Source organism: Aotus nancymaae, unplaced genomic scaffold (assembly GCF_030222135.1).
Source record: "Aotus nancymaae isolate 86718 unplaced genomic scaffold, 86718_ANA_hifiasm-v0.15.2.pri h1tg000041l, whole genome shotgun sequence".
NCBI lineage: Eukaryota > Metazoa > Chordata > Mammalia > Primates > Aotidae > Aotus > Aotus nancymaae.
This window is the reverse complement of record NW_026988455.1, coordinates 36,809,000-37,962,432: the sequence shown is the minus strand read 5'-3', so window position 1 is coordinate 37,962,432 and position 1,153,433 is coordinate 36,809,000. Positions and strand designations below refer to the sequence as shown.

Sequence of the window (1,153,433 nt, the reverse complement as noted above, 5' to 3'; positions counted from 1 at the left end):
GCAGAGCTGATGGGAGAACTGGGGAGTTGAGCTGTTACTTTCCTGACCTGAATGACTCTTGAAAGATCTAAAATAGGGGCCTCTCTGGGGTGGGAATTGATTGAAGCAGGGAAAAGAAATAAAAATTCTTACCATTTCATGACTAAGGGACAGAGGATCTCACCTCTGTCTGGCACGTAGCAGACATGCAGTAAATATTTGTTGGATGAACTTGTCTGCCATAACCGAAGAAGGCATCAGTTCACAGGGACTTCAAGTAGCTTCTAATGTGCAGCTTGGCTCCATTTCTGTTGCATTCCTAGCATGACAGAATTACTATTAAGTTGAGATGATTCATTAGTCATTTCCAGAACAGTTTTATTGGGATGACTATTACCATGTATTTAACTTCTCAGATCTTCATAGCATTTTATTGCTGATTATTGTTCCACTAATCCATTCAATGATGATGGAGCTGTATTCGGCTTTAGCAAGGGCCAATCTGTTCAGCTAGCTGGGTGTCCAAGGAGCCCCTACTTAAAATCCCCACGGAAAAACTCGCAGATAGTACAGGACCTTTAATTATGTGGTGCTAACAAAGATCACACAGATTTTCCTTTGATATTTATTAGACGGATATTACAGTGATGAATGATTACCATTGTATAGAAAACGTACTAATGAGGATGCAATTAAAATAGGTTTCAAGGCACCAGCATCCAGGAAATAAAGTTTTTTAGAAAGAAAAGATGGTATCTGGTATCTGGGATTTTTGGGTTTACGTGTGTACCTGTGAAAATCAATTATTTGAACAATGTTCTTTTTGTTTTAGTCTTCTTAAAAGAATGCTATAAACTCTTCTGATCTAAGATGCAATGACATACAGAGAAGGCAGGCAAATATCTATGAAATACAGTTACAAAACAAGTGTTTGGGTTGTTGAAAGTGTTATACCTGCCAGTCTATGAAATTAGAATTTTTGATATATATGATGACTCAGTGTGATGTGTCAGATGCTTTCTAGCAGCAGCAGAAATATTTTCTTGGGAGAAGCAATGAAAGCTTATATGAAACCCTGAATATATATGATACATAAGAGAACTGTTTCAGTTGAATCCAGAACTTGCTTCTCCCACACCCCCACTTTGTAGCTCCTTTGTCCCCACATACCATCCAAGAAGCACATTTTTGGAACTCTTGGGCTCTGTGCAGTTTGTAAACTCTTGCCCTATCAAGTAAATTTTAGAGAAGCATTCTCTAGCGTGAGAGCGGACCCATTTTCCTCCCTGAAAAGACAACTGAGACAACTTCAGTCACCCTCTTGGCCCCTGAACTTTATTTATTCAATAGCAGTGGTAATGGCTGAAATAGCGGCTCAATTTTAAAACATTTCATTTGTTTAATCTTTAGCTTTGATGCTGGGGGATCCGTAGGAAATGTGTTGCTTGTTTTTTTGAAAATCCCAGTAGACAACAGGTGAAAAGTGTAAACATGGGACTCAGGACTTGTAATTAGCCTAATATGCAAGAATAGCAGAAGAGGCACCATATCCATCACCCGGTCCTGAAAACATCTCTGCTAGGTTTAATTTTGTTTTTCTTTTCTATCTTTTCTTTTTCTTTTTTTCTTTTGTGAAAATGATTAATTCCAATGTCTAACAAAGTATTCCATACATAGGAGTTATTCAATAAATAGTTGAGACTTAAGAGTAATTTGTAGAATTTTTAGACTTTTGAGACAGACACTATATACAACTCAATTTTATCTCAATTTAGCAGAGCAGTCATGTTTTGGGAATTTGTATATAAGAAAGCAATGAAGAAGTCTCATGATTCAGGCTGCAGTCTTGCTTTAGAACAAATGAGTTGGGATGACATTAAAGCCCAGAGAGGCTAAATTATTTGCCCAAGTTCCTCTTCTAAAAATGAGGTTCAATTTGATGATCTCGGGCCCTTTCAACTAGAGCATTTCAAAAGCATCCATGATCTATGTTATTGCCAATTGTACCACTGGCTATAATACACATAGGTGAACTCAGCTGGAGAGACCAACCTGTGATTTGTGCTTGCCTACTCCTCAATCTAATCATTAGACTTTCTTTCCAGCCATACCAGCCTAAATTATGTGCTGTAAACTTTTCCTCCTTTTAACAGTCTTGCCCAGTTAAAAAGTGAGGCCAGACACAGTGGTTAAGGCCTGTAATCCCAGCACTTTGGGAGGCTGAGGAGGGAGGATCACTTGAGGTCAGGAGTTCAAGACCAGCCTGCCAACTTGGTGAAACCCTGTTTCTACTAAAAAATCCAAAAATTGGCGGGATGTGGGGGTGGGTGCCTGTAATCCCAGCTACTAAGGAGGCTCAGGCATGAGAATCACTTGAACCCAGGAGGCGAAGGTTGCAGTGAGCTGAGATTGTACCACTGCACTCCAGCCGGGGTGACAGAGGGAGATTCCATCTCAAAAAGGAAAAATAAAAGTGAGATTTTGTTCTCTGGCTCCTGACACACAGTAGATTAGAACATTTATTGTTCTGCTTTTTAGGCTTGGTGATTAGCAATTGTGTTCCTGCTAAACAGCCCGTGGTTTAATTCTGCACATCAGAATGGCTTATTGACTTATTTGAGAGTTAGGAATATATTTTTATGGCATCACTTGTATCTTCAAAAATATGTATTATGATAATAAAACGAATCACATTTGTCACTTTTTAACACCATAATTATCTCTGTAAAGTAGCTAGTTAGAATGTAGTGCTTTCATCCATGGTATCCTATCTTAGCTATAAGTTACTTTCATTTTTAAATCTTCCTGACTCGGAACCTCCTGTAGTGTGTTTGCATTTCTCCCTAATATTACATCTGTTTTCTCTTATTTCATTTCTTTCTGCATAAGTGTACCGTAACTTTGAAAAGGCACCTAAGTCCAATTGCAGACACTTGGTTGAGATGTTGCTGTGAATGACATGAATCTAATTGTGAAGGTTCCCTTTAGGGATTGTATTCAAACTTCAGTGTCAATAAACGTTGCCACAGATGTTTGTTAAAATATTAGTACATATTTTAGGCCTGGTCCCCGGAGTTTCTGACTGAATAATCTGGGATGTGTCACAGTCTCAGAAATCTGCATTTCTATCAACAACCTCAGCTGATTCTGATGCAAGAGAAGATCATACCTCACGATAATGTCATTTAATGGCTCTTTGGGTGAGAATGTGATGCTGTGTGGCCAGGAACCAATACTGCATATTCCTCATATGGCTCAGTTTCCTCCCTTACACTTGGGTGTTCAGTTGTGCTGTTTCTCTTCAGCTAGAAATTATTTTGGCTTTCATAGAAAAGGCATCGCTTCAGAAAAAGCACTCTTCTTTTTCTTAGGTGATTTCTATGTGTGCTAAAACTTGAGAACCACTTCTGGAAGGAAATAACACAATTAGATTCAAACCTTTAAGAAAGTTTTCTAACCAAATACCTGTACTAAAAATATGCCGATTTATTAATTTTCTCCTTCCAACTTTTAAGTTCAAGGGGTACATGTGTATGTTTGTTATATGGGTAAATTCTGTGTCACTGGGGTTTGGTGTACAAATTATTTCATCACCCAGGTAGCGAGCATAGTGCTTGATAGGTAGTATTTCAATCCTTATCTTCCCCCCCATCTCTACCCTCAAGTAGGCCCTAGTCTCTTTGTGTCCAATGTTTAGCTTCCACTTATAAGTGAGAACATGTGGTATTTAGTTTTCTGTTCCTGCAATAATTTGTTTAGGGTGATGGCCTCTGGCTACATTGGACACAACTGCTGCAAAGGACACGATTTCATTCTTTTTTTGGCTGTGTAGAATTTCATGGTGTATATGTATCACAGTTTATCCAGTCCACCGTTGATGAACGTCTGGGTTGATTCCTTGTCTTTGCTGTTGTGAATAGTGCTACAATGAACATGCAAGTGTATGTGTGTCTTTGTGATAGACTATTCCTTTGGGTATATACCCAGTAATGGGATTGCTGGGTCAAATGATAGTTCTCTTTTACGTTCTTTGGAAAATTACCAGACTGTTTTCACAATGGCCGAACTAATTTACTTTCCCACCAACAGTGTATAAGCATTTTTTTTTTCTCAGCAGCCTCATCAGCATTTATTATTTTTTGACTTTTTGATAATAGCCATTCTGACTGGTATGAGATGGTGTCTCATTGTGGTTTTGATTTGCATTTTTACAATGATTAGTGATGTTGGGCATATTTTTATGTTTGTTGGTCACTTGTATGTCTTCTTTTGAGAAGTGTCTGTTCATAACTTTTGCCCATTTTTAAAAGTGTTACTTGTTTTTGTATGTTGATGTAAATTTTTTATCGACATGGATATTAGACCTTTGTTAAATGCATGGTTTGTAAATATTTTCTCCAATTCTGTAGGTTGTCTGTTTGATAGTTTCTGTTGCTGGACAGATGCTCTTTAGTTCAATTAAGTCTCACTTGTGTATTTTTGTTGTTGCAATTTCTTTTGGAGTCTTCATGAAATCTTCGCCATGGCTTATGTCCAGAATGGTAATTTCTATGTTTACCTCTCGAGTTTTTATAGTTTTAGGTTTACAGTTAAGTCATTAGTCCATTTTGAGTTGCTTGTGTATATGGAGAAAGGAAGAGGCCTAGTTTCAGTCTTCTGCATATGAATAACCAGTTATCCCAGCACGATTTATTGAATAGGGAGTTGTTTCCCCATTGCTTGTTATTATTGACTTTGTTGAAGACCAGATGGTTGTAGGTATGTGGCTCTATTTCTGGTTCTCTAATCTGTTCTATTGGTCTATATGTCTTTTTTTTTTTTTTTTTGTACTAGTACTATGCTGTGTTAGTTACTGTAGCCTTGTAGTATGGTTTTAAGTTGAGTAGTGTGATGCCTTCAGCTTTGTTCTTTTTGCTTAGGGTTGCTTTGGTAGTTGTTTCAAATTACTGATTCAATTTCACAACTCATTATTTGTCTGTTTGGGGCTTCAATTTCCTCCTGGTTCAATCTTGGGAGGTTGATATGGTTTAAATTTGTGTCCCTGCCCAAATCTCATGTCAAATTGTAATCCCCAGTGTGGAAGGAGGAACCTGCTAGAAGGTAATTGGATCATGGAAAGGAACTTTGTTTTGGCTGTTTTCATAATAGTGAGGTGTCATGAGATCTGATTGTTTAAAAGTATGTGACACCTCCTGCTCCACACATGGAGAATGCGCCTGCTTCCTCTTTGCCTTTTGCTTCAATTGTAAGTTTCCTGAGGCCTCCCTAGCCATGTTTCCTGTATAGCCTATAAAACTGAGTCAATTAAGACTTTTTTTTTTTTTTTTTTAAATACCCGGTCTGAGGGAGATCTTTATAGCAATGCAAGAATGAACTGATACAGAAAACTGGTACTGGGAATTGGGCATGGCTATAAAGATACCTGAAAACGTGGAAGTGACTTTGGAACTGGGTAATGTGTAGAGGTTGGAACGGTTTGGAGGACTCAGAAGAAGACAGAAAGATAGAAAATTTGGAACTTCCTAGAGACTTATTATTAAATTGCTATGACCAAAATGCTGATAGTAATATAGACAATGAAGTCCAGGCAGAGATGTTCTCAGCAGGAGAGAAGGAATTTATTGGGAACTAAAATAACCATCACTCTTGATGTACCTTTGTAAAGGTACTGGCAGCATTGTGACCCAGCTCTAAGGATCTGTGGAACTTTGAACTTGAGAGAGATGATTTAGTGTATCTGGTGGAAAATATTTCTAAGTAGCCAAGTGTTCAAGATGTGGCCTGGCCACTTCTAGCAGCATATGGTCATGTATGTGAGCAAAGAGATAACCTGAAATTTGAACTACATTTAAAAGGGAAGTAGAACATAAAAGTTTGGAAAATTTGCAGCCTGACCATATGGAAGAAAAGAAAAACACATTTTCTTCTGGGGAAGAATAGAAGTAGGCTGCAGAAATTTGCATAACTAAAGAGGAACTGAATGTTAGTAGCCAAGACAACGGGGAAAATGCTTTGAAGGCATTTCAGAAATATTTGTGGCAGCCCTCCCATCACAGGCCCAGTGGCCTAGGAGGGAAGAATTGCTTCATGGGCTGGGCCCAGGACCCTGCTGTCCCGCACAACCTTGGGATACTGCTCCCTGAATCTTAGCCACTTCAGCTCTAGCCATGACTCAAAGGGCTCCAGATGCATCTCACACCACTGATTCAGAGGGTGTGCTGCTTAGCCTGCAGGTATGTGGAGGGCAAGAGTTGAGGCTTGGGAGCCTCTGCCTAAATTCTAGAGGCTGTATGGATACACCTGGATGTCCAGGTGGAAGTGTGCTGCAGGGGCAGAGCCCTCATGGAGAACTTCTACTAGGGCAGTGTAGAGGTGGAGAAATGCAGAGCTGGAGCCCCTACAGAGTCCCCACTGGGGCACTGTCTAGTAGAGCTGTGAGAGAAGGGCCACTGTCATCCAGACCCTAGAATAGTAGATACACCAATAACTTGCACCATGTGCTTGGAAAACCTGCAGGCACTCAGTGCCAGCTTGTGAAAGCAGCCAAGCGGGCTGCAACCTGCAGAGTCACAGGGGTGGAACTTCTCAAGGCCTTGGGAGCCCACCCTTTGCATCGTTGTGGCCTGGATGTGAGGTGAAATCGGAGGAGATTATTTTGGAGCTTTAAGATTTAATGACTGCCCTGCTAGATATCAGACTTGCATGGGTCCTCTAACCTTTCTGTTTTGGCTGATTTCTTCCTTTTGGAATAGGTGAATTTACTTAATGCCTGTAATCCCACTGTATCTTGGAAGTAATGAACTAGCTTTTATTTCACAGGCTTATAGATGGAAGGGACTTGACTTGTCTCAGATGAGACCTTGGACTGTGGACTTTAGAGTTAATGCTGAAAGGAGTTAAGACTTGGATTGCTCAGAAGGGTTGATTGTATCTTGGAATGTGAGAAGGACATGGGATTTGGGAGTGACTGGGGTGGAATGATATGGCTTGGCTCTGTGTTCCTGCCCACATCACATGTTGAATTATAATCCCCAATGCTCCAGGGAAGGGCCTGGTGGGAGGTGATTGGATCATGGGGATGAACTTTTCCCTTGCTGTTCTTGTCATAGTTGAGTTCTCATGATATCTGGTTGTTTAAAAGTATGTGGTCCACTCAGAGACCTAATTAGAAAGTTGGTAATTATAAAGACGACAGATGGATAAATTTATAATGAAGGGAAGAAATCAGCCTAAAAAGGCAGAGAATACCCAAAATCAGAATGCCTTTCCCTCTACAGGGGCTCACAGTTCCTCATCAGCAATGGAACAAGGCCTGATGGAGAACGAGTGCCTTCCATTAACAGAAGTAGGCTTCAGAAGGTGGATGATAAGAAACTTCTGTGAATTAAAAGAACTTGTTCTAACCCAATGCAAAGAAACTAAGAACTTAGAAAAAAAGTTTGACGAAATGCTAACGAGAATAGACAATTTAGAGAGGAACATAAGTGAATTAATGGAACTGAAGAACACAATAAGAGAACTTTGTGAAATATGTACAGGTTTTAACCGTCGAATTGGTCAAGCAGTGGAAAGGATATCAGAGGTTGAAGACCAACTTAATGAAATGAAATGAGAAGACAAGATTAGAGAAGAAAGAGTAAAAAGGAATGAGCAAAGTCTCCAAGAAATATGGGACTATGTGAAAAGACCTAATCTACGTTTGATAGGTGTACCTGAATGTGACAAAGAGAATAAATCCAAGTTGGAAAATACTCTTCAGGATATTATTGAGGAAAACTCTCCCAACCTAGTAAGGCAGGACAATATTCAACTCCAGGTAATACAGAGAACACCACAAAGATATTCCTCAAGAAGACCAACCCCAAGGCACATAATCGTCAGATTCATTAGGGTTGAAATGAAGGAGAAAATACTAAGGGCAGCCAGAGAGAAAGATCAGGTTACCCACAAAGGGAAACCTATCAGACTTACAGCAATACTCCCATTCTCTCTCCCTTTTTTCCTTCCTTTTTCTTCTCCTTCATTCTTTTTTTTTTCTTTCTTCCTTTCTAAAAAAAAAAGTGATATTCTTTACTCACCATAGGTTAGGAACCCTGTATGGGGACTGTGTAGACAAGGTGTGAGGCCAGTTTTCCCAAGGGGTTTTTTATCAGCTCTTCAAGTTGAGCTTGATTCCTTAAAGGTGAAGCATACCCTTTCAGTCAAAGCGTTGGTAAAACAACCAGTTTATCCAGTTGTGTCCTATTGCAAAAGAAAAGGGATTCTTATTTCACTGATGCAAACTACTATATTGTCATAAATTAAGAATACTTACAGCTAGTTTCCAAATTCTGGAGAAGCTGGGTAGAGAGAGAGAAACATGCTCCAAATTTTGTTCACAGAAGTATACCTTTCTCAATTATTAAAGGCCATAAATAGCTCAAAATAAGTTTTCTTGACTCTGAAAGACAAAACAAAGATCAGCAATGTTCCAAGCAGAAGTCAAAAAGATTATTTCAGTTTTCTATTGTTCAGTCCACTTAACTCTTGTTTTGCTTGATATTTGTAAACATTTTAGCTCTCCATGAGTCCTATACTTTTTTTTATTCCAATGTCACAATCTCCCAAGTTATCAGAAACCTGCATTTGAAAGTGCCTGTCAAATTCCATAGCCGATTATAAACCATCTTTTGAAGATTAAAAAAAAAAGAGAATATATGGGATTAAACTTCAAAATCTTTCAAATATTCATGAGCATAATTTTTCAAATTTATTTTCTATAATGGAACAGATATAACTTCAAATCAAAAAAATAAAATAAAATAAAAATATGTGGAATGTCCCTACCTTTCTTCTCTTCCTCCTGCTTTAGACATGTAGAACATGCATGCTTTCCCTTCACCTTCTGCCGCAATTGTAAGTTTTCTGAGGCCTGCCCAGCCATGCTTCCTGTACAACCTGTAGAATTGAGTCAGTCAAACATGTTTTCTCTATAAATTACCTGGTCTTAGGTAGTTCTTTATAGCGATGTGAAAATGGATAGAATCCAGAAGTTGTATGTTTCCAGGAGTTTATTTACTAAATTTTCTAATTTATGTGCATAGAGGTGTTCATAACAGTGAGGATTTTTGGGTTTCTGTGGGATTGGTGATAATGTCCCTTTTGTCATTTCTGATTTTGTTTACTTGGCTTTTCTGTTTTAATTAGTCTAGCTAGAAGTCTCAATCTCATTTATTCTTACAAGGAACAAATGTTTGGTTTTGTTGATCTTTTGTATGATTTTAGACATCTTAATTTCATTTAGTTTAGCTCTAATTTTGTTTTTCTTCTGCTAGCTTTGGGATCAGTTTGCTACTGTTTTTTATAGATCCTCTAGGTGTGATGTTAGGTTATTAATTTGAGATCTTTCTAACTTTTTCATGTCAACATTTAGCACTATAAACTCTCTTCTTAGAACTGCTTTAGTTGGGTCCCAGAGATTCTGGTATGTTGTATCTGTTTTCATTAGATTCAAAAAATTTCTTGATTTCTGCCTTTATTTCATTGTTTACCCAAAAGCCATTCAGAAGCATATCGTTTAATTTCCATGTAGTTGTATGGTTTTGATAGGTCTTGGGATTGATTTCCATTATTGTGCTGTGGTCCAAGCATATGGTTGGTATAATTTCAGTTTTTCTTGAATTTATTGACAATTGCTTTATGGCAAAACATGGTTGATTTTAGAGTAAATGCCATGTGCAGATGAGCAGGACATATATTCTGTTGGGTGCAGTATTCTATAGATATCTGTTATGTCCATTTGGTCACGTGTTAAGTTTAAGTCCTGAATGTGTTAGTTGTCTGTCTCGATTGCTGTAATAATGTCCATGGGGTGTTGAAGTCTCCTACTATTATTGTGTGGTGATTTACATCTCTTTTTAAGTTTTTAAGAACTTGTTTTATGAATCTGGGTGCTCCAATGTTGGGTGCATATATATATGTAGAAGCATTAATTAACCTTGAAGAATCTGATTATGTGTCTTGAGGTTGCTAAGTATCTTAGTGGTGGCCTCTGTATTTCCTGAATTTGAATGTTGGCCTATCTTGCAAGATTGGAGAAGTGCTGGATAATATCCTGAAATGTGTTTTCCAACTTGGCTTCATTCTCTCAGTCACTGTCAGGTACACCAATCAGACCTAGGTTTGTTTTTTTTCACATAGTCCCACATTTCTTGGAGGCTTTGTTTGTTCCTTTTCATTCTTTTTAATCTAAGCTTCATGCTTTATTTCCTTAAGTTGATCTTCTGTTTCTGATATCCTTTTTTCCTCTTGATCAATTTGGCTATTGATACTTGTGTATTCTTCATGAAGTTCTCATGCTATGTTTTTTCAGCTCCATCGAGGCATTTATATTCTTCTCTAAACTGGTTATTCTAGTTAGCAGTTCCTGTAACCTTTTATCAAGGGTCTTAGCTTTCTTGCATTGGGTTAGAACATGCTCGTTTAGCTCAGGGGAGTTTGTTATTACCCATCTTCTGAAGCCTACTTTTGTCAGTTCATCAAACTCATTCTCTGTCCAGGTTTGTGCCCTTGCCAGAGAAGAGTTGCGATCATTTGGAGGAGAAGAGGCATTCTAGTTTTGGGAATTTTCAGCATTTTTGTGGTAGCTTTTCCTCATCTTCATTGATTTATCTACCTTTGATCTTTGATGATGATGACCTTGGGATGGGGTTTTTGTGTAGGTGTCCTTTTTGTTGAGGTTGATTTTATTGCTTTCTGTTAGTTTCCTTCTATCAGCCAGGCCCTTCTGCAAGTCTGCTGGAGTTTGTTGCAGGGTCCACTCCAGACCCTGTTTACCTGGGTGTTACCAGCAGTGGCTGCAGAACAGTAAAGATTGCTGCCTGCTCTTTCTTCTGAAAGCTTTGACCCTGAGGGGCACCTCCCTGGTGCCAGCCAGAGCTCTCCTGTATGAGGTGTCTGTCAATCCCTGCTGGGAGGTGTCTCCCACTCAGAAGGTATGGGGGTCAGGGACCCACTTGAAGTAGTGTGTCCCTTAACAGAGCTTGAGCACTGTGCTGGGCAATCCACTGCTTTCTTCAGAGCAGGCCAGGCAGGAACACTTAAGTCTGCTGAAGCTGCACCCACAGCTTCTCTTTCTCCTAGGTGCTTTGTCCCAGGGAGATGGGAATTTTGTGTATAAGCCCCGACTGGAACTGCTGCCTTTCTTTTGGAGATTCCTGTCCAGTGAGGAGGAATTTAGAGAGGCAATCTGGCCACAGCTGCCTTGCTGTGCTGCAGTGAGTTCTGTCCAGTCTGAACTTCCTGGCAGCTTCCTTAACACTGAAGAGAAAACTGCCTTCTCAAGCCTCAGTAATGGCACACACCCCTTCCCCCACTAAGCTCCATTGTCCCAGGTGTGCTTCAGACTGCTGTGCTGGCAGCGAGAGTTTCAAGCCAGTGGTTCTTAGCTTGGTGGGCTCCATGGGAGTGGGACCTGCTGAACTGGACCGCTTGGCTCCCTGGCTTCAGCTCCCCTTCCCGGAGAGTGAATTGTTCTGTCTCTCTGGGGTTCCAGGTGCTACTGGGGTATGAAAAAGAACTGCAGCTAGCTCGGTGTCTGCCCAAACAGCCACCTAGTTTTGTGCTTGAAACCCAGGGCCCAGGTAGTATAGGCACACGAGGGAATCTCATGGTCTGCAGGTTGCAAAAACTGGGAAAAGTGTAGTATCTGGGCTGGAAAGCACAGTCCCTCATGGCTTCTCTTGTCTAAAGAAGAGAGTTCCCTGGCCCCTGACACTTCCAGGGGAGGTGATGCCCCACCCTGCTTCTGCTTGCCCTCTGTGTGCTGCACCCACTGTCTAACCAGTCCCAATGAAATGAACCGGGTACCTCAGTTGGAAATGCAGAAATCACCTGCCTTCTGCATTTGTCTCATTGAGAACCGCAGACTGGAACTGTTCCTATTTAGCCGTTTTGCCAGAACCAGTCAGATTTGCTCTTTTGAGGCTATTTTCTAGATTCTATAGGTGTCTTTATTTTCTAATGTTCTTAATTTTTTTCTGAGTGTATTTTGAAATAGCTTATCTTCAAGCTTACTAATTCTTTCTTGTGTTTGATCAATTCTACTACTAAAAGATGATTACATTCTTCAGTATGTCCATTGCATTTTTCCTCTCCAGAATTTGTTTGATTATGTATATTTCAATCTTTGTTAAATTTATCTGATAGAATTCTGAACTCCTTCCTTGTGTTATCTTGAATTTCTTTGAGTTTCCTTAATACAGCTATTTTAAATTCCCTGTCTAGGTCACATAGCTATTTCTCCTGGATTGGTCTCTGGTGCCTTATTTAGTTCGTTTGGTAAGGTCATGTTTTCCTGGAGAGTGTTGATGTTGGTAGATGTTCTTTGGTGTCTGGGCATTGAAAGGTTAGGTATTTAGTGTAGCCTTCACTGCCTGAGCTTGTTTGTAGCTGTCTTTCTTGGGAAGGCTTTCTAGATATTTGAAAGGACTTGGGTGTTGTGATCTAAGATGTATCTACTTTAGGGGGCACCACAAGCCAAGTAATGCTGCAGTTACTGCAGACTTAGAGGTACTGCCTTGATGGTCTTGGACAAGATCTGGGAGAGCTCTCTGTATTACCAGTCAGAGACTCTTGCTCTTTTCCCTTACTTTCTCCCAAACACATAGTCTGTTTCTTTGTTCTAAGTCACCTAAAGCTGGGGGTGGAGTGACACAAACACCCCTGTGGCCACCACCACTATGGCTGCACTGGGCCAGACCTGAAACCAGCACAACACTACGTCTCAGCAAGGCCTGCTTAACCAGTTCCTGCCCCAATGCCTGCTGTAACCAGTCCCTGGATACTGTCTATGTTCACTGAAGGCCCTAGGGTTCTATAATTAGCAGGTGGAAAAAGCAGCCAGGCCCATGTCCTTCCCATTAGAGTGAGGCCCCCCAAGTCCTGGAACTGGGCCCAGAAGGTTTGTTTGGGAGTTGGGGACTAGAGTCAAATGCCTTAGTCTACCTGGTATTCTATTTTACTGTGGCTAAGCTAGCGCTTAAAGTACAAGATGGAGTCCTTCCCACTCTTCCCTTTCCTTTTCAAAGGCAGAGGAGCCCCACCCCGGAGCCACTGTCAACACAGGCCATGGTGAATACCGCTAGATTAACACTGATGTTTTCTTAAGGCCCAAAGTCTCTAAAGTCAGTTTGTCACGAGTGCTGCCTGGCCTGGGACTCACCCTCCAGGGCAGTGGGTTCCGCTCTGGCCCAGGGGAGGTCCACAAATGCTGTCCAAGAGTCATGTCCTGAAATCAGAGATCCCAAGAACCCACTTGGTGCTCTAGTCCGCTGTGGTGGTGGTGGTATCTACGGTACAATGCAAAGTCCTTTGTACCTTTCCTTTTGCTTTTTTCAAGCAGAAGGAGTTTTGCCCCATAGCCACAGCAGCTGGTTATGTGCTGAGTCCCACCTGAAGCCAACAAGTCTCAGAGGCCCTCTATGTAGTACCTGTGTATTACTACTGGTTATTCAAGGTCCAAGGGATCTTTGGTTAGCAGGTGATGAATGCTGGCAGGGCTGGGTCCTTTCCTTGAAGGCAGTAGGTTCCCTTCTGGCCCTGGGTGTGTCTAGAAATGTCATCTGTGAGCTAGGGCCTCGAATGGAGGCCTCATGACTGACTGGTGCCCTATTTTGCTGTGACTGAGCTGGTATCTTAGATGTAAGACAACACCCTCTCTTCTCCTCAAGTGGAAGGAATAGGTCTGTTTTGGAGTTGCACGTTATAGCCTAGGGTTAGGAGATACGATGCGAGCCCTCCCTTGGCTGCCACAGCTGGTGCCTCGGTGTGTGGTGTGCACCCCACCCCCAGGCCACTGTCTCTGGGCCTAGTTCAGCCCTAGGACTCCCCTAAGAATTGCAGTCCTTTTGGCCTAGACTGCTTTTCAAGTTTCCTTGGAGACCGAGTGCTGTAGGCCTCGGTGGCAAGTTTGGAGGCACTCAAGCTCAGACCTCTGGGATTGTTAATTCCTCTCTGGCTAGGGCTGGCTTAAATGCTGCCTCTGTGGGCGGGTGTCAGCTGAGTTTGGTCTGGCTTTCCTTTTTGCTCTAACAGGACAGCAGAGAGTTCAGTGACTCAAAATTGCTGTATTCTCTCTCCCCCAGCACCCGGAGACTCTCTCCATACCGTGCCACCAAAGCAGGGAGTGGGGAAGGGGTTGCAATGGTGATTCAGGATGGTTTTTAGTCTCTTCAGTGCCTCTTTCAGTGGTATGAAGTTAAAGGAGGTATTGTAAATGCTTACTTGATTTTTGGTTTTCATGAAGGTGTTGTTTTTCTTTTTCTGTGTAGATAGTTGTTAACTTGGTGTCCTTGCGAAGGGCATGATTGTTGGTAGATCTTTCTATTCCGCCATCTTGCTCTGTCCTCTCTCTCAACGATTTTCTTACCAGGGGCATTTTATGTTGAAAATAGCCTTAACCCAAATTCTACCAAACCTTTCCATTTTTTTATGAGCAAGGAGACATTAAAATAGTTACACTACCTATTCTTGTAAGCCCAGAAAGGCCCTTATTCTCCGACTTTTGGCATTTCTCTAAGCATTGTGAATGAGAGGCTCACTGTGAGCTGATGTGACACCATTCTGGTGAGTAGATATGAATTTCCTATTTGGGTAAGGTGATAGTCTTCTGCAGAGTGAGAGGGACGCAGGATCAAATACAGCCCTACATTGTCCCAAGATATTATAATACTGGGCTGACTGATTTTATTCTCCTGTTTTAAGAAGGGTTAGTGAGGTCCCAAGTATCTTTCTAACCCATGATATATACTGGGTTTCTTATTTCCATTTGTTTCATTAGAGAAAAATGATTCCTAATATTATTTATGCTAATAAATCCTCTGGTGTTGATTTCAGTAAGCATCTTTGAAGTTCTTACTAAAATCCTTTGGAGGCTGGTATTCCTGATAAGTCAATTTCAATTACTAACTAGATGCCTTTTGATTTCATCAATGACTTGCACTGAGCAATTTTGAAATAAATGACCACACAGCAAGTATTAGTACATGACCATTTCCTTTCTATCTAGTAGGCACTGGCCTCAAAGTTTAGAAGTACCTTATCAATCTGTGTAAAGTCTTGAATTAAAGGTGGGATAGTAGTAGACTGTCAAACTGAGGATGTGTTTTAGATACATTTAAAACCTGAAAGAGTAATACTGGGGAAATCATAATTGTTTTCTGCATCTTTAAGCATACTCCCTCCTACCACGAGGGGGCAGCATTAGCCCCAATTGAGGCCCAGTGTTGACAACTGTAAGCTTAGGATCTCTCCCAGTCATTGGTGTTGCTAAAAAGGATTCAAAAAGCCATTACATTAAACTGAACTTCATCTAAATGGGTAGGTGCAGAGTTGGGCTTGAAGCTACTTAGCAGCAGGGGCAGAAAAGAGCTGATCTGTTCTGAGTAGAAAGAATTGAGAGTAGGTGGGGGCTGAGGAGTGAGTTGGGGCAGGTGCGGAAGAGCCATCAGCCACTCAAGACAGCTATGTCACCTGAGGTGACCAAACAGGTGGAGAATCTCTGGCCTCAGGATAACAGAAAGGACTTGAAAAACAGGGATGTCTGACAAGGATTTTCTGTTTGTGTGTTGCAGAATGGAACGCTTTCTTGCTGAGGGTCTTACGTGTTTTGATGCTTTGGAGTCGCAGAAAATTCAGCAGTCATGAAATTAGTGCCAGAGGTGACTTTGGAAATGTGAATCTCCTAGGAATTTATACAAATACTAGTAAAAGCAGTGGCCCTTCTATAGTATGGGGCCTGGTGATTTGAGAAAATCTTGTTTACATTTTAAGTTGCACAGTGACCCCATTCTCAGGCTAAAACTAGTGATTGATTTAAATAAATATATCTGGAGGAACTATTTGCTTGCCCAGGTGCTGTAGGGAGACAACACATTTCTATTTAAATGTTTGTGTCAATGACTATTCTATTTGAAGCAAATGCACTGTCCAATTCAGAATAGTCCGAGAGGGATGAACTTAGTGCCGTAGTTTTCAGCTTTGTCTACATGCTGGAATCACTTGGAGTTAATTAAAGCTTTTAAGACAAACACACACACACACATACACACACACACACACACACACACACACTCTCTTAACCCAATATTGTTGGTGTCCTCTGTATTTTTTCCAATTCCAGATGGGAATCAAATAAACCTAAGTTTGTTCTTTTTTAAAAATTCTTTTTTTTGAGATGGAGTTTTCCTCTTGTTGCCCAGGCTGGAGTGCAATGGCGTGGTCTTGGCTCACTGCAACTTCCACCCTCCCAGGTTCAAATGATTCTCCTGCCTCAACTTCGAAAGTAGCTGGGATTATAGGCACCCGCCACCATGCCCGGCTAATTTTTGTATTTTTAGAAGAGACAGGGTTTCTCCACGTTGGCCAGGCTGGTCTGACACTCCTGACTTAAGGTGATCTGCCTGCCTTGGGCCCCCAAAGTGCTAGAATTACAGGTGTGAGCCATTGTGCCCAGCCTAAATTTCTTCTTAATACTCCTGTTCTTAAGAGAGGCACAGTTTCTAAAACATCCCATTCTCTTTTTTTAGCTTCCAGATTGGTGTAACAAGGCAATGGGAATTCACTCCACAAATCTCAATACCACAAGAAGTTATCTTATAAGGTCTCCAGGGATGAGATGATCTACATACTTACTCATGTCTGTTACAACAGCACTCTAGCCCAGCATAATCATGTCCATCTCTTGGAATGCATTGTGTGGACTTTAACTTACATGGTTCTGCTCTACCAATGAAGTCAGTCTCTTTAAAAATGTTCACAGAAGCTAATAAAGGATTATAAATAACAAAAGGACGTGGCCTAAGTCAGGTCAAGTCAAGCCATTCTTGCTTTCAGTTCTGGAACAAAAATATTAATGATCATGTCTATCTAATTTTATATAACAAGCAGGCAATCATTCTTCCATCATTTTATTTCTTTAGTTTTTATTTTTAAGATGGAATATTGCTCTGTCACCCAGTCTGGAGTGCAGTGGCATGATCTCAGCTCACTGCAACTTCTGCCTCCTGGGTTCAAGTGATTCTCCTGTCTCCGCCTCCTGAGTAGCTGGGACTACAGGTGAGTGCCACCATGCCTAGCTGAATTTTTTGTGTTTTTAGAGAGACAGGGTTTCACTGTGTTGGCCAGGATGGTCCCAATCTCCTGACCTTGTGATCCACCCACCTCAGCCTCCCAAAGTGCTGGGATTACAGGCAGGAGCCACCATGCTTGGCCTCTTCTGTATTTCTTTGCCCATGCCTAGGGACCATCAGTAACCCTAATGAAACATGATCTTCGTTCTTTTCTGCTTTTGTTCAATGCTGGTTTTTGGCACTTCTAATCAAATGAATAATTCCTGGAATGTTCAGTTTGTTTTATGGCTGTGGCACTCCAGGAAAGCAGGACAGCTCACCTGCCCCACTCCACAGCTGACTCTAGCTGAGAAAGCTCCCGACATCTGTGTCTATAATAAAAAGCCTACAAAAGCAAAATAAATCATGTTTCCACCTCCATTTTTCCTGTCCATTAAAGGCTGATCACTGAAAGTCATGATCTTTGTTCTGAATTGGGTTGCAGCATTTGATCTGATGGCATGAAGTGAGATCAATTATCTGCCACCGTAAAAAGTCAATGGAACATAAATTAGGAAGAGAAAATTTTCTAACTCTGGCCCCAAGCAGTGACTGGTTGGGTGCAAGCCATTCTTTTGGGCAATGAAAAAAAGAAAGCAGCTTTACTTAACAGCAGGATAGACTATACTAGGATTATATTTTGTGCGATTCCTACTTCTCTTTATTGATCTGCAAATAATGAATTGAAGCATGACGATTCTCTCTCCAAAGTTACTCAGGAGTTTACTAAAATGTTAGAAAGTTTCTAACTGTGGCTATAAACGTATGTGAAACCAATGCAGGCAGTGGTGACCGCTGCCTAAAAGCATTTTGCTCATGTAAGATGATCTTGGTCAGCCCAAGACAAGGTCTTATGTAACATCTGTAAGAATGTTTTAAAGTTGTAATTCAGTCTCCCCTCTGTCCTTGTTTTGGCCATCATGCCTTTTCCTGACATGGGCCAAGCTTTTTAAATTTCCAAAATGAACATATACTTTCCTTTTTGATAATAAAATTTATGCAGTTTTTTTTTTTTTTTGAGAAAAAAATCCAAGAAACCCACAAGAGTAAAAGGGGAAAATAAACTTATTCCACCATCACCCAGCAGTTGTTACTGATTATATGTTAGTGCATCTATTTGCAGTCCTTTACTCTTTTTCTTGTGCTGTCACACGCACACGTTTCAAAAGTGGGAAGGTAATACAGATGGCCTCGACTTGTGATGGGTCAACTTATGATTTGTCAGGTTTACCATGGTGTGAAAGCAATATGCGTATAGTAGAAATTGTACTTTCAGTTTTGATCGTTTCCTGGGCTGGTGATATGCCCTGCAGTACGCTCTTACGATGCCAGGTAGTGGCCGTGAACTGCAGCTCCGTCAGCCACAGGCACACTGTCACCAGGGTAACCAACAGGGCAGAATTCGACGTATTACGGGAGATATCCAACACTTTATTATAAAATAGGCTTTGCCTTAGATGATTCTGCCCAACTATGGACTAACATAAGTGTTCTGAACATGTTTAAAAAATGCTAGACTATGCTATGATGTTTGGTAGATGTATTAAATGCATTTTTGACTTATGATATTTTCAACTTATGATGGATTTATCAGGACATAACCCCATATGAAGTCCAGAAGCACCCATATATTCAGGTGAAACATTTGTAGGTTAAGTTGTATACTTCATATTGTATTACACAAGAATGCATGTTATGTCAGGTCCTCCCAGTAATAGCAATACTAGATCCAATTATTTCATTAAGACGATGATCTCTAGATCTCCCCATTGAAATGGTAGCAGGGTTTCCTCTTTTGCAATTAGTAATCTCTGGGGTGATTTGGTTTTCCTCAGACTTTTTATCTGATGGTTTTAGCATCAGTTGATGACATTTGCCTAAGTTAATTATTACATTTGAAATTGTAAAATGGTGATTTTTCTTATTCTGTAATATTTTTACATTTAATAGGCATTCTTTTACTGAAAGTTTTATCTTTTTTTCCTTTGATTTTCAGTTTCACTATGTACTCATACAACTTTTTTTAAAAAGACATTTAAATTTTTTAAACTTTAATTTTTTTGAAATGAAATCTCATTCTGTCGCCCAGGCTGAAGTGCAGTGGGTGATTTGGCTCGCTGCACCCTCTGCCTCCGGGGTTCAAGTGATTCTCCCGCCTCAGCCTCCCAAGTAACTGGAATTACAGGTTTGTGCCACCAGGCCCAGCTCATTTTTGTATTTTAGTAGAGATGGGGTTTTGCCATGATGTCCAGGCTGGTTTCCTGACCTCAAGTGATCTGTCTGCCTTGACTTCCCAAAGTGCTGGGATTATAGGTGTAAACTACCGCGCCCGGCCTGTGAAACTTTTATTATTTAAAACGTTGCAATCACTTGTAGTTACTATTCTTTTTGATGGCCAAGTTGTTCCAAGTGTGGACACTTGAAGTTAATTCAGTAAGCTCCCTGTGTCCTTTCGTTGTGATTCAGTTGGTTTCTGGGCAGGTTTTTTACTTTTTGACACAAGATGTCCCCGGTTGCCTTGTACTTTTCTCTGCCTTAGATGTGGAATCAGCCATTTCTCCGAAGAGACCTAGTTTCTTTTAGTGGGAAGTAGTATTTAGAAACCACGGTCTGGATGGGAGGCTTGTTCATTGCAACCGGTTGTAATGACTGCTGAGTTCTCCCTGTAAGTAGAGGTAGGCAAAATCTCCTAAATTTTATAGGATTTCCAGTTCAAATTTAAAAACTTATATTGGCATATTTTTCTTTTTTTTTTTTTTTTTTTTTTTTTTTACAAAGCATTTACATTTTACTAGGTATTTTTTTTTTTTTTTTTTTTTTTTTTCCTTTTTTTTTTTCTTTTTTTTTTTTTTTTTTTTTAATTGCATTTTAGGTTTTGGGGTACATGTGAAAAACATGCAAGGTTGTTGCATAGGTGCATACGTGGCAGTGTGATTTGCTGCCTTCCCCCCCCTCACCCACATCTGGCATCTCTCCCCATGCTATCCCTCCCCAACTCCCCACCCCCCCCACTGTCCCCCCCACTCCCCCACAACAGACCCCCATGTATAGTGCTCCCCTCCCTGTGTCCATGTGTTCTCCTTGTTCAACACCCACCTATGAGTGAGAACATGTGGTGTTTGATTTTGTGTTCTTGTGTCAGTTTGCTGAGAATGATGGTTTCCAGGTTCATCCATGTCCCTACAAAGGACGCGAACTCCTCGTTTTTAATGGCTGCATAATATTCCATGGTGTATATGTGCCACATTTTTCCTGTCCAGTCTATCATCGATGGGCATTTGGGTTGGTTCCAGGTCTTTGCTATTGTAAACTGTGCTGCTATGAACATTCGTGTGCATGTGTCCTTATAGTAGAACGATTTATAATCCTTTGGATATATGCCCAGTAATGGGATTGCTGGGTCAAATGGAATTTCTATTTCTAGGTCCTTGAGGAATCGCCACACTGTTTTCCACAATGGTTGAACTAATTTACACTCCCACCAACAGTGTAAAAGTGTTCCTATTTCTCCACATCCTCTCCAGCATCTGTTGTCTCCAGATTTTTTAATGATTGCCATTCTAACTGGTGTGAGATGGTATCTCAATGTAGTTTTGATTTGCATTTCTCTAATGGCCAGTGATGATGAGCATTTTTTCATATGCTTGTTGGCCTCATGTATGTCTTCTTTTGTAAAGTATCTGTTCATATCCTTCGCCCACTTTAGAATGGGCTTGTTTGTTTTTTTCTTGTAAATCTTTTTTAGCTCGTTGTAAATTCTGGATATCAGCCCTTTGTCAGATGGGTAGGCTGCAAAAATTTTTTCCCATTCTGTTGGTTGCCGATTCACTCTATTGACTGTTTCTTTTGCTGTGCAGAAGCTGTGGAGTTTGATTAGGTCCCATTTGTCTATTTTGGCTTTTGTTGCCAATGCTTTTGGTGTTTTGGTCATGAAGTCCTTGCCTACGCCTATGTCCTGAATGGTTTTGCCTAGGTTTCCTTCTAGTGATTTTATGGTGTTAGGTCTTATGTTTAAGTCTTTAATCCATCTGGAGTCAATTTTAGTGTAAGGTGTCAGGAAGGGGTCCAGTTTCTGCTTTCTGCATATGGCTAGCCAGTTTTCCCAACACCACTTATTGAACAGAGAATCCTTTCCCCATTGCTTGTTTTTATCAGGTTTGTCAAAGATCGGGTGGTTGTAGATATGTTGTGTTGCCTCCGACGCCTCTGTTCTGTTCCATTGGTCTATATCTCTGTTTTGGTACCAGTACCATGCTGTTTTGATTACTGTAGCCTTGTAGTAGAGTTTGATGTCTGGTAGTGTGATGCCTCCCGCTTTGTTCTTTTTGCTTAGAATTGACTTGGCTATGCGGGCTCTCTTTTGGTTCCATATGAAGTTTAAGGTGGTTTTTTCCAGTTCTGTGAAGAAGGTCATTGGTAGCTTGATGGGGATGGCGTTGAATCTGTAAATTACTTTGGGCAGTATGGCCATTTTCACGATATTAATTCTTCCTAACCATGAACATGGAATATTTCTCCATCTGTTTGTGTCCTCTCTTATTTCGTTGAGTAGTGGTTTGTAGTTCTCCTTGAAGAGGTCCTTTACATTCCTTGTTAGTTGTATTCCTAGGTATTTTATTCTCTTTGTAGCAATTGTGAATGGCAGTTCGTTCTTGATTTGACTCTCTTTAAGTCTGTTATTGGTGTATAGGAATGCTTGTGATTTTTGCACATTGATTTTGTATCCTGAGACTTTGCTGAAGTTGCTTATCAGTTTCAGGAGATTTTGGGCTGAGATGATGGGGTCTTCTAGATATACAATCATGTCGTCTGCAAATAGAGACAATTTGACTTCCTCCTTTCCTAATTGAATACCCTTTATTTCTTTTTCTTGCCTGATTGCTCTGGCTAGAACTTCCAGTACTATATTGAATAGGAGTGGTGAGAGAGGGCATCCTTGTCTAGTGCCAGATTTCAAAGGGAATGCTTCCAGTTTTTGCCCGTTCAGTATGATATTGGCTGTCGGTTTGTCGTAAATAGCTTTTATTATTTTGAGATATGTTCCGTCGATACCTAGTTTATTGAGGGTTTTTAGCATAAAGGGCTGTTGAATTTTGTCGAAGGCCTTCTCTGCATCGATTGAGATAATCATGTGGTTTTTGTCTTTGGTTCTGTTTATGTGGTGAATTACATTTATAGACTTGCGTATATTGAACCAGCCTTGCATCCCTGGGATGAATCCTACTTGATCATGGTGGATAAGCTTTTTGATGTGCTGTTGCAATCGGCTTGCCAGTATTTTATTGAAGATTTTTGCATCTATGTTCATCATGGATATTGGCCTGTAGTTTTCTTTTCTTGTTGAGTCTCTGCCGGGTTTTGGTATTAGGATGATGTTGGTCTCATAAAATGATTTGGGAAGGATTCCCTCTTTTTGGATTATTTGGAATAGTTTCAGTAGGAATGGTATCAGTTCCTCTTTGTATGTCTGGTAGAATTCTGCTGTGAACCCATCTGGACCTGGGCTTTTTTTGGGTGGTAGGCTCTTTATTGCTGCCTCGACTTCAGACCTTGTTATTGGTCTATTCAGGGTTTCAACTTCTTCCTGGTTTAGGCTTGGGAGGAGGCAGCTGTCCAGGAATTTATCCATTTCCTCCAGGTTTTCTAATTTATGTGCATAGAGTTGTTTGTAATAATCTCTGATGATGGTTTGAATTTCTGTGGCATCTGTGGTGATATCCCCTTTGTCATTTTTTATTGCATCTATTTGATTATTCTCTCTTTTCTTTTTTATTAGTCTGGCTAGTGGTCTGTCTATTTTGTTGATCTTTTCAAAAAACCAGCTCCTGGATTTATTGATTTTTTGAAGGGTTTTTCGTGTCTCTATCTCCTTCAATTCTGCTTTGATCTTAGTTATTTCTTGTCTTCTGCTAGGTTTTGAGTTTTTTTGATCTTGCTCCTCTAGCTCTTTCAATTTTGACGATAGAGTGTCAATTTTAGATCTCTCCTTTCTTCTCATGTGGGCACTTATTGCTATATATTTTCCTCTAGAGACTGCTTTAAATGTGTCCCAGAGATTCTGGTATGTGGTGTCTTCATTCTCGTTGGTTTCGAAGAACGTCTTTATTTCTGCCTTCATTTCATTGTTTATCCAGTCAACATTCAGGAGAAAGTTGTTCATTTTCCATGAGGCTGTGCGGTTCTGGGTTGGCTTCTGAATTCTGAGTTCTAACTTGATTGCACTGTGGTCTGAGAGACTGTTTGTTATGGTTTCCGTTCTTTTGCATTTGCTGAGGAGTGATTTACTTCCAATTATGTGGTCAATTTTAGAGTAGGTGTGATGTGGTGCTGAGAAGAATGTATATTCTGTGGATTTGGGGTGGAGAGTTCTGTAAATGTCTATTAGGTTTGCTTGTTCCAGGTCTGAGTTCAAGTCCTGGATATCCTTGTTAATTTTCTGTCTCGTTGATCTGTCTAATATTGACAATGGTGTGTTGAAGTCTCCCACTATTATTGTGTGGGAGTCTAAGTCTCTTTGTAAGTCTTTAAGAACTTGCCTTATGTATCTGGGTGCTCCTGTATTAGGTGCATATATATTTAGGATCGTTAGCTCTTCTTGCTGCATTGATCCTTTTACCATTATGTAATGTCCTTCTTTGTCTCTTTTGATCTTTGTTGCTTTAAAGTCTATTTTATCAGAGATGAGAATTGCAACTCCTGCTTTTTTTTGCTCTCCATTTGCTTGGTAAATCTTCCTCCATCCCTTTATTTTGAGCCTTTGTGTATCCTTGCATGCGAGATGGGTTTCCTGGATACAGCACACTGATGGGTTTTGGCTTTTTATCCAATTTGCCAGTCTGTGTCTTTTGATTGGGGCATTTAGTCCGTTTACATTTAGGGTTAATATTGTTATGTGTGAATTCGATCCTGTCATTTTGGTGCTAGGTGGCTGTTTTGCCCTTTGGTTGATACAGATTCTTCATTGTGTTGATACTCTTTACCTTTTCGTGTGTTTTTGGAGTGGCTGGTACTGGTTGTTCTTTTCTATGTGTAGTGCCTCCTTCAGGAGCTCTTGTAGAGCTGGTCTGGTGGTGATGAACTCTCTGAGTTCTTGCTTGTTCACAAAGGATTTTATTTTTCCTTCACTTATGAAGCTTAGTTTGGCTGGATACGAAATTCTGGGTTGAAAGTTCTTTTCCTTAAGGATGTTGAATATCGGCCCCCACTCTCTTCTGGCCTGTAGGGTTTCTGCTGAGAGATCTGCAGTGAGTCTGATGGGCTTCCCTTTGTGGGTAACCCGACCTTTCTCTCTGGCTGCCCTTAGTATTTTCTCCTTCATTTCAACCCTGGTGAATCTGATGATTATGTGTCTTGGGGTTGCTCTTCTAGAGGAGTATCTTTGTGGTGTTCTCTGTATTTCCTGGACTTGAATCTTGGCCTGCCTTGTTAGGTTGGGGAAGTTTTCCTGGATAATATCCTGAAGAGTATTTTCCAGCTTGGATGCATTCTCTTCGTCACATTCAGGTACACCTATCAAACGTAGATTAGGTCTTTTCACGTAGTCCCATATTTCTTGTTGACTTTGTTCATTCCTTTTTACCCTGTTTTCTCTGATCTTGCCTTCTCGTTTTATTTCATTGAGTTGATCTTCGACCTCTGATATCCTTTCTTCTGCTTGGTCAATTCGGCTGTTGAAACTTGTGCATGCTTCACGAAGTTCTCGTGTTGTGTTTTTCAGCTCCATCAATTCACTCATATTCCTCTCTAAGTTGTCCATTCTTGTTAGCATTTCGTCAAGTCTTTTTTCAAGGTTCTTAGTTTCTTTGCATTGGGTTAGAACATGTTCTTTTAGCTCACGGAAGTTTCTTATTATCCACTTTCTGAAAGCTGTTTCTGTCATTTCATCACACTCATTCTCCATCCAGTCTTGTTCCCTTGCTGGTGGGGAGTTATGATCCCTTGTAGGAGGAGAAGTGTTCTGGTTTTGGGTGTTTTCATCCTTTTTGCGCTGGTTTCTTCCCATCTTTGTGGATTTATCCACCTGTTGACTTTGTAGTTGTTGTCTTTCTGATTTTGGTAATTTTAAGTCTGCTGTGGCAGAACTCATAAACCCCCTGCTCTTCTCCCCAGGTGTTCTGTCCCAGGGAGTTACGGTTCCCCTGTGCGGTTGCTGTTTTCCCTGCCCACAAGGTGGCAGCCTAGTCACACTCAGGTTGCAGAGGCTTCGCTAAGCTGCTGTGGGCTCCACCCAGCTTCCGTGTGAACTTCTGGGTGTAGTTAGAACTGTTTCCGCTATGTTGGCCCGCCCCTGTAGTGACGGAGTCTCTGTAGTGGCGGGTTGCCTTGGTAGATTGCCCTGGGAACAGCAGGGTGCCTATGGAGAACGCCCCTCCTCCACAGAGCTGGACCGTCCCGGTTTCAGTTGTGTTTCAGGTCTTCTTGCTGGGTAAGAGGGGACACCGTCTCATCTGATCTGCCTCCGGAGCCGCTGCGTTGGCTAAAGCCGCGGCTCTGAGATTCGTGGCGCTGGCCTGGCTCCCCGTTTCAGCTCCCCTTGCTGGCTTATAGGGGACTCAGACTCTCTCACTCTGTACAGTGAGCCGTTGGCTCGGGGTGCCGGCCCAGCGGCTGCGCTGTTCAAGCCAGCGGCGCCAGCAGCGCTGGCGACCCGTGTGGCTTCTCTGCGTGTGAATCTCCTGGTCTGTGGGCAGTAAAAATCAGTCTGGAAATACGGCGTCCACTCACCCTCTGTGCTTTCTCTCGGAGCTGCATTCCTGAGTTCCTCCTAAGCGGCCATCTTGGATCTCTCCCCTTTACTCGGCATATTTTTCTTAAATACAGAAAATCTTTGTTTCTAATAAAATTAATGTACAAGTTAGCTTTCTCCTATAGTATGTATAACATCTCTAAAGTACCACATTGCTACCAACAACAGAGTGAAGTTTCCCATCTCCCTAGTTCTTTTCGTTCTTCGAATGCTACAATAAGAATAAACAGTCGGTTTACTGTACTTGAAATAATTCTTTTCTCTGTGTGGTTGATTTCAGACAGGTTCATTTGTTACTGCCTGCTTTTGAGATGTATGGTTTGCTTTTGGCTTGTTGAACTTAACTTTTTGAATAAGTAAAACTTTTACGTGGTGTACCAGTTATTAAATCACCGCCTCTCAGCCTTCCGCACTGGCTGCTTTGCAGTGCTGGGGCTGGGACTCTACAAACCACGTGTCTGTTTTGCCAGCTGGTTCCTTGCTGTGATCCTCCAGATGGAGTACTAGAGGAAGACTGCAGTGTTGGAGGATGAAGAAGGAACTTGCTACTTCCTGTTTTTTTTTTTTTTTTCCTGTGGGGCTTTTTTGTCTGCTGCTTATTCCTGTGTATATCACCCTAGCAATCAATACTTTTTAAAATCCTGGCAATATGAATTCCTTTCTATAGAATCAGTTGAATTCAGTTTGCAGTTTTCAAATACTTGCAGAACCAGCCTGATCATGCCTCCCTCTTCCATTGGCCCTTCCTTCGAGCTTTGAGACCCCACCACCATCTGAGCAGTGGCTTTTCAAAGGTCTGAGTTTCAGTTTAGTAGGGCTCCTCTAAATTTTACTAAAGTTTTTATTTATTTATTTATTTCACTAAAGTTTAATAATCCCATCTTATTATTCTCCCTTCCCTAAAGATGGTAGTTGGTTCCTGAAGTTTCTACCATTCTGATGCCCTCGTGCTCTTTTTTTAACCTTTTCAGTTATCTAGTTAGCAACTGTAAAACTAGTTAACAATTCTTTAAATTCAATTCTTTCTGTTCAAATAACTGATGGGCTTTTACATGGTAACATATAACTAAACCTTAACTTAAACATGGTTCATGCTTAAAAATCATAAGGTTTATTCAGAGGAATCTTCAATCTCAAGCCTTTCTATCCCAATCCCATCTATTCCCTAGAAGTAATCATTGCATTAGTCATTGTATTCTTTCTGTATTTGTTTTGGCTAAACAAGTCAAACAGACACATTTTCTCTCTCTCTCTCTCTCTCTCTCTCTCTCTCTCTGTGTGTGTGTGTGTGTGTGTGTGTGTGTGTGTCTATATATATGTGTGTGTATATATGTATATATCTCTCTCACACACACTTTTTGTTACAAAAGACAGAACAATATAAAGACTGTTTTGTGCCTTTTTTATTCATTAAATACATCTTGAAAATAAGGATATGCATTAATTCTTAGAGCATATACCAATTTTTAGAGATGATATATCATGGTTTAGTTTATAATCTCTGATTTATAGGCATTTGGATATGTTGCTGTGTCAAAGGGTAAATGCATTCATAATAATTATTATTAACCAAGTATTCCTTTACAGAGCTGTATCATTTCCCATTAGATGTAATCTATGAAAGTGCTTGTTTACCTTTAGTTTTGCCAACTGAATGTGCTGTCAGTTTTTTGGATTTTTGCCAATTTGGTAGGTGAGAAATGGCAGCTTAGTATTAATTTGCATTTGTTTTACAGTAGTAAAGTTGAAGCTCTTAATATGTGTCAGGGTCATGTTTATCTTGTTTTTCTATTATATTTTTGGTCCTTTTATTCTTGATTATTGAGTAGATTAGATACCAAGGAGATTAGCTCTTATTTGTAATATATGTGGCAAATATTTTTTTCAGCTTGCAATTTCTCTTGATTTTTGCTTGTAGTGCAAATACTTATGCATTTTCTTATAGTCAAACTTTTAATCATTTCTTTGACTATTTTCATCTTCTGAACTAAAGTCAAAAAGTGCTCTAGTACAACCGTCATTTTAATATTGAAGAATTCTTCATGTTCTATATGGGTTTTTTTCATAGTACTATAGTATTTTATGAAATTAGTAACTTAAATCTCTGAGGATGTCAATTGGGAACTTCAAAAATTCTTTTTTTCTGGATATATCTGTTAATCTGGAATCAATTTTTCTGTTTATTTTTCTTTGTCATCCTCTTTCATGATGTATATTTCTCTTGAAAATCTAGTTAGCTCCACAGCTCTCTCTTAAATATAAAACTATTTTTATATTTAAAATATAAAAATATATTTGGTTGTCAATATAAGGACTTCTCTTTGGGTTGTGTGTTCAGAGACCTGGCTGTTCCACAGTAAGAAGAGCTCCAAGTGTCTGAATGACGAGGCCATACTTAGGTTGTTAACAACTCATCTCTAATAGCTATTCTGAGTAGGAGAAGTTTTTGCCTATAGGTATATGCCACAGTACGTGTTTTAAGATTATAGTTTGTGAGTGGAGAGGCTCCTATAAGAATACACGGGTCTAAGTTACTTCCCTTGTTTTAAGCCTCACTTTTTCCTTTTTAAAAAAATACTTATTTTGAGTTCAAGGATATATGTGCAGGTTTGTTGTATCAGTAAACTTGTGTCATACGAGTTTGTTGTACAGATTATTACCCAGGTATTAAGCCTAGTACCCATTTGTTCTTTTCTCTGATCCTCTCCGTCCTCTTACCCTGCGCCTTGACCCAGTGTGTGGTGTTCTCCTCGATGTGTCCATGTGTTCTCATCATTTAGCTGCCACTTATAAGTGAGAATATGTGGTATTTGGTGTTCTGTTTCTGTGCTGGTTTGCTAAGGATAATGGCCTCTGGCTCCATCCATGGTCCTGCAAAGAACATGATATCATTCTTTTTTATGGCTGCACAGTGTTCCACGGTGTATATGTACCACACTTTCTTTATCCAGCCTATCATTTAGGTTAATTCCATGTCTTTGCTATTGTGAGTAGTGCTGAAATGAACATACACGTACATTTATCTTTATAACAGCGTGATTTATATATTTTTGGGTGTATCCTTAATAATGGGATTGCTGGGTTGAATGGCATTTTTGTTGTTAGGTCTTTGAGGAATTGTCACACTGTCTTCCACAATGGTTGAACTAATTTATACTCCCATCAACAACGTATAAACTTTTCTTTTTCTCTGCAACTTTGCCAGCATCTGCTGTTTTTTGACTTTTGAGTAATAGCCATTCTGACTGGTATGAGATGGTATCTTATTGTGGCTTTGATTTGGATTCCTCTAATCGGCGATATTGAGCTCTTTTTCACATGCTGTTGGTAACATATATATCTTATTTTTAAAAGGTCTGTTCATGTCCTTTGCCCACTTTTTAATGAGGTTGCTTTTTTTCTTGTAAATTTAAGTTTCTCATAGATGCTGGATATTAGACCTTGGTTGGATGTGTAGTTTGCCAACATTTCTTCCCATTCTGTAGGTTGTCTGCTCATGCTGTTGAGGGTTTCCTTTGTTGTGCAGAAGCGCTTTAGTTTTATTAGATCCCATTTGTCAATTTTTGCTTTTGTTGCAATTGCTTTTGGCATTTTTGTCATGAATCTTTTGCCTGTGCCTATGCCCTTAATAGTATTACCTAGGTTGTCTTCCAGGCTTTTTATAGTTTTGGGTTTTACATTTAAATCTCTAATACATCATGAGTTAATTTTTGTATACAGTGTAAGGAAGGGGTCCAATTTCAATGTTCTGTATATGGCTAGCCAGTTATTTCAGCATCATTTATTGAATAGAAAATCCCTTCCCCATTGCTTGTTTTTTTGTTGGGTTTGTTAAACATCATATAGTTGTACACGTGTGGCCCTATTTCTGGGATCTCTATTCTAAGCCATTTGTCTATGTGTCTATTTTTGCATTAGTACCATGCTATTTTGGTTACTATAGCTCTGTAATATAGTTTGAAGTTGAGTAGTGTAATGCCTCCAGCTTTGCTCTTTTTGCTTAGGATTGCCTCGGCCATTTGGGCTCTTTTCTTTAGTTCCATATGAATTAAAAAACTATTTTTTTCTAGTTCTGTGAATAATCTCAATGGTAGTTTAATAGAAATAGCATTGAATCTACAAATTGCTTTGGGCACTATGGCCATTCTTACAGGATTGATTCTTCCTATCCATGAACGTGGAATGTTTTCTCATTTGTTTGTGTTATTTCTGATTTCTTTGAGCAGTGGTTTGTATTCTAATTATAGAAGTCTTTCATCTCCCTTGTTAGCTATGTTCCTAGGTATTTTATTACTTTCTGTGGCAGTTATGAAAGGGATTATGTTCCTGATTTGGCTCTTGGCTTGATTGTTGGTGCATAGGAATGTTAGTGATTTTTGTTCATTGATTTTTATATCCCGACACTTTGTTGAAGTTGCTTATCAGCTTAAGATTTTTGGGCTGAGACTATGAGGATTTCCAGATACAGAATCATGTTGTCTGCAAACAGGAATGGTTTTACTTCCTTTCTATTTGGATGCCCTTTCTTTCTCTTGCCTGATTGCCTTGGCCAGGACTTCCAAACCATGTTGAATAGAGTGATGAGAAAGGACATCCTTGTCTTGTGCTGGTTTTCAAAGGGAATGTTTCCAGCTTTGCCCATTTAGTATGACGATGGCTGTGGGTTTGTTATAGATAGATCTTATTATTTTGGTATATGTTCCTTCAGTACCCAGTTTATTGAGAGTTTTTAACATGAAACGCTGTTGAATTTTATCAAAAGCCTTTTTAATGTCTATTGACATTAAAGAGAAAGGGGGAGGAGGGGAAAGGCAACCAGCCGTCCGGCCTCCGTCAAGGCAGTTGGAGGGGAAAAGTTCTCAGGCGCCGCAGGTCCGAGTCCCTCGCAGCCCCTCCCGAGGCGCAGCCTCCAGACCAGTGGAGCCGGGGCGCAGGGCGGGGGCGGAGGCGCAGGCGCCGGGGCGGGGGATGCCGGGCCGCCGCGCAGCCCCCCGGCCCTGAGAGCCAGGAGAGCGCCGCTCCGGTCGCCCAGCCCGCAGCTCTTGCCGTTTCTCCACCTCGGCCCCGTGGAGCCGGGGCGTCCGGGCGGAGCCCTCGCTCTCCTAGGGAGTGCGCGTCGGGGGAGGCAGAAGCCATGGATCCCGGGCGTGGGGGGAGAAAAGGGAGGATGTGGCATTGTCTTTTTTTTTTTTAACATAGAGGTTGAATTGAACTCCCATATGTTGAAATTGCTCCTCATATTACTGGTTCTACATGGACACAGAAACTAGGCACTTTAGAGGTGCACTTGCATGGCAGGCTGGGCCCCCCTTTTCTATATTTTATTTTCCTTTTTAGTATAGTGGTACTTAAAATCACTGGTTCACTTAATAAAATGTTAAACTCTACTAACGTACAAATAAGCTGAAAAGTTGCATTTTATGTGTATTTTTTGCCATAGCAGGTACTGTATTTCTCATGCTGGATTTCAAAAAAAAAAAAAAAAAAAAAAAAATCAAAAACAAAAAACCTAAAGGGTGGTGTTTTATTGGATTGTGACAGGTTGAGTAATAAGGAATTAAGTCGTCGTCATTTCATTAAAACTGAGAGATGATATAATGCATATATAAGAGTTTTCTGAAGGGTTTTTTTTGGGCTTTTAAACAGCTTATTTTTGTTTTTGTTTAGTTATTTTATTTTATTTTGGAAAGATATGATTTGGAAAGATATGATTGTATTATGTGCAACTCAGTTGCTTACATTATAACTACAAAATATTTTTGGGTTCCTGGAAAAGAAAAAAGACTAATAAATGTGTTTGGCTGCTAAGCAAAAAAAAAAAAAATTTTATTTTATTTTTATTTTATTTTTTTACTTACTGATTTAAAACTTTATTGTTAATTTTTGAAATGGGGAAGAAAAACTTTTGTTGGCAGCCATCAAAAATATTCACAAGACTCAGACCCAAGGTAGAGATCCCTAAACAGATGATTTTTCCCTCAACTTCTCAGGCTGGAACAGATTTTAAACCAAGCTGGAGAAACCACTCCAACACTGGCCACAAACTAATGTCCACATCCTGGCCTTCATCCTGGTTGGAAGCTGGTTCACTTCATCCAGGGGCTTAGTTCGAGGGCATTCATGGCTTCCTCAAGTTTGAGCATCCCTCGCTCCTGGCGCTGGCGGTGCCACTCGGCCATAGACTGGAGCATCCACTGGGCCCGGAGCTTGTATATATAGGAGCCGTAAACCACGACCTCGGTGAAGTCTGCAGACTCCAGAGCCTTCAGCTCGAGCATGGCCTTGCTCACCTGCTCCATGTAAGGGATTAGACATCCGTCCCGGCCGAACATGGCTTCCAGCAGCCCTGTCTGGACCTGGAACACTTCTGGATCTTTCAGGTCTTCGGGAACTTTCATCCACGGCGGGATAGTTCTACGTTCCGGGAGCGTTCCCATCTTATGACCCTCACCAGCAAAACCACGCTCCAGCGCATTTATATATATGTCTTGTGTGCGTGCCCTTAAACTTCCAGTCTTATTTTGTCTCTTGGAGATTGTTGAACGCAACTTGTCTAGGAAGGGGATGGGACTAGATTCTAAAATTTATTTGGGACCATGGGAATGATAGTTGGGAAGAAAACTATTTGCACACGACAGATTTCTAGATACTTTTTGCTGCTAGTTTTATGTAATATTTATTGAACATTTTGACAAATATTTATTTTTGTAAGCCTAAAAGTGATTCTTTGAAAGTTTAAAGAAACTTGACCAAAAGACAGTACAAAAACACTGGCACTTGAATGTTGAATGTCACCGTATGCGTGACATTATATATTTCGGGGTAGTGTGAGCTTTTAATGTTAAGTCATATTAAACTCTTAAGTCAAATTAAGCAGACCCGGCGTTGGCAGTATAGCCATAACTTTCTGATATTAGTAAAAACAAAATTGGCGACTTGAAATTAAATAATGCCAAGGTTTTGATACACTTGTCTTAAGATATTAATGAAACACTTCAAAACACTGATATGAAGTGTCCAGATTCTCAGATGTTTGTTGTGTGAATTTTGTTGTTTTTTTTCAGTGAATGTCTGAAAAAAAACCCATGTGGGTTTTGTCTTTAGTTTTGTTTATGTTATAAATAACATGTATTGATTTGTGTACATTGAAACAACCTTGCATCCCAGGGATAAAGTCTACTTGATTGTCTTGGATTAGCTTTTCAACGTACTGCTGTATTTGGTTTTTAATGTACTGCTGGATTTTGTTGAGGATAATGGCATTGATAGTCATCATGGGTATTGGCCTGAAGTTTTCTTTTCTTTTTTTTAAATCTCTGCCAGGTTTTGGTATCAGGGCGATGCCTTATAGAAAGAGTTGGGGAGGAGTCCCTTCTCCTTTTTTTTTTTTTTTTCCCGAAATAGTTGTAGCATGAATGGTACCAGCTCCTCTTTGTACATCTGGTAGAATTCAGCTGTGAATGTATCTGGTCCTGGGCTTTTTCTGGTTGGTAGGCTATTTATTACTGACTTGATTTCAGAGCTTGTTAATGATCTGTTCAGAGATTCAGTTTCTTCCTGGTTCAGTCTTGGCAGGATACATGTATCTAGGAGTTTAGCCATTTCTTACAGATTTTCTAGTTTATGTGCATAGAGGTGTTCATAATATTCTCTGATGGTGGTTTGTATTTCTGTGGGGTCAGTGGTAATACCCATCTTGTTATTTTTGATGGAGTTTATTTGATTCTTCTCCCGTGTGTCTGTGTGTGTCTGTGTTGATCTTTTGAATAGCTTTTCATGTCTCAGTATCCTTCCGTTTATTTCCGATTTTGGTTATTGTCTTCTGCTAGCTTTCTAAATTTGTTTGCTCTTGGTTCTCTAGTCCTTTTAGTTATGATATTAGGTTGTTAAATTGAGATCTTTCCAACATTTTTTATGGTGGACATTTAGTGCTATGTATTTCTCTCTTAACACTGCCTTTGCTGTGTCCCAGAGATTCTGGTACATTGTGTCTTTGTTCTCACTGGTTCCAAGTAACTTATTTCTGCCTTAATTTCATTATTTACCATTCAATAGGAACAGGCTATTCAGTTTCTATGTAATTGCATGGTTTTGTGTAAATTTTTTATCTTGATTTCTAATTTGACTACACTGTGGTTGAATAGAAGCACAGTATCGTTCTTTTGCATTTGTTGAAGAGTGTTTTACTTCCAGTTATGTGTTTGATTTTAGAATATGTGCCATATGGCAATGAGAAGAATGTATATTCTGTTGTTTTGAGTGGCAAGTACTATAGATCTGTTAGTTCATTTGATCCAGTGCTGAGTTCAGATCTTAAATATCTTTGTTAATTTTCTGTCTTAATGATCAATCTAATGTTGTCAGTGGGGTGTTAGTCTCATCTGATTTTTGGTTCTTGTGATTGTACTTTTTTGTGTAAAGATAATTGTTACAATTTGTTGTTCCTACAGGGGATATGAAAGATGTAGGTTTCTATTCCACATCTTTCTCTGCCTCCATCTCAGGATCAAAATTTGAACAGGACATTAGGCCCTGTCCCTAAAATGCTCACAGCCCAGTAGTGGGTAGAAGCATATATATATAAAAATGGGGTTAGCACTCTAAAAGCTAAACAGAATGTGCTCTGGGATTTCAGAGTAGAGTTAAAAAGAACTCTGAGGAACTGTTCAGGGTTTCCTGGATAGGGGGCTTGAAGGATGAGGAGTTCTGCAGGGGAAACATTCTGGATAAAACAGTAAGATTGGAAAGTATAAAGTAGCATGATAAGGATTCATGGTCTCAGCACAGAACTCTAGGACCATATCAACAAATGAGGCTAGAATTGAACAATCCAGGAACAGAGTTAGTAAGAGCAAATTTAGCCATACATTGACAGCATAATAAGAGTATTATGGGTTCGGACTGAGGGTTGCATTAATTTGCTAGGGATGTCATAATAAAATAGACTGGGTGACTTAAGAAAAATTAATTTTCTCATAGTTACAGAGGTTGAAAGTCCAAGGACAAGTAGTTTGTAGGGTTGGTTTCTTCTGCAGCTTCTCTCCTTGGCTTTTAGATGGCCATCATTTTCCAGTGTCTTCACATGATCTCCCCTCTGTGTGTGTCTGGGTCCTAATATTCCTCCTTTATAAGGACACCAATTATTGAATTAGATCCCACTCTAATGACCTCATCTTAAATTAATTACTTCTTTAAAGAGCCTATCTCCAAATAGTCATGTGCTGCATAATGACTTTCTGGTCAGTGACCAACTACATACACCATGGTGGTGCTGTAAGATAATATGGAGCTAAAAATTCCTATCATCCAGAGATGTCACAGACATCACAGTTCTCACAATATAGCACAATACATTACTCACATGTTTGCGGTGGTGCTCGTTTAAACAATCCTGTGCCACCAGTCATATAAGTCTAGCACATATAGTTACGTAGAATATATAAGACTTGATAATAATCATAAACAACTATGTTACTAGTTTATGAATTTACTATGTTTTCACTGTCATTTTACAGTGCATGCCTTCTGTTTGTAAAAAACAAGTTATCTGTAAAACAGCCTCAGGTAGGTCCTTTAGAGGGTATTCCAGAAGAAGGAATTGTTATCACAGGGGATGACACCTCCATGAGTGCTGTTGCCCCTAAAGACCTTCCAGTGGAACAAGATATGGAGGTGAAAGACAATGATATCCATGACCCTGAGTCAATGGAGGCTTAGGCTAATGTGTGTGTGTTTTTCTTGATTTTTAACAGAAGTTTTTAAAATGTAAAAGAAATTTTAAAATAAAAAATCTTACAGAATAAGGACATAAGGAAAGAATACTTTTGTACAGCTACAAAATGTGTTTGTTTTAAGCTAAACATTATGACAAAAGAGTCAAAGTTAAAATTTAAAAATTTATAAAGTGGCCAGGCATGGTGGCTCATGCCTGGTAATCCCAGCACTTTGGGAGGCCGAGGCGGGCAGATCATGAGTTCAAGAGATCGAGTCCATCCTGGCCAATGTGGTGAAACCCCATCTCTACTAAAATCAAAAATTAGCTGGGCATGGTGGCATATAGCTGTACTCCCAGCTACTCAGGAGGCTGAGGCAGGAGAATTGCTTGAACCTGGGAGGTGGAGGTTGCGGTGAGCCGAGATGGTGCCACTGCACTCCAGCCTGGCGACAGACGTCTCAAAAAAAAAAAAAAATATATAAAGTAAAAAATTTACAGCAAACTGAAAGAATTTTAAATTATGTAGCCTAAGTGTACAGTGTTTATAAAGTCTTCAGTAGTACAGAGTAATGTCCTAGGCCCTCACATTCACTCACTACTCACTCACTCACACGCCCAGAGCAACTTCCAGTCCTGCAAGCTCCATTCATAAGTGCCCTATGCAGGTGTACTATCTAAAAAAATGTTATACTGTATTTTTACTCTACCTTTTCTATGTTTAGATGCACAAATACTCACTATTGTGTTACAATTGCCTGCAGTATTCAGCAAAGTACATGCTGTTCAGATTTATAGTCTAGGAACAGTGGGTTATATACCATATAGCCTGGGTGTGTAGTAGGGTATACCGTCTAGGTTTTTGTAAGTACACTTGGTGATGTTTGCACAATGATGAAATTGCCCTAATGACACATTTTTCAAAACATGTTACTGGTAAGTGACAGTACAATCACATTCTGAGATACATGTTGAAATTCTAACCCCAATAAGTTTGGGGGCAGGGACATAATTTAGCCCAAAATAGGGAGATAGAGAGTGATAATGTATGTATGAATATATACAGGTTTACATGCATTTGAGATGAAGTCAAGTCCACCTGATCTCAATGACATGAAGAGGGAATGGATCCACTGAGCAAAAGAATGGGAAAAGGAGGGACCAAAGTAGTCTGGGCAGAAAGAAAAAAAATAGAAAAGAGCTTAGAGGCAGCGATAGAAAGAAAAGATGACAGAGATTAGGAAGAAAAGTGGAACAAGCGTTCAGAAAAATAGAAAACACTGTACCTTAATAAGATGAATGGACTAATGAACTGTGTTCATCAGGAATATTAGCCTGAAGTTTTCTCTGTGTGTGTGTGTGTGTGTGTGTGTCTGTCTGTCTGTCTGTGTCTGCCAGATTTTGGCATCAGGCTGATGCTGGCTTTTTAAGATGATTTAGGGAGGAATCCCTCCTCCTCGATTTTTTTAGGGAAAAGTTTCTGTAGTATTAGTACCAGTTATTATTTTGAGTTGGAGTCTCACTCTGTCACTCAGGCTGGAGTGCAGTGGTGTGATTTCAGCTCACTGCTGCCTCCACCTCCTGGGTTCAAGTGAGTCTCCTGCCTCAGCCTCCTGAGTAGCTGGGAATACAGGCATCTGGCACCTCATCCAGATAATTTTTTGGGGTATTCTTAGTAGAGATAGTGTTTTACCATATTGGCCAGGCTGGTCTCGAACATCTGACCTCAAGCAATCCATCCACCTTGGCTTCCCAAAGTGCTAGGATTACAGGCATGAGCCACTGTGCCCTACTGATATCAGTTATTTGTATGCTTGGTAGAGTTCAGCTGAGAATTCATCTGGTCCAGGGCTTTTTTGGGTTGGTAGGTTCTTTATTACTGATTAAATTTTAAAAGTTGATGCCTATTCAGGGTTTCAATCTCTTCCTGATTAAATCATGGGATATTGTGTGCTTGCAGAAATTCATCCATTTCCTCTAGATCTTTTTTCTCCCTTCGACTTTTAAGTTCTGGGGTACATGTGCAAGACGAACAAGTGTTACATAGATAAATGTGTGTCATGTTGGTTTGCTGCACATATCAACTCATCATCTAGGTATTAAGGCTAGCATCCATTAGCTATTCTTCCTGATGCTCTCCCTCCCTCCCGACTGCCCATGACAGGCCATAGAGTGTGTTGTTCCCCTTCATGTGTCCATGTGTTCTCGTTGTTCAGCTCCTACTTAAAAGTGAGGACACATGGTGCTTGGTGTTCTGTTCCTGCTACTTTTCTGTGGATAATAGCTTCTAGCTCCATCCATATACCTGCAAAGGATAAGATCTCATTCCTGTTATGGCTGCATAGTATTCCATGGTGTATACGTACCAAATTTATTTATCCATTCTATCATTGATGGGCATTTGGGTTGATTTTGTGTCTTTGCTATTGTGGGTAGTGCTGCAGTGAACATATGCACGCATATGTCTTTGCAACAGAATGATTTGCATTCCTTTGGGTATATACCCCATAATGAGATTGCTAGATCAAATGGTATTTTTGTTTCTACATCTTTAAGGAATCACCACACTATCTTCTACAATGATTGAACTTACTTACACTCCCATGAACAGTGTTCCTTTTTCTCCACAACCTTTCCAGCATCTGTTCTTTCTTTTTAATAATTGCCATTCTGACTGGTGTGAGATGGTATCTCATTGTGGTTCTGGTTTGCATTTCTCTAATGATCAGTGATGTTGAGCTTTTTTTCATATGCTTGATGGCTGCATAATTGTCATCTTTTAAGAAATGTCTGTTCATGTTATTCACCACTTTTTAATGTTTTCTTTTTTCCTTGTAAATTTGTTTAAGTTCCTTGTAGACTCCAGATAATAGACCTTTGTAAGATGGATAGATTGGCAAAATTTTCTCCCATTCAGTAGGTTGTCTGATAACTCAGATTTTTGATGTGCAGCAACTCTCTAGTTTAATTAGACTCCATTTGTCAAATTTTCTTTTGTTGCAATTGCTTTTGGCATTTTCATCATGCAACCTTTGCCCATGCCATGCTCTGAATGATATTGTCTAAATTTTCTTCTATGCTTTTTATAGTTTTGCATTTTACATTTAAATCTTAATCTATCTTGAGTTAATTTTTGTTTATGGTGTAAGGAAGGGTTCTAGCTTCAATGTTCTGTATATGGCTAGCCAGTTCTCCCAGCACCATTTATTAAATAGGGAATCCTTTCCCAATTGCTTGGTTTTTTTGTTTTTTCCTGGTCAGGTTTGTTGAAGATCAGATGGTTGTAGATGTGCAGTCTCATTTCTGAGTTCACTATTCTGATCCATTGGTCTATTTGTCTGTTTTTCTACCCATACCATGCTATTCTGGTTATTGTAGCCTTGTAGTATAGTTTGAAGTCAGGTATCATGATGCCTCCAGCTTTGTTCTTTTTGCTTAGGGTTGTCTTGACTATTCAGGTTCTCTTCTGGTTCCATATGAATTTTAAGATAGTTTTTTCCAATTGTGTGAAGAACGTCAAGGGATGTTTAATGGGAATAGCATTGAATCTATAAATAACTTTGGGCAGTATGGCCATTTTCATGATATTGATTCTTTCCATGAGCATGGAACTTTTTTCCATTTGTTTGTGTCATCTCTGATTTTTTTTTTTTAGCATTGGTTTGTAGTTCTCCTTGAAGAGGTTTTCACTTCCCTTGTTAGCTGTATTTCTAGGTATTTTGTTTTGTTCGTAGAAATTGTGAATGGGAGTTACTCATGATTTGGCACTGGGCTTGACTGTTAATATAGAAATGCTAACAAATTTTGCCATTAATTTTTGTATCCTGAGACTTCGCCAAAGTTTCTTATCAGCTTAAGTTTTTGGGCTGAGAAGTTGGGATTTTGTAGAGATAGGATTATGTCATCTGGAAACAAAGATAATTGACTTCCTCTCTTCCTATTTGAATATGCTTTATTTCTCTCTTGCCTGATTGCCCTGGCCAGAACTTCCAATACTACGTTAAATGGAGTGATGAGAGGATATACTTGTCTTGTGCTGATTTTCAGAGGGAATGCATCCAGCTTTGCTTATTCGGTATGATATTGGCTGTGGGTTTGTCTTATATGGCTTTTACTATTTCAAGGTATGTTCCTTCAGCACCTAGTTAATTGAGAATTTTAATATGAGGGATATCGAATTTTATCAAAGGCCTTTTCTGCAGCTATTGGGATAATCATGTGGATTTTGTCCTTTGTTCTGTTTGTGATGAATTACATTTATTGATTTGCATGTGTTGAACCAACCTTGCATCCTGGGGATGAAGCAACCTTGATTGTGGATAAGCTTTTTGATGTGCTGCTGGATTTGATTTTGGTTTGCCGGTATTTTATTGAGGATTTTTGCATTACTGTTCATCAGGGATATTGAGCTAAAGTTTTTGTTTTATGTTGTATCTCTGCCAAGTTTTGGTATCAGGATGATGCTGGCCACATAGAATGAGTTAGGGAGGAGTCTCTCCTTTTCCATTGTTTGGAATAGTTTTAATAGAAATGGTACCAGCTCTTTGTACTTCTAGTAGAATTCAGCTGTAAATCTGTGCGGTACTGGGCTTTTTTGGTTGGTAGGCTATTTATTACTGTCTCAATTTCAGAACTTGTCATTGGTCTATTCAGGGATTCAATTTATTCCTGGTTCAGTCTTGGTGGGGTGTATGTCTCCAGGACTATATCTATTTCTTCTAAATTTTCTAGTTTATTTGCATAGAGCTCTTTATAGTATTCTCTGATGGTTATTTGTATTTCTGTGGGGTCACTGGTAATATCCTCCTTATCACTTCTGTTTGTGTCTATTTTATTCTCTTTTCTTTGTTAGTCTACCTAGTGGTCTGTTTTATTAATTAAAAAATGGCTCCTAGATTCATTGATTTTAATTCTTATTTATTTTTAATCTTTTGTGTGTGTGTCTCCTTCAGTTCCACTCTGACCTTGATTATTTCTTGTCTTCTGCTACCTTTGGGGTTTGTTTGCTCTTGGTTCTCTAGTTCTCTTAGTTGTGATGTTAGGTTGTTGATTTGAGATATTTCTAGTTTTTTAATGTAGGCATTAAATTTCCCTCTTAACACTGCTTTAACTGTTTCCCAGGAGTTCTGGTTCTCATTAGTTGCAAAGAACTTGTTGATTCTGCCTTAATTTCATTATTTACCCCGGAGTCATTGAGGACCATGTTGTTCAATTTTCATGTAGTTAGGTGGTTTTGATTGAGTTTATTAATCTTGAGCTCTAATTTGATTGTGCTGAGGGTTGAGAGGCTGAGAGGCTGTTACAATTTCAGGTTTATTTTATTTTTTTATTTGCGGAGGAATGTTTTACTTCTGATTATGTGCCATGTGGAGAAGAGAAGAATGTATATTGTTTTGGATAGAGAGTTCTGTAGATAGCCATCAGGTCTGCTTGATCCAGAGATAAGTTCAGGTCCTGAATATCTTAATTTTTTGTCCTGATGATCTGTCTAATATTGTCAGTGGGGTGTTAAAGTCTCCTACTATTATTCTATGGGAGTCCAAGTCTCTTCTTAGGTCTCTAAGAACTTGCTTTATGAATTTGGGTGCTCCTGTATTGGGTGCATGTATATTTAGGATAGTTAACTCCTGTTGAATTGAACTTTTTACCATTATGTAATATCCTTCTTAATCTTTTCTTGATCATTGTTGGTTTACAGTCTGTTTTGTTGGAAACTAGGATGGCAACTCCTGCTTTTCTTTTTGTTTTCTATTTGCTTGTTCAAAATTCTTCCATTCCTTTATTTTGAACCTTTAAGTGTCTTTGCACATGAGATGGGTCTGTTGAAGAGAGAATACTGATAGATTTTGGTTCTTTATCCAGCTTGCCTTCTGTGTCTTTTAATTGGAAATTTAGCTCATTGCATTTAAGGTTAATATTGTTATGTGTGAATTTGATTTTGTCATGATGCTAGTTGTTTATTTCGCAGACTTGTTTATGTGGTTACTTCAAAGTGTCACTGGTCTGTCAGTGTGTTTTTTTAGTGGCTGGTAATGGTTTTTCCTTTCCATGCTTAGTGCTTGCTTCAGGAGCTCTTGCAAGACAGGCCTGATGTTGATAAATTCTCTTAGCACTGGCTTGTCTTTAAACAATCTAATTTCTCCTTGCTTATGAAGCTTAGTTTGGCCTGATAAAGAATTTTCTTTAAGAATGTGAAATACTGGACACTAATTTCTTCTGGCTTATAGAGTTTCTGCTGAGAGGTCTGCTGTTAATCTGATGGGTTTCCCTTTGTAGGCGACTGGGCGTTTCTCTCTGACTGCCCTTAACATTTTTTTTTCATTTAGACCTTGGAGAATCTGACTGTGTCTTGGGGTTGATTTTTCTCATTGAGTGTCTTACTGGGGTTCTCTAGATTTACTGAATTTGAATGTTGGCCTGTCTTGTTAGGTTGGGGAAGTTGTCTTGGATGATACTCTATGTTTTTCAACTTGGTTCCATTCTCCCCATCTTTTTCAGTTACCCCAGTCAGTGGTAGGTTCTGTCTATTTACTTAATCCTATATTTCTCTGAAGTTTTTTTAATTCCTTTTAATTATTTTTTTTTCTCTATTCTTTACTGCCTGTCTTATTTCACAAAGATAGTTTTTAAGCCCTGAGATTCTTTCTTCCAGTTGGTGTATTCTGCTATTGATACTTGTGATTGCACTGTGAAGTTGTTGTGTTTTTTAGCTCCATCAGATCAGTTATGTTCCTTTCTAAAGTGGCTATTCTGATTATCAGCTCCTGTATTGTTTTATTATGATTCTTAGCTTCTTTGCGTTGGGTGTTAGAACTTGCTCCTTTAGCTCAGTGAAGTTTATTACCCGCCTTCTGAAGCCTACTTCTGTCCGTTCAGCCATCTGAGCCTCATCCTAGTTCTGTGTCCTTGCTGGAGGTGTTGTGGGCACTTGGAGGAGAAGAGGCACTCTGGCTTTTTGAGTTTTCAGCAATTTTGCATTCCTTCTTCATCTTTATGGGCTTATCTATCATTGATCTTTGAGGTTGCTGACCTTTGAATGTGGTTTTTGTGGGGTTTCTTTTGTTGATGTTGTTGCTTTCTGTTGGTTTACTTTTGACAGTTAGGCCACTCTTCTGTAGGGCTGCTGTGGTTTGCTGGGGTTCTGCTCCACAGCCTATTCACCTTGGTCTCTCCTGCATCTGGAGGTATTACCAGTGAAGGCTGAGAAACAGCAAAGATGTCAGCCTGGTCCTTACTCTTGGAGCTCTGTCCTAGGGAGGCACTGACCTGATGCCACACAAATGCTCCTGTAGAAGGTGTCTGGACACCTCTGTCGGGAGGTCTCACCCAGTCAGGAGGAATGGGATCAGGATCAGGGACCCGCTTAAAGAACCAGTCTGGCTGCCCCTTGATAGAGCAGGTACCCTGTATTTGAGGAACTACCCACTCCACGCCCCCGTCCACACTGCCTGGTCTCTCCTGAGCCAGCAGGCTGAAAAGGCTAAGTTGGCTGAAACATAGAAAGGGTGGCTGCCCCTCCCTCCAGGGCTCCATCCCAGGGAAAGATCAGAGTTCTGTCCATATAACCCTGCCTGGAATTGCTGAAATTCCTGGAGGGCCCTTCCCAGTCAGGAGGGATGGATTGGAGTTCCACTGAAATAATCAGTCTGGCTACAAACTATCATAGCAGCTATGCTGTGTTGTGAGAAACACCACCTGGTCTGGACCACCTGGACTCCTTGGAGCCAGCAGGCTAGAATGGCCAGCTTTTCCCCTGGGAACTCAGTCTATCTCAGGCAGTCTCCAGCCTGCTGCCACTGGCTGGCTGGAATTCCAAGCCAGTGGGTCTTAACTTGTGAAGTACTGTAGGAGTTGGGCCCACAGAAAGATGCTACTTTGCTACCTGGATTCTCTGTGTCTGCTATGTCTGAGCTCAGATCTGTCTGAGCATTCCCCTAGAATGCTTGAATGGATCTCCCACTTTGCTGGAATTCCCAGGGCTTGGATATGTAAAACTCTTGGGAATCTGTCCTGAGTTTCGACTTCGCCGAGACTCTGCCCAACTCTGTGCTTCAGACACAAGGCCCTGGTGGCATGGGCTCACAAGGGGTTCCTCCTGATCCATAGGTTGCAAAGATCCTTGGAAAAAGCGTGGTTTCCTTGTCAGGGTCACACAATCACTCACCACCTCCCCTTGGCTGGGGGTGGGGCTCCCTTGGCTCTGTGCTGCTTTTCCTTGCTCTCTGGGTTGAATCATCCACCTAGTCTTTCCCAACGCAAGAACCTGGAGACCTCAGTTGAAGGTGCAGAATTCACTTGTCATTTTCATTCCTCTTCATGAGAGCCATGAACTGCAGCCGCTTCTAATTGGTCATCTTGGCTACTCCTTTCCTCTTGATTTGTGTGCATAGAATTATTGATAGTAGCCTGATGATCTTTTGTATTTCTGTGTGAATAATTGTAGTTTCAGCTTGGTCATTTCTAATTGTGGATCTTCTTTTTTGTTAATCTATCCAGAGATCTATCAATTTTACTTGTTCTTTTGAATAACTAACTCTTGGTTTCGTTGATCTTTTGTACGAGTTTTTTTCATCTCAACTTTGTTCAGGTCTTTTATAATTGTAACTATTTCCTCTGTTAGCCTTGGGATTGGTTTGTTTTTTTTTCTAGTTCCTTTAGGTGTAAATTCAGATTGTTGAAGTCTAACTCTTTGATGAAGGCTCTTAGTGCTATAAACTCCTTTTTTTCTTAAACTTCTCAGTTCTGGGGTACATGTGCAGGATGTGCAGGTGTGTTAAATAGGTAAATGTGTGGCATGGTGGTTTGCTTCACAGATCAACCTTTGCGTAGGTATTAAGCCCAGCACCCAGCATCCGTTAGCTATTCTTCCTGATACTCTACCTCCTTCCATCCCCACTGGAAGGCCCTAGTGTGCGTTGTTTTCCCAACCCCCACGTGTTCGTGTGTTGTCATCATTCAACTCCCACATATAAGCAAGAAGATGTAGTTAAACTTTCCTATTAACACTGCTGTAGCTGTATCCCGGAGATTTTGATAAGTGACGTACTTGTTTTCATTAATTTCAAAGAATATTTAGACTTCTGCCTTATTTTTGATATTCACCCAAGAGATACTCAAGAATAAGTTATTTAATTAGTTCCTATGTATTTGTGTAGTTTTAAGAGATCTTCCTGGTACTCATTTCTCTTTTTATTGAACTGTGGTCCAAGAGTGTGCTTGCTATGATTATTATTCTTTTCAGACTTGCTTTATGAGGTAGCGTGTGATCTTGGAATATGTTTCATGTGCAGATGAGAAAAATGTACATTCTGTGGTTGGGTGAAGTGTTCTGGTAGATGTCTTTTAGGTTCAATTGGTTAAGTGTTGAGTATAAGTCCAGAGTTCCTTTGTTTTCTGCCTCAATGATCTAATGCTGTCAGTGGGGTGTTAAAATTTCCCACTATTATTGTGTGTCTAAGTCTTTTTGTAGGTCAAGAAGAACTTGTTTTATGAATCTGGATGCTCTAATGTTGGGTATACATATATTTATAATAGTTTAGTCTCCTTGTTGGATTGTACCATTTATTATGTAACATCCTTCTTTGTCCTCCTTATTAAAAGTTTAAAGTCTGTTTTTTTTTTTTCTTTTTAAATTGTATTTGGGCTCTGGGGTACATGTGCACATCCTGCTTCCTGTAGGATTGTTGCATAGGTACATACATGCCATGGTGGTTTGCTGTCTCCATCCCCCCCGCAACCCCCATCACCTACATCAGGCATTTCTCCCAGTGTTATCCCTCCCCATCCTCCCCTTGCCCCACCCCCCACCATTGTCACTGTCCCTCCCCGCCCCTTCACTCCCCCACCTATCCCTGTGAGTGTTGTTCCCTTCCCTGTGCCAAAGTGTTCTCATTGTTCATCACCCGTCTATGAGTGAGAACATGTGGTGTTTGGTTCTCTGTTCTTGGATCAGTTTGCTGAGAATGATGGTTTCTAGATTCATCTGTGTCTCTACCAAGGACACAAACTCATCATTTTTAATGGCTGCATAGTATTCCATGGTGTATATATGTCACAGTTTTGTCCAGTCTATCATCGATGGGCATTTGGGTTGGTTCCAGGTCTTTACTATCGTAAACTGTACTGCAATGAACACGTGTGTGCATGTGTTTTCATAATAGAACACATGCACATGTATTATTTATAATCCTTTGGGTATATACCCAGTAATGGGATTGCTGGGTCAAATGGAATTTCTATTTCTAGGTCCTTGAGGAATTGCCACACTGTCTTCCATAATGGTTGAACTAATTTATACCCCCACCAACAGTGTAAAAGTGTTCATATTTCTCCACATCCTCTCCAGCATCTGCTGTCTCTAGATTTTTTAATGATCACCATTCTAACTGGCATGAGATGGTATCTCAATGTGGTTTTGGCTTGCATTTCTCTAATGATCAATGATGATGAGCATTTTTTCATATGTTTGTTGGCTGCATATTTGTCTTTTTTTGAAAAATGTTCATATCCTTCACCCACTTTTGAGTGGGTTTGTTTTTTTTTCTTGTAAATCTGCTTTAGTTATTTGTGGATTCTGGATATTAGCCCTTTGTCAGGTGGGTAGATTGCAAAAATTTTTTCCCATTCTGTTGGTTGTCAGTTCACTCTAATGATGGTTTCTTTTGCTGTGCTGAAACTCTTAAGTTTAATTAGATCCCATTTGTCTATTTTGGCTTTTGTTGCCAATGCTTTTGGTGTTTTAGTCATGAAGTCCTTGCCTGTGCCTATGTCCTGAATGATGTTGCCTAGGTTTTCTTCTAGGATTTTTATGGTGTTTTTATGTTTAAATCTTTAATCCATCTGGAGTTAATTTTATTGTAAGATGTAAGGAAGGGGTCTAGTTTCAGCTTTTTGCACATGGCTAGCCAGTTTTCTCAACACCATTTATTAAACAGGGAATCCTTTCCCCATTTCTTGCTTTTGTCAGGTTTGTAAATATTAGATGGTTGTAGATGTGTGGCATTGCTTTCTAGGCCTCTGTTCTGTTCCACTGGTCTTTATGCCTGTTTTGGTACCAGTACCATGCTGTTTTGATTACTGTAGCCTTGTAGTATAATTTGAAGTCAGGTAGCATGATGCCTCCAGCATTTTTTTTTTTTTTTTTTGCTTAGCATTGTCTTGACTATGTGGGCTCTCTTTTGGTTCCATACGAAATTTACAGTGATTTTTTTTTTCCAGTTCTGTGAAGAAGGTCAATGGTAGCTTGATGAGGATAGCATTGAATCTATAAATTACTTTGGGCAGTATGGCCATTTTCACAATATTGATTCTTCCTAACCATGAGCATGGAATGTTTTTCCATCTGTGTACTCTCTTATTTCCTTGAGCAGTAGTTCATAGTTCTCCTTGAAGAGGTCCTTTATATCCTTTGTTAGTTGTATTCCTAGGTATTTTATTCTCTTTGTAGCAATTGTGAATGGCAGTTCATTCTTGATTTGGCTCTCTGTGTGTCTGTTATTGGTGTATAGGAATGCTTGTGGTTTCTGCACATTGATTTTGTATCATCAGACTTTGCTGAAGTTGCTTAAGGAAGTTTTGGGGGTGAGATGATGGGGTCTTCTAAGTACACAATCATGTTGTCTGCAAATAGAGAAAATTTGACTTCCTGTTTTCCTAATTGAATACCCTTTATTTCTTTTTCTTGCCTGATTGCTCTAGCTAGAACTTCCAATGCTATATTGAATAGGAGTGGTGAGAGAGGGCATTCTTGTCTAGTGCCAGTTTTCAAAGGGAATGCTTCCAGTTTTTGCCTGTTGCATGGTATGATACTGGCTGTGGGTTTGTTGTAAATAGCTTTTATGATTTTAAGATATGTTCCATCGATACCTAGTTTATTGAGGGTTTTTAGCATAAAGGGCTGTTGAATTTTGTCAAAGGCCTTCTCTGCATCTATTGAGATAATCATGTGGTTTGTGTCTTTGGTTCTGTTTATGTGATGGATTACATTTATAGATTTGCGTATGTCCAACCAGCCTTGCATCCCTGGGATGAAGCCTTTTTGATCATTGATGGATAAGCTTTTTGATGTACTGTTGTATTCAGTTTGCCAGTATTTTATTGAAGATTTTTGCATTGATGTTCATCATGGATATTGGCCTGAGGTTTTCTTTTGTTGTTTCTCTGCCAGATCTTTGTATCAGGATGATGGTGGTCTCATAAAATGAGTTAGGGAGGATTCTCTTTTTGCATTGTTTGGAATAGTTTCAGAAGGAATGGTACCAGCTCTTGTCTGGTAGAATTTGGCTCTGAACCCATCTGGATCTGCACTTTTTTTGGTCGGTTATTAATTGCTAAGGCTATTAATTGCTGCCTCAACTTCAGTACTTGTTATTGGTCTATTCAGGGTTCCAACTTCTTTCTGGTTTAGTCTTGGGAGGGTGGAAGTGTCCAGAAATTTATCCATTTCTTGCATAGAGTTGTATATGTGCATAGAGTTGTTTGTAGTAATCGCTGATGTAGTTTGTAATTCTGTGGAATTGGTGGTGATATCCTATTAATTGTTTTTTATTCCATCTATTTGATTGTTCTCTCTTTCCTCTTTTACTAGTCTGGCTAATGGTCTATTTTGTTCATCTTTTCAAAGAACCAGCTCTTGGATTGATTTTTTTTTTTTTTTTTTGAAGGGTTTCTTTGTGTCTCTGTCCTTCAGTTCTGCTCTGATCTTAGTTATTTCTTGTCTTCTAGCTTTTGTGTTTTTTGATCTTGCTCCTCTAGCTCTTTCAATTTTGACAATAGGGTATTGATTTTAGATCTTTCCTCACTTCTCATATGGGCATTTATTGCTACAAAATTCCCTCTAGATACTGCTTTAAATGTGTCCCAGAGATTGTTATGTCATGTCTTCATTCCCACTGGTTTCAAAAAACATCTTTATTTCTGCCTTCATTTCATTGTTTATCCAGTCATCATTCTGGAGCAAGTTGTTCAGTTTCCATGTAGTTTGGAGTTTTGAGTGAGTTTTATAATCCTGAGTTCTAATTTGATTGCACTGTGGTCTGAGAGACTGTTTGTTATGATTTCCATTCTTTTGCATTTGCTGAGAAGTGATTTACTTCCTATAATGTGGTCAATTTTGGAGTAAGTGCGATGTGGTGTTGAGAATATACATACAATATATTCTGTGGATTTGGGGTATATATTCTGTGGATTCTGTGGATTGCTTATTCTGTGGATTTGGGGTGGAGAGTTCTGTAGATGTCTATTAGGTCTGCTTGGTTCAGATCTGTGTTTAAGTCCTGGATATCCTTTTGGATTTTCTGTCTTGTTGATCTGTCCAATATTGAGAGTGGAGTGTTAAAGTCTCCCACTATTAGTGTGTGGGAGTCCAAGCTTCTTTGTAGCTCATTAAGAACTTGCTTTATGTATCTGGGTGCTCCCATATACTTGGGTGCGTATACATTTAGGATCGTTAGCTCTTCTTGTTGCATTGATCCCTTTATCATTACGTAATGCCCTTCTCTGTCTCTTTTGATCTTTGTTGGTTTAAAGTCCATTTATCAGAGACTAGGATTGCAACTCCTGCTTTTTTTGCTCTCCATTTGCTTCGTAAATCTTCTTCCATCCCTTTATTTTGAGTCCCTGTGTGTCTTTGCACGTGAGTTGGGTCTCTTGAATATAGCACACAGATGGGTCTTGACTCTTTATCTGGTTTGCCAGTCTGTGTCTTTTGATTGGGACATTTAGGCCAGTTACCTTTAAGGTTAATATGGTTATGTGTGAACTTGATCCTGCCATGTTGTTACTGGTTGTTTTGCCTATTAGTTGATGCAGTTTCTTCATTGCATCATTGGTCTTTACCATTTGGTATGTTTTTGCAGTGGTTGGTACTTGTTGTTCCTTTCCATGTTTAGTGCTTCCTTCAGGAGCTCTTGTAAGGCAGGTCTGGTGGTGATGGTATTTCTCAGTATTTGCTTGTTCATAAAGGATTTTATTTCTCCTTTACTTATGAAGCTTAGTTTGGCTGGATATGAAATTATGGGCTGAAAGTTCTTTTCTTCAAGGATGTTGAATATTGGCCCCCACTTCTGGCTTGTAGTGTTTCTGCTGAGAGATCTGCTGTGAGTCTGATGGGCTTCCCTTTGTGGGTGACCAGACTTTTCTCTCTGGCTGCTCTTTGCATTTTTTCCTTCATTTCAACCCTGGTAAATCTGATGATTATATGCCTTGGGGTTGCTCTTCTTGAGTATCTTTGTGGTGTTCTCTGTATTTCCTGGATTTATATGTTGGCCTGCCTTGTTAGGTTGGGGAAGTTCTCCTGGATAATATCCTGAACAGTGTTTTCCATCTTGGATTCAGTCTCCCCATCACATTCAGGTACACCGATCCAGTGTAAATTAGGTCTTTTCAATAATCCCATGTTTCTTGGAAGCTTTGTTTATTTTCACTCTTTTTCCTCTAGTTTTGCCTTCTCATTTTATTTCATTGAGTAGATCTTTAATCTCTGATATCCTTTCTTCTGCTTGATTGATTTGGCTATTGAAACTTGTGTATGCTTCACAGAGTTCTCATGCTGTGTTTTTCAGCTTCATCAAGTAGTTCATGTTTTTCTCAAAGTTGATTATTCTAGTTAGCATTTCATCTAGGTTTTTAGTTTCTTTGCATTGTGTTAGAACACATTCCTGTAACTCAGAGAAGTTTGTGGTTACCCACCTTCTGAAGCCTGCTTCTGTTAGTTCCTCAAATTCATTCTCCATCCTGTTTTGTTACCTTGCTGGTGAGGAGTTGTGATCTCCTGGAGGAGGAGTGGCATTCTGGTCTTTGGTGTTTTCGTATTTTTTGTGCTTCTTTCTTCCCATCTTGGCGGATTTATCTACCTTTGATCTTTGAAGTTGGTAATTTTAGATTGGGTCTCTGAGTGGACATCCTTTCTGTTGATGCTGAGTGGTTTCTTTTTGTTTTTCAGTTTTTCTTCTAACAGCCGCCTCTGCTGTAGGACTGCTGGAGGTTCACTCCAGACCTTGCTTGCCTGAGAATCACCCACGGGGGCTGTAGAACAGCAAGGATTGCTGCCTGATCTTTCCTCTGGTAGCTTCATCTCAGAATAGTAACTGCCAGGTGTCAGCCAGAGCTCTCCTGTATGAAGCATTGTTTTTTCATTATTCTGGGGTCAGGGAGCCACTTAAGGAGGCAGTCTGTCACTTGTCTGCCTTCAGAGGTGCTGCTGGGCTGCCTCAGACTCAGCCCTGCTGCTGTGTAGGCTTCCTCTGGCTTTTGTTTAAACAGGTGTGATTAGACCTACCTTTGCATGGTTGATGCCCTTCCTCCCACTAAGCTCTATTGTCCCCGGTCAATCTCAAACTGATGTACTGGCTGTGAAACTCTCAAGTGAGAGGGCTTCAGTTTGCTGGTCTTTGTGTAGGTGGGACCTGCCAAGCCTTATCACCTGTCTTCCTGCTTTCAGTTCTCCTTCTTTCTGGGGGGTGGGTAGATCTGTCCCACAGGTGCTGTTGGTGCTAGTCAAAACTTCTGCCCAGTTCTGTGCCAACAACTCGCGGTGCTCGGCTGGCTGCAGTGTCGCTCAGATTTGTGTTGGTAACTCACCGTGCTTTTCAGACCAGCATCGTTCTCCTGGACTGCGGGTTGCAAAGGCCATGGGAGAAGCGCAGTATCTGAACCGGAGTGCTGAGGGGTTCAAGTATGATCCTCAGGCCAGTTGCACTTCTTAGTGTGGCAGCACGCTGCCCTGCCTCAGTTTGCCCTCCTTGGGCTACACCACTGTCCAACTAGTCACATTGAAATGAATCTGGTACCTTGGTTGGAAGTGTAGAGATCACTTGCCTTCTATGTCTCTCACTGGGAACTGTGCTCTGGAGCGGTTTCTATTTGGCCATCCTGGTGGAAGTCAATATGTGAGATTTTGATCCTGTCTTCCTTTCATTAGCTGGTTGTTATGTAGACATGGTTGTGTAGTTGCTTTATAGGGTCTGTGGGCTATGTGCTTAAGTATTGGTGATATCACATGGTATTGTTTTGATTCCATGTTTAGTACTCCCTAAAGGACTTCCTGTAGGGCTGATCTAATTGAAATAAATTTGCTTAGCATTTGCTTCTCTGAGAAGGATTTTGTTTTCCCTTAATTTATGAAGTTTAGTTTGGTGGAATGTAAAATTCTTGTTTGGAGTATCTTTTTTTTAAGGATGGTGAAAATAGGGCCCCCAATCTCAAGTGGTTCATAAGATTTCTGCTGATAGGTCCACTGTAAGCCTGATAGGGGTTTCTCTGTGTGTGACCTGATCTTTTTCTCTAGCTGTCTTTAAGATGTTTTCTTTTGTGTTCATCTTGGTAAAAGTGATAACTAAGTGTCTTGGGGATGGTCATCTTGTATCTAGGCAAAATTCTCAGTATTTCTTGAATTTGAATGTCAACATCTCTAGCAAGATTAGGGAAATTTTTGTGGACTATATCCTCAAATATATTTTCAAAGTTGCTTATTCTGTCTTCTCTGTGAGGGATGCCAATAAGACATAGATTTGGTCTCTTTATATGTATTTCTCAGGTTTTATTCATTTAAAAAATTTTTTATTTTTGTCAGACTGAGTTGATTTGAAGAGCTGATCTTTGAGCTCTGAGATTCTTTCCTCAGCTTGGTCTATTACATTGTTAATATTTCTGATTGTATTATGAAATTCTTATATTCTTTCCTCCCCAACTTGAGTTCAGTGTGGGGCTTTAAAAATGTCTGTTTTTTCTTTTAGCTCTTGAATTGTTTTACTGGATTTCTTGGCTTCCTTTGCTTGGATTTCACTTTCTCCTGGATCTTGATGAGCTTCTTTGCCATCCAGATCTGAATTCCATGTCTGTCATTTAAGTTATTTCATATTGGTTAGGAACAATTGCTGTGGAGCTAGTGGACTCATTTGGAGCTAAGGAGACACTCTGGATTTTTAATTTGCCAGAATTCTTGCATTGGTTATTTCTCATCTGAGAGTGTTGGTGTGTCTTTGACCGGGATGTTAATTGAGTATAGTCAGTTGGCTTCATTTCTGGAAGTTTTAGAGGGCTAACGCTCTGTACAGTCTTTTTTGTTGAATTTTTGCCCTTGGTTTCATAGAAAGAAGAATTAGCAAAGTGTGTGTGTGTGTGTGTGTGTGTGTGTGTGTGTGTGTGTGTGTGGTTGTAGTTTTGGCTGTGATTTAGTAGGTGGTGCATGAGAGCAATGGGTGGTAGAAAGGCTCTTAGTCACACTGCTCCTTTGGGTATCCTCATGTTTGAAGCTGTGCTCTGCAGTACCAGTGGGAGAGAAGTTTTGACCCCCTTATCAGGCCTGCTCCTGGGTCTTGGGGCAGCCACCTCTGATCACTTACACTGTGTCCACGACTTTTAAAAATTGTTGTTGGATGTTTCTTTCCATGGGGCTCCCTTGGGCAGAGATCTAGGAGGGAAGCAGGCCCTACCCTTACTGAGCCAGCCCTGTGGAAAGAGACACACTTAGGTCCCACAGAAGCCAACAAAACTATGTGACCCATCTCTCTCAGTTTTCTGAGTGTACACTCCTCCCCTGCTTGAGTTAGGCACAGATCTTGACTCAGCATTCTGTTTATATTAATTTTTAAAAAATGTAATAGTGATAATAAATTCACAAAATTTACCATCTTAGCCATATCTAAGTATACAGTTTAGGAGTGTTAAGCACATTCAAATTGTCGTGTGACCAATCTCCAGAATTTTTCAAAACTGGGATTCTATACCTATTAGACAGTAACCCCTTATTCTCACTTCCACCCATCTTATGGAAACCACTGTGCTACCTGATACTTCAATGAAGTCAACTACTCTAGATACCTCATATAAGAGGATCATGCAGTATTTGTCTCTTTGTGATTGGCTTATTTCACTTAGCATAATGACCTCAAGATTCATCCATGTTGTAGCATGTGTCAGATTTTCTTTCCCTCGTAAAAATGAATTATTTTCCTGTGTGTGTGTGTGTGTGTGTGTGTGTGTGTGTATACATTGATATCACTCTCTCTGTGTGTGTGTGTGTGTGTGTGTGTGTGTGTGTGTATATATATATATATATATATATATATATATATATATATATATATCACATTTTAGTGTGATGACTAGGAAATCATAGCCAAATTCAATATCGGGAAGCTTTTCCCTAAGTTTTCTTCAAAAAGTTTTATAGTTTTAGGTCTTGAATCCATTTTGAGTTAATTTTTATATATGGTTTGAAGTAAGAGTCCTACTTAATTCCTTTTTATGTAGATAACCAGTTTTCTCAGCATGATCTGGGAAAAGACTGTCCTTCTCCCATTCTGTGGTCTTGACACCTTTGTTGAAGATCATTTGACCATATATGTGAGGGTTTATTTCTAGTCTCTTTTATATCCCATTGATCTATATATATTGGTCTATTCCATATACATGTCTTTTGCCATTACTACACTGTTTTGATTATGGTGACTTTGTAGTAAGTTTTGAAATTAGAAGGTGTGAGATCTCCAACTTTTTCAAGATTGTGTTGGCTGTTTGGGCTCTGAAACTTCATGTGAGTTTCAGGATGAATTTTTCTGTTTCTGCAAAAAAAAAAAAATGCCATTGGGATTTTTATAGGGATTGCAAGAAACATTAAACATGTGGATCATTTTCTGAAGTATTGACCTCTTAACAATGTTAAGTCTTCTAATTCATAAGCATGTCATGTCTTCATTTGTCTCTTCTTTAATTTCTTTAAACAATACTTTGTGGTTCTTAATGTACAAGTCTTTCATCTCTTTGTTTAAATTCATTCCTACATATGCATCCATTTTTATGTTATTGTAAATGGAATTGTTTTCTTGATTTCCTTTTTGGATTATTGATATAAAAACACAATAGGTATATGTGTATCAATTTTGTATTCTGCAACTTCGCTGAATTTATTCTAATGGATTTTTTTTTGGGTAGAATTGTTAGGGCTTTCTACATGTAAGATCATGTTGTCTGTGAAGAGATAAGTTTACTTCTTCCATTCAGATTCAGATGACTCTTATTTCTTTTTCCTGAATAGTTGCTCTAGCTAGAACTTTCAGCACAGTATTAAATAGAAGTGGCCAAAACAGAATTTGTCTTGTTCTCATTCTCAGAAAGCTTTCAGTGTTTCACCATCAAGTATGATATTATCTGTGGGCTTCTCTTATGACCTTTATTATGTTGAGATTGATTTTTTTTGTTTCTTGTGCATTTAATGTTTTTATTATGAAGTTCTGCTAATTCTTTGTTCTTTGGATTGTATTATGTCTACTGACCTAATGTTAGGTTTACTGATTCTTTCTTCTGCCAGTCAAAGCTACTGTTGAGTTTCTTTAGTGAATTTTTCATTTCAGTTACTGTACTTTTTAATGCCAGAATTTCCATTGGTTGGCCTACAAGATAATTTCTACCTCTTTATTCTGTATTTAAAAAGACTTTCTCTCATGGCTTCCTTTTCTCATTCAAGCAAAATTAGTTCCTGGAAGCTATTTATAAAGATAATGTTGACATCTTTCTTAAATTTGATCTGAGCTCTCACTGTGTTTTTGCCTCTTTTTTTCCCTATGTTTGTGTCACTCTTTCCCATTTCCTTGGATATTTTTCTTCTGTTGTTAAAAAGTGGACATTCTAGATAATATCTCATAATTCCATCAATTCTGTGCCCGTGGGCCTTGTTTTTGTTGTTGTTGCTTGTTTGTTTAGTTATCTGTCTAGACTATTTCAGTGAGTTGTTTATCCTCCCAAGTGTGAAGCCTTTGGTTTTGCTCTTCACATGGAGCAGCCTTGGGTGTGTGCACAGTTATCCTGGCCGTGGTACTGTCTGTTTTTCTCATTTGATAGGCCTTTATTTGTTGTCACAGCCAGATTTTAGGCCCCACTCCTTGCCGGCTGACACCTCTATTCTTCTAGACAATTCCCTGGGGCACGAATTGTTCCAAACTATGATCCAATTAAGCTTGAGCAGGGTAGCTTGTCTTTGAGCTTTATTCTGATCCCAGGAGGGGTCTTAGATTTCTCTCACTCTCTCTGGTGAACTAGCTGGCCTATGGTTTGTTGTTGTTAATTAAGAAAACCTATTGTTTTTGAGAGCATTCTAAAGCTTGAACTTCTCTACCCTCTGTTTCAAAAAAAAAAGTTAGTTCATTTGGGGAGAGTTTTAGAGCTCTGTTCTTATGAACTGCCTCTCCCCTTGGGTAAAATCTTTAAGTTACTCTTCTGCAAGCTGGATGGGGAAGTCTCTCTGTTTTGGAACCTGAATTGAGCTTGTATGAGGGTGATTGCAGCCCTAGTTTTCTTTGACTGCTGCACATAGGATCTCTCTGTCCTATGAGTGGGTACCAGTTAGAGGAAGGGATCTCCCCACCTTTCAGATGCCCTCACCAGGAATTTAGCCTCCTCCACTCAATTGGAGGGCATGAGAAATGCTAGGGACCTAAGCTGTGGATAAGAAATTGTATCCCTTAACTGCAGGCTGAGGGGAGAGGGAGCCCTGCAGTCTTAGCCACATCCACCCAGAGTAGAGCTTCTGTCAAGGTGAGTTGAGATTAGGGGAAAGGGAAGAAGTTACCTTGCCTTTTTTTTTTTTTAATGCCCTTGGGACAGTTTTCACAAACTATTGTCTTTCAAATAGCTTTTATTGGTCATTTTTATTTCAATAAACAGTCACTTTATAAGCGTTCTCATGTGACTATCCCAGAAGATCCTTAAAAATTTTTGATCACTTATTTTCTGGCACAATGATATTTCAGGCTCTCCTATCTTTCACTGCCCCAGTCTGGAATGTAGCCAACTTCTCACAGGATCTTCCTTTCCATTCAGAGAACCGCATTTACAAATTAGATATGTATGCCAGCTGTGTTATTTGCTATTCTGTGGTGTCATTGCTTTCAGTCCCTTTCAAGTTGACAGAGCTAGCAGGGAAATATGTATTTATGTATATATATATATTCATTCTGATTCCTTTAATTTCAGTCCAGTGCTACAAGTTCCTTCCTCTTGTTCCTGTGTTCTTATTCCACAGTGAGAAATCTGTGAGTAATATCAATATATTTTTTATTTGCTCTATCTTACAATAAATATGTTAAAAATTGACACCAATACAGCTACCAGTAGTAAACCTTAAGTAAAATTTAAGATTCCTTTTCAGTTGACACTGTTCTTATATTATCCCTTGGAGGATAATATCAGCATACTTGGTTCAAGATATATTTGAGTTAATTTTTAAAAACAATGTAGATGTTATTAATTTGATACACAACTTGTTTAAAGTTAGTTTCAGAATTCTATCCTTTCTAGTTTTAGATTTTGAAGATGTAAAATCTTAACATGATTTAAAGTAAAAATTATACACTCCCTGTTCCCACCCATTTTATATAGGTAACACTGTTATTAGTTTCTGGTTGCTCCTATATTTGTTTCTTTTTGCAAATTTAAAATTATTATAATATTAAATATAGACCCGGCATGGTGGCTCATGCCTGTAATCGTAGCACTTTGGGAGGCAGGGGTGGGAGGATTGCTTGAGGTCAGAAGTTTGAAACCAGCCTGGGCAATATAGTTAGACTTTATTCTTATGGAAAAAAAATTAATATATATATGTTCATATTCTTATTTTTCCTTTTTTTCTTGCACAAAAGTTTGCATACTATAAATGCTCTCTTGAAACTTTTATCTCTTAATAATATGATGTGGAAATGGTAACATTTTATAGAGAGATTTACTTTTTAAAGTGCTGAATTGTTTAAATTGTTCCATGTATAAATATATCATAATTTAATCGGTCAATTTTTTTTTTAAAAAATATGTATTTGTAATAGAGATGGCATCTCGCTATGTTGCTCAGGCTGATTTTGAACTCCTGGTCTCAAACAGTCCTCCTACCTCAGTCTCCCAAAGTGCTGGGATTACAGGCCTGATCCACTGTGCTTGGCCATTCGAAACATTTTCTAACCAATGGACATTTGACTTATTTTTCATACTTGGTACAAATAACACTATTTTAACAATCTTACATCTGATTTCTTCTTTTTTTGAGATGTATTCAGGTTAAATTCCTGAACGTGGGATTTCTGAATCAAAGCTTAAATACATAGCTAGTTTTGTTAGAGATTGCCAAATTCCCTATCATAGGGGAATTTATTAGTTCCCTAGGGCTCTAATAACAAATTACCACAAACTGGGTGGCCTAAAACAACAGATATTTATTCCCTCACTGGAAGCTAGAAGTCTAAGATTAAGGTCTGTAGAGAGTCTAAGGGAGGATCCTTTCTTAACTCTTTCTAGCTTCTAGTGGTTGCTGACAATCTTGGAGTTCTTTAGCTTATAATTGCATAACTCCAATGCTTGCCTCTGTCTTCACATGGTGCTCATCCCTCTGTGTTTGTGTGTGTGTGTGTGTGTGTGTGTGTGCGCGCGTGTGTGTACAAACTGTATATTTCTGAATTTAGTAAGGATACTAGATATTGGATTAGGGCCCACCTTAATCCAGGATGACCTCATCCTAACTTGATTACATTTGTAAAGACCCTATTTCTAAATAAGGTCACATTCATAGATACTAGGGGTTAGGATGGAACATATCTTTTTGTAGGACACAATTCAACCAACTATAATGTGCTACCCTTTTCACTGCATTTGCTACAAAAGAGTGTCTGCTTCCTCATTGTCTTCACAAAAGACAGTGTTGCCAAATCATTGATGCCTTTGCTAACTATATAGGTCCTACACAATAGCTCAGCGTTTCTATTATTATGAGAGATGTTGACTGTCTTTTATATTTTCATGTACCATTTTGTCTCTTTTTATGCCGTAATTAAAAGTGTCATAAAAATTTCAAACCTTGAGAAAAGTAGAGTGCACATTTTAATGAGTGTATATTTCGGACATCTGGCTTAGTTGTCAACATTTTACCAATCTTGTTTTATCCTATCATTCATCTATAAGAACTTTAATATGTAACTAACATCTAGAACTAAAAAAAAGACAACATAATAGCAATACCATCATTATACCTAACAACATTATAAATTATTCCTTAATTTTATCAAATCCCAGTCTGAGCTGAGGTTGTCTAAAAAATCTTTTTAGTATTTCTCTAATGTATTAACTGAAGGGATAGGACAAGATTGTGCCTACTGTCCTTCTTCATTTTAAAATTTGGAGATTTACTCTCCAATTCTTCATAATAAAGGAAGAGAAACCTTGCTATTGTAAGCCTTGAACTACTGCTGCGTAATGATCTCATTACTTACTGGTGAATGCCACAGAGCACTGTTTCCAAGATCTCTTCAGTTTGTCATAGTCTTATTTATTGTGTTACCATTAGGTTGTTATCTATTTCTTTCTTGGAAATAGAGCGACTTGGTTCTGTAATGGGACTTTGTTCTGAAACCATTTTTCAGATGTGACAGTAGACTATAATGTCGCCTTAATTTTGCTGTAGGCTTAATAGGGAGTGAAAAATGTCATTGGTGGTGGTAGGATTACAGGCCATCATTTTTTTCTCATTTGCTATATCCTATTCTTCCAGAATCTTGACTTTACCTTTTCACTGTTCCCCACATATCTGCATTACTGCTACAAGCTATGTGCTATCCTTCCTAGACAGAGTCAGACTTGCAGGGTTCAAAGCTCACTTCTGCCTTTCACCAGCTATGGTATTGGGTACCATTTCCTTATCTGTGAAAGAGAAAACTAGGATATCATGGGGGCGATGGCGGCAAAGGGCGTGGGCAGAGGAGGAGCAGGCCGGGCCAGGTGCTTGCTCTGCCTCGAGTCCAGTCCTGAGCAGGCCTCCCTCAGGCCAGCTTAATGTGTCCGAGCTCAGTGGAGCCTGAGCAAGGAGCGGGTCCATCGTGGAGCTGGAGGGCGGGAGGAACATAACACTGCTGAGATGGTTTCACCCAAATATCACTGGTGTGGAGGCAGAAAATCTACTGTTGACCAGAGGAGTTGATGGCAGTTTCTTGGCAAGGCCTAGCAAAAGTAACCCTGGAGACTCCACCCTTTCCATTAGTGGAAATGGAGCTGTCACCCACATCAAGATTCAGGACACTGGTGATGACTGTGGCCTGTATGGAGGTGAGAAGTTTGCCACTTTGGCTGAGTTGGTCCAGTATTACACATGGAACATCACAGGAAATTAAGAGAAGAATGGAGGTGTTACTGAGCTTAGATATCCTCTGAACTGTGCAGATCCCACCTCTGAAAGGTGGTTTCACAAACACCTTTCTGGAAAGGAAGCAGAGAAAGTATTAACTGAAAAAGAAAAGCATGGTAGCTTTCTTGTTTGAGAGAGCCAGAGCCACACTGAAGATCTTGTTCTCTCTGGAGAGCCATGATGGCAAGTCTGAACTGACCCATGTCATGATTTTGTCAGGAACTGAAGTACATGTTGGTGGAGGAGAATGGTTTGATCTTTGACAGATCTTGTGGAACAATGCTAGAAGAATGCTATGATGGAAACACTGGGTACAGTACTACAACTAAAGCAGCCCCTTGACTCATATAAATGCTGCTGAAATAGAAAGCGGAGTTTGAGAACTAAGCAAATCAGGTGAGACCATGGATAAAGTAAAACAAGGCTTTTGGGAAGAATTTGAGATACTACAATAGGGGTGCAAACTCTCTATAGCCAAAAAGAGGGTCAAAGGCAAGAAAAAAATGAAAATAGATATAAAAACATCCTGCCCTTTGATCATATACCAGGATTGTGTTACACAACAGTGATCCCAGTGAGCCTGTTTGAGATGACATCAATGCAAATATCATCATGCCTGGATTTGAAACCAAGTACAACAATTCAAAGCCCCCAAAAAGTTACTTTGCCACACGAGGCTGCCTGCAAAACACGGAGAACGACTTTTGGTGAATGGTGTTCCAAGAAAACTCCCGAGTGAGTGTCCTGACAACAAAAGTGGAGAGAGGAAAGAGTAAATGTGTCAAATACTGGCCTGACAAGTATGGTTTAAAAGAATATGAAGTCATGTGTGTTAGGAATATCAAAGAAAGCGCCACTAATGACTTTATGCTAAGATAACTTAAAGTTTCAAAGGTTGGACAAGAGAATATGGAGAGAACAGTCTGGCAATATCACTTTTGGACCTGGCTGGACCAGAGTGCCTAGCGACCCTGGGGGAGGCACTGCAGTGCTGGAATTGGCCAGACAGGGACGTTCATTGTGATTGATATTCTTACTGACATCATCAGAGAGAAAGGTGTTGACTGCAATATTGACGTTCTCAAAACCATCCAGATGGTGCAGTCTCAGAGGTCAGGGATGATCCAGACAATTTATCTATTATATTGAAACACTACAATGCAGGACTGAGGAAGAGCAGAAGAGCGAGAGGAAAGGGCAACAATATACCAATATTAAGTGTTCTCTAGCAGACCAGATGAGTGGAGATCAGAGCCCTCTCCCGCCTTGTACTGCAGTGCCACCCTGTGCAGAAATGGGAGAAGGCCATGCTAGAGTCTATGAAAATGTGGGCCTGATGCAGCAGCAGCAAAGTTTCAGATGAGAAAACCTGCCAAAACTTTGGCACAGAAATAGATGTGGACTTTCACCCTCTCCCTCAAAAGACCAAGAACAGATGCAAGAAAGCTTATGTGAAGACAGAATTTGGATTTGGAAGGCTTGCATTGTGGATGACTACCTTTTGATAAGCAAAATTTGAAACCATGTAAAGACCACTGTATTTTAACTCGGCAAAACCTGCTTCCCAATTGCTCATTTCCTCAGATAGGAAGAAATCATCTCTACAATGTAGATATTATATTTTATGGAATTTTGTTTTAAATTGAGGAAGCAGTTAGTGTGCCATCTTCTGCTGATTACGGGGATTCAAATTCTAGTTGTGTTAACATTTATTGTGTTACCATTAGATTGTTATCTATTACTTCCCTGGAAATAGAGCTTGCTTTCTTTTTATAACTTTAACCAGTTTAATTGCTTTCTCATTGTAGGGAATGATAAAAATAAATGATTTTGGAAAATTAAGTAACAACATCTTAGAAAAGTAAAAACAATCTTATTTATTACCATGTATCCAGTAGTGGATAATTCATTTTGATGGTTTCTATTTTTGGCAAAATGAGAATTAAGCCAGGGCCTGAGACTGTCAGAAGCTGACTGCTCTGCCTTTCCATTGTCATTAAAGAGTGATAGAAAAAAAATCATGGATATTTATGAATTAAGATAAAAGGTGTGGCTTTTTCTTTTTTTTTTTTTCCAGCCAATGACCAATTATAGTTTGGCTGTTGACTGAGAAGCTTGTGGTGGGAAAACATTTGCCATATTTTCTTTGCATTTGAGTAATTGTCTTATATTTAGAAAAAAGATATCTATGAATGACCAGTGTTTTGTGTTGTCAAATGTTGCTGACAAACTTACCCCAAAACTTTAATGGCTTAAAACAACCCCACTCCTAAGTGTTCTTCAATCTGAGCTGGGCTCAGCTGGGCTGTTCTGCCAGCCTGCAGGTGGCCACTCATGTTTATCAGGTCGGTGGAGAGACTAGGATGGCTGAGCTTCCCTCTCTGCCTACAATCCTGAATCTCTCCGTCTCCACATAGTCTCTTTCAGTGGCCTGTCTGGCAGGGTGGCTAGACCTCTGACACCCAGCTAAGATCTCCCAATAACACTCACTGGGGAGAGGATAGTTTCTTCAATAAATGGGAAACTGGATATCCATATGCAAAGAATAAAACTAAATCCCAACCTCTTACCCTATACAAAAATCAAGTCAAAATGGTTCAAAGACATAAATGTGAGACTAGAAATTATAACATTAGCAAAAGAAAACACAGGGGAAATGCCTTAGAACGTTTGGGCAAAGATTTTATGAACAAGACCTCAAAAGCACAGGCAACAAAGCACAACTAAACAAATGGGATTATATCAAACTAAAAAAACATTACAGCAAAAGAAACAATCCTTAATGTGAGATGAAAACTCACAGAATGGAAGAAAATATTTGCAAACTACTTAGACAACAGGGGACTAATATCCATAATTGACAAACTCATCAGCAAAAAAATCTGATTTTAAAGAATAGACATTTCTGAAAAGAAGACATACAGCTCACCAACAAATATGTGAAAATGCTTAACATTAGTAATCATTAGAGAAATGCTAATCAAAACCACAAGGTGAAAGCGTCCCCTCACCCCAGTTAGGATGGCTATTATCAAAAAGAAAAATAATACATATTTGTGAAGATGTGAAGAAAGGACTCACAAACTATTGGTGGGAATGTGAACTAGCACAGCCACTGTGGAGAACAGTATGAAGGTTTCTTAAAAACCACAAATAGAACCATCATATGATCTAAAAATACCAATACTGGGCATTTATCCAAAGGAAAAGAAGACAGTATGTTGATCAGACACCTGCACCCCATGTTTATTGCAGCACTATTCACAACAGCCAAGATACGTACTCAACCTGGGTGTCTGACAATAGATGAATGGATAAATGTAATACACACACACCCCTCCATGGAATACAGCCATAAAAAGAATGAAATTCTGTCATTTGTGGCAACATGGATGAAACAGGAGGACATTATATTTAGTGAAATATGTCAGGAACGGAAAATTAAACACCATGTATTCTCACTCAAGTGGAAGCTAAAAAAAAAAGTTGACCTCATAGAAGTAAAAAGTAGAATAGAGGATACCAGAGGCTGGGAAAGGTAGGCAGAAGAGCGCGGTGGGAAGAGATATGTTAAAGGATACAAAACAGCAGCTAGATAGGAGGAGTAAGTTCTAGTATTCTTTTTTTTTTTTTGAGACGGAGTTTCGCTCTCGTTACCCAGGCTGGAGTGCAATGGCGCGATCTCGGCTCACCGCAACCTCCGCCTCCTGGGTTCAGGCAATTCTCCTGCCTCAGCCTCCTGAGTAGCTGGGATTACAGGCACGTGCCACCATGCCCAGCTGATTTTTTTGTATTTTTAATAGAGACGGGGTTTCACCATGTTGACCAGGATGGTCTCGATCTCTTGACCTCGTGATCCACCCGCCTCAGCCTCCCAAAGTGCTGGGATTACAGGCTTGAGCCACCGCGCCCGGCCAAGTTCTAGTATTCTTTACCACTGTAGGATGACAATAGTTAAGTATGTATTACATAGTTTCAAATAGCTAGAAGGAGAATATTGACTGTCTCAACACAAAAAAATGATAAATATTTGATAAATATTTGATGGATATACTAACTACCCAGATTTGATCACAATACATCATATTTATAAAATCACTGTATATCCCATGAATATGTACAATTATTGTCAATTAAAAACAATATTTAAAAAATCTGAAGGTTATTTTTATTTTTGTTAGCTGCTACAGGAGAGAGTCGGGAAAATGCTTTCTCTTTAATAAGACAACATACACAACATGTACAATGGAGGATTGATTACCACAAGGCTCTTAAATTCATTTGCAGAGGGATGAGTTAATTACCACAGTCTTTGGTGAATTCATTTACAGTGAAAAAAAATCAGTTTCCTCTAACAAACATATTCTATAGATTATAGTTTCTTGTAACAAATTCTTCTATAGATTATGCAAGCAAGTAAATTTTCTCATATGTAAATTCCCTGTAATTAATGAAAGCAATTTTCCATACAAAGAAGCTTTGTAATCATCATGGACTTCAAGTTTAAAAATTATATTCCATGGAAAGCAAATAAAAAATAAATGAACAGAGAAAAACATTTATGGTTAACAGTCGAATATGTTGGAGTACTTTGATATACGTTTAAAAAGAACTATAATTCATCATATCAAGAATTAGAGTACAAAGAGACATAGATCATCCTAGTTTTCCAGAAGTGCTTTCTGATTTTTTTATTTCTGTGATCAGAATATAAATTTCTTATAATCCTATCTTTCTTACTGTAAAGAGCAATAGCCCACTCAGTACTGAATTACTAGTCTCTCTTCAAAGATTTTCATCAAATATAATTGTAACTTCTATTTTTATAAATTTGGTCAGTAAAAAAGAACGAAGTCTTAAGTTTCTGTTTTCAGCAATCTATATTCTCAAATCCTAGATAAGACTTTGTGATTGATTGGAAATGTGGATGGTAGGATCTGGTGAGGAAAATAACAGAGTTAAGATGATACTGAGTCTTCTCTCCTGGGATGCTTTATAGATGGGGCTTGGGGCAGGAATAGATAATATTGATTGATGGAGAAGAAAAGAAAATGTTGAATTCAGCTGTGGATAGGTTAAGTTGGAGGTACTTGTGGCATAAACAACAACATAGTAAGTTTTTTTTTTTTCCAAATAAAATTTTGTGGAATATCTCAAAATAGAAATAAGAATGAAGTATCAGAGTTCCTGATTCCTACCTATTCCAGCATAACCTAACCATGTTCTGACTCTTTGGAGTGGTCTTTGAGTTCTTAGAGTTCTATATAACATACTCCAGAAACCTGAATTTAGTCCACTACTCACCTTTCATAGGTGAGGAAATTAAGACGAAAAGTAGCTTGTTAAAGGAGACCTCTCAAATAATTAATGACTGGGTCATGAGCAGAACTCGGGTCTCCTGGCTCAACTGGTCCGTTACTCTGTTTAGAGTGTTTTGTCTACAGTTGGACACATAGTAGGTTGAAGGATGTAATACTTCCAAGTGCTTATGGGCTGATGCCTAATGCCTACTATTTTTCTTTTTTGACTTGATAGTTTAAAACTGGAATACTGAAAGTTTTGGAGATTTAATTCTGATTATATTACTACAAATCAAGTTGTTTTATAAATATATTACAGTAAAAGCATTCTACACGTACTTTGAGCTAGCAGTGATATTCCCAAGCCTCAGGTCACTGTGTATTTGCTATATAGATATTTGTTGCACTGAGCTGCCATTATGACAAAAAAAATCCTTAGGGTTCATTAGAATGAGATATAAATTATGTCTGGTAGGATTGATGACAATAATAAAGTTATAATAATAAATACTGTTTACAAAACTTTTCCACATACATTATCATATTTTCATTCCTTAACAATCCTCGGGGAGAAGTTGTATTTCTCAATTTTATAAACACATCAACTAAGGCTTAGATGACTTTATTTCAAACACTAAAATTCTAGCAGAATTCATTAGATCTGCCAAGTAATAAGATCATATCGATTCAAAGCACCATATTCTAGAGATGAGCACCTGAATAGAAGGGTGTATAGGTACTATAAATCTAAAAGTAGACATTCATCCATTTGTTAATTCATTAAGCATTTATTGAGCACCTTCTGGGTACCAGGCCAAAAATCTGAGCAAACCTAGAAAGCATGCTTAAATAAGAAAAAGGTTGCCATTTTTAAGAATTTGACAGTGTGAATACAGCTAGATTTAAGCAGCTGGAATGATGCAGCTGGAGACAAGGCATATTGTTTGCAATTAGACAGGAGCAGACAAAAAAAAACGCACAAGAATTTTTACAGCCTATGGCATAATGCTGACAACAAGGACAGGAGACTGATTCCTCTGGAAAGTTCTAACGATTATAATGTATGAGTTCCTAGCATATGCCAGCATACGATGATAATATGCAATGTTGAGAATAAGCTATGTTAACAAACTAGACACATTTAGAGTCTTGCTGTTTAAATAAGATGAGAGACCTTATTCTGCCCTCGGGCCCATAGTCTTAGATGTTGCTTTAGCAAGAAGTAGAAACTTGGTAGGGGATGCTTAGCAAAAGTTTCCCTTTCACATGTGAGCAGGAAATAACTGACATTGAGGTAAGAATTTTCTGTCTGTGGTCTTTCTCTTTTCCTGTTCCTGTTCTCTGTCCCCAGCCCAATCCTTGAATAAAGTCTTACACTTTGGGAAGAAAGTAGGGGACATGTAGAATTACATGTGTGGTCTGTTTTTATGTTTCAGAGGATGTAAAATATTTAAATGTTTGTTATTAACTTTTAAATACTAGGTGCTAAATGTACATAAGATTAAAATGTTAATGGAGAGAAGCACAATGTTAAATATAAACCCATACATTGTAAAATTGAAACTAGCATTCTTTCATTTATTTTTTTGAGATGGAGTTTCACTCTTGTTGCCCAGGCTGAAGTGCAATGGCATGATCTTGGCTCACCGCAACCTCTGTCTTCTGGGTTCAAGCTATTCTTCTGTCTCAGCCTCCTGGGTAGCTGGATTACAGATGCCTGCCACTGTGCTGGGCTAAGTTTTGGTATTTTTAGTAGAGATTGGATTTCACCGTGTTGGCCAGGCTGGTCTTGAACTCCTGACCTCAGGTGATTTGCCTGCCTCAACCACCCAAAGTGCTGGGATTACAGGAGTGAGCCACCGTGCCTGGCCAGAAACTAGCATTCTTTTTTTTCTTTAAAAAAAACTTCCATAAGTTATTGGGGGTACAGGTAGCATTTGGTTACATGAGAAAGTTATTTAGTGGTGATTTATGAGATTTTAGTGCACCCATCAACTGAGTAGTATACATTGTACCATATTTGTAGTCTTTTATCCCTCACTCCCCTCTCACTCTTCCTCCCAAGTTCCCAAACTATTGTATCATTCTTATGCCTTTGCCTCCTCATAGCTCAGCTCCCACATATCAGTGGGAACATACAATGTCTGGTTTTCCATTCCTGAATTACTTTACTTAGAATAATAGTCTCCTATTTCATCCAGGTCCCTGCAAATGCTGTTATTTCATTCCTTTTGACAGTTAAGTTGTATTCCATCATACGTACATATATATATGTGTGTGTGTGTGTGTGTGTGTGTACACATATATATACACATATATATGTGTGTGTATATATATACAAATACACACACACACACACACACATATATATATATATCACAGTTTCTTTAGCCGTTGATTAATTGATGGGCATTTGGATTGGTTCCACGATTTGGCAATTGTGAATTGTGCTGCTATAAACATGCAGGTACAAATATCTTTTTGGAGTAATGACTTACTTTCCTCTGGGTAGATATCCTGTAATGAGATTGCCGGATCAAATGGTAGTTCTACTTTTAATTCTTTAAGAAATCTCTACACTGTTTCCATAGTGGCTATACTAGTTTACATTCCCACCAGCAGTGTAGAAGTGTTCCCTGATCACCACATCCACACCAACATCTACTATTTTTTGATTTTTTTTATTGCCATTCTTGCAGGAGTAAGTTGGTATTGCATTGTGGTTTTGATTTGCAGTTCCCTGATCATTAGTGATGTTGAACATTTTTTCATATGCTGTTGGCCGTTTGTATAACCTTTGAGAATTGTATATTCACGCCCTTAGCCCACTTTGTGATGGGATTTTTTTTTCTAACTGATTCATTTGAGTTTGTTGTAGATTCTGGGTATTAGTCCTTTGTCAGGTGTATAGCTTGTGAAGACTTCCTCCCACTCTGTGGGTTGTCTCTTTACTCTGCTGACTGTTCATTTTGCTGTGCAAAGACTCTTAAGTTTAATTAGTTCCCATCTATTTATCTTTCTTTACATCTTGTATCATTTTTTGAATTTCCTTGCATTGGGCTTCACATTCCTCTGGTGCCTCTTTGATTAGCTTAATAACTAACCTCCTGAACTATTTTTCAGGTAAATCAGGGATTTCGTCTTGGTTTGAATCCATTGCTGGTGAACTAGTGTGATTTTTTGAGGGGATGCTAAAGAGCCTTGTTTTGTCCTATTACCAGGGTTGGTTTTCTGGTTCCTTCTCATGTGGGTAGGCTCTGTCAGAGGGAAGGTCTAGGGCTGAAGACTGTTGTTCAGATCCTTTTGTCCCATGGGAGTATTCCCTTGATTTAGTACTTTCCCCTTTTTCCTACAAATGTGGCTTCCTGTGAGCCAAACTGCAGTGATTGTTGTCTCTCTTCCGGGCTTAGCCACCCAGCAAGTCTACCCAGCTCCAGGCTGGTGCTGGGGGTTGTTTGCACGAAGTCCTGTGATATGACTTGTCTTTGGGACTCTCAGCCATGGATACCAGCACCTGTTCTGGTGGAGGTGGAGGTGGAGGTGGTGCAATGAACTCTGTGAGGGTCCTTAACTTTGGTGGTTTAATGCTGTATTTTTGTGCTGGTTGTCCCCCTGCTTGGAGGTGGCACTTTCCAGAGAGCATCAACTGTAGTAGTGTGGAGAGGGACCGGGGATGGGCAGGGCCCTAGAACTCCCAAGATTATATGCCCTTTGACTTCTGTTACCAGGGTTGGTAGGGAAGGATCATCAGGTGGGGGCAGAGTTAGGTGTGTCTGAGCTTAGATTCCTTGGGTGGGTCTTGCTGTGGCCACCATCGGCAATGAGGATGAGATTCCCAGGTCACTGGAGCTGTGTACCTAGGAGGATTATGGTTTTTCTCTGCTGAGTCATGCAGGCTGTCAGGGAAGTCTGGAAAAGCCAGCAGTCACCGGCCTTGCCCAGCTCCCATGCAGACTGAAGGGCGGGTCTCACTCCCACCGTGTCCCCACAACAGCTCCGAGTCTGTTTCCTGGTGGTGGGTGAGTCGGGCTCCAAAACTTGCCGCAGGCAACCTGCTGCCGTGCTGCAAAAGAAAGGGCTTCGTTCTCCCACCGCCTGTGGAGTCTGCACACCAGATTTGTACCCTCCCACAAGTTCTGGCCAGAAGGCTTCTCACCCTGTTCAAATTGTTATAAAGTTCAGCTAGAGATTTTGTTCTCCCTGTGGACTTTTACCCCCTGCTCCTCTGGCTGCCCTCCCGATGGATTCCTGTGGTTCCAGGCAGGAATGCGCTGCTGGGGATCCCAGCGAGCTCCCAGGGCCTTTCGGCTGCTTCCTGTACCCCTGTATTTCACTCAGCTCTCTAAATGGACTCAGCTTCAACTTCTCCCACAAACAGACCTTCATCTTCCCCATTAGGGTGTGTGTTTGGGAGAGGAGGGTCTCCTTTTTCCACTTCCTCAGTTGGGGCACTCACAGTATTTGGGGTGTCTCCCGGGTCCTGCAGGAGCAGTCTGCTTCCTTCAGAGGGTCCTTGGGTCCTCTCAAGATTGCTGGTTTGTCCTTGGAGTTGATCTGGAGCTAAAATTGACGATGTGAGCCTCTGCATGCTGCTGTGTCTGAAGCTGCAATCTAGTCCTGCCTCCCATCCTCCACGATGATCCTGATCCTTCGAAACTTGCATCCTTGATGAATACTCTTTAAAAAATCTTGTACATGAAAAAAAAAATTCTAGATTTGTTAAAAAAAAAAAAAAACATATATATACGATATATATATTTTTTTGAGACGGAGTTTTGCTCTTGTTACCCAGGCTGGAGTGCAATGGCGCGATCGCGGCTCACCGCAACCTCCGCCTCCTGGGTTCAAAAGATTCTCCTGCCTCAGCCTCCTGAGTAGCTGGGATTACAGGCACGTGCCACCATGCCCAGCTAATTTTTTGTATTTTTAGTAGAGACGGGGTTTCACCATGTTGACCAGGATGGTCTCGATCTCTTGACCTCGTGATCCACCCGCCTCGGCCTCCCAAAGTGCTGGGGTTACAGGCGTGAGCCACCGCGCCGGGCCTATGCCATGTATTTTAAACACACACACATTTTATAATTTAAAAGTACATGATTTTTTTTCTGTAAATTTTTGCTTTTCTAAATTGACACATAGTTGTGCATATTTATGGAGTACAGTGTGATATTATACATGTTCATAATGCATAATCAAATCAGAGTATTTAGCATATTTATGACTTCAAACACGTACTGAGAACATTCAAAGTTCACTAGAGAGTGACTATAATTAACAACAATGTAGTCACTCTGCAGTGCTATGGAACAATAGAACTTATTCTCTTTAGCTATTCTTCTGTGTCCATTAACCAATCTTTGGTTATCCGCTCCTTCCTCCTACCCTTCCCTCAGTCCAGTATCTCAGCTGGCTCCATCCATCGCGGGGACAAGGGGCAGAGATTGGAAAAGAGAAAGATGAGAGACAAAAAATCCTGACCTCAACATCACTGTTACTTCTTGGTCACATGTAAAACGGAAACTTGTTACTAAGCATCTTTTACTGTGTTCCTACTTATTGCTACAGCAACATCTGAAATGGGACCAATGGACAGAATTACTATGCCGTTTTATATCAGACATGAGCATCCATGAATTTTGGCATCTGTATGTGGATGCCTGGAACCAATCCTCCAAAAATACTGAGGGATGACTATATACAAATGTTAGTTATGTTTCTGGACTTTCCTCTATATTTAAAAAAAATAGGTAATGTAAGTATCAATGGTAAAAGAAATCAGTAGCCCTAAAAAGTAGATTCTTTCATATAATATTTTTCCAGTGTTTAAGATAACACTTGTACGTATGTTTTAATGATAAAAAGGTAAAAAAAATTTCTTTTTAAAAAAACTTGAAAACCACTTACTCCTCCAATCCTCTAGCATGAAATGATGAACTTAGTTAATGGTCTAAAGTCATAATTTCTTCCAACAAAGACATTTGATTGTAGTATGCCTAATTTTTTTCTTTTTTTTACCTTGCTTAGGAGAATTAGATCTTGGAGCAAAATGACTGCAAAATGTCAACTTAATATTCACAGGTTTTATTCCAGAAAAGAGGAGGCTATAAGGCAACTCATCTTTATTGGGCTATGAACCCCTCCTTTGGGGGCGGGGGAGAGCTTGATGACCCTATGACTGTGTGAGACTAATTAAGCTTTCCTAAAAAGACTTGAGGGAAGAGATTGCTCAGAGCCCTCAAGTCATGGAAAGATTCCAGAAAGTTAGGGGAAAATTAGAGAAAATAACTAAAGGTGGAAACACATGTGGCTAATTGAAGCTAGACATCTGTTTGTGGAAATGCATTTTGTACATAACCTGAACCAAAATATTTTTCAGGGGGTTCCTAGTTTCAACACAGCTTGCACTAACTTAATCCTATCAGCTAACAGTATGATATGTGAAATTTGGTGGGAAGATAGTTGCCATCCTGTGCTTCTCAAACTTTAGAGTACATAAGAATCACCTAGAGGGTGTGCTAAATCATAGATATCACTGCCAGTGTTCCTGATACGGTAGATGTGAGGTGGGGGCAAGTTCCCAGGAAGCCACTCATTGGGATGCTGTAGCAGATGCATTCGTCCTGCTGCTGTTTCAGGTGCTGCAGTTAACAGCACATAGCTGTTAAGTTCTCCAGAAAATTGCCCTTGGCTGACAAGACTGCCTTGGAGGAAATGCCTGGAAGGTTACCAACCTCCCCAGCACCTCTTGCCGTCAGAGATTGGTCAATAGTGTTACTGGAAAGGGATCCCATTGCAGACCCCAAGACAGGGTTCTTGGACCTCACACAAGAAAGAATATGGAGCAAATTCATAAAGTGAAGCAAGTTTATTAGAGAAGTAAAGAAACAAATACATGGCTACTCCATGGGTAGAGCAGAACAGTACAGAGGGCTGATGGTTGGCTATTTCTTGATGATATGCTAAACAAGGGGTGGATCATTCATAAGGAATAGGGTAATTATTCATGAGAAAGGAGCGGGGGCTTTTCTGGAATTTCCCCTTTTTAGCCCATATAGAGAAACTTCCTGATATTGTCATGGCATTTGTAAACTTACAGAAGTGTCGATGTAAGCAGTGGAGGGAGATGGGGCATCCTGAAGATGTGCCCAGGTCCTCAGCCTCTCTTACCCTAGGAATGGCGAAAGGGGCCCTGGAGGCACGGTGAGCTTACTGTTCAAATAAATACCGTGGACCCAAAGAGTTTTGCAGAGAGTGATTTATTAGTCAGAGAGAGAAAAAGAGAGACATCTCCTATGCTGCCTTGGGAGGGGATCAAGGGAGGAATCTGTATAGGGAGGCGGCAGTGGGATTTTAACTGTGGAGTTATTCTCTTCTCATTCATATTCTTGTCCAGTGAGAGGAGTTCTTTCAAACTTCCTCTGGAGTGATTGATCTTTAACTCTGATACCGGATTGCCTGCTTGGTCCACAACAGAGCCCCCTCCTCCCAGAGCTTTTGGTGGGCTTTTTTTTTTCTTCTTTTTTCAATATATATATATTTGATTGCACTTTAGGTTCTGGGGTACATGTGAAGAACATACAGGATTGTTGCATAGGTACATACATGGCAAGGTGGTTTGTTGCCTCCATCCCCATCACCTATACCTGATATTTCTCCCCATGTTAACCATCCCCACCCTCCCTCCCACTGTCCCTCCCCTAGCCCCCACAATGGACCCCAGTGTGTGATGTTCCCCTCCTTGTATTCATGTGTTCTTATTGTTCAACACCCACCTATGAGTGAGAACATGTGGTGTTTGATTTTCTATTCTGTGTCAGTTTGCTGAGAATGATGGTTTCCAGTTTCATCCATGTCCTACGAAGGACTTGAACTTATCATTTTTTATGGCTGCATAGTATTCCATGGTGTATATGTGCTACATTTTCCCTATCCAGTCTATCATCAATGGGCATTGGGGTTGGTTCCAGGTCTTTGCTATTGTAAACAGTGCTGCAATGAACATACATGTGCATGTGTATTTATAATAGAACGATTTATAATCCTTTGGATATATACCCAGTAATGGGATTGCTGGGTCAAATGGAATTTCTATTTCTAGGTCCTTGAGGAATTGCCACCCTGTCTTCCACAGTGGCTGAGCTAATTTACACTCCCACCAACAGCGTAAAAGTGTTCCTAGTTCTCCAGCATCTGTTGTCTCCAGATTATTTAATGATCACCATTTTAACTGGTGTGAGATGGTATCTCATTGTGGCTTTGATTTGCATTTCTCTAATGACCAGTGATGATGAGCATTTTTTCATATGTTTGTCTTCTTTTCATATGTTTGTCTTTTTCATATGTTTGTCTCATATATGTCTTCTTTTGAAAAATGTCTGTTCATTTCCTTTGCCCACATTTGAATGTGTTTGTTTGTTTCTTTCTTGTACATCTGCTTTAGTTATTTGTAGGTTCTGGATATTAGCCCTTTGTCAGATGGGTAGATTGCAAAAATTTTTTCCCATTCTGTTGGTTGCCAGTTCACTCTAATGATTGTTTCTTTTGCTGTGCAGAAGCTCTTAAGTTTAATTAGATCCTATATGTCTATTTTGGCTTTTGTTGCCAATGCTTTTGGTGTTTTAGTCATGACATCCTTGCCTATGCCTGTGTCCTGAAGGGTAATGCCTAGGTTTTCTTCTAGGGTTTTTATGGTGTTAGGTCTTATGTTTAAGTCTTTAATCCATCTGGAGTTAATTTTAGTGTAAGGTGTCAGGAAGGGGTCCAGTTTCTGCTTTCTGCACATGGCTAGCCAGTTTTCCCAACACCATTTATTAAACAGGGAATCCTTTCCCCATTGCTAATTTTTGTCATGTTTGTCAAAGATCAGAGTTGTAGATGTGTGGCATTATCTCCGAGGCCTCTGTTCTGTTCCATTGGTCTATATCTCTGTTTTCTACCAGTATCATGCTGTTTTGATTACTGTAGGCTTGTAGTATAGTTTGAAGTCAGGTAGCATGATGCCTCGCACTTTGTTCTTTTTGCTTAGAATTGACTTGGCTAGGTGGGCTCTCTTTTGGTTCTGTATGAAGTTTAAGGTGTTTTTTTCCAGTTCTGTGAAGCGGGTCATAGGTAGCTTGATGGGGATAACATTGAATCTATAAATTACTTTGGGCAGTATGGCCATTTTCACAATATTGATTCTTCCTAACCATGAGCGTGGAATGTTTTTCCATCTGTTTGTGTCCTCTCTTATTTCATTGAGCAGTAGTTTGTAATTCTCCTTGAAGAGGTCCTTTACATCCTTAGTTGTATTCCTAGATATTTTATTCTCTTTGGAGCAATTGTGAATGGCAATTCGTTCTTGATTTGGCTCTCTTTAAGTCTGTTATTAGTGTATAGGAATGCTTGTGATTTCTGCACATTGATTTTGTATCCTGAGACTGTGCTGAAGTTGCTTATCAGTTTCAGGAGATTTTGGGCTGAGATGATGGGGTCTCCTAAATATACAATCATGTCATGTGCAGATAGAGACAATTTGACTTCCTCCTTTGCCAATCGAACACCCTTTATTTCTATTTCTTGCCTGATTGCTCTGGCCAGAACTTCCAATACTATATTAAATAGGAGTGGTGAGAGGGCATTCTTGTCTAGTGCCAGGTTTCAAAGGGAATGCTTCCAGTTTTTGTCCATTCAGTATGATATTGGCTGTGGGTTTGTTATAAATATCTTTTATTATTTTGAGATACGTTCCTTTGATACCTAGTTTATTGAGGGTTTTTAGGATAAAGGGCTGTTGAATTTTGTCAAAGGCCTCTCTGCATCTGTTGAGATAATCATGTCGTTTTTGTCTTTGTTTCTGTTTATGTGGTGAATTAAGTTTATAGACTTGCATATGTTGAACCAGCCTTGCATCCCTGGGATGAAGCCTACTTGATCGTGGTGGATAAGCTTTTTGATGTGCTGTTGCAGTCAGTTTGCCAGTATTTTATTGAAGATTTTTGCATCTGTGTTCATCATGGATATTGGCCTGAAGTTATTTTCTTGTTGAGTCTCTGCTGGGTTTTGGTATCAGGATGATGTTCGTCTCATAAAATGATTTGGGAGGGATTCCCTCTTTTTGGATTGTTTGGAATAGTTTCAGAAGGAATGGTACCAGTTCCTCTTTGTATGTCTGGTAGAATTCAGCTGTGAACCCATCTGGACCTGGGCTTTTTTTGGTTGCTAGGCTCTTAATTGCTGCCTCAACTTCAGCCCTGGTTATTGGTCTATTCAGGGTTTCGACTTCTTCCTGGTTTAGGCTTGGGAGAGTGCAAGTGTCCATGAATTTATCGATTTCTTCCAGGTTTACTGGTTTATGTGCATAGAGTTGTTTGTAGTAATCTCTGATGGTAGTTTGTATTTCTGTGGAATTGGTGGTGATATCCCCTTAATTGTTTTCCATTGCATCTATTTGATTCTTCTCTCTTTTTTATTAATCTGGCTAGTGGTCTATTTTGTTGATCTTTTCAAAAAACCAGCTCCTGGATTTACTTTTTTGAAGGGTTTTTTGTGTCTCTATCTCCTTCAGTTCTACTCTGATCTTAGTTATTTCTTATTCTTCTGCTAGCTTTTGTGTTTTTTTGATCTTGCTCTTCTAGCTCTTTCAATTTTGATATTAGGGTGCCAATTTTAGATCTTTCCTTGCTTTTCATGTGGGCATTTATTGCTATAAATTTTCCTCTAGACACTCCTTTAAATGTGTCCCAGAGATTCTGGTACATTGTGTCTTCATTCTCGTTGAAGAATATCTTTATTTCTGCCTTCATTTCATTGTTTATCCAGTCAACATTCAAGAGCCAGTTGTTCAGTTTCCATGAACTAACAAACTGAGTTAGTTTCTGAATCTTGAGTTCTAATTTGATTGCACTGTGGTCTGAGAGACTGTTTGTTATGATTTCTGTTCTTTTGCATTTGCTGAGGAGTGATTTACTTCCAATTATGTGGTCAGTTTTAGAGTAGGTGTGATGTGGTGCTGAGAAGAATGTATATTCTGTGGATTTGGGGTGGAGAGTTCTGTAAATGTCTATTAGGTTTGCTTGGTCGAGATCTGAGTTCAAGTCCTGGATATCCTTGTTAATTTTCTGTCTCGTTGATCTGTCTAATATTGACAGTGGAATGTTAAAGTCTCCCACTATTACTGTGTGGGAGTCTAAGTCTCTTTGTATGTCATTAAGAACTTGCTTTATGTATCTGGGTGCTCCTGTATTGGGTGCATATATATTTAGGATCGTTAGCTCTTGCTGTTGCATTGATCCTTTTACCATTATGTGATGTCCTTCTTTGTCTCTTTTGATCTTAGTTGGTTTAAAGTCTATTTTATCAGGGACTAGCATTCCAACTCCTGCTTTTTCTTTGCTCTCCATTTGCTCGGTAGATCTTCCTCCATCCCTTTATTTTGAGCCTTTGTATGTTCTTGCATGTACGATGGGTTTCCTGGATATAGCACACGGATGGGTTTTGACATCCAATTTTCCAGTCTGTGTCTTTTGATTGGGGCATTTAGCCCATTTACATTTAAGGCTAGTATTGTTATGTGTGAATTTGATCCTGCCATTTTGATGCTAGCTGGTTCTTTTGCCCATTAGTTGATGCAATTTCTTCATTGTGTTGATGCTCTTTAGAATTTGGTACCTTTTTGGAGTGGCTGGTACTGGTTGTTCCTATGTTTAGTGCATCTTTCGGGGCTCTTGTTAGGCAGGCCTGGTGGTCATGAAATCTCTGAGCAGTTGCTTGTTCATAAAGGATTTTATTTCTCCTTTGCTTATGATCCTTAGTTTGGCTGGATATGAAAATCTAGGTTGGAAGTTCTTTTCTTTAAGAATATTGAATATTGGCCCCTGCTCTCTTCTGGTTTGTAGGGTTTCTGCTGAGAGATCTACTGTGAGTCTGATGGGCTTCCCTTTGTGGGTAACCCAACCTTTCTCTTTGGCTGCTCTTAACATTTTTTCCTTCATTTCAGTCCTGGTGAATCTGATGATTATGTGCTTTAGGGTTGCTCTTCTTGAAGAATATCTTTGTTGTGGTCTCTGTATTTCCTGGACTTGAATATTGGCCTGCCTTGCTAGGTTGGAGAAGTTCTCCTGGATAATATCCTGAAGTGTTTTCCAGCTTGGATTCATTCTCTCCATCACATTCAGGTACACCTATGAAACATAGATTAGGTCTTTGCACATAATCCCATATTTCTTGGAGGCTTTGTTTATTTCTTTTCACTCTTTTTTCTCTAATCTTGCCTTCTTGTTTTATTTCATTGAGTTGATAGTCAATCTCTGATATCCTTTCTTCTGCTTTGCTGATTTGGCTATTGAAAGTTGTGTATGCTTCATCAAGTTCTCGTGTTGTGTTTTTCAGCTCCATCAATTCATTTATATTCTTTTCTCAGCTGTTTATTCTCATTAGCATTTCATGAAACCTTTTTTCAAGGTTCTTAGATTATTTGCATTGTGTTAGAACATGTTCTTTTAACTAAGAGAAGTTTGTTATTAGCCACTCTGTGAAGCCTGTTTCTGTCATGTCATCAGACTCATTCTCCATCCAGCCTTTTTCCCTTCTTGGTCAGGAGTTGTGATCCCTTGGAGAAGTAGAGGCATTTTGGTTTTGGGTGTTTTCATCCTTTTTGCACTGGTTTCTTCCCATCTTTGTGGATTTACCTACCTGTGGTCTTTGTAGTTGTTGACTTTCAGATCGGGTCTCTGAGTGGACATCCTTTTTGTTGCTGATGAAGTTATTTCTTTCTGTTTTTTAGTTTTCCTTCTAACAGTCAGGCTCCTCTGCTTTAGGACTGCTGGAGGTCGACTCCAGACGCTGTTTGCCTAGGGATCACCTGAAGCAGCTGCAGAACAGTAATGGTTGCTGCCAGTTTCTTCTTCTGTTATCTTTGTCCCAGAAGGATACCTGCCAAGATGTCAGCCTGAACTCTCCTTTTTGAGGGGTATCTCTGGATATATGGGGGTTGGGGAGCTGCTTGAGGAGACAGTCTGTCCCTTATAGGAGCTCAAGTGCTGAGCTGTGAGCGCTGTTGTTCCTTTCAGAGCTGCTGGGCAGGTACATGTAAGTCTGCAGCAGTGGAGCTCATAACTGCCTCTTTTTCCCAGGTGCTCTGTCCTGGGAAGGTAGGGCTTTGTTGATAAGTTCCTGATGTGCTGCTGCCTTTTTTTCAGAGATGCACTGACCAGCAAGGAGGTAGCCTAGTCACAGTCTGCCAGCAGAGGCATTGCTGAGCTGCCATGGGCTCTGCCCAGCTGCTGTGTGAACTTCCTTGTGGTTTTGTTTATAGAGGTATAGTTAGAACTGCCTCAGTAATGGTGGACTGCCTTGGCAGTGGTGGACTGCCACAGTAATGGTGGATGCCCTACCCTCTAAAGAGCTAGACCATCCTGGGTCCAGTTGCTGTGAAACTCTCAATCCAGAGTGTTTCAGATTGCTGGTCTTTGTGGGGGTGGGACCCACTGAGCCAGATCACCTGGCTCCCTGTTTCAGCCCCTGCTTTTTCAGTTGAATGGGTGACCCTGTCTCCCAGGCATGCCAGGTGCCAGTTGATACGGCACCCAGATTTGTGTGAGTTTTTGTGCGGAGACCCACTGCACAGGCTGGAACAGCCATGCTGGAGACTCGTGGCACTTTTCCACCTGGGAATCTTGTGGTCTGTGGGCAGTAAAAATTCATTTGGAAATGTGGTGATCACTGACCCTCTGCATTCTCACTGGGAACTGCACTCCAGAGCTGTTCCTATTAGGCCATCTCAGATTGTCCTTGGTGGGCCTTTTGAACAAAGAAGCTCATCTGGATTTCTCTACCTAGCCCATGCACGGGAAACACAAAGAACTTTACATTCCTGGATGGGAGTGTGGATGGAGGTGTGGCTCTGGGAACCTCTTGCCTTTGAAACCATGCCTCTCGTGGACCCGGGAAGAGAATTTTTTTTCCTTAACACAGTTCCTCAATGGAAGTGTCTTTTAGCATGCTAATGTATTATAATTAATGTATAATGACCTTTGGTCACTTTCATTGCCATCTTCGTCTTGGCTTCTTTCCCACATCCTGTTTTCTCAGCAGGGTCTTTGTGACCTGTATCTTGTGCTGACCTCCTATTTTATCCTGTGACTAAGAGTGCCTAACCTCCTGGGAATGCTGCCCAGTAGATCTCAGCCTTATTTTACCCAGCCCCTATTCAAGATGGAGTCAGTCTGGTTTGAACACCTGTGGCAATAGGAGCATACCAAAGTCTGGCCCAGTACCTACAGTAAGGACGGCTGGGTGGGATTATTACAGGCCAGAGGAGTCCCCCTCCCTGACTAGCCCTTTTCCTCCCACCTCTGAATGAGGCCAAACCTGTTTTCTCTTCTCAATTCTGTTTTCCTCACTCTTCTGTGAGTTTTTATTGAAGAATATATCCTCAGTAAACCTCTGGTGCCTAAATATCTCTGTCTGGTTCTGCTTCTAGGGAACCTTGACCTGAGACAGTAGTTAAATGTAGACTTTGATTTTAGGGGTTGTATTAAAGTTAGCAAGCTTGTGCTTTGGAGCCTTGAAGGTTCATATAAAAGCTCTCCCGTAATAACTGTACTCTGGTTAGTTGTCGCTCACTGAAGAAAATTAAAATACTGTACCCCAAAATATATTTCTTTGATATATATTTTTAAGTGGTTGCTTCTTGGCCAGCAAGCAGAAGTGGCCTTGCAAAGCTGTCTTAAGTGGAGAAATTTTGCATCTGTAGAGAATCTGCATTAATGAAGCATGCTCCCTCTCCTCTCTAATTCCTTTCACCAGATCCAAGAGAGGTTGAGAGTCTGACAACTTTAAAAGAAACTTTTCCAGCTGTTCTCTTTGAGGGAGGCTTCATCTGTACAACAAGGCCACCTTTGCTAGCCAAGCCTCCTCTCCTCTCTCCCGTAACTGGTTCTACCAGAATCTTATCCCCCTTTCTTTTTGTAACCTCAAGATGGTATATGAGATTCTGTATCTCATGTATACACATTAAATAAATTTGTATGCCTTTACTTTTATTAATCAATCTGCCTCATGTCTCATTCTTAGACAATCTTTAGGGGACCAAGAGCGTATGGCCCCCACATCTGTCTGTCATTAAACATTTAACACTTGAAGACCAGGTGTGGTGGCTCACACCTGTAATCCCAGCACTTTGGGAGGCTGAGAGGGGCAGATTACCTGAGGTCAGGAGTTCAAGACCAGCCTGGCCAACAAGGTGAAACCCCGTCTATACTAAAAAATATATATAAAAAGTAGCTGGGCTTGGTGGTATGCACCTGTAGTCCCAGCTACTCAAGAGGTTGAGGCAGGGGAACTTCTTGAACCTGGGAGGTGGAGGTTGCTGGGTTCTGCCTTAAAAACAAAAAAACAAAAAACACACACCAAAAACCTGAAAAGATTTAATACTCGAAAAAGAAAATCTGTGAATTTGACATGCAGGACTGTTTTGTTTAAAACACATTTTGAAGAATTGTAGCTGCTTTTTCCAACTTCTAATATTTTTAGTTCTACATGATTGAAAACAGTAATAAAATACGAAGTCGATCAGGCCAAATTTTGGCCATGGAAAACGGTTAACAAGGTCAACTTTACAAATCTTGAAAGTAAGGAGGGAAGAGATGTGTGCTTGTAATGGAAATGACAAGGTGGACCGAATTTATGGAAAGAGGAGGGGATGCTCAGTTTGCAATGCATTTCTAGTCAGCTCATAATATGTGAGGAGACCAAACTCTCATTAGCCCTAAGATGCTGTTTTGTTATGGCATTGATATGCCTTCCCTTAAGGGCTATAGGTCTCTAGCCATATGTAGGGTGGTGCTAAAAGGACTTTCTTGGCTTCAACTTGAAAAGGGAACTTAGGACCTTTGCCTTCTCACTCAAATCCAGTACCGTTTCTCCACAGATTTGAACTGTCAACAGCTCAACTTTGTGTGGTGAATGAGTGTTGGTGTGATGGTTAATTACATAAGGTTTTTTATTTTGGTTTTGCCCTGTAGCTGATCAAGGGCAAGTTGTATTAACCTTGACAACCTTAGTTTTTCCTGTTAAATGTGGGTGAGTGAGATAATGTTTACAAAACCTGAAACACATTTCTCAGCACATGTTGAGGGCCCATTTTCCTTGATATCTGAGATAGTTGATATCCCATTTCCTCCTTGCTTGTAAAGTAAGTACACTATCAGGGAGCCTTCCCAGTAGGATTGTTTTGATTGTGGGTTCTAGTGTTCTATATGAAACCACCTTTGCAAAAATTACAATAGTGAGAAAATGATGACAGTGAAAGAGATCTGTTCTAGCCAACTCTCATCTTGCCTTTAACCTCCAAACTGCCTTTGGTCATTCCCAAGTGTGGCCCAAGCTAACTTTGAGAGAAATTTAGTTTATAGTTTAAATGATAATAACCCTTCCCCAAAACAAAACTGCCTTTATAAAACTAACGAAAGGCCACCGGTTTAGGATGAGAGGGCCCTGAATTCTGCTAAGACATAGTTGTAGTTAAATGATTACCAGCCATTATTCGGGAGGTCACAAGATTTTCAACTTCCTCTATTCAGTATTGTAGAACCTAAGATTGACCTTTTGAAATGTTGTTTGTTTAGACTTTTGTGTTTCTGACCTACCTGGACCAGTGATTTCTCTGTTGTCTCCATCCAGAAGTGGACTTCGTGCACGAAGACCATTTCCCACCCCTATGATTACATCTCCAACCAATCGGCACCACCCATTTCCTTGCCCCATGCTCATCAAACTATCCTTGAAAAACCCTAGTCTGGGAATTTTCAGAGACATTGATTTGAGTAATAACTTCATTTCCCATGTGGCATGGCGAGTTTCATGTCAATTAAACTCTTTTTTTGCAGTGCCATGGTCTCAGTGAATTAGTTTTGTCTGTGCAGTGGGCAGGAAGAACCCATCAGGCAATTACATGTATTTCTTTATCTCTTTGATCTTTAACAGGGGGCTTGCACATTTGATGCAATGCTGGGGGAGAATCTGGTCACACAGGCCATCAGTGGCCCTGCAATTTTCTGATGAAAGGTGAGAGGGATAAGTGGAAAGTGTGATAAACTCTGAGTGAACAAAATGATGTAGCTGGATTAAAAAAAACAACCAGATTAATATACTTCCTCAGGAACTTGTAAATCAAAACAGCAATAGTTTGCAATTTCAGAGGGAATATAAATCAGTGATTACATTCCACGCTCAGTCATTTCATTCCTAATCTGTACATATTACCACCAAAATTATTTTGAAGAACTCACATTCTTTTGATTTCCTAGGACAGCAATACTTTTGTCTTGTTTTCCTGGCAAAAGATGATACAGCCATACCGGACAGTTTGATTACCTTAGTAAATCAAAGCCTAACAAATTAGGGAGCAGTTCCATCACATACTGTAGCTCACATGGGAGAACACCGTGGAATCAATTGCCATTTTTGAGGTAAAATCAGTGGGAATACAATTACGGACTTCACTTATTGCCAGACACATTTTTCCTTTAGGTACTTAGTCTGAAACACAAAATAACCCAAAAATCCAATCCTCATCTCAGCTTTCTAGCAGAAACATGGAGGGGTCCCAATAGCAGAACAGTAGCAAACCCTTCTGACTCTCTATTAATCTGCGTATTGAATTATAAGAAGCTCTAATGTCAGAGGTGTAAAATAAATCAGAACGAATTAGCACATTCTACTTCAATTAGATTTAAATTCAGTGTTCTGGGTAAGGAAATTCAATACGACAGTATGTGTTCAATTAGGCATGAGGAAGAATACTGAAATGAATTAGATCATTTTCTCGGTCTTAATTTAGCGAAAGGGACAGATACACTTACATCCATAGGAATGTGGGGTATTTCACTTTACTTTTCCCATTGAGTCAACTACCGATCCATTAGTCCATGGCCAGATGGACCACTAAGGGTCCCTCCTCTCTGTCCCTCTCTTTGCTAACTTTATGATATGTCCATATTTTTATTCATCTTTTCTCCTCTTGGTTTTCTGGAACCCAGGGAATGAGAACAAAACTGGTTAAAATTTCAACTATTTTCTGCCCCAGGAGCTACAGCTGTAGTTTAAGTCCAAACATTTAATAAGTACTTTCAGCCTAACAACTCAGTCATTTGGAAAAATACTATGTATAAATTGAAAGAAAAAATAGTTTAAATTTACTTTGAAGAGTAAGCTCCCCACGATCGCTTAGCGATGGGATATGTGTGCCTATTGAGCACTGTGCAAGTTCTCGACTTTGGAATAAGGTTGGGCGTAGCCACTCTCATTTCCATTACATGTTGATTTTTGAGGGTGCTTTTTCATCATCGAACTCTCAAATGCCCAACTTTGCTAAGATGTGACTTCACTGAGCTCTGTCCCAAGGTACTCGGACACAGCAGCAAATTCACAGAGGCACCATTTCCATGAAAGTTTTAAGTTTTTGAGGAAAACAGGACAACTTTTGTTGGACATTATGTGAATGACTGTTTTAATATCACAGTGTTATGATGCGTTAAGTGAAGTCACATCTTAGCAAAGTTGGGCATTTGAGAGTTCGATGATGAAAAAGCACCCTCAAAAATCAACGTGTAATGGAAATGAGAGTGGCTACGCCCAACCTCATTCCAAAGTCGAGAACTTGCGCAGTGCTTGATAGGCACACGTATCCCATCGCTAGGCGATCGTGGTGAGCTTACTCTTCAAAGTAAATCTAAACTATTTGTTCTTTCAATTTATACATAGTATTTTTCCAAATGACTGAGTTGTTAGGTTGAAAGTACTTATTAAATGTTTGGACTTAAACAGAACTGCTGGGTGTTTCTTTTGGCCTTGGGTGAAATTAAAGATTCCTTGAGTTGAGAACTCTGAGTTGGAGGGAAGGTAAGAATTCCTTAGGCTTCAGGTGAAGGATGGAAATACTTTATGTGGTTTCCCGTTTATAAGAAAAATAATGTCTTCTGACTATAATATTAACCAGTGATTGGGGCATAACTTTTATGTTTTCATAATCAGATGCTCTTTTGCTTTCCTCAAAGACCCTCTCTGAGAGAAAGAATGTGACTGTCAGCGGGTGGTAGAGGAAGTGGGGAAAGAAAAGGGGGTCAAATGAGAGGAAAACCCCTATCCTGTCTCACATATAGGTGACTCTGACATGAATGAGGTTCAAAGAAATTATAATGGTTAAGTCAGGGGAGCAAATGTATGAAAATAAATGGTCAGATCTTTTCTTTCCCCTCTCCCTTTTGTAGGTGAACTGGCTGGAGTTTAGAGCACATAAGCTCAGCTATAGTAGTTGAGGATTGGAAGTGCTCTCAGGAAAGTTCTAATATTGATTATTAGAATTGTCTCATTTTAGAGAGGAGGGAGCAGACCTGCAGAAGGAAAGTGGTTTCTGGAAAGTCCCACCAACAGGGTTAGGTCCGAGACTAGAGCCCCCAAGCATATCTTTATGTGCCACAGGGGGCATGGCAGCTGGTGAGGGCAGCAGGCTTTTGATCTGCCTGCCTGGTGTGGCATCGTAGGCAGCTGAACTCTCATATCAAACATCCAGGGGGAGAATGTCCATAATGCCCGGATCTTACCACCAGATTGGTAGTGTCAGGCTTACACTCATCCCTGAGAAAGGTTTCACTCCTTGGCTTCCTCCTCTTCTATCTAGTTTGCTGCATCTAGTTTAGTGCTCTCACTTACCATGCTGCACACCTCTCAAGTGGTGCTAATTATTAATGTGGCCAGGTGTTATTCTAGAACGCCATAACCTGAAAGTGAGGACATTGTTACCAACTGCAGGTTATATATAATTAGCCTCCATTGTTGTTTTCCAGGGCTTTAAGAGGAAGAAGCCTATCAAATTTTAGAAAACCAAAATGTATTCAGGAATCATAGGTGATGGTTTTGCCTTGAATTATATGTGTATATATAAATAAAATTTTATTTGATTAGTTCAGTATCAATCAGATATTCTGTTACTTGTAGCCAAAATGCTAGTCTTTCAATTCCATACTTGAAAGTATCTGTTAGAATAACTTGTAGCAGTAAGTACCGCAATCTCTCTGATCTTGGTTATCTCATCTTTAAAAAAGGAGATGAAAACCCTTAATATATATATATGAATATATATGTTGATGGAGTTTTTCCTCCTATAAAAGGAGACAATGACTATATGAGAGTCACTATTTGAAATTGTCCTCTTTGAGCTCCAAATTCTTCTTCTAATTATATGCTATGAGCATTCTGCATCATCTGCTTGAGCCACATGAAACAGAAAGGCTAGCAGAATTGTGCCAACATTAATTCTACAAACCTGCGGGAGATATGAATTCTCAGGAACACCTGGAAAGCGCTTTACTGGAATGTAAAGAAACATCTATTCCAGAGATTTGATATGTCTGTAACTTCTAAAATAGACACTACAAGCAGGTGAGAAATCTTTTAGAATAAGAGAATGAACTGGCCGGGCGCGGTGGCTCACGCCTATAATCCCAGCACTTTGGGAGGCCGAGATGGGTGGATCACGAGGTCAAGAGATCGAGACCATCCTGGTCAACATGGTGAAACCCCATCTCTACTAAAAATACAAAAATTAGCTGGGCATGGTGGTGCATGCCTGTAGTCCCAGCTACTCGGGAGGCTGAGGCAGGAGAATTGTTTGAACCCAGGAGACGGAGGTTACAGTGAGCCGAGATCACGCCATTGCACTCCAGCCTGGGTAACAAGAGCGAAACTCCGTCTCAAAAAAAAAAAAAAAAAAAAAGAAATTGGTAGCTGTGCTGGGACCTGAGTGTATAACCTGGCAGTCACCTCCTGTTAGAATGAACTAACAAAATACAGAAGATAAAAAAATTTTAATAGAAGAAATGGTGAAGACCAAATGCAGGAAGATCTTGTAGAAAGATGTACAGTTATTTCATAAAATAAGACATCTTAAAGCTATTGTTTGCTAGTTATGAGAATATACAGCATCTTGTACTGGCAGGACAGGGCTTAGAACTACAGTTCTGGGTGTTTGTGCCCGAGTTCTATTGGCTCATAAACACATGTGCAAGAGGATCTCCAGAGCCTTATAAAGTTAGGGCAAGTCATGGGTGACATGGTGCACTGCTATAAACTTTGCTGTTTTTAACTATGAACACAAATTCATAGAATGAACATTTATGACCAGTGTGCATGGGTGGCAAATCTTACCTGTGCATCATTGAAGACAGAGCGCATCTGTCATGTCAACAGCTTCATTTGTTTCTTTAAAGAGGCTTTATTTGGGAAAAAGAGGATCTTACTTGTTTATCTTAGCTGGTCTTCACTGAGTATATGTAGCTTACTCATAAGTCCAAATGCATCACCTCATGATGGCTATATTTCTAAATGATTGCGTACTTACTTTTGACTTCCACGGTTGCCTTTCTGGATGAAATTAGACTATGGAGTGGTGAATGTTTCTCCAGGAACTTTTAAGTTTTGATAATTTTAGGCCATTTACTCTGTCAACTTCAGTCTAAGTGATCTGGACCTGTAGCTCTCTTGTGCCCATGAAACCAATCACAGAGAAGTGGACCCACAGATCCAGCTATTGAACAAATCCTTAAACTACTTAATTCCAGACTTCTTATTTAAATATATGAAATATGATTTGATTAGTTCACTGTCAATCAGATATTCTGTTACTTGTAGCCAAAGGCTCCTCTTTCAATTCCATACTTGAAAGTATCTGTTGGAGTAACTTGTAGCAGTAAGAACCACATCTCTCTGATCTTGTTACCTCTTCTTTAAAAAGGGAGATGAAAACACCTGCTCTGGAGAGTTGCTGAGATAACATATGTGAAGCAAACCTCATATGCTGCTTACAACATAGTAGATGCTCAATAATATTTCCCTTTTACTGGCTTGGTTCTGCTAGAAGTAATACTTGTTCAAATTGTTTAACCATCTATGCATCATTTTGTAACTCTTTGGAATGAGGATAATATTAATATCTTCCATCTTGTTTCTGACTTTCCACATAGACTCTATTATGCTAATGGATTAAGTTTGAAAAATGGTTTTATTACTTTTCCATGTGCTTGTAGACTTAGGACATAGATTAGTAACTAAGTGTTCCATTAATTCTTTCAGGCCCTTAGAACACAATAAAATTAATTATTTACTATAAAGCAATATAGAACTAAATATAAGTGCTATGAAAACATTTTTATAGAATGATGTGGGACCATGGAATCATATTATTCTAGAACATTTAGGGCTAGAAGGGCACATAGAACCACTTAGCCTAGCTTTCCATATACAGATGAGAAAACAAATATGGAGTGGGAGGAAGTAACTTTACCCAAGGTCAAATAGTTAATAGGACTGTATTATCATTCTGCAAAAGAAGACTTTTTTTTTTTTTTTTTCCCTGGGTGAAAAACAAGAACATTCAGGCAATAAAATCTTATAAAACTCTAAAAGCGACTATGGGCTATTTGCTCCTAGAATTTGTATTTAAAGTAATTTATTCTATTTGAATAATGATTAAAGAAAACACAAGATGGTGTTTTGCCATTTCAATTCAGTTAATGAATTAGATACAATTCAATGGGGTAAATACATAAAAAGATTACAGGCATATTTTTGCAAAAAATTTAGCTTTCTGGTTTTCTGTTTAAAACATTTTCATTCTGGGAATATTTTCTCTATTAGAGACATAGAGCACATTTTGCACCAGTAGCAAAATTTTGAATGTTCTGTCATGAAATCAACATTGTTAATAAAATAGAATTACATAAAATAGGATTTGGTTTAAGGCAAATATTTCCTTGATGGTAAAGCTGAGTCAAAGATTTAGACTAGATTGGAATATGGATCTTTCAGCTGACTGTGTCTGAACTCTGCAGTGCTACCATACACCATGCCATATTTAGAATATAAACTTGGAAGTTGCTGGTGATATTCCACATCAGCAACTCTATATGTTGCATTTACCTTTGCCTGGGATTGTGTAAGTGCATATGAAATGAAGATTTCAAGAAAGTTGAGGTGCACATGTCAAGCATGAGCAGGCACATAAGAGCCACATGTTCTTGGAAAGCCCCTGGATTTATAGTAAACAGTAAACGTGTACAATGCTCATTCTTAAATGGAGGTTCTCCAATCAAGTCAGCCAGTCTAAGCACTTTCACAAATAGACCTTCACTGTGATATGGATTAAAAGGGCCTTCCCTATGATATGGATTACAAGGCCCTTCCCTACATAACGTACACACCTCTCTCTCCAAAATTAAATTCATTTGAAAATATTGTCCTTTCCAGTAAGCTCATTACTATATACAGAGGTCCAAGGAACAGCCTCCAAACCTCACATGTGGAATGCCCCCAGAAGCTTGTTCAAGTTTCATGAGCTCATCTGTGGTCTTTTGCTAACAACTCCTCACACCTCCTCCCCCTGCACCCTCTACATACACATAAGTCTTCAGTATTTAAAGAATTTTTAGAGAAGGGAGGTGACGGCAAGCTCTAGCCAAGCCAGATTCCACAGCTGGCCCACACACGTTACTTCACATGTCCAGCAATCAGCTCGGGGAGGTCATGGCCACGTGTTTGCAAAGTATATTTAGACCCCTTATCAAAGAAGTAGACTCTCATCATGGGTCATAAATTCTTCATCATGCATATTAAATGCTATTCACAGAAAAGTGAAGCCCATGGATTTTCAGACTCAGAGGTTTTTATATTTGTTTTAGGGAAAAAAACTCAAAATGATCTCCTCTCTCAAGGCATAAAAAATAATAGAAAATGAAAGAAAACCACTCTGTGTCACTGCCATGTTTTCTGTTGGTGGGAACTTTTTTTAATGACTAGTGTGTTGAGTAACTTTTGAATGTAGTGCTTTTATTTCTGGGAATAAAGAAGCAAGAATGGTCGATGTCACCATAACCTCTTAAGCTGTTATCCCATCTTGCTAGGATTGAACAAAGCAAGATATTTTACCCAATTTAAAGTGGTCAAGATTGACTTTCCATCTCTGTCTTATCTGAGTGAAGAATTTTACAGTTTCAGAATCACATTTACAAGCATTATCTCATTTTATTCACACACCTCCAGGTATTACTGTTTTCCCATCGTACAGATGGCAAAACCAAGGCTTGGGGAGGAGTGTGCTTTCTTGCCCATGGTCTCACATTGAAGAGCAAAAGCTAGGACTATTTTATTTCAGATAAAGAATCAGTCTTTATTCTGAAAAACAGTTTTCCCCATAGGGCTGTTTCTCAGAGGCAATTTCAAAGGAGGATTTTCAATAATAATTTGAGCAATTATTTTATTTGACAATCATGATGTTCGCTGAGGCGATTCTCCGAAAGGAGCCGTCATTCACTTTGACACTCAAGTCCAGGATATTTGCTGCTGAAAGCTCCATCCTTTTTCTGGGACTAATATTTAGATGTCCTAGCCCTTTGTCCAGTGCTCTTCCCTCTACCTCAGTGCCTCAGTGATTTCTGTCTTTGTTCTTGCGGAAAGAATGCTATTAGATGACTCTTACTGGTAGAAGCATCCTATAATGAGGTGACAAAGAAGCTTCAAACGTGTCTTTCCAAAAGAAAGGGAAGAAAAAAATTGACCCCAAAGCTGCATGAGCCAAGCAAAATTCCTAAGTGACTCTAATATGGATTGGACCTATCTATCTCCTATAGAGGGAAGGGTATGGTGGAAGATTACATGACTATACAGTTCTATAATTATTACAGGACATGGTCTAGTAATTAGTGTCCAAGTTAGAGGGCAAAGGACTTTCAGCCCTCAATGAATAAATGAGAGCAGGTAGTTTACATGGTGAGAAGAACATGGGCTTTGAATTCCGGTTTTGTCTTTGAGGTTCTAGGCCACAGTGAGCTAGAGAATGTCAATTAAGCAGATCTCTTCTAAGTTCATGTCATGTTCTGTAAAATGGGAATAAAGACATCTATCCTGCAGATCACTGGGAATATTAAGTGAACCTTTGAATGTGAAGAACTTAGCCAAGTACATGATTTATAGTAATAGTAATACTCTTATTAGCAATAATAAGAACTTGAAAGGCTGTGTGGTGTACTGGAAAGATAATCAGGGTGGTGGGGGAGAGTCAAAGACTTGAACTTGTGTGATAATTCAGCTTTTAAAAGCCAAGGGATTTATTGTCATGGACTCTTGTAATAAACTATGGGAATAGAATGGGACTTCTCTGAGATTCCTTTCAGTTCTAAGCCTTCACTTACTCTACTGCTTGAGTTTGCCTATGATACTGTGCATTAGGATGAATGGAAATCCCAGGTACCCACCTTCCCACCATGTCAGTCCTGGTGCCGTCTAACATGCAACTGATTTAGACTGCATAAAGTCTAATATGCATCTGATTTAGACTCCATGAAGCCACTGAATATACCCTGTATCTTCTTACAAGAATTTAAAAATTCCTTCTACCTCTATTTTTTGTTTATGGATTTAGCAGCAATGTGGGGACATGTGGTTTCTGGGAAAGGATGATTGACAGTTGATAACAGTGACAGTTACCAGGACATGGGGATTTACATAGGTTACTCCTTCTTCACTGTCAATTTGTATGACTAATGGGGGAATTAGAATCAATAGTAATCTCTCAATGCTAAATCTAGCAATCCTTTTACAGCGCTTATCTTTCTTAATAAATCAAAAACATCAAATCCTACCACCACCACCTTTCTTCATAAAAGCAGTTCCTTAACTTGTTTTTGGTGCCCACATTCTTGTCTGTCTTCAAGGAAATTTGCTAAACTTCCAAGGTACAAATCTTCAGGAAAATTTGGTAAACTTCCAACGTACCTTTCTGTGAGGTGGTAGTGGTGGCATCCTTATGTGTGTCTTAGTTGGGGTTCATCAGAAAGAAAACTGGAGATGAGAATTCGGATGACTGTGATTTGAGAAGTACACTCAAAAATCAACCAGTGAATGGCTAGGCAGGAACAAGCCAAGCAAGGGTGTCATCTTAGGCCATGTCTCAGCTTCAGGTGATCCCTGAGGGGATCTCTGCCACCCAGTCTGTCCCCATGCAGAACAAGGGATTGAGCTTTCACATGTCCATACCAGACAGACAGTCATTGGCTATGGGTCACTCTGAGGAGGTGGGTGTGGGGTCATAAACCTCCTAGGCCCTTCCAGCTCTTTGAACATGGGAAAAGCAGCTCCAGTAATCTTGGGTCAGTCCTCTGAAGAGAGTCAAAGGTGCAGGCTGTTTGTAAGTGAGAACTGAGGACATCTGGGAAGGACACCAACAGTATCCAGTGATCTTTTATATCTCCTTTGAACACATTCCTTTGTCCATTTTCTACATTCCCCTGATTATATCAGAATAAAGTTGGAGATTCTGGAATCTTTATCTGTAAATTTGAGCTCTTACTAAAACTTGTAACTCTATATCAAAATTTGACCCAATATCAACATTTTTCCTCTGGCTAAGGATTGCCTTAGTAGGGGGCAGCGGGAGAGCATGTCCTGTGGCTGACTCTGAGTCATCTGCTTGACCAATGCTGCTGTAATGGCTAGCAACCCCTGCTCTCCACTGGGCTATGAGCCACTCCTCACTGTGGGGATGGCTGTGGTAGCAGCCCAGTCTATGGATGCAGGCTGGGCCATGCTGTGCGCAGACCTGCTCTCTGATTAGGACGTTTCCAACTTGCCTCTCTACATCACACAAAGTCTGAAGACTTCATAGAAGGGTTGTGAAAAAAAAAATGGGGCTTTGTAATATATGGCTTTAAAATTGCATTTTTAATACAATTTTTTCCATAGTTAATAAAAAACTTACCTAAGAAGTTAACCATTCATAAGAGCTGTCTTCATAAAAATAGTTCCTTAACTTGCTCTTTGGTGCCCACGTTCTTGTCTGTCTTCAGGGAAATTTGGTAAACTTCCAAGGTACAAATCTCCAGTCTCTTTTTGGAAAACCCTACCTTCTATCCATTGAGGCTTTTCCTCATCTTAACTAGGTTCCATTCTCTTACATCACTGGACTCTTTGTGGGATGCGGTACCTCCCAATGGTGCAATTCCTAAGTCTAGGTTTTCATGTCTGGAACAACACTCACCCTAATAGTGAAAATAAACATTGTGGAAAAAGGCATGATGAGCAGGGTGGTCTAACACACACACACACACACACACATACACTCTCTCTCTCTCTCTCTCTCTCTCTCTCTCTCTTCCACAACCCAAGTTTTAAGATAAAAGTTATTTTTTCAAGTGCTCCGTACTCTGTTAGACCACTTCTTCCCACAATGGCAATAGTAATTTGTGTTTTCATAGAGGACTAGTTCTTTTTGCTTATTCTTAGCTCCTACATTTTGCCTTTGAAATTGTGACCTAATGGTAGAAGCCAACTATCCGTTTAACAAAATTATTTCCTTATCTTCTTGGCCTCATAGTTATTTCCATATTTCTAAGCCTCTCTCACAGTTAAGTTATAGCAATGTGACTGAATTCTGGCCAAAGAAATGTGGGCAAAAATGATCTATACCATTTTTAGGCTTGGTCCCTGGAACTCCTCTATAAAATTTTTCATTCTCTCTCATTTCCTGCCAAATGGGCAATAATACTAGGATGACCTTGGAAGCCAAAATGAAAGCATTTTCATAATCCTGGGTTCCTGAATGACTACATGGAGTTCCCCCTTCTCCTGCCAGAGGCAACTAGACTCAAATGAGTGAAAAAATAAGTTCTATAATGTTAGGCTGCTGAAATTTGATAGGTTTTCTATTCATAGCAGCTAGTATTGCCCTAACACATGCCTTTCCTTGAAGTAAGTAATGGCCCATTTTTGACCACATACTTCTTAATGGTTTGCTTTATTTATTAGACAAACACCTGGCGACTTATAAAGTGTAAGTTCTTCAATGACTATGGCTTCTGGCTGTGCATATAGGGGTCAGGATGCAGCAGGGAGGATAGGTCATACAGCTACATGTTTTCGTGACAAGTATCTCTGAGCACTGGACAGAGTGTAATCTGAACTCGTTATCTACAAGTGTTCTTCTGGTTTGTTTATTTTTATTTTAAACAATTAGATTACCTTTCTAGTTACTCAGACTAATTTCCTTCTTTCCCTATGTTTCCTAATGTAATTAGTGGAAGAGATCTTTTGATTCTATATTTTCAACATTGCTCACATCTATCTCTTATTTTCTTCCCATTTTTACTCTCACTATTATAGATCTGACCCTCATTATTTCTTATCTGTGTTATTACCCTGGCCTCATAAGTCCTCAGTTTCTTCCAAAGTATTCTACATCTTACTGCCAGATTAATCTTTTCAAAGCTTGATTCTGATTATATCATTATTCAAACACCTTCAACAATTCTCCATTAGCAGACAAAAATTTGCATATTACTTTGTGAGATTTTCAGTGTACTCCATGACCTGATTCCAGGCCACATTTTCAGCCTTGTCACTCACTACTCTTCTTTATATAACTTGTACTCCTTCCAGGCACACTGGATTGGTCACTGTTCCTTAAGTATGCATTAGTTCCTAACTGCTTACCTTTTGCTCTCTTTAAATGATTTCTCTCACTGTACAACTTCCTCTATGCCCATTGCTGCCTGTCAAAATGTTGCCTTCCTTCAAGGCTCAGATCAAATACCTCCATGAAATCTGTTCTGATCTCCTCAGCAAGAAGGAATGCCAACAGCACTCTGCATATCCCTTCCTTTTGGCACTTGCGGCATTTTCCTTTGACGTGTAGAGGCAACAAATTCTAGTGCATTTGGTGTCGGCTAACTTAGGGTTGAGTCTGGGCTGAGCCTTTTATTACTTCTGTGTGATTTTAGTGCAAATCATTTTGCCTCCCTTAGCCTCAATTTTCTCTCACATTAAATAAAAATGAACACTTCTTTACACGTTGCACGGTTGTTTTGAATATCAGATGGAAACATATATACATATATAAGGAAACATATAAAAATTATGTATTTTACAACTTTATTTTTGTCTAATCTCCTCAACTGCTTATTAAGTTCTCTGTATTTACAAAGTGTATTTTACTCATTTCTTTGGTGTGTGTCGTCCTTCACAATATTTAGGGATTTGTATATAGCAGGTGCTCAATAAATACTTGTTGAATTACTAAATATTTTAGTATAGTAAATTGCATTGAAAAAAAGTCAAGAGTTATCTTGTTATATCCCCATAAACATTGATCTCTTTAATGCAGTATTTCCCTTTGCCCATTTATTTAAGATTTCTTTTTACACTTCCATTATTAAATCCTAATGATACAAATTCACACTATTTAGTATTTCTCTCTGTGTTTCTAGTCTAATCCTGCAAAAACTTTTATTAATTGTATCTCGAGTTTTCTGATAAACAAAATTATATGCTTGTTTCAGAATTGAAAATGTTCTAGAAATCTCCACATATCACTTTGTAGTACTATCAATTTGGGAATTTAGATCTCTTTATTATTATTTACCTCGTATAAAGCCAACACACACACACACAGAAGAAAAAGGTATTTTGCAAATCAGCTTTCTTATGAAGTGATTCTCCTTCCTTAGGCTCTAAAGGCTCATCTGAGTGTGAGAAACCAGAGGATAAAGATCTAAGGTTTAAATGTGGTATACATATGGTTTATACTTTTTCATACAGCCTGACTTGCCTTTTGGTATTAAGATGATTGCCTAAGTGGATTGTTACTCTTACTTTCTCTCTTCTATTCCGTCTATTCTCCCTTCTATTCCTTTCTCTCTTCTATTCCATTGGTCCAGTGCCCTGCCTCAGACCTATCTAGCAGTTAGGAAAGAAAGCCACAGGGGAAGGGAATGGTGAAAGATACAGATACGTTGAATAGACAACAGTTTACAGCATGTGAATCACAATGAGAAGGTATGACTGAGTATGAAGTGTTCTTCTAGGAAAAAAAGACTATTATCTGTTTCTGTAATTATATCAATACAGAATAAAGTTAAGAGATTCAAGATCCTATGCCTGGCCTGTAGAGAGGACTGAAGGTGTGCTCTTATTTCAGTGGGAAGAAAACTTGTTTGGGTTATTTCAGAGACATTGTAGGATTAAGGAGTGACATAATTCCTTTCTTGGAAGAGTCTGGCTGGATTTTGTGCCATTTTCGGAAAGTGTGGGTGATGCACCAAGAATGACAGACTGCTTGGAAAAAGAACTGTGTGGAAACCTCCTAACCCTCTTGGGTTTATCTGAGGAATATCAAGAGGACCAAAAACCTCTAGGCATTAATGTGTAAGTTAATCCTGATGTTAAAAAGTTGTGTGCCCGGAAAAACGAATAGCAAATTTATTTGATCCCATGGGGAATGTGTACATTTAGATGAAATCTTAGTTGCAAAGACTCTTATGTGGCAAGTTCCATCTTGTCTCAAATTGCAGGAGGGTGTTTCATGGGAAGAAAAGAACGATGCAAATGAAAGGATTATCAGAAGCTGTATTGAATCAAGGAGGCTGTAGGGAGTTGTTCAGATAGAAATGGAGCGTAATTTATTTATGAAACTCGCTTTAATATTGTCATTGCTGTTGCCTCTGAGCACTCTAAGCTCGTGTAAGTTGTGGCTGGAGGATGGGATCTGGTTTATGATTCCGTGTTCTCTCAGGTTTTCATGCTGATGCTGATAGAGAAGGTAGTGGCAGATTGAGTAATTCAATATAAAGGTACAGTCTCAGTCTCTCTCTCTCTCTGGTACACACACACACTCTCTCTCTCTCATTTCTGACTTTCTGGAGAGAACATTCTTCTCCTTTTTAATCCTCTTTCCCAATTCTGCTGGGCTGTCTTTCTTACTCTCCACAGACTTGCTCTTCTTTTACTGCTGTTGCTGGCAGCCAAGTTCATCTAAATAAAAGTAAACACATTTTTGGCAAATGGACAAGTAGTAGATAAGATCAGCCTCCTCTCTTCAAAAGGCCAAACAAAGGTAGGTTGATGAGCTTAGTTCACGATAGGAGTTGAATTCTGGCAAAAAATGATCTTTTCAAAGAAACCCACTCTGTCCCACTGACTGGACCGAGGCTGCGTGCCTGAAGCCCTTGTCTCCTGCAGGGCGGGGTTATGTTACATAATTGTACTTTCTCACTTTCTCACAGCTTCTTACCAGTAACTTTTTAATGACCACACTAGAAATATTGGTCATTGAAGGAACTGATAGAGAATGTTGATGATACCATCCCTGCTGGAAAAATATCTCAATGTGACGCCTTCTGGACTTGTAGGCAGAAGTGTATTTTGAATTCTAAGCAGTTCAAAATAATGACCTGGAAAAGAGGGTGGAATGAGGGCAAGAATGCTAATTTTAACTACTTTTGGCTTTTTGAATAGAACCTCTTTGCGCTCAGTTTACTTCTTCAATCCTTCAAGTCCTGGACCCCAGTGTCTGGTCTGGGAAGGCAGGGCTGCTTGCAAACTTTTCTTAGCCCTGTGACACCTACATGGTTAACTAGAAGCACACATGGGTCCAGTTATTTGAATTAAAAACAGACCTCAATGAAAAGATATCTGCATCGTGTCCCAATACCTCCATGTCCAGCAAGTTATCAGCAGGCTGTGTGGAATGAAAAGGTCTCCAGCAGTCCAGGCTCATCACTGCCTGGTGATTTAATTCAAGAGCCCAGATCATAAATTGGACTTGACGTCAAACAGCAGCCAAGGCTGAGAATCCGCCCGGGTGTGCTGGGCTTGCTGCGGTCTGACAAACCAGCAGGCATGTTGTCACGTCTGGGTCATCTCTTGTCAGGGAACAGTTCCCTGTGGGAGGTCCAGGTTGCGAGCATTGCTATAGTCTAGACAGGAGGTGACAAACATGTTGACCTTTGGGACAAGATTGATCTGTGCATTTTTTGACAGGAGACCTTTCCAGAATAGAGTCTGAGGAGGAAGAGTCTAGAAGTTTCATCATTTGTGTTTGCAGTCAAACCAGTGTATCTGCTCCACCCAGGCGGGAATGCCAGTTTCTCGAGGTTGATATTTTAGAGTTAAGGAGGGATGTTTATTTACTTTATCAGTTTTCCTGAAATGTTTGGACCCCAGGTTGGGGGAGGGAGGCAGGAGGCAGGGAGGGAGGAAGGAAAAAGGGGAAAATAACCGACTTTAATGGTGTATCGACTCTGAAACCAACCCTAGGAAAGTTGGTTTCCCACACACTACTTCATTTTAAACCTCATACAATGTTATGAGGTTTGCATCATCACCCTCATGTTAAAAAGGCAAATTAAAGGCTCAGAACTGATCAGATCCTCCCCAAGGCCACACAGCAAATAGTTGCTAAAACCCAGATTTGAGCCTTGGTTAATTTCAATATTATGCCACAATGCCTTCCCAGGGTGTGTTATTTATGATAGAGTGACAATGACTTTAGCCCCTCCTACCACTGGGGGGCGGGGTTATACAAATGTTAAAATAATTAAAAAAATAGACCTTTGCTTCCCCTTAAATCATGTGACTTAACGTATAATGAAACTTCTCTCCTCACTTTGAAGCTATGGGTGGTAGTCATCTGGTTACCCCAAAAGAAAATAGAGATTGTTTTGTGAAGGAGGTGAAGTAGGAATTGATGTAGACCAATGTATCCTAAAGTATATTCCATGGGACATTAGCCCATGGAATGGCTAAGGGTTGGGAAACTTGGGATAAAATACCAATTTTGTGGAGAGTCATAGGCTTGGATTTGCATTTTGTTGAAATCCAAGTTTCTCAAACTTATGAATCATGCAGTCTTTTTTCCCCCGGAATACTGATTAACATTGCATGGGTCTAAAGTTCTGTGGACCACATTTTGTAAACACTTGTTTGAGGGTTTTTTTTTTTTTTTTTTTTTGAGACAGAGTCTCACTCTGTTGTCTGGGCTGGAGTACAGTGATGTCATCTTAGCTCACTGCAACCTTTGCCTCCTGGGTTCAGGCAATTCTCCTACCTCAGCCTCTCAAGTAGCTGGGATTACAGGTGTGCACCATCACATTGGGTAATTTGTGTATTTTAGTAGAGATAGGTTTTGCCATGTTGTCCAGGCTGGTCTTGAACTCCTGAACTCAAGTGATCCATCCACCTTGGCCTCCCAGAGTGCTGGGATTGGAGGCTTGAGCCACTGTGCTCTACTTTATTTCAATTTTAGTGGTAGTAATGTTTCCCTGGATCTCGGCTCAGAAGCTTTATTAACTTCATTCAAGAAACAAGAGCAGGATCAATTATCCAGGTTTTTAGCTACTTGCTGTGGTCAAGGCTCTGACCTATTCACAAATACAAGGATGATCTCAAACAGCCTGAGCATTACTTAAATCCTGTTTTGAAGATGGTGGAGGTACTTTAAATCTGAAAGAAATATACAAAGCTAGATATATAGTTTTCTAAATTGTATGGCATGTGTTTCCTTATACCCATAAATCCAAAACTTTTACATAGATCATCTTTCAGTAATACATGATTATCAAGCACAAATGTTCTAAATCCAAAGGCTGTGGAACTTTTGCTGAAGAAAAACAACAAAACAAGAACCTAAACCAAAATACTCTTGAGCCATCTGGCAAAGGCAAAATGGGACTTTTCTCTTTTCATCTTTCTTTCCCTTATTCCCTCACCATTCTTTCCTCCATCTTCTTTCTCCCTTCTACATCTTGTCTTCACATCTGACCTCATCTACATCTGTCTTCACCTGAACACTTTGTCACTATGGGAATAGATGTGATAATCATACATGCATAGACAACTCCATATCCAAAAGTCATCGACTATCCTCAAGCTGAACTTCACGTACCTGTGACTGACTGACGTTTTAAAAAGAGAGTCCCATTGAGATTAATCAGGGTTTGGGGTTTACTAAAAATCATCCTGGTTGGAAATGAATTTCAGCCACTATCTCATTGTATGGGCTAGCAAGTAAGATTAGGCCATTCTTCCAGTCATTTGTTTTGGACTTCTTCCTGTGTCTAATAGTGCACTAGAGATGGTTTTCATTTGCTTTTTAAAAATAATTATATAGAAAAAGGTTTCAGAGAGGGGGAGATAGATCAGCATATATGCTACTTTGGTTGCCTCAGGGTATTTATTGCTTTATTTTACAATAATAAGACATTTCACATGGGCTGCCTGTTTAAAGGGGAACAATATGTGGTCCAAGGATTTTCTTTATATTCATTAGGAGGCTAAAATTTTATTTGCCCTGATAAACAGAAAATCCAATATCCCAGACCTTCAATTCAGCACTTAGAAGAGTGACTCCCTCTGAGGAGACTGTGAGACAGCTGGATTCCTCTATTGGGGAAGCTTTATGTGTATGTCATCCAGGCATAACTTGGCATTTCATTAAGCTTGGCTGAAGATTCCAATTTGAAAATGTTCCACAGCCACACCTAGTAGCACACTCTTTAAAATAAAAAAGGAGACAAATTACCTACTTCTTAACTCCTTTACCACTTAGAAAATAACTCATCTACCAGGAAGGGAAAACAAGGTCTTGAAAAAGATTTAGAAGCCTGAAGAGTATAGACCCTTCATCTACAAGGATTTTTCTTTTCAGACCACTTTTTTAAAATTGTACTTTAGATTCTGGGGTACATGTGTAGATCATGCAAGACTGTTGCATAGGTACATTCATGGCAAGGTGGTTTGCTGCCTCCATCCCCCATCACCTATGCCTGACATTTCTCCCCATGTCAACCCTCCCCACCCTCCCACTGTCCTTCCCCTAGCCCCTGCAACGGACTCCAGTGTGTGATGCTCCCCTCTCTGTGTCCACATGTTCTCATTGTTCATCACCCACCTATGAGTGTAGAACATGCGGTGTTTGATTTTCTGTTCTTGTGTCAGTTTGCTGAGAATGATGGTTTCCAGGTTCATCCATGTCCCTACAAAGGACACGAACTCATCATTTTTTATGGCTGCATAGTATTCCATGGTGTATATGTGCCAGATTTTCTTTGTCCAGTCTCTCATTGATGGGCATTTGGGTTGGCTACAGGTCTTTGCTGTTGTAAACAGTGCCACGATGAACATACGTGTGCGTGTGTCTTTATAATAGAATGATTCATACTCCTTTGGCTATATACTCAGTAATGAGATTGCTGGGTCAAATGGAATTTCTATTTCTAGGTCCTTGAGGAAGCACCACACTGTCTTCCACAATGGTTGAACTAATTTACACTCACACCAACTGTGTAAAATTGTTCCTATTTCTCCACATCCTCTCCAGCATCTGTTGTCTCCAGATTTTTTTATCACCATTCTAACTGGCGTGCAGACCACTTTTAAGTTGGTTGCTTGGTTTGCGTTATCAAAGCAGAACCCTATAGTCAAGAGAGAAAAGCTTGGTTCTGCTTCCCCGCTTTTTTTCTTTACAGCAAGTTTTCTTTCTTATGTCATAAGGAGTTTGTTTACACAGGGATCCAAATTACTATTAAAAGACGTAATTAGCACAATGACAAATAAAAGTTAAAAAACGTTTGTCTTCCGTGATAAAACTCAAATAATCCCAGACTTTTCAAGTAGCCAAGGTGTAACATACATATTTCTATTTTTATTGCATCAAAAAGTAGAAAAGAATGATGTCCCCCAGAATGGTTTAATGGATTTTCTAAAATGCTCTTTCTTCAGAGTGAAGCGAATTCAGCTCAAGTTGTTTTCCAAACTGAGGTAGGTGGATGAAATGCTGAAATGTTTCAACAAAATGAAGAAATACCATAAAGATAGTTCTTAAGGACAGAGTGCCTGGGTCCAAACCTGAGCTTTGCCATTTACTAGCTATATAACTTAGAGCAAGTTGCCTAACTTCTTCCAGCTCCGTTTTCTTTTTTGTAAAATGGACCGAATAATAAAAATATCCATCTCATAAAGTTTAGTGAATGTAAGGGGCTTAGAGAATGTGTATATAGCCCATCAGAGAATGGGCTGTTAGTAGATGCTTTCTGTTACTATTTTTACTATGGAATGTCTGATACCTACCAATACGTAGGCCCGTGGTCTCTCTGGTATGTACCATGTATTTTGTGTTCCTGGGTGGATAAACAAGGAGCGGGAATTTCTGACATGTTAACTGACTTATTGAGTCAGTTTTTCAATCCGTATTTAATGCATGGCTGCTATGAGCCTGGAACTGTGCTGGGACTCAAAACCACAATGAGATACGATCTTGCACCAGTCAGAATGGCTTTTGTTAAAAAGTCAAAAAATAACAGATGTTGGCAAACTTTCAGAGAAAAGGAAACACTTATATGCTGTTGGGATGCAAATTAGTTCAGCTCCTGTAGAGAGCAGTTTGGAGATTTCTCAAAGAACTAAAAATAGAACTACCATTCAACCCAGCAATCCCATTACTGAATATATACCCAAAGGAAAATAAATTGTTCTACTGAAAAGGAAAGATCTTTCCTCATGAAGCCTACTGGTAGGACAGTAAATAAACACATAACAAAACAAGTCATTTCACTGATCCTAAAAGTTTTGAAGAAAATAAAACAGAAAAGTGATTGGAGCAGTCTATTGTAGATTAGCTGGTCAGAAAAGGCCTCTTTGGAGAAATGTTATTTAAACCAATGCCTAAATTAGGATACGATGCCATTATAAATAACTGGGGAAGAGGAATAGGGAACACCAATAACAAAGCCTTTGAGGGGAGGAGGCTTTGGAGAAATAGAGTGATAGAAAACAAGTGTGGTTGAGACAGAATGAGCAAGGAGGAGATTGGTTAGCAAAGTCAGAAAGCCAGATCGCAGTCTTAAAAGCTAGGATAAAATTTTGAAAGATTTCATTCTATTGTGGAACTCGTAAAACTATTGTAGGCTTTCACATATACAAATGATTCTGTGGAGCTTCCCTGGAAAAGCTGAATGCTTCTGGTTGTTTTCTGAGCAGTGGAAATAGTTTTACATTGTTCTTCTACTCTTTCTACATATTTTGGATACAGTCAGCCAAATAGAGAGGCTAATAAATAAAATGCTTAATTTGATCAATAAATAAAGTGAAACTTAAGAACATTCCACCTATGACCTTAGCCATATGAGAACCAGGCCTCAGCCTGATGTTTTCAACCCATGCGCAGTTTTGATAAATACTCAAAACATGTCCTACTGAAAATCCTAATATGCCCTTGGATGAGGAGACTGGAAGTTGGTTTGATTTTTTTTTTTTTTTTTAATCCTTGTTAAGAAAAAGAAAAAAAAAATGTCCATACTTCCACCAGCCAAGAGGATTCCATTTAGTTGTTTTCCTTCATAGTTTGTAATATAGAAAAAGGTTTATAAATTTTCTAAATATTACATTGTGTTACAATTTTTTCATACCATATACAACTTCTACCAATCTGATCATCATGATGTAACCCTACCAGCTAACTGACTGAGGATCGTTTAAATACTGCGCTGAGTTTGAAGGACATTATTAGTGTAGTATTTAAACCTGCAGTACTAAACCTGGGAGAGAGACACTATTATCTAGTGTCCTTCATGCATTACTATGCTACCAGAATCAGTCCTATGGAAATAGAACTTTGCAGAAATATAAAGGGGGTCATAGTCTGTACTTAGATGTCAGGAGACCCCTATTGTAGACTCAGCTCTTTCTCTGCCATGTTAAATAACCTGAGCATGTCATTTGGCCTTCTGGCCTCACCCCCTGTGTAACTGTTCACCTGTAGAATGTGAAAACTATATCAGCTCATCAATAAGGTTTCATTCAGGGGCAAGCATTTATTGACAAAACTGGCTTACAACCCAAAAGATGCGGGGTCAGTTCTTGGCAAAACTATTAGGAAGAAATAAAATTGGCACTGTTCCCTCACTTCTGTATTTTTTAGCCACCACTAAAGTCGGGGAATTTTTCTGTAAAAATACAGAAGTCAGGGAATTTTATATATATATATATATATATATATATATATATATATATATATATATAATTGTGTTTTAGGTTTTGGGGTACATGTGAAGAACATGCAAGATTGTTGCATAGGTACATACATGGCCATGTAGTTTGCTGCATTCCTCCCCATCACTTACATCTGACATTTCTCCCTCATGTTATCCCTCCCCAACTACCTATCCCCCACTGTCCCTCCCCTAGTTCCCCCCAACAGACCCCAGAGTGTGATGCTTCCCTCCCTGTGTCCATGTGATCTCATTGTTCAACACTCACCTATGAGTGAGAACATGCAGTGTTTGATTTTCTGTTCTTCTGTCAGTTTGCTGAGAATGATAGTTTCCAGGTTCATCCATGTCCCTGCAAAGGACACAAACTCATGGTTTTTTATGGATGCATAATATTCTGTGGTGTATATGTGCCACATTTTCCCTGTCCAGTCTCTCATCAATGGGCATTTGGGTTGGTTCCAAGTCTTTGCTATTGTAAACAGTGCCACAGTGAACATTTGTATGCATATGTCCTTATAATAGAACGATTTATAACGCTCTGGATATATACACAGTAATGGGATTGCTGGGTCAAATGGAATTTCTATTTCTAGGTCCTTGAGGAATCTCCACACTGTCTTCCACAATGGTTGAACTAATTTACACTCCCCCCAACAGTGTAAAAGTGTTCTTATTTCTCCACATCCTCTCCAGCATCTGCTGTGTCCAGATTTTTTAATGATCACCATTCTAACTGGCGTGAGATGGTATCTCAACGTAGTTTTGATTTGCATTTCTCTAATGACCAGTGATGATCATTTTTTCATATGTTTGTTGACCTCATATATATCTTCTTTTGTAAAGTGTCTGTTCATATCCTTCACCCACTTTTGAATGGGCTTGTTTTTTTCTTGTAAATCTGTTTTAGTTCTTTGTAGATTCTGGATATTAGCCCTTTGTCAGATGGGTAGATTGCAAAATTTTTTTCCCATTCTGTTGATTGCCAGTTCACTCTAATGATTGTTTCTTTTGCTGTGCAGAAGCTCTGGAGTTTAATTAGGTCCCATTTGTCTATTTTGGCTTTTGTTGCCAGTGCTTTTGGTGTGTTAGTCTTGAAGTTCTTGCCTATGCCTATGTCCTGAATGGTTTTGCCTAGGTTTTCTTCTAGAGTTTTCACGGTGTTAGGTCTTATGTTTAAGTCTTTAATCCTTATGGAGTTAATTTCAGTGTAAGGTGTCAGGAAGGGGTCCAGTTTCTGCTTTCTGCACATGGCTCACCAGTTTTCCCAACACCATTTATTAAACAGGGAGTCCTTGCCCCATTGCTTGTTTTTGTCAGGTTTGTCAAAGATCAGATGGTTGTAGATGTGTGGCATTGCCTCAGAGGCCTCTGTTCTGTTCCATTGGTCTATATATCTGTTTTGGTACCAGTACCATGCTGTTTTGATTACACTGTAGCCATGCAGTATAGTTTGAAGTCAGATAGTGTGATGCCTCCCACTTTGTTCTTTTTGCTTAGAATTGACTTGGCTATGTGGGCTCTCTTTTGGTTCCATATGAAGTTTAATGTGTTTTTTTTCCAGTTCTGTGAAGAAGGTCATTGGTAGCCTGATGGGGATAGCATTGAATCTATAAATTACTTTGGGCAGTATGGCCATTTTCACAATATTGATTCTTCCTAACCATGAACATGAAATGTTTCTCCATCTGTTTGTGTCCTCTCATTTCATTAAGCAGTGGTTTGTAGTTCTCCTTGAAGAGGTCCTTTACATCCTTAGTTGTATTCCTAGGTGTTTTATTCTCTTTGTTGAAATTGTGAATGACAGTTTGCTCTTGATTTGGCTCTCTTTAAGTCTGTTATTGGTGTATAGGAATGCTTGTGATTTCTGCACATTGGTTTTGTATCCTGAGACTTTGTTGAAGTTGCTTATCAGTTTCAGGAGATGTTAAGGCACAAAGCTAAAAATTTGGTACTTCTGATGTTATTCAGTGAATGGAAAAATATTCTAGAAGGTAGTGAACTTCCCATGTGCTTAAAAACATTTGGTATAGGTGGTAACCTACTCCATCTCTGTAAAGAAACTTGTCTGGATGCTTTTGTGCTTTGAAAGAATTTCTATATCCATGTGTGTGTCAAAGTTTAAAATGCTCCCTACTTCTAAGTTATGTTTTATAAAACTCAGTAAAAGTTTCCAGTCACATTTCTTTTCCTTTTTTTCCATTTCACATTTCTACCTGCTTCCCCCATTTATCTGTCTTTACTTTAGCAAACAGCTAATGACCATTATGATGAAGGATCAGTTCACTGAGTACCCAGTGATATTGGTAGATGAACAGCATGTACTGTTTGAGGTGAAAGCTGAGGCTAAGGATGTAGAAAGACTGGGTTGAGACTCAGATCAACTAGTCTACACCTCAGTCCACAGAATAAAAATGGATTTGGTAGAAACACAATCTGTGTGCCACAAGTAAACCATTTTCTCTTCTGCCAGTCCATATAGTCTGGAGGAGGTGTCTGCTTCTTCAAGTGCACAGACATGTAAAATACAAGGCTATAAGGACTATAAAGAATCAGGAAAATATGACACCACCAAAGAGTACACAATAAATGTCCAGTAGCTGACTTCAAAGAAATGGAGACAAATTGCATGACAAAGAATTAAAAAATAATTGTTCTAAAGAAGCTTAACGAACCATAAGAGAACACAGATGAATGATCTAACAAAAATTAGGAAAACTATACAAGAACAAAAGAAATTTTAAAAAGAGAAAACATTTTTAAAAACCCTAGAAATTCTGGAGCTAGAAAATGCAGTGGCTGAATTAAACATGTAATAGAGAACTTCAACAGCAGACCACCAAGCAGAAGAAAAAATTGGTGAACTCCAATACAGCTCATTTGAAATTATCCATTTGAAGGATAAAAAGGAAAGGAGTGAAGAAAGTCTGTAGGATTTATGAGACACCATCAAGTGAATGCATATATGCATTATGAAAGAAGAAAGAAAGGGGGAAAGGGCTTACCTACAGAAATGACTCAAAACTTCTAAAATTCTAGGGAGATAGCTCTCCAGTCTCAAAAAACCCATAGGACCCCCATGGAGGTTAAACATTAACAGACCTATATCAAGACACAGTATAATTAAATTGTCAAATATCAAAGACAAAAAAATTTGAAAGTAGCAAGAGAAAAGCTAATAGTCACATACACAGGAATACACATAAGACTGTTGACAGATTGCTCAACAGGGACCTTGCAGACCAGGAGAGAGTAGGATTATATATTCAAAGTACTGGAAACAAAAATAGTATGTCTTTGTAAAGGTATTCTTTTAAAATGAAGGAGAGATAGTCTTTTTGCCAAACAAAAATACTGTATCTTTTGTAAGTATAGTATTTTGCCAAACAAAAGTACTATATCTTTGTAAAAACACTCTTTTAAAATGAACAAAACAAACAGCAAACAAAAGCTGGGGAATTTTGTCAACACTGGACCTGCCTTACAAGAAATGCTTAAGGAAATTCTTCAAATGGAATTCGAAACATGAAATCTCAATGTGAAAGCATTTGAAAGTATATTGTCATAGGCAGAGGCAAATATATAGCCAAATACAGAATAATGTAATACTGTAATCGTGGTGCACAAATAACCCATAATCCTAATATGAAAGTTAAAAAACAAAAGTATTAAGAATAGTTAAAATCATACAAATTTGGCAATAGATTTACAGTAATGAAATGAACTCTGACTTCAAGAACATGAACGGGGGAGAGGAAAGTTACATTCAGTTTTTATATGCAATTGAACTTAAGTTGTTAAATTAAAATGGTTATAGCTACAAGATCTATACAAGCCTCGTAGTAACCACAAATTGATAAGCTATAGCAAGTACACAAAAGATAGGGAGAAATGAGTTAAACCAAACCAATATTAAAAAAAAAAATCAAGGAAGAACAACAAACAAAAAAGAAAGATAGGAGAAAAAGAACAGCAACACAGTCAAAAAACTGTGAACAGAATAACGATAGTAAGTCCTGACCTCTCAATCACTTATGTAAATGGACTAAGGTCCTCAATCAAAAGACCTGTAGTGACTGAATGGATTAAGAAAAGAAAACCAACAAAATGCATTCATATTCTGTCATAGAGACTCACTTTAGCTATAAGGACACAAATCGACTGAAAGTGAAGTGTTGGGAAAAGATATTCCATGCAAATGATAACCAAACCTGCAAATAATAACCAAGGAGAACAGGGGTAGCTATAATTGTATCATACAAAATAGATTTTACGTCAAAAACTGACAGGAGACAAAGGAAGTCATTATATAATAAAAGGTTCAATTCAACATAAAGACAGAGCAATCACAAGTTTCTATGCACCCAATATCAGACCACTAATATAAAATAAATATTGATAGATCTGAAGAGAGAAATTGACAATGGAAACAATAAGAGTAGGAGACTTCAATACCCCACTTTCGATAATAGATAGAGCATCCAGGTAGAAAATTAGTAAGGCAACAGCTGACTTGAACAACACAATAGGCCAAATGGACCTAACAGATGCACGCGCACACACACACACACACACAACTTTCCACCGAATTGTAGTAGAATACACATTTTTTTCAAGTGCACGAAACATTCCCCAGTATAGATCACACGTTAGGGATCCATTGGGTGTCTTGATACATACTTCTCATGAATAAAAATATTTATGAGAATATTTGAATATTCAAATACTCATCTGATTCAGCAATCCTACTTTTGGGTATATATCCAAAGTAATTGAAAGCCGCATCATTAGATCTATGCTCCCATGTTCTGCACTTTTATGTACATTGCAGCATTAGTCATAGCAGCCAAGACATGGAAACAACCTAAGTGTCTGCCAACAGATGAATGGAGGAAGAAAATGTGGCACACACATAACGAATGGTAGAATACAATGGAATGTTACTCAGTGTTATAAGAGAAGGGAATCCTGCCATGTGCAGTAACATGGATGGAGCCGGAGGAAATGCTAAGCAAAATAAGATAGAAAAAGAAATACTGCATGATCTCACTTTTTGTGGAATCTAAAATAGTCAAATTCATAGATGCATAGAGTAGGATGGTGGTTGCCAGAGGCTGGAGAGGGGTTAATGTCAGTTTTAAGGGTACAAAAATGGTAACTATGTAAAAGTGATAGGTATGTTAATTAGCTCCAATGTGGCAGTCATTTCACAGTGTATATGAAAATATCAAGTTGTACATTTTAATTATATACTTTTTATGCACCAAAAATTGTCACAAAGTAAAGAATTCAAAAATGCACAGAAAGCAAAAAAGCAAAAATAAAACAAAGAATAGAGCTGATGGTCTTATCAGTCTTTCTTTATGGGAGGATGACAAGTTACTGAAAGGAAGACTAATTTAATAGAAAATTGTCCCTTTGACATGTGCCGAAGACAGTAACCACCTGCAGCCTGTGGCGTGCAGAAAGGGCGACTGTCTGTGCAGGATGGGACCCAGGAGGACTGTTGGTCTTCTACACGCCAATATGCTGCTGCCTCTGGTTACTTCATCATCTTTGCATGATGGTGAAATGACATTTCTGCGACTGTATTAAAAAGGTAACACTAAGGAAAAGAGCAAGATTACCAGTTTTTAAAAACATTTTCTATTTTATTATCACAAATGTAACTTTTCAGAAAATCTCAAACTCGAATTTATAGAAGGGTAAAGTGGCATGATAGAAAGAACCTTAGACCTTCAATTGGCTCTTCCATTGTGGTGGATCTATAAGTTTGAAGATTATATCTCCCCACAGCATTTGTACTGATCTTGCTTTGGCTAATGCAATATGAGTGGAGTGACATGTGTCATTTCTGGGCAGAAGTTTTAAAAGGCAATTTATGATTCACCCATTCTTGTTTCCCTCAGGTATAACTCTAGGCAGTGGTGCAGCATGGGGGCTGCATCCACCTGAGTCATGAGTAGAAGTATCTAAAATAGTGAAATTCATAGAAGCAGAGAAGAAAACACCCTTTATAATAAGCCTCTGAGATTTTGGGGAGTGTTTGTTATTGTGGCATGACTAGAACATTTTGATGGCTATAGAAACACACTAGCTCTTACAATAGCTGAGAGACAGGGCAAGTCTTTTAATACTTAAAATAGTCATAGTAATTGTAATAGCATTAATCAGCCTTTTCTATGGGGCAGGTGTGTGTTGAGTGCTTTATATACATGACCTCCTTTCTTCCTCATCACCATTTAATGGAATATTATTATCTGTTTTATAAATGAGAAAACTGAGGCAGAGAGTTTGAACAACCTGCTGAGTGTTACATGGCAATAGGGTGACGGAGCTAGAATTTGATCTTGGTCGTGACCGAGTTCAGAATCCAGGATCTTGGGCAGTTTGCTGTGTTGTCTTTCCTTATCATTGCTCTGATTCTCAAACTTCTCATCTATAAAATAAGGCTAGAAATACCACCTCCACATCACTTTTCCTCCTCTTGATGCTGTTTTGAGGAAAGACCTAGATGGAGAAAAGGCTTTCTGTTTTTTCCTCTGCTTCCCAGAATAATGGAGGCAGAATCTAAAAGCAGATCCCAGAAGGTGGGTGGCTGTGGGACACTGAAACCAATAGCAGGTTATCCTTGTTTGACCTTTTTGGGGCGTACATCAAAGCAAGGAATCAGTAGGATCTGATGGACCACCTGTGAGGATGCAGTCAGCCCCAGTGACTCCAGAAAGGCTGCCGTAAGATGAAAGGCCAGGACAGAAGCTGGCGTCGTAGCTCATTTATGACAAGTCCTTGAGGAAGGTGTCATGGTCTCAGTGTGGCTGCGGATAGCTGCGCCTAGACAGACCCAAGAAACTTGTCTCCCGTTTTGGTCTGAATGAAAGCAGGAAGCATATGGGGAAGGTATTCCAGAAAATCCAGCAAGCAGCGGGTCTGATCGGTTCATAAAACAGCAAGTGGATTGGAAAATGTCATAACAAACCACAAACAACCACAGAAATAATTGGGCACAGATTTTACTCAGATTGTTTAGTTATCAGTTGTTCTTTCCGAAACGCTCTGAGAAAGACACCACATTTGGAATTTTCACATCCCTAGGGAGAGACTTGAGAGGTCACTAGTTTTTTCCCTCAGCAACTGTTTGTTTCTTCTATTCTATTAACATCTATTCTCACAAAACTGGCCATTCCCTGGTTTCCTAGTGTAAAATTACTGTGGATATATGCAGTTGGATCTACCATAGTGTAGCTGAATCAGTCCTCTGTAGGAGTATATAATCATTTTATGATTAATAGCACTTACCTTAGACTTTTTAGAAGATGGTATTATTAGATTGGATCTAAAGTTAGCAAAATTTTCGACCTATCTAAATGGTATCAAATGTGAGTCCATTTGTGTGTAGTGGTTGAGGGGAGGGGAGGGAGGTAGAGATGAGAAGATGTAAATATATTATAATATTCCTTGATCTTTTTATGGTGACTTTGATAACAATGTTCTTCCAAGTTAATATTCATTCCAGTTCCTTTGTGGAAGTACCAGAGTCACAAGCCAATGAAAATAAATAGGGAAGGGGAATCAGGATGAAGGAAGCAGTGTGGCAAGAATCTTCAACTTTCTCCAGATAATAATATAGGTGGTGATGGGTTTTTTCCTCCTCCTTTTTCTCCTCTTCTTCACCTTCTTATTTTTTAAAAGTTACATGTACATAATTTACATGGTAAAATTCTGACTTCAGGGGTTTAATGGATGGATACACAGTATCCATGCTATGAAGCAGAAAGTGGACTGACATGAGAGTTGGAAATGAGCTAAGTTCACTTTTGGGTCTTATAGCACCATGGGAGCTTCAGGGTTTCTAATGTCCTGTGTGCAAATCACAGGCCAAAGACTGCATAAGAGAAGGTCACAATGGGATTGATGGATGACAGAGCCAAAGTCTTTGCTCAGATAACACTGTGTAGAAGAGGCTGCTTATTGGGATTAAACTCTTCCAGACACTATGATTGCAACCACAGTTATCAGTTAGGCCTGTCCTGTTCAGGTTCCATCAGATACTACTAATAGGGGCTATTTTAATTCCAGATTTCATGAATTCAGAAGAAAAAATATTTGTTGAGAAAATTCCTATATATAATGCACTAAACAATTAACTTAAGCACTGGTCCATATACAGCTACAACTCCAGAGTAAGTTATTCCTTATTAAGAGTAACCAAGGAGAATTTTTTTTTAGACTGAGTTTTTTGCTCTTGTTGCCCAGGTTGGAGTGCAATGGCGTGATCTCGGCTAACCGCAACCTCCGCCTCCCGGGTTCAAGCGATTCTCTTGCCTCAGCCTCACAAGTAGCTGCAATTACAGGCATGCACCACCATGTCCAGCTAATTTTTTGTATTTTTAGTAGAGATGGGGTTTCTCCATGTTGATCAGGCTGATCTCAAACTCCCGACCTCAGGTGATCCGCCCACCTCTGCCTCCCAAAGTGCTGGGATTACAGGTGTGAGCCACCACGCCCGGCAGAGAAATGTCTCTACACTGCTCTCTCTGCATCCTCCTCTCCATGGAGGTCCTGACTTGCAATAGTGTGTTGATTTGTTTTTTTGGTTTTATGCTAATTCAGATTGGTCCTTGTGATACTAATCACTTCCTTGGTTCAGAACAGCTATTCTCATTCACTGCAGATAATTCTGCCTTTACTTTGATATTTTGATGAGATTTAAAAAGTAAACATTTCATCACATCACATTAACCTTTTATATTTCAACCATAACTCATCACTTTCTGAAATTCTAAATTTATTACACCCTAAATTTCAGCTCCGTCAAAGCGGGGACTTGTTACCTTGTTGTAGCCCCATTACCCAGCACCTGGCACATTGTGTGCACTCAGTAAATATGTGTAGACTAGATAAGTGTATTTGTGTGGATTTAGCTATTTTTTGTTCCTGTTTGATACTGCACGAATCTGTGCAAATCAGGGTTTCTGAGCGTGCAGCATTCTTCTAATTTTGTACTTTCAAATATCTTCTGAAAATGTATTCTTCTCTGTGCCCCTCTGTGGGAGGGCTTTTACATTTCTCTGGTTTTTGGTAGGAGGAAGATAACTTCTGAGTTGAGCACTCATAAATAGGCTTCCTGCTGTTTAGATGTTGTATAAATCCTCTCCTGTACTTCCTGTGCCACATCATTAAATGTCTAGCCTTAGCTACACAGTTGGATTCCTTCACTGACTCTTTGAAGTTGTATGGTTTAGTCCCTGAATTCCTTCTAGACAGAGTAGATTACAGAGCCAGACTGCCTGCTCTGCCACTAACCAATATCTAGGTAAGCTGAGCCAGTTATCAAACTTCATCGTGCCTTGTTTTTTTCATATGTAAACTGGAGATAGTAATAGTAACACTAATTGAAATTGGTTGGGCCAGGCCCTGTTACAAGCATTTTTCATGTAATAGACTTTAATGTTGGTCTTAGTCTGTTTTGTGTTGCTGTAATAGAATACCACAGACCAGCAATTTATAGTGAACAGAAATTTATTGGCTAACAGTTCTGGAGGTTGGGAAGTCCATGATCAAAGTGCTGGTTCTTATGAAGGGCTCCTTATGCATTATAGGATAGTGGAAAGTATCAGTTGGAGGAAAGGCCAACAGAGAGAGAGAGAGAGAAGAAAGAAAGAGTGAACGAGTGCATGCGCAAGAGGAGGTGAACCCACTCCCTCAATAATGGCATTAGTTTATTCTAAGGGTGGAGACCTCATGGCCTAATTGCCTTTTAAAGCTTTGTCTCACCTCTTAACACTGTTAAAATGGCAATTAAATTTCAGCATAACTTTTGGAGTGGACAGACATTGAAGTATAGCAATGTACTAAAACAATCCTATAAGTAGGCACTATTACTATCTTCATTTTATAGCTAAGGAAATTGAAATGCGGAAAGGTTAGCTTCAACCAAGTTCTCATAGATGGCAAGTGATAGACTAGAATTCTAATCTGTGGAGCTAGACTCCAAAGCTAGTGCTTTTAGGCACTACTGCCCTAATGGAGGGATTATGAAGAGTACGAGAGATAATACATATAAAGTGCCTGGCGGAGTGCCTGTACCAGTCAGCATCTATAGATGTCAGTTGTTCATTTTGCTAATAACTAATTTACCTTTGTTGCAAATTCAAAGGAGGAGTTCTGAAGACCACAAACACGTGTTGAAGACTGCAAAGGAACACAGTGAGAGAGGACACAATGGAATAAGGATATTTTAATTGGAAGGTGAATCCTGGGTAGGAAGTAGAAAAAGATCTAAACAAATCTAGTTGTTACATATAAAGAAGCAAGAAGCTTAAGACCTTTGATTAAGGCTAACTTTGAGAATAGTTGATAGAGCAGGGGTGTCCAATCTTCTGGCCATATTGAAAGAATTGTCTTGGGCCACATACAATAATACACTAATATTAGCGATAGTTGATGAGCTAAAAATACTTGCAAAAAAAATTTCATGTTTTAAGAAAGTTTATGAATTTGTGTTGGGCCACATTCAAAGCTGTCCTGAGCTGCATGTGGCCTGCAGGCCGTGGTTTGGACGAGCTTGCTACAGAGGCACTGGGAGTTCTGCATGTAATACCAATGAAGGAAGGAGGAGAGCACATGAAAATAGGGGAATGATACCAGTCACTGATTCAAATATATCAGCTATGGGAAGAGGAGATTTCTGAAATAGAAGTGCCAAGTAGATAGGAATAGTGTCAGGAAGGGGAGTTGGTTCCAATCTCTGAACAGAAAATCCCTATGATTTGTTACCCTCTATGTATTTATTGTATCCTGCAGGGAAGTAAGGTCTTTGAAATTCCAGCAGGAAGAGAATGGAGGTGATTTCTCTAGGGGTAAGTTAAACTACTGGCATTTGGCCCTTTAGTCAAACAGAAAGAAATACATTTAAATAGTAATAGGGCCCTTCCCATTTATTAGGAAAATATTTTTAGGTCATACTATAGCACATTGCTGAGAAGATTGAGAGATCTGGGAGATCTGTCTCTCTCTTTCCCTCTCTCTCAACACACACACAAAACATACAAAATAATTTCAAGACTTGATTTAAGAACATAGAAATCAAGATATCACACCTAATATAAAACACTGCAGAGCTAGAACATTTTTAGGAAGAGTGAGAAAGAAAGTTTTAACAATGTCTAAACACCCAAAAGAAAAACTAAGAAATACGAAGTAAAAGAGAAGTGGTGTTTAGGTTTGAGAAATGAGATGGGAAGGCAACTAAATGCTTTTCTTTGCAATTCCACACTATCACACCACTTCTCAGGAGACTAGAATCTTCCCTGGGGAAACATTTCATCAAAGCGTCAGCTTGTCTAGTTCTTAGAGGAATGTGTGCTATGATATAAAACAAGTAGGTGGTCAGGGTGACCATGACAAAGCTGGGGGTGAGGTACAACCCCCTATCTTTTATTTAGACCCAAGCAGGCAGATGAGATAAGGGCTTCTCCAACATTGATAAGCATGTGAATCACGTGAGGATATTGTTAAAATGTAGATTCTGATTTATTCTGTATGTGTGATGGGGATGGAGGGTGATCTCAGGAGGGACCTGAAATTCTACATTCTAATAAGCAGCCAGGTAATGCAGGAGATGCTGGTCCATGAACCATACTTTGAGCAGCAAGGGTAGACCATATGATAGCATTGGTGACAATTAAGAAAATATGTGCAAATTTGGAGAGAGGCAAGGAGACTTAGGAATGTGTGTGCATGAGAAAGAGAGAAACATAGTTGGTGAACTCCTTTCAGGGCAGCTTTGGGAATTTTAACGAGACAAATAGGAAGGAGGACAGGAAGAGCTGGAACATGATAGCAATCAGAGACTGAGACCGGTGCCCCAAGCTTTAGTGTGTCTATGCGCCCTCCTCGCTGGACACACTTCCAGCATTCTCTGCTCTTTCTCATTTCATGGATGTGTACAGCTCCTTCCGTTTACTTAAAATTTTCTTTCCTTACCTTGACCATTCAGGAAAGACTTCTCTTATCAGCTGATATCTTCATCAAATGTTCCTATAGCATATTTCCTCTTTCTTTTATTGATCTTTTTACACTTATAAATGTTCATCATTTTTTAAGTGCAGGAGTTGGGTCCATTTTATTCTTTCCAGTCTCTTTAGCACCTAACTCAAAATAGAGCCTGGCTAGTCTAGTGGGTGATCAATGGACATTTTAAATGAACAGATGAAATAGTGTGAATGATCACATGCCCTAGATTTTCTGGACCTTGGGCCTTTCAAACCATATGTATCACCAGTTGATTTGAAAAATCTAGCCCCAGAGCCATCAGAAAAAAAAAAATTAACAGGATGAGTTGAGGGGAAAAGGAGAAGGAAGCAGTAAGTTGATACAATTGGTCAAATGTAAGCAAGTTCAAATAAGATAGAAACATGCATTCATCCAAAATATATAAGACAAAACCACCAGATAATCATACGAATAATACCATTTTCTTAAGCACCTGGCATATGATCATAATATATGTGATTTTATCTTAGTGAATTCTCACAAAAATACTGTATTAGGTGGTTTAAAAATGTGCATTTAAAATTTAAGAGTTGGTATTAGGTGGTGGAAACCATGGTCCATAGTGGCTATTGGCCCAGGTCACTTAACATGAAGGAAATTGTAAAGACAGACCAGATTCAGAAGCTGAGTATAAATGCCTTGGACACTTGGCCTTGTGATCTGCCATCCGTGTAGCACCTAATGTCCAAAATTTGCCTTTCACAGCAGCCTGAGAGCCCCATGGGACAGGGGTTCCTGCTTCATTCTTGGCTGTGTCCCCAACACTCGGCATATTTTTTCACATAGCATAATACTTCCTGAAAAGAAATAATTGAATAAATGAATGGTGAGGCCAATTGGAAACTACTGCCCTTTCTATTTATTGCATTATATAGCCTGTAGAATACTAACAAGAAGTTTTGCCAAAAGACTCGCGTTTCCTTGCTGGGCCTCGAGATATGTTTGTAAAAGCTCCTGTTTGAGGTTAGAACAGTGTTTCTTTACCCCCTTTTTTTAAATCATCCCTTCTACTACCACCCAAAGAGCCTTTTGAGATTTGTTTTCCCTAAAAGCCTCTCCCATGAAATTTTAATGCCACAGTTATACTGTAAATCTGTTATGTATTATATATATTTCTGTGTCTTATACATATAAGACTTTTTTTTTGCCTCCTCCCAAGAACCAATTTCACCCCCTTGGGAGTGATGCTGCCCTGTTAAGAATGCATAGGTTCGAAGGATGCACATCATAAGTCAAACTGGGAAAGAGTTAAAATATGTTCTGTGTTCACTTATAGAGATCCAGTGATGCAGCAGACATTGCCAATTTTCTCCTGTATCCATTCTCTTCTTCTTAAGTAACCAGTTGCAGATATTTATCTAAGCACGTTACCATCAAACAAAAGGGCTGTATTTCCTAGCCTCCCTGGATACCTTTCTTTTAGCTGGCTGATCACAAGGACAGTGAGCTGAATAATTACATCTCTTAGCCTTCCTAATAGACTCTGTTTGGCCACCTGACCAAGTCATAGCCAATGAGTTATAAGCAGTGAGAGAGGAATAAATGTCTATATTAAGCTACTGTATTTTGAAAGTCTCTGTTACACACAACTGAACCTAATACCAACAGATACAAATCCTATTTTCATTATATCTTAAATTATTAATTTCTAATTGTATGTAATTAATATGAATTATTAATTTAACCTAAATTATTGTATTAATTATTAATTGTATATAATTATTTTACATTTATCAGACCTCACACTGTAGATTCTTTAGGATTTTTTCCTATGCTCTACTTTTCTATCCACCACCATAATTGTAATGAGTTGCATTAAATGCTTGTATAGAGGTGTAGACAAAAGAGTAATGACACTTTGTATATACAATATTTGCTACAAAGCATGGTAACTATAACAAAAGTCCACTAATTTTGAACTTGTCATAAGTTTTGACTTGAGTTCATAAGTTTAAAATTAAGTTGTTGTATAATTGAATTTTGAGTAAGGGGACTTCTCAATTAGGAAAGGATTATTGAGTACTGGAATAATTATGAGAGAGTTGGAAGAAAGAGAAAACAGAAAAAGATAAAATTCAATAAAATCAGAAATGATGAAAATTATTCTTTAGCATTTAGAGAAGAAAGAAGAAGAAACAAAGCAAGAAAATATTTGGAAATTCACTCTGGGTTGCTATTGATTAGCAGAAAAAATAAGAACCTAAAGGTTAAAGTAACTTTCAGAAGAAAAGTTCAGAAACATAAGCCTTTAAGGAGCGTATGGATTCTAGCCATAGTCGGGCCATTGCTGACTGGGATTAGGCATTTTCCCACTTCCACAGGAAAACCTCTGGAAGACTTGTCATCTGCAAGCTTGGTACAAGGGCCATCAATTATTTAGCTTAAGAATGAAGGGTAACAGGAGACATCTGGAATTGACTTTAAGAGTGTGTGTGTATGTGTGTGTGTGTGTGTGTGTGTGTGTGTGCTGGGAATTTGATTGCAAAGCTTTTTTGACATGATACCCAGTGGAATGATTCACAATGAAATACAAAATTGAGCAATAAAATTGTAGACCCCTTAGAGATTTGAAAAGACATTACAAAACACACAAAAACAAAGGCAGAATTTGATTGTCTTGTGAAGCTGGATCAAGAGAAAACATTTGACAGGATGGAGGGTTTTGTTTAATTTAATATTATATAAACACACAGATTCTCCTCCCAAGTCATGAGTCATGCAAAAAAATATAATACATGTTATATGGAATGTCTGCACGGCAGACATTGTTTGTGTCTAACCAATAGCCATTTTTCTCTACTTTCTTGTTACTAAACCCACATTTTGGTCAGAGAGGTTAAGTCCCTACCCCAGAGATTGAGTCAGCCTTGGTCTATGTCAGTCATGGAGTAACCCTTCTTTTGTGCCAGGTTTTCACTTTCCTGGCCACCTTTGCAGTAGGGGTGGTCATGCGACTCAGTTCTGACCAATGACCTATTATTAGAGGTCTGATAGGAAGATCTGGGAAAGATTTTTCTGCTTCGATAAAAATGCAAACATATGCAAGAGAAAAAATTTGTTCCCTTTGCACGTTTTGCCCTATTTGGGATGCTGACTGGATGTTCATAGCTTAATTTGTGACCTTGACATGACACATAGGAAGATAAAAAGCTGATAGGTGGTGGTAGATGAAGCATAATTATGAAAAAAGCCTCAATTTTTGGGGGGGATGTTTTTTAGCCTGGATTTTTGAAGATACTATTCGGTTGTTAAATCACCCCCATGGTGATCATGGACAAGATGTTACAGGCTTGATGATGCACGAGGAATAGAACACAGAAATAACTAATGAGTTACAAATCTCCTTACATGAGAGTAGGACAGGCCATTTTGTGCTGACGTTGTCCTCTCTGTCAGCTAAGTGGTGCCAAAGGCAGTGAGCATGCAGTTCTGAACTTCCCTGACTTAGTGAATTCCTTGTGTTGACACTGTTACTTGACATTAAATTTGGGCACATTCTTGGAGAGCTAGGGAAGGCATCAGAGAATCACTAAATTGTATCACTAAGATCTAGTACTTTTTTAATTTTTTTGCCAGGTTGGTAGTAAGTGAAGGGGGTAGTAAAGTAAAAGCACTTCAGTTAATTCTGAATTGTTCTCATCAATGTTTGAACGTATCAGTCTTTGGAATCTTGCCTAATTCAGATATCCTGATGGTTTGAGCCTCTGACAGCTGGGTTGTCTGTTACTCGTAGCCAGAAGCATTCCTACTGAATGCCAACACAAATCCAACAAATATTGGGTGGATTGTAAAGGAGAAAAGGGCCATTCGAGGGGGATGGTTAGTGTCTGGGCAGTCTCATCTTATATGCTGATAATGATGTTCAAATAAAAAATTGCACAAATGAGTAAGTTCTGAATAATGTACAGATAGAGGAGAAGATAATGTATAGACACTGAACCCAATGCTAGCCAAGTCCAAGAAATAGAACTGGCAGAAGTTCAATAGCAGCACAAGACAGTTGGAAGACCTGGGTTTAAAAGTTATCTCTGGTACCTGCTAGTTAAGTGGGTATATCACCTCACTGAACTCAAGGCTACTTATTTGTAAAAGTAAAGAATAACAACTTCACAGGATCATTGTGAGATAATTTGAGATGGCTTATGATAAGTTTGTGTTGCTCAGTATACACTAGATTCTGAATGATAAAATGTGGCTAATAAGCTGTTTTCAGATTTGTGATGAATGTAGAAAATTCTTGGAGCTTTTAAAAAAGTCACTTAAACATCTTTGGAGCTGTGTTTTATAGGAAAGAATTGGACTAGATGTTTTCATTTTGTTCTAGATTTACATGTCTATTTCTACATATATAGGAATAAATTAAGTAGAGAAGGAGATTAGAAAAATATGAAGAGAGTGAAAGCCTATACTAGACTGGTCCTTTAAATAGGAAGAAGGCTGTAAGCAAATCCCATCTTTGTGTCCTCCTTTCAGCCCTGCAGAGCAAGGCTGTGCTCCCACCTCCATTTTTTTTTCAAAGAAGAATCACAGAGGGAATTCATAAGGTAATTGGAAGGAAGATGTATTTGTCTGTTCTTGCACCACTATAAAAACAACACAAGACTGGGTAATTTATAAGGAGGTTTAATCGACTCACTGTTCCATAGGCTGTACAGTAAGCATGGCTGGAGAGGCCTCAGGAAACTTACAATCATGGTGAAAGGCAAAGAGAAAGGAGGCACATCCTGCATGTCTGGAGCAGGAGGAAGAGAGAGAGTGAAGGAGGAAGTGCTACACACTTTCAGAAGACCACATCTCATGAGAACTCTGTCACAAAACAGCACTGGGGGATGGTGCTAAACCATTAGAAACTACTCCTATGATCCAGTCACCTCCCACCAGTCCCCTCCTCCAACACTGGGGATTACAATTCAATGTGAGATTTAGGTGGGGACACAGAGGCAAACCGCATCATTCCACCCCCGCCCCTCCCAGATCTCATACCATTTACATTTTCAAGCACAGCCGTGCCTTCCCAGCAGTCCCCCAAGTCATTCCAGCATTAACTCAAAAGTCCAAGTGTCATGTGAGACAAGGCAAGTCCCTTCCACAGATGAGCCTAAGTTAGTTACATCTAAGATATAATGGGCGTGTAGGTATTGGGTAAATACTCCCTTTCCAAAAGGGAGAAATTGGTCAAAACAAAGCTACAGGCTCCATGTAAGTCCCAAACTCCTCAGGGCAGCCACTAAATCTTAAAACTTCTAAATAATCTCCTTTGCTTTCATGTCTTACATTCAGTGCACATCGATGCAAGGGGTGGGTTCCCAAGGTCTTGGAAATCTCCACCCTTATGGTTCTGCAGGGTACAGCCCCTTTGCCTGCAGCTTTTCCAGGTGCATGGTACAAGCTGTTGGTGGATCTATTATTCTGGGGTCGGGAGGATGATGGCCCTCTTCTCACAGCTTCACTAGGCAATGCCCCAGTGAAGAATCTCTACTAATGCCCTCCATTTCTCCTCTGCACTGCCTTAGTATAGATTTTCCATGAGGCTCTATCCCTGCAGCAGACTCCTCCCATCCAAGCTTAGGGGTATCTAGGTGTTTCCATACATCCTCTGAGATCAGGGAGAGGCTCCCAAGCTTCAACTGTTGCCCTCTGTGCACCTGGAGGCTTAACAGCACAGGGATGCCTTGGTGGCTTCTGACTTGCACCATCTGGAGCAGCAGCCTGAGACATGGCTGGGGACCTTTTAGCCATGGGTGGAGCTGAAGTGGCTGGGACTGCAAGGAGCAGTGTCCTCAGGTTGCACAGGGTGGGGCCCTGGGTCTGGCTCAGGAAACCATTGTTCCCTCCTAGGTCCTGTGATGGAAGGGGCATCTGTGAAGGTCTCTGATATGGCTTGGAGGCATTTTCCCCATTGTTTTGGCTATTAACATTCAGTTCCTCTTTACTTAGCTATATTTCTGCAGCCTACTTGAATTCCTCCCCAGAAAATGGATTTTTCTTTTCTACCACATGGCCAGGCTGCAAATTTTTCAAACTTTTATGTTGTGCTTCACTTTTAAATATAAGTTCCAATTTCAGGTCATTTCAGGTTTATGCAGATGAGCATAGGCTTTTAGATGCAGCCAGGCCGCATCTTGAATGCTTTGCTGCTTAGAAATTTCTTCAGTCAGGTACCCGAAATCATCTCTCTTAAGTTCAAAGTTCCCTAGAGCCAGAGGCACTGCGCTGCCAGTCTCTTTGCTAAAGCATAGCAAGAATGACCTTTATTCTAGTTCTCAATAAGTTTGTCTCCATTTGAAACCTTCTCAGCCTGGATTTCACTGTTCATGTTACTATCAATATTTTGGTCATAAGCATTCAACAAGTCTCTAGGAATTTCTAAACTTTCCCTCATCTTCCTGTCTTCTTCTGAGCCCTCCAAACTCTTCCAACCTCTGCCCATCACCCAGTTCCAAAGTCACTTCCACATTTTCATGTATCTTTAGAGCATTGCCCCACTCCCAGTACCAATTTTCTGTATTAGTTTATTCTTGCACTGCTATAAAGGACTACTTGAGACTGGGAATTTATAAAGAAAAGAGACTAAATTGTGCTCACACTTGTGCAGGCTGTACACGCTTCTGCTTTTGGGGAGGCCTCAGGAAACCTGCAATCACGGCAGAAAGTGAAGCAGAAGCAGACACATAGTCACATAGCTGGCAGGAAAGAGGGAAAGTGAAGGGGGAGGTGCTATACACTTTGAAACAACCTGATCTCGAGAGAACTCTATCACGAAACAGCACTAGAGGGATGGTGCTAAACCATTAGAAACCACACCCATGATTCAATCACTGTCCACCAGGCCCCTCCTTCAACACTGAGGATTACAATTCAAAGTGAGATTTGGGTGGGGACACAGAGCCAAACTATACTGGAAGAATTGAGGTAGTGGTTCATACTTTAAGTCTTGTGCTTGGAGATAATAAGGTCTCCTTCACATCTAGTCCATGCATTTATTTATAGACACAGCAGTCTCACCAGCAGACAAAGAGGAACTGAGATGCAATTTGAAATCTCTTCTGGGTCATGATGCTATCAAGTGTTGTGATCCTGTATGTGGCTATTTTGATACCTGTAATATAGATTCCACCAGGTGTAGTGGGAACTAGTAGAAACCTTAGGGAATGAGGTGAGCAAGGTAAACTGCAATGCAAAAACACATCTAGGCAAATTTTTGATGAGTATGTGGTTGGAAGTGTAAGTGAGGAATGGAAAGACAGAGCAATATTATGGCCCTGGAGTGGGGGGCTGTGGGAAATAATGAGAAGTAGGGTTGGGGGGAATTTTATGAATCTTTATGGAGATGAGTGGCTAGTATAAATTATGTGCATGAATAATTTTACTCCAAATTATGAAAACATACATTTTCTTTTTTAAGAATAAAAATGTTTATTAAAAAAACCTTTGTATGAAAGTATTACAGATCAAAAGCTGTATTTGTACGTATGGATTTAAGGTCCAATTATGCATCAAACACTGAATGGGCCCAGCAGGTAAACTGGAGATGCAAACACTTAGATTCTGCCTCTACTAAACAGCTTGATTAATGCAAAAGAGGAGGGAGAGCAGCAACATAGGAAATCTGCCCAGAAACTAATTTGGCAGAGATGTCAAGTTAACAAACTGTTGAAAGTTACAAATCTCCAGAAAGGCACTTCTTTCTCATGATAAAAGTGCTTAAAACCTAAATATGAACTCCATACCTAGCTTATTTTTTCAACAAATGCAAAGAGCTATAGACTATTAATACCAAGTTTCCACACAAAATGGCCCAACAATTTACTCGAAATACCTTACTTATGAACTGAAATAAACTTTATGCCAAAAATTCAAGTCAGCCTTCTCCTGAAGTCTCACCATTGTAATTTTCAGAGATGTCATTTCTATCATAATTTTACATGTAACATTGCCCACAAACATTTGGATCATAATTGTGTAAGCTGGATGCACCATTTAAGCTTAGGGTAGAAGAAATTAGCAGCAACTAAATCTCAACTGTGACAACTTGTATAATAAGTGCAATATATGGAATATTCTCAGGAGAGGCATCTGAAGTAATATGCTCCACTCTGCAACAATTACCTGATTTTTCCACTTAGTCTTAAGACTTTTGTGCCTTGATTCTGGTAAAAATGTCAACTAGTATGAACACTAAATCAAATCCACTGTTTTTGAGTAAACAAGTTCTCTGAAATTTAATAGATCTAGTTAATATTGCTACTGAATTTCTAAAAGCTTGGGTTTAAGGGTGGATTCCAGGGCTATTTCAATACCAACAGAATCATATATGCGTCCATAAAATTGTCATTTAAAAATAATTCAGAAACTAAGCAGTGGGAGAGCACCACTAGGGGTATGGTATGAGGGTTGGTGGGGAACGGAGAAGAAACTGCAGAGAACAAAGTATAACTAGCAAAATACTTTCCGTGATATTACAAAAACACATGCGTCTAGTCAGATTAACTTGATTGGCGTTTCTTATGCAATAGACTGATCACTGAGATTCTTAACTCGGGTTTCAATCAATGACAAAATCAAAAATGTTAACAAGAGAGATTTGAAGAATGGATGGCAGGCTGTGAATTTTGCAGATATTATGCTTGCATTTCAAATTCCTCTTTCAGACTTTCCAAGTAAGCATGCACATTCCCAGGGCCAGGATATTTGGCAAAATACACCAGGATCGTGTATCTCAGTTGCACATCGTCCATCTTGCTGCTGGCAGAAACTGCAGCTGCAGATGCCTCAGCAAGGTGGGCAGTGCCACTAGAGCATCCCTGACCTCTTCAGCATAAGGATTTCTAAGGCAGGAGCTGCAGAACTGGCCTCTGAACGCCCTAGCAGTCTGGGTTTTTGCAGGTTGTTTTGGTGTCAATAGTTTTCTGACAGCATTGATAACAAGCAGAGCCCAGGGAATCCTTATGTATCTTCTTTGGAGAATTACTGCAGATGGTCTCCAACTCTTCCTCTGTCATTTCTTCCACTGGGTGAATTATAGGCAGAAGGGTCATGGATGAGTTGCAGTGATGAATTCTGGGCATGCCATCTTTGTTCACGTAGCCATCCATTGTCTTGCTCTTTCTCACCAACCGTGTCCTTATCCTGTTCCTCTTCTTCCTCGTCCTCCGTGAATAGAGCACCAAGGGACCCGGTAAGAAGAGGAGCTCTCTGATCAGGGTTTTCCTGGAAGCAACACCTGGAAATGTATGCCTTGGGGGTGTCCTTGGTTGTGAGTTGGAGCCTGGAGAGAACGTCTTCTAAGGAACAAGCCCGGGAAGCTTTCTAATGCTGACATGCGTTTTCCAGGCATTGCTATGTTTTGCTTTATATGGAAAGACTTTTTCTCCAAAAAACTCATGCCCCCTTTATCTTCGGAATCGGAACTGGAATTTGTCAGAGAATTCTCTGAGGTTTGGGGAGGGAGGCTGTTTTTTTGTTGGCTGCTTCCCTGGTATTTTCGCGCTGGAAGCTTCATTGCCACCCTGTGAGGTCGAGTGTCTGTACTGGGTGCGGGTCCTACGGCCTTCCCAGACTGACTGGGAAGCCTCATGTTTGCAAAATTATCGGCGGCAACGCCATCACAACTGTCATCAGAGCGTGACTAGGTTTCCATGGCAATCAGTTTCGCATATCTGAAGTTGTCTAAGTTCTTTAATCGGATCCTTTCACGGCACGTGGTGAGCATCCATGCTGGCAGTGTGTGCCCAGTCCGGCTTGGAGTGCGGAGCCATTTTCTTATACTTGACATTTATTTCTCCAAAATAAGTGATGAACACAGAATATTCTCAGCATTGTAGATTCACCATTAACTCTGTATTCTACTTCAACCTCAGACTTGCTCAGTTACCAAGTCCAAACCCCTCTTTGGGTGCACCAGCTGGAATTCCTTACCACGTGGTCCTAGATTAAACCACCACCCTCTGCCCTCTGATTTATGCTGGAAGTCATTGAACTAATCTCCCTGAGCCGGGTCCCCACACCCTTAATATCTGGTTTCATAATACTGTTAATTAGCGCAAGTGTTGCTCTGAATATACCACAAATATTAATTCACTTAATCCTCCAAAAATTTAATAGCTTGGTGAGGTGAGAACTATTATTATTCCCATTCTGCAGTTGAGGACACAGGTTAAGTGACTCACCCAGGGTCACAGAGCGAGAAAGTGGTGGAGCCAGAATTCAGAGAGAGTCTGCTTGGCTCCAAAGCTCATGCCCTTAACCACCATGCTACGTTGGACCTCCTTTTCTGAAATACTCTTTTTCATGACGTTTCTTTTCTGCTTCAAACCTATAATGGCTTGCTTACTTTTAGGGAGAATTGCAGGCTCTGTGGTCTGATGGAAAGCTGTCCATTAAGCGATCCCACCAATCCAGCTTTGCCTTTCATGCTTCTCACTAGGGCCCCTCTCCTAACACCCAACTCATCTCCTCCCACAGATCTTCCCCAATGCTGGAAGCTGTGCCTTCATCACTATTCCCAATTTCTCTTTGCGGGGCTCTGCTGGGACCACCTTGCAGTAATTTTTTTCTCTGAATTCCTGCAAAATTTGAAGTCTATGTTTGCTAATGTAATAATGGATTAAAATGTGCTTTGGGTTTTTTTTTTTTTTGAAAGCTGTTTCAAAGACTATATCTTATTAACTGGCTCTAAAAGTTCTTTAAGGCAAGAGCCAGATATTCTGAATAAATCGAAATTTTTCTTATCTTTAACATGACAAAGAATTCCTAAACCATTTTCTGGTTCTGTAGTTTTGTCATGTTTCTGGCTGTGTTAGAACATGCAGCAAAGTTCTGGGAAGAGATAGATGCTTAATAAATATCAGTAGGTTTGACTCGTCCTGAAATCCTGCTGAAATAAACCAAAGATGAGATTTTCTGCCATTTGATTAAGGATTTTGGAAGCATAGAGTCATTGTAGGTTTTCAGCTCCTATTTCCCATCATGGAGAAATGAAAGATAAATTCATTCAGCAGTCATTTTTATCAGTCACTCAGCATCCCTTTGTAGTTTCAACAGCTTTGTCAACAGCTCAGGGGAGAAGGACTCATTATTCTTTGAGCAGTGAAGGCCTTTATTACATCAGGAAGGTGCATCAGACTTAAGGCAGCCCAATCCCAGGAGGTGACCTGGAAAAATGGGTAGGATTCAGTTGGTGGGCTGACCATGAGGTGAGCCTATTTGATTGGCTGCCTCCAGAATTAGATTATTGGATGAGTAGGAGAGTGGCCAATGGGAAACAAATAAGGAATGTAAGAGAGATGCCATTTTGAGGTAGACCCAGAGGTAGAGGGAGACAGAGAAAGAAAGATTGAGAACAGGGAGGATAGCCTTTCTGAGAGCTACATTTACTGTAGCTTTTATTCTGGGTCTGGTCCTTGCATTTTCTTTGGATATACATACTTCTTATCATTAAATTCATATAATTAGCCATATAATAGGTTATCTGCCAGCACAAACAGCACTTTGCATTAAAGACAAAATCATCTTTCCCTTAGAGATATCTGTTCAGCTTCTTGTATCTTCAATTAATTGTAGTTCAAGGAGAGAAAATTTTATTAGATATTTTCTTTTTCTTTTAAACTTGAGTATTTTAGGATAAGACTTCAAAGAATCTTACAGAAGGAAAAATACCACAACTCATGCATTATAAAGAAAAAAGGATATTTTTTTAAAACAATATCTTATGCAATTAGGAGCAGGTGAACTTAATTACCATATGAATAATTCAGAGAGGCAAATTAACTGTAATAAAAACAATTTTGGTCTATGGTGGACCTTTATATTCTTGCAACTCAAGTTAAATGTGACATGACCCTAGGACAGTTAAGGTTCTGAAATCTGGTTGTTGCATTCAGCAAGTATTTATTGACCACCTTCTGTGTGTCTTTACCCTACATTACCCTAAGTATTTTGGAAATGTAGTGTTCTTACTGCCTTGCTTCTGTTGACCCATTTCCACTGGGGCAGGCATACGAGCCTTCCTTTCAACATGTGCTTTTCCTTCATCCTATTCATCTTCCCTGCAACCCATCCAGTCTCCACACCAGAGGACAGAAGAAAGAAGCATCAAGATGGCAGGAATGTGACTTGTCACTTTCAGGCAGGGTTGAAGCTGCATGACTGTGCTCCAGTGAATTGAATTCAGTAGTATCTATGGTGAGGTTTTTCTTGTAATAGGCCTCATACAAGAGACTTCAAGGAATTCAAAGAAACTAGAACACTACAGTGTTTTCAAATAATATCAAATGGTCTACCCTTCATTGGACCACAGGTCTGCTCACAAACCATTGGAATTCTAAACACAGGACACGTGCTTTAACAATGGCCCAAAGAGCGGCAAGAGGACAAATGAGGAGCAGACATGGAAAAGGATCCCTGAAGGTAAAAAAAATTTCAGGTTGATCTCTGAGTCAAAAGAGCAGACTCTTCAAGTTCAGGGTCAAGTCAGGTAGGAGGATGTACACAAGGGAAAACAGGGTAAGTGTCTGGAGGCAGAGAAGTACAGGCACAAATAAGCAAGTGTGTGATTTGTAAAATTTGAAGATCTTTGGATGGGCAGACACGGCACACTGATACATGATGAGAGGCAGAATGCTTGGTTACTTACAGCTCTAAGTTAGAGGAGGCTGCCACACAGGCCCACGCACAGGGTTGTACTAGGGGACAGGCTAACAGCAAGTAGGAGCTACAAATGGTAGCTTATGTACTGCAAATGGGGTGGGGGTAGTTAGGTTTAAGGGGATTTCTAGAGATTGGCTAATTTGAATAATTAATTACACGGCTCTGGAGCATAGAGGCTGTTCCCAGTTGTTTAGTACCTGGTCCAGGAGTGTGAATGCTCCTTAAATAGGGGGCCTTTGCGGGATTATTCTTTGTGGTCCCATAAAGTAGGAACCTGATAAGAAGAGTGTTTTTTTGTTTGTTTGTTCTTGGTTTTTTGTTGTTGTTGTTGTTGTTGTTGTTGGGGGAGAGGAGGCTTAGCAAACTGCCCTCAAAAAGGAATTGAGAATTTCTAGCCATGACCTTAAAACTGGGTCAAGACAGCCCTTGTGAAATATTACATTTCAGAGTATGTAAGTGTACTGTATTTAGCTTGGGGGTGGATAGGTAGGAATGCATGGGTTAGGGCATTAGGTTATAAAATTAGGTTGAAACCAGATCTTGGGGAGCCCTGGATCTCCTGGTAATAAGTGCTGCACCCACAGTAGTAGAAAAATGCCATCTTTTGAGGAAATAAAGATATCATGGGAGTATATAAATGAAGAGATGTGCTATATTTACCAATAATTTCTCATAACATTTACCTTAATAATGGGTAAATTAGGGATGCAAATATCATATGGGATTCTCTAACCCCAGAGAACATTATTTGATCAATGAAGACAGAAAATGTTAAAGCAATAGTGTAACAAATTGCAGATGTTATGACTACTATATGCTTGTGTTGAGATACAGTTATAAGGAGAGAAATTCTTATCTGAGAGTCTCACAACTTATTTCTGAAAGTGGAAATCATGTTTACCAAATGGAAAAACTGTTCACTTAATTTTGATGGTCCCATTTGAAAATTAGCATGTTAAAGTCCATTGAGTATCTGCATTTCTAGATAAAGTTGTGAAATAATTCTCATAAAGGCAAAAGGAAGTTCTGGAAAATCTGGAAGGTGTGGATTAATGCTAATATTTATTCTAAGAAGATGAAATGCAAATTTTAGTGCAACTAAAGCGTATGTCAAAGGCATAATGATGCACCATCCAAATATCTCCATTCTGGACCAACATATGCTCATTCCCTCAACTGCTGCAGATGACTTATAAGTGAGTCTCTCTCAAGGCCTTGTCCTTGGCCTAAGGGAGCTACCTCAACCAATGTTAGATCCCTGTCCAGAGGCAATTCCCATCCAATGACTGGTTGCTGCTTGTCCCCTCTGCTTCATTTGGGGATATAATGGCCAATATTATGGGTCAAGTTGACTGGGTCACAGGGTGATGAGATGTTGGATTAAGCATTTTCTTTTCTGGGTGTATAAGGGAAGGTGTTTCAGGATAAGAATAGCATTTAAATGTGTAGACCCAGTAAAGTAGATTGTCCTTTCCAATCTGCATGGGCACTAATCCAATCCATTGAGAGCCTGAGCAGAACAAAAAGGTGGAGGAGGGAAGAATTCTCTTTCTCTGTGCCCAACTGCTTTTAACTGGGATGCCAGTCTTCTGCTCTAAGATGAGAACTTACACCATCAGCTCTCTAGGTTCTCAAGCCTTCAGACTAGGACTGTGAAACTGCCTTTGAAAAATTAAATCAGTGAGAAAACAGCGAAAGAGATCTGATCTAACCAACCCCAATCTTGCTTTTTACCTCCAGATTGCCCTAATCATTCTTGGGCTTAGGCCAAGCTGAATTTAGGAGACATGTAGTTTATAGTTTAAATGGTAATAGCCCTTCCCCAAAACTAAACTGCCTTTGTAAAGCTCATAAAAGACCACCAAATTAGGAGGATGTGAAGAGCCTGAATCCTGCTAAGGTGTAGACATAAATAAATGATGATCGACCATTATTCTGGAGGTTGCATGATACACAACTTCCCCAAGTACTCCTGCAGATAATAACATCACTATTGTAGAATCTAAAATTGGCCTTTTGAGATGTCCTTTCAAGGTTTTGCATTTTTGACAATGATGGCTCCACGCAGACCAGCCAACAAGTCTTGTGGCCCCATTCAGAAGAGGACCAATTTCCACTCCCACATTCCCTTGTCCACCAAACTATCCTTGAAAAACTCTAGACTCTGAGTTTTTGGGAAGGTTGATATGAGTAGTAACTCAGTGTCTACCATGTGGCATGGCTGGCCCCATGTCAGTTAAACTCTTTGTTCATTGCAGTGCTATGATCTCAGTCAATTGGTTTACTCTGCTCAATGGGCAGGAAGAACCTATCGGCAGTTACAACTGGGTATTGTAGCATTGGCTCTTCTGAGTTTCCAGCTTGCAGGTGGTAGATTGCAGGATTTCTCAGCCTCCATAGTCACATAAGACAATTCCTGTAATAAAACCAACTAACACTTGCATACACACACACTCACTCTCTCTGTGTGTGTGTCTGTGTGTGTGTCTGTGTGTGTATTTTTTTTTCCTACTTCCAGTGCTCCTGGTGAAATGGTCTAAAACCTCTGTTGATTTCATCCCACCGCCTGCCTCTTTCTGCTTTTCTTCCTGTGCTCAGTCCTGCCTCCTTCACTCTTCTTAGGTCAAAAGTCCCCAAAGCACTCTTCAGTGAACTCTGCACTGTAATCTCCATATTACAGTTTATTTCACAGGGAATTCAACCTGTGGCATTATGTATCAATAGAATGACTAATTTCAGAAAGAATGAATGCCTTCTATAGGACTAAATCTCCTTTTATTCCAAATTGAAAGATGAGTCATAAAAGGCAGAACATATATAAATTTTTCAAAATTTTATCTATCCTTTAAAATAGAAAAGTTCCAATGGTATTTGAATTACTGCAGACCATAGAAAAGGAACAAAAGCTTCCTGACTCTATAATGTTAGCATAGCTTTAATACTAAAAGTTGATCAATATATTATGAAGAAAAGACAAAAACAGTTTCCTATGTGAATATAGTTACAAAAATTCTGTATAGTGTATAGCCACCAATTCTAGCTGCGTAGTAAGAGAACAGTGTAACATGACCTAGTAGACGTTATTCTAAGACCATAAGGATGATTCAATATTAGGAATCTATCAATGTAATTTATTACCTCAACAAATTAAATTTTAAAAGCTGATGATTATATCAATAGATGCCTAAAAGGCATCATAAAATTCAAAAGTTATATCTAATAAAAATTCCAAGTAATTCAGAAATAAAGAATTATTTCTATGTGATAAATTCAATAATAAACATAACTTTAAAAACTATGAAATGCTGGAGCTATTTCCATTAAAATGAGAGCTGATTTCTCATTAAACTTAATGTGTAGTGACACTGACCACACCTTTCAACCCCCACTGGTCTAGGACATCCCCCCAGTGTAGCAAGTACAGAATGAATTTAAACATCCTTGTCTCATTTGATTGTGACTTCCTAGAGGCAGGTATATGCCTTACAAATTTTTGTATCCTTAGTTTCTGACACAATTTCTGGCAGAAAAATTTCTTGAAGATGTGAACAATTTAATATCTAGAAAGTACAAAAGAAAGTACAATGGAGTTTTGTACTTTAGAAGAGCCATTTTTACTTTCTCACAAGAGGATTGTGTCACTTTGATTTACATATGAGATGCTGAGCATAATTTGCAAAGACTGTTTCCAAAAATGCAATGAAAAATTATAACTGCATTGGGGTTCAAAGAGTGGTGAGCCCAAACATTTTCATTTTTAAAATTATGTTGTGTTTTCTTGAGATTTAAAAATCTGTTTCATTTTGATAATTTTTAAGCTTTTTATAATTTTCCTAGGCTTATCCATTATGTTTAGACATTGAGCTGTGAACTGCTTAGAAATACAGTAATGTAAGTTACTTAGCTTAAAATTATACACCTTAGAAACCATGAGATTAAAAAACCAACAAACAGGCTGGGCGGGGTGGCTCGTGCCTGTAATCCCAGCACTTTGGGAGGCCGAGGTGGGTGGATCACCTGAGATCAGGAGTTTGAGACCAGCCTGGCCAACATGATGAAACCCTGTGTCTACTAATAATACAAAAATTCGCCGGGCATGGTGGCAGGTGCCTGTAATCTCAGCTACTCAGGAGGCTGAGGCAGGAGAATCACTTGAACCCAGGAGGTGGAACTTGCAGTAAGCCAAGATCATGCCGCTGCACTCCAACCTGGGTGACAGAGACTCCCTCTCAAAAAACAAAACAGAAACAAACAAATGGCAACTCAAATGACTTGAGAAATACTTCTCTAAAAGGAATTTTAGTTTCATTTTATTCTCACATTCTAAAACTAAAATTTCTTCAAATATGCTTTTCTTTCAAAATTGCTATTTGAATATGAGGATATCCATACATTTAACTTCTCCGGAACCCTGAGTTATTTCACTTGGTACCGATAGGCCCAGTTCCTCTGCCTGCACCTGATGCTACATCATCAGAAGGATCGTCCTGCTTCTTTGCCTTTCTCTCAAGAGGCTATAGATTTATTACCCATATAACACAGAGGGTAGATGTTCTGGATTCCACCCAGGAAGGGTTGCCCACCCATGAGGAAACCCACTTACTTATTTAACAAGTGTTTATGAAGCTCATAAGCTAGGGTGAGTCCAGAGCGAAAGGACATAGACCCCACGTGGGAATTTATAGTCTGGCACTGTTTCCTTGTTCCCTCTCTCTATCCATTTCCTTCTTATACTATGTGTTTCTCAAGGATGTCCTTTGGGGGTAGCAAGGAAACAAAAAGACTTGCTCTTATATCTAACCAATCTGATTACTCTAAGGGGTGATTTAAAGAAGTAAACATTTTCTTCCATTTCTCTCTCTCTTATTATCTACCTACCTACCTACCTACCTGGGTATCGCATCTATTCTATGTGTGTGTATATGTATCTATTATCATTTACCTACCTACCTACCTACTTACCTATCATATCTATTGCATCTATCTCTGTATCTCTCTATCATCTACCTACCTACTTACTACCTATTATATCCCCCCTATCTATTTTTGATCTGGCTAGCCTTTTATTTATATATATGTGTGTGTGTGTGTGTGTGTGTGTGTATATATAGTGTGTGTATATATATTTATATATATATATATAAATATATATACACACAAATATTGCATTTTAGGTTTTGGGGTACATGTGAAGAACATGCAGGATTGTTGCATAGGTACATACATGGCAATGTGGTTTGCTGCCTTCCTCCCCCTCACCCATATCTGGCATTTCTCCCCATGTTATCCCTCCCAACTCCCCACCCCCCGCTGTCCCTCCTCTATTTCCCCCCAACAGACCCCAGTGTGTAGTGCTCCCCTCCCTGTGTCCATGTGTTCCCATTGTTCAACACCTGCCTATGAGTGAGAACATGCGGTGTTTGATTTTCTGTTCTTGTGTCAGTTTGCTGAGAATGATGGCTTCCAGGTTCATCCATGTCCCTACCAAGGACACGAACTCATTGTTTTTTATGGCTGCATAGTACTCCATGGTGTGTATATGCCCCATTTTCCCTGTCCGGTCTATATTTTACAAAGCCATTTGGAAGGCCTTTGGGCTTTCACAGGCCATGGAATTGGCAGCAGGGGAGGGGAGTGGTGGTGGATGGCAGCAATTTCCCTTATGGCTTAAGGGCAAGGGAGGTTTCTAAATGATGCCCAACTTACAGAAAAGAAGGATTGAGAATTGAGACTTGTCTGTGAGATTTGGCCACAGGATGGTGCTACTAATTCTGGAGAGAGCAGTTTAAGAAAGTGATGTGGGCAGAGGAATAAGGCAGTGCCTCCATTCAGAAGTGAGTGAATGAGTTTAATGAAAATTTTTAAGGAAGTTTGGCTTGGAAAGGCTGGAAAGATAGGAAAAGGGAGAGAGAATAGCTGAGGCGGGGAGGCAAGTATAAGCAGGAGGCTTGTTTTATAATGAGAGACCTTTGAGCAAGTTTCAATGTTGGTGAGAAGGAAACTTATCTCAGAGGCTGCCCATTCACCCAGGGTAGTGTAATTATTGTCTCTTGAAATACAGGCAATACCTTCTTATCAAATTTGCCTTCCTGGTTCTTTAATCTATGTTCTTGTTGTTACTTGGATTTCAAGAATACAGTCAAGATATAAAAATCATAGCCCATTGAGAGGTTTAAATTTGAATCTTGTGCTTTAAAGAGGAGTATTAAATTGTGGTGTTTATGAACTGAAACCTAATCTGTGTTATATAGTCCCTCATATTTTCTTCTTGAATGGAGAGAAACATCTCGCTGGCATGTCATCACTCTTCAATAGCTGGAGGTGTCATCAAAAATTGAGATAATTACCCTTAACAGGAATAAATGAATTTTGAGCGCATAGGCTCCCATCTCTTAAGGCAGAGCAAAAGAGGTTAACAAGGCAGGGTGACTCCTGGCTGGAGGAGCACACATAAGTCATTCTTAATTGGAGGTTTCACCTTTGTTCCCCTGAGTAGCTGCCAAAGAACTTCCTACCTGTGACTTGAGATAAATGATTAAGTCAGGGTAATGTTTGCATCTCTAAGATGAACTGCTGGGCTATTCCTTTGAAATCCTAAAAGGGATGGTGGTGATTAAAGATACATTTTTTTACAACCTAGTGAAAAAGAGTTAAGATGTCCTGAAGGAAGAGGCAAGACTCAAGGAAGTTGACACTGACACCTGTGGTTCTAGGAGGCTGTCTTTGCTTTGCTTTTCTTATTAATGCTAGAGGGAGGCTGATTTGGAAGACACATCATAAGGAGAAGTGTAGAGTATGAATCAGAGCATCAGTTCTTTTCTGGAAAGAACAAAGAAAGGGAAGCCTGGCAAGTCATGTGAGTACACTCACTGTCTTCCAGAACAATCTCTTCCACTCCTCAAGGGAAGAGACCAAAGTCCATGCTTTTTTGTGGCTCTGATCTCAGTAGCTGTATGTTGAACATGATCATATGACATCATAGAAACAGCTTTCTGTGGAGAGTCTGGGTCTGAAGTTATTGGTCTAGCCTATTCACATCTCTGCCACTCATCTGTTGAATCTGGGCAAGCCTTGACTGTTCAGAACCTCCTTTTCCTCTGTATCTAAAATGGTAGAAATCACATGACCACTGGGATTTTTGTCCATTCTAGGATTCTGAGCATCTAAAAAGAAGAACAAAGGAATGTGTGTTTATGCATAAAAAAGAAAATAGCTTCTTGTGTATTTTGCTTTGGGAATTATATGTACCATTTGATTATATGGGAAAAGGAAGAATGGGTGTGAATCCCAGACATCGTGGGTTGGCATATTCAGGTAATAATATTCTTATATAAAAATTTGGATAAACACTTATTATACACTTGCTTTCACCCCAAATATTTGGTTTTCAATTTCTTAATCTTCTGGAATGTTGGAAATTACTTTTGGCATTTTCTTCATTCCTGGGGTACAACTTTATGCTATTTGAAACAAAAATAGTTCCAGCCTCAAAATAACACAGTTCCTGCTAATCAACTCAAAGTCTTCCAAGTCACACAGACTATCGGAAGCCAGAACCCATTTTTCTGGACAGGGATTGTATTTGTTCAGTCCATGAGATTAAGATCAAACTTGGATATTACTATACAGGTCCTACTCTTTGGAAAACACACAAAGAATACCCTGATGGCATGAGATGTTTTCTGAATAGCAAACTCTATCAACATTTTTTTTAGGAAGCACATTTTGTTCTGTGAATAAATTAGGTAGGTCATAGGTGTATTTCCATAAACTTATTTTTATCTTTGAATTCTCATGCTTAGCGTGGAGCATGGTACACATTTAGCATTTAAAAATGTTTGTTGAATACATGAATGAATGCATACGTAGATGGCATTTGAAAGAGACTGTGAGATCTATCATCAGAAATTGTCCTAATTAAAATTTAATCATTGCTATCAATTTTGATCTATTATATATATAAAAGGATTGACAGTTAATGAATTTCTGAGTAGATTCTTCTGAATTTTTCTTGAGATACAGCCTTATTAACTTTGAAAGACTTTTAATGGCATCCGTCTTGCTTAAAAAAAACAACAAGAAGAGAACCAGTCGTCTATGGTTCCATCAAGGAATGGCTTCTCAAATGAGGCAGAATGGTAGCTCAGAGCTGTCTGTCCATCAAAACCTTCTTGAGTCCATGATGATTATATTTGAATTGTGGGCACACTTCTATCTGAAGAGGGATCTGGAATAGAAAAGGGTTGATTAAAGAAAGGTATGATCACTTTCGACACTGAGAGGACCCTCACTGAGATGAGTAGGAATGTGCTAACTATTCATTTATTATTCTGGCCCAGGATTAAAACTGTGAGTAGAGACATTCCTATTTCTCTCCTGTGGGCTGCAACTTGACACTATCTAATTCTGATCAACTGTTTTCCTTTTTAGTCAAGACAGTTTTTCCTGGCGGTGTTGCCTGTGGGAAACAAGATCCACTATTCAGGGCTAATGTCGAGGCTTCCTCTTATCATGATGTCTGCTCATGAATCTGGTAATGTGTACACTACTAAAGACTACTAAGGTGGGACCAAATGCCCACATGGGCTCTTTACATCTTGCCAGTTGACATTTGTAGGCTGAAAGATCATTCCATGTTTGTTTGATCCACATGTTTATTAGAGGAGCAAGGTGCGATTTTTTTTTTTTTTCAAGAAAATAATTCTGGAACACCAGGACTGATCAACCAATCCAACATCTTTATTTTATGATGAGACACTGAGGCCTGGAGAGGTAAAGTTACTTGGCCAAGGACATTATGAGGTAGAACTAGAATTCAGGTCTCCCTGATACTTTTGAAATTTATAACAGCTTGTGTTGCCTCATCTTGGAAAATTCCAAACAATTTTCTATACAAGTTCTACTTGTATAGAAAAGTATAGAACCTGGGAAAAGTTCTATAGATGTATTGAGGCTTCACTTGAGGTAGAAAATGGTATTTTGAAGAGCTCCCAATGTGTGACTCTTCCTACTTTAAGATTTCTAATCAGTCATAAGCTTACCGAGCTCAGGACACTTTCTTTTTTAGAATCTGACCCCAGGTCCTAAATGCAACAACTCATCCATATATCACTAGGACAGAAGCAAACCTCCCCACTCCCCACCAGATTCTGAAGCATACAGACTTACAAGTCTGCAAATAAACTTCAGGGCATCAAACCAGTTTGCATCATATTTAATTCTCTACCAGCTGATCATGATCTTGGTGAGAGGTGAAAAGCTTTGACTTCAGAGCAGGCCCTCACATGCTGGGTCTCAAACACTAGGACTGCAGGACTATGGGCTATTAGCATGAACACCGATACTAGGACTGGATGTCTGTGGGCTGTTAGTGTGATTACCCACACTAGGACTGGATGACTGTGGGCTGTTAGTGTGAACACTTGCACTAGGACTGGATGACTGTGGGCTGTTAGTGTGATTACCCACACTAGGACTGGATGACTGTGGGCTGTTAGCGTGAACACCCGCACTAAGACTGGATGACTATGGACTGTTAGTGTGATTACCCACAGTAGGACTGGATGACTGTGGGCTGTTAGCGTGAATACCTGCACTAGGATTGGATGACTGTGGGCTGTTAGCGTGAATACCTGCACTAGGACTGGATGACTGTGCGCTGTTAGTGTGATCACCTGAACTAGGACTGGATGACTGTGGGCTGTTAGTGTGAACACTTGCACTAGGACTGGATGACTGTGGGCTGTTAGTGTGAACACTTGCACTAGGACTGGATGACTGTGGGCTGTTAGTGTGAACACTTGCACTAGGACTGGATGACTGTGGGCTGTTAGCGTGAACACCCGCACTAAGACTGGATGACTGTGGGCTGTTAGTGTGAACACCAGCACTAGGACTGGATGACTGTGGGCTGTTAGTGTGAAAACCAGCACTAGGACTGGATGACTGTGGGCTGTTAGTGTGAACACCAGCACTAGGACTGGATGACTGTGGGCTGTTAGTGTGAACACTTGCACTAGGACTGGATGACTGTGGGCTGTTAGTGTGAACACCCGCACTAAGACTGGATGACTGTGGGCTGTTAGTGTGATCACCTGAACTAGGACTGGATGACTGTGGGCTGTTAGTGTGAACACCAGCACTAGGACTGGATGACTGTGGGTTGTTAGTGTGAACACTTGCACTAGGACTGGATGACTGTGGGCTGTTAGTGTGAACACTTGCACTAGGACTGGATGACTGTGGGCTGTTAGTGTGAACACCAGCACTAGGACTGGAGGACTGTGGGTTGTTAGCATGATCACCAGCAGTAGCCATGCCAGTCTCAGCATTTCCTGTGGGAGCAGGCTTTTGCTTTCCAGCCATACTCTCCCAGCATGGCAGGAGGCACATATTAAAGTGGTGAAGGTGCCCAGAACCTTTGAAGCCATCTTGGGTCCATTGCCAATTATTTCATCTTTTTATACTTCATCTGTACAGTTTCTTCATCTGTATATAGGGATACTATTTGAGTGTAAAAAGTAAGGATATGTGGAATGAGAAACAGGATTGTCAAAAATAGACTTGAGTGATGATCTGAGACTGACTGGTGCAAGTTAGCTGAAACTGAGAGCCATTGCCTTCACCCCAGCTCGGATAAGGTAGCATCTCTGATCCCCAAGTCTTGTAAGACTGATGACTTCCTCTTCCCACTAGTTGGGGCTACGACATCCTATGGGCTGCTGAAGTCTTTAGCACTGGGTAGCTGCGTTTTCCAGCAGTTGCTGTGAATGTTCAGACTTACCAAGCAATGCTTTTGGTGTTTACTCCAAACCTTCAGATTATTAGGTTGTTGTGAAGATGAAGTGCATTGATACATAAAAACACCTGAGGATGATGCTTGGCATTTTTAGCTCTCAAATGGGCATAATCACCCAATTTAAAGGACCCTAATGAGATAACAGACATAAAAGCCCCATGTCAACATAACACATATGTCAACTATAAAGCATGTATATATATATTAGCTATTATGATTATTAGCTATATCTACCCTTTGTTCCATAATGTCTTCTTCATCCAACCTGAGGTATAAAAAGAAATAGCGGTCATATCAGTATTTATTGGAGAATGAAAAGAAATGAGGATATATAACAGTGACGAGTAAGGCAGGAAAACTTAATTTAACTGTTTTTTCCTCCAAGTATGAACACCTTTATTTTTGAAAGGGTCTACAAGAATTGGAAGAAACTTGTGTGAAAGAAACTTGTCTTCCATGTCTTAAAGATGGGGATGCCTTTTTATTCCTGTGCAGTAACTACCAAAAATCACATTTGTGCCTTTCCACAGAAAGTTGTTAAAACCCCAGTTCCTTTTTTCTCACATTTTCAGGTGTATAAATACATCTTTGTGTGCTTCAACACAATCATCTTAATATGATATGAGAAAGATAAACTTCTGTTAAAAATGCCACCAGGTTTCTACTGCCTAGAATAAGAAATGGTATGTCAGTAAGCCCGGAACATGAATCTGATTAGCAACTTACGTGTATTTATGAGGGATTTACCATGAATGTGACAGCAAGGAAAATACTCAACTGGCTGTAATTACTCCATGAAAGACACCTCCAGAAACCTGAGAGCCAGCCTCCATTCTGAGTCCTTCTATAACCCTCCACATCAAGGCTTTTCGTTTCCACTTTCAATATATCTTAAAGACATGCTCCTCTTTCTATTACCTTCACCGCTGTCTTAGCCTAAGTGCCATCATCTCTCACATGAACTACTACAAGAGCCTTCTGCCATCTTTCTACTTTTGCCCCATTCTAATTCTCTACGAAGAAGTCAGAGCAATCTTTTAAAATATAAATTGGATCATGTCTCTTTCCAGCTTCAGTAGCCTTTCGTTGTACTTGGAGTAAAACCCAAACTTATCAACATGGCTATGACAGCTAGGATGAACTCAGAAAATTCTCCCCCTTTGTGTGGGAATATGCAGCTACCCTGGATTTCTAGTTCTTTCTTTAGTTCCTGAGTCGTGTCAGCTGCTCAGAGCGTTTGTACATGCTAATGTTTTTCCACAGTACTACTTCCCCTAACCCCCTTCACCCTCACTCTCTTTCACTCCCCACCCCTTTCAACCCAATGCTTTTTCTGACATGTGCACACACACACACCCCTCCATCTAAATAGACACACACTTCCATCTAAATACATACTTTTATCTAAATACACACACACTTCTATCTAAACATGCACACACAAACATACTCTCAACTAAATACATACCACTCTTATCTAAAAAAACACACACACACCCCAGTTTAAATACACACTTCCATCTAAATACACATACACTTCCATCTAAATACATGCACATGCACACACACACACGCCCCTATCTAAATATACGTATACAGACATACATACTCCCATCTAAATACACACAAACTTGCATATAAATATACATACACACATATTCCCGTCTAATAAGATCCCTTCCTTTATTCTGTCTTAGAGCACTCTGGGCTTTTCACTCACTCCACTTGTATCAGAATATATTAACGCATCCATATTCGTTAGTATATGTCTCGGTCTGTTTGGCTGCTATGACAAAATAACATAGACTGGGTGGCTTATAAACAACAAAAGTTTATTTATTGATTGATCTTGGGGATCTGGGAAACCCAAGATCAAGGCCCTAGCAAATTCTGTGTCTGGTGAGGGCCCATTTCCTTGTTCATAAATGGTGTTTTCTTGCTGTGTCCTCACATGGTAGAAGCAGCAAAGCAGCTTTCTGGGGTCTCTTTTATAAGGGCTCTAATCTCATTCATGAGAGCTCTGCTCCCGTGACCTGATCACTTCCCAAAGACCCCACTTTATAATACTCTTACCTTGGGGGTGAGGGTTTTAACATGAATTTTTGGAGGAAGTAAACTCTCAGACTATGGCAGTGTATTTCTTTAATAGTTTTCTTCTCAATGGATGGTAAATTCCAGGAGGACAGAGACCATGTCTCTTTTGTTCACTAATGAGCACTTAGTATCCAGCACAGTGCCTAGCACATGGTAGGCACTCAAGAAATTTTGCTAAGTGAGTGAATATCTGCACGTTACAAGTTGCAATAGTATGCTCTAAAAACTAAGAAAACTCAGGTATTTTTCATTGAGCTGACAGCCTACTGTGTACAGAGGGAACCATATGGAACCCGTGGAAACCTTAGATGTGAGATCTGTCAGACCTTAAGCAAGTTGCTAAACTTCTCTGAACATATTTTTATCTCTGAAGAGAATAAAGAATTGTAATACACTTTCCTGCCCACAGAAGGATTTTGAGGATCAAATGAGAGAATCATACTAGTGCTTTGGGAGCTTAAAATACTTACACAAATGTGCATTGTTGTTATTACTAAATAAAAAATTATGTCTGAAAGCAGAGTAGGAAAAGAAGAAAAGGCAGCTAGAATAAGAAGGGACAAATGGCTGGTAGCCAAGAGGTCAGTAGTAAATGAGCACAGTGACCTGAAATTTGTTTTCTATCCTTTTAAACTCCAGTATTTGAGGGAAAAAAAAAACCAATCAATCATAAAACATTGATAATATGTATGTTTTTAGGCTGCTTACATCTTTGGGAAATTTCCTAGCAAATGAACCTCACTTGATTGCGAGCAGATGTTATCTATATTTTAAAATTTCTTAGATCTTCATGATGTTGAATATTGCTTCAATGTTCAGTACTTACTTTTGTCTTACATCATTTTCTATCTTCTCCAATTTTTCTTTCTTTTGTAAATTGTATGCTAATTTCCAAACCTGTATGAATTCTTTTCTGATGTTAATGATTCCTTTTCTTAGGCCCATTTAATTCTGAAATTCTCAATTCATCAGGCAATTTAAGCAAAACTTATAAAACAACCATTATAATGTGTCTCGTTGCACTTACTGAGAATGATTGTCACTCAGAGGGTATTAATTAAGCCTTAGCTACAAGGTTTATTAGTGACATCATTTGACTCCTGATTTCACAGTGGATTTTATGTAACGACCACCATGCTTGCTTCCGATCAAGCGTGATGAAGAAACTTAATCTTTGGTTTCCAAGTGAAAAAGAAGTCACAGTGACTATAACACTCTAATTAGCTGTCATTCTCATAATAGATCAAAGAAGTGTCTTCTTTCATTCAATCTGAAGTTTAACTCTTTAAAGGAATTGTGTATTTGGCACATAGAGGTGCTCCGGTGTGCCTACAAATTCACCCATCTGTTTATTCAGTAAGGTACTATTTTAGGTGCTAGGCATTTTACAAAAAACTCCTAGCTGTGTTTTCATTTTCCTATTTATTTGCTCTTTGACTTAGATTTCAGTTTTGTAAAGCTCCTAAAATAGTCTTGGTATGAAGATTTCTGATAATGTAGAGGCTTACTAGGCCATTAAAAATGCTTGATGGCTGATATCCAATGCTGGTTTTGCAAAACCTAGGTTGTCACTAGTCACACAGATACATACACACACACACACATGCACACACTCTTAACCACTCATTTAAGTTCATTTTTATTTCTAAAAATAAGGATGCCACAAAGCACCTTGTTGATATGCTGTGTCAGTCAGGATACTGGTTTGGCTGCTTTGACAGAAACCATAATAACAGTGGTTCAAACCAAATAGGAATTTAGTTCTTTCAGATGTAAAAGTCCAGGTTGGCAGGAAGTTCAGAGGAAGGGTAGATTTGGTTGACAAGGCTATCCAGGCACCCAGGATTCTTTTTGTTTGGTGACTCTACTGTCTCCTAGAGTGCTGCCTTTATTGGTGTGGGCAGAGCCTACCTGTGGCTCAGTCAGGAGGAAGAGGAAAGAAAGTGGGAGACACAACTTCCTTTCAAGAACATAACCTAGCCGGGCGCGGTGGCTCACGCCTATAATCCCAGCACTATGGGAGGCCGAGACGGGTGGATCACGAGATCAAGAGATCGAGACCATCCTGGTCAACATGGTGAAACCCCGTCTCTACTAAAAATACAAAAATTAGCTGGGCATGGTGGCGCACGCCTGTAGTCCCAGCTACTCGGGAGGCTGAGGCAGGAGAATTGCTTGAACCCAGGAGACGGAGGTTGCGGTGAGCCGAGATCGCGCCATTGCACTCCAGCCTGGGTAACAAGAGCGAAACTCCATCTCAAAAAAAAAAAAATAATAACCTGGACGATGCACACGTTTCCTCTTCACACAGCTCATGGTACACAACTATGTATTTGACTACACCAAACCACATGGGGGACTGGGAAAGTTAGTCTTTAGCTGGGTAGCACATGTCCAGAAATCTCAGGAAAAAGAGTAGAATGAATATTGGGTGCAAACTCTTGACCCTTGGGAGATATCCCAACACCCTCCCCTGCCCCACATATACTCTGAATATTCTAAGGCTTTGATTTTGTTTTATAAAAAATAAACTTACATATGAAAAGAGACAAAGAGTTTTAGGACACCCATCGATCCAACATCCAGAATCTACCAATAGTTTATTCTACTTCTTGATGGAGTCCCAAGGAATGACAATTAAAATTATTCAATTCTTTTTAGTCTTAAAAACTAGTAGCATGAAAATTTTTTTTCCTTATTAGACATATGCCTATTGGGAGGGAATGAGCTAAGCAGAAGCAGTCTATTAGTGACAAAATTATGCAGTTTTACTCATTGTAAGGTAACCTCCCAATCATAGCATATCTGGAGTTGGGGCTGAATTTGACAACCTCACTATCTTCACTATCCTTGCAGTCGTTCATTATTTCTCTCTGAAATCAACCCTGGCTTCTGGGGGCTCTTTAAAGTGTTCATTAATTCATTCACTCAGTCAATATTTATCGAAGAGCTGCTAGGAGCAAGACACTGTGCTGGCTGCTAGAGGTGTGGGGATAAAAGATAGGAAAAGTGTACAATACTTGCCCTTAAGGTATTTATGACCAAGAGGAAGAAGAGGTAAGGGATTTACCCATATAATTAACGATGTAATGTGTGATGGATGTTGAAGCTGTGGGATGTGTTGCAATTCAGAAGCAGACTCAATCTTATCTGAGGAGATCTGCTTTAGGTGGGAAATGGCTGGTTAGGATGTGTAGGGGTTTTAAAAAGATAACAGCAATAGCTGGGCACGGTGGCTTATGCCTGTAATTCCAGCACTTTGGGATGCCAAGGCAGGCAGATCACCTGAGGAAGGGAGTCTGAGACCAGCCTGACCAACATGGAGAAACTCTCTCTACTAAAAATACAAAATTAGCCCGGCGTGATGACACATGCCTATAATCCCAGCTACTCAGGAGGCTGAGGCAGGAGAATCGCTTGAACCTGGGAGGCAGAGGTTGGGGTGAGCCGAGGTTGTGCCATTGCACTCCAGCCTGGGCAACAAAAGTGGGAGTGATATCACCCAGACTGTTTCCTAGAATGTGCAAGAAAGGTGGGAAGCACGGTGGCACGGGAGACACAGACGCCAGCTTCCTAAGGCAGCTCTTGAGGATATTAAGTATCTCCAAGCCTGTGCTACCTGTTTATTCCATAGGCTCCACAGCAGGAGTGCCAGCACAGGGGCACATAAGGATAACTCTCACATCCTCATGGGCCCTCTTAATGTCCCTGCAGGCTCCCTTCCTTCCAGAATAACTGGGCTCATTAATTCCTTATATAAATGAAAGGCATTCCAGTATCTGGCTTTCCAAGTTAACTTCCACACATCAACATGCTCCAGTACACTTCTTGAAATATAGAAGGGTCAGTGTGTTGCATTATTGTTCTTTTTGATGTTGTTTAACTTGCAAATGGCAAATGATCCTCTAGAGGAAAGGGGAAATTGTCCTTCCACCACTGTTTGGGCAAGTACTGGGAAATCAACAGACAGATGTGGTTTAGGAAGGTAGATTATCCAAAGGGTCACCTAAAAAGCACTGATCAAAGAAGACTGTTTTTGCAACTTTTTAGGACTCTCAAAAATGAGACTCCCATGAGTTAATTTCTCAGATAGAGGAGAAACACCGAACCTTAGGGTGTCCAACAATCTTAAAAGTTAAATAACAACATCTGAATTTTTGGTGCTGAGCATAGAGGATTCTACATGTGACTCTTGCCTGGAACTGGAGCTGAAACAGAACAGAGGCAAAATCTAAAAATGATATTTAAATGTTAATTTCTCTTCAATATTTCCACTTATAGTAGTTTCTGAACTCACTGAGTTGAAAAGAATGGTTTCAACTTTGTCACAATAGGACAATTTCTGACTGAACTGTGATCATTTCAAATCTGGAAGTGTTTTGATTTTGATTTAAATTTAAATGAGGCACTTTGCAGATGGGAGACTTACAACAATCTTCATCTTCTACCCTGGTAGGAATAGGAATCCAAACAAAGAGACGGAATTGGGGGAACCTACTAAGTAGCTGATTATATTGGTCCTATGTTCTAGTCTCAACAGAGATTAATACTAGTGTAGGTGAGGTGGTTTGGCCTCCCAGGAATAAAGGGCGCACAACAACGCAGGTGGCATGCATATCTTTGCCATTATTTATAAACTTTAAAACTGGATGAAGAAGCTTGGAGAAATTTTGATGCAGTTCTCTTCTCTCTTTGGGAAATATGCATTAAACTATTGAGTGGGAACTGCTAAGTGCTTTTTGATTCTATGGCCCAAAGCCCTGTTTACTTATCACTTATTGGCTCTCTTCTAAGTATCTGAGACTGAATATGTAGATTGTGCGCGGGACAATTTGTTGGGTAATAGAACAGTGAATAGTAAATCAGCACTAATGTCCAGCCTAGACTCTTCTAACGTTTCTACTCTTATTTTGATGAAAACTTTTCTGTTTCCCAGCATATTACTGTGGATTGGAGGAAGAAACCTTCTCCCTCCCTTTTTATTTTGCCAAAATGACTATTAAAATAGACTCAATTTTTAAATTATGTTGACATTCTTTAACCCAACTGAATATCTGGAACTAGGCAGAAAGAAAGGAAGGCGAATCTTAAGTTAAAGCTCACCTTGTTCTGAGTTGACCCCAGATAGGCAAATATCTTGGTATGATAGGATGGGTTTTAGAGCCAGGGAGAATGTTTTATGCTGTTTGTTGATAGGTCAATTGCGAAACACCTATAGGCTGCACTTAACAAGGAGAAAAGCAGCAGTACCTAGGAGACTTAATATGAGCTCCAGTATGCTGCATTTGGATGTCATGGCCCATCCTTTGTCTTGATTTCTTATTGCCAAGCCTTGTGTCTGTGTAAACCTGCCACACAATTGGCTACAGTAATTCAATTTCAGCCTAACTAGATACAACCTCCTTTAACTTCTGCGATTGAAGTATTCAGGTCTGTGGACCCCTAGAGTAGGCAGCTCTTGCTGTGTCCATGGGAAATGCCTTCTGTGAAGCCAGCAGAAGCAGCTTCTGGGAAATAGTTGTGCTTGCTTTTCACAATTGACCTCACACTATCACTTTGGCGGACAGTGCATAGAAACAATACTATGGTATAAAGGGCCCAAATGATAAGTGGTTGAACAAAATAATAAAACAATAAAGGTCTCTTTAAGGGACATAATCTGAGGAGATCCCTTTCAGGTTCTCTTAGACAACCTGGAACTAATGAGCATGTCTATTTGGTAACAGAGATCAGGGCTTGAGAAGATCCTAACCATCATGGGTGAGCCATTCACTCACTTTTTAAGTAGGAGATGGCTGTGTATATGATTATTCTGGCATTTTTTATTGACTAAAGAGCAGTATGAACTGGTTGGACTTTGCTTGGGAGAGAGGAAGCATTACTTGGCTAATACTGCAGAAGACAGTGCCACAGCCCGGCATCTGGGCAGTTCGGCCAGCCAGCTTTGTGGAGACTGTCTCAACATCCATGTCATCGATGTAGCCTCATATCCCTGCAGCTCCTCAACCTCTCTGAGCACCTGCTGCCTCCAGAACGTTGACACCACATTCAGGACCTGCCAGTCCCTGTCTCGTCTTTATCTTTGGTGAACTCTTTTATTTTTCCTCGATATCTTTCCCCTCAAAAGCTCCTTCTCATGCCACCATTACTCCTCCTCAGAGCATTACCTCTGGAGAAAGTTTAGCTTTTTTAGTAAATGAGAAAAACCTTTGAGTTGAGGAAGAAGCATATGCTTCTAACACTGAAAAAGAATTCCCAAGACAATGAGATATGAAAGATTGGCAACCTGCTTAAAATAGGGGGGCACGGGAAATACAAAGAGAACAAACACAAACAGAACATTTCAGAAATGTGTTCTGTCATATCAGTAAATCATTTCAACACAATTCAACAACAGTGTATTTCACACTGTTTATATACTAGCCAAAGAGACTATCATGGTTAAAGGTATATGGACTTGAATGTGCAGACTGTGTTTAAGAACAAGAGATTGTCCAAGGTGGTAAACAGTTAAGACAGTGAATGTGGGTGGGGCAAGGTCTGTGGGAGGAAGGATAAGTAGGGAGTATCCAGAGTTCAGTTATGATGGTGTAAGCTAGGGGTCCCCAACTTATGGGCCATGAACCGGTACCAGCCCATAGCCTGTTAGGAACTGGGCTGCAAAGCAGAAGGTGAGAGGCAGGCGAGCAAGCATTACCACCTGAGCTCTGCCTCCTGTCAGATTAGCAGCAGCATTAGATTCTCATAGGAGTACAAACTCTCTTATGAACTGTGCATGCAAGGGATCTAGGCTGCATGCCCCTTATGAGAATCTAATGCCTGATGATCTGAGATGGAACAGTTTTATCCCCCATCCCCCACCCTCTCCCAGTCCATGGAAAAATTGTGGTCGACAAAACCAGTCCCTGGTGCCAAAAAGGTTAGGGACCACTGGTGTAAGCAACAGATGCTGTGGATTATTTTTAATCAGAGACTTCATATGGTTGTGTCTGTTTTTAAAGGATGATGGTGGTCAGTGTGGAGGATGAATTGAGCAGCAGTGAATCTAGTAGGAGGAGGCTTTGCTTTTTAGGTGGTGATAAATGACTGCTTTCCCACAACAGTCATTTCATTTCCAGGGCCTGGGGCAAAAGTACAAATGCAGACCATCTCCCAACCCCCAAGCTCCCATCCTACCAAGGCTTACCATCTTTTATTCCCATCTGCTGTTTAGGGCACTTACACCTCTGCATCCATATGGCCAAACTCCATCTGTCTGCCCCTTCCCCATCCCACAGAAAGCTACCTCTTGATCACAGTTCAGACCTGGATCGCACTGTCTGCTCTCAGGAGGCTGTTCCCTTGCAGGAGGCTGTGCAGGCTCTGAAGTGCATTCCAGAATTAGCAATCCCAGGGTGCCAGGTACTGAAAGCATGGTCTAGACTTTGGGGCATGGGTTCCAGGTAGGCAAATACCTTGTGGACTCCTTGCTGTTGCCCTGTAGGAAGTCTAGAGTGGGGCCTTCTGAAGCACAGACCTCATGGCAGGGGTCCCAGTTGCCTAGATTTAGGGAGGTACTGTAGAAAAATCCAATTTCTTCTTAGGAAACATTCTTATTTTACCAATGTGTAGAAAAGCCACAGAGAAAAACCACACCATTCCTGAGTATAAAGTAGGCACAAAAAATGATGTCTGTGAGCAAGATCTGGATGCCATCACACTATTCTCTTATTATAAAAAGACAATACGACAGAGATAATAACAAAGACTCCATGCTCTTCTCATATACTAATTTGAGAAAGTTTCCCATCACCTTTTCCCTCATTTAAAAATTGATCTAGGTGTTAGCAGACCAAATTTCTCCTTTTCTGTCTCATGGCTTAAAAAAATTTTTTTTTAAACAAAAAGACCCAGGGTTCTTCCAGAATGCAAACAGACCTCAGTGGACCAATCATAAATGTTCACCATATTCTTGATGCAAGACATTCCCTGCATTGATCCATATCCAGCAGTTCTTATTTTTCTTCATGGAACCATTGTCTACTAAAACGTATATGTGTGTGTGTGTGTGTGTGTGATGTATGGATGAACAAAGAGCAAGGATGAGAGGGTAAAACAAAACAATGCTTTGAAGAAGGGCATATCCTCTTCATTCTCTCCTGTCTTCATTTGTTCAACAGAAATATAGGGCTGAGTCTTAGGGAAGCTGAGTTCTACTGCTAAAACCTATTCATTCCCAGTAACATGACAAGTCACTCAGTGTCACTATAGTTTAGTTTCCCCTTTTGCAAGGTTGGGGTAGCACATGGAATCAAATGAGATGTGAGGCTGGCTTTGAAAAGCAAAGACAGCCAGGACTCTGAGCAATGCCTTTAGGACTTTTTACTATTGCCCTCTATTTTTCTGTAATTCCAGGAGCTGAGTTGGAATGCTGGAATAGGAAAAGGCAGAGAGGGGAAAATAGAATCCTAGATAGTGGAGAATTGTTTATTTTACAAGAGAGATACTTCTGCTGATACTAGGACAGACTTCTGTTTCTAGCCTCATACAGCCGTATCATAAAGCTCTCTCCAATGAGAATATTCTTACAAGGGCTTTGAACTCTTCTAATCTTATCTTTCCCTCAATAAGTCAATTCTTTGTCCAGGTGTTTCTCCATCCTCTGGCTGTATTTCATACCACTTGCTTCTGTGATTATCAACCAAAGTTGGGTTTGTGAACACAATGTTCTCTGTCCTACACAGGCTGCTCTCTAGCCAGCCTCTCAGACTTTCAGTATACAACTCTAGTAAAGCAGATAGGCCCTGTGTTGTCTCCAGGGATTCTGGAGGGGTCAAATCAGCACGCATAAATGAAATTAATCCAAAGCAGTCTTAAGAAAACGAATGATCATTTGGTTTTTGTCTTCTAACTCAGTAGGGACCTCCTATTTTTGGAAGCTAGGAAACTATGCTGCTACTTCTCTTTTATAAGAAACATTAGAATAGAAAGTGGAAAAGCAGCTGAGAATTCAAATTCTGGCTTCATCATTTACTGTTTGCTGTTCAGTTTTTAACCTCTTTGAACCTTAGTTGTCTCATGTATGATAAGTTTAATAACATATATCTTATAAGGTTGTTTTGAAGCTTCAAATCAATGGCATAGATGTATACAAAAGGTCAAGAAGTAGCTTTACAAGAACTCCTGAAAGAGGTGAGGCACTACACATAGAAAGGAACAACCAGTACCAGCCACTCCAAAAACATACCAAATGGTAAAGAGCATCAACACAATGAAGAATCTGCATCAACTAACAGGCAAAACAGCCAGCTAGCATCAAAATGGCAGTATCAAATTCACACAAAACAATATTAACCCTAAATGTAAATGGACTAAATGCCCCTATCAAAAGACACAGACTGGCAAATTGGATAAAAAGCCAAAACCCATTGGTGTGCTGTATCCAGGAAACCCATCTCACGTGCAAGGATACACAAAGGTTCAAAATAAAGGGATGGAGGAAGATTTACCAAGCAAATGGAGAGCAAAAAAAAGCAGGAGTTGCAATTCTCATCTCTGACAAAATAGACTTTAAAGCAACAAAGATCAAAAGAGACAAAGAAGGACATTACATAATGGTAAAAGGATCAATGCAACAAGAAGAGCTAACGATCCTAAATATATACGTACCCAGTACAGGAGCACCCAGATACATAAGGCAAGTTCTTAATGACTTACAAAGAGACTTAGACTCCCACACAATAATAGTGGGAGACTTTAACACCCCATTGTCAATATTAGACAGATCAACGAGACAGAAAATTAACAAGGATATCCAGGACTTGAACTCAGACCTGAAACAAGCAAACCTAATAGACATTTACAGAACTCTCCATCCCAAATCCACAGAATATACATTCTTCTCAGCACCACATCACACCTACTCTAAAATTGACCACATAATTGGAAGTAAATCACTCCTAAGAAAATGCAAAAGAATGGAAATCATAACAAACAGTCTCTCAGACCACAGTGCAATCAAGTTAGAAATCAGAATTCAGAAACTGACTCAGAACTGCACAGCTTTATGGAAACGGAACAACTGGCTCTTGAATGTTGACTGGATAAACAATGAAATGAAGGCAGAAATAAAGATGTTCTTTGAAACCAACGAGAACGAAGACACAACATACCAGAATCTCTGGGACACATTTAAAGCAGTCTCTAGAGGAAAATATATAGCAATATGTGCCCACATGAGAAGAAAGGAGAGATCTAAAATTGACACCCTATTGTCAAAATTGAAAGAGCTAGAGGAGCAAGATCAAAAAAACTCAAAACCTAGCAGAAGACAAGAAATAACTAAGATCAGAGCAGAACTGAAGGAGATAGAGACACAAAAAACCCTTGAAAAAATCAATAAATCCAGGAGCTGGTTATTTGAAAAGATGAACAAAATAGACAGACCACTAGCCAGATTAATAAAGAAAAGAGAGAATAACCAAATAGATGCAATAAAAAACGAGAAAGGGGATATCACCACAGATTCCACAGAAATTCAAACCATCATCAGAGATGATTACAAACAACTCTATGCACATAAACTAGAAAACCTGGAAGAAATGGATAAATTCCTGGACACTTGCCTCCTCCCAAGCCTAAACCAGGAAGAAGTCGAAACCCTGAATAGACCAATAACAAGGTCTGAAGTTGAGGTAGCAATTAAGAGCCTGCCACCCAAAAAAAGCCCAGGTCCAGATGGGTTCACAGCTGAATTCTACCAGCATACAAAGAGGAGCTGGTACCATTCTTTCTGAAACTATTCCAAATAATCCAAAAAGAAGGAATCCTTCCCAAATCATTTTATGAGACCAACATCATCCTGATACAAAAACCTGGCAGAGACTCAACAAGAAAAGAAAACTACAGGCCAATATCCATGATAAACATAGACACAAAAACCTTCCGTAAAATACTGGCAAGCCGATTGCAACAGCACATCAAAAAGCTTATTCACCAAGATCAAGTAGGATTCATCCTGGGGATTCAAGGCTGGTTCAACATACGCAAGTCTATAAATGTAATTCACCACATAAATAGAACCAAAGACAAAAACCACATGATTATCTCAATTGATGCAGAGAAGGCCTTGAAAAAATTCAACAGCCCTTTATGCTAAAAACCCTCAATAAACTAGGTATTGATGGAACGTATCTCAAAATAATAAAAGCTATTTATGACAAACAAACAGCCAATATCATACTGAATGGGCAAAAACTGGAAGCATTCCCTTTGAAATCTGGCACTAGACAAGGATGCCCTCTCTCACCACTCCTATTCAATATAGTACTGGAAGTTCTAGCCAGAGCAATCAGGCAAGAAAAAGAAAAAAAGGGTATTCAAATAGGAAGGAGGAAGTCAAATTGTCTCTATTTGCAGAGGACATGATTATATATCTAGAAGACCCCATCATCTCAGCCCAAAATCTCCTGAAACTGATAAGCAACTTCAGCAAAGTCTCAGGATACAAAATCAATGTGCAAAATTCACAAGCATTCCTATACACCAATAACAGACTGAAAGAGAGCCAAATCAAGAATGAACTGTCATTCACAATTGCTACAAAGAGAATAAAATACCTAGGAATACAACTAACAAGGAATGTAAAGGACCTCTTCAAGGAGACCCTCACACCACTGCTCAACGAAATAAGAGAGGACACAAACAAATGGAGAAACATTGCATGTTCATGGTTAGGAAGAATCAATATCGTAAAAATGGCCACACTGCCCAAAGTAATTTACAGATTCAACGCTATCTCCATCAAGCTACCAATGACCTTCTTCACAGAACTGGAAAAAACCACCTTAAACTTCATATGGAACCAAAAGAGAGCCCGCATAGCCAAGTCAATTCTAAGCCAAAAGAACAAAGCAGGAGGCATCACACTATTGGACATCAAACTATACTGCAAGGCTACAGCAATCAAAACAGCATGGTACTGGTACCAAAACAGAGATATAGACCAATGGAACAGAACAGAGGCCTCGGAGGCAACACAACATATCTACAACCATCCAATCTTTGACAAACCTGATAAAAACAAGCAATGGGGAAAGGATTCCCTGTTTAATAAATGGTGTTAGGAAAACTGGCTAGCCATGTGCAGAAAGCAGAAACTGGACCCCTTCCTGACACCTTACTAAAATTAACTCCAGATGGATTAAAGACTTAAACATAAGACCTAACACCATAAAAACCCTAGAAGAAAATCTAGGCAAAACCATTCAGGACATAGGCGTAGGCAAGGACTTCATGACCAAAACACCAAAAGCATTGGCAACAAAAGCCAAAATAGACAAATGGGACATAATCAAACTCCACAGCTTCTGCACAGTGAAAGAAACAGTCATTAGAGTGAACCGGCAACCAACAGAATGGGAAAAATTTTTGCAATTTACCCATCTGACAAAGGGCTGATACCTAGAATTTACAAAGAACTAAAACAGATTTACAAGAAAAAAACAAAGAAGCCCATTTAAAAGTGGGCAAAGGATATGAACAGACACTTTACAAAAGAAGACATACATGAAGCCAACAAACATATGAAAAAATGCACATCATCACTGGTCATTAGGGAAATGCAAATCAAAACTACATTGAGATACCATCTTATGCCAGTTAGAATGGTGATCATTAAAAAATCTGGAGACAACAGATGCTGGAGAGGGTGTGGAGAAATAGGAACACTTTTACACTGTTGGTGGGACTGTAAATTAGTTCAGCCATTGTGGAAGACAGTGTGGCGATTCCTCAAGGACCTAGAAATAGAAATTCCATTTGACCCAGCAATCCCATTACTGGGTATATAACCAAAGGATTATAAATCGTTCTACTATAAGGACACATGCACATGAATGTTCATTGCAGCACAGTTTACAATAGCAAAGAGCTGGAACCAACCCAAATGCCCATCGATGATAGACTGGACAGGGAAAATGTGGCACATATACACCATGGAATATTATGCAGCCATCAAAAACGATGAGTTTGTGTCCTTTGTAGGGACATGGATGAACCTGGAAACCATCATTCTCAGCAAACTGACACAAGAACAGAAAATCAAACACCACATATTCTCACTCATAGGGGGTTGTTGAACAATGAGAACACACAGCCACAGGGAGGGGAGCATTACACACTGGGGTCTGTTGGGGGGAAATAAGGGAGAGACAGCGGGGGGTGGGGAGGTGGGGAGAGATAGCATAGGGAGAAATGCCAGATATAGGTGAAGGGGAGGAATGCAGCAAATCACACTGCCACACATGTACCTATGCAACAATTTTGTTTGTTCCTCACATGTACCCCCAAACCTAAAATACAATTAAAAAAAAGAAGTAATCTACTGGATACCTAATACATTTCTTTTTTTATCTTCAATTTTCATTTTAAGTTCTGGGGTACATGTGCAGGGTGTGCAGCTTTGTTGTATAGGTAAATGTGTTCCATGGTGGTTTGCTGTACAGAACAACCCATCACCTTGGTATTAAGCCCAGTATCCATTAGCTATTTATCCTGATGCTCTCCCTCCCCCTCCCCCTTTCCCCAACAGGCCCCAGGGTATGCTGTTTCCCTTCCTGTGTCCATGTGTTCTTATCATTTAGCTCCTACTTATAAGTGAGAACATGTGCTGTTTGGTTTTCTGTTCCTGCCTTAGTTTACTGAAGATAATGGCTTCCAGCTCCATCCATGTCCCTTCAAAGAACATAATCTCATTCCTTTTCATGACTGCATAGTATTCCATTATATATGTACCACAATTTCTTTATCCAGTCTATCACTGATGGGCATTTGGGTTGATTCCATGTCTTTGATAGTGTGAATAGTGCCACAATGAACATATACTTGCATGCATCTTTGTAGTAAAATGATATATATTCCTTTGATAATATACCCAGTAATGGGATTGCTGGGTCAAATGGTATTTCTATTTCTTTCATAGCATGTTTCAATATGTAAGTTAATTTTTTAATTCTGTCTTTTCTACTCATTTACACAAAAGCACTCAATTTCCACAAAATTCATGAAGCAAGTAGTAATAATGCACATTGGATAGAGTAACTATTTGCAGGGTCACACTATGTTTGCAAATATCATTCCACGTGATTGCTTGTTATGTGTGTGGAGGTCCTTTAGCTTTTAGTCTAATTTATAGCAGAGTGTTCCACTTCTGATTGAATTTGGATTTTCAAATTTTCTACCCTAGCAAAATAAGTGACAAAGATTCATCTTGCTCGTTCTAAGGAGATTAAATCATCTTTGGCATGCTTATGTTGGCTCTTCTCTGAAAAAGGAGGGAGTGAGTTTCCTTCCCACTTCCCAACACAAATCATCAGGGTGTACCCCAAGGAGGTAGCTGGCAAAAACATAAAATCAGACTGCTTGTGTTTTGCAGCTCATAGATCCTCTAGAGGCAGTTAGGTAGCGCAGCTGGATAGTGGATGGATAGCCCTCTTGAGCACCAAAAGTATGTAGTATGGTTCTTTTCATTTCAGGGATTATTGAGAAAAGCTGCCAGATATTAGGGAAAAAAGAAGTCATGGATCCCAGGGAAGAAACAGAGACAGTGACTCTGTGTCCACCATGGGCTGAAACTCGACCTGCTGTGATGGTGCTGGGAAGTGGGTGTTATCTTCGAAGGGATGGCTGCACAGGGAAAAAGCTAAGCATTCAGGGCTGTGATTCTGGGAACCAAAGAATTGTGGATCAAATGTACTCTTGAGGGAGTAAGATCATTTTTCCATGGAGATCTGGAGTGGACTCTGCAGGGACTTGGATGGGCAGCAAGCCTGGGTGATGATGGACGACCACCACCTCGTGGCCGGGCAAGCAGGGGTAGCTGTACGCAGATCAGACACCAGGGTCTCTCTTCTCCAGATGCAGATGTCACAATCAGCCCAACTCTGTTTTTTGGAGCTCTAAACTCCTAGGTCTTTTAAATGTTTTCAAGAGGGTAACAAGGGGGAGGATACCAGCCATTCTCCTAGTTTGGCAATGAGATCTCAAGACAGATATCTTTAGGGAAAACAAAAGACATGTGATGTTAATTTTGTCTTGAAAGTGGGGAGCGGACCCCAGTTACATAGGTCTGCATTAGCATTGGCTTGATTTTTCCTTTTGCCTGATAGTTCAAGTTACTATTATTTTTTGATCTGTTTCTTTTTGTTTTCTATAAGAAAGACAACAAATTATAGAATGGCCTGCCTGGCAGACAGATTGGATTGAGGAAGCAAGATATATTCTCACTGTCAATTATGGCTTGTCTTTCACCATTGGTGGTCACGGGTTGTGACCTGTGCCCTCAGCTTTTGCTGGGAAATTGCTCTTGTCAACCACATGAGCAGCTGTGTCTTGCTGTTCTCCCTCACATATCTCAATGCCAGTAAATTCAGAGGAAATTCTTTTGTTCTTCATACAGAAACCATATTGCATGGTTAATATACCTTTTTCTATTAGGTTGCAAGTCGCCCTGTCTTATTGGGCACATTTGTGGTGCTATCATTAAATATATTGAGTCGCCTAGGAAAAAAATATCTGAAACACAAATAAGTGGGGTTATTTTATGAATAAATTATTAGGCTATAAATAATATTGGCTGGCAATGGGAGAAAGAAGGCCTTCTCATAAAATATCAATTGCAAGTGTGGCAAGGCAGGGCTAGTCTTTTCTGCTGAGGGGCATAATGAATGACTCTATTTTGCAATTGTTTCTAAAGTGTAAGCATTTTCAAATCAGTGTTGCAGTGTTTGGTCTCAGGAGAGCAGTGAGAATTTCTAAAGATGGACTCGTTTTCCAAGAACAAATTGTTCAAAGAGGAACATTGTGTTCTGCATGTTGGCCAGACTAGTTTTGCCATTTGAGAAGAGCATAGACTTGTTGACTGAAAAAGGTCAGTGATGCTACTCTCACTCGTTATATGACCTTGGTCAAGTCACAGAACTTCTCTGTTTCGTTTTGTTTTGTTTTGTTTTACTCTGTTTGATTTGGACTTGGGGTAGCCCAAGGTCCTTTTCAGAGCTCTACAAAATCTGTTCCATTGACAGAGACAGAAAACATTCTTTTAGGACTTTTGCACTTACCACTTACTTGGGCTTCTGAATTAGAAAAGTTTGGATCCTCTCATCTTCCTCCCCTTTCTAAATGCTTGGTGCTAGCTATAAGGAGCAGTAGACTTACAGGTTCATGTTCTAAGCCTCCTAGAACCTGTTGGCAAAATGGGAAGACAATGTTTGTCCTCCTTAACTCTAGGAGCTGCAACTAAGTAGTTCTGGGGTGGACATCCAGGGAGTGCTCGGTGAGGCCGGGGCAGGGGTTTCGGGATGCATGACAGCCCCACAGGGATTTTAGAGGGGCCATTTTACCTTCTGAGCCTCAAGGAGGACATGGGACAGCCATCCTTGAACAAATAAAGATATTAAAATTTTAATACGTTTAGAACAGAAAAATACAAAATAACCAATTGTCTTTATCTTTTTCCCCTTTTAAGTATCTGACTTTCTTCTTCCTTCCCATGTCATAGCTGGGGGAGATGAAATGAGTCTGGGGGAAGGAGGTCTTCGGCATTTACTAATCTCCCCCATGTTCTGGGTACTAGACTAGACATTTAACCACAAGGTTTGATTTAATTCTTGCAATATCTCTTTGAAGTAGCTCCAGTTATAGTCCCCGCATCGCAGGTGAGTAAACTGAGGCTTGGAGCATTAATGTCACTTGCCCAAATCACACAATTAGTAGGAGGCAGCAGAAGATTGAAACCTTGCCTGTGTCAATCCTTGATTTTGCAATTTACCCCCGGTATTTTTACTTTTCATTGTATTTTTTTCCACGTATTTGGTACTTTTCCCCAGTGACTCTTGTCCCTCACTTACTCTGATCCCCATTTGGTTTGCCCAAAGATCAACATTCCTAAATCTCTCCTTGCCTCTTCCCTTCCCTCCTTGCCAGGCTGGCTGGCCAATCTAAACTCATTTCCATAAAAGGGCTTAGTAACTGACAAGGCCATAGCATTTTACTCTTCTGGCATAAATTCGATCTTTCATAATTTCAGGTTCCTTGGGAGACAGGGTCTGGTAGATGATGCTGAAAAACCATAATATTATTCCAGCTCATTGAGCCCAAAAAAGAGTGCGGGTATTTTCAGTGACACCTTGGGGGAGGTCCCCTTTGGTCAAGAATGGAATGTCTTCCTGCACAGGAGACTATGAGAGGATGTGAAATAAAGGTTTCCTTCTCTCTTTGGTGTGAGTATACATATAAAAAGCCCTTGTGAGCCTGTCAAGGGATATGACCTCTAATAGCGTTTCTTCATTGATTTCACTGTTGTTTCAGGCAAAAATCCATCCACTTGTATTTGGGTAGAACATCTCCATCTCTGTCTATATGAGGCATAGGTTCTAAATGCACCAGTCACCTATATTTACCCCAAGATTAGTCTGTTTCTTGTGTGCTGTGGTAGGGACATGAAAATAGTGCAGATTTCAATTACTTTCTCCTTAGCTAAATAATGTGAATGCAGTCTTTTGAATTCTACACCTCCTCTATAAAAAAAAAAGTAACGAAAAAGAAAAGGTCTTGAAGCATTCTGTCTAAAGAGAGAGCTTTTGGTTGACAGAAAGAGAAAATCTTTGCCACTGAATTTCCTTTGAAGGACATTCTAAATTCACGGGAACATTTCCTGAACAGGGCGACTCCATCTAGCCCTGCAGCATAGGAACGACATCGGTAAGAGCACTATCCTTGCACTGCAGCCTCCTAACTGGTTTCCTGTGATCCAATCTCATCTTCCCGTAATGCAGTGGCCCTCAAACATGAGTGTGCATCAGAATCTCCTGGAGAGCCCGTTCAAACACAGATTGCTGGGCTCTACCCACAGAGTTTCTGAGTCAGGCTGTCTAGGGTGGGGCCCAAGAATGTGCTTTTTTAACAGGTTTTCAGGTGATGCTGCTGCTGGTCTGGGAACCTCCTTTGAAGACCACTGCTCAAATCCATTTTGCATGCTGCATCCACAGTAAACTTTAGATATATAAATCAGATCATACCATTTTGTTACTTAAAACCCTGGGGTATCTTTCCATTGCACTTAAAATGAACTCAAATATTTTATGGTGCCTCCAAAGCCTGGCATGTTTCCTCTGTTTAATTCTTCAAGTTTATCTTCTTCTGCTCCTTCTTCTTGCTCACAAGGCAGGATTTCTCGCCTTCTTTCAGGTTGTCCTTGAGAATGCAGAGCTCAGTGTTTCTCTTTGAGGACTTTAGCTCTGGCTTGCTCCAGTATAGCTAGCTGGCTTCCGTTGCAGCCTTCAGATCACAGGTCTACTGGCCCTGTTGGGAAGTCTTACTGACAATGCCATCTGATGCCGTCCGTCACTCACTGCACTGACTCTCAAGTATCACCTTGTTTCCTCTGTAGCAGTGATCACCATGTGGAATAATTTCTGTTTATTTACTCATTATCTCCCCCTTCCCACTAAAGTATAAGTGCTGAGATGACAAGGTCCTGTCTCTCTTGCTCACAGCTATATGCTCAGTGTTCCTGAGAGGTGTTTGCTACATTGTAGGTGCTGGCTTAGTTTTTGTTGTATGAAGCAGTGAGCTTAAACAAAGGGTCTGACTTACAGTCCCTAAGTAGGCTGTCCTTGGCCCTTGGTCACCTCTACAATACCATTGGAGATAACCTGTCAGTGAGAATAAGTGAATACTTCCCAGTGTTAGAGAAGCCTCAGAACAGAACCAGCCCAGACATGTGAGGCTGGACATGGGATCTTTGAATCCATGGCAATGCTGGCACCCATGAGAAAAGTCTACCAACCCTGAGTGGGAAAGCTGGGAGCAACAGGATGATGTTCTTTGCTATTTTCCCAGGGTTGACTCTATGGCCGTGATGTATCTTTGAGTCCATACGGCTTTTAGGAGGGGTGTGCTGAAAGGTTAGTGACAGTACTCAGCCTTCTTTGATGGCCGTGAATGGAAGATCCCATCCTACTGGCCTACTGTCTTGCTCCTGTCCAAAGAGAGGGCCCATGTTTGTGTTCCTGTCTGTCACCAAACGGGACCCAGGCTGGAGCTTCAGCACCTGACTCCAGGTGAGGGAAATGTAAAAATTCAAATGTATTTAGGGTCTTTTGATTTTTCCTTAACTTTCAATAGATTTTTGTGTACCTGCTTAATTCATTATTTGGCAGCACTTTGAAAATGAAGGTTTTTCAGTGTTCTTGGGTTCCCCCAAAACACCATAAAACAAAAAAGTGATACTGCCACTCAGGGACCCTCAGAAGCCAACAGGATTTCTGTTCCTATTCCTTCTTTTCCAGCAGCACTATTTGATACAGCAGAGTCTGTGGTCGGGGGCAAATAAAGTGACTCTAAAATAGTTGTGTTGGCCAAGCGCGGTGGCTCACGCCTGTAATCCAGCACTTTGGGAGGCCGAGGCAGGTAGATTACTTGAGATCAGCAGTTTGAGACCAGCCTGGCCAACATGGTGAAACCACGTCTCTACTAAAAATACAAAAATTAGCTGGGTGTGGTGACACATCCCTGCAGTCCCAGCTACGTGGGAGGCTGAGATAGGAGAATTGCTTGAACCTGGGAGGTCAAGGTGGTAATAAGCCAAGATCTCACCGCTGTGCTTCAGCCTGGGCAACAGAGTAAGACTCCTTTTCAAGAACAAACAACAACAACAAAAAACAAAACAAAAAAACCAAAAAAGTTAAAAGTTAATACCTCAGTCTTACGCCAGAGAAACTGCTGGAAAACAATCCTATTTCTCAGTACTGGGCACATTTTGGATGAGGGTAGCCCTCTCTGGGCTTGGCCCCGGGAAAACACAAATCTGAACATGGTCTGAATTCTCCAGACTGGAAATAGGGTAGCATCAAGGAGGAGAGAGTGGCTTTGGCCCAGTTTAGATATAGGCCTGTTTCTGGAAGAAAAACACTTTTTCTTTTAGGCAATAGTGCTTTAGGGAAGACATTCTAGTTGTCTATTTGTGAAGTCTAGTTGTTATCTGTGACAGTAACAGCTACACTTAACACAACTCCAGGGGATTGTAATCTACCAAAATGACCCCTCCAGGAAGAGTGTGATGATTAGGTGACAGGGCTTCCAGGTGTGCCTGTAATCCCAGCATAATTATTCATCGCGCCCCTTTCACTCTCTGTGTTTCAAGATGATTATCGTTAAGTATTAACTAATTATTAAAGTGACTGAATCATTATTTTTAATACCCCCTTTCTCTCTCAGAAGTATTTCTGTTTGATTGATAAAGTCTACTGTCAAGCTATTGCAATATGTATTCTACTGTCTCTCAAGGGCTGCTAACCAGACCGTCCCTCGGAAATCTACAACAGTGCTGTTTGATAGAACTTCCTACAATGATTGGAATGCGTGTATCTGTGCTGTCTAATATGGTAGCTACTAGTTACATGTGGCTACTGAGTACTTTGAATATGGTTGGTACCTGCTATTAAAATAATAAATACTTAAAAAGAAATATGGTTAGTGTGACTGAGGAACAGAATTTTATTTAATTTTAATTAATTTCACATTAAATATATATAGCCACAAGTGACTACCACATGGGTCAATAGAGCTCCAGAGTCTCCCTGCTTAAGCCTCCAAGGTCATTTCCATCTTCTCAGAACTTCCTGACTTTCTCTCTAAATCTACCAGCACTACTTCTCTCTCAGAAACATTGGTAGCTCAATGGATCATCTTATTAGTTCCCGAAGACAAGTGTACAGACCCTGTCATCTTAAGGATTTTAATGCTGATCACCATGGGTAAAACAGAGGGCATAGCCCAAACGGCAACCTTGGAGGAGTTACCATGATGGGAGGAGACTGCAAGGGGGCGGTGGGGCCGGGGGGAGATAGGGAGGAGCAGAGACTGAGCAGCCCCTGCAAGATTCTGGCATTGGAAGGTAAACAAAGTGTCTTGCTGCCTATGACCTGGTAGGAATGATGTAACACACTTTTGATGCCATGTTATGATTTAATTAGAAAGGAGAGGAAGGTTTAGTCCACCCTTAAAATATAAAGAACAACCTCAGTCACCATTTTAGTAATTAAGGAACTGGAAATTCAGTTATAGAATAGTTTGGACTTGCACATCTGAATGAGAGGCATGCCTGGCTGCTGCTGACACACAGAAGTCTGAGAGATGGAGGTAGAATGGGAAGCTGTCCTTTTGAGGTTTTCAACTTCCCTCCCAGCTAAGCAAACTATTTCAGTATCTATTTCAGGATTTAAATATTCTAAAAAGTCAAACTAGCAGTCTGGGTATTTATTTTCTTTTTCTTCTATGCAATATGAAGCAATCATGAATGATGAATGATAACATAGGCTTTATTAGAACAAAATCCAAAGAAATTCCAGCCAGACAGGCAACGAAGAATGCACCTCCAAGAAGAATCTGTTGCTGGGTGCTCACATTTCATGACCTCCACCTCTCCTCTCCTCTTATTTGGTAAATTCCTTCTGGGAGAATCAATATTGCTCCCCAGTCCCCCCATGCTCTCAGAAAGTCAGGTAGGCATGAGATGAGTTGTGGGCAAGAGTGTAAGGAGAGCTAGGTATGGGGGTGAGTGGGTGGGTGAAAAAGGGGAACCGAGGGTTTTATTATTTGGGTTTGTCTGGGTTGAGCTGAGGAAGAAGTGCTGGTTGAAATTTGAGAAGCCACATTACCACCATGATAATTCTACATGTGAGAGGGTGGGAGCAGGGGGTACAAAGAAGGTCTATTTTCTCTGGTTTTGGTTACTCTGAGCAAACCAGATTTGCTAAATTGTGGGGGTAGCTGCGTGGGGATAGTGTAATTTGTTACCTTAAATTTTTTTTAATAGTTTGGGTAAAACTACTGAGAGAATTAATAGATGAATGGCTAAACAATATGTAGTCTATCTGTACAATGGAATATTGTTCAGCCTTGAGGAATTCTGACACATGCTACAACATGAATGAATGCTGAGTATATTATGCGAAGTGAACATAACAAAAGGACCAGTTCTGCATGATGTCATTCACGTGACAAAGCTACAGTAGTCAAGTTGATAGAGATAGAATGTAGAATGTGGGTTTCCAGGGACTGGGGGAAGGGGAAATAGAGAGTTACTGTTTAATGGATACAGAGTTTCAGTTTGGGAAGATGAAATGTTCTGGAGGTTGATTGCACAATGTGAATACGCCTGACTACTGAATTGTACACCCAGAAATCATTAAGATAGTAAATTTTATGTTATGCAGTTTTTTATCACAGTAAGAAAAAGTTAAGAGATATGGTATTTCTGAGTTTTTAATTTTTCTTAAATTTTAGTGTATGTATTTAAAGAAGGATTTTTTTTTTAAAGAGTAGCAAAAATTTCCAGTAAGCTGGGTACCATAAACCTTTTTTCTTCCCCTGAAGATCTTGCTATGGAGAAGAGAGAGTTTCTTTTTGTTCTTATTTTTGTGTTTCTTACTCATAAGCCCATACAACTTTGGGGGAAGAAAGAAAACATTTAACGAGCACTTTCTCTGTGCCTGTCCCTTTTACATGTTAACTTGTTTAATATTCATAATAACTGTTTAAACACATAAATAAGTAACACTGAAGGTCAGGAGAGGTTTAATTATTTGCCTAAATCATGCATGTGGTGATGCTAACACAAGCGCTAATACATGTGGAGTAACATCCGTAAAAATACCTGGCATTTATTGAGCACTAACTACGTGCTAGGCGCTTACTATGTGCAAGGGTTTTACTCAGTTAAGAACTAGGCCTGTGTTAGAATCTAACTGCTTGATCTTCTGGCTGCATTCTCCCATTTGTAGGCCATGTGACTGAGACTCAGAGAGGGTCAGTGCCATGCCCAAAGTCACACAGCTACTTAACACCAGAGCTAGGATTGGTGGTCATATAAATGCTGTTTCCAATTCATACTTTGCTATCTTCTGATTTTGATAAAAGAAGTATAAGCCCTATTTAACTGGGAAACACATTTTTAAAAAATTAGAGATAACTATTTATTTATTTATTTATTTATTTTTAAGACGGAGACTTGCACTGTCACCCGGGCTGGAGTGCAATGATGCAATCTGCCTCCCAGGTTCAAGTGATTCTCCCGCCTCAGCCTCCCAAGTAGTTGGGATTACAGGCACCTGCCACCATGCCCAGATGATTTTTTGTATTTTTAGTAGAGACAGGGTTTCACTATGTTGGCCAGGCTGGTCTCGAACTTCTGACCTTGTGATCTGCCTGTCTTGGCTTCCCAAAGTGCTGGGGTTACAGGCGTGAGAGATAGCTTTTTTAAAGGGAATATTTAGCAAACTCTAAACTGGTTTTATGGCTTGTGTTTCCCTTTGGCATGATAGCTACCAATGTCATTTAGATCAAGAATAAAGGGACAGTAAGATCACTTTTCTGGATGTAATTTCAACTCTCAAATGGTGTACTCCATGTAACTTTATGAATAAATAAATACACTGTTCTCAATGTTCTGGGGTGTGGATGAATCAAAAATTATTCTTACTTGTATTACATACTATTTTTTATGGCTACAGTAGACATGTCTGACTAATGGGAAGTACACCACATCACAAGAAAATAATAAAGCTGAGGCATGAAGTCCTTGTCTAGGATGAGCTGGAGATTTTTCTGGGTTCCACATTCTGTCTTGTGATGAATTCTTTTTGGTTTTGAATAAATGCCATCGACTCCTAGACCCAACATCAGCTTGAGCTACGTTGCTTGCTCTGTCTTTGCCTTTCCTTGTCTCTTTCTTGCTCCTCTTAGGTTCGGCATGGTAACAATGTGCTTCGATTTTATGCTGCTTTCCTGGTATCAGAACTAAGCCTCAAAGCCACACCTCAAATTTTTTTTTCTTTTAAATTTCTGGTGGAGTTGAGAAGAATTCAGACTTGGAATCAATACATGACATGTCACAAAAGAACTAGGGAGTTGGTAATGTGACAATAAAATGTTTCTTTACCACCTTGGGTTTAACTTGGTCTAATAATGAAAAGGGGAGCTTGCCGTGAGTAAGCAATTCGCGCCGCTTCCATCTAACCAGTCAACTGGCTTTACGACACAGGTTGTAAGATGAATTAAACCAATGTTATTTATTTGCTTTTCAGCATGAAAAAAAAATAGGTCTGTTTCTAAGGTTGTTATATGCAGCACTGAAGGAAATGCCACCCAGAAATATGATCTTTCCTGTACTGTGAAGCCTACCATCGTCCTTCTTCCAAAGAAAGCAAACATGTGTACACATATATACAAACACACATACACGTACCATATTCTATTAGCTCCCCTTTTTTTTTCCCTAGCACATTGAAGGGAAAATAGAGACAGTAAAATGCTGCCCACACAATTTAGCAGCCTTCACTGTGGGCTTCCATCAGTATTTACTACCGAGGGGCCCTGGGGCTTCTTGCAAGACTATTTTGGCCTCTAGTGAAAAACCTCTGAGTTCTGACTCTGATTTCAACACTATTCAATTTCCTGACTGTGAAAAAGGATTTCCACTAAATTTCCCCTCCATAAACCTAGTATTGTAATAAATAAATGCTTTCTTCTCACCACCTCTTGCCCCTAGGACCTCCTTGTATCTGTGGGGATTCAGTAATACTTGTGAGAGACTTTGTACTTAGGATTATCTCTTGTAAGTGTGAAGTTAAGGTCATTTGGTTTTTCTGCTCCATTTAAGGATTTATTACCTTGGATCAAACCTGAATTTGACCTCTCAGAGGTTGAAGTTTCTGTCCTGCGACATAGTGCCTGAATCAGAAACACTCTACTTCTGTGTTTTGTCAAAAGCCAATCCTGTTACATTTTTCATAGTCAGTTTTGTTATTGTCCATCCTATTTCCATTTTGGTTTCTGTCACCTCTACAACTGACGTATTACCTGAAATGAGACTAGAGATTTGCTGTTCTAATTCTTGGTTGAGTGCTGGCTCCTGGCCCTATATTGATGGTGAAGGCTGAGGATTGAAGAAAAGGCAAATGACTGATCTCTATAAAGTTGTCTTGTGGCAAAAGAACAAATTGTTGTAAATAACAGTAATTCCTTCAAAACATGACATTTGCTTGCCTTGACCTTTATTTCTGAGCTGGCTTTTTCTTTTGAGCAAGGATAAGTCACATTGATGTTTGAGCTTCATAAACTCCAAAGAGTAGTAGAGAAGACATATAGTCGGGACAAGAAGAACCAGATCAAGGCCACTGTCCAGGTTTGAAGACTCTCACATGGGAGTAGGCTCAATGCTAGGGCTACCCAGAGGGTCAAAGTCAGCATTCTCATAGTTTGTGACAATATTCTCTCACTGGTCTCCTTGCTTCAGTCTTTCCCTTGACTTTTGAACAATATAAATGGAATCAGTCATTCTGCTGCTTAAAATCATGCTGTGGCTTCCACAACCTTAGACCAGAACACCAAATTTTTTACTTTTATTTATTTATTTTCTAAACTTTTATTTTAGGTCCAGGGGCACATGTGTAGGTTTGTTACATAGGTAAACTCGTGTCATGGGGGCTTGTTGTACAGATTATTTTGTCACTAGGTATTAAGCCTGGTACCCATTAGTTATTTTTCCTAATCCTCTCCCTCTTCTTACCCTCTGCCTTCCAATAGGCCCTGGTGTGTCTTGTTTCACCCTATGTGTGTTTATGTTTGTTTGTTTTTTAGCACTCACTCATAAGTGAGAACATATGGTATTTAGTTTTCTGTTCCTGCATTCGTTTACTAAGTATAATGGCCTCCAGCTCCATCTATGTTGCTGCAAAGGACATCATCTCGTGCTTTTTTATGGCTGCATAGTATTCCATGGCGTATATGTATTAACATTTTCTTTACCGAATATGCCATTGATGGGCATTTTGGTTGATTCCATGTCTTTGCTATTGTAAATAGTGCTGCAATGAACATACAGATCAGATCACACATGGGCTTGGAGAAAGAGTGCAAGGTTTTATTGAGTAGAAGTAGCTCTAAGCAGATGGGGGAACCAGAAGGAAGATGGTTTTCCCCTGGAGTCAGGCCACTTAGCAATGTGTATTTTCCCATCTATGTGTTTGTGTCTTCATCATTTAGCTCCCACTTACAAGTGAGAACATGTGGTATTTAGTTTTCTTTGCTGCATTAGTTTGCTAAGTATAATGGCCTCCAGCTCCATTGACGTTGCTGCAAAGGACATGATCTGCATAGTATTCCATGGTGTATATGTTTACTTTTTTTTTCACTCAATATGTCATTGATGGGCATTTAGGTTGATTCCATGTCTTTGCTATTGTGAATAGTGCAGTGACTCACCTTCATTTGCAGATTCTTCTCTGACTGCTTCAACCACGCCAGCCAACTACGGTCATTCTGCTTCTTTCTGCCAGTTGATGGCCTGTTCTTCCACCTGTGTGCTCTTTGATGACCAGCCGCTTGTGTCTTCTTCCACTGATGTGTTCCTCTTGATATTCTCTTGCTTGGTTCCCTCCCGCCGATGTGTTCCTCTCGCCATCCAGCAGCTTCTGTCTCTGCCTTGCTAGTGTCGTGGGTTTTTATAGGACCAGGATGGGGGCAAGGTGGGCCAGGGTGGTCTCAGAAAATGCACCATTTGGACGAGAGCGCAGAATTGCCTGTCCTTACCTAGGTCTGTAGGGGTGGAGCCCTAGCCAGGGACCATGCCCTCCTCTACCCAGCACTTCCCTTCCCTTCCCAGCACTCTCATATGATTCGCTATTATGAATAGTGCCGCAGTGGACATAGGTGTGCGTGTGTCTTTATGGTAGAATGATTTATATTCCTTTGGATATATACCCAGTAATAGGATTGAGGGTTGAATGGTAGTTCTGTTTGAAGGTCTTTGAGGAATCATCACACTACTTTTTACAATGATTGAACTAATGTACACTTCCACAAATAGTGGATAAGCGTTTCCTTTTCTCCACAACCTCACCAATATCTGTTATTTTTTGACTTTTAAATAATAGCCATTCTGACTGGTGTGAGATGGTATCTCATTGTAGTTTGGAGTGCATTTCTCTAATAATCAGTGATACTGAACTCTTTTTTCATGTGCTTGTTAGCCACATGTATGTCTTCTTTTTTTGATTTTTTAAAAATTGTACTTTAGGTTCTGGGGTACATGTGCAGATCACGCAGGATTGTTGCTTTGGTACATATATGGCAAGGTGGTTTGCTACCTCCATCCCCCCATCACCTATACTTGGCATTTCTCCCTACATTATCCCTCCCCAGCCCCCCACCCCCCGCTGTCCCTCCCCACTTCCCAACCCCTGCTGTCCCTCCCCTAGCCCTCTCCAACAGACCCCAGTGTATGATGCTCCACTCCCTGTGTCCACATGTTCTCGTTGTTCAACACCTGCCTATGAATGAGAACATGCAGTGTTTGATTTTCTGTTCTTGTGTCAGTTTGTTGAGAATGATGGTTTCTAGATTCATCTATATCCCTACAAAGGGCATAAACTCATCCTTTTTTATGGCTGCATAGTATTACATGGTGTATATGTGCCATATTTTCTTTGTCCAGTCTATCATTGATGGGCATTTGGGTTTGTTCCAGGTCTTTGCTATTGTAAACAGTGCCACGATGAACATATGTGTGCATGTGTCTTTATAATAGAAAGATTTATAGTCCTTTGGGTATGTGCCCACTAATGGGATTGCTGGGTCAAATGGAATTTCTATTTCTAGGTCCTTGAGGAATCCCCACACTGTCTTCCATGATGGCTGAATTAATTTACAGTCCCACCAACAGTGTGCAAGTGTTCCTATTTCTCCACATCCTCTCCAGCATCTGTTGTCTCCAGATTTTTTAATGATCGCCATTCTAACTGGCATGAGGTGGTATCTCAATGTGGTTTTGATTTGCATTTCTCTAGTGACCAGTGGTATGCCTTCTTTTGAAAAGTGTCTGTTCATGTTCTTCCCACCTTTTTTTTTTTTTTTTGTCCGAGTCTTGCTCGGTCACCCAGGCTGGAGTGCAGTGGTACAATCTTGGCTCACTGCAGCCTCTGCCTCCTGGGTTCAAGCAATTCTCCTGCCTCAGGCTCCTTAGTAGCTGGGACTACATGTGTGTGCCACCATGCCTGGCTAATTTTTTGTATTTTTAGTAGAGACGGGGTTTCACCATGTTAGCCAGGATGGTTTCCATCTCCTGACCTTGTGATTCAACCACCTCGGCCTCCAACATGTTGGGATTATGGGTGTAAGCCACCATGTCCCGCCTCTTCCCACTTTTTAATGGGGTTATTTATTTATTTTTCTTGTAAATTTGTTTAAGTTTCTTACAGATGCTGGATATTAGACAGCATCCTTGCCTTGTACTGGTTTCGAAGAGGGGATGTTTCCAACTTTTGTTCATTTAGTATGATGTTGGTTGTGTGTTTGTCATAGATGACTTTTATTATTTTGAGATATGTTCCTTTGATACCTAGTTTGTCTAGAATTTTTAACATGAAGGGATGTTGAATTTTATCAAAAAGCTTTTCTGCATCTATTGAGACAATCGTGGTTTTTGTCTTGCGTTCTGTTTATGTGATGAATCACATTTATTGATTTGCATATTTTGAACCAACTTTGCATCCCAGGGATAAAGTCTACTTGATCATGATGGATAAGCTTTTTGATGGACTGCTGGATTTGATTTTTCAATATTTTGTTGAGGATTTTTGCATTGATGTCCATCTAAGGATACTGGCCTAAAGTTTCCTTTTTTTTGTTGTGTCTCTGCCAGGTTTTAGTATCAGGATGATGCTGGCCTCATAGAATAAGTTGGGGAGGAGTCCTTCCTCGTGAACATTTTGGAATAGTTTCAGCAGGAATGGTAACAGCTCTTCTTTGTACATTTGGAAGAATTCAGCTGTGAATCTGTCCAGTCCTGGGCTTTTTTATTGTTATTGGGCTATTTATTACTGATTCCATTTCAGAGTTTGTTATTGGTATGTTCAGGGAATCAGTTTCTTCCTGGTTCGGTCTTGGGAGGTTGTATATGTCCTGGAATCTATCCATCTCTTCTGCGTTTTCTAGTATGTGTGCATAGAGGTGTTCAGAGTAGTCTCTGATGGTTGTTTGTATTTCTGTGGGGTCACTGGGAACATCCCCTTTGTCATTTCTAATTGTCTTTATTTGGATCTTCCTTCTTTTCTTGTTCATTAGTCTAGATAGTGGACTATCTTACTAATTTTTTCAAAAAACCACATCCTGGATTTCAGAACACAAAATTCTTACCAAGACCTTTTGTTGTCTCGTCCCTGCCTGTTCATGTAACCTGATTTCATCTTCCTCTTGCTCACTACTCTCCAGTCACATTAACTTGCTTTAATTTTCTTGCATTTGCCAAGCTTTTTCTTGCCAGCAGATCTTTGGTTATGTTGTTTTTCTTGCCTGAAAAGCTCTTTGTGCATTTGACTCCTACTGATTCTTCAGGTTTTAGCTTAATGTTACTTTCTTGGAAAGGCCTTTCCTGCTGGTCTATTTCAGAGTACTTTGTTCTTTTCATGGTACTTATTGTAATATATTAATTTGTATTTATGTTTATTGGGGCATAAGATAAATATCTGTTTCAATCACTGGATAGTAAGATTTGTAAAGGTAGGAAACAGATTTGTTTTATGTACTGTTGAGCTTCCAGTAATTGGCAGGTAGATACTTAAATAATGTGTGTGTGTGTGTGTGTGTTTGTCTGTGTGCGTGTGTGGATCCTGGGGTCAAGAACAAGATGAACAGCTCAAACTCAGATCACATACAGCACTGAGCCAAGTAATGAGATAAAACTAAAAATAGGAAATGTGTGTGCTCTAAACATAGAGGAGGAAACCAAATAAAAAATTGGGAAAACTGATAGTGCCAGACGTAGGACCTTAGCAAGGTAGGAGGTGGTAGACACACAGCACCAGCAACAAGGACTCTCCAACACAGCGGGAGTGTCCTGGCTCAGTAAGGAAGATTTTTATAGGAAAGCATTTGGATTTCACTGCAATGATTCAACTTACAAGGCCTTACTGTGGGTCTCCTATAACAGTTACCAGGCCTGACGGGGCCTGATATCCCTTCTGGCCCTACAGACTACCTGGAATGTCTACATTTGATTTCTCACCTGTGGATACTCAGTGTGCACAATCCCTCATCCCAGCCAGAGTGTGCTGTGCAAACACTGCATGAGCATTTCAATATTCACTACACAGTTTGTAATTATGACGGCTCCCTTCTGTTCCCAAGGGCATTTAGATTGGGTGATAGAACATTCTCATCTATTTTAAATGAGTTGTATCGGATTAAAAGATCCTGGGGCTGAAAACCCCACACAAGTAACAAAAAGAAAAAGAAAAATCATTCAAGCTGCTTTTACAAAATGATTTTTTGCTTTGTAAGGGCTATCCACACTTATCAGGGAAGAGAGAGGCAAAAAGGAATGGCCTGGCTTCTTGCTGGGTTGATAAAGCAAAGGCTTTTTGAATAGGATATTGTCGACCATTTTCAAATAATTTTCCTTTCTTGAGCAAAGTTATCTGCTTTAAATGAATGAATTACTACTGTTATTATTGATCAATCTTTTTTCCCCTTCAAGGTTATTCTTCAAATGTTTCTGTAATAAAACAAGACACAGAAACTAAGACAACATCAGCACAGTTTTCGCCTTCCGCTTAGGTACATATTTCAATTTTGTTGAGAAGGAAGTTTTTCTTTTCCTGACATAAAGGTGGCCCAGTAAAGGGCATCCCATATCCCATGGCCCTCACTTTTGCCTGTGTGGACACTTTCTGGTGAAACAGTGTCCACAGTAAATGAAAATAAGCACTAAGTTGTGAATTAGGATTGACTTTCCCAGGAGCAGGTTTTTAAATGGGTGATCCACCATATCAAAACCAGAGGGGAAAGTAATAGCAACTGTTAAATTTGGGCCCTAAGCGAGTGCAAAGCCATAAAGGTTGGAGGCTGGGGAACCGCCAGGATGACCTAGCCAAATTGGATTATCCCATTGGTAGCATAATAGACACCTGAGGAGCCATAGATGCTAACACTGAGGGCTTCACACTGCAGCGCGGCTTTGCAACTCAGCAGGTCAACACTGAAGGCTTTGCACCACAGGCGTCCTGTGAAAACAGGCCTGCAGTGGTAATGGGATAGCTGCATAGTTCAAAAGAAAGGTAACTGTGTTTAAACAGAAGAAGGAAACCTGTCTGAGTGTAATTGTCAATGCACATGGAAGAATATGACAGATGCTCTGCTTCACTGGATACTAAACCAGAAAGGAAGGAAGAGACACAGCGATTACTTCTGGAAATGTACATGTTATTTATTTACTGCGGATTCATCATGATAGTGCATTGTGTGGCTATAGAACGCTTCTTAATGAAAATCCTCATGAGTAGATGGATGCCCTCTTATAATTTAATGCATGGCTCTTCTGTGAATACAGATACAGTAAATGATGTTAGGGATAGAACAAGGAGATTTTATTGATAGCTATATGTCCATATCCAGGTACTTGTAATACCATTTTTCTTTGTCTTTCCCCTTTCCCTCCTTCCCATCCTCCCTCCTCTCTTCTCGGCTGCTACTGAAACCAGCCCAGCATTAGACAACTCCCTGGATTCTTTTTTAAGGATGAAGCAGTCATTTTCAGTCAACAATTCAGCTTATCAGGAGAAAATGACATAGAGTAGGGCGTAAACAAGAAAATAACCAGGGGCCTATTTTGAAGTTCATTATTGAAAAAAAAAGCAGGCAAGTCTTTCTCCTCCCTCTTTCAAAGAGAACTCCCTCACAGGCATCTTCCCTCTCTGCCTGAGAGATAGCCCTTCCCTACTACTTGTCTGCACGCTCCAAAAAGAATTTGGACTGTCTTCTCACCCAAGCACACGCTCTTATATATAAAAAAAAAATCCCCCAGCTATAAAATGACAACTGAGCACACACATGCAGAGCTACCAGGAAATTACAGTTCGCGCCAGCTTGGATGGCCCAGCCTAGACTATTTGCGCTGAGGGTGTATAAACCACTGCTTTGTTGGACTCTCAGAGTGAGAGGAAATTTCTTAACCAAGAGCTCTGCATGGAAAACATTGTTTCTGTAACAGCCTGAGGTCAAACTCTGGGGATAGTTAGCAAGAATTCCACTGGCAGCGTTCAGTTGTCTTGAGGTTATGAAGGGAGAAAGGAATCCCTTTCCCTCTCACCACCTCCAGGATTCAGTGGGGCCTGGATTCTGAAGAACTCTGTCTGCCTCAGCCATTTTTGAAGTGTTCTTAAAAGCAGAGGTATGAATTGCAGCTGAGGTTGTCTTTGTGGTTAAAAAACTCTTTGGCCTGTGGAAGCACTGTCTTTTATCAGAAATACCCACCAGGTTGGAAAAGATGGAGATTGGAGGCTCAGAGGAGCTGCAGGCCTCCAAGATCTTGCTTATGGGCTTAGAAAATGATACAGCATCATGTGTTGTGTTTTGCAGAGGCTGTTATTTTCAAGGAACTCGTCCCACTAGGATATCCTTAGAACAGTTTGAAGTGACATCCTTAGGAGACCATAGTAATAGGCACTATTCAATCACAAAGGAGGCCTAAGCCAACTGTTTTCAAATCTTACTTTTAAAAGTTTAAAGAAACAACTTTCAAGAAGTTTGAGGTTGAGAAAATCCAAATGCAAGGAACTGGGGTTGTGGGAGCCAGGGGCAGGGGGATGGTAGAGCAGTCACTTTGGAGTGAAGGTAAATTGCCACCTGAAACATCTATGACTCAGTAAACTTCTTAATTGTTTTCCCCCCTAAGCTTTCTACCTTCTAACATCCCTTTCTAGGAGATGAATAAATGGTGGAGGGAAAAGGACTACCAGAGGTGTCTGGGACTTCTGCACACGTTGTCTCTGGGGAGGGTTTTAGCACCTGCCTCAGAAGCAATGGAAGATCACGCACTGTTGTTGGCAAATGTAATCCTAGCATTTTGGGAGGCTAAGGTGGGAGGATCGCTTGAGATCAGGAGTTTGAGACCAGTCTGGGCAACACAGCAAGACCTGTCTCTATGAAGAAAAGTAAAAAAAGATTAGCTGGGTGTGGTGGCATGTGCTTGTAGTTCCAGCTACTCAGAAGGCTGAGTGGGAAGATGGCTTGAGCCTAGGATTTTAAATCTGCAGTGAGTGATGATTACAGTACTGTACTGCAGTGGGTGGCAGAGTGAGACCCTGTCTTTGAAATTAAATAAAAATGAAAATAAAATTTAAAAAGTAGATCAATATGAGATGATTAGTCCTCTGAGTGGCAGAAGGCAGGGCCATGCTTACCTTGGAGCTCCTAGGACATTGACTGGCACAACGTGGGTACTCAAATACCTGCTGAATGGAATATGAGAAGAGTGGAGGGGAAAGAGGGAGGGAAGGAGAGAGAGAGTAGAAGAGAGAAGGGGGAGGGCGATCCATCAAGTGTGTACTCTGAAACCTACCTGACTTAATGACTTGATTTGACTGAATTATCACTTTGAGGAATCGAATAAATGGACAGGAACTTAAAAATATTTTCTAACCCTAATTCAACCTCTGTTTACATTTTGGACTTACCTAGTACAAGGACCTTTAAAGTTCAATTTGTGAAAACACCCGGTTTTTGGTATCCACTGTCTTCCTTCATTTATTCTCTGGCTTACAGCCAGCCATGTCCACCTGCAGTGAGCTTCAAATTCGGAGGAAAAGGAGAGTGAATTCTTAGAATGAAGTGACCAGAGGTGCCGGGTCTGAGCTGTACCTTTGGGGGCCTCTATGTAGCCTTCATCTTTCTTATTCTTTCATGCTTGAGTCCTCATTTGGGGTCAAAAAGCAAAGCCTAACCTATTGTAACAACTGACCACGTGTGTAGAGAAGTGATAGATGTCTATCTGACTTCCTCAAAAATAATCAAGAACTGTCCCAAGCTGAGGACATAAGTACATGGGAGGGATGAGATCAAGGATGCGATCAAGTGTGGGAGGATAGTTTAATGCCTTGTGCTATATGGATTTTCATGTGATTAGTACCACCCGGTACTAGTTTTCAAATGCCTTGCAGTACTTAGATTATGGACATCAAGACATTTTCTACTCTTTGACTTTTAGTGATCAGGCTTTTGTAAATTATGCCATGCTCTTAGGTTTGAAATATATATGATCTTGTAGTAAGCTTTAATTGTGCTTCTTTTTTGGAAGGAGAGAGCTAGGGAACTCATTGCATTAGGAATCAATAGTGACTTGACACCTTTTCGGGGTTCCTGTTAGAGGTGGGGCTGCAGAGGGGTAGAGTGTGCATAAAGGTGTGTAGCCGTCTAGGTGTGCCTGCTCCAAATGAGGCTGGTGGGCCTGCAATTTTGTGAAAAGTTTGCTGAGGTTGATGTTCTGAGGGTCAAGAATATTTCTTTCCCAAATACCTCTGATCATCACAGCAGGAGGTAAAACAAGACACCCCAGAATTAACCTGAATTGAAGAGGAAAAAAATCCTTTAAAAAGCAATATTGCAAAGCAGTATGACATTAATCATGCTTCCTGACCTTTGCTACGGTCTAGATCATGCTTCTGACTTTGAAGAGTCTCCAGTTCTGATCATTTGAAGAGAACTTGCCCTTCAAGTCCTCTTGAAGAGGCAATGAGCCATATGACCAAAAAAATAAATAAATAAATAAAATGCCCACCAGAGGTATTACACTGGCTTCAGTTTTTGTTCTCTTTGCTTCAGGCACACTGACCTTTTCTAGGACCTGAAGGTGTCTCGCTATCCCAGCTATATCAAGTGCTTATGCCTCACTTATGCCTCACGTCCTCATTTGCTAATTTCAATGCATTCTGTGGTCACTGAGAAGCCTTTCCTAACTCCCAAGACTGGGCTAAGATACCTGCTCTAAGCCCCACATCATCCTGTGTTCCCTCAGGCCCAGGGATTAACCCGTTGCATTGGCAAGATCTGTCTTCTTGTCTATGTCCCACTAGACAATGGGAAAGTTATATTTGTTATCTGTGCCCCAATGTTCTCATCTGTAAAGTGGGACCTCTAGGTATACCAATCGTGGGATATGTGAGGATTAATTGAGTTAAAGTATGTGAAGCAAGATAGGGTCTCTGGCAAATACTAAATGCTGACAATTGTGAGCTATGATTTTTATACTTGAGGGCAGGACCCATATCTGTCATTTTTATGTCCCTACAGCTTGCCCCGGGGCTGGTACAGAGTCAGCTGCCAAAACTACTTATTAAATACATGGGAGACCCTCAAGAGCTCTGTAAAGACTGAGTCACAGTTTTAGGAACATTAATGCCTTTGGCAAGACTCTTGTGGCTTTGCAAATGTCCAGACTTACTCCAGCTGCCTCTCTGACATGTGGAGGCAACAATGCCTTTGACGTCAGCACAGGTGCAACTGGGTGGCTCCGTGGGAATGACAGAGACTGTCTTCTCTCAGTAGTCAGGAGTATGCTGAACCGCTTACAGGGCACGAAATACTGAAGAGGCAGGAGCTTGGAGAAAGCTGAGAGGTACCTACCCCCATCTACCTACTCAGGATTTTAAGAAACACAGATAAGTACAAGAGACAACATGGTCTTATAATGGGCAAAGGGCTTGCCTTGGAGGTAGACACACTTTGTTTTGCATTCCAGCTCTGTGATGTCAGCAGACGTGGTTTAGTTATTAACCTCTCTCAGCCTTGGTGTCTTCATCTATAAAATGGGAATTGTGGGCTGTGGAATTAGTACGGCTGGAGTTAGAAAGCCAGTTCTGCTATTTACAAAGTTGCGTGACACTGAACCAATTACATAACCTCTTTAAGTCTCAGTTTTACTGATTAATAAAATGTACTTAATAATCATATCTGATAACAAGCTTGTTAGGAGATTAAATAAAATAACACATATAAAAAAGTTAGCTTAGGAGAAGTGTGCAATAGTGAAAGCCCCAACTGTCTGTAGTGGTGCCGTAAATTATTTCTTGAAATATAGCAACTGCACATGATAAAAAGAATTCTGATTTGTTGGGCAGAAGCTTACAAGGATGTCTTCCAAATCACAAACAGCATGCATTCCTCTCAGGAGACAATTTTATTAAAAAGGATGGCAACCCAACTGGAGGCACAGACATCCAATTTGTTTTAACTCTGTAGCATTCGAAATCATTTGTAATATTCCATTTGCCCTGGTTGCTTTTAGCGAGAAGTGTTTTATAACATAGAGAAACACATCAGTGACCATCTCGTCCTTAATGAACCAGGTATTTAGACACAGCATTGTGCAATATGATGACAAGCCATGATGGGATGTTCCTCTTACTACGAAGAGCAATGGAGCAAGCGATGTTAATATTATTGAGACTTTGCCTGGCCCAGCTGAATGCCACTAATATTTCCTTTTAGAGAGCAGTGCCCACGAATGGCTGATGAATCTGATTGCCAGCCCAGCTCGACATTCTTCAGACTACATTTTTGCATGTTTCATGCTTTGGAACCAAACACTCTTAAACTGTTTTGTTTTTAACTGCTGAATTGCATTTCATCTTGAGATCACACTAACGGGGAAAAAAAACCAACAACTTTAGCAAAATTTTCGGTTTAGCTGCTTCACATTCCTCTGCTTTACAGTGAAAGTATCTCTTCATGCTTCTTGGTATCTTGGAGTAGAATATTGTGTATTTAATGGAGCCTTGGGTGACAACGGTGTGGTGCTGTTGAGTAATGTGTTGGCAGATCTTCTGTAGTGAATCCATCAATACAAGCACGTGGCCTAATTTCTAATTACAGTGTTTCCATTAGAAATGTCTTCAGGACATAGTTTTTAAGACAGAAGTAAGAGTAAGGACACATCTGCCTTAGAGCCCTGAGGACAAAGGATGGAATATAAAATGAGCCACACTGTGTTTGTTGGTCCTCATCCTATCATGATATTCTCGTATTTAACTTCTGCTGCTCCAGGCGCAGCCTTTACAAAGTTTCTGAAAAGTGTCCTGTTTCTAAGCCAGTGATGGCCTAGAGGCAAAAAGGAAGTCCAGAACAAAACCACTGTCTGAGAACTCTTTTGTTCAAATACTTCCTTTGCAAACACAATGTGCAAGGCCGCTGCCAGGTCCCATGGATTCACTGTTGGACTCCTGGGCTTTGAGGACCTTAGTGGGGGACACACACACACATACAATTAGAATATGAGGTGAGGTATATCAGAGGAACTAATGAAGCACTTGGAGATGCACAGGACGGAGAGCAAACGTGCCTGGAAAACTGGGGAAGCTGTAATTGAGGACACAGCATTCGGGGTATGCCTCAAACCATGTACCATGCCTCCAAGAGTGTCCAAAAGTGACCAAAACGCTCTTCTCTCAGATAGAAACATGAACAGTAATAATAGCATACTTTTGCAAAATGCATCTGAGCACTTTGATACAAAAGTCTGAGCACTTTGGAGGTTTCTTGGCACTTGCTGTATTGTGCCTTGAGCTAGAGTTGAGTTGCGTTCTTGGATAATTCCTCCCACTGAGTGCAGAGGGCGAGACCTGTGTCTTAGTCATCTTAGTAGATAGTAGGTATATAGGGATACTGATATAGGCATATACTTCATAGGTTTATGAAGTAGACGAGACAAGACAGTTGGTATTACCTCCAATTTATAGCAGAAGCGACCATGTCTGAGGAGCAAGAGTGATGAACCCAAGTTCCCACGGGTAAGCAAGGATAGAGCTGGGACAAGGAAGTAGGTCAGGATCCAGCTTCGAGTTTCCTTCCTGGCTGCTTGGTCAGTACGCTTTCACACGTAGCACCTGTGAGACGACGCAGTCCACATGTATCATCGGCTCTGATTGCTGTGCAACCCCTCCCGAAGTGCTTCAGGTCCTAGTGCAGCATTGGGCCAGCCCAGGGCACAGTCCTGTGCATTTGGGAACCCCTAATGGGGAGAAAGAGTAAGGCAGGAGGAATGTCCCAACAGTTACCCAGGTCCCCTGCACTTTCCTATCTGAGACTCCAAGTGAGGGTGTCATCAGGGACACCTGCCAGCAGCCAGACTCCAGAGTCGGGTGAACATCCTTATCACCAGAGTGCTTTGTCTCTGTGTGGCTTGTTTTATGAGCCTTATTACAACAGCTCTGTGATAGTGGTATGACAGACAGGATTTTCTTAGTGGAGACAAGGATACTGGAGTGCAGAGAGGTTAGACGACTTGCCTACATGACAAATCATAAAACTAGGGCTGCAATTCAGATACACTTTTAGTCCCACTGGCTCTCAGTCTGCTGAGGAATGTGGTGTCTCCTCATCATGGTTCCTAGATTTCTTTTGATAGGAAACAATGCCTTTTACTCTCTAATTGAGCTATGGTTTAAAATGAAGTATTAGTCTGCCTTCAATTCTTGCCAAATCATAAGTCATCTATATTAGGTCTATCCCTGATAGCAATGTTTGATGAGTGGGAAGGGCTGTGGAGGGAATACTGAGATACTAATATTCTTCAGAGATGGGGGGAGGGAGAGAGAGAGGAAAATGCCCTTTCCTGCCAAAATGGGTATATGAAAACAAGAACCGAATACCCAGCACCCTCACCTGTGACCCCAACTGCCCCATGATCCACCTGTTCTCTGTACATCTATTCTACATCAGCTCCTTTTCCTCAGATGTGACACTCCTTCTCCACTTTGAAGCTTGACTCATCATGCTGTTTTGTTCAGCATTTTTGCTTATAAACATGACACCATTTTTCCATGGTCATGTCAAGTTTTTCTTGATGCTCCTGCCTGGATTCATTCTCTTGTTTGATACAAAGTCTGAGCACTTTGGAGGTTTCTTGGCACTTGCTGTATTGTGCCTTGAGCTAGAGTTGAGTTGTGTTCTTGGATAATTCCTCCCACTGAGTGCAGAGGGCGAGACCTGTGTCTTAGTCATCTTAGTAGATAGTAGGTATATAGGGATACTGATATAGGCATATACTTACATCAGGAATATAGCAGGTACATGATCAAAGAACAGGGACCATCTAAGTTTTTGAATATAATTTATGATTCTGCTTAGGATCAGCTCTGCTCCATGGGAGGCCCAGTTATGAGGCCATAAAGGGCACCTGGACCTTAGAGAGGTAGTAAGTGTCTTGAGTGACCTACTTGAACCATGGATAAGGATTGGATGAAGGAGACAACCTCTGGAAAAATGATGCCCTAGTCCAAATAGTTGACCATCTGTCACTCTTCTCCAAATCTGTAGCATACTCCATTGTAGATAGTCCTATCCAACTGCTTAGCTGTAGTGACCTGGTCAGGGCAATGTACTCAAGGGGAGAGACAGGCCATGATGTCCCTCATTCTTGAGTCTGAAGTGCAGCTGCTGAAATGCTGTTTACTCGTGAATGTGTTAGCTTCTTTCCAGCCAATGTGTAGAAATCTCTGACTCACATTAAGAACTTTGCAACATGACCTCAGTATAGTGAAGAAGAAAAGGCAATTGAAGTGTAGGTGTTTCTGGGCACAACAAGGATCCCTGCGTGTCAGCAGCTCATTTAATATGCATAGCGCTTGACAGTTTACAAAACAGTTTTACACATCTTTCTTCATTTGGCCCCTACAATTATTTCCAGAAATCAGTAGAAGAGTAATTTTACTTCCTCTTTACAGATGGGGCTCGGAGCAGAGCCTAGTCTGTGACCACATGCCTAATAATGGGCAGGGCAGATTCTTGAATCCAGAACTTCATGTGCTAAGTCCAGAGGTATTTCTGTTATCCTCAAAACATCTTAGATAACATCCACCCACCCAAATGAAAAGGATAAGGATAGGAGTGTCCAGGAGGTAAAGTAAATACATGAAAGAAGAGTGAAGAGGACAATTAAGTGAAACTATCTGAGAATATGCAAACCAGAGCCAGTGCAGGGAGGAATGTATTGGCTTTATTTTGGCAGGTACCTTTTTTTTTTTTTTTTTGATTTTTTAGAGGAAGAGAATGAGGAACATGCAGGAGGACTAATTTGTTTTCTGCCCTGACATTTCCTCCTTGGCACCAGAACTTATTTCCCAATAGAAGGGCTGGAAATGGCCAGCACTGCTTTCCAGGCTCCCCTGCAGAAAGGCTTGCATGTGTGACTCAAAGCTGGCCAGTGAGACCAGAAGATATGTCTTCTGAGAGCCTTTTGGGACAGGTTTTCCTCCCTGGTGCTGGGTATGCAGCAGTTCAGTGCCTGTGGGATACACCGATACACAGCTTGTCTGAGATGAATGCATGTGTGATCCTGAAGTTCTTTATGTCTGTGTTAGCTTTTCATAGTACATCTGTTGCAAAGAAGAGCCTTTTTGGACATTTGTAAGCCTTTTGTGATGGGAGGGGGTAAGTCTGTAAGTACGTGTGAAAAGGGGCTGCTGTAATGTGAAGCCAACTCAGTCAAACATGGGCTTTATAGTAATAAGGATGGGCAGCTAAAGATCAGGCCTCATGGTAAAGAATTGCCCCCTTTCTTCTACTTGGCCTGTAAATGTGGCTTTTCTGACATGTTTGAGGCCCTGCTCCTTGTCTTGTATTCAGCACCTAATAATGTTGCTGCAAATGTCAGGACGGCAATAAGCTCAGTTGTGTTGTAGCAAGTAGGAGTCTGCTACAAAGTGGGAAGAGTCACTAATAGTTTTGGCAACAAAACATGACAAGGTGCATATTACTAGAGGCAATTACGTGCATCTCAGGGGGATTCAACAGATTCTGAGACTGACTTTAATGACCCGAAAATCCACTTGCCCTTTTCGTTTTCTCTGTTATGTCCAAGTAATGAAAACATTGAGAAAGTTATTGTAACTATAAAATTGTAGCATAGTTTTGTTTTTTTTTTAAACTAAAGTCTGATCTATTCTTTGACTTGGAAAATGGTTCATTATGCTTTGATTCAAAGAGAGAATAAAACTGGGGATAGTGGGAAGGGACCAGCTTACTTTGTCTGTGTCACTTTGTACCAAACTCTTTGGGCACCAGCTCAGGATAGATGAGTTTTAACATTGCTACATCAGAGCAGGGAGACAGTTCCACACTGTTTTCAGAAAGTCTCTAAAGACCAGTGGTCAATTGTAACCTGTATTTATTTATTACCAATTTTTAAAATTTGTTTATATTCATGTGGTATGATGCAATTTTGCTGCATCGATAGATTGCACTGTGGTGAAGTCAGGGTCTTCAGAGCAGCCATCACTGGACAGCACACGTTGTACCCACCAAGCAACCTCCCGTTAGCTACAATCTGATTAGTGTTATTTCTGAGACACTTCGGAAAGACTTTCCTAAACTGGGTGAGAAAACATTCATAAAGTATAAAATGAAATCAACAAACACAGATGTGGGTTACTCATTTTAGTCAAACAACTACTGTGTTATTTGTGCTACTTCTTGGTTGTAGCTCTTGGAGTGGAAGCTATCCCTTATGATGCCTGAAAGTGACAACAACAACAACAAAAAACTCAGCAAATTAGGACTACATCTCAATACTTTAGCTTAATAATAGGTGTCTACGGAAAACACATCAGACATAATTCCCAACAGTGAGATGTTAGTGGAACGCACTTTAAAATCAGAATAAGGTAACCATGTCAGCTCCTACCACTTCTATTCACCACAGGAGATCCTTACCAGTGTAAAGATATAAAAGTAAGATGAAGGATAGGGATTGGATTTCTAAAACCAGAAATGGAGAGTAGTATACACAAAGAGATGCTAATGGCAACACAGTTCAAGAATGTATTTAGTAAATGATGCACAAGATCTGTATGAAGAATGTTGTTTGTATATCAATAAAACTTTATTGAAATTCACTAAGAAGACCTAAATAAATAGAGAAATATGCCATTTCATGTATAGAATACTTCAATATTGTAAACTTGTAACTTCTCCCTAAATTGAATTTTAGATTTCAGGTAACTTTCATTAAAATCTTGACTGATTTTTGAAGAATTTAAAGAGTCAATTCTAACATTTAAATGAAGGAGCAAAGTCTCAAGGAGAACCAAGATTCCGCTCAAGAAGAAAACATTGCAAGGACTTGAACTGCCAGATAACCAGTGGCATTTTCACAAAGAGCTACAAATTAAACTAAATAAGGAGAATAGACAGCGCAGACACAGATCCACATATGGAACTTTATGTGGCAGAGGTGGCATTGTAAATGACTACGAAAGGAGGTCATATTTAATAGATAGTACTGAGAAAGTTAATTATCCATATGGAAAAAAAATGAAACAAGTTCTATTTTCACACTGTAAAGAAAAATCAATTCTAGTTGAATTAATGCATACATATAAAAGGCAAAACTTTTCCAAGAAAGTATGGGATGATTTGCCTTCTTGAGTAAAGAAACATACATTTGAATAAGATGCCGAAAGCACTAACCTAATTTTTAAAAATTAACTATATTAGGAACTTACGTTCAAAGACAACATAAGGTAAATGAAAACACAAGGAGATGGCATTTGCCTGACATATAACAAATAGAATTGATTTCTGAGATATACAAAAAAATCCTACAAACCAATTAAAATGGAGATAACCCAATAGAAGAGAGGGGGGAAAAGACATTTTATTAAAGAGGCATCATGAATGGCAAATGTATATAAGAAACCTTAAGCTCTAGAAGAAAACCTAGGCAATACCATTCAGGACATAGGCATACATGAGGACTTCATGACTAAAACACCAAAAGCAATGGCAACAAAAGCCAAAATAGACAAATGGGATCTAATTAAACTTAGTTTCTTTTGCTGTGCAGACATTTTTATCAATAGAGTGAACGGGCAACCAACAGAATGGAAAAAAAGTCTTGCAATCTACCCATCTGACAAAGGGCTAATATCCAAAATCTACAGAGAATTTAAACAAATTTACAAGAAAAAAACAACCCCATCAAAAAGTGGGCAAAGGATATGAACAGACACTGTTCAAAAGGAGACACTTATGCAGCCAACAAACATATGAAAAACTCCTCATCACTGGTTATTAGAGAAGTGCAAATGAAAAGCACATTGATGCCAGTTAGAATGGAGATCATTCAAAAATCAGAGACAACAGATGCTGGAGAGGACGTGGAGAAATAGGGCTGGTTTTACACTGTTGGTGGGAGTGTAAATTAATTCAACCATTGTGGAAGACAGTGTGGCGATTCCTCAAGGATCTAGAAATAGAAATACCATTTGACCCAGCAATCCCATTACTGGGTATATACCCAAAGGATTAGAAGTCATTCTGTTATAAAGACACATGCACACATATGTTTATTGTGGCACTGTTCACAATAGCAAAGACCTGGAAGCAACCCAAATGCTCATCAATAATAAACTGGATAAAAAAATGTGGCACATATACACCATGGAATACTATGCAACCATAAAAAAGGATGAGTTCATGTCCTTTGCAGGGACATGGATGAAACTGGAAACTATCATTAGCAACAAACTGACACAAGAACAGAAAACCAAACACCGCATGTTCTCACTCATAAGTGGATGTTGAACAATGAGAACATATGGACACAGGGAGGGGAACATCACACACCAGGCCTTGGTGGGTGGGGAGCTAGGGGAGGAATAGCAGGGGGTGGGGGGATTGGGGATGGATAGCATTAGAAGCAGTACCTAATGTAGATGACAGGGCAATGGATGCAGCAAACCACCACCATGGCACATGTATACCTATGTAACAAACCTGCATGATCTGCACATGTACCCCAGAACTTAAATTAAAAAAGAAAAGGTGTTTAACTTCATTTGTAAGCAAGGAAATGCAAATTAAGACTCCTTTTGTAAAGCTCCAAACCAAGCAAGAGTACATGATACATTGCTTATTTATAAATATGTATGCTGAAATGAGAAGGCAAATCAATGGTGAACACTACATTCAGTGCAGTGTTCACCTCTGGAAGGAAAGCTCTAGGGTAGAAGAAGAGGAATCCCACAGGTGGATTAAATGCTAAGAGTAAAGTTCTAGTTTAAGTTTGTTGATAAGTTCATAATGTTCATTTTGTTAATAGATTTTATGATTCATATATTTATTACATTAGTAGACATCATACATACCTTTTTTTAAAGTTGGTGAAAAAAGGAAAAAGAGAAGAGAGAGACTGGATACAACCTTTGCACTGTTTCTTGCATCTCCACTTCTATCTTGAAGAGTGGGACCTTTGAAACCATGGGAAATGTTTTTCTGTGCCGTATTTCTTTCAGGGTGCCAGATAGAAAAGAGTCCCTTCTCCTGGCCCCTGGTAAATCTTTTTTTGCAGGCTCCTGACTCTGGCTTCTGCTCCATAGGTGGTAGAAGTTGACTCACTGTTTCTTGAATAAAGTAAAGAAAAATAAATGAGTTGTTGCAGCAGGGTTATAATTCAGGCACAAAATTGCCCTTATGGTGTATTATACCCAGTACCACATGCAGATGGGTATTTAATAAACGCTTTTTGAGGATGGCGATTAAGAAGAAAAAAATGCTCCTTTGAGAGAAGGTGTTGGCTTATGCTGGAAGTCACGAAACTTATAAATGTTAACCTTTTGGGCACTTGGATAAATACTGAATAAATACATACTTATAAAGCATGGGCTATGAGCTTCCTCGAATTTTTACAGTTGAAATTTCTCCTGGAGGCTAAGCAAGGAGTTTTGTCCTAAAGACTTTGCCTCCTGGAGCTCTTCTGTTCTGGGGATAATGGGAATCCAAGTGATATCTCTGTAGTGCCAACTGCCTCATTCTTTTACCTGAAGGTCCCAGAGTCCAGTGGGGAAGTAGGATGGGGTGAGGAGGTGGGGCGGTCAGCATGGTTTTGCCTTTCCTCGGCTTTAAAGAATTCTTAGCAGAGCAGCAAGGAGAGGGAAGGAGAGTTTTATCCTACATTCCAAAAGAAACTTGAGCCTTCTCAGAATAGCTTGTGGAAGGGAAAGGACTCTCTTGAAATGTATCTCTGTGGCTGAAATCATCAGGGTGATGGGTCTGAATGGTGCTGTGATTTCTCTGCTTAGGGAATGACAAGATCACCTGCCACTTTGCCTTTAGGATCAGAGTTTCTGCCTAGAGGACAGGCTGTCAGAGGATGGAGAAAAAAACTCTCTGATAAAGTAAGTAGGTATTGATTTGAATTCAACAAGTATAAAATCGGGACCCCCAAACCTTTTTAAAGCCAAAACAAAATGAAACTTAAATAATGACTCTGGAGACCATGAAGCAAACCTGAATTGTTTTCTCTAATTTCTCTCTCTCTTCGATTGCTTTTACTATGTGAGAAGTCTGCCCCATGTCCATCTTGCTTCTCTCGGCATTTCGTGGCCTAGTTGGAATCTCACCTCTCTATGTCCCTGAATCCATCTGAGTGATAGCAAAGGTTCTTTCCTTTTGTGACTGTTTATGGCAATTTTTTTTTTTTTGGTCTGAACGGTGTATTTGGCAACAATTCTTGTTCAGCCTTTGGATTTTGATTGTTGCGGAGACCTGTTATTTTATTGCAGGGCATGATACAATAGGCAAAACACGAGCTTTTAAGTCGATCTAATTCAATTTATTTGTGTAGACTCAACTTCCTTCCAAAAAGGAATTACAAAAACATTTTAAAAAGTTGCAATAAAATTAACCACATAGCAGAAATATGTCAATCATAAGGATGAATAGAGCTGAAAACTTGGCACTGAGCCACCTGTCAGCATTATGAAAAGAGAAACATGACAAGCTAGAAAGAGCTCATTACCTAAGAAGGGGAAATACCAGCTCTGAAGAGGAGGTGAGTTCCACCCCCACCATTAAACTCTGAAAAACATTTATAGAATTATTTCTGAATTCAAGTCCCATCTCTACCACTTAACTAGCCTTGGATCCCTATTTGGTTTTTTAAATGGCTCCAAGATTGGGTTTTTGTGAATCTTTAAAGTGGATATAAATACATAACTGGGTGATTGTAAAGATTAAAATAAAATTTGTATATTCATTAAAGTACATGGCACATAATAGCTAATTCTCTACCCACTGATTCATCTACCCAGGTATCAGACATCATTTCTCCTGTTTCATAAATCATTTATTGTTATTTCATTTTCCATGGTTTTGGTACTTTTGTTCCATGAGATTGTAAACTTTTCAAAGGTAGGGACTACATCTTACAATTGTTTATCCTCATTCATTCCAGTAAAGTGCTGGTCATAAAGCTGGAATTCCATCAGCCTTTATTAGTTTGGTTCTTTTCATGAATGTATCTTGGGTCCTCATTTACTTCTCTTCTCTTCTCTGTTAGGCTTCTCTTTCCTCTTAACTTCAATGATGAAGGAAATGTTCTCTTGTCCTGGACTGAGTCCCTGGGCTAACTCCTCTATTATTTTCCGTGTTCTTGCCAGTGAGTGGTGAGTGTTGGCTACCACTCTGCTGTGTACCTCATTGGGTTCCACTGATGCCCAAACAGAAGAAAGAAAAATGGCAAGTGGGTTTGTCTAACCCAAATTCTAGTCAATCAGATCTGCTGCCTGAGAGTGACCTCAACAGGCGTGTGGGAATACACCGCCTGAAAGAAGTTTGAAAACTTTTGAATCCACAGGAGTCCTGGCACTGTTTATTGTGCATAAGGGTGGCCCTCTTTCATCAGGTAAAAAAGTGAAAGCCCCTACTTCTGCTCCCTGGAGTAGCTCTGCATTCAGAGAAGGCACAGGGTACTATGAATATTATGTCAATCCAAATGTGTTGGTATTCCGATCTTCCCACAGAATCAGCTAAGCCTTAATGAGACCCCCTAGGCTCTGTCATTCAATTCCCTTTTGAAAACATGGTATCATAGCCTCCCCCAATTCCTACACACAGATCCCAGAAGAGCTGCCATGGGATTTGCCAGCCGACTGGGGGAAAATAGAGACCCTCCTGAATTCTCCTGTGCTTTCAAAGAAGGCTCAATCCACTCAGTTTTCTATGGTACACTAACTCAGGCCTTCAGAGATGCCCTAAGAGTTGACATCTCCTGTATCATTTAATCCTCATAATGACTCTCCAGGCAGGTACAATCATCCCAATTTTACAGAAAAGAAAACAGGAGCTAGGAAACACCAGTTTCAACACATCATCTTTCTCACTTCAGAGCCTTTGCTTTTTCCAGTGGGCTGGGATGCCTTCTTTCTAAAGTATAAAAACTTGGTGTTTATTAAAAATCATTTAACATTGCAACTCCCACACTTAATTAGCACTCTTTTTTGGGTTTGGATTTTTTTTGTTTGGGGTGCCATATGACAAGTCCAAAGATGTTTTGGAAAGCCAGAAGCTGGAAGCTGATTTAAGGAAGGAATAGTGTATTTAGAAATAGAATAACTTAGAGGTAAAGCTCCAAAGAAAAGTAGCAGAAGGTTTGGACATCGATGCCAGCTGCTGGGACCTACTGACTCATGCATACTCTTTCCTCCAGATGGTCTTCTCAGATTCCTAGGAGATGAGAGTTTATCACACATAGTGCATTTTATCAATAAATCCAAGGTCTTATGTGTACAATGCACATTATATTAATAAAAGGAAAAAGATAAAAGAATGAGAGCCTTTTTTAAAGCTGTAAGCATGTACATTTTTCTTTATCCCTATACTTTGTGGGTCAGGGGTGGGGATTACCATTTGAGTTCATACAGTTTCAAGCTTCGATCTCTGTCTTTTGTTTCTCTTAATTTGTCATGTCTCTTGATAAGCAGCTATATTATCAAGGGAACTTCTTCAAGTATGGATGTGATGATTCTCAGGTTCGAATAAAGCTGAACAGATAATCTGAATTCTTGGTTGGTGTGTTCCACTCTGGAGGTGAACATAGTTCTTTCTAATGTTGCTCAGTGCAAACTAATATGAAGGGGAGAAGTAACATTAAAAATAAACACAATAAGCCAGGGGAAAGTTTAAGCACAAGACTGTGCTGATGAACAAAGAAATGTGAGTTTAAATGGTTCTCATTAGAAAGCAAAAACTCTTAGAAATGTCATAAGTGACATGTATCTTTAATGACATTTGAAAATTTTTTTAGCCATCGGAACAGCTAGAAGTTTAATTGTCATTATTAAATTTTATTACAAATACCTATAATGTAGGGTAACCATGTATTTCAGGGTAGGACCTTTTTGTGGTTCAAATGGATACAAATCAATGTTTTTCTTTGACCCTCTTAGGGTGACATCTGTTGAGTTGGTTCTGTTTACTGGTTTGTTAAGATAGCTTGTTGAACAGGCAAGCCAGCCATTTTAGGGTCCTGCTTCTCCTAACATAGACAGGCCTTGGAAAAATGCACTAAATGATTTTTTTTTTTTCTAGCTTTACCTGGTCATGTAGATAGAACTTTTGTCTTCAGTTGAATCTGGGGGCTAGGGAGTTTGAGGTTCTATATAAAGTCATCCAAATTGGCAGCTCTAACCACATATTATGGACTAATATTACAGTGAGCCAGTATACTCAGGACAAAATGAATCAGGCAGAATTGCTGGAATCTCTACAATTTTTCAGGCATATTCTCACCTTCTCCCAAATTGAAAAACTGTTCATTAAAAAATCCATTATTTATAATTCATCATCTAGAGTATCAGTTTATTTGTCTTATATTCTTACCTATCTAGGGCCATTAAAAACACACACACACACACCCACACACACACACACACACACACACCCTATTCTCAGCCATTACTTGGATTCAACTCATTGTCAAATCTACTACCCTTTTTTCTTTGCTCTCTACCTCTTTGTAAAAAGAAAACACCAAAAACCAGCCTCCAGTCCCTTCCTTCCATGAAATAAGTGGTCTTTAAAAAAGCAAATAAAGCAACGAGGAATGAGAAGACTGGTGTTGATTTTGGAATGAGAGTGTGACAGTGGATTTAGTGCATGTTATTCAACTCTGAGGATGTATTGAAGTCAACCATGTCAATCAGACTGTTTGTGTAGCCGGACCTAATCAGGGAGCAGAGCCTAGTAAAACCACACATAGAAAGCTGTGAAATTCTGCTGCTCTCTTCAGGTATTGTAACTTTTTATACGGTCTTCGTAGGGATGTTGTTCTGTGGGAATGCTTTCAGCATAGCCATCAGATGCTTTTTATGAGGAGACAGTATGAGTTCTAAATTACATATCCGATACACACACGCACATATTTTTCCTGTAGACAGCTGCTCAGATGTTTTCAGATGCATCTAACTTCAGATCTAACTTTCGGCACTGACATCAAGCTTGAACCCAGACTCCCATCACAGTCTGGTGAGTCTGCTGTTCGATTATGGTACCATTCTGATGCAGAATTGGAATCATGGTTGGTGGAGGCCTGATGTTTCAATTTGGGCTGCTCAGATGTTGTCTCTGCACTGCCAAAGTCAGCACACCACTGAGGACTGCATCACACCTGAATCAGGGAGCTTTGAAAGTTTCAGTTGATTTAGTACTACCATATGCATGCACATTTAGAGTAGAACGCCATGGACTATCCTGGGAGCAGGTGATGCTTGGCATGCATGGAGTAGGTGGGACATGTGAACTTTTGAGTTCTTTCTCTGCAGGACTGATTTTTTTCTTAAATCAACAGAATAATTCATTACTGCTGTGATGGTCAACATTTAAGTCTTTATTTTGGACCATGGCTATATATGTAGTCAAAACATACCTATTTAAGTGTTATACCAGTTGTCACAAAACATCCGGTAAGAAATTCTATCAAAACAATGAAATCAAGGCCGGGCACAGTGGCTCACGCCTTAATCCCTGCACTTTGGGAGGCCGAGGTGGGTGGATCATGAGGTCAGGAGTTCAAACCAGACTGGCTAAGATGGTGAAACCCTGTCTCTACTGAAAACACAAAAATTAACTGGGCGTGGTGGCGGGAGCCTGTAATCCCAGCTACTCGAGAGACTGAGGCAGAGAATTGCTTGATCCCAGCAGGCAGAGGTTGCAATGAGCCAAGATTGCACCACTGCACTCCAGCCTGGGTGACAGAGAGAGACTCTGTCTCAAATAAAATAAAATAAAATAAAAAACAAAAGTGAGAGTTGCATATAGTTGACTACCTCCATTGATTCTTTTGTGGCCATATGTACCCTGGCTGGAATTGGCAGACCAGGGATCTCAAACTCATTTACTTAAGGGGTTAAGTATATAAGGAAACGAAGCAAATGAAGACCAACATACTCCCTATCCAAAAGTACATCCCACTCTGGCAATTATGGCTGTATGTAGGAATTTGGGTCTATATGACCAAATCTTCTGATATTCATAGGGTATACCTATGTCCTACATATAATACCTCCTCTACCCATTCATGCAGTATGAGTTCTACTTACCCTGGAAAACTTTGTTCAAATAGTAATTGCTCTGGGAAACATTTCTAAACTCTTGTAGTGAGAATGAACTACTCAGTGCCTACTTAAAACTCACAGCATGCTGTGCAAATCTCCAATATTAATTGTACTTCACTAGTGACATAGTAACTGCATGTTTGGTGATATCTCCCCAGCTCTACAGTGCGAGGGCAGGCCCCATGCAACACTTACAAGGCAGAGCTGGGCCTTCAGCAGGTGCCACGTGGTGCTGAATGGCTGAAGATGACTATAGAAGCAGAATTGGAGTGGAAAGCTCTTAGGTTTTTAGAGTTGATTTGGTGGTTTGGAGCAATAAACAAGAAGGGAGCAGGCCCTGACAAAGTGTGTCATTATCATTCCTTACCGACTTCCTTAATGCTCTTTCTATTTGCATGTGCTACCTACTACGTTCCTTTTCCCAGCTGGTGCTTCAGATCAAATTCCTATTCCCTTACCAAGCTATATCCTATTATATACCATATTAGAAAGAGTTTCTAAGGGCAAGCTATTGTTGTATTAGCCTTTGAACCCTGTGAGTCTAGTACAGTGACTAGACACAGCCCAGTAAATGCTCTTATGAGTGAACAAATGAATGAATGGTGACTACATATATCAGCTTGCTTTCTCCTGGGGCAGCTAGCTGAAAGCAAGCCTAGAAGAGGATGTGATTCTGGGTAGGCAATTAGAAAAATAGGCCACAGATTAGTGGGAGGTGTGGATGATCACTCTACATCAAAATTGTTCACCTCATTATTTCCTTGTAGGCTGGGCTTAACTGGGAGGAGAACCAGACCCCCAAACCAGGACCATTGCTAATACCTTTGTTGACTATTTAATTTTATAATCATATGTTAGTTTTCTAGAATCTCATTCTTTATCATATAAATTGCAAGTCTCTCACCAAGATACCATTCACCTTGTATTGCTCTACTTCACCTATGAGATGGGATCAAAGATACCTTTCACCAAGCCACTTGGAAATTCATTTTGAGGTCTCTGATGTGAAAGGAAATCTCAGCACCAGTTGAAGATTGTGCAGACTATTCAGGCTCTAACTTGATGATCCAGCTGTGATTTTTGCCTCAGAACTAAGTTAATGCAACACAGAACATGTTTTCTCCTGAGGCTAAGCAGCTTGCTTGTGTGTAGCAGACTGTGCTCGGTCCTTAGCGTGAATCATAAACAGATACTTCTTAAGCCACATCACTCCCATTATGAGAAAAATTATTGGATTTTTAGTCTTGGGTGGGGAAGGAAAAAGTAGCCTGCAGTCACAGAGCATAACAAAATGTTGTTGTCAATTTCTGGTCCTTGAGCGAAGGGTTGGCATTACTCACTGCTCCTAAGAGCAATCATTACATTATAATATTGTCCTTTTTGTGCTCTAAAACAGAATCTTATGTGTAACAGAAAGGTGACTTCATGGTCTGATACATTCAATATGTGTGGGTTTTCACAGTTTTTAAGTACTGGCAAGATAAATTTAATTAAAGTATAATAATAAAATGACAATATGGCAGCAGTAATTGTAACACTGGAAATTGAGTTCCATTTTCCGTTGGTTTGCTGTCCATACAAATGCATTTCCATGAGGCTGCTTGTGGGAAATGTGTGTTGACATCTATAGAGCACCCCAAAGCTCTAGTTTTGTTCACCTTTATCAGACACAATCCGTGAACTTGAATTGACATGCTCTTCCACATAGGACAAAACTGGGAAATCAATAATAGTCCTAGCAAGAGAGTAGTCAAGGAATACTTGTGTAATTGAATAGAGCTCCATGTTTGTTCATTGCTTTCAATTTATTCCATCATTTTCTTATCTGAGATCTCCTTTATTTTTAATCCCAGCAGCCTTGTGTGTGGGGTAGAGCAAGGGTCAATGTTTTCTTTTATATGCAGAGGAGTTCGTCCACAAATACACTAAGCAACTTGTCCCAGGTCACTCAGATGCTTACTGACATTGTCAGGAGGAGAGCCCTGGCTGGAATCCAGACTCTTGGCTGGCAATGGATGTTGTTGAAAGTTGCAAGCACAGAAGGAATAGAGTCTTCTAAATAGCACATTTGCATCTGGAGTGGTCCAGGGACATTGCTGCCTGGACACCAAAGGATGGAAACATGACCTAGATGGCTCCCTGATAAAGATCAAAGTTCTATGTTATTTCATGTGGTGATGACTGTGCAAACATATTAGCAATTAAAAGCAGGCTAGTAACCTTAGTTTTCCCGTGAGATCAATTTCCAGGAGACTAAGAATTAGTATCAGTATAAAGAGACAAAGATGGAAGGGCACAGGACTTTTACCCTAGGTCTGCCCTGATGTGAGCCCAGGTTAACTCACCTACCTGGGAACAGCTGAGTGTTCTCACTGAGGCCACATTATTGTATGTTACAGTTCAGTTGGCTTCCCTGTGTTTTTCAAGAGAATCATTGATCACTGCTGAATAAATAAATCGCTGTTGTCCCTATGGCTTTCTGCTGTTAGCTGTGAGAGAAGCAGCTTGGGGCAAATTGCCACCTGCTATACAGAGTATATGCTCTTTTAATTTTTAATTTGTGGTTCATATTTGAAACTGCTCTTTTTTTGATCTATGACTTCTCTCTTGTGATTGGCAATCATGTGTCCTCCATTGCCCTATTTCTCCGGATAGACTCCTATCTCTTTAATGTGCCTCTCAGAGCCTCCCAAAGTGGATTTCATCAATAACATATAGCTTATAGTCAATATAGACCATTCCAATGTGAATTCTAAATCTGGTGAAAATCCATTTCATGTGAGGTAGTAAAAGAGAGATGAAATTCTTTTTATAAATTTATATAAATTTCAACATCAACATAGGTAAAAGACAATAATGGCTTTCTCCCCCAAGTTCCTGGATGAGCTTAGGTATTTTGTTGGTTAGATTCCACCTACTTATCTGAAACCTTTTTTCTGAACTTTTAAGGTTAAGTTTGGAGCTTGCTTTTTACCCCTTGCTCAGCCTACAACCCCCTACATAAATGTTTCTCAAATTTGAGTTTCAGAAATGCTGGAGTATCTAAGGAACATTTTTGTAGGGTTTGAGAATTCTTTAAAATTTTTAAAATTTGGATTTATGTTTTAACAATAGAAAAATTAATGGGTGTAGTGAACATTTATTGGTGATTGTTTGGCACATCTTTTTCATTCTTTCTTAATAAAGGTATCACCAATTTCCTTTGGAAACCACTTTCTTTTTTCAGGTACACAACTTGAATGAGGTTAATCTTATCCATGGTTCCTGGCCTTAGCTCTGATTGTGATCAGTGCATCCCACCTTCTTGGCCTCAGGGATGGGCATGTAATCTGGTCAGAGCCGATGGGGGAGAGTTTGCTTAGGATTCTTTCAGTTATGACCTAGTTTAAGTTAGGTTTGCTTTTATTTGTAAGCAAAAGAAATCCTGACAGGTCCATAGATCATGTGGATGAATTTAGTGCCTGTGTTTGTGTTCGTGTTTGTTTTCAGCATCTTTTGTGCCAAGTAATACTATTTAATTATCTTAAGCTAATAAGAAAATAATAGAGGTCAATGTAATATGTAAATGATGCACACTTTATAAATGAAAGTTTTGTAGTAATCTAATAGAAGTGAGTCATCAAATAGTATCTAATCTTTGAAGCCTGCAGAAGCTGAAAGAACCCATACCATAGTTATGGGTGCCAAGTTCAGACTGCAAATAGTGATTAATTCTTAGCAACATACCACCATCCATCACATTAAATTAAGATTGCTAATTAAAAACTTATTGGCTTGAAGTTTGTTTGTATTTAATTTAAAATTTTTTTAGTTGCTTAAGAACTATAAGCATAAGGACTTTCACAGGTATAGGTTTAAGGCTGTACAGATTTGAATGACATTAAAATAAAATTAACACCAGGAAATCAAGGAGAAATGTGTTTTTTCTTTGCAGGGAATCTGTTCATTTCTTAAGTTTTAGAAGTAGTGCCATCAATGGTAAAAGGTGCATTTATGTTAAAAAATAAAAAAAAAAAAAAAAACAGACTATGGGATTGGATAAACATCCTCCCATCTGGAACATTACTGAATTATACCAAACTATATAAAAATCTACCTCAAAAATTTCAAACCTTAAAAAGGAGCTTCTCTCTACTAAGGAGGACAAAGTATTTTACAAGCATAACTGCTCTCATTTTCAAGTCACCAGTGTGTGAGTTCATTCAACAAATGTGAATATGAGCCTGAGCTCAGCAAGTTCAGTTCCATTGGTTGCAAGTACAGCTCATGTGGCCTCAACCTCTTTTATAAAATTGTTTCTAGAGAAGAGCCAAGTACTGCCAGGGGTCAGTGAGCATGAAGTGAGTTTGTGAAGGGTGGTGGAATATGGGGTGACTACTCCTTTTTCTATAAGACTGCTCTCACCAACAAACCCCAATTGGGTGAATCCCAAGATCTCAATTTGCACTACAATATGTAAATCACAAGTTGTTCCATGAGACAGCTGGGATTTTGTATCACTTGTACTGTGTTATAGAAGGAGCAGCCTTTTTCTAGAAGGAGGCTTTGGGTTTACTGGTTGCAAGAACAAATTCAGGTCCATTTGGGTCAGCTCAACAGATACTCTCCAAGTTCCTATTATGTGCCCAGCACTGTGCTGTATGCTTGGCAGACACAAGGAAAGACTAAAAGGTGATCCTTTCCCTCAAAAAGTTTGTAGGATAGTGAGAATGTAGATTTCAATGCAATGTGGTAATCCAATGACAGGGATAATCAGAGAATTCTATAGAAACACATTTACCCACATCATCTGTCAATTCATAGGAAAAAGGAAAACACGTTATTTTCACTGTCTTACACACACACACGCATGCCCACACACACAGTTGTTTGACTAAAAATTTTGGCTTTAGAACTGGTTGCATTAACATCACCTCAGGTAGATTCAGATACTGAAAAGTGAAAGATGGAGATCCAACTGTGATACCCAATAAATGGAGATGTTGCTGATTTTTTGATTATCATATCTGAAGTTGTTGGCAGTGCCTTTGGCCATTTTATCTCTGCTGTTGGAGAAAATGTATTTGGTGAGACAATTACAGCTTTTATTTTCTCACCTAGGTGAAATGGAAACTACTTTCTTGCCAACGAAGCTGTAGGGCCGTTTTCCCAATGATACCCTGGCAGGTTGAAGCCAGAATTTGTTTTGAGTATTCATCAGAGTCCTGCTTTCCTTGCTCATTAATTCTGGGTAAATTTTAAGTTGTTTCTTCAAGTACTGAAACTCTCAGACTGAAGTATAACAGAAATAACACAGGGAAGGAGGTGGTTGTCTTTGTTGAAACCATTTGGAAGACAGAAGGGCTGGTGTGGAAGTGTGAATTTGCGGTTGTTGATGAATGAACCAGGAGACTGCAGCCTGTGGGCCATTGTAATTCCCCCTAGCTCCCAACATCATAAAGAGAGTGTTGTAGTTTCAGAGCTGAATTTTTCTCTGTTTGCTTGGCTTTGCAATTTGGGCCAATATGTCTGGGCTGTCAAAAACCACATCCTCTTTAAGTCTTTCCATTTTTACCTTTCATTTCCTCACGGGCCAAAGCCCTTTTTGTGCTAATTCTATTGATTCCTTCTTTTTCTTATTTGGAAAATAAAGCACCTTGAAAGTCACTCCATATAATGTGAACAGCCTGTGTCTGAGGAGACTTTTCTGTAAAACTGAGAATTTTGAATGTGTTGCTAGAGAATATTTTTCTTTAAATTTCTTTTTTGGTCTTATCTAATGGCACATTAAAAGTCGGTTGGGTACTAAATTTATCGAGAGGTCCAGAAAAAGTGCAATTCAATCTAATAAAGGTTTAATTATGCTGAGAAATAATGAGGTCTAAAGATTCCAGTGGACTGCTTGCTGGGTTAACTTGCTCCTGTGATAGATTTCTTAGCACTGACATAAGAAAATCATGGGGGACACTCTCTGTGTGTGCATTCGTCTTTTGAGGAAAATGAGACTAGTTGGGGAAGATGTGTTTGTATAAGTATTGCTTAAAGGTGTTTATGAAAAATAGATCTATGTTTGTATAGTCTTTTGAAAGGGGCCTCGAAAATTACACTCTTTAAGAGAATAGTCATAGCAAAGCAGTTAATTCTGGCTTGGCTAAATTATTCATCTCCTCCACCAATTATTGAATACATCGTGGGAAATTTGGAGCAGTGAAGCCTAAGGCAGTCTCTGCCTGCTTTGCTCAATGTTCTCAGTGCAGAGTTTAGAAAATACAGTTGTTAATAGATGTTCCGTAGAAAACAAGGGAGGGAGAGGGTGGTTTAGAGAGGACCTGTGATCAGGTGTTAGGAAAACACTGCTAACTTCTATTCCTCTAGGAAACATGTAGTAACTAGTTAAAGGCTCTATTATGTCTTTCTATAAAATGAAAGTTTACTTTCATTCAGCGTGGAGGTTTTAGTTCTTATAGGATCATGGATATCCTCTTTCTTTCCAGTGAATATCTCATGGATACACAGTCATACATCTCATGGAACACAGTACAAGAACAAAACAGTCATATGGATTGTTGTCATTGTCTAAGATGGTTGGCTGATATATTGTGGTGTCGTATAAATACAACCTCACACAAGGCAATGATTCTCAAAGGGTGATATATTTATAATAAAATGATGTCTTCCAAGATAGTTTCTTTACTGCTATGCTAATGGCTTGACCAAGAGGAGCCCAGTTGTCCTGCCTCAGGGTGGAATGGCAGCCCGGGCTCCATGTCTGTTTGGCTAAAGTACTTCCTGCCTCTGTTTCTTCCCTTTCAGGTTTAAGCACACTCCTGTGTCACACAGACTACGGAAACATCCTCCTTTCTTGCTTATTTGTTCTGCCTCTGCAGAGGACATAATCAGGATATGTAACATGTCCACTCACTGTTCTCTAAGAGCATTCACTGTGGGATCTGGACAACCCTTCCTAATCTCTGACTTTTCTTCATTCTCAGCTTACTTGTAGAATAAGGATCACAAGACATGAGACAGGAAGCTAAAACCCTGTAGAACCCTATAGAGACAAATATATATATTTTTCATATGAACTGTTTGAACTAATATAAGGCATTCTAGAGATAATAATTCCTTTGATCGGTATCCAGGCAAACCCCATTTTATGGTGCTTTGCTTTAAGTGTTTTGCAGCTATTTCATCTTTTACTGATAGCAGGTTTGTGCAACCCTGCATTGAGTGAGTCTATGGGCACCATTTTTCTGACAGCATGTGCTCACTTCATGTCTCTGTCAGCATTTTTTAGCAAAACGTATTTTGAATTTTTAAGTATATTGTTGTTTACACATAATGCTAGTATACACTTAATAGACTACAGCATAGTGTAAACATAATTTTTATATTTTATATGCAATGGGAAGCCGACAAATTGTGTGACTGGTTTTATTCTGGTAGTCTGAAACCAAACTTGCAAATTCTGAGGTATGCCTGTATTCTTTTCTTAGTATTTTCATATGCTTTATCTTATTTGATCCCAGCTCAATTGTTGAGCGACATCCTGATGATAAGACAGATTTGGAAAATGATGAGCACCTGAGACTAGAAGGAATGACTCCCCGGATGAATGCCTTTTCTGTGATGCTAGAGTTTCACAAATGGTATGGATTTTAGGGAGAGCACAGACACGGTAGTAAATGCCATTGAGTCATAAGGTGAGAATGTTAGGGATGTTTCAATTTCTCTCTCCGTTTGTTTTTTATCTGATACAGAGTCTGTCACCAAGGCTGTAATGCAGTGGCACAACCAGCTGAAGTCTTGACCTCCTGAGCTCAAGCAATCTTCTTGCCTCAGCCTCTGTGTGGCTGAGCAGTTTTTTTTTTTTTTTTAACACTTTCATATACGTAAAGGAGAAAGTCTCTGATTCTGGTCTTTAACCTCTCTCTAATATTGGCACATCTCCTCTTTCAACAAATGCAGAGCAGGACACAGATAACAGTGCATTAGTTTCATTTCACAGTTGCCTTCTATTTGTGGTGACATGAAGTTTTCTTTTAATTGAAAAAATTGTATTTATTTTGTTGACCAGATGATATATACAAATGGTACAACATTCAGAAAGTACAAAAAGGTAATATAATATACCTTTACTTGTTAGCAACCCAAATTTTCTACAAAGGTAATTATGATCAATAGTTTCTTATTGGTATTTACAGAGATATATTATATTCATAGTAATATGTATGTATTTGTACATTTTTTTATATGGATTTTAAAAACCTAAGTGGTAGTAAATTAGTCATGATGTTTTGCACTTTGACTTTTTTTCAATTAAATATTTATCTAGGGGTCCTAGATATGGCAAACATTTTTAAGCAGGTTCATGGAAGACTGGTCAAGTGCTTATAACATGCAGTCTCTCTCCTCTTGCCTGTAAATGGACCCAAAAAATGTCACTGAAAGGTTTGCTCCAAAAATAAAACTTGAGTGATTAAGTGAGGTCTAATCATATGCTTCTGCCTCCACATTTTTTCCTTTTGCCCTTTGTGTTGTCTTTCTCCCTGTGCTCTCCTTGAACCGGGGGAAGGAACAGACTCTTACTGCCCAGCAGAGAGGAGCCCTGCAAGGAGGAAATAGTGCTAGTGAAAATTTTCATCCCCTAGTGGTTAGAAGGTGCCTGGAGCATGAATCAAACTAACAAAAGGGGAAAAATGGTTTTTCCTAATGGCTCTCTCTCTGAAAAGCTAAGGTAGATTTAACAAAAAGACGGCGATAGTCTGATTTGCTGAGGTCCGTGAAAACCAGTCCATAAATTGCAGCCATTCAGGAACACTGTTCTGTCCAAGTCATAAGCAGTCAACCTGACACAGCCTTTGGACTCACCAGCTTTTGTCCCACCCTAATAGGCAGGCAGGTTTTTCTTCCTTTGCTAGGTTTTCACCAAAAATATATTTTGGTAGGATATAAACTGTTTAAAAACCAAGCCAGATGCCAATTTTTATGAACTTGAGCACATTCAACCTCAAATAGGTATGTTTTCAGAGGGTCAAAAATATCTGCTGAACTGAGGTCCAGGGGAGTTAAATCTTCATGTGGGGCAGAGGAAAAGCTGCTTGCTTGCCCCAGATGATGCTATGGATCTCAGTGAATCCCCTACAGAGTGCAGGAGGGTTGCCCCAGACCAGTGACAGGTGGTCTAGGACAGACTCCTTCCCACCACTGGGAGGGAGAATCCAACTAACTCAAAGTACGTGTGATTAAGCAAATTGTTATGTATCTCCATAAAAGTTACAAAATGCTCAGCTAATTCCAACAACCTCCTTGAGAACCTTTGTTGAGAGTAATAATAATGCTGGCTGTTAATATTAGCACCTCCATTTTATATAGGTCAGGAAGCTAGGGCTCAGGGAGGTTGAGAAGTTTGACAATGTTCCTAAGGCTAATGGGCAAATCCTAACTCAAACCGGGGTCCTCTGACTCCAAATCAAATCATGAGTTAGTAGCCTCACTCTCACGCAGGTGGGCAATCAGTGCTTCTTAAATCACCTGCCAGCTAGCCCAAACTAACCCTCTCTATCATCTGTTATGATTTAATATTATAATCCCATGGAAAAAATTTAGGTGGGGTGCAATTATATGTCAATCATAATGTAGGTTTTGTTTTAAAAAAAATGAACCTCAAATGGTAGCACATTAGTCCATTGTTCTGCTTACTGCTTTTGCCAATTAAACCCATATCTGGGAAATGGGGTCTGGGTATGGCAAAACTCTTGCAGCTTGTGCAAAAATGACTGAAGGTCATAGAAGTCATATCTGCTGAAACTGTTCAAAAAATGATTCTTAATTTCCTCTGCATTGTAATTGTGAAGGGAAGATCAGAAGCACTGTAAGAAACACTTTGTCCCAAGGAAGTTATAGAACTGTTGAGGGTTTTATCCCACAGTTTGCTGCTCAGATATGGAAGTTGTAAAGAGGTATGCAGAGGTTCATTTGTGTTCAAGCTCTTTGAGCTGAGTCAGCTGTTTCCAGAACAAAGATTATAACGCAGCAAGTTCATGTGCTGGAGCAGAACATTGAAACATGGTAATTATATTCCCCATAGATAATGCTTCTTAAACTGAGGGCATAAAGACCTCTGTAGTGTGAACATTACTAGGGTCAGTTTTTATGTGTCAGGTAACCAATTCCAGCTGTTTCACTGCGTCCTCCTCTGCCAAAGCCTTTCCCCAAAGGTAGCATTGGTTCCAGTTCTACACTTAATACTGCAAAAGATGGCCATCATACAGCTTGTCTGATAGTTTTGTCTGATAGTTTATTTAGAGGCAAATGCACTCCTATCACCAAGTCTCTTTTGCAGTGAGCACAAATTTACCTTGATGATGCACTTTATAGATAAGAACATTTGACCCTTGATACCCAACTCCTTCCCTGACCACGCTTTCCTCAAGGCATCCAACTGCAGCAGAATATAAAGGCATTTGTCCAAAATATTTGAGGCCCACCCAAGGGTCAGCTAAATGTCGTCATGTTCATTTTCTGGAATCAGGATTAAGGGACAGGGTTAAGGGAAAGATTTTTCCTGTTTCAAATCAAGTTTGCTGGAAATGAAGCAATCCTATTTTATGCAAAATACTGTTTTTCTGTCTCTGTGTGACATCATAATCTGGCATGCTCTCATGAGTTTTTGATTGTCATACCTTTGAATGTCCTGTGCCTATTTTATTTGTATTCCAAGATGCAATGTTTCAGAAAGAGGACAAAAAACCACCAATTTGGGCAAGGTTGGGGGGCTTGGCTTTCTTGGTTGTGGGTAGCTAATGCTGGCAAATGTATGCTTATTAAATCCAGGGTACTGTACACCCATCAGTCTGAAATTTAAATTCTTGTAGATGTTTAGGTCACTTTAATAATTCCCTGGAGATGAGAACAAACTTGGAGAAGTGAGTGCTTTAAAACAACCAGCCAACACACCCTGAGAATGTTCACTATGCAAATTGCACCACATTCAGAAAGTAAGGAGGCTTGAAAAGTAATACGAGCCATGGTATCATTGGCTCGTCACCCACCCCAGCATGAGACAAATATGTATTTCATGTGAAGCCTAAAGAGTATGCATGGGTGAATCAGGCAGTCCCCAAATGGTGAATGGTATTCATTATTTCCAGAACACATGATCTTTACCCCTTTTTGGCTTTGTACAAAGTGTTCCCTCTTCTTGAAATTCTTCCCTTCTTACGTCATTTATTGGAATCCTTTGGAAGAATCTTATCTTCCAGTGTTCTTTACCTCATCTTCCATAGTATTACAATATTGAGCTGGACATGTGGCTTTCCAGAACAAACACGACCTTTCGCAGCTTCTCTTGCAGCTAGATGCAACTCCATGACTAAGTTCCGGCCAGTGACATATAAGCAGAAGTGTCAGCTGGCAGCAACTGGAAATCTCTATTGCCATTTTTTGCTCCTTCTCTCCTGCTTTGCTGACCAGCAGGGAGAGACAAGGTGGTTGCAGCTGGAGGAGCTACCCCAGAGCCTACAGGGGAATGGAGAATGGAGTTAGTGCAAGGGGAAGGTAGAAGGAGCCTGAATCCCTGATACTGTGGGACGCCAACTCAGATTTGGATTGCCTGCCCCTTTCTTCATACTATAGAGAAAAGCAAACTTGTAAATTATTTAAGTCACTGTTATATTGGGGTTCCTGTCACTCACATGAACTTAATAGTAACAAATCCACTGTCTCATGCTTTGAAGCTCACTTTAATGCCAGTGTCACGTGCAAGAATAGAGAGCTCTGGGCTCCGGGTTTTCATAATATATGGTGGTCTTTTTGGTCCTTTCTCTCTTCTTTCTGCACAGGCTTCTTGAAGCCCATTCTTCTTCAGGCTCCCTTCTAGTCGGTATACTTACTTTCATAAGTGGGCATCAACATTTTTAAGGAATTTTCTGGAATATCATGTTTTTCCTTTGAAACAGGCATGCAGTGTGGCTGCCCAGAGGCCCCATCTCAAGCTCATTTGACCTTCACATTCTAGAAACTCTGGAGGATGTTGTAAGCTCACATTCTCTAAATCTTCAGGTCCACAACCTCTATCCCATCTGTGATTCCAGGTTCTGTGGCCCCAGGACCCCTGACACACCCCTATGATGCTCCTCAGAGCTGTTTCCTACTCTGTAGTCTCCGGCCCCATGCCAAGGTCTCAGGCACAGCCACCCACCCCCAACCTCTCAATGCCTCTCTGGCTACCTACTACGTTCAGACACTGTCTTGGCATGGGGATCCAGCAACAACCAGTACAAGACAGCCTCTAGACATGTTCCTGGGCTCCACCTTCCAGCCACATTTATATCCCAAAGGCCTTTCCAATGCAAAAATTAACACCTGGCCCCATCCATCAGTCTTGATGCCCTCTATATAGTCAGGTTGGATTTATCAGAGTTGTCACAGTCAATTTTTATTTTTGTTTTGCTGGATTATAAAAATTATACTACTGTAGAAAATGTGGAACTACTGAAACATATAAAGAAGAAAATAACACCTTCTCATAATCTCTCAATGTAGAGGAAAGCATATCTAATATATTTATTTCCTTGTAGCTTCTTTGTGTGTATGTTTGTGTATACTTTATGATGTAATATACTTTCTATGCAGTTCTTGCATCTGTCTAACTACCTACCTACCTATCTATGGCTGCAAAACACTGTATTTTGTGGATATATTAGAATTTACTCAACTAGTTTCTAATTGTTTAATATTTAATTTTTACCCCAATTTTACCTGGTTATAAATAACATTATGATTAACTTTTATGTGTACTTATTTTTTACATTTGGATTATTTCCTTAGGCTTGATTCTTTGAAGGTCAAAGAATTCTAGATTCTTAGGAGGTTTGAATTCTCTTGATACATACTGCTAATTGCTTAACAGAAAGTTGTCTCAATTTCTTATTCTCCTATTAATGTCTCGTTACTCCCTTGCATGCCTAGAGTTTTTATTATTAAAAATCTTTACTCATACGAAACTTAAAAAAAGGTCTCATTTTAAAATTTGCATTTATTTGATTACAATGAAAGTTAAATACGTTTTTGATCATTATTAATTTACATTTCTTCTTTTATGTCTCTTTATGTCCTTGGCCTGTTTATCTGGGATCATCATGTTTTCTTAAAAATTTGAGAAAACTCTATTAAAAAAAAGTATTTTAACCCTTTGCCTGTCATAGTGAACATATTTTTCCCCCAGTTTTCAATTTGCCTTTTAATTTGTGTCATGATATTTGTGATTAATATCCACGCAAATGATAATGAAATCAAGTATAATTTTTATGGCATGTTTTATGAATTTTAACTTTAGAAAATCTCTATCTGCTCAAAGTCTGACTAATCGTAAGAAGACCCCACTTTCCTCCATCTGTTTACAGTGATACTCTCATTAAATTCTATCTATTACGTTATCTCCTAAGGATCCATTTTGGGCTTTTGTTCTGTTTCATTGATTTGTCTATTTTTGGTACCAATATTACTGCCTTCATTATAATAGCTTTACAATTATAATTTTTATTCCATAATTATTGAACATCTACCACATTCAGAAACTGTCTTGACTTAGGGAAACAGCAGTAAAACAGATGGACATAGTCCTGCCTTCATGTTTATGGTTTTTAGTGCATGAAGCAGGAGAATAATTGATATGTACAACCCAACATGAGTGGTGAGATGAGAGCCACACGCTCCTGGGGAACATATGATAAAGGTCCACCCTGGACTCAAAGTGAGTGACATCTAAGTGACACCTAAACAAGTGACATCTGAGTTGAGTCCTGAGGTTCAGGATAGGCAAACAGAAGAGGGAGAAGAATATTGAAGATAGAGAGAGCTGCATGCAGAAAATCCAAGAGTCAATAGAAAACCTGATGCATTTGAGAAATTGAAAAATAATTCTATGTAGCTGGGGCAGAATGTGATTTGTTCTGAACAGGGACCAGAGTAAGAGTCACCCAAACCATGTGAAGGAGTATGTAGTTTACCCAGGGGACCATGGAAAGTTTTGAAAGGGTTTAAGTAAGAAAGTTACTTAACTGATTCATAGTCAAGAAAGGTCTGTCTGGCTGTAGTATGGAAGGTTGGTTAGAGTGGAGGCAAAAATTATGGCAGGGAAATCACTTGTTCTAAAAAACCAGAAGAAAGGAAATGATGCTGCTCTGAGCTAGGGTTGTGGCACCAGAAATAGAGAGAAATGGATGGATTTGAGAAATGTGGAAGACATTTAGGATGTAAACTTGAAAGAAATTGGTGACTGATTAAATTAAATTGGTGACAGAAATTGGTGCTGAATTGGAGAGGGAGGAATCAGAGATGATACCACAGGACAATTGGGTACATGTTGGATTCATTCAGAAGGGAACGCAGGAAAGGTGGGCTCAAGGCTGGAAGATGCTAGGGTCTGAGATGTGTGTGGTACAACCTAAAGCCGTGTGTCCAACAGACAATTGGCTGTGCTGGCTTAGAGGCTGGATGAGAGTGAGATGAACGAGGAATACAGATTTGTGCGTCTTTAGTATTTAAAGGGTGAGTGAAGCTGTAAGAGTGAATGTAACCCAACCTCTCACACAGAGTCTGCAGCATGAACATAGCAGAGGATCTGAGGAACAACAATATTTAAGGCACAAACAGAGGATGGGAAGCTACAAAATTAGACAGAGCAAGCAGCCAGAGGGAGGGCAGGAAAACAAGGGAGTGGTGTCTTTGAAGTGAAAGAAAGATGGATTTTTAGAAAATGGGACTGGCATGTCATTGATGCTCTGAGACATCATGCAAGGTAATGACTGCAAGGTTGTCACCGGTATTAACAAGAAGTATGTTGTTAATGACCTTGAAGAGAACAGTTTTGGTGGCTTAAAGGGGCATAGGACAGAGTGCTGGAAAATAAACAAGAAGTAAGCAAACAGAAATGGGCAATGTTGACAACTCTGAGTTTTGAGTATGAAGGGAAGAACAGAAGAGGATGATGACAGCTGAAAGGAGATGTGAGACCGAGGAAATTCAGACTTTCCATACAGGAATATTTTATGACTCTTCTTTTTTTTACTCAAATATTTTCTAGTTCTTGGGAAAGTATATAGCTGTCTCTGTGGATTTTGCAGATTTCTTGTATAGTTGTTCCTGTTTAACTGGTGCTTTTCTCCTCTTATTTTAAATGTAATCTTTTTTAACCTTATTACTTTATATTTACTATCCAGCTATTGTTAGTAAATGGAAAGCATGCTAATTCCCCATATTTGTGTAATTATCTTGTTTCTATCCACTTCATGAAAATATATTATTATATAATTATTTTGCATAATAATATAATTATATGATGTTATTGTAATAGTTATAATCAATTATCTTGAGTATTCAACATATATAAGTACTGATGTTTTATAGTATAAATGTCATTCCTTCTCATAGTTTTTCAAGGAAGGGACTATGCCTTTCTTGAAAATTAAAGGGTCCTGGGAAATCACACAGACTAATATTTTTATTTCTTAAAATCAAGAACAGAGGTTAAAAGTAGTTAAGCCTGTACAGTCTTATTCATGCCAGGTCCTGTTGCAATACCATAAAGTGGATATACATTTAATTTTCATCAAAAGACATCAGCTTCAGGATGGGGGAGAGAATATTAAAGGTTTATATCACATTAATTATGGTAATAAAATATAACTAATTCAGTGAGGCCTCCAGCAACATCCTCAAAAACTAATTAAATTTCCCTCTTGCTACTTGTGCCAAAATGCACTGTTTGGTGACCTTGACTAGCTCATGCTGCTTCTTCCCCTTCCGCAGGGTAACTGAACTGGGTTTTACGCTATTATCACTCTCTTGTTGCCACTCACCACTGGAGAAAAGTATTCTTGCCCTCCCTGTTGGCACTTAACACCTTTTTCAATGGATTTCTGAAAATAGTCTGGCTCTGTAAAGTTGTAATTCCCACTGCCAATAAATGTGATACAAGTTTTCAGGCAGGGAGTCCCTTTGAAAGACCCACATGCTTTCTGTAAAATTTTACCAATTTTATTAAACCATAATTTACATCTAATAAGGCATCTAAATATATGTACTAGTCAGGGTTCTCCAGAGAGAATATATGCATGTGTTGAGAGAGAGAGAGTGTTATTAGAAGGTATTGGCTCATACAATTATGGAGGCTGAAAAGTTGTACTATCTGCCCTTGACAAGCTGGAGACCCAGGAAAGCCAGTGATGCAGTTTGAAGGTCTGACAGCTGTTGGTATAGATTCCAGTCGAGTCTGAGAGACAGGAATGCAGAGAGTAAGACAAGATTGATGTCTCAGCTCAGTCAGACAAAGAGAGCAAATCCTCCCATCATCTACCCCTTTGTTCTATTCAGACCCTCAGTGGATTGGGTGATGTCCGCCCACATTGTGTGGAGCAAATCACTTAACTCAGCCTTCCCATTTACATGCTAACCTCTTCCAAGAGCACCCTCCCAGACACACCCAGAAAACCTAGCATCTCATGAGCAGTCAAGTTGTCACATAAAATTAACATTCACAGTATAGCTCAATGAATTTTGACAGATGTCTACACCTGCATAACCATCCCAATCAAACCATGGATCATTTCTGTCTCCTTCAAAATTCCTGTGTGTCCCTTTGCTATCAATGTCCCCTTCCCCCTTCTCCACTGTATTTCCAGGAAACCAATGATCTGCTGTCACTGTAGATTAGTTTTGTTCATGCTACAATCTCAGATAAGAAAATCAAACAGTATGTGGTCTTTTGTGCTTGGCTTCTTTACTCAGAATGAGGTTTTAGTTTATTAACATAAAGGAGTCTGTAGTTATCTCCTTGTTATAGCTCAGTAGCTTTCCATTTATGAGTACCGTGATTTGTGTATCCATCCACCTGTTGATTGGTGAACATTGGCTTTTTCCCAGTTTTGGCTAATACAAATAAATATGCTGTGAGTAACCATGTACAAACCATTTCTGGTAGGTAAATCCCAGGAGTGAAATTGCTGGTTCATAAGCCGAGTTTTTGTATTTCTCAGCCCTTTCCTCTTTCAAATTACTCGTGAATTTTTTTTTATTTCTTTATGTAATTATGTCAACTTTCAGTGTCCATGTTCCAAATCAATGTTAGAAAGATACAGGTACAGAATCGTAATAAATTCCTGGGGAGTTGTTACTTTTGTCATTGAATGAAACTTTCATTTTTCTAATAATATTTTTGCCTGAAACTCTATTTTTCTGGGTATTAACATTGCTTCTCTGGTTAGTATTTTAACAGTTTACCAATCCTATCATTTAAAATATTTGTTTAAATTTTCTTAATATATGACCATAATTTTTGAAAGTCAAATTGTGCTGCAAAGTTTGATGAAAGCCTGAAGTACTCTTTCCTACCACTCCCCAACCACAGTCCTTCAGAGCCAACATTTAAAATTATTTTTAGTTTTCTGCTCCATTCATATTTTTAAGTACCACATTTATTCTTTTTCTATTTGGGGTATTATCTATTGATTTCCAAGTATGATAGATAAGACCTATTCATTCAGGCCTGCTCCCTCATCCTCCTGCTATAGACAGACACAATTCCTGGTTAAATCATTATTCAGAGTTTGTATCACAGGAGTATTGAATGCTGTTTACACCGGAGACCTAACAATGTGGTATAATTGCATTTAATTTTTTGTACCATGTTGTTCGTTCTTTTCATTATCAACAACTGCTTCATTTTGCTGTTTTGTAAAAAAAAACTATCACTAATTCTGCCTCAAACTTTTTCACACGGTCGTGTATACTGGATAATTCATTTATTCTGCGTTCTTTCTTTGTGTTGTACTCTGGAATCCTCCATTCCTCTGCATTTCTCAATGACATATTTCTTCCTTCTTCTCAACATTGTATTTAAGCTTCCTGACTCATTTTATGCTACTTAACCCTCCACATTCTGAGAAGGACTTCTTTCTCTCCCGGCCAGCTACTTACACTACCCCAATTTATAATCATTTGGTTAAATTCAAGTTCCTGAAATAAATACAAATTTTCCTTTCCATTTTTTTCTTACATTTTAAACAGCAAATGACAAAAAAGGAAAAGAGAGTAAAAAGGCTGTTGAAGGTTTGTAAGCATGGGAGCAGTGTGTTTCAAACCATCACTGTTGGCCAGGTGCGGTGGCTCATGCCTGTAATCCTAGCACTTTTGGAGGCCGAGGTGGGTGGATCACCTGAAGTCAGGAGTTTGAGACCAGCCTGGCCAATGTGATGAAACCCCATCTCTACTAAAAATACAAAAATTAGCTGGGCCTGGTGGCATGGGCCTGTAATCTCAGCTACTTTGGGAGACTGAGGCATGAGAATCGCTTGAACCTGGGAGGCAGAGGTTGCAGTGAGCTAAGATTGCACCACTGTGCTCCAGCCTGGGCTACAAGCGCGAAGCTCTGTCTCAAAACAAAAACAAACAAAACCTCATCACTGTTGCAGAGTAGAAAATGAGGGGCTAGCGGTGGGGCAGTTATTACCACAGTCCGGTCACAAGATGATGGTGTTTTCTTGGACTAGGGTGGCAGAAATGCGGATGGAGAAAACTGGACATATTCAAAAGATATTAAAGAAGTAGTATGCATAGTGCTTGGTGATTGGATGGTGATGGGTAGAGAAGAAGTAGGAGAGGTCAAGGATGATTCTCAGGATTCTGCCTGGATGGGTGTGGTGCCATTTACTGAGATGGGGAATACTGGAAGTCATGGAGGAGGAGGAAGAGGAGAAAGAGAAAGGACGAAGCATTCATTTCCCGGTGATAGTGATGCGACCTATTGTATATAAGGCATTTTTCACATAAACTTTCTAAATTTGCTTAACTTTTTAAAGCAGTAGATAGTAGACTGGTTCTGGCAAAGTAGATGTACTACCAAGGATCAAAATTCTACTATAATTGATTACTTTGATTAGCTGCTTTTGTTTATTCTCTGGATACCATTTCACATTGAATTTTTTTCTCATGCTCTTTCCAAGTAGAAAAGACAGGCTTGTGTGGCAAGCAGATGATGTTGGAAACTGATTGGAGCTAATTAAAAAACATCAAGATGGAAAACAAAATGTGAAAGGGTGCAGAGCTTGAGTTGAAAAAAAAACACCTTAGAAAAATGCAATAAGCATACTTAATGAACTAACCAATTCCAATAGAAAATTATTGGAAAAATACAGTTTTGAAGAAGATGTTGTGATATGCCACCTCCACAATGCACAGTGCCAAAAATGTTGCCGGAAGGAAAAAAAGTGCAGGCCTATTCAGCAAGGAGAAAAGGAGAGGGTTGTGAAAACGAGGACTGGCAGGGCTCTAAATATCTGAGAGAGTAAGCCAGAATAAATGGTTCTTAGATCTCATGTTCTTCAGGCACATAAACATACAGCATTACATATGTATTCTGAGTTATGGCATGAGTCTTGTACCACAGGAAACAGAGGACCGAGAAAGAGAAGTTAGTTAGCAATGACTGTAGTGGTATGGTTTGTGTCATAATAGAAATAGAAACATGTAACAAAATGAGCCAATTTCCCTGTCGACTTGTTATCATCAAGGAGATTGTAAGACTACATTTTCTTCATTGTGAGTTCTGTGCAAACTAAGTCACACATTTACTAATAAATTCAGTACTGCTTAGTGTCTGATAAATTTGTAAGAAATATGCAATCTTGAAACTTGTCTCTACTAAATTTATGCTTTGCACACACATTTCTTTGCTGTTATTATTCATTTTAGTACTATGTTGTTATTGAAACATATTCCCTTGCCAATCCGTTATACCTTAGTGAAGATAATGGCCTTTTAATGAAAAGAGATAAAGAATAAATCACTATTTTTTTTCTTCCCCAGTGTTAATGCCAAATGGCCTGTTGGCCACGAAAGAAAACCCTAATAAAACTATTCTGATTCATTTCCATCTAACGGGCCTTCTTGGCTGCAGATTCTGTCTGGGTGATACCATCCATATTGTCTTATTTAGTAATATACATTGATATTATTTTTTCAAAGTCTGAGCAAATCCTAAAGTTTCTTTAGGATCCTTGGTTAGGGCTATCAAGGGTTGAGAGTTCTGACTATGCTAAAAAAAAAATCAATGCCTGTATTATAGAGGGAAATCATACAACCGTAATCAGAGTGTACTTCCCTCTCACAAAGTCGTTCTATGACAAAGTAAGAATAAAAATTCTATTATACCAGTCAAACGTACTCTCCACATGAAATTAATAATCATTGATGTTTGGCAAACTGTTCTCAAATATCAGACTTTTAGTGCGATAGAGGCAAAACAATCAGGTTGTGTAAGTAATCTTTCTTTTGTTTTGGTAATATTAACAAATCTGCATGATGAAGGCAGATTGAATTTGCTGAAATTATTTATTGCTTTATGAATTGGCTTTGGTGACATTACTATCTCAAAGAGATGCTGTGTTGGTATGACTGCAGTTTTATCTCATAAAAAAGCAGCATAGAAAAGTAGGAAAATCGTGGTATAAATAGTCGAACACCTGGGTTTCAAATCAGACATTACCGCTTGAAAACTCAATGATACTGACAAGTATCAATTCATCTCATCCTAAAACAGCAACAATAGTAACCCCTGGCTGCTATTTCATATGATCACTGAGAAGATCAAAGAATCCAGTGAGCATGCTTTGTAAATTATATTCAGAAATATGTCTTTTCTTTTAAGTAGAATATTTTATCTGAATTGAAATCACAATGGTGAACTCTGTTATTGAGTTATCCATCAGGTCCATTTGGAAATGAATATTTTGATCTTTTACATTTAGTGTGAATTCAGCTAAGGAGGCTGCTTGAAGGGAGGGAAGCAAAACTAACATTGATTTTTATAGAATGAAGTAAATACTGACAGTTAAGGCAAGCTACAGTTAGATACTACATGTGTTAGTTTTATAATAACAATTTAAATGCTTCCCCATGAGTCGGGAAAATTTATGTGGGACACACCTACTGCTTCAATTTCATATTCCAGATAGACATTCTGGAGTCCATATAAGGAGACACCGAGACTCAAAGCAGACCATCTGCACTCCCTGATTTGTGGTCCTGTTGGTTCCCTTGTGGGGATTTTCAGAAACGCTGAGCAAAGAGGCCATAATTCTGTCAACACCATGCCCCACAGGAGCAGGGTTTAGGACTTGATCCCTGGAAGCTGTGCAGTTAAACTTGCCTTATAACACTGGGATAGAATGTTTGGACTTGATGGGATCTGGATCTGATGTCTTAAAAGCCATTGTCCTGATAGCTGTCGGGAGCCGCAAGCCGCCTAATACCCTAGCTGCTGATGTGGTACTAATGATACTCCTAGGATGTCTCAGATCTCCTGGGAGGGAGTGAGGAAAAGAGCCTTTGCTAGGTCCATGGGCTAAAGCAGACAATGTTCTCAGTTCATTCCTAGTACTTGGGAAATATTAAGCTACGTGAGATTTTGATTTTCCTATTAAGCTCTTATCGTGTAGCTGGGGTGACTGATTGGAAGTGAACTGAAATGCTGATGTGACCTAGTCAGAGGGCTGTGTGCTAGGTCCCATGTCCACCTTCTCCACTGTGCTCTGGGTCCTGGGTGGCTGTCTTGTAAGGACGGCATCAAATTGACCTTCTTGCTCTTTGATCTCTGGTCAGAGGGTTCAGTGGGTGGAAGGAAGAGAGTGAGGCAAAGTGTTTGTTTCCACGACTGTCTCCCTGCAGGGTGGCCCAGAGGAGACAAAGCTCTGTTAGGTGCCCCATCCATGCAGCCTTCTATGTCTCTGGTTCCAATAAACACACCCTCTGCTTACCCCTTCCGGCACATGGAGGTGATGGTGTGGCATTGTCACCGCCCTGGGTTACTGCAGTCTTCTTCACAGTTTCCCTATTCTCTGCTCCTCTATAGGAACTAGTCCCTTTATTAAATTCTCTTCACGTATCCCAATTTGAGTGCCAGCTTCTTCCTGCCAAAACACATCAGGCAAGCTGGATTGCCACTGGCCTGCAAATAGGGTCAAACCTAAACTCCAGGTGCCAAGTAGCTGTTGGGCAGAATGCCATTCAATTACAGTGGCAACAGGGGTCCTCTGCTTCTGTTACTTTCTAGATAAGGATTGGTTTCTCTTAGTTTTGTCTTTAAAATGCTGTAACGGAAATATCTGATTTTGTGAGGAGTGCAAGTTCCTCATTGTAAGGAGATCATGAATCACATTGCTTATTCTAAAAAATCATTTGTTTGATATATCGATTTTGGGTGGGGCAAAAAATGAGGTACTACTTTTACTATTATGAAAAAATAAAATCTCTTTCCTTCTCCTTTCCTTATTTGTACCTTCCTTTCGTTATTAATAATGGAATCACTTGAGGTCAGGAGTTTGAGACCAGCCTGGCCAACATGGCAAAACCCCATTTCTACTAAAATACAAGAATTAGCCAGTGTGGTGGAAGGCACTTGTAATCCCAGCTACATGGAAGGGTGAGGCAGAATTGCTTGGACCAGGGAGGTGGAGGTTGCAGTGAGCCCAGATTGTGCCACTCCAGCCTGGGCTACAGAGTGAGACTCCATCGCAAAAAAAAAAAAAAAAAAAAAAAAAAAAAAAAAAAAGATTGTCTATTGTTCAAACTTAGAGTAAGTATCTTAGTCAGAACACCAGATTTAGAGATTTAGGTCAATACACATGCTTTGAAATAAGAAGGAAAACAAAAATCTTATCATTCTTTAATGTTGCTGTGGTTTGGCTGTGTCTCCACCCAAATCTCATCTTGAATTGTAGCTCCCGTAATTCCCACATGTCATGGGAGGGACCTGGTGGGAGGTAATTCAGTCATGGGGGCAGGTTTTTCCCGTGTTGTTTTTGTGGTAGTGAATAAGTCTCGTGAGACCTGGTGGTTTTATAAAGCAGAGTTCTCCTGCACAAGCTCTCTTGCCTGCTGCCATGTGAGATGTGACTTTGCTTCTCTTTTGCCTTCTGCCATTATTGTGAGGCTTCTCCCACCATGTGGAACTGTGAGTGTATTAACTCCCTTTCCTTTATAAATTACCCAGTATATCTATATAGCAGCATGAGAACAGACTAATACAAATGTTCACCAATATGAAAACATCAAAACATTTAAAATTTATGTGGATGCTCTGCTACCATTCTAGTCAAATGATCTATTTAAGTTGGCTTCTTTGATTTATTTGTGAGATAACATCACATTTTAAAAGTTTCAGTACATACCGTTTTTTTAAACTGTTGGTATTGTGTTCCCCCATATTTGTGGAGGTGTACTAGTCCTGAAGCTTTCATGCCACTCTACTTCTCCAAATACTGTATGTCTGCAGACAGGAAAATAGAGTATATTCAAATTAACTTGTTTGGGGAGCAGCGTGGCACCTTGTGATCATAGTTTAGTGTACATCATGTGGTATTTTCTGTCCCGTCCTTTCCTGCCTCTAGGAACAGCATTTTCCTCTTTTAGGAACTACTCTTGCCCAGATCCAACCATATGGTTTCTCAGGATCCACCCTGGTCTTCCGTGATGCTGTCATACTCTGACCACAAGTAACTGCTCTAGGAGCAGGCACATGGCCAGAGTTCAGCCAATAGGAATCCTTGCCTGGGATTTCTATGAAAGGAAGAGAGGAGGAGTCATTTCCTCTCCAGAGATGGAAACTATTTGTAAAGTCAGCTTCCCTTGGTAGCCGCTTTCCCTCTCATTTGAAGGAAGCCTGTTTTTGGTGGCAGAAACTGAAGTGGTCAGAAATGTGGGTCAGAGGTCAGACTTGTCACAGTCAAGTCCTTGGCTCCAGCTGTTCCAGAAGGCAAGTGCATTTCTGCCTTTATCAAGTTGTGGTTGTTCAGATATCCTTTAATTAGATAAGACATACTCAGGATTGTGCTGACGACTTTCCCATTTGCCTAAGCTAGCTTGATTGTGGTCTCTATTGGTTACGATGGAAAGCATCATGACTAAAGCAAACGGTCATAAATTCAATTGAAATTTGTTCGGCCCTTTCTGGGTAGTTTTGAGCCAAATCCTCCAAGGGAAGCAATGCAATATGAAGCCTTGTCCCTATCCTCTGTGAGTTTATCCTAAAGTAGGAGAGAGAATAATAATGATAATAACAACACTGATGACACAGCCACTATGATTTTTGCACATTCTCTGTGGGCATCTGCTAAGTCTTTTAAATGTATGATTTTATTTAATGCTTATAATAACTGTATTGTGTGACATCACCTTTCACATTTTGAAAATGATGTAATTAAGGCTCTGTAAGCTTGAGTCATACAGTAAGTTAGGGGTAGAGGCATGATTTGAACTCAAGATTGTTGGATGTCTAGATACTTGCTCTTGTTCACTATACCTTACCTTTTATATGTAAGGATAAATATGTTTGACTTAAGGATTAATTCATAGACGGCAGACAGAACATTCATTTGCAGGATCTAGAGTCATTTAATGGAGGGAGTGGCCTTTGAGGGTAGCTATAGGACGTGATGGGGGCAGAAAACACAATCCACGGACCCTCTCTGTGCTTTAAGTATACTCACAACTGGGACTGGGCCAGGATAAAAACAGGAGATGGCATCAATTCAAATCCCTCTTGGGTTGTATCTTACACTTTTCACGTTAGCTCATTGTTCCCATTCAGGCTGGCCTTCCTAATGATTCTCCTAAGTGTAAGGAATTAACCTGCAATTCTAAAGCGTCACAGCTGGAAGAATTTCATTTTGGAAGCACTGAGGCCAAGAAAATTTAGCAGTTTTGATTGAGCAGGCTCAAAAGTTGTTGAGCTTGGAGGGAACATGTGCTTCCTGGACCAATGAGGTTTACATGACCGATAATGGCTTTATTGTGTTGCTATTAGGCAATTTGTGTGTGGAAAGCTTTGCTTTCTCTTTCCAGGCTCTTTGAAAGCAGGGGCTGATGCACCCTTTTGTCTCAGCACAGTGCCCCATCCACCTGAGAGACACACACAGCGGTTTTGATGCACAGCAAGTCTGATCCCTGGAAATACCTTAGAAGTTGTAAAACCAGGGATAATAATGATTTTTGTATACCCTGCTTCTCCCTTTCTAGGGTAGAGCAGACATGGCCATAAGTACCCCCAGCTCCCTCCATGAGTATTTTGGATAAAAGCAGCCTGCTGAGGACATTAGTAACCCTCCTTGGTAGTTTTGTAGCAGTATTACTAGGCCAGTGAGTTTCAAGTGCTTTATAAGGAACTAATATTTATTATTTACAATGTGTCAGACACTGAGTTAGAGACCTTACAGACCACCTCCTTAACTCCCAACACTTCATAGTAACACTGCAAAACTTGAGATTCAGAGAGGTTAAGAATCTCGCTCAAGGTCACACAGCCAGCAGATGGCAGAGTTAAAATTGGAATCTGCTTATATATGGCATAAAGCCAATGATGCCTTCACTTTAAGCTGTCGGTAGGCATTATTACCGTTCTTTGGCTGGAGATACTAAAACCTGGAAGTTAAATAATTTGAAAGGTCACATTGCATCCCAGCAGTAAATATTATCTATATCTAGTCACAGCTGTATGCTTGTGTCAGGGCAGATTCTGAACAGCTCTACATGTCAGGTACTGGTCAGAAATAGAACATGCAGAAGTGAGAAAACACACTGTTTGGAGAAAAAAACAAAGTCAAACTTCTAGAAAAATGCCTGAGAATTTCCATTAAAAGCGATATAAGGAATTATTATTATTTACAGCTGGTTATCACCGAGATCCTTCCAACTGGCCATTTATTTTTGAAGGTGTTAATGTCAGGCTTGAAATATTTCAACACTGGGAAACTTCAGAATAATCAGCTGGACAGATGATCTGTAGGTTTGTTGCACAAATACTCTTTGTGAAACAGACAACATCCTACTAGGACCTGGCAGGAAAGCAGCCTCTATTGCCATATTTTTCTGAAAACAACCTGAGTAGTTTGAGCGGCAAGAATTATATACTGAATGCATCGCCTAGAGATGACGATCCATCCGTTATGACTTGTGGTTTTATTTTACATTATTTGATGACTGTAGTTAAAAGAACTGCATTTTTGCATGCTTTGGGTAAAGTGTCCGAGGCAAGCAATTAATGGTACATCCATTTTAAATCTAATGTTAGAAGGAGAGGTATTCTAGAGAAATACAAAGAAATAAAAAAATTCCCACTAAGAAATAAGTAGGGTGTATCACCTTGGGACTAAAATGCAATTGAAGATTCAGGGAGGATACATTGTAAACATTTGGATATCATGTGGTTAGCCTTGTACTTTCTTCAAAGTTTCTAACTTTAGTAATGTGGAAAAACAATTTATTTGGCTTAAGATTTTCTCTATGTCAAGAAAGTTTCTGTCTTATGCTTAACAACCATGAAATTAATGTCAAATCTTATCACATAATGCTGTGTGTCTCCTGGGTCAAAGCAATGCCTCTAATATTCAGAGCAACATTGATCATCCTTTTCCAAATTGGCTGCCATGGAAGTTTTGTGGGGAACTTCAGTGAGCCTGGGGCTCTTCATACAACCTTTAGTTCTAATAACTAGACCCTGGTAAAGCTGTGTGGACTTAAAAAAACATAAGATCCTAGACTGCTCCTTGGGAAAAATATGTAACAACAGCATGCATTACTTAGGGTTCTTTTCTCTATCAGTCAGAATTGGATAAACAAGCCCCTAAATTTCTGTGGCTTTCTACAGTAAAAAACTGTTTCTTGCTTATGTCATCATCTGTGTCAGGCTGGCTGGCTTCTCTAGGCAGCTTTCTTCAAGCAGTGACTCGGGTATCTGGGTTTCTTCCACTGTATGTCTGTATCATTGAGAATGCTCCAATTCCTGTTTCATGGACGGGACAAAGAGAATGTTTACAATCACGTGGGATGCTTTAAAGGCCAAACCCCGAAGTGGCATATCGTATTTCTACCTATGTTCCAGAGGTTAGAATTTAGTCACATTCACAGCCTAACTGCAAGAGAGCCCCCAAAATGTAAAATGTAGAACATACAAGTGGTAGAAGCATTTTTACATTTCAGTGACTTTATTTTTTGGGGCTTGTGATAGAAGAATGGGGATAGAAGAAATATGAGGGAGCTTTTGGTGAGACTGGTGACAGGTCATTGTAGGAAGAAAGGACATGCTAAACCCAGTAATACTAGAGAAATCAACACTCAAATATAAAAACTTTAAACCACTACTTTGGATAGCAATGCTAAGATTGGCAAGCCAGATTCTAAAAACAAGAAACAAAGCCTTCCATCTTGTCTGGTCAAATAGGTCAAAGTAAGGAATGTTGTGATAGTGTAACTATTACCATTAGGTTTATTTTGAGGGCTTTTGCTCATGGTATATCATTATACATATATATCAACTGATCAATTAGAAACTCTAAGCAAACAAAACTTGGGTAGAGCAAGATTTAGTATCATAGGTAATTGTGTTAGCAATTATTGTCTACACCTGTTGTTCACTATCCAGAATCCATTTTCCCTTTCTTTTTTTTATTGTGGTAAAACCACACACACACACATACACACACACACACCCCCCATGAGATCCACCCTCTTAGCAAAGTTTGAAGTGTACAATACAGCAGTGTCAACTTTATGTATGATGTGTACAGTAGATCTCCAGAACATTTTCATCTTTAATGACTGAAACATTGTACCCACTGAACAGCAACTGCCCATTTCTTCCTCCCTCTAGCCCCTGGCAACCACCATCTTACTTGCTATTTCTATGAGTTTTGACCCTTTTAAATTTCTCATGTAGGTGGAATCAAGCAGTATTTGTCCTTCTGTGGATGAATTATTTCACTTAGCATAATGTTCTGGGACTCATCCATGTTGAAGTATATGCCAAAATTTTCTTTTTAAAGGTTAAATAATATTCCATTATATATATATATATATATATATATATATATATATATATATATATATATATAAATAATCTTCTTAACCTATTCATCTGTCAATAGATATTTAGGTTGTTTTCACCTCTTGAATATTGTGACTAATGAATGAACATGGAGTGTAAATATCTCTTCAACATTTTGTTTTCAGTCCTTTCAGATATTCAGAAATGAGATTGCTGGATCATATGGTAGTTCTATATCAAACTAAAAACTTTGTTCTATGTCAAACTGAAAAGCTGCTGTGCAGCAAAGAAAAAAATTGACAGAATGAAAAGGTAACCTCTGAAAAATATTTGCAATATACCCTACATATAATAAGGGGCTAATACCCCCAAATATAAAGAGCTACTATAACTCAATAGCAAAATAACCAAATAAGCCAATTAAAAAATGGGCAAAGAATTGGAGTAGAAATTTCTCCAAGAAAGACATACAAATGGCTAACAGGTATATGAAAAGATGTTCAATATTACCAGTCATGGAAACCACAGTGAGATGTCTTACATCATATCTATTGGGATGGTCATTATACATCAACCAACCAACCAACAAATCTAGAAAATAATGTGTTGACAAGGATAGGAAGAGATTGGAACACCTGTGCATTGCTGGTGCAATTCTAAATGGTATACTCTCCATGAAAAACAGTATGGATATTCTTCAAACATTTCCCCTTATAATGACAGTACTTTGAATATCCTTTGGAGAAATGTTTCTCTTCCTTTATCAGTGATTCTGTCTATATCATGTTTATTTATTCTACCTTCAACTCTAAAAGTGGGCCATAGTTAGCTTAAACCAATTGTGGACCTCATCAATTTTGCTAGAATGATTGGCTTAGCAAAGCATAACACCTAATTGGATCAATAATAAATTATTGAAAAGACTATATATAATTTTTTTTTTTTTTTAAAGACGGGGTTTTATCGCTTCTCGGCCTTTTGGCTAAGATCAAGTGTAAAGACGGGGTTTCACCATGTTGGTCCGGCTGGTCTTGAACTCCTGACCTCAGGTGATTTGCCTGCCTTGGCCTCCAAAGTGCTTGGATTATAGGCATGAGCCACCACGCCCGGCCATTTTTTTTTTTTTTTTTTTTTTGACAGTCTCGCTCTGTCACCGGGCTGGAGTGCAGTAGCACGATCTCAGCTCACTGCAATCTCTGCTTCCCATGTTCAAGCGATTCTCCTGCCTCAGCCTCTTGAATAGCTGGGACTAAAGGTGCTCACCACCACGCCTAATTTTTTATAAGAATTTTCATAGGACTTACTGAGAGTATCAAATATTCAGATATATTATATATCATGTGTATTAGCCTGTTTTCATGCTGCTGATAAAGACATACCTTAGACTGGGTAGTTTATTTAAAAAAAGAGGTTTAATGGACTCACAGTTCCCCATGGCTGGGGAGGCCTCACAATCATGGTAGAAGAGCAAGGGATGTATTACGTGGCCGCAGGCAAGAGAGAAAACGAGAGCCAAGCGAAAAGGGTTTCCCCTTGTAAGACTGACTACCATGAGAACAGTATGGGGGAACCACCCCCGTGATTCAGTTATCTCCCACTGGGTCTCTCCCACAACATGTGGGAGTTATGGGAGCTATAATTCAAGATGAGATTTGGGTGGGGACACAGCCAAATCATATCATCATGTGATCAAAACACCACGGTAATGGCATGTACTAGACAAATAAATAATTAAAATGGGGTAGAGAGCTTATATATAGATTCTAGTATGTGTGGAAACTGGGTCTATAATAACATCCACTGGGATTGAAAATATACATATTCAGCAACACCAATCTTGGGAATAAAAGCACTAATAGATGTCAGGATATGTGCACAAGTTATTTGGTGCTGCATTGCATGCAGTGGTCAAAAAAATTAGAAACAAACTAAACATCCACCAATAGAAGAATAAATAAAATTTGGTAATTCATACAGGGGATAGTATGCAACCACTAAAAGGAATGAAATCAGTCTTTAACAGTCAACTCAAAGGGATTTTCAGGACGTATAATTAAATAAGAAAAACAGATGCTGGAGAGGATGTGGAGAAATAGGAACACTCTTACACTGTTGGTGAAGTAAATTAGTTCAACCATTGTGGAAGACAGTGTGGCGATTCCTCAAGGACCTAGAAATAGAAATTCCATTTGACCCAGCAATCCTATTACTGGGTATATATCCAAAGGATTATAAATTGTTCTACTATAAAGACACATGCACACAAATGTTCATAGCAGCACAGTTTACAATAGCAAAGACCTGGAACCAACCCAAATGCCCATCGATGATAGACTGGACAGGGAAAATGTGGCACATATACACCATGGAATATTATGCAGCCATCAAGAACGATGAGTTCACATCCTTTGTAGGGACATGGATGAACCTGGAAACCATCATTCTCAGCAAACTGACACAAGAACAGAAAATCAAACACTGCATGTTCTCACTCAAAGGCGGGTGTTGATCAATGAGAACACATGGACACAGGGAGGGGAGCACTACACACTGGGGTCTGTTGGGGGGAAATAGAGGAGGGACAGTCGGGGGTGGGAGGTTGGGGAGGGATAGCATGGGGAGAAATGCCACATATAGGTGAAGGGGAGGAAGGCAGCAAATCACACTGCCACGTGTGCACCTATGCAACAATCTTGCATGTTCTTCACATGTACCCCAAAACCTAAAATGCAATTAAAAAAAAAAAAGAAAAATAAGGGAAGGGAAATACATATAATATCACCCCATTTTCATGAAACAAATGCCACTCATTATTACTATTTTATGTATTTATTTTTCTTTTATATTTGCTTACAATTGAGATCCCAAATTAACATTTAATGAATTTGTGGAGACAGAAATAAATGAAACAATATATAGAGAATAATGATCTTGTTGGTAGAAAACTGGGCAATGTATCTGAGGGGGAAATTAATCAAATAGAAGCATTTCAGGAAATTTTTACTTTTGTTCTATTTGAGATCTTTTAAATCAATGTATGAATATAATCTGTAAAAAAGGAAGAAAAGTTATTGTAATTGTGGGGGAAAATAAAAAGTGATATAGATAGAGACTAATTCATTCTTGTAGAAGCAAGTGAATCATTTTTTGCACTGAGATCAATATATCCCCTTAAACATGACTGTTGGTCCTAAATATGAACCAATCTCAAAAGTAGTTAAAACATGAAATAGGAGCTAACATTTAAAAAATTGGTTGTTTTACATAAGAGTCACATGAACTATTTGGGAACGACATCCTGAGTTGTGCAATGTACAATCTGCACATCCATCTACAGGAGCTCTGGCTATAGGAATCCACATTGATCAGAAGCTTCTAGATGATTTTATGGCAAAACACCTCAAATGGAAATCTGTATCTTCATATTAGAAGAAAAAAAAAAAAAAACTTGAGCAATCTTTTATAGATAAATGAAAGGGAACAAACATATCAACATGAAATTAAATGGTAGGCTAATGAATAAACATATGAATCCCACCTTTATAGGTTTGCTTGGTAAACAGATGGTCTCAGAGCAGCCAAATAGTTCAACCTTTGGCTGGAAGGAAGGGAAGGGTCAGGTGTACACACTTCCACAAAGATATGCTCATGAAATGTGATTAACTGATTCATAGACTGACCCACTCATTTTACAAACTTCAACTAGAAGACTACTGGTAGTAAACAATGTACTGAGCTTTGGGAGGAGAGGGTAAGGATAAATATGACATGATCTCATAGCATAGAAAATGTATATAAAGTTATGAATAAGAATATTACAATTATAATAATTATTGAAACCTAACTAAGCAACTTTTTTCTTTAAGAAAAGGAATTCTAACATTCTGCTGAAAGTCTATAGGATAAATTGAACATATCTCATCTTAATCTTATATACTTGACTAATAATTAAATCAGTTTTATTTTTAGAGTGGGGCTTTATTAGGGTCTATGAATTTGTCAGGTTCTATTACCTCCCAGTAGGTATTCAATGATTTAAATAAATGAATTGACAAGCTTCAGGCCATTTCTAAGAGTACCAACTGCCAAGCCTTAACACATTGCAGCAGGAGTTACAACAAAGGAAAAAGATACTGCGAGGATATCTGTCTCCACTGGAACCTTCTGTCTTTGTGACTCAGAATGAGTTTAGAAGTAGGAAGTTATCTGCTGTTTTTGGTCACAGGCACAGGAGCAAGGAAAGCCTTCTGATCCCTGAGCTTTCTGATCAGTGTTCTATAAGAAGCCAAGGTCAAGATCCTTCTTCAGTTTTATCCATTCTTATTTACTGAAGTACATTCAGTCATTTAAAACATGCACTCTATTTTTATGTTTTTACTTTTGCTTGTTCTTGTTCATCTTTTTTTTTTGTTTTGCCATCTGCATAAGTCAGCTTGGGCTGTCATAACAAAATGCCACAGACCGGATGGCTTCAACAACAGAAATTTCTTTTCTCACAGTTCTCGAGACTGAAAGTCCAAGAGCAAGGTGTGTTTGCAGGGTTGGTTTCTCCTGAGGTTGGTTTCCCTTTTTGAATTGCAGATGCCACCTTTTTGCTGTGTCCTCACATGGCCTTTGCGTCTCTGGTGTCCCTTTATGTAAAGACACCAGTCCTATTGGATTAGGGTTAAATTAGGACCCTTATGACCTTATTTAACCTTAATTACCTCTTAAAGGCTCGGTCTCCCGATGCAGTCACATTTGAGGAGTATAGCTCAGTTGTAGAGAATTTGACAGCAAACACAGTCACATTCTTAGACTTTAAGGGGTAGGACTCTGACATATAAATTTTGGGAGGGTACTTTTCAATCCATTACACCATCTGTCTGTTCCTCTCTCTCTTTCCAGTTCATGTCCTTTTAATTGTTGCTTCTGTTAATCTAAACTATTTGGAGTAGATTTGCAAATTTTCTCAGAGACCAAAATATGTGTGTCTGTTGTCCCTAGTCGAATGCTTCAGATTAATGCTAATGTTGGGAAGGAAAGTTAACTGGAACCGTGGGATAACATATAGGTCCCAGGTTAGAAGGTGTTCAAAAGGTGCCTTTTTGTTTTAACCCTTCCTTGTATTAGAGGAGAGAAAAATTGCTTTTCTCAAAAATAAGCTTTAGGTTCAGGGGTGCACGTGCAGGTTTGTAACATGGTTAAATTGTGTGTTGTGGGGGTTTGGTGTACAGATTATTTCATCACCCAGCTAATAAGCATAGTACTCAATAGGTAGTTTTTCTATCCTCACCCTCCTCCCACCCTCCACCCTCAAGTAGGCCCTGGTGTCTGTTGCACCTTTGTGTCCATGTGTACTCAATATTTAGCTCCCACTTGTAAGTGAGAACATGCAGTATTTGGTTTTTTGTTCCTGTGTTAGTTTGCTTAAGATAATGGCCCCCAACTCCATCCATTTTGCTGCAAAGGATGTAATCTCATTCATTTTTATGGCTGCATAATATTTTACAGTATATATGTGCCACATTTTCTTTATTCGGTCTACTGTTGATGGGGAATTTAGGTTGACTCCATGTCTTTGCCGTTGTGAATAGTGCTGCAGTGAACATACATGTGCATGGGTCTTTATAGACACATGTACATGTAGAATGATTTACATTCTTTTGGGTAATGGGATTCCTAGGTCAAATGATAGTTCTGTTTTAAGTCCTTTGAGAAATCACCAAACTACTTTCCATAGTGGCTGAACTGATTTGCACTCCCACCAGCGGTGTGTAAGTTTTCCCTTCTGTCTGTAACCTTGCCAGCATCTGTTAATTGTTTTGACTTTTTAATAATAGCCATTCTGACTGGTCAGAGATGATATCTCACTGTGGCTTTGATTTGCATTTCTATAATGATTACTGATATTGAGTATGTTTTATATGCTTGTTGGCTACATGTCTTCTTTCAAAAGTTTCTGTTCGTGTCCTTTGCCTGCTTTTTAATGGGATGGTTTTTTGTTCCTTGATTTCTTTATGTTCCTTACAGATTCTGGATATTAGGCCTTTGTCAGATGCATAGTTTGCAAATATTTTCTCCAATTCTTTAGGTTGTCTGTTTACTCTGCTGACAGTTTCTTTTTCAGTGCAGAAGCCAGAAAATTACTTTTTTAAAGAGCTGTTGTAGACTACATGATTTACAAAAATTGCTAACAAAATGCCCAACTCTAAGTTGACTTTTAATAAATATTAATTCCTTTTGCTTTGCTTTCATTAACTTTAAGAGATTGTTATTGAAAGTAGACTTCTGAAAAGAGGTACAGGTACCTAAGAAAAAATTATAATGTCTTCTAAAGCAGAAACAGGCATCATTACTGAACAGTGATGAAGCCAGCACACTTCTAAACACTCTCAGCTTTATCATCAATAAATTGTCCTAACCATTTCTGAGACATAGGATAAAAGGATCTCTTGACGTTACAGACAGCTAGTGTTCATTTCCACCAGGATTATGTGAACCTGTGATGATTCTGTGTGCATTTTTTACACATTTCAAGACTCAAAAAATATTTGCTCAATTATATCTTATTAGACTCATTGACATCTTTATTTTCTTCTTCTGATCTGTAGGTGTTAGTTATATAGCAAGCCAATATTAGTCCATCTTTTTTTTACCTTGTTTCTCCACCATCACCAACAGAAATTCAGAAATATAAAAAACTAGATATGTGCAACTTTGTACCAACAACTTTTTTCCCCTAGAGCCACCCACTTGACTGCCTATAATTCCCTAGAAGTTTCATGGTTTTCAGTGTAAATGAGCTTGTTTATATCTTTCATTTTGTTTGAAACACAGAAATCTGATTATAGCTAGTGGGTTTTGCTAGACTGTAGAAATTACTCTCAGAAGAACTGGAGGGGATGTAGGAAGTTTATCTATTGGCTGAACTTTTTAAGTAGCAGTCCATGGAGGTAATTTACATTAAAGAAAAAGCAGCATGGGGCTGCCTTGGGATTTGCAGGGCTCTTTTGTTAGAAACAAAAATGTCATACATCTGACCAAAATGGATTGAATGGTTCAATGCCAACAGTGTTCTTTTCATCGGTAAACAGTTTGAAAAATCCAGCAAGTGAGAAATGAAACACTGATTTGGTTCAAAATTGAAACATCTCAAATAAATTTAATACTTATGCCAAGTGTCAAAGATTTTTGTGTTCAAATACAGAGCTTTGGGCTAAAGTAACAGGGCAGCATATTTTACTACAAATGTGGTTAGCTGAAATATCTGAGCTTATGAAGTTTGCAATTCAGTGGAAATGGGAGAAGAATATTTGGAATGCAAGAATGTAGATAAAGAACACATGCATTAGGACATGCTTATACCTCTTCAGACAAGTCAAGTTGGGGATCACATAGAGTGAAAGCTGTGTTTCCTGGCGCTTGATACCCATAAAACCCTAGGAATAGCAATGTCTGCTGAGTTCTTGAGACAAAAGGTAAGCATTAGGAAGAAGCATTAACTGGAGCAGAGTGTGCAGTAGGTTAGTAATAGCTAGGTGATGTTTAAAAGCGACTTAAAAAAAACCAATTTCTTTTGTTTGGGGTAACTAGCAGGCCTTATAACTCAGGAGTCTTTTAGACTATGATGATTTATAACAAAAGTTGCTAGCAATTGCCTGACTTAGTTGTCTTTTAATAAATGTTAATTTCCTTCCCTACTTCCCTTCCTCCTTAGAGGTTTATTTAGGTTGGTGCAAAAGTAATCCCGGTTATAAATTTTTTCGCCAACCTCAATAAATTTCAGAGAAGCCAGCAGGGAAGTAACATACATTAACTCATAATCAACTTCAGTTTTGATTAGCAGATCTTTTCTATTTCCCATATATTTTGAATATAAACAGGAATTCATTTATACACACACGTATATATGTGTTTGTTGATGTGTTAATGGTGAATTTTGATAATGTATACTTTTCTTTGAAATAAATTATGACTTTAAAATAATTCTAAAGTTTCTAGGTGCAGGAGCTAAACCATAGGGTTAGCAAAAGAAATTAGAGAATCACTGAGCATCATCATTTTGAAAGGAAACTTAAAGAGTGTCTACTGATCCCTCCTCCAAATTTTTTAGAGGAAGAAATGAGGCCTGATAAGGTGAATTGATTTTCTCTAACTTCTCTATGCCAGTGACCTCAGTGGCAGCAAATCTTTATTGGAAACAATAAAAAGTCATTTGGAGCTAGTTCTGATGGATCTGTCATTGATTAAGTTGGATAGTAATCTTCTTGAAGCAAAACATTTCATGAAGCACACAAAAGAGTTACTAAGACAATCAGAACCTGGCCTTTCTCCCTGCCCCAAACCCCATTTCTCTAAGAGATTTGCAAAATCCTTCAAAATAATAACTGTGTCATTGAATGAAAGTATCCAGATTTCTAGGTTTATTTTGAACGATGACTCTCATTTGGATGTGTGAGTTCCAAGGTGTATGTTTATTTTTGTTTATTTTAATTAGGAACATTATTTCAGTTTCTCTCCTATAAGAGGGTGGACTTAGACCTTTGGCAAAATGCCCCGATCATCGATTTCTGTAACATCACATTTCTGCAACCGAGAACTCATAGATTCAAAGCAAACAATCATAAAATTCATCTTTTGCAAAGCAGAAAAGAAACAAAATATTGTTCTCTTTGATAACTTTAAATTATTTTAATAATCTTATTGAGGGACTCTGGTTTAGAGACCTAAAGGAATCTTCAAATTGCTTGACTTGTTTTTAATAATTAGCTCTGAAAGTTTTCTTAGCATGTACTTTCCTAATTATTTGAACATCAAAACACATTTATATGTAATTCAGAGAATGTATAATACTATACTTGAATTTTATCTGATGCATCAATAACAGTTGTATTTCCACCTATAAAAATCAATGATATGACTCTATCATCGTAAATGTATTTTGTCATTTATTCATCTACGTTTACTATTTCTAACTGAACAGAGATAGCTAACTGCTTACCCAACATTGATTTCCCCTTCTTCCTGGGCAGTGTGCCCAATGGGGGAAAACAACAGCATTTCCTCACATTGACCAGTGAAATACAAGCTGCAAAATGTCTTCAAAAGCTCATGCCCTTTTGCTCCTACCCTTTTCTTTCTGTCAGTTGCCTGGCATGTAGTCGTGATAACTGGAATTTCAGCAGTTATCTTGAAATATGAGGAAAGCTTTAGTATAGGCACCAGTGCCAAGGAGGGTACAACAGAAAGATAAACAGAACTTGGATCCCTGATGATAGCCCCTGGAGTGCCTACTTCCAGATTTCTTTTATATGAGAGAAAAGTAAACCCATATGTTTCTAAGCCGCCATTACCACACACTTTCTGTTCTATGCAATGGAATGTAATCCTTTCTGATTTGCTAACCTTTAGTTCACCAGTGTTTTCTCAGCTCAAGAAAGTCTTTTCAAGATAGAAAATTAACAAGGACATCCAGGACTTGAACTCAGACCTGGAACAAGTAAACTTAATAAACATTTATAGAACTCTCCACTTCAAATACACAAAACATACATTCTTATCAGGACCATATCACACCTATTCCAAAAGTGACTACATAATTGGAAGTAAATCACTGCTCAATAATTGTATAGCATTTCATGGGTTTAAATGAAATATTGGTTGGCTGCTTGTTTGTTATTTTCTTCCCTTATTCCTTCCTGTCTCCATTGTTAAGCACAATTATTGGCATAAAAGAGGTTTTCAATTCCCATTTTTAGACTGCATTCTAGCCTGGGCAATAAAGCAATACTCCCATTCTCTCTCCCTCTTTCTCTTCCTTTTTCTTCCTCTTCTTCATTCTTTTTTTTTCTTTCTCTCTTTCTTCCTTTTTTTTTCTTTTCTTCTTTAAAAAAAAAAAAAGACCTTACCAGTTGTCATCAAGAAACAGATTTTCAGGTTTAGGTGATTTAGTTAAGGTCAACCAGCTAGGGATAAACTTGAGTTGTCATTCCCAGTTAAATAGTGGATACTTTTCCCAACTTTCCTACCCCAGAATTCCTCTTTGATTGCTAACGGTGAGAGATGGAGGGCAGGGGTAAAATTCTTTAGCTTCTCTACCTGGTTAAAAAAAAAAAAAAAAAAAAAAAGTCTTATAGCTACCTATTGCTTGTTGTAAAAATACAACCAGTTCTGCTTGATCCAGAGTAACCTACAGAAAATCTGTTAAGCAATTCCAAGGGGTACAATTTTCTAGAGGACAATGGGAATAGAGTCATCTGATGGAATATAATGTGTCTTAGTATGGGCCTCAAAAATTGTAGCTATCCGTGTTAACAGTTTACATTCACACAAAGAGCATACCCAGAGTGATATAATATTACATTTTGTATGGTAAAATTAAATATAAAAACATCTATTGTGTAATTAAATGCAAAGTAAGATGTACTTCTGTTGTTTTCCTTAATGAGGTCCTCATTAATAAGATGTACTTTTTTAAAAAGGGTAAAAGAAAATAAGGAAACTAATGTTTAGATGAACATACAGGAATAAAAGGAAAAAAGAAAAAACTTAAATGTTCGAGAGAATATAGAATCCGAAAAGAAGACCTATAGTTCTGCCACTTCAGGCTGAATCAAGAAATAGGTTCTACAAACAGCCAATCTGCCTACATTCTGGGAATAAGGAAATTTAAAAGTACTTTATTAAATTGAGGGAAGGAAGTAAGGCAGAACCAAAAGTGATTACAAGCTTGTGAGAAATGGTAGAGAAATATCTAGGCAGGGGTAGGCACAGCTCGGGTCAATGCAGATAAGTTTCTAGAAACCAGAATTTTAGAAAATTTTAATTGTTTTAAAAAACACATGACAGTATGACATAAAATTTAACATTTCAATTATTTTTAAGTGTTCAGAGGTTAACTGTATGTACATTATTGTACAGCAGACGTGTAGAATTATTTCATCTTGCAAAACTGAAACTCTATACCCAATGAAAAACAAAGCCTTATTTCCCCCTTTCCCCAGGCTCTGGCCATCACCATTTTATTTTCTGGTTCTATGAATTTGACTAGATAGGTGAATCACACAATATTTGCCTTTTTATGACTGGCTTATTTCACTTAGCATAATGTTCTCAAAGTTCACCCTGTTTTAGTAAGTGATAAGATATCCTTCTTTTTAAAGGCTGAATGCTATTCCATTGTATGGATAGACCACAATTTGTTTATTCATTTATCCCTCAATGAACATTTGGGTTGTTTCAACCCCTTGGCTAATGTGAATAGTGATGCTATGAATATGGGTGTGCAAATAACTTTCAGATCCTGCTCTTAATTCTTTTGGCTATATCCCCAGAAGTTGGATTGTTGGATCATATAGTTAATTCTGCAGTTCTACTTTTAATTTTTTGAGTAACCTCCATGCTATTATCATAACCACTCAGCTGCACTATTTTATATTTTACATTCACCTGCAAGGTGCAAGGATTTCCTTTTCTCCACATCCTTGCCAACAACTATCTTTTGTCTTTTTGATAATCACCATTCTAACAAGTGTGAGGTGATATCTTTGTGGTTTTGACATGCATTTCTCTGGTGATGAATGATGCTGACTATCTTTTCATGTTTTTTGGCTGTTTATATATCTTATCTGGAGAACTGTCCATTTGATATTTGAGTTCTTTGCCCATTTTTAAATCACGTTGTTTTGTTGTTGTTGTTGAGTTTCAGGATATATTCTGGATATTAATCCCCATCAGATAGGTGATTTTCAAATACTTTCTCCCATTCAGTAAGTTGCCTTTTCACTTTCTTAATTGTTTCCTTTGATGGGCAGAAGTTTTTAAGTTTGATGCAGTCCCGTTTGTCTATTTTTGCTTTTGTTGCCTAGACTATGGGTGTCATATCCAAGAAATCATTGTCAAATCCAATGTAATGAAGCTTTTCCCCTATGTTTACCTTTATAATAGTTTCAGGTCTTGTGTTTAGGTTCTTAATCCATTTTCAGTCAATTTTTATATATAGTGTAAGGTATGGGTTCAATGTATTCTTTTGTATGTAGAAATCCAGTTTTCCCAGATTATTTATTTAAAAAACAGTCCTTTTCCCATTGTGTCATCTTGGTACACTTTTTAAAGATCGTCTGACCGTATACCTGCTGACTTGTTGCTGGGATCTCTAGTCTCTTCCTTGGTCTATGTCTATATGCTAGTGCCATACTATTTTGATTACTGTAGCTTTGTAATAAGTTTTAAAATTAAGAAGTTTGAAGTCTCCAATTTTATTCTTTTTAAAAATTATATTGTCTACTCAGGGTCCCATAAGTTTTTAGGATTTTTTTTTCTCTTTCTGAAAAAAATATGGAAATTTTGATAGATATTGTATTAAATCTGTAGATCATTTTGGGTAATATGGACATTTTAACAATGCTTCTAATCAATGAACATGGGATGTTTTTCCATGTATTTGTATGTTCTTTAATGTTTTTAATCTCCTTGGTTAAATTTGCTGCTAAATATTTTATTATTTTTAATGCTATTATACATGGGATTGTTTTCTCAATTTCTTTTTCAGATTGTTCATTGTTAGTGTATAGAAATGCAACAAATTTTTATATGTTGATTTTGTATCTGGCAACTTTGTTGAATTCATGCATTTGTTTGAATAGTGTGTGTGTGTTTTCTTGAAAATTAAAAACCCAGAATATTTTTAGTTAGTCATAATCTTAAAAGGATATTAGTAGATCATTGCTTTACTTGGGATTACTTGTTCAATTCCATGTTCTTCCAGCTGTATTAATTGAGTGCTTACAATTCTAAATACTAGGAATACAATGGTAACCATAAACATGAAATTCCTCCTCATGTAGCTGACATTCTGATGAATGAAGGAAAGAAAATAAATTAACAAGTAAACAAATACATAATTGTAGATAGTAATGAGTTTTGAAGTAAACACAACTAGGAGCATTAGAAAGAGTGTGACTAAATGAGGCTCTACTTTATATGCTGTGTTCAAAGAAAATCTCTCTGTGTTGTGATATTCAAAATAGCACTAATTGAAGAGTATAAAGTAGCCATTCAGCAGAGCATCATTCTAGGTGAGAGAAGCAGCTAGTGCAGAGGCCCTGGGTTAGAACAAGCTGGGCGTGCTTGAAGAAAGGACAGTATGGATAGATAATCATGAGGGAGGGAGGGGGTTTTAGGAGAAGAAACTGGGGAGGCAGGCAGAGACCAGAGTTTCTAGGTCTTCAAGGAATATCATAAGGTTGGATTTTATTTGCATAAGAAGCCACCAGTGGGTTTTATGTAAAAACAGGATTTATATTTCAAAAAAATTACCCTTGTTACTGTGTGAGACATGGACTATAGTGGGGGGAAGCATGGAAATGAGATAAGTTTGGAGGTTATTATATTAGACCAAATGCAAGACGATGGTGGTTTGGGATAGTTCTGTATCAGTGGAGATGTAGATCCTATTTGAATGTACTCAGTCTGAATAAAATAAAGCTGTATAAAGTTTATCCATGCTGGGTGTGGTTCTTAGGCAATGTTTACTACTGACACAGTGTATGGAAAATATAAGAATATTGAAATAGAATTTAAGGGCTATAGCTTTCAAGGAGACACCAAACCTAGGAATAGTGACCATGGATATGACAAGGAAGACTGAAAGCCTGGCATTTAATGTTTATGAGTAAAAAATCAAATTTTTGTGTTTTCTCATGGGTTTAATCATTGTCATGCCTTGCTTAGAGTTAAGAAGGGTTCTCATTAATTTCTACAGGAACAAAACAGAAAAACAGCACATAATTGAGCTGATTTACACTTAAGGATGTTCTGGAAGAGTAATTTGTTGCAGAGGGATTATTAGACTCACACATCTAGAATATATAATCCGTATCAACCCAGTTGTAAACTTTTGTCTCAGCTGAGCTCTTTCTCTGTTGATTTTGCATCACAAATCCTGTTCCACTTGTCAAATGGAAGTGGATTTGTGCTTTATCTTCTAATCTGAGTTCAAATAAACTGGTGTGCTTAAAGGGAATAACATTGTAAAACTCCTCCAGATGTCAGCAGGCAAAGGAAGGTTCTCTAATCCATTTAGCCACAGTCTCTTCCTGGCATTTCTCAGCCTGTAAAAGGGAAGCTGAGTACTAAAGTAGATTGAGTATTCTTTAGGATTAATGTCATAGGTTCTTCTAAAACAACATTTAGTTCCATTGACCCATCAATCTATGCTTTTTTTGAGTAATCCATTTATTCAGTTCATTGATTTAAGAAACCACAAGCTTCCTAGTTATATCTCCTTCCAAAGATTTTGAAGCTGGTAGCTACCAAGTAAAAGAAGCCAAAATAAGCACAGTTTATGCTCGAAATCCTCAAGTATTTATATTCTGTTCTTTGGGGAGAAACTGGGATGTCAAATGTTTGTTCTCCTTACCTTCTGAATGTAGAGAATGTTGGCAATTTTTTCCCTCTAATACAGTCATGTTTTACAATGATTTTCAATTAGTCAAATTAGACAGGAAACAAAAAAATGAACAATTGTTGAATTCCATGTTTGTGCTATGTATGTTCATATACATCTTTTTAAAAAATTGTTTACCTTTTCACTTTAAAATAATTTCAAACCTAAAGAAAGGTTACAAGAATAGTACAGAGAACTCCCCAAGTACTTTTACCTAAATTCACCTAATGTGCCAGATTTACTTTGTCTTTTTTTCTCTCTTTCACTCACTCTCATGTGATTTATTTTCTATACCATTGGAAAGCAGGTCACATACCTAATAATCTTTTAAGCTTCAATAGTTCTTCAATGAGTTTTTCTTAAAAACAAGGATATTCTTGCTGGGCACAGTGGCTCACACTTGTAATCTCAGCACTTTGGGAGGCTGACGTGGGTAGATCACAAGATCAAGAGTTCAAGACCAGCCTGACCAACATGGTGAAAGCCTGTCTCTACTAAAAATACAAAAATTAGCCAGGCATGATGACACACACCTGCAATCCCAGCTACTTGGGAGGTAGAGGCAGGAGAATCTCTTGAACCTAGGAGGCGGAGGTTGTAGTGAGCTGAAATACACCACTGCACTCCAGCTTGGGCAACAAGATCAAGACTCTGTCTCAAAAAAAAAAACACCCAAAAACCCAACAAACAAACAAACAAGCAAAAAACAAGGATATTCTCTTATATCTCCATAGTGTAGTTATATTCAGGAAATTTGACACTGGTACAATATTTTAATCTAATTTACAGTCCAGATTCCTTTTTTTATAAATTGTCCCAATAATGTCTTTTGTAGCATCTTTATTCTTTCAGCCCAGGATCTATCACTGCACTCAATGGCTGAGTCTCTTTCATCTTCTTTATCAGGAACAATTATTTAGCCCTTGCTTTGTTTTAGCTTTTGTGACTTTGATAAATTTTAAGAATATAGGCCACTTGTTTTGTTTTGATAGAAAAAATATTTTGTAGAATGTTTTTATTGGGGTTTTCTCTCTCTATCTCTCTCTCTCTTTAATTTCCTCATGCCTAGATTTCAAGTCTGTATCCCTAATTAGAATACTACAATAGTTTATATGTCCTTAACAGGGCATCATGTCTGGATGTACATCATATCCATCTGTCCCTCATAAGAGATGCTAATTTTGATCACCGAGCTAAGATAGTTCTTGTTTATTCATTGTAAAATTAACATTTTTTTCCCATTTTTAAATATAACAGGAAATCTCAAAGAAGGCACTTAAGGCAGTGAAAATCATGATTCCAACTCCAACAGATTGGGCACCCACTGATGATTCTTGCCTAAACCAGTTCTAACTCTGATGGTTGCAAATAGTGATTTTTACAACTCACGCTCCCTACATATTTACCAGTTGGAATGCTGTTGAAAGGAAAAGGCCCTCCTTTGCTACTAGGAATATTTATTTATTATCAGTATGAACCCATGAATTCATTCCTTATTTTTGCATCATAAGCCATTACTACTTAATTGTTCTAGATTTGACCGGTGGGGACATCTTCAAGCTAGCTCTGTGGTGGTGGTGGTGTTTTTGAAGCACATTTAAAAAAACTTTTAATTTTAGAATAATTTTACAGAAAAGTTGTGAAGATGACCCAGAGAATTCCTGCATACCCTGCACACATTTACCCCTATTATCGACATGTAACTATGGCCCATTTGTAATAACTAAGGAAACAACACTGGCACGTTACTATTAACTAAATTCCACACTTTATCCAAATTTCACCACTTTTTTCCTAACGTCCTTTTTCTGTTTCAGGATCCCATTCAGAACACCACATTATGTTTAGCTGTCATGACTCCTAGCCTCTTTTGCTCTGTGACAGCTTCTCAGACTTTCCTTGTTTTTGAAAAACTTGACAGTTTTGAAGAGTACTCACCTGTGTCTTTTTGACATGCCCAATTACTTTTTTTTTTAAATTGCTTTCTTTCTTTCTGGCACAAGAAGATGTTTCAGGCTCATTTTGTTATTTCCCTACTTTAGTTCTGCAATTTGCCATTTCTCCAAGAAGGCCTTGGTCCCTTTAAAGGAAGGTGGCATTAGAAACTAATATGTGGGTACCAAAGAGGCTTATTGATACTGAGGTGCCAAGCATCATCGATTCTAGGCTTTTCAGCAAAGAGAATTAGGAGATACAGAGTTGATATAGATTTCTGCAGATACCTACAGCATTAGCCCAGCTCCATAGGACTCTTTCTTTCTGCCTCACTCCCTTTCATCTTGTAGTCTCCTTTTTCTGTAGTGACCCAGCACTTCCAACAGCATCAACACTTAACGATTTGTTCATTTGCTTAATTCCACAATACACATACATTGATTTCAGAATGTTTACACCAACATCACTGCAAAATAACAGACCTACACAAGAGTCCAGGATTTGTTTGCAATGTTCTTTCTTCCCAGACTGAAGGTGTACAGTCATAATCTTCATTTCAATGGGTACTTAATGAGTTCTTTTTTGGCCCTTTCAATGAACTTACGTTATTCATTTGAATTGCAGATAGGTTCATTGGATACTGTTGGCATTCAGTTTTAGGTTTTTTTCTCCCCAACTCTGTGGGTTTAATTAATTAATTAACTAGTTAATTTTTACTTTCTAGAACAGGAACCAACAAACTTTTTTCTATAGATTTCCAGATGGTAAGTATTTTAGTTTGTGGACCACACAGTCTCTACTGCTGCTACTCAACTCTGCAGGTTTAGCAGAAAGCTTATTTACAGAAAACCTTAAACCCGTAAAACCTTACTTACAGAAATAGGCATTTTGTCTCAGATTATTGTTTGCTGATACCCATTCTAGAACACAAAAATGCTTCTCAAAATCTGAACTATTTATATAAGGTATATTCACAGAAATGTAACTTCTTCCTCTGTCTCCTCTACATTATGTCTTACTGCATTTTCCAAAGATGATCACAGCATCTTCCTTCCTCATGCTCTTCTGCAATGCAACTTTGCTATTGCTTCATTAAGAGGCAGAGTCTACGGCTCTACCCTCTAGCATCTAGGTTGGCCCTGTGACTGCTTTGACCAGTAAAGGTGGTGGAAATGATGCTGTATCCACTTTGGTATTCTGTTTCCTGCCACTTAGAATGTACGTTTGGGGAAAAGCCAGCCACAGGTAATAAGCTTAACTTCCTTGAGACCTCCATATAGTGAGGGAGACCGAACTAATGGTATAAAGAGAAAATGCTGCCAGCTCCCAGCTATTCCTGCCATCCACTTTCAGGTGCCAGACATGTGAGTGAAGAAGCCGTCTTGGACACGCCCACTCCAGGAGATGCCACTCAACCCAAGCACACTGCCTGAGTTGAGTTTTCTCAGCCCTCTAGCCATTCAAACCACCTCAGCTGAGGCCTCAGATACTGTGGAACTGTGAAGAGCTGTTGCCCACTATGCTAGACAGAATTTTTAACTCACCAAGCCACACAGTGGTTATATTACTGTACCAGTTTTGGGATGATTTGTCAAACAATAATACATAACCCAGAACACATCCTTTCCTCCATTGTATTAGTTTGCTAGGGCTGCTGCAACAAAGTACAAAAAATTAAGTGGCTTAAACATCAGAATTGTATTTTCTCACAGTTTTGGAGGCTGGATGTCCAAAATCAAGGTGTCTGTAGGGTTGGCTCCTTCTTAGGGCTGTGAGAGAAGGATCTGTTTTAGGCCTTTCTCCTTGGCCATTAGATGGCCATCTTCTCCCTGTCTCTTCTAATCACCTTCCTTCTACATATGTCTCTGTGTTCAAGTTTCCCCTTTTCATGAGGGCACAAGTGTTAATGAATTGGGTCCCTTTGTAATGTCCTCATTTTAAAACTTATTACATCTTTAAAGATCATATCTCCAAATAAAGTCACATTTTGAGGTAGTAAGTGTTAGGATTTCAACATATGAATTTTGACGGAACACAATTTATCTCATAACAACCATTCCTATAGATAGCCAATTTCATTTATTTTTTTATTTAATCTCTGTGTTGCCTTCCTGCAAAAACTAAGCAGATTTGTAATTTTACCCTATTTTCCTTCCTTAAAAATTTTTTCCACTTCGCTTTTTTTAAATCGAACAATATAGCCAAGAAAATACTACATATCAATTTGCAGAGATTTTTCTCATTCTTTTTTTTTTTTGTAGCTACATAGTGTATCAACACGTATGGAAACCATGGTTTGTTCAACCCATCTTTAGGTATTTTGGTATGTTCCAATATTTTGCAGTTACAAATAATGTTGTGATGAATAGCCATGTACATATGTATTTTCATATTGTTTAAAGTGTATCTTCAGAGTAAATTCCAAAAAGCAGAATTGCTGGGTCAAAAGATAAATGTGTATATAGTTTTGTAGATACTGGTAAATTCTCTCCATAGACATTGTGAAAATTTTCACTTCTATCAACAATTAATGTATGAATGTTCATGTTTATCCATAGCCTCTCCAATAGAATACATTGCTAATATGTTTAATTTTTGCCAGTCTCTTAGGTGAGAAGTGGTATCTGAGTATAGTTTGAATTTGAATTTCTCTATTATGAGTAAATTGAATATCTTTTCATATGTTTAAAAAAAAGTCATTTTCTGTATATGTCCTTTATGTTTACACAATTTTAAAATCTATTTCCTCTTAATTTTTATACATTAGGGTTTTTTAATATGTTCCAGTTATTTCCTCTAAATTTGTTATTTTATTTTTGATTTTGCTTGTAGTGAGGGTCATTTTGCCATATATGAAAAAATTATGTAGTTAAATTTGTCATCTTTCATTGCATCTCCATTTAGAGTCATAGAAAGTCTTTTCCTATGCCAAACCCAGGGAGGGATCCATTTATGTTTTCTTCTATTACTTACATTTTTTTTTGTTTTTTAAACATTCAAATTTTTGAACTATTTGGATTCTGTTCTTGCATACAATGTGAGGAATGGATTTGATTTTATCTTTTTCAAATAGCTATCTAATTCTCCCAATACTATTTTTGTTTTTTTAGAGATGAGGTCTCGCTCTATTGTCCAGGCTGGATTGCAGGAATATGATCATAGCTGACTGTAGCTTTGAACTCCTGGGCTCAAGAGATTCTCCTGGCTCAAGAGATGCTCCTGCCTCAGCCTTCCAGGTAGCTATGACAGGTACATACCACCACATCTGGCTAATTAATTTTCTTCTTTTTAATTTTTGTAGAGACAGGATCTCACTTTGTTACCCAGGCTGGTCTCAAACTCCTGGCTTCAAGCAATCCTGTTTTGGCCTTCCAAAGTGCTGGGATTATAGGCATATGCCACTGTGCCCAGCCCCAACACCATTTTTAAAAAGCCCCAGTGTTATGAAATTTCACTTTCATCATACATTAGATTTCCACAAAATGCTAATTCTACTTTAGACTTTCTTTTTTTATTCCATTGGTCTGGTTATCTCTCCGTGTACCATTACACTGTTTTAATTACTATGGATTTGTTACATTTTAATATCTGGTAGGGCTAGACCCCTTTTATATCTCTTTTTCTTCCCAAAATTTTCCCAATGGCATTCTTGCATGTTTATTATTCAACATGAACTTAGTTATCAAGTTATTCAACACTAGAAAAAAGCATTTTGGTATTTTCACTCAGGGAGAACTTATATCTTGATGATGTTGAATTGTCTTAAATAAAACAATGTGAGGAGGAAGTGTTCATAGTTTTCTTTATATAGATTTTGAACATGATTTGTTAAGTTTATTTAGTAAATTGTGCTTCTACTAGTTCTATTTAGATATTATTTGTGTATGTGTATACTATTGGTTTTTCATATTAACTTTATATTTTGCCTTTATTTGAATTAGTTTTACATTAATTATCTAGGGTTTTCCAGGAATATTACCGTGTCACCTGTAAATATAGAGAATATATTTCTTTTCATGGCTCAAATTAATTTTTGTCTAATTGCATTGATTAATACTCTAATATGATGTTCAATAATCATGGAATCAGCATGCATCCTTGCCGTGTCCCTGACCTTGGTGGAAATGCTTCTAGTGTTTCTCTCTTAAGTAATATTCTTGCTTCGGGGCATATATGCCTGTATGTAGTAAATGGATAGGTAGACATAGATATGTGTATGTACGTATTTATGTGTGTGTGTGTGTGTATATATATTTGTAATTATTTCCAGCTTGATTTTAGTACTTTGTCTTTAGGACCTGAGTTTTCCTTCAGTTGATTCTTAGAGCACAACCCTCTCTCTGGCTGCACTATCCATATTTATTGCTGTGGGTTGTTGCTACAAATGACTGCTAGTCAGTGTTTAATATAACTCATCAAAGGTATGAGGGAGAAAAATGACTTAGAACTTTGAGTGCACATCTACAACTATTTACCTTAATGACTGCCTTGGAATTTTCTCTACTTTCTTGTCTTCATTTATTTTGGGTAAAGATTGCCCTCAAGCCTCTCTACATTCATGTTTTTTCCCCTCTAAGCTGATTTAAAGCACTCTAACCTATTTTTGTTTCTTTTTATACCTGATCTTGGCTATCTTTCAGGAATTCCTTCCTCTTTTTCTTTTGTTTTCCTGAATAGTCACAAATTTATCATTTTTCAATACCCTTTTTGCCATTTCATGGGATTTAGGTAAGAGGAAGTGTTTACCTGCCACCTTGATTTAATGTCCTGTTTAAACTTTTCATGTAGGTGTACTAATTTAGTCCTATTTTCCCAGGACTTTTCTGGGTATAGCACTAAAAGTCTTATGTTCCAGAAAACCTTTCAGTTCCTGTCAGATAGAGGAGTTGGTCATCTTATTTCTCTGAAACAGTGGGAAATCTGGTTTATTTTCTGCACAGAGCTGGTTGGTCCAACAGTATCTTCTCCTACATACTTATGAATGGACAATTCAAATAACTAATGTAATAAGAATGGCAAAAATGTTCTGAGTTTTGTTGGTAGAGGAGTAATAAATATTACTAAGAAGATTATAGCTATCCAAGAAAGATACTATTGGTGTGAGGTTCAAAGCAGCTATAATAGAACTCTTGCCATCAGGCCATTAGGGCAGAAGGGTGGCTTCAGTGTCACTTCTCATAAAATACTGAGGAAAAAATGAGATTCATTGCTGTCCCCCCACCTCCTCCCTACCACCACGCCTATCATATCTTCTATTTCAGTAATTGGTTAGTTAACCCTAGGGCCACAGTTTTGCCATGTTATGTATCAGGGCATATATTCCTTTTATCTGGGTCAAAGCAAGGGTCTTAAAACATATTTGCATGCATGAAACCTATGGCACTCAGAAGAATCTCATACAGAGACTCATGTGCATCGTCAGCCTATTAATGCTATGGAAAGGTTTTACTTACGTTAGGCAATGACACTAACTCACATAATTGTGAATCAAGATAGACAGCATCAAGAAGGTTGCCATCAACATGAAAATCAGGAATTAACTCTTTTCTGTCCAGTGTTCATTTTGCCTTACAGAATTAAGTTAGTTATATGGTCTCAATGTATGGCCTGCAGATTTTCTAGACCAATCATGATTCAAATATTTTCTTTCACTATCTACATGACTGACATTAGTCTGCCCCATGTTTTGGGCATGAAAATATGGAGACTGTGACTAACGTAAATGTCAAACTATGACTGATCAATGGTAAAACTGTAAACCACACTGTGTTTGTGGCTATGGCGTTCTGCTTTAGAAACGTGTTCTCCTTCTCAACTCCGATGTCTTTCTTCTCATTTGCTGTCATCCCTCATGTCACAGTCATCCTGTCTCCCTTCCACCCTGACATCTTGTCCGTGAAGCACTGTCTTCTTCGCTAATGAAATGTCAGATGGTAAGACTTAAAAAACCACCTAGGAGTTCTTGCAGGTAATAATGACTTTGAAAAGTAAAAGAAACCAACCAACCAAAGAAACAAACCAAACAAACTTCAGGATTTCTGGATTCCACCAGGAAGGATGGGAGTTGCGTGGTTATAGCCACAGTAGACTCTCCACCAAAGCCTGCTGTGGTGGTTGTACAGCTTGTGGACTGCGATGTAAATTTTGCCCACACAGGGATTTCTAGTGGCTGGACTTTTATCATCAGGTGTATCAATTTGGAAGATGAACTAAGAGTGTGTTTCAGGGAAGTATTTCCAGGCAGGGGAACCCAAAATGTGGTCAAGATGAATGAGTACATCAAATCAGAGGGTAATACCAGGAGAGTTAAGAATTGGCCCAGATAAGGTGCAAACATGGGTTGGAAGGATAGTTCCAAGTTTAGTTTATGAAGAATGTGTATGAAGATGAGGTGTATCTTGAGCGATAATGTAATATAATATTAAAAAAAGCATGCCTACAGCATAATTCTGTGGAGTGATGCAAATCACTCCTGCAATTAGTGAGACAAATACTTCTAGATTAGGGTAACAGCAAAAGTTACAATTTGTTAGCTCTTGTAGTAACATTGGTACTGAAAGTAAAGTGTTCTAATTTTCTTACCAAATGTAAAAGTGATCATTTAAATGACAGGTTATAATCAAAAGTTTTGCAGTGGCTATTGTAATAATAAGTGACAATGGTAACTGTTACATGCTTACAGTAACAGCAAGTTAACAATTAAATTTATGCTTATAGGTCAATCTCTAAAGATAGGAAAAAGTTGACTGGAAGTGAGACTATATCCAAAATGACACTAAGTTGATATACAGGTGAAAAGATAATAGTAGAAATATAGAACTTTCCCTGTGCCAGCACTGTTCCAAGCACTGTATAGAAAAGCCTCACTTAATGTCCCCTGTGCCAGCACTGTTCCAAGCACTGTGTAGTAAGGCCTCACTTAATGTCATCAGTAGGTTCTCAGAGACTGTGACTTTAAGGGAACTTATGTATAGGGAAATCAATTTTACCATAGGCTAATTGATATAAACAGGAGTTAAGCTCATATAGTGTATTTCTGGTCACACATGCATCATCAAATTTCTAAGTAAAGACCCAAAACACTTCTAATCTTAAACATTGAAATAAATGTGAGCTATACACACATTTCAGAAAGATTAATGAAAACAAGTAAGATAATTATTTGGTCAATTATTTTAGTTCAGGGTCTCAGGTAGCCACAACCTATCCCTCAGCTCAGGGCCACAGACAGAAACGACTCTGGATAGGACACACTGACACACAAAATCACACGCACGCAGGGACCATGTCTCCAATGAACCTAACTTGCACACCTTTTGGGATATGGGAGGAAACTGGAATACGTAGAGAGCACCCATGTGGAAATGGGAAGAACACACAGACTCCATGTGAACATGGGAAGGACACGCAGACTCCACATGGACATGGAAAGGACATGCAGACTTCACACAGACATGGAAAGGACACAGACTCCACATGGATATGGGAAGGGCACACTCCACATGCACATGGGAAGGACAGACTCCACACTGACATGGGAAGGACACACAGACTCCATGCGGACATGAGATAGACACACAGACTCCACATGAACATGGGAAGGACACAGACTCCATGCAGACATGAGATGGACACACAGACTCCACATGAACATGGGAAGGACATGCAGATGCCACATGGGCATAGGAAGGACATGCCGACTCCACACAAACATGGGAAGGACATGCAGACTCATCATGGGAAGAAGATGTGGACTCCACGCAGTCATGGGAAGGACATGAGGACTCCACACGGTCATGGGAAGAACATGCTGATTCCACACAGTCATGGGAAGGACATACGGACTCCACACAGTCATGGAAAGGACATACAGACTCCACACAGTCATGGGAAGGACATATGGACTCCACACACTCATGGGAAGGACATGCAGACTCCATGCAGTCATGGGAAGGACACACAGACTCCATGTGGTCATGGGAAGGGCACACACACTCCACACGAACATGGGAAGGACACACACTCCATATGGACAAGGGAAGGACACGCAGACTCCATGTGGACTTGGGAAAGACACACAGACTCCACATGGTCATGGGAAGGACACACACTCCACATGAACATGGGAAGGACACAGACTTCACACGGACATGGGAAGAACATGCAGATTCCACACGGTCATGGGAAGGACACACACTCCACATGGTCATGGGAAGGACACACAGACTCCACATGGACATGGGAAGGACATGCAGACTCCAGGCAGACAGTGGTCCTGACTGCATGAAATTTTTTTTCTCAATTTCAAGGGAATCGATTTTTCTCCCCTCATCAACGTTATAACAAAATGAAGCTAAACAAAATGACATTTGAAGACTTTGCGTGCATACATCAACAGATTTTACTCTTTTATTCAGAGAAAGAGTAAAGATTCAATTCAAAGAATGACAGATAATATAATGAAATTACTTGACAACACAAAGTTATATAACTAAAAAAGGAGAATCTCAGAGCACAGGTAAACTTTGTGACACCAGATGTGTTCAGGAATATTTATGGGGCACCTTCTAAGCAGGGAGTGAGACAGAAAAGCTAATAATTCAATACTACGTGATGAATGTTGTGTCAGGCTGGGTAAGAGGACAGAGCCTGGGGAGTGACTAACTCCATGTGGGCAGAGGAAGAAAAAACCTTGCAGAGAAATTGACATCTGAAAATACAGCGAATAAAAAAGAAGGCTTCTTTAGTTCTTTTGAGCTTTGTATAAACTTCTAAAGAAAATTGAATCATTTGAGGGTAGTCTTTTGAAATAGGACTATGTATGTGAAACCAGTTTCCCCTGAGCCACATGTCCAGATCAAATGATGACTTTCATTGTCTGTGTAAGACATGATGTCCACTTGATATTTAGTGGTCATTGCTATTCAGCTAATCTCACTTTCTTCTTTTTCTTTTTCTTTTCTTTTCTTTTCTTTTTTTTTTTTGAGATACAATCTTGCTCTATCACCAGGGCTGGAGTTCAGTGCTGCGATCATGGCTTACTGCAGCCTCCACCTCCAGGGCTCAACTGATTCTCCTGCCTCAGCCTCCCAAGTAGCTGGGACTATAGGCACACACCACCATACCCAGCTCTTTTTAAAAATTTTTATAGGGACAGGGTCTCACCATGCTGCCCAGGCTGGTCTCGAACTTCTGGGCTCAGGTAATCTGTCCAACTCAGCCTTCTAAACTGCTGGGATTACAGGCGTGAGCCACCATGCCCAGTCCTATTCAACTGATCTCTATGAGCCTGCTGAAATCCATTCCTGCCACAGAAGTCACATTCTTACCAAAGTCACTTCTCTTGGTTCTTAAACTTTATTTGGCAACTGTACTTAGCAAATTACATAATTTGGTTAAATATCTATATTTATGCCAGTTGTACTTATGTAATTAGGAATTGAACATTAAATAAGTCAATGAAATATGAGTCTTAAAAGGTTATTATTCCTTTGAAATATAATTGAATGCTTTGGAAGATTCCATAAAGGCTAGTCACAAATATAAAAATATTCTGTTGAATTATGTGTGGACAATTATAAAAGTTTGGGGAGGGTATTATAAAACTAAAAGGACTCTGAACTTAGGCTGCACTGATATTATATATAAGTGCTCACAAGCATCTTCTTTAAAGTGTCTTGCATCACTTTAAAGAAACCCAAGCCAGAAATCACAGATTATGCATCATGGGTGTGATTTATGCAAGACAGATTTGGAACTCCAATCAGAGTTTCAATGCACAAAGGAAAGAAAGAACGTAGCTCTAAAGCTAATGATTGCCAATGAATGTAGACTTATATACTTTAGGTTCAAAATAAAAAAGTATATAGTATTTATATATTTTAATAATACATCCCATGTTGTGACTTGCTCCTGCAGCCACAGCTACTCGGGAGGCTGAGGTGGGAAGATCACTTGAGCCCAGGAGTTGGGGGCTGCAATGAGCTATGACTGTGCCATTGCACTCCAGCCCAGGTAATAGAGTAAGACCCTGTCTCTAAAAATAAAATAAAACAATATAATTAAATAAAAATAATTTCCAGTTTAAAACTCGCTTTTTCTTAACCAACAACTGGATTTAATTGCATCTGAAAAAAGACCATGTACAGTACCACAAAACTACTTATTTATCCTCTTTAATCACGTGTGACACACTTGAGTGGATCCCAGGCGATACGAGCAACTAGCATGAAAGGGTACGGGCATATTTTTGCTGGTGAGTGAAAACCGATGATTAAGAAACCTGTGGAAAATCAAGCTTCTGTTTCTGTCTTTAATGTATTCAAGTCTTACTCTTTTCAAAACATCAACTTCTTGAAAGTTGCTAGTAATGCACTAGAGTTTACGAGGGTAGGGCTGGCTTCGTGGACATCTGAGCTGTGCAGTTGCACAGGGCTTTGTACTCAGAAGGGCCCTCAACTTGTTTTAAAGCTTTTCTATCACTATCTTGAAATTCTTGTTAACCTTATCTTTGGGTTTTGTGAGTGAAGCCTGCTGGGACTATGGAGCATGCACTTGAGTAGAGGAGATGCCTGTGAGATGTAGTTCTATAATTCCTAGCTATCTCATTTTAACACAGCATCCGCAATGCCTCATGAGTGAGGAATTCAGGTGGACCCACAGTGCATGGGAGTTCAGTGAGCCTAAAAGTGAGTACCAGGTGAATGCATCATACCTACCTATGACCGAGTGAGTGGGGACAAAAGGCCACACTTTGCTTTCTGTTGGAACCAGAACCTGCTTTGAACATAAAAAGAAGTCAATGGCATTCTAAGAAAGGAGCAGCACTAAAGAACCCTGTGAAAGGCAGGATGATGATCTCTCCCTGCCAAAGATGCCTACATCCTAATACCTGGAAACTTGATTATCTCAGGTTATATGGCACAAGAGAATTATAGTTACATCACAGATTTAAAAAGGCTAATCAGCTGGCTTTGAGATGGGGAGATTACCTTGGGTTATCTGACCACAGACAATGTAATCACAAGTGTCCTTAAGGAATGAAAGTAGAAGAGAAAGAACTGGATTGGTGACAGCCAGAGTGGAACTTGGCCTGATCCTGTTGACTTTGAAGATGGGGGAAGGAACCACAAACCATGCAATAAGGGTAGCCTCTAAAAGCTGGAGAATGAAAGGGAATGGATTCTTCCCTGGAGCCTCTAGAAACAATGCAGCTTGCTGACACCTTGTGTTGAGCCCAGAGAAACTCATTTCAGACTTCTGACCTCTAGAACTCTCAGATAATGCGTTTGTGTTATTTTGAGCCAATAAGTTGGGATAATTTGATACAGCAGTCATAGGAAACAAATATAAACCTTATAATATCTTTTTTTTTAATTGTACTTTAGGTTCTGAGGTACGTGTGCAGATCATGAACGATTGTTGCATAGGTACACACATGGCAATGAGGTTTGCTGCCTCCATCCCCCTGTCACCTACATCTGGCGATTCTACCCATGTTATCCCTCCCTGACCTCCCCACACCCCCATCCCTCCCTTGACCCCCCCCAACAGACCTCAGTGTGTGATGCTCTTCTCCTTGTGTCCATGTGTTCTCATTGTTCAACACCCACCTATGATTGAACATGTGGTGTTTGATTTTCTGTTCTTGTGTCAGTTTGTTGAGAATGATGGTTTCCAGATTCATCCATGTCCCTACAAAGGACACAAACTCATCATTTTTTATGGCTGCATAATATTCCATGGTGTATATGTGCCACATTTTCCCTGTCCAGTCTATCATCGATGGGCATTTGGGTTGGTTCTACATCTTTGCTATTGTAAACAGTGCAGTGATGAACATACATGTGGATGTGTCCTTATAGTAGAACGATTTATATTCCTTTGGATATATACCCAGTAATGGGATTGCTGAGTCAAATGGAATTTCTATTTCTAGGTCCTTGAGGAATCACCACACTGTCTTCCACAATGGTTGAACTAATTTACACTCCCACCAACAGTGTAAAAGTGTTCCTATTTCTCCACATCCTCTCCAGCATCTTTTGTCTCCAGATTTTTTAATGATCACCATTCTAACTGGCGTGAGGTGGTATCTCAATGTGGTTTTGATTTGCATTTCTCTAATAATCAGTGATGAGCATTTTTTCATGTTTGTTGGCTTCATATATGTCTTCTTTTGAAAAGTGTCTGTTCATATCCTTCTCCCACTTTTGGATGGGTTTGTTCATTTTTTTCTTGTAAATCTGTTTTAGTTCTTTGTAGATTCTGGATATTAGCCCTATAATACCTTTTCTTACGCTCCCTCCCTGTATTAGCCAATTATTTGTATTGAAAATGATGACACAGAAAATAAAAGAAAGGTAGGACAATCCATAGGTCTTTGCAGTTCTTCCTTCCTCATTCGTAAGCTGAAGTTAGTGTCCACAGAATTCAAGCATATCAAGAAGTAAAATAAAAAGAGTTGCATTACTTTTGTGAAGCATTTCCACTGTTCTGGTGAGAATGGGATACATATGCATGTATGAGCTGTGGAATACAGGTGGTGTAATTTTGGTGATTCTGCATATGAGATAAATGCTCTTATGTTTGTTCTTATGTTTGCATTTAAAGCTAGAATTGCAAAATATAAAGATCAGTGGCGAGATTTGTGCTAAAACTTAAAATTTAATATTTCTTTTCTTAGAACATTAAACAGTGATATGGATTGGCTGTGTCCCACCCCAATCTCATCTTGAATTGTACTCCCATAATTCCCACATGTTGTGGGAGGGACCCAGTGGGAGATAATTTGAATCATGAGGGTGGTTTCCCCTATACTATTCTCGTGGTAGTGAATAAGTCTCATGAGATCTGATGGTTTTATAAGGGGTTTCTGCTTTTGCATCTTCCTCATTTTCTCTTGCTGTCACCATATAAGAAGTGCATTTTGCCTCCCACCATGACTCTGAGGCCTCCCCAGCCATGTGGAACTGTAAGTCCAATTAAACCTCTTTTTCTTCCTAGTCTCAGGTGTGCCTTTATCAGCAGCATGAAAATGGACTAATACTAATAGCAAATTAAACACAGCATAAGAAGTTGAGAGACCACAGAAGAAAGAAAAAGTTTAGTATGTTAGTACCATTAGTAGACCTTTTCTCTTGCTGTTTAAAGAAGGGTCTCCACTTCTTATTTACATGAGGCCCTGCAATTCATGTAGCTGGCTTTGACCTTGACACCAGGAGCAAAGCTCCTCTCAAACTCTCCCTTTGGTAATGGCTTCTCTTTGGAAATCCAAGCAGGCACTCAGCTGAAGCTGAAGCAGCTTCCTTCTTTCCACAAGCCCAAACTCCAGAAATAACCCAAACCTCAACCCAAATCAACACACAGACTAAGACACCACTCTCCTATTAGAAGAAATAAGTACAACGGAGATGAATGAGTCTAACTGATTACAAAAGACAGATATCCCAGACAATTCTCCTGTGAGATTTATGAGAACTTCTGAAACTGGATGGAAACACTTGAGAAAAAATGCTCTTTTCAGGAGGCTTTGGAGGAAATCTTTCTGATTGACAATGAAACACATGTCCCCAGAGATGGAGGTGCTGTCCTGAAGTTCCTAGTAAGTCTCCCAGAAGACCAAGGTAGAGCAGGAAGCAAGCCGCCCACAAAGCTCACCACAGGGACTGCCCCTGATGGATCTGCATGGGCCTCTTGGGTATTGTCTGGGTGTTTCTGGCCTGGGTTCTCCCCTTGCCCCTTGGTAATTCACTCCCTGAGTCTTTCCTTGAGTGACTCATCCAGTCCTTTTTTTCTCCTTCTCAGGCACAGCCCCCAGACCCCTCATTCAGTGGCATTTGGAGCCCCTTGTGGTACGTTTGGGGCCCTTCCCCAGGCTGTGCCGGAGACCCTTCCCATGTCTCTCCTCAGCTGAGACTTTGCTGGACCCCTCACATGGAAACTTCCTGGTGACTCCATCAATCTCCCCTACGTCCTCACCACTCTGGGGCCCTAAACTCAGATGGTTTGATGGTGGATGTCTGTCTTTGGCTGAGATGTCCCTGGCAATTTGCCCTGATGCTGCACCAGTGCCAGAGACTCTAGGATCCTGCAGGCCAGGTCCCTGAAGTGTTGAATGTGCTTCTTTTGAAGGTGATGCTTGGGTTGCATCCTGAGCTCACTGCTGAGAGCAGAATGTCCAGGAAGGAGTCTGGCAGGCTGCCTAGGAGGCAGGGCTGTACTGTGGAGGGTTGGGAGCAGGAGGACTTGAGGAATCCTGAGATTTTTAGACCACAGGGAGGAAACTCCACAAACTTTGCAGCTTCTTTGGCAACAAGCATCGTGTAAGGTGCTCAATTTCAGTCACAGTAATAGATTGTACTTTACCCACTGCCCTAGAGAAGGGTATTCCACAGGCCCTAATTGTGATGGAGAAAGGAGGATGAATGTTGAAACAGGGCATGGGTCTGTAGTACCAGGGACGGATATGGGGGTGGTGACTGGCAGGGCTCCAGCCCAGAGCTGTGGGAAAGGCTCTGGGAAGGAGACTGAGTGAGTGAGTGGGTACAACTTACTCTCTTTAGGCTGGAGGGGGCATGAGCTATCTCACCTGGTTAAGCCAGAGAGGACTGTAGTGGAGAAACGCTACCAGAGAAGTGGACAATCACCCCTGAGTCTCACTGTGCAGGTGGAGGACACCCTGAAAAGCTGGCTCCACACCTGCCGCACAGGGTGCCCCATGGCTGTGGGACGTGGAGGCAGCCAAAGCCTGTGCTGCTGCTCTCGTTGCCTTTGTTGCTTCTGCAGCTTTGGACATCTGTGTTGTCCTGCCTGTCGACAAGTGACTCTCAGGCATTATTTGGTAGCCTGACCTCAGCAGTTTTGGAAATGAGCCCCACTTTATGCATTTTCCTCCAAAATCCAGAAGTCCCCTCTCTTGATAACTTCTCTCCAGGTGCTCCTGGACATCACAGAGGGGGAGTCCAGCAGCTTCCAGATGCCTGCTTGCAGGGCCTCCCAGAGAGAGGCCTCTGGTGAGTGGCTAGACATGAGCTCTTGCAGGAGAATGAGAAGAAGAAGGGGGTGGAACATGTCCTGTGCCAGACACTGACTCCAGAAGACCATGCGAGGGGCAGGCTGGGTGGAGCATGCCTGAGACTGTAGGGAAGAAGGGACCACCCAACTGGGCTCTCTGGAGAGCAGCACTCAGGGCAGGGCACAGTAGGATTGAAATTGAGTACCAGGAATCAGAGTTAAAGTGGAGTCTGCCCAAGAAGGAGAGAGGGTGGTGAGTGCAGATCACAGTCCAGTGAATCAGTGGGATTCATGGGGTGACTCAAAGTAGGTAGGAGATTGATATCCAGACGGAGAAAGCGTCAGGTGGAGAGCTTGGGTCAGGGACCAAGAGAGGTTTGGTTAGGTAATGGAATCCAGTGTCTAAGTGTGCTGTGAAGCTTGAAAGGGAAGGTCAGCTATTTCCCGGTTTATATCATGCACCAATCACAGTTCAAGACACACAACAGACACTTAATAAGGACTTGCTGAAAAACCAGGGAAGAAATGAATCCTTAAACTGATAAAAATGAGCCAGGAATAGTGCCATAAGATACTTTTTTCTTTTTTTCTTTTTCTTTTCTTTTTTTTTTTTCAGGCATAGTCTCACTCTGTCGCCCAGGCTGAAGTACAGTGGTGCAATCTCAGCTGACTGCAACCTCCACCTCCCAGGCTCAAGCAGTTGTCATGCCTCATCCTCTCAAGTAGCTGAGACTGCAGGTGCCTGCTACCACACCTGGCTAATTTTTGTATTTTAGCAGAGATGGGGTTTTGCCATGTTGGCCAGGCTGGTCTTGAACTCCTGGCCCAAGTGATCCTCCCACCTGAGCCTCCCAAAGTGCTGGGATTATAGGTGTGAGCCACTGCGCCCAGCCTTTTCTTTTCTTTTTTATTTATTTTCTTCCTTTCCTTTTTCCCTTCCCTTCCCTTTCCTTTTTCCTTTCCTTTCCTTTCCGTTTTCTTTTTTGAGACAGGGTCTGACTGTGTTGCCCAGGCTGGAGTGCAATGACATGATCACAGCTTACTGCACTCTCAACCACCTGGCCTCAAGAGATCCTCCTACCACCCTCCCGAGTAGTAGGACTGAAGGCACGCACCACCATGCCTGGCACTTTTTAAAACTTTTTATAGAGACAGGGTCTCACCATGTTGCCCAGGCTGTTAAGATACTTTTCCTTAGACCATTACATCACTTGGAAATAAATTCTAGTTCCACACATATAGTTTGTTTTCTGAATAGTGTCATTAAAAATTTTTATAAACACTTTTATTCATCTTGTTCTTATTCCCACCCCATCTTTCATCCATTCAGTTCTGCCCCAGCCTCTGCCACCCAAGCAATAAATTTTTTGTTAGGTTCTTGTGTATTTTCCAGAGTTTTTAATACTTAATTCTTTGCTCCTTCTGTACAAAAGATATCACATTATCTGTATTGTTTTACATGCCTTTCTGACTTGATAATAGATATTAGAAATATTTCTTTTTTAATAGAGAGTGCCCTCATTCTTTTTGCCCAAACTGCATAGTGTTAATGGACATTTGTTGGTTTTTCCCCATCTTTTGTACTGTTTAAGTGATGCCATAATGAATAACTTCATGTATACATTATTTTGCAAGTTTCCTTGTGGAATAAGTCTCCATCAATGACACTGATGACTGAAAGGCTATATGCATTTGTAATTTTTATGGTTATTGCCAAGAAGCCCTTCATGTACCTCGTACCAATTTACATTCATACCAGAAATACGTAAGTACCTAATTCCTCACAGCCTTGCCAACAGAATGTGCCATTAAACTTTGTAGATATTTGTCATTCTGAGGGTAAAAAATGGTATACAGACATCCATAATTGCTCATACACACTGAGATCTCTGTTAAGTGAAATCGCCCAAGATAATGTAGTGTCTTGCTCCAGCAAAAGAAATGATAAGCCTAATTGTTTGAGGCCTACTCTTTGGAGATGGGTAATGAATGACATGATGTATCCAAATCATCTGTAGACCTAAGCATTGTGTCCTACAAATTCAGAAAAAAATAAACCACCTGTCTGGTGGTGAGAACTGCTGGAAAGTAGCAAGTTGTAAATTGCCACAGAAGAACCATCTCTGGTACTCAATTCTGCAACACTGTCCGTTGCTTTCACCATAAACGTCTAATGTGAATCTGTGTCTATCAACACAGCCCTACATTTTCAGATGAGGTTAATCGATGTCATCACAAAAGGCCACACATGAGGAAGGAAAAGCAGTGTAAAAAGTCAAACCAGAGAGGATTGGTGCATTTTCAGACTGTGAGCAGAATTTGCCTCTGTAATTTTATTCAGCAGCTCCCAGATGGAGTATAAAGAGATTTCCGCTTTTGTTTATCTTGTCATAGATCATGCTTTTGGTTAAATTAGCCCTGATAAAACTTTCCTTAACGATTTTGGCCCATCAACACTATTTTGGGTTTACAAACGTGTAGGAAACTGCTGACATTTTATAAATAACTCCATTTAATTATTCTCCACTTCCAACTGTGTCCCATCACTCTAAATAAAGGAGCTTTTGTAATTTGAAATTAAATTAAGCCATTTTCTACAGTAATCCTAGTCCCAAGTTCCCCCCAAAATTCAAGCTCTATTGAAATTATAATAATAATTAACCCAATATCGAGCCATTTCTAAGTATCATGCTCTTAAGTCATATAAAATTGTTAATCCTTACTGCATTTTGTGAGATAGTCATTGTTATCACCTCCATTTTAAGGTAAGAAACTGAGGTTAAATTACTATGCCAATATTTCTTACCTAGACATTTAGAGCCTGGTTTTGAATGCAGATAAGTCTTGTTCCAGAAACTGGAAAGTTAAAAAGTAAAAGAGATAGTATATTGCTTCAGGTCAAGTAACTGCTTGATTTCATTCAAGTTTCATTTAGCTGACTCAGATCTCTTCCCCCAACCCAAAACATTTTGATAATTTTAAAGGCACTAATTTCATCCTACCACTATAAAACATTTTTTATCGCTTTTCTATGTTCTCTTTCAGCCTTTGAACACACACATATTTTATGCTGTTGTAATTGTAGCATCATAGTAACATTTTATATTTTGCTTTTTCAATTAATAGTACATCATAAATGTTTTCCATGCTGTTACACAGTATTCATAATTATTTTTAATGACTTTATAATATTCTATGCAGTTAACCTACCACATTGATTTAAATATTCCCTTATCATTGAATTCACAACTTTATTTAAATTCTGCAGTCATAAGTAATACAGCAGTAAATATATTAATGCTTTTAGCTTTATACCTCAATTTGAATTGCTTCCATAGGATACATTTCTGGAAGTGGGCATAAGACCATCATATATGTCTGTCCCAATTCCTGCTGCAATGGCAGTGAATGAGCATACCATTTTCTGCACAACCTCACTAGCGGTAACAATGAACTATTTTGAAATGGTCCGGTTAATTTAGCAGAACATAATGCTATCTGGGTGTGAATTTATTTAATTGTATTTTGTTACTAAGCTGAAGTATAATTCATTTTGGAAATAAGACATACATAAAACAATAAACAAATGCATCTTCTAGCTTATATCACCCAGGTTATTTTTCTCCCCAACCTAAACACTTAAGCCAGGTCCTGAAAGTACTGCGTTCGATCTGGGAGAAATGAGTAGCCATTACGTTTAGTGAGCTTTGTCTCAGGTTTCTGATTAGGCTCCAAATAGAAAACAGTTTTCTTCACTTTCTGTTGCCATTAGACAGTGATGCATTATGCTCTGACCTGGGTAACCTTGGCCCACTCCCCACTAAAGACTTGGACTGTTTTCTTTGCCAAGATCTCAATGCCCATTGAGCAGCACCCTCTGTTAAAGGGAACTGAAAGGGTAGGAAGTAACATGGCACAAAGGTAAAACTAGAACTCATTACCTTCGACTCAATCTAATAAGAAAAGATACACACGGCTCCAAATTGGCACCAAAGTGAAAATCTACACTTTCCCCCATGAAAAACTATCTACATTGAATTTTTTTTTCTTGTACCATTAAAGGTCAGAATGAAAAATACCTCGCCCTTTAAAATTGTCCCATAAATAGGCTATTTTTTGCTTAGAGTGAGGATTTTTCCATACAGCTCTAATAACCTATTCATCTCCTCCCCTCAGCAAACAGAAACAGCTTAGGCTTTATAAACAAGCCCACTACAAAGAGAATGCCACATGGGGACACCTTGGCACTATAATTCACAAAGACAAAATGCCTTGATACCTACTCCTTAGACTATAGAAATTATTGTATATATCTGATAGCTTTGTCATTTATGCTCAAAACACATATCACGTTATCCAAATTACCTTCTTTATGGGGCATAAATAAACTGCCAAAGGACACCTCTGGACATTGCAGTGCGCATTCAGGGACTACATTACATGAAAGGAAGTGGACAGATGAAACTTCTGTCAATGATCATTTTTCATTTTCACACATCAAATAAAGACATCTCCAGAGCAGTTACTATGGTGTGAAATGTCATTTTCTTGGTAATTAATGAGTAACGTCTGAGATCTAGAAAGAGAGTTCTTGGAAATCTGAATGCTTTGAAAACGCTTGTGTGCCATAAATCACTGCCTCGGATTTTCACAGGGCTTTCACATTTCAAAAGTAATATGTATGCTATGGTTCAGAGTTGATTTTTTTCCTCCCTATATGAATTCTTGTGTTTGTAGATTGTAGTTTTTTAGAATAGAGTTAGCCCAGAATAGCTTTTACAGCAATAAAATGTGATTTTATTGAAGGCCTGCTTTATTGCTACTGAACACAATGCATTTATTATCTACTTTTATTTCTCTGAGCAAAGTCTCTGAGTAATAGCGAAATCTTTGCAAATCTGTGCATTCCAAAAGTTCGATTCAGTGCACTGAGAGTACCATGGATAGCATACTCACATCCATAAAGAATTTTGAACCCTACGACTGCCTAGTTAGGGTAGATAATATTAATTGCTTTTGTAGATTAAGAGGGTATCCCTCAGCCATGCAACAGGGTCAGCCAGAGAGTAAATAGTAGAAGGATTTAAGATTCATAATTCCTTGCCCTTCTTGCTATAGCACTGTGGCTTCACAGGGAATAAGGAGCCCTCTGAGATTACAGACCAAGTCTAGGATACAGGGTTGGAGCTGGTCTGTCCCCACATTTCACGTCACTGCTGCCTTGAAGCAGGTGTGGATCCAGAGCCAATTCTTGGAAACTTCAATCTCTTCCTTTGCAGACAGCCTTCAGTCCTTCTAAATCGTTCTAGTATGTCTTTCACTTACATCTGGATAGCAAGACACAGATAAAGTATGCAAACTAAGTTTATGGGCAAGTTTTAAATACTGTTTTTGCGTAACTGAAGGCAGATGGCCAGATAGCAAATACGATAGTCAGAGAAAATATGTAAGTCCTAGGAAAAGTTTGAAAACAAAAAGGCCAGGAAAGATTTGAATTTTCTCAGGTCTATGCTGGCTTAAGTTCATAGATATGTACAAAAAAACACACTGTTCATTCTGATATTCTACCCATATAACAGAATTTGCCATAATTCAGATTCCTTTTATATTTGAGTAAAAAGATTTATTTGCTAAGTTGCCACATTGACTTATTATAAAAAGACTGTCTGGAAATGAGTTTTCTTTTGCCCTTCCCCACCCTCTCCATTCCTTTAATAGTATCATCATAAAATTTCTATGTATATGGGAGAAGACATTCAGGAAATTTATCAGAGATGTTTTTGTTCATTATTCTTTGCATAAAATAGACCACAAAGGTCATGGAAGAATTGAAATGACAGTACTTTATGATACAGTATCAATGTTCAGTGTGCAATTTCTCACCTGTTTTCATGGATTTCCTTCTTTTCTACACACTGTTGAGTAAAGGGAAGGACGAAGATGTGTCATTAGAGAAAACTTATCACAGCAATTAGCAGTGGTAGGAAAAAATGTCCATGGAGAAAGAAAGTGCCCTAATATTTAACAACTAGCAGCAACTTCTGGCAATATGATACTAATTAAACCTTTAAGGGCCTGTTTCATCCTTTAGTCTTACACAGATTGTCCTGCCCAGGCAAAATGGTAGGTAGTTATACGGATGATATAAAACCTTTCTCTTCTGCCCCTGCTTTCTTCCCTTAGGGAAAAAAAGGAGAGAAGGGTTGATTCTGAACTTTTGCTTTGGGTAAAGATCCATATTGTTTGAGCAACACATACATGCATATATGTCTATGTATGAATTCTCATATGGAAAGAACATGCCTATTATGTCACTGTCACTGTATTAGTTGTAGAATTGATATTCTGTACATTTGTAACAGCCGAACTGAACCTCTGGGTTTCACATGCAGCCTCCCTCACTGATTGCACATACTTTCTTACTAATATGGGAAGAAGGGGGCAGTCGTCATGTGCACTGTCAGAGGTGCATCCTAGGGTTGTAGTTAAAACAATTTTAGTGTTTCTTTCTTTTTTTTTTTTTGGAGACAGAGCCTCTCTGTTGCCCAGGCTGGAGTGCAGTGGTGCCATCTCTGCTCACTGCAACCTCTGCCTCCCTGGTTCAAGAGATTCTCCTACCTCGGCCTCTGGAGTAGCTGAAATTACAGGCATGTGCCACCACACCTGGCTAGTTTTTGTGTTTTTTATAGAGACAGGATTTCACCATGTTGGCCAGGTTGGTCTCGAACTCCTGACTTCAAGTGATCTGCCCACCTCAGCTTCCCAAAGTACTGGAATTACAGGCATAAGCCACCACAGCCAGACAGTTTTTCTTTTTTTCCTCTAGCATGTTGTCCAAAACAACAGCACTGCCTTCAAAGATGGTGATTCTCCTGCAGTGAGACATGATTGCGTCACTGTACTCCAGCCTGGGCGACAGGAGTGAGACCTGTCTTGGAACAAAAAAAAGATGGTGATTATGAAGGTTTGATAAGATACATGAATTTTTTAATGTATGTTGCTTTTTAAAAAATTATTTTGACTAAATATGTATTAATGGAGTTCATAATTCCTTCAATACTTAAGCTTTTAGAGGCTCAACACTGTAACTGGCAGTTCTCGAATATTTTGAGAAGAGAAAAACACCTTTGCTTTTCTTCAACAAAATAAGGAAGAGGGACCCTATCTGCACAGCATGTGAAGATATAATATATACTATATAAATAAAATATCTACTATAATACTAATATATAATATATATAATATTTAGGGAAATGGGTTTCTTCATGTGAGAATATTGTTTCCATTTTCACTGATTTTTAAACTGGTGAAAAAAATGCATATTTAGAACTATCACTTAATATGCCATAAATTACATTACATTGTAGATGACTGGTTGTAATTGTTGAGTAATAATCAAAGCTGACAGAATGCCAGACAGGAGCCTTCTGTCTGAGCCTTCTACTTCCTGGAGCTTATAGGCACTGCAAGAGTCAGCTTAAATGGAGAAAAAACATCATTACTAAGATCAGTGAAGAAGTATCAATGGGACAATGATATATTCAGGGATTTATAATTTGTATCCTTCATGAAAATTTCAGCATCATGGAAATTAACACAGGGTGCATTGCTCTTGAAAAGACAAGACCTTAACCTATGGAAGATGTGGGAAAGCCCCTTTAGCATCTCTTCATGAACACAGAACATAGGTATCTGCCATCATATGATATGGTTGACTTCAAACTCCAAAGTAAATATCCATGATATATTTCCAGTTACTTGAATATTAAGAGGCAACTCTAAATAGTAGGCTCTAATCTTCAATAATTTGTTTTTACTCTGAATAACTCTGAGTGTAGGTTAATCTGGTTTGACCTAGGCTGTTGTCCCTAGTATTAAGTATTTGAGATAGCATTTCATAATTAACTCCTAGCATATCTCCTCTGGTGTGTGTTAGACGATGTGCACAAACCAGAAGCAATGCTCAAATGGGAAACATGGGATTATTTTAGTAACTATGCAAGTATTCAGTGTCCTTTCATTGCAAGGCATTTCTGGCAAGTTGTGCTGCAGCATGTGGCCTGATCCAAGAGACTCAGAATCTACTCTGCCATCCATAGACAAAGACAGACAGTCTTTCAAAGAACAGGATCTTGATGTTTACCTTACAGAGGAAGAGAGCATGTCATCATGGAGCACCTCTCTTTTCTAGGAAGCAGGAATAAAGAGGACAGCAAAAGAGATATTGTCTTTTCCCTTTACACATCTTATACTTTGAGCAAGACACACAGAATGAAAGGTTCATCCACTAATGAGCAGGTTTACTCCTGACTGTGCGAGATATCAGGGTTATAGGGTAGTCTTCCTAATTGCCTCAAGGAAACATTTCTGAGGCCAACTATGGGTCACTGTCACACTACTTTTTTTCTCTGGACTCAGGTTCCTGAAAATGATCTACATCTGTGGTTCTCAGACATGGTCCCCAGGTCAGCAGCATCACCATGATCTGGGAACTGCAAATTTTAGAGCCCAATCCACAGTTACTGAATGGAAACATTGAAGTTGCACTTAGAAAGCTGTGTTTTGGTTTTTTTTTTTTTTTTTTTTTCCCTCTTTCCGACTTTTATATTAGGCCTCAAGGGTACAGGTGCAGGTGTGTTACATGGGTAAATTATATGTTATAGGGTTTTGGTGTACAGATAATTTTGTCAGTCAGGTAATCAGCATAATTCCTGACAGGTAGTTTTTCAATCGTCATACTCCACCCTCAAGTAGGCCCCAGTGTCTATTGTTCCCTTCTTTGTGCCCATGTATACTCAGTGTTTAGCTCTCACTTATAAATGAGAACACACAATATTTGGTTTTCTGTTCCTGCTTCAATTTGCTTAGGATAATGGCCTCCAGCTCCATCCATGTTGCTGCAGAGGACATGATCTCGCTCTTTTTCATGGCTGTGTAGTATGCCATGGTGTATATGTACCACATTGGCTTTATCATGCCCACCAGTGATGGACATCTAGGTAGATTCCATGTCTTAGCTATTACAAATAATGCTTCAATGAATATACACATGCATGTGTCTTTATGGTCGAATGATTTATATTCCTTTGGATATACACCCAACAATGAGATTACTGGGTTGAATGATAGATCTGTTTTAAGTTCTTTGAGAAATCTCCAGACAGCTTTCCACAGTGGCTGAACTGATTTACATTCTTCCCAGCAGTGTATAAGTGTTCTTTTTCCTCCACAACTTCACCAGCATTTGTTATGTTTTAACTTTTTAATTACAGCCATTATGACTGGTAAGAGATAGTATCTCATTGTAGTTTTGATGCGTATTTCCCTAATGATTAGTGATTCTGAAGATTTTTTCACATGCTTCTTGGCCACATGTGCATTGTCTTTTGAGAAGTATCTGTTTATGTCTGTTCCTGTCCTTCGCCTATTTTTCAATGGGGCTGTTTGTTTTTTACTCATTGATTTGTTTGTTTCTTATAGATTCTGGATACCGAGACCTTTGTCAGATACATAGTTTGCAAATATTTTTTCTCATTCTCTGGATTATCTGTTTATTCTATTGATTGTTTCTTTTGCTGTGGAGAAGCTCCTTAGTTTAATTAGGTCCCAATATCTATTTTTGTTTTTATTGCAGTTGGCTCTTGGAGTCTTCATCTTGGAGTCTTTGCCAGGGCCTATGTCCAGAATGGTATTACCTAGGTTTTCTTATAGGGTTTTTATAATTTTAGGTTTACAGTTAAGTCTTTAATCCATCTAGAATTGATTTTTGTATATGGTAAAATGTAGAGGTCCAGTTTCAATCTTTTGCCTATGTCTAGCCCGTTATCACAGCAACATTTATTGAATAGGGACTCCTTTCTTCATTGCTTGTGTTTGTCTTCTTTGTCAAAGATCAAGTGGTCATAAGTGTCCAGTCTTATTTCTGGATTTCCTATTTTTTTCCCATTGGTCTATGTGTCTGGTTTTGTACCAGTACCATGCTGTTTTAGTTATTGTAACCTTGTAGCATCGTTTGAAGTCAAGTAGTGTGATTCCTCCAGCTTCGTTCTTTTTGCTTAGGATTGCCTTCGCTATTCAGGTTTTTTTTGTTGTTGTTGTTCCAAATGAATTTTAGAATGTTTTTTTCTAATTTTGTGAAAAATGTCATTGATAGCTTGATAGGAATAACATTGAATCTGTAAATTGCTTTGGGTAGTATGGCTATTTCAATAATATTAATTCTTCCTATTGATGAGCATGAAATGTTTTTCATTAGGTTGTGTCATCTCTGACTTTTTGAGCTGTGTTTTGTAATTCTCATTATAGAGATATTTCACCTCCCTGGTTACCTGTATTCCTAGGTATTTTATTCTTTCTGTGGTATTTTGAATGGGATTGCATTCGAGATTTGGCTCTCAGCTTGGACATTATTGTTGTACAGAAATGTTACTGATTTTTGTACATTGATTTTATATCCTGAAACTTTGCTTAAGTTTGTTTATCAAACCTAGGAGGCTTTGGGCAGAGATTATGGGGTTTTGTAGGTATAGAATCATATCATCTGCAAAGTGAGATAATTTGACTTCCTCTTTTCCTATTTGGATGCATTTTATTTCTTCATCTTTCTTGCCTGATTGCTCTGGTGAGGACTTCCAATACCACGTTGAATAAGAGTGATAAGAATAGCTCAAGGGGAATGTTTCCAGCTTTTGCCTGTTCGAGTGTGATGTAGGCTGTGGGTTTGTCATAGATGGCTCTTATTACATTGAGGTATTTATCTTCAATGTCTAGTTTGTTGAGGGCAATCTTTGTTTTAATGGGCCTTTCAGATAATTCTGAAGTGCACTAAAATTTGAGGAACAGTGTGCTAGAGAAGTGGTTCTCCAAAGCAGTGGATGGATGGAACTTCTGGAGATCTTGTTTATTTTTCGTTTGTTTGCTTTTTGAGGAAGGCTTTTGCTCTGTTGCCCAGCTGGGGTGCAGTGGCATGATCGTGGTTCTGCAGCCTCAACCTCCCAGGCTCAGGTGATCGTCCCACATCATTCTCTTTAGTATCTGGGACTACAGGTGTGCACTACCATGTCAGGCTAATTTTTGTATTTGTGTGTGTGTGTGTGAGTACAGGGTCCCACTATGATGTGGTGGTCCCACCACCATGTCAGGATAAATTTTTTTTTTTTTTTTTTTTTTGGCAGATACAGGGTCCCAGGCTGGTCTTGAATTCCTGGGTTCAAGTGATACACCTGCCTTGGCTTCCCAAAGTGCTGGGATTACAGACATGAGCCGCCAAGACCAGGAATCTTGTTTAAATGCAAACTCTGAGCCAGTAAATGGGGCTCGAAGCTCTGCATTCTAACATGCTCCCGTGTGATAGAGTGCTGCTGGCCTGGTACCACACTTAGAGTAGCAAGGCTTTGGGTGTTCCTATTGCTCTTGGTATACGTAGTTTGGAGAGTTTCAACCTGTAGTGAATATTGTACTGCTCCTCTTTAGAAAGAAGCTTTAAGTTTCTTTTCTCTTGGTGCCAATTGGAATCACTTCTATTACATTGTCTGTCATATTGTACTGGAATTATCTGTTTACTTGTCTGCATTCCCCTTTGGTTTATCAATGTGTTGAGGGCAGGAAGCATATCTGTTTTGCAGCAACTTTAAGTGCCTGACATACAAAAGCCCTTTGATAATGGGCGATATAGCAAGATTCTGATATCTATAGCTATATCCATATAGCTTGTCAACAAGAGACTTAGTAAAGCTTCTTGCAAGTAACTTCTCTGTTATTTCTGGCAGTCTTCTGAGAGTTGTTTCCTGCCAGTTTATGATGGACTGGTTAAATCCATGAAACTGAAAGCCTTTAAGTATAGCCAAAGTGAGATCAACTTTAGTCTTAAATGGGTATGTGTCTAGTGGAGAGTGGGAGAGAAATAAAGCTGCTTTTGGCCTGGCTCCTGTTGAACTGTGACTAAGAGTTTGTTAACAGCTTTCTTTTTTGAGTTGGAGATTGCCAGTTCCCATAAGAAAACAGGGTTCCAACGTGTAGAGGCCAGTGTTCTATCTTCAAAAGAGGAATCTCATTTTACCCATGATAGAAGCTGGAATTCACTTCTACTTCTGTTCCGAATAATATGGTTAATATGATGAATTATCTCTTTTTTAGCCTGTCTCCCCTTAGTTACTAAATAAAAATGGATATGGATAAAAATGTGGATGTGGATATGATAAAAATGGATATGGATGTGGATAAAAATTTGTACCTAGCCTTGAAAACAACCAGTATCATATTCTAAAGAATGCTGGCTATTGAGGGCCTCTCTCCATTGCACCATCTTTCTTATGTGCCCGAAAGAATTACCTCTAATAGTATGAAGACTGGCAACATTAAAGTAATGGCACTGGGACAAGACTAAAGAGGTCTGGTAATATCCAATTGAAGTGATCTTATCTTCATTCAAAAAAAAAAACTACTTGAGGGATTGGATTATTTGTCTATATAAAAAGCAAGTCCCATATTAAAAGTGGCCAGTCAGTAAGAATTTAGCCGAGAATATAAAGTTAAATGAAGTGGTCTAAACTTACCCATCATGAGTTAAGTGAAAGTTAAAGGCTTGAAAATACATCTTTGCAGATGCAAATTCTATTTATTCCATTTATAGGCTCCAATGGTGCCTGATAAAGATCTCCAAAATTAAGAGCAGTGCCCAAAGTATTATTTACCAAAGACTAAGATAAATGCGCCTTTCTTTCACATACTGCAGAGAACAGCAGGCCATATTGCATTTTCATTAGATGTTTAATTATTATAGTCCTTACAAAACATTTTCTCTGCAACTTCTAAATTCATTTCACTTGGGATCACAGGAGTTAGTCTATCGGAATGATTTTCAGTAAAGTCCAGATTTAAATTAAGACCGTCTGGCTTTCACAGATACAGCAGTAAGTAGGAAATCTCTTGTGCTCTCCAGACCACCAGGACTATAAATTGATTTGAAGCTTTGGCCCTGTAGGTTGTGTTCCCTTTGGGCAGCTGCCCAGAAACAGCAATAAAGAGGGAAATTACCTTGTTTTGTAGTCATTCTCTCTCACAACAAAACATTTCACTTTCAAGTTTATGTTTTACAACAAAAATCTTCCATTAATTGGGAAAAATCATCTGATAAATCTTTATTATAGTTGTCAATGGATATTTTGCTCCTGGGAAAATTATTAATTAGAACATGAACCTGAAAAGCATGTATCTAAAATCACTATTTACCCCCTTTTCCCTGTTTGTAGCCTTAGAGTAGGCAGCTGAGAACTGAAGAGGTAATCTTCCTTCTGGAGTTTCCAAGTAGGATCTGGAGGAAGAAAGACTCTATATTCCTTAAAAAATATATAATAGTTTATGAGCCAAAGAATGAAAACTTTATCTGCTTATAAAACAAAAGAATACTATCCACAGATACTACCTGGTCCTCATGAGGTTGAAGAACAGGGTGATTAAGTTTTATGACTCAAAAGTGATGGATCATGAAAAAAGATTAGTAGACATCTTTTTTTTATTTTTTATTTTTTGAGACGGAGTTTCACTCTTGTTACTCAGGCTGGAGTGCAATGGCGCAATCTCAGCTCACCGCAACCTCTGCCTCCTGGGTTCAAGCAGTTCTCCTACCTCAGCCTCTCAAGTAGCTGGGACTACAGGCACGCGCCACCATGCCCAGCTAGATTAGTAGATACCTTATTCTACCTCTTCTAGAAAAGAATAGAGGCCAGATTGGTAATTACTTGAGGGCCAAATAAACTGATAGCACTCAGTTCTGGAAAACACCATTCATTCATTCTACAAGCCTTGCTGAATAAACAAATGGAGGAATCTCAGACGAATTAACTACCATCTTTAAGCATTTATAATCCATCTTGAAGCAGCCCTTTCTACATGAGCTCACTTTTTCAGAAAACCTATCTAGTCAATATGGAAAAACCAAGAGCTAACAGCTGCTTAAATTTGGAGCAGGCCTTCATGATTTATTCTGATGCAACAAACAATGTAATCTAAATGAGGTATGGGAGGGAGAGAAAGAAGGAAGGAAAGTTTGGCAACTCTGCCTATCCGGAAGCCTCCTCTCAGTGTTAATGTGAGAAAAGGAAAGAGTATTTTTATTTTCATTAAAATGCAACAAGCATCAAAGTCAGAAAATAGATCATCTTTCCTCATGGCTAGAAGCAAACAGAAGCAGATGAGCATGTGCATTCTGCTGGGTGTTGCTGGGGCCTTTTCTGACACAGACCCATCACTTGGCATGTGAGTCCAAGCTTGCAGGGAGGAGGAGAGGAAACCTGCCTGAGGACTGGACTGGCCGCAGTCCAAGCAGGACAGACAAGCACTCTGCTAGTTCTGGAAGATGTTCCATTCATTCATTCTGCAAGTCTGTATCGAATGCCTTCTATGTACCTGGGCATTACCAGCTCTGGGGATCAAAAGGGGAGCGATAGATGTGGCAGTATTGTCAGGTTGCTCACAGCCTGATGGAAGAGTGAGATAAGCAAGCCAGCAGCTGCAATACAATGTTCAAGTATCATATTATAGAGATTTAAGAGCATATTCAGGAAGGGCTTGTCCTTCTGACTCAGGCGTTCAGGAACAGCTTTATAGAGGAGCTGACATCTAGACTGATACTTGAAAAAGGATTCAGCTAGGCGACACCACAGCAGTGTGGAGGTGGGGAAATAGAGAAAGGGGGTGGGGAATACAGGGGAGGCAGGAGATGATGAGACAGAAGAGTTGAAAGCATGTTCAGAGGTCTGGAGGAGAAAGAGAACGTAGCACATTAGGAACCAACACAAGTACAATGTGGCTGAGCACATTCTGGGAGGAAGAGAAATAAGGCTGAAGAAATAAGTTTTTAAAAATAAAATCCTTGTAAATCACACTAAGGAGTTTGAATTACGTCAAGAGTCACAAGGCTCTGTTCTGGGCAGTTTTGGAATTTCCAGATAACTCGGATTCCGTAGATGAGAAACCACATCACACACAGCACCTCCCTAAAAGGGGCTGAAGATATTTGTTTACATTTGTGTTTTTGCCAAATCTATTATCAGTTCCTGGATGGCAAAAAACATTTTTGGAGTAAATGTCCTGGGCTCAGCTTGGAGGTATGTAGTGGCTTCACTGGTGGTCCCCTAAAGGACCTGTAAATGTGACCTTATTATTTTTAAAAGGTTTTTACACATGTAATTTATGCATCTTGAGATGAGATCATTCTGAAATTAGGGTGAATCTTAAATCCAATGATTGTGTTCTTAGAAGAGAGCACATATATACAGAGAATGCCATGTGAAGACAGAGGCAGAGATTGCGGTTTTGTTGTCAAAATCCAAGGAATGCCTAAAGTCACCAGAAGCTGGAGGAGGCAACAAAGCGGTCTCCTCTGGAGCCTTCAGAGGGAGTTACAGCTCTACAAAGACTTTCATTTCAGATTTCTGGCCTGTAACACTGTGAGGGAATATGTTTTTGTTTTTATAGGACACCCAATTGGTGGTCATTTTATTACGATAGCACAGGAAACTCGCAGAGAGTGGAAGCTATAAGAAGTCAAGGAAGATTTCTAGAAGAGAGAATGCCTGAGTGAAGTCTTGCAAACAGAGTTAGACTGAGCCAGCTGAGATGATCAGGACATGGGGATAGGAGGAGGATGGAAAAGAAGTAGGAACGGAAGGGCAAGATGATATGGTGTTCAAGGAAGGGTCTTGAAAATTAAAGGAATGATCTTGAAGATGTACTTGTATTTCATACTACGATGTAATATGAAACATACTTGTATTTAACGTTAGATACTAAAACGTACTTGTTTTTAACTCATAGTTGAGATGATGTGGCCAAAGAGAAAAGGATTCTACACAAAGGTTGTCAGAAAGGAGTTTTGTATAGAAATAAGTGTGGCAAATGATGTATATACTGTCAGAAAACAAAATAACAACAAACTTGAGATCCAGAATTGGACAACACTTATTCTATAAGATAGACCGAATGTTCCCATGAGCTGAACAGAGGGAACAGAATAAAAAGCAGACGGGTCATTTCAAAGTGAATGATTGAAGTAGAGAGGGCTGCCTTGTCTTGCCTGCTAAAACTGGCCTATTTGGGAATTTGCGTATTGTCTGTCTCTCTCCTGATTTCTCAGAAGGCCAGATCAACAACTTAGTTTTTGCTTGGTAGCGCAGAACTTTAGCATGACTCTATTTTGGTTTGGTTTGTTGGGCCTAGGGCAGGAGCTCAGTCCAAACCAATGACGTCCTATAAGTTTTTTTTGGAGATGGAGTCTCGCTTTGTCACCCAGGCTGGAATACAGTGGCACGATCTCGGCTCACTGCAACCTCTGCCTCCTGGGTTCAAAAAATTCTCTGTCTCAGCCTCCCGAGCAGCTGGGATTACAGGCATGTGCCACCACACCCAGCTAATTTTTGTATTTTTAGTAGAGATGGGTTTCACCATCTTGGCCAGGCTGGTCTAACTCCTGACCTCGTGATCCACCCGCCTCGGCCTTCCAAAGTGCTGGGATTACAGGAGTGAGCCACTGAGCCTGGCTCCTGCAAATTGTTTTAAACAATACTATTTGTAGTTTAGGGATCCTAAGTTCAGATAACTATACTGACAACCGGGGGAAATTCTGCACACTCTTTCCCCCGGAGTCTCAAACGTGTGTGTGTGTGTGTGTGTGTGTGTGTAGAATAAGGAGGCCTGCACTTCCCGATCAATGTTTGAGAAACATTGCCCCAGACTATGTTTGAGGGAGGTCAGGAAAGCCCCACCCTCACATGAAACCAAATGGTTCAAGCTCCTTTTTCTGGTGTATTTTAAAAATAATTTTATAATTATATAATTTGTGGGTTTTGGAATTATAAATATTAATACTTTTGTAATGAAAAAACTTCTTTTGTATTTTTTTTTTATTGCATTTTAGGTTTTGGGGTACATGTGAAAAACATGCAAGATTGTTGCATAGGTGCATACGTGGCAGTGTGATTTGCTGCCTTCCTCCCCTTCACCTATATCTGGCATTTCTCCCCATGCTATCTCTCCCCAACTCCCCACCCCCCACTGTCCCCCCACACCCCGCAACAGACTCCAAGGTTATGCTTTGCTTCTAGGAGTTCACCCTTCAGGCTGATTCATCACTGACACCTTAGAAAGTGTGAAAAGCGGATCCTTTCTGTAGAATGGGCTTAAATCAGGACTAGTGTGAAAGGCCATGATACATTCTGAGAAGAGCCAAGGGTCAACCTAAGAGTAATGCTGTGGTGGACAGGTGGTGAGAATGCGGGTTGAGGAACTCCTGGAAGAGACTAACAGCCAGTTCTGGGTTTTGTTTGGCTCTGACCTGCTCTGCATAAGTCCAGGTAGGTTGCCTTGCCTCGGGCTGACTTTTGACAAGGTGCAGTTTGCCTCTAGCTGTTTCTCCTCTGCTCTTTCATTCTTCCTGTCCCTGAACTTCTTTGATTTCTGGCCAAGCAGGCAGCCCCATGAGTGATCTGAGAGCTCCATCTCTACAATCAGGTCCTGAGAGTGTCCTGGTCACCTGGCCTGGCTTTTCTTAGGATACTGCACTTTTTTTTCAGGAAGGGCAGAAGATGAATGACTTTCAAAGAATAACTTTTACAGATAAGTTCTGTTTGACCAAAGCAAATTGCAAGCATGCAATGACTAAGCTGCAGATAATTGAAAACAAGGTTTTATTTAAATAACAACAAACCACCCCCAATCCCCTCCAACAAATCAGTCAGTGCCTGAAACCTACATTTTATGGTGGTGACTTAAATAAAAAATAAATGATATCTAGCACCTTGGGGTGACTTATGTGTCCTTCCAGATCATGGGTCAATTTACTTCACATTGGGACTTTTGCAATCTTAACCAAAAGCAATTTACAGAAGGAATTTCTTCTCTGACAGACATTCAAAGCAATTATAATTTGATCTGTTTCTCTCTCTTTCTCTCTCTCTCTTTCTCTCCCTCTCCCTCTCTCTTTCTCTCTCTCTCTCCCCTCTTAGCTTAGCTTTGTGTTTGTTTGTTTTATAGATTAGGGGCCTGATTTTAAAGTATCAGTAAATCTTTCTCTAAGTAAAGGACAGATTGCTGATCTGTATGCAAATGATATACTTGCCTGCCTTAAAAATTTAGGATTGACTTTGAATTGACCCCATGCTTTATCCCTCAGAGGAGATCTATGAAAGGATATTTATGATACCTGTGGACATTGTGTACGATACCAGTGGGAGTTTCCTTCGACAGTAGATGAATAGCAGAAACATGGGCAGACTACAATGTGGCAGATATATGCAAAAGGCAGGTTGAAACTGATTTACATAGCTGGGTATTACTTTCTGGAGCTCTCTGTGGTTTCTCTCTTGAATACCTAAAAATATGATAAAGTTCTGTAAAAATAAAGAATATAAAAGTGAAAAAAAGCACACATATGATAATATATTAGTTGAGTCCCAAGAAGTTTATAGCACAAATTTTATTTTATTTTTCTAAATATAGCATAGTTTTGAGAACAACTCAAACACTTTTTATAATGACCCTTTTCTTACCTGGGGGCAAGCCACAAAAATCTCATCTATGTTGGAAGTTCATGTGCTTCAAAATACGAACCTCACTGCACGCTGGTTTTCAGCATTAGCCAGGACTTTTTTTTGTTTGTTTTATTTTTTTGAAACTCTTTTCACATTGCCTTAAAAATTAGAATAGACAGAGCAGAACATTGACCTGGGATGAAATATGGATTTTTTTACGCTTCTCTCAAACTCAAATTTTATTAAGGTTATTGAAAATAAGATCACTTCACTTATAATAAATGCCAGAGAAACCCAAAGGATAAAATTGCATGAGATTAGCATACCTATTCTTACCCTACAACAAACATATTTCATTCCAAACCTCAGCAATTTCTTGGACCACACTATTTCAGAGCTACATTTTTTAGTGTTTAGTTTTTATTTCTGCAGTAGCAGGTTAGCTATCTTGTGCTCTCACATGAAAGTGCTGAAATTCTCCAGGTCATCAAGAAAGTGGTTGCAGCGGAGTCTTTGTATCCTCAGGATCACCTGTGAAGTCTTAGCCCTAAACATTTTGCATTCATCAGCTCACAATGCAGCAATCCAACTGCTGGGCCTGAGCATCCCAATAGGATCCTTGAATGATTGGGGAAGTGATAAAAGACAGTATTTTCTTATCTTTGCCCTTTGTCTCCCACTCTGAGACCCCTCTACTTGCCCCCTCTCATGTCCAGGGCCCATGCTCTTGTCTGTTTCCTTTATTTATCATGAAACTGATATCATCTCATTCACTGAGTACCTAGCCGATAGTAGGCACTCAATCAGTGATTGTTATTGAATTAATAAATGAATGAATGAATCACTTACATTCCAGTTTAGAAAGGGCCAATTAGAAAGAAAGATCAGAGAAAGAAAACAAGTCACACTTGGGTCTTCCAACCCCTAGTCTTTTCTTTGTAGGACAAGTGGGAAGAAATGTGGCTAAGAGTAGTTGACATTCATTTTAGAAGGAGGGGAGGAGAACAAGGACAGGTAGCAGGAGAGGAGTAGACATTTCTGGTAGAAATCAAATTATTCCAATGCCCTCCCTTTTGTGTGGCTGGATGTTACTATGAGGGCAAAGCACTATTCATAAGAGAAATGCCTACAGCATGATGACGTGCTCTGTAGGGGGAGGGAAGGAAGCGGAGATGCCTGGTGGAAATAAGTGATAACTTTGTAGTGTCACAGGTGTAGCTGTGCAGACCCCTCAGCTCTGTGGGAGAGAGACTCTGGATTTGACAAGCCTGATGCCTTTCCTGCAAGCTCTGCAGTGCGGGTAACGAATCCCTGAACTACATACATTTCCTTGAGGCATATGCTCACCCTCCTCCTTCCTGGGTGAACTAATCTGGATCTGGAATTGCCCCTTTTTTCTGTCTTTAATCTCCTATTGGTCCTTTTGTGGTTGATAGATGAAAAGCAGTCATTAAGGAGAATGAGGCTGCCTCCAGTATGGGAAAGAAGAGTTGGGGATTCCTCTATGAATGCCGTGCAGAGAAAAGAAATGAAATTCCATCCCATTTCCTTTTAAAGTAGTGATCAAAATACTTTCTGTCTTGTGGGATGCTGTTTCTTTATTGAGAGGGTTAAGAGTTAATAATATGTTCCTTTCTTTTGTGTGCCAGTTACTATACTAGGTAGGCATACCTTGCCTTCATGGAGCTTGTAGTCTAAAGGAGAAGATAAATATTAAGCAAGCAGCTACATAAGTAGATACAAGATTAAAACTGTGATTAATGCTGTTCAAGAAGGGAAAATGTTGCTATGAAATTTTATAGCAGGGGAATCTGATGTAGTTCAAGAGTTTGGAGCAGACTTGCTACAGAGTGATTTGAATTTTATGACATTCTTTTATTAGAAAGCAAGAGATTTTGATCCCTATTAAAGGAATTTCTGGCATTATTATTCAAATGAACAAAAATTATAGGCTCTTACAAGACCTTCTTATCTCTCTCCAAAGTCAGGGGAGCAGCCTTCTACGCTACCTGTGCATGGAGTGGCTGCTGGGACCAGCAGTGCCAAGTTCAACCTGAAAGGTCTGGAGCCCTCTCAATGGGATTCTAGATCTTTTAGCCTCTGAGAAAGAAAAAAGCAACCCTAACATTCAGGAATGATTCTGGGACTTATGGCCAGGCCCCAGTTTGTTAGAAGCAGCCCTGTCCCTCACAGGCAGGCCATGTTATTCTCTTGCTGGACATAAACAATCTCATAGAATACCCACAACAGACAAGATCACTCAGCACATGATACAATGAGAAAACTCAAGATCACTTCAATTTTGTCTAAGCCAGTGACAAAAGATCCCTGTGCAACCCACAAAATACCAAATATCACCCTTTCTTGGCTAATGTGACTGATTCATGGTTCTTAACAATTTGTAACTTTATCTTTTCTCTAGTCTGCCTGTTGTAAAGAATTATTGCTGCTTTTTGACAGCCTTCAATTCCAGGTAGAGTCCCTGCTTTCTTCATCTCTCTCCCAAATCCATCCTCTCTCTCTCTCCCCCCCGCCACCAACCTTTGACAGGGTCTTGCTCTGTCACCCAGCCCAAGAGTGCAGTGGCTCAATTATAGCTCACTACAGTTTCAAACTCCCAGGCTTAAGAGAAACTTCTATTTCATTCTTCTGAGTAATTGGGAAAACAGGTGCACACCACCATCCCTCCCTAATTTTTAAAACTTTTTGTAGAGATGAGGTCTTGCTGTGTTGCCCAATCTGGTCTGAAACTCCTGTCCTTAAGCAATCCTTCCACCGTCAGCCTCCCAAAATGTTGAAATTATAGGTGTGAGCCAACTCATTCGGTTCCATAACTCCTTTTAACACCATTTTATTGATATATCCATACTATGATGTACCTCCGTCACAGGTAAAACCCCTAACTTTTTCAACCACATGTGTGTTCCTAAGGGCCTTGGATTGAAGGGAATTGGCACCTCGCTGCTTCTGAAGTATGATAATCCTGCCTTTAGAGACTTCAGGACTTTGGTCAGTTTTTTTTTTTTTCTTTTTTGCACACAGCTTGTGCATGATATACATATAAGATAGATGACTGATGTAGGATTTCTATATCTGCCTATCTACCTATTTACTGATCAATCAATCAATCTATATTTTATTTTTATTTTTACTTTTTATTTTTTGAGACGGAGTTTCGCTCGTTACCCAGGCTGGAGTGCAATGGCGCGATCTCGGTTCACTGCAACCTCCGCATCCTGGGTTCAGGCAATTCTCCTGCCTCAGCCTCCTGAGTAGCTGGGATTACAGGCACGCACCACCATGCCCAGCTAATTTTTTGTATTTTTAGTAGAGACGGGGTTTCACCATGTTGACCAGGTTGGTCTCGATCTCTTGACCTCGTGATCCACCCACCTCGGCCTCCCAAAGTGCTGGGATTACAGGCGTGAGCCACCGCACCCGGCAATCTATCTTTTAGTACTCTGGTTTGCTGATGAAAGAATACCCAACACAAATACTAAAAGGAGGGAGCTGTTCATTATTTTATTTAATGAAAAAGTTTGGAACTGGCTTAAAGAAAATCTGTATTGAGGACTGAAACAACATAATAGAAACTTGTTTCTCTCCATGTCTCATTCTTTTTAATACCACATTGAAAAAGTTTATCTTTTGTGTTTGTTCTTTTACAAGCCCATCACAGTGGGTCAGGAGAGTGCATTAGTGCATTGCTTTGACTTTCCAAGCCTGGGTCATACAGTCCACCCCCAACCCTTTATTTAGGGATGAGCTTACCAAGACTGCATGGAGCAAGAGTTGGAGAGATGGGAACTGCCAAGCGAAAATTCATTCTGTTATGAATCTTATTAGAGAGGATTTGAATGGCAGTGACTAAATGCTAGTGCAGAGAGGGTTTGGGGAGCTTGACTCTTAGAAGACTTGGGTTCAAGGAGTATCAGAGCCATTCTATGCTTGCTTAGATAGCATTGCTAGGAAGTAGGAGAGTTTTAGAGCTGACATGGGCTTGGAAAGGAAAATATCAGAAAAGTTTAGGGAATTTTTACTGAGGAAGACTGAGGAATCTAAATGAAATATTTCAATGCTTAAAATATAATTATGGGAGGCCAACATTTTTCATTGAGACATGAACACACACACACACACACACACACACACACACAGAAAAACAGGCTTAATGGCAGCAGGAACAAGTAAGCAGTTTTCCTCTGCCTGCACTGCTCTGCTGCTACTCTTCACTGCTTCCCTCCTGGGCATCCTTGGATCCAGCTAAGCAAGGCATCCTCTGGGCAAGCATTACAGAAAAAAAGTGGGACCATATAAAAGAATTCTCCCCTCCCTTAAACTGAGAAGGAGATGAGAGACCAAAGAATGATGCGGACAAGTCCAGCTTGATGAGTAGATGAGTTTATTAGGACACACATATAGGGCATTCCTGGGCAGTAGCAAGTCACCTCTGGAGATCTGCTCTGCCACCTGTATCTAAGATGTTTTTGAACTAATATTCTGGCTCTTTGCCTACTGCATGCAAAAAGATTGTATTTCTTGGTACATTCCCAAATATGCTCTTAGGTGTTTGGGTTCTTGGAGATACTTGCTCTTGGGCTAAGCACTGTGGCCTTGGCTCACCACTTGGCCTTCTGGGTTCAAGCAACAGAAATATACCCTTAAATTTTTGGTGGAGGACCTTTCACTCCACAGCAAGTGTTATGGTTTGCCTCTGTGTCCCCACCCGAGTCTCATGTTGAATTGTAATCCCCAGTGTTGGAGGTGGAGCCTGGTGGATGGTGATTGGATCATGGGGGTGGTTTCTAAGGGTTTAGCACCATCCCCTGAGGGCTGTCGCATAATAGAGGTCTCATGAGATCTGGTTGTTTAAAAGTGTGTGACACCAACTCCCAATCTCTCTCTTCTTCCTGCTCTAGCCTTGTAAGACATGCCTGCTTCCCCTTCACCTTCTGCCATGATTGTAAGTCTCCTGAGGCCTTCCAAGCCATGCTTCCTGGACAGCCTGCAGAATCATGAGCGAATTAACCTCTTTTCTTTTTAAATTACCCACTCTCAGGTATTTATTTATAGCAGTGTGAGAACTAACAAATACAGCTAGTCCTCCATAACCTTAAGCTAGACAGATTTCCCTGCTATAAAATTTTATAACACTATTTCTCTTTCTTTCTTGCATAGCATCAATCAAAGTTGTAATCTTATATTTATTTATGTCATTGCTTGCTTAGTAACTATCTTCTCCGTTAGACTGTAAGTTCCATGAAGACAAGATTTGCCCACCTAGATTAGTATCTGGCACATATAAGATATGCATTCGATATCATTTCAATAAAGAAATGTATAGGCATAAACTTCGTAATGGGGTGCTTTTAAACACTATTTTACATTTCCAAGAAAGATTTTATTGTCTTTCTTTAAATGTAGTGAAAGATGGACAGGTATTCAGCAACATCAAAAGGGAGAGCTGAAGTCTACACCATGGCCTGAGGAGAGAAAGATGCTTCCAGTCCTGTAATCTTGAGAATTGTTATAAAATGATTGTTTGGAATTTCTGTTTTTGGCAATGCCACGATGCCACACGAGACTTGAGCCTAAAGTTTGCATGATTCATTTCAGTCCAGTTGAGGAAGAACCAAATGACTATCATTGACCACCAAAACACACCAATTGCTTCTCACATACACTAATGACTTTTAAGGTTTCTTTATCATGTCCATTTCTAGTGATATGCTTCTTTATAACAAGTAAACTAAGAAATTCATCTATGACAGTTATTTTACAACCATCACTGGGGAAGTATTCATTTTCAAATTTCTATTCTGTGGTGGAATACTGTTTTTTAAATACCATCAAAATAAGTTACTAGTAAAATAAAGTAAATATACAAAAATATAAGCCCAAGTTTTGACTAGATGAAACAAACATCAGTTGGCTGTGTCAAATTGCTCAAAAGTTTCTAATCACTCTCAGTTTTATACTTTTCTTTTTTTTTGTTTTTCATGGCAACCTTACTGGAGATGCAACTTATAATGTTACTATTTGCAATGGCAGAAGAAGTCCCAAGACACTAGTTCAGTTCATACATATTTGTGTGCTTCCAGCAAATTGTTTCTCTCTCTTTCTCACCAAATGAGTCTGTAAAGACAGGAAAGTCAATATCCACAGATAAGCTTACTGTTCATACAGTGCAATTTGAGAAGGTGTCAGGATTATTACAATTTGGGATTTTTCATGACTGTTTAAACATTTTTCTATCATTTAATATGAAATATTCAAAAATTCAATAGAAAACACAGAGGGACCTAAAAAGAGCATAAAATGAGCAATATGTTTTGTATTTGATACATAGAGTATGATGTACTCCATACCTGCTTCAAAAAATAAAAGACACATTTCTTTTAAATCTGGGGCTTTCATTTCCATTACCCTAGAATTTAAGTAAAAAGAAATGGGTTTGACTAAATGCATGATAACATATTACCCTCTTCCAACAAATATCAGATCATAAGAATGGTAGATGTGATGGTATGAAAATAATATTGTTAACTTGTGACCACTGTGACAAGACATTTTATTTCACATCATTTGGTTTTATAGACAAAATATACCAACTGGGATAAAATCAGATTTCCTTTGACGATCTGTGGGACAACTACATTATCATAATTGTGAGGTAAAAAAAAAAAACAAGCACAAAACAGCATCCACGTTATCTAGCACTGGGAGACTGTAAAACTTGATTATTGCAAAGATGGATTGGCATATTAATTAAAAATAAGACTGACATTTGAAGCATATTTCAGATTTCGTGGCAAATTTCATCATTCTAAATATAGTTTCAGATTAATTATGACACATTTGGCGCTAAGCTATTTTAGAATTCAAAACACTTCCATCTTGGAATGGTTGCAGCAAATCAGGGTGTTTGATCAAGCTGCAGAGAAAAGAGACCGGCTTTAATGCTCCAGGTCTCCTCATATTCTGCTTTTAGCTTTTCTGTGCAGGTTAAGTTGGTGGAGTTATACAAGGTGATGGCATTTCAGTGCAAATGAAATTTGACGTTTTGAGTGTAAATAAGAATGGTTTGTCACCTTGCAGTATAAGTCACTCTTCACCAGCAGTTAAAATAAAGTGAAAACCACAGAAATGTGGGTTATTCATTTTCTTGCATACACACCAAGGAATTTTACATTCAGTTATTGCCATGAACATTACTTTATCCTTTTCTTTTTCAATTTATTGCCTCATTACAGGGATTGATAATGATATTTCTTTGGAATGACTATTATACACATACTTTTTCAACTGTAGCTAGGACCTGGAGATGTAACTTTTATCTTTCCTTTAAGGATCTCTTAGGTAGGCACTCTTATTCTTCCTAAGATGTATAAAGATTGAGAAACTTTATTTTTTTTTAACTTTTATTTTTCTAACGGTTTTATTGAAGTAAAGAACAAAGCAGATATAACACAACTTAATTTTATCCCTCTCTTTAAATGAGAGAGAAATGGTGAGGGGAGGAGGTAAGAGCAAACTCAGGAAGAATCATAAAAGTTCTGAGCTGGAAGGAATACTTAATTCCAGGAATGCTAAAATCCTGCCATTGAGACCTTGAAACTCCTTCTTCAGATAAGGACAATGAAGTACAGAAAAGGTAACTTAACTAAGTTTACCTAACTGGCTAGTTACAGAGCTGACCCTACAATATAGATCAAAATGGATGAGTTGGGTGTGTCATTTCACCATCCTCAGCTTCATTTTGTTCCATTGTAAAATCTGACTGTTAGGTTAGAAAATCTCTAAAGGCCCCTTTAGCACTAATATTTCTAGAATTGGAGTGTCAAACGTTATGGTATCCATCCTGGCTCTGTCTCTGTACTGGTCAGGGGGTGGTTGCTTTAACTCCTAAGCCTGTTTTCTCACTATGGGATCCTGACTAATTAATTAATTTAGCCCATATATATTAGTCTATTTTCACACTGCTATAAAGAACTGCTCAATACTGGGTAATTTATAAAGGAAAGAGGTTTAATTGACTCAGTTCATCATGGCTGGGGAGGCCTCAGGAAACTTACAATAATGGTGGAAGGCAAAGGGGAAGCAAGGCACCTTCTTCACAGGGTGGCAGGAATGAGAAGTGTTGAGGGAAGGGAGACGAGCCCCTTGTAAAATCATCAGATCTTGTGAGAACTCACAGCTGCCCCTGTGATCCAATTACCTCTACCTGGTCTTTCCCTTGACACATGGGAATTGTGGGAATTATTGGGATTAAAATTCAAGATGAGATTTGGGTGGGGACACAAAGCCTTACCATATCACCATATTGACTGAGTTTCTTTCTTATGCCAGGCAATGGAAACACAGATGTACAAGGCAGGAATGGTCTCTGCTCTCATGGAGCACAGGCCGTTCATCCATCCATTTATTTAATTATTCAAGAAGTATTTTTTGAGTGCCTCGAATTTGCTAAACAATGTGGTAGGTGCTGGAGATATATCCGAAAATATTCCTGGAGTGTAGGAAGGCAGCTAAAAAGCCAAAAAGTAGGCAGCAAGCAGCAGTCAGTATTATGAATGGAACAAACATGAAAATGACAGCATAATAAGGTAGAAGTTTCGTCCTTAATAAGGCTCTTATAAAAGGCTTCCTTATAAAAGTGACATTTAAGCTGAATCTTAAAGGACAAAAAGAAACTAATAATGTAGAGTAGCAAAAAGAGCCAAATGTACCTGAGTAAGAAAATAAGTGTGGCTGGTTGTAGTGGAATGAGATGACTGTTGGAAAAATACTTAAAAGATAGACATGTAAGGGCCTTAAGGATCTGTTTATTCTGAGTTCAATCAAAAGCAACTGAGGACTTGGTGGTGGTAATGGTGCGGTACAGAGAGTAAATTTTAGTCATGTCAGGTGGTAACTTGATCTGATTAATGTGTAGAACATCTGTTTGCTTGTTTATTGGTGCATGGGTTGGGGTGGCATGAGTGGAAGTAAGACGACCAGTCAATAGCATGTTGCAGTAGTTCCAAGCAGGATTACAATGGAGGTTGGGGAAGTAGGGAGATGCAACTGATTGAGAAAACATTTTGAAGTTAGAACAATCAAAATTTATTAATGAATTGTGTTATGACCTAAAGTATGTCCCTAGTGTTATGGGTTGTATTATATCCTCCAAAAATTCATATGTTGATGTCCTTAACTCCCAGTATTTTAGAATGTGGCTTTATTTGGAGACCAGATCTTTAAAGAGGTAATTAAATTAAAAGGAGGTCATATGATGGGCCCTCATCCAATATAACTGATGTCCTTATATGAAGACGAAATTAGGACACAGACCCTCACAGAAAGAAGACCATGAGAAGACACAGGGAAAAGACAACCATCTGCAAGTCAAGCAGAGAGGCCTCAAATTAAGGCTAAGACTTTGATCTCAAACTTCTACACTCTAGAATTATGAGAAAATAAATATCTGTAGTTTAAGCCACTCAATGTGTTGTGCTTTGATATGACAGCCTGATATGGTTGAGCTGTGTCTCCACCCAAATCTCATCTTGAATTGTAATTCCCATAATCTCCATGTGTCATGGGAGGAATCCTGTGGTAGGTAATTGAATCATGGAGGTAGTTACCCCTGCGCTGCTGTTCTCGTGATAGTGAGTTCTCACGAGATCTGATGGTTTTACAAGGGCCTTTTCTGTCTTTGCTCGGCACTTCTCCTTTCTGCAGCTATGTGAAGAAGGATGTGTTTGCTTCCCCGTCCACCATGATTATAAGTTTCCTGAAGCTTCCCCAGCCATGCTGGACTGCAAGTCAATTAAACCTCTTTCCTTTATAAATTATCCAGTCTCAGATATGTATTTAATAGCAGTGTGAGAACTGACTAATACACAGACAACCCTACTAAACTAATACACATTGTATGTGAAAATATAAGAAAAAGGTAAAACCAAGGGTGACCCCAGTGTTGGGGTATAGGTTTGGGGAGGGGAAGCAGAGTTCCATTTTGAACATGTTGTATTTGAGAAGTTAGTGAAGCAAAAAGGTAGAGCTATCAATTCATCAGTAAGCTGTATGAGTCTAAGGCTCAGGGAAGTGGGCTTAGTTAGAGGAACGTAAACATGGATGTTATGAGAAAAAGCAACAGGAATAGATGAGATCATGAGGGAGAGAAGAAACAATGAAATTTTTTAGGCCCTAAGTCCTAAGGAACTCCAATATTTGGAAGTCATGACGGCAGGTCCCATAAGAAAAACTAACAAGAAATCAAAGAGGGAGAGGGAATAATGAAAATCCTGGTGTAAGAAGTTCAAGAATGAGGAAGGCCTACGGTATTGAAAGTTGCCAAAGGACAATAGAGATGAGTAACAAATATTCAGTGCAATAGGTAACATGGTGTTTGCTGCCATTTTTAAACAACAGAAAACTGAATGAAGTTTTAGAGGAGAAAGACAATCTGGAATGTACTGAGTTGTACAATGGAGATGAGGAAATGGAAATAAAGCTTCTGAAAAGTTGGACTAAGAATGGAGCAGAGAACTGAGAAGGGACTCAAGGAGGGTTTATTTTCTTTTTAAACACAAAAGGTATTATATAATGTTTATATGCTGATAGTGACAGAAGAGGGGAAGGACAGAAATTGATGTTATAGAACATAGAGGAGGAAACTAAGGGAAAGAAAAGTCCTGGAGAAGTTAAGAAAGTTTGGGGTCTGGAGCATAGAGTGGCTTAGCACAGTGCTTAGCATAGAAACTGGCCAGCAAAGCAATTCAGCACACGCCACCCCCAAATCTGCCACTCTGGCATACTGACTATTTTGAATTAAAAGGGCTTAAAATAGCAAGTGCAAGAAGATCACTCTCTTTCCTCCTGTTTCTTAAAAGTATGAGATGAAATTCCCATGTGAAAGACATCCTTTCTATACCAGAAGGAGAGTATCATTCTCGTCTTTAAGGACAAGTAATTGAGGCCTAGGGAAATCTACAAACATGGTTAAACCTACTCTTATCTTCGTGGTCACTTCTTTACCTAATTAACGATCCTAGCTCAAGCCCCTTTGCCTGGTCACATTTTCATAATTTGTGACTCTTGGTCCAGTTCAGCCTGTAAGTGTTTAACTTTGCCTTCAGGTCTTCATTTCCTTATGAAGCCTCGTGCACCACATAAAACTCGTATTAAAGAAATCTGTATGCGTTTCTCCTAATTATATATATTACGTCAAGACTTAAGGTCCAAATAAAAAAATCTCTAAGAGGGTAGAGGTAAAATTTCACCTTCGTTATACCAGTAAGTGTAAGTATTGAAGATTGTAACCACTTAAGGAAGCTTTTTTAAAATCTTTGTATTGGCTTAGCCCGGGAAGAGATGCACTTGGAGAGGAGAATTCTGGTAGTATAGAACAGAGCTGGGTCACCAGCTTTTTCAAGTCCTGTTATCAGTGCCTTCCTGAATGTCAAATAATAAATTTAGGAAAAAAAATCTTAATATTAGAACCAGCCTGAATGAGGTTTATAGAAATATTCAAAAACAGACCTCCTCTACTGGCCCCGTCTCCCCTGCACACACGTGGTGCCACTCAAAATTATCTCTCCTCTGAGTGCAAAGTGGTACAAACTCCTGGAGAAAAAATTGGCAACGTCTAACACAATTTTCATTGCATTTGCCATTTTACAAAGTCTATTATCCTCTAGGAATTTTACTCAGAGATACACTTTGCAACACAAAAAAAACAAAAAATATACATGAGATTCACCACTTTGTTATGTGAATAAACAAAATTTTGGAAACAACATTAATGCCCACTCGTATTTATTCACTAAATGAATAAACTATGATACATTTGCATACTATGTAGTTTATTAAAAGAATGAGGAAGATCTTTAAGAACTAATAAAGAGTGATTTCCAGGATCTATCAATAAGTGGAAAAGGCAAAGGAGAAAAGACTGTATATAATATGCTAAATATGCTTTTTTTTAAACAAAGAAGAATATATATGTATTTATATTTCCTGTTTCTTGCAAGAAGCTTCATAAGTAGTATAAACCAGAAACAAATGAAAATGATAAGGGTGGGTGAGAGAAGGAGTGATGAAGTTGGGAACAAAGTGAGATATTCTTTGAGAGTAAATTTTTATTTAGCTTTGACTTTTATAATTATTTAAATATTTATATATTATTTAAATATCTATAAATAAATAAAGGATTTTAAGAACAAAAAACCTTGGAATTAAATACAGGCAGAAACAGATAAATATAGCTATATATCAAATTGATAACATATTTACATTAAGATAAGAATTGGGTCAAGTTATTTATTTTTATTTTTTAGACTTTTAGGTTCAGGGGTATATTTGCAGGTGGGTTACACAGGTAAACTGCATGATGTGGGGCTTTGGTATACAGATTTTTTTGTCACTCAGGTGATAAGCAGAGTACCCAATAGTAGTTTTTTGATCCTCACCCTCCTCCCACCTTCTACCCTCAAGCAAGCCCTGGTGTCTGTTGTTCCCTTCTTTGTGTCCATGTGTACTTAATATTTAGCTCCCATTTATAAGTGAGAACATGTGGCATTTGGTTTTCTATTCCTGTGTCAGTTTGCTCAGGATAGTAGCCTCCAAGTTCCATCCATCTTCCAATGATCTCATTCCTTTTTGTGACTACATTGTATTAGATGGTGTATATGTACCATATTTTCTTTATCCAGTCCATCGTTGATAGGCATCTAGGTTGATTCCGTGTCTTTGTTACTGTGAATAGTGATGCGATGAACATACATGTGCAGGTGTCTTTATGAGCAAATGATTTCTATTCCTTTGGAATATTCCCAATAATAAGTTTGCTGGGTTGAATGGTAGTTGTGTTTTAAGTTCTTTGAGAAATCTCCAGACTGCCTTTCACAGTGGCTGAACTAAATTACTTTTCCACTAGCAGTATGTGAGTGCAACCTTTTCTCTGCAACCTTGCCAGCATCTGTTGTTATACGTTTTTACTTTTTAGTAATATCCATTCTGACTGGTGTTAGATGGTATCTCATTGCATATTGATTTGCGTTTCTGTAATGATTGGTTATACTGAGGATTTTTTTGTGACATGCTTGTTGGCTATGTGTACGTCTTTTTGAAAAATACCTGTTCTTATCCTTTGCCCTCTTTTTAATGGGACTGTTTGTTTTTTGCTTATTAATTTGTTCAGGTTCCTTATAGATTCTGGATATTAGACCCTTGCTGTATGCATGGCTTGCAAATAGTTTCTCCCATTCTGTAGATTTTCTCTTTACTCCGTTGATAGTTTCTTTCGCTGTGCAGAAGCTCTTTAATTTAATTAGGTCCTGTTTGTCAATTTTTGTTTTTGTTACAATTGCTTTTGGTGTCTTTGTCATGAAGTCTTTGTCAGGGCCTATACCAGAATGGTATTTCCTAGTTTTTTCTAGTGTTTTGGTGGTTTTATGTTTTACAATTAAGTTTTTAGTCCATCTTGAGTTGATTTTTGTACATGGTGAAAGGAAGGAGTCCGGTTTCGATATTCTGCATATAGCTAGCCAGTTATCCCAGCTCCAAAGGGAGCTTTTTCTCCGTTACTTGTTTTTGTCAACTTTGTAAAAAACCAGATAAGTTTTAGGTGTATGACTTTCTATCTGAGTTCTCCAACCTGTTCCATTGCTCTGTGTGTCTGTTTTTGCACCAGAATTTTGCTGTTTTCTTTACTGTAGCCTTGTAGTATAGCTTGAATTTGGGTAATGTGATGGCATTATTTTTGTTCTTTTTGCTTAGAACTGCTTTAGCCATTAGGGCTCATTTTTGGTTCCATATGAATTTTAGAACAGTTTTTTTCTAATTTTGTGAAAAAATGCCATTGGTAGTTTGATAGGAACAACATTGAATCTGTACATTGCTTTGGGTAGTGCGGCCACTTTAATAATATTGATTCTTCCTATCCCTGAGCATAGAATGTTCTTCCATTTGTTTGTGTCATCTCTTACTTCTCTGAGCAGTGTTTTGTAATTCTCATGGTAAAGATCTTTCATTTCCCTGGTTAGCTGTTAATTGTTTATGGCTGTTGTGAATGGAACTTCATTCTTAATTTGCCTCTCAGCTTGGATGTTGTTGGTGTATAGAAACACTACTGATTTTTGTACATTAATTTTATATTCTGAAACATTGCTGAAGTTGCTTATCAGTTTTTGAATGGAGACTCCTGGGTTTTTTAGGTACAGAATTGTGTCATCTCCAAATAGAGATAGTTTGACTTCCTTTTTTCCTATTTGGATGTCTCTTATTTCTTCGTCTTCCCTGATTGCTTGGACTAAGAATTTTAGAACTACTTTGAATAGGAATAGGGAAAATGACGTTTTTGTCTTGTTCCAGTTGTCTAGGGGAATGCTTCCAGCTTTTGTCCATTCAGTATGGTGTTAGCTGTGGGTTTGTCATAAGATGGCTCTTATTATTTCGAAGTATGTTATTTTGAAGTTTGTTGAGGATGTTTAACATAAGGTGATGTTGAATTTTGTAGAAAGCCTTTTTCTATGTCTACTGAAATGATCATGTGGTTTCTGTTTTTAGTTCTGATTATCTAATGAATCACATTTATTGATTTGCACGTGTAGCCAGCCTTGCATCCTAGGGATGAAGCCTGTTTGATAATGGTGGATTAGCTTTTTAATGTGCTGCTGGATTCAATCTACTAGTATTTTGTTGAAGATTTTTATATCTATGTTCATCAGGGATTTGGGCCTAAAGTTTTCTTTTTTGTTATTTTGTCTCTGCCAGGTTTGGATATGAGGATGATGCTTGTCTCATAGAATGAGCTGGAGAAGGAGTTTCTCCTCCCCGATTTTTTGGAATAGTTTCAGTAGGAATTATACCAGCTCTTCTTTATATGTCTGGTAGAATTTGGCTATGAATCTGTCTAGTCCAGGGCATTTCCTTGTTGGTAGGTTTTGAATCACTGATTCAGTTTTGGAACTTTACTTGTTATTGGTCTGTTCAGGGTTTCAATTTCTTCCTAGTTCAATATTGGGAGGTTGTATGCTTTTAGGAATTTATCCATTTCTTATAGGTTTTCTAATTTATGTAGATAGAGGTGTTCATAATAGTTTCTGAGGGTTTTTTTTTCTAGTTCTGTGGAGTCAGTTTTAATGCCCCCCTTGTTATTTCTGATTGTATTTAGTTGGATCTTCTGTCTCTTTTTTTCTTTTAGTCTAGTTACCAGCCTATCAATCTTAATTATTATTTCTTGAATAACCAAGTCTAGTTTCATTTTTCTTTTGTATGGATTTTCATGCCTTAATTTCATTCAGGTCAGTTCTGATTTTGTTTATTTCTTGTCTTCTGTTAGCATTGGAGTTGGTTTGCTTTTGTTTTTCTAGTTCCTTTAGGTGTAACATTATGATTTTAATTTGAGATCTTTCTAACTTTTTGATGTGGGCATTTAGTGCTATAAACTCTCATCTTAATACCACTTTAGCTGTGTCCCAGAGATTCTGGTATCTTATATTTTGGCTTTCATTAGTTTCGAAGAATTTCTTGATTTCTGCTTTAATTTCATCGTTTTTCCAAAAGTCATTCAGGAGAGGCTTGTTTAATTTTCATGTAATTGTAGGGTTTTGAATTATTTTCTTGTTTTGATTTTTTACTTTAATTACACTGTGGTCCAAAAGTGTATTTGGTATGATTTTGTTTTTGTTTTTGCTTTTTTAACTTGCTGAGAATTGTTTTATGACAAATTGTATGGTTGATTTTAGAGCATGTGCCATGTGCAGATGAAAAGAATGTATATTATGTTGTCTTGGGGGAGAGAATTCTGTAGATGTCCATTAGGTCCATTTGGTCAAGTATCCAGTTAAGGTCCTCAATATATTTAATAGTTTTCTGCCTTGTTGATTTGTCTAATACTGTCAGTGGAGTGTTGAAGTCTCCCATTACTATTGTGTGGTTATCCAAGTCTCTTAATAGGTCTCTAAAAACTTATTTTATGAAACTGAGTGCTTCGGTGTTGGGTGCATATTTATTTAGGATAGTTAAGTCTTGTTGAATTAACCCTTTACCCTTATGTAATGCATTTCTTTGTCTTTTTTGATAATTTTTGGCTTAAAGTCTGTTTTGTCTGAGATTAGAATAGCATCCCCACTTTTTTTTGTTTGTTTTCCATTTGCTTGGTAGATTTTTTTCTCCATCCCTTTACTTTGAGCCTACAGGTGTCATTCCATGTGAGATGTGTCTGTTACAGAAACATCAGGGCTTCAGTGTAGGTCCTGCTGCTCACTGCACAGTAAGCCAATCACTAAGACAATGAGTGTTGCCACGGAAGGAGGCTTTCATCAGGTGTTGCAGCTGAGGAGATAGTAGATCAGTCTCAAATCCATCTCTCTGATTAACTAAAATTAGGTGTTTATATGTAATGTAACTACCTGCAGGAAAGCAGGAATTCAGGAATTAAAGATGGGCAAGGAAGAGGAGTTGGTCATCAGGAAGCAGGTCGTTAGTTAGGCATTCATGATGGGTGAGGGGTCTGATGTCTGATTGTCTAGATGTGGCAATCTAGTAAGTTTCAGTTCCTTGATGCTGTCTGAGAGGACTGATGGTTGGTTTCCTGAGAAAGGAACTCAGATAAACAAATGTAACTTCCTCAGGTTTCAAGCCCTGGGAGGTGGGGGATCGCTTTATATGTTCTTTCCAAAGAAACCATAACATCAGTTCTATGGGACAGTTGGGTTGGTTTCAGGTCCCTTGAAGCCAGCATGCCATTGAGTCTTGTTTCTTATCCAACTTGCCACTCTGTGCCTTTTAAGTGGGCATTTAGCCCATTTATTTTCTATATTAGTGTTAATATGAGAAGATTTGATCCTGTCATCATGATGTTAGCTGGTTGTCATACAGACTTGATTGTGTAGTTGCTTCTTAGTGTCAATAGTCTATGTACTTAAATGTGTTTTTGTGGTGGCCAGGAATGATCTTTCTTTTCCATATTTAGCACTCCCTTAAGGACCTCTTGAAAGGCAGGTCTAATGATAATGAATTCCTTTGGCATTTGCTTGTCTGAAAAGATCTTATTTCTTTTTCACCTATGAAACTTAGTTTTGCTAGATAGGGAGTCTTTGATTGGAATTTCTATTCTCTAAGAATGCAAATATAGGCCCTCAATCTCTTCTGGCTTGTAGGGTTTCTGCTGAAAGGTCCACTGTTGGTCTGATGGGGTTCCATTTGTAGATGATCTGCCCCTTCTCTCTAGCTGCCTTTAATATTTTTTCCTTAAGTGTTGACCTTGGAAAATGTGATGACAATATGTCTTGAGGACAGTTATCTCATATAGAATCTCACAGGGGATATCTGCATGTCCTGATTTTGAATGCTGGCCTCTCTAGTGAGGTTGGGGAAATTTTCTTAAGCAATAGACTCAAATATATTTTCCAAGTTGCTTGCTTTCTCAGGGACACCAATGAATCATAGATGTGGTCTCCTGAAATAATTCCATATTTCTTGGGAGTTTTATTTATTTATTTATTTATTTATTTATTTTTATTTTCTTTGTTTTTATCTGACTGATTTGAAGAACCAGTGTTTTGAGCTCTGAGATTCTTTCTACATCTAGTCTGTTGGTAACACTTGTGATTTTATTATGAGATTCTTGTAGTGAGTTTTTCAACTCCATCAGTTTACATTGGTTATTTCTTAAAGTGGCTATTTCATCTTTCATCTCTTTTATTATTTCATTGGATTCCTTAGATTCCTTGGATTGGGTTTTGACCTTCTTCCAAATCTCAATGATTTGTGTTTGCATTGAGAATCTGAATTCTATGCCTGTCATTTCAGCCATTTTAGCCTAGTTAAGAACAATTTCTAGGGAACTAGTGTGGTAGTTTGGAGGAAAGAAGGCATTCTGGCTTTTTGAGGTACCTGTTTTTGTGCTGGTTCTTTGATCTTTGAAGTTGCTGTCCTTTGGTTGGATTTTTTTGCTCTTATAGTCTTTGATGCCATTGGGTATTTATTTGTGGTATAAGGTGGGTTCAGTCAACTGGATTTGTTTCTGGAAGATTTCAGAGGGGTAAGGGTCAGCTCATCACTCCTGGGTTTCTTGCTCTGGACTGGGGGCTTGCACTGGACTACTGGCTTTGCTTTTTGGCTCCTGACGGTTAGAAACCTGCTGCACTGTGGGAACCAAGATGTGCCCAGTCTACTGGCAACAACACTCCAGTGGGGGATGCTGGACACTGGTCTGTGCTTTTGCACTTGTGGTCAAGTGATTTTTGAATAAATACTCTGGCTATGCTTCTACAGGAGATTGTGTAAGGACAAAAAAATGATAAGAAAATCTTAGGCTTTCCTTGATGGTTTTGTCATTGGTAGTGGTACAGAGACTATAAATACGAAATTATCTTTTTATACTGTGAAAAAAAGCAAGCAAATATATTGATATTGCTGGGAAACAGTGTTTTTGTTGTGAAATAAGGTTGATAGAAATATGGAAAAGGGAAAAAAATGAAAAGGAACCTTCTGGTATCATATTGAAATTAATGACATCAAGCCATAGTTTAAAACACACACACACACAAACACACACACACACACACACACACGTGCGCGTGAATCTAGAAGCAATGATATTCTAATAGGAATAAGCATCCTTCTGCCCATTAACATTTCTCCACTAGAGGAACTGGAGATTCTTAGCGAAATGGCAGATTCCAGATTTGTGCAATGAAAAGTATAAGGCAAATTTTGGATATTTTGTGCCAGAATTCAAAGGATTGCTTGTTGATTAACAGAGACGTTTGAAAAGAACAGGGAAGCTAGCTTAAAGGCCACCCCACTGGCAATATTTGGAACAAGTTGAATATCAAAAAGAATAAGGATAGTTATGTTTTATAACATGCTGGATTTTTTAAAAAAGCCAGGACTCAATAGTGATTAAAACATAAATACGTAATTAATGTTTATTAAAGCAAGAGAGACAGGGAAGAAAAAGGGAAAACTCTTTTTTACAGATGAATGCCAGCTAATAAATCTGGAAGGAATGGTAGAATTAGAAAATGACCATTTTACAAATCCCAATGTAAACTAATAAGACAAAGATCCTCAGTGGTTCTTAAACCATTGGAGAAAAGGTTATTGAGAATAAATATTCATGTGTTCTCAAAGTGTTACCCTAAAAATTACTTATCACTTATAATGTATAATTACAAGAGTGAGATTTAGAGATTACCAACTAAGTTGTCAAACTTGGCAACACTAAAAGTGGGACCTATTGGGATGTATGTCCCAATATGTAAATGGGACATACATTTACCCCAACACTAAAAATGGGATGCAATAGAAACTATGCAACACCATTCATGTAATATCCCTGTTAAAAGTGCAGAATCTGAGTCTAATCAAGAGTGAGCAATCAGACATCTCGATAGATATTTTCAAATTTTCCTCCAAAATGGTTACTTCCACTTAAACTTTCAAAATTTTACCTATTCTTTTGCTAGATTGTTTCTGTTAATTCACAGCGATGTGCAGGAGATATTTGTATTTTAATGAATTTATTTGTTCTTAATAGGTGTGTCAATTTGGAGTTTACTCCATTTTAAAAATTTGTCCTTTTTATGTTATTTTTTACATATATAAAACTTCAAAATTTTTAGTCATCGTTATCATTCCTTTACTTTCTGGCTTCTAGGAAAGAAATAATTCCACGTCCTTTATTAATATGAGGACAGTAAAGAGGTGCAATTATTTTTACTAAATTCTATAGCATGCAGATTAGTCTGTCATGTAGTTGGGAACAGCCAATGTTCTATTTGACTCTAAATCTGCACTGGTTCCGTGCACAGTAGTCAATATTTTCTTCTTCCATTTTAATCATGCCTACTCTTTATTATTCACATTTACCCCATACCTACAGTAAATCTCTTCCTCATGTCTGCTTACATGAAAGATATTGAGGAAAAACTAACATGAAATAGACAGTTCTGCTCTCAGTTTACAGAGAAGAGGAGATGAAATGTGCTTGTAAGCATGGTCAATGCCACAAGAAAGACAAGGGAAATGTCACAAGATTTCAGAGAAGAGATTACATCTAGCTGACAAGGTTAGGAAATGTTTTCTGGAAAGAGGTATTTAATTTGGGTCTTTAATTCTAGGTAAGATCTGTATGTACGAAAAATGTGTTAGAGAAACAGTAGGCACAAAGACAGAGAAGGGGAGAGTATGTAAAAGAAACGGCTAGAAGCTCAGTTGGCCTGAGGTGTAGGCTGCACATACGACTACACACATGAGGGCAGGAGCCTTGGACCCTGATCATTCAGCCATCAAAACTTTTAAAAAGAATGTATATGGCCAAGTGTGGTGGCTCACACCTGTAATTCCAGCACTTTGGAAGGCTGAGGTGGGTGGATCACTTGAGATCAGGAGTTCAAGACCAGCCTGGCCAACCTGGTGAAAACCATCTTTACTGAAAATGTAACAGCCAAGTGTAATGGTGCCTGCCTGTAATCCCAGCTACAGGGAGGCTGAGGCACAAGAATGACTTGAACTCAGGAGGCAGAGGCTGCAGTGAGCCAAGATTGCACCATCACTGTATGCCAGCTTGGGTTACACAGCAAGACACTATCTCGAGGGGAAAAAAAAGTGTAATATTGGGTATATTGGGTATTGGGCAGTGTGGAGTTTTTAAGAGTGTAATACCATTCAAATGTTTGTCATTTCTACTTGTGGGTTGTTTTGTTTTGTTTTTAAGAAATCCTTTCCTCTCCATTCCAATAGTGTCCCCTTTGTCCCCAGTTTTCTCAATTTAAAAATACTGGATCAGGAATTCCTGCATTGTCTTGACCTAATGAGCAATTTGGCTATGTCCAAATTGCAGGCTGCCATTTATTACCCTGTTTTACTAACTGTTAGTAGTGAAACTGCCTTAAAACACACTGTTGAGCAGCTCTTAACACTCTGATGTGACACTTGGTCTCCTGGGCTGAAAGGGAAGCAATGACATGGTCCTTCTGCCTCTGGCTTTTGAGGAAGCCTGTGACCCTTGAAAAGGTTTCCAGTTATTTGGAGGGATGTGTAATTCTCTCAAGCTAGAAGACCAGATTTTCCCTTTGCCTGAGCACTGGAAACAAACAATTGGCTAATGTGACAGCCTCCTCACTCATCCTAGAAGTAATTGTATCAATTTGACTTTGCAGCCTGGAGGTGGGGGCTGTGAGAGGGTAATAGGATTTAAACTCCAATTCTTTTTCAGCTGCTGGCTAGGATTAGTGAATGGAGATAAATAGAACCCCTTTGCTATTTTTATAAATTTCAGCTTTGATGTAGACTTAAATTTGAAACATCTGAAATTTCTCCAGAGATGACATATAAAAACTACAGGGGAAAGCTACAGAAATCCTACCTTGGGTTAAAGAATTTGTCTCTGTTTCTCTTCTAGACAGTGTTTGGGGAAATGATCTCCATACAGTTTTATTATTACTGAACACTCTGTACTCCTTCTTGAGCATTTGTCAACAAATTGCTCCAATAAAAGTACTTGTAATAAATCCCATGTGTTCTGTGGGTCCATTGCCTTGTAGGTACAATTCTTCTCAGACATATTGCAGTTTGGTGGTTCAACGACTTTGTAATTTAAACTGTAACTGACAGAAGGAAGGAAACAGACTCATCTTCTGAAAGTAATGACTTAAAGCTACTATTCTGAAGACCGGAGAGCTTCATGGCTCTGTTGCTTCTGTCTTGTTTGTGTGTTCATTAGAGTGTGCTCAAACTGGAGAGGGGATAATTGAGTCTGAGAAGTGTCTCAAATCAGGAACTGTTGAAGCAACTGCGTTTATTTATGTTAGAGAAGAAAAAACAGGAGACACATGCTAAAAGTATTCAAGTAAATGTTATTAAGAGGAGACAGACTTTGATGGTGTTTCCAGTAGGGCTAACCAGTAAGCTTTGGAGGGAAGTTACATGGGGGCAGGTTCGAATGTAATAGAAAAGTGAATTTTCTGTCACTATCCAACAATGGAACAAATTGGCCAATGCTGAAAAATGGGCTGGGTAACTCTCGAGATTATAATTGCTCTCTGACATCACCGGTCAATTTTAAGAGTCAATTCATTCATTAACTCATTCCTGATTCATTCATTCAAATATTAATTACCTTAAGGAATTATTAGGAACCAATGTGGGTAAACACAATAATGAGTGGCAACAGATGTGGCACCAGGACGTGGACTGTGACTCCCTCACAGTCTGGTAGGGAGATAAATAATGACCAAATAATCAAGCAACGAGCACATGATATTAAACGTGGGTAAATGTCACAAAGTGAAGGAATGTGGTCCTATAAGAGCATATGTTGGCCAAGCATAGTGGCTCACACCTGTAAATCCAGCACTTTGGGAGGCTGAGGTGGGCAGATCACGTGAGGTCAGGAGTTCAAGATCAGCCTGGCCAACATGGTGTAACCTTATCTCTACTAAAAATACAAAAAATTAGCCAGGCATGGTGTCGCATGCCTGTAATCACAGCTACTCAGGAGACTGAGGCAGGAGAATTGCTTGAACGCAGGAGGCAGAGGTTGCAGAGAGCTGAGATTGCGCCACTGCACTCCAGCCTGGGCAACAAGAGTGAAACTATGACTAAAAAAAAAAAAAAAAAGGGAAAAAAAAACCCCACAGGTCTAAGGAATCTTCCTAAACCTAGCAGTGGTGTGGTGGGTGTTGTGAAGAGAGCTTTCCTACTGATGCAATGCTGTAGTAGAAAGTTGGAAAATGAGTAAGAGTGAATCTGCTGTGGTGGGAAGAGAAAGGGAAGAAGAGGTTTCCAAGCAGCCTATGAGCAACCCTGTGGAAGGAGAGATTCTGGTGTGAGTTTCCCAGTCTTTCCTTGAAGTAAGAATGACCTTAGGTTCTTGTTAAGTATACCAGTTTTGAGGGCATTCCTCTGAAAGTATCATCCAGTGGGCTTGGAAATGTTATCAAACCATTTGAGTGATTTGATTATTTAATTATCCAATAACTTGAGTGATTCTTATCAACATAAAGCTTTCAAATGGGACACTAGCAGAACTAGAAGAAGGCCACTGTGACTGATGCACAAAGGTTGTGGGTTGTGGGGTGAGAGGCAGGCTGTGGTCAGTGCATTTGTTTCTATCCTGAGAGCATAGTAGGTTTGTGAAATTGCTAAAATTTGAGGGAAACTAAAAATTGAGGGAATTCTTTCTTACCACTTTAATTTTCCCTGTGAATGAAGAAACAAAAATGGTTATCCATATGTAGTAGGAGAGGCTGAGCAGACATCATCACACTTTTGAGGAAAATGGAGAAATGAGAGAGCCAGTTGGCCAGGAAAAACTAGTAGGGACTGATGTGCAGAGTTGAGGGATCACTTAAGGTCAGGGATTATGGATTTATAGAGGTAACAATTTGCTCTGCAGTTGTTTTTCTCCAGCAATTATCAAACTCTTCAGTTTAACTGGCGAGAAAACAGGATGGACCCAGGTTAGATGTGATAAAATACAAAGGCATAAAGAAGTTTGGGGTATGGACAAGATTTTGAAATGAAGGATTATGGCATGTAAGTTGGATAAGGAGGAAAGTCAAGAAAGGAACAGGCTGAAAGATTGCTTAGCCACACAGTGATCTGTGGATCAGAGGTTCTAAGGAGACCAAAGTAGAAATCGCTTAGAGAGATCAGTAGAGAGGCAATGTTGTGGTTGATGGATAAACCACAGCATTGCCTCTCTGTGGTTGATTGGATTTGTTCATTATTTGAAGATCAAGCATTTTTGCATAATATTGATTTCTACAACATTACAGTGTGCAGCTGGGTTTCCTTGGGTAGAGTGGAGGAAAAGTTATTGAAAAAGAGTTAGCCAAATCATCTCTTTAGAGAGAAAATCATCTCATCCCCACTATGATTTAGGAGAATCAAGACTGGAGAAGGGGATTTTGCTTCAATGCATGACCTGTTGTTTTCTTCCACCCTAATAGTCAATGTGAGGGTGGCTGCAGGTCAGGGATATAAGTAAGATGCTGAGACTGGTGTAGGTTATCATAAAGTGCATACAACTTAGGGGTCAGGACAGGAACACATCAGGCTAGGGAGCCACCAGAAGCCAGGAGGGCACAATTACTAGAAAACAAAACACAGCGAATGGCCAGAGTGATGGAGATGGTGAGAAGCTGGAAAAGCTGTATACTGAGAGGAAAGAAAAAGAAAAAATATTGAAAAATGAGAAAGTCATGTAAAACCGGGAACTAGAGTGAAGGCAAGATAGACAGGTGAGCAGATATAGCACACCTGTAGTGATGGAATCACCTTGCTTTGGTTCAACCTAAGCTGTGTTATTTCCTTGTGACCCTGCGGAAAACTGATCTAGAACAAGCCTGGCCTGCACTTGGCAGTCAATGAAAACAGCTAATGGATAGGAAAATGTCTGGCTGAAAGAAATGCTTGAAAACATGTTGTCCTTTGTCATTGAAGATGGCCCTATTATACTTCAGACTCTACACTGGGATTTGCAGCCAAAAAGAAGAATTTATCCCTATTTTCCCTTTCCTGGTAGAAGCTTATTAACCCATAGAATTACTGGAAAATAGAACTGTAATGCTTCATAATCCAGAAATAACATCTCTTCAATGATCTGTCAAGTGAGGGCTGAAAACCAAATAAATATACGTATTCTCTCTTGCACAAAACCACTACATCTGAAGCTAGAAAGCTACAAGCAGTTTAGGATGATTCATCTCAAGAAAAATATAGTGAAACAGCTTAAGAAATACTGCATTTTGACCCAGGCACGAGGGTAACGGTGCTCAAGAAGGCATTGCTGTTGCCTTTTTCTGGCTGTGGCTCACATTATAGGCTGAAGAGTCCCTGGGGCCAACTAGATGGGTTTACGCAGAGATGTATCCCTCTTATTAGACCATGCTTTGATACCTAGGACCCTGGGATTCCCTTTCTAAATGGTCTGACCCTACTTTCAGAGCCTGAGTGGGTGTGTTACCTTCATCTTTGCTCCTAAGGACAAGATGGCCCCAGTGGTAGGTATATCCTAAGCTGAGTGGTGATCAAGAAGTAGCTGTGTGTGGAGGCCGTGGCTGGAACTTGTATACACAACCTGGGTGTCCACATATATATATAAGCATGAAAAGGAAGGGGGGCAGGAAAAGAAGAGAAGATTGTAAAAGACCTCGGGCTAGGAGCTGCAAACCAGCTGTCTGCATTGCCATGGTCTGACTCAACTCTGAGGAGTCAAGGATTCTAAACTCAGATCTGGCCTTTCAGGTTTTATGAAGTTCTATTTGTCAAGGTAGAAGGGTAGAACATGTTTTATTTAGCATCCTATTCACTTGATTGATATCTTTTAAATATTTGGAGATAGAATACGTGATCCTCCATTTGGACTTTTGCCTAGGTCCCAAATACTTGGGACAGGCCTGGGCTTCTGTTCACAAGTTACTCTAACTTTATCTAGTTCTGCATTGTATCAGTGTCTTGTGCCTATTAGTTTATATGTCTATCTTTCCTTTTAGACATTTTGCTCTTTAAATCATGTCCTATTTTTAAATTCCCCAGTCTGTAGCTGGTTGCCTCTTTGTACTTAATAAGCACTCGATAAATATTTGCGGAATCAGAAAAAGACTATGCAGTCATGAAATTTCTCTGACTGAGGCAATGCTCTGATAGGCCCTTTCTCTGTTTCTAAAATCCCAAGGTCTCCTCCTCTTGCTTAGTCCCTATAAACAATATATATATATATTCCCTCCACAAAGCTTACTTCCCTTTTCTGTTACATGTAAATGTGAGAGGTAGAGAAAAATGTATTCCTAACAGGTGGCATCAGAATTCTTTTTAGCAAGAGAGTTGTCTTACTTTACTTGAGAAAGTGTATAGAACCCAGGGCTGGCTGAAGTAAAGACATTACAGGGAAAGGAAGATTAATTTTGCATAAAAGATGAAGCATTTGGCATTCGGGAGGACAATCTGTCAGGAAGGAGGAAGAGAAGAGAAGAGCCAGCCAGATGGAAGACTCAAGATGACATGACCCATCTTTGTGACCACCTCCACCCATCCAAGGAAAGACTGCTAAGTTCCCAAGTCATCTTTAATGTGTTTGTTTTCCCCTGCAAACTGAAGAAGAAAGAAATGCATTCTACATTGGAATTGCATGGTGTAGAACAGAGGCAGCATGTGAGAATCCAGAATCATGGAGATGAAGATTTACTCTGAGAATGAATTGTTAGCTTTCTGGAAAATTTGTAGAACTCTCAGGGAGGGTTTTGAATGTCATGGATTGTGGAAGTGGCAGGAGTTCCAGCCAGTCTTATGTAGATTGTATGGTAGCTAATCCACTTGAGCTTCCCATTCCAGTCCTTCTTTACGCTGTAGTACGAATCCCCACCTCCTTCATGTGCCTTGTGACAGTTGGCTATAAATGCTGCTCTCCCCATCTTCCCAGTGAAAATGGCTCCTAGTTTGCAGGGAGGATTCAAGTGAGGTTTATTTCATCATTTCCTCTCAGTGAACACTTCTTGCTACCTGGATTTATTTTTCATCAGTGAGTGCTTTTTTTTTGAGACAGGTTTTTGCTCTTGCTCTTGTTGCCCAGGCTGGAGTGCAGTGGCTCTATCTCGGCTTACTGCAACCTCTTTCTCCAGGGTTCAAGTAATTCTCCTGCCTCAGCCTCCGAGTAGCCGGGATCACAGGCGTGAGCCACCATACCTGGCTAATTTTTTTGTATTTTTAGTAGAGATAGGGTTTTACCTTGTTGGTAGGCTGGTCTTGGCCTCCTGACTTCAGGTGATTTACCCGCCTCAGCCTCCCAAAGTGCTGGGGTTACAGGTGTGAGCCACCACACTCAGCCAAGTGCTTTTTACTTACAAAACTAATACATTTATAAGAAAATTTTAGTATGAAAATTTATAAAGTCAATTAAAATATACATATAAGAATAAACACAATGCTTGTCACTTTATCACTGTACTTTAGGGTTCTTTGTTCGGAAGCAACAGAAATCTACTCTAGGTAACTTAGAAAAATCATTTATTTGAAAAAATCTCAAGGAATCAGATCTGCATGTAGGGGACACACAGGAATGCCCATTGAGGCACTAATGTATATTTCTTCCCTAAGGAAGAATTGAAGTGAAGGTTGGTCCCATCCTTTGGAAGGGACAAGAATCAGAGCACTTCTGGACTTTGTAATAGCAGGAACCTATGCAATATCCTTAGGGCTCTGACACAGGCATACATCAGTTCTTCCCCTTTTCAAACTCCCAGGGAAATGTCAGCTTTGCTTAGCTCAGGTCATGAGTCTGCCTCTTGGCCAGGGCACCTTCATTAACAAAGGGGAGATCTGGATTCTAGACAAAACACATTTCCATTACCAGAAGCTGAGGGAATGGATTTGGGAAACAAAACTTCAGGTGCTCATTTTAATTTTTCACATGTCACTATGTCCTGGACAGTCATTTACGGCAGCACATACAGATTTAAGCTTCCAAAAAATAAAGTGATTTCTTGGCATGGATGTCAAAACCTTTCCTTTATTTTTTAGTTTGAGTGTTAAGGGACAAATGATAATTGTATATATTTATGGGGTACAGTGTGATGCTTTGAAACATATATGTATCAAGTGTAACATGATCATGTTATGCTAATTAACATATTCATCACTTCAAATATTTATCATTTCTTTGTGATAAAAATATTTAAAATTCTCTCTTTTAGCTAGTTTGAAACATACAATACATGATTATTAACTATGGCCACCTTGCTCTTCAATAAAACACCAGAACGTGTTCTTGTTTCACTGTAACTTCTCCACCCCAGCTTTCTTCCACCTCCCTCCTCCTCAGCCTCTAGTAACCACCATTCTACTCTCTCCTTTTATGAGTTCAACTTTCTTAGATTCCATATATAAGTGAGATCATATGGCATTTGTCTCTCTATGCTTGGCTTATTTCACTTAACATAATGCCCTCTAGGTTCATCCTTTTTCGCAAATGACAGAATTTCCTGTTTTTCTCAAGGCCGAATAGTATTCCATTGGGTACATATACACCACATTTTAAAAATTCATTAATTTGTTGACAGACACTTAAGTTGTTTCCCTGTCTTGGCTATTGTGAGTAATGCTAAAGTGAATGTGGGAATGTGCACATCAAACTGATTTCAGTTCCTCTGGGTATATACCCAGTAATAGGACTGTTGGATCATATGGTAATTCTATGTTTAGTTTCTTAAGGAAAATCATTCTGAACAGGGACTGTTTTCTTGGGCTTTCTTCACATTTGATTAGACTAGGTGGTGTTAAACTACAGGCCTTTTAGTTAGCTCTTTGTTTTCACATGCTTTGCTGACCTCAGAACCTCTATCCCAGCCCACATTGCTTAAATAGCATAGAAAACTAATCCCGTCCTAACATTCTGATTTGGAGCCAACCTCTTGGAATAAAAATAAGTTTGCATCTGAGTGCAGGAACTGTCGGTTTTGAATTCCAGGTAGAGTTGCAGAGAGCTCAATTAGCAAACTTGCAGCGGCTGGCTATTTCCATAATAATAGCTCTTATTTATTAAGCCCCTATCGTCTGCTTGGCACATTGCCTACTTTATCTCCACTCCATATTGCAACCCTAGGAGTGAGGTGCTGCTGGCCATTAGGAACTCAGAAACTGAGGCATAGCAAATGTTAACCACTTGGCCAAGGTCACCGAAAAGCTATACTGGGATTTGAAATCAGGTCCATTTGACCCTAAACCCTGGCTCTTCCCATGCTGCCATGCAGCTGCTCTTAACCTACACTCAGCAGCTCTACCCAAGCCTCTTTCTCCAGCTTCCTCTTGTGTTTGTGTACATATCTACCTCCAGCCATACACTGGAAACTGAAAGTACAGAAGCACAGATTGTTTTTCAGTTATCATCATGTACCCCATCATTGTGCTTTATAGAAAGCAGATATTCTTTTTCTCTCACTGTCTCATATTCACTCTCTGTACACACTCTTGCATGTGCACTCACACATGTACACACACACCTATCTATGGGGATAGTGAGTTGTTTCAGATGATATTAATGGCTGAGTCTTTCCATTTTCTTATAAACAATTTCTAAAGTGAAATATCCAGCAATACCCTTCGTGTAGCAACTGCCTAAATAAAAAGATTGAAAACCTGAATGGCCCCTCTCTACAAAGCACAGGGAACGAAAACTTTGAAATCTCTAGAACAACATCAAATCCTCCCTCAATAATTGACTCAGCTTTGCTCAGACTCAGAGGAAGACAAATGAGGCTGAAAAGTCTTTAAACATAAACACTTATGCGTACAAAGTGGGTTTCAAGAAGCCAGTAATAGTTGACTTCTGGAAATAGTTTGAAATCATTGTTTTGTTTTTTTGTAAGATGTTATAAAGAGAATGAAAATCAGAATTGAGGAAATTTGGGGGGCATAAATCAGACTGAAAATTACTGACAGTAAGAATAAGGGGATCTGGATGTGAGGGGGAAAGAGGGAGACTGAATTATCCAGTTTTTGTCCACTATCCATTAGAATTTGTTGGCAAAGGTAGGCCTTTGATAAATCCTATGGAAATAATTCTATATCATTAATCCAAAGGGCAGTTAGTTTAATTGTCTTTGTTTATCTAATTTTGAGTTCATATGTGTACTTATAAAATATATATTTTTTAAATCCTGCAAGTAAATATATGGTTTCCCTGATTTATTGGAATGAAGATACTTTCTCTTAATTTCTAAAGTATGAGGACTAGCTGGATAATTTCTTCAAATTGCAGATTCCTAGGCTATCCCCAACCCTGCCAAAAATCTAAGTTACTTAGATTGTGGTTTAATCTTGGACTCTACACTTTGAAAATAATCTTAGGTGATTCAGATGCAGGATCCTAAAACTGTACTTTAATAAATGTTGGTTTATGTGATAGTGCTAATAATGTGATTAATGAAATATCAGATACAAAATACCTTTATAACAAATTAATGGCCTAAAATTCATTTTCTGTCTTTATGATTATTAGATGTACTATATTCATGAATATGTAGAAAGGAGCAGAAGTCTCAATGCCATGTGGTTATAGCTATCAGGGAGGAGTGTATGGAACTTAGAACATATGATTTACATTTGAATGGGTATGAAGAACCAATCAGAGTTGGGATGATCAGAGAGCTGTGGCCTACCTCACCTTAAAGGAAGAAAAAGGGGACTCCAGCATGTGTCTGTGTGTATGTGTGTGTCTGTGTGTATATCTTTTTAAATCTCTTTCACATTTCCACTCAATGTCGACATAGTAAAATGACGCTCAGAGTGTTGCTGGAAATATGTCTTCACTGGTAGATACTGTCTGAATCTATTTATCAATAAGTACATCTAGTTATAAGGAGGACATTTTTTGCCTTTGTGAAAGTAGTCACAAATTTATAGTCTAAGGCTGAGAAACAACAGTATCAAATGAACAAAATAAGAGTTCAGAAATGAGATTTCAGGTTTACAAGATAAATAGTCTGTATTAGTCAGTTCTCATACTGCTATAAAGAAATGCCCAAGACTGGGTAATTTTTAGAGAAAAGAGGCTTAATTGGGTAATGACTTTATCATTTCATTCAAATTTTCTCCTACCCCTTAGCTCAGGACTGACACATGTAAAGGAGAACAGCATAGTCTTTATCTTCAATACCTCTTCACCTTGTTCTTCCATTCCTCTTCTTCCTCCTCCCCTTACCCTCTTGTTTTGTTGCTTCTGGCCTCTGGAGGATCAGGATCAGGAAAGAATGAACAAACTGAAAATGGAGAAGACATTTTTACTTAGGTAAGGTTAATGGGAGTTATCTCTTGCCTGTCAACTACTCTCCTTCAGGGCAGGTATTCTAATACTGGCTCTTCCGTGGAGGTCTTTAGTAACCCCTCCTTCCCCAGCAGAAGGAATCTCTACTCTGAGTTAGCAAACTCATGTGACCCTCCACCTTATTTCTGCACCTCTACTCGCACCACAACAGGTACATCAACAGCCTTTTAAGTCTGCAGTTATAGTTCCCTCAGCCTTAAAGGCAAAGAATTCTTAGAGCAAATACGGTGTAACAAATTTCAGACCTTATTTCCCTCTCCAGCAACCACCTGTGTCCTAAAATAAACAATGCTCATCTTTGGTCTGCTAAATCAACACATTTCAGGATGATTCCACTTCTTGCTCTGTCACCATGAGTAGCTTGAAGCAGAAAGCAAACACCTGCAGCTTTACATTGTTATTGTTGTTTGTTGTTTTTGAGGCGCTCTCTTTTGGGTCTCTTGGAACTTTCTACAAAGTAGACTTTCTACTGTCTATGGAAGGTAGGAAAATAAATTATATAGAACTCCATCACTTTCTCTAAGTCCTCTGTCAAACAATCCTCCTCCATGAACTCTTAGTCTTTCTTACATAAGCTGTGGAATGTGATGATTACTGGGCCATTTTTCTACCCTCTGTTAGATCCTTCACAGAAGTATCTAGTAGACTTTTCAGTTTCTTTCAGCTTTTGGGCTCTGAAATTCTGACATAATAGGAAATTTCCATTCAACATGTTTTTATATCTGTAATTTATTTTCTTTCATCTTTGAGATGATGATTTTATGCCTTTTCCTTTGATTTCATACATTTATTTTCTTCCATTCCCTTTCAGCCATTGACTTTGTCCCACATTCTGTTGAAAGAATAAATACCATGATAAGGAATCTAAGTAGGCAAATATAACCACATGCTCTAGTTTCCTTTTCGTTACCGGGAAAAGATGTCCCTTTCAACTGGTGTTTACTGTGGCAAAATGTCTAAACTTATAAAACTGGAAAGACAATTTGCAATATTTGTTTTGAAAGACAAGAATTGGAGCATCAATGCAGGAGAGGATAACTGGGTCATGAAACCTAGTGCTATGGTTTGGATCTGGTTCCTCTGGCCCCACCAACTCTCATGTTGAAATCTGATTCCCAGTGTTGGAGGTGGGGCCTAATGGGAGAGGTTTGGGTTAGTAGGGCAGATCCCTCTTGAGTAGATTAATGCCCTCCCTGGGGAGCAGGTGTGGGGGTGGTGAATGAGTTCTCATTCTTAGTCCCAAGTGAGTTCCCTAGAGAGCTGGTTGTTAAAAAATGCCTGGCACCTTTCCCTTCTCTCTTGCTTTGTCTCACCATGTGATCCCTGCACACACTGGCTGTTCTTCCCCCTTGTCATGAGTAGAAAAAGTCTGAGGTTCTCACCAGATGCAGATACTGGTGCTATGCTTCTTATAAAGCCTGCAGAATTATAAGACAATAAATCTCTTTTTTTAAAAAAATAAATTGTCCAGCCTCAGATGTTCCTTTGCAGCCACACCAACAAATTATACCTGATCACCAAAATTTAGAGGACCCATCAGTTTAAATAAAAAATTTTTAAAATACTCCTCTATTTTTATCAGATGAAATTATGTATAGCTTTATTTGATTTATTTTCATAAACATTAACACAGGCATATGTTTATTGATATCAAGAAGTCCAGAAGGACTTTTATCTGTTGTTATGCTTTGAGAGCAAATAACAGAAGTTCCCAACTCAACTAGTTGGTACAAAAAGGAAAATTTGTTATCTCACATTCAAGACATGTCGAGAATTTAATGTTATTTAGTTGCTAATTCAATGACTTCATCAAAAACTCGGGTTCTTTCTTCATTCTGCCATTCTGTGAATATTGCTTTTTTCCTCAGTCTAGCTTCTTCTTTGTCACAACAGTTATATCTGTCCAGACATCAAGTTTAGACATGTCAATTTTGAGAAAAAGAAGAGTACCAGCCGCCCCTCAATAATCCCTCCTTCACATCTCATTGGCCATCCTCTAATCCAACTGCTGGTTAGAAGTATAGGATTACCCTGATTTAATAGACTAATCAGGATTGGCTCCTTGGTTGGAGATGGGATCACTTTCTCTCAGGAGTAGAAATCTGGATTCTGTTAGCAAGGAAACAGGGGCAAATTTAACTGCTGCAGGCTTTTAACGAATTTCAACAACAGTGTCAGACTTCCTCATTTCCTCCTCCATTCCTACACATCATTCAGAAAATTTATTCCTTCAGCAAATGTTTATTTAGCATTACAGTCAGCCCACTACTGTTCTAGGCACTGGGGCCACCATAGTTAACTTCTTCCATTTTTATTTCTTTTGGGGTTATTCTGATATGTCTAAACTATATGTTTATGGTGAAGCTTCCTCAAATATCAAAATTAGACAATGTCCATTGACTTCCTGCCATGAATCATGGGAACATGAAGATTTAGCTGTTTTATGTCACTACTCATCTCCCCTACCTCTCTCCTATGTATATAATCCATCCATAAAACTTTAAAAAGGATTTTAAAACCTGTTTCTTCTTTAATAAACCACAATCTACTTGTATTAGTCTGTTCTAACACTGCTATGAAGAAATTACCCAAGACTGGGTAATTTATAAAAGAAAAGGTTTAATTAACTCACAGTTCCTTATAGTTGGGGAAGCCTCAGGAAACTTAAAATCATAGCGGAAGGCAAAGGAGAAGCAGGCACCTTGTTTACAGGGGCAGGATGAAGTGAGTACAAGCAGGGGAAATACCAGCTGCCTATAAAACCATCCAATCCTGTAAGAACTCACTATTATAAAAACAGCATGGGGGAAACTGCCCTCATAATCCAGTTACCACTACCTGGTCCTGCCCTTGAAACATGGGGATGATGGGGATTGCAGTTGGAGGTGGGATTTGGGTGGGGACGCAGAGCCAAAGCATATGAATACCCCTACTCTTCGTTCACCATTTAGCATTGTTTGAATGCTTGTTAGCAGTTTGGCAACAGGAACAAGATCTCTTTGTTTTTTTTTCTTCTCAGGAGAGTTCTCCAATGCCATTTTCAGTTGTTTTTAATTTCCACCCCTTTGGTATCTTGGAGGTTGGTGCTTCTCCTTTTCACACTGCTTCTCCCTCAGTCAAGGACATCCAAAAGTTAAAGACTTGACATTCCCTCTCCTTTAGAACTCAGTAGCTGAAGGCAGATGGCAGAAATCTGCAGGAAGCCTTTCACTTTACAGACAGCATCTCTTGGCTCCCAAACTAATAAGGCGAAATCATTATTCTCCTTCCACATATCCCCATTCTCTTTTTATTGCTCAACCTCAATCAGCTATATCTTTCTTTTAATATTGTCAATATTAAGAATATTTACATTTTATACCTTTTTCCTTTGATGTACCCTTGATTTTAAAAGGTGAAAATCAATAAATCATAATATCATATTATGACTATGTAAATATTTGCTGCTGCAGAGTCAAACAGTTCACTCATATTATGTTTTTCTCCATGAATCATATCACTCCAAAGAAATTGTTTCTGTCAGAAATTCAATTGTATTTTCTTTCTCTCTTTTTAAAATAAATCACCAGTTGTCTTTGTCATATTATCAAGTTATTCCAAGCTTTAATAATGCTGTGTAATTCAGAGCTTTCCAACTACTGATGGTATCAGTAGCTGACACCTCAGCATTGGGGTCAGGCAAGCTCAAGGCTCATCAGGGGTATGAAACCTCCTTTATTTAGCTCATTGTGCTAGACAAATATTGCCATTTTAAATTCATGCTGTGGTGTAAGAAAGGCTGTGAGGTGCTAGAAATCTATCCACTTTCTCCCTTTTCTTCCCACAGAGATCTCACAACCTGAGGTTGTGCTCTGTTTCTATTGCAAAGTTGTCATCCTAGGACTTCCCCGCTCTGCTGTCCTGGATTAGATTCATTTTCCTGGATTAGATTCATTTTCCTGGATCCCACATTTTCTTCTTTCTGGGTTTACTCCTTTGTTTTCCTAGGGTGCATCTTCAAATTATGTCCTGAGAAGTGTAGCAGGAGGTAAGAATTATGAGTCCTCCATTTCTCTAAGTTTCTTTATTTGGCCCTTTGCACAGGATTGAGAGATTGGCTGAATATAGTCCTCTCAGTACTTTGACAGCATTGCTTAGTTTTCTACCATTCAGTTGTTGATGAAACATTAGAGCCACTATAATTATGATTATTGGTACATAACTTGAAAGCTTTTAGGATCCTTTGTTTATTCCTCGTCTTTTGAAATTTCATGATCGTATGTTTATGGGGCTATTTTCATCCATTTCACTGGCACTCAAGAACTCCATTTTAGCTTCTTTAGCTGTAGAAAATAGTCTTCTGTTGCTTTGAAATTTTTCTGTTTATTTTCTCTATTCTGTTTTTCTAGAATTTTCATTAGACAGATGTTGGGTCTCCCAGGTAAACCTTTACTGTCATTTTTTTCTTTTCTTTTATATTTATATTTTTCTGACCCTTTATCTCTTTGTTCTATATTCTTAGAAGTTTCCCCGATTTACTTTCCAGGCATGACTATTAAGACTCAACAGCACAGGTCTCCTTACTGTAAAATTAGGGGTGTCTAAGTATCACTGTTCATCCTAAAGCAGAACTTTCTAGTTGGCAAACCTCCTCTATGCACACATAACTTATACTCAGCCCTTTGATTGCCTCACTCTTAAGAGAGAACAGATAACCAAGGATCAACAGGCATCTGTGGAAAACTTGTAGCATGTAATGGCAATAAGCAAACTCAAATTTAATCAAGGTTATTCATCAGGAGAGGTGACTCCAAAGGAAAGAGATAATTCCAAGACCAGAAGACAACAAAAATAAAAACTGTCCTTTGCATGGATAGAGCTGAAGGCCATTATTCTAAGCAAACTAACATAGGAACAGAAAATCAAATGCTGCGTGTTCTCACTTATACATGGTACATATGAACACAAAGAAGGGAATACAGACACCAGGGCCTACCTGAGGGTAGAGGGTGGGAGGAGGGTGAGGACTGAAAAGCTACTTATCAGGTACTATGCTTGTTAGCTGGGTGGCAAAATAATCTGTACACCAAACCCCTGTGACATGCAATTTACCCATATAACAAATGCATATATGTACCCCTGAACCCAAAATAAACGTTTAAAAAATTCTTGAAGAAATATCCTTTTATTCAGTTTTACCTGAATAAAAGTTATAGGATTTCAGTTCATTACATACAATTTTCAATGCAATCCCCCTTTTTTGTGCCACTTTCCAGTCTTAATCCACAGCCTCTTTGGTGCATGTCTGGTTCCTTCCTTTCCTGGATACCATTGGAAACTAGCTGTATCTATTAGTTTCTACTGGGTTTTGTTTCTTAAGAAAGTTTTGAAAACTCTTATCCACTGGTATTGCCCACATCCATTTTCTTCATTATTAGGAAAAAATACCTTTATGTATTTTTTGCCATCATTGTTAGAGATCTTTTAGCAAAGTGCAAGGTCTTAAGTAACAAATTCTGATTTCAACATTTTTGCCATTTTTTCATTTAATTTACCTGTTGGTGACGTACATACTTCCCTAAAGAAAGTGCCTGATTATTCGGAATTATTAATTAAAGCATCATGATACCAAATGTACCACCCTGCTAATAATCCCCAGCTGTGAACTACATCCTAAATTATGAAGTTGATGTAGACCTGATTCTATGCTGCTTGCTCTGTCAATGTTGACAGTTAATATTCCAACTAACATCAAGCATACCAACTCAGACTAACCTGGGTGATGAAAGGCTGCACTCAGCATATATTTTATTACTAGGAAAATTATAAAAGAGAAGACTAATTAAATAATTTTACATAAGAAGAAAATATTCTTATATTGGGATGGTCTCATAGATTCCTGACAATAGGCTATAAGAGGATTAGATCAGTGGCTGTATTTTTTTGTATGCACTTTATAAAACATTTTCAAAACTTATTTTCAAAAAGTATCCCTTTCTGTATTTTATGTATCTAATTTTTTGTCATGAGGGTAAAAAGCTATAAAGGATATTAATATTGACATATACAATTAAATTGCTATATTTTAAAACATATTAAATATAATCTAAATGTCATATGAATTTATAACTATCACCATCCATTAAAAAATACATCAGCAAGCACTATTTAATAGTATATTTTTATTGCATTTCCCACTCTGAATTTTATCCTAGTGTAATATATATTCAGAATGGAAAGTCTTTAATTAATTGCCTTGATTGAGTAATTCATGAAAAAAATATACGAAATGAAACTGAAATTGACGTATCAATACACTTCCTGTAACTGTAGGGCTCTAAGGGTTAAATTTTTCATTAATTTATCATGATGATGATTAGTATCAGATACTCAAAACAACATAAATGTCTATAAATTATAAAAAGTATAAAATATAAAATATAAAAGTTTATTGGAAATAAATCTTTTAAGGAGATAGAGGCATTTTTTGATTAACTCACATTAGTATGAATATTTCTTCTTATTTTAAAAAGGGCTCAGTATCTTTTCTGTTCTAGTTTTTAATTTTTATAGATGTAATCTATGTTGGTTTACCTGTTATGTAAATGAGAATAGTTTTGTTACAATAATGCCATTTATGTTTTAGAACTCCTTTTGAACTATTTGCCAAAAATCGCGATATATTTTGAAAAATAAATTTTAATGATCTAGAATTTGACAACACAATTTTGCTCTTTTTCCATTTTTTAAAACATATGATTAGGAAACTACCTGAAAGGGACATGAATTTGTTACTCAATCTTTTAAGTCATTGACTTTCCTGACACTCACACACCAGCATTTTAAATTCATTTTGTGCCTTGTAGGTTTTTACATCCTGAAGCAGTGCACCAGATTTAGATACAGTGGGACTTGAGCTCTACTTCTGTGAAGTGTAAGAGGGCAACTGTAAAAGAAATGGCTTGACTGTAACATGTTCTCAGTCCAACCAATTTTAGGAAAGAAAATATGTGAAGGCTGAGGATCCAAAGTGATTCCCTTCAAACCATCCTACCCCATGGGAAGACTGTGAACTCCCTAAGGTAACAGCAGTCCAGGACACTGCTGAACTATAGGATTTCTGTTCCTTCCAGCTTTTTATTTTACCACAGAGGCTTCCTTTCTCCTACAAAGGAAACAACAGCTTCAAAACTTTGAAGATGGTCTCAAAGTGATTGGGGAAAAAATATAAATAAACTGCAGAATAGAAAGAGCTCTATGGTTAGGAAGTCCAATAGGTAATAAGGAGAGACAAGACGAAAGAGAACCAAACAAAATCCAATGTTACAACCTGATTAGAAATAGAAACTTGATTTAATCCATGAGAGGGGTCACAAAAAATATAAATGCAGATCTTTTTTTGTACTAAAACAGCTGGCCGTCTTCTTATCTGAATCTTGAAGTCATAGTAAATTATCATTGAGTTGTAGTTTTGGAAGATTTTGAGTAAAGGTAAGCTGACAGATCATGGCTCTAAGATGGTAGCTTTCAATCTTTTAAAACACAGCTAACAGCAAAAATGCGATTTACAGCTATATAAGGGAAACAGGAGTTCCAGTTTTTGAAAAAGGATAATGTTTACTGTCATGCTGGACCCCCTGCTGGCTTTAATAGGGATGGCACCAGGTTCGAGAGGCCAAAGAAGAGACCTGGAGCCAAGAGACAACACCTAGGGTTTATCGAGGGGACTGACGTACAAGGCCTTCCACTGGCTGTGGGCCAGACAGAAGAGCTGTTCTCATTTGTAAGATGCATGCACTCTATGTAGATCAGCTGCAACTGCATTCTCAGATTACGCTTACGTTATGGCTATCAGGTGGGTCTACCATACATTCACACAATGTGGGTATTCTATAATGCTTTGGCTTCCCTCCTCCATTCTTCTTATGTATTAAAAGCAATGCTGGTCAAGAATCACCAATTTATTTCATCACTCATCTAATAAGTAATGATTTACAATCTGAAAAACACAACTGTAAGGGCCTCTGAAAAACAACCATATATTTTTGTATTAAAATTTTATTTAAAAAACACTTGTGAAGAAAATCACACTTACATTCGACTCATCTCTGCTCTGGAGAAATCAAGCCGTTCACACCCCAAGGACATAACCAGGATCCCTTTGTTGGCAGCCCATCCCAATTGTAGGCACAGTGCCCAAGATGAAATAGCCTCTGGCATGCTACAGAATGATAATAAACAGGGGGAAAATATCATCCTAGTAGAGAGAGTGCTCGTAAGCCAGTCTCTTAATTGATGCCAACCTTCTGTTCTGTGATGATAGTGAGTAGGGGTGAAATGGGTGTGGAGGAGGCAGGGGAAGAAGTGAGATTTAAGAGAATGGATGATGTAAGTGGAGACAGAGTTCCTGGAGCTTCTTCACACAAACAATCTTCCCAATAGAGTGCTAGATTATCTACGCGTTCCACACATCTTGAAACTGATAGTTGTCCTTGTTTACCCCCTCTCTCTAAGAAGAGAAATGTGTGGAATTAAACAAGGCATCAACTTCCTAAGAATGTGCTATTGCAATGGGCTCAAGCCAGTGAGGGTAATGAGAGAACAAACACATCATTAGGGTGCAATTCAAGCAATACAAGTAAATGAATGCAATAGAAGAGACCTATGAGAAGACTGCTGAAGACAAGAAATGCTTTTTTTGAAAGAAAGACAATATATAAGCTTCCAATCTACCTACAGGTATAAAGAGATATTTTGAAAGGTCCTTTTTACAGTAAGTTTTTAAAAAGTTAAAGGCAAAACAAAAATCTCTGGGATATATAGTGTCATCACTTCCAAATCAAATTACAAAATAGAAAATTAACAAGATTTATTACTCTGAAATATTCCATGACTGAAAAAATACCCAGTGTGCTAAAACTCTGAACACTTAACAGTCCCTGGATCAGAGAACTTCATGGTAGAATTAAAAATAAAATTAATTTAAAAAATCTGTAAACCCACTGGAGCGCCATTGCAAGTGTCAGTAAATAGAATCCTAAATGGAATCACCTGGAGAAGCTTTTTAGAACATTGGAAACCAAAGTTGAATACAGACCAATTAAACGAGTCTCTAGAAATGGAACCCAGGTATCAGCATTATTCAAAGCTAATGTGTGGCCAGTGTGGTTGAGAACCACTGCTCTAGACTCTTGCCACTCACAGCATGGTCCATGGGCCAGCAGCAACTGTCTCACCTGGGAGATAGTTGTATTATTAGAAATACATAACCTCAAGCCTTCACCCAGACCTGCTGAATCCGTAATTTAACAAAATCCCCAGATGGTTCCTGTGCACATTAAGTTTGAGAATCACTCATTTAGAAGATGGATGCTATTACGTGCCAGCATTCACTCTTCCTTAATATTCAATCATTTCTTGCTTGATGTTGATGTACTGTATTTGCTGCTACTTGGCAGCACCTGCTATGTTGTGCTACGTCTGACTTCTCTAATTGCTCAGAGTTGGTGAACAAATGCTTAAGACCTGAAGGGTCAGTTTCTGTCTTCATCCTAATTATGAATAGCCTTGTCTCTTCCTCACTGGGATCAAAATATTGCCAGGATTCTACCTAGAATCCAGGGTCTTTTGCTGCCAACGAGATTCTAGACAAAATTTGGTATGTTAATCTTGTTTATATATTTTTAGGTTGGGCATCAATGGTAGCCCTAACACTGCTCCCACCTTCTGCCTCTCCTAGTTTTCTCTACCACTAATTCTAATTACATAGAATGAACTCAAAATCTAACAAAGTGGCTGTGGGGGCAGCTGGCCTTCTCACTTATGCTAATTCCCTTTATAAAAAGGTGGCTGGGGTTCTGAATCCATATGTAGAACTGGATGATGATGCTACTCAGTTGGTTCTGCTGCTACTGGTTTTTCCACTTATCTTAATTTCCTATGGCTTTTACATTTCATTTGTCCACAAGGCTACTGAAATGGACAGATAGCCTTTAAAATGACTTCTAGAGCAGAATTCCTCTTGCATTCCACTGCAGATGACCTCTGCAGTAGAAATACATCATTCCCTGGCCTTGGAACTGGGTTTTACAAAGTCACTCCTCTAGTCTTCTTTTCTGCTATATTTCACTGCATGTAACCCATGAAAATGTCTCATGCTCAGCTGAACTCTAACATTATTATAGGGTAGATGGCCAATATAAAGTCATCTCAGGTTCATAAGACTGGTAAGAAAATCTCAGAAGGCCTTTGTGTGTAGAGACAAAAAAGCAAACAATAAAATAAAAATGTAAAAATAGCATTCAGTAAACCAGAAAAAGCTTTTCCATGTTTTTCTGGTGAACACCAACTTATTCCAGGACATACTATTAGATTGCCGTTCTGCAGATGTGCTCTAAGATCCTTGAATAAGTGTATCTCCAGTCACTAGAAGTGGAAGCCCTAAAGGGTCTAAGTTGAGTAGAACTAGATTTACCTGTGTAATCACAGATTGAATTTTGGAAGACATACAACTCTGGCTCACTAAAGAAGAATCAATTTCTGAAAGGGAGATTATGAGATTTTTCCAAAAAAAGAACATAAAGGTTCCTATGGCAATCAAATCATAGGACCAAGATGTGTAGTTGGTTTAGAATCAGGAGCTTTTTAACAGAACAGCTGTAACCCATTTGGGCAGTTGTGCAAAACAGAAAGTTGGCAGACCAGATACTCTTTTCAGACATTAAACACAAGATGCTTGGGGCCAGATCTGGTGATTAAGAAATCAAATGTTTTCTTTTTTCCCTTCCAACCTGTTCTCAGAGTGTGGAAAGTTATGTGGTTTTTCTTCTTTGCCTCTCTGGTTGTGGTTATCAGGCCTGTCTCGTCAGCCAGACAAGATCCAGCCACTGGAGGTCAATTTGATTCAACCCAGTCCAGCCTAATCTAATCCAACTCAGCCTTATCCACCTTTCTTTCAAGGAGACCTATATGAACATAAAGAACTTAAGTGCCTTGGGGGCTGATATACCAGGTTGTCTACAGCTCAGCTCGTAAAGTGTCTTGACTCTGAGGCAAACCCTATGCCTGTTTGCTTCCACTGAGGATGTACAGATCTGATTTCTAGATACTTTACCACATCCTGGATTCTGCGTCATCTATAATTTCCAGATTCTACACATTATTTATTTTTCTAGTCCATCTGGGCATGACTTACTCTTGTACCTGACTCTAATTGACCTAACTACATCCTGAGTGCCTCCCAACTCTCTTCTTTACTCTTTCCCCTGGTCCCTGCCTCTATCTGTCCTTCATTTCAACCTTTCAGGTTTCATTTTCTCCTTCCACAACTTGGCCTGGCAGAAACTGCTTCCTCCGAAAGGGTTTTCTTTCAAGTACACATACAGAAATATGCATGAGCATCTGGTGTGAGCTTTTGTTCATCTTCAGCCTATAGTGAAATACAAAGACAGCTACTCTGAGCAAAATAGAGAAAAAAAATCAAGATTAATGAGAATGAACATCAGAGAAATATCTTCATGTCTAGAAAACATTAAGAGCCTGCCTTGGCCACATGGCAATAGTTGTGTGTCTGGATATCAGCTCTTTCCCCCGGTCTACCTGTAGTAGATCAGACTCCCAAGAAGCCTGGCAGTGGGAAGTGTGGGGCTCTGATGAAAAGTGGTTGCTGCTTCCTGGCTCTCACAAGGAAAGGGGTGGATCCATAATCCACCATAAAGCCACACCATAAAGTGTGCCATCCATAATGGTGTTACTGGTTGTTAAAAATATGAAATACTACCCTATTAATTAATAAACAGCCATTGTCCATCCCTCCCATCCACCCCTGTCTTTGCCTTGGTGCCCTGACTACCTTCATTGGTTCCTCTCCTGCCTCCACCAACTAAAAATTGAACATTCTGATTGGTGGCTCCTGGGCTCAATACCTTGTTAAATATTATGATAATCTCTCCTCAATAATCACTCCTGACTCTCACAGGAATAGCATGCTTCGAGCCATCTAGAAACCAATAAGCAAACAGCCTTTGAAGATCATCTTAGGGAGCACGATGCTCTTACCTCCTCAGTAAAATTATTCAGAGGCTGCTCAGATCCACTCAGCTCCTTTTGTTTGTCATTCCACTTTCCTCATTGACATGATTTTTTGACTGTCTGTCTGATGACCTAATTTTGCTATCCCTCTATCCATATCCATGGAGTAGTCTACAGGGAGCTGTCTCCATTTACTATAGTTTGAATGTTTGCATCTCCCCCAAATTCATATGTTGAAACCTAATTCCCAATGTGATGATATTTGGAGTTGAGGTCTTTTGGAAGATGATTAGGTCCTGATGGTGGAGCCTTCATGAATGGAATTAATGCCCTTGTAAAAGAGACCCCAGAGAGACCCTTGCGCATTCCACCATGTGAGGACCAATGAGAAGGTGCCATCTATGACCCAGGAAGCATGCCTTCACCAGACACTCAACCTGCTGTTGCCTTGCTCTTGGACTTCCCAGCCTCCAGAACTGAGAAATACATTTCTTTTGTTTATAAGCCACCCAGTCTATGCTATTTTGTTATAGCAGCCCAAATGGACTAAGATACCCATTAGATACTACTTTAAACTCCTTTTCTTCATACATTCAGCTTCCTGGACAGGAACATGTTACTTCCAAGTCTAATGATCAGATTCCTCTCAAATGTTCATGCTACACCCCTGTGCAGCCATGTGTGAGATTCCCTGCTGCAACCACCAGAGGCAACCGGGTACCAGTTAAGCCTAGCACCTTCTGCAGTTTCCCTTCCCAACAGCATCATAGCAGGACAGAGAGGGCACTTTGGAATCAGGCAGACCTGGGTTTGAAATTTAGCTTCTCTTTACTACCCAAGTTACTTGATCCAATGACTGAATCTTTATGGAACTATTTTTTTAAAGTCACAAAATGAAGATAGATATTACTTCATAGAGATGATAAGAGGATTAAATGAAATAATGCTGTTGTAGTGATCTACTTACTTTCTTTTTCTATTCAGTATCTGTTAAGGAACTCTTTCTTTCCTATTCTTATTTTACATGATTTGGTAATGGATGTGGTCACGTGACCCGTGAGGCCAGTGTACTCTATGCCTTCTAGCCATAGTGTTGGTCTGATTTGTGCCTATGACCCAATCTAGCCAATCAATATCTTCTCTTGAAATTTGCTAGAATAACCTATAAAGAGGCATTCTCCTTTCATGAGCACATTTTGAATATGCAGTAGGAGAAAAAGAATCATTGTATTTTTTATGATTTGTATCCAATGTTACGAATTTTGAGAAGAATTTTTATAATGGTATTCTGCTACTTGCAATCTGAAGAGTCATCATATGTATATAAATTTCCAACTCTACATATATGTAATTCATGTCAATATATAAATTTAGAGCAGTAAATTAATTTTTGATACATGGTAGCCATATATATCTGTACATCTTTAAAATGGCTTAAGCAGAAGAGAAGTTTGTTGGTTCTTGTGGCCGAGGGCCCAGTTGAGTGTTGAGATGAAGAACTGGCCTTAGAGACTCCTGGAACTCTGAGCACGTCTGTCATCTCTGCTTCCTTGATGCCCATTGGCTTTATGATCTCTACTGCAGATGAGTTGCTAAATGAGGGACAGACGCTTGACCAGAGACTCATCTCAGCTTAGTAACATTAGAGGAAAGAAAATATGTTTTTCTCTGAGCGTCTGTAAAATGTCTCTCAGTGTCTCTGAAGACACATTCACAAAGGGATATTTTCCCAAAGCTTAGGTTTTTCTAAAGCTGGTTTGAGCTTTAGAAAAATATCCCTTTGAATAATTTTCTAAAAGTATCATGCAATGATCAAATCTGACCATTACTGAGCCAGTCTCTGAGACATGTGTATGTGCATGTGTGTGAGTGTGCTGTGCACTGTGACTGATGCATTCACTACAACCATATGGAGAAACAGTAGTTCCCAGAGGAAAGGAGGTAGAATGACCAAAAGAATGTTTGGGATGGGATGCTGGGCAGGCCCAAATAGTATAAGTATCTGCTATTGATCATTTCCATCCTGTTACTATTGTTCATGACTATCTTCATAAAAGATAATGGTATTTGGACTGATTGGCAGTAAAGCTTGACCTGAACTCTCTGGCAACAGCATATGTAGGTAGCATTTCTTTCTTGAAGGGGAAAAAATTTTGTCCCTAACTTATGATGACAAACTCATCCATTAAAAATTATTAGTGCTGGTTGAGGTTGAAGTCTCACGAGAAAAAGAGCATTTTAGAGATGCAGAAATTTCATGTGCCAAGTGCTCCTAGAAACAGTGTCCTTACCTGAAAGACACTCACACCCCATATGGCACAGATGGGTATACTTTGTGGCCACTGAATGAATATGAATTCAATATAATTTTTGAACAAGGACTACAAAGGTAATATCTTTTAATAGTTTATTTTTAATGTGTCTCGTCTTTGGTAATAAGATGCCAAAAGGGATATGTTTGGTTGTGGTTGGTTAATATTACTCCATGTACATTAGAAGACCTATAAAATATCTGTTTCTTCATTTCTGCAGTAATTTTTTTTACTTTATTGTGTAATTGGCTTTAAAAAATAAGACAAAATAAAGTCTCTCAGTATAGCACATGAAAGTTGACATGACAACCAATTTTTCTAGTGCATTTTGGATATAGACATTCAGTAAATGCAGATATATAGTTAGGCAAATTCAGAAAGTCACACAGAATTTCTACTTTATATAAATTAGCAAGTCATTTGGAGTTTTTATGGCTCTTGGTGGTAAACTATATTAAATCACCTTTTGAAGAAATAGATTTTTATTTTCCTAAATTGTATGTATTCAGGCCTTCATCATTTCATATTAACATGTTACTAGCTGATGCCTAGTAGTAAACAAACATTGATATTTCTTACTAAAAAAATTCTGGCCAGGTGCAGCGGCACAAGCCTGTATGTAGTCCCAGCTACTTGGGAGGCTGAAGTGGGAGAATCACTTGAGCCTAGGAGTTCTAGGATGCAGTGAGCTATGATTGTGCCACTGCACTCCAGCCTGGGCAACAGAATGAGACTCCATTGCTTAAAACAAAAAACAATTCTCATTTTTTAAAACTAGAGGGAGAACCTCTAACACTGCCAAATTAAGTTCTGACTTCAGAAATGGAGAGGATAGTGATCATGAGATACCCTTCTCCCCCTTGCCTTTTACTCCACCCTACGGTAGACTTGCCAAATTTAGCAGGTAAAAATATAGGATGTCCAGCTAAATTTGAATTTCAGATAACAACAAATTTCTTAGCATAAGTGTGTCTCATGCAATATTATGCATATTTATGCTAACAATTATTTGTTGTTTATCCTAAATTCAAATTTAACTGGACATTTATTTTTATTTGTTGAATCTAGCAACTCCACTGAAACTCTAAAATTGACTTGTTATACTCTTATTAAATACATTTTTCTGCTAAAATATGCACAAAGAGAAGGATCCCAAACCTATTCATCCTAAAATATAAACCAGTGTTCAGCTCTTAGGGCGCATCTCAGCTTGCTACTGTACTCAGTAGATACACACATATGACTCAAAACCAGCCTTTAAAGGGCGGCGATCTTTCCTGGCAGTGCCTTGAAGTTCCACAGCACATCACACAAATCTTCTGAGAGGATGTCTTCTTTTTATCCTTCCAGAGTCTTTCTTCCCAGTCTTGCTTTCTCCTCTCCACATCTTCTCCTCAAGTTCCTCCTTCCTCTCCCACTGCCGTGGTGTTCAGTTCTCTTATCCTCTCCAGGCCTCTGCCGTTTGCATCATCACACACATTCCAGCATCACCAGCAGACTTGGGAAGGAGAAAGTAAAAGGAGGCAATGCTGTGGATGCAAGTTTATATTGACATGCCCCCAACATTAACCATTATTACAAACAAAATATGTGTAATTATTTTACTAACTCAAAAGTTGAACTAAAGCTAAACTTCTAGTTTTCCTTCCAAAATTTACAATGATCTAAATTTCTTAAAATATACTCCTCTCGGCATTGCAGTTGTGTTTCAGTGTCTGATATAATGACTTCTAACATAAAATATAGAATAAGAAAGCTCTTTGCCTTCTTTTTAGCTTCCAGAGTCATATCAGAAGCCTAGAAATTATTCCATGCAAGCACAAGTTCATATTCTGCCTTCCCTCTGGATAAATGGAGCTTGTCTACAGCAATTTCTTTGCACTTCCTACCCATGTCTTATTATAGCTGCCATTGTCCAGCAGTGTTTTTCACCGCTCATCATCATAACAGCTTATAAGTGTTTGATGGAAGAAAACGGAGCAAACACAAGTCTGTCATTTAGGCAGCCAAATTCATGAGTCCAGGCATCAACGTGTAGTGATACAATGTCCAGAAGCCCATGCCTGCTGATTGTTATCTGTATCAACTGTGGATGGCTCAGCCTGGTCTTAAGTTGCAGGATCAGGTAAACCCTTGGTATAGCAAAACAAACAAGGTGTGAGAGTTATCGTTGAGTTTCTTTGTTAAAATCTTCCCCTAAAGTTTATTTTTTAAAAAGCCTGTAAAGTCCATAGTTGGTGACAATCCAGTGCAGGCTTGACAATAGCTGTTTACGTGTCCACTGGCCCAGAATAAATAACAATTATTTTTGGGTGTGGAGAAAAAAAAATTGTTTACTTTATGTTCCTACCATTGAGACACCCACACCCCAACAACAATCAAGGAAAGGCAGGCTGGAAAAGCACTTTTTGGAATATATAATAATAATAATGGTAATAATTTAATATTAGCAATAATATAGACTGTATTTCAAATTATCAGTCTGGCATGTTTTAAAACAATTATACAGAGACAAATGTGAAAGTGTGATTTTTAGAAATATTGTATTGCTGAAGACTAAACGTTATCCATCTTGAGAATAAAAAGATTATTGAATGTCACTGAAAGCAGAAAGCAAGCTGTCCTGCCTCTTTGTACGCAGCTTCTCATTTTGTAAACAGTGTGGCTCAAACTTCGTAAATGAATTAGGTAGCATCTACACAGTAGAAAAACATCCAGTTGAAAAACAGTTAATTTATCCAAATGATGTTTAAAAACACAGTATAGTGCCAACAAATTAATGGATTCATTTTATTTCATGGACCTGTTCCACATTCCCAATCAACTATTTTCCTGATGATTTATCATGTTTGTCTCTTCCTGTGGCTAAAACTTTATCTTTTTGTCTGGAATGTATCTTTGCATTATGCAAAGATATCTTTTGACTCTGATGATTTTATTTTTCTGATAAATTTTAGAAGATGAATCTGATAGAATACTAAGCCGTACGTGGGCTACGTTGATGAGGCCCTGTGTGTACAAGAAAATGTTACACCAAAAAATTAAAAAACTGGACCCCAAATAAAATACACATATTGATTTCAACTGTGTGAATGTATTATACACATTAGCAAAGAATAAAACTTAGAGGATAATAGTCTATGTTCATTAAGAGAGTGTGTGTGTCTGTGTAAAGTTGGTTTTATAATAATTTTTTAAAAGGATCCCAGAAGAAAAAGTACTAAACACTTGTTTTAAAATGAAGTTTTATACTCTAAAAACATGCATATGTAGCCAACACAATTTATTGCTAGGGGCGGATTAGGGATTTAGTGGTATTATTCTTAAGGAAAAAAAAACAACAGCACAAGATTAATATTTTAAAAGTTTACTTAGAAAGAAAACACTACTGGCCGTCAAGATACCATGTGCCAATTTTCCCCTCTGAACAACTTTTACAGACAACTTATAACCTCCCTAAATTGTAGGTTTATGCGGAAAAGTAAGGGCTTGTTATATAAAAAGGAAGCTGACAAATCTTTAACTGTAACAGTACTAGTTATTGCTACTGTAATTTATGCACAGATACTGATTCTAATTAAGTAATAGCAGAGGTTGCCTTTGAATTTATGAGGCTATAATCAGCTCCCTTGTGCTCAATAAATGCCACAGCTACAGTCTGTGGTGTTAATTTCACACTACAGTGGGAACTAGTGGTTGTTGCCAAATATACTCATAAGTCACAGGCAATTTGGATTATTACCGTAGTGTGTGCTGCATTGAGAAATGAACTAGTTCATAATCACTTTTTAAAGTCATTATTGAGTGTTTGTGTATGATAACTCTTCTGACATTGATGAGGCATAGTGCAGTAGCTTGTCTTTTTCCCAAAAATCGTTTCTAGATAAAATAAATATATCGAATCCTCTGGAAAAATAACAATATAAGAAGCCCCTGCTTCCTCAGCTTTCTCACTATGTCTGATATATGACAGCTGGAAACTTAGAATGTTTTCCTATAAACTACCTCCTGTGTGATGTTCCCTAAAGGGATAGTGCCTGGTATGGGTCATTCCATATGGGAATTTTATGAATTAATGTGATGAGATTTTATAAATGCCATGAGCTTGCTGGCAAAATGGATTCTGTCCTTTTCTAATTTCCTGAAGCCCAGGTGTCAACTAAAGCACTTTCACTGTGAGGCTTAATTCTGGAATTACTTTCCTCAAAATGTCACATACACATAAAGATGGGAAGTAAGCTAAAAACAGTATCTCTTGTTCTTTATTTTACTATCTTCTATTTCAAAGGAGTTACTCTCGGCAGTGGGGTTTTAAGAAATTCCACGTAGGATTGCACAGTACTCCACATCTCGTTCTTAAATCTGCAACACTGGCACGACTCCTTATTGTTAAACAGCAAACGTGTTCCAATGCCATCTGTTGACTATAAGGGGTCTTCTTTGTAACCGAGAGGGCCGATTGCATTAATTCCACGGACAGCATGCTCTGGCTGTTGCTGGGACCACAGATTTCTGTTTCGAGTGTGTTCACATTATTTCCTGAAGAACTCACTAGGCTCCAGTGCAATCAACAACATAATAGAACTGTGTTTTCTTCGTAAGAGGCAAGCACAAAAGGCAGATGGCTCCCTAATGCGATGTTTTAGACCTGCCAAAATCAAGACACCAAGAGAGACTGAAGCTAGTCAAAGAGTCACTGCAACCTTGTATTCTAAATAAAATGCACAAAATATCAGATATTTTCTGTGTTGCTTTCCATTATCGACCAAGAGAGGATTCTTCAAACATCCAAAAGATCCTGCACCCTGGAGTTCAAGCTGATCCTTTGTCTATGGCCTGTACACAGAAAGGTATTTTCAGCGAACTATAACCAATGCCCTGAGGAGGTAATAGATAATCGTTTTAGAAAAACGTGTGTGTGTGTGGCTGTGTGCACGTGCATGTGTGGATGCTTTGATCCCTTTCCTTAACATTCCAGGGGCAGAAATTGTAGTCTCAGAGTGGCATATAATCACAAATTTTCTTAATTTGTAACAGAAAAGGAAAAGTCTTTCTTCTGTTGTTGTGTGGACAAACAACAAAACCTCAGGGCAGCAGCTCTAACAACAAAAAGGCTTTCTGGAAGATTTGCAGGTGTTACACATCCTCCTCCATCAGGGCAAATGTGCCGCCTAGCTTTCTGGAGTAAAGATGGAGGCCTTTACCAATTCTTGCTTAGCAACACACAGTCTATTTGTGGTAGCCATGGGGGTGCACCAAGCAATCTCCTATCTAGAGAGACCCTGCTGAGAGGAGCATTGTTAGCTGACAGCTTCTGCAGCCACATCTCCATATTCACCATGGCATTCACGCCAAGACCTGTTGTCTTTCTTAGAAGCTCTCAGCCAGTACCTGAGCATGCTGGGGACCCTAGGGACCGGCCATTCCTGCCGAACATATGACTCCTATAGTGGACAATCCCTATTCAAGGATTCCTCTTCAGCCTGACCAAGACTTTTACAGGGCAGCAGTGCAGCCTGGGGCTCAGCCTTCTCCTTCTCTCTCTCCTTCTACAAGTGTTAGAGCTACAACCCCACCTAAAGGTTCTCTCTATGCCCGCCATCTTGTCCTTGTTTCATACATGTCTTGAGATATTGCCAAATGTCTACTGGGAGACAAAAATCTCCATTCTATGAGAACCACGGGCATAAGCTAAGAAAGTTTCCCTAGGAAGAGCTAGGTGCTTGCTCCTCAGGCTCCTGTGGCACTTGGTTTCACTAAAGCACTTTTTATGTTTAATTGTCTTTGTTCATCTGTTGGGCTCTCCCACCAGCTTATGAGCTTCTCCATAGGAACTGTGACTTTCACATTCATTGCGTTCCTCCAGTCCCGTTTCGAACCTGTTTTAAAAAGGTGTTTGTTTAAATGTCAAGGAAGAAAGGGGAGAAGGCAGGGAGAGCAAAATGGGGACGGAAGGACAAAAACAAGCAGTTAGGCAGCAAAAGAAGGCAGGAGAGAGTGAATCTATGAACCGTTTTTCCTGGGCTAGCCAAAGTGGCCTGAGTTACGTTCTATATTTGAGCCTGGTCATTCTTAGCTTATTGCCTCCCCTTTTGGCCTTACTGCATGACTCTTTCTATCTACAATATTTGTTTGTTGAAGAATCATTCATTTATTATCCTCCATGTGCTGAAGTCCTCTTTGGTTTTTGGATCTTCTCAGAGCCTCCTCTGCCCACTTTAAGGCCATTTCCAGGCAACCGCTGGCAGCTCCTGGTCCCTCCCAAGTAATTGACATTTTTGGTTGTTTGGGTCAACAACCAAAAAAATCCTGAATAATGCATGGTCCCAAATGGAAAGACAGATAGGAATGCAGTCAATTAACTTGGATGATGTCATAATCCACATGCATGGCAGAAGAGCTAGAATTCCAGGCCCTTCTGTGCTCAGCTCTTCTGAAGATGATTAGCAGTGTTCCAGGGAAATTCGGCCCATTGTGTTGTATATCTCTAACAATACGATAGGCCTGAGAGATTTGGAAAAAGATTCATTAGCTTACTAAAATTATTTAAAACTCATACAGGCCGAGCATAGTGGCTCCTGCCTGTAATCCCAGCACTTTGGAAGGCTGAGGTGTGTGAATCACCTGAGGTCGGGAGTTTCAGACCAGCCTGGCCAATATGGTGGAACCCTTTCTCTACTAAAAATACAAAAATTAGGGGGGCTATGGTGGCACGCACCTGTAGTCCCAGCTACTTGGGAGGCTGAGGCAGGAGAATTGCTTGAATCTGGGAGGTGGAGGTTGGAGTGAGCCAAGATAGTGCCACTGCACTCCAGCCTGGGAAAAAGAGCGAGACGCTCTCTAAATAAATAAATGAATAAACCTCAGACTAACAGGAATGAGAATGATGCTTGTAGGCACAGAAAGAAAAAAAAATACTAGCATCTGTTTTTGGCTCATCTTGCTCTTGAAACCTACAGTCTTCTATATTTCAAAAATGAGTACACGTAGCCAGAGGCAAAGGAACTCTGCCCAGGCATGGGCTAGGTAACACCACAGCCAGCCCCAGAAGTTCTCCTATCCCACACACTAAGTCCTTCTTTCTAATCCTCTTCTTCTAAATCTGTTCTCTTGATAGAAGTTAGCCAACCTTAAAAAAAAAAATTTAACTTCTACAGTTCTTAGTCTTCCGTGTATTTCATAGTCTGCATTAACAGCTAAAAATATCCTTTGTCATCTATCTTTGACATCAAGTAACACTGCCACCATCACCCAATTTGGAGTTTTATGGAATTCTAAATTCGTAAGAGATGAATAAATTATTAAATTCAGTAGTTCCCAAATTTTAGTGAATAAAACATCCATTGAGGGAGCTTGTTAAAAATTCAGATTCTGATAAGGCCCAGGAATTTGCAAAGTTTTGACTGAGTTATAGCTTAAATACAGCAAAATTCACTCACTTGAGGTGTACAGCTTAGCAAGTTTTGATAATTGTATATGGCCATGTAATCTCCATTGCAATCAAGGTATAAAATAGTTGCATCACCGTACAAAGTTTAGTGCCCTTTTGCAATCCATCCCCTTTCCCTCCCCCACTTATAACCCCCAGGCAATCACCTGTTCCATTTCCAGTCCTGTAATTTTGCTGTTTTGAGAATTTCATATAAATGTAATCTGGCAGTATATATATAGCATTTTGTGTTTAACTTTTCTCCCTTAGTATGATGTTTTTGAGATTCATCTGGAAATTTTGCAATTAAAATAGAAACTCTTGACGATTCTGTTCAGAGAGTCTCATAGCTATATTTTGAAAAGCACTCTTCTAGTCCAAACTTTATTGGAAATATTCATAGGTAAGGAAGCTGAGGTTCTGTGAGTTACTTACCTGAAGTGAAATATTACTGAGAAATACTTGGAACGTATGTCCCTGAAGATAATTCTGTGAATCATTTAATTTTCCTTTATCTCTCTATGATGAGAGATTGGATCCTTTAGCAATCATATCCTTAAAACCAATGATATGAGATCTAATGTGTGAATATATTTTGGATTTTCTTCTGGATTACAGAATATTATTGCCAGGGCTTTGCTTAAATTCAGAAAAATTTACTGAGAGACAGTATGATTTAGTAACAAAACAACTCTATGGCCTTTTTGAAAATAGTACATTTGCTTTTGTACATGGTGAAATGTAATGAACGAGACTCCTCAACTTGTGCTTTTTAACTTCACTGATGGAGAACATCTCTTTCTCACCTGCCTATTCCCATGCTTTCCAGTTGGAAACTGGTTGTGCTGTCATTGAGGAGCCAGCATGGTGAGTGTTTTCCCCACCTTTTCTGGATGACGGGTCCCTTTGGGAATCCGATGAAGGCTCTGAAGCCTCTCAGATGGAAGAGCTGGAGGAACATAGGTAGGTCATGTGGCAAATAAACCAGAGGACCCAGGATCAGGGACGCCATAGTCAGGGGAATGTTGGGAAGGTTCATATAGGACCAGTTATAGTTCCAGATAGCACTCCACAAGCATGCATCAAAGCTCTGTAGGGGCATTCCTGCTGACTGAGGCTTTTCATCTCAGGGAGCTCGGGTCCACCCCATCAAATCTAAGCCTAGGTCTAATTTACAGATAAGGAAACTGAATTTATGGGATGACAAAAATCTGCCTGTAGCCAGCTCTTAGTTTAGTGCTGCAGCCTGTATGTAGGTCATGACTTGAACCCTTAACCCTAGCCCACTGAATTTCATCACCTATCCTGTGCTGTCTTCACTCTTTGATCGAAAACTGAATATAAGAGAATGACGTTGGGTAGCACGTCAGCTAGTGACCATTATAGACAGGGAAATGTCTCAAGGTCCTCACTATTTGATCACGTATTCACAGGACCATTTTAAAGGGCTTGTATGTGTCGTAATGACAGTTTATGAGGCCATTTCCCCTTTTTGTTGCTTCTCTAAAAACTAGAAGTGCAACCAATGCCATAAAAATAAAATGAGTTAATCTTCCTACAAAAGTAGTAAAAGAAAGGAGAAATGACCAGTGTATACCATTTAAAATAAGCGGACAATTCTAAAGATAATACTCTGATTTTCATTTACAACTTTCTTGTGCTCATCTTCAGTACTCTAGAGTGGACATTTGTAGTTTATTGATCCCAGACCAGAGCACCCAGTCCTTGTCCTGAAGAGACCTGTTATCTCCTATTACACCCTTTGGGGTTTGAGGCCAGATGGATGTTCTGGAACTGACTTCTGTAATCTTTCTTCAGAGCTCCAGAGAGCTGAAAAAATGTGAATGCCAAGAAAACAAACAGATGGAAGGTGTGAATTACTTGTATAATTAAATTACATATTGATATGCAGATGTGTACAGTGCAACAAAAATTTTAAACTTGGACAAATTTCTAAACAACAGTCAACACATATTTTTTAAGTTGTCAAAATAATCACATTCATCAATAATTATTGGTCTTTTTCTGTTGAATCCCTTTCTCAGTGGCATTAACTATGTCTTTCCCTCTGCTTTGAATTCCTTTTCCTTCTTTATCTGCAAATCTCTCAATCAATCTTCAAGACTTAGCTTCAAGACTCAGCTGCTATGACTTCCTTAGCATGATGTATATAGTATTGGTTTTCCTGTCTGTCTCTCTATGGGATTATGAGGACTCTCCTACTCATCCATGTTGCCCTGCATGCTGTTGATACTCAGCACTGCTAGACGGTAGAATTAGTGAATGTCACCTTCTTGTCACTGGATCTACAAACTCAAGTTCTTGTCACTGGATCTACCGACCTCAAGGTCACTTTCCTACATTCACTGATAATTCTGGCATCGTGCTTCACTTCACTTCCTCATCTCTTACTATCATCCTGAGAGACTTTCATGTGGTTAATATCCAACATCCTTAGTTAAAGTCAGGGATTTTCATGCTGATTCTGCTTTATGAATTCATCCCTATAATTCAAGAATGGCTCCTGTCAATGCACCAACGTGTTTTCTTCCAAAATAGTAAATTCCAATGTGCTGCTCCATAACCTCAATTTTACATCCTTTCAATCTGACCAAACCAGAATTCCAATATGTTAGGACTTCCAGACTATATCTCTGACATTATTGGACTACTGCTGGACATGATTCCTTCTTCACCTTCTTCAGATTTTTATGATGGGTCATTTCATTTCTCACTTGCAACATCATCTCCTTTTACCTTCTATTAATCCTATCCAAGAAATCTCCACTTTAACCCCCCCAATATAATTATATCATTCTTACGTCTGGACCACTTCATTATACTGGAGAAAATAACCTGGTCTTGCAAATTATTGCCAGTATGAATGCATGTAATCTAATGTGCATGAGTGCTGCTCATTTTTAAAATGGGCAGTTGACTTTTGGAGACATCACTATTATTTTCTAGTTAACTTCCTATTTTCAGACACCTCTTACACATCATGTCAGAACCTGGTGGCTTGCCCTCTGTTGTGGGCTCCCAGCTTTGCCCCAGCCCCACTGCAACCATCTGCTGTTAGTTTCACCTGCCATCTTTGCATGGACTCAATAGCTCACCTCCCACCCTGGGGCTTCCCTGGGAAGCTGCTAGGCACTGAGATATTACAAACTGTAGTATGGGGCAGTCAACACTCTCTGGAACAAACCATGAACCAATGGAGATAGGAGCTGCTAGCAAAATGATTTTCTCTTCATTCTCACTCCCTTCCTGGATGGTCCTGTGATATTTCACACAGCCTTCTACAGATGCCAAATAATCAGTTACACTTGATAACAAACCTCTGATGTGACATAATCAGTTATACTTAATAACAAACACAATTATTTCAGTAATGTACCTTCTCATCCTTGTTTTTGGACCACTCTTGGACATGATTCTCTGTTTTGCTTCCTTTTTTTCTCTCTTCTGCTTCTTGGAATTGCAGGAATTCCTGCTCACTCACCCTCAAACACACACAGTAAAGCACTAATTTTCTAGTACTTCATTGTGTGTGCGTAAGGGTGGGTGAGGAGGAATTTTCGGCAATCCAGATTAGGATACTTCCTGTGTTCCACTAACCTTACTGCCAAGAGACAACTTACTTTCTATTTTATAGAGAGAATAGAGGTTACTATGTGTGAAAATATTCAACTTTCTTGTTCTACAGCTGGAAACTTCATTATCTGTTTCTGTGTTTGTCCCCAGTCTCAGAGAGGAGGTATCACTTCCTAGCATTTTGGTTTTTTTGAGACGGAGTCTTGCTCTGTCACCCAGGCTGGAGTACAGAGGTGTGATCTCGGCTCACTGCAAACTCCATCTCCTGGGTTCAAGCGATTCTACTGCCTTAGCCTCCCCAGCAGCTGGGGTTAGAGGCATGTGCCACCACGCCTGGCTAATTTTCGTATTTTTAGTAAAGATGGGTGTTACCATATTGGCCAGGCTGGTCTTGGACTCCTGACCTCAAGTGATCTGCCTGCCTCAGCCTCCCAAATTGCTGGGGTTATAGGTGTAAGCCACCATGCCTGGCCTTTTTACTATGTTTTGAAGGTTATCCTCTCCCTTCCTCAAAAACCCATTTATTATTAGTTCCTCTTTTCTTTGATTTCATTGTCTTTATTATAGATCCTTTCCCATAGGTTATAAATATCCTACATTAAAAAAAGAAAAAACTCCTCTAAAACTGTGACTGTGTTCTTCTAGTCTGACCTTCTCTTTATAACCAAGTTTCTTAAGGGCCATTAGCAGTCTTTCCTCCCACCCCTATTATCATCCTCAGACACACTCTTCACTTCATGTAATGTGGTTTCTGACCGACATCACTGCTTACATTAAGCTGTCCAAGCAAAGGCTGCCAATCATTTCACCATTACCAACTCCAATAGGCAGTTTTCAATATTGATGTCCCTGAGCTTTGTGACACTTTGGAACACCATTTTCTTCCTTAAACTCTTTCTTCCTTTGATTCCAGGATTCTACTCTCTGCTGAATCCCAAACCCAGTTTCTGACTGGTCTTTTTCAAAAGATTCCTTTGCTGTTATCTTTTCCTCTGTCCACCTTTAAAGAAGAGATTTTTGACAGATTTCCATCCCCTACCCTCATTGTCCCTCACTCTACATACTTTTCCTATGGGATTGCATCCACTGCCATGATTCTGACTAATGTCAATATTTTCATGGCTCTCAAATCTCTCTCTAACCTAAACATGTGTCTCAATACAAGGCTTACATGTTCATCGGCTTAAGGGTGTCTTCATCTGGCAAATCAACAAAATATGGCAAAATCTCATGAATGTATTATGTTTCTTCTACCCACAATGCTCTTCTCTGCCATTTTCACCTGTCAAATTCCTTTTCTCCCTTCAGAACTCATTTTCATGTCATGTTAATTATACATTTTCTGATTTCTTGGGTGGAGTTGATCCCTCTGTCTTTTCGGCCCCACTCTGGTGAACTTCTTCTAATAAACTTCCATTGCTAACTTACTTTATGCCAAGCCCCAGAGAAAGAGAGATGAACTCATCCCAGAGTCACTCTCACACCAGCCAAGAAGTCACTTCAGAGGTACAAGTTCCTCTAGTAAAGGAGAGATGCAAGAGATTCTGGTAAGGCCATCACTTTCAAAGTGGATTGTGGACCCTGGGGGAGTCCTAAGACCCTCTTAAGGGGGCTGCAAAAACAAAAGTACTTTCATAATAGTATCAAGACATTATTAATCTTTTCACCGTATTGAAATTTGCGTTGATGATGCAAATGCAATTCTGGATAAAACTTGGCGCCTTATAATCAATCAAGGCAGTGCTACTAAACTAGTAATAGTTAGATTTTTCATTGCCACCCACTCACTATAAAAGAAAATGTCAGCTTTACTTGAGAGTATCCTTGGTGAAGCAGTAAACATTAATTTTAAATCTCAGCCCTTGAGTGTAAGTCTTTCTAGTAGTCTCTGGCAAAATGAGAAGTATACATCAAATAATTTTGCTACATATTAAAGTATGGTGGTTATCTTGAGGAATGGCAAGTTATAACCCAGACCAGCCACATTTTGTGAAATGCCATGTTTGCTTGAATGACTGGTAAGCAAACAATGGTTATTTAGATTTAAATATTTGGCAAATATTTCCTAAGAATGAGTGAGTGAGCCTGTCACTTCAAGGAAAACAACTCACTGTGTTTGTTGCCAATGAAAAAATTCAAGTTTTCAAGTGGAAATTAGCATTTTAGAAACACATCCACCTGTAAGTTTGACAAAGTCCTAATATTTAAGGCCTTTTAAAATGAAATTGATGGTGATGTTAACAATATGATTTTTTTTCTATTATATAATGAAATGTGCCAACATTTGGAAGGTCTGCATAACTCAGTGAACCAATACTTTCCAAATGAACGATGCATGATGTTAGACAACCATGCATAGGTAAGAGATCCTTTCACAGTGGAAGATGGTCCAGTTAAAATTCACTGAAATAGTTTCAGATTTGACATTACAACTAGTCTTTTAAAAAATACAACTTGGCAAGTTTTGATGCAGTATTAAAGAAGAATATCCACAATTGTCTGAAAATTCTATTAAAATTCTACTCCCTTTTCCAAATGCGTATCTGTGAGAGGCCAGATTTTCTTCATATACTTCAACTAAAACAACATATCTACAACAGATTGACTGTAGCAGCAGATATGAGAAACCAGCTGTCTTCTTTTGTGCCAGACATTAAAAAGATTTGCAAAAGTACAAAACAACTCCACTCTTCTCATTAACTTTTTTTGTTTCAGAAAATACAATTTGTTAGAAGATAATTTTCAAAAAGAAAAGTAAAATCATGACTCCCATACAGATGTAAAAATAAACATGGGCTAAAGAACTTTATTCTCCTCATTAATCAATGAGGAATTAGGCAAATATTACAAACAGTTCAAATAAAAAGTTAAACTCAAATTTATATCAAATAAAGGTAGATTCAAATAAATCATAAAGGGGGCAAAGAGGGTTTTCCAATCTAATCTTTATTAGAAAGGACAGAATTTTCATGTCTAATAACCATCTGCAATTTACAGTTATAAAATAGTTCAAAGAAAAGAAAGGCTAGACATTGGTAACCCAGAAGGAATGTCCGCTAAACCATGCATAGTTTCCCATTGAAACAAATTTTTTCAAAAAGTTAATTTTTATTACAAAATGATAGTTATGTTAATAGGAAATGGGTTTGTTACCCATCAATCAGTACTTTTTCACTCTTAATTTCTAATATGGTAAATATAAATAGATATATTCCAGACAAACAAAAACTCTCTGGAAGCCTCCATAATTTTTTAGAATATAAAGGGGGTTCTGTGATCAAAAAGTTTGAGAACCACTGTGGTAAGGAGTCAACAGATTAATTAATCCTCACCCAGCCTGGTCACTGGATGAGAAATTCCTCCATGATCAATTGATCTTGTAGTCTGACGTAACTTCTCCCAGAGAGAACTGGGTGTGTTCCTTTCCCCCAGCCCTCTTCCAGGATACTGCTGCACTGAGTCTATTTGGATCACATGAGGCTAACCAAATCCATCATGCCTTACACCTCTACAAAGGCCATTGGCTAAAATGTATGCTGTTCTGGTCATCTCTTTCAACTCAACTTCTCCCTAATCTCCTTATCCTAATTTATTCCATTGCACTCTTGATCCATGACAAATGGCTTTTTCTCCTTCCTTGACCTCATCATTAAATGTTTCTTTATCTCCTGTCTATGCTAAAGCCTGCTCCTCCCCTGAGTTCTGCTTTCCTGGAAACTTTATTAAGAGGCAGCTGACCAATCTCCACATACTTTAGAGTCAGGGGGTAGAATGGGCACCCCCCTGCTTTCTGTTACTGCTTTTAGACCATTGCCCCACCTGCTTATGCCCCAGACCAAGTTCCTTTGAAGTTCATATCACCCACCTTCTACCCTCATTGTCATCAACTACTTACCCTTCATTTGTTCCAAGCTACCGAAGATTAGGCATCAGTCTTTATAATCTGTTATCATTCTGGATGAAAAACACGTTCCACTTTTGACCTTTTGAACCCTCATGATTTCTACTCCTTTTCTGTGATCCTATAACTTGTCCTCATGGGGAGCTAATTCCCTCCATCCAAACCACACAGTTCCTGGACACAGTTCCATATTCTTCCCCTTCTCTCTGTTATTCTCACCACATCTGCTCTTCTGTCTCTTTGTGATCTCCACTCCCTTATTCTTTCAAGTGTCATCTCCACATCGTCTTCTTTCCCATCATGATCCCGAGGCAACTTTTTGGAGTCACTTTCTTAGTAAAGTCTTCAAGACCTCAGTGTCTTTTTTTCCGTCTCCTCTGCCTGGTGAACTCCTAACTTTATAATTCTCCAAATGATTGCCTTTTCTGCTCCCACTTGCATGGCTCTGAGTGCAACACGTGGAGCTTGACACCATACAAAATCATGTTTTCTAATTTTATGCAGGCTTTAAAGATGCCTTCAATCGTACATTCCTGAGTCAACTCTCCAATGGTTCCCATATCCTTCAACCCTCACCTCTATTCTCTCTTTCTCCTGTGTAACAAGAATGCATCTGCCTCCTCCTTTAGTGGAATGAAGGATGCTATCATGTGAGCTCTCTCAATTTCCTGACACTCCTACCCATAACTACATCCACATGTAACTTTGCTTCCTCCTCTCTGGTCACAGTAGGAGGGTCAGAAAGTGTCCTCTCTAAGGCTGATCCCTATCCCGACAAGAAGGATCAAACAGGAGCTGTGCTATGGGTTGAAGGAGGTAGTCAACCTGCAGTGACCCCACAGGGAAGGGCTCAAGGAATCAATACCTCAGTCTCGCTTATCTTCTGTCTTCCTTTGTCTCTTGCTGATGCTTCCCATTAAGTGAGCCCAGTTGGAAGCCAGAGGGCAAGGGAGCCCATTGATACAATTCCTAACAGTTTCATCTCCCAGGATACAAGGCAGAGAGGAGAAGGTAAGGAGTATATCTAGAAAGCAGAAAGCAGAAAGCAAACATCCAGCACATCCTCCTCCTTTAGAGCTGGGGACTGAAAATGATCTTCCACATTTCCCAAGCTAATGAGATTTGATCCCCAAGGCACAGAGTTCCAACTAATTAATGTGTAGGGGGCAGGAGTAGTGGAGAGGAGTGGACTAGGCCCCTTGTTCTGTGTTCTTCTGTATATCAGGTCCTCTAGCTGGAAAAGAGCTCAGCATTCTCTCAACAATGCCTGTAAAAAAAAAAAAAAAAAAGGAAACACCCTTATACCTTCTCTCTTGCTTTCTGCCCAAACAGCACCTGTTATCAGGCGTTCTCTAGCTTGGTCACATGGCCTTTTTTCCTTAATCGATTCTCAGGCTATAAAGACACTTCTACTCTCCCACGTGAAGCAGTATCCTAGGGGACTTCACCTGTGGCTCAGAAGGCTCAGCTAGCACTTAGGTCGATGATTAGTACTTACCTAAGGGGCTTTTGTGAGAACACCTGCCTCCAGTCGGCTATGGTGGGGAGCTGGACTGAAGGTCTGAGGAGCTCCGAGAGGTAAGATGAAGATGTTTGCTATTTTTTTTCTATGTAGCCAACTTAACTTCTCCTAGCTCTTCGTTGCTCGAGATAACATCTAGCGGCCCCATTTATTGCAGCAAGAGATTGCTTTTGATATTAAACATGTATGCTTCTATTTGTCATAAAAATTATATCCAGTCACTGTGTGTAAGAAATTAAACCAAAAGGTTTTCCAAGCCCTAAGCCTTATTACAAATAAATATGTGCAAGCTAGGTTGACACTGTGTTTTAAACATAGTGTAATATGATGGGGAAGATGAATATCTGCTCTTCTGATTTAGATTTGAGGTTAGATTGGGTACGTTTTTACCAGAGTCGGCCAGTCTGAACTGCAAGCAAATCACCTTTGGTGAGATCAGACTATAATAGAAAATGAAGTCGCCCAACCAAAAAGAGTTGAGCCTTACACAGGACTTCCTTGGTGCTCTTGTTTATATAGGCAGATTACTCACTGTGACGGCTCCTAGGCCACTGCACTGGCTGAGCTTCTGCCTGCTATTTTTGAGCCAACCATTTATCACAACTAGAGCTTTATTAAAAAGTACCCTCCACTCTTCAGAGAACAAATATGAAAATCTGGTTTCTGAAGATATCAGAACCATTTATTTTTGAAGTTGGCAGCCCTGGCTGTGAACACTGCTCTGGGATAGATCTCTTCTGTTGAAAGAGTAGTTATATATTTTTCAGAACAAGCTTTTTTCCTTTCACATGAAACAATGAAATATTAAATATGATCTGAAAAATATTGAAGCATTTTGAAAGGGAAAGAAAAAGAAAATCACATCCCTGATTGGAAACCACTGCAGGAAGCCTCTCTGATAATAGGGAAGAGAAAATTGTTGGGACCGGGGCTCTCTGATCATTCCATCTGTCCCCTGGCTTCCCTGCAGAGCTGGCTGCCCTGCTCTGGGTGACAGCACTAGCTGCTTCCCCTATAAGGGTGACAGGAGCAGATGAAGCATCTTTGGGGTGGCTGTCCAAGTCTGACCAGGACTTTCTTATAGAACACTAGGAAAACTAGTTGAGAAGTGAGAAAATCAGCTGGTTAGTTAGCTGCTTGGGATGAGAGATGGGTTGGAATTAGAAAGACTTGAAATTGCCTATCACCTCTGAAATCCATTTTCTTTTCTCTTCTTGGGTTTTTTTTCTTTTTTTTTGAGACAGGGTCTTACTCTGTCACCCGGGCTCACTGCAGCCTTGACCTCCCAGGCTCAAATCATCCTCTTGCCTCAGCCTCTTGAGTAGCTGGGATTACAGGCACGTGCCACCATGCTGCCCGGCTAATTTTTATAGTTTTTATAGAAGTTGTGTTTTACCATGTTGCCCAGGCTGGTGAAATCCATTTTCACATTAAGGAAAATAGAGGTAATAATGTCTACTATGCACCTGGAGGGACTGGCTATGATCATTGATGTAGAGCACGTGGCTTAGAGCGGGTATTTCTCATAATGACAGCAGCAAACACTTAAGTTGTGCTTGTTATACCAGACACTTTCCCAAGCACTTTGTCTTAACTCATTTAATCCAAAATGACCATGTGACAAAGGCTCGATTTTTATCCCCACTAAAGACAAAGAAACCGAGACACAGCAAGGTCGAGTAACTGCTTTAAAACACACACACTGCTTATAAGAGCGCAATGCAGATGTAGAATTTATACCCAGATAGTTTGGTCCTGGATCTCAATCTCTAGTCCTGTGCGTTTCAAGATGGAACAGTCTGTATGAATTAAAGTTAATTTTCCCTACTCACAGTAACAATTTGGCTTTCTTTCCACAGAAATGAAAAATGGTAAAAAATTAAAAAAAAATTAAAAAAAAAAAAAAAAAAAAAAAAAAAGAAAAATGGTTTGTTATTGTTCTTTTCGCTTAAACATGACCCTGACAAATTTGAGAGTGCATCTCAGGACTCTGAATTTCTCTTTTGCAGTGAATGACCTTCCTTTTCACCGTCTAAACAATGCAACTCCCTTCTGATTGATGATATTTAGTTTAAGTCCATCATGTTCCAGCAGAAACCAGCTGATTTCATTGCCCTGATGAGCAGTGGACAAACAACTAGTTAATATTTCTCATTTTCGTTGGTTTGTCAGGGATTTGTGAAGACATTTTATTTTGTTTTTTTCTTTGTATAACTTTTTGGGTACAAGTGGTTTTTGGTTACATTAATGAATTGTCTATGGTGAAGTCCGAGATTTTAGTGCGCTCGTCACCCAAGTAGCGGCCATTGTACCCAATATATAGTTTTTATCTCTCGCTTTCATCCCACCCTTCATCCTCTGACTCTCCAGTGTCCATTATACCACTCTATATGCTTTTGGGTACCCATAGCTTAGCTCCCACTTATAACTGAGAACATATGGTATTTGGCTTTCCATTTTGAGTTACTCGTGGAGACATTTTAAAGCTAGAGAATCATAGAACATCAAGATGCAATCTAAGATGTCATCAATAAAGTTGGTATCAGTTGCCAAGTAGCAGCTACTGATTGAGGGACAAAAATTGAATTACTGTCACCTTTGTAGGTGGAAACAAAAGGACACCATGTTAAATCAGGATCTTGGCTTGTTCCGATTTATATATTAGTCTTGCTCTGCATAAATTGATGTGTTTTTTAAACATGACTTGACAGTCATCCACAAACATTTATGAGTGATAGAATGAACTGAAGGCTGAATGAAAAATTAATTTTGTAGATAAATTAGAATTTAAATTCCTGAAGAAATTTACTATTTTGTAAAATCACTTTGTGCAATGGGGGCTGCTTCTGTGATGGAATATATTCTGGTTAGCATACCTATTCCTCAATACATTCAAATTTGGTATGTGAGGTTTCTTAAAAAATTACATTTATATCAATCAGCAACAGTGAAATGGCATAATCCTGAGTTTTTGACGGGCACAGGGGTTTGAGAATGATGTTCTTATGGGTGTCACATTTCGTTTTTCCTGTGGTATCTACCTGTGAGTTGTTGGCAATAATCCAACTGTAATCAGACACCATCTGTGATCGCTTTTCTGTTTAACGTCAAAACTTCACTGAATATAAATACCTCCCTTCCTTCCATCACCACCTCTCTCTCTGCTTCCTCCTCCCCAACAGACTTCAGAGTTGCTGTCTAGTCAATTTATTCTTACCCAAGAGGCACACAAGTTACAACATAACGGCATGTTGAGTTTTCCAAGTGCCTGTGTGTAAATTGTACAATCCTATATCAGTAGAGATATGAGTATGACCTAAAGCATAAGAAGCTTAAATTCTTGAACTAGGTCTATCACGAGTTCAGCCTGATAGCAATTTTACGTTTCTTGTTACAGCTGATATTGCAAACATAAGAAAAGCACTAAAACCACACAGGCATAATGGCATTTGAGGGAGTGTGTGGATGATGTCTACCCACATACATTTCGGTTATCAGAGGATTCTGTCTTTATCTATGGTGATGATTTGATACTACATGCTCTCGTAGTGCCATATTTACATAAAGAAAGGAATGAAATGAGATGGGGTTGGGACTTCAGCGGAATGGCTCCAGAGCAGAAGAGATTGGAATCGATCTACTGGACTCGAAACTTATTTTAGCTCTAAGAATATATGCACTTTGCATTCAACCCTTAAAAAGATATGTTTAAATTTTTCTTCATGACAAAGATATTTTCTTTTCTTTAAATGTTTAATCAGCATGAGTTTCCTGTTCAGCTAAGGTATAGCAGAACATCTGTGTAAAGGGAAAACTGTTGCTGGTGTAGAAAGGTGATTCCTTTGCCCTTCTTCTGGCAGGAAGGCAGTCAATATGCAGGTTACTATATTTAGTCATCTTTATTTTGCGAGCACAAGCTGACTTAAATGAGAGAGTTCACTCAAAACATAGAATAAAATAGGAAGAACTGAGAGGATTTGAGGAATCCTTAACTATAAAGGAAGTGTACAGTCTGCAAGGACGTGGGGAGAACCTGCAGAAAAACAGAGGGAGCTGCCGTGACAGGGAAAGGGGTCTCTGAGGGACCCAGGCAGTAGAGAAGTGGCTTGGATTAGTGCACATGAGGAAAAAAGGGCACAAAAACTTGGAAATGACCAGCAGGCACATGGGAAGATGGAAAGATGGTGAAAGCAGCAGTTTGGGAATCATCTTCAATAAAGAGACAGTGATGCATTAATGAGTTATGTTGGGTAATATCCTAAATCATATTTAGCATCTTATTGGTTGTTCTAAAAAGATCAATTTACTTTTGAAAAAAAAATGAAATAATGTACATTTCGGTTCAGGATAGACTGAACACGCACAATCACCTCCCTCCCTCTAGAGGACACATTCAAATGACAAAGTTTTTTAAAGAGTGGAAAGAGAATAGGGAGGAAAGCTACAGTAGATGAGAAACTGCAAGAGACTTCTGGAAGATGAAATGTGGTTGGAGGCATGTAGGCAAATGAAGCGTGGCAAAGCACAGGATGTGCTATGGGGGTCAGGAATGGGGGAGGGCACCCACCTGCCTGGAGGGGTTAAGGGTGTGGAGTCACAGGAATGATAAAAGAGGACTGAGCAGAAGAGGTCAAAAGGGGAGCATGGAATAAAGGGCTGTGCCCAGCAGCCCTGTTTGCTCCCTGACCCAGGGAGATTTTCATGCAGCCTGGCCATTGACTCCAGGATCCTTCTCTAATGATAATCCAGGAAGAGCCATGCCCTTTTTTGAAACTCTTTTTGACCCCTCAGAAGAAGGCATTCCTCTTGCTGGCATTCAACCTACAGCCCACTGTCCACAAAGCTGATCTTTCAAACTGCCCAACCCTCCTACCCAGATCTTGCAGATGGACTCCCCTGGCAAGGAGACGACTACCAAGGAAAAATAAAACTTTCCTGCTGAACAGGGGAGGAAGCAGACACACTCATTACTAATATGAATCACCTAGGGAGGATCAAACACATGAGGAAAACAAATAGTGTGAAAGAAAAGGACCACAGTTATCAGATAAAATAGATATAATTCAGGAAATAGAAGAGGACTTACAAAGAAATCGTTTGGTACCCTCAGTGAGATTCGAGAAGCTATTATATCCATAAAATAGAATCAAATTACTGTGAAATAGGGACACAGAACCAGTGATGTGCCTAAAAATTAAATTAAGTATAATTGCTATAAATGCAGAGGATCTACAAAACATAAAGAAAAATAAGAGAAAAATGAAAGAAATATGAAGCATGGAGGCTTAATTAAAAAATGTTTATCTTCTGACTAAGAAGGGTTCAAGGACAATAGGTCTTAATGAAAAGCAGTGTGTGCTAGGGCTGGCATAATTGCCAAGTACCACAATCGGAATGGCTCAAACAATAGAAATTTATTGTCTCACAGTTCTGGGGGCTGGAAGTCATGGGTCAAGATGGCAGTAGGGTTGGCTTCTTCCGAGGACTCTGAGGGAGAATTTGCTCCACGCCGCTCTCCAGGCTCTGTTGGCTTTCCAGCAATCTTTACTGTTGCTTGGCTTGCAGAAGCATCACCCCATCTCTGCCTTCGTCTTTTGTGGCATTCTTTGTGTTTATGTGTCTGTTTCATGTCAACATTTCCCCCTTTAGTAAGAACACATCTTCTTGGATTAGGACCCACCTTAATAATCCATCTTAACTTGATCATCGGCAAAGATTCTATTTCCAAATAAGGTCACATTTGCAGACGTTGGGGGTTAAAACTTCAACATACTTTTTTGGAGGTGGGTACATTTCAATCCATAACAGGATGGAAATTTCTCTAAAAATTAATAGAAAAAAATCCCAAAGATAAGGATAGGCATAAGGATTTGAAATGAAAAGAGATACTAAGGGGCAAATGAGATGAATGAAAAAGATTCCTGTCTAGAGACATCTTCATGGAATTTAAAAATAAGTTTAAAGCATATTTCTCAAGCTTCTAGAAAGGATAAACTTGTTGACTTCTAAGAATGAGAATCAGACTGTCACAAGACTTCTCGGCAACATCAGTGGATGTTAGAAGACAAGAAAAATTTTCAAAGTACTGAAGGAAAGCATCTTCAAGCTAGAATCCTTTTGCTTTTTTTTTTTTTTTTGAAAAAAAATGAGGTATAACACGTGGGTTAAGGTGTACAAATCTTGATTGTATAGCCCAATGAATATATATCTGTGTCACCGCCAACCTCGTCAAGATATAGACTATTTCCATCATTCCAGAAACTTCCCTAATGCTCCTTTCCAGTCAATACCCATCATTCCCCACAATCCAGGTACTCAAAATTCTGACTTTCATCACCACTGATTTGTTTACTCTTTTTTTGAAACTTAATCATGTAGTATACACTTCTTATGCCTTGATTTCAAAATTTACTGCAATAGTTTTAATGTTTATCTAAGTTGTTAGATGGATCAGTAGTTCATTCTTTTCTATTAATGAGCATTATTCTATTACATTATTATAGCATGATTTGCTTATTCATTTTCCTATTGAAGGATATGGGTGGTTTCTACTTTGAAGCTGTTAAGATAACTATTAAGCAGTCCTCAATAATATTGTTGCACAAGTTTTTGAGAAACACTAATTATATCTTTTGATTATATACCTAGAATTGAAATTGCTCTGTCATAGGTAGGTTTGTATTAAAATGTATGAGAAATTGCTACATGGTATTTCAGTTTCACCCTTTTATCAGCAATGTATTCTGAAGTTTCACATGCTCTACATTTTCTCCAATATCTGGTATTATCAATCTTTTTTTTTAAAAATCTTCTATTTTAGCTTCAGGGGTACATATGAAGGTTTGTTGTATAGATAAAATTGTGTCATGGGGATTTGGTGTACAGATGATTTTATCATCCAGGTACTAAGCATAGTATTCAATAGCTATTTTTTGTGATTTTTTTCCCTCCTCCCACCCTTTACCCTCAAATAGGGACCTCCCAGCTGGGAGGGAGGCCATACCCCCCAGAGCCACAGGGGTAGAGCTGCCCAAGACCATGGGAACCCAGCTCTTGTATCAGCATGACCTGGATGTGAGATCTGGAGTCAAAGGAGATCATTTTGGAACTTTAAAATTCAACTGCCCTGCTAGATTTCAGATTTGCATGGGCACTGTAATCCCTTTGTTTTGGCCAATTTCTCCCATTTGGAATGGCTGTATTTACCCAATACCTGTACCCCCACTGTATCTAGGAAGTAACTAGCTTGCTTTTGATTTTACAGACTCATGGGCAGAAGGGACTTGCTTTGTCTCAAATGAGACTTTGAAATTTGGACTTTGAGGTTAATGCTAAAATGAGTTAAGACTTTGGGGGACTGTTGGGAAGGCATGATTAGTTTTGAAAAGTGAGGACATGAGATTTGGAGGGGCCGGGGAGGAGTAATATGGCTTGGTTATGTCCCCACCCAAATCTCAAATTGTATTTCTCAGAATTCCCACGTGTTGTGGGAGGGACTCGGGGGGAGGTAAGTGAATCGTGGGGGCCAGTCTCTTCCATGCTATTCTCATCATAGTGAATAAGTCTCATGTGATCACGTTATCGTGGGTTTTGGTTGCTTCCTCCTCATTTTGTCTTGCCACCAACATGTAAGAGGTGTCCTTTGACCTCCTGCCATGATTCTGAGGCCTCTCCAGCCATTGGAATTGTAGGTCCTATTAAACCTCTTTTTCCTCCCAGTTTCGGGTATGTCTTTATCAGAAGCAAGAAAACAGACTAATATACTACTGATTTTTGTATGTTAATTTTATATCCTGAAACTCTGTTGAAGTTGTTTGTCAGCTCAAGGAGCTTTTGGACAGAGACTACTGGGTTTTCTAGATATAGAATCATGGTCATTAGCAAACAAGGATAATTTGACTTTCTATCTTCCTATTTATATGCCTTTTATTTTTTTCTCTTGCCTGATTGCTTTGGCCAGGACTTCCAATACTATGTTGAATAGGAGTGGTGAGAGAAGGCATCCTTGGCTTCTGCCAGTTTTCAAGGGATGCTTCCATCTTTTGCTCATTCAGTTGATGTTGACTGTGGGTTTGTCATACCTGGCTCTTCTTATTTTGAAGTATATTTCTTCAATGCCTAGCTTATTGAGGGTTTTTAACATAAGGAATGTTGAATTTTATTGAAAGACTTTTCTGTATCTATTGAGATAATCATGTGGTTTTTGTCCTTAATTCTGTTTATGTGATGAATCACTTTTATTGATTTGTGTATGTTGAACTAACTTTGCATCTCAGAGAAAAAGCTTTATTGATCGTGGTGAATACTTAGGTCTTCTTGTCATGTGTATTTGTGTATTTGTGTGGTCTGTGTATTTGAATATATTTTTGTAGTGGCTGATAATGGTCTTTCCTTTCTATATTTAGTGCTTTCTTCAGGAGCTCTTGTGAGGCATGTCTGATGGTAATGAATTCCCTCAGCATTTGCTTGTTCTTCTTTTTAATTTATGAAGCTTAGTTTGGCTGAATATTAAATTCTTGGTTGGAGAAAGTTTTTCTTTCAGAATGTTGAATATAGGCCCCCAATCTCTTCTGGCTTATAGGGTTTCTGCTGAGAGGTCTGCTGTTCATCTGATAGGCTTCCCTTTGTAGGTGACTTAACTTTTATCTCTAGCTGCTTTTAACATTTTTCTTTCATTTTGATGTTGGAGGGTCTGATGATTATGTGTTCTGGGGATGGTCTTCTTGTGTAATATCTTGCAGAAGTTCTTTGCATCTTATGAATTTGAATCTTGGTCTCTCTAGCAAGGTTCAGGAACTTTTCATTGACCATATTCTGAAATATGTTTTTCAAGTTGTTTGCTTTCTCCCTGTCTCTTTCAGGGATTCCAATGAGTATAGATTTGGCCTCTTTACATAATCCTACATTTCTTAGAGTTTTGTGGATTCCTTTTCATTCTGTTTTTCTTTGTGTTTTTGTGACTGTCTTGTTTCAGAGATTCAGTTTTCAAACTACGAGAGTCTTTTCTTAGCTTGGTCTATTCTGCTGTTAATACTTGGGATTGCATTATGAAATTCTTGTAGTGTGTTTTTCTGCCCTATCAGGTCAGTTTGGTTCTCTTTTATACTGGCTATTTTGTCTGTTAGCTCTGGTATCATTTTATTTGTGATTCTTGGATTCTTTGAAATGGATTTTGCTGTTCTTCTGAATCTTGATGATTTTCATTCCTGTTGATATTCTGAATTTGATATCTGCCATTTCAGCCATCTCAGCCTGGTTAAGAACGCTTGCTGGAGAATAAGTGTAGTCATTTGAAGGAAAGAAGTCCCTCTGGAAGGAAAGAAGACCCTCTGGCCTTTTGAGTTGTCAGAGTTTTGTGCTGGTTCTTTTCTATCTCTGTGTGTGGCTGTTCCTTTAAATGTGGTGTAAATTGAGTACAGTCAGTAGATTCCTTTTCTGGATGTTTTCAGAGGGCCAGAGGTTTGTGGAGGGTTTTTACTAGTATTTCACTTCTTGTCTTTAGTTTCACAGGCAGGTATGTTAGCAAACTATTTTTGGAGTTGCAGTTTTGGGGTATGTTCCAGTAGGTGACTTGGCTTTCCTGTGCTGCCCATCATGGCTCTGGAGTGACCTCAGGGTTTATGTTCCCTCCCCGCCTGGAGGTATCAGAGCAAGGGACCTTAGCAATGGTATTGCCAAGGGTGTTTCACTTGTCTCTTGGAGCTCCATCCCAGAGAGAGAGGCAGAGCTACAGTCAATCAGTGTGATTTGCCCAGGATGGGGGCTGCACTGTGGGCCGAAGCCAGGAGGGGGAGTAAGGGAGAGGCCTGCCTGGTGATGAGCAGGGATGGTGGGTGGGACCTGTGGAAGACAAATTGGCCTTCTCTCCTTAGGGCAACTGCAGCTTTCTGGAAGTATGGATAAGGGACTTGGAGACTTTGTTCCTTCCATGTCCAAGGGCAGCAGGGGCAGTGGTAGAGGGACTTTTGGTTGTCCCTGGGAGCTCCACCTCTGATAAACATGGAGCCACTGCTATTGGGAGTGTTCAACCAGAAGATGCGGCAGCTGCACTGCTGGCCTGAGCTGGGTGCTTCACTTGTTTGGAAGCTGGAGGTTGAGGGTTCACACGGAGAGGCTGGTTTCCTCACTGTATGGTGATGTGGCATGCTGTAAGCTTGGGTGTAGTTCTTGGGCAATTTGTTTCTTCCCCAGACTGAGAGCAGCAGGGGCAGAACCGCTGCTGTGGCGGTGGCAGAGGGGATGTTGGTTGCCTCTGGGAGCCTCTCCCCAGGAATACTCAGCACCACTACCAGTGGGTATGCTCAGTAGTGGGTAGGGCAGCTATTCTGCGGTGAAATAAGAAGATGCCCAGTGAACAGTGGGAGCTGGGGATTCCCAGGGAATAAGAATTGGACTCCTCTCCATATGGTGGCTGTGGTGTGCTGGATGTGCCAGTGTAGCAACTAGGCCCTTTGTTCTTTCCCCAGTCCAAGGGCAGTCAGGGCAGTACTACTGTAGCTGTAATGGCAGAGGGGTTACAGGTTAACTTTGGGATTTCATCCTCAGAGGAATGCAGAGATGCTTCTGATTGAAATGTTCAAGCCAGGGCAGGGTAGTTGTACTGGGTAGGGCATTGGAGGGTAGTCAGGCGGCCTGCCCAGTGAGAAATGAGGACGGGGACCTGCTTGGGGAATAGTCTAGTCACTTTTCTGTGAGGCGGCTGCCCTGTGATCGGGGTCCACACCAGCTCCTGTTTCCTGCAGTCTCCAGAGCCTGGAGGCAGCAAAGGTGACGGTTGCAAAACAGCAAAGATGGCAGCCCACCCCGCCTCTGGGACCTCTGTCCCGGTAAGTTACGTAAGTGCCACCAGTCCAGTCGCCGCCATGGAATGCGGCTGGAGTCCCAGATCTGGAGGTCCTGCCCAGTCAGGAGAAATGTGATCAGGCACCTGCATATAAAGCAGTCTGGCCACTTTTCCATAGGGTGGCTGACTGCTGTGAATCTCCACCAGTCCCTAGTCACCTTGAACTCTCCAGAGGACTAAAGATAGCAACAGCCAAGGCTGTAAAACAACAAAAAGTGGCAGCCTTCCCCTTCCTCTGGGAGCTCCATTCCAGGGAGGCGAGGAGCTGCTCCAGCCCAAGAAGACTGGTTGGGAGCAGGTCGAGTCCCAGGTTGGCAGGTCCTGCTCAATGTGGAGAAATGGGATTAGAGACCTACATAAAAAATAGCCTGGCCACTTTTCTGCACGGTGGCCGCACTGTGCTGTGAGTCTTTGCCAATCCCTGGTCACCTTGTACTTTCCATAGCTTAAACGTGGCAACAGTGATGGCTGCAAAACAGCAAAGATGGCGGCCCATGCCTGCCTTTGGGAGCTCCATCTGGGAAGTTGCAGAGCTGCTGCGGCCTGAGAACACTGGTGGGGTGGCTGGAGTCCCAGGTTAGAACTCTATTGAAGAGAAATGGGATTAGGGACCTGCATACAAAACAGTCTGGCCGCTTTTCCATAGGATGGCTGCACCGTGCTGAGGGGCCACTTTAGTGCCTCCTCACCTAGGGCTCTCCAGTGCCCAAAGGCTGCGAAAGAGCAAAGATGGTGGCCTGTCCTTCCCTCTCAGAGCTCCGTCTCAGGGCTGCTGCCAGCCTGAGAACACTGGCAGTGGGTGTCTGGAGTCCCAGGCCAGTGGGTCTTAACCTGTGAGGTACCATGGAAGTGAGGCCTGTGGACCATGGCTGCTCAGTCCCCTGGATTCAGCCTCTTTCCTGGGGGTATGTGAGAGAGCCTAACCTCCCCTTTTTCCAGAGCTATAGCTGCTATTGCCAGGATGCCTCGGGGTCCAAGGCTCCCAGGACTCTCTGTGTGCCGGTGGCTCTGCCCATATTCTGTGTAGCTCTGCCCAGATTCCATGTAGCTCTGTGTGTCAGTCTGAAGGCATTGGTGGAGTGGGTTCACAGCGGGATCTCCTGATCCCAGGGTTGCAAAGATCTATGGAAGAAGGGTCAATCCCTGTCACTCACTCACCATTTCCCTGCAGAGTGGCGCCTCCCCTGGCTCCATATCACTCCCAGGTTGGCAGTCATCCTGTCTTACTCCTCTCCATTCTGCATGATTTGAGTTGTTTACAAGATGAATCCCAATGTGTGCACCTGGCTGTTTCAGTTGAAGGTATTGTATTCCTTTTTCTTTCTTCTGAGAGACCAGCACACACTAGCTGCTGCTGGTCAGCCACCTTCAATCTTTTCAATGGCCATTTTGATCCGTGTGCAGTGACATGTCATTGTGGGTTGAATTTGCTTTTCCCTGATGAGCACTGAAATCCAGCAACTTCTTAAATACATCTTAGTCATTTGATTATCTTCTTTGTGAAGTTCCTGTTCAAGTATTGGCCCATTTTAAAAAATTCCATTGCTCATTTTTTTCTTATTGATTTTTAGAAGTTCTTTATTTATTCTGGGTTTGGGTCTTTTTTCCATATATATGTATTACAAATATGTTCTCCTAGTCCGTGGCTTGTGTTTTTACTTTTTAATTTAATTTATAATTCTCCACTCAGCCTACCTTTCCAGTGAGTATGAGAGCAAAAATAAAGTGTTTTTAGATGTACATGTCTCAGGGCCTCCTAAGATCCCATCTTAGGAAATCCTATCGGGGATTACCTTGAAGAATACAGGAACAGGGAAATATACATTCAAGGAGAGACATTGCTGGGAGAAAAGCAGGACTCCATGCACTGGACGATATGATTGAGTCTAGGTAAGCTTGAGAAGAAGGTGAGGGTGCATCATTCTTCTATCAACAAGAAAAAAGAAAGCAATTACAGACTTCAGGAAAAACAAAAGGTTATGCAAGAATTTATGGTTTGGATATTATGAAATAAAGTAAAATACATCACAGTTTTTTTCATGTGGTGTCAAAGATAAACACAGCTGGACATTTTTTAAAGTAGTGAAAACAGATTTTATTCAGTAACTAGTAACAGGAGGGGAGCTGAGCTCCATTCTGACCTGTGCAGTGATGACTAGGCATTTTTAAAGGGAGACTGAGAGGGGCTCCAACAGAATCAAGGAAGTGAAAAATTAGACAAAGCAGGAAGAGTGTGGGGGTCATTAGTCCAAGGGAAACCATGTGGATTTGCTAACTGGAACTTTGCAAAGTTAGGCTCCTACCATCTCACAGAGACTGGGAGACAGGTCTTTCTTCAGGTGTCGGCCGGAACAAGCAGCAAGTACTTTTGGCAGCTTTGGGTTTTCTCAGACAGGTGCTTTAAAGGAAGGATAGGGTCATCCTGAGGATGTGGCCTTGAGCTGTTAGAAACTGTGAGTTTTTTTGCTTAACTTTATAGGCCAGGGTTGAAGCCCAGTTAAGAAATGTTTCAGAAGAGCATGGCTAGAGTTTGGCCACAGAGAGAAGCTTTGTTGGTGCCATGATACGATTTCAAACATTTTGCTCATTAGGTACAAGAACAGAGAATTCATTTTACCCTGGTGCTTGGAGTATGAATATTCTCCATTAATTGGCTCAGGGGTCATGCCGTGAGACCTTTAAGAGAAGGAAGTATAATTATAATACATTTCTTGGCTCTGCAGTTAGCAGTATTTACATATATATGATAATGTAAATCTGTTTATGAATTTTTGACTTTCGAATCAAACTAAACAAAGCATGGAAGGCCTATTTATATTTGAAAAAACAGAATGCTAAAGTTAAAAATTCTGATACTGTACAAAATACAAGTACAGCTGTAAAAGAAGAGTAGGGCAGAGTATCTTATATCAACAGAAAGGAGTTAGTTGAGACACTGAATTTGGTTAGAAAATGAATAAAGAGGACCGGGTGTAGTGTCTCACGCCTGTAATCCCAGCACTTTGGGAAGCTGAGGTTAGTGGATCTCGAGGTCAGGAGTTCAAGATCAGCCTGGCCAAGATAGTAAAACCCCATCTCTACTAAAAATACAAAGATTAGCTGGACGCAGTGGCAGGCACCTGTAATCCCACCTACTCAGGAGGCTGAGGCAGGAGAATCGCTTGAACTCGGGCTTCAGAGGTTGCAGTGAGCCGAGATCGTGCTACTGCACTCCAGCCTGGGCGATAGAGTTAAGACTTCATCTCAAAAAACAAAAAACAAAACAAAACAAAAAAAGAAAATAAATGCATAAAGAGAACGTAATGTTAGAATATGAGCTCCATGAGGGCAGGGATTTTGTGCGCGTGTGAGGGATTTCTTTGCTGCTATATCTGGCACCTGGAATAATGCTTAGCATACAATTTGCCTTTAATGCAAATGTGTCGAGTGAAACACAAATTAGAAGTTTCAAAGGGAACAGTTAGAGGAACAAAATATATGCTGCCTCATACTATACATCTTTGTCCACTCCTTCACAAGGCCAGGTGTTGAGTTACTGGCCTTGCTTAATCCCTGAAAGAATTTTTCACATGCTTCTCAGTTCCAGTCTCTGCAGCCCAGTGGCCCTTCTTGTCTTAGGTCCTCACACACAGCCCCGCTCAGTTCAATCATCCAGAATGCAGGCTGCTCAATGAGGCAAATTTGGATGGAAGAAGTCAGTGTCCTACTCCAGCTTTGTGGCAGAACCCCGGAGTTGGGGATGTGCCCAGTGACCCGCATCTGCACCAAGAATAGGGCCCGCCCCATATTCGGGATGAAACATGAACTTTGGAGGCACTAAGGCTGAAAAGGCCTAAGTGATCTAATGAAACAAAAATGAATTGGCACCATTTGAGACTGGTTTCTTTGAATTTCTCAATTTTCTGTCAAGAAATAAGGAAATGCCTAGCAAATCTCAATCTGACCATGCTCACCTTTTTTATCTTAACTTGAGAAAAAGGAGCTTGTTGTATTAATCAATTTGAGACTTTAAGGACTAGAATCACATGGGCAAGCCCTAGAAAGTGTAAGGCAAGAAACAGAATGCTTCAGCAGGAAATCTCTCATTGAGATTTCCCCTCATTTTATAAGAAAAGGAAATAAGGGGCAGAGAGCTTTGAAGACTGTTGAGATCCAGATACAAATGAGGTTTGAATGAATAAATCAGTGTCCACTTAAATCCTAGCCAAGTGACCTTTTTACATGGTGAAGTAATTTCTCGTGTTCTTGCCAAGGATAGATAAGCTACAGTTGGCCAGAGGTAAGTGATTTCTGTTGGCCCACGTACAAAATTGTGATTTTTGCCATCTCCATCTAGAAACCCTTGAAAGATTACTTAAATTTTTAAATAAAGGCTGAGCCTGTGAACATTAGTGAAAATGTATAAAGATTGTAATGAAAATAAGAGAAAAAGTTCTGCTGATAGAAAGCATAATCTCAAGAAAAATAGGAGCAGGAGAAATTCTCACGCTGAAATTTATCTGGTATGGATTTCATGAATGCATCTATACCTTTTAAAAAATACTGTCAATTTGGGAAGTCACATGCTAATACTTTAAAAATATCTGATTGAAACTTGTAAAATAGTCCATTCATCAGATTGTTTAAAAAATTATCCATTTTAGCAACTTCATTTCATTTGTTTATTGAATCTCTTTGAATGGAAAAAAAAAGCCCATAAAAGAAATAAACAAGAAAAGGTTATGTCAGGTATGCTGGTATATATCATAGAGTTCTGGAAGGATTTGCAAGAAAGGTAACAAGGGTATCTTCTAAGAAGGAAAGTAGAATTACTATCAAGAGATGTAGAGAGACTTTTTTAAATTATACTTTGGGCTCTGGGGTACATGTGCACATCCAGCAGGGTTGTTGCATAGGTACACACGTGCCATGGTGGTTTGCTGTCTCCATCTCCCCATCAGCTACATCAAGCATTTCTCCCAGTGTTTCCCTCCCCAGCCTCCCCACCCCCTGCTGCCCCTCCCCTAGCCCCCCACTCCCCAACCCCAGTGTGTGATGTTCCCTTCCCTATGCCCATGTGTGCAGCTTGTTCAACACCTGCCTATGAGTGGGAACATGTGGTGTTTGGTTTTCTGTTCTTGTGTCAGTTTGCTGAGAATGATGGTTTCCAGATTCATCTATGTCTCTATAAAGGACATGAGCCTGTCATTTTTTATGACTGCATAGTATTCCATGGTGTATATGTGCCACATTTTCTTTGTTCAGTCTATCATTGATAGGCATTTGGGTTGGTTCCAGGTCTTTGCTATTGTAAACAGTGCCACAATGAACATATGTGTGCATGTGTCTTTATAATAGAATGATTTATAATCCTTTGGGTATATATACCCAATATTGGGATTACTGGGTCAAATGGTATTTCTATTTCTAAATCCCTGAGGGATCACCACACTGTCTTTCACAATGGTTGAACTAATTTACATTCCCACCAACAGTGTAAAAGTGTTCGTATTTCTCCACATCCTCTCCAGCATTGGTTGTCTCCAGATTTTTTAATGATCGCCATTCTAACTGGCATGAGATGGTATCTCAATGTGGTTTTGATTTGCATTTCTCTAATGACCAGATGAGCATTTTTTCATATTTTTGTTGGTCGCATAAATGTCTTCTTTTGAAAAGTGCCTGTTCATATCCTTTGCCCACTTTTTGATGGGGTTGTGTTTTTTTCTTGTAAATTTGCTTTAGTTCTTTGTAGATTCTGGGTGGTAGCCCTTTGTCAGATGGGTAGATTGCAAAATTTTTTTCTCATTCTGTTGGTTGTCAGTTCACGCTAATGATTGTTTCTTTTGCTGTGCAGAAGCTCTTAAGTTTAATTATATCCCATTTTTCTATTTTGGCTTTTCCTTTCAGTTATCTGACCTTTTGAATTTTGTACCATATACGTGAATTACTAATCCAAAAATTTTAAACATAAAATTTATGTTTGGGGGAGACAGTAAGCTGTCTTGCTGCTGCTAGGGGTATAACATCCTGGAATATCTTGGGGAAAAAAATTCTAGAGTCATTTTGTAGGGCTGGTTTAGAAGGAGAGCCGCGGCCCTGCTAGCACTGAGCTGCTGTTTTTTTTGTTTGTTTGTTTTTATTTACTATACCTGTAACAATATGGATACATGACCACCAGAAGAAAAGACTGCACCTTAATCACTGGCAAAGCATGCCTTGAGAAGCTTTTCTCTGGGCCATGTTTTTCCAATAAAAATTGGCTTCATGCTTCACTATCTTTTTTCCCCCTGCTAAGTCCATACAAATGTCAAAATCGCATTCGCATTTCCAACTATAAAGTTAACATGACCAGCAAAAGGGGAAACTGTCTGCTTCCCAAGCCTTGCCTTTACTATGGATTTTTCAAGCATGAAGCTTTTAATAAGCCCTCTGCATGCAGTATTTCATTTCCTTCAGACGAGACGCTACCTCACGGCCTCCACATACCCTCCCCTTTGCTCACAGCAGCTGCCATGCCATGTGGATCCTGCCCAGGGTGGTGTCCAGCTCTTTAAAGAACCCCACGTTTGAAGAAAAGAGATACAGTAATTAAATTTCTTTAAAGTGGCGTGTGTAGCTGCTTCTCTCTAAAACAACATAGTTAAGTGTTTGTGCACTTTTGGAGCCTAGCTGGGTACCTGAGCAAAGGCCACCAACATGACAGGGACCACAAATATTGGAGGACGCTGATGGAGAGGATTTGGGACTTGGCACTCCTGGGATATCAGATTTTTCTTGTCTCTTTCCTGCTTTCTTTGAATTGGAAGCCCCAAACAACAAATACTATGATTCTTTTCTTCCTGAATCAAATGTGGAATTTAGAGATGACCCGCCAACGCTTTTAGACACCAGTTTTTTATTAAGCATCAGGTGGAGTAGGGTGAGCATTTCCAGAGACAGCTGGCCAAGAAAGGTGGAAAATCAGCATTTTTACAATCTACCGTGAGCTCTGAAAAGGCAAGAGCCTAAATGATACTGCTGGAAATTACAGACCTTACCATGATTACACACTGGGGACATCCGTGTGAGAAGGAGCCTTTCATTTATTCCTCTAGTCACATGTTTCCTCTGCTTGGATCGGCAGGGACTGCCTGCATTACCTCCAGGACCCTTCACATCACAGGCATCATCGGTGTAACACAGGCAAAGGATATCGTTTATCTCTTTTGGAGGGCAACTGGAGGGTGAGAGAAGAATTCGAAAGTCATAGAGCAGTTTGAGAAGGGAGAAGAAAGTGTAGAGATAGCAGTCCTAGGGCCCCTTCACGTGTTTTGGGCCCTTTCCAAAATATCAGTGTTGGCTTCCACTTAGGTGAGGTCTAATTTTGGTTCTTCAACATTAGCAGCAAGGCAGAAAGTTCAGGACATGAAGAGACACCAGAGACTCTAAAGGGTTTCCTACTTCCCTATAATTGTTTAGCCGTCTGCTAATAAGATTCTTTCCTTTGTTACTTTATTGTCCTTTTATTTTTCATCATCTAAGAAGATGTGAAGAAAGAGAGGATTTGGCAACAACCTCACGTCTGCCTCAAAGTTAGGATGACTGAGGACAGGGCTCAGTCATCCTAACTTTGGTTACTCCCCTCTTGGGGCGGGGACTGGGAAGTACGTAGAGGCAGAGATGATTGACTGCTGAGGAAAACATATCGACTGTTTTAAATGTGGTTCCTCTGGGCCTGTCCTCTTTTCTTCAGCTGCATCATTAAACAATAACAAAGACCCAATTTGGGTAGAGAAACTTCTACCAGGAGATTTGCAAGCATCATGCGTTCTGTTTATCCAACAGTGTGAATTCATCTTTCTGAGAGAGGTACCTGCGGAGCTCGGTGTACCTTTAACTTCATTAAAGAGTTAACAGTTAAAATTTGCTAATCCCATTTGTTTTCCCAAAGAGAAAAATATCACAGTTTTGCAGCAAGTACCCCATATTTCATGGAACATAATGTTATTCACTATAAGAAACACTAAGATTACCAAAAAGGAAAAAATGCTGTCAGTTAAATTTATATAATATCCTTCTCTCACTTAAAGTTTTTATTTTCTACTTATTGAAAGAACTATTTTAGACTTGTTTAGGCATAAATTTTTATGATATAGCACTCTTAGCATTTCTAAAAAAGCATAGCAAATTAAATTGGTTAAAGTATTCCTAAAACTTCTCTATATTCAGATACTGTCTCTCTGGAAAACTTTGACTCAAGGCAGTAGATATGATTTTTTTTTCACATAAAACTGTCGTCTACAGCATCATGAGTGCCAGTGATGTTGTATTTTATAAGAAAATGCTCCAACCAACCTTTCCAGGAATTCCATCCAAACCACTGACACCTACCTTTCTACTCTGGATGCACACACACACCATGGCACCCCCATCTTGACTGCTATCTGACCAGCAGGGATTTTTGAGAGATGCTTCCCCATTTCAGAGACGTAAAACATGGAGTGGAGGAATATGGGCCATAGCTTTAACACCTTGCCCTACGGGACTTGGCAATGGTTTCCCATATTACTATGACAGTCTGCGATGGACAGCTACTGATCTTGTACATTATATGTCATGATACCTCAGTCCAATTGTAGGATTCATTTATTCATTTATGCATCCATCTATGTGCCCAGCCATGTAACATCGGGGTCCCCAGATAGTGGTCTAGGCCTGTTAGGAACCAGGCCACACAGCAGGAAGTGAGTGGCAGGTGAGTGAGCGTTACTGCCAGAGCTCTGCCTCCTGTCAGATCAACAGCAGCATCAGATTCTCACAGGAGCATGAACCCTATTGTGAACTGTGCATGGGAGGGATCTAGGTTGCATGCTCCTTACAGAATCTAATGAGGTGGAACAGTTTCATCCTGAAACCATCCCTCCTCCCCATCCATGGAAAAAATGCCTTCCATGAAACTGATCCCTGGTGCCAGAAAGTTTGGAGACCATTGATGTAACACCTGTATTGAAGACCAAATATTCCTCAGGCATAAGGTACTGAGAGTACAAAGATATAGGGTCCTGGCCTTAATGAAATTGCAACCAAATTGAAAAACAGACTTAAACCTAGTAGTGATGAATACATTATGGTGTCATCAGTGAAACAATGGAGATATGTAAAAGGTACTTATTACAAAAAAAGCCACCATGGCACGTGCATACCTAAGTAACAAACCTGCATGATCTGCACATGTACCCCAGAACTTAAAGTATAATAATAACAATAAAAACTAAAAAAAAAAAAAAGCAATAGTTGGAATATGGTAGGATCAATGAAAGAGACATGTAATAGGTACTTTTTACAAAGAAAGTATCTTTGCTTGGGTGGGCTGAACAGAGAGGAGACATAGGCCTGCTGTTGAGGGCAAGGAGATTCCTGGTGGAGGAAAGAGCTTACCTTCTTCAAGAGCAGTCCACGCATATGTCTTAGCTACATTGCACTCAGGTAGAGGGCATTGCCTAGGTAGAAGCACCACTGTCCATCCCTGACTGGGGCTATTGTGCTGTTCACAATGCAGTCAGGCCCTTCACTTTTGTAGACCTCTCAAGATTGGTGAACCATAGCCTTAAACAGGAGGCATGCTCTAACTTCCATGGCAAACCAGGGGAAATCAGAGAGAAAACTGGAAACATGTGGGCCAGAGCCAACAGGGCTAACCCAGGTATGCATTAACCCCAGAAGAAGCTAAGCCACAGGGCACATGGCACTAAACCAGGGCATGAGACCTTATGGCTGACACTCAAGAGATGATGACAGCATTTCCTGGCAGAAACACTGTTATGACTAGCCAGCCGGCAGCATTTGTAGTGAAATCCAGTCAACAACTGCAAGAAAACAGGTCTTTCCCTAGAGCTAGGGGAAGAGTCACACCTCAGTCATAGGGGTTCCACAGATGTTCCTGTCTAGGGAAATTGGAACAGTTTAGGGAATCAGGGTAGAATCTGGTCCTGGGAAAACCCAGATTGTTCAATGTGCCCCCACTAAAATCAGTAGCTTATCCCAGGCACGTAGGCTTCATGTTGCAAGACTAGGGCTCAATCCTGTCCTGTTTGCCACCTCTTTGGGAGGCAGGAGACCTCTAAGAGACTCCCAGAACTGCTCAGGATTGGCCCAGAGAATTTCTCAAACTAAACTTAACACAGGGAGTATCACAGGGAGCAGTGATACTCATATTTTTTAGAGGGAATGGAGATTCCTAGATGATAACTACCTAAGTTTATTCAGCTAGTTAGTGGCGGGGTTTGAACCCACACTTTTAGATTCAAATTACTTAGGAGACACACTGACACCTAATAAGAAGGGAGACTCCTTCTCCCTTGAACTTATCAGCCTTGTCCAAAGGGACAATCGAATTTTTCCCAAGCTACTTTTCTTTTTCCCAGTCAGAGGCATATAGGAAGAAATATCCATGGCTCCAACTGCAACTTTCTTACCAGACTGAGTAATTTTTTTTTCTTTTTTCTTTTCTTTAATTGACGCCCACTTTCACTGGGTTCACTAGTGGATGGGTTCACTGCATTGCTACCAGAGGAGCGTCAGTGACTGGTGTTTGCTCCTGCTTCCGATGGCAGGCACCTCGATCACATTCAATTTCCACATTCTTCCCTGGGGTTTTCTCCCTCCCTCCCTTCCTCTCTCTCTTTCTTTTCTTTCTTTCTTTCTCTCTCCTCCCTCCCTGGAGTGCCGTTGTGATATCTTGGCTCACGGCAACCTCCACCTCCCAGGTTCCAGCAATTCTCCTGTCTTAGTCTCCCAAGTATCTGGGACTACAGTTGCATGCCACCACACCTGACTAATTTTTGTATTTTTAGTGGAGACAGGGTTTCACCATATTGGTCAGGCTGGTCTCAAACTCCTGACCTCAGGTGATCCACCCACCTCGGCCTCCCAAAGTGCTGTGATTACAGCCATGAGCCACTGTACTCAGCCTTCCCTGGGGCTTTCTATTCTCAAGCAGTACGGCTGCCTGAGCACAGATGTTGATCCACCTTATGGAGGCAGGCTGCACCAGGACCTTTCCCCACAGAAGAAAGCCACTGCTCTCTCTGTTGCTCCATTTTATCTCACACAGCACCTGCCTATCAGTTAACAGCCCAAGCCAGTGGGGGTTGGGCAGCCTAGGCAGCTAAAGAGTAAGAATTGGGAAAAACTACATGATATTTAAAAATTTTTCTTTCTTGTTTTCTTGACACTGACCTACTAAATGTATTTTGAATTGGCTTTTCAATGAGGTGAAGGCGAAGCGGTGGATGCTGGTATAGGCTGAAACCTTATTTAATCCTTTTGGCATTAGCCATGTTACAAAGTCTTCGTTAGAACAGTCTTCATTAGTTGCTGTTTTCTAAGATATTTGGCCATAAAACCTTCTGTGTTTGATACCTTCAGCCTACAACTTGGAGGATAGAAGAGGTAAGTAATACAATTCAAGCCCTAAAACCCAAACTCAACCTTAAATCCCTAACAGCACCATCCGTGACCAATAGTAGCTACTCAATTAATAGTAGGTACATTTCAGTAAAGCTTTATTATATAATGAAATTCATGTCCATATGTATCATTACTATGTTTCTTCATCTACAGAGCTCATTAATTTTCACATTTTCTAATTAATTAGTCCAAAGACCTCTTTTAACTCCTAGAAACTAAGATTTGACATTTAGCATTTATTACACTCATTCAGTTTCCACATGAGGCAGTGACATTTCTAAACCATACCATAGGCTATTGTGAGTTATTCTCATTCGCTGGAAGCCAAGATAAACCGTGCATCTTCCGTCTTTTGACAGCGATTGTTTGTTTGGAAAAATGTTTTCTCTGGTAATGTGGCATGAAAATAAAATTACAACAGTCAGAAAGTTTTGCACACTAAAGAGAGGCAGACAGTGCAGAGTTAAAAGCAGGCAATGAGTCACATTGCCGTTTGGAAAACAGTTCCTAAAACGCACTTGTAAAATGCCAACTAAAGAGACATTCAGCTACAAAATAACAGTTTCATCTGATCAGAATTTTTGGCACGATGTGAAATTATTTTCTATGATTAGTGCTTCCTACATTAAAGAACTTTATTTTCATGAGAGCATTTTTGAAAAGAAAGAGAAACAGAAGTATTTTGCCTTGTAGCAGTGTCTTCTTAAGAGTGCCAAAATGTTTCTTTAATTTAAAACAATATCTCAAGTTGAAATTTTCAAGTTAGAAACAAAGATTTCCTCCAGTGATTTGAGGTGTCTTCACAATGCAAAGTTGTTGGACCAAATTTACGTTACCAAAAATATTGAGAATCCTTGCAGTCTACCAAGCAATCACTTTGGCTATTTATCTAGTTGATAATAAATAACTGTTTCGATTCAACTTTGCGTTTTTGACTTGTTTTTCAGTGTTTTAGAAATTTAAAATTATTTCAGGGAAAGGAGCCCCAGGCCTTTGAAATCTCCTCTGAATATATAACTGGTTAATTTACTGTGTGACTTTGGACAAGTCAATTAAATTTGCTAGGCCTTAGTTTCCTCATTTGTAAAATTAAGAGGTTAAACTAGATGGCCTTTAAACTAGTTGGAGATTCGTCTTTGATTTCAATTCTCTTTCCTTTATTGCTTATATTACTTTGGAAAGGAAGGCTGTATTTTATAATATGCCAACCAGATGCAACTGCTGTATCTCCCTTGTACTCAGACATTTATTTCCATTCCTCTTATTTCATTGATTCTTATTTGCAGTAACAACAAAACGTAAACAAAATGCTTCATGTGTATGAAATAATTTGTCTGAGCCTTATTCTCTAACATACTGTGACTTTTAGTAAGGAACCTATGCTTTAGCATTGTGTGAGGACTGGCAAAATGACATTTGCAGTACATTTTGCAGTGGAAAAATAGCTATGTACCATTGAAAAGCCTGTTATTTTTACCAGACAATGCGCCAACAAGAAAACAATACAACTCTTGAGTTCTCAGACTGTTTGGCTGGGTATGCTGATTTGAATGCGTATTACTTGAAATATCATTTGCATGTTTATAGTTACTTCTGAAATGCCTTCTAAACAATATGCCGTTCTCGTTTTGCAAATCGTGGCAGGCAGCCTCTAAGTTTGCCCCATTGAGGCTCACTTCCCCTGTTAAATAGGATTGACCAGTTGGAACCAATAGGAGATTGTGGAATTGCTGGTGTGTGACATCTGAGGCTAGGTACTAAAGGACATGTGACTTCCACCTTGCACTCTCTTAAATTATTCACTTGGGAGAAAGTCAGCCACTGGGCCATAAGGACACTCTGGCAGCTTTATGCAAAGGTACATGTGGTGAGGGAGTGAGGCCTGTTGCCAACAGCCAGTACTGACTTGGCAGTGATTGAGAGAGCTGTCTTGGAATCAAATCTTCCCACCCCAGTCAGTCCCACAGATGACTGTTGTCCCGATTGCCATATTTACAGCAATCTCATGAGAGTCTTTGATTCAGTACCACACAGCTAAACTACCCTGGAATTCCTGAGCCACAGAAATTGTGTGAAATGAATATTTATAATTGTTTTAAGTTGCCACAATTTAGGAATAATTTGTTCTGCAGCAACAGATAAATAATACATAAGCCAAAGAAAATGTAGTGGGTATTCATTTTTTTAGCCAGTAATTCATGTGTAGGGAAGAAAATAATCTTTTTTATTATTCTATAACTCAACTTAATCTCTATTTGAAACTCCATTCTGTCTGATTACAGGGAAAAATAACCTTAATACATTGTAGGATAATTCAGTAACTTCAGATTTTAACTTAGTTAATTTAGAACATTTTTTCTTCACAGTCCCATTTGCCTAGGAGTGGCATCTCCAACTGGAGGCTTACCTGGTGTCACGGTGTCAGGAGTATGTATAGCTGTCTTATTCCTGGCCTTTGTAATAAGTCCACTTAAATATTCATGAAAAGACACAGGTTACCATAGGTGCATTACCAATAAGAAATATAAAGGTAGACTTTTCAATATTCTTTCTAGGTCAATGATTTTTACTATTTTATCAGCTCTAATATTTCATTAAAATCCAGGGGAATTGTAGAGGGCACAGAGCCAACCCATAAAGTCCAAATTAAAATTCTATGGCTTCCTGCAGAGTTAGAAGGCCGGCATTAACTTAAATATGTGAGTTCTTTCAAAAATCTGTTCTCTTACTGTGTGTCATGAGCTATCCGTGAAGTTTTGTCAATACCCCGAAGCTATTCTAGATGGGCAGAAAGTGTAAGAAGCTACCTTAACATGAGTTGATTCTTTAAGTGAATGCTCATTTGGGTAATTACCCTCAATGCCTCAAACTGCCTTCAATATTTTAAAACAAAAAAAAAATTTTTTTACCTGCAACTTCAGTGTTCCTGGAATTGGTATCATTGTTCTCCCTGCAGTCATATACAAATGAATATGTTGGATAAATGACAGAAAAAACATATCAGTGACAGAAATGTGGATGGTTAGCATTCGGACCGGAGTTGCCACACAGTGAATCACATACTTGGAAGGATATAGCACAAGATTCTTGAAAATAACATTAACGATGACAGTTGGTCATGACCAACACTGTAATGTGCCACATCCCTTCGTATGATATACCTCAGAAATAAACAAAATCAACCCATACGTTACATTTCATTTGAAGGCTTTCCTTTTTGTTTCTTAGCCTTTGTTTCAGTTCTAGAATTTAAATGACTTTCATCATGTTCCATGTTCAGTTCTATCTCCAGGTCTAGGCCACTTCTTCAAAGTAACAGCCTAAGACACATTCCTGTGCGCAGCTCTCTTTCTATTTTTATCATGGCAAAAGCAATTCATTTGTTAGCCTCTAAAATTCTTATATATGCTGAAGGGTAAAAATAATATATTGAGAGAATAATAATGAGAGAAATCCTCTCCTTCTGAAGACAGAAAATTCATGGCCCCTTTGTTCTTTTTGTTTTACTTGCTATTTCTTAATTTCAGGGTAAATATTACTTGTAAAAGTAATCTGAGTTCTCAAACCATACTAATGACTGTTTTGCATTACATGCATTTAGATGTGTATTTAGTTTTCTGCAATGCATACTTTTCTGTGTTTTTAAATTATCTTTTGAAGTTGCTTTATCATTTCATATGATTGATTTTGATGCATTTTTTGGTACGTTAAATCAAGTCATAAAGGAATATTGTGACAAATTGCAAAATGTGATGACAGAACAATAATATCAAGTTCTACAATAATGTTTAAATAAAAGAAAAATGATGAAAAAATACTGTTATTATAGGAAGTGTTAAACCAAGACCTTAAAATGAGATTATTCCTATTGCATTTTACATCTAAAATTAGTTAGGGAAACATATAAATTGTGATGTTTGTGTCAAGGTGAAAGGTAAGGACTATTAGGAGAACAGTGGGTGTAATTATTGTAGTAACAAGTGACATGCTGAATTGAGGGAACCATCAATTATCTTGTCCCTTTGAATTTCCACTGCAACATTTGGGACTATGAGTGAAATGTATTCTTGGAGACATACACTATTCTATTTAAAGTCAGGGAATTCTGCTCTGTGAACAAGGACATCCCATTCCCAAAAATAATTTCACTGTGATATTTTAGTGCCTTAGAAATACTATTCTGGTTTGGAAATGCTTTTATTCTCTATTGGCTGTATAGACGTTATTTGGAAACATGTAGACTTACTGTAATGATTGTATCTGTGTTAGACTCTGTAATCAGAGAAGACTGCCCCTTATCTTCCAAACCATAATCTTAAAGTGGTATTTTTTCCAATAGAAAAGCACACTTTGTCAACTCTGTTACTTTCATTATTACATTCAAAAGTGTCTGTTGAATGGCTAGCAAATATCTGTTCCCATACAAGTATTGCAGTCAACTAGCAATACATATTAATTGTAAAACACAGCTTGGCAGGTTGCTCATAACCTTAGTTACTTGCTTCATAAACTTAGATGGAAAAAACCTAAACGAATTATCAAACTAAATTCAGCAGAATTAAAAAATGCTATTATATCACACATGTAACTCAGTTCATCCCAGAAATGCCAAGAGTGATTTAACATTAGAAAAAATTAAATGTAATTCACCACATTAATGAACTAAAAAAGAAAAGTCACATACCAACTAAATAGAAGCAGAATAATCGTTTGATAAAATACAACACGTATTCAGCTTAAAAATACTTAAGCAATCTCTGATAATAGAAGAAGATATTTTTTCTCAACAAAAATTACCTAAAAATAAGCAAACTCATTATTAATAGAGAAATGTTGGATGTACACCCTTTAAAATTAAGACCAAAATAGAATGCTCTATCACTGCGTATATTAAACATTTACCAAAGTCCCTTGTCAGTTTAACAGGAAAAAAAGAAACAAATTAGAGGCATGAAGATCAGGATAAAAGTAATAAAATACTCATTATTTTTAGATTGATGATTTACATTATTTATTAAACAAGAGAATAGAGCAAAATGAGTATATATAATACCAATGTGCAAACATCAATTGCATTTTTAAATGCCAACAAAACTTTGTAATTTAAAAAAAAATGACATTTAATATAGCAATGAAAAAATAAAAGATCCTTGGGAATCTAATAGAAATTGTGCCAAATCTGTTTGGAGAAACTATAAAACTTTGTGGAAAGACATTAAAGAAGACTTAATTTGTGAAATTTATCAGATATACAGATAGAAAGATCTAATATCATAAAGATTTTAATTCTGCTTGATCTGATCTATAGTGTCAATACAATTCCAGTTTAAAAAAATAGAGTTTTTAGACAATTGAAAAGTTATTTTTAGAAGACATATCAAAGAACAAAAAGCCCAGAGTAGGCAATGAAGGAGAGGGATTTACCCCATACGCATCAATACTTATTAGAAAGCTTTATTAATTATGGCAGTGTGGTATTGGGACAGCTTGTATTATAAACAGAAAAGAAAACGCAGAAACATAGAATGTTTATCAATACTTGATACATTATGGAATTACTATTTAACAACATTGCTGAGATAATTAGTTACTGATATGGGAAAAAATAAAATTGTATCCCTACGTTATACCATGTACAAAATCATTTCCAGTTAGATTAAAATCTCATATGTGAAAGGTGAAACTTTAAAGCAGTTAGAAGGAAATATAGGAGAACCCTTTTTTGATTTTAGTATAAGAGAAACAGTTCTTAAACAAAGAAGTTATCTTAGTTTGTTCAGGCTGCCATAACAAAATACCAAGCACTTATAAACAATAAACATTTATTTCTCACAGTTCTAGAGACTGGGAAGTTCACGGTTAAGGCACCAACAGATTGTCTTGTGAGGGCCCACTTTTTGGTTCATAGACAGTCTTTTCGCAGTCCTCACATGATGGTGAAGCAGGTTATTTCCCTTACCCTTTTGTAGGACTCGCCATAGGGGTACCTTGTTTACCCAGCATGCAGCTTTCAACTCCTCATGGGAGGGAGCATGCAAGTGAATGAGGCCGGAACTGGAGTGCATGAATGCTGGAACCAGATGGCTGCTTCAGCACCAGCATGGACAAACTCAGCTCATTCACTCGGACCCCCTGTGTTTATGGAGGTGGGCAGATGCAGAAGCCAGAGCAAGTGCTTTTGGGTGTCAGCAGGAGCGAAACTTCATGCAGGCCCCACAGCAGTGTCTTTGGGGGTGTCCACGACCCCTGAAGCCCCAGAGGGTGTGATACAATGCTCTTTTAGCCCTGCCATCTGTGGACAGCTTAAGTGTCAACAGTTCAATGGACTCTCTGCTTTTTTGCATGAGGTGACTGCCTTCCACCAGCAAAGGGCAAGTTTGACAGCCTTTTGTATCCACATTCATGGCACCTTAGCTCTTGTCTGGTGTCCAGGAGAAATCAGATCACACAAACGAATAGAAGGATGGTAAATGTGGAGGATTTTATTACCAATTTAAGTGGCTCTTAGCAGGATGGGGAGTTGAAAAGGAGATGGAGTGGGAAAGTGGTCTTCTCCTGAAGTCTGGCTGTCTCCAGCGAGATTCTTCTCTGAAGTTATGCTATCAAGCTGTCCCTCTCAAGTCAAGCCACTTCTCTCCAATGTCCAGCCACAGTCTTCAACATGCAACTGCTTCTCCTCTCTCTGCCAGCTGAGTCTGGGGTCTTTATAGGCAAAAAATGCCTGTATATAAGACCAATATACAAACATCAGTTGCATTTTAAACAGGATCAGGGCTGGGTGGGCCCATATGTGGTTTTGGAAAAGGCAACATTTGAGCAGGAAAACAGGGATTGAAGTTCTCACTTTGGGCCACTTTCAGACCTTTTGACTTGAGGGTGGGGCTTTTGTCAGGGACCCACCCTTTTCTGTCTAGAAATTTTCTGCCTCCTGTCCCCATCATTTCCCCTCTCTGAAGAGGCACATCTAACTGCCGTTGGAATATGCACGATGCCTCATCTTAGCTACTGCTCGCTGACAGGGACATGGTTTTGGGGAGAACAGGCAGTCAGATTCCTCCCAGAGGCCTACCTAAGTGTCCTCAGCAAAAAGGAGCTATCATCCAAGCCTCCAGTTGCCTTACTGTTTGGAGTTTGTTGGCATCTAGGCAAGAAGAAACAAATTTTACAAGGTTAAGTATGCATGACTCAAATACGTGTATTATACAACAAGGGGTTAAAAGGAAAGAATCTAGTTCCAAGGATAACAGAAATAAGACGTGAAATATACTAATCGTTCTGAAAACATTACTGTACTCCATGGTATGGAACAGAATGAAGATAAGAACAGCAAGCATAGGCAAGACCATAAAGAGCCTATCCATGGAAGGTTAATTATTAACACTTATCTTTTGTGATTTTTAGCTTGAGGTCCTCAATCTCTTCACATTGGTATTTTGGGTACTCTTCTGGTTTGCTGGAGGTAACTCTGTCAGCTTCCCAGGACTTTACTGAGATACAATGAATTCAAGAATCTATTCCAGTGACCTATTTTTTTTTTTTGAGACGGAGTTTCGCTCGTTACCCAGGCTGGAGTGCAATGGCGAGATCTCGGCTCACCGCAACATCCGCCTCCCGGGTTCAGGCAATTCTCCTGCCTCAGCCTCCTGAGTAGCTGGGATTACAGGCACGCACCACCGTGCCCAGCTAATTTTTTGTATTAGTAGAGACGGGGTTTCACCATGTTGACCAGGATGGTCTCGATCTCTTGACCTCACGATCTACCCGCCTTGGCCTCCCAAAGTCCAGTGACCTATTTTTAAAGACCGAGATGGCCACTTTCAGGAGGTTCTCTAAAGTACTGTCGGGTCCCATGGCCTGTTTCTGCCGCTTCCTCCTGATATCAGGGGCTGCCTGAGTAATAAATTTATTCTTTAGGATTAGTTGTCCCCCATCTGAATCAGGAGATACAGAGGTGTTGCTTTATCAAGGCCTCTCTTAGCCTTTCCAGGAAGGCAGTGGGATTCTCATCAAATCCCTGGTCTATCATGGATAGCTTGGTATAGTTGAGAGCCTTAGTTCTAATCTTGCATAAGCCCTCTATTTTGCATGCCTGAAAATGTTTCCTATTCCATTCTCCCATCTTGTCATTGGGATCCCATTTAGGGTCTGCATCTCCGTCAGTTGGATAGTTTGGCCCCTTCCTTGACACTATATGCGATACACAGCTCATCCCCAAATCTCTCCACCACTTGCAGAGTGGCCTGCTTCTCATTGTTAGGGTTTGATTCAAAAGTAACATAATGTCTTTCTAGAAGAACTCACATACTTGGGCTAAATTCTGGAATGCCTCTATATATCTGTCAGGGTCATTTAAAACTTGCCAAGATACCCACTTAATTTTCCTTAAGTCTTGTAGAGAGAAGGAGATCTGCATCTTCCTGGGACCAAATTCATCAGGCATCTTGGAGGGGCAAGAGTGAGACTGGGGCTTGTCTAGGGTGAGGATTTCTAGGAGGGGCAAGAGAGAGAGAGAGAGAAACTGGATAGGGAATATGAAATGGACCTGGAGAAGCAGGGCTAAAGGGAGCTGGTTCCCCTGTTGGAGGTACCTCTGGGGTTTGTTTTTTCAGTTCTCTGGGATTACCCCCTGCAACCTCCCCTGAGATGGCAAACAGGAAGGCTGCATCAATCCTACACTGTTGGCAGAGGTCTGGGTTACTCTGCAAGGTACGGAAAGCCTGCACATACGGGGCTTCAGACCATTTGCCCTCATGTTTACAGAAAAGGTCCAATGGCAGGATGGTATCAAAATGAATGGTCCCTTCCTGAAGCCAAGCCGGTCCTTTCTGCAGATCATAATTTGGCCGAACCTTTGTGCAAAGAGCTATGAGGCATTTTTCCTCCGGAATCTGAGGGTCAAAGCTGTCCTGGTGATTCAGGATACACTTCAGAGGACTATAGACTGAGGATGGTGAAGATGGTTGCCCATTCTGAAAGAGGGAAGAGAACGTCCCTCATTTCCCTTCTCTCTTTCAGCAAAAACTCTGGGTGTGAGACAGAGAAAACAGGTATGGCTCTTTTCTCTTCCATCTTTTTATCCCTGAGACCCAGAAACCTTAGACAGATGCCACCTATGGGTGCAATTGCAGCCTGCAAACGTGAAGCAGAGAGGGCTTAGAGAATAGGAATTACCCTCACTCACCGATATCTCCGTTCCTCCTACTGTCGGCAACCTTTGGGTGCCCTGGGCCTTATCTATGCCATGGGGCATGGTCTCCTTTCATGAAGTGGGGGCTTAATTGGCAGGAATTAGTCTTGCCTATTTACACTGTGCCTGTTGCCTGGCTTTGGTTCCCTCAGATATGGTTTTCCTTTCTAAGACTTCAACCCGAAGTGTATAATTGAGTTTGGGACAAAAAAGTGTCTCGGGGGTGCATGGATTCATTTAAATTAAGTCCCAGACAGGCCTAGCCAAATTTGCAGTTACTAGCCAGTGGAGTCACACCTCTGCTGCTTTCCTATCACAAGCAGAGGGCTGAGGTAGGAAAAGAACCCTGTTGCATAGAAAAGGACAGACGAAAAAAAAAAAAAGTTGAAGGCAGGGAAGAACCTCTTACTCTATGCAAAGAGATTCCTTCCCCCTTTTTCCTTCCCTGGATTTGGACTAAGCTGGACCCCTCAGCCAGGGGATAAAAGACTCTGTGGGCATGTAGCAGGAGGGAAAGTGTGTGGGAAACGCTGGCCAACTGGCTGTGTGGGGCCCCTGACCCCTGACACTGCCCTGGGGCCCCGGCGGCAGCTGCAGCTCTCTCCCACCCCATGTGGACATTGGCTACAGCACATGCATGCTGTGAACATGCCCAAGTGCCCCAGATGGGACGGGAGGGGAGAGGAGGGGAGCCTCTGTGTGCCACCCATGCCTGCAGGTGTTGGGGCGGGAGTGGAGATGGCACCTCTCAGAACAGATGGCAATCACATTGTCCTGAATTGCATATCTGGTGGCTAGGCCAAATGCTTATTGTACCTAATAACATTTCTGCACTTTTCAGCAATACCCTTATCATTGTAAATGAATAAATAGGAGCCATTTCAAACCATGAAAGAATAAAAGGAAAGATACCATAGAAAAGTCTAGGGGTCTTAGTAGATGCTCTAATTGGCAATCAGGGATGGGGTCCAGTCTGGTGGCTTTCCAACAACAACAAGGAGTAGGCTTAGCCAGATGCCTTCAATTGCTTCAGGACTTTATTCCAGTTCCATATGAAGGCTGTATCTCTGTGAAGGGAATCAGAGTCAACATTCCTTTCACCTGAAAGAAAGAGAGAGATGACAGAGTTGCATCCTGTCCTCAGCAAATGGCATAGCTCAGTGAAGAGACATATCTGGCAGGTCCTCATTTACTCACTCTTTTGATGTGTCCCAGATGGGCCCAAAATGAAGCAGGATATTTCCTTGACCCCTTCATGGGACTTGGGATAGTGGTGCCTTGTTTACCCAACCAACAGCTTTCAGCTCCTCATGGAGGGAGCATAGAAATGAATGAGGCAGGAACTGGAGTGCAGGAACACTAGAACCACCAGCCAGCCACTTTGGGGCCAGCAGGGGTGGATTCCACTCACCTAGACCCACTGTGTTCCACCCCTCACTGGAGGGAGCACACAGGGGAAGGGGTGCAGGAGTGCCAGGGTGAGTGCATTTGGGAACTAGCAGGAGTCAAACCCTGCACAGGCCCCACAGCAGCATCTTACAGGGTGCCTGTGACCACTGAAGCCCCACAGGGAGTGTTACAGTGCTCTTTTAGTTCTGCTGTCCTTAGACCCTTAAGTGTTAACAGCTCCTTGGGCCCTTTGCCTTTTCACATGAGGCAGCTGCTTTCCACCAGTGAGGTCAAAGGGCAAGTATGATGGCCTTTTGAATCCACACTTCTGGAACCTGAGCTCCTGTGGGGCATCCAGGAGAAATGAGGTCACACTAATGAATTAAAAAATGGTAAATGCAGGAGATTTTATTGCCAATGAAAGTGGCTCTCAGCAGGAAGGGGAAGTGAAAAGGGGATGGGATGGGAAGGTAGTCTTCCCTGAAGTTGGCCATCTCCAGCCAGATTATTCTCTGAAGTTACCCTGTCAAGCTGTCCCTCTGAAGTCAAGTCACTTCTCTCTGATATCCAGCCATAGTCTTTGATGTCCAGGTGCTTCCCTTCTTCCTGCTGGCTGAGTGTGGGGTTTTTGTAGGCACAAGACGAGGCAGGTAGGGGTTTTGGGTGGTCTGGGAAAAGGCAACATTTGAGCAGGAAAACAAGGAAGTAAGTTCTCACTTTGGGCTGTGGTTTCAGGCTTTTTGGCTTACGGGTCAAGCTGTCTCCAGGGACCCACCCTTATCTGCCTAGAATTTCTCTGCCTCCTGTCCCTATCAGTGGAAGGGGCAAGTGGTCTCTCTGGGTCTCTTTTATAAGGGTACTAATCTCATCCATCAGGGCTCCACACCCATGAACTGATCACCTACATCACCTTTAAAGTGAGAATTTCAACATACGAATTTTTTGGGGGACGCAAATAGTGAGACTATAGTAGAATCATGAAACATATAAAGAAAAGATTGATAAATTTGCTCATATTAAAATCAAGAACTTTCTGTTCATAAAACATTACAATAAAGATAACAAAAAGTCTAATCAAAGCAGTGGGAAGATGTTTGTAACCAATACAATTAATGTATTAAAAGGTCTACATGTCTTAAAACAGATAAACAATCACATTAAAAAATGGGTAAATCATGTGAGCAGGTATTCCAGGGAAAACGAGAATGGTCAATAAACATGTGAGAAGTTTCCCAGCCTTATTAGTAACCAGAAAAATGAAAACTAAGACCACAATAAAGTGCTATTTTTCATCTACAAAACTGGCAAAACGTAGGAAGTCTGAAATACCAAGCATTGGCAAAAATATGGATAAGCATATACTTTTATGCTGATGGTGGGAATGTAAATTAGTAAGAATGCTGCAAAGCACTTTGACATTATTTTGTAGAGATAAACCTTCTCATGACCTGCAGTCTGGCACCTAGGTAATCTTGAACTTCCCAGCCTCCAGAACTGTGAGAAATTCTTGCATGTGTGCAGCAAGATCTAGATAAGAGAGTCCTCAGGAAGTATAGTTTATAATAAAGGAAATGAAATAACTCGAATGCCTGTCCGTTAGGAGAATGGAATTAAGTCCTATTCACACAATGGAACAAGATGATTGAATCTTAAAAACAAAATGGTGAGTGGAAAAAAGTTCCAGAAAACTGCACATATTATGAATCAAGTTTTATAAATTGCAAAGCAAACAAAACTAAACAACATGTAGTTTAGAGGCATACACTTATAGATACATTTTTGTATAAGGCAGGGGAATGATCAACAAAATTCAAGATAGTGCTCATCTCTGTAATATAAAGAAAGTGCCAGAGAAGAATATTTTTAGAAGCAAACATCCTGGAAAAATTCTGATCTCTAGTGAGGTGAAAAGTTTAGAAGAGTTTATTTTAATACTCTGTTTCCATGTGTCAAATATTCAACAATAGCCAAAACTAAAGGTCACACTTCATGATGAGAAAACATATACAGAATAAAAAAATTCAAATTCTTCTGATTATTTTTAACTTTAAAAATGAAGAAAGTTATTATTCAGTGCTAAAAAGAAATAAGATTTCAAGCCATGAAAAGACATGGAGAAGCCTTAAATGCATATTACTAAGAGAAAGGAGCCAGTCTGAAAAGGCTGCTTCCTGTATGATTCTAACTATGTGACATTATGGAAAAGACAGAACTATGGAGAAAGTAAGAAGATCAGTGGTTACTAGGGATTGCAGGGAAGAAGAGATGAATAGGCAGAGGACAGAGGATTTTTAGGGCAGAAAAACCACTCCGTATGATACCATAATTGTGGATACATGTCGTTGTATGTTTGTTCAAACTCATAGAATGTCCAACACCAAGGTGAATCCTTGGATTCTGAACTTGGAAGATAATAATGGAACTGTGAATTTTGGTTAATAATAATGTGTCAAGGCAGATTCATTGATCGTAACAAATGCATCACTCTGGGAAAGGCTGTTGATGGTAGGAAAGGCTATGCATGGGGAAAGAAGGGATACATGGGAACTCTGTACTTCTGTTCAATTTTACTGTGAACCTAAAACTGCTCTAAAAAAGAAAATCTGGTTTAAAAAAAAGTACGGGGGTGGGGAGTGAAGATTTCTGAAGTAACAAAAGGAAAAAAATATCAAGGTGTCCTTAGACTTCTCACAGTAGAATTTAGTATCAGAGACTGTGCAGAAATAGCCACACGGTTCTCTCAATAAGAAAAATTTGGCCCAGCCAGTTACCATTCAAATTTCAACACAAAAGGCATTATCATATATAAAAAATCTAGAAACATAGCACTCATGAGCCTTTCCTGGTGGGAGGGGGGAATCTAACTGTTGCCAAAATCCAGTCAACTGGAGATTAAGTAAAGAATTTAGATACTGGGAAGTCCTTGTTAGGAACAATGGATCCGTCTTAATATAAAACTAAAATTAACAACTGAGAAGACTGTGGTTACAAAACAGAAGGCAATTGTAATCTCTGACCTGAAAACAAAACAAAACAAAAAACTAAAACAACAACAACAATAAAGCAACAAACAAATAGTAGATGTAAAAGGAGGATAATAGCATTGCGATTCTATTTCATAGCAGGGCATCATATTGTCAACAACTGAACCAGCTAAGTACACACACACAAGCACACACACACACACAAACTCAGTACAGCTTAATGGTCTTCATCTTGCAATTTGTTTTTTAAAAGGCTCTTCTACAAATTAACATCTTGAGAAGTAAAGAAAAATTTTGTAAAAATTAGCAATTCCTTCTTTTTTAGTTTATTTTCTTCTACCAAATCAAAACAAAAAAAAGACTTCTTATTAAAACACTGTAAATAGTGTTATCCCATTTTTGTCAAGTGATTTTTTCTCCCTATCTTTCCGCATGACTTTTATAATTTCTTCTATCTATGTAGATGAATGTTACCCAGTAACACTGATTGTTTCTGGTAGTGATATTTGAAGTGATTTGTTGCTTTATTCATATCTTTTAAAAATTCTTTGACTTATTTATAGTATATGTTTTATTTTAAAATGTAACAACGAAGTAATTACTGAAAAATAATTTATTTTTGTTAAATGGACAAATAAAACATTTGAAGGTTTTTAATGACTGGATTAATTTAGAGCTGTGGTAATGCATAAGATTGCAATATTCTTAAAAGAACTCTCCATTATGTTCACATCCCTCACAACATCATGCACAAAGCAAATGTCAAATAAATGTTTTTTAAATAAAATCCCACATTATTTGCTAGTTTTCTCTTAGATTTGAGAATAGTCTGAGAGAAAAACACCTCTGAGAAATCATCATTTAAGTACTCCTCTACAAAGATGCCTGTTGAAGTTCACTGACTGTATCCTTAAAGCACAACTTTCTCGATTTGTCTCTAGGTGGACATTAAACCCTGGATAATCATCTTTTGAATCTACACTCAACAATTATTTCATTTATTTGTTCTTTAATTTATCAATCAAGTGTCTGTTGAGGACCTATCATACATAAATGTCTTTCCATGTATGCATACAGCAGTGGACAGAAAAACCTCCTGAAAAAGTTTACATTTTTATTTACAAAGGAAATAAACAACATGTACATTTTCAGTTGTCAGTAATGCTATGGAAAGTGACAAGGTAGAGGACATAGGGTGGTTTCAGAAGACCTCTTTAATAAGGTGACATTTGAACAGAACACATGAGTGACCTGAAGGCAGGAAGCATGTGGATCCTTCCAGACAAAAGGTTCCAGTGTATAGTACAAGCGTTGATCACAGATGTTGGCCTGAGCAACGAAATGAATAAAGGTAGCATTTAATGTGATGAAGACAGGTTTCACAGGATGGGTGGAGCAGAGGTGTATGGAAAATTAAGAGTTTAGTATTAGATATGTTTAGCCTGAGATGCCCAGTAGGCAGCCACGCTGAAGGGTTGAGTAAACAGTTGGATAGATGAGTCTGGAAGTCAAAGTATATGTTGAGTAAATAGTTGAATATAAGAGACTGTAGGTCAAAGCACATGTGTATTTACATTTAAAATATATATAAAGCTGAGTAAAGTAACACAGGTTAAAACAATAATGAATATTCTTCCCTACCAAATGGTCTACTGCTTTCAAAATAGAAAATAAATTTCAATAGCAGTTTTCTTTCTAAGCAATTTGCTCTTTCAATGTATGTACAGAAAGAAAAATTTCTGGTTCAAAGCTGTGGTGGGATTGTCCTTCTGTGTGGTCATTTTAAGCAGCAAAGCAGGGGCTTATCAACAAGGCTTTGCAAAATGGAGGTGAGATCCTTTGTCTTATTGAACACTATGCTTGCTGGCCTGGCTGTGCACAGCATTCTGTTGCACCCAGTGTCTTTCAAACATAAAGGCCCTGCGGGTTGAAGAGTCACTGTGTCCTTGGAGCCAGTGCTTTGACAAGCCAGTTTGCTCCTGCAGTGCGTTTTCAGTGGAGCAGAATAACAAAGAGAAAATTCTGCCAAGTAGTGAATGATGGTGGGCTGCAGGGCAAGCTGTGCGGAGGCTCAGGGGCAATTGCACCTAAAGACAGGAATATTCCATTCCCTCTCCCTCTTTGTGTCATATGGCTCAAGAGCCAAGGTTTCAAGTTGATGTTCATGCCAAGCAGTGCCTAAGCAAGACCTCCTCTTTCTCTCTGCCCTCCCACTTCTGATTAATGCTGAGGTTAGGGGATCTATGGATTTCATTAGGCTCCGCATTGTGACCTGTGGCTAAAATTTGGCCCCAATAGCAACTAAAACTTGTAACCTTGTAGAAACTCAAGCAACATGACACAATTCAGAGTATTGACTATTATAACTCTTCCTATCTAGAAAATGAGCACTATTCCTATATGCCTCACAATAAAGCAAGGATATATGTCATACAAAATGTTTATCACAAGGCTGTCTAAATATAGGGATAAATGATAGGCATCACCCATTTGGAAGCAAGAAACTATATGTATGTCCGTTGTGCAGAATTTATAAGTAAAATCCTAATGTAAACTGAGGTTTCCATAACCCCTGCAGATCTCAAAGTTGTCTCAAACTCAACCCCCAGCTCCTCATTCCATGGCCAGAGACAATCCAAAATCGTCCTCCTGTGATTTCAATTGGTCGTAAAATCTTTACATTTTCATGGTTCCCTCTATCCCTGGTACCTGTGTTCACTTTCAGTGTCTCTCTTTTCCCCCACATCAACTCATACTCAAAACTGAAACCTTTCATTAATTTTCACAAAACAGATTTACTTCCACAAAACATATTGTGGGTTTAGTGGCTTTACTAGAGATTTGAAAGGTAGCAGGCGCGTGGCAGGGGAGTCTGGGAGGGGCATTGCACATTGTTCACTATCCAGCTTTGGTAATCTCACTGGTTTTATCCCTGCTCTCCTCCCCCTCTCTCACCCTCAAGGCCAAATGCATTCTTACTTGAGCAGAGTAGTTGCATTATCTTCTTCAAAGTCTGGATACCAATAGCCAACAACCACGCTGTTAGGAACAGCATTAGGTGACCTAATAAAAGTGCTTGAGGAAGGAGTTCACACCCGTTTTTGTCCCTTCTGTTTCTTCTGCCCTGTGAAGACACAGCACTTTTCTCTCTAGAGGGTGCAGCAACAGGGCACTGCCTTTGAAATAGAGAGACTAAACTTCGCCAATCAGTGTCTCAATCTTTTACTTCCCAGCCTCCAGAACTGTGAAAAATAAATTTCCTTTTCTTTTTCTTTTTTTCGGAAATTACCTTGTCTGTGGTATTTTGTTATAGCAGCATAAAGGGACTGAGACAGGGATCTTTCCCTCCTGAAAAATTGCCTAATATAATAAAACTTGTGGGGGTGAAAGGGAGATAGAATTTGCTTGGCAAAATGTGCTGCATACCCAATTCAACTAGAGTTTGTCCATGACTGGGCTAAGTCTTCTCCTCTGCTTTTCACTTATTCTCTTTCTCTGCCACCTAATTATTCAAATCTGCTTGATTATCTCCTGCCTCTCTGAGTTCCAATTACTCCTCTTAATGCAGATACAATTAACACAATACACAAAATATTTTCGTTTCATTAATTCACTATAATTTATTGAACACAGATTGATAAACATTGTGATAACCATTCAATTTTTTTCTGTTTTAGAACCATTTCCTCATACCCCCACCACTTATAAATGTATACTTTTTCTTTGTATTACTTTCATGTTAAATAAAATATGACTGCTTGCTTTATTCTTTTATGAAACAATACAAATTTGTGAAGCATGTAGTGACTGTGACAGGTTAGTGTTTTCTCTCATGTAAACATTGTAAAACTTTGCAATATGTTTATTTTCTAGATCTATTCCTTGATGGAGAGAAATCTCAGATGCTGACATGGCAGGTATGTCAAATGTTAACTTTTTAAATGAATTAATAAATTTATCCTCAAAAGGATAAAAGGTAAATACCCTTCATGCTATTTAGCCCAAATGCTCTGTTCACTATAGATGCGTTAGGTGGATAACACATTATTCTCACCTTCATTATTCTCACACATTATTCTTCACCTTATAGCAGACTGATGTGTTTTCTGCTATAAGAGCATCCTGAAGGCATTTTTAGATGGTTTTGTTGGGTATCATTGCTTCTGTCCTTACGAGCATGCTATTAGCATGCTTTTTTTTTTTATAAGAATGCCTGCTCTGAAACTCTTTGTAAAACTTCTCTGTATTTTTCTAATATACATGTTAGTATGAACTGATTCTGCAGTGCAACCATGCTTTAGGTAATCTTGCTGTCTTATTAATTCCCATGTTACAGGGTACTCACACTACAATTTATACATGATTGAGTTATAGTTGATGTGATTCATGAGCCAGATTTCCTTTTGAGGGCTGATGCACTTACTCTCCCATCTAAGTAGAAATGCTGGCTGCTGAAAGCTTACAGCTGAGTCCTCCTTTAAGCATTGCCCTTCCAAAGGGAGTCACTTCACCTAAGGTTAGCCCGCTAGTCCAGAGGCAGCCCACATCCAGTGATTGGTCTAAGCAAGGCCACAAAGGTCTGAGTACTTGTTTCGATTCAGGACAACTGGAAAGGCCGGTCTCAGCAGCAGGGCTTCCCATGATTGTGGCTCAGGCCACATTTGCAACTACATGGCTTTCCAACTTCTCCTTCTGTTCAATCCTGATTCCCTCACTGTTTACAGGGATTGTTTCTAAGAAGATCCCCAAGTAAATCTCCTACAGGCAAATCTTCCCCTCAGAGTCTTTTCTTGGAAACTAAGCTAAGATGGTTGTCACCATAAATGGTCCTAGGAAAGTGAGGTTTTGAAAGTGGATTGCCTGATGATCTGACTTGTAATAAGGACCACATCACAAGTTGTAGGAGGACTACTGATAGATTTTGGCATGCTGAAACCATGCAATTGTTTCAACTTTCTTCCTTTATGAATGTTTGTTTCTTCAAACCCAAGAGGACATATGTGTTTTATATATATGGCATTAGAATATATATATCAATATATCTCCAATAATGGCGGAGACAGCTCATCATCTTTGCCATATTCTATTGGTTAGAAGCAAGTGAGAGATCTTGGCTACACTTAAGGGGAGGAGATTATATGGGGCATAACAGAGGGGATGGATCATGGGGCCAGCTTAGAATTCTGCCTACCATAGTATTCTTTCTTTTGCACTTAATGTCTAAGTAAAGAAATACTAAATTTTTAAATTATTAGGAATTTAACCATTTGTTATGATATTGCACAATGTCAGTTTTAAACACAAATATGAGAGCATTTAACTCAGATGTGAAAACACCAAATTTACACAATTTGTATTTCATAGCTCTTACATGTATCTGCCTTTTACTCTTACTAAAACATTGGAAATACTGCATAAAACTAACTCAGCTGGATGTTTGTTTTTTTCCACTTGTTAGGCACATATTCAACCAACATTCTCTACTGTCAGCTTACTGATGAGTAAGAAATGACTGAAAAATAAACTATGGTTATCCTATCTTACCCTTTCCCTCTATGCATGTTTTAAGCATTAGTGGTTGTCTAAAACAGGGAAGTAAGCTGGGTAAGAAGGGACATGATTGGGTTTCTTGGTCATTTAACTTCTTAGGACACCATTGCCTTTTTTCTGTATTCATAGCAAGCTCTGGTTCTTTTTTTTTTTTTTTTTTTTAAGGAGTCTTGTTCTGTCCCCAGCCTGGAGTGCAGTGGTGCAATCTTAGCTCACTGCAACCTTGCCTCCCAGGTTCAAGCGATTCTCCTGCCTCAGCCTCTTGAGTAGCTGGGTTTACAGGCACCCACCACTATGCCCAGCTAATATTTCTATTTTTATTAGAGATAGGGTTTCACTGTGTTGGCCAGGCTGGTCTCAAACTCCTGACCTCAAGTGATCTGCAGGCCTCGGCCTCCCAGAGTGCTGGGATTACAAGCATGAGCCAGTGTGCCTGGCCCGAGTTAGCTCCGGTTCTAACAGAAAATGTGGGCTCTATGAATTGTCAACACCCTCATTTACTCAGTCATCAACACGATATGATTAACCTTGTATTTGCTTTGAGTCCCTGTGAACTCCCACATGTCATGGGTCCACTGGAATTTCATAATCATGGGATATCACAATTACTATCACAAAAGGGGAAGCAAGGGACAGCAGACACACATATTGCACATGTGTCCTTTGCACACACATGCTTTCTTGTCTCATTAAAATTTATTTCTGAAGCTGACATGGTTTGGATGTGTGACCCCTCCAAATCTCCTGTCAAAATGTGATCCCCAATGTTGGAGGTGGGGCGTAGTGGCAGATGTGTAGGTCATGGGAGCAGATTCCCCATGAATGGCTTGGGGCCTTGCAGAGTAATGAGTTCTCACTCTTGAGTTCACATGAGACCTCGTTGTTTAAAAATGCATGTCATGGCTGGGCACTGTGGCTCACACCACTGCACTTTGGGAGGCCGAGACAGGTGGATCACCGGAGGTCAGGAGTTTGAGACCAGCCTGGCCAACATGATGAAACCCCATTTCTACTAAAAATATAAAAAATTAGCTGGTTGTGGTGGTGAGCCGAGATTGCACCACTGCACTCCAGCCTGGGCAACAAGAGCCATGATTCACCCTTCACCTTCTGCCATGATTGTAAACTTCCTGAGGCCTCACCAGAAGCTGAGCAGATGCTGATATCATGTTTGTACAACCTGCAGAACTGTGAGTCAAGTGAAACTCTTTTCTTTATAAATTACCCGGATTGTGGTATTCCTTTAGGGCAGTGCAAAATAATCTAACGCAAAAGCACAAGTTCAAAGATAAAAAATTATTAAGAATTTCAAGATGGCAATTACAGTAGAGTATTAAATTTCCTGCAAGGCCTTTCTGAACATGGCTCCTTAGGCGACTACACAAGTTACATGCCCATGAAGCAGACTTTGCATCCTGTCCAAGTCAAGTCTTTAAATTTTTGTAGCCCTGACTGATGTCTAGTTAAACCTTATGAAGTAGCAAACCAGAAACACTCAAGTGAGCCTCTCCCAAATATGTGACCCATAGGAACTGTGAGAAATAATAAATATTTATTATGGTAGAACAGATAACGGATATATGAGCTCAGTAAAGTGCAGACTCATAGATTATAATTCAGAGTCAGGTTGTGGCCCAAGAATATACATTTTTAGCAATAATCCCAACCATCAGGAAAATACAAACCAAACCACAAAGAGTTACCACTTCAGACCCACTAGGCTGGCTAATTGAAAAAGATAATAACAAGTGTTGGTAAGGATGTGGAGGAATTAGAATCCTCACACACTGCTGTGTGTGATACAATAGAACGGCCACATTAAAAACAGTCTGGATGTTCCTTAAAATATTAAACATAGAGTTACCATATGATCTAGGAATTCTATTCCTAAGTATTTACTCAAGAGATTTGAAAACATATCTCCATAAAAAATCTTATACACAGAAGATTGCCAAAAGGAAGCTTCTCCAGAGTGTAGCTACCACCGAGTGAGACAGAACCAGAGTGATATCTGCATCTCCGAGTGAGGTACCGGTTTTGTTTTAAAGGGACTGGTTGAACAGCAGGATTAACCCCCAAAAAAGGTAGTGAAAGCAGTCCAAAGGCATCCAGTCAAGGCAAGGTGGGGCACTGCCCCACCTGGAAAGTATATCAGGCATGGAGCACCGGAGGGGCATTGCCTCCTCGTTCTCTGAATCAGATAGAGCAATTCACTCTGAGACTTCAGCAGCACACAGACCAGGGAAACACTACCTTTCTGAGAACCACCCGGAATCGCAGACCCAGGTGACAGCCCAGGTCAGCAGCCCCGGCCAGACCGGTGCCTCGTTAGCGCAGACCAGGGCAGAAATTTGGACTAATACCAAGAAAGTTTGCGAAAAGAAACTGCCCATCTCACGGAAGGGAGAGTTCAAAGTGGGGACGGTGGGGATACAACCAGACAGGCCCGTCCCTGACAAGATCCAGCAACCGAGTTCCTCTCCCAGGAGACTTTCACAGTTAACACATCCTCCATCCGGGAACAGCGGGCTCAGCAGAGGGAAAGAGCCCACAACTGGGAAGGCAGGGCTAACCCCACCATTACGGAAACCAGGCAAAGAATAAACAGCAGCCCGGCTGAGACCAGAGCAGCCCAGCAGTGCCTCCGAAGGCAGACAATGGACAGATTGTCTCAAGTGGCACACTGACACCTGTGTTTTAAAAAAAAAACAAGCCTCATACAGGAGAAATAACCCCAACTTTAACAGAAAGGCCGTCCACTCAGAGAAGATGGGAAGAAACCAGTGCAAAAAGGATGAAAACATCAAAGTCCAGAATGTCTCTCCTGCCCAGAGAGACCATAATGACTCACCAGCATGGCAACAAAACAGGTCAGAAAACAATTTTGAGGAGCTGACAGAAGCAGGCTTCAGAAGATGGGTGATAACAAACTTCTCTGAGCTAAAAGAACATGTTTTAACCCAATGCAAAGAAACTTATAACCTTGAAAAAAATTAGATAAAATGCTAACTAGAATAACCAGCATAGAGAAGAATATAAACGACTTGATGAAGCGGAAAAACACAGCATGAGAACTTTGTGAAGCGTACACAAGTTTCAGTAGTCGAATTGATCAAGCAGAAGAAAGGATATCAGAGATCGAAGATCAATGCAATTAAATAAAAAGAGAAGGAAAGAAAAGAGAAAAAAGAGTGAAAAGAAATGAACAAAGCCTCCAAGAAATATGGGATTATGTGAAAAGACTAATCTATGCTTCATCGGTGTACCTGAGGAGGACAGGGATAATGAATCCAAGCTGGAAAACATTCTTTGAAATATTATCCAGAACTTCCACAACCTAGCAAAACAGGCCAACATTCAAATACAGGAAATACAAAGAACACCACAGAGATACTTCTCAAGAAGAGCAACCCCAAGGCACATAATCATCAGATTTACCAGGGTTGAGATGAAGGAAAAAATGCTAAGGGCAGCCAGAGAGAAAGTTTGGGTCACCCACAAAGGAAAGCCCATCAGACTCATAGTGGATCTCTCAGCAGAAACCCTACAAACCAGAAGAGAGTGGGGACCAATATTCAACATCTTTAAAGAAAAGAACTTTCAACCGAGAATCTCCTATCCAGCCAAACTAAGCTTCATAAGTGAAGGAGAAATAAAATCCTTTATGGACAAGCAATTACTGAGAGATTTCATTGCCACCAGGCCTGCTCTATAAGAGCTCCTGAAGGAAGCACTAAACACAGAAAAAAAAAAAAATCCAGTACCAGCCACTGCAAAAATGAACCCAATGGTAAAGACCAATGATGCAATGAAGAAATTGTGTCAACCAACAGGCAAAACAAACAACCAGTAACAAAATGGCAGGATCAAATTCACACATAATAATATTAACATTAAATATAAATGGCCTAAATGCCCCAATCAAAAGACACAGACTGACAAACTGGGTAAAAAGTCAAAACCCATCAGTGTGCTATATTCAGGAGACCCATCTCACACACAAAGACACATATGGACTCAAAATAAAGGGATAGAAGAAGATCTTCCAAGCAAATGTAGAGCAAAAAAAAGCAGGGGCTGCAATTTTAGTCTCTGATAAAATCGACTTTAAACCAACAAAGTTCAGAAGAGACAAAGAAGGACACAATGTGACCCCTTCCTTACATCTTATATTAAAATTAACTCCAGATGGATTAAGGACTTAAACATAAGACCTAACACCAAAAAAACCCTAGAAGAAAACATAGGCAAAACCATTCAGGACATAGGCATAGACAAGGACTTCATGACTAAAACACCAAAAGCAATGGCAAGAAAAGCCAAAATAGACAAATGGGACCTAATTAAATGAGCTTCTGTACAGCAAAAGAAACAATCATTAGAGTGAACCAGCAACCAACAGAATGGGAAAAAATGTTTGCAATCTACCCATCTGACAAAGGGCTAATATCCAAAATCTACAAAGAACTGAAACAGATGTACAAGAAAAAAACAAACAAATCCATCCAAAAGTGGGCGAAGGATATGAACAGACACTTTTCAAAAGAAGACATATATGAAGCCAACAAACATATGAAAAAATGCTGGTCATTAGAGAAATGCAAATCAAAACCACATTGAGATACCATCTCATACCAGTTGGAATGGCGATCATTAAAAAATCTGGAGACAACAGATGCTGGAGATGATGTGGAGAAATAGGATCACTTTTACACTGTTGGTGCAAGTGTAAATTAGTTCAACCAATGTGGAAGACAGTGTAGTGATTCCTCAAGGATCTAGAAATAGAAATTCGATTTGACCTAGCAATCCTATTACTGGGTATATATCCAAAGGGCTATAAATTATTCTATTATAAAGACACACGCACACCATGTTCATCACAACACTGTTTACAATAGCAAAGACCCAGAACCAACCCAAATGCCCATCAATGATAGACTGGACAAAGAAAATGTGGCACATATACACCACAGAATACTATGCAGCCATAAAAAACGATGAGTTTGTGTCCTTTGTAGGGAAATGGATGAACCTGGAAACTATCATTGTCAGCAAACGAATACAAGAACAGAAAATCAAATACCGCATGTTCTCACTCAGAGGTGGGTGTTGAACAATGAGAACACTTGGACACAAAGAGGGGAGCATCACACACTGGGGTCTGTTGTGGCTGGGGGGCTATGGGAGGGATAGTGGGAGGGAGGGTGGGGGAGGGATAAATGGGGAGAAATGTCAGGTATAGGTGATCAGGGGATGGTGGCAGCAAACCACCTTGCCGTGAATGTACCTATGCAGCAATCTTGTATGATCTGCACATGTACCTCAGAATCTAAAGTACAGTAAAAACCAAAAACATCTCATACACAAATGTTCATAGTGGCATTACTCATCATAGACCCCAAATTGAAAACAATCCAAATGTCTGTCAATTGATAAATGGATAATACATGTGGTACATGCATACAATGAGCTATTATTCAGTATAAGAAGAAATGCAGTATTGATACATGCTACAACATAGATAAACCTTGAGATCGTTCTGCGAAGTGAAAGAACCCAGTCCCAAAACACCAAATATTTTATGATTGAGTTTACGTAAAATGTCTCCAATAAGTAAGTTCATTGAAAAGAAAGTAGATCAGTAGTTGCCTAGAGCTGAGGGGTTTGGAGGGAAATACAGAGCGGCCCCTAAGGAATAGGGGGATTTCTTTTGAGGATGGTAAAAATATTCTAAAATTGATTGTGTTGATGTTCGCGTAACTGTGAAAATATTAAGTCATTGAACTGTACACTTTAAATGAGTGAAATGTGTGATATGTAAATTATATCTCAATAAGCCTATTATAAAAAATGCCTCATATTATTCTAATATCCACAGTCTAATTGCTATACTTCACAAATGCCACCTAGACTTTTAAAGTTGGTGTTCATTTAAAATAAAAAGCGTTACTGTAGTACTTGTAATAATTTCCTTGTTATGTTCACCACTTACGCCTTTCTAAAGAGAAAACATAACATGAGACAAGTGAGGAAAAACTTGGAGTAGAACAATCTTTAAATTCAATTGAAAATGACTTTTAACTCATCCAATTTTCTTGGCAAAGAACAAAAATAATGACAGTAACAGTAAGGATTGAAAAGAACTCTCAAGAAGAGAACAAGTGTGTCAGAAAGAGAAAGAACATTAGTAGTTCCTTTTCAGAGGCTGTAAAGAGGAGGCTTAATTTCTCCATGAAGTGGCTTTCTTGCTCATTCTTAAGATGCTGCATCTAGGCCTGGACACCACGAGTGTCATTCATTTTGTTTTCTCTCTAAGATTAGCGAGAATCTCTTCTTTTAGCTGGGACAGAATGACAAAAAACAGGATGCATCTGATAACTTGGGTGAAAGCAGTTTTATTCTGACTTGGTGTTTGTTGATGCCTTGCACTCTGTCTTTTCTTTGTAGAGCTTTCAGACACAGTGATTATTTAATTGCTTGAGCTCTATTTATCATAGGTATGGTTTAAGCTCTATGGAAGCTGAAGCTGAACTTGTAGAGAGAAGAGGAAGAGGCTTTCTGCAATGAAGAGCTTTCCTCTTGAGGTTGGCATAATCCTTCCTTTCTTGTACAAAATGGGGAAGGTCAAAAAGTCATCCCATTTCCACCATCTATTCTTTAATCATAAAATCTGAACACTTAAAAAGACTAGTCTTCAAAAATGTGTTGCCTCTATATATACAATGTATAGAAACATTTGACTCTCTCTCTGTCTCTGTCTGTCTGTCTCTCTAGATATAGCTACAGATATAGATGTACGGGAATACCTCATTTTATTGTGCTTCACTTTATTAAACTTTACAGATAATATGGTTTTAACAACTTTGAGTTTTAGGGAAACCCTGCACCGAGTAACTCTATCAGCATCATTTTTCAACAGTATATGCTCACTTCATTTCTCTGTGTTACATTTTGATAATACTCACAATATTTCTAACTTTTTATGATTATTATTGTTATATCTGTTATGGTGATCGGTAAGTAGTGACCTTTGCTATTGTAATTGTTTTGAACCACACCCACTTAAGACGGTGAACTTAACAAATGTGTGTGTCCTGACTGCTTCACTGACTGGCTATTCTCCCATGTCTCTCCTCTTCTTGGGCCTCTCTATTCCCTGAGAGACAACTATAGGTCAGTTATTAACCCTACAATGGCCTACAAGTGAGCAAGTGAAAGAAAGGGTCACATCTCTTATTTTAAATCAAAGGCTAGAATGGATTAAGCTTAGTAAGGAAGGCACGCCTATAGCCAAAATAAATTAAAAGTTAGGCCTTTTTTGCACCAAACAGTTAGCCAAGTTGTGAATGCAAAAAAAAGTTATTGAAGGAAATTAAAAATGCTACTACAGTGAACACACAAATGATAAGAAACCAAAACAGCCTTACTGCTGTTAGGGAGAAAATTTTAATGGTCTGGATAGAAGATTAAACCAGCCACAACATTCCTCTAGGCAAAACCTAATCTAGGGCAATTCCCCAACTCTCTTCAATTCTATTATAAGAAGGTTGATAGGGGTGAGGAAGCTGCAGGAGAAAAGTTGGAAGCCAGAAGTTGGTTGATAAAGTTTAAAGAAAGAAGCTATCTCCTTAACATAAATGTGCTCATTAAAGTACTAATGTATTAATAGAAATTGCTGGAAGTTATCCAGAAGATATGGCTAAGATCACTGATGAATATGGCTGCACTAAACAACAGGTTTTCAATGTATACAAAACAGCTTTTTATTGGAAGATGATGCCATCTGGGGCTTTCATAGCTAGAGAAGAGGTCAGTGTGTGACTTCAAATCTTCAAAGGAGAGGCTGACTCTCTTGTTAGGGGCTAATGCAGCTGACCGCTTTAAGTTGAAGGTAAATGCTCATTTACCATTCCCAATATTCTAGAATCCTTAAGAATTATTCTAAATCTACTCTGCCTGTGATCTATAAATGGCACAACAAAGCCTGGATGGCAGCACATGTTTCTAGCATCGTTTACTGAATATTTTAAGCTCACTTTTGAGACCTACTGACCAGAAAAAAAGACTGCTCTCAAAATACCATTCACTGTCGATGACCTGGTCACTCAAGTGCCCTGATGGAGATGCAGAAGGAGGTTAATGGTGTTCTCATGCCTGCTAACACAACGTCATTCTGCAGTCCCTGGATCAAGGAGTAATTCCTTCTTTCAAGTCTTATTTAAGAAACATATCTGGTGAGGCTATAGCTGCCATAGATTGTGATCCCTCTAGTGGATATGGGCAATGTAAATTTAAAACCTTCTGGAAAGGATTCACTATTCTAGATGCCATTAAGATCATTTGTGATTCATGGAAGGAGATGAAAACAGCAACATTAACAGGAGTTTGGAGGAAGTTGATTCTAACCTTCATAAATGACTTTGAGGGATTAAAGACTTTAGTGGAGAAAGTAACTAAAATTATGGTATAAATCACAAAAGAACTGGAACTACAAATGGGGCCTGAAAATGTGCCTGAATTACTGCAATCTCCTGAGAAAACTCAAACACACTGAGGTGCTTTCTATGGATGAACAAAGAAAGTGGTTTCTTGAGATAGAATCTATTCCTAGTAGACATGCTGTGAAATGCTGAAATTACAACAAAGGATTTAGAATATTATATAAACTTAATTGATAAGACAGTGGCAGGGTGTGAGGAGTTTGACTCCAATTTTGAAAGAGAATTATTGTGGGTAAAATGCTATCAAACAACATTACATGCTATAGAAAAACCTTTCATTAAAGTACAAATCAACTGATGTAGCAAATTTCATTGTTCTTATTTTTAAAACTTTCCACAGCCTCTCCAGTCTTCAGCAAACCACTCTGATCAGTCAACAATCATCAACATAGAGGCAAGACCCTCTACAGCAAAAAGATAATGTCTCACTGGAGGTTTAGACGATTATGAGCACTTTTTAGCAATATTTTTCAATTAATGTGTATACAGTTTTTATAGACATAACACTATTGCACACTTAATAGACTGTATCATGGTATAAACATATTTTTTTATGCACGAGGAAGCCAAAAAAAAAAAAAACTTGCGTGAACTCACTTTATTGTGAGATATTCACATTATTTCAGTGGTCTGGAACTGAACCCATTTTATCTAGGAAGCATGCCTGTATATATGTTTCTCATAAAACTAATAATTTAAGAATGGAATCATTTGTTGGGACTTCAGAAATTCCTTTTTAAATATCCAAGGTGATATTAAAAATGCTACCATTTGAAAAACTGTGAATTAGAGTTGTAAATAGGGAGAAAAGCAGATTCCCATGACAGCACTTGTTATAGGAAAGTTTTATGTTATCAACTTTCTGAGTCATTTAATATAAGCTATTGTATTCATTATCAAAAAATCATTTGAGAAACAAGATCTAGTTTTTAGCCCTGAGCACCCGCCAGGGAGGACTGTGTTCGTTTGTTGGCACTAAGCCCAGACGTACCACAGTACCTGGAATATGGCTGATGTTTAGTAAATATTGGAGCTTTCAAAATTACCTAGAGAGCTTCCCTATTTCACCTTTAGCATCTCCTTCTCTGCTTCCGTACATCCAAAATCTTTATTTTCCAAGTCACTTTAAGTATTGCCTTGTGTGGCCTCATCTGCAGCGTAACCCCTTCAGTGGCAAGGTGTTTTATAATGGGGCTTTACTGTGTTTCACTGAGTGTTGTGTGCTGTGAAATGCATGGTAGCAAGATCATTTTTTAAGGAATGGCTGGAATTTACAAATTTTTCCAACTGTCTTTCCAAAGAGCTCTATTAGGTCAGTTTTATTCAGTAGTAGTGCCATTATTTTGGGAAAAACTTTTGGGTTCTTCCTGGTTCTGCTCCCAGAAACTGACTTTAGAGCTCACTGGAGGGTAGTTGGTGGAGGAAGGGAGTTAATAATGGAGCTACAAACAGTAGCGCCCCGACAATCAGCACAAAAGTCCCAGTAAGTATCCTGTTATTTGGTAGGTTCTGCTAATTTAGCCATGGGCAATGCGGAGGGCTATGGGATGCCATAAAGCCCAAGGTTATGGAACCTTAAACAATCCATTAACTTGAGATGCCCATAAGCCTGAAGGGGAAACTTTCTTCTTAAAAACCTTTTATTTCCCATGAGAATTCTATAAATAGGTTTTTTTCTAGTTGAGAAATATGCAGAAGGCAGTGGAGAGCAGGTTACAGTGAGAGGCCAAGATAGGATTTATCAGCTGTCGCCTTTTCTCTCTGCATCAGTTCATACACGTGACCTTCATGAGCCCTCAACAAATGATGGAGGCCTGGAGAGTGGTCTTTCTTAGAGGACCCCTACATCTATAGAAATGGAAAAAAGCGCCATCATTTTCTTCACTGGAGAATCAAATGGATTGCCTTAAATTTTTAAAAGTCATTTTACTTTTGTTTATTCAGGAAAACACACTACACTTTTGACACTTAATTCCAGAGAAATTCTATTTAAATGAACAGGAGGAAATCAGAGGATTTAATAGAAAAAGATCAGCTTGATTTTAAAAGCGTATTGAAGCAACGAAGCATGCTGCCATCATGAGAAGTTAGACTGCTAGAAGTAAAAAATGGGCTTGTGTTTGCACAGATCTCCATATTGTGCTTTGTACTGACTGTATGATGAGGCTGGCTTCAATGTGTTCTCATTTTTCTTCTCACTCATAAACACTTGATTTCTGGTCCTTCACATAAAGACTAGAAGAATGTATGTAAGCCTGACTGTGGGAGCAATTCTTAGGAAGCAGAACTGGATCATTTAAGATACAAATGAGACCTTAGAGACCAAACTGCCCTGCCTCCCTGAAGTTCAGTCTCCTCATCCATGAAATAAAGGGTCCTGCAGGGTCTTTATGTTCCCTTTCGATTCTAAACCTAAGGATGATAGCAGTGCTATACCTATTAGCCTAACTTCCCCAGTTCACTTTTTAAGTGTCTTCTTTTTATTTATTCATTGGAGTGTATTGTCAAGAACATGGGCTTTGGGGTCAATAAATCTGGGTTTGAATCCCCATTTGGCTCTTTCCTAGCTGTGTGACCACTGACAAGTTAACCTTTCTGAGATTCAAATCGTCTCCCCTGAGAAATGGTGATATGGTACCGGTGATGTGGTGAGGACTGGATGAAATAAGCTATATACTTACTACTGTGACTGTACCACTGTCTGTTTTTAAATAAATAGTAGGATTATTACCATTCACCCCAAATATTGGTTGGATGCTTCAAGCTGGCCCAAGGATTGTAAAGATAAATGTGTCCAATCCCTTTCTAAAGAAGCTCATCGTCTTTTGGGGAGATAAATATATTAACAATTAGCATACTATAGTGTAATTAATACTACAATAACAGCATGTTCCTCACTGATTTTGCCATTCTCCCTTTTCTATATAAATTACATGTGATCCTTTTACCACTGGTCCTAGTGGGTTTTTTTTCACCTATTTCTTTCCCATTTAGTACTATACATGCCAAGGTATTTATTTTTTTCCTAGTTGGGACTACCTAAAATTCTCATTTCTTTACTTTCATTATTCAGATCTCTTATTTGTAATTTTTAGAGCCATCACTAATTCAATTACTGATTTCCGGGAGAGTCATCTGCCCATACAATTCCAGTCGTTCTGAACAGCATCTGAACCTTTCCGTGTGCTGTAGCTAAGCAGTGGCTTTCTTGGCCTCTCAATTGCATCGGGTTTCCATGACAACATGAGTTTGCACTGATAGTTTTAAATTTTGGAGCTCTGAATTCCCAGGCGTTTTTCTCCCCACTTTCTCCATTACTATACTTCATTCCCATATTTTACTGAGTGGTACTTGGTAATTTTCTCTGTATGGCTTTAAATCAAAGTGTTTTAAATATGCAGGTGAGGTTTTTTTTTTTAAATATGAAATTAATTTTATCTAGTATGGGTTATTTAGATCCTTGACAACTGTAGATACCCAGACAGGAGTGGATAATTGAAATTACTCACTCTCAAGCTATGGCAAACCCACATGATCACATTCACATTCAAGGATAATTGGTGGGTGTTCATAAAATATTGAAATAAAGACACACACACATGTTTATTTAAAATTATGACCCATCTTACCACTTATCACATATCTAGGAAGAAACCTCTATTTTCAGTACTTTATGACTTTTCTATAAAATAATTCTTGTGGAATGAAAAACCTGGAGTGTTTCTCAGCTCAAAAACATATTTGTTTTCTTACTCCTTTTCTAAACTGTATTATCAGTTTTTAATTACTTCTTATTCTGGGGAGTTGGAAACCATCTTAGTATAATGGTTTTCCCAGTGCATCCTACATAAATTCTGAGGCATTTTTGCCTTTGGGGTTTTTTTCGCATGTTCTTTGTAAAACTTGTACGTGAAGATATAGTGCAAACTTAAAAATCAAAAGATCAGTTATATCACTTTGGAGGATGAGTGTTGGAAATCGATGACTGAAAAAAAAAAAAGGAAAAAAGCAGTGGGCCTTGGGACATGCACATTGTCAAAAAAAAAAAAAAGCAAGGGACTCAACTCAATTGTTTTGAACAACATACAAAAAAAAAAAGAAAAACAAGTGAAAAACTGTAGTAGAGGAGGCTGAAGAACTACACCAAGAGAGAAAAAGAAGGGAGGGGCGGGTGTGGTGGCTCACGCCTGTAATCCCAGCACTTTGGGAGGCCGAGGCGGGTGGATCACGAGGTCAAGAGATCGAGACCATCCTGGTCAACATGGTGAAGCCCCGTGTCTACTAAAAATACAAAAAATTAGCTGGGCATGGTGGCACGTGCCTGTAATCCCAGCTACTCAGGAGGCTGGGGCAGGAGAATTGCCTGAACCCAGGAGGTGGAGGTTGCGGTGAGCCAAGATCGCGCCATTGCACTCCAGCCTGGGTAACAAGAGGGAAACTCTGTCTCAAAAAAAAAAAAAAAAAAAGAAGGGAAGAGTCAGAAGGAGATTCTCTTAGGCACAGCATCTGCCTTTTGTTGCTTTCATGTCAATTAAGGAATCAGGCTCTCTAGCCTTAGGATATCAGCCACGTGAGACCCTTCCCTCTCATCTGTCCCCATTCCAGGTGTCTACAATATTTCTCCACCTCTCTTCCTCTACAGCCATCATGCCTCTCAAGCTTCTCACCCCCTTACTGCTACATTCCTCCCATTGCCCCTTAGCTTTTTCTAATGTTTCATCCATCTCTCATCTTCCTTTGTAGCACCATTAAATGAGATAGCACTTACAGCCTTAATACAGTGCCTGGAACAGAGTAAGGTGTCAAAAAGTTTGGCTACCATTTTTCACCTCTCTAGTCTGACCTCAAAAACATTTATTTTATCATGTTACCCACATAACTGTGACTCCTCATGAGTTCCTATCTCCCAACATAAATTCTTTGGCTGGATATCTGAGGCCCACTTTTAATTGGCCTCGATGTAAATTTTCAAGATCACCTCTCAGCATTGCTGTCTCTGACCCCACCAGGCTGACAGATGGCTTTTGTTTAGGTCTCATGCATTCCTGCTCCTGTATCTTCAGCTAACAGTTATGTAACACTGGCTAACGTTTATGCTTCATCTGATTCTCCTACCAATACTATGTAATCTATATTATGATTTTCATTTTGCTGATTAAGAAACTAAAGCTTCGGGAGGTTATTTAAAATGGCAACTAGGATATTGGCTTAGCCAGAACTTGACCCACATTTATCCAAGTCCAAAACTCATAATGGTCACCAGGACTTCATTCTTTTCTCTGAGCACCACCAACTGAAAAGTCTCCCTACTCCCAGTCTCACCTTTTCTCATAAGTCTCTTGACTAGTCTCAGAGACCTCAGTCTTTCTCTGTCAATCTTTTGAGGCCACAATCTTCTACCGTCTTGGCATTTTTAAAATGTTGGGTGGTTTGTTGTCCCTATTGTCATCCCCTCAATCCTTTATTTCATTTGTCTATGGCAAACATTTGTGTGTCTTTATTTTAATCATCATAATGTCTGGTTTGGCGCTCTGGGTGTAGAAGTTTACAAGAGGTAAAATGAATGAATAGTATTGGAAGCATTGAGCTTTTAGCTGTATCCATTTTTTTTCTTTGAACATTTGGAAAAGATGTTTCTGCCAAACTCAGTGACTAAATATGAGGATATAAACATTAAGGGGCTAAACCAAATCTTAAATCTTAACCTTGGGAATTCTGGCACAAAACATCTGCCCTGGCTAAATGTACTGCACGTGACCAGACTCCCTGAATTACAGAGCAGTGTGTGACAAAAGAAACTAGAGAAAATGTCTATGGGGTTCTGGCTTCATGTTCCCAAGACTGTTAACAAGGAATTCCTGCTACAAGTAAAAGGACAGATCCAGCATGCAAAAGCATCAACAGTTCTGCAGATCTCTGTTGAGAACTGAGCAGAGGCTGCAGGAATAACTGTGGACTATGACTTAAAAAGCAAACTGCTCGAGCATGGACTTTGTTTTCTACCTGCATGAATTGAAGCTTTCTAAAGTCTTACCTCTGTGTAAATGTCACTATATCTAGGATATGCTAAAAATTATAGCCTGTAAGATAAGAGATTCTATATGGCGTCGGAAACCACTGCATTGTCAGCACCAGAAAGCAAATTCAAACTTGTGGCATGAAATTAATGCATTTTTTACTCATCACTTGTATTAAAGATAATTTAGTGATGTGCAAAATTGAAGAGCTAACTTTCGCATCTGCCACCCAAGCAGGGCTTTCTAGTTTTTGGTTGATTGGATTTGGTCCCACAATATTGCACAGTAGACTGGGAGTGACTTATTGCAAGCTGCTGTTAACGAGGCTCAGTGCTGTTACTATCCTCAAGGGACAGAAGGGATTCTCTCTGGACTTTCAACTGCCAGGCCAGGAGTGACCTTTAAAGAAAAAAGAGATGAAGCCAAGAGGAAGCATTAAATCATGTTGGATCACCCCCCTTTAAGAGTGCAGGTACTGACTTGAGATGATTAACTCCACTGGCTATCAACTTAAGTGGACTCAACCAGATAGAAGAGAATTTGAATGGGACCACTTAAATGGTCAAGAATTCAAGAGCTGCTATATGAATATTAAACAGAACTTGAATGCTTCAGATCCACAGAGTATTACTTTGCTTTCTATTGATGGCGCCTTGGTCCTGTGGAAGACAAAGTAGATGCTTTGGTTAAACTGCATGTGTTCTAGTCCCTGAAAAGTTGGGTTTTATCTTTGTATCACATAATGCTGTGAATGAGAGTAAGAACAGCCATCTTGCTTTGGTAGTTACAAATCAAGAAAAAGCCTTGATTGCATACACCTCATCAGGAGAGAGATTTATTACACCTACGGCTCCTAATCCTCTTAATGCGTCCTGTTCTCTGCTTTTTAATTTTTTTCCTCTTGTAAGCTGACATCAAATCCTTCATGTTATTGGAATGTTTCTTTGTGTGTTGTATTTCTAAGGGATCCATAAGTAGTACGGGAAGGAAAATCAGAATATTAATGCTACTTGTTTTATTTTTACTCACTCATAGTATTCCTTTGGGCTGAGCCTTTGCATTTTGTTCTATTTTCCCCCCTCAAATTCTGAGCTAAATGTCTTAATCTCTTTTGTGCATAAACAGATCTCCAGTGGGAGATTTAACTGCCAACTCGAGAAGGACTAAACATTTAAAGTTTCAGTACCACCTCACAGCTGTCAGTAGTCCTAGTGGATATGTCAAATAGTGATGATTTTTGTAGGTTGCATATTGTTTTTCAGGGCACTGATTTTAGCTGGTAAGACTGAAAACAATCATTTTAATTCACTTGCTTTAAACTATATTATGAAGTTTACACTGCGACCTATTTATGATTGTGGAAGCCTGTGATATACCGCATTTGAGCGCTTAAAATTATCATGCTCGTGGCCTTTTCATCACTGTTGTCATATTTTTATGAGTATTCTCTGAAACTAGTTCTTTCATTATTTATTCTTTATTAAAGAAACATAGCAAGAAGTGAAAATATATTCATCAACATCCATTTTTTATTCAACTTTTCTAGGGGCCTTTTTCTTTCTTATGTGCTTTTGGTTGGTCTTCACTTTAACAACACGACTGAACTGCAACAAAGAGTTTTCCAGGCTGAGAACCCATAACTTAGAGCCTGTACACACCTCCTAGTCAGGGGACAATTCTGGGAGAGATGAATGGTTCAGCAGAAGGACGATTACCACTGAACAAAGGAAACCAGGACCCAAAGAGTTGCTATAATGGTGACATTAGATATTTTTAATGAGCCAAACTGTCCTGGACATATAGATCATCACTGGCGTTTCTTGTTGATGATTTATGACATGGTTACATTGAGTGTCCTTGTGGCCTCATATGCAGCAGATATTATTTTCATTTTCTTTCTTTTTTTTTTTTTTTTTTGGGTTTCATTTTATTCCATGGAGCACAATCAAAGAAAGCCAGAGAGGTTCCTGTTTAATATACCACATTCTATCTGAGCAGGTTCTTTTGGTTGAAGAAGAAGAGAGAAGAGGGACTGTCAAGTTTTACCTGGTAGGACACTAACAAATAACACTAGCACTGAATCATCCTCATCTTTACTGAAATGCTACACTTTACTCCCCAATATAATTTTTTATTTTTCCATATGCTTCTTCTTAACAGAAGAAATCAGAGTAAAACTCGACATTCAAATAATTTTTGATTTCTTTATCTCTTCAATTGAGCCAGATATTTTCAAATATATCGTAATTTCATTAACATTTCAACAGCCCTAGGAAATATGTAGAATCATTAATCTGTTACAGAAACATACACATTCCATATTTAGTAACTGGTAAAATCAGAATTCAAACCAAAGCAGTCAGGATTAAAACTCAAAAGTCATATACTTCTTATTACATGATGTTAAAATCTTGGTGAGTTTCTCTATATAATACACATTATTACTAAAAAGATTTTCAGTATACCAATAATTCATCCTGGGCACACTTCCTTTAAAAATTCCAAGCTAAACTAGATGATATTTTTGCATTCTGGACCTTAGACTCATTCTTTTTTTTAAAATTGAAGGATTATAGTTAAGCACCAGGATAAGAAAGGGCATTTTAGGACAAAAAGGAAGAGACTGTTTATTTTAACTGATGTAGAAACATTTCATGTTCAATTATAAGCCACTACTTAAGCCAAAGGAAAAAAAAATAGTTATTGTTTTGATGCCCTACTGTGATATTATAAAAGAAATCATTAAATCACATGACTCACAAAGAAAATGGCAACCTTTTACCAGATGGATGGTAGTAGCATATAATCAGGATCCCAAGATCAGATTTCCCTTCACTTTGGGGTGAAATTATGGGTCTGACGTTTGTTTTTGGTTTCTTTCTTTTTAAACTTCAAAGATTCTAGTCAGTGGTATAACATCTAGAGATTACGAGTTTCATTTTCATTGACTAAAAGAGAACATTCTAATTTGTTTATTGACTCAGTACTGGCCACTCCTATTAGTGTTATATTTGATACGTTAGCTGGATTTTCTAGGGTTTCAGGTTAGATTTTCCTAGAAACAGATTGGAAGCAAGCATTTGAGAGGAAATAGTTTATTTGGGAAGTCATCCTAGAAAATACCAGTAGGGAAGTGGAAAAGTGAGGCAGGGGGAAATAAAGCCTATACTACATGTGTTTAGGAAGCCAGTTTCTATAGTAAGCAACTGTAGTGGATATTAGTTCCAGAACTGTTTACAATGAGATTAGAAATTGAGATTAGGCATTTATAAATGTTTGTAGCAAGTTGATAGTAGCATGATGTAAAAATAGATTTTTATTGTATTTTACAAAAACTTCGGTCAGAAACAAACTAATCTGGTACCTCAAAACTGATGGATTTTTGCTTTTGTGGCCTGAGTTTTAATGAGATATCCAAAAAAAATTATTGCCAAGGTCACTGTCCAGGAGCTTTTCTCCTGTGTTTTCTCCTGAGAGTTCTATAGGTTTTTGTCATATGTTTAGATATTTTATCCATTTTCAGGGATTTTTGTGTATGGTGTCAGACAACGAAAGGTTCAGTTCCATTTGTTTGCATGTGAAAATACAGTATTCCCAGAATCATTTGTTTTTGTATTTTTTTTTGACAAGGTCTCATTCTGTCACCCATGCTAGAGTGCAGTTGTGTGATCCTAACTCACTGCAACCACAAACTCCTGGGCTCAAGAGATCCTCCTGTCTTAGCCTCCCATGTTGCTGAGACTATAGGCACACACCACCATGCCCAGCTAATCATTTTTAAATTTTTTGTAGAGCTAGACTCTCACTTTATTCTTCAGATTGGTCTCAAACTACTGACTTCAAGCAATCTTCCTGCTTCTACGTCCCTGAGTGCTGAGATTATAGGCATGAGCCACTGTGTTCCTCCCCCAGCACCATCTATTGAAGAGACTATTCGTTGTCAGTTGTGTCTTCTTGGTGCCCTTGTCAAAAATGAGTTGACTATATATGTTTCCATTTATTTCTGGGCTCTCTATTCTGTTCCATTGGTCTATGTGTCTGTTTCTATGCCAGTAGCACACTGTTTTGACTAGCATAACATTGTAATATAATTTAAAATCAAGAAATGTGATGCCTCAAACTTTTTATTTCTCAAAATTATTTTGGCTATTCTGGGTCTTTTATGGCTCCATATCATCAAAAAATTTTTTTCTATTCCTGTGAAGAATGCCATTGGGATTTGATAGGGGTTGTGTTGAATCTGTATATTGCTTTAGGCAGTATGGACATTTTTAACAATATTGACTCTTCCAATCTATGAGCACAAGTTATTTTCCATTTATGTGTGTCTTCTTCAATTTGTTTTACCATTGTTCAGTAGTTTTCATTGTATATCTCTCACCATTTTTATTAAACTCATTCCTAGGTATTTTTTGATATAATTATAAATGGGACTATTTCTTGACTTCTTTTTTGGTTTGGTCAATATGTGTGTATAAAAATGTTACTCATTTGTATGTTGATATTGTATCTTACAACTTTACCAAATTTATTTTTTAGTTCTAATAGTTTTTTGGGGATCTTTGGGGTTTTTAATATATATATAGGATTATGCCATCTCTAGTAAAGATAATTTTACTTTTTTTTTTCTTATTTGAATGCCTTTTATTTGTTTTTCTTGTCTGATTTCTCTTGCTAATACTTCCATTACTATGTTGAATAAAAGTGAGGGTGAACATCCTGTCTAGGACCAGGCCTAGTGAAAAGGCTTTTAGTTTTTTCCAATTGATTATAATGTTAGCTGTGGGTTTTTCATAAATGGTCTTTATCATGCTGAGAAACTTTTCTTTTATATCTAAACTGTTACGAGTTTTAATCAAAAAAGAATGATGATCTTTGTTGAATGTTTTTTCCACATCAATTGAGATGATCGTGGCTTTTGTCATTCATTCTCTTAATGTGATATATTATATTGATTAATTTGACAGTGTTAAACTGGCCTTGCATGCGAGAGATAAATCCCACTTGGTTATGATGTAAAATCTGATTGATATGTTGAGTTTGGTTTACTAATATTTTATTGAGGATATTTGTACCAATATTTATCAGAGAAATTGGCCTGTAGTTTTCTTATGATACCTTTGTTTGGCTTAGGTGTCAAGGTGATGCTGGCTTTATAAATGTGTTTCAAAGTATCCTCTCTAGGTCTATTTTTTGGAAAAGTTGGTAGGATTCAGCTGTGAAGCCATCTGGTGCTGGGCTTCTCTTTGTTGAGTTTTTTCTTGTTCAATCTCTATTTGTTGTTGGCCAGACTGGGAATTTAAAGCAACTATAATTAATATGGTAAGGGCTCCAGTGGATAAAGTAGATAGCATGCTGGAAGAGATAGGCAATGTGAGCAGAGAGATAGATACTTTAACAAAGAATTGAAAAGAAATGCTATAGTTCAAAAACATTGTAACAGAAATGAAGAATGCCTTGGTCTTATTAGTGGACGGGACATGGTGGAGGACAGAATCTCTGAGCTTGCAGTTATCTTGATAGAAACTTCCAAAACTGATAAGCAGAGAGAAAAAAAAGACTTAAAACAACAACAACAACAAGCAGAACAGTATATCTATGGAGTGTGGAACAACAACAAAATGCACCAATCAGAAGAAAATGCCAGAGTGGATCAAAAAACAAGACCCAAATGTATGTTGCCCATAAGGCACATACAAGAAAAAGTAAAAGGTTTAATCCTTTTTTGGTTCCTAAGTGTAATGATTGAGTTTTTTACAATCATGTGTGAAATGCACTTCTCTCAAACCTTGTTGCAATGTTGGCATACTATTATACCAGATTGATGTGGGGAAAAAGTAAGGGATTTGAGAAAGATATACCATGCTAACACTAATAAAAAGAAAGGGACAGTAGCTATATTAATTTGAGGCACAGCAGATTTTATAACAAGTAAAATTATTAGAAATAAAGAGGGATATTGCATAGTAATAAAGAAGTTAACTCTGCAAGATGATATAACAATCCTTAATGAATATACACCCAGCAATAGAACATAAAACTACATGAGTCAAAAACTGATAGAACTTCAAAGAAAAATAAGATTAATTTACTGTTATCTTTAGAGACTTCAACATGTCTCTATTAAAAATGAATTGATCATGCAGGTAAAGTCCTACTAATGTCATAGTTGAATTCAACAACTGGACGTTAATAAACTGGGTATAACTGACATCTATAGACTACTTCATCACACAGCAGCCAGTTGCACATTTTCCTCAAGCTTACATGAAACATTTGCCAAGATAGACCATATTCTGGGCCATAAAACATACTACGACAAATTTTAAATAATAGAAATTATACAAGGTCTGCTCTCAGACCACAACAGAAATAAATTAGAAACCAATTTCTTTTTTTTTCTCTTTCCAGAAAGACAGCTGCAAAATCCCCCAAATACTTGGAGATTAAATAATACATTGATAAATAACATATTAGTCAAAGATGAAATTTTAAGATAAATTTTTTAAAATTTTTGAGCTGAATGAAAATAAAAAAACTTTTTAAAAATTTCTGAGATGCAGTGAAAATAGTACTTAGAGGGAAAGTTATAGTATCAAATATATATACTAGAATAAAGATCTAAAATCAGTACTCTAAGCTTTTACCTTAAGAAACTAGAAAAAAAAAAGCAAATTAAATCCAAAATAAGCATAAAAAAGAATTGCTAAAAATCAGAAAAGAAATTAATGAAATTATAAGTAGAAAATTAATAGAGAAAGCCAGCAAGACCAAAACCTTGTTTATTGAAAAGATCAATAAAATTAATAAGCCTTCATCCAGGCTAAGAAAAAAACAGGATACAGATTAAGAGAAAGAAAAGAAAGACTATCACTCTGGATTCCATGGATATTGAAAGGAGAATAAAAGAATATCATGAGCAACTTTATCTCCACAGATACGATAACCTATTAGATGAAATGCAACAATTCCCTGATAGACATAATCTGCCAAAACTCACACAAAAAGAAATAAATTATCTGAATAGACCTATATTTATTAAAGAAATTAAATCAATAATTAATAATCTTTCAAAACAGAGACCACTGGGTCTAAATGGATTCACTAGTAAATTCTGCCAAACATTTAAAGGAGAAATTATATCAATCTACAATCTTTTTTAGAAGATAGAAGAGGGAATACTTTCTATCCCATTCTATGAGGCTGGCATTGCCCTAATAACAACAAAATAGAAAAAGACATTATAAGAAAACTACACACCAATATCTCTCATGAGCATAATTGCAAAAATCCTCAACAAAATATTATCAAATAGAATCCAAAGATATGTTTTAAAAATTATAAACCACTACCAAGTGGGATTTATTCCAGGTATGTGAGCCTGGTTCAACATTTGAAAATCAGTTAATGTGAGCCATTGTATCAATAGGCTAAAGAAGAAAAAAAAATGTGATCATATCAATAGATGCAGAAAAAGCATTTTTCAAAATCTAACATTTATTACTGATGATTTAAAAAAAACTTAGAAAACTAGGAATAGAGGGGAACTTCCTTAACTTGATTAAAAACACTTATAAAAGAAAACATATAGCTAACATTATACTTAATTATAAGAAACTTCAAGCTTTTCCAGTAAGACCAGCAGCAAAACAAGGATGTCCCCTCTCACCACTCCTTTTTGACATCATACTAGAAGTTCTGGCTGATGCAATAAGACAAGAAAAGGAAATAAAATGTATCCAGATTGGGAAGGAAGAAATAAACCTGTCTCTGTTTATGGATAACATAATTATCTATTTGGAAAATCAAGAATTAATTTAAAACTTTCTTGGAACTAATAAGTGATTATAGAAAGTTTGCAGAATATAAAGTTAATATATAAAAATCAATTGCTTTTCTACATTGCCAGCAATAAAAAAGTGAAAATTGAAATTAAAAGCACAATAATACTTACATTAGCACACCCAAAATGAAATACTTCGATATAAATCTAAGAACGTACGTATAAAATCTACATGAGAAAAAAACTTTTAAAATCTTATGAAAAAGTCCAAAAAGAACTAAATAAATGCAGAAGTATTTCATGTTCATGGATAGGAAGGCTGATATTGTCCAGTTGTCAGTGTTTGCCAACTTGATCTATAGGTTCAATGCAATCTTAACGAAAATCCTAGGACATTAATTTGTACATGTAAACAAACTGTAAAGTTTACATGGAAAGGAAAAAAATCCAGAATAGCCAACACAGCCTCGAAGGAGAAGAGCAGAGTTAGACAACTAATACTGCCTGCCTTCAAGACTCACTATTATATAAAGCTACAACATTCAAGAGAGTGTGGTATTGGCAAAATAAAAGACAAATAGGTCAGTGGAACAGAATAGAGAGCCCAGCAATAGACCCATGTCAATTCATTCAACTGATTTTTGACAAAGAAGCAAAGAAAATATAATGGAGAAAAAAATTCTTTCAGCAAATGGTGCCGTAATAGATAGACATGTGAGAGAAGAAAAGGAAAGAGAGAAGAGAGAAGGGGAGGGGAGGGGGGAGGGGAGAGGAGAGGAAGAATCTAGGCACAGACCTTACACCCTTCACAAAAATTAACTCAATTGGCTCCCAGACCTAAATATAAAATACAAAACTCTAAAACCTTTAGGAGATAACATGGAAGAAAATCTAGATAACCTTGGGGTGGGCAATGGCTTTTTACATATGACACCAAAGGCACTATCTATGAAAGAAACAATTGATAAGCTGAACTTGATAAAAACAAAAAATCCCTGCTCTACAAAAGACACTTTCAAAAAAATGAAAAGAGAAATTATGAACTGGGAAAATATATCTAATAAAGAACTATTATTCAAAATATGCAAAGAACTTTGAAGACTCAACAATAAGAAAACAAGCAACTCGGGCCAGGCGCAGTGGCTCACGCCTGTAATCCCAGCACTTTGGGAGGCCGAGGCGGGTGGATCACGAGGTCAAGAGATCGAGACCATCCTGGTCAACATGGTGAAACCCTGTCTCTACTAAAAATACAAAAAATTACCTGGGCATGGTGGCACGTGCCTGTAATCCCAGCTACTCAGGAGGCTGAGGCAGGAGAATTGCCTGAACCCAGGAGGCGGAGGTTGCGGTGAGCCGAGATCGTACCATTGCACTCCAGCCTGGGTAACAAGAGCGAAACTCTGTCTCAAAAAAAGAAAAAGAAAAAAAAAAAAAGAAAACAACTCAATTAAAAAAAATAGACCAAGGACCTCAACAGATACCTCCCCAAAGAAGATATACAGATGTAAAATAAGCATATGAAAAGATGTTTTTCATCATGACATCACAGAAATGCAAATTAAAACAATGAGATACTACTACACACCTATTAGAATGGCCAAAATCCAGAACACTAACACCATCAAATCCTGATGAGGATGTGAAGAAAGAGGAACAGTCGTTTATTGCTGGTGGGACTGTGAAATGGCACTGCTACTTTGGAGGACAGTTTGACAGTTTATTACAAAACTAAACAAACTCTTGCTACGTGGTGTGGCAATAATGTTTCTTGTTATTTTCCCAAAGCAGCTGAAAACTTATGTCCATAAAAACCTATACAGAGATGTTTATTGTGGCTTTACTTATAATTATTAAAACCTGGACAACTAAGCTATCCTTCAGTAGGTAAATGAATAAATAGACTATGGCACATGTAGACAATAGAATATTATTCAGAGCTAAAAAGAAATGAGCTATCTAGTCATGAAAAAACATGAAAGAAACTTAAATGCACATTATTAAGTGCCAGTCTTAATAAACTTCATATTGTATGATTCTAATTACGTGGCATTCTGGAAAAGGCAAAATTATGGAGAAAATAAAAAGATCAGTGGTTTCCAGGGGTTAGAGTGGAAAGAGGATTATCACTGTAGAAACTTAAAAAATGTTTTAATGAAGAGACTATTAGGAACAACTTGGTGCCAACAAATTTGACGACTTAAAAGAAACAAGAACAAATTTCTTGTAGAATCCAACTTAGAAAATTAACACAAAATGAAACAGAAAATCTGAATAACCTTGCATCAGTTAACTCAATTGAATTCATTATCAAAAAGCTTTTTGAGCAGGAAGTCTCCAGGCCCATATGGTTTTACTTAAAATGTTCAAGGAAAAATATGTATAAAATGTTCAAGGAAAAATAATACCAATCTTACACAAAAATCTTTGAGAAAATAGATGAATATGAAACTTTTCACAACTTATTTTATAAGGCCAGCAGAACTCTAGCACCAAAACCTGACACAGACATTATAAAATAATAATAATAATAATAGACCAATACACACATCCTTTAAATGTAAGCAAATCAATATTTATAATTTATGTAACACATAAAGGGATAACACATCACAACTTGGTAAGATTTATCTAGGATAAGAAAAAATCAATCTACCATAGCAACAAAATAAAAATTAAAAAAATGTTCATTTTAATAGATGCAGAAAAAGCATTCATTAAAATGCAGTATTCATTCTTTATAACTACTCTTACTAAACTAGAAATACTAGAGAATTTTCTAATCTGATAAAGGGCATTTACCAAAAAAACTGTAGCCAATTTGTACTTTAGTTAGAAAAATCTAAATTCTCTCCTAAAACTGGGAACACAGCAAGAATGCTTATTGCAGTAACACCTACATAACATTGTACTGAGGTTTCTAACCATTGCAATAAAGCCATAAGGCATAAGGATCTGAGAAGAGAAGTAAAACTATCTCTATTAGTATATGGTGTGATTGTTCACATAGAAAATCCAAATTAATGTATGAAACAATTACCAAACTAACAAATGAGGACCAATAACCTTAACAAGCTTACAGGTTACAAAGTTAATATTTAGTATTAATATGTGAATTTAGCAAGGTTAGAGGATATAAGGTTAATATGCAGAAATCAACATTTTATATACTAGCAACAAAAACTGGAAAATTAAGTTTAAAAAATTGTTTATTTACAATAGTGTAGAAAACCACAAAATATTTTATAGTAAATTGAAGAAGACATGTAAGACCTTTGCAATGAAAATTAAAAAGCATTGCTGAAAAAATTAAATAAACCAAAATAAATAAGAAGATATACTATGTTCATGGATTGGAAGACTTAATATTGTTAAATGTCAAATTCCCCTACCTGGTCGGTAAATTCATCCCAATCTCAATTAATATTTGTGATGATTAATTTTATTTGCTAGCTTGACTTGGTTAAGAGATACCCTGATAGCTGGTAAAATAGTATTCTGGGTGTCTGTGAAGGTATTTTGGGAAGAGATTAGCATTCAAATCAGTTGACTGAGTAAAGTTCTATCATTACTAATGTGGATGGGCATTGGCCAATCCATTGAGGGCTCAGATAAAACAAAAAGGCAGAGAAAGGAAAAAATTTTTTTCTCTCTTTTTGAGCTATTCTTGCCTGGGACATTGGAGTTCCTGGGACCTTCAGATTCTGCAGCTTACACCAGCCCCTCATCTTCTGCACTCACCATCGCCTGGGTTCTCAGACCTGTGGCCTTGTACGGAATTAAAACACCAACTTTCCTGGTCCTCCAGCTTTCAGGCAGCATATGATGGGACTTCTGAGCCTTCAGAATTATATAAGCCAATTCCTGTAATAAATCTCTTCCTAATATCTACATACATTCTATTGGTTCTGTTTCTCTAGAGAACCCTCATACAATATCTCAATAATTTTTTGAAGATATTGACAAAGATTTCTAAATGTGTATGAAAATCTAAATGATTAGAATTGCCAAAGTCAATTTAAAACTGAAAGAAGTTGGAAGATGTATTAGTCCATTCTCACACTGCTTTAAAGACACACCCAAGACTGGGTCATTTATAAAGGAAATAGGTTTAACTGACTCACAGTTCTGCATGGTTGAGGAGGCCTCAAGAAACTTACAATCATGGCAGAAAGCAAGAGAGAAGCAAAGGCACATCTTACATGGCAGCAGGCAAGACAGAGTGTGTGAGTGAAGGGGGAAGAGCCCCTTATAAAACCCTCATATCTCCTGAGAACTCACTCACTATCATAAGAACAGTGGGGAAAAACTGCCCCCATGATCCAATCACCTTTCACCAGGTCCTGCCCTTAACACATGGGGATTATGGGGATTACAATTTGAGATGAGATTTGGGTAGGGACACAGTGCCAAGTCATATCCTATGATTATATAAACTGACTATAAGATTTCTTATTAAGCTACAGTAATTAAGACAGTATGGTTTTGGCAAAAAGATAAACATACAGATCAATGGAAAAGAATACAGAGTCCAGAAAGTGAGACCATGTTTCATGATGAATTAACTTTTGACAGAGACACCAAGGCAATTTAAGAGGGGAAAAGATAGTCTTTTCAACAAAAGATACTGGAATAATGAGACTATCTATATGGGGAAAATGAACACTGAATCTTGCCTTATCTTATACTTCAAACAGTAATTAAGTTGAAATGGAGCACAGACCTAGAAGTCAGAGATAAAGGAAGAAAACACAAAAGAAAATACTTAAGACTCTGACATAGGCAAATATTTCTTGGCTAGAATAAAAACAACATGAATCATAAGAGAAAAAATTTGAAAAGTTAGACTTTAACAAAATTAAGGACTTTTGTTCTTTGAAAGACATCATAAAGAAAGTGAAACAGCAAGTTAAAAATGTGGAGAAAATATTTGCAATATTAATCTAGACTATGTAAAGAATTCTTGCAATTCATTAAGAATAGGAACAGCCCAATAAAAATATGAACAAAATGTTTAAAGAGACCCTTAATAAAAGAAGATATAAGAATGGCTGATAACCACATGAAAAGATGCCCAACATTGTGAGTCATAAGAGAAATGAAAATCCAAACTGCAATGAGATATCACTACTCACCTATCCATGGAATAAGTAAAATTTAATAAAGGTTGATAATAGGAAGTATGGGTAATGATGAAGACAACTGGAATTCTCATATGCTACTGTTGAGAATGTGAAATAATACAGCCCCTTTGGAAAACAAGCCAGCAGTTTATTAAAAAGTAAAACATGTGCCAGGCACGGTGGCTCATGCCTGTAATCCCAGCCCTTTGGGAGGCCGAGGTGGGTGGATCACGAGGTCAAGAGATCGAGACTATCCCGGCCAACATGGCGAAACCCCGTCTCTACTAAAAATACAAAAAAATTAGCTAGGCATGGTGGCACGCACCTGTAGTCCCAGCTACTCGGGAGGCTGAGGCAGGAGAATTGCTTGAACCTGGGAGGTGGAGGTTGCAGTGAGCCAAGGTCGTGCCACTGCACTCTAACCTGGCGCCTGCTGACGGAATGAGACTCTGTCTCAAAAAAACAAAAAAAAAAAAACAAAAAAAAAAACATGCACTTACCAAACAACCCAACCGTTCCAGTCCTTTTCCTTACAGAAAAGAAAACGTATGTCCACAAAAAGACATGATCACAAAATGCTCGTAAAAGCTTTATTTCTAATTGTCAAAACCAACTTCTGCATCTACTTAAAATATAGAATGCTACAAAGAACAGTTCTTTTCACCTAACAATGAGAAGAGGTTAGATAAAAATCATAACACTTATGGAGCCTATTGGAGAGCTAATGTTGCAAGACAACCAGTACACTGATTTTAAAGGACAAGCTCTTTCACAGAGAGATAAACACATGAACCATTACATTTTTAGCAGAGGATGGGAGAAGGAGGTGGCTTTCATACAAGCAGACTTTATAAACAATCTGCTAAAATTTTGACAAATACTTAAAAGTCATGTGCAGGCTAGAGTGGCAATTAGTAACCTTCCTTTCAGGTTTTTCAAGATAAATGAATGAATTCTTGAGACCTAAAAACTCTCTCATCTGTCCACAAAGTTTTGATCTTCTCACCCTCATCTCCTCACCATTTTCTGTTATTCCTTGTTGTTTGGAAGACTGTAATCAGTTTTCCCCACCCTGGAAGGTACCGTCCTGAGACAGTTGGCACACTGCCAAGCCTCTTTTTAGGTTCCTAATAAAGAAGGCTTTCTCTGTTCTCTTCCCTCCTGGCTACCCCCAAATTTACAAACATATTACAGTGACAGTTTCCTTCAAGACAGATAGTTTTTACTGAGGCATTCAAGATTCCTAGCACTAAAATCCTTAACTTTAATCCTTTGGCTTCCCTCCTTATACCAAAATGGATCATCTGTAATAGACATTTTTACAGTCCAAAGTTGAGATTTTCTTCCTTCAGGATACAGTAAAACCACTTGATAAAAATAAAAAACTGTTTTTAAACAAGCTTGAACAACTTCTCTCAAATTTAGTTTCCTGATTACCTTTCATTCGAAATTCAATTAAAAGTTTATTTTCTTCAAAGACTATTTCCCAAATGATTCAAAGAGCCTTTTTCCATATTTAATTCTATGAATACACCAACATGCAATAGTATTAGTGTTGTCTGCTTTAATTCATAAGTTCCCTGAAGAAAGAAAAAGCTTATGTTTAATTTACATACTCTTTATTTAGGGAAGAGATTTAAAAAAGATGAGGATGGGAGTTGGAGGAGGAGGAGGAGGGAGAGAAAGAAGGGGAGAAGCAATGAGGAAGAAGGAAGAAATGAAAGAAAAGGAAGGAAGGAAAGGAGGAAATGAGATAGAGGGTGAGAAGAAGGAAAGCAGGAAGGGGAGGAGGAGAAGGAGTTGCAGAAAGAGAAGAAGAAGATACTTCCAGAGTGGACAAGGACAGAAATGTTTCAAGCAGTCACTCTGGGCAGTGTTTACAAATGCTCTAGTAGGAAGGAATTAAAATTCCACATAAGAGATATATATTATTTCAGTTTGATTTTCTAAATATTTATGTTGACATCAAGAACTGTTCACCTGACGATCTCCTACACTGCAATACATGTTGTAAAAATACAATTAAGTTCTTTCTGTAGTGTTCATGAATGAGGTTCGATGCTTTGATCATCTGGTGGTGATGATAATTTTATAAAGTCAATGATTCTTCCCAGTGAAGTCCTTGCTCCTTTAATAATGATTGGTGATATGTAAACTCAAAATTGAGTTCTGGTGCCTGGGACCATTCCCTGTAGTGCTGGTGATGTTGGTACTCACTGCTCCCCTTCTCATGGCTTGGGGAATTCGGCTCGTAAGATGTAAAGGAGACGTGCCTGAGCAAGGAGTAGGTGCTGGCCTCAGAATTCACAGCTGAAGGTCAAGAAAGTGATGGCTATTTAGTTTGCTGGAGTATGAGAAATCCTAGACTTGAAGAGATATTAGGCAGATTAGCAAATAGGGGCAAACTCTGATCCTGTGCTCTAAGGTTTCCATGGAAAATTCTGTAGAAATTTTAAGGAAATATCTCCAGGACACTCCAGATGTGAAGCTCTGCTAGAGCCCTTTCTCTGGATGTGTTCTGGAAGGATATGCAATCACATCAGCATCTGGGCGTGGATTTGTGTTTTCACTCTGGATCAGTTTTTACACCGCTCTGTTTGCCATTTAGTCTGCTCTGTAGGTAAGAGTTGGGAGCGCAGAGCTGTGGAAAGCCATATGTGGCCACTATGTCTCATGAGGTGTGGAAAGTTGCCAGGCTTGGTTTAAGTGCTGTTCACAATCCAGAAGGAGAAATGAGGCAGTAGAGTGAGGCCTGCAGAATACCACATGGGCCTCCTGATGTCACCTGAGCAGCCAAGAGCCAACTCAGCCGGTTTGTTTGTCCCTAGCTGTGGTTCTCTCCCTCGTGTAACACGGGAATTGCAGCCCTTGTTCCTTCGTCCATCAGTGTGCAATGAGGAATTAGCAGTTATTAGTTTCTGAAAATGGAGAACAATGTGATAAAATGCCTTGGAAATCTGAATTATTTATTGTTTAATAATTTTGAGAGGTCCTTCAATAAGAATGTATTTAATTGTTTTATTTTAGATATTTTTCCAGACCCTATAAAGTACACATTTATTAAGCATAAATTTATTGTGAAGTATCCTCTAGAGCACAATGTATTCACACGTGGTACTTGAGGTACTGCTTCCTTGTTACTATGCATTTTTAGCTTTGCTTGAGAGAAGTAGAGTTGACTACATACCTAATATTTTGAGCTGATAGAGTGCTTTGAAGAATGTGGAGCTTTCTTGATTTTACATTCTGAATTTAAAAGTTTCTAAATATAAACCTTAATAACACTCCTGGACATCAGCATAAGTAAGATAAAGTGAGTTTTTATTTAGTAACTGAAGCCCCATCGTTTGTGTTTGAGCAGCACTCTGCAGGTGACCTTCTGATATACTATGGTTATTTTTAAATTTACAATGTGACATTAGGTGTAACATTAAAACTGTGATTGCATGACCCTATATATTTTCATACGGTGGAAGCATGAGGAGGAACTCGCTCACTATGAGAGATAGCCAAAGGTGAACATTATTACAGTGTTCCAGCTGTCAGAGGTGTGAGAGAGGTGGTGGGAATTTAAACCTCAGTGACTCCGGCGGCTCATTTAAATTATAAATTAGATGATTGTTAATTCCAGATTTATTTGACTCTAACATCAACATTTCACTATTACACTATCAATGTTTATTTCACCACTGTGTTCAATATTTTCCACCCCAGACACCTTTATTCTTCTCGTCTGGCTTTGTCCATGGAGACTTTTGATTATCTATCCTTTCCTCTCCTCTTCATGTCTAGAGCCTTTATGTTCCCGCTTTAGCCCCCTGGTGGACAGACAACCCAGAAATGACTAGCAGAAGCAGCAGGAAGTAAGGGACGTAGGAGGTGGGCAGTAAATAAAAGTTACCTCTTTTAACTTTAACATGTATTGGGCTAGGAAAGTGATGGTAGGAAGGCTCTAAATGGGGTACCAGGACCTTGTAACTATATTAGTCATTTATGAAATAGGCGTAATTTCTCTCCTTTATGGAAGTGGTTTGTCTTCTGCAAGGTTTTCTTCCAAGCTTTTGTCTTTTCACCTTTCTACAGGCACTTAGGGCTCTCATGCTGGTTTTGGTGGTCCAGCCTGTATTCACTGACAAAACTATGTCCCATCAGAATTATTACCTGTAATGCTAGCTCCCTAACAAACTAATCCTAGCAATGAATATTTACGGTTACTGTGTTAGCCTTTCTCAGAAAAGAAATTTGCATTGCAGGAAGGTGTCTTATTATAGTCACTTTGTTCTTTGTAAAGCAAGTCACTCAGGAGAGACAATGGGAAACCCTCTGGTGACTTAATTGCAGCAAGCAGGCAATGTGCATTCTGCCTACTTTTGTGCACCAGATTGAGAGTGTACAAATCTTCAGTCCATCGTTGCTGCTTTTGCCATCTCCCAAATGACACTATGACCTAATGCAGAGGCTGGAAAGGAAAAGGAAAGATGTGACTTGCTAAAAATGGCATCTTCCGAGTGCTGTTAATAGTAGATGCAGCAGCAGAGGTGATCTGTGAACCAACCCATGAATCCCAAAGTACTGCACAGCATAGGTCTGAAGTCACAGAGCTGATAAGTGCCAGTCTTTGAACTCAAAATTAAACCTGTAGATTTCAAACCAAGCTCTTCCACCTGATACTAGTAGTATATCTAATTCTCTATATTACTGTTTTATTTTCTCTATGAAAAAAAGAAAAGGGGTAAGGGGGAGGGGAAAGAATACCATAAAGAACAAGACTGGGGAAGGTTCCTGAAAAAATGAGAAAGGGGCATAGAAATAGAAGCAAGAACCTGTTGGATATGCAGATTTTTCAACAAACCAGTAACCAGCATTTTTTAAAACGGCAAATCTTGGCAACCAAATTTCACACTAGCAGGTATTTCTTGATTTTCAGTTGTACCAGTCAGAAACAAGATGCCCTCTAATTCCCACCAGTGGCAAAGCTGTGAGCAGTTGAAGACGTCTGTCATCTTGCCTAAGTGTATGGCAGGTAGCAAATATTACCAGCACAGGACAGCTGATCTCCAGGGCTTTCCAAGCACAGCCTTTCTGGTGGAACATTCCCCTTCTGTGCTAAGCTAAAAATAAAACTACCTGACTGCCTTCAAGTGTCCCCATAACCAGCTGCCTGCCATCTATTAATGGAAAAGACTGAGTAAGAAAAATGACTAGTACTTTCTGTGTTTTGATCAAAACGACCTGAATGTAGATTTTAAAGTTCAGCTTGGTATTTCCTATAGAAACTCTACTTCAGACCCTCTCTTCCCCTTTTGTCTTTTCCATATGCTAAATAAAGACTCCAAATATTAATATTCAACTCAAATAGGTCTTCTCCAAGACATATTATAGTCAAACTGTAGAAAGTCAAAGACAAATAGAGAATTATAAAACCATCAAGAGGAAAGCATCAAGCCTATATACGGAAACCCTCATCGGAATAAGAGCAAATTTCTTAGCAGAAACCTTACAGGCCAGGAGAGAATGGGATGATATATTCGAAGTGCTAGAAAAAAAAAGTTCACAGATTCAGTGCAATCTCTATCAAAGTATCAGCAACATTCCTCACAGAAATGGAAAAAAAATCATGAAATTCACATGGAACTACAAAAGCAATACTAAGCAAAAAGAACAAAGCTGGAGGCATAACACTACCTGAATTTAAAAGTTACTACAAAGCTATAGTAACCTAACAGCATGGGTATTCACATAAAAACAGGCTCAAAAGACCAGTGGAGCAGAACAGAGTACCCAGAAATAAATGCACACATTTACAGTCAACTTTGTACATTAAAAAAAGAACACCCTCTTCAATAAATGGTGCTGGGAAACGTGGATATCCATATGCAAAAAAATTAAACCAGACCCCTTTCATCATATACCAAAAAACCCAAAATGGATTAAAGACTTAAATGTAAGACTTGAAACTATCAAATGACTGGAAGAAAACTTAGGGGAAATGCTTCAGGACATTGGTCTAGGCAAATAACTTATGACCAAGACTTTGAAAGCACAGAAAACAAAAACAGTAAGAGAGAGATGGGACTAAATTAAACTAAAAGCCTTTTGCACAGCAAAAGAAACAATCAACAGAGTGAATAGACAATCTGTACAATGGGAGAAAATATTTGAAAACTGTTCATCCTATAAAGGACTAATACTCAGAATGCAATAGAGACTGAACAGGAAAAAAAAAATCCCGTTGAAAAGTGGACAGAGAATCTGAATAGATATTTCTCAACAGAAGATATGCAAATGCTAACAGGTATATGAAGAAAATGCTCAACATCACTAATCATAAGGGAAATGCAAATCACAATGAGGTATCATCTCACCACAGTTAAAATGGCTATTATCAAAAAGGCAAATAATATTAAATGCTGGTGAGCAGTCAGAGAAAAGAGAACTCATACACTCTTGGTGGGAATGTAAATTAGTACAGCCATTATGGAAAACAGTATGGAAGTTTCTCAGAAAACTAAAAACAGAACAATCATACTATCCAGCAATCCCCCTACTGGTTATTTATGCAAAGAAAAGGAAATGAGTATATTAAAGGGATACCTCCACTCACATGTTTATTGCAGTACTATTCACAGTAGCCAAGATATAAAACCAACCTCAGTGTTCATCAGTGGATTCATGGACAAAGGAAATGTGGTATATATACATAATTAAATACTATTCAGCCATAAAAAAATAAATTCTGTTATTTGAAGCAACATGGATGGAACTGGAGGTCATCATGTGTAATGACATAAGCCAGGCATAGAAAGAGAAATATCACATGTTCTCACTCCTATGTGGGAGCTAAAAACATTTATCTCATGAAGGTAGAGAGTAGAATGATAGATACCAGAGACTTAGAAGAATGTGTGGCAGAGGACAGATAGGTGATGAAGAAAGGTTGGTTAGTGGGTACAAACATACAGTTAGATAAAGGGAATATGTTCTAGTGTTCGATAGCACAGCAGGATGACTATGATTAGAAGAATTCATTGTATATTTCAAAATAGCTAGGAGATCTGAAATGTTCCCAACATAAGAAATGAAATGCTTGAGGTGATTGATACCCTAAATACCCTGATTTGATCATTACATATTATATGTGTGTATCAAATTATCACACATAACCCATAAATGTGTACAACTATTACACATCAATAATTAAATAAATAAATAAATACAAATTGGGTCCATGCTCTCAAAGCATCAGCATCATGTGGAAGTTTATTAGAAATGCAAATTATCTGCCCCCACTTTAGATCTGATCGAGACTGCAGTTGAGCGAGATTCCCCAAGTAATTCATATGAATATTAATTCTGGATTTTTGGAAGGACTGTTCTAAGACACCTACGGCCTCGCTCATTTGGCATTTAGCAGACATTTCCACACACAGATCTTAAGCTCCTGAAGGGAGTAAATCTAGGTTCTAGCTGTTTGTATCCGCAGTGCTATGCTCACAGTGGCTGGTGGTTGATTGTCATAGAGTAATTCAACAACCATCCAGCTAGACACTGATTGTCTCCAAGGATATTGAAACAATTGGATCATATTATTTTAAATGTCTCTAGGTGCATCTCCCTACCCAAGTTATGTTGCCTGGAAGTCTCTACAGCAACTAAAATAGTGAGTTTTAATGCTTCAGAGGAAAGGTAAATTCTCTTTTGACTAGAAAATTAGAATATTTCCTAAGTCTACCACAAGGGGATTCACTGAAATTTCTAAATTTCTTTGTGTTCCCATTAGCAGATGGGGCCTGGCTGAATTAATTTTGGAGCCAGATGATACCTTATAAGGTATAGGGTAGAGAAAATTCCAGATTCAATGTAAGGAAAAGGGACATTGCATAATCCTTGATGGATTATGAGAAGACATTGGAAGCAGGGAAACAGATTATGAGACATGTTTGCCTTTACTTCCCCACCCCTGGCCATGGTCCTGGAGCAGATAATTATTTTAGATAAATCAAGGGGAAATTCAACAGAGAAGAGGCTTTGTTTCACTTCCATGTGTGAATGTGGAAGCAGAGAAGACAATACCACTTTGCCCTGCAGGGTCAGGGACCAAATGGAAGGTCCAGCCTTACCTCAAAGGACTTACCACTGCAGAGCTAGGGAAAATTCCACTGGGCAAATAGAGATATGTGATATGAAGGAAATAGATTTTGAGGTAAATGAGCAGTAGCCAGTAAGAGGACAATCCAGGACAGAAGCAAGGTGTAAAAATAATTAGAGATTATAGTCAAGAGCTGATATGTCAGTTCATGATCATCAAAGACCAACATTTTTTTCATCCTACTGCTTCACCACCCACTGCTTTCTTCTATATAACCCAAGATGGCTGCTCCAGCTCCAGCCATTATGTCATGCATTCCAACCAGTAGGAGAAAGAATGAGGGAGGGTAGTGTATATCCACACCTTCTTAAAGAAATAATCTTTCAGGTAATAAACAGTATTCTCAAATGAGGTAAGTGAACAGAATTTAATAAAAGGACTATTGGCAACAGAATGAGAAGTTTAGAGAAAAATAACAAAGGATAGCCAGATACCTAGGAGTGTTACCAGAAAGGGGTCCTGATCCAGACCCCAAGAGAGGATTCTTGGATCTTGCACAAGAAAGAATTCTAAGTGAATTCAAACAGTAAAGTGAAAGCAAGTTTATTAAAAAAGTAAAGAAATAAAAGAATGGCTATTCCATAGGCCAAGCTGCTGGTTACCTGTTTTTATGGCTATTTCTTGATTATAGGCTAAACAAAGGGTGGATTATTGATGAGTTTTCTGGAAAAGGGGTGGGTAATTCACAGAACTAAGGAGTTCCTCCCCTTTTTAGGCCACGTAGGATAATTTCCTGATGTTGCCATGGCATTTGTAAACAGTAATGGCATTGGTGGGAGTGTCTCTTAGCCTGCTGATATAATTATAATTAGCATATAATAAACTGTGAGAACAACCAGAGGTCACTCTAGTCACCATCTTGGTTTTGATAGGTTTTGGCCAGCTTCTTCACTGCAATCTGTTTTATCAGCAAGGTTTTTATGACCTGTATTTTATGCCAACCTCCTATCTCATCTTATGACTAAGAATGCCTAACTTACTGGGAATGTATCCCAGCAGGTCTCAGACTTATTTTACCCAGCACCTATTCAAGATTGAGTTTTTCTGGTTTGAATAACTCTAACAGGACTGTCCACTGACAGAGCCATTACCACCAGTAGGCCTGAAGATACAAAGAAAGGAAGTAGTTATTGTAATCTATAGAGAACTGTATCTTAGGAGAGGGTGATAATTCAGGAGGCTCAGCTTTTAGTGAAGGAATGTACCATACCAACTCACAGCCTGGCACATGGAGAAAAGACATTTTTCCAAATGACTTTAAACTGTTTTGAAAGTAAATCCCTAGGTAGAAACATCCTGGGAATAAAAAGAACTGCAAATATATCATAAATACATTCAATAATCTTATAGTTAGTAATAGCCCAAATTCTCTCCCCTCCTGTATTCATCCATTTTCACACTGCTGATAAAGACAAATCTGAGACTGGATAATATTTAAAGAAAAAAGTTTAATGGACTCAGTTCCACATGGCTGGGGAGGCCTCACGATCATGGTGGAAGGCAAAAGGAATGTCTTACATGGCAGTAGACAAGACAGAACTTGTGCAGAAAAACTCCCCATTATAAAACCATCAGCTCTTGTGAGACTTAACTGACTGTCATGAGAACAGCACAGGAAAGACCCACCCCCATGATTCGGTTACCTCCCACTGAGTCCTTCCCATGACACATGGGAATTGTGAGAGCTACAATTCAAAATGAGATTTGGGTAAAGACACAGCCAAACCGTATCCCCTTCCATCCTTCAGAGTCTCCTCTTGGTGCTTTCCTGGCCAAGGCCAAATGAAAGTTGGAGGTCATGGGAGCCCATTAATGTGTTCCATAAAATTCCGTGTCACAAGGTAGAAAGAATAATGGAGAGGGATGTAGAGTTGATTTGGAGAGGCAACCAGAGTAGACCCAGGATCTTCCCCCTCATTTCCACGTACCACTCAGGCTTACGTGTGGAGTCACATGGCTATTTAGAGAATGTGATCTTCTGTCTAATTGGCTCTATGATTGCTAAACATCAGAGTTCTCATTATCAAGAAAGATGGTCAAAATGGTTCAGAATGGCAATTACCAATCTCTGCAATGTAGGCTGTTTCCTGATACAGAACTCTCATGGTACATTTATCTATCTGTTGTCTTTAAAGAAATTGGCATATTTTAATAGTGACTGTCTACTATTGTCTTACAGTAAAAATCATATGTGCTGCTAGACATTGGTTACTAAACTGTCCTCCCCTTGAATCAAACCCTCTTATTTTTAAGAGAGGGGGAGAACGCATAAGAAACCATTCCCAACTGAGTGGATGATGCTCTTTGGTGTACCTGAAAGAGATCTCCCTCAATCCGTCTCCTGGTCAGCAGAGCTGCTTTTCCAGTGAGCCAGTGAGTTTGATGTTCCTATTGCCATTTATCATTTTTGTTCAGTCAGGGTTCACATGTGGTTCAATGGGTATAGAATGTAGAATTTCTCCCATATATCTTCAATTTTCTGCCCTCCATGCTGACTCACAAGTGTTCCATTTAGTGCTCCTTCTTCTTAGACCATTTAAAGAGAGTCTGGCTCACATCTTTTTCATTTTTCTGCTGATATTCTCCATGCATGTTAAGGTTTGTGACCTGAAAGTGAGGTTAACTTCCTTCTAAAAGTAGGAAGATTCAGCAGGAAGCTTATAGGAAGAAACTTCATGCTTTGTAGGTGGAGATTTTTATTTCTGAACTTTGCCATCTATGAGAAATAGGAACTTGGATATTCAAAGCTCTCCACTTAGGGTCACTGATCTTAGTGCTTGACAACTGTATATCCTGTTGCAATGGAAATTCAGCTACTAAAATAGCTCTCCAATGACCTTCCTTGAGGATTTGATGTAACAAGATCTTAGAAGCATGAGGAATATATTTAGTCATTTAATAAACTATTTTTCTATGTTACTTTAAAAGATACGGTTAGTAGATAGTATGGTTTAACAATTAATATCCTTTCAAATTAAGACTGCCACAAACCACATTATAAATCTTATCTCAAAAGGGTTTAGGCATGCATATAGAAAAAAAGGAAATGAGAAATAGTTGTGGAATAGGGTAGAGTGGCATATTTAATATGCAGGCCAAAAGTTTGGATCGTTGATTAAAAGATGTCTAAAAATTTTTATTCAAATCAGCTTGGTTTGCAACAGAAATAGAAAACTTAAAGGTGAGAACTCATATTTAGCTTTACAGTGTTTGAGGAAGAACAAAGTAAACATCACATACCTCGCTGGTGTATGTCTGATGAGAATTGAGTTACATTTTCACACAATGGCAGATCCACACAACTGAAATTAAACTGCTATACCACATCAAAGTAAATCTACAAAGGTGAAAATAAATTTTTGGTTCGTTCTTATTTTCTCCTGGGAGATTCTATAATAAACCATTATTTTTCCTCCCCCTAGCTGCCTAGTTTTCCTCCCTTTATTTTCATAAATTGATGGGAAAATATCACCAGCATCTAAACTAATTTGGTCTTGTGGTTAGAACTGCACAGAAGATTAAATCGTCAATTAACAAAAGAGTGATTTAAAAGTCATCTCACCCTCTTTCTGTATTCCCTGATGAATCATTTGACAAGACGTCCGCGAAGCAGCTTGGTTTACAAGCCCAGTATTACTGTGCACACAAAAGCAAAAAGCTCAGTGATGATCATTAGCCATAGTATGTCTGTTTTTCCCATAGTGAACGCATCAATTTCTAATGGTTCCTAATTATGTGTGACATGCTGATGTGAGGTTTATAAATGGGAAAGGTGAATTTTACTAACCTCCTTCTAATGCCACACACACAACCAATTATATAGAAATGTATTCAAACAACACTCCTGTTTTTATCAAGAATAGAGAAAAAAGAATAAAAGGAATATTTGGGTTATAAGGTACAATGGAATGGCAAACAATACAATGTCTTAAAATTGTAGAGAAAAGCAAATTGTGAATAAAGCAATGGTCCCCCCCCACAAGCCATCAAAAGAGAGTAGGGAAGATGCAGAAAAGGCTATTTCCAATATCAGGATTTATGGGATTAGAAAAGTAAAATGTCTTAAAAACAAAGTAAACCATAAAATGACACCACGTGTTTACAAATTAAAGAGCAGTATCCTAAGCCAGGTGCAGTGGCTCACACCTAAAATCCTATCACCTTAGGAGACCAAAGCTGGAGGATTGCTTAAGGCCAGGAGTTGGACACCAGCCTAAGCAACACAGTAAAACCCCATCTCCACTCTCCCAAAATACAAAACTTAGCCAGGTATGATGGCATGCACCTGCAGTCCCAGTCACTCGGAAGGCTGAGGTCAAGGATGGCTTGAGCTCGGGAGGTGGAGATTCAAGAGAGGTGAGATTTTGTCACTGTACTCCAGTGTGGGTGATAGAGCCAGACTTTGTCTCAAAAAAATTTATAAAGAGAGAGAGAGAGAGAGGAAGAGGAAAGTATCCTGATCCACTATTTTATGGGACACGTTAAATTTCAAAGAAAGTACCTGGCAATGTCAAATGTGTCTGGGGTGAGTAGATGAGTATTTAGTGTTTGCCAATACACCCAAGTGTTAGCATTTAAACTTAACATCCTCAACTTTATGGTCTCATAAACTCCAACTCAAAGCTTCAAATATGATTAGACATAGGGATGCTGAGTCACACAAATCAAACTCACAAGGAGCTGTTATTTATAAACATCATAACAATTTCATAATTTACAGTGAATAACAGAGCTCTCATGAGGAGTAGATTTTTCTTTTTTACATGGAGAGCCCATTTTCTTCCTATTGAAAAGTCACACAAAAAGGCAAATAAAATTCAAATGTTTGCTTCATGAGTATGAAGTTAACTACGGATTACAAAACTTTCATTTCCCTGGAGAGGGAGAAACCAGTGTATTCATATTCACAACAGGGATTAGTTGCAAAGTGGGTTTTTTTCTTGTCAAGAGACAGTGCTTTTTTTGGACATTGCTTTTGTGACTCTGGGTGTGTGTGTGTGTGTGTGTGTTTGGCTCTCTTTTGTCTATATTTCATTGCTACCCACTTTCTTCTATACCTTTCTGAAGTACGAATTCTTTCCTTAGACAATAACAGCATCCGTCAGATATTATTACCGTTATTGCTGGTATTTGTCTTTTAGGCCATTTTCGTTTCCTTAAAGTACTCTGAAGCACCTTACAGCTTAAAGTGTAGTCTGGGGATCAACAGCATGAGTGTCACCTGGAAGCTTGTCGGAAATGCAGAATGTCAGCCCCACTCCAGATCTACTGAATTGAATTGCTTATTTTGATAAGGTCTTCAGGGATTTGAGTGCACGTTAAAGTTTAGAATGTACTTTTCTACCTCATGTTCTTTACCCTTACCTCTCCTTCCCTCTCTCTTCTAGTTTTGCCTTTACAACTGGGTTAACTCCAATAGGGAATGTAATCTCTGGAATAATCTCTTCTCTACACTGGCCCACTATGTTTTATGTCTTAGGCCTCAAAGGACAATATTCATTTCAAATTTTTAGGGGCAACTTCACTCTTACATCCAGGAAAACAAGCTCTCTGAGGACTGGGCCTGAAATTGAGCCCCACGGCCTCAGTCGTGTACCTGAGACAGGTAGACATAGAGCTAGACATACATTTCCCCTGCTATGTAATACCTGAGGCAATACCCAAGGCATACCTGAGACATAGCTCTGTAATTGAATGAATGAACCTAAATTCCAGCTGAGGTCTCCTGTCTTCAGATTAGTCAGGAGTCCACCAGTTGGACATTACAGAAAGTCAGCTAAAACAGCTTTAACAAAAGGAGAATTATTGATTCTCATAATCAGCAAGGGCTGGAGTTTATGTCATTGATGACACGGGAACCCAGGACATCATGTTGCCATGCTCTCGCTCAGCACCTCTCAGGCCAGCTGTGCTCTCTCCTCCTACAGAGAGTTGTTCCTTCTGAAAATGGTTGCCAGCACTTAGTAATCCGGGTAGCTTGCACTCTGATTTTCTAGTGTCTTGCAATTTGGAACACATATTTTCCTGCTACTTGGAGCACTGGAGATCTGATATATTTCTGATCAAAATTAACTAATTCCATTCCTACTAGAGCCAACCATGGAAAGCTGAGGAAGATCATTACTAAGTGAATTGCTCAGCAGAAGGAGCAGAAGAAAGGGTTAGGCATAGTGGATGAGTCTGGGCTTCATCCCCATTCTGTATTTACATCCAAGGATGAGAAGACTCACCCAGAACTATGCTCATGATTGGTGGTCACTAAGATAGACTTTTCTTTCTCAAGTGTTTGTACTACTTCAGCTTATAGTCCATTCATTATTTAGATTTTTTAAAAAACTTATTAACACATACTATTTGTACATATTCATGGGGTACATAGTGATGTTTCAATATATATAATGTATAGTGATCAGATTAGGGTAATTGGCATATCCATCATCTCAAACTTTTTCATTTCTTTTTATTATCAACATTCAATATCCTCCTCCTACCCAATTGAAACTATATGTTATTGCTAACTCTAGTCACCCTACAGTGCTGTAGAACTCTAGAATTTATTCCTCCTGGCTTTCCAACGTTCACCTTTACAATGGCTGTGATTTTGTATCCTTTCACAGCAACAACCACATAGTTGATCTCATAGAAGTGAAAGTAGAACAAGAGGATACTAGAAGAAGATATCTGTGGAAGTATATATTTTTTTAATCCTGCAAGAGCCAAAATGCATATAGCACATCTGACCCCTCTAAATTGTGTACAATATATTCAAGATTGAAGGCAAATAATTTTTCATAACTTTATTGTAATCATCACATCATGGAACTGGCTGTATTGAGGTTTGTGTGTAGCTCCCACAATATAATTTTTACATATCCATGAAAGCAAGAACAAACCACTTTGGGGGAAAAGCTTGTCAAGTTTAATCTTACTGCATATTAGGAGTGATGTCTCATTCAGGGAATATAAACTTACTTAACAATGCTATTTCTCCATAAAGAAAGCTTCATAAGGAATCACATAATAAAAGCCCGAACTTTGTGAATAAAATTATAATCAATCATCCTTGGGAGAAATTATTTGAACTATTTACTAACAAGAACAAGAATGGAAAATGGATCCCACAGTGACTTAGTTATTTTTTTCTTTTCTTCCCCCAATCAAACGCTTGCTTTGAAAAGCATTTGTCTAAGGTTAGGATGGAAGTTTACACTCTAGGTGTAAACTTGCTTAGGGAAAAACCATTGATTTGGGGGAGTTATATTGCTTAATATGCTGAAATGATGCTGTGCTCAGTTGACTCTGTCATATTATAGAATACAGATTCTTCAAAGTATAACTTAGAGGCAATGCAAATATGTTTTTCATCACAAGGGTCAGTGGTAGATATGGATATCATTTTATCAAGGCAGGTACTGAAGACATGCATGAATTTGAATAGCACTATTAAAAGTGACTGGAACACTCAGCTGTTCAAGCAGTCCTGTTCAAATGAGGCATTTAGAGATGGCCCTGAGGGCCAGATGTCCTACTACAATAACACTGAAGGTTACATGTTGAGTGCTTAAAATAAGCATATCAGTCAGACTAGCAGAAGAAAGCAGATAACACACTCCAGTTGGGTAATTAGAACAGAATTTAATAGTAAATAGGAGTGTGTAGGCTGTTAGAGAACCAAGAGAGAAAGTGCAGTACCTTGAAGCTAACAATAATGGCGTACCTTAACTACTGATAGGTGTAAAAAGATGGGGACCTGAAGACAGAGCTGTGCATGGTGAGGTGAGTGGGGTGCAGAATTTAAGGAGACAGTCCCAGAGTCCCTTCTCGGGCTCTTGCTCCCCTACCCCACCCTGCTGAATGACCACTGCCCCTGGAGGTGTTAATCCTTAGTTCTAGTTTTATTACATCCTAAGACAAAATCTTGAGGGAGGAAGAAGGAAGACTAACAGAGGAAGCTTGTCACTTGTCCTAGAATGCCATCATTATAGGTCAGTCTTTGTTCACTCATTAGAACTTCTGAGAACAGAAATAGGCTGAAGGGACATTGCCCCTGGCCCCATGGCCACAACCCCTGTGGCCACCAAATAGGGAAGTGCCAGGCACTTCATCAGCATCTTACTGTTTTGCCCTCTGACTCTCCTATGCCCATCCCAGCAATTCCAGAAGATCTCTGTCACTTCAGAGACAGATTAAACACACGATTGCATCATGCATTTGGTTATCTACTTTTTTCCAATAGCAAAAATTAAAAAAAAAAAAAAAAAACCTTTTCTTTCAAGCTAATGTCTCTATCAGAATTTATGATATTGACTTTGAAACTCAAAAGCCAAGTATTGTCTCTTCATTTCTCTCTGCTGTAACAGCTCTACCCTGAACTGAGGAATCTGGGAGCAGTTTCGGAGTAGTGGGACATGTCAGCCAAAGAAGCATGGGTTAATGTTTCAAAACATAATCTGATGCCCATATACGTACTGGCAGGCAAAATCATTCATTTCTGGATGTCGTCAGTCTTGCCCCGTGCCCTTGTTTAGTGAAGAGGATGACGGGTTGACCTACTAGATCTATCTACTTCTTCATAGCCTTTTTACCTCCACCCCACCCCAGCGAAGATCCTGCCATGATAGACTGACTCTCAGGCTTTCATAGTGGATAATCTGGATGAAAAGGAGAAAAGAGGAGCCTGAGAGGCACATAAAAGGAAGAGTTGGAGTGGCTGAAGAATGGAGTTGAGGAAAGCAACTACAGCGTGTGATGGCAGTGTTCAGAGCACAGAAAAAGAGAAGGGATTTCAACAAATATTGCTAAAAATAGTAAACCCTTTTATACTGCTCAAGAGATACAGCTAAAGAACTTGAGTTACTTCTAGATTGCTTTTTATTATGTGGATTATGTTGTTTTGACTGCAGCTTCACTCTAGGATTGAACCACATGCATCACATCATGTTAGCTTTCCATGTCTCTGTCTCTGCTTTCTCACTTCTTTCCTCTCCTCCTTCTGACATCTCTTTTTCTTCCTACACTTCTCACCAGGGTACTGCTTTATAAGGTGAGTTTTGTGGACTTATAGACTATTAGAGCTTGGGTATCAGCATATCCACAGGTTTAGACCATGATGATGAAGGAAAGGCATTATCTCATTTATCTGTATTTGGCCTTAAAATTTTGGCTTTGGAGTATTGTATGTCATATATTGTATGGTACATATTACAATCCTAATGAGTGTTGCCAAGTCTTAATTCCACTTTATTCCACCTCATTCTCTCTGCCAAGAACCTACACACTCTAAGGGTTGTCCCTTGTCCTGAACTTGCTTCCAGACCAAGCCCAGTACCGGCCAGCATCATCAGCAGCCCTTCTCCTTTGATTGCAAGCTTGCATTACAATTTACATTAGATTCCTACGACTGCCTTCACAAATGACCAAAAACTGGATGGCTTAAATCATTAGAAATTTTCTTTTTCTCAGTTCTGGAGGCTACAAATCCAAAATCAAGGCTCCAGTAAAGTCCTGCTCCCTCTGAAGGCTTTCGAGAAGCGTTCTCCCTTGCCTCTTCCTAGATTCAGGTAATCACCAACAATCCTTGGTGATCCTTAGCTTGTATAGCTTCAGCACTCCAATTTCTGCCTGTGTCTTGACATGGCCTTTTTTCCCTCTGTGTGTGTTTCCACTGTATCTCTGTGTGTCCTTGTTAAGGACACCAGTAACTGGATTTATAGTCTGCCATAATCCAGTATGACCTCATCTTATCTAGTTGAATCTGCAAGGATGCTATTTCCAAAAAAGGTCACATATCAAGGTTCCAGGTAGACATAAATTTGGGGTACACTATTCAACTCAGTACCCAGTTTAATGTCATGCAGTAAGCACTTCCTTTACCTATAGATTCTACACCAGCCCCGCGCTGCCATCTCTATTGAATCTGTGGTCAGGCACAGACACGGGAGTTAGGTTTGCACGCTGCCTGTCTGGACCCTGCTATTAAAATCCAATATTAGGCATTCAGCTTGCTCTGGTACTTTACCTTTATCTTTCCAGAGAGTCATTCACCTGCAGGCTGTGGGGCCATGTTTTGGCATGCTGTTGAAACCACTTAACTTGTTGCAGTAATGAGGTTAAAACCTCCCAGAGTAGCCAGCTATTCAAACAGGGCACATCAACTCTGAGGCATTATCTGGTTTATCCTTTTAGAAAGCACTTCAGAGAATGTGGCCAGATTTGTTTAACAATGCTTTAAATGTTTCTGTGGTACCAGTAAAGGAAGAGCCAAGTTTCGGGGAGTCAGTTTGAATTACCGTTGTCTTTCTGTGTTTATGCTGCCTTGTGATGCAGATTTATGAAACTAGATTGAACTCTAAAGTAAAGCCAGAAAGAAAAAGCTAGAAAAAAGGCAAAGGAAATTATGTCTTGCTGTATTGGCTCCTGAATGGAAAAGTTCAAATAAATCAAAGTTTTCCAAATTAATTTACAAATCAAAAATAGATCAATGCCTTTAGCATTTGTTTATGTATGTTGATCCATCTCCTGTATCTATGAATGTGGCTGGAAAAGTCTAGCTGTTGCCTTGAGGTTCCTTAAGCACTGAGTATTGTCAGAGCATGGCTTGAGGCCTGTACTGTTAATATTTTGTGTTGATGGCTGTCTTGGCAATTCATAGGGAAGACTCTGGTGCCCAAAATAATCTTGGCTTGATGGCAACTAAAATCAAGCATTAGGGAGCAGTCTCATAAATTTAAGGCAGGGATTGTAAAATATGTCTTTTAGGGGTCAAACAGGTCACAAACAAAAGAGGTGGGTGAGTAAGGACTGTGACCACTGGAGAGCCTGTGGTCATAGTCCTTACCTACCCTTGGCTACTCAGAAAAGCTATTTATTTTCAGTGACTGTCACCCCCTCAGTGACTGTCACCCCATCAGAATGTGACTTTCAGTGCTAGTAGAGCCAGATATTGAAATTATTTTTTTTTTTTAAAAACCAACTTTTATGTGAAATTCATGCATTTTCAGGTGTAGATGACATTGAAATTCTTTAAAAACATAGTCCAGGTAAAATAATAATAGCACTAATCCATAGCTTCTGGCCTCTGCAAGCGTCTACTGATTTACTGTCTCAAAAATAAAGAGAAAATATCCTTTGCTGGAGGGACAAGAACAGCTTTCTATTTTTAACCATATCGTAACAACAGTTTGCCTTGTAGACAGGAGATGGGTTGTACTCACAGCTCTGATAGTAATGAATTCAAAACCCTTGAGCAAGAAGTTATTTTCATTGTTGGGACATCAGTTGCTTTATGTTAGACCAGAGGATCCCTGAGTGTTTCAGAGATATGCTCTATTTATCCTGTGATTCTGTGACTAAGCCCCTTGAAGGCAGCCAGTAAATCTCTTTTCCCACTGTACCTGGCACTCAGTCAGCACTCAGTGAGTACTGTTCAATGTAGAACTAAGTTAGGAAGGGAGTTAAATTACCTCCACTTTCAAGAAGAATCAAGTAACTGAGTCCCAAAAAGGTTAAGTAATATGTCTGAGTCCCTACGATTAATAAAGAAAGACAGGGTCTTTCTTGGTCTTCCTGCTCATAAAATAGTAAAAAGAAAAGCCTGGAACATTGACCATGGAGGAAGATGCAGCAAGTGCAGAGTCCTCCTGCATTATTTTGCTAGAAGTTTTTCAGCTTGGTTCAGTTGCTTGCTACTGATCACTTTTTCCTTAGTTTTTAAAATTATCCAGTTATAATTTACATGGAAGAAAAATCCACCCAATTTTTAGTTTACATTTCTGCAATTCTGAAAACATGGTAATGAAGCCACAACCAAAATGAAGATACAAAGCATACCCATCAAAATTATAGACATCTTAGCTACACTTACGTGCCCTGCAGCTGATGGTCATTTTTCAGATATCTTCCTCTCTCTATTTCATTTTAGCTAGTTTCTACTGTATATCTTTAAATTCACTGCTATTTTCTTCTGCAATATCTAGCATCTGTGAAGTTAATTATTTTAAACTTTAAAGTATTCTGAGCCTTGAGGGGCGTGTGGCTGTGCAGCCTGAGTCACAAGGCATGTAGCTGCAACTTCTGCCTTTTTTCTTCTGTAAATAATTAGGAAGGCCAAATGGTGCCAGAGTTAAGACATCCTGGGATCTTTACTCCACCCCCATCATAGAGTAATAAAGTCATCTTCCTTAGAATGTAGCAATCTGCCATCAAATTGCTATACTCTGTGCTCTGGCCTTAAAAAAAAAAAAAAAAAGAAAGTACTGGCTGAGCACAGTGACTTGCACCTATAATCCCAGCACTGTGGGAGGCTGCAGTGGGCAGATTACTTGAGGCAGGAGTTTGAGGCCAGCCTGGCCAACATGGTGAAATTCCACCTCTACTAAAAACAAACAAAAAATGAGTCAGGCATGGTGGTGTGTGCCTGTAATCTCACTACTTGGGAGGCTGAGGCAGGAGAATCATTTGAACCAGGGAGAAGAGGTTGCAGTGAGCCATGATCATGCCACTGCACTGCAGCCTGGGCAACAGAGAGAGACTCTGTTTCAGGAAAAAAAAAAAAAAGTTATAATTCTGCTAAAATTTGTCTGTCTTAACTAATAAACTGAAGCCCACAGCAGAGACTCACAACAAAGAAAAGGGCAGGGCCAAGGCTACAACCTCCAGAGGACTGAAGATGGGACCGCAGTGGGAGTATTGTGTTGAGCAGCAAGGAATTTGCAAAGAAAGCAAAAGCTGGCCTGAGAAAGCACCTGTGGCTGAGAAGTCAGAATGTTCAGCTTCTGCTGTCTTCCTTGGATAAATGCTTTCCTCACATTGAACATCTTCTGTTAATAGTTCCCTTTTCTTGTTCTTTGCCTCACCAAAAACATTTTAATATTCATTTTAGCCTTGGCAGATGTAAACCTCACATATCTCTCATTGGAATGTATTTGGCATCTGGTTATAATCTGCCTCAGATGGACATTTAATAGGTGTGTGTAGCCTAGGTTTCTTGTCCTGTCCAATACAGTACTATCCTATTCACATGTGGCTTTTTAAGTCGAAAGTTAAATTAATTAGAGTTAAATCAAATTTAAAAATTCAGTTTCTTAGGTTCACTAACACATGTCAAGTGCTCACCAACTACATGTGACTAGTGGCTATTATATTGGAAAATACTTAGATCTGACAGCATCTTCATCTTTGCAGAAAGTTGTGTTGGACAGTGCTGTTCTATGCAGAACAGATCCAAAAACAAATGCAACCAAGAGATCGAGCCTTCTTTATAAATCTCTTCTTTACAGGCCTCTTCTTTACTGCAATTTACGTTTAGAAAATTTATAGAACTTGTTCTTGGACTCTAGTACTGAAAAGCACATGGCTTGTCCTAATATTCTCTGAATCCTGTTGTATCATTTCCAAAAACCTCATATATACATTATCTGATATTCAACCTCAGAGGAAAGTACTCACCTAAGGATGATTACTTCCACTCACTATGAGGGAAATTATATTGAAGAGTTTAATCTAACAACGTAGATGAAACTCTCTGTCTTAATGAATAAACTGAAACCTGTGGCAGAGAATCGTGAGAACCATGAGTTGTCCGAGACATGGTACTACTAAGTGGCTAAGCCACATAACAGTATTGCAAGCGCAAATAAACCAAACTTTTCACTGCAACATGTTTCTCCCTGAAGAGAAACCATTGGTGTTATCACATTAGCAATATTATGGGGGAAAAAAACCATACCTACAAGGCATAAGAATCTTTTCCCTTATATCTCTGTCAGCAATAGAAGGTCTTTTTTTACTTGTTTCCTGCTAAAGATCAATATTTATTGATTCAATTCTCTGACTACTAATAAACTTAAGCATTTTTCTTTAAAAAAATGTTTGCCTCTGCTTATATAATTGAAACGTTAACTTCCCACTCTTGAACAGTGACCTCGTTCATTTGGAGTTTATATTTCCCAGGGGTAATCCTCATGCTTTGTGCTCAAGCTATGAATCAATTTTTCTGAATTTCATTGTTGATGTTTGACACATCTTTTTAATCTCATCCTGTGTGTTTTTTATCTCAGACATTGTGTTTTTCATATCTAGGTGTTCAGCTGGGATCTTTTTCATCTAGTCTAGATCTCTCCTTGACATGCTCATGTATTCCTCTGACTTCTCAAACTTATGGGATACAGTTTTAATAACTGGTTCAATATGCTTGGTACTGATTCTGTCACCTCTGTTATTTCCAGGTAGCTTTGATAAGTTGTTTTTGTTTCTGCTCGTGAATCATACTTTCCTGCTTTTTTGTGTGTCTAATAAATTTTTATTAGATGCCAAATGTTTTGAATTTTACATTGCTAGGTGTTGAATATATATATTTTTAATATCCTTAAACTTTTGGTTTCATCACATGCATAAGCTAGTCAGCAAGTGGTTCTCTCTCTCTCTTCCTCTCTCTCTTTGCCTCTCCTCTCTATCTCTGGATCTCTTTTTTCTGGTACCCTAGACTTTGTGAATTCAGAGTGTCTTGGCCTTGAAAACTCCCATCTCCACTCCTCAACTCAAGGAGAACTCTAGGATTTGCCTGGGTTTTCCCTTGCTGTACTGTGGCCTGAAAACATTCTACAAGCTATAGGCTGGGGCACTTTATTATTTCCACTCTCTCAGAGACCACTGTCTTGCACTGTTTGTTATCTAATGTCTGAAAAACATTTTTAAATATATTTTTCTGTTTATTTAGTTCTTAAGAGTAGAGGGTGGGGTAGGGTGGAGCGGGAGTATAATCAAGTCCTGTTATTCCATGTTGGCATGAAGCAGACCATAGATCAGTTTTTGATTTTACCATTCTCTTGTTCAACCACCCATGAGATGGTTCTTTCAGTGTCTTTTTTTGTCTTTTAATAATGCCCAATTCAAATTTTCTTCCCTGTCACATCTCCAGTGCTTAAATAAATTGGAAATGATAATAACTTTATTATTTTATTTCTAGTCAAAAACCATGGCTAATTCACTTTTTCAGTTGCTCTATGTTGCTTATACATTGTCACATCAGCTACTACTTCTGTTTAGTATGGATTCCTTGCACAAATGCGTAACCTCTCAGGACCTGCAGACTTGTCAGGGTATGGCTGTGTCCTGGAGTCTGACTTTAATTCCTGATACCACCTCTAGTATCTCCATTGCCCCATTCATCTCTTAGGTCTTTATATTGTTCACATTCATTTGTATTCATTCAGAAAGTATTATGGAGCATCCGCTTATCTGGTCAGTAATCTAATATTCATTTATATGTTTATAAAAATGCAGCTCTGAAGGCTTTCATTTTTTGCAATGTTATAGACTACCTGCACTGATAATGTTCTTCTGTTTCTCAAGACTTGAAAATGCAGAATAAAATTATTCTCCAAACACATTTTTTAACCATAGCTGAGCAGCCAATAAAGAAGAAAAAAATTATAGAATAGATATAAAATAGGTATAATTGCTTCAAAATAAGCTAAAGAGGCATCAAGGTCTGTATCCCCAGGGTGCTGGAGGCTGGTTTTCAACAGGCCACATATGAGAGGGGTCAAGAAATGAACCTGGAGCTCAAAGAGACAAGAACAGATTAGAAAACACTGTAGAGAGCCAAGACCCTTAAGGGTGGTACCTCAAGGAGGTGAGCTAGCCACAGCTCCATTCCATACAAGTTTCAGTCTTACTCTTGGCTCTGGGTGTAGCAGGAAAAAAAAAGTCTCCTCTGAGAATTCATTACTACTGCCTTCCATCACCGGATACTGAAACTTGGATTCAAGTTTTGGATCCTCAGGCCAAAAATTTAATTTAAAATATTGCTGATACTTCACAGAAAATATACATGCAAATGACTCTTTAACATATGGCAAAATGATAAACTTTGGTCATAATAAAAGTATACTGAGCTAATACTTTGCAACTACGTAATAAGCAAAAATACCAGAGTGCCTCCTTCTCCACTGCTGTTCTGCTGTAGAGAAACAGACATTCTCGTCTATTGCAGCTGGTATCACAAAATGCTTCCACCTCAGGGGAGGAGAATATCTTGTTCAAAACATATGCACTTACACTCTTTTACATATCAACCCATGCCTAAGAATGTATTCCAAAGATATCTCAGAAAAAAATACAAATTAATGTCAGTACATGCCTAAATATCACGCCTCTATTTGTAATAGCAAAAGACTAGAAACAACCCACATGTACATTAAACATTACATGAATAAATAACTATAATAGACTACTAGTAAATTGACTGAATACACATTAAAAATTCTGCTATATACTGTTTATACTAGAAATATGAAAACTTAAAATGATTGAAAGTAAAACAATAGAAAAAGATACATCAGACAAATACTGACCATAAGAAGGGAGGAAGAAGTCAACACATAAATTTTAGACAAAATAGAATTTGATACCAAAAAATACTATAAGAGATAAAGATCAGAACATGTTAACAAGTAGTTAATTTCACTATGAAGAGATAACATTTCTAACTTCGAATACCCTTAATACCATAGCTTAGAAAAATATAAAGCAAAAGTTAATAGAACTTAAGGAGAAATAGGCAAATCCACTGGCATAGTAGAAGATTTTAAAAACATGCTCAATCATGGCTAAAGCAAAGACAAATCATAAGGATTGTGGCAGTCACAGCTACCTTCAGCCTGGTATCTGGAGCTATTTTCTTTACTTGAAATAAGTACCTGGCTATCCAGAATAAAGACCACATTTCCCAACTTCCCTGATACCCAGGTGTGTTCGGGCGACCAAGTTCTTGGTAAAGGAAATGCAGAATTGATAAGTAACTCTTCTGGATTATCCCTTAAAAGGAAAATGTGGTCTGTCCAGGTTTCTTCTGTCTTCCTTCCTGCTGGCTAGACTAGATATGTGAAAGTAGGCGCTAGAGACGAACCATGAGATGGAGGCATGTGTTGAGGGAAGACCAAAAAATAGGAATGTGGGCCCTGGATACTATAAACTTCTTGGGTTGCTTATGTGGTAGTGGCTATGTAAGAGGGAAGTAAACTCCTGGCTGGCTTATTTTGAGTCTTTGATACAATATCAGTATCATACACATGTAGATTTCGACCCTGGCAGTGGAACTGTAGGAACAGAATCTTGGTGGTATGCCCTGGGAAGGTGCACTGTAGGCTCTGAGAATGCAGATACAGCAGGCTGGAATATGCAGGCCTGCAGCAAATCATCTGGTAAATCTATCTCCTGAGATACTTTGGCAGGTTTTCCACATGCTGACACAGCCCTCCCTCTCAATTCCTTTATCTTTAATAACTTCAAGGTAACTGCCAACAGACTGAAGTAGAATGGGACTGGCAAAACACAGAGATCATTAATAAAACTCCAGCACTGGGAGACTCTGCTTAGATTAGTGCTTTCCAACTCTGTCCACATCATGCCCCTATAGTATACTATGATCTTTGTGTCGCCATAGGCATACATGAATGAGGCTACTAATGGCCAGTGGTGACCAGCCTGCATGCTCCAGCCATCCCAAACAGAGGCTAAGGGAAAAATATCTTGGGTATATTTGTAATCTGTTTGTGGCTAACCAGTATACCCAATGCACTGCTTGAACAGCTCTGTTTGACATAAGATCTTTGGCTGTGGTTACTCTAACATGAAACTGACCAGAAGCAAGCAGTCTAAGATGCCTAAGGGAATTTTGCTAAAAAACCCACATGTCTAGCCTGCAAAAATCTGTGCTTCTTGATTCCTTTAAGGAGTCAAGCCCCAAAGTCTGGATGAGCAGGAATTGCCAGCAATATCATTGCCCTCCCCAAGGAGGAAGCATTTTCTAATAGCCATTTCTATGTGCCCACAGGATGTGTAATAGACAGGAAAGCACCCTCTAATGGCAAAGCCAGAGGGCAAAAGACAGAGGAGTTTCTGCCAGAAACAAAACAATAGTGTCCACAGGAGCTAAGCAAGAACCTTCCTCCACTGCCAGGACAGGAAATCTCCACAAAGCCTGCCCAGCAGTATTAAACTTTTCCTATGGAGGACCGACTACTGGATGTCCCTTGTGTTCCCTTTTCTTGAGGAGTTTCTATTGTCATTATAATATGAAAAGAGTGATGAGAGTGGACATATAAATAGCCTGTATTGACGGGTCCCATAGCTAGACCTAGTGGGGCAAAGAGGGCATCATGCAAAGATTCCACACATCTGCATGGGATTTCAGGGAGGCACTGTGGTCCTCAGAGAGGTAATGTTGGGTTATATGTGATGAAAGGTGTGTATGCATGTGTTTAAATAGGTACAGTAGGTAGCAGCCAAGGATTACTGATGCTTACACTATTTTGGAAGAGAGAGATACTTCTACCTTCTGTAAGTCACAGATCTGTTGCCCTTTGCTATAGTAGCCTAGCCTATATCTTAACCACTAATAGAGATAGAGCCAATTTGAATAATGCAACCAAAAACAATAGAAGACATGCACCAAAATAGTCATAGCAGCTACTCTTAGACTTGCAAAAAAACTGTAAACAATTGAATATTCATCAGAACAGAAGGGATCAATTCATTGTAGTTAATCAAACAGTAGAATACAAAATGAAAGGGGGGAAAAAAAGAAATAAACTACATGAATCCACCATGCCACAAACCTGATATTGAGTGAAAGAAAATCACAAAAAAATACATGCAGGATGATTCTATTTGTGTAAAGTTTTAAATGAGGCAAAACAGAATATTTATGGTTTAGGTATACATTCATATGTGATATAACCATAAAATGGCTAATTTTATGTGTCAACTTGACTGGGGCCATGGAGTGCCTACATAGTTGGTCAAACATTATTCTGGATGTTTCTGTGAGGAATTTTTTATGAAATTAATGTTTAGCACAGTAGACTGAGTAAAGCAGACTGTCCTCCATATAATAAGCGGCCCTCATCCAGTCAACTGAAGGCCTGAGTAGAACAAAAAGGCTGACCTCCCCCTAAACAAGTGAGAATACTTCCCATCTGATGGCTTTAAAACTGGGACAACAGCTTTTTTCTCCTTTTGGACTCCAACTGAAACATCAACTCTTCCTGAGCGTTGAGTCTACCAGCCTTTACACTGTGACCACATCCTCGCTTTCCAGGGTCTCTAGCTTCCTGACTCGCCCTGAAAATACTGGGACTTGTTAGTGTCCATAATTGTGAGTCTGTTCCTTATAATAAATAGTTTTCTATATTTATGTACATCCTACTAATCTGTTACTCTGGACAACCCTAATATAAGCATTTAAAAAAGTAAAGTAGCTGGGCACAGTGGCTCACACCTATAATCCCAGCACTTCGGGTGGCCAAGGCAGGTGGATCACAAGGTCAGGAGATTGAGACCATCCTGGCCAACATGGTGAAACCCCATCTCAACTAAAAATACAAAAATTACCTAGGCATGGTGGAGGGCACCTGTAGTCCCAGTTACTTGGAAGGCTGAACCAAAAGAATCTCTTGAACCTGGGATATGGAGGTTGCAGTGAGCCAAGATTGTGCCACTGCACTGTAGCCTGGCAACAGAGTGAGACGCCATCTCAAAAAAAAAAAAAAAAAAAAAAAAAAAAGTAAAGCAAGAGTGATTAACAAAAAATTTAAAGTAGTGATCATATCTGTTGGGGACAGATGGGAAGATACATTCAGGAAGGGACAGACAAGGAAGGGACTGTAAGGTTCATGGCAATGCTCCATTGCTTCATCTGGGTGGAAGACTTTATGAATGTTTACCTAATTATTGGCCTTGAAAATTACTCTCATTATATATTCTTTTATATGAATGATATATTTCACAACAGTTTTTGTAAAATCAAAAAAGCTGTGACTTTGAAAGTGCTTTGAAAAGAGAGGATAAAGCTTCCATGAGCACCTAGGTAACGGTGGTTGGGGAAAACATCACTGATTATTCATGTCAGGTCTTCTGCATCTGTAACTAATGTTCATGGTGTTCATATTTCGAGCACACAAAGGACTTCCAAATAAATATGACTTTTGTTCTTTCTCATCATGCAGTTCATTAGGGAAAGAAGAGTTTAGTCTTTCCTTGAAATAAGCACTAGTTCAGCAGCTCAGGAAGCTGAGTGGAGCACCACTGTGTGTCCCAGAGCACACATGGAGGTCATATTACACCCACAGAGGCAGGTACTGAAAACATATCCTTCTCTCGATTGGTTCCAGCCTTCTTTGGTTAATTCCACTGGGATCATCTCAGACAAGAAAACATTTAGTCTGTAAAAAAGATAAATGGTGAGAAGAAAGCACATGGGAAATCATTGCACAAGTGTCAAGGGATGTATATGCTGAACTATTCATCACTCATTAATGAAAGAGTTTAAAACTCTAAAATTCTTCATGCTGGTGTGGATTGTGAAGCTGGATGCTCCAGTAGTGATATAGAATCTCTTACAGCTAACTTGGGAGTGTGAGAATACCTGCCCACCATAATGGAATTTGACAGGAAAAGTCTATTTAATGTGAAGAAACAAACCACTAGCCAATCTAGTAATTAAAACAATAAATAAAACAAGAAAAAGGTCATTGTGTATTATGTGGCCATTGGAGGTGGTTATGTGTGTATGTATGGGGTTTGGGGAGTTGATAACACAGCAAAGTAACACTACTAATCATTTATTAGGTGCCTACTATGTACCCAGTAACCATAACTGTGTGCGCTTTAGGCATATTATCTCTTATTTTTACAAATACCCTGTGGTGTAGGCTTTTTATCCCCATTTGACGGAGGCAGGTTCATCATCTCTCTTGGATGTGAGAAACATCCCTGATTTGAGGCAGAAAGTATAGAAATAGCTGCTCACTCCCCCATCTTTGGGTGGAGCTCTAAAGTGCTTCTGATGGGGTGCTGCTTTTACCAACCTGGTTTTAAAAGGTACCTGCTCCTAAGTAACTTATCCAACATCAGCTTCAGCTTTAAGGGTCAAAATTCTCCATTGTTCTTCCCTGTTCCTGGCCTGCATGCTAAGTATTGCCTTTTCCCACATCCTGTCTCCTTTGCATTGGGTCCTGAGGAAGGCTCCTTGGCTGAGTATCCTTTTGTTGTTATGTTAGATGGTTCTTTACCTTCTAGATGGAATTTACTGCTCCTAAAAGATGGATATTTGCTGCTGCCCATCATCTCATTCTATAGCAAATAACTGAGGATAGGCCCAAAGTAAAGTTCAAACTACTTAATATGGCTCTTCTAACAGGAGAGCTTATTTAAGTGTCACTTTATTGTCTAAGTCTACTATAGGAGACTCAAGACAATGAAAAGCTAAACATTTCTTACATTCATCTTGTGGAAAGAAAACGGTGTTACTCTTCTGGATTCCTTGTCCTAGCAATAGTTGGGACAAACAATTCCATTGTGTTTCTTGAATGTCTCTAAAGATACCCTCCAATGCTTTTGTTTGGGAAACAATGGTCTATATAAGACAGGATAGAAATAGACACTTTGAGAAGAGGAATTTGACCCAATCTCAGAGGAAGAACCAATTCTTGGTTACTCTGAAGCTGGGGGTACAGAAGAGTTGTGGGTTTCATGAAAGGCAGGAACCAGGGCATTGCTTATATTCAAGGCCATAGAGGGTGGTGAGACCTTAAATGCATGTGTGTTCTTGAATGCTGAGACCTGAGTGCTATATCTTGGGATCCATGGAAAATGTGCCTGTCTATGTAGTGGTCATCATGGATAGGGTGATGCTGCTGGCCTTCAGATGGGGAGTGGAGGAAGGATAAAGAGCAGGGGAGCAGCTGCTAGGGTAGACAAGACCTCAGAGGTGTGTCCCCAACTTTTCTACAATATAGATACTCCAGAATTCAAGTACAACAAGGAAGAGCAAAGAGTCGCAAAACTGGGACTGAGAATCGATACCTTCAATCCCGCAGAGAGGAACTGAGCTATTTTCATAATTCAGAAATATTAAAAAGTATTATTTATCTTGCATTTCTAAAGTTCTGATGCAAATTTATATCTATTCAGCTTTGCTCTATCCATTTATCAGCTTGTATTTTACCTTACTCTAGTTTGATTTGAATTTGTCAAGCACATCATGGGTTTTCTTAACTCCAGACCCTTGCATTTGTCATTACATCTGTTCGAAAACTTCTGTCTTCTCCCTCCCACCCTCAACACACACACACACACACACACACACACACACACACACACACAATGTCACAATATGCTGTCATCCTTAGATGGTCAAACTTGGGATTGGGAACCTGAGGCCCAAGTGTTGATGGCAAGCCTGCCATTCTGTTTCATTTGTGTGGCTCACTAGGAATTTGTGCCTGCTTACTTTGGTCACTACTAAATACAACATAGATGACTCAACACACAAAATAAAAATTGTGTGTAACCCTGATTTGAAAAGAAACAAAAGTGCTAGCAGAGTTAAAAGGATTTTATGAAGAAATATGGTTCCAATACTGTGAAGACTGTCACTTGCCTTTTATTATAAATCTGATGCACTAGCAAAGGCCTTGAATCATTCAGCTCTGGTTACATATCCATAAAATAGTCCTCTCTAAAGAGCTATTTCAACCTTTTTTTGTATAACACTCATTATAAATTAATTCTCCCTGACAACTAACTAGGAAAATATTTTAATCTAGATAGACAAAACCACACTCTTCTCAGAGGCCACCGTACATTCTGTGTTCTGTTATTAGAAATGATTTTATTAAGGTTCAGGAATGATTTGCGAACTAATGTTGTTTTGATGTTTTTAATGCACACATAGTTGCTGAGTTTTTCTACTGAATTAGTCCCTCCTGGTGCACACTAAATTGGGAGCAATCTCGGGGAATAATAGTGAAATTGAACCTTGTTTCATGTTTTGATTACCTGTATTATTATTACTTTCCCCCCGAAAGACTTTAAAATTAAATTTTTCTTGAGAATAGAATGAGAGCAAATATTATTCTTCTTTGCAGACATACAATTGTAAAAATAACGCAAATGTTTCAAAGAAACCAAAGACAATTCTGCCTGTGGGAGGTTTGTCTTCTTGTCAGATGCCTATAAATTAAGTTTGCTACATTAAAATCAAATAATACATATTTCAGTCAGGGGATATTGGAAGTAAAATTATATCTCTGTGTTCCACGCATGAACATCAGCAAATAATTCAGTGGTTGCTGAGCAGTTGTTTCTTTTGGTAGGGATTTTGCAAGCGTGTTTTGTAGCTTTGCAACTCTCTTGAGTAAAGTGATAAAGATGATGAATGTCTATTTTGAATTAACTCCTGTTACAGTGAAGTGCCAGTTGATCCAAGCTTGTTAGTCATGACAATTCACATGTATCTCATTCTTTTTATAAGAATCTGGGGAATACCTGGTTGAAATGCTACAACTCACAAGAAGTACACCTCCCTGGTGATAAAAGATAGATGGGAATCATTGCCTTGATTTGTGAAATGTCATTGTCAGACTGCACTGGACTGCCAGCAATCACTCAAGTACAAAGTTGCTCCCCAGTCTGTTCTTTCTGTTCTTAACACCAATTCTATCCAAGGCTTTGGACCTTATCAAAAAGGAAAATACATGGATTTTTATATCTTCCTGAATCTATTTCTGAAATAGCTTCAACCCTCATAAATAAAACGTGAATAATATACTTTCCTGGCAATACATTGAATCATAAAATGTTTAAGAGTTAGAAGAGACCTGAAAGGTTATCTTTACCTTACCCTAAGGAAATGGGCCATAGGAGGTGACATAATTTGCTAGTTTGTTGGTGGAAAAGCCTAACTTGAAACATAGCAGAACACATGTATATTAGTCAGTTCAGGCTACTATAATGAATTACCATAGACTGGGTGGCTTAAACAACAAACATTTATTTCTCATAGTTCTGAGGCTGGGAAGTCCAAGATCAAAATCCAGTGTCTGGTGAGGGCCTGCTTCCTATCTGCAGATGGCCATCATCTTGCTGTGTCTTCATAAGGAGAGCAGTGAGAAGGGAAGCAAGCTCTTTCCTGACTCTTCTTATAAGGACACTAATCCCATCATGAAGGCTCTACCCTTCTGATCTCATTAACACCCTATCTCCAAATGCCAACACTTTGGGTATGTTTCAATATATGAATCTGGGTGGCGGGGTGGACAACAAATATTCAGTTCATAACAATATGGTATTGAATAACTGCTTCATCAGTTTTAGCTGAATTTATCTGAATTTAATGTATTATTTTAGTCCATAGCTCAGAATGCAACAGTAGTGCTTTAGAAATGTGTAAGATGGCCTGGAAAGTTATCTCTGATCAAGAGAAAAGAGCTAACATTTGAAAAATTCATTCTATGTGCCAAGTATTATTTGTACACACACACACACTCACACACACACACACACACACAATCTAATCAGGTATATCTTCTCTGTTTCTCTCTCTTTTTTCTCTCTCTCTCTTTACATGAGGAAACCAAGAATGAGGAAGATTAAGTAACCTGGCCAAAAGTACCAAGCTAGTAATAAAAACTAGGATTCCAACTGGAGACAATCTAACTCCAAAGTTTGCTTTCCTTTTTAACCACTACGCTGTGACCAAGTGTTTTTATTGGCCAAGCTAAAGAGTTAAAGTGTCCACAGGATGACTCCAAGAAATACCTGTCATGAAATAAAGATTTATTGAGACTAAGAGAGTTACACTGAAAAATGCGGATAGTAGTCTAATTTTACTTTCAATTCTGGCAACTTGGCAAACTAAGCTAATCCAGAAACTCTTATGGAACAAGTATTTGGAGAGCTGGAAGGATTTATTTTTATTGTAATATCCCTCAGGCACTTAACAGAAAGTTACACATACATACATACATGAGATATAGCTACCAACAAAGATGAGAGATTCCTATATGGAAAACAAACCTTGGGGAAAATTAATTCTCACTCAAAAATTACAAAACATGAAAAATTTCACCATGAGTCAAAGTCATCAGACACAAAAAACCACAGCATTAATACCACCAAGAACTTGGAATATACATAAACACACCTATCTGAAATTATGACAGATACGGACTCCATCAGGAAACAGCAAGAATCTGAAAAAAAGAATGAGTATGTGTGAAGAAAAATCAAACTAGAATTTTTGAAATAAAAAATATAGTGGTTTAAATTAAAACATCAATATACTGACTAATTAGACCAGATTGAAGAGAAAATTGGTGCAATTAAAGAGAGATCTAAGCTATTTTCCAGACAGTAGCTTGGATAAATGAAAAGTTGAAAATGAAAAAAAAAAGATTCTGAGCACCGTGGAGGATGTGATGAGAAGTTCCAATGTTATCTAAGAAGAGTTAAGGAGAGAATAGAGAGAATGATCATTGACAATATTCAATATAATATTTGATATTCAATGAAATTTTCAGAACATATGGATTTTCAAGTGGAAGACATGTAAGTCCCAAATTCTTGAGATAAATAAAAATCTACACTAAGGAATTCTTTGGTTAATTTAGACAGATCCTTTTCTGTGCCAGTATCAAATCAATTAAAAATATTTCATGGCAATAAATTAAAGGCTCAGAAATCCAAGAAAAAGTCACTAGTGAAAAGAATTTTTCAACAAATTCATTTATACTCTACTCAAAATAAGAGCTAATCAGCAGATATTACTTTCATTGCTTCCAAATGTCACTTTCATCATTTTACAGCCTTCTGCTGTTAAGGTTTGTATCTTTTCCTTGTTTTCTATTTCTATCTGTGCAGAACTGAAGGATATCCACCTCTACAATTGCCATCTTAGGATCAACAGACCAAAGGAAGTTTGTTCATGGTAAAGCTTTGTGAATACAATCTAGCCACTGTTTCCCCCAGCAAGCCATGCATGTCCTAGAAAACCTGATAGATTCAGAAGAATGGTCACAGATTGTGTAACTTCTAAATGAATCAGGTAAAAACGAAAGGGAAGAAAACTCAAACCAACAGAAAACACTAAAGAAATCCAAGAAAACACATTATTCAAAAAATACAAGGTAATATGGAAGAAATAAATTTAAATATGCTGTTAATCACAATAAATGTCAATGGGCTACAGTTGCCAGTTCAGAGACAAAGAGTCTCAATTTGCATTAAAACATACTGCTTTATTCTGTTTAGAGAAGACATTCTAAAGACACAAGGTAATCAAAAAAAGAAAAAGAAAAATGCTGGGCAATGTATTCCAGACAAATACTAAGCAAACATTAGCATTAGGGAGAGAAGCTACATGCCTTCAGGTGGACCGTGGCACAAGGGCAAGGACCATGCGGGCAGCAGCTCATATGAACTAAACATCAGAGGTCTCTCCTTAGCTTTTATAAAATATGACTACTTCATACTTCATGTACAGAACAAAAAAGATAAAAAATATCACTGTCTTATTCTTTTTACAACTTATTTTCTCAAATTGGATACTTAGCTCATTAATTTTCAGTCTTCAAACTCTCTGCTTTCACATGTATATATACACACATACATATGTTAATACATGTTATAAATTTTTCTCCAAGTACTGCTATAGCCCGTGAATTTTAATATGTATTATTTTCATTGTCATTTACTTCTAACCATTCTAATTTCCATTAAAGTTTCTTCATTTGAGAAATGAGAATATCCATTTCCAAATATCTGGGTTTGACTGTGTTTTTGCTTTTTTTTTTTTGAGACGGAGTTTCGCTCTTGTTACCCAGGCTGGAGTGCAATGGCGCGATCTCGGCTCACCGCAACCTCCGCCTCCTGGGTTCAGGCAATTCTCCTGCCTCAGCCTCCTGAGTAGCTGGGACTACAGGCATGCGCCACCATGCCCAGCTAATTTTTTGTATTTTTAGTAGAGACGGGGTTTCACCATGTTGACCGGGATGGTCTCGATCTCTTAACCTCGTGATCCACCCACCTCGGCCTCCCAAAGTGTGTTTTCACTTTTAATTATACTTTATATTGAAGTGTAAATTAAATATAGTGACAAAAGAGGCAAAGTTCCTACTTTGTGAAACATATTCCGGTGGAATGAGCGAGATAATATACAGGTTATTAAAAGTAAACAAGATCGTTTCAGATCATGACACAACTATAAAGCTGATAAGCTAGGATGTGTAGTAGGCCTTATATAAAAAAATAGTTTTCCAATGAGAACACATGGACACAGGGAGGCACTGGGGCCTGTCGGGGTGGGGCAATAGGGGAGGGATAGCATTAGGAGAAATATCTAATGTAGATGACAGGGTGATGGATGCAGTCAGCCACCACGGCACGTATATATACCTATGTAACAAACCTGCACATTCTGTACATGTACCCCAGAATTTAAAGTATAATAACAAAAAAGAAGAAAGAGATAATAGTTTTCAAGTAAAGTAGCCTGGGGATATATTGTATACGATACAGCCTCCTCTTAGAGATTCACTGTGTATATTAACACATGAAAGAATGTGAAAAGATGCGCAGTTAAGCAGCCTAGCAATTGTTTTTATGCATTCCAAAATTATTTAACGAGCAGTCTGTTTATAACATTGCACCAGTTGCAATAGAAACTATTGATGCCCTGCTTATATCCTTTCAAAACCCAGAATTCCAGTATGTGCCTACAACTACAAGCGGTTGAGAGCTTTATAGGTGAGAGGAAGGCTGGAAGTGCTAGGGATATAAGGCCCTTGGGAGCAGTTCTTAGGCATTGATGAATGAGAGTTAAATGACGTAACTTTGGGGTAGAAAGCATGTTCTTTAGTATATCCCAGAGTGCCACAGAGGCAACCCTCTTTATAATCCATATTTTCTTGACTTTCTTCCATTTCCTGTCTCATTTCCCTACTCTAACTCCTGAGAATTCAACCCAAAACATCAATTAACAACTTATGATTAAGTGATTTTAGTGTTCTGAAAGAAACAGAGTTTTAGGAATGGAGAACTAAAATGTTGGGCTACCATGGTAGTTTCGTGGTTTACTTTGCTTTTTTACCAGAGATGAGAGAAATTTATTTATATTCAAGGAATAAAGAACTCTAGGCATGTCGGGGAAACATATTTTATCCCAATGGAGAGCTTGTATTCCCTCATTTTACTTTTAGAAAATCTGAAACTTTAAAAAAATATTACTCTTTTTCAGAATACTATATGTACAGAATATTGTATTTCCTAATGAGAGAGCATAGGATATTCACTAACAAGAGAAAACCCTGATGTTATGTGACGATCATATCACGAGTTGTGGTACAGAGGAATGAAACAATACATCTCCATTTCATATTGATATTTTCTTTTTTGTATATGATAGAACCATTGTGATGTGTATATCTACCAAATGCAAGAAGAAAAGGTTTATACATATATAACTTTTCCATTTAACATTTGCGAGTATAAATGACAACGATCTCAGTTTAATAATTCATCATTATCAGAGCAATTGACCAATGTCTCTTTACTGCTAGGCTTACCAACAGTAAATTACAGATGAATAAATGTCCTTTTGTTTCTCTTCTCTCACCCTCCTTGTCCAGAGACATTTTGTCATAAAGTTTCAGTGCAGCTCAGATCTAGCCAAAGGTCATCTTTTTATTAGGTTGGTGCAAATGTAATTGTGGCTTTTTGCCATTGAAAGTATGGCAAAAACTGTGATTACTTTTGCACCAACCTCATAGATCAGTACTCAGTTGCTCTGAATTTTGCTTTTTATTATAACCTATTTTGGCCAGGCGTGGTGGCTCACATCTGTAATTTCAGCACTTTGGAAAGCCAAGGCGAGCAGATCACTTGAGGTCAGGAGTTCGAGACCAGCCTGGCCAGCATGGTGAAACCCCATCTCTACTAAAAATACAAAACTTAGCTGGGCATAGTGGCAGGCACCTGTAATCTGAGCTACTCTAGAGGCTGAGGCAGGACAATTGTTTGAACCTGGGAGGTAGAGGTTGCAGTGAGCCAAGATCGAGCCACTGCACTCCAGCCTGGGCAACAGAGCCAGATTATATCTCAAAAACAAACAAGCAAGCAAGCAAAGCAAAAACAAACCCAAGCATGAAGCTCTGTATCTTTCCTGAACTGCAAACGTCTTCTTTATGGCAGGTCTCGCTTTGTTTTGACCTCCATTCTGTATGGTCGGCGGCACTTAGTTCTTCTTCAATTCTTAAACCACACCTCTACCCTGAACTTGGGTAAGTTGAGTTTCAGCACCACCTCCTCCTGCATGGAAATGTCTGAGTACTGGGTCTTAGCAAACAATACTCCCAGCACACATAGCTGCTCCCAAGTGAATGTTGTCCTCTCCCTGTGCTGTTTCCAGGAGGATGGCCAGATAACCCACGTAGGAGTCCAGCAAGTCCATACCTGAAGTTCTCAGATTTAGCCCATTGACTGTGTAGGGTGGTTGCTTAAGATAAGACATCGCCGGGCGCGGTGGCTCACGCCTGTAATCCCAGCACTTTGGGAGGCCGAGGCTGGTGGATCACGAGGTCAAGAGATTGAGACCATCCTGGTTAACATGGTGAAACCCCGTCTCTACTAAAAATACAAAAAATCAGCTGGACAAGGTGGCACGTGCTTGTAATCCCAGCTACTCAGGAGACTGAGGCAGGAGAATTGCCTGAACCCAGGAGGCAGAGGTTGCCGTGAGCTGAGATCACGCCATTGCACTCCAGCCTGGGTGACAAGAGTGAAACTCCGTCTCAAAAAAAAAAAAAAAAAAAAAAAAAGATAAGACATCATGCTAAGGTTGTTTGGAGGCACAAATTTGGCCCAAATGGGCAGGAGCAGAGGTGGCGTGGGGGACCCAGCTAGAAGGTTTCCATGTGCATGGAGTGGACAGGTTCAGGGTCGTGGTAGGCGGCTTTGGAGTGGTGTAACTAAAGGCAAAGCAAACAAGCAGAGGTGCTGGTTTACTGCTTGGGGGGCAGCAGCTCTTCCACATTCTACCACTAACTTCAAATGACTACTAAAAAGTACTGTTTTCTAAAGAAATTACAACTGGCTGATTTCAATTAAGTCCTGTACTTTGAAACTCCTTTTAAAGGGAGAAATGGGATGTATGGAATGGGAAGACACCCGCTACATTTTGGATGCTACCTCTTGAGGAAGGCAGTCATATGTATTACCGTGTCCCAGCAACTTGGCATTAACATTCAGAAAGTGAAATGTCTAGAAACAAAAGAGCAGGAGGAATGTGTGTGCACGCCTGCATGCATATGCATGTGTCCTTGTGTGTCTGTGCTGGGATTTGTGTGTTTGCATATGTGTGCAGTAAGAGGATAAGCACAGATGTGGCAGTGTGGCACTTCATCCTGGAAAATGTGCCCTCCCTCAGTACAGCAGAAGGAAGGTGACAGAAAGAGGAAGGGTCTTAGCAGCAGTGCATGCTGGGATTGCTACTTTCATACATCCCAGTTCTCATATCAGGTATAGGGGAGAGAAGGGAAGATGGAAGGAAGGGAGGGGACAGTGGACAGAAGTTTCTAATGTGGATCTGCATGTATAGCCTTAACAATTTGGCGGTAATTCCTGGCACACAACAAGGCATAGCAGGGCCTGGATTGTGGGCTCAGGAATCCCTGTAAGTGAACGAAAGGGCACAGCTGAGCATGTGGAAAGATAACTGACTCCTAAGAGTTAATGATTATAGCTGTAACCTCTCTACTAAAAGACCAATAGCATCAGTATTTTATTTTCTTAATTGAGCTTTTATCTGAACATGGCACAGCAAGATTTTAAGCTTTAAAGAAACACAGAGAAAAAAATCTATTTTTCAGGCATATATAGAAGGCTATTATATAGAATGAAGCCAAATGATTGCCACTGATTCTCTTATTAGAATCTTAGGATCCCATAAGTACTGTCTGAATGGGTCTAATCCTCAGTAATACTGTAGGACAATAGTTAAGAGCTTAGATCCTGGAGCTGAACACCTAGGGTCTCAATCCTGTACCCACAATTTATTACTTGTGTTTCTTTAGCAAGTAACTTTACTATTATACCTAAATACCTATATTCATCTGTCTACAAAATGAGAGGATGTGGGGAGGAAAAATAGTATCTACCTCATGGAATTGTTCTGTTTAATGAGTTAATATGCATTAAATGGTTGATTTGAGCCTCTTTAGCAATATTGTAGAATTATTAGACCCTTCTTTCTCAAATTTCCTCCTTAAATAACTTCAAAGTGCTTGATTACACAGCAAACTGAACTAATAAGAAAGAAAATGCTAACTGGTTTTATTTTCTCATTTTTACATTTCCACCTCCAGAAAAAAAGTCATACTTTGTGTTCCTTAAATGTTCCCCAGGGGAAGTATAGTAGATTATGTTATTGTTCTCAATTTTTCAATGCCTCTTCCAATGAGTAGTGTACCTCCCTACCTGTCAGCATCAATATATTTTGGACAGTAAACTGTGAGCAGAAATGATGTATGCAATTCCAAACCAAAATTTGAAGGATCATTTCAAGGTTGTGGTATTGCTCTTTTTCCCTCTGCCATGAGACCAAGCAGGAGCAGCTCTACAAATCTAGGTCTACTAAGAAGGCATGATTGACAGCCATAGCCAATCTACAACTAACATGTAATGGGAAAGAAACACACCTTTGTGTTGTAAGCCCACTGAGAGTTTGAAGTTGTTGTTAGTACAGCAAAATTTGCCTATTTGCCTAAACTGGCAGATATAAGGGAGGATGAAGAAGAGTGTTAGTCATGACAGAGGCAAAAACTGTCTGTCTGGAGGAGGGGGAAATTATCCAATACTGGAAAAGGGTATTTTTTTCAGGGATCCACACCTACTCCTCCTGCCCTGCGATTTCTCTGTCTTGAGTTGAGGACTAACCTGAGAAAAACAATAAGTTTGATACATTTAAGTAGAAAGAAATGTTAGTCATAGGGACTTCTAGCCTCCACAGAGATGCTCTTGGGGACCCATCCTCAAAAGAACAAACCATATTAACTTTTCTAAGTAAGGGTATCAATGACCACTGTGAATCAACAGCTAAAGGTGACTGTGAAGTTCTGGACTGCGTAAGCCTCACTCCAGGACTTCAGCCTAATCCTGATGGAATTGGGATCCCTAAGGAAGGTATGAGATTGAATTTCCCACTACCCTAACAAGATAAGAAATCTGATTTAGAAAAGTGAATTAATATGAAATATCTTGCCTGCGACTGTGGTAGCCATGAGTCCATGCCTGCTGTTTGCTTGCTTCCAGAGACATCACTTCCATTTTAGAAGCTTCTTTGGAAAAAATGATTTTTAAAAATATTAGCAACATATTTTCTACTTTTTAAAAATTGTATTTTATGTTCTGGATACATGTGTAGAATGTGCAGGTTTGTTATATAGGTAAACATGTTGCCACAGTGGTTTGCTGTGCCTATCAACCCATCACCTAGGTATTAAGCCCTGCAAGCATTAGCTATTTATCCTGATGTGTTTCCTACTTTTGAAGCAATAACTGAATTATAGCACAGTCTCTTTGGTGACACTTTTAGCACAGTCTCTTTGGTGACAATTTCCAACATGGCAATTTCCCACTGATGAGTCACTATAATTACTATTTTATTGACAGATATCTATCTTCTCCACTTTCTGTGGAACACGTTGGACTGTTGACCTTTATACAAACAACTTTCCCAGCCCATGGAGCTATTTTTAACTTCTTGACTGGCATTTTAATATCCACCAGTTTCTTTTACTATTGAAATAATCCAAAATTATGTATTCAATGAAAAGCATTTAATTATTTTCTGTGTAAATAAAGATATTCCTGAAAATAGGATGTTAGTAGTAGAGTGGCACAGCAGAGTGACATGGAGGTCGTCAGTGACTTTTGATAAGAGCTGTTTCAGTGGAGCAAAGTGACAGAGTAGGCTGAAAGCTATGTGAATGTGGACTCTCTCTCAAAATGTATTATTATACTGACCCCACCTATTTTCAGACTACAGTTGGCCATGTGTAATGAAACCATGGAAAGCATAACTGAAGACAAGAGGGTCCTACTGTGCATATCAGATGCTCAATGAATATTTCCTGAATTAATTCATGGATAAATGAATGAAGTGTAGCATAGTGCTCTAGCAGTCATGGACCAGAGCTGACGCCCCCTACGCTCACATTTGACTGACCTGGACTATAAAAAAGTCAGCCTGTCCTGTAGGCTCTGGGGTCTTCATCGCTGGATCAAACACTTGCATGACCCTAAAAGTGAAGGTCCCTTAAACTGTGTCCTAGGCACCTAATTGACCTCACCTAGTCCTGGCCTTCCCCACGTGTGATAAAGTCTGATTTTTAACTAAACGTGTAAACAGAGAAGATAATAGAGAAACAACAAAGTGTGTCCTAGTGAACTTTGAATTTTATTTCCTGTAAATTTAGGAACATACTTTTTTTTCATCTTTTCATTGAGTACTGTACCAATCAGAGCAGAAATAGAGAAAAGAATGCACTTTCTTCTGGGGAATGAAGGTGACATCAGAAAGGGAAAATCTGTGATTGCCATATTTTTATTAAAAGTTGTTTGAGTCCACAGTAATAAAAAAGTTATGAAATTGCACAGTAAATTTTGAAAAACATTAGACTATAATTATTTTCTCTACTTGCTACTGTTAAGACTTAGCTATTCAATACAATTCAGTGCTGCTCAGTTCAATTATTAACCCTTTGCTTCTCCAATATGCAAAGGTCATTTAGTTATCTGGGAAACTCTTCCTAGGTTTGAAGAGTTAATATTCAAAGACTAGCTGAGAGGTGGCAAGCTGTAGGCATCATTCACACATTCAGAAATCTTACCTTGAACCTCCAGCTGGGATAAATACTTCCGTATTCAGATCATAGTATTGCTGTCTGCTCAGATTTTTTAACTGAATTCATCAAGAAAAGCCCTCCAAAAGGATGCATCATGTGACTTCGCACTTCTGCCGTATCTAAAATGCGATTGTCTACTTCGTAGTATAAAGATTCCCAAGGAGAAAAGGGAATACCTTCCGTTTTTGTTTGTTCCATTGCTGGTTTGTTTCCTGCTGTTGTAGCAATTGCAGCAGAGACCTGGAACTTCAATAAAGAGAAAGCTTGCTCCTTTACCAAATTAACAGTGCTTCTGATTACTTTAATCTGATGGTTTTATCGTTTTGCTTTTATTTAAGTCACAAATTGAAATTGTCATTTAAAGTACCATAGCATTATAATTAATACTAATTATAATGGTAATAACCTCAGAGCCAGGAGGTAGTGTGGGAGGGAGTACAATAGTCCCTTTTCAGGACACTCATTAAAAGCAACCTGTCACTGTCCTTCCTTGTGGTCGCAGTTCAGATTAATTCAGTACCGGATGGAATGTTTACCTCTCCTATGCAGAGCCCTGAGCTTGTTTTTAGACTGCAGTCCTTCATTCATGCATAACCAGAGCAGCCGCAGAATAAAGCTTCCCATCTGTACTGGCACCACCTTCAACCACACATGGAATATTTCTGTGCTTTGTAAATGGCAAACCAGAGGTGCAGGCCATGAAACAGACCGTGAGCTGTGGTTTTTAAGTGTCTTCATGGAGAGGTCACCACAGAGAAAAATCCAGCAGAAGCAGATGTTTGTAGATGCTTTTTATATCCCAAAGCAGAAAAAGGAGGAGGGCGCTGTGAGATTGCAATTTATATTTGGATTATTTATTTATACGTTAAACACAGACTGGGAAAGTGTTGCTTCTAACTCACACAGTGGGCGGAATGGCCAAACTGATACCAGTGCACCTTCCTGCTCTGCAGGTTCGGCATCCCACTCACCCACTGTCAAGCAAACAGGTTTGCCTTCTGATTTCAGGTTATAGCCATACTCACTCACTGGGTCTCCTAAATAAATGCTAATCTGACCCCTGTGCCTAAAACACAGATCTGCAATAAACTATCTGCATATGGATCTATTCCAACGCTTGGTAATTTCATGACTTTGGACACATGGCTCTGTGACTCTAAATCTCTGTTTTCTTATCTGTGAATTAAGGGTAATGATAGCTCTTATGTTATATGGTTTGTTTCTGGGCCAAATCCATGAAAGGAGTTTAGCTCAGTTTTCAGCACAAAGTAAGTACTTAATAAATACTAGCTATTATTATTATTTCTTACTGGCAGCATAGAATGACTGCTTCCCAGTTAGTTTTCATAAAGAAATAATCTAAAATTCTGGTATGTGCTAAAGATTTCTTGGTCTCTGCCTAGTTTGGGGTCACACAAAAAAAGACCCTGTCTCAAAGATTTAGTTGATCTAGGAGGTGATGTCAGGAAGCATGGTGAGAAAGTGGGGAGGTAAGGCATGAAAGGGAGAGCCAGTTAAGTGTGCATTTACATCACGGTCCTGTGCAGAAGCCAGTTATACCCACTGGTGAAAGCCAATTGTTAATTTTTCAGGACTTTGGCAAGCAAGTTGCTAAATGCAGTCTTTGGTAAAAAATTATATAAACTTTCAATTAGTTAAATTATGTTTTAAAAACGAAGATGATCATCACTTAGAATTATTTTGCTACGATCTGTGTCTTAAGGTCATTGATTTTTCCGGATCCATATGATGGGAACATAACAGTGTGCTTCTGCCCAGCTCCCTCCCACTCTGCGCTCAGTGACAGCACACTGGTAGCTTCAAGTCAGTCATGGTGGAGACTGGCAAACACTGTAACACTGGGGCAAGTTTTGTCAGAGAGCCAGTTGTTCAACATTTACCAGCACCCCACTGGCAATCTAGGGTTACTGCTGTGAACACCTAAGTTCAGTCCAGCAGAGAATTCTCTGAGCAAATGTATGGAAAATGACAGACCTTTACTCCATTGAGGGGTGAGGAAACGGGAGAAATCGCCCCTCATTGATGAAGTTTGTCACAGTGGGAATAACCCAGCCTGCCCCTCCCATGGTTAGAAAACAGCCATAAGTTGAGACCAAGAGAATTCTAGAATGTACTGCAGTGTGTGCTATCTGTAGTTGGAGGGTACAAAATGAGATTCTTTTTAATTAAAAGAGGTTTTGTTCTGAACTGCTCTTAGACTTACGGAAGTTGAAAAACAGTATCGAGAGCTTCTGTACACCCCCGACTCACCTAACATCCTCTGTGAACATAGTACAGTTATGAAAACCTGGAAATTAACATGGGTACATGACTATTAAAGTATGCATCATATTCCAATTTGACCAGTTTTTTCACTAGAGTCTATTTTCCACTCCAGGTTTCTATCCAGTATCTCACATTGTAATTAATTGTTATTTCATCTTAGTTTTCTCTAGTTTGTAAAAGTTTCTCATTCTTCCCTTGTCTTCCATCGTCTTGATGCTTTCGTGTCAAGTATACTAATTTAATCATAAAGATAGCAACTTTATCGTGGAAAAACAAGAAGACACCACTTGTGATGATGAATTTTCTGTGTCAGCTTGACTGGATTATGAGGTGCCAGATATTTGGCCAAGTCTTATTCTGAGTGGGTGAAGGGGATTCTGGATGAGATGAACATTTGAACTGATAGATGAGTGAGGCAGAGTGCTCTCCTCATTGTGGGTGGACCTCACTCAATTAGTTAAAGGCTTGAATAGAACAAAAAGGCTGAGTACGAAGACCTGCCTCTGCCTGACTACATTTGAGCTGGGATATTGATTTTCTCCTGCCTTCAGACTTAAATTGAAACATCAGCTCGTCCTGCCAGTTTTCAGACTAGGACTTATACCATTGGCTCTCCTGGTTCTCGAGCCATCAGACCTTGGATTGCAGCTACATCATTGGCTCTCCTAAGTCTCCAGGTTGCCAATTGCAGACCTTGGAACTTGTCAGCCTCCATCATTGTGAGAGCCAATTTCTTATTTTTTTTTTTCTCCCTCTTCTCCCTAATTTGTTTTCCTGGAGAACACTGACTAATACACCACCCTAACCAAGTGATCAAAGCTAATATCACTAGTCATAAGACATATTGACATGACAACACTCTTGACAGGATGCACTGGGAAGGGGAAACCTCATTGCTTAGGTATTCTCATTCCAATCATGAGAAATATTGGACAGTCTCAATTGGCTTTCTCTTGATGTTCAAATTTCAATGTCAGTGAACCAGAAAACCCTGGTTTCCTTCTGGGATTCTCCAATCCCCACCTCCAACATTCAGGATTTCTTAGCATGGCCCAGGTATCAAGTCTTCTCTCTTTTACTGTCCAAAGGGTACAGGCACTGAGACAAACCCTTCACGGTGAATCTCTAAAATTGTTGCTCTCAAGAAATCCTCATGTGTTAATCTCTCTTATTCTCCCCAGTGTTATACTCAGTCTCAGGAGGCCTAGGCCAGAGTAGGTCTGGGCTCCTCATTCTACAAATGTTATTAGCCAACAATTCCAGTTCAACCTCCTATGAAGCTCTTTCCTTAAAGACATACCCAGAGTGCCAGGGTAAATGGGGCCAGAAGAGATTCAGACACTGTACTCAACAGAGCTTCCTATATCAACATGAGCCCTGTGATTGAGTGCAGCTCATCAGACCAAACCTCCCCTTTCTGGCTAATAAATTTAATCTTAGAACAAGTGGCATGGCTTGTTCTTCCTGACACCTGATATCAATCAAGATGATTCCAGCTCATCAGAAATCTCCTAATATCCTAGTAGCTTGGACTGTTCAGAGAGATATATCCTTGGTATACTCTCCTTCTGCACCTGCCCTCATCATAATACATTTTAAAAGTTCCTTGTAAACATGAATAGCACGTATGCACCAGGATCTTGTCAAGCCAAAAACTCCTGGAAATGCTAGTTTTTAAATAGTGCTTCAGATTAAAAGAAACAAAATTATTGATGACCTAATGAAGAGGATGTAGTTACTCTCATTCTCCATATCCAAACCATAGTACCAGTTTTCAAAATAATAGGTGAGTTTCATAGCATCCTACAAAAGTGAACAAATAGCTTTTCTAAGTATTATGAACCCATGGTTTAAATGTATCGATGTGTTTTGATCTATTGCAACTATCACTTTTTTTTTGAGATGGAGTCTAGCTCTGTCACCCAGGTTGCAGTGCAGTGGCACAATCTCGGCTCACTACAACCTCCACCCCCTGGGTTCAAGCAATTCTCCTGCCTCAGAATCCCTAGTAGCTGGGATTATAGGCATGCACTACCACACCTGGCTAATTTTTGTATTTTAAGTAGAGATGGTTTCCTCATGTTGGCCAGGCTGGTCTCAAACTCTTTACCTCAAGTGATCCACCTGCCTCGGCACAAAGTGCTGGCATCACAGGCATGGGCCACCACACCCAGCTGCAGTTATCACTCTCATTGGTGCTCAGTTGTTGCTTTTGCCAATGGGAGCTTTTTCAGGTTGGATTCTGAATCCTTTTGTCATGACCACAGTAGTCTTTGGTAGAGTCCTTGCTCTCCACTGTGATAAGATGCTCCACGCTCATTTTGGACATTTCCTGTACCAGGCCTGGAATCAGCTTTTTGCTCAAGAAGTTCTCTTTTCTTTTCATGGGAAATAGTATTTTCAACACCGTCATTTGGACTTCAGGAAAGTCCATGGCTACGAAATTAATTCTTTTTTTCTAATCCTTTTCAGTAGACAGAGACAGGATTATTTCTTGGGTTTATACTAATACTATCAATTCAAATTCATAACTGCAGGGATTTTTCTTAACATCTTTCATTTTAAGTTTGCATCTTCTTTCTTTAATACTAAGAATTTGGGTTGTTAAGGTGACAGAGAATAATCAAATTTGAGTATCCTATAATTTGCTTATTTACACATGTAGGACAGTCTCAACATAATACCACTACCAACACCATAATTACTGAAAAGGTAAACATGTGTGTATGTATATGAGTGTGTGTGTATATATATGTATTTGCTTGTGATCTCTTCTGTTCCCCTCTTTTATGTGTGTGTGATTATAGGTATGTGTGTATGTGTATATGTGTATATACATACATGCACACACAGACACACACAATTGCACTGAATCTATAGTTTTCACCTGTTTTAGTGGTATATCTTTATGAAGTTCTTTTATTCTCTATGAGAATGTTCTTTGGCTTCTTATTCTATTTAATAATTTTATAGAGATTTTCCCTTAATAAATTCCTTTGATAGTTTTTACACAAAATAAGTTTTACTGAACTTGTAGAGAAAGGTATGTTTCAAAAGAGCTTCCCTAACTTCACGTTCTAGTGTATCAGTTGCTTTTGTGTTGTGTTTAAAAATATGGAGAATTTCTTTCTGAAATCTCCTGCCTCTCTTCACAATCTTTATCTGGATTTTTTCTTTCCTTTGTTTCTGTTGAACACGTGCTGTTCAATGTGAATTTCATTCCCATCAGTTTTGCCTCAGATGAATCTTTGTTCTGTAGAGATCATTGGGCAGTAAGATTCGAGAGTTCATGGGGTCCAGGTTGCCCAGCCCTCCCAAGCCTTACTGCAGATTTCCCTGATACTGTGGTGCTATACTTTCACTATCACTCTACACTGTAGTTATTATTTCACTTTTCTGTAACCCACATTAGATTATAAACCCTGGATGGAAAGTGCTTGTGTTTGCACATCATCATTGTAAATTTCAGTTTTGGCTGCCAGCCCTTAGAGCGTTCCAAAGAGCCCTATTTCAGATGCGCTATTGCTTCCCTTTACTTCCTCTGCAAAGATGCTCATTCCATGCATGTCTTATGTCAGTCAGCAGTTGTTCTTCACCAGGTAACATTTTCAGGCTCATAGCAATGCTTTGCCACTTTGTTTTATTGTAGATCTGATCACAGATTTTTATATCAGACTCTGTTTTCACAGGGGTATTCAAAGAGATTTAAAAACTATACCACAATAAAGATGCAATTATAGCAGTTTTCAAAAGGTGAACCTTGTCTCTTTAGTTACAGAATAGAATTCCAGTGGCGCCTCTTAAATGTATGGTTTCTAGCCCAAAGATTCAGACACACATCTAAAAATTCTACTTGGTATGCTACAAGCTCCTCAAAATCACCAATATTCTCCTAAAACATGTTTTCTTCTGTGTTGCCTACTCAGGGATTTAAAAATGAAATAAAAATTGACTCAATTACTCAAACTGGAAACTTCAAGATTATCTTTAGAGCCTCCTCTCTTAGTCCAGAATACAATCACTTAGCAAGCCCTGTTGTTTCTATTAAATATATTTAATTCTCTCCATCCTCACTGCTACTATCCAAGTCCTTATTTCACCTGTACTATGAAAAAAGTTTCCTAATAAAAATTCCTGCCTCTAAACAGTCACCCCCTTCCACCCTCTCCTCATTTTGTGGTATACCTCCTTAGGGTGGTGTGTCTCAAACACAAATTGGATCCTATCTCTTTATTGCTTACAGTTCTTAAATATTCAGAATCCTTATGATCTGGCATTGCTTATCTCTTGAAGCTCATTTCATTCCTCTGTCGCATTACAACCTACCATTCAGCTATATTGAATTTCTTTCAGTCCCATGAACGATTCAGCTCTACTTCACTTATAAGATATTGTACAAAGATCTCCTCTGCTTTGAACACTCTCCCCTCTCTCTTTACCTGAAGAAGTTCTGGTCATCTTTGATTCTCAATTTAGATAGAATTTGAAATCTGGTCCCCAGATTGAGTGAATTCACTTCCCATGTCCTCATAGCTTCTTTACTTCCAGTTAATATTTTACTTTACTTTCCTATAACCTTCATTAGATTATAAGCTTTGGGAAAGAAGTGTCTGAGTTTACTTTACCTTCTAAAACAAGCTTCTAGCATGATCCCTAGTAGATAGTGAGCATTCAACAAATATTTGCTGAATAAATATATTGTAGAAAACTGTTATACATAACTCATGACTCTCTTAATCTCACCATTACCAAATAACTATCCAGGTAGTCAACAATAGAGGTGAGTCAAGAGGTGCTGGTTGTGGAAACTGAGTTTCTCAGGGTGGTTCTAGCAGAATTTATAGTTCTGTAACTGTCTTTCTTATTGATTTTTTGGTATGGCTTTTTTGTATTTTTTGTTTTTGTTATTATAATTTTCCTGTATTACACTCAAACTATACTATAAGGCTACAGTAATCAAAACAGCATGATACTGGTACCAAAACAGAGACATAGACCAAGGGAACAGAACAGAGGCCTCAGAAGTAATGCCACACACCTACAACCATCCGATATTTGACAAACCTGTCAAAAACAAGCAATGGGCAAAGTATTCCCTGTTTAATAAATGGTGTTGGGAAAACTGGCTAACCATGTGCAGAAAGCTGAAACTGGACTCATTCCTCACACCTTATACAAAAATTAACTCCAAATGCATTAAGATTTAAACATAAGACCTAACACCATATAATTATAGATTATGGAAAAAATGCTCATTATCACTGGTCATTAGAGAAATGCAAATCAAAACCACATTGAGATACCATCTCACGCCAGTTAGAATGGCTATCATTAAAAAATCTGGAGACAACAGATGCTGGAGAGGATGTGGAGAAATAGGAACACTTTTACACTGTTGGTGGGAGTGTAAATTAGTGCAACCATTGTGGAAGACAGTGTGGCAATTCCTCAAGGATCTAGAAAGAGAAACACCATTTGACCCAGCAATCCCATTACTAAGTATATACCCAAAGAATTATAAATCATTCTGCTATAAAGACACATGCACACATATGTTCATTGCTGCACTGTTTACAATAGCAAAGACTTGGAACCAACCCAAATGCCCATCAAGGATAGACTGGATAAAGAAAATGTGGCACATGTACACCATGGAATACTGTGCAGCCATAAAAAAAGGATGAGTTAATGTCCTTTGCAGGGACATGGATGAATCTGGAAACCATCATTGTCAGCAAACTGACACAAGAACAGAAAACCAAACACCACATGTTCTCACTTGTAAGTGGATATTGAACAATGAGAACACATGGACACAGGGAGGGGAACATCATATACTAGGGTCTGTTGTATGGTGGAGGGCTAGAGGAGCAATAGCAGAGTGTGGGGAGGTTGGGGAAAGATAACATTAGGAGAAATACCTAATGTAGGTGACGGGGGGATGGAGGCAGCAAATCACTATGGCATGTGTATACCTATGCAACAATCCTGCAAGATCTGCACATGTACCCCAGACCTTAAAGTATATATATATATATTAAAAAATCTAAGAGTTTCTTTGAAGAGGAACTTTGTCATGTTTTTTTTTGGGGGGGTGGGGTTTAATTAAATGACACTATTTTTAATTATATGTATTATCACTATAAATATGGGAAATTTTTTGTTCTATTCATTCAAAACAATACTTTTCTCTAGATTTGTTTCTCCAAATGTATTGTAGTTGTGGTTACACTATATTGTTTTCAAAACCACTATTCATAAAAAACATCTTAATGTATACATCAGATTCTATTATTTGACCCGGAATCATGAGCTGAAATAATTCATCTTTTGATTCAGCTTCTCAAACTATTTCCAGGAATATCAAAAAATTTTAACTGCAATTAATATAAGCCTGAGTTTGCAAAGAAAACTCTTCTGCAACATATTACTCTCAGCTGAGATATATACTAAAGGAATAGAATATCCCAAAGTTTCTAATCAAAGAACTTCCTGGCACTTCTTAAGAAATTAGTCACAGACCACACACTTCTCTTTATTACTTATAGAATCTCCGAGAGAGATGTGCAATCTGTAGTGCCTTTACTTGTCTTATAAGATGCTAAAGCAGTAGAAAGGACACTAGACTAGGAGTCACTGAGACATAAAGTCTAGCTCTAGCTAACTCTTACCTACCTCTGAGACCATTCAAAAATTGCTTACTATCTCTAGGCCTCAAGTTCTCATACCACAAAATACTGATTCTGTTTCCTACACTATCTCTTCCATAGGAATGTTGACCAAATCCACTGCAAAAATAAATATATACAACTGTTTTGAAATTTGCACAGCCCTACATGGGCATGGTTAAGATCAGATAAAGTGTACAAATCCATCATTTATATTTGTATGGTTTAATCAATAGCATTGCACTCTTGCTTCTTTTCCAGTTACAATGGTAAACTAATTCTAAATGTTTTTGACTGAAAATTTTAATCAAGCAATGGTAACAACTCATCCTCCATGTGTATTAGTCTGGTTCCTACATTGCTAATGAAGACACACCTGAGACTGGGTAATTTATTATTATTATTATTGTTGTTGTTGTTGTTGTTATTATTGAGATGGAGTCTCACTCTTGTTGCCCAGGCTGGAGTGCAGTGGTGTGATCTCAGCTCACCGTAACCTCTGCCTCCCAGATTGAAGCAATTCTTCTGCCTCAGCCTCCTGAGTAGCTGGGATTACAGGCACTCACCACCTCTCCCAGCTAATTTTTTTTTTACTTTTAGTAGACAGGGTTTCACCGTGTTGGCAAGGCTGATCTTGAACTCTTGACCTCAGGTAATCCACTTTCAGCCTCCCAAGGTGCTGGGATTACAGGCTTGAGCCACCACGCCCGACAGAGACTGGGTAATTTATAAAGGAAATAGGTTTAATTGACTCACAGTTCAGCATGGCTGGGGAGGCCTCAGGGAACTTACAATCACGGCAAAAGGGGAAGCAAACACATCCTTCTTCACATGGTGGCAGGAGAGAGAATGAGAGCTGAGCAAAGGGCGAAGCTCCTTGTAAAACCATCAGATCTCATGAGAACTTACTATCAAAATAATAGAATGTGGAAAACTGCCCCTATGATTTAATTACTTCCCACCAGGCCCCTCCCACCTCATGTGGGGATTATGGGAACAACAATTCAAGATGAGATTTGGATGGAAACACAGCCAAACCATATCATATAGCAAAGCTTCTATTTAGATAAAGCCTCAGTTTTCCTTTCTGAAAGGATTAGCCAAAATGTTTCTTCTGAAAGTAACATTTTGGCTAATCACGAGAATCTGCAGAAAGACTGATACCTTCAAAAGCACTGGGACAGCAAGGGGACAGAGTGGGTGACAACTGGTCAGAAGCAGTCCTGCAAGCAATCAGGATGTTCTGTGCAACTTGGTTTGATCTGTTGTGTTCCCCAAATTCATCAAACAGCATTTATAGTTCTTTGTTTTTTTTTTAAGATGAACCATTTTAGTCTGAAGACAACCTTTAAAAGTACTAAAAACTCCTAAAAGTATTGAATAGTTTGAGTAGTGGTTACAAATATTTTTCATACTTCTCATTAACTGTACCAACACTGGTAAATACAGCCAATCTTCCTGTCTGTTTTTCTCATTACTGTTTCTCAGCTACTTACAAATGAAGACCTGCTATGGAATCACAAAGCTTAACTGGCTCAATGGTTTTCAGTAATATATGAAATATTATATATGTGTAATATAAAATATTTATAATATATAAAGACTCTGCTATAAGTCCCTAAATGACTGTTAGTTCTCATGGAGACAACAGATCATAATGGCAAGAACATAAGATTTGGAGTCAAATAGACAGGATTTCAAACCTTGAATCTGCCATTGCTAACTACAGTGATTACAGGCAAGGATTTTATGCCCATAAGTATCAGTTTTCTCATCTGTAAAACAGGAATACTAATGCCACATTAGCAGTTAGAAGAGATAATTAGGTATAATAATGGTGCAAAGAAGATACTCACAAAAGATTGGTTCACTTCTCCTATCACCGGAACTGATGTTTTATGTCTTTCATTTACCCTCAAGAGTTTTCTATCTGTTGCTGTATGGCAACTTTCATTCAATTTTGCTGACATGCTGACAAGATAGATTTTTTTCATCTTTCACATTTCAAGCTTTTGTTTGGTAAGCCAGCCTGTTGTTCAGCTATGATTGCATTTTCTTTCTGTTTACGGGGAAAAGAAAAGAAATTACCAAACAGGTTTAGGGATCAAAAACAATAATAAAAATGCCTTTGGCATGAGCAAAAAGCAAATATCAATTAATGCAGCCCAGTAGAAGTAAAAGCGTGTGACTGGTGCCAAGTACTCCATCCACTCACTTCATCTACAAGGTTGTGTTTGTTGAGAGTGTGCAGTGTGCGTGACTGTGTGACATGTTCCAGATGTTTTAAATGCTATCATTTTTTTAATGCTATCATTCCTCCATTCTCAACACAATTGCCCCTTAATTTTGCTTAGGATTTCTTTCTTTGTTGGTTATATCCTGTGTTGTTTCCTTGACCTAGACTGCCTTCCTTCTCTCCTTATCCTCCTCCATCTGTCTAAATCCCATTCATCCTCCCAGGTTATGCCTTAAATAATATTCCTCTTTGGAATCTCTCTGCCTGCTTGAAATTCAGTCAGCAGTGCCTTTCTCTGCATGTTTCGGTTTCTGAATTTGTGAAATGGAGATGATAATAGTATCTGTCACATAAGATTGTAGTGAATACCGAATACAACAATGCATATAAATCCCTTAGCCAAGTAAACTGTGTTTTTAAAAATGTATCTATCATATTATTCATATTTTATCATTACCCTTATCATCATCATTGTCTTTATTATTATACTTCTGCACATCTGTAGTATTCTGCTTATGCCTTTATTTGGTATTTGCTTTATTCTGTCAGATGCTAGTGGAAATTACGTGTGTGTTTCCTGTATGACAATATGTATCTCCGGCAACCAAGAGCAAAACTCTTTCCTTACAATTTTGCCAGTGCCTTGTCCAATGCCTGGTGAAGAACAGACACTTATTAGATGTTTACTGAAAAAAAAATGGACAAATCTTTCTGTTTCCATAAATGAAATTTTTAAGTGTCCTTGTCTACGGTTTAAATTTAGCAATTCTTATCATAAAATGTGTCTTGAGTATGCAATGTGATTAAAAGGGGATTTTCTTTGTTGTCTTTTCTTTATTATGTGTTTTTACGGCAAATTAGCTTTTCCTCTTGCAAGGTAGTCCCTGGAGAGCAAGGATTTGAGAAAAAAGTGTGTGATTGTGCAGACTTGGAATAACTGGTGCTCTTTTCCCCCAGGGCCTGACTCTCACTTTGGGAGTTAGCAAGGCAACTTGGGAGACTCACTCAGGCATTGAGATCCCTCAAGAACGGTGCAGTTCAGGTCTGTCAAACTCAGAGCTGTATACTGGGCTGAACGTTCTTTGAAAAAACTGTTAATCTGAATTTATTTTGTTAAAAACTCTTAGTCTTTGGAATGTAAGATATTTTTAAAGAGCCAGTATATAGTTACAGAAATATTTCTTGCACTAAATAGTATTTTTATGCAAATCTGATTTGCAGATTTAGCAAATTAGTTTTAATACATTTAGTAGGGAGGGCCTGGATCACTCTGTGCTAACCAGTTCTCACAAGTCTGAAGCCTGAGTAAGTCAGAAGGATCTGGCTCCAGCTGTAAGGGATATTACTTCTATTCAGGCTGCCAGTGGAAGACTGTCCCCTGGGGTTGGCTGTGGCAGGTGGAGGCTGATCTACCACCTGCATTGAAAGACTCAGCATTCTTATACTTGGGAATCCTTTTTTCTGCAGAAGTTGCTAAGAGCATTTTGAAATTGGATACTATATTGGAGTGTTGAAACATTAATGGGAAAATCATAATCTCAAACTTTCAAGTGTTACGAGAAGTTCAGAACTTCAACTTGCTCTTTGGAACAAATAGTCATTTCTATAAAACCCATTTCTATAGACTTTTGGTGGTGAAAAGGAAAAGGAAAAGAAAGCAAGGAGCCTCAGTAATGTTATTAAATTATCAAATTTATATTCTTTTTGGTGAAGTCTAATCTCTAGATACCACTTCCTTTAGAATTTTTTCCCATAAATGTGGATTATAATTACACTTCACTTGAAATTGCTTTTGAAAGATGTGTGTGTTCTCATTCAAGCACTTACCCACGGATAATTGATGACAGGAATAATTCGGGGACATAAGCATAAAGCTACCAGATGATTTTAATTGCTAACACCCAAAAAGAGCATTTGTTATAGTTGTATCCCTCAGCAATGTTATTCCAAACCAAATTTTCTAGATATTGATGAAAGTGTTGATATTAGATATTTGCGATGTGATACATAATCCCGAAGGGATAATTCTGGAGTAAGGCCAAGGATAACTGCCATGGATAAAAAGTGTCAGTTTTTGTTGTTGTTGTTTTTCTTGTCAGTGAAAACAGTGTCCCAAAAGCCAATCATCTCATAAGAGGGAGGATCTGGGCCACAAAACAGAGACTCAGAAAGCAGCTTTGAAGCAGGCGATTGTGGCCTTGGACACAAGGGAAATGTTCTCTGTCATTTCCGGAGAGGTTGACAAGCTTTCTCCACATGGAAGTAAACTCAGAGCTGGTTCATGAAGCATCCAGGTCCCAAGGAAAGGGGCTTGACCTTTGTGGATATGAGATCAGCCATATCTACCTTCTGAACTTGAGTTCCTGTGAGATGTAATTCTCTCCTGTTATACCAAAGCTTTCAGTAAAGTTTTGCTAAAAGTTTTAGATTGGTTTGGGCAGCACAGTATCTAAATCATTGTGTTCATGCTTAGCACATTAGTAAAGAAGAAAGCAGTTTCCCCCCACCCCACTCCCACTCCTGAACGTCATCTTTTCTGAGATCATTGTTGTGGTTGCTGTTCAAAGAATTGATGTCTTAGAAATCTGTAAGATGATTGGCAGCATAATAAAAAGTGATCCATGGCAGGGAGAGGACAGTGATCTGGAATCAGTCAGCAACAAGGGCACAACCTATTTCCTAACTTGGTAGCAAGACATCTCTACCAAATGGTTAAGAGAGAGATTTGTTCAGCTCAATTTAGTCATCAAATTTATATTACCTTAGGTGTTTTTCTGTCTGACAAACATGAACTCTACCTTATTGCTCTAATGATCAATCAAAACCAGAACTTATTTCTTTCTTATGTGTCATATACTTAATCAACTCTCAATAATTTTTTGATAGACATTTTGCTATGTTTTTGATGTATGCAATAGGATGACATGGTGAATGAAAATCATAATCTCAAACTGAATGGATGAGACTATTATGAGGATCATCCTTATTTTGGAAAATGGTTAAAGCCCACAGATGAGAACAAAGGGGGCTGAGTGCTCTGTGATAATTGCAAAGTCCCTCAAGTTTTAGGATCGAGATGGCAGCCCGCAGGATTTATTGAGAGATGTCATCTTGACATAGTGAGCACTCCCACCACGGCCACAGCTAATGAATGAGTTAATATGTAAAAGGGCTGGGAGGGTAACAAAACTTCTGGGGAAGGCATAGTCTCTCCTTTTTCTTCACATGGGGTATGAGAGAATTCTCAAAACTAGTCCCCCCTCTCCCACCAGCCTTGAAGATGAGAGGAAGGTCCTTCATCATAAATGCTTTTAACGTTTGATAGTTACTTAAAGAATGGAATCCTGGCGTCAAGACTCCATGGTGATGTATCTTCCTAACTATTGAGCGTGGTGGCATCTTCCAGAGCCATGGAAAGACTGCAGGAGGGATGAGGGATGGTGATGTGGACAGAAGATAAGGAAGCAATGCAACTGCTCCCAAAGTCATGTCCTTGAGGAGTATATAAAAGTGGACTGTTTCCTTCCTTCATGGCTTTCAGAATTGGGACCACAGGATTGATGAGCCTGGAGGCTGTAGACTGCTGGGAACCACTGCATGGAAAATAGGGGTACAGTATCAGAGGTCCCTGGTGTAGGTCCTCCAGCTGGACATCAAAGTTCTTAGGCAACTATCTGATCACTGAGAATTAGACCTTAATGACCAGGGCTTATTGAAGAAATTACCAATCCTTGCAGAACTTACAGATAATGAGCTAAATTTGCAGTAATAATTATCAGAAAAAGAACAGCGTCTTGCCATGGCAGGCATGGAAGGAGTTATCTTTTACTTCCTTATTCTCCTTACTACTCAGACACCTAGTACAGCTGGTAAGGCCAGAATTATGTGACCTTCAGTATAATAATGAGAGTATATACCCAGATGAATAAAATCCTTCACCTACAGCAGAAAAAAAAATGTATTTAAAAATCTCGAATGTAAAGTAAGGCTATAAAATTGTGAGGCAGGTGACATAAATGACATGGAAATCAGCATCATTAGTACAGAGTAAGGAACAGCAAACTATAGCTCCCAGGCCAAATCTAGCCCATTATCTGTTTTTCTATGGCCTGTGAGCTAAGGATACTTTCTCTGTTTTGAATGTAAAATTGCAAAATATTAAGAGGTTTTATGTCTGGAGTCATAGCATGAGAATCTCCATGGACCTGTTCCTCAGCAAAACAACTATAACTGGTGAAAATGTTAACACCAAAACCAAACAAAAACAAAAATATTTAAAGCTGCTGGAAATTGTCTTGATGGTGTACACCAAAATGAAGAAATATTTAATCAAAAATATTTACTAAATCTTGGTAAAAATGAGTCAGAGTTTGTGGAATTTGAGCATACACCACCACACGTGTATTTTTAGTAGAGACAGGGTGTCACCATTTTGGCCAGGCTGGTCTCGAACTCCTGACCTCAAGTGATCTGCCTACTATGGCCTCCCAAAGTGCTGGGATTACAGGTGTGAGTCACCATGCCTGGCCACAAAGGCTAAATTCTTGTCAAGTGTGGCAAAGAGGTCAAGGCTCTCTTTTTCCAGATAACCCCTACTCATAGGGGAGAGGATCTATCTGTGCCAGGCATAGTAGACCACTTCACCTACAGGGCAGAGATTTCATGCCACAGTAGACAAGCTGAAAAAGCAGAGACTAACATTACTGCCCAGAGCCCTGTTTATAAAGCAAGAATGTTATTCCTGCTTTCAGCTCTGGAACATAGCTCTGAAGTTTTGTGCAAGGAAAGAGGTAATACAAAAGAACAGAGAACTTTGAGGCTCTCCCCAAAGAAACTGATTTTATTTGAAACAGAGTGTGGGGAAGTTCAAGCCTAAAGGCATTCTAAAAGACAATGGAGACTTTGGTGGTATGCAGTTAAGAGGAAGCTGCTAGCTCTGTGAGAGCATCAAGTAGATCATAGGACTGCTAGTTTACCAGAGAGAACAAATAAACCAACCAACAAACAAAACCCAGCAAGTTCTCCTGCGATTAAAACAAACCCCAAAAACTAGATTCAAAATTTGCCCCTGCAAAGTGCCCTAAGTTTAATTGGACTAGAGTGTGGGGCAATTTATGCCAAGGGCATTGTCAAAAGCAACAGAGCAATTAGGTGGAAATTAGTGAAGCGTAACAGTATAATAATGAGAAGATCCATGAAGATTTAACTATTCGGAACATATATGTACCTGACAATAGAGTCCCAAAATACATGAGGCAAAACCTGACATAATTAAAGTGAGAATCAGACAATTCAAAAATTAATACCAATACTTCACAAATTCTTCCAAAAAATAAAAGAGAGGAATATTTTCCAACTCATTCTTTGCAACCAGTATTATCCTGATACCAAAACCAGACAAAGACATTACAAGAAATGGAAACTACAAACCAATATCCTTGTGAACACAAACACAAAACTCCTCAACAAAACACTAGCAAACCAATATAGCTGTATATGACGTGATTATACACCATGACCAGTGCGATCTATCCCTAAATGCAAGGTTGATTCAACATATGAAAATCAATCAATGTAATTCATCATATTCATAGACAAAGACCACTTTATAATCTAAATAGATGCAGAAAAAGCATCTTCCTCAACCTGATAAAGGGCCACTAATCCACAGCTAACATCATAATTATAATGAAAAAACAAAACTAATGCACATAAGATTAATAACAAGAAAGGGATGTCCCCTGTCACCACTTCCATTGAACTTTGTACTAAAGATTTTAAACAAACCAATTCAATAAGAGAAAGAAATAGAAGTCATCCAGATTGAAAAGTAGTAAGTAAAACTATATTCACAGATATGGTATTGCATATACAAAATCCTAGGAACCCACTCAAAGTATCAGAAGTAATAAACAAGTTCACTAAGATTGCAGGATACAAGATGAATGTACAAAATTAAATGATAACTCTTTTTTTAAGTGTTTTGCTAATTTATTTTTAATTGAGAAGTAAAAATTATATATATTTATGGTGTATAACATGTTTAGATATAGGTATGCATTGTGGAGTGGCTAAATAAAGCTACTTAATGTATGCATTACCTCACATACTTGTCATTTTTTGTATTAAGAATACTTCAAATCTATTCCTTTAGCGATTTTCAAGTATACAATATGTTGGTATTAACTATAGTAACCCTGACATTCAATAGATCTCTTGAATTTATTCCTCTAGTTTAACAGAAATTTTGTGTCATTTGGTCAACATTTCCTCAATTTCCTCACCCCCTTCTGATAATCACCATTTTACTCTGCTCCCATGAGTTCAACTTTCTTACACTCCAAGTATGAGATCATGTGGTATCTGTGGCTGGCTTGTTTCTCTTAGCATAATACCTTTCAGATCCATCCATGTTGCCACAAAAGAAAAAGATTTTCATCTCTTTAAAGGTGGAATGGTACTCCATTTTGTATAAATTTACTACATTTTCTATCTCTGTTCATCCAGTGATGGACACAGATTGATTCCACATCTTAAGTATTTCCACCTATATTTCTATATACTACAGTGAACAACCCAAAAATTAAGTTAATAAAACAATTTCATTTACAAAGCATTAAAAAGAATAAAAACTAAGGAAGAATATTAACCAAAAAAGTCAAAAGTTAAATTCTAAAAACAGCATAATATTGTTGAAAGACATTAAAGAAGACCTAAATAAAAGATATTTCATTTCGTGGACCAGAATATTTAACATTGTTAAGATGACAATACTCCCAAAATTGTTCTATAGATTAAATGCAATCTCTATCAGAATTCTAGCTGGCTTTTTTGCAGAAATTAATAAGTTGCTTCCAAAATGGACATGGAAACAAAGGGACCCATAATAATGAAAACAATCTTAAAACAGGAGAACAAAGTTGAAGGACTCGCACTTCTCAATTTCAAAGCTTACTACATAGTTACACTAGCCTATGCAGTTCTAGCATAAGGATAGATGAACAGATTAATGTAATAAGAGATTCCAGAGATAAGCCCATATATATATAAATGATCAATTGACTTTGACAAGGGTGCCAAATAATTCTATGGGGAAATAACAGTCTTTTTGACAAATGGTACTGGGACAAATATCCATGTGGAAAATAATAAAGTCAGATGCTTATCTCACATCATACACAAAAATTAACTTAATGGATTCTAGATCCAAATGTAAGAACTAAGATTATAAAATGCTTAGAGGAAAAGAGAGGCATCATCTTCATGACCTTGGATTAAGCAATAGTTTCTTAGATAGGACACATAAAACCCAAGTAATAAAAGAAAAAACAGATAAATTGGACTTCATCAAAATTAAAACTTTTGTACTTTAAAGGAAGAAAGGATAACTGAGAAGATAAAATGAGAGAAAAGATTTGCAAATCATATATATAATAAGTGGCTTGCATTAAAAAGTATAAGAAACTCCAACAACTCAAAAATAAAAAAAAATACCCAGTTTAAAATGACAAAAGATCTGGCTAGAAGTTTCTCCAAGGAAGATATTCAGATGGCCAATAATCCCATGAAAACATGCTCAACACCATTAGTCATTAGTAGAATGTAAATCAAAACCAAATGATAATACTTCATATGTGTTAGGATGACTGTAATAAAAAAAGATGAATACTAACAAGTGTTAGCAAGGACTTAGAGAAAGGAGAAACGTCATACACTGCTGGTATGAATGTAAAATGGTACAGCCACTTTGGAAAATAATCTGGTCATTCATCCAAATTTAAACAAAGAATAACTATGGGATCCAGCAATACTATTCCTGGGTATATACCCAAGAGAATTGAGAATGCATACACACACACACACACACACACACACACACACACACAAACTTGTATATTAACGTTAACATCAGCATAGCCAAAAAGTGGAAGCAACTCAAATGCCTATTGATTAATAAATAGGTCAATAAAATGTGGTATATCTATACAATGAATATTACTTGGCAATAAAAAGAAATCAATTACTGACACATGTTATAACACAGAGGAAGCCTGAATACATTATGTCAAGTGAAAGAAGCCAGCTACAAAAGATCACATATTATATGATTCCATTTATGTAAAACATCCAGGATAGGAAAATATGTGGAGACATAAAAGAGGATAGTGGTTGCCTAGGACTAGGGGGCTTGGAATAAAAATTGGGTGTGACTGCTATTAAGTGCAAGGTTTTTTTAGGGGTGATGAAAATGTTTGCAACTCCATACAAACATCACCACAATAAATTTTAGAACAACCACTGCATTTCACACTTTAAATTGGAGAACTGTATAGCATGTAAATTATGTCTGAATAAAGCAATTATTAAAAAAAAAAAAAAAAAAAAAGGCCGGGTGCTGTGGCTCACGCCTGTAATCCCAGCACTTTGGGAGGCCGAGGCGGGTGGATCACGAGGTCAAGAGATCGAGACCATCCTGGTCAACAAGGTGAAACCCCATCTCTACTAAAAATACAAAAAATTAGCTGGGCATGGTGACGCATGCCTGTAATCCCAGCTGCTTAGGAAGCTGAGGCAGGAGCATTGCCTGAACCCAGGAGGCAGAGGTTGTGGTGAGCCGAGATTGCGCCATTGCACTCCAGCCTGGGTAACAAGAGCGAAACTCCATCTCAAAAAAAGACGATTAGCCTTTGGTGAGAACAGTTGCTCCAAGTTTTGAGGGCACTGTTTCTTGCATTGCAAGGTCTAAAATAATTACTACCCACCCCTTTATGGAAAAAGTTTACCCACCCTACTATAGAGTCCCACCTCATATGGGAAAGTAATATGGTTCATGTAAATAGAGAACAGAAGAATGTGTACCATAATATTATTGGGGTCTTAGAGTATTTTAAAGCAAAAAGTGGTAAAGAAACACTTGACAGGTAAAATCATTGGCACAGCTTTTACAGATGATGTTAGACTTCAGATAGATTTCTCAAAATACATATGTAAGAAGAAAAGATTACATTTTACTCTACTTGGTAATTTCTTTATTCCTTAAAGTCATTCTAAATGGGCAAGTCCATGTTTTCCTGAGAATTTGTATGAATTTTAATTTTTTTTTTTTTTTTTGAGACGGAGTTTTGCTCTTGTTACCCAGGCTGGAGTGCAATGGCGCGATCTTGGCTAACTGCAACCTCCGCCTCCTGGGTTCAGGGAATTCTCCTGCCTCAGCCTCCTGAGTAGCTGGGATTACAGGCACGCGCCACCATGCCCAGCTAATTTTTTGTATTTTTAGTAGAGACGGGGTTTCACCATGTTGACCAGGATGGTCTCGATCTCTTGACCTCGTGATCCACCCTCCTCAGCCTCCCAAAGTGCTGGGATTACAGGCTTGAGCCACCGCGCCCAGTCGAATTTTAATTTTTATTCACTGAGATTTGCAGGAGGGTATAGAAGAGAAAGAAGGTCACTAATGAGACGTTTAGATGAAACAATCAGGGTAATTTTTGCTTCAAGGAAGAAAGAGTGTGTTAGAAAGGAACAATGGTTGACCGCCGAGACCGCGTCCACCCCGCGAGCACAGAGCCTCGCCCTTGCCATTCCGTCGCCCGTCCACACCCGCCGCCAGCTCACCATGGATGATGATATTGCTGCACTTGTCGACAACGGCTCCGGCATGTGCAAGGCCGGCTCCGCTGGCGATGATGCTCCCCAGGCTGTCTTCCCCTCCATCATGGGGCGCCCCAGGCACCAGGGCGTGATGGTGGGCATGAGTAAGAAGGACTCCTACGTGGGTGATGAGGCCCAGAGCAAGAGAGGCATCTTGACCCTGAAGTACCCCATCGAGCATGGCATTGTCACCAACTGGGACGACATGGAGAAGATCTGTCACCACACTTTCTACAACAAGCTGTGTGTGGCTCCTGAGGAGCACCCCATGCTGCTCACTGAGGCCCCCCGAACCCCAAGGCCAACCGTGAGAAGATGACCCAGATCATGTTTGAGACTTTCAACACCCCAGCCATGTATGTGGCCATCCAGGCCGTGCTTTCCTTGTACACCTCTGGCCATACCACTGGCATCTTGATGGACTCTGGTGACGGGGTCACCCACACTGTGCCCATCTATGAGGGGTATGCCCTCCCCCACGCCATCCTGTGTCTGGACCTGGCTGGCCGGGACCTGACTGACTACCTCATGAAGATCCTCACCGAGCGCGGCTACAGCTTCACCACCACAGCTGAGCGGGAAATCGTGCGTGACATCAAGGAGAAGCTGTGCTACGTTGCCCTGGACTTCAGGGAGAAGATGGCCACGGCGGCCTCCAGCTCCTCCCTGGAGAACAGCTATGAGCTGCCCGATGGTCAGGTCATCACCATCGGCAATGAGCAGTTCCGCTGCCCTGAGGCGCTCTTCCAGCCTTCTTTCCTAGGCATGGAATCTTGTGGCATCTACGAAACTACCTTTAACTCCATCATGAAATGTGACGTGGACATCTGCAAAGACCTGTATGCCAACACAGTGCTGTCTGGTGGTACCACCATGTACCCTGGCATCGCTGACAGGATGCAGAAGGAGATCACTGCCCTGGCACCCAGCACGATGAAGATCAAGATCATTGCTCCTCCAGAGAGCAAGTACTCCGTGTGGATCGGTGGCTCCATCCTGGCCTCACTGTCCACCTTCCAGCAGATGTGGATCAGCAAGGAGGAGTATGACGAGTCTGGCCCCTCCATCGTCCACCGCAAATGCTTCTAGGTGGACTGTGACTTAGTTGTGTTACACCCTTTCTTGATAAAACCTAACTTGCGCAGAAAACAAGATGAGATTGGCATGGCTTTATTTGTTTTTTTGTTTTGTTTTGTTTTGTTTTGTTTTGGCTTGACTCAGGATTTAAAAACTGGAATGGTGAAGGTGACAGCAGTAAGTTGGAGCGAGCGTCCCCCAAAGTTCTACAATGTGGCCGAGGACTTGATTGTGTGCATTGTTTTTTTTAAGTCATTCCAAATATCATGAGATGCATTGTTACAGGAAGTCCCTTGCCCCCCCAAAAGCCACCCCACTTCTCTCTAAGGAGAATGGCCCAGTCCTCTCCCGAGTCCACACAGGGGAGGTGACAGCATTGCTTTTGTTGTAAATTGTGTAACGAAAAATTTTTAAAATTTCGCCTTAATACTTTTTTTATTTTGTTTTATTTTGAAAGACTTTAGCCTCTGTGGCTACCCCTTTTTTTGTCCCTCAACTTGAGATGTATGAAGGCTTTTGGTCTCCCTGGGAGTGGGTGGAGGCAGCCAGGGCTTACCTGTAACTTGAGACCAGTTGAATAAAGTGCACACCTTAAAAAAAAAAAAGAAAAAGAAAGGAACAATGATTGACCTTGAGTCAAAAGTGAAGTTAACCACCTATCGCCTTTTAGTTTTTATAATATGTCCCATTAATTTGAACATGGCTCTCTGTCTTTTTCAATTACTCTTTGGATATTATCAAGTGAAAATGCTGTTCATTTTTCATAAAGAGGATCAAGCAAGTGTTTTCTGTTTATGTTGTCGTTTTGAGACAGAGTCTCCCTCTGTCACCCAGGCTGGAGTGCAGTGGTGCGATCTCAGCTCAGTACAACGTCCCAGGTTCTAAGTGACTCTCCTGCCTCAGCCTCTGGAGTAGCTGGGATTACAGGCATGCACCACCACACCCGGCTAATTTTGTAATTTTAGTAGAGACAGTGTTTCACCATGTTTGCCAGGCTGGTCTCAAACTCCTGACCTCAGGTGATCCACCCACCCAGCCCAAGCAAGTGTTTTCTTTTGCATAGCTCTAGCTTTGTTACAGGTCTCACTGCATAATGGAGGAGTTGCTGGGGCCATCAGAATTTGTCATCTTCTAATGGTCTCATGACAGTTATATTCCTGGGTTTAGAGCTGGGTCTGGGTGTTTGGGGAAAGGAAAGGGAGAAACTGAGGCCGTTCTCATTCAAGTCCAAATTTGGAAGGTCTCTATGGCCAACATCAAATGCCAAATTATAGGGATGACAACTTATTTGAATCTGTATAAAACCTCAAATTCTTAAAAGTCAAAATGTCTGAAAGAAGAAAAATACAAAGGCATAGTAGTAATTGTATTTTTAAGGTCATGCTCTCAACCAAATGAAGAATTGGAAATAGATTTCAGACTAGATTCATTATAATATCCCTTTTATTTACCTTGAAAAAAATCTGTGATGAATAGAGAGGTGGTAGAAGCATGGAAAGAAGCATTTAAGTTTAAGAAGAAAAGGCACATACAAGGTAAAAGCCCTTCCCAATGCATCTGTGACAAAAGACATCTCTGCAAGTTGGTCTACAAAGTGGCCGTGATAATTCAGAGAAATTATTTAGCACTCGGGAAAACATTGCCACCGAATGATGGAGAGGTCTGGCAGAAAAAAATTGTCAAAAGGCTGGCATCAATCACAGTTAAGTGTGGTGTCTCCACTGATTACATGTACCCTGCAGTGAGCCTGCTAAAACAGATCTCTGATACTACACTGACACGTTAATAGGTGACTGTGAGAATGAGTGACGGGGGGCCTGCCCACATGTGGGACCAGAAGGAGCGAACTGCCATTGCTGAGTGCTTGAATGCAGAGTAATTCTTGGTCATCCAGGAACTAATTTTTTTGAAGCTAAATGTACACAAGGAGAAAGAGAAGATGTCCTGTGGACTGGCTTTTCATGTGAGCTTATCTTCATTATTTGCCAGGGAAACCAAAGGTTTGGAATGGCACAAGGTTTGTCTAAAGTATCCTAAGAATCTGTAAAAACAAAGAACAGAACAAAACAAAACAAAAAACTCCTAGAATTTTTCCAATTCAAGCCCATAGCATGTTTATTATATTTTCTTTATACTTTTAATGAATGTAAGAATGATAGCAGCTACCACATTTTGACAGTCACTTATGTGCTACATACATTATATATTAATTCAAACCTAACACCCACCTTACTAAGTATATATTAATAAGCCCATTGTACAGCTGTGGCAAATGAAGTCCACAGAAATTATGTCATTGGACTGAGGTCACCCAGCCTATAAGTAACAGTCTCTCCCTGGAATTCAGAAGTGCCTGATTCCAATGACAGTTCTCTGCCCACTTTGTCACACTACCTTTTCCCAAAAAAATGCTTACAATATTCTCTACACTGGGTCTCTTAAGAGATTACATAGCCACCAGATAAGCAGTGATGCCTCAGTTTTGAACTCATTGTTTTGAACAATTAAGCTGTGCTTAATTAAGATGTGAAAACTCAAATAATAGTTCTCTTATTTACTACCAACCTCAGTCTCTTTAGAATTCTCTTTGTGAGATTAAACCTAATCAGGCCTGTTCATGCCCTACATTAGGCAGAAAAGCAAGCAAGCAATGGCTCATATACCTATTAATTGTTTATCAGATTTACCATGGTTTAGATCAGTGCTGTCTAACAAAAAAAGAATGCAAGTCACAAGCGTTAGTTATGCAATATCATTTTAATTGTTCTAGAATTTTTTTAAATAAAAAGAAATATGTAGAATGTATTTTAATTACATATTTAATTTAACCAAATATACTCAAAGGTGATTATTTCACCATGTAATCAATATAGAAAGATATTATTCACTTTTTATACTATGTCTTTGAAATCTCATAAGCAGAACATTTCAATTTGTACTGGCTGCATTTCAAGTGGTTAATAGCCACATGTAGCCAATGGCTGCCATTGGACAGCACAGTCTTGATAGTTCTTGGCTTAACTGACCCAACTCCCTATATTCAAACCATACCTCTACTTTATCTAGAGATCCATTTATATATCAACTGATTGATTTATTGATACATTTTCTCAAAGAATTTGAGAAGAACTGGCACTTGTCTAAATATCCTCTGTCTTACCTTATCTGTTCTTAGGCTCTGGTAACCTCAAACTCCTAAAACCCTGACTTTGATGTAAAGTTAGGACCTCTCTGGCTTTAGCTGTCTGCCTACTGCCCTGAAGATTTTGCCTGGCCCTAAGAAAACTGTTAGCTTTCTTTTCACTTAATTAGACTTTTGTTTGTAATATGCACAAATCATAAGTGGGAGGCTCAATGAATGCTCACAAAGTGAGCTTACCTAAGCAACTGGTACCCAGATCAAGAAATCTCACCAACACTCTGAAAACCTTCTTGCACACTTTTCAGTCATTGCCCCCTCCAATGAAACCACCATCCCAGCTTTTAACACTGCAGATTCATTTTGCCTGTTTTAATATTACATAAGGGGACTCTTTTAGGGTTCATTCTTCTTTCAGTTACATTATACATGTGAGATTCATCCATGTTGTATGCACGTTATAATGTTTTCATTCTCATTGTTGTAAAATATCCTATTTTACAAACATCATCTCTTGTTCATCTATTTTACTGTTTATATATATTTGAGTTGTTCTACTTTCTATAAGTCATGCTGCTATTAACATTTTTTAACATGCCTTTTGGTAGGAAAAAAATGCTCACATTTGTGTATGTGCAAAATGGCTGGATCATTGTATATGGTGCCTGTCCTAGGCAGAATAATTGTCCTCCAAACATAGCAAGTCCTAATTTCTAGAACCTGTAAATTTTACCTTATGAAGGAGAAGGATCTTTGCAGATATGACTAAATTAAGGGTTTTTATGTAGAGTCTACTCTTCAGATCCTAAATGCAATCACAGATATCCTTACAAGAGAGAAGCCAGATGGAGACTTTCCATACGCAGAGGAGATGAAAAGGAGATGTCAAGAGGAAGCAGACATTGGCATAATGTGGCCACCAGGCAAAGAATGCCAGCAGCCACCAGAAGCTGAAGGAGGCAAGAGACACTACCCTGGGGCCTCTGGAGAGAGCCTTGGCCCTTCCAACACTAGTTTCAGCCCAGTGGTACTAATTTCAGGCTTTTGGGATTCAGAACTACAAGGGAATACATTTCCACTGTTTTAAACCACCCAGTCTGTGGTAATTTGTTGCACGATACTAATGCAGTATGAAGTACTTTTCCAAATTGACAATTATCTGTTTAAAAGAAAAAAAACTTGGTTATCTAATTGCCAACAATATAAAAATGCAAAATATTGATATAATATATAATATAAACTCTAAAGGGGAAGGTTAAAAAGGAAACAATCTTAGCTGGACATGGTGGTGTGTCCCCAGCTACATGGGAGGCTGAGGCAGAAGGATCACCTGAGCCCACGAGTTCAAGGTTATGGTAAGCTATGATTTTACTCCTGCACTCCAGTCTGGGTGGCAAAGTGAGACTCTGTCTCCAAAAAGAGAAAAAGAGAGAGAGAGAGAAACAATTCATGGAGTAAAATTATTTACCTTGGTAACTATCCTTGACTCATCTCAACTACTGTTTCACAAACTGGCTTTATCTCCAGAGTTAAATGTCATGTTTCCAGAACCTTATTATTTCCTTAAAATTTGGGGGAAGAGAAGCACTAGGTGACTGGTAATTTGCCCCAATACTTTCTATTCTATAACAGACTATCTGTTTTTGAGGGGAAGGTTTTATTAGTTGGTACGAAATATATGAAACATAAGTTTACCATTTTAACCATCTTAAGTACATAGTTTAGTGATATTAAGTATATTTACAAATTTGTGCAATCATCACCACTGTCCATTTCCAGAACTTTGTCATCAACTCAAACAGAAACTCCATACCTCTCCATTTCTGTCTTCCACCAAGCCCTGGTAACCTCTCTTGTACTTTCTGTCTCTCTGAATTTGCTTATTCTGAGTATCTCATGTGAGCAAAATCATACAATATTTGTCATTTGTGTCTGGCTTATGTTACATACCATAATGTTTTAAATCCATGTTGTAGGGTGTATCTAAATTCCCTTCCTTTTAAGGCTGAATAATAATATATGTATATACTGAATGTATTTTTCTATTCATATGTTAATGGCATTTGGGCTGTTTTCTCCTTTTGGCTAGTGTGCATATATGTTGGTGTGCAAGTATCTACTTGAGTCCCTGCTTTCAATTCTTTGGGGTATATACCTAGAAGTAGAATTACTGGGTCATACAGTAATTCTATGTTTAACTTTTTCAGGTACCTCTGTGCTGTTTTCCACAGTGGTAGCACCATTTTGCATTTCCAGGATCAATGCATGAGAATTGCAATTTCTCCACATCCTCACCAACACTTGTAATTTTCTGGTGTTTCGATAATAGCCATCCTAATGGGTGTGAGGTGGTAACTCATTGTGTGATTTGCATTTCCCTAATGATTAGGGATATAGAACATCTTTGCATGTGCTCATTGGCTGTTTGTATATATTCTTTGAAAAATGTCTGTTCAACTCTTTTGCCCATTTTTGTATTAGGTTGAGTGGTCTATCTTTTTTTAAGTGGAAAGTAAGTTAGACTAAACACAATATAAAAATAACCATGTGTAATAATCAAGTATTGTCATTTGCTGTCCTTTTATTTTATATATGAGAAATCTTAAAGGGAGGATTTAAGGAGATGAATGATAAAAGTATAGCACCAAGTGACTCCAAGTGACATGGATAGCAAATATTCACTAAGCCCTTAGAACAGCCTGGCTTTTTCATTCATAACCCGTGGAAGAAAAACAGCAGTTCCTGATGTATCCTCTCCCAACTTCTTAGTAAATATCTAAATTGTTATGAAGATACAAGATGAAGAATGAAGACAGATCTTCTCAACAATTCTATCTACTATGACTGAAACACCACCTAAAGCCAAAACTTGAGATGAATATAAACAAATGATAGGGCTTTCGTTCATAAAACACCTTGGGTTGTATACCCCTTCCTCTGGTTCTGAATTGGTTAAAAAAAAAAAAACAAAAACAAAAACCTAGGCCAATATATATTCATTGCCCTCTTTCTGGTTCTGAAAAGTACTCTTTCCCCATCTTTCCTTCCCAGTGTCCGTGGTCTGATAATAAGACAGATACTAGAAATCTCAGAAAGCAAATGATCAGAAACCAGATAAAAATTAATGGTAATACAAATTTGGGGGATTATTGTAATCTTCTATATCAGCTCAGAGGAAAAGAAAAGAAAGAAACTAGGAATAGAATAAGATAAGAGATACACCTGCAAAACCAGCAGGGGATCTAGAAGTGAGAAACTGTTTTAGGAACTACTGTCAAGCTGTCCTTCAGGTATGATTTGGGAAATTTGCTGGACCAAGGATAATCCAGTCTGGGGACAAACAGTGAACCTGAGTAGGTTGAATGAAAGATAAGTGGGAAAACAAACAAATATGAGGCCTGCTATGGCCTCATATGAATAGTGTTTCCCACAAAGGGACACAATTGAAGTCCTAACCTCCAGTACCTTTAAGTGTGAACTTATTTGGGAATAGGGTGTTGCAAATGTAACTAATTTAAAGTGAGTTTAGACCAGGCCAGGTGTGGTGGCTCATGCCTGTAATCCCAATACTTTGGGAGGCTGAGATGGGCATATCACTTGAGCAAGGATTTCGAGACAAGTCTGGGCAACATGGTGAGACCCCCCCCCCGATCTCTACTAAAAATATACAAAAATTAGGCAAGTGTGGTGGTGTGTACCTGTAGTCTCAGCTACTCAGGAGGCTGAGGTAGGAAGATTACTTTTTGAGCCCAGGAGGCAGAGGCTGCAGTGAACAGAGATCTTACCAAATAAAATAAATAAAGTGAGGTCTTACTAATGTAGGTTGGGTCCTTGATCTGACTGGTATCCTTATAAGAAGACAGAACTTTGGACACAAACACACAGGAGAATGCAGTGTGACAGTAGACACAGAGGGAAGATGATCACAGAGATTGGAGTGATGCAGCCACAATTCCAGGCTCTCTTGAGGCTACCAGAAGCTGGAAGAGACAGGAAGATTCCTCCTCTAGAGGCTTGGTGAGGGGAAGGGGGGATGGCCCCTATCACCACCTTGATTTTGAACTTCGAGCTTCTAGAACTGCGAGAGAGTAATTTCTGCTGTAGTCACCAAGTTGGTTTTGCTTTATCACTGCAGCCCTAAAAAACTAACACAAGGCCTATTAAAAAGTTCTGCCTGAATAAAGGGAAAAAAATCACCATTCAGAAGGCTCAAAAGAAAAACATACTCAAAAAGGAATTTGTTGAAGGGCACACATAAAAATTTCAGTAAACCGTTTAGCATCCTCTATAAAATGTGAGCAAATTTGGATTCTATTATAAGGGGGAAAAAATGACTTGTTAAAAATGAAATGAATTAGATTTAGAAAAATTAAAAAACAATCCAAATTAGAGTACATTAAGTAAAGATGCAAGGGGAATATTGGAACTGTTCGTAATGTCTTTATGATTTTTCTGTAAATCTAAAGCTGTTATAAAATATAAAGTTTATTTTTTAAGAAAAACAGAAGAATAGTCAACACAAAATTCAACATTACATTAACTCCCAGTAAGAAGTATGGAGCATGGGGTTGGTGAGGAGCACACCCTCAAAAGTATTGGTAGTGTTCAGCTCATAAGATGGATATTAAATTAGTATTTGTTTTATTATATTCAATAATGTGTATACTTATTACATTATTTTATGTGATAAATATTATGTAATAAAAACTTTAAAAGAGTGTCAGAATAAAAACACATGATTGAGTAAAGACCAGCTCTCATCCTGTAGAAAGAAAATTTTAGTACTTTCCTGTGAAGAAATGAAAATAAGAAAAAAAGATATGAAACACCTTACTTACAGAAAATGAAGAGCTAGACCGTAGAATGAATGTAATAGTAGGAAAACAATTTTCCTTGTGTTGAGGGAAGAGCTATGTATTGAACAAGCTCACTCCAGGCAAAACTAATTAAGAGACTTATTTCTAAATGCAGACCAGAAAATTTTTTTGAGGTACAGAGATAAAGACAAAATACTGCACTGGCATTCAGGCAGAATAAAAAAAGCCTTTCTAAGAAACAAATGATAATCAATTTACCACAAACTCCTTTTCTGTAACATTAAATTCCAGAAAATAGTAGAACAACACCTGGAGTTCTAGCAGAAATGCTATGACCCAATATTTTATAATAAAAAATATCATTCTTACAAGAAGGCAACAAAAAGACATTCTCAGACATAAAAGAGCCCAGGAAATAGACTACCCACATACTCAACTCAGAAAAAAAATTGACGTCTATATTCCAATCAATTGAGATGAAGCAACACCAAGTGCTTTGAAAATTGGGAAGTTAGAATATTCAAGGTCTGAGTAATATTCATATTTTAAATTTCTAAATAGTATTATAAAGCTGTTAAAGACATGCAAAAACAAAGAAGAATTATTTCAAGAAAAATATGTGTAAAAACAATTTACAACTATTTTCTGGATTTTAAAATGAAAATATAGGATCTGGATATATATGACTATAGATAGAAATATATAGATATTTTCTATATAATTGTCTCTCCATATTAGATATAATCCTTATAATCCTTATATCCTTATAATCCTTATATCCTTATAATCCTATAATCCTTATTATAGGATTATAAGGATTATATCCTATAATCCTTATAATCCTTATAATTCTATTTCTATATGCATAGTATCTATGTAATTATCAAAATAGATATACTCTATAGATTTATAAATTTATATATCTATAGATTTATAAAAATATATATTTATATAGCTTTATATAGAGACATAAATTTATATATAGACAAATTTCTCTATGTATAGATATATAAATTTATGTCTATCTATATCTATATCTAAAAGACTCCTAGTAAGATTCCCTTTAAACATTCCTAATAACCACCATTGGTAAGAATCGTTCTCATCCCTCCTTACTGTTACTGGCAACCTAACCTAAGAGATCATCAGAAATAATCTTATTATGCTCCATTACTGATATCAGTCACTACCAGAAGCCCAAGACACTGAGGTCATCTTTCTTTACTGGGACTCTAATCCTCATATAACCTTGCACATTTCTTACACTGATCTAATCTCCTATTGTTTTTATTTCTTTCTTTTAATATTTATATATTTATGTATTTTAAAAATATTATTGTACTTTAAATTCTAGGATGCATGTGCAGAACGTGAAGGTTTGTAACGTAGGTATACATGTGTCATGGTGGTTTGCTGCATCCATCAATCCATCCTCTACATTAGGTATTTCTCCTAATGCTATCCTTTCCTTTGTCTCCCACCCCCACACAGGCCCCAGTGTGTGAAGTTCCGCTCCCTGTGCCCATGTTTTCATTGTTCAACTCCCACTTATGAGTGAGAACCTGCAGTGTTTGGTTTTCTGTTCCTGTATTAGTTTGCTGAGAATGATGGTTTCCAGCTTCATCTATGTTCCTGCAAAGGACAAGAACTCATTTTGTTTATGGCTCCATAGTATTCCATGGTGTATATGTGCCACATTTTCTTATCCAGTCTAACATTGATGGGCATTTGTGTTGATTCCAAGTCTTTGCTGTTGTGAATAGTGCTGTAAGAAACATACGTGTGCATGTATCTTTATAGTAGAATGATTTATAATCATTGGGGTGTATACCCAGTAATGAGATTGCTGAGTTAAATGGCATTTCTAGTTCTAGATCCATGAGGAATCCCCACACTGTCTTCCATAATGGTTAAACTAATTTATATTCCCACCAACAGTGTAAAAGTGTTCTTATTTCTCCACGTCCTCTCCAGCATCTGTTGTTTCTGGACTTTTTAACGATCACCATTCTAACTGGCATGAGATGGCATCTTATTGTGGTTTTGATTTGCATTTCTCTAATGACCAGTGATGATGAGCTTATTTTCCTATGTTTGTTGGCAGCATAAAAGTCTTTGTTTGAAAATGTCTATTTCATATCCTTCTCCCTTTTTTGATGGGGTGTTTTTTTTCTTGTAAATTTGTTTAAGTTTTAATTCTAGATATTAGCCCTTTGTTGGATGGATAGATTGCAAAAATTTTCTCCCATTCTCTAGGTTGTCTGTTCACTCTGATGATAGTTTCTATTGCTGTACAGAAGATCTTTAGTTTAATTAGATCCCTTTTGTCAATTTTGGCTTTTGTTGCAGTTACCTTTGGTGTTTTAGTAATGAAATGTTTGCCACTGCCTAGCTCCTGAATGCTATTGCCTAGGTTTTCTTCTAGGGTTTTTATGGTTTTAGATCTTGCATTTAAATACTTAATCTATCTTGAGTTAATTTTTGTATCAGGTGTAAGAAAGGGGTTCAGTTTCAGCTTTCTGCATATGGCTAGCCAGTTTTCTCAACACCATTTATTAAATAGGAAATCCTTTCCCCGTTGCTTGTTTTTGCCAGGTTTCTTGAAGATTAGATGGTTGTAGATGTGTGCTGTTATTTCTGAGCCTCTATGCTGTTCCATTGGTCTATATATCTGTTTTGGTACCATTACTATGCTATTTTGATTACTGTAGCCTCCTAATGTAGTTTGAAGTCAGGTAGCGTGATGCCACCTGCTTTGTTCTTTTTGCTTAGGATTCTCTTGGCTATACGGGCTCTTTCTTGTTTTCCATATGAAATTTAAAGTAGTTTTTTCTAACTCTTGAGGAAAGTCAATGGTAGCTTGATGGGAATAGCATTGAATCTATAAATTACTTTGGGCAGTATGGCCATTTTCATGTTATTGATTCTTCCTATCCATGAGCATAGAATATTTTCCCATTTGTTTATGTCCTCTCTTATTTTCTTGAGCAGTGGTTTGTAGTTCTCCTTGAAGAGATCCTTCACCTCCCTTGTAAGTTGTATCCCTAAGTATTTTATTCTCTTTGTAGCAATTGTGAATGGGAATTCACTCATGATTTGGCTCTCTGTCTGCCTGTTATTGGTGTATGGGAATGCTTGTGATTTTTGCACATTGTTTTGTATCCTGAGACTTTGCTAAAGTTGCTTATCAGCTTAAGGAGATTTGGGGCTGAGACAATGGGGTTTTCTAAACAATCATGTCATCTGCAAACAGAGACAATCTGACTTCCTCTCTTCCTATTTGAATACTCTATTTCTTTCTCCTGCCTGATTGCCCTGGCCAGAACTTCCAAAACTATGTTGAATAGGAGTGGTGAGAGAGGGTATCCTTGTCTTGTGCTGGTTTTCAAAGGGAATGCTTCCAACTTTTGCCCATTCAGTATGATATTGGCTATGGGTTTTTCATAAATAGCTCTTATTATTTTGAGATATGTTCCATCAGTACCTAATTTACCGAGAGTTTTTAGCACGAAGGGGTGTTGAATTTTATTGAAGGCCTCTTCTGCATCTATTGAGATAATCATGTGGTTTTGTCATTGGTTCTGTTTATGTGATGGATCACATTTATTGATTTGCATATGTTGAACCAGCCTTGCATCCCAGGGATGAAGCCAACTTGATCGTGGTGGATAAGCTTTTTAATGTGCTGCTGGATTCAGTTTGCCAGTGTTTTATAAATGATTTTCACATTTATCTTCAAAAGAGATATTGGCTTGAAATTTTCTTTTTTAGTTGTATCTCTGCCAGGTTTTGGTATCGGGATGATACTGGCCTCATAAAATTAGTTAGGGAGGAATTCCTCCTTTTCTATTGTTTCAGAAGGAATGGTACCAGCTCCTCTTTGTACCTTTGGTACAATTTGGCTGTGAATCCTTCTGGTCCTGGGCTTTTATTAGTTGGTAGGCTATTAATTACTGCCTCAATTTCAGAACGTGTTATTGGTCTATTCAGAGATTTGACTTCTTCCTGATTTCAATTTGGAGGGTGTATGTGTCTAGGAATTTATCCATTTCTTCTAGATTTTCTTGTTTATTTGCATAGAAGTGTTACGGTATTCTCTGATGGCAGTTTGTATTTCTGTGGGATCAGTGGTGATATCCCCTTTATCATTTTTTATTGTGTCTATTTGATTCTTCTCTCTTTTCTTCTTTATTAGTCTGGCTAGCAGTCTATCTATTTTGTTAATCTTTTCAAAAAACCAGTTCCTGGATTCACTGATTTTTTGAAGGGTTTTTCATGTCTCTATCTCCTTCAGTTCTGCTCTGCTCTTATTTATTTCTTGTCTTCTGCTGGCTTTTGAATTTGTTTGCTCTTGCTTCTCTAGTTCTTTTAATTATGATGTTAGGGTGTTGATTTTAGATCTTTCCCGCCTTTTCTTGTGGGTATTAATTGCTCTAAATTTCCCTCTAGACACTGCTTTAAATGTGTCCCAGATTCTGGAACATTTTGTCTTCGTTCTCATTGGTTTCAAAGAACATCTTTATTTCTGCCTTCATTTCCTTATTTACTCAGTAGTCTTTCAGGAGCAGGTTTTTTAGTTTCCATGTAGTTGTACGGTTTTGAGTGAGTTTCTTAATCCTGAGTTCTAATTTGATTGCACTGTGGTTTGAGAGACTGTTATGATTTCTCTTCTTTTTGCATTTGCTGAGGAGTGTTTTACTTTCAATTATGTGGTCAATTTTAGAATAAGTGCTATGTGGTGCTGAGAAGAATGTATATTCTGTGGATTGTGGGTGGAGAGTTCTATAGATGTCTATTAGGTCTGCTTGGTCCAGAGCTGAGTTCAGGTCCTGAATATCCTTGTTAATTTTCTGTCTAGTTGATCTAATATTGACAGTGGGGTGTTAAACTCTCCCACTATCATTGTGTGGGAGTCTAAGTCTCTTTGTAGGTCATTAGGAACTTGCTTTATATATCTGGGTGCTCCTGTATTGGGTGCATATATATTTAGGATCGTTAGCTCTTCTTATTGCATTTATCCCTTTGCCATTATGTAATGCCCTTCTTTGTCTCTTTTGATCTTTGTTAGTTTAAAGTCAGTTTTATCAGAGACTAGGATTGCAACCCCTGTTTTTTCTTGTCTGCTCTCCATTTACTTGATATATCTTATTCCATCCCTTTATTTTGAGCCTGTGTGTGTCTTTGCACATGAGATGGGTCTCCTGAATATAACACACCGATGGGTCTTGACTCTATCCAATTTGCCAGTCTGTGTCTTTTGATTGAGGCATTCAGCCCATTTACGTTTAAGATTAATATTGTTATGTGTGAATTTGATCCTGCCATTTTGATGCTAGCTGGTTGTTTTGCCTGATAGTTGATGCAGTTTCTTCATAGTGATGATTGTCTTTACAATTTGGCATGTTTTTGCAGTGGCTGGTACCAGTTTTTTTCTTTCCATATTTAGTGCTTCCTTCAGGAGATTTTGTAAGGCAGGCTTGGTAGTGACAAATCCCTCTGCATTTGCTTTTCTGTAAAGGATTTTATTTCTCCTTCACTTATGAAGCTTAGCTTGGCTGGATATGAAATTCTGGGTTGAAAATTCTTTTCTTAAGAATGTTGAATATTGGCCCCACTCTCTTCTGGCTTGTAGAGTTTCTGCAGAGAAATCCACTGTGAGTCTGATGCACTTCCTTTTGTGGGTAACCCAACCTTTCTCTCTGGCTGCCCTTAACATTTTTTCCTTCATTTCAACCTTGGGGAATCTGACAATTATGTGTCTTAGGGTTGCTCTTCTTGAGGAGTATCTTTGTGGGGTTCTCTGTATTTCCTGGATTTGAATGTTGACCTGTCTTGCCAGGTTGGGGAAATTCTCCTAGATAATATCCTGAAGTGTGTCTTCCAACTTTGTTCCATTCTCCCTGTCACTTTCAGGTATACTGATGAAATGTTAGGTTTGGACTTTTTACGTAGTCGCATATTTCTTGGAGGTTTTGTTCATTCCTTTTCATTCTTTTTTCTCTATTTTGTCTTCATGCTTTATTTCATTAAGTTGATCTTCAATCTCTGATATCCTTTCTTCTGTTTGATCGATTTGGCTATTGATACTTGTGTATGCTTCACAAAGTTTTCATGCTATGTTTTCTAGCTCCAAGAGGTCATTTATATTCTTCTCTAAACTGGTTATTCTAGTTAGCAATTCGGCTATCCTTTTATCAGGGTTCTGAGCTTCCTTGCATTGGGTTGGAACATGCTTCTTTAGCTCAGAGGAGTTTGTTGTTACCCACATTCTGAAGTCTACTTCTGTCAACTCACCAAACTCATTCTCTGTCCAGTTTTATTCCCTTGCTGGTAAGGAACTGTGATCCTTTGGAGGAGAAGAGTCATTCTGGTTTTAGGAATTTTTAGACTTTTTGCACTGGTTTTTCCTCATCTTAATGAATTTATCTACCTTTGGTCTTTGCTGTTGTTGACTTTTGGATGGACTTTTTGTGTGGTCATCTTTTTGATGATGTTGGTGCTATTCCTTTCTGTTTGTTTTCCTTTAACAGTCAAGTCCCTCTGCTGCAGGTCTGCTACAGTTCGCTGAGGGTCCACTCCAGACTTTGTTTGCCTGGGTATCACCAATGGAGGCTGCAGAACAGCAAAGATTGCTGCCTGCTCCTTCCTCTGGAAACTTTGTCCTAGAAAGGCACCTGCCAGAAGCCAGTGAGTGCTCTCCTGTATGAGGTGTCTGTCGACCACTGCTGGAGGTGCCTCCAGTCATGAGGCACCTCTAGTCATGAGGCACCTCCAGTCATGAGGCACAAGGGTCAGTGGCCCACTTGAGGAGGCAATCTGTCCCTTAGCAGAGCTCAAGCACTGTGCTGGGAGATCTGCTGCTTTCTTCAGAGCCAGCAGGCGGTAATGTTTAAGTCTGCTGAAGCTACACCCATAGCTTCCCTTTCCCCCAGGTGCTCTGTCCCAGGGAGATGGGAATTTGATCTATAAGCCCCTGACTGGGGCTTTTGCCTTTCTTTCTGAGATGGCCTGCCCAGGGAGGAGGAATCTAGAGAGGCAGTCTGGCTACAGCAGCTTTGCAGCATTGTGGTGGGCTCTGCCCAGTTTGAACTTCCAGAGGCTTTGTTTACACTGTGAGAGGAAACCCACCTACTCCAGCCTCAGTAATGGTGGACACCTCTTACCCCATGAAGCTCGAGCATCCCAGATTGACTTCAGACTGCTGTGCTGGCAGCAAGAATTTCAAGCCAGTGGATGTTAGCTTGCTGAGCTCTGTGGGAATCACATCCACTGAGCTAGACCACTTGACTCCAGGGCTTTAGCCCACTTTCCAGGGGAGTGAATGATTCTATCTTGTTGGCATTCTGTCTCACTGGCATTCCACTGGAGTACAAAAAAACAAAAACAAAAACAAAAAAAACAAAAAAACTCCTACAGTTAGCCTGTGTCTGCCCAAACGGATGCCCAGTTTTGTGCTTGAAACCCAAGGCCCTGGTGATGTAGGAACCTGAGGGAATCTCCTGGTCTGTGGGCTGTGAAGGCCATGGGAAAAGTGTAGTATCTAGGCCATATAGCACTGTCACTCACGGCAGGGTCCCTCATGGCTTCCCTTGGCTAGGGGAGGGAGTTCCCTGACCCCTTGCACTTCCCGGGTGAGGCAATGCCCCACCCTGTTTTGGCTCACTCCCAGCTACATCCATTGTCTAACCACTTCCAGTGAGATGAACCAGGTACCTCAGTTGGAAATGCAGAAATCACCCACCTTCCATGTTGGTCTCGCTGGGAGCTGCAGACAGACCAAAACTGTTTCTATTCAACCATCTTGCCCAGGAATCTAATCTTCTGCTCTTTTCAACACCTTAAAACCTCTTTTTCAACACCTCTTTTCAACACCTTCCTTGTATCCTATATTAGGTTGGTGCAGAAGTAATTGTGGTTTTTGTCAATACTTTAATGGCAAAAACCGCAATTACTTCTGCACCAACGTAATAGAGCTCACTTTTTCTTATCTACAAATTCCTATATATTCAGCTTTTTGTGGAATTTTTTTTAACCTCTTTTCTATAACTAAGACCTGGTCATCACCTGAGAATACACTGTCAGTCCTCTCAAAAAGTGCTGCTTTCTCTCCCAACGCCTGTTTGAGCCACTGGGCATGAAGCTAGGATAGATGACCTCTTTGGTAGTCATTCTTCGAAGATTTTACCAGCTGGATCACTGTCGCCCTCTCCAAAATTACTTTTTGTCATAATTGTTGACAATATCAATATCCACGTTGACCAATCCAATAGACTTTATCCAGTAATGGGAATAGTCTCTCTCTGCACTATCTAATATGACAGTCACTAGACATATGTGGCTATTAATCACTTGAGATATAACTAGTACAGCTGAGGAACTGGAGTTCTACTTTTGTTTAATTTTAATTAATTTTAAATAGCCAGGTGTGCTACTGGCTCCCATTTTGGATAGCACAGACATCAGTGATAATTTATATAACCAAGGCTCTCAATTTTTGGCCTCTGTTCTTTGAATGCACTTGTCCTCCACACTGCCTCAAGCATCTACTTCCTAATCCCAGAATGTGTCATTACCAATAACTATACCTCTTCCAAAAATTCAGTTTCAAACATCTCGCTCACCAACCTCCATATCTCTCTGTAGAGCTCATTTCCCATCATATGCTCCTTCAACAATTGCAAAAATTCACCTAGATATATCTCCAGTACCCTTGCCCCTGTGTCTTCATTTTTTTAATATGACAAAATACTAATCCTGACTAAATTCAATTATCGGTCTATTTTCATCAGCACTTTGTTGACTAAATGTAACTGGTGTGCTGACTTCTTTCATTTTAAGTTCATGTCCACCAACTGCCTTTAGCTCTCTTCCAATATTACTTCATTTCTGTAGCCCATTTATTCATTCACACTCATAAGCAATTATTTTACACTCTATCCCAGTTCCTCTAACTTTTAACACCTCTTCCCACTGTTGATTCTCTGCTGAAGATTTGATTTCTATTTCACTGAGAAATTGAAAGTAATAAAAGCAGAACTTCTCTGTTTTTAACAACACATCTTCCAGTGCACCTGCAGCTATTTCGATTTCTATATTTGACTGTGTTTGAATGTGCTGTGGTGAGTTTGGATGCCCTATAGCAATTATCTCCCATATCTCCTGCATCATCAATTTCTCCCTCTCCTGACTATTCTCATCAGTATGTAAACATCCTGTAATATCTCCCACATTAAAAAAATTAAAGCTGTATTTGGTTCATTTGACTTATATTCCCCTTCAGCCATAGTTCCATTTCTCTGCTCTTCTTCACAGCAAAAGCCCATGAAAGAATTAATTTCAGTTGTTATCTTCATGTCGTCTTTCCAATTCTCTCTTGAACTCATACTTGTCAGGTGTTATCCCCACTACATCCACTTAGCTATCTCATGCAAAGGTACATAGTGACCTCCATGTGGCAAAATTTGACTGTCAATTATTTGTCCTCATCATACTTCACCTCTAAGCAGCATTAATAATAGTTATCACTTCTTCCTACTGAATAGTTTTCACTTGGCTGCCAGGGTTTCTCTCTTGGCTCTCCTGCTACAGCACTGACTTCTTCCTCATCTCTTTGATAGTCCCTGCTGATATCCCTGAACTTTAAACACTGAATTTCTGCAGACTTCACTTTTCTGATCTCTTCTCTATTTGCACTCACTTCTGATAGCACATGAACCTGAGCTCATGACTCTCTAGGTGCTGGCAAATACACCTTTATTTTTTCAATGAAAATCTTCCTTTGAAGTCTAGATTCACATTCCCCATGGCCTGCATATCCAACTGACTACTTAACATCTCCATCATCTTCATAGGCTACCTAATAGAAATTCACATGTAACACATTGAAAACTGTCCCACAGATTGTATAATCTCAGTTAATTCCAACACTATTCTCTCAGTTGTTCAGATTAAAATCCTCAGTATAAGTCTTCAGTTTCTCTCTCTCTCTCTCTCTTTCTCTCTCTCCCCAACCATCCATCCTGTATCCTAAGGTGCAGCAAATCCTATGTGTTGCATTACTTTCAAAATGTGTCTTCAATTCAATCCCTTTTTACCACTTTCACCGTCATCATCCTTCATCTAGATCACTCCAACAATGCCCTGCTTTCAATCTTATCTTCTGAAGTTCACAATTAGCCATAATGATATTTTAAACATAAGTCAGATCCAACCACTTCTCACCTCAAACCCTACAATGGCTCTCATCTTACTCAGAGTAATCTTTGAAAAGACCTAAAAAGCCATGTATAACATGGCCCCAGCTCGTCATCATCTCTGTGACCTCATTTCCTATGAGTATCTTTCTCTAGCTTAACCCTTTCTGGCAATCCTGCCCCTTTGCTGTTCTTTAACAAAAAATTCTAGGAAGGGTATAGGAAGATTGTGGAATAGAAGGTCCCACTGGTCTTTCCCCATGCAGAAATACCAAACTCAACAACTGTCTACACAAAAATACCTTTATGAGAACCACAAATCAGGTGAGCACACACACTATCTGGTTTTAACTTCATCTTACTCAGAGGCACTGAAGAGGGTAGGAAAGACAGTGTTGGATTGCCAACACCACACTTTCCTTATCCTCCCAGAGTGGCTGTGTGGCATGGAGAAATCTTTGTGTTTGGGAGAGGGATAGCATAGCAATTAACTGATTTCCCATTGTACTCAGTGCTGCCTTGTCATAGCAGAAAGCAAAACCTGGCTGAATTCAGCAGGTGCCCACACATGAAGGGAGTATTCAAATTAGTCCTAGCTGGAAGGAAATCACCCATCACAGCAGTCAGAACTTGAGTTCTGGCAAGCCTCACCACAACAGGCTAAAGTGCACTGGAGTTCTAAATAAACTTTAAAGGCAGTCTAGGCCACAAAAACTGCAAGTCCTAGTGCTGAGCTGGGCTCAGAGCCAGTAGACTTGGGGGACATGTGATGTACTGAGACCCAAGCCAGGGCAGTCTAGGTTTTGTGCCACCTGTCCACCAAACCTAGGCAGCACAGCTTGTGGCTCCAAAAGAGACTCCTTCTTTCCACTTGAGGAAAGGAGAGGGGCGAGTAAAGAGGACTTTGTCTTACATCTTGGATATTAGCTCAGCCTCAGTAGGATAAGACTGCAGAGTCATGAGGCCCTCATTCAAGGCCCCAGATCCCAGATGATGTTTCTAGACACAGCCTGGGCTAGAAGGAAACCAATTCCCTTGAAGGGAAGGACCATATCCTGGCAGAATTCATCACTTACTGACTAAATAGCCCTTTGTCCCTGAATAACCAGCAGCAATACCCAGGTAGTATGCCATGGGACTTGGGTGAGACTCAGAGATGCTGGCTTCTGGTAAGACCTGGACACATTCCCAACTGTGGTGGCTACAATGAGAGACTCTTTCTACTTGTGAAAAGCAGAGGGAAAAGTAAAGGAGACTTTGTCTTGCACTTTACATACCAGCTTGACTGCAGTGATGTAGAGCACCAGGCAGACTCTTGGGGTCCCCAGATCAAGGTCTTGGCTCTTAAATGGTCTTTCTAGACCTGCTGTGGGCAAGAGGGGAGCCCAGCGCCCTGAAGGGTGAGTCCCAGGCCTGGCAGCGTTCACCATATGCTATCTGAAGAACCCTTGGGCCTTAAGTAAACATTGGTGGTAGCCTCGCAGTACTCCCTGTGGGCCTGTTGTTTTTGTGGGCATGAGATGAGGCTCTTCTGCCTATGGAAAGGAAAGGGAGAGAGGGAAGGATTGTGTCTCTTGGTTTGAGGGTTAATTCAACCACAGTAGACTAGAACACTAGGAATACTTTTAAGGTTTTTTACTTTACCTCCTAGCTCTTAGATGGTGTCTCTGGACCCCTCCAGGGTCTGGGAGAACTCAGTGACCTGAAGGGAAGGATACCAGCCCTGGCTGGCTTCACCACCTGCTTATTGTAGAGCCCTAAGGCCTTGAATAAACATGGGCAGTAGCCAGGTAGTGGCTACACTGGGCCTTGAACAAGACCCAGTGCTACATTGGCATCAGATCTGACCTAGCACAGTACCAGTGGTGGTGGCCACAGGGGTGCTTGTGTCACCACACTCCCAGCTCCAGGTAGCTCAGCACAGAGAAAGAGAGACTCTGTTTGATTGGGAGAAATTATGGGAAAAGGATAAGAGATTCTACTAGTAATTTAGATAAGTCTTCCAAATCTTATCCAAGACCACCAAGGTGATGCCTCTATGAGTCTGCAATAACCACAGCTTTATTGGGCTTGGGATGCCCTCTTATGCAGACATGGTTGAGATCACCACACCCAAGTCCTTTTGAATACCTAGAAAGCCTTCCCAAGAAGGACAAATGCAAACAAGTCCAGATTGTGAAGACTACAATAAATACCTAACTCTTCAATGCCCAGACACCAACAAACATCCATAAGCATCAAGTCCATCCACGAAAACATGAACTCACCAAATAAACTAAAGTGCCAGGGACCAATCTTGGAGAGACAAAACACATGTGATCTTTCAGGCAAAGAACTAAAAATGCTATTTTGAGGAAACTCAAAGGAATTCAGGATAAAACCTAGAAAGAATTTGGGATTCTACTGAATACATTTAACAGAGAACTTGAAATAATTATTTTAAAAAAGCAGAAATTCTGGAAATGAAAATACAATTGAAATACTGATGTTAATGAGCAATAAAAAATTATCTGAAGGTTCAAAATGTACTGCTAATAGTAAGTCCACAGAAAAACACAGAATATTATAACACTGTAATTGTGAGGTATAAACAACTCTTAAGTAGACAATAAAACAATTTTAAAAAATAGCTGTGACAACTTTATAAGATATTGACAATACAATAAGACATAAATAGAAATAACAAAAAATTTAAAAAGTCGGGGGACAAAGTTAAAGTATAGAATTTTTAGTTTTGTTTGTTCATTTATGCAGTAGTGTTAAATTGTTGTCAGTTTAAAATAATGTGTTATAAGATAGTATTTGCAAGCTTTATGCTAACCTCAAATCAAAAAATATACACCAGATACACAAAAAATAAAAAGAAATTAAATCATATCACCAGATTAAATCATTTTTGCTAAAAGGAAGACAGAAAGGAAAGAAGGAAGAGAAGCAACTAGAAAACAAATAACAAATGGCAGGAGTAAGTTCTTATTTATCAATAATAACATTGAATGTAAATGGACTAAATTCTCCTGTCAAAAGACATAGAATGGCTCAATGGATGAAAAACGAGACCCATTGATTTGTTGCTTACAAGAAACATGTTTCACCTATAAAAATACAAATAGATGAAAAATAAAGGGGTAGGAAAAAGATATTCCACACCAAAGGAAACCAAAAGAGAGCAAGAGTAGCTATATTTAGACAAAATAGATTTTAAGAAAAACACTATAAGAAGAGACCAAGATAGTAATTATATAATAATAAAGGAGTCAATTCAGCTAGAGGATATAACAATGTTAAATATATATGCACCAAACACTGGAGCCCACATAAATAAAGCAAATATTATTGAAGCTAAAGAGAGAGAGAGAGACCTCAAAACAGTAATAGCTGGAAACTTCAACACCCTACTTTCAGCACTGGGCAGATCTTCCATACAGAAAATCAACAATTAAACATCAGATTTAATCTACACTATAAACCAAATGGACCTAACAAATATTTACAGAACATTGAATCCAATGGCTGCAGAATATACATTTTTTTCTTCAGCAAATGGATTATTCTAAGGGATAGACCCTGTGTTAGGACACAAAACAAGTCTTAAAACTTTCAAAAACATGAAAGAATATCAAGCATATTCTTGGACTACAATGAAATAGATCTAGAAATTATGAAACATACAAAAATCAATGTGATACATCATATCAACAGAATAAAGGATAAAAACCATATGATCATTTCAATTGATACTGAAAAGCATTTGATAAATTCAACATTGCCTTATGATAAAAAAAAAAAACCTCAAGAAACTGGGTATAGAAGGAACATACTTCAACATAATAAAAGTCATATACAGCAGACCCATAGTTAGTACCATACTTGATAGGGAAAAACTAAAAACCTTTTCTTTAAGATCAGGAATATGACAAGGATGCACACTTTACCACTGTTATTCAACATAGTACTGGAAGTCTTAGCTAGAGTGATGAGACAAGAGAAAGAAATAAAGGGCATCCAAATTGTAAAGGAAAAATTCAAATTAAACTTGTTTGCAGATAATGTGATCTTATGTCTGGAAAAACCTAAAGACTCCACCACTGAAAGTATTAGAACTTTTAAATAAATTTAGTAAAGTATCAAGATACAAAATCAACATACAAAAATTAGTAGCTTTTCTCTATGCCAACAGCAAACAATCTTAAAAAAAAAGGAAATTTTAAAAACCTCATGTATAGTGGCCATAAATAAATTAAATACCTAGGAATTAACAACCAAAGAAGTGAAATATCTCTATAATGAACACTAAAAAATGCTGATGAAAGAAATTGAAGAGAACACTAAAAAATGGAAAGATATTCCATGATCATTAATTAAAAGAATTAATTAAATATACTTGCCACCTAAAGCAATTTATAGACTAAATAAAATCTCTATCAAAATTCCATTACATTCTTCACAGAAATAGAATCCTAAAATTTATATGGAACCACAAAAGATCCAGAATAACCATAGCTATCCTAAGCAAAAAGAACAAAATTGGAGGAATTTCCTGACTTCAAATTATACTACGGAGGTATAATAACCAAAATGTCATGGTACGGGCATAAAACCAGATACATACACCAGTGGAACACAATATAGAACCCAGAAATAAATCCATATATCTACAGTGAACTCATTTTTAACAAGGTGCCAAGAACATGCATTGGGAAAAGGACAGTCTCTTCAATAAATGGTGCTGGGAAAACTCGATACACATATGCAGAAAAAGAAACTAGATGCCTATCTCTTGCCATATACAAATATCAAACCAAAATGGATTAAAGACTTAAATCCAAGTCCTCAAGCTATAAAACTACCAGAATAAAACACTGGGGAAACCCTCCAGAACATTGGAGTGAATTAAGGTTTCTTGAGTAATACTTCATAGGCACAAAGCAACCAAAGCAAAAATAGATAAACGAGATCACATCAAGTTAAAAACCTTCTGCAGAGCAAAGGAAACAATCAACATAGTTAAAAGACAACCCACAGAATGGAATAAAATATTGGAAAACTACTCATCTGACAAGAGATTAATAACCAGAATACATAAGAAACTCAATTTTATATGCAAATGGGCAGAAGATTTGAATAACTTTTCCCAAAAGAAGACATACAAATGGCAACATCGCACTTATTCCAAAATTAACCACATAATTGGAAGTAAAAAACTCCTCAGCAAATGCAAAAGAATGGAAATTATAACAGTCTCTCAAACCGCAGTGCAATCAAATTAGAACTCAGGATTAAGAAATCAAAACTACATAACTATGTGGAAACTGAACAACCTGCTCCTGAATGACTACTGAATAAATAATGAAATGAAGGAAGAAATAAAGATGTTCTTCAAAACTAATGAGAACAAAGGAAAAACGTACCAGAATCTCTGGGAAACAGGTAAAGCAGTGTTTAGAGGGAAATTTATAACACTGAATGACCATAGGAGAAAGTGAGACAGATCGAAAATCGACACCCTAACATCAGAATTAAAAGAACTAGAGAAGCAAGAGCAAACAAATTCAAAAGCTAGCAGAAGACAAAAAATAACTAAGATCAGAGCAGAACCAAAGGAGATAGAGGCACAAAAAAACCCTTCAGAAAATCAACGAATCCAGGAGCTGGTTTCTTTGAAAAGATTAACAAAATAAATAGACCACTAGCCAGATTCATAAAGAAGAAAAGAGAGAAGAATCAAATAGACACAATAAAAAATGATACAGGGGATATTACCACTGATCTCACAGAAATAGAAACTACCATCAGAGAATACTATAAACACCTCTATGCAAATAAACTAGAAAATCTAGAAGAAATGGATAAATTCCTGGACACAAACACCCTCCCAAGACTAAACTAGGAAGAAGTTGATTCAAAACCCCTTCATGCTAAACTAGGTATATATGGAACATATCTCAAAATAATAAGAGCTATTTATTGATGAACTAGGTATTGATGGAACATATCTCAATATAATAACAGCTATTTATGACAAACCCACAACCAACATCATACTGAATGGACAAAATCTGGAAGCATTCCCTTTGAAAACCAGCACAAGACAAGGATGCCCTCTCTCACCACTACTATTCAACATAGTATTGGAAGTTCTGGCCATGGCAGTCAGGCAAAAGAAAGAAAGAAAGAGTATTCAAATAGGAAAAGAGGATGTCAAGTTGTCTTTCTTTGCAGATAACATGATTGTATATTTAGAAAACCCCATCATCTCAGCCCCAAATCTCCTTAAGTTGATAAGTAACTTCAGCAGTCTCAGGATACAAAAATCAAGGTGCAAAAATCACAAGCATTCCTATACACCAGTAACAGGCAAACAGAGAGCCAAATCATGAGTGAACTTCCATTCACAACTGCTACTAAGAGAATAAAATATCTAGGAATACAACTTACAAGAGATGTGAAGGAACTCTTCAAGAACTGCACACCAGTACTCAAGGAAATAAGAGAGGATTTAAACAAATGGAAAAACATTTTATGCTCATAAATAGTAAGAATCAATATCGTGAAAATGGCCATACTGCCCAAAGTAATTTATAGATTCAATGCTATTTCCATCAAGCTACCATTGACTTTCTTCACAGAATTAGGAAAAACTACTTTAAATTTCATATGGAGCAAAAAAAAACCCACATAGCCAATAAAATCCTAAGCAAAAATAACAAAGCAGGAGGCATCACGCTACCTGACTTCAAACTATACTACAAGGCTACAGTAACCAAAACAGCATGCTACTGGTACCAAAACAGATACATAGACCAATGGAACACAAAAGAGTCCTCAGAAATGAAACCACACATCCACAACCATCTGATCTTTGACAAACCTGACAAAAACAAGCAATGGGGAAAAGATCTCCTGTTTAATAGTGTTGGGAAAACTGGCTAGCCATATGCAGAAAACTGAAACTGGACCCCTTCCTTAAACCTTATACAAAAATTAACTCAACATGGATTAAAGACTTAAATATAAAATCTAAAACCAAAAAAACCTCAGAAGCAAAGCTAGGCAATAGCATTCAGAACATAGGCATAGGCAAAGACTTCATGACTAAGACACCAAAAGCAATGGCAACAAAAGCCAAAATTGACAAATGGGATCTAATTAAACTAAAGAGCTTCTGCACAGCAAAAGAAACTATCATCAGAGTGAACAGACAACCAACAGAATGGAAAAAAAAATTTGCAAGCTACCCAAATGACAAAGGGCTAATATTCAGAGTCTATAAGCAATTAAACATATTTACAAGAAAAAAACAACCCCGTTAAAAGGTGGGTGAGGATATGAACAGACACTTTTCAAAAGAAAACATTTATGCCACCAACAAACATATGAAAAAAAGCTCATCATCACTGGTCATTAGAGAAATGGAAATCAAAACCACAATGAGATAACCAGTTAGAATGGCAATCATTAAAAAGTCAGGAAACAACAGACACTGAAAAGGATGTGGAGAAATAGGAACACTTTTACGCTGTTGGTGGGAGTGTAAATTAGTTCAACCATTGTGAAAGACAGTGTGGCAATTCCTCAAGGATCTAGAACTAGAAATACATCTGACTCAGCCAGCATTCCCATTACTGAGTATATACCCAAAGGATTATAAATCATTCTACTGTAAGGACACATGCATATGAATATGAATGTTTATTGCAGCACTGTTCACAGTCGCAAAGACTTGGAACCAACCTAAATGCCCATCAAGGATAGACTGGATAAAGAAAATGTGGCACATATACACCATGGAATACTATGCAGGCATAAAAAAGGTTGAGTTCATGTCCTTTGCAGGGGCATGAATGAAGCTATAAACCATCATCATCAGCAAACTAACAAAGGAACAGAAAACCAGGCACTGCATATTCTCAATCCTAAGTGGGAGTTGAACAATGAGAACACATGGGGACGAGGAGGGGAACATCACACACTGGGGCCTTTGTGGGGGTGGGGAGCTACGGGAGGGATAGCATTAGGAAAAATACCTAATGTAGACTGTGGGTTGATGGGTGCAGCAAACACCGATGGCGTGTGTTTACCTATGTAACAATCCCGCACGTTCATCACATGTATCCCAGAGCTTAAAGTATAAAGAAAATGTGGTACATATACACAATGGAGTAATATTCAGCTATAAAAAAGAATGAGATCCTGTTATTTGCAATAACATAGATGGAACTGTAGGTTATGATGTTAAGTGAAATATGCGTCATGGACATATGACACATATTTTCTATGTGCGTCATATGTCCATTGACACATATTTCACTTAAGACAAACTTCCTGTGTTCTCAGTTATTTGTGGGAGATTAAAATGATTAAACTTACGGAGATAGAGTAGAAGGATGGTTACCAGGGGCTGGGAAGGGTAATTAGGGATGTGTGGCAGTGGGGGGAAGTGGGTATTGTTAAGGGATACAAAAATAGAAAGAATGAATGAGACCTAGTATTTGGTAGCCCAGCATGGTGACTATAATTAAAAATAATTGTACATTTAAAAATAACTAAAATAGTATAACTGGACTGTGTATTACACAAAAGATAAATGCTTGAGGTGCTGGATATCCCATTTATCCTGATGTGATTATTATCAATTATGTGCTTGTATCAAAATGTCTCATGTATTCCATCACTATGTGTATACCTACTATGTACCCACAAAAATTAACAATTAATAAAAAACAAATTAAAAAATTTTAACCTCAGGATGTTGGCACTTCAGGTTTGGGTTATCTAGAATGCCCTTCTCCAAGACACCCACATGATCTGCTCCCTTACTCCCTTCCAGACTCTTAAATGATGCTTTATTATAGAGCCTTCCCCAACCACCTCATATATAATTTCTGTAACTCTCACCCATTGTCCCACGTATCTTTTCTACCCTGCTTTATCTTTCTCCAAAAAACATGTCTTCAACTGAGCTAACACTATGTCTATATTGTATATTTCTCTCCATCTATGTCTATCTATACCTATGTATCTATGAGAGAGAGGGAGATACAGAGAGACATATCTGATGGCAGAAAGTTTATTTTTTTTCCATGCTCTATTTCTATTTTGTGGCACATATTTGCAATCAATAAATATATTTTGCATGGCTGAAAGAAAAACCACAAGGAGGGAAAGAGATGGAAAAAAAGAAAGAATAAAGAGAAAGAGAGAGGAAGGAAGGAAGGGAGGAAGGGAGGGACACTATTCTAAATATTTTAAAGTTATATATGCTTTATTTATATAATATTTAAAGAGATAAATTAAGAAATAGAATTTTCAGAGTAGTCTTTTTTCCACAAATAGAATTTCTAGAAATGACAACCATACTCATTGCAAATGAATAAAAAAACAAATACAATATATGGGTTGAACAAAAAATTAGACATATTAAGAGAGTATTAAAGAAAAGATTCATAATTAGAAATCACCAAGAATTCAAAAGAAATAAAGAGATGAAAATTATGAAATAGAATAGAGCAAATAATAAGCTTTAAAATATATCTAAGAGAATTTCCAGAATGCAAAAAAGGAATGGAGAGATGTTACTGAAGAGATAATGTATAACTCAAAGAAAACTAATTCAAAGAAAAATCTACAGCAGATTTAAGTATGTCAAAGGAAAAACCAAAGAGAACTCATAACAAAAACTATAGCATATCAGAGATCGAGAATCATAATAGCTATCAAAAGTAATAAAATCATCTAAACAGGTAAGACCATCAGATAGGCAGCAGACTTTTCATCAGCAAAAACAGAAGTCAGAAGTAAAAGCAAGAACATCTTCAAAGCACTAAGTAGAAGATAACTCTCAAGCACGACATTCCCACCAGCAATTCCAATTTCTCCACATCCTCACCAACATCCATTTTTTTAAATTACAGCTATAGTTTTGATTCACATTTGAGTCATTAGGGAATGACTCAGGATGTTGAGCATGTTTACATGTGCTTATTGGCTATTTGTGTGTCTACTTTTAAATAATGGCTATTTAAATAGTGCCCATTTTTTTCCTCCAACTTTTATTTTAGGTTTGGGAGTACATGTGCAGGTTTGATACAGGGGTAAATTGTATGTCACTAGGGTTTGGTATACAAATGATTTTAGTGAGCTTAATACCTAATAAGTAGTTTCTGTATCTTCAACCTCCTCCCGTCCTCCACTCTCAAGTAAGTCCTGATTTCTATTGTTCCCTTCTTTGTGTCTATGTGTTTTCACTGTTTTGCACTCACTTATAAATCAGAAAGTGAGGTATTTGGTTTCCTGTTCCTGCATAATTTGCCTAGGATAATGACATGCAACTGTATCCATGTTGTAGCAAAGAACATAATTTCACTCTTTTTTATGGCTATATATTATTCCACGGTGTATATGTGCCACATTTTCTTTATCCAAACCACTGTTTGATGGGTATCTTGGTTGATTTCATATGTTTACGACTATGGAATGTGCTGCAGTTAACATAAGCATACATATGTCTTTATAGCAGAATAATTTATATTCCTTTGGGTATATATCCAGTAAGGAGATTGCTGAGTTGAATGGTCATTCTGTCTTAAGCTGTTTGAGAAATCACCAGACTGCTTTTCATAGTGACTAAAATAATTTACATTCTCACCAGCAGTATATAAGCATTCTCTTTTTTCTGCAACCTCGCCAACATCTGTTATTTTTTGACTTTGTAATAGCCATTCTGACTGGTGTGAGATGGTATCTCACTGCGGTTTTAATTTGCATTTCTCTAATGATTAGTGGTGTTGAGCATCTTTTTCACATGCTTGTTGGATGCACGTGTGTCTTCCCTTGAGAAGTGTCTGTTCATGTCCTTTGCCATTTTTAATGGGATTGTTTGGTTTTTACCTGTTGATTTGTTTGAGTTCCCTACAGTTTCTGGATATTAGACCTTCACTGGATGCACAGTTTGCAAATATTTCCTCCCATTCTATAGGTTGTCCGTTTATTCTGTTGGTAGTTTCCTCTGCTGTGTAGAAGCTATTTAGTTTCATTAGGTCCCACTTGTCAATATTTGCTTTTGTTGCAATTGCTTTTGGAGTCTTCATCATGAGATCTTTGCCATGAAATGTCATTTCACAGATTTTCTTGTAAGGCTTTTATAGTTTTAGGTTTTACATCTAAGTCTTTGATTTGTATTGAGTTTATTTTTGTATATAGTGAAAGGAAGAAATATAGCTTCGATTTTCTCTGTATGGCTAGCCAGTTACCCTAGCACTATTTATTGAATAAAGAATTCTTTCCCCATTGCTTGTTATTGTCAGCTTTGTCAAAGATCAGATGGCTGTAGGTGTGTGGCTTTATTTCCTCTAACCAACTCAACTAACCTATGTGTCTGTTTTTATACCAGTACCATGCTTTTTTGGTTACTGCAGCCTTGTAGTACAGTTTGAAGTTGAGTAGTGTGATGCCTCTGGCTTTGTTCTTTGGCTTACTATTGTTTTGGCTATTCAGGCTCTTTTTTGTTTCCATATGAATTTTAAAATAATTAGCTTGGTGGTATATGGAAATGCTAATAATTTTTGTACATTGATTTTGTATCCTAATACTTTACTGAAGCTGTTAATCAGTTCTAGGAGCCTTTGGGCAAGAAACTATGAGATTTTCTGTGTATAGAATCTTACCATCTGCAAAGAGAGATAGTTTGATTTTCTCTCTTCCTATTTGGATGCCTTTTATTTCTTTCTCTTGACTGATTGCTCTGGTTAGGATTTCCAGAACTATGTTGAGTAAGAGTGGTGAGAGTGGGCATCCTTGTCTGTCCTGCTTCTTAAGCAGAATGCTTCCAGCTTTCACCCATTCAGTGTGGTATTAGTTCTAGGTTTGTCATAGAGGGCTTTTATTATTTTGAAGTATGTTCCTTCAATGCGTAGTTTGTTTAGGGTTTTTAACATGAAAAGATTTTGAATTTTATTGAAGATCTTTTCTGTATTGATTAAAATGATCGTGTGGTTTTTATTTTTAGTTCTGTTTATCCGATGAATCACACTCATTGACTTGCATATGTTGAACCAGCCTTGCAACTCAAGAATAAAGTCTAATCCTGGTGGATTAGCTTTTTATGCGCTGCTGGAATTGATTTGCTAATACTTTGTTGAGGATTTTTGTGACCATGTTCACCAGGGATAGTGTGCTGAAGTTTTTCTTTCTGATTGTATCTCTGCCAGGTTTTGGTATCAGAATGATGTTGGTCTCATAGAATGAGTTAGGGAGGAGTCCCACCTTGACTTTTTGGAATAGTTTTAGTAGGATTGATACAAGCTCTGCTTTATATGCCTGGTACAATTTAGCTGTGAATCTGAATGTTTTACTTTAAGTTGTGGGATACATGTGCAGAATGCACAGGTTTGTTATGTAGGTATACATGTGCCATGGTGGTTTGCTGCACCTATCAACCCATCATCTAGGTTTTAAGCCCTGCATGCATTAGATATTTGTCCTAATGGTCTCCCTCCCCTTGCCTCCCACTGCCCGACAGCCCCGGTGTGTGATATTCCCCTTTCTGTGTCCATGTGTTCTCACTGTTCAACTCCCACTTATGAGTGAGTATATATGGTATTTGGGTTTTCTGTTCTTGTGTTACTTTGCTGAGAATGATGACTTCCAGATTCATCCATGTCTCTGCAAAGGATATGATCTCATCCTTTTTTATGGCTGCATCCTTTTTATGGCTGGTTGTTTAATTTCCATGTAACTGTATGGTTTTGAGAGATCTTCTTGGAATTCCATAGTGTGTATGGCTCACATTTTCTTTATCTAATCTATCATTGATAAGCATTTGTGTTGATTCCAAGTCTTTGCTCTTGTAAATAGTTCTGCAATAAACATACATGTGCATGTGTCTTTAAAGTAGAATAATTTATTATCACGGATTCAATGTGGGAACTCATTATTGATCAGGTATCCCATGTCTCCCTGGTTTAATCTTCAGAGGTTGTAAATTTCCAGAAATTTGCCCATTTCTTCTAGGCTTTTTAGTTTGTATGCATAGAGGTGTTGATGATAGCCTCTGAGTGTTTCTTGTATTTTTGTGGGGTTGGTGATAATGTCTTCTTTTTCATTTCAGATTGTGTTTATTTGTCTTGTCTCCTTTCTTTTCTTTATTAATCTCGTAGTGGTCTACCAATCTTATTTATTCTTGCAAAAAAACAGCTTTTGGTTTCATTTATCTTTTGTGTGGATTTTTGTGTTTCAGTTTCATTCAGTTCATCTCTGAGTTTGGTTATTTCTTGTATTCTGCTAGATTTGGGATTGGTTTGCTCCTGTTTTTCTAGTTCCTCTTGGTCTGATGTTTGGTTGTTTATTTGAAATCTTTCTGACTTTTTGATGTAGGTATTTAGTACTACTGAATTCCCTCTTAACACTGCTTTAGCTGTGGCCCAGAGATTCTGGTATGTTGTATCTTTGTTTTCATTATTTTCTGAGAAGTTTTTGATTACTGGCTTTATTTCCTTCTTTACCCAAAAATTATTCAGGAGCCAATTGTTTAATTTCCATGTAATTTAATGGTTTTGAGAGATCTTCTTGGTATTGATTTCAATTTGTGTTGTACTGTGGTCTGAGATGGTGGTTGGTATCATTTTGAGTTTTTAAATTTTTTGAGAATTGCTTTGTGACTGAGCATGTGGTTGATCTTACAGAATGTGCTGTGTGCAGATGAGAAGAAGGTATATTCTTTTGTTTTTGGGTAGAGTGTTCTGCAAATGTCTGTTAAGTCCATTTGGTCAAGCGTCAAGTTTGGGTCCTGAATATCTTTGTTAGTTTTCTGCCTTATTGATCTGACAGTGTCACTGGGATGTTGTAGTCTCCTAATATTATTATGTGGTTATCAAGTCTCTTTATAGGCCTCTAAGAACTTGTTTTTATGAATCTGGGTGCTCCATTGTTGGGTGCATTTATATTTAAGATTTCCATTTTCTTGATAGATCTTTCTCCATTCCTTTACTTTGTGCCTTTGGGTGCCACTGCAGGTGAGATGAGTTTCTTGAAGACAGGATACAGTTGGGTCTTGAATCTTTATTCAACTTGCCATTGTGTGCCTTTCAAGTGAAGTGTTTAGCCTGTTTACATTCAAGGTTTATATTGATACGTGAGGATTTGATCCTATCAGTGAGTTGTTATGTTAACTGGTTGTTGTGTGGATTGATGCTTTATAGTGTCAGTGGGCTATGTACTGACACTACAGTGTGTGTTTTTGTGGTGGCAGGTAGTAGGTTTTTTTGTTTCTGTTTAGCATTCCCTTAAGAACTCTTGAAAGGCAAATCTTGTGGTAATAAGTTCTCTTAGCAGTTGCTTATCTGAAATGGATTTTATTTCTACTTCACTTATGAAGCTTAGTTTGGATGGATATTTAATTCTTGTTTGATACATTTCTGTTCTTTGAAGATGCTGAATATAGGCCCCCAATCTCCTCTGGCTTGTAAGGTTTCTGCTGAAAGTTCTGCTGTTAACCTGATGGGGTTCCCTTTATACATGATCTGCCTCTTCTCTCTAGCTGTCTTTAATATTTTGTTTTCGCATTGACCTTGGAAAATCTGATGAGTATGTGTCCTGGGGATGGTTATCTTATGTGGTATCTTGGAGAGGTTCTCTGAATTTCCTGAACTTGCATGTTGACTTTTCTAGCAAGGTTGGGGAAATTTTCATGGACAATATCCTCAAATATATTTATTTTCCAAGTTACTTGCTCTCTCTCTCTCCCCTCCTCTCTTTCTGGGATGCCAAGAGTCATAGGTTTGGTCCTTTACATAACCTTGTATTTATCAGCTATTTTGTTCATTTTTTAAAATTCTTTTTTCTTTCCCTTTTTTTTTTCTTTTTTGAGACAGTGTCTCACTCTGTCATACAAGCTGGAGTGCGGTGGTGTGATCACAGCTGACTGCAACCTTGAGCCCCTGAGCTCAAGCAATCCTCTCACTTCAGCCTCCTGTATAGCTGGGACCACAGGTGCATGCCACTATACCTGGCAAATTTTTTTGTTGTTGTTATTTATAGGTCTCACTATGTTGCCTGAATTGGTCTTGTCCTCTTGGGCTCAAGCCATCCTCCTGCCTCAGCCTCTCAAAGTGCTGGGACTACAGAAATAAGCCACTCTGCCTGGCCTTTGTTCTGTTTTTATCTACGTGAGTTGATATGCTGAGCCAGTCTTTGAGCTCTGATATTCGTTCCTTAGCTTGGTCTATTCTCTTGTTAATATTTCTGATAGTATTTTGAAATCCTTATCATGAGTTTTCAATTCTAGATCAGTTTGGTTCTTTCCTAAAACGACTATTTCATCTTTCAGCTCTTGTGTCATTTTGTGGTATTCCTTAGATTACACTTTCTCTTGAATTTTAATGATCTTCATTGTCATCCAGATTCTAAATTATTTTTTTGTCATTTCAGCTATCTCTGTCCAGTTAACAACCATTACTGGGGAGCTGACGTGTCATTTAGAGGTAAGAAGACATTCTTTCTTGCTTTTAGAGTTACTAGAGTTCTTTCACTGTTTCTCACCTGTATGAATCAATGTTCCATTAATTTTTGAAGTTGCTGTCCTTTGGATGGGTTTTTATGCTTTTATATTCTTTGATTCCCTTGAGGGTTTGGCTGTGCTATAAGTTGGGTTTAGTCAATTGGCTTTATTTCTGGATGATTTCAGGGGTCCAATGCTCAGCTCAGCACTCCTGGGCTTCATGTTCTAATCCTTGAGGGATGAGACCAGGCCTGCAGCTTTTTTTTTTCCTCTGGCCTCTTGAGGTTATGCATCTGCTGTGCTGGTGAGCAGCAGGGGCTTCCTGCAACTGCCCACCAGTGGCAGTGGTCAGCAGAGAGTACATGTGTGCATGCCTGCGGCAGTACATCAACCACTTTAAAATGGTATTATTTGTCTCACTGGAGTTTTGAGTGTTCTTTTTGTATTCTCTATAAAAGTCCCCTATCTGATAAATTTTCTCCCATTCTGGTTTTGTTTGGTTTTGCTTTGTTTTCACTTATTTTATGGTGAGAAGCACAACATTTTAAAGGACAAAACTTTTTAGTTCTGGGGAAGCACGATTTATCTGTTGCTTTCTTTTAGTTATCTTTTAGTCTTATAGCTAAAAAACTATGACAAACTCAAAGTCAGAAAGATTTACTCCTATTTTTTGTTCAAAAGTTTTACAGTTTAAGCTTTTACATTTAGGTCTTTGATCTATTTTGCATTCCTGTTGTGCACACTGTGAGGTAGAGGTCTAACTTAATCCTTTTGCAAGTGGATATTGAGTAGTCACAGCAGCAATTGCTGAAAAAACTGTACTTTCCCCTCACAGAAGGATCTTAGCACCCTTTTCAAAAATTAAAATTAACAGTAAAAGTGAGAGTTCATTTTTGCACCTCATTTTTATTCTATTGATCAATACAGCTATGCTTATGCCAGTACCATGCTATCTTGATTACTATTGTAATAAGTACAAAATAAGTTAAGTATTGAGTACACTTTGCAGTAAATGTTGAAAATGCGGAATGTGGGTCCTCCAACTTTGCTCTTTTCTAAGATTGTTTTAGCTATTTTGATTTCCTTATATCTCCATGTGAATTATAGGTCAGCTTTCAATTTCTTCAAAAACCAGCTAGCAGTTTAATTGGAACTGCATTGAATCTGTAGGTCAATTTGGGGAGTATTGACAAGAATATTAAATCTTCCAATTCATGAGTATGAATGTCTTTCCATTTATGGAAACTTTACTTAAATTTTCAGTGTACACATCTTGCACTATTTTGCAAAATTTATTTCTAAGTATTTTATTTATTTGAGGGTATTGCAAATTGAATTTTTAAAATTGTATTTTCAAATTGTCACTTTTGCATAGAAATACAATTAATTTTTCTATATTATTTCTGTATCATCAATTCTTGTTTGACTTGATTATTGGTTCTAATAGTTTCTAATAGATTCCGTAAGATTTTCTAAAGGCAAAACATCATGTCATCTGCAAATAGAGATAGTTTTGCTTCCTTGTCTCCAATCTGGAAGCCTTTTTCTTTTACTTGCATAGTTGTTCTGGCTAGAACCTCCAATACAGTATTGAATAAAAGTGGCAAGGATGGATCCCCTTGTCTTGCTCCTAATCTTAAAGGGGAAGAAAACATTTTGGTGTTCAATATGAAAAATAGTGTTAGTTACAGGTTTTTCGTATACGATCTTCACGATTTTTGTCAGGTTGAGAAAGTTTCTTTCTTTTCCTAATTGGGATTTTCTCAAATGCTTTTTCTGCTTCTATTATTTTGTCCTGTATTCTAATAATATGTTGTATTATATTGATTGATTTTTGTATGTTGAACCAGTCTTACATTCCTGAGATAAATCACATTTGGTAATGGTGTATGATTCTTTTTCTATGTTGCTAGATTCTTACCAAGATTTAGTTGACTGTTGAATGAGTATTTCCTTATTTGCTGTATATACTAATACAATTTCCATGGACTTTATGTTTTTGTGTTTTACAATTTTCACTGGTTAAATTGTTGTTTTACTGAAGAGAGAGACCACCAAGCTCCTTATTCTGTCATTCTGAAAGATTCCATTTCATTCTTTCTTATCATTATACAGTGTCCACTTGTATGATATTCTAAAACTGATGCGTTCAACTTTTATAGATATTTTATTTGTTTCCCATTATTTTGGTTACTCTGAATTCAGTTTATAGTAACCAAAACAAATATGCAAAGTTCTCTACTGTATAAATACACACACTTGTCAGTTATGATGTATGTTTATCTTCAATTTTGTTGGATAATATCAGATTATCCAATGGTGAGTGTTTATAGTGAGATTTCACACTGTTAGTTATCTTTGCAACACTGCATATTGTCAGACTTCTTAGGTTTTACCAATATGGTGGGTGTGAAATGTTATCCTGTTGCAACTTTAAGTTTTATATATTTGAATACTACTGAAGTTAAGCATTTCTTTGTCACATTTATTAGCATTAATGCCTTTGCTTCTGTTTATGTATCTACACACACACATACACACACACACACACATACACACACACACACACACACAATCTTTCCATAAAGGATTGTTTGAATTTACTGATTTGAAGTTACATTTTCTACACAACAAATCTTTATTGAATATATGTGTTAAAAATATAAATATTTTGTCCTCATTTGTTTTTTGTCTTTTCATTTTCTTTGTGTGTGTGTGTTTTTTTCTTTTGTTTTTATATTTTATTTTAGTTTAAGTTCCAGGATACATGTACAGGATGAGCAGGTTTGCTACATAGGTAAATGTGTGTCATGATCTGCTGCACAGATCAACCCATCACTCCATTCACCCCACCTCACCCTTTGTGTGTTTTTTTAATCAAAAGTAAATCTCAATTTAAATGTATTTTAATTTATCAAGACTCTCCTTTGCGGTTTCCATTCTGAGGGTTTTATTTAAGAAATCCTTTCCTACATCAAAGCCACAAATATATGTTGGTATGTTTGCTTCTACTCATATAAGCTCTAAAATTTGGGCTTTTACAATAAAATCCTTAACCCATTAGAATTAATTTTTAGATATGATTTGAGTTAGGAGTTTTATTTGTTTGTTTGTTTGTTTTTTATTTCTTTTTTTGGATAAGAAATTTTGAATAGCACAATGTATTGAATAGTCATTTTTTAACCCACTGATCTACAATACCAGCTTTGTCATATCACAAGGTTATATGTATACCTAGACCTGTTTCTACACCCTTTATCATACTGGTCTACTTGATGGTTAATACTGTCAACTTGATTAGATTGAAGGATACATAGTATTGATCCTGAGTGTGTCCGTGAGGGTGTTGCCAAAGGAGATTAACATTTGAGTCAGTGGGCTGGGAAAGGCAGACCCACCCTCAATCTGGTTGGGCACAATCTAATCAGCTACCATCAAGGCTAGAATATAAGCAGGCAGAAAAATGTGAAAAGAAAGACTCTGGCCTAGCCTCCCAGCCTACCTCTTCCTCCTGTGCTGGATGCTTCCTGCCCTCAAAAATCAGACTCCAAATTCTTCAGTTCTGAAACTTGGACAGGCTCTTCTTATTCCTCAGCCTGCAGACAGCCTATTGTGGGACCTTGTAATCATGTGAGTTCATACTTAATAAACTCCCCTTTTTATTTATATATATATATATACATACACACATATATACACCATTAGTTCTGTCCCTCTAGAGAACCCTGACTAATATAATCTATTTATCTCTTCTTGAACCAATATGACTCACTATTACTTACTATCTTATTATAACTCTCTAACAAAGTCTTGATAATCTAGTAGGATAAATGCCCCTGTCCGGTTCTTCTTTAAAACGGTTTTGTCTATTCTTGATCCTGTAAGATTTTATAAATTATAAGATCACATTACAAGTAACAACAAAAATTCTTTTAAATTTTTATTGGAATTATATTAAATTTCTATATTGAGTTTAGGATGATTGTATCTTCCTTTGTCTGAATATGATCTTTCTCTCAGTTTATATAATTTTTAAGTATAATATAATAACATTTTTTATTTTCTTTTTCAGCTTTTGAAAATGTTTTATTTGCAAGTATTTTGTGGGTTTTTTTTTTTTGTTATCGTTCTTTTTCTAAGTTGTCCCTTTTTTAGTTCATTTTGTAATTGTTGTTAAAAGTACTTAGGAATGCCATTGATTTTACACATAGCTCTTTTACCTATCAATCTTGCTAAACTTCTTTATTGATTCTACAAATCAGTCTGTTTTGGTTTTCTGTGTAAACAGTGATACCATTTGGACTTAATCACAGTTTTGTTTTGCTTTTTACTTTTACATTCTTATGAACTATTTTTCTTCTCTTATTGTGGTCATATTGACCAAAAGTGGTGATAGTGGTCATCTCTCCTTAGTTCTTGACTTTACGGAAAATTCTTTAAACTTTTCATCATCAAGAATGATCTTTGCTGTAAAATATTTGTAGTTACTTTTATCAATTTAGAAATTTCCTCTGTTTCTAGGTTTCTACCATTTGAATATTAGCAAATGGTAAAATCAGGATGCTCAGATGGCTTTTTCCTTTAATCTGTCAATGTGGTGAAGTAAATAAATTTTGTAATATTCAACCAAACATATATTTCTTATGTAAAGCCAGCTCACTCATTATTTATTATCACTTTTTGATGTTTTTGCATTTTATTTGCTAGTATTTTGATTGATTGCATCTGCATTCATAGATATGATTGGCCTATAATTCTATTTCTTGTATTGTCCTTGTAGCTGGGTATTATATCACTGTTATATCAACTTGATAAAATGAGTTAGAGAATTTCCTATCTTTTCTGTTCTCTGGAAGCATTTATGTATGTTTGGAATTATAATGTTTGTTAGAACTTGCCAGTATAACTCTATAGGAAGATTTTAAATTTTTGATTCTGTTCTTTTAATGATCAGAACACATTTGCATTTTATATTTATTTTGATGCTTTTTTGAAGATTTTTTAAAAAATTGTTCATTACGCCAAAATTTAAAGTTTATTTCTGTAAAATAGAATACTATTTTATTAAATGATTTTTATTAATTTTATTTTTTTATTTTTTAAGTTTCTTATGTATTTGTGACTCTTAATTTCTCTTATTATTTTTTACTCCACTTTTTTCTTTATTACTCTCATTAATCTTATTGCACTTTTCAAAATTTTTTTTCTTTTTCTTTTGAGACAGTCTCACTCTGTCACCCAGGCTGGAGTGCAGTGGCATGATTTCAGCTCACTGTAGCCTCCATTTCCAGGGTTCCAGAGATTCTCCTGCCTCACCCTCCTGAGTAGCTGGGATTACAGGCATACACCACCACAACTGGCTAATTTTTATATTATTGTAGAGATGGGGTTTCACCATATTGTCCAGGCTGGTCTTGAACTCCTGATTTCAGATGATCCACCCTCCTCAGACTCCCAAAGTGTGGGATTACAAGATCTGTTATTTTAAACAGTCTGTTAACTCTGTTGATCCTCTCTATTCTGTCTTCTCTAATTCATTAATTTATGCTCATATTTATTATCTTCTCTATTCTACTTTTTTTGGTTTTATTGTTCTTACTTCCCAAGTTAAATACTTGGCTCATTAATTTTTGACCTTTCTTGTTTTCCATTATAGGTGTTTATATATTTCTTTCTAAGTTCCACTTTAGTAGTATTTTTCAAATTTCAAATTATGTATAAGAAGTATCTTCAATGTCACTCAATTTTAATTATGTTTTAAGTTTCATCATGGTTTTTTTTTAAGTTTTTTGTTTCTAATTACAAGAAGCTTTTTAAAGTTATTTTGATTTGCACTGGAATTCTTTGGGGTTCAAATAAAGCTGTGTTTCTAATTACTCTCCAAAGATTGCCATATAGGAAATGCATTTCCTTTTCACTTAAAAACTTCTGGTGTCCCCAAGAGCTGCTCTCTATGAGTTTTCCTGACAGTCACAAGTCATACAGAAATTTATCTCTAATTATGGCTTCTCTCTCTCTTTTTTTTTGTTGTTGTTGTTGTCCTAATTCTATCTTAGTTTTCTGCTGCTATAACAGAACACCACAGACTAGGTACCTTAAACAGAATAGAAGTTGATTTGGCTCATCATTCTGGAGGCTGCAAAGTCCAAGAGCATGGAGCTGGCATCTGGCAAGGGTCACACCATGGTGAAAGGTGTCAGATGTCAAAGAAGCACATGCAAGAGACAGAGAAAGAAATTGGGGAACAAACTTATCCTTTTATCAGGAACTCACTCCTGAGATAACTAACCCACTTCCAGGATAACATCAATCCATTCATGAGGGTGTAGCCCTTATGACCTAATCACTGCTTTAGGTCCTACCTCTTAATATCATTGCTAAGAACTAAGTTTCCATCCCATTAAGTTTTGAGGGACACACTCAAACAATAGCAAATCCCCATATAACTCTTGAGATCATCTGTAACCAAATGTCTTAAGGTCTTCACAGGCATGTGTGTCTTTTTCCCAATCTCTTAGCTTTCTCCTGCTGCCCAGTGTCTCCATCACAGTCAAAGACAATGCCAGAAAGCTCCCAGAAATCCCTGCACTTAGTCCTGATGCTCCTCAACCTGTCTTATATGATGGGTTGCACCTCAGTCTTTTTGTACTTTGAAACCTTTTTCATCCAGTTAGTTGTGTTTTTGTCCATTTCACTGTCATGACTTCCTATCTTGGGTCCTGATTCACTCAACTTCCCCAACTTCCTTCAAGTTAATTTCATATGTAATTAGAAATGCCCCCCAAAACACCAAAACACACAAATACACACACTCCTACTTTGCACTTCGTCTGTTTTCCGTAAGTTCTACTGGCCATATGCTTTCTGTGTTTCCTTTCTAAGTCTGGCTCTTAGGTTTCTATAATTTGTTCCTTGTAATGTTCCTCACCCACATTCTTTTATTCCCTATTCTTTTCCTTTATTTTTATTTCTTTATTCTGTATAGAAACTAAATGTTACAGTGTTTTAATTTTTTTAAATGTAGATACATAGGAGGTATGTATATTTATGGGGTACATGAGATGTTTGATATAAGCATGCAATATGAAATAAGCACACCATGGTGATGGGGTGTTCATCCCCTCAAACATTTATCCTTTGAGTTACAAACAATCGAATTACATTCTTTAAGTTATTTAAAAATGTACAATTAAGGTATTATTGACTATAGTCACACTATTGTGCTATCAAAAAGTAGGTCTTACTCATCTTTCCAATTTTTTTGTATTTGTTAGCCATCCTCACTTCCCCCCAACGCTTACTACCCTTCCCAGCCTCTAGTAACCATTCTTCTACTCTCTATGCTAATGAGTTCAATGGTTTTCATTTTTAGATCACAAATAAGTGAGAACATGCAATGTTTGTTTTTCTGTGCCTGGCTTATTTCACTTAACATTGCCATCTCCAGTTCCATCCACGTTGTTGTAAATGGCAGGACCTCATTCCTTTTTATGGCTGAATATTGCTTCATTGTTCTAGGTACCACATTTTCTTTATCCATTCTTCTGTTGATGGACACTTAGGTTGCTTCCAAATGTTGTTTATTGTCAATAGTGTTGCAAGGGACAAGGAAGTGCAGATACCTCCTCAGTGTACTGATTACCTTTCTTTTGTGTATATACCCAGCAGTGGGATTGCTGGATCATATGGTAGCTCAATTTTTAGTTTTTTGAGGAATCTTCAAACTGTTCACCATTGTGGTTGTAAATGTTACAGTTTTAATTCTTAATGGCAGTTCTTACTATTAGTAAGTACCAGGCACTACTTTTAGCACTTTACAACTATCACCTCAGTTAATACTCCTACCTCAGGGATAAGAACTATTACTACCATCCCCATTTTATAATGCAGTAACTGAAGCCAGGGAGAATGAACAAATTGTCCAAGGGAGACAGCTAGTTAAATGATGGCACCGAGCTTTAAACCCAAACCCAATTAATACTGTTTTGATAATCCTCCTCTTGAAGGCTACTCCACAGTGCCCATGTGAAGCCCTCTCCTGCCACTGCTCAGAATTGCTCTCTTCCTCCTCTGAGCTCCCACTCAACCTTACTGTCTTGCTACCATGGCATGTAAGGAAGACCACCTTTCTTATAAGTTAGCCCAGTATGTGTCTCTTATTCAAGGTAATGTGCTCCTCAAGGGCAAAGATTGTTCTACACCCATTCTCAGAGCCAACGCTCAGGTTGTGCACAGTATAACCATTCAAAAAGTTGTTAATGAATAAAGGAAGACTTTTAACTCTGAGATCATTCAGAAGGCAGCAACAGTACAGGAGAATGAGAGAGAATTTTGAATTAGAAAATCCAAGTTAGATTCAAGTATTTGATAGTTACGTAACCTTGTGTAAGTCACCTTATCTTCATCCTCTCAATTCTCTTAATAAAAAATAGGAATAATGTCATCTAATTTGTGCAATCTAAGTGTTTGGCTTCATATGTATTTTACATGAATTGTTACAAAACCCCCTAGTCTTCCTTTTTCCTAAACTGTAGGACCATAAGCCATTCCAACAATCCTTCTTTGTTAACTCTACAAAGCCCTCTCCTGTCAGAGCAAACTTAGATTCACTTCTTCCCTACATTCTGTAATAACTCCATTATATGGGCTGTAAGTTTTTAAGCATCCCAGGAGCAGCAATGTTTCTATATTGAACACTGTAGTGCTAGGTTGTGCTCCCGTCACCTTGGTTACGTTAGGAACTAGAATTCCTTTCTCCCTTGGTAGCTGGTTGGAGCTGGCCAAAAGAGAAACCTGCGTGTTATTTGAGAGACAATGTTCTGACATTACTCTCAGAACATCTTTTTCAAAATCAACCACCATCATGGAAAGAGGCAGAAACGCCTAGCAGGTCCCGTCTTGTCTCGGGTTTCCTGTGCTCAACATCCAGGTGTTTCCTTGAATGCTGGCTGTGCTAATAGGTAGCAGATCAGACCCACCCCAGATGCTCGATACAGAGGTAACACAGATCCCCTTAACAGGCTCTCTTTAGCATTAGAATGCACTCAGTTTCTTGGATTTCTCTGCAAGTTCCAGCTTGTCCACACATACCAATCTTCTGATAACTGTATTGTAGCTTAGTTTCTAATATTCCAACTGCCCCTTTCCAGACCTTTGTTTCCCCAACTCCTCCCACATTTATACAAGGTCAAAATATACATGCAGTGTGTCTAGTTTGGTGTGTGTGTGTGTGTGTGTGTGGTGCCTGGCATAGAGTAGATCCTCAATAAATGTTTGTTACATGAATGAATGTGAATGTACATACTGATTTAATTCCCTTATACGATATTTTCTTTTTCATTTTATTTTTAGAACACACTACGTAACACACTCCATGCTACATAATATGCTGCATGACCTTCTGGCAGGAGTAGATAACCATAACTGAGTTATTCCCCTATGAGACTGTTTGACCTCTAAGATGAGAGACTGCAAGTAAAGACTCCATTAAATATTTTAGAGCACTAAATTAGTATTTGTTACTTTTCAAAATGGCACATAGATGAATCAAAAATGAATTTTGATAACAAAGGGACAAAAGGGACAGCAAACATAGCTTGTAGGCTTTTATATGACACACTTAAGCCCCATGGGAAAAAAAAAACAACTAAATTCTATAAATTCAAATAAAAACATGAGGTGAATCAGACTTTGGAAAAATGATCACTTCATAAAGCTAAATGTAGGATACGGTTAAGCCAAACAACAACATCATAAAAAGATTCTCCTCTATTTATATTTTTTGAACAATCTGGCAATAAAATTTCTGTGGGTTTATGTCCTAAGAGTCGAATCGTGTCCCCTTTTTCTTATGTTGTTTTTCTACCAATGAATAACTTGGAAGGAAAAAATCTGTAATAAGAGAATTTGATATGCTGATTATCAATTATATATGTTATAATTTTTTTCACATTCTATCCTAAGACTTTGCTATAGTCTTTTTCTCTCTCTCTCTCTCTTTTTTTTTTTTTTTTTGCCTAACTGCAAGGGTACCCACCCAGATGTTTGATCCCTGAACAAGTGTGACCTGCTCAAGAAGTACACTTAATTAAATAGGGACTCAACAGGAGCACTGGTGTGTGACTTTTCTTTTTGAACTACATAGAGAAAGCAAGCCAAAATCCATGATAATGTGACATTTCAGTTGCAAATTCATACTGGAAAAAAAATTAGGAAATGCAAAAGTTATGGTTGTCATAGTAATTCTAGCTAAACCACAGTATGCATAGCGTACTTCCTAAGACTCATTTACATTATAAAATCATATATGACATATAATGTATTTTAGTGTTACATGCTACATGATTCCTACTAACACATGCATTTATATGAACACAAATTCAGCTCTTTTTTCATTTACACATTTTGCTGTATTTCGCATATAAAAAGCTGAATCTAAAGAATTTTCCTAAATTCATGCTAAAATTAAAACTTTTAAATTCTGGCTATAGTTTATTGACTATGTCCTCCTTTCTCTTTATCAGAACATGGTGTTTGGAGTAATGCATTCAAAGAGATATGAGATTGTCTCATTTGACTCCATCAGTATTCACATCAAAGCCCTCTGAATGGAAGATGAAACATTAAAAAAAAAAGTGTAGGACCGGGCACGGTGGCTCACACCTATAATCCCAGCACTTTGGGAGGCTGAGGCAGGCAGATCACGAGGTCAGGAGTTCAAGACCAGCCTGGCCAACATGACTAAACCCCATCTCTACTAAAAATACAAAAATTAGCTGGGTTTGGTGGCTGGCACCTATAATCCCAGCTACTTGGAAGGCTGAGGCAGGAGAATCGCTTGAACCTGGGAGGCAAAGGCTGCAGTGAGCCAAGATCATGCCACTGCACTCCAGCCTGGGCAACAAGAGCAAGACTGTCTCAAAAAAAAAAAAAAAAAAGGTGTAGAAGGCTGGATTCTGTAATCCCAGTTAACCTTTTTTGGCATTTCTACATGCCACATTAAACATTGCATCCCAGGTAGTTAAGGTCCCTTCCAGCCTAGAAATTCTGTGATTCTATGATTCTCCCAATTTACAGACTTCTTTCTCAAAAAATACCTACCACTTCTCCAATAGTTATTCCACTAACTCCCTGATGAATACTTTTGAAATCTCATTTATTTTTGTAAGACAAGACAAAATTGAAACATCCCTCAGGCAACAAATAATAGTATGCACATTATATGCTTTTTTCCTCCACTAAAAGTTACGGTTTTCTTAGGGCAAAACTTGATAGCAAAACCAAGATTTTTATGAATAACTTGAAGGCAAATTATTATAGCTCACACCTTCATACCTTCAAACCATCGCAAACAAAATATATACTATTTTTGGTATATTCTATCAAACAAATCTAAGTGAGGGAAAGGATTTTTCAATTTCTGTGTTACTTGTAAACATCACCCCAATTAAACATTTCCCTCTTGTAAAGGGAGATAGCATTGGAATGTTCTTAGCTTTAACCAAACGCAGCCAGCCTGCAGTTAACCTTGGCATCTGCTCATTCATGTCACTTACCTTGGTGTATTTTAGTCCCGTGTTTACTTATCTGTCTCCCATAGAGAACTCAGAATTCAAACCTTATCCTGTTCCTATATTGTGTACACCATTGTACCCTAGTCACTTCACAAAGTGTACCACCACATAGGAAACACAAAGAGATATATTTGGGAATGAGTTAATTAATGAATTATGACTTACTAAACCTCTGTCTCTCTAGTATGGATGCTATTATTATTAAGTTTGTAGTAGATGCTCAAAAATTTTTGACAAAGAAAAGAGGGAAATAAGGAGGAAAAAAGCCTCTAGCTGCACTCTGAGTTGAGTAGATGAATTCTTTAAAATATTCAAGAAGAAGTACTGCTTTAAAGGAAATCACAGATATCAGCAGCCACCAGTTTTTCTGTTTTAGGTATATTTGGCAATGGTGTCTGAGATGCTAGTGCCTTATATCAAAATACTCATGAAGAGAGTTAAATAAAGGTTTGGGCTGGGTGTAGTGGCTCATGCCTGTAATCCCAGCACTTTGGGAGGCGGCGGCAGATGGATCACCTGAAGTCAGGAATTCAAGACCAGTCTGACCAATATGGTGAAAATCCATCTCTAGAAAAAAAAAAAAAAAATACAAAATTAGTCAGGTGTGGTGGTGTATACCTGTTAATCCAAGCTGCTTGGGAGGCTGAGGCAGGAGAATTGCTTGAACTCAGGACTCAGAGGTTACAGTGAGCTGAGATCATGCCATTGCACACTAACCTGGGCAACAATAGCAAAACTCCATCTCAAAAAAAAAAAAAAGTTTGCTTGTGCAATACTTTGTAAGTCACAGCTCCTATTTGGCAGTGGAACCAGCCCAGGGTTGATAACCGCCATGTTGTTGCATCTAGGTGTTTGGCTGCATCAAGGCCACTTTGTTTTCCTCTGTCCTAGTGACATTCCGCATACTGAAAGAGTATGACAGCAGAAACAATGAGTTATCATTGTCCAAAAGAGCCTTGGACCAATAGCCACCATTTCAGCATGAGAAGCCTTCAAGTATTTGAAAATCAGGAGGTAAAAACATATTAAGAAGGTAGTTTGCACTTGGTGGAGAGCCAGGGAATCAATGTAGGAGGTGGTGCTAGGTGGAGAGTTTATTTTTCTTCTTTTCAAAGCCATCCATATCCAGTCTTTGCTAAATTCTGAGTTTCTTATAAACATTCACTAGTAATCATTGGTTGCTTTTTATATTCCACCATGGATCTTAGTTTTTTACAAATGCTAACTCATTACACCCAGGCGACATTATTACAAGTGTGTCAGATACTGCTATTTGCTAAGCCAATATACCTTTCCCTCCTTTATGCCACATAAATAAGAACTTCATTTTGTTTGGGTGTGGCAATATGGCAAGTAAATTATTGAAATTTCTAGCTTCCCTTTCACAGTCATGTGATGCAGTTCTGTTCAATGAGAAAGAGGCAGAGGTTTTGGGAAGGGCTTGCATCACCAAACAATCAGGCAGAGCATTTGAAGGAAAAGATGTTATGCTTTCTCTGTTTTCCTTCTTCTCTGAGGTCGCCTGGAATATAAGTATCAGTAGGCACAGAAGATGTCTTTAGACCATGAGAATAAAAGTCACATATTGCTCCACACATTAAGATAGTGACGCGAAACTATTTTTAAAAGTCTGGAACATGGATGGCCTCTCGGGGCCATTGCTTCATCCCTGGACTGCCTACTCCTGACTTTTTGTTACCCTAGAAAAACACACTATTTGCACAAGCCACTCAACTCACATTTGTTACATGCAGCTAAACCTAAAACCTCACTGATCAAGGTAGGTACCATTTAAACTCCTTCCTTTCTAGTGAGAAAATAAGGCACAGAGAGATTCACTACATTGGCCAAGATCTCTGACGGGATGTGGAGGGCCTGGAGTAGAGTCCCAGCCAATGGCTCCTAAACCCCTGCTTCCAGCATCCTGTCTGAGCTCTCTCTTTCTCGACTCCTGCAGATCCTTAGGGCTTTGACTCATTTTTTTCAAGCCTTGGTCCAGTCATCCCTGTTTCCTGGTTCTGACATAGAGAAAAACAAAGTAATCATGACAGCCTTTACAGCATTTGAAGTCTTAAGATTAGAGAAGACTATTTCATAAAGAAATTATCTGTGATATTCCTAAGAAACACATGAAAGCTTTTAACAAAGTCTTAAAACTAATAGCCTTCAGATCTATCTAGCAATGGACTTGGGAGGAATAAACTGAAAATGAGTGAAAACATCTTTCACTTCCAAGGGCTGAATCCCTGTTTCTCATTAAGACAATGTAGTTCTAAGGCCACGTCGGGAGAGCCGTGACTTAGTTGTCAATCTTCAACCATCACGCTCTCAATCTTTTCTCTCCTTGCAAATCTTTAAGATGCGTATGTTCTACCTCTTGATATAAATTGTTTTAATTGCTTGTTGAGGTTTAAAATGTACAACTGTGAAAGCAAGAAGAATGCAAATTTTCTGTCAGCATTCTTTCTTCTGAGAAAGCTCCCAGCAAGTTTAGCAGCCACGGGGATTTAACTTTATCAAATGTAACATGGGAAGGGGAGAATAGGCAATATACCTAAGGTCTGGAAATAGGCTTAATCCACCCACTGACCCTGAGAAGCATTCTAGAGAGTGGTCATTTGACTATTTTAATGATAGTCTTGCAGTGTAAATGCTCATCTATTAAAATAGAAAATTTCTGAGCATTAGAATTAATTCTAAGTGAATTTGTCAGAAATACCTTAGAGTAACATTTCCAAAGGGTCTAATAGTCAAATTAAGGAAATACTATATTTTGAAGAAATTCACAATGTACATTAATATATTAAAGACCTTGAAAGTTTCTGCAACAAAAGGACCAGTTTGGAATCATTCAATACATTTAAATACACTCTGAGGAAATATTTTTACCTTACCAGGTTAATGCTTACATTTATACTTTTATAATTTTCCCTGACTCTCAATCCAACTCATAAAGCCTTTAGATATGTAGGAATATTGAGTCAATTATAGTCAGTCTTTGTTTTTGGCAGATTCCATATTTGCAAATTTGCTAACTCACTAAAATGTATTTGTAATCCAAAAATCAATATTCGGAGTGGTTTTGTGCTCAGACATGCAGGGAAAAGAAAAACTTTGTTACCCAACATGCCCGTTCCCAGCTGAGGTCAAATGTTCTGCCCTTTTTCAACTCTCATACTGCAAATGAGTGTTCTTTTCTCCAACATAGGAAATGCCACATTTTCCATATTTTTGTCCTTTATGTTGGTAAATTAGCTGTTCAAAATGTCCCTTAAACTTCCTAGTGTTACAGTTTTCTCTGGTGTACCTAAGGGCAAGAAGGCTGTGATGTGTTTTACAAAGAAAATATGTGTAACATTAGCTTCATTCACACATGAGTTATAGTACTATTGGCATATATAGAGATATACATATAGTATAGTATAGTATGTATTTCATAAATATATGTATATATTTATATATAATATATATGACATTGGTTCTTGACATTAGCACTGTAACTCATGATGGAATGCCTATATTTTATTAATATATATATAATGGTAATGAATCAACTACATGTAAAATAAACTGTCTTTAAACAGACACATTAAAAAAAGACTGTGTACTGATTGGTTGACCAGAATATGACTAGAGGCTCATGGGAACCTACTCTTATATTTCTCCAGGGAGCAGGTGTTCAAGATTGGCAAATTCAGTGTTGATAATAACTTTATAGAACATAACTACTATAAATAATGAGAACTGACTGTGTTGTGTTAATAATTTTTAAATTTTCTTCAATCCATAAGGACAAGGAACTAATAGAAAACTTTATTTGTGTCATTTCTTGTCTTTGGGAACTTATAATTTAAGAATAGCCATAGTGGAGTCAAAACTATAACATTTACTGAGCACTCACTAAGTGCTAGGCACTGTTTTAAGTTCTTCACATGTATCACATCATTAAATCCTTAGAATAACTTGTGAAGTAGAAACACTTTATGGTCTATATTTAATCTAAGGAAACAGACAGAGAGAAATTAAACAACCTGATCATACTCATACACAGTTTTTTCTTTTTTTAAAAAAAAGTTTAGAAACATCTCATGATAGTTAATGTTAGATTATCTGCTTTGTAGATCATGAGCTATTTGTGCCCTACTTTCTGACCTACAAATAGCTACCAAGGGTCTCCCTCGTAGACCCTTCTGCTTTGGCTTTTTTTTTTTATTTTCTTCCCTTTATAACACCCTGAGTTAAATAATTAGGTCATTCACTACTCAACTCTCCTGAGTTTCCAAGACCTGCAGGATGAAGTCCAAGCTCTGGAAACTTATATTCAATCTGATCATATTAAGCTAAACTCAACAGCTCCCAATGGTCACGAGGCTAGAGAGGTAGTCTTGGAGCGAACAGTTTGGACACTATGATGGGACACTATTCAGCCTTGTTGTTAGCTAGCTTTGTGAGTGGATATGCCATTTCTCTCTGGTTTCTATCTTAAACAGTTTGAGTGTTGGAACTGTATCTCATCCTTCAGCACAGTACTCTCCCCTTCTCACGCCTTCCTAGTACAGCTGAAACAGTAGCTTGCACACAGCAGATGTGCTAATAAGTGATCGCTTATTAAACAATACAATGTATTATAGGAAGAAGTAAATAAATAACAGCACATCTGAAACCACTGTGGTGCTTGTATACTTATACATGTATTTTATTCTACAAAATACGTGAGTTCTGGGAGAAAAAAAAAGTATATGTGGATTGATTTTTATAAACTTTCAATTCCGGCAAATAACTTTAAAATAAAAGAATTATGATTCCTGAGTAATGCACAATATTTTTGTGACATAAAATTTATTCCCACATCCCAGATCTGCTTTTTATGTATAATTTAACTTTTATGTGTATCCAGAGCTCTAAGTTTTAAGACTGAAAAGAATGTAGAAAGTCTCTGTGGCCTGTGGGACACTGTAAGCAGTCTAATATACGTTTCTATTTTGAGCCCTAGAAGGAGAAAAGGAGGCAAAAAGTTTATTTGAGAAAAGTGTTATTTGGGAAATTACCAAATAATTTCCCAAATTCGGTAAAAACTAAACCCACAGATCCAAGAATCTCAATTAGTCCCTGGCAGAATAAACACACACAGAAAAAATGACTAGAGGTTATGAAAATTAAATTGCTGAAAACCAGTGATAAAGAAACTTGAATATCTCACTTTTAATTGCTGGTCTTCAGTATTCTTTCATCTGTAAAATGGTTAAGATTATCCACTTTGTTGGGATTTTTTTTAATTATTAGAAGGCTAAGTACGTAAAGCAAACAATATGTATTTAGGAAGGCCCCCATAACGTAGTGATTCTCAACAAAGGTTTGGAAATCTAACATTTCAGGTTCAAAGCTTAGCTCTGCTATTAAGGGATCTTTGGCAGGTACATAATCTCTTTGTGCTTCATTTTCTCACTGGTAAAATGGAATTATATGACAATCCTACTAGTTGTGACAGTTAAATGATGTGAGATGGTGGTTATAAAATATAACAATACCAGAAAATAGCTGATGTTCAATAAATGGTAAAGCTACTATATTATTCAAACAACCATGCTCTAGCACTACTGTGATGCCTTCACCAAGCTGTGCCTGTTGCATCCCAGTGTGCCGTTAGAACCGATTCTCGGTTGGATAAAGAAAGTGTTCTGTTTTGATGAAGGAAAAAAATCAAGGGAAGTCAACTTGCAAAACCAGGCAGAATCTAGTTTCCCTTAGGCTCTCTTGAAAGACAGTCTATTCCTGCCACCAGCAAATTTTTTTAAATAGAATAGTGTTTTCATAAAAAGCCCACCAAGAGTGGAGAAGAAACCTAAAAACTATTAGGTAATATTAATCCAGAAATAAAGGAGGAAGCGCTGCCCACTGGAACCTGTAGCAATCAATTCTGACTCTCCCAGCTCTCACGAGCTTCAGAATTAGAGGTTTGGTTTGAGTTCTCAGTTAACATTCATCCATTAGGATAAAATGTCCCCTTGTGAGCAAACATACAGATAAAAACATCCCTCCTTGCCCAAGAAAAAAAATGACTACAAATTCACTTAGAGATCTGTCCATCATTCTGTTACCAAGTTCCATCTTGCTTTGTTGGACTTGGCATTTTAATAAGACTATTTTATCTTAAAAAGACTAAAGTCGAATTTAGTAAGACCCTGTTTAAGTTGTCGTATTGTGTTGATATCATTTCATATCATCATAGGGCAAAAGGGTTTGGATCAACATCTCACTTGCCGCTGACTTTACTGACAGCACTGAGGATCTCATCTCAGAGAAGTGGATGTAAATGCATTTATTTACAACACGTAAATAAAAGAAGATTAGTGGTTTTGCTGGTGAAATAAAAACAGCTTGACTTTCAAAAAGCCTGTTTGAAACTGAATGCTCGTGACTATATACAATTGACACTTGGAGTTATTCCATCTTACCCTAAAGTATAAGCAAACTTTCTTACCAAGATTCTTTTGATTGCAAGTAATTGATAGAAACTCAAGTTTACTAAAGAAAAAAAAAATGTGTTTATTGAAAAGTTGCTGAGTCATCTTACAGACTGAACCTGTCAAGTCATTGCAACCAGAACTGGAAATTCAACAAGAATTCAGGCTGTCCTCTTTCTCTCTGTTTTTCTTCTCTACTTCAGTTTATCTCAGTGCTCTTTGTTTTCTCTTGACTGACCAGTTTTACACCTTTTCCTTGCATGTGGCAGGTGTCTGACCTAGTTCTCTCAGTTACATTCCACAGGCAGAAATTAATAGGTTATCTCTGAATCCCGACTCCAAGCTGCTAGGAGTGAAATCTCACACTCAACTCAGGTCAGATATCCTCTGGTAGTCTAATAAGCATGTCAATGTGTAGACACAGTACAGGGTGCAAGATTGTATAACGAATTTGTGGGATATCTGAGCTCTACTTCTGTGAGGAATTAAGGGGCTCTTCTCAGAGAGGGAGGGTTATTTAGTAAATATTCCCCAAAACATTAAAATATATATTTTTACATATTAATAACAGCTACAAAAGAAGATAATGTCTATGCCCTGCAAACGATTCAATTATTTTACTCCTCCAAAATCACCTTATGTGAGGAAGAGGCTCCCACAGACAACACTCGTCCAGCCTTAAAGAGACTTTGTGCATAAACAGGTGACTCCAAAGAGGCCAGATCTGTGATCAGTAAGAAAACACAACTTGAGACTCCGGTTCTTATTCTTCTTTTCAACGGTCAAAACAACAGTGTTTTTACAAAAGTCTTTCTACAGTTAGTGGGAATTTGAGCTGAAACCTAAATATTAGCAAAGATAAAATTTAATCTAGAACTTTGTACCTTTTATTTTTAAAGCATTAAAATTTATAGCTAAGCTGAAGTCGGTTTAAAATATAGTAAAACAAGCTATTCCTTTGAGATAATACTTTGGGACTATGCAAAGGAATTGATAAAAGCCTGAAGGCATTTTCACTTTGATGTGTTGACTTGATGGTAAATATAAACCTTCAGGATGCTGTGAATTTCTTGTAATTTCTTTTTTATTTTCTGCCTCTCCCTCATATTTTTATCCTGAACTCATTCAGAATGGACTGGCTCTTCACTTTCCTCGTAAATTCTCATTTTCCACAGCACCTGTGATGAATTCCCGGTCTTTTGACTAAAGTAGATTTAAAAAATCATTTACATAAAGAAGTCCATACATTTTAGAGTTGTAGATTGAGATATATTGGGACAAAATTGCATGATATCTAAGGTTTGTCTTGAATACTTTAGCAAAAAAAAAAAAGGTATTTTATAGCTAATATGGTATGGTCTAAATCATAGACATTTGGAGGTGTATTGTACTATACTCTCTACTTTTGTAGATATTTTAAATATTTAATAATAATATAGTTTAACATTTTATTAATACAAATACATACCTAGTGTAGCTATTCTTCTGATGTTGGAAGCCCTCCTTCATATCCCTGGCCTTGCGTTGTTGAGCTTCTCTTTGAAAATCCAAGGCAGTCCATTCCATCTTGGGACAACTATGACTGTTTTTCCTGGTGTTAAAGCTTATTTATTTCTACATCTATAACCCCATATTTATCCATCTTCTACCTGGAAGTCATTCAAATATCCATTGGAAAAAATGATTTAAGAATTATTGCTAGTTTTCTTTAAGAAATAATGAAATAATTGTGTTTTTAAAATGTTCTTAGAGAAGCTTTGCAACGGGATGATCTCAGCTCACCGCAACCTCCGCCTCCCAGCTTCAAGCGATTCTTCTGCCTCAGCCTCATGAGTAGCTGGGATTACAGGCATGTACCACCGTGCTCAGCTAATTTTTTGTATTTTTAGTAGAGACAGGGTTTCTCCATGTTGGTCAGGCTGGTCTCGAACTCCCGACCTCAGGTGATCTGCCCAAAGTGCTGGGATTACAGGTGTGAGCTACCAAGTCTGGATGAGAAGCATTTTTAATGTTCATCTCATTTAAAGTATTTAGTTATAAAAGGATATAATATCTGGGCTTTGTTTTGAAATAATTCTTCAGAAGAAAAAAGTAGTTTTGGGGGAAGATTAAAAATAAGTTGATAATTGTTAAAGTGACGTAAAGGCGAACTGGTATTTATTATATTATTCTCACAAGTTTTATGTATGCTTTAAAGTTTTTTGGCAATATTTTTTCTTAAAAGGCTATATGTGTTTTTGTATATCTTTGCAAAAATTATATGAGACATGTGTTTCCAAAAATATGTTCTATACATTCTTGCTATGTTTATTTTAAATGAATATTTGATAATAATTGGGTTCACACTCTGAGTAGCCATGTACTTTGTTATTATTTATTTCACCATGGTCTCTGAGAGTACTCTGAGATTCTGGCCCCTTTTGAGAGATGGCATTTCTATTCTGTCCCAAACTCAACCCTCCAACCACTTCACTGTACAAGATAGTAATTGTGCTTAAATGTCCCAATTATATTCTAAATTGGTCACAGACAAAAGCTGTCAAACAGAAAACATTGAAGTGATATCAGTAGAAATAGTGAAGTAAGATCCTCTGAAAATCCTCTCCTCCATAAAAGCAAAGGAATCCTAGAAAGAAATAGTCAAAATCAATTTTTAATAAATTTTTACATTAACCAAAGAGTTACAACAATCTGGAGAGAATTTTATTCAAGAAAAACAGCCAAGTATCAGTAAAACAACATGCTTTGTGGCATTTTAACTTGTCCTATTTCCATTCCCACTTCCGCATTTTCACAGGAGATTTAAAAACCAACAGTCTCACAATCATGGTGAAAACAAGCAGGCTAGCAGCCACTGAAGGTGATAGAAAAGAGTTGAAATTTCTCCAAAATCCTATTTACAGAGAATTGTCATTATTTAACCTGTCTAGCATTTTCCTGGCAAACCCACTTGCATGGTTTGTCCTTATTTGACCTGACTCAGAGCTTTGCCAATTGGACAACAGAACATACTTTTGCCCAGGGGTGCTTGTTTAAAAAAAAATAGTGCAACTGTTTAATGCTGCATCTGCTTAAGGCAGTGATAACAGTTGAAGAAAACAGCAAGCTGACTTTAAAAAGTAAAATCAAAAGCTAAAGAAGGAGATATCTATAAAGAGCTTTAAAAAAATTTCCACATTTTCCTGGGACTCTAGAAAACCATACACATGTGTAGGGTTGTATGCGTGCCCAGATCTGTGTGCTTGCTTAGGGAAGATCTGCCAAGGCCTTAAGCATTCACTCAAGGGTGAACTTGAAGCTCTGGTCAGGCAGTAAGTGAAAGATGTGGCAGAGTAGGAAACTGCCTGGTTCAAGCAATTGTCCTGCCTTAGCCTCTCAAATAGGTGGGATTATAGGTGTGTGCCATCATACCTGGCTGATATTTGTGTTTTTAGTAGAGATGGGGTTTCACCATGTTGGTCAGACTAATCTCGAACTCCTGACCTCAAATGATTGGCCGGCCTTGGCCTCCCAAAGTGTTGGGATTACAGGCAGCAACCACTGTGCCCAGCCTCCTTTACTAACTTCCTAAATAAGTTACTTTATTTATTTTGGTTTTGTTTGTTTGTTTGTTTGTTTTTGAGACAGAGTCTTGCTCTGTCACCCAGGCTGGAGTGCAGTGGTGGGATCTTGGCTCACTCCAACCTCTGCCTCCCAGATTCAAGCAATTCTCATGTCTCAGCCTCCCAATCAGCTGGGATCACAGGTGCCCACCACTGCACCTGGATAATTCTTTTGTATTTTTAGTAAAGACAGGGTTTCCCCATGTCTTAAACTCCTGACCTCAAGTGATCCACCCATCTCGGACTCCCAAAGTGCTGGGACTGCAGGCATGAGCCACCGTGCCTGGCCTATTTATTTTGATTCTTATTTTTTATGTAACTATTTAAGCAATGAATTTGCCTCTGAGCCCTGCATTAGCTGTACCCTATAGGGTCTGATCTGTGCTGATTACAGTGTTGAGAAAAAAAAAAAATTCTGTCTACCCTGGTCTGGCATAAGAGAAATGTTGAGTATAGCATATTTAGTGTTATTATTAATGGTATTACTATTATTACTATTGCTATGACTAGTCCATATTAAAATTTGTTTCCAAAACTACTTGTATGCTTTCAGTACTTGGTGCACTGGAGAAACCTGATTGTATATTATAACATTTTAAGAAGTAATTCAAGTAGAATAGTAGCCTGTGTTTACAAAATGGAAGAAGAGGAAATTCCATCCATATTACATAATTCAGTAGAGTCATGTGTCACATAGTGACAGGAATACTTTCTGAGAAAAGCATCTTTAGGCAATTTTGTTGTGCAGACACCATATAGTATACAGTACCTACACAAACCTAAATGATATATCCTAATTCATACACCTAAGCCTATTGCTTCTAGACTAGAAACTTGTACAGCATGTTACTGTACTGAATACTGTAGGCAATTGTAACACAAAGCACTAGATGAAAGAAAATTTTAAACTTCATTATAATCTTATGGGACAACCATGGTCTGGTCTATGCAGTCCATCATTGACCAAAATGTTGTTATGCAGTGCATGACAGTACTTGTGTCTTAGAAAAAAACTATGGAAAACTAACTACATATAAACTGAAATTTGCCAACTGACTTATTCTTTGAGCTGACATAGCTGGAAAGGAAAAAATGTAGCCCTGGATGTAATAAAACTTCCTGGGGCCCATGCTAACCATTCTGTATACAAACCAACCCTTTTAATATAATATTTGTGTGTTCTCTTTAAGATGTAGCAAAACAGGGGCAACAGGAAATCATAGAGACTTGGCTGGTGGCATAAAAAGTAAACATTAGAAGATCCCAAAATTGTGTGTGTTTAAGGAGTGAATTCCTTAAATTCAGAATTCTGTATGTGAAAGTGCAGGTAGAATATTTTTAAGTGGAGGTGAAAGTGACCGGAACATTACTTTTTAATCTTCTGAACTTCTTCACAAAACCAGACAGAAGAACTAAACTAGAATTTAAAAAAAAATCAAAGAAAATATCCCCAAGAAAATATTCCCAACAAAACTTAGTAACAAAATATTCCCATAATGCATCAAACCAATTCAAGACAGCTACCTGACTCATGTGGTAACAACATCTGATGGGAGAAAGCAGTAGGAAAGTCACAGATCTTTTTACAGTTTTGGAAAGACAGGACCCAAAATCACAACAGATACTAGTTAGAAAACTCAGCCCATTAAGTTACATGAGTTGAACAAAGAGTTCCAAAGAGTTCCAGGTTCCAATCTAACCATGGGTGGAGGGGAACTGCTACAAGACTAGGTCTAAAGATGCTGGGGCAGTCTGAAATGTGTAAACCTTCAAAGCCGACAAATTCAAATCCTTTTCCAAGACAGAGTTCCTACCATTGACATTTATGGCTTTCTGCACCGTGTGGAAGAATCATTGTAAACCACAATTCAGGAATAGCCATCAGGAAGGGTAGGCTCTCTGCTGCTGCTGAAAAAAATATTGTTGAGAATAGAGTCCAAACTAAGCAGGATAGAAACAATAGAACAAAAAAATTGGAAGATCCAGATTAAAGTGGGACAGAGAATAGAGGGAGTAGATTTCAGGAAATTCACTGCCATAGTTATTATAAATTTTGTGAAAATAACAAAAGAACAAACTTTAGAGATATGAGGTGGTGGAAGCTTCCCTGGACCACTTTTTTTTCTAAAATAATGCAAAAGCTTATTTCGTTTGGAAGTGATTTAAAAAAAAAAAAAAAAGATAATGGGCAAGTCCCATAGAAAAGTTACTATAAGAAAAAAAAGTGTTAGCTGGGTGTGGTGGCACACACCTGTAATCCCAGCTACTTGGGAGGCTGAGGCAGGAGAATCTCTTGAACCTGGGAAGTGGAGATTGCAGTGAGCCAAGATCGTGCCACTGCACTCCAGCCTTGCAACAGAGCGAGACTCTGTCTCAAAAAATAAAAATAAAAATAATTTTTAAAAAGTGAATGAAGAGAGAGAAGACATGTCTGCAAACAAAGAAAGCACATCAGAAAGTATGTTCACTACACATATAAAAACTGTAACCAAATATGTCCAATTGAAAAAGAATGGGAAAGAGAGAGACAGAGAGAGCCAGCATTTTGAGAAAACAATACACATAAGACCTGGAAAGAAACTCAGAACTGAGGTGATCATAGAAAATTGAGATTTGAAGAGGAAGCTGGCAGAGTTAAGAAAAGAATTAAAAATGAATGAAAAAAATATTTTATCAATGTATATTAGAAGAAATTTAAATTTGTGTACATTAAACTTTACAAAAGAAAATAATAGATAATTTTATTAAACAATATTTTGAGAGAAATAGAAGTAGAGGAATAAACAAAATGATTTAAATAGGAAATAAATTAAAGTATTAAAAATAAGGATAAACACGGAAAGTAATAGAGAAGATAGGCAAGGAAGATCCAACTTAGTTATAATAGCAACTTCCAAAGATAACTAAGGAAATGGGACAGAACAATTACTTAAAATAATAGTTCAAGAAATCTTTATTGAAATAAAAGATACTTGTAACTACATAGTAAATGTCCATACTGCATGCCAGAGAACATCAGCCCCAAATGACAAACACCAGTACATATTCAAATAAAATTACAAGGCTTTAAAGAAAAAAGAGTAAATCCTTTGTGCACCAAGGCAAAGACAAAGTTCCATTTATAATGGAAAAACAAATCATATTATCAGACCTTTCAGACTTTTCAGACCCTTTATATAAGAAGATTAAAGAGTAATACATTTTAAATGGTCAAATTAAAAAATTAAGCCAGAGCTTTTTAATCCAGTCAAACTGATTTTAAGATGTGAAGACACAGACCAGCTGCTGTGATCATGCAGAAATTCAGGAAATCTTGTCTAATGAGACCTTCCTAAGGAATATTCTAGAGAACAAGCTTCAGCCTGAAACACTGTTGACATAAAGATTAGTGGCTCCTCTGTGTATCAAAAGGAAGCTGATGAATACATCAGTAATGTCTGTCAGGAAGGGAAGGCTCGCTGCTGCTTGCACTGTAGTTTTTCCATTTTTTCTAGATAATTACAAACCTTCAGAGAACTCCCCTATAATCCATCAACCCATTCTTGCAATGAATTGGAAAGAAGCAGGGATTAGCTCTCACTATCTTAGTCTGTTCTTTAGAAGTTACTTCAGTAATTGTAAGGCTGCTATAACAAACTACCCTAACTGGGTAGCTTTTAAGTAAAAAAAATTGTTTTTTGTTGGCAGTTGGGGAGTATGAGATCAAGATGTCAGCAGATTCAATGTCTAGTGAGAGCCCACTTTCTCATAGATGGCACCTTTTTGCTGTCGCCTTACATAGTGAAAGGGACAAGGCATCTCTCCAGGGACTGTTTTATATGGGCACTAATTCCATTCATGAAAGCTCCACCCTCATGATCTCATCACTTCCCAAGGGCCCAACTCCTAATATTATCACATTGGTGGTTAGGTTTCAACATACAAAATTTGGGGGGATGCAAACATTTAGACCATAACACTTACAAAGTCACATTTCCCCCTTACTCTTTTATTCATTTTAATGATTTCAATACCAAAATTTACAAAAAAATATGGCGCTTTCTAAGTAACCATGTGCAGACACCTGTATGTTAAATTCCCTTCTGCCATAATAATGAAATAATTCTAAAATAGATTTAAACTATAACATGAAAATTTGCTAGATTTAAAACATAAATGTGAATTAGTTACCATTCAATAAATTTTAAAAACCATTTCTCTAATGGGCACATAATCCTTCTGCCAAATAAGCAACTTTGTCATTTAGACTTTATACTTCAATATTTGAACATTTGAGAGTTTCTAGTCTGAACATACCCTTCAAGAAAAAATATCCATATGCAATGAAGAAAAAAAATCCACTTGGAAAAAATATTTATATGAAGATTAAGAAATTTTCCCCATCTTGCAAACTCTGTGGGAACTATTACTGAAGTAAGTTCTAAAAAAATGTGTTAAGCCTCCAGGTGTCCTGTGTGCTGACAGAGATAGGCATAGTTTATATTACTTGAGAATTCTCCTTTCCTTATACAGCAAGCCAAGAAAATGAACACAACTTTGATTGACTGTTCCAGGAAAAGAATGTGCAATATGGTACAAGCACATTTTGTTTAGTTTTGTTTTTTCTTTTTCTAAATAGAATGGTTCTGAGAAAGCTACACTGAGATAGAATTCTGTGATTTTCTTTTTTTTTTTTCCTTGTATTATACTTTAAGTTCTGGGATACATGTGTAGAATGTGCAGGTTTGTTATATGGGTATACACGTGCCATGGTGCTTTGTTGCACCCAACAACCCTTCATCTACATTAGGTATTTTTCCTAATGCTATCCCTCTCCTAACTCCCTACCCATCAAAGGCTCCGGCGTGTGATGTTCCCCTCCTCGTGTTTATGTGTTCTCATTGTTCAACTCCCACTTATGAGTGAGAACATGCAGTGTTTGGTTTTCTGTTCCTGTATTAGTTTGCTGAGAATGATGGTTTCCAGCTTCATCTATATTCCTGCAAAGGACAAGAACTCATTTTGTTTATGGCTCCATAGTATCCATGGTGTATATGTGCCACATTTTCTTTATCCAGTCTAACATTGATGGGCATTTGTGTTGATTCCAAGTCTTTGCTATTGTGAATAGTGCTGCAGTAAACATACATGTGCATGTGTCTTTATAGTAGAATGATTTATTTTTTTTTGGTATATACCCAGTAATGGGATTGCTGGGTCAAATTGTATTTCTCTTTCTAGATCCTTGAGGAATTGCCACACTGTCCTCCACAATGGTTGAACTAATTTACACTCCCACCAACAGTGCAAAAGTGTTGTTTTTTCTCCACATCTTCTCCAGCAAGTGTTGTTTCTTGACTTTTTAATGATCACTATTCTAACTGGTGTGAGATCATGTCTCATTGTGGTTTTGATTTGCATTTCTCTAATGACCAGTAATGACGAGCTTATTTTCATATGTTTCTTGGCCACATAAATGTCTTTCTTTAAGAAGTGTCTGTTCATATCCTTCACAAACTTTTTGATGGGGTTGTTTTTTCTTGTAAATTTGTTTTCATTTCTTATAGATTCTAGATACTCACCTTTGGTCAGATGAATAGATTTCAAAGGTTTTCTCCCATTCTTTAGGTTGCCTGTTCACTCTAATAATAGTTTCTTTTGCTCTTTAGTGTAATTAGATCCCATTTGTCAATTTTGGCTTTTGTTGCCACTGTTTTTGGCATTTTAGTCATGAAGTCTTTTCTCATTCCTATGTACTGAATGGTATTGCCTAGGTTTTCTTCTAGGATCTTTATGGTTTTAGGTTTTATGTTTAACTCTTTAATCATATTGAGTTAATTTTTGTATAAGGGGTAAGAAAGGGGTCCAGTTTCAGTTTTCTAAGTATGACTAGCCAGTTTTCCCAACACCATTTATTAAATAGGGAATTCTTTCCCCATTACTTGTTTTTATCAGGTTTGTCAAATATCAGATGGTCATAGATATATAGCATTATTTCTGAGTCCTCCGTTCTGTTCCATCAGTCTATGTACTGTACACCAGTACCATGCTGTTTTGGTTACTGTAGCCTTCTAGTATAGTTTGAAATTAGGTCGCTTGATGATTCCAGCTTTGCCCTCTTGGCTTAGGATTGTCTTGTCTATACAAGTTCTTTTTTGCTCCATATGAAATTTAAAGTAGCTTTTTCCAATTCAGTGAAGAAAGACAATGGTGACTTGATGGGAATAATATTGAATCTATAAATTACTTTGTGCAGTATGGCCATTTTCACGAATTGATTCTTCTTATCCATGAGCATGAAATGTTTTTCCATTTGTTTGCATCTTCTCTTATTTCCTTGAGCACTGGTTTGTAGTTCTCTTTGAAGAGGTCCATCACATCCCTTGTAATTTGTATTCCTAGGTATTTCTAGGTATTTTATTGTCTGTTTAGCAATTGTGAATAGGAGTTCACTCATGATTTGGCTCTTTGTTTGTCTGTTATTGGTATATAGGAATGCTTGTGATTTTTTCACATTACTTTTGTATCCAGAGACTTTGCTGAATTTGCTTCTCAGCTTAAGGATATTTTGTTCTGAGATGATGGGGTTTTCTAAATAGAGAATCATGTCGTCTGCAAACAGAGACAATTTGATTTTCTCTCTTCCTATTCGAATATGCTTTATTTCTTTCTCTTGCCTGATTGCCCTGGCCAGAACTTCCAATACTATGTGGAATAGGAGTGGTGAGAGAGGGCATGTTTGTCTTGTTCCAGTTTTCAAAGGGAATACTTCAGTCTTTGCCCATTCAGTATGATATTGGCTGTGGGTTTGTCACAAATAGCTCTTATTATTTTCAGATACGTTCCATCAATATCTAGTTTATTGAGAGTTTTTAGCATGAAGGGGTGTCGAATTTCATCGAAGGTTTTTTCTGCATCTATAGAGATAATCATGTGGTTTTTGTCATTGGTTCTGTTTATGTGATGAATTACGTTTATTGATTTGCATATGTTGAAACAGCGTTGCATCCCAGGGATGAAGCTGATGTGATCAGGTGGATAAGCTTTTCGATGTGCTGCTGGATTCAGTTTGCCGGTATTTTATTGAGAATTTTTTGCATCAATGTTCAGCAGGGATACTGGACTGAAATTTTTGTTGTTGTTGTTGTTGTTGTTGTTGTTGTGTCTCTGCCAGGTTTTGGCATCAGAATGATGCTGGCCTCATAAAATTAGTTAGGGAGGAGTCCCTCTTTTTGTATTTTTGGAATCATTTCAGAAGAAATGGTACCAGCTCTTTGCACCGCTGGTAGAATTTGGCTATGAATCTGTCTAGTCCTGGGCATTTTTTGGCTGGTAGGCTATTAATTACTCCCTCCATTTTAGAATTTATTTGTCTATTCAGGGATTTGACTTCTTTCTGGTTTAGTCTTGGGAGGGTGTATGTGTCAAGGAATTTATCTATTTCTTCTAGGTTTTCTAGATTTTCTAGTTTATTTATGTAGATGGGTTTACAGTATTCTCTGATGGTAGCTTGTATTTCTGTAGGATCAGTGGTGATATCCCCTTTATCATTTTTTATTGTGTCTATTTGTTTCTTCTCTCTTTTCTTCTTTATTAGTCTCATTAGTGGTCTATTTTGTTAATCTTTTCAAAAAACCAGTTCCTGGATTCATTGATTTTTTGAAGGATTTTTCATGTCTCTGTCTCCTTCAGTTCTGCTGTGATCTTATTTATTTCCTGTCTTCTGCTGGCTTTTTCATTTGTTTGCTCTTGCTTCTCTAGTTCTCTTAATTGTATTGTTAGGGTATTGATGTTAGATTTTTCTCACTTTCTCCTGTGGACATTTAGTGCTATAAATTTCCCCTCTAAACACTGCCTTAGCTGTGTCCAAGAGATTCTGGTATGTTGTGTCTTTGTTCTCATTGGTTTCAAAGAACTTATTTATTTCTGCCTTAACTTCATTATTTACTCAGTAGTCATTCAGGAGCAGGTTTTTCAGTTTCCATGTAATTGTGCGGTTTTGAGTGAGTTTCTTAATCCTGAGTTCTAATTTGATTGCACTGTGGTCTCAGAGACTGTTATGATTTCCCTCTTTTGCATTCGCTGAAGAGTGTTTTACTTTCAATTATGTGGTCAATTTTAGAATAAGTGTGATGTGGCACTGAGAAGAATGTATATTCTGTTGATTTGGGGTGGAGAGTTCTGTAGATGTCTGTTTGGTTTGCTTGATCCAGAGCTGAGTTCAAGTCTTGAATATCCTTGTAAATTTTCTGTCTCATTGATTTGTCTAATATTGACAGCATAGTGTTAAATGCTCCCACTATTATTGTGTGGGAGTCTAAATCTCTTTGTAGGTCTCTAAGAACTTGCTTCATGAATCTTGGTGCTTCTGTATTGGGTGCATATATACTTAGGAGAGTTAGCTCTTCTTGTTGTGTTGATCCCTTTACCATTATGTAATGCCCTTCTTTGTCTTTTTTGATCTTTGTTGGTTTAAAGTCAGTTTTATCAGAGACTAGGATTGCAACTCCTGCTTTTTCTTTCCTTTCTTTCTTTCTTTTTTTTTGCTTCCATTTGCTTGGTAAATCTTCCTCTATCCCTCTATTTTGAGCCTATATGTCTCTTTGCACGTGAGATAGGTCTCCTGAACACAGCACACTGATGGGTCTTGACTCTATGCAAATTACCAGTCTGTGTCTTTTAATTGGGGCATTGAGCCCATTTACATTTAAGGTTAATATTGTTATATGCAAATTTGATCTTGTCATTATGATGCTAGCTGGTTATTTTGTCCATTAGTTGATGCAGTTTCTTCATAGTATCTATGGTCTTTACAATTTGGTATATTTTTGCAGTGACTGGTACTGGTTTTTCCTTTCTATATTCAGTGCTTTCTTCAGGAGCTCTTGTAAGGCAGACCTGGTGGTGACAAAATCTCTCAGCAGTTGTTTGTCTCTAAAGGATTTTATTTCTCCTTCACCTATGAAGCTTAGTTTGGTTGGAAATGAAATTCTGGGTTGAAAATTCCTTTTTTTTTTTTTTTTTAAGAATGTTGAATATTGGCCCCACTCTCTTCTGGCTTGTAGGGTTTCTACAGAGAGATCTCCTATTAGTCTAATGGCCTTCCCTTTGTGGATAGTCTATCCTTTCTCTCTGGCTGCCCTTAACATTTTTTTTTTTTTTTCATTTCAACTTGGTGAATCTGATGATTATGTGTCTTGGGATTGCTCTTCTCGAGGAGTATCTTTGTGGTGCTCTCTGTATTTCCTGAACTTGAATGTTGGCCTGTCTTGCCAGGTTAGGGAAGTTCTCCTGGATAATATTCTGAAGAGTATTTTTCATCTTGGTTCCATTCTCCCCGTCACTTTCAGGTACACCAATCAAATCTAGGTTTGGTCTTTCCACATAGTCCCATATTTCTTGGAGAATTTGTTCATTTCTCTTCATTCCTTTTTCTCTAATCTTGTCTTCACACTTTATTTCATTAAGTTCATCTTTAATCTCTGATATCCTTTCTTCTACTTGATCAATTCAGCTATTGATATTTGTGTGTGCGTCATGAAGTTCTCGTTCTGTGTTTTTTTGCTCCATCAGGTCATTTATGTCCTTCTCAAAACTCGTTATTCTAGTTAGCAATTCCTCTGGGTTGGAACATGCTCGTTTAGCTTGGAGAAGTTTGTTACTACCCACCTTCTGAAGCCTATGTCTGTCAATTTGTCAAACTCATTCTCCATCCAGTTTTGTTTCCTTGCTGGCAAGGAGTTGTAATTCTTTGGAAGAGAGGAGGCATCCAGTTTTTGGAATTTTCAGCCTTTTTGTGCTGTTTTTTCTCATCTACGTGGAATTATCTACTTTTGGTCTTTAATGCTGGTGACCTTTGGATGGGGTTTTTGTGTGGACGTCCTTTTTGTTTATGTTAGTACTATTCTTTTCTGTTTGTTAGTTTTCCTTCCAGCAGTCAGGACCTTCTGCTTTGGGTCTGCTGGAATTTGCTGGAGGTCCACTCCAGACCCTGTTTGCCTGGGTATCACCATCAGAAGCTGCAGAACAGCAAAGATTGCTGCCTGTTCCTTCCTCTGGAAGCTTAGTCCCAGAGGCGTACTCACCAGATGCCAACTGGAGCTCTCTTATATGAGGCGCCTGTCGACCCCTGTGCTGAGCGATCTGCTGGTCTCTTCAGAGCCAGCAGGCAGGAACGTTTAAGTCTGCTGAAGCTGTGCCCACAGCCACCCCTTCCCCCTGGTGCTCTGTCCCAGAGAGATGGGAGTTTAATCTATAAGCCCCTGACTAGGGTTGCTGTCTTTTTTTCAGAGATGCCCTGTCCAGAGAGCAGCAATCTTGAGAGGCAGTCTGACTACAGTGGCTTTGCCAAGCTGTGGTTGGCTCTGCCCAGTTCAAACTTCCCAGAGGCTTTGTTTACACTGTGAGGGGAAAACTGCCTACTCAAGCCTCAGTAATGTCAGACGCCCCTCCTCCCACCAAGCTTGAGCATCCCAGGTCGACTTCAGACTGCTGTGCTGGCAGCAAGAATTTCAAGCCAGTGGATCTTAGCTTGCTGTGCTCCACAGTGGTGGGATCCACTGAGCAAGACCACTTGGCTTCCTGGCTTCGGCCCCCTTTCCAGGGGAGTGAACGGTCTTGTCTCCCTGGGAGTGTCTGCCCAAACAGCCACCCAGTTTTGTGCTTTTGTGCTTGAAACCCAGGGTCCTTGTAGTGTAGGTAACCAAGGGAATCTCCTGGTCTGCAGGTTGCAAAGACTGTGGGAAAAGCATAGTATCTGGGCCATTCCTCATGGCACAGTCCATTCCTCATGGCACAGTCCCTCACAGCCTCCATTGGCTAGGGGAGGGAGTTCCCCGACCCCTTGTGTTTCTTGGGTGAGGTAACACCTCACCCTGCTTCAGCTTGCCCTCCGTGGCCTGCACCACTGTCTAACAAGTCCCAATGAGATGAGCTTGGTACCTCAGTTGGAAATGCAGAAATCACTCACCTTCTGTCTTGATCTCACTGGGAGCTGCAGACCAGAGCTGTTCCTATTCAGCCATCTTGCCAGCCACCCAGGGATTTTCTTTTTAGCTTCCCCTATGGTAGCCTCATGGCTCATTAGAATGGAAGATGTCTTTGCAGACTCCTATCTGTGCTCTTTAGGATCTAAGTCATTTCTTTCAGTCCTTTCAATAATCGCTATTTCCACTAAAAATTTAACAGATAAGACTTCTCCAGTGAATTGCCATGCAGCTTGCTGAGATAAAAATTGAAAACTATGAAAACAGTATTACATCTTGAACTTAATATGCTCCATACAGGATTATTGATTTCTAACTCTCCTAAACCTGTTCTTCTGGTTTTCTTCATCTCAGTAAATGGTACCACAAATCATCTAATTACTAAAGCCACAACCCAGGAGACATCCTTATTCCTCCATTTCTCTCACCCTGTACATCAAACTCATCAAGTCTTATAGGTTATAACTCCAGGCATGTCTTTAATTCATTCATCACTCTATGTCCACTGCTACCATACAGGTCCAAGTCATTATTCATCTGACATGGACCACTGCAATAACCTCCTAACTGGTCATGATTCTACTTTTGTCCCACTGCAGTACACTCTCTCCTGAATGACTAGATTGGTCTCAGCAGGCCATGTCACTTTCCTGCACAAACCCATCTCCCTGGAAGCATCCCATTACACATAAAACCCAAGCCATTTATGAAACCCCATTCTACTGGACCCCTGCCTTCCACTCTGAACCCCTCTCCTCTATGGTCCCCTCACTCACTTGATGACAGCTTTCTTGCTATTTTTCTAATATGATGAGATCATTCTTGTGTTAGATCAGTGGATATCTCGAACATTCTGGTCATTTCAAGTGTCAGCCTGAAAAAGACCTCCTAACATTAACTTTAGTAATAACTACTCAATCTCATGTCTCTCCATTACCTTAAAATACCTTGTGGTATTTTAATCATAATACTTATCTTTATTTAAAATTATTTTATTTTTAATTATTTATCAAATGTAATATCCACAGAAAACAACTTATTTTATTCCCCACTTGAGCTCCAGATCCTATAAGAGTGCCTGGCACCAAGTAGAAATTCAATATATATGTGTTTAATGATTGACTATATTTTAGGACTGCATTTACTGAGCAGTACATAAGTTCCTTAAAAGCCAGGCAGTTCTTTTCAAGAAGAATTTTTTTCAGTACTTTAGTAAGTGCTAGGCATGACGCCAGAGGCATAGATACTAAAATCTTAACTTTGTGTACCTGGTGCTCCATTCTGTCCCCTAAAGGCCCTCAATATATTATGATTGATATTGAATGATCAGTTGATTATGCCCAGGTAAGATTACTACAGGAGATATTGAACATTTTGATAATTTCCTACACCATTATGTGAACAGAGACTATCAATTTATTCAAAGCACAAATTTGTAATTAAGAGATGTTAGGTCACTAATAATAATATGCTAGAATATTACTATAGCTGCTATATTATAATTATTTTTAAAGTAGCCACTGCATAAGACACACCTGAACTGATGGTCACCTGGTGAGCACACTGTGCCAGAAAAACAGCTGATGACCAAGGGACAGTTTCACTGACTAGGCTACCACTTTGTAGTAGCACTGATGCCAATGCGGAGGTTGTCTCCAGCATGAGCAAGTTGCTGTCCAAGATCTAGCATCTTATAGCACCTGCCAGAATGAGCTATGTCAGACAAGTGTCTGTACCAGCTTTCAGGACATGACATGGAATCGAGGCAATTTATTAAGTGTTTGCTGTGCATCTACAGCGCCGGGCACTCTGCTGGGCATGGAGAGTCAGAGGTCACTGAGACATAAGTCTGCTCAATTAGGGTTATTTATTGAAACTCAAGGCTCAGTCCTCCCAACTTTTCTGCTTTGAAGACTAATTACAAGTCACTTTAATATAATAATTAATAAGAGCTTTGCAAATATTAATTCACTTAATCTTTGCTAAATATCTGTGAAGTGGTATTATAATCATCTCCATTTAAAAAATTTAGGAACCTGTGATACACTGAGATGAAGGAACTAGTGCAAGATGCATCTATTATGTGGAGAAACCTTGCCTGTACCACCAGCATCTACACTGAACTCAAAACCCTCAATCCTGCACCTCACCCTGCATCTGATTTGACTTTTCATGAAGTTGGCCTTCTAGGTCTCATATCCTAACTTCTTCCTCTGCTTATTGTTTTTGGTAACATCTCAACCTTCCCTTGCCAAGATCCTGAACCAGCTCTCTGTCACTCTCTGATTGGTGTACAATAATCCTTCCCTTGCAACTTCAAGTTCCATTGATAGAAACCATCTTTGGGCTGTGATGACTATTCAAATGGACTGGTTGTTTCAGATTCATTCATTCAACAGAAAATTGGGACACTGTATTCCCCACACAGACATCTTGAAAAATGCATTCAGATAGGAAATGAAGGCAACTCAACAACTACAGACAAGTGTTTTGAATCTCTACAAATAAGCTGCAATATAAATGTAAGACTATCATCTTTTCCAGTAATTTAATTTGCCAAAGGGACACTATTCCCAGACCAATGAAGATGAAGAGTGTTAAAAAACTGAAAATGACAATTATAATTTCCCCCCAAAGTGGCCCAGATTTTTGAGTGTGCTGTCTATTTGCACTCATTTTCAGTTTTCTAACATTCTTCTCTATCTACCCTGTTACCCTCCAGTCTTTTTAATGAGGCATTTCTGTGTATGTGCAGTATAGGTATGTATTTTCTTTTTATATTGAATGGAAATGGCTGTGTACAATTGTGTTTGTTATAAATAGGAAAGTCAGTCAGCAAGTGATTAAGAGCACCACAGTGAGTCATAAATATTACATTTCTCTTAGAGCTTTTGGCGCTATGCAATGTTGTTTCCCAGATAATGTGTACATAACCCCCGGTCTTATTGGCATGTGAACCATCGGTTAAGACTATATTGCTGGTTTATTCCCTAAGACCTCCTAGAATATCACCTACTTTCCAATGTGCAGACACTCAAAGCACCCCCTTTTCCCCTTAACTGTGTTTATCTGAAAGTCCCACAAGAAGGGGGTATAAGTTCCCATGTAATTTTCCTACTGCTGGTACTTCTGCTATCCTTATGTTCCAACTCAGCGCTTGCCATCCTTCTGATTTGTTTCTAATCATTTGGCTTGGAGTGCTTCCTAGGATTCTCCTGGGGCTACACATGAGGAAACACTGACCTAACTTTTACTTCCTGTGCCCTTGAAATGTCTGCTGTTGCCACCTGGAGCTCTGTAACTGCCTGGCTGTGAATCTCCATCACCAAATGTCACCTGCAACGGTTCTCTGAGCTGCCAAAACTGTCTGGCTGCCCATGTGTTGTCCCTGAGCTGCTTTTGACCTCTGCTGCTCCTCTCCAGCTGATGGAAAAAACCTGTACTGCTTCATATCCTCCTGTTTGTAAAGTAAGAGGGAGACCTTTTACTATAGTCACTTGAGTATCCTAGTGTTGAAGATCTAGTTGTTTGAGATTTTTTTACAGCCTTATCGTGAGCTCATCCACATTTTCCAAGGCATCAGATATACCTGTTTATGTCTCAACTCCAGCTGCAAGAAGTATTCAAGCATTTCCCTATGCCCCAAGGAGGTGCCACAGTATTTAGCACCATACCATTCTCTTTTGCCAGCTTTTGACTAAGTGAACTGAAAATACAGAGGACAAAAAGTGGGTGTGATTGTGGAGTGGGGGATAGTCAGTGCTGAGAGTCAGGCTGGACAAAGAAAAATCTCAGTGTTTACCATGCCAATAAGAATATTAGAAAATATACCCAGAATGGAATGGAAAGAAAACATAAAACAGAAGGGTTAGGACACAGTAGGTCAAAACCCAGGAAAACCGAGAGAAAATATGGCTCAAGTGCAGAGCGAAGTGGAGGTTCAAGAGCAATACACATGGCTGGCATGGAGGATATATCATAAAAGGCAAGAAAATCCATAGATAGCAAGAGCAACAACAGGATAAGCTGAAGAACAGCAGTGTTACTCAATGGAAGCTTCCAATTGTGGTTTGTCCAGGTTTTTGAAGCGTTGAACAAAGAATCAAACAGCATGCATGAACAATCAGTGAAAGCGTAGATTTACTGGAGAAGAAGGCAACAGAAGTGAAAGTATACTCCATGGAATAGGAACAGGCCCAAACAAGTGGCTCAAGAGCCCTGGTAGCAAAGTCTTCTGGGGTTAAACTGCCCTTTAGAGGTCTCCCGTTGGTTATACCAATGTATATGAAGAGCTGGCTCATGGCCAATTAAAGGCAGAAGTGAACTGACCTGCAGCCAATCCAAGACTGGCATGGATTGGTGCCTTATGCAAATGAATGTCCCAGAATGGGCCAATCATAGGTCAGAGTGCAGGTTTGGCCCATGGCCAATCAGTGGCTGGCATGGATTGGTATCTTATGCAAATGAAGTTCCTAGAAGACTAATCATTGGTCAGGGTGAAGGGCTTTTTTTTCTTTTAATTTAATTCCAGGAAGGTTCTGTGACTCAGCCTTAGGTTCCCTGCCTTCAGACTCTATTCTCCCACCTCTGCAGCATCAGTAGCAGGAGAGGGACCAAGAGACCAAGGCAGCCAGCTTCCTAAGACTGAACTGACTGTGCTCTTCTCTTGCTCAGTTGAAAGCTAATCTCAAGTAAACTCAGCCTGAAGATCTAAGAGGAATGATATCAAAAAATAGCACATCTGTAGACAGCAAAGAACAGTTATTTGAGGCATTTCCTTTAGAATAACCATGATATCAAATAAGATGATAAGCTCTGTGCACACATATTTTACAGAAACTCCACAGCTCAAGAGTAGATTAGGTCCTAGAAACTCCTGGAGACTGCCTAAACTGTCCCTAAATCTACTTGTCTATAAGTCCAAAGGGAAAACACATATGTGACCACTGTTACCATCTGCTGTTGGCAGAGGAAATATCATTTTTCTCTGGCTTTGTCCCCCATTTGCCTCCATAAAATTCCAGTTGAAAATCCTGAAATAGATTAGTGTCTTTACAAGCAAAAGCAGAATGTGGATGGACAAAAACCACGTGTGGGAAGTGAGCGATTCAGGCACCTGGATATTCTTTTCTCAAAGCTCTCATCTCCTCAAGCCACCATTCCTCAGTCCTCTGCATGCCGATTAAAGTCAACAAACACTGAGGGCTCTTATTGGGCCAGGCTCTGGGCTAAGCACTAGGAGAAACAAAGAAGAAGAAGACTCGAGCTCTACTTTCAAGAAGCTTCTAATCTAATAAGGAGATCAGTTAAATAATTACAAGCAATTACATCTTCTGTGTTACAGATTCCCAACACGATGCAGGAGTCTTGAAGGATGATTTGATTTGCCAATTGAGAAAAGTGTGGAGGAATCTTCCTTTAACATTTGAAACAGTACATAAGAAATGCACTGGGCACGGTGGCTCACATCTGTAATCCCAGCACTTTGGGAGGCTGAGGCAGGTGGATCACCTGAGGTTGAGTTCAAGAACAGCCTGACCAACATGGAGAAACCCCATCTCTACTAAAAATACAAAATTACCCGGGCATGATGGCACATGCCTTTAATCCAAGCTACTTGGAAGGCTGAGGCAGGAGAATCACTTGAACCCTGGAGGCAGAGGTTGCAGTGAGCCAAGATCGCACCACTGCACTCCAGCCTGGGCAATAGGAGTGAAACTCCGTCTCAAAAAAAGAAATGCATGAACAGATTCTTTTGGATAAAGAAGGCTGATTGACTATATGCATTTTATTTTCATTTCACTCCCTACTAAAACCCCCCAAATATACACCAAAGTAATTTTTAAACATATATGCACAAGAACAAAAGAGATTGGAAGAGGAGGCAACAGTCACAAAACTTTGGAATCTGGAGCAGATTAAGTAAAGCTGTGAAAGCTAAAACCTAAACTGGTAATGGGGAAGCCAAGAAGGAATTGATCTATTCCACAAAAGCTACCAAAGGCTTAGAAACTGATGGTTCCAGATATCTCTGAAACTAAGCACGATGGTGATATTAAATGACAGAGGAAAGCCTGTTTAAGAAGGAGGTTGAATCCCTGCTCCCTTCCCACACTCTGCTTAGTCAAGTATTGCCCCTCTCCCACTATCTCTTTAATAAGCATAACCCAGAGAATTTCTGAACTAGAGTGTGTTAGTCTGTTGTCATGCTGCTGATAAAGACATGCCTGAGACAATAATATAAAGAAAAGAGGTTTAATTGACTCACAGTTCCAGATCACTTGGGAGGCCTCACAATCATGGCAAAAAGTGAAGGGGAAGCAAGACATATCTTACATGGCAGCAGGCAAGAGAGCTTGTGTAGGGGAGCTCCCATTTATAAAATCATCAGATCCCGTGAGACTTATTTACTACCATGAGAGCAGCATGGGAAAGACCCATCCCCATGATTCAATTACCTCCCACTGGGTCCCTTCCATGACATGTGAGAATTATTACAAATCCGGTTAAGATTTGGGTGGGGACACAGAGCCGAACCATATCATAGGGGTTATGGGCATAGTCCAGGGAGGAGGTGTAATATAGACACAGAATGAATAAATGAGTATCAATGCATAGAATGTTGGAAAGTCCAGTCCTCTTCTCTCAGTAAATTTCCAGACCATCAGCAGACAGATTGAGCCCTGCAGGATACTAGAGAACTTTTCTGTGAAATCTGAAAATCTCAGCCCAAAGGACAAACCTGCAGATGATGATACAATGCTTCTAGAGAGACACACCCTCAGAAAATCCAGCTAGCTTGTTAGTGCCTCATTCTGAAAATAGAAGCACTCTTAGGTTTTTGCCCAAGAAAAATGAAAGTGTATGTTCTCACCAAGACTTGTACATGAATGTTTATAACAAGACTATTCATAATAGCCAAAAAGTGGAAACAACTCAAATGTCCACCAGATGATGAACAGATAAATAAAATGAAGTATACTCCTACAGTGGAACATTATTCAGCAATAAAAATGAATGAAGGACTATTCCATGCGGTAGCAGGAGTGTACCTTGAAATCATTCTGCAAAGTGAGAGATATCAGTCACAAAAAGCCACACATTGTATGATTCCATTTATATGAAATGTCTAGAATGGGTAAATCTATAGAAACAAAAAGTACTTTAGTGGTTTTCATGAACTGGAGGGAGGTAGGAATAAGGAGTGACTACTAATGGGTGCAGGGTTTCTTTTTATGGTGATGAAAATGCTCTGTTGTTTGATAGTGATGATTTTCACAACTCTGTGAACATACAAGAGCTACTGAATTGTACCATTTAAACGGTGTTTTTTTTTTTTTTTTTTTTTGAGACTGACTATTGCTCTGTTACTCAGGCTGGAGTGCAGTGGCACAATCATGGCTCACTGCAACCTCTGCCTCTCAAGTTCAAGTGATTCTGATCCCTCAGTCTCCAGAGTAGCTGAGATTACAGGCGCATGCCACCACGCCCAGCTAATTTTTGTATTTTTAGTAGAGATGGGTTTTTGCCATGTTGGCCAGGATGGTCTTGAACTACTGGCCTCAAGTGATCAGCCTGCCATGGCCCCTCAAAGCGCTGGGGTAATTATAGGTGTGAGCCACCATGCCCAGTCTAAAAGATGTACTTTATAGTATGTGGCTTCTGTCTCAATAAACATACTATACGCACACAAAACCAAAATTCACCAGACATCTGAGGAAGGAGCCTAACACAGAATTGCCCATTAGAAATACAATGCAAGTTACATATGTACTTTTAAATTTTTTAGTAGTCACATTAAAATAAATTTTAAAGAGCTAAAATTAATTTTAATAATATAATTTACATATCTCAGTATATCCTTAATATTATCATCTTAACATGTGAACAATACAAAAATATTTGTGAGATATTTTACATTCTTTTTTTCATTCTAACCTCTGAAAATCCAGGCTATATTTTGTATAGTGTATCTCAGCTTGGACTAGCCAAATTTTAATTACTCAATAGCCCAGGTGTCTAGTGGCTACTGTATTAGACAGCATAGGTCTGAAATGAATGCTATAGGCCAAAAAATAAGCAAAAAGCAAAGCAACTAAAAAAGAAAAATCCTTAGAGAAAGTAGAAGCTACAGAAGAAGAAGATTTTAAAAACTAAGCTATTATTAATATGCTCAGGGAATAAAGAGAAAATGTACACTCAGAAAACAAGAACAAAATATCATTAAAGAACAGGGAATCAAAAGGAATTATTAAAAATTAAAATTATGATGGCAGACATTAAAAATTAAATAGAAGTATTTAAAGATAAAATTAAGGAAAACTCCTTTATAGTAGAACAAAAGGACAATGAGATGGAAAATTACAGGGGGATAAAAAGCAAATTAGAGAACTCATCATGAAGAAGGGAATCATGGAATTAATCAAAGGAATCATTCCAGAATATTTCCCAAAATTGAACAATGAGAGTTTCCTGATTGAAATGACCCAATAATCAGATTAAAATAAACCCACAGTGAAGCACATCAGTTTTGAAATGCCAGAACACTTGAGACCAGGAGTTTTCCAAAAAGGTAAACTATAAGTCATGCTTCCAGAAAGGTAAACTACAGGTCAGATACACAGATCAGAAATTCAAATGTCTTTGAGACTCTCAGTGGCAACCCCGGAGCTAGGAGACGATGGACAGACAAATGCCTTAGAAATTCTGAGGAATACTGACTTCCAGACTGGAATTCTATACATAATCATGCTACTAGTTGAGAGTGAGAGTAAAATGAAAAATTTCTGGACCTGTGATATCATCCCCCTCTCTCATTTTTCTCTGCTTTTGGCTGGATCTCTGACAGTGGCTGCTCTTCATAGCTCCTGTTCCCCACAACGTGGGTCCTTCCATGGCCCCAGCTTCTGTCTTCTGGATCTAAACCAGTAATTATTGAATACTACAGTCATCCTTCTGAAACACGCATGAGCAAGCTTTACTTTAACAGAAATTTTAGAAATATTAATCATTTCAGAAATTTTAATCACTTTTATATCCTCTTCAGGTTTTTTCAAACTTTCATTCTACTTTTTTTACATAATTTTGTATATATGTAATACTTATGAATCATTTTATCAAATGAGCAACTTTATTTAGTACATAAAATACTTAGAACATAAAATACTTTATTTAGTACATAAAAAATTGTACATCAAATGTTTTAGTTGGTTTAATTTCCTGTGACCATAAGTCTTATGTGATCAAATTTTTTCTGGAATTCATTGTCATTATAATTATGAGTTGTAAACACTTACTCTAAACAACATTTATATATTATAAATTTTGATAAGTAACTGAAAAATAAGGGAAACATTTTAATGCAAGGGCTGTTCAATGAGACAAATTTTTTTCCTCAATTAGTTCATGTATCTGTGAATGAAAAGGCCTTATTGCCAAATGAGGGAATCAGCATTGACTCTGTCTCCATTCTGTGCTTCTATAAATATAAACAGTGAGAAACTATGTTCACATGAATAAATATATGGGATGGACATTTTTATTTCTTTTTGAAAAGCAACGTCACTTGATTCTTTTAACACCTTCTTGGTTACAAACCAAAATCCAAACAATAATCTACCATCAAAAGTTGTTTTTTAATGACATATCACCTGACAATTTTATTGGATCCTTTTTTGATTTTGTGGAATGTAAAAACCTGAAAACCACCTGAATTCAAACAAACAAACAAACAACAACAACAACAAAAACCTAATATTTGGGGGAAAATGGCCTTTATGCAAACTTAGAAAATTCTTATTATTTGTGTTTCTTACTGTTCAATTTAAATCCACCTTGGTAAACTTTAGAATGAATTGAGAAAAATCAAAATATTATTAAATTTAATACTCCTTTGCAATTGCAATATTTTTTGATAAAAACTTTCATTCAATCACAAGCTTTATATATACATTCATCAAAACCCTGGAGCTACAGATTTAGCTTATTCAGGTTATGGGAATTCTCACCCATATAATTTAGTTAGGAAGGCCAAGTCTCATTTTCTACCCATCAGCCATGTAAGACCTATATTTGTTGGAAACAGTCCAATTCTATTTTTCAATTGCAATAAGCATAGTATTAAGCACTTCAGGGAATATATATTTTTAAACACACACACACAAAAGACCACATATTGTAAAATATATTACTAAAATTATTCAAGACTACATATATTTCACAAGATTTTAAGATACTAAATCAATATCCTATTGTTCATTTTCTACCTAATAAGAACATGCTATGTTGCTAAAATTGTTATTTATGAATCAAGAAGTATGATAAAAAGACATGAAATTTAGTAAATATATTCTAATGCTTGGCTTTTAGGAGTAATTAAATTGGAATCAAATCTTTAAAATAAAAATAATTCCATTTATTCATTATGCATTAAAATCTAACTTTACTTATATACTTTATGAAAGAGCATAGACTGCTAAAAATTAGATTGGCTAGCACATATATTTTTTTTTTGGTAGTAGAAACTAGAAATGCTAAATATTTTATGGAATAAAATAAAATATTTACCATGTTTGAAATAAACATTTCAAAACATATTTTAATAAAATTGCTGTTACTGTTAACATCCCAGACTCAAAGGAATTACATAAAAGTTTTATCCATAAGTTTTCATCACTATATCTGGAAAATTTTGATAGTACTGGGAAATATTCCAGTTATATTTAAAAGAATCAATGACAGCACTCAATACTGCTTTGGCTCTTGGAAGGTGCTTTTTGTTCTCACTAATTATATGTCATGAGGATAAGTATGGAGAATAGCTGAAATAAACTTGTATTTTAATATTTTCTAAAGTCGTTTCAGTGTTCAATATTTTCTGCCACTTTCCTTTGCTCTTATGGGACCTTCCCTCAAAGCTATGCAGTCTTAATAGTTGGAGGATTAAAGAAATTAATGACTGCTACCACGTATCTATCCTATACATATATATATGGGATAGATAGGCCCTACTCTATCATATATCTGAATCTGAATAGGCCAACGAGGACAAAAATATTGATTTTCCAAGAACAAGCTTCACCTTTTTCTCTTTGTTTGTTTAGTGGATCATAATTAATTTTTTAAAAATATACTTTGGTAAGTTGTGGGGTACATGTGCAGATTTTGCAGGATTGTTACATAGGTACACAGACGCCATGGTGATTTGCTGCATCCGTCCACCCTTCACCTACGTTATGTATTTCTCTTAATGTTATCCCTCCCAACCTCCCCACACCCTGCTATCACTCTGCTACCCCCCACCACTCAACAGACCCCAGTGTGTAATGTTCCCCTCCAGGTGTCCATGTGTTTTTATTGTTCAACACCTACTTATAAGTGAGAACATGCAGTGTTTGGTTTTCTGTTCTTGTGTCAGTTTGCTGAGAATGATGGTTTCCAAATTCATCCATGTCCCTGCAAAGGACATGAACTTATCCTTTTTTATGGCTGCATAGTATTCCATGGTGTATATGTGCCACATTTTCTTTATCCAGTCTATTCTTGATGGGCATTTGGGTTGGTTCCAAATCTTTGCTATTGTAAACAGTGCTGCAATGAACATATGCGTGCATGTGCTTTTAGAAGAGAACAATTTATAATTCTTTGTGTATATACCCAGTAATGGGATTGCTGGGTCAAATGGTATTTCTCTTTCTAGATCCTTGAGGAATTTTCACACTGTCTTCCACAATGGTTGAACTAATTTACACTCCCACCAACAGTGTAAAAGCATTCCTATTTCTCTACATCCTCTCCAGCATCTGTCTTCAGATTTTTTAATGATTGCCATTCTAACTGGCATGAGATGGTATCTCAATGTGGTTTTGATTTGCATTTCTCTAATGACCGGTGATGATGAGCATTTTTTCATGTTTGTTGGCTGCATGTCTTCTTATGAGAAGTGTGTGTGTTCATATCCTTCACCCACTTTTTGATGGGGTTGTTTGTTTTTTTCTTGTAGATTTGTTTTAGTTCTTTGTAGATTCTGGATATTAGCCCTTTGTCATATGGGTAGCTTGCAGAATTTTTTTCCCATTCTGTTGGTTGCCAGTTCACTCTAATGTTTGTTTCTTTTGCTGTAGAGAAGCTCTTAAGTTTAATTAGATCCCATTTTCCTATTTTGGCTTTTGTTGTCATTGCTTTTGGTGTTTTAGTCATGAAGTCCTTGCCTATGCCTATGTCCTGAATGATATTGCCTAACTTTTCTTCTAGGGTTTTGATGGTGTTAGGTCTTATGTTTAAATCTTTAAGCCATCTAGAGTCAATTTTTGTATAAAGTGTAAGGAATGGGTCCAGTTTCAGCTTTCTGCATGTAGCTAGCCAGTTTTCCCAATACCATTTATTAAACAGAGAATCCTTTCCCCATTGCTTGTTTTTATCAGGTTTGTCAAAGATCAGATGGTTGTAGATGTGTTGTATTACTTCCAAGGCCTCTGTCCTGTTCCATTGGGCTGTATCTCTGTTTTGGTACCAGTACCATGCTGTTTCCATTATTGTACCCTTATAGTATAGTTTGAAGTCAGGTAGCATGATGCCTCCAGCGTTGTTCTTTTTGCTTAGGATTGTCTTGGCTATGCAGGCTCTTTTTCGGTTCCATATGAAGTTTAAGGTGGTTTTTTCCAGTTCTGTGAAGAAGGTCAATGGTAGCTTGATGGGGATAGCACTGAATCTATAAATTACTTTGGGCAGTATGGCCATTTTCACAATTGATTCTTCCTAACCATGAGCATGGAATGTTTTTCCATTTGTTTGTGTCCTCTCTTATTTCCTTGAGCAGTAGTTTGTAGTTCTCCTTGAAGGGATCTTTTACATCCTTTGTTAGCTGTATTCCTAGGTATTTTATTCTCTTTGTAGCAGTTTTAAATGAGAGTTCACTTATGATTTGGCTTTCTGTGTGTCTGTTATTGGTGTATAGGAATGCTTGTAATTTTGCACATCGTTTTGTATCCTGAGGCTTTACTGAAGTTGCTTATCATCTTAAGGAGATATTCAACTGAGATGATGGGGTCTTCTAAATATATAATCATGTCATCTGCAATAAGACAATTTGACTTCCTCCTTTCCTAATTGAATACCATTTATTTCCTTTTTGTGCCTGATTGCTCTGGCTAGAACTTCCAATACTATGTTGAATAGGAGTGGTGAGAGGGGGCACCCTTGTCTAGTGCCAGTTTTCAAAGGGAATGCTTCCAGTTTTTCCCCATTCTGTGTGATATTGGCTGTGGGTTTGTTGTAGATAGTTTTATTATTTCTAGATACATTCCATCAATATCTAGTTTATTGAGAGTTTTTAGCATAAAGGGCTATTGAATTTTGTCAAAGGTCTTCTCTGCATCTATTGAGATAATCATGTGGTTTCTATCTTTGGTTCTGTTTATGTGATGGATTACATTTATAGATTTGAGTATGTTGAACCAGCCTTGCATCCCTGGGATGAAGCCTATTTGATCGTGATGGATAATCTTTTTGATCTGCTGTTGCATTCGATTTGCCAGTATTTTATTGAAGATTTTTGCATCGATGTTCATCGTGGATATTGGCCTGAAATTTTCTTTTTTAATTGTGTCTCTTTCAGGTTTTGGTATCAGGATGATATTGGTCTCATAAAATGGGTTATGGAGTGTTCCCTCTTTTTGTATTGTTTGCAATAGTTTCAGAAGGAATGGTACCAGCTCCTCATTGTACATCTGGTAGAATTTGGCTGTGAACCCATCTGCACCTGGACTTTTTTGGGTGATAGGCTATTAATTGCTGCCTCAACTTCAGACCTTGTTATTAGCCTATTCAGGGATTCAACTTCTTCCTGGTCTAGTCTTGGGAGGGTGTAAGTGTCCAGGAATTTATCCATTTCCTCTAGATTTACTGGTTTTTGTGCATAGAGTTGTTTGTAGAAATCTCTGACGGTAGTTTGTCTTTCTGTGGAATTGGTGGTGATACCCCCTTTATCATTTTTTATTGCAACTATTTGATTCTTCCCTCTTTTCTTTTTTATTAGTCTGGCTAGCAGTCTATCTATTTTGTTGATCTTTTTAAAAAAAACCAGCTCCTTGATTTATTGATTTTTTGAAGGGCCTTTTTGGTGTCTCTTATCTCTTTCAGTTGTGCTTTGATCTTAGTTATTTCTTGTCTTCTACTGGCTTTTGAATTTGTTTGATCTTGCTCCTCTAGTTCTTTTAATTTTAACAATAGGCTGTCGATTTTAGAACTTTCCTCACTTCTCATGTGGGCATTTAGTGCTATAAATTTCCCTCTAGACAATGCTTTAAATGTGCTCCAGAGATTCTGGTACATTATTTCTTCAATCTCATTGGTTTTGAAGAACATCTTTATTTCTACCTTCATCTCATTATTTATCCAGTAGTCATTCAGGAGCAAGTTGTTCAGTTTCCAGGTAGTTGTGCGGTTTTGCTTGAGTTTCTTAGTCCTGAGTTCTAATTTGATTGCACTGTGCTCTGAGAGACTGGTTGTTATGATTTCCATTCTTTTGCATTTGCTGAGGAGTCTTTTACTTTCAATTATGTGGTCAATTTTAGAGTAAGTGCAATGTAGTGCTGAGAATAATGTATATTCTGTGGATTGGGGGTGGAGAGTTCTATAGATGTCTATTAAGTCTGCTTGGTCCAGACCTGAGTTCAAGTCCTGGATGTCCTGGTTAATTTTCTGTCTCATTGGTCTGTCTAATATTGACAGTGGAGTGTTAAAGTCTCCCACTATTGTTGTGTGGGAGTCTAAGTATCTTACAGGTAGTTAAGAAGTTGCTTTATATTTAGGATAGTTAGCTCTTCTCATTGCACTGATCCCTTTACCATTATGCAATGCCCTTCTTTGCCTCTTTTGATCTTTGTTGATTTAAAGTCCATTTTATCAGAGACTAGTATTACAACCCCTGCTTTTTTTTTTCCTCTCCATTTGTTTGGTAAACTTTCTTCCATTCCTTTATTGTGAGTCTTTGTGTGTCTTTGCACGTGAAATGGGTCTCCTGAATACAGCACACCAATGGGTCTTGACTTTTTATCCAATTTGCCAGTCTGTGTCTTTTGATTGGGGAATTTAGCCCATTTACATTTAAGGTTAATATTGTTATGTGTGAATTTGATCCTGCCATTTTGATACTAGCTGGTTGTTTTGCTTGTTAGTTGATGCAGTTTCTTCAGGGCATCAGTGGTTTTTACAATTTGGTATGTTTTTTCAGTGGCTGCTACTGGTTGTTCCTTTCCATGTTTAGGGCTTCCTTCAGGAGCTCTTGTAAGGCAGGCCTGGTGGTGATGAAATCACTTTATGCTTGTCCATAAAGGATTTTATTTCTCCTTCACTTATGAAGCTTAGTTTGGCTACATATGAAATTCTGGGTTGAAAGTTCTTTTGTTTAAGGATGTTGAATATTGGCCCACACTCTCTTCTGGCTTGTAGGGTTTCTGACAAGAGATCCACTGTGAGTCTGATGGGCTTCCCTTTGCATTTTTTCCTTCATTTCAACCTTGGTGAATCTGATGATTATGTGCCTTGGAGTTGCTCTTCTTAAGGAATATCTTTGTTGTGTTCTCTGTATTTCCTGGATTTGAATGTTGGCCTGCCTTGCTTGATTGAGGAAGTTCTCCTAGATAATATCCTGAGGAGTGTTTTCCAGCTTGAATTCATTCTCTCTGTCACATTCAGGTACACCTATCAAACATAGATTAGGTCTTTTCACATAATTACATATTTCTTGGAGGCTTTGTTCATTTCTTTTCACTCTTTTTTCTCTAATCTTGCCTTCTCATTTTATTTCATTGAGTTGATCTTCAATCTCTGATATCCTTTCTTCTGCTTGATCAATTTGGCTATTGAAACTTGTGTATGCTTTGCAAAGTTCTCATGCTGTGTTTTTCAGTTTCATTAAGTCGTTTATGTTCTTCTCTAAGCTGTTTATTCTAGTTAGCATTTCATCTAACCTTTTTTCAACGTTCTTAGTTTCTTTGCGTTGGGTTAGAAAATGATCCTTTAACTTGAAGAAGTTTATTATTACCCACCTTCTGAAGCCTGCTTCTGTCAATTTGTCAAACTCATTCTCCATTCAGTTTTGTTCCCTTGCTGGTGAGGTGTTGTGATTCTTTGGAGGAGGAGAGGCATTCTGGTTTTTGGTGTTATCATCCTTTTTGCACTGGTTTCTTCCCATCTTCGTGTATTTATCTGCCTTTGGTCTTTGAAGTTGGTGACTTTTGGATGGGGTCTCTGAAGTGGGTGTCCTTTTTGTTGATGTTGAGGCTATTTCTTTCTGTTTTTTAATTTTCCTTGTAATAGTCAGGCCCCTCTGCTGCAGGACTGCTGGGGGTCCACTCCAGTTCCTGCTTGCCTGGGAATCACCCGTGGGCGAGGTGCAGAACAGCAAAGGTTTCTGCCTGTTCCTTCTTCTGGTAGCTTCGTCCCAGAAGGGTACCCACCAGATGTCAGCCAGAGCTCTCCTGTATGAAGTGACTCTGGATATACCAGGGTTAGGGAGCCACTTGAGTAGGCAGTCTCCCTTTTTAGAGCTCAAGTGCTGTGCTGTGAGCTTTGTTGCTCCCTTCAGAGCTGCTGGGCAGGGATGCTTAAGTCTGCTGCAGTGGAATTCACAACTGCTCCTTTTCCCAGGTGCTCTGTCACAGGCAGTTGTGGCTTTATTTGTAAGTTCCTGACAGGCTGCTGCCTTTTTTCAGAGATGCTGAAAAAGAGGGATTCTAGTCACAATCTGCCTGCAGAGGTATTGCTGAGCTGCTGTGGGCTTCCCCCAGCTGCTGTGTAAACTTTTTTGTGCTTTCGTTTACACAGGTAAGGTTAGAGCTGCCTCAGTAATGGCAGACGCCCCTTCCCCCATGTCACTTGACCATCCAGGGTTGAGATCAAACTGCTGTTCTGGCTGAGAAAATCCCAAGCCAGTGGGATTTAGTTCGCTGGTCTCTGTGGAGGTGGGACCCATGGAGCCAGATCACCTGGCTCCCCATCTTCAGCCCCCTTTCTCTCAAGTGTATGGGTGACTCTGTCTTGCAGGCACTCCAGGTGCCAGTCAAAATGGCTGCTCAGATTTGTGCTGGGAACTCACAGTGCTGGCTGAATCAGCCACCCAGATTTCCCTGGAAATGCATGGCGCCTGTTGGCATGTGGGAATCTCCTGGTCTGTTGCAAGGACTGTAGGAGAAGCACAGCATCAGAACCAGAGCTTTGGAGTGGCCGGAAGTCCCCGATGGCTTCTCTTGGGTAGGAGGGAGTGCCTTCTGGCCTGTTGCACTTCCTGGGTGAGGCAGTGCCCCACCCTGCCTCAGTTAGCTCTCCTCAGTTTGCTCACCTACACCCACTGTCCAACCAGTCCCATTGAGATGAACCTGGTACCTGGGTTGGAAATGTGAAGATCTCTCGCCTTCTGCACTGCTGTTGCTGAGAACTGCGCTCCAGAGCTGTTCCTGTTTGGCCATGTTGGTGGAAGTCCCCTAAAATGCTGGGGGTTTGACTACCATTTCATGTCTCTTCACATTCCAAGGTTCTTTTCCTTGCTCCAGATAGGTGATCAGGTCTGGCTTAGAGGCAGCAATACCCAGGAAGACCAGGTTTCTGTAGTTCTCTAACATCACATTCCTATATAAATTCTACTGTGCAGTGTCCAGGCATTGCCACTCCTCCAGACAGAATTCTGTGGCCGCATCCCTAAATGTCAACACTCCCATTTCTAGGCTTCAAGGGGGTCCTAGCATCTTAGCTATGAATCTCCAGTACCAGAAGGTCACAGGGCCACAGAGACTGGACCTCTATGAGAAAAGGGCACAGAACAGTGAAGATGAGACCCCGAACTCCAGCTGCAGCAAGAGACAAAGACCCAAAGCTTCACCTTTGACTGCAATATATATAAGACAGGAAGCATTACCAGGTTATGGTGACTTGATTGGTTGTTAATGGAACCTTCTCTTTTGTTTGATATTCTTTAAGTTTATATAGACCAGAAAAGATTTATGGACGAATGAAAAGCAATGCCTTTGCTTTGTCAAATGGGAAAAGAGCAACTGTTGTACTCAGACTCAATCTTAGCTACCGCAGTCTTAGGAAAGAATATATATGGAAGTTGAAGGCCTAAAACTGAGTATCTAAATCTGTGCCTATACAATCCTTAGAAAATCTTGATGTGGCTCAATTTGAGGACCACCAGCCTCATCCACTTTACTCTTGCAGCATTTGGATTCAGCTAATAGTCTTCCATGTAGCTTTTGCTGTTTGTATTGGATATGACATGCAGGGGTACTCCTCACTTACTAACTTATCCAAAGTTTCCCTTGCAAAATCTCTATTCCAGACGACTTCTTGAAGGTTTGATCCTAGAAATGACAGTGAGCAGCTGAGAGTTTCAGACTTGACCTAATCTTAGTCTTCACAGATCTCACAGACCTTCACAGCCCTAGTCGTCTCTGCTGTGGTACAGTAAAGGGCGGGGCCATTTAAACTCTGGTTGCACTCACTTCCTGATTTGAGTGAGAACTGAAAAACTGCCCATTGTGCAGTGCCAGGACACTTCCTGTGTAGCACAATTAACAAACCCTCTGTTGGGGTCACTGCCATGTCTTAACCACATTATGCTCACTATTTTGTGGGCTTCAGTTACAATTCAGAAAACATTTTTTTTTAAATGTTAATATAACTGATTTTAATTATTTTGAACCTTTTAATTTTCAACCTATCAGAATTTTGTTAATGAACATGAAATAGTTCATTTGAAAATTTTTATTTTAAAAAGAGTATTTAACGTCATTTATACTCATTAATTCAGCAAATAGTTCCTAAGTAGTTGTGTGCCAGATTCTCATGGTGATGCGTATACAAAGATGAAAAAAAAAAAAAACCAGAATTGTTAACAATAGAAGAGGAGAATAGATTAGTGGTGGGGGACAAAGATGAGGTGGGGGTGGGGGTGGGGGTGGGCGAGTCCCACCCTAAATGGGTAGCACAAGGGAATTCCTTTGTGGTAACAGAAGAATCCTGTATCCAGAGGCAGATGTAAAACAGAGGTTGGCAAACTTTTTCTGTAAAGGGCCAGATGGTAAATATTTTAAGCAAGTTGTGCTTGGAGAAACAACTTTAGCAAGAAGTTTGTTTGTCTTATAGGTAGTTCACCATGAAAAATTTGGAGGCCTTTTACAACTACAGACAGAACCTCTAAATCTACCCTTCTAAGGTAGAACCGGGAGTCCTGTACTAGAGCAAAGGAGTCTGTGGGGACTAGGAGGGAAGAGAAAGAGGAGGGAGACCAGAAAGAAGGGAGTCTGCTGCATCTTGGACTGACACAATAGGAAAAACGAAGATCTGTATTAAAGTTGGCAAACTGTGGCCTGTGGGGCAAACCTGGCCCACTTTTTGCTTTTGTAAATAAAGTTTTATTGGAGCACAGCCACGTTTATTCATTTATGCGTCATCAGTCGTTGTATTAGCACCACACCAGCAGACTTAAGTAGTTGTTACTGAGACCAAATGGCCCACAAAACCTAAATACTTACTATTGGCTCCTTAAGAAAAAGTTTGCTGACCCTTATTTTACACAGACTTTGGACTCTGGCTTTCTTTCTGTCACTGTGCTGAGAAGCCCTCTCGGGTGTCAGAAGCACAACAGAGGACTTACATTGAGTTCATTCATGCACCAGAGTTGTCTGTATCTGTTAACAAAATTTTATGTAAATTCTACATAAAATAGGAAATGTAAAAACTAATCAATATGATCCAATTGAAAATAGTAAGTTGCAGAGAAATAAATGTGATCTAAAGCCATTTTATAAAATATAAATGATTTTTTATATTTATAAAACAAAATATACATTTTTGTATACTTATAGAAGAGAAGCCATTGATACAGGTGAGATTGTAGGTCAGTGGGGATAGAGGGTGTTCCAAGGAGCCATGTGTTGCAGTAAGGAGGGAAGAGGCTAAGGAAACTATTATTACACAATCTAAGCCCAGTGAGGAAGTGAAATTATTTGTTGAGTTTGTAGACCTGGGGACAAGTAATGAAAACTAAATTTTATAGTATCAGATATGAGATACAAAAATATTTTGAAGTATCAGGTAGTTGTCTACAATATTGAACCTTAGTAAAATTTGACAATGTCATTTAATATTTAATTTCGGAAATAAAAGGATAGATGATTATTCGTTTTCGTTTTGTTTTAATGAATTGAGTTGCATTCCAAGACAATGTGCACATTTAAGTGGTAACTTCTTCTCTTAACAAAATCGTTCTCCTCAATACTTTTCTAAGCAATTTCTTGAAATGACCTTAACAGATTATGGCTAAAGTCAAGAGAATTGTTTCTTAAACCATGATTGACTTTTATGTCTGTTGCATTCATTTTTGTTGTCAATCTTAGCTTAGTAAGCCTTTTTTTATCTATAAGGAAACCTTGTTCTACTTTTTTAATTGACCTGTGAGGTTGGCATTGGCTCAAAATTAGTTACTACACTAGTGCCATAAGCCAAGATTCAATTGGTTACCTCAATTGCAGGTATCACCAATCGGGAGCTCACCTTGTAACAACTACAGATTTGACAATGACCCCTTACAACCTTGGCACGTTTCCATGGCAATGAACTAAGAGAAATGAAAGTACTGAACAGATAAGTGACATATATAGAAAGCAACGATTCTTTAAGAAAAGGGTAGTAATTTTACATCCAGATAAATTTCTTTTTTTTTTTTCTTTTTTGAGATGGAATCTTATTTTGTTGCTGAGGCTGGAGTGCAGTGTCACGATCTTAAGTCACTGCAACCTCTGCCTCCCAGGTTCAAGTGATCCTCCTGCCTCAGCCTCTCAAGTAGCTGACATCACTCCTAGCTAATTTTTGTGTATTTTTAGTAGAGATGGAATTTCACCATGTTGGCCAGGCTGATCTCAAACTCCTGACCTCAAGTGATCCACCTGCCTTGGCCTCCCAAAATGCTGGGATTATAGGCATGAGCCACTGCACCCAGCCTACATCTGAATAGATTTCTTTTTTCTTTTTTTGTTTTTCTTTTTTAATACAGAGTTTTGCTCTGTTACCCAGGCTGGAGTGCAGTGGCACAATCTCTACTCACTACAACCTCCGCCACCCGGGTTCAAGTGATTCTCCTGCCTCAGGCTTCCTAGTAGCTGGGCTTACAGGTGCACACCACCGTGCCCGGCTAAGTTTTGTATTTTTAGTAGAGACCAGACTTCACCATGTTGGCCAGGCTGGTCTCAAACTCCTGACCTTGTGATCCACCTGCCTCAGCTTCCCAAAATGCTGGTATTACAGGCGTGAGCCACCATGTCCAACCCCGATAGATTTCTTAATGTTAGAGTATAATGATTTTTAAAATATATTTTCAGTCATACGCCAATACAAGTTTAAGATTAGTAAACTGTGAACTTTAGAAATACATACAGTCAAGTCTATACATGTCAAACATTTAGAATTTCTCATAATTTAAAGAGAGACTGGCTGCAATTTAATATTATACTATGCATGAGGAAGCATAGAAGAGAAAGAAAATGTATTGGCCAATAAATCAGAAAATCTCCTCAACTTACATAACTTTAGACAAAACACTTAATTTTCTGAATTTCAGTTTCCATATTTGACAACAATTGAAAGACAAATTCCTCATTCTTCTTCAAATGTGTAAGGGCCAATATTTGTGAAAGCACTGTACAAATGTCAAGCTTTACAGAGAGCCATTTCTTGACTATCTACACTGATTATAATGAGGGATATTCAAGATAGAACCATACCACAGAAAATTGCATACTTTAGCCCAGTTGGCTATGGTATAGTAACCTTTGTATAAATCGGCAGGTTCAATTTGCTAACACTTTGTTAGGGAATGTTGTGCTTATGTTCATTTGGGATGTTGATCTGTTTCTCTTTTTTCTTGTCTGGTTTGGGTATCAGGATGATTACAGCCTCATCAAATAAATTTTGAAATGTTCCCTTCCCTTCTAAAAAAAAAAAAAAAAAAGGAAAGAAAATTGCATACTATTATTTTCCAAAATATAGAAGCAAAAAATTTCAGAGCCAAAAGCTATATTTGAGATCATATGTTTTTCTCTTGTTTTAAAATATTTCTCCTCTATATGCTTCCAAGACAGCACTCAGCCCTGATTTTCCTCCTACCACTCTAACCACGCCTTCCTAGGCACCTCGCCCACACATCCTCCCCTAACAGGCCTTTTAACATTGGAGCTCCTCCAGGCTCATCCCTGGCCCCTCTTTTCTTCTTATATTATACCCTTTCCCTAAGCTCTCTCTCGGCTACCTCCCTAGCTTCCATCTCCAACTTCATGCACGTATCTTCTAAGATTTTTATCTCAAGTCCACACCTCTCTCTAGCCCCAACCCAACAACCCAATTGCCTGCTTAACACTTCTATTGAACAGTTCAAAGGCAGTTCATGTAAAATCTCTTCAAACCTCACCTCATGTTTTTCTTGCCCCTTTGTTTTTCAGACTCAGTCCTCTTCCATGTTCTTATCTCAATGCATCTTAAAGTTCATGTACCCAGATGAACAAATCAGAACCTTGGAAATCGTCCTTGTCATTCCGCTCTCTATTACTTCCCATTGTCAAGAAAACACTTTAATCCTATAGGTTTTGTGTTTAAAAAATTATCTTCTCTTCATCTCTATGCAAGCCTAGATAACTCTCATCTTTCAGCTGAACTATTTTAAGAACCCTCTAACTCTTCACTTGTTCTGCATTTAACCTGTCTTTCCACTGCATCCTAAATCTATGATTCTTATGTCAACTTCCTTATGAAAATCCTCCAATGGTCCCTTAGGCTAAAGGTGAACATCCAGCCCACCAGGTTCTATGTGATCTGTCCTACCTACCTGTCTAGCCCTATAGTATTTCCTTTTCTCCCCAACATTATACACTTACCATCTGGCCTTCTTTCTGTTCCTTCAAAATGTCGTGTTCTTTCTTGTCTATGGATCTTTGAACAACTCTCCTTTTGCCTGGCACCATCATCTCCCCATGAATTCACCCAGAAAACTCTTATTTATCCAGAAGACGCAGAGCAAATGAAATGCAAGTTTTCCTGAAGCCGCCGATGAGGTCACGTTCGCTTCTGTGTGCTCAACTTTTTCTTCAGAGTGTTTATCACAAATTGTATTATATTTTCAGTGTATGTGTGTCTGTATGATTTCTGTCACTGCTTAATATCTGTCTATGCTTACTGGACTGTAAACATTACCTATAATCATGTCTGTTTGCTTAGTCCAGTGTGGGCATAATGCCTGGTACTCAAAAAATATTTCTTAAATGAATGAAATAACGTTAGTTCATAAGGGAGCCAAACGTCACAGGCCATCTTTCTGACTGGTGACGATTCCATTTCTGGTTGCACTATATCAGCATGGCAAGATATTACACTTTGGAACAACTCTATTAATTAGAGTGTTTTAAAGTACTGAAATCTGTTTCCCCAATTTTAACCAAATATTTGAGGGTTTTCCCAGAAGAACAGGAATAAACAAGCTTTCTTTTTCTTCCTTACAATTCCCCCTGAATATTTGAAAATCTTAAGTATGAATTATTTTTTAGAGATCCCCATTATTTCTCATTGATTTACTGATGTGATTCCAGGATCTTCTATTACTCTGATAAGTCTCATCTCTACAGTGGTTAGGAGAAGAGGAGGCTCCAGAGCCAGAAGTCCTGGTTCACTTTTGGTGCTGCATTCACTAACTTGAGAAACCTTGGCAGATCTCACAACATCTTACTGTTTTCATTTTCTCATTTGTAGGATGGACATAATTATAGTATCTACCTCACACAACTGCTATGAGGAATAAATAAATTATATGCAAATATCTTAGAATGGTGCCTGGCATTGAGTAAGCATCCTTCAGAAACAGAAGAATAATAATATCTAAACATGGCAGGGCATGGTGGCTCATGCCTGTGATCCCAGCACTTTGACCGGCTGAGGCAGATGGATCACCCAAGGTCAGGAACTCGAGACTAGGCTGGCCAACACAGTGAAACCTCACCTCTACTAAAAATACAAAAATTAGCTAGGTGTGGTGGTACATGCCTGTAATTCCAGCTACTCAGGAGACTGAGACACGAGAGTTACTTGAACCTGGGAGGCGGAGGTTGCAGTGAGCTGAGATTATGCCACTGCACTCCAGCCTGGGCAACAGAGCAAGACTCTGTCTCAAAAAAAAAAATATATATATATATATATATACACACACACACACACATATGTATATGAACACTATATAGTAGTTGTTATGATTATTGTTATGTAACTGAATTAGAGTTCAATTGGGGAAGCAGATATGAGTTACAGAATAAGGATATTAATAGAAGAATTACAAAGTTATAGGAGGAGCTAGGGAAGTAAAGGTCTAAAAGGAGAAGTTGGGATATTAGGTGAGTCACCAGTACATCTGAGAGGCCCAAATCACCCACCTGCCAAAAGGAGTGCCACAAAGCAAGATGTATTAGAAATACCTACGTGAAAAATGGTGGATCAGTGTTCTAGCATCTGGTGATGGGCTGGAGGCCACCACTGGTCCATAGTCAGGAAGAAGAGAGGGATGTAGAATACAGAACAAGGACACCTGTCATTGCTGCCTGTCACTGCTTCTACCACCATCATCTTCAGAGAGCAAGGGCTGCTGCTTGAATTCAGCTACGCAAATCTCAAAAGGACAAAAAAAAAAAAAATCTGCCCCCAGCAGTAGAATCCAAGCAGGACACAACAGCACAGCATGGTGGGGCTCCTGTAGCCCACACTCTGCAAGTGGAACGTCTTCTAGACTCTAATGAAGCATCTTCTTCCAATCTTGCATGACTTTTTGGTCATAGCACCGTTGTTTCTTATTGAATTTTCTGACATTGAAAAATCCCACAGCCTTCTTCATACATACTGCTTTTAAAACAGATCTCTCAGGCCCACTATTTATATCTCTGATTTTGTTGTTGTTTTTTTTTTATATAATTTACCCTCATTTCAATTTCATCATATAAATTGGCAGCTATGCTTTCATGTGTTCTAGTTGAAGTCATTTCATCTCTTGATGCTGAGATGCAAATATTAGCTAGCCCTCCTTTATTCATTTCATATGCAAACCAATGCACATGTATTGAGGGATGCAGAGGAAAGACCCTGAATAGGACAGATCTCTATAGCATTTCTCAAATGCTCCGTGGACATTAATTCACTAGATGCTCACAACAAATGTATACAACATTTCCCTCCCTCTTTATACTTCACTAAATAACTGTGGGAAATAATAGATTCAGCAAAATCTACAGGTTGCTGCTGAACATCCCAGAAACTCCATTCAGTGTATGTATATATGTATACACCTGCTTTCTTTCCCTTTTTCTAGGGAACTAAGATTTCGTATATCAAATACTGTATTGTGACCGTGGCATTTCCATTAACAGCTCTGCACAATGTTGAAACTTCTCCCTTACCCTGACCAAACACATCCACATTTACCTCTGGCCCAGGTCACCAGCCAGAAGGTCTTGTTTGGGACCCACCTAGTTCATGGCAATTAACCTCCATAATTCTAAATCTCAGGGAGAAAATACTGGAGGTAGGGGTAAGGAGCAAGTATTTATTATTTTCCCCCAGAAGAACCTCAAACTTCTTATATAAATTAGGCCATCTCTGCCTAGGACCAGCTTTGCATACAAAGGAGTGGCAGCATTAATCAAGTCAAAAAAAGGTTCTTAATACTGTTATTTATAAAACGAAATGGCCACTTAAGTGCTTCTATGCTGAATAAGGTCTGTCCCTGTAGCCTGCTGTCTCCACCCTTAGACAAAGGAGAGGCTGGGATTTTCATCATCTCCTTAAGTCCTATTTAATCTTTGCTTTGACAGGTGCCTGATTAGTTACTTCCTAGGATTTTAAGAAGCTTTAAAAGAAAGAACCTACCTAAAGTATTTAGCATGGTTTGTGGAATGGAATGCATGCTACATAAATGGAAGCTATTTTTATGACCAAGTGTTTTAATCTCCCTAATTGCCTTTAAGGACCCTAAGGATAGGGACCAAGTTGTATGTTTCTTTTTATCTCCCTAGTAATTAGCGCAATGTCTGGCTCATAGTTGGCTTAACAAATATTTATTGAAGAAATGAAGATGCTTATTTCACACTTTTCTTTTTCCCTTGTTCCTGTGCTCCTTGAATCCCATTTGGATAATGTAATAATTGCCATTGGTAGCAGACATTTACTGTCTTCAATTCCAGGTTCGTCTGAAAACCTCTAAAGTATGCAGGGGAAGCAGAGTTTGAAAAGTCCTCATAATTATGTCCGCTATCTTGGAAGACCAATTCCAGGACTCAGTCAAACACCTGCTTACAGAACAGTCTCTTTCTCTACATTGTCACATAAACAAAGTTGGTGCCTTGATTATGTTTCAATTAATTCTATAAATCTCAAGTTCGACTTCAACATCCTCCACACATGGCTGGTACTGTGCCAAGCTGCTTCTGCTCACTATTGGCAGATAGTTGCAATCAGGGATTCATCCAGAGGGTTAACCTGCTAGCAGAAAATGTTATAGTCCAACCTGGAAGCAAATAGCATGCAATGTCCAGCTCTACTCTCATGCAGAAAGTAGGAAATGGGGCTAACAGTGAGATATTCAGGCCTCCACAAAGCAGAAGACAAGGTTGATTCTGTGGCAGAGGTCAGGGCTAGAAAACTCTTTCCTTAACCTTCACAATCAGCACTGTCCAATGGAAATCTTTACAATTATAAAAATATTCTATTTGTCCTGTCCAAAATGTTCACATGTGACAATTGAGCATTAGAAATGTGACTTTTGACTCTGAGGAACTGAATTTTATGTTTAGTATTAATGAACTTTAATTTATATTTAAATAACCATGTGAGGCTGGTGGCCACCATATTAGGCAGTGTGACCTTAAGCCATGGGATAGAATCCTTCAAGGAAAAGCTGAACAATGTAATCCATGGCTCCCATACAATGATCTCAGTTTCTCAATCTGAAAAGTGCAAATAATAAAACTAATCTGCTATGTCACATGATTTTTATGAAGATCAAATGGACTACAAATGTAAGTGTACACAATGATGAAAAAAACAAAATCCTCTACCAATGCAAGGCATTGTCATACAGTAAGCTATATGATTATATATATAAAATATATGTGTGTGTGTGTGTATATATGTACACACGTACTTATAGACATATTATATATTCAAACTTACATAGGAAGAGAGGGCAAAAATATGGCTACCATTCTACCAGTCTCTGTTCCCAAAAGATGACTTCTTGCTTCCTGAAAGCCCTTTTTTATATTACCCTCAACTGAGGGATGAGAAGTGTAAGCACAGGTTCTTCCAAAATGGCGCCTCACAGCATGTCCTTAGCAAGAGAGTTGGCCCCATATCTGAAGTTCTCTGACCATAAGGTGAGAGGTAGTGTCCTATCATCAGACTTGGGATCTGATTGCCAGTTTCTGAGAAAAAGGGAATAACGCTTTGAAAACCTCACACCACGTGTTACATGAGGAAAGTGGTATGGACTAAATGACTGTGTCCCCCACGCATTTAGATGTTGAATCCCTAACCACCAATGTGATGGCATTTGGAGATGGGGCCTTTGGGAGGTAAGTAGAGTTAGATGAGGTCATGGGGATAGGACTTGCATGATGGGATTAGTGCCCTTATAAGAAGTGACATAGGAATGCATTCTCTCTCTCTCTCTGCATGCACACAAAGATGTCATGTGAGCACACAGCAAGATGATGGCTGCCTACAAACCAGAAGGAGAGCCCTCACCAGGACCCCAATTCACCAGAACCTTGATCTTAGACTTTCCAGCCTCTAAAACTGTGAAAAAAATAAGTTCTGTTGTCTGAATCACCCAGTCTGTGGTATTTTGTTATGGCAATCTGAGCTAAGATACCTTCACATCCCCATCTCCCACTTTTCCTGTTTCTAAGAGTTAGTAACTGTCACCAGTATCTCCTTCTGTACTGTATCAGAAATAGATTTTCCTTACAAGCTTATTAGCCAAAGGAATTCCAAGAATATTCAACCAAATGGTTTCTCACGGTCCTAAACACATTTGTCAGCAGGGTGCAGTGGCTCACACCTGTAATCCCAAAACTCTTTGGGAAGATGAAGGAGGAGGATCACTTGAGTCTAAGAATTGAAGTTTATAGTGAGCTATGATTGTGCCATTGCCTGGGTGACAGAAAGAGATCTTGTCTCTTAGAAAAAAAGACACTCTTCATCCTTTCTCCTGAGATCAAACTATTAAATAAATGCTAAGTCTTAAAAATAATGTGATTAGTTTATGACTTCTGCTGTAACAAATCACCACAAATTTAGCAGCTTAAAAAACACATTCTCTTAGAGGTAAGAAGTCTGAAATAAGTTGTTTTTTTTTTTTAATTGTATAAACTTATTTTATTTTTAATTGAAATGTAATAATTTTACATATTTTTAGGGTACAGTGTTATATTTCTTTCTTTCTTTCTTTCTTTCTTTATTTTTAATTGCATTTTAGGTTTTGGGGTACATGTGAAAAACATGCAAGGTTGTTGCATAGGTGCATACGTGGCAGTGTGATTTGCTGCCTCCCCCCCCTTCAGCTATATATGGCATTTGTCCCCATGCTATCCCTCCCCAACTCCCCACCCCACCGCTGTCCCCCCCAACAGACCCCCATGTATAGTGCTCCCCTCCCTGTGTCCATGTGTTCTCCTTGTTCAACACCCGCCTATGAGTGAGAACATGTGGTGTTTGATTTTGTGTTCTTGTGTCAGTTTGCTGAGAATGATGGTTTCCAGATTTATCCATGTCCCTACAAAGGACACAAACTCATCGATTTTATGGCTGCATAGTATTCCATGGTGTATATGTGCCACATTTTCCCTGTCCAGTCTATCATCGATGGGCATTTGGGTTGGTTCCAGGTCTTTGCTATTGTAAATAGTGCCACAATGAACATTCGTGTGCATGTGTCTTTATAATAGAATGATTTATAATCCTTTGGATATATACCCAGTAATGGGATTGCTGGGTCAAATGGAATTTCTATTTCTAGGTCCTTGAGGAATCGCCACACTGTTTTCCACAGTGGTTGAACTAATTTACACTCCCACCAACAGTGTAAAAGTGTTCCTATTTCTCCACATCCTCTCCAGCATCTGTTTTCTCCAGATTTTTTAATGATCGCCATTCTAACTGGCGTGAGATGGTATCTCAATGTAGTTTTGATTTGCATTTCTCTAATGACCAGTGATGATGAGCATTTTTTCATATGTTTGTTGGCCTCATGTATGTCTTCTTTTGTAAAGTATCTGTTCATATCCTTCGCCCATTTTTGAATGGGCTTGTTTGTTTTTTTCTTGTAAATCTTTTTTAGCTCATTGTAAATTCTGGATATCAGCCCTTTGTCAGACGGGTAGGCTGCAAAAATTTTTTCCCATTCTGTTGGTTACCGATTCACTCTATTGACTGTTTTCTTTTGCCGTGCAGAAGCTGTGGAGTTTGATTAGGTCCCATTTGTCTATTTTGGCTTTTGTTGCCAATGCTTTTGGTGTTTTGGTCATAAAGTCCTTGCCTACCTATGTCCTGAATGGTTTTACCTAGGTTTCCTTCTAGTGTTTTTATGGTGTTACGTTTTATGTTTAAGTCTTTAATCCATCTGGAGTCAATTTTAGTGTAAGGTGTCAGGAAGGGGTCCAGTTTCTGCTTTCTGCATATGGCTAGCCAGTTTTCCCAACACCACTTATTGAACATGGAATCCTTTCCCCATTGATTGTTTTTTTCAGGTTTGTCAAAGATCGGGTGGTTGTAGATATGTTGTGTTGCCTCCGACGCCTCTGTTCTGTTCCATTGGTCTGTATCTCTGTTTTGGTACCAGTACCATGCTGTTTTGATTACTGTAGCCTTGTAGTAGAGTTTGATGTCTGGTAGTGTGATGCCTCCCGCTTTGTTCTTTTTGCTTAGAATTGACTTGGCTATGCAGCCTTGTAGTAGAGTTTGATGTCTGGTAGTGTGATGCCTCCCGCTTTGTTCTTTTTGCTTAGAATTGACTTGGCTATGCGGGCTCTCTTTTGGTTCCATATGAAGTTTAAGGTGGTTTTTTCCAGTTCTGTGAGGAAGGTCATTGGTAGCTTGATGGGGATAGCGTTGAATCTGTAAATTACTTTAGGCAGTATGGCCATTTTCACGATATTAATTCTTCCTAACCATGAACATGGAATGTTTCTCCATCTGTTTGTGTCCTCTCTTATTTCGTTGAGCAGTGGTTTGTAGTTCTCCTTGAAGAGATCCTTTACGTTCCTTGTTAGTTGTATTCCTAGGTATTTTATTCTCTTTGTAGCAATTGTGAATGGCAGTTCGTTCTTGATTTGGCTCTCTTTAAGTCTGTTATTGGTGTATAGGAATGCTTGTGATTTTTGCACATTGATTTTGTATCCTGAGACTTTGCTGAAGTTGCTTATCAGTTTCAGGAGATTTTGGGCTGAGGTGATAGGGTCTTCTAGGTATACAATCATGTCGTCTGCAAATAGAGACAATTTGACTTCCTCCTTTCCTAATTGAATACCCTTTATTTCTTTTTCTTGCCTGATTGCTCTGGCTAGAACTTCCAGTACTGCATTGAATAGGAGTGGTGAGAGAGGGCATCCTTGTCTAGTGCCAGATTTCAAAGGGAATGCTTCCAGTTTTTGCCCATTCAGTATGATATTGGCTGTCGGTTTGTCATAAATAGCTTTTATTATTTTGAGATACATTCCGTCGATACCTAGTTTATTGAGAGTTTTTAGCATAAAGGGCTGTTGAATTTTGTCAAAGGCCTTCTCTGCATCGAGATAATCATGTTGTTTTTGTTTTTGGTTCTGTTTATGTGGTGAATTACATTTATAGACTTGCGTATATTGAACCAGCCTTGCATCCCCGGGATGAATCCTACTTGATCATGGTGGATAAGCTTTTTGATGTGCTGTTGTAATCGGTTCGCCAGTATTTTATTGAAGATTTTTGCATCTATGTTCATCATGGATATTGGCCTGTAGTTTTCTTTTTTTGTTGAGTCCCTGCCGGGTTTTGGTATTAGGATGATGTTTGTCTCATAAAATGATTTGGGAAGGATTCCCTCTTTTTGGATTATTTGGAATAGTTTCAGTAGGAATGGTACCAGTTCCTCTTTGTATGTCTGGTAGAATTCAGCTGTGAACCCATCTGGGCCTGGGCTTTTTTTGGGTGGTAGGCTCTTAATTGCTGCCTCGACTTCAGACCTTCTTATTGGTCTATTCAGGGTTTCGACTTCTTCCTGGTTTAGGCATGGGAGAATGCTACTGTCCAGGAATTTATCCATTTCTTCCAGGTTTTCTAATTTATGTGCATAGAGTTGTTTGTAATAATCTCTGATGATGGTTTGAATTTCTGTGGCATCTGTGGTGATATCCCCTTTATCATTTTTTATTGCATCTATTTGGTTATTCTCTCTTTTCTTTTTTATTAGTCTGGCTAGTGGTCTGTCTATTTTGTTGATCTTTTCAAAAAACCAGCTCCTGGATTTATTGATTTTTTGTAGGGTTTTTCGTGTCTCTATCTCCTTCAATTCTGCTTTGATCTTAGTTATTTCTTGTCTTCTGCTAGGTTTTGAGTTTTTTTGATCTTGCTCCTCTAGCTCTTTCAATTTTGACGATAGGGTGTCAATTTTAGATCTCTCCTTTCTTCTCATGTGGGCACTTATTGCTATATATTTTCCTCTAGAGACTGCTTTAAATGTGTCCCAGAGATTCTGGTATGTGGTGTCTTCATTCTCGTTGGTTTCAAAGAACATCTTTATTTCTGCCTTCATTTCAGTGTTTATCCAGTCAACATTCAGGAGAAAGTTGTTCAATTTCCATGAAACTGTGCAGTTATGGGTTGGTTTCTGAATTCTGAGTTCTAACTTGATTGCACTGTGGTCTGAGAGACTGTTTGTTATGGTTTCCGTTCTTTTGCATTTGCTGAGGAGTGATTTACTTCCAATTATGTGGTCAATTTTAGAGTAGGCGTGATGTGGTGCTGAGAAGAATGTATATTCTGTGGATTTGGGCTGGAGAGTTCTGTAAATGTCTATTAGGTTTGCTTGTTCCAGGTCTGAGTTCAAATCCTGGATATCCTTATTAATTTTCTGTCTCGTTGATCTGTCTAATATTGACAATGGTGTGTTGAAGTCTCCCACTATTATTGTGTGGGAGTCTAAGTCTCTTTGCAAGTCTTTAAGAACTTGCCTTATGTATCTGGGTGCTCCTGTATTAGGTGCATATATATATAGGATCGTTAGCTCTTCTTGTTGCATTGATCCTTTTACTGTTATGTAATGTCCTTCTTTGTCTCTTTTGATCTTTGTTGCTTTAAAGTCTATTTTATCAGAGATGAGAATTGCAACTCCTGCTTTTTTTTGCTCTCCATTTGCTTGGTAAATCTTCCTCCATCCCTTTATTTTGAGCCTTTGTGTATCCTTGCATGTGAGGTGGGTTTCCTGGATACAGCACACTGATGGCTTTTGGCTTTTTATCCAATTCGCCAGTCTGTGTCTTTTGATTGGGGCATTTAGTCCATTTACATTTAGGGTTAATATTGTTATGTGTGAATTTGATCCTGTCATTTTGATGCTAGCTGGCTGTTTTGCCCATTGGTTGATGCAGAGTCTTCATTGTGTTGCTGCTCTTTACCATTTCATGCGTTTTTGGAGTGGCTGGTGCTGGTTGTTTTTTTCTATGTGTAGTGTCTCCTTCAGGAGCTCTTGTAAAGCTGTTCTGGTGGTGATGAAATCTGTGAGTACTTGCTTGTTCACAAAGGATTTTATTTTTCCTTCACTTATGAAGCTTAGTTTGGCTGGATATGAAATTCTAGGTTGAAGGTTCTTTTCTTTAAGGATGTTGAATATTGGCCCCCACTCTCTTCTGGCCTGTAGGGTTTCTGCTGAGAGATCTGCTTTGAGTCTGATGGGTTCCCCTTTGTGGGTAACCCGACCTTTCTCTCTGGCTGCCCTTAGTATTTTCTCCTTCATTTCAACCCTGGTGAATCTGATGATTATGTGCCTTGGGGTTGCTCTTCTAGAGGAATATCTTTGTGGTGTTCTCTGTATTTCCTGGACTTGAATATTGGCCTGCCTTGCTAGGTTGGGGACGTTTTCCTGGATAATGTCCTGAAGAGTATTTTCCAGCTTGGATGCATTCTCTTCGTCACATTCAGGTACACCTATCACATGTAGATTAGGTCTTTTCACATAGTCCCATAATTCTTGTTGACTTTGTTCATTCCTTTTTACCTTGTTTTCTCTAATCTTCCCTTCTTGTTTTATTTCATTGATGAAATAAGTTTTAATAGAACTAAAATCAGGCTTGGTTCCTTCTGAAGGCTTCAGGGGAGAATTTACTTCTTGACTCTTCCAACTTCTAAAGGCTGCCAGCGTTTCTTAGCTTTCCTTGTCATTCCTGGGCATGCTGCACACCTGGCTCATCCAGGATAATCTCCCTATCGCAAGATCATTAACTTACATCTGCAAAATCTCTGTGCCATATAAGGCAACATTCACAGATTCTAGGGTTTAGGTCCTAGCTATCTCTGGGGGCCATTATTTAGCCTGCCACAAATAATAGCACCACAAAAATGTCACCTATTTTATTGGTGCTATGCATAATTCCTAACTTTTATTCAGTGTTACAATTGCTGGCCTATTTTTTTATATGCTGTTGAGAAGGTAGTAATTTGACAAAATTTGGAACTGGTGGCACGGACAGTTTTCAGAGAAAATGGTATTTTCCAGGAATAATCTAATTTTCTCATGCACTGTAGCTTTAATTTTTCAACAGCAAGGCAAGCTGGCAAAAAGTGCCTTTCTCTTGTGAAATGCATCCAGTTATCCTCATTTGTGGGTGAAATGACTCTCTGTTAATAAAAAGCACAAATTACTTTAATAAACTGGATAATTTCGCAAGCTCTGAAATGCCACAGCATTTGATATATTTTAGATATTCATATAAGAAAAAAATCAAATTGGTTCAAGGCAATTTGATAGATGAAGAAACTAAGACCCAAAAGGTATAAGATCATGAAAGATTCCTACGTTTGAACTTTTAGAGATATACAAGATGGCAGAGTGCAATTACAGAAGTGAGCAGATTGCTTTGCTATTTCACTTGCAGACGTTGCCTCCCATATATGCCCTCACACAACCCACCATAGAGCCTCACACCGGTCTCAGTTGTGCCAAGTCCCCATGCAGGAAGAAGTGGGCAGGCTTCAGACATACTGAGGAGGGTAGAAGGAAGGGCAGCCTCTCCAGGTCCCAGCCATCATCCTCAGTTAAATGAGGACTTCACACATTAGAATCCTCCTTTTAAAGGCAAGATCAGAGAAGGCTTTCTCGGCAATGGGTCCAGCCCATGTAGCTAGTTTGTGGCAATGCCAGCAAGAGCAGAGTCACAGACCATCTCCTAAGTTAGTGTCTCGCAGAGGCTGTCTCCATTTCTCAAGGCTCATGGTTTACTAATAAATGCAGATCTGCAAATGTAGAATCACAGAAACTGTGGGATGTCCTACATGTTGACATTAAAGTAATGGTTTAACATTTTGAAATATAATAAGATTCTTCTACTCTCAATATAGTTATAGGATTTATTAGATGTATATCATATATCACATATATGTAAAGTAATAGTTTGCTTGAGGCACTATGGTCTGGGAAAGAGACACGAATTTAAAATTCTTTGATAGTCATCTTCTAGCAATATTGTCATTGTGTCTTTTTGGCAGTGTGCATAAAATTGGATGTTGTCAAAACTCCACTATGTGCCATGACAAGCCACAAGTATAACCATGAGCCTATAAGATTTTTGAAAAAACTAAGTACACAGTATACAGAAAAAAATAAAGGCTCCAAGAGAAACACATCAAGCTGTTACCACGGGTTGCTTTTATAAAGAGAAATTAGGATTGAGGAGGGGAAAAGTATACATGTTGGCTCCTATCTTCAAATCCCTTGAATTTCTTTTTTACAATGAGTATGATCCTAGATCATTACATAAATTTTTTTAATGCAAGTTTCCTGACCAGAAAACATCTTATCCAATGTGTAGTTAAATGTATTACCAGGTGTGGTGGCTCACACCTGTAATCCCAGCACTTTGAGAGGCCAAGGAAGGTGGATTGCTTGAGCTCAGGAGTTTGAGACAGGCTTGGGCAACACAGTAAAACCATGTCTCTACCAAAAATACAAAAAAATTAGCCAGGCGTGGTGGCAGGTGCCTGTGGTACCAACTAATCAGAAGTCTGAGGCAGGAAGATAGCTTGAGCCTGGGAGGCAGAGGTTGCAGTGAGCCAAGATCACACTATTGCACTCCAGCCTGTAACAGAGCAAGACACTGTCTCAAAAAAAAAAAAAAAAAAAAAAAAAAATGGAGAACTTAAGTCTTTATAAAGAAATCAGTCAGGAAACTGATCCATTGAATACAACAAGGAAGGAAATAGGAGGTCATCACTGAAGCACGCATAATAAAAAGCAATTCATGAAACATACCCCATTGTTGCAAAGATTCAATACATGAAATTAAGTTGGGAAAGTCCATTTCTACCTTCTAATAAGTCGTGTCTTTCAAAAAAATAAGTGAAAAGATTTGAGAATGTAATTTCTTAATAGTGTGGTGAAGTAGAGGCTGGGAGATAATTTGGAAGTCCTGAACCTTAGTACTGACCTTCCCATTTAACAGCAAAAAGGAAAAGTCATTCTGCTTAGTCAGCTCATCTGTGAATGGGAAGATCACAATCCAGTTGTAAGGCATACTGATTTACCTTCTAAAATCACTACAGTCAATTTAGATTGGACAACTTCCAGATCATAAACATCCTAATGCTGAAAAGCATGAGGTAGAGGAATCAGAAAGCCTGGGGGAGTGAGGTAGGGGTGGAGGTGGGAGATGGATAGGCTCAACTGAGCTTTGTGAATTTAGGCAAAACCATGTGATCTCCCTGGCCTTCTGTACAGGTCTGCTAAAGGAAAATGAATAGATAAGCCACACTGCAAATTCTGAAGCATTCTGCAAATATATTAAAGATTAATGTTGATCTTATTTCCCACTTGCTGTTTTTGTGATATTTTCAAATTGTGTTATTCTCCATAGATCTTTGTAACTTATTGATATCCTTTTTTTGGAAAAAGATTTTGGAAAACTTTTGAAGACTTTTTTTTTTTTCAGAGACAGTGTCTCACTTTATTGCCCAGGCTGGAGTGCAATGGCATGATTATGGCTCACTGCAGCCTTGACTTCTGGGGCTCAAGCAAATCTCCCACTTCAGCCTCTCAAGTAGTTGGGACTACAGGTATACCACCAAGCCCAGCTTATTTCTGTATTTTTTTTTAGAAGCAAAATTTCACCATGTTGTCCAGGCTGGTCTGGAGATCATGAGCTCAGCAATCCACTCACCTTGGCCTCCCAAAGTGCTGGGATTACAGGCGTGAGCTATGGTGTCCAGCCTGACAACATTATTTTTATCCCCAAATATTTTGCTGTTATCCAGTGCAGCAAGAAAACAATACAGTGGGTAAAAGAATATGGTACTGGAGCCAAAAGCCCCAGGTTCAAACCTTAGTTTTGTCTGGTTCGCTGTTTCTAGAAGCTTAGTGACACTGTCAAGATTAAATGACACAGTAAGTGTAAAACTTAGCAGGTGCCTGGAAAATGTTTGTTTTCTCCCCTGCTTAAGAATTTGATATCACACACTCACATGCACACACATGATTTAGAAAGCTTCATGAGCAATCACAGAAAAGCAAAACATGCATCCTGACTGGCTGCACATCCTCAGCTCTGCCTTCCCACGCAGCACGTGATGTGCTGAATTGAAGGCTCAAGAATGATGACAGGGAGCTCCTCTGGAAAACAGCATTTGCAGCTTCCAAGACAAATTTTTTGCTTTTAGACAAAGCACTGTATCTTCTTGAGTTTAATTATGCATAATTGTGACTCTCTTCTAAATTCAATAAACAAATATTGACTTCATTGTTTTAGAAGAACAAAGCTATACATCTCCAATGCAGAAACTCAGAAAGATTTTTAAAAGAAGTAAAAATAAAAATTTATTTAAAATGAAATTTAGAGCTTGTCCTTCTTCCTATTCCAAACCGCATTAGACAACGTTTGGTAATTGAGGAATGAAGGAGCACAGCAGGCATCACCAGCCAGTACATTCCCTCCCAAATCTCTTAGCATCTTACAGAAGGAACAGATGGTTCAAAGTGGTCTAGAGAGTGTGAGAAAATTGAGAAAATCAGGTCGGGAGACCTGGGCCCTGCGCATTGACATATTATGCTACCATGGGCCATAATTTCCTCATCTAATCATGACTGTTAATGGGTCTCCAGTTTGTAAATTCAAAGTTACATAGATCCCATATCTCACTTCCCACTTTGAGAAATTCTTTCTTTGGTAGTTCTTTCTCATATCTTCCTTTGATTACACCCAAGGCTGTCTTACACTGTGGTTCAGGCTTTGGCTTCAGAGGGTTTACCATCTGAGAGACCTTGGAAAATTATGCAATCCCTCCTATCTTCAATTTTGTCACTTCTAAAATAGCAGGAATAATACTATAGAATTCACAGAGGTTTGATAAAGCAATTAACATAAAGTACCTACAGAGTACATAGTAAATATTATTTATTACTTATCTTTAATATTATTTTTTCAAAACATTCCTTGAAATTTCTCTCTTCTTATGACTTTATTCCAACTCTCACAGCCTGACTCAAGTGTTTAGGAATACAAACAAACTTTTTTTGTTTATAAAAAAAAAAAAAAAACGGGATATTTTAGTATGTATTTGTCATGCAGGGTTTCAGGAAATGTATCTGATATACAGGTCATGTTTACCAGTTGGATGAATTTCAGTAAAGTGGGTCAATGTATGATGAGCTAGAGATCATTCTATTATAAATTCTTTGGTATTTCAGGATTTTAATTCTAATATTGGTCTTTTTTCAGCAGTATTATAGGCCTCTGAGAAGGGTTATTGTTTTTCTTCCAGAAAGTAGAGTGGCTTGGCATACCCTGTCAGTGACTTTAGCAATCAGCTATAAGAAAGCCAGACATTATACTACTCCGACAGACCACATCTTCAGGTTCTCCAGGCCCCAGCCATGTGAAGTGGGCTTTATTCTGGGACTCAAAATGGTTGAAATGAGCTTCTCTTTCTCTGAAAGAAACAGCCAAACAATTCCATATTTTCCACAATTCCAAATTACTTATTTTGGGGGTGGGAGGTAGTATTCGTTACATTTTACTTTTTGAGAATTGGCCAAAGGTGAAAGAGGAGGTACATGGCTTCTCTCTGCTCATTTACCAAAGACTCTGATCTCAAATGGAGAAGAGTGTGTTCCAAGATCCATTCCACTCCCAAGCAGCCAGTTGTTATAAGGGGGTCTAACTGACCTTTTCCAGATCGTTCAGCTTTATCCCTCCCTCCTTCATGAAGCCTTTTCTATAGTAAGCGCAATCAAGCCAGACACTAAATTTAGTCCTTATACACTGTCTTCAGTATTTGGTCTGCATTGGGCCAAGCGCTGTGACTCACACCTGTAATCCCAATACTTTGGGAGGCCAAGGCAGGTGGATCACGAGGTCAAGAGTTTGAGACCAGCCTGACCAACATGGTGAAACCCCATCTCAACTAGAAATACAAAAATTAGCCAGGCGTGGTGGTAGATGCCTGTAATCCCAGCTACTCAGGAGACTGAGACAGAAGAATCACTTGAACCCGGGAGGCCTAGGTTGCAGTGAGCCGAAATTGCACCACCGCACTCCAACCTGGGCAACAGAGCGAAACTCTGTCTCAAAAAAAAATATATATATATATATGGTTTGCATTGCTTTATCAATCCCAGCAGACAGTAAGCTCCTTGGGTGGGAAGACCACGTCTCGTTCTATTGTAACTAGCACAGTCAAAAATATGCAGTAGGCCGGGCGCGGTGGCTCAAGCCTGTAATCCCAGCACTTTGGGAGGCCGAGGCGGGTGGATCACGAGGTCAAGAGATCGAGACCATCCTGGTCAACATGGTGAAACCCCGTCTCTACTAATACAAAAAATTAGCTGGGCACGGTGGCGCGTGCCTGTAATCCCAGCTACTCAGGAGGCTGAGGCAGGAGAATTGCCTGAACCCGGGAGGCGGAGATTGCGGTGAGCCGAGATCGCGCCATTGCGCTCCAGCCTGGGTATCAAGAGCGAAACTCCGTCTCAAAAAAAAAAAAAAAAAAAAAAAAAAAATATGCAGTAAGTGCTCAATCTGATTTCTGGTCATGTGTCACTTAATAATGCAGATACACTCTGAGAAATGCATTGTTAGGCGATTATGTTGTTGTGCCAACATCATAGAGTGTCGTCACACAAACCTAGATGGTCTAGCCTACTACATACTTAAGCCAAATGGAATAGCCTATTGCTCCCAGGCTGCAAACCTAAACGGCATGTTACTGTAATGAATACTGTAGGCAGTCGTGACACATGTTAAGTATTTGTGCATCTAAACATTCTTAATATAGAAAAGGTATGGTAAAAATAGCATTTAAAAGATTAAGAATGGTATACTGATAGAACACTGATAATGGCTTCACTCTGTGTCCCCACCCAAATCTCACCTTGAATTGTAATAATTTCCACATGTCATGGGAGGAACCCTGTGGGAGGTAATTGAATCATGGGGACAGGTTTTTCTCATGCTGTTCTCCTGATAGTGAATAAGTCTCATGAGATCTAATGGTTTTATAAAGGGGGGTTTCCCTGAACATGCCTTCTTGGCTGCCACCATGTAAGATGTGACTTTGCTCTTCCTTTGCCTTCCACCGTGATTGTGAAGCCTCTCCCGCCATGTGGAACTGTGAGTCAATTAAATTTGTTTCCTTTTTAAAGTACCCAGTCTCTGGTATGTCTTTATTAGCAGTGTGAGAACAGAGTAATACAAGCACTTACCATGAATGAAGCATGCAGGACTGAAAGTTGCTATGGGTGAGTCAGTGAGTGAGTGGTAAGTGAATGTGAAGGCCTAGGGCATTACTGTACACTCCTGTAGGCTTTATAAACACTGTACATTTAGGCTACCCTCAATTTACTTAAAATTTTTTCTTTCTTCAATAGTAAATTAACTATACCTTACTGTAAGGTTTTTACTTTATGAAATTTTAATTTTTTTAATTTTTTGAGTCTTTTGTAACAACAGTTTAAAACACAAACACGTTATACAGGTATACAGAAATTTTTTTTTTTTTATATTCTTATTCTGTAAACTCTTTTCTGTTTTAATTTTTTTAACTTTTAAAGATTTTCTGTTAATGATGAAGACACAGACATATTAGCCTAGGCCTATACAGGATCAGGATCATCAATATCACTGTCTTCCATCTCCACATCTTGTCCCACTGGAAGGCCTTCAGGGGCAATAGGATGCATGGAGCTGTCACCTCCTATGCTAACGATGCTTTCTTCTGGAAACCTCCCGAAGGACCTGCCTAAGGCTGTTTTACAGTAAACTTTTTGAAGGAAATAATGTATACAGTGGTCCATTTTCAAGACAAAGTCCCTTGAATCGACTTAAGTTAGCAAACTACAGGAGAAACAAGATATACTAGGCCTCTGCTTGACTAGCCAATGCCTGCTTATCGGCCTCCCCCTCCCCCTGTTTCCCCCCAACACTTAGTTGCCCTCACCTGAACCAAAAAAGTTCAGTCTAAAATGAAAGCTTACTAGCCTGCAAAATAGCTCGCTTTTTATGTTCTTACCAGCCCGCCCAGCTACTTAGGTCATAAGTCAAATACTTAAAGAGCCCTTGAGCTAACTAGGATTGCAGTGCATTGTGGGCTGCAACAAAATGCATCAAGACAACCCTAAAGAAAACACCTAAAGTCCCTACTCAACATTCAATAGGCAACATCCGGGAAGACTGTGACCCCATAGTACTCAGCCTATGAGGAGCCGGGGGAGGGACTTGTGCACCAGGGGATAAATTGCTTGTTTAACTGTGCTGGGTGTGCCTGACCATTAAACAATGATCTTGCAAGACTGTTCTGGGTCTCTAAGTCTTTGTTCTTTGGGCTTAGATAGGTAAGTTTGTTTCTCACACTTTTTTAATAAGCAGAAGCAGTATGCTCTAAAATAATGATTAAAAGTATAGTAAATACATAAACAAAATAGTCATTTATTATAATTATCAAGTATTATGTACTGTACATAATTGTATGTGTTGTTAGACTTTTATACCATTGGCAAGGCAGTAGGTTTGTTTATACCAGCGTCACTACAAACACCTGAGTAATGCATTGTGTTATGTCAATAGGACAGCTAGAACATCACTAGGTGACAAGAATTTTTCAGCTCTACTATAATCTTGTGGGACCACTGTCATATATGTGGTCTATCATTAACTGAAAAGTTGTGCAGTGCATGACTATATTCTGTCATCACAGCTTATTGTCTAAACCATGTCCTTTCTCAGTCCAACGCAAGTATTCCCAGCAGTGGTGTCTCAGCTATCCTCTATAGACTGCAAATGCCCTGAGGGGTAAGAGCTGTTACTCAACATTATATCCCCACAGTCCAGCCCAGTGCTCGACTCACAGTAGACTTTGCAATAAATTGATAATTTGAATAGAATTATCGAGAGCATCTATGCTAAAAGCTTTCCCTCCCTCTTCCTAAACACCACGTTAACAAATATCACACTGGGCAAGGTGGCTCACGCCTATAATCCCAGCACTTTGGGAGGCCAAGGTGGGCAGTTTACTTGAGGTCAGGAGTTCCAGACAAGCCTGGCCAACATGGTGAAACCCCCGTCTCTACTAAAAATCCAAAAATTAGCCAGACATGGTGGTGCATTCCTAGAATCTCAGCTATTCAGGAGACTGAGGCAGGAGAATTGCTGGAACTGGGGTGGGGGCAGGGGGCGGAGGTTGCAGTGAGCCAAGATTGTGCCATTGCACCCCAGCTTGGGCGACAGAACCAGACTCTGTCTCAAAAAAAAAAAAAAAAAAGAAATATCTCTACTTTTTCTCTCAATTGTTTCTGGACTTCCAAGTACTGCAGAGCCTCCTTAAATGGATGCAAAGTAAAGACAATACTCTAGGTCAGGAGTGGGCAAACTCTAGGGTCAAATTCTGTCTGCTGCCAGTTTTTATAAATAAAGTTTTATCAAAACACAACCACGTTTATTTGTTTAGTGTCCACAGTTGCTTTCTGGCTGCAATAACAAAGTTGGGTAGTTGCAGCTGTAGGGCTTGTAAAGCCAAAACTGTTTACTACCTGCCACTTTCCTGAAAAGCTCGCTGATGCCTGCCCTAGTTTAAACTGCAAAACCACTGCGCTCTTTAGTTGCGAGAAAAAGAAAAAGCAGCTCTGAAAATTTCCAGCTACAGAAGATAATAATATTTGATGATGATTTTATAATAATAGTAACCTTTCTTGGTGTATTATATATATGTGTGTAAAAGCATATTTACAAAATTATTTTACACTAGATTCTATCAATATCTGGATATCGTAGGCAGTACAATTATAGCCCTATTTCACAAATGAAGGAATAAAAAAATTAAGTGACGTGTTCTGGGAGACAAAATACTTTTTTAAAAAAAGTTAACATTTGGGCCGGGCGCGGTGGCTCAAGCCTGTAATCCCAGCACTTTGGGAGGCCGAGGCAGGTGGATCATGAGGTCGAGAGATCGAGACTATCCTGGTCAACATGGTGAAACCCTGTCTCTACTAATACAAAAAATTAGCTGGGCATGGTGGCGCGTGCCTGTAATCCCAGCTACTCAGGAGGCTGAGGCAGGAGAATTGCCTGAACCCAGGAGGCGGAGGTTGCGGTGAGCCGAGATCCCGCCATTGCACTCCAGCCTGGGTAACAAGAGCGAAACTCCGTCTCAAAAAAAAAAAAAAAAGTTAACATCTGTTTGGGTCTTTTCATAACACCTAGTTATTGAATAACAACAACAAAAAAAAAACCACTGTGCCTTACACTCTTATTTCTTCTTTACCATTAAGCTGGTTAGTACATGAAGGTCTCCAGGGCTGGGCTTTGAAGAGTTCCGCTTCATAAACATTTCCATGCTAAAGGTCCTGTGGTCTTATTATATCAGTAGAATTTATTCCATTTAAATCGTTGTGGGCCCCATTTTCTGGGATAGCTCTGTCAGTGCACCAAAAAATATTTGCAGAATGGAAAACGCTGTGAAGGTCTGGTTGCCCTGGGGAGTCTCTCAGTCTCAATGCTCTCCTATTAGAGAGTAGCTATTGGTATATTCTTTCAAATGCTGCTGTAAATGCACCCACGTTAAATATTTTATTAGAGAAGGCTTATGACTTTTGGTCAATTCACAGGCTCCTGAAGTGTACTCAAAAGGCCCCAGGCATCCATCTCTGTATGTGAAAATAGGACTGTAGCCAGAACAAACGGATGATAAATCTCATCACAACCTCCTCCTTGGTAAATTCTGAAAGTTTGAGTAATCCCATTTCAGGTACTAGCTTCTTCCTAACCAGTCAGTGACTTCTCATAGCGCCTTAGCAAGAAATTGGTTGCTTATCAAATATATTATATATAATTAAGTTAGCAAATAGAAGTCAAGACATTTGAGCAGGTCTGCTGTAAAGCATTCAGTCTTGCAGAAGGGAAGAAGGGGAGATGACATCCCGGGTAGACAACAATTCAGAGAAAGTTTAGCAGAGATGCAGCCTTCTTGGGACAAACTAGTCAGCAAATTTCAGGGTCGTGCTTCTCCAACTTTAGCTTTATAGTGCAGCAGAATCATTTAGAGGGCCTGTAATAGATTGCTGAGCCCCACCCAGAGTCGGCCAGGGTTAGGACCTGATAATTTGCATTTCTAACAAGTTCCCAGGAGATGCTGAGGCTGCTAGTTCAGCGACCACACTTTGAGAACCGTGCTGTAGTCTAGAACCTAGACACTAGACCAGTGTTTCTCCAGTCTTAATGTGCCAATGAATTCATCTCCTTGGAATCTTGTAAAATGCAGATTCTGATTATGCAATTCTGGAGAAAAGAGGGCTGAAATCTTAACATTTCTAACAAGCTCCGAGATGTTGCTGACTTGGTATATCTGGCCCCAGTAGGTTGGGTGTTGTATACAGCATGGGATTCCAGACTACTCTCTGGAACACACAATTGATTTTGCAACTGCAGTTGGCTTTTGAAGTTTCTGTGAGGTTATAGCATGCTTCAAGACTTTATATTTACGTCAGGCATTTTTTCCCTGAGTCCAATGCCTGTCTTTCTTCTCCTTTCTTCCTCTTGTTCCTTTCTTTGTTTCTTCCATAACTGGAGTTTACTCTCTCATCTTCACCTCTCAGCTCTGAATTTGTTACAAAGTCAATAAGAGCTCAGTTTAGTGAACACAGAGCTGAGTCAGGTAACTTAGATTCTGCTTGGGCTGTGGCTCTAAAAAGGTGCAAGATATTGGGCAGGTCACAGAATCTTTGTCAGCCTCAGTTTCCCCAGCTTCAAAATGATGTGGCTGTTTTAGATGATGTTTAAGGTCCCTTGAAGTCTCCATTATGTTAAGTGTAATCAAAAGCACACCAAAAGCCAATAATACGTGTGCTGCCACCTTTGGGTGGAAAACATAACTTTAGCTGGACCAGTTACAACTTTGAAACAAAAGACATTTCACTGAAATTCTCGTACCCTGCAGGCCCAACACAAATTTAATATTTCTTCCATATGATTACAATTCATAATGGCTTCCGTTTAATGGGAAATTTCAGACACAAACCAACATAAATTTAATTGTGATGTCATTTACCTTTATACACATTAAAGCTTTACAGTCTGATCAATCTTCTATGGATGTTTTTCCCATCTTAGGAAATTTTCATGGTTTCAGAAAGTCTGAACACTCAGGTTTATAATGCATTTCAGTTAAATTTTTGATTAGTAAGTAACTGACCAATCCCAGGGATGAACTGTAGAGACACAGAACAAAAATATCGGCATTGGAATAAGATTAATCTGGATTTGAATTTTTGATCATTCTATTTCCTAACTGTGCTCTTTGGTAAGTCATTTAACTTCTCTGTGTCACATCTTCTCACCTGTGAAATGAGTGTAAAATACTTCTCTTCATTGTTGAGGGGTTAAAACAATAATGTTGTAAAGTCCTTGGCAAAGTTGTTAACACTCAGTAAGTGCTCGATATGTAGGAGGTATTACCAAACGGCCACTGCCAGGCAGCCTGTGATGTTGAAAATAAATCTGGCTTTGAAGCCAGAAATCGGTTTCAATCTCCGGCTGTTTTACTTTATGACTTTGCACAGCTCGCTGAACCTCTCTAAGCCAGTTTCCTCATCTGTATAAGGATACTGAGACCTTCTGAAGCTGATTGAGGATTAACTTCTATTGCTATAGACTGAAATGGTCTCCCACTGCCACTACCCAGGAAGAGAAGCAAGCATACATGGGTTTATAATCCACTAAGACTCATTTCAATTTTTCACAATCACACTTTCGTCCAGTGGAAGGTGGACATGCCTGGGATATTGCCTCTTATCGAGGGAAGGACAGTCTCAGATCCTACAAAGCTGTCTCCTGTCTCACAGGCGGAAGTAAGTTTTTCCATAAGAGAGAGACGTCTTTGGAAGGATTTCCTATTCAGTGAATCCAAGCCTGGATCTACTAATAAAAGGGTGAATTTGTTGGCATCACTAGCAGTAAGATGAGTGCAGAAGAAAAAAGTTTAAGATTCCTTCTCCCAAATTTTAAAGATCTTCTTTGGCCTCCAATTATATCTCTGACCACTTTTTTCTTGACCCGTCCCTCACAGCACGTAACTGCCTACCACTTGCCATGTGTACCCCATACATTCCTCTTTCTGCTCTTTGATCATCTTGGCCTTTCTCCTGGGAATTATTTTTCCCCAGTCTATGGTTGGGACACATTTCTCCATGGGTTTTTATCATGTTTCCACAGGTTTTGTGAACAGCAGCACTGACTAGTCTTTGTTCTAAGTCTAGACTGTCTTTTCAAAGATATTTGTATAGACAGACTTGGAAGATAGAGATTGTGTCTTCCTCAAGAGCAAAGGCACCTACTGCCCCTTGTTAAAGATTTGGCTTCCCTAAACTCAAGGTTTCTCTCCTCTAACAAAACCCCCTGCAGGTGCAGGCATTATCTGGCCCTCTTTACATTGCCTTGTGGGAATTAGGACTCGGAGAACGAATATTTTTAAATGCTGATACTCTAGCTACCGCTTTTGCAGTGAATAATAAACTATTCTTTGTTTCCAGGAGTCACAAATCTTCTTCCAACATCACAGGAAAGGAGCAGGCTAACTTGTTAGCTTCCAGATAGGTAAAATCTCAGGCTCGTCACAATTTTTGACACTTATTTTACTTCTAAATATGCAGATCCTACTTATATTTTAAAGTTTACTTTAAATGCTTGGGCTTCATGAACATACCCTGGTTAGTTTTTGCTCCTATCTGTAAAATAAGGATGATAATGATAGTATCTATCAATTTAGGTTGTTGTGCAGTTTGAATGGGTTGATATATGTAAACTATAAGTGCTATAAGCATTAGCTATTAATATCATTATTATTTTTTTACTCCAGAGAAGTTTATGAAAGGTGACATAGTGTCCTTGGCAAATAACAAATCTGATTCAAATTCTGTTTTTACTTCTGTCCAGCTCTGTTACTTGGGAGAAAGTACTTGGCCTATACAGGCCTCAGTTTTATCACTATAAAAATTAAGATGGTAAGTCCTGCCATTTGGGGGAGCTTTTAGTAATAATCGAATTATATATAAAGCACAGAACATATAATAGATGTTCAGATAAGCATGAGGCTAAGTTATTATGGCACTTTCTACTTTCATGCAACTAATTTCTCCAGGTATATTATTTCCTCTATCGATCTGTAACTTCAATGGAAACAAGAACTCTAGTGAATTCATCTTGATGGCCTTCAAATGCCTAGCACAAAAGAGTCAACTTTTTAAGTCATTCATTCATTGATTCATTCATTCAAAAACGTATATGGATCATTTACTATGTGCCAGACGTATACATTGAAGATACATCAGGAACTACTAATGCTCAATAGAAGCAGGAGAAAAAATATTAAATTTATTATTTTTCTTTTTCTAGGGACATAAAAAGAAGTATTTGGAGATTAGAAGTAGGGAAGAAACTTGCTTATATTATACAAGTTTGTGAGCCAAAATTGGAAATTACTGTATCATGAAAAACTCATGATTACTGCATTTAATCTTTAGCTTCTTTAAAACAATCTTATTTTCTTCATTGTTGGATATTGGTTAAAATATTTTTTTAAAAAAGATCGTAGACTTTTTAAGTTTTATTCCATTGCTACACAATTGGGTTGATTTAGATGACCCCTTATTTTCTCTTTTATTCAAAAATTCTTTACATTTGTAATTTTTCTTATCCATTCTGGTCTCCCACATGCTGTCAACTTTCTTAACAAGACTAACCTCGTGGTTCAAGTGTGGCTGGTGGACTCCACCCCGTTTGGGTTTTGGCATCTGACGTTGGTATAAAAGGTCTCAGCATTGTAAGTATAGGAAGGGTGGGGCTTCCCAATGACCTCACCCTTTCATACATGGATAGGTCACTCCCAGATAACAACCACTCTGAAACATGCCAGCCGGAAGGGAAGGGCCAATTTTAGAAAGTCAACAACCCCACTACCCATTCATTCAATCACGGGCCTCAATGCCCTGAGAAAATCATTTTGCTAAACCATGGTTTCACCTACTGTAACCTTATTCAAAACACACCATCATCTCTCCAGGAGATGTCAAGAAAGACAGACAAGTAGCCCTAATTATAATCATATTTGCAACAACAAAAATGAGTATAGATATGTGTCGAAAGGGATTTTTTTCTTTTCTCTTGACACTACAACATGTTAAAGAGACAACAGCTAACCTGATATTGCCCTTACTTCTCCTTGCTGGAATTTTTTTGACAACTTAGTTTCCTCTGTGTGTTTCTTGATTAACTCAATCAGCACAAAAAATAAGCAACAGTAAACATAAACTTCTTTTTATATGTGCAAATTAGTGATAACAACTATCCAGAGAGTCACTTTCTAATATGGAGTGATCCAAAGAAGGAGGAAGGCAGTCTAAATGTCAGGGTCTTCATCTGTTCTCCTATCCTGCAAATAGTCCTCATAAAAGTTTTCTACATTACATTTCCAAACAAAATTGACTCTTTCAAAAACCCTGGTATATAGAGGGACTCAAAAAGTATTACCTGAATTAAAGTGAAATGTGTTTGTTAAATTTTAGGGAAATAAAATATACCACTGTCATAATACATCTGGTTCTGGACTTCAGACAGGTCTTGGGGTCAGAAGTTGTCACCTTTAATTTCAATAGCTATTTGTTCTACCTTTATTCCAACTAAGACGAGTCTGCAAAGCTCCAAAGCCAGCATGTTAAAAGAATTGCATTATCTACCTTAACGAACAGCTGGGCACACATACTTCAGTAGCAAGAGGCTTCCTGCCATCACCAAGCTCTATTTGTTTTCCAAAAATAAAGGAAAACCTTTCTATTAACAAAGAGAACATGTTCTAGTGAAACCTTCTTATTGACAGAAATTTTGCAAATAAATAATATAGGCAACATAGGGATGGACTTTCATGTAAAATAATTTTTATGTTATTAAAATCGTTCCCTTGTCCGACTGGTTCATGAATATTCATTGAGTGCATACCCTTTCAGGCACTAGGAACCAGGAGATGAAGAAATTGTATTGAAGGAATAGAGGCTCTTCCAAACCTAGAAGTTTCAGGGATCAAAACAGCAGCCCTCTTCAGGGGGTTTCCCAGGGTAGTCAGGGAGTTTGAGGATACAGAGTCCAGAGATGTGAATTTTCTTGTCTCTGGTGTGGTAATCGGTGGCATCTAAAGGCTGGCAATTTCAGTTTTTCCTGTTGGTGACACCATCTCCCTCTTTTCTCTGTGGACATGTTGGGTGCCTGAGTATGCCCTGCTATTCAGACTAAGGATGTGGATAGAGTCAGAAGATCATCTCTGGATCTCTTTGGCCCTACCCAACTCCACAGGATTTTCTTGGAGGCTCCCAAGGAGAGACCTAGTTTGAGTTTAATATCTTTCCACCCCAACAATTCCTCTTCTTACCTGCTGCTCGTTCCTGAAACTCCTTCCATGTGAACATTCTCCTTCTTATCAATTTGAGATATGTGGAAAAGTGTAAATAATTGCTCGACTGTGGCCTGGACTCTACTTAAAATGTAATCAACTTGTCAATCAACAAGCAATAATGACTTCTTCATTTCTTTTCAGATCTTTCTTGGGGCACTAGTGTTTCTGAGGCAAACCTTGTGCTTACCCACCAAACTGCTTGCATGCTAAGGTTGCATCCTGAGCTTGACCTCTCTGAGATTCCATTTTCCTGACTACAAAATGTCTGTCCTCCCTATTATGTGAAGAACAAATGATATAATGAGTGGAAAAGTTCTTTGGAAGCCGTAGGTGTGGTGCAAACACAGGGATGATGCTAATGACGGTGACTACCCACATGTGCTCAGCCCCCTCTGGCAAGGTTTATATGTCTCTCTAACTCCTTACATCTTCAGAACTTCAGCTCCAGAAAAGCGAGCTGTTGATTTTGCTGCCATATCACCAGGCACCCTGTCAGTGGCAAGAAAGTGAATTAATGTTCCGTATATGTTGCCAAGAGGTCTTTTCCCTCCTCTTTATTATTTAATCATAACATCATAAGGAGTTTTCTCTTCCAAAATTCTTACCAAAATTCAATTGAAAACTTTGTTAACTTCTTTGAGAATGCTCTTTTTAAAAATTACTATTTGTTACACTTTGGTACTATTAGAACAGAGATATTAAAATATCCTGTTAGCTTCATAAAGCTAGAAATGTTGAAAAAGATTAATATTGTATTCCCATTCTATGGATGAGAAAACAGAGTCCAGAGATGTGAAGTTTCTTGTCTCTGGTGTGGTAATCGGTGGCATCTATAGGCTGGCAATTGCAGCTTTTCTTTTGGTGACACCATCTCCCTCTTCTCTCTGTGGACATGTTGGTTGCCTGAGTATGTCCTACTATTCAGACTAAGGATGTGATAAAGGATCTAACAAGCCAATATTAAGTGGATCACCTTATTAGGTCACCTCAAGTGGCATCTGTCGAAGCTCTGGGAATAAAGAGAAAATAAATGGGAATAAGGTTCATGTAGATGGAGAGTCTACCAGGGAGGGAGAAGAGATTAAGGTAGGAAGAACTTTCAGTAGCCTAGCAAACCAACAGAACAGTCATGTATTCATTTAGCAAATAATGAATGCCCGCTATGTGCATGACTCTAGGGAGACAAAGGTGATTGGCAACCGTTGTTGTTTTGGAAGAAAGATACTATTGTCAAAGGAACAGAATGAATTGATGGATGAGAACTCACTTCCACGTGATGGTCTCTCCTCAAACCACTCTACAGTCCTCACCAGAACTTACATGTGTAAGCTACAATAAGTTGGTAATATTTTATCACTAATACCAGCCCTAGATACATAATTACCAACTAAATACTGTTGTCAAAGAAACTGAATGGATTGAAAGATGCGAATTCACTTTACCTTAATTATCTCTTGGTCCTGAGACCCAGTAGGGCCACTGGTGTAAGTTCAGGAGTCTTGTCTCACCTCAAACAAGTTTGCAGTTGTCCCCAGGCACTTACAGGTACAAATTAACATATAATAAATTAGCAGAAGTGAAGTTTGGCCAGGACCCTGAGGCAGCCCTGGGGCTGGGTGTCTGGGTGATGAATGGAAAAGCTGCAAATGCTGCACCCCTCTAGACAACATCAAAGCTAATGCTGCCAAGGGCTTACACAGTACACAGCAATGTTCAGTTTTGAGAGTGCACGTGTTTTTAGACTGGTTCTTGTTCTCAGATGATAAGAGAGAGAAGCCTTTTCTTTTTGTCATAGGCTATCTTTGAGAAATTTACAAAAGTCTCTGTCTGGCAGGTGGAGGGGGAAGTTGAGTGGCAATGATGAAAATGCATTCTAAGTTTCCCTAAGAGACTCTTAGAAGTCCCTATCCATTCTCCTTCGGGAGGAAATAGGACATCTGATTTTATTGTTTTTTAATTATAAACGCTACGTGCAGTTGTTGCTTTCCTTAGATTTATTTATTTGATGGCCCTTACAGTATTTTAACCCATGACAAAATTCATTTTAGAAATCTTTTTTATTTCAAAGTTGTTTGAGGCTCACAAGAAATTGCAAACATAGTACAAAGGTTTCACGTATACTCTTCACTCACCTTCCGTCAATGATGACATTTACACAACTATAGTACATTGCTAATTCACTAAGACCTGAACTAGGCCCTAGTGATTGCAAGTTAATTGAAATGTGGCTTATTCCCCAAGGAACCCGAATCTAGTGAGGGAAACAAACCAGGAGTGCAGTAAGTCCTAGGATACAGAAACACGTTTCTACTAAAGATGGGAGGAGAGGCATTTCTATCAGATTGTTTGCCCAGGAAGACTCCTCAAAGACAAGCCTCACTGGAATTGTAAGGCCTAAGTAGTCTTTACCCCCCAAGGGATCAGAGATTATCTGAGGCAGAGGAGTGGCATGTGCTAAGTTTCAGCAATGTAAAATGGCCAGCTTCATTCAGAGAATGAAACTAAATCAACTTGGATGGATTAAGGAGCATGTATGTACTGTAGGTAAGGAAAGGTTAGGGAGAGAAAGAAGGGACAGCAGATATGTCTAGAAAGTCAGTGTTTTAGGGTTCTTCAGAGAAACAGAACCAACAGGACATATACTGAGAGACGTACCTGAAAGGGGATTTCTGATGGACACTGGGTCACTTGGTTACGGAATCTGAGAAGTCCTGTGATATGCCGTCTGCAAGCAGGAGAACAGGGAAGCCAGTGTCAAGGCCTGGGAATCAAGAGAGCAGATGGCTTCACTGGAATAACAGACAAGACGCTCTCACTCTCAGCCTGGAAGCAGCAGGTCAGATGACATTCTTACAGGGTTATGGCCTGAAGTTCATCACCACCTTCTCCTTCTTTTGTAATGATGCATCAAGACTATTGAGAGAAACAGAATGCACAGTAAATTAGAAGTTATCTTTAAGTATGAAAAATAAGACCTTATAAGGGAAGCATGTTCTTCTTTCTCAGTAGAACATTTAACCAATCTTTACCTGGCCGTGTCCTGCATGTACTTACTAACTTCAGGTTATTAACCTCTTCTCAGAAGCCCTTCCTGGCCCTCCTACCCCCACCATGCACAGAAAGACCAGGATACTCCCCCTCCTGCATCCTCCACTAGCAACACGCACTTTTTCCTCTTACGGGACCTACGGCACATATGAATTGTAGTTACTGTGAGTTGTAGTTAACGACTCACCTGTTTGTCTTTCTCGTAGGCTGTGATAATACTCCTTGAGGGTAGGGATTACACATTGTATTCCCAGTGCTTTCCGCTAAGAAAATATCTGTTAAGAGAATGAAGTGTTGTGGCTACAGGTAAGACTCAAGGAACCAGTCTCTTCTAAACCAACAATTCTGTCCATAATCCAGAATTTTCCTGTTGATTTTATATTTTCCACTGAACTAAAGTGAACTGTTTTTGTTAGAAATATGAAATCCAAAGCATACACTAAACTAATTGAATGTTTATTTAAAACCAAAATCAAAATAACCACAGGAGGCTTTGAAAACCCCGCGCTGTTTCCCAAGAAGAAAACTTACCTGTTGGCAACGTACAAGGAGTTGTCAAACGATCTACTTTCCTGATGACTTTGGATAATTATTCGGCATTTTACCAGCTGGGAAGGTTCCAGTGTTCAATACAGAGTAGATAACCTCTGGCACTTTTTAAAATCTATGATTTCCCAAGCTGAGCATAACCTCCATCACTAGTGTGTTCTTTATCTTCCCGTTTAAGATGAAAGCTGCTTCTGTGATGTGCACCTACACAGAACAGATGTTCCAGTTGGCTTTACATAAACAAGCAATTCCCCCAAATCAAGACTTGTTCCCACCAGTGCAGTTAATTAAGCTGTCCGTTAATCAACAAATGTTTATTGAAGAGCGGGCACTATTCCAAGCATTGAAAACACAGCAGTCAACAAAACAGATGAGACCCCTGACTTCACGGAGCTCACATAATTCAAGGAGTGTGATTGTACTGATTGATGATAAACACACAAATAAAGTTATAAGAAATGTCTGAGGTTATAGAGAAAGGATTTCCTGCCTAAAGGAAATAACTGTTAGGTCTTTGCTTTCTTGAGTGACTGGCCCAGGGCCAGAGAAAGCACTAGTTGCAAGGATTATTATTGGAAAAAATTTGTTGTAATTAGGTAAACCAAGTGCTATTAACTCTGAGCTACAGGGATATGGAAATAGAGAGCCTTCTTTGACATAGCATTGGCAGCTGTGGGACTTTGCCCGTGGGCTTCAATGGGATTAAACATAGAACTGTACTGTTTGGCACAAAAGAAATTTTCCCCCTTTTTCTGTGTGTCCCAAAGGAGCAATATGAGTTATTTAATATATGTAATAAAGTGAAAACTTGACCAGTTGAAAGGAAATTAGAGCACATTTGTTTTTCTGTGCCAGCCTGATTAAAGTCATTAGTGGTCAATCCCAGTGTAGAACCAGATGCACCACATGTGTGAAAACTTACCGAGTCAGGAGACAGAGCTGTGGGTTTATTGCCAATAACTCTACCTGCTGTTACCATCCGCACATCTCTTGACTTAACTGTGTACCACCTGTACTATTACTTACCCAACATTTTTCTTTAAATCAATTCATTTTTTTACTTAAAAAGCAAATGTGATGGCACCATGGATAGAGAGACCAATATCATTGTTATAAAGAGCACATAGCCATAAAAAACCAATGCAACAAATCAATCACTACTATTAATTCTAGCTAGATAGTGTTGCCTGGTCACCCCTCTGATTTTTTAACAGTAAAAGCTTTTTTTTTTTTTTTTTGGTCAAAAATGAGAAATTCGTAACTGATAGGTTTCAGAAACCTCGAAGGATAAGGAGAAGGCATGTTCCTTGAGGCCATTAGAAGGATTAGATTCTCCTTCTGTGAGTCAATGTTGCTTCTGTCTATTCATAAGCTAAAATAACATCCTACTCTATGAACAGAAGATGCTCCTCTTTGGGAAATATTGAGCTAGGTGGCCTTGAGAATGCCTTCCGGCTCTTAAATGGCACAATTCTCTGAGACACACTCTCTAGTTAGGAGTAGGGAGGAGAGATGTCATTCATAGCTTTCTTCCAGGTTGCCAACCAAAAGTCAAACAGTGCTTCCTCTTCTCCCAGCCTTCGCTCATATTTCACATCCCATTTTCTTTACTCTACCTGTGGCAGGCAGGCCAACCACTCTCAGCCTGGAAAACTCCCTTTCAAGCATGGAAAGATAGAAGAAAGAAGAAAGAACCATGGTGAGATCAGTTACAGAAAGGGAGTCTGGGTGATCTGGGACAAATGAGGAAATCACAGCTCCTTAGCTCAATGCTGAGCTCACATGATACCTAACATGAAGGTACAGTATCTGAAAAACATCTTTTGTGGAGGCAATATGTTGACTCTTGATGGAATGTTTCACTTCTCATACCGATGTTTGGAGTTCCATAAACAGTGACTCCCATCGCCGTATGCACCAATTTATTCTTTGCTAGAATTATTTGTTAGACACAACTTGAGTTGTCAGACACATAAAACTCTTTACCAAAGCGTCAGGAAACCCCCCAGGATTTGCCAGTGTGCAAAAAATAAGAGAAGCCCTGAACAGGCTTGAATTCCTAAGGAATCTTTGCAGGAAAGTCAAGACCTTCTTTCTTTGTTGTAGTTGTAGATAATCGATGTTTTTGTTTGATCTATCGATCCTTCTCAATCGTCTCTCTTTTTTATTTTTATGTTTTGCTTTGTTCAAGCAAGAAATTGTTCACAATTTAATCTAAGTAAGAAAAGTTAATAAGCTTTTTAATCTTTTAAAATTATTTATTAAAAACCATTGAGTTCTGGGTGCTCAAATGTTATTGTTTGCCTAAATCTTTTCATTAAAACTATGCATAGTATTTCTAGTATCTCAGAAAAATGACTCCCTCTTGTGGCAAGAGCAGTTTTTGCAGCCAATTCTAGGGCTGTTGAGTTCTTAGATGCTAAAGAGCTGGGTAAGATCTTAGAAACTCTCATTTCATAGATGAAGTAAATGAAACCCAGAGTACAAGTTACGTATTGGTGTTTATACCTGGTTGGTGATTGAGCCAGACCCAGTATCGAGGTCTCCAATTTCCTAGGGAAGGGATTTTCTTTTCCCTTATACTTTCACAGTTTAAGAAGTGCCCTTACTGGTGTGATTTCCTCTGTCAAAGGCTCTCCTTTCTGTTGTCTCTGAACAGAGCTGGTGGAGAGGCCATGCTCTGTCTAGGCAACACTTTTCTCCATGTGAAAACTGCTTCTTGGTGGGCTTTCTAAGCTGCATCCCCACATCCAACAGCAGTTCTACAACAAGGACTCTTCATTTCTCTGGGAACAGCCACCATCTAGCATCCTTGGGTGCTGCTTCCTGTCTAATTCTCGCTCTCTTGGCTTGTTGTGACTATGAGTAGGGCTTTAAACACAGCACTGGGTGATACAGGAGGACACATCCACAACCCGGCTTCCTATAAGGGTAACCACTGCAACTACTAGAAATATGGTAAAACTATCTGCAGCCTTACTTCCTGAAATGTGTTCTTTGGATCAGTAGCATCAGTATGACCTGGGAGCCTCCTGGAAGTACAGAATCATCTTGTTTAAAAGCACATTCTGATTTAGCACCCATGAGTTAGAGCCAGGAGCCAAAATTGTGCACTTCTCATAAGCTCTCGGGTCAACGCTGTTGATTCACACATCACAAATTGACTATCAAGGGTCTAGAGCAAAGCAAGTTGCCTACCCAAATTATAAAGCACAAGTCACAGTTCTGTTTGTTTTATGACGGGTACAAATTGATAGTCACTCATCAAAGCAAAGAAAATGACAGACTTAGATTTCATAAACTGGTAAAGAGAGCTACCAATAACCCCACCAAGTAAACTGTGCTCTGCTCCATGTAGATTTTAGTCACTACAGAGCAGGGAGAAAGACAGTAATTCTTGGATTCTTAAATCTACCTCTCACTCTGCCCGTGCACCTCACCTCTAAGTCTACCATAATACCTCTAACCCACAAGTCAGAAGTTTCTGCTTGAAAAACCACAACTGTCAGCCACAGCTGTCTCCTGTGGATAACTCTTCAGGTTTCTGTGAACCAAAAACCTACTCCCAACAAGCCTTCCAGTAAAAGCTGCCATCAATCTTTGCTGGTTTTGACCAGGAGGCAAAGAAAATCCAGGAAATAAGCCAATTCAGGAAAAGAACAAAGCAACATCAGAGATCCTTGAGGGATACCCATTGGAGGAAGAGGAAGTTGAGCAGTCCAAAGACCCAGATATGGCGAAATGATTCTGGAGACATCTGAGAGAGAAAGGACAGTCACAGTTTTTCATAATTATTTTAACTGATTTGGAAAATGTAGATAAATGTTTCCCATACTAAATGCTTTGGATGCATTCATTAATTGTGGGTGATAGCCTCAAGTTTTCCATCTTTTATGATTAGTAGAAATGTAGAGATTTTTGGAAAAACAGCTCTATTGGAAAAGCAGCTGCAGTGTAGTTCTGAGTTGATGGTGTAAATAATCAATTTTAGCAAAACAAATACTGGGGTTTCTTGTTCCCGCTTGAGAAATGCATGTGGACAAGGACTAAAGCTAAGCAGTATCCCAGCAAGGCCTTTGTGATTATCTCAGGTTAGGTTCCCTGAGAAGCAGCCTCTGAGAGATTTCTAGGCAGCTGGTTTGCTGGGAAACGCTATAGAGAAACACGCTTGATAAGCAAATTGGGAAGGATTAGGAAGCAGGGGCCATTCCAAGAGGACTGGGCAGAGAAAAAATTGACCTGGATACAGTTGCAGAAGAGGCTTAGCTGAACCCATGGAGAGCTCTGAAGCAGGGATGGCCCGTCAGATGTGTCTCAAATTGCATAGGCCAGGCACGGTGGCTCACACCTGTAATCCCAGCACTTTGGGAGGCTGAGGCGGGCGGATCACCTGAGGTCAGGAGTTCGAGACCAGGTTGGCCAACATGGTAAAACCTCATCTCTACTAGGCAGAGGTTGCAGTGAGTTGAGATCGTGTCACTGCACTCCAGTCTGGACGACAAGAGTGCAACTATGTCTCAAAAAAAAAAAAAAAAAAAAGTGTCTCAAATTGAGGCAAGGGGCCTGGGCATTTTCACTTGTACAGTTGTTAGATGTGGACCACGGCAGGAGGAGGAATGCAGCCTTGAGTAAAGCAGCTTCCTTGGGTTGAGGCAATTCTCAGAAGGATTCAGGTGTGAAATAAAGCCTTCAGAGGCCAACAGTCTTGAAAAGGAAGCTCAAAGAATGAATGCCTTGGTCTTGGCAGGGTGGAGGGGGAATATCTGGCCAGCACACCACAGTCTCCCATTGCAAAATATCCTCTTTTCATTTCTCAATACTCACGACATTGTTCTGTGGTTGAGACTGCTGTCTTACAGCTTTTAAGGTATTTGTCTACCAAAGCAGAATCATTTGGGCAACTCTTAAAAATGTCTATACCCAGTTCCTACTTTCTGATTGAATTGATGTTACTGTTTAGCCAGGGTTGAAAAATCTAGGCCTAATCAAGCAGTTGTTCTTAAATCTGAAGGGCAATAATGTCTCTTAACACGTGGGTGCAGTGTCTCAGGATTACATGTGGCTGGCATGGGACAAGACCATGAACTATGAATGCCAGCCACCGCTGCTCCAAAGGGATTAATTAGAGATGCCTAAGGTATGCAGGGGAATGAAGCAGCCAACATAAACATATACACTACCACCTCAGTCAGCTGCCGTCTCCCAGGACTTTGCAGATGAGTTTTATTGGCCAGATTTTAAACATTTGAAGCTTATAGTTTGTTTCTTTTTCTTTCTAAAGCCCATAGTTTGTTTCTCTTTCTTTTTATTTTTGGTTCAATGTCGGCCTTTGGATCCTTGTATAAAGGAGACTTTTATCCATCTAGTTCTTGTAATCCCACAGGTTTTGGCTGAAGTACGGTAGTAGTTAGACTTTCATAGCAGAACAAACTATACAGGGAGCCTGGTTCAAATCATATGCCCCCAAACATAACAGTTGTGCTATAAAAATCCACCAATGTCCACCATTTTCTAAGATGCTAACATTATAAAGTCAGTGTTCTTCAATTGTGCCTTTTTGTTTTCTATTTTGTGATTGTGTATGTGTATTTACTTTGTATTACGGAAGTTTTCAAATAGACAGCAATTTAGAGAGAATAGTACATTTATACCCTCCTTGTTCGTGACCTAACTTCAACAATTATCTGTATGTGTCCAGTTTTTTTCATCAATACCTATAAATTCTGTCACTATCCCCCCAAAGAAGCTGGACTATATTGAGGCAAATCCTGGATACATCATTTCATTCATAAATACTTCAGAATACACATGTATTTTACTCTCTGTCAATATTACTAATTGATGAGCATATCTCATGGAATTGAAGTGATATGAACCATCACTTCATACCAGAAATGGTAGACTACAGAATTATTCATTTAATAAGCAGATATTAGGTACCTAACTCATGCTTGCTGCTTAGAACAGAAAATAGAATTGAACACGGTATTTGTTTTCAGGAGTTTTAAGTTCAGTGTGTGTGTGTGGGTGGGTGGGTAGGCAGATAGATGAAGGAGGCAGGAAGGAAAAGCATGAAGTTGGCCACAGTGTAGTTTGTGATGTTGTGGCAAGGGAGGCATTAGCTTTGGGAAACACTTTTTGCAGAGCAGGTATCTTGAGCTGAATTTTGAAGATTCATCACCAAATGATAATGTGGAGGTTGAAGTATATTCCAGGCAATGAGAAGAACCCTATGAAGCTCCTAATCTATAAGGCATGTTAACTGCCCATATGTTCATCGGTTGAAATTGCTCTATTCAGTTAGCTATCCTAAGGGGCCCATGTAGCATCACTTCTGATGCTTAATGACAGTCAGTCACTCTGATTCCGAACAGAATTTCCAAAATGAGTTGAGTCATAAAGTGATAGCAGGTCTACTCCTCTGTAACCTCTTTGACAGCCTGCACCAGCTCTTATGTCTTGGATCCATAGCCCAGCTAGAAAAAGTCTCAGTAGATACTGTGTAGAAGGGGTATAGCTATGAGAATCTGGGCAAATCACCAGCCATGTTCTACCAAGGGTAACTCAGTACTGTAGTCTCTGCACAATATAATGCAATGAATCTATTAGATCATTTGTGTTATTACATTAAAAAGTATATAAATGATAGAGATAGCACACTAACACAATCAGCTAAATAGGTTAATCGTATTTTGAGTTTTTATTATTTTTTTTAACATGGGATCCAATTAAAAGCCTTTAGAATGTTTTCAGGGAGAAAGTAAAGTAATACTTGCTACTTGATGGTGTTCCAAGGTGTTTTGGTGCACAGTATTTCATAGACTAAGATATTAATAAAAATAGCATTTACTTGCAATTTTATTACAAAACTACTATATGAAGTAACATGCTAAATCCCTTTTCATAATTTTTTTAAATCTTCGCAATATATTTATAAGTACATCCTAGAATTATACTCATTTACAAACAGAGATGGACCAAAAACATTAAGGAATATATGCAAGATTGCATAACAAGCAGTAAATGTCCAATTTGAGCCTAGCAGTCTTATTTCAGCCTTCATGGTGTGAAAACTATGCAATACATCTTCATTGTAGAGTTTTTTACAATAATATGTTTTCATGGAAAGTAGATTATCTCAGAAGTTATACAAGGAACATTTAGGAAACCTATCAAGTCCTCTGGAACTTTGTGAAATTTACTCTGTTAAAATCATTTAACTCTGCTATCTTATGACCAAAAACGTGGGCCTCTTTCTAGATACTGATACAGCAGTATCTGTAATTTGCACCCCAGATTGGAAGCTGCTTATATTTCCAACAACAGAGTAATGGTTATATAGTCATACAGTACATAATGACATTTCTTTCAATGGCAGACCACATGTATGACAGTGGTTCCATAAGATTTTAATAGAGCTGAAAAATTCCTATTACCTAGTGATATCCTGGCCTTGGCAAAGTCATAGCTCAATGTATTACCTTTTCTATGTTTAGATATATAGATATTATAACTACAAAGATAAAAAGTATATATAAACATTGTGTTTCAGTTGCCTACAGTATTCAGTACAGTAACATGCTGTGAAGAGCAATAGGCTGTGCCTAGGTGTGTAGTAGAGTAGGCTATACCGTCTAGGTTTGTGGAAACGCATGCTGTGATGTTCACACAATGACAAAATCGCCTAATGATGCATTCCTCAGAATGTATCACTGTCATTAAGTGATATGTGACTGTATATGTGTGTATATATAATGAATATGTATGTGTGTATAGTACATTCATAGGATAGACTCTTTTGAGCCATGAAAACCCACATATTTAAAAATAAGTAGAAAAATAGAAATAATATATTTGAAATATATAAGTAAATGTAACTGAAATATTTAAATATAATAAAACTATGTTTGCATGTATATAGGTGTATATGTATGTACATACACGCATACATGTATATACGTATACATATGTACATATTTTATAATTTTATTTATATATGTATACCTATAAATATATAGATAGATAGAATTTGTATAATAACAACAGAGAGAGAGAGAATTTAAAAATACATACACCAAGATGGTGAGTAGAGGTTTGAAGTGTTTGGAGAGATTATGAAATAGTTATTTTCTACAATAAACTTCTACTGATCCAATCAGAAAATGATTTTTTTAAAAGTACACCTATCTCTCTTGGGCAATACCCACAAGCACAGGCAACCAAAGCAAAAATGGGCAAATGGGATCACATCAAGTTCAAAAGCTTCTACACAGCAAAGGAAAAAGTCTACAAAGTGAAGAGACAGTGTATAGAATGGGAGAAAATGTTTGCAGATGACCCCTCTGACAAGGGATTAATAACCAGAATATTAAGGAGCCCCAACAAGTCTGTAAGAAAAGAAATCAAATAATCCAATCAAAAAATGGGCAAAAGATCTGAATAGACATTTATCAAAAGCAGACATACAAATGGCAAACAGGCATATTAAAAGGTACTCAACATCATGGATCATCAGAGAACTACAAATCAAAACTACAATGAGAAATCACCTTACCTCAGTTAAAATGGCTTTTATCCAAAAGACAGGCAATAACAAATGCTGTTAAGGATGTGGAAGAAAGAGAACCTTTGTACACTGTTGGTGGGAATGCAAATTAATACAACCATTTTGAAAAGCAGTTTGGAGGATCCTCAAAGAACTAAAAATAGAGGTATCATATGATCCAGCAATCCCACTGCTGGGTATATACTCAAAAGAAGGAAAAACGATATATTAAAGAGCCATCTGCACTCCTGTGTTTGTTGCAGCACTATTCACAATAGCTAACATTTGGAAGCAACCTAAGTGTCCATCAACAGATGAATGGATAAAGAAAATGTGCCACATATACACAATGGAGTACTATTCAGCCATAAAAAGAATGAGATCCAGTCATTTGCAACAACATGGACAGAACCGGAGGTGATTATGTTAAGTGAAATAAGCCAGGCACAGAAAGACAAACTTTGCATGTTCTCACTTATTTGGGGGATCTAAAAATCAAAACAGTTGAACTCATGGACATGGAGAGTAGAAGGATGGTTACCAGAGGCTGGAAGGGTAATGGGAGGCTGGAGGTGGGGATGGTTAATGGGTGTATTAGCCTGTGTTCACATTGCTATAAAGAAATGCCTGAGACTGGGCAATTTATAAAGAAGAGAGGTTTAAGTGGCTCACGGTTCTGCAGGCTGTACAGAAAGCATAGTGGCACCTGCTTGGCTTCTGGAGAGGTGTCAGAAAACTTATCCATGGTCCAAGGCAGAGGGGGAGCAGGCATGTCACATGGTCAGGGCAGGAGGAAGAGAGAGCAAAGGAGAAAGGGCCACCAGATCTCGCAAGAACTCACTGTCAGGGGGACAGTACCTAGGAGGGTGATGCCATTCCTGAGAAATATGTCCCTATGATCTAATCACCTCCCACCAGCCCCCACCTCCAACGTTGGGGATTACAATTCAATAGGAGATTTGGGTGAGGGCACACATCCATATCAATGGGGTACAGAAAAATAGAAAGAATAAATAAGGCCTTGATAGCATAACAGGGCAACTATAGTCAATAGTAACTTAATTCTACATTTTAAAATAATTAAAAGAGTGTACTTGGATTGTTTGTAATCCAAAGGATAAGTGCTTGAGGGGATGGATACTCCATTTTCCAAACTGTGATTATTTTACATTGCATGCCTGTATCAAAGCATCTCCTGTGCCCCATAAATATATGTACCTACTACGTACCCACAGAAATTAAAAATAAAAAAGATTTAGGATAAATAAAATTATTTAAAAAATTAAAAAATAAAGTATATCTCTACCTTTGAGGTAATTAAATTTTTGGTTGAAGAATGTATCATCAGCGTAAAAGAATCATGCATTCTTACAAATCGTACTTGTGTTCCAGTGGTACTGTTATTCCATTTGTAGGTTGGGAGGAAAATTTTATGTTCAAATACAGTGATAAGCATTTCTAGTCTTGTCTGTACCTTGACCCATTTCTAAATGTTTTTAACAAAAAATAATGATATGCCTTCACATATATTGCCTTTCTTTAAGCTTCTGAAGGTCTTTTCTTAATTGATATGTATCTGATACTATTAAGCAAAATGGTCTTTATTTTTTTTGAGACAGAGTCTAGCTCTGTCACCCAAGCAGAAGTGCAGTGGTGCCATCTCGGCTCACTGCCACCTCTGACTCCCTGGATCAAGCAATTCTTCTGCTTCAGCCTCCTGAGTGGCTGGGACTGCAGGTGTCTGCCACCATGCCCAGCTAATTTTTGTATTTTTAGTAGAGATGGGGTTTCACCATATTGTCCAGGCTGGCCTCGAACTCCAGACCTTGTGATCCAATCGCCTTGGCCTCCCAAAGTCCTGGGATTACAGGCATGAGTCACCACGCGGACCCATAAAATGGTCATTTAGTTCATATTTGCAGAAGGATATATATTAAGATAAGAGCGGAGTAGAGATTGCACTATATTCTGTAGTAAATTGTCTGCGGTAGTGCAGTGTTACGCAGTTTTCTTCCATTTTGCATGGAATCATACTGTCTTCATGCATACTGTAGTCTCAAAACTGTCTTTTCTTTAAATAATGCAGTGAAAAAAATAAATAATTGAAGTTGCAGGCAAGAAGTATCAAAGACTTTAAGCAGAAAAAAAAGGGGATAAGTGAAAGAAGAGAAATGAACACTTTAGAGAAAATACAAGAAGCCTTTAAATGCATCTCCTGTTTAAAGAGAAAGCCTCGTGCATGAGAGGTGAAGCGATGGGGGAAATGGCCACTTTTCGTTAGAAGGGAAATTGGTGATCTTCACTGACTGTCTTATTTGATTACTGCCTCTGGTATTGTTGACTAGATTGCAGTGTTTCAAGCAAATTTTAAATTACTTTATAAATAAACTGTTGTTCAGGATGCCTAAATGTATTGGAAACGTACTCCCGATCTCTGGTTACTAGAGAAGCTTAAAGCTGCATTTTGAAGAATCTCTTGGCAGATTGAGTCTCAGATGAAAATCTTTTTGGGGAAGGTTTATAGTAATACTGTTTTCCTGCTCAAACCTGGTTTTCTCCATATTTTGATGACTGGGAGATTATTTTGAATGGATTTTAAATGTCTCAGGGAACAGAGCACTTTCTCCAGGTTCCTTTCGGCTGTTCCCTAATCAACAGTCGAAACCTTCACACCCACACCATGCTCAGAATTGACTTCTAAGCTTCAGGAAAAACACAAAGTCATAAAGACTCTCTTTAGTTGAAGAGGGATTCCTTGGTACTTTTCAACCTGGAGAGTTGGAGAATGGTTTGTTAAGTTTAGCCTAATTCTGCATCCTTATATATTTTAGGATTGGCCTAAAGGTTTCTCCCTACTTAGTGAACTGTCACCTAACTGGATGTGTAAACAGACCACAACCTATTCTTGTAACAAGTAGCCGAGTCTCAGCCAGTCATGGCAGCGAGTTTCAGTCAATAACAGGCAACCAACTGTATAAACCTGTTCAAGGAAAGCAAACACTGAGCTGTGGGTAATCCAGCTGTTTCTGCACCTCACTTCCATTTTCTATACATCACCTTCCTTTTCTGTCTATAAATCCTATGCAAAGGGCCGGGCATGGTGGCTCACACCTGTAATCCCAGCACTTTGGAAGGCTGAGTTGGGCAAATCATCTGAGGTTAGGAGTTCAAGACCAGCCTGACAAATGTGGAGAAACCCTGTCTCCACTAAAAATACAAAAAAATTAGCTGGGTATGGTGGCAGGCACCTGTAATCCCAGCTACTCGGCAGGCTGAGGCAAGGGAATCACTTGAACCCAGGAGGCAGAGGTTGCGGTGAGCCGAGATCCCACGATTGCACTCCAGCCTGTGCAAGAAGAGTGAAACTCAGTCTCAAAAAAAAAAATTCTGTCCAACCAATGTGGCAGTCCTGGAGGGAGTCACTCCAAACCCATTCTGGTTTTGAGGACTGCCCGATTTGAGAATCATTCTTTGTTCAGTTAAGCTCTGTTAAATTTAATTTGTCCAATGTTTTACTTTTTAGTTTAAAGTTATAAAAAGGGCTGGGTTGCCGGGCGCGGTGGCTCATGCCTGTAATCCCAGCACTTAGGAGGCTGAGATGAGCTGATCACGACGTCAGGAGATTCAGATCAGCCTGGCCGATATGGTGAAACTCCACCTCTACTAAAAATACAAAAATTAACCGGGCATGGTGGCACACACCTGTAGTCCCAGCTACTTGGGAGACTGAGATAGGAGAATCACTTGAACCCAGGAGGCAGAGGTATCAGTAAGCCAAGATTGCACCACTGCACTCCAGGCTGGGTGACAGAATGAGACTCCATAAAAAAACAAAAACAAAAACCCACAAACATACAAAAGGTACAGTAAAAATATGGTACTAAAATCTTATGGAACCTTCTTTGTGTATACGGTCCATTGTTGACTGAAACATCCTGATGACGTGACACATGACTGTGAAAATCAATTCAAGGTTTTCACCTTAAAGCTTTGTGGAAAATGTGAGTTTTATATTAGTCATCATTGATCAGCCAGTACCCAGCTAGTATTGGCTGACTGACTGACAGATGGATAGATAGATGGATAGGTGGACATATGGAGGCAGCAAGATTAGCAGACAGGGCAGTAGATTCAGGGAATGTGGTCAGAGCTGAGACAAGATGTGATTCAGTTCACATCTTGTATTTATTGGCCTACTTCACCTGTTTAAATTACCTGCCTGGTCTCTCTAGAGTCTGAGGCTGCAAACTGTTATCTAACTTTTGGAACCTAAGAGACCTGAAGGTTTCGAATTCATCCTAAGGAAAAAAATCTAAAACACATGCAACCTTTATTCATGAAGACATTCTCTGCTATATTATAGACACGGTAATAAATTTACATATCTTACAATGGAGTTTAGTAAATTATGATACATCAACCTAATGGAGTATGGTCATTAAAATGATAATTACGAAGACGATAGAGACATATTTATAGCATATATTACTTGAAAAATGCAGAATATAAAAGTATATTTGTGTTAACTTTATAACTTAATAAATATATGGTTGTTTTCAGGCCAATACTAGAAAAGAGTTCATAAATATGAAACTCGTTATGTTTCAGCAGTGAAAAGAAATATCACTACACTTCTCCTTTTCTCAAACTGTTTTAATTTTTTTTATTATTTATTCCAGTGAAGAACAGGGTGTTGAAATACAACATGCGATGGATAGATGGATAGAAAACTCGGAGCAAGGGAAATGTTGGAAGAAAAATGGGGCTAGTGTGGGGTAAAGAAATTAAATTTGCCATAAAGGGAAGTGATTCTGTTAAAGCTCTAAACCATAATGAATTTTACTTGTGGCATCTGCCACCTGTAAAATTAACCTGTAGCTGTGTGTCTCAGAGTTCTGCTGACTATTATATGTGTTGGGGATGTGCCTGTGTGTGTATGCCTGTGCCTGTGTGTGTGTGTGTGTGTGTGTGTGTGTGTGTGTGTGTGTGTGGTGGTAGTGGTGATGGTGGGGAGGAACCAATTTTTAAAATGCACCTTTTGTCTTCATGTAAGAACAGCTCTGGTAATAGAAACCACTCATAAAATAAACATGTTACTGGTAAGCTTAAGGGAATTTTTTGTGAGAGTATCTGTTGTAATGAATTCCAACAGACTTTGCTATTGTTTCTCATAAAGCTACTGGAATTTCACCACAATGAGCATATTGCAATTAATCGCGTCAGACCAGGATAATCAGCAAATGAAAAGAAAACCTCTTTCTTCACTCAGGACAGGAGAAAAGCATTGTAGACACAATGAATCAAACATTCACTTCCATCCTACAAATGTCTGGGTAGCATTGATTTGGATATTCGTCTAGGGACAGAGCTGAGAAATGACTGAACTTTGAGGTGAAGAGAGATGAGAGGCGGAGGTAAAAAGTAACTGCCACTCGCGGATGGACCCAGGAAACCCTGAAGAAAGGCTCTCAGCTTTGAATCCTCCAGTCTTTCCTCCTCAACTGACGCCGTAAGAACTTTCCAGAATGAATGATTGGCGTATGCACAGGGATAGGACAAAAGTACATATTTTCCACCAGGCGCGGGGGCTCACACCTGTAACACCAGCACTTTGGGAGGCAGAGGCTGGCAAATCACCTGAGACCAGGAGTTCGAGACCAGCCTGGCCAATATGGTGAAACTCCATCACTATTAAAAATACAAAAATTAGCCAGTTGAGGTGGTACACACCTGTAATCTCAGCTACTGAGGAGGCTGAGGGAGGAGAATTGCTCAAACCTGGTAGGCGGAGGTTGCGGTGAGCCAAGATTGTCCCACTGCACTCCAGCCTAAGCGACACAATGAGACTCTGCCTCAAAAAGAAAAAGTACATATTTTGAGGGGCTTGTCTTTGCAGAGACTTTATTGTAACTCTGGAATGTTGGAATAGTGCAAATACAGGCTTCAGAAAACTTGAGTTCCAGTTCAAGCCCCATCACTCACATCTGTGTGCAGCTGAATGAATCATTTCACTGTCCACTTTTCATATCTGTAACATGATAGTGATAGCTACCACAGTGTTAAAATAATCACGCTGTCTCTACTTATTTGGCCTGTCACTGTGAGAAGTAAATATGATGAAAGCAGCGAGTATTTTTTAAAGTCTATATAAATGCTATATCAGTGCTCTGTCAGTGTTAGTCATTAAGATCACTCTGGGTCATTATTTAACCAATCAATGTGACAGGGTTTTACTTTCACCCTTCCTATACAGATTCATCAATTCCCTCTTTTCATTTGATCCAGATGTTTTCAGGGAAATTTGCTTTAAATTTGTAGAAAGGAAAAGACCTGCTCCCACCCGGACTCCATTTAGCAGAGATTTTATCATTAAACATACAGAGAACATGACTAACACAGGAGAATTGCTGCATTCTAAGCCCAATGTAAGGAAAAGAGCTATTGGATAATAGAATATTGATTAGATAATTTGTTTCAGAGTCATTAGTTTCCACACGTAACTGAGCCACTTCTGGAACCTCACATCTCTCACATCATGAGAATCAATCTGCTAAACCCAAAGCTCCCCACACATACACTTGAGCAGAAAAATTGTTTTCTAAAGTGTCTAGGGTATTAAATGTAAAATCAATTTTTTCATTTAGCCAATGCTATGGCCTTAAGTATACCACTGACCTTTAGGTGGTCAGCTTTTTACACATAAGTATAACTTTTCTTTTCTATCAAGCATCTAGCATCCAGCTCCTTTGAGCCTAAAAGTCTTAACTACTGTCATCCCTTAAGATTTTATTTTCTAATACTGCGTAGCCCAGTTTTATAGAATGTCACTGTTTTGCATTGCTGACATTTACTACAAAATTCTTTTCATTTTTTATTTTGCTGCCAAAATGTCAACATGCAAATATCCTATGAATTTGCCAACTTGTGTCTGTATGGACACACAAAAATGTATGACAAGGACTAGAATAAGAAATGATTAATGATGCTGAATATATTTCCTGTTCTTTCCCCATGGCATTCAATCTATGCTCACCTTTTATAGTTCAATATGCTGCCAGATCTCAAAACAATGCTGTAATTATTTTAAAATAAATAACAGTGCTAGAGAAAGACGTTCTCCTCACTCAAACCCTAACTATGAGGCACAGTATGCTCGTGGAACTTGGTCTCATTTTCACAGAGAAGGCAATATTTAGCATTAATACGACAAATTTTTGTTATAGTATTATTTAGCACTTCTGAAAAATAGACTTTTACTGTTAATATTTGGAGAAAATTGAAGAGAAGCCTGCCTTAAGCTTTCGAGTGATTTAGTAGACTTAGCTGTTGAATTTCTGGAAAAGCTAACTAAGTCATAGGATTTAAAAGGGTAGCATTTGCCAAAGTTCAAACTGGGGTCTGTTTTTTCTTTATGCAGTATCTGTTTTTGAGTCATCACGGGGAACTTGTAAACACAGAGCTGGGGAAATCTTACACTTTTTAAATTTGAAAGCCCTTAGAAGCTTTCTGCTGAACTGTGTTCCACTAATCTTTAGAAAAATAACATTTTGTTGATAAATTATTTCTAAGTGTAGGGTAACCTTTTTGAAAATAGAACATTGCTGCTATTCTAGATACATAATAGGAAAGGATATTTGCTGCTCATTGGTATAAGTTTAACGTGAACTCAGTTTCTTCCAGGAAAATCGTTGCAGTGAGGTCTGGCTCTGAAATGTCTTAATGATAAACACCTTTACCATGAATCGAAAGGTTAAGGGTTACAGAAGATGTCTGTTTTTTGTTGTTGTTGTTTTATTTTTTCATGTGTGTATGTGTGTCTGTGTTTCATACATAGACTGTCCCTGACTTACAATGGTTTGACGTATAGTTTTTTGACTTTACAATTGTATGAAACCATAATTTTGAGGTAATGTATTTAATACATTACATGAGATATTCCCTACTTTATTATAAAATAGGCTGTGTGTTAGATGATTATGCTCAACTGTAGACTAATGTTAGTGTTCTGATCAGGTTTAAGGTAGGCTAGACTAAGCCAGATGTTTATTAAGTTTAGGGACATTAACAACAAAACTTTAGGATATTAAATGCAGATTTGATTTTTGGTATTTTCAATTTACAATGGGTTTATTGGGATGTAAACCCATCATAAATTGAGGACCATCTGTATTACTAAAATACGAAGCAGGGGTAGGGAAGATTGGTGGAGAGATGCCTAAACAATAGCTACACAATGGCTGTGTAATAACTACATCTTGAATACATCATCGGAAGAATGAAGTTATGTCACACACAGGGAGCAGTAGGTGATATAGACACGCAGCTTCTGGAAATGAAGGAATGTAATAAATGTAAAGGATGTGCTTACACAGTATTTTCCAAATAATTTTATTATAATTTATCTTGCTTCATATTGACAAGTAAAAGTCATACTGAATATGTTTGGATTTAGAATGCCTCATTTGGAATCAATGAATTAGATCTACTCCCTGGAATCAAAAAAATTTTTTTGTTGTTGTTTTGAGATGGAGTCTCACTCTGTCACCTGGGCTGGAGTGCAGTGGAGCGATCTTGGCTCACTGCAACCTCTGCTTCCTGGGTTCAAGTGATTCTCGTGCCTCAGCCTCCCAAGTAGCTGAGACTACAGCTGTGTGCCACCATGCCTAGCTAATTTTTTTGTATTTTTAGTAGAGACGAGTTTCACCATGTTGGCTGGGCTGGTCTCGAACTTCTGACCTCAGGTGATCCACTTGCCTCAGCCTCCCAAAGTGATGAAATTATAGGCATGAACCACTTTGCCTAACCTCAAAAAATATTTTAATTATGAGAACCCATTTAACCTTGTCTTCCTAAGTAAGATGAAGTTGCTGCATCATTAGTTATTAATCCCCTGGTTCTTTGAGGGGATCTTAAAGAATATGGAGATCCAGTTTATATATAGAAAGAATATATGGATCCAGTTAATTATATTCTTATAGAATATAATTCCAGTTTGCAGAATTTCAAGATGGGTCTTTATTGGGTTCTTGTTCCCTTCTCCTTCCATTAAATGCTTAGATTTCTGTTCATTGCATTTCAGTGAAGTTTTCTTTTACAGATTTAAGGGACTTTGGTGGAGAGGCCAAACAATAGTGGGACCTCATTATCAAGTAATATGTTGCTAAGTATAAGGCAAGGTAAAACTGAAAACTGCCTGGTTTCCTGCCATATGGCACGTTACAGAGGACAAGTCAAGGGGCAAAGCTTGCAGATCTATTCTTTGCATACAAAAAGAAAACACTCATGTAAGACTTGGATTTTAGCTTCTTTGTATTCACAAGAGCCAATAAAATGTTTGGAAAAAGGGTCCAGAGACACTACAAAAAGAGCAAGCTTTGACTCTTGGGGAAAGGCTGCTGCCATTGGCATAGGACCCATTCTTTTTAGTCAGGGAAGCGCAAAGACTCAAGCCTTTCTCTTTGATTTCTACCCCCCTTTCCCTACCTGCTTTCTTTCTGAACTAGAGTCCAAGGTGGACCAGGGATAGGGAGGGAACCACTTTTATACATCATATCCATCCCGAAGGAGACGCTGATCTGGGACCAGAAGCAGACGCTAGTTGGTGTCACTTCCTTCGTATATATCTAAAGGAAATCACCTACAACCTTCACACTTCAGTTCTAACTGAAAAGCTTTCTGGGAACCAGTTTGTTATTTTAGGATTTAAATGTGCACAGAGGAAGGCCAACAGTGCCAAATTAAGTCAACTTCAAACAGGTCACAGAAGGGGCTAAAGCTTCTTGAAATCCATAGACTGTTACTCACCTATTGGTGTCCCATCTTACAATATTATACTATACTTTAAATGTAGTATCAAACCCTGAATCAACGCTTGTCCTAGAAGCTCATGTGTCATGGATTATGGTTTTAAGTGGTAGTGGTTAAACGCCTAAAGCATTGAAATGTTAAGTTTCCATTCTTCTGAGTGTATTGATTTTATTAGCTCACGTAAGTAAACTGGATTAATGTTAATCCTTGTTTCATAGCACACAGTCATCTTTGACCCATGTAGCCCTTCCTTTGTTTTATTTATATTATTCATTTATTTGTGAACTTATTTTTCCCTGATAGAATTACTGTTCCCCAAATTGACTTTCTCTTGGCCTCAGCATTTTTATCTATTAAATAAGGACATTAGATTATGTGATATATTTGGTCTCTTTCAGCTTTGATGTTCTATGAATAACATTAAGACCTGTTTGGCCCAGAGCCTAGCATATAATTAGTGCTTAACGAGTGGTAGTTAATACTTTACTGTAGACCTTAATGCAGGGGCTGGAGTGCCCTGACTCCCTGAAGCTGAAAATCTTGTATGACTTTTGATGTCTCCACAACATAACTAATAGCCTGTTGTGTACTGGAAGCCTTATAGTTGATTGACACATATTTTGTATGTGTCTTGGCTTCTTGTTTTGTTTTGTTTTGTTTTGTTTTGTTTTGCAACAGGGTGTTGCTTTGTGGCACAGACTGGAGTGCAATGGCATGATCATGGCTCAGTGTAGCCTTGAACTCCTGGCCTCAAGTGATCATCCCACCTCAACCTCCAGAGTAGCTGGGACTACAAGTGCATGACAACTTTTCTTACTAATTTTTTATTTTTTGTAGAGATGGTGTCACACTATCTTGCCTAAGCTGATCTCTAACTCCTGAGCTCAAGTGATCCACACGCCCTGGCCTCCCAAAGTGCTGGGATTACAAGCACTGACCACACCTGGCCTATCCTGATGGTTTCTTTTAAAGCTAAAACTCTAAAATTATCAAACCATCCTTTGCTAGTATTAAATTCCCCAGCTTTAGATTCTTCAGCTCCCTTTTGCTTTAAGTTGTTATATAACAACTTCTCTTTTTCTTGAATCACATTAGATTCTATAGGTATGCCTTTCTTTTAGCAATCCTGCTCTCATATAAAAGCTGTGTTACCAATACCAAATAAAAATACATTTTTCTCACCTGCTGGTGTAGCTACAGTGAAGTCTTTACAAATTCTCTTTTCTTTTTTAACAATGATTTTATACTGTATGATTCATTTATCTTAAAAAGGTAAGCAACTGCAGCTGCAGACCTCTATCTATGGTACGTATCAAGCAATTCAACTTTTTCTTGTAATTTTATGACTTTTCTCAATTCTTCGGAGCACTTCCACCATCACTATTAGCGCTTCATATGGGTCCCATGGTGTTATTCAAGATTTACAGCATTGCACTAAATACAATAAAACATATGCAAGAACCATGAGAGATCACTTTTTGCTGTGATACACAATTTAGTAGGGAAACTAACTGCTCACGTGGAGATGATTAGTGTCATCAGATACTTGTAACACTCGAGCTCACCGCAATAGCAACAGGAGGTCCTGAGAAATTATTACTCAGTACAATATGCATTACAATTAATTTTGTACAGTTATAATTTAATATTACATCTATGTTTATAGTTCTCTCAACTGCGAATGGTGCTATTTATGGTCTGTGTTTGTGTGTATAACTTTTAATATATTTTAATTTTTATAAGACATGGTAGTAAATGATAAAATAGACTAGTGTATTTTATGTACTCATAACATACCTTTTTCTTGATTTTTTTCAATATATCTAAGCTACGTGGTTTGAGAGTATTTTAAATAGTGGCAATCTCCAAAAAAACTTCCAATATATTTATTGGAGAAAATCTGCATAAATGGACCTGTGCAGTTCAAATCCATGTTGTTCAATGGTTAACTAGTAATTTTTCATTATTAGCATTATTAAATTTGCGGAACTTTCACACCAATTCTCAATCCGATATACTAGGATACCATAGAGTTGTTAACTCTCCTAATAGGCAGTGAAATGTCCAGTAGCATTTTTTTCTCCTATTGGTTAGCTCCAAACAGCCCTTTACCAACTTATTATTGATTCACAGCATCACAGGTTATAAGAGATCCTAGAGGTTAATTTCTAGCAATTGATATAGCAGCAGAAGAAATAAAATGTCTCATAAGGCAAACTCTTCCCAGAATAATTCCAGTTTGCAGAATTTCAAGATGGGTCCTTAAGGAGTTCTTGTTCCCTTCTCCTTCCATTAAAATGCTTAGATTTCTGTTCATTGCATTTCAGTGAAGTTTTCTTTTACAGATTTAAGGGACTTTGGCGGAGAGGTCAAACACTAGTGGGGCCTCATTATCAAGTAATATGTTGCTAAGTATAAGGCAAGGTAAAATGAAAACTGCCTGGTTTCCTGCCATATGGCACGTTACAGAGGACAAGTCAAGGGGCAAAGCTTGCAGATCTATTCTTTGCATACAAAAAGAAAACACTCACGTAAGACTTGGATTTTAGCTTCTTTACAATGTTAGAAATGGTTTTCCACCAACCACTACTAGTCTACCAGTTCCTCCTTCTTTGGACTACTGAGACATTTGTAATAGAATTGACTGTCATAACCATCAGAGCCTAAGGTCATGAAATATGACAGATTCTTTGCTGTTGCTTATCTGGAAGCTTCATTCTTGGCCAAGAAGTCTCCGTCCAAAGATGCTAATGAGTTCATTAAAGTAGATCCCAAAGCAGGAAGCAGAATGTGCCTATTCATCAATGGAAGTGGAACTTCTTTGATATCATTTAGGTTGAAGAATCACACTTTTTGAGAATGGACTTCTTATAATGGAACTGTGATAAAACTGCAAAAGCTATGGACAATAAGAGGAATGAGTCTATATCCATACATTTTGATTTAACAGATGAATAAGGATTTAACTCATTAAAAAAAAAAAAAACAGAGCTAGGTTTTTTCCTTTTAAATACATATGCATTGAAATGAAATAATATGCCCTTTGAGTAAGTTTAAATGTTGACCCAGGGATTAGTTTACAAAGCAGAAAAGTGGTTTGCCCCTCATTTTCCAATTCTCTCTCATGTTCAATGCAGTGAATGTTACGTTTGTGTGTGCCAACCAGGGCATGCTCACAGAAGGCAAGAGTGGTAGTGGAAAGAAAAAGAGAAAGACACCACGGGGACAAAAAATATTAATGAGCAATTTTTCCACCCCAAGAAAACAATCTCCAGGCTTCAGAAGACTGAGTGCAGTGATTCCTCTTCATTTCATTCAGAATTTGAAGCCCGGAGACAATATGGCTTTGAAAGAGAAGCATTTTGTGTTGCCTTTGTAGTCCTAAACAGTAACAGCTCCAGAGTCCCAGAGATAAACCTGCAGGGCATCCTGCAAACTTGTTACAGAAGTACCTTATGTAGTGGCAACCCTTCTGTGGATCATGGTCCGACAAGTTCTTCCTCCTCTGAAATGCCCACAATTCTGGGAAAAAAAATTGTCCCTTATATGTGTATTGAGATTTGGACCTTGACTGAAGTCTTATCCCATCTGAAACTCACCATCTTCAAGAGGGATAATCCAATGTCCTTATGCATAGATACAGATCGTCAGAGTTAACAGTGTAGTAACAGATTGTGAACTTTCCGACTCCATGGCTGGGAAGGAGGAAGAAATGTGTCTACAGGGACTGGCTAGTAGGGAGACTGTACCAAAACTCTAAAGCACAAGCATAGTGCTTATGTTTTTCCTCTTAAATAGTAATAATAATAGGCTGGACATAGTGGCTCATGCCTGTAATCCAAGCACTTTTTGAGGGCAAGGCAGGTGGATCATTTGACATCAGAGTTCGAGACCAGCCTGACCAACAAGGTGAAACCCCGTCTCTACTAAAAATACAAAAAATTAGCCAGGCATGGTGGCAGGGCCCTGTAATCCCAGCTACTCAGGGAGGCTGAGGCAGGAGATTTGCTTAAACCTAGGAGGCAAAGGCTGCAGTGAGCTGAGATCACGCCACTGCACTCCGGTCTGGGCAATAGAGCGAGACTCCATCTCAAAAATAAATAGGCCAGGCGCGGTGGCTCACGCCTATAATCCCGGCACTCAGGGAGGCCGAAGCAGGTGGCTCACCTGAGGTCAGGAGTTTGAGACCAGCCTGACCAACAAGGTGAAACTCTGTCCCTACTAAAAATCCAAAAATAGCCTGGCGTGGTGGCACATGCCTGTAATCCCAGCTACTCGGGAGACTGAGAGAGAAGAATTGCTTGAACCTGGGAGGCAAAGGTTGCCGTGAGCAGAGATCGCGCCCTGCACTCCAGCCTGGGCAAAGGGGCGAGACTCCGTCTCAAAAACTAAATAAATAAATACAATAATAAACCACATTTACTCTAGAGTATTCACAGATTCTGATTTCCAATAATTTTTTGTCCCCCCCCTGCCCTTCCCCTTTCCCCAGTGCTCAGCACAATTCATAGCACATGCTAGGTGCTCAAAACAGATGTGTCGAATCAGTCAAATAAATTAACGAATAAAATAACATACCCTTCTGCACATGTTTTAGTTCTTCTGATCTTCTATTTCTTCATCTATAATGTGGGGATAATGTTATTTCGTGAGTTTGTTTTCAAGATGAAATAATATAGCATACCTTATACAATGTGTAAAATGTCAAATGCTATGCTCAGAGTTACCAGTGGAATTTTAAGTCTGCAGGTATGTTTCAGATTAAAAAAAAAAAAAATCAGTACCAAAAGCTATAGGTGGGATGAGTTAATTAATCTCAAACACATTTAACTAACAGGAAGAAAGAAATAGGGCATGGTAGGAGGAAAGAAAGGAGGACAGTTAGGGATGTAGTGAATACTCTTAAAGTCAGTTGAATTATTTCGTGCGAGGTAATTTTTCTTGTCACAATAAATCACTCTGTGCCCCACCCCCGCTCCAAGAAGGCAGGGAGGTTGTAAAGGAGAAGCGAGAGGAGGGTTAATTTGGGCTCCCTCCTGCCTGCTGCAGTGGAGTAATGAAGGTGACGCGGCCACATATTTCATCTGAACTTCCTCTGCGGTCTTTTTTATATTAAAGTCTTTCACTGTTACAGGACTGTGCTTGGAAAAGTTGGAAAATTTTTCCCTTGGTGGAGGAAAAGACGCCATCGTCAGACGCAATCCAACAAATGAATGGAGTTATTCCTTTGGCCCAACATCTCCATCAACTAGTATACCAGATATTCATAGAAACATGTTTCCTCACTTCCAAGGCCGGAATTTTACTCTCCCGTGGCGTTGCCTAGTATTGGATGCGCAGATTTCGAAAGTGAGCAGGCAACGGACTTGGCTTTCGAGCCACGGTGGTTGGCTTTTCTAGGAGTCGATGCGACTTACTGTCCAGTGTGGTAGCTTCTCCCGGGAGCAGAATGTGTAAAATAAACAATTGCTGAAAAGCATGAAGAATTAACGAAGTGAAAATCTCGGGTTATTTGTTCGGCAATTGACACGCAAGTGACCTCCTTAAATGCCTAGTTGTTTTAAGGACATTTAGAGCGAGGATGAATGAATCTTCAGGGTGCTTAACTCGCGCCGGCGTGTAAATGTCTTTAGTCTTTCGAGAAGTGGCGGTACATTCAGACAAATCCAGCAGACAGGTGAAAAAGGAGGGTAAAACCACGGCCTCGGAGCTCTCTTCCCAGCGCCGTGGAAAGACTTGCCTTTGCTGCCCGGAACCCTGGAGGTTACAGCTGGGAGAACGCGGAGGCGCTAGGACCTGGTGGGCGCCCTGGCTGCGGCCGCTTTCAGGAGGGCGGAGGAGGGAGAGGAGGAGGGGGATGTGGGAAAGGAGGGGTGTTAAGGGGGGCGGGGGAAGTCATTTATGCAGAGCAGGCGCTGCTGCCATTGCCACTCAGAATCCCCGCGCGCTGCTCGGAGCCGGAGGGAGCGCAGGGAGCGAGCAAGCGAGCGCTCGGAGCCTGGGCCAGCAGAGGGGGCGCCCGGTCGCTGCCTGCACCGCTCTCACTGGCTGTCTCCGCCGCGCTCGGGGGCCCCGGGAGGAACGAGAGCGAGTCGGAGAGTCCGGGAGCCGAGCCCGGGGAAGCCCAACTGCGGAGGGCGCCCGCCCCACTCAGCCGCCTCCTGCGCCCGAGCCGGGGAGCATCGCCGAGCACCCGGCGGGCCGGAGAGCTGGGAGCACAGGTCCCCGCGGCCCCAGGGATGGTCTAGGAGCCGGCGCGAGGCTCGCTGCTCTGCTCCCTGCCGGGGCTAGCCGCCTCCTGCCGCAGCGCCGGGCGGCCCAGGCCGGAGAAGTTAGTTGTGCGCGCCCTTAGTGCGCTGAGCCAGCCAGCCAGCGAGCTAGGGAGCAGCGAGGCGCCGGGACTATGGGCTGGGGGAGCCGCTGCTGCTGCCCAGGACGCCTGGACCTGCTGTGCGTGCTGGCGCTGCTCGGGGGCTGCCTGCTCCCCGTGTGCAGGACGCGCGTCTACACCAACCACTGGGCAGTCAAAATCGCCGGGGGCTTCTCGGAGGCCGACCGCATCGCCAGCAAGTACGGATTCATCAACATAGGACAGGTAATGAACTACAGGCTGGCCCAGCCCTAGGCCCTGAAGCCACTGGGGGCTTCTTGTCCCCTCTGCGTGGAACCCCCTCCCCCTCTTCCAGATGTGCTCTAGCAGCTGTTGCCCTAACTCTTGGGCGATGCTCTGTCTCCCGCGCGCGCGCGGACACACACACACACACCCCAAAGTTGCCGGGTCCGTGTTTTGTTTACTTGTCTTTTGCAAGCCACGCGGGACTGGTAGGGTCTTGGGAAAAATCCAGAGTGCCCCCGTGGTGGTTTCAGAGACGGCTGGACCTTTTGACCCGAAAAGTCGAGTAACACTAGAAATCAGAGGCAAAGTCTCAGAGAGTCATCGTGGGGAGAGGGGGATATGAGGTGAGCGGGGGATAGAGGGTGAGCGCGCCTCTGATGCCGGCGGGGAGGGAAAGCCTTTCCTGCTCGGACCTGAATTTAGCCCAGAAAGAAGTTTCCTCTTCTTGGGCGAGAGAACCGCTGGCGCTGAAGACGCCGGAGGAGCGGGGACTGGAGCTGGAAGGGAGGAGAAAGGAGGGGAGGGAAGAGGGGGCGGGGCCCTGTGTGAGCACAGATTTAGGGGAGACCTCTAGGCTTCTTCGTCTTAAGCGAGGTCCGCGTGGGGGCTCCCGGAAGGGAGTTAGAGTGAGGAGGTGGGAAACTTCCGAAACCTGCTGGCTGGGTTCCGCTCCGGGAAAACAAGGAGTCTTACCCCGGGACGGAAGGTGCCAGGCCGGGAGGCTGCGCTGTGGAGCGAGAGTTGGGCAGGCAGCAGGGGTGCGGGGTTTTTGTGGGGTGCCACTTGCGGGGTTTTGGCAGAGCTTCGCTGCTAGGGAGAAATGCCAATAAACTAAGGTGATGCTATGAGGATGATTGGAAGTGTAACGGATTTGGAAGCACTCCGGGTTCAGTGGTCTTGGCTTCCTAGTTCTCTTCCCCCTACACCCCTGCGAGAAATGGGGGTAGAGAGGGCTTTGAAAGTGGGTCCCAGAAAGTACACACACAGACACACACACACACACACACACACACACACACACACACACACCCCGCAAATATTTCTGGGGCTGGCCGGAGGAGCGGGCCCTGGCTGGGCTCTGGCGAGAATCCCCTGGAATGGGAGGTGATGGATGGCGCCTTTCCAGCAGGCGCGCTTTGGGGACTGCCCGGGGTGCACGCACCCCGTGTGCTCTGCCAGGGGGAAGGGAGAGGGAGGTGCTGGCTGGTGCCAGTGGAGTGGTAGAGTACGGACAGTTTCTGAGGCCACTGCGTTCCACGCCCAGGAACCCGGGGACACCCCCTTCTCCTCCCCGCCGCCTGGGGAATGCGGCGCCTGGAGAGGAGGCAGAGCTGCTGTCGCTGCATCTAGAAGGAGCTGGGGAGCGCGGGAGTGTTCCGAGGAGCAGGAGTACAAGATCTTGCTCTTTGCCCGCCCAGAGGGAGGACTCATTCCAGAGAAGCCAACCCTGTGGAGAACTGAGACTAGGGCAAGGGGCACGGTTTGTATTCCCTCCCGCCCCTGGAAGTGAGGAAGTAAGGGAAGCCAGCCAGATTTTGTTGCTTGAGTGCCTGTCATCTGCGGAAGATTTCCATTCTAAAGGCTTGTTGGGATTCTACTGGCTTCTTTTTCTCTGGAAGAAAACACCGAGTCCGTTCAGGTCTTGTTACATGAACTTAAAGTTGGGCACTGCCTATGCCCTGAAAGTAGCTAGTAGTATTAATCATCTCGGGTTCTGCTAACACTGAACATCTTACACCTGCCAGGCATTTTTGGAAGAATAGATTCTTGAACGTACCCTTCTTTCTTAATCTGAAAACAACCTTGTTTGGCAAATGTCACCTCAGACACAGGAGATGAGGAAACTGAGACCAGCTGGACAGTGGCAAAGCCATGATTCAGATCTGGGACTCTGACTGTTGCAAGCCCACTCCCCCTTGGATCCTGCCTTTAGGGAACCCTTCCATCCTATGGGTGAAGGAGGAAGTAAGTAAAATCTCCATTTCCTTGCATTCTGATTTTCCAGTAGACTAGAATCAAATATCTGGTCTCAATTCACAGATATTTAGTTCAAACAAACCTAGATATCTTGACTTGAAGAACAAGGGCAGAAACAGCTGTTACCTCTTTGAATTAAATGAGCAGAACTGGTATATTACCGAATCTGGTATAGTGAGATGGGAGAAATTGTCACCCAACCCGTTTTTGAACAAGCCAACATTGCAATGTCCTGCAACCTCTGCCTGACTTTTTACAAAAGGCCTTATAATGAAGATTTGTGGTTTCGCATTAGAAAAGTAAATACTAAGAAAGTTTACCTACAAATAACACCAAAGATGATTTATTGTGGTTTTTACAGCGCCGATGAGGACATTTAGTGCTTATAGAGATTACGGAGGACCCCTTAAACCAGTGTAAAAAGATGAGCTATTCTACAGTGGAGAGCATTTCCTCTGTAGATCAAAGGAGCTTAAGCCCATGCTAAGTCTTTAGGGTGGTAAATTGAGTTCACACGTGCAATATCATTGCACTGTAAGTGCCAAATGTATTCCTTATTCATCCTTTACTGCTCTGACCTTTCAGCACTTTAGACATCCTTTTGTTTTTCTTTTTCCATCAGTAAAGCAGCTGTGGATCAGTTGAGGGCAGTAACTAATTTGCCAATGTCTCTGGAATGTTCTGTTTTTTACCCATTTGGGCTTGGGGGTCTCATCTTATATATTGCAAATTGGAACTGAAACTTGTTATTATTTCTGAAGCCATTTAGTAACCTGGTAGTATTTTTTATATCTTCAGTATGATATTCTAGGTGAGTAAGATAGTGAATTTTTACCACAGTAAAGGTACGGTTTTGACCATTTGCTCAGAATATCAGTGTAATGTTTTGTGTAGCATCTTAGCCTTTAAAAGTCTCCAGAGGTAACATTTCTGGCTTGGGGATTTCTATGGAGAATAGTTGTGTCTCTTCTGTTCATAAAAGATGGGATGTGCAGAGTAACACAAGAAGGCAACAAACAAGCAAAAAGGACGTGCTTGGCTTCCAAAAGGGAACACAAATGAGGATTTTCTTGCCTTTATTTATAGAGCTAGCATATGTTTTCACAAAATGTTTATATTTTGTGAATGATTGTGCCTTGAAATCCTGCAATAATAATACTTAACCATAATCATTATTAGTTGTGGTCATGTTAGCTTATATTATATTTTGATAGGTATCAGAATCAGAGTCAGAATGCCCTGCTTTTCTTCCCTACAAAGTTCTGACTACAAGCCCTCTTAGTATCTAGTTGGACGAGCACCTTCTGAGCTGCCTGAGAGTAGGAGGTGTGCATGCCTATTGACCTGCACAGGAATGGAGCAAGAGGCCTTTGTCCTCACTCACTAATCATGTGCTCTGACCCTTTGAGCTAACAATCTACTGGTTAGAGAATTGAAATGATGTAAAGGAATAAGACCTGACATATTGTTAATTGTGAACCTCCGTTTAGACTAAATCTACAAAGAAGAATTAATGTCTGGTTATTAGAATTCAGGGAGAAGGTCCCCTGTGAACAAACAGATTGTTTGCAATGTGCAATAGCTGTATTTATCCTTCTGTGAGTTGCTTATAATCCTTGATTCCAGCCTGAGATTACCAGTAGCAAAGCCCCTTCCCCAAACCATGTAACAATTTGAGTAACACCTCTAAAGGATAAAACTAGATGTAAGCCATACTGACTGGGGAAATATTTTACCTGGAGCCCCGCTGTTGACAGCATGTGGACTTGGAAACTCTGGAGAGGCCACTTTCAAGGCTGTGAAAGCAGGAAAGTCACTGAACTTAATGGAGCCTCTGTTCCTTCATCTGTAAAATGATAAATCTCTAGATAATAGAGTGAGTTAACTATGCATTGCTCAGCACATAGTTAGGCTTGCAGCGAAAGGTTTGTTTAATCTGAATCTGAGGAGAAAGGTCAAAATAAATGAGATCCAAAGTTTTAGATAAGGAGAAAGGAAGACATTTTAAAAATGGAGATGCAAAATGTGAAGATCAGGAAAATAAATTTTTGAAGATTGAATTGCAAGAGCTATATCGTAGTTTTGTAGGCAGGGAAAATGATTTTCCTTTTCAACAAGCAATTTAAAATATTAATAGTTTAAAAATAGTTTTATGTTAGAGTCTAAACAATTAGGATTGATTTCCCATGGGAGGGCCCTCTTCCCTCATTGATCCTTGTCACAGACCATGAAAGGTTATAGGATCAGCATACTGCAGATGGACGAAAGGGAGGGAAAATACCTGAGAAATTTTGTTAAATTATATTTGCATTTACATTCTATTTTTCATTCTGAATGTAGTTTGAATGAGTAAAGCTAGAAGAAGCATTTTCTAAGTAGGTAGGAAGAGATACATGAGCGGAAGAACTTTGTTCAGAGATGTCCTGAACACCTTCCACCCTGTTGATTAATTTTGAGCTGTGAATATTATAGGATGCTTGAAAGGTTGATTCACAGTGGCCAGTGAATTCTGGGTGCTTATGGATAGTACTGGAAATAGGGGATGTGGTTAGTCTAATGGGTTGTATGGGAGTAGATTGTGCTTGCCTAATAAATTCTTAGGCATTTTGTAAACAGGAGAGTTAATTGGTGCTGTAGTCCCAGGTTGATCTCTGGGTGATACATCTGGCTTTGCACAGGGCAGCTCTTTATGCCCAAAAACCTTAGCCCTGACCCCTGCCAGCCACTCTTATATGCATATATATATATTTTTTTGAGACGGAGTCTCACTCTGTCACCCAAGCTGGAGTGCAGTGGCGCGATCTCAGCTCACTACAATATCTGCCTCCTAGGTTCAAGCGATTCTTCTGCCTCAGCCTCCCTAGTAGCTAGGACTACGGGCATATGCCACCACACCTGGCTAATTTTTGTATTTTTAGTCGAGATGGGGTTTCACCATGTTACCCAGGCTGGTCTCGAACACCTGACCTTGTGATCCGCCTGCCTCGGCCTCCCAAGGTGCTGTGATTACAGGCGTGAGCCACCACACCCAGCCACATATTTCTTATGATGAGGCCAATGAAGGAATAGCAGGGGAACCTTTACTGGAAAAAGCAATTTAGGGTGCGTGGCCTGATGATGATGAGTCTGTTGCATTAACCTCATAGATAAGGAATGGCTTGTATGTAGTCATTAGGGATTTTAGGGGTCTATTCGAAGTGAAAAACTGCATTTTTGTAAGCCTAAAGGCAGCTGACTTTGCCTTATCACTGTCTTTCATGGGCTTATATCCAGAGATCCTAACCTTAAAGGTCAGCCAGAGAAACAGGGTAGTATGCTGGGAAAATTTTCAGCAATGTCTGACTCTTTGGCTGAGAGAGGGAGTCCTGACCCAGAAATATCCCCTGGGCAGGGAGGAGTATTTGTGTTGTCGGTTCAAGTTATGTGAAGCAGTGTCTGGTTTTCACCAAGGCTAAAGTATCTCCAGGCATTGCTCTGCATTGAGACTTCATTATTCATTTAATTCAGGTTGTAATCAATGACAAAAAAGCTGACTTTAGCTTCCTGGCTGGTAAAAATAAATGCTTATAGACATTTATGCATGCTAGAATACACACACACACACACACACCCTGTATATAATATATACGCAGATATGTATGTGTGTAATATATGTATATATACACAGCATATATATGTCAATTTTTATTTTTACCCCAGTACAATTTGCACATAGTTTAGAGTAAAATAACTCATGTAGTGTTCTCATTAGTTTCAACAGATTATCTATCTCTGCATCTAAGAGTACCAAGAAGGAACAATCAATGCCAATAAACTCTCGAATTTGAGTTCATCCTGGGAGGAAAATTAGATGGGACAGAAAACAAGACTAAGAGCCAGGTTTGAGTGAAATTCCAGGGTCTTTACTTTTATCAACCAACCTGACCCTCTGTTCCTCATTTTTCAAATAGGGAACGATAATACCTACTCCATCCATCTCTTAGGGTTGCTGTGAAAATCAGGTGCCCTAGTAGTAAAGATGAGTGTGTATATAGCTCAAATAAGGCATAGGGAGCATTAGATGATCTTTAAAGACACCAAAGAGATGCAGAGGCACTCAAAGGAAAACAACAACATGCAGTGACTTTCCAGATTCTTGTGATTGTCCATGGAAATAAAATGGCGACTGAAAGGAAGAGGAGTAAGTGATGTGCCTGATTCTCACTTAGGATGATGTGATAACTATACTTTTCCTCCAGGAGCCATGGAGACAGGGCTGGGGTGGGGGCAACTGACAAGAAAATCAGCCAGCGAAGACTCCCGTCTCCTGTTGGATAGCTCTTGTTTATAAGACATATACAAATATGAAGGTGGCAAGATTTTCTTTCTTTTTTTTTTTTTTAAGATGGAGTCTCGCTTTGTGGCCCAGGCTTGAATGCAGAAGTGTTGCTATCTCAGCTCACTACGACTGCTGCCTCCCAGGCACAGGCAATTCTCCCATTTGAGCCTCCAGAGGAGCTGGGATTACAGGCATGTGCTACCATGCCTGACTAATTTTAGTATTTTTAGTAGAGATGGGGTTTCACCATGTTGACCAGGCTGGTCTCGAACTCCTGACCTCAAGTGATCCACCTGCCTTGGCCTCCCAAAGTGCTGGGATACAAGCGTGAGCCATCGGGCTCAGGCAAAATTTTCCATTTAAAGTATCAAAACATAGTCTTTTAGTTTGACTCCAGTGTGATCTGTGTAGAAGACTAGTGGGAAGTAAAACTGAAACATAATAGGCACATGAGGAACAGAGGTGGACTCTTTCAGGTGCAAGTGTCAAAAATCGACCTCATACTGCTTAAGTAAAACTGACAAGCAAGCAGATAAGCAGACTGGGCATTTGTTGGTTTAAACATATTCACATGCATTTATGTGCATTTCTGAAAGCAGAAGCTAAACCCATTTTGTAGTCAGACTTTACCTGATCTGCACTTTCTTCATTGCAAAACCTGCCCTGACCTCAACTGACCTTAATTAGGTCATTAATTTGTTTCATTGCAGAAATATGAATGAGTGTGATTGTGGGGACGTCGCCCTTGATCCATGGAGAGGTATACGTAACACTCGAGTATGTGCCTCATTGTGCTTTTCTCACCTGATAGAATTCTGAATTCTGAAACATATTTAAATCCAAGAGTTTCAAAAAAATGATTGTGGGCCTGTCCAGCTGAAAAGCCAGAGGTAGTGCTAATGTCAACTATTTCTTCTTTTCCCTCAAAGGCACTTTCCAGAAAGCAGCAAATTCATGTGCTTCTTAGTACCATTTTTATCCAGTATTGAAATAAACCCCTGAAACAGACTCCTCATTGGGTGGGGTCGTATCCCCACACGTGGGCCAAAAATCACTTTGTCTAGGAAGGTAGCAGTATTTTGATGGGTGAGCTTGGGTCCCATGTCCTCCCTTGAAGGGAGATGTTGACCTTTGATGAGCAATCCACCAGTTGGGTAGGGATGGTTCCCCAAAGGAAAGTGGACTGCTGTTACTAGAATAAGAGAAAAGAGATGTGGGATAGGGAAGAAACCCACTAGAGATCAGGTTTTGTAGGCCCTGAATTCCCAGGCTAGAGAGTTTCAATATTGTCATTTAGGATAAGTTTATACTGAAAATCCCTGAGAAGGAGAGACAACAACCCACTGATTCTACAACATGAGTCTACCATGTAACACATAGATCAGAAAACGTTCTCTGTTCTCGAGGAGCTAGAACATTTTCACCCGTAACTATCATTTAGTAAGACAAATAATAATGGACTTCTGGGTAGCGTAGGATGGTTCAGTCATGCCTTGGGAGAGTCTGCTGGTAGCAGTGTGCACGATGAACTGCATGCAGAATGGCAGAGTGGTGATTGTGTTGGCAAAGATTATTGATAATGAAAACAGGAGCCGTGACAATGGAAAGATTTGGAAGTTCTTGTAGAGGATGATTCAGTAGGGCTGGGTAACTAAATGGAAGTAGGGGATGAGGAGGAGGGAGAATGTGAAGATCGCTGCAAAGTGTTAGCCTAGGGACCAGGAGAATGGTGGACCGTTTTGTAGAATTAAGACAGTCTGCAGGATCGTTTTTGAGAACAAAAGGATAGGCCCAGCATTAGTTTTCTTTTAGATTTATTTGTATTATATATATTTAAGGTATACAACATATTTTAATATATACATATACAATGAAATGATTATTACAGGTAAGCACATTTACATATTTATCGTCTTCCATAGTTACCCATTCTTTTTGTGGTAATCTGTGTGCTAGGCTCTCAGCAACTTTTCAGTAAACAATACAGTATTATTATGTTGTATATCCCTAGCACTCCTGCCACACATTCCATCTCTAGACAAATTCATCCTACATAACTGTGAGTTTGTACCCTTTGACCTTCATCTCCCTCCTCCCCCTCCTCACCCCTGGTAGTCACTGTTTTACTGTTTATATGTAGTCAACACTTTCCCCCCCAGATTCCACATATAAGTGGGATCATCGACATTTTTTTTGTTGGACAATAGAAGGACATGCAGATAGCAATGTCTAGTAGGTGGAAGAACATTTAGTTTGGAGTAAAAATTGGCACTCATCGACCTTAGTGTAAAGGAAGCTTGTGGAAGGGCTTAGCATTGTTAAGAGACGAAGCATGAAGAGAGCGGAACTGAGAAGAGAAGGCGGATGGAAGAATGTCTCCACTTAGGGAGCAAGGGAGAATGGGAGTAGATGAAAGGGCCAGGGAGGCAGGAAGATGCAGAGAGCCATGGGAAGAAAGGGTACCTCCTTTGGATGGTGTGCAGTAGTAAGAAGTGCTATAGAAAGAATCCAGGAGGATGTGTGTTACGTGATAAGACGGTTTCCAGTGCTCTTAGCACCAGTGCTTGATTGGATAGTGGAGTGGAGGTCAGCTTGTGGGGCAGGAGAAACGGAGTACAACAGTTTTTCATTGCCCATCGGCTTCTACCCACCTGCTGGCCTCCATTCCCTCCCTTCATCTCTTTCTAGCCAATGTGCTGAAGTAGTTAGGAGCATGGGTTTAGAATTAAAAGGGTTTGAAACCTAATACTGCTCCTTCCTAGCTGGGGACCCTAGATAAGTGTCTTAAGCTCTCTGTTCCTCAGTTTCTTCATGTGTGAAAAGGATATAATAACAAGAGTGATTCCCCATACAATCATTGTGATGAGTTAAAAGTAGCTAGAATATTACCTGGCACACACATACTCAGTAAATGAGTTATTATATCTTGTTTAAAATGTTTTGGCTGGGTACAGTGGCTCATGCCTATAATCCCAGCACTTTGGGAGGCCGAGGCAGGCAGATCACTTGAGGCCAGGAGTTTGAGACCAGCCTGGGTAAAATGGTGAAGCCCCGTGTCTACCAAAATTACAAAAATTAGCCAGCTGTGGTGGCACACAGCTGTAGTTGCAGCTACCCGGGAGGCTGAGGTGGGAGAGTTGCTTGAGCCTGGGGGGCCAAAGCAGCAGTGAGCCGAGATCACGGGGCGGGGGCAGCAGTGAGCCGAGATCACGGGGGCAGCAGTGAGCCGAGGTCACGGGGGGCAGCAGTGAGCCGAGTGCCACCGCACTCCAGCCTGGGTGACAGAGCAAGACTCTGTCTCAAAAAAAAAATTTTTTTTTTTTACCCTGCAGTAAGTCAGTTCACCTCGTTAATTATTTTTCACTCTCAAACATGTCCAAGTTGAGAAGAGAAAAGATAGAGTCACCCCAATTGTATGTGAATTTGTGTATGTGTGTAATTACACATCTATCCTTCCACTAGCTGGTGAGCTTTTTGAGAGGGCAGTGCCTCATTCATGATTGTATCCCCAGCACCTAGAACAGTGTGTGGCACAGGAGAAACACAATGGGCACGCGGGCAGGGGGCATACAGGGCGTAAGTAAAGAGGAATAAAAAATCTGTCTGGAAAGAAAGAGAAATGTTGGTGCCTCAGACTAAACAGGAAGGAAGGGCGAGTCAGAGGAGTTCTGCCGAGGAGAAAAGGAAGTGTAGGGTGGCCTCAATCTCAGTCACTTAAAAGGATTATAAATCATTCTTCTATCAAGACATATGAACACGTATGTTTATTGCAGCACTATTTACAATAGTAAAGACTTGGAACCAACCCAAATGCCCATCAATGATAGACTGGATAAAATAATGTGGCACATATACACCATGGAATACTATGCAGCCATATACTACACAGCCATAAAAAGAATGAGTTCATGTCCTTTGCAGGGACATGGATGAACCTGGAAGCCATCATTCTCAGCAAAGTAACACAGGAACAGAAAACCAAACACCACATGTTCTCACTCATAAGTGGGAGTTGAACAATGAGAACATATGGGCACAGGGAGGGGAACATCACGCACCAGGGCCTGTCAGGGGATGGAGGGCGAGGGGAGGGATAGCATTAGGACAAATCCCTAATGCATGTGGGGCTTAAAACCTAGATGATGGGTTGATAGGTGCAGCAAACCACCATGGCACATGTATACCTATGCAACAAACCTGAACATTCTACACGTATATCCCAGAACTTAAAAGTAAAAAAAAAAAAAAGATGAAGACCACCTGTGGCAAGTTGAGGTGGGGAGGGGGGCGACTGGGTGAAATGGATGTCTGGATACTTCGGTATTTTGGAAGACTTTTAGGAAATGCTGATAACAGTCAATGAATGATGACTATATAAAAATGTGCCAAATAGCAATGAGGTTATTTGCTGCTTGTCCTTAGCCATTGCAGAGCGAGTAGTGATTAAATGAGTGAGTGAAGAAGAAATGAACCAGTCTGTATTGTTTTGTGCCTTTCTCACCAATGCTTAGGAGCCTGAGATTAGAAAAGGACAAAACAGGCCATGCACACTGGCTCACACTTGTAATCCCAGCACTTTGGGAAGCCAAAACAGGTGGATCACCTGAGGTCAGGAGTTCGAGACCAGCCTGCCCAACATGGTGAAACCCCGTCTCTGCTAAAAATAGAAAAATTAGCTGGGCATGATGGCGAGTACCTGTAATCCTAGCTACTCAGGAGGCTGATGCAGGAGAATCGCTTGAACCCAGGAGGCAGAGGTTGCAGTGAGCCAAGATTGCACCACTTCATTCTAGCCTGGCTACAGAGCAAGACTCCATCTTAAAAAAAAAAAAAGAAAAGGACAAAACAAGGAGTTTGAATTCACCAGAGTAAGAGAGAAGGAGAAAGACTCTGGGAAACTAGGAGGCAAACAGTTCTTGAATACAAAAGGTGCCACCTCTGAAGTAGTTGACCACAGGCTACAAGGAAGGTAGTGGGGCCAAAATAGGACTATTGGACCAAAGGAATTGGCTGGGTGCAGAGGGCTTTATGAACAAAAGAAAAATGGATGGCCAGTTTGATAAGAGTGGTAGAAGCAGAAAAATGAGAGCCATCCCAGAGAGTATTTTAATTTTTTCGTAAGCTACTAGCTAGAGTTGTTCTGCTCAATGATAACGTCCAGGGTATGGAGATGCAAAGAGACGACCAGACAGAAAACGGGTGAAGGCTGATGGGTTGAAAGAGTCAAGAAAGAGAGGCTAGAGTATTTGAGGGGTTATCAGTGTGTAGAAGAAGAGGATTCCAAGTAATTTGTGCTGATGTATCCACTGTGCGGATAAACATGAAGCTTACCCAGCATTTCATTCTCTTTGGATAAATGTAGGTATTATCTCTGCTTTACACATCTGTGTGCTATTATTTGCACTGCAGGTCCCATATCAGCTTAAGGGATGAAGACAGAGACATGGGTGATTGCTTTCAACTCCCAAATGCACCTTCCCATATTTGGTTTAAAAACTGAAGATTGTGTTGAACACTGAATATAGAGGGAACAGTGGAAACAGAGAATGTAAAACCAGGACATAATATTTAAGGATGATTTTTAAAATGGTCTACACGAGCTCACATTTTAGTTGACTTTTAGCTTAGGTTGTCACATAGTCTACTTTCCATCTCAGTATTATAACAGATAATTATAACTCTAACTTATTCACATGTCATGTATTCTGCCCTTTATAAACATATTTTATATAGTACAGTAAAGCTGTGTTCTGAACATGCGTTTCATGTATTCTTAGCCTAAACTTTACCACCTTATAGGAATACAGACATATTTTTAAATATGAGTCTTTAAAATTATTTATAGATTGCTCTATCTCATATAACATTTTTAGATTATTCTATATAATTTGTTTACATTTGTATGACAATCTGATTGCTAATTTAGGTTAGCATCACAAAAGAAGTATTTAAGTTTCTATTTCAATTTTCTGTGCATTATCTAAGAGGTTAATTCTATCCTGGGAAAATTAGATTTTGCATACCATGCCAGCATTGAACCTAGTTAAGATTTATTAAAAGCAAGTCTTTCCTTGTTGCCTTTCCCAGTATGACAAAGTGTTTATATTCTCTCTCTCTGTGTGTGCGTATGTGTGTGTGTGTGTGTGTGTATGTGTGCATATATATATATATGTATATATATATCAAATAAGTACTTTAGGGATGATATTTCTGTAATAAGTACTTAAGATCTGGTATTTTTCTATACCGAGAAGCTCTTACAGCTGTAAAAATATACCAGATCTCTCCATATCCATGTTCCCATGCTTGCACCTTGTTTTCTCTGGTGGGAGTTCCTCAACCAAAATAAAGCTGGGTAGTCTGAATACAGAGCAGGGAAGAGAGATCATCCCAGGGCCTTTAATTTTGTAAGCAAATATCCATAATGTAAATTTAGAAAGATACTGCTTACTCATCCTGTGCCTATTCTAGTTTCATTTAACTAATATGTTTGTGTGTCGGGCAGGAACCCCATTCATCAATTTCAAAGTTTCTCAAGAGAAAACAAAATTGTAGGCCACTTAGGATTTATTACAGGCTAGCTTCCAGCAAACCCTTTTTTCTTTATGTTTAACTATGGGGCATCTTTCTATTTGGTGCTCATGGACCAATTTAACAAATGCTGCATTCTTTGACTCATCACAGGATGATGTCATTGCTTCTGGGCTGGTTGGACAATGCTGGGAACCAGTAAAGTAAACTGAAAGCTGAAAACAGGTGACCTGGCTGGACGCGGTGGCTCAAGCCTGTAATCCCAGCACTTTGGGAGGCCGAGGCGGGTGGATCACGAGGTCAAGAGATCGAGACCATCCTGGTCAACATGGTGAAACCCCGTCTCTACTAATACAAAAAATTAGCTGGGCATGGTGGTGCGTGCCTGTAATCCCAGCTACTCAGGAGGCTGAGGCAGGAAAATTGCCTGAACCCAGGAGGCGGAGGTTGCAGTGAGCCGAGATCGCGCCATTGCACTCCAGCCTGAGTAACGAGGGAAACTCCGTCTCAAAAAAAAAAAAAAGAAAACAGGTCACTTGAGTCACCCTTCTAGATCCAGCCCCGCCATGAATTTGTCACATATTTATGAGCCAGCCACAGGTTTCCTTTGTCATAAAAGGTTAATTCTATTTATTGTTTTATTTAAAAAATAGTTATTGAGGGACACTGTCAAGAAGGTAAAAGGACAACCCACAAAATGGGAGCAAATATTTGCGAATCGTATCTAAGGAGGACTTGCATCCAAAATATATAATGAATTCTCACTCTCAATAATAAAAGACCAGCTGCCCAATTAAAAACGGGTACAAACGACCTGAGTAGACATTTTTCCAAAGCATATATATGCAAATGGCCAAGAAGCACATCTAAAGATGTTTAACATCATCAGTCACCAGGGAAATGTAAGTCAAAACCTCAGTAAGCTACTGGTTTACACTCACTAGGATGGCTATAATAAAAAAGATCATTCCCATTGTAAACTCTGCAGTTTACAATGGGAATGCGCTAATGGGAATGTAAAGCTGTGAGACCACTTTGGAAAATTGTCTGACAGGTCCTCAAAAGGTGAAACATACGGCTACTGTGTGACCTAGCAGTTCACTCCTAAATGTATACCCAACAGAAATGAAAACATATCCACACAAAATCTTGTAGATAAATGTTCACGGTAGCATTATTCACAATAGCTGAAAAGTAGAAACAGCCCAACTGTCTATCACCGGATAAATGGATAAACAACGGATAAATGGATAAACAAAATATAGTGTTTTCATATTCATATCATGAACTATTTTTTTACAATGGAAATGAAGTTCTGATACATGCTACAATGTGGATGAACCTTGAAACTATGATGCTAGGTGAAAGGAAGCAGTCACAAAAGGCCACACGTTGTATCATTCTGTTTATAGGAAATGTCCAGATTTAGCAGCGGTCTATAGAGACAGAGGTAGATTAGTGGTTGTGTAAGGCTGCAAGTGTTGGTGGGAAGTGGGGAGTGGCTGCTAATAGGTATGAGATTTCTTAGGAGGTGATGAAATGTTCTAAAATTGATTGTTGACCAGGCTCACTGGCTCTTGCCTATAATTCCAACACTTCAGGAAGCCAAAGTGGGAGAATCGCTTGAAGCTGGAAGTTCAAGACCAGCCTGGGCAGTAAAGTGAGACTCTCTGGTCTCTACAGAAAAAAAATAAAAATTAGCAGGACATGGTAGCCTGTAGTCCCAGCTACTTGACAAGCTGAGGCAGAAATATGGCTTGGGCCCAAGAATTTTGAGGATGCAGTGAGCTGTAATTATGCCACTGCATTCCAGCCTGGATGACAGCAAGACTCTGTAATAATAATAATAAAATTGATTATGGTGATTTTTGTACTTTTTTGAACATACTAAAAACAATTTAATACTCTACTTGAAAGCAGGGGTCCCTAACCCCCAGGCTGTGGACTGATACGGTCCGTGGCCTGGTAGGAACCAGGCTGAACAGCAGGAAGTAGGTGGCAGGTGAGCTGTTCCACCTCCTGTCAGATCAGTGGGGGTGTAAGATTCTCATAGGAGCGCAAACCCTATTGTGAACTGTGCATATGAGGGATCTAGGTTGCATGCTCCTTGTGAGAATCTAACTAATGCCTGATGATCTGAGGTGGAACAGTTTCATCCCCAAACCATCACCCCCTCCCCTGTGTGTGAAAAAATTGTCTTCCAGGAAACTGGTCCCTGGTGCCAAAAAGGCTGGGGACCACTGCTTTAAATGCATGAACTGTTTGGTATGTGAATTATATCTCGATACAGCTGTTAAATAGTTATTGGGTACCTATTTTATTAGCCATTCTACTAGGCACAATACAACCACATTTGTCTGCTCACATGGTGCTTGTATCTTAGTGGGAGGAGACAAGTCATAAGCCAGTGATGACATGAGTAAAATAATTTCAAATTATGATAGGTGCTGTTGGAAAGCAACATATTAGTAGACTAAAGTGTGACCAGGGGTGAGAGAACTACTTTCATTGGTCAGGGAGACTCACAGAGGAGGAAACACTTGAGCAGATACCTAATTTTAAGAAAGCACCAACTACATTGTAGTCTGGAATTGGACAAGGTCTTTGTAAAGGAGATAGCAAATGCAAAGGCCTCTGAGGAACAGAAGGCCAGGCAGGGTAAATGGAGACTAGTTAACAAGGAAGAAGAGGTGGAGCTTGGGATTGGAGAGGATGATCGTAAAGCTTAATTTTGGTGATGTCATTTCCCTGTTCAGAAGCCCCCAGTAGCTCCTATTTGCCTATCACATTTCAAAGGATTCCTGCTCTGGGCTTTTAAAGGCCTGTACCTACTTGTCCTGAAATATTTTTTCCATCATTTCTCCTACTCTTTCCCTTAAGAAAACTAGACTGACCTTCCCATTGTTCCTCAGATATTTCGCTCAATGCTTTCCTGTTGCTGTGTCAGTCTTTCCGCCTGGGTTATTCTCCTGATCTGTTGCTCCTCTGGAAATTTAATCTCTTCTTGAAGACACCTCTCAAATGTCTCCTCTTGTCTATGGCCATACTAGGCTGAATGTGCCCTGTCTCATCAAATATCACTTCTTTACCTACATTTTGCTTTGGAAGTATAGGTAAACTATAGGTATGGGTAAAATAGCTCTAATTTTTAACTTGATTGACTTGCATAATAGCTTGCCCAAAATTCTCTTAGGGGATTAAATATAGTTAAGTTTTTCTTTTATGTTTTTCTTCTACAGGGATTTAATTATTACTCTGTAGCACATAGCATAATGTCTCACTCTATATACATAGTCATTAAATATTGGTTGAATTCTAAAGTATTTTGCAGACATGGAATGTACATACAATGTAAAATAAATATGAACACTGGAGAAAAATTACAAAAAAATTCTATATAGTCAAGGATGAAATCAATAGTGCATTGTGTATTCTATAAAGGGGTATGGTAAAAAGCAGGGGTCTAGCATTGATGAATCATTTGCGTGTGGATTCAGAAGTCCAGGCTTCCTGGGAAATAGCCTAGCCCTTAACTTTTAGCAGGGTCACTCTTCTGATTTTGACTTCTATGAGCATTTCTGGTGTGAGAGTCAGAGTACAGTATGACAGCATCCACTCTGAGAGCCAAATCCCAGATTATCCTATGACTGTGATTGCTTCTGTGTGGATCTTGGTGAACCCTAAGAACCCTTCTGGCTGTGACCATCTCCCTGGGGTGGCAGTGAAAGTCTTTTGTCTATTGGAGCAGTGGGAAGAACAGCACAGAGTTCCCTAATGAAGGAACTGGTCTGTAGTAAGAAACAATTTCTAATCATGGGCAAATTTTACTGTGTATGTAGAAGTAGTAGAAGTAGCAAAAACAAGCAGGTTTGGCGCACTTGAAAGGTCCTAAGGTTCTGTATCAAATAAGTTGTAGACTCTTGTCACGGTCAGAGGCTCATGGCAGGGCCTAGCTGGATTGGCCTTTTAATCATCAAACTCTGAAGTTAAATCTGGAGCGGAGGAGGAATTGCAGACTCTAGAACAAACAGACATAAATTAAGCCCTGCAGCTCAGTCCTTAAGGAGTGGCTTCAGAAACATCCTTGGAGATAGGAAACAAACTCAGGACAAATAGAACAAATATTTATTGGGAGTTAACTCCCTTTAATGATGAAAGGAACATTCTCTTGGTTGGGTGACATAGCCAGAATCCAATCTCTCAGTAGAGATGAGTCTCCCCATTTGACCTCTTTTCTTTTATCAGATCCAAGCCGCAAATGTCCAGGCCTTCAGGCTTGGGCAGATAGAGGGAAAGGTGAGTTCTATTTTCTAGGTCAGATAAAGGAGCAATGGAAAAGCTGAGCATTTTTATGGGATGTATGGTTTGAGAGTAGAGCTATTCCTTCCTCACAATTGTGATAGACCTACTGTAAGTAAGGCCTTTGTCACTCTTATTTGGATTATTGTGCAAGTCTTATCCTGTCCCCACTGTCTCTCCCTTTGCTTTGGGCAAAAAGACTTGACTTCTTCCTCTTCCTTTTTCTTCTCTTTTCTTCCTCTTCCTTCTTTTATGTTTTCAACATCATTCAACCTAACTATTTTGCCATTCTGTGCACATGAACTGGCATGTCCTGCTTTTCTGCCTCTACTCGTGTCATGCTTACTGCCTGGTCATCTACATGTCCAGATCTCGCTGTGTGTTACAAAACCCTTCTCAGATGTCATTTCCTCAAATGAAACTTCCTATGGCGAAAACCTCCTTTGTTTAAACTCTCATTGAACCTTATATACTTCTTTTTATTGGCATTTGGCATTTCATCTTATATTCTATCTATCTATCTATCTATCTATCTATCTATCTATCTATCTATCTATCTGATTTTCTCTCCTCTGCTAGATAATAATCCCCTTAAACATAAGATTTCTTGGCTGGGTGCAGTGGCTCATGCCTGAATCCCAGCAATTTGGGAGGTTGAGGCGGGCAGATCACCTGAGGTCAGGAGTTCTAGACCAGCCTGGCCAACATAGTGAAACCCCGTCTCTACTAAAAGTACAAAAATTAGCCAGGCATGGTGGTGTGCACCTGTACTCCCAGCTACTCTGGGAAGCTGAGGCAGGAGGATCGCTGGAACCCAGGAGGCAGAGGTTGCAGTGAGCCAAGATCATGCCATCCAGCCTGGGTGACAGAGCAAGACTCCATCTCCAAAGAAAAAAAAAATAAACAAGATAGGATTTCTGTGTGGTTCACCTTTGTGTCTCAGCTGGCACCTAGAAGAGTTTTCTGCAGTTAAAATGCCCTCAGGAACGTATTCTAAAATGGATAAATGGCAGTGGGCAAAGCCAGGCAGAGAGTAAATAAATCCTGCAGCATTTGTTGGTACTGCCCACTGACTGTTTCTGGTTCTCTCCCTTGGCTGTGTTATAAGATTGAATTTCCCTATATGTGGTGTTGAGCATGTCCAGGTGACTTCTGTTGGCCAGGGAAATGTGAGCAGAAGTGACACGTGTCCCTTCATTTACAGTCAGTGAGTGATTTGTGGCGAGTGCATCTGCCCTGTGATTGGCAAAGCTCCAGACGGTGGATGCTTCATTAGTCTCGGTCCTTGAGGGATGTGATGAGCAGCATTCCCAGCCCAGTGCACAATAGATAACATGAGCTAGAAATAACCCTTTTTTTGCTTTACGTCACTGAGATTCATGGGATCAGTTCATTCCAGTGGAACCTAGTCTATCCTGACAAACATGAAAGACCAAGTTCAATAGTTTTGTCCTTAGCCTCGCATGCAGTGTAGACTAAGATATGCGATCGAAGGAGAGAAAAAGATTGTGATACTCTGGATAAGAACCCTGTGATGTAATAGGATGACCTTAGTGATCTCCAGCATACGTTTTGCTGATTATTAAATTAGTAATTATGTAAATCCAAAAATATCAGAAGCCACTTATTAGGTATTTCCAAATGTGTATATATGATTCTGTTGTTTAGAGATTTGCATTTCCTGAAAGAAACCCTAAAGATCCTAGAGCTTAATTGTCCTCAGAGTTGCTGCTTTGTCCCCCCATTATATATTGGCCTTGCCAGTTCTTTGAATGAGACTTATTCTGTGAGTTCAGATAGACCTGTTAATCACTGGTAAGCCTCGTTAGAAAATTCAGAGTTTGTTTTTTTTTCTCTTTCCAGGAAGACAGAAACTTAATATGTGGAAGGTTGTCTTTTATTCTTCCCCATCAGTCGAAAATAATGTTAATTTTGTACTTCAAAAAATCGTTTAATAGAGAACTCTCTTTCTGTTTGCCAATAGCACTTGCTCGTGCCTTCGCTGAGGGCCACATTGTGCTTGCAGAATTATGACACCCACTGCTACAGAATCCACTTCAATTTGCCTCTCCATTCCAAAGGACGTTATGCTTTAATGTTGTGAGAGAACTGGCTTCACAAACATGTGGGTATCTGTTCACTCACTGACTTATGTGATGTGGACACAGTGGGGAACATCTGAGATTTAAAATGTGATGGCCTGAATTTCCAACTGTTGAAATGAATCCAAAGCAGCAGATTTTTCTTCTTTGGCAAGACAGAATTGAAGCAACATGCAGTGATTTGGTTTGCCAATCTGCGATCTGTTAAAAATCTGAATAGCTTAAAAACGGGAAGAGTAAAGTCTGCATAATGTGAAAAATATTCTAAAGGTCACATGGTTGTAAAGTCTTAGGCAAGCTAGGCATCATGAAACTGGAACTATTTTGAAGTAATTGATACATTGCATGTGAACATATAGTTTTTTGTTTGGTTTTTGTTTTTGTTTGCTAAGACATTCTATTGCCAAAGTAGTTAAAATCTTATTTTGTTCCATGTAATTCTGAAAAGGCAGAGTTTGTAGAGAACCCAGGAAGTCTTTCTCCCACTTTCTAGTCTCTCACCTTTGGAGCTCATGGCTGGCATTTACGCGTTTCTTTCACTTGTGAGTTTTCTCATTGCCATCGTTCTGTCCTTCAACATTCATTGCAAACATTCTAGAATGCCCACACTATGCTGAGCACTGTACTAAGCCCTGAAGATGCAGCGGTGCACAATGATCCCTATCTTCATGGAACTTAAGTGCTCATCAGAGGAGTTCATCAACTGGCTTTGAAATAAATCACCTGATCCCTACATTCTTGGAACTTAAGTGCTCATCAGAGGAGTTTATCAACTTGCTTCGAAATAAATCACCTGAAACTCAGTGGCTTAACACCACAGTCATTATTGTTTCTGAAGCTATGAGTCGACTGGTAGGTTCTTTAGTTGATTGCTGGGTCACCTGGGGCCTGGCTGGGCTAGGATGGCCTCACTCACATATCTGGTGGTTGGTGCTGGTTGCTGGTGCTGGCTTGGGTTATGGGGAGTGGTGGGGTACCTGGCCATTGTGTTTCATTATTCAGCCAGCTAGGTATCTTCCCATGGTGACAAGAAGGTATCCCAGCAGCTAGAAAGAGGTAACCTCTATGCAAACTGCTTTTCCAATTTCTGCCTGTGTCTTAATATGCCATAGGTCAAACCAAGTAATAGACCAAGCCTAGCTTCAAGAGGCAGAGATATATATTTCATCACTTGATAGAGGTGCATGGAATTTGTGGTCATATTTTGCAGTTTATCAAAGTGATTGGTAATAATCAAATGAGTAAGAAACAAAAGGTGTGTCAGATAGTGGTAAGTGCTATGGATAGAGAACAGGAAAGGAGAAAAAGAACAACAAAAAAGCAGTGAAGAGGGGAACAGAGACTGGAAAAGTTTTAATTGTAAACAGGCTTAGGAAGTCTTCATGGAGAAGGTAGCATGAGCGAATACGTGAAGAAGGTAAGGGAAAGAAATGAGCCTTTCAGATGCCTGGAGGAAGCACATTCTGGTTGAGGGAGCAGCCAGTGTGAAGGCCGTGGACAGGAGAGAACCCTACTATGTTGCAGGCATGCCAAGAAGCCCAGTGATGCTGAGTGAGCAAGACTGTGGTAGAAGATGGGCTGGAGAGGCAACGGGAGTGGGTCAGAGACACGGGTTAGATTTTGAAGGTTGGTGCTTTTCACACTTTCATGTGCACCCGGGGATCCTGTTTAAATGTGGATTCTGGTTTAGTAGATCTGAGATGGGGCTGAAGGGTCAGCAATTCTAACAAGCTCTCAGCTGTTACCGCTGCTACTGCTGCTTGTAGTCCTGAGACAATGCTTTGAGGAGGAAACCTGTAGATCTTTGCAGACCTGCATGCACTGTCAGTACTCTGGATTTTCCCTGAGTGAGGAGGAAAGGCATTAGACAGCTTTGAGCAGACATGTGACCCGTTCTTTACTACGTGATAACAGAAGGTAATTGTTGAGAATGTGGAATGACTTCAGTCTGTAGAGAACATTGTCTGTTTTCAGCTTGCCTTAGCTTCAGTCATCTGAATATCGTTCCTCTACAGAAAGCTTTTTTCCTCTGCTCTTTTGGTAAATGGCAAAGGGACCTAGCTCTGGACACCTCCCTACCCCGCCCTCATATCAGATTCTTTCTAGAATGAACCTGCTCTGTCTCCTTAGAGTCGCTCAAGCCCTGAGTTTTTGGAACTCTTCTTACTTAACCAGCTCTTTCCCTGAGCCGCAGCTCCCTGACTCAGGTGTCTCTCAATCCCGGCTACTTGTTTCAAACAACTAGGAGCCTTTAAAGACAACTTCAGAGAGCCCAGTTAATTGGGTTTGGGTGGGGTCTTAAATATGCAGCCAGGATTCAGAACAAGGACGGGACACGTTCTTCCTCACCACCTGGTATGTTGGCTGTTCCTACAGAGCTCGGAGCTTCTCTTTCCCAGAGGAGTCCACTGTCCCCCCACTCTGGTCTCAGCCTTTTCTCTTTTCATTACCATCAAAGCACGTGAATCATTAGCGTATTTTCAACCCTATTGCATTTTGATGCGTCCGTGGTCAGATTTTGCTTAATTACAATCATTCGCACTTGAGGTAGCGGATGGTCGTCGTTATGTTGCTACAAATATGTGAGTATTTAAATATTTGTTGATGTTTGGTGTCACGTATTTGTGCTTTTGCTTTTTAAATGTAATTGATTCTGTAGAAGCCCTGTCCACATAACAAATCTTTAAGTAAGCTTCAGGGTCTTACCCAGGGGATACTGGGAACATGGGCTGGTGGAAGATTATTTGGCTTCAGGCTGCATACTTATGAGATACCTTCCAATGAGTTTTTAGATACAGTTTTGTGCCCCGTCTGGACTGAAATAGTGTTCGTTTAAAAACTTTCATCTCACGTCTCATTATCACATCTCACTGCTTCTAGTACACCGAAAGCTAATACACATTGTGCATTCCAGAACTATCTGGTGAATAGTATAGTTGTATTTGGAGGTTACATGTAAATATTGAAATTAAATAAGCTACATATTTTGGCATTCCTTTTTTTGTAAGACAGTAGGAACCTCATGCAGTAATTCCTACTGTATTACAAAAAAAGGAATGCCAAAATATGTATATAGAAGTAGCCGGGGTCTGTCTCAAACTTTGCAAGGCCCTTCTGAAACCCTATATTATTCCTTAAGATAATGTTTTATTTTCTCCTCTTTTAATCCAGCCTATATATATATATATAGACAGATAGATACATAGATAGATAGATCTTATTTATAGGTCCTGTTTGTTCTTAAATAATTTGTAGTTTTTCAATCATTGGAGGAAATAAGGAAATATGAAAGGCAGTGCAAAATGTTATCTACAAATTGTGTCACAAATTTGCTGTATCATCATGTACCCGGAATGACTTGGCTGTGCATCATTAACTTGTAACAGATTTAAACTAATTATTAACTCAACCAGATGGATTTACTTGAGTGTTATCATAAAGGGCTCTGAGATGTGAGAGTGTGACAGAGTTCCATAAAATTTATTGCTTGAATCTTGTTGGATCCAGTGTTCCATTAAAGCACTGCCTTTTGCCCCTGCAGCACCACGTTGGATTTGGTTGTTACTTACTATCAGGAAGAGTGTATTTAAATTAATGGTAATTTATTTGTCTTGAAAGAAATGCCACTTCCAACAGTCCATGGCTTTACAGGAGCCCCAGTACTAGTGTCCTAAAATATAAATGACCCTTAGGTAGTTTTACATGACCCAGTGACCTAAAACCCAGTGACTATTGGGTTTTAGAGTTGGGAGCAAGAATGTCACCTGGCCCCCTCACTGTAAAAATGAAAAATCTAAGTCCTCTATCAGTTTGGAGAGAACCCTGAACTGGTATTTAGCAGACCTGAATTCCAGTATCTTCAAGCTCTGATTTTGAAAGCGGCTCCTGAGAGTTGCCTCATTAATAACGTAGCGAAGCTTTTCTATTCCTCGGGATCCTCAGTAGGATGTATATATTTCTTTAATAATTCTTGCTAATAAGTTTTGTATTCACCAGGACCTGTGTTTCTTTAGGAGATACGTGTGTGGGGAAAATTGATCAAGAGAGTTAGCATGTATAGGTATATAGCATGAGCCAATAATTCAATTTTAGAGGAATTTTTTTCCTTAGTTCTGTGAAAATCTGACTTTTACACCCCTTTGATTAAACTGCCTTGATAAGAAATGATAAATGTTCCACACTTAGACACAGCAAAAGGTGTGAGGAATAGTTTACTGTTCTACCTTAGTGACTTTAGGAATAAGGTAAATGATTGAATGGCTAAAAGATGCCCATCTTGGTGTGTCCCTTGGAACCAGAGAACTCTTTCCTAGGGGAAGTTAGAGGACTCATCTTGGGGAGGTGTGCATAGTGATGACTTGCCAAGTAGGAATGTGACTGTGTTATAATGGGGATGCCTTTACCCATGACTGTAGTGCTGAGGGCCAGCAAACTAACCTTGGCTTTCCTTGGCTGATCCTGACTGTGCTATATGGTTTGTGAAATTGTGTGATGAGGAGTAAGTTGCTGCATCCATCATGTTGAGCAGCCTGTTCTGTTTATGCATCTGTAGAAGTTATAAGTAACTAAAACAATAGAATAGAGACATATCTGCATATCTAATGCAGTCACTGTTAAGAATCAAAATTAACATGATACATTTGAAATAGAAGAAAGTGCTTGTGGCTGTGGGAACCATCTTTATCACTTTAATTTGTTGGGGCTTTAAACCTTTTTCACAACTTAGTGACAGACTGTTGGCGTGTTAAAACTAAGAGGGTTGGTTGAGGGATAACATGGGGAGAAATGCCAGATATAGTATGCACCTAGAGTAAAATAAATAAATTAAAAAATAAATAAAAAACTAAGAGGGAGGAAAACTTGTGAAGCCCTGTTCTTCCACTAAATTACCTGTGTGTATTTGAACAAAGCAAATGTAACAATCAGGCAATATCCAGTGTTTGGATATTAAAGTATTCATGGATTGATTTTCAGTCATGTAGGAGCCTCTGATAGAAGCTTTTTATATATAACACCACTGTGCCCAGCTAATTTTTGTAGTTTTAGTAGAGATGGTGTTTCCCCATGTTGGTCAGGTTGGTCTCAAACTCCTGACCTCAGGTGATCTACCTGCCTCGGCTTCCCAAAGTGCTGGGATTACAGGCATGAGCCACCGAAACTGGTTGCTTAATATATATTAAATGCACTCTTTCTTCATTTATGCAGATATGCGGAATTGTCCAGATAAGTATATGTTTTGAGTTACTACAAAAGTCTCTAAATGTTGCAGTGATTCTTTTGGTAAAACACTGTGTTGAGTTTATCTTTTAGATTAACAGTAAGTACTTAGGAATGATGGAAGAGAAATGCTTAGAACTCGAATCTGGTAATCTAGTGCTGGAAGTTACTTTTTTTTTTTTTTTTTTGAGACAGAGTCTCGCTCTGTCGCAGGCTGGAGTGTGTGATCTCGGCTCACTGCAACCTCTGCCTCCCAGGTTCAAGCGATTCTCCTGCCTCAGCCTCCCAAGTAGCTGGGACTATAGGCACATACCACCAGGCCTGGCTAATTTTTTTTATCTTTTGTAGAGATGGGGTTTCGCCATATTGGTCAGGCTGATCTTGAACTCCTGACCTTGTGATCTGCCCACCTCAGCCTTCCACAGTGCTGGGATTATAGGCGTGAGCCACTGCTCTGCTTCCGTTCAAGAAGTTACATGTTTTTAAACATCCCATATAACTTTCTTTTTTTTTTTTTTTTTGAGACGGAGTCTTATTCTGTCACCCAGGCTGGAGTATGATGGCCCAATCTCCGCTCACTGCCACCTCTGCCTCCCAGGTTCAAGCAATTCTCCTACCTCAGCCTCTCGAGTAGCTGGGATTACAGGCGCCCACCATGATGCCCAGCTAATTTTTGCATTTTTAGTAGAGACGGGCTTTCATCATGTTGGCCAGGCTGGTCTCGAACTCCTGACCTCAGGTGATCCACCCACTTCATCCTCCCAAAGTGCTGATCTAACTTTCTATTTTATGGATACAAACATTTATTTGGTAGGCATAGTGGCCATTTAAACTCTCTTTTTTGGTTTGTTTGACATATATTTAAACTAAGCAAGCTGGTGAGATAAAGGTCAGTGGACTTTTTACGTTAAGAAAGAAAATTAAGAGCTTAGGACTTTAAAGCCAGGCTCAGAAATTGTTGAGATAAAGATGTTAATCTTAGTTAATCAGGTCAGGGTTGAAACTGTAATAAAAATTGAAAATATGACTCTAAGCACCAATTACGATATACCTTAGCATTTAGCCTATTTAGTTTTAATCTAGTATAGTGAAAATAGCACTGAGCTTGGTGTCAGAAATATCTTGTTTCTTTCTCTTGCTATTAGTATAGACTTGGGTAAATTACTGAATTTAGCTGAGCCTCAGTGTTATTATTTCAAAAACGGAGATTATAACTTATTCATTCTGTAAATGTTTATTGGGCAACCACTCTATCCCAGCCATTGTGATAGGTGCTGGCAATATAGTCGTGGGTTTTTTTTTTTTTTTTGAGAATGGAAACTTGCTTTGTAGCCAAGCTGGAGTGCCTTGTGGTGCAGTTTTGGCTCACTGCAACCTCTGTCTCCCAGGTTCAAACCATTCTCCTCCCTCAGCCTCCCAAGTAGCTAGGACTATAGGTGCATGCCACCAAGCCCAGCTAATTTATGTGTGTGTGTGTGTGTGTGTGTGTGTGTGTGTGTGTGTGTGTGTGTGTATATATTAGTAGAGATGGGGTTTCACCATGTTGGCCAGAATGGTCTTGATCTCCTGACCTCGTGATCCGCCTGCTTTGGCCTCCCAAAGTGCTGGGATTACAGGCGTGAGCCACCATGCCCAGCCTATTGCCATGTTTTTAAAGTGAGTAAGAAAATAAACAGCCTGACCAGATAGGGAGTAACTGGGGAAGGCAATTTAGCAGAGAGGCCAAAGAAGACTTTGACTTCTGAAGAAGTGATATTTGAGAGCTTAAAAGCTTAAAAAATGAGAAGGAATTAAGAAGCAAGAGATTGTAAAAAGGGGAATTCCAGGCAGATGGGGCACAAGTGTAAGGGTTCTGAGGCTGGAAGGAAGGCCAGTGGGTTGGTGTGTAGTGAGTGAGGGCCAGGGGGAGGTGGGAGGGGATGATATTAGACAGGTAAATGAAAGCCAGATACGATAGTCCCTCGGGTCAAATAAAGGCATTTTTGATCCAATTATAAAAATAACAGGAAGTAATTGACAAGTTTCACAAAGGGGTAATATTATCTTACATAAAACAGTGTAAGGGAAAGCACTTTAAAGATAGGAAAAGCATATGAATCTAGCAGTTAATATTGGTGTTACATAGGTAAGACAGACAAAGCCATGTGGCCTGATGAGTTATTTATCCTGTTTACAAGGTTGTAAAACTGTTGCAATGGGCAATCACATGTGGTGCTGAAACAGACAGATAATCCAAAACACTTGGCATTTTAATGTGTTTTGGGAGCAAGTGTGTGTGAAGGTGAAAGGCAGCAGATCTATCTTGGTAATATTTTAATTAAGCTGATATTCAAATTTTTGTTTCTTTGAGCATGCGTCTACTGAAGAACCATGTGTCCCCTGAGAGCTAGCATCAGATTCAATATTTGCCCCTAGGCAATTCAAAGAGTAGATAGTTCATTTATGCAGAATCGGGGATTTACAGTCCATGGATATCATGGGCAGATCGTATGAGTAAAGCAGAACCCCAAGAGGAGACATTGATAATTTAATGCAAATAAAGCCTTGCTTTACACATTACACATATCTGCTGATTTAATTGTAAAGATATTTGGGACTACTTTATTCATCTTGCTTGTGTTTGATGAACTCCTGTTAAGCCTGATAAGAATAACATTTTGCTACTGAGATATCTGTTAAGATGTCTAAACATTTTACTTGAAAAGAGGAAGGAAAATTCAGAAACTATTATTGGTTCTTCTATTTAGGAAGTAGAAGCTAAGAAGATCATCCATCTAAAGTAGAACATGGCAGGATCTAATGGTTATAGGAAGACAAACTTTTAATTTTTAATAGTTACAATTATTAATATGCATGTCATCTGGTAATTTTTAGTTCTGAAATTTTAGTCACTTGGTTATGAAGCGAACTGAGTTTCTTAAGATAGTCTCTTATATGCAACTATACTTCTTTTAATACTGTGAACATTATTAATGTTTTTCATTATCTTCTGGATTTGAGTTTGGATAAAACTCTTCTTGAAATCCCATTTCATTTTAAACAAAGATTCGTCCCATGAAATTATAAGAGAATAAAAATTAATATAGATTAGGTGGGTATATGCAGGGTGTATTTGTGCTGTATCTTGACTGCATAGGTCAGGATAGATGATAATGTGCTTGCACCCTTTGTTGAATGTTGCTTCATCAACCCTCTTGGTGACCTCTTTCTCACCTCTTGGATTGAGTTGGCTGAGCAGGTGATGACTAGATTCTGATTCAGTTAGGGTGGGGCTCATTCATGTGCATTTCTGCCAAGCTCATAGGCAATGCCAGTGCTGCTGGTCCAATGCTTCTGGCCCCAGGGCTACACTTTGAGAGCCACTGATTTATAGATTTTATTACTTATTTCAAGACATTTATATTAGGTGTTGTATGGCTGATAGCACTTAGGAGACACCAAGCTATATATACCTTCTCATCTTTGTTTCAAAATTACCAGACTTTTTTTTTTTTTCAGTTTACAGGAGTTCCAAATGATTCCATCATGTAGCATAATTGTTTGTATTTTGTTGTGACTAAGATGGTTATGTTGATGGAAAGCTGCACTTTACTAGAAATGCTGAAATATTTCATTTATTTTGTAAAAGGAAAGCTTTACATATTGTAAATGATTCTCAAGGTTGCTTTTTGCCCTGTATAATTCCAAATGTTGACGTGGTTGCTATGGCTTCAGGGAAGTTCTTCAATTGAACAACATTCGTTTGATAATATATTTTAATCTAAACAACTTCTTAACATTTTGCCTTTCCTTTGCATTACCTTTCCAAGTAGTTTTGATGACTAGACTTTTCTCTACAGAGTTAAAAAAAAAATCAGGTTTATTGAGGTGTCATTTGCATACAACAAAATTAACTGTACAGTTCTGTGTGTCTTGACAAATGCATAGGGTTATATAGCCACCACCATAAGAAAGATGTAGAAAAATTCCTTTGCCTCGAAAAGCTCCCTAGTGCTGCTTTGTGGTCAGCCCTTTGCCTCACCTCCCACCTTTCATCCCTGGCAGCTGCTAATGTGTTTTCTGGTCTACCTTGCCTTTTCCAGAAGGTCGTATAAATGGACTAATACAGTAGGCAGCCCTTTGAGTTTTGTTTTTTCCTTTGTTATATGCATCTGAGATTCATCCTTGATTAATCAATAGTTTGCTCCTTTTAGTGGTGAGTAGTGTTACATTGTATGGATGTACCAGTGTATCTGTTCTCTAGTTGTAGGGCATTGGATTGTTCCCAGGTTTTGGTGATTATGACTAAAGCTGCTCTAACAGTCATGTACAAGGTTTTGAGTGAACGTTAAGTTTTTATTTTTCTTGGGGGAAATAGGAGTAGGATTTCTGGATTGTATATTAAGTGAATATTTATTTTTATTTATTTATTTATTTTTGAGATGGAGTTTTGCTCTTGCTGCCCAGCCTGGAGTGCAGTGGTGCAATCTTGGCTCACCGCAACCTCTGCCTCCTGGGCGATTCTCCTACCTCACCCTCCTCAGTAGCTGGCACCACCACGCCCACCGCCACACCTGGCATGCACCACACCCGGCTAATTTTGTATTTTTATTAGAGACAGGGTTTGTCCATGTTGGTCAGGCTGATCTCGAACTGCTGGTCTCGAACTCCTGACCTCAGGTGATCTACCCGCCTCGGCCTTCCAAAGTGCTGGGATTACAGCCGTGAGCCACCATGCCTGGCTGTGAATATTTAATTTTATGTGAAACTGCCAAACTGTTTTCCAAGTATTCCCAACAACAACGTATGACTGTTCCACTTACTGCACATCCTCACCATCATTTAATACTGCCATTTTTTCTTTTATTTTTATCTATTTTGATAGATGTGTATCTGTGATCTCTTTAATTAATGCAACAAGTCAATAGCTGCCAACAGTGGCTGAACCTCAGGAACTGTAAAAATAGGACCCAACCTCCTCACATCTGCCTAGATGCAGAACTTCACATCTGGTTAGAAGCCTCACCCACTTCCCCCCTGCCATTATCCACAGATGCTGCTGCTCTTCCCCTGCTCTGGGCCCACTTTTGTGGTCACCACAGTGCAAGTGCTAACTCTGCCAATCCCTAGAAGGACTCAGATGGGGACTAGTGAACAAAAAGCATCTCTGGGTTGGGCATGGTGGCTCACACCTGTAATCCCAGTACCTTGGGAAGTTGCGGTGGGTGGATCACCTGAGGTCATGAGTTCAAGATCAGTCTAGCCAATATGGTGAAACTCTGTCTCTACTTAAAAATAAAAAAATTAGCCGGGTGTGGTGGTGCGCACCTGTAGTCTCAGCTACTCGGGACACTGAGGCAGGAGAATCTCTTGAACATGGGAGGCAAAGGTTGCAGTGAACCCAGATTGCACCACCACACTCCAGTCTGAGAGATAGAGTGAGACTCCATCCCAAAACAAAGAAGCATCTCTGAACTGAACAGCCATTAGCAAAGATATGGGGGGAGCTTCTCTTCCTAATAGGGTTTTTAAACTTGGAGTGACAAGGCCATAAGCTGTCTTGAGCTAGTCTCTATCACCCTTTTTTTTTTTTTTTGCCTGACCTCAGGAGCTCGAGACCATCCTTGGCAACATGGCAAAACCCTGTCTCTACTAAAAATACAAAAATTAGTTGGGCATGGTGGTGCATGCCTGTAATCCCAGCTACTCTGGAGGCTGAGGCACAAGAGTCGCTTGAACCCAGGAGGTGGAGGATGCAGTGAGTGGAGATCGCACCACTGCACTCCATCCTGGACAACACAGTGGGACTCTGCCTCAAAAAACACAAAAAGCTATAGAGCTCAAAATAGCCTCTGTTTACCAATATGATAAAGTACAGTTCTGAATCTGATTATACCGTACACATTCAAATGCATATTTTCTAAAATTTTTTTTGATGGGAGAGAAAGCTTTTGGAATCATTAATGGAAGGCACAAAAGAATGAAACATGCCACTTACATTCGTTTTAAAATAAAAAAATGATTAGAGATTTTTCTCATTTAAGCTTATTTTAATGAACTAGACAGGAATATTTAATGGAGATTGCAGAATTCCGGGTAAATGTTTCTATTCCTGCCAAATGAGATGGATGAATTAGAACAGGAGTTTGTCACCTTGTCTCCACATTAGAATCACCTAGAAGGTTTTCAACAAGAAAGTACCGATGCCCTGGCCTTAACTCAGACCCTTAAGTCAGAATCAGGGTCTCTGGGGCAGGTATGCGGGGGTCTGGGGGTGGTGGTTCTCTGGCATTAGTACTTTTTAAAGTCCACACATAATTCTAATGCATAGACAGTATTGAGCATCACTGGACCTAAAGAGAAAATGTACTGTTCTAGGTGGTAATTCTAGCAATGTTTTCACCTATAAAAATATGTACTCTTTTCTGTTTATTTCTATATATGTGGCAATGCTTCAGGTGACTGAGATGATGGTGCAGAAAAGAGTGCAGACCCCATTTTCAGACGTGTGTTCTTTCTCTCAGCCTCTCTCTGGGGTGTGTGTGTGTGTGTGTGTGTGTGTGTATGTATGTATGGAAGATGTATGTCTTAAAAACAGGTGGGATAGCTTAAATATTAAACAATAATTTCTTTTAGTTTCTCCAGAAATTACTTGCAGATGGGTTTTGAAGAACTTTGCGTAAGAATGGCTGACTATAAATAGCAGTAATAGCTCTTATCTGAGGAATAGAGTACATGGATTATTTTACATTAAGGATATAATTACTCATTTCGGACAAAAATGGATTGAAGAAAATAAAAGCGTAATGTCATTTCCAGGTCATTCTTAAAAAGTTGTTACAAATGTACTGTAAGTTGAATGTTGAACCCAATCCTTATCTGTAGTGTGCTAATATGAAAACCGATTTGAGTACTCTGGGGAGAAATGTTCTAATGCAGTAGAGGACATATGTTTCACACTCACAGTTGACCCCACGGGGTTGGCAGAATCAAGTCAGGACATTATGTTTACATCAACAAGGACTGTGTTTTGTTCACTCTATCTGCAGTGTCTTTGGATCACTGTTTGGCACATAATACACGCTCAATTAATAGATGAATGTCTGACAGCCTATAAAAGCATTAGTAGGGTAGAGAAAATGAAATTCAACATTTGACAGCAATATAGATTTCTATCATTTATATGTACGTTTAAAAAATTAAAGTACAGACTAGTTAAAAAGGGTTCCCAAGGATTATTTATTCTGCTAAAGTATTCTAATTTTAAGCTACTTTTTTAGAAGTACACTGCCAAGGGAGGTCATGGTATCATGGACTCTATCCCAACTCCTTCTTACCTGGAGTTGAAATGTGTTATGTTCTGGGCTCCAGGCTTTCTGGGGAGACATTACAGATGGCTTGTCTAGGGGAAGTAAGCTTGTTACATGAGAAAAAAAAAAAATGGAGAAACTTGGATGTTTGTCCAGAAACAAGGAAGACACAGTAGGGATGTGCTGGCTGTCTGCCATATAGAAGAGGGTTGATGCTATTGGGTTATTGCCTTGAGTAGTCAGTGCATCTAGGCTAATTATCGGGAAGAACTTTCTAACAAATGAGCTGCCCCAGAAAACGCAGCACCCTAGCCCATTGGAAAGAAGGGTTTCTGCATCCAGTGGGGAAGGACAGGGCAGACTAAAATCTTATGAAGGTGCTTTCCAACTCTGAGACGCTATGATTTGCTTTGAGGCAAATCTCATGTCCCTTGTGAATAGTTGGGCAGACCACTGGATTTTCACTTGAACCTGGGGAAAACTGGTGCTTATTCAATTTGCTGTTTTAAGTTGAGTTTCCTTAGTGAAAGTCTTGTATCTGTTTCTTACCTGCTCAGGATTCGTAATCATATGGTTTTGATTACCTGCTTGTAAGGTAAACTATGAGGACTTAGATTTTTCTGTACTCTATTCAGGTGGCTTTTGATAAAATAATGAGGCCTCATATTAGTGAGGGCAAGGAGGTGAGATAGGGTGGGGGATACGCTGTTAGTGTGCCCGTAGAATTGAATCTGGCTCCACAGAACCCTTTGAATACGTTTTAAATAAAATCAAAGTGCTGTGCCTGGGAAAAGTGTAGATTTTTGGAGTCACGCTGACCTGGTTTCAAGTCCTGGCTTGGACACTTCTTTACCTGGCCATGTTACTTAACTTCCCTTAGGCTTAGAGTCAGTTTCTTTGTCCATAAAATTAGAGTAATTCTCCCTCCTTTGCAGGGTTGTTGGGGAGATTAGACATAATGTAGCGAAATCATGCAGGAAGTGGGAACTTTTATTAGTAGTCGTATTAATTACACAGTGGCTTTGAATAGATAAGCCATTTACTAGTTCAGTTTTTCTAGGCAAGTTGCTTCATTTTGGACTTCAGTTTGTTTTGAGGATGAAACAAGGTCAAGATCATGTGAGAAAAGTGCTTAGCAGAGTACCTGTATTGCTATAGCTATATTAGTATAACTGTTTGAAAGTTGATAATCAAATACCAAGGGATTCCTGAAAATTACGAAGAATAAAAAGGCACCAAATTCTAATAGTCTGTCTAGTTTCATTTCCTTTTCTTATGGGTGTCTCCTCAGGTACTAGTTCTACCTTGTGTTAGGTTCCTGTTGCTGCTGTGACAAATTGCTACACACTCAATGTCTTAAAACAATGCAAATTTATTATCTTGTGATTCTGGAGGCCAGAAGTCCTAACCTAAAATCGAGATACTGGCAGGGCTGTGCTCCTTCTGGAGATTCTAGAGGAGACTTTGTTTCCTTGCTTTTTCCGGCTTTCTAGAGGCTATCTGCATTCCTTGGCTTGTGGCCCCTTCCTCCGTCTTCAGAACCAGCAGCATAGCATTTTCAAATCTCTCTCCGATCTCGGCTTCCATCTCTTTCTTTCTGACCTTGGCTTTATCACATCTCCTTCTCTAATTGCTGCCTCCTCTTTTCTTTATAAGGACCCTTTTGATGATATTAAACCCCATCTCAAGATCCTTAACTTAATCACACCTGCAAAGTCTCTTTTGCCATAAAGGTAACGTATTCACAGGTTCTGGAGGTTAGGATGTAGACATTTGGTGGGGAACACTAATCAGCCGACCATATACCTGCATTTCTTAGAGATTAGACATCTGAAATCATAGAGCTTATACATCCTTCCATCCTTCCTTGAGCATCCTGCTTTGAAAACATGTATACAGTAGTGATTTTGCCCTGAATGCCCTCTAATACCATTCTCTGAAGAGCTCAAAAGCTGAGCCTGAACCTAAAGGAATTCAGGAAGGAATCAAGGCTTCTCTGAATGATTGACTTGAAACTAAAGTCTAAGAAAAATAGCTTTTGTGTCATTGTGTGGCATTCTACTGCCTGTTGCAATAGCATTTACAAATCTTGGTGTCAGGGTATTGTGCTTGCTTTGGAGTCAGGCTGACGTGGTTTCAAATCCTGGCTTGGACACTTTGAGATGAAGGTATGCCTTAAAGATACTTTATTGCTGACATGAGAACAGTAATGTAAGTTTTCTGGGGTCAGCAGTATAACCAGGTATGAAGGCCAAGATTCTTGCCCTCCCCCACTCCTCCCGCCCCCAAGAACCGGAATGACCTCTCTCTTACTCTTGGAGGTACCTGGCAACTCTCTTTTTGCATCTGCTCAAAGTAGATGAAAATATTCCTAGAAAATATCCCCCTCTATACAACTCTTAGAAATATAGTTTTCCGGACAATTGTTGAGATCTCTGGATAGCTGTAGTTTTAAGTTCATCCTTAGAAACTTTATATTTCAAACATCTTTTAGAGTGGTTAAGAGCATCCGCTCTGGAATTAGGCTGCCCACCATCAACCTTAGCTTCATCCTTTAACTGTGGCCTTAGACACCTGGTGAGCCTCTGTTTTCTGATGTGTAGGCTAGGGATAATGATACCTGCTGATACTGTTGTGAGGCTTCAGTGAAGTAATAGCTGGTTGTACTCCATAAATATTAGCAGTTCATCAGATTACTGCATTTCCTCGACTTCTGACTTGCTGTTTTAAAATTAATTCAATAGCCTTGGTATAAATATCATTTTTGTTCAGTGATTGAAGAAGCCCTTAACTGTGATGGGATGAGGGAGGTGACTAAGAAATGTAAAGACAGACTTTGATGATTATGTGGTTATTGATGATAGATATATTTTTATTCATTCACCATTTATTTATTAAGCATAGAGCATATGTTACATTATATGTCAATGATTTACCCAAAAACGGCTATAAAAGAATGAGCAAGAAACTTTCCATAAGGTTTAGAGACATGCCCACCGTTGTTTTGAATTCCGCTGTGCCAGGGGCCATTCATTCATTGCTTTATTCTACTCATTTATTGAGTGTGCCTGGCACTGTTAATAGGAGCTGAGACTAATCCAGCAGTGAATAAAACAAAAATTCCTTCCGTTCTGGGGCTAACATTCTCATGGGAAAGACCAACAATAAACGGGCCACATAACGAGAAATATATATGTTATGTGGGGATAAGTGTTATAGAGAAAAATAAATTAGGGTATGGAGTATGCCAGAGGGGCAACAGTCATTTTAAATTAAGCCATCACAGAAAGCCTCCCTGAGAAGGTGGACTTTGAGAAGTGAGGAAGTGAATCCTGGAGATTTCTGGAGGCGCATTTCAGGAAGAAGGAAGCAGGTGCAATGGCCCCTAGGTTGGGAGTGCTCTCGGGGACTACAGAAGGCAGTCATGGCCTCTTTCTCATGGATTCTCCTTTGAATGTTATGAAGTCTAGAACATAGAAGGCAGGTAGTTACAATTATTACATTCTCACACTTAGCGAAGTGCTGCGGAAACATCACACTTAAATTTTAATGAAGAGAAAGCAGTATCTCATGCACTGCCTCTGTAAGTTTCTGTCTGAATCAGAAATGAATTTAACAAGTGGAAGTTTCAGACTTTTCACTTTGGAGTATTGGAAAGAGGTTGGTCAACAAGAACAATGGTCTTGATGACTTGGTTCTTCCCCATCTCACCTGAGCAGGTAGGAACAGGTATGAGCTGGAGGACAAATTCCAGCTCCACATCAGGGATTCTTCCATTTCCCAATCTCTAAGTCACTCTATGGATTGCAAAGAGATGACCAGAATTCAGAAAAGGGTAATTTATAACTTTCTTGACATCATTGGTTATTGAGGTATAATTTACATATCCCAAATGCAGTCATTCCTGTATATAGTTGGCTGAGTGCTGACAAATGTATAAACCCAGTGGTGTGCTGATAAATAGTTAATTGGCTCTTCCTGGAGAAAAGAAAGCCCTCATTTGTGGCCTTTGCCAGTTTTTTGTGATGTAAATACTTCTATCCTTGTTGATGTTAAGTCATCAACCTGCTGTCACTGAATATGGTACTGGGAAAAGATGTGTTTGGATGTTGGAAGCCAATGAGAAGAAGCTGTTTGTTTCCAGCAGGCACCTTTGCGCTTTTTACTGATGGGATTACCATCATAATCAAATTGCAAAACGTTCTCAGCATGGTTCTCCAGGCGTCTCCCAGTTCCTTCCCATTCCACAGCAAGGCTATCACTGTTCTGTTTTCTGTCACTATACAGTAGGTTTATCAGTCCTAGAATTTCATGTTGATGGAATCATATAGTATACATGTTTTTGTGTTACCATATTTTGAAATGTATCCATGATTGTCTATTCCTATTTTGAAAAACAATCAATGATTGTTTTACATTACTGGGTGGCATTTTATTATATGCCATATGATGTTCTATTTTATCCTATTCCATTTTATACTTTATTTATAAAAATAAGTTCTGGTACGTTTATTTTTTCATTCATCTATACATGGACATTTGCACTGTTTCCAGTTTGGGGCTACTAATAAGAAAATTCTGTGAACATTTGTGTATGAGTTTGGTCTAGAAATAATGCCTTAATTTCTTTTGGGTAAAAACCTAGAAACAAAATGTCTAGATCATGAGGAGAGAGTGCTTGTTTCGTAAATGGCCAAGTGGTTTTCCAAAGATGTTGAACAATTTTACACTCCCTGTTAGCAATATATGAGAGTTCTCATGCCACACATCTCGTTAAAAGTCGGTATTGCCTGTCTTGTTAATGTTAGCCCTTCTAGTGTGTGTGCATTGTTATTGTGATTTTAATTTGCATTTGAGCATCCTTTCATGTGTGTTTTGGCCACTTATATATCTTCTTTTATGAAGTGTCCATTCAAACGTTTCGCCTTTGGTTAGTTTGTTTGTAGAATGGAGGTAAATAACTTTTTAAAAAGTGGGTACAGATTTGGAGGAATCTATACATTGAAGAAGGCAGGAGGGAAAACCAAGCAGAGAAGCAGCCCAAGAGAACGGACAGCTTTCTCAAGGTGGCCACAGTGCTGGTGGCCCCACCCCCAGTGCTTAATAACTAGGTGACCAACTGTCCCTATTTCAGCACTGAAAAATTCTGTGTCCCAGGAAATACCTTAGTCTCTTAGGTAAACCCTCTGCGGGGGTCGGTTGGTTACCTTACAGAACTATGTACAGGGATGCTGCAGACTCTGTGCAAGGAGCCGTTAGACTGGTGAGGGGTTTTGCTGCGTGCTCAGGTGAAGCTGTCGGCCGTCAGTGATTTCTGAAAGGCCACGCAGCTCCTCCTCAGGGGCAAAGCCAGTGTAACAAGTGGGTCTCAGCTCTCTGTTCAGAAGTCATTAGCTTGCTTGTGATATGAAAATTTAGGAACATTGGGAAGGTTCCTTCCTGCTGCTAGAAACAAAAGTAAACCAAAAACTTCAGTGACTATATTTTTGAAATTGCGAACTCTGTGAACTCATTTGTTTGGCTTAAGTTTTAATTTTCTGATCAAATGCAGGTGTCTCTGAAAGAACTGAAACATTGAGTCTACCAGTCATTTATTAGTATAAACTAGTTTACAATGCCTTTCCTAAGAACACACTTGGTTCTAGAAAGGATAGAGATAACGAAAATTCCAGGTGCAAGGGTGATGGTCCACCACTCAGGAAGAAAACGCACAAAAACTTGACCGAATCAGGAACAAGAGATGAAATTCATTGACTCAGTGTTGTGTACAAAGTTGCTTTAGTGTGTGACTGTACAGAAGAGGAGCTTTAGAGGGGCAGGAGGGAAGAAATTATTCTCTCTTTCCTTTATGTAGCTATCATTACGGAAAAGGTTGGGCTTTACACTATTTGCTACTGATTTTATACTTCATATACTCCTGTTGTTTCTGATTTATTTATAAGATGTCCCCATGTGAGTTATATATTGTTCCTTGTTTTAGTCCTTGCTGGTATGGCATAACATAACCACAGTCAGCTTTTGTTTTACATTAGAAGCTAGATGGAATGCCTGCTTATAGATAATATCACTGCTCTGTTTTCATACACTGCCTTTCTTTTGAATAACTTCCAACATGTTGTGACATTTTTTTCTTAATGTTTATTAGACGCCCTCAGCATGCTTGGGGTATAAAGGGAATATAAAAGGAAGGAATATAAAAGACAATTCTCATCAATAAGGGACATGCGTATTAATAGATGAGAGACATAAACATGCTTTTACATATAAATATATACATATATATATATAAAATCCTAGAAGATGATAGAGTATTTTGATTGGATGGGGCAGAATAATTGAACTAATGTGCTTTACTCTTTAGCTGTTGTCTTGCAAACAAAACAAAACAAAATAAAGAATAGAGATGCCTCAACCCACAACTTTGATAACGGTAACCTTGGGAGAGTCGGTACTGCAGTTAAGGTAGAACTAAACCATTTTTTCTGAAATTAGCCTTAATGTGATAATTCTTTGATACTCATACTGAGATTATGAGCTGCATGTAGCTCTACTGTATGTGGTTTTAGTAATTTAAGGATTCTGGTGTTTAGGCCATTCATTGAGCAATCTTTTCTGAGATCCTCTTCCATGTTGAGTCATGTTCTAGGAGCTGGGAATAAAATGGTGAGCAAAACAGATGTGTTTCTGTCTCTGGAATGTACGGACTGATGGGCACACAGGCATTAAACCAGTAGTTGTACTAATCAAGATATAAATAGAGGTGCATATTCTTATGATTCTCTTAGTATGAGATGGTATAATTAATGAAACTGACCTTGCCTGGGGAGTTTTAGAAGACTTCCTACTTGAGATAAGACACCAAGTATGAGGAAGAGCAGTCTAGCCGGAGAGGGTGGAGATAGGGGCGGTGCTGCAGGTAGAGGGAACAATGAGCATGACACAGTCAAGGACTGAAAGGAGGGCAGCATGGCCAGTGTGTTAGTTTTCATGCTGCAGATAAAGACATACCCAAGACTGGGCAATTTACAAAAGAAAGAGGTTTAATGGACTTACAGCTCCATGTGGTTGGGGAGGCCTCACAATCATGGAGGAAGGTGAAAGGCACGTCTCACATGGCAGCAGTCAAGAGAAGAGAATGAGAGCCAAATGAAAGGGGTTTCCCCTTATAAAACCATCATTTTTTTTTTTTTTTGAGACAGAATCTTGCTCTGTCGCCCATGCTGGAGTGCAGTGGTGTGATCTCGGCTCACTGCAACCTCTGCCTCCCAGCTTCAAGCGGTTCTCCTGACTCAGCCTCCCAAGTAGCTGGGATTATAGCATGTGCCACCATGCCCAGCTAATTTTTATATTTTTATAGAGACAGGGTTTCACCGTGTTGGCCAGGCTGGTCTTGAACTCCTGACCTCAAGTGATCCACCCACCTCTGCCTCCCAAAGTGCTGGGATTATAGGCATGAACCACTACACCCAGCTGATCTCTTAAGACTTATTCGCTACCATGAGAACAGTATGGGGGAACCCACCCCTGTGATTCAATTATCTCCCACTGGGTCCCTCTCACAACATGAGGGAATTATGTGAGCTACAATTCAAGATGAGATTTGGGTGGGGACACAGCCAAACCATATCAGCCAGAGTACAGAGAAAATGAGGGTGAGTGTGATTTGAGGTAACGCTAGAGAGAGAGGCTGGGCCAGACCATGCAGGCCCCTAGGTCAGAGGAGGATAATATTCTATTCAGTGAGTTAGATGAAGCTTATGGAATAGTTCCTGGCACAATGTGAATAAAAGTTTAATACAATATTATTAGTCTGATTTACCTTTTTAAACTGTATTATGAAGTAGTATTAATTGTTGACTGATACTATTTATTTTAAGAGCAAAGGGAAGCTACTAAAGGATTTTAGGCAGGATAGGACATAGAACACAGCCAGATTTGCATTTTGAAAACTTCATTCCAGCTGCTGTGTAGAAAACAGATATGAGAGGAGATTGTTCTGTGAGGATCTTCCTTATGGAGATTCTGTTTCTTTCCATGAGAACTACTGTATTTACCAAAGAAAGCTCTTGACAAAAGTTACAGAAGATGAAAACTCTAAGCTTCTTGGGATTTTAAGGTTTTCTTGTAAAGGATTATGCAACCACTCCTGAATTCTACTCTTAGGCCTCTGGAATCTTAAAATGGGCCTGCAAATCCCTCCTTAAAACACTCCTGGAGGCTGGGGTTGGCATCTGTGCCCTCTTCCTCATTGTTCACTGCTGCTTCAGAGTCCAGGATCATTGAGATGAGAGGCTTCCCCGCCTGCATTCCCCAGTTGTTTTCAGAGTCCAGGATTTCATCTGTGTAGGTCAGAGCAGTTTCCACTTGAATCAAAAATGTGAGACTTAGACTTTCTTTCAAATCTTAATGATGAGACATTCAATTACTGTGTAAAGCCCTAGTGAGGAGATGATTTCTAAATAGCACAGAAATTGAGTGGGATGATGGTTGAGAATGTGATGAAAACAAGGGAATGAGAAATAAACCTTTCATTTGGAAAAATTAACCTGAGCCAAGACTTTTTTTTTTTTAATTAGGAAAGCTGAACTTTTGACTTGCCCCAATTGGAAAACATCCTGATGATAGTCATTATTTTAGGGCAGAGCCGTGGATGTCCTGGAGACATAGCCACTGTAGTATTTTCCCAAAGCATGTGAGTGTCAAAGAATGGAATCTGGGCACTGCAGTGGTCTTGGAACTTAACTAGCCCAAAGTCCAATTTTATAGAAAAGGAAACAGAGACTTAGTGTATGTTATTTAGCTCTGGTGAGTGTCTGCTGGAATTAGAACCAAGCTCTTCTGCCTTCAATGCATAGTTCAGTTTTCATTCTGTGATTCACATTTTATAATTGAGAACATTTTATAACTGAGAAAATATGGTTGGTTGAGGTTTTGCTAGCTGGTTTTTCCCAAAGTGGACAGGGGCTTATTTTCAAAGCCATTCTAAACAGACCTAACTGAGGAAAGGTGTATGTAAATAGGAGGACTAGAATGTTACAGAAATGGATAAGATAAAGTAGAAGCGAATGTTTTTATACAGGAAGCTTAGCTGATAGGTAGGATGTATGATTTTTGTTTTATTTTAGAAGTTACGATTTTACTTGTAGTTCTGCAATAAATGAATAAGAGCTATATATTTATACTGTCTACTGAAGTCAGAAACAAACGAAGTCATGTTATCTTTGTGAATGATCAATTGCTTAAGACATATTTCAAATTAACTATATAAATAATCTAACAAGGTCCTTCATTGTACATTTCTCAGAGCAAACAAAATGCAATGTGTTTTTATAACTAGATAGCTATTTGATTTTTCCCCCTCTTTCCCACATTTGGGTATAGATTGATATAGAATTACTTAAAATGCTGCATATAAATTAAACATTAAAAGGAGATTTGGAGAGGCTAAGCTGCCCCATTACAATCTTGAGTTCCACAGTCACTGTCTCAAGGACACTCCATTTCATACCACGTGTCCTTTTGAAAAGTGATCACCAAGGTTCAGGTAACGTTTACGCACAGCCAGCAGCTGCATAATTTATAGACCTTTTTTGTTTTGTGTTTCTTCTTAAATGAAAAACAGGAAAACAGAAGATGGTTTTCATACATTAATGTCTTCGCTTTGTTCTTTCTTTCCCACCCTTCCTTTGCAGATAGGGGCTCTGAAGGACTACTACCACTTCTACCATAGCAGGACGATTAAAAGGTCAGTTATCTCGAGCAGAGGGACCCACAGTTTCATTTCAATGGAACCAAAGGTAAGAAGAACCAGTTGGGTGGGGACCAAGAGGCAAAGCTTCTGCATTTTTCATTGGTGATGAAACACCAGGAGCTGATAACCAGCATGAAGGCTCAGCTTTCTAGAACTGTCATATTATCCTTTGGTCTGGTGTCTGCACTTCCTCTTTAGATAAAAATCGGCAGGGGCTTGATTTTTATGGATGTGCCACCCTCATCCCAGTTGTAGAGCAGCCCAGGGGTATCCATAGCTATGGGTTCTCACGGAGAAATGAGAGGGGCTAGGAGGTGGGGAAGATAGAGTTTGGCTGAGAATGAAGTGCAAACAGTACCATGCTGTCTACCTATCTGCATACAAATCTGAGGTTGTATGAACTCCACAAAAGGAGGGGTTTCTTCCAGAACCCTTGGGTTAGGGTACAGATCACCGTGAATCCTCGTGATTTTACCTGGCACTGATAGACCCTCATCATTGGCAGCCTAAGGACTAGACTGTGTCTGGAACAGGTGGGATACTGAGCACAGAAAGGGGAGAAGCTGATGTGCCCAGCTGTTTGGGTTTTACAGACAATGTACCCCTGAGAGAGCCTAGAAGGAAGCATGCTGATGCTGGCCGGGTGCGGTGGCTCATGCCTGTAACCCCAGCACTTTGGGAGGCCAAGGCAGGTGGATCACGAGGTCAGGAGATCGAGACCACCGTGGCTAACACAGTGAAACCCTGTCTCTACTAAAAATACAAAAAAAATAGCGAGGTGTGGTGGCGCGTGCCTGTAGTCCCAGCTACTAGGGGGTCTGAGGCAGGAGAATCGCTTGAACCTGGGAGGCGGGGGTTTCAGTGAGCCAAGATGGCATCACTGCACTCCAGCCTGGCCTCTGTCTCAAATAAAGGGAAGCATGTGATGCTTAGGTTCTCCGGTGTTAGAGAGGTGGGGCAGCTTTGAAATGGGAGATGGAAAGCTGAGCGGTGTTAGGGAGAAACTGATAGCTGGCCACTAAGACTCGGAGGTCAAGTTAAGTATCTGCCCTCAGGAATTAAGTTGGAGGAAGGAATGGACTTCTGACTGAGAACTAATTGGCCTCTCTGATGTGTCAAGTAAAGGGGAAGAGGGTGCAGCTGTACCAACTTGCCCTAGTTCGTTTGTGGGCTCCCTGTGCATTATTTATTGTAGGATGTTCTTGCTTTTTTCTTCTCATTATAATTTGGGTTTGCCACAAGTACTTATTTTCAAATAAATCGGTAGATAAGTCCCTACCAGTGAGCATAGCAATCTCAGCTAGAGATCCTTGAAAATTATATTCCTTATAAAGTGAAAAGGCCTCTGTTTGAATTAATATGCAAATTAGGTTTGCAATATTGAGTCTTGCCCTCTGTTATGTGCTGTGGTTAGACTTGTTTATTTTTTCTCTGGAATATTGTGGCACAGTGTTCATGATTGTGAAATTGTAACTTGGCTTAAAAAAAGCACATTTCTTCTAGGTCCCTATTTTCTGTGGGTTACAGGAACATCCCCTAATACATTTCCATCGCCTGTGGGTTACATGTTTTTTCCTTCCTCACTATTCAGAATTGAATTTTTCTGGAAAGGCAATCATTAGTGAATTAGATGCATTTTCAAAACAAAGTCATATTTTTCATCTCAAACTTTTTTGAAGCTTTTCTTGAACTTTGGTATTGAAAATGAGGCTAATTTCAGACCTCATACAAAAACAATGTGAATTTGCAAAACCAAGTACTAGTGGCTTGGGAAGTAAGAACAGAATGTTATAAGGCATTATTTTCATGATGAAGGGTTTACTGAATATGAAGCTATTTCAATCCTTATTGTTATCTTAAGGCATCTTGGTGTTTATTTCTTCCTATTTTAGTGCATCGTGTGGCTTATGCATGATCCAACAGAGACCTTGTATGCTGGGACACATAATATCTTTCAGAAGAGCAGAGCCTTTGCAGGCCAGTCCAAGGGAACATGCTGCACTCCCCTGCCTCCTCAATAAAAAGGATCCCTTAGAGTAGAGCCGCAACTTACTCTCCATTCCAATGCCTTTTGTTCATCGTTCCCACCCAGCGTTTATACAAGACACCCACAGTTCCTAGGAGCTTTGCAGAGGAAGAGTCACAAATTGGGGTTTGCCTACAGTTTTGGATCTTGCTTGTAGTTCATTTATTCATTGGCCCTCTTTTGAGCCCCTAGTGTATGCCAGGCCCTGTATTAGGCTCTGGGGTTTGGAGATAACATTGGTGCCCTATTGACCTCGCTGCTGGGGTGTCCCATGATGGCTTTCAGGGAAGACTTCCCAGGACATTGCAGTGCTTCTTAATGTTGGGAGTCGGGGGAGCAAAGGACATTGGGGATTCCTAAGTTTTTATTTATTGATTTTTATTTTTATTTTTTGAGGTGGAGTTTGAGATGGAGTCTGCACTCCCAGACTGGAGTACAATGACATGATCTAGGTTCACCGCAACCTCCAACTCCCAGGCTTAAGTGATTCTCCATCCTCAGCCTCCCAAGTAGCTGGGATTATAGGTGCCCACCACTGCTCCTGGCTAATTTTTGTATTTTTAGTAGAGATGGGGTTTTACCATGTTGGCCAGACTGATCTTGAACTCCTGACCTCAAGTGATCCAGCTGCCTTGGCCTCCCAACAAAAGTGCTGGGATTACAGGCTTTAGCCACCACTCCTGGCCTGTTTTTTTTTTGAGATGGAGTCTTGCTCTGTCACCCAGGCTGGAGTGCAGTGGTGTGATCTTGACTCCCTGCAACCTCTGCCTCCCAGGTTCAAGCAGTTCTCCTGCCTCAGCCTCCTAAGTAGCTGGGACTATAGGCGCATGCCCCCACACTCAGCTAATTTTTTGAATTTTTAGTAGAGACAGGGTTTCACTGTGCTACCCAGGATGGTCTTGATCTCCTGACCTAATGATCCACCCGCCTTGGCCTCTCAAAGTGCTGGGATTACAGGCATGAACCACTGTGCCCAGCCATTTTTCTTTTTTCTTAGAAACTTTTTATTTACAGAGAATTTGCAAAAATGAAAATGTTACAAAGAATTTCTATGTACTCTTCCTAGATTTCCCAAATGATAATGTTTTACATTTTAACACAGTTGGTCCTTCTTTCTCTCTGTGTACACACACATATACACACATGTATGTATGTAAGGTATGCATATATATAAATTTTCTGAACATTTGGGATAAAGTTACAGATATGATGCTCTTTCACTTCTAAATACTTCATCGTGTATTTATTTAAAATAGGGACATTCTATTTTGTCACCATAACAATAAAAATCCAGCTATTAATGTTAATTTAATATTATTATCTAATCTACAAACTTTATCCGAATTTTTCAGTTGCCTCTTTTCAAGGCCAGGATCACATTTAGTTGTCATGTTTCCTGAGTCCTCTTTACTCTGTGATATTTCTTCAGCTTTTTTTTTTTCTTTCACAAGCTAGAAGTCATTTAAAAAGTACAGGCCAGTTATTTTGTAGAATATTTCTCAAGTTGGGTTTGTCTGTTTCCTCATGATCAGATTCAGGTTTGGCAAGAACATCTTTGTCAAGAATATCAGAGAGGTGATATGTTCTTCTCAGTGCATCAGATTGAGAGGCACATGATACCTTTTTGTTCATTACTGGTGGTGTTAACTTTGAACACGTGGTAAATATCATATCTGCCAGTTTCTCTACTTTAAAATGACTACAGGCACACTTTGGAGACAGTGCAGTTTGGTTCTAGACTGCCTCAATAAAGCAAATATTGTAATAAAGCAGGTCACACAAATTGTTTTTCAATGCATATAAAAGTTATGATCATATTCTCCTATAGTCTATTAAGTGTGTAATAGCATTGTGTCTGAAAAATGTACATACCTTAATTAAAAAATACTTTATTACTAAAATATTCTAATGATCATCTGAGCCTTGAGTAAGCCATATTCTTTTTGCTGGTGGAGGGTTTTGCTTCAATGTTGATGGCTACTGACTGCTTAGGGTGGTGGTTGCTGAAGGTTAGGGTGGCTGTGGCAATTTATTAAAATCCAGCAACAGTGAAATTTGCCGTATCAGTTGACTCATCCTTTCACAAAAGATTTCCCTGTAGCATGCAATGCTGTTTGATAGCATTTTACCCACAGCAGAACTTCTTTCAAAATTGGAGTCAATCCTTCCGAAACCCTGCAACTGCTTTGTCAACTAAGTTTATGTCATATTCTAAATTCTCTGTTGTCATTTCAACAATGTTCTCAGCATCTTCACCAGGAGATTCCATCTCAAGAAACCACCTTCTTTACTCAACCACAGGAAGTAATTCCTTACCTCTTCAGGTTTATCACGAGACTGCAGCAATTCCGTCACATCTTCAGGCTCCACTTCTAATCCTAGTTCTCTTGGTGTTTCTGTCACATCTGCAGTAACTTTCTCCACTGAAGTCTTGCGATCCTCAAAGTCATCCATGAGGTTTGAAATCAACTTCCTCCAAACTCCTGTTAATGTTGCTATTTTGATCTCCTCTCATGAATCACGAACACGCTTAATAGCATCTAGAATAGTGAATTCTTTCCAGAAGATTTTCGGTTTACTTTTCCAAATCCATTGGAGGAAACACTGTTTGTCACACTGGTAGCCTTACAAAGTGTATTTCTTAAATGCGTTTGAAGGTAGAAATTACTCTTTAATCCATGGACTGGAGAATGATGTTGTGTTAACAGGCATGAGAACAGTAATCTCCTTGTAAATTTCCATCAGAGCTCTTGGGTGACTAGGTACATTGTCAGTGAGCAGTAATATTTTGAAAGGAACCTTTTTTTTTTTTTTTTTAGAGATAGGTCTCAACAGTTGGCTTAAAATAGTTCAGTAAACTGTGCTGTAAACAAATGTGCTTGTTCCACTTATAGAGCACAGGTGGAGTAGATTTAGCATGATTTTTTTTTTTTTTTTTTTTTTTTTTGAGATGGAGTCTTGCTCTGTCACCCAGTGGCATAATCTCAGCTCACTGCCAACCTCTGCCTCCGCAGTTCAAGTGATTCTCCTGCCTCAGCCTCCTGAGTAGCTGGGATTACAGGTGCCCACCACTATGCTTGGCTAATTTTTGTATTTTTAGTAGAAACAGGGTTTCACCATGTTAGTCAGGCTGGTCTTGAACTTCTGACCTCAAGTGATCCACCTACCTCGGCCTCCCAAAGTGCTGGGATTACAGGGTGAGCTACCATCCCCAGCCTTCAATTTAGCCTAATTCTTAAGGGCTGTAGGATTTTTTAGAATGATAAATGAATGTTGGCTTCAACTTGAAGTCACTAGCTCCATTAGCCCCTAACACGAGAGGGAGCCTATCCTTTGAAGCTAGGTACCTGCTTCTTTCTAACGTGAAAGTCATAGATTTAATCTACGTTGAAAATCTGTTGTTTGATGTAGCTGTCTTCATCAGTGATCTTAGCTGGATCTTCTGGATCACTTGCTGCAGCTTCTCATCACCTGCTGCTTCACCTTGGACTTCTATGTTATAGAGACAGCTTCTTTCTTTAAACCTCATGAACCAACCTCTGCTAGCTTCATACTTTACTTCTGCAGCTTTCTCACCTCTCTTAGCCTTCTTAGAATTGGAGAGTTAGGGCATTGCTTTGGATTAGTCTTTGGCTTAAGGAAATGTTGTGGCTTGTTTGATCTTCTATCCAGATGACAAAAACTTTCTCCCTATCAGCAATGAGGCTGTTTCTCTTTCTTATCATTTGTACATTCATGAGAGTAGCACTTTTAATTTCTTTTAGGAACTTTTCCTTTGCAGTCACAACTTGGCTAACTTTGGCTCAGGAGGCCTCGGCTTCTGCCTATGCTTGCTTTCGACATGCCTTTCTCACCAAGTGTAATCATTTCTAGCTTTTGAGTTAAGTGAGACAGGAGTGACTCTTCCTTTCATTTGAATACTTAGAGGCCACTGTAGAGTTATTAATTGGCCCAATTTTAATATAGTTGTGTCTTAGGAAATAAGGAGGCCTGGGGAGAGGAGGAGAGACGGGGAGTGGCCAGTAAGTCGATAGAGCAGTCGGAACAAACACAACATTTGTTGATTAAGTACCCTGGTGGAGTTTGTGGCACCCTAAAACAATTACTGTAGTGACATCAAAGGTCATCGATCACAGATCACCACAACAGATACAATATCAACGAAAAAGTTTGAAATACTGTAATAATTATAGCAATGTGACACAGACGTGTAAAGTGAGCACATGCTCTTGGAAAAATGGCACTGACGGGCTTGCTCAGTACAGGGTTGCCCAGAATCTTCAGTTTGTAAAAAGCGCAATATCTGCTTAGTACAGGGTTGCCCAAAATCTTCAATTTGCAAAAAGCACAATATCTGCAAAACACAATGAAGTGAAGTACAATAAAACAAGATATGCTTGTATTTTCCCTGTCCCAGTTAATAAGTATTTTGTGGGAAAAATACTTAGAGACTGCAAATTTCTATAAGCTTATTTTTTTTTCGCTCCCAGCTGACTTCGTTGGGGATACAAGGCAAGTGTTGGTGTGACTTGGTTTCTTGGGCCCGTCTCCTTTTCCTTGATCTTGGGTGTGTATAGGGTGAGTGATTTGTGTGCCAGACTGGAGGCACATTTGTGGGTTTGGACCATGTGAAATGGCTTTGTGGAAAATTTGGTGATGCAACCTTAACGTTATTTTTGATCACCACCTTCTCAAGAAAGGGAAGTCACATGAGTGAATCACAGGGATACACACACTAAACACATCCTGGCTTTTACTTACTATAGTAAATTGCACACTCCTTTTTCCCCTCCTTTTATTCTTTACTTACAAAGCTCCAAAGGAGGAAATGCAAAAGTAGGAACATTTCAAGAATAACCCTCTTGGTACTAAGAAAAAGATGTGGTCAGTTTGGGCACATGAGCCCAGAGAACAAGAATAGCCTTGACTCACACACATAATGTGTGTTAACATTATGTTATGATTCACTTTTTAAATGACAGAGATTCACAGACTTCTAACACAGGGACAATAATGACACAGTTTTGCAGAAAGTGCTGTTGTATTTTATAGCACTCTGGCCAGTAAGTCTTTTATCCTTCTTGTCCACATCTTTTTTTTTTTTTGACTTTTCAACATTTCTCCAAGACATCTAAACTACATTTTAGAAATGATAGTCTGAGTTCACGTTCTCAAAGCCTCTTACTAGTCTGTTTATAAATTTTGGCCAGCCATAGACATTTGGGTCAAGGACAGGGTTATCTGTAGGAGATTACTGGATGGAAGCTCTTTAGTTGCTCACAAAGTTGGAAGGGTGTGAGGGGCAGTGCGAAGATATTTTCTTTCATTTTCCTTCTCCTTACCCAAAAACAGAAAAACTAAAATCCAAAAGTTTCTAGTAGAATAGGGCATATTTGACTTTTAAAAATAAAAACCATAAACTGCCATTAAGTTAGCCACCCATATCCTATGTATATGTAGTTAATTACATAAGCATAGCTTCCCCTTTTTCCCATTAGATTGTATCTTGAAGATTCTAGCGTATCAATCTTTTATCTTTTCCAGTCCTTTTTCTTTTTTCTTTCTTTTTTTTTTTTTTTTTTTTGAGATGGAGTTTAGCTTTTGTTGCCCAGGCTGGAGTGCAGCGGTGTGATCTCAGTTCACTGTAACCTCCGCCCCCCAGGTTCAAGCGTCTAATCTAATCCTTTTTCTATCCTCAAATCTATTATGGGGTCAGTTTTTGTCCAAGAGTAAGACAGTGTCACTCCCTCCAATGGGTCAGGAATGGGTATCTCCCATCTTATTTCTTCCTATGCTCACCTCAGCCAGCCTGCCTCATCACACAGATGTGTGTGGCTACGTTTCTCACGTGGAAAAACTATTCATGTAACATTACTTATTGTGAAATCACAGACTCCTTAGAATTAGAGTTTATTTAGTCTTATCACTTTATTATCCAATGCTGCCATACCATCCATTGTACTTTTAAAAGGAATTTTTTCAGATCTGTTTGAACACTTCCAATGAAAGAGGGTTCACCATCAGATAGGGCAAACATTTCTATATTTGAAGAGATTTAACTCGTTAGTTATAACCTGCTTGCCTGTAATGTCTACCCATTGAGTCTGCTTTTGCCTTCCAGAATTCTATATGGTGGTAAATCCATTTCTCCATAATAGTTCTTTAAGTATTTGAAGACTTTTGTTTTTTCTCTTGGAAAAGCAATTGTCTTCTTATAAGTGTGGCCCAGCCTCAAGTTCAAGGCTTTAGCTTCCCATTTGTTACCATCCATAAGCCATTTTCTCTGAAGAGAATTTAAAGCAGAGCATTCAAGCGTTGCGCAATGAGGAAAGGGTGTAGGAAAAGGACAGGAAGGGAGAAATGAAGTGATTGATGTAGCTGGCAAGATCAGATGAAATCAGACCTGTGAAAGAAGAAAAGCAAGTTCAAGTTTCCTACTTATTCAGGTTGGTGCCTGTTGTGCTCAGGATTAGATTTTCAGGTGCCTGGGGTTTCTCTTTTCTGCCTCAAGAGTAAAGTGGGTGTAAAACTGGAGTACAGGAGCACTTCCCTGTTCACAATGGAGAGGTTGTGCACATTTACTCCTTATCAGTCAAATTCCATTTCCCCATAGATTCACGTTATACTTTCAGAAGTATTTTCTCTTTACTACGAATTGATCTGTAATTGATCCGTGGAGGCAACCAGCATATTTGCTGTTTTCTGAACTTGGAGATAAAACCATTTGCAAGCTTTTTACATACAGCTGATCTACTAGGTGAACTTTGGAGTTAAAGAACTTTATTTGGTTTAAAAATAAGTATTCAGAAGTGTCTGAGGTTAATTTTACATGGCTTACGTTGCTACCATGCCTCTTCATTAATTGTGGCCATGCCTTTTGACAAATAATATCTCATGTTGTCTAGCGTAGCTTCACAATGAGTTTCACCTGGAGTTCAGGTGCTTCCTGTGCAGGCCACCCCTGCATTGCCTCTCTCCCAGCCTGCCCTCCTTCCAGTGGGCACTCCTAGGTGTTTTCTTTGGCAGGTTAATGTGCTGCTCTTCAGTTTTAAATGTGATAATGACTTAATGATTGGGCTTTCTTTTGTGGCAGTGCAGTTTTATAAGTGTAATATAACATTCCAAGGTTGGTGCTCATCCAGCTGTGTGGGCTCATCCAGGGTGGTGTTGAGATCTGTGGCTTTGGCCTTGTGTTCCTGCACAATGAGGGTGGCTGTGTTCTCTTGGGTAAGTACCTGAGGCTTTGTGTGGCTGCTTAGGAATTGTGATTTCACATTTGCCTCTCATCATCTTCCTGGTAAATGAAAATGGTTACCAAATATCTTGAGAATGCCCTATATTCTTCTGGAAACAGCATGGGCTTGGATCCAATGGCAAGCAGAGAGGCTGCAGAGGTGCCTATCAGGAGGGACTTCGGGGAACTCTCTTGTTTCTGGCTACCTTTTGTCCATGTTTTCACCAGCTATGAATGCGATCATTATAGCAAATGTCTGTCTTTAGCATTTGATAGCATTTCTGTGTTCGCAAATGCCACTAGAATGCATACACTCTTGGGAGAAGTCTTTCAGCCTTAGATCAGCCCTTTGATCCATTTATGGTGACAAGATGGCTAGGAGTGTGGGAGAGACCTGAAGAGGTGTGTGGGTTCTGGGTCCACTGTGTTCTCCACCCTCCCTGTCCTGTCTGTTTTGTTTCCAGGTCTCCTAGGTGTCTGGATGATCAGAAACCAGAGGGTCAGATTGTATGCTGCTGGAATAACTGATGGGAAAATTTAGATCAGAAACCAAATCTCTTGTAGGCAGAAGTAAATTAAAAAAAAAAAAAATGATTTCTCAGCTACTTTGGCAAGGCTGCCAAATCTTTATTAGAGAGTGCTTGGCAGTACTTCTCTTCGAAAGGTCATAAACTCACATGCCGCGAGTGGGAGTGCAGGTAATGTGAGTGAGCCAGAAGGGCCAGGCAGGAGCTCACCGGGCATGCGCCAAAGCATAGCGCCCTCGCTGCCTGCACAGAGCAGCTGCTATTTACCTGTGGCCCATTGTCCTCAGGCTGAGGAGCTGGCTTGGTGTTGCCAGTTTAAAAGGACCTTGAGGTCTCCATTTTTACATTTTATTTCCCAATTTCAAACACTGCCAACTAATTCAAAAGTTTAAAAATATTTGTGTCGGCCAAAGGAAGCACATCTTTGGGGCACCCCAGTTTGTGACCCCTTGGGTTGGCTGTGTTAAGAGAAAGGGAGGAAGGCGTAAACAACAGATCTTAGCACCTTGATGGTTTCGCTTTGGTCTGAGGCTCACATGGACTCACAGTTTTAGTTCTGTCAGTTATGTAGCACGGTGGGGCTCAAACATGATTTCTCTCTGTGTCTTTTTAATCTCCAGATTGAAATATGAGTACCAGTTAGGCATAAACATAACAGGCTCAGGTCTTGCAAGTTGTGGAGCGAAGGCCGCCAGTGATGATGGCAGAAGGTGGAGGGCTTTTTCTAGTTCTCTTGTGCTTTATCTGGTTTTGCACTGACACCTATGACTGCCCTGGGAGACAGGCTTAACAGACTTGTTCAAGGAAGCACTGTAAGTCAAAGCAAAGAACAAATGGGAAATAAAAGTGATGGCCATAAAAACAGGAAGAAGAGCATGAGGAGGGGAGGCAGGTTATGGATTTTGCATAATCTCTTCAGCCACTTGAAGGAAAGAGACTAACTGTAAAATCTTTACTTCTCTAGTGGTTGTGGTATTTCTAAGACGTCAGAGTCTAAAAAGGTAGCTATTGAATCTAGACAATGTAATGATAACATTGTAAATTTCTAGATAGGTATTAAGAAGGGAATTTTGAACCTAAAGTTTCTGTTGAGATTTTGGAAAAATTAGGCTAACAAGTAAGCAAATCTAGGGAATAAGTGGTAACTGCAAACAAACAAAAACCCAGCAACAACAGAAGACTTAAAGCTGTTTTAATTGTCTGGCTTTGAAGAGAAATCATACTAATTCATGTCTTTATTTTAATGAATGCAAGAGTAAATAAGAAATCCAATTAAAACACCACCATTGAAAGGACGTTATTTGTTAATTAAATGCTTGCAAATTTCATTTGTGTGCTGAGTTCTTCCAAATATCCATCAATTCTTACAATATAAAAGGAGGCAATATGACACCATGGAAAGAACCTTTGTGTTTTAGTTCTTACTCATTCCTGTAGGGTGAGCTCTACCCATCAATCTTTCCTCACCTGAAGACTTATCATTTTTCATGTATATACTGAGAGAAGTATACAATATAATGCAATATAATGAATTGTGCATGTAAGAAAAGATTAAAAGTGTAGGTTAAATCCTTATAACAATAGTAAGTTGCCATTAAAATAATGTTATAAATTTATACTTTCAGGTAAGGAATGATCTCTAAAATCCTATGTAGGCTGAGTGTGGTGGCTCATGCCTATAATCCCAGCACTTTGGGAAGCTGAGGCAGGGGAGGATTGCTTAAGTCCGGGAGTTCGAGACCAACCTAGTGAAACCCTGTCTCAACAAAAAATAAAAAAATCAGCTGAGCTTGGTGGCATGGATCTTTAGTCCCAGCTACCTGGGAGGCTGAAATGGGAAGACCAGTTGAGCCTAGGAGGTTGAGGCTGCAGTGAGCCAAGATTGCACCACTCCACTCCAGCCTGAGTAACAGAGTGAGACCCTATCTCAAATACACACAGACACACACACACGTACAGTTTTAAAAAGCAGTATATGAAGAGAGTAGAAGATGATGATGTGTTCCCTCTTATGTTTTACGTTCAAATGAAAAAGACCTGTGTATATGTAACTTGTTTTATGCAGGATAGGTTTGGAAGGATGCACAAATGCATAAAAATAACTCTTAACCTTTCCACAGTGTCTGATTTTAAAAATGATACTAAAATTGCTTTTGTTGCAACAGTGCTTTGATATTTCAAAGCCAGTGGTTATATTTCTGTTCTTATTGACTCCATCGTTCACTTGACATCATGGTTGATAATTTGCTCCTTCTTAAAAAAGTTGACTTGTTTCTTGAGAGCACATTCCCCGAGTTTTCTTTCTGCCTTTTCCCCTGTACCTTCTCTCTTTATCGAGGGCAGCTTTTCTATCTTGTGTGTAAAGTTTGGAGAGCCCACAGTCAGCTAGCTCTGTTCTTTCCCTAGAGGATTTCATTCATTCCCATTGCTTTAAATCACCATTATGCTGGTGTCTTTGCCTCAAATTTCTATCCCTGTTTACCTTCCTGACATCCCTAACTAGATGTTGAATAAGCACCTAAAATGTAATAATAAAAATAACATATATATATAATAATATAAGAATAACATAAAATAGGTATGTTATACATATATAACAAAATATAATAACATATAAAATATAAAAATAACATATATGTAACTTTTACATTACTACCCATTACCATAGTCCCCAAATCTTTTCTTTCCCAGTAAATGGCACCATGATTTATTTTTGCTGAAGTCAAAAATGGAACAGAATCATTCTTGATTCTCTCCCTTTCCCTCGTTTGTCCTCATTGAGCCATCAAGAGATATTGTTGGCCCCACCACTAAACTTTATCTTGAAGCTATGAATCTATGGACTTTCTCCCCCTGCACTGCCACCATGCTGGTTAATCCTACCATCAACATTGACCTGGTTCACAGCAGTTGCCTCTAATTCTACTGCTGTTTTTCTATAGTCATTCTCCACAAAGAATTCAGAAGAGATATTTTTTAATGACTTTCCATTGATCTTGAAATAAAATCCAAATTTTTTTTTGAAGTCATCTTTAAGGGCCATCATGATCTAGCCTCTTTCTGTCTCTCTGAACTAGTCTTTCACACACCTCCTTTTTGCTCATTACACTTGGCCCCATCTCTGTCTCTCTTTCTGTCTTTCAGACACGCTAAGCCCTTTCCCTTGCTCCCTTTGCCTGGAATATCCTTCCTTTGGTCTTTGTATGATGGATATCTTCTCAGCCTTCATGTATCAAAGCGAATGTCATTTCCTTGGAAAGCTCTTCCCCAATAACCCTTGCTAAAGTACATCTTTAATCTCACCTGCCCAACTCCTGTCTGGCTTCAGCGTGTTACTTTCCTCTTTGATATCTATCTGAATCCAAAACCGTATTATTTATTTGGTGACTGTTGGTTTTCTCACTCTAGGATATAAATTCAGTGGAGGCCATGCATCTCGTTAACTGTGGTATTCCCGTGGCCTGGAACAATATCTAGCACATAGAAAACCTTCAGTAGAAGAATAAATGAATGAATAAATGATATTTGAAATTAATTTTGGAAGATAAGTGATAGAGGCAATAATAAAGCTTGGAGCTGTAATTTTTTTTTCTTTATTCTCCTAGTACTGACATCATTTTATGGTGACATACACGGTAGTGTCTCATTTTAAGCGTAGACATTAGAACACCCAGTTGGAGAGACACATAAAATGAAAGCAGCATCAGCTGCATTTAGGTTATTTGGATTCTGGTCTCAGCTTTACTACTAGCTCAAAGTGGCTTTTGCATGCCACTCCTCATTGGGCTTATTTCACTTGTAAAATCAGGGAGCAGATGAGCTATTTTCTAATGTTCATTCTGCTCCATTAATTACCATCTTGAATCAATGTCACTTGTGATTTTACTATAAGTCCACATTGCCCTCAGATCGCCTTTTGCATATTCTCTGTTCTAGTTTCTTTCCAAACTTTCTCCTTCCCCCTTTTTCCTCAATATTTAGAATATTTCTTAGCACTCTGAGCTCTTCCCCAGACACTGTTTTGCCTTAAAAGGCTGATTTTGCAGTTAGACTTGAGATTAACTTGGTTAGTCTTGAGACAAATACAGTTGTGATCTATTCAGCTATGCATATGATAAGTGAGGAACAAGTAACATTGCTTGTTTGTTGCTGCAGTATGTTTCTCACAATGTAAGAGAATGATAATGAGAATAATAATTAAGTGTTATTGCTGGTGTTCATGAAGTTCCAGAAGAAGATAGTTCCAAATAGCAAAACGCTGTACTTAACAGAGGTTCTTCTAAGTAGTTAAATACTTTATGTGGTTTTTGAAGAAATAGAATACCTTCTAAAATGACAACAACCGTAGAACAAATTTTATGAAGCCATGAAAATTAGAAATTAGAAATATAATAGGAGTCCAGTGGTGGGGGGGGTCAGGATAGAAAAGAGAAGAAACCAAAAAGTCGGATGGAACAAGGGTAGATGCAGATAGTGAAAATTGTTGGTTGCTATGTAGATTACTTTTTAATCCGTTGGCAAAGCTAAGTAAGCATTTTCATATCTGAGTTGGCAAGCTTAGGCTGCCCATTCCAAGAAAAATTTAAAAAAATAAAGAAAGGAACGAAACAACAAACAGAAGTGCAAAAGACTAACAGAAAAGTGGTTAAGAAATAGGACTGTGTCCTTAGGATAGATTTGCTAGGCCTCAACTCAAAGGCAGGTTTTGCTCTAAAGGGAATGTTCCAGTAATATCCCTTAGGCTGTGAACACACTTTTCAGACTTAATCCTGGGACTCATGAGATTCCCTTCTTCAACTCCTGTTGCACAGAGAGAAAAGAAGATAGAAACTTTGGGGAAAATGAGGTTACTCCTTACATGGGGAAAATCTGAAGTCTCCCAGGAATGAGGTATCATGAGAGAAATACCCAGAATTCTACCAACCATTCACATATTTGCTTTCTCCACAAATATTTTAGAGATAGGGCCTCATTCTGTCACCCAGGCTGGAGTGCAGTGGTACAGTCACAGCTCACTGTGGCCTCAAACTCCTAGTCTCAAGTGATCCTCCCACCTCAGCCTCTTGAGGAGCTGGGACTATAGGCACACACCACCATGGCCACCTAATATTTTTTAGTTTTTTATTTGTTGTAGAGACAGGGTCTCACTATGTTAGCTAGGCTGGTCTCAAACTCTTGGCCTCAAGTGATCCTCCTGTATTAGACTCCCAGAGTATTAGAATTATAGGCATGAGCCACCATGCCCAACCTCCCTAGATATTTTTGAAAGCTCACTGTGTACAAGGCACTGAGCTAGACATCAGATATAAAACTAGAAAAACAAACCTAGTCACTGCCTCATAGCACTTATTATCTTATCAAACCTAAAGTCCAGGCCTTATGTAAATAAAAACAAAAAACAAAAAAACTGCTTTTGAAAGTACTAATGAATATATTTTAAGAAAACTTTTCACTAACACATCGCAAGTTTATTTTTGTATGTAGGGATGCTAGATAAAATAACAAATTTTTAGTATGTCTCAAATGTATCGTGGGACATACTTATATTGAAGTATCTACTTGCTGCTTATCTGAAATTTAAGTTTAACTCAGCATCCTGTTGTTATTATTTGGGTGACTGATTTATACCTAAACGATTTTGAGATTAGAATTAGGAATACAAATACTGTGACACTGGTGCAAGTACTGAGGCATAACATTTTTTTCAAATGGGCTTGGAGCATTTGAAAGGATTTGAGATGTAAGGACTGACTGAAATCCCAGTATCCCATGACATCTGTATGTCAGGGGATTTCCTATATTTCCATGTCATGAAGTTTTCCTTGAAGTCATCATCATAAAGGAACATGCATGGTGTAACCATCATTATTTTGCCATATATTTATGTTGATGCATTTATTTATTTATTAAAGTTTTAGAGTTTTGTGGATACATAGTAGGTGTATGTATTTATGGGGTACGTGAGATGTTTGATACAGGTATGCAGTGCCTAATAATCACATCATGGAGAATGGGGTATCCATCTATGTTGGGACATTGAGACTGGTTTCCCAATTTTTAACAGCATCTGTAATACAACAAGTGAAGCCTCTCCACCCCATGGTGGTTGTTTCTTTGTCGTTTAGTAGAAATACAAACTTGTTCTATACCTTTTAAGACATTTTACAAACTGTCCTTCTGAATACCTGACCCTTATACAGAAGGGCGCACGTGTGTGTGTGTGTGTGTGTGTGTGTGAACTGTCCTTCTGTATACCTGACCCTTATACAGAAGGGCACGTGTGTGTGTGTGTGAACTGTCTTCTGTATACCTGACCCTTATACAGAAGGGCATGTGTGTGTGTGTGTGTGTGTGTGTGTGAACTGTCCTTCTGTATACCTGACCCTTATACAGAAGGGCACGTGTGTGTGTGTGTGTGTGTGTGTGTGTGTGTTGGGGTAGGGAACCGCTACAGCTAACCTTCTCAGAGCTGCCCCAAGGGTCTTTCAAATGAATGCATCTATTTAGTAGCCTTCTGATCAGCTGTTGTCTTTCAAATTGTATGATTGTAGGCAAAGCAACCATTGGAAGATTTGCAAATTTTGGAAATTTTATAAGCAGCGTAGTTGTAGCGCTGTTCCTTCACAGGAGAAAGTTTCCACTCGATAGGCAGAAGTCCTAACCAGTAGTTAGTATTAACTGATGGAGACAGGGTCGAGAGTCCAAACTGGCACTGAATCTGAGATTGCTGAATTACCCTGGGAGGGCAAAGGCTCCACACGCAGACCTAAATGAAGATAACAGAATGGGTCGCCAGTATATGCAATGCTGGCCTTTTCCAGTTTCATGACTGCGCAGCTCAGACTTTGGGGGATATTGGGATTACATCACTGGGAATAAAACTTAAGAGTTTTCCCCAGTGGAGCAGCATCAGCCCCTGCGCTCTGAGTTAATATAGGGGCAGGGAATTATGAAGGCATTCTGAAAGAGTTGGTTTTCTCTTATAATCAATGGATAAATAGTTCAGCCTCGTGTGTCCAGTTCGAGTTCGTAGTTGAGCAAACTGGGTAAAGAGACAATGGACAGTTCTGCATTTGTGGCATTTGTACAAACTTTGAATCTGAATAATATTTCAGATGCTTCAAAAGGATAGACATAGAAAAATGATACCCCACATCTTTTTAACAGTTTATGGTGTTAACTCCTATATCCTTTAAAATCCTTTGCTTTATATAGTAATAAATAAAATCAGACCTCCTTATCCACAGATTCCCACAGATTCAACCAACTGTGGATAGAAAATACTTGGGAAAAAACGGTAAAATAATACAATAAAATAATAACAAAATAAATAACAAAATTAAAAGCAATAAAAATGTCGTATAACAACTATTTACATGGCACTTACATTGTATTAGGTATTATAAGTAATCTAGAGATGACTGAAAGTGTATAAACTATATATAACTACCGCTCTATCTTACATAAGGGGCTTGAACAGCTATGGATTTTAGTATTCTCACAAATATCGAAGGATGACTGTATTTTAATTCTTTACAACTGATGTCCCCACCAACATTTCATCATAACAAATTTCAAACATACAGCAAAATTTTGAAGGAATTTAAAGTGAACATCACTATACTTACTACCTACATTCTACCATCAGCATTCTACACACTTTCTTTGTCACATCTATGCACCTACTCCATCTTGATTCATCCACTAATTCATCTAATTTTTTGATGCATTTCAAAGTAAAATGTAGACATCCATGCACTTCCCGCAAATACCTCAGCATGCATGTCATTAACTATAATTCAATATTTGTTTATACCTTTTTCCCTTTTAATGTAAAATTTACATACAGTGAAATTGCAAGTCTTAAGTGTACAGTCTTTGAGTTTAGACAAAAGTCTATATCCCTGTCAAGATGCAGACTGTCACCGTCATCCCATAAGCTTCCTTTAAGCCCCTTCCAACTCCCTTGTCTCAGTACTGAAGCCATCCTTGTCTTTTTTTTCCCACCATAAATTAGTTTTGAATGGCATACTTTTTAAAAATAAATCGAGTTTAATTTATATGTAGTAAAATGTATCCTGTTTATTGGACAGTTCTGTTGAATTTTGACAACTGTATATGGTTGTGTAACTACTACCACAGTCAAATCAAACAACAGTCCCCCTACCCCCTGCTAAAAATTCTCCTGGGCCCCTTTATATTCAGCTTCTTTCCCTGCCCCTAGCTTCCTGCAACCATTGATCTGTTTTCTGAACCTGAAGTTTTACATTTTGTAGAATGGCATAAAAAATGGAATAATTTGATATGTAGTCTTTTGAGTCTGGATTTTTGCACTTAGCATAATGCCTTTGAGATTTCATCTATGAGGCAGTGTGTGTCAAAGCTTGTTCCTTTTTGTTGCTGAGTAGTATTCTATTACATGGATGTATCATGGCTCATTGATACATTCACCAGTTGAAGGACATTGGGGATTTGCACTATCCACCTTTTGGTGTTTATTTGTAACTTTATTACCATATAAGAGAAATGCACAGTCAGGAACTTCCTGGGATATAAACTGTATGATGTGGAGAAAATTGTTCGGTTATTTCACTCCTGTGAAATCTGCAGCTTATAACACCTGGTTGACTGTGTATTACATTACATTTTGTATTTTGACTTTGGGAACCTGAAAAAATATCGTTAATTTTTAGAATTTCATAGTCTAAAAGGACTGCCTCATTGGAAACTTTTTATTTCAAATGGACTTGGGAGCATTTTTCTTTCCTGGGCAGGGCAAATGTTTTAATTTTCCAGTCTCATCTCAGAAGCAAGTATGTGCAATCCACCCTTGTACTCCCAGCACCAAGAGTGAAGATTTAATGGTGAGGAAGCAAAAGAAGTGAGATTAGGGAAAAGAGATAGGAAGGAGGGGAGGGCTTCCAGAAAGAGCAGCAACCACCAATAAATATTTTATTGTGTGGCTATGTGGCAATGGTTACACCAGGTCAAGTTGCTTAATAGTAAGTCAGGTTGATGCAGGGTTTGACGTGATCTGAGCAACTGATGAGGGGATGAATTTCACCATGAGATTGTCCTTTGGTTTTGGCCGGGAATCTGGTACCAGATGTGAAAACCTGCTGCCGGGTGCCTACTGGAAGGAAATAAACTGTTTCTTCTTGCTTCTTGCATTTTCTGTTGAAAGCAGAAACAATTTGGTAGTTTTATTGGCATGCATATGTGCGTGTGTGTTTACATGTGCAGATTTACACTGGGGTTAGAGATAGCAAAATAATTGTATTTGCTTTATTCATTTACTCAGTTATTCAACAGAAATGTTTTAAGCACCTGTCAAATTCCCACACTTTTGAAACTGTAAGTCAGAGTAATTAGACCTTAGTAAAAGAAAAAAATATGAGTCCTTGGTTTTGTCAGTATTATAAGAATTAAGAGTAGAGATGGAATTTTACTTATGAGCCCCAGGTCCTGTGGGGAAAGCTTCCCTCTCTTTGCCCCTCAAAGCAGTAATTTGGACTTAGAGCTAAGAATCAAGATGAGAAAGATCTTATAGTAACCTTTGAATTCACATCCACACTGGAAGGTGCTAAGCCTATAAACTTCAAATAGGAATAGAAGGGCACTGGAAGCCATCTGAATAGGTTAATAATCGTAACAGTGTGGGTAAACAGTACACAGAAGTATAGAAAACCAAGTGATTTTGTAAACATGCTGGACATTTCCTTGTAGAAACAGGCCTATTTTTTCCTCCTGGTAGAGTCTGCACATGGCTTCTGAGATGATCATCAGGACGTGTTTTTCTTTATTGGTACACTATTGTTCAGATTACACTCATCAGTCATTTTAACACTCGGATCACATCAGTAGTCTGCCTTGGTGTTTGTAAACCTTCATGGTGCTAATGAATTTACAAGCACATAAGTTGGTTAATGAACATCCTGGGTGGGAGGGAAAGCATACCCTTGAATATCTCCTCCTCCCACTCCTAGTATTAGAGGAAACTGATGAAGCACCCAGGAACACACTGTGGTGCTTTATCCTTATTATAACGATGTCTGTGTAACAAAGTTACCGAGTTACTGCACCTTGGCTTCTTTTAAGATCGAATTTACTCATAATTGCAGCTGTCACAATGGCAGTTTGTTAAACTTAAGATGCCTGGAGACTGAAGTGGGAATTTGGCTACATGGATCAAGTGGATTGAGACATCAAGAAAACCAAGGGGAGGAGCACACATACTCCGTGGAAGCCTCCAACAGCCAAACCAAGCCAGCACACTGGCTGCATGGCCTGAAAATCTGCCCTTTCCTTTTGCTCTAGGCCTTTCTCAACAGGAGACCAGTTCTGTGCTGTCCTTACCAAGGAGAAAGGAAGATTATGAGAAAGCATACGAAAATTTTATTGTGTAGTGGTTGCCTGTACGTCTCTGAAATGCCATCTATTTGCACATTATTTCTGAACCATGAAATAAGTCTCTTTTTAAATTAGACATCTTCCTTTAAAAATGATTTGGAATGTTGTAGGTTCTACACTGAATATTGACTGCATCCTAATGAAAAATGTGTGGTTCACATTAATTCAGACTGCCTAATACTAAGGGAAACCTAGTAATTGTCAAGCACCTAATATGTGCTAGGCAAGTGCTGTGTGCATTTGTAAGCTTTCTGTCAATCGATGCTTTCAACAAACTTTTGGGGAAAGTGCACCTCTTTCTAGGAACCAGACTCAGAGAGGCCCAGTTACCAAATAATGCTGTTTTCACTATTCCGGGCTATCTCATGCATATTTGTTTTTCTTCTGACAAAAATATAGCATGGGAAAGGGGAAAGTAGCAATGAAGAAAGATGAACATCATTTACGCTGGAATTCACAGGCATGGTTGGAAAACCAGCTTCCCTTCTCCTACCCTCTAAATCCCCTCTCACCAACACACACGCTTTGTCGTCATTTTCTAATGACTTAACTAACTGTAAAGTGCCTAAAACATTGAAAATTTAGTTTTAAACTGTAGCCTCAAATTAATTCAATTGTAACATATTTAACTGAAGCGAGGAGACTACCACTACTACTAAAATAGGAAGAAAAATCACCACAGTAAGTATTTCTTAGATGCTTATTATATGTCAGGCCCTGCTACAGGTGCTTTGTACACACTGACTCAGTGTTTCTCAGCCTTTTGGTTTTTCCTATTATTGTCTCCCTAAGGAGAAAAATTAAATTAAATTTAGGTTTAATTTAAATTAACTTAATTTGAATTTGAATTAAATTTAATGTATCCATAATGAGAGAAATTAAATACAAAGGAATAATTTTTTGTCAGACAGCGTTGAGCTTTACAGGGCCATAAACCATTCTAATACCTAAGATTGCTTTTACCCTCCAATGTGATGTCACTCCTGTTGAGACTGCATGTACTAACTCAAATCACTGACTGCTCTTGGTTACCCTAAGGGGTTGGCACTGTTAGTATCTCCCTATTGTACAAACGAGAATACAAAGACCCTAAGAGGTTCAGTAGCTTGCTCAAAGCATATTTAATAAACAGCTAAAGCATCCAGGCTATACCTTATAACCACTGCACTCTATTGCCGCTAACTCTTCAGTCATTCCTGCTGGCTGCACCCTCTCTGCAAACGCATTTTATATCTCATAGACCCATCTCTAATCAATATGATCATGTCTATTCAGATTGCTCTGTTTGTTACCTTCTGGCTTGAAGTTTGGCCTTGGCATACTTTGCAGTCCTTAGCATGGGCACGTACTCTTGTCTCAGCCCTTTACTAAGCTTGTCACTATTTTATCTAGTTTAATCCTCTTGATAACCTGTAGAGTGAGTAGGTGTTATTACCCTCATTTTACAGATAAATCAGGGAGGTGCTGAGTGTTAGGAAACCTGCCCAGGGCCACAGGGCGGGTCAATTACTGAATGAGGCAAGCAATCCTGAGTGGTTAGATTCCAAAGCCTGTGCATACCCTTGGTCACTTCCCAGATAATCTTCCATGGCAACCTCGGGGGAGACTTCCAACATCTCCTTACACATTAGAAAATATATTAATATCATTCAGAGTTTTCTTTGAAATAATCCTAGATTTGTAGACAAAAGTAGAGTGACTCAAAATTACCCTCTTTGAAATCTAAGAGATTTACAGATATAAGATTTAAGATATAAACTACATAGAATTTTCCAACATTTATTGGAATGTCGGCTAAAAGTCACTACAGCCTGCCCATCAATAGAAAGGAAGAGGAAATATCTTGGAACTTAGACAAGATTGCAAAATAGATCCCTTTTTTTCTTGGTGGTCTGCCTCTCGTTGAAGTTTTCTTTCCTCTATTTCTGCCTCTTTTTGTTCTTATTCTCCTATAGTAATTCCTCCTATTCTCTTCCTCAGCACTTCTCAGACTGATTCTCAAAGGCATAATTCACAAGTTGTGAAAGACCAGTACTAGCTTAAAAGTATTATTTCTCCCCAGCAGATTTGCAATTAGGCAGCAATCGAAGCTTAGGGGGCAAAGTATTACGAATGATGTTCTTTAGTCCTGGGAGAGGGAAAACTCCTAAGAGGGTCTTACCAAGTCCCTGGCATCCTACACAGAGGGCTGGTGTCTGTGGGCTCACCCATCAGCGAGTTATAGGTCAAATTAATGAGCGTTGGTGTCATGAGATTTGCTGTATACCCACCGTTTTCAACAGCTGAACTGCTGTGCTAAGGGAAGCCCACCTTCTCAGTATTGTGTCTTTTTATTAAACGGAACCTTGACGCAGCCCTGGCAGGATGATTCAGGCCAAGTGATCCGTAAGATGGCTTCTGCTCTTGGCTTCTCAGGGTGACTATGTGGGTGGTCTCGCGTGCCTTAGTTTCTCCATCTGTTTTAGTAGAAAAGATTGTAACATTCTTGGAGATCACAGAACGGAATGTGCTGTGTAAACACCAGGCAGTGTTGTTACAATAAATAGCAAATTAGTGACTCTAGCTTAAATTTCCTACACTTGATGACTTGTGGGTGTAGCAAAGAATCAGAAATTGTCACTAGGAAAAAAAAAAAATCCTTCCTCCAATTTTCTGACAACTACAGAATTTTAGGATTTTGGCTACCATCTGTTGAGGAACACGATCTTGCCTCTCTGTGGAAGGCTGAAATGATGACTATAGTGGGATCCGGCTGTCTCCTAATTATATATAGCTGGCTTGTTAGTATCTGCCCCAAAAGTTCTAACCTGCGTGTCTAGTCGTTTTGTTTTTTAATCTAATTTGTCACAAATCTCATTTTTAAAATCTAAAATATGCTTTTGGAATACACTGCCATATTAATAACAACATTTCCTGTTAGGCAAGACGAGAAAATGAGAACATTGCGGTTTTAAAAGTCTGGCTTCCTAATAGGAGCCATGATGTAGGTATACAGAGAGCAATTGCTTTGCAGTGGTTATATGGCGTGACTGTTCTCTTTTAGGTGATTCTATTTTGAGAGATTCTGTTAGGATTTAGGGTTTCACCAAGGATCTACTAGTGGGCAAATGGATCCTCCCTTCTTACCTGAGAATGACGGTTTATGAAACAGAGGAAAGAACAATGACTTTGAGCCTTAAATCTCAGACCTCAGGTTTGTCCCAGGCAGTCATTCGTTAGGAACGATGTCTGCCCTCTCTCTCTAACGGGGTTGTTGTGAAGCTCAAATAAGATTTAAAACCACTTTGTAAACATGAAAAGATTATGCAAGAAGTAATCAAAAAGTAACACATTCACGATTGTAAGATTTAAGGTCTAACTAAGTTGGGGCAAACCTACTTAGCTTTAAATGATGCCTGGGTGAGAATGGTCCCCTGTCACAGCCTTAGAATAAATTCAGCCTTTGACCCAATCCAGGCTCGATAGTGATCAGGACCTGACCTCTCTTAGCTCCTGTCCCAGTCAGAATAGAGTGCAATTCAGGGGGGAGAATGAAATGAGTTTATTAGGACGTTTTACTCTGTATGCTTAACAGTGATTTACACAACCTGACTATAAACAACAGATGGAAGGAATTCTGTTTTCTGAGTACCCATGTGTGTTCATGGACTGTGTAGCTTGGAGGCAGCTTGGTTCAGGGGAAAGGTATGAGCTTTAGAGGCTAAAACCTGTGTTGAGGACCCAGGCCATTACCTGCGTAAGATTCATGAACTTGAGACTCTCTGTGAGATAATGCACTGGGATTTTTTTTTCCCCATGGAAGATTCTGGCCCCTTGATTTGGAGTCAGGAGACCTAGTTTTGTCTCTGTCTGTCATTGACAGTGAACATTTGGGCAGATGATTTAGCTCTATGAGCAAAAGTTCCCTCCTGTATAAAATGGAAATGGTAATAATAAGAACTCAGAATAGTGTGAAGGTTAGAGAGGTTAATTCGTGGAAAGAGCACATTGTAAACTTGAAAGCAGTGTATTTATTCATTCATTCAATCAACACTACACATCCCCTGTGCAGCCTAACAAGGAGTTGGTAATCGAGAGGGCAGATGACATAGAAGCTAACATTGTGGGCACACTGTGCTTAGACCTTCCTTCAAAGGTCTAATCTTGCAATTTGGCAGAAATCAGAGCTTAGGGGACAAAATATTACAAATGACATTTTTTAAGCCTGGGAGAGGGGAAATTCATAGGAGAGCAGTGGTCATTTAACACCTCTGAAGGAAGTGTGCCCATGACATGGAGGGAACATTGAGGAAAGAGGACGCAATGTTGTTCAGAGAATCTAGAGTACCTTTCCAGAGAAGGGAAGACTGTTGAGTCAGTCTTTAAGAGGAAGTTTGCCAGTGGACAAAACCATTGAAGTGTCTCAAGGACATTCTAAGGAAGAAGACTGGTGAAACTTGAGATGCGTGACAGAGAGTGGCATTGTTTAGGCCACATTTCATTGTCGCTCGAGCTAAGGCGTGTGAATATGGAGCAAGTGGGGTGAGGAGGGCCAGGCCGATAAGGGAGATAGCCTAGGAACTGTGTCACAGAGGGCTGCTTTTCTGTGTTGGCGAGCTTGGACTTCACCTTGCATGAGTTAAGATTTCATGTACACATGAGACTACAGAATGTCATGCTCTTATTGAAAGAGGATGCTATTGAGCCACTCTGAGCTGCTCATGTAATTTGATGATACCCCCCTGCCCTCTACCCAGATTGGAGAAGCATTCGTGTTAACCCAGTTAACTTCTTACCGAATGCCCCAGGTCCAGCAGTTGCGTACATTCCGGCATGGCTGGGCTTGGGGCTGACTCTGTGGCCATGGCACAAATGGAGATATTCGCTGGTGAAACTCAAGAATCCTTACGGGAGCCAAGTCCCATTGGTTTCATTTGCAGCAATAAACACTCAACTGAAAAGACCATTTATTGGGTGCACACCATGTGCTGGGCACAGCACTGTGCTTAGTGCAGGGGAGAAACAGGAATGAGTAAGGAATGGTTAAAGCCTTATGGTAAAGACACAGCTTCCTGTTGAGTGCTCACTGTGGGTCTGGGGTGGTTCCACTTAAACGTTGCAAAGCCCTCTGAGGTAGATATTGTAATTCCTATTCTATGTAAGGTAGAAGAAGCAATTATGCACAGCACACTAGTTTGTGAAGGACCTGGGATTCAAACTCATGTGCCCAACACCAAAGTCCGTGTTTGTAATCCTACCTGTGTTCTATGATGGAGACAGACGTGTAACTAACTGTGCATAAGGTGAAGACTTAGAAGAGTGAAGGAGATTGAAGGAGTGATGTAGAATAGATTTTGAGTCTTTTTCGACTGTGAAATAAAAATAAAACAGACAATTCTTTCTTCTTCTGCCTACCTTTGTTCAATTATAGGTCAGAAGACTCAGTCAGAGCAATTGTCATATTCTTACAAGCTGGAGAACTGAAGGGGAAATAAATGAAAGACTGGGAAGGAATAGGATTAGTTTGAAACAACCAGAGGTCAGGGCAGCTCAATAGTGTAGACTTCTGAAGGAGTGAGAAATCCAAAACTCTGTGGGCAGTTAATCCTTGAAAGGAAATAGGGGCTGGGGAAGAAGCGAGACAAGAGAGACAGACTGTCAGAGGAAAAACTGATTTTAATATTCTGGAAAAACAGAGGGAACGTGATCATGCGAAAAGGGCATGAATAAAGCAAAACAACTGAGGAGCAAAAGGAAATTAAGACGCCAGAGACTGTAAATTAAATCTTATTGCTATAAAGGCCAGTTTACGCTTTTTCTATATCAGAGGGTTGCGTTTATTATTCCCTAAATTTGTATTTGTGGAAGAGAAGGCCAGAGATGAGCATCGGCCATCTTTCATGCTCTGGCTACGCTCTACTCATTAACATTCAACAGCTGTTTCCCGAGTGCCTGCCACGTGCTCAGTTCCTGAGAGTCTCTGCCGTAAATTATCATCTTCCAGAATTTGAGAGTGAAAAGGAGTACAGATGATACCAGGGCAACAGGCTTGAATTCCAGTTGTCCTGGTCAAATGGGCACCTCTGGTTACTCTGTTCAGTGATGAAAAAGGCTCTCTCCAGCAAACAAGTAGATGACTCTCCTATAAGGGAAACTGAAGTGATATCCACAATAAGTTAGAATGAAACGTGGAAAGTGCTAACATACCAAAGGAATAGCATCTAGTAACATCTGCCTGGGAGAAGGATGGCTTCTTGCTAATCAAACAAAAGAGCTGTATGGCTTAGCAGTGTCCCTGATTCTACCTGTTACTGTTGCTACTGAACTGAGTCCTTGCGATTGAGCTGAACCTCAAGCCCAGTCCACTGCATCGGGTGCCTCTTACGTAGCCTCACCTCCCACTGGTGGCCCAGCCCACGGGGGCTGGTGCTCCCCTACATGAAAGTGATACAAAATACCACTTACTTGCTACAAAGTGATTTAAGCTCCTGAGGAAATCTGTGAAATTTAAGGCCTTTCAGTCAATTAGTGCCACAGTACTTTCTTACACTTAATTGATGAAATAACCAATATTGTAAATGTATTCTAAATTCGTTCTCTCATTTAATCACTCAAATCTGACTCCTGAATATGGCAGCCACTAACCACTGTGGCCATTGTGTGCTTGGCATGTGGCTAGTACATCCGAGGAAGTGGATTTTTAATTTTACTTAATTAATTTTATTAACTTTAACTTCAGATTTTAAAACTGATGCTTGACTCAGTTATTAGAACATGTTTAAGTATGTGTGATATGATTTGGATATGTGAGCCTATTTCAACGGTCAATTTTATGAAATCTAAATGCAGAGCAATATTTCCAGTGAAAACTTGGCATCCAAACTGAGATGTGCTATAAGTGAAAAACACAGCTGATTTTAAGGACTTAGTACCAGAGAAGATAACGTGAAATAGCTCATTAGTAATTTTTATATTGCTTACATGATGAAATGATAATATTTTGGATATGCTGCCTTCAATAAAGCATATTGTTAAAACATCATCTCGACTTTTTTTTTTTGCATCTTTAATGTGGACACTAGTAAATTTAAACTGGTGTGGCTTGCATTCTCTTTGTTGGACAGCGCTAATTCTGGTATCAATTATCTGCTGTGTCCCTGGCTCTGTGCTCACCATGGGCAGTAGGGATGGAGACTGTGAGGATGCTGCCCAGGTAGAGCACAGGGTTTCTGTGCAGGGATGGAAATCAATCAGATAAACATGAATAACCAGAATGATTGGGATTGTGGTGAACACTAGGAGGTGGGGCCACAGGGCGGTGCTCAAGTAATTGGGGGAGGGAGGCCACGTTGAGAGAGTGTGGTCAAGGAAGACCTCTCTGAGTGGAATTGAGGATTGGGAGGAGCTGGGAAGGAGCACGGATGGTTTCTCAGAAGAGGAGGCCTTTGATGTGGGCCCTGAAGGGTGGATATGTCGGGCTTCCTTTAGCTCCTTCAGAAAGACTTCTTCAGCTCCTGGGTCAAAAGGAGGATGTGGAGAAAGCACTTGGCTTGAAACCAGGCCTGGCAACTCGGCAGGTGCAGCTGGGCCAGGGGCCAGGCAATCAGTGAGTGCATGGGGTGAGAGTCTTGGCAGATTCATCCATCCTGGAGCTAGCTGGATATTGAGGGCTAGAAATGTGATAGAGTGGGTCTTTCATAAGAATCAAAGCTCTGGCATTTTGACAACTGGGTATTCACTGCAGAACAGATAGTAGGTTTTAATTTGTGGTGCTGGAGTGTGTGCCTGGCTCCACTCAGCAGCAGCCTAACCTTGAAAAGAGACAAGTGCTCTGAAGTAGACATTGTCATCTGCCCGCAGAGCTCTCAGCAGAGATTTGGAAGTGGACCGAGAACCAGCATTTGTGATGGGCACATATAATTTGGCCCATCTGTACAGAGTGGCCACATCAGTGAATGTCAGGGAGCTGGGAAGATATCACACCCAAATGGCTGGTGAAGATTGAAATGGGACCCACAGAAGTGCTGAGTGGCACCAGAGTCCCGAATGGGCCTCTCTGTACACCCAGAGCTGGTCCCGTCTTGCTGTCTTGCTTCATAAGACACTGTGTGTATGTTGGTTAATTGCATGGGTTCTGGAGTCAGATCTTGCCTGAATTCTGCTTTGCCAATCACTAGCTGTGGGAACATGGGCAACGAATGAAACCTGAGGCCCAGTTTCCTCATCCGTAATAATGTCATTTACGTGATGCCAACCACACTCCTAATATTGTTGTAAGGATAATTTATAGCTATTATTCTTAGTTAGCATAATTTTTCTCCTTTTTCTTTCTCTTTTTAATTAACGTACAAAACCAAAGTTAAAAGATCAGGCCACAGCTCACAGGTTAGCATTTGGGGATACTTTATCAAACAAAAGAGAGAGATGGCTCTACTAACATACCACTCTGGGGAAAAATAACATAATCTTGGCTCTTCTGGGCTGCAGGCTTTGGCAGACCTATGGAAATCACAGCTTTCCTGTAAAATTATTCTCACATTCTCAATTCTAACAATTTATGGTGAAAATCTAAGGAACTTTTGTGTTTAAAATAAGCAACTTGGAAGAATAAAAATGATAGAGCGTCATCTTCACCTGAATCATTTTGTTGACAGTGTCTGCCACATAGAGCCTCTTGACATTTCATTTTCCTGTGGTTTTTAGCCAACTTGAAGAGGTGTAGACTTCATGCCAGGCGTGGGCTGGGGGTAGTGTTAGAGCATTTGTTTGAGTTCATTTTTACTTTTGGTTGAAAAATAATTCAATCACTGTATACCATATAGTGGAAAAAGCAGAGGCTTAGGAGTGGGTTCACATCCCAGCTCTGCACATCCTTATGTGGCCGTGGACACTTTTCTTAACCTTTTTGAATCTCAGTTTCTCTATCTGGAAGATGGAAACAGCATCCAACCGCTTCTTTTGTTGAGAGGATTGGAAGCTATGTAGGGAGACTATCTGGACTGACACGTGGCTCTTGGTGAGCACATCTGATGACACTTGCTGCTGCATTGTTTTTCTTCCTCAAGAGAACATGACGAATTGTGTATATGGTTAAGGAAGACACTGGCCAGAATACCAGAATAATCTAATTTTTATTTTTAGATGGAGTTTCACTCTTGTTGCTTAGGCTGGAGGTCAATGATGTGATCTCAGCTCACCGCAACCTCTGCCTCCCAGGTTCAAGCAATTCTCCTGCCTCAGCCTCCCAAGTAGCTGGGATTATAGGCGTGTTGCCGCCACGCCTGGCTAATTTTGTATTTTTAGTAGAGATGGGGTTTCTCCATGTTGGTCAGACTGGTCTCGAACTGCCGACCTCAGGTGATCTGCCTGCCTCAGTCTCCCAAAGTGCTGGGATTACAGGTGTGAGCCCCTGCATCCAGCCGGAAAATCTAAATTCTGTACTTAGGTAGCTCAGATCATTACTGGGTGACAGTCCTTTGGCCAGAACACCAACACGTCAGGGTTCTAAAAATGGCTTATATTGTCAAGTTTTTCTTTTTAATTTTTTTTCACTCAAGATAGTGAATATTTAATTGCTTGACTAGTGTGCTTAAGAACATTGAGAGTATTCTAGAACCCTCTTCCTGACATTATCGTAATATTTTCAAATATTTAACCACACCTCGAGATAAAAGCAATGAAATAAAACTTGTGTTTAGGACACAGTTGCAAAAAACATGCCAACAGCACAGTGAGTTACGCGGCAGCGAGCACCACCCCAAGTGCCTTCCCTAAGCCGAGAGCCTGTGCTTTGCACCTGGGATGTTTGTCCTTGATACTTGATGGTTACTAGGTGTGTGCATGTTTATGTATGGCTCAGAGAATAAAGCCCATAAACGCCAATGCATGACTAATAGCAGTAGAATTTTGGTTTGATGAATGCCGTTATTAATTCATGGTCCATTTCAACTTCATGTATTAATTAAGCGCTCAATGCATAGCTACTATATAGGTTTAACAAGGCTGTTTCCTTGTAGGCCCACATTCCAAATCAACAATTTGTTTAGGAAGCCAAAAATTTGTTTTAAATAGCATCTTTTCTCTTCTTGTCGATGAAGGGGTCCGTAATCCATTATTGGTTCAATTTCATGTCAGAGCCAAGCATCAAGGATTAGACAGTGAAGTGGTGGTGGAATAGTGGTCCGGAGGCAGGCCTGAGAGGGAATAGACCTTTCCTATCACAAATAAGTTGTGATCTCACTTGGATTCATGTTCTTCGTTTGTAAAATGAAGGGTTTGAACTGGAAAATCTCTAAGATCCTGTCTCAAAGGCAAAGCATCTGTGGGAGGACACGAGAGGCAGCATGTGAAGCAATTTGTAGCCTTTTAGTACGTGCTGTATTAGGGTTCTCCAGGGACCCAGGACCAATAGGCAATAAACATCTCCTGTTCACATGTGTATGTGTGTATGTTTGTGTGTGTGTATGTGTGTATATATATATTATATATGTAGAGAGAGAGAAAGAGCAATACTAATTATGAGGAGTGGGTTCACTTGATTACAGAAGCTGAGAGGTCCCACGATTTGCCTCTGCAAGTCAGAAACCCAGGAAAGCCAGTGGTGTAATTCCAGTCTGAGTCCAAAGGTCTGAGAATGAGGGGAGCCACTGATGGAAATCCAGCCGTAGGGAGACCAGTGCCCCAGCTCATGCAGGCAGCCAGGAAGGGGAAGCATCCTCCCTTCCTCTGCTTTTTGTTTATTCAGACCATCAATGGATTGAGTGATGTCCACCCACATTGGGGATGGCAATTCACTTTACTGAGCCCACCAATTCAATGCTGATCCTATCCAGAAACACCCTCACAGTTATACCCAAAGAGAGTATTTAATCCGGGTACCCTGTGGCCTAGTCAAGTGGCCACATAAAATTAATTATTATACTATTGGTGACTTTTTTGGTAAGGTTATTTCCCCCATTCTTAGGTCTATGAAGTAAAAATTAATGAATGTAGAAAGCCAGTTGTTTGCATTTTCAGTCACTGATTCCAAAATAAAAGGGGATTCTTGGGAAGAACAGTATTTTAAACTCTGCAACCACCATCCCAGGGCTACAGATTACTAGCAGTGATGTGGTTTGTAATTGGGAACATGGACTAAATTAAGCCGCATGTGAGCTATCAGGGACGCATTATAGACAGACATACCCGAGGGTATATCTGTTGTAAGGTAGACAAGTCCAGTGCAAGGATCTAGTGTATGTCCTCAGGGTGTGTTGCCCTGAGATGCTGTGTTGGCCTCCCTGGGCCCTAAGCCCTTGTGTCAACCAGTGCCTCTAGGAATCAATCCAAGGTTAACACTTTGGGTACATACTAACCTATACTGAGGCAGGGCTAGAAAGGGTACTCAATACTCCACTCTGGAGGTATGTCAGAAAAAGGAACAATCTCTTCAGAAGTCAATCTTGACAGATTGTTTATTGGTGGGGACTGGCCCAAATGCCTGTCAGATACTTATTACAATGGTGACTGTGAAACAAAAACTCTGATAACTTAACTGTATTTTGACCAGTGTGCAGCAGCTCAAATGTGGAAAATGACATCATGATTGTCAGCTAAAGTGTCTCCCCTCAACAATAACTTTTTAAGATCTACTTACAAGTAGGTTATTTATTGGATACATTGCCCATAAGGAGAGCAACTGGTCATCCCAATTTCATGGGAATGTGCTCTTGAAAAAAGTCTCTCTTCTTGCTGTAAAGGTAGATCTCTTTTAGTGGTTTTATAAATTTCAGTGAAATTTAATTAATGGCAGGTGAACCTACCCATGTTTTAACTTCCAGGGTGTACACTTGACCTGTCATTAAACGTATGTGACAATTTTGTAGCAAGGGTGGTAGTGAGATTGAAAAAGAACTATTTTCTACCAAATACCTACCATGTGCCCTGCACTTTGGCTCACAACAAAATGAGAAAAACAAATAAATTAGATAAGTTCAGTCACTTGGGCAGGGTCACATAGTACGTTCTGTTTCCTAGATTTAAATCTAGAACCATCTAGTTTTGTCCATCCTATTTCTACCAAAGCATATGTTGTGAAAACCCTTAAGCACTGTAAGTTATATCTTTAACATAAAGGAAAACTAGCTCTGCCTCTATATGGAGTTTGGTTCTCTTGATCTGGGTCACAAGTAGTCTTAGTAAATAGTCTCCAAGGGGAAGGAGGTAATCTGTTTCTTCTTGAGTCTTACTGCAAACACAGGGTAACATACCCCGCCTCCCTTTTTTAAGTTTTCTTTTTTTTAGAATTTAAACTTTTACTTTAGGTTCGGGGGGTACACGTGCAGGTTTGTTACATGAGTATATTGCATGATGTTGAAGCTTGGGGTATAATTGATCCCATTACCCAGGTAGTGAGCATAGCACCCAGCAGTTACTTTTGCTCCCCTTCCACCCTCTAGTAGTCCCCAGTGTCTACTGTTGCCATCTCTATATCCATGAGTACTCAGTGTTTAGCTCCCACTTGTAAAACATGGCGGCATTTTTTCTACATTAATTTGCTTAGGTCTCCAGCTGCATCCGTGTTGCCGCAAAAGACATGATTTCATTCTTTTTTGTGGCCTTATAGTATTCCATGGTGTATATGTAGAGAGCAACGTTTTATAATGCAGAGGCTGGAAGGGGCTATGATGTACCTTAAGGGAACAGCTTTCACAAACAGTCCTTGAGGATTAAGCTTGCGTGCCCATTTTCTGTATTGTTGACCCATTTCATACAATGCAGTTTAGTGGTAAGAGCATGCTGAAGCTTTTGAAAGGTTGCCTGATCGAACATTTTAGAACACGAAAGGACCAAGGGGATTCCTCTGTTGCTAAAGACGTGTCATTTGGTCTTATAGTAACTCCCTCAGTGGACTCTGAGCACCTCCAGGGCAGGGCTTAACCTTTTATAGTTAACTGCCAGCAATTAATAAGTCATCTTCACTGATTCAGGGAGTCAGAGGGATGTTGTTGGATTCACTGTTACAACACTAGTGCCTAGCACAGTGCCTGGCCCCCGATTGTGCTTAGTAAATGAGTGTTGAATTGAATTCATTTGAAAGCTCAGCAAGGAACAACTGTGTTCAACAAGTGTTGAGGGGCCAGTCTCAGGAACTATGCCAACTGATACAAGGTCTTGACTGCCAGTCTGTCACAGAGTCCTGTTATATTGTTCATGCATTAACAGGTAAATTAATTCATTCAGCAAACATGTATTGCACATCTGTAATCAGCGAGTAATCTGCCAGATGCCAGGGACACAGATATGAAAAATATAGCCTTTTCCTTCCGGAGGAATATGCTTCGTGAAAGTGACAAATGGTTAAACTGCTTTTAATAGTGGCTGTGGCAGAGAAAAGCCTGGTGTGCTCTGGAAGCACCATAGAAAGGAAGACGTCCTCATCTAGAAGGTATGAGGGTGAGAGAATTTGCCTACTGAAGTCCACTGCAAGAGCTTGGAAGATGAACTACGTGAGGGCCAGACTTTATAGAAATCCAGCCAGGGGATTGTTAGAGATTTCATTGAGCAAGATAGGAGAAAATGAGAGTCTAAGTTAGAGTTATGTCTATGGAAATGCAGAAAAATGGCCAGATCTGATTCATCTCATAAAGACTCAGAAATTCCCTATAGTCAACAGTAGGGACTATTTGATAAGGTGTGTGAAAACTTTGTGTGACCTTCTTTATTATAAACTTAATTATTTATCATCATAGACATCATTAGGTACCTTACCCACTTGCTTTTCTAAACGTGGCTTTGGTGTCCTTGGAGACATTTGTCTTCATTGGAATTGCTATAGAGAAGATATCTGGAAGTCCACTTCAATGGGGAGACCTCATGGCCTGCCCTCTGTGGGGGTTCTGGCATGAACACAGCTGGGGATGGTTCTAGCCTTCACTTTAAGTCTACTGCTAATTACTCCATAAGAAAAAAATAGTTGGAAAATTTGTCACAAAAAACAAGGAATCAACTTAACATAGCTCTAATTTTTTGTAAACTATCTGGATGCCAGTTTTCAGAGGTGAATGCAGTTGTTCTAATACTAGACGAAAGTAGGTCTAAAAGTTTGAGACTCAGTAGACGCTTACCTACTACACAGAATCTCAGAACTTTGGTGATTGTCTTTTCTTCTTTGAAGCAGAACATTTCATTCGAGAGATGGCCTGCTTTAAAGAGTAGAAAGGAAGGAGGCCAGAGCATTGATTGGCCTTAATGCTTAACTTTGCTCCCTGGGTCTTGGAGGCACTTCCCTGGACCCTTGGAGGCAAATCACTGACCCCACTCAACCCCTTGAGCTTATACCTAGGGAAATTGAAACAAAGAAGTAACAGGGCTGGATAGTATAGGTCTCCTGCTCTCTGGCTTCTTTATAAAGCTTCTACTTCAGTATCTTTCTCTGGTCAATTGAGTCTAAACTCAAGCTTGCAGTTCTTGGGCTAATAAAAGAAGCAAGCTCGTTGGTGGGCATAGCTTGGCACACAAACCCATCGTCGCATCGTGGATATTCCTGTGCCAAGGACTGTGCTGAGTATTTGACATGAATCAGCTCATTTACTCTCTAGATTCAGTGATCTTCCCCATTTTATATACAGAAGTTAACTTGTCTGATGTCATCCTGCTTTGCACTGGGCAAGTAAGAATTCTTAAACACAGGTTCCTTGGACTCCAGAAACCCATTTTCTTTTCTTTTTCTTTTTTTTTTTTTTTGAGATGGAGTCTTGCTCTGTCGCCCAGGCTGGAGTGCAGTGGTGTGATCTCGGCTTACTGCAACGTCCGCCTCCTAGGTTCAAGCAATTCTGCTGTCTCAGCCTCCTGAGTAGCTGGGATTACAGGTGCACACCACCACACCCAGCTAATTTTGTATTTTTAGTAGCAACGGGTTTCACCATATTGGCCAGGCTGGTCTTGAATTCCTGACCTCAGGTGATCCGTCAACCTCGACCTCCCAAAGTGCTGAGATTACAGGTGTGAGCCACCATACCCAGCTGCAGAAACCCAATTCTTAATCAGTAACCATCATATCTTTTGCCTCGTCTTGTTAATTCAGTCTAATTCAGAGCAGCTGGATAACTAAGGATTTTAGTTACAGGGTTTTTTTCTTTCTTTTTTAAAATTTGGGCAATATTAAGGCCTTGAACTTTATGTGCTCTTAAATTACAAGTCAGAAGGTGCCCTGGAGGGAAAAAGGATTTCTGTCATCACTGCCAAGACTGTGCCTAAGAACTCTTTTGCCTGTTTAGGTTTTTATTCTCTACTCAGCAGACAATTCTCCCGGCGTTTGCAAACTAAATGAGTCTCAACGATTTTCAAATGCTTCCAGTTAAGTAATTGAGGACCTCCCAGAATTCCTAGTGTGGACCGCACAGGCTCTAGCGTCATGCCATTCTCTCTCCTGTTTTCTTCCTTTTTTTAACCTTAAGTTCTGGGATTCATGTGCAGAATGTGCAGGTTTGTTAATAGATAAATGTGTGCTCTGGTGGTTTGCTGTACCTATCAACCCATCACCTAGGTATTAAGCTCCACATGCATTAGCTATTTATCCTGATGCTCTCCCTTCCCCTCCCACCGCCCCCCAACAGGCTCTGGTGTGTGTTTTTCCCCTCCTTGTGTCTATGTGTTCTTACTGTTCAGTTCCCACTTATAAGTGAGAACATGCAGTGTTTGTTTTTTTGTTCCTGTGCTAGTTTGCTGAGGATAATGGCTTACAACTCCATCCATGCCCCTTCGAAGGACATGATCTTGCTTTTTTATGGCTGCATAGTATTCCATGGTGTGTATGTATCACATTTCCTTTATCTGGTCTATCATTGATGGGCATTTGGATTAATTCCATGTCTTTTCTATTGTGAATAGTGCTGTAGTGAGCATACACATGCATATATCTTTATAATAGAATAATTTATATTCCTTTGGGTAGATGGGGATTGCTGGGTCAAATGGTATTGTCTTTGAGGAATTGCTACACTGTACTGTCTTCCACAATGGTTGAACTAATTTACATTCTCATCAACAGTGTAAAAGTGTTCCTATTTCTTCACAGCCTCAACAGCATCTGTGGTTTCTTGACTTTTTAATAATTGTCATTCTGACTGGCATGAAATGATACCTCGTTATGATTTTGATTTGCGTTTTTATAATGATTAGTGATGTTGACTTTTTTTCATGTTTGTTGGCAGCATAAATGTCTTCTTTTGAGAAGTGTCTGATCATGTTCTTTGCCCACTTTTTAACAAGATTTTTTCTTGTAAATTTGCTTAAGTTCTTTGTAGATTCTGGATATTAGACTTTTGTCAGATGGATAGATTGCAAATTTTTCCACCCATTCCATAGGTTGGCTGTTCACTCTGATGATAGTTTCTTTTGCGGTGCAGAAGCTCTTCAGTTTAATTAGATCCCATTTGTCAATTTTTTCTTTTGTTGCAGTTGCTTTTGATATTTTCATCATGAAATCTTTGCCCGTGCCTATGTCCTGAATGGTTTTGCCTAGATTTTCTTCTACAGCTGTTATTGTTTTAGGTTTTACATTTAAGTCTTTAATCCATCTTGAGTTAATTTTTGTGTAAGGTTTTGGAAGGGGTCCAGTTTCAATTTTCTGCATATGGCTAGCCAATTCTCCCAGCATCATTTATTAAATAGGGAATCCTTTCCCCATTGCTTTTGTCAGGTTTGTTGAAGATCAGATGGTTGTAGATGTGTGATCTTATTTCTGAGATCTCTATTCTGTTCCACTGGTCTGTGTGTCATTTTTGTATGACTATTACGCTGTTTTGTTTACTATGGCCTTGTAGTATAGTGTGAAGTCGGGTCCCATGTTGGCTCCAGCTTTGGTCTTTTTGCTTAGGATTGTTTTGGCTATATGAGCTTTTTTTGAGTTCCATATGAATTTTAAAGTAGTTTTTTTCTCAGAAAAATGTCAATGATCGTTTAATGGGAATACCATTGAATCTATAAATTACTTTGGGCAGTATGGCCATTTTCAAGATATTGATTCTTCCTATCCATGAGCATGGGATGTTTCTCCATTTATTTACGTCCTCTCTGATTTTCTTGAGCAGTGGTTTATAGTTCTTCTTGAAGAGATTCTTCCCTTCCCTTGTTAGCTATATTCCTAGGTATTTTATTCTCTTTGTAGTAATTGTGAATGGGAGTTCATTAATAATTTGGCTCTTCATTTGTCTATTGTTGTATACAGGAATGCTTGTGATTTCTGCACATTGATTTTGTATCCTGTGACTTTGCTGAAGTCACTTATCAGCTTAAGAAGCTTTTGGGCTCTTTCCTATTTTCTATCCTTCTTCCCCCACCTTTCAACTATGGAACTTTTAGTAAAGTGTTTGGTCGGCTTTGTGTAATCTCCAGGCTTTGAAATGTTGTGATGACCCAAAGGGAGATGCCATCAGCTGAGAGGCTATTTCAGAAGGGAGCCCCTGTGCTCTTTGGAAAGAAACATGGGCATGGATTTACATTATCAAGTTTCCTATTTCAGGTCCCTTACAGTCATGTGACTGGGTTAAGTCACTTAACCCCACTGTGTCTCAGTCTTCCTGTGACTAAAAATGGACGATTCTTCCATGGGACAGTTTGGTGGCATTAAGGAAACAATAGGTAGAAATAGTTTATTTTGCACAAAACATGAAAGAGAATAAACAGCTTTATTTTAGAAATAATTATAACCAGTGATTTCTCTACCCATTGGAAGTCAGAGTACCCGAAAAACAACCATCACCACCTACATTATTTATGCCTTGGCTTTGTGACAAAACTTATTGGTCTGTCATGAACCTAAGACCAGATGCTCCTAATTGTAAATGACATAGGATTATTTTCTTCCTCTTTCCAGACTGAGAACTCTTCAACTAGAGCTTGCTTTTCTGCTTTCTCCTAGGTGTTTAGGCCCTGCAAAACAGCAGAACTACCAGTTACTCTTTTACTAAAAGAGCAGTGAATACAGTCATTCATTTTGTAAATCTTTCCGGAGCACCTACTCTGGAGAAGACACTAGCATAGCCACCATGGGGACTGGAGAAATTTGGAGACCTGGCTTTGGCCTCCTGGATCTCCAGGAAATCTAGTTAGAATCCTCAGCCTCTCTCTAGCCAATAGTCTCAGTCTTTATCCTCTGCTTTTCTTCTCTCTGATACTGAGCTGCTAAATATTTAATATTATACTGAACAAAATCTTTGAAGAGTAACGCAGGTGCTAGAAATTTGACAGCCCTTCTTCAAGTTACCAGTGCTCGGTAGGGTTGTTGGGAACTGTGGTCAAGGGCAGCTCTCATTTTAGTGTTGAGGGCCCAAATGTGCCAAGGTGGAACCGTTTTAGGGGTGGGGGGCCGAGGAGTGGATTGAGAGAACTGGCGATAGGCGCCCCCTCGGGTCCAGTAAACACATCACATTTCTGTGAACATTGACACAACAGACTCTAGAGTGAGCCATCCAAAGCACACAGCATGAAAGGAGGAAGCTTGGTGGGGGAGATTCGCTGTTTCTGGGTCTTCAGACTGAGAAAGTGTCAGGTTTGATGACAGTGATGAAAATGTGTTTTCTCTCTCCTTCCCTGAGCCTCAGCCCCAGGGCTCCTGTAATTGACTGTGGTGGGCATGGATTGCGTGTACAGGGTGAGGGAGGTCCAGTGAAGTGACTTGTCACTCCTCTCGGCGACACGCATGGAGACCGCCGGGAGGCTGGGAGCTGGGGCGCTGCTAGCCTTCCCGTAGGGCTGGCGGCGTAGGACTGACGGGTCTCCAGCCGGTGCGCTCATTCATCAGGCCCTCTTCCAGATTTTTATGTGCTATGACCTGCAGGTTTTGTCAGGTACCACCTTGCTGGAAGCCCCGACAGTGGTTTCTGAGGTGAGGGAATAGCACTCAAATTGAGAAAACATTCAGTTTCCCTCAGGCAACTGGATTTAGGGGAGAAAATGCCAATCCCTTTGCTCAGGGATTTTGAACAGCAATTTTCCCTGAGGCTGAAAGGCATGCTCTTCCCCCACCCTGACCAAAGTAGCCGTTTGCTAAATATTTCAGAGGGTGATGATGGTGTTTAAGAGCTGCCACAATTCCAGTGTTTTTGCTTGCAAAACACCCCTGCCCTTTCTGCCAAGTATAAGGTTAGAGTTCAGGAAAAAGAAAGGTATAATGAAAACCCAAGTCAGAGACCTTCCCCCAAGGCAGACCCTTATCATTTCTCTCAGTTGTGTGGGGGGCCCACATGGGGGGGGCTTCATTCACACTCCTCCTTACCAACGACTTCATGCTGTTTATTTATTTATGTATTTTGAACTCATTTTAGGATTTAAAAACATAAGTTAACCTCAAGGGGACAGAATACACTTATGCAAACTTCACACATTTCCCTACAAGTTGCATATTTATCTTCTAACAACAGAAAGAAAAGACTAATTTTTACCCATCTCCCTTTGATTCGAAAAGTTAGAGCTTGCCAACACAACAATTGGTCATAGATTTTAAATCCTGACAATGAAGAGATTAAAAGATGCTGGAAAGATTTTAAAAACAAAAACCTGAAGCTCCCGGAATATTGAGAATGCCTCTTATTTAAAAAGAGAAAGCCCAAAATGGATGAAATGAAAACTCCTGGTACCCAGCTCTGAACTTACCCGCTCAAACCATTCCCCATCCTTCCATTTTCTCACTGTGATCAAAACCACAGCAGTAGGAGCCGTGGAAATTTAGAAACAATAGCCACTGCCATTTATATTTAAATAGCTAGGAGAAGACAGTATGTGCAATGGAGCCGAATCAGTCACAAGGGAAGAGTATTTCTCTCCATAGGAATATAGCTTTCATGACCATTGCTTATGAGCTATGGAATTAAGTGGCATGTCATATTGAGAAGCAAGATGCTGACATGCTTTTTGATATTTAGCAGATCACCCTATATCCTCTGCTTGGAGAAATTATGAGAACCACTGCCCTTTCCTTTGCCAGCGTTTGCCTCTTTTTTATACTAATCTCAGCTGAATTGAACAATTTCTCTACTCTGGGCAAAATAAAGCTCCTCTTTGTATTCACTTGATATACAACTTGAGGGCATCCAATTTTTGCAAATACAGATCTGGGAATATCTGAAATGATTTATGCACAGACTTGTGGGATTGGTCAAACAACAAAACTGTTTCCCTTAAGTGATTAATGCTTTGTTTTAAGGTAAAATTGTCATTCTTGCAGATATCTAAAACTTAAGTGATACTAACAGCAGAGTGAGATGTAACATATATTTACTTTAAATGTTTAATAGATATTATTAATTACATTGCCTTGGCTTTCAAACTGCTTGGAGGATGATTATTCAAAAGACAAATAAATGGAGAATGAAGTCATGTCACTGTGTTTTTAATGCAGTGAGGATTTTGATCCTAGAGTGAAGCTGGAGGGAATTATGTGTTATCCCAGTCCACTCTCTGAATTAAGCCTGTGTTTACTCAAATGGTGTGAATTTAACCCTAGGTGGCATTCAGACAGTAGAATTTGTTTTAGGGACTTTAAAATTTGTTTTCTTTTAATACATGAGCAGTCAAAATTGTTTTCAAATTTTCTCTTGTTGCTTAAATGAGTCGTCCTAAGTTTAAAATGTAAGAACCTGAAATACAAGTTAGAAAAAGGAAGGTTTGGGGATAATAATCTTTTCATTCAACAAGTGTTTAATGAGTTCTCATCACTGGCTTTTCCTGTTAATATCCCAATCCCCTTACTTCATGTTGGGTATATTACACAGACATCACACACACAAACCACACACACACATACACAGACACCACACACACACACACACACACACACACACACACACACACACACCCCTTTCTCTCTTTTCCCTCCTTCTTTCTCTTTTTACATAAATTAAGTTCTTTTCACCCTCTGTAAAGCATCTTGGCATGACTAGGAATAAGGGAGCTATTCTCTTTTTTATCCCCAGAGGACAAATCAATCTTGTCCCAAAGAACAAATTTACTTGAGACAAATATAAAGTAAGTGTCTTGCCTTTGAGAAATTTTAAGCAAGTTCTGGGAGTGACAACATCAATGGAAAAATAAGCATGAAGTCTTTTAAATTATCTTTCCTGGAAAGATAAAGTAAAAAAAAATTGTCCTTACAAGTTGTGAAAAAAACAATTGCTTATGGGTATTAGTACTAGCAGCCAAGATGGGCAGTCTGAAACTTAAATGTTTAAAATATTAAATACTTTATTCAATATTTATGTTGTTAGGTTATAATATTAATATATTTAATTAAACATTAATATTTAATATCAAAATATTAAAATTCAAATGTTTAATCATATTTAATATTTAAATGTTAAAGAAAAATGCTCTAATTTATCAGTTTGGCACCTCTTCCTACTTAGCTACAAGAGTTGGTTGACAGTCATTTCTGTGCTCTTTAAATTTTCCCCTACGTAAGTGCTTTTAAATTCAGATTTCTTTTGCTTTGTGCTGAGATGATGGACTAGGCGTTGACAGTTAAAATGTTAATGTCTTTTATTAGTCCAGGAGAATGTATCACTTAACACATAGGTTTCATTGACTTTACTCAACCGTAGGCCTTTGCAGTTTATGAAACAACTGCTCATATCTACTTCCAGATTCATGTGTTTGTTTATAACTGCTTTATTTATCATTGCCAACAATTAGAATAAACCAAAATGTTTTTTAATGGGTGGATGAATAAACATACATGTAATGAAAAAAGTTTTAAGCTTATTTTAAGTTCAGGGGTATTTGTTCAGGATGTGCAGGTTTGTTAACGTAGGCAAACGTGAGCTGTCCATGGTGGTTTGCCGCGCAGACCATCCTTTCACCTTGGTATTATGCCCAGCATCCATTAACTCTTCTTCATGATGCTCTTCATCCCCCCACCCACCCCATATTCCAGCACCTACTTTTTCTTCTGTGTTTATCCATTTTAATTGTACCCACTGTCTTTTCCTTCTGAGATTTTTGTCTCTTCAGATGGAACCATTTCCCAGTCTTACTAGTCTTACTGGTAAGGTGGAGGAAATGCCTCCATCTCAAAAGATAAAAATATGTACAGGAGTGAGTTTCTTTTCTTCTTCTTCTTCTCCTTCTTCTTTTTCTTTTTCTTCTTACTCCTCCTCCTTCTCCTTCTCTTCCTTCTTTTCCTCCTCCTTCTTCTCCTTCTCCTCCTCCTTCTCCTCTTCCTCCTTCTCTTCCTCTTCCTCCTCTTCCTTCCTCCTCCTCCTCATCCTTTCTTCTCCTCCTCCTCCTCCCCAAGCTGGAGTGAAGTGGCATAAGATAAAAATAGGTACAAGAGTGAATTTCTTTCTTTTTTTTTTTTTGAGATGGAGTCTCACTCTGTCACCCAGGCTGGAGTGCAGTGGTGCGATCTCGGCTCACTGTAACCTCTGCCTCCTGGGTTCAGGCAATTCTCCTGCCACAGCCTCCTGAGTAGCTGAGACTACAGGTGTGCACCACCACACCTGGCTAATTTTTGTATTTTTAGTAGAGACAGGGTTTCACCATGTTAGCCAGGATGGTCTCCATCTCCTGACTTTGTGATCTGCCCACCTCGGCCTCCCAAAGTGCTGGTATTACAGGAGTGAGCCACTGCGCCCAGCCTTTTATTTATTTATTTATTTTTTAAGATAGAGTTTTGCTCTGTGTCCCAGGCTGGAGTGCAGCGGAGTGATCTCAGATCACCGCAACCTTTGCCTCCTCAGTTCAAGCAATTCTCCTGCCTCATCCTCCCAAGTAGCTGGGATAACAGGCTCATGCCACCACGCCCAGCTAATTTTTTATATTTTTAGTAGAGATGAGGTTTTGCCATGTTGGCCAGGCTAATCTTGAACTCCTGACCTCAGGTGATCCACCCACCTTGGCCTCCCAAAGTGCTGGAATTACAGGCTTGAACCACCATGCCCAGCCAAGAGTGGGTTTCTAGTGGGTGTCAAACAGAGAACCGGTCAATGAAACATTAAAAGCATGGAATTATATAAAGAAAGAACATATCCTTCATTAATATTTTTATGTGTTCTTCATTGCTAGTAATGTAATTATCCTTGTGCTATTATCTATCTGTTGTTGAAATACAAAACGTTTTATAACTTGATAGGTTTAAGGCTAGATTTGGGCTCCTTTTTTTTCACTCCCTTCTATTTAAAATTTTCTATTTTTTTTCTTTTCATAAGGAGAACATTTAGACATCCCTACCTAGAAATGTATTTACAATGTATAAATACCCATTCATCATACCTATTTCTTGAGGGCCTGTTGCTAAGCATTGCCTTTGGTACTAGAGATACTAAAACCTCGTTTCTTTCCCCCAAGCTAGTGGTAGAAACATGCAATTAAAACACAAATTGCTCAGTACCATGGGAGCTTGCATTTGTGAAGCGCATTATAAGTCTGACCCTCCTAACAATACAGGCAATTTTATTTTACACATGAGAGTATAGAATACTAAGAATTTATGTGATTTGCCAAAGTGGCCAGACTAGTGATTGGTAGCACTCTACCAAGAACTTGAGTAGTATGTTTTCCCAGTTTCTTCTACACTGCCCAGCTGTGGCAGAGTCTAGCCTAGCTCTGGGCACAGAGGGCATCGTGCTGCTATGGTAGGTGTAAAGATGACACACAGGAAGTTTTTAGGTATATTAGTAGCTCCAGAAAGAAGTACTTTGCTCTTATAAAAACTAATTTAATGTTAAGTTGTTTTGCAAGATTCATCCAACAACTGATATGATTTCTTTTTCATAGAGTTTCAGAGGTGGTCATATTCAAGATCAAAGGATTAAGTCACTATGTTTTCTGATTCTGAGTACAATGTTCTACATCTGGTGCTGCACTAAATTGAATATTATATGTTGTTTGAATGTTTCCTACTTGGGACACTTTTTATCATAGACATTATTTTATAATTTCTCTGCTGTTTAGATGGCAGCACTGATTGAATCTGTGATTTTTTTACTCCATAATTTAATTAAAAAGACAGAATGTTTATCAAAGCCCTCTAAAATAAAACCAGTTCACACTGGCTAGCATCACAAGAGTACCACTTCCCCATCTGGGCAAGAGGGTTTTTGCCTAGGGCCTCATGCTTTAGAGGGCCTTGCCTGTTCCTTCTTTTAGCTGAGTTTATCACCATTAGCTGAGAAGTTGGTGGAGTTGTGGGGACAAGTTCAGTCTGAACCTGTTTCCCCCTTCTAGATCATATTCCAGGTACTCAGGAGCCCACCGTTGATTGACCAAGATGGCTGGGGATATGCTTCCATGTTCTGAGTGAGCTTCTTTGTCCACTGGAGGGCGGATGCAATACCGGTAGGCCTAAGGGATTGCAGTAGGCATCTGTGGCTTACGGATGAACTGTAAACAAAAATACAAAGGTACACAGTCATTCTAGATGGCTTTGCATTAGCCCATGTGGTCATATTGCCAGTAATATCTTCTTTGAGAAATTTGCACGGCTGGTTTCTCATTCAAGATTCTGTAAAAATATCACACCTTCAAAGAGGCCTTTCTTGACCACCTTACTTAAAATAGCTCCTTCCTCCATAATCACTTTCTACCTCCTTACATTATTTACTTTTTGCATCATTTAACTTTTTTATCAATAACTATGAAAGTCAACTGGTTGTTTTGTTCATCGCCATTCTGTAGTATCCGGAAAGTGCCTCCCACGTAGGGGCTATTCAATAAATATTTTTAGTGTGAACAAAAATAAATGAAAGGATCTTGAGGGCGGAAAGCACATCTTACTGCTTTGACTGGATATAACCATTTCTTTTTCACATTCACATTTCATCTTATCAAAACCGGGGAAAAGAAATAAGCAACACATTTTAGAAAATCAAACTTTTAGAAGTAGGTACATAGTAGGGGAGTAGTTTAAGGGGAGAAATATGATGTTAATTCTTTGAGAGTGAGTAATATAATTAGAACAATAACACTATGAGTTTTTCTATAAACAAAATGTAGCAAGATTAAATTGATAACATACGTTTCCAAAATTCTGGCTTCCTTAGAGAAAGCCGACTAAATATAAAGTTTTACGGCAGAGTCAGGTTTTTCAATTTGACCTGTATTTTCTTCTGCAACACTGTTCTGAATGTACATGCAGTGTTTATTTCACAACTTCCCTCTGAACGACCTTTCAAAAATTATATGATTCTTCACATTCATGACCAGATGTGTTCTTTAATGTAAGCATCTGATGTTTGCAGTCATCAAATAAGATTCAAAATACCTGTTTCAAGCAAATCAAGTAAAAATTCTCTATCACGTAACAAGCAAGGCTTTATTTGGTTCACAAGTAGCTATATGAAATAAACAGAATTTAAACAATCTTGATAATTTTTTCCTTTAAAAAGGTGACAAAATAACAACGCCAATATTTAAAAACTCATTAATGGTAAGTTATTAGGTGGAACACAATGGAAAGTATGGAGTATCCTTGTCTAACAAATACTTTGACTAGATTCTCTGATTTTTTTTCTCACTGGTTAACTTTGATGCTTTAATCAGAGTTTTAGAAAATTTCTAGGGTGTGTTGCCTTTGGACTTGAGAGCTTCTTGGAACAGCATGTCAGTACTAAAACGTTTTCTTCAACGCTTGCTTTCCATAGCAAAAACATGTATGTCCATTATCCACCTAACTCATACTTAAAAAAAAAAAAAAAACCCAAGATGCTCTATTTTGTTTTCAAAGTCAGAGAAGAAAATAGAGGAGAAGTATTTTTATGTTCTTTTCCCTAAATCGGTCAAAGCTAATTAGTTCAGAAAAGATACAAAATATGGAATGCCACCTATTTTATTTCCTGGCAACTGTTTCATTCAAATCATAGAATTATATATAATTTACTACACTCCTTTCTGCATATTAATCTCGTATCTTCACAGAATGACTTAAGATCATTTATCAACCAGAACATCAACCTCAAATGTCTTGGGTTTGTTTTTTTTTTGAGATGGAGTTTCATTCTTGTTACCCAGGCTGGAGTGCAATGGCTTGATCTCGGCTCACCGCAACCTCCGCCTCGTGGGTTCAAGCAATTCTCCTGCCTCAGCCTCCTGAGTAGCTGGGACTACAGGCGTGCGCCACCATGCCCAGCTAATTTTTTTTGTATTTTTAGTAGAGACAGGGTTTCACCATGTTGACCAGGATGGTCTCGATCTCTTGACCTTGTGATTCACCCGCTTGGACCTCCCAAAGTGCTAGGATTATACGCGTGAGCCACTGCGCCCGGCTGTCTTGTTTTTAACAAAATGTTTATTCCTAGTCAAACCAGAGAATTAAACTCTCAGATAAAATTTCAAAACTGGAAGAAAGAGAGTAGAGGGCACATTTAGTCTGCCTTTCCTCATTTTACAGATGAAAGAGGCCCACAGAGATTTTTGCAAGATCAAAAAGGTGACTGGTAGCTAATCTAAGGTAATAACTGAGCTCTTCTAATTCCTCCTCGTTTTTCTTACTTTACCCAACTTTTCTCAATATTTAAGTCATGTTGGAATATAACATAAAATCACCTAAGGCACTTTTATGTACCATTATTTTGCATTAACTGCCTTTTAAAGAAATATGTTGTGATTTAGACATTTAGTCTTTTTTTAGCAACAGGGTCTCGCTTCACCACCCAGGCAGGAGGGCAATGGCTTGATTATGACTCACTGCAGCCTCAAACTCCTGGGCTCAAGTGATCTTCCCACCTCAGCTTCCTGAGTAGCTGCGACTACAGGCTCATGTCCCCACACCTGGCTATTTTTTTAAACTTTTTACTTTTATTTTTTTAATTTTTTTGCAAAGATGGGTGTCTTGCTATATTGTCTGCGCTGGTCTTGAGCTCTTGGGCATAAACCATCCTCCTGCCTCAGCCTCCCAAAGTGCTGAGATTATAGGTGTGAGCCACTGGGCCCAGCCTAAGTCATATTTGAAATTGTTCTTTGAGTGTATGATAGTTTGTATACGTAATATATTCCCATGGTTCCAAAGTAACAAGATTTAAAAGGACATGCAGTAAAAGGTGTCCCTCTTATCCCTGTATCCAGTAACTAGTTTTCTCCCGAGAAAGCAACCAGTTTATCAGATTTAGAAAGTTGCCAAAAATGTAGTATCCCTTTAAACCATTTGTAACTTTTTTTTTTCCACTTTAACTGTATCATGGAGATGGTTCTTTGTCAGTACATTGAGACCATTTCATTTTCTTTTATGGTTGTATTTTACTTTACTCCATTGTACAGATATGTTATTTATTTAAGTTTACAATTTTTAGTTCCTACTGGCAGTGTTTTAGTAAATAACCTCACACATTCACATGTGTAAATAGGAAGAATAAACTCCTAAAAATAGAATTACTTCTTTGGTCCTTTGTTAAGGAATTGTCCAATTACCCTTCATAGAGTTGTACACGTTTCCATTCCGCTCACTATTATGTGAGAATGAGCCTTTTCCCATGCCCCCCCCAGCAGTGTGTCATCAACCTTTAGATCGTTTGTGTCTGAAAGGTGAAAAGTGGTACCTCAGTTTAGTTTTATTTGCTTTTGTCTGAATATGCATGAGGCTAAGTGTATTTTGTATGTTTAAGAACCTGATTTAGGCCTGGTGTGGTGGCTCACGCCTATAATCCCAGCACTTTGGGAGGCCGAGGCGAGTGGATCACGAGATCAAGAGATCGAGACCATCCTGGTCAACATGGTGAAACCCTGTCTCTACTAAAAATACAAAAATTAGCTGGGCATGGTGGTCCACACCTGTAGTCCCAGCTACTCTGGAGGCTGAGGCAGGAGAATTGCTTTAACCGAGGAGGGGGAGGTTGTGGTGAGCCGAGATTGCGCCATTGCACTCCAGCCTGGGTAACAAGAGCGAAACTCCGTCTCAAAAAAAAAAAAAAGAACCAGATTTACCTTTCCAGAGGTTTTTCTACCCCTACCTTTTGCTACTTATCCTAGTGAATTGTTCTCTTATTAATTGTTGAAACTCTGTATTAGGAAGATAGTCTTTGGTTCACGGTAGGAGCTATACACTTTTGCCCAGTTTGTCTTCTACCTTCCCTGTGATTTTTTTTTTTTTTTGGCCGTGTCGTTTTTATGTGGTTAAATTAGTCAATTTTTCTAAATCATATCTTTGATTTATATGATACTTAGATACAGTCTTTCACTCAGATTAGTTTTAAACATCTCTCATATTTCTTATAGTACCTTTACATTTAAATATTTGATTCATTTGAAATTGATTCTGATCTAAGACATGAGAAATGGCTTCAGCTTTATTTTTTCCAGTTGGTTGTTTTTCCAATCAACATGTTCTAAAACATTTATGAAGCAATTTGTTTTTCCTCTACTGATTTAGGATAATACCATTATCATATACTCTATTCCTACATGTTTTGGGGCAATTTCTTGACTTTCTATGCATGCTATTTCATTGGTATATCTGTAGACATTTGGTACTAGTATATGTTTTAATTATTAGCATAATACTTTTTAATATCTAAAGGGCTGATTTCCTATCACTGCAGGATGCATTTTTAAAGCAACAGCATAATTTGTTTCCATTTATATTTATGTAATAACATATAATTTATATTCATATGATCACATTTTTTTTCCTCCTATTGCTTTCCCCATGTGTAGTAGCAGAAAGCTGGTAAATTCCAAAATAATGAGATACAAGTTCAGCTGAGATTATGAGGGCAGGCTTCCCATAATTGTCAATTAATGTGTTTTGGATCTTATGAAGGAGGACATTTCCAGACAAAGGTTCTTAAGCAGCAAATGCACAATGTTTACTTGGACCAAGGTCCAAGAGAAGAGAGCACTGTGAGTAGAGGGAGGGAATGTCCCTGAAACCATGTAGCGTATGTATGTTTAAATTAACCAAGGATAGACTGACGATTTGAAAGGGCCTATGGCTTTTACACTCTGGATTAACTGTAGTTCCTTAATGTATTGGAAATAGAACTTTCAAAAGTTAAGCCAGTGAGGCAAAGCACACAATAATTCCCTTCTCCTGGGCTGACCATAGTTTTATGAAAATGAATGTTAAAGTGTCTTTTCTTTGCATGAGGCTTCCTGGCAAGAAATAAAGTCTGTATAATGCATTACCTCTGGCTTTTTCCTTAAAGAGCTCAAGGATAGACATATGGATACTAGCTTAAAAATATAAATATGGTCTTTCCAGTCATAGAAACCTTCCGATCCAAGAGGTACTTTTCCCACTTTCCAAAAAATACAGGGCTATATATTCATACCCGTAAGGCACCAAGGCAAAATACATGGTATTTGACACTAAAAAAATCCCACTGAACTTTTCTTGAGTATTGCAGCCCTGTGATCAGACAGAGTGACTTGTAGTCAAACCTAGTTGCCAAGTTGCTGTGTCACCTTCTAGCCACCAAGTCCTGTAACTAAGCATTTTGTTTGGTAAAATTATAGAAGGGATACTGTTGGGTAAGATATTTTGTTCTATTTTAGTACCTATAGTTCATCTAGGAAAATGGCTGTCATTTGGTTTTCTCACATACTTATTTCATTTGTCTATTTGAATGTGTGCACAGGGAGAAGTGAATATTTATAGAGTCTTTCTAAGGAACAGTTATTCACTCCTACCCCAGGATAGACTGTCCTGATGTCTAGGAGTCTCTTTATTGAGTCCACACTGGGGAAGACGTGATACTTTCTGGTTTATGCACACATAGAGGTTTGCAGTGTGGAATTTATGAATGCTTCCTTAGGAAAAGCCACTGCCAATAGAGGATTAGTTTTGAAAAGAGTTGTCTAAGCAGTCTTCTTTTACCAAACATGCAAATATGAACTAGTTAACTTTATTGGGATAAGACTTATAGACAGTAATATAAATAGTCTTAGTAATACAATGATAGGGCCTGTGTCAGATGTCATTTATGGATATAATGTTATTTTTATGAAGTGGAGAATTATGGAATACTTGTTACATTTCCTTGGTAAAATGTAAGTCCTTCAAAGGTTCTTACTTTGAAGTAATTCTTAATTCTTACTCAGCTTTGTATTTCTAACACAGTACCTAGCACTTAATGTTTGTTGAATGAATAAATGAGTGAATGAACCTCATTCCTTAGATTTTTTTGAAATGAAGAGGTTAAAATGTTTACTGGAAATAAAAAATGTACATGCATGCCCATCCTTGCTGCTCTACTTTAAGAAGGATGCCTTAGGATCCATTCTCCTCCAGCAATCGTTTAATGGAGTAGGTGAAAGAGGTTTTAAAATCTTTGCTGGCTGGATATGGAATTCCAGCAGTGGACCGCAAAGTTCTCTTCCTCCCCACTCATTTTTTAATTCCTTTGTAGAGAGGAGGGATGAATGGTGGAACAAAACATTTCAGAGAGTTATGACTAAGTTAGCTATCAAAGGAGTATTTAGGAACAAATTGAAGAATGTCACCAACACTGTTTCTGCATGTGAGACATCCCACTAAAACTGGAACATGCGTATTTTTGTGTTGCCATAAGGATAATCTGTTTTAAAGAAAGTGTTCCCATACATACCCCTACCACGAGGTTATAAATTCTGCATTAGACTTAAGGTTTCTGGTTACTTTGTGTAAACGAGCTTTTAACTAAATGTTAAGACCTTTCTCAAATGTAGCTAATGTTTGAATTTTAGAGCGGTTAGGGAGCCTATGGCTTAGGAAATTGAGTGGCTTCTCCAGTTTCATGCCAGGGATAGGATAGGCCTTTGGTTTTTCTAATTCTCCAAACAGTGCTTCTGTACCACACTGTTTTGTAGAAGGCCATTTTAAAAAATTCGTGATCCTGGAGCATTTTGATCCCAGAATGTTTTAAAAAATTGTTGCATACTCTAAGTCAGAAATTATAAACTGTGGCATGCGGAACAAAATTCGGCCTGGTTTTGTATATGAAGTTTTATTGGAACATAGTCACACCCATTCATTTATGTATCATCTATGGTGCTGTAATGGCAGAATGAGTGATTGCATCAGAGATCATGTGACCTGCAAAGCCTAAAATGTTTATTATTTGAACCTCTATAGAAAAAGTTGGCCAGCCCTTAGTAAAGTAAGGATGAAAAATTACCCTAAAAATTAACATTACTAATTTGTAGCGAATTGGAAGTAAAATAGGATTTCTGAGAAAGCTAAAAGGTTAGCTTATTGTTGAGAGATATAAATAATCTGTATATAAAAAACTAAAACACCTACTTACATTAAACAAATAAAAAAACCCTGGGTTTCTAAGGAATCTCTGAGCACTTAGAGATTTTAGTTGCCACAATGAAACCTGTGACTTAAATAGCATTGACTTAAGATGGGAAATGCCTCAGACTGTCATTTATGTTGTGCTAACCCTGATGGAACGTGGATACTCACCAAATATCCTTCTTGGCAGGTGGAATGGATCCAACAGCAAGTGGTTAAAAAGCGGACAAAGAGGGATTATGACTTCAGTCGTGCCCAGTCTACCTATTTCAATGATCCCAAGTGGCCAAGCATGTGGTATATGGTAAGCCTGCTAAGGAAGCCTGGCACAGGGCCATGTCTTCCAGTTTTGTGTTGTATGCAGAGAATCTGTCGGACTTGGGAGGACACAGAAATACTGACCAGAGATTATTTCCTATTTCAATACCCACCATTTGAGATTGGTTAATGGCCTATGATGCTGTCTGGATTTTCTTTTTACTTTAGCTTGTTGGTTATAATAAGGAGAAAAAGAAGGGAACGCCGATTCACGGAAATTCTGTTTGAGAGCTTACTTTGTGCAGTAGCTTTCTAAGTTTGGGCCAGAGGATAGAAAAACACGCAAAGGTGCACACACCCATAGACCTATCGATAATCATGTTCACCTCTGATACACACTCACTCTACTTTGAAATCAGTCTGGCTAATACATACTGGTTCTTGAATATCAATGAAGTGACTCTGCTGGTTAGTAACAGACCCCAGACTTACGTCGTGTAATGTGTGTCCTCTCACTTTAGGTAAAACTTTATATAAGTAGACCAGGAAAACAAATAGTTGGAAAGTGTGCGATTTGGTAGTTCATGGTTCAAGCAAAAGATTTTTCAGTGAAGGAAACTTACTTAACATGTTGGGAAGAGTAATCCACCAGTTCACTTGGCATGGCCTCCTTTGAAAACATGCATCACTAATCTCTTAGGGATTTTAAGTTCATGATCACTGAGAAATGAATTTGAATGTTACTTACTCTTAGTCATGAAATCCACGTCACTGATTTGCTCTATAATGTGCAAATTACCCTTTAGTTTTTTCTTTCTTGAAAGTTTTTATTGCTAAACTTTGCCAGCATATTATCTAGTATACTACTTTAATTTTTGTATTCCTGTTCCTGCTTCTTTACAAAATGTCTCTAAACTGTAGGAAGAACATGAATCCGTAGCATTCCCATAGCTGCCTTATGCTTTCCTGGCTTCCTGGCTCCCTCCCTCCCATGCCTTCTGCCTGGAGTATGTTCCCTGCCCTTCCCCACCTCCTAGGGTCAGGATTGCCTGTCCTCAGGGCCCACACCTGAGGCTGACTGCTCTGGAAGGCCTTCCCTGTGTTCCTATCTTTTGTCATATTCCCTCCTCTGGTCTCCTGGACCCTCTCCCGGCTGCTCATGGCATCCATCATGGCACTTTATACTGTAGTTATTAATAATGTTTTTTAATCTTCCCCATTGGACTCGGGGGTGTCACTTGAGGGCAAGCTTTGCATCTTGATTCCTTTTTACATCTCCCTAGACACCTAACCCACCACCTTGTAAGTCTAGGAATTTGTGCTTATTTTGAGATGGGCGAATGTGGCTGGTATTTCTCTTAATTTCCCTTTTCTTGGTCTTACCTAGAAATGAAAGGTTATGAAATATTTTGGACCCCAAACAGAATTTTACACAGAAATCCTTCTCATGTTTAAGGGGAAAAAAGGGAGGAGTCATAAAGCTAAGTTCAAGGGAAGGTGGGAATCTAATCCCCTGAGGGAACAGTAAGACTCATGGCAGCTTATTAGCCCCAAGACCTGCAGAGAGTGAACCCCAAAGGAAGGCAATGGAGTGAACACTGGCTAGAGCTAAGGAGCTTTGTCTGCACTGACAAAATGATAAGGATGTAATGGGATTAAGAGATAGGAGGAAGCAAATCTGCCTCTACACCCCTGTTAATACCATGAGGATGACAGAGATCCTCTTTGCTTGTTCTCGTAGGAAAGAGCCAAATTGCTGTCTATGCATGATCCACTGGACAGTGGAATGATGGGGCAGCTTTCCCCGATCCTCTCATCACCCCAGCAGGGCAGACTGGACTCTAGCAGGAGCCATGGCCAAGGCTTTAGCCGCTTGGCTAGCCTGGCAGCTGAAGGTTTCAGTGCCTGCATAGTGAGATCTCGTCATTCTGAAGAACTGCTCTTATTTCATGTCTTTCTGACATGAGGAAAGACTAAGAGAAGAGCTCTCGATTGACCATTTAACATGATGGGCATTTTTCAACACATACTTGATGATAATATTACAAATAGGTAACATTTATTGAACATTCACTATGTGCTGGGCAATGTGCTAAGTACTTTATTAATATTTTTTCCTTTTTTTTTTTTTTCTGAGACAGAGTCTCACTCTATCAGTCTGGAGTACAATAATGAGATCTCGGCTCACTGCAGCCTTGACCTCCTGGGCTCAAGCAGTCCTCCCACCTCTGCCTCCCAAATAGCTGGGACTATAGGTGTGCACCACCATGCTTGGTTAATTTTTGTAGTTTTTGTAGAAAAGGGGTTCGCCATGTTGCCCAGGCTGGTCTTGACCTCCTGGGCTCAACTGGTCCTCCCACCTCAGACTCCTAAGTAGCTAGGATCACAGGTGCATGCCACCATGCTTGGCTAATTTTTAAACTTTTTGTAGAGATAAATTCTCACTGTATTGCTCAGGCTGGTCTTGAACTCCTGGACTCAAACAGTCCTCCCACCTTAGCCTCCCAAAGTGTTGGGATTACATATGTGAGCCACTGTGCCTGGCCATGAGTATTTTTATAGTACAGTGGAACAAATGCATGTGTTAAAATTGGCCCTAGTATTAAAGTGAGAAATCTGTGAGGCTTGCGAAATTTAGTTAACTTATCCAAGTGGTGGAGAACTTATAAAAGTGGTGGAGATGCTAATACGGGCAGGTTGATGCAGAGTCCATGGGATCAGTACAACATTCTGTCTCCACCCGTGTGCTGTTTAGGAGTGCTGTGAGGAAGCCTCTTATCTATCCAGAGAGAAATGACTGAAATACATGGCAGAATGGGGGTCCCCTGCAGGAGGAACAAAGTATCTTGAGGATAATCAAAGTGCTTCACAGATTCCTATTAAATGATTACTTTCTCTTAATAAAAAGAATGGGAAACAGGTTCCATACCTTATGCTTCTCTGTTGGGACAGAACGAGGGCAGGACCTCAGAGCTGCAAACTGGGTGCCCAACCCCATTGCTTGGTATCTCCATGATTGAATCGGTCAAACTCTCCTCAACTGAAATATAAAAGTATCTAGCTCTTAGGTATGAGTGGTAGTTTGCTGCATAAAAAAACACTACACAACTTAGTTTTTAAAACAATTATCTCCCAGCCTGGGCAACATGAGGAAACCCCATCTGTATCAAAAATACAAAAAAATTAGCCGACATGGTGGCTTGCTCCTGTGGTCCCAGCTACTTGGGAGGCTGAGGTAGGAAGATGGCTTGAGCCTGGGAGCCAGAGGTTGTAGTGAGCCATGATTGTGCCACTGCGCTCCAGCCTGTGTGACAGAATGAGACCCCCTCTCAAATGAAACAAACAATTATAGATTCTGAGGGTCAGGAATTCAGAAAGGGCCCAGGAATAATGGATTTCCTCTGTTCTGGGATGTCTGGGGCTTCAGCTGGAAGACCCAAAGGCTTGGTGAGAGCAGGAAGATAGACTTCAAGGTGGCCCAGTCACAAGGCTGGCACATGGATTCCTCTGTATATGGGCCTCGCCACAGGGTTGTGTGAGTATCCACTTGACATGGTGCTGGCTTTCCAGGCAGGTGATCCAAGAAGTCATGTTGGAAGTATGTGGTGATGACATCTAACCTCAGAAATCACAGACTCTTGTATCTGTGGTTTTCTATTGGTCACATGAGTCAATGTTGATTCAGTGTAACAGGGAATACATAAGGCTGGTGTACTCGCAGGTAAGGCGCGTTGGGAGCCGTCTTGGCGGCTGGCTACCACAATTACATGAAGTTTTTACTGAGAAGCCTTTAGTACAGTGCCTGACACCAGAAAACCCCCAGTCAGTCGTAATTGTTATTATTCTCTGACTTCTTAATTGCAATACATGGTAGTTCCTTTTTACCTTTTGTTTAAATGAGTCAAAGAAGGGTGAGAGCCCATATCCAGTGGGCATTCTTTGGAGTATTGTTTGGCAACACATCACTGACACAGCCAAGGTAGGGTGCTGGTTTCCTTCTTCCTTTTCTAAGCCCTGGAGCTGCTGCAGCGTCTCTAACCTCCATAGGGTCCTGCCTCCAGCTTGTTGGCCTGGGCCCATTTCTGCCGTTCGATATTTATCACAGGAGAATGGAGATTTTAAAATGGCATGAAGTGTGCCTGAGTGTCTCTCTTTTAATTAATTTAAAAGTTTTTCCCATGTGGCTCCTCCCCCTGGAAACCAGTGTGTGAAATCATTATGTCTAGCCTTGAGGCATGGGCGATATATTCAGGGAAAAGTGCATTTACAAGAGTTTGTTACGGAGATGATAGCTGTATAATTACTGTTCTGTCCTGACATACTGTGTTGAGATTTCTAGGAGTTGGAGGATTAATCCTAGAAATACAACTCACTTCTCGTTGCATTGACAAACTTCTGCATCTATTGTTTGTTAGACATGGTGCTAGGCACTGACAGTTTAGAAAAACATGATTTGTGCCCCCTAAGATTAATGGAGCAGGGGAGGAATATATAAGCATCAAAGAAAACTTGCTGGGCAAGCGAGTCCCTGCTAAAAGTTTCTCTGGGATCATATGCATACATCTAGCCTCTACTCCCCAGACCTTGAGCTGTAATTTTTGCTTGCAGATTTGCGTCTTCCATTAGAATCTCCTGCAGAGCTGTTAAACAAATCCAAGCTTGGGCGCTACTTTAGGTTTTGGTGTGGAGTGGGGCTCAGGCAGTGGGATTTCATCAGAACTCCCCGGGTGATTGTAACGTGTAGTGTGGGGTAAATGCTCAATAAATTCTGATTGAATACCTGGATGAGCAAACTGTAATAAAAGCAAGCCTGTGTCATTTCCATAGTAGAGAATGCGTAGTGTGTGTCAAGCATTTTACCAAACTTTCATGTGTATTATCTTATCACCAGTGTTCCAGTGAGTTCATAACCCCAGTTATTATCTTCATTTTATAGATGAGGAAGTGAAAGCATAAGTTAAGTAACTTGCCCAAAGTCATGCCATTTACCGGCGACCCACCCTGGTGTTCAAATGAAGTCACTTATTTGTAACAATTCTACAGCATGGTTCTTAAAGGAGCAGGCATTAGAATCACCTGGAGGTCTTCTTAAATCCAGATTTTTGCCTACCCTCCCACCCCTGGCACAGAATCTGGGAATTTGTATTTCTAGCAAGTTTTCAATTGATGCTGATGCTGAGTTCTCAAAACCCCCTTGAGACTCCACTGCCCTACTGTATTTAAACTCAAGGTTATGTGAGCACAGCCTCCCAATTATCAGAAAGGGAAAGAAAGGCTTTTAAACTTATGAAGCATTTTAAAGCACACTTGGTCAATTTAACTTTTTCTTGATCTTATACCTTTCTCTTCCTGACACAATTTTCTATTTGGAAAGCTGCAGCTTTAATATGAGAAGGTATTTTCACTTTGCCTTCACTGATTGAAAATACCCTTGGCTTATATATTCTTTCAAGCTACTCCAGAGACAAAGGATATCTGATAGGAAAGGTCATGAGGATTTGGCCACATCTTTGGGAACTCAGTGTAATAGAATTGCTTTTAAAGTACCCAGCTGATACAATGAGCCATTTTTTTACAACTAAAGAAAATTCAGTTTGACTCTAGAGACACCAAGGTGAAGTGAGATTCTTCCCCAGGAATCTGGGACTACCAATTGAGAATGTTCAGGGAGTTAAATTATTATTATTTGAGCCAGAGTCTTTCTCTGTCACCTAGACTGGAGTGCCGTGGCACAATCTAGGCTCATTGCAATCTCTGCCTCCCAGTTGGCTCACTGCAATCTCTGCCTCCCAGGTTCAAGCAATTCCCTGCCTCAGCTTCCCGAGTAGCTGAGACTACAGGTGCCCATCACCACGCCCGGCTTTTTTTTTTTTTTTTTTTTTTGGATTTTTAGTAGAGACAGGGGTCTCAGCATCTTGACCAGGCTGGTCTTGAACTCCTGACCTTGTGATCCACCTCTTAGGCCTTCCAAAGTGCTGAGATTACAGATGTGAGTCACCATGCCCCACTGGAGTTAAATATTTTTAAAATTATAAAATATTTAAGATGTTCAAGGTAGCCTAGGCAACATAGCAAGATCCCCTCTCTAAAAATAAAAAAATAAAAGTAAAATAATAAAAAAACATTAGCCAGGCATGGTGGCATGTACCTGTAGTTCCTGCTACTTGGGAGGCTGAGGCAGGAGGATCACTTGAGTCCGGAAGGTTGAGGCTGCAGTGAGCTGTGATTGCACCATCATACTCTCACCTGGGAGACAGAGCAAGGCCCCATCTCTAAAAACATAAATAAATAAATAAATATTGAAATGCCTGTCCACCCACCCCCAAACTAAGGAATGGAGCATCATCTATATAATTGAAGTCTCTTGTGATCTCTATTTTAGAAGCATCTCTTCATCCTCTACAGAGTCATCACTTGCGCTGAATTTTAAATACATTGTGGGGGTTCTTCCTTGTTGGTAGGAGGCTTCTCTTTGTAGGAGAGCTTATTCAATTTATAATAGATGTATGTTTTTTTGAAATCAACATAAAACACACATTCATACATGGAATTCAACAGTTAGACTATTGCATAGTCCTAAGATGACAACTTAGAAATGAGACTTGACTGAAAATGTGAGTTTAATAGAAAAGATCTTTTATTCCTTTAGTTATGTCAATATTTCATTGCTTAAGGAAATTGATATCGCGTTGTGTGGTATTTCAAGTTTAACTGTTGGCCAATAATGATTTTGGAGAAGCCCATAGTAAATAACTTTAAATGCACACACATGATTTTTTTTCTGCCTCACAGAAGGACTCAGAGTGTTTCTATTTGACTCTCAGACTCTAGTAATTCATATGACTGGTACTCTTGACTCATCATGCTAGTTAACACAGTAGAACTTTTTTGTGATGAATATTGGGTGGCCTATTTAATATGCATTATTTAAAGGCAGACTGTAACAAATGGATTCATTTTTGATGCACTACCTCAGATTTCATGTCATGAACACTCTCTGGGTGGTTTTTCCGAGGAGGAAACTAATTCATATTTGTCGATCAGCAGAGTGAAAATTAGCTGAGTTCGGTTATGCATGTGGGGCATATCTGCCAAAAACTATAAACTAGCTAGGATGGTAATTGTGAAAAATGATTTTAAGCCCCATGGTTTTTTCTCAGCCAACTGGATGGTGTTCAGTACTCCAAGAGTTTGAGACATCGCTGTCTGCGGTTGGCACACATTTTTCTAATGATTTATACTGTCATTTGACTCATAAAATCTGATGGAGTTTGTGGCATTAGTGTCCTGGCAGCTTGGAAATCGTCCTTTTAAGACACCCCATTTAGCTGTTTTAATTGAAAATGCAACATGGTAGAAATCTGCAACCATGTGGCACATTCTGATGCAAGCAGGAGACCTGAGAAAGGACAGCTGCCAGCTAGGCAGTAACTAGTGAAGTGGTAGGAACGAGTGGGAGCTGAGATGTGGTTTTGCTGTACTGGTACCAGCTCTGTCTCCTCTAGAAAGGTTATTTTACCTCCCTCAAGCTTAGGTCATTTGAAAAACTGAGGAATCTGGACTTTCGTAAGATCATTTCTGCTTGAACATCTAGTTCCACATGGTGAATTGTACTGAATATTGAGCCTAGAGTGATCACATACCATCAATGGGTCCATGTCTTGATCTCATACCCTATGAGATGTATACGGTGCTTTCAAGACATTACTAATTCAGACTCAATGTGTACCTTGTTTTGGAGATCCCAAGACCACCTGCAAATTTGGCAAGTCACTAGGAGGACTTACATGACTCATCATGTAGTCATACTCATGGCTATGATTTGTTTCCTAAAAAGGATACAAAGCACAATCAGCAGAAAGAAAAGGGGCAAAGTCTGGAGGAAAGCAGGAGCAAGCTTCCAAGAGGCTTACTTCAGTAGATCACACAGAAAGCATTCAGTTTCTCTAGCACTGAATTGTGACCACACATGCGAAATGTTGTCTACCGGGAAAGCTCACTAGAGGCTCAGTGCCCAGGGATGTTATTGGGAGATGGTCTCATAGGCATCCTTGCCTACCATATACCAAAATTCCACATTCACAGAAGAAAAGCAGGTGTTCACAGTAAGCCATATCATTTGTATAAACAGTTTAGGTTCAGTGAGCAATTTTAATCAGGGAATGGGGGGAACTCTCCCAAAACCCAAATTCCCAGATGCCAACCAGTCCAACCTTGCACACAGGACTTTCAAAGGGCACCAGTCTCAGGCCTGCTATGTTAACTGCTCTGCACTTTTCCAAACCAAATTCATGATCTTACCCCCGACACATTTACCTGCTTCCACTGTTCCTGCTCTTAGTGAGTGGATAGAAACCTGGATGTCATCCTTGACTCTACCCTTAAAGCCAATCCACCACAAAGTCAAAGCTATTTTTTACCTCTTGACTCAGTTGCCATCTTTCCCCCCCACCTCTGCTGACCTTTTAGTCTAAGCTGTCATTGTCTCTCGACTAGACTACTGCAACAGCTGGTTATCCAACTCCCGTTTTCTTTCTTTCTTTTTTTTTTTTTTTGAGATGGGGTCTCGCTCTGTCGCCCAGGCTGGAGTGCAGTGGCGCAGTCTCGGCTCACTGCAACCTGTGCCTCCCAGGTTCAAATGATTCTCCTGCCTCAGCCTCCCGAGTAGCTAGGTCTACAAGCATGTGCCGCCATACCTGGCTAATATTTGGCATTTTTAGTAGAGACGGGGTTTCACCGTGTTAGCCAGGATGGCCTCTATCTCCTGACCTTGTGATCTGCCCACCTTGGCATGAGCCACCGCGCCCGGCCCCACCTCCCAGTTTCTACTTCTGAACTCTTCTAGTTTGTCTTCATATACTAGTCAGAGTGATTATTAAAACCCCAAACCAACCAACCAAAGAAAACACCTCCTCGTTTAGTCACTTCCCTTTGCTTAACACTTCTGAAAAGACTTCCCCCTATTTTAAGAATAAAAACCCAAATCTATAGCATTGCCTTTAAGGCCTCAGATGATTCGTTCTCTGCTCACCTCTCCAAACATCTTGCAGTACTTCCTACTTCACTTTCTGCTCTCAGCCCATAGGTCTTGTTTTTCTTCATAAAACATACCAAATTCCTTCCCTTCACAGATCCTTTACACATGCTCTCTCTCTGCCTGGATGCTCCTTCCATGCTCCTCAGCTGGGTTAATTCCAATGCTTCCTTGAGATCATCGTAATCTTGAGTAGCCAGGTCCCCCACTGAATTTGCTGTATCACCATGCACACCTCTTTTTGTGCATTTAATGCAATTATAATTTCCCATCTCTGTGTGTGATCATGTGATAAACTACCCTTCTCATTAAATACATTACATGGAGGAAGAAACCATAAAAATCATCATGGAATCCTTAATCCCTCACATAGTTCCTGATATATAATAGGCCTCTATAAATATGTGTTGAATAAATGAATGGATTAAGAAAGCATGAATAAGTAGAACATTATTTGTGCTGATGTTTATACTGTACTACATTTCTAGTTTACATTAACTTCAGTAAACTGCTAGTGAAAGAAGAAATGGGTGTTTTATGATTTTTTTTGGTATGTTTTAGAAGAAGTTATGTCTTTGTGATTTTATCTGGGAGTGCTTTTTCTGATATGTCGAATTGGCAGTTGTGTTCCTGAGGTATTCTTGTAATTTGGTCCTCATATCTGGTGCATTTGCAACTGTCCTGCTTGGCCTCTAGTCACAGAGGACTGTTTCTTTAACTTAGGTCTGTGGGCTAGATGGAGGTCCTATCTGTTAATAGCTGCAAATGTTGACAATACTTTTAATGGGATTCACACACACACACACACACACACACACGCCTCTCTGATCTTGTTCTCTTCCCAATGATGATGACTTCACTAGGAAGAAAAAGTCAATAATATTTCACATTTCTTCATTTGTTTTCTACCCATTATTTCTTTCATTATGGGTAATAATCATAATTTTCTGTGGTAGTTTGTGAAAACCTATTTCTACTGTGGCATTTTGAAAATTTACCATTTTCTTGATGAGTTAGACCTGTAAGACTTTCAAATGCTGGCCCAAGGCTATTTAGGGAGCCAAACATGTGAATGACTGAGCTGGAATAATAGCACCTCCTTTTAAAAAACAAAACTTTGTGTTCATTAAATCAGCAACACAAAATAAAAATGTTCATAATTAATAAAATTCCAAGAAAAAGCAAACTCATATCTCAGGCATGGTCTGTATCTGTTCTACCGCTTGGGGAATCCCAACTGAATCAAAATTCCTATGAAGAAGACTTTTATTAAAGCATATATTCATTCATTCATTTATATTTGTTAAAGATTTAATTTTTCCAAGAACCTACAATGTTCCTGATGCCAAGGATAAAATAATGAATGAGATGACCGTGTTGTGTTCTTTAATGAGGCTTAAGGGGAGCATTTTATGGGTAGGGATTTAGATAATTTTTATTCTTTTGCCTAATCAGTTGATACTGGCCTACTGAGGGTACACAGCAGAACTATAATTAATACTTGCTAATTAAGTTATGATAATTATGATAACTGTGATTTCATTGTCCCACATGATGGTTGTGATGGAAGTGGCTATATTAAGAATGTTAAATTAACCTAGTCAAAGTGCTTTCAGAAGAGGCCAATAATTAATGATCCACTTAGGAAAATCATTTTGATAACATCTATTCCTGCCAGTGCATATTACTACAACCTTTTAAGAATTTCCTTACACAAGATAGAACTTATTTCATACTGGTAATTCATCTTCTCAGCTTTGCTTTCAAAGAGTAAAAAATATGTGGGTAGTCTTGCCCTCTGGGCCCCTCTCCACCATTATGGTGGGTCTGTTAACAGAAACAAAGGTGTTTTTTAAATCAAAATCTTAGCTAAGATTTTTCTTTAATTAGTAACTCATTCTCTGTTTGAGAGCAGATAGGTTTGACCCTTGACCTGTCTTAATCTGCGGTTGTCTTCCCAAACATGTTGATTCAAGTTCTTTTATCAAACAGCTGCTCTGATGCCTCATTGCTCATTTACTTTTCACTCAGTATTGAGATTAGTTCTAGTGATCAAGGCACATTTTTCTGGCTTACTGTAACCTATCGCTCTGCCAATAATGAGGGTTCTTTTAGTAAATGCTCAGTAAATCTCTGTGGATCTAAAGAGAGGAGAGAGCCGGTCATTTCGATTTCCTCATTTTACAAATTCACAGAACTGAGTTTGGCTATTTCTAAAAGGTGATTGTGCCTTCAGATGTCCTGTGTTGAGATTCAGGTTCTAAAATTATCTGAGACAGAGGCATCTGGAATGCTTCTTTTTCTTAATTTTGGTTGGCAGTGAACTTGGCCAGGAAATTAATGGAGTAAAAGGAAGGATTTATAGCAATCCAGTGATGAAAAGAATTGGAAAGAAGAAAAATACCTAATTTGCCTGGAGAGAAAGTATTAGCCATCATCAAATAGAATACACATGCACATCAATGTGATTTTTCCAATTTCTCCAATGTAAGGAAATCCTTGGTAGGCTGCCTCAGCCTAAGGTTGGGATTGTAGACTAGTGGTGGATAGTCCAAAATGCAGATGATTGAAGCTGAAAGAGCTGCTCCACAGAAAGTGAAGTGAAATTAGTGAGACATGCAGAAGAAAACTATTAATTCCTGAAACAGGCTTTGATTGCTTAATTGCATAGGTCAGAATTGAAATCAGGTTCAGAATGCAGAGGTATTATTTTTTGATGGTAGACGATGTGGACAGTCAAAAATGCATTCACCACTTATTCTTTCCATGATTAAAAAGAGGAAAAATCTGATGAGAAACATAATTTCTTTGTTTATGCTAAAAAATGTCAGTCAGTTTGTCTGAATGGTGTCTATTCACATATTTGGTACAGAGTTACAGAATAATCTTAAATGACTCTTTGGAAGAAGTCTAGCTTTTGTTCTACTTCTTTTCTCTTTTAGTGTCTTGGTATGTTGAATTTGACCCTTATAAAAAGCCTACTGGTATAGAAGTTCTGATCCAGACATACAAAATTAGCATGTCTGAAGCAGAGTAACACAAACTATGCTTAGGCAGCACAGAACTGTGTTCTTCTAATGGTCTCGTTGCATGGTTTCCTGAAACTTAGTTAAATTAGTGTCTTTAAAACTTGGTCTTTGGGTTTGTTACCTAGTGATAGAGAAATCATTTTTATCTTTTAGAGAACTCAAAGAAATTCAGTGGTATTCTCAGTAAGTTAAGCATAGCAGGTCCACATACATTTTTTTCTTAGCTCATTCCTGTTCTGCCGAAATGTTTTAAATCCTAATTCTGACTTTGCTTTCATTACCCTGTGTCCCAAGCCCTTCCACTTAACATTCGCGCATTTACACAAGCACACAAAAACAAACACTGTGCATGTTTTTGCAATTAGTGCTTACTTTGAATCAGGTGGTCTTCAGGAAGATTTAAAAAAAGCTCACAGACCACTAAATTTGAATGGGTCTAAATTGTAACTCAATTCAAGCCCTCAGGTCATGTTCAATACCGACCTAGTATGTTTTCAATAACTAGACGTAGACTCTACTCAGATGGCTCTTTCTGTAATGGGTGATTCCACTCAAAAACACTTCCTTGTACTTTATCAGAAACTTACGTCACTTGGTCTAAATTCCAGGTTGGGGATCACATATTTAATCTAGTTGGCATGCTTTCACTGAAAACGTTATAGAAATCTTTTACAAAATTTAAATCAAAAGTCAGGAGACTAATATATAATGAACATCCACATCTCCATTACCAGCTTCAATAATTATCAGCTCAAGGTCAATATTCTTTCATTTATTGCCCCCTTTACTCGAATTATCTTAAAACAAATAGCACACCTCATTCATCACTGAATAGCCTACTATGTATCTTTTTAAGATAGGATAGGAACTACTTTTCATAAAACCATGTTACTGTCACATAAAAATTAATTTCTTTATATTGTCAAATATCCAGCCAGTTTTCAAATTTCCCTTACTGTCTTAAAATTTTTTCTTTGTCATTTATTTGAGTCAGGCTCCAAATAAGTCTTATATATTGTGATTGATGATATGTCTCTTAAAACTTCTTTATTTTACAGATTCCTATCCGTTTTTTTTCTCCTTTGAAAATTTTGGGTTGAAAAATCTATGTTATTTCAGGCTTTATGTGATCTGGATTCTGCTGGCTGCAGTCTCATGGGGTTAGTTTGCAAGTTCTATCCCTGATATCAATAAATTGGTAGGCAGTCAGAGCAAAAGGCTCAAATACAAGTTTAATTTTATTTTTGAGAAGGTGAGGGAAGACTGCTTCCCGGGTGATGGTGTGTATTTCCATCTGTAGGTGCAAAATGTCTGCTTGTCTCTTCCTGTGATATTAGCAGCCACCATCACCTAGATCTTTGTAAGTGTTCACTGAGGTTTGCCAGATAATGATATTCTGTGATTTCTTCTTCATTTGCTGGCTAGAATACTTCTTTAAAAAGAAACTTCTCATCAGTTATGTTTACAGTGAGATACAGTTTCCGTAGGAAGGGCAAGATTAATCCTCAGTTCTTTCATTTTATTTATCAGGGGTTATTTCCCTAGCATTCACTAAAGGGCACCAATGAGGTGTTTTCCTAGTTTCATTACAAATTCATGAACTTAAACATATTTGATGTGTTTTATTTCATTGAAGTTGTACACCTGTTCTTGCTTAAATTGCCCCATTTTTGGCTAGAGAAAGCCTATTCAAGTTGACTTCTAGGTCCTTTAATGTGACCCCAATATATTCCTTTTCTGGCATAATAAACGCTTCCATTATTAGCTTGTATATTTTGTGTTCCAGGCCTGAAGTCAACCTTTTCTCTGAGACCCTTTGTTCTTTTTTTTTGAAACTCATATTTAGAGACCACAATATGAATGTTGTGATTCTCATTGCTGTTGGATTAATATTTAGGAGTTTTAAGTGCACAGAGTTGAGCATTTTTTTTAACATATAAAGTATCCCATGAGTTTATATGGATATTTCCAATTTAAAATCAATTCAGTTTTACTCTCACCAATTTTACATCTGCATCTTTTTCCCACATTGAAAATTCTGTGCTCAGTGCCACCAACATAATTCCTCTTTGATTTTATCTCATGCTATATCCAACATGCTCTTAGAATGACAGGTCCAGCATCAGCACTGTGATAGCTGCCAGTCATTTAAATTATACATAGTTCTTATTGTCGTTAAAAATGTATCCCACACACGTCATGTGGTCAAGTTATTTGTTCAGAATTACTTGGAATACTTCTCTTTCTGTAAATATTTTGAAATGGCTCTCATGCTGCCCAGAATCTTCTCAAGATCAGCTATCTTCAGTCCTTCAGAAAAAAATCTTCGTTATATATTACATGATTTCAAGTCTGTTCTACCATCATAGCCTTTTTTTTTTTTTTGCCAAAATAGTTAAGTTTATGCTCTCTCTGCTGTCATGGAAAAGTTAGACAATATTACAAAGATACGCATTACTCTGGCTTGCATAGGCAGTAGTAAGTGGAAGGTAGTAAAACCATCTGTTGCAGCAACCTGATGTCCTGGAAATAAACATTCTATCTCAAAGAGATGACGTTAACTCTACTAGGTCTATGCACAATAGCATATAATTATTGCCCCTAATGTGCATGTTTTAGAAAGGAGTGTGTTAAACTTGCCATTCTTTCTTAGTCTGAAAGATGAGGTAAAGCAGGACTGGAAACATTTCTAATTGTAGAATTTTGTCCAAGAAAATGAAAGATTAGAGATCCGTAATAATCAAACCTGATTCATTCTGAACAAATGAAAGGGAATGTGCAGTGAACAAGTCATTTAAACTAGTTGTACACACTAATGGGCATTGAATTTGTTCTATCCTCCCAGGACTAAGAACTAGGAGTTACTACCAGCTGCTCAATAAAGGCATTAATTTAATGTGTAACAGGAGGGAAAATGAAAGAGAGAAAGAACTGTAATTCCCGCAGAAGAAAAGTAAATTGGTAATGATTTTATTCATTCAGCAACATTTATTGAATCCCTCCTATATATCAGGTGTAATTCAACCTGCTGGGGATAACAAGTATGAAAAGGTTATATACCCTGCCCACTAGCAGGTCATAGTCAAACTGGGAAATAGCTAACTTTATGTAATATCTAATAGTATAGTGCAGGCATGCATGAAGTACTGCGAGAACCTTGCAAATAGACTCAAGCATTTCAATCTTGTGAGAATCTTCTGTTTGATGACACGGACTTCAAGTTCCTAATGTGAGAACAGACATATGTTATATGTCAAAATTATGTGATACAGGAGAGGATTTCCTTGCATGCAGATGAACAAGTTTCACACAATTACCACAAAAATTGCCTCCCTTGGAATACCACTTCTAAAGATTCTTAATAGGCATCTCCAAAGGCAAGTCATACTGATATGAACAAACATAAGATTTTTTTACTGCAGGAATTCTCATAGACTTTATTATCCTAATATGCTGTGTGAATTGGCAGAAGAGGTACAAGTAGGCAGTATTTCCTTCCCTAACCTGTTTTTCTGTTTGTCCAGAGGGTACATTTTTACAGCAAAACATTGTGTCCATTGAGATTAGGTTGTAAGTGATCAGAAAATTCAATCCAAACTCAGAACAGGGAAAAAAAAGTTAAAGAAGGAGGGAATTTATTGGCTTCTTGAACTCTGGCATGCCTCACTTGATCTCAGAGGTAAAGCAGGGCTACAGGAACTCAATTCTTTCTGCCACTCAGTATAGCCCTGATCTCTCCCATTGCTGGATTCTCAAACAAGCCACCTGCACATCATGGCAAAATAGCTGTCAGGAGTCCTCAGATCAAGTGTAATAGGAAAAAAGTGACAGCCTTTGCCTTGGTGTGCCGAGAAAAATTCTTGCAGGTACACATTTTCCTTTCCGTCTCTCCTCACCTCTTTCTGTGGTCTGTTCTTGTTTTCTGACCACTGAGGCTTGAGTACCTTCTTATATGCCTTTGGGACAAAGTGATTGAGTGAGAGAGTAGCGTAAGACATAGCAAGAGTCTAGAGAGGACCGCAAGGCTAGGGAAAGGAGGTCATCCCACCCCAGTAGAAATCTTGGGGCATGGACAGGAATCCTTATCACGTGTGTTCAATCGTAAAGGCAGCTCTTGATGAAGAGCCCTCACCAGACTTCTTTCAAGAAGAGTCAGCTTGCAGGCTGAGGTGGGAGGATCGCTTGAGCCCGGGAAGTTGAGGTTTCAGTGAGCTGTGATTGTGCATCTGCGCTCCAGCCTGGGCAACAGAGCGAAACCCTGTCTCAAAGAAATAAAAATAAAATTGTGCCTGTGATGGTTTTTACTTTCCAATAGTTTGTTTTAATAAATTTGAAATCTATAAACAAGTTGAAAGAGTAGTATAGTGAACACATATTGACACCTTTATTCACCTGGATTTACCAAAAGTTAGTATTCTTTTCTGTCTCTTCATACACACACCGAATGTTTCTTCTGAACTCTGAAAGTAAGTTCCAGACACTGTGAAAACATAGTCCAAAATATTGTAGAATGCATCTCCTAAGAACAGCATTCTCCTATATAACCAAAGTACCACTTCTAAGAAAATTAATGGTAATTTTATCAAAATTATTGTTCATATTCAGTTATCACAATTTTTTTATAGATCTATCCCTTTTGATTCCAGAACCCAGGGTTATACATTGCCATTGTTTATTCCATCTTTCTCTTATTTATTTTAGAGACAAGGTCTCACTCTGTCACCCAGGCTGGAATGCAGTGGTGTGAACACAGCTCACTGCAGTAAAAAATTCCTGTGCTCAAGCAGTCCTCTGGAATAGCTAGAACTGCAAGTATTTGGCACCACCACTGGCTAATTTTTTATTTTTATTTTTTGTAGAGCAGGGTTTCATGTTCTGCAGGCTTGTCTCAAACCCCCCGGCCTGAAGTGATCCTCCTGTCTTGGCCTCTCAAAGTGCTGGGATTATAGGCATGAAACATTGTGTCCAGTTTGTGCTATCTCTTTTAACTATTAATCTAGAAGAGCTCCTCTGCCTTACTGGAGGAGTGGGAAATTGGGGAGGATAGGAAGTGGTCTTTCATGCTGATGATTTTGATGAGACCAGGCTCATGGTTTGTAAAACAAATCTTACTTTGGATGTATTTGATGTTTTATTATTATTATTATTTGATTTTTGTTTTTCTTTGTTTTTCAGTAGATAAGGGGTTGAATATTTTTAGCACAAAAACTACCTAGGGTCACACTGCATCCTTTTCAGGGCTTCATGTCAGCTGGTATAACGTCAGAAGTTCCATTTTTTTGGTGATGTTAACTTTGTTCACTCAGTGGATCAAGATGGTACCTGCTAGATTCCTCTATTATAAAGATATTGTTTGTCTTTGTAATTAACAGGATATCTGAGGGATGATATTCTGAAGCATGTACATATCCTATTCTCTGTCAGTTTTTCCCCAGGATTTTTGCATTTATTGATGACTCCAACCTAAATAAATATACCAGCGCTTGCAAGGTGTTGGTTTTTCTAATTCTCGAATCTCTTCTTTACTCTGCTGTTTTTTAAAAATATCATTACAAACTCATGGATTCTGTTCAACTGTGATGATTCATTACTGACACTATTGACTTTTTTTTGTTTCCAAAATTGGCCCTAGTTTGATGAATGGGAGACCTCTCAAGTTAACTCCTGTGTTCTTTTAAGAAGTTCCCATCAGTTTTCCAGTACTTCTTCCTTTTGGCAAAATGGAATGTTCACCTTGTATCTTCTCTGCTCCACACCTACAAATAGCCATTTCTCTACTAGGTGTTTTCTTATGTTTAGGAATGGTGTTTAAAAATCAAGATATCAGTGAAAAGGGTGTCATTCGTTCTAATGTCTCTTTCAGCAGAAAGAGCTAAGAAGATATACCTGGAGGTTATAGTGGTACCCCCAAATGCAGTTCCATACCACAGGTTCTTCCTCTTCCTGACACATTTCAGGTTTCTTTCCCTTTCTGTCACAGTTAGAATAATAGTTATTAACCATATCCATAAATTTACTATAGTACATGCAAAATACTGTTGGAATTACCAAACCACCACTACTGCCACCCACAGACTTAAGTACAATTTAAGATTTCTCTTTGTCCTTAGAATATATATTCCCTGAGGCAGTAGAGTCGGACTCTTTGGTTCCAAAGTTGCTTAAATAAATTTTTTTCTCTATGATTGTAACATTAATTTAATATATAGTTAGGTTAATTTGTTTCTATTCTGTTCAGTTTTAGAGCTCTCTCCCTCATCTTTATATATTTAATCTTATTATTTACTTAATTTTATGTTAAAATATATAAAATACATGGTTCAAAGTAAAATACATAGAATACTATATATGTACTTCTTTACATTTTGCTTTTATCACTTAATCTATTCTTGGAAATCACTATGTATTAGTTCATAGAGAACTTTATTCTTTTTTGCAGTGATTTTCTGGTAGAGTTACTGTAATTTATTTAGCTACCAATGAGTGTGCAGGTAGGTTGTTTCCATATATTTTTATAAATAACTCCAACTGAATAACCTTGTACACATACTTTGTGGTTGTTTTTGTAGGTGTATTTTCATGCTATATTCCCTTCTACCTTTGGAATGAGCAGTCTAGCAGTAGACTCATTCCTAGCAGTAGACTGCTCATTCCAAAGATCAAAGGGAATATAGCATTATTAGATATTGCTAAATCCCCCTCATTAAGGGCTAGGATAGTTTACATTCTCATCAGTCATGTTTGGATGCCTTCTTCCCCTCACCTGGCTCTGTTATCACTTTTTGAAAATTTTTTTTTTTTAAGAGACGAGGTCTTGCTTTGTCATTCAGACTGGAGTGCAGTGGCATAATCGTAGCTCACTGCTGCCTCAGATTCCCGGGCCTCAGATTCCTAAGTTCCACTGATCCTCCCACCTTAGCCTCCAAGTGGCTGGGACTACAGCCTCCCAAGTGGCTGGGAGTACACCACCACACCCATTTTTTTTTTTTTTTTAATTTTTTCTAGAGACTAAGACTCACCATCTTTCTCTGGCTTATTTTGGCTTGTTTGATGGGTGAGAAATGATTTCTCTGTATATTTTATCTGGTATCAGAATCACAGCCCTGTGTTGCCCCAACTCTTTATTCTTAGGCATTTGAATTACTCTATTTGAGGTGTTAGATTTTCCTTTGTGAGGCAATTTAAAGTATTTTTTATTTAATAGAGATTTTTAAGCTCATTTACATGTACAAATATAACCAATAAATTTAATCTTATCTGTCACATTCTTTTAGATTTTATGTATATGTAATTTACATTGTGTTACTGTGTTTTGTGTGGGGTCCATTCCTTGTTCTTTTGAAGTAATTTATTTTGGTTATGGGGAAGGTTGTATTATTTTAGTGGTTATTAAACATAACTTTATATGCTTTTTGTTTCTTTTTCCTCACTTAATCTATATTTGGTTTTTCAGCTTTAAATCAGATCCGTTGAGTCTATCTATGGAACAATTCATTAGCTGATTCTATTTTATCGTTTCTGTGTCTTTTCTCTTTCTATTTTAAGTTCATTATTTCTATTCTGTCAGAACACATAACACATGTTTGCTTACTCTTCTTCCACTCTGGTTTCCTCCTTTGCTTTTATCTTAGATTTGCAAATAAATGTTTCAGGCACCATCAGTTCTTTTGCCAGTCATATCTTGGTTGGATGAAACACATTGTTAGATTACCTAGAAAGGCTTGTAAGTGCGGTATACCCTGGGTTCTTAATTGTATAAAATGTTTTCTAGAGTCTTGATATTGGAAGGATAACTTCACTGATAGTTTTTTCCCCTGCAAGTAACCCTTTTGTTTGTTTGTTTGTTGGTTTGTTTTGGTGTGGAGGTCCAGGAGACTTTTTTTTTTTTTTTGGAGACGGAGTTTTGCTCGTTACCCAGGCTGGAGTGCAATGGCGCGATCTCGGCTCACCGCAACCTCCGCCTCCTGGGTTCAGGCAATTCTTCTGCCTCAGCCTCCTGACTAGCTGGGATTACAGGTGCGCGCCACCATGCCCAGCTAATTTTTTGTATTTTTAGTAGAGACGGGGTTTCACCATGTTGACCAGGATGATCTCGATCTCTTGACCTCGTGATCCACCCGCCTCGGCCTCCCAAAGTGCTGGGATTACAGGCGTGAGCCACCGCGCCCGGCCGACTTTTTTTTCTTAAAGTGTACTGTTAAAAATTAGACACAGGTACAAGAGTATTAGGTCTTCTTTGCCAGTTTTCTTTATTAGTTACTTTCTCTTGAATACTTTCGACCTCTACGTTGCTTTTTGTTCTCTTACCCATATTTATGCCTTTCCTCAATGCTCCTGATTGTATTTTCAGTTGAATCACTTCTCTTTCAGACACCTTGTAATTAGTTTTTATTTCTAATATAGTTTAGTGTTCAATTTCTTTCCAGGATTTAATTAACTCTGGTTTTACAACTTTCTGGTATTCTGTCCATATATTTTAAAAATATTTCTTTGAGCTACATTTCCATATCTTCAGATTCTATTTCACTGTATTTCACGTAGGTTTAGATGTGTTCCATTTTTGTTCTGTTGTAAATTTTTGAGTAGAATTTTATTGACCTGCAATATTTTGATTGTCTTTTTATACTTTGTTGTTATAGAACATTGAGTGGATATTTGTCTACTTGTCTCTATGCATTTTGAGATGTTCTATTTTCTTAGATCATTAGTAGCAATTGTGTATAGCAAGTGGGAATTTGAATGACTTTTTAAGTCTCCTAGTTCAAAAGAACAATAATATTTTCTTATATAACCAAACAGTAAGAATCATTTGGTTCTATCTTGGAGGGAGTGAGAGGAGGGTAGATGGCCTTCTGACTTAGTGATTCTCCTTTGCTTTAATATGACTTCTGCTTTTCATCACTTTCTTTTTTTTGAGACAGGGTCTCACGCTGTTGTCTAGGCTGGAGTGCGGTGGCATGATTATGGCTCACTGCAGACTTGACCTCCTGGGTTCAAGTGATTCTCCCATGTCAGTTTCCTGAGTAGCTGGGACCACAGGCGCCTGTCACCATGCCTGGCTAATTTTGTTTTTTTGTATGTTTTATAGATGCAAAAAAATATAATATGGTTAGCCATGTTGCCCAGGCTAGTCTCAAACTCCTGAGTTAAGGTGATCTTCATCACTTTCTTATCTCTTTCTCCACCAAGTCTTCAAGGGGTTTCCATTCTAAGTTGCTCCTTCACTCCCAGAACTGGTGCCTTTGTATAAGTTCCTTCTCTGCTCCTTTGCAGTCTGAGCTTTGTGCAGGTCTCAGATCTGTTCACCTTATTTCCCTGCTGAGGAGGGGCTTTCTCTGTAGAACATTATTCTATTTGTGTCTCATCACTGGTCTTTATCTGACTTTCTGCTCTGGAGTGATCTCAAGAGCGGGTGCTGCTGGATTTGAGTAATTTTTTTCTTCTGCTTATGTGTAATTTGAGGTTGTTTTCTTTTTCCTGGTTATGCTATAAATTTGTGTGAACATTTTTATAGTTTCTCCTTGTTTTATCCGTATGTTGTTTTTGAAGGGTACATGGGGATATTAAGATTTAGATGGCTTTCATTATCCTATTGAAACCAGGATTAGATTCTTTAGATCCTATTCTGGATATGAAGCAAACAGAACACTGCATATTTCCTTCTCGGTGGGTTCTTTTTGTTTGTTTTTTGAGATGGAGTCTCGCTCTGTCATCAGGCTGGAGTGCAGTGCAACAATCTTCACTCAGTAGCTGGGACTACAGGTGTGCACCACCACGACCAGCTAATTTTTGTATGTTTAGTAGAGACAGGGTTTCACCATGTCTGGCCACCAGCTTTGGCCAGGATGGTCTCTATCTTCTGACCTTGTGATCTGCCTGCCTTGGCCTCCCAAAGTGCTGGGATTACAGGCACAAGCTTTGCTTTCTTTCTATGGGCATCCTAATTCTTCCTTAAGAAAGATAAATGCAGTTGATTAAAGTTGGAGATGTCATAGGATAAATTATTATTATGCTGTAAAGTTACCCTCCCTTAGACTGGTGGCACTAAGGGTTGTCAGATGTAGAAAGTGAAAATAGATGTTCATTTGAATTTCAGATAAGCAATGAATAACTTTTTAGTATAAATATATCCCATCCAATATATGGGATCTACTTGCACTAAAACAGTTTTTCTTCTTTATCTGAAATTCAGATTTAACTGGGGCTCTTGTATTTTATCTAGCAGCTCTCCTTTAGGGAAAGAAATGTTCGTTACCATTTTTCACAGTCCATGTGGTACCTAGTATGATACCTGGGATGGTGCTGAGCAAAAAGCATGTGCAAAATAGTTGTTGAGTTAATGCTACAAATTTAATTTAATAACAAACTTAGTGATCATAATGGTATTTTCTAATGAAATATGAGGATAACCAAAAAAAAAAAAAAAATTTCAGTGCAGTTCTATTCAATCTCATTTCCAGTTGGACTAAGACATTTATATTTTTCAGTTATATGAATTGATGTTCTACTTAACGGTGTTCTTCATGTTTGATTTTTCAAAAAACCTTTAAAAATTCTGTTACCTTAAACTGTCATATATATATGAGAGCTAGATCATATATTACTACATAAGTGGAGCGAAAGTTAGATTGATACACGCAGCAATCACAAAAGCTAAGGAATAACCGTATTTCAGACAATGTCTTTCTTTTTTTCTACCCTACGATCATACTTCGTGATTACGTGCTTTATATCCCTAGGTTTATGTTTATGTTTATGTAGCTCTGGTGGAGATGACCTTATCTCAGAGAACGTAAACTGTCTCCTAGCCCTAGGGAATAAATGGGATGAAGAAAGAGGTATACCAGTGACCCAGTTTTAGCCAATAACAACTACTGATGAAGCTGATACCGAGGAATTTCTTTCTCTTAGGAGAGAAAGTCTTTTGTGACGTCTTTCCTTCTGCTTGGGATTCTGATGAGGGATATTATACAAGGAGCTGTGGCAGTTATCTTGAAATCAGGAGGCACTTTCAGAGGACAAAGGGCCAACAACTAAGTCTCGTGGCGGAGAACATAGTCTGGTTCCATAACAAGTTCTTTAACTTGGAGTCACCAACTTTCAGATTAACCGGATGATGATTAAATGCCTATTCTGAGAATGGTTAATTGGGGCTTTTTTTTCCTTGCAGCTAAAAACATTCCAAGCTATGAATAGTACAAACTTCTCACTAGAAAGTAACTTAGGGAATTTATACGTTAAACGAATCCTTGTAAAGGAAGTGTCATTTTTTGTTTGTCTTGGTTAGAATCTTTGGAGTACTGTGATCTGTCACTTTATTGTTCACTGTGCCCTTTCTTCCCTTTTAATGAAAAATAAGGTGTTGGAGAATAAAGTAGGAAGGGCTGCATTTTGCTGCCATGTCAGCTGAGCAGCTTTTAGGATCTCTGTAACTCCAATTTAACATCTTTCAACATCTTTCTCCACTTTGTCCACCATGGAAAGCCCTACTCTAAATTATCAGTGAAAACATACCACTGTCAGACATGACGATGTTTTGGACTTTGACTGTCTATAAGGTGTTTATATTAGTTATCCATGAAGAGCTTACTAATTAGAAAGGAAAGACAGTGTGCTTGGAAAATGATGTTCTAAAATATGTATGTGGGCTGCGGAACGTGGCTGTGGAAAGCTGCTACCCTAGTGTTGAATTTAATTGTGTTAACATTATTCCTTTCATTAATGAATGGGAAAAAATGTGGTTTAGGCTCCAGAAACAGTATTCCAATTTACCTCGAATATGCCACTGTAAGAGGTTAGGAGTTGCTGTAGAGAAAGTTCTGTGTCCTTGCTCTATGCATGAAGATGTGTCACTGTGTTTGGATAGGGACTTTTCTGGAACTACTATTTTTCTCTAACAAGAAATTCTGTTGGATGCTATTAAAGCAAGTTGCTTGGTTAGATTCTTGAAAGGATTCGACATTTTTTATTAATAAGAAAAACATTTGCAATTACGCTTGCTAGTGGAGGATAAAAATGAGTTAGTTTTCTTGCTCATTATACTCCAGGGTCTGGAGAGAATCTCATCAGGTCAAAGAGGAAATCTTCTCTGTAGGTTCCTTTACTGTGTAGCTGAGCAAATGCATTGTGGGATCCTTCATCTTTTCTGAAAGCCTCTGCTACTTGCCACTGTGCAAGAAGTCCTGGACATATTATTGGCCTATCCAAGCAAAATGTTTCATTTTCCTTGCAAGCAACTTTGTAGATTTTATTCTAGTTTACATCTTCAAGTGAACAATAAAAGCAAAGATATCAGGTAGGTTCTGACAATTATTTTTACTGAGTCTAGAAGGAATGATATTAAAGCACTCTTTTTAGTAGCTATCAGAATTGATTTTGCTGATTGTCAGAAGTGAGACTGTTTTTGCTTTGCCCTGTAAGTAGATTTATTTTTCTGTGGATACATCATAGCAATAGCATATTATCATACTTTTGAAACGTCACACATATCACAGTGTGGATTGTTTTTGTCATAAGTAGTTTTTTTGTTTTTAATTTTGTATTTGAAATGCAGAAATGTGTTTTGTTTTGCTTTTAAATTTTAAATGACAGTAGGTTGGGAGCCTCAATTTTGCTCTAACTTGCTCTTCCATGGTCAGAGTTTATTGCCTGATGCCTATAAAAGCCTCTTTCCAAAATGAAGTTTCAGTGTTTATTGAATAAATGTCAGCTCAGTAACAGAAAAACTATAAAGAACTCAGGGTATAAATTTAATAACACATTTCCCTTAATGTTATCCAAGGCCTCTTTTTTATTTTCTTCTAACTATTACCGTGATCTGTAATTATAGTTTGTCTTATTTGCCTTATTTATTATGCCTCTGCCCAAATTTGAATATTACCTTTATGAAGACTAGATCATGTGTTTTCTCATTCCATAATGTAGACTTAGTGTCTAAAAGGCATTTAATATGTACAGTTGGGAATTTTTAAAAATGAACACACACACAAGCGAATAAATACATGTTATGACAGTTTACAGATGTAAGATAACTGTAATGTAACTGTCATTACTCTAGCTATTATAGGATAAGCCATCATGCAATAGATATATGTCCTTCAGAAGGACTTTCAGATAACTCAACTATGACAGACATTAATAACTAAATCCTACACATCAGATTGAAAATTCTCCCAGTGTTCACATGAATGAAAAAGCCCATATTAACATCCATGTCAGTCACTCCTTCAAATGCCTTTATCCCCAGTGGACATGTGACTGCAAAGTATGGGAGGCCCCAAGTGAAAACCACACAGCTCATCCTACTCAACCCATAGAATTGTGAATGGTAATAATAAATTATTGTTTCTGGCCATTACATTTTGGGATAGTTGGCTTGTGCAATATAGGAAAAATAGAAAGTTGGTAATATAAACTTCAACTATTGATACTGAGTTATATTCCTTTTCTAAGCAGCACACCTTTATTTGAGGTCATTATGTATATTAGACATACTCTTTGATTATATAAAAACATAAAGATGAGTTATACTGAAAGAAGTCGTGTTACTAGGAAAAAGAAAAGATTTGCAAGAAAGCAAAGTTGAATTCAGATTTTGTCTGTAACTAGTTAAGGTCCATGTGGATCTTAAGAAACCCTACGTCTTCTGCTACGGTTGCTTGATTTTATATCTCTCCCTGTTTTCCAAGCTTCCTTACCACAGTTCCTTCACATTTCTTATAGAAATAAATGTACTTTGGATAATAACTTATTAGAGGGCATGGTGAAAATCCTTTAGAACCATTAGAATATTCAAAAAGTTGAGCCAGAAGTCTCATAGATCTGGAGAGAAGCAAGGTCAAAAAATCTGAAAAGACACATTTGAAATTCTACATCCTCCTTATTTTTAGATACAATTTCAATACACTAAGAAGTCTTTTTTGTCTTTTAAGGTATCTACCTTAGCACCTTAATTTGAGACAGAAATTAGGGACCACTGTTAATGTTTAATGCCAAATGTCTGCTGCTCTCTGATGAATTTAAACAGGTTAAACTTGTATTTTACCAGGAAATTTCAAGTGGTTCTTATTCTTGGAGGGACCAAGACTAGGTAATGATCATGTGCCCATCACTTGAATGTGCACAGCTTTGTCGTTCTGTGCATTTGATCGTCTCTTCCTCTTCCATCCCTCTGTGTCCTCTTCTCTTCATATATATGCCACCTGTGTGACTTAGCTTGAAAATATCCTTTGAAAGCATGTTATCTATGGAAGTTTTAGGGGTTGACTTAAGGAAGCTGAAGTAGCTTTTACTGTTCAGAATTTCTGCAGAGTCCTGGAAAGAGATGTAGCCTTCAGTAAAAATTTGTGAGAAATTGAAATGTGATAGAACTTGGAGAGCAAATTTATGTATTGTTTTTCTATTTATTTGTCTTTCTGTCCATCTGTTCATTCATTCATTCATTCATCCATTGAAAAGATGATGATTATGTTGTCAAAAGCTGAGTGCAGAATGAATGAAGGTTTGGGGGAATATTATATAAATATACCCCAGTGCAGCTTGATTTGTTCAACTGAAAAATGGATAGTTTTCAGTTGCCATTATGTTTCATGAGATTACTGTCATTTATGAAGCAATGTAAATGAAGAAAGGTGACATATTAATAAAGTTGTTTTTTAGTATTTTTGAATGATGTTTAAATTTCCTCTCCTTGACCTTATATGTCTCCAACATTAGAAAAAAGTTATTTCCCATAATGTTTTCTCAACTTTCTTTTTGTGACTTTGAAGAAATAAAAATAGTGGGAACTGAAGGCAGTTGGTTGTGCTTATCCAAGCCACACCACATTCTACTCACTTTTTAAAAAGTACTCCATTCTATGAGCACCGCTTCCTGAGACCTCAGTGAATAAAGAGGAGGCAGAGGTTTCTGAGCAGATTTATGCATGCGGAATTTTGCAAATAATATAAGCAAAAAAATTACATTTTTGGAAATAATGGGAGTTGCTTACTGCTCATGTTTCCATAATTATTAAATAATGCAGTTCAGTTGCTTCTAAAATTCATTTTTATGAGCTCCAGCATAGGAATTGTTTCTTGGCATACAAGCACTTAAGGAAAACATTTTAATTGAGATCCTTCATAAGCAAACACAATTAACTAATTTACTAATTGTACAATTTGTGAGAGAGAGTAATGTGTTAAGAAATATTTGATTTTTGATTCATAGACAGGAAGAAAGTCATTCGGCAAAACTGAATTTCCCGTCAACTTACGGTAGAATTGCTGCATGACCTAAAAAGGATAACAGTATTCAAATTGAGCCATATACCAAAACCAGAGGAAAGTTGAACAATATTCGCTCTGTCATGCCCTGTTGTTCCAAGAGAAACAAACTTCTGCATCCCTGAGCTCCTCCCTCAACAGTAGAAATTTCCCACCAGACTTCCAAGCTCACCTCTTGCTATGTTACATCTCTTCTGACTACTTCTGCCATGAGGATTGAACATTGTTAGTGGTGTATTAGAATAATCAGCAACCCCAAATGAATGTCTTCTCTTCTCACATAATTCCCTCTGAAGACTTCAGTCCCTGCACATTTCCTGTGTTCTTTCTTATACCTTTACATTGGCAAAGTTGAATAAGCGGGTGCCCTATTATGAGTCAATCTGCAAAAGATGAAGATTTCTAGATCTTTTCACTTTCTTTATTACCTGTTTTATATGTATTACCTGTATTTTATATATATATGGAAAGAGAGAGAGATTTATCTTGAAGGATTGGTTTATGTGATAATAGAGGCTGAGAAGTCTCATGATCTGATATCTGCAAGATGGAAGCCTAGGAAAGCCATTAGTTCTAGTCCAAGCCCAGAAGGCACGAGAACCTGGAGAACCAATGGTGTAAGTCCCAGTCTGAGTGAGAAGACAGGAGAAGCAGGAGCACCAGTGCCCAAGGGCAGGAGAAGATGGATGTCTTAGCTCAAGCAGAGAAAGCAAATCCACTCTTCTGACTTTTTTTGTATTCTGACACTCAACAGATCAGATGATGCCCACCCACATTGTGTGGACGGTTTTCTTTTACTCACTCCATCTATTCAAATGCTACTCCCTTCTGGAAGCATGTGAACAGACATATCCAGAAATACTATTTACCAGCTCTCTGAGCATTCCTTAACCCAGTCAAGTAACACATAAAATTAATCATCATGTCCTCTCAAAAAATACTGATTTATGAATTATTGAGTATTTTTATTATGAACATTAATGATTATAAAGATATAGCACAAGTGGCTTGTAATTTCACTAGGAAGATAAAACACATATATAACCAAAGATGACTAATATGAAGAGTGTTGGATGGGTGAGCAGAAAAACACTGGGCTTTCGTTGAAAAGAATGTTCAATTGAATGCCCAGGGATCTTAGAATTTGCTTTAGAATCATGTATTAGACAAATTTAGGTGTTCTCATTGCCTGTCATCCCCCAGTTATACAGCCAACTCCCAGATAAGCAGCTTCAACTTGGTGCACTGATTTTCTCCTACCTTTCTGGTTTGGCCAACTTCCCTCAGATTGATAACCTTGAATATTAGTGAGCTTTTGTTGTATAAGAAACCACGGCCTGCTCACCTCTTCAGCCTCAACTCTTCCCATTTTTCTCATCTCCCACCTCACCTTTTATAACCTGTATTCTCTAGCTATGTTGACTTTCCTTAAACACTCCAGTCTCTCTATGATTATTTTATACTTTTACCAAGATGGAACATATCCTCTTTATCCCCCACTTGCCCTTTGGCTAGTCAGCTTGCATTAGGGGCTCAGTTTAAATGTTATTTTCTCTAGAAAGTGCTCTTAGCCTTCCTATACTTCCCCCTGACTGGGTTTCATGTTCCCACAATATCCTGACAACCTGTGTTAATAATACCTAACATGTATTGCCAAAGGGCAAGTGGGGAATGGAGAGGATATATTCCATCTTGGTAAAGGAATGGACCGACCATAATGTACCACTGGGTCCACCTTCTGTACCTCATGAACAATTTTTTGTAATTGCTTGTCTGTCGCATGGACTGGACTTCAGGGACCTAACAATAGGGACAGTGTCATGCCAGTATGGTGACTGGAATGTAGTAAGTGAGAAGGAAAAATGACAATAGAGATGGAGGCAATGGTTTCAGACCTAGATTTCTGAAACCTGACTCAGTTTTTTGAACTGAGATATTTGAGATTGGTGTGAACCCTGGAAGCTCCAGAGAGCTCTACATATAAAAGATAAACTTGTTCTTGGTGCTGCAGAAATGCCCACTAAGTTTTAGGAGCATTAGTTACCGTTGAGCACCAAGGCCTGGTAATATAGTGGAAACCAGTTCTCCAAATACTAACATGAGACTTGTAAAGATTCCTTAAAGGGAGACCTTTAAGGCTTGTTGATTTATTGGTATTTATTTTGTTAAGTAGTTTTAAGACTAAATGGTTTCTAATGCAAGATGGGTCAAGTTTGGAAAGATTCAAAGAGGGTCACAAAATGTACAAATGAGAAACGCCATCCACTTAACTAAATCTAAAGACCATCTAGTTAGACTTTGACTGCTGTGCTTTGATTTCTTAATCCTCAATTATGAGTAGAATTTTGGAACTGGATTTATTCTGCTTTCTTCTCTATAAGCCTATCTTGTACACCACAGCTGCCTTCTCCCAACCTCCACTATTTTCTGATGTTCTCTTGGCATTATGTGTGGCGCTGTGACATTTTCTAACTGAGAAATGATCTTATGTCAAGATTATATCATAGTAGTTGGGAACCATGGTTCTAGCAGAGTTGGAATAGTGGTATAAATGTGTGGAGTAAAAAGGATGATTCATAGGAGACCGAAACTTTCAACCAGTATACCAAAAGGCAATTACACGCTGTTTCCTCCTTGTGCACCCCATCCCCAGGCCCCGTTCCCCAGTTCCGGCCCACAACCTCAAATGTAAAATTATTCAGGTCATCCCAGCTAACCTTACTAATGACTAATTTCCCTTTCAAGTTTGCCTGATCTATCTCCCCAATGAAGAAAACCATCATCTTTTTATTTTATCATAATTGATCTCCTTTTTTAGTTTTTTGAAAAAAACTAAAATGTTCTCTAATTCTTAGGAACACTGATGCCCCTATATAGGTGCTGCGATCAGTAGTAGCATGATCATAATAACAGCAACCAATTGTTATGTACTTTATCTTTCTTTTTTATAGCAATTGTCTGTGTTCAAACTACAGATGAGGTTTTAAGAATTTAGGTGACTTGACACTCAGGTCATACAGCTGGAAAGTCGCAGAGGTGCAATTCAAACTCTCCTCTGCCTGATTCCCTTTAGCTCGCATCCTTAGCTGCTCTGCTGAATCTGGTGTTGTTGAATGTATTGGGCCTCCGTGGGATTTCTGGATAATCCATGGACTGAATAATCATCTCCTGAATAATTGGACAGAGCATCTATTTTGTCTGGGGGCAGTTGTGTGTGTATGTGATAACCAAGGATTTGAAGTTCACCAAATTGGAAGTATTGTAATAAACATCTTAGGACTTAACTACCTTGATTTATATATATTTCTAAGAATTTTAAAGGCACCTGCAGTTTTGGAGGCACAGAATCTGTGCTTCATAAAACCCAAGAAGAACACATCAATTTATGGTCTTCCTTGCACATGTCAAATGTTCATTTTTAAAAGATAATCTTGAGAAGGAAAGTTTAAAGAAGGTCTCCTCCAAAAAAAAAGTAAAAGAGAGTGAAATTATTGTCTGAAACTGCAAAGAGGAGAACCGAGCCTTAGGTAGTTCCCAAGTACTGAGAAGCAGATGTCAGACCCATGGGAAGGCATGACTTAATCAGAAATAGATCAGGACTAACCATAGGGGGCTGTTTCCAGTGGTACCCTGGATCGACCTTTTTTAAGTCATGAACATTGATTGTTACACGTTTCGAAATGTTGCAGTTGTGGTGGTTTAAAACTAGTCACGATGTGAATATTTACACTGTGGAAACTGGGAAACACTACACATAGGGCTGTTTTTTAAAGCAGGGGTCCCCAAGCCCTGGCTGCGGACCAGTACTGATTGTGGCCTGTTGGGAACCGGGCTGCACAGCAGGAGGTGAGTGGCGGGTGAGCATTACCTCCGGAGCTCCTGTCAGATCAGCAGTGCCTTTACATTCCCAGAGGAGCATGGACCCTATCGTGAACTGCACATGCGAGGGATCTAGGTTCCACACTCCTTATGAGACTCTAATGCCCAATGATCTGAGGTGGAATAGTTTCCTTCTAAAACCATCCCCCCCACCGCATCGGTGGAAAAATTATCTTCCACAAAACCAATTCCTGGTGTCAGAAAGATTGGGGACCACTGTTTTAAAGAACTGATTTACCAGCACTTTATTGCCTTTTTAATAAAGAGGTGAACTTCCTGTTGCTAAAAGTTTTCAAATATAAACTTGGTACTTCCAGAAAGATATGATGCAATAAATGGAATAAGGGGAGTATATTCCACTTAAGTATTCATCATAGTGCTTAGGCCAGAGTGATTTCTGTTATTTGAGTTTCTTTTCTGGAACCTTTCTCCAACACCCGCGGCTTATCTACTCCTTATCCACCTTTATCTGAATTTTCTTGTGTTTGGCCCTACTCTAAGCCCTTTCTGTTTTAGTTTTAACACAAGAGTTACCTAGTTCTGTGCTCTGGTGTCAGACTGCTTGGATTTGAATCCGAATTTTACATTGGCCAGCTGTTTGAATTCCGGAAGGTTACCTAGGCTGATTTAAGTCTCATTTTCTTTATCTGTTAAAAGCAGATGACAAAAGTACCTCTCACAAATGGTTGTTCTAATTTTAAATTATGGTAATCCACATAAAGTGATTAGCAAAATGCTTGGCCATGGTAAGGACCTCGTAAACGTTAGTTATATTTTCACTTAAGGAATATCAATTTTTTTTTAACTTCTAACAACTCCTGAACTCCAAATTTTACAAAGAATTTCAAGTATATGTACACTTTACCTAGTTGACTAGATGTGATTCTTCATTTGTCTGTAAAGCAGGTTTTTGTATATTTAATTTTCTTTTCTTGTTAATGTTGTGTAGTCAGAGATGAAGTCTTATAAGCCACTGTATCAGTAATAATGAGCAATAGATATTTTCATTCTTAGCAGAATATTGACAGGATTTAAATTGGCGGTTCACTGGAGACCCTCAGAACTTAGCGAAATTTAAAAAATACAATACCAAAGGCCCCCCACCTACCCCCACCAGCACCTCCCACCTCGGTCTGAAGAAAATGATGATGAGAACAAAGGTGTTTATTTGAGGTATAAACTACCTTTCATTGAGCTGTGAGATGTTTATGAAGACCCAAAAGAAGTGGACACACCCAGAGTGGTTTCTGAGTAGAATAGTTCATAACCCTGGTATGGAAAAGGCCGTTTCTTGAATTCACAGAAGAATGTCTTTAAAATTTCATTCCTAAAAAAAAAAAAAAAAAAACAAGCTGATACAGATAAGAAAGTGGGAGACTTTGTGGTAATCATTGTTTCTTCGGGATATTTTCTGGTTTACGGTCCAGAGTCATTTCTACATACTTAAATACAGTGCATTACTGAAATACAGTACATTATTCAGAACTGAGGGTACCTACATTTGCTATAAATATTTATCTTGCATATACTGTGCACGTATGTGGTTTTCAATAGCTTCAAATATGCTGGAAATTTCTGACTGGCCCCTTTGGTGAACACCATGCTGTGGGCTGCATGTGTGGTAATACAATTCCAGACACTCTTTAGTTCCAGCTCTGACAGAGACCTTCTCACCATGGTTGATGATGTATGAGGGAATCATGGCTAATATGTGTTCCTTTTACCTCTGGGTGCTGCTGTAACATAGATTCCTGGCAAGTAAATAGGGCCTAGTTTAAAGACCATTTCAGCTAGGCGGTTAAGGAAATGAACTCATTTTCATCTTTGGTCAGCATTGAGTGACATCAGTATTTCCCGTAGTCTTTGCTCTCTGGATCCTTGAGGTATAGGAAACAACTACATTAGAAACACGTTTGGAAGCCTGGCCTACTTGAAATATAGTAACAGTCTAAGGTTCACATTCAGGATTTAGAGTTCTGATTTAAGTGCCCTCTGACCTTACTTCTAACATTTCAAAAGACACCCTAGGCTTTAACATTCTTTTTTGTCTTCTGTATTTTGGCTGCTTACTATATTAGATTGTTCAAATGAAAGCATCAATTGGATATTTCCTCTCCTTCACCTCCTACCATGGTGACATACATAAAGAAAACAAGCACAAAGGTGGTACAAGAATATTTAATGGGAAAGTCAGATTCAACAGAAACAAAGGTGGAAGAAAGGAACCTAGTTGCTTCACTTTTAACGCACATGTTTTCCATAGACAGCTGGTTTTCTTCAGTTTTCGTAATTACAATTTCAGGCAGCATCCCTCCACTTCAGGCTGGTTATCCCATTTGTGGGTTACCCATTTCCTGTGCATTTCCTTCCTCCGGCCCACCTCTTGGCCACATTAACATTACTTCATGTCACAATCGATACCGCAGGTGGCCGCAGCAGGTTTTGAAAGGAAAATGGAATAAAAACCTGTCAAGGATGCTTTGTGTTAAATTAAAATATTTGGTGAGGAGAGGACCAAACTCTTGGCCAGAAGGAGGCTTCTGAAAAACGGAGGCATTTCAGACATCTACACTATTTTTTTAATCAATCTTCCTTAACCAAGTGTTAGCTGGCTGTGTATCTTGGAAGAAGTCAGAGCAGTACACATACTGGAAATAAAGTTGAGAATATGCCCTCATTTATGGGGTATCATTAGCCCGTATTTCTGAAGTCCTAGGTGAGACTTAGTTTATTGCGTGGTCTTCTAGGGACATACAGTCAGGGAGACAAAATTCACACCCAAGATTCAACAGTCAACAACAGTTCAGCAGAATTTACTAGGTCGGTGTTGGTTTGTCTAGAACAGAGAGAGACAGAGGGAGAGACACACAGTGAGAGAAAGTGTGTGTGTGTGTGCGCGCGCGTGTGTGTGTGTGTATTTCTAAGTTCAGAGAAGGGAAAAAGCCAAGTAGGCTGAAAAAGGTTATGTGTTAAGACGTAGGTCCAGAGCTGGCCTCCAAAAACTGAAGGCACAAGGAAGCGAGAATTCGGATTAGTAGAATAGAATAGTAGAGTGTGTGTGTGCGCAGGGCCTCACGTGCCAGAAAGAAGTCAGGAAGGTGGGGGAAAAGATACAAATGTTCCCAACAATGTAAAAGCCCCTATTCTCTAAGAAATTGATGTTGTCTATCATGAAAACATGGGTGCACCCTTTCTTAGAATGAATCCTTGAAACTACTCAAATGTATTTATAATACTCAACAAAAGACAGTCTCATTTGGGGAATAATGAAAATTTTTAACAAATTTATTTAGATTTGGAAAGAAATCTAAGCTTCTGCTTAGGATGTAGTTGGAATAGAAGCTGAATTGTGCCCTCCAATGCCCTGAATGATCTGACCATGCCTCTGCTTCTAACTTTCTGCCTTCTGTGCCATTCTTTCCCTGTTCACTAAGCTCCAGCAATACCCATCCTGTTTCTCTTTCTTTGACATGTTAAACTCTTTCCTGCCTTACCATCTTTGCATTTGCTGTGTCCTCTACCAAGATACGTGTCCCTAGGCTCTTGGGCAGACCAGCTACTTTTCACATTTTACATTTGCAGAGACTGGAGATTTTTTCCTGACCATCTCATCTAAAGTGGCGTACTCACAGCCCTGAGCATTCACCATTGTATCACACTGTTTAAAACACAAGGAGCCTTTAAAACGCGGGGAGCTCTCTGAATGGTCTTGTTTATTTGGTGGTTTATCTTCTGCATCTCTCCTTTAGGACAGGGACCTCATCCGCCTTATGCACAGCTGTACCCTAGCATATAAATTCAACCCAGGTAACTGAAAAATATATACTTTCTAATTTCTTAATTATATATAGTAGGTATTCAATGAAGTGTGTGTTAAGTGAATCAATGGCAGTGAGGCCTCCATTATATTTAGGGCATATTAAGCTTCTATTCTCCTCCATTCCCAATATGCTGAACTATTTGTTACAAAGCAGGAAGAAAGTAGTGAATGGAGAAAGACCTGGGGTGGCCCGTGTTGCTATGGAATTATATAGCAGCACATCTCTCCTCTTTTGTTCCTCTCCCGAGTCTTAAGAACCTAGAAAACAACATCACACGGAGGGATATTTCAAAGACATGGACTTTAAAGGAATAATCGTATGGGTTAGATGAATGCTAGTAAATTATATCAGGAAAAGCTGCTGGCTTAATTTGTTTTTCAGTATGTTTGTATGGTCGTAGCCATCGCAGAATGAAATTACTGCACATAATAAGCTTGGGTTCCATGTTTTACAGCCTGCCCTTTGAAGCCTTTACACACATTGTCCTGTGTAGGGCACCTTTCTGGACTTGGCACTATTCTTCCTTCCCTTCTCAAAGAAACAATGCTGGGTGAATCTGTCTACTGCCTACAAATTATAGTACAATAGCCATAGTTAATTTAGTGAAAGAAGTGTGGAGGACCTGTTATTTTTTCTCGCCCATGGGTTTTTCACAGGAGCACACGTCTGGCTGCTGTACAGAAGCTGCCTGAGTGGTTCCATTTGTAGCTGGATTGGCTTCCAGGTGCTTGGTTAAGAAATTATAAAGTATATGTTCTTCAGTTACCTGGTTTGGATTTACAAATGAAATGCTATGATGCCTATTTGTGTGCCATTGAAACATGTTAACAATAAAATGATACATCATTTTCTGCTGTTGAGATACAATTTGCTTATTTCATGCTTTTCCAAAAGATTTATGGTATCAGAACAGGTCAGAGACGGTGGCGGAGAAATTTCTATTTTACTTGCTTTTCCCACATTTTTCCTTCTTATCTAACCCTGTTCATGCTGGAGATCTTTGTTTCTACTCTAGTAAACAATGTACCAAATTGCTGTTAATCTGATAACATTGTCTACTTAATTTAATGCATTATCTTAAGAAGTAGAGCCAGGCAGGATGGCTCACACCTGTAATCACAGCATTTTTGGAGGCTGAGGTGGGAGGATTGCTTGAGGCCAGGAGTTCAACAGACTGGGCAACAAAGCAAAACCTTGTATCTGCAAAAAATTTAAAAATTTGCTGGGCATGGTGGTATGCGCTTGTAGTCATGCTGAGGCAGGAGGAGATCCCGTAAGCCCAGGAGTTTGAGGTTACAGTAAGCTGATCACACTACTACACTCCAGCCTGGGCAGTAGCGAAAACAAAAAAGAAAAGAAAGAAATAGGTAATTCTTCAGTGTCCTCCCTATTTAGTAATCTTGCAGCATGTTCTTCTTCTTTCAGCACTGCAGTGACAATACACATCCCTGCCAGTCTGACATGAATATCGAAGGAGCCTGGAAGAGAGGCTACACGGGAAAGAACATTGTGGTCACTATTCTGGATGATGGAATTGAGAGAACCCATCCAGATCTGATGCAAAACTACGTGAGTGTATGCTGTAGTTAGAAGGTCTCTTTTTCTGGGAAACAGGGAAACTCATGTTAGGATTATCAATAAGGTGGATAGCTACTGAAAAATGTAGCACCATACAATAGGGTATTATGTTTTGCTTCTCTCTGGTAAAAGATGAGTTCTTTGAATACAGGAAGCATGAGCTAACCCTTTCAACTGTCCAGTGCCTTTGATGTTCTGACTTACAAAAAGAAAGCAATAAGGTAGCAGAAACCCCACCACCAACACCATCTGCTGCCAGCAACATTCGCTGTTCTCAACAATTTATCCAACCAGCCAGGCAATACTCTTTGTTTCTTTTATGGAGAAAAGTGTACTTCGAACTTTGGTCTTTTTCTCTCTGTGCCTGTTCTTTTTTTTTTTCAAGGACAGTAAAGATCAGCCTCCCAGGAGTCTGCAGGAATCAGTTCCTTTCTTAAGAAGAAACCACAAACTCATTTAGTTCTCATTTGAACAAAACGGTTGAGTTGCTGCATCCAAGTGCACTCAGATAAACTCGTGTCTCTTTACAGAATAGAATTCTAAAGCTAAAAAGAAACTTCAGGTTTAGTCTCCTCATTTGATAGGAGAATCAACTGTAGCCTGAAGACTGAAGTGAGTTATCCATGGTCAGATGGAAGAACGGAAACCATGGCTGCCTGTCCCCCGGCAGAGATGTCTTTCTTTTCACACACGAAGAGGGTTTTACAGCATGCCCCTGCTCCACACTGCATATGAATGTATCTGACTAAATACAAATAGCATTCATGTAATTGTGAGTGCAGTCTTTTATCTTTTTCATTGTTCTCCTCTTGAGAAAAAATTCTCCAGAATGGTCTGTGCAGTTGGCATGATTGGTGCCCTCTCGGTTCTTCTTTTGTTGGACCTGGTGGGGAGTAGAGAAAGTGCGTTGGGTGAGGTGTCAGAGACTTGGGTTCCTTCCAGTCTTGATCTGTTTCACCATTTTTAAAGGCAAACAAGCAAATCCAACTTTGGTTTTGGAGATACTGTTTCCTCATTTTGAAATACCCTAGGGAAACTTTGTTCCTCATTTTGGTTGGTCCTCTGTTTCAGGCCTCTTTTTCCTTATTAGTATAATTAGTAAGATACATTAGATGTATCTTACTAAGGACACTAAGCGAGTCTGCAGTCTCTTTGGCACAGGAAACAGGAACTTACCACCTGTATATACAGTGTCTATTTTGCTTAATTTCCCTAAACATTTCAGGCTTTATGTACTAAAAGTTATTTTCAGAAAGAAGAGTCTTTGATAAAGACAGAAAATCAAGATAGTGTCGACTTTCACTAACATGGAAATTAGGAATAATAATAAAGTATAAGAATATTCAGGCTAGGTGCAGTGGTTCATGCCTATGATTCTAGCACTTTGGGAGGCTGAGGCAGGAGGATTGCATGATCTCAGTAGTTTGAGACCAGCTTGGAAAACTGTGAGACTTTATCTTTACTAAAAGTAAAAAAATGAGGAGAGAGAGAGAGAGAGAGACCAAGTCACTCAACAGACCCCCGGAACTGAAAATAAGCCAGATTATACTCCAGAGAAGGGATGTCAATAACACCACATTATTCCAGGCTAGAAGGAGGAAGCAGCCCATTTTTCATTTGATATTAAGATACGAGATACCATTTTACCCTGCACCTATATTCCTATACTATTTATCTATACGTGTTTCTTACAGCCAACTAACCTAAATAGAAAGAAACTTCTGCCAAATTATTCTAGTAACCACATGTATTTGTGGTCTTAATCTCTTGTATGCCCTCTGAACACTTCTTTTCTCTCCTTATACTCATGTATCTTTCCTAGGAAATTTAACCGAAAAAGACTTAAGGTAGAAATTATGCCCATGCTTGAAGTAAGCATTTATTAAGTACTCAGATAACCAGAATTGCTGTAAAAATGTTCCACTGCACTAAAATGAAAGCCCCTCAGGATTTCTAACCAAATTATGAAAAATGGCTCTAACTGAATTATTAAAATGCCAAAATAATTAATTTTTTTAAAAGAAAGTAAAAAAATTAGCTGGGCATGGTGGCACCTGCCTGTAGTTCCACCTATTCAGAAGCTGAGGCGGGAAGATTGCTTGAGCCTGGGAGATCAGGGGTGCAGTGAGCCAGGCCGTGACCACACCACTGCACTCCAGCCTGGGTGACAGAGGAAGACGCTGTTTCCATCAATCAATCAATCAAAGAAAATTCAAAGCATGTTAAATTAGGCTAGCTACAGTGATATAAATTTGATTGATGGTAACAGTCTAGTAATATTTTTTCAGTAATTTGGATATTTTTCACAATCATTTTTAAAAGCAAACAAGCAAATCCAACTTTGGATTTGGAGATAGTATTTCCTCATTTTGAAATCTTAGTATAGGAAAACTGTTCATCATTTTGGTTGGTCCAAAAGCCAATGGGTGTTAGTAGAATGTTTAAATCGTGGAGGCCTTTATAATAGATACAATATCTGAAACAAGATGAGTGTTTTCTAATAGAGGTCCTAAGATACCTGACATAATGAAGATCTAATACTGATTTTTAATTGGCTTGCCAATGATATGTGAATGATTTTTGTCTTCTGAAAACTGTATTATGATAAGGAAGTTGCAAACGCAAGAAATCAATTAAGGAGTGGGGAGAGAGTCTATGGAGAATAAATCACTTTGTGCCTAGGTAGACAAGGAGTACCTCAGAGATAAGGTGGTAGAGGATGTCTTTGAAAGATACACATTTCATGAACTGGGTCATTCTAGCTGTGAGGGGGAAAAAGTGCTGGCAAGAATGAACCAGGTAATTCTGTGGACTGTGTGGAGTTCTTCTTCACCTTAAGGGGGAAAAATACAGCAGTAATTATTACTGAACAAGCACTCCCTCCCTAAGGCATCCTGACACCACCGAACCGTGAGCGTATTAGTTAACCTAATTACTTTCCTGCAGAAATGTATTTAAAAATGCATGAGCCTGTGGGTCAATGGCTAATTAATGAATGACCATTTCCTTTCTCTTGCTTTCTCCTCTGTGGCCATAGGATGCTCTGGCAAGTTGTGACGTGAATGGAAATGACTTGGACCCAATGCCTCGTTATGATGCAAGCAACGAGAACAAGTAAGGCCCCAGTGAGGGGTGGCTGGCATGTGGCTGGCAAGGAGCTTTGTTTTCTGCTCATGCTGAGGGAAGTATTTTCTTCAAAATCCTTGATAATATGTGATTCTTAATTTGCTCCAAGATAAACAAGTGCCTTTCAACTGAAGCCTCTGAGTAAGAGAAAAGGGGTGGTCCGTATAGACAGAATGGTTACAGATTGAGCCCTGGGGAGTGGCTCAGCCTTACCAAATCTTGAGACTGGAACTAAGAGATGACCCCTCACGTGGTAATTGCCCTGTGCCCATTTGTTTAGGGACGGGGTGGTGAAGGGAGAAGCCAAGCAAAGTACCTCCCAAAAGAATTACTTTGTTCTGTTAAATTCAACACATGATTGAATACTGCGTTTGAGGTTCCTACCCAGGCCTTTCTTTCTTTTACTTCTCCTTTGCTCCTCTCTACTCTGTAGTCATGTTTTCCACTGGTATACCTGAAATACCTAGGAGATTATTGCAAATTGCAGAAGGCATTACCTTTCTTATTCCCTGCCCCGCCCCAGGTAAGAGGCACAGAAACCCAGTTAACCACAATTACACTTTCCGGTTAGTACGTGCTTTTTAGTGAATGCAAATCAACATTCACAACCATTTGATAACATAGAATATTTTAATATTTCTCAGGCAAGTAAAAGAGAATGGCTTTTCTTGCTTACATAATGACCCAGATTCCTTATAATATTAGTAGATATTTCTAATCTCTAAATCACATTAATTTTTTCCCTTTTACTATGAAGCTCCTCGGGATAATGCTATAATTTAGATACTTGCGTTTGAATTTTTATTTACATATTTTATTTACATTACATGCACAGAAGTTGCAAATAGAACTGTTTAGCTCATTTATTTTGTTGTTTCTAATATGCTTTTTTCTTTAGGGAAATGTTTCTCAACTAGGAATATTTGATTAAGTCAGTCAGTAAGTTTAGATAAAACCATATGACCTAGAAAATTGTCACTGTACCTATGTGGTTTTTCTTTAAGGCCTACAAAGAAAGCTTAACAAAATAACTGTAGAAACATGCTGTTTGTTGACATGAACAATCATGTAAATCTTCTAAATCAGATTCAGTGGTGAAAGCATTAATACACAAATTGATATAGGTAGAATTTTCTGTAACTTCCAAGCAAAAAGAGAGACCTACATTAAACTGTATAGTTTTCTTTCAGACCTACTGTAACCGTCCAATGAGTTCACCTTGCCCACTGCCTAGATAAAGCCAATTTATCAAGACAGGGGAATTACAATGGATAAAGTGTAATTTTATCTCCCACGCAGCTGGCTGTGTGGGAGACCAGAGTTTTATCATTACTCAAATCAACCTCCCTAAGCATTTGGCGATCAGAGTTTAAATTTAAAGATAATTTGGTGGATGGGGGCTTGGGAAGTGGGGAGTGCTGATTGGTCAGGTTGGAGATGGAATCATAAGGGGTTGAAGTGAGGTTTTCTTGCTCTCTTCTATTTTTGAGTGGGATGGCAGAACTGGTTGAGCCAGATTACCAGTCTGGGTGGTGTCAGCTGAAAATGGATCAAAATTCAGTGAAAATGGATCAAAATTCCTCAAGCACTGATCTTAGGTTACACAATAGTGATGTTATCCCCAGGAGCAATCTGGGGAGTTTCAGACTCTTGGAGACAGAGATTGCATGACCCCTAAACTGTAATTTCTAATCCTGTAGCTAATTGTTAGTCCTGCAAAGACAGACTGGTCTCCAACCAAGAAGGGAGTCTTTTAAGGAGAAGGCTAATTAGTATCAGTTTGTTTCAGAGTTAAACCATGAACTGAATTTCTTCCCAAATTTAGTTTGGCCTGCACCCAGGAATGAACAAGGACAGCTTAAGGTTAGAAGCAAGATGGAGAAGTCGGTTGGGTCTGATCTCCTTTACTGTAATAATTTTCTCAGTTATAATTTTTGCAAAGGCTGTTCCAGTTCCTCCCTTTGAGTTTCATAGCACCTTATTCTTGAAGTGTGGCCTATGAAGATGGGAAAAGGCCATCGATCACTCTGGCTTCCTCCTGCTGATGGGGGCATAGTGGGGTAGGTGTTGACTCAAGGTGAGAGGAGTGGAACCGCTTTGAGCTGTCTGACCGTACTCAAGCAGGCCGGGCTGGGGTTCCAAGGCTTTCATGACAACACGTTAGTATTCTCATCTCTAGTTTTAGTACAGCATTTAAGCAGACAGTGCTTAAGGTAAATAATGAGTTTTAGGATAACGAGTTCAATTCTCAGTTTTAAAAGTAAAGATGTGAAAGCGTTAGTTTGGGGACTTAGAGTCCCCCAAAATTAGGATTTAGTTTAAATTGAAGAAAAATAAAAATAAAAATTCAAAAACAACTAATAACAGGTATACTATAGCTTTTAGAGCATAATTTTTCTCTTTCCAGTCCTTATTTTTATTAAAAACAAATATTAAGACTGATTTGTTTACAAAATAAACTTTAATTTTATTATACTTGGCCCGATTATTTGCATAAAGTACAACAAGGATAATTATTTTTTACATAGGCTTTTTAAATTGACTTTGATGAAACTGTGTTCCATAAGGAATCTCAGATTTGACTTTTTTAAAGCCAAGCCCAGTCATGGGTTTGTACCCTCAAATACCTATGAGTTGGGTAAATTTCTCTCCTCTTGAGGTCCCAAGGTAACTTAAGGCTCCTGGGGCTGTCAGAAAGTGACAATCTTTACTTACCACAGGTCAGGAACCCGTATAGAGGGACTATGTAAGGCAAGGTCTGAGGCAAGTTTTCCTAAGGTGCTATTATTGGCTTTGTAAGTCAAGTTTGAGTTCTTAAAGGAAAGCATGCCATTCCAGTCAAAGCCTTGGTAAAATAACCAGTTTCTCCAACTGTGTCCTGTTCAAAAGAAAATATACTTATTGCACTTATGCAAATGACTATATTATTGCCATAAGTTAAGAATACTTACAAATAGTTTTTAAATTCTGGAGAAATTAGGTAAAGAGAAACAAATATGCTCTAAATTTTGTTCACAGGAGTATACTTTTCTCAATTATTAAAAGCTGGAAATAGCTCAAAAAAAAGTATTTTTGTCTCCGAAAAACAAAAAGGATCAGCAAAACTTTAAGCTACAAAAAATTGAAAAAAATTTACTTCAATTTTCTGTTAGTTCAGTCCATTTAGTTAACTCCTGTTCTGCTGGATATTCATAAACATTTTAGCTCTCCATGAGAGTCCTGAAAGTTTTTTTTCCTTTTTTCTAATATCATATCTCCAAAGTTATTAGAAACTTGCATTCAAGAGCACCCATTAAAGTTGTATAACCGATTATAAAGCCATCTTCTAAAGAGGACCAAATCAACACAACAATTGTCTCTAGATGACAAAAACATTTTAGGGAAGCCACAGTCAAAGACACAATTGACAAGGAAATTTGTTACCTCTGTGGCACACAATAATTCAGCATAACAATTATAATTATTACTGATGACATACATTGAGGCATATCAGAATTATAGGAATCTTACACAATTTTGTAACACATACTAATAATGAATTTATATGAATATAACCAAAAGAAAGTTAAATACCATTTTATATTTGACAATGTTTCCTGCATGATTTTAATACATTAAATAAACTGAATATGTGTCATAGTCTGGATTATAATGTCTGTATGTAAAGACAATTCATTGAATATTGGCTTTGATGGCTTTTTGTAGACCATCTTTTAAACTGTTTTTCTTCCTAAGGATTTCTTTTAAACTTGGCCATTTCCTAAGACCCTTGTTTAAGAAGAATCACGACAGTCATGTCATGCTTATTGGGGGTATTCTAGTGTGTCCTGCTTTGACCCATCCTAAGCACTGGCCATGGGTCACTGAGTTCAGTGAGGGATTAATTATTGTTCCCAATATGTCCTTAGGTTTGCCATCCTGACAGTGAAGTATGGAATTTTCATAGGTATATCACCAGCACTCTCTACCTCTCTTTTGTGGGAGTCAGTGGTGCCTTTGGGGTATAGATGTACCTTTAACTCCCCTCAGTAGTTCTTCCTGATTTTTCTTCTCGATTGGCCAAGAGCATGTCATCAGGCATTTAGGATTAAAATGCCCTCTTTTCCCATTAGATCATAATAATGAATATAACCAGTGGATTTATATTTAAGTGTGGATCCACAGATAGATAATTCTTTTGGATAGTGGTCACCTAGAGTTAGGAAATGAGTAGCTTTGTAGTTTAGAGGAGTTGACTTTTAGCCTTGGCTCTTCTTGATTAGCTTTATGGTCTTTCAAGCTAATGACTCTGAGCTTTCAGTACTTTATAAAATGTCTCTAGAATGGACATAATAATACTTCCCTTGAGGCTGGGCACAGTGGCTCACACCTGTATCCCAGTACTTTGGGAGGACAAGGCAGGAGGATCCCTTGAGTCCAGGAGATTGAGACCAGCCTGGGAAACATAGGGAGACCTATTTTTACAAAAAAAAAAATAATAATTAGCCAGATGTGGTGGCACATACCTGTAGTCTCAGATACTTGGGAGGCTGAGAGAGAAGGATCACTTGACCCTGGGAGGTCAAGGCTGCAGTAAGCCAAGATTGTGCCACTGTACTCCAGCCTGGGCAACAGAGCAAGACTCTGTCTCAAAAAATAGTAATAATAAAATAAAATAAATACCTCTAAAGATTAGCAATAAAATGTGTAAAATACCAAGCCTACTATAAAACAGATGCTACATAATTACAGCTGTTATTGTTGTAATTATATGTTCTAATTCATATATCTAATTCTTGATAAATGACCAGTTAAAAATTATGGTTATCTCAAAATATGTGTGCCTATGAACACTTCAAATTTAAATTAAAACTTACAGTTTATTTCCAGGGTAAGAAGTTGAGATAGGTTTATTTGTTTCCTTGGGCCTGGGAGCTGTGACTCTTTTCAGTCTACAGTAAGTCTGCTTTTCTTTAATTCCATTTCCCATCTCCTTTGGTGGAACGTGAGTCCTTGAATTTGATATAGTGAAGATGGTGAATTTGTAATCATTATCAGAAAAAGGAAGTTGAGACATGTCCTTTGCAAATGCCTCCTCATTGTACAATCAGACCAGTACGCTTCAGAACATATTTGGAATTATGTCATACTTGCCTGCATTTGTTTATTCATTCAACAAGTATTCACTGAGACCCTGCTTGGCAAGTGACTTTGTGCTAAATGCCTGGGGAATTGATGAAATAATATAGATTATTAATGGGCCGGATGGGGAGAAAATTTAGTAAGAAATTCTAATGCCTGAAGGGTTTTTAGTACTAATAGAGGATCTACCTTCAAGACTTTATGCAAATCATCTCTCTCAGACTTGCATGATTATATTTCTAGTGCCAAGGCTTAGGAGTGAAGGAAATCACCTCTGAAGTACAAAAGTTATAAAAATCCCTTTCTCGTCACTTTTGCAAGTTACCAAATGGTGGTATGTCAGACTTAAATTACTGATGCTAAAGAAATAGCATGATTAGAAGAGACCATAAAAACCCATCCTTCGATTCAGCTTTGCCTCCATTTATATTAGCTTGCCAAATAAAGCTGACAGCATTGTTCTAGGCTTAAAATAGAAAATGCCTCCCTACAAATGAAACAGTCTGCTGGCATTTCATACTACTACTCCTATTTCCAATAAAATGAATTATTGATGTCTGAGTTAGATCAGCCCTTCCCTAGGTTACTTCCTCTTAGAAGTTCTCTCTGCTTAAAAGTCATAGCAACATTTAGTAAGAGTTGAAACCACAGCATTATATTTTGAATGAGTATATGTGGGTCCAGAATCTAATTCTTTTTCAAAATAAACCAAGCTCTGGGTTAAAGACTCATTTTCTAAAAGGAATGGATTTCTCATGTAGTTTCTTATCTCTGATTCAAGGAAGATTTAACCACAGTGAATGGAAGTAAATTTCTTCTGATTTTTTAGTTTCTCTTCACACATCATTTCTGGTTTTATGAATGTTGCCATGTTGCCGAAACCAAAGTATATCCTTCTGTTTCCCATTTCTGTAGACAAGAACTGCTGGGAGGATAGTGTTCCAAAGCAAAGCCAATAGATATAGTCAGCATTTTCCACTTATAGGGGAAATGTGTTACTTATTATAATAGTACAAAAAAAAACAAAACAAAACACTGTAGGTCTGTGGCCTTAACAAGTACAAACATTTTTTCTTCATACCAAGGATTTGGCCAAATATGTTAAGATAAAGTTATCCTACAGCCCAGTAGTTCAGACAAAACCTACCAAAGAAAATGAGGGTCAGTATCAGAGGCTGATTTGATTTTCAAATATTTTCAATTTTTTTCCTCTAATACTTTTGCAAAATAACATCTACAACATACTACATAGTAGATACTTGATCAGTGATTATCGAATGCATTTACATAACATGGACTGCAAGTGTACATTACTAGAGGCTTACTGTACACCAAACATACAGTTGTAAAAAAAAATCTGGCACTTTTTATATACAGATGTCTTAATTCAGGTTTTTGTTATAGACTGGGTAATTTATAAGTGATAGAAATTTAATGCTCTGGAACCTGGGATCAAGGCCCCAGCTGTTTTGTTGTCTGCTGAGGGCTTGTTCCTCATTAGATGGTGCCTTCTTGCTGTGTCCTCACATGATAGAAGGGACAAACAAGCCCCTTAGGCCTCTTTAAAAGGGCACTAATTCCATTCATGAGGGCTCCACCTTCCCGACCTAGTCACCACCACCCAAAGCCCCGCCTCTTAACATGAACACATTGGGGATTAGAGTTTAACACATGAATTTTGGAAGGACACAAACATTCAGATCATAGTAATAGCTATAGATTTTGTATTCATCAAAGAACCTACAGCAAATATTTTAGAAAATTTCTTTCTATATGTACAGGTTTATGATGTAATACACTGAAGTAAATAAAATCTTTGATCATCGTGTAGGTTCTGGGAAGTGGCCTCCTACAGAAATTGCAGTGTAATAGGAAAAGGCTTCTTTCAGACTAGAAGCCAGCCATCCCTTCCCCTTCATCTCAATAACTGTTATTCATCAAGTCCTGACAGTTCACACCATTTAATTCCTCCTCTGTAATAGCTCTCAAAAACCTTACACACAACCCCCCAGCCACCCACACTAGCCACTATGTTTATCCCCCTTCTCTTACCTATATCCTTATAAGAGTCTATTAAATTGTTTCCTTGTTTCTGGTCGTCCCCCATCCTGCTGCCCGAGTGTTATTTCTGGACCAAAATGAGAACATTAAAGTCCTTTAATGTCTTGACATAAGTTAAAAATAAAAGACTGTTCAGGACCCATTCCCTTCCTTATTATTGAGTCTATTCTACTCTATGTACCCCCTCCTCTTCCTCCTTTTCTTCCTCTTCCTCCTCCATTCGTCAGCCCTACAGAATTTGTGTCATTCCCCTAATGTGCTCCAACTGTTCACCCTTCCACCACTTACACTTTGAAAATTCCCCCTCCACCTCCTATGCATGTCCCTTTCCTAGTGATGCGTTCTCTCACCCCCATGGGATGAGCTGGTTATCCCTCCAATCAGTTTCACAGCATCTGTGAACTTATTACTTCTTTCATAAAACTTTTCTTGTTGTAAATAGGATCACATTTGCCAGAGTAGAAAATAGAAAGGCAAGAACAGATACTAAGTTGATTTTCAGTTTAGTTTGGAATATACAATGTCCATTTGTTCTTTCTTAGAATAATTACAAGAGTACTGACCTTGATTGGTTTGTCTGGATGAATGAGCAAAATGTGTCCGAATTGAAGTTGCTGACCTATTAAATAGTGTTATATATAGTGGGCCTTTGTGCTAGACATCTTTTTTCTGACCTTCCATTTCTGCTCTGTATCCCAGAAGGCTGACTTTGAGGGACTGCATTAATGGTCTCTCATGCCCTCTCGCTTCCCACTGGGTTTGGGAAGTCCCTTGACTAAATTCAAGTCAATAAATTCAAGTCCCTTGAATAAATTCTTCTCATGTTACCCATTGTAAAAGAGCCCAGTGTTTCCTGACAGGCCCTTGACTGACACGGGTATGTTTGTTCTTTAGCCTGGTGTCTTTGGTAGAATAAAAGGGAAAATGTTTAAATGCCTCTGAGAATGAACTAAATTCATGACAATTGTCTAAATACCTGTTTATTCTTTAATAAATGCCAAATAAATATAGAAAATGATTATCTAACCTTGAATTCCTATATACCTGTTACCTGAAGTGTAAATATTCATCTTTGTAAAACAATGCATTCATTATTCCCAGGCTCATAATCACGATGATGCAGGCTTCAGAACTTGTTTTTCTCTTTGCCAATTTTAGTGGGTTCTTCTCTGGATTTGGGGACTTCAGTTTTGATAAAGGGTCTGATTGATGTTATAAGTTCAAATGAGGTATGAGTATAATTTATGCTAACTCAGTGTATTATTGACATGAATAATTGATAGTTGCTTGAATTTAAATTTCTTATTTAAAAAACAGACTCACAAATTCCTGGGGCCTCTAAAGCAGATGGAAATTGCAGTGAAGGAAAGAGATAAGTATCCTTTTTAAATCATGGATTAAGCATTTGAACAGGTTTTCCAGACAGGTGTATTTAATTATCTTTCTCTTTTAATCTTCCATTCTAACTTTCTCTTGCATCCTTACATTTTATTGTTTCCTTATATGTAGAAATATGTAAGATATAAAGCCTGAAGCCCTTGAGAGGTTAGCAGTAGCAGCGTATTGTTTATTTCATTACGAAACATTGGAGAAGACATCCAAGAACTTTCAAATCTGATCAGCCAGTGAACACTCAAGTTAGTTGCTGAACAAGAAGGAACAAAAGGCTTTATCTTATTTTTTTTCCTTCTCTTTACAGCTAGCTACCAGAAGAGCATGCTGAAAAAATAATAAAACCTCAAACTTGTAGATTATTCATTTTAACATTACCAAAATATTGTTTAGGTATTGGTTACCCTGCTATTCATATCATACAGCTTCGGAGTTAAATAACTAAAGTTAGAATTTTATTTTTGTAAGCTAAAAGAAAGGTTATAATTTTTATATTCTAGCAATTCAGTTAATTACAATGCAAGCTTCCTGTTCCAGTGTATTTAAGTGTTTGTGTGAGTATGTGTGAGTAAAATGCATACCAGTGATAGGTATGCATTTTAACTATAATCCTTAGTAAAAGGTAAATAACGCAGGGCCTGTAGGCTATTTAAATAAATGTGGAAGGAAGAAAATATGTTCTTTAGATTACAACATATGTCATTCTCATAAAATAGTTCACCAAAGAAGGCAGGGTGATATACTAAAAAAATTCTGTTTTTAGAGGAGATCTAGGTACCAGCCCCAGCTTTTATATTGACTATGACTGTGACCTTGGAGAAGCATTCTTCTCAGAATCTTCCTCACCACATCAGTATCTCCATGTTCCTGTTTAAATTAACCCCAAAACTTACAAATCCCTGAGGTTGCTATTTGCCTGTATTTGAGTGCAAGGTAAACAACTGCTAATAAAATTAGTGCGTCTGCATGTTGTCTCATTTACGTCTCACAACAACCCACATTCAGAGAAAAAGTCGAGAGAGGTTAAATAGTGTGCGTAATGTCGCTGAATGGCAAAATCGGAATTTAAGCTTGTTTGTTCTCACACTGTCTGATTACCTGCACAGCTAAATTAATTGGTGGTCAAGTAGATGAGTAGATGAGAAATCAATTCCTGTGCAGAGCACAAGCTTCAGTAAGTTTACTATCAGCAGGTAACTGGAATCACCAGAAGTGTACAGCATTGTGTCCAGTAAACACTTAATAACTTGGCTGTACCAAGTGCTGGCACTCAGGGCCCTGTTTCTCCAGAGGGAAGGGATTGGTCTTCAAAGTTCGCTAACACCATATGTACGTGTAACTTTGAACAAGTAGCAAAAATTATTTTTTACAGGAAATGATTATATAAATTTGACTCCACAGTGGTATTCATTTTGTGAAAGTAAATGGAGGCCTCCCAACTGAAACAAGACACTATGCAGATCTTGGAATAGCAGGGAGTCAGCCACCATCACTTGTAGAGACTCAAAAGCAGACACAGGACTGGGAAAGCTTTCTAGTGAGGAACAAAAGCTAGGCCAGGTGTGGTGGCTCAGGCCTGTAATCCAAACACTTTGGGAGGCCAAGGCAGGTGGATCATGAGGTCAGGAGTTCAAGACCAGCCTGGCCAAGATGGTGAAACCCCTACCTCTACTAAAAATACAAAAAATTAGCCGGATGTGGTGGCATGTGCCTGCAATCCCAGCTACTTGGGAGGCTGAGGCAGAAGAATTGCTTAAACCCAATTTAAGGTGTGTTTAAACCCAATTTGAAGTGGAGATTGCAGCGAGCCGAGATTGGGCCACTACACTCCAGCCTGGGCGACAGAGTGCGACTCCACCTCAAAAAAAAAAAAAAAAAAAAGCCAAACAAAGGAAAGGGAAAACTCCATGTTTGGTCTGTTTGGAGAAGCTGGAGTTTGGGTCTCTTTGTTCCCAAACAATTCTACTCATATATTGACAAATTTGTTTTTTAATTAAATTTGAATTAGTTCCAACTGGTGATAATACAAACAAAGGTTTTCGGAAACCATATAAAAGAACCACAGGTACAGATGTTGTTATTACTATTACAGGTGACAGTAAGTAAAGATAAGTTCTTAATCTAATTCCCAGAGGGCAGGTGGTTAGCTTTCACATTTCTCTATTTGGAGGTATGGAGTCTTTGAGGTTGGAATCACATAAAGTAAAAGACACTTTTCCAGTGTTTTTGCACTTCAGTGACAACCTTTGTGAGTCCCTCCGGAAATGTGGGCTGTGAAAGGAAGATTCTCTGTAGGAGGAAAAGACTGAGCCAAAGAAGAGCCTGCGAAAATCAGAAACTTCCCCTTACCTAAGAAGGGGATGGGATATTGAGGATGTGTCCTACTTGGGGAATTGTGGCGAATTCTCTTGCCTATAGGACACCTAAAATAGCTCCGAGGAAGTGAGAAGAGCAGTAGAGTACCTGTAGAATCCCCACCGATTCTCCTGAATCCCCTCCTTCTCCATTTTTATCGAAAGCTGCCCGTGAATTTTAGAAAAGAGTGACCTTTGTTAAGCATTTACCACTTCCTATTTTTAGATACCCACGTACCAGCGGCATATAATTTACATATGCTAGTAGATACATTTGAATTTGCATAAATTGCAGATAAAATACCTTGCGGTGACATCCTGAGCTGAGATGAGCTGACTGCTAAAAATTGTGTATGACCTTTTTGCTCTTGGTTGGTATTCCCTCCTTCAGAGGTTCATTCTCAAAGGATCACACCCCCTCCCATGCCTGTCCCAATTACCATATATAGAATCTCTTTTTCTCTCCAACCCTTCAGCACCCCCAAGTATCCGGTTGTCACATATCCCATTCTTTTTCCACTATCCTGATACCCTGATCTTCCCACAGGCTCTAGTATGTTATTCTGCAGAGAAAGAGGCACACATTTGTCTCTAGCAGTTGCCTCCATCTTGGGACCAGTTCATTTTAGTTTATGCTAGGTAATCTGATTTGAATTCACATTGGTCAGCCATCTTAATTGTGGCCTGTGTTGTTAATTTTATGAATGTCATACTCTTTCATAAGATTTATTTTCTTTTTCTTAAAGAATGACAGATCCCTTTAATGTTTTCCAAAGGAGTGGGAAATAGACGCTGTTATACTTGAAACAAAAACACTTGATTTTTTCTTCTCTTATCCACCCATCTCCTGTGTCACATAAGAAGTAATGAGATAGGTTGGGACAGTGGAGCATCAAAGGGAAAATGCAATTTGAATTGAAGAGATCAAAGAATTAGGATACTTGGCTTTGTTGAAATTTAATTCATAAAAATGGAAAGGGAATCCCCAGAGTTAGTAACAGTCTTAGATGCAGGTCCACTGACAACCATGCATTCACTTTATCACCCATGCATTGAATGTCCCATTCCTGGGACAGTAGGAGCCCCGTCATTGTGACTGTTTGTTTCCAATATGGAGATGCCACAGCAGCTGGGGTTTAATTCCTCCATAGGTTGATTTTTATATCAAATTACTCACCCCTCTGCAGGGAGAAATACTCGTGGCATTGCTTTAGTAGAACCACATCCCACAACACGGAGTGCAGGAACAATCCATACCAATTTCACTCTTATATTTATAGGTGTGTTCATATTTGTTGAAATCTTTATAGCCCAACTGCAAATATGAGAAGGTATTTAGGTAAACAAATGCAAATTGTGTTTCTGTTCTTTTATATTTCATGTTTTCAGATACTGTTTTTACATCAGTTCATTCCATTTTCTCATTATGTTTTCATAATCTTATGTCAGAATCCCCACTGTAAAACTTATTTCAATTACAGGGTATACTAACACATGTTTAATTCATCCTGGTTGGGACAAAAAAAAAAAAAAAAAAAACAGAACTTCTTTATAGCTGTGATATCATTTTTTTCCCCTTGTCTTTGGTTAGGGAGATGTCATACTAACAAAACATTTATAGATTTCTGACATACATGTGGATAGTACATACTCATAGATTTCCAAGACATGTATTTGGAGGGAAACAGATTTTATATGAAGACAGGAGGCCCAAGTAAATGCTAGGTAAATTGTTTAATAAAATTTAATTATTCTGTTATGTGCTAAGAGAATGTACTGAGCAATAACCTATGAAAGCATGCCTGTGCTGATCCACGGGCAAACACTACATGTTTGTACTTGAAAAGTTATTGTTATGTTGTTACAATAATTTTTAAAACTTAATATACGTGAACTGCTTAGTGGGTCTTCCTGTGAGCTGTTCTAAAGCTTTGAGAAGCCTGCTGTATGATTTGGGTGGGTAAGCAAAGAATATTTTGTCTTCCAAAGAAGTCTTGGCTGCTTTTGCCTTGGGGTATAAACTCAGTAAAGTCTAAAAAGAGTTCAGTAGGGTCATTATGTGTTTTTCAGGACAGAATGAGAAAAAAGAACAAATCTCAGGTTTTCTCGAATGGCGTTAGCCCCTCCAAGCTGTCTGGGATCTCACCTTGTCAAACAAGGAGGAGCCATCAGTTAAGAATAATAATGTATCTAAAACTTGACAGTTCACAAAGTACTTTTACATGTATGCCCACTTCACTTGTAAACATTCATGTCGGATAGGTAGGGTAGAGTTTCGTCTTGGTCCACCAGTGTCTGAATTCTTTTCTATGTATCAGGAATCTTCTGTCTTATCCTGGTTGAGGACAAAGACTGCTCTATGGCAGCTGAAAATGTCAAATACTTCTCACTTCGCATACTTGAGGGCACAGGCCATGTGATCTAGATTGTAAAAATCAATTGCACCTGCTATTAATACCATAATCCAGGTAAGGTCTTACTCCCTTGCATGTGTTCACTGTCTCTGTCTCTTTCTCTCTCTCTCAACAGGTCTTTCCTCATAGATCAGCTGTGTGTTTCTCTTGATCCATAGCTTCCACCCTGGTTAATCAGTGAGCGCTCCCAACAGTTCTGAGCTTCCCAAGATCCCTTTAACAAACTACTTTTCTGCTTAACTCAGTCAGTTACAGCAAAGAATCAGAGATTAAATGTCATTACCAGTGCCCACTCTTTGCACAGAAAGAAAGTAAAATTGAAGGCAGGCTCACATAGCTTATGAAAGTGAATCTGGCCTCCAAACCCATGCTTCTTGTATCACGTAATACACTCTAATTTGGAGCAGGAGTCTAGGTGCTTTTTCTGAACATAGTGCTTATAAGCAATAGACAATGTTGATTCATGGAAACAATCCTAGTTAATTTATGAGAATTTAGTATTTATTTTATGGCATATCATTTCATTTAGAAAAGATTTCTGAATACCTAGTAGAAGCTTAGCAGTGTTTTGGTTATTCATTAAAAATCTACTAGTGATATACTAATAGTATGTAGAAATTTAGTATTGATCCATCACTTAACTAATGCAGTGCAGTTAAACCATTAGGCTTGATGTGATTTGGAGACCATTGGTATTCCAAAAGTGTTTAAGGGAACCCTGAAGTCTGCTATGGATCTCACAGGCTGTCCAACTGTAGCTCAGGAGATTGCGTAGACGGGTGTAACTCCCTCTTCCTCAAACAAACCAAAATCGATTTTAAAACCTTATTTACATGTGGAATTCTCCTTAGAATTATATTTGAAGTAAAAAGTTCTTTTTATGTGAAATAAAATACGTAATTGTAAACCAGGGCTGTAAATCATAGGAATGCGATTTAGAGGAGTTATTACTGTAGGTTAAATTCAGAGAAGACTTCTGGAGGCAATAGCATTTCACCTGATTCTTGGAAAATGACTGATGGAAGGGAACAACCATCACGAGATGACTTTTGTAATGACTGACAGCGCCCTGGCATTAGTGAGCTCCTTGCAAGCTTTGGAACAAAAGGCATCTTCTAGTTAAGCTAGCCATTTCTTATTTTCCCTGGAGCTTCATTTTTATCTAAAACTCAAACATGAGTGTGTTTTGCCTCTATCTTCAAACCCCTTATGACCATGTCCAAACTCTTTAAGTGTATGTAAAGAATTTATAATATGTTCATTATCTGTTTAGCCTCACCCTGTAACCCTTTCTACAATAGGCTGTGGTTTCAACTAATGTATTTTATAGTTGTCTGAAAATAGCATACCTCATTTGTGCTGGAGACTGATGAATAGTGGTTACTCAATAAGTGGTCCTGTTGTTACTCTACAGTGCGTGGAGATTCTTATATATAGGTTGTTACCTTGTGCATTACAATTGATTCTAATTTAACCTAGTTAGAAGCACATACCTGCCCTGTGGCAAGATCATTGCACCCTTTTACTTCTTAAGCAAATAAATGGAAAGAAGAAAGGCCATGAAATGCAGAATATTCAAGTTTTATGGATAAAGAACCTAAAACCAGTGGCACAAATAAGTTTTAAATGAACTTTAATTTATTCTTATTCTCATATCCCAAATTTTTGTGTAAAACTGTCCTAACTGCCATTTTTATCCTTTTTTTCTCTTTCTCTTACATGGCTTTAACTAAAAGTTTCAGGCCGGGCACAATAGCTTACGCCTGTAATCCCAGCACTTTGGGAGACTGTGATGGGCAGATCAGTTGATATCAGGAGTTTGAGACCAGCCTGGCCAACATGGTGAAAAAACTCCATTTCTAATAAAAATACAAAAACTAGCCAGACGTGGTGGCACGCACCTGTAATACCAGCTGCTAGGGAGGCTGAGATGGGAGAATCACTTGAACCCAGGAGGCAGAGGTTGCAGTGAACCAAGATCATGCCACTGCATGCCAGCCTGGGTGATGGAATAAGACTCTTTCTCAAAAAAATAAAAAAACTAAAAAACTTTACTGTAGACTGAATGTTGTGTTTTCCCTTAGCTAGAATTAAGAAGCACTCCAGCCCCACCAAATATCCAACTTACTTATGTACAAACGTACGTAAAGTATTAGCACCATCACACAGTGATGTTCCTTGAGATGTTTTTGATGAACATGCATCGCAGGAGCCTGTAATTCCTTCCCATGAAGTGCCTTCTCTCAAAGGGGACAGTGATAGCAGCTTCATTGTTATCACTGTGGATTAGACTGTAGCATTAGTGAGATAAAGAGTTTGAGGTTTTAAACCCAACCAATCTCCCAAGATTTTCTATTGCAAAAGGATTGGTAGACCAGGAAGGGATAAAAGGGTAAAGAAATGTACTTTTGAGGTATTTACAGATATTAAAAGACAGGCTTCCATTTAGACTCTGAAAAAAAGACTACAATTTTCATGGAAAGAAAACGTTGCAAGTTATCTGGGGCCGGTGTTCATTAACACTGACTAATTCTTATTCTTTGGCATCTGAAAGGAAATTATGAATTAATCTTTGATTTGGAGGTTTTTGTTTTTCTTTCAGATGTCATGTGCTGGCCTTGCTTAAAGGTGGTAAATCAGTGGTATAACCTTTATAAAAACGTGTTCAGTAAGAAACTTTAGGATGAAAAAATGAAAACAGGCCATACACATATAATATTGATTAATATAACTTTTTATTTTATTTTGTTTATGTATTTAGTTTGAGCCTGAGTTATGAGACTGGCTAATTTTTGTATTTTTGATAGAGACAATGTTTCACCACACTGCCCAGGCTGGTCGTGAACTCCTAGGCTCAAGCGATCCACCCATCTCTGTCTCCCAAAGTGCTGGAATTACAGGTGTGAGCCACTGTGCCCAGCCTGATAAATAAAACTTTTGAAATCATTTCTTGAGATATTTGAATTCTAGCCAAAGTCAGTCAATCTTTCCCTCTCTCTCTCTTTCTCTCTCTGTGTCTCATCACACACATATAACCCTAGCTTAATATTAGGGATAATTTTTTTTAAATAAAAGAGGGTGATTTGAAAAAATTTATCAACTTTTTTATTGTTATTATATTCTTGTTAACCATATAAATGTTAATAAATATAAACGTTGATCTTAAAAATTAAGGTTAAGCCTCTTAAATAGCATAAGCAAAAATGAGGAAACATATAATTAGACCAACTTAAGGAAAAACTTCAGATTTAGAATTTGACTATAATTTTAACAACTTGAGATTTTAAATATCAGAAATAAGAATCATAAATGAATTCCCATGTATTCATGGTAGTATTTAAAGTCAGACATTTCCACACTGATTTATCTTTTACTAATATAAGGAGATTAGAAATAATGAGATGGGAAGTAAATGTGATAGTTTTGAATTGGGGTTATAAGCTAGAAACACAAGTTTGTCTGTGCAGAACTATCATGAAAGTCTGATATGGGAAGAGAAGCTCAAAGGTTGTAGGAAGAACTTTGGGTAAGTCTTATTACTGCTGGGAGACTTAATTGTCTTCTGTGTGTAAAACAGTGGGGGAAAAAAATAGCTACCAGCAGTTTTCTGTGAGCATTAGAGATGATGCATTCTGAATGTCTGGAATACCATACACAATGTGACCCTTTGTAATAACTCGTGGTATTAGAGCTAATTTAGAGGTTTTGGTTACCAGGAAAGCCTAGTAATAGCCTAGTAAGAGTTCCAAGTTAAAGGAATTGTTGACATGTTTTCATCCTGTTACACCTTTGTGGGAAATTGTTAGGATATTTGTCTTTTAAGTGTGCGAACAGTCAAGGTGATACCTGGATTTTTTTTTTTTTTTTTTTTTTTTTTTTGGTGGAGGGGGCCATTCAAATTCTCTTGGAAAGGCTGAATGGTTTTAAGAGCTAAAAAGATTATTTCTGCTTTGCAATAATTGGTCATTTAAATAGTCTATTTAAATAAAGTTTGATTTTCATGGTAGAGTTTCAAAAAATTGAATACTCTTCCAAATCTTGTACGAAAAACAGATCAGTCTCTTCCCTCTCTGAAAATCACCATGTGGCTGGCGCAGTGGCTCACGCCTGTAATCCCAGCACTTTGGGAGGCCGAGGTGGGTGGTTCACCTGAGGTCAGGAGTTCCAGATCAGCCTGACCAATATGGTGAAATCTCATCTCTACTGAAAAACAAAAATTAGCGGGGCATGGTGGTGTACACTTTAGTCCCAGCTACTTGGGAGGCTGAGACAGGAGAATTGCTTGAACCTGGGAGGCGGAGGTTGCAGTGAGCCCAGATCACAACACTGCACTCCAGCCTGGGCGACAGAGCAAGACTCCGTCTCAAAAAAAGAAAAAGAAAATCACCATGTTTCTTTCCTCATACATTTGCTAGGAGGATGTAGAAGAGGAACATGATAATACATTTTGAATGGAGTTCTTGGGTTTGGAATTTTCCTGTTTTCATATATAATTTATTTATTGAATTTACAGTAATTTGTCCTTCAATGAATGATCAGAAAACCTCACTAGGATACAGTAATTATGATTATGAGGAAGAGTTGCAACAGTAATGCAGCAGTGAGTTATTTATTCATACAGACATCTCCGTGTGTTTTCAGAGATTAGACTATGCTCTTCATCCTGATGCAAGAGAAAAGTTTTAAAACAGTGATTATTTCAACATTCTTATTCAAAAATTTGATCTACCTTGTTTTCACCAGTTGGTGATTGGTTTCCATGGAAATGGAAATGGAATAAGCATTCCTCCTTTTAGATTCTCAGCTACCCCATGCCAACTGAGAGCTGTAAATGCCATTTGGTTAACAGCAAGGATTCAGAATTCTTCCATTTTAAAGTGGCAGAGGGAGGGGAAAAGAAAAGTTTTGCCAAGTCATTTCACTTTTCTCCCTTTGAAAAGGACACAGATTTATGAGTGTCTGAGCTATTGACAGATGATTATCGGATGAAATGAAGTCCAACAATGTCTCCCCTGACTAATCAATTTAAATCTCTTTTCCACCCTTCACAAAGTTCTTTAACTCATTGTGATTTATTAATAACTGGCCTGTGATGGTCTGCCTCTCCACCTGCTGTTCCTATGGTGGGCACTGAAGTGATTTAGCTGTTGGAAGGAGACGGTTTGGTGATCTCACTGATCTGTAACTGAAGGGAAAGGTAATCTGTTGATAAAGGGGGTGTTGGGGGTGGTTGAGAGATGGGAATTGGCAAAATGCTCACTTCTGAGAGATTATTAGTTAATTTGCCATAGGGTTTTCCATTTCTGCAATTTTTATTTATAACTGCTACATTTTCCCAAACTAATCCATAGGAAAGAGAATGAAGAATACTATAAATAAATGCTTTAACATATAGTGGTTAAACATCAATACAGATGGGGTTTTTTGTCTTCTTTTATGACTCTGGACAGATGAATCAACATAAATGCTCAAATGCTAACTTTAGTAGCATTAACGCATAATTTTTTCTTTTATATTTTATGATGTTTAGATACTAGAGTGAGAAGGAATATGACTCTAGTTCTTAAGTATCACCCAGTACAGTTGGTGAACATACCTCTTCTTTTGGGGATCAAAGGAGTTTCTGTATGTTCCAGTGTCTGACATTAATGAAGAAAAGCAGACATAATGGCTTCAGGTCATGGACTGCCCCTGTGTCTCTAAGTGTGATCTCACACCTAGCCAAAGCAGGTAGTATGTCAACCAAGGAAATGACATCCTTATCAATAGACATAGGAAACTGCATGGATACTTCAAGGGAAATCTTACTGATGCTGAGCATGCAATTCTGGGCCTGGCATGTTCTGTTATCACATTGTATTCATGGGAGACTACCACTTTGATAACTGTTTTGGTGTAAACAGCTTGTGACTTAGAGTGACTTGAGAAAGAGTCACTTAGGATATGGAAAGAGACTTGCATAGAATATACATTAAAGGTCAAGGTAGAAAACCAATTCTGCATTTGGCAATGACTGGATCACTATCACCATTTCTGCCCTCTCAAGAGAGGAGAGCTGTTTCCTTATTCTCTTATTTAATCTACAACTTGACTGATTTAGAGCGGCAGTGCGGGAGGGACTCGTTAATGGGATAACTGGGCGTTGGAGGGAGAAAACATTAAAAATGAATCTACTTAAATTGAGGCCAGAGTCTTGTTATAAACATCTCAAATGGTGCTTTATTTGTAATAATAAAAGTTAAAGTATGAAAATTCATGTAGTTTATTACCTAATAGACTATGCAGCTATAGTCATTCTTACATCAAACAAAAATGAATCATGTTTAAAGTTCTAGTTTTTCTGTAATATTCTGAAATTTGAATTTTAGTAGGGTCATAAACAGACTCAGTTTATAAAAATCTTTATCGGTTTTTCCAAGGGCCATTTGGAATCATTTTATTGACAGATCATTCTCATTTAAAGCCACTGTCACGTTGCCATCCTTGTTGATTTTTCTCTCTTCCATTTTTACTGATCTCACACTTCTGAATTCTCTTTGAACTTGGCTATTAGTGTGAATGAAGCTGTTCTCAAACACTATTTTCATTCTTTGTATAAAACCCTGTGTCTTTTGAAAGTTCATTAGGAAATCAATTTGCTTTGACTTTTTTGTTTGTTTGCATTTTATGTCTACACAGATATGAAGTCATGGCACTGAAAAGGAGAGGGGTGGTAGAATTGGCACTAATTTCGTTAGCGACACTATCATTCTTGCATGAATTTTTTTTTCCTTTCTCACTTAGGAAACCTAATAATTATGATATCCTATTAGAAGGAACCTATGAACACTGATACAGATAGCTTCTGAGCAGTTGTCTCAGGAAAGATCTCAAATCATCATTACTTTGTTCTGGTACTAAGTATGTGTGTACCTGACGATGTGTGTGTTTTCTTGTTTAAATATATTTTGCATTTACTGTTAAGCTCTAGGACTTGGTTTCGGAAGATGTGGGTTTAAGTTCTTTCAAAGTAAGATGGCTGTATTACTTTAGGAGAGTCACTTAACCTGCAAGAATTTCCATTTTCTTACCTATAAGGTGGGGCTAAAAATACATGTAGTACAAGAGTATTAGATCAAATAAAATTAAATAGGAGAACCTAGGTGAAACTGCCTGCCAAATAAAAGATAAGTGATCCTTACAACCTTAATTGATTTGATGTCTAAATTGCAAATTTTCTTTCAAATGGAAATTATTATTTCAGTAGATATGAATCATGTATTTATTGAGTTTATTGGTTTACATACAGCAGCATTCCATATCAATATAAAATCATATCAAGTGGAGGTAGAAAAGGCAGAAGCATGTGTTTTTTGGTACTGAAGATGACGTAAATGGCTATGATCATATTTATCCTTAAGACTAGAAAGTAGAGATAGGCACACTACAGATTGGGGGCCAAATCTACCCAGTCACCCTCTACCGGAGAGCAGTTTTTATGTTTTCAAAGGGTTAAAAAAAAAGAAAAAAGGCGACATGTCAGAGCCTGCATGTGTCCCCATAAAGCCTAAAATATTTACTACTTGGCCCATTGCAGAAAATATTTGGCAATTCCTGTTCATAAGCTCATGCAAATACCATCATAATAAAAACCCATCCCATAAGTTATTTCTAAATGAAATATGATGTATATGCTAAAATACTGAATTGATCATTAGGGATTATAATAAATTATATTTTGAAAGGAAGCATTCTTTAACTCTTGGGTTAGTACTTCCATAATGTTGATAGCCTCCCAATGTATGTGGAAATGGCCCTGATGAACTCTGCAAAAAGAACCAGGAATAGCTGTCAGTAAACAGAAGGGCAGGCAGTTACTTGGTGTAGCTAATTTGAAATGGTAACACGGAGCTCAGTGAATAGACGGCATTAGGGCTGCTTATCTGTACTTCAGCACCCCCTGTGCAGAGTGCAGTGTAACCCTGGGACAAAGCTCCACCGACCTTCTCACACCCTGAAGTGTATTGCAGAAGAAATTTAATAACACCAAGGAGCCCTTGGATCAGAATTTCATGGCCATTGTTTACCTGTATTCCAGTCAAACAGGATTATGTAATAGTCACCTATTGTCAACCCTTTCTCCCTGCAAAGGAAGGCTCCTATTTTCAGAAGTGTTTTCACAGTTTTCTCATGATCAGAAAACAGTCCTGAGCAGAGTGAAGTCAGACATTTATAATATCATCTTTCCTTATCAATCAATCATTAACAGATTTTTGAGGAAAACAAGTATTTTTGGCCTGTTTTACTAGTATTGAATAGTATATTTTAATAAAAGCAGATCCATTAAATACATTTATTGTGAAATATAGACTTATAAATTATTGTCTATGATTCAGGATTTTCTGGCCAACAGAATTTATTAAAACTATGTTGTATCATATCTTTTTTTCTCACTGTTAATCCTTAGTGAATAATCCCATTCTTATCAGGTAGTTGGTACTTGGTAGATATTTGCTGAATGAATACTTCAGAGAAGTAAATTAATTATGAGTCAGAAGGTGGAAGTAGTCTCATTAAATATAGTTAAGTAGGGCTATATAATAATATTCATAAAATTGGATTTTACCTGTATGCAGGAGTACTGGTAAAGTTGAAACATTGTTTAGGGTACATTCTGCTAGGCTGGTGTCTTGCTTTGCTACTTCAGAAATATTTACATGAGATTGATTTCAGTGTACATTTCAAAAATAAATACATGGAAAGAAATAGGCCACAAAAAACAAAATTATAATTTGATACACGTCATTATTTCTTTTGTTATCTTTATAGATGTTTTGTAGTCTCTTAGCATATACACTCAGTGTATACTTCATATTTCATGCTTTACTGAGTTCTAATTATAAAATTTTCTTTTAATTATGATGTGAAATTACAGGAAAATCAGTTCAGGTGTAAGGAGGAGGAAGTTGTTTTGATTGCAAACTAAGAATTTTTACAAGCACCAATCCCAGACCGAACAACTGAAGCAGAAACTCTTGTAACACCTTGTACATAAACCTCGATTAACATGTACCACAATTATTTGCGTAAGTCTTGTAATGCCCCTGTCAGTTGTTTTAGGTTCCATTATTTAGTCAAATTAATAGAACTCATTTGATCACCGGAGGTAATTATTCTGTCCGTCCAGGATAGAAACATAATGTGCTAATAGGATAGTATCTGGCGCATATCTTCACCAAGAGTGATCAGCAGTTCCAGAACAATTTTCTGCTCCTCCCCTGTCTTACTGCCTCCCAAGTGACACCACAGTTGTGAAGAATGAGCCATATGGAGGATGGGGGGTATGACAGTCACTTTACCTTAAAAGCCCCATGCTCACAAGAAACAGATTTTTTGCAATAGCCTATGAATGTAACTTCCAGGGCCATGCAAAGAAGGCCACACTCCATTTCTAGGGGTCTAATCTCAGAAGCCCAATGCTAAGACTCCCCATCACTTATTTATAGTCCTGGTCACAGATCTTCCAGTTCATGGTAATTCACCAACCAGGGTTCATTTTTACTGTAAGCAGCATTGCTTAGTGGCTGACATCTCACATTTATCAGATATCAGGGAGACCAGAGCTAGAAAGTTAAACCAAAGTAATTTTTCCAAAGATGAGGAAAAAAGGTTTTGTTAATTCTTTACTCAGAATATTCCCCGCCAAGACTGTGAGCACCACAGCCCTGCATTATTAAGCTTTGTACGCCCATACTCCAGAAGCACGTAAGACATAGTATGTGAAGTATCTGAACTTGAGAAAGGAAAGAGGGAAGGAGAAGAGAATTAATATTGTTAACGAAAATATTTCTTAAGTGGTACTTTGGTATTTTCCAGGAAAATGAAAACAGCATTTCTGACAGTTCAATACTTACTTAAAGAGAAAGTGTTATATTTTTATTTTCTGATATCATATGTAATACTTAATTGAGCAGATGTCCAATAAACAAAACAAAACAAAAAAACAGGCATCACATTGACTGATCCAATTTCAAGGAAGATTTAGATGCTCCAGATTCACATTTGTGAACATTTAAGAGAAAACACTGGCTCCCAGCACACTAAGAACAGACCTAAAGTGAATCAGCAAGGATGACTACTTTCTGTATATTGATTGTCAAGAAGTAAAGGAGACAATTTCCCAGTCCTCCATTTGTGGTGGAAAATGAGACAGGCTGCTCCCAAAGCTCCAACCACATGGAGTAAACACTAGTGTATCTAAGTCTCAAAATAATAAACAAAACCCTCTGATAGAGTTAGAAAGCTTGAAGAGCAGGATTTAGGAGTCCTAATAGGCCCAGTGCGGAAGGAAAATCATCTTGCATCACTAGGGGCTACAGATAGACATGGCAACAAACTCAACTAACACGTCGAAAATGAATCATTCAAAGCAGAAAGAAGAACCAGGGTAAATCTGGAGTACTAACCAGGGAGACAAGACGAGGGGTTGCATTTCATTGTCATGATTAGTATATTTCATCAACAGGGAACTCTCATACCCTATGGCCTTGTTGTTGATCCCCAAGATACAGGTGAGAAGAAATGTTGGTAAGGAGATGCTTAGCGTCTTGGTCAGACGATAAGCATACATACACACTTAAACCCTGTGTATTAGTCTGTGCTCATGCTGCCAATAAAGATATACCCAAGACTGGATAATTTATAAAGAAAAAGTGGATAATTTATAAAGAAAAAGTGGAAAAACTCACAGTTCCACATGGCTGGGAAGCCCTCACAATCATGGGAGAGGTGAGGAGGAGTAAAGGCATGTCTTACATGGCAACAGGCAAGACAGCATGTCCAGGCAAACTGCCCTTTATAAAACCCTCAGCTCTCATGAGACTTATTCACTATTATGAGAACAGCATGGGAAAAACCCACCCCCATGATTCACTTACCTCCCAACAGGGTTCCTCCCACGGCACGTGGGGATTATGGCAGCTACAATTCAAGATGAGATTTGGGTAGGGACACAGCCAAACCATATGATTCTGTCCCTGGCCCCTCCCAAATCTCTCATGTCCCCACATTTCAAAACCAGTCATGCCTTCCCAACAGTCCTCCAAAGTCTTACCTCATTTCAGCATTAACTCAAAAGTCCATAGTCCAAAGTTTCATCTGACACAAAGCAAGTCCCTACCACTTATGAGCCTGTAAATTTAAAAGCAAGTTAGTTACTTCCTAGATACAATGGGGTCACAGACATTGGGTAAATACAACCATTTCAAATGGGGTAAATTGACCAAAATGAAGGGGCTACGGGTCCCATGCAAGTCTCAAATCTGGCAGGGCAGTCAAATCTTAAAGCTCCAAAATGATATCCTTTGACTCCATGTGTCACATCTAGGTAATACTAATGCAAGAGGTGGGCTCCCATGACCTTAGACAGCTCTGCCTCTTTGGCTTTGCAGGGTACAGCCCCCTTCCTGGAGGCTTTCATGGGCTGGCATTGAGTGTCTGCAGCTTTTCCTGGCAAATGGTGCAAGCTGGTCAGTGGATTTACCATTCTGGGGTCAGGCGGACGATGGCCCTCTTCTTACAGCTCCACTAGGTAGTTCCACATTGGGGACCCTCTTGTGTGGGGGCTCCCACCCCAGATTTCCCTTCTGCACTGCCCTGGCAGTGGTTCTCCATGAGGGTTCTGCCCCTGCAGCCAACTTTAGCCTGGACATCCAGGTGTTTCCATATATCCTCTGAAATCTAGGTGGAGGTTCCCAAACATCTGGCTTCTTGTTACTTATGAAAATTTCTGCAGTGGCTTGAATTTCTCCCCAGAAAATGGGTTTTCCTTTTCTGTTGCATCAACAGGCTACTGCAAATTTTCCAAACTTTTATCCTCTGCTTTCTCTTGAATGCTTTGTTGCTTAGAAATTTCTTCTAAGATACCTTAGATCATCTTAGACCAGATACCCTAAATCATCTCTCTCAAAATCAAAGTTCCATGCATCTCTAGGGCAGGAGCAAAATGCTGCAGTTTCTTTGTTAAAGCATAACAAGAGTCCCCTTTGCTCCAGTTCTCAAGAAGTTCCTTATCTTCATCTGAGACCACCTCAGGCTGAACTTTATTGTCCGTATCTCTATCAGCATTTTGGTCAAAGCCATTCAGTAAGTTTCTAGGAAGTTCCAAACTTTCCCACATCTTCCTGTCTTCTGAGTCCTCCAAGTCTCTAAGAAGTTCCAAACTTTCCCACATTTTCTTGTCTTCTTCTGAGACCTATAAACTGTTCCAACCTCTGCCTGCTATCCAGTTCCAAAGTCACTTCCACAGTTTTGGTTATCTTTACCGCAGCATCCCACTACCCAGTACCAGTTTACTATATTAGTCTGTTCTCATGCTGCTAATAACGACATACTTGAGATTGGTAATTTCAAAAGAAAAAGAGGTTTAATAGGTGGCCTCACAGTCGTGGCAGAAGGCAAGGAGGAGCAAAGGCATGTTTTACTTTGTGTCAGGCAAGAGAGCATGTACAGGGAAACTGCCCTTTATAAAACCAACAGATCTCATAATACTTATTCACTGTAACAAGAACAGCATGGGAAAAACCCACCCCGATTATTCACCTCCCAACAGGTCCCTCCCACGACATGTGAGAATTATGTGAGCTACAATTCAAGGTGAGGTTTGGGTGGGGACATAGCTAAACTGTTATAACCCTGCCTCGGGTTGTTACTATACTTCATCATTCCATGAAACCTTATATTTGAGAAGGCAACAAAAGTGAGGTGAAGAATTACATTTTCTGATAAAACAAGCTACTTATTCATTTCTTTAGACATGGACCAGTGTAATTTTTCATGTTCTTTCAGTTAACAATGAATAAGCTATTTTCCTCAGCTGGGGCAGAGAAAAGATATCAAAGATCTAGGCAGGGAAGGATAAGGAAGAGGCAACATGACAGAGCTAAGAAAACACTTCTAAAGCAGTATATTGACCACTTGAGTTTTATTTATTTTGATGTTATTGTCAATATTATTTGTACTCTGACTGAAATCTTGAATTACAACCAGTCTTATAAGTAACTACCAATTCTTCAAACCTATAATTTTTTTAAAAAATACTGTTTTTGAGAAAACATTATAAACTTGCAGAAATTTGCAAAAATAGTATAGAGGTATTTACTTAGTTTCCCGTGATGGTAACAGCTTATGTAATTCTAGTACGATATCAAAGTCAGTGAACTGACATTAATACAATTTACAGGCCTGATTCAGATTTCACTGGTTTTTACATACTTGTGTGTGTATATGTGTGTGTCAGACTGACAATACCTTTAACTCACCATAAGAAATATTTTCTTGCTTTTAAAAACTTGCTAGTTATATACATTTGATATATCTAATGTTAATTATCAGTAGTGATCTATTACTCAATACTATGAAATTTACTTTTCATTTTTTTCCTTGCCTACAACATATCTGTCAGATGTTGGAGCAATTGATGAATGCTAACTTTTAATAATTTCTTAAAATATTGTACATTATTCCCAATAGCCAAAAGGAAGATTAGGAATCTCTATTGCTAAATATAAAAACCATCATAATTTATAAGTTCAAGCTTAAGATTATTTCGGTACTAGATTATCAAAAGGTCTCTGAACATAATCTTGTATTAATTTATGTATCTATTTGTTTGTTATTTTGAACAAGTTTTCCTGACTCTCTTACCCCATAAGAAAAAATTTAATGTTTTTAAGGCCTCATGGACTTCATGTAATTACAAGTACTTCAGAAGCTATTATCACCATTGAGTCACAAAAACTAATCACCACAAATAGACTATATGATTTCTTTTTACTTCTTAAATGTTTTAATTTATTTTTTTCCAAATATGTTTTGGTAAACTTTTGATAAGCTTTTTCAGCTACTTTCCATTCTTAAGTTTCATTTTTAAGATTCTTAGTATTTTCTTCTTGTAATTAAGTTGAAAAATATATCATGGAGGTTCAGTGAAATATACTATCCAGTATCCTGTCATCAATACTAATGAAGAATATAGTCACCGCTACCTCACAGAGCATTGATAGTAGGCAAAAAGTAGGGTAGCAGATAAAGGAGCTATGAGATCTTGGCAATCATTCAAAGCCTTAAGAATGTAGGTCTCTGTGAGTCTTAGCAGAATGGTGGAAAGTCATTATACAAGGACCTAGGATACCCCGGTCTAGTCCTTGCCCCGCCACATTATATATCTTCCAGTGACCCTTCAACTGAATTTTCTCATTTGTGAAATGAGAGAAATAATATCTATTTTGCTTACTTTACAGGGTTGATGTGAGAATCAAATGAGGCAAAAGTACTTTGAGCAGTACAGAGTTTGGTATAAGCAGGAGGTGGTAATAGGATGACCAGTCAGAAACGTCAATTTTGTGCAATATGCTGGAGAACAGATCCCTATTTCTGGCTCTCCTCCCCCCTTCTAAACGGCTTTTGAAATAGACCTAAGTGGTTTTTGCTTAGATTCATGCAAAATTAAAGACCTGCAAGAAAGAATGGACACCCTAGATGTCAGAAGGGAATACCAACGGTGAAAGTAGACAGAATCCAACGAACACCTGAAGATGTTTGTTCCAAGAAAGGAATGAAATATAAAGTCACCTTTCTACAGCTTGTCATTGCTTGAGAACCTACAAGTATGATTGTGACTGTCAAGCAATGCAATGTCAAGGGTAAAGGGAGACCCCCTGTGTGTGACCTGGTATCTCTGATTCTTCCTGAGCTCACTCACATCTTGTCTTCAGATCTGGGGTGAAACCTCAAATAAGTTAATGTTTCCATCCACATTAACTGATATGGAGAAAAAAAGTTCACAAAGCCATGTGATGAGGGAGCAAAAGGAGAAGTGAAGGCAGCATCTCCCCATTTAGCAAGACACAGTGACCCCATGAATGCCCCACATTCACTTCGCCTAATTTGTATGTGTTCATGATATACAGAAATTAACAGGCACTTTCTCATCTGATTTTCCAGCTTTTCAATAAGGTATCCCAGTTAAAACTTGAGACCTTTAATTACAGCGGTTTATTGTTAGTGGTAGATGATAAAATTTGATAAGAAAGGCAGTAGAACAAAGGTGGGCGTGATCTTTAAGTCAAGATTCTCTTTAAGAGTTAAAATGGTTTATTGAGGTAAAAATTATGTAACACAATGTTTCATGCTTACTAGGGCTTTGACAACAATGGCAATATCCTTAAGAGAATCAGAAGGGATGCAGTAAGAAAGCATTTTTTAAATTATTACTTTGTCTACAGGCAATTTATTTTAGATAACATCCAATTTCTTTTAAGTCATTGGTCCATAGATCAATTATAATTTACATAATGGGTTGTCTTCTGGAAGTCTAGGAAAATATGCATTTAGTAATATTGTGGGCATGGCATATGCAAGAGAGCTCAACAGATGACTAATTTTCCAATAAGTATTTATTACAAGAGAATTTGCTAGTAAAGTGTAGGTGTGTGTATGTTAGAGTATAATATAATGAATATATTGTTTTCTGGACTAAAATCTACTAAAGTTTTCTCCCTATGCTGAAAATATTCTAAATGCTCATACTCTGTGGTCTCTGAACAAAAACACATCTGAAACATAGACTTTTGTTTTTATAACTTTTATATTTAACCAACATCACAAACATACCTCTTGCTGACCACCCATATAATTCTGTGGGAATTAAAAAAATAAATCTTGTTCATATACTTGAACTTCAAACAGATCATGATGATATTTATTGCTCTATAATTTGTTTTAAATTCATATGAAAACACTGAGTCCAACTAAGATATAAAAATGTAAAATAACTGATACTTTTCTTGGGGTAGTGATCATTGTTATCTGAAGAGAATGGGCTAGGGTGATTTAAATGTAATTGAACTAACCATTTGGACCATCAATTACAGTATGCTACAATATATTATTTAACTGTTACATAATGCATATATATCAGCAGTAGAGTGAAGGTTCAGCTCATATAATTTCACTCTTTCCCAAAAGTGGTTCATATAATATGGTGGAAAGCAATGTACAGAAATCTTTACAAGAAGCCCTTTATAAGGAAATAGTCACTACGTTATTCACTCAGGAACATTCACTACATATTAACGATGCATGTAACCTGTGCAGGGCTTTGTTACATTTTAGGACTACAGAACCAAGTTAGCTCTTCCATATTTTAATAATATGGTAGAATAAATATGCAATTACATCTTTCCTAGTATAGTACATTTAAAACTCAGGAAAGTATTCAATCAACTTTTTTTTTTTTTTTGAGACAGGTTCTCACTGTTACCCAGGCTGCAGTGCAGTAGCACAAATACAGCTTACTGCATCTATGAACTCCTGGGCTCAAGTGATCCTCCAGCCTCAGCCTCCCGAGTAAGTGGGACTACAGGCACTTAACACTATGCCCAGCTAATTTTTGTGTTTTTTGTAGAGACAGGGTCTCGGCATGTTGCTTAGGCTAGTCTCCAACTCCTGGGCTCAAGTGATCTTCCCACCTTGGCCCCAACAAAGTGCAAGGATTACAGACATGAGCAACCATCCCCGACTTTAAGGGACTTTTTAGTGTAAGGTTGAGTTGGTGGGACACCAAGAGAATTTATTTGAGAAAGTTCAAAGCTATAAGACTAGGCAGATACATGCATTTTCAAGAGTGAGCAACCAACCTCAGCTAGCCTGGAGCTACATTTTAATAAGCTCAGGGCGTTGGTTCACTGGGTGAGTGAGATTCTGCGTAAAACAGAACCCCTGACAGACCATCTACAGTACTTTATGGGAAAAACAAAACCTACACACAGTATGATAGAGGACATATTTGACTTTCTCAACCTGGGTAATAGATGAGACAAGAGGATAAACAAACAACTACACTGTGTATATGAATTAATAACATCCTCACAGGATTTATGCCTGTAATTCATGTTACCTGTATGGCCCAGATTTTAAATGTGGTTGAACAGGTCCTTGTTGGTTTACCTCCAACTATATGACAGTGGCAAATTTAAATCTTCTTTGGATCAAGAAGCTTCCCCTTCAAGCCTCAAAAAATTCACAGAGATAAAAGCTCAAGCAACATGACCTCTAAATGGAAAATTCATGAGCTACATGGGAAAAAAAATTAACATGAAAACAGAAGGGCAGCAGACACAACAGTGGGATTAAATTCACAATTTTGGAATTATTACATACAGGATACGATATAGGTATAAAGAATTTTTTTTAAGTTTTTAAATCAAAAGAGATTATCAGAATTAACCAGGCAGATTTGAAAAGAAACTTCAAAAAAGAAACTTTTAAGCCAGGCATGGTAGCGCACACCTGTAGTCCCAGCTACTTGGGAAGCTGAGATAGGAGGATCACTCGAGCCCCAGAGTTTGAGGCCAACCTGGGCAACTTGGGGGACCCACCCCCATCCCTCCACACAGACAGAAAAAGAAAAGAAAAGAAACATATAATAATCTGAGTGAATAATGCAGTGAGTACATTAAATAGCAGAATAGTCATGACTGAAGGTAGCGTAAGTGAAATATAGAATTGAGCAAGTTACGTAGACTACAACCCAGAGAGAGAAGGTGATGGGAGTCTGAAGGAGAGAGCAACCATTAAGATGGTGTGAAAATGTCTGATGTATGCTTCATTAGGACTTTGAAAAAAGGAACTAGAGAAAGAAAGGCAGTTTTCAGAGAGTATAGCTGAGAATTCTGAGGAATTAGACTTTAAAGATACAGGTTTAAGAATTCCTAGAAAGAAATTTTTTAACCAGGCAGATTTGAAAAGGAACTTCAAAAAATGAGAGAGATTTTTAAATTTTAAAAATGTTTTATCCTACAGGATTAAAAAAAATTCAAATAGAAAAGCATCCAGAGAAAAATAGATTGCCAAATACCTGGTTTCTTACCAGAAACAATGCAAGCTAGAAGACAGTGGAATGCCACTTTCCAAGTGGATTTACTCTAAAACTCTACCCAGTGTAGTCATTTTTTAAGAAAAGTAAAACATCATTTTCTGAAGACTTTCAAGAACCGAGACTCTGAAAGGTCTTTTCACATTTATAGAATAAATGCCCAGAATATTTATGAAATGTTCTTCAGAAAGAAATCAGTGATCCAAGAGGGAAGTGTGAGCACAAAAAGAAGCAGAGCAAAGAATGTCCATTTGACCCTTGAACAACTCAGGAATTGGGCAAGCTGACTCCATTCCGTGCAGCTGAAAATCTGCATATAACTTTTAACTTCCCCCAGACTTAACTACTAATAGTTACTGTTGACTGGAAACCTTACTGATAAACATAAACAACCAATTAACACATATTTTGTATGTTACATATATACTATATTCTTACAATTAAACAAGGCAGAGAAAAGAAAATGTTAAGAGAACCATAAAAGAAAATTATTTTAGTATTCATTAAGTGAAAATAGATCATCATAAAAGTCTGCATCCTCATCACCTTCATATTGAATAGGCTGAGGAGGAAGAAAAAGGGTTGGTTTTGTAGTCTCAGGGCGGGCAGGGGTTTAAGAAAATCCATATACAAGTGGACCCAGGAAGTTCTGTGCTCTCCAAGGTCAACTGTATTTGTAAATCTAGGCAAACACTGTTCAAAGTAGTAACTAATTAATTTCTAGGGTTAGAAATTCCAGGGTATTACTATAATCGTAGGAAGCTCGTACATGGGTAAAACAGATGAGTAATCATAGTTAAATCAGTCTAAAGTCTGTGGTGTTTGGGAAGAGAGGCTTGATAACTTTAGACTTTGTATTGTTATGTATTTGTGATCAAATACCTAGGATTATCACTAAATAATAGAGTGAATAACAACCAAGCTGGTATAGGGAAAAAAGATACAGAAATAAACATGAATAAATTAATAAACATAGTTACTATAAATGGTCTTGCCCTCTAGTTAGAGACTCATTGATAGTCTAGTTTCAGAAAAGACCAAATTATATTCTGTTTATAAGAGACATAATTAATATGAACATAGAGTATTTGAAAGTACAGTATATATATACAAATTAGTCACTAAATATCTTTTTTTAACTGCAAGAGCCATTCAGTGTTACTACATATTTATAAATGGTGTGTTTCACTAGGAAGATTAATAATTCCATTCTAAGTAAAGCAAAATTGATAAAACTGCAAAGCATATTAATAAACCCACAATGTAATAAACAAGCCTGATATGATGGACACATAAAGAATAATTGGAGAATAAACATCATTTTTCAACCACATAGAACATTTATTAACAATAATCACAGACTTGGCCGTTGGGTGAATCTCACAAAATCCAAAGAATTGGTTCATAGAAATTATATTATTTTATCACAATTTAATCAGATCATTATTGATATCAAAAGATAACTACCCACATACATTTTAAAATATCAAAAGATGCTTACAAGTAACCCATGGGCCAAATAATAAACCAGAGCTGAATTTAAAAATAGAGGCCCTTGTGGTTCAGTAGCACTGGGCATTAATTAATAATAGATAAGATGAAGTATAAGAACAGTAGTCTCATTAAAGGAATTACACATTTGAATCAAAATAACTTATGAAGCCCAATGAAGGATTATAGTTAATAATTGCTAGGTTTGGGAGAAAAATTAATAGTTGAGCTTGGAGTTTCCAAAATAAATTGTTTTCTTTTAAAAATTGATCATAGTTTACAATTGGTTATTGTTTACAATAATCTATTATATATCTCTATCTAAAAGAGAATAATTCAAATGTTTCTAACATAAAAGACAAATATTGAAGATGATAGATACCCCAATTACACTGAATTGAGCTTTACAAATTATATAAAGGTATTAAATTATCACATGTATGCTGAAAATATGTATGTCTCTTATGTATCAGTCTTTTAAAATTTTGAAAAATGTTTTAAATTGATCATTTTTTGATGATTAAAGCGATAAAACCAAATACCAGAAGGGAAGATAATTACAAGTACATCAAAGCTAAAGATAGTCTGTAATCCCAGTGCTTTGGGAAGCCAAGATGCGAGATTCACCTGAGGCCAGAAGTTGGAGATCAGCCTGAGCAACATAGTGAGAACCTGTCTCTACAAAAAAATTTAAAAATTAACCAGCTATGGTGGTACACGGTTGTAGTCCCAGCTATTCAAGGGACTGAGGTGAGACGATTGCTTGAGCCCAGGAGTTTTAGGTTACAGTGAGCTATGATCAAGCCACTGTACTCCAGCCTGGGTGGTAAGAGCAAGAGCCCCTCTCTTAAAAAAAAATAAAAAAGAAATTGTGTATGACAACCCAAAATTGATCTAAGTAGACTGTATGTTCTAAATATCAAATTTGGAAACACTTGTGACAGATATGACAGGAAAGAAATAAAGAAATTTGGGCAAAGGGCATGAAGAGATTATTTACAAAGCAAGAAGCAGAAATACCTAATAAATAGTTGAAAAAATGTTCAACATCAAATATAATGGGCAGGAGGAGGGGAGGAACACTGAGATAACAGTTTTCATGTCGAATTATCAGGGTGAAAGAGACTGAAAAACTCACATGCGGGGTGTGTATACACAGGGTTTATTCAGATATTTTCTCCATATGTCACTCAGCTTGGCTTATGGCCTTTTTGTCTGCCATGCACAAAATTTAATTTTTTATAGTAATATTTTCTAGTTAAATATTTTTGATTGATACAGAATAGTTGTACATATTTTGGGGTCTGTATGGTATTTCAGTACATGCATGAAATGTATAATGATCAAATCAGGATAACTAGGTTATCTATTGCCTTAAATATTTATCTTCTTTCTGTTAGGACTGTTCTAAATCTTCTAGCTATTTTGAAATACACAATAAGCTATTGTTAACTATTGATTATATTGTGCTATTGAACACTAGACCTTATTCCTTCTATCTAACTGTATTTTTGTACCCATTAACCAACTCCTCGTCATCCCCACACTCCTATCCTTCCCAGCCTCTGCTAATCATCATTCTACTCTGCTTTAATGATCAGCTTTCTTAGCTTTCACATATTCTGAGAACATGCAGTATTTGTCTTTCTGCTCCTAGCTGATATCACTTAACTTAATTACTTCCAGTACTATCCATGCTGAAAATGTCAGGATTTTTTTTGAGACAGGGTCTTGCTCTGTCAACCAGCCTGGAGTACAGTGGCATGATCACGGTTCACTGCAGCCTTGATCTCCCAGGCTCAAGTGATTCTCCCACTTCAGCCTCCCAAGTATCTAGGACAACAGGTGTGTGTGCCACCACACCTGGCTACTGGCTAATTTCTTTTTTATTTTTATAGAGATGCACTTCCTATCTTGCCTAGGCTGACTCTGAACTCCTGAGCTCATGTAAAGCTCCTGCCTTGGCCCCACAAGGTGTTGGGATTACCAACATGAGCCACCACATCTGGCCAGGATTTTTTTTTTTTTTTTTTGGCTAACATTCCATTGAGTACATATGCCAGATTTTCTCATTCATTCATCTGTTGATGGACACCTGTCTTGGCTATTGTGAATAGTGCTGCAGTAAACACAGGTGTGCAGATGTCTTTTCAGTATGCTGATTTCCTTTCTTTTGGATATACACCCAGCTATGGGATTGCTGGATAATATGCTAGATCTGTTTTTAGGTTTCTGAGGAGCCTCCCTACTGTTTCCTGTGGTGGCCACACCAGTTTACATTCCCAGCAGCAGTATTCTCTTCTCCCTGCATTCTCACCAGCATTTGTTCTTCTCTGTCTTTTTGATAATAGTCCTCTTAACTGGGGTAAGATATCTCATTGTGGTTCTGATTTGCATTTACCAGGTAATTAGTCATGTTAAACATTTTTTTCACATACACTTAGGCCAATTATATGTCTTCTTTTGTGAAATCATTTGCCCATTTTTAAATTGGATTACTTGGCTTTTTGCTATGAGTTACTTATACGTTCTGTTTATTAATCCCTGGTAAGACAGAGAGTTTGCAGATATTTTCTCTTGTTATGTGAGTTGTCTTTTTACTCTGTTAATAGTTTCCTTTGCTGTGGAGAAGGTTTTTTAGCTTTGTCTAATCCCATTTGTCTATTTTTGCTTTTGTTGCCTGGGCTCTTGAGGTGTTACCCAAAAAAATCTCTGCCCAGACCAGTGTCCCAAAGCATTTTTTCAATATTTTCTTCTAGTAGTTTCATAGTTTCAGGTCTTACATTTTAATTTGATTTCCATATAAAGTAAGAGGTGGGGGCATGTAGTTTCATCCTTTTATATTTGGAAATCCAGATTTCCCAGCATTATGTATTGAGGAGCCTATTTTTTCCTCAATATCTGTTCTTGACATCTTTGTCAAAAGTGAGTTGGCTGTATATGCATAGATTGATTTCTTTGTTCTCTATTCTGTTCTTTTGGACTGTGTGTCTGTTTCTATGCTAGTACCATGCTGTTTGGGTTACTACAACTTTAGTGCATTTTAAATTCTGGTAGTGTGATTCTTCCAGCTTTGTTATTTTGCTTGGGATTGTTTTGGCTATTTGAAATCTTTTGTGGTTTCATATGAATTTTAGAATTTTTTTTTCTATTTCTGTGAAGAATGTCATCGGTATTTTGATAGGGACTGCATTGAATCTGTAGATTGCTTTGGGTAGTATGGACATTTTAACAATATTAAGTCTTTCAGTCCAGGAGCATGGAACAGCTTTTCATTTGTTTGTGTTCTCTTCAGTTTCTTTGATCTGTTTTTTTATAGTTTTCATTGTGTAGTAATTGTTTCGATTGTGCAGCTTTTATGAGTTTTGGTTATATTACTTTTGTGTGCTGTTAACAACTTGACAACATATTCTGTACTCTTTGATACAGTAATTCTACTTCTAGGAATTTGTCCCAAGGCATAAAGTGCTATCTGTACTCAAGATTGTTCCTCGTATCCTTGTTAATATTAGTGAATAACTGAGCAAAGTTCCAGAAAAAGAGGACTTGTTAAAAAGCTTATGGTATGTGTAAATATAGACAGATACACTCACATACACAGAGATATTATTTATATGTATACAATTTAAGGAATTATGCAGGACATGAATAACTATTAAAGTAATATATAGATTAATATTTATATAGAAAGATATGCATGATATTACTAAGTGATAAAAGCAGTATGTATCCCTTTTATATAAACTTGCATGTGTACCTATCAGTTGTAAGGAGCAACTTGTTTATAGTTGCACAGGCAGTAGTGGTCTGAGGCAGCTGTGCTGTAAAATTAAAAGCACTGAAATGGATTGGGGTGCTTGAGTTTTACTCGTTGTTTTGCTAACTGTGCTCCTCTTGACATATCTTTTCATATCTCTGGTCCTCCTGGATGCCTTCCTCTCTAAAAATGAGGAAAGGAATGGGCATTTCACTTTATTAGCAGTGACAGATACACCATAATGCCTGTCACATCACTCTTCTGCAGGCGTGGTAGACGTTGGAGGTCAGTCTTAGCGTACTTTCTCTGGGCTCACTCATGTTCTAGAATTCTTCTCAGCACACAGTTTTAGGCCACCGTTTCTAAGTAAATTGTGCTTTATACAGAACACTGCTGTCCTTGAAAGAAGATCTTAGATAGTCTTTCAGCTAAAAGATTTCTCTAATCTAAGTACAAAATTATTGTGACAAGAACTAACAGAGAATGCTTTTCAATAAATAATTTTTTAATTTTCTAGCATCCACATTTTTTTTAAAAAAGTAAAAAGGTAAAAACAAACAAGTGAAATAAGTGTTGATAACATTTTATTAAATAAAATATTTTAACATGTAGCTGGTATAAAACAATGATTAATAAAATATTTTGTCTTTTCATTTTTGCATACAAAATCTTTGAAATCCAGTGTTTATTTGAAGCACATCCCATTTCAGCTGATAAATTGTTATTGGAAATATTTGATCTGTATTTAAATTTACAGTTTAAAAAGCAGATTCTCATACCCATCTTAAGTTTTCTAATAATTGAATTGAGTGTTCTTATGCTTAAATAAAAATAAAAATTGAGATATCATATTTCAAGTATCTAGTAGCACATATATTCAGTGACCATATGCAGATCAGTAGAAGTTTGGGGGATACAAAACTTTTTCTAACTTTAACCCATCAAAGAGATTTTCCAGTTGGGAAAGCAAGATATCAAAAAATAAGCATGTCAAGAATATAACCCCATACAATATAATTAAGTGCTAGAAGTTTGCCATGGACAGACAAAGTGCTACTTGGGAAGGAAGTTCCAGAAACACCACAGCTGGGTACTTTCTTCACCACTCGGAAGTCTGAGTAGTGGCAGTGATGTGTTGACTTTGTGAGAATGGAGTGTCTTACTTTAGAAAGTGTGTGTGTGTTCTGCCTGCAGGCACGGGACTCGCTGTGCTGGTGAAGTGGCAGCGGCTGCAAACAACTCGCACTGCACAGTCGGAATTGCTTTCAACGCCAGGATCGGAGGTATGGGAAACAAACTTACGTGCATATAGAAATGTGCCAGTTAAAAAAATCTGGAGACCGGTGGCTCACACCTGTAATCCCAGCACTTTGGGAGGCCGAGGCGGGTGGATCACAAGGTCAAGAGATCGAGACCATCCTGGTCCACATGGTGAAACCCCGTCTCTACTAAAAATACAAAAAATTAGCTGGGCATGGTGGTGCGTGCCTGTAATCCCAGCTACTCGGGAGGCTGAGGCAGGAGAATTGCCTGAACCCAGGAGGCGGAGGTTGCGGTGAGCTGAGATCGCGCCATTGCACTCCAGCCTGGGTAACAAGAGCGAAACTCCGTCTCAAAAAAAAAAAAAAAAAAAAATCTGGAGACAACAGATGCTGAAGAGGATGTGGAGAAATAGGAATACTTTTACACTGTTGCTGGGAGTGTAAATTAGTTCAACCATTGTGGAAGACAGTGTGGTGATTCCTCAAGTATCGGGAAAATGTGGCATATATACACCATGGAATACTCTACAGCCGTAAAAAAACGATGAGTTTGTGTGCTTTGTAGGGACATGGATGAACCTGGAAACCATCATTCTCAGTAAACTGACACAAGAACAGAAAATCAAACACCACATGTTCTCACTCATTGGCGGATGTTCAACAATGAGAACACATGGACACAGGGAGGGGAGCATCACACACTGGGGTCTGTTGCGGGGGAGGGATAACATGGGGAGAAATGCCAGATATAGGTGACAGGGTTGGAGACAGCAAACCACATTGCCATGTATGTACCTATGCAACAATCCTGCATGATCTCCACATGTACCCCAGAACCTAAAGTACAATAAAATATATTTTAAAAAATTAAAAAAAAATTTTTTTAAAAGAGGGCCAGTTAGCTCTTTGGCTGACAGGCTTTCAGAATCCTTTTTAAATGGAGGTGAAATGGTTGGGCATATCTTTATGTAATAGTGTTTAACTATTGCTGGCCCCAACATGACCATGTTAGCACGCTCTGCTAAATATATTTAGTTAAAGACTTCTGAAGCAGTAACCCTAAAATATTGTAAACAGTTTTCTTTTAAACAGACTTGAAAAAATGTCATCTAGTAGTGAAGATGGGGGTCCATTGACATCTGTACCAAAATGCCACAATTGGTGCCTGGGTCAGAAAGAACTGATAACATAAACATTAGGCCATAATATCTCTATGGAAAGAAGCATTTTGTAATTGTCTTAAAGTAGAAAATCTTGGTTTTGTTTGTTTTTGTTTTCTGTAGGCTTAGACTTTTAAAAGTTTCCTTTAATTGTAATTAAAATGATAAATGGCAAAAATATCCTTTTGTAATCCCATAATGCAGTGATACTGTTTCCATGAATGATTCAGATTGTATCTATACACAGGCACATATATGTGCGAACTCAATTATACATATACTTACTATAAGGAGCCAGCCAAAGCAGTGTAAATTTAAGCATTGATAAAAGCAAATTCTTAACTTTCCCACTTGTAATCATCTTTGTAAGCAACAGCCTGGTGCCACAGCCACACACACATAGGAAGAAGACATTGTCATAGATTTTATGAATCCTCATGATTTTATCATTATACCTGAAGGTGTTCTCTAGGGGTCTCCTATGGGTGTCGTAAGATAAATGAAGCTCCTGGAACTAGGTTGACCTCCTTATTGCCAACGCACTATTTGTTTTCAAGTGGGAAAGAGTGTTGGAACTAAAAAACAAAAATGGCAATTCTTTCTAGGATAGGAATATAAATATATAGTTTCCCTAACATGAGATATTTAAGGTATACAATAATAGAAATAAGGCTTTCTGAAACTACCTTGAATTTCAGTCCATAGTACATTGCCTCTTTCTTTCCTTTTTCTCTCCCTGAATTCTTAGGAGTATGATTGTTTGTTAAGCAGTAATTAATTAGCAGGGAGCATCTGCTATTTATTAAGTGCAATGCATATGAAAGAGCTAAAGAAAAGAGGCAAAGAAAAAATTCTCCATTCCCTGAAGAATGATAAGCATTCTGGAGGCCCCTCATCGTCCCAAGAGAGATCAGAGGCTGCCAGGTCAGCCCTTATGGTCCACGATATAGTTTCTCGCATACACAGACACACAGCCCCAGGTTCTCATCATTACTCTCCAGCACAAACTCAGAAATCTTAATAATTTTGAAAGAATGAGGGGATGAACTTGTGAACTCACAGATAAACCAATGACCTAGCTTACAGAACCGTATTTTTTAAAAGAAGAATGTATGGCAATGACTCAAAAATGTTCTAAAACAAGAACATTCCGAATAATAAATTTAACCCCAGACCCAAGGCATGAAGGCTTAGAGTTAAATGAGGAAAAAGAAGCAGCGTTTTATCTTTAAACTTGACAAAGTAAAATAATTCTTTTTCATGAAATTTCTGTTAGAAAATTAACATCATCCTCTTAGTATGATTTACAAGCATTTTTCTGTGAACGTCACATCAATTGCATGACATTGACATAGAAACTGAATTCAGGTGTTATATCCTACTGTTATGTTGGCATTTAGAACACTAGAGGCCTTATTTGTGGCAATTACTGTGTTTATTTCAGACCTCATTGTACCAATGACATAGTTTCATTTTATGCTTTTCACAAAAGCATAAAAGAGGATGGAGTAGTTCATCTGTCTTTGCTAAAAAAAGACATGCAGATGAATTTTGAGTGTTCGAATTGAATGAAAACAAACCAGTGGTTACTCAGCACGCAGTACATCAAGAACATCATGTAGGATTTTTCATTTACACAAAACAAACCATTGACAAACTTTCCAATTTTCATTGCAAATTTTTTTTTTTTTTTGAGACGGAGTCTCGCTCTTGTTACCCAGCCTGGAGTGCAATGGCGCGATCTCGGCTCACCGCAACCTCCGCCTCCTGGGTTCAGGCAATTCTCCTGCCTCAGCCTCCTGAGTAGCTGGGATTACAGGCACGCGCCACCGTGCCCAGCTAATTTTTTTTTTTTTTTATATTAATAGAGACGGGGTTTCACAATGTTGACCGGGATGGTCTCGATCTCTCGAACTCGTGATCCACCCGCCTCGGCCTCCCAAAGTGCTGGGATTACAGGCTTGAGCCACCGCGCCCGGCCTCATTGCAAAATTTTTATTGGAACTTGCTCATAGCCTTCATTCTCCACCTCTCCTGTTAACACACATCTCCATTAAAAATTCAAAAGTGTAGAAGAAAGAGAGTTGAGAGACATTAACCAAATACAACGTCTTTAGAGATACGTGGGGCGGAATGGAATGTTGGCTAGATGTTAGATGACAATGGGGACTTATTTCCCTATTTCTTGTAAAAAAAAATTTAAAGGATGAAGGATCATATCTGTCATGGAATTCAAAATAGTTTAACCTAGTATTTATATTTTTGGATTAAGAAAATGAGACAAAATGTTAACCGTTATGGAGTAGTGAATACATATTTATGTTCACTCTTCATTCTTTCTATTTTTGTTTGCAAGTTTAATAGTTAAAAGTTAAACATTATTAATGCACAAAGAAGATATAGTTTCCTCAAGAATATTTTTATTTCTACCAGTATTCCCACCTCAATCCACATAGACTCTATCTAAAGCTGTTTGATTCGGGGTTTTATTACTTAATCCCCATTTGTTGGTAACCAATAAAAACTTAAAATCCTACTGATGACAAGCTTTTCCTAAGGATTAAATCTGGCCTGTAAAAATATAATTTTTAAATGATACAGTGTTTCAGTGATGGTATTTAGTTTAAGCTGAAGGATAGATATGTTTACTTAACAATTAGATGTTTGGTTGTGGTTGTTTTTGTGAGCCTCCAAAATAAAAGGAAAAATGGAAAGCCTGACATTTTCATAGAATTTATTTCTGAATATCTTAGTGTCTCTTTTTGCAAAATAGGGTTAATAGTAAATTCCTATCTGTTTGATAGAAATATACTTAAATGAAGATTAATAACTAAACATTGCTAAAACCCTTTGAGAATTCTTTGAAATGTTACATCCACAGAAGTTATTCTCATTTATTATTTGACGTAAATAACTTAGCAAAAAAAGAAGTATTAAGTTTACATCAATCTATGATTAGGGGCTAAAATTAAATATGGAGGACACAAGACCATTCTACCTTGGCAGCTTTCCAAATAGTATATGACTGCTAAGGTTAGATAGAATGTTTTATAGCAATTATGAACACAAGTTATTCAATGAAGAGCTTAAGGAAGATGAATTGCTTGAAGATCTCTTTGTCAAGTACTCATGCAAGAGAAGGAAGAGAAGGTAGAGACTGTGGCAGCTGTTATAAGAACTGGAACCTTAGAAAAAGCAAATGATGAATAAAAAAAAATTTTTAATTTTGCTCTTTTACATGCAATGTGACATCCTTTCTCCCCAAGATACTGCCTGCAAAGTATACATTATCCTTTTGCTGGGGGAAGATATGCTCACTTAAGTGTTGATTAAAAATGTATTATTTGCCCTGAGAATCCTACAGCTCTGTTATTTGAGTGTTGTGGAGTGAAGCCCCTGTAATGAGCTAGTTCTCCTTTCTGTGTTGAAGGAGTGCGAATGCTGGACGGAGATGTCACGGACATGGTTGAAGCAAAATCAGTTAGTTTCAACCCCCAGCACGTTCACATTTACAGCGCCAGCTGGGGCCCAGATGATGATGGCAAGACTGTGGATGGACCAGCCCCCCTCACCCGGCAAGCCTTTGAAAACGGCGTTAGAATGGTAGGTTTTAAAAGCATGGAGGCTTATACTGTGTGGATGGGTGATGATTCTCATACAAAGAATCTATGGGTTTCTAGCCGCGGTCTAGAGACTTGGACGGAGCTTTCAGGCTGAGCCAGCAGTAGGCTAATGGAAAGAGGTGGTGAACATTTGGGATTGTGAGTTATTCTGTTCTGCCAATGAACTAAGAGCTAGAGAGTTTCTTCTGAAAAGAACAGAGGTATATTACAGTGCTTAAATTCTTTCAAAAGAAATACATTAATACATTAATCTTGCATTCGGAGAAATAAATTCTTAGGACTGTGAAACTGAGTGAAGGTATTTAACACTCTCCAGGTAGTGTTAATAGATACCCCTCGGGGCATGTCCCTTTTTTAAGTAGTTTCCCTAGTCTCTCTCACCTCTGACACAGGACAGTATTATTTGTGTTCTAGTTCCCGATCTCTACAACCAAGTTGTAGAGATAATGCATTGTTATTTTCCTTAATTATACCAAAAAATTGACCACTCTCCCCCCAAAAACTTACCATATAATCTAATGTAATAAAATGTCTATTTCAAATTGTAGATCTTAAGAAATCCTGTCTAATTGAAATTAAATTTCGAATATAAGGATACTAATCTTTGTAATCATGAAAGGAGGAGAGCGCCACCAGAAGTAGTGTCTTTTTCTTATTCCTGAATAGACCTTTGGGTGATTTAAAGCATACATTTAGTCTTGTTCCTTTAAGGCCATTATTAATCTGGCCTAGCCTCCTCCTTGCTCCGCCTTTCTTTTACTCCTTATAATGCAGACGTGCTGCACCCCTGTCCATCAGCACAGACGGCTTTCCTTGTTCTTCCTGCATAGCTCCGTGCCCCATCCCCAAGTCCTGCCACTGTAAGCCAAATGCTGTTTGACCATCAAGCCCCAGCTAGAAAAAGTTTACTTCTTCCCAGAAGCCTTCTCACTGCCCAAACTAGAATTAAATACAAGCAGCCCCTACCTATGCTTTGTATTCTTACTGTTGTTACATAGAGTTCTTATCATATTGTGTTTGATATCAGAGTGAGTTCTGAGTCTGTCTTCCTTACTAAGTTGCAAGTTCCTAGAGAGCTGAACTTGTGCCCTACACATCTCTATGGGCTTTGCAAAACCTAGACAGTGCATTGAATTCTATTGAGTATTCAATAAAAGTTGTTGAATCAAATTTAATTTACTAAAAATGATGCTAACCGCAGGGTGGTTAAATATCTAGCTCAGATATTTACAGTGGAATGCACTGTTGATTAATAGAATGTTGCCGCTGGAGGAAAAATAATAATGATTTCCCACATCTTTGTGGGATTTTGTTAGGGTTTTAATAGAAGACTGAGCTAAGCTCTCTTCTAATTATTCTGAAATAGACTCGAGGAGAAAATTATATGCTGATTTTGTAGGTAGTTCCTAGCTGAATGATAGTTCAGGTTTGGTTAAGACATTCACTTTTTTAGCTGTGTCAGTTTTCAACTCCCTATATTAGAGGCTTTTAAACCATAGGATAAGGTTTTAACTCATTGTCTACAAGTTTCTTTCAAGGTACCTAACAGCAAATGAATATATTCTGTGTAATCTGGTGATTTCATGACTGAAGCCATGGACTAAAAATTGCTGTTATCTCTCTCTATGTTGTCAGTAGAATGATCATTCAAACTAAGTAAACCAAGCTTTGTTCATATTTAATCATGAAATTGTATGTTTATGACTCTTATAATGAAGAACAATCTGGGCTTTCTCATTAATCTAAAGATACTTAAATTAGTAATACACATAATTTCATGAATGAGAATATATATATATATAAAGAATGCCCCATATTCAATAGCTAGTTTTACTGACAGGCTAGTAGGTGTGTCATTGAATCAGAAGACATGAACCAACAATTTTCAAATTTATTTTTGTTGGGGAATCTTTCATTCGGTGGAAATCTTAACTGGCAGCTTAGTGTGTAAAAAATTTAAAATGTGGTGCTTTGGTTAAAAGAAGAGGAAAAAGGGTTGAGATTAGAAATAAAATCATCTGAGAAAATTATTCAAATACATAGGAAGGTTATATTTAGAAATAATTTGGAGGAAATTTACTTTATACTCATTATTTATTATGAAAGTAACCTATGCCTATTGTAACAGATTATACACAAATGAGTATACAGATGAACTTAATAATAGATTTCTCCACCCAACTGGGTAACTGCTGTTAAGAGTATAGGCTACACATTTCCATGCTCTTGTGCATATGAACCTGCAAACAGGGATTATATACTTCCACACATTACTATTTGCACCTAACGGTCTACCATGGGCATCCTTCCAGGGCAACCCCTAAGAATAGAACTCATTTATTTTATTTGTTTCAGATTTTTTAGAGTATACCATAATTAATTCAACATTCCATTGAAAATGTTTCAAGGTTTTACTTAGGGAAAAAGGGGAATTCAGTTTTAAATCAAACCATTTGCGTTTAGAGTGGAGGTAGTAACAAAAGAAATAACTATCAATAAGAATAAATTGTTTTTTGGTTCAAAGCACTACACATCTAAATATGGAAAAACAGTGGTGATGCATTTAAATGTGACGAAGTCAACAAGATACTGTTTTCGGGTGTTTAATATAAACGGGCTTTCAGGTTAGGCTAGGATTGAGCCCAATATTTGCCATTTACTTCTCTCTAACCTTGTATGGATCAAATCACCTCTCTGCTTCCATTATCTCATATAAGTTAGGGCACTAACAGTGTTCACAGAGATGTAATAAGTGTGAAATGAGATGATAATGCATATAAAGCAACTAATATAATACCTGAAATATAAACGCATTTATTTTTCGGAGAAAAGATTATGTCCTTCTACAAAACTTTAAATTTTTCCTCAGCCCATCATCCTTCTCTCCTATACTATTTCCACATTACAGAGTTCCAGATGATTCCATTAAGTTACCTTTTGGGGTAGATTAAAAATAATATGATGCAGGCCAGGTGCAGCAGTTCACACCTGTAATCCCAGCACTTTGGGAGGCCAAGGAGGGTGGATCACCGAAGGTCAGGAGTTGGAGACCAGCCTGGCCAACATGGCAAAACCCCATCTCTACTACTAAAAATACAAAAATTAGCAAAGCGTGGTTGCAGGCACCTGTAATCTCAACTATTCGGGAGGCTGAGGCAGGAGAATCACTTGAGAGGATGCAGTGAGCCGAGATTGCACCACTGCACTTCAGCCTGGGTGACAGAATGAGACTCTGTCTCAATAAAAAATAATAGTATGATGCAAGTCAACATAGCCTTCCTGAGCTCTGTAGTGTCATTTATTTTGTTCTTTCTATGTCTGTACACACCTTCAATTTCACTTGCCTTTAAAAGCATATCTTCAATTTCAGTGAAATAACCTCTGGATATATAAATTCTGTCTAGTTATCCATGTTTGTAGCCCTGCATTTTGTTTGTATTTTCCCAAAGGATGTTTCTCTAAATATCTATTAATGTATAATTTAATATTTTAAGCAGTATATTTCTCTTTCCCAGATTAAAGAAATCTTTACTTTGTTTTGAGGCATCAAGTGAGACAGTAAACTTTATATTTGATAGTATTCTCATTTATATTTTTGTATCATACACATTGTCAAAGACAAAGAAAATAATTGAATAAAAACTTAATGCAATATTAGATTATAGGGTACAACAAAGAAATACATAAGTGATTTACTGGCTGAATTAAGAAATGAAGAAATAAATAACTGATAAAATAATTCCTTCAGTTAGCTAGCTGAAAACCTGCACAGCAGCCTACCATCACTCTGGCCTATTGGGGTTTTAACCACGTCACCTACAAAAGTGTAAGAACTGGAATTTATTTATTCATGATATTAAATTTAGTGAGGTCCCACTTTCTATGTACTGTAGATAAAAGGGTGAAAAAGACATCTGCATTTTATATGTAATACATAAAAGTTCCTACATTCTAGAAACAAGACAGGAAACAAGGATAGAAACAATCAAGACTACTTCAGCTGAGGATAAGTGTATGAATGAAAGTAAACTGATTTCTGCTGAAGGAAAGCACAACTGCCTTAGTTAGGGAGGACAGAACATCCTCTTTAAGGAGGTGATATTTGAACAGAGACATAAATGATAACAAGCCAGTCATATTAAGAACTGTAATATACAGAAGGAACAGAAAGAGCAAAGAACCCCAGGTAGGGAAAGATTTAGATGTATTTCCAGAACACAGTACTAATTTAGGTGTTGGGAGCAAGGTGGAACAGAAAAAGGGCAGAGGGAGATGTGTTGGAGGGGAAGGCGGGGGCCAGCTCAGCAGGGCTTTCTAAATCATGGCAGGCGTGTTCTGTTACAGGAAGCCATGAGAGGCTTTAAACAGAGTTGTGGCCTGACCTTATGCAATTTTAAAAGATCACTGCTGTGTAAACAGTAACTGTATGTGGGGTGACAGATGAAGAGGCAAGACTGGAAGATTGAAGTGGTCCGGGAGAATGCTGAACCAGGGTAGCAGCAGCATCAAAGACCACAGAAAAGATGAGGCACCAGTAGAGAAGCCTAAGTCTCAAGAGAGATTTTCACAGAGGAAATAAATAGATTTTGCTCAGGGAGTCCAAGTATTGATTGCATCCATTCTTTCTGCAAGCTATTCAAAAAATGTAGCAAATATTGAATTCCAAAATGTTTCCTGTTTGTTTACTGTAAGATAAAAATTTGGCTCAAAGAATGTAATACTGTTTTCAAAGACTTTAACAAAATCAGAATTGATTCAATTTACAGCCCTTTTAGATTAATGTGACAAAATTATATTAGAGAAACTATGTTAAACAAACTGTGTCACAGTTGACAACTTGCTCTTTCTCCTAAGGAATGTATTTTATTTGATGCTAAGTAGCTATAAAATTAAGTGCAAGAGTTAGAGTTATATAATTTGAGCTGCATACAATTCATAATAATAGCAACATGAACATTTAACATTTTGTCCAGTTTATTATACTATAGTCATCTTCTAGGCCTTAAAATAAATGATCACATTTCATCTTCATGATAATCTCAAAAGATAGGTACTGTTCTTTCTCTTTTTTTTTTTTTTTTTTTTTTTTTTGAGACAGAATCTCGTGTCGCCAGGTGCCAGGCTGGAGTGTAGTGGCACAATCTCTGCTCACTGCAACTTCCACCTCCTGGGTTCAAGCAATTCTCCTGCCTCAGCCTCCCGAGTAGCTGGGACTACAGGCATGCACCAACACGCCCAGCTGATTTTTTTATTTTAGTAGATGGGGTTTCCCTATGTTGGCCAGGATGGTCTCGATCTCTTGACCTTGTGATCCGCCTGCCTTGGCCTCCCAAAGTGCTGGGATTACAGGTGTGAGCCACTGCACCAGGCCGGTACTGTTCTTTCTAATTTGTAGAGAGGGAAAACAGAAATTCAGCATAGCTAAATAAGACAAAACATAGGCTTCAAAGAAATCTGGTAAACTCTGTTACATGTTGTTGTTTCTATTTTATTTGGCACATCTGACCTTCCACCTTCATCTGTGACCACATACTCTAGCTTCTCTTCTGTTACTGTGGTAAATTAATTGTTAATCTTCTACCTAAGCCCACCTCCTCCATTTGTTCACTGGACCCCATCCCATGTTGCCCCATCAAAGACCTGCCTCAAAAAATTATTTTATCATCAAAATTTCTCTCTCAACTCTGTTATTACCATTAATATACGTTTGTACTGTTCATCCTCCTGTCTTAAAGGAACAAGAGGAGACTCCCTCTTTGGTCTTTTTAAAAAATAGTTTCAACTTTATTTTAGATTCAGGAGTACTTGTGCAGGTTTGCTACAGGGGTGAATTGTGTGATGCTGAGGCTTACCAGGTAGTGAGTATAGTACCAAGCAGATGATGGTTTTTCAACCCATCCACCCCTTCCTCTCTCCTTTCCCCATTCCTATAATTATGTTCATGAGTACCCAGTGTTTAGCTCCCACTCATAAGGGAGAACATGCAGTATTTATTTTCTGTCCCTGTGTTAATTTCCTTAGGATAATGTCCTCCAGCTGCATCCATGTTGCTGCAAAGGATATGGTTTCATTCTTTTTCATGACTGTGTAGTATTCCATGGTGTATGTACACCACATTTCCTTTATCCAATCCACCATTGATTGGGCACCTAGGTTGATTCTATGTCTTTGCTATTGTGACTAGTGCTGCAATGAACATAAGAGTGCTTGTGTCTTTTTCGTAGAACAATTTATTTGCTTTGGGGTATATGCCCAATAATGGAATTGCTGGGCTGATCAGTAGCTCTGTTTTAAGTTCTTTGAGAAATCTCCAGCCTGCTGTCCACAGATGGTATCCCATTGTGGTTTTGATTTGCATTTCTCTAATTATTAGTGATATGGAGAATTTTTTCATGTTTGTTGTCTGCATGTATGTCTTCTGTTGAGAAGTGTCTGTTCATGTCTTTTGCACATTGCTTAATCGGATTGTTTTTTGCTTGTTGAATTATTTAAGTTCCTTATAGATTCTGGATACTAGACTTTGTTGGATGTGTACTTTGTGAGTATTTTCTCCCATTCTAAGATTATCTGTTTATTGATAGTTTCTTTTGCTGTGCAGGAGCTTCTTAGTTTAATTAAATCCAACTTGTCAACTTTTGTTTCTGTTACAGTTGCTTTTGAGAACTTGGTCTCAAATTATCTCCCAAGGCCCATATCCACAATGGCATTTCCTAGATTTTCCTCTAGAATTCTTATAGTTTGACTTCTTACATTAAAATGTTTAATCCATCCTGAGTTAATTTTTGTATATGGTGAATGGTAGGGGTCCAGTTTCATTCTTCTGTATAAGGCTAGCCAGTTATCCCAGCACCATTTATTGAATAAGGAGCCCTTTCTCTGTTGCTGTTTTTTGGTCGAATTTTTTGAAAATCAGATTGCTGTAGATATGCGGCTTTATTTCTTGATACTATTGTTATGTTCTGTTGGTCTACATGTCTGTTTCTGTACCAATACTATGCTGTTTTGGTTACTATAGCCTTTTAGTACAGTTTTATATCAAGAAATGTAAGCCTCTGGCTTTGTTCTTTTTGCTTAGGATCACTTTGGCCATTTGGACTCTTTTTTTGGTTCCATGTGAATTTTTGAATAGTTTTTACTAGTTCTGTGAAAGAAATGACATTGGTAATTTGATAGGAAAAGCATTAATTGAAAGATTTCTCTGGGCATTATGGCTGCTTTAACAATATTGATTCTTCAAATTCATGAGCATAAAATGCTTTTTCCATTTGTTTGTGTCATCTTTGATTTCTTTTAGCAGTGTTTTCTAATTCTTCTTGTAGACATCTTTCACCTCCTTGTTTAGACGTAGCCTTAGGTATTTATTATGTGTCTGTGGCTACTGTGGGTGGATTGCATTTTTTTTTTAATTGAGGTGAAATTCACTCTGTCACCCATGCTGGAGTACAGTCACATAATCTCAGTTCACTGAAACCTCTGCCTCCTGGGTTCAAGTGATTCTCCTGCCTTAGCCTCCCAAGTAGCTGGGACTACAGGTGTGTACGACCATGCCCAGCTAATTTTTGTATTTTCAGTAGAGATGGTGTTTCATGTTGGCCAGGCTGGTCTCAAACTCCTAACCTCAGGTGATCCATCCACTTTGGCCTCCCAAATTGCTGGGATTACAGTTGCGTGGTGGTGGATTGCATTTTTTATTTGGTTCTCAACTTGAACATTATTGATATATAGAAATGCTGCTGATTTTCATACATTGATTTTATATCTTGGAACTTCACTGAAGTTGTTTATCAGTTTCAGGAGTCTTTCGGTGGAGTCTTTAGAGGATTTTCCAGGTATAGAATCATATCATTAGCAAAGAGAAATAGTTTGACTTCTTTTCCTATTTAGATGCCTTTTACTTCTTTGTCTTGTCTGATTGCTCTGGCAAGGACTTCCATTACAGTATTGAATAGGAGTGGTTAAAGTGGGCATCCCTGTCTTGTTCCATTTCTCAAGGGGAATGGTTCCAGCTTCTGACTGTTCGGTATGATATTGGCTGTGAGTTTGTCATAGATGGCTCTCATTATTTTGAGGTAAGTTCCTTTGATGCCTAGTCTGTTGAGGGTTTTTATCATGAAGGGTTGTTGGATTATATTGAAATCTTTTTCTGTCTCTGTTGAGTTAATCATGTAGTCTTTGCTTTTAATTATGTTTATGTGGTAAATCACATTTATTGATTTGCATACACTGAACCAGCCTTGCATCCCAACTTGATCATGGTGTATTAGCTTTGATGTGTTGGCAGATTCGGTTTATCTCCTCCCTAACACTGCCTCAATTCTCCTTTTTTCCCTTTGGAATGAAATTCCCTGAAGCCATTGTCCCTACTTGCCATCCTCCAACTTTCTGATTTTGTTATCTCTTGGAGCCACTGCTTCATGACTCCGCCCATGCAATCCACTGAAGCTGCTTTTGTCAAGGTCACAGTGACCTCTGTATACAAAACCCACTGCTTCTCTGAGCTCTTATCTAACTTGTTTTTTAAAAAGGCTTCCTCGTTTCCCCTATAAACAATATAACACACACATACTCCAGCCCTTCAGAATCCCTTCTTTGCAATTATTGTACCTCTTTCTATTGATTATTTCTACTTATCTAATTATCTCTTTAATGCTTGTTCTACTGTATCCCAAATACCCACAACAGTATCTGATACTCAGCAGGGGTTTAGTGAAGAAAGGATGAATGAACTAATGAATGTATGGATGATTTCCATGCCAATTTGCTGCAGGTACTGAACTAATTTACTTAAGGATCACACTGGCATTGTTTTTGCTTAATATTCTAGAAATAAGTTATAAACATACATGGTATAGTATGGTAGTTAAAGTACCCAGACCTTGGATTTGGAAATATGAATTCCAGTACTTTTGTATCATGTTCAAGTTAATTAGCCTCTCTGAGGATCATTTTGCTTCTCTATTAAAATGGAGCTAAATATTAGTAAATGCTTTATAGTAATGTTTGAGGATTATATGATTAATTCCTGTAAAATATTCAGCGGAGCTCCTATAACAATGTAAAGTCTCTAAATATGTTATGAATCTTTATTATTATTATTATTTAAAATGGGCAGAGGTAATAAAAACAAAATACTGATTAATCATGCAAAATATAAAAATTTTTATTGTTCTAAATCTCATGTTGCTGAATAATCCTTATAGAAGGTAATTATATAATCTTGAGATTATTATAAACAAATGGCCTATAGAAGTGGGAAAAATATCTAATATAATATTTTCTAAAGCATATGGCAGAAACCACTAATTTAATAAAATACTAGGCAAAGGGGTTGGGGGTAGAACGATTTTACTGTCAAGTATACTTAAGAAACACCACTTATTATATGCTCCTTTTGAAGATTTAAAAGCATATTAAGGCCAGGTACAGTGGCTCATACCTGTAATCCCAGCACTTTAGGAGGCTGAGGCAGGTGGATTGCCTGAGGTCAGGAGTTCGAGACCAGCCTGGCCAACATGGTGAAACCCTGTCTCTACTAAAAATACAAAAGTTAGCTGGGTGTGGTGGCGGGCGCTTGTAGTCCCAGGTACTCGGGAGGCTGAGGCAGGAGAATGGCTTGAACCCAGGAGGCGGAGGTTGCAGTGAGCCAAGATCACGCCTTTAGATTCTAGCCTGGGTGACAAGAGCAGAAACTCTGTTAGGAAAAACAAAACCAAACCAGCATATTCAGGGCTCTGAGAAGTCCTGTAGTAAAAAGATGCATTTAACCAAGATTCTCAACTTTAACTACATAGAAGCTTTTCTTTTTATTACTTTTTTGGATTGCTTTTAAATTTAATTTTATTTTAAAATTTGCAAAATTACTTTGTGAAATTCACCTAAAGTCATTAGGCCTCTAGAGTCAGAAAATGGAACTAGAAATAATATTAGTGGTTAATTCTATCAACATTTGTGTGTTCCCTCACTTGTTGAAAGCACTCCCATTTACCCAGTCTCCCTTTCTAAAACCTGAGATTTCTCTCATTCCTCATGCTAGTCATCTAGTAAGTCTTGCATGTACTGTTTCCTAAAACCTTATGAAATTCGTTGTCTTGTTCTCACAGTTAGAAACAACATCTCTCATACAGACTTCCACAGTAGCATACCTCCCAACCTTCCCAGCTTCAGCTTCGACTTTCAATTCTGCCTGAATACTGCAGTCAGTGAAGTATTTTCATATGCAAATCTTGTCATTTTTTTCCTCTTTAAAACTCATCACTGCTCCTTATGACTGACAAGGAACATCCTAGGCTTCTTAGTAGAGCATGTAGGTTCTCTCGAAGGTTCTTTCTCAGTTTTGCCAGGGTCTCAGAATTGAAAATTTACATGTCATCTCAGGAAAGCACAGTTTAAAAGTTTGTCTCATTCAGACTTACGTAGCTGCATTTACCATGGTGAGCCTTTGTCTCGGCTCCTCGGCGTGAATGGCATAGCATTCTCTCAGGGAACTTTCTTGGCTTCATTTTCCCAGTCAGTCCTAAATAGGAAAATGATTTTCTAATACAAGTGAGTGAATTGACAACGTTTGAGCTGTAGATGACCCCAGGTTTTGTGTCAGAATAAGAAGCTAAGACCCTAAAGTTTTCTATGATTGGTTCTTTCTTCATTCATTTATTCCTGGTTGCACTGAGGAGACATTCACTGAGGGGTTATAATATTCAAGGCACTTTTCTAGATGGTAGGGAAAGATTAATAGCACTCAGCCGTTGTCTTTGGGGAGCTCACTGTATAATGATGAATAAATGTTCTAAATAAAGTGCAAGCCAAACTCCCATAGTCCCTTCAGTTTACAGAATCTGGTAAGCTAGGGCAGAATAAACAGCCCACGATAAGAATACTTACTGTAGCACAGTCTACGTGCCTTGGAATCATCTTTTTTGCCCCACTTGGATTATTAAACTTTAATAACACTTGGTGCAATCTATACTCATCAGCAGGTGTCTAATACTGATGTCATTTCACAACTTCCTGACAAGTGTGTTTAGTAACATTTTTTTAGAAAATGAAAAATAACTTAAAATGGAATCTTTTTCATAATCAGAAAAGCCTATTTAAGGTTACCTGTATTCCCATTATTATTTTACTCAAGAAATATTTTTTAAGGCTGGGTGCAGTGGCTCACGCCTGTTATAACAGCACTCTGGGAGGCTGAGGTGAGTGGATCACTTGAGGTCAGGAGTTTTAGACCAGCCTGGCCTACGTGGTAGAACCCCATCTCTACTAAAAATACAAAAATTAGCCAGGCGTGGTGGTACACGTCTGTACCACTGAATAGCCAGCTATTCAGGAGGCTGAGGCAGGGGAGGCACTTGAACCCGGGAGGCAGATGTTTCAGTGAGCTGAGATTGGGCCACTGAACTCCAGCCTGGGCAACAGAGCGAGACTCTATCTCAAAAAAAAAAAAAAAAAGAAAGAAATATTCTTAAGTACCGACTATATGCCAAGCACTGGTTTGGCATTTACCTTAGTCTTTTTATCTGGAGAAATCATGCAGGGTTTTTTTGTAGATATTTTAGGAGCGCAGCTTATAGGGTTTGTTTTATCATTTTATCTACAAGTATACTTTGAGCTTCTTCAGCTTTAGTAATGTCAATTAAAGCTTTCCAATGAATTCTACCAGAACAGAGCCATTGTCTAGGATGCTCAAGAAGAGTCAGTGCAATCAGGATCATTGGCCCTTTCTCTCTCTGTTGAAACTGTGGACCTCATCCCATCCTCACTCTATTGTATTTAGGGGTCCAGATGGAAACCAAGACATCTGATAGACATCTATTGGCATCTATTGACATCTATTGACTGTCTAGTCTCTTAGGAAGACTCTGATTACTATTTTCCCTTCCCATTATCAGTTGCCTTTTCAATTCACCAGATTTTAAAACTGATGGGATGTGTGGAGTGTATGCTAAAAGCAAAGATTGCTTGTATATACACACAAGTGAACATACACATATTTCCCCACCCTTAAAGGCATATGTTCACCAGGAGGGGAGAGAAGAGGTATAATGATCTTATATAATAAAGCAATAATAATAATCATAATAAACTTAACCAGTTCCATCCAGGAGGGATATGTTTTTGTCTGATATGCACTCAGCTGTAGCAGGATTGGTACCAGTTTGCATTTTAATAAATGACAGATTGCTGTTAACCTGGTTGGCAAATGTAAAACTTTGGAATAATATATAGCTAGGCAGAAAGAGAAGGAGCTTATTTAAAAATTGGTTCCACTTAATGAAAATTGACTTTAACTGGGATTTGCTTTAGAAGTTCTCCCTCCAGATTTAACTACATCCTGATGGAATTCTGTGTATTTAGAACATTAACAAAGCTAAGACATGGTTTGCTGAATGTGCCCAATATAATATCCATTTTGGAAACAAAGAAATGTGTGTTTTTCATAAATACATGTGTGGTTTCACATTATTTAATTGCACAAAGTTATCTGACATCCAAGAATCAAATTTAGGTTACTATATTAATGTGAACTGTTGTGCATTTTTATGGAGAGGAACACAAATCTATTCTAAACTTGTGAGGTGCAATTTTAAATTTTTATTACCATCTTGTTTTCAATTTTAGTTTACAGGTCCATTAGTAACTGTGTGGGCAGTTTAAACCAACTTTTGAAATCCTATTCTAAATCCCTCTGTTAGACTGTTCTGCTCCTAGATTGACCAGTTATCAACAACAGTCCTCTGTTCTGTTGGTTTGGCTTGTTCTGTTTATAGTCACTGCTGGGCTACCTGGGAGGGAAGAACCCCTCCTCACAAGATTCAAAATCATATAGGGATTAGATTAGGTCAAGTTCAGGTCTGTCCTAATCTTTAATTGCTATCATTCTAAACATAGATTTGAGAAAGTTGATGGGGAGAAAAGACAGATCAGTTTTCTTCAACATGACATGGCAGTAATGGGAAAAGAAAAACCACTTTGTAATAAACAAGGGCCCATTGAACTCACTTGATAATATCAAGTGATTTTAAAGTATATATGGCTTAGACAGCAGATTTGTTTTTCCACTTCACCTGAGCTTGCATTCCTCACCTCATGTTTGATGAAGACAGTCAAACCTAATAGTTACCTGTGAACATTAATATAATTATAACGCCTATAGCTAGTTGAAGTAGTCATGGGCATGAGCCTCACAGGAACACTCAGCTTATTGATTTGTCAACTGAGTCTTGGCAAAGTAAGGCAACATGGCGAGTAAGAAGCATGACCGTGGCACTTTTTGCTACCATGCTCCATGCAATAGACATTCCTGTCGAGTGGGTCACGTGGGCCCAGCTGTTCACAGTCAGCTCCCAGTCAACTGTAGCTGAACTGTGGTCACAAAAGTGAGCACTACAACAAAGATCTCTCTCTTCTCTGAGTTCCTGGAGAACTGATCATCCAGGCAACTGATTTGGCATCTCCCTGAACCCCACTGTGTGGTCTGTTCTCTTCCTCTTCATCCTTGGATGAGGCCTGCAATGGTATGGAGAGTCCCTCTCCTGCCCGGTTTGGTTACTGTCTAGCTATTTCACCTGAGACAAATTATCGGAGCTTCTGTTTCCCAGAGAAAAGGCTATGATAGGACTTGCTTTACAGAGCGATGGCGAGGGCTGAATGATACTGCACATGTGATGTGTCCAGTCCTGTAGTGGGTTTCTTTTCAAAGAAAGGGCCACATTGAATGGATCTTTAAGGATCCCCAAATAGTCATTACAGAGTCTTGTAAATAATGCGAGCCTGATAACACCTGTAATTTTCTCTAAAGCGTAATTTGTTTTAATTAAGACAGGATTGTGTTCATGGGTAGGAAATGGAGAGGGCTGACCTTCTCTATTTCAGAAATTCTAAACTCTATTTAGAGTTACTCTGTGGTGTAAGATCGAGATGATTACTTCATATCATAGAGGCGTGTGACACAGTTCAGGCCCCATGCTGGGCTCTTGACGACAGTAGCTTACCCTTGCAGACTTGAGCTGGCACTTGGAATCACTTCACAGTGAGAAATTTCATAAACTAGAGCTAACTTAGAGAAGAGTATGAACTTTACATTATTGCTGGAGTATTCTATCCTCTTTTCCAAATGCGTGTCGAAATATTTACAGTAAGTTCCTTTCATACCTCTGTCGATAATAAATGTGTTGATTCTCTATGAAAGGAATTTTTCACATTTTACCTCTTCCATATACATTTAAGGGTGATATACATTTCTGAGCATTTTAACATTGGTAATCCATGTTAATATTGGAAATGTCCTTCTCAGTTTCATAAACCTGGCTTTCCTGAAAGGCTGAGCATGGTTTTGCCTTGACTCTGGGATGAACCAAGTTGTAAAAAGTTTTGGCAGGTGTGAGAATAGCTTTCCTTCTCCCAAAAACGGGGATGCTGAGATGGTGGATGTACCCAGAACAGCTGTGTTGGTGCGAGTCATTATTGATTGTAGTTATTTCAGAAAGCATATGAGATGTACATTTATTTTCTTAGCTGCTTGGAGTGAGGAATTGAGAAACCTAGTCTGCCTGCCCCTCTTTCCAGCCAGTGTGAGATGGCCCCACACAATGGGAAAACAGCTTGTATAGGGGCTCAAAGCGTGGAGGATGCAGGAGTGACCAGAATGAATCACCTCGGTCTTGCTGAGGCATCTGTGAATCAGATGAGATGAGGGCTGAGAAAAAAACAGAACTGACAATATCAGTTGACCACAGATGGACTATTAAAGCAGATAATTATTTGGGAATTTTTGATTGGCAGATGAGATAAAGCAGAAGGGAAGGTGGTGGTGGTGGTGGTGGTTGTTGTTTTTTTTTCTTTCAATTTTCTCGAACCCACTACTGTTAAGCATGTTTTCCTAAACAAGTTGTTAAGTATTTTTAGGAACACCTAGTGTCAGTACTAGTCAGGGGAAATCAGCGTTGGATGAGGCAAGACTGGGAGCATTCTGGTCCCATCCCTGCCTCTAACTGGCTCTGGTAACTTCATTTCCTTAGTCTCCTAGTGTAGGAATGTAGAATTATACTGAATGAACCTTTTATGTGTCCAACTTTACATAATATCCACAGGACATTATTCAGCTCCAAAATTTTATTATTTGAAGTTCCTGAATGTACAGAATATCTAAAGGTTAATCGAAATAGAATTCTTTGTATGCCAGCATATTTATTTCCATTGGTAAACTCACCCAGTTTTCATTTCTTCACAGATATTCTAATCTTTCTCCATGTAAGATTGTTTTTCTTCTTCTAGTTATGCTGTAAAAGTACAGTAAAAGAAATCTACACGATATTGATATTGTTGTCAGGAGCCAAGGATCACACCAACTTGTACACTGTCGTGATAAAGTTAAAAAGCTGTGTTAAGTGTGTAAGCTCTCAGTGTCAATCAACCCTTAGGAAGAAAGGGCATCTCTGATAAGGAGATTGAATCTACTAAGCCTTTAGTGAGTTGATGCTCTACCAAAGTTATATTCTAGTAGATATGGTGGATAAGTAACTCATTTTTTTTCTTTCTATTCACACAATAAACATAAAATTAGCTAATTATAGACAACCTGAGTGTAGGCAAGTTCTGTATTTGCAGCACTGATTCATTGTCCTTGACACTTGTCTTTGACCACCTTATTCACCATTTCCTAGTGTCACTTTAGAAAACTGACCTGAAGTCCCTCAATTCAATGCAACATGCTGTCTGTTTGTAGAGTAGGACTTTAACAATATCATGAAAAGACCCTAAAAGTAGCTTATAAGTGGCATTTAAAATTTTGTCATTTGCAGCTGATCGTGTCATTATTGGGCTCTCTCTTTTTTTGAAAGTGAAGTTGACTGCGTTTGATAAGCTCAGGAAGCATCTAAAATGGATTTTCGTTTGTGAATGGTAAAACTAATGTGATTGCTAATAACTGCATCTGATAATTTCAGTGCATCATTAAAAAGTCAAAAGAACATAAAAAATATATTGGCTTAGTGACCTGTTGTGTACACAGAAAATCATAATACAGACTACCTGGTATGGGGTTGAAAAGATAGATTGGTGAGGTTGAGATAGGAAGTGAAGTCACACCACATGAGAAATGGCAAGAAGACAGAAATGAGCAGAAATAGGTTACTATTCACAAAGGCCTTCTTTGCTCCAATTTTCTCACTAGAGAAATAGAAAATAACTGCATTTGTATTTCTCACCTCTCTTATCAGCCATCCTTTGAGTGTTTAAGTAGCATAGAATGTGAATGATGAAGATCCTCTTGTACAGTGTTCTTTGGAAGCCAGTCTGCGGATGTTTAGACAGCGCTTCCTCGGAGTCTCTCTTGGGCTGCATGGGCAGGGCTGGCAGCTGACAGGCTAAAACAGGTGCATAAAGATGGAGACCAGTAGCAGGGCCAGGAACTGGGCTGCGAGAAGCACTGGACGTCAGCAGGTGCTGGTAGAGGGCACTCACTGGTTGTTGGCTGGTTGCTGAGATCAGCTTTAGGGAGCTGTTGCTTTCCATTGGTAAGCATTTTCAATTCTGGAATTTTTGCTTGGAAACAAGCGGAATTAATGAACTGTTTACTCAAATCACCAAATAAAGCATAATTAATGACAATTTGTTTTAAAATACGTATAATAGTATATGTCTCTGTTTACCTTAGTTATTCTGAGAGCACAATCATGAATTATTCTAAGTGTAGAAGCAGAACAAGAGAAACCTAGATACTCTCTACATTGGACAAAACTCATATTGTCTCATTCAAGTTACTTGCGGGTTTTCTGAGGGGCTGGACCACCTTATTCCCTGAGTCTAACTCAATTCCATATAATTAATTTTCCTAACCTCAGCTCCATTTTACTTGGATGAACTGATTGAAAAAACAAGTCTGGGGCTCAAGTAAGCTCTTATCCCATAGATGTCTTAATACACATTTACCATGACTACATTATCTCTGTGCATCACAAAGAACACTTTTTCCCATCAAGTTATACCAGTTTAGTCTGTTTCTAACAATAGGATAAATGTTATCAAAATGTTATTTAAATTGCTTAAAGAAGCAATATGTTTTAGAATTCTGGAACAAATGTTTTGTGTGAGTGCCACAAAAAACAATAGTTTTTAAAGGGGGTTTTGGTGGTGTTTGTGAGGTTTTTTAATTCTGGTGTTTTGTTTTGTTCATCTTTATGTTTCTAGATGAATCTGTTTCTTTCAATGAACCCTCTTCTATAAAGCAACAAAATTTATTTCAGAAATGCTAGTCAGAATGTCCTTGAGCTTTAAAAATAGGAACAGTTCTTTATTTCTTAGATACTAAGTAATTAGTAGTAAGTGTCCTTTTCTCTCTCCAACTTCTTCCCTTTATCCCTGAATGTCCCTTGATCCAGGGAATATGGAGGATGGAATAACCACGGCATATGGAAGAACTTACAGAGACAACTGTGCTCTTTTCTTCCCGAGAGGAGGAGTATCAAAAAAGATGGGGAGAGGAATGGCAAGGGGCTTTGATAAGCTGGGTATTGAGGCGGTGCTTGGAAGACATCACGATTGAAGTGCCGAAGTTGTTTTATTGTGTCTCTTCAAGTCGGCATATACAGATCCAGAGGTTCTGATCAGACCCAAGGTCTTGACCTCTTGTCTCTACCACGTCCAGTTATATGATACTGGGCCCATTACTTAATGTTATCAGTTTTCTAATCTGGAGCAATCCATTTAATACTGTCTGCTTTGCTGGCGTTGCTCTAAATTTTGCTCTAAATTAATAATGTGTGAAAGCTTCTAGCACAGAATCTAGCCACGTATTAATATATATTATATCTTACTCCTTTTTAAATGACAAGAAACGTGTATCAATTATTCAAAGCCTTCTAAAAATACTAAGCAATATAGGAGAAGAAAGTAATACTAAAATATCAAATAAAACCTAACTGCACTGACTAAAAAGTAATCACACTATTTTAAAGAAAGAAATTTAGTTTCATCATACGCTAATGTTCTCAAAACGTGGCTCGGAATGTATGATTTAATTGGTAATCCAGCATAAGGTGACCTTTTCTGACCACCTGAGCCACAGGAAATCCAATTCTTTTCTGTCCTTTAATAATAATGCCTATAGGGTAATACAAATTGATTTTCATAGGGCATTCATGAGAAAAAAAATACATATTTAGTTACAAAGAGAGTATTTACAGGTTGTTCAAATGGATCCTGCATGGATTCCACAATATATTTTGCCTTGAGTTAACTAACTTTTAACGGAACACTCAATTAAATTGAAGGGATTTTTCTTTTTTTGCCATGCAAAGCCATATTTAAATAGCCAGTTGCAATCACACTGCTTCACCAAGCTAGAAAATGTCATTATTGCCCACACTTTAGGAAAATATATGCCTTAAGATTATTTTCTCTTCATAGTACTCCGTGCACCCTCCCTTCCCCCTGCATCTCACATTAAGACTTAATTCTTACATTACTTTTTTTTTGGGAGAAATGTCCAGATTTTTAGTTTTTTGCCACGTTTTGGTTTCTGGATATTTCATATGAATGGAAACCCCCTGTGCCTCTGTAGGAAATGTATCTTTGAATTGCTAATTGTTTAGAATTAACCCCATAGATGTTTAGCTGCTCACTTGAATTTATGGTCATTTCCAGCCCATAAATTCAGTCTGTGTATTTCTGGGACTTCAATCATAAACCATACTCACAGGAATAAAGGTCAGATTGCCTCATGGGTAGAATGATGGCAGCCTCTGTGTTCTGTGGCAGAGCACGCAAAATCCAACGAGGGGCAGGCCATTGTTCTTCTCTTCCTCTCTCCTCCTATTAGTCTGCCTGGGCTCCTGGAACAAAACACCACAGACTGGGTGGCTTAAACCAGAGGTCCTCGATGTTTTTGGCCCTAGAGACCGGTTTCATGGAAGTCAGTTTTTTCATGGAACGGGGGATTGGGAGGTGATTCAAGCATATTACATTCGTTGTGCACTTTATTTCTCTTATTATTACATCATAATATAAAATGAAATTATACAACTCACCATAATGTAGAATCATGGGAGCCCTGAGCTTGTTTTCCTGCAACTAAATAGTCCCATTTAGGGGTGGTGGAAGACAGTGATAGATCATCAGGCATTAGATTCTCATAAGAAGCTCACAACCTAGATCCCTCACATGCACGGTTCATAAGAGGGTTCAAACTCCTATGAGAATCTAATGCCAGAGCTGATCTGACAGGAAGCGGAGCTCGGGCAGTAAGTGAATAATGGTGAGTGGCTGTTAATATGGATGAAGCTTCGCTTGCCCGCCCACCACCCACCTCCTTCTGTTCGTGGCCGGGTTCCTAACAAGCCACAGACCGATTTCCGTTGGGGACCCCTGGCTTAAACAAGGGGAATTCATTGTCTTACAGTTCTGGAGGCTGGAAGTCCAAGATCACGATGCCTGTACAGTTGGGTCCTGGCTCTCCTTGGCTTGCAGACAACCACCTTCTGGCTGTGTCTTCACATGACCTTCCCTCTGTGCCCACACCCTGAGACAGAGACAGAGACAGAGACAGAGAGAGAGAGAGAGAGACAGAACACTACAGAGCCAGAGAGAGCTCTGGTGTCTCTTCCACTGTTTATAAGGACACCAGTCCTGTGGGGTCCCATACTTATGACCTCATTTAAGCTTAATTGCCTCACTGAGAAACCTTCTTCCAAATAAAGTCACTTTGCTCTTCAGGGCTTCAGCATATGACTCTGGGGGAATACAATGCCATCCATGGCACACCTTCAGGACAATTCCAGTGTCTCCTGTTTAACCCTTAAGATCTCCCCTTCTCTTCACGAGCTCTTTGCTTGCAGACACTGATCTCTACTCCCAGGTCCCCTGGCTTCTGATGGGGTTTGGCCAATGGGGAACGTTGGCAAGAAATTGGGAGTGTAAGAGGAGGAGATTGAGGGCTCAGGTATGCATTCACCTGCCCCCAGCCTGTAGGGCCCACACAGGCTAGCGTGTCCCCTGACCACCTTCTGTTAGCCCCCTGGTCTCCAGCTCCCTTGACTCCCCTCTCTCTGTGCCCCTTCAGGCCTGGGAATGGTTATTGACCCCACACTGTCTTTTGAGATTTTCCTAATAATTCCCTCAAATTATCTGTTCAATACAAGGACATCACCTCTGTCTGGAAGGGACACTTTCAGGGCAGCAGCACCCCACTGTCCTCTCAACTCAGGACTCTCTCAACCCAGTGGATCCCCAAAGAGCCCCTTAGCAATGCCATTGCCCCTCCTTAGTGGTGTCTTCTATGAGTGCTGCTGGAAAAGAATGACCTGTGGTTCACACTTCTGAGGGAGTCCCCCCTCAGGGTGGGATCGCAGGGAACTTGGGGGTTCAAAACTGCATCCTGCCCTTTGAGGGCAAGGCATGCATCCATTCTTTATCAGTTCAAATCCTACCGCCAAGTCTAGAAAGAACTTGAGGACTGCTCTGCTCTTACATCCTAAGGCCAAGCTTCAATGAAGACATGGGCGATTTGGCCAGAAAGGGTGCAATAACAATTAGCCTTCTTTTTGCCCAAAAGAAGTCTATTGTAAGGATTAATAGCTCAGGGTCTGGCTCCAGTCAGTTTTCAAGGTCTGGCATTTTCTTTTTTTGTTTGTTTGAAGACAGTCTTTCTCTGAGCTCTGTTGCCCAAGCTGGAGTGCAATGCTGTGACCATAGCTCACTGCAGCCTCAACCTCCTGGGCTCAAGTGATCCTCTCGCCCAGCCTCTCTAGAAGCCAGGAACACAGACACATGGCACCATGCCCAACTAATGTTTTATTTTTTTCTTAGAGACAAGGTCTCGCTATGTTGCTCAGGCTTGTCTCCAAGTGCTGGGATTACAGGCCTGAGCCACTGCACCCAGCCCCTTAGTAGCAATTCTGAGAGACCGAGTTTGCTGTCTATAAAATGATGATAATGTAAACTTGAATTGTGCAGAATAATGTTTGTAGAGTGGTGGGCACATAGAAGGTTTTTTAGAAATGTTAGCCTCTGTCATTTTTAGTACAACCAGTGGATCTTCTATGGGTAAAACCCCTTTTGGCCATAACATAAAATTATCTTTTAAGAATTGAATCTGTGTTTTCCTTCTTAGTAGAGGAATTAATGTGTTTGTTTATTTATTTATTTTGGGGGGGAGTATTTATCTTGTTTATTCATATTAACTTCTGTGAAATGAAAACAATACAAACTATATTTCAGAATTTTTGTGTGGGTGAAATAAAGTGTTGAATATAGAAGCTCTATGTAGATATTACGAAATAAGATATTACGGTATTTAATACTGATAATATAAATTTAAAAGAACTTAGTTCTTTTTTAAGGCATTTTAGACAAAAGGCACAAAGGTATTTATTATTTAATGTAGGCCATATTTCCTTCAGCCTGAATTCTATATTTGATCATTCATTTTTCTTGTTGAAGATTTAATTCTTTTTTTATTTTTATAAAAGTAATACATGGTCATGGAAGATTGACATAAAAAAGAAAATAAAAATCTTTTCTGATCTTACCATAGAGGATAACTTCAGTTACATTGTCACTTTATAGTATGCATCTAAATTTATGCGTATAGACTTCTGTATATACACACTTTTTTTGTCTTGCCCTTTTTTTTTTTTTTTTTTTTTTTTGAGATGGAGTCTTACTCTCTCAACCAGGCTGGAGTGCAGTGGCACAATCTTGGCTTACTGCAACCTCTACCTCCCAGGTTCAAGTGATTTCCCTTGCCTCAGCCTCTAAAGTAGCTGGGGTAACAGGTGTGCACCACCACACCTGGCTAATTTTTTTTTTTTTTTTTTTTTTTTTTTTGTATTTCTAGTAGAGATGGGGTTTCACTATGTTGGCCAGGCTGGTCTCGAACTCCTGACCTTGTGATCTGACTGCCTCAGCCTCCCAAAGGGCTGAGATTACAGGTGTGAGCCACCATATCCAACCCCCTCCCCCTTTCTTTTTTAAGCTACAGGGTCTTTTTCTGTCACTCAAGCTGGAGTGCAGTGGAGCAATCATAATTCACCATAGCCTCGAACTCCTGGCTCCAAGCAATCCTTCCACCTCAGCCTCCAAAGTAGCTGAGACTACAAACATACACCACCTCACCCAGCTATTTATTTTTAATTTTTTGTTAATATGTGGTCTCGCCCTATTGCCCAGGCTGGTCTCTAACTCCTGGCCTCAGATGATCCTCCTGCCTTAGCTTCCCAAAGCACCGGGATTATAGGTGTTGACCACTACATGGAGTCTACACACATTTTTTCCTAAACTGAGACTGCTATATCATTTCGTATCCTAGGTTTATAACTACGTTATCACAAAAGTGTTTTCTAAATATTTTCTTATTAAATATTTTTAAAAATCAAGTTACTTTTTAAAGATAGTTTAATTGAATTTTATACATGGGCACACTGTCATAATTTTACATATATATATATATATATATATATATATACACACACACATGTGGTTGTGCTTGTACCAATATGCTTTTCATTGTTTTGTGGGTCTTTGTCTATCATCTGTTACGGTGCTGTTTAAATCAGGTGGGTTTTTGCACAATCTCATGTGTGTTCTGTTGACCTATCAGGTGAGGCCCAGTGGGACCCTGAGTTTTGCCTGTAACACAGCCCCTCAGTGTCTGATAGAGAGAGAACATACTGATGATGAGTTAGACCATTCTTTCTTTCCATCTGGTATGGTGTTCTGTCTCTGAGGTCTAGACATGAGTTCGTCACCATGGTTTGTTAGTCTGACCACCCCCACCATAGCAATGCATAATCCCTCCTAGAGATTAACATAGCATTGAACAAAATTCTCAGTTTATGATGGCTTTGTGATTTCTGCACCTTTCTCTATATATCATGAATATTTTGATGGGACGTTGGGGGATGGTAAACCAGGCCCAGCTGTCTAGCAGCAATAACAACTGAAAGTTTATCCCCTTCTCTCTTCGTGAATATTTCCAATTCTTGGGTAATCATAACGCATTTTTTCCAAGTTCAAGGACAGAAAGAAATGAATGTTCAGGTCTATCAAATCATGTCATAAATATTCTGTTCCTTGAGGATTCAAGGTCTGGAAGAGTTTATCACAGATACTCCAGACTTTGTTGTCTCTTTTGCTTTGGCTTTTTCCAGAAATTCTAAGACAGCATCCCCCAAGTGCTTTTCCTTCCACCTGGTGACCAGAAAAGTAGGACCTAGAAGGAAAAGTCTCCACCATCACCAGCTCTGTGACTTGAGTTCTCACTTCCTAATACAAAATGATGGATTTGACCTAGATGTCTTCCAATGTGCCTTCTAGCTTTAAAATTGTAACATTTCTTAGGGAATTCAGCTGTAACTATTCCCAGAAATACTCTTCATTTTGGCTTAATTCTCTGTTTTCTCCTGAAGACATCAACTTACAGTCATTTCACTTGTATTTCTGTATTCTACTTTGCTTCTATTTCTTATTATTGAGGACTTTAAGAAAGTCTTTTTTTTTTTTTTTTTTGAGATAGAGTCTAACTGTGTCACCCAAGCTGGAGTGCAATGACATGACCTTGGCTCAGGGCAATCTGCAATCTCTGCCTCCTGGGTTCAAGCGATTCTCATGCCTCAGCCTATTGAGTAGCTGGGATTACAGGTGTGCACCACCATGCCTGGCTAATTGTCGTATTTTAAGTAGAGATGGGGTTTTCCCATGTTGGACAGGCTGGTCTTGAACTCCTGACCTCAGGTGATCTGCCCACCTCAGCCTCCCAAAATACTCAGATTGCATGCATGAGCCACCGTGCCCACACAAGAAATTATTTTAGTTATTTTTAGCTACCAGCTTTTGGCATGAAGAATGTGGCACTGTCTTCTACCATTCTAAGAAAATGTCAGTGGATCTGTGGTCACATATGTTTGGAAAAATTATGTTAGACTGTGTTCTGCTCTTAGAATTTTGCAATAAGCATTCATTTATTAAAGGTTCTTAGAGGTTTTGCAATAAAGAGCCTCACTTAATTTTGTTTAACTCAGGGATTCCCAAACATATGTGACCTTGAAATCCTTTTATTTATGGTAGCTTCCGTCAGCATCCCTCAGTAATTCGTGTCTACACCACGCATGGGGAGATCGGCTCTATAGAAAGAAGTGCACAGTTAGTACTTGCTTCTGACACTCACTGACAGTGTGATTTAGCATAGAGGCATAACCTCTCTATACCTCATGCTCCTCAGATGTAAATGAGGGTGCGTAATAGCACCTAATTCATGGCGGATTTGAAGATTTTAAACAATAGTACATAACCGTGGTAATTACAACTAATAATATCCCAACTCTCAGGTCTCACTGTTTGGGTTCAAATTTTGGCCCTACCATTTATTGCTTATGACCTTAGGAACAATTACTTAACTTCTTTAAAAAAATTTTTTTTAATTGAATTACTTCTGTACCTCTGTTTCTCTACAGCATAATGGGGACAGGAATTGTGCTAGCCTCACAGGATTGTTAAAAGAATTCAATCCAGTTCATATAAAACACTTTGAATTGTGCTTGGTCCGTAAAGATTAGCCATTATGGTCATCATGCGTGCTGTTGTAACTTCTCTGACCGTTTTAGTCTATAACAGCAGCTCCTCTTACTTCATTCCCAAAAGGCGCTTAAGCCCAGCATTTTAAGATAGCAACACACCCCACCTGCAAATACGTGATTTGGCTCAGTTGATGCTGACCTCTTCATTTAGAGTAATTTCACACCATCATTTAGCTTTCTCTGTTTGTGAACAGGGGCGGAGAGGCCTTGGCTCTGTGTTTGTTTGGGCATCTGGAAATGGCGGAAGGAGCAAAGACCACTGCTCCTGTGATGGCTACACCAACAGCATCTACACCATCTCGATCAGCAGCACTGCAGAAAGCGGAAAGAAACCTTGGTACCTAGAAGAGTGTTCATCCACGCTGGCCACAACCTACAGCAGTGGGGAGTCCTACGATAAGAAAATCGTACGTGACATTTGCATGCCCATCACGATCTGTTTATTTAATGTTCAAATACGAAGGGAGAACCATAAATAGATATAGACAAGTAATACATGGTAATCGAAAATTAGATTAGCTGATAATACAAGAAGGTGTAAACATTACCAACTGAAAATACTTGTCCGGTCATCACATTGCAACATTTAATGTGGCCTCAGACATGACTAAGCTTCAGTTTTATTGAGGATACGTGATTGGTTCACATTTGCATTGTGAGTTAATGACAGAGAAGAGACTGAAGTCTATGCCTGACTCAGCCCTGTGCTCCTTAGTGCTTTGGTTTCTATGTACAGCCGGTTCAGTGTGAAAAACAAAAGTGCATAAGGAAACTCAGAATTTCATCAAAACTATACTTAGTTAACACAAACTAAACCTCTATAAAAGGTGTGTTTCTTCTTCTTCTTCTTCTTCTTTTTTTTTTTTTTGAGACAAAGTCTAACTGTCACCCAGGTTGGAGTGCAGTGGTATAATCTCAGCTCACTGCAACCTCCACCTCGTGGATTCAAGCGGTTCTCCTGCCTCAGCCTCCCAAGTAGCTGGGATCACAGGCGTGCACTACCTTGCCCAGCTAATTTTTGTATTTTAGTAGAGACAGGGTTTCACCACGTTGGCCACGCTATTCTCAAACTACTGACCTCAAGTGATCTACCCGCCTCAGTCTGCCAAAGTGCTGGGATTACAGACGTGCTCCACTGCACCTGGCTAAGACATGTTTCTTTCTTTCTTTCTTTTTTTTTTTTTGAGATGGAGTCTCACTCTGTTGCCAGGCTGGCGTGATCTCAGCTTACTGCAACCTCCACCTGGGTTTTAAGCAATTATCCTGCCTCAGCCTTCCAAGTAGCTGGAAATATAGGTGCATGCCACCATGCCCAGGTCCTTTCTGTATTTTTAGTAGAGGCGGGGTTTCACCATGTTGTTCAGGCTGGTCTCGATCTCTTGCCCTCCTCAGCCTCCCAAAGGTGTGTTTCTTATAGGCAGCACAAAGTTTGCTGGATGGAGAAGCACATAAGTTGTAGGGGATCCCCTGTTTACCAACATATCCTGCACTCTAGGCAAACAGCCAGTGTGATTAAGAGTTCATGTGGCAGGCTCAGCCTGCATGAGTTTCCTTCACTCGTGAGCTATTTGCTAGTTGAGTAATTTTGGACAAATTAATCTGTCTGTCTCAACATACTTATATATGCAAAGAGGGCATTTAGTAGCACATAGTGCATGGAGTGATTACAGAATAATGAGGAAGGCAGTAAAAAGTGCTTAGCACAGTACCTGGGACTTCAGTGCTTAGGAAAGCTCTAACCTTTAGGGGGGTGTCTAGCACTGTGCTGCTGATTATAAATTTCGAACACCTTTGCACTTTGTTCTTTTTCCTGATGATGATTTTGTAAACTGGCTCAGGATTTGTCTTTTTAAGGTAGAGCTAAGCGGCCGTACCTGACACTTTTTAGCATTTAGCCAAGACCCTGCTTTTGGCTGTAACAGGTCTGTGCAGGTTGGGGTCACTCTACTGATGCTACATCTGCCTTTCCCGCTGTCTATAGGGGATAGGACTGTACCTCCTTTGTGCAAGTCCTAATCCACATCCATTATATTCCTCTTGATTCTTGGTTATTATATGATTTTTATGTTTGATTTTTCACATTCTGTTTACTACCTTCTTTAGTTACATTTTGTAGATTGATTTAGGTAAAAATTGCCTCCCAGTATCCATGTCCCATCCTTCCCTAATGGCTCCACGATGTCTGCATTTAAATATATGCACCCAATTCCACCTTCTCAGTACTTTCATCATTCATCAATAAGCATAACTCCGAAACACTAAGTAAAATATAAAAGGTGAAAATGCAGAGATGAGCTTTGCATTTGAAGTTTCTGGCTTCCTTAACTGGAAAGTGATGCCCCAATGAAATTTTGCCTTCATTAAAGAAATACTATAATCTAGAAATATCTCTTTGCTTTTAAATAGGAAGACCTTGTGTCTTCTAACTCATGGTCAACGTCCACTAGTATGGAGTGACATCCATCAGTCCCGCATCGTGGAGTTCCCGATGAGAACTATATCTTGTTCCTCTAGAGTCTGAAATCATCTTAAGTCAAACTCACTATCTCCTCGAAGTAATTGTGCCCATTTAGTGAGCCCTGTTATTCTCTGTGGGGTGCTTGCTGTGGGGAGGGTATTGGTAACTTTTATAAATGCCTTCTATAAGAGAAGCATATCGTCTCATGGTAAAAAGGTTGTCTTGGTCCGGATGGCAGAACACAGTGTGTACAGAGGGACTGCAGAATCACTGCTGTGAGTTTTACTCTCTAAACTTAACCCTCCTGGGCCCTTCATTGTGATTTGCTGTGGTTGTGTGGTTGCTGCTGTGACTCCTGTGGCAGGCATATCATGTAGGATTCTCCCATGGGTAGACAAATTGATGCATTCTGTGGGCAGGGAGAGAGCTTACTAGGGAAAGTGGACACCGTGACTAAATGTTAATATCCTTCATGAGGCCATATAATTTTCCCCAGTTTTTGCTTGTGATATCAAAACCTTCACTGACTCACTCTATATGTTTAACATATTTTTTCTTCCTTTTTCTTTAATGCCTTTCTTCTGTTTTTGTGAGATTATGTTAGCAAATTTTCTCTAGCTAGCTCTTAGATTCCCTTATTTTGCCCGAGTCTCCAAATTACCCCCAATTTGAGAAGAAATTTGGAAGCTGTTTGTATTAGACTCTAGCTTCAGAGAGACCACTCAGTGGATAAGCAACCCTCATGGAGTCTTGATTGCCTCATCTGTAAAATGGAGATAATACCAGCACCGACCTCAGAGATTTCCATGAAGATAATAAAATACTGAGTTAAGGTACCTGGCGCCTGGTACACAGGAGCAGTTCCGTGCATGGCCAGTGGCATTGTTGCTTAACTCTACTAAGCTCCTGTAGCTTTCTGCATCCTGGGAGGTTAGGGCATTTTTCCAGCGACTGTTCAGAGAGGTGCTTGTCGTACCTCAGTTTTTCCAGTCTATAAAACACTGCGATCTGTTTTCACCCATCCCATAAAGAAAGACATTCTGATCGGGAACATGTTAACAGTTCGAACATGAGTGGAGCAGGCAGCAACATCAGCCTTTTATGATCCAGCTGACCCCTTTTCCTTCTAGATATCAGAATGACACATAATCCTGTGTTGCGCCTGGGACCTTTCCTTCACCAGGCTTTGAACCCAAACGCCTTTGGTCCCTCAGTGATGCCCGCATCCTGTTAGTGGCGTACGTGATTCAGTGTTACAGGAATGGTAGTGCCTGTCTTTCTACTGGGCCCCCTTCCCTGAGACACTCATTTCCTTTTGTCACCTGCAGCCTCTCCAGAAGAGCACAGTTGTCATTCTTCATTCATAGAGCACCTTTGTGATTTGAACCAAGACAGTTGCTTAGGAGAGAGGAAAAAAAAATCTCCTCTCTGCTTCTGGGAGAGCATTTTTGTTAAATAAATTTTACTTGTTCTGCAAAAAATGACTTCATGATACGCAAGCAGGAAAACCTTGCCCTGGGTTTCAAAACATAAGGAAGTCCCTGTGCCTTGGTTTCCTGCCATTGCTGCTAGCACAGTTGTGGACCTTGGTGTTGCATTCCTGCTTAGTAGATGTGGATCAGCAGCAGCCTTATATCTTATTACAGCAAAGGAAACATTCACTGTATAGAGATTACAATGAAAGGAGCTCTTGCATAAGCTAAATAGAAATCATTTAAAATGGCTAGTTATTTTAAAGTCATATAATGAATGTTTTAATTAACATAATTATTCACATTTTATTACATGTCTTGCAAGTAATACATTTATATGTTAGCATGTTGAAAGTATCACATTTTTGCCCCCTCTTTTCTGCCTGACGCTGTGCTGTGCACGTCGAATGCAACATCTCATTGTATTCTTGGGAAACCCTATGCAGAAAGATGACAGTGCTCCTACTTTACAGACAAGAAAACTAAAGCTTGAAAAGTTAAAACCAACAAGCAAGCAAGCAAACGAAAACCACAGCTAGTACATCATTGGATCCCAGTCAAAGTCAGGATGGATCCCCAAACTCATCTTGTAGGCGGTGTGCTATTCTGCCCTGACATCCAGTATGGGGCTATGTGAAAGAATAGTGCTTTTCTTACCTGTTGTGTGTTCTCTTCAGAGTCATAAAGAAGCATTTAGAATATATATATTTCCATTGTTTTTCACTATTTAGTCTACTCATTTTGAATTTCATTCCTTTTTTCATACTCCCTCAGACAGTTGAACCTCTTGCAAAAAACTAAAGCTGAGTTGCTGGTTCCTGTGGCAGCAGCGTTAGCGCTGAGCCAAGGTCATGGCTTTTGTCTGATTTTTCAAACCAGAGCTCTCTGATGTGCAGAGTGCCCTCTGTTAGAACACTCTTCTACCAAACATCACTTCACTGATGTCTCCTCTCAAATTCCACCTCACAGAGGATGTTCTTCATCACCTTTTCTAAAATAGGGGCACACCCCTCCACCACTCTCTACCCCTTGACTCAGTTCGGTTTTTTGGAGTACGCTTATAGCTGCTTCACATGGTGGTACATATTTCTTATTTACTGTCTGTTTTTCACGCTACAATGGAAACTACTTGAGGATGAAGACTGTGTTTTGTTCCTTTCCAGAGCCTGAGCTCAATAAATATTAGTGCATAAATGACTAGCAAACATTTGGAGGGATGGAGGCTTCACAAGTTGTTTATATAACTACAGAAGACAGGGAGCTGCTCTGTGTCTTTCAGAGAAACTTCTTCTGTTGGTAGGTTGGTAAAAGTCAAACGTTGTTTGACAGGATATTTAGCATAGAAAATTGCCAGCGGGAATCTTGCTAAGTGATGAACCTGTTCATATAACCTGTTTTTTGTGTCAAAAAGCCTAGAAGATCCTGTCTATAACCCCTCACCCCCTCCTGACATTTCTCTCAAGTTCTGTTTTATAAATAAGGCTCCCCCTTCCCTCCAGTCCCTCCCATCATTAAATTATCTCTTTCTTTTGGGACGTTTTCAGACTTTGACTTTTTCCCTCCTAGTAATTTATCTTAGTGATTGGGACATAGGGTCTATCACATTCCTCCTGGGAGGGGTTCTCTGAGCCAAAGTTGGGAGAAGATATGTTCTGCTTAGCCCTCTCCTGATGTCATTTTATTTATTTGTGTTCAAAACAGAGTTGCTGCCTGGGGTATCTCAGAGTTGGCCTGAACAACAAATTCCACGTGGAGGAATTATCTTACTGCTTATAATGCTTCTAAGCAGCTCTACGTTTTCTTTTGCAGAACTATTCTGCTCTCTCCTCTCCCTCCTCTTCTACCACCCGATTCATTTTTCAAACGCATTCACCATTTGTACTGGGTTGCTGTCTCTCATCTCTCCATTTCTTCTTTTGACTTAGAAAATGCCATTATTTTTCATGAGTCAGAGTCTAGCGAATCCAGATGTGTTTAGTTTGTTTGGAAGTTTGACACATATTCTCTTGAGAATGTTAAAAAGCGAAAAGGAAACGTTGCTTCTGAAAAGGTCTCGTTTTAACGGCCTGAGGAGAGCCTCCACGTGGACCTGCTGACTTGGGCCCGGCCGCAGGGCCAGCTCCGCCATTGCTGTTGCCTCTGCTCTGGTGAATGACTACACTTTGTAACGCAGCCTTTTTTTTCTTTCACTGCTATTTTAGGATTTGATATCTTTACCACTTACCAGCCCTTTTGTAGCTGTTTGCCCCTAGGCAAGTTACTTAACCCCTCTGAGCCTCCATTTCCTTAACTAATAAATAATAAAATATCTTCCTTGCAGTGCTACTGTGGGTTTATGTATCATTTTATACACACACACGGATACCTCTTGGACATTGCCTCACTCATTGCGAGTTGCTCATTGTGGTAGTTTTAGAAACAGCAGTGAAGCTCGTGGTAGCTGGTGGTAGATAAAGCATCCCTAACACAGAAATCCAAAATCTGTAGTACTCCAATGAGCATTTTCTTCGAGTGTCATTTTGGCATCCCAAAAGTTTGAGATTTTGGAGCATTTCAAGTTTTCAGATTAGAGATGCTGAACTGGTGTAATGCAGATATTCCAAAATCTCCAAAAATCTAAAATCTAAATTGGGACTAAAACACTTTTGCTCCTAAGCGTTTTGGGTAAGGGATGCTAAACCTGTAGCATTTGTGAGAATGTTAGCTGTACTTTAAAGCCGGGATTGTTTGTACACTTATACACACGTAGTTTTTGTAGGTTGACTACAAATTTCTGCAAGTTCTGTTTGGATGGTGGTAGAAGAAGTGACCTTGAGCGTTTCCTAATGAATGGAAGAGTTGAAGTATAGAATGAAATGAATATAAAGGAGCTTGATTTTAGAGATTCAACTTAGCAAATAAATATTGTGCCTCTTGGTACATGGAACTGAATGGCACATTATGGAGATACCAAGGTGATATAAGATGGAATTCTTCTTTAGTGATAGTAACCCCCCATTTGTAAGCAAAATCTTCTATTTGTATTTCACATTTACAGATTATTTTAGCAACACGGGAGTGGGATTTCATATGGACTTGTCAGTCGTGATTGAATTTCACCCCAGTCTTTGTGACTTCTGTGGACACAAAAAGCTTTCTTTAGTCTTCAGTTCTTTTTTATTTTACTGAGCTTAATAAATCAGCTTCTTCTATTTTAGTCATTGACACATTTAAGATTTCGTTTCTGCCCTTCTCCCCCATAGCTGTGTCTGAAACAGCTTTCTTGGCACAATTCTAGTTCAAATCAAAATCAACACCAGAAACAAATTCAACCTAACAGACAAGTAAAATCATTTCATGTTTTAAAAATATCTGTCCAGTTGCTCTTTTAACAGATATGAGGCAATATGGCACCTTCAAAGTGAAACAGATCACTAGATATAAAGGAGAGAGAAAAACTCTTGACTGTGGGGTTGCTGTAAAAGCTTGTCACTTATGGCCAAAGTCAGTCTGAACTGAGATTCCCTAGAGAATTACATCAACAGGCTAAAATCAAATATCCAATCAGAACAAGTAATGAAATGTGAAATATTAGGAAATAATTGCTTAGGATGAGAAAAAGTGGTGCTTCATCTTAGTGGAGGCTGTCTAAACCTGAACGATACCCACTCCTTCTCACCAAAGGAAGACGACATCCCTAACATAGTGGAGTCTAAAAAACCATCTGCTACTGATCCTGAGAGACGCTGAAAATCTAATTTGCTGATCAGGACGGCTTTGATCTGGCTCAGGGCCTGGTGTCCTTTCCAGTTTCCATCACTCTGATGGGCACAAATGATATTTTCTTGAGCAATCTGAGAAGTTCTTTGGAGAAAAATTCTGTTTCTGATTTGTGTAGTGAATTGGGAGAATTTGGAGCCTGTGCCATCATGATTTAGACCAAATTCTGAGACATTCTTTAAAATGGAATGTAAAGTGAAAGTGCTTGCGTGTAGAATCTCTGTGCTCCCTGCCCCATGTAGTGGGCCGACCGTTCAGTGCAACTTGCCTTTAAATTACACTGTCAGATCCTATATGCATGTGTTGCGATTAATGGGGAGATTCCATGTGGTTCCAGTTTTCATAACATCATTTTTCTTCAAGATTGCCTGCTCTTTGGTGGTCTTTGCCTTTTATTTCTAAAGATAGACACAAAAACTCCAATTCTGTGACTTCTCTTAATGATGAAAACTCTGCCCTAGATCTTTCCAGTAATTTACACCTAAATATTGCCACCTCTGATAGTAACTTCCTCTTGAAATGACCCAGCTGGAATTTCCATTTCAAGCAGGATGAGAAGGGAATGGGGATGTTTTTGTTTCTTTTCTCCCCATTCCTTTTAACTTAAAGGGGTAACCCTTTCCCTCACCTTTCTCCTCCACCCTATCCAGCCCTGCTCACCAGTCTCAAGTTTCAGTTAAAGTGATTGAAAAAAATTATAACACAATGGGAATCTGGAATTACACAGACTTGCCTACATTAATAGCATTTAACACTTCATTGGTGTTTATATATAAATGTACTAAGTAGCTTTATATTAAAGCATATGTTGTATGCATAGATACCTGGTCACTATACAGATGGAGTATATTCCTATTGCAAACTCAAGATCATGAAACTTTGCTTGTTCACATTTGAGGTTGGCTGAAGGTGGTTATTTATTAGACTCAAAAATGCTGCACACACTTGGAGTGTTTATTCTGGATTTGTTTCTGTGCATTAAAAGTGTCTGGTGCAGCTGAAGAATAAGCAAGGAGAGCCAAGTGGGAAAACATCATGAAAAATCTTGAATCCAGGCACCAGTCATTGAAAAAAACAAAACTCGCACAAAGGAATGTGACCATGGGGTGAAGTAAAATAGGAATAATGCAGGAAAGGCCATCTCAACAACAGCAGATCTGGACACCTGGAAACAGGCTGCTTTGGGTGTGTTCATGCATTGACTTAGGGACCAGGGCTTTGGAAAATCAGGCTGCGAAATCACCCGTAATTTCAATTAAGGCAGCAATCCCTTTTAACAATCCAGCAGTTCCTCTTCTGGAATTATCGGTTTGAAAGAGAAGAAAACAGGATCTCAGATTTCTGCACCCCCATGTGCATTTTCAGCCTTATTCACAATAGCTGAACAACCTACGTGTCCATCAACAGATAAATGGATAAAGAAAAATGTGGCATAATGGAATATATTCAGCCTTATAAAAGAAGGAAATCCCATCGTATGCTGCAACATGTATAAAGCTTGAGGACATTATGCTACATAAGATAATCTTATTATGAAAAGACAAATACTGTAGATTCCACTTACGTGAGGTATGTAGAGGAATCACACACATAGCAATAGAAAGAAAAATGGTGGTTGCCAGGAGGTATGGGGAGGTAGAATGAGGAATTGTTCAGTGGGTACAGAGTTTGAGTTCTGCAAAATGAAAAAGCTTAGTGATATTGTACAAGCTTGTACATATGGTTAACGACACTGTACACATAAAAGTTGTTCAGAGGGTAAATTTATATGTTTTTTAACACAATAAAAAAATGCCTTTTTAAAGTCAACAATGAAAAGTCCAGACAGTTTCTTAACATAGAAGTGGGTGGGGCCCTATTTACCCAAACATTCTGCAAGCATCAGATGTGGAGGTTCAGTAGATGGCTTCAGGGTTCTGGCACACCATTCATTCATTCAGGAAAATGCAGTGAAAGGTTTGACCCCTTCCCCCACCACCATATCTATGTAATTCTATAGATCTTTGTTCACTCTTCCACTTCTTTTATATCACTACCCGCACCTATCTAGTACAGATAGTCTGATAACGTTAGTATAGTCAAAAGGAACAAAGAAAGGATGGTAAGAACTTAGGGTCTCATGTGAAACTAAATCAGCCACAATGCCTATCTAGATCCATGAGAGGTCATAAAAGAGTCCACTTAGACATCTTTATGTGACATAGAATAAACTTCTAAGCTAAAGTTCATCTCTAAGGAGCTATACAGCACTTTGTTCCTGTTAAGATCAAATTTCTTTCCAAACCAAATTTAACTAATTTTCACACTCCTCTCGAAGGAAGCACTTTGAAGGACAGGGCTTTTGTTTTCAACCACCTGGATCCCCCTTCACCTTTCTGCTGACCGTTCAGGACAGTTTTCTTATAAGTAATATACTTGCCTTGATGTACATTGGTCTCATTATATGTAACTAATGGTCTTCCAATAACTTCAATGAGACCACTAACTCCTCTCACAGCCTTCTGCACTCCCCCAGAGGTGATACTGTCCCCAAGGGGTCAAAACTGGGTTCTTGTCCAAGAGGGAGGATTTAAAAAATCTTAGAGCTATTATAATGGTTTCTAGAATCTTGTTTCATAGTATTTAAGGAGAATTTAAATTTAATGTATTTTTTTCCTTAGTTAGAAAAATAATGAAACAAAGGCTGAGAAACATTGCCTTTGCTGGATGGTAATATTATTCCATCACAGCTGAAGTGAACTGGATTTAAGCCAAGAGGATTCAAATGACCTAGTTCTCACATTATGATTAAAAAATAAAATGGAGAAATAGCTACTCTTCTCTAACATACAAGCGTACACTTAGCGCTGTAATTGCATATCAAGTATGCTGACTTCAGCCTTATTTTTAGTATCCATGTTATGTCTTTGAGGAAGTCTTGGTTCGTCCATGTAACATTTCTATTGATTGTAGAAACAGGTCCACAACCAAAGGCATACTTTTGGCTTGAAATCTGTGGTGCCCCAAGGTGACAGTGCTGGGCTGCAGGGACTGTGTACTTTTATTCCACGTGTTACCCAATGCCTGCTCAGTGTCTGGATTTAACACAATGCGTTTGATTATTTTTAAATATTGGGGCAAGGAAAGAACTTCAGTTTTAACTGGCACTAGGGAGAAGCCAGCAAGCTGCTTCCAGAGCAGAATTTCAGGAGGTATTTGCACGATCTTTCTGTTTTCATCCATAGGCTATCCCTGGTTTTGACCCTGGTTTTAACAGTAATGGAGTTTAGTTTCCAAACCCTTCCCTTTTCAGAGTTGATCTACGCAGGCAATTCTCTGGAAGTGATATGATTTACAGGAGTGTAGGAACGAGGAATTTAAAACAGATAATTAACATATACGCCCATTCCATTTCTATGAGTATATTTCTTTCTGCTTGCAGGTGACTCACATTGGCCTCAGAGATCTAAACTTTTCACTTTGTCTTCCAGATCACTACAGATCTGAGGCAGCGGTGCACAGACAACCACACTGGGACGTCAGCCTCAGCCCCCATGGCTGCAGGCATCATCGCACTGGCGCTGGAAGCCAAGTAAGCCTTGATCTCTATATGTCTTCACTGGTGACAACCCCTGATCTCAGGGAAAACGTACCCCTTCCCTTGTATATGGCCCCTAGCATGACAACCTAGAGTATAATCTTCCCAATCCCACCTTTAAAACTTCAAAGATTTGGGCTTTAAAAAAAACCTCCCTTATATTAAGAAGATGATAAGGTTTTGGTTTTACATGCTTAAAAAAATAAAACTCTGTAATGACTTGGTTATGGAGTCATAGTGCACGCATGCCAGATGGCTCCAACACTCTTGCCTTGTTGAGGTTTTTATTCTAGTTCGGGAATGTTCCTGAGGGTCCCAGAGAGGTCAGGTCTGCCCATTTCTGATCCCTTTCTCTGAAGCACGACTAGGCAGCTCAGATTCCACGAAAATAGTACAGTCACAGACTGGCTCTGCAGAATAAAATATGCCAGGGACAAGGACCACCCACTTATCTCCAATCCTGTTTAATATAGTCAAATTCTAAAAAGATGACTGTGAAAGACCCTTTCAGGTTACTTGTAAATAGGTCCCCATCTCTTTTTTCTCTAAAAACAAATAGGTTAATTTGTCTTAACTTTTTGAAAACCTAATAATACAGATCTAAAATCTCTTGTCCTCAATTTTAAAATCCAAAATGCCAGGAAAACTGAATGTTCTTTTGCAAATTTAACACTAGAATTCATTTTTTGACAAAGTTTGCCGTAAACTCACTTGAGGCTATTTATAATATTTATAAAATTCATTGTGAAATATTCATGTATTTGATTGTGAGGTGCTGGCCCAGACCTTGCTGGAGATTTTGTGTCATATATGTTATGGGTACCAGCTCTGAAAAAATTCTGAATTCCAAACATGTCTTGTCCAATTTTAGAATAGGGATTGAAGGCCTATTCTCGGAGGCTCTTCCTGCAGGAGGGTCATAAGAAAAAGGAACTGAACTAATGACGTAGCGGTTTTCTAAAAATAGCCTTGCACCTCTGCCCTAGAGAGGAAGGGAAAGGTCCGTTCATCTGGCTGCACCCTGACGTAGAGCAATAGCCAGTGACAGGGAAGGAATACAAGGATAATGAAGAGGCTCAGAGATTGCAGTGAGAACCGTGCTAGTTCATTCTCAGGACGCAGGTAGTTTCCCAGCGTTCGCAGCTGCCCTCTGTAAGACGGAGAGCCTATGTTAAGGCAGTTGGACCTGAATATAACATGGATACAGCAAATTGCTAAGTCATGTGTTGAACTGAAACTGGGCGAAGGACGCGGGCTCTGGATATGGTGCCCTGTCTCTCGATGGCTTCTTGCCCAAGTCTTGACATTGAGAGACACCAAGCCCCCGTGAACATTTGAATTTCTATTTGACAAGGTTAAATATGAAGCCATTTTCAACGTAGTACATCTTTTAAGGTGTTAAGAATTTGGGTTTAGCAAGGAACTGGCACTTATCCTATTAAATTCTCACTTCGCAACTTTAAAGTGTTCTGGCAGCAGAAGTCTCAATTAAATGTCTGTGTTTTTAATTTGGTGAACTCTACCCAGGATTTTTAGAAAATATATTGTTTTAATTATGAAATTCTAGGTTGTTTCTCTGGAATATGTTTCTGTCCACAAAATTTTAAAGGAAAAATCATCAGGAATTCCTCTACCATGCTCCCCCACAGAGCTATCTCAAACTAAAACTTGGCAACCTGATACTGTAACTGTTGCTACATAGAATTAGGTGATACTCAGTTCTTTGAGATATTACTAAAACACTATTATTTTTTTAAAAGCAGTTCTTTTAATCACGATTTAAACTGAAATGCAAAAATCTTGCTTTATGCATCAAATAGCCTGAGATAACATCACTTTGGACTGCATAACACATAGAAAGACTACAATTTTTTTTCTTTTCATTTTGAGCATTTTTAAAGATCTATTTTTGCCAAAACTGTGATGAGTGGAAGGAAGTTCCTAACATACAGGCTACCTGGAACATCCACTGTGTTTCAAGATGTTAACAGTCTCTCCAACTGTGGGTACCAAATGATAAACTATCTGATAAACTGAGGAAGAACAAACCTCTTTTTTGTAGCTCCATTGGTTTGTTGTACAGGCCAATCTTTGCCTGTAAATAAAGCTGAAAATTATGGGAAGAGATCTGAGTACCAAAAGGGTGGGTCAGATATTGATGTCAAATTAGCATCAACAAGCATCGGCCCTCCAGCTTAGTGTGAAACGTATCTAAAACTAAGAAACTGCAGATAGGAGCTGTAATAACTCTCTCAGTGCATAAGGGCTGCAATTGCTCTAAAGCTAAACCTAATCCTTGTAAATGTGCATCGCTCATTTACTCAGCCTCACCCCTTGCAATCTCCTCTTACACTGTTAATTCTCAACAGCACTTGAACATTGGTATTTTTGAGATTCAGCCTTTGCTATCACAAGTTAAGGAGCCAGATATAGAAGGTAGTCTCTTTTAAGAGGAGAGGAGAGAAAGCCACAGCTCTAGGTTGAGTTATGACTCAGGACACTGCCTTACTCGCTGGATATGCGTAGCCAGTCAGGGTTCGTTCAATAACTGGATAGGCTGAGCCTTCAGATGAAAAGCTGCAACAATCCGCCAGTCCCTATATAAGTGCATGTCCTAGCTATCCCTGTACTATCAGGAGAAATTTATTGTTTCTCTGAATATCACTAGATTACTGTATTTACTCAGTCATAGCAACATTAGAGAAAATTAGATCCTAAGCTTTTCCCCAGCCTGCTTCCCTTACACTCCAGATGTCTGCCTGCATGGGTAGGACTGTGGTTCCTTCTGTGATGCTGCTTCTACCATTGGCCTCTCTGCCACTTGAAAACCTTCACAGGAAACTAAGAGAAAAGAAAACGAATACACCCCTTAGTCCTAGCTACTCAGGAGGCTGAGGCAGGAGATCCCTTGAGCCCAGGAGTTCAAGGCTGCTGTCAGCTATGATCAAACCATTACACTCCAGCCTGGGTAACAGAATGAGACCTTATCTCAGAAAAAAGGTTGTGGGGGATAAATAAAAATAAGTGAAATGAAACAAAACAGATAAACTTAAGGTATCCAGATCTCTTAACCAAATGTTTGAAAAGTTTGATCATGAATAACTTTGCTATGGCCAGGCTTAGTGGCTCACGCCTGTAATCCCAACACTTTGGGAGACTAAGGCAGTCAGATCACCTGAGGTCAGGAGTTTGAGAGCAGCCTGGCCAACATGGCAAACCCCATCTCTACTAAACACACAAAAATGAGCCGCGCATGGTGACACACGCTCGTAGTCCCAGCTACTCAGAAAGCTGAGGCAGGAGAATTGCTTGAACCTGGGGGACAGAGGTTGCCCTGAACTGAGATCATGCTGCTATACCCCAGCCTGAGCGCCAGAACAAGACTCTGTCTCAAAAAAAAAGAAAAAGAAATAACTTTGCTGTAACAGCTAGTAGGACTCTCAGGCCATCCTTTGCCTACAGGATACATAAGAATACGTGTTACAACAAATTCCACTCTACTGTGCTCCCAGATACTGGAATGAAATTATTCTGCTCCCAAGACTACAAGAATTCTCAGTTCCTCTGAAAATCTTCCTTTTTTTAACCTTTTTTTGCTGGGTTTGAGCCTCTTTGGTTTGGGTTGTGTTGAGCTCTACAGCCACCTTGAGACAGTCTCATCATGAATCTTGCCTTTCTGATAAAGTAGGAGATTGCCTCCTTGTTTTCAAAGATGCTTCTAAAAATTATGGACAATTTCAAAATGAGAAAATACTGTAATCTTAAAAGAGAGGGGAGAAAAAACTTTTTGTGTTGTGGTACCTCAGAACATTCTTGTTAGTTCAGAAGGTTTAATAGTATTTTGATTTTTTTTTTAGTTTTGTGGATTTTTTTTTTAATTGTACTTTGGGCTCTGGGGTACATGTGCACATCTTGTATCCTACAGGATTGTTGCATTGGTACATACGTGCCATGGTGGTTTGCTATTTCTATTCCCCACCCCCCGTCGCCTACATCAGGCATTTCTCCCAGTGTTATCTCCTCCCATCCTCCCCATCCCCTGCTGTCCCTCCCCTCCCCTCCCCCCACACCTCACCCAGTGAGTGTCATTCTCTTTCCTGTGCCCAAGTGTTCTCGTAGTTCATTGCCCGCCTTTAAGTGAAAACATGCAGTGTTTGATTTTCTGTTCTTGTGTCAGTTTGCTGAGAATCATGGTTTCTAGATTCATCCACGTTCCTACAGAAAACACGAACTCATCATTTTTTATGGCTGCATAATATTCCATGGTGTATATGAGCCACATTTTCTTTGTCCAGTATATCATTGATGGGCATTTGGGTTGGTTGCAGGTCTTTGCTATCATAAACAGCGCCTCAACAAACATACATGTGCATGTGTCTTTATAATAGAATGTTTATAATCCTTTGGGTATATACCCAGTAATGGGATTGCTGGGTCAAATGGAATTTCTATTTCTAGATCCTTGAGGAATCACCACACTGTCTTCCATAATGGTTGAACTAATTTACACTCCCACCAACAGTGTAAAAGTGTTCCTATTTCTCCACATCCTCTCCAGCATCTGTTGTCTCCAGATTTTTTAATCATCACCATTCTAACTGGCATGAGATGGTATCTCAATGTAGTTTTGATTTGCATTTCTCTAATGACAAATGATGATGAGCATTTTTTCATATGGTTGTTGGCTGCATATTTGTCTTCTTTTGAAAAGTGTCTGTTCATATCCTTCCCCCACTTTTGAATGGGTTTGTTTGTTTTTTTCTTGTAAATCTACTTTAGTTCTTTGTATATTCTGGATATTAGATTAGTCCTTTGTCAGATGGGTAGATTGCAACAATGTTTTGCCATTCTGTTGGTTGCCGGCTCACTCTAATGATTGTTTGTTTTGCTGTGCAGAAGCTCTTAAGTTTAATTAGATCTCATTTGTCTATTTTGACTTTTGTTGCTGGTGCTTTTGGTGTTTCAGTCATGAAGTCCTTGCCTGCACCTATGTCCTGAATGGTGTTGCCTAGGTTTTCTTCTAGGATTTTTATGGTGTTACTTCTTATGTTTAAATCTTTAATCCATCTGGAGTTAATTTTTGTATAAGGTGTAAGGAAGGGGTCCAGTTTCAGCTTTCTGCATATGGCTAGCCAGTTTTCCCAACACTGGTTTTTATTAAACAGGGAATCCTTTTCCCCATTGCTTGTTTTTGTCAGGTTTGTCAAAGATCAAATGGTTGTAGATGTGTGGCTTTGTTTCTGAGGCTTCTGTTCCATTCCATTGGTTTGTATCTCTGTTTTGGTACCAGTACCGTGCTGTTTTGAATACTGTAGACTTGTAGTATAGTTTGAAGTCAGGTAGTGTGATACTTCCAGCTTTGTTCTTTTTGCTTAGGATTGTCTTGGCTATGCAGGCTCTCTTTTGGTTCCATATGAAGTTTAAAGTGTTTTTTTTCCAGTTCTATGAAGAAGGTCAATGGTAGCATGATGGGGATAGTATTGAATCTATAAATTACTTTGGGCAGAATGGCCATTTTCACAATATTGATTCTTCCTAACCATGAGCATGGAATGTTTTTCCATCTGTTTGCAGTGGTTTGTAGTTCTCCTTGAAGAGATCTTTTACATCCTTTGTTAGTTGTATTCCTAGATATTTTATTCTCTTTGTAGCAGTTGTGAATAGGAGTTCGCTCATGATTTGGCTCTCTGTGGGTCTGTTATTGGTGTATAGGAATGCTTGTGATTTCTGCACATTGGTTTTGTATCCTGAGACTTTGCCGAAGCTGCTTACCAGCTTAAGAAGGTTTTGGGCTGAGATGATGGGGTCTTCTAAATAAACAATCATGTCATCTGCAAATAGGGACGATTTGACTTCTACTTTTCCTAAGTGAATGCCCTTTATTTCTTTTTCTTGCCTAATTGCTCTGGCTAGAACTTCCAATACTATATTGAATAGGAGTGATGAGAGAGGGCATCCTTGTCTAGTGCCAGTTTTTAAAGGGAATGCTTCTAGTTTTTGCCCATTCAGTATGATACTGGCTGTGGGTTTGTCGTAAATAGCTTTTATTATTTTGAGATATGTTCCATTGATACCTAGTTTATTGAGAGTTTTTAGCATAAAGGGCTGTTGAATTTTGTCAAAGGCATTTTTCTGCATCTGTTGAGATAATCATGTGGTTTTTGTCTTTGGTTCTGTTTATGTGGTGGATTACATTTATAGATTTGTATATGTTGAACGAGCCTTGCATCCCTGGGATGAAGCCTACTTGATTGTGGTGGATAAGCTTTTTGATGTGCTGTTGAATTCGGTTTGCCAGTATTTTATTGAAGATTTTTGCATCTATGTTCATCATGGATATTGGCCTATAGTTTTCTTTTTTAGTTGTGTCTCTGCCGGGTTTTGGTATTAGGATGATGTTGGTCTCATAGCAAGAGTTAGGGAGGATTCCCTCTTTTTGTATTGTTTGGAATAGTTTCAACAGGAATGGTACCAGCTCCTCTTTGTACATCTGGTAGAATTCGGCTGTGACTCCATCTGGACCTGGACTTTTTTTGGTTGGTAGGCTATTAATTGCTGCCTCAACTTCAAACCTTGTTATTGGTCTATTCAAGTTTTTAACTTCTTCCTGGCTTAGTCTTGGGCGTCAGGAATTTATCCATTTCTTCCAGATTTACTGGTTTATGCGCATAGAGCTGTTTGTAGTAATCGCTGATGGTAGTTTGTATTTCTGTGGAATCTGTGGTGATCTCCCCTTTATCATTTTTTGTTGCATCTATTTGATTCTTCTCCCTTTTCTTTTATATTAATCTGGCTTACAGTCTGTCTATTTTGTTCAACTTTTCAAAAAACCAGCTCCTGGATTTATTGATTTTTTTGAAGGGTTTTTTTTGTGTCTCTATCTCCTTCGGTTCTGCTCTGATCTTAGTTATTTCTTGTCTTCTGCTTGCTTTTGAGTTTTTTCACCTTGCTCCTCTAGCTCTTTCACTTTTGATGATAAGGTGTCAATTTTAGATCTGTCCTTGTTTCTCATGTGGGCATTTATTGCTATAAATTTCCCTCTAGACACTGCTTTAAGTGTGTCCCATAGATTCTGGTACGTTGTCTCTTCATTCTCATTGATTTCTAAGAACATTTTTATTTCTGCCTTCTTTTCATTGTTTATCCATTCATCATTCAGGAGCAGGCTATTCAGTTTCCATATGATTGTGCAGTTTTGAGTGCTTTTCTTAATCCTGAGTTCTAATTTGATTGCACTGTGCTCTGAGAGACTGTTTGTTATAATTTCTGTTCTTTTGCATTTACTGAGGAATGATTTACTTCCAATTATGTGGTCAATTTTAGAATAAGTGTGATGTGGTGCTGAGAAGAATGTGTATTCTGTGGATTTGGTGTGGAGTGTCCTGTAATGTCTATTAGGTCTGCTTGGTCCGTATCTGCATTCAAGTCCTGGATATCCTTGTTGACTTTCTGTCTCGTTGATCTGTCCAGTATTATCAGTGGAGTGTTAAAGTCTCCCACTATTGTTGTGTGGGAGTCTAAGTTTCTTTGTAGGTAGTTAAGAACTTGCTTTATGTATCTGGGCACTCCTGTATGGGGTGCATATATATTTAGGATCGTTAGCTCTTCCTGCTGCATTGATCCTTTTACCATTATATAAATGCCCTTCTTTGTCTCTTTTGATCTTTGTTGGTTTAAAGTCCGTTTTATCAGAGACTAGGATTGCAACTCCTGATTTTTTTTTCTCTCCATTTTCTTGGTAAATCTTTTTCCATCCCTTCATTTTGAGTCTATGAGAGTCTTTGCATGTGAGATGGGTCTCCTGAATACAGCGCAGCGATGGGTCTTGACTTTTTATCCAGTTTTCCAGACTGTGTGTTTTGATTGGGGCATTTAGGCCATTTACCTTTAAGGTTAATATTGTTATGTTTGAATTTGATCCTGCCATTTTGTTACTGGCTGGTTGTTTTGCCCGTTAGTTGACGCGCTTTCTTTAGTGTGTCATTGTTCTTTACCATTTGGTATGTTTTTGCAGTGGCTGGTATTGGTTGTTCCTTTCCATGTTTAGTACTTCCTTCAGGAGCTCATGTAAGGCAGATCTTGTAGCAACAAAATCTCTCAGCAGTTGCTTCTCTGTAAAGGATTTTATTTCTCCTTCACTTGTGAAGCTTAGTTTGGCTGGATATGAAATTCTAGGTTGAAAGTTCTTTTCTTTAAGGATGTAGAATATTGGTCCCCACTGTCTTTGGCTTGTAGGATTTCTGCCGAGAGATCTGCTGTGAGTCTGATGGTATTTCCATTGTAGGTGACTCGACCTTTCTCTCTGGCTGCCCTTAGGATTTTTTCCATCATTTCAACCCTGGTGAATCTGATGATTATGTGCCTTGGGGTTGCTCTTCTTGAGGAATATCTTTGTGGTGTTTTCTGTATTTCCTGGATTTGAATGTTGGCCTGCCTTGTTAGGTTGGGGAAGTCCTCTTTTATAGTATCCTGAAGAGTGTTTTCCAACTTGGATTCATTCTCTCTGTCACATTCAGGTATGTCGATCAAGTGTAGATTAGATCTTTTCACATAATCCCATAGTGTTTGGAGGCTTTGTTCATTTCTTTTCACTCTTTTTTCTTTAATGTTATCTTCTCATTTTATTTCCTTGATTTGATCTTCTATCTCTGATATCCTTTCTCTGCTTGATTGACTCAGCTGTTGAAACTTGTGTATGCCTTGTGAGGTTCTCATGCTGTGTTTTTCAGCTCCATCAAGTCATTTATGTTCTTTTTTAAGCTACTTATTCTAGTTAGCATTTTGTCTAACCTTTTTTCAAGGTTCTTAGTTTCTTTGCATTGGGTTGGAACATGGTCTTTTAACTCAGAGAAGTTTGTCTTTTCCCACCTTCTGAAGTCTGCTTCTGTCAATTCATCAAATTCATTTTCTGTCTTGTTTTGTTCCCTTGATGGTGAGGAGATGTGATCCCTGGGAGGAGAAGAGGTGTTCTGTTCTTTGATGGTTTCATCCTTTTTGCGCTGGTTTCTTCCCATCTTCGTGGATTTATCTCCCTTTGATCTTTGAAGTTGATGATTTCGAGAAGAATCTGAGTGGGCATCCTTTCTGTTGCTGTTGGAGCTATATCTTTTTTTTGCCTGTAGAGGTGCTGCTGGGCTGCCTCAGATTCAACTAGGTTGCTGGGTGGATGGTCTTCCCCTGGAGTTTATTTGCGGGTGCCATTAGCCCCACCTTCCCAGTGGCTTCTCTCCTTCTCCAAGCTTGATCTTCCCAGTTGGGGTCAAACTGGTGTATTTGCTGCCAAGCTCTCTAGCGTGGGCTTCAGTTTGAGTTTTGTAGGGGTGGGGCCTGTCAGGCCTTATGGCCTGTTTCCCTGCTTTCAACTCTGCCTCTTTCTGTGGGACGAGTTGTTGTGTTCTGCTGGTGTTGGTCCAAACTTCCGTCCAGGTCTGTGTGGACAACTTGTGGCACCAGGCAGGAGCTGTTGCTCAGATTTGCATCACAACAGAAGGCGCCCCTCAGTTTGGAGGGGCTCTCGTGGACCGTGGGTTGCAGGAGGGATGAGGACAGCATGGGATCCAAATGGGAGCACTGAGAGGGTGAAGTCCCTGACCCTCCAAGCCGGCTGCACGTTCCAGGTGGGGATACGCCCCGCCCTGTCTCCGTTTGCCCTCCCTGGGTGGCTCTTGCCCTGCTTTGGCTCCTTCCCTGGGCTATTTTCAGATTCCTACCTGTCCCACCGAAACAAATCTGGCACCTCGCTAGGAATTGTGCAGTCCTCTAACCCTCTGCGTCTCATTCACTGGGAGCTGCATTCCGGTGTTGCCTCCTCTCAGCCATCTTGGTGTGCTTCTATTTTATGGATTTTTTGGTAACTTTCTGGTGTTTCAGGTAATTGAATAGAGAACATGTAATTAGTGATTATAGGATATCATTCCGGCCATTGCTTCTTAAAATGATGTCTTTTTACATAGCCTCACTAAAAAAGTTCAAATAAAACAAGTATGCAAGGAAGCGGGTTTATTAAACAAAAAATCGTAATGAAAGACAGCTGTACTAATTTTAGCTTAGCAACTTGGCAGAACACCTTATATTTGTAAAGTGTTTTTCACCTAGGTCCTAGTATATGTTCCTAGTGCTATAGACCTATTGGTGTGGGTGGGGGGAAAGTAAAAGAGCTTACTGTTAAATGATGTTTTGTATAAAATGGTTTATAAAATAAAGTGAAAATAACATTCATAAAAGTACAGTGTGCTCAGAATTATAAGTTGTACTGAAAGTTTTCCTGACCCATCTGTAATTATTAGCAAAGAAAAGCTTATTTTAGTGGACTATTTCATATGTTAAAATATCAGCATTAACTCAGGAAATACAAAAATTAAGTTCATCAAGGAAACCTTTCTGCCTCAATTGCAAAGGATCTTTCACTGGAAAATTGAAGAACATGTGTTCAGTAATCAAGAAATGTTACACTATACAGTGGATGGTGAATAAAAGGGATGGAGTCAGGTTGAAACTTCTGAAATTATCCAAAACCTCCTAAAAGGGTATTGATAAAAGAATCTCCTACAAATTTTTGACTTAAATGACCCCAAAGCCTTTTTCTTACATTTCATATCTCAGAGACTACAAGAATACCTTACTTTGAGAAAACCCAATCTATCTAGGTCTAAATTTAGAAAATAAATTAAAAGAACAGCTGCTCTATCGTAGTAGAAATACACGTGGTGCATATTGAACGTTAGCTCCCACTGGTATCCTATATATACACATACATACACACATTCACATATTTCTAGGTAGACTCATTACTTTCTCCTTATTACTCACCTTTTCCCTCCTATTGCAAATTAAATTTAAATTTCTTGAGAATAAGGATTATATCTTATCTTTATTTATGTGTATATAACAAACATATTGAACACTACAAGAAAAAGCATCGTGTTAGGCATTTAGTTACTTAGGGCATAATTCAAATATGTATAAAATATATATCATTTGCCCTCAGGGGATTTTATATTCTCATTAGGGAAGCAACTGAACAGTAACAGATATATGCAAATTATTTAAGGAAATCAATGAAATCATTCTGGGGTAAAGGTTGTAGAGGATACAGGACTTGGATGAAAATAGAAATGGTCAGCTTTGATGATTCAAATTGGAATATTGGTTCCATAGAAATTTTTATCCTCCATGACACCTAAGCATAATGTTTTGAACAAGGTCAGTTCTCAGCAAATATTAAATTAATTCATCTAGTCCAACCTTATTTTTTGTACGATGGAACTGAGTCCTAGAGAAGTTAAAGAATTGCTCGATTGATTACTTCTATCTTCCAAATCCTTTAGATGATACTTATTAGTGACTTCTTTTTCCCATACTGCCTCAACTCACCTCTCATCCTGTTATCATTCACTAGAAGTGGACTTCACCTAGCCAAAATTAAGACATGATGCTATTTCCTCTCTCACCTTCCAAGGGAAGCCCTTCTACCTTTTATCTTTGGAGGAAGGGGTCATTCGAGACATGGAAAGGTCAAAGTGTGAAGAGTTAAAGAAGTATTGAGCCAAAGGATGATTCACACCATATGCTATTGATTTCACAAATCCATCCTAAACATTTTCTCAGGAAATTAAACTGACCGTCTGCATTTCTTGTATACCTAAAAAGTCCGTCTACGTCAATCTTACATAATTCAGATGAATCAGCCACTCTGTATCTTTGTTTCACCTTTTATTATAATCTGTCTTACCTATGTGTTTCCAGTGTCGGAAAAATGTAGGGAAATGACTAGAATATTTGGGCTACAGTGATTGTGAGAAGTTAATATGTGGGACAGCCGAGAAGGGAGTCTGGAGTTTTGAACAAGCCAACTCTGAGTTAAAGTACCTCACTGGGGTGAGGAGTGCTTCAAATTTCTAGAACTGAGCACTGTCAAGGGAGGCTACATAAGGATACACATAAACATTTCTTAATATTGGGGTTAGCATCTTAGTACTGATATCCTGTAAACTAGTCTTATCATCTTTGTATTTTTTTCATTAAAAACACATTTCATCTCATTAAAAATTTTCCCTAGGACCACATTCAGCTCCGTGAGATTGCAGTGGGCAGGGAGCACAAGTGTGTTTGGTTATTGAGGTAAAATTGCAGAGTGCATACCAAGCTTTTTTTTTCTAAGACAGTTCCATTTAGAACGTAGAAGGCACACACACAGAGAGAAATGCAGGCATTTGTGCCCTGATTCCACACAGTTACAGGGTAAAGAAGCAGGTATTGCACGTGCCCTGATTCCGCACAGTTACAGGGTAAAGGAGCAGGTATCGCGTGTGCCCCGATTCCGCACAGTTACAGGGTAAAGGAGCAGGTATCGCACGTGCCCCGATTCCGCACAGTTACAGGGTAAAGGAGCAGGTATCGCACGTGCCCCGATTCCGCACAGTTACAGGGTAAAGGAGCAGGTATCGCACGTGCCCCGATTCCGCACAGTTACAGGGTAAAGGAGCAGGTATCGCACGTGCCCCGATTCCGCACAGTTACAGGGTAAAGGAGCAGGTATCGCACGTGCCCCGATTCCGCACAGTTACAGGGTAAAGGAGCAGGTATCGCACGTGCCCCGATTCCGCACAGTTACAGGGTAAAGGAGCAGGTATCGCACGTGCCCCGATTCCGCACAGTTACAGGGTAAAGGAGCAGGTATCGCACGTGCCCCGATTCCGCACAGTTACAGGGTAAAGGAGCAGGTATCGCACGTGCCCCGATTCCGCACAGTTACAGGGTAAAGGAGCAGGTATCGCGTGTGCCCTTCCTTTCATACACTTCGAGTTTCTTTGTGTTTTGGAATGTTGTATTTTGGGCTTAAAATTTTGCTGAGATTTCTGGTATGAATGGTTGGGGTGTACAGCATGAAGAGGGTGAGGAGAATTAAAAGAAAACCAGGGAGGAGAGCTAAAAAGGTTTATAAGGTGAAAACAGCACACATTTCTACTTGAGGCCGAGGGGACAGAGGAGGGATGTACTGTCCTGAATTATTCCCTATAGTGAAATAATTGTAACCAGACCCACAGAGCAGTTACCACGGGCCTTCTGCCAGGACTGTGCATGAAAATAGCTTTGTTATGTCTACATACACACAGACAATACACTCTGTCCTCTAGACCTTCTCAAGTTCAAATTATGTAGAAGCCAATTTTTCCTGGACTCAACTTTGTACCTTAACTAATAGTTTCAAAAACTACAGCTTCCAGAGGTGTCTATTATGACTGGAAAAGCCCTGGTCAACAGGCTCATTCACCTTGGATCGTCTTGAAATGTAGCCAGTGTGTTCCAACTCCTTCCCTCAATGAAGAAACTAAGAAACATGTTGGATAATTGACTTGCTCAGAGACTGAACTGAGGTTAGAAGAGTCCTTAGGAGACTGTCACCTGCCTCTTTTTGCTTAGCTGCATTTTGAAAAATGTATTAGTCACTAAAAACATTTTATTCTTATTACCGTAATAATGAAGATTGCTTTTTCCAAAGAATAGTTGTCAGTCCTGTGGCAATCACCAGACTTTTCCTTATATAGCTGGTCAAGTAACATTTTCAAGTGTCAAATGTTAGAAATGTCTCATGTTATAAATATCCAGTTTGTGCCGGAGCAAGGCAGGTAAACCATTTGGGAAGGTAGTGTAATATAGTAGTACAGGAGAGATTAGCATAGCCGGTCAAGGTGATGGAAATAGGGACAGAGAGAAGTAGGTAGATTTGATGTATATTTTGTAGGTGTAGCCAACAGGCAATGAATTACACATGTGCCTTTGGGAAAAGGGAAAAAATCAAGGTCTAGTTACTTCGCTAAACTCAGGAAAATTTTGGTACCATCTATGGAAATAGATACCCTTTATTCTTCCCATGGGATAATGGGAATTAGAAGCTGCATAAAAATCTAGTAGTACAAGAAAGTCTCTGGGCCTACAGATTTTGCAAAGACCTGTAGCACGTATCTCTGGCAATTATTGACTGTGCTTGGGTACCACCAGCCTCCTCATCAGTTAATTAATCTACAAAAAGTGTCTACCCTGAGATCATAATTGCTGTAAATGACTGATACAGCTCCCACTTTTAAAAAGTAAAACAGATAATATTATTTACATTATAAATTGCTTATCTGCTTCTCTGTCTCTTAATTTAAACAGAGTGTTAGCAAATTAACCTTTATGCAGTTACCCGATAAGATTGCTTAGGAACTCGCTTGATGTATTAGTGAGTTTATAAGAAATATGTGAAATTTAGTATTTAAATTTAGTCTCTTGGGGGTTTGTGGATTTTACTCATTGCCAGGAAATTTTTGTTCTTGATAGTACCTATGGTAACACTCCAAATACCATCAAATAAAATTTTACTTGCTAAGAAAAAGAGAAGATGACTTTTTTTAAGGGTCCATTAGTTTCACATCATAGCCTGCTACTTAATCATTTTAGTCAAAGCATATTCAAGTACTTATTGCATAATAACTCATTGGATGGCTGCATCAAATATTACTGTTTTTGTATTTGAAAATTCTCAAATTATATTACTATATTCTATATTGAAATACAGTTCAAGCTTAATCTGTTTATATGCCAAGTTTTCTCGGGTTGAGTTTTGAATCGATCTGGCCTGTGGCTACATTGTCTTGCCTTATACTTTTTTACTTCTAGGACATTTTTGTCATATAAGAGTTAGGATTTTTTGGTGTCATTTGCTAGGAAGAGCCAATTTTTTCTAGTGACACTAGAATCTAGTTTTTGTATTAACTGATTCCAGTATTCTTTTTTTCCTCTGTTTAAAAATTTTAATCATAATGCATTTTGCCATCAACAGGAGAGAAAAGTCAATAAGGAAAATAAAAATGACAGATTGAAATCATGTCATTTTACTAACATGTAAGATTTTATTCATTCTGACATCAAGTGGTTTGTGCATCTGATGTGTTGAAAGCTCCAAGCAGCACATTCAAAGTGAAATAAACTGTAATACCTGAAACACACACAAAACAGATATTGTATGTTTATAAGATTGCACTATTTCTTACCAACTTGGATTAAGCTTTCATTTCTCTATTCATGATAATTCTGAACCTTACTGAGTAACCACCATATGTGTGACTAAGAAGAAGAAAAAGTTTATGTTGTTTGCATATCCCAGAAAAATCAATAAGTCTGGGAAGCCTGGCAGTATTATCCCTAACCAGTAAAGTTCGTAGTACATCAGACAGTGACATCCTGTTTGTGACACAAAACGTTCTTCTTGCCATTGCCCCCCCCAACCCCCACTTGAGTGTGGAGATGTTGCATGGTGCAAAAAGATAAAATTAAGAGATAAAATGGTGGCAAAAACAGCAGTCAGCCTTCATTGAATACCTGCTTTATGCCAAATACTGAGCTGAGTGTTTACATTGGTTATCTCATTTTATCCCCAAAGCAGGGCTCTAAGGTAGGCATTATCACCACATTTCCTGTGTGGAAAATGAGAGCTTGTAATTCACACAGGTGATAGGTGTGCAAGGTGAATTCAGGGTAATGTGACACCAGAACCCACCGTCCTACCACATCACCTTTCTGTGTTAAGCACTGTAACAGGACATGGTTAATTACACATGGACACTATAAACTGTAAAGTGAATGAATGAGTAAATGGAGAGAAGGAACTTTCCCTACAATTAATTCAAAAATATGGATAGGTGTCTGTTTGGGTGTCTGTAGTTAGTGAGATATAGTGCCAACAAGTTTAAACTCTAAATCTCGATGGATTCATTCAAGAAATATTTATCGAGTCATGCTTCTTACCATAATTTCTTTATTTTGAAACAAACTTTTTTTCACATCTCTGAACCTGTAATATATCTTACAAGTCATAGTTGCAATGTTCGGTATGTGCCTGGCACTGTGCTAAGAACTCAAATCCATCTATGAGCAAAACAAGCATGGTCCTTGCCAGAGCTGCCAGTAAAGGTCAAGTAAGTTGAGCACAAATGTATGTGAGGCCTTGAATTTGACTCCAATAGAGCCTACATTTCAGTCAAGGGAGGCAGAGATTAAAGACAATTATATCTGGCATGAAGGAAAAATTAGAACAAAGCATTATATTGTGCTAGAGGGATTGATGGTAAGGTAAGAGTAGGGAAGGATGAATAGTGGCAAGTAAGGAAAAGAAGTGGCAAGGCCATCAAGGAGATGACAGCATTTTTTGCTGCAATTGGAGTCATAAAAGTGATCCACCTTACACTTGGTTTTTGTGAGTTTTTACTGAGTTACTGCTTTCTGGCAACGTTAAGCACATCTTACCTTTTTCATCTAATAGAGCTTGCAATCACGACCAAGCTTTAGTAGAAGGCCAAATGATAAAGAGGAATACTTGAATGATCCATAATTTTCTATATTCCTATAACAAATTTCGAAACCTGCCTGTATATGATTGAAAACAGGTTGAAAACTGGCATCACTTCACAGATTAAAATTGTTCATGTAGTCAGCAAGAATGCATTTATGTAGTCTTCTGTGAGCACTCAAATTTATGTGAAAAACTCAGTACACAACCAGGGAAATGTTGGTACAAAGGAAGAGTATTCGAGTGAGACTGAAAATAGGGAGGTGAGTTCTCTCAAGGGCTCTCAGAGGAGTCTGCTTGTTACTTAGTTATTGGAAACCTTTACGAACAACTTGAAAGAATGTTGTAACGAGCTTCCTGGAGAGACTATGATACGGGAGTGATTGTGTTAGTCATGCTGAATTTTTATTTGCTGCTCTGAATTTAGGTGCCATTGGAATTGACATTTAATAGCCTCTTTTTCCATAGCAGATATATTCAATTTTATAATTTTCATTGTGCTGAAATTCTCAAGCATTTGGGTTTCCATACCTGGAGTATAAAGTAATTGTTATCAGTTTGTCCAAGGAATCATAACATTGGAAGATTGCCCAGAAACCATCTGGTCTGTGGAGATGCTATTCAGCGAGAGGGTTCAAGGATCACCAGGCAAAGGTGAATAACAGTGACAATGTAGGTTATTTTTAAAAACAAGGCATTTTTTAAAATTTCATTAAAAATAATTTTTAAAGTGACTCATTCTGATTATATATACTGTTTTGACATAGCATTTCCTTACTTGTATGAAATGAGGATATCCTTACTTAGCAATGAAAGTGACCAATCTCACATTGATTCCCAAAGTGAAAAACAATGTTCCAGTCTTTGAAATCCAAAAGATTGAGAGCTTTTTTGATCACAGTGATGCTTGCAAGCATTCTACTGATTTCATTTGCCACTAACGTCTTAGAAGCAAATAAATATTTATTTAATACTGACAGATTCCAAGAAGAAAAATCCCATGACCATTTATAATCTACTATTAGCAATAGAACAATATTTTAAATTTAGATATTTATTTATATAATGTATTATTTGATGATAATATCTTAAAATTAATTAATATGATTATCAAAATAATACCTTTAATAAAAATATATATATCTAAATCATGCAGACATTTAAATCAAGTATCTCCCTACACAGACAACTTTTTAAGCATGTTTTAAGCTTTTAGTATAACTCCTAATGCTATGATGCTAGTTGCAAATATTGTTAATATATGCATCATGTTTATTATAATTATATTGCATATTGATCATTAGTCTGCATTTTGCTTTCCTTTCAGATTCTGTTATTCATTTTGTTGTTCCCTTCCCATTCATTTTTTAAAAATCAATCTTTAAAAAAAAAGAAAACAAATAATGTTTTTTCTAACCTGCAATCAAACATTATTAGCTTAAAGAAGGTTTTAGGGTTTTGTGGGTGCTGTCTCCATTCAGTTGTTGGCAATTAGGTTTTGAGACATTTTTGAATTGTAAAGACTAGTATTCAAATTGAATTTCAAAAGTGTGTTTCAAAGTCACTCAAGAAGATAAAAATGCTTTGAATCCTCTACTAATCAACTAACCATATTTGTATTTTTCTTACCTGCCGATACTCAACATGTTACCTTTTGGCCATAGTTACAGCAAATTTTTAAAAATTTTTTATTTGCTTTTAGGTATTCTTCATATTGCTTTGAAATAGGTAATGTTTTATTTATTTTAAAAGTATTATTTAGTCAAACATATGTATCCTTTATGAAATCTTCAATTAAATAGTCATACCTGATCCCTGATCTTTTTGTACCTTCTAGAGAATTTTACATATGCTGATGAAAGCTATGTATGTTTTACCCTAAAATGAGGCCAGATTTATATGTGGCAGGGAATTTTCTGTATCTTAGAGGAATTCGTGGATCCCAGATTAAGAAGTCTCAGGCTAGAAAGTTCTTTCCTATCTCAAAATGTATTAATTAATGACTGACATTTTCATGTAGTGTTTTCTTTATTCTGAGTTTTTGATTTTTAATATTTTTGTGGGTACATAGTAGGTATATATATTTATACATGAGATGCTTTGAAACAGGCACACAATGTTAATAATCACATCATGGAGAATGGGATATTCATGACACAAACATTTATTCTTTGAGTTACAAGCAATCCAATCACTGTTTTAGTTATTTTTAAGCGTACAGTTATCATTGACTATAGTCACCGTGTTGTGCCATCATTTAGTTGGTCTTACTTATTCTTTCTGTTATTTTCGACATCCCCTAACCATTCCTACCTACCCCCCACCCCAGCACTCCCCATCACCACCCTTCCCAGCCTCTGGTAACCATTCTTCTATTTTCTATATCCATATGTTCACTGGTTTTGATTTTTAGATACCACAAATCAGTGAGAATATGCGGTGCTGCTTTCCTGTTTTATTTTTCATCATTAAAGTTTAACCAACTAGAGTTTATTTTATCTTGTTGTCCAGTATGAGGATCTAAATTGAATTTTTATATTTGTTCAGTGTCATTTGTTTAGTAATCTATCTCCTCCAAAAGCAGTTTGTTTTGTGTTCTTTTAAGTTGTTGCATTTATGAAGATCTCCTTTAGCATTTTCTGCTCTATCATTCTACCAAATCTTTAAACATTGTAGATTCACTTCATATTTGAAACATTTTCGTAAACATTCTTATCTTTTCATTTTCTTAGATAAAATTCAGAACCAGTCTTTTGTGTTCCCAAAACAGTTGCAGTGGCAGTTTGTAACAATTGTGTAAATCTTGGCTTCTTTACAAGTTTTCCCAATCAAGAAGATCTTTCTACGTTGTTTGGATCTTCTTTTTAGCAGCACTTTAATGTATCAGACTTTATCTTAGTTTCGTAGTTTTTATTTCAGACTTATTTTTTGGGATAGCGAATATTTGTTTGTTTTGCTATTACCATTATGTCTTTAGCTGATTACTGCTATCTATAACAGAGCCATTATTTTTGTAAGTTTTTCTTTTCTCTAGGCTGTTTAACTCACATTATTATAGCTGATTGTCTTATTTTTTTTTCAGAATATATTCATAGCATCTGATGGTAGTAATAATACATCAGATAGTAGACTAATCTGATGATAGTCTATGTTTTAAGAATTTTTCGTATTTGTTCTTATTGGATAATAGGACAGATTAGTCATTGTAAGTTCAGATTTTGGAGTCAAGCTAACTTGAGTTCCAATCCTACCTCTGCTATTGTTACCTGGATAGACTTGAGCAAATGAAAGTCATATTTCTTAACCTTGTTTAGTTGCATTTTTTTCAAATGAAATTTGGGTCAATAACTCAGAATCACAGGATGGTTGCTAGGATTAAATGAACTTAAGTGTATGGGAAGTCTAAAAATAGGGGAGGTGATATCATCACAATATTATTTCTATTACATTAACCATTCAAAGAGTGTTAAATATTATGAATGATAATAAGCATTCACGTTTAGATACTGATTTTCTCTGGACTTCTTTCTTTTTTTTTTAACCTTCTGTTTCACTTTTTGTCAATGTTTGCTTTTCTTTTAGATGTTCTTCATAATGCCTATGCAGCGTTTTTGGTTTTGTGTTACCATTAGGATTGACATTTGGATGTTTCCATATCTGTTGAGATGAATATATACTTTCTCTTGAGATGAATATATACTTTCTCCAACTAGATTTGTTGATATGATTTATTAGAATAATATATTGTTAATATTCTTCCCTGCTTATATTTATGAATCAGATTTAGTTATTTAATATGCTATTGGTTAAATTTTAGCATATTTTAAGTATTTGAGTTTATTTTTCTGAGATTTTGTTTCTTTTACTAAATAATGTGGGTGTATATATGTGTGTTCTATGCTATTATTACAGCAGCTAGCTAACATTAATTGTGTACCTACAGCAGATAAATAGCATTTTCTAAAGTATACTTTTGGTATATTTTATGTAATTTTCATCTATAAGGTAGCACAGGAATTAAACAGAATCAAACTTTTAACCCATATTGGTTTGACCTTGAAACCAGCCTCTGTCTCTGCAAGTTTTTGGTATCAGGTGATGTTAAATTCACAAAATAAATCGTGGAATTTTGCAATTTGTAATTTCTCTCCAGAGATTCTTGGGATTAGAGTTCTTGCATGTTTGAAGGAAACCATCTGGCCTCAAAGCCATTTTTAGAAGTAATCCCAGTATTTTCTAATACCATAAACATCTCTGTATTGGTTTTTATGACTGCCTTAATACTCAAAGTTTATTTTATTAGTGTTTTCTTATTGTTTTCTTGATTAGATTTTTTGTTACTATTTTTCAAATGTCCAGTTTTTAGATTTCTTTATCAGTAATTTTTTTTTCCCATTTGTCTTCCTCTTAAAATTTTTTTTCCTGTTTTCTCTTTATTCTTTTATGAATCTTATTGACTGAATGATGGTTCATTTATCTTTTTCCTTTTATATTAATAAAACTTTTTAAAGATGTGAATTTACCTCTGAACACACTTTTGATAGACTGTCATTTTCTAATGATATTTTCACTTCCTCTTTGATAGAATGACAACTGAGTAAAGTACTCAATTGAGTAAAGTAATAACAAACTTTGTCACTACTGAGATTTATTATTGACCTTTTTTACTACATTGTGGTCTCATAATAAGGTTAGATGATCAACAACACTGGTGTTTTGTGAGCAATTGTTTTTGCTTAGGGCAATTGTTGAAATTTCCTTTTGGCCTAATGTAGCTTCAACTTTTTGTTACAAACTCTTAAGTTGATCTGTGAAGTCTTAATAAAAATTATTCTTTGTAGGACATGTATTTCAATATTATTAAATTTTAACTGTAATGTAAACAAATCCTGTATGTTTTTCTCCTGACATAAATGGACTAAATTATCTGAACACTACTGTGTTTCTATCAATTACTTCTTTTTTTTTCCTTTCTTTTTCTTTTTTTATTGAGATGGAGTTTTGCTCTTGTTGCCCAGGCTGGAGTGCAGTGGCACGATTGACTCACTGCAACCTCCAACCTTCACCTCCCGGGTTCAAGCTATTCTCCTGCCTCAGCCTCCTGAGTATCTGGGATTATAGGTGCCCAACACCATGCCCAGCATTTTGTTGTCGTTGTTGGTTTTTGTGGTAGAGAATTCACTGCAAACAATATAACATTTTAGATTAAAAAACACATAAAAGGACAAAAAGTTGAATTTACTTGAAGAGAAAGTGCTATCTAAAATAAATATGTAGCAGCATGACATTTGTGCATCAAATTGGATGAATCAAAGACTTTAAGAAAAAGAAGTAGGCCAGGTGCCACGGTGGCTCATGCCTGTAATTCCAGCACTTTGAGAGGCCATGGTGGGCGGATCACTTGAGGTCAGGAGTTCACAACCAGCCTTGCCAACACGTCTTTGATTCATCCAATTTGATGTACAAATGTCCTGCTGTTACACATTTGTTTTAGATAGCACTTTGTCTTTCAAGTAAATTCAACTTTTTGTCCTTTTATGTGTTTGCAATGAATTCTCCCATTCATGGATCTTTGTATATGTTTTGTGTGGGGGAAAAACATCTGTGTCTGTTGTTTAATTTTTAGTTTTCATATTTTATAGGTAGTTGTAAATAAAGAATGCTGATATTTTAAAATAAATGTGTTTTGTAATAGAAGAGGTATCACCTTTGACTCCTGCTGTATAGACATGGCTTACATTTACTTGCCCTCATCTACTTGTTTCCCTATCTTTAATTTTATTATCTGAATTTCTATAACAGACCATTTTTGTTAATTTATTTCTTATTACTTTTTATTTCCAGAAGAATTCTTTTAAAACAATTATTAAATTTTAATTCTGTTCAGTTTATTTTGGAGTCATCATTAGGTCTTTTCTAATAACAACTATACATTCTAAAGTTTTAAATTTTGAGTTATTCATAAACTGAAATAAACCTTTAAATTATTTACTTAATTTATTTTGATCTTCAGAGTATGTATTTGTTGATGGGCAACTTAGTCTGTTTTCTCAGTCCTGCAAATATGTGTCTTCTGTATTCACTCATGAAGGACGACAAGTCTAGTATAAAATTTTGGGGTTTATTTCTTTTAAATCTCTTTTACTGTTCTTTTATTATCTTCTAAAATTAGCTTTGCAGAGAAAGTCTTAAGCTAAGAATTCCTGTTTGGCTTAGTTTTCGGATGTTTTTTCATTTTGTATTGTAATGAAAACGTATATATTTTAGGACTAGTCTAGGGGATGCAACTCTTTTCATTACTATGTCCTGGAACACGTAAAGTATTTTTAGCCCACCTTGAACATTTTTAATCAAATGTGACTTTGATTCGTGGCAAAGATCACCATGGAGCTTCAGAGCATGGGCTCTGAAGTATATGAGAAACCTGCCTTCAATTCCTGTTCTGCTTCTTACTGGTTACATGGCTTTGGGAAAGAAAGTTAATATTTCTAAGTCTTAGTTTCCGCACCTATAAAAGGGGAATAATAATGCTGTTTACCTCACGGGGTCGTGTGTTCATTAAGTGAAGTTATATACAGAAAGTACTCAATGAAGCATCTGGCAAATAGGAAAGACTCAATCATAGTTAGTCCTCAGAGCAAGGTATAGCTGATATTGTGAAGCCAGATGTGTTTCCTGTCCTCCAAATCCATCATCTTGGCTTCCTTGTCTTCTCTTTCCTTAAAAATATGCAAGAAGTTCTCACATTTGTATTCCACATCATTAACTCAGCTTTCCATCATATCAATTCCCCCTATCCATGTCAGTTTACACCTTCCAGTACATCCTTTGCTTTTGTTATTACCACTTTATACGCCTCATAATCTTCCTCATTCTCACTCAGTTTGCTTTATCGCTTCGTTGATTCCCTTTTTCCTGCACTGTGTTTTCCGTAAGCTCCATATTATTGTTATTCTAGTCTGGACTCTTCTCTTTTTCCTTTCACTGTACTCTCCTCTTACATTTCTTTCTTCTTCTTTTCTTTGTCCTTTCTTTGTTTCCATCCTTCTTTTTTTAAAAAAAAATTCATTCTCAATTAAAAAAAAAATTCATTCTCAATTAAAAAGAATAATTCGTTCTCAATTTAAAACAAAACTGGCTTCAGAAAGGCTGCGGCTCAGCCCTTGCTGTGCTCGGTCTCCAAGCACAGACCTACTCAACTCTGCCATTGAAGAATGCGGTGAGAGACAAACTTCCCTGTCCAATTCTGAGATTCTAGCAGAGATCTCTCTGAAGTGAAAGGACCATTTCCTACCCCTTCTGACAAAACTGGAGGCTGAAAGGCCAGTCCCTACAAGCACTGTTAACCTACTCCTTCCATCATGCCCTCTTCCAGTCCAAGATGGTGCAGGTGGCGAGGGTCAGAGCTGAGGCTCTAGAGTCAGGCTGCCTGGGCCAGTCTCAGTTGTGGCTAATTGTATGACTTTGAGGAGGATCATTAAACTTTCTCTTCTTTGATGTCCTTTTTATTAGAAATGAAAGTATAACAGTATTTGACGCACAGGACTGTCATGACTAATAGATGAAATACTGAATATGGAATATTTTTGATAGTGTGTGCCTGGCACGCAGTGAGCCTTCAATACATGCCATCTTCTATGCCATAATTTTGGAGATACATCTTTTAGGAAATGTCTTCAGTAGGAAGAAATCCATGAGTTTGCAGTCAAGATGCTGACTCAAGGCTACCAAAGTCAAGCCTACCAAGGCCAAGGTCTTTGTGGGTTTATTTTTTATTTTCTGAATGGTTGCTGCAGCTCAAATCATCATATCCACATTCCAAATAAAAGGAGAAAGGAAAAAACGATGCAGGACTGGGAATCCTCTAGTAGGAAAGCAGAGCTTTCTCAGAAATGCCCAGTAAACTTAGGTTTTATTAGTCAGAACTCTGTCTCCTGTGTACCCCTCACTATCGGGGAGTCTGGACAGATACCATTATGGCATCCCAAGATATATAATAGTGGGAGAAAATGAAAAAGAAAGTTAAAAATTATTTTCCTCACAGTCGCATTAGCCATAAGGTTTTCTGAAATACTTCCAACATTTTTGTAATAGATTTCTGTGAGTCTTCATTGATCTTTTCCTGTGTATGTGTGTGTGGTGTGTAATTTTTAAAATATTTTTTGCTTCTATTGATGATGTCTAATAATTAAACTGCTAGGAATTGATACACTAAACCAGGAGTTTCTAAAATAGGCATAATAATTCAGCCATAAAAAAACGAAATCATGTTTTTTACAGCAATGTGGATGGACTAGAGACCGTTATCTTAAGTGAAACAAGTCAGACACAGAAAGACAAACAAAATACTGCATGTTCTCACTTAAAAGTGAGAACTAAATAATGTATGCACATGAATGTCAAGTGTGGAGTGATGGACAATGGAACTGAGAAGTGGGAGGTAGTGGGAGGAGGTTAGATGATGAGAAATTAACTAAGGGGTACAGCATACATTATTTGGATGATCGATTTCCTAAAAGCCTTGATTTCATGACTGTGCGATATATGCATGTGACAAAAGTACACTTGTACCCCATAAGTTTTTACAATTTTTTTAAAAAAGGCATAATAACATTTTGTTCAAATTCTAGAACTCAGAATGCTTATTTTCATTAAAGTTGACAATTAAAGCTGATCATTGAAAAGCTTCATTTTAAAATATAATTGAATAAATATCTAGAGAAGCATCCTTTTAATTCTTTTACTTAACAGGAAAAAATTGGAGAAAAAGGCTATAAAGCAATTTCGAATCATGATAATAATGGAGATGCAACCACAGATTTCTGCTGCCTCTGCAAGGGTTTAGCTACTGGCTTTTGAGTTGAGTACTCTGCAAATCTCTGAACTATATGGAGAAGTATCCAAAGCACTGCAGTCTGGCAGTTTGGCTAAGTAAATAAGTATACTTGTAGTCCTTATTCTAATATTTGATACTCTAAAGCACTCTCATATCAAACCAAAGAACATCTCACCATCCTCCACAATGACATCAATGGCTAACCATCAAGCAGGAAGATCTCCCACACATAGAGTGGATTTATTAACAGTCCTAGCGGGTCCAAAAAGTTCATTCCGCAGCCAGTCAAATTGCCACCTACACCATGGGCTTGTGAAAAACAAATCTTTTTGACAGATCTTAGTAGCACTGTTCTTTCACTGAGCAGAAAGATACCAAGGCATTCAAGGTGTAAAATTGTTGTTTTATTTATCTGTTAGACTATAAAACATGTTACTAATGTTTAGGAGCATTGCAGAAACTTATTCTAATCAAATACAGATTCATCAAACGCTGGTGTAAATTCAGCAAAAGTAGTCCTTCTGAGTTATAATGGTACAGTAGGTTCTTAATCTCAATAAATCATCATGATGCTTGTCTTCGGTAGCCTATCGTATGCCAAGCTCTTTATATCCATCACCTCAAATTCTTGCAACCGTCTTGTGGAGTCAGCATTATTTTCTCCACATTGTGGCTGAGGAAACAGAGCCCACGAGAGGTTCAGTAAATGGTCCAGTGTTACAGAACTATCACGTAGGAGACCATGATTCACCCTAGGTCTTCCTGACTCTGAAGCATAATTTACACCATTCTCATGTTATTATGGGCTGTAGAATGCAAAACGAAATTTATCATTATTTTGAATGCCAAACAGAAATGAGGGGGGTAACCATGTCTTCCTGCAGGACTTAGTCTGTTAGTCTAGAACTGCATAATTTATCCATGCTAAGTCCTGGGACAGCCCACAGAATAAGCAGAAAAGGGAAACTGAGCAAGAATTTCTCACAGGTTGAGGGAGATACATTTAGAAACACTCATACTGTCACATTTTGCCTACTCTGAATGGTTTCTAAGCTTGGGGAATAGATAAAGGCCAGAACTAGATTCTGGGTTATGGGTCTGAATAAAAAGAGGCCTTAAGGATCATATTCAGGGTGCATTTGTTGGAGGAAGTTAAGTATACAGAGAGACCTGGTGGAAAGCTTCATAATTGCTGTTGGATTTCAATGCATGTGATCTCAAATGAGTGTCTGACCTTTCTTCAAGTTCTATTTTCTAAGAGCTTATATAGCAAAGTATTTTGAGGAAATGATTTTTGAGCTTGCAAACAAAATATTATTTTTTCATAGGGGCTGCATAAAACATAATTTTTGTCTTTTAGATGCAGTAAATATTTGCAGTGATAAGCCAGGATTTCTAAGGAAAAGAAGACACTTCACCTTCAATGACATTTTTCATTATAAATTCAGGGCTAACTTTTCTTAAGTGTGTTTAGAATCCAATGTCATTACCTTGGTTTAGAGTAAATCCAGGGGATTAGAATATTTTCACAAATAAAACTTTGACTTTGCTTGATCCTGAACCAATTTTTTCTTTTCTTTCATTTTTTCCACTTTGGTTCAGGATTGGAGGAATCATAAGTGGGTATTTGGGTAATACCGGTACAACTCACATTTCTAAACCTTGAGGTATTGTTAACTGTGTTTTCCAATATTACAAACCAATTTTAGGCCAGTTTGAATTATTGTAGAACGCGAAACAAAACAAAGCAAAACAAATACACCCCCAGTAGCAGATACTGCTGCTCGCGGTGGGACAATCTCATGAACCTTTGGGGCTCTTCATTACCTAACAAAAGAAGATTGGTTTTCTCTGTTGGGCGGTCAATATTTTATTCTTGAATTACCACTTTCATACACTAGCTGCGATCAGAGTAATGTTTTTATGATCTCAGCAAGCTTTAAGGACTTCCTGCCTCATCTTTGTGTCTCCAGATCACAATGGATCAGTTCCCATCACTGCCTATTTCTTTTAGCACTGGTATAGTGACAGTAAGTCTCTGACTACTTGTTCCAGTTTCTATTTTACATAATCTTAAAACACTGGTTTTATTTTAGATTGAAAGAGACTAGTTTCATCTTCGATTGGTTTTGAACATTTAATAAGTTGGATATTTGTGATTGCTGATTGATCATGCCATTTTCCCATTGATCTGGGCCTCATCATTTCATTAGACAGAATCACTCTTTTATTTTAGGATTGCTCTTTTAGGAAACAGTTTCATTATCTGGACTAGCTGTTGCTCCTCTTATTGATAAATTCTCTTTCTGTAATAAGATGTCTATCTGTTGTCTTTTTATATCAGCTGCCCCTAAATTACAGTGAGGATGTATTTGGGTGGTGGATTGACTGGGAGTTGGTTATTTTTTTTCTCTTTAATAAGTACAGGTGAGTCAGTCACCCAAGATTTCAAATTGGTCCTTGTTTTTAAAGACCACCAGGTACAAATGTATTTCTAGCACTCACACATCTGTAGAATTATCTGGGAAAACTCTTTGGTGAAGAATTTTTTTTTCTTTTTTAATTTAAGTGCTAGCAATTGCACTTAGCCCAACAAGAAGCACTACACAAAATGTCTCTCTTGGGATATGTCTTACTTCTTCTAAACCTAGTGTTGGGCCCATGAAATACTCTGAACTGCGCAGAGTAAAAATGTAATGCAAACACCAGGTAGTGATAGTGTCATTATTTATAATGTTTTTGCAACTGAAAAGGAGAACACTAGAAGTATTTAACGTGAGGTTCAGCTGAGGTTCATTGACTGGAGAGGAGTCACCTAGCCAGGCTGTGAACACATCCAAGTGTGGCCATGGCAGGCAAGATGACAAGTTCATAACAGTAATGGTATACAATAATACACTGATGTTATGACGTACAGTATACATGTAAGCTATTATAAAAATTGTATGATTTTCCTCGTGTACTATTTTTCTGTTTACCTTTCAAAGAATGGGCAAAAGTTAGGCCTTTGGAACCTGCAAAACAAATTAAGACTCAGGAATCTTCTGAATGCTCTGGTAAACAAAAATCAACTGAGTCGAGACAGAGAGTGTGTGTACAAAGAGTACATAACCATGAGGACACGAGCTGCCATACTTGGCTTTTTGATCCAGTTGTCAAAGAACTTCCTGACAAACAGATGTGTGTGTGTCTGTGCTTCACCTTTGTGGATCCGTTTGGAAATAGTGTGATGTGGTGATTGATAGCGTAGGTTATGCAGCCAAGTTCAGCTGGTTTGAATTCTAGTTCTACCACTTACTACCTGTGTATTTCAGTTACTGTGTGTAACTCAAAGCCTCAGTTTTGTCATCTGTGAAATGGAAATAGGAATGTTACCCACATCATATGATTTTCAATATCGTGCCACAATAATGCACGTAAAACATACAGTGCCTAGCCCCGGCCAAGTGCTAACTAAATGTTGGTTATTACTATGAGTTCAGTAAAGCATGCAAAACTAGAAATGATTGTATATACAGAACCCCCCAGAAAGTCATGGTCATTCCATTGGTTTGAAAGGTCATAGATAGCTACCCATATCTTGTAGGTATTTATAAATGTTACTCTTTTATGTATATTTTTGTTTAAGGGCATTTATTAATAATCCCAGGAAGAAATTGGAGGGGCGTGTAGTATAACTGCATGTGATTTGTTATAGGGCGGTGGCCACGAGACTCGGGATTGGGAGATATTGTTGTTTTCTCCAGGTGGGTTAGACTTTTGATCTCTCAATAGTTACTTGCTTCAAAGCTCTTGGTGCACAAGTCTGTCAATTCTTGGAGATCAGAGAGGTCTCGGTTTTCAGAGGCCGTTGGAGTTTCGGTCCAAGATACTTTGCAGAGTGGAATAGGTCTTAGGGAATCCTACATTATGGTTGTGGACTGTGGAGTTCCCTGTGAAGAGCGCTCGGCCTTCTCTCTGCATTTGCTTTATAAATGGCTTATGAAATCTCTCGTAGTTTGGCTTAGCCTTCACTTCCACATCATCCCTGTAAGTATAAATATAAATAAAAAGTAAGATGTGAATCAGACATTTCCATAAACAAGAGTCCTCTCTGGATACTAGCAATAAATAAACCATAATGTCCTGCAAAATTAACCTATGGCTGTTTCCTGAGCTAATTATCTTCCCACAGATAGAAACGTTACTGATTCTAGGTCCACTGGTTTTTCAATTTATCTTCTCACTTTATTTTGGTGAAATTCAGGAAATTCTCAAATTAGATCATTTCTCAAGTTGTGCATTATCAATTATCAGAGTAAAACCATCCAAACACCTCCTCTTTGCACGTGTAGTTCCAATTTCCTGAAGCTAATTTCTTCTTTTTAATTACAAGCACTCCAAGAACTAGGCTTTGCTACTTAGCATGAGAACAAGTAACTCATATTTCTTCAGTCTGAGTTTGAATGCAGGAGGCTTCCTGAATCTGCCAGAATGCAGGTGCTTAAGGCATAAGATCAATGTAAATGTTCCCTGTTCCATTATAATTATTAAATTTTTAGTGCTAAGATTCACTAGGGAAAATGTGGATCTCCCAATGATCAGAATTTCTTGCTTGATATTTCTGGAGAAATCTTGCCCTGGTGATAGGTAACATGAGACACTGACCTCTTTTCTTTTTTTCTCTTCCCTAAAGGGGAACATGAAAGTTTTAATTGTGTGTCAATGTTATTTTTAAATTACTAGGTTAATTTAGATATTTTCATCAAATTCAAATGGGTTCTTTGGTGTCTCGCTGTTTACTCCTGACAAAACAAAAACATATATGTTCACTTGGGAGGATTCTACTTTATTATAAATAAGTGGCTAGAATGTCTTTTTGGACCAAGATTTCTTATTGTTTTTGCCCTTCACCCTAATAACTAGGACATCACATCTTAGGCAAAGCTAGAACATCTTATGTTGAGACTGGCATTCAGAATTATCCCTTGACTCATTTTCTAATTTCCCTGACAGTAGTGCGTTGAGTCTCCTGAATGATCGTGTGAATTTAGTGTTAGTCAGCAAAGGGTCAAATCATGCTATTTGTTTTAGAAGCAAAACATCCTGCCTCCTGGATTCCAGCAAGCAGCCTCCCTCCCTTTATTGAAAGTTTCTTGCTTTATCGGGTTCTAAAATTGGTTCGTAACAAGTGCTATATCCTAAAAAAATAATTGTTTCCATTGTTCTCGTATTTTTAAAGTTCATATAGATAGGTTTTAATTTCCAAAATTCAAGTTCTTTTGTTAATGTAACTCTACCATGCAGTCTAGATCCAGTCTTACCCGACTCTGGAAACTTTAAAAAAATGGCAGTACTCACTCTCCTCTTATTTTTAATCTGAGAACGTAACAGAAAAAGTATCAGAACTCAATAGTACTTTTCTTTCCCCATTTCTTTCATATTCAAGGCACCAAATAAGAACTGTGCCTGCAAATTTAGCAAAACGCTTTGCTATCTACCACTTCTTAATAGCTTATTGTGCACCAGGCACAAGGTTGAGTACTTGACATTATTTTAACTGATTCAATCAGTTCAATGAAGTAAAGCAGATATTAGCATCCATGTTCTAAGTGGGGATACTAAGACTTTCAGAGGTTAATTTCACATAGATAGAAAATGAAGGAGCCAGAATCTGATCACTAGACCCCTTCCTACCAGAAGGCCGCCCTGACCACCCTAAAAAACACAGATGTGGTGAGTATGATGGGAAAAAAATGTAGTATAAAGTGAAGCAGCATACAGGCCCTATCATGAAAAATTAGATATAATTAAGATATTAAGTTCTCCCTCTGCCTGAAAGACCCCAATGTCCATACACCTACAAAGGAGAGTGCAGAAAGACTGCCCCAAACCCCATCACACCTCAAGGCAGGTAGTGAGCAATTTTCTCCTCTTCTCTAAATCTTCTCTCCCATCCTTTGCAAATTGACTGCTGAAGTGAAGGTGGCTGGTGAGAAACAAATAAAATGGCTGCACACACTGCATGAAAATTGCCATATTTCCTAGTTAAGTGAAAGATCAGCACACTTCAGAGTTCAAGACTGAATCGAATAAGTATCCTGAATTGTATGCATGTGCTAAGTCAAACACCTTCGAGTATATACATAGTCTATGAAAGGGAATAAAAGTCTTTGTGTATGTGCTTGGATTTGTTCTCTGTGTGTTTATGATTATCATTGCAGTTCTCCAGTGAAAGTGTCTCCTACTCAGTAGTCTCTTTTGGGCTCTTCAGTGCTAGTAGCCATAAAAACTAGCTATCTAATAACAGAGTATAACATAACAACTACCCATTGTAAATTAAGAATACTGTTAGAGCTGTCTGTGCCTTGGAGCCAATCTTTGGGTTCTGTACCATATTCTCGTCCTTAAAAATGCTGAAAATTAGGATGCTGTTTCGTTGAGATTTTTCCATAGCCCACATATATATGTGTAGAAGGTTAAACATTGCTAAGTTCTTTTGGTAAAGTGCAACTCAATTACCTAACTATTTGATGATTCAAGAAGAAATGTTCCAGAGGCCTTCTGTTTTGATTTTAGCTTACTGTAATCTTCTGATGATGATGCAAGCTTTTATACAAAGGACGACAGCGCCACAGTGGGCAGCCATTTTGTTGAGGAAACTGGAAACACTCACCCTTTTAAAAACTAAGTTACCCTGACTACAGTCTTATTATTTCTTCAGTTCAAGGTTACATTTTCTGCCTCCCACAGACTAATGTCACTTCTCCATGTTGAGAACAAGAGCGGCATTTGGCATTTGGTTATCCCAAACCCAAATCTCTGACCCTTTGTTTTTAGTACTTTGCCATCTTGATTTTGCTTTTTTAATTTGCTTGTGACTCTCTGCTTCCCCCATCTTTTTTTTTTTTTGGTACAATGATTCTTACCTTGTCTTTCCCCAGTCCGTTTCTGACCTGGAGAGACGTACAGCATGTTATTGTCAGGACTTCCCGTGCGGGACATTTGAACGCTAATGACTGGAAAACCAATGCTGCTGGTTTTAAGGGTGAGAACTTCTTTCATATTCTGTCACAGGCAAAATATTTTTATTTTTCCCCCATTTTAAATGGAGAGCAGGAAATACAGCCCCTTAAACGAAACTTTAAATTTTGTGCTGACACACAAAGAGCTTGATCTTTTAGTAAATAAAAGGCAGGTTGATTTTTTTTAAGTTAAAACCACAGAGATAAGGCAGATTTCTTTGGCTTCCCACATCATAGGTCAGTTTTTTTAAAAGATCTACCAACTCCTACATAGAGTCGACCTATGGACCCCTGATTAGTTTACTGTTTGCTGTCATTGAATATCTAAGTGGTATTTATAATACTGTATTTTAAAATTCCTCACCTTCTATAGGACTACTTCCACTTAAATAATAAATAATATATATTGTTCACTTTACTGTAGCACTGTTTGTTGCTAAGGCCACGCATTCTACAAATTTCGTTTTTGTTTGTTTGAAATCTTCCACAAACAGAAAAACAGGCAATAATTCTAAGAAATGTGACTTTATATAAACTAAAAATTCTGATGAAGCTTTATAATGTCCAGTCCTTATGCAATTGTGCACAATATGTAACAAGTTCTGAATATTTTCCCATGGCTAATATGGATCATAGTTCCCAAAGTCTTATTAACAGTAGCCATTCTAGTTGTTGTCATAGGCAATATATGTTATAATAAAAATAAAACAGCTGTATAAAACATATATCCTAAAGTTTGGTATATTTACTCAAGTTGTAAGTGACCTGTTATAATAAACTTGTAATTCATTAATCTAAATTATAACAAAGATTAATTTGTTTATGTCTGCAGACTTAAAACATATTCCCAAATAATTTTAGAATCATTGTATATCTGTATGGATGAAATCCAGTGTTTCATAGCATAGGGCACATCTACTCAAAAATTGAAGTTCTGATGGTCAGGCCATCGGTAACATGGTCATGAGCAAGTCATTTAATTTTTAAGGGCCCTGATAATTTAAACATTTTGGATGCCAAGTAATATTATCTACATATCATATCTTACATATGATCTTAATATATCCTTATATATTTCCTTATATAACCAATATATGCAAATAACTGCCAGAATGTATATTTTTTTTAATTATTTGAAAATGATTTATTATAGACTCATGCTAAAACAAAACCTAGAAATATCCTAGATAACCAGTGGCACATCAATAGTTCTTTGATTAATATCTTCGTTGAAGGCTTCACTCTATTTTTAGGAAAAGAATATTTCTCTGCTTTGGAATATTATCAAACACCTTTCCATGCATGTAAACTATATATGCAGCAGTGTTCAATGAACTTTTAATCTACAGTTGTGAATACCTGTTGGCATTGCATTCTCTGAAGCCCAAATCAAGACATTTGATCCCAAAGTTGTAATTGTATGGGCGACATCAAAATTATTTAAAATTTCAGTTGTTCCAGAAAATCCAGGATGTAATTTGCCATATGTATGTTTCATTTTGATTAGCTTCCACATGCTTCCAGCTCCTACAATATAAATCCATGAGGCTGCAGGGGAGAAAACGGGCCGACACATAACCTTGGCTGGTTGAAAGCTGGAATGAACTTCTTAGTAGAAGGATCACAGACTAAGGATGTTAACCTCCATGAAGCTGAGGAAACTTTAACCCAAATAAATGGCTTAGTTTTATTTGTTCCTTTTTGGCAATTTAAAAAGAGCAAATGGTTCTAACAAAAATGCAGCTCTTTTGAAAACCTCTGTTGGTTTAGGAGAGGGGGAAACAGAATTTAGACTAAATCACCAGACCCAAACCTGAATCTGAAGGGGGCTGTGCACTGCTTCTGGCAAGGAGGAAATGATGTTTTACTATTGCACGTGGCAATATTTAGTATAATATTTCACTCTTCTCTTAGATGGCTGCCAAGAGTAACAATTAAAGTTTGCTTTTTCACAGATGAATTATTCTGAATGGGCTGGGCTCCCAGTGGGATTGTTTTGTAATTTTGTTGATAGCAAGTCCCATATTTCATCTAAACAGGATCATAATAAGATGACTTTAAAAAACAGAGTTATTTTCTTCTCTGCTCTAAACATTACCATCCCCTCCCTAGAGTCCCACAGATAAATGTGATTGAGGCAGAGGCTAGCAGGGGAAGCAACATGCTTTGGGGAAGTGGAGAATACAGGGCACTAGGACTGCGGACAGATGGTATGACTTTTTATGAAATAGTAACTGGAAAGAACAAAAAAGAGCTAATGCTTAGAAAAGGTTCCCACAACAAGAGCTCAACAAGGGCTTGTATTTAAATTAGGTCAGCCAGCTTTGCAGGTCTTGCTTAGCAGGAATCCATAGTCACGTTTCTCTGCAGACTAGAGAAAATGGAAATTGGCTGCCTACAGAAACGTGTGGTCTTGGGTGCCCTCCTTTGTCCCACCCAACTCAGTCCTAGCGCTGAGTGAAATATGTGCATGAAATGAATCTGAAAACACCTGTTCTTCCTTGGGCTTGCTTTTTGTGTCCCAGTGTTGAGTAATTTATCAATAACTTGTTCGAAGAGTGTTTAAAAAATAAAATATGAGAGCAGTTTCACAAATTGCTCTATAGGTACCTGTCAGTAATAGGGACATCAGTGCCCCCATCAGAATTTCTTTCTCGTCAGGTAAAGCAGAAGCCACTTAGAGTAGCAAACAACTCAGTTTTGGAGTTCAGACATCGCTAGACTTGACAGTCTTTGTTATCACTGATAACCTCAGGAAAGCCAACACCCCAATGAATAGCCTCTACCAAAACCCTACCAAATCCATTTTATACAACCTTGCATTTCTTCAGACATACCCCCATGTCCTACGTCCTAGGCAGACAGCAGGGCTAGATGATGTACAAACTAGACTTCTGTGCTGCCCTCCTGAAGGCAGACTTGATCTGTCCTTACCCACGTGTTATGGACTGGAACAGGGATCCTCCTCCTGAAGCAGCTGCTGGCTTGGACAGGTTCTCATTCAGGCTAGGAAGCTGGCCTTGACAATTAAAGAACGTGGCTCTCTGATGACTCATCTCTGTTTCTCGGAGAGTGGGATTGGAGTTGCTCACTGATGAACTAGGGACAGAGAACTTTCTTCTCCTTTTTCTGTGCCCTCCTTATAAAAGCACTCTGTAAATGACCCTATAATGAGATGACCTGACAGAGAGGGAAGCCACATACAGACATTCTTATGCTAATGTACCTTAATTTTCAACAATTTTAATCAAACTAAGATTATTCTGTCCTGCTGCTTCTTAAATAATAACAATCTCTTAAAGTATAATTAAAATCTTTTCCAGTAGATTAGTTTTTCAGAATAAACATAACCCGATGAATACATACCTATGGAAACTGACTAAACATTGTTTTGCCTTGCTCATCTTGTGAATAATCCTAGCTAAGTTTTAGACAACAGCTTTTGACTTTAAACCTCCTCCAGAGATTTTTTTTTTAAATAAATGGAACAAATATCATGTACCTATCGAAGAATCTTCTTTAGATTCCGCATAAGAATAGGAAATTATTTGCCTTAGACCAGATGAACAGATGTGATATTCTTCCACTAGAGAACTGAAATCCAAATTCCAGCGTTTTGCTCCTGACCAATATTTGCAATGCTAAGAGATGTCTTTGGCATTAAGTTGTTTGGGGTTTTGTTAATATTATTTCTTTCCTCTCTTGATCCCTTCCCTTTCTGCTTATAAAAAGGCTTTCTGTTTCGTTTTGTTTCTCTTCTTTTTAATTCTCCTTTGTGTTCCTTAAAACATACGAATTAGCCATAAAAGTGAAGGCTCTTGCCACTCCGGGTGGTTTTTCTTCCTGGAATTTAATGGATGCTATCCCTTCATTTATTTACCAGTATTTCATGAGCACCTTCAGCATGCCAACCCAGCACATGTTGAAGCCCAGAAAGTTGGAGGATGAGGGGAAGAAACGTCAGGGACACCATGGCGTTGACTAATCTGACCTGCCCTGGTGTAACTTACATGCAGAAACAAAAATTTACCCTCCACCTAATTTTCTTCAGTCAAGCCCCAACAATCTGCCAGGTCATGTTAGATAAATATTGGTGATCCTTCTCTTATCGTCTAAAGTTCAGGTTAATGTCAGCATCAGAGGGCATCTGCTATGGAGGGTATCTTCTGTGGTGTCTGATGTGTGTTTTGACCAGCTCCATTTGGGTGTAGAGTATATGCAGATCCGTAGAGCCATGCGGATGACTTTAATTCAGGCATGTTTCATAACCCGTGGCTTGTATCATTTCAGGAAGAAGTTAGCTCTTTCTTGTGATCTCCCTTTTGCTGCTATAATCTGAGGAAACTGCACATCTACCGACCTTCTCTCCCACCAGTGCCTGAGATGTGCAGGCTGATTCTTGCCCCTGAGTCCTCATCTTTGGTTTGGGTCTAATTATAATTGAATGCATGCAACATCAGTGATCTAGTTTTTGGTTTTTTTTTCAAAGTGTTTATATTGGATTATATGACTGTATACAGTTAAACTCTCTTAAATCTAGGAACAGGAATAGACGTCAGATAATAAATTAGGACCTTCTGTCATCTTTACTAGGCGAAAGAATGAAAAAAATGTCATTGAAAATCAAAAAATGACAACTAAGTGAGAGAGGTTACCACGCCTTCCATTTCACTGCCCTCCCAGACTATGTAAGTCTCTTTTTTTCTACCAGCATGTTGCTGAAACCTCCCCCATCCCCACTGACTCTTTCTTTGACCACAACTAAACTACTAGATTTTTTTTAATTTCTAACTGATTGCCCACCGTGGGGAAAACAGTTGACAGTCTAACATGACTTAGCCTCCGAGGCCTTAACTTTTAATAACCTGTGTTACTTTTAATTGCCGTCATTGTATTTCCACTGGTAGGGTTGATAATTTTCAGATGTTCCAATATATTTTTAATACCTACTTGTCTTGCTTTCAGTGTGTAACACTTATTTAAAAGAATTAGAAGTGCTGAACCCATTAAGCATGCTCTGTGTTCAATCAAAACGAAAGGTTTTGAAATGTGTTTTTGAGTTTTGTTTTGAGTATAAAGTGATTTCTGATGTGTTACCATTTGAAAAAGTCAAGTTTCATGTTACTTTATTATTTCACTGTACATAATATGCCATCTTCACTACCAACTATGCTGATACGCTGTCGGTAGCTATGATTTAAGCTACATAATATACTTTAATTGGTAATCTATACCTCATGGTTTTGATGAAAGGTTGAAGTGAAATGTTACTCATCTGGTCAGTGTCAGAGGTGGTATTAGAATCAGTCACTTGACTCCAGTCTTGATCCCACTTGCAGAAGTAAGGCCCTTCCTACTTGAAAAGACAGAGGGAAGTAAATACATTTGATTCCACCTAATAAAATGTGCTCCCTGGAAATGCCACCTAATATATTTTTTTAAGATTCTATGTTTTCTACCACTGTGCACTGTGAAGGTTTACCCATTTCATATTTATTGACTGAAACCCTTTTATTTTTGTATTTATTGGCCATTGTATAGATGAGCTTCTAGCTCATTTACCAAAAAAAAAAAAAAAAAATGTGAATCGCGCAGAATTTGGGAATTTTACCTTTATTCTTTTGTCTGGTAGATGATTTACCCAAACATCTCCATGGGAATATAGAAACCCTGATAGGAAACTCTGCTTAATTATGGCTTAACCTGGAGTCTTATATCCAAAATGTCCACTTGTCTCATCAGAATGTTCAACTCATACCTACCAAATACATGATGCTCAAAAATATTTTCTACAAATGGAAAGTGATGTTTTCTCTATGCCTGTCCTTGACTGAATGATGGCATTAGGTTTGTTAGACTTTCGGGGTTTCATTTTGATTTGCCCTTTCATCTCTGTCAGTTTTAAATGCATGTGGTTTCACACTGAAAATCCATTCGCAAAATGGAATTAAAATGGTTGCACTATTTGCCTGTTATCTCTATATAAGATATAATTAGTTAATGAAGAGAACCATGTTTGGAGTGGTTTTGTGATTTTGCCAAAATCTTAAGGGCCTTTAAATTCAAGTAGAAAGTCTATTAGTGATATTTTCTGTGGCCTTTGAGGAAGCCAATTAAGGTTTTTGTACCTTGGTTTTTATGGAATGTGGATAGCTAATACTAAACATAATGAGAAGAATGAATTCAATGAAAACTGCTTTGAAAATGGAAAATACCAAAAAAAAAAAAAAAAAGAGTCTTAAAAGTATATTTTTATATGTGAAGATTTCCACTCCTTGAAATGTGAATAAAGACATGGAACTGTGATGTGAATTAGAATGTTTTTGGGGGACTGAAAATTAATTCAGTTACCTGGAGTGGGCTAGAGAAAATATATCAAGGACTTTATAATAAAATGATTATTAATATGTCACCAAAGTTTTTTATCCATTAATCGTATATCAATGATAATGCAACTATACTTAAATTCTGTTTTGCAAATTAATTTAAATGTTTAAATGTCACCTTAAGTTCAACCTACTAAATCTTTAAAGCTATAATTAATTGCTTCGACATAGGAACTAATGATAGAAATCTGAGCTGATTGTAACCTGTCACCAGCCTATCAACTCTAGTAATTGATATACAGTATAAATCTGTGAGTTGAAAGTATGATTTTTAACAATGTGTAAAAGTATCTACATTTAAGAGAAAGTAGACGTCTCATTTGTGTAATCACCTGAAGAAATTCAAATCTCTAATTCTAATGAGGCTGGACTTTACCTAGGTATTTGTAAGACTGTTCTTTTAGCCCATGACTTTTACTATTTTTAATAACAGCAACTCTTAATATTTTGTGGTTATGGTTGATATTTTAGGCAAAGATATATGTCATCAAGCTCTAAGCTTGGGATTATAGAGGATGATGTCAGTCCAAAAGTGTATTTTGACTATAAAGTAATGAAATTGAACCACTCATAATTGGATTCTGAATCCAGTTCCAAAATAGGATGCCCAAAAATGATTTAAGTCAAGACAGTCTTAGCAAAGTACACACACACACACACACACACACACACACACACCCCTCTACATTCTTTTACAGCCTATTTTAAAATTCAACAATCATCTTGTTATTTGAGGTTTTGTATTTATTTAAAACAAAAAATTCACTCAGCTCTGAACTCAGTGTTTCACAGAATGGGCTCCAGAGTCCAACAACCTGGCAGTGAGTCGCAATCCCAGCTTTATACAGTATGTCTGGTAATCTTCATACATTCTTAATCAACTTTATTGAGGTAAATTTACATACAATAAAAAAGCATTATTTTATGTGTACAGTTCAATGAGTTTTAACACATGCATACATCCATGTGACCATCACTACCATCGAGTTATAGAAACCTCTGTCACCCTGAAGAGTTATTCTGTGCTCCTTCCTCACCCTCTGCCCTCCTCCTACCCTGGCAACCACTGATCTACTTTCTGTCCTATAGATTAGATTGTCTTTTCTAGCCTTTCATAAAAATTGAATTATTTGAAACCAGATTCTTTCTTGCCATGTAATATTTTTGAGGTTCATCTGTGTTGTTAAGTCAAGCATTCTCACGATAAAAAAGAATGATATCGTGTCTGTGAAAGAATGTGGATGAAGCTGGAGGCCATTATCCTTAGCAAACTAACCCAGGAACAGAAAACCAAATACCACATGTTCTCACTGATAAATGGGAGCTAAATGAGGAGAACTTGTGAACACAAAGAAGGAACAACACCCACTGGGATCTACTTGACAGGGGAGGGTGGGAGGAGGAGGAAGAGGAGCAGGAAAAATAACTATTGGATACTGGGCTTAATACCTGGGTAATGAAATAATCTGTACAACAAAGCCCCGTGACATGAGTTTACCTATATAACAAACCTTCATATGTACTCCTAAACCTAAAAGTTAAAAACTATAAAATAAGTAATGTTTTACATTTTTAAAAGTATATCAGGCATTAATTCTCTTTTATTGCTACTTAGCATTCCACTGTATGAATATACCACAATGTCTATACTCATTCACTTTTTCATGGAACATTTTATTGTTTCTGGTTCCAGGTTAGTATGAGTACAACTGCTCCAAATAGTTAGACACAAATCTTTATGTGGACAAATCATAATTTTTAAATATTAGAAAAGTCATCTTTAATTTGAACAAAGACCCTGAAGAGTAAGGGGGCAATCTAAGTGGCTTACTAAACAGAGCATTTCAGGCAAGGTGAATAGCACGTACAAAACCTGTTCAAAGAAAAGCAAGGAAGCCATCCTAGCTGGGGTAGAGTGAGCAAAGGGGAGAATGAGGAACACAGTATCGTATAAAGAATTTAATTCCTCTCTTTGTTCACAGTATGTACTTAAGTAAAATTATGAGCTATATGCCATGCATTGTAATATAACATACTCAGTCAATATTCTGTTCAGATTTTTGTAAGATAAGAATTCAGCATATTTTATATAGAGATACAGATGTAGGTGTGTATAGCGCTATATCCGTTAACATGGAATTTGCATCTTAGAAGTGAAATTTGGTCCACTATCACTTTCCAATATTAGACTCACTACATTGTAGTCACATCGCTTATGACACTTTTTTTCTCATCTTTGTAGTCATTAGGTACCTTTCTGTAATTGACAGAAGTCCTACATGGGCATCCCCATTGTATGGAATTCTGTTGTGATTTCTTCCAGAGCTAATTTAGGCTATTGTTTTCATTTCCTGTTGTCATCGATTTTAGTTGGTGGTTCTGGATAAATCATTAACCTCCTTATTTGTTTTCCCTTTTTTATAAGATTACTTGGATTTCAGTTAACAGTACTTGGGCTCAGAAGTGTTGGAAAAAGTATAATCTGCCAATGATTATGAATTATATTAATGTCATATGCCTAACCTAAATAAAGCATAAATAAATACAGTGAGAGGGTGGAAGGTGTTTGAGAACTTGAGGATTACCAAAAGTTGGGGAACCAAAGTTTATCTGGAATACTATAGTTTGCTTTTTTCCTTTTTTTTTTTTTTTTTTTTTGAGACGGAGTCTTGCATTGTCGCCCAGGCTGGAGTGCAGTGGTTCAATCTCAGCTCACTGCAACCTCCACCTCCCAGGTTCAGGCAGTTCTCTGCCTCAGCCTCCCAAGTAGCTGAGATTACAGGCACCCGCCACCACGCCCAGCTAATTTTTTGTATTTTTAGTAGAGACAGGGTTTCACCATCTTGGCCAGGCTGGTCTTGAACTCCTGACCTTGTGATCTACCCACCTTGGTCTCCCAAAGTGCTGGGATTACAGGTGTGAGCCACCACACCTGGCCAGTTTCTTTAAGTTTAAACAAATACCTTCTTTTGTTTGTGTTTCCCAGGGACTGGAAATTATAACTGGAGGAGACAGCTATGGTAAAGTCAACAGATCAGGGGAAGGGGCAAAAGAGAGGGCCCAGTGTGCAAAAGGGACAGATATAGTGTGATGAGGAAAGTAATGTAAAAAATATCAAAAGCAAAACTACTTGAATCCTAGGGTTAGGAGTTCTCATTTGATTGGAAAAACATTTTGGAGCCACTGCGGTGATTTGATAAAGTGAGCTAGATAATAGTAATGACTTTCAAGCAAGTTGATTCAAGTTGCTAGTCTGATGTCGAAAAGAATATTATTTCTTACACTGATGGTGTGAATCCATTGTTCCTATGACATGTCTTAGAAAATGGCATGTATGTAACAAATTGACTGGTTGAAATGAAAGGAAATTGTCTTGCAGTGATCATTTTATATTATCTTAGTATGCAATTATGTATTCATGACCTTAAGACTGCGACATTCAGAGAAATTTTTTATCATCTCTTGGCCTCCTTCTAAATGAGGAAAGTTATAGAGTTGGGATATATAATCATCTTTGCTACATCCCCCCGCCCCCGCTTTTTTTTAAGAAGAGAAAGAAATGCTTTTTAAAATGACTCTTTAATAAACCCTGAGCGAAGGGTGTGGTGATGGGATTGCTTCTTGAAAAATGTCAGGTCAGTAATTGTGCTTTCAGAAGCCTTCACAAATTTCTTTTGACCAAAGTCTTTTCTCTGGTTGTTACTGCTCACCATGACCTCCAAAAAGCCACCTGACTTCCTATATTTGAATTTTTTTTAGCATACAATTGTAGTCTTTGTATTTGCCATATAACCTCACAAGCATTTAAAGAATGCAAGTATACATAATTGCGGTGAGCATCTTGAGTTGCTGTACACCTATTATGCAGGCAGAATGATAGGAGCACTTAGGGTTTATAAATGACTTTTCCTCCTTTCAAGTACTGTATTAATATTCTTTTTCTCAGCCATGAAGCCAACTTAGAATTTGCAATAGTCTTAAGGAGCGGTATTGTTTTTCTGAACCCACCAGAGTTTACAATGTATATGCTTTCTTAATATACTACGTGGGTTGGTTTTGTCAGGAAATCATCTGCTGCTTTTCATGTTTTACCCTCAGAAGTATCTTTACAGCCAAGGCAGAAGATATGTATCCAGCTTTGTTCCAAAGCACAGTATTGTGCATCTTAGAAGCCTAAAACCCCCACTGAATTGCATTCACATATCATGAAAGAATCAGAGAAAATAGCCAAAAATGTGAAAAATGTCTATGATTGTTTGACAGAGCTGCCACACTTGGTTGCATAGGTTGTTAACTGCACAAGGGAGCCAAACTGAAGGGTCGAGTGGGTGGGGACCGAAATCTGGCCTTGGATGCAGTCACCAAGGAATGCGCCCCGCAGTGGGATGACATCCACCTTAAGGAAAGAGGTACCTTTCTCTAATCAACATAAAAGTTCCACATGGGCATCCCAGTTGCATGGAATTGTGTCGTGATTTCTTCCAGAGCGATCAAAGGCACAGGCATCTTTTAAGAAGTATGCATCCAGAGATGGTTCTGTTCATTTTAAACTGCAGCCATTGCTTCAGTCCGGATATCCACAGATTCTATTTCTTCATTAGCAAAGTCACTCAGTGTTACTAGAGTCAAATAAAATTTTGCAATATCTGGCCAGGTGTGGTGGCTCACGCCTGTAATCCCAGCCTTTTGGGAGACCAGGGTGGGTGGATCACAAGGTCAGGAGTTTGAGACCGGCCTGGCCAACATGATGAAACCCCATCTCTACTAAAAATACAAAAATTAGCTGGGCATGGTGGCAAGCGCCTGTAATCCCAGCTACTCAGGAAGCTTAGGCAGGAGAATCGCTTGAATCCAGGAGGCAGATGTTGCAGTTAGCCGAGATTGTGCCACTACACTCCAGTCTGGGTGACAGAGCAAGACTTTGTCTCAAAAAAAAAATTACAGTATCTGTGACTATTTCATCACTATCTTTATCACCAGCTCTCTAAACAAAGTTTGAAGTAAAATCTCAGAATCTTAAGTGAGCGTAAGTGCTAAGCACAAATCTATAATTCTTTTCAGGTCCTTTTTTTACATTCAGCAAAAATGATTGAAGCTTCATGAATTCAAATGTATGATTCTTTCATTTGAGTTTCAGTAGAAGATTCATATTTGAGTTAGAGTCCATGTCCACATTGGCATAGGTAGGATACATGAGCCCACAGCAGTGGTGAAAAGGCTTCATTTGAAGTCTTCCCCGATTATCATCAACCTGTCTTGTTAAAATACTCTCCCCAGCTCACTTTTCCTAAGAAGGAATAGAGCTTTAAATGCAAAAGGGAAAACTGTGATTGAGGTAAACAGGAGAAACTCTCATATTGAAATTAATACATGCATATCAGTTTGGACTCTGGCATCAGATATTCCTAGCACAGACTGCATTACCAGTTTCATATCCCACATCAGGGACAAAGGGCTCTAAGTTGCTGTGACCACGCTGAGACCGTGGTAAGTGGGCACGGTGGAAGCTAGTTGAGGATCAATAAGATGAAAGGGGGCTTATGTTACATCTTTTCCAAATTTAATTCTAGTAAAGATGGCTTAGCCTATCCTATTTTGTTATCTAGAGAGATCTTTATGTTGGTGCCAATGTCTATAATATAAACCAAATTCAAAAACTCAAAAAGAAATCCTGCCCTGGTTCTAAGCATGACTTCCCAAGGCCACTGCATCTAGCAGTGTACGGTGACACTCCAGGCAGTTGCTTTGCAGAATCCATCTGGATACATCTGGACAATAAATAGATCCAGACTCCTCTTTTTTTTTTTTTTTAATTTCTTCTTAGAATCTCAATTCAGACTTTTTACACATGCTCACATCTTGCTAGCGTTTGGCATTTCAAAGCGATTAAACTTCTACCACACATCCCAATAATGGCTTCATTTTATGGTGTTATACCAGAAGATACAGTATGCCCTGAAATTTCCAGAGTCATCCTTGGAAGAGCCAAAAAGAAAACTGTTGTGATTACTGCTGGATGTTAACAAATGGGAAGTTGCTCTTTGATACTCAGTGTCATTCTTCCATCTGGGTGTGCCTGGTTAGCTCTAATAAAAAAAAAAAATAGGCAAAGCGTGAATATAAAATAAAGTATCTTTTCCATATTAATATCTTCATGCTCACAGAAAATCCCTGATAGAAATGACTGAAGAAGGTTATTTCTCAGCAAGAATAGGGGAAAGTGTTATGGGCCAGATGTTAAACTTCCAAGCCCAACATACTCTTTTTCTCTTGCTCATGTTTTAATGAGTTAAGAAGTTTTGAAGATGAGAGCAGTACTTTGTGCAGTTGACTTGGAAAAGACAAAGTTATGTAGACGATTTCCTCAAATGTTTTTCCCCTTTATTACTTTGCAAAGTTATTCTGAAGATTATGATTGATCTGAGACCTTAGTGGAAAGAAATACTGTATGTCTCGTAGACCACAGTAATCAATGGATAAATATATAGTAGAAAGATTCTGCAGACTTGAGCTGGAGTTTCTATGACTTTGCGCAAGTTCTTTTCATGTTCATGAAACCTAGTTTCTTCAGCTAGAAAATGTGAATAATACTATCTTGCTAATAAGATTGTTGCAAAGATTTTATTAGCTAATGTGTAATAAAATACGTATGTGAGATATGAATTTTGCCTCCCCTATAATATTTCCTCTCTGCCTCTCATTTTGAGAAGCATGCTCAATACATTAAATGTGCTTCAATTGGAGGGGCAGTAGGATTCAGAGAGAGACACTTCAGTGCATCTTCTATTTTCACCTTTGTACACTGAGCATGATTTTTCATCTCAACTCAGTCAAACACTGATTCTATCCTAACTATCTGTCCCTGAAGTGTGTGATAATGTAAGTCTGGGTTAAGAGAACTTTTATCTTCTCAAAATGTTTTTGTAAGAGAAGCAGAAATGTTTGGGATAACCATATAAAAAGCTACTGACATTATATACTGTGCAGTCAACTCTCATTTCTTTTGCTCCTGGCATGAGGGAAGGGGTATTTGAGAATCATGTCTAGAGTCTCAGGTCCTGCGCTTCCTATGTTAGCCTAATTAACCAGACTTTTCCACGAGATGCCATCCCCAGTAACCTAAGTAAGTGGTTCTCAAAGTGTGGCCCCAGACCAACAATACACCAGCACCACCTGAGAGCATGTTAGACATTCCCATTCTGGGCCTTACCTCAAAACTCCTGGATCATTGGGACTGAGCAGCGTGTGCTTCAACAAGTCTTGAGTGATTCTAATGTGTATGGAAGTTTGAGGACCACTGTCCTAAGTCACCCACCGTATGTAATGAATTACCTTCTCTCCTGTGCATCTGGAAGTGCCATCGTTAGAAGAATAAAGTGCCATCCCTAGAATAAATGATAAAAACACTCTCTCAAATTATGTTCTTCTTGCTGTTTCAATAAGGAAGTTGTGAAAGGTTTTCCCTAAACATCTCTCTTGTCAGTTTCTGAACCAATTGGTCCCAGCCACATTCATTCTCTTTTCTGTCCGTTGGACCATGACCCTATGTTTTCAAACTTTGTATCACTCTTAAAGCGGGAGAAAAAAAAAAATCTGTTCCATTCTGCTGCCTCAGTTCCATCCCTTCTTTCAGAACTAAAAATTCCCAGCAAGTAGTCTGAATTAGCTGCATCCATTTCCTTACTGTTCATTAGTCCTTCTGTAATTCCTTGCAATCTTGCTGCAATCGTTTCTACTTTTGTTGTTTCTGCTTCTACCCTTGACAGGAAATCATTCTACAACCTTGACCCATCTCCTGCTTGCCAAATCGGAAGACCTCTTGTCTTTCTCTAGGATTCATGCTCTAGATCAACCGAGACTAGATCTCTCCCTTATTTTTTTAATGATGCAAAGATATACCCTTCTTCTTTGGCTCTTTACTTACTCCTTTCTCCCTTTCTTAAACCTTAGCCATTCCCTGAGGTCTGTTTCTTAGAGAGGGAAGGAGGGAATCAATCAATCAATCACTCTCTCTCTCTCTCCTCCTCTCTCTCCCCCACCCCCACCACCTCCTCTCCTCTCCCATCCTCTTAATGCCACTGCTTTTCTTTTACATACCTGCCTTTTCAGTTACAAATATCATGTCTTCACTAAAGAGTTTCAGTTCTACGTCTTCAACATTGATGTCATCCTAGAATCTCTGCACAAGGCTCTCTCTATGTCATTTACAGCTGAGAACTTCTAAAACAGAAGCCATCAATCATCTTTCACAAAACAACTTCTCCCCAAAGCTGGCCTCTGTTGTCAGGGGATACCCTTCTGTCCATCACCCTGTTCTTGACTCCTTGGTCGCCTCCAGTTTTAGTTGCAAGATTCCATTGCTCCTTCCTTACCTGATCTCATTTCATTCACCATTTCCATAGCCTGGTTTATGATCTCTGATGCCTGCGCCATGGCAGTAGGTTCCCTGCCTCAGTCCTTCTGCCTCTGATATCCTGTATAACAAATCCCAGATTAATCTTTCTAGAATATCAATTTAATTATCATTTCCTTGATCGTTGGCACTCATTGCCTCCAGAGTAAATCCAGCCATGCATTCCAGGCCCACACAGCTTCCTTGAAACTGTCACCGTTCCAAATATCCTGGTCTCATTACCATCTCTCCATGAACCCAAATCTGACTGAAGGATTTGAGGGCCATCTCAAGCCTTATTTCTTCTAAAAGAACATCCAGTTCACAGTAATGGCTTACTTTTCATAAAACAAAAATTGTTTTTTTGAGACATAGTCTTGCACTGTCACCCAGGCTGGAGTGCATTTGTGCGATCTCAGCTCACTGCAATCTCTGCCTCCCAGGTTCAAATGATTCTCCTGCCTCAGCCTCCTGAGTAGCTAGGATTACAGGTGCCCACTACCATGCCCAGCTAATTTTTGTATTTTTAGTGGAAACGGGGTTTCACCATTTTGACCAGGCAGGTCTCAAACTCTTGACCTTGTGATATGCCCACCTCGGCCTCCCAAAGTGCTGGGATTACAGGCATGAGCCACCGTGCTCGACCCACTTTTCATAAATTTTACAGAAATTTCCCTATTGACATCCATTAAGCTTAAAAAGTATTTGAGTTTTATGAATATGAAAGGGAATGTTCATGAGAAGCCTAACATATTGCCAGAAACTGAGAAGGATATGTGATAACTTTCTTCCTGGCGAGATGGTGACATTCCCAGTGACGAGGAATAATTTTTCTTTGTTCTTTGCCATCATCACCTCCAACAGTGGGTGAAGGCTCCTTGTGAGGTGAGCTCATGGATGTGTACATAGATGAAATAACCAAATCTTTGTAATTACTATTAACCACTGAGTAAACAGGCGCTCACTTGAAATAAATGTCAACTAAATTTTCTATTCCCTTATCTTACGAGAGCTTAAGGGAAAAGCAAAGCAAAACGAAAGGAAAATTAAATGAAGAATTATCTAAAAATAATACGTAAATAATCCACAAATAGGAATTTTGGCTGCCGGCTAATCAAAATCCCATTTCATTTATTGTTTGCTCAAGTTTAATGTCAAGAAGATCTAGGTTGGGGAACTGACATATGGTCAATCTAATCTTCAATTAGCCCTTACCCAAAGGCCCTTGTAGTACATTTTTTATCTTGTTCTCATCTTTGTTCAGACAATCATTCTTAAAAACAAGCAAAAATAGAATCTGGGTATGCTGTGTGTTACATGGCTGAGTCTCCCCAAGGTGGTATAATAATTTTCCTACTCCTTTTCAAGAAATATTTGTCAATTACCTTAAGCAAATTACTTGCTTATTGTAACCATACTGGGAGCAAATAAATGAAGACTGGTCAGAAGAAAATAAGAAAATAATTTGACACTTTTTTCTTTTCTTAAAATGGAAAGAGGCTCTTAACAGAAGGCAGACGTATCTCCTCGTTTTAACTCTGCAAATGAAACAAATAGTAATAAATATGTTTCTATATGTTCATATAGACTATAATAAATTGTGTATGTATACATAAACATTATATTCCCATATGTGTATAATGAAGTACATCGTACATGGAGAAGAGGGGCTCAGCAGCATTTTCCTAAACTCCTTTTCCTTAGTCTGTACTGATGAGCCTGTCTAACTACGTACAGCTGCTGACCAAACCCAACCCCAAGAGAAGTTTTGAAGTGCAGACCCAGGAGACAGTATCTGGAAACTTTCCATGTGCAAGTTCTCAGTAGCACTGGTGACGGCTGGCATGTTTGGATCTGGCTGGAAGTTGTTACTAGAGCCTGAGATTTTAGGAAGAGCAAGGGAAAAATAAAAACAAACCAGGCAGCAGAACACAGGTGCCGGCTGCTCCGTTTTCCTACCCCATGGGAGTCTGCATTTTGCACTGAATGACAGAAGAAAGCATTGTAACTCTAGTTCTGATTCTCTCTCTAAGAAATTCATGCACCTTTTGCACTGAAATGTAAAAGACTGCACAATGAAGAGATAGCAGAGGAAGGCAATAAGGCAGAGGAAGTAGGTGATTCTGGGAGCATTCTGGCTTTCTGCTGTCAGATATTTAGGTGTGAAACTGACAACATGAGACTGAAAAGTATCACTTCCCACTTTTTCTTTCTCCCTTAGGAAGCTTCCTTTTGATTTCATATTTAGCTGTTTCTTTTTACATTTTAAAAACAGTACTTAAGTGTTTACATTATACATGTGGGATGTGGCGACTTGGGAAATCGTCTCGAGTCCTCTCAGGTGCATGCCATCCTCCTGTCCTGCACATTTGGCCTGGTTTAATTAGTAGGTGCAGGAGGCATAGGATCCCTGATGGGAGCAGTTACTTCAGAGCAGGTGGTTCAGCACATTGAGGATCAAAGAATCCGAAGGTGCTGGGACTGCAACAGCTGCAGGCAGCTCTTTGATCTCTACTTCCAAATTTCTACCCAGCCCACAGATCAAGCAGTCCTCCTCAAGACAGGAATTTGGGTAACTACCTTTTATTCTGACGGTTTACTTATAGGTAGATGAGAATAGCAACAACTTGATTGATGGCAACCCAGCAATCGTGGTTGTCTTTGAGTTCTCCTGCAGTCTGGTCTCACCCTGTATTTCCTGGATATTTACCACTCTCCCCTTCTCCTGCTGACCATTCATTCCAGACTCCAGCGGTGCTGGTTTCCTGGGTGCCTCAATGAATCACACAAAGAATTATCTAACCAGGATGCCCAGTTCTGGCCCCTGCGATGTGCTACCTTCATCTCCACCTAAATCCTACACATGCCTGAAAGCACAATCCAAATATGGATCACTTTCCCCTCAGGTTACCTTACGTTACTGTAGATGTTGGCTAACGTGGATTGAGTACTTACTGCACACCTGGCTCTGTTAGGTTGCGTTACATCGCTTGTATTTGACTGATTTCTTACTCTTTGGACATCCTTTTATACTTACGGTAATTACACAGTTTGGTACTTTTAATTGTTTCTCAGTAAAATTATAAAGTTATTCTCGTCTCACCTCCCACTTGAGTGAGAACACAAATTATTTTCTGTTGCATTTGGATCTCACTGTTTAGTATGGTGTTGAATACAGAGTGGGTGCTTTACAACCTGAGTGATATAATAACTAACTGGATCAATTATTAGCTTATATTGTTGAAGTGTATTGAAATTGATGCTTTCGTGTAATCAAATAATTGAATCTAATTTATCGGCCATGTTTCATATTTTGATGATTATGTACAGCCTAACAAATAGAAATATAGGTGCAGGAGGCCTGTCTGCCCTCCAGGTACTACATTATTGATATTAACAGTTGGGAGAGTACCGTGTCACTCCATAGTACTGTCACATGACGATTTCATTTGCACATAGGATGACCAGTCTCCTGGTTTGCCCAGGAATGAGGGAATTCCCAGGGCACAAGAATTTCAGTGCTAACATCAGACAGTCCTGAGCAAACCTGGACATTTAGTCTCCCTGGTCATAAGGAATAGGAGATATTTTTAGATGCACTTTTATATTAAATACTCAGTAATGGATAGTTGCTACCAAGTTGCATATTTTTCAGGTATAGGCGAAATTCAAAATTTCTGGTAGGCTCCTTGGAGAGTTTTTGTTGCTTGTTTGCTTTATTTTATTTGTTTACCCTATTTTATTTATTTGTTTGCGGGATGCTGCTTAACAACACTGTGTTTTAGCAGAAAGGTCCTCTTTCACTTTAGGGAACACAAACTCTTTTTAACCAGTCAATTACTTATAGAGTGATTTACTAATAATCACGTTAGTGGCATCTTGAAATATTCAGTGTAATTTTTTAAAAATGTTCAATAGCTGGCTTCAGTAGGGACGGTCCACTAAAAGAGATGAACGTATACCACATGGTCCTGGTTACAGCTTCTTATGCCCAGAAATTTCTAATTTTTCTCCTGCTGAGCTTTTAGCTTATCTTTAGAATGGAGTTTTTTAGGCCTCCTAGCTAAAGCTGTTGCGTATATTAACTGAATCTGCTTTTGAACTATGCAATTACCTACTTGGGTGCCTAATGATTATCTCCTCTCAGCACTTCCGGTCTCATCAGAAAATAAGAATGTGCCTGCCAGAGACTATTAACTATTTTCCTGTGTTCTCTTGTCCATCTGACTATTCCAAGTGGGAAAGCCTTTGGATAACTTTGCATAAAAACTAGCTGTACTTCTGGTGCCAAATGAAACTGCTTTCCTGAGCTTATGTCCATAAATAAGCCTATTTGTGAGGTCTCAATTGATATCTTACACCTATCAAAATGTAAACAGCCCTGAACTCTAAAGGAACAGATATAATGGTAGGCAAGTTTTACAAATCTCCTTTATTGAAATAGAGCTTGTCCTATCTCACTCCACTAAAAAATAAATTTACTTTCTGAAATGTACTCCAGGAACTTTGCTTCAAGATCTTTAATTATTCTATATACACACCTTGTTCCCTCAATATCTTTTTAATATTTAATTTTTGAATTTTAACTAAGGTTAAAACTGAATTGAATGTTTCTGCCCCCACTCTTAGGAATGACAAATTCTATTTGAACTGGTCGGGATTCCTGTTCACACCAATGTTAATAGTACTCTGATTTCATGGAATTTTGCATTTTACACAGTGCTTGCACAGAGCAGCTTCCACTTGATCATCTTAAAATTATATTCGGACTCAGCTTTTGCTCTGAGCTTGGTATGAGAAATGTGCATAAGTAAGATTAGTTATGGAATGACCATATCATAGCCAAATGTTTGCATGGTATATTTGCTGTAATTGTACATTGTAAAATGTGAATATTGGCTCTATCCTTGAATAAACTTCAAATGTTAAGGGTGACTTTACAGAAATCAGTAATAAAAAGAACAGATCTCTTAATGTCCCCTTACAATTCCCTAGTAAACACTTTATGACACTTGGTGAATTAAATAACATTTCTCTTCTTAGTACCATTCATTCATTTCACAAATATTTATGGAAGTCCTGCTGTAAGCCAGGCACTCCACAGACCCTGGAGAGAATCATACTCTGAGCCCTTGGGAGCCCTTCATGGTAACAGTGGATGAATAAGACAGACTTGACTCAAATGGTCACCAAGAAAAGTCAATGTTTCTCTCTTTATAGGTCATTTTGAATATGAAAATTTTATATTATATAAAAAATTATTAGTGCTTCCAAACGGCTTCATGGCTCTTTCCCCTATTGACGCCACGTTTTGAGGGAGTTCGTCTGCCCAACACAGTTATTGTGCTGTTTCCCTTATTGACTTAGTGACCTTCATTGATCTCTTCAGCAACCAGTTTTCTTGTTTATTAATATTATATTAGTATGACGTATTTTTTGGTTGACCGGCCAGTCTGTAGAGTTTACCTGTGGGTAGTCAGCCTCTTTTCTGAGCATCTAGTTTGAGTGTTTCATGAACAGACATTGTCTCTGGAGGGCAGAAATTGAGTTGGAAAAGGAAACAAATTTATGGCCTTCATAAAGTCTCAAGGTGCTTTTCTACTTAACTCAAGTGGTTGTTTAACAGGCATGAAGTGTTTGCTGTATCTGATTGTTCGTGTTAATTTATGTCCTCATGGCTGTTAGGTGGACCGTTATGGAGGAGTGGAGGGTGAAAACAGGAGCCAGTGCCGCTGAGTGCAAGCATGGACGCTCAGATGGGCACGTTTCTGGTATTGCAGTGACAGCTCAAAGACCTTTCCCTCTCCAAGGCCCCACCTCCCTTCTCCACACCCCCGGCATGCCAATCAAATCTCTTATTTCCCTAAACTGAAATAAAATGATGAGTTGTACTAGTTTAAAACCACTTGACACTAGCATGGGGGATATTTAAGGACTGATCAGGCTTCTATAACGTCTTTGGTAAAAATTTCAATTTTCCCAGGGTGGGGGGTGTATGGAAAAATACCATTGACTGTCCATGATGACATGATACAGGCTGTGGTTAAATGATAAGTAAGAACATGTGATTCTCATGAACTTTTACAAAAGATCTCCACAATTTAGTCCCTTAAGCCCAAATTTGACATTTCTTCTGTATCATGTGAGTACCTCTATCCCTTTTTAATTACCCTTCACGATGTTATGAAACTAAAGCTAAATATTCAGAATTGTTCATAAAAGTGATCAACTTGGGATAAATTTTTGATAACTTTTGTTTATCCTTTTCTGGATAACATGTTTTACAATAAATATGCTTGCTTTTTAATTTTAAAAAATAATAATTGAAGAAATACATATATAAAACTCCTACATAGATCCTTGCCATAGCAAAGTAGGTTTACTTTTTTTATTTAATATGTTCTATCTGGCTGATACCAAAGTAAGGAGACCTTACCTTTGTATGGTTCTTTACACAGAATTTCTCACATGGAGCTTTAATGAATTTAATAATGTAGATGAGACACATCATAATATCCCAAAACAAGAAAATTGTTATTTCTTCTTGTTTGCTGAGAATTATGTGATGAGCAAATCACATAAGACCATATTTTTTCATGCTAGCACAATGTCCTTTTTTATATACTGTAATTTATTTGTCCTCGTATATGCATCAAGTTATGTTAACATAGAACATATAAAGAAACAAGACCCAGTTCCTGCCATCAAGCAGTTTACAATGCAGCTGGAGTAAAAAGACATTTGCTGACAGAGAGATTTAATTTGGCAATGCAATTGATGGCTCTGACAAAGAGTGCAGTGCCTGATACAGTGTGTGTTACATCAAAGGCATTCAAGAAATGATGGATGGATGGAAAGATGGATGGATAAATGGATGGATGGATGGATAGATGGATGGATGGACAGGAGGGCAGATGGATTGACAAATTAGTTACCAGAGTAGAAAGGAGAAAAGTTCACTAGTCACAGATAGTCGAATTTCAGTAAATGTCTTTTGAGTATTTTATTGGTCAGTGAATACTTCTAGAGGGAAAGATCGACTAGCCAGGCCTTCAGGAACTTAGAGTAGGGCTGAACTCTGCAGAGAGAAGGAATGAGGGGTTGTCAGGCCTAGTGCTCAGCCTGGACAAAGGCAGAGAGGCAGAAAGCGCAGCCTCTCACCGAGATCTCTAAGAGTAGCCTTCCTAAAGCAAGAGGTTTGCTGATGAGAGTGTTTTGCAGTAGAATGGAACTGCATCTGACAACAATGTGACGATTAAGCTGATGTATTTAAATAATCCATAAGCACGGGCAGCTATATAAACCTTTGCATAAAATCATTCATGTGGTGATAAAAAATGTTTTAGACAAAAACTGGAAGTATGACCTAGTATTGAATATAAAGTTATGAGACAGTTCAGTAAGAAGTGGAGATTTTAAGTACCAATGGGAATTTTAAAGTATTTTTAGAAAGATCTACACATGTAGATATTACTATATCAATCAAGTATTCCTGTACCTAATGGAAATTTCTGAGACAGTTATGTCAAATTCACCTTTAGATCAATAGGCATGCTGAGACCTAAAAGATTCAAAGACTTGAAAGTGGCATAAAAGTCTAGAGGCCTCCAAATATTTCATGGATAAAGTTTAATAAATTTTGTATATGCTAGAAGAAAGGTAATAATTTAGGTCTTCTAAGGTAGTCAACCTAATTACTAGACAGGTCAGAATATGGCTGTCTCTTGTATGTAAGTTCTTCTTGCACTATGAGAAGTCATATACATCGTTACTTCTCTTTAAACCTATTAATTATCTTATGAAAGCAATGATGTCATCGCTTAAATGCAAGTGATTAAACAGTGGGGCCCTGGAGAAAAACTATGTGCATTGGAATCTAGTTCAACCACTGACTTGCTAGTTAATCTTGGCTGAGTTTTTGTCTGTTTTTCAGTTTTCTCATTAATGAATGGTGATAATAATAATAATGGCACTAACATCTGAAGACTGTCGGGAGGACTAAATGTAAAAATGTAGACGTGGAGTAATAATTCATAAATGATAGTCTAATTACTGGTAGTGAATAGATAATGAAAACTATACACGTCTTATTTTCTTGACATGATTATGTATTTGTTTTGCTTTATTTTTCAAATCATTGCTGGAAAGATAGCTAGGATCCCACAGGGGTGTGTTAGGGGTCTTACTGAGTGACACTGTAACTCGACATACGTAGTTTAGTGAAACTGACCAGTCTCTTGCTTTCCACAGTGAGCCATCTTTATGGATTTGGACTGATGGACGCAGAAGCCATGGTGATGGAGGCAGAGAAGTGGACCACTGTTCCCCGGCAGCACGTGTGTGTGGAGAGCACAGACCGACAAATCAAGTAATGCTTGCTGCTGGCAAACAGCATGACAATGCCCCAAAATAGAGCAAGCCAGTCAACTGCTCAAGACGGCCCCTTGTTGCACATGGAAGCTAAAAGCTTCTGTAGTTTCTCTCTAATGTGACTATGAAATTGTAATAGAACGTCTAGAATTCTGAGCTATTAAATTCATACTAGTATAGCCCAGGAATCCTTAAAAGAAAAGCATCTTTGGCTCACGCCTGCAATCCCAGCACTTTGGGAGGCTGAGGCAGGAAGATCACAAGGTCAAGATTGAAACCATCCTGGCCAACATGGTGAAACCCTATCTCTATTAAAAATAGAAAAATTAGCCGGGTGTGGGGGCATGCGCCTGTAGTCCCAGCTACTTGGGAGGCTGAGGCAGGAGAATCGCTTGAACCTGGGAGGCGAAGGTTGCAATGAGCCAAGATCATGCCACTGCACTCCATCCTGGGCAACAGAGTGAGACTCTGTCTCCAAAAACAAAAACAAAAAAAAAGGAAAGAAAACAAGTATCTTTTTAAAAGGGATTGTGGGATACGCTTACCCCTGGGCTCTTGAAAGTTTTCTACTCTCAATTTTTCCATTTGATGGTACAAGCATTCTCCAGAAGTCAGTGTACTTTTAAAAACTGTAACAACTCTTTACAGTGTAGTTCTCCAAAGAGTGGTGCAAAATGTACAGTAAATGAGATTGCAGTTTACTCACAGATTTCAGGGCCTCTTCCCCAGTTTTAGCAGCACGGACTTGGAGGCTGTGCTGACAGCGTTTGCCAACAGGATTCCGTCTGAGCAGGCTTGTTAGTGTTTTGCTCTTGGCTTTCTGTTCGGTGACTTTTCTCTCTGAAAAAGTATTTTTGATCTTTGGTTAATGATGAAACTAGAGTTATTGTATTTCTTGAGAAAATTTGTTAGGAAGCAAAAGTAAATCAATGTTGTTGGGGTTTATTTTCATTCTACTCTTGTGGCAAAAAATGAGAGTGAAAAAACAAAAGGGTAGGAAGTTAACCAGTGTTTGTGGAGCACTTACTATGGGCCATGCCAAGGGTAGAAACTTCATGTATGTTTTCCTCTTAAAGCTGTTTAATGACCTGGGTATTATTCCCATTTGACAAATGAGGAAATGGGATCAAAGGAATTATTTGTTTATTTATTCACAAACTCATTCACTAAGTATTTTTCTCATACTTACTGAATATCAAGCACTGAGCAAAATATTAGGAATAAAAGGGAGAATAAGTGATGCTTCCTACTGCCCTGTGGAGCTTACAGTCTAATGAAGGCATCAAACCAAAAATGTAATAAGTAGATAATTACAAATTATAATCGAATGTCGGAAATTTTAAAAATGTAAAAAATAAAAGACAGGGGACATATTTTCACCTGTGGCTCGATGAAGGTCTCAGGGAGGGGAAATTTAAGCTTTGGGCTTGAAGGAAGAAGACTTAGCCATAAGGACATCAACAACAACAAAAAGTACTCAGGCAGAGTAGTGTGTGCAAAGTCCCCAAGGTGGGAAACTTGAATTATCCCAGAGGTTGAATCTGATGCCATTGTGTGCAGCCCCAGTGTTCAAGGGAAACTGTGGCAAAGGAGGAAGCTAGAGAGGAAGACAGGAACCTGTAGGCAAGAGGGACGAATGTGCTGGTGGATTATAGAACAAGGGATGTGAACCTCCATATGCTAATTCCCAAGCTTCCACTGTCCCACAGTGCAGTGGTTCTCATGGTCTGTTTCATAGATCAGCTACATCGCTATCACCTGGGAACTTGTTAGAAATGCAAATTGTTGAGATCCATCCCAGACCTACTCAGTCATACACTCTGGGGCCAGCAATCTGTGTGTTAATAAGGTGATATCAATGCACACTCAAGTATGAGATCTACTACCTGCACGAAGATGAAAGAACCTCGTTCCTTTTTCACCTCTCCCTTGCATCTTTCCCGCTAACTGGTAATCCTTTCAGTGACCCAGTCATTTGGGTGATAGCACTATTGTTTAGTATCCAGCGATCAGCTGCTTGTCTTACATTGTGTATTTATTCCACGCCTCCAGGTTCACTCAGTTGAGCTCTGTGATGTCATTTGCTCAAACTCCCTCTCTCTCTGTTGCAGGACAATCCGCCCTAACAGTGCAGTACGCTCCATCTACAAAGCTTCGGGCTGCTCAGATAACCCCAACCGCCATGTCAACTACCTGGAGCACGTGGTTGTGCGCATCACCATCACTCATCCCCGGAGAGGAGACCTGGCCATCTACCTGACCTCACCCTCGGGAACTAGGTCTCAGCTTTTGGCCAACAGGTACAGCAATGGCCTCTGCCCACCAGTGTAGTAGTCACAGCCAGCGACACTCATCTATTCCTTAGGTAGAAGGAACCAGCAGAGGGGACGTTTAGATGTCACGATCTCACTGCTCATAAATACAGAGTGTAAAGCTGCCTATCATCTGTACACGTGGAGAAGTGGGGCCTTTAATAGTTGGCTAAGAAAAGGATGCAGTAGAAAAATTGAAGGCCACTTGTTCTTTATCCTACAAAAGAACCGCAGTGCGCTAACTCCTAAGGTCTCTGACATCCCCTCCTGCACCATTAAGAGTCTCCTGCCGGCCGGGCGCGGTGGCTCAAGCCTGTAATCCCAGCACTTTGGGAGGCCGAGGCGGGTGGATCACGAGGTCAAGAGATCGAGACCATCCTGGTCAACATGGTGAAACCCCGTCTCTACTAATACAAAAAATTAGCTGGGCACGGTGGCGCGTGCCTGTAATCCCACCTACTCAGGAGGCTGAGGCAGGAGAATTGCCTGAACCCAGGAGGCGGAGGTTGCGGTGAGCCAAGATCGCGCCATTGCACTCCAGCCTGGGTATCAAGAGCGAAACTCCATCTCAAAAAAAAAAAAAAAAAAAAAAAGAGTCTCCTGCCATTCATTACAGATTAACTAAATTCTCTTTCCCAAGCACTTACTTTCAAAGGTTAAAGGAAATACTATTTTTTTAAAGCAAGTATTAACAAATTTTTCTGCACAAAGCCAGACAGTAAATATGTGAAGCTCTGTAAGCCGGGTCTTTATTCCAACTACTCAACTCTGCCATTCCAGTACGGAAGCCACCTAGACAATATAAATGAATAGGCCTGCCTGTGCCAATCAACTGTACTTACAGACAGGCAGCGGGCCAGATTTGGCCTGAGGACTGTGGTTTACTGACCCCTGTTTTTAAGGTTGACTCTTTAGTCTTATTGTGCTTGAGGGCACTCAGTTTCTCGTTTGCTCTCCTTCTCCCTGCTTCCTCCAGAATACTTCCTCAGCAGGTAGGTAACCATATTCTGTACAGGCCAAGATCTTGCTAAGAGAACATAGCCAGAATGCTCAATCACACTTTTCTTTTGCTCCCTTGGCTTTTTGAGTGGCTGGGAGCATGGGAGAAAGTTATCAGCAAGTGGGACCGAAGAGAGGAGATGTCAGGTTGTCTTACAGTCCTCATTCCCATGGTGGTTCTAAAAGACAAACCACAGCCTAAAGCTTCTTTGATTTTTTTTTTCTCCCAGAAGAACATTTAATGGAAGCAAAAACTTTCTTATCAGTGGCATGTATAGTTCAAATGGAAGTCAACCTTTTATGTAGACGAAGCCACTTGTCCACACACCAGGTGACCATGGCAGTGGTGATCTTTGTTAGAATACTAACAACAGGCCAGAGGCGTTGAGAGGCACGAGGCCCATGAAAGTCTGCACAACCAACAGTGAGCCTGAACTTGCCCGGTTGCTTTTAAAAAACCCCAACTTCCTCTGCTCTAGGACAGTTAGAAAAGGAGAGAAGAATAGAACAGAATCTGAAATCTTTTTTTTCTGAGATGGAGTCTTGCTCTGTTGCCCAGTCTAGAGTGCAATGTTGGCACAATCTCAGCTCACTGCACCCTCCGCCTCCCAGGTTCAAGCGATTCTCCTGCCTGAGTTGGAATTACAGGCACATGCCACCACACCCAGCTAATGTTTGTATTTTTAGGAGACACGAGGTTTCACCATGTTGGTCAGGCTGATCTTGAACTCCCAACCTCAAGTGATCCTCCCTTGGCCTCCCAAAGTGCTAGGATTATAGGCATGAGCCACTGCGCCCAGCCCAGAATCCAGAATCTTCATGTGCATTTTATTTCTGTGCTTAGACTTGCTGTGTTCTTTCAAACCGAACATCTTCCATTAGTATGTGGGAAACCTGGGTTTAGTACTTTAAATGCGAAGTGTGGCTTTGCCAGAATAAGTGTATGCAGGTGCAAGGAACATAAGGATTCCTCAGCCTAGAATCCCTGGGCACTTCCTCATGTCCTCCTCCCACTGCAGACAGAGAGGCCTCAGCCGGCTGCCTGCAGGGTAATTGCAGCTACCTGCCTGAGGTTTCTTTCCAGCAAGCAAAACTTCAGATACACGATTACGTGATTGATGAAGGTCCCTCCAGCTGTTGTTGCCGGAGCCAGGGAAGGCCTTTATTTCTTGCTTTTTTTATTTCCTTTCTTTACCATTATTCATCTGGGTTTAACTTGAAAATGTATCCTGGTGAAACATTTTTAACTTGAAAACGTAACCTGGTGAAGTGCAAAGGTTTGCTTCACATATGTGTGGACCATATTCCCCGAGCCCCCTCCCTTGCAGAGAAACAGTCCCTCCGCTGTTGCTGTTTGCTTGAAAAACTCAACCTCTTCAGCCTGTCTGGGCTCTTCCTGCATATTTCGCTGTTTATTTTTGGCTTCCCCTGAAATGACGTCAGTGAGGAAACTTGTGAGCAGAGGCGCTATGGATTCCATCACAGTTATTTGGTGGATTGCAGTATTGCTGGCTTGAGGCTCGCATGCATTCTTCAACAGCCGACATCTGCTTTGCTCTTTGCAAAGTGCTGAACACAAGAGTGCTGCGTGACTTCTGTCACAGAAAAGAAACAGGCATTTCAGACGCTCGGTGACGGGCACTCCAGTAGCGCACCTTGGTCTCCCTCATCAAGACCACCTGGGAATAAAGTTTGCTCCCAGAATGTGTCTTCTTGGTCTGGACACATTTCTTCAAGTGCTGCTCTCATTTATCCTTTCTCATTCCTGAAAATAAGTAGCCACCGAAGAGAGATAGAGAGTGCGGAGATCGGAGGGAGCTGGACACCCCAAGAGATGTAAAGGATGTTACGAATTCATTTGTCTACAAGCTCCCCAGAATTATTACTCCGAGCAGCTGACCCTTTCCATGTGAAACAGCTGCACCAGGTCCCAAAACCACGATTGGCCACCTTCCCAGGCCTGGCTCCCCCAGTCCCGCCGTGCTTGACACTGGTAGCGTCCCTCCTACCGAGGCAGCTCAAGAAAGACAGTTTCTTTTGGCACTCTTTCCATCTGGCGTATGCTGAAGCTTTCATTTCATTAGAGGAAACCTCTACTCAAAACCTCTCAGTCTCTGACCTAGTGACAAGGAGGCCTCATGCCTTCTCACCTTGGCCCCAATTCAAAGGACATTCCCAGAATGGAGAGCTGGGAACAAGGGCATAGAAAGGGGTGGCGAGGAGGTGAAGCAAAGGCCTGCTTTGCTCCTGGTGTCCTTCATGTTGGTATGCAAGATAATCCGTCTCCACGGTGGGGAAGGAAAAAATGAAGAGGTCAGGTTTTAGAAGGAATTTGCCAGAGATGATCGGTAAGAGCAATAAATACCTCGCCTGCCAGACCCTCGTGTTTTTCTCAGAGAAATCAAGATTTCTCAGGAGGACCATGTAAAGCAGTGAACAAAGGTTTTGGGTTTTTTTTTTTAAATAAGGATTCTGAAAAGTTTAAAACGATGTTTCCCTAGCAGAGGTGGTTTGGGATGAAGATGTCGGCTTCTTGTGGCAGACTTTTCCCCATTTTATCTGTCCTACCCCTCTGGGGGCGGGGTGACTCTTTTCATCCAGAATTAGAATTTCCAACACTGCACACTTAGCTAGACTGGCAGCCAATGTGGAAAACTCCCCACGGCCTTTGAAGCAGCTCCCCTGCTCTATGGCTTATTCACAGCAGACTGCGTGTTGGCTCCTGGGAGAAGGAACTAGAATCTGGAGGCTCACTTGGCATCACCTCTCCTTTGTGATGAAAATAGCAGACGCCGGACAATGAGGATGAAGCAGAAGGGGAGAGTCCAGAGGACAGTGCTCTCCTGTTCAGTACTGACAAAATATGCATCCTAGTTTGGGGACCTGAAACTGTGGTCACTATGGTTGGCTTTCCAGAAGTCCTTATTTGCCTAGATATTTCAGTGAGGAATTTCTTCAGAATTGTTTATCCCCTCGCCACAGGAATTCCTTGAGAGTCTGTTTTCTGCAACGTTCTGAACACGTTGATGTAGTCTGTGTGGGCCGTCTGGAGCCCCTCAGTGGCTCCCTGTCCTGGCTGATGGGCACTTGCCTGAACTCCCGTGGAGAACAGCTGTTAGAGGAGAAACAGTTTCCCCAAGCATCTGCAGGTGCTAAGCGCTGGAAGGCACTCAGCAGCATTCAGAGCTCCAGTCCAGCTTGAGCTCCGTGCCCCATTAGCCCGGCATGCTTGCTCCCCTGGCAGGCCCTGTGGATCATTCAGTGGGCGGGCACCATGGGTCAATGGAGAAGTCCTGGAGTGGGCTTTCCTTTGTTCTCCCCCTACTCTCGCACCCTCTCAGTTCTCCCCTTGGCCTGTAACAAAAAGGCAGATTGAATATTCACAGCAAGTTATTTACTTCTATAAAGAGCATGGAGGCCAGGTGTGTAGGGAAAAGCCAGGGGGGCTTGGGTCCTTTGAAAATGTTTTTAGATGAGAGCAACTTCAGATATAAGCCTATATACTATGCCACATCCAAAGTCTGCCTGTGTCAAAATTTTTCAAACACAAGCTTATCCCAGCAGATTCTTTCTTCAACTGCACTTGTTAGAATTATGAAAAGCTATCTTTCCGCCTCCTCCAAATCTCCCTCATTGAGTTTTAGATTTAGCTTAGATGTACTGGCTCTCTGTTCTAAATTTTGGCCTCCGACTGAAAGCTGAAACTTTGCCTCCCTTTCTAAATTTGATTACAGATGAATATCTCTGCTTCTAATTATGGCCTTAAATAGAAGGTATACTTTCTAATCTGCAAAACCTATAGGGTCCTATAATTAAATATGTTTTAAATGTAGTGTTTATGCTTTAGTCGTTTCTGTCACTTCCCTACCCAAATGTTCAATGACAGACTATTGACATTTGTAAGGCATCGTGGTATATAAATGCATCTGTGGCTTGCAGTAAAAATTAAACTTTTGCAGTGAATGTTTTACATTCCAGTAACACCCAACCACATGAACCTTCTCCCTTCATTCAAAAGAAGGTACGGCCTTTGGAGTTAGACAGAGCTGGGTTTGTCTTGACTTCACCAATATCTGTGTTTGAATTTAGAAAATCGAATTTCCTCACTTATAAAACAGATGTAATAGTATATACCTCACAGGGTTGGTGGGTACACATATTAAGATCATGTACAGTTACATTCTTAGCACGCTGCCTAGCATAGTAAGCACTTAATAAGTGGTAACTCTTATTTATGCAGTGCTTCTCAAAGCACCTGGTACATGACTCTATCAAATGCAGATGGCTGGGCCCCTCTCTTAAAAGTCTAACTCTGTCAGTCTGGGGTGAGGTCCAAGGATGTGCCTTTCTAATAAGCTCCCAGGTGATATTGAAGCTGCCTGTCCACAGACCACACTTTAAATAGCAAGGATTTAAAAGATCATCCAGCTTTTTCATACACATTCTTATTACTTTTGTGGCATCAAAAGACTTGGGAGCAGTATGCTGCTGGATGCTGTGCAAGGAAATTACAAAGGGGTTTATAATACAAAACAGATACTTCAGTAAAAGCCATCTACTCTAAAATGAATTAAATCTTCAAGAAGATTAAGTACTTATGTACCCACAAGAAGGAATGCATTTTGGGGTTGGTGAATGAGTTGATAATAGTTTGCATATTGGAAGTTTTTTACCGAAAAAAAAAAAAAAAAAAAAACCACCTTATTTTAGGTATTACAGACCTCTAGAACCAGTTCCTTCCTCCTTCTCGATCTTTCTTAAAGAAGCAATTTAGATTAGGAAAGAGAGAAAAAGCAAATAGTATGTTTTAAATACCCTGTATTAAAAGACATTATTTAAAACTTACAAAAGCCAAACATTTAAAAAAACAAAAACTCAACTACAGGAGAGCCAAATGAGTTCTTCCAGCTCTACCTTAAATTGTAAAGAACCACTTAAAAAAAAATAAAAATAGAAGAGAGAAAAGAGAAAGCTTCCAGGAATATTGGTCTAATGTCTAGTTCTGTAGTGAACATAAATACCGTTTGAATAGTAGTAGATGATTCTGAAATTAAGATCCATTTACAACTTTAGAAATAATTATATGATAACACATAGCTGTCAGGATTTAGAAAACGTCTTGTTACTGAGTTGCCATAACATCGTGGAAGAATGCTGTAGCCCTGATACATTGGCTAGACCGTTTAGGAGGAAGGGAGAATAAAGCTTACAGTAATTATATGAGTTATTTCCTGAGTTAATTCCTCAAAAGGATATACTACACTTGATGGCAGTCTTTTTACCAGGCTTGATCCAGAGTAATTTATTTGAAAACCACTCACAGGGATAGGGCTGTGGGGCACCATTTTAATAACTGGATGCATAATTTGTGCCACCACATGCATATATCATTTCATCGAGCACATGATTATGAAGCCAACTTTGACAGGACAGAATTTCACTGCAAGAGGAGAAGTGGATAAAGGCATGGAGTTAATCTACTTAGGCTTTCAGCACACTGGCTCTGCTTTATTGACATTTTACCCACACTAATAATGTTGGCATGTGTCTGATTTCTTCCCTGTTGGCACAGCAGAGACATTCACACTGGGCATTAAACTTTTTAGTTAATAAAAGAAGATCCCACAGTTAGAATCTCCTTAGCAGGTGTCCATGGTTTGACACTCGATTGTCTTAAGCAAGTATGTTCTTTGCAATGCAAAGCAAATCTCCAAGCTATATTACCTTTTGTCATATGCAGAGATGCAGTTTCTTTAATGTTACTCTGGTAGAAAATAGGAAGTAGGTGAAGTATTGAATCCGAGTTAAAATACACAACTATGTGTACTTATAAAGGACAGAATGAAACTAGAAATGTGAAGCCCAGTTAGTTGACACAACAACCATCGTGCCTGGTTTTTTCCCCATCAACTCTTTCAACAAAGTGTGATGATCGTGTTTGGCTGCATTTTCATTCCTCTCCTCAGCTTTTATATTCACATGAAATTAATGAACATTCCAACTCTGAATAATGTGAAGAGACCAGGGGGTGGAAAACCGCTTAGCCGCATGGACGAAGCCCATTTATGTTTGGGCTTTGAAACACTTATTTGAATTACGATTTGTGGATATTTCTTCCTGGCCCTCAGTTTATATTTAATTTTTGTTCCCCATGTGATTTGAAAGTGATTGGTAGCAATGGAATGACTTTCAAAGGCGCACAGGAAAGGGTGGAAGGGAAGAAACATAGGGTCTGCTAATCCAGCAGTCAAATCATTGACCCATGAGTGATTAAAAGTTGGCTGAGGTTGTGGAAACAAGACTGCCCCTCATGTGATGGCAGCTTCAAGTCTCCTTTGTAGTTTTTGGATGTGAGGCAGTGAGCCAAATGTTCTATCTAAACTGTTTGGGAACTGCTTTTAATTTCGGCTCTCTTGGAGAGGTATTATGTGACAAGTTATTGCTTCAGTGCCCTCAGATGGCACCATGGCCCCCACGAATTAGAGCTTAAGCTGGAGCTGTGGGGCTAAAGGAGGGAAGTGGTTCTAAACTGCTTTTCTGCCTCTAGCCATTTCTGTATCAACATACTCCCTATACAACATCTCTCTGTTAGAAAGGGCAGTTTGACAAAGCTCCTCTTGCCCTATCGCTGTTGCCTTTTTGCCCGACATACACATGTCCTGGGTTTTTAGTGAAGGACTCAATGGATGCAAGTTAAGTGTACAACGACACAGCCATTTCTTCTTGTCCAAGTCCAGTCTTAAGCCATAAACTTATGAAATGAGCCTATTGCGCTTGTTCAGTGGATTGTAGGATCTCCATAAAGTGCACCATCCTTACTCTATTGAGGTCCCATTCAGGTGGGAAACTATTCATGTAAAAAGTTACCATCTTCATCCTTGTCATTATGAGGCAAAGTTGCCAGATCCAACCTGGTTCCTCACTGAAGTGTCACACTCCTCTATTTTGAGAGGGAATATCCATAAGTCATATACAGCTGTTCTAAAAAGAGAGCGAGAATAGACTTTATGTCCAGGTAGAGTTTGAAAATCACTGCCTTCCAATTAATCCCGTTATGGAAATTAACAAAACACATTGCATATTCTAAAGATCTGAGATGTCCTCCATTAAAGAGTTCTATTCATCTTTGTTTAATTCAGCCTTTCCCAAATTTTTGGACCATGGGACACCCAAGAATGGCGCCTAATAATTTTCATTTTTTTATCTTTCAAGGGTTCAGGAACATAGAACAGGTGATTTTGCTGTTACTGCTTTTCTCTAGGGAACTGCAAAGTGTTAGCCATTTACCTATCATGGTCCAAAATTGTGTTTCTGAACTCTTAAGCTTTAGAATCCTGCTGGCATTTTAGAAAGAGCCTCAGACACACTGATAGAATATGTTTTTTAAAATAAGAGTTCTAATATATTGTTATAAGAAGATTGAACTAGCTCTTTTTATGTTTAGAAGCACACATTTTCTCTCAATGGGAAGATGTACAGAGAAGGCCAAATTCTAACCACCAATTTGCCTGGTAAACATGAGATTAAAGCAAAGAGAGTTGATTGTGTGTTCTGAATAGCTGTCAAACGTCACTTAGCATAACCTTTGTTACTATTTGTCCCCATTGAAGTAGAGAAATATCCCAGTTACTGGACACAATTGCTCCTAAGAAAATTTTAAGAGATATTTTTCCTGTTTGCCTCTCTCACTTGCAATTTTTTACCCTTTTTTATTATTTTTTTTAGTGAAATAATAGATGTACATAATTTTTTTAAGTACTATAAAAAAGTACTTGCCCCATCTTTCATTCTCCACTATGTAGGTCTCATCTTTCTTTACAGAAAATGTCTTCGATATCTTTTGGATATTTATTTGGGTAGTGAAATCTACGTTATATACCTGTATAAGTAATGTGTTTCTTTCTTTTTTTTTTTTTTTTTGAGACAGAGTGTCACTCTGTTGCCTAAGCTGGAGTGCAGTGGTACAATCTCAGCTCACTGCAACCTCTGCCTCCTGGGTTCAAGGGGTTCTTCTGCCTCAGCCCCTCGACTAGCTGGGACTACAAGTATGCCACCATGCCTGGCTAATTTTTGTATTTTTAGTAGAGATGGGTTTCACCATGTTGTGCAGGGTGGTCTGGAACTCCTCACCTCAGGTGATCTGCCCACCTCAGCCTCCCAAAGTGCTGGGATTACAGGCGTGAGCCACTGCACCCACTTATTTCTTAGTATGCAATATTAGATATTATTAATGTCTCTTTATTCTTGAAAGGGAGTCTGTTTGTTTTCTTTCGCTTTGTATTTTATATCTTTCAGGATTCCATTGCAGGAAACAGAATAATTCTAGCTATTTCAGGCAGAAAGAGACTGCAAATTAGAAGCTTTGGAAATCACTGGAAGGGCTGAAAGAGCAGGATCTAGGCTGGGATTTCAGGCATAACTCCCTGAGCTGGATAAGATTAGTGGGCAATCTTTTTAGTGAAGCATAATTTACCTACAATATAATTCAGTTTTTTAATGTAAATAATTCAGTGAGTTTTGACAAATCTGTTTTGCTGTATAGCCACACATCATTACTTTCAACATATAAAACAATTCCGTCACCCTCAGAAATTCTCCATGCCTCTTTTCCCCTCTCCTCCCCAGCCCCTGGCAACCACTGATCTGTTTCTTTACTTATAATTTTGCCTTTTCTAGAATATTATATAAATTGAACCATGCAGTATTCAGTCTTTTGTGTCTGGCTTCTTCACTTAGCATAATATTTTTGAAACTCACGCATGTCATGGTATGTATTAGTAATTATTACTGGGTAGTTTGTTGTGTGGATATACAGCCATCCATTTTTCAATCTGTGATTGAATTCAGAGATGCAGAATTTACAGATACAGTGGGCCGACTGTACCATAATTTGTTTACACATTCACCAGTTGATCGACACTGGAGTTGTTTACAGTTTGGAGGGATTATGAACATTCATATGAAGTTTTTTATGTGAACATATGACTTCATTTATCATGAAGTTTAAATGGGTAGGAGGGGGATTGTTGAGTCTTATGGTGAGTGTGTGTAACTTTATAAGAACAGTCAAACTGTTTTCCGGAGCCTGGTTTCATTTTGCACTCCCATCAGCAGTGTAAGAGAGCTACAGTTGCTCCACACCTTCAGTACTCTACTGTCAATCTCGTAGGTAAAGTCATAACCTGGTTTTCTGGATCCCCAATGGGATTTCCCTTCCAGATTTGCTGTTACATAGCCAGCCCCAGTTCTGTTTCTCTGTGGCAAAACAGTGATATATATATCTGCAAATTAGTGACCTCCAGGATGCAGACAAGCTCCAGCACCCAGCTGAACTTGCTAATGAGTACCAAAAAAAAGTGTTGATTGTAGTCTTAACTAGGCCCTCACTGGATTTGAAATACTGTACATAACAATGTTTTATGGTTCTCTTTCAGGCTATTTGATCATTCCATGGAAGGATTTAAAAACTGGGAGTTCATGACCATTCATTGCTGGGGAGAACAAGCTGCTGGTGACTGGGTCCTTGAAGTGTATGATACTCCCTCTCAGCTAAGGAACTTTAAGACTCCAGGTGAGAACTCCCTTTCTATACATTGGTCTACTGTGTAGAAGAAAATGATGGGGTATGTTTTGGCCAAAGAGTGTGTCACATTCACCCATATTAGCATCATCTTTTTTCATGTGATTTCATCTCATGTGTGCTTTGAATTACCTGCACATATTTCAGTTCTCAGGATTACCATTGAAGAGGTAACAATTTAAGGATAGGAAATAAAGAATACATGTATTATAAAAGAAAATGTGACAGCTTTTGATTGATATTTCAGAATACATGATCCACATTTCTACTCAGCTTTCCAGACTTTCTTTGTGGCAATGAGTTCAGTTGCATAATTTCACAAGAAGAGACAGGCTTCCTTAGTTCTCTATTTCTTTTTAGTTTTCCCTAAATTTACTTTTCAGTGTAGGCAAAACATTGAGCTCAGTCTATGCCAGCTAATCTCGATACCACCAAAGAAAATGATGATGGTATTCCGCCCTACATGAGCCCAAGAGCCAAGGAAAAAGAACCCCTTCTTGAGATGTAAAACAGAAATTACGATGTTAACAAAGATCTTTTCAGGTAGGCTCAGAGTCTGTTTCTGCACACAGCCTCTTCCCCACTTCATGCTAATGTGTAAAGCTTGTTTATAATATAAAATAAGGGAAAGTACAAGGCAACATGGGTGACAGACTGTGTCGCCCATTACAGAGCCCTACAGAGTGCTTGGCTGAGCAGTGAATGATCTGTTTGATAATTAACTAGCTTCCCATCCATCCATGAGCACATCTTCAGCCATCAGATAAATCCTCCTTCTCAACGCTCTATCCAGTCCTCTTTAGAAGAACCAGGCTTGGGGGAAGTTTTAGGACTGACATCCACTTCTAGCCCTCTCCAGATTACGGAATGAAGTAACCTACACATTCTGTAATTGTAGGAGCGTGTACCGTTCAGATACAGATAGCTGCACAGGACAAAGGAGGCACACAGCAGAACACAGGGATAAAGGACACATTTGCCAGACTGTTGCCTGCCAATCTGAGAAAGTTACTCATTCTGAGAGGTCCATTGTTGACTGTACATTCTGGTTCTCTCTTTTCCCTCATTCTGTGATGAGGTTCATCTTTGTTGCCACACTGGTCCCATAATCAGGGAGGTCAAAGCCAGAATGGTGGCCAGGTCACAATGAATCAGAATAAACGTTTTGTTAAAGAGTATCTGTAGGCCGGGCGTGGTGGCTCAAGCCTGTAATCCCAGCACTTTGGGAGGCCGAGGCTGGTGGATCACGAGGTCAAGAGATCGAGACCATCCTGGTCAACATGGTGAAACCCCGTCTCTACTAATACAAAAAATTAGCTGGGCATGGTGGCACGTGCCTGTAATCCTAGCTACTCAGGAGGCTAAGACAGGAGAATTGCCTGAACCCAGGAGGTGGAGGTTGCAGTGAGCCGAGATCGCGCCATTGCACTCCAGCCTGGGTAACAAGAGCGAAACTCCATCTCAAAAAAAAAAAAAAAAAAAGAGTATCTGTGCCCAGCTCACCTCCAGGATTCAGCCTGAATATAGTGGTTACCAAGCTTTTATCAAGAAAGCAAGTATTTGTCAATAAGACAGGAATGATAGAAAAAACATTCAGATTATAGAACAGAGTTTCTAGACCCTTTCACCTCTTAGTCATCTACATAGTTCCCAGGACCTTCCTCTCTCCTTTCTTCCTCTTTGCAGTGCATGCTTATTGCCCCTTCCATGAGGATGCACAGATTTATGGCACGTAGGTGAAATGGAAGCCTGGTGACTAGGCTGTGACCTGTTAGCATGCATCACTGCCGGACTCTTATAGGGCAAGAGACTCCAGAGAAATAAACACTGTCACAAGGAGGCAGTTGTGTACCAAGGGAGGTGCAGACATGAAGAGTACATTACTGAGCATTTTAAACCGTTATAAAACTTACTAAAAGTGACTCTGTTCATGATTACCACCAGATACCAGCAATTCTACTCTCCATGATAAGACCAGGCTCCTCTAAGGGTTACTGGTTAACCATGCATCACATGTAAGGATCAGAGGCCACAAATACAAATCCCTCTGCCCTCAAGAAGTTCTGAGTCTATACAGAGCTTACTATGATTATATGCATTTAAAACGCTACAGTAACTCCGATAATCTAGAGTTATCTATTTCATTACATTGGCATCTCTTTATATTATTTAAATGTTCACATTTAACCCTAGTTACCTCCAGTCATTTTAGAGGTGTTCAGGTGTTCTTTTTATGCCAGAAGAGAGATGCCCTAATGCTATTACTGACCTAGAGACTTTAATAGAAACACGTGGCCTTTGTGTGTCTTTCCTTCAACCAACCTTCCATTTCAGAATTAGTTACACCTTTAGTAAGGAACTTTGAGTGTCTTGTTTATGGATGTATGTGTGTGTGCATGCACAAGCATGTGTCTATATTATTGTTTTGTGGCATACAGTCCTATGATAGGTTTCTTCCTGTCTGATTAATAATGGGTTACATCAGTAAGCAAGTAGAAATTCAGTTGGATCTGTAGAATTTTCTAGCCCAATTAAATGGTAGACTCATCCCCAAATATAAAAGTTCCTGGCTCCAAACTGAATTTATATTTCTTTATTGTTTCTTCCAATTTATTATTACAATACATATTAAGAGTTTTTGGGGTGCTGTTTTGGTTTTTGGCACATAAATCTATAGATGCCTATTGCATTTATGTGTTAGCAAGTAGATTTTTCTCCTGCTGTATTTACACAGCTATTTCATAACATGTTTCAATAATAAATGCAAAATCATCTGTAGAATTTAGCAAACAGGAAAGGGGGTAGAGGAGAAAAAAATGATGGCCCAAATATGGCAGTTATTTGATGTAAATCATAGTAGAGGTTCTAAGGAAATAAAATTACGTAACAAGTGAAATATAAAGAGATGAATTACACAAGGAAGGATATCCCTAGTGGGCTTATGATGTCCTTCAGAAGTGGCACAAAGGGAAATAATCAATTTTGAGACAGTAGTCTTCAAAGCACTTAGAGGGTAAACTTTTACATCCAAAATGATCTTAAATAAAATGAACTAAGTTTTAAGGTGACTGATGATTGGGATGACCTATAATGTCCTTGTATTATATGCTTCATTTGTACACTTGAGAAATGCCATAAGGAAAATGGGCTCTCTTTTGCACTGCTACCTAAAGGCAATCAATCAGACAGGTCATCAATTTCCAGCAGTCATGTGCTTCTTGCCACTACCTAATGCATGCTACTTAGAATGCTGGGCCTGAATAACACCCTGATTGTGAAAAGCATGGTCATTAACAAATGAGTCCAAAGAAAAGCTGGCAGAGGGCAAACCATACATAAACCAATTGTACTGGTCCAATGTGAAAGTCAGAAAGAAATGCATGCATCACAGAATGTGTTCATTTTTAAAGGCAAGGCTCCTAAACTCCTAGAAATGAATAGGAGAAAATATTGCATTGGTTTAAAAACATAGGATTTGGACTCAGAGTATGTTTTAATATCAGTCTGTTCTCTTACTGCCTTTGAGGAAGTTACCAACCTCTGTGCCTCTGTTTCCTCCTCTATATATTGGGAGTCTTAGTACCTACCTTAGAGTTGTTTTGAACATTTGTATGTGTGTGTCTGTCTCTTTGAATAAAACTTACAAACCACTTAAGCCGGTGCTTAGCATGTAACAAGCAGTTAAAAACATCAAACGTCGATTTGATGGTGATGGTAGGTGCTAATAGATGAAGGAAACTGATAGCTGAAATCCATCACTCTCTGAGCTGGCCCCAGACCCTAGCCCCTGACCTTGCCTGGATTCTGTGCATTAAGCCAAGGTGAGAGGGGTTCTGAGGAGCATCCTACCTTCCTACCAGCATATGCCTATGTTCTGCTTCAAGTTGATTGCTTTTGAGGTCAGTTTCACTAACTTTAATGAACTGGAGGCATGTTTCCTTTTTTTAACTTTTTGCATTGAACACTAATTTTATGAAGCTAAGAAATAAGTTAACAAGTAAGAACTAAAGTAAAACAAAATGCTCCTTGTGAGTGATCCAGATTCATAGAAGGTAAAAGACTGGCCTCAGGTATCCAGACGTTCTTGACCAGAAAATGCTGTTTTGGGCCAGGCGTGGTGACTCACGCCTGTGATCCCAGCACTTTGAGAGGCTGAGGCAGGTGGATCACCTGAGGTCAGGAGTTCGAGACCAGCCTCACCAACATGGGGAAACCTTGTCTCTACTAAAAAATACAAAAATTAGCCAAGTGTGGTGGTGGGCGCCTATAATCCCAGCTACTTGGGAGGCTGAGGCAGGAGAATTGCTTGAACCTGGTAGGCAGAGGTTGCAGTGAGCCAAGATTCCACCATTGCACTCCAGCCTGGGAAACAGAACAAGATAAAAAAAAAATGTTGTTTTGCACATTGTCCTATAGAACATTCTGCAATGGTGGAAATGCCCTCCGGTAGGGTGGCCACTAGCCACATAAATCTTTTGAGCACTGGAAATATGGTTAGTGTCATGGAGAAGCTGAATCTCAAAATTTTTCTTAATTTTAGTTCACCTAACATGAAATAATCAAATGTGTAATAGCCATCATATTGGACAGCACAGGTCTATAGACTAGTGTAATTAGTGACATATTCTTATTACTGAATGACTGATATCAGGAATTAGGGAGAACAAAGAGTTGTTCTGTCCCCTTATTAACAAGTCAGATAATGCCAAAAAATTTTCAAAGCTCAAATAAGACTTTTATACCCAGAAAAGCAAAGCCTTCTTATTAAATCCTGGGATTCTCTTAAATATTGGTAATTTGAAATTCAGCCCTTGATCTAGCAATCTGAAGTGTGCTTGTTCCTCAGTCTTCCTATAAATGCTGATTAAATCAAGGCCTCTCCTGTATAGTAGGTGCTCATTCAATATGTAGTATGTGCGTTGTTAATTTTGCAAATGGTGAGAAATAGGCATTTCAAGCTCTGTCTTTGACGTGGTGATTCATATCTATCTGCTTCCCCTGGTTCTGTTGCTTTTTCTTGAGTGAGAAGGACTTAAAGATATTACAAAGCTAGAGTAAATATTTGGTCATGCTGTCATTTTATTGTTATTTCTCAAGGTAAATTGAAAGAATGGTCTTTGGTCCTCTATGGCACCTCCGTGCAGCCATATTCACCAACCAATGAGTTTCCTAAAGTGGAACGCTTCCGCTATAGCCGAGTTGAGGACCCCACAGATGACTATGGCACAGAGGATTATGCAGGTGAGCTAACTTCCAGTGGGACACAGCCTAAGAGAGAAAGCTCATGCGTCATTCCACCATATGTGAGAATGGAATGGAATGGGAGAATAGAACAAAATAGAACAGAATAATATACTACCCACATTATGACATATTTTCTTCCATCTTATTTTTATCCCCTTAAATATTTGTGTATATCAGTGCATTCATATATTCAGATATCCATATTACAAAGCTAATAGCCCATTCTGTGATTGTACTGTAATATAGTTAATCCATAATCTGGGACACATAGCTCACTTACGGAGTATTACACTATTTTAAACATGGTTTGGATAAACATTATTTATCAATCTTTGTCTATATCTTCATTATTTCTTTAGAATAGAGTTCTGTTTTGATACTTACTAAATCAAAGAGGATAATCAGCTTTAGGGCTTGGAAACATTTTGTCACTTGCTATCCAGACAAGATGTACCAGTCTACACTGTGACCAGCTATGTGATTGTTTATTACACTCATTTCTGCCAACAGAAAAAAAACTAAAGAAAAAGGAAAGTAAAAAAGAAAGAGGTGAACATTTTTAAAATGTTATAGCTTTGATTGCCTGTAAATCTAAACATTTTTCCTCTGCAGTTCTCTGAATTAAGTACAACTGTCTTTTACCCATTTTTCTATTCAAGGTGCAGTAATCCTCTTATCTACTTGTGAACACTCTGTATGTTATTGTCTCTCACATTGTTTCATATTTGCTGAAAACATATTCTCACTTATCACTGAGAATGTAAGTTTGGTTTTGCTTTGTGTTGTTTTGACAGAAAAAAAACTTTCAGAGGCTGAGGTTTATGGTCGCAGATGTAACACTGTGATTTTTTGCTGAAGTTTTATCCTTTCATGTCTGCTGCATATTTGTTTGGTAATTTCTTATTTTTTAAATTTGCCCATTAATTCATCTGGAGCTCATTTTGGTTTATGACATACAGTGTCAGTTGAAGCTCTGTCTTTAGTTATTTTCCAAACAGACTAAGATCATTGACTGAGTAACTAGCCCTTCTTTTTTTTAGTAGTTTAGGATGCTTCCTTTTTAACAATATAGTAAGTTCTTATCCCAACATTTTTTCTGGTTCCACCTTTTCTGATTCATCAATCTAATAATCTCCAACCAATACCACCCACACTGTTTTATTTTCATTTCATGATGTATTTTTATATTTGTAGAACATCTGCTTCCCATTTCCATAGCAATTATTGCCCTATTATTCTTCCAGATGAATTTTAGCATGATTTTTAAGTCTCCCTTTAAAAGTCTCATTGCAATTTAATTTGAATTTATATGCAATCTCTGGGGAAGAATTGTTTTTACAACATACAATCTTTCCATTTAAAACATAGATCATGTCCCATTTTACTGAAATATTTTAATTTTATGTAGTTTTCTTCTTGTTGTTAGTGTTACACCTAAGTATTTTGGGTCTTGTTGCTCTTATAGTGGAAAATATTCCATGATTTCTAACTAGTATATGCTGGTGCGTAGGAAATCTATTGGTTGTATTTATTTTATATATGACCACTTTGCTTAACTCTCTCATTAATTTATAGGGTTTTCTCGGATGGTTTAGGTACTACAGCCTTATCATCTGCAAATTGGTTTTATAGTCCTTTTCATCATTATTTCTGATTACTGTCTTGTTGCACTGGCTAACACTCCTAGGAGCATTCAGTCCTTCTGAGGTATGACATATAATACATGATGGACAAAGCTGCTCCTAATGAAGAACTATGTATAGGCCAGGTACAGTGGCTCATGGCTCATGCCTGTAATCCCAGCACTTTGGGAAGCTGAGGTGGGCAGATTGTCGAGCTCAGGAGTTTGAGACCAGCCTAGGCAACATGGTGAAACCTCATCTCTACTAAAAATACCAAAAAAGAATTAGCTGGGCATGCGCCTGTAATCCCAGCTACTGCAGAGGCTGAGGCACAACAATCACTTGAACCCAGGGGGTGGGAGTTGTAGTGAGCCAGGATAGCACCACTTCACTCCAGCCTGGGCAAGAGAGTAAGACTCTGTATCAAAAAAAAACCTATTTACAAACAATACAAAAGTTTAATGTATCATTACATGAGAATTAATTATTTTTTCTTTCAGTTGAGCGCTTCCTCTAAATACTAAAAATAAAAGTACTTCATTAACCACCTGAACAGAGTATTTTTTTTTTTTTTTTTTGAGATGGAGTCTTGCTCTGTCACCCAGGCTGGAGTGCAATGGCACCATGTCGGCTCACTGCAACCTCCACCTCCCAGGTTCAAGCAATTCTCATGCCTCAGCCTCCCGAGCAGCTGAGATGATTACAGGTGTGCACCACCACATCCTGCTAATTTTTGTATTTTTAGTAGAGATGGGGTTTTTGCCATGTTGGCCAGGCTGATCTCGAACTCCTGACCTCAAGTGATCCACCTGCCTCGGCCTCCCAAAGTGCTGGGATTACAGGCATGAGCCACTGTGCCCAGCCCGAACAGAGTGAATATACATGTAGTTACTTTTATTCTAAACAGATAGCATCCTAGAATCAATAAACACGCTTGAAATGGAGACCAGTTGAGCTAATCAGAGCTAGATTGTTTGAGTTTGTGATGTTTTGCTTTGAGCCTGTAGCATTACTATTTATATTTTAACTAGCAAACCGTTTTGTCTTCTTCTCTCTCTGATAGGAGAAAGTATATCCAAAAAACAGTGTAATAGTAAGCTGTTACTCTTTATTCATATTTTGGTAATGTTTCCCATTCAAATTTTGGAATATTGAGATTCAGAACAGTTATACATCTTGTAGTGTTTCTGATTAGATCTCTAAAACATCAACATTGGCACTTATGAGAGAACCAAGACAATGATTTCATGATTATCCTGCAACCTACAATGCTAAACTGCATCTGGGACAGTTTACAATGATAGAAGAATCAGCATAGCATGTGAACTTGCCATACAGAGCATTTTTGGCAAATATAAACAATAAATGTTTGGTTTTGGAGCTGTGATTTTTTCACCTTCATTTAGAAGTCTGCCAGATGATTAGAGGCACAGATGGCGTTATCATAACCAGATCCCCTTACCGCTTCATTGGATCCCAGGGACTATGAGATCACAGCTGGCTGAACTTCAGTCCATAGGCAGCAGAGACACCACTCCTCTGGTGTATGATGGCAGACGGCTAAAATGTCCCAAGTTGCAGTAGCTATGGAATTTAGAGATCAATTTGAAGCTGTGGGGAAAATAGAAATAAGCAGGTTGTCAGATGACACTTGCAGTTAATCAGAAGTATATTCAAGGCTGCAGCATTTTGAAATGACTTATTTCCATTCAGATGGAGAAGTCACCCTTAGTACATGATTTGCTACCTCTAAGCAGGAAGCTTTTACCTAGGTGTCAGGACCTACGTTGATCCCTTCTCCTCACCATGCGATACTGGGCAAGCCACTGAAACTCTTGGAAAATCAGTTTCCTCATCAGTAAAATTAGGGTATTTGTAGATTTTTCCCTATGTCATTCCACCCCAGTTCTAACCTTAATGTTTCTGTGATTCAGTAATTATGAAACATAATCCCATATTGACTCAAGGAAGCTAAGGTATAACAGTAAGTCCTTCTGATTAAAATAAGTAGAGTTCAAAACATTTCTACTACCCTTGACTATTTGTACATTTCATTAAATATATTTATTGCTAGTTAAAATATGAATTTTCAGTGGGAAAGAGTTTGCAGATTATGAGACCAAATATTCCAGAATATGGAGAACAAAGAAGAGAATTAAAAACTTCTATAACTAGCCCATATCATTAGAAAGTTTTTCATCAATCACAAAATAGCTCTATCTTTCTGGCATTTTTTTTTTTTCTTACTGTGTATTCTCTCCAGTTCTATACCAAAGAAAATGTAGTAAGAGAGATTGGGAACTTTCAGCCCAGGTCTGGAATCCTTTACGCTTGCTTGCATATTTTAAATTTATATGTCATTTTCTTTTGTTGAATTGTCCATTGGCCTTTGTGTAGGATACAGTTTTAAATCTATTATCTGAAATAATAATACATTTAAAATTGTATCCTACACAAAGGATGTGTCTGAGACTGGAAGCTGATAAGCTTGTGCCAGGTGCCATAATGATGATTCTTTCCGGCCACAGTATTTCAGAGGTATTCGGTAGCTTTAATGACCTTAAATGAGGTGGTTATTTAGTCCAGGCATTAAATAATAACGCTTTTTTCTTTTTTGCTAACTACTTCTCACTTTTTTACAAATCCCGTATTTTTATTATTACACACACTTAATTGCAGTTGGTTTTTTCCAGTTGCTACAGTTCATTTGAATTCTGAAATGTTTCTCTCCCACAAGGCAGCCATATGCGCTTTGAAAACCAGGCCATGACTAGGATTTACATTCTTTATACCTAGGCAATTGAGGTTGCCTAAGAATCAAAAGTCAAAAAAAGTCAAGAGTTCATCTCTGGACCTAAAGCCACATTGACCGTTCTTCCTCTGTCTTAAAGAAACTTGCTGCATAAGAAAAAAAAAAAAAGTCTTATTTTATACCAAATTCAAGGTAAAGCTGACCTGCTCTAAAATCATTTTCCCAAATATTGTTCTAATATCTTTTGGAAAGGTCCCTGCGACCCTGAGTGCAGTGAGGTTGGCTGTGACGGGCCAGGACCAGACCACTGCAGTGACTGTTTGCACTACTACTACAAGCTGAAGAACAATACCAGGTAAGAGAGGGGCCAAATCACATCTCCACAGCATGTCCCAGGCATCTTAGGAGTTCCTGCACGGCTAATAATCCCATGGGGTGCGTGCAGGCTGCTGGCATCTTCCACTATTCTCCCACCAGAACTAAGCATACAAAAGAGGCTGCTGTGCAGGCTGACTGCCTCCCTGTGTCATTCAGAATGGCGAAAACTATGTTGAGTTACAAAACACAAAATGTGCATTTATGTTGTGAAACTGCAAATGTCTTCTCTCACATTTGGAGGAATGTGGAGGGAGCAGCTAAGCACATGCCCCTCCAGTACTTTTTTTTCTTTTCATTGGCAAGTAAAAAATGCCTATATTTATAATGCACCACATGGTATTTATATATGTATGTTTTGGAACAACTAAATCAAGCTATTTAACATATGTATTAGCTCACATACTTATCTTTTTTTGTGGCCAGAACACTTAAACACTACTCTGGTGACAATTTTCAAGTATACAATCAATTGTTATTAACCCTATTGTCATGATGACAATAGATCTCTTGAATGTATTCCTCCCATCTCACACAAGTTTTGTATCCTTTCCACCCCACTGATATTTGATGCCATGGCTTCACGAAGATGTCAGTGCACAGGCAAAACTGATGCTTTTCCACATTCCCCAGCACGTAGGCCATCAGTGTGGCAAAGGGGTTGGTCCTGCTTGATCTCACTCTTCTGCCCTGGATACTGAGGTAGACTCTGTTTCTGAGCCCCTGGTGTCTGCTTGAGCTGTGCAGATGTGTTTCCATGGGCAGGGCCAAGGAATCCTAACTGCCCCAATCAGAGTTCATCCTGCCCTCGCCTAGTCTCCCACAGCCCCGCCCCCCTTCTCCCTCCTCCTTCAGGAAGAAACTCAGTAAGTGGAGCTGCCCCATGGTTCCTCCATATTCCAGTCCCACAGACAGACCCAGACATGTTAAGTCGGCTGGAATTTAAATTCTTTAAAAGAAAGGAGGACTTTGGCTATCTCACAGCCTCTGCTATCTCCTGCACTTAAAAAAATGCCTGACATTTAGTTGGTACACGTAAATATTTGCTGAATGGATAAATAAAGCTCTGTCCTTCCATTATAAGCAAATAAGGAAGTTTTTGAGTGTTCTCATACACAACATAAATTAATATTTGTATTAGTTTAGACAACAGCCTACAACCACCACTCAAACATTCACATACAGGATCCATATGACAACACACGAAAATAGAAGTCACACATTATTAAAGGGACCTTTTTGAATAAAGTGGTGGTTCCCACATACTTGTGCTCTGATTCACCACCATAACCTTCCTCTTTGTAACCATCGTCCCTTTTTAAGAACTAACTAGATGCAAACCAGGAAATGGTTTGACAAGTCTTTGGTGGACTTGGTATTAGGTAACTGCATTGCTATTTCAGCACCCTGTGCTGGAAGAAATTTAACAAACAAAATGGATGTGGTGTTGGCATCCTGGTTTAAGAGTGATTTGGAGGCTGAGCTCAGCCATTTGCTCAGCACCTCCAAGAGAATGCTGAGGACTGGTTTGCTCGTGATGCTGCCCACTTTCTTTTATTGCTTCACAATGCAGGATCTGTGTCTCCAGCTGCCCCCCCGGCCACTACCATGCCGACAAGAAGCGCTGCAGGAAGTGTGCCCCCAACTGTGAGTCCTGCTTTGGGAGCCATGGTGACCAGTGCCTGTCCTGCAAATATGGATACTTTCTGAATGAAGAAATCAACAGCTGTGTTACTCACTGCCCTGATGGGTCATATCAGGACACCAGTAAGCTCACTTCAAATATTTGGATTTTAGCGAAGAAATGTGGGGTTTTCATTTGAGTGACCTCGGAAGGGATAGTCCTCTTTCTGAAATGTGGACTTGTGCTTCATAACAAACAGGATCTAGCTCATTTATTTTAAGAGAACCCTTTAGAAGCTTTATGTAAAAATGCCTGTAACTGTCAGAGTATCCTGAACACTACCTCCAGATTCAGTGATTTGCTGGGAATATTTACAAGGCTCAGGATATAGTTGTGCTTACAAACTCAGATAAGAGAGATTACAGCAAAAAATCATCAAAGGGAAAAGGCATATGGGACAAAGTTCAGCCACACAGGACATGTTCAGTTCCCCTTGCAACAATTTGTGACAACATACATGAAATATTGTCTACCAGGGAACCTCATTAGAGACTCAGGGCCCAGGATTGTCACTGGGGGCTGGTCAGACCTGACACATGCCAAAATTCCAAACTCTTCAAAGCAAAATAATAAGTGTTCACCATAAAGCATATCGTTTATACAAACAGTTTAGACAAAGTGAGCCACTCTTTTCAGGGTAGTGGGAACCCTACCAAAATTCAAGTTCCCAGATGTGCCAGCCATGGGCCAACCTTACAAGCAGACTTGTGAAGGACAACATTCAAGCCCCTTTTCTGCACACTCACCAAATAGACACCAGGCCTGTATGATATCAAAATATACTTTTAAAAAGTTCAAAAAATATGACTTTAAGAGTGGAATGAACATTTGTCAAAGACTTGCTTAACCCACTAATGAGGGAACTTGCAAGGTGACAAACAGGGCTGAAAGGTGATCAGGTACCGCAGTCCACCCGGAAAGGCACAGTTGGAAACACAATGAAATAATTCAATAATTTTCTACATGGCAATACATGTAGAATTTGGGGGAGTGTTTTTTTGTTTTAATGAATAGAAGTAACTTGCAACTTTACCTAACAACATCTGTGCGTTAACGCAGAGTTTGGGCCCTTATCAGCCATCATTAGGAAACAGAGGAAGGTATGTTCCCCTAGAGAATTAAATAGTCTTAAGGTAAACCTATGAGACAGTGCTCTAGTGTGGTTCTGAACAGGACTGCAGTTATCTTTTACTTCATTTCTGAGCTATGGATAATTCTCTTAACAAGGAAATCATACCATAGTATATAATGGCACTGAAATTTCATGTTTCTGCACAACCTTAGGGGAAAAAAAGAAAACTCAAGTTTAAAGGAACGAGAGTTGTTTAAAATAAAATCAGACAAGAAATCTGAAGTGAATACTCTTGCTTCTTAAGAAGTGAAATTGTCTCTGGTTTCAAAGTGCACGTCTCTGTGAGGCAGAGACGGTCTCTCAATTTACCCTTTAGGGCAGTGGGTGGGGACTCCGCTATGGTTCTTGCTTGCCCCAAAATTTAGAACATGAACTTTGCCTTGAGGGAGAAAGGAGAAACTGGAAGAGAGAAGGGGGCATAAAGAATCCACAGGAATACGCAGTATTCCTCGTGGGGGAAAAAAAGTCAAAATTCTATCAAGAAGGCTGAGCCTTGGAAAAGAAATTTTATTCTAGAATGTTGTATGACGGAACCAAGGTAATTGAGAGTCAGTTGTTTTCAGAGCCTTGAAGGTGGATAATTAAGGTGTTCAAACTATGACTTCAGCTACCATGAAGTGTTGATACAAGTGGTTTGCGTATCTCTATGTAATTGCCTTATGTTATAGTTTTCTCCTCTAATGAGTCCATTTATGTACATGATCACATATGATCATGACTAGTAATAATTACTGCCAACACATTTACAGTGCTTAATAGTTCATATCGTTCTCTTGAATAATTAATTTTATTTAACTTCTCAAGACAACTGGAAAGGTGGGTAATCTCCATTTAATGAGCAAGACAACAGAGACCCTGAACTTGCCCACTGGAGGTGCTAAAAGCAGAATGCAAATCTAGGTCATCTGAGCTAAGATTCTATGCATGTGCAGTATTATCCATGAGACAGTGAGGGAGACCATGTGATGGCTATTGTAAGGGCTTCGTATTTCATGCTCAGAGGCTCAGACTTGATCCAGCAAGTTCTTGCAGGGATCCACTAAGCTGTGTTTCTCTATGGAACCCTGAAGAATGTGAACATTTAAAAAGCAGATGGAAGCCCATGAAGAAAGCTTCATTCAGTTCTACACATTCACATGGATATAATCCACCTGCATATCAGAGCGGGTACCAAGACTTCAGCAAAATTTTGTCTAAGGTAGAAGGCCTTCCTTAATATGCCAAGTCACTATTTTCCTCCACAAAACAACCATAAATTTGCCGATTTTTTTCAATATTGACCTGGTATTAACTAGGAAAGCAGCTATTCACAGTATATTTGTACAAATGTTACATTTCTATTCTCCAGAATATAGATATTATTTGAATTATAACATATAGTTATTTTAGTGTCTTGCTATAAAGTGCAAGACACTAAATGTTTAAAATAAACAATGTAAGAAACAAGCAATCCTTACCTTGCAGTCATAAATGTAGATTCCCTTCTCTAGTTCAGCTCAACTGAGTAGTCCTAAAAGCAATGAGCATGGGGGTATACATTCCCATTCCTCCGCCTCAGGCATTGCCTTTCAATCCTTATGTAGTGATGATGTCCCAGCTTCATGAGTGGGATTTGCATTGTTGGAAGTTAGGAAACCATGCTGGGGAAAGAGACTGGGAAGAAGAAGAAAAGAAAGGCCTATAAACTATTCAACTAAGAATTAGCTAGGCTATCATTCTCTTGTCTGCAAAATGGCAGAGAAATCTAAGGTGTTTTCCAGTGTTCCAGTTCCTGTCTGTACTTGGTTTGCTGAGAAATGATAATAAATAGTGATTCTGGGGCTCTTCCTGCAATTTTCTACTCAAGGCCATGGGTACTATAGCATACATTAGCAAGCATTAGAACATCTCTGATGCTTTTATGGAATCCAATTGACCAGTTGATTTATAACTTTCTCTCTCTTTTTTTTTTTAACAGAGAAAAATCTTTGCCGGAAGTGCAGTGAAAACTGCAAGACGTGTACTGAATTCTATAACTGTACAGAATGTAGGGATGGGTTAAGGTAAGAGAGTGAAGGATTTTGTCAAGTAACACAGCCCAAAGAGCTGCTCAATGTAAATAAAATGAAAAAATGTTAATAAATAGCACTCTGATGATCTACCCTTGGGTTGACTCTCATTCAAGCACTTCATTGCTGTTTGCATTATCTCTACTATTATATGTGAAAAATGGGATGCTGTGTTGGCTAAAGAAGGGTTATAAACCAAATAAATTCTCTTTAGAAAAGATGGCTCAGATATAAGTCAATAAAAATGGCCATTTGAGAGGGAGTCTTTGTGCTTTTTAACCTGCACTGTGCCAGTCAAGGATTACTGTGCAGGTAATACCAATGAATTATATTTAATCTCCCTGATTCATTCCTTGGATGGTTGGAAATTATTCTCTTATCTTTATTATTTCTCTCTAAATACCCAACCATTCTCTTATCTTAAGTACCTCAGGCTTGGTTCCATTATGCTATGGTATGCACATAGATTTAACACCAGGAGATGTTTTCCTTGAATGGATGACTTGCTCATTGCTAAAGCTCAGTAGTTGGTCGGCTGTCTAAGAGAGCAACGTACAGCTCAGATTAACTAGGTAGCCTCCTGATCTCAGTAGGGAAAGTCAGACCATTCTACATTTAGTGAGGAGTTGGACTGTGGCTGTATATAGAATTAGAACTCTGCTGCTGCACTGGATTTCTTTAAGTATTGATTGTATCTTTATTTCCACCTGAGATTGGAGGTAAACTAGGCATGGTCCAGGCAGTTTCCACGCAGGTACATTCTTCACCGTTAACCAGTATCGGAGCATCATTTTCATTTAGATTTTAATTATCTATGGCTTTATGTCTTCTTCCCCACCCCCATAAATGCACTCAGTATTTACTTGCTTGGCAATTTTCATCTCAAGACTTCAGTACTGAGAATCACCCACCTAATTCTCCTTGGAGAAGGAGCAAAGCAGTATAATAAAAAGAAACTAGGCCGGGCGCGGTGGCTCACGCCTATAATCCCAGCACTTTGAGAGGCCGAGGCAGGTGGATCACAAGGTCAAGAGATCGAGACCATCCTGGTCAACATGGTGAAACCCCGTCTCTACTAAAAATACAAAAATTAGCTGGGCATGGTGGTGCACGCCTGTAGTTCCAGCTACTGGGGAGGCTGAGGCTTGAAGCCAGGAGGCGGAGGTTGCGGTGACCCGAAATCACGCCGTTGCACTCCAGCCTGGGTAACAAGAGCGAAACTCTGTCTCAAAAAAAAAAAAAAAAAAAAAAAAAAAAAACCAGAAAGAAAGCAAGCAGATGTGGCCTCACATCCTCCTTTGCTACTTATTAGCTATGTGATTTTGGGCAAATCACTCAACTACTCCAAGCCTTCATTTTCTCCTCCATAAAATGATGATAATCCCTGTTTTGCTGGATTATGATAAAGGTTAACTGTGATAGCATTTATAAAATACCTATTCTAGCACATAATTGGTTCATGAGAAATAAAAGATGATTTAAATTATTTCTTAGGGAACATTTTCTAGGGTATGTTAAACCAGTGCATGCCAATGGAAACATGAGAGCCATACATGTAATTTTAAATATGCCAGTAACCACATTAAGAGAAGTAAAAAGATTTAATTCCCCTAATATATCTAAAATATTATCATTTCAACAACATAAAAAAACTTATCAGATGTTTTTCATTCTTTTTCATTGTACTGTCTTCAAAATCTTTATATGTATTTTACTCTTAAAACACATCTAAATTCAGACAAAACTGTTTTTATGAGAAACATTTGATCTTTAGTTAGGTTTTATAGTTGAAAAAGAAAATTGTATATAGCCGAGTTGCTCCAAACTTACTCAAATTTTTGCCAATAGTAGAATCAAGTGCCAATTTTTCACATTTAGTCTTAGTTAAAATTAAATAAAATTTAAAATTCTGTTCCTTAGCCTTATTAGCCACTTTTCAAGGGATCAGTAGCCACGTGTGCCAGATTATGTTGGAGAGCACAGGTCTAACCTGGCCAGTTTATCATGGAGAGAACAGAGGTGTTCACAATACCAGGTGCGTTAGCCTCGCAGTACCTGTATTTTGGATGCAGCAGAAAGCTTCAGGGTTGATGACTGCTGTCTGTTACACATTCTCCTTAGCTCATTCCTTCTCCACACAGTGCAACCTCTGTGTCCTGCTGAACAGATGCCAACCTCACAAAGAAGTGCTGTCCTGTATTAGAAAAAAAGGCATCTTTTTAACTTTGATAAGTGTTTTGGTTTTCCTTATACCTCTCAAACGGATCCATTTAAGGCAATATCCTTTTTTCTAGTGCTACAGAAAGGGAACGGGGTTTTCTTTTGGCTTTTTAAATGACAGCGTGCTCTCTGGCCAGTGAGGAGATCTGTGAATGAAATCCACTTTTAGTTAGCTGCCCTTAGTCTCCTTGAGGCCCCTTGCATTTTTCTAAGGGCTTCTAGGGTTGACCATTTTGCCTCAAGAGACTTGTAAATTTTTGAATAGTGGCGAAGAACAAACAGGGAAAAAATATATCAATGCACAAAATCCAGGAAGGAAATAAATTAAAATGCTAATGGGGACTATTCAGGATTCTCTTTTCTTCAACTTTGTTTTTGTATTTTCCAAATTTTTTTAGAAGCATAGAGAAAATAAATTTTAATTTTTTTTAATTAGCATTATCCACATACAAAGCAGTCAAATATCAACTGGAGCAAAGAGTTTAAGACAATAAGAAACCATTTAGCCCTGTTTAGATGCTCATCTTCTCATTTCATTGATGTGGTAACACAGGATTATATTTTCTCACTACATTTCCAATCACACTATTCCATAATATTTTTATGTTAAATACTGTAATTTTTTTTAAAGAGAGTCTTGCTCTGTCACCCAAGCTAGAGTGCAGTGGCTTGATCATAGTTTGCTCAAGTGATCCTCTGGCCTCAGCCTTCTGAGTAGCTGGGACTGTAGGCAGGCACCATCATGCCTGGCTATTTTTTTCCTTTTTTTTTTTTTTAGCCTTTGTAGAGATGGGATCTGACTGTGTTCCCCAGGCTGGTCTCAAACTCCTGGCCTCAAGCGATCTGCCCACCATGGCCTCCCAAAGTGCTGGGATTACAGGTGTAAGCACCATGCCCAAACAAATACAGTAAATTTTTTGTATTCATTTTCAATTTTAAGAATCAACCTATAGACTGTGAAAAATATGATAGCTGACAGAAATTAGAGAGAAAAATATACATTTCTCATTTGACATTCTGGCAACTCATTAGATACTATCTCATATTGCTAGATAAATAGAAATTTAAATAGAGTATTTAATATGATGTAGATAACTCCCAGAAACACTAAATAATAACAAAGAAAAGTCAAGATGACTGGGGAAATAGCAGTACAGTTAGATAGTTTTGATAAATTTTTCATTAGAGTGTTTAAAATGAATAAATCAAGAAATAGAGGCAAAAGTATTTTAAATCTTACTTTGATGAGAACCCACAGAAGACTAAAATCAGAAACACTTAAAATTAGAACAGCTACTCCAGAGTTTGAGCTTTGGGTTGGACAGGATGGTTGTACACTTTTATTCGTCATAATTCATTTTACAATGTGTTTGTACTGCATTTGTAATCATGAAATAACTCTTTATTATGTAGTAAGTCTGGATATTAAATTGTTAGGCATATTGTTAGACAGTGTGATTGTTTTCTCAATCAAATACTTTTTAAAAGCTCTGGGTCTTAAGATGTGGCGCAAAGCAGGAGTGTGCCCATTAGTCTAACAAATTAAGGAGAATGTCCCCAAAGTCTAGCAGCACGTGTGTATGCTACAGACATCATTGGAGGCACAGAGAAGCATTAGAAGCATTGAGAGGGGAAAAAAAGAGGGCACACGGGCTATTTCCCCTGCTTTGAAGCTTTGCCAAATCCACTGGCCTCCGAGGGAAACTGCATCTGTTACATATGGAGTTTGGGGAGTCATTACGCTTTGGCATGATCACAACAGTCTGTTTCAAGCTCCCTTTTTGCTTCTTCCAGCCTGCAGGGATCCCGGTGTTCTGTCTCCTGTGAAGATGGACGATACTTCAATGGCCAGAACTGCCAGCCCTGCCACCGCTTCTGCGCCACTTGTGCTGGTACCTTCCCTAGTTCTTTTATTCATTCTCCCTGTTCTGGTTTTGCTTTTCTTTCTGGTTTTAGCTGTCACTCATACAACCCACTTGATACTTTTAAAGTAATGCTGGAGAAGTGTATTTCTCTTTGATAATTGTGCATGTATTCTCATTGAAAGTCAAGTAATCACCAGCATCCTGTCCTTGTTGAGAAACTTACACAGCCCAGTGATATCTCCTCTTTCAAAAGAGAGCCGATGTTTTTGACAAGAGGTTCCATTTTAACTGGGAAGGCTTTTTTCCCAAGGAAATTAAGAAAAAGCATGAATAGTAAATTGTTAATCTTAAAATTATAGCGGATGGATACCATTTTATCAAACTGTTAAAGAAGAATCCACGAAGGTTTTCTCATTTCCTGTGTTTGTCTTGCTTTTAAGGAGCAGGAGCTGATGGATGCATTAACTGCACAGAGGGCTACTTCATGGAGGATGGGAGATGCGTGCAGAGCTGCAGTATCAGCTATTACTTTGACCACTCTTCAGAGAACGGATACAAATCCTGCAAAAAGTAAGTGGATCTGCCCCCTCGGCCTAAGGGGCCCTACCCCTTTAGACCTAAATTCTTTTTATGGCTGCCTTCATAAGAAAATAAGAAAACTTAGAATATGTCATAACACTAGGTTTAAACATGTACCTGTGGGCACTGATCTGAAGCTTTAACCCAGCTTATCTTTGACATTTTTGCTCCTTTGCCTCTGGGGCACCTTAAAACCTTTAAACTAATATTTCAATTTCAAGTACATGCACCATACCTGTTAAAATCACAGTGTCTACCTGTCATCAAACCTAGCAATTTTTGTGAGTAAAGATTTTTGTGTCATCTTCAGAGGGATAATTAAAGACATTATGAGGTCGCTAATAAACACACCCTCCTCTGTGCATGTGTGAATGGATTAAAATTTGTACATTTTTCTCACAGATGTGATACCAGTTGTTTGACGTGCAATGGCCCAGGATTTAAGAACTGTACAAGCTGCCCCAGTGGGTATCTCTTAGACTTAGGAATGTGTCAAATGGGAGCCATTTGCAAGGATGGTGAGTACAACTGCCCATATTGATCTTCTGAGCAAAGTATGATCTTTCTACTTTCAGGACTAATATTTTCCCACTTCAAAAGGAAACTCACAAGCATGCCTCAGATAGGACATGCCCAATATTTTGGTGGCATTCATTCCTCTTGAACTTATGGCCTTAATGGATTTGTTTGTTGTTTGTTTGAATTGCAGGAAGAAATAAATCAGCTGTAGTGGTGCTGGCCAATATGGCTCAAGTTAATTTCGTACATTAATAAACTATCTTTTAGAGCAGTTTTAGATTTATAGCAAAACTGAGCAGGAAGTTTAGAAATTTCTCATATACCCCCTTACCCCCACATAGGCATAAGCCTCCCCCACTATCAGTATCCAGCACCAGAAGGGTACATATGTTACATTAATGAACCTACGGTGACACATCATTATCATCCAGAGTCCACAGTTTACCTTAGGGTTCACTCTTGGTTGGACAAATGTATAACGTTATAGTGCCATGGACAGTAGTTTTACTGACCTTAAACTCCTCTGTGAATTGCCTACTCATCCTTCCCTCCCCCTAACACCTGGAAACCACTGATTTTTTTTTTTTTTTTTTTTTTTTTACTGTTTCCATAGATTTGCCTTTTCCAGAATTTATATAATTGGAATTATATAATATGTAGCCTTTTCTAGCTAAATGTTGATGTATTTCTTTCCAGTTTTTACCATATGTACTTTTCACCAGATTGTTAAAAATACCATGCACATAGAGTTTTGTATCTTGCTTTTTGCACTAAGCATTAGGCATAAACATTATCCTATGTTTTTACAAACTTTTATAAAACTTTATTTTTAATAGCCACATAACATTCAATCATGTGAAGATGCTGTAGTTTTTAGCCAATCTCCTATTATTTGGATTGTTTATAATTTTTATATATAAATAGTAATTAAATGTTATCTGAATCTTTCACTAAGCCTGTTAGACTAGATGAAGTAATATCTTCATCTTGCAGAAGGGAAAACCTAAGGTATAGAGCTAGGAAATGATAGACCCAATATTTCAGAATGTTCATCTGTTCTTTGCACCAGTGATTCTCAACCAAGATGCTGGGACACAACACCATCCCCAGATATTCTGATTGAATTGATCTGGGGTGCAGCCCGTGAGCATGGGTTTAACTTCCCAAGTGTTTCTAATCTGCAGCCAGGTTTGAGAACCACTGCACATCCAGTTCTCCCTAACAATTTAGCTAATACCAAATTTCCTCACGTCTCTAGCCTCAGTTTCCCCATCTATAAAATGAATGAATTTAAATTATTCCAGCTCCATCATTTTGTGAACTTTTTTGACTCTTGAAATAACTTATGCTGAATGGACCCTACAATTTATTCCTAAATTTATGCAGAAATTACACATCCGTGATGTAGAAAGAAATTGTTTAAACTATTGTTGTTCAAAACATCTTTGGATTGTTATAAAAATAGAAAAACAAAAATATGCAGTTGGAACAATCTGACTGACATGATCATTGCCCTAGGTTTATTCTTTCCCTTCTTTTGAATGTTTCTCCTTCTGGAAATTTCATGAAAGGAAAAACAGTGCCACTGTCAGGACAGTGTGGACTTGGAAGTCAGAATGCTGTAGTTCATATCTGGTCTCCAGGCCTTAGGCAGCTTATGAATTTCTCTGGGCCTCATTTCCACCATCCCTAAAAAAATGAAGAAGATAATACTACTGACCTCATCTGGTTATTCCACAACTCCCTATAAGGAATCCCAAAAAGGTGTCAGAAAGATCTGGGCACATGACAGTACTGACAGGACATCATTTGTGGTCTCATTTCTTTGGAGCATCACAGGTGACTTTGCATCTCCATGGCCTTTCCGGTATATGATTGGTCTCAGGCCCTGTGTTCCAAGGTTTTCTTGCTGGGGCTGATTCGACTGTAGCACACTGAGGTGAGAGAGGCTTGGGGTGGTAGCACCCCAGGGACCATGTATCATTTTTTAGTTACCAGCAAGTGCCTCCTTTACTTAAAAACATGGTTCCCCTATTTCTGAATACAACCCAGAAATTTTTTTAAGTTAGTAATAGAAAATTGAGGCAGATGAAAGTGATTGGACTGGACGTGGTGGCTCACGCCTGTAATCCCAGTACTTTGGGAGGCCAAGGTGGATGGATCACTTGAGGCCAGGAGTTCGAGACCAGCCTGAGCAACACGGTGAAACCCCATCTCTACTAAAAATACAAGTATTAGCCAGGCGTGGTGGTATGCACTTGTAATCCTAGCTTCTTGGGTAGCTGAAGCATGAGAATCACTTGAACCCTGGAGATGGAGGTTGCAGTGAGCAGAGATCGTATCACTGTACTCCAGCCTGGGAAACAGAGCAAGACTCTGTCTCAAAAAAAAAAAAAAAAATGATGTAGGAAATCCATTGTAACTTGCAATGTTCACCAACAGCACCTGGTAGCACTTCAAGAGTTGCGATGCTTTAACTACTTTCCCTAAATCATGGTGAGCATGGGACACGTTATGTCAAATGGCACTTTGCTAAAAGTGGAGTGTTAGGATTGTGAGCGGAAGTGGGAAATGAAGAATCATATCTGCAGTGAGCCCATTTTCAGGTCAGTTACAGAATGAGATCATTGATGGCTCACCAGGCTTTTGAAATCACATGGCAGCTGCATTTAAGGATGTTTTATTTGTTCTCTTTCAACTGTCATATTTCTATGATTCTAAGACATGTATTTTTTTACATTTTAACATCTCTGAAATTAGATGCATCTTATAATTTGTGGCAGTTTACAACTGCTTTTTACTAGAAAACTGATGTAATATTTATGTAATTTGTGGCAGTTTACAACTGCTTTTGACCAGAAAACTGATGCGATACCAGTGTTACTGCCCAGATATGAGACTTGGATGCAGAGACATCTGTTCAGCTGAGTTAGGCACTGTCTACTTCTTCTTGTGTTGAATTTAATGGCAGTTCTAAAGAGCTTCAGAAAATTAAACTATTGTTCAATATTCAAAGCAAAGATTCCTATATAAGCATGGAAACAAAACAGAATGTTACATAAATATAACAAATAACTTTTAATAAGTATAAAATTAGAATCCTAACTGATAAGAGAATACTGTGTCAGAGTTTAATATGAAGTATCTTTTCCTTTGTGTTACTTAAAATGATGGTGCATCTTAAATTTTGTGTCTTAGATTCAATGAAATATGATATAAATGACTGTATACTCTCTGCTCTAGGTAATTCAAAGAAGAAAAATTTCATGCTTGTGTTATTAATTGAGTTCTAATTTATTCTTTTTCTAATCTTTTTTTTTCTTTCACAAATGGATACCAATCACATTTACCATTGGACTGCAATGTCTCTCCTTGAAAAACAATGCTGTTGACTGAAATCACTTTGGGTGGACCACATTTCCTCCTGTCGACTACTCCTGAATGATCTCTTCCAATCCCCCAAATCTGCCTCTCTGGCCAATCACAACCTTCTTCCGTGTGTGTACATCATGCTGCTCTTGTCTTCAACTCCCCCTTTCTCTTGCTGACTTCTGGGAAAGCAACGGAAGAGTCCTGGGCGGAAGGAGGCTTCTGTATGCTTGTGAAAAAGAACAATCTGTGCCAACGGAAGGTTCTCCAACAACTTTGCTGCAAAACATGTACATTTCAAGGCTGAGCAGCCATCTTAGATTTCTTTGTTCCTGTAGACTTATAGATTATTCCATATTATTAAAAAGAAAAAAAAACAAGCCAAAAAAAAAAAAAGCAAGCCACCTCTCTCTTTCTTGCTCTCTTTTTCTTTCTCTCTCTAAAGTTTGTGCAGGGAGATGGTGAACTGTTTTGTCAGAACTTAAATGGAAAAAAAAAATAAACCTACAACAAGCCTACCTTTTATAACTGGGTGTTTAGTGCTAAACAGCCAGAACCACAGAGACAGTATTGTATGACCAAAGCATTTGATGCCAAAATTTGACGTTAAAGTAATGATTTGATTTCCTGCCCTGGTTTTGAAGGTCCATTTTTTTCCCTTTTGCATTGACTTGCTTGTTTCCCCTTTGAGACTCCTAAAAATACCTTTCCAAAACATTGCAAGAGCACACATAGACAAAAATGAAAAAGAAAGCTCTTGCATGCTTGAGTCCACAGCTGGGGGAAATGACAGAAAACTGGACCTGAGGGCATCAGGAACATCCTCCAGAGTTGTGTTCAGTGTCGTTTGTCTTGGTATTTCACAGTGAAACATTGATAGTCTCCACACATCATTTACTTCATGCATTATATACTGGTTTTTTGCATTTTACTCACTTGATAAGTCTGCTCCACTGGTTTCATCAGATAGACTTGCTGCTACTGGCTTTTCCATTGTAGAGTGGGTTATTTTACACACAGTTTGCCAAATGGGATTGCTCTGTATAGTCAAATTGGTGATGGACAGATGGACAGAATGCAGAAGTACATAGAAGAGCTGAGGCTGATCCAGCTCCCCTGAAATTCAGACTGTTGTTAACTTTGTAGACCCTGCACAATCTATTGGTGCTATCTAGCCATCATCCCCATTTTTATAAAGGCCATCATAAATTCCATTTGTCGTGGTGGGAAGCATTTTGGATCTGATGCAGGAAATTTCTTCCTGGAGTCAAAAGTTTCTAAGAGGTCCTGTATTTTTAAGAAATGAAATTTATTTAAATAATATTTAAGCTCATGCCCATGTTGGCCAGGCAACTTTTTTCAATGGTGCTTATCAGAAGTTTTTTCATCTTGTCATTTTAAGAAAATAAAACTGGAAATTGAATATGGGTGGCATGATTGTACCCTTCTAGTTCTCTTATTTTCCCACTCCTCTGTCCCTCTACAACTATGCCATACTATTACATACCTGTCCACCGAATGTTGAGATCATCTGTTTTTTGATTAAGAAATATTTTCACTGGTTTTTTATGATTCTCTAAACACTTCATGGAAACTAGAAGACTGAATTATGAGAAAACTGTTTGGATTAGTGGCCAGAAACGATGAAACCTTATAGATCTTTTGACAGTTTCTCTGTTTAGGGGAGATAGACTGATAACAAGTTTCTTCATATCAAATCTTCATTGGTGACCTCATTTGCTTTATGAGTGACCAGCCATCTTGCAGGCTTCATGCTTCTGAGAGCCTCATTTCCAAGATGCTGCTGGAGTCACAGCTGAGAAGAGGAAGGGTGTCAATATAGACTATCCTGAGAAAGAGCTGGGAAGTGGTTGCTAAGGTCCCCATCCAAACAGCAAGCTAATAAAAAGCCTATCTTGAAAATATTTCTAGACATCAAAGATAACTTACAATCCAAGGTGAATAATAAGTAAATAGTCTGATGACCCTCTTAATAGCAATGTAATTTTATGGAATCACATAATGATTCATAAGTAACTAGGGGACCAACTGATTTTGCTAAGCAATTTTCCCCTTTATAACACTGCAGGCCCTTCTGACACACACACACAAAAAATGACATTTAATCCTGGGCAGACCATATAGTTTTACATTTAAAGGTACAGTCTTCAATGGACAAATGCAAGCACAAGGCTAAAGCAAGGTCAAGCAGATGGCAAAACCGGATCTGCCCGCAAAGGAATCTATATGACTCAACCAGCCCATAGTATTTGAGGCACAAGGTTACCGTGATAGGAAAGATAAGAATGATGTCTGTTTTCTTAGACAAATAACCATCAACATGACAACAAAATTCACTGGGGTCTACCCATGTGCATTCCATTTCCCACTGACCATACAGGTGCACGTCGAGGAAATCCTGGTTTAACTACTAGTGTGTTACTGCCTCATTTATCTATATAACATTATTAACTAGAACATAATGCTTTCAAAGTTTAAGTTAATGTTATATATTATGTACAAATATATATATATATTCATAATGAGATATATGTAATGGATAGTACAAAGTTTGGAGACTCAACAAATGCTCTAACCTTCTAGAGACAAAAGTCCTATTTCTGTTTTTCTTTTGTCTTTTTATTTTTAACTAGTGACCCATTGTTAAATCCAAATCCACTTTTACTGAAAAATACTGTACATGTGTAAAATGTTCAGTTGTTTTTTTGTAAAATATAGTAGAACGGTTGTAATTGATACTGGCCAAAATCAATGTTATTCCATATTTTATTTTTTCTATTAAATTAACCTAAGTTCCTGTTTATTTGATCTTTTCATACCCATGTATAAACTTCTCTGAAAGGGTAAGGTCATGAGAAACTTCCCTGTTTCTACCTAGAAGCTGAATATAAAGGAAAGGGTGGAGATGCATGAAACATCTAAATAAAGTTGGAAAAGAAAGAGTGAGCAGAGGAGGGAATTGAGAAGGAGTGAGAAACAGCAGTATAAGAAAGGAATGGGTTAGAATTGGTCATGAATTTATGTTAAATCCCATTTTTAGAAAGCAAGGCTGTGAAAAAAATCTATAAAAGTTTGGCATCATTTCTATCAGATTGTACAGATGCTGGCCCCCAGAATAGGGCCCACCTGGTCCCACTCTTCCTCTAAAGCACAACACACCCACTATTATGTGTCGACAGTAGCGGTGGGGGCCATGGCTGGGGACTAGGAGGTGGGCACTGTAAAACCTGTTAAAGGAGAAGATGACTTCAATTTGCTGACATCGTGTCTAAAGTCGACATTGGCTGGATGTCTGGAAGATGATTTTGTCTGGAAGAAGATGATTTTGTCTAAAATAAATCTCCAGTACATACCATGGGGTGGGACTGAACAAGCTAGCTAAAAACAGCAGTGGAGTATAGATCTTTTTGAACCGTGTCTGAGATGCAATTACTAGTCTTAAAGATTCAGTGCTCTGCCTTTTGGGGAAAAGAAATGATAAATCAGCCAAAGCCACAAACAAATTGAGCTCCAACTAGGTTTAAAGATCTAGAGGTACAACAAGGCATCTGCTTTGAAGTCCCATTATGGAGATGGAGAGAAATTAATTTTATTGATCACTTACTATGTACTACTCAATCTGAGAATATATGTATATACATACTGATGTAAATATATTCTCTTTCAATTTTCAGAAGGACTCTAGAGGCGAATATATTATCCTCTGTTTACACATGAGAAAACTGAGCCACATAGACTTGAAACAAATTGAAATTCCATACCCAGATTCATAAAAATAATAAAATTTAACATGAAGACAATTCATGTACAACATTCCTGTACAACAGGAAGTAGTACACGCCAAATCTCAAATGAGTGGTACACCGAGTTGTTAAGTTTGGAACAGGCAGAGATTCCTTTGAATTGGACTGGTCAGGTCAAGTTTCCTAGAGCAGGTAGAGCTAGAATTGGTCTCTGAAGCATAGATGAGTATTACCCAGGCAGACAGAAAGAGAGGGGGAAGAACATTACCAATGAAGTTGCTGCATACAAGATGCTTAGGGAAGTAAGATGTTTTCATGGTTTTAATCTAATTATCTATTGCTACAAAGAACAGTGATTCAAAATTGGGTGGATTTGTCCAGAAAAATCTACATTTGTACACTTTGTAGAAGGAGGATAATGTGCCCATTCTCAATCCCCACATCCATGGTAGACCACTAATTATCACTCACTGTCCACTCTAGTTATCAGAGGCTTGTCACTGCTGATTTCTTCTACCAGATTCATTATTCTACCCTTCATTTTTGAAGACCTTACAAACTGAGTACTTGGTGAAGAAGGGGAGGTGACTGCTATAGAACTACCAAATCAAAGTTTCTCAATCAAAGTGGTCAATACTTGTGGCATATCTGAGTATGGAAATGAATACATAGCATCTTATTCCCCTCATGTAAAAAGAATGTCATGCAACTAAAATATAAAATAGACATTCATTCTTAACAGCTTCCATATTACCATTCAGCCTTGCACAAAGAGAGCAATGTGTTGAATAGAAATTGCCTGTTGGCTTAAGTATTTATCAATTCTATGTGTTGGTATCAATTCAAGTCCTCTCTTGTAGTTACTTTGAAATATGCACTACATTGTTGCTAAGTATAGTCTTTCTACTCTGCTATTAAACATTAAAAGTTCTTCCTTCAAAAAAAAAAAGAAAGAAAGAAATTGCCTGTTGAAGGCAATTTTAAACTACGGCCCATTTAATACCCCCTCCTCCCATCCTCTAGCACAAGACGGCAGAGGTGGAACAGAAGCCAGCTGCAACATGACCTCACCTGGCCCAGGCGGGGCCCTGTACCCAATACATGTAGATGGCAGAGAGCTGCTTCTCTCCTCTGGTCAACATCCATTTCCATGTTATTTTTGTTGTCGACTCATAAAATCTGAAGTTCTCAGCAGAATACTTTAGAGCCTTTGACATATTTAGCAGGGCATAGCCAAGGTAGACTTAATTTCACTGTAGCTCATTTGCACTACGTGGCACCTAGAAATGGGCTACAATCTGTATAATCCTGTCTCCTCTTCATTACAAGAGGTGAAGATCAGGTCCTGATTCAGTTCTTGAGCAATAAAGATGCAGTTATGTAGCATCACTAAGTTTCAGCAGACCAGAATGTGACCTGAGACAGCCAGCACTCCTCATTCTGTACCTCCAAGGGACTTACAAGGACAGTTTGACTGGCTTATTACCAAAGGACTTTCTTACAAGGTCTTCTCTCCAACGGACCATTGTTTGGATTGAGTTGTGGTTTTTTTTTAGGGCCAGGTGTCAGACAACAAAAGATAAATTTTGTATCCTACTTTCTAGAAAATTCCAGAAACATTCCCTGAGGCCTGAGTTATAAGATCTTTAACTTTTTTTTTCCATTTTAGAAAACAGTACATTTTAAAAATACAGTGTTTTAAGCTTCACAGAGTTTTACTAAAATGTATTTATTTAATTTGACCCACACAAAAATCAGGCCGATAGACATTGATTTTCTGATGCAAGATGCACAGCTAGTAATGGGTGTGGCTGGGACTCAAGCCCACAGCTTCAACATTCTGTACAACACTGATTCCTTTTTAAGAGTGCTGGAGAAGAGCAAGTCCACATTACATATGTTGCAAAGCAGAGGGTAAGAGCCTTTTCTCAAGTGAAGATAGAAAGCACACTGGGTCCCTGGGCTTGGCTTTTTCTCCTTCCAAAAGAATTGCTTCCATAAATAAATATTGAGTCCCTGCCACAAACTAGGTTCTAAGGTGTCTCTTACCCTCTTCAAACTTATAGTCTAATGACAGAAACAGACATACAGATATAAAACACATGGTTATGTGAATCAGTTTGTGCCTTTAAAGGGTATAAAATATTGTCAGGAGTCAAAGGAACAAGCTCACTTCATTAATCATGTGCTAAGCTTCCATGCCCTTGCACTACAAGCTTCCCAAGGACATCCAAAAATAGCATGAAATCTTAAAAATAGAGTTGACTCTAAAATACACAAATAAAATTGCAAATATCAAAATCAAATGATATCTTTATTAAATATCTACAAAGTGGAACATGTCAAACTAGTCCACTGCAACTAAGGAATTACGCATACAGTCACTGTCACTTAATGGCAGGGATAGGTCTGAGAAATGCATCCTTAGGTGATTTTGTCATCATGCAAAAGTCATAGAGCATACTTACACAAACCTAGATGGCACAGCCTACCACCCACCTCAGCTATACGGGATAACTTAGTGCTCCTAGGCTACAGGCCTGTACAGCACGTTACTGTACTGAATACTGCAGGCAATTGTAACAAAATGGTAAGTACTTGTGTGTCTAAACACAGCAAAGTTATGGGAAATATATGGTATCTTATGGGACCACTTTCATATATATAGTCTTATTGACCAAAGTGTCATTCCACAGTATATGACTGTAATTAATGTTAATGTAGAATAAAGGTGAATTTTAATGTTTGATATAATATGAGACCTGCAGAGGTGGGAGAATCTAGGATTTTGAGAATCTTAGCAGAGCCCTCCAAAGGAGAAAGGAAGTCACTATTCGCTGTCTAGGAAACAGAAGAGAGGAGAGGAGAGAGATGTGTTCTATCCTTGGTGGTGGTCAGGGAGGTCAGTGGGGTGGGGCGTGGAAGGGTAGTGTACAGGACTGCAGTATGTGGATGTCGTTCTGGATATGATCCTCTCTTCTTCCCTTTGCCTTCTACACTCTCTCCAAGGAGATCTTTGTCAATCTCATGGTTTTAAATACCATCTATATGCTGATGACTCTTAAGATATATATAGATTCCTGATCTCTTCCCTCAAGATTCACACCTGTAGATTCAATTAACTACTTGACATTTCCCTTCAGCTGTCTAATAGGCATCTCAAAATTAACATATCCAAAATAGACTTCAGACACTCCAACCCCCTGACCATCTTTACCACCAAATCTCTCCCATCTCAGTAAATGGCATTCACTGTATTTCCAAATATATCTCTAAATGGTCTACTTCCACCCACTCCATAGCTGTAACTGTGGCCAAAACACCATTGTCGCCATCCCAGACTGCTGCAAGAGCTTTCAAACTAGCTCCTGGGCTTCTCCCTCTCCTCTCTTCTTTTCTCTCCCTTCCCTAATCAATTCTCTACAGGAAATCGTGCCATCACAAATGGAAAATCAGATTTCATCTCTCTGTTGACTGAACATAAAGTCTGAACTCCTTCCCTGAGGTCTCTGTGATCTCACCTCACACCGCATCTCCCATACCCTCACATGTTCTACTCATGCCAACTTTCTGTTCATCCTTCAAACAAAACCAGCTTGTTTGGGACCCACGACCCTTGCTCTTCACATGGCTGGCTTCTTCTCATCACAAGGTCTCAGTTCCAAAATAACTTCTCTGAGCAGTTACTTCCACCACTGACCCCACACCTGCCCACCTTGTTTTGACATTCCAAAGCACTTACCACCACGTGATATTTCGTGGTTCGTTACTTATTGCCAGCCAGCCCCATGAGAGCTGGTACCTTGTCTGTCTTGTTCACAGCTGTATCTTACACGTCCAGCACGTGCCTTGCTTAAGAAATATTCATGGAATGAATAAGTAAGAAAACATCCGAGAGACGTGACATGTGACCTGAGCCTTGAAGGATAAGCAAGAAATTACAAATCAAAGGTGGTTATGATGTTTAAGAAGGATATTTGAGAGAAAGAACCTGTGCAAAGGCACAAAGCCACTTAAAGGGCTTGTGGACAGCAATCACATGGAGGCCCAGGCAGGGGATGAGCAGGGCAGGCAGCTCGGGAGAAAGGATGGAGTAGGGTCAACCAGTAAAGGACCTTTGCTGGACTGTTGCCCTTCCTCCACCTTCTTGTCATCAACCCTCTTTTCAGAGAGGCTAATTGACTTGCCCAAGGACCCCATCAAGTCAACTCTTGGCCTCCTGCCAACATATTTGAGGAGCATTCATTCAGACAGAATGCTGAGGAAGCTGGATTTGCTCAGTCTTCAGGCACTGATGGCTGTATTGAGCCAGTTGAATGAAAGGACAGGGTGCTGAGCAGAGCTCAGCTGTCAGATGAGCTCACATGAGAGGCAGTAGCCCACAGCGTCTGTTCACTGTGATGTCCACAGTCAGAGCAACAGCTTGGCAAGTCCTGTTTGCAAAACTGAACTCGGGACCATAAGCCTGCTCATCTTTTTCTCCTAAGACAAGACCCCTTAGCCGTCTAAACTGTCATCATCAAAGAAGAGCAAAAGGAAAAAGCATGACGTGCTAGCACTTCCCTTCCCTAACAATGAAAACAATAACCCACCTATGCGTAGTACTTCCTATGTGCTGAGCTAAATGCTTCATATGGGTTATTTCATTCATTACTTCCAATAGCCTAATTCTATCTCCTTTATATAAACAAGGAAGCAGATGAGGTAAATGCCTAAGGTACTCCAGTGGTAGGTAGAAGGTCGGGATTAATTTAAACCTAGACAATCTGATATCAGAGCATCCACAAGGAGAAATACAAGAGCCAAGGAGGATTCCATCAAAACAAGATTCAGCCATGATTGTGAAGTGTGCAATGGGTTTCTATATTTTAGCTGATGCTGTCAGGTCCCAGATGCATGTTATCAATGTCCACCCAGGAGTACACACTGTGGCCACATCATGCTTTGTGTGGACAATGCAGAGGTCAATATTTGATCATGAGAGCTAGTAACAGTCAATGGGCCATGTGGACAAACTCAAAATAGACCTAAGGTAAATGAGGCATTGGCTGTTACAAAGAAATGAGCTTATGATGATATGATGCCTCCTTTCATAATTTCTTTGTCAAGAGGCTATTGTTTGTTTCCCTAGCCCTACTTGAAATGAGGAAGAAATAAAATGGAGATTCTGGGAAATCAGACGAAACATTAGCATGCTGAAAGTTAGTACATAATACAAATTCTGTGAGCTCCTTTGACAAATCTGGTGAGACATAAATTCTTTCCGGGTGATATTAAACAGGATTCTTGCCACCACAATCATAATGGTTACAATATAATAAAAGCTAAACTATCAAAAAAGTAAGGCTTTTTATTATATGTAGGAATATAATGTTAACTGTTCTAAGTTATGAGAAGAGCCACGAATATGGCGTAAACCAGAAGTCATCTTGACTGTTCCCTGCATCACCCCCACATCTGATCCATCACCAGGTCAAGACAATTCCACCTCCAAAATCTTCCACACTCACTTCCTGTTCTTCACCTCGTCTGCCCCTATCCTAGTCTAACACCTTGGATTAAACTACTTCTCACGTGGGCTATTGCACTCTCTCCTAATTAGCCTCCCTGAACATACTGCATGTGTCCACAGCCACGTCTTCATCTTCATCTCCTATTCCATTTTCCACAACAGCCAGAATGCTCTTTTCTAAAATTCAAAATTCAGCATGAGACTCTACTCTCCCGTGACTTCCCATTTCCCTAGGATAAAATTGAAATTTATTTCCATGGCCTTGAAGGCCAGGGTCAATCTGGTCCACCTCTCCTCTCTAAACATATCTTATGACATTCTCTTCTTCCCCAAGCATTTTCTTGCCACGATTACTTTCCCCGATTCTTCCATCCTGCCCCGCACCCTAGAACATCCCATACGTCATTCCCCCTACTTTAATGCTATCCCACCCAGATCATCTATGCCTGGCTAACATTTATTATCTGGGCCTCAGTTAAAATGCACCTCTTTGATTCCTGATCCTTAACGGACAAAGTTAGATGTCCTTAGTATAAGCTTTCTTGGAAGCCTCTACTTTTCTATTATTTTTATGATAAATATCTAGTTACTTATGGGAATATTTGTTTGACTTATTCTCACTACAAAGTTCGTTCGATGAGGGCAAAGTCTGTAAATGCCTTATATTTTGTGAGCCTAGTAAATCATCTCATAGAGAAGGTGCTTGGTAACTCTGTTATGCATAGTTGAAAAAAATAAATTAACAATAATAAATGAAAAATGGAGGAAATTAAATGAAAAATTGAGCAAATGACAGGAAAGGAATAGCCCTGATCCCAATATCAGGACAACTAAGTCCTAGCCTGAATGCTGTAAAACTTCAGTATAGCTCTCTATACTGAGATATAGTGTCTATATCTCAGTTTCCCCTTCAGCATCATCCCTGTGAACCTTCCAGCCCTTCTTTCCATGTAAAGAGAAAATAGCAGGAGACTTCACAGAGTTTCCACCACTGATCCTAAAACACATGCAAAACCATTGGCACAAACTCATTAAAGCCAGTGCTTTAGAACTTTGCCACTAAAACTGTGGCCCAGCAGCAGCAATAGCAGCCAGGAATTGGCTAGTGTGACAGCAGAATTCTAAACTTGAATTCTCATTCCCCTGGGTATTCATTGTTGTCAAGGGACTTTGCAGAAAAAATTAAAGGTTAATATCAAATGAACTCAAAATAGAGAGATCAGCCTGAATTGTCCAGATGGGCCTGAGGCAGAAAGGATCCCAGAGATGTGGAAGAAGGCAAAAGAGGCAAAAGGCGAAGTCAGAGATTCAAAGCATGAGAAGGACTTGAACCACAGCCGAGGAACCTGGAGCAGACTCATGCCCAGAGCCTCCAGAAAGAATGCAGCCTGACACCTTGATTTCAATCTTGTAAAACCCAGAGCAGAGAATGAGCTGAGCTGCACTGTGCCCAGATCTCTGACCTACAGAACTGTGAGTCAGTGAATGGGTACTTTTTTAAGCCACAAAGTTTAGAGTAACTTGTGATGGCAGCAGTAGGAACTAGTGCAGTAAGACCAGGCCTGCTCAATCACAGTATGTCCTCTTGCCAGATCCCAAGTTGATCTTTTCAAGAGATGGTTCAGTGTCATGGTTACCACCACAGAATCTGAAGAGAAGCTGCCTGGGTTCAAATCTTGGCTCTGTCATTTACTAGCTGTGTGATCGTAGGGAACACATTTAACTTCTCTGAGCCTCTGCTTCCCCATTTGGATAATGGTTATCCTACCTCTCTTCCAGGAACATTCTGAGGATTAAATGACAACACATAAAAGCACTTAAGACAGTGCCTATATGTATGAGGCATAAAACATGTTGGTTACTAATATTACTTAGATTTTTTTATCCATTGTTGATCCCTCTCCCTCCACTTATATTCAATCCATCACCCAGCTAGTTAATTTACCTCATGAATATCATCTCTTGAGTCTGTCCTCTTCCCTCTACTCCACCATGACCATCCTAGGTTAGCTACTATCATCACTGGCCAGAAGCACTCTGTGAATCTTCTCCAGTCCCACAAAGAAGCTAAAGTGACTTTTCAAAATGCAAATCTAATCACAGTACTCTCCTGCTAAAACCTGTGGCTATACAGGTAAATACAGGATCCATTAACATGTACTGCAAAGTCTGATACCCCCTTGACCCATCTCAATTTTTTTCTCTCCCTCTCTCCTCCCTCTCTTCCGTCTCCTCCGTCCCCTCCCTCCCCGGCCCCCTCTTTCTCTCTCCTCTCTCCTGCCTCCCCTTCATCTGCTCTGGCCTTCCTTCAGTCTGTCCCAGCAGCCAAGCCTCCCTTGCAGACATGGTTGCCTAAGGCTAGAGTGCAGGAATCACAGGTCCACAACTGCGTTGTGCTTCTTTGATGGATACCTGAGTTCCACTCCAGACTCTAAGCATGAAGGCAGAAGTTCATTTGCTTTTTCTCATCATTGTATCCTCATACTTAGCACAGTTACTGGCACAAATACTGGCTCAGTAAACAGTATTTTAATGAACAAATGAATCAATGAAAATACTGTGGCACAGTTGAAGAGGAAGGACAGATAAGCTGTTGGTGCTTGTTTTGGTTTGACTCCCACTTGGTGGCAGGGAGTGCAAGAATTAAATTATGTCAGATCAAAAACATCAGTTCACTGGCTGGATCACTACTGAGTTGCTACAATCTTTGTGAGTGTGTCACAAAATATGCTGGAAGGAGCTGAGCACAGGAGAAACCAGAAGTTGGTTTAGCAAAGGGGACATCTCAAAATATGCTACAAGTCTAAGGGGTTATATAAGAACCAAAAGCTGAAAAATTGTCTTTCCACCCTCTCACCATATCTATCATTTCTTTAGGTTTGTTGCCTAGAAAGATTTCATCTACAAATTTTTTTCTCCACCAAAATACATAAAGCTCAGTACGCAGCTATCTCACGACTTGGTTAGCCCTCACTGTCCCTCTCATACTCAACCCTTCACTTCCCGCTTCCAGCTCTGTAGGCATGAAACACAGTGACCCAGAGCTGGAGAATGAAGAATCGCCTATGCTGTTCCCACAGAACACAGCCTGAAGAGGTGGCGAGACATTCCCAGACCATAGAGGGCCCTCAAGGGTGGGTTGGGGCAACTTGACCTCAGATGTCTGTGCCAGAAAAAGAACTGATGAACAGATACATCACCCAGGAATGCCCAAGCTCACAAATCCTTCATGAGGGCAGCAGAATGTGGAGGCCTGAAACCCTCCTCCAAAATCTAACTCATGCCCTACCATTCTGTGATACATGTTCTCTGGGCTTCCATCACTGAAGTTCAGTCTCCCTGTCTTATAAGCTCCAAGGAACGTAGGGACCATGTCTAACGTGGAGAATTCCAGATACAGGCAGGCACTTTAAACCTATAGCTTAATCTAATGGTTGTCAACAGAGACAACATCAGTCTCCTTTTGTTGTCTCGGGCTAGTTATTAGACAATTCTGAAATAGAATAAAGATGACGTTTAGCCATGTCTTACTGAACGTTTCCTGTCAGTCACTCTCCAGGAAGTTGGTAGAATTTCTGACTCTGTGCTGGGTCCCTCCTTCACCTCCCTCCTAAACCCTCCACCAGGAAGACATACACCATACCCACCCTTCTGGATAGCAAGTCTGGAAATATCCTTGCACTCTGCACATTGGCCACTTTCTACTGCTGGTGCTAAGCAATATCTCAGAGTAGCACACAGCCTAAGCCTGGGCTGAGATGGCGACAGTCCTTCTGAAGGACTCTAAGGTGACTAGAATACAACAATGGCTCTCAGACTTGAGTGGACACCAGAACCACCAGGACAGCCTATTCAAACACAGATTCCGATCTGCCACCCCACCTTAGAATTTGTAATTCAGTAGATCTGAGGTGGAAACTGAGAATTTATATTTCTAATAAATTCCCAATTGAAGCTGCTGCCGCTGGTCCCACCTTGAGAATGACCAACACTGATGTTAACTACGCAACCTTAGTAATGAAACTAGAAAGATGTGGGTTCAAGTCCTGGCTCAGCCGCTTAGCATGTAACCTTGGATAAAGTATTAAATCTCTCAAATTCTCACTTTCCATCTATAAACAGAAAGTACTAACAGCAGCAATGCTGAGGATTAAATGGGTGATACATGTGGATGCATACAAAACACCCCCACCCTGGAGGACAGAGCCCCTTTCCCTGCACCATACCCAGCCCCTGCCCTCCCCAGCCTGCAGGTGCAACTCTCCTTGACAGGGCTGCCGTAGGATCATTTGGGTGGTGGGCGGGGCACAGCTAATTGTCTCCACCTGCCTCTGTCTAGTAGCGTCCTGTCCACAAGGGCAATGCTAAGATGAGCATCAAGATGACTCCTCAGCCCACTTCACAGAGTGCAAACAAGGCTATTGCCTGCTGCTTCTGCAAGAATGGTGTTTCACATAGCTTTCTGCTCTGAGACTAACAGATAAAGTAATTCATCCCAAATTACACAATAATGGCAGAGCTCCAGAGCTAAGACAATGCCCCTGCTGACTCACCTATACCGAACTGCCGTTGTAATCTTGCTGTATTGATTTATTTTGGCTTCTCTGACACATAACTACAATTTGGCACCCTAAAACAATACGTATTTATGCTCTCACACTTCTGGAGGTCAGTAGTCAGCAATCAGGATTTCAGTAGGACCACCCTACTGAAAGAGGGTCCAGGAGAGAATCCATTTCTTTGTCTTTTTCAGCTTCTAGAGCTGCATTCCTAGCATTCTTTGGCTCATGGCCCCTTCTTCCATCTTCAAAGCCAGCAGTAGCCTCTTTAAATCTCTCACTGTATGAGAGAGGTTACATCAGCTTCTTCTACAGTAAAATCTCCTGTTTTCCTCTTCTAAGAACACTTGTGATTATATTTGTGCCACCCTGATAATCTAGGATAATCTCCCCATTTCAAGATCTTTAACTCAATCACATCTGCATAATCGCTTTTGTTATACAAGGTAATATTTACAGGTCCCAGGCATGAGGACTTGGATATCTTTGGGGGACATTATTCAGCCTCCCACACTTGGATTGGTTGTCTCTCTGAGCCACCATTTTTTCATCAGTGAAGTGGAAATAATATATCCTCATGAGAACGCTACCATGTGGTACACACTAACTCACTGAATACATGTCTGCTGAATTGTTGAATGCTTCCTCAATACTCTTTTGTGTGTATCTTGCATTAATTCATTAACTATCTATTTACTCACCAAACTTTTATTAAACACTTACTATGTGCTAAGTACTGTGCTGAGCATAGTGGGTATAATGAAAGGAAAAAGAGAATACATTTCCTCCCTTTACAAATTTTATATTACAGTAAAGGGAGACAAATGAGGGAGAAAATGCCCTGATGTGTTAAGAAAAGAAATTTATGTGCTATGAAAAGCAATGAGAGAGGATACGCTCTACAGAATGGGTGGTCACTCTTCTGGGAAGGAGGTAGGAGTGGAAGGGTAGAACTTGAGACAGAAGTCTGGAAACAGACAGGGAGGTGTGAGTACCTGGAAAGTGCCAGGAATTTCTCCCTGTTGGAGCCTTGGGGCTGTCTTAGTCTGCTTCCTGCTGCTGTAACAGAATACCACAGACTGGGTAGCTTATAAAAAATAGAGGTTTATTTGGCTCATGATCCTGGAGGCTGGAAAGTCTAAGATCAAACAGTTGCATTTGGTGAGAGCCTTCTTGCTATGTCATGTGGTAGAAGGCATCACATGGCAAGAGAGTGTGCATGTGTCAGAGAGAAATGGAAGCCTGACTTCATCTTTTTATCAGGAGCCCACTCTCACCATAAGTAACCCATTCCCACGGTAATGGCATTGTCCATTCTTGAGGCCAGAGCCCACCCCCTATGACTTAATCACTTCTTAAAGGTCTCTCCTCTTGGTACCATCACAATAGCAATTAAATTTCAACCTGAGTTTTAGAGGGGACACTCAAACCATAGCCCAGGACTGGGGCACAGTGTGAGAGGGGTCTGACTGCAGTGACCCCGGGTGCCATGTAAAGAAATGTGGGTCACGTTATGTGCTCCAGGAGCCACTGGGAAGTTTAAAGAGGCCCTTCTCAATATTCTGTCCTCTGCAGTGATCCAGAGCTCCTGGCAGGAAACCCTGAAAGCTCTGTCCTCCTTATAAATATTAAAATACCAAATTCACAGAATTCTCTGTGAAGTGGTGGTTTCCTTAAGCGTCTCTTGCCTTTGACTTTCTTCCTCATTGAGACCTTTTGTGATTTATATTTTCAGAATTTTATTTTTAGAGCCTCCTGTTACAGTGAGCCATCATCTCCCTTAGAATCTCTGTCAGTCTAATTTATAAATCATTTGCTCTAAAAAATATTCTTATACCCCTGGATTTCATTTAACTCTAATCTTTGCAGTTCTTTTTCTATAAGAATGTTCAAACAGTAAATTCACTATATTAACTATTAGTGCATTAGGCAGAGAAAAATAATTCTGATTGCTCATGCAGTATTTTTTTTCCAGTCTGGGTGGTTTCGCTGAGAAGTGGATTGAGGGTAACTGTGATATGAATTTAGTTGAAAATGGTTGCTTTCTTGGATGCATAGTCCTTGGTCTATTTTATCCCTCCACTTTACTTCCTGAAACTTAGTGACCCTCTCTAATATATTTTTGTCAACTGATATCATTCTCTCCATGAACTTCAATAAATTGGCAGTGAACTTCAGTGCTGGAAAGACATTTTGCATTAAAAACTGGATTCACAGCAGGCAATCAGCCTGGGGACCACATGTCTAAGAAAGCAGTCATTTTTAACTAAGGATATTTCAAGCCCAGATAGAATAGGGCTGGTGTGCTCTGAAGCCACAAATGTCTAGCCTACTGAAAGCAAAATTACTGTACAGCATGTTGGTAATTAACCTTGTCAACTAACTTTGAGAACAACTCCAGCGTAATGCACACACCCTGCTTTTGAGTTACATTGCTGTGATTTCCAGATCCCATTAGATTCTACATGCAACCTGCATTCCTATCATTACCCCTTACCAGCACTCCCTGATTTGCTTGCCCTTGCTTTTTGGTTCTTAGGACTTAGTAGCTTCTAACCACACTAACCATGCAAAATTTACTAGTTTTTTGTGTTTACAGTTTACTATATATCTCCTGTGTTATAACGTAAACTTCACCAGGAAGACGTATGTTTTGCCTACTATTGTATCTCAGATGCCCTGAATAGTTCCTGATATGTAGTAGGCACTCAATAATTATATGAGGAATGAATTAATGAATGCCTTTTCATGGAGCTTTTAACTATCGTGTCAATGCTTTTTGCATCCCTAACTCCCAAGAGTCAACTTATTTATTTCCCAAAATGTTTGGATCACTTCATCCCATGGCAAGCTGTAGTCTAGATCACAGAAAATTATTCTTGACTTAAAGAGCAACTAGTCCCTGTCAAGGAGACACATATGTACAGAATCACTAGTTGACATACATAATTATAAATAAATAAAATTATAAATTAAACTATATATGAAATTATAAATTAAAATATGTACAAAGCACTACCAAGCATGGAAAGAATTAATTCAGCTGCATAACGTTGTGATAGGAAAGATTCACATAATTCTTCCCAGAGGAGCCTACTTTGAGTTGTAGAGAATAAGTAGAAGTTGGCTGGGAGAAGAGAGAAAGGAGTGAGCACACACCAAACGGCTATTCTAAGTGGGAGAACGCATCATGGGCTTGGGGGACTGCAAGTCACTTGGAAATGCCAGAGCATGAGGATGTATCTTAGTTGACCTCCACAGCAGCTGATCTTGAGACAAAGATTCAAATCCAAGAGTTTTTTAGGGGAGGTCAAAGAAAATGCCATTGATGGAGCAGGAGAGTCAGAGAGGAAAGGGAACACAGAAGGTTATGTCATCAAGCCAGCTACTGTAAGCCACTGGAGGGACAATTGGAGTTTAGCATTGTGGGGAAACTTTGGGAAATGGTATATAACATAGGCCTCAGAGTTATACCACTGATGGGGCAATGGAGCTGTGTTTTTCATATACTAAATCCCTGTCATGGCCAGGCACAGCGGCTCACGCCTGTAATCCCAGCACTTTGGGAGGCCAAGGCGGGCAGATCACAAGGCCAGGAAATAGAGACCATCTTGGCTAACATGGTGAAATCCCATCTCTACTAAAATACAAAAAATTAGCTGGGCGTGGTGGCACGTGCCTGTGATCCCAGCTACTCAAGAGGCTGAGGCAGGAGAATCGCTTGAACCCAGGAGGCAGAGGTTGCAGTGAGCCAAGATTGCACCACTGCACTCCAGCCTGGACAACAGAACAAGACTCTGTCTATAAAAATAAATAAAAATAAAAATAAAACAAACAAATCCCTGTCAATGGTTGAAGACAACTCCCAGGGATGAGTTCCCTCATTCTTCTGGCTTCCCATGTGTGCCTGACAGAGCATGGGCATCAAGGAAGTACCAACCAACACTCCCCGTTGGAAGTTGGTCTCTGCACATGGATGTGATGAGGCCAAGGGATGTGTACAGGGCACCAAAGGAGTCTGCTACAGTTTGTAAGGAGAGCAACAGAGGATGAGGGTAAAAACCACAGCAAGGGCCAAATTTTTAAGGCTCTCATGTTATTCCTTCAAGCTTTATTCTATATGGAGAGAGTAGCATTGAAAGATTTTAGGTAGGAGAGTGATCCAATAAGATTTGAATTTGAGAAAGAACATTCTGGCTGCAGAATGAATGACAGAATTGGGCCACAGGTAGTGGGTAAGAGTGGAGAATATTGAATCCAGGAGATCTAAGTTAGGAAGATAAATCCACCATATGTTATAGAAATAATTGAGCTAAAAGTCATGGACTGCTGCTGGAGATGGGGATGGGCAGATGGAATGGAGTGCTGTTAAGGAGATAGAACTGACTGAAATTGTAAGGGATTAGATGTGAGGAGGGATCGGGGATGCTGGCTTCCCTGATTGGATGATGGTAGCACTCACCTAGATGGGAAGTACAGGAGGGGTATCAGTGCTGAGCTAATGTGGTAAGGCTTGTTGAACATGGTAAGTTGGAGATACCTGTAAAGTATCCAGGTAGAGAATCCAGTGGGCAATGGATGCAGGATTATTGAACTCAAGAGAAAGATCTGGACTGAGAAGAATTGTTTAGAAACCATCACTTTATGGAAGACATTTGAGAGCAGAGAAGCAGAAGAAATTCCAGGATACATAACCAAAATTTGCCACGTCGGATGAGTTAGTTGAATGTTACTATCAACACCCATTCATATGAAATCCTTTGCTAAGCTAGAGATTACATGTCCTCTATTATCCCTGTGTATTGCTTTGCCTTTATTTCTCTCCACATCTATCTAAAATGATTATTTCTTTCACTCAGCCTAGCTGGATTTGGAGAGGGAACAAGGCAAATTGTGTGATTTGGGGCGAGCTGTAGAAACTCTTAATTATTAGCTTCTTCCTCTATAAAATGGGGATCCCATAAGTGGAGACTGGTTTGTCTGATAGTCAATTGAAGAAACTTTCTTGAGAGGCTTTCCAAAGCTTTCTCCCTCTCCTGACCTCAAAACATCTTAAGTCTGGGCATGGTGGCTCGTACCTGTAATCCCAGCACTTTGGGAGGCTGAGGTGGGAGGATCACTGGAGGCCAAAAAGTTCAAGACTAACATGGACAACATAGAGAAATGATATCTCTACAAAAATAAAACCATTGGGCATTGTGGTGCATGCCTATGGTTTCACCTACTCAGGAAGCTGAAATCAGAGTTCTTAAGCTTGGGAGCTTGAGGCTGCAGTGAGCAGTGATTGTGCCATTGCACTCCAGCCTGGGTGAGTGAATGAGATCCTGTCTCAAAACAAAAAAAAAAGGTGTGGGAGGGATTGCTGGCAAGATGGGCAAATAGGAACAATTCCGGTGTGCAGCTCCCAGTGAGAGCAATGCAGAAGGTGGGTGATCTCCACATTTCCAACTGAGGTACTTGGGACTGGTTAGACAGTGGGTGCAGCCCAAGGATGGTGAGCCAAAGCAGGGTGGGACATTGCCTCACCCGGGAAGTGCAAGGGGCTGGGGAACTCCCTCTCCTAGCCAAGGGAAGACATTAGGGACTTTTCCCAGCACTCTGCCTCAGATACAGTACTTTTCCAACAGTCTTCACAACCTGCAGACCAGGAGATTCCCTCCGGTGCCTACAATACCAGTGCCCTGGGTTTCCAGCACAAAACTGGGTGGCCGTTTGGGAAGACACTGAGCTAGCCACAGCAGTTTTTTTTCATACCCCAATGGTGCCTGGAATGCCAGCAACACAGAACTGCTCAATCCCCTGAAAAATGCAGCTGAAGCCAGGCAGCCAAGTGATCTGGCTCAGTGAGTCCCACCTCCATGAAGATCAGCAAGCTAAGATCCACTGGCTCGAAATTCTCACAGCCAGCCCATGAGTTTGAGCTCAATCTGCAACATTTGAGCTCAGTGGGGAGAGGGGCATCCACCATTGCTGAGGCTCAAGTATGCAGTTTTAACCTCACCTGTCACGGGGAAGTTTACACAGCCACTGGGTAGAGCCCACAGCAGCTCAGCAAGGCCTCTGCAGGCAGACTATATCACTAGACTCCCTCCTGCTGGGCAGGGCATCTCTGAAAAAAGGCAGCAGCCTGTCAGGAACTTATAAATAAAGCCCCCACCTTCCTGGGACAGAGCACCTGGGGAAAGGGGCAGTTGTGAGTACAGCCTCAGCAGACTCAAACGTCCCTGCCTGGCAGCTCCGAAGGGAGCAGCGGATCTCCCAGCACAGCATTTTAGCCCTGATAAGGGACAGACTGCCTCCTCAAGTGGCTCCCTGACCCTTGTGTATCTTGACTGGGATACACGGGCTGACAGACACCTCATAAAGGAGAGCTCTGGCTGGAATCTGGTGAGTACCCTTCTGGGATGAAGCTACCAAAAGAAGAAACAGGCAGCAATCTTTGCTGTTCAGCAGCCCCTGCTAGTGATTCCCAGGCAAGCAGGGTCTGGAGTGGATCTCCAGCAAACTCCAGCAGATCTGCTGCAGAGAGGCCTGTTAGAAGGAAAACTAACAGAAAGAAATAGTTTCAACATCAACAGAAAGGACATCCACTCAGAGACTCCATCGAAAGGTCACCAACTTCAAAGACCAAAGATAGATAAATCCACAAAGACGGGAAGAAACCAGCACAAAAAAGGCTGAAAATTCCTAAAACCAGAACATCTCTTCTCCTCTGAGGGATCACAACTCCTCACCAGCAAGGGAACAAAACTGGATGAAGAATGAGTTTGATGAATTGGCAGAAGCAGGCTTCAGAAGGTGGGTAATAAGAAACTTCTCTGAGCTAAAGGAACATGTTCTAACCCAATGCAAGGAAGCCAAGAACCTTGAAAAAACGTTAGACAAAATTCTAACTAGAATAACCAGTGTGGAGAGGAACATAAACGACCTGATGGAGCTGAAAAACACAGCGTGAGAACTCCATGAAGCATACACAAGTTTCAATACCCGAATTGGTCAAGTGTAAGAAAAGATATCAGAGATTGAAGAGCAACTCAATGAAATAAAGTCAGAAGGCAAGATTAGAGAAAAAAGAGTGAAAAGAAATGAATAAAGCCTCCAAAAAAAATGGGATTAGGTGAAAAGACCAAATCTACGTTTGATCGGTATACCTGAAAGTGACGGGGAGAATGAAACCAAGTTGGAAAACATTCTTTAGGATATTATCCAGGAGAACTTCGCCAACCTAGCAAGGTAGGCCAACATTCAAATTCAGGAAATACAGAGAACACCACAAAGATACTCCTCAAGAAGAGCAACCCCAAGGCACATAATCATCAGATTCACCAGGGTTGAAATCAAGAAAAAAATGCTGTGGGCAGCCAGAGACAAAGGTCAGGTTACCAACAAAGGGAAACCCATCAAACTCACAGCAGATCTCTCACAGAAACCCTAAAAGCCAGAGGAGAGTAGGGGCCAATATTCAACATCCTTAAAGAAAAGAATTTTCAGCCCAGAATTTCAAATCCAGCCAAACTAAGCTTCATAGGTGAAGGAGAAATAAAATCCTTTACAGACAAGCAACTGTTGAGAGATTTTGTCACCACCAGGCCTGCCTTATAAGAGCTCCTGAAGGAAGCACTAAACATGAAAAGGAACAACCAGTACCAACCACTGCAAAAACATACCAAATTGTAAAGACCATCAACACTATGAAAAAACCGCATCAACTAAAGGGCAAGACAACCAGCTAGCATCAAAATGGCAGGATCAAATTCACACATAACAATATTAACCTTAAATGTAAATGGACTATATGCCCCAATTAAATGACACAGACTGGCAAATTGGATAAATAGTCAAGACTCATCAGTGTGCTTTATTCAGGAGACCCATTTTACATGCAAAACCACATATAGGCTCAAAATAAAGGGATGGAGAAAGATTTACCAAGCAAATGGAAAGCAAAAAAAAACCAGGTTCACAATCCTAGTCTCTGATAAAACAGACTTTTAAACTAACAAAGATCAAAAGAGACAAAGAAGGGCATTACATAATGGTAAAGGGATAAATGCAACAGGAAAAGCTAACTATCCTAAAGCTGAATCCCTGAATAGACCAATATATATCCTAAATATATATGCATCCAATACAGGAGCATCCAGATACATAAAACAAGTTCTTAAAGACCTACAAAGAGGCCAGGTGCGGTGGCTTATGCCTATAATCCCAGCACTTTGGGAGGCCGAGGCAGGTGGATCACGAGGTCAAGAAATCGAGACCATCCTGGTCAACAAGGTGAAACCCCGTCTCTACTAAAAATACAAAAATTAGCTGGGCATGGTGGTGCACGCCTGTAATCCCAGCTACTCAGGAGGCTGAGGCAGGAGAATTGCCTGAACCCAGGAGGCAGAGGTTGTGGTGAGCTGAGATCGCGCCATTGTACTCCAGCCTGGGTAACAAGAGTGAAACTCCATCTCAAAAAAAAAAAAAAAAAACCAACCTACAAAGAGACTTAGACTCCCACATGATAATAGTGGGAGACTTTAACACCCCACTGTCAATATTAGACAGATCAACAAGACAGAAAATTAACAAGGATATCCAGGACTTGAACTCATATCTGGACAAAGCAGACCCAATAGACATCTACAGAACTCTCCACCTCAAATCCACAGAGTATACATTCTTCTCAGCACCAGATCACACTTATTCTAAAATTGACCACATAATTGGAAGTAGAACACCCCTTAGCAAATGCAAAAGAATGGAAATTATAACAGTCTCTCAGACCACAGTGCAATCAAATTAGAACTCATGATTAAGAAACTCACTCAAAACCACACAACTACATGGAAACTGAACAACCTGCTCCTGAATGACTACTGGATAAATAATGAAATGAAGGCAGAAATAAAGATGTTCTTTGAAACCAATGAGAATGAAGATACAACGTACCAGAATCTGGGACATATTTAAAGCAGTGTGTAGAGGGAAATTTATACACTAAAAACCCACAAGAGAAAGGAGGAAAGATCTAAAATTGATACCCTAAAGTCATGATTAAAAGTACTAGAGGAGCAAGATCAAACAAATTCAAAAGCCAGCAGAAGACAAGAAATAACTAAGATCAGAGCAGAACTGAAGGAGATAGAGACACAAAAAAACTTTCAAAAAAAAAAATAAATAATGAATCCAGAATCTTGTTTTTTGAAAAGATCAACAAAAAAAAGATAGACTGCTAGCCAGAGTAATAAAGAAGAAAAAAGAGAAGAATCAAATAGATGCAATAAAAAATGATAAAGGGGATATCACCACCAATTCCACAGACATAAAAACTACCATCAGAGAATACTATAAACACCTCTATGCAAATAAACCAGAAAATCTAGAAGAAATGGATAAATTTCTGGACACTTACACACACTCAAGACTAAACCAGGAAGCAGTCAGATTCCTGAATAGACCAATAACAAGGTCTGAAATTGAGGCAGCAATTTATAGCCTACCAACTAAAAAAAGTCCAGGACCAGACAGGTTCACAGCTGAATTCTACCAAAGGTACAAAGAGGAGCTGGTTCCATTCCTTCTGAAACTATTCCAAACAAAACAAAAAGAGGGAGTCCTCCCAAACTCATTTTATGATACCAACATCATCCTGATACCAAAACCTGGCAGAGACACAACTAGGAAAGGCCAATATTCATGATTAACACTGATGCAAAAATCCTCAATAAAATACTGACAAACTGAATCCAACAGCACATCCAAAAGCTTATCCATCACGGTCAAGTTGGCTTCATCCCTGGGATGCAAGGCTGGTTCAACATATGCAAATCAATAAACGTAATCCATCACATAAACAGAACCAAAGACAAAAATCATATTATTATCTCAATAAATGCAGAGAAGGTCTTTGACAAAATTCAACAGCCCTTTATGCTAAAACCTCTCAATATACTAGGTATCGATGTAAAATATCTCAAAATAATAAGAGCTATTTATGACAAACCCACAGACAATATCATACTTAATGGGCAAACCTGGAAGCATTCCCTTGAAAACTGGCACAAGACAAGGATGCCCTCTCTCACCACTCCTGTTCAACATAGTATTGGAAGTTCTGGCCTGGACAATCAGGCAAGAACAAGAAAAAAAGGTATTCAATCAGGAAAAGAGGAAGTCAAATTGTCTCTATTTGCAGATGACATGATTGTATATTTAGCAGACCCCATAGTCTCAGCCCAAAATCTCCTTAAGCTGATAAGCAACTTCAGCAAAGTCTCAGCATACAAAGTCAATGTGCAAAAATCACAAGCATTCCTATACACCAATAACAAACAAACAGCCAACTCATGAGTGAACTCCCAGTCACAATTGCTACAAGAGAATACAATACCTAGAAATACAAATAACAAGAGATGTGAAGGACCAAGGAGACCTACAAACCACTGCTCAAGGAAATAAGAAAGGACACAAACAGATGGAAAAACATTCCATGCTCATGGTTAGGAAGAATCAGTGTTGTGGAAATGGCCATACTGCCCAAAGTAATTTATAGATTCAATGCTATCCCCATCAAGCTACCATTAACTTTCTTCAAGAATTGGAAAAAAACGCCTTAAATCTTATATGGAACCATAAAAGAGCCTGCATAGCCAAGACAATCCTAAGCACAAAAAAAAAAAAAAAAAAAAAAAACAAAGCTGGAGTCATCACACTACACTACCTGACTTCAACTATATCTATATCAAAGCTACAGTAATCAAAACAGCATGATACTGGTACCAAAACAGATATATAGACCAATGGAACAGAATAGAGGCCTCAGAAGTAATGCCACACATATACAACCGTCTGATCACAAACCTGACAGAAACAAGCAATATGGAAAGGATTCCCTATTTAATAAATGGTGTTGGGAAAACTAGCTAGACATATCCAGAAAACTGAAACTGGATCCCTTTCTTACACCTTATACAAAAATTAACTCAAGATGGATTAAAGATTTAAATATGAGACCTAACACTATAATAACCCTAGAAGAAACCTAGCAATACCATTCAGGACATAGGCATGGGCAAAGACTTCATGACTAAAACACCAAAAGCAATGGCAACAAAAGCCAAAATAGACAAATGGAATCTAATTAAACTAAAGAGCTTCTGCACAGCAAAAGAAACTATCATTGGAGTAAACCGGCAACCAATAGAATGGGAAAAGATTTTTGCAATCTACCCATCTGACAAAGGGCTAATATCCACAGTCTACAAAGAACTTAAACAAATTTACAAGGAAAAAAAAAAAAAAAAACACCCCATTAAAAAGTGGGAGAAGGATATGAACAGACACTTCTCAAAAGGAGACATTTATGCAGCCTACAAACATATGAAAAAAAAAAGCTCATCATCAATGGTCATTAGAGAAATGCAAAACCACACTGAGATACAATCTCACACCAGTTAAAGTGGTGAGCATTAAAAAATGAGGAGACAACAGATGCTGGAGAGGATGTGGAAAAATAGGAATGCTTTTATACTGTTGGTGGGAGTGCAAAGCAGTGTGGTGATTCCTCGAGGATCTAGAAATTGAAGTACCATTTGACCCCGCAATCTCATTACTGGGTATATACCCAAAGGATTATAAATCATTCTATTATAAAGACATATGCACACATATGTTTATTGCAGCACTGTTCACAATAGCAAAGACTTGGAACCAACCCAAATGCCCACCAAAGACAAACTGGATAAAGAAAATATGGCACATATACACCATGGAATACTATACAGCCATAAAAAAGGATGAGTTCATGTCCTTTGCATGGACATGGACAAAGCTGGAAACCATCATTCTCAGCAAACTGATACAAGAACGGAAAACCAAACACCACATGTTCTCACTCATAAGTGGGTGTTGAACAATGAGAACACATGGACACAAGGAGGGGAACATCACACACTGGGGCCTGTTGGGGGTGGGGGGCTAGGGGAAGGATAGCAGTGGGTAGGGGGATAAGGGAGAGATAGCATTAGGAGAAATACCTAATGTAGATGACGGGGTGATGGATGCAGCAAACCACCATGGCACCTGTATACCTATGTAACAAAACTGCACGTTCTGAACATGTACCCCAGAACTTAAAGTATCATAAAAAATAAAAACAAATCAAATACATATTCCTATCCTGAAAGGCACTTAGCTGGGTTAGTAGAAGATACTCCTCACTGCACCCGCCATGAGCATTCACTCCCAACAAGCACTACACCTTGTACCTGCTAATGCTGGTTCCTCTTTTACCTAGAGCTTCATAAATGATTGAATAACAGCTATCCTTGGGACCATTTAGAAGGGCCACAAAATCCCAGCCACTGAGACCACTGTAATAAAAGCCCTTTGTAACAACTTGCCTTCTCCTCATGTGAGTTTTATGCCAAGTGCACAGCTACAGATGTGCAACTCTTCCACCAAACAGCTCTGCTGGCCAAGGACAGGAAGGCCGCTCTGCAGGAATGTGTAGGTGATGACATTTTTTTCATCATTTTGGTACCTAAACATGACACTCTATAGGCCAACAATGAAACACACTCCTGATTGTTTATGGCGTGGCTGTAGGTGGAACAGGCTGTGAATGTCTGCACTATGTTTTGCTCCATCAACTCTTGTTATATGGGTTGATATAGGAAGAGAGATAACAGGAGTTTTGTGTTAGAGAACACAGCCACCCAGCATTCAGCAGGGTCAAAACACTGCCTGTGGCACGTGGTCAAACGCACAGTGCTACACCAGGAGTTGCTCAGTTTCAATACACCTGCTAGATCATTCCAACAAGCTTCCCTATATTCCCACGTTTTGCCGCTGCTACCGTCATTTCTTTACTCACTCAAGTTTAAGTCCATCGACATGACTCCTTTTTCTCCCTCACTTCCCATATGCAAGCCATCACCATTTCTCAGTAATCATAGCATTTATTCACCACTTATTATATTCCAGACAAACCCTGTGCTAAGTGCCTTTAAATAATTTATCAATTTTAATCATTACAACAATTTTCTGAGGTAGGGCTATTCTTATATTTTTTTGCAGCTATGGAAAGGAGGGTTAGAGAAGTTAAGGAGCAAGCCCAAAACATCACACAGATGGAAAGTGGCAGAGTTGGAATGTGGATGTGGCTTTCCCAGCCACTTACATACCACAGTTTCTCCTGTAGAACATTAATGTTCTTATTTGCCTCTCCTTTATGTGCCACGTTGATGTTTCCAAAGCACTGTCACAAAGCATATCATTTGATCCTCTAAGTGGAGCAGAGAGCTAGGCAGGACATGTATCATCATTATTTCCACAGAAGTGACTAGGCCTCCCAGGGTTTCACTGACTTGCTCAAAGCCACGAGTCCAAGCCTTGGACTCAGATCTTCTCTCTTTTCATTATCCTCATAAATATCATGCTTTTTGTTCAGAGAAGCTGATTCCTCTGTAATGACCCATGTATGAAATTTCATGGGAGGCCAGATTAACACTACTACAAAGATGTTTCTGGTAGTTGAAGTTTTCCCAAAATGGAAGAGGAGGTAGTGAGTTCTTCTTCCTTTTTGGTATTCATTCAAACACTGAGCAGTCACTGGGGTAGAAAATCGTTGAGGGAATTCAACCCATTTCCTGGGGGTGGGGTAAATAAAGGCAGCTAGAGTAGATGAGTTCTAAAGTCCGTCTCTCCCTGAGATCCAACGCCTCAATTTTCTGGGGACCACTCTGTCCTCATCATTTTTGTTGTAGTCATTCCATTCCCTCACCCTGGCTTACTGCAGCCATCTCCTGGTTGATTTTCTGGACTTTGTGGTCTTTCAATTCATTAAGTGTCCCTTGGCCAGGGTGATCTTCACCAAAGTTGTGCTCAACATAGACTTTATCTCTAAATCTTCAGTGGGTCCCTTTAACCAGCCATACCTACCTGATGCACCTCTAATCGATGTTCCATTAACTGTCTACATTCTCTATCCAAGGTAATTTTTTATATCCCCCAAACTCAGTTTCTACTTCAGTCAACCCAATCACCTGCCTGCTCCCAGAGACATCAGACTTATTCTACCTTCACCCTTCGCTTTCCTTGTCTCTCTCCTAAAACATCCTCCACTTTCCTTCTTGCCCACTTAACCACATTCACCCTTTCATGCCCAAGGCAATCTCATTTTCAGTTCAACAAACAAAACATTTGAATGAATTCTTCATACTTAGGACAATCTTCCACTCATGTAGTGAGTCCACAGAGACCCCAAGATAAGCAAGAGATGGCCCTGTCCTTGGGGAAGAGTACAATCAGAACCTACTGCTCTGGACAAGCCTTAGATTTGAACACTTCATTCTACATTGGCTAGTTTATTGGTAGTTGATGTGAGCTGATTCCGTCTCTTCCACAAAGGGTAGAGAGCCTTCTTCCACCATCCCACGCCCATGCGAGAAAATGGTAGGCAAGCACACAGTTCCAAGTGACATGATTAAGGAGTTTTGCATGTTTGACTTTATCCCCACATTCACACACACACACCTGTGTGCATGCAGCCACCCAATGATTGGAATTTCTAGCATATTGGAAGGGGTGTGGCATTTATAGATTAAATCTCATCTCTACTACTTTCTTGGAAAAGGGGTATAGCAAAACTCTGGTTAAAAGAGGAGAGTTTGGAGTCTGACTTCTTGGTTTAAGTCCCAGCTCTGCCAACGGCCAGGTGGCCTTAACAGGCCACTTAATGCCTCATTGCCCCAGCTTTCTCAGCAGCAACAAAAAAGGCAGGCATTGGGGATGATTTAAAAAACAAGCAGTATACAATGCCTTCCTCCCAACAGGTTCAAGTTACTGGAAGGATCAAGTAAGTTAGTATGTGTGGAGCACTCAGAACAATTCCTAGCATACGGTAATCATGAAATAGTGTTAGCTGTTCTTTTTATTGCTAATTCAGTAACCTTGGACAGACTGCTTAAATTTCCTGAGTCTCAGTTTCCTCATCTGTAAGATGAGAGCAATGCTCACCTCCATAAGCTGACTCTGAGAATTAAATGTGAAAATATTGAGAAAGCTTTTCTAGAAAAGCTTCCCTTATCTTCGACCCACGGCCTGGGCTTAAACTCCCCAAACACAAATACAACTTCTCTCTCTACTTCTTTAGCCGTTTTGCAAGTCTATCATTCATGCTACTGTAGTAAGCCGGTTCTTTTTATTCCATAGAAAATGTTGGCCTCTGACAAATTCATCTTTAGAAAATTACAACCTGAATGACACTGGACAACTGCATAAGCCAAAGACTGTTCACGTTCCCCAAGCCCATAGGCAGCTTTTCCAACAGCCCATCCCTGCCCATTTTGGCAAACTCTGCACAGCAGAGAGAGGAATTAGCCCTCCCCAGAAAGGTATGGGGCCCCAGGCACATCACACCATGTAAAATCTGGTTACGATAAATATCAAGAGCAGCCTTGAAAGCAAAAAGAAGTCAAAGCAGGTCAGACAGCAGCTGGAGGGAGTTTGGGAAGGGGAGGAGGGCCTGAGTCACCAGCTCTGCCTGAGATGAACACTAGAATCAAGTCTCCGGGGAAAGGCAGGCTTCCTGAGCCATGGAATGCTATGCCTGCTTGGTAGCTGCAGACCTAAGCCATGGGCTAGGCTTTGAAGACCGAGAACCCCCTAAATGGGGTCCAGACTTGTTTCTCTGGTTGCTTTTTCCCTAGAGATGCTGTTAAACAAGCCCCCAAAAGGACAGTGACTTACCTAGTTCAGGAAGGTGCAGTGGCCTCCAGGGCAGACGCTGAGGGTCTGCTTGGGGTGGGCTTGATACTAATGGAGAGTAGAAGCCAGGTGCGGTAGCTCACGCCTGTAATCCTAGCACTCTGGGAGACCAAGGTGGGCAGGCAATCCTTCTCCATAAGGATCACCTGAGGTCAGGAGTTTACGACCAGCCTGGGCAACATGGCGAAACTCTGTCTCTACTAAAAATGCAAAAATTAGCTGGGTGTGGTGGTACGCACTTGTAGTCCCAGCTACTCGGGAGGCTGAAGCAGGAGAATCACTTGAACCTGGGAGGCAGAGGTTGCAGTGAGCCAAGATCATGCCACTGTACTCTAGCCTGGGTGACAGAGCGAGACTCTGTCTCAAAAAATTAAAAATAATAATAATAATGAAGAGTAGAGTCAGACTCCAGCAGGGGAGAGTTCGAAGACACCGCAAATCAACTCTTCTACTGGAGGGAATGAATTGTTCTAGAGGCCATGTAGACTTTCTAGAGCTGCAATGTTTGTTTCTGGTGAAGTCAGGTTTTTTGCAAGCTCCTCCTCTGTTCTCTACATGTCTCCACAGGACTTCTCTATAGGGCTAGGCTGAGAAGGCAAGTTCTCAGGTCTATATGGTGGAGGGAGACAGAGGCTACAATGTCACCTGTGGAACCACGCTCTCTACAGCATAGATGGGGTGGAGGGAAGCATGGAGAGCCTTGAAAGGAGATATCAAGGCATTCAGGAAAGGAAAAAAGCAAGAATGCATTGAGTCATCCCACTCTGACATGTTTTGATGAGTCAGGCATCCTCTACTGATGTTACTAATGTCAAAGAAACAATTCCTTGGGTTTATATTGAGGTTGCACCAACTCCTGACCACTGTGCTAAGAGCTGGGTGAAGATCAGTGAACATCACAATGTTATATTACTTTTTTTTTTTTTGAGACGGAGTTTCGCTCTTGTTACCCAGGCTGGAGTGCAATGGCGCGATCTCGGCTCACCGCAACCTCCACCTCCTGGGTTCAGGCAATTCTCCAGCCTCAGCCTCCTGAGTAGCTGGGATTACAGGCACGTGCCACCATGCCCAGCTAATTTTTTGTATTTTTAGTAGACACGGGGTTTCACCATGTTGACCAGAATGGTCTCGATCTCTTGACCTCGTGATCCACCCGCCTCGGCCTCCCAAAGTGCAGGGATTACAGGCGTGAGCCACCGCGCCCATCATATTACTCTCAAGAGCTTTCCCCGTAAGGCAACAAGAGGGATAATAGTAAGCAATAGAGGAAAAGCTGACTTGCCTTTCTGTCCTATATTAGTTTCAGGTGCCCATAATTTTTTAGCAAGTGAATTGTTCTAGAACTGTGGATTTAGTGTTGGGGGGTCAAAGGGAAGGGGGCTGCCATTTCCTGAATAGAACTTTGGTGCCAAACAGAATCATGCCTGGGTAATAAAGTTGGAGTCTGTTTTCTTAAGGGGTCCCTGAACAGCTGTAGAGAAAAGAAATCCTTTGGGCCTATTTTATTTACACTCACTATGCATTTCTTTTTTTGTTTTTGAGATGGAGTCTCGCTCTGCCACCCAGGCTGGAATGCAATGGTGCAATTTTAGCTCACTGCAACCTCCGCCTCCCAGGTTCAAGCAATTCTCCAGCCTCAGCCTCCCAAGTAGCTGGGAATACAGGCATGTGCCACCACTTCTGGCTAATTTTTTGTAATGAGTAGAGATGGAGTTCCACTATGTTGGCCAGGCTGGTCTCAAACTCCTGACCTCAGGTGATCCACCCGCCTCGGCCTCCTAAAGTGCTGGAATTACAGGTGTAAGCCACCATGCCTGGTCATTAGTATGCTTTTCTAAATCAACCACAGTATGAGAAGGAATAATATTACCTGATACTAGGCAGGAGACAAACAGGGAACTAACAAAGTCTGGAGTAACTGATCTCATTTTATGAAGCTGAAGAAAGATTAAGTAAATTATTCAAAGCCACCAGACAGTAAGAAGTGAGGTGAACGTTGGATGTTTTTAAAGGTCTCTCTGGTGTTTGCTTTCTGGTGTTACTTATCTGAGGGACCCAGTTTTCTTCACTGGAGTATCAACAGCTCAATGTTACTGAGTGCTTACTAGTGTGCCAGTATATTTCAAAGCACATTTCACATGTTAACTAATTTAATCCATCTGACCATTTTCTGACATAGTTGTGAATCTCACCATTTTACAGATGAGCTGACCCAGGCTCAGAGAGGTTATAGAGCTTGCCCAAGGTTACACAGCTAGCCAAGGCAGAGCTGAGGTTCACATCTAGGACACCTGGTTCCAGGTACAGGCAATTCACCTGTCTCACCTTTTGGGGAAAGGCATGCTTCCAATTGGGGCGAAGATAGCTCATGGTCATCTGAGCACACAGCGGAAATGAGAGGAATCTCAATAAAGAGAAAGAGGCATCCTCTCTACTGTGGAGCCAGTGAGTTCTAATCCTGGATTCCACACACTGGAAAGCCCAAAGCTCTGGTGGGATGCAAACCACGGGGAAGGACATTGGTAAGCAAGGAAACACCTGAGCTCTCTGACACCTGGATTTGGAAGCCTCCTGCCCCTCCACACCACATTCCCCATCCCCACCCATACACATGCCGCTGCCCTCACTTTCATTCTCACCTGTTTATGTGCCCCACCCCGATGAGACGGAGAGGACTGTACAATTTGTCCTGATACCTGCCAAGTAAGGGAGCCCCCACCCACTCAGTGAAGAAGCAGGTACAATCCAAGTGCAGTGACCACTTCATGGAGGACCAAGGATCCCAAATTCTGAACCTGACTTGATGAAACCCTGTTAGGGAAAAGCCCCATCTGATATTCACCTATTTCTGACCAACTTTGACCTCAGTAGCCTGAAAAGGGCACGGCCATGGCTCTGGAACTTTCCACAGCACAGTGCAGGAAAAGCTGGTTTTGTTCTGGTATAGGGAGACTGTCTCCAAGAGATGCTAATGATAAAAAAGGATGTGTGTAGGTTGCATCCGCAGCCCAATTGCTTTGCGAGGTCATTGTGCTCTGTCCGGAGGGTCATTAATTTTAGCTGCCTCACTGCCACCCACATATGCAACCAATATATTCTTCAAGTCCCCTGAGGGGACTTGAAGAAAAAGAGCAATTTGGGATCGAGTCTGACCAGGGTTTAGACAACGTTCACACAAGGTTAACATTCTGATGCTTAAATTCCCTATTAAATCAAATGGAGCTGAGACCTATATCTACCCTATGTAATTATCTGAGATTTAATGAGATAACACAATTAAAGAAACAGAATAACTAACCTCTGCCACCCATTCTTCTGGTGCCACAGGTCTGTTTTCTTGTTTGATCCCCACCACATCCTATGAGAGAGAGAGAGAGAGAGAGTATTATCCACATTTTACAGAAGAGGAATGTCCAGGAAATATGTGATTTGATTAATTTCATACAGGTGGAGAAGGAAGGGACCCAAAAATGTAACCCAGGATGGGATGACTCCAAAATGTGTAGACTTACGTAACGTAGTGCTTCTTACTATGCTGACTCACAGTAGACACGGAACAAACGTTGATTACCTTCTGTATTTCCACACTTAGTCTTTTTTTTTTTTTTTTTAAGACGGGGTTTCACCATGTTGGCCAGGCTGGTCTTGAACTCCTGACCTCAGGTGATCCGCCCGCCTCGGCCTCCCAAAGTGCTGAGATTTTTTGAAAGCACAATTTGGTCATTCCCAATAAATCATTGGGCAGCCTGACTCATCAAATGCTTCCTCAGTCACCAAGGGACGGAGGCATCTTGGGTGCTGCGTTCCATACAGACCTGGGCAAACCTGAGGATCTCTTTAAGTTAGACAGTGTTAATAAGGGCCAGTGAGACACTAAACTGTCAGTTACAAAGCTGGGACCAGACAGTGCAGCCAGAGCCCCAGGCCTTGGCATGCAACTCCTCCTCTTTCCAGGGGCTTCTCTTTTTTCTTAATAAGAGATTTGGCTGAAATGTTTGAGCACTTGCAGTCAGGGCATAAAGAAAGTGGAAAGGACTGTGGGAGAGGAATGATGAGCCAGCACTTCCTATGTGTTGATGCAGAGAAAGAGAAAGAGGGTAATTTGAGGATGTTCCTTCCCATGGGGCAATGGAGAAGAGAAAGCCACGCTGCAGTGGTATTTTCAAGGGATTTAAGAGCAAGTTATAAAAGCTGTGAGGGAGGTTCATTGGGTTACTAGAGAAACAAAAGTCTCATCCACGTGTCCGTGTTTCAGCACTTAAAAGCCATAGCAGGGAACATTTGGGAGCTTAACAGCAATTAAGCTGCACGGGAAGGACTTGGGGTTTTAACTATCAGTGCACTAGCACCCCTGTGTAGTTCAGAACGTCAGGAAGGCTCTGTGGCACGCTCCTGAAAATTTCACCTACCATCTTCATCACTCCAAAGAGAAAGGAAATGGCACATCCCTTAAGGCCTGGCAGTGTCGTGCTCACTCATGGGAAGAGCTCTCAACAGCAGGGTCCCTTCTCCTGTCGTGGGCTTGTGTCTCAGGCGGAGAGAGGCCCCTTTCTCCAGGCCCTCAGCCCTTCCAAGTCATTCACTTTCTGAGTAAGCGTCTCCCAAGGGTAACTTGCATCAGGTTGTTGGTGCTGCTTTCTGAAACGTAAATAAGTTATTTTCTCAAATTATGCTCACTTATTTCTGTCATCACGTATTAAAACTTAGATATCGCTTCACTGTGAATGCCCAGATACTCTACTGTTCTCCCCACTAGGGTGGGACCACCGCGGCCACAAATAGAGGAGGCAGCTGGGGATAAAATCGTAACTCTGATGAATAGACTGAGTGCACTAGTAAACCTGTAGAAAATCTAGGCTCACTTACAGGAATAGCACAAGACAGACCACTAAATAAAGAGACTGTCAAGAAGTGTTTCACACCTAACATGGCCAATAAATGGATTCCCATCCACCAACAATGTTTTTCATGATTTTCCTCATCCACAGGATCAATGAGAAATTTTGTAAATTTATTTTGTTTAATTGCAGACAATAATCACTCTCAGGGCCAGGCACGGTGACCCATGCCTGTAATCCCAGCACTTTGGCAGGCCGAGATGGATGGATCACCTGAGGTCAGGAGTTCAAGACCAGCTTGGCCAACATGGTGAAACCCTGTCTCTACTAAAAATACAAAAATCAGCTGGTGTGGTGGCGGGTGCCTGAAATCCTGGCTACTCAGGAGGCTGAGGAAGGAGAATGGCTTGAACCTGGAAGGTGGAGGTTGCAGTGAGCCAAGATTGCACCACTGCACTCCAGCCTGGGTGACAGAGTGAGACCTCGTCTCAAAAAAAAAAACTGCACTCAGGCCTTTTACCTCCACCCCACCCCCAGCACCCACCCCTTGGGTCTGGTCATGCAACCAGTTGTTTAGAAACTTAAAAAAAAATTGACACATAAAAATCATGTGTATTTATGGTGTATAGCATAATGTTTTGAAATATGCATACATTGAGTTAATTAATATACACATTACCTCACATACTTATTTTTTGAGCATGGTGAGAGCACTTAAAATCTACTCTTGGTGATTTTCAAGTACATAACACATTGTTACCAACTCTAGTCACTATGTTGTATAATCAATCTCTTGAACTTATTCCTCCTGTCTAACTGAAATGTTGTATCCTTTGACCCAAATCCCCCCAATCTTCCCCACCACGATGGACAGCTGTTACCCTAACTATGGTTGTGAGCTATTTCTGTGGAGCCAGTTTATTTGTTTTTAACAGAATTAAAAAACATAGAAAAATCCCTGTCCAGACCCTCAACCAAGTTAATTCATTCAAAAAAGTATTTCTGGGTTCCTCTTAGGAACTTAATAGCCTAATGGGCAGAACAAACTGCTTTTAAATCTCAGCTTACTTGATACATGGAATTGTCTTTTAAAGAATGCTGGGCATTTTAACAGAGAAAATAAATGTGGAGGCTGTAATCAATCATTGAGTAAATCTGCTTTGTGTAACATGCCTGCTCAAAGTTCATTTGTTTCACAGTCAATTCCTTTTTGATGCCCTTACCTCATCAAGTGGTTGAGCTGAGGCATGTACTCAGTTCTTTCTTCTTATAAATAGCAAAGCTACTTGGAACACTAAGGGAGGAAATGAATCCATACCAGCAAATATCGTAGAAAGAGCATGGGCTCAGTCTCAGACACACCTGGATCACAGCCCAACTCTGCCACTTACTTACTTGAATGAACTTTTGCAAGATTTTTTAATCTCCCCGAGCCTCAGTTTCTTGTTTATAAAAGAGGCTGTTGTCTGGATTAAATATGACATAGAACAGCACTTGTAATACGGTAGGTGTCCATGAATAAGAGCTTGTGTGATTGCGACACCACCACTACATTCAGGTGTGTTGGCCAAGACCTCACTTTGCATACACTATTTTAACCGCCTGACTGTGGTCAAGGGCCAAACGATGGTGGAAACTAGAAAGATCAACTCTTAATTCTGCCCTTTGAACAACATGTAGGCTGAAGGAAAGTAAATATTTGAGTATGTGTTGGATCTACAATTTACGATCCATCCTTTTTGTAGGAGTGCCAACCCATGAGGTTGCCAGAGTAGCATTTCAGAGCATCTGCACAAACCACACAGATCAATGCCAGTGCCTGCCTGAGAATGAAAAAGCAATGGGACCAGGAAGGATAAGTCTTGTCAATCAAAGAAAGAATATGCAGAAAGGACAAGGGCAAGTTGTCCTTGAGAAGATGGGATAGAGGTTTCCTCCAGACACCTCCAGGCTAGAGAGGCAGAACCCTCCTTCTAGCTGCCTAATGTTCATTCTGTCTTCAGTGCATCCTTGAGGAAAGAAAGAAGACAGAGTTTTCCATCTGCCAGATGTCTCCCTTATCCCAAGTTTTATTCATGTATTCATTTATTTCCATTATCACAGGAGGTCTCCCGAGTCTCACTTTAACAGACTGGCTTCCCAAGATGGTGGATTGGTTGATATTCTTTGGATCCATCCCCAAAAGACAGGCAATACTGATTTTTTTGGGGGGCGGGGGGGCGCTAAAATGAAGTATTGGCCTGCTAAGGCACAAACTCTTTGTGTAGACTTTTAAAAATAATTATGGTAAAATATTCATAACATATATTTACCATTTTAACTATTTTTAGTGTGTAGTTCTGTGGCATTAAGTACATTCACATTGCTGTGTAACCAGTACCATGACCAGACCTCTGTCATCTTCTTCCACTGAAACTCTGGACCCATTCAATAACCCCTTCTTTCCTCCTACCCTTAGTCCTTGGAAACTGCAATTCTACTTTGTCTCTATCACTTTTTCTACTCTAGGTACCTCATATAAGTGAAATAATATAATATTTGTGCTGTTGTGACTGGCTTATTTCACTTAGCATAGTGTCTTCAAGGTTCATCCATGTTGTAGAGTTTGTCAGAATTTCCTTTCTTTTTGAGGCTGCATGATTGTGTTGACTTAAAGTGAAGATGCTGCAGTCTCAGTTGATGGCCTCATAGTTTGAGCCTTGCTATAAAACTTCATGCTTAACAAGGTTATTAAAAATCAACTTATTTCATTAGCACATAAGTAGTTCAAAGTGTTGCTGACCACTTATTGTAGCTGGTGAAAAAAAATATATAGATGTTTTTAATAAAAATTACCTTCACATAATTGTATCTTAAGTTGGAAACTATGTGTTGACATCCTTGCAAAGAGATAGTATTATTTGATTAACACTTGTGATTGTACAATCACTCATACTTTATGATTTCTTGCATCTGAGTGACAAGGTACATACATAGGCCTCACACAGATGTCTACAGATAATTTCATACCCCAAGGCTACTCACTAAAATAACCAGATCAAAAACCAAGCAGCTGGATTCTCATCAAATTCCTCCCACCTTCTCTTACTAATCACCTTGCTAAAAAGTTTTTAAACCCACATCATAACCTATCATATTTTTGTGCTGATTATTTAGGATACATATTTATTCACTAGAATTCTACAAGAAATTTAGCTGTAATCAATAAATATTATGAGGTATAAAAGAAAGCACAGCATTTCTTCAGGAGAGATGAGGCTCTTCTGGCCATGTAAACCTAAAATAATATGATTATACTTCAACGATATTTTGTAACTTTGGATGTTGTGATACACATTCATTATTCTGGAAGACTTTATAAAGTTTACTTAGAATCTAGACTTGTTGATAATATTCTACAGTGTTATGAAGAGATGGAAAAAGCACAGCAAGCCACTTGACTGTAACTTTTTTAAATTTCTAAGTTTTAATTTTTAAGCTGTGTCTTCAACTTTTGAGTTGAAGCATTCCTCTCCATGTGACTATACTTCCTGAATGTCCTTTGAACCATTACAGCATAGGATGAGAAAGGAACTAAAGGGGGAATGGAACCTTTTTGATCACAGGAGAAAGATGATCTGGAAATCATAACAGTGGATGAAGATGCCAGAAAGAAGAGCTTGTAGGATGAGGTGGAAAACAAAATACTGGCCCCTGAAGGCTTTGTTAAAAGTGACTGTTTGTAAGAATTTTGTATATCATGCCTGTCATAAACATTCAGCTTCATTGTGCAATGAAGACAGATGACAAGAATTTGCTGCTCCAACAACAACAACAAAAATAAAGCAACTTCTCTGTGTCCTTAGAATCTGGTTTCTTCAGTTCCAAACACGCAGTGAAAACTTGTGCCTGTAAGGGCTAGAGGCAGTTGTTTATGTAACTAACTGGACATCTACATAAACATGAGAATGGGAGAAGCTTCCTCTCGTCTCATCTGTTCTAAAGCCAGAGCTTGTTCTAACATGAAGAGGCATGCAGACTTGAGGGACATGCACAGTTAAGCTGTCTTACACTGACTCTCTTACATAAGCTTCAAGGTCATGAAGTTTTCACCATTTTGTTTCCAAATAGGAGGAGGGAAAAAACAAGTTCTAAGAGTCCCTTACCAGGGAGGAAAAGGGCTTGGGAAGGTTTTAGGTTAGGGGAAAACTTTTGTAGATCAGACAAGGATGGGAGATGTGAAGAAGAGATTGAAGACAGAGGAACTGGTGGAGAAATATCCTGAGGAAAGAAGATTATAACAGTAGATGGGGAATTGACAATGGTCAAGAAAACAGGCATATCTTTCTTGGAGAAAGAAGATAAGTAAAAAGCCAAGGAGAAGACAGAGATGAATTTTGACACTGCAGAAAAAAAAAAAAAAAAAAAAAAAAAAAACGCCAAGGGGACTCAGACATCTTATTAGCAAATGAGGAGCTCATGTCTCCTTTTGAAGAAGAATGGGTGGAACTTGGGCTTTGGGATGGCTTGGCCTACCCCAAGTTGGGGATGCAAGGTGGAGACTGGAAGAGATGAATGAAGCGATAATCATTCAGTGATAGGGAGTCACCTGGGATGATATAGACTCATAGTGGGGCATAAGAAGGTGTGTTTGGAGGATGCATTTAAAATCTTGCAGATGGGGTAATCTTTAGTGGTCATATCTAAGACAGCACATTGTAAGTGCCAGTAGAGGCCACTGTAGTTGAGTAGATTGAGGACATGCAAAGCCAGGGTATTAAAGCCACCTACTGGCTTATGGAAGCCGAGGAGAAGGCAAACAAGAGATACAGAAGAGAATTTAAATTTTTCACAGTTATATCTTAATAAGTCTTCCCTAACCTAACAATGCCTCATCTGTATGATAAAGAAGACTTTGGGCACAGTTATGATATAACTCTCAGAACCTCTAAGTAGCATTTGACTTAGTGGAACAAGGCATTTTAGTTTAAAATCCTATCCTCCTATTGGATCTGATACATCATAGAAAGGAGGCTGGATGAACATGAGGAGTTGGAAGAACCAAACCACTGTGTCCGTTCCTATAGGCACTGATGTCAGGGCAAAGTAACTGTCTTTGCCTCTGTGTATAGCAGAGTCCAGTGGACACCCTTGCTCTTCTGTTTTGGTTTTAAATCTGGTCTGTCTGAGGAAGTAGAAGTCCCTTGGTTAGTAATTAGGTTCTAACTATCTCTTTATAGATCATTCTCAAAAAATCTTTGAGAACCCAAGAGCAGGGTCTTTTTAATTTGTATGTCTCTACATCTCCCTTAATAGCTGGCATGTAGGTAGGTGTTAAAAAATATATCCATAGAATGAATGAGTAGATAAGCTGTGCTCTCTAAGAGTCCACAGAATACAATTTTTGTGGGGTTTTAAGCTTCTGTGAGCCTCCTCCATTCTTGTTCCACTCAGCATATATATTTTGAAAGATACATAGATATCATCTAACTGTAAACACAAGTTGTTAGCACTGGCCCCCTTAGGCAAGGTCTACTCCTTCCTACTGAGTCTGCCCTGGGTCTTCTGCTCCAGATTTTGCTAGTACCTGGACTGGTAATCACCCTGCTCAATTGATTGTGCCTCTTAAATCAGTGGAAGCCATAAATAAGAGGTGAAGTGGGGGAAGCCTGAATAAATAAAAAGAAGGCTACATAACTATGATGATGCCTGTAGTAAGTGACACAGTCTCAGCTTGAAATCACCACTCCTGCCAGATGGAAGTTCCAGCTTTTTTCTGCCTTGGGACTACCGGTTACCAAGAATGTAACCAGTCCAGTCAGTGCCTTTGTGTGAGTTAATAAAACGTGTCCCTGTACAGAGGCAGGGGCAACCAACACCAGAGTGCCTGGCAGGGTGAGGCAAACAGGCTGGATGTCAGCCTCCCCTGGACCATTCGGGTGGGTAGGCACCTTGTACAGTGAACAACCTGCATGCCTGTATTCTTTGCCCCTGCTGGTTCTGCACTCTCTTGGGCCTAGGTCTCCTGGGAGGTTCCTACTCAGTCCCGAGGTAAGAATCACAATCCCATTCTAAAAATTGCATATAAGTTTCCCAGTCCAAACTGTACCTTGGTAAAAATGAGAAGACAGAGAGGAACAGAGTCCACAGCATGCAGGATATGCTGCAATTAGATGTTTGTATCACTCTGAACATGCTATTTTTCCTTCAGTTAACAAAACTAATAGAATAACTCTACATGAAAGGCTTTGTCTGCTACATAAAGGCAAACTCTAGTTGTCTCTTCACATTCATCTTTGGGGTTTAGTGCTAGCAAGTATAAAATTTACATATATAAGGTTTGCTTACATGCTAGCTGTACCAGTCCAGTAAAGCGATGGGGGAAAGACAGGGGGATGCACTTCCCTCGTTTCCTCACCAGTCAAGTCTAGGTTTCCAGCTCTTTTCAATGCAACTATGCTAAATCAGGCAGTCAAGCTTGGAGTTTCACTAAGACAACTTGATGAAACCCCGGGCAGGTCCTGCTACCTCGCCCCCTCAGCTGGATCTCAGACTGACAGTGTTTAGACATGCTTACAGGGGCTGTCAGAGTTGGAGGGGGTGAGGTCCAGTGGGGGCCATGTCTCTGCCAAAATTGGAAACCAGTTCTGAGCATGACCAGTTTCTAAACCAGAAAAAATAGCTCTGTGGATCTGACCAAAGAAGCCTGTCAATTTTTTTTAAGACAATGGCAGGTTAGGATGAGTGCAATGTGGGCAGGAGGGTTGGATTCAGCGAGTAGAGTCCCATCTTTGAATCCACGAGATTCACCTTCCATGATATTGGCCTCCTTCTGCCACCTTTGCTGTGGGAGTAATTTCTTAAATATTTCCAAGAAATTTGTGAGGCTGGATTTGCTTCTGTGGCAGGGCCCCATATGTGTTTTTCCTTGGGAAAGGTGAAGTTTTCAATTAAAGGAAGAATTCCCTGGCTACTTCTTTACTATTACTCTTTCAGAGTGAGATGTAGCTCCCAATTGCCCAATGTCAGCCAAGACTCAGCACCCATTCTTCACCAGTTACCATGATTCCTGCACCTCTACCCCACGGGGTGGTAAGACAAGATCTGGGTGGGTCCTGCTCATTGTTTGACTTGATTCAAGACTATAACTGGGGCCTCTGTGGACCAGGAGACCTCAGTTTTTAATGGGAAAGTCAGTAGGAGTTCAGTAAAGGGGTCCGGTGGGAAGCACCCACTTGGCCTTCCCTATTTATAAAATCGGTAACACAAGTTGACTAGATTCAGAAATGTGTCATTGCCTCATAACTTTTTGAGATTCCAACTTCTGGGGACCCTGGGAGAGGAGCAGTTGTTATGATAAGGTCAGGATCTGGGGACTGACAGCTGAAGCCATTTAGGGCCTCTCCTCTCTGTGTTGTCTGTATCACTTTCAGGCAGCCACAGATCTGGCTGCTCTCAGACTGACAGCCCAGGCAGCCTTGCCATGTAGAAATGAAGTAAACAACTAGATTTTATTCCCTAGGAGAATACGTTGACGAGCATGGTCACTGCCAGACCTGTGAGGCCTCATGTGCCAAGTGCCAGGGACCAACCCAGGAAGACTGCACTGCCTGTCCTATGACAAGGTAAGTGGCCTCTCAGAATCTCCTGGTGGTGGGAGCTCATGGATTGCAGGGTGGAGACAGGAAGAACTCACTACCTTAGTGGCACCCCATGGGCCTGGAGAAAAGAACCAAACTCCTTCCCACTCCACAGATATTCTCCTTGGTCTGGGCACAGCTCACCTCTGTAGTATTCTCTCCCCGTGATGCCCAGTTCCCACAAGGACCAGTTCCCTGGACATGGAACAGGTTTCCTCATCAATGAATAGGGTGCTTTTGATGCCACTTTTGATGCCTGAAATCTCATCCTTTTCCGCACAACCTTCCCTCAATCATCATTTCCATCTGCTGGTCAAATATCTACTTATTTCTAGTGTCAGTTCAAGGGCGAACTGTTCTTAAAGGCATTTCTGACCTCTTCCCAGTAAAAAAAAAATTTTGTGCCCTTTTGATCTCTATAAGCTTCCATAAAAGTACCTGTATCCTTTGAAGGTTTTCATTTACAAAGCTATCTCTTCATTAGACTGCAAGCTACTTGAGTTACTAATGTTTGATCTCTAGTACCTACCACAGTTCTGGGATAATAATAGGCACTCAGTAATGTTTGCTAACAGAGTTACTGAGGAAATAGCGAGTATGCAAATGGAATGAGCATCTTTGCTAATATACTGGGAATTTCTAATGAAGAAAGTTGGAGGCCTGTTGCATTTTCAGTCAATGCTCCTCTGAACCCAGCACTGAATATTTGTTGGCTGCTGAGTGTTTCAATGAATGGCCTCATCACTGCCCTGCCCAGTGCAAAGGAAGCAGGTCTCTTGCAGACAAGGATAATGAGGCTGCTCTAGTGGCAGGCAATTTGCATCTCTGGGATGGGCATTCCCTCTGCTTTGCATAATGGTTACTTTGTCCTACTTCTTCTGCAGGACTGTAATAGTCTTGCAAGCGGGTGGTGTGGTGTATTTGTTCCTTTATTCCCCACAGTGATCAACACATAATAATTCAATAAACGTGTTTTATTGAACTTGATGAAGTGTGTAATCAGTATCATAGGTTTGGCTCTCTAAATAGCTCCCTCAGAAAAAGGAAGGAAGAAAGAAAAGAATAAATAAGAGAAGGAAAAAAGAAAAGAAGGAAAAAGAAAGGACCAAAGAAGAAACAAAGGAACAGTTTTAAGAATTCTCAATGCTAACCATGAGCATATTTTCCAAGTGTCTCTTTAAAATAACTATGCCTCTAAACATTGAATTTGCTTTAAAGAGGCATCAGGACATACTCTAGGTTAGGGACAGCATTCCCAAAATGAGGTTCTATTTTTCCTCCAACTCTCCACCATACCAACAATCAAATTCCAATGCATGTTTGGACATCTTTTGAACTAGGGGAATATTTTAGTATTTGTTTACTAAAGCAGCTACCACCCTTCCTTTACAATTTTATAAACCACTGGGTTTAGCTCCTTAAAGACAGTTAAAAACCTGGAGGAAGCAAGTGCCCTCTTTGCTGCTGTATTTAACATGCAAAGCTCTGTGATGCTGGGGTCCTCAATGCCTGACCTAATTTTCCTGCCCAGTCCTAAAGGAGTAACAGAGTCAGTGAACCAATTAAAAACATTTCAAAGTTACCTCTGTTCTGACCCATGCTCAAACATTTTATTTGATCTATTTCAATGAATTCAGAGAGGAAAAAAACTTTTTACTAGATTTCATTCTTTTAGAACATTAAAGCACGAAGAAATTACACCAAGTGCCCTTGTAATGGCTTAATTAGGCCAAGTCAACAATCAGCAAACAGGACCAGCTAACCCTGACATGTCTCTTCCGTTACAGTTCACGTCTCATGCGCGTGCGCGTGCACACACACACACCCTGGGGCCTTGTGGAATACTCAGTGCCAATGTTAACATCATCTCTGCCCAGCTCTTTAGCACTTGGTTCCACTGCCTTCTCCCTTTCTTTCAGCCCTGTTGGTCTGGAATGGTTCACTGCCTATGAAAAGGTCAAGAGCAGAGGCATGAGTTGGGGAGAGAAGCTCTTCTCCTGCAGAGATGAGCTTGCCTGGGCATCTCAGGAATCCATGAATTGGATGACTGGTAGTCCCAGAGATGCCTTGAATTGGTTTTAAGGAAAATTTTCATCAGCCCCATTTTCTACTTTTATAGAGCAAAATATCTATTCTCTTCCACTAGGAAAAATTTGTCGGCATCTGTTGAAAACTGTGGCCATTTGAAAAGGGATTTTTCTTCAAGTTTCTTAGCAATATTTTTGTGGGAGGTTGGAGAATGTGGGGTGGGGCATGGTGGTATCATTCAGTGCCTTCACTTAAGCATAATTGTCTTCCCTATCTTTCTATCTTTAGAAATAATCATCCCATTACAAAAATTGGAGATCTATGCCTTTGTTAGGGTGGACATGGAGGGAATGGTTTAAAGCATGATTATGTACTTGATACGTTCCTAAAATCAAGTCAGCAAGACAGCCCCTTCTCTATGTCAACATGGAAGTGTTCCACGTCTGCTTCCTCTCCAATTTATGAGTGGTTTTTAGTGGTTCCCATGAAAGGGAAATTACCTCTCCCAAGACAAATTACTCCCCCCAATCAATCTGTTATCTAATCTTATAAAACGGCAGTCCCAAACCCCCAGACCATGAACCGGTATTTGTTCATGGCTTATTAGGAGCTGGGCTGCACAGCAGAAGCTGAGCGGCACATGAGCAAGTGAAACTTCACCTGTATTTACAGCCACTCCCCATTGTTCATATTATTGCCTGAACTCCACCTTCTGTCACATCAGCAGCAGCATTAGATTCCCATAGGAGTGCAAACCATATTGTGAACTGCACACATGAGGGATCTAGGTTTTGTGCTCCTTATGAGAATCTAATGCCTGATGATCTGTCATCATCTCCCATCACTCCCAGATGGGACCATCTAGTTGCAGAAAAACAAGCTCAGGGCTCTCACTGATTCTACATTATGGTGAGTTGCATAATTATTACATTATATATTACAATGTAGTAATAATAGAAATAAAGTACACAATAAATGTGATGCACTTGAATCATCCCAAAACCATCCTCTGCCCCCAATTTGTGGAAAAATTGTCTTCCATGAAACCGATCTGTATTAGTCTGTTCTCATGCTGCTATGAAGAAATACCTGAGACTGGGTAATTTATTTAAAAAAAAAGAGGTTTAATGGACTCACAGTTCTGCATGGCTGGGAAGGCCTCAGGAATCTTACAATCATGGCAGAAGGCAAAGGGGAAGAAAGGCTCCTTCACAAGATGGCAGGAAGGAGAAGTGCTGAGCAAAGGAGGAAAATCCCCTCATAAAACCATTAGATCTCATGCAAACTCACTCACTATCATGAGAACATCATGGAGACACCCATCCCATGATTCGGTTACCTCCCCCTGGGTCCCTCCCATGACTCAAGATTATGAGAACTACGATTCAAGATGAGATTTTGGGTGGGGACACAGCCAAACCAAATCACAATCCCTGGTGCCAAAAAGGCTAGGGACCACTGCTATAAAAGATAACATGATGATGGACTGTACATCCCTTTCTCAATTGGTTTTAGCAAGAAAATAAACCCCTAGAATAAATTTGCCCCATTCTTTTCAGCAGAAACTCAAGTAGCTTCCTTGCTTATAATTCTCAGGAAGCTCTTCCACAGTTTTTCTTATAGAAAGATTTTGGGATTTTTTTTGTTTATTTGTTCATTTTAAACCAGCCACATCCAAACTGTTCCTTGAAAAGTCTTCTAGCTCAGTAACTGGTGCCAGGGTGGGGCTGGGATATTCCCTCTTGGCATTAGTGCCATCCACTAAAACTCTGGGCTGGGAGCACACGCATCTCATTCTATGCCATGGTGCAGGGGATCTGTTTTGACATGGACAGCCAGATGTGTGTGAGTGTCTGTTTAGGACTGGGATTCACACTCTGCAGTGGGCCAAAAGGATTCTTCATTCCGTGGTGCTGGGGATGGTTAACAGAATGTGAAGGCCTGGGAATCCAAGAGTGAGGTTGACTTCTGTCTTAGGTTGTTGACTTGAATCCCATTCTGCCTCCAAACAGATGTAAATGACACAGACTTTCAGGGTGTCGGAATGAATGAGATGGAAGACTGTAAGTGACGTGCTACTCAGGATGCCTTGCCACCACCCAACTTTCCTCTAAACCTGGGATTGAAATGGCCCACTCCACAGTTAAGAGTTGGTTCTAGCTCTAGAAACAGTGAGGTTTAAACAAGCCAGTGCCAACACAGGAACAAGCTGCTTGAGGCCTACACCTGACCTTTCATGCGGTGTCCAGCATAAGTGGAGAGGAGTGGTAGAGAGAAAAAGACATCTTCCCTTTCTTCGCAGGCCCACTCAGATCTCCCAGGCCTGGATGGCAGCATCATGCCCAAGGAAGCATGTGCATGCTATGTGCTCGGTGAAGCTCACAATTGATACAATTACTGCTATTCTAAGGGAGCTGTAAGAGATGCCAATTTGGTGTCACCTGTATTACATAGGAATCATTTAGCAGATTCCACGGTAATCCAGACTGTCACTGAGCAGTGATCCCAAAGAGTGCTCACCAGACCAGCAGCACTGGCATCATCTGGAATGTCAGAAATCAGAAATGCAAATTTGACATTCCAATTTGCCAGAAATGCAAATTCTCAGCTGCCTCCCCTCAAGACCCACTAAATTAGGAACTCTGGGTGTGCAGCCCCCAGCTAACTTCACCTTTTCACGTTACCTATCTGACTCTTGCACTTGATAAACATTTTGTATTTTTCTGAACAGAATTCTAGGATATGATTTACTTAATCACATTTGCTGTTATGATTACTTTGCAAAGAATAATGAAGCAAAGCTATAAAAATATTAACAATGACATTAGGTTATATATTATATATATGTAAAACCAAAGTTTTAGAAGCCCATATACTAACTCATCTGTAATTCCCTTTGTAGGTTACAGGCATGGTCAGAAAATAGAGACTACAGTACTCCATGTATCAGGAAATGCTTGCAAAACACAACACTGAAAATCAGAGTTCACTGATTACTTGCAATATACACAGTCCAGGCTTCTAAGTAGCACCTGCGCTGTGAAGCAGTGTTTTATTCTACTGGTCAAGAGCCATTGGAGCTGACATTTCCCTTGCAAAGCGTAAGAATGCTGATAGATAAAGGACGACTATTTCCTGCAAGACCTGTCTCAGAGGCCCACTGAGTGTATGGGAAGTTTAGAGACCTCCCTCTGACTGTTGGCTGGGTTTGCCTGGGGCCTACAATATGGATTAAATCCCTGTGGGCACCAGTTAGCTTGTTTGGAACCAGATTCGGGATTGTTTTCGCAGCCCGTTTCTGGCATGCTGGCTGTTAGGTCCAAATCTTGGGCCAAGGATGGGTACGTGACTAATATTTCACATGTTCTAAGATGATCAGTCCCAGGCATCCCCCTTGTTTCTGGAACAGTGAAATGAAATCTGTACAGCAAACTTGAATACCACATGTTCTGATACTCAAGGCCACTCTGGAAATTTGCCCTGATGAATTCTAAAAGTCTGCTTTTTCTCTAGGATTTTAGATGATGGCCATTGTGTATCGAACTGTCCCTCATGGAAATTTGAATTTGAGAACCGATGCCATCCATGCCACCACACCTGCCAGAGATGCCAAGGAAGTGGGCCTACCCACTGCACCTCCTGCGGAGCAGGTGAGAGGGTTGCCACTCCTTCATCTTCCTGACCCCAAACCTGTGCCTCTCCTGATGGCCATCATTTGGTTTGACTCGAAAGCCTTGTGTCTGGGTTTGAGGGTTAAGATCAGACAGCTGTTTACTGGAGAGCCTGTACAACCTTGACATTTCTGCTTGTTGTCAGGACACAATAAGCTTGTTCACCTAATTTGGGTGTAGACTCAGTGCCCTTGAAAAGATGAGAAAGCATCTGAGAGATGCCTTTCGAGAGAAGGAAAGAGAAGGACATAGAAGCATGAGGTCAGACATGAGATAGACAGTGAAGCTAAGATTTGTGGAGGTAAAAGTGAAAAGCTAGAGAATTAAGAAAGACATGTTCTGTCTTTAAGGGAAGTATTGTATTAGATGCTGTGTCTGGGTCTTCTTGGAGCTGAGCTATGCCACTTAGAAGTTGCCAGCGCTCAGCAGGAACAAGGTCATCATTTCAAATGATTACAAATGTGACCTTTTGTGTCCCAGATTTACCTGCACTAAAAGTTTCCTGCTGCCATTGGATTCTGGTTCATGGTCTCAAGGGTTCTCTGCATTTTGACCCTTGACTCCCCTTCAACCTCAACTGATATGCCTGTCCCCTACTGACCTCATGTGGGCCAGATTCAGATTTCATTTTTTTTCTATATACTACTTTTTAACTTTGAGCCAAATTTAAAAGTTGAGACATTGCAAATAAAAACTTGAGGTTTTAATGTATCTTGAAAATTCAAAAGATCTGGCAGCACTGGGCCTGCATTTCCCAAATTGTTGCCTGGAGTCCAAAAGCCACTGCCCTCCATCTCTTCCCAGTCCCCACCATTTCCAGCTGCCTCACTGATCCTGAGGCTGTCAGTTACCAGCATCATCATTTCATCATTTTTCTGGTAGAAGAGAATTATCAATCTTTATTGTTCCTTGCAATAAACCAAGAAAAATGAAGACTACATTGAGAGTACCATGCATTTGCAGGAGATCAGAAGATAACACATTTCTTTGTATAAATTAAAAATTATTGTTTTGGGTTTCGTTTGTCAAAATGTGACAAGTATCTGTCATATTTTACCTCTAGACTGTCTTGTTCTGTTTCCTTCCTCATCTATAAGATGATGATAATGCTTACTTCCTTAAGAGTTTTTAGGAAAATTAGACGACATGAAATGAAATAAAACAATACAGCATTTAGAACAGGGCTAGCCACATGGTAAGCACTCACGGAATATTAACTATTCTTATCTTTATCATCATTACTGTATAGCTGCTTACTTTTTTGGGCATTTGAGTTTTTCTTGCTCCTAAGACTTTATTTGCGATGTTTTCACTTGTTGTCTGGCTGATGTCTTCCTATTCCATCTTAGTTTCAACATCATTTCCTCAGTGAGGGCTGCCCTAACCTCCTTGCCTAGAGCAGGCCTTCACATGAGCACCCTGGGAACGCTGCACTTCCCTCTTCATGAGCCTCAACACATTTGATGTCCATTTGCTCCATAAGTGTCTATGACCCATAAGAGCATGGCATGGTTTCTACCTTGTTTCTGCTGTATTTTGAAAACTAGCACAGTGTCTGGTATATGGAAGGTGCACAATAAATAACTGAATGAATGAATGAATAGTTCAGAGGAAGGAATGTTAAGACCAGCAGTCAGAAAATGTGGGTTCAAGTCCCAGCTTTGTTACTGACTGACGAGAAGGTACTAAACCAGTCACTTCACCTCTTTATGCCTCTTCTTATTTGTTAAAAAAAAATATATATATATATAGAGAGAGAAAGGACAAGACGGCATCTAAAATCTCTTTCACATCTCCATATATAGCACAAAATTAGAAAGAAGTTTAGATATCAAACTAATGTCTATATAGCACAAAATTAGAAAGAAGTTTAGATATCAAACTAATGTCTAGTGTTCTAAGCATCCTACAGCTACTTGGACCAATCTACCTATAAATGCTCTGACATTTCTTCTGTACTTTCTATTTGAAATTGTGTTTAATCCATTATCTTAAACATTTATTGCATCCCTCCTATGTACAAGTTACTAGTATTGAATGTCATGGAAAATGACACAGATGATAGCATGATACTCACCTTCAAGGAGTTACAGTCTAACAAGGATGTTTGTCCTCATATGTTACACAACAAGAAAATAATAGATGAAGACTAAATGCATGGTAGAAATCCTACCCCAGATCAGAGAAGCAGCATCGTTTCCAGCTGTAGTGAGCAGAGCAGCATCACTTCCAGCTGTAGTGAGCAGAGAAGATGGATGATTTAATTGAAGAAGTTCCATATCCATAAATGGAAGATTTAATAAAAGGCTAAAAATCCTCCAGCTGGAGGGTCCCATCAACCTTCAGAAGTCCCTCTCACCAGTTTGTAGAGATTCCATCCCTTGTTTAATTGTGATTTTATTAAGGTTTAGCTGTGATGCCTTTTGGAAGTGTACATCTCCAGCTATATTGCTGAGGATTCACTCCAATTCTATTCCAGATTTATTCAGTTCCAAACTGGACCCAAAGCTAAGTTCCATCAGTCACACAACAGCTACAGTCAGCAAAATGTGGTAGTCAACTTCATTAAATCTATTTTCAGAGTCTGTCTACTTTTCTTTTATCCTTTCCAGTAGTCCTTTCACCTCACGCCTTCAACCCTCACCTTTCCTTTTCTTCTATGGACATCCAATATCTTCATGCTGGTCCACCTTCTCACCTAACAGAATCAGCTGCCAAGAAATTATCTGGTAAAAGGGAATTACTGTCCAGAATAAACAAAAGGCAGTCCAAACTCTCATCCCCTATTATCCCATTTGAACTCCTGTCTCTATTTTCCCAGGAAGGTTTTTGGTGCCTAACAAAAGTATAAGCTCTTCTACCACTGGAAACATCTCCATCTACATACTATTATAATAATTTAAAGTTGAAGGCCCTGGGCAAGTAGCCAAAAATTTATGCATGGTATTTAAATTTCTGAGCTGTTCAAATTATCATCCATAACTAACTGAGCAGGGCTACTCGAAATTTGACCAAATCTTGACATAGTCCTGGACCAAACCTGTGGGAAAAGCTGATCATGGCCAAGGCATCTAAGTGACCTCCCTTTGCAGGTCTATGTATTTTAAACACTGAGACCCCTTCATATTCCCATTCTTTAAACAAATCATAACACCCAAAGAGGCCCCTCAATAAAGCCATGTCAAAACAATAAAAATGAGATTGAATAACATTTGCTTCTAAATCTGGGCTCATCATTGCTAATTTTTAAGATTGATTATCCAGTTGGGTATAGGGGAAAATGGAATATTGCCAAATATGAATTGACTCATTCATTCAATCATTTTACAAATACATATTTAGAACCTCAGACTCCTCCTAAGCGTCTGGATCCTGAGTCACGTGAAGGCATAGGGGATGGAGAAGAGGTAGACTTCCTCACTGCTGTCCCTCACATCTTCCTATCTACACCGGAGAAATTGGGGAACTCTGAAAAAAAGATTTTGTTCTGAATGTGTCATGGTGAATGGAAATGGCATTTGCTAAGGTTTTGTAAAGTGGCTGAGAACATAACTTGGAAGGTTGACCTTCTTGTGATCTCCAGAGAGTCCAGGTTCCACCAGATCAGAGTTTTGTGCTCCACCACAATGTTGACTGATAGCTATAGAATCGCCAAATGCCCTTTAGTCATCCCAAACCCTCTATTTTCCTTAGAGGATAATGTCTTCTATGTCTAACTTGGAAACAGCAGAATATTATCTTTCACCACCTCTGTGGAAGCCCTTTTTATTATCTTGGTCCCACAGGAACCAGTATGATTTCTGGTGTGAAATCATAATCAGCAAAAAAGATAGCTTGAGTCCATAATCCAAAAGTGTGTTTTAAAAATTGCATTTCAGGCCAGGCACGGTGGCTCACACCTGTAATGCCAGCACTTTGGGAGGCCAAGTCAGGCAGATCACTCGAGTTCAGGAGTTCAAGACCAGCCTGGGCAACATGGTGAAACCCTATCTCTACAAAACATACCAAAAAATAGTTGGGCATGGTGGCACACACCTGTAGTCCTAGATACTTGAAAGGCTAAGGTGGGAGGATCACTTGAGCCCCAGAGGAAGAGGTTGCAGTGAGCTGAGATCATGCCACCACACTCCAGTCTGAGCAACAGAGTGAGACCCTGTCTCAAAAAAAAAGAACAACTGTATTTCAACTATGGCTTTGAATAAATAAGAAATGTTATGATAAATGATCTGAAAGTTGCCATGCTTACAGGTAAAAATAGTCAAATATCGGCAATTTCATGTGAGTCAATTTAACATTATACTGACTTTTCAGTTTCTGCACTTGGAACATGGGATTAGTGCTATCTTTATCCACAAATTCAGCAGCCTTGCATCTTGAAGGTCAATGGTTTTGGATTTCCATGTGGTAGATCACATGACAAATGAACCCTAGACCCCGGTTATTCTGAGTAACACAGATCGGCTGCTCTTCAGATTCAGGGACATATGGGAAATCTGATTCAGAGAAGATGGATACCCTGAGCCCACTCAGCACAAAAACTCCAGGAGGATGGGAGTAGGAGACCTCTAGATGCATCACTATTAATCTTATTGTTGTTTTTGCATTTGTAACTTATTAGAATCCTTTGTAACTAATTGTGATGCTTTGTAACTGGTTAGACTTTTTCATTCCCTCCAGGAACAAATTCCCATGGTCTGTTAGGCTGTGGGCACTGTGGATTCTTACCTTATAGAATCCAATGTTGACAGAAGTCAGGAACCCTCAGGAATGCATGTAGAGGAGTTAAAAAAAGGTGTGCTTGGTCTAGTGCTTCAATAAAGCTGTCATTGTGGGCATTGGCAGCTCTGCGGAAATTCAGACCTTAGATAGTTAACTCAAGCATGTGACCGATAACCATTCAAAATCATTTTAAAAGATTGCACTTTCATAAAACGTGTCAATCATTAAGCATGTGTTTATTCTCATGGGATCTCTATATCCCCCAAGTCTAAGAGCTTTCACAGATACCAAAAGGAGCCCTTGGGAAAGTTAAACACATTTTGAATTGTAGTTATTCACAGAGCATAGTTTTAATATGACATCCCAGGTAGTAGTCACTGTTCACAGAAATACACAAAATATTGGAAAATGATCCCCTGCAAGGAAAACTTTTCAACTACAAGGATGTAGCTATTGCGCTTTTCATTAAATCCACCTTATACCCCTCATCCCCTAGGAACAAAAGCACTGAGTCGCATCTTTTTAGAATATAATATCTTACACTATAATAACTTCATGGCTAACTGTACATTTTCCCTCTTTTCCTCATCTCTATAACTGATCAGACAACTATGGCCGAGAGCACTTCCTGTACCAGGGAGAGTGTCGAGACAGCTGCCCAGATGGCCACTACCCCACTGGGGGGAACACCTGCCTGCCCTGCCCAGACAACTGTGAGCTTTGCCACAGCGCACATGTCTGCACAAGATGCATGAGGGGTTACTTCATAGCGCCCACCAACCACACATGCCAGAAGTTGGAGTGTGGACGAGGTAAGCCTGTTCTGGGGCCCCTGCCCAGCACCAGAACATGGGAGGCGGGGCTGCATCCTGGATGTCCCAGAGACTTGAATTGCCTTCCTGGCTTGCATGTTGGCACTTGGGATGATTTTGGGTGACTCCATACCCAAGTGGGGAGAGAGGTAACTTCCTCTTTCTCTCTCTGTTCATACAGCCTTTCTCTGGGTTTCCCCAGATACAATCCAAGGTAGTAGGAAAACACTTAAGTGTATAGAAAATTGGCCAGGTGCAGTGGTTCATGCCTATAATCCCAGCACTTTGAGAGACCGAGACAGTTGGATCGCTTGAGGTCAGGAATTCAAGATCAGCCTGGGCAACATGGTGAAACCCATCTCTACTAAACATAAAAAATTATCTGGGTGTGGTGTTGCATGCCTGTAATCCCAGCTACACAGGAGGCTGAGTCAGGAGAATGGCTTGAACCCAGGAGGAGGAGGTTGCAGTGATCTGAGATTGCACCAGTGCACTCCAGCCTGGGTGAGAGGGTGAGAGAACAAGACTCCATCTCAAAAAAAAAAAAAAAAAGAAAGAAAGAAAGAAAGAAAAAGAAAACAAACTTGGGAGGTGGAGAGATTGTGGACAGGATATAGGGGAGAGAAAATATGATTAGAATCCAAAAGTCTGGGTCAACAGTTTTCTCCTTCCCAATTACTAGACATGAAGCCCTGGGAAAAACTCATCTAATTTGCCCATGCCTTGGTGTCTTCATCTGTACAAGGAAGAGCAGAGCGACAGGCGGCTTTGAGAAGCCAGTGAGAACTGGCCTAAAACTACTTGAAAATATTTGGTCTGCGAATCCTATGTGTTATTGTTATTGCCCGATTTTTTATCTTTTATGGGAAGAAGGAAATTAAAATACAACACTTATAGTTTCAGCTCTGTTCTATGTAAGAATGCCACAGACTGTTATTGCTCTGCTCTGTGTAAGAATTATGCCTGGTCTGTTGCTGAAGAGAGCTCTAAGACATTTTTAGAATAATTAAGACACTCAATTCTGTTTCTCCTTAATGTTTATGAATGTAGTAAATGATTTTAAGCTTTTTTTTAAGTGTTTAGTAGGACTGATAAAAAGAGAAAGAGAACCTGTTCATTTACATACCCAATTCCATTTTCCCAGAAGCAGAACTGATTTCTTTAATAAATAAAATCTACCAGCTTGACTTCAAAACTAGCTGCCCGGCATATGGTCCAACCTGGTTCTCTTTGTACCCAATCAAGCTGATACAGTCTATCCAATTAATAGAAGGAGATTAAAAAGTAGAAACCACATATATCCTTGAGGATGGTTTTGGGCTTTGTAAGTGCTCTATGATTTACTTTAAAATAAGTGGCAGGCCAACATATTTTTATAGCAATTAACATGTCTCCACTCAATGGAAATGAGTTGTGTTTTTCACTTCTCTTTCTGTGTAGGTGAAGTCCAAGACCCAGACTATGAAGAATGTGTCCCTTGTGAAGAAGGATGTCTGGGATGTAGCTTGGGTATGTCCTCTTCCTTTGCCACCTAAAGAGTTGAAATAGCTGAGTTCTTTTCCACACATCTTCATCCTGTCACTGCCCTAGCAGGCACTCTTATCATTGCTGTCAGCATCAGTGTTACCATCAACATCCATTAAGTAGGCTCTCTTCAATACAAACAGGATCACAGTGAGGAAATACTTGCTTTTGAAGCAATGAATGGGTTTCTTGTCTTTATGAAACTCAAGTTTAGAAAAGGAGGCTATGGCACCTTTTCCTCTGGTTGTCAGTGAGTTGGTGGGGGCTGACCAGCAACCACATTTCAGGTACCTGAGACTCAGCCTCTCCTTAGCTTCTCAAGGTAACAAATTTGGAAGATCAACAGTGAATAAACTCAAGCAAAGATATGCCTAATTCCTCTAACTCACTTGGTGTACAAAACACAAAAGTTTGTGCATAGAGGGATGGGGGTTTTCCTTTATAAAAATGACCCTGTTGGGCCAGGCATGCTGGCTCATGCCTGTAATCCCAGCACTTTGGGAGGCTGAGGTGGGTCACCTGAGGTCAGGAGTTCAAGATCAGCCTGTCCAACATAGTGAAACCCTGTCTCTACTAAAAATAGAAAAATTAGCTGGGCGTGGTGGCATGCGCCTGTAATCACAGCTACTCGGGAGGCTGAGGCAGAAGAACCACTCAAACCTGGGAGGCGGAGGTTGTAGTGAACCAAGATCGCACCACTACACTCCAGCCTGGGTAACAGAGCCAGACTCCATCTCAAAAAAAAAATAAATAAATAAAAATGACTCTGTTGCTTGGAGCCTAAGACAACTCTTAGAGAATAAAGCATCACGGTGACAACAGAACTGAAATCTCCATCATGCAATGCAAAGCACTTGTCACTCTCACATATAACTCTAATTCATCAGTGGCTCCTTCTTTCTTCCCTTCTCACATGCCTGGAGGGGACAGTGGAGACAGTTTGTAACACACGGCACCATTACATTGACTATAAGGTGAAAAATAGGGAGGTTACCGAATTCCAGAATTGTTTCTTATTGTCCATTTAGGCAACATATAGAAAATAATTAGCATGTGGGATCTTTGAAAGGAAACTCAACTAAAAAGTTTGTGGAATAATTTCTCTTCATGGAACTTCCATGAAGCCCTGGGATTGGTTGACTAATACTTCTAAAACTTCAGTACGGGCACAAATCACCTGGGGAATTTGTTGAAATGCAGATTCTGATTCACCGGTGTAAGGTGGGCCTGAGAATCTGTGTTTCTGACAAGCTGCCTAGTGAGGCCAATTCTGTTCTGTAGAATATCATGAAGTTGCTAGGGGTAAGATTGTGCCAGAATGAAGTAGACCTTTTATTTGCCTTAACCAATGGATTTTCTTAAAATTTTTTACTGATACATAATAGTTTTACATATTTATGGGATACATGTGATACTTTGATATATGCATGTGATATGTGATGATCAAGTCAGGGTAACTGATGTATCATCACCTCATACATTTATCATCTCTTTGTGCTAGGAATATTCTAAATCTTCTCTTTGAGCTAATTTGAAATTAATACTTAAATATTATACATGAATTATTATATCATTTTGTTCCAAGAATATTTGATGTCAATTATTTCTCTTTCTAACCAGTATCTTGAATGGAAATTTTAACTACTAAGATAAATCTAAGGGTTTTAAATTATGTTTCTTCACTAACTGAGGAAAGTTGAGCTAATGTGAAATTAATACTTAAATATTATACATGAATTATATTAGTTGCACTAATTTAAAATTAATACTTAAATATTATACATGAATTATAATTTATATTGTGGCTATCACCACCACTCTTTGCCTTAAATGGAAAACATACACTTTCTATAATATCTGCAACTACAAAATACAGTTTCCGGAAGCTTAAATACCATTCCCCCATTATCTTGCAGTATAAAATGATGCTTATATTACTGGATAACAAAATCTCATAGTAAAGTTAATAAACACTTAAGAAGATAAATTTAGAGTCAGATATTTAAGGTTAAAATGCTAATTACATGGGAAGCAAAAATTAAGCCTAGGCATAAATAATAAAAGTACTGAAGTAAAAAACTATAAGCAAATTCCAGTGTCTGTCTCATGAAGTGATACAAGGTGATTTTGCACAGAGCAATGATGAATGCTTTGACTATCTTGATTTCACTGTTTGCCCATTTCAGATGTATTTTCCCGTTAAGTTTCACACCCCAGCTAATTTCTGTGGTCTTCTCTGGCATCTTTGCTGTTGTGTACGCATACTAGCATCTTTGTGCATCTTGGAGTGGGGTTGTGTGTAATCTAAAACCTGAGAATTGCACTATCTTGGCTCTGCTCAGTGATGACAGTGGGGCAAGTCCACCCAGGGAAGGAACTTGAAGCTTGAAGGAACCTGAAGGAACTTCAAGGTTCAAGTTCCTTCGCTGGGTTCCTTCCCTGGGAAGTTCCTTCAAGCTTCAAGACACCTTGAGATGGAATGTACGAATATGAACTTTCTCAGGATCACTGAGGATCTTGGCATGGAGGCGGGAATAGTGACAAAACAACCATGATCACTAGGGGCTGCACTGGGCTCATCCTCCACTTAGTTGACCCAGCTAAAGATGAGACCAAGGGGAAGCCACAGGAAATGGAGTCCACAGCAGACACTCAACCTCTGGGGACTCAAAATCCAAAAGACTCAACTTGCGAAAAGAGACAGATTAGAAAGTCTGATTTACTTATACAAAGCGCTCTTAAACTCTTCAGTCCATTCATTACTTAAGAAATGTCGGCCGGGCGCGGTGGCTTACGCCTGTAATCCCAGCAGTTTGGGAGGCCGAGGCGGGTGGATCACGAGGTCAAGAGATCGAGACCATCCTGGTCAAGATGGTGAAACCCCGTCTCTACTAAAAATACAAAAAATTAGCTGGGCATAGTGGCACGTGCCTGTAATCCCAGCTACTCGGGAGGCTGAGGCAGGAGAATTGCCTGAACCCAGGAGGCGGAGGTTGCGGTGAGCCGAAATGGCGCCATTGCACTCCAGCCTGGGTAACAAGAGCGAAACTCCATCTCAAGAAAAAAAAAAAAAAAGAAAGAAAGAAAGAAACGTTGTCTACGGTATGCCAAGTGCTCACCTTGGTGGTGAGAATTTCAAAGGTGATATGGCTGTGATCTTGCTATAACGGATACCAGGATCTGTCCCAAGTGAAATACCTAGAATGAAATCTCTTAAACGGCAACCTGCCAGAGTAGAGACAGGTCTAAAGTGCAGTGACACCACCAGAAAGGGTGACAAGAGCATTCTAAATAGCTCTGATTTCTCATTTTAAGTTCTAAAATTTCCCTTAATTTATATCTCTATGTATTGGGCCTCATGTATTCTTGGATTGACTTGGCTGAACTCAGTTATTACCTTATTTCTGAACCCTTTGTTGCTCTCTCCAATAGAAAAAATTCTCCCTTGTCTGGATTCCCTGTATTTGTTAGGCCAGTGATGATACCTTTTACAGGTGACTAGTGTAATATTTGGTATGTACACACCTTTCTGCCTGGACACTGAACGACCTGAGAACATGCTCTTTGACTTATATGCTCTGAACTAGCAGAGTGCCCAGGACAAAATAAATGCACAATTAATGTATGAATATCTGTTGAATTGAATTTGAGAATTGCCCAAATTTATAGCAGAGATGAATGGCTTAGGATACACAGGGACTCAGATTTTCTTGTTTTCGCTAATCAAACTTTGTTTATCAGCCAAGAAGAAGAAAAAAGAAATCCTACGATACAAAAATAAATTATTTTGACCAGGTGCAATAGCTCACAACTGTAATTCTAGCACTTTGGAAGGCCAAGGTGGGCAGATCACTTGAGCCCAGGAGTTTGAGACCAGTGTGAGAAACATGGTGAAACCCTTTCTCTACTACAAAATACAAAAAACTAGTCAAATGTGGTGGCATGTGCCTGTGGTCCCAGCTACTCAGGAGGCTGAGCAGGGAGAATCACCTGAGCCTGGGAGGTCAAGGCTGCAGTGAACTGTATTTTTGCCACTGCACTCCAACCTGGGCAACAGAGCAAGACCCTTTCTCAAAATAAATAAATAAATGATTTTTCATGAACTATTAGAACTGTAAGGAAGCTTTGAACAGACCATGGTTTATTATATTTTATAATTTTAAAGAGATAAATACAAACTTGAAAAATCTGAATAATGTGCTATAGATTTCCCCAAGATTCTTCCTGAGAGAAGAGACATCATTCTTTGGAGAGAATTTAACTTTATTCCATTTTAATAATGTAGATTCACCTCTGGGCCAGATCTAGATGATCTCTAGGGGAGTCTGAGAAAAGCAAAATCAGTCATTGTGAGACATTTAATCTACATTATATAATAATTAGCTGTTGAAAATCCTGGGTTTTTTTTTTTCTTTTAGTTTTGTATTCCTTTCCAGCTATTTAGTGAACATTAATATCTGTCTTTTATACCTAATAAGAAAAAAACTCAAATTCTAGAGGTTTCTGGAATCTCATCTGGTTTCTGGGTGGAGCTAGCTATCTGTCATTCCAAGGAAAGATTACCAAAAAGTGGGCAGAAAACTAAACTCATGACCAAAAACGATTATTTTGTCTGGAGGAAAATATTGAATTAGATACTTTGAGATGAAATAAGGATTTTTTAAATTATGAGACTCGATTTCTCTTCTTTATCAAGTTGTAAACAAATAGATAACATTTTATATAAAACCATTTTGTTCCAAGAATATTTGAAGTCAATTCTCTTTCTAACCAGTATCTTGAATGGAAATTTTAACTAAGATAAATCTAAGAGTTTAAAATTATATTTCTTCACTAACTGAGCATAGAAGTAAATGGAGTAACTTTTACCTAATGTTTTTGAGGCACCTTTTGTTTAATTTAGGGATGGTACCAATAGCTATGGCACTTAAGTGTAACCTAAACTCCAGAGCCCATACTGACCTCACCACTGACTTGATGATTGATTTTCATCAAATTACATAAGATCTTTCTTTTCTACCTCATCAATAAATATAGTGGTTAATGTGCCCTTGTTTTAACTTAGAAAGAGATAATGAAAATTTATTAGTATTTGCCCATTGAAGTGGCTTAGTCTCCACCCTTGGGATAAAACATATCCAAATTTTAACATTTTAAGGAATTGCAAAAAAAGAGAAAGACTATATAAATTCGGTGCCAAATGAGGGGATGAATATATGCACCAAAAGGATTTTTTTTAAAAAAGAGAACCTCTAGGCACTGACGTATTCAAGGAAGGCTTTCAAGAAGATGGGAGCTGAGGTGAACATTAGAGTTTACATAGAATTTAGACAGATAAGAGGGAAGAGCTGCACTATAGGGGGTCTTTATATTTGGACAATAGCAGGAAAAAAAGGCTTGGAGGGACGAATTTCTGCTATGGATTTTAAGACACTGAGTATACTAATTTTGCAGAAGGAATAAGGAAATAGGAAGAGAAGTTTGGAGAAGTGGTTGAAAACAAAATCTTGAATTCCAGACTAATGAGGTTAAAAGTATTCTGTAGCTAAAAGGGAATCACTGAAGGTTTTTTTTAAAACAGAAGTGGGAGAGTGTGTGTCTTGAAGGGTGTTTTAAGAGATTAATTTGGTTACTGTGTTTACTGTGTTCAGGATTATTTAAAGGTAGATAAACCAGCTAGAAGACAATTTCAGAAATCCAGATATAAAATAAAGCAGTCAAATCTAAGGTACTAGCCAGGAAATTATGAGAACAGAGAGATGTGTTTTTAAAAATCACATGAAACAAATGGCTCACAAGCATAAGAAAAGATGCTTGTTCATTATATGGGAAATCCAGATTAAACCTAGCATGAGATACCATCTCTCACCTAACAGATTGGCAAAAATTCAAAAGTTTGCAAGTTCTAAAGGTAAGGTTGTAGGAAAGTGAACACCACTGTTATTGCCTCCTGGTGGGAAGACAGAATGGTATAATGGCTGTTGAAGGAAATTTGGCAGTATGACAAAACTCCATATGCATTTACCCTTTAACCCCACAACACTCCTTCTAGGAATTTACCCTGGGGACATACATCCACAGATTCAAAACAGCATATTCACCATGCTATTCACTGCGGTATTATTTGTGGTAGTAAACTATTGGAAACAACCCAAATGCCTGTTCATGGAAGACTGGTTGAATGAATGGGGTACATATGGAGTGCTCTGCCGCTACCAAAAGAGCAAAGATGATCTGCATGAACTGATGGTGATTTCATGACACACTGTTACATGGAAGGCAAGGTGCAAAAAGTGCACATCATATGCTACTTTTGTGGTAAGAAAATGGTGAGATAAAATGTGTGATTTACATTTTTACTTACTTTTGCAAAAAGAAACACAAAGGATAACCAATAAACTAATAAAAATGGTTACCTATAGAGAAGGGTAAAGGAGATGGGCAGGACTTCTCTAGCTATATTTTTTTATTTTTTAATCTTTTTAAAAAAATTTTTTTAAGAGATGGGGTCAAACTATGTTGACCAGGCTGGTCTTGAACTCCTGGCCTCAAGCAATCCTCCCATCTTGGCCTCACAAAGTGCTAGGATTACAGGCATAATCCACCGCATCCAGCCTCTAGCTATATCTTTTTAGTTTTCATTTGAACCAGATATATATTTTACATATTCATAACAAATGACATAATATGTAGTGTGAATGGACTTCTGCTAGCCAAATTTAGGACAATTAGAGCATTTTTTAAAAATGGATGATAAAGAATTCCAACTCAATTAATATTTTAAATCCATGCATCAATAGTGAAGAAAAAGGAAGAGAAAGGAATAGAATTAAAGGGAAAGCTCTTCTTTACAGAAAAATTTCAGCTGTCATGTATTTGAGGAAAGAATTAGGAAGTCATTATTTTGCATCCCCTAGTATATGGACCCAAGGGAGAATCATCAAATCATAAGTGGATTTAAACACCCTGGGTGGAAAATTGCTATGGAACAAGATAAGCATGCAGACTCAGAGTACTACCACAATTAATAGTTCATTACAATGAAGAGGTTTGCTGGTTACTAACTGAAACAAGTTATTTCACATAGCATCACTATTATCAGTTCCATAAACCTGACATTATATGTCTCCTGATGTGATACTTTAACAAGTACATAACATCACCTCATATTCTTTTTGTTTTGTTTTATTTTGTGACAGGGTCTCCCTGTCATCCAAGTTTAAGTGCAGTGGCTTGATCACAGCTCACTACAGCCTCAACCTCCTGGGCTAAAGTGATCCTCCCACCGCAGACTCCCAAGCTCCTGGGACTACAGGCATGTACCATTAGCCTGGGCCAACTTATTTTCTGTAGAGATGGGGTCTAGCTATGTTACCCAGGCTAGTCTCAAACTCCTGGCCTTAAGCAATCCTCCCACCTTGGCCTCCCAAAGTACCAGGATTATAGGTGTGAGCCACCATACCCAGCCTTCACCTCGTATTCTTGACAAAAGAGTCTAGATCACTGATTTTCAACTGGAGGCGATTATTCCCCATGTGACACTTGTTGATGTTTCAGACAGTTTTGATTGTCATTACTGGGAGGTTGTTACTTGCATCTGGTGGATAGAGGTTGAGGATGCTGCTAAATATTCTACGATGCACAGGACCGCTCCCCAACAACGAAGAATTACATAGTCCAAAATGTCAATAATGCTGAGGTCAAGAAAAACCTTACTTAGCCTCAAGATAATCACAAGATAAATCCAGAATGTGGGGTATCTATGAGGCAACTGACCTGTACTTGGAAAGAAAATTCAATATTTTGGGGAAAAAAATGAAAATTAGGGGATTAAATACAAAAGAATGAATAGATAAAATAATCAAGAAAATGCATAAGTATTTTTATTTTTATTTTGAGACAGAGTCTTGCTGTGTGACCCAGGCTGGAGGGCAGTGGCATGATCTCAGCTCACTGCAACCTCTGCCCCCAGATTCAAGTGATTCTCCTGCCTTAGCCTCCTGGTTAGCTGGGATTACAGGTGCATGCCACCATGCCCAACTAATGTTTTGTATTTTTAGTAGAGAGGGTTTTGCCATGTTGCCCAGGCTGGCCTCAAACAACTGGGTTCAAGAGATCCACCCACCTCGGCCTCCCAAAGTGTTGGGATTACAGGAATGAGCCACCAAACCCGGCCTAGAAAATGCATAAATATTTATTAGAGCCTGGGTTTTTTCTTTTCCCCTTGTTGAGGTATAATTGACAAAATAAAATTTGTACACATTTAAGATGTACAATGAGATTTTTAAAATTGATGTTTAATTGAATTTAAAAACATATATTTATGATGTACATATTTTAAATTATGTATATACTGTGGGATGGCTAAATTAAGCTAATTAACATATGTGTCACCTCATAAATTTATCATTTTTTTGTGGCGAGAACACTTAGAATCTACTGGTAGTTTTCAAATGCATCATAATTACACTATAATCTGTATAACATGATGTTTTGATATAGGTATACATTACGAAATTAATATACTCATCACCTCATATACTCTGTGTGTGTGTGTGTGTGTGTGTGTGTGTGTGTGTGTGGTGAGAACAATTAAGATCTATTCTCTTAGCAAATTTCAAGTACAGAATACAGTATTATTAACTATAGTCACTATGCTGTATGCTTGATTATCCAGAACTTATTCATCCTGCATATCTGAAACTGTACTGTTTGACCAATATCATATCCAAAGTACTTAGGGATAAAATGTCATGATGTCTATAACTTATTTTCAAATAGTTTAGGAAAAAAAGATTTAGGTAAATCATACAAAATTGTTCTTTGTTCCAAACGAGAAGGATCACTTGAGGCCAGAAATTCAAGACCAGCTTGGCCAACATGGCAAAACCTCATCTCTACTAAAAATACAAAAAATTAGCCAGGCACGGTTAACCCACTTGATTGTGGTTTCTAATACCATTCTCCAATGAAATATACCAAGGCTCCTTGGAGAATTGGCTGATTTGTGAACCAGGACAGGAAATATACAGGATAAGCCTGCAGCATCTTGTAATAACAGAAAATAGGAGGATAATAGGGATTATAGCTCAGGGGTAGAGCATTTGACTGCAGAAAGGAGGTGCTCAAAGGAAAAAATCTACAATAATAGACATATGTCAAAGGGACACAAGAGCCAACTGAAGAGTCCTCAACGGACTAAGCTGGAACAATTTGGGCAATCATATAGATAGAATGGTATTAGATGATAAAACAAAAAATAAAACAAATATGCATGAGTTCATACAGATATAAATAAATGGTTGGATAAGTAAATAAATAGGAAGGAGAAGACAAATCTTTGATGTAAAAGAGTTCCAAATAACTTATTTAAATATTCCTCTTTTAAGAAAGTGGAGCATTACTCCCTACTTCTTAAGTGTGACTTTCATCCAAGAGCACAGTACGGAAAGGGCAGAGGCGGAAGGACTTTATAGTGAAGAAAGCTGATGAACACTATGTCATTCATGTGATTAAGGTAACTGATAAATCATATAGGTTGAATGTACTCTTGATACAAAGTAATGAGAACCACTTGACCTCTATAGTCTTTCTGCCAAAAAAAAGCCATGACCCCAGTCTAGTCATGAAGAAAATATCAGACAAATCCCAATGGAGAGACATTTTGTAAAATACCCGGTTAATACTCAAAACTGTCCAGTTCATTAAACAAGTCAAGTCTGAGAAACTGTCACAGCCAAAAGGAGCCAAAGGAGATATGATGAGTGAATGTAATGTGGCATCTTGGATGGGATTCTGAAACACAGAAAAGACACTAGGATAAAAACTAAAGAAAGCTGAATAAATTACAGACTTTACATTAGTAATAACCACGTTATAACAAAAATAAAGGGCATGATAGAGCTATTTGAGGTTTTAGAAATGTCCTATATCTTGATTATTGGAGTGATTGCATGATTGTAAGCATCTGTCAAAATTCATAGAACTGTACACTCAAAAAGGGCAAAAGTTACACTATGAAAATTGTATTTCAATAAATCTGATTTGAAAAGTAGTCCAGGCATGGTAGCTCAGACCTGTAATCTCAGCACTTTGGGAGACCGAGACAGCAGGATGGCTTCAGACCAGGAGTTTGAGACCAGCCTGGGCAACAGAGCCAGACACCATCTGTACACAAAATTTAAAAGTTATCAGGGTGTGGTGTGCATGACTCTAGTTCTAGCTGCTTGGGATACTGTGGTGGGAGGATCACTTGAGCCCAGGGGTTCAAAGCTGCAGTGAGCTATGATCATGCCACTGCACTCTACCCTGGGTGACTGAGCTAGACTCCATCTCTAAAAAAGAAAGAAAAAAAGAAAAGAAAAGTACTTCAACATTAGAATGATTCCATTAATATTCTCTTTCCTGATTCTGAATAATATAATAGTAACTGAATTGCTAGCATTTATTGAATACTTACTGATGTGCCAGGTGCTGTACTAAGTTTTTAAAATATATTACCTGACTTAACTCTGTGGAATAGATATAATAATTATCGTTCTCATATTTCAGATGAAGACATTAAAGTCAGAACATTTATGAAATATGGATAAGTTCACTAGGTTGGTAACTATTAGAATCAGGACTTGACCGCGAATAGCCCAAGACCAAAACTCATGTGTTTTATGACACTCTAATCATACCACCTAATGTAGAGCAGAGTATTATGCTTTTTGCAATAATAAAAAGATAAAAGAAAGCCTTGTTTTCTGCCCCTTTCCTCAGTCCTTCCTGCTAAAGCCATCATTCTTAGTTTTGGCTACAGCTCTATGCCCAATGACAGAACTGACTCAACCAGTGAAACAGTGACACTGTTCTTCATAGTCATGTGAATTAATTTGGATTCGCTGCTCATCCAGAGCTGTCAGCCTTCAGGGCTTACATCTGGAAGGCTCTGAGATGGGACTGAGCACACAGGTAGAGCTCTACAGCAGCAAGTCTGGGAGAGTCAGTGAGCATATTTTCAGTTAGCCCTGGCATTCTCCCCACCACTTTACCTTCCTTCAGTTTCATTTACCTCCACAAAGGACTTTCTTGCTCTATGGAAAAGTGGGTTCTATTATAAGCATGTGATTGGCAGGAGACACCCTAACCCTTTTCACCTTAACCCACGTTACATTCAAGCTTCAAATTCAGGACTTAGAGAACCAACCTCATTTACTCTTTACTGTTCCCTCTTTCCACAAGAAGTGAGACTCTAGTTTGTAGAAAAAGTATCGGCAATATTGGAGACATGAAGTTCACTCTTTAATTTGCTAATGCAGCAGATATGCAAGGTTTTCAGATTAAACACTATAGACACTATTTATATTTCATATAAACACTATTTATTTCATTTTTACTCAGATCTCTAACTGGACCCTTTCCACATACTTTCAGAGGCACAAGAACAGTGTCAAACCATTTTGGTACCTTCCAAACCAAAGGCATTGCAGAATAAAATATAACTAGCACAGTGTCTCCTTTAAATTGGAAGGAAGTTGCTGATTGTAAAACTGCTGCTCAGCATTCATAAAGCATCTTGTTTTCAGAGGTCTAGTGCATCAACCACTGTGTAGCCAACCTTAGTGCACGACACAGGGAGTTACTAACCGTCGTCTCTATGAACAGATGGGGAAGGGGCATTCAGGATAGCTCTTCTTCTTTTTTTTTTTTTTTTAAGGCCAAACACAGAGCCAGCTTCAGAGGAAGGATTCGAATACAAATGCAGTGTCAATAGTTTTCTGAAGATAAGAGAAACAAGCTCCATTAGACAGTTCTGTCTTTAAAAAAATTATAAATCGATTGTTTCTATTTTTTATTCCTTAGAGCCTCCCTACCCCCTCATTGTCTAAATGATACCTCCTTTCACTGGTAGAAGCTAAAGAGAAGACATAAAACCTTTAAAAAGAGAACACCAAGTTGGAAGAACTTGAAGACGTTGGGCAGTTTCGTTGTCCCTCACTCATCCTGGCTTTCTCCATTCATTCATTTAGCTCATGCTTACTGCATGCTTTTGTGCTTTCTGCTTTCCTATCACTTGTTCAGTTTATTACAAATACAATAGGACTGTATAGCCTAATATTTATCAAGCATCACCAGGCTACACACTTAATGCATGTGATGTGTTTTCACATCGGCAACTTAACAACTTTTATGTATGGGGAAACTGAGGGTTAGAGAAATGTTGAAAGATGACCAATTTTATGCATATGGGAAATGACAGAGTAGTTCAGAAACAGTTTGTCTGGAGCAACCTTGTGCATAACTTTGCTCCCTCTGTCTTCACAAAGGTAGTAGTTGGCTGAGAAGCTCTTGGTTGTAAACAAACACTAGGATATACTGGGTTGTATTTCCCAAATCTTATGACTTCAACAGGTTTATTTATCTCTCTCATGCTACATCTTCATTATGGGTGAGCTGAGAACTCTGCTCTGCATGAAACTTAATCCAGGACCAGGTTGATAGAGCAGCCACTATCTTGCCATGGCAGAGGCAAAGCAGACACTGGCCCTTAGAGGTTTCTCCAGGATATGGCACTTGTACCTCCTGCTTACATATTTTTGGCTAAAGCAAGTCAGACGATCAGGCCTGGGATTAGAGAGTGGGGAGGTGCAACCCTACCATATGCCTGCAAAAAAGAGAGTGAGTAATGATTATGAGTAATGGTGACAATCTCACAGGAAAATGACTGTTGGTCATGGGACTGTTGCTGGTATACTCTGAGCTTTCACATTATGTGTGTGTACATGAAATAGTCCCAAACATGTGTCCAATCTGCTTCCGTAAACGATTTCTCTTCTGTTCTTCTGACCTTGTCCATTGTCTTACCTTGGAAGTGTCTAACTTTTTTCTTCTCTCAAAGCAACTCTTTTAAAGAAGTCACTATTTAAAAAAAAGAAGATGGAATTTCCTCAAGAATTGTTATGTCACTTCTCTTATCTCTGGCAACTGATGAGTCAAGAAGAGGACCAGTGGTCAATGCCATATGGTCAATAGGTAGGCTGTCACCCAAAAGGACCTTGGCCCTTCTTCACTGTTGCCTTTCAAATGCCTACTGTGAGAATAACAAGTGCTGCTATCTCTTGCCTTTATTTGCTGCCTTAAAAAATGTATTAGCCCATATAAGACATGTCTTGGGAATCTGGACAGTATCTCTCCATTTTTGAGTTAGATTCAAGAAATATTTCCTGAGCATCTATGTCAGACTAGGCACGGGGATATAAAGATGAATGAAACTTGTTCTTTGCTTCTCAGGGGCTCACATGCAAATGTGATAGGCCAGAGGTTCTCAGCCCTGGGTACACATTAGAATCCTGGGGAGCTGTAAAATGCAGGTACTGTCACCCACTCCCAGTGTTACTGATTTAATTAGTCTGAAGGGAGGTGTGGACATCAGTATTTTTTAAAAACTCCCTGGCCAGACATGGTGGCTCATACCTGTAATCCCAACATCTTGGAAGGCTGAGGTGGATGGATCACTTGAGGCCAGGAGTTATGGTGAAACCCCATCTCTACTAAAAATACAAAAATTAATTGTGTGTGGTGGTACAGACCTGTAGTCTCAGCTACTTGGGAGGCTGAGGTGGGACAATTACCTGAGCACAGGAAATTGTGGTTCCAGTGAGCTGTGATCATGTCACTGCACTCTAGCCTTGGTGACAGAATGAGACTCTGTCTCAAAAAAACAAAACATAAATAAATAAAATCTCCCTGACTGATTCTAATGTGCAATCAGGGTTGAAAGCCACTGATTAAGATAGATATATTTTTACTATCTTAAAATATACAAATAAACAAAAAGCAGGAGATGCAATTCTCGCCTCTGATAAAGTAGACTTTAAAGCAACAAAGAGCAAAAGAGGCAAAGAAGGACATTACATAATGGCAAAAGGATCAATGTAACAAGAAGAGCTAACGATTCTATAGATCAACGAGACAGAAAATTAACAAGGACATCCAGGACTTGAACTCAGACCCGGAACAAGTAAACTTAATAAACATTTATAGAACTCTCCAATTCAAATACACAAAACATAAATTACCACCTCACACCTATTCCAAAAGTGACTACATAATTGGAAGTAAATCACTCCTCAGTAATCACATAGCATTTCATAGGTTTAAATGAAATATTGGTTGGCTGCTTGTTTGTTATTTTCTTCCCTTATTCCTTCCTGACTACATCATTAAGTATAATTATTGGTATAAAAGAGGTTTTCAATACCCATTACTAAACTGCATTCTAGCCTGGGCAAGAAAGCAATACTCCCATTCTCTCTCTCTCTTTCTCTTCCTTTTTCTTCCTCTTCTTCATTCTTTTTTTTCTTTCATTCTTCCAAAAAAAAAAAGAATAAAAAAAGATATATAACAGATAACTTCAACATCTGCTTAAGATACTGTGTTGAGAATGGAAGCTAAAACAGAGGCAGATACATCATATTAGTATTGTTCAGCTAGGTGGACATTTTACAAACATGACCTCTAATCTTCAATATAATTCTCAAAATCCTTATCTTAGGCTGGGTTCAGTGGCTTACACCTGTAATCCTAGCACTTTGAGAGGTCAAGGTGGAGGTAGGGGGAATCACTTGAAGTCAGGAGTTCAAAAGCAGCCTGGTCAACATAGCAAAGCCCTATCTCTACAAAGAAAAAAAAAACTTTTTTTAAGTTAGCCTGGTATGGTGACTCACACGCATGGTCCCAGCTACTTAGGAGGCTGAGGTGAGAGGATTGGTTGATCCTGAGAGGTTGAGGCTGCAGTGAACTATGATGGCACCACAGTACTCCAGCCTGGGCAATAGAGTGAGATCCTATCTCAAAAGGAAAAAAAAAAAATCCTTATCTTCATTCTATAGATGAGAAAACCAGTGCCCAGGGAGCTTATGTCATTTGCCCAAAGTTACACAGCTAACAAGTGCTAGAGCTAGATTCAAATTTAGGACTGTCTGGCTCCAAACCCACAGACCATCCAAATATTTGCTCTTTTTCCAAAGTAGACTGCACTCATACACTATTTTCCTAAAGAATATAAATGAAAGGTCGGTCGGCTTGTGCAAAGGTCGGTCGGCTATATTTGTTTCCTTCTTGATTACATTCTATGTTCCTTAGTTGTGTCTCCTGACATTTCCTTTGCTCCTTCTCCGACATTCAAGCTCACATTCTTATTAGAGTTATTGGGGGGGGGGGGAGAACATAGTGGCGAGGTATCTTAAGTTCAATTCTAGAGCAATTAGCTCATCATCTTGGCTCTTCATGCTATTACGCTATTTCCCCCGGAGCCGGGTATAATCAAAGTTCCTCCTACTTGTTGTGTAACTGACCTGCGAAGTTGAGCTGTGAGCCAAGTCTGTCTGGATCACGTAAGCTTGCAAAAAGAGGACTGAGCCAAGTACTTCCAAAACAAACCTCGTTAAACAAAAGCGGAGTGTGGTTGAGCTGGACACACAGGGTGGAGGGTTCAGAAGACCGTCTGCCTGTCTCGAAAGCAATGTGGGGTCTGTGACATTAAACATCTAGGGCAGCTGAGCTGGAGGGATAGATTCACCTTTACAGATGAATCTGGGAACCGGTGAGAATGATTCTGCATGATTAAGAATAATAAGCTAGAAAACCATTGCCAAATTACTTCCTTTTAGTGAAATGTCTTCAATTTTTCTGAAATCTTTAGGCAATCAAGACCCCAGATCATGTCTGTTCATCAAGCTTAAAGAAAAATAAAAATGAGCCCGGCAGTAGTGACTAGAACTTCGGATGATTAGGTCTCATTTAGTTTTGCAGGAGTGTGGAAAATTGAGTGAGAAATCTTAGTCTCTATTCATCTCCATCCTTCCCCTTACACAGTGAAAACCTTGGTCAAGGCCCATACATATATTGTTTCTTAATTCTATCCTGTTTTATAAAGGAAAGCATCACATATTTGTACCTCCTAATAAGTCCCTAGAAAATGATTATGAAAACTAGAAAGGTGCTCATATCATGATGATCTGTGGGTTTGGAGCCAGACAGTCCTAAGTTTGAATCTGGCTTTAGCACTTGCTGGCTGTGTAACTTTGGGCAAACTTACACAGGTGCAAAGTAAGTCACACAGCACAGTTTTATAAAGGAAAGCATCACATACCTGTACCTCCTAATAGGTCCCTAGAGATTATTGTGAAAACTAGAAAGGTGCTCATATCATGAGTTCTTCAAGAGAGAGGAACCAAGAGGCTCTACTGTGAATATCAAAACAAAATTTAATTTGCTTTCTCTCCATGTTCACCCTTTTCTTAAGAAGCCTGTTGGTGTATCTGAAGCCACATGTCTGACTTGGGCACCACTGTGTCACAGCACTTAGCACAGTGCCTGTCACGAGGGAGGCACTCAGTAACTATCTGTGACTTCTGTGCCTGTTGTTAGCTGTCCTCATCTCACTCCCGCAACTCTCTATCTCCTTATGCCACAGCCAAACTGCCATTTCATAGTCCTTTAACAGATGGTAGGAAGAGCTTCAAGCTCCACTGGTTGAAGAGAAAAAAAAAATGGATTTAAGTCATAGAGCAGACACCAGAATAGAGAGGAGCTGTGTGTGGATGAGGCAGGAGCATCTGCATGTTGATACCCAGCTGCTCAACAGGCTGGTCTCCAACTGAGAGTTGGACCAATGATCAGTGTCTGCAAATTGCCTCTGCACCTCTAGAGCCTGAAATTTCTGCTTTCCAAAAGTCAACAAGAGGGTAATTTGGTAGGCGTCCAGACTCATCCTTTCCACAAAGTCTCTCTGCACCTCCCACTAGGGAAAACTTGGCTCCAGCCCTCCCCGCAGCCTCCAGTTCAGCTTCCAGCACAGTGGGCCAGCGCAGGGTGTCAGAAGCAGAACAGGATGGAACACCCCGGCAAGCTGGAGAAGGACTGGGCCCAGAGGCAGGAACTGGGCAGAGCCATGCCTCACTGACCACCCTTTGGCCAAGTACCCCAGATTGAAGCAGTGGAAGGCAATGGGTATCCAGGCTGACCTCTGCAAACCTTAGTCATGTTCTCACTGATGATGTGACTGGGTCAATCAAATCTTTTTTCCTTGCAGCTGTGCCTATGGTCATCTGTAGCAACCAACTTTCCTTTTTTTATAAATCTTTTCCATGAAGTCAGTGTGTTCTGACTAGCTATAAACTCTCCACCATTAGGTGAGACAAGTCAATAACGTTTTGTATGAATCAGGTAGGTAACCCAGGGATGTCTACCTCTCAGCTCCTTATTCCACAGCTCCCAGGAACAGGGACAGGGAGGGGCCTGGGGACACTGGGAGAATAGTCCCCACTCAATGAGATCACCAGGGCAAGAGCACATCTAAGGACAGACATGGCATTATCTCCAGAGGGGTAAGAGGCAGAATATTAGAATAGAAAAGTTTACCAGTCTCTCCAACCTCTGATATGAACCGGAAAGAGCTGACAGCCTGATTTATCATCATGGTGGAATTTTATGCCCTCAAATAATTGCTAGTAACCTGGATGTTCCACTGGAAAAATAAAATCAACCTGAAAATATAGACTCCAGATTACCATAACCCCAGCGTTTGAGTGATGACATTGAGACTTTGGGTCAGGTTTGGAGATGAGTCTTGAGAGAGAAAGAAAGTTGTTTCTAAGGGGTGCTTATTGGAAAGCCTAGTGCAATCACACTAGCTGCCCAAGCCAATTGTAAAATTTCAGGTTTATTGTGTTTAGCAGAAATACAGCCTGTACATTTGAAATATTATCCAAATGACCTGGCTTCAACTTAGAAATCTTACATGAATTGAAACAAGTGAATTAGGGAGGCCTCTTGCCTTCAGCCCTAAAGGGTCTGTGGGAGGTAAGTCAAGAACCATTTATAGTAGTGATAAAATACTATATTTAAGGCTGTAAAAATTTGGCATGCGAGGACTCAGTTCAGAAGTAAATTCGGTTTATGTGCTCAGCAAAGGAGCAACTGGAAAGTTTTACAAATGGGGAGTTTGACCTACTGAGACTTTAAAGATAAATTATGTCAATTATTCCTTAAGACAGAGAACGGTCATTTACCCCCTTGCATGTTGAAATGCAAATATGAACCATGAAGTCAGTAACAACTTCACTTTGCCATGATGCACATGGCTAATGACAGTTACCCAAAGCCATTGTCCAACTGTCACATTATATGCCCAAATGTACACTAATGGGATGGGCCACTTGGGAACCTAGCCAGCAACTGGGGAGAACATCAGAGCTATGCCCAATTAACAAACATTTCATATGATGGGGCACGCTGCTTTTGCTCTGCCAAGAAGCCAGTGACCCTTTACTTGAGAACTCTATAATATGTCTCTCAAGCTGGAACTAGTAGATAATGCTTGATAACTGACAGATGTGTGCTTTAATCGAAGCAGCCTTAACTTTAGTCTCCTACATATCTCCGGCCTCCTGCCTACCTCTTGTTCCTCACCCTCACCTCCGGCTACACTGCAGGGTCCTAGTCATGACTGCTGTAGCCCATTCTTGCCCCAGGGTCCTGCACTAGCTGTTCCCTCTACCTGGAATGTTTTTCCCAAGACACTAATGTGGCTGGCTCCTTCCTGTCATCACATCTCAGTTTAAATGTCAGTTCCTAAGAGGCTTATCCTCAGCACCCAATTCAGCCTCCCTCCCTCTCTGTCTATACTACACACACACACACACACACACACACACATACACACACACTCTCTTTCTCCCACACACACACATCAATCATCCGATTTTAATTCTAGCAGATCAGATATAAGTATCTAATGTTTTGATGTTTTATTGACTTTCAATATTTGTGCACCATATTTCTTCCCTCACTTAAAATGTAACTTCCAGGCAGGCAGAGACTTGATGGGTTCTATTTACTGTTGTCTCATCAGCTCCTTGAATCATGCTTACCACATGCAGGTGCTCAATCCATAATGTTCAACCAAGTCAATGGCAGCATCCTCACAAGTAAATCCACGGTGAATGATTTGAAAGGGCCCTTGTGGAGCAGGGAAGAACCAGACTTCGGTCTCAGGGCTCACTTCAGGTGAGTCATTTCAAACCAGTCTCTGGGTCTCCCACCCTCATCTGGAAGCAGACAGAGGGGGCTGGGCTGGACCAGTGGGCCAAATCAGTGGCCTGCCACCTCTCTTCTGCGAAGCCCTTTCTCTTCCTCACCATCCACTTCTTTCTATTTAGCCAGGACAGCTTTGCTTTAATCTTGCTAATGTATTTGATTTTTTGTTAAGTTTTCATTTGGTAAAGGATTCTGCTGTTAAAGTAAAATTTTAAATCTCCCAGCTTAGTTAAACCCTTCTGTTAGAAATTAATCCTGGCCCAGCTGTAAGAGGCTAGTTGTACACTTTGGGGAAATTCACTTAAGCCTCAGACTCCTCATGTAAATGGAGGATAATTTCCATACCTCACAGCATTGGTGGGAGTTTTAAATGAGATAATCCATCTGTGGTAGGCAGAATAACAGCCCCCTCAAAAGATGTTCACGCTCAAATCCTCAGAGCCTGTGAATATGCCACCCTACACAGCAAGAGGACTTTGAAGATGTGATTAAGGTTAAAGATTTTGAGATGGGGAGATTATTCTGAATTATCCAAGTGGACCCAATCTGAGCTCATGAGTCTTTAAAGTGGAGAATCTTTCCAGCTGCAGTCCGAAAGAGAGACAAGACAGAAGGAGAGAGACCCATCATTGATAGCCCTGAAGTTGGCAGAAAAGATGCCCCAAGCCAAGGATTGCAGGTGGCATCTAAAAGCTGGATACAACCCTCAGCTGATAGCCAGCAAGGATGTGGATATCTCAGGTCTACAACTGCAAGGAACTGAATTCTGCCAACAACCCAATTGAGTAAGGAAATAGATCTTCTCCAAGAGCTCCAGAAGGAACCCAGCCCCATTGCCACTCTGCTTTTAGCCCAGTGAGATCCCTACCAGACTTCTAACCTGCAGGACTGTGAAATAATAAACTTTTATGTTTTAAGCTGCTAAATTTATGGAAATTTGTTATGGCAGCAATAGAAAACTATATAACTATTACATTTAAACTATGTAATAAAGTACCTGGCACATGGGAAAGGCTCAATAAATGTGAGCATTTATTATAAATTAATGGGATAATTATTAATATCATTATATTATCTCAATAACCTCTTCCTGCTTCAATGCTGAGCTCTGAATTCTGAAACTCCATTTCATGCCTATCCTGGAGACGTGTACTCTTAGTTGTCTTACAAAAATTATTCACCAGCTTTAAGGCCAGGTATTGTGCTGGATTGCAGTTAGAGGAAATTTCTGAGATGCAAAACCAAGTGTACAGATTAACAACACTAAAGAGGAACAGATGGACACTGGTTGCTTCCTGGGGGATGTCTTAAGAAAGGTACAACATGACCCATGGAGTAGATTGGCTGCAGATGCTTAACTTGAGTTTAAACATGAGGAAACATCAGGAAAATCCCAAATGAGAAACTTTATTAATAACAAACCATTGCCTTTTTCCAAATAGGAAAAAAAAGGAGTCAAAGTATCTCTGTTTGTGGATGATATGATTCTATACCTGGAAAACCCTAAAGACTCTGACAAAAGACTCCTAGAACTGATAAATGACTTTGGTAAAGTTACAGGATACTAAATCAATGTACAAAAATCAGTAGAATTTTTTTACACCAATAATGTTCAAGCTGAAGGCCAAATCAAGAATGCGATCCCATTTACAAATAGCCCCCTTACTGCCACCCCCTCACAAATATGTAGGAATATATCTAACCAAGGAGGTAAAAAAATCTCTATGAGGAGAGCTACAAAACACTGTTAAAAGAAATTAAAGATGACACAAACAAATGGAAAAATATTCCATGCTCATGGATTGAAAGAATTAATATTGTTCAAGTGGCCATTCTGCTAAAAGCAATCAGATTCAGTGCTATTCCTATTAAACTGCCAATGTCCATTTTCATTGAAGTAGCAAAAACTATTCTAAAATTTATATGGAACCAAAAGCCAAAATGATCCTAAGCAAAAAGAAGAAAGCTGAAGGCATTACATTACTCAATTTCAAACTATACTTTACAAGTATAGTAACCAAAATAGCATGGTATTGGTACAGAAACAAACATATAGACCAATGAAACAGAATAGAGAATCCAGAAATAAATTCATATACCTACAGCCATCTGATCTGCAACAAAATTGACAAAAATAAGCAATGGGGAAAGGACTCCCTATTTGATAAACTGTGCCGGGATGGCTGGCTAGCCATATGCAAAATAATAAAACTGTACCCCTATCCCACCATATATAAAAAATTAACTCAAAATGGATTAGAGATTTAAGTGTAAGATTTCAGACTATAAAAATCCTAGAAGAAAACCTAGGGAACATAATTCTGGACATGGGTCTTGGGAAGGAATTTATAATTAAGTCATCAAATGCAATTACAGCAAAAACAAAAATTGAAAAGTGGGACCTAATTAAACTCAAGAGCTTCTGCACAGCAAAAGAAACTATCAACAGAGTAAACAAACAACCTACAGAATGGGAGGATATATTTGCAAACCACACATCTGACAAAGGTCTAACATCCAGAATCTATAAGAAACTCAAACAATTCAACAAGCCAAAAACAAAAACACACACACTTAAAAATGAGCAAAAGACATGAACAGACACTTCTCAAAAGAAGCCATACAAGCAGACAACATACATGAAAAAATTCTCCACATGACTAACATCAGAGAAATGCAAATCAAAACAACAAGGTAACATCTCACACCAGTCAGGATGGCTATTATCAACAAATCAAAAAACAACAGATGCTGGCGAGCCTGCAGAGAAAAGGGAATGCTTTTGCCCTGTTGGTTTGAACGTAAAGCAGTTCAGCCACTGTGAAAGGTAATAAAAATATCAATGTCACCAAAGTCAATGAAGAGCCAACAAACTGTTCTAGATTAGGAGAAACTAAACAGATGGGATGACTAAATGCAATACACGATCATAGAATAGATCTCTATTGAACATTATTGGGTCAACTGAAATAATTGGAATATAGATGGGAGAGTAGATAAATGTATTTATTAATATTAAATTTCCTGAAGTTGAAACTTTCTGAAGTATGACTCTATTGTGGTTACCTAACAGAACATACTTATACTTAGGAAATGCATGCTGAAATATTTATGGGTAAAAGAGCACAAGTATGCATCTTACTTTCAAATGGTTCCCAAAAAAAGTATGTAAAATATAAAAAACAAGTGAGTGACTAAAGCAAATGTGGCAGAGTGTTAACAATAGGTGAAATCTAGGTAAAGGGTGAATATTTTATCCTTGCAAGTTTTCTGTAATTTTGAAGTTATTTTCAAATAGTTTAAAAAATTACCCAATTCTCTTTGCAATCCTATAAAGAGAAGGAAATGTTAGTTCTTGGTGCCTATTTAAACCACATGTTTTCCTCTGTTTTATAACTGCATCTGATACCTGTGTTATTATGCCTGCCCATTTTTCAGACTTTCACAATGTAGAGCTTTCAAAATTAGTGTAAAGGCAGAAAGCTTCTTCAGACTTTCCTTTAGTTACATTTAGGGAAGGTGCATTACCTTCCCTAAAGGTAAACACTGGTTAAAGAAAGTACAATATTCAAGTAATCCACTGGTTGTAGATGCTAAGTACATAGAGACTGAAGCATTAGCATAGTGCTTGGAAATATTCATCTAATGGGATAAATTATTTCTGGTAGGCTATATATCTCTTCAAAAAAGTGGCAAAGCTGTCAGCTAAACTGCTAGATGAATGAAGTAAATAGTCCGTTGTAAAAAATTATTACATGGTACTTACTATATGTAGATATAATTGGCAATAATGGGCCAAAAGGAGGGATCATGGCAGCTTGGGTCAATCACAAGGGTCTCCAGATGTTTCTAAATGTGTGCCTATTTAATTCCCATTGCAAAATAAGCCCTTTCATCTTTCATAACATTGATAAAGAACACTGATGTTCACAGCAGTGTCTTTGTGAAAACAGCCCTGTTCCCCTGGATGCACATGCTAAAATACATGAGCCTTCTGTGGTCAAGCAAATCCCTCTTCCATCAGTGCTAAACTTCTTAGAAATACTGAAGATTTCTAAAATGGATCGATGCTTTGGAAAATTACTCATCACCAAGAGTAAACACTCACAAACTTAAGCAGTCACTTGTGCATCTATCATTCAACATAGCCTCAAGATCCTGGAATGGATATATCAGTGGCTTTCTAACCAGCCGGTTGCTTCTCTTGAAGCAAAGGAAAAAATGCTGAGCATTGTCATCCAGGTAATTTGTGACCATTAGAAAGATTGGTAGATGCCCTTTCATTGAATCCCTTTGGACTAACAACATGGCCCATCTGGAGCACAAAAGCTGTAAACCTGGAAAAAAAAAAAAGACGGCACAGATGAGCAGTTTCGGTGTATCTTCCTCATGCAGAGGGGCTAATAAGGAAAAATGCTGAATTACTATAATTACCCATGACTTGAAAATAGCTTATCACCTGCCAATCTGAATGAAGATCCCCTGGAGGGCTGTGAAATGCCACAAAGAACAATGGCCTTGGAATCAGAATCTGCAGTGTCTTGAGAGAGGCATCCCAGTGCAAGGCTAAACAGGCAGCCTTCTAAAATGGAGCTCTTCTTCTAAGTAAATTCTACAAACTGGTTCTGGTTCTGGGCTGTTCCCATGACAGAGAGAAAGAAAATAGAAGAGATTTCATAAAACAATCAGGCCCATAAAAGTAGAAATGCAGGGGAGAGAAAGCCAGCAATTATCCTAAAGAATCATATCCTAGATAAGCGGCCAATTTAAGGTATTTCATGGTGGGGTAAAGCTCTCTCCAAATTCAGCAGATAATTGTTAGCCTGCTTTCTACTTTATGTGTTATTGTGTAAACTTAATCATACTGCAAAATCCCTCTTGTCTTCAGACCTCAGTGCCCCTGGAATGTTGTTAGAGTGGTCACATGAGGTTCATTAGGAAGAAGAGCTTGGCTTTGTAGAAACTGGGTATTTGGCTGTTCACAGGAATCTTTTCTTCGTTATCACAAAGCTCTGTGTTAAGACCATTGTAGACACTAAAGCAGAGCATCTCCCAGCCGAGCAAGACATAATATCTCAGTGGTGGCCTGCCCCATTGGCAGGTGCCAAGCTTTTATTTTTATTATTATAATGGCTTTGTTTCCCAGTGAGCCATTTAGATGAAGTATTACCACAGTCTGAGTCTTCACTTATGGCCAACTTTTTCTCTTAATTTACTGTGGCATCAAAACAGCAAGGATTTATTTATAAGTTTTTGTTCTCTTTAAGAATGGATACAAGGAGAAAAGTCTCTCAAAATTGAAGAGCATTGCCTTTTAATTCAGTAAGGTACTGCCTACCCTCACAAAACCCACACACATGCTTGTGGGCACACGCACCAATTTGTGGGTCTGCGTTCCTTTAATGTGGGACTACTGAGGTGGATAAACTGACTTGTGTCAGAGACTAAGACATCTGCCATTAATTGATGGGAGAGCAAACAATGTAAAAATATGTTTGCTCTTTCACTAGCTTCTCTAGATATATCAGCTTTGTACTCATAGTACTGCTTCTAAGTTCCTTTCATCTTGTTCATAATTCCTAGCTCTCAGATTGCCTTTGAAAAATCCTGAAAAGCTGCTACTTTTGGAGCAGAAGGAGCTGAGAGGGCATTTCCGCTTTTCTTGCCCACCCACCCCACATATACACACATACACATGCTTGTCACCTGGTAATGTGTTTATACCTGAATCATAATTTGCTTCTTTCTCTAAATAACACCAAGTGTTTTTTTTTCTTAAGCCCACAGTGGTAAGAGTTGTTGCATTGCTGCCTGGTGGTCACTCACATGAATTTGCATAGCTCTCAGTCATAATCAGTCTAAAACATATTTCCTGATTACCTAGTGTGTACCCCAGTGTGCAGTGTAAGGAGAAGCTAGAAGATACAGTTTTAATCTTCAAAAACTAGAAGTGGTCGGGTCCAGTGGCTCACACCTGTAATCCCAGCACTTTGGGAGGCTGAGTTGGGCAGATCACTTGAGCCCAGGAGTTTGAGACCAGCCTGGGCAACATAATGAGACCCCATATCTACAAAAAAAAAAAATACAAAAAAATAGCCAGAGGTCATAGTGCATATTTGTAGTCCTATTTACTTGGGAGGCTGAGGAGGGAGGATCACTTGAGCCCAGGAGGTCAAGGCTGCAGTGAGCTGTGATCATCCCACTGTACTCCAGTATGGGTAACAGAGCAAGACTCTGTCTCAAAATCAAAACAAAACAAAAAACAAAAACAAAACTAGAAGCACTGGGCTAGTGATCAGTAAAGCTGGATTTAGTCCTCGAGCTGCCACTAATCCACTGTTTGGCTTTGGTCAAGTCCCTAAAAATTTCTAGTCTGTTTCTTCATCTGTAAAATTTGGCAAGGGATGGCATTCATATCTACAGGTGCCAGGCAGACACCATGGTCAAGCGGGCCAGCTGGGGACTGAGACCACAGGGCTTCCCCATCTAAAGGAGTCACTTACTCCTCAGTCCCAACCAATTGCTGCGTGCAGAACTTGAGGTAATTCATACTTTTATGAAAAATTCTTTTGATTTCCTTAAACATAATTTAAACACTGTTAGTACTGGCTGAACAAATCATTTCTGCAAAGTGTATTCCAGTCTACACTTCTAGACTCCTGGCACTCACAAGTCTCTCCTTCCCTCTTTTGTGTGATGTTTTGAACCATTCAGCAGTTGACATCCGATCCAAGTGTTCAGGGGAGTGAATATAACCCAGGAAATGTAACCACGATGCTCCTCAGGCTACCAAGTGATTAAGAATTGTGCTGATCACTTGGCACAGTTTCAGCAGGTCCATGTTACTAATGAAAATTGTGATGGATTGCTGACTTTTGAGAAGGAGGAGAAGCTTAAAAAGGGTATTAAGGAAAACAAAACTCCATCTGTAACTAGACAGCATTTCCAGCCGGCAGTATACAAAAGAAAGAACAGGGCCGGACGCAGTGGCTCAAGCCTGTAATCTCTGCACTTTGGGAGGCCGAGGCGGGTGGATCACGAGGTCAAGGGATTGAGACCATCCTGGTCAACATGGTGAAACCCTGTCTCTACTAAAAATACAAAAAATTAGCTGGGCACGGCGGCGCATGCCTGTAATCCCAGCTACTCAGGAGGCTGAGGCAGGAGAATTGCCTGAACCCGGGAGGCGGAGGTTGCGGTGAGCCGAGATCGCGCCATTGCACTCCAGCCTGGGTAACAAGAGCAAAACTTCGTCTCAAAAAAAAAAAAAAGAAAGAAAGAAAGAAAGAACAAGTGGAAGTGCTTCTGTATAATTTGTCGCACAACTCTGGAGATTCAGTTAAACCTCCTATAGCTGTAAGCAACAAAAGCACAGAAGTAGAGAGAAGTAATCAAAACGTACCTAGTATTTCATAAAAGCTGTCACATAACACAGAGGACAAAAATGTGTAGCAATGAATAACACATGGAACACAGCAAAACTCTCAGATCAAGAGAAACATTTTTGAAGAAAACTGTTTCCAAAATCTGTGAAGTTTTAAAAAGGTAGAGCAATAGACCAAGGCTCCAAACCGAGAGGGAAAGGATAGATTCTCTGGCTGGTGACTCCTGATTAATGAATAGAAAGTGATCCAGTTGCTATAGCGACTTGAAGATACACAAAAGAAAACATCACTTCTTTAAAATATGCCTGATGATGAATAGGCAGAGTCTTTCAAAATATCTTTTTAAAAATATGAGCAACTCTTTTATTTTTCTTTAAAGTGAATCACACAAGATGGCTCTTAGATTTCTTTCTTCTTTTTTTTCAGATAACAGGACTTGTTTACATAAGTCCTGGTTTGTTTACATGAGCCAGCAATTCGGGCAAAAATTAATGACCAGAAAATGTATCTGTTGGAGAATAAGTTTTGTTTTTCAGCAGTTTTGTTTCTGTTTAAGCAGCAAGGGAGATAAGTGTATGTTGTCTTGGTTTTCCTTTTTTCCAGCAATGTATTTCTTTGGAGAGTTTCCTTCGAAGCTGAGAATGTGAAATGTACCTAAGCAATCAGGAAATGGAAGGCTGTTTGCTGAAACCTTCCATTATCATCCTGAATGAAGAGGTGGGACTGCATGCCCAGTCCCTTTGGCTCTCCAGCCTGGCTCCCACAATCTCCAAAGGATTGTTCTGTTTTGCTCCAGGCAGTTCAGCCTTGGCACAGTATCCTGAATAGAGGACATTCAAGGCAAGGCCTTGAAATAAAAACTGCAATGATTAAACATCCTGGGGACCCCTTCTGTGGTGGATGGAGAGCTCTAACTTGAACGATTTGGGTAAACTGTTGGCACAAGTCCCAACTGAAGTGTCCCAAAGTCTGCAGCCTGGACAGACGTTCTTTAGATGAAAGTGCGATGTGGGCTTTTGCTAACCAGCAGAGGGTCAAAGATCTGGAACAGCATCCTAAGCCTGTGCAATATGGTCTTTTAAAGTGGGTGTGTGAATATTTTTATTAAAGGATATGTAATCTGAAATAAAGGTAGTGCAGAGGGGATTGAAGAAAGAGTAGTTCCCAAATCTGCACCTGGTCTGTGTGATTTTGAACAAGTAACTGAGGTCTCTTGGGGGTCAGTTTACTCTCCCCTAAAATGAGGAGGTCAGACCACCTGAAACTCAGCAAACATAGTAAGTGCCCGCTGTGTGCTGTCATATTCCACTGATATCCCCAGATCCCAATCCCGAGTTCCAGGGATCCAGATACAGCACCATTCAGTTGCACAAGCCAAAATTCCAGGAAACCCATCATTCCTCCCTCTTTCCTTGGGCTTTGTTGAAATAAAAAGTAACCACACCTCTCCCACAATTCAGAATCAAATGAGCATTAAGGGAGAAGTGAGATCACACAGACAAAAAAAATCAAAGCATCAGCTTTATTCCTTATAAGGCCAAAAGGAAAAACATGAATTCAATCTCTGAACTGTGAATTTCCTAACCACTCCTCTCTGCTTTAACCTTCCCATCTTGCTCAGCTGGGCATATGAGTTCCTTCTCCCAAACTCACCAATTCACATATGATAAAGCATTCCTCTTTTCACTAAAAAGAAGTAGGTGGGGAAAGGATTCCCTGTTTAATAGATGGTGTTGGGAAAACTGGCTAGCCATGTGCAGAAAGCAGAAACTGGACCCCTTCCTGACACCTTACACTAAAATTAACTCCAGGTGGATTAAAGACTTAAACATAAGACCTAACACCATAAAAACCCTAGAATTCTTCTAGGATTTTTCAGTGAGTAAACTGACCCCTAAGAGACCTCAGTTACTTGTTCAAAATCACAAAGAACAGGTGCAGATTTGGGAACTACTCTTTCTTCAATCCCCTCTGCACTACCTTTATTTCAGATTACATATTCTTTAATAAAAATCTAGGCAAAACCATTCAGGACACAGGCATAGGCAAGGACTTCATGACTAAAACACCAAATGCATTGGCAACAAAAGCCAAAATAGACAAATGGGACCTAATCAAACTCCAGAGCTTCTGCACAGCAAAAGAAACAGTAGTTAGAGTTAACTGGCAACCAACAGAATGGGAAAAAATTTTTGCAATCTACCCATCTGACAAAGGGCTAATATCCAGAATCTACAAAGAAATAAAACAGATTTACGAGAAAAAAACAAACCCATTCAAAAGTGGGTGAAGGATATGAACAGATACTTTACAAAAGAAGATATATATGAGGCCAACAAACATATGAAAAAATGCTCATCATCACTGGTCATTAGAGAAATGCAAATCAAAACTACATGGAGATACCATCTCACACCAGTTAGAATGGCAGTCATTAAAAAATCTGGAGACAACAGATGCTGGAGAGGATGTGGAGAAATGGGAACACTTTTACACTGTTGGTGGGAGTGTAAATTAGTTCAACCATTGTGGAAGACAGTGTGGCGATTCCTCAAGGATCTAGAAATAAAATTCCATTTGACCCAGCAATCCCATTACTGGGTATATAGCCAAAGGATTATAAATCATTCTATTATAAGGACAAATGCACATGAATGTTCATTGCTGCACTGTTTACAATAGCAAAGACCTGGAACCAATCCAAATGCCCATCAAAGACAGACTGGATAAAGAAAATATGGCACATATACACCATGGAATACTATGTAGCCATAAAAAATGATGAGTTCATGTCCTTTGTAGGGACATGGATGAACCTGGAAACCATCATTCTCAGCAAACTGACACAAGAACAGAAAATCAAACGCCGCATGTTTCCACTCATAGGCGGGTGTTGAACAATGAGAACACATGGACACAGGGAGGGGAGCACTACACACTGGGATCTGTTGGGGGGAAATAGGGGAGGGACAGCGGGGGGTGGGGAGTTGGGGAGGGATAACATGGGGAGAAATGCCAGATATAGGCGATGGGGAGGAAGACAGCAAATCACACTGCCATGTGTATATCTATGCAACAATCTTACATGTTCTTCACATGTACCCCAAAACCTAAAATGCAATTAAAAAAAAGAAGTAGGTGAATTGAAAAGAAGAACAGGCAGCTCTCTTTCCAGTATTTTAAAAATCAAGGCCAGAACACATGGTGTCCCTAAACACTAGTAAGTTGCATTTTAGTTTCCCAGCGCTGCTGTAACAAAGTACTATAAAATGAATGGCTTAGGCCAGCAGGTGGATGACACCTGTAATCTCAGCACTTTGGAAGGCCAGAACAGGAAGATCGATTGGAGCCAGGAGATGGAGACCAGCCTGGGCAACATAGCAAGACCCCATTTCTACAAAAATTTCTTAAAATAGGTGGCTTACAGCAACAGAAATGTATTCTCTCACAGTTCTGCAGGCTGGAAGTCCAAAATCAAGGAGCTGGCAGGGTTGGCTTCTTCTGGAGACTCTAAAGGAAAATTATTTCTTGCCTCTTCCTAGCTCTTTGTGGCTGCTGGAAGTCCTTGGCATTCTTTGTCTTGCAGCTACATAACTCACATCTCTGCCTCACGGTCTCATGGCCTTCTCCCTTCTATGTCTGTGTCTGTGTCTGTGTCTTCACGTTTATACAGAAATGACTTATTTGATTTAGCTTAGGGCCCACCTTAATCTAATGTGACCTCATCTTAGTAACCTGATTACATCTGCAAAGACCCTATTGCCAAGAATGTAGAGAACACATTCATAGGTAGTAGGTATTAATATTTGGACATATCATTTTGGAAGACATAAGTCAACCCACAGTGGTTGAACAAGTCTTTTCTACTTCCTAAATATTTTTCACTCTGCCTACTTCTACCCATCTCAACCACCATACTTTAGTTCAGGCCACAGACATAATTCCCCCAGATACTGCATCGGTCTTCTTCTATTCTCCCATTCTCAAAAATCCACTCTCTACTATAATAATGGCCTTCTTTCTAAAATGTAAACCTGATAGTGACAACTATGTACAAATCTAAAATGACTTCCCATGCCCATGGATAAAGTTCATACTCCCAAGAATGACGTGAAAGCTTCTTCATGATCATTGATCTTCAGCCACTCATCTGTCCAGCCTTTCCTCTCCTGCCTCTTTTTGCTTCCCCAAGCATAGCTACGCCTTACTCTAGCTACCCCAAACTCTCTGCAATTCACCTTGGTACCTTCCCTATCCTATTATTTAAAACCTGTATGTTTTAAAAATGAGGGCAACTATGTTATAGTTTTGAGGTCTTGTCACTCACTCTACAGTTTCCTCAAGGGGAACTGAATAAATCCTTTCACTAAAGGAATCATCTCTGTAGATTTAGCTCTCTCTACATGAATGGCTTTCTTTCCTTTTCTGTCTTCTCTCTGTCCTGCTCCCTCTAATTCATCTTTCAGGTCTCACCTAAGCTTCTGCTTCCTCAAGAAACCATTCTTTGGAGGCATTCCCCCCACACACACACACGTGCTCTAATTTAGGTATCACATTATTTTCTTAGCAAATTGTTCAGAATCCTCTGAGCAACACTGAAAACACAGTATTCATTGCAATATCTTTCTACTTACTTCATTCCCCCTGACCCTGAGCTAAATATTGTGCTAAGAAATTAGTCTCCTTCATAGCCATAGCACATAGTAGGACTCAAAATGTATTTGTGGATGGAATGAATTCATGCTGAGAACAAGACTAGGTGCTACAGCTCAGAGATAAGTGAGACATATTCCCTAACGGGGAGATCTGCAGCCATAAAAAAGAACAAAATCATAGCCTTTGCCACAACGTGGGTACAACTGGATGCCATTGTCCTAAGTGAATTAACAAAGGAACAGAAAACCAAATACTGTGTGTTATCACTTTTAAGTGGGAGCTAAGCAATGGGTACTCATGGACATAAAGATGACAACAATACAAACTGGGGACTACTATGGGAGAAGAAGGGGCAAGGGCTGAAAAACTAGCTATTGGGTACTACGCTCAGTACCTTGGTTACAGGATCAGTCATACACTAAACCTCAGCATCATGCAGTATACCCAGGTAACAAACTTGCACATGGACCCCTAAATCTAAAATAAAAGTCAAAATTATCTTTTTTTTAAAAAAGGGTGGCCAGGTGCAGTGGCTCATGCCTGTAATACAGTACTTTGGGAGGCCAAGGCAGGTGAATCACCTGAGGTCAGGAGTTCGAGAGCAGCTGGGCCAACATGGAAAAACCCCACCTCTACTAAAAATGCAGAAATTTGCCGGGCATGGTGGTGCGCAACTGTAATCCCAGCTACTTGGGAGGCTGAGGCAGGAGAACCACTTGAACCTGGGAGGTGGAGGTTGCAGTGAGCCAAGATCACGCCACTGCACTCCAGCCTGGGCAACAGAGCAAAACTCCATCTTAAATAAATAAAAGGGGTAGATCATTAATAATTCACTATATCCCAACCAGAAAAATAGTTACAGTATCTTTAAAGACAAAATTTACTGGAAGCTCAGAAAAAGAAAAAAAAAGGCCATTTTTTTCAGAAGAACCAGAGGACTCTAAACGGACGAAAATGCTTCACACATTTATAAAGTTGAGCTGAGCCTCTGGCCTAAGTTTCCTTCTGGCTCTTACATTCTGCAATTCCAGATCTTTCATGAAGATTTCAAAGAATTTTCTGCCATGGTTGTAGTATCTTTCTGAAAAGACTGATGTTCTTTCATCTACCAAATTCCAAATTCCCTTCTCAAGGTATTTCTTCTTATATGCTGTCTCTTTATTGTTCTCCATAGGCTAACAGCTGTTTGCTTTCTTGGTTATTCTTCAATTTCACTGTGATGAGTCTTCTTATAGATTAACAAAATAGTAATATATATGTTTGTGCTGTTTCTTGAAATTAATCATAGGCATTTATTATTATTATTAGAGACAGTATGTCTCTCACGCAGGCTGGGGTGCAGTGGGGTGATCATAGCTCACTGCAGCCTGGAACTCCTGGGCTCAAGTGATCCTCTTGCCTCAGGCTCCCAAGTAGCTGGGATTACAGGTGCATGCTACCATGCACGGCTAAATTTTAACTTTTTTTTTTTATAGAGACAGGGTCTTGCTATATTGCTTAGGCTGGTCTCAAACTCCCAGGCTCAAGCAGCCTTTCAAAGTGCTGGGATTTCAGGCATGAGCCACTGTGCCCAGCCAGATTGGTGGGGGGTTTTGTCAACAATTCTGGAAAATTCTTAGGCATTTTATTGTTATTGAATATAGTCTCTTTCTCATTCTCTCAGTTACCTCTTTTTGTAACTTTGACATTTTTTAGCCCTTCTCATTTTGACCTCCACATTTCTTAACCACCCTTTCCTATTTTTTAGCTTTTATTGTCTCTATGGGCTCTATCTTTTCTTTGTATCTATATTTGAGTTTACCTAATTCTTTTTCTGCTATGCCTAATCTACTGTTTAATCTGTCCATTGAGCTTTAGATTCTAATTTTTATGCCTTTCACTTATAGAAATTATATGTAGTTGTTTTACAAACCACTTGATTATTTATATTTTCAAGATGTTCTTTTTATTTCTTTAAAAATTTTAAATATTTATTTTATATTCTGTACCAGGTAATTTCAAGATCTGTAGTCTCTATGGGTCTGATTCTGCTGTTATTTCTGCTCACTTTCTCTCATGGTGACTGACTTCCTTGTGTGGTTTCTGTTTTTAAATTATGATCATTTTCCTTGAAAATTTACCTATGAAAATACTTTAAGGTCTGGATTAAGATTATATTTTTTAAGAGAAGATTTGCATTTCCTTCTATCAATTTCCTCGAGGTACTACTTATCGGGAACTACTTGAAATTGAATTTTCCTTTTGAGATATTCCAGAACACACATGTAACATGAATTACGACTATAAACCTTTGTGAGATCTGGCTTAGGGTTACAAATTCTCAAAGGATGTTTTTTCTTGTTTTGTTTTGTTGTTAACTACCTGTCTTAGTCCATTTGTATTGCTAAAAGAACACTTGAGGCCAGGAAATGTATAAAGAATAAAGGTGTATTTGGCTCATGCTTCTGCAGGCTGTACAAGAGCATGGCTCCAGCATCTGCTTCTAGTGAGAGCTCCAGGCTGCTTCCACTCATGGTGGAAGCAGGAAAAAGCAAGAGGAGGGGAGGCACCAAGCTCTTTTGAACAACCAGCTCTCATAGAAACTCTCAGGGTAATGAATAAAGCAAGAACTCACTCATTCCCAAGAGGACACCACTCATTCATGTGCATGAAGGATCCAGCCACATGACCCAAACGCCTCCCATTAGGCCCTACCTCTACCATTGGAGATAAAAAATTTGTTACAAAAATATTGTTTTTATACCTATTTGACTGGGAGGGGATAACATTTTAACATGAGGTTTGGTGGGTCAGATAGCATTATTCAATGCTAAAGATAAGACCAAGATAAATTTTTCCTGTCTCTTCCTCCTGACAAGTGTATTTTTCATTCATCCTTCACTAAAACTGTAATCCTTGGGTTCTTTTCCCAGCACTGCATTTTATTGGACAACCCTAACTATAATAAGAATGCTCTGAATTTGTCTATTAAGCAAGGTAGATAAAAGCCTATTTTTTGTTTGTTTGCTTCTTTGGTTTTTGTTTTGTTTTGAGACAGAGTCTCATTCTGTCATCCAGGCTGGAGTGCAGTGGCGTGATCTTGGCTCACCGCAACCTCTGCCTCCCAGGTTCAAGTGATTCTCCTGCCTCAGCTTCCTGAGCAGTGATTACAGACAGGCACCACCACACCTGGCTGATTTTTGTATTTTTAGTAGAGACGATGTTTCACCCTTTTGGCCAGGCTGATCTCGAACTCCCGACCTCAAGTGATCCACCTACCTCGGCCTCCCAAACTGCTGGGATTACAGGTGTGAGCCACCACGCCTGGCCAGTAAAAGCCTAATTAAGTGGGAAAAGAGAAGAGAGAGAATCATAACTTGGCTTCTTTCAGCCTCAACAAATATTTCTGTGGTACACTAGATTAGAGGTTATTTCTCCATTCTATCATTTGCCTCACTATGTTTTCTCTCTAATTAGCTTTATTAATTACTGTGCCTTCGCCAGACTGCAAATTCCTTGAGGGTAGGAAGTGCCTTTCTCACCTTCATATATTCCTTACAGTATCCAAAGCAGTGGATGGTCTGTAGTGCGGGATCACTAAGTGTTCATTACTTCTAAGTCCACTTCACTGCTGGGTGCTCCTTTTCTCCCACCCATCCAGGTGCTTGGGCAAAGCCAGGGAATAATCCCACTCAGTCACCCCACACATCTTATCATTTAATACTCTCAATTTTATTTCTTTACTTTCTCTCAAATCTGAGTTTTCCTGTTACGGTACCCACAGTTTTAGTTTATTCCTAATCATTTCTCCCCCAGTATATTTAAAAAAAAAAAAAAAAGATTTCTTAAGTGTGTTACATAGAATCTAGTTGAGCAAGATTTAATAGACATATCTGTTTTTGCAGTTAAATAAGCCATTACCACACAGTAGATGCAGTCATCATTTTAAATACATCAGATCACATAAGTCATTTTTAATGAAGCTTCTCATGCCTCCCCATTACTCTTAGATTAGAATGTACATCTCTTATCCTGGCCTATAAGATCCCATATGATCTTGTCCTGCCTATGACTCTGGCTTCACCTCCTGACTTCTCTCTCTTTCTCTCCCTCTCTTCCAGCCCCACTAGCCTTCTTGTTCTTTGAATGGGACAAGCTTTCCCTGGCCTTTGTCTGGAACACCTGCCCTTAGAACCTCCCAGGGCTAGCTCTTTGTTATTATTGGAATCTCTACTCAAATGTCAATTCTTGAAAGACACTGCCTCACCAGCCCATCTAAATTAGAGCCTCTTCTCTCCACCCCAGTCTCATCACTCTCTAACTCTTTATCTGAATTCACTTACTTATTTGTTTTCTTCACCTGATGCATATTTCTGGAGCATCCGCTATATACCAGCAGTTCTTGGTATCGGAGATACATAAAAACAGAACAACGTGTCTTCATGAAGCTTGCGTTTTAGTGTCTGTTTATGCATTTATTGAACAGAACTTTATGTTTTGTTTTTGTTTTTATTTTAATTATTATCTAGACTGGGTGCAGTGGCTTACCCCTGTAATCCCAGCATTCTGGGAGGCCAAGGCAGGTGGATCACCTGAGATCAGGAGTTCAAGACTAGCCTGGTGAACATGGTGAAACCCTGTCTCTACTAAAAATACAAAAAAATTAGCAAGTGCAGTGGCACACACCTGTAGTCTCAGCTACTCAGTTGAATCCGGGAGGTGGAGGTTGCAGCGAGCCGAAATCATGCCACTGCACTCCAGCCTGAGCAACAGAGTGAGATTCCATCTCAAATAAGTAATAATCTAATTTTTTCTTTTTATTATGTCTTCCTCCAAAAATGAAGGCTTCAGAATAAATGAATACGTGAATGAATGTACAGCTTTAGTGAGTGATCCCTATAAAAACTGCTGCATATTTTCATCTATCACTTCCACCTGCTAGTCAGCTTGGAGAAGCATGGAAATCCACAAACAGCTTGCCTATTATGATATTCCCTTGCTGGTATTAGAGAACTCAATAAAGACTGGAGTCCAATAGAAGACTGAGCCCACTTTAGCCAACATTTGTAGACAATAAATTCGATTATTTATTCCAGTCTCTTCTACTCCCGTGTCCCTCCAGGGAGTTGTGCCCCACTGTCAGCTGCACCATTTGCATTACTGCCAATTCAAACATGTATTCATTATCCCTGGACACCCATGAGGACAACATGATTGAAAATCACTAGCAAACCCCCAACCAAATACTTTATATCCCAGCACCACTGAACCTTCCAGAAAAATCTGCTTTGGCAAAACTGTCAGAGGATCCATTTTGTATTCAAGTGTTAATTATTTGAGGCAATTCTAAGTGCAAGACCTATTTGAATTATGTACTTTTTAGTGTTATTTGGGGCTTATAATTAGTTGTACTCTTTGAGAATATAAATGTTTTACCCAGTCATTACCTTCGGGTGGACTGAAGCATGTCAGTGACTCTTCTGCAAATTTGTACAGCATTGTTCAGTATGTAAGTATATATTTACCCTAGGAGAATATGCATTATTGACAATATGCTTAATTATCTCTCAAAACAATTCAAGTATTGGCTGCTTATAATGCTGTCTTTCTCCTCAAAGGTAGGAGTAGGACATCTCAGCAGGGGTTATTGGACATTCTGCTGATCCAACAACTCTAACAACTCTAACAAGGCTGCAGGTGCTCCTATAGGGACTTGTTTAAGAATGCTTGGCCCCGGTGAAAGCCACGAGTCTCAGGAGAGCCAAGAATAAACCTATTTCTTATTCATTGGCTCCCTTTGCAGAATAATATTAGAAAAACAATTCATTTTAAAAGTGAATCTTTTGCAAGGAAATTATACAAATATCTGCCACCGTTTTAGCCACACACCCCACAGAAGAACATCAGTCCTGTCCTGGTGGTATAGAATTAGGAAATGCCAAGAGACAAAATGGGAAGATGAGAAAGTAGGTGTGGGCAGAAAAGAAACAAAAAAAATAAAGAACTTAGCCAAATGACAAGCTCCCTCAGGGGAGATCTGTGGGAGGATACTGTTTTCAAACACATGGCCCAAATGATGTCTGGAACTCAGGACCTGAGCTTTTTTTTTCCATAATAACATTTTTGTTTTACTCGATTCTATAATACACATTTATTTTAAAAGCATACAAACATATATATGGATACATAAAATCAGGAAGAGATTATGGTTAATATTTTAGGTTTTTTCCTTCTTTTTTGGGGGGGTTGAAGATATACTTTTTAAAAAATATTTTATTGCACTTTAGGTTCTGGGGTACATGTGAAGAGCATGCAGAATTGTACATACATGGCAATGTGTTGGCTGCCTCCATCCCCATTATCTATATCTGGCATTTCTCATCATGTTATCCCTCCCCAACCCCCTACCTCCACACTGTCCCTCCCCTAGTCTCCCACAACAGACCCCAGTCTGTGATTCTCCCCTCCCTGTGTCCATGTGTTCTCATTGTTCAACACCTGCCTATGAGTGAGAATATGCGGTGTCTGATTTTCTGTTCTTGTGTCAGTTTGCTGAGAATGATGGTTTCCAGATTTATCCATGTCCCTACAAAGGACACAAACTCATCCATTTTATGGCTGCATAGTATTCCATGGTGTATATGTGCCACATTTTCCCTGTCCAGTCTATCATCGATGGGCATTTGGGTTGGTTCCAGGTCTTTGCTATTGTAAATAGTGCCACAATGAACATTCGTGTGCATGTGTCTTTATAATAGAACGATTTATAATCCTTTGGATATATATCCAGTAAAGGGATTGCTGGGTCAAATGGAATTTCTATTTCTAGGACCTTGAGGAATCGCCACACTGTCTTCCACAATGGTTGAACTAATTTATACTCCCACCAACAGCGTAAAAGTGTTTCTATTTCTCTACATCCTCTCCAGCACCTGTTGTCTCTAGATTTTTTAATGACTGCCATGCTAACTGGAGTGAGATGGTATCTCAATGTGGTTTTGATTTGCATTTCTCTAATGACCAGTGATGATGAACGTTTTTTCATATGTTTGTTGGCCTCACATGTCTTCTTTTGAAAAGCATCTGTTCATGTCGTTCGCCCACTTTTAAATGTGTTTGTTTGTTTTTTTCTTGTAAATCTGTTTTAGTTCTTTGTAGATTCTGGATATTAGCCCTTTGTCAGATGGGTAGATTGCAAAAATTTTTTCCCATGCTGTTGGTTGCTGATTCACTCTAATGACTGTTTCTTTTGCTGTGCAGAAGCTCTGGAGTTTGATTAGGTCCCATTTGTCTATTTTGGCTTTTGTTGCCAATGCATTTGGTGTTTTAGTCATGAAGTCCTTGCCTGTGCCTATGTCCTGAATGGTTTTGCCTAGGTTTTCTTCTAGGGTTTTTATGCTGTTAGGACTTATGTTTAAGTCTTTAACTCAACTGGAGTTAATTTTAGTATAAGGTGTCAAGAAGGGGTCCAGTTTCTGCTTTCTGCACATGGCTAGCCAGTTTTCCCAACACCATTTACTAAACAGGGAATCCTTTCCCCATTCCTTCTTTTTGCTGGGTTTGTCAAAGATCAGATGGTTGTAGATGTGTGGCATTGCCTCCGAGGCCTCTGTTCTGTTCCATTGGTCTATATCTCTGTTTTGGTACCAGTACCATGCTGTTTTGATTACTGTAGCCTTGTAGTATAGTTTGAAGTCAGGTAGTGTGATGCCTCCAGCTTTGTTCTTTTTGCTTAGAACTGACTTGGCTATGCAGGCTCTCTTTTGGTTCCGTATGAAGCTTAAGGTGGTTTTTTCCAGGTCTGTGAAGAGTGCCATGGGTAGCTTGACGGGGATAGCATTGAATCTATAAATTACTTTGGGCAGTATGGCCATTTTCACAATACTAATTCTTCCTAACCATGAGCATGGAATCTTTTTCCATCTGTTTGTGTCCTCTCATATTTCCTTGAGCAGTGGTTTGTGGTTCTCCTTGAAGAGGTCCTTTACATCCTTTGTTAGTTGTATTCCCAGGTATTTTATATTCTTTGTAGCAATTGTGAATGGCAGTTGATTCTTGATTTGGCTCTCCTTAAGTCTGTTATTGGTGTATAGGAATGCTTGTGATTTTTGCACATTGATTTTGTATCCTGAGACTGCTGAAGTTGCTTATCAGTTTAAGGAGATTTTGGGCTGAGATGATAAGGTCTTCTAAATATACAATCATATCGTCTTCAAATAGAGACAATTTGACTTCCTCCTTTCCTAATTGAATACCCTTTAATTCTTTTTCTTGCCTGATTGCTCTGACTAGAACTTCCAATACCATATTGAATAGGAGTTGTGAGAGAGGGCATCCTTGTCTAGTGCCAGATTTCAGAAGGAATGCCCAAAGTAGTTTATAGATTCTTAACACTTTTTTCCTTCATTTCAACCCTGGTGAATCTGACAATTATGTGCCTTGGTGCTGCTCTTCTTGAGGAATATCTTTGTGGTGTTCTCTGTATTTCCTGGACTTGAATATTGACCTGCCTTGCTAGGTTTGGGAAGTTCTCCTGGATAATATCCTGAAGAGTATTTTCCAGCTTGGATTCATTCTCTCTGTCACATTCAGGTACACCTATCAAACGTAAATTAGGTCTTTTCACATAATCCCGTATTTCTTGGAGGCTTTGTTCATTTCTTTTTACTCTTTTTTCTCTAACCTTGCCTTCTTGTTTTATTTCATTGAGTTCATATTCAATCTCCAATATCCTTTCATCTGCTTGGTCAATTCGGCTATTGAAACGTGTGTATGCTTTGCAAGGTTATTGTGTTTTTCGGCTCCATCAATTCATTTATATTCTTCTCTAAGGTGTTTATTCTTGGTAGCATTTCGTCAAACATTTTTTTTCAAGGTTCTTAGTTTCTTTGCATGGGTTAGAACATGTTCTTTTAGCTCAGAGAAGTTTATTATTACCCACTTTCTGAAGCCTGTTTCTGTCAATTCATCAGATTCATTCTCCATCCAGCCTTGTTCCCTTGCTGGTGAGGAGTTGTGATACCTTGGAGGAGGAGAGGCATTCTGGTTTGTGCATTTTCATACTTTTCGTGCTGGTTTCTTCCCATCTTTGTGGATTTATCTACCTGTGGTCTTTGTAGTTGGTGACTCGGACGGGGTCTCTGAGTGGATGTACTTTTTGTTGATGATGAAGTTATTTCTTTCTGTTTTTTAGTTTTCCTTCTAATAGTCAGGCCCCTCTGCTGTAGGACTGCTAGAGTTCCACTCCAGACTCTGCTTGCCTGGGGATCATCTGTGGTGCTGCAGAACAGTAAAGGTTGCTGCTAGTTTCTTCTTCTGTTATCTTTGTCCCAGGATACCCGCCAGATGTCAGCCTGAGCTCTCCTTTATGAGGTGTCTCTTTGAATATACAGGGGTAGGGGAGCTGCTTGAGGAGATAGTCTGTCCCTTATAGGAGCTCAAGTGCTGAGCTGTGAGCTCCACTGTTCCATTCAGAGCTGTTGGGCAGGTATGTTTAGGTCTGTTGCAGTGGAACTCATAACCGCCTTTTTTTCCCAGGTGCTCTGTCCTGGGAAGTGGAGTTTTATTTATAAGTTCCTGACGTATTGCTGCCTTTTTTCAGAGATGCCTTGCCCAGTGAGGAAGTAGCCTAGTCACAGTCTGCCAGCAGAGGTGTTGCTGAGCTGCCGTGGGCTCTGCCCAGCTGCTATGTGAGCTTCCTTGTGGTTTTGTTTATAGAGATATAGTTAGAAATGCCTCGGTAATGGCAGTCTGCCTCAGTAAGGGCAAACTGTCTCTGTAATGGCGGACTGACTTCGTAATGGCAGATTGCCTCAGTCATTCTTTTCCTTCTGATTGTTGATAAAGCCATGTCTATCTATCATCTATCTACTAGACAGAGATTATTGTTAATATTTTAGCTTTTTTCCCTCTTGATTTTTGACAAAGTCATGTCTATCATCTATCTACGTACCTACCTACATAGGTAGGTATCTACCTACCATATACATAGATATGGATTATCATCCTTTTTTTTTTTTTTTTTTTTTTTTTTTTTTTTTTTTTTTTTTTAGACGGAGTCTCGCTCTTGTTACCCAGGCTGGAGTGCAATGGCGCGATCTCGGCTCACCGCAACCTCCGCCTCCTGGGTTCAGGCAATTCTCCTGCCTCAGCCTCCTGAGTAGCTGGGATTACAGGCATGCGCCACCGTGCCCAGCTAATTTTTTTTGTATTAATAGAGACGGGGTTTCACAATGTTGACCAGGATGGTCTCGATCTCTCGACCTCGTGATCCACCCGCCTCGGCCTCCCAAAGTGCTGGGATTACAGGCTTGAGCCACCGCGCCCGGCCTATCATCCTTTTTTACACAGCCTATCATGAAATGTTTCTGTGTCATTAAATACCCTTGAGAAACAAAATTTGAATGTCTGTCTATTAGCCCATCTTATATAAATGAACAGGCATATGTCATTTTACTGCATTTCACTTTATTGTACATAGCACATACTGCATTTTTTATAAAGTACAGGTTTGTGGCAACCCTGCCACAAATCTATCTATACCACTTCTCCAACAGCACATGCTCACTTTGTGTCTCTGTGTCACATTTTTGTAATTCACACAATATTTCAAACTTTTCATCATTATTATGTCTGTCATGATGATCACAGTGATCAGTGATCAATTACAATTGTTTTGGGGTACCATGAACCCCACCATGTAAGATGGAACTTAATTGATAAATGAGTGTGTTCTGCCTTTTCTACTGACTGGGCAATTCCCCATATCTCTTCCTCTCATCAGACCTTCCCTGAGATATAACAATATTGAAATTAGGCCAGTTAATTTTTTACAGTAGCATCTAGATGCTCAAATGAAAGGAAAAGTTGCATATCTCTCATTTTAAATCAAAAGCTTGAAATTGATTAAGCTTAGTGAGAAAGGCAAATCAAAAACAAAGATGGGGCCAGGAGCAGTGGCTCACACCTATAATCTCAGCATTTTGGGAGGCAACGGCAGGAGGATCGTTTGAGCTCAGGAGTTAGAGACCAGCCTGGGCAATGTGGTGAAACCCAGTCTCTACTGAAAATACAAAAATTAGCCAGATATGGTGGCCTGTAGTACCAGCTACATGGGGGGCTGAGGTGGGAGGATTGCTTGATTCCAGGAGTATGAGGCTGCAGTAAACCATGATCACACCACTGCACTCCAGCCTGAGTGACAGAGCCAGACTGTCGTCAAAAAACAGTAACAAAAAGATAGGCTGAAATCTAGGTATCTTGCCAAGTTATGAAGGCAAAGGAAAAGTTCTTGAAGAAAATTAAAAGTGCTACTTCAGTGAATACACAAATGATAAAAAAAAAAAAAAAAAAAAAGTGAAACAGCCTTAGTGCTGACACAAAGAAAATTTGAGGGTCTGAATAGAAAATCAAATTAGCCACAACATTTCCTTAAGCCAAAGACTAATCCAGAGCAAGGACCTAAATCTCTTCAATTTTATGTCAAGTGAGAGAGGTAAGGAAGCTACAGAAGAAATGTTGGAAGCTAGAAGAGGTTGGTTTATGAGGCCTAAGGAAAGAAGCTATCTATCTCCATAATATAAAAGTACAAGGTGAAACAGTAAATGATGATGCAGAAGCTGCAGCAAATTGTCCAGAAGATCCAGCTAAGATCACTGATGAAGGTGGCTATACCAAACAACAGATTTCCAGTTTAGGTAAAACAGCCTTCTATTGGGAAAAGATGCCATCTAGGACCTTCATAGCTATGGAGGAGAAGTCAATGCCTGGCTTCAAAATCTCAAAGGACAGGCTGACTTGTTAGGGGCTAATGCAACTCTTGACTTTAAGTTAAAGCCAATGTTCACTTATCATTCTGAAAATACTAGGCCCTTAAGAATTATGCCAAATCTATTCTGCCTGTGGTCCATAAATGAAACAAGGCCTGGGGACAGCATATCTGTTTGCTGAATGGTTACTGAATATTTTAAGCCCACTGTGGAGACCTATTGCTCAGACAAAAAGACTTTTCAAACTATTACCACTCATTCACAATGCACCTGGTCACCTAAGAGCTCTGCTGGAGATGTACAAGGAGATTAATGTTTTTTTCATGCCTGCTAACAGGACATTCATTTTGCAGTCCATGGATTGAAGAGTAATTTCAAATTTCATGTCTTATTATTATTATCAGACAGGGTCTCACTCTGTCATCCAGGCTAGAGTACAGTGGCAAGTTCTTGGCTCACTGCAACCTCCTCCTCCTGGGCTCAAGCAATTTCCCAACCTCAGCCTCCTGGGTTTCTAAAACTATAGGTATGTCCTACCACACCAGGCTAATTTTTATACTTTTTATAGAGATAGGGTTTTGTCATGTTGCCCAGGCTGGTCTCGAACTCCTGAGCTCAAATAATCCAATCACCTCAGCCTCCCAAAGTGCTAGGATTACAGGTGTGAGTCATTGAGCCCAATCTAAATTTTATTGTTTAAGAAAGACATTGTGTATGGTAATAGCTGGCATAGTGATTCCTCTGATGTACCTGGGCAAAGTAAATTGAAACCTTCTGGAAAGGATTCACCATTCTTTTTTGTTTGTTTGTTTCCACTCTGCTGCCCAGGCTGGAGTACACCATTCTTTTCTCTTTTTCCCACTCTGTTGCCCAAGCTGGACTCAAGTGATCCTCCCACCTCATCCTCCTGACTAGCTAGGACTACAGGTGTGTGCCACCGTGCCTGGCCAATTTTTTATTTTATCTCCTGTTTTTAATTATTTATAGTTCTCTCTCTCTCTCATTCTTTCTTTCTCTGTCAGGGTTTTGCTGTCACCCAGGCTGCAATGCAGTAGTGCAATCTTAACTCACTGAAGCCTCAACCTTCAAGGCTAAAGCAATCCTTCCATCTCAGCCTCCTGTGTAGCTGGGACTACAGGTACATGCCAACATGCCCAGCTAATATCTTTATTTTTTGTAGAAATAGAGTCTGCCTATGTTGCCCAGGCTAGTCTCAAACTCCTAGGTTCAAGTGATCCTCCCATCCCAGTCTCCCAAAGTGTTGGGATTACTGGCATGAGCCACTACACCCATCATATGTTTTTATAATTTCATCTTTTGTTTTGATTCAGTGGGTACATGTACAGATTTATTACATGGGTATGCTGTGTGATGCTGAGGTTTGGAGTATGAATGATCCCATCACCCAGGCAGTGAGCATAGTACCTAATAGGTAGTTTTTCAGCCATTGCCCCTCTCCCACAGTAGTCCCCAGTGTCTTTTCTCATCTTCCTGTCCATGGGATTCACCATTCTTGATATCATTTGTGATTCATGGGAGGAGGTCAAGACCGTAACATTAACAGTTTGGGGGAGGAAGATCCAAGATGGCCAGTTAGGAGCAGCTCAGGATTGCAGCTCCCAGTGAAAGCGCAGAGGGTGAATGGATGCCACATTTCCAGATGGATTTTTATTGCCCACAGACCAGGAGATTCCCAGGTGGAGGAGCCCCACAGGTCGACAGCACGGCTGTTTAGGCCAGTGCGGCTGTTTTGCCAGCACCCTGGCGCGGTGGTTCCCAGTGCAGAGTAAACAGACCTGGGTCCCCTCTTAGCCAGCAAGGGGAGCTCCAGGGAGCTCTGGGAACCTCTGGTAAGGCAGAGTTGCTCATTCCTCTGATTTAAAAAAAAAAAAGGTGGACTGAAACAGGGAACCAGTCCAGCAGATTCCTGGGCAAAAAAGTGCAACAAATCTCAGAGCCGCTGTTTCAGCCAGCGCAGTGGGTCGGCACACGGGAAATCACACAGATCCCGATGCCTTTCCAACAGGCAACCAGAACACCTGGGAGAGAGCTGACCATTCAACTAAAATACAAAAGGCTCTGAGGCAGGGAGCCTGGTGATCAGGCCTGGCTGGTCCCACCCCCACAAAAACAAAAACAGAAACAAAAACAAAAAAACAGCAATTGGAAACACTCTGGGTTGAGAGTTTCACAGCAAGCACAGCTGAACCTGGGATGGTCCAGCTCTGTGGGGGAGGGGTGTCCACCATTACCGAGGCACTCCACCACTATGGAGGCAGTCCGCCATTGCTGAGGCAGTCTGCCATTGCCGAGGCAACCCGCCATTACAGAGAGAGTCCGTCATTACAGAGGCAGGCCACCATTGCTGAGGCAGTCCTAACTACACCCATATAAACAGGACTGCAGGAAAGTTCACACAGCGCTGGGCGGAGCCCACAGCAGCTCAGTGAAGCCCCTGCAGGCAGACAGTGACTAGGCTACCTCCTTGCTGGGCAGAGCAGCCCTGGAAAAAAAAAAAGGCAGCAGCACAGCAGAAACTCATAAATAAAGCCCTAACTCCCCGGGACAGAACACCTGGGGAAAAAAAGGGGGTTTATGAGTTCTGCTGCTGCAGACTTAAACGTACCTGACCAGCAGCTCTGAATGAACAACAGAGCTCACAGCTCAGCACTTGAGCTACTATAAAGGACAGACTGTATCCTCAAGCAGCTCCCTGACCCCCGTATATCCAGAGTTACCTCATAAAGGAGCTCAGACTGACATTTGGCAGGTATCCTTCTGGGACAAAGCAGAAGAAGAAACTGGTGGCAACCTTTACTGTTCTGCAGCTGCTGCAGGTGATCCCCAGGCAAGCAGGGCCTGGAGTGGACCTCAGCAGTCCTACAGCAGAGGGGCCAGACTGTTAGAAGGAAAACTAAGAAACAGAAATAACTTCATCATCAACAAACAGGACGTCCACTCAGAGACCCAATCAGAAAGTCAGCAACTACAAAGACGACCGGTGGATAAATCCACAAAGATGGGAAGAAACCAGTGCAAAAAGGATGAAAACACCCAAAACCGGAACACCTCTCCTCCTACAAGAGATCACAACTCCTCACCAGCAAGGTAACAAGACTGGATGGAGAATGAGTGTGATGAAATGACAGAATCAGGCTTCAGAAGGTGGGTAATAAGAAACTTCCATGAGCTAAAAGAACATGTTCTAACTGAATGCAAAGAAACTAAGAACCTTGAAAAAAGATTTAACGAAATGCTAATGAGAATGGACAACTTAGAGAGGAATATAAGTGAATTGATGGAGCTGAAAAACACAACATGAGAACTTCATGAAGCATGCACAAGTTTCAACAGCTGAATTGACCAAGCAGAAGAAAGGATATCAGAGGTCGAAGATCAACTCAATGAAATAAAATGAGAAGGCAAGATTAGAGAAAACAGGGTAAAAAGGAATGAACAAAGTCAACAAGAAATATGGGACTATATGAAAAGACCTAATCTACGTTTGATAGGTGTACCTGAATGTGATGAAGAGAATGAATCCAAGCTGGAAAATACTCTTCAGGATATTATCCAGGAAAACTTCCCCAACCTTGCAAGGTAGGCCAATATTCAAGTCCAGAAAATACAGAGAACACCACAAAGATATTCCTGAAGAAGAGCAACCCCAAGGCACATAATCGTCAGATTCACCAGGGTTGAAATGAAGGAGAAAATGCTAAGGGCAGCCAGAGAGAAAGGTCGGGTTACCCACAAAGGGAAACCCATCAGATTCACAGCGGATCTCTCAGCAGAAAACCCTACAAGCCAGAAGAGAGCAGGGGCCAGTATTCAACATCCTTAAAGAAAAGAACTTTTAACCCAGAATTTCATATCCAGCCAAACTAAGCTTCATAAGTGAAGGAAAAATAAAATCCTTTGCAAACAAGCAAGTACTCAGAGATTTCATCACCACCAGGCCTGCTTTACAAGAGCTCCTGAAAGAGGCACTACACACAGAAAAGAACAACCAGTACCAGCCACTGCAAAAACATACCAAATGGTAAAGAGCATCAACACAATGAAGAATCTGCATCAACTAATGGGCAAAACAGCCAGCTAGCATCAAAATGGCAGTATCAAATTCACACATAACAATATTAACCCTAAACATAAATGGACTAAATGCCCCAATCAAAAGACACAGACTGGCAAATTGAATAAAAAGCCAAAACCCATCGGTATGCTGTATCCAGGAAACCCATCTCACGTGCAAGGATACACAAAGGCTCAAAATAAAGGGATGGAGGAAGATTTACCAAGCAAATGGAGAGCAAAAAAAAGCAGGAGTGGCAATTCTCATCTCTAATAAAATAGACTTTAAAGCAACAAAGATCAAAAGAGACAAAGAAGGACATTACATAGTGGTAAAAGGATCAATGCAACAAGAAGAGCTAACGATCCTAAATATATATGCACCTAATACAGGAGCACCCAGATACATAAGGCAAGTTCTTAATGCTTTACAAAGAGACTTAGACTCCCACACAATAACAGTGGGAGACTTTAACGCCCTGTTGTCAAGATTAGACAGCTCAACCAGACAGAAAATTAACAAGGATATCCAGGACTTGAATTCAGACCTGAAACAAGCAAACCTAGTAGACATTTACAGAACTCTCCACCCCAAATCCACAAAATATACATTCTTCTCAGCACCACATCACACCTACTCTAAAATTGATCACATAATTGGAAGTAAATCACTCCTCAGCAAATGCAAAAGAACGGAAACTGTAACAAACAGTCTCTCAGACCACAGTGCAATCAAGTTACAAATCAGAATTCAGAAACCAACCCAGAACTGCACAGCTTCATGGAAAGTGAACAACTTTCTCTTGAATGTTGACTGGATAAACAATGAAATGAAGGCAGAAATAAAGACGTTCTTCAAAACCAACGAGAATGAAGACACCACATACCAGAATCTCTGTGACACATTTAAAGCAGTCTCTAGAGGAAAATATATAGCAATAAGTGCCCACATGAGAAGCAAGGAGAGATCTAAAATTGACACCCTATCATCAAAATTGAAAGAGCTAGAGGAGCAAGATCAAAAAAACTCAAAACCTAGCAGAAGACAAGAAATAACTAAGATCAGAGCAGAACTGAAGGAGACAGAGACACAAAAAAATCCCTTCAAAAAATCAATAAATCCAGGAGCTGGTTTTTTGAAAAGATCAACAAAATAGACCACTAGCCAGATTAATAAAAAAGAAAAGAGAGAATAACCAAACAGATGCAATAAAAAAAGAGAAAGGGGATATCACCAGAGTCCACAGAAATTCAAACCATCATCAGAGATTATTATAAACAACTCTATGCACATAAACTAGAAAACCTGGAAGAAATGGATAAATTCCTAGACAGCTGCCTCCTCCCAAGCCTAAACCAGGAAGAAGTCAAAACCCTGAATAGACCAATAACAAGGTCTGAAGTGGAGGCAGCAATTAGGAGCCTACCACCCAAAAAAAGCCCAGGTCCAGATGGGTTCACAGCCGAATTCTACCAGACATACAAAGAGGAGCTGGTACCACTCCTTCTGAAACTATTCCAAATAATCCAAAAAGAGGGAATCCTCCCCAAATCATTTTATGAGACCAACATCATCCTGATACCAAAACCCAGCAGAGACTCAACAAGAAAAGAAAACTACTGGCCAATATCCATGATGAACATAGATGCAAAAATCTTCAATAAAATACTGGCAAACCGATTGCAACAGCACATCAAAAAGCTTATCCACCATGATCAAGTAGGATTCATCCCAGGGATGCAAGGCTGGTTCAACATACGCAAGTCTATAAACGTATTTCACCACATAAACAGAACCAAAGAAAAAACCACATGATTATCTCAATTGATGCAGAGAAGGCCTTTGACAAAATTCAACAGCCCTTTATGCTAAAAACCCTCAATAAACTAGGTATTGACGGAACATATCTCAAAACAATAAAAGCTATTTACGACAAACCAACAGCCGATATCATACTGAATGGGCAAAAACTGGAAGCATTCCCTTTGAAAACTGGCACTAGACAAGGATGCCCTCTCTCACCACTCCTATTCAATATAGTACTGGAAGTTCTAGCCAGAGCAATCAGGCAAGAAAAAGAAATTAAGGGTATTCAAATAGGAAAGGAGGAAGTCAAATTGTCTCTATTTGCAGACGACATGATTGTATATCTAGAAGACCCCATTGTCTCAGCCCAAAATCTCCTGAAACCGATAAGCAACTTCAGCAAAGTCTCAGGATACAAAATCAATGTGCAAAAATCACAAGCATTCCTATACACCAATAACACACTTAAAGAGAGCCAAATCAAGAATCAACTGCCATTCACAATTGCTACAAAGAGAATAAAATACCTAGGAATACAACTAGCAAGGAACGTAAAGGACCTCTTCAAGGAGAGCTACAAACCACTGCTCGAGGAAATAAGAGAGGACACAAACAGATGGAGAAACATTCCATGTTCATGGTTAGGAAGAATCAAGATTGTGAAAATGGCCATACTGCCCAAAGTAATTTACAGATTCAACACTATCCGCATCAAGCTACCCATGACCTTCTTCACAGAACTGGAAAAAACCACCTTAAACTTCGTATGGAACCAAAAGAGAGCCCACATAGCCAAGTCAATTCTAAGCAAAAAGAACAAAGTGGGAGGCATCACACTACCAGACATCAAACTATACTACAGGGCTACAGTAATCAAAACAGCATGGTACTGGTACCAAAACAGAGATATAGACCAATGGAACAGAACAGAGGCCTCGGAGGCAACACAACATATCTATAACCATCCGATCTTTGACAAACCTGACAAAAACAAGCAATGAGGAAAGGATTCCCTGTTTAATAAGTGGTGTTGGGAAAACTGCCTAGCAATATGCAGAAAGCAAAAACTGGACCCCTTCCTGACACCTTACACTAAAATTAACTCCAGATGGATTAAAGACTTAAACATAAGACCTAACACCATAAAAACCCTAGAAGAAAATCTAGGCAAAACCATTCAGGACATAGGCGTAGGCAAGGACTTCATGACCAAAACACCAAAAGCATTAGGAACAAAAGCCAAAATAGACAAATGGAACCTAATCAAACTCCAGAGCTTCTGCACGGCAAAAGAAACAGTCATTAGAGTAAATCAGCAACCAACAGAATGGGAAAAAATTTTTGCAATCTACCCATCTGACAAAGGGCTGATATCCAGAATTTACAATGAACTAAAACAGATTTTCAAGAAAAAAACAAACAAGCCCATTCAGAAGTGGGTGAAGGATATGAACAGATACTTTACAAAAGAAGACATACATGAGGCCAACAAACATATGAAAAAATGCTCATCATCACTGGTCAGAGAAATGCAAATCAAAACTACATTGAGATACCATCTCACGCCAGTTAGAATGGTGATCATTAAAAAATCTGAAGACAACAGATGCTGGAGAGGATGTGGAGAAATAGGAACACTCTTACACTGTTGGTGGGAGTGTAAATTAGTTCAACCATTGTGGAAGACAGTGTGGCGATTCCTCAAGGACCTAGAAATAGAAATTCCATTTGACCCAGCAATCCCATTACTGGGTATATATCCAAAGAATTATAAATCATTCTACTATAAGGACACATGCACACGAATGTTCACTGCTGCACTGTTTACAATAGCAAAGACCTGGAACCAATCCAAATGCCCATCAAAGACAGACTGGATAAAGAAAATATGGCACATATACACCATGGAATACTATGCAGCCATCAAAAATGATGAGTTCGTGTCCTTTGTAGGGACATGGATGAACCTGGAAACCATCATTCTCAGCAAACTGACGCAAGAACAGAAAATCAAACACCACATGTTCTCACTCATAAGTGGGTGTTGAACAATGAGAACACATGGACACAGGGATGGGAGCACTACACACTGGGGTCTGTTGGGGGGAAATAGGGGAGGGACAGCGGGGGGTGGGGAGTTGGGGAGAGATAGCATGGGGAGAAATGCCACATATAGGTGAAGGGGAGGAAGGCAGCAAATCACACTGCCACGTATGCACCTATGCAACAATCTTGCCTGTTCTTCACATGTACCCCAAAACCTAAAATGCAATAAAAAAAAACAGTTTGGAAGATGTTGATTCTAACCCTCATGAATGACTTTGAGGGTTCAAGACTTCAATGGAGAAAGTGATTGCAGAGGTGAAGGAAATGGGAAGAAAACTAGAATTAGAAGTGGAACCTGAAGATGTGACTGAATTACTATAATCTCATGATAAAACTTGAACAGATGAGGAATTGCTTCTTATGGTTGAGCAAAGAAAGTGGTTTTTCAAGATGGAAACTTCTCCTGGTGAAGATGCGGTGAACAGAATATTACATAAATTTAGTTGATAAAATAGCAGCAGAGTTTGAGAGGACTGGCTCAAATTTTGAAAGAAGTTCTACTGTGGGTAAAATGCTATTGAAAAGCATCGCATGCTACAGAGAAATCTTGTATGTAAAGGAGGGTCAATCAATGTGGCAAATTCCATTGTTTCAAGAAATTGCCACATCCACCTCAACCTTCAGAAACCACCAACATGATCAGTCAAGCAGCCGTCAATACCAAGGCAAAACCCTCCACCAGCAAAAAGATCTGAAAGCTCAGATGATCATTAGCATTTTTTAGCAACAAAGTATTTCTTAATTAAGGTGTATATATTTTTTAGGCATAATGCTATTGCTTACTTAATAGACTACAGTATAGTGTATTTCTTTTATATGCACTGGGAAACAAAAGAGTTTGTGTGACCTGCTTTATTCTAACATTTATTTCATTGAAGTGGTCTGAAACTGAACCCATAATATCTCTGAGGCATGCATGTACTATGCTTTTTTAAAATATATTCCCAACAGATAAACTTTCAGATTGGGTTTTTATCAAGGCATAATCATTGATGATTTTCATCTAGAAAGTTTGTTCTGTGGAATAAATTTATGTACTGAAGCTACAGAAGGTGGTGAAGAGGTGGAAAATGTAGAATCTAATCATATCATGCAAACACTTCCATTCACATCTGTATTTCTGCTTACCTCCTGACCCAAAAATGCTAGGTGAACAAGTTAATTAGAATCAAATAATCCATCTATAAAGAAGGGCTGGAAGCCAAATGCAGGGGATTCCTTATGTACATGCAAGTGAGTGACCCCATCAGAGAGCCATTTCTTCTGGTTACAATCTTAAGGAACCAAACTCATAACATGTTTTGACAAGGTTAAATGTGGATTTATTAGCTCAGATGTAGCATTTGGTTAGGTGTGGCCTGGGTCACTGGTCTCCAGAGAGAGGTATGCAAATGTTTTTTTATGTTATCCTCTTAAATCTTAAATTTTCTACTCTATCACATCTTTTTAATATATGTGAAATATTCATTGATATGGTTTGACTGTGTCCCCACCCAAATCTCATCTTGAATTGTAGCTCTCATAATCCCCTCATGTCATGGGAGGGACCCAGTGGGAGCTAATTGAGTCATGGGGCAGGTTTTTCCCGTGCTGTTCTCATGATAGTGAATAAGTTTCATGATGTCTGATAGTTTTATAAAGGGCAGATCCGCCACGCATGCTCTCTTGCCTGTGGCCATGTAAGACATGCCTTTGTTCCTCCTTTACCTTCCACCATGCTTGAGGCCATTGCGAGGCCTCTCCAGCCACATGGAACTGTGAGTCCATTAAACTTCTTTTTCTTTCTTTTTTTTTTTTTAATGGAGTGTTGCTCTTCTTGCCCAGGCTGGAGTGCAATAGCATGATCTCAGCTCACCAAAACCTCCATTTCCTGGGTTCAAGTTATTCTCCTGCCTCAGCCTCCCGAGTAGCTAGAATTAAAGGCATGTGCCACCATCCTCAGCTAATTTTGTATTTTTACTAGAGACAGGGTTTCTCCGTGTTGGTCAGGTTGGTCTCAAACTCCCAACCTCAGATGATCTACCTACTTTGGCCTCCCAAAGTGCTGGGTTTACAGGCATAAGCCACTGAGCCCAGCCAAACCTCTTTTTCTTTTAAATTACCCAGTCTTGGGCATTTCTTTATAGCAGTATGAAAATATACTAATACATTCATATACTAGTACATAATAATGAATAATAAGTTATATACACACATATATTAGTATGCAAGTGGTAGATGAGCATAATGTTTATAAATGTTATATTTTTTAACATACTAATTTTTTAAGCCAATGAGTGATTAATCAAAACAGTATAGAGTTTAGAACTTTAGATTTCTGTTGTTGATGGAGCTTTGAGAGTGACTGGGGCTAAAAGTTCTATGAAGTATGGATGGAGCATGACTTTGATCTAATACTTGGCATAAGTGTGGGAGATATTGGCCAAGCTGAATCCTGGGAAGGTGAATGGAGTCCCTAGTTTGGTAGAGCATAGGATAGAGATGATTGGACCAGGGGAGGTGACTGGCCCAAAAGGTTGAGATCATCTGGGAGAAGCAAGTATCCAGGGTATGCTAAACTACAATCAAATGGGTAATGTTTCATGGAACATTTGCAGATGTAGCCTAAGAAAGTCGAAGCGGAAGGAACCTAAGGAGTCTAGAACACTTAAGAAGAGAGTGAGTGTCTCAAAAAAAAGAAAAGAAAGAAAGAAATAGATCCTGGAGTCTTCTTGTAAAAGGAAGGTGGTCCCATTGAGTAGAACATGTGTGGCCCAAATCCTGGAGGTAGGGGCAGAGTAATAGCACAGATGGGGGCAGGGCAATAGCAGTTGAACATGGCCAGGCAATGCGCACCACAGCTGAAGGAGCACTCGGGGGCGACAGGCAAGAGAGCATGTGTGGGGGATCTGCCCTTTATGAAACCATCAGACTCAGCCTAGGAGTCTCCCGAGAGCACATAGCAGCCATGCCCATTCGCCTATCATCCTAGGCAGTAACCTAGTAGGTTCTTGCAGTAACAGAGCACAGGACAGACGGGTTTCAATAGGAGTGGTGAGGGGAGTCTGGCTAGCATGAGCTATGAATGAAAGTCCTAGAGGCTCGAATGAGATAGCCAAAGATAAGATAGGAGCACCCTGAAATTAACCGCCCCCCACCACCGAGTTTTGCAGAGGGTTGATTCTGCCTAAACACAGTATCTACATCATGGTCAATTGTGGCACATCATGATAAAAAGCTATCCTTAAGATATTGAGTCTCTTCTCTCTCCACCAAAAGAAAAATAAACATGCAAAAAGAATAATAAAATTAGGAAAAAAACAAGTTAGAAGCATTTTAGCTAGTATGTTCCTCTTTTTTTGATCAGAATACAAAGACATTTCATTTTTGTCTTTTTTTAAGATAGTGAATTATTAAATTTCTTTGGCAATAAATGAGAAAAAGAAGAGCAAAGAAAAGATCTGGGCTGTAATGGGTACTGGTTTCTACTTATCTTTCTGATAATGTGAATTCGAAACAGTTCAATCACACTTAGCCACTACAAAAATTAGTACTAGTAACCTTTTTGTAGATGATAAAATTCAATATACCCAGTGGACATAAACATGTTCAAAAGGTTTATTTCCTGCAGGTCAATTTTTCCCCCCATAAACAGAGGTGAAGTGAACATATGATTGGGTTGGTAATTCTGTTGCACATTGCAATTCACCCAGCTGCTTGTCATCCACAGAAATGAGGAAGATAGGTTTTAGGTTTTATTTGTCATGTGATATTAATAGCCACATGTTTTAATGGCATCTTATTTGAGGTCCATCGATCCTTTGAATATGTGTAGAAAAGCATGGCCATCATTTTTCACCTGCCCACATCTGAACACATTCAGATACCATGGAAACCACAATGAAAGAAAAAAATATACTTATTCTAAGAGGGATGTTTAAGTGTCCTTTCTTCCATACAGCCCTGGGGTGTGATAATGTGCTAGGGCCTGCTGTGTTTTCTGGCATGAGCTCTCATCTCTGAGGGTCCTGAGAAAGACAGTGGATTGATCCTGGAGTCCTCTTTAAAAGGAAGGTGGTCCCATTGAGTAGAACATGTGTGGCCCAAATCCTGGAGAGGCAGAGCAATAGCACGGATGGGGGCAGGGCAATAGCAGTTGAACATGACCAGGCAATGTGCACCACAGCTGAAGGAGCACTGGGGGGTAGGTTGAAGTCATTGGCAGATGCATCTGCTGCTGCTGAAGGAGGAATTGTTCCCAGCAGTGCTGGACTTGGATCTAGCTGGATCCCAGGGTCTGGGGTTCTGTCATTTTCCTTTCCTCTGGCTGCCTGGGATCCTCCCATTTTACACTGAGTCTGCGGCCATTGACAATTAACTTATTAAAGGACTTCTCTGCAGCCACTTGTGCAGCCTGCCCTGTGGAAACCCAGATGAAAGCGCACCATTGTCTGCACAACAGGGATTGTCCAGATCTCTCTAAAGAGGTAGAGATGATTTCTTAAGATCTGTCTTGGTAATGGTATCACCCAGACCACTAACATCTAGTGTGGGGATAGACTTGTCCTCTGGTAGTTCCAGATGAGGCGTGGTTGAATCCTACTATAGAAGCTTATCTGCTACAGGGTCATTGACTCCATAATATCGATGTTTAATATCTGATCAGCAAGGGAATCATGTGGACCTGTAGGCTTCTCATGTCTGTATGGAAACTCCTCTCCTCTCTTACCATCTCCCTTTCCCCAAAAGGAGAAAATGTGGGGCTTATTCCTTAGGTAATAGAGTATGGTCCAGGCCAGTTTGTTCAGCATGTCACTCGTGGATATGGCTTTCCCCAGCAGGCCAACTGGCCATCTTCAATCTGAGTTAGAAACCCCTCTCTCCACATTCTGCATGTAGTACTCTTCTCTGACATCTGACTTTGGCATGTCATCTTATAAAGACAATCCCGCATCACAAACCTGGATGGGCAGGCCATGCTCCAGGTCTAAGAGGCGGGTCTGACAGACATGCTTCAATCTTCTCCAGGTTTGACACACTTTATTCTTCTTGAAATGCATGTGGACTCCAGGGCACCAGCAAAATTGTGAATGGCCTGGCATAGATTTTGCATTTTTCTCATACTTTTCTTTGGTCATTCAGATATAAGAGTTTCCTCTAAGACATGTCCGATATGGAATGGAGAAGTATGCATCTTCCCAACGTTTCCTGTTTAAGCTGTTGAAACCAAGACAGGTCACCATCTTGAGGGGGTCTTGAGGTAGTGGTACCTTTTAGGTGGGAGAGAGAACCACCATCATCCCGTCAAGCCCAGCTCTTCTCCATTCCCCTGTTCTCAAGGACCTGCGTGATTGCCTTTGACAGTATATGGTTCTCCTTTCTTGGTTCAAAGTGAAACTCACTTCTCAGGAATCCCTATTCTCGGAGAAAACTGGATTGCCTGGTCTCTCCAAGGACTGGCCTGTAATAGCAGGGCTTTGGTAGCCTGAGGCAGGAAAATTACTTGAGGTCAGGAGTTCAAAACCACCTGGTCAACACAGTGAGACCTCATCTTAAACTGCATGCTTTTCTGCTAGAAAACTGAGATAAATAATCTGGAAGTCCAGTTTTTTTCACAAGTATCTTTAACCAGTGACAAAATAACTTCCCTATAATCGCAGCACTTTGGGAAGCCAAGGCAGAAGGATCACTTGGGATCAGGAGTTTGATATCAGCCTGGATGCCACAGGGAGACCTGGTCTCTTCGGACAGTCAGCATGGCCAGGCTCACCCTGTAATTGTGACATTGTATCTTCATGAAATGCCAGCTTCCTGACTTGTGCCGACATTTTATTTCTCCTGGAGCAGCAAGAGGCCAGGACCCTCTCACAGTCTGCATAGGGTTGCCATGGTTATGTTTACCCTCCACTTGTGTGTATCCTGAATTATTGGACACCAAGTTTATATAAACCATAAAAATAAATTCTTCTCTAGGCGTTCAAGTTTAAAATATCTCCTCTCCAATACATCTTATAGGTAAGATGTGCACAGCTCCCACTGTGACCCTCATCCATCCAAATTCAATGGTGAAGGTGATTGGTATTACTGAGAACAAAATAAAATGGCATAGAATGTAAACTGACTGCTGAAGGTGATGCTGAAGCAGGAGGCAATGTCTCCATGGGACAGTGAGTTCATGATGAGTGACAGTACGGATGATCCCCAAAGACACAGTGGGAAGGTGACACTGGGGATCATGAAGAGCTCTCAAGATAGAGTGGACATTGTAGTCCTGCCCGCCCCAGCCCATATAAGTGAGACAATAAAAATGAGCTTCTCAAGACAGAAAGACAGCATCCCTGTCCTGACGAGGCATCTGCTCACACGTTCTCCTTAGCAGGGATATGAGCAGCTGGAAACCAGCCACTGTTTCTGAAGGCTTTTTTCCAAACGTGTGAGGCTCTCTCTGAATTCTGACTGAGCTTTCCCCTTCTTCCCCCAAATATGCTCTCTCAGCTCAAAAGTTTGACAAGACCAAATCACCAGAGCTATTTAAACATCCTACTTTGGATAACACCTTCCAAGACAGCTAACAACTGTAGCTTGTTTAGACTCGCTTCCCATTCCCCTGGTCACACACAGACTAGAAGCCAGGAAAATTCATCTTTCTCCTTAAGCCACCCCTCCTTACCATCTAAATGCCAGGCTGACTTAGAGTCAGCTTCTAAAGTTGGGATTGTTACCTTCTTCCTTAATCTCATAACAGCAGCCTCTCAGTGGTCAAGCTAAATCCATTTAGCTTAGGTCTGACTTGTGGATCTTCTGAGGTGGAAAAAATTTTTTTTAAATAATTCTCATTCTTTAGAACAACTGGTAATAATGAGAAAAACTAATGGACATTCATAAGCTGTTATAAGACACAGTTCCTCTTCTATGCATTATTCATTTATGCAAACTGTTGTAAAGGTACCAAATTCACTGTGCAACTGGGCTGGAAAAGTCCCTGAACTCAAGATTGCATTGGTATGCACATTTCTGAGGCTTGGTTCTGTTTAACATTCTCATCAGTGACCCGCTTAAAGGAGCAGAGAGCAAGCTCATTAAGTTCCTAGATGGGAGGGAAGACCAGAACATTAAAGAACAGGATTAGAATTTCCCCAGCCCTTGCCAAATTAGCAAAACTGTTAGAGTCAATATGTTCATCAGGGAGGCAGAGTAAAGTAAGCTGACCAAATGCAAGCTGAGAGGTAGGAAGTTATTTAGAAACTGAAAAGAATACAGATGCATAGACTCATAATGGAAAATGAACTAACCCAGTGGAACCAGTGGTAATCATTGGGGCCTCTGCACACTGTTGCAATGGGCTCAGATACTCAGTTTGTGAATTGGCCTTCCCCAAGATTTCTAAGAATTTCAGGGAGTTTTTCTCATGGGCACCTCTAGCTTCAGTTCCTGGTTCCACCTGATTAGCTTGGGTTTTGGCTCATTTCACTGTCCTGTCTTAGTCACCGTATTACAAACCATGTTGATCCAGACATTAAAAACCGTTTCTCTCCCATGAGCAGATAACAGCTTCCTGCAGAACGGCTCTTCTATCTCTTTGACTGTCTTGGCTCTTGTTCAACTCTTCCAATTAAACTTCTACCCCAAGGAGCTTAACAAGGTAGTTTCCTAAATATAGACAGTTCTTTTCCTAAGAGGAACTCTGAAACCAGCTGTTATGACAATTACAGGCACCTGCATCCCCTAGCAAAGATGAGCATGACAAAGTCATGAGCTGATAGTGCTATAGTCAGGGGATGGCAAATTCTGTGAAGTAGCAGGGAGTAAACATCTTTGGTCTCTTGCAATTACTCAACTCTGGTTACATAGCATGAAAGCATTCTTACACAATACATATAAATAGATGGCAAGGTCAAGGTCCTGGGGTGGGCCATAGTTGCCAACTCTTGCTAGGTTCAACTTCAGAGTCTGTGACTTTCTGGAAGTCTTAACAACCATCTTGGCCAACCAGCTCATTTTACACCTGCAGAAACCAAGACCCAGAAAGTAAAATGACATTTGTGCAAGTTCACAAGATAGTTAAGCCTGAGTTGAAACTTCCAACAGGTAGCTCAATTTCCAGTTCAGCACTCTTTCCACTGCACCATCATCAGGCTATTTCCAGAAGGTTCTGCAGATCCCTGCTTTAATTGGCAGAGCCTTTGCTAGAAATTTTCCCACTTAACATTTGGTGCAATGCATTCACTGTATTATGTGTAGCACACAGTAATATCATTCGGTAGCCTCCCCAGGACCCAAGATGAATATGTGACTAAGATTTGGGTGAGGCTGTGTCTACCTCCTAAAGACAATCTGAGAAAGTCAGAAGAGGCCAGAATAGATTAGAAAGGAAAGCTATGCACAAAGTTCAAATGATAATAGTTTTGTTAATTAAAGGTGACATAAAATCTTCACATACCAAGAGGAACATTTTAAGGAGGAGCAGTTGCCTTTCATCTCCTATTAAAATAAAAAGAGCAAGACTGGAGGGTAGGTTAGATCACAGGAAGAACCTGCCAGAGATAACTCTGTTACGTGCAAGAACTGCAAGCCAGAGGAAGTCACAGAATTCACTTCATAGCCATATCTGAGAGTTGCATCTTCTGGGAAGTGTTAGGAGAGAGAGAAATAGACTATGATGATGACTCTCAAAATTCTTTCTCTCTTTAAGTCCCCTGAAAGCTGCAGGAAAGAACCCTTCTCTGAGCCAACAGGGATGCACTGAATCATTACTCTTAATGAGAACAGGGCAGTTTTTTTTTTTAAGAAAGTTGTGACAGGCATAACCTGAAGTGGATACTCGGGAAAAATAATTGTGCTGATTTCAAAGGAGTGCCCTAAATGATGCTCATTTCCATTGGCAAGATTCTGGGGTAACTGATGGAAAACCCTCTATTCAGGGTCAGAAGCTTGTAGGCCCTTCCAAATATTTGTGTGTGGACTTGCTCATCCCTCTACCTCAGTAGAGGCTGGGGGTTCTTGATGTGGATGGTCATTGATCTTTAATTTGAAGACCCAGTAGCTGGAGCCTATTCTTCCTTGAAAGTCAGGGCCAAGTGTTTATGAGAACTCTTACTACCTTTGATAAAGATAAATCCTAGTGTACATCTTGTTACTAATTAAAAATGGTGCAATCTGTGCAAATGTTATTTCTGGACAGTACATTTCAGGAAACCATCCCACAGGATTGTTTATCCCAAGCCACAACTTCTCCAGAGTCTATTTTTCAAAATGACAAATTCCTCATGATTATTTTTCATTATTTTAATTTTTTTCCAGATGATCCAGGAACCTGCACATCTTGCGCTATGGGGTATTACATGTAAGTCTGGCCTTCCTTTTCATGGCACTAACTTTTCTGCAGTTTAAGCATTACTGACTTAATCCTCAATACTGTGATTAAAGCAAAGTGGCCCTGTAGCCTGAAGCAACTCTGTCCTGTCAGGCTATTAATGAGCAATTCTTGGATTTAGAAATAAGAGCCCAGCTGTTTCCTTGCCTCGAAAGGAGGCCATCTCTTTCTTGATCCTGGAAGTCATCCAGCCTGACACTGGTGTCTAGGAATCCTGCCATGGGTTACCAAGATTCAGATCTTCCTGTTCATGGACAGACCTTAATAACATACCTAGTCCTAAGTAAGCTGTTTGTAAATGTCAGCATGGAGACCTTGTCCTTAACCAGAGTGAAGCCTCCAGGGTGAAGCCAGGTGCTATGTTAGCTCTTAATCAACTCCTAGGTAACTTAGAGACACAGACCACTAGGTTAAATGAAACACAGTTAACCATCACTCCCAATGTACTCTAATAAAAATCCACAAAATCAAAAATGGCATGTTTCAATATCACCTCCTCTTCCAGTCTCCCTTCCAGCACACCCTGTTGACTGTCTAGAAGAAAAGCCAAAGAGAAAGGAGATGCAAAGGAAAGGAAAGCCCTGTGTAATGCAAGGGCTGCATAATCCCTCCCTGTCCTCCTAAGAACTCAGGAGTTTTGTGATATGCAAAGTCTCACAACTGTTTCATCTCTTGATCATTCCATTGAGATTGTCAGAGACACAAGGAGGATGTTAATCCCCCGAAGAGAAAACTGAAGCTCACACAGGGGTGAGATTTTACTCAGGTTGCACCACAACTAGTGACAGGTCTACATTTGGGACATTTGGGCTTTGGCAAGTCACCTCCTCTGTCACCACATTGCGTTTTCCCTCCATCCATGGAATTGAACCCACCTGTCCAAAAACAAATACACTTGAAATGTGGTAATAGGTGGGAAGACAGAAGGAGTGAGAACGATGGGAGAGAAAGGGAAGTCCAATAAGCTGAAACATACTAAAAATGATCAGTTAACCTTATCAATTCTTAGCCTTATGGTTTTAATCTAACTTTTCCAGAATAGCCTGCCATTCTCTGTATTGATCATGTCTCACATCACTGCACTCCTGACACACTTTGTTTTTGTTTTTGTCTTATGTTTGCTTTTGTTTTTAGACAGAGTATCACTCTGTGACCCAGGCTGGAGTGCAGTGGCATGATCTCTGCTCACTGCAACCTCCACCTGCAAAGTTCAAGCGATTCTCATGCCTCAGCCTTCATAGTAGCTGGGATTACAGGTGCACGCCACCATGCCTGGCTAGTTTTTGTATTTTTAGTAGAGACAGGGTTTTGCCATGTTGGCCAGGCGCTGTTAAACTTTGTTAAGCATCCTCTGTTAAGCTTTGAAGCCAAACCTGTCTGCCTCTCCAGCTCACCACAACTTGTAAATGTGCATGTTTCATAAAACCCTCTGAAAAACAAATACCCTGAAAGAACATGCTCCAATGTCACTAAGGGTAAAACGTGAGATATTTGTTTCAAGAAACAAACATATATAATACTTGAAAACATTTAGCAACTTTGAATACAGCTAGTGAAATGCTAAACAGTAGAAGTTATTGCCAGGCATGGTGGCTCACGCCTGTAATCCCAGCACTTTGGGAGGCCAAGGTGGGAGGATCACCTGAGGTCAAGAGTTTGGGAGCAGCCTGGCCAACATAGGGAAACCTTATCTCTACTAAAAATACAAAATTAGCTAGGTGTGGTGGCACATCTGTGATCCCAGCTACTCAGGAGGCTGAGGCAGAAGAATCACTTGAACCCAGGAGACGGAGGTTGCAGTGAGCCAAGATCACACCATTGCACTCTAGCCTGGGTGACAGAGGGAGACTCTGTCTCAAAAAAAAAAAAAAAAGTTGTTAAGGAAGAAATGCAAAGGCTTCCCCTGATATTGTGCTGATGCTTTGAAATTCATCAAGGGCGGAGGTCAACTTCAGTTCACTCCCCCTTCAGGTAGGCCTGCAATTCAGTGAAGTCTGAATTACAACATTTTACTGTATAATGAGAATAACAGTTAACATTCATAAAAATATTTATAAATAAAAGCTAAGGCATTTCGATACTACTGTTAATAATCTGGTCACAGACATTTTAGTAAGCTGCTTGGACTCAACACCAAGCTATTTCAGGCCTCAGTGCCAGTTGCTCTGTGACAAATCACACAAACGACCTTTTCACACAGACTTTGGTTAAAATCCCAGTCCCACCTTTAGCTAGCTGTGTGATTTTGAGCACTTAAACTTGAGCTCCAGTTCCCTTAACTAGAAATTACAGACACATGATATCTACCCTAAGAGATTTATACAGATTTCGATGAGCTAATACTTGGCACATAATCAGTACTCTATAAGTAAGTATCAGTACCCCTTCCTTCTCCCAGCTGCTATGATGAAGAGTCCTTGGAGGTCCAAAAGGAGGTGTTTAATGACTTGGGTTGAGGGGGGCACAACAGACCAAGCCTGAAATTCAATTATCTACTCCTGTTGAAAACGCTGCACAGGCTGGGTGCAGCGACTCACACCTGTAATCCCAACACTTTGCGGGGCAGAGGTGGGCAGGTCACCTGAGGTCAGGAGTTCAAGACTAGCCTGACCAATATGGCGAAACCCCCTCTCTAGAAAAAAAATACAAAAATGAACCAGGCACGGTGGCACACACCTGTAATCCCAGCTACTTGGGAGGCTGAGGCAGGAGAATCACTTGAACCTGAAAGGCGGAGGTTGCAGTGAGTGGAGATCACACCACTGCACTCCAGCCTGGGTGACAAGAGCATAACTCCATCTCAAGCAAACAAAACAAAACAACAGAAAACCCTGCATAGATATATAAGGAGATTAAATTAGGGTGGTGAAGAGAAATACATCAACATACGTCATAAAAGAAACGATGTCTTCTTCCTCTAGGTTTGATCACCATTGTTATAAAATCTGTCCTGAGAAGACCTACAGTGAGGAACTGGAATGCAAGGCATGCAATAGTAACTGTGGCAGCTGTGACCAGAATGAGTGTTACTGGTGTGAAGAGGGCTTCTTTCTCTTGGGTAAGTCAGAAAATGTCACCGTCAAAGGTGAGAACCAGGCACTGGAGCTCCACCCAGTTGGGACCACAAGAGTGTACATGTGATTGGTTTCAGGGTCTGTGCATGCGGGCACCCCTGGCCCAAGGAGGAATTTTAATTTGATTTGGAAATAAACATTAGCCAGGACCATCTCCTTCTGCTTTTATTACTGAAGCATGGTTCCTGTTCCACTAATTAATCTCAAATATCTCCAAGCTGATGGAAGCAAGACTGAACTGGATGGAGAGAGAGAGTGGGAACCTGAAGATAAATGTTTTGGCATTGAAATCACCTCGAATATTCAGAACTCTGACCCTTGTCTTGAGACTTAATCAAGCTCATATATCCCTGTGTACTGTAAGAATCTAACAAGATCTTAGGTTTCAGTCAACTCACTGACTTTGATGGAAATGGATAGTTAGGAAAGAAATACAGTGTGAATCTTCCAACCGAGGAAATATTAACCCAATGCACTCGAGAGTTTGGGGGAGAAAGAATGAGAAAGACAGCCCACAATGATCTTCAGTGGTTCTCTACACAGAGATGTATTTTATTTGTAGTTTTTCAAGACCTCAGGGATTCTGTATTCGATGCTCTGAACCCTTTAATGGCCAATGTAAATTCTCAGTTGAAAGAGGGCTTAGGTAAAAAGTGTTGGTTGGTTTTTCTGTTTTTTTTTTTTTTTTTTTTTTAGACAAAGTCTCGCTCTTGTCAACCAGGCTGGAGTGCAGTGGCACCATCTCGGCTCACTGCAACCTCTGCTTCCGGGGTTCAAGCAATTCTCCTGCCTCAGCCTCCTGAATAGCTGGGATTACAGGCACCCTTCACAGCACCTGGTTAATTTTTGTACTTTTAGCAGAGACGGGGTTTTGCCACGTTGGCCAGGCTGGTCTCGAACACCTGACCTCAGGTGATCCACCCGTCTCGGCCTCCCAAAGTGTTGGGATTACAGGCGTGAGCCACTGCGCAGGGCCTGGATTTATTAAAACACATTTCTTGCTTGAAATAAGCTAAAGCCATCTTGGTTTCTTTAAAAACAAAGGTAAAATCTGGGCACAGTGACCTGGCCAACATGGTGAAACCCCATCTCTACTAAAAATATATAAATTAGCTGTGCCTGGTAACACACACCTGTAGTCCTGGCTACTCAGGAGGCTGAGGCAGGAGAATCACCTGAACCTGGGAGGTGGAGGTTGCAGTGAGCCAAGATCGTGCCACTGCACTCTAGCCAAGGCAACAGAGAGAGAGACTCCATCTCAAAATAATAATAAAAACAAATGCAAAGAAAAACGTCCCTAAGATTTCCTCCAGCCTCTTTAGAACTTGGCCTTGCATAGAGCACCAAAGCCTTCATGTTTTCTCTCTGTGTTCTCACACAGGTGGCGGCTGTGTGAGGCAATGTGGCCCTGGCTTCTACGGTGACCAAGAAATGGGAGAATGTGAGCCCTGCCACCGAGCGTGCAAAACCTGCACAGGCCCCGGCCATGACGAGTGCAGCAGCTGCCCAGAAGGACTGCAGCCGCTGCGTGGGATGTGTGTGCGTGCCACCCAGACCCAGGTGGAGGGCAAATTCTGGAACGGTATGTGCCTCCCAAACAGAGGTCACAGAATCTGTGCATGCGGGCATCTCTGGCCCAAGGAAGAATTTTACAGCAAAAGCCCCTCTCAAGAAAAAAAATACAAACATTAATCAGGCATGGTGGTGCGCACCTGTAATCCCAGCTACCTGGGAGGCTGAGGCAGGAGAATCACTTGAACCTGAGAGGCAGAGGTTGCAGTGAGCCGAGATCACACCACTGCACTCCAGCCTGAGCAATAAGAGCAAAACTCATCTCTGTGGCGCAATCGGTTAGCGCATTCGGCTGTTAACCGAAAGGTTGGTGGTTCAGGCCCACCCAGGGATGCCTGCTCTAACTTGGGCTGGGCGCGGTGGCTCACTCCTGTAATCCCAGCACTTTGGGAGGCCGAGGCAGGTGGATCACGAGGTCAAGAGATCGAGACCATCCTGGTCAACATGGTGAAACCCCGTTTCTACTAAAAATACAAAAAATTAGCTGGGCATGGTGGCGCGTGCCTGTAATCCCAGCTACTCAGGAGGCTGAGGGAGGAGAATTGCCTGAACCCAGGAGGCGGAGGTTGCGGTGAGCCGAGATCGCGCCATTGCACTCCAGCCTGGGTAACAAGAGCGAAACTCCATCTCAAAAAAAAACGAGCAAAACTCCATCTCAAGCAAAACAAAACAACACAACAAAAAACTCTGCATGGATATATGTAAGGAGATTAAATTAGGGTGGTGAAGAGGAATACACAACATACGTCATGAAAGAAACGATGTCTTCTTTCTCTAGGTTTGCTCACCATTATCAAATCTGTCCTGAGAAGACCTAGGGTAGGGGTCTAGCTGCCTGCTCTGCTTTCCTCCTTCTATAACCCCGGTTTTTTAGTTATCCAGGAGAGAAAGGTTGTGCAGAGAATCAAGTTGGGGGTCATTCCTGAGTCTCTCTAATGCTTGTAGCAGGAGTGGGTAGGAAGCTGAGGTTGGCATTCAGCCAGCAGAGAGAGCCCAAATGGCAATTTATGATTGGTCTACCCACTTGAGTTCCTACCTGGGTGAAGTAGGCCCAGAAGCAAGTGAAGAGAGTCATGGAGGGAAATGGCCCTGGTACCATTTCTCAGAAATTTCACTCACTTCTATCACAGGCATGTATCTTCTTACTACAGTAAAGGGAAATTTTACCTGTAGGATAGGCTTTTCCAGTTAGACAAGGAAGAACTGCTCGAATGTGTTAGAATTTATGCTAAAAACAGATGGTCTCTGTGGCTGAGTTCTTAGAGTTCACCAACGTTCAAGCTTGCCTTTAAAAATTGTTCTTCCCAGTTGCAGACAGGGAATGTGTGGAGCTTCTGAGGAGGGAGGGGAGGGCACAGGTGTGGGAGCTTGGGATCCAACAGCAAAGCCCTGCAGCTGCTCATTCCTCCCCGAGTCTTTAGAACACGCCTCCTCATACTTGAGCCTAGGTTGTAGGCTTCCTTGCAAGGTAATTACAAACTTTCAGCGACCTCTCCATGTTCGAGGTGGTTACAAAACAAAATCCTCTCCCTGCTGGAAAAATCTGACTCATGTTCTATGCAGAGACAACTCACAAAAACAGGAGCTGCTCTTCATTTGATTTCGAGGCAGGAATTTGTTAAAAGGGTCACTTCGGTGCAGAGGCAATGGCAGTGAAAAGAGGGCTGCGCAGGAGGAGCATGCTAAAGGCTTGGGGGAGTGACAGCTCTGTGGCTTTTGCCGGGCTTGAGAGGAGGCATGCCCATGCTGTCCACCACCACAGTTTTACACATGTGACTTCAAGGAAGAGCAGCTCAGAGACCATCGAAACCCCAGCAGCCGAAGGCCACAGAGAACACGGGCCCTATTTCAGAGACATAGCTGGAGATTATTCAATCCAGATTGGGATATCTTCTGTGAGTTATAGCTGAACCAAAACACTGAAAATGAGTTTGTCTGGCATTCAGGCATTTTAGAGGCAGTGCAAGCCAAGAGGAAAACGGTCTGGTGCTGTGTTTCTTGCTGAACATCTGTATTTTATCTGGCGTCCAGATGATGACACGGTCCAGGGAGCCAAGAGTTAGAGCGGCCTCGATTCCCCAAGTGATTTCGCGTCCCTTCAACTGGACTACGCATTTTGCAGCAGAAACCAGGCTTCAGTGGTTCCCTTTTGTCAAAGCACCACACCCACCCCTCCACATTTTCTACTATCACAATGTAATGTTTTTGAAGAGAGGGAGGAATTAGTGCATTTGGGGATTTTTCACTAATAGGAGATTGGGGACGGAGATGAGAGTGTTTCTCATGGCTGAACAAAAACAATCAAGTCAATGACAAAGCTGTACTTTCCCATTCCTATGATCTATGAAATAAGACATGCAGTCCATTAACACAGAGAAAAAGCCATTTATTCACTAAGCAAGGTAAAGCTATAGCTCAGCTTCCCCAGGCATCGTTTCAGCGCTGAAATGGGTAGTAAATGGGAAATGCATTCCATAAAGTCCTGGGAGTATTTGAGCCGATGCCTACAACCTTCTCCTGACTTCTTTTTCTTAAAAAACAGGATCGAGAGTGTAATAGGAGAGTAGAGGGTTCCAGAGAACAAGCACTAATTAGCCACACCTTTAAGATGATAGAAAGCAGATTGCAGTCATCGTGGGTCAATTCAGAGGAAACCCAGGGAAATTACAGAGTGCTTTTGAGAGGATATAGCTGCCTACGTGGTACCAGCACATTTTTCTGTTTTGCTTTGGGTTTCGTTTTGCTTTGTTTTTCAAATACAGATTCAGATTCAGGTAGGAAAGGTGAGATGACACACACTTCAGTCTATTCTTTCACCCATGCTGCTCCCCAGTGGAAACAAAAAGATCATGTTTGCATCTGAAGACCACAACCAAACCCATGAACATCTATCAGCACAGGCTAGGAAGACACCCTTGAAATAAAAGTCCATCTAGAGTTCCCTGCACTCCTCTTTTAGTAAGGTGGCTAATCAGGATGAGAATGACTACAGTGAGAGGGCCACCATTCTCTGCCAACTACCAACAAAGTGGGAATACCTGCCACCTAGTCCAAGGATGCAGATTCTTCCACCTATGAGACAGTGCCTGACAAATCCTCCAGCCAAGGCTAAGTAATCAAAGATGGGGCTGGACTCTCTTGTTCTTTCAGCCACCAAAAAGTCACTGCACAAATGTACAGATCATCCCCAGACCCTCTGTCCTGATCACAAGTATATTGTGACAATTATTTAGTGTCCCTAAGTGGCAGGAATAAAACCAATATTCAACAAGCTGCAAACAGCTTCAGCAGTGACTCAAGCATCCATCACGCAGCCTTGGTGGAAAGATTCAGGTGCGGCACACCATGGGCTCTGAAACAAGATGATGGCTTCAGCTGGTTTCCTGAAGCCATTGTTTGGGAATGGCAACAGTTTTCTCTGTTACTGTTAAACCATTTGGATTTTCTTAAGTAGTTTCCACCCAGTAGTGCTGGAAAGTCCTAGGAATAATTTCTGTACATTTCTCCTACCCTCTATTTCCATCATTGATTAAAACCATGTTACAGCAGGCTCTAATTACATACTCTGGTGATAGTCTAATCTACAGATCACAGCCATAGTGAATTAGCTTTTTGTCTGACCACATCCTAACAATTTATCACTAGCCTGTCTCTTGATCTTAATTCTTATCCTTGGGGAAAGACTCAAGTCCCAGAGTTAGTCATAAACACTGAAAGCCGCTCACATGTGAAAAAAAAAAATCAGCTTCAATAGTGGGAAGATTTGTTGCCTAATAGTCACTGAACTTTAGAATAAACTTTAAAGATGCCATGGAAATCTGATTTTTAGACTTTGTAGATGTGTACAGCTGCCTCACTTAGAAATGAGTACACCATGTTTAGTTATTTAACCAATCAGAACATAGAGTGAAAAAAACACATGGCACTGTGTAAGTAATTAAATGTTTGGCCAGCAGGATGAAAGAACCATCTGTATCAGCTTGCACGGATTGTTACATACTCAGGAGTTCTGTAAGTGGATTGTTAAACCATTGACAGCTTGAAATTAACTATGGTGGGAGTATTTACACCACAGAAATTGGAAACACTACAAATCAGTTTTTGGTTTTTCATTTTTCTAGAGACCTGCCTCACCAGCAACACTATTACTTTGGCTTCTATCAAACTACTTCAGAATTTAAATTCATTACTGAAAAATTCTAAAGCCTATGTCTACACCCCAGCAGATGCGGGCTTTAGAGAGTGACACACATGAATTCAAATCCCAGCTCTGTGATTTGTTAGCTGTGTGACCTTGAGCGAGTTACTCATCCTCTCTGAGCCTCAGTGTCCTTGTCTATAAAGTGAAAACGTGAAACTGCCTCATACAAAGTCATTTTAAGAATTAAGTGAGAGAATACATCTAAAGCTCTCAGGACACACAGGACACATTAAAGTCTACTCTACTCCCTATCCTTTGACTCGATCCAGTTTTAACACTTGAAACACTAGTTTGCTTTGAAAGCAGCATTCCCCAGCTCATGAGAGAAAGCAATTTGGGGCCATGCGTGGTGGCTCATGCCTGTAATCCCAGCACTTTGAGAGGCCAAGGTAGACAGATCACTTGAGGCAAGGATTTCAAGACCAGCCTGGCCAATGTGGTGAAAACCCATCTCTCCCAAAAATACAAAAATTAGCCAGGTGTGGTGGCGTGCGCCTGTAGTCTCAGCTACTCAAGAGTCTGAGGCATTAGAATCACTTGAACCCAAGAGGCAGAGGTTGCAGTGAGCCGAGATTGCACTACTGCACTCCATCCTGGTGACAGAGCTAGACTCTCTCCAAAAAAACAAAAAACAAAAACAAAAACAAAAAAGCCATTTGGGATGGTATAGAGATAAATAGAGGTCTGGGGGAAATGGCCCCAGAAAGAAGGCAGCAGATAATGGTAAGTCAGGATGTCTAATAGGCAGAATCCTGACTTAGCCAAGAATGTATACTCACAAAGATGCTGAGAGCAGCTTTATTTATAATTTTAAAAAGAGAAGGGAACAATCTCAAAAATATAACAAAGGAAGAAAGCTAAGTGAATTATCATTTATACAAATAAATAGGCAAACCATTAAAAATGAAGTTTACTACTGGGCACGGTGGCTCACGCCTGTAATCCCAGCACTTTGGGAGGCCAAGGCAGGCAGATCACTTGCAGCCAGGAGTTTGAGATCAGCCTGGCCAACATGGTGAATCCCCATCTCTATTAAAAATACAAAAAATTAGCTAGGCATGGTGGTGCTCACCTGTAGTCCTAGCTACTCAGAAGGCTGAGGCAGGAGAATCGCTTGAACCCAGGATCCAAATGTTGCAACAAGCCAAGATCGTGCCACCACGCTCTGGTCTGAGTGACAGATCAAGACTCCATCTTAAAATTTAAAAATTATGTTTATGAGGAATGTTAATGACAAGAGAAAATGCCTATGAGATTTATAGGGTTAAATGCAGTGTGCAGGATCAGTCTTACGTATACTGAAGCTGTAAATGATCACACATCTATACATAGCTGTAATTATACTCACACACTCGATACGAAGATGAGACATCCATGTGCCAAAGTATACACACCAGACATTTCTGGGTGGTGGGATTATAGGTGAAGTTTATCTTCTTTATCCTTTTTGCATTAAGAAAAACTAAATACTTTATTTTTTTTAATAAAAAAGAAGCTGTGCCCACTGCAAACCTATCTGTGGTGAAGAGCCTGCTGCAGGAGCGACGAAGGTGGAAAGTTCAAATCAAAAGAGGTAACAGGGAAATAGGGAGGCGCCAATCACAGCAGCAGAGACCGTCTCTGGAGATGGTCTCTATGGAGAAATCACCCCAAGAAGCTGGGAGGCCAGTTGCAAATGGGGTGCAGAGATGCAGAGATCATTAGAGAGACTTGGAGAGAGAAGGGGGCCATAAACACAAAATGTCAGTGGGCACTCAGAGGGAAGATGGTGAGAACTTCAGCAGTGGAGATTTCTGTAACATATAAGGATGTTCCCGACGTGCTAAATGGTCATGCCTGGCAGAGGCTAGCAAGAAAAGCCTCTGTCCTTGCAGAACGTTAGTAGGCTAAGGAAGCACCTTGCCTTCCCAGTCACCGCAGCATTTAGAAATCACAAAGACTGGAGAAAACTAAATGGTTACCAGTAGGAGACAGAGAAGTCAAGTCGACGTATTCATACAATGGAATACTATGGAGCCACCAGAAAGAAGGAAGAGGTGCCTTATGTACTGATAAAGAATGATCTCCAAATACATTGCTTGTGCACTTTACAGGCAAGGTGATAAACAGCGTGAATAGATACAGTTTGTATGAAAAAGGATGGAGAAGGGATTGAGAGGGAGACATCACAGTACATGCCTTTTCTCCATTATGCACCATGTGCGAATTATGTATGTAATAAAAAATAATAGAATAAATAAACCCCTTGCTTTATGTAGTTTAGCTAGTCATTTCTGAAGAATGAACACTGCACTTTCTGGGTCAAAGTGGTTCGTTCATTCTTTCTTATTTATTTTTATTTATTTATTTATTCATTCATTCATTTATTTCTTGCAGTCCTGTCCAGTCTAGAATTTCTGGAATGGGAAAAAGAGAAACTGTGATCACGGTTAAAATTTACTTGCTGAGAATAAGACCCTTATCTTTTATAATAAAGAGCTCCTGCTGGGGAGGACTTGATCCCCTGCCCAGGCCTAATTGCTAAGTTAACTGCTTGTACAGATCTCCCTCTGGTGGACATATGAAGACATCACAGAACTTTATTTTATTTTTATTTATTATTGTTTTTTAAGAGACAAGGTTTTGCTATGTTGTCCAGGCTGGTCTCAAACTCTTGGCTTCAAGTGATCCTCCCACCTAGGCCTCCCAAACTTCTGGGATTACAGACACAAGCCACCGTGCTTGGCTGACATTACAATTTTTATACCAGATGTATGCAGTAAAATATCAAATTGCCAGAATGTGAGATACATGTAATTACAAATATGTGCATATGTGTATAGACATTAAAGTTTACACAAGTATGAGAAAAGTAATGAAAACTCATGTCTTTATAAATGTGTTTTAGTATATAAATGATAACATCAAAGGAAAGTCAGTCTGAAGCCTGGACATACACACTGAAGATTTGCAAGGTGTTCACTGTTTGACAAACATTGTTGTGTTGTGATTCTCTGAACAATGCTCTCAGCCATTCAGTGAGCATCGTGACTGATATTAGCAACAGGATGGTTGCTCGCCTTCTGGCTGCCTTCTCTTTTGGGCTGAGTGATACTGCAGGTTTAAAAAGCCTTCAGGGACAGAATCAGTTACTTTGAGAGGCATGCGGAACATGTTTGTGACAGTCCTGTGGCTAAGGTGGCTCTGCCCTTAGCAGATCCCCCAGAGAGAGTATATTAGTCAATCATCACCTTTAATTATCACCTTTAATTAGTATATTGGAAAACCAGGGGGCCAGCTGCAGTGGCTCACTCCTGTAATCTCGGCACTTTGGGAGACTGAGGCAGGTGAATCAACTGAGGTCAGGAGTTTAAGACCTGCCTGGGAAACATGGTGAAACCCCATGTCTATTCAAAATACAAAAATTAGCCAGGCTGGGTGGCGGGCACCTGTAATCCCAGCTACTTGGGAGGCTGAGGCCGGAGAATCTCTTGAACCCAGGAGGCGAATGTTGTAGTGAGCTGAGATTGCACCACAGCACTCCAGCCTGGGTGATGGAGCGAGACTGTCTCAAAAATAAAAAAAAGGAAAAGAAAATCAGGGTAATTTTTTCTCTTCAAACTAGGATAAAATCAATGACCCAGCATGGCAGCCTAATCATTTATATCTCCACCTGTATCTGCACCTATCCCCGTATCTGTATCTATCCATCCTATCTATCTATTTATGTATCTTTCTCTCACCTGTATTTGAATCTAGTTTCCTCTATCGCAAAGCTCATCAGCTTTGTATCCATGACTATCTATCATCATAGAAGCCAAGCAGTGCCTCCTGGTGCCACTCAGGTATGAAACCAGAGGGAAGGGAGAGGGGAGTAAAACAACGCTCAGAAATGGAGTGGAACAGTGACAGGAGAGACAACGGGAAGAAGGAACCACCATTCACCACCACTGAGTCACGCACTTGACACACATCATCTCATTTAGTCTTCACAACAATCTATAAGGGCGGAATCCTTTTCTCTCATTTTAGAGACAAAGAAAGCAGGACTCTGAGAGTTTAATTACTGTATCCATGGTTACCCTACCCTTCGGCGGCACAGCTGGGATCTGAAGGCAGGTGTGACTAGAGAGCCATCTATACCCGGCTGACTCTCAGGACAAGAAGAAAGAAAATGAAAGGCAGGAGAGGAAGGGAGAAAGGGAGGGAGGGAGGAGGTAATGAAAGGAAATGGTAAGATGTCAATACTGATTGAGGGTCAGGGTCATTTAAATCCCACATTCTGAGCTAGAACTTCATTTTCTGATTTTTCCCTGTGTGAGCCATGCTGATTTCTGAGCAATCCCTGAGCTCTAGTCAAGGTCTTAGTATGTATTGATTGAGTGCTGTCATTGAAGCTGTTCTGTCTCTGAAATTGTCCCATGGAGTTGCTGAGGTGACCTAGGAAAGCCTCCCCATCAAATGCCATTGGAGGGAAAGGGAGAGGGGAACACACACTTCCAATGTTTCCCTAGTTAATGGTGTATTTACCTGGGACAGCCTACTAAAGTCCAACCAATCAGAAAGGTCATGAGTCGGGGATAATTTTGATGTTTAATGTTTGATGTTTAATTTTAATGTTTGATTTGGGACAAATTTAAGATGAGATTAATTTAGGTTGCATACCACAGTAGTTACTCTAAAGAACACAGAGACCCAAACATTGGCCAATAATAAAATTTGATTTTCAAAGAACAAAAACAAAAAGAAAAGAAGTTTCTTTACAGAGGTACAATGACTTCGCAATTATCACCTTGGAGTGAAGAGAAATGGTCATCTGGCCAGGCAAGGTGGCTCACGACTGTAATCCTAGCATTTTGGGAGGCTGAGGTGGGTGGATCGCCTGAGGTCAGGAGTTCAAGACAGGTCTGGCCAACATGGCAAAACCCTGTCTCTACTAAAAATACAAAAATTAGCCAGGCGTGGTGGTGCGCACCTATAATCCAAGCTACTCAGGAGGCTGAGGCAAGAGGATCACTTAAGCCTGGGAGATGGAGGTTGCAGTGAGCCAAGATCATGCCACTGCACTCCAGCCTGGGCTACAGAAGGAGACTCTGTCTAAAAAATGAAAACAAATGATCATCCAGCAATAGAAGTGATCACCTTTGACTCATAAACTCATTCACGATGCATACACACAAAACAAACTTACTCCCTCCCATTTTTAACACACAAAAGAAGTAATCATTTATTAGTTCAGATATTCTCACAGTATTTGAGGCTGTCTTGTAAGATACCCCATATTCGTGTGCTATCTTTCTTGATAATTAATTGCCAATCAAATCTTGATAATCAATTGCAAATGAAGGCGTAAGAGAAAAAAAAATGAAGTCTACACAATGGCAATGAGCCAGTGCCGACAATCAATCAGCTATTGTACAATCAAAAGGATTCCATTTGGGGCAGGAAAAGAGATTAGGTTGCCTATGAGATCTTTTTTAGCACAAGAATCCTATGCGACTGTTCAAAGAAGTCTGATCTATTGTTTCTTTTTCATGCAGATATTTTGAAAAAATACCAGGCTTGTCATTATTCTTGTAAAACCTGCAATGGATCTGCAACTCTGTGCACTTCATGTCCCAAAGGTTAGTATGTTTTGTGACAGAAGACGGCAGCAGTCAAGCCAATTCATTGAAACTCACATGTAGTAGCCTGGGCAACATAGTAGGACCCCATCTCCATAAAGAAAAATTAGAAATTAGCTGGGCATAGTGGCATGTCCCTGTAGTTCCAGCTACTTGGGAGGCTGAAATGAAGGATCGCTTGATCCCAGGAGGTCAAGGCTGCAGTGAACCATGATCACTGCACTCTAGCCTGGGTGACAGAGCAAGACCCTGTCTCAAAAAAAAAAAAAGTTTCTTAATCTAAAGGCATGATGAAGAGGGAAGAAGGAATAAGGGGAACAACATAACAACTTGATAACTTAACAACTGCTTCATCATCTATAAAAACAAAAATCACAAATAACATAACTTCCCTGAATTAGGGGAATCTTTTACTTAAATGGTACACTGACATAAAGAATGTTTAAGTGGGCTGGGCGTAATGGCTCATGCCTGTCTCAGCACTTTGGGAGGCTGAGGCAGGAGGATCACTTGAGGCCAGGAGTTGGAGACCAGCCTGGCCAACATGGCGAAACCCCATCTGTACTAAAAATACAAAAATTAGCCACGTGTTGGCATATGCCTGTCATCCCAGGCTACTCAGGAGGCTGAGACATGAGATCACTTGAACCTGGGAGGCAGTGGTTGCTGTGTGCACTCCAACCTGGGTGAGACGCTGTCTCAAAATAAAAAAAAAGACTGTTTACATGATCATTATGAAGCCCATGTTGAAATGTACAATGTTAATAATGGGATCTGATACAAAAGAAAAAAAATTTACCATAGGCAAGCCACGATTATAATCATATTAAATATAAAATGTTATACTCAAAAAGCTAAAGCATTTTCTTAGAATTCTGGGTTTGAGAGTGATTTTGAAAATTGGTTTCCAAAAGCCTCTTGCTGTCAATTGCCTTTCTAGAAATGTAACTCATCCTGGAGGACTTAGCATCACTACTAAATATTTCGGTAAGCCTGAAATAAGTGCCTGGATACTTTGGTCTTTGGAAAGGCTAAAAAGGCCATGTCTCTGCATGGAGAAACACATGATGACTATTCCCGTCTTCCCTCTTCCCTGGATTTCTAGGTGCATATCTGTTGGCTCAGGCCTGTGTTTCCTCCTGTCCTCAAGGCACATGGCCCTCTGCAAGGAGCAGGAGATGTGAGAACTGTACAGAGACCTGCGCCGTCTGCTCTGGAGCCAGTCTTTGTGAAAAGTGCCAGATGCAGCCTGGCCACCCTCTCTTCCTCCATGAAGGCAGGTGCCTCTCCAAGTGCCAGGAGTAAGTTTCCTTTTTTCTTTTACTTCCTGCTTGTAATCACTCTCCTATGGTCCTTTGGGAGCAATTCTTATTCACCGAAAAACTTCTCGGCTCTATGAGTACCCACATAAATGTCCTCTGTTGACTGACATTGCTGTGGGCCACGGCGGACTTATGTGAGGCCAGATGCCCACTTCTCCTTTGTGACTACTTTATGCGTGTATTTTTACTTCTATGAAACATATGTTCAGGGGCTGGGTGTAGTGGCTCACGCCTGTAATCCCAACACTTTAGGAGGCCAAGGTGGAAGGATCGCCAAGAGTTTGAGACCAGCCTAGGCAACATAGCAAGACTCCGTCTACAAAAAATTTAAAAATTAGCCAGTGGGTGTCTGTAGTCCCAGCTACTTGAGAGGCTGAGGCGGGAGGATCCCTTGAGCCCAGGAGTTCAAGACTGCAGTGAGCTATGATTGTGCCACTGCACTCCAGCCTGGATGACAAAGCAGGACCCTGTCTCTTAAAAAAAAAAAAAGTTCTTTTCCCATCTTGTATTAATGATCAACTGTTGTCGGTCTTTTTTCTCCGTTACTAAAGTAATACTGTGATGTGAATCTCTTCTACAGGTTTAAATGGGTGAGGCATTAATTTTAATAAGTAACACCTGGTTAGTTGTTTATGGATTCCTCCTGGTTTCCTTGGTCTCCTGGTTTATAATTGCTTTACTCTCCCTACCAACGGTCCCACCTCCAGAATTTACATAAGAAAGTGGGAAATTGCAAATGAAAAGTCCAGCAAGAAACTTTCAGCAATAAGCAACAGAAATGCCAAGTAAAATGACTGAGACATAACAGGGTGTACTATCTCACAAACAAAAAGGTTGGAAGTCCAGTACTGGTCACTTCAGCGGCCAAAAAGCTCATCAGAAAGCCCAGTTTTTCTGTTTTGCGCTGGTACCTTAGTCCGTCCACTCTGACTGGCGCCAATGCTGAGCCCACACTGTCTGTCTCCGCTCCGGACCCCATCGGCCCATGCAGCCACGACCAGGGCCAGGAAAGGCGATGCTTCCCTTTGTTGATCCCTTCCTTGAGGGAAAAGAAAACTTCCGCGGACTTCCCTTCTAATCTCAGTAGCAAGAATGCATCGCTAATACCTCCCTAAATCAATCTTTGGCAAAAAGAATGAAAACAGAAGGACTGGACTGGCTTAGGCTGAACAAGATTCACCCCTGAACACCCAAATCAGAACTCTGACAGCCATGAACAGTGGCGAGAGGGGGGCAGAAAATGAATTTGGGGAAGTAACTGGCAGTGTCTACTTTAAGGAGTTAGAATTCTCATTTGCCCTCTTACTAGAAGAATTTGATTAAAACGACATCTGTTTCCTAATGACCTATTTGTTTTCATTACTGAGACAGACTCTGTAGAGTATAAATATAAGCTTTGGTATTTACACTCTAAAAGCATCCAATCTAGCGTAGAAGCCAAGCATATTCAGTTCAGTAACACAGATACATATTTAGCACCAACTACGTGTGAAAATTGATACTGATACAATATCAATGTATTGTATTGTGTATGTGTAGCTCAGGGGAGTTTATTCCTCTACCAACAATTGATATTGGTATTGATATTGGTATGGGAAGCTAAGTTAAAACCAAGTGAAGGAAGTCTGAGTCTGCAAAAGCCTTACGATCCAGTAATAGAGGTTTATATCAGTCAGCATCATACTTCTCAGGGCCTTAATATACAAAGAGGTAAGAGATTCCAAAGGAAAAAACATTTTAAATCACCATATTTTTAATGCTTGTAATGTCCAGGTATTGTGCTAAGAGCTTTAAATGTATGATCCCATTAATTTTCACAAGAATTCTCTTATCCACATACTATTATTTTCCCTCACTTCACAGATGAGGAAAAGAATATCAGGCTCGATTTTATCCATCGAATACACGGTATGGCCAGAATTTGAAGCAAACGTCTCTGGCACTGAAGTCCAGGTGCTTAACTACCACTCAATGCTGCCTTCTTGTACAATTGAGTATTTTTTAAAATCACAACTTTACTGAGATATAATTTACACACAATTCACCCCTAAAAGTGTATAATTCAATGGTTTTTAGTATATTCACAGAGTCATGCAACCATTACCACAATCAATTTTAGAACCTTTTCATCAACCCAGAAAGAAACCCTATACCCTTTTAGCTGTTATTCCCACTTTTTCCATTTCCCCAGCCCTAAGCTACCACTAATCTCTATAGATTCTTGGACATTTCCCATAAACGGGCTTGTATAAAATGTGTTCTTTTAGCCAACCGTGATGGCCATGGTGCACACCTATATTCCCAGCTATCAGGAGCCCAAGACTGGAGAATTGCTTGAGCCCAGGAGTTGAAGGCCAGCCTGGGCAACATAGCAAGACCTTTCTCTGAAAACAATAACAAAACATATAAAACCAAAGACAAAACATGTTTTTTTTGTGTGTGTGATCGACTTTTTGACTCAGCATAACGTTTTCCAGCTTCATCCCCAGCTGGGTATTTGAGCTTGATGGTCACTAGCTCTCGAAGGATTTTGTCCAGCAGAGAGTGGAGGAACGGTAGCAAAGGGTCAGAGTAAGAGAACCTGGGTGACAAGGCAGGTCAGGAAACTCCCAGTCCTCCTCCCTAGCAACCGAGCTCCACCCCACCCAGCAAAATCAGCCAAGTCTTACAATAAAGCAAAGGTGAAGCTCAGGGATCTGCTTACCAGGGTCAGTCTCTGCTGTCTCAGTGGTAGGACTGAACTCGTTGTCATTATTATTGCCTTATTTATTTAATCATTACCTTTGTCAACTCCCTCTTGGATTCTTTGAATATTCCAGGAATTGCCAAAGCATTGAAACAAGGAAGAAAGAGATGCACTTTGCTTTACTCCAGTTAGCTGATTGCTCAACGTTTTTTTCCTCCGCGTCTGGGTTGAACCATTCTCAGGGAACAATCAGACACTATGAAGATATACAGCCATCAAGAGAGTCTGTATTTTTTGAGCAGTAGGAAAGTTACCAGCGTGGCCTAGGAATATTGCAGAATTACGAGCATATGTCATCCTGTTATGGGTAGGGTGATCTGATTATGGCAGAATCCTTCATCTTTGTGTTTACAGAAAAAAGAAAACCAACAACAGAAGACACAGAGTCTGAGGAACATATAATATCCAGTTTCTCTTGGGAAGCTTTACTGCTGTTTCTAAGAATCACCTTTTGGGTGTGATCCATCCTAGAACAGCAATAATATTTATAACAGGAACATCACCTGCAATGACACAGCATCCAGATATTCACCATTATTTATAAGTTAGCAAATATCTTTTTTTTTTTTTTTTTGAGACAAAGTTTCACTCTTGTTGCCCAAGCTGAAATGCAATGGCGTGATCTCCACTCACTGCAACCTCTGCCTCCTGGGTTCAAGCGATTCTGAGATTATAAGCGTGAGCCATCTGGCCTGGCCAGTAGCTATCTTTTGAAGGAACAGAATGGGAGGCAGGTTTGCCCTAAGCACTTCCCAGCTTGACTTTTCCCTTTGGCTTAGTGATATTAGGGTCCCAAGATTTATTTCCTTTCACAAGAATAATGCCTGTCCTTTTCCTTTCATTTTTCTGAATGTTCTTTTTCACTTCCTCATAAATCCGTGGATGCCTCTCAGCCGACAACAGCAGCAGCCCTTTTATTTTTAGCCCTAATTCCTTTCCCCCAGGAATGAATCACTTCTCCAGCAGGTCAGCTTCTCCAGCCGTGCTCTCTCTTCCTTCCACAGGGGCTTCTATGCAGAAGATGGTGTATGCGAACGCTGTAGCTCTCCTTGCAGAACGTGTGAAGGAAACGCCACCAACTGCCATTCTTGTGAAGGAGCCCTGGTCCTGCACCACGGAGTGTGCCAGGAAACCTGCCCCGAGAGGCACGTGGCTGTGGAGGGGGTGTGCAAGCACTGCCCAGAGATGTGTCAGGACTGCATCCATGAGAAAACGTGCAAAGGTACCTGGGAGCTTTCCACGGGAGAGCGAGGCTCTGCTGAGCCACCCGGTGGGGCCAATTATCTGAGGGTGGATGGCAAAGAGCTGCGGGAACCATTCGCCCTACCTTTCCCAAAAGGTACGTGTCTGTGCCTGTCATCAGAGAAACTGAGGGTGAGATATGCCCTTTTCATTATGGATGCTGCCAGCTAAGACAAGCAAGAGCCCCTTTCTGCATGATTTCTTACACACACACTCACATGTACACACAGTAGGTGTGCAAGTGCTATCCTAAGTGCTAGAGATACAGAGAAAAACTTAATGTTCCCTTTCTTTGTTTGTTTTTTGGGTTTTGAGATGGAGTTTCACTCTTGTCACCCAGGCTGGAGTGCAATGGTGAGATCTTGGCTCACGGCAACCTCTGCCTCCCGGATTTAAGTGATTCTCCTGCCTCAGCCTCCTGAGTAGCTGGGATTACAGGTGCCCGCCACCATGCCCAGCTAATTTTGTATTTTCAGTAGAGATGGAGTTTCTCCATGTTGGTCAAGCTGGTCTCAAACTCCTTACCTCAGGTGGTCCACCTGCTTCAGCCTCCCAAAGTACTGGGATTACAGGCATGAGCCACCGTGCCCAGCTGTTCCCATCTTTTTGAACATAAAATCTTACAGACTGCTAGTAAACCACAAAACACAGAAGTATCTAGAAAATTGAAATTGTTTGGCCAGGTGCGGTGGCTCATGCCTGTAATCCCAGCACTTTGGAAGGCAGAGTCGGGTGGATCACCTGAGGTCAGGAGTTCAAGCAGTCTGGCTAATGTGGTGAAATCCCATGTCTACTAAAAACAAATATACAGGGTGGTGGTGCGCCTGTAGTCCCCGCTACTCGGGAGGCTGAGGTAGAAGAATCACTTGAACCGGGAGGCAGAGGTTACAGTGAGCCGAGATTGCACCATTGTACTCCAGTCTGGTGTCAGAGCGAGACTCCTCAAAAAATAAAAAGAAAAAAATAAAAAATAAGCTGGGCGTGGTGGGGGCACCTGTAGTCCTAGCTACTCCGGAAGCTGAGGCAGGAGAATTGCTTGAACCAGGGAGGCAGAGGTTGCAGTGAGCCGAGGTCACACCTTTGCACTCCAGCCTGGGCAACAAGAGCAACACTCCGTCTAAAAAGAAGAAAACTACAATTGTTAAAAAGAGTAAGAAAAAAAAAGTTTGGGCAACTATGACAGAGATGACCACTCTGGCTATGAACAAGTTTTGTTGTTTTTTTCTTCAGGAATTATCTCCCCAAAAAAGCTGTTCAATTTTCTCTCCCGAATAATAATACAGACTGATTTAACTGGTGCTGCCCTATCCAAAGTGTTCTGCTGGTGTGACGTCAAGTGTTTTCCAGGATTCCCTCCAAAGCAAGAAAATGAACACGAATAAAATAAACCCACACCGTATTCTTCACATTGATCAAACCTTTATTCGTTGTGGTACCTGAACAATGAATGAAAAGTTAACTAATCCAACCATTCCTGAACTGCTTTCTGTATTGAACAGAGTGTGAAGTTCTCAATACAACTTTTAAAATCTGTTCATGTTTTTCGGGTTTTTCAAACAATACCGCCAGCCTCTCAGCCACCCTGTCTTTTGCAGCATTGCAACTTTTTGCACCTCCAAAGGGCAGACCATTTCAGTGTGTAAGTCCAGCACCATCTAATATGGTCACCATGTGTGGCCTCCCCCTATCAAGCCAGGGCTTGTGAGATATCAAGTCTATACCCTGGCAGGTGGGGGAAGGGTAAGCATACTCTCAGGTCAAATCAACCAGAGTGCTGAGGGAGGAGCTAGCCCACTGCAGAAACAATGAATTCCTTTCCCCCGGAGATAACTTGCTGCTTCCTCCTTTCCCCAGAGTGCATGCCTGAGTTCTTCCTGCACAATGATGTGTGCCACCAGTCCTGTCCCCGTGGCTCCTATGCAGACTCACACCACTGTGTCCCCTGCCATAAAGATTGCCTGGAGTGTAATGGCCCCAACGCTGACGACTGCGAGCTCTGTCTTGAGAGTTCCTGGGTCCTCTACGATGGGCTGTGCTTGGAGGAGTGTCCGGCAGGAACCTATTATGAAAAAGAGACTAAGGAGTGCAGAGGTAAAGACTTCTGGGATTCAAAATAGGCTCCAGGGTTTGCGCAATTCCAGCCCAGGCCCAGCCCCAGAGCTGTCATCTCAATCTTTTTTTTTTTTTTTTTTTTTTGAGACAAGGTCTCCCGCTGCTGCCCAGGCTTGAGTTTAGTACAAACATGGCTCACTGAAGCCTCCATCTCTTGGGCTCAAGTGATCCTCCCACCTCAGTCTCCAGAGTTGCTGGGGATATATAGATGAGGTCTCAGAATGTTGCCCAGGCTGGTCTTGAACTCCTGGCTTCATCAAGCAATCCTCTACGTTGGCCTTCCAAAGTGCTGGAATTACAGGTGTGAGCCACTGTGTCCAGCCCATCTCATCCTTTACCCCCTCACTCAAGGAGTCGTATTTTGAATCGGTTGTAAATCTTCTTTTAAATGAATCACTCATAAGCTTTGTACAGGTAACTTTTGTTAGTGACAAATCACATGGACCTTCCTCACAACAGTGGCTATGAACTGCTGATCAAAATAACATTCTCACATGAAGATTTACAGCAGAGAGGAGGAATCTTCAAGTCACCCAAGACTTTTCTTGAAATGTTAAGCCATTAAAAGTTTATAGCACAAGCAAACTGTGCCACCATAAGGGACTTTATTGGTGCCTCTTGTCTTTCTCCATGGTTTTTTTTTTTTTTTTTTTTTGTTGTTGTTTTCTGAGACGGAGTCTCACTCTGTTGGCCAGAGTGCGGTGGCATGATCTCAGCCCACTACAACCTCTGCCTCCTGGGATCAAACGATTCTCCTGCCTCAGGCTTCTGAGTAGCTGGGACTATAGGCACATGCCACCGTGCCTGGCTAATTTCATATTTTTAGTAAAGATGGGGTTTCACTATGTTGTTTAGACTGGTCTCCAACTCCTGACCTCAAGTGATTCACCCACCTCAGCCTCCGAAAGTGCTGGGATTACAAGTGTGAGCCACTGCACTTGGCCCATGTTTTTTGTTGTTGTTTTTGAGATGGAGTCTCGCTCTGTTGCCCAGGCTGGAGTGCAGTGGCATGATCTCAGCTCACTGCAGCCTCCACCTCCTGGGTTCAAGTGATTCTCCTGCCTCAGCCTCCTGAGTAGCTGGGACTACAGGCGTGCACCACCACACCCAGCTAATTTTTGTATTTTTAGTAGAGACAGGATTTCACCATGTTGGCCAGGCTGGTCTTGAATGCCTGACCTCAAGTTACCTGCCCTCCCCGGCCTCCCCATTATGTTTTAACTCCGCATGAATCATTTGCCTCTTATTCATTATCAAGGGACAGAAAAATAAGTTATGCATTACTAGAATTCTCTAGCAAGTGAGAGAAATGTGTGGTCAGGGGGCTTTTCCAGAGCCCCAGGGTCTACTCCGATGAGGCAGCCAGCAGCCCTTCACCCCTCTACGTCACCCGCAAGCAAACACAAGATAGATGTCCAGAGGCAGTTCCCCTAACAACCGCGAGAGCCAGAGAGTAACCTTCCACTGAGAAACGCTGGGACACCCACGCCCTAGGACATACTCAGGGGAAGGTTTTTGCTAGGACATGAAGATGTGTCTCAGTCCTGAAGGCTTTCTGCTCCAGCCTTGTGATTCGGATATGCCTTTTTTGTGTTTTATGTAAAGCATTATTTAGTGTTAATGTCCTACCTGCTCACAGTTGAAAAAGCATGGACGTCAAGGCTGTGTCCACATGCAGACAGGCGGGCGTTCGCGGGTCTGGGGATAGCTTCTGGGAGCCGAGAGACTCAGCCACACGCCTTCGGCGCCATCTTGCCTGTGTGAGGGCAGGAACTGAGGTTGAACTTCCGGCCTTTCTCTGATGTTCAATAATGAAAGTAATTTACCATATAGAGAGCTTTACAGGTCTCAGAGCATGTTTTCTTAATTTACCTGATTTAATTATCTTGAAAAAGGCGCCTGGTTGCTCATTGAAATCACCTGGGCAGCTCTAACAACCACAGATGCCTGCACCCAACATTTTAATTCCTCCTCCCACCCCCGGTAATTCTGATGCTTAGTGTGAGTTGAGAGCCATTGAGGTATATGGCAATTTTCTCCATTTTCCTGAGAAGGGAATAGATGCTTTAAGAAGCTAAGCGCCTGCTCAATGTGACCCCGCTAGTGAGGACAGAGTTGGAAACTCACTTGACGTGTCTCCCTACAATGCGATTGCGCTTTGTACCAGACCAAAGAGGGGAAAAGGAATGTGGTATTGGAAGAAACACAGAGACAACCTGACTTTCCAGAGAGATGACACAAATGACCCAATCTGAAAATTAAGATTTGGGGAGGTGTAGAAAAGCATTTAGAATGAAGCAATCTCAGCTGGGGACGGTGGCACACATCTGTAATCTCAACACTTTGGGAGGCCAAAGCTGGAGGATCATTTGAGTCCAGAAATTTGAGACCAGCCTGGGCAACATAGCAAGACCCTATTTCTTAAAAAACAATAATAATATAAAAATTAGCCAGATGTGGTGGTGTGCACCTGTGGTCCCAGCTACTCAAGAGGCTGAGATGGGAGATCGCTTTAGCCTGGGAGGTCAATGCTTCAGTGAGCCATGATCACATCACTGCACTCTAGCCTGGGAAACAGAGCAAGACCCTAGAGCTAAATCAGTCAACCAACCAACCAACCAACCAACCAATCAGTCAATCTCTAAGCAGGATCTTCTCTAAGAAACACAAGGATTTTAGATTCATTCTGATCACCCAGATTATCCTTTAATAGATAGTACAGACACCTCTAGAAGTCCCATACCTTTCCTGAGGCACTGGGGCAGAAGTAGCGAGGCAGTTGCTGAGGTCCTGGGTTCAACTCCTGATACTACTTAGCATAAGTGACTCAGCATCTCCAGCCCAATTTCCTGATTTTGATTAAATGAGAGGATAATATAAACAATAATAATACCATGCATCTGTTCAGCCAGGGAAGTCTTACTGGGGGCCTGCTATGTGCCATGTGCTCTTTCAGGCCTGGGGAACAGCAGGGAGCAAAACGAACAGATTCCCTGCCCTCATGGAAGTCACATTCTATTAGGGAAGACAGGCACTAAAGACCATAAGGCAAGAGCAAAAATAAGGCGGGGCAGGACAGGAAGATAGGCAGAACAGAGATAAAACTTGAGATGCCTTAGAAGATTTCATTGAGAAAGGGGGGAAGCAAACCCTGCATGCATCTGGGAGAAGAGAGTTCCAGGCAGAGAGAACAGCAACTACTAAAACCCAGAGATGGTCAGCCTGGTGCAGTGGCTCATGCCTGTAATCCCAGCCCTTCAGAAGGCCAAGGCAGGAAAATCACTTGAGGCCAGGAGTTCAAAACTAGCCTGGGCAGCAAAGTGAAGCCCCATCTCTATTTTTTTTTTTTTTTTTTTGAGACAGGGTCTCACTCTGTCACCCAGGCTGGAGTACAGTGGTACAATCACAGCTCACTGCAGCCTTGACCTCCTGGGCTCTGGAGATCCTTCCACCTCAGTCTCCTGAGCAGCTGGGACTACAGGCGCACATCATCATGCTAATTTTGTGTTTTTTGTAGAGACTGTTTCACCATGTTGCTCAGGGTGCTCTCAAACTCCTGGGCTCAAGCAATCCACCCATCTTGGCCTCCTAAAGTGCTAGGATTTCAGGCATAAGCCACTGCACCTGGCCCCCATCTCTATTTAAATAAATAAAAAGAAAAGAAAAAGAAAACCTAGAGGTGAAAGTGAATTGTTATTTATCTTTGTCTAACAAATACTTATTGAGTCCTGTTATATGCCAGGCCCTCTCACAGGCACTATGTGTTCAAAAATAAATGCAAAAGGGACCTTTATTTGTCAACAGACAATTAAATACATTCCAACAACTGCTGTACTCGTGATAAGCTCAAGGTATTCTGGAGGTGAGTGGAGGACCGTAACAGGAGGTGTTACGATGGTGGAAAAGGTGCTGTTACAGAATGGCTTGTTATTATTTTGTTGCAGTTTGGGTAATTATAGTGAGCCTTACTAATATTTCTGAGGTGGCTGTTGCAGGAAGGCACTCCCTGGATACCACAGAGAAAATAAAATAATTTTCTCTCATTTTGCAAAAGAATGGCCCACCCGAGTTCAAGGGCTGTACCCAATTCATGACCCCACACCCTTGGCCCAGAGCTCTGGAAATCTCTGGAAGAAATGTGGAAGGACTGTGAACATTCTTTCCAAGGGGAAACCATTCCACCGAGGGCCACCCTGGCCGTCGCTCACTCTGTCTGCCACCCCTCCACGCCCACAGATTGCCACAAATCCTGCTTGACCTGCTCATCATCTGGGACCTGCACCACCTGTCAGAAAGGCCTGATGAAGAACCCCCATGGGAGCTGTGTGGCCAATGAGAAATGCACCCCCTACGAGTACTGGGATGAGGATGCTACTAGGTGCAAGCTCTGCCACGTTAAGTGCCTCCACTGCACAGGGCCGGCGGAGGACCAGTGCCGCACGTGCCCCAGGGACAGCCTTCTTCTCAGTGAGTTACTTCTCCAAGGAGGGCTTTGTGTTTCCCTCCCTCTGGGAAACGTCCTCAAACACTGCCTTGTCCAGTAGATACTGGCTTCTTTCTTTTTAATTTTTTGCTTTGTGTTTGGGAAATGATGCAAGAGTGAGAACCATACAGAGAACAGCACATGGATGGCCTTCGCCCAGTTTGCCCATCGCTCATCTTCTGGCCCACTTGCTCTATTGTTTGTCTGGGCTCTCTCTCTCCTTCTCACTTGTTCTCTCTGTCACGCTCTCTCACTCTCTCAGTGTATACATGTACATCATTCCCAATATTATTTTTTTGAAGCCATTTGCGGGCAAGTTACATATATCATGGCCCCTTTCCCGTAAATATTTTAGTACCTATTTCCTCCGATTAGTGTTATTTTCTTACATAACCACAGGATAGGTATCAACTCTAGTAAATATTCCATTCATACGATATTTTAATACACTATCCATATTAAAATTTTGTCAGTTCCCCTTTAGGGTTCAGTCTAGAGTCACTTGTTTCATTTCACTTCCATGTCCCCCCATGTTTTTGTTGTTGTTTTTGTTTGTTTGGTTGTTTTGGTTTGTTTTGTTTTGTGAGGAGTCTCATTCTTCTGCTCAGGGTGGAGTGCAGTGGTATGATCTCAGCTCACTGCAACCTCTGCCTCCTGGGTTCAAGCGATTCTCATGCCTCAGTCTCCTGAGTATCTGGGACTACAGGTGGGCACCACCACATCCAGCTAATTTTTTTTATATTTTTGGTAGAGATGTGGTTTCACCATGTTGGCCAGGCTGGTCTTGAACTGCTGGCCTCAAGCAATCTGCCCTCCTCAGCCTCCAAAAGTGCTGGAATTACAGGTATGAGCCACCGTGCCCAGCCACTTTTTTTCTAAGAGACAGGCAGCCAGGCGTGGTTCCCAGGCTGCTGGATTACACTGGCATGATCATGGCTTACTGCAGCCTTGAACTCCTAGGCTTAAGAGATCCTCCTGCCGTAGCCTTCGAAGTAGATGGGATGGGATTACAGGCATGAGCCACCATGCCTGGCCCTTCCATGTCATGTCCAGCTAATTTCTTTTTCTTTTAAGAGACAAGGGTCTCACTGTGTTCCTCAGGCTGGTCTCAAATTCCTGGGTTCAAGCTATTCTCCTGCCTCAACCTCCCAAAGTGTTGGGATTACAGGCGTGAACCACTAAGCCAGGCCCTTCCATGTCCCTTTAGCCTCCTTTAATCTGAAATGTTTCCATGGGCTTTCTTTCTCTCTCACAATATCAATGCTTTAGACAAATACAGTCTTCATTTCTCCTTTTGGATGGGTGTGAAGTTGCTCTGTGATCAGTTGCAGAGTGTGTGTGCTCGGCCAGCCTACTTCACAGAGTTGTTGTGTCCTCCAAGAGTCACACCTGGAGGTGCGTGATCTCGGTGATATTAATGTTGATCATCTGACCAAGATGTTCAGTTTCTCTAATGCATAATTACTATTTATTCCCTTGTAATTAATAAGTAGCCTGGGTGGGCTACAGTGGCTCATGCCTGTAATCCCAGCACTTTGGGAGGCCAAGGCAGGCGGATCACAAGGTCAGGAGTTCAAGACCAGACTGGCCAACATGGTGACACCCCATCTCTACTAAAAAGTACAAAAATTAGCTGGGCATGGTGGCTTGTACCTGTAATTCCAGCTACTTGGGAGGCTGAGGTAGGAGAATTTCTTGAACCAGGACTCGGGAGGCGGAGGTTGCAGTGAACCGAGATCGTGCCACTGCACTCCAGGCTGGGCTACACAGAGCGAGATTCCATCTCAAAAAAAAAAAAAAAAAAAAAAAAAAAAAGTAGCCTGTGGGCTTACTCTTTAAGAACATGTAGATATTCAGCTCCTGATCAAAATTTCCCCTCCATGTAGCGTGGCTGATTAAGAAATCTTCTTAAGTAAAATGTGGCACAGTTCAAGGTTGGCCATGTCCCTCAGATCAGGTTTGAAGGTTATTGGTAATATGAAGCAATGTCCTCAGGTTTCCAGGGGTACTGTGACTAGGCTTAAAACAAGCATGGGAGAAAGAAAATGAAATAAAGCTTAACCAAAAAAGAAGCCATAGGAGACAGAAGAAAGAGATGAATATGGTGAAGACCAGGAAGTGTGAGCACTTTTCTCCCCTACCAGAAGCGTGAACCTCCAAGTAGACGTGTGGTAGGCTGGGCGCAGTGGCTCACGCCTGTAATCCCAGCACTTTGGGAGGTCGAGGCAGGAGGACTGCTTGAGCCCAGGAGTTCAAGGTCAGTCTGGGCAACATAGTGAGACTTCATCTCTACAAAAAAATAAAAAATTAATTAAAATTTTAAATTTTAAATTTTTAAACATTAAAAGAAATGTTTTAAAGACATGTGCAGCAAGCTTTTCTTCTTCATGTTGAGCAAGGATGCCATTCCCCTGCTAAGACACGGGGAGACTCATTCTCAGTACCATTCCTGATCACTTCACAATAGAAAACACTTAGAGACCAGTCTTCTGTCTCCAGCTGCCTTAGCTCCTGGTCCACAAATCTCTGTGACTCTCCTTCCCAGCAGTTGCTGCTTCACAAAAGCATTCCCTCCAGCCACATCTCCCATGTAATCTCACCCCCTGGGACCTTCTTTTCTACTTATCTCCAATCTAGAGTTCCACCAGTAATCATCTCAGATGCCTTCATACAGAGAGGAAGACACCTTGCTTCTACAAAGCGGTCTTCCCCTCAACAGAGGCTGTAGATTAGACTAGAACTGAGGCTTCAGCGCTGGTGTAAGACACAGAGCTGTAGCCCCCTGGGGATGGGCCCAGATTTGCTCAGCCTGGTCTCCTCACATTCTCTCCACCCTGCCCCATACCACCACACCACCAGGGTCAGGCTATTTATAAACTAGATACTTTTGTTGTGGTAGAGTGGATAATGGCCGCCCTGAAGATGTCACATCCCAATCCCCAGATCCTGTCAATGTATTACTCTGCTTGGTAAAAGGGACTTTGGGGCTGTGATTTAATTAAGGATCTTGGCATAGAGAGATTATCCTGAATTATCCACATAGGCCCAATGCCATCACAAAGGTCTGATAGGAGAGATGCCAGGGGATTGGAGCCAGTAGTAGAAGGTGATGTGATCAGAAGCACGGGGACAGAGAGAAGATACTGCACTGCTGCCTTTGAAGACTGAAGAAGGGGCCATGAGCCAAGGCATACAGGTGAACTCTCTGAGTGGAAAAGGAAATGAAACAGATTCCCTCCTAGAGCCTCTAAAGTGAACAGAGCCCTGTGGGTCTGTTTGGACTTCTGTGGGTCTCCAGAACAGTAATAAATTGTTTTTTCAAGCCCCCAAGGTGGGGATATTTTGTAAGAACAGCAATAAGAGACTAATATAGAGGTGTTTTTCCTTTAGGAAACTGGGACTTCCCCCTAGTTAACCGGATACATGAGCTGGACATTGAGCCGTTGCCAACATCCACAGTCGCTGGACTGTAGTTTCTGTTCTTCCCACCACGGCTAATCCACTGTGACCTCTGTTTTCCTTGTATTCCTCATGGCCTTAGGGCAGTTCTGTTTCTGGGACATTCATCTTAGTTCCCAAGCATATCCATCAACTCACAGGGACATTGTTCCATTCTTCCTGAAGCCCTCTCCTCCCTCCTACCATGGCACACAGGAGGGAGAACATAGGGGAGATATGTGTCATGCTTGATGTCCAGAAAGACTTTTTTCCTCCCATGACAGATACAACCTGTGTGAAGGACTGCCCAGAGGGCTACTATGCCGATGAGGACAGCCACCGGTGTGCCCGCTGCCACAGCTCTTGCAGAACGTGTGAAGGGAGACACAGCAGGCAGTGCCACTCCTGCCGCCCGGGCTGGTTTCAGCTGGGAAAAGAGTGCCTGCTCCAGTGCAGGGAAGGGTAAGTGCTTGATACATTTTCCCCCATGTAATTCCACAGCCACACCAGATATCAACCCATTTTACAAATGAGGAAACTAAGATTCAGAACACTTAAAAAACCAGTTTGAAGTCTCAGTGCTAGTAAGGAGCAAAGATGAACCAATTCACCATAACAGAAGAGAAACAGGAGAGGCAGAGTGAGCCAATGAGTTAACACAAAGGGTCAGATTGTCCGGCCAGAGTCACATGAGCAATTGATCTTCCTCAGCAACAGTCCTCACTGATAATTCAAAGCATATTGGCAGCTGGGCACTGTGGCTCATGCCTGTAATCCCACCTGTGTGGGAAGTTGAGGCTGGAGGATCACTTAAGGCAAGGAGTTTGAACCAGCCTGGGCAACATAGTGAGACCCCATCTGTAAAATATTAAGATACGATTAGCTGGGCATGGAGCCATGAGGCTATAGTCCCAGCTTCTATGGGAGCTGAGGTCGGGGATGATGGTCACTTGAACCCAGGAGTTGGAGGCTGCAGTAAGCTATGATTGCACCACTGCACTCCAGCCTCAGTGACAGCAAGATCTTGTTTCTAAAAATTAAAACAATTTGGGAAAGGGTCTCAGCAATCACAAGGCAGAGGCAAAGCATCCTTTCCTCAGAGAAGCCCAAGACCCTTAATGGAGGTTCTTTTTCTTCAGCTTCGGGATTTGTTCTGATTCAGATTTAAAATTCAGGGTCTCACATTCTCCCAACCTGCTTATGTGGGGAGAGCAGTGCGTGTGGAACATTGATTTACAAAGGAAACAGTTCCATTAACATCTCCACCTATTCCCCATTAATTCCCCAACCTGTCATGCCCTCCATAAATCCACAAATTACAGGTTTTGTTATCATTAACAACCTAGACACACATTTGATGTATCCCTCTAAAAGCATTTCACAGATAAGGACTCTATTATTTTTCTGCTAGGAAAAACTGTGTTATCAGAAGGTCTGATTGCCAGCATATTTGGAAGAGGGTTTGACCCAGTCATCCTGTTTTTTCCCCCTGGGCATTCCCAGTAAGGAATAAAAGATTGATGATAGGCCTGTTGCTGACTCTTTCTACCCAATCAATAACCTAGGGCACTGGGAGTTTCCAGACCCAAATCGAGGGCTGTAACCTTAGACCTTCCTCAAATACTTTCACCCAAATAGACACATCTCTTCAGTCCTACAGCAGTTACTGCTTGTTTTATTCATTTTAGTGCTATATGCTGCCTTGCATTTCGATGTATCTCATTCACTTATTTATTTAACACGTTTCATGACGAGCACTTTGTATGTATGAATAAGGTGAGTAAGACAAAGACTGACTGTGTTAGTTTGTTTTCACGCTGCTGATAAAGCCACACACAAGACTGGGCAATTTACAAATGAAAGAGGTTTAGTTCGACTTACAGTCCCACGCAGATGGGAAGGCCTCACAATCATGGCGGACGGCAAGTAGGAGCAAGTCACATCTTATGTGGATAGTGGCGGGCAAAGAGAGAGAATGAGAATCAAGCGAAACGGGTTTCTCTTTATCAAACCATCAGATCTCGTAAGACTTATTCACTACCACAAGAACGTCATGGGGGAAACTGCCCCCACAATCTAACCTTGTCCCACCGGGTCCCTCCCACAACACATGGGAATTATGGGAGTACAATTCAAGATGAGATTTGGGCGGGACACAGAGCCAAATCATATCACTGACCTTTTAGAGTTTATTTTTATTCCTATATGGCTGTTCCCCCAAAAATTATAAACTCCTGGAAGAAAAACACCTCTTCTGTCTTACATTTGCCTCTACAACGCTCAGCACAGAGCCACAATTAGCAGCTCTTGAAAAACACCAGCCAGGCTGGGCACGGTGGCTCACGCCTGTAATCCCAGCACTTTGGGAGGCCAAAGAGGGAGGATCCAAGGTCAGGAGTTCGAGACCAGCCTGGCCAACAGGGTAAAACCCTGTCTCTACTAAAAATACAAAAATCAGCGTGGCATGGTATCATATACCTGTAATCTTAGGTACTTGGGAGGCTGAGGCAGGAGAATTGCTTGAACCCGGGAGGCAGAGGTTGAAGTGAGCCAAGATCACACTACTGCACTCCAGCCTGGGTGACAGAGCAAGACTGTATCTCGAAAAAAGGAAACCAGCAGCCATATAGATCAAGGAAGAAAGGGCCCTGCCAGACAAGAACAGGGATGGATGGCTGGGCACAGTGGCTCATGCCTATGATTCCAGCACTTTCAGAGGCTGAGGCAGGCAGACTACTCAAGGCCAGGAATTCAAGACCAGCCTGGCAAACATGGTGTAACTCTGTCTTTATTAACAATACAAAAATTAGCAGGGTCTGTTAGCAGGTGACTGTGATCCCAGCTACTCAGGAGGCTGAGGCATAAGAATTGCTTGAACCTGGGAGGCGGGTTTCAGTGAGCCAAGATCACACCACCGCACTCCAGCCTGGGCAACAGAACAAGACCCTGTCTCAAAAAACAAAAAAACAAACAAACAAAAAAAACAGGGATGAAGCTACCTGGCTTAGTGCTTCTGCATCACCACAGTGTCTAAAAAGATCTGGATCCCATCTTCCTCAAATCAAGCCAGTAAATACTCTCAAGCACAAAAAGGGTGCTTGATTATCTCGTGATCTAAATAGAATGCAGACCACGGAATTAAGAAGATAATTGTTCCACAGTGTGTGAAGTTACCCAGGGCTGGTGGGGAGAGGCACAGGTTGTCATAGATCTCTTTAATAAAAAAGAAGAAATGGAATATTCATGAGGTGTAAGAGGAGAACTCTTCCTTTTATAAAATCAGTGTTCCACATGCTTGCCATAAGCCTCTTATGTTAAACCTCTGCCTTGGAAAAGTAGGTATATACTTCTCTGCACCCTATCCCAACCCACATAATTATTTTGGTGTTTAAATCAGAGAAGTTTCTTTGAAGCCTGGGTTATTGCTTGTGCTTATGCACGAGATGCTTTTCAAGGCTGGGAGGCTGAAGAGATGAATCCTTAGAACAAGCAGTGGTATTATACTCTTTTAATCTGATCCAATAAACTCTTCATTGTCTCTTTCAACATTACTCCTCGATAACTTTAAAAACCTACTTGGAATTGACAAGCTTTCTTTCCCAGAGTTCCTACTGATGCTTTTCATCTTTATAACAATGTATAATAAAAACATTAGGTTAAAAAAAATTTTGAGGCCGGGCGCAGTGGCTCAAGCCTGTAATCCCAGCACTTTGGGAGGCCGAGGCGGGTGGATCACGAGGTCAAGAGATCGAGACCATCTTGGTCAACATGGTGAAACCCCGTCTCTACTAATACAAAAAAATTAGCTGGGCACGGTGGCGCGTGCCTGTAATCCCAGCTACTCAGGAGGCTGAGGCAGGAGAATTGCCTGAACCCAGGAGGCGGAGATTGCGGTGAGCCGAGATTGCGCCATTGCGCTCCAGCCTGGGTAACAAGAGCGAAACTCCGTCTCAAAAAAAAAAAAAAAAATTTTGAATGCTGCTTAAGAGTTACAAAGTATTTCCACTCACAATGTGTCTTTACATTATGATTTGATTCTGCAACAATCTCATGAGGTTGATATGAGTTCTCTTCATTTTACAGATGAAGAAACTGAGGCTCAGAGGGGTAAGTGACTTGCTCAAAGTCACGTAGCTACTAATACATGGCAGAGTCAGGAGTAAAAATTTGATCTTCTGACTCTAATCTCGTGTATTCCCTCTGCTCTGTGTAGATTTCACTTTTCCCTGATGGTTTCTTGAGTCTTATGTGGCCTTTGTCAACTATTCAGTTCATCATCGCCTTGCCTCTCAGATACCTCAGTCTTAGAGATTGACACATGGTAGTCACTGTTCTTCACATAACTGCAGAAAGTGAAGCAAGTCTCAAGTTACCACAAGCTGGGCCACTGAGGTACAAGTGTACTCACTCAGATCAGTGACAGGTGGCTAAATAGAGGAAGGCTCACCACAACCTAGGCATGGGATGAGTTTTCAGCAAGTTCATGGAGCTGAATTAGTCTACCAAAAGAGCCTACTGGGACCTGTAGTTTTGCACCAGAGAAACCAAAGATGAATCTTTAGGTTTCTAGGATAGGTTTAGTGTGCTGATGTCTAGAGATACAGAGATGAATCAGATGACCTTTAGAAGTTCATCCTTAGCAAGAATTTATTTACCCTCTTTTAACCTCCCAAAGTGCTGGGATTACAGGTGTGAGCCACTGCACCTGGCCTGGATGGATCTTTTAAATGTATCTCTGAATGGCCAGGCCAACATAGTGAGATAGCCATCTCTATTTAAAAAAAAAAATCCTTCCATTCCCTGATGCCAGCTATTAACCGCAACTTAAAGCATGAATTTGGAGAGGCACCTGGAACAAAAAGGCAGTGGTAGCTATTAACGATGTAGGTGCTACGAGGTGTGATAAGCACTAGGTCTTTTCATATGTGTTACCCAATTTAATCTTCACAAATAGTAGGGAAGGGATTGGCCCAATTTACAGGTAAGAACACCGGGAATCATTGGATTCATTAGTGGCATTAGCGGTGATCTAATGAGTAAGGTAAAGAGGCGAAAGTCACCCAGCTTTTAAATGAAATCTGACTACCATGTTTTCCACCGCAACCAATTTAGGAGCAAAGCTTTGTACTCCATCTTTTCTTCTCCCTTGGTTTCAGATATTATGCAGAAAACTCCACTGGCAGGTGTGAGAGGTGCGACAGGAGCTGCAAGACGTGCCAGGGCCCACAGCCCACAGACTGCCTGTCTTGCGATACGTTTTTCTTTCTACTTCGCTCCAAAGGAGAATGTCATCGCACCTGTCCAGACCATTATTATGCCGAGCAAAGGGCACAGACCTGTGAGAGATGCCATCCGACTTGTGATCAATGCAAAGGTGAGAGTCTGTCATTTTGCATGTGGTATAGAAAAATGAAAAGGTTTTCTTCCTTCTTTGCTCCTTTCTCACTTCTCACCACCTGGAGGTTCCTCTTGCTTTCTCACCCCATGTGTCATCCTCTCCAGCATCAGTGCCCTCTGTTTGCTCTTCCGCATCTTCCCTCTAACCTTTGCTGCTCCTGCCCATCCCCCATCCTTCAAGGCCCAGAGACAGGCATCACCTCCTTGAGGAAGTATTGTTCGCCCACTCATCATTTTCCTACTCTACCTTTTGAATCACTGGGGGAAACTTGTTTATTTTCATTACTTTCACTATTCCCTGAGACTTCTGCCTCAAACTCTCCCAAGCTCCATGCCTCTTTTACAGAAGCCTAGTTGTCTGTCCCAGAGATCCTTAAGGCTCACCATCTATCCACGAGCCTGGGCCAATACTTTGAAGTTCTGCTTGACTCTTCTCCTTCCCTTGTCGCCCACCCAACCCACCCACCTCCAACAAAGCAAAACTTCAAGGTCTGTTGATTCTCTTTCCCAAATAGTTATCTAATGACATCTTCTTCCATTCCCACTACCCTCATTTTCCATTCTCAGTATCTAGTATCACACCTTTTGAAGCAGCTGGCTGGTCACCACTTCTGTATCTTGCCCCCACACCAGGTCATCTGGTACACTAATGCCAGAATGATTGTCCTAAAATTCAAATTTCTTATTTTTCTTTACATCTTTCCATAAATGTGATCACCATGAATGCTTCTCAATATTTAAGGAAGAAGTACTTCTAAATTTTTTTAAAACTTTCTAGAAAAATGTATTAGCTGGTAGGATACATTCCTGTTCCTTTCAAAATTATCTCAACTATTTTTAGTTATTTTATGTAAATATATAATCAATCAAGTTTCAGTTTTTAAAAAAGCATTCATTTTTAAAAACTATTTGGATATTGAGTGGCATTACATTGAATTTATTTTGGAGAAAAACTCATCTTTATAATCCTGAGTTACTGTATTTATGAATATGGTATATATCTCCATTCTATGCATTTATTTATTACTCTTCAATAAACTTTTAATAAGTGTTTTCTTTCTTTCTTTCTTCTTTTCTTTTTTTGAGATGGAGTCTTGCTCTGTCACCCAGGCTGGAGTGCAGTGGTGCAATCTCAGCTCACTGCAGCCTCCACCTCCTGGTTTCAAGCAATTCTCCTGCCTCAGCCTCCTGAGTAGCTAGGCTTATAGGTGTGTGCCACCACACCTGGAAAATTTTTTTAGTAGAGATGGGGTTTTACCATGTTGGTCAGGCTAATCTCAAACTCCTGCCTCGTAATCTACCCACCTTGGCCTCCCAAAGTACTGGGATTTACAGATGTGAGCGAACGCTCAGGCCAATAAGTGCTTTTATATTTAAAAGGTGATTAAGATTTTCCCATCAGTCTCTTTAACATATGTCTTAAGGACTCTTCTTCCATGTGTTCTAGAAGCTGGAACCACCTAGAACTACCCAGAACCACTCAGCAGCCACCAAATATGCCATGCTCTTTCATGCCTCTATTGACTTTGTTTCATCTTCCTGAAGAACAATGCTCTAGGGAACTCTCAACTTAAAGACTCAACTTGAGTATCATCCCATCTCCCTGTGAAGCTTTTGTTAGTCCTCTCTGGAGTATTCTTCCTCCTTAATTCTGCAATACACTGCTTTCTCATAGAAATTTTATATTACATTTTAATTAAACATGTCCATCTCTCCTACTGATTGTGAGCCCCCAAGCAAAGGCAAGGATTATACTACATTCATTGTGTATCCTTTGTTTCTACTCTAGAGTGTAAAACATAAGTGTTCATTAAGTGTTTGTTCACTGAATGAATGAATGAATAGGAAACATACTCCTAATGTCTTTTTGCAAATTAAAAAATGTTCAGCTATTAGACCTCCAAAAATTGTTTCTCTCCTCTCCTCTCCAATATCCTTTTGTGGAATTTCTATTAAATGCAATTTAGAGTTTATTGACCCGTCCTTCGTATCCTACCTACTCTTTTATATTTTACCTCTTTGACTCTATGTGAGTTATACTAGGTTAATTCTTCGGCACTCCATTTCATTCCCTGATTTGTTCTCTGTGTTCAGTCTAAAGTCCAACCCATCTATTTTTTTGTTTTCAAGTGACTATATTTTTACTTTTGAGATTTTTAATTGGCAGTTGCAGTGGCTAATACCTGTAATCCCAGCACTTTGGAAGGCTGAGGTAGGAGGATCACTAGAGCCCAGGAGTTTGAGACCAGCCTGGGCAACATGGCAAAATCCTGTTTCTACAAAAAAATACAAAAATTAGTCAGACATCGTTGCACACAACTGTAATTTCAGCTACTCAGGAGGTTGAGGTGGGACGATCACTTGAGCAAGGGACGTCAAGGCAGCAGTGAGCTGTGATTGTGTCACTGCACTCCAGCCTGGGTGACAGAGTGAGACCAGGCCTTAAAAAAAAAAAAGAAGAAAAAATATTTTTAATTGTTTCTTTTTCTTATCCATTTTTATTTTTGATCTTTTTGTCTTATGATTTATTTATGGATACTATGTCTTCATTTATTTATGGGTATCTTAAACATACCAATTGTAAAGACTTTGTCAAACGTTTTTATATCAATATTATCTGATGTAAATTCATATTCTAATTGTTGATTGTGTTTATCATCTCTTTTTTAACTTTATTTTATAAGAGAGACAAAGTCTTGCTATGTTGTGCAGGCTGATCTTCAACTCCTGGGCTCAAGCAATCCTCCCATCTTGGCCACCTGAAGTGCTGATGTTACAGGCATGAGCCACTGCACCTGGCCTGTCATCTTTCTTAGCATTCATTTTATCTATATACTTTGGAATGCGGGTCTTAAGCTCATTGTAAATGAAATATTTTGGTTTTGGTTCTTTACTCTCTCTATCTCTTCTTTTATCTTTGCTTCTCACAGTCTAGAAATTTGTTCACTAACTCTATCCCTCTCTCCAACCTGAAACTCAGTCCAGCAACAAGATGTTCCAGTATGCCTGGAGGTGATATTGATGACAGCACAGATCCCATCAGCAATTCAATTAGGAGCTGAGGGGAGTTCTCGTCAGGCGGTTATGTCTACTAAGGCAGAGTCCCAACCTGACTCCCGATTTAAGCCCTAAGCTTAGATTTTGGCCCTGGTCTTATGTAAAACACTTTTAGTTCCTATTTTGGTAGAAAAGGTGAACTCACAGCCACCATTGCCTACTTCTAGTCCTGGAGCAGAGAAGGTGGATGGCTTGAATCTGACTACCATTTTGCATTTATATTTCCTTCATGTTCCAAAGAGATTTCATTTTCTTTGTAACGCCTATCTATCTTTTGTTTTCTCTCTTTATATTTATTCTATAATTGCATTATGTTTAATAGGAATGGGATGTCAGAATCTGAACTTATAAAATATTATTTTTTAATGCATATGTGTTACTAATGGATAATCAGATTCTTAGAAGATGATTATACCCTAAATTATTGCCCAGCCTCACTCTACTAATCCAAATGCCTGGTGGGATGGCAGGAGGGATACTTAGATGAAACAAGCAAAGGCCAACCTGCTAGAGCCTGCTTCTAATCCTGGTGGTTGTTGTTGTTTCCTTCAGAAATGATTCATCTTCAGGAAATAGGTTGATGACATAGAAATGCCAAGAATTAGGAAAAATGAGGTGAGAAATCACATATTCCCCCACACTGGGAGAAGACTGTCAGCACGTTTCTGTTGAGCTACTGAGCTGAAACTCCTGAACAGTATCGTGATGACATTATATTTTAAAATAACTTCCTCCCAAGTACATGTGGATACGGCCATCTCCAAGTTTAAGGTGGCTTCCAATATTACCTATGTCTTGGTATCTCCAAATCTGTCTCTTTTTCCCAAATGGTTTTCCTGAGCTCCAGTTACATACATCCAGTTGCTGACTCAATATCTCTAATTGGATGCTCAACTCCCAAACCACTTGTTCTGATGCTCCCTATCTGGATAAATGGCTCCACCGTTCACCCAGTTGCCTGAGACAGTAACCTGGCCATTACCCTCTGCTCCTCCCCCTCTCTTAATCCCCACATTCAATATGTCCCCAAATCTTGCCAAATCTGTCCCTTAAATATTTCCTGACTCCATCTCCAGTTTCTTGGTATCCTAGTGTCACTACCTTTGTTCAGACTCCCCTTTCACTGTCTGAATAGTTTACCAATTATTTAGTTGGTCTTCCTATCTTTAGCACTAGTCAGCCTATAATAAATCAGTCTTCCATAGGCTCTTAGACTGATCTCTTTACACAACAAATATAATGACTGATCTCCACTTAAAAACAACTCTCCACTGACTTTAGGATAGAATTTTGTTTTGTTTTGTTTTGTTTTTGAGACAGAGTCTTGCTCTGTCACCCAGGCTGGAGTGCAGTGGCGCAATCTTGGCTCACTGCAACCCCTGCTTCCTGGGTTCAAGCGAGTCTCCTGCCTCAGCCTCCAAAGTAACTAAGATTACAGGCACACACCACCACTCCTGGCTAATTTTTTTTTTTTTTAATATTTTAAGTAGAGATGGGGTTTTGCCATATTGGCCAAGCTATTCTCTCAAACTCCTGACCTCAAGTGATCTGCCTGCCTCAGCCTCCCAAAGTGTTGGGATTACAAGTGTGAGCCACCACACCCGGCCAGGATTGAATTTTAATTTAGTATCTTTGCATATGAGGCCCTTCAACACAGATCTCTTCTTATCTTCAGCCTCATCTCTCACTAGCTCCTCTCCTATCCTCTAATCCAGGCATAGTTAGTTGCTGTAAACCTGAGCCAACCTCACCCACTTTCCCTCTCTGGAATACTTTCTCCAGCCTGCTCTGCCTAGCTACCTCTTTCAGATCCATTAGAGTCATCACTTCCTCCAGAAAGCCTCCCCTAGACCCTTCGCTCTATATTCCTTTAGTACTCTGTGTATTCATTCATCCATTTATTTATGGCGCAATGTTCATACAACCGTGAACAAACCAGCAAAGGTCCCTGCAGCCCAGGCTAGTTTAATTTGTGTAATTGTACTTAGTGGTGTATCAGCACTGTCCAAGAGAAATAAAATGTGATTTAAAATTTTTAGTAGTCATGTTTAAAAAATAAAAACAAGTATAATTTTAATTGTACACATTTAGCCAAAATATCTGAACATGTGATCTACACACGTGTTACCGAGATGTTTCATTTTACATGTACAGCACAACTCAAGTTGCACTAGCCATATTTCAAGTGCTCGTATTGGACACCACAGTAATAATCTAGAGCAATGGTTTCAAATGGTATTTTAGTAGTGGCCACCTTCCTCAGATAAAATCTGAGGCTGAACCCTATTAGGTAAACTGATCCAGGCAGAGCTGTTCGGGTGGAAGCAGAGGAACCACCTCAGAGCCCCATCTGATGCCCCTCCCCACTCCCCTCCCACCATTCCCAGGAAGGCCCTAAGGCAACTCCATAAAAATTCTACCATATAGTGGTTCCCAGTCTGTGTCCATTCGCAATTGACTCCCGCCCATGAAAGAATTAGCCTTCCAAACAAACAGCAGTAACTACTCATTAATCCATGTTATCTCTTTTTCATTCCAGAAACACATATGGTTAATGCTCAAAATGTCTAACCAGAATTAGATAACAGATGAGACAATACACTGAATTGGGGGTGGGATGGGAGTGGTGGAAAGCTGATACTGTCATTGGCCATATGGTGGTAAATATTGGCTATTTGATTTTTTGAAAAGTTGAAGTTATCTCTGTTACCATGATTATTGGATATGTGAGACCTTTATTCCAAAGTTGCCCAATAAAATACTTTATTTTCATTTGTGAAATCTGACAACCCTAATTCCAACCACTAGTGTTGTGCAGTGAGCAGCACAATGCAGTGGGGGGTACCTGGTTTCTAATTAAGATTAGGCAACCATCATTAGGTAAGCTAATGTCTTTTACTGTCAACAGTCAAAACAGGACAACACCAGCCTTTGAAGTTATTTGTGGGGATTAGAGAAATGATTCATGATACTGTAAGCACAGTTTGAAAAACAAAACAGTTTTTTCAACTTTCATTTTAGATTGGGGGTATATGTGCAGGTTTGTTTCAAAGGTATATTGCATGATGCTGAAGCTTGGAGTATAAATGAATCTGTCACCCAAGTAGTGAGCGTAGTACCCAATACGTAGTTTCTCAACTCTTGCCCCACTCCTTCTCTCGCTGCTCTTGTATTTCCCAGTGTCTATTGTTCCCATCTATTTTATTAATTTTATTTTTGAGACAGAGTCTCACACTGTCGCCCAGATTAAAGTGCAGCGATGCAATCTCAGCTCACTGCAGTTTCCACATCCCGGGTTTAAGTAATATTCATGCCTCAGCCTCTCAAGTAACTGGGACTACAGGCATACACCACCACCCCTGGCTTATTTTGGTTTGTTTTTGAGACAGGGTCTCGCTATGTTGCCCAGGCTGGAGTGCAGTGGTGCAATCTTGGCCCGCTGCAACCTCTGCCTCCCGGGTTCAAGCAATTATCCTGCCTCAGCCTCCTATCTGGGACTAGAGGCACACACCACCAAGTCTAGCTAATTTTTCTATTTTTAGTAGAGACTGGGTTTCATCATGTGGGCCAGGCTGGTCTCAAATTCCTGGTCTCAAGTGATCAGCCCACATTGGCCTCCCAAAGTGCTGGGATTACAGGCATGAGCCACCACATCTGGCCAAAGTCTTACATTTAAATCTTTAATCCATCTTGAGTTATCACCTATATGGTGATTGTAAGGGATCTAGTTTTATTCTTCTGCATATGGCTAGCCAGCTATCCCTGCACCATTTATTGAACAGAGATTCTTTTTCCCCATTGTTTATTTTTGTCGACTTTGTCAAAAATCAGATGGTTGTAGGTGTGTGGCATTATTCCTGGGTTCTCTATTCTTTTTCATTGGTCTATGTGTCTGTTTTTCTATCAGTGCCATGCTATTTTGGTTACTATGGCCTTATACTATAGAAATACTATACATTATTTGGGTTTGAGATTTCCTGGGTGAATTAAGGATGATGGTTTTGGGCATTCCCAGTCTCAAAAGTTCATCCTCACAGTATCCTTGAGATTGTATTCAAGGGATGAGAATTACAGGAATATGGCTTGAACCTGGGAGGCAGAGGTTGCAGTGAGCTGAGATCTTACCACTGTACTCCAGCCTGAGCAACAAAGCAAGAGTCTGTCTCAAAAATAAAAATTAATAAAGTTTAACACATCTGTAGGGTGTTAAATTTTAAAATAATAGAAAGCATTCTAGAACAGGAGTTAGTGGATGAATCTTGCAGCCCTCTGGAGTGTTCGCACCTCTTCCTCCCGTATTTGACATCAACCCGTGAACTTGCCCAGTTGAAGTTCTCTGTCTTTGATACTCATTTTTTCTGCTATCATTCTTTTTTTAATTTTTATTTTTTATTTAATATTATTTTTTCATATAATTCTTTGCAGTGAGCAGTCCTTTCTTTACTATAGCTAGCACAAGTCCCTTGCTGGTTAGGAAAATGTTGTGCTATCATCTGGTTTTGCAACATATAGATACAAAATCTGGAGACAGGTTTTTCTCATGGGAATAAACTAGGCAGAAGAAAAGATGAGTTCCTTCCTTCTTAAGTCATTAGCTCTCATAGTAAGAAATGAGGATGCATGAAAGAATCAGGAAAAATTTTGCAACCTAAATAAGAAATTACCAACTATATATTTTATTCACTTTGGACTGCCCAACAATTTTAGGATATTGAAAAGAAAAATATGTAAAAACATGGAAGGAGAGGTAGACTGGGAAAACGCAGCACACTCAGGCCTAATATGTAGCTTTCTCTGTAACTGATACCTCCGTAATAAGCTCATTCCTTGCCTTTACACACTTAACTTTTTACTTACCCTCCTCATAAAATTTTATTTTTTCTATTTTGTTTTTGTTTTTTGATTTTGTGTTATTGTTTCTTCTCCTCATAAAATGGTTTGGAATCAAAATCCAGGCTGAGTAACCAAAGCCTCTTAACTCTCCCAAGATGCATCTTTCTGTGTGGACTGAGGCTCACGAACAAAGCTCAGAAGTTGCACCGCATTTGCTGAATTCATCCCATGGGGTTCACTCTGAAGAAGAGCAGATGGTGAGCTGCTCTGAGTTTTAAAGAAATGCCAAAATGCCTGTCTTTTAGGTCCCAAAGCCCCTGCAGATCCTTAGAAGCAATGATAGATGTAGGATGTTAAACTTTAAAATAATAGAAAGCATTCTGGAAATTAACAAACTGCCTTTTGCAAAAGATTCCGGGCACCCTAAGTGTGCAGGTTTGGCGATAAATCAATGTAGGAGATGTAAATGAAGTCCCTGATTTGTCACCCAAAGCTGACGTGTAGTGCCTTTGGGTATTGCCTGGGATCTGGGCCTCAGACAATTTATTGTTGGTCTTCGAGAAAAATGTAACAAACCGTGTCCAGGCGCGGTGGCTCACACATGTAATCTCAGCACTTTGGGATCACCTGAGGTCAGGTGTTTGAGACCAGCCTGGCCAACATGGTGAAACCCCATCTCTACTAATGAGAGTAAAACTTCGTCTCAAAAAAAACAAATGTAACCAAAGTTAAGGTAGGAATTTTGTGACCTAACCTAGCTATGTATGGCCTGTTTCCCGTCTTTTAGTGTTTTCTACTCGTATTTTATTGTAAATTGACAAATTATAATTATATATATTTATAGGGTACAAAGCGATGTCATGATCTATGTATACAATGTGGAATAATTAAGTCAAGCTAATTAACATGTCCATCAGGCCAGGCATAGTGGCTCACACCTGTAATCCCAGCACTTTGGGAAGCCAAGGTGGGTGGATCACTTGAGGTCAGGAATTTGAAACCAGCCTGGGCAACATAGTGAGACCTCATCTCTACAAAAAAATAAACAAAATGTGGCCAGGCACAGTGGCTCATGCCTGTAATCCCAGCACTTTGGGAGGCCAAGGCAGGAGGATCACTTGAGGTCAGGAGTTCGAGACCAGCCTAGCCAACATGGTGAAACCTCATCTCTACTGAAAATACAAAAATTAGCCAGATGTGGTGCATGCCTGTAGTCCCTGCTACTCAGGAGGCTGGGGCAGGCAAATTGCTTGAACCTGGCAGGCAGAGGTTGCAGTGAGTCCAGATCACACCACTGTACTCCAGCCTGGGTGACAAAGCAAGAGTGTGTCTCAAAAGTAAAAATAAAAATAAATAATATATATTACCTGGGTATGGTACGTGCATCTGTAGTCCCAGCTACTCAGGAGGCTGAGGTAGGAGGATCACCTGATCCCAGGGGGTCAAGGCTGCAGTGAGCCATGATTACACCATTGCAATCTAGCCTGGGCAACAGCCTAGGATTACAGATGTGTGCAATTGTGCCCTGCTGAGGTGCTCTTTCTACCACACTATCTGCCTTAGCCACCAGATAGAGGAGGTCCAAATCTATAGCCTCTGTTTCCTGTGAAGATAATTGGAGAAAAAAAAACAAGAGTTCGTCACCTCAAATACTTACTCATTTTTGTGATAAGAACATCTGAAATTTACTCTTACCAATTTTGAAAGTACATTATTAAGTATAATTACGAGATATAATAGATTCCAAAAACATATTCTTCCTGTCTAACTAGAACCTTATAACCTTTGACCACCATCTCCCCAGTCCCCCCAGTCTCCGGTAACCACCATTCTCTTCTCTACTTCTATGAGTTCAATTGTTTTAGATTCCACATTAAAGTGAGAGCATGTATCTACCCTTAATTTCTCGTCATTGGAAAAAAAAAAAAAAAACCTCTCTTTTATGTTAAAAACTGAAGTAAGACATCTAAGCTATATTTTAGAAAAATGTAGAATGGGGAAAAAGGAAGAATGGAAATAAGAGAAGATTGATTCTTCCATCAGAGACCACAATAATGTTCCAGAACATGCAGGAAATTCTGTATGAAGCTACAGCTAAGGTAAAAATAAAGTGGTTTTGAATTTATATCACTACAGGCAGCTTCCAACCTAAGAAGCAGTTCAGTAGTAAAGGTGTTTATTCTCTAAGCTGATGTTAGAGCTCAGAATTTATTTTTCCACAGAAACATTATAAAGGATTGAGCTCACAGATCAGCCATGAAAAGTCAATTTAACTACATTGTGAATGTAAAGGACAGATTCATGGTTCTGCTTCAAGTTCAAAAACCACCCTTTACAGGATTGTTCTGATGCGAAGACCTATACAAGTTCCAACTTACAGTACCAGGCATATTCTATGCCCATTAATCTGATGCTCCCGTTTTAAAATTAACAGCAAAAATGCTCAGGAATTCCTAATGGAATGAGCTAGATTTAGGTCTCCTGTCCCCAAACTTTCCAGAAGTTATTATCCCTTGATACCTGCATAGAAGAAATGTTTGGGCCTGTCCTTTTTGGGGTGTCTGAATTAGGAGAGAGTAGTATTGCCTCCGTAGGAAACAGAGGCCGTAGATTCCGACCTCCTGCTCTATTTGGTGGCTCATGTGATAAGGGAAATGGTGTGGTAGAAAGAGCACCTCAGCAAGCAGCAATTGCACGCATCTATAATCCCAGCTACTTGGAGGCTGAGGCAAGAGGATTCCTTGAGCCCAGGAGTTTGAGATCAGCCTGGGCAACATAAGGAGACTCCATCTCAAAAAAACAAAACAAAACAAAAGAGAAAGAAAGATCAAGAGGTTATGAGTCAGCAAACTTGAATTTGAATCTTGACCACCACCTATGTAACCCTGGATAGGTGACATTACATGTCTGGGCCTTAGTTTTCATTTATTAATATTTTTTAAATGAGAAATATATGTCAAATTTCTGAGAAGAGAACTTAACAGCATTCAAGAGAATTTCAAAGGAATCTATCACCATCATCACAACCCCAAAATTAAGAACCTCCAAACAAAATGACCTGCTAAATCCTTTCAGCCCTAGCATTTTAAGTGCCAAGTTTAGCGTTGTTTCTCAATTAGAAACTGCCTATTCATGATTTATGCACTGAGTATTGCAATCGTCCAAACAGCTAGTAACATACTCCACACTAATTAAGAATAAGCAGAAGGACGAATAAAGGCTTTAGACACTTTCTACATGATTTCTCATTCTCTGAAAGTCTTTTCTCTTGCTGTAATAAAAGATGTCATCCCTAAATCCTCAATTTTCAGACTGAGAATCTACATCGATTGAACTAATTGTATAATTTTTACTTTGTGTGGGAGACTTTTTTCTTTTTCATATCATCAATCAATTCACCCTTCTTCTTCACTTTACTTGACATATTCCTTGTTTTTAAGTGTTCCGGAACAAAGACAGAGGTTGAAATCTAAGGTCAATATCATAACTTAAAACGTTTTTTCTTTCAGGAAAAGGAGCGTTGAATTGCCTAACCTGCGTGTGGAGTTACCACCTCATGGGAGGGATCTGCACCTCGGACTGTCTTGTTGGAGAATACAGAGTGGGAGAGGTATGGAGGGCTGGCGGTGCGGGGCTTTCTGCTCTCTCTAGAGAGGAACATGAGCTTAGTTCCTACATGTCATTCTGGGCAATCAAAAAGTCCCAAAATTCTCATACTGTAGAAATAGTGTATGTTTAATATTTTTAAATCTTCTACCAGCCAGGCACAGTAGCTCACGCCAGGCACAGTGGCTCACACAAGCACTTTGGGAGGCCTAGGCGGGCAGGTCATGAGGTCAGGAGTTCGATACCAAACTGGCCAATATGTTGAAACTCCATCTTATACAAAAATTGACCAGGCGTGGTGGCACACACCTGTAGTCCCAGCTATTTGTGGGGCTAAGGCAGGAGGATTGCTTGAACCCAATCACACCAGTGCACTCCAGCCTTGGCAACAAAGTGAGACCCTGTCTCACAAAAAGATAGATTATATGAGTGGTAAGTAACAAAGCTGGGATTAAACCTGAAGGATGTGATAATACATGAGATACAGGATTCAATGAGATAATACAGCTGAGAAAGCACCTTAGCAGTGCCTGAAACATGCTAAGGTGCTCAATAAAAGCAATTTATGGTCCTTCTTCTTTTTCTATCATACCATACTTCCAAAGTTACAGAGTAAAATAGGAATGCATCTTCCCTAACCCACATTTCCAGTGCCAGTCAAAGAATGACTTGTCAGGAAGGAAGCCACTTTCTTCTCATCTCTCTACTTTCTTCCCATAGAGATTTAACTACTTGAGCTACAGAGCCACAACATATATTATTCTGGGGCCAGACTACGAGAATCCAATAAGCACAGAGGCCAAGCAGGTCACTAACATACATGCTGGGTCAAAGAAAACCACAACGTAAGCTTGAACCTTGAAGGAAAGTGGAAATTGATGTATCACCTACATGTTGGTGACAAAATAGCAAGTGCTGAGGATTGTGTCAAATAGAAGAGTGAAAATCAGGGCCATTGCCACGTGGGAGTGATGAATCCAGTGCTGACAGGTCTTCTAGCTTCTAAAGAGAAATTAGGAATGAATTTACATGTGAAATATCCCACTTTTGAGATGTGGGAAATGAAAGCAAAATATTTTAAACTGCAAGTCAATAGTGTGGGCCAGACAAAACTAGTCCTTGACCTGAGCTGTCCTTGAGCACATGAGCTGTCAGTTCCTAACCCAAACCGTTCTAGACATCTGTTCTCCCATTGTTATTAGCAGATCTCAAAGGGCAGGGCCCAGCCATGATTCCACCCCATCACAGACAGTTGGTTATTTCACCCAGCACAGTTAAAATGGGCTCAGAACACACCACTCTCCTTATGGAGAAAGATGAAATGCCATCTGGAGAAAGATGAAATGCCATCTGGAAACTCCAGTGCCTTGTTAATACCTCTGCACTCGAAAGGAACCTCTTGATTGCTCTTAACAGGGAAAGAAATTTAACTGTGAAAAATGCCATGAGAGCTGCATGGAATGCAAGGGACCAGGGGCCAAGAACTGCACCTTGTGCCCTGCCAACCTGGCGCTGCACATGGACGACAGCCGCTGCCTCCACTGCTGCAACGCCTCTGATCCCACCAGCCCTCAGGAGTGCTGTGACTGCCAGGACACCACAGGTGAGGGGAGAACAAGAGCAGCCTATAGAGGAAGGGCATGTGCTCAGGAAGCCAATGGGAACGGAGGGAGGGGGGATGGGAAGTTCAGGAAAATTAATATGGCTACCTTATTATTGAGTGCTTACTATGGGCCTACTGTACTTGAAACTTCATGCCCATTGTCTCACTTCACAAGTAGAGATTATCAGTCCCCCTTTACAGATGAGGAGACTGAGGCTCAAAGAATTGGATTTGCATGCCCAAGTCCACACCGATAATAAAAATTTCATCTGGGGACTGGGTGTGGTGGTTCATGCCTGTACACATCCCAGCATTTTGAGAGTGTAGGGTGGGCAGATCACTTAAGTCTAGGAGCTTGAGACCAGTCTGGGCAACTTGGAGAAACCCCATCTCTACTAAAAATACAAAAATTAGCTGGACATGGTGGTTCACGCGTGTAATCCCAGCTACTCAGAAGGCTGAGTGGGAGGATCTCTTGAGCCCAGGAGGCAGAGATTGTAGTGAACTAAGATCACACCACTGCAGTTCAGCCTGGATGACAGAGCGAGATGCCATTTCAATTTTTGTTAAAAAAAAAATGGCTTATCTGGAATTAGATTCTCTGCTTGCCTCCAAGACTAGAACTCAAGTAGAGCTAGCATTTTATCTTTATGAATTTACTTTGTTCCTTTTTTCATTCTTCCCTTCTGGGGAAAAAAGGAAAAGAATCAACTACCAAGGAAGCCAATGTCAATATTATCTTGATTCTGTTGAAGAATCATTCTATGAAAGTCAGCCCAAACCTAGACTTCTCACTAGAGACTGATATTTTAGAAATGAATTTTTCTTGAAGGATAAGAAGTAAAACCCCCTTTACCAATTTCCAGTCCCTCAGCTGTCTTCACGTCTAACCCCATCCACGTGGGTATTTGATTCTCATTGGTCACAAACTTACAAAGATCTCAAACTGAGAGATTTCATCTCAAAAAAGAAACACATATTCTTAAAATATACTTTCTATACCAAAAGTAGATAATTTCCTTGGGGTTCAGAAGTAACATTCACCAACAAAAAGAGATGCCATATTTGTGAGTCTGTCCATTTGTAAGTTAAGAAAATCCCAGACCCATAACTGCTACCAGACATTTCTTTTTTATTTTTTATCAGCATTTTCAATTGGGTCTTAAGTATCATCTCACCAAAAACATTTTCCTTCTTTTAGCTTTCCTACCCCTCTGAGCACCTGGTTTTCTCTGTTCTTCATACACACCTACATTGAGGGTCTGATTGCCTAATATCCATCCTGTGTCAGCTAAGAATAATAACCCTCACAACATTAACACCTTTAAATGAAACCAGAAGTTTGTGCATGTTTCGTGCAGTTTGTGAAAGCCTGTTCCAACTAAGAACTATCTTGTCAGCTTTCCTGGTCCCCATGAGGCTCTTGATGAGACACCTGCAGCAATCTGCAAAAGTCTAAACGCTCTTGATTGCCTGATCTTTCTTTACAGAGACACTCCATCCCCTCAAAGAAACCATATCACAAAGGCTAACCTTGACTCTGCAGACCTGGGATGGAGAATAGTAAGCAAGGCATGATTGCATATGGCACCCTTGTAATTGAAACAACCTCGAAAGGATTTTTATATTGATTCTACTGCTTCAGGCAGTATTTATCTCACATTACCACACACAGATTGCTTATCAATCTCTCCAATGCTTTAATGTTTTCTCCAGGGAAGAATTTTGTGCTGAACTTGCTAATGATTAATGTAATAATGGTAGGTCTGTTACTTTAGAAGAAGAAACTCGGCTTGATACGTAAAATCCCATGAGAATTATGATAAAACAGAAAACTTGCTTGGCACTAGCAAAAAAGAAAAATACATAGTCATGATGAATCAGATCTCATCGGTCAATATTTAATAAGCAAAAATCATTGCACCTTGCAGCAGTGTTATATTCATTTATCTAGTGTGTAGAACGTACCTAGAATCTCTCATGAAACTATCCCCTGAACAAGGGAGACCCAAGAGGCTCAACAAATATTTATGGAAAACCTACCGTGTATTTCAGCTTGTACATCCAACAAGGCCTGATAGTTTTTTCCCTCTGGTTCTTTCAAACTCCCATGTGGTGAGTTAAAGAACAGAAAAAAAAAAATAGACTTTTTTTTTTGATTACCCAAATCATACCACCTGGTTAAATGAATAAAAAGTAAGACAAATGAGCTCATCCTCATTTCTAAAGTTATAGTTGAATCTTTCCTTCTGTGAAACAGTTTTGGTAACTCCATATTCTCAATCAATGCATCAAAAAAAGAGGCTGATGGATGACAGGGGTCAGAGCTCTGGATTTCAAAACTCTTAATAATTGCTGGGTGAGGTGGCTCACGCCTGTAATCCCAGCACTTTGGGAGGCCAAGGCAGGTGGATCACCTAAGGTCAGGAGTTTGAGACCAACCTGGCCAATATGGTGAAACCCATTTCTACTAAAAATACAAAAATTAGTGAGGCAAGGTGGCATGCACCTGTAGTCCCAGCTACTCAGGAGGCTAAGGCATGAGAATTGCTTGAGCTTGGGAGACGGAGGTTGCAATGAGCCGAAATATTGTGCTACTACACTCCAGCCTGGGAGACAGAAGGAGACTCCATCTCAAACAAACAAAAAAACTCTTAATAATGATAGAAAAAAACTGCCTATCATTCAAGTTGGTAGGATTTAAAAATGGCACTTCTTTTTCTACCAGGCTAGGAGCACAAAACTCCAGGAAGCCAAAGAACAGTTGTCAGAGCCTTCTGTCCTAATGCCTTCAGACTGTAGCATGGAGCTAGGATTCCTGGATCTGAATTCTGATTGCTCCACAAACAAGGTCTTGTCTCTGACAGTGTGACAATTCACTTTCTCTCAGTGGACTTTAGTTTCCTCGAATGTCAAACAACAAATTGGGCTAAGTAATTGCGAAGGCCCCACGTGGCTCTCAGAGTCAGTAGTTTTATAAATTATCTGCTCTTGCCCTTAAGTGGTGGGACAGTCAGGCTGGCTCCAGCTTAAGGTAGCTTGGGAGAAGACTCAGTCTTAGAAAAGAAGTTGGAATCGGGAAATAAAATAGAGCATTTAGCAATAACTAAAGCTTGGTCCAAGATGAAATATTTTCTTAGGAGGGAAAGAGAAGAATCAGTTGATAAGGTTGGACACCTGGTGGCTGACCTATGAGATAGAGGGATAAGGGAACTCCCTTTGGATGGCAAACTGACCTTTCTAGAAGGATTTATTGGCTTCATCAGACACAGACTAGGATTCTCATTTGGTACATACTCCAATTTTATACAGTGGTGTGTCTTCTAGGAAAATCAGAGACAGGCCAGGTGCAGTGGCTCACGTTTGTAATCCCAGCACTTGGGGTGGCCAAGGTGGGAGGATCTCTTGAGCCCAAGAGTCTGAGACCAGCCAGGGTACCATAATGAGACACTGTCTCTACAAAAAATTAAAATTAAAATTAAACAAAGGAAAATCAGAGACAGTGATTCTAGCATTTTCGATTTTTAAAATAAAAGTGAAATTCTAGCTCAGAAACTAATTCTCTCTATTCTATTTCTTCCACCTTTTCCCTCTTGCCTCTTCCTTGGGGGACTTCTTCCAACAGAAGAGTGCATCCTTCGAACAAGCAAGGTTGGGCCTGCAGCTGAGCACTTCAAGACAGCTCTGTTCATCACCTCCTCCGTGATGCTGGCCCTTCTGCTCGGGGCAGCTGTGGTTGTGTGGAGGAAATCACGTGGCCGAGTCCAGGCAACAGAAAAGGCCGGCTATGAAAAGCTGGCTGACCCCAACAAGTCTTACTCCTCCTATAAGAGCAGCTATAGAGAGAGCACCAGCTTTGAAGAGGATGAGGTGATTGAGTACAGGGATCGGGACTATGATGAGGATGACGACGATGACATCGTCTACATGGGCCAGGATGGCACAGTCTACCGGAAATTTAAGTATGGGCTGCTGGATCATGATGATGAAGATGAGCTGGAATATGATGATGAGAGTTACTCCTACCAGTAAACACCCCCCCTGCCCACCGCCCACCCACCATTATTCCACTCTCAGGCATGCCTGAGATGCCTGTGAGCATCACTGCTTTTGGTTTTATCCACACACCAGGCTGATGTGTGAGTGTTTCTATTTGTCTTCTTTAATCACGAGTCCAACCAGAATATGTTAGAATGATGAAATACTTTGTTCTTCTTTTGAATGACTAAACTCAATTAACAGTTCCTGTTCAACCATAATTGAGGAGCAAGGATAAAATTCAGAGATATTTTCCTCAAAATAATATGTCAACACACAAAAAATCCAGGAAGTGAAAACAAATGAGATTTGTGCAAACTCTTCTATGTGATTAAAATAAAAAAAGGACAGCAGATCTATAGAAATATTATTTCCAAGCTGCATTGTGGAGGCGTCTCCTGCCTCCTGGTATTCTGATTTTTCTCTGTCTGATTTTCTGTACTTAATGGGGGTACAAAGGCATTGTTGGTTTGCAGATATTTTCTCCCCTTTAGCTGTCTTTAGGCAGAGATTTGTTTTGTAAGGGCCGAGAAAAAAGGATTCTTATCAATTGACTCCAGACCACCCCTGGTGAGCAAGAGAGATCACCACTGCTGGGCTGCTCAGGACCTACTTGAGATAAGAGAAGAAGAGGGAAGTTGCATCATAGCTGAGGAGCCAGGAGGTCACCAGGCCCTAGTTCCTCCACAGGAATCCAGAGTCACAAGGATTCTAAAGGCAGAGCAGGCCCAGGAGGGAGACAGGCAGGGCAAGCCCAGTGAGAAAGAAATCACAGAGTTTCCAGGAAATGCACCCTCATGATTTTCTGAGTACTTTTCACCTGGGAGACATCAGCTGCTAAGACATTGAATAATAAAAGAAAAATGGTGGTGTTAACCTAACATAAAATGGAATAAAATGACAAATACTTCATCCACTCTAAAAAAAATAGAGAGCTTTCCTTCATCAACAACCCATCACAAAACCATGGACTCTCCATAGAAAGAGCTGGAATAGAGTCTAACATGGAAAACAAAAATCCCAATATGCTGCTCACAAACTGGACTCCAGCTGCCGCCGACCAGCCTTCCAGCACTGCTCACCACTTAGATTTTTGTTTCTAGACCTCCTAGGCTTCCCTTTTTCCACTCTTCTGTCAAACGTGTTCTTGGATTCATGTACCTGAGGACAGTTTTTCTCCAGATTCTAACACAGAGCGGGGCTCTTGTTATGCAAAATGATGGTTGGCAGGGTCTTACAGATTTCCTTGTCAAAGCAGACCTTACAGGCAGTACTAGGAGTGGAGCACCAGAAAGTGAAAGTGACATATTCAGAGAATGATAATCTATTGCACACCTACGACCAGATAACAAGCTAAGTAATTCCTCTAAAAAAAACACCCCACTTCCCCACTTTGGTACTTAACATACTGCGATGAGGTTGGTGTTGCTATTACTCTGTTTTCGTAGGAAACCTGAGGCTTACAAGAGAAAAGTAACCAGCCCAAGGTCATGCAAAGCTCATCAAGATGCAAGAAAAAATAATGGCCACCCTAAAGCGTGTGTTCTTATAACTATCTACTGACATAAGGTGGGAAATATGCATCCTAAATATAATTAAATGCATGCCTATGATTTTCATCTGTAATATCAATTTTATCTTTACTAAATTCATACATTTTCTTTTTTTATCATATGTAATCACTGTCATAGAAAATTGTTATGAAGAAGTCTTCAGTTTACTAACGGCTTGTGTTTCTTTAGAGGAAAGCTCTTAAAACAGGGTTGACAGTCTCTGGAAAGAGCCAGCTAGTAAGTACATTAGACTTTGTTGGCCAGAAAGTCTCTGTCATAAGCACTTAGCTCTGCTATCGTAGCGTGAATGCAGCTGGTACACAATGGATCGGTGAGCCGTACTCCAATAAAACCTTATTTATGGACACTGAAATTTGAATTTCAGATAATTTTCATGTATCATAAAAGTTTATTCTTTTGATTTTTTTCAACCTTTCAAAAATTTTAAAATGCAAAAACTATTCTAGTTCACAGCATTACAAGAACAGGTGGTGGGTCAGATTTGGCCAACAGGCTGTACTTTGCTGACTTTATCTTTAAAACACTCTTCAGGCCGGGCGTGGTGGCTCACGCCTGTAATCCCAGCACTTTGGGAGGCTGAGGCAGGTGGATCACGAGGTCAAGAGATCGAGACCATCCTGGTCAACATGGTGAAACCCCGTCTCTACTGAAAATACAAAAATTAGCTGGGCATGGTGGCGCGTGCCTGTAATCCCAGCTACTCAGGAGGCTGAGGCAGGAGAATTGCCTGAACCCAGGAGGCAGAGGTTGCAGTGAGCCAAGATCACGCCATTGCACTCCAGCCTGGGTAACAAGAGCGAAACTCCGTCTCAAAAAAAAAAAAAAAAAAAAAAAAAAAAAAAAAACCACTCTTCAGAGATCATGTGCGTCACGTACATGCATGATACGCCTCCAAAAATTGTGATTATTTACAATTATCTTCTTGGCCAGGCATGGTAGCTCATACCTGTAATCCCAGCAGTTTGGGAGACTGAGGCAGGCAGGTCACCTGAGGTCAGGAGTTCAAGACTAGCCTGGCCAACATGGTGACACCCCATCTCTACTAAAAATACAATTATTAGCTGGGCGTGGTGGTACACACCTGTAATCCCAGCTACTCAGGAGGCTGAGGCAGGCGAATCACTTGAGCCTAGGAGGTGGAGGTTGCAGTGATCTGAGATGGCACCATGTACTCCAGCCTGGGTGACAAAGCAAGACTCTGTCTCAAGAAATAACTAACTAACTAAAATTATCTCCTTGCCAGGAGTGGTGGCTCATGCCTGTAATCCCAGCACTTTGGGAGGCTAAGGCAGGAGAATTGCTTGAGCCTAGGAGCTCAACATCAGCCTTGGGCAACATAGTGAGACTCCCGTGTCTACAAAAAAAATTAAAAATCAGCCAGGCATGGTGACAAGTGCCTGTAGTCTCAGCTACTCAGGGGGCTGAGGTGGAAGGATCACTTAAGCTTGGGAGGTCAAGGCTGCAGTGAGCTGTGATTGTGCTACTGCACTTCAGTCTGAATGACAGAGCTAAGACCCTGTCTCAAAATAACATTATCTTTTCAAAATGTATCTGAAGCCCTGATAGTTCTTTTCAATTCTTAGAAACATAAAAATATATGCTCGATAGCCGTCTTATCAATGGAAGGCTTTCTCATCTCTGTAATTGCAGTTAGCTTACAAAAACAAGCAGTTTTGTTTATACTGTGTTCATTTTCCTCGATAATTCTAAAGCTCTGATAGACTGAGTTTCGCATTTCTTTTTGTAGACTGGAAATTGTTTTCTTTAAAAAAAATTTGTGTTTATGATACACAGTTAAAGATTGGATGAGGTTGAAACGAACTTCAATACTAAGAAAAACTGTGGGCTGGGCATGGTGGCTCTTACCTATAATCCCAGCACTTTGGGAGGCCGAGGCAGGCGGATCATGACATCGGAAGTTCAAGAACAGCCCGGCCAATATGGCAAAACCCTGTCTTTACTAAAAATACAAAAAGTAGCTGCATATGGTGGTGCACGCCTGTAGTACCAGCTACTTGGGAGGCTGAGGCAGAAGAATCGCTTGAACCCGGGAAGCAGAGATTGCAGTGAGCAGAGATTGTGCCACTGCACTCCAGCCTGGGTGACAGAGTGAGACTCTGCCTTAAAAAAAAAAAAGAAAAAATGTGGTGTTCCTCTGTGTGGCCTGCAATGGAAAGAACGCTCATGCTTGTGTATTGAGGTTTGACATCTTTCCTTCTTTGTTTTTAGTCATGCAACGTTATTCTCAGACAGCTTTAGAATACTACGCAATGACTATCTAAATAGATAAATATGTGGTTGGAAAACGAGGCACCTTTTTGTTCTCTGCTTGCAAATCATTTGGAAATATTAAGAGAATCCTTGTAGACTGGAAACACACCAGGAGGCTGAATAAAGCATGGGAGGTTCCAGTTAATAGAAAGTAATTTTAAAATTGGAAATAAAATTAAATCAAGACCAGATAATGCTATGGAGACTTACTTATTACAGAACCATTCCTGAGCATTTTTATGTTTTTATGTGCTTAGCATTACATTTTACCAAATGAGATGCACAACACTAAGAGTGCTGTTTTTTTCTTCTTTTTATCTACCTACACCTAAAGACCAAGCTAGCCTTATCAATTCTGAATTTTCTCTCCTAAAAATCAGCCCAATCTGTTTTTCAGCCTCATCAGCACTGCCTCAATCAGGCCCTGAGCGTTTCTCATCTGGACCATTCATACTTCCTCCTGAAGAATTGCTCAGCTTCAACCTCTTTTTCTCCTGGTGTATCCTCTACACTGCTATCAAAGATGATTTCCAAGTTTCCTCAGATCATTCCATTCTGGGCTCCCTGTCACCTACACTGATTACGACATTCAAAACTTTCCCACATATGACCACCGGCTTTGTCTCTGGACTTATGACCCTCAATTTCCCGGCCCCTTCTTATTTCTCAGTTTCTCCGTTATGCTCCAATAGCACTGAATTGCTTCTAGGTTCTCCAGGATAATATCCTGTTATCTCATGCTCTTGGGCATATATTGTTTACTCTCCTTGGAATATTCTTCTCCCACCTTAACCAGCTGGAAATTTCCTGACCTTCTTTGAAAAGTCACATTTCCTTATAACCTCCCCTAGGAAGTCTTCCCTGATTTTTGAGAAGGTTAATCACTTTCTCCCATCTCTGCTTCCTAGATACTCTGTGCATATAGTTTTTCATATCAGCTCGTGATGTAATTGTTAGATTACAAAGCTCTCTACACTGAAAGACTAGTTCCTCCTTGAGGCAGCCACTGTTTCTTTTCTAGAACCTAGCACAGGGCCCAGCAACTGGTTAACAATCAAGAAGGATTGGTAGAATTGAATTTTAAGAAGAAAAGCCTCATAGATATGAAGAAAGCATCAGCCAATGATCTAGGACATATGATGTATATGCAGCGCATTCCCGTTTAGTCCTGAGAGTAAGTGGTATGGCGGGGAGGAGGTGGTGGCAGTTAAGCATGAAATAGCTACAAATTAGGGCACATAGAGATGGCTTCATGGGAAGATTTGTGCTTGGTCTTAATTTGAAAAAGAGGATGGAGGCAGGATTCTTTGAAGAAGGCACTGGAGTTTACCTGACTTTTATGATAATAATTATAATAATCAATTACCAAGTATTTGTTAAGTGATTAGCGTGTGCCCAGCACTATTCTAGTTACTGGAAAAACAGCAACTGGGATCCATCAGATTTGAGGCTTCATGGAACTTTCAATCTAGTTAATGTAAGAGCTAGAAAGAAATTATTTAGGCAGATGGCGAGGGTGAGAGAGTTCTAGGTAAGATTTCCTTTTAATAAAAAGCAGCCCTTAGCCGGGTGTCGGGCACCTGTAATGCCAGCTACTAGGGTGGCTGAGGCAGGAGAATCTCTTGAACTCGGGAGAATCACTTGAACCTGGGAAGTGGAGGTTGCAGTGAGCCGAGATCACGCCACTGCACTCCAGCCTGGGCGACAGAGCAAGACTCTGTCTAAAAAAAAAAGCAGCCCAAAATAATCAAGGTGCAAGCATAGACAAGCAAGCTAAAAGCTTGCATGGTTAAATGCCAGCAGCTGTGCCCATAAAAAGGGATACCTGGAAGCCAGGTATATTCAAAATGGAGGTTCCCTTTTCCCTTTTGTCACCACATGTGCAGTAAAAAAGCAAGCAACATGGCACCAGCCAGGTAGAGACCCCATCTGATAAAAGATTAGGGTGGGACGGCCATCTTCTTTCCATACTATGCAAATGACACACCTGGTCCAACCAATCTCTCAGGCCCTATGTAAATCAGACACTGCCTCCTCAAGCTCCTCTATAAAATCCCATGCATTTCACCATGAAACCAGAAGACCCGCTGGGGCTCCCCTCTCTGCAGGAGAGAGATTCTCTTTTCTCTTTCTTTCACCTATTAAACTTCTGCTCCTAAACTCGCTTCTTGTGTGTCTGCATCCTCGATTTCCCTGGCGTAAGATGATGAACCTCTGGTATTTACCCAATGATGCTGCTTCATAGAGAAAAAAGTACTGTAAATTAAGTTACCATTTTTAATGACATCTATGGCCTAGGCATGGTCTTTAGCACTTGACTCATATGATCTTATTTACACCTTCCAACAAAAATGCTATAAGGTGGGTAACATGCTCCCTCTTTACAAATGAAGAAGGGAGGCTCAGTGATGATACTCAAAGTGCTCTAAGTCAGAGTGCCCGCAAATGGTCAAACTGGGATTTGAATCTAGGACTCTCTGATTCAGGTTTTATTCTGCTCTACCACTTGGCTGTTATGCAAAGAATGAGCCTAGCCTTTGTCCGTAATCCCTGAACCCTATTTTGGGATTAGTTTGAGCTAGGTGGAATTTACTGTAATCATGAGTCACCACAAGGCAATGCCAGTGAAGCCCTCAAGGGAGCCTGCAGTTCAGGTGCACGATCCCCTCTACAGGCACAGAGATGAGGATCGGTAAAGAAATAATTTTAGGTGACTGTGAATATTGACTTTACGCAACTATGTTTCAACCCACTAAAAAGTATTCATGTGAGGTTCTACCCCATAAAAGAAAAAAAATCTGAAGAATTATGAATTTCCAAATGTGAATTCAGAAGTGACATCAATTGGAGATTAAATGTTTAGAAAAACTGAAGGTAAAGACTTCAGGTGCTTAATAAAGACTTCAGGTGCTTAATACATACTTCAGACATTAGCTCTTTCAAGATCTGTTCAGAGTTAACAAAGTTTGCTTTAGAGTTCACAAAAAAAGAAACTGCTCAATGTACCACCCAAGTGAAGAACCACGTTTAGATGCCATTAATTGAAATACACAGTGGCCTCCATTTTACACTGACAGGCTGTGGCTCGCTTCTGTAACATCAGCACTTTGGGAGGCCGAGGCAGGCGGATCATGAATCAAGATATCGAGACCACCCTGGCCAACATGGTGAAACTCCGTCTCTACTAAAAATACAAGAAATTACCTGGGTGTGGTGGTGCACGCCTGGAGTCCCAGCTACTCGGGAGGCTGAGGCAGGAGAATCACTTGAACCCTGGAGGCAGAGGTTGCAGTGAGCCGAGATCAAGCCACTGCACTCCAACCTGGCAACAGAGTGAGACTCCCTCACCATGGCAAAACCCCATCTCTCCTAAAAATACAAAAATTAGCTGGGTGTGGTGGCAGGTGCCTATAATTCCAGCTAGTCAGGAGGCTGAGGCAGGAGAATCATCACTTGAACCTAGCAGGTGGAGGTTGCAGTAAGCTGAGATTGCACCACTTCACTCCAACCTGGGCCAAAGAGTGAAACTCTGTTTCAAAAAAAAAAAACAGATAAGACCGTGTTTCAAAAAAGAAATAGAATTTCTATCAATGCATGCTTGGCTTAGACGTTAGATCTAACTTGATCACCATACATTAACAAAATATAATTCAGCAAGGCACTCTGAAAATGAATAAACAAGATTAAATTTTGAGGTTATATTTGGGTTTTCACTTTTAAAGCCACTAATGCCACCTTGCATTGTTCTCAAAAATAAGCAAAAAAAAAAAAAAAAGGTCATGAAGGTGAAGAAAGATATTGACCAGATGTTTTGCTCATCTCTGTGGTTCTAGTGCCCAGCATACCACATGGTACAAGGCAAATATTTGTTGAGTGATTACAGACAAGAAAATGCTTGCATATGTGTGCCTTATAAGAGGCACTGGGTTCCATGGCCAAACTTAGCTGTAAGGAAGGCTGGAAAGCAATGATCTGATAAAGGGTAATGAGATTACCCTGATGGGCTTAGAACAGTCATGACTCATCTTCTGGGGCTTTGCAGCTCTGAATAAAACTCGATTTTCATTATCACAGAAAAGAAGAGTAGGGCAGGGTAGATGTTAGGTCACCAACAGCTAAGAATGCCTATCCAGGTGACCCCATTTCTATTGAAAAAATAATTTTGGCTGGGCGCGGTAGCTCACGCCTGTAATTGCAGCACTTTGGGAGGCCGAGCGGGTGGATTACCTGAGGTCAGGAGTTCAGGACCACCCTCCATCTCTACTAAAAAATACAAAAATTAGCCAGGTGTGGTGGCAGGTGCCTGTAATCCCAGCTACTCGGGAGGCTGAGACAGGAGAATTGCTTGAACCTGGGAGGCACAGGGTGCAGTGAGCTGAGATCGCACCATGGCACTCCAGCCTGGATGACAAGAGTGAAACTCAGTCTCAAAAATATATATATGTTTAATTAAAAAAAAAATGCCTATCACACCAACAAAAGTGTTTACTGAGAAGAACTGATCCCAGCCTGCAAGGGAAATTATATAAGGCTTATTAGATGAAGCAAACATCTGTTTGTGAAACAGGATTATAATACCAGATCAGAATATGATTGAGGTTGGAGAATTCCCATCCCTCCAAGTTATTGTTACCAAGTGAAGCCACTTTGGGGGCTAGCAGTGTAATTCTGGACCTGGTGCAGATGTTGCTGTATCATTTGATCTGATTTTAATGTAAATGATAGAAAATTCAACCCAAACTTACTTAAATACAAAAAAAAATTTATAGGCTCAATTAAAAAGTGTAGGGGGCTGGGCATGGTGGCTCACCCTGTAATCCCAGTACTTTGGGAGGCCGAGGTCGGAGGATTGCCCGAGCCCAGGAGTTTGAAGTCAGCCTGGGCAACATGGTGAAACCCTATCTCTCAAAAAAAAAAAAAGAAAGAAAAATTAGCTAGGCATGGTGGCACATGCCTGTAATCCCAGCTATTCAGGAGGCTGAGGTGGGGGGATTGTCTGACCCCAAGGGCTTGAGGCTGCAGTGAGCCATGATCACACGACTGCTTTCCAGCCTGGATGACAGAGCGAGACCCTGTTTCAAAACAAAAACAAAAACAACTGAAGTCTCAGCCACTAGGGAGGCTGAGGTTAGAGGACTGCTTAAACCCAAGAGTTGGAGGCTTCAGCAAGCTATCATTGCACCACTTAACTCCAGCCTGGAGGACAGAGCAAGGCGCTGTCTCTTGCAGAAAAAAAAAAAAAAAGCATAGTGTTGGGGGTGGAATCAGGTACTGCTGGAATGAATAAGCCACAACCCCAGTACCAGTTTGTCTCCATCTCTCTTTCCTGCCTTTTGCTATGTTGGTTCCATTCTCCCTGGAGTCTCCCTAGACACTGGCAAGATGGCTGCTGCTAGTGCCAGACTCAACATTCTCTTGGGTCCACCTCCAATAGGAAAAAGGCCTTAGCTCTGATCCAAGTCTCTGAAAAGCTTTCTTGATATCTCATTGGCTCAGAAAAAGATTTGCCTGTTTCTATTGCATAAATACTCCCATCATGGCCAATTTCACGCTTCAACTGTCATACCACTTAATGCAGAGTGAGAAAGAAATGGAAAATAAGCAAACCATTATATAGTATTTCTGCCATACAAATGCATTAGATGTAAATAATCTCAAGAGCATAGATAATAAAATGTAAACTTAAGAAAGGTGAGCTGGGGGGGCATTTTTTACCTGTGTTTTAAATATAAATTCTTTAGTTGACAGTTTATTTTTGTTTTTTTGAGATGGAGTCTCAAAAAAAACTATCATAAGAAAAGGGAAATTAGGTGAGAAAGTGACCCCTGGCTGACAGCCAGAAAAGAAACCTCAGTCCTGTAGCCACCAGAAACAATCTGCCAGCTACCTGAATACCTTGGAAAACAACTCACCTCCAAAGCCTTTAATAAGAGGCCAGCCTGGCTAACACCTTGGTTTCGCCCTGGAGTAAACCTAAGCTGAGAACTCAGAGAAGCCCACCTGGTCTTCTGACTTTAAGATAATAAATGAATGTTATTTTAAGTAGCTAACTTGTGCTAATTTTTAAATGCAGCAATAGAAAATAAAGCCAGACAGGGTGGCTCACGCCTCTAATCCCAGTACTTTGGGAGGCTGAGGTGGGTGGATTACTTGAGGTCAGGAGTTGGAGACCAGCCTGACCAACATGGAGAAACACTATCTCTACTAAAAATACAAAAATAGCAGGCCTTGGTGGCACATGCCTGTAATCCCAGCTACTCGGGAGGCTGAGACAGAAGAATCGCTTGAACCTCTGGAGGCAGAAGTTGCATGAGTCGAGATTGCGCTATTGCATTCCAGCCTGGGCAACAAGAACAAAACTCCATCTCAAAAAAAAAAAAAAAAAGGAGAGAGAGAGAAAATTAAGACATTGGCTTACTACTCTCTTACCAAGTAACACATGAAATTGCCCATGTTCACGCAGGTGGTAGTGGACAGAACTACCCTAGTTTTGTGCTTGGCTCCCTCCTCTTCAAAGCCTGCAACTGTGCTTTGAATCCTTTTCATACTCCGAATATTCCTGACTTTGCTTCTGCCACCAGCTGGAGATAACTCTGCTTTTAAAGGGCTCGTGTGATTAGATCAGACCCACCTGGATCATTTCCCGTTGGCTGTAACAGTCACGGACGTGACACTTCATCATATTCAGTCCTGGGTTTTAGCGTGGGGAAGCTTGGGGGCCTACCACAGCCAATAAAACTCCTTTGGAAATCAATTTAGCAAAATCAAAAGTATGTTAAATGCTTGTTCTATTTGAATTCACCAGTTCCACACTGGGAAATATTATAAGCAGAACCAAATCTTTCACACACAAACAAAACGTTCATTTTTGTATATAAAACTACTTCATAACACTTTAAAAGTAAGTTTATAAAGACTATACAAATTAAGCTATAATAGTTACATATAATAAGCAAGATATAAAAGTTTATTATGTACACAACCATTTCCACTATATTTTTGCAATTTAAAAAATGAAGACTTAAGTTGATTATGCTAGCTAAACCGTAGAAAGCAAAGATAAGCAAGACATATGATCTGCCCCCAAAGAGCTTAGTAATTAGGTGGAAAAACATATGTGTACAAATAGCCACAACATGAGGGAGAATGCAAGCATCGCAATAATTCAGAGGGTGGGGGAAAACAAGTAAAACATTGGAACACAAAGAAAGGGAAGATTAGGAAAAGTTAATTTATTCATATATAAGCTCTTCTGGAAGAAAAGTTGAGGAAAGTGTTTAGGAGAATTAAAAGATCTTTAGAGCTTGTAGCTATAGAAGACAAGTCTCTAACTTGACTTTCCTGTGGTCTATAAAATGACAAGCACTTTTCAGGTGAACTTGAAATCACAGGTCTATTTCAACTCAACATGATAAAGGACGGTAGTCCCTGAGCCAACTCAGGCCCCTTGAAGTTGTCAGAGGCAAGGCAAAAGTAATAAGTGATGTCATCAATGGACCCTATTCTCCCTTCCCACCAAATTTCCCTTTTCTTGTGATAGTTTTCCAAGGCACCAATGGCCCTAAGAAGTGGGAAAGTTCACCAGTGTCCAAAGACATTGGCCCAGTGCCAGCTTAACAAACTATACTCCCACTTCTGTTTCAATAATTATATCCCATTCTGTTCAAACATAGACTACTCCTAAGTATAAAGCTCTTCACTTTTTTAAATCTCAGTGGTCTTTCAGCTCAGCTTTGTTTAAAAAAAAAAAATCAAAGAAAAGCCTGGGCATGGTGGCTCACACCTGTAATCCCAGCACTTTGGGAGGCCTAGGTGGGCAGATCATTTGAGTTCAGGAGCGAGATCAGCCTGGCCAATATGGTGAAACCCATGTCTACTAAAAATGCAAAGATTAACTGAATGTGGTGGTGCATGCCTGTAATCCCAGCTACTCAGGAGGCTGAAGCAGGAGAATCGCCTGAACCTGGGAGGTGGAGATTACAGTGAGCTGAAATCTCACCACTGCACTCCGCCTGGGCAACAGGAGACTCCATCTCAAAAAAAAAAAAAAATCAAAGAAAAGGCTGGACACAGTATAATCCCAGCACTTTGGGAGGCTAAGGTGGGCGGATCACTTGATGTCAGGAGTTCAAGACCAGCCCGGCCAACATGATGAAACTCCATGTCTACTAAAAATATCAAAGTTAGTCAGGCGTGGTGGTGCACACCTGTAATCCCAGCTACTTGGGTGGCTGACGCATAAGAATCACTTGAACCCCGAAAGTGGCGGTTGCAGTGAGCTGAGACCAAACGACTGCATTCCAGCCTAGGCGAGGAAGTGAGACTCTTGTCTTAAAAAAGAAATAGAAAATGCTGGGCGCAGTGGTTCACGCCTGTAATCCCAGCACTTTGGGAGGCTGTGGTGGGTGGATCACTTGAGGTCAGGAATTCGAGACCAGCCTGGCCAACATGGTAAAACCCCATGTCTACTACAAACACAAAACTTAGCTGGGCGTAGTGGTGCGTGCCTGTAATCCCAGCTACTTGGGTGGCTGAGGCATAAGAATCACTTGAACCTGGAAAGCGGAGGTTGCAGTGAGCGGAGACCAAGCTACTGCATTCCAGCCTGGGCGAGGGAGTAAGACTCTGTCTTAAAAAAAAAAAAAAAAAGAAAGAGATAAACCTCAGTAGGTGATGCCATGATTAGACTTGTTATTCCTATACAGTATTTATTTTTATATAGAGGGCTTGGCATAAGAGAAACATCATGAGTTTGGGTGGGAGCCAAAGATTCCTGGGATGGAATTTCAGTTCTGACATTTTCTGGTATGGAATCTTGGGCAAGGTACTAAACTTCTGATGCTTTGTTACATGTGGAAAACTTGCACTCCCGACCTCCCAAGGTTGCTGTGAGGAATGAGATTCCACCATCAATACACCTGGTATGCAGAAGGGGTTCAATAATTGCTAACTTCCCCTCACCTCTCCCATATCGTTTTAGTAGCAGTGCAGGTTGTTAAGTCTTCCTTCCACAAATCAATTTTGACAGGATTTGTGAAGCAAGATTACAAAAGGGAGAGAAAACTAGATTTGACTTCTCTATAAACTTAATCTGGAACCAAAGACACACCCACTCAGCTCTTTTGAACAAGACCTTCCTTTTTTCCTCCAAAAAGCAATTACACTCTAATGAGTGGTTTTAAGTAACTAGATCATTAACTGGATTAGTTAACTTGATTTCTCAGCAGATAGAGAAACAAAAAGACTGCTCTGGCTGGGCGCGGTGGCTCACGCCTGTAATCCCAGCACTTTGGGAGGCCGAGGCGGGTGGATCACGAGATCAAGAGATCGAGACCATCCTGGTCAACATGGTGAAACCCCGTCTCTACTAAAAATACAAAAAATTAGCTGGGCATGGTGGCGCGTACCTGTAATCCCAGCTACTCAGGAGGCTGAGGCAGGAGAATTGCCTGAACCCAGGAGGCGGAGGTTGCGGTGAGCCGAGATCACGCCATTGCACTCCAACCTGGGTAACGAGAGCGAAACTCCATCTCAAAAAAAAAAAAAAAGACTGCTCTTTCAGAAACCCAGAGTGATTTGCTTCCGAACCAGAAGCAAATAAAATTCATTTTTTACTCAAGTCATCAAAAGGTTTGCTTAAAGGGCCATAAGATCAGTAACTACATTGGCCAAGTTCTTGACCTCTAGTGAAATGTGTTTATCTCCTCTACAGCTTTTCACTCTCCATAAAGCAACCATAGCTGTATCCCGCAGAATAGTCTCTTGATAGAAATCCTATTCACACCTTGATCGTCCAGGAAAATACATGCTTCTACAATAAACCCCTCCTTTTTCTCCAAGTTGTGAAAATCCTGAATGTTCGAGTTTGGCTTCGATGCCACAGGTAATCTTAGGAGTGTGCTGAGGACACTGGAAAAGGAAGGAGAACAATGATCCAGTCATTTTCTAGGTGAATTTTACTTTGAATTCATATAGAAAAACCCTTAGGATGCAGGATTTGAAGAGTGCCCTGAGAACAGAGTTGGAAAAGTGAGGCTTTCTGCACCCCGGAGGTGAAAAGCCATGAAGGCATCCTACTTTGTCTCATTCTGCCCTCAAATGGCTGTGAGTAAAGGGAACAAAGTTGCAGTTCACAGTGCTCCCGCAGGGAAATCCAGCCAGCCAGTGCTTTGCCAAACAAAAGCAGCAGCAGCCTGGACTTTGAGACTTCAGGTCAGAACCGTGGTTGCACAATTGGAGCAGGCAGAGCAGGAGATCAGGTCAGACAACCAGGTGGAAGCAAATAAGAAACCACAGACTGGTTGTTGCCAGGTTGTGAAAAGGTTGTATTTGGTCTGGATTTGAGAGTTTAAGTCTCAGGCCAACAAGCTTATAAAGGTGGCTTAAACCCTGTTTTCCGTATTGATCTGTTGCTTTAAAAAAAAAAAAAAAAAAAAAAAAGGGACACAGAAACCAAATCACATTACTAACCAAGAAATGATGAGGCAAAGGCAGAATCCTTGACAAAGGAGTTCTCAGCTGGACTCTGTGTTGTATAGCCCTGGGCTGTGAGCAACCATGAGGGATCTTTGTGACTGACCTCCAAATTGCTCCAAGAACAATGTCTCTCTCTTCTTTGGCTTGGGATTGGAATTTTTATTCTCCATGATTCCTTTGGCTAAACTCCATACTGAGTCCTTTATTGACTTTGTAACTTCCTTTGCAGCACAGCTGTGTAACATCTGGTTAATTTTTCTGTCCTGCTTTTCTGCTGATTTTCACTTTTAAAGAGCTGTTTGCCTATCAAATCAATTTAATCTCCTATAGGTAGGTTTCCGATGACCTTACATAGAGTTGCCTCCTGACATTTGCTTGTGAGGGTTAAAGGAGATTATGCACATGCAAATCTGTCATAAACTGTAAGTTGCTATACCAATGTTATTATTTCCTTGTGCACCTGTTATCCGTCCTAGGTAGGCATGCCACTTATACTGTAGAAACTGGGAGAAATCAAACAATATTCTCAGACCTTTGGCTTCTCAGAAAACTAACCAAGTCAATTGGTAGTGGCAACATAATTTGTGGGGCCCAGTGTAAAAATTATTACAAACTTCAAGATGATGGCAGCAGCACATGTGACCCTTATAAGCACAAGGCCCTGCTCAGGCACGGTGGCACACACCTGTAGTGCCAGGTGTGCCTAGGTGGGTGGGCCTTTGGGAGGCCGAGGTGGGTGGATTTCTTGAGCTCAGGAGTTCAAGACCAGCCTGGGCAACATGGCAAAATCCCATCTCTAAAAAAAAATACAAAAATTAACTGGGTGGTGTGGTGTGCACCTGTAGTACCAGCTACTCAGGAGGCTGAGGTGGGAGGATCCTTTGAGCCTGAGAGGTCAAGGCTGCAGTGAGTTGAGATTATGCCACTTGTGCTCCAGCCTAAGCGACAAAGTGAGACCCTGTCTCAAAAAATAAAAAGTAAGCACGAGGCCCTGTGTTGTCGATTGCCCAAGGGGCACACCCATGGAGCTGACCCTGATATTCAATATACTCAGAGCACTGATCAGCATGCAAAACGTGTCACCTACTGCATCCACCTCCACCCACAAGTGGATCAAAGAATTAGATACCAAAGGTGGTAGCTTTGAGGGGAAGGGAACAGCTCTTTAAGATCTACAAAGCATGTAAGCACTGAGGAAGATGGCTTGATATGGAAGGGGAAGAATTTCTTTTCAGACATAAAAAGCTTAATTAAAAGTGAGCTCATCTTCAAGTCCAGGATATCTTCATTTCCATTTTAGCTCCACATGACACTGACCAACTCATTTGACATAATGTATGTGGGTATGCTTTGTGCATTATAAACGTGTCAACATGCATGACAATTAGGTGGAAATTTTTACTGTTTCGGGTCACACCAGTGTCATCAACCTACAGCCTACAGCTCTATACTCTTTCCAAAGCAAGGTCGGGGAGGGCTTTATTGTCCCAAATCACAAATCAGTCTATTTTTCCCCCATTTCTTTTCTTGTTCTCACTCCCTCTGTGCTAAAAAAAAAAAAAAAAACCACCCTGTCAACTGGTTAATTTCCCATGCAACCTGCTCGGAAGCCTGTGACTCTTTGAAGAGCAGGGTGTGGGAGGAAGTGTTGGCCACACTCACCCGGCCTGACCTCCCTGGGCTGTATGTCTGAGCTCTGTTTACATAGCTGAGGGACTGGGAATGCTGGAGCGGAGGGAGGTGGCCACATGAATGATTCAGAGGACACACCACATCCCTGCTTTTCTTTCCTGCTGGCTTCTCAGCTGCTCCATGCAGCAAAGAGAGAAGAAATCTGTAAGGTTCTGCTCTGTCATTTGGAGCCATCTGTTTCCTTTCTTTTTCCTTCCCTAGAAACTTCTTTCAATAAATAGTAGAAAGGAGATATCAGAGGATGTCTACAATAACAAATTCATCTTTCTTCAGATGTAGACTTTTGGAAACCTTTGGCATTTACAGAAAGTTTTCTATGCTGCTGTTCTTTCCTCCACATCTCAAATATACTAGAAAAGATGACATGACAAGAGGTTCCCTTATTTACTTCATCTGGCTGAGGTAAAGAGAGCTGATGATTCTTTCCAACAAAATGCACTCAACATATATGTTCTAGAGGCCAAGTGTGGTGGCTCACACCCATAATCCCAGCACTTTGGGAGGCTGAGGTGGGAGGATCGCCTGAGTCCAGGAGTTCAAAACAGCTGAGTAACATAGGGAGACCCCTATCTTTACGGAAAAAAAAAAAAAAAAGTAAAAACTAGCTGAGCATGGTGGTGTACACATGTAGTTCTAGCTACTTGGGAGGCTGAGGTAGAAGGCTTGCTTGAGTTCAGGAGTTTGAGCCTGCAGTGAGCTATGATCCTGCCACTGAACTCCAGGCTGGGTGACAGAGCAGGACCTTGTCTCTTAAACAAACAAACATATATTCTCTAGGGACCTACAATATGCCAGGCACCACCTGGGGGTGATGGAGATAAAGTCAAGTAAATTGGAATTTCTTTGGGAGACTATGTTCTTCAAGGTCAAGAATAGTATCTTACTCCACTCTGTACCCCTAGCACATAGCAGAATGCCAGCACACAATAGTTACTCCATAAATATTTGAGGAGTATATATTTGCTCATAGAAATCACTGTCTTGAACTGAACAAAACTGGACTGTGCACATAATTTAGGGAAGAATTTACTATGTCTTTACAATCACATTGTTGTCTTTGACCAGGAGAAAAAATCTCCAGCACCACAAAAACAATTGGCATTTGTGAAGCACATACTATTTTTTAGGTACCATTAGAAGCACTTTGCATGGATCAAATAGTTTAATCCTTTTAATCGTCCTAACAGCCTCTGAGGTAGGCACTATTGTTATCCATGTTTTATGGATAAGATGCTAAACCACAGAGAGGTAAAATAACTTGCCTGACTCCAGAGGCCTTGATCTTGATCTCCCATATTGCAGCTGCCTAATCCCTCCAAAACCAAGCACAGGGAGAACAAATTAAAACAGGAACTTTCAACTTTTTTTTGGACCACATACACAGTAAAAAATAAAATTTACACCAACACCTATTTATAAAACTGAAGCAAAAGTTTCAGGAAACAATATTTATCCAACCAATCGATTTCCAGCACATTCTCGTTTACTATTATTTTTTAAAAGACGACCAAAATTCACTAATTTGATTTCACAATATATAGTTTGAAAAATCCCAGATTAGGGAAAAGAGCCCAACCCTACCTGGCTGACCCCGAGCTTGCTGTGATGAAAACATATTCTCTTTCTGATCTTTCCTGTCTGGGGCAATTCAATTGCAATATCTGTAGTATGCCCGATGCCTCCTTTAGCAGACTGCTTCCAAGAAGCATTTCAGATCCTGGGCTTCTGGAAATCTTTTATACGCCCCTCTTCTGGGTCACTTTACCTCTGCAGGCTGCCATCTTGAATGGAATCTTATGCAAATATGACTCCAGTCATATCTACAGATCTGGTCCATGGGAAGCCTGCATCTTTGTCCACCCTCAATCCCCTACATTGAGAGTGAAGGTGCTGCCTTCTCTCTTCCTGCTCTGTTCTCTAAGGTTAATCCAACCACCTGCCAAGCAAGTTAATTCAACTTCCCATACAATTCTTATGTCCCACTTCCCAAGCAAGGAGGACACAAGTCAAGCTCTCTGATTGATACCTTAAGGGGATATAGGCGGAGCACACTGATATCTCCAAAGAAATTCTCCCTCCCTCCCCTCTTCAACTCCACTCCTTTATAAATTGAAATTAGTTATGGGCAGAAAGGGTTTCACAATCTTTTAGCATGACCTGGATTTTCTAGGACTTGGAATGTGTACTAGTTTGCATCTATTACAAAGATTTTACCTTTAGCAGCCTTTTCTACAAGTATGAAGAAATAAAGGCCTCCATTTTTGCATCATCTGGATAAGCAATCAGAGTTTGGGGATTACTAGGGAACATGAGCTTACTATGGAGAGTCCATATGTGGTAAAACTACAGGGAACAAAAGATAGCTATGAGTCAAAGGAATAACAACAGGTTAGCCAGGGGCTTGCCAGGGGCTTAGATTTAAGCTTACTCTCTCCTGACATTAGTTGACCATTCTGGTCCATTCATTCTGGATCCTTGTTACATCCCAGTTCCTCCAGGCTCAGAGACTCTGTTCCTGTTCACAGTGTATCAGGTTGATTAAGGCTTATGTGTCTATGAAGTTTCTGCCTTTTTGCTGCCTCTGCTAAAAGGTTGATCTCTGACTTTGCTAACTTTATCCTGGTGCCTGAAACAATCCAGCCAGCAAGGGAAAGAGCCAAGCAAAGGATGAACTGCCATGTCCTGCAGAAGCTGTCCTGGTGGGTCTGCAGATCATCCTCACTTACCCTCCAGCACCCACAGCTCACAGGGACCCAAGTCTCAGATATTCACAACTCCAGGGCATGGCAGCTAAGCCTGATTCTACTAAGATAATGTCCCTCTGGATGTAGGCAGAAGACTAAGGTTCAATGCCTAGCTCTGAGGTATACTGGTTACACAATTTGAGTTGGTGTCAGTTTATCTTTGACTTTCAGTTTCTTCTTCTGAAGTGTGGTAACAATGACATCTGGCTAGATGGTTCAGATGTATTGTGATGAATGAAGTGATATAAAGAAAAGCATGTTGAAGTTCTTGCTGCTACAACTGCTGAAGTTTATCACTGTTCAGTAGACAAAATGGAGAAAATAGACTCACTCACATCTTGACTCTCTATGGTGAAACCTGGGAACTTTTTTCTTTTCTTTTTTTTTTTTTTTTTTTTTGGAGTCAGGGTCTCATTCTGTCACCCAGTCTGGAGTGCAATGACGTGATTATGGCTCATTGCAGCCTCCACCTCCTGGACTCAAGTTATCCTCCCACTTCAGCCTCCTAAGTAGCTGGGACCACAGGCACACACTGCCAACTGCCATGCCCAGCTAATTTTTATATTTTTTGTAGAGACAGGGTTTCATTATGCTGCCCAGGCTGTCCTTGAACTCTAGGATCAAGTAATCCTCCCACCTCTGCCTCCCAAAATGCTGGGACTATAGGCATGAACCACCATGCTGGCCTCATTTTTATTTTTATTTTTCCTTTTTTTTTTCTTTTGAATGTTCAATGTGCATCTAGTTATCTTTGTTTAACTTATAAAATGTTACAAAGAACGAGACATCTTCAATGTCATTAAGCTGTTGCAGTAACAAAGCAAGACTGTCTAAAAAGGAAGAAAATAAACTTTCCAAAAGAGTAAAGAATCCAAGCTAACATTGCCGCCCATCTTATAAAATTTCAAAAAAATACTCAAACTAAATCCACAGAAAATAGTAGAGAACAGAGTAAGTCAGCTGGTCAGATGAAGGGCCAGGGGAAAAGTCTGGTTTTGAAATATGCTGAGAATCTCAGAATCTTATTAGTATTAGGTTTTGTTGATTTCAGGAGATAAAATGGAAAATAGAACAAAAACTTCATTTGACAGAAATTCTGTACTAGATGGGGAGCCATTAATTTGAAATATCCTCAAATCTGTAAGCAAAACAATTCCCTGGGCAACCCTAGAAAATATTTTGAAGGCTTGGAAAGACCTAAAGGGACTCTGAAATGAGCCTGAAATTCCCATGACTGACTTGTAGTTAGTAGCTGGTATGTGTTTATGCAAAGCCAAGCAGAACCCACACCTGAGAATCCTTTCTGTGCCCTAGAGGTAGTGACTCCTAGGAGCGATATGGACTGCTTCCAGAAAAGTGCTTGAGATGCTGCCTATGATGGTATGTTGTTGACGTGAAAATAGAGAATGGGAACCTTGAGGGAGAAGGAAGCAAGTGTACTCATCAAACCAAGCAGAAATTACCTAGTACTTCTTAGTAATGGAAGGAACCCACACATAAAACAATTAGTGTGACCTGAGTCCATGGGAGAGAATAAATAAATAAATAAATAAATAAATAAATAAAACAAGAGCGCTGCCTCTCAGGTGCAATGACCCAAGCCTGTGATCTCAGCTCTTTGGGAGATTGAGGAAGGAGGATCACTTGATGCCCAGAGTTCAAGACTGCAGTGAGCTATGATCATGTCACTGCACTCCAGCCTGGGTAACAGAGCAAAACCCTGACTCTTAAAAAAAAAAAAAAGCTGAGCACAGTGGCACGGTGCATGTAGTCCTAGCTACTGGGAGGCTAGTGCAGGAGGATCTCTTGAGCCCAGGAGTTCTAGGCTGCAGTGAGCTATGATCATGCCACTGCACACCAGCATGGGCAACAGAATAAGACCCCATCTCTAAAAAAATTTAAAACCAAGGTTGGATCCAAGATGGCCAAATAGGAACAGCTCTGGAATGCAGTTCCCAGCGAGAAAGCAGAGGGTGAGTGATCACTGCATCTACAAATGAATTTTTACTGCCCACAGACCAGGAGATTCCCAGGCAGAAAAGCACCACAAGTCTCTAGCATGGCTGTTTCAGCCAGTGCAGAGGGTCTCCACACAAAAACTCACACAAATCAGGGTGGCCATTTCAACTGGTGCCCAGAACACCTGGGAGACAGAGTTGCCCATTCAACTGAAAAAAAGGGGGCTGAAACAGGGAGCCAGGTGGTCTGGCTCAGCGGGTCCCACCCCCACAAAGACCAGCAATCTGAAACGCTCTGGATTGAGAGTTTCACAGCAAGCACAGCTGGACCCGGGATGGTCCAGCTCTGTGGGGGGAAGGGCATCTGCCATTACTGAAGCCGTCCACCATTACTGAGGCAGTCCACCATTACCAAGGCAGTCTGCCATTACAGAGACAGTCCGCCATTACTGAGGCAGGCCACCATTACCAAGGCAGTTCTAACTATACCTCTATAAACAAAACCACAAGGAATTTCACACAGCAGCTGGGCAGAGGCCATGGCAGCTCAGCAACTCCTCTGCTGGCAGACTCTGACTAGGCTACCTCCTCGCTGGGCAGGGCATCTCTGAAGAAAGGCTGCAGCACATTAGGAACTGAAATATAAAGCCCCACCTTCCCAGGGCAGAGCACCTGGGAAAAAAAGGCAGTTATGAGTTCCACTGCAGCAGACCTAAACGTACCTGCCCAGCAGCTCTGAACAGAACAACAGAGCTCACACCTCAGCACTTGAGCTCCTGTAAGGCACAGACTGTCCCCTCAAACAGCTCCCTGACTCCTGTATATCCAAAGAGATACCTCATAAAGGACACCTCAGGCTGACATCTGGTAGGTATCCTTCAGGGACAAAGATAACAGAAGAAACTGGCAGCAACCCTTACTGTTCTGCAGCCACTGCAGGTGATCCCCAGGCAAGCAGAGTCTGGAGTGGACCTCCAGCAGTCCTACAGCAGAGGGGCCTGACTGTTAGAAGGAAAAACTAAAAAACAGAAAGAAATAACTTCATCATCAACAAAAAGACGTCCACTCAGAGAGCCCATCTGAAGTCACCAACTACAAAGACCACAGGTAGATAAATCCACAAAGCTGGGAAGAAACCAGAACAGAAAGGGTGAAAACACCCAAAACCAGAATGCCTCTCCTCCCTCAAGGGATCACAACTCCTCACCAGCAAGCAAACAAGGCTGGATAGAGAATGAGTCTGATGAATTGACAGAAATAGGCTTCAGAAAGTGGGTAATAACAAACTTCTCTGAGCTAAAAGAACATGTTCTAACCCAATGCAAAGAAACTAAGAACCTTGAAAAAAGGTTTGACAGACTGCTAATGAGAATAAACAGCTTAGAGAGGAATATAAATGAATTGATAGAGCTGAAAAACACAACACAAAAACTTCACGAAGCATAAACAAGTTTCAATAGCCAAATCGACCAAGCAGAAGAAAAGATATCAGAGATTGAAATCAACTCAATGAAATAAAATTAAAAGGCAGGAATAGAGAAAAAAGAGTGAAAAGAAATTAACAAGGCTGACAAGAAATATGGGATTATGTGAAAAGACCTAATCTACGTTTGATAGGTATAACTGAATGTGACAGAGAGAATGAATCCAAGCTGGAAAACACTCTTTAGGATATTATCCAGGAGATATTCTCCAACCTAGCAAGCCAGGCCAATATTCAAGTCCAGGAAATACAGAGAACACCACAAAGATATTCCTCAAGAAGAGCAACCCCAAGGCACAAAATCGTCAGATTCGCCAGGGTTGAAATGAAGGAAAAAATGTTAAGGGCAGCCAGAGAGAAAGGTCGAGTTACCCACAAATGCAATCCCATCAGACTCATGGTGAATCTCTCGGCAGAAACCCTACACGCCAGAAGAGAGTGGGGGCAATATTCAACATCATTAAAGAAAAGAACTTTGAACCTAGAATTTCATATCCAGCCAAACTAAGCTTCATAAGCAAAGGAGAAATAAAATCCTTTATAAACAAGCAATTGCTCAGATTTCATCACCACCAGGCCTGCCTTACAAGATCTCCTGAAAGAAGCACTAAACATAGAAAGCAACAACCAGTACCAGCCACTCCAAAAATGTATCAAATGGTAAAGAGCATCAATACAATGAAGAAACTGCATCAACAAATGGGCAAAACAACCAGCTAGCATCAATATGGTGGGATCAAATTCACACATAACAATATTAACCTTCAATGTAAATGGGCTAAATGCCCCAATCAAAAGACACAGACTGGCAAATTGGATAAAGTCAAAACCCATCAGTGTGCTATATCCAGGAAACCCATCTCATGTGCAAGGATACACATAGGTTCAAAATAAAGGGATGGAGGAATATTTGCCAAGCAAATGGAGAGCAAACAAAAAAACAAAAAGCAGGAGTTGCAATCCTAGTCTCTGATAAAATAGACTTTAAACCAACAAAGATCAAAAGAGACAAAGAAGGGAATTACATAATGGTAAAAGGATTAATGCAACAAGAAGATCTAACAATCCTAAATATATACACACCCAATACAGGAGCACCCAGGTACATAAAGCAAGTTCTTAATGACCTACAAAGAGAGTTAGACTCCCACACAATAATAGTGGAAGACTTTAATATTCCACTGTCAATATTAGACAGATCAATGAGAAAGAAAATTAACAAGGATATCCAGGACTTGAACTCAGATCTGGACCAAGCAAACCTAATAGACATCTACAGAACTGTCCACCCCAAATCCACAGAATATACATTCCTCTCAGCACCACATCACACCTACTCTAAAATTGACCACCTAATTGGAAGTAAATCACTCCTCAGCAAATATAAAAGAACGGAAATCATAAAAAACAGTCTCTCAGACCACAGTGCAATCAAATTAGAACTCAGGATTAAGAAACTAACTCAGAACCACAAAAGTTCATGGAAACTGAACAACTGGCTCTTGAATGTTGACTGGATAAACAATGAAATGAAGGCAGAAATAAAGATGTTCTTCGAAACCAACGAGAACAAAGACACAATGTACCAGAATATCTGGGACACATTTAAAGCAGTGTCTAGAGGAAAATACATAGCAATAAATGCCCACATGAGAAGCGAGAAAAGATCTAAAGTCAACACCCTATCATCAAAATTGAAAGAGCTAGAGGAGCAAGAACAAAAAACCGCAAAAGCTAGCAGAAGACAAGAAATAACTAAGATCAGAGCAGAACTGAAGGAGATAGACACACAAAACACCCTTCAAAAATTTAATAAATCCAAGAGCTGGTTTTTTGAAAAGATCAACAAAATAGACAGACCACTAGCCAGATTAATAAAAAAGAAAAGAGAAGAATCAAATAGATGCAATAAAAAATGATAAAGGGGATATCACCACTGATTCCACAGAAATACAAACTACAATCAGAGATTACTACAAACAACTTTTACCAGTAAACCTGGAAGAAATGGATAAATTTCTGGACACTTGCATCCTCCCAAGCCTAAACCAGGAAGAAGCTGAAACCCTGAATAGACCAATAACAAGGGCTGAAGTTGAAGAAGCAATTAATATACTATCAACTAAAAAAAGCCCAGGTCCAGATAGATTCACAGCTGAATTCTACCAGATGTACAAAAAGGAGCTGGTACCACTCCTTCTGAAACTATTCTAAACAATACAAAAAGAAGGAATCCTTCCCAAATCATTTTATGAGACCAACATCATCCTGATACCAAAACCTGGCAGAGACTCAACAAGAAAAGAAAACTTCAGGCCAATATCCATGATGAACATAGATGCAAAAATCTTCAATAAAATACTGGCAAACTGATTGCAACAGCACATCAAAAAGCTTATCACTCACGATCAAGTAGGCTTCATCTTGGGGCTGCAAGTCTGGTTCAACATACCCAAGTCTATAAACATAATTCACCACATAAACAGAACCAAAGACAAAAACCACATGATTATCTCAATAGATGCAGAGAAGGCCTTTGACAAAATTCAACAGCACTTTATTCTAAAAACTCTCAATAAACTAGGCATCAATGGAACATATCTCAAAATAATAAAAGCTATTTAAAACAAACCCACAGGCAATATCATACTGAATGAGCAAAAACTTGAAGCATTCCCTTTGAAATCTGGCACTAGAAAAGGATGCCCTGTCTCACCACTCCTATTCAATATAGTATTGGAAGTTCTAGCAAGAGCAATCAGGCAAGAAAAAGAAATAAAGGGTATTCAATTAGGAAAGGAGGAAGTCAAATTATCTCTATTTGTAGATGACACAATTGTATATTTAGAAGACTCCATCGTCTCAGCCCAAAATCTCCTTAAACTGATAAGCAACTTCAACAAAGTCTCAGGATACAAAATCAATGTGCAGAAATCACAAGCATTCCTATACACCAATAACAGACTTAAAGACAGCCAAATCAAGAACGAACTGCCATTCACAATTGCTAGAAAGAGAAGAAAATACCTAGGAATACAACTAACAAAGGATGTAAAAGACCTCTTCAAGGAGAACTACAAACCACTGCTCGAGGAAATAAGAGAGGACACAGATGGAGAAACATTCCATGCTCATGGTTAGGAAGAATTAGTATTGTGAAAATGGCCATACTGCCCAAAGTAATTTATAGATTCAATGCTATCCCCATCAAGCTACCTATGACCCTCTTCACAGAACTGGAAAAAAACACCTTAAACTTCATATGGAACCAAAAGAGAGCCCCCATAGCCAAGTTAATTCTAAGCAAAAAGAACAAAGCTGGAGGCATCACGCTACCTGACTTCAAACTATACTACAAGGCTACAGTAATCAAAACAGATGGTACTGGTACCAAAACAGAGATATAGACTAATGGAACAGAACAGAGGCCTCAGAGGCAATGTTACACATCTACAGCCATCTGATCTTTGACAAACTGGACAAAAACAAGCAATGGGGAAAGGATTCCCTGTTTAATAAATGGTGTTGGGAAAACTGGCTAGTCATGTGCAGAAAGCAGAAACTGGACCCCTTCCTGACACCTTATACTAAAATTAACTCCAGATGGATTAAAGACTTAAACGTAAGACCTAACACCATAAAAACCCTAGAAGAAAACCTAGGCAAAACCATACAGGACATAGGCATAGGCAAGGACTTCATGACTAAAACACTGAAAGCATTGGCAACAAAAGCCAAAATAGACAAATGGGATCTAATTAAACTCCAGAGCTTCTGCACAGCAAAAGAAACAATCATTAAAATGAACTGGCAACCAACAGAATGGGAAAAAATTTTTGCAATCTACCCATCTGACAAAGGGCTAATATCCAGAATCTACAAATAACTAAAACAGATTTACAAGAAAAAAACAAGCCTATTCAAAAGTGGGTGAAGGACATGAACAGACACTTTTTGATTCCTCAAGGACCTAGAAATAGAAATTCCATTTGAACCAGCAATCCCATTACTGGGTATATATCCAAAGGATTATAAATCATTCTACTACAAGGACACATGCACATGAATGTTCATTGCAGCACGGTTTACAATAGCAAAGACCTGGAACCAACCCAAATGCCCATCAACGATAGACTGGACAGGGAAAATGTGGTACATATACACCATGGAATACTATGCAGCCATAAAAAACGATGAGTTCGTGTCCTTTGTAGGGACATGGATGAACTTGGAAACCATCATTCACAGCAAACTGACACAAGAACAGAAAATCAAACACCACATGTTCTCACTCATAGGTGGGTGTTGAGCGATGAGAACACATGGACACAGGGAGGGGAGCATCACACACTGGGTCTGTTGGGGGGAAATAGGGGAGGGACAGCGTGGGGTGGGGAGTTGGGGAGAGATAGCATGGGGAGAAATGCCAGATATAGGTGATGGGGAGGAAGGCAGCAAATCACACTGCCATGTGTATACCTATGCAACAATCTTGCATGTTCTTCACATGTACCCCAAAACCTAAAATGCAATAAAAAAAATAAAATAAAAAAGATTCAATGCTGTAATTCTATGACCATGTAAATGATAGTCATTCCTGAGCTATACAGAACAATTTTTCTTTTCTTTTCTTTTTTTTTTGAGATGGAGTCTCACTGTGTCACCCAGGCTGAAGTGAAGTGGTACCATCTCAGCTGGGTTCAACTCCCCTGCCTCAGCCTCTTGAGTAGCAGGGATCACAGACACTCGCCACCACATTCGATTAATTTTTGTATTTTTAGTAGAGACGGGGTTTCACCACGTTGGCCAAGCTAGTCTTGAACTCCTGACTTCAGGTGATCCACCCACCTCAGCCTCCCAAAGTGCTAGGATTACAGGTGTGAGCCATAGCTCCTGGCCTATACAGAACATTGTTATTTGCCTGTACACAAGGATAAAGCTTAAATTTTCAAAGCGAGCACACTAGGCAACCATTGCCCTGATCTAGAAATAGGAGAGTAAAACAGAAGCTCCCAACACCTTATGATCCTCCTGTCAACACTGTCCTCAGTAATCAACCTGCTGTAAATCACTGGTCCCCAACTTTTTTGGCACCAGGGACTGGTTTCATACAAGTTTTTTCATGAACGGTTGGGAAAGATGGCTTCTGGATGAAACTGTTCCACTTCATTAGGTTATCATACGGAATGCGCAATCTAGATCCCTAGCATGCACAGTTTAGGATACGGTTCATGCTCCTGGGAATCTAATGTTGCTGATCTGACAGGAGGTGGAGCTTAGGTGATGTATTAGTCCTTTCTCACACTGCTATAAAGAACTGTCCAAGACTGGGAACTTTATAAAGGAAAAAGGTTTAATTGACTCAGAGTTCTGCAAGGCTGGCGGTTTCACCCATGATTCAATCACTTCCACCTGGTTTCTTCCTTGACATGTGGGGATTATGGGGATAATTCAAGACAAGATTTCGGTGGAGACACAAAGCCTAACCATATCACGTGGTAATGGTCACTTGCCCACAGTGCATCTCCTGCTAAGTGGCCCGGTTCCTAATGTACTAATCCATGGCCACAGTCTGGATCCATGGCCTGGGGTTGTCGACTCCGGCTATAGATGGCTTTTGCCTGTTCCTGAAATGTATATACATACATATTTTTGTGAAACATCTGGTTTCTTTTACTGTTTTCCAGCTTTTTAAGATGAAAGCTTAGATCATGACTCATCTTCAATCTTCTTTGTCTAATATTATTTAAAACTATAAATCTTTTGTTAGCTGCATTTGGCAAATGTTTGTGTCACATTCACTATCGTTCATTACAAAATAGCTTTATATTATGACACATTTTAATTCCTAATTTTTCTCCTTTGCATTGTGTTCAATATGTTCTTTACAGCAGTCCTTAGAAATTTGCTAATACTTTTATATATCCTAAACAATAGCTGCAGTTGAAATAATCACCTGATGAGCTGATAAAAGTCATTCTCCAAGATTTAGCAAACTTCTGTATAGGCTAAACAGATATAATAGGAGCCTCTATCCTCAAACTTTCAGCATTTTGTTCTTTGAGACAGGGTTTCCCTATGTTGCCCAAACTGGAGTGCAGTAGCTATTCATGGGCATGATTAGAGCATACTGCAGTCTCGAACTCCTAAGCTCAAGCTATTCTCCCACCTCAGTTTACCAAGTAGCTGGAACCATAGACCCACACCACCACACCCAGCTAATCTTCCAGGATTTTTGATGATGACCTCTCCAATTTTCCTGGAGATGTAGCATTGTTGTGGTTTACTATCCTGGCTTCTACTTGGCCCTTCTAATGATCAGGGAAACAAAGTGGAAATTCTGACAATAGTCAAGTATGGGAACAAGAAAAATAAGCACAGGATAAGTCTAAAGACTTACTGAGCTGCCTGAGAGACAAGCTAGGGTTCAAATTCCAGTTATCACCTGACCTAAAAGCCAACTGCCACTAGCACAGTCACAGACTTAAGCCTCATAGTTCACTAATTCTTTTGTTTAATATGTATTTAACCCATCCACTGAATTTTTAATTTCAAGTTTTCTTTATAACTATAAATTCTATTTTGGACAATTCCTAAGTATCTGCCCAATTTTTACTTTATTTTAAATTTTAATAGAGACAGGATCTTACGTTGCCCAGGCTGGAGTGCAGTGGCTAGTCACAAGTGCTCATCACAGCAATTCTGGCCTCAAGTAATCCTCCTGTTTCAGCCTTCCAAAAGGCTAGGATTATAGGCACATGCCACAGCACACAGCTGCCCAATTTTTATACACCTTGCCATTTGACCATTTTTGTTACCCTTTTATTACATTATACATATTAAACAGTCATTTCAATTTCTATATCTGATAACCCTGGATCTGCCATCTTTGTAACAGAGTTTATACTACAATTTGTTTCTGCTAACTTCTGTTTATGATGTCATCTTTTTTGGCAGAATAGGTTTGTTTCTTGGCTCCATCTGTGAAGACAAGACTTCCACTTCCATCTCTCAATCAGAATCACGTTTCATGGTAAACTCTAACTGCAGACTTGTAAGCCTCCATAGTTGAGGAAGATGAGAGTTCTGGGGATGAGGGTTGAAAGAGTATCAGCATGCAACAGAGAAAGGCAAATGAGTTCAATGTTGCTGCTTATGGGGTTGGTGGCAAAAGACTAGAAGGTTACAACAGAATTCTGTTTTGGAGCAGGAGTTATGCAAGGGAACCCAGACCTATCTATCTTTTCTGGCTCTTCTAACTCCAAAATGTAACAGGAACCCTTATTCTCAGGAAGTGGACTTTAGTAGTGATGCCCTGTGAATGCTCTCCAAATAAATCTCAGTCACAATGCTGCAGGCATAAACACAGGGGGTCTTGAAGGCAATGCCCTCGGTCATAGAACTACCGCTGCATGCCAGGTTCTCCCTACAGCTGCCACCTATAACTTGCTCTTCAGGCAACTTAACACACTTAGAGTAGCAATCAGCCAACGAATTAGAAATATATAAAAGATTCAAGCTGACACAGGGAAAAAAATATCACTTAGTCAAAATTTATTTCAAGGCCTGAAAACATTCAGACTAATCAAAATGGTACTACTGTAACTTCTTATAAAAGTTTTTGAAAAATATAGCCACAATTAACCCCTCAAACACCACACGATCCGATTCTCAGAAGCAAAGGTTATTTAACAAGATGTAAAGGGACAATAACATATCAACGAACTTTCACACACCTAAAGAGAGCATTTAGTAGCAAGCTATTCAGACAAAACACAAACATTTTCACATTTCCCATGTTTGTTAACTTTGCTTCATAAAGCCACTGATAACCAATCAAGTACAGGATTTCTAACATTAAAAACCGTGTTTTTGACATTTATAAAGAAATAAAAAATAAAACACAATCCAACTGTATTTACGAGTCCCTCTTCTCCAACAGCTTTAGATGTTTTTCTGAATTTTTTTTTTTTTTTTTTTTGAGACGGAGTTTCGCTCGTTACCCAGGCTGGAGTGCAATGGCGCGATCTCGGCTCACCGCAACCTCCACCTCCTGGGTTCAGGCAATTCTCCTGCCTCAGCCTCCTGGGTAGCTGGGATTACAGGCACGCGCCACCATGCCCAGCTAATTTTTTGTGTTAGTAGAGACGGGGTTTCACCATGTTGACCAGGATGGTCTCGATCTCTTGACCTCGTGATCCACCCGCCTTGGCCTCCCAAAGTGCTGGGATTACAGGCTTGAGCCACCGCGCCCGGCCTTCTGAATACTTTTTACACAAAATAAAGTATTTTATTAAAATTGGTTCTAATTCATTTATGCAGATTAGGGGAAAATGATTCATAATCAATTAACTTTAAAATTACCCTCTATGTTTCTATCTCTATCCCCCTATCACCACCAAATCTGTTGCTACAGTGAAGAATGATGCAATGTATTGTTTGAGAGGGCCCAAAGGAATCTGTAATCTTAATTTCCCACATATTAGTTGGAGGAAAAATCCACAGTATGAAGACTATTTAACTAAACCTTTATGCTTTTCCCTCAAGCTACAAGTACTTTTTAGACTAGTATTAAATTATATTGCACATATACAGCTACACCAGTTTAGATTTGCCTTGGAACAAAATTAATTTCAAGACCTTAAATATTAAAAATAAATAATTTTCTAACTATTTCACAGTTTAATTGGCTCTTAAATAGTTTTGCTAGTGAGGGAAACGTGTGTTCTTTAAGAAATTGGTACATGTAAATGAGTATGGGCTCACTTAAATCTTGAGAAAACCTAAAGATTAAGAAGAACCAAAGAAAAATGTTGAAGAACAATATTTACCCTTAAAAAGAAGAAGCATTATCCAACAAAAAGGAGACATACAGATTTGAAAACACTTATTTTACTGTCTTCAACAACAACAACCAAAAGGCAGGGGAAGTCCAGAGGACTTAGAACCGAAGTAGCTCTACACAAAAACGAAGATGGTACAATGATGTGACTTCAAAGAAAATGACTACAACAAAATTTCACAAACATCTACATGTTTGTAATGTATTAATGCACAAAATAGCAAAAATACAAAGTCTGGGTTTCTTTCCTGTAGGTTTATGATAAATTATCAATTTTCTATATAAAGCATTTCCTTTTTTTTTTTTTTTTTTTAATAGATGGGGTCTCGCTATGTTGCCCAGACTGGTCTTGAACTCAAGCAATCCTCCCACCTCGGCTCCCAAAGTGCTGGAATTATAGGCGCAACCAACTGCACTTGGCCTTAATACATTTATTTTTATAAGCTTTCTTTGTTTAGAAGTATACACTATACAAGTACATACATGCTGGTATTTTACCATGAAAATTTCATATTTCATCCAAACTAGTGACTTGCCTTTTTACCCATACTTAAATACAAGTAATATCTTTCTAGTGGTACGTTTTAATCAATATGTATTTTTTAAATTTTAAAACATAACCAAGATGAGAATGGAGAGTAATAAACACAGAAACAACAGAAAACAGTGAATGAATAAATACAATTTTTCATCAGTGGCCATTTATTGTTTTGCTTCTGGAAACCTGGAAGAAACTGTCTTCTTTGATTTTCAAATGTTCTGGTAAATCTAGTCGTTTCTTAGCTTCCTCAATATCACCTTGAATTGCTGAAATAAGTGACTCTGCAGAAAGAATATACCAGATAAAAATGATGAAAAACTGTTAACATATTTTTTACTACTCCTGTTTAGCCTCTCCTAAAAACTCACAGGCTGGTAGTATCTCTGGCACAGGGTACATACCCAGTAAATATTTGTTCCATCACTCCTTCCAAGCCTAAGTCAATGGTACACAAAAGACATGTCCCTGGGCCGGGTGTGGTGTCTCACATCTGTAATCCCAGCACTTTGGGCAGATCGCCTGCGGTCAGGAGTTTGAGACCAGCCTGACCAACACGGTGAAACCTCATCTCTACTAAAAATAGAAAAATTAGCTGGGCGTGGTGGCAGGTACCTGTAATCCCAGCTACTCAGGAGGCTGAGACAGGAGAATCCCTTGAACCTGGGAGGTGGAGGTTGCAGTGGGCCGAGATTGCGCCACTGCACTCCAGCCTGGGCTAGAAAGATCAAAATTCCGTCTCAAAAAAACAGATATGTGCCTAATCTTATAATTTGAAAGAAAGGCATAGGCAAAAATACCAAATGGAGGAAACTGCAAATATCAAATGGAGGAAACAAGCATTCACTATTCTTTTTGGTTGGTATTTATACTTGTAAAAGAAACTTTACAACAGAGTTAAAAGTATCACACTACACTAATAGATACCTGATAACATTTGTTTCAAATGTTCTCTGATTTACTATATCTCAAACATCATCACACATTTTGAAAGACTTCATTTACTTCTTACTGCTGGAGAGAAGCAGCCAGCCTGCTAGTTTGGAAGCTAGGCTCCCTTACTTACTATACGACTTTGAAAATGTTAATCTCTCTGTGCCATTTCCTCATGTGAGAAACAGGCAAAATAATCCCTCACAGGTAAAAGAAGATAAATTCAAGTAAAGCACTTAAAACGGTGCCTGGCATATATTAAATGCTCAAATGTTATCTGTCCTGCCATCATTTATTACTGGTAGTAGCGGTAGAGGTACCTGCAGTAGCAGTAGTAATATTTAAGAAGATTAAAATAAGAACTTACCTAAAGAATCAAAGTTCTTTTCTGGTCTGAGGTAGCCAACAATGGCCACATTGAGGATTTCCCCATAGAAGTCCTCTTTGAAGGTATGCATGATATGTGTTTCCTATAATCAGGAAATGTTAAAAAGAGTGCTATCAGATTACAGAGTACCTGAAATCTGAAATATATCTTCATGTTTATGGTGGGTTAATTTAAATGAAACAATCAAGACTTCTTAAATTTTTAATGATTTAGGTTAAAATCTAGGTGCAGTTTTCCCTAAATTTTCCCAGTGCTCCTGTTTGTGCCCCAGTCTTATAAACCTAACTGAGTGAGGTGGCAGCGTCTGGCATGATTTGCCAGACTTAAAAAAAACAAAAACAAAACCTAACATGTATCCAAGGAAGTAAGCATCTTATCAAGGTGAGAAAACAGGACACCAAAGAGGGAATGAGAAAAGTATTAAAAGATGTTACTACTAAACAATTAGTTGTAAGGTCAGTCAGGTCTGCACATCTCTGACACACAACAAGTATGGAAACTTCAGAGTTTGGCAGAGCTGAGACCTGATGGGGCAGGAGAGCCATGCAGCTTCCTGATCAGGGAGCAAAGTGGCAAAAGGGCATAGGGCATGTTAAAGCAAAATGCTGCATGAGGTAGAAAGTGCCTTAGAATCTAGTTCAGCTAAATCATCTCGGCAGTATTGTGGTTAAGAACACTGATTTAGAGTCAAAAGTCTGGGTTCCCATACTTGGTTAACTGTATAACTAGCTTTTGGGGGGCTTAGTTTTCTCATCTGTAATGGGCAGGGGGCAGTTTGAGTTAGAAGATACATAAAGTGCCCCATGGCTTTGGGGCTATGAACCAATACATTTGATGTGTATTCTTTCTTTTCAGTAAATATTTGAATAATAAAAAAGAAACTAAGATATTTAAGACCAGCTGGGAGCAGAAGCTGACGCCTGTAATCCCAGCACTTTTGGGAGGCCGAGGAGGGCGGATCATTTGAGGTCAAGAGTTCAAAATCAGCCTGGCCGACATGGTAAAACCCCATCACTACTAAAAACACAAAAATTATCGGGGCATGGTGGCGCATGCCTATTGTCCCAGCTACTCAGGAGGCTGAAGCAGGAGAATTGATCAAACCCAGGAGGTGGAGGTTGCAGTGAGCAAAAATCACGCCATTGCACTCCAGCACTCTAGCCTGGGCAACAGAGCAAGACTCTGTCTCAAAAAAAAAAGAAAAAAAAAAGATAAGCAAACCATGACACTGACAATTACAAGACATTATTGAGAGAAATGGCAAACTTCCCAAACTAATCTACGAAGTCAATGCTGCCCCAACAAAAATCCTAGTGTTTTTTAAAATAGGAGAACCTGACAAGTGATTCCAAAATGTATATGGAAAAGCCAAAATTATCCAAGAAAATCTTAAGAACAAAACTAGAGGGCTTATACAACTAGATATCAAGACCTATGATAAGCAGACCAAGTATGTATGAGTGTATTTTTGGATTCACACACATGTAAGGTCACTTGATTTATGTCCCAGGTAATACTGCAACACTGTTGTGAAAGGATGGTATTTTCAATGAATAAGCAGGTCAATCCTACATCCATAAGGAAAAAAGTATTAATTTTAATCTCTACCAGATACCATACTAAAAAAATCAATTTAAAGATATGTCAGTTAATTAAGCTTTTAGAAAAAAACCACAAACAAGTATCTCATGACTTTGGAGTATGCAAAGATTTCTTAAACAGATTATATAAAGCACTAGCTATTAAAGAAAAATCTTGAACTGGATTATATTAAAAATTAAGAACCTCTAGGCTGGGTGCAGAGCTCATGCCTGTGATCCTGGCACTTTGGGAGGCTGAGGAAGGAGGATTGCTTGAGCTCAAAAGTTTGAGACCAGTTTGGGTAACATGCTGAAACCTCATCACTATAAAAAAAAATTAAAAATAGCCAGGCATGGTGGCACATGCCTGTGGTCCTAGCTATTCGGGAGGCTGTGATGGGAGGATCACTTCAGCCCAGGAATTTGAGGCTGCAGTGAGCTGAGATTGCATCATTGTACTGCAGCCTGGGTGACAGAGCAAGACCCTATCTGGAGAAAAAAAAAACAACCTCCATTCAACACACCATTGACTTTAAGAAAAAAAAAAAAAGCAACGTGATGAAAGAAATTTGTAATACAGTACACACTTCCAACAAAGAAAGTGGAAATTTGTAATACAGTACACACTTCCAACAAAGAAAGTGGATCTAGTTGTGTCATGAAGAACTTATTTATGGTCAGTAAGACAACACTTTTTTTTTAAGGGCAAAGGACTTGCACAAGCAGTTTACAGATGTCCGTTACTGGCAAAGGCAAGCAAAAGTTCAATTTTCCACTGGTAAGATATGCCTAGATTTCAAATTCAATTTTTCCTAACACTCAAAAGGCATTTGTTAACTGGCTCTATTATAACATTTTTGTTATCTGAGTAGCTAAAGAAAAATTAGTCATGGGATATTGTCCTTTCCCCTTCTTTTCCTTCCTCATTCAACAGAAAGCATTTTGTGATCTTTCCGTTGTTTTCTTTGTCTCCAAACAATAATTTTCAAATCGTTAATACTCAAAAATAACTGAAATACTAAGCAAAATGCTAAGCAGTTCTGGGTCGTTACTATTGCTTATACCAGCATTTAACTCCATAGTTTTCCAACAGTTACACACTTCACTTCTATTAACTCCATGCAGAACAAAATTTAGATTAACTGTATTTTGCTTTTGCCACACATATGAGCTGACAAAAGGTTCAGCCAAATCTAACAGATAAAACAATGAAGTTGTGTGGGTCCTGTAAAAAGAGTAGGGCAGAAAAGTATACCATACCCTCAGGTGGTTTAAAAAGGAAAGAGAAAAGCACCAATAAGGGACTATATCAATAAGCACCATCCAGGTAGTAACCTGTTTTATCTTAAGAGGATGACCAACTAATTGATGTATGAAGTAAATGGTAAATGAAGTGCACTAATTGTGGCAAGCTCAATTTTATGAAACATGCTTTTAAATCATTTTTATCTTCGGTAAAGTGAGTCTTTCTGGTTTTTAACTCTATTTTCTACATAATTTTAAAAACAAATGCATAAAAAAATTATTAATCTTTGTTATTGGGTACCACAATATATAAGGATATAATCTGAGCTGGATGCAGGCAGTGGCATGCACCTGTAGTCCCAGCTCTCTGGAGGTTGAAGGAGGAGGATTACTTGAGCCTATGTGTTTGAAACTACAGTGTGCTACAACCTGGCCTGTGAATAGCCACTGCACTCCAGTCTGGGCAACATAGTGAGACCTTAACTTTTAAAAAAGAAAAAAAAAAGGATGCAATTTGTGAGTTCTGTATGCCATTGAAATTAACTTGGTATAAACTCGAATTAAACTTCTAGAATTTCAGGATGTTAAATATAAACCCCATGGTAACCACAAAGACAGTATCTATAGAAATACATAGAAAGCAATGAGAAAGGAAATTAAAATATGCCACTACAAAAAAAATAAAAAAACTACTACAAAGGGCAGTAACGGAAGAAGTGAGGGACATAAAAGTTGTAAGGCATATAAAAAACAAATAGTAAAACAGAAGTCCCTCCTTATCAGTAATTACTTTAAATGTAAATGAATTAAACTCTCCAATTAAAAGGCAGAGATTGCCCAAAATTCCAGTATTTGAACCACGTTGTGATTACCACTGATAAGCTATTTCTTTACCTAATGCTATAATACATTACTCTAAGTCATCATACCATTTTCAGTTACAGAGCCAAATATAATGCTTACCATGGATTTCTTCGTATTCTTGTAGTATGGGTTCCAGCCTATGCTCACCACCATCTTATGGACATCTCCACTTCCAACACTGGCCCAACCATAATAAATGCCAGTGGATATATCAGCTGGAAGGTTATCTACCACTTGCTCAGGAAAATTAGCTAAACAACAGAAGTAAATATTTTGAGTATTATAAATTTTGTATTAAATGTCTGTAGCCAGGTGCAGTGGCTCATGCCTGTAATTCTAGCACTTTGGGAGGCCAAGGCAGGAGGCTCATGTTAAGCTCAGGGGTTTGAGACCAGCCCGGGTAACATAGTGAGATCCTGTCTGTACTAAAAAATCAAAAAATTAGCTGGGCATTGTGGCCTGCACCTACAGTCTTAGCTACCAGAGAGGCTGAGGCAGGAGGGTCACTTGAGCCCAGCAGATGGAGGCTGCAGTAAGTTATGATCGCATCCCACCATTGTACTCCAGTCCGGGTAACAGAACCAGACTCTGTCTCAAAATAATAATAATAACAAAAACCAAACATTGGTAAAAATCACATGCAAAGCTAATAATGTAAATCATTACATTCACAAGACTCCTACAACTTTGTCTATAATTATCAATCCCATCCTTCCATTTTCCAGCTCAGATTTCCCTCTCCTATCCACATGATTAGGTTATGAATAAAGTACCAGGTAAGTATATAAAGCTCTCCCAAAAAAAGCCATATTCTTGGAGTAGGAGGAAAAAAACAAGGACCAGAATAGATGGATTTTTTTCAAATCTGTTCTTTCCTAACTAGGTACTGAATCACTTGAAAAGTTTTTCTTTTTTTGAGACGGTCACCCAGGCCGGAGTGTTGTGGCATGATCTCGCCTCACTGCAGCCTCCATCTCCCGGTTCAAGAGATTCTTCTGCTTCAGTCTCCTGAGTAGCTGGGAATACAGGCACGCGCCCGGCTAATTTTTGTATTTTTAGTAGAGACGCAGTTTTACCATGTTGGCCAGGCTGATCTCAAACTCCTGACCTCAGATGATCCACCCTCCTTGGCCTCCCAAAGTGATGGGATTACAGGCGTGAACCACCACGCCCGGCCAGTTTCTTATTATTGAAATACACCAGCCTAGGCCCCAAGCTCAAGGATGACTTAATAAGTCAAAACGCAGCCCTGGCATGTATTTCTAAGGATGAATTCCAGTCAGGTCTCAATTACTGAAATTAATGTAGACGGACTAAGGTTAGCTGACTCTCATACAACTATGTCATCATTTGGACACTATAAAATTGCAAATTAAAAACAAAACCACCTTAGATCCAGCTTGCGAGTTCATCCGATCTGGCCCACGTTACGTCTCTAATGGGCAAGACCAGCGCCATGCTTGGCCAACTGTACCTTGGCTGGCCAGGGAGGCGTGAACGGGGGATCCAGCGATTCATCTCCGGCTTCCCGCCCTCACCACCCCTCAACCCCGGTCCCGCGGAGCTCGGAGCCAGGGGCAGGGACCAGCTCCCTCAACCTGAACAACGGTCCTCAGTCGCAGAAGAGGAACTCGGGGAGGAAGAAGGGTGTCCCCTCTGCCGCGGCCCGGAGGTCTCACGACTCGGCCCCGAGTCTCCGGCTGCCGTCTTTCCCCGCTCCCCACGTGACTCGGCCCGGGGACCTCTTGTCGACCCGCTCTCACCTGTGGGGATGCCCAGCTGCTTGGAGCCGCGGCCGAAGCCATGCACCACTTGGCCGCGGCAGAAGTAAGGCAGATGCCTCATAATGCAGTCCGCTAGGGGCATGGGCTGCGGCCCGGTCCGCGCGTCCTGTGGAGCCGCCGTCAACGCTGTGCCTGGATCCCGGACCAGCCGCGGGGCAGGACTGTGAGCTCTGCCTGCCGCGGGGCGCACCAGGGGCCGGGCGACGCCAACGACACGCCGCGGCGGATCCCTGACGCCGCCGACCCAACAAAAGCCGCCCAGTAACTCCGGAGTCGCGTCTCTGCGAGGTAGCAGGGGCGACAACTGAAAGCGTCTCTGCGAGGTAGCAGGGGCGACAACTGAAAGCGTCTCTGCGAGGTAGCAGGGGCGACAACTGAAGTAAATGCCGGTTTGGGCGGGGTGTAGGGAGGGGGCGGCCCGACGCCCAAAGCCCGCCTCCGCGCCAACTGAAGTAAATGCCGGTGTGGCTGGGGTGTAGGGAGGAGGCGGCCCGACGCCCAAAGCCCGCCTCCGCGCCGCCGGCGTGCTCTCGCTTCCACAGCCGAACTCCCGCGCCCATTAGGCTTCCGTAGCCCCGCCCCCTCACCGTAGCCTCGCCTCGCTGGGGCCACGCCCTACTCCCGCCGCGGCCCCGGGGCTGAAAGTCTCGATCCCGGCCTACGCTTCAGCCCCAGGCGATAGGAACTAACGTGGGAACCCCATTTTCAATCTGAGAGCCGTGAAAGCACCATTCTCGAACAATTGTGTGTTTTCTTCCCCTTCCTTCTGTTCATAACAATACGGACGCCAAAGCGAGACGCTCTTTAGCTCCTTGGCAACCGCTGTGTTGAACGTCAGGCATCGCTCGTTCCGTTCGCTCTTTAAACATTTATTAAAGCTCCAAAATGCAGCTCAAAGATCGCCTCTTCACAGAGGCTTTTCCTGGCCGCCCTACCGGAAGCGGTCGTCCTCCTCCCGCACCACTGACCAGGTTCTGGAGTTATTAATATATTCGAATGTAAGCTCCAGGGGAGCAGTCCCTGTCTGTGATGCTGTTAACCCCATTGACTAGTGGAAGGTTACGGAGATGGGCAGTGACTGTCCCCTCCACGCTGTCTCCTAGACTACTTCACGAGCCCGGTGACAGGCTGTCCCTTTACTGCAATGCAAATCGAGGCCTTCCGCCCCTCGCCCCTCGGAGCTGTGAACACGCACGCGCCCTGGGAAGTAGCTCAGGGATCACTCACAGGATATGCAGGGTGCAAGGTTATACGACGCTGCATCCTCTTACCTCTCTAGGACAAAGACGTTTTTTATTTATTTTTAAAAATTTTAATCAATGGAATCCAAAGAAAGAAGTTTAATTGTTCTTTTCTTTTTTGGTCTATACAATTGTATAAAATTCTGTCCAGACCGTGTGGTCTTCTTTCTACCTTCCATGTCAGTAACTCTGATAATGTTTACCTGATACTAAATTTATGTTCTAGGCCAGGCGCGGTGGCTCTTTCCCAGTAGTTTGAGAGGCCGACCCGGGAGGATTGATTGAGCCCAGGAGGTCGAGGCTGCAGTGAGCTGTGATCCCGCCACTGTACTCCAGCCTGGGCGACACAGTGAGACATCACCCCTTAAAAGAAATAGAGAAGAGGAAGGAAAGGAGGGAAGGGGAAGGGATTGAAAGGCAGGGGAAGGGAAAGTGAAAGGAAAGGGAAGGGAAGGGAGAAGGACCTAAAGAAGCAGTTATGGTCAGTTACTTATCTATACAGAATTAAACAAAGAATAGTGACAATAACGGTAATAGTAATACCGGTAGTAAGAGTAGTAATAGCAAGTTATGAAAAGCAATTAAATTATCTGGAGAGGCTTAAGAGTTATTTTAACAAGGTCTTCACAGTATTCTCTCACTCTTGACTCCCATCCTTGATAAGATTACGCTGCATTCCTTCTTATATAGGGAGGATGTCGCTCACATGGTAATTTCATCTGCTTTTAAGAAACAGAAAAGAGGTCAGAATGATTTTCTTGTATCTACTGTTTTTCAAGTGCTTTTAATTCAAAATAGTCAATATGCCAGAATGGCATATTTTTAACTTCATCATCAGTGATAAACCAAATAAGAAAAGCCTGGAGGTGAGAACTTGATAAATCATCCCTGGGTCTTACTACACTAAGCCCTAGTTTCCAAGAAGGTATGAGAATTAAATGAGATAAAATAATTAAATGAGTCATAGGAGATAAATGGAGGGGTGGTTTTAAGAATTAATAGAATGCTAAGTACTTTTCACACTGTCTCATGTAATCCTCTCATCAGCTTTGGAGGAAAGCATTAACCTAAACTTATAAAAATGGACAGGGCATAGTGGCTCACACCTGTAATCCCAGCACTTTTGGAGACTGAGGCAAGAGGATCCCTTGAGCCAAGGAGTTCAAGACCAGCCTAGGTCAAATAGGGAGACTTCTGTCTCTTCAAAAAAATTAAAATTAAAAAAGAGAGAGAGAGAAGAAGAAGAAAAAAGAAATGAAAAGTAAAGAAGGGGAGAAAGTAAGAAAGAAAAATTTAAAAATCAGCCAGGGCCGGGCACAGTGGCTCACACCTGTAATCCCAACACTGGGAGGCCGAAGCTGGTGGATCACTTGAGCTCAGGAGTTGGAGACCAGCCTGGGCAACATGGTGAAACCCTATCTCTATAAAAAATACAAAAAGTAGCCAGGAGTGGTGGCACTTGCCTGTGGTCCTAAATACTCAGGAGGCTGAGGCATAAGAGTCACTTGAACCTGGGAGGCAGCAGTTGCAGTGAGCTAAAGATCACACCACTGCACTCCAGCCTGGGTGACAGAGCAAGACTCTCAGCCAAGTGTTGGTGGCTCGTGCTTATAGCCCCAGTTACTTGGGAAACTGGGGCATGAGGATCACCTGAGCCCCAGAATTTGAGGCAGCAGTGAGCTGTGATTAAACCACTGCACTCCAGACTGATGGCAAAGTGAGACACGGTCACTAAAACATAAATAGGCCAGACGCAGTGGCTCTCGCCTGTAATCCCAGCACTTTGGGAGGCCGAGGCTGGCAGATCACCTGAGGCCAGGAGTTCCAGACCAGCCTAGCCAACGTGGTGAAACCCTGTCTCTATAAGAAAAATACAAAAATTAGCTGAGCATGGTGGTAAAAGCCTGTAATCCCAGCTACTTGGGAGGTTGAGGCAGAAGAGTCGCTTGAACTCAGGAGGCAGAGGTTGCAGTGAGCCGAGATTGCTCCATTGCACTCTAGCCTGAGCAACAGAGTAAGACTCCATCTCAATAAATAAATAAATAAACAAAGAAATAAATGTATGAAAAAGGAGAGATTTGTAGAATGTTTAAGATGGAGCAGTCAGGCTCCAATCTTTTAAACTACCATTTACATGTCAAATCATATGTGTAATTACTGTGTAATCAGCATAGGATATAGAAGAAAGAATTCTTTTTTTTTTTCCTTTGAGACAGTCTCACTCTGTCACCCAGACTAGAGTGGGGTGGCGCAATCTCAGCTCACTGAAACCTCCACCTCCTGGGCTCCAGCAATTCTCCTGTCTCAGCCTCTCAAGTACCTGGGTTTACAGGCGCCCACCCCCATGCCTGGCTAATTTTTTGTATTTTTATTAGGGATGGGATTTCACTATGTTGGCCAGACTGTTCTGTAACTCCTGGCCTCAAGTGATCTGCCCTCCTCGTCCTCCCAAGAAGGAAGAATTCCGATCATTTTCCTCCGCTACTCAATAGCCTTCAATGGCTCCTCCCCTCTCAGTGAAGAATAAAATAACCCTCCAAGAGTTGTACTTCTAAGAACTCCCATCAAGTACTTTATCTGTTGATCAAAGCAGACCCCCCACTTACTTCAGAGGCCAAAGAATATGTTTAAAATAATTCAAATAATTATTCTGTGAGCTATAGGATTTATTATTTTTAAAAATATGCTACCTAGCATTCTCAGTAAATCTAGAGTTGAGAAAGTATGTGTCTTTGCCTAACTTACTGCTTTTAACCAAGGAAGTATTCTAAGAATGCTTTTTATTTCCCTCTCTGAACTGCATGTGCACATTCCTTCATCTTCCTGTAGGGAAAGAGTCTACCTACTTCTCTGGTTTAAGTTGTCTCTGTAGAAAGAAAGATCACAAATGAGACTAAAGAGGAAGTAGAACTGGCAACATGTGAGGAAAAGAGGGCCCATGCTAAGTAAGCAATAAAAAGTAAATCTGAAGAATTCTTAAAATTTAACAATAAGAAAATAAGAAACTGAATTAAAAATGGGCAAAAGATCTGAGTAAGCATATGAAAAGATGTTCAACATTATGTCATTAAGGGAATGTGTTCTCTTTCCAGGTCCACCAGGGGGCCAAGTTTTAAGGGCAAGAAGTTCCCAGCGCCATGCCCGCCACCCCCCCACCCCCACCCCCGCATCTCTCTCCATCCAGGAGATTTAATGATTTTTGTTTTAATTTTCCTGGGCACGGGAAGAATCAAAAGTCAATCACTCCAGCGGAAGTTCTAAGAAACTCCTTTCATTGGCCGGGGGTCTTGGAGAAGGTGAGGGTTCCTCCCAGGTTAAAAGTCCCCTTCTTCCACACCCCTTTGGACTCCATGTTTGGGTCCCCTTCCACGAACACTTCCTTTGTGGAAGCCATCTTTCTCTCTCCTGGATTTTCCCTCTGGAGTCCCCTTCCACATCTCTCGTGGAAGCCTGTCTTCCCCTCCTAAACTCCATCTCTCTCTATTTCCTTCCACTCAGTGTGGAAGCTGCTTTCCTCTCCTGGATTCCATCTTTCTGGATTCTCTCACTCAGTGTGAGAGGAGTTGTTCTTCTCTGCTTTGTCCCCTCTGGGAACCCTTCCCACTCAGTGTGAGAGCGGCTTTTCTTTCTGTCACTCAGTGTGAGAGCTAGCTGTTTCTTTCTCTCTCCTTCTCCTTTTTCTTTCTCTATCTAAATAAGTCACTTTTCTGCAAAAACCTTTGAGTCTAGTTTTTACTTTACAAGCACACTGTGCCGTGGTCTCCTCTCCCATTCTTGAGAGAGTGATAGACCAAGAACCTGGAGAAACGTCTTCTCAGGGGAGCCCTCAGCTGAACCCCAACATCATGAGGGAAATACAAATTAAAACAACAATGAGTTACTGTTATATACCAATTAGAATGGCCAAAATTCAAAACACTGCCAAGACCAAATGCTGGCAAGGATGTAGAGCAACAGGAACTTCCATTGTTGTTGGTGGGAATACAAAATGGTACACCCCCTTGGAAGACAATGTGGCATTTTCTTATAAAACTAAACATGCTGGCTGGGAGCGGTGGCTCACACCTGTAATCCCAGCACTTTGGGAGCCTGAGGCGGGCGGATCACGAGGTCAAGAGATCGAGACTATCCTGGCTAACATGGTGAAACCCTGTCTCTACTAAAAATATAAAAATTAGCTGGGCGTGGTGGCACGCGCCTGTAGTCCCAGCTACTCGGGAGGCTGAGGCAGGAGAATTGCTTGAACCTGGGAGGCAGAGGTTGCAGTGAGCCGAGGTCTCACCATTGCATTCCAGCCTGGCTCCCGGTGACGGAGTGAGACGCTGTCTCAAAAAAAAAAAAAAAATGCTTTTACTATATTATCCAGAAATTATGCTCCTTTATATTTAATCAAATGAGGTGAAAACTTATGTCCACACAAAAACCTACTTGTTTTTACTGCAATCCATTTTTACCCCTACTCCCACTGAATACAAATGGGATGGATGAATGAATTTTTTTTTTTTCTTTTTGAGACAGAGTCTTGCTCTGTCGCCAGGTGCCAGGCACCAGGCTGGAGTGCAGTGGCGTGATCTCGGCTCACTGCAACCTCCACCTTGCAGGTTCAAGCAATTCTCCTGCCTCAGCCTCCTGAGTAGCTGGGACTGTAGGCGCATGCCACCACGCCCAGCTAATTTTTGTATTTTTAGTCAGATGGGGTTTCACCATGTTGGCCAGGATGGTCTTGATCTCTTGACCTCGTGATCCACCCGCCTCGGCCTCCCAAAGTGCTGAGATTACAAGCGTGAGCCACTGCGCCAGGCCAATGGATGTTTTATTTCTATTTTATTTTATTTTTATTTTGTTTCACACAGATATTTAGAGCAGTTTTATTCAGAATGGGCGAAACATGGCAGAACTGAGATGAACTTCAACAGGTGAATGGATAAAACAGCTGTTTTATGTCCATATAATGACATACTGTTCTGTGCTAAAAAGAAATGAGCTATCAAACCACAAAAAGACATAGAGAAAACTCAACTGCATATGACTAAGTGAAAGAAGCCAGGCTGAAAAGGTTACATACTGCATGATTCCAATTATATTACATTCTGGATAAAGCAAAATGAAGGAGACAGTAAGCAGATCAGTGGTTGCCAGGGTTTGGGGAAGTTGGAGGCAGGAGAGAGGGATAAATGTGAAGCACTGGGGATTTTTAGGGCAGTGAAACCATTCTGTATGATGCTGTCGTGATGAATACATGACGTTATGCGTGTATCAAAACCCATAGAACTGTACAGCAACAGCAATTGTCAACCTAAAACTGCTCTAAAAAATAGTCTATTCGTTTTTGAATAATTAATCTAAAAATTGCTAACTTAGAACCTGACAACAAAGTTCACACTTTCCATATCTAAATAGTTACCAAGTCTCTTTCAATCCATTTTTACCCCTTCTCCCACTGAATGCAAGTCATTACCGCCTACCGGCACAGGTGTAGCCAACTCTCTGTTCTCCCAGCCTTAGATTTGACACCAGTCTATCTCAACCGCGTTTTTGTGCTGCAGTAATCTTTCAAAATGCCAATCCGATCAAATCACACTAAAAGTCATTTTGTGCTTCCCCTTGTCTTTAGAATCAGTCTAAACTAAACCACTGTTCACAGATTCTCCCTATCACACGCCTCAGCTCCTGCCTCTACACCCTCTAGCCAGAAGCCCTAGGGAACTTTTCCAGTTCCTCTAACTCACTCTTGGGAATTCATATAAACAGGCTTCAAACCATGAGACAATACTACAGTGGGCCAGAGAGCAAGGGAACCCTGTGAGTCAGGTATGCCTGATAATGCCTTCCAGAGAGGTAGGACTTGAGCTGGAGCCTTGGGATGTGTGTGAATCGACAAAACAGAGAAGAGGAAAGAAAACTGTCTAGCTAGGGGGAGTTCTCGTGATTGTATTTCCAAGACAGGGATGTGCAAAAGGAAACCAGAACGACCAAGCTCTACTGAGGGGTGATAGAGCTTAGTAGTAGGTAAGAGGGACTCTGGCTCTTACACCAGTTTCCTGTCTGTGAGAAAGAAATAATCACCATAGCACCTCATAAAGCATTTGAAAGATTTAAGACTTAATGCATATGAAGCAACTAAATCAGTGTGTAATGTGTAGTAAGCCTTCTGTATTGGCTTTATGATGATGATTACCTGTTAATCTGTAGTGGAAAATTCATTATAACCAGACTACAGTCCAAATAAGCTGGTTGAGTATAAATGTCTTCAGATTCTACCTTGGAAAACAGACATGTAAAATTCTACATAAAAGCCCAGTAAAGAATATAAATAATGTTTTATTTAATTTACTTATGTATCTATTTGAGAGATGGGATCTCGCTGTGTTGCCCAGGCTAGAGTGCAGTGGCTACTCACAGGCAAGCTTACAACACACTACAGCCTTGAAATCCTGGAATTAAGCCATCTGCCACCCTGAGCCTCCTGCATAACTGGAACTACAGGTGTATACCACCATGCCATAAAAACAAGGATTATTTTATAACCACAAATGTATTTGTGTTTCAGACTCACAAAATTTACTTCATATAGTGCAAATTTACTCAGTAAGAACACATTAAGTTTACAGTGTAAAGGAAGAAAACTAATTTAATATCCTCAACCCTAATGAGTTCTTAGAAGGGAACCCTGTAACAACAAACAGATTAACAAAGCAAGAGCAAACACATGTTTATTATCATGTATACTTTATATGTATTGGGAGATGCCCAGGGAATGAATAGTTCTCAAAGAGGTGACTCAGACCTCTAGCTTATATAAACTTCAATAAAGAACATTAAGGCTCAGCATGATGACTCACACCTATAATCCCAGCGCTTTGGGAGGCTGAGGCCAGAGGACCCCTTGAGCCCAGGAGGTCGAGGCTTCAGTGAGCCATGATCATGCCACTGCATGCCAGCCTGGGTGACAGAGCAAGACCCTGTCTCAAATAAGCAAACAAAAAACACACTAAATTTCTAAAGGAAGGACAAGACAGAAGAAAAGAACTTTGGGTCTCTAGAGGTGGCAAATTGTGGGAAGGCAAATAAATGGTAGATAAAGTTCACTTAGCAAAGCTTGTTAATGTAGATTCCTGTCGTGGCATCTCCACTCAGGTGAGGTCTAAAGTTGTCTTCAGTGATTAACTTTTATCCTTCCAGGTAGAGAGGGAAGAAGGGCACTTTTGTCTTTGTAAATCTGTGTCCTGCTTCTAGGTAAACAGAGGAAGGGCAGAGAGCTTTCCTGTATCTGCTCCTTCCCACTTGCTCTTAGCTTAAACATCTTTCTGTCAAAGAGGCATATTTTTCAGTTAACACATCCGGATTTCCTTCAACAGTCTCCATTACATCCAAATTTGGTTCAAATTACTGTTTGTACTGTTTTATCATGTTAAATTTAGAAAACATACATTTTAAACAACATTTTGAAAACTAAATTCATAAGATACATTTTTAAATGAAGTGTGCTTTGAATAACTTTTTGAAGCACACAGATTGTAAATTACTCATCTAGTCTAATATTGTTATTTTGCAACAAAGAAAACAGATTGAGAAACTGCGACCTGCTAAACCCAAAAGAAAACAGAGAATCTTAGAAAGTCGGTAATTACAAAGACGACAGAGGGATAAATGTATAATGAAGGGAAGAAACCAGCCTAGAAAGGCAGAGAATACTCAAAATCAGAATGCCTCTCCCTCTACAGGGGATTGCAGTTCCTCATCAGTAATGGAACAAGGCTTAATGGAGAACGAGTGTGTTCCAATAACAGAAGCAGGTTTCAAAACGTGGGTGATAAGAAACTTCTGTGAATTAAAAGAACTTGTTCTAACCCAATGGAAAGAAACTAAGAACCTTGAAAAAAGGTTTGATGAAATGTTAACGAGAATGGACAATTTAGAGAGGAATATAAGTGAATCGATGGAGCTGAAAAACACAACACGAGAACTTCGTGAAGTATGCACAAGTTTAAACAGTCGAATTGATCAAGCAGAAGAAAGTATATCAGAAGTCAAGGACCAGCTCAGTGAAATGAAACGAGAAGACAAGTTTGGAGAAAAAAGGATAAAAAGGAATGAGCAAAGTCTCCAGGAAATATGGGACTATGTAAAAAGACCTAATTTACGTTTGATAGGTGTACCTGAATGTGACGAAGAGAATGAATCTAAGTTGGAAAATACTCTTCAGGATATCATTCAGGAAAACTTTCCCAACCTGGCAAGGCAGGGTAATATTCAACTCCAGGTAATACAGAGAACACCACAAAGATATTCTTCAAGAAGACCAACCCCAAGGCACATAATTGCCAGATTTATTAGGGTTGAAATGAAGGAGAAAATACTAAGGGCAGCCAGAGAGAAAGGTCAGGTTACCCATAAAGGGAAACCTATCAGACTTACAGCAGATCTCTCAGCAGAAACCCTACAAGCCAGAAAAGAGTGGGGACCAATATTTAACATCCTTAAAGAAAAGAACTTTCAACCTAGAATTTCATATCCAGCCAAACTAAGCTTTATAATCGAAGGAAAAATTAAATCTTTTGCAAACAAACAAGTACTTAGAGAGTTCACCACCACCAGGCCTGCTTTACAAGAGCTTCTGAAAGAAGCACTATACATATAAAGGAACAACCAATATCAGCCTTTCCAAAAATATATCAAAAAGCAAAGAGCATTAATACAATGAAAAATTTACACTAACTAATGGGCAAAACAGCCAGCTAGCATCAAATGCCAGTATTAAACTTATATATTCTCTAATTGGATAAAAAGCCGAAACCCATCGGTATGCTGCATCCAGACCCATCTCACATGCAACGATACACAAAGACTCAAAACAAAGAGAAGGAGGAAGATTTATCAACCAACCAGAGAGCAAAAATAAACAAATAAACAAAAAGCAGGAGATGCAATTCTCGCCTCTGATAAAGTAGACTTTAAAGCAACAAAGAGCAAAAGAGGCAAAGAAGGACATTACATAATGGCAAAAGGATCAATGTAACAAGAAGAGCTAACGATTCTATAGATCAACGAGACAGAAAATTAACAAGGACATCCAGGACTTGAACTCAGACCCGGAACAAGTAAACTTAATAAACATTTATAGAACTCTCCAATTCAAATACACAAAACATACATTACCACCTCACACCTATTCCAAAAGTGACTACATAATTGGAAGTAAATCACTCCTCAGTAATCACATATCATTTCATAGGTTTAAATGAAATATTGGTTGGCTGCTTGTTTGTTATTTTCTTCCCTTATTCCTTCCTGTCTACATCAAGTATAATTATTGGTATAAAAGAGGTTTTCAATACCCATTACTAAACTGCATTCTAGCCTGGGCAAGAAAGCAATACTCCTATTCTCTCTCTCTCTTTCTCTTCCTTTTTCTTCCTCCTCTTTGTTCCTTTTTTTCTTTTTTTCTTTCTTTCTAAAAAAAAAAAAAAGAAAACAGAGAATCTACAAAATGCTGAGAAGCTATCCATCCCTTTGACAATGGCCCTAAGATCACCTTTTCTGGGAGAGTCAGTAAGTGCTCTCCAGGTCTGATAATCACGCACAGTGAAATGTTTGTTTGGCTAATTGATTTGTTGTTGCTGTGGTTGTTACTGTTGTTTTTTGAGATGGTGTCTTGCTCTGTCACCCAGGCTGGAGTGCAGGTGCCATCTCGGCTCACTGCAACCTCCACCTCCCAGGTTCAAGCAATTCTCCTGCCTCAGCCTCCTGAGTAGCTGGGATTTACAGGCATGTGCCACCATATTCAGCTAATTTTTGTATTTTTAGTAGAGATGAGGTTTCTCTGAGTTGGTCAGGCTGCTCTCAAACTCCTGACGTTGTGATTGGCGTGCCTCAGCCTCCTAAAGTACTGGGATTACAGGCATGAGACCCCTTGCCTGGCCTTGATGATTTAATAAATACGCTTCACATATGGAAATGGAAGGTTCTCAATAGTTCTAATAAATAATTCTTATACCTGCATGGAATGTAAACCAAATTTTGTCAACTTCCACCCACAAGAGACATTAAAAATATATCTGGAAAATTAGATTCTAATGTCAGGTCAGGCCTGAAAACAAAGAGCTTACCTAAAATATTAAATGTTACAGAAAAAGGTATTCCTTCCTTCATCCGTTCATTCATTGGATGCTTTAATAGGGTCCACTCCAAATCAAGGGTGTGATCACTAATTTTTAAAAATCTATACTCCACAAATATTTGAGTACCTACTGTTCTTTGTGTATTTCCTGTGTGGCTTTTTTATTTTTGTTGTTGTTGTTATTTTATTTTATTTGCACTGAGCAAAAATCGCTTGTATTACCGGGGAAAAACTATACAGATACAGTGTTAAATTCTCACCACCAAAACCAAAAGCACTACAAGAATTTCATTCCTCTTGTATCCACAAGGTGGCGTATGACCATTTTGCCTTTTACTGACATGAACCTAGAACTGCGGTGACGCATGAAACAAAAACTGCAATGTTTGTCTTGCTCATTGCTTCATGTGTTTGGATTTGGTTCTTTGGTGAGGCATGGCTATTGCAGTCTACCTTCTTCCTCAATCACAAAGTATTTGATAAAAAGACTGTCCTAATTTGGAAAGTTAATACTACTTTTTGGTGCTTCCTTTGAACATATGTTTCACTATAGAAAAATAAAATGAAGGCAGGGCGCCGTGGCTCACACCTGTAATCCCAGCACTTTGGGAGGCCAAGGCAGGCGGATCACCTGGTGTCAGGAGTTTAAGACCAGCCTGACTGACCAACATGGTGAAACCCCGTCTCTACTAAAAATACAAAAATTAGCCAGATGTGATAGTGCGTGCCTGTAATCCCAGCTACTCAGGAGGCTGAGGCAGGAGAATCTCTTGAACCCGGGAGGCGGAGGTTGCGGTAAGCCAAGATCGTGCCATTGCACTCCAGCCTGGGCAACAAGAGTGAAACTCCATCTCAAAAAATGAAAAAGGACGTTTTTAGGTTCACAGAAAAATTGAGAAGTACAGAAAGTTTGCATATACTCCCTGACGTTAAACACATACATACACAGCCTCCTTCACTCTAGACATCCTTCACTGGCACTAGAATGTACATGTTACAACTGATATTTCTACATTAACGCATTATCACCCAAAGTCTGTAATTTACATGAGGATTCACTCTTGGAGTTATACATTCTATGGGTTTGGACAAAGGAATACTGACCTGTATCCACCATTATCTTATCATATAGACTGTTTTCACTGCCATAAAAATCCTCTGTGCTTTGCTTATTCATCCCTCCCTCACCTCTAATCCTTGACAACCACTGATCTTTTCACTGTCTTCACAGTTTTGCTTTTCCCGCAGTGACATATAGTTGGAATTATAAAGGATTAGCATTTTCAGACTGGCTTCTTTCACTCAAAAATGTGCAGTTAAGGTTCCTCCACATCTTCATGGCTTAATGGCTCATTTGTTCTTAGCATAGAATAATATTCCATTGACTGTTTGTATCACACTTTACTTTTTGTGTCACACTTTATTTTCCTATTCACCTGTTGAAGGACGTCTTGAATGCTTCCAAGTTTTGGCAATTCTGAATAAAGCTGCTCTACATGTCAACCTGCAGATTTTTGTGTGAATATAAGTTTTCAACTAATGTGGGTAAATACCAAAGGATACAATTGCTGGACCATATGGTAAGAGTATGTTTAGTTTTATAGAAAACTGCTGCACTGTCTTCCAGAATGACCATACCATTTTGCATCCCCACCAGCGATGGAGGAGAACTCCTAATGCTGCACATCCTTGCCAGCATTTGGTGTGGTCGGTGTTCTGGATTTGGGCTCTTCCAATAGGCGTATAGTGGTCATTTGCATTTCTCTGATGACATATGATGTGGAGCATCTTTTCATATGCTTATTTGCCATCTGTATATCGTCTTTGGTGAAGTGTCTGTTCAGGTCTTTTGCTCATTGCAAAAATCAGGGACCAGGTGTAGTGACTCATCCCAGCACTTTGGGAAGCCAAGGTGGAAGGATTGCTTGAGCCCAGGAGTTCAAAACAGACTGGGCAACATAGTGAGACCCTGTATCTACAGAAAATATTTTAAAAATTAGCTGGGCATGGGTGATGCGTGCCTGTAATTCCAGCTACTTGGGAGGCTGGTGTAGAAAGATCACTTGAGGCTGGGAGATCAAGGCTACAGTGAGCCATGATTGTGCCACTGCACTTCAGCCTAAGCAACAGAGCAAGACCGTATCTCAAAAAAAATAAAAAATCATCAGGTTGTTCACTTTCTTCTTTTTGAGTTTTAAGAGTTCTGGCCAGGTGCAGTGGCTCGTGCCTGTAATCCCAGTACTCTGGAGGCTGAGGTGGGTGAATCACTTGAGGCCAGGAGCTCAAGACCAGCCTGGCCAACATGGCAAATCCCAGTTTCTTTTATTTTTGTTTTATTATTTTTTAATGAGAGAAAGAAAGAAAGAAAAAGGGGGAGAGAGAACAGGATTCTTGCTCTATTGCCCGGGCTGGAATGCAATCTAAAAATAGGTATTAAAAACCTCTTTTATGCCGATAATTGTGCTTAACAATGGAGACAGAAAGGAATAAGGGAAGAAAATAACCAACAAACAGCCAACTAATATTTCATTTAAGTCTGTGAAATGCCATGCAAATGCTAAAGAGTGATTTACTTCCAATTATGTAGTCACTTTCAAAATAGGTGTAATATGATACTGAGAAAAATGTATGTTCTGTGGACCTGGGGTAGAGAATTCTATAAATATTCACTAAGTTTACTTATTCCAGGTCTAAGTTCAAATTATAGATGTCCTTATTAACTTTATATGTCGTTGATCCGTCGAATATTAACAATGTGGTGTCAAAATCTCCTGCTATTATTGTGCGGAAGTCCAGGTCTCTTTATAAGTCATCAAGAACTTGTCTTATGTATCTGGGTGCTCCTGTATTGGGTGCATATATATTTATAATCATTAACTCCTGTTGTTGCATTGATCCTTTTACCATTATGTAATGTCCTTCTTTGTTTCTTTTAGTCTTTGTTACTATTAAAGTCTATTTTGTGAGAGACGAAAGTTACAACTCCTGGTTTTTTTTTTTTTTTTTTTTTTTTTTTTGCTCTCAATTTAATTGGTGAATCTTCCTCCATCTCTTTGTTTTGAGTCTGTATGTCATTGCTTGTGAAATAGATCTGGATAGAGCGTACCGATGGGTTTGGACTTTTTATTCACCCAGTTTCTTTTAAAAACAAAAATTATCTGGGTTTGGTGGCACATGCCTGTAATTCCAACTACTCAGGAGGCTGAGGCAGGAGAATTGCTTGAACCCAGGAGGCAGAAATTGCAGTGAGCCGAGATTGCTCCACTGCACTCCAGCCTGGTGCCTGGTGACAGAGTGAGACTCTGTCTCAAAAAAAAAAAAAAAAAAAAAATTAGCCAGGCTTGGTGGCATGTACCTGTGGTCCTGGCTACTTGGGAGGCTGAGGCAGGAGGATGGCTTGAGGCCAGAAGGTCAAGATTGCAGTGAGCAATCATACCACTGCACTCCAGCCTGGGTAACAAAGCAAGACTCTATCTCAAAAGGAAAAAAAAAAAAAAAGAATGGGAAACATTTCATTCTCAAAACTAACAAACAAACAAACCTCTCATCTTCCTGTTAGTGGTAGTTCTGAATGTTCAATATTTTTTTCTCATGGGGTCAAAAGTACTTAAGTGTATAATTGAAAATGGAAAAATAGGGGATAGAAATCAGAGATTGACAGTTTCACCATTTTCACTTGTGTGTAAATTGTTAATAGGAATGTGGAATTATAAGGCACTGAGGCAAATAAAAATGTTGTATTAAACAAAGGTAAGCAGTTCACCCTTATAACAATTATAAATGAACTTGTTAGATTTTCCTGGACAATGCCAGCATTTGTATTTTTATAAACAAGTAAATGTTGGCTGGGCACAGTGGCTCACACCTGTAATCCTAGCATTTTGGGAGGCCAAGTTGGGCAGATCACATGAGGTCAGGAGTTTAAGACCACCCTGTCTCTTCTAAAAAAATACAAAAATTAGCTGACCATGGTGGCTACTAGAGGGGCTGAGGCACCAGAATTGCTTGAACCCAGGAGGGAGGCTGCGGTGAGCCAAGTTTGAGCCACTACACTCCAGCCTGGATGACAGAGCAAGACCCTGCCTCCAAAAAAACAAAAAACCACCACAATAACAAAAAACAACGCACACGATTTAATGTCTTATTGATGGCAACTCAATGGTGTTTCTAGCTTTTTTTTTTTTTTGAAACAGAGTCTCACTCTGTCATCCAGGGTGGAGTACAATGGCTCAATCTCAGCTAACTGCAACTCCATCTCCCAGGTTCAAACAATTCTCCTGCCTCAGCCTCCCAAGTAGCTGGGACTACAGGTACATGCCACCACAGCCAACTAATGTTTGTATTTTTTGTAGAGACAGGGTTTTGCCATTATGTTAGTTCGTTCTTAGGCTGCTATGAAGAAACACCCAGACTGGGTAATTTATAAAGAAAAAAGGTTTAATTGACTCACAGTTCTGTATGGCTGGGGATACCTCAGGAAAGTTAAAATCATGGCAGAAGACACCTCTTCACAGGGTGGCAGGAGAGAGAATGAGTGCAAGCAAGGGAAATGCCAGACGTTTATAAAACCATCGGATTTCATGAGAACTCACTCACTATCACTAGACAACATGGGGAAACTGTTCCCATGATTCAATTATTAATACCTCTCAACAGGTCCCTCCCATGACACGTGGAGATTATGAGGATTAAAATTCAAGATGAAATTTGAGAGGGGACACAGCCAAACCATATCAGCCATGTTGCCCAAGCTGATGTGAACTCCTCAGCTCAGGAGACCCACCCACCTCAGTCTCCCAAAGTGCCAGGATTACAGGTGTGAACCACTGCACCACACAACAGTAGCATCTTAAGCTACAGTACATTTCATCCATTCACTGTGCAGATAGATAGTTCTTGATTTATGTTAATATGATTTACAAATATTGGCTTTATTACGGTGGAACAGTGATATGCATTCAGTAGAAACCATACTCTGAGTACCTATACAACCATTCTGGTGTTTTTTTGTTTTCGTCTTTTTTTGAGACAGGGTCTTGCTCTGTCACCCCAGCTCAAGTACAGTGGTGTGATTATGATTCACTGCACTCACTGCAGCCTTGGCCTCCTGGGCTCAAGTGATCCTCCCACCTCAGCCTCCAGAGTAGCTGGAACTACAGGTGCATGCCACCATTTCCAGCTAATTTTTGTATTTTTTGTAGAGACGAGGTTTCTCCATGTTGCCCAAGCTGGTCTCAAACTCCTGAGCTCAAGCAATCTGCCTGCCTCAGCCTCGCAGATTGCTGGGATTATAGGCATGAGTCATCATGCCTGGTCCAACCATTCTGTTTTTCACTTTCAGTACAATATTCAGTAAATTTCATGAGAGATTCAACACTTTATTATAAAATAACCTCTGTGTTCAATGATTTTGCTCAATTGTAGACTAATGTAATAAGTGTTTTAAGCACATTTAAGTTAGGCTAGGCTAAAGTATAATGTTCAGCAGGTTGGTATATTAAATGCATTTTTGACTTAAGGTGTTTTCAATTTATGATGGGTTTAGCAGGACATAACCCCACTGTAAATGGAAGAACATCTACACTTTTCTAATGAGTTGTCCACAATCACCACCACCACGACCACTGTCATCACCCTTGCCATTAGTCAGCATGTTTTCCTCCTTAGAGATTGCTGTGGTTTAAATGTGTCCCCCAAAGCTCATGTGCTGGAAGCTTAATCCCTAATGATGCAACTCTGTTGGGAAGTGGGGCCAATTGGAGGTGTTTTGGTTATGAGGGTTCCAACCTCATGAATTAATTGATGCCAATTATAAAAAGGCTGATGCTGTGAACTCATTCTCCTGCTCTCTTGTGTCTTCCCTTTGCCTTTCCCTCATGGGATGACGCAGCAAGAAGGCCCTTGCAAGATGCTGGCCCCACGATCTTGAACTTCCTAGCATTCAAAACTGTAAGCCAATAAATTTCTGTCTATTATAAATTATCCAGTCTCATGAATTCTGTTATAACAGCACAAAATAGACTAAACCAGAGGTCAGTCATCACAGTTACTGTCAGGTCTCCATATGCAAGCTCGGAGCCTCAAATCTGAAGTCCTGCTTGCCTCGGCTGATATCTCCCACCCCCTGCCTGCTTTCACCAATGTCCCTGATCGCTTCCCTGGACAAGCCCCTCACCCAACCCTGCCATCTTAACTGTTCTGATGATAATGTAAATACCTCTCACCCAACCCTGCCATTGTAACTGAACTTGTGGTCATGTATACCCTTTGCCCCCTACCCCCCACTACTGCAACTGATCTTACTCTGCAACACCCTTGCCCCCCAAAAAAACCACCCAAACCTATAAAACCAACTCCTAACCCAGTGCCCTTTGCTAATGCCCTTTTCGGCCTTAGCCCACCTGCACCCAGGTGAATAAACAGTCATGTTGCTCACACAAAGCCTGTTTGGAAGATCTATTCATTCAAAGCGCATATTTTTCAACAGTTACCAGTTTTGACAAGATTTTAATGAATGAAAGAATTGCTTAATTTGTACTGCAAAATGGCATGTTTGCCACAAATCTGCAATGAGATAGGCACAGACGATGTTACACTTTTTTTCTCATGTTTCCATGAGATGGGGCTGCAACAATTCTTCCAGGAATAATGTAAGCTATGACACAGTTTGATGAAATCCACAGAAGTTAATTAATTTGATGCCATCATTAAAATTTCCACGTGGAGTGGCAAGGAATTTACTGAGACAGTATCCTTTTTGTTGTTGGTGTTTATAAATACAATCTGAAATAATCTGTTAAATCAAAGGCTTGCTTTTCCTTGAAACTGACAGAGTTGGTTCACAGTAAAATTTACCACATCAGAACTATTTGTTGACATGTTACTTTCTACCGTGCATTCAGCACTAGATGCTAGAGATTACAGAGAATGCTTTGCCTTTGAATCAAAGGTGTGGCAATTGACTGTGTAAACATTTTCTGAATTGTGATGGTTTTTAAGGTCAGGAGTTCAAGACTAGCCTGGCCATCATGGTGAAACCCCATCTTTATAAAAATAAAAATAAAAAAGGCGGCAGCAGGGGTGGGGGAGGAATCGAAGAGGCCGTGTTGCCTTCCTAGTGAAATGAATATCCATTCTCATAGACAGGCCAAAATCAGACTATAATATTTTGTTTGATCTTATAAAAAGTATCTAGTTTTTCAATACTTTAAAAGTCCTTGCATTTTTCAAAAGCTAAGCAGAGCCTAGAACCCAGACCTGGGTCCTGGGGAAGCAGTTCGGGTGCACATTGGAACTAGGGGAAAAAGCTGCTTCTACCTGTAGTGCCTCTCCAGCTTTCACTACTGACACAGGTTAACATTACGGCAATAGGCAAAGGAATAATTTTTTTTTTTATCATTAGTAAGATGGAAGATGTTTATTGCATTCTATTTTTGGTGGGAAAAAAAATGTAACATACATTTGTTTAGCCCGACCTTGTGAAATACACAAAACACGTAACTGAGTAAGCAGGATTTTTCTATTCCTACTCCATTTCTGAGGACTAAATCATGAACTGCTCCCAATGTAATTAAATATTTCTTGCAATAGTTGGGCACCAAGTTTAAGATTTATTAATTTTCTCCTCTCAGTATAGGCAGCAATTCACCATTTTCTTTCAGTTCCTTCACAATACCCAGTCCTCCCACCAGCTCCCCTTTCATATACAGCTGAGGATATGTCGGTCGATTTGAGTACGCTTTTAATCCTTGCTGCACTTCTTCATCCTCCAATATATCGTATGTTTCGTATTCAACACTAGTACTACTTAGTATTTCCAGAATTTGTTTGCTGAATCCACATTTTGCTTCTTGTTTGTTTTCTTTCATAAAGAGCATCACAGAAGCTGTATTTGTCAGCACTTTGAGTCCTTTCCTTTAATTTGGGCGCTTTGGGACAAATTGTATCTAGTTCTTCAGATGCTTCTAGCTCCTGAATTATATTAAGTCCTCCTATGAGCGTTCCAGAAACGTAGAGCCTAGGATAGGTAGGTCAATTGGAAATGGCTTTGAGCCCCTGTCGAACCTCTTCATCTGAGAAGATATCAAAACTGCTAAACTGAATATTATGTTTGTTAAGAATTTCCACCATCTGCTTGCTGAAACCAATGCGTGGTTCTTGAGGAGTTCCTTTTATAAACAACATGCAGGGGGCAGCATGAGTCAATTTCTTTAGGAGAAGGTTGAGATCTTCTTTAAGATGTTCATTAGCGCTGGGTGGGAAGGAGCCATTACAGGCAAGCAGCTGAACTTTTTTGGTCAAGTCTGGAGCATGCGCACCACCTAATTGGTCGATTTTTTGAGAATTCTTGAAAACAGAAAAGTGGGAACAGAGCTAATTTCATATTTTTCAGATACTTCAGGAACACCTTCAGCTTCCAACTTCACAAATGAAACTCGAGGATGTTCTTTAGCTAACTCTGCCATAACTTCGTTCATCTGTACACACTGTGGAGCCCGTGGTGTCCAGAAATGGAGCACAAGGAGAGACTTGAATTTGAGGCACAGCAGCTCCTCAAACTGCCTGGCTGAGCCGACCTCCTCCACAGCCGCTGCAGCCGCCTCAGCCACTCCTGCTGCCATGCTCAGGAACAATATTTAAAAGACCCAGGTCCATTTTCACAGAGTAGATAACGAATGAATTTGGAACTGAGAGGCAATAAGTGGATAATAGGCACAGTAATTAATGTGGACTGGTGGACTTCAGGTAAGGCTGGATCTTGGGGTAGCCCAAAACGTTTATAATAAATTCTTTTTTCATCTCAAAAAAAGGAAAAAAAAATAGACAGGACCTGGGCCTTAAAGTCTTTCTGTTTCACAGAGCACTCTGAATAATATAAAACTGGATGATAGATAACTAAATCCCTTTTTGTGCCCTATTCAAAATGAAAAGGTCAGAAGTTTCATATTGGTGTCAAGACAAAGATGATTCATGCATCCCATCTCAGAAAACAGTAAAAATGAAATCGGCCATCCCATAACTAAAATCAACACAAATGTACTTGTTCTAGAACTTTCTTTCTTTCCTTTTTTTTTTTTTTTTTTTTTTTTGAGATGGAGTCTCACTCTGTCACCCAGGCTGGAGTGCAATGGCATGATCTCGGCTCACTGCAACCTCCCCCTCCCAGGTTTAAGCGATTCTCCTGCCTCAGCCTCCTGAGTAGCTGGGATTACAGGCCTGTGCCCCTGTGCCCAGCTAATTTTTGTATTTTTAGTAGAGACGGGGTTTCACCATCTTGGCCAGGCTGGTCTCGAACTCCGGACCTTGTGATCCACCCGCCTTGGCCTCCCAAAGTGCTAGGATTACAAGCGTGAGCCACCGCCCCCCGCTCTAGAACTCTCAATTTAAAAGGACGTTGAACCATCACAAAAGTTCATATGGAAAACATCACTCAAAGGCTAGTAAGGAATAGTATTTTAATTTAATTTTTTTTTCCAGACAAAATTTCTCTCTTGTTGCCCTGGCTGGAGTGCAATGGCACAATCTCATCTCACTGCAACCTCCGCCTCCCAGGTTCAAGCGATTCTCCTGCCTCAGCCTCCTGAGTAGCTGGGATTACAGGCACCTGCCACCACAGCCAGCTAATTTTTGTATTTTTAGTAGAGATAGGGTTTCACCATGTTGACCTGGCTGATCTTGAACTCCTGACCCGTGATCCACCTGCCTCGGCCTCCCAAAGTGTTAGGATTACAGGTGTGAGCCACTGCACCAGCCCTCATTTTTTTTTTTTTTAATAGGATTTCACTCTGTTGCCCAGGCTGGAGTGCAGTAGTGTGATCATGGCTCTTTGTAGCCTTGACCTCGGAGACTCAAGTGATCCTTCCACCTCAGCCTCCTCAGTAACTGGGAGTAAAGGTGCTTGCCACCATGTTTGACCAATTTTTTTTTTTTTTTTTTTTTTTTAGAATTGAGGTCTTGCTATGTTGCCTAGACTGGTCACGAACTCCTAAGCTGAAGCCGTCATCCTCCTTCCTTGGTCTCTCAGAGTGCTAGAATTACAGGCATGAGCCACTGCACCTGGTCAGCTAGCCCTCCTTTTTTGTTTGATACCAAGTCTTGCTCTGTGGCCCAGGCTAAAGTGCAGTAGCTCAGTCTCAGCTCACTGCAACCTCCGCCTCCCAGGCTTAAGCGATTCTTATCCCTCAGCCTCCTGAGTAGCTGGGAATACAGGTGCACGCCACCACACTCAGCTAATTTTTGTATTTTTAGTAGAGATAGGGTTTCACCATGTTGGCCTCGAACTCCTAACCTCAAGAAATCGGCCCTCCTTGGCCTCCCAAAATGCTCAGATTATGGACATGAGCCACTGCACCTGGCCTCATCTCTTAAAGTAACACGCACACACATACACAGGAAAAAGAATGAAAGAATATATATTGAAGTAGTTCAATTTGGGTAGTGAAGTTACAGATGACTTTTACTTTCTCATATCTAAATTTTCTAAAATGACCATCCATTACAGAGGAAGGAAAGTAAATGAATATGTTAAAATGTCTTGGCAAAATTCCCAGCTGGGCTAACAACTAGGTGCACTGAAATTTAGTTCTGACACTAACCACCTGGGTTAGCATCAGACTCCACAAGGTAAGGCTCAGTCCTCCACAAGACTGCCCTCACGTCAGATGTCAGCCCTCAGTGGGGATCCCAGGTCATCCATACTCTGATCTACTCGCTACAGATTTGGGGGTCCCATGATCCACTCAGTTTCCATGATCTGCTAGGACAACTCACAGAACTCAGGAAAGCGCTATGCTTATGATTATAATGTTATTATAAAAGTTACACATAGGGCGGGACCTGGGAGGGAACACAGAGCCTTCTTGCTCTTTCCTCTTAAAATCAGGAAACATCTTCCTCTCAGCCCATCAATGTGTTCACCAACCAGGAAGCCCCACTGAGCTTCTGTGACCAGAGTCTTTTCTTGGGGTTTCATTATCTAGGCATGATTGATTTAATCACTGTCTACTCAACTGAACTCAATCTCCAGCCCCAGTCCCCTCTGAAGTCAGGAGGTCAGGCTGATATCAAAGCGCCAACCCTCAAATTAAGTGGTTGGTCTTTCCAGTGACCAGTACCCTCCCTGAAGCCATCTGAGAGCCTGCCATTATCAACTCATTAGCATAGCAAAGACTCTTATCCCTTAAGAAATTCCAGGCCAGGCACAGTGGCTCATGCCTGTAATCCCAGCACTTTGGGAGGCTGAGGTAGGTGGATCACATGAGGTCAGGAGTTCAAGACCAACCTGGCCAATATGGTAAAACTCCTGTCTCTACTAAAATACAAAAATGACCCATGTGTGGCAGTGGGCACCTGTAATCCAGCTTCTTGGGAGCCTGAGGCAGAAGAATCACTTAAACCTGAGAGGCAGAGGTTGCAGCAAGCCAAGATCGTGCCACTGCACTCCAGCCTGGGCGACAGAGCAAAACTCTGTCTCAAGGAAAAAAAAAAAGAAGGAAATTCCAAGGGTTTTAGAAGCTCCTTGCCAAAAACCTGAGACAAAGACCAAACAAATTTTTGATTGGGTGACATAAATATATTATATTTAGTATGTTACATAAAATATATTACATCTAGTCCAAAAAAATGTAGGCAATCTAAATTAAAATTGTCTAGTGAAAATATGGGCAATTGAGTTTTAAAATGTCTAATATCTAGTTTAATATGTTTGTTTGTTTTTTTAAGACAGGGTTTCTTTCTGTTGCCCAGGCTCAAGTGCAGTGGTATAATCATGGCTGACTGCAGCCTTAACCTCCTGCGCTCAAGCAAGCCCACCTCAGCCTCCAGAGTAGCAGGGGATGCAGGCACAAGCCACCATGCCTGGCTAAGTTTTGTAATTTTTGTAAAGACAGGGTTTCACCATGTTGCCCAGGCTGGTTGGGAACTCCTGAGCAGGTGATGCCCCTGCCTTGGCCTCCCAAATTGCTGGGATGACGGGCCTAATCCACTGCTCTGGCCTTAGTTTAATACTATCTTTCATGTACTGATAGTGGCAGGAGGCAGTTGAACGACAAAGCAGATCCGGGTGGCGGGGGGGGGGGTCCGGTGAAACCCCACCTTCCAGCCAAAGGCAGTTTAAAGCCTGAAAGCCAAGCTAAAAGTCTTGGATAAACATAGGAACTGGATTGAGAACCTCTCTTTCCATTTGGCATGCTTTCCTCTGATTGATCCTCACCCTTCACCTATGTTACATATACCTACTCTTTCCTATTTGGTTTTTTACAGTTATGCTCACCTTTAAATGGTCCCTTTGTTTTAGCCTTTTTGGATACTCACAAACCAATCAGCATGCACTCCCGATTTCTGAGCACACAAAAGCCCCAGACCCAGCCACACTGAGAGAGAGAGACCACAAGACCAAGTAGGGGACCACTCTTGTGTCCCCTCTCTCTGAGAGCTGTTTCATCACTCAATAAAACTCTTTTCTGTCCTCCTCACCCTTCCATAGTCAGCATAATCTCATTCTTCTTGGAAGCAGACTAAGAACTCAGGACCCCTCTGAATGCAGGTGCAAAGGCAGCAGTAACTCTGTAGCTCTCCGCCCTGCCCCCACTTCAGAGCTCAGCAGTCGCCCTACATGACAGAAAGCAGCAGGGCCAGGTCAGCCCCAAGCCATGGGCTGGAGTGGGGCAAGGGCACTGACAGAACTGTTAACGTGCCCCTGTTCATCAGGCTGTGGCGGGACTGAAACAGCTCTTAGCACACTGTTAACACCCCCTCTGAGGCTTTGGGGTTGCAGACTTTCCTGTTTGTGTGCCCACCGCGTTCCCCTCATCTGGATGCCGGAGTCCACCATGGGAGTCACTTGAGACATGCCAGTCACTAGCCCTCCATGGAGACTGCTCCTGTGCCAACACTTGGGAGGCCAGTAGGACCCACACTCACTTGCCCACACACCCCCTCCCGCTCGGGGCTGAACGCAGTGGCCGCGGGATCCACGCTGGAGTGCAAGCCAGGCGCAGTTCCACAGGCTGAGTGGGCAGGGTGGTGCCTCCTGCCGGGAGCCCTGGGCTCAAAGTTTCCTGCTGGCAAGGTGACCGCGAAAAATCCTGCATTAGTACTAGACAGTATGCTGTGTGATGGACTTAAGACAACACGGGATTCTGACCCTTCCACTTTCTAGTGGCTGTGACTTAAGCCCTCAGTTTATTCCTTCTGTGAAACTCCTCATATCCCTCAGTTATTGCAAAGTGCCACTGAGCTCACACCTATGAAAGACCTTCGTAAAATGCAAAGTAATATAAAAATAACAGAGTAGTTCCTCCTTATTGTTGGGTTCACTTTTCACAATTTTAGTTACCCTCAATAGAATTAAGAAGAGAGTTAATCTGTAATCTAAGAAGTAGAAGTTCAACTACACACTACATGACTCAGATCAGAGTCACATCTCTTTCAAGGCTTATAGCATTTGGGGAGTTTCAACAGATTTTCATTTTTTTTCACAACACGCATAGGAAAGAGCATAGCACTTACAGGTTTCAGTACTCTTCAAGATTTCAAGCATCCACTGGGGGTCTTGGAACATCTCCCCTGTGGATAAAGGGGTACTAATGCAGTATGATTACCATCAGCAGCAGCAGCTATGACACCAGGATAGCTAGGCTGGAGAGAGCTCTCTCAGCCATACATAGGTCATGTTCATGACTCACTGGTCCCAAGCTCAGCCTTAAGAAGACTGAATTAGTCAGCTCCTGCTACCATAACGAGATACCACAAACTGCACGGCTGAAACAACAGAATTTATTTCTTCGCTGTTCTGAAGGCTAGCGATCCAGGAATAAGGTGCCAGTGAGGTGGATTTCTGGGGCTGCTTCTCTTTCTGATTTGTAGACAGCCACCTTCTCACTGTATCTCCTTGCGTGCACCCACAAGGAGAGAGAAAGAGTTCTTAGCTGTATTTTCCTCTTCTTATAAGGACACTGGTCCTGTCATATTAGGGTCCCCACCTAATGACCTGATTTAACATTAATTACATTCTTAAAGCCCTATCTCCAAATATAGTCACATCAGAGGTCAGGGCTTCAACATATGAATTTGGGGAGGGACACAATTTAGTCCATAACAAAGACCATAAATCTTGAGTGGAAAAGAGTCCTAAGATGAGGGTTTTCACACAGTGAAGGGTCTTAAATGTATTGGTACATTCAATCCTGGAGCACTTCCTTTAGTAAGAATGACAGAGTCCTAAGCAGTAGTTCCCATATCTTTTTTTTCTTTTCTTTTCTTTTTTTTTTTTTTTGTAAGACAATCTCTCTCTGTCACCCGGGCTGGAGTGCAGCTGCATGATCTCAGCTCACTGCAACCTCTGCCTCCTCAGTTTGATTCTCCTACCTCAGCCTCCCGAGTAGCTGGGATTACAGGCACATGCCACCATGCCCAGCTAAGTTTTGTGTTTTTAGTAGAGATGGGGTTTCACCATGTTGCCCAAGCTGCTCTCAAACTCCTGACCTCGTGATCCACCACCTCATCTGTGAAACAGCTTAGGACAGGGTTCTCCAAAGGGTGTTCGAGGAACATGCCTTCCCCAAGTGATGGGAATTGGAGGGAAATTACACCATTTCCCTGCTTAGTAAGTCACAATGCTTTGGGAGGCAGTGGTGGGTGGATCACTTGAGGTCAGTTCAAGATCAGCTTGGCCAACATGGTGAAATCCCATCTCTGCCAAAAAATAGAAAACTTAGCTGGGTGTGATTATGTGCCTTTAATCCCGGGTACTCCAGAGGGTGAGGCAGGAGAATTTCTTGAACCTAGGAGGGAAAGGTTGCAGTGAGCTGAGATCACACCACTGCACTCCAGCCTGGGTGACAGTGAGACTCTGGAAAGAAAGAAAGGAAAGAAGGACAGAAGTAAAGAAAGAAAGAGAGAAAGAAAAGAAAGAGAGAGAGAAAGAAAGAAAGAGGGAAAGGAAGAAAAGCAAAGAAGGAAGGGAAGGGAAGGGGAAAGGAAGTCACAATGCACAATAGCATATTAAAAACTGAAAATTTTGTTCATTTACTCAAATAACATTTATTGATTTATGGAATGCCTACTATTTCCAGGCACCATGCTAAGCTGTGAGTGAGAGGAATCAGGAGGAGTTACCTAACCTAGCATAGGAAGTAAAGGCAATGGATAGTTGAATGCTGACTCCCTCAAAATGCTACCAAGATAACCTGTGGATAGTGCCGGGCTTAGTTCAGTGTTGAGGTAAGAGAGATTGTCAGAGACGTTTGAACCAGAGCAACTCCATCTTGACTAGGAGCTGGGTAAAATAAGTCTGAAACCTACTGAGCTGCATTCTCAGATCGCTAGGCATTCTAAGTTACAGGATGAGATAGGAGCTCCGCACTAGATACAGGTCATAAGACCTTGCTGATAAAACAGCGTGCAGTAATAAAGCTGGCCAAATCCCACCAAAACCAAAATGGAATGAGAGTGACCTCTGATTATCATCACTGCTACACTGCCACCAGCGCCATGACAGTTTACAAACGCCATGGCAACATCAGTAAATTACCCTACAGGGTCTAAAAAGGGGAGGCGTGAATAATCCACCCATCGTTTAGCATATCATCAAGAAATAACCATAAAAATGGGCAAACAGCAACCCTTGGGGATGCTCTGTCTATAGAGTAGCCTTTTTTTTCTTTTTTCCCTTTTTTTTCCCTTTCTCATCTAATTCTTACAAGAGTAGCCATTTTTTAATCAGACTTTCCTAATATACTTGCTTTCACTTTACTCTGTGGACTCACCCTGAATTACTTCTTGTGCGAGGCCAAGGAACCCTTTTTTGAGGTTTGGATTAGGACCCCTTCCTGGTAACAAGATAATTTTCATAACAGAGTCTTAGTGGCTTCTTGGAAGGGTGAAGGGAAAGCAGAATATTTCTTAGGTTTTTGGAATCTGGATTAAGGTGGCTATTTTGATATAAACCTTGATTAGCATTGGACAAGTATGTGACACAATGGTTTGGGATTGATGGACACAGCAAGGTGAGAGTTTCCAAGTGTATCTTAAAGAGTAAATGATCTTTTGATTGTATCTATTTTCCTCGGAAAGTGGTACTTACTTTAATGAGGGTAAATTGAGTAGCCTAGTGTTTGGACTAATGGATTTTCAGACAGTTCCTAGAACATATAAAATGTTTTCCATTTGAACCCAAAAGCGTCTGAGACAGGTCTCAAGCAATTTAGAGTTTATTTTGCCAAGGTTGAGGACATGCCTGTCACACGGCCTCTGGAGATCCTGATAGCATATGCCCAAGGCGGCTGGGGTACAGCCTGCTTTAACACATTTTAGGGAGACATAATACATCAGTCAATACATGTCATATTTACATTGGTTTGATATGGAAAGGCAGGATAACTCAAAGGGGGATGCGGAGGGTGGGGGTGGCTTCCAGGTCACAGGTAGATTTAAAATTTTTCTGATTGGTAATTGATTGAAAGAGTTATCAGTTGGCCAGGAATGGTAGCTCACGCCTGTAATCCCAGCACTTTGGAAGGCCGAGGTGGGTGGATCACGAGGTCAGGAGTTAGAGACCAGCCTGGCCAGCAGGGTGAAACCCTGTTTTTACTAAAGATACCAAAAATTAGCCAGGCGCGGTGACAAGCACCAGTAATGCCAGCTACTCAGCAGGCTGAGGCAGGAGAATCGCTTGAACCCTGGAGGCAGAGGTTGCAGTGAGCCGAGATCACTCCAGCCTGGGTGACCGGGCAAGACTCCATCTCAGAAAAAAAAAGAAAAAAATCCAAGTCACGGCACAAAAAAAAAAAAAAAAGAAAGAAAGAAAGAAAAAAAAGAGTTATCAGTAGAAAGGAGACAGGAATGGCTGGGCTGTGATAGGTGTTGTGGAGACTACGGCCTTAGCATGCCGATAAAGCCTCTAAGTAGAGAGTAGACTGTAAATGTTTCTTACCAGACTTAAGGTCTGTGATGATAGGAAAGCTGAAGGGCTATGACGAGGCATATCTGATCCTCTCCTCCATAGTGACCTGAACTTGTTTTCCAGGTTAACTCTGGAAAGCCCCTGGCTGAGAGGAGAGGTTCATTCTGATAATTAGGGGAGCTTCAGACTTCATTTTTTGCTTACAGCCATTTCATCCTTCCGGGTAAAATTTTCCTGGAATAAGAAAGTCAGGTAAATGTACCAGGGGGTTCCAATTTTTCGGCTTCCCTGGGCCACGTTGGAAGAAGAAAAATTGTCTTGGGCCACACATAAAATACACTAACATTAATGATAGCCAATGAGCCAAAAAAAAAAAAAAAATTGAAGAAAAATCTTATAACGTTTTAAACAAAGTTTATGAATTTGTGTGGGGCCTCATTCAAAGCCCTCCTAGGCTGCATGCGGACTGCAAGCCTTGGGCTGGACAAGCTTGATAAACAGTAAGCTGTGTATGTGTAGGCAGTTACGTTTTGATTCTCTAAAGAATCTTAACTTCTTTTAATCTAGTATTTCCCTTGCACATTTGACCAAAACACTCTTTTCTCATCAAACTTATTAACATTTCAAAGAACAGCCCATGATAAACATGACAGTAGGAAATAATTTCTCCGAGTGCTGGGAGCCAGTGGTTCTGAAAGGGTGGTTCCCAGACTAGTACCTTCAGTATCACCCGGGAACTTGTTAGAATGCCTCACCTACTAAATCAGAAACTCTGAGGTGCAGTCAGCAATCTGTGCTTTCTTTCTTTTTTTCTTGAGACAGCATCTCACTCTGTCTCGCAGGCTGGAATGCAGTGGTGTGATCCCAGCTCACTGCAACCTCCGCCTCCCAGGTTCAAGTGATCCCTCCATCTTAACCTCCCTGGTAGCTGGGATTAGAGGCATGTGCCACCACCCCTGGCTAGTTTTGGTATTTTTAGTAGAGACAGCATTTCACCATGTTGGCCAGGCTAGTCTCAAACTCCTGACCTCAGGTGATCTGCCCCCATCAGTCTCCCAAAGTGCTGAGATTACAGGCATGAGCCACCATGCCCGGCCGACTTTTGAAAGCCTTAACCTCACCTACCAGTAATACGATCTTCCAGGAAATTGAAGGAATTAAATTGAAGACTTTGTTTGCCTTGGGAACAAAAAATTCCTCAGTTCCCAGGTTTCATTAAAGCTGTGCTGAATGAAGGTGATGTCAACTTACATTTCCCTGATTTACGTTTGCTCTGTGGGCGAGGAGGAAACCCGGGTTCCAGCGGAATCATGTTTCCAGTGTGTTCACATCAGATTCCAGTCCCTTTCACTATGCTGTTCCACCTGACTGTCCCCTGCCCTGCGTGGGGCTTGGGTCCTGCATGCACTCGCCCTGTCTCCTTCCTGGTGGTCGCTGGGATCCAAGCCCAGAGAGGAGAATGAACTGCACTCACAGGGGTTGGCTTGGGGACTGGGTCCTGGAAGTGGCACATCCACAAGAGCTTGTTTAGAGCTACCTGGGAGGAGTCTTCCCTGGTCCCAGACTTGGTTGCTCATTAGAATCAGCTGGGGAGATTTAAAAATGCCTCTTCCTAGGCCACATTCCACAGCAATCACATCAGAGTCCTTGGTGCAGGACCTAGGCATCAGGATTTTTGTTGTTGTTGTTTGAGACAGGGACTTGCTCTGTCACCCAGGCTGAAGTGCAGTGTCACCATCTCAGCTCACTGCAACCTCCGCCTCCTGCGCTCAAGCAATTCTCCTGCTGTAGCTGGGACTACAAACGTCCACCACCACACCTGGATCATTTTTGTATTTTTAGTAGAGATGGGGTTTCACCATGTTGGCCAGGCTGGTATCGAACTCCTGACCTCAGGTGACCTGACCACCTTGAACTCTCAAAGTGCTGGGATTACTGGCGAGAGCCACTACACCCAGCCAGCATCAGGATTTGTTAACGTTCCCTAAGTAATTCCACATTGGGTGCGGTGGCTTACGCCTGTAATCCCAGCACTTTGGGAGGCTGAGGCAGCTGGATCATGAGGTCAAGAGTTCAAGACCAGCCTGGCCAACATGGCGAAACCCATCTCTACTAAAAATACAAAAATTAGCCAGGCATGGTACACATGCCTGTAATCCCAGCTACTCGGGAGGCTGAGGCAGGAAATTGATGAACTCAGGAGGTAGAGGTTGCAGTGAGCCAAGATCGTGCCACTGCACTCCAGCCTGGGCAACAGAGTGAGACTCCATCTCAAAAAAAAAAAAAAAGTAATTTCAGTGGGCAGTAATGATGAGGACCATTAGACTAGATGATGTACAAGAAGTCCACATTATGTTAAGACGTTTTAAGAGTTTTGTTCAAAACACTTCACATAATTAAACGGGTTGTATTTTCATCATACTATCTGTTTCACATGCGGGAAATTGAGACACAAAGAAAAGGTGAGTCATACCAGAAAGACCACAGATGAGCTGTTAAGCTGGGGAGAAACCCCAGCATCACCTTCCACAGTCCTGCTCCCATTAAGGCCTATGAAGCCGGAAATGCAGTATTACTCTTTGAGGTTTCCTGGGACCAGAAAAAGGTCAGAGAATCTTAATAGGTAATGCAGACAATTGTAATGCGGTCATTAAGTATTCATTTCTGTGTTAAGGTTTTACGTCTAAGAAACCTGAAACCTGGAGAAGTAAAGCGATCATGATTTTAAAAAAAAATTAATAATATGATTTTGGATTTAAAAAGAAAGACTGACTCAGAGCTGGGGCAAACACTCACCTGTGATACGGATCAACATGAAAACAGCTGAAGTCTGTCCCATGGCAATTCTGGCAGTGTGACTTGGAGAGACCTCTCTTCACCAGCTCTGGCTCAGGAGACGTGAAGGTGGGAACAGAGGTCACAGTGATTTCATACGAGAAGGACCTGACAGACCATTGCTGGTTTTGAAGACAGAGGAAGGCCCACAGTTAGGCAGTGAGGGTGGCTTCGAGAAGCTAGAAAAGGCAAGGAAATGGATTCTCCTCTAAAGCTCCCAGAAAGAAATACGGTTCTGCTGACACCTCGATTTTAGGCCAGTGAGACCTGCTTCAGACTTCTGACCTACAGCACGGTAAGAAAATAAATTTGTGTTTGTGTTGCTTAAAACCATTGTGTGTGGTAGTTTGTTACAGCAGCAATAAAAAACTAACACAGCTGTGACCAGGTGTGGTGGCTCACGCCTGTAATCCCAGCACTTTAGGAGTCTGAGGCAGGTGGATCACCTGTGGTCAGGAGTTCGAGACCAGCCTGGCCAACACGGAGAAACCCCATCTCCACTAAAAATACAAAAATCAGCTGGGCTTGGTAATGTGTACTTGTAATCCCAGCTACTGATGGGGCTGAGGCAGGAGAACCGCTTGAACTCAGGAGGCAGACAGAGGTTGCAGTGAGCCGAGATTGTGCCATTGCACTCCAGCCTGGGTGACAGACTGAGATTCTGTCTCAAAAAAAAAAAAAGAAAAGAAAAGAAACTAACACAGCGGTTTTATCTGATTATTGGAATTAGTAAGAGAAATGTGAAAATGGTTCTTATCTTACACAGTGCCATATAAATATGAAGTATTCATTCATTTATTCCTTTATTTATTCAACAAATATTATTGAGCTCCTCCTACTTTGAGCCAAGCACTTTTATAGATATTGGGAATATACTAAAACCAAAACAGATTTAAAACAAAATAAAACAGTGGCTCAGGCCTGTAATCCCAGGCTATCTGGGAGGCACGAGAGGAAGCAGCAGATGTCAGGTGAGAGAAGGCAGTGGCATGGCCTGGGGTGGTAGCAATGGAGGTAGATAGAAGGGATCCTAATCCAGATGTATTTTGAAATAGAGACTGGCTTCAGCGGCTCATGCCTGTAATCCTAGCACTTTGGGAAGCCAAGGCAGGTGGATCACCTGAGCTCAGGAGTTCGAGACCAGGCTGGCCAACATAGTGAAACCCCATCTCTACTAAAAATACAAAAATTAGCCAGGTGTGGTGGCTCGTGCCTATAGTCCCAGCTACTCAGGAGGCTGAGGCAGAAGAATTGCTTGAACCTGGCAGGTGGAGGTTTCAGTGAGCCATTGCACTCCAGCCTAGGCAACAGAATGAGACTCTGTCTCCAAAAAAAAAAAGAAGAAAAAAAAAGGAAGGAAGGAAGAAAGAAAGGAAAGGAAGGGAAAGAAAAGAGAGCCAAAAGCATTTATTGAATTGGGTGTGTGCTGTGTGAGAGACAGAGGCAAGAAAGATGACTCCAGGAGTTTTTGGCCTGAGCAAGCAGATGGAGTTGGGAATGAATGAGTCTGAGAGCGGGAGAAGCAGGCTCTGGGAGAAGATGAGGAGCTGACGGGACCTGTTTTTTGAAACGCCGATTTTACCTCCAAGGGGAGATATTAACTAAACAGTTGGAAATACAAGTCTGGAGTTCTGAGGACAGGTCCTGACTAGAGATAGCAATCAGGGCGATGTCAAGGTTAAATCTAGATGTACTTAGCATCATGAGGCTGGATGAGGCCACACAGAAGGGCTGTAGAGAGAACAGAGAAGAGATCTGAGGCCCGAGTCGTGAAGCTCAGAGGGATGAGAGGCCTGGGGGATGACGGGAAACTGTAGGCTGACAAAGAGTGACAAGAACAAAACCGAGGATTCAGAGTCCAGGTGAGGAAAGGGTTTCAAGGTCAAAGAATGACGATTTGTCTGAAATGCTGCTGAGATTCCAAGTAAAACAAGTTTAGATAAATGCCTCCTGGATTTAGAACCGGAGTTGAAAATGACAGAGGCAGTTTCCCTAGAGGCACGGGAGTAAGCACCTGATCAGAGAGGGTTTAATAGAATTTGGAGACACCAGATACAGGCAATTCTTTTGACACAAGACAATCAGGTTCTTCCAGAAACTCCCTTTGCTGTTTTCACAAGGACGCTGATGCCCTCTTGGGCCCTCTGTGTTGTTCTGGAGACCTGGCTGTCAGCCTGCTGAGGGCAAGGTACGGGTGACAACAGCAGCACCTTCCTCGCTGACCACAGCAAGGGGGAATGAAGGTCAGTTTTCTCCGAAGCAGGAGTCAGTAAACTACAGCAAACTGCGATCACACTCGTTCATTTACGTGCTGTCTGTGGCTGCTGTCACATGAGAGGGACACAGGTAAGTAGTTATGAGAGACTAAAGAGCCTACCTTACTTAAAATATTTACTATCTGGCCCTTCCCTGAAAAGCAAAGCTCTGCTATAAGTAGATAGAGAATTAGAGCAGTAGCTGAGGAGGAAGGGGTTCAAGAAAGTGTCGTCGAAGGGAGAAATAACATTTGTGTATGCTGGTAGGAAAGATTTCGTGGAGAGAAAAAAATTGAAGTTGCAGAATAAAGAATTTCTGGGATGATGTTGTCGAGTATAACATCAGAGGATGTCATAACTGCAAAGAGGACCCGGTGCCCAGTGGAAGGGTTGGCTTTGCTGGGAATATGTCTTTCATTATCACTCTATGAAAAGATGCGGTACCTTACACATGAGAGAAATGCAAAGTTTAAACTCTGTGTTTCAGGTTTTTCTCTTCTTCTTCTTCTTTCTTTCTTTCTTCTTTTTTTCAGACGGAGTCTCACTCTGTCACCCAGGCTGTAGTGCAGTGGTGCGATCTCGGCTCACCGCAACCTCCACCTCCCAGGTTCAAGCTATTCCTCTGCCTCAGCCTCCCAAGTAGCTGAAACTACAGGTGTGTGCCACTACGCCTGGCTAATTTTTGTATTTTTTAGTAGACATGTGGTTTCACCATATTGGCCAGACTGGTCTCAAAATCCTGACCTCGTGATCCACTTGCCTCGGCCTCCCAAAGTGCTGGGATTACAGGTGTGAGCCATGTTCCCGGCCCGCCTCTTTTTTTTTTTTGAGACAGAGTCTTGCTCTGTCACCTAGGCTGGACCCAGCAGTGGCTCAATCTTGGCTCATTGCAACCTCCACCTCCTGGGTTCAAGTGATTTTCGTCTCTCAGCCTCCCAAGTAGCTGGGATTACAGTCATGCACCACCAAGCCCAGCTAATTTTTGTATTTCTTTTTTGGTAGAGATGGGGTTTCAACATGTTGGCCAGGCTGGTTTCAAACTCCTGACCTCAAATGATCTGCCCGCTTTGGCCTCCCTCAGTTTTTAGTTATTAGAATTGGCAAAGGTAAAACCTGTGGCTAGGTGGTGTGGCTCACACCTGCAATCCCAGCACTTTGGGAGGCCAAGGTGGAAGGAATGCTTGCGGTCAGGAGTTCAGGATCAGCCTGGACAACATGGTGAGACTCCTGTCTCTACAAAAAATAAAAAATATAAAAATTAGCCAGACGTGGTAGTGTATGCCTGTTGTTCCAGCTACTCAGGAGGCTGAGGAGGGAGTATCTCTTGAGCCTAGAAGTTTGAGGCTGCGGTGAGCTATGGTCAATTACACCACTACACTCCAGCTTGGGCAACAGAGCGAGACCTCATTTCATAAATAAATCAATAAATATTATTTTTAAAACCTGTGATAATTTGCTTAGTTGGTGAGTGTGTGGGGAAATGGGAAGTCACACGTTGCTGGAGAGAATGTAAATCGGTACCATTTCTCTGTGGAAGACATGAAGAGTCATCAGGAAGCTTAAGACCTGGGAGTTCTAAGGTGATCATCTGCCTAGAAAATTTACCCTGGGAAACTGACCTTCAAGTCCCGCTTGCAGTGATTATGCAGGAATGAGCTGGAGGGACTGCCCGTGCCCTTCTCTGGTCAGGAACATAGCCGCGGTCTCCAGAACGTATACAGGGTATAAGAGAAGGAGAGCTTTTGCAGAAACTGATGGGACCCAGCACACAGCACCCAGGGAAGTTTGCCCTTGTGGAAAAGATGGCTGCTGACCCTCCAGCTCCATGCAATCTTCTTAGAGTTTAAATTCTCCTATCCTTTGTCAAGGTCTAAGGAACTTATTTCTTTTGCCTGTGTCTGATGGTATCTTTTCCCAATCATCTTCCCCTACACAGAGGGTAAGACCTATAAACTTTTAAAATGCACATACATTTTGACCAAGCAATACCACTTATGGCAATTTATACTACACATATGTTTTATATATATGTGACATTCACTGTGGCACTGTTTATAATAGCAAAAAACTGCAAACAACTACAATGCCCATTAGGGAAGTATTTGAATATCATGGCATAGCCCCTGTACTGGGTAGACACTGAAAAGAATAAAGAGGCTTTATATAAACTGATATGGAATGATTTTCCAAATGTGTTGCTTGAGAAGACGCAAAGTAAAGATCATATATGGGCCAAGCACAGTGGCTCATGCCTGTAATCCCAGCACTTTGGGAAGCCAAGACAGGGAGATCACTTGAGTCCAGGAGGTTCAGCCAACCTGACCAACGTGGTGATACCTCATCTCTACAAAAAATACAAAAATTAGCTGGGCATGGTAGCGTGCATCTGCAATTCCAGCTACTCAGGAGGCTGAGGTAGGAGGATTGCGGGAGCCAGGGAGGTTGAGGCTGCAGTAAGCTGTGAGCATGCCACTGCACTCCAGCCTGAGCACAGAGCAAATTCCTGTCTCAGGAAAAAAAAAAAAAAAAAGAACAGACACGGTAGGTGGGTATTGCTGAATTGCTTCTTCCCTTTTTTTTTTTTTCTTTTTTGGAGACAGGTCTCACTCTGTCACCCAGGCTGGAGTGCAGTGGCATGATCAGCGCTCACTGTAGCCTCGACCTCCTGGGCTCAGGCGATCCTTCCACATCAGCCTCCTACAGAGCTGGGACCATAGGTGTGCACCGCCACGCCCCGGTTTTTTTTTTCTTTTCTTTTTTTTTTTGGTAGAGACACGTTTCACTATGTTACCCAGGTTGCTCACAAACTCCTGGTCTTAAGCGATAGGCCTGCCTCGGCCTCCCAAAGTACTGGGATTACAGGCATGAGCCACTGTGCCCGGCCTAAACTGCCTCTTTAGTATACACCTCTAACGTCTAATGCATGTAAACACTAGGGCTGATTTTCACCCCGTTTCTTGACTATACAGTTATACATGTGATTTTGCATGCTACCACCAGAGGGCGACTTTGCCATACTTCATGCATCATTTACAAGTCGGTATGGAGGGCGTTTACTAAACAATTTTTATATCTAGAACATTCTTGCTCATTTAGCATAGGCATTTTGGTGCTTGGCTAAAAAAAAAAAAAAAAAACCTCTGTGAGTCCCCTGGCAGTTCCGTAGCATGTCAGTCCACTCTCACTCTGTCCAGCATGCCCTGACCCTGTCCTCTTCCTTTGCTGTGCTGGATCCTGCAAACTGTGAAAATGCCTCACAACTTCTATGCATTCTCACCCTCAAAAGAATGCATTTAGTGGCATGGCTGCCCCAGCCGTCTTTGTCCAGATGGCTTCCAGATAGGAATCACTGAGTCTAGGAGTACTTTCAGAAGCCTGAAGAGCCTCTACTCTTTGAAAGCTTATCATCACTGCAAACTCGGCGAGTCCAAATCCTGCTCAACACATGCTGTCTGGTTGCAGTTTACCCCCCTAGTCCTTATCACCCTGTGTTAAAATGGTGTAGAAGCTCCTGGGTCTAAACACCTCTTTGGGGTTTTCACTTTTTTTCCGTGAAGCTTACATATGCAAACAAAATAAACCTTTTCTTTTTTGTTGTTTCATTTTGTTTTGTTTTTTTTGAGACAGAGTCTCACTCTGTTGCCCAGGCTGGAGTGCAATGGCCCGATCTCAGCTCACTGCAACCTCTGCCTCCCAGGCTCAAGCAACAAGCTTTGTCCTAACCCTGTCCGATTGCCTTTGACATATTCACCACTTTTTATAAATTATATGTACCTGATAGTGTGTAAATTCTGTCCTGTCTGGCAGTAATTTAATTGGTTCCTGCCATCCCCACCCTATGAAAATACCAGTTTTGTTTCTATTTGCAATTCGCCTTAACATTTCTTTACTCCAGATAAATCTGTGCTTTTTTTTTTTTTTGAGACAGAGTTTCACTCTGTCTCCAGGCACCAGGGTGGAGTGCAGTGGCGCGATCTCAGCTCACTGCAACCTCCACCTCCTGGGTTCAAGCAATTCTCCTGCCTCAGCCTCCCGAATATCTGGGACTAGGCACACGCCACCACGCCCAGCTAATGTTTGTATTTTTAGTAGAGACGGGGTTTCACCATGTTGGCCAGGATGGTCTTGATCTCTTGACCTCGTGATCCACCCGCCTTGGCCTCCCAAAGTGCTGGGATTACAGGTGTGAGCCACCGTGCCTGGCTTCAAATCTGTGCTTTTTGATCTTTCCTTTGAAATGGTTATAACATAGGCCTGATTCCCTCATATCATATGCATAAATTCCTTAACGGATGTGCACTTTTATATTTGTATGAGTCATGATTTTACCTTTTTCTGAAAATTATTTTTTAACAACCCTTACATTGTTTCCAATGTTTTGATTCAGAAATCCTTATGTACCTGTGAAATTGCTTACATAGGATAAATTCCTAGATGAATAATTGTTAATACGTATTCACATTGTCCAAGTGCCTTCTAGAAAGTCTGTAAAAGTCTGTACAACAGAGAGCAGCATAGGAGTCTGTATTCCTACACCTTCAGCTATATTGTGTTTATCAAGCTTTTTCAATTTTGCCAATCTGATAGGTAAAAAGGGATTTGTAGTTTTAATTTGATTTCTTCAATGTCTATTGAAATTGAGCGTCTTTTCATGTGGACGACTTCTTTAATGAAGTATCTGATCATGCCCTTTGCTCATTTTTCACCTGGTGCATATTTTTATGTAAAAAACCCTTTATTTGAAAAGTTAATTTTGCTTACAC

General features: G+C 39.6%; 3 protein-coding genes, 1 non-coding gene and 7 pseudogenes across 6 annotated transcripts; 5 read left to right on the top strand and 6 right to left on the bottom strand.

The window, feature by feature from the left end:
* Positions 1 to 31,958: 31,958 nt before the first annotated feature.
* On the bottom strand, positions 31,959 to 32,309 carry LOC105718710 (developmental pluripotency-associated 5 protein). The gene has a single exon (XM_012454504.1). The coding sequence runs from the start codon at positions 32,307 to 32,309 to the stop codon at positions 31,959 to 31,961; it is 351 nt and encodes a 116-aa protein (XP_012309927.1).
* Positions 32,310 to 59,294: 26,985 nt separating this feature from the next.
* Positions 59,295 to 61,104, top strand: LOC105718646 (tyrosine-protein phosphatase non-receptor type 11-like; annotated as a pseudogene).
* Positions 61,105 to 123,566: 62,462 nt separating this feature from the next.
* On the bottom strand, positions 123,567 to 124,282 carry LOC105718715 (cell division cycle-associated protein 7-like; annotated as a pseudogene).
* A 267,433-nt stretch (positions 124,283 to 391,715) lies between these two features.
* On the top strand, positions 391,716 to 391,825 carry LOC135268732 (small nucleolar RNA U13; annotated as a pseudogene).
* Positions 391,826 to 461,599: 69,774 nt separating this feature from the next.
* Positions 461,600 to 463,268, top strand: LOC110566987 (actin, cytoplasmic 1-like; annotated as a pseudogene).
* Positions 463,269 to 546,473: 83,205 nt separating this feature from the next.
* On the bottom strand, positions 546,474 to 546,679 carry LOC105718723 (zinc finger protein 98-like; annotated as a pseudogene).
* Positions 546,680 to 606,559: 59,880 nt separating this feature from the next.
* Positions 606,560 to 1,079,402, top strand: PCSK5 (proprotein convertase subtilisin/kexin type 5). 3 transcript variants are annotated; one of them, XM_064361640.1, is made up of 38 exons: positions 606,560 to 606,751; positions 648,198 to 648,302; positions 699,806 to 699,919; positions 736,325 to 736,468; positions 739,515 to 739,591; positions 777,302 to 777,390; positions 781,960 to 782,132; positions 806,913 to 807,125; positions 817,878 to 817,978; positions 850,074 to 850,177; positions 873,183 to 873,300; positions 875,414 to 875,602; positions 886,048 to 886,184; positions 891,291 to 891,434; positions 896,064 to 896,166; positions 897,760 to 897,953; positions 900,960 to 901,044; positions 905,065 to 905,162; positions 905,576 to 905,705; positions 906,117 to 906,232; positions 951,533 to 951,635; positions 957,192 to 957,328; positions 962,674 to 962,880; positions 964,321 to 964,389; positions 1,024,545 to 1,024,587; positions 1,027,539 to 1,027,675; positions 1,029,073 to 1,029,273; positions 1,034,957 to 1,035,037; positions 1,038,984 to 1,039,067; positions 1,040,173 to 1,040,368; positions 1,044,140 to 1,044,357; positions 1,046,232 to 1,046,468; positions 1,050,726 to 1,050,956; positions 1,054,695 to 1,054,872; positions 1,059,567 to 1,059,784; positions 1,071,207 to 1,071,307; positions 1,072,720 to 1,072,906; positions 1,076,532 to 1,079,402. In XM_064361640.1, exons 1-38 carry the CDS (start codon positions 606,560 to 606,562, stop codon positions 1,076,936 to 1,076,938), a joined length of 5,661 nt encoding a protein of 1,886 aa, XP_064217710.1. In that variant the 3' UTR covers positions 1,076,939 to 1,079,402. The 3 variants fall into 3 exon arrangements, with proteins under 3 accessions (XP_064217710.1, XP_064217711.1, XP_021524926.2); XM_064361641.1 differs by lacking the exon at positions 1,034,957 to 1,035,037; XM_021669251.2 differs by lacking the exons at positions 951,533 to 951,635; positions 957,192 to 957,328; positions 962,674 to 962,880; ... (13 more) ...; positions 1,072,720 to 1,072,906; positions 1,076,532 to 1,079,402 and adding an exon at positions 909,794 to 912,421.
* LOC110567486 (pre-mRNA-splicing factor RBM22-like) lies at positions 1,019,226 to 1,020,487 on the bottom strand (annotated as a pseudogene).
* Positions 1,029,524 to 1,029,597, top strand: TRNAN-GUU (transfer RNA asparagine (anticodon GUU)). Its single transcript has one exon. It is a non-coding gene; the product is annotated as a tRNA-Asn (tRNA).
* Positions 1,079,403 to 1,106,679: 27,277 nt separating the features above from the next.
* On the bottom strand, positions 1,106,680 to 1,115,441 carry RFK (riboflavin kinase). Its single transcript, XM_012474559.3, has 4 exons — positions 1,115,296 to 1,115,441; positions 1,113,632 to 1,113,783; positions 1,109,823 to 1,109,925; positions 1,106,680 to 1,108,806 (listed from the first exon to the last, which is right to left on the bottom strand). The coding sequence occupies exons 1-4, from the start codon at positions 1,115,396 to 1,115,398 to the stop codon at positions 1,108,676 to 1,108,678; spliced, it is 489 nt and encodes a 162-aa protein (XP_012329982.1). The 5' UTR covers positions 1,115,399 to 1,115,441; the 3' UTR covers positions 1,106,680 to 1,108,675.
* An 18,849-nt stretch (positions 1,115,442 to 1,134,290) lies between these two features.
* LOC105732462 (glutaredoxin-3-like) lies at positions 1,134,291 to 1,135,298 on the bottom strand (annotated as a pseudogene).
* Between the last annotated feature and the right edge of the window lie 18,135 nt (positions 1,135,299 to 1,153,433).

Bases quoted from the DNA above. Each gene is read 5' to 3' on its own strand.
- RFK (XM_012474559.3), bottom strand. From the start codon at position 1,115,398: ATGCCCCTAGCGGACTGCATTATGAGGCATCTGCCTTACTTCTGCCGC. The intron at 1,113,784-1,115,295 runs GTGAGAGCGGGT...TCTGTTGTTTAG, and splicing joins GCAGCTGGGCATCCCCACAG to CTAATTTTCCTGAGCAAGTG. The intron at 1,109,926-1,113,631 runs GTAAGCATTATA...TCCTGATTATAG, and splicing joins AGAATACGAAGAAATCCATG to GAAACACATATCATGCATAC.
- LOC105718710 (XM_012454504.1), bottom strand. From the start codon at position 32,309: ATGGGAACGCTCCCGGAACGTAGAACTATCCCGCCGTGGATGAAAGTT.
- PCSK5 (XM_064361640.1), top strand. From the start codon at position 606,560: ATGGGCTGGGGGAGCCGCTGCTGCTGCCCAGGACGCCTGGACCTGCTG. The intron at 817,979-850,073 runs GTAAGCCTTGAT...GTCTTTCCCCAG, and splicing joins GCACTGGCGCTGGAAGCCAA to TCCGTTTCTGACCTGGAGAG. The intron at 964,390-1,024,544 runs GTATGTCCTCTT...ATTTTTTTCCAG, and splicing joins ATGTCTGGGATGTAGCTTGG to ATGATCCAGGAACCTGCACA.